The 923,186-nt window shown below is 38.4% G+C and overlaps 6 protein-coding genes, 2 long non-coding RNA genes, 1 other non-coding gene and 3 pseudogenes across 30 annotated transcripts; 6 read left to right on the top strand and 6 right to left on the bottom strand.

Moving 5' to 3' along the window:
• Window positions 1–92,178: 92,178 nt before the first annotated feature.
• On the bottom strand, window positions 92,179–138,980 carry LOC107967775 (uncharacterized). Of its 2 annotated transcripts, XR_001708489.3 has the most exons (6): window positions 138,312–138,980; window positions 126,877–126,947; window positions 122,537–122,673; window positions 121,533–121,588; window positions 103,994–104,087; window positions 92,179–93,175 (listed from the first exon to the last, which is right to left on the bottom strand). It is a non-coding gene; the product is annotated as an uncharacterized LOC107967775 (long non-coding RNA). The 2 variants fall into 2 exon arrangements; XR_001708490.2 differs by lacking the exon at window positions 122,537–122,673 and having other exon boundaries at window positions 138,312–138,940.
• On the top strand, window positions 93,083–93,182 carry LOC112205170 (small nucleolar RNA U13). The gene has a single exon (XR_002939018.1). It is a non-coding gene; the product is annotated as a small nucleolar RNA U13 (small nucleolar RNA).
• Window positions 138,981–190,356: 51,376 nt separating the features above from the next.
• E2F7 (E2F transcription factor 7) lies at window positions 190,357–234,730 on the top strand. 3 transcript variants are annotated; one of them, XM_063785939.1, is made up of 14 exons: window positions 190,386–190,621; window positions 191,331–191,423; window positions 199,840–200,115; window positions 203,306–203,348; window positions 205,224–205,392; window positions 209,620–209,910; window positions 211,146–211,304; window positions 212,742–212,876; window positions 221,908–222,093; window positions 222,836–222,908; window positions 225,634–226,135; window positions 227,838–228,093; window positions 229,997–230,421; window positions 231,792–234,730. In XM_063785939.1, exons 3-14 carry the CDS (start codon window positions 200,093–200,095, stop codon window positions 231,960–231,962), a joined length of 2,433 nt encoding a protein of 810 aa, XP_063642009.1. In that variant the 5' UTR covers window positions 190,386–190,621; window positions 191,331–191,423; window positions 199,840–200,092; the 3' UTR covers window positions 231,963–234,730. The 3 variants fall into 3 exon arrangements, with proteins under 3 accessions (XP_001161983.3, XP_063642009.1, XP_016779383.3); XM_001161983.7 differs by lacking the exon at window positions 203,306–203,348 and having other exon boundaries at window positions 190,357–190,621; XM_016923894.4 differs by lacking the exons at window positions 191,331–191,423; window positions 203,306–203,348.
• A 1,310-nt stretch (window positions 234,731–236,040) lies between these two features.
• LOC107967583 (uncharacterized) lies at window positions 236,041–245,115 on the bottom strand. The gene is made up of 4 exons (XR_010148091.1): window positions 245,011–245,115; window positions 242,550–242,716; window positions 239,455–239,804; window positions 236,041–236,304 (listed from the first exon to the last, which is right to left on the bottom strand). It is a non-coding gene; the product is annotated as an uncharacterized LOC107967583 (long non-coding RNA).
• A 26,084-nt stretch (window positions 245,116–271,199) lies between these two features.
• LOC744719 (ran-specific GTPase-activating protein-like) lies at window positions 271,200–272,182 on the top strand (annotated as a pseudogene).
• Window positions 272,183–376,175: 103,993 nt separating this feature from the next.
• Window positions 376,176–396,443, top strand: CSRP2 (cysteine and glycine rich protein 2). Of its 3 annotated transcripts, XM_054664519.2 has the most exons (7): window positions 376,189–376,277; window positions 388,926–389,038; window positions 391,831–391,999; window positions 392,216–392,365; window positions 394,743–394,872; window positions 395,516–395,609; window positions 396,130–396,441. In XM_054664519.2, the coding sequence occupies exons 2-7, from the start codon at window positions 388,927–388,929 to the stop codon at window positions 396,204–396,206; spliced, it is 732 nt and encodes a 243-aa protein (XP_054520494.1). In that variant the 5' UTR covers window positions 376,189–376,277; window position 388,926; the 3' UTR covers window positions 396,207–396,441. The 3 variants fall into 3 exon arrangements, with proteins under 3 accessions (XP_003313876.1, XP_054520494.1, XP_509232.3); XM_003313828.6 differs by lacking the exon at window positions 392,216–392,365 and having other exon boundaries at window positions 376,176–376,252; window positions 396,130–396,443; XM_509232.9 differs by lacking the exon at window positions 392,216–392,365 and having other exon boundaries at window positions 396,130–396,443.
• Window positions 396,444–401,444: 5,001 nt separating this feature from the next.
• On the bottom strand, window positions 401,445–697,978 carry ZDHHC17 (zinc finger DHHC-type palmitoyltransferase 17). 10 transcript variants are annotated; one of them, XM_063785936.1, is made up of 21 exons: window positions 697,589–697,978; window positions 695,510–695,573; window positions 687,099–687,154; window positions 622,216–622,351; window positions 563,837–563,896; window positions 457,566–457,669; window positions 449,680–449,802; window positions 445,994–446,071; window positions 445,257–445,401; window positions 439,918–439,982; window positions 439,113–439,275; window positions 432,611–432,736; window positions 428,077–428,219; window positions 426,639–426,739; window positions 413,031–413,155; window positions 412,156–412,218; window positions 409,330–409,423; window positions 408,454–408,537; window positions 406,741–406,898; window positions 405,674–405,768; window positions 401,445–404,296 (listed from the first exon to the last, which is right to left on the bottom strand). In XM_063785936.1, the coding sequence occupies exons 5-21, from the start codon at window positions 563,888–563,890 to the stop codon at window positions 404,158–404,160; spliced, it is 1,860 nt and encodes a 619-aa protein (XP_063642006.1). In that variant the 5' UTR covers window positions 563,891–563,896; window positions 622,216–622,351; window positions 687,099–687,154; window positions 695,510–695,573; window positions 697,589–697,978; the 3' UTR covers window positions 401,445–404,157. The 10 variants fall into 10 exon arrangements, with proteins under 10 accessions (XP_063642006.1, XP_063642005.1, XP_063642007.1 ...); XM_063785935.1 differs by lacking the exon at window positions 622,216–622,351; XM_063785937.1 differs by lacking the exon at window positions 687,099–687,154.
• On the bottom strand, window positions 497,069–497,875 carry LOC744543 (RWD domain-containing protein 1-like; annotated as a pseudogene).
• Window positions 590,921–594,956, bottom strand: LOC107967582 (large ribosomal subunit protein eL21-like). The gene has a single exon (XM_054664521.2). The coding sequence runs from the start codon at window positions 594,896–594,898 to the stop codon at window positions 594,416–594,418; it is 483 nt and encodes a 160-aa protein (XP_054520496.1). The 5' UTR covers window positions 594,899–594,956; the 3' UTR covers window positions 590,921–594,415.
• LOC134807492 (large ribosomal subunit protein eL8-like) lies at window positions 657,347–658,318 on the bottom strand (annotated as a pseudogene).
• OSBPL8 (oxysterol binding protein like 8) lies at window positions 697,830–905,960 on the top strand. 8 transcript variants are annotated; one of them, XM_063785932.1, is made up of 25 exons: window positions 697,980–698,425; window positions 770,110–770,218; window positions 797,791–797,827; window positions 806,737–806,874; window positions 839,195–839,356; window positions 847,075–847,145; window positions 854,932–855,009; window positions 857,729–857,830; window positions 859,809–860,012; window positions 862,973–863,057; window positions 864,947–865,118; window positions 867,038–867,275; window positions 867,866–868,050; window positions 871,033–871,114; window positions 871,426–871,524; window positions 873,348–873,444; window positions 879,135–879,233; window positions 882,361–882,458; window positions 884,301–884,390; window positions 886,150–886,286; window positions 887,908–888,093; window positions 888,429–888,516; window positions 898,943–899,048; window positions 901,024–901,126; window positions 901,732–905,960. In XM_063785932.1, the coding sequence occupies exons 6-25, from the start codon at window positions 847,131–847,133 to the stop codon at window positions 901,862–901,864; spliced, it is 2,397 nt and encodes a 798-aa protein (XP_063642002.1). In that variant the 5' UTR covers window positions 697,980–698,425; window positions 770,110–770,218; window positions 797,791–797,827; window positions 806,737–806,874; window positions 839,195–839,356; window positions 847,075–847,130; the 3' UTR covers window positions 901,865–905,960. The 8 variants fall into 8 exon arrangements, with proteins under 8 accessions (XP_009424151.1, XP_509228.3, XP_063642001.1 ...); XM_009425876.5 differs by lacking the exon at window positions 839,195–839,356 and having other exon boundaries at window positions 697,830–698,425; window positions 806,746–806,874; XM_509228.9 differs by lacking the exon at window positions 839,195–839,356 and having other exon boundaries at window positions 697,830–698,425.
• A 3,224-nt stretch (window positions 905,961–909,184) lies between these two features.
• Window positions 909,185–913,032, top strand: BBS10 (Bardet-Biedl syndrome 10). The gene is made up of 2 exons (XM_001161619.7): window positions 909,185–909,600; window positions 909,975–913,032. Exons 1-2 carry the CDS (start codon window positions 909,404–909,406, stop codon window positions 911,947–911,949), a joined length of 2,172 nt encoding a protein of 723 aa, XP_001161619.5. The 5' UTR covers window positions 909,185–909,403; the 3' UTR covers window positions 911,950–913,032.
• Window positions 913,033–923,186: the final 10,154 nt, after the last annotated feature.

Genomic DNA, 923,186 nt, shown 5'->3' with positions numbered 1-923,186 from the left:
TCAACAAGAAGAGCTGACTATCCTAAATATATATGCACCCAATACAGGAGCACCCAGATTCATAAAGCAAGTCCTTAGAGACCTACAAAGAGACTTAGACTCCCACACAATAATAATGGGAGAATTTAACAGCCCACTGTCAACATTAGACAGATCAACGAGACAGAAAGTTAACAAGGATATCCAGGAATTGAATTCAGCTCTGCACCAAGCAGACATAATAGACATCTACAGAACTCTCCACCCAAAATCAACAGAATATACATTCTTCTCAGCACCACACCACACCTATTCCAAAACTGACCACATAGTTAGAAGTAAAGCACTCCTCAGCAAATGTAAAAGAACAGAAATTATAACAAACCGTCTCTCAGACCACAGTGCAATCAAATTAGAACTCAGGATTAAGAAACTCACTCAAAACCACTCAACTATATGGAAACTGAAAAACCTGCTCCTGAATGACTACTGGGTACATAATGAAATGAAGGCAGAAATAAAGATGTCCTTTGAAACCAACAAGAACAAAGACACAACATACAAGAATCTCTGGGACACATTTCAAGCAGCGTGCAGAGGGAAATTTATAGCACTAAATGCCCACAAGAGAAAGCAGGAAAGATCTAAAATTGACACCCTAACATCACAATTAAAAGTACTAGAAAAGCAAGAGCAAACACATTCAAAAGCTAGCAGAAGGCAAGAAATAACTAAGATCAGAGCAGAACTGAAGGAGATAGAGACACAAAAAACCCTTCAAAACATCAATGAATCCAGGAGCTGATTTTTTGAAAAGATCAACAAAATTGATAGACCGCTAGAAAGATTAATAAAGAAGAAAAGAGAGAAGAATCAAATAGATGCAATAAAAAATGATAAAGGGGATATCACCACCAGTCCCACAGAAATACAAACTACCATCAGAGAATACTACAAACACCTCTACACAAATAAACTAGAAAATCAAGAAGAAATGGATAAATTCCTCAACACATACACCCTCCCAAGACTAAACCAGGAAGAAGTTGAATCCCTGAGTGGAACAATAACAGGCTCTGAAATTGAGGCAATAATTAACAGCTTACCAACCAAAAGAAGTCCAGGACCAGACGGATTCACAGCCGAATTCTACCAGAGGTACAAAGAAGAGCTGGTACCATTCCTTCTGAAACTATTCCAATCAATAGAAAAAGAAGGAATCCTCCCTAACTCATTTTATGAGGCCAGCATCATCCTGATACCAAAGCCTGGCAGAGACACAACAAAAAAAGAGAATTTTAGACCAATATCCCTGATGAACATCGATGCAAAAATTCTCAATAAAATACTGGGAAACCGAATCCAGCAGCACATCAAAAAGCTTATCCACCATGATCAATTGGGCTTCATCCCTGGGATGCAAGGCTGGTTCAACATACGCAAATCAATAAACATAATCCAGCATATAAACAGAACCAAAGACAAAAACCACATGATTATCTCAATAGATGCAAAAAAGGCCTTTGACAAAATTCAACAGCCCTTCATGCTAAAAACTCTCAATAAATTAGGTATTGATGGGATGTATCTAACAATAATAAGAGCTATTTATGACAAACCCACAGCCAATATCATACTGTATGGGCAAAAACTGGAAGCATTCCCTTTGAAAACCGGCACAAGACAGGGATGCCCTCTCTCATCACTCCTATTCAACATAGTGTTGGAATTTCTGGCCAGGGCAATCAGGCAGGAGAAAGAAATAAAGGGTATTCAATTAGGAAAAGAGGAAGTCAAATTGTCCCTGTTTGCAGATGATGTGATTGTATATCTAGAAAACTCCATCATCTCAGCCCAAAATCTCCTTAAGCTGATAAGCAACTTCAGCAAAGTCTCAGGATACAAAATCTATGTGCAAAAATCACAAGCATTCTTATACACCAATAACAGACAAACAGAGAGCCAAATCATGAGTGAACTCCCACTCACAATTGCTTCAAAGAGAATAAAATACCTAGGAATCCAACTTACAAGGGATGTGAAGGACCTCTTCAAGGAGAACTACAAACCACTGCTCAATGAAATAAAAGAGGATACAAACAAATGGAAGAACATTCCATGCTCATGGGTAGGGAGAATCAATATCATGAAAATGGCCATACTGCCGAAGGTAATTTATAGATTCAATGCCATCCCCATCAAGCTACCAATGACTTTCTTCACAGAATTGGAAAAAACTACTTTAAAGTTCATATGGAACCAAAAAAGAGCCCAGGCCAGGCCCAGGGTCCCCATGCTGTGTGCAGCCTAGAAACTTGGTGCCCTGTGTCACAGGCATGGCTGAAAGGGAACAACATAGAGCTCAGGCCACAGCTTCAGAGGGTGCAAGCCTCAAGCCTTGGCAGCTTCCATGTGGTGTTGAGCCTGCAAGTGCACAGAAGTCAAGAATTGAGGTTTGGGAACCTCTGCCTAGATTTCAGAAGATGTATGGAAATGCCTGGATGCCCAGGCAGAAGTTTGCTGTAGGGGCAGGGTCCTCATGGAGAACCTCTGCTTGGATAGTGCAGAAGGGAAATGTGGGGTGGGAGCCCCCATGCAGAGTCCTTACTGGGGCACTGCCTAGTGAATCTGTGAGAAAAGGGCCACCATCACCCAGACCCCAGAATGGAGGATCCACTGACATCCTGCAAAAGCCACAGACACTCAACGCCAGCCTGTGACAGCAGCCAGGAGCGGGGCTATACCCTACAAAGCCACAGGAGCGGAGCTGCCCAAGGCCTTGGCGCCCACCTCTTGCATCAGCATTACCTGGATGTGAGGCATAGAGTCAACGGATATCATTTTGGAGCTTTAAGATTTGACTGCCTTACTGGATTTTGGACTTGCATGGGGCCTGTAGCCCCTTTGTTGTGGCCAATTTCTCCTATTTGGAATGGCTGTATTTACCCAATGCCTGTATCCCCATTGCATCTAGGAAGTAACTAATTTGCTTTTGATTTTACGGGCTCTTGTCTCAGATGAGACTTTGGACTGTGAACTTTTGAGTTAATTCTGAAATGAGTTAAGACTTTGTGGGGCTGAAGGGAAGGCATGATTGGTTTTGAAATGTGAGGACATAAGATTTGGGAGGGGCAGGGGCAGAATAATATGGTTTGGCTGTGTCCCCACCCAAATCTCTTCTTGAATTCCCATGTGTCATGGGAGGCACCTGGTGGGAGGCAATTGAATCATGGGAGCAGGTCTTTCCTGTGCTGTTCTCATGATGGTGAATAAGTCTCACGAGATCTGATGGTTTTATAAGGGGGAGTTTCCCTGCATAAGCTTTCTCTCTTTGCCTGCTGCCATCCATGTAAGACCTGACATGCTCCTCTTTGCTCTCCAACATGATTGTGAGTCTTCCCCAGTCACATGGAACTGTAAGTCCCTTAAGCCACTTTCTTTTGTAAATTGCCCAGTCTCAGGTATGTCTTTATCAGCAGCATGAAAACGGACTAATACTATGGTTCTACTCAGTCTCTCATCTCCAGGTCTTTGTTCAAAGTTACCTTCTCAGGAAAACATCCCTTGACCATCCTATTAAAAATGAAATATTTATGATAAATGTTCAAGGTAATGGATAGCCCAGCTAACCTGATATAATCATTATACATTGCATGCAGTTATCAAAATATCACATGTACCCCCAAAATATGTACAAATATTATAGAACAATCAAAATATTTTTAATGCAAAACTTATCCAGAAATTCCCATCCCCCTTATATGCCTCATTTTCCCCATAACATTTATTCGACATACTACGATATTTCATTTAAGATGTCACTAATTACTAGGCTTACCATTTTAAAAATATTATACCAAAGAAGACATGTCCAACTAAACTATGATATATCATCAGTTATTAAGAGGCATCCTTATCTCAAAGATGATAAGTTGTGGCCAAAAAAAAATGTATTTCTTTAAATCCATGAAAGTTTGTTTTATTTACCTGTTTTATTACTTTGTTTTATTACCTGTTTCCCCCATTAGAATTAAGCTCCAAGAAGGTAAGGACTTTTATCTTTATTTTTTACAACTTTAACAGTGCCTAGAGAAATACGATATGTATCAACAATTATTTTTTGATTAAATGAATGAAAGTAAGTAAAAGTGGTTTGAAGTCCCCATTTTTCATAGGGAAAAATTAAAAGATTTACTTCAAACATTTATAATTGTCTATAAATAGAAGTTGAATAATTGGTTTAGGTAACATACTATGTAATTCAAGATTTAGATGATTAAAAGGCACAATACTCCATAAAGATTTGAAAATAATGAACCTTAACAGACTGCATGGTATGACCCCATACACACACACAGACACACACACACACACACACACACACAACTAGTTGAAATACCAGAAAAAGAGACAAAAATACAGTTGTTGAGAGAGACTTTTTAAAATATACTTCTTTCTACCTTTGACATATTAAAAAAGATAGAAAATAAATAATACAATTAATTGGCTCGAACAAATAGTTATAGAGTTACCCATGTAAAAATCTTTATTTTCAAATGTCAAGGGGATATATTTTTTAATGTTCATATTCTTGTCAGTCACAAAATATAGTCTAAATAGTTAAACTACATAGCAAAGGTCTGAAAACAAAATAAATAAGGCAACAAAAAGAAGGACAGAAAGGAAGAAATATATCAGATATATATATATAAATAGTTTAAATTTCTTGAATATTATATCTACTATTTGTAGATAATGAATCTTTTTTCCTCCTTCAATGAGAGTAGGTTTTATGATTTGTCCCTTTTTATCTTTTATTTTTTTACTGTCACTTATTTTTTATTGCTTATTATGTTTTCATCTTTTATTATTATAACATACATTTATTATTGAATTAACTTAGAAATATATAATATATGCTAACTAAAAAGTCCTGTACATGCTAACAAAAGACATACAAAAGAGAAAGACACAGAAAACTTGCAAATGAAAATCTGAAGAAAATAAATAAGAAAAACAAAGAATAACAACAAAGATAACAATAAAACAAACCAGTGGAGAGCAGAATTTTTAAAAAGTAAAACTAAAAGCAGAAATAAATTATTCAAAATACAGCAGAACAATAGGATAAAAATTAGAGTCTAAGAGCTGATACTCGGATGAGAGGAATTGAACAGATAAATCTGTTCATTCTAAAATTTAAAAGGGAAAGGAGATAAGCAAGGAGAAATTGAAGGGAAATAGAAAGCTAAACAGACCAGATTGCTGGAAGGGAGGGTGGCAAGTGGACTGATGCTAAAGCCATGGCTGATCTTGGAGCCTTTCCTGATCTTGAAACCAAGAGGTTCAGGTGTTAGTGGCCACTGGAGCAACAGGAAACAAGAAAGGCCTTGTGACCTGGCAAGGCAGGAGTTGCAGCTGGGACCACATCACGGACCTGGGAAGGCTATTTGATTTTATGCAACATGTGTCATCCCAGAAACCCCAAACCAACACATTAGCTTAAAGTGGTCCCAGAATGAAAAAAGGCTGAGCTTCCTGACAAAGGCAAGTCTTAATCTTCCATGTAGGATGGCTTCTTCCCAAGATTCTCACATACAAAGTCCCAGTAACCATGACTTCACAATCCAAACTTGCAAAATACATGAAAAAACAAGACTCACCCAGACAAGGGTCAACAGAAACAACAGCACCATACGGAATTAGACTGCCAAGAATTTCAGATATCAGAATTACTGGATATAAACTATGAAATAACTATGTTTGAAATAGGTAAGGAATAAAAGATAGAACAGCAAACAAGACAAAGGAACAAAAGATCACTTTATTTTTTAACATTATGGCAGATTCCATACACTAAATGATCCACTGATTGAAACAACTAAATGCTGGATACAATATAAAGAAAATATTTGAGCATATTTTTGCACTAGCACAAAAGCAAAGAATCTGCAGGTCTTCAAAACTCATTGAACATTGAAACCCTACAAGGAGAGTGACACCAAAACCGGCAGCTATTGCCCTGAAGATTTCTGCTGTTCCTCTAGACAAGCTGTGATTTCACTTCAATTCTGCGTGAGATTCTCTGAGAACACAAGGTAGAGTCTTGGGCCTCTCAGAGTTAGGAACCTAGTAAATGATCCTAGGAAAACTTCTATTCCACAGGCTGTGCTTCAGTGTCATAATGAATTAGAAATAAACCCTTAATTCCAACTCAATTTCATGTCTTATTTTTACATTTTTCTTTATAGATTTTGTTCTTATATTTTACTTCATCTTTAAAATTTTCCAAATGAGAATACCTTTATTTTATAATTTAGAAAAATATTTAACGTAATAAAGTTATATGAAAGTTCTGATGAAAGAGATAGTAGAGTAGACATTTATAGTCGTTGCCTGTCACTTTTCTCCCTTCTCTGGGTTACAGCCACAGGTTTTCCTTCAGGAGCTCTCCTCCTCCATTTCTAGTTTAACAGTTTGGGTGGAGATGACTGCCATCCCCAGTGCTTACAACAGTCACAGCCAATTTAAAGTTTGTCCAAGGCATTGGCCGAGGCAACCAATAGAGAGACACTCACTTTTGCCAAGGAAAGAGGATGTAAATTCATTCGGAGCCACTGTAAGTCGCCTTGTACCACAGGGAGGGAGAGGCCTCCTGAAAATGGAGTCAGTGCAGAGAAAAGAAGAACTAAGAGGTGGAGAAAGACGTAACATCATTTGCACCCCTGATTCCTGTTGTGTCTAAATAAGGACATATCTGGACAGCTCAGTTATGTATGTCAAAAAATTCTCCTGAATTCCCTAAAACAGTGTGAGCTGGATTTTCTGTCACAGCACTGATCTGCAGCTGATACACACCCATACGGCCATGACCTTTGATTGTGGGACATCCTGATGAAGCAGTGCCTGATCCAGCAACCATTCAGATTGGTTACTACCCATATTATTCTGATTGTTAAAATATTTTAAACATAACCTTTTCTTTTTATCAAAAGAGTTTGAATAATAAATTAGTGTTTAGAAACATAACTACATCAAGAGCAAGGCTAATGTTTCAGTGGACAAGAAGAGATTACACAAGGGCAAAAATTAAATCCATCTACAAAGATGTAGCTCGACAAACAGGTATTTTGCCATCAAGCTATGAAAAGACACCAAGCCACCATCTCAGCCTGAGCAAATCATTTTGCCTCTTGGAGTATGTTTCCTCTTCTGTATTGAATGGGCATAAAAAATGACTGCCTTGCTCATCTTATAACACTGTAAGTATTAAATCAGTTATGACCTATAAAAACACAGTCTGCGTAAACTATTCTATGTGAGGAAATAAACGCAAGAGAATGCTTCATAAATGTAAAGTATTATTATTCTGTTTAATTCTTCCATCTGATGGTTAGGTTATTTGTACTCCCTGTGTGTTGAAAGTTCAGTATCAACTCAGTCGCCACATTAAAAAAGAGGTACCTTATCATTATAGATGACAATAGCATTTGAATGCTTATTATCCTTAAAATCATTTCTATTGTAATTTTGTTTATGTATTTTCTTACTTGTTATCTCTTCTCATTATTCTCTGTAACACCAATCAGGAAAGTATAAAAGTTTACTTCTACCACCATCCTCCTTTTAAAAACATCCAAATCCTCTAAGCCACAATATGTTTTAACTTTGTTACATTGAATAAGGAGACTTCTTTTTTATGCTTTAATTTTTACGGTTACTTGGCTATTCTTTGAGTAAAAAGGATATTTGTATTTTTCTTAAAAAGTGACTTATTTTTGTAGACATTTTGAAATATACACATAAAATATATAAAAAGGTTTATGATCACACTATCCGGAAATGATGAATAAATTTTTAAATTTTTAATTAAAGGGATATTGAATGGGCTATGTTGTACAATATTTTCCATATTTAAAACATCCTTCTATATTAAGTGCTACTACAAGGGAGTCTCTGAGTCATGTCTTAATATAGCATTGATTACCATCATTGTTTTCACTTTATTTAGCCCACAGGATATCTCATTCTAGGAAATAAACTAGGTTTTATATCAAAGGGTCAGTCACACTAGACTGTCTCTAAGTATACACCAGAGCCAAACAGGTGATATAAAAGTATGAACAGGGACAGATGTAAGGTAAGAGGCACTAAGTGGTTGTATTTTGACCAGCCATTACACTTGCCAAATTATAAAGCCTTATTACAACTTCAGGAGGTTCAAAAAAACAAAGCAAATATAGCAGGGCTCCTAGCAGTTTTCAGCCCCCAAATTGGCAATTTGAGACTTTAATAATCCTTACTAATTGCGAATTTACCCCATAAAAAATGCAGAAGAATAAAAAGACCAATAATTCTTTAACCTACTTTGCCTAAGAAACAATTTATTACTTTTGCTTCACTAATGATAAAATGAGAGAATCTGAATACCAGTAACTTTATGCTGTGCTTCCTTTTGAATAAGAAGCATAAGTATACTGTCAGTGAAATTCACTAATAGAGAAAATTCCAGCGGGACCAATCTATAGTTCTGCAAGCCTAGATTTTTCAAACATCTTTGAATATTGTATGGCCACCGTGTCTTTCTAACGTAATATTCATTTTTTATTTTTTTAAAAATGACAAATAATAATAGTACATATTCATGGAGTACATAGTGATGTGTCAATACATATAATATATACTGATCAGATCAGGGTAATTAGCATACCTATCATTTCAAACTTTTATCATTTCTTTGTGCTGGGACTATTCAATATCCTCCTTCTAGCCATTTGAAGCTATAGAATACATTATTTTTAACTATACTCATCCTACAGCACTATAGAACACTAGAACTTATTCCTCCTATCTAGCTGTAATTTTGTACCCTTCAAAGAAATATCTCCCTATTCCTCCCTTCCCCCTACCCTTACCAGCCTCTAGTATCCTCTGTTCTACTTTTTACTTCTATGCAATGAACTTTTTTTAACTTTCACAGATGAGTGAGAACATGTGGTGTTTAACTTTCTGTTCCTGGCTTATTTCACTTAACATAATGTACCCCAGTTCCATCCATGTTGCAACAAATGACAGAATTTCATTCTTTCATATGGCTGAATAGTATTCCATTGTGATTATATATCACATTTTCTTTATCTATTCATCTGCTGTTGGGCACCTACGTTGAATCCATATCTTGGCTATTGTGAATAGTGCTGCAATAAACACAGGGGTGCAGTTGTTTCTTCAATATAATGATTTACTTTCCTTTGGATGAATTCCCAGGAGTGGAATTACTGGATCATATGGTTAGTTCTGTTTTTCGTTTTTTGGGCTACCTCCATACTGCTCTCTATAGTGGCTGTACTAGTTTACATTAACAATGACAGTTTATAAGAGTTCCCTTTTCTCCACATTCTTGTCAGCATTTGTTACTTTTTGTCTTTTTGATAATAGCTATCTTAACTGGGATGAGATGATACCTCGTTGTGGTTTTGATTTGCATTTCCCCAATGATTAGTGATATTGAGCATTTGTTCATATATTTGTTAGCCATTTGTATGTCTTCTTTTGAGAAATGTCTGTTCAGATCATTTGCCCATTTTTTAATCACCTTGCTTTTTTGCTGTTGAACATATTAGATATGTAGACATGTATAGTCTCTACATACTAATTATGTCAGCTTAGTAGTTTACGAATATGTTCTCCCCTTCTGGAGGTTGTCTTTTCACTCTGTTGATTGTTTCCTTTGCTGTGCAGAGATTTTTAGCTTGATATAATCTCATTTGTTTATTGTTGCTTTTGTTGCCTGTGCTTTTGAGGTCTTATTCATATAATATTTTCCCAGACCAATGTCCTGAACCATTTCCCTTATGTTTTCTTTTAGGAGTTTTATTGTTTCAGGTCTTACATTTAGGTCTAGAAATTAGAATTGCCCTGCCATTTACTATGTAGACTTGGGCCACTTACTTAGCTTATTTATGCCTCAGTTTTCCCACTTGCCAATTGAGAGAGTTGGATAAGATGATCCCTTTCCACTCTAAAATGGACACAATTCTATGATACTGTTTGAGTCATTAAATAGATATGGTTGACACTATTAAATATTCATACTATGCAATTTCAACTGAGCCCTCATTGCTGCTCAGTAATCCTTGTATGCACGTGTTAGTACATTTCTTCATAGTAATAAAGCCTCATCAATCTCCTCAAGTTCCCATCCCATCCTACTACCCACATTGGGCAAATGTGGATCCAAACTAATGAATACTTCAAGTAGACACAGACCAGCCATTAACAAATGGTTTGCAAGAAGCAAGTGTTATCATGATGATACCTTTTAAGACCGTTTTGGTAGAGCCACTTCATGAGCACTGATGATGAACATTGCCATTTGGAATGCAATGCCATTTCTGTATTTTGATTCATCTGTTATTTATTTCACATACATCTGTTTGAAGACCAAAAGTTGGAAATATACATAAATGCCACAAATACCCACAAAAGTCAATAGTGTACCTATTGTGTTAATTAAATTCCACCCCCTTATTTGGCTCTTCTAAGAAATTGCTAAATGACCTAAGTGTTAAAATTAAATGGTTGGTCCTGACAGTAGGGCCATTTCACAGTAACAGTGAAATAGAATATGTTAAAATTAGAATAAGCTTAAAAAATAATTATACACTCTGACCAAGGTGGGAAATTCACTGAAATATCTGCCAAAGGAAAATGGAAAGTTCTAAGATACCAGATGTCTCTGTGGGTTCCAAATTTGGAATTCTCTGTCGCCTTTAAAATCTTCCTTCAGAAGTATCCAGCCTTACAATGCAAGTGGTTTGGCATATGGGTTGTTATTTTGCATTTCTAGACTCTGAGTCTGCCTTTTCAATCAGTATCTAAGCTATTTTACTCGGTTCTATGGTATCTTGGGGTATATGGCTTTTAAGAAAATGAAGCAAATTAAAAAAAATGACTTGTTGTCTCCGCCTTCATTTCATTATAAAGATCTGCCAGACAAGACTTCAGGCCCAAGGAAGCATAACTGTTATCTTTCTTTCCTTTCTGGAGGTATTTTTGAGTGCTTCTTTTGTGGAGTAATAGGGGATACAGATGGGCCCTCCCCATATTACAAGAGCTTTAATTTTTAAAAATATTAAGTTAAATTTTTATAGTGGGCAATTTGGGCTCTTCCTCTATAGTCATATTTCTCTCTTCAACACTAGCCACTTTCTGAACCTCCCTATTGTGAACCAATTGACACCTGTATTGGATTTTAGGTGATCAAGACAATGGGGCAATTTATTGTGACAATTACTCATTTAGCAATTATTGCTAAATTAAAGATGACTAAAAATGGGAAAAGAAAGAAAAATTAAACTCCACATAAAAAGACCTCTAATATTAAAAAAAAAACTAAAAGAAGCAACTGTTTCAAAACTGAGAAATTAATTTCATTAACTTCATTTTTCTTCATCTTGGATTGCAGGAGTATTCAATATTGTTCATTATCTGTAACAACAATATTATTTTGAGGGTAAATTTCTGACTTGTAAACATCACCTAGTATGCTCAAACATGAACATAAATAACACCAGTTTATCTGCATTTTCAATTGTTTTCAAATCAGTTGTTAAGTGTAAATAAAGTCTAAATGAATAGTTGCATACCTTCCAACATATAAATTATGTAAAATGTCTAAAAACTACCCCCTTTCTTCTGTGAAGAAACTAGTACAAAAATTGAGTTTAAAACATACTAAAATACTATTCTAGAAATAGTGACACACCTTTAGTGAAAAATAACTTCCATAATGAAAAACCCATTCTGAAAGAACCATTATACACATTAGTTAAACATTTATGGGAGAGGTAGAACAGCCAGGAGCGTATTTAATAGCAGAAACAAGGGAACATAGATGCCATACATCACAAGCTATCCTCTGGCAGAGGCTTATGGGTCCAGAAATTAGAGAAGATAAGCAACAGACTTATATCTCCTTTTATTTCGTACCCAGATAAAAGCATCCATAGTGGAGGGAAAAAAGGATAAAGGCATCTTTTTTCTTTTTTCTTTTTTCTTTTTTTTTCTCTTGAGATGGAATCTCACTCTGTTGCCCAGGTTGGAGTGCTGTGGTGCTATCTTGGCTCACTGCAACCTCTGCCTTCCAGGTTCAAACAATTCTTCTACCTCAGCCTCCCAAGTAGCTGGGACTACAGGCACCCACCACCACGCCAGGCTAATTTTGGTATTTTTAGTAGAGATGGGGGTTTCGCCATGTTGGCCAGGCTGGTCTCAAACTCCTGACCTCAGGTGATCCACCCGCCTTGGCCTCCCAAAGTGCTGGGATTACAGGCGTGAGCCACGGTACTCGGCCCAATAAAGGCATATTTTGAAGCTGGAACCTCTTAGGTTTAAAATTTAAAAATAGCTGGAAAAGCACAGAAATATGAAGCTGTGAATTATATGTGACAAACCTTGGGATGGTAAGTTAGACCTAGTCACAAGAAACAAGCTGCCTTTCTCTATGAATCGAAGATTGGGAGGTTTTTTGCTTGGAGGGCTAGAACCCAAGGTGAAGCAAGAGTCAGGTTCTGAGGATGCCCACTGCAGAGTCACAGGAGACTGAGGGAGATGTCATGGAAGTCACAGCCTGGGAAATTGGAAAACTTAATTGCGCAACAGCCTTTCCCGCTTTTCCTGCCAATGTTGTAGCATGGAAGGGAGTCGATGTGCCCAGCCTGTAAAGATGACTCCTGGTTTGTCTAAGCAAATCATAGCAGCCCTATCCTTTGCTAGTTAATCATTTTTTGCCAGTATTCCAGGCAGCTATGAGAGTAGGGGAACATGTGACCCAATTCTTGCCTATGAGCCACAAAAGGAAGTCTAATAAGGATCTTCTGGGAAAGACTTGTTTTCCTAACACACACACAAAAGCCCTTTTCCTCCAGCCTATTCACTAAATCAAACATGGTGGCCAGAGGCCGTAATGCTTCCTCAGTGCCACTTTGTAACCTGAAGACTAAAACATAAAAAAACTGAAGATGAGAGAGCAGAAAGATAGAAAAGTGCTGGTTCCTTGATATGAACTTTGGGTTTCTGTACCAAATCTAGAATCATCTACTCTAAGATTTCTCACTCTGTGAGAAGTGAGAAGTCCTTTATTTTAAAATTAAAGATCTTTATTTTAGAAGTCTCTGTTAGTTGAGAATTGTATTACTTGCTGCTGAATGAGTCTTACCTGATACAGACCTTGATTGTAAAACTACAATCATCCCATGATTTATGGAGAGTTATAGCCCACTTTGTCAGGGCTACCATGGAAAAGAGACAAACCAAGAGATTAGTTCTGCTGGTCAACAGAGAAGAGGGAAGCCATGCTCAGAGGTACATCTCTATGCTCTTTCTACCTCTAGTAATAAAGTTTCCCACAATCAAGTGTGAGAGGACACATGTTCTTCATTAATAGCAGTAATACTGGAGATAAAAAAAAAAAAACACTGGTAAACAGTCAACCAACTCCTCAATCAGTTCTTTGTCTTGCCTATGACATTTTGTTTCATTTGGCATTCATATCAATAAGTTTATTAGAAACAGACACTTTACTTCCAAGAGACAACAGGGAATTCAGTGATGCATAGAAATTCACCAAATTTTGCTTCATGTGTATTTAACCTCAGATATGTTTATGGTTTTATTTAAATATGTGTTTATGTATATATATACACATGCACAGATTGTATTTAAAAATAGGAGTTAAATTTTAAATTCCCCTTAGATTCTAAATTTCTCAAACTCAGCAAGAGTCCACAGTGCAACACACTTACTGGGGAACTAATATCACTTGACAAAAAGAGAACTTTCAAAATTCAATAAATACTTGTTTCATACAGCAGACACATTGTATTAGCTAGATCTTACATAACTTCTTACTCCTAAAGTCAGAATAACTTTTTGTGTTTCCCTAAATATCTGAAGAAGCAAATAAAAGGGTAATGTTAATAAAAATGTAATTATAAATGCAATAAAGATGTAATTATTTGCCTAACTTGAAGCTTCATTTTTATCATCCGTCCTCTATTCCTAGCTTTGATTGTGCTATTGATTTGGGATATAAATTTTCTTAGCTCTTCCTATCTCTGCAAAGTCTACACTAATCCCCAATGCTGGTCTTTATCTTTTGCTTTTATTATGAGCACAAAAAAATAGGCTGGAGCATCTCTTTTTAGAAGGAGAAAAAGTTATCACACTTGCATAACTCATGCAGTTGAAACAGCCTGAAATCAACAGTCCCCAGAAAAGCATCTTTGAAAAGACACTAAGCCTGAAAATCAGTAACTGCAAGAAGTACTTTGAAAAGACTAGTAAGGAAACACTCCTGCGAAACTGTACTGGAGAGATAAAAATACCTAGAATGAGAAGACATTCACTTTGCAAACTTACTTTATGGTTTTTAAAATTGTGTATGTCTGAGTTTGGGGATTTATAAAAAATCCCTAAAATTTTCTTAGGATTACAGATGTTTGAAGCTCCCAAATTTGTTATGCAACTCTTGGAAGGAAAATTAGATTTCCAGAATAGCTTTCTTACTGAACAAAATACTAGGATAATTATTCAGTTTGCAGAAGAAATAAGAAGGATTGTGTATATCTAAGTCCCCCCAAAAAAAGGGTAAAGGAAAGGTCTGGAGACAGGATCAAAATGCACAGTTAAAGAAGCGCCCATTACACTGGGTTTGGAGGAGCAGGGAGAGTAAACATGTAGATAATAGGAGGGGCCGAGGGGAAGAGGAGATTTAGGGAGACTGAATAAGACATTCCAAAGAGGGTTTTCTCTCTAAGAAGAAGATGTCCTGACAAAGTTAGAACTTAGTTGTGTGTGTGTCTCTCTCCTTACACACTCACAACACACACACACACACACACACACACACACACACACAGAGGCATGGATAACCCTGTCCTATAAACCCTCTAGGATCTGGCCTGGGACAAAAATGGCCTTCCAGCATGTGTGTGGGCAGATAAGTGGAGCCAAGATTTGTGGACGTGAATGTTCCTGAGAAAGCACGATTAGTCTCATGGGTTCCCCTGGGATAAGGCCTGGAGCATGTCACTGAATGTTGGCAGTTATCTCCTTTACATTCCCACACAACCCTCTCAAACCTGTGGGAATTTCATTTTCCCGTTTTCTCTCTTTCTTATCTGGAAAATATTGGGATATCTGTGTTCACTTCCTATGGCCTCTCTCATCCTGGGGCTGAGCTAGGTTTTGCTGCTCTTTCCTTTGGCACAGGCCTGTAAGGTATATCCTCACCTCTCCCTCCTTCCCTCTGCTGGTAGTTGTTTATGACACAGAGCTCCTTTTTATCTTCTTTGCTGAAAATAAGTAATGGCCTAAATTTTCATATGATGTCAATGAAATAGCATGTAAAGCTCTGAGCTCTCACCACCCAGAGTCTAGGACAATTTGGGTGGGCTCAGATATGAATACAAACCAGGTGATCTTCAATAGTTTCAGCTAATCTAAACAATGCCTGGTCCTTGGAGTTTTTGGGATGCTGGAATGGTCACTAGCTGTGGGCCAAGGTGCATCACTGAGTGCCCTTGGCCGAAACAAATTCTGCCTTACTTAAACACAGGAAATGTATTAGAAGAATATGGGAGCGAATTAATATATTCATAGAACTGACAGAAAGTCAGAGGTACAGGCTCTGTTCTGGACAGGAAAGGGAGTATGGAGGGCTGAGAAAGAGAAACTTTAGCAGTGGCTTCATATTATGGACATTCATGTCATCATACCACTGCTGCAATGAGTGAACGCCAAGGTCACTCCTGTGTTTAGTTCAATTACTGAAGATTCAAAAGACCAGTAAAGACCTTGCGACTGGTTGAACAGAGGTTGTATGCCTTCTTCAGAGTCTCTAGTCCCATTGAGCTCTCTGGTAAGAGGCACCAACCTAGACTCTTCTGTCCTGCAAAGCTACACATATGAGAGAGAGATGGTGCCCCCAAAATATTACGATGCTGTTGAGAGTTGTAAAGGGATACTGGGCAGCCAAAAATTATACAGGCACACTACAGAAAGGTTCCTGTTTCCTAAAGTTGCACAGTGTCTGATACATGGTAGGTGTTTAATATATATTGTTGAATGTTGAATAAATAGAATAAGCCAGCCTCTGAGAGGTGCTGATGAAAAATGATCCTGAACCAGATCATCCAAGCAATTATTAATTCTCAGAATCAATCCTGCCTGGAGCTCAGTCTGAAGGGATGACAAATTGATCCCTGATGGCAGGAAGGTGTTGGGCAGAATGTGGATTAAAGGAAAAACTGGAGACCAATTCCCTTCTCTGTGTGTGTGTCTCTTTCCCCCTTTCTCTGTCTCTCTCTCTCTCTCTTTCTGTCTCACTCTGTCATATCCTACTTTAATTACCTGCTTTTAAGACAGAAAAGAGTGTAAGTGTGATTTACTATGGATTATTACAATATCACAGGGATTAAAAAAAGATCATAGCACAATTAGTGCAGAAGAGCTGAGAAGAATTATTCACATACTTAAAACATCCATTTGGGGGATTGGCTTTTCAATAAGTATTTCTATAAATGTTGAAACAAATGGTTGAATGAAATTTTGTCAACAAGAATCAATACTAGTCATCTTTGATTCCTAAGCAATGCTATAATCACCACTAATAATGGGTGAAGAAAACAAAAGTGAAAAATGCAATTATAATTATTGCATTTCAATTATCTTTAATGGTAATAAATGTTTAATTCTAACATAATTTAGAGAATTATTTTGACCCTTACTATGATCAAAATTGACCCATCTATAAGCAACTGATGAAAATGAATAATATAAATTGGAAACTTGAATATAAATTTCTTAAAACTTCAGAATATACAATGTCACCATATGGCTATATGTATCTTCTGTCTCCTTCAGAACTAAACTCACCTGCTCACTCAGCTTTTATAGTCCTTATTTCAATTCCATTCAACAAGATTTATTGAGTGACATTTGGAACAGGGTGCTATGTTAGGCAGAACAAGACACACCAGGGAGAATAAGAGAAATTCTCTGTCCTGCAAGAGCTTATGATCTGATAGGGTGGATGAGGCAAGTACAATGATACAAGGCAAATGAGTGAGATACAAAGTTGTCTTCAACTGTATAAAGGACAACTCTGTATAAAAGGAGAGAATATGTTTTCAAAATTGGCCAGTCTGCCATGATATATACAAACCCATCCATTGGCCAGTTGGTTGGGAAATACCTGTAATTAGAAGCAATTTGGTCACTGTCCCTGAGAAAATTCTGGTTTTATATCTCTGTAAAGTTGAAGAAAATAATTCTACAGTCTCTCTGTTGCACAGGCTTATTCTCTGGATGAGTTGTGTAATATTTTAAAAGGCTCAACTTTCAGGGGGGATGTTACTAAAATGAAATTTGATTAGCCAATCTAACCCTTTAGGGTAATTAAAAATGTTATGAGTGTTTGTATTTAAAAATCATCATTGGATTGGGACTACTAACCTATATTCTCCATAAACTTTGTAAAGTACACTGTAACCATAAATAAAATAGAGTTTTCTCCCAGATGCAGAATAAATGAGCAGAATTTGTGGTACACATAAAGGCTGGCCCATGCCCTGAGTGACCTCTGGTCTCCTTCAGATGCAGAAAAGGAATATTAACCTGAAGAATTACTAAGTGTCTTGGAAATGAAGACTACTACATCTTAGTATATCAATGTTGATTAAAAGAGTTGGTTTGGGGTCGATGACAAAAATTCGATAGTTAAATAGAAGTTGATTGAAAGAAATTGGAAGGAAGAAAATAAAAGAAAAACAATCAAGGGAGTTATGACAACAGGCGGGTAGTGTAGGGGATGTGATAGCCATCTTCAAATGTATAAAAGGCAGTTATGATCCTAGAAGGCAGAACTTGGACAAAGAATATCTGGAGATAAGAAGATGTAATTTTGGTTAGCTAGAAGAAAACACTTCTAGCCATTATAATTTCACAAATTAGAGTGTGCTATCTTAGATAGTAATAGTTGTCCATCACTATCAGTGCTCAAATTGAGTCTGAGCAACATCATCTTTATTATTTTCTTTATCATCATTATTACCGTCATCACCATTGTCATCATCAACCATTTATTGAATATCTCACCATTTGTCAGGCCCCATACTAAGTGCTTTACATGCATTATCTCATGTGATCCTCACCACAACTTTATGTGGCATATTATTATTTACATTTTAGAGGGAAGAACCTGGGGCATGGAGAATATAAATAATTTTCCCAAGGTCACACAGGTAGTAAGTAGCTAAACAGGGATTTAAGTTCAATTCTGACTCCCAAGTCTATTTTATTATACATTCTTTCATTGGAGATGGTGCTTAAAAGATTTAAGTAGGTCTTTATTTTTTAAGGGACAGGTAAAATCAACTATCTTTTTTTTTTTTTTTTTTTTTTTTTTTTGAGACGGAGTCTCGCTGTCGCCCAGGCTGGAGTGCAGTGGCGCGATCTCGGCTCACTGCACACTCCGCCCCCCGGGGTTCACGCCATTCTCCTGCCTCAGCCTCCCGAGTAGCTGGGACTACAGGCGCCCGCCACCTCACCCGGCTAATTTTTTGTATTTTTAGTAGAGACGGGGTTTCACCGTGTTAGCCAGGATGGTCTTGATCTCCTGACCTTATGATCCGCCCACCTCGGCCTCCCAAAGTGCTGGGATTACAGGCGTGAGCCACAGCGCCCGGCCAAAATCAACTGTCTTATATTGTTGATGTTTACCTTTTCAAACCTGGAGCTTCTACAACTCTACGAATATAAAGCAAAGATAAATTAAATGATGTGTAACTGCTACTGAGCTAGTTACTCATAGAACTGTGTCTAGAACCTACTTCAAGGATCTCAACCAGTCTAGTGCTCTTTTCACAATATCATTCTGCCTTCCAAGTACAGGTTAAGTGTAGAGAGAAGAAAAGAGTAAACACAGGAAATTCTCTCCAGCCGATGCTGACAACAAACAGAACTAACAGAAAGGGCATTTTCTGCCAATGGTAGAAAAGCAAATGTAGCCAACAGCTTTGTGTTTCACAAGTTTATAAGAAAACTCCTTAAAGCCGGAGAAGAGTTGAGATGCTGAAAGCAAAAGACATATATGCTGGCTCCAACACACATTCAGTTCCTCTGAACAATAAGGAAGCTTATATGGTAAGGGTTATATAATAATTCTTCTCTGGACTTGTAAAACTCTTTATTATATCATCTGGCCTATGCCAAACATCCTTATAGAAATAAGGATTGTTTCTATAAGAAATTCTGCAAGTTTTCCAAATTCTTTTTGAAGTTGAAGTATTTTTCTACGGTTCTACTAGCTCGTTCTTCATAATAACTATTACAGTAAACTCGAAATATGCTATTAGCCTATGCTTATTTTATTTGTATTTATTTATTGAGATGGAGTCTTGCTCTGTCACCCAGGCTAGAATGCAATGGTGCAATCTCGGCTCACTGCAACCTCTGCCTCTTGGGTTCAAGAGATTCTCCTGCCTCAGCCTCTCAAGTAGCTGGGATTACAGGTGCGTGTCACTATGCCGAGATAATTTTTCTATTTTTAGTAGAGACAGGGTTTCACCCTGTAGGTCAGGCTGGTCTCGAACTCCTGACCGCAAGTGATCCGCCTGCCTCAGCCTCCCAAAGTGCTGGGATTACAGGCATAAGCCACCACATCCAGCCAGCCTATGCTCATTTTATTAGTGAGGACACTGAGGCCTATGAAGGTGACTGGAATGGCTCAGGGTCACATAGCTGGTGCATGGCCCAGCTGGGATACTGTAGATGTGCTGACTCACAGAGCAATGCTCTTTCTCTGATTCCACATTGACTCTCTTCTCTAGATTACAGGACACGATAATACAGAAAACTTCAAAAGCAATTTTATACTTAGCCGTGTGTATGCCTTATACTTCTTTTATGTACTACTTAATTTTTCAAAACAAAAAATCTGGCTTAGAGTATAAGAAATATCACATTTAATCCAACCAAGTAGCAATGTTATGCTTCAAATTTATATCTATTTAAAGTAACCAAATGGTAAAAAAATATATACATATATATACATATTTGGAGACCGTTATATATGTAGTTTAATTTACATGTTCATTTAGGAAAAGAAAAGATCACTAGAAATAAAGCACTGAGTAGACTACATTTACAAGGAAATGAGAATAGATATATTAATAATGTTAACGTAATTCAGAGGCATATCCTAGTGGAACATTGTTTTCAACTTGATTTTTTATTTTGTTTAATGTCCATTTTTCATTATACCAATAACTATGAGTGAAGAAAGTGACTTTCTCAAGAGCAATGAGATAGAGATCATGTACACCAGTAGATCACCCAGCTTTGTAGAGCTTAGGATAAGAGCAAACAAACAGATTTAGTAATGACATCAGGAAAGTTAATATTGAGGGTCTGAAAGGCTATCATCATCTCTTAACTGAGATCAAGTAATCCAGACTCCCTAAGAAGGCAGAGTAGTAAGAAGAAGAAAAATCTGGCTTATGTCAATTGGAGAGGGCAGGTTAAAACCCTCTTTTTTCAATCTATTTATTGCTTGAGCACAGTAGCAACTCCAGAGGGACAATCTCCCTACCCATCTTAAATTGTTAAAGCAAGCATACTGAAAGGAAGGAAGCAACTTTGGATTCTTTCTTTTATCAACAGGAAATATACTTCTCGATCATAAAACTATGGACCACAAACACTTGGCATTCAGAGCAAAACTGTGGGGGAAAAAAATCTGCTTCCATGCAAAAAAAAGTCTATTTAACAGTTTAGGAATAAAAAACCCATAACAAATTTTAAAATGTGGGTAACAGATTGTTAAGGGTTAAAGGCTAATTCTAATATAGTGGACATTTGCTTTCTTGAGGGTAAGAAAGGAGATGGAATATAATGGACAACCTTGGGACATTCTAACCAATGGAGTGAAGGCTGGGTTACCAAGGTAACATTACAATACATGTTCTAGCAAGCTGGATCAAACCAGTAGGGAAGAGGTAATTTAAAATGAAATATTGGAAAAATACCACTTAACATTGTCATAATTGTATATATGGAGCCCTTTCCCCCTTTAAAATAAAATACTCCAAGAAGAAAATGTATAAAATCTAACAAAGAGCAAGAACATATGTACATCCCAGAATCATACATTAGGCTGCGAGATAACAAATTCTTAAAAGTATACACTATCTCTATCTTAAAGATGGGGAAATGAAGTCTGCTTGGAGTTAACTTTCTCAAGTTTACACAATTAAAAAGCAGTAGAAATCATTTGACCCAGCTCTCTGATCCAGTGTCTGTACTCTTCCCACTGAGATGATTGCACCTAGACCTGGGGCTGGAAAATGGTTGAGGCCAAGTGGGCACCTGTGTGAATGGAAACCCCCCTATTTGTTTCAATGGCTGCTGCTCAGTCCCAGCAATTGTGTTTTTAAGCCATCTTTGCTGATGCTGCCACGGTTGGGTATATAGACCGAGTAGCTCAAGAGAAGGATCTGAGCTTCAATAACAGACTTGGAAGTCATCTGCCTATAAATGGTGGGTTATGCTATGGGTTTGCGGTATGCTAGAGACCATTAGATCTCTAAAGATCGAATACGATCTTGGGAAATATGGATACTTAAGAGGTTTAAAAATGGAGAAATGCCAAGGGAAAAAAATCTTAGTTTCCAAGAAGAAAACCAAGAAGGAAATATCTGAATGGCTGGAGGAAAACCAGGAGAAGTTGGTTTTATAGCAGTCCAGGGAAAAGACAACTTCAAGAAAAAGGGAGCTGTCAACTCTGTAAAATATTACAGAAAGGTCAAATATAGCTGTATAATATTTATAGGATAAAGCCCAAGCTTAGAAACAGTTCTAAACCTTATATAAAGGACTCTAGATTATATGACTTTAATAAATCCAGAGGTGGAAAGAAGCTCAAGAAAGGACTTTCTCATCCTAATTCTTATAAACTACCATATCCCTGGGTCAGGACCCAATTTCTGCAAACAGGAAATGAGACCACACAGGTCTATTGAGCTTCCATATATTATATAGTCGAAGAATTCCAGCCCTCCTCAAACCTTTCCTCAATTGGTTTATGAAGCCCCTACAGGGTATCTCACCTGAGCTGTCCAAAACTATCCTTCACCTGTGATGGCATGTCATTTTCCCCCTCCCTTCACCCACATTTCTATGGGAATATCTGATATTGAGCACTTACTTTGTGCCAACTACTTCACATGCCTTTTTTTTTTTTTTTTTTTTGAGACAGAGTCTCGCTCTGTCCCCCAGGCTGGAGTGCTGTGGCGCGATCTCGGCTCACTGCAAGCTCCACCTCCCGGGTTCAAGCCATTCTCCTGCCTCAGCCTCCCGAGTAGCTGGGACTACAGGCGCCCACCACCACACCTGGCTAATTTTGTTTTTTTGTATTTTTAGTAGAGACGGGGTTTTACCGTGTTAGCCAGCATAGTCTCAATCTCCTGACCTGGTGATCTGCCTGCCTCGGCCTCCCAAAGTGCTGGGATGACAGGCGTGACACATGCCTTATTTTTAATCCTCAGAGCAACTGAGGTTCAGAGAGGCAAAGGAAGTTGCCCCATGGCCACTACATGAGAAAGCAGATCCAGAATTCTAGTCCAGCCTGAGCTCTTCACCACTGCACTGTGTACTTGGAAGCCTCCGTCACAACACACCACTGCCACCTCTATTCCCAGTGAAGGGATGGCACAAATACTAGAAACATTGTGTGTGGCATCCCTGCTCTAGTGCCGGAAGATACTACTATATTCTTCTTCTCAGTGTAGATGTAGGCTAACAAGCATCCATTGTAAAGATATTGCTTCATTCATGAATCATAACTGTAAGAGGCACTCTCACTACCCATTAATGGCATTAATGCAGGTACAATTTTCAAAGACTCCACTATCATTTGATGAAATATGGCCCTGGCAAGTGAGTCAGCCCCACTGGGCCCATGGGCTTGTCTAGACATATCTGAATTCAAAAGAGAACACAACTTAGACCCAAACTAAAAATCTCTAAACATGTAAATCTGCTTGAAACTAGTTTGATGGTTTGAAAATGCGAGTTGCAAAGAAACCTGAACTTTAAGAAAGAGAAACAACAACTGTAAGTCAAACAGGAGGACTAGGAACTACTACAGAGAATACAGGTCCTCAGCTTCAGACAGTCAGGCTCGGAAAAATGGAAAAAGATCTTTCTTTCAGAGAGAGGTTTGACAGCATTAAATACTCAAAGCACATTTTCCACAGGGAATTGGCTAAAGGGCTAATTTCAGGTGACCTTTAAGTAAAAGGAAAAGATAAGAAAAGCTTTCTCAGCATAAAGCTTCAGCTAATCAGAGTTTTCAACTTAGGTTACGAAGATTCCCTTGTTTTCTCTAATAAGAAGAGTTAGCTAACTGACCTAGTCTTACTTTTACTTTAGCTGCTCAAAAGTTTGGTGCCAAATTTAAGGTTTAATTATGGCAACAATAACTAACAATTTGGGTCTTAATTATTTACATATTTCTTTTTCCCCTTCTAGAAAATGTATATTTACCCTATTCTGAAATTTTTATTTGTGTTAACATTTAACCATCTTACTATATGTAAACTTTTAGGAAATTTTCTTTGTAGACAAATAATGGTGGAAGACAGATGGATAGATGAGAGATGATAGATAGATAGATAGTAGAGAGAGAGAGATGACAGCTAGATGATAGATAGGTAGATGACTGACAGGTCATTGACAGATATGAAAGAAGAAGAAGAAGAAATTTGTTGGGATTTAATAAATATGTGATTTTAAAAAGTTAAAGGAACCAAAGATGAGGTTCTCTAGCTTTGGTGGCTGGATTGAGATTTAAAATATAGTACATCTTTAAAAGCAGGGAAGAATGATGAGTTCAGTTTGTATATGTTGAGTCTGGGAGGCCTGGAGCTATCCAGGAGGTAGTTCAATATTGAGTCTAAAGCTTGGAGAAAAGTTTTGAGCTGGAGATACACATATTTTTTTGCAGCAGCCATATAAAGAAAGTGTTTTAACATGACAATAAAAGCAGTCACTCAGGGAGAATATCCTCTCTTCCTGGATTTGGCTGTAATAAGAATAGAAACAATTCAAGGACGGAGTTTCCATAAACACCAGCACTGAAAGGAAAACAATATAGGAAACAGGCAAAAGGTTCTGAGTGGAACGAGGAAAGAGCAGCATTTAAAAAATAAAGGGACCAGGATGTTGAATGAAGCAGAGAGGCACAGTAAGAAAATACAGAAAAGCCTGAGCAGTTAGAAGAATTCCTGTGGCCTTATGAGGAGCAGTTTCAGTACCATGTTGGGAGCAGCAGCCTCTGTTTTGAGAAATACAGATGAGAAGAAAGGAAGATGCAGAAGGCAGAAAGCTGCACAGAAATCTTAGGGGATTTGAAGGGAAAGTTATAAACAGAAAAGGCTTGTGTTTTACTTTCTGGTTGGAGGTGTGAGTGGAGATCTTGTGGACAAGGGATTAGAAGGGTCTGAGGAAGGTAACTAGCTGTTCAAGTCAAGGGTAGTTCACACAGAGCACCACATACTCCATTATGGCACAGAGTAACACAGAGCACCGCATACTCCAGCATGGTGTAAAGTAATTGGCTGAGGGTTCCCTGTCTCTGAACCCCCAATGGGTACATAGAGGTGCTAAGAGAACCAGTGAACCAGAAGTGGGTTTTAGGTAGGGATGAGAAGGCCACAGCATGCAAGGAATTTGTGGTGGGTGCCTCTAACTTATATGAATACCAGGACACACTCCCCAAAGCATCAAGCAGGATTAGCTACACCCCAGCCAACGCCAATGCCTAGGGTAAGATCAGCTTAGCCCACTGCATTCAAAACCAGCAATGGTCCAGGTAGATTCAGACCAGGAACCTCTGCCTCAGTGCTAAGAGGTCTATTAGCATCTCTTGTACTTTCTCTTGAGAAAGAGGATAAAAGAGAACTCCTTTTAAGAAAGGGGAGAAATTACCCTGATAAAGAATGCAACATTGACTTAAATGATCATTTATCCAAATGACGAACCTGAAACAACCTTAAAGATATGTTTTAAAGTTCAAAAAGACTGCATACTTCAAAAGGATAAGCTTAAGCTTTGGGTTTTTTAGTTTTGGTGTTTTTTTTTTCTTTTTTTTTCTTTTTGGTGTTATCATTATCTTTCCCACTATGAGGAAAATGGAGACTAAAGTGCAAGATGAGATGAATTATCTTTTAAACAGCATCCTACTTTATGCACAGATGAAGTATAATATACAAATTTCCACCCTTCTCTACTCACAAACAAAATATAGCTAATATAGCAAGAATAATGCTAGAATTTGTGTTGGACATGATGATGGTGAAACAGTTGCCCACATTTATAATTCACATAAGGAACTAACCAAGGGAAGTAGATGCTGGGGATGAGAGAGAAAGGACATCATCCTAGATGGCAGAATCTTCAGAATGGCAGAATGTTTCCTCATGAAGATGGAAGAATAATGAAATTACATTTTGTAGAGAAGGCAGAAGGTTGACACCATCTTTTGACTTTACGGTCCCTGAATTTGAGGAGATCCAGTGGAAATGACATACATTCATGAGGAAGTCATATTTTAGTTCTGGTAAAGAAATAACAAGAGCATTCTGTAAACAAAGTGAGAATATACAGAAGCTGGTTTATCATGGAATGAAATTTGGTTCAGGGACCGGTGAATTTGGGGTCTTCTTTTAGACGGGAGGCACAACTCATGATGTCAAGCAAGAGATATCCATAGAAATGAATATGCCTGGCCCATAAAGGATGAGCTAACCCTGATGTTTCAAAAAGAATGCTGATGTGACTTCAGTACAAATACTAGTGGAGGTCCCAGCTGTAGTTGGAGACCTTGTGAAGCCAGCAATATTTGACCTAATTCAAAACCACTAATGTCAGGGCAAGCCAATTCCTTTCAGGGATGGAGCCTGGTCTGTGGTTTGCAGGTTGATTCTGGTAAAGACCCCAGTTAGGCATTGCTATGTACCCTGAACAGAAATTGCAGGCCAGGGAGCTGTCTCTGCTACCCTGAACAGTGAGCCCAAGATACTTTCAACTTTCACCACGTGGTGATTAAAATCTCCACCATTGACCCAAGCACAGACATTTTCTAAATCACCCACTCTTTCACCAAAGTCTCTTTCATTCTCTTTCACCATAAGACCCAGTTTTATAAGATATGATCTACTATTGACAGGCAAATATTGACCAGAGAGGGGAAATCAAGTATTTAAAAGATGGGAAGGACATCAAACTATTAAATATCAAATTCTGGAGAAATTTTGTAGATCAGCCAGAACTACTTCTAGAGAGAGAGAGAGAGCCAAACCATGTGGAGAGAGAAGAATAAAACAAAAGCAAACTGGCAGAAATGTGAAGTGGCTTGCATTCTTTTAACCTCAAGAGTGGGAGCAGCCAAGAACACAGAGTTTTACCAAGTAGAGGCAAAAGTCTTAGTCAAACTCAGTTGTACCTATTCTACTCCTGGCTGCCTCCACCTGATCATAATGACATTATGCTAGGAAAAAATGCAAATTAACAATGAGATGATAATAAGAGGCAGAGTTCTTTTGATCTTGTTAGCTGGAACCTAGGAGAAGGCATATTGCAGGGGTGGATATCTTTAGAGGGACATTGGAATTACCTGGGAGCTTTAAAAAAAAAATGCTGAGTTTTGGCAGGGCATGCTGGCTCATGCCTGTAATTCCAGCACTTTGGGAGGCTGAGGTGGGTGGATCACTTGAGGCCAGAGTTCAAGACCAGTCTGGCCAACATGGTGAAACCATGTCTCTACTGAAAATATAAAAATTAGCCAAGCGTGGTGGCATACACCTGTAATCCCAGCTACTCCGGAGGCTGAGGCAGGAGAATCACTTGAACCCAGGAGATGGATGTTGCAATGAGCCGAGATCGTGCCACTGCACTCCAGCCTGGGTGACAGAGAGAGACTCTGTCTCAAAAAAATAAAAATAAAACAGACAAAAAAAATTAAAAAACTGAGTTTTATAAACTCTTCAGGTGATTCTAATAGATATCTAATATTTTTAATTACTGGTTTGGGGGTCTCCTGAGAGAAGTTTCTACCACAGACAAAGAGCACTGTCCTGAAGGGGAAGAAGATGACGTTAAGTAAAAGAGTTAAGCTTGTGCACCTCAAGAGTTTCTTTTTCTGCTACTGGTCCTAGTCAAGTAACAAATCATGCTCTTTCCTATGACACTGATCCATCTGATGTACACAGCAGCGTCCCTGACAGGAAGGGATCGGGAGAACCCTGGAATGGGACACAGTAGAGGCTCAGTCTCCTAACATCTGGGGATGGGAAAGCTTGGCTGCTCTCCTGCCCATCCTGCCTCTCCAGAGGAACAGATCAACTCCAAGTGGAAAACATGACAGGGAGTGCATACCATTTAGTGGGTAACCAATTTATTCATGTGTGTTGGTTTGAAGATATATTAATAGAATCTGTTCATGATAAAGTAACCAGCATCCCATTGGAAAGGGGATGAAGAACTGAGACTAGATGAACACATTGAAGTTTCTGGGTCTGACAAGGTTGTCAGAAATGATATGATGGTACAGTTGGAAAATGAAGGTAAGGGCAAAGATACAAAGTTTTACTGAACTGGTGTAGCTTTGTCCCAGATGAGTAAGTGTAAAATGTTCTTTAAGTTCTTAAAATTTTGAAAATGATTCTCTAATCCCATTAATTCACTTGAGGGTCTTAAGAACCCAGAAAACCCAGGGAAAAAAAAATCTGGTCTCAAAAAAGACAATGACTTGGATAACATAGCCAAAGGTCCACTTGGCGTAATTTAATGCCAGATTCAGGCTTCTTCACAATAACAGTATTTGGCCACATTTTTAAAGCACTTTCATTTTATGACTCGGTTTCTTATTTGTTGGTTTATAGCTTGCTATTTATTCTTACTCTGGCAATGTGACTTGTTATATTATGTCAGATGTGTCCTTCTCTGCATGGGAGAAGAAAATTAACTGTGAAGACTTCCCCTGACACCATATTTAAATCATACAGGACTAAATTTTCAAATATTCCAGATGAGACAAACTATTAAGTGAATATGGCACACAAGAGGATTTAGGAAATTTACACATGGTTTCTAAACTATGGCAGTGTAAGCTATTAAAATGAACTTCTGCCTTTTCTGAGATGACAATTTAATCCCTAAAAATAAGCCAGTGTTTGTGCAGTTGACCAGCCTGGAGCCTGGTGGATAGCTAACACTCAGTCATGTTGATTAAATCTGAGTGATACTCTTAGAAGGAAGCATTGGGCATGATTCTAATCATTAGAATTGAAAATGAGGAGAACATTTGGGAGAAATTGACTGTGCATTTCAAAATTAGAAATGCCAAAAAAAAAGTGGCGGGAGGGAGGGTAGCTTTTGTCTGATGTGGTTTGGCTGTTTCAGGCACAGCTTAAAAGGAATATGGCAGAAAGTGTTTAGGAGATTGGTTCTTGAACTGGCTTCAAACTCCAGCCTCATTTCAAACAGCCTTATTCTGACCTACTAGTTTTACCTTTGTTTATCTTGCTTCCTCCCAATTTTACCTTCACTTTTCTGAGATCCCCAGTTCTAGACACTCCTATCTTATTCCCCAATTGCATTTTACATTTTCCCCGTGACAGGTACTGACACCTTTGTAGTTCTGATATTTGATAACGTACCTTATTTGACTCAGCCTTGGAAAGCCCCATTATCTAAGAATTGGCCTCGCAACTAATACTCCTAATACTAATATGATCACCTTCACAGTCCTGGGCCAAACAACTTCCATCAGACATTCTAGACTAAAAACAGCAATTTTTTAAAAGTTCTCCAAAGAGATAACTATGCATTATGTGAACTCTAAATAAATAGCAGGTCAACAGGGATGAGTGACTTTTTAAAATAAAATTGCATTAACACATTTAAATATTATTTTACCTCTTTGTCTACCTGAACTTGAAATGTTAGAATGCCCTGAGTTTTGTCTTTGGCCATTTCTTTTCTTTACTTGCACTCACTCTTTAAGCGATTTTATTGAATCTTGTGGCTATAAGCATATTAATTCACTGTTGATTTTCAAATGTCTAACTATAGCTTAACCCCCTCCTCTGGGCTCCTATCTCATATACCCTGTACCCTGACATCCTCACTTGGACATTTGCTAACATTTCAAATATAAAATGTTTATGTCTGCACTTGAACTCTTGATTACCCCTCTTTCTCTCAGTCTTGCCAATCTTAGTAAATAGCTCCACCACCCCCCATGGGTGGATGAATGGATGGATGGATGGATGAATAGAAGGAAGGAAGGAAGGGGGCTTTCTAAGGCTGAGTCAAGTAAGGTACATGATCAGATATCAGGGATGGAGGGAGGGAGGGAAGGAGGGAAGGAAGGGAGGGAGGGAATGAAGGAAGGAAGGAAGGAAAGGTGGGTCAAGTAAGGTACATTATCAAATATCAGAGAGGGAGGGAAGGAAAGAAAGAAGGAAAGGAAGGAACGAAAGAAGGAAGGAAGGAAAGGAAAAAGGAAGGAATGAAGGAAGGAAAGAGGGAGGGAGGGAAGGAGGGAGGGAGGGGGAAGGAAGGAAGGAAGGAAAAAGGAAGGGAGAAAAGGAGGTAGAAAATTAGGTAAGACAACGGGTTAATAGGATAATATGATACTGGAGAATATATAAACAGACATGAACATTTTAAAATAGAAATTTGGTGGACAAAATACTTTCAAAAACTGCCTCAGGGGTTGTTTAGGCTTTATTTGTTGATCCAAATTTTAAACTATTAATACATATTAAGAATTGGAGACAGGCATCACAGAGGGTCAAAATTTATAAAACAAATTGGATGATATATATGGTCAGCAAATGCCATGTAAAATGTCTCTATGACTTCATGTGCAATCAAGCTCACCAATGTTCTCCTGAGGTCAAAAAATTCTACAGAAAACCATACCAGCTATTTTTGAAACACGATTGTTGAGATTTGAGAATGAGGTCCAGAACAATGGCATATGTGAAGGAAAGTAGGTTTAGGTTGCAACCATTTGTAAAATGTTGTCTAAATGCATGTTGAGTGATGTTTGTTTATTCTAAGGCGGGATTTGAAACCAAATCTGATGAGTCAGAGCTCCAACTTGGATAAAAAGATGTGCTAAGAAAGAAGAGCCAACTAGGAAGAAGCTCCAACACCTTTTATCTCTCCCTTCATGTGTGTATAATCATCTCTGAGTGCCTATTCCCACCCACAAACTTAGCCTCTTGGATGATCCCCAACATCTGGCTGTGGTTAGCACTTCTACTCCTGCTATGTCAAGACTACAACAGAACAGCTTCTAAATCCACTCATGAAGCATCAGTCAAGTCCACAAATGTTTATTGGGTACCTCTGGTGTAAGAGTTTATGCTATACCCTGCTAAACACTTCTTTCACTTCATCCTTTCCTGGAAGTTGAAACTCCGTGTTGCTTTTTATTAGTATTTGTTATTAACTTTTAACTAAAAATCTACACAGCATGAGCATTACCAAAACATACATTTTTGAAGGAGAGAATAAACGATTTTAGAGCATAATTAAGACTCTAAAGTGGTGCTTCACTCACTTCCTCTAATTCTGGGGATTTTTTTTTCTTCCTTCTTTTTTGCTCTGTCATGAAGTCGGAGGGCAAGCCAACTCCAGCAATTTCACCAGATACCACACACTAATGGCTGTGGGACCGCTGCCAGTCGCCCTGTAGAAATGTGCTTCCCTTTGGCTTATCTCTACTCATTATTCTGTTCTTAATATCATTGTGCAAAGAATCTGAAGATTACGAAATAACAAGGTTTTCCAATATGTTGCTGTGTTTAAACGTGATAAATTAACAAGGGAATAGTGCAATGAAAGCATTTGCATTTCATTTCCATTCAAGGCACAGAGCTAACACAGTACTAGAGAGAGAAAGTGATTTAGTTTATTCTCAAGAGTTTGGATGAGCACAAAACCAAATAAAGCTGAACCACAACATGGCAGGATTTATTAAATCTGTACAACTGAACAAAGTAGCACCCTAAACAGTGAACCAAGCTGCATTTTTCCTCCTTTCAAACTGTCAGAGCATAGATGCAAGACTTCCATAAACCTAGTGAAATATCACAGTGAAGAAGCTTTTTCTACCTCAGTATCAAATTTTCAGATACAGCCAGGCACAGCGGCTCACACCTATAATCCTAGCACTTTGGGAGGCTGAGGTGGGCAGAGTGCCTGAATTCAGGAGTTTGAGACCACCCTGAGTAACATGGTGAAACCCCATCTCTACTAAAATACAGAAAATTAACCGGGTGTGGTGGTATGTGCCTGTAATACCAGCTACTCGGAAGGCTGAGGTAGGAGAATCGCTTGAACCGGGGAGGCAGAGGTTGCGGTGAGCCAGGACCGCCCCAATAAACTGCAGCCTGGGTGATACAGCAAGACTCCATCTCAAAATAAAAATAAAAATAATTCAGATACAAATACAAATACAGATACAAATTTTATTTAATAAAAATCTTCATTTCAAAAAAAGTTAATGCAAGTTGCACAAGGAAAGGAGATGAGAAATGTTGGTCTGACACCAGTTTTTTCAGTCAGTTATCTTGTCCAACTCATGTATAAGGGCTTTATTTGTCATTTGTAAAAATAATAAAACCATCTTCCTATTTACTTCATGGTGAAAATAAGTTTTCTGAAGTGACACTTATTAGGCACATTTAGCTTTTTAAAGAGCTTTAAAATACAAAGAAAATAAAGTAGTTTTTCAATAGTTCATTTGGAAAATCAGCATTTCTGTAGATATTCACTGCAGAAAGTTTGTATGGGATTTGTTGGATGGATATCACTGTTTTGATAGAACTAGGCACAGGTCCAAGAACAGAGATTTAAATCTTAAATATGAAACAGTCCTTTGTTTTGCTTTTCTCATTCTTTGCAAAGCTCATTTTGGGCTTTAAAAATATTTACTCAAGGGATATTATCGTCAGGAACTATAACCAAGAAGTTGCCAACTTGATATTATTTGAGGGGATGCCAAAAAGACCTTTGCAGAAACCATCTCCCCATTGCCTCGCTGATGCCTGAAATTTCAACAGCTTTAATTCACTCAGTTATGCTGATGCTTGACATTTCTCTATAGTAACCTTTTGACGTGGGGAGGAGAAGGAGGAGATAGCACTGCTCAAACAACCACAACATCACCGTGCCATACTGTCATTCAGCCTAACTTTCTCCGTATTATTCACAAAGATATTCTAATGTTTTTTCAAATGGTTTTTGAAAGCTAGCTATAACATTGTTGTAGCATATGCTCCCAAACTTACTGAGACGAGGAAAGGGAAAGGCAGCAATGCCACCCTCTGTACTCACTGACACACTAGATATCCTGGGAACCCAGAGTGGAAAATCAGAGTGCCTTTTAGTGACCACTTCATTTGCTTCTAAATGCTGTGAATTATCTTTTGCAAAGTCACTTTGGAATTTAAGCAGCCATTTCCTGTTGTTGTTGTTGTTGTTGTTGTTTTTAAATAGGACATTTACCTTTCTTACACACTTTCTCATTCTCCAGGTGATGGCTTGGAATTTCAGAGTTCTAAAATGAACCTAAAAAGTTACTTCAGCATCCTTAGAAATAAGTTGTTAAGGCATGAACATTTGAGTTCATCCAAAGTAGGTTGTTTTCTCTTTACACCTTAACCCATGTTAAACTATAGTTTATCCTGTATGTTGCTTGATAAATGCTTTCCTGTTTTAAGAGTATCGTTTTTGTTAGAGAAGATGAAAACAAAATAGGAGTTAATTAGCTCCGCTTCTTTTGTCATTTGTTAAAATCTATTAACATAACCAGCATCCCCTAAATTGAGGAAGGAAACTGGGGTCTTCATACATCTTACAGGATTAATTGACCAATTCAACTATGTGTCCATGTAAATTTGGTTTTAAAATGCTATCCGATAAGGAAATAAAAAAGATTTTAGTGGCCCAATTTTATATCATTCTCAAGGCATAGATCCTATTCTTTAAAAATAAACATTTCATTTGAAATCTATAATTTTTTGAGTTTGTATTAATTTTGCTCTTGCACTGTTCACTAGCTTCTTGGTACCTGCAAATAATAGGGAGATGTCTAAAACTATCTTGATGTCTGTCCATTCCTAGGTGTTATCAAAAGGTCTCATCAAATTATTTTATGTAAAAGAGCATCCAAATGTTATTTCTTGCTGTTCCTCTTCTTTTCCTCGAGAGAAAGAAGGTTGAAAACTGAAAATGATGAAGTTGAAGAATGAAGTCAATGAGTGTTAAGAAGAGATTCATTTATCCTTGAAGTAAGTGCAAATCCAATCGCATGTTTTCCTTATGACACAATAGTTACCCACAGATTGCTAAACCATTTCTTTTTTGTTCAGCAGAAATGAAAAAGTAGAGTGCTGGTGGTGATCATGTCTTCCCTTCACCCATGGGGACTTTTCATTTATCGCTGCCACTCCAGCATGTTCACTATTCTCTGTAGCATGAAAATCTGATAAAGCTCATGAGGGGAGAGAAAACTTAACTTCAATATTTTCCTGCTGAGCCTGAGAGTGTTTTGTATACCCTAGCAAGATGAAAATCTTAGCTGCAGCATCAGGAAGAGGACACCTCACTTTATCCTACATTCCTATCTCAGTCAGGAAAGTAGCTCTAGAGAAGGAACTAAGAAGTCAAGGTAGGTGCTTCCTTCATGCTTAAAGAGATTATCTCTGGAGATAAGTTCATTTGCTTCCTACCTCAGCTTTTTATAAATAATATGCCTTCCTTAGAGCTGGTTTTTCTTTAATCCCCTTAAGGTGGAGATCTTGAGGAATTTGATTCATTGACAACTTACCAATAAATGGACCATCGTGGAATATTATTAATTATTGCATATGGAATAAATCCATTTCTGAACAATTGCCATTTAGCTGGAGTTTCAGAGGAAGGTTCATCTTGTACATGGACTCCTCGGTCTGGGAGACAGGGAAGTAGAGTGGCAATAGAGCACTCTTTTTTTTTTTTTTTTTTGTGAGATGGAGTCCACTCTGTCACCCAGGCTGGAGTGCAGTGGCACGATCTGGGCTTACTGCAACTTCCACCTCCTGGGTTCAAGGGATTCTTCTGCCTCAGCCTCCTGAGTAGCTGGAATTACAGGTGCCAGCCACCATGCCTGGCTAATTTTTGTATTTTTAGTGAAGACAGGGTTTCGCCAAGTTGGCCAGGCTGGTCTCAAACTCCTGACCTCAGGTGATCCACCTGCCTCGGCCTCCCAAAGTGCTGGGATTACAGGTATGAGCCACCGTGCCCGGCCAACAGAGCACTCTTAAATATCTCTCAGATGACTGTTCCCTTCCCAGTTGTGCTATTGTCTTAGCTGTTTATCTATAAGTGAATCCACCTCTCTGAGACTCAGTTTTTCATCTGTAAAGTGGGCTATACTGTAAATCTCATAGGTTGTTGTGAGAAATTAAATAGCACATGAACCTGCCACATAATATGCATTCGATCATTAGAACAAAACGTTTATAAAACCTTTAACGTTCTGCCAGAAACATTCACCACTTGGTTACAGCTACCCTGCCTCTAGCTCCATATCTATGCCACCTTTTTTTTTTTTTTTTGAGACAGGGTCTTCTCTGTCACCCAGGCTGGCATGCAGAGGCAGGATCATGACTCACTGCAGGCTTGATTTCCGGGGCTCAGGTGCATCTCTTGCCTCAGTCTCCCAAGTAAGTAGGAACACACACACCCCACCATGCCTGGCTAATTTCATGTATCTATTATTTTTTTTTGGTAGAGATGGGATTTTGCCATGTTACCCAGGCTGTATGCCAACTTAATGGTCCACTGTGAGAGAGAATTCGTTAGGACTGACAAGGTCTCAAAATGAGAGGAAATCAAATCCCCCAGAACACTCTGTAGTCAAATAAGTCACCCTGAGCTGCAACAGGCTTGGGATTCTGAGAAGTGGTAGCAACTGAAAGAGAACTCCTGACCATAATAAATAAGGCTACTGACTCAGGAGGCTGAGACACAAGAATGACTTGAAACCAGGAGGCGGAGGTTGTAGTGAGCTGAGATCATGCCACTGCACTCCAGTCTGAGTGACAGAGCAAGACTCCGTTTCAAAATAAATAAATAAAGCTACTGAAATATCCTCCAAGATGCTTATCACTGGGTATCAAAAAGCCTCTGGAGGTGCTTATCTTAAATTCTTCTGGCAAAGTACTGTAAGAAAACTGTCAGAACAGGGCCACCATTCTTGAGAACCTGGGAAAAGAATGACAATGAAAAGGGAGACTTGGGTGAAGACAGTAGGTAGCAGTGTGAGGTCAGAACCAGGCAGGAATATAGCAACGGCTGTCAATGCATACTGGGACCCGCAAGGAGGCAAGACTGTAGGATTACAGTGAGCTCACAAGGGCCATCTCAGGAAAGGGCATGGTAGGTGTGAAGGTTAATTTTATGTCAACTTGTTGGGGCCATGGTGCTTAGAAATTTGGTCAAACATTATTCTGAATGTTTCTGTGGTGTTTCGGATGATATTAACATTTGGATCAGTGGACTCTGAGTAAAACAGAGTTCTCTGCATCATGTGGTTGGGCCTCACCTAATCAGTTGAAGGCCTGAATAGAATAATAGCAATAACACACTCTTGGACAGCTCACAGATGTCTGTTTGTTTGCCAGCTGTCCTGCTGTATTAGTTGTTTACCCCACCTCCCTGAAGCAAGAGGAAATTTTGCCAGCAGTTCTGTCTTGAACTGCAAAATCAGTCTTCCCTAGGCCTGTCCCCAGGCCCTTCCTGACTGCTAGCAGACTGGAACTACAGATTTTGGACTTGTCAACCTCCATAATTGAATGAGCCACTTTTGCCAAATAAATCTCTATTTTTATATATACACATCCCATTGATTCTGGTTTTTGTTTTTGTTTTTGTTTTCTGGAGAACACTGATCAAACAGGAGAGAAAAGGCCCTGCCGAGTAGAGGACTAGTTTTGTTCTACCATCACCATTGTTAGTATCCATGCCTCTTGTTAGACTCAAGAACCCTGGTTAAGCATCAGTAATAGCTATGAAGCAAACATCTGTATATTTCACTTTTTCCTATTTATTTCCATTAATTAATTCCTTTACTATTCTTCCACAATGACCCAGAAGCAGTTTACCTAAAGAAAAAAAGTATACAAACAATAAGGACATTAAAATAAAAAAGAATACCTAATATGGGAAGGAAGAAGGAAAAATGTCTGAAGGATATTTAGGAAAACTCTATACTACAATTAATAGCTCTGAGCTTCTGTCATCAAAGGCAAAAAAGGAGAACTATAATAGCTTTCATAGCATTCAGATAATGGATTGAAGATGACTCTATAGAGGACATGGCTAGTGCTCACCACTTGTGATCTCCCCTCCTTCCCGAGTGCATGGAAAACTACATTTCTCAGCACCCTGACAATTCTACAGGGGCACGAAACTAGTTAGGGCCAATGAATTGTGAGGAGAAGCAACACAGCGTTCCTTCCAGACTGAGGCCACAGAAGCCCCGCACCACCTCTGTGAGGCAGACATATTGATTCAGTGGCGCCACCCCATCCAGACAGCTTGGATCACAAAGGAAATAGCGGCTGTGCAGAGTTACCTGACCCATAGAGGACTCTGTGTAAGTGAGAGATTAACTTTTGGTGTTTAGTCAATGGGATTTCAGAGTTTAGAGCTTAGCTTGCTCTAAATAAAATACCAAGTGTGATGCCTGACATAGGAGCCACTCTATTACTTGTTTCCTTAACCAGAAAAACGAGGTGTGTGTTTTTCTGGTTAAGGAAAAGTATAGACTTTTTTTCTGGAGCTAAATTCTAGAGAAAATTTTATTTTGTATATCTTTAAGGAAAGAATGACAATCTAGTAAAAAAAAAAAAAAGTCTTCAAAAGTGCATTACACAAATGGTAGGGATGTTTTCTTCTGCATCAACTTTGAATTTAATACAACCTAGGCATATTGTTATATTGTAATTCCTCCAGAGGGTCTAGGGTCATGTGGTCCAGGTGGTTCCTGGCCATCCAAGAGGATGCAATGACTGAGCGGAGCAGAGGGCACAGATTTGTGGCCTGTGACCCAAATCTAGATTGCAGCACTATTTTTCTTAGCCTACTGTGTTTTCATAGTGTTTGACTGGTTGATAATATTGAATAACCATGGCATCCACACAAAAATAGTGATGATTTCTGGCTTCTATTTTTTTTTAAATCAGTCTTAGCACACTGGGTTCACATTTCCAAGTGGCAAAAAGTCAGCTTAAGCTGGGTAGCTGCAGCCCTTTCAACTGCGGCTTCTTCCACAAGTCCCCAAAGTCCCGCCCCACTGCCCCCACTCCACTTGCTTTTGCTACCTGACTGGTCCTTGGGGGCATTTAAATTTATGCTTCTAGGCTTCAAGGATCCAGAAAACTAAAACTACTATAAAGTCTCGAAGGCATTTGTTTTAAAAGTTTAGGAAACTGGGCCCTAGACCATACCTCTTACCTTAAACCAATCATCAGCATTTTCATATGTTTTTACATACTGAGTTTGATAGCCCAAGCTTCCCAGAAGGAAACAGAAGGCTCACTGAAGGTGAGATGATTTGAGGAAGGTTTAATGTGTGGCGGCAGGGTGGGGGGAACCACAGGGATTGGGGCAGCATGCTGGGCCTGTAGGGGCAATGGAGGGAGTGGCCACAGAGAGTCATGTTGTAGGGAGAGGACACCTGTGAGACCTGACAGGAACTGTGACCTTCAGCCAGAGAAAAAGGAGGAACCAGGGCAAAGAATACCTCAACCTCACTTTTCTGTCTGTCTCTGCATCACTTGCTGCTGCCTCCCACTGGATGAACCCTAGTGAAATCCAGAGGGCAAGGGAGTCCATTGATTTTGTTCATAGAGACGCCTCCTAGAGCATAGAGCGGCAGGAAAGGAGAGGACCAGGAGGAGTAAACAGAAGATAGCACAGCTGTCAGGTAGAAATTTGGGGAAGAACTCATTCTACTGTTGCTCAATGGTATTTAAATGAGAGAGAGTGCACGTGCAATAATGCATAGAACTAGCCGACTCGCTGCATTGGTTTGCTAGGGCTGCCATAACAAAGTACTACACACTGGGTGTTTCAAGCAACAGAAATTCATTGACTCACAGCTCTGGAGGATAGAAATCCAAGATCAAGGTGTTGGCAGGATTGATTCCTTCTGAGGACTGTGAGGGAGAATCTGTTCCCTGTCTCTCTCCTAGCTTCTGGTAGTTTGTGGCCACCTTTAGTGTTTGTTGGCTTGCAGTTGCATCATCCCAAACTTCAGATGGCATTCTCCCTCTGAATGTGCCTGTCTCTGTGTCCAAATTTCCCCTTTTTGTAAGAACACCAGTCATATTGGATTAGAGCCCACCCCAATGACCTCACGTTAATTTGATCATCTACAAAGACCCTATTTCCAAATAGGTCACATTCACAGGTACTGGGGGTCAGGACTTTGACATCTTTTAGGGAAACACAAGTTAACCCACAACAGTAACTTAATAATTCTTAGACTAGTGGTTCTCAGCTGATAGTACATTATCAATTGTGGAATGTGAAGTTTACTAGATTAAATGAAAATTTTTCATAAAATTTATTTTCATTTGTGTTTTCTCCTATTTCCACCTTAACAATAAAATATATCCCTAATAATAGCACTGAAACTTACTGTTTTTGTGTTTTCCAAGTTATCATAACATTTAAATGTATACTCCAAAGTATTATCTCAATTTTAAAAAACAGTAATAGAGTTATTATTTTGGTTTGTTTGTGCATTAAAGTTTAGCAGAAACTCCCAACAAGATAACTGCAATGGTATAAATTATATTCTTATAATTGATTTCCTTATAATTATAACCTTACAATTTTTATCCTTATAATTTTAAATTCTTTAAAAGGCATAAATTATATCTCCAATAGTAGAATGCCTCTAAACATATAAATATCCTTCTAGAAAAAAAAAATTTGCTATCTGTCACGGTGGGATCCAGGTTCTCTGATAGAATCAATGGTGAGTTCCAATATTTGAAAAGTAATTTATAAGGGCATTATCTTAAGCATTGCCCACTTGGTCCATAACTAGAACTGATGTTTCAGGACATGAGAAGCTGCTCTACATTACTTCCTTACTTCTGTTTTTCCTTGCTTTAAAGAAGCTAGAAATATTTGAGGACTATGCAAATACTGAACACCATGGGGATTTTGTTGTAATTGTTTTTTAATTACTTTTGAGAGATTTCACACGATTATGCATAAATAGCTCTGGGTGTTTTCTAAAGGCTTAGTTTCAATATTGTGGCTGTTCATTCATCATCATATGGATAGCTCTGGTACTATTGGGCCCCAACTAGGATCAGTTTTAGAGGAGATCTATGGCAATGTTCCATATAGTAAGACATTGGGTATAGAGGTCGAGTGAAGCAGACATGAGAATATAGGAGAGTCCTGGACTGGGAAGGAAGGAAGTGCTGAGCAGTTGTTGAGGCAGAAGGAAACAGGCAGAAACTCAGTGACCAAACCAAGGCACAAGAGATGAACTTGGGTTCAGAAATGAGACAGAAATTCAAGTGTAAGGGTATAAGATCAGGGTTGGGCTGGTATTAAGGAAACATCAAGTTGAGTCACCTGCTGATAAAATTCAGGCCCTTGAATCACTCTTATCTTAACTCAGCATTGGCTGTAGCTAACGAAGCCTATAGGAAAGACCAGAGTACAGGTGACACAACAGGCCCTGACTGCACTAAACTTTCATTTATTGATTATTGATCCCACAATTTCACAAGAACATCCACCTAAAGATTTAGTTTGAGTTCTGATTATCACCGAGGCAAAAGAGAACTTCTTTTTAGGCTCAGAAAAATATACGTATAATATTTGCTCATAAATTTGACAGATGTATTGAGTGCCTACTCGTGAGCTTGGCACTCTGCTGTGGATAGACTGATGAACAAGTCAGAAAGCACTTGGGCTATTTGGAGAACAGGAGGAGACAGGGCCAGAGGGGAAAAGCAAATGACAGACCACACAGGCTGGGTTAAGAGTGTTGAGTTTTCTTCTAACTACAGAGGTTTTTAAATGGAGCAGTGTTTTGTTCTGAGTTTGTTTGTTTCAATAAGAAAAAATCGATGGTAGAAGGGAGAAAGTAATACCAATGGGCCATTGTGGAGGTTATTGCAGTGATCCCAGTGAGAGGTACTGGTGCCTCAGATGAGTTTGGGTGCAGCAGAATAGTGAAAAGTAATTTGGAGGTCAAACCAACAGGACTTGCCACAGGATGGATGGATGAAAGAAGTAGAATAAAAAATGAACCCAAGTTTGGGGGTTAATCAATTGCGTGACTGATGATACCCCTGTCCTAAATGGAGAAGGTAATGAAGAAACAGGTCTGGTAGAAATAAAGATGGGTTCTACTTGGAGCTTAAAGACATCTAAATGGAGTTTGTATACAGGGCTAGAGCTGGAGAGAGGTTAGAGCTAAAGAGAACCTGAAAGTATTCCCCAGTTTTCTTTCTAACTCTATTTTTGACCTTGAAATATCATTTAAATTTCTCTGATTTAATTTATTTTGAAATATATTTCTAAAAAACGTTTTTCATAAAGATCAGGTCTTGCTGTGTCGCTCAGGTTGGACTTGAACCACTGGGTTTAAGCCTTCCTCCGCCTCAGCCTCCTGAGTAGCTGGGACTACAGGCACACACCACCACACCCAGCCAGATATTTTTAAAATATGTAAAATATAACTTGTTACATATTTACCAGTGCTTTAAAATGCTTTTTGAAATTTCTTCCCCCAAGATATCTAAAAACATGACATGGGAAATCTTTGTTTTTGTAAAAATAAACAATTAAACAGATGGTACAATGAAAATGATAGCATAAACATTTCATCTTTATCAAATTCTAGTTTAAAAAACAAGAAAGTTCTGAAAAATAAGTATACTACCTAATGAAAATACATATTTCCTATTATAAAATAATTGAAACATATTGCACATAATTTTTGCTTGACTTGAAGGCATATTTTCACTTTAAGACAAAAATAGTTACTGCCCAAATTAGACCATTATGGGTAGATAGCAGAAAATAAACATTTGGAAACAAGTTAGCATACGCCTATGTCCCTAATTTATACAAGCTCTGAATATTTCATACCTCAAGAAAAATGCAGAGTCCATGTTGAACTATTCTTTCTGCACAAAGGTACCTCTATGTTTAAGCCCAGATCTGATAAAATATATATGTCCCACGTGCAGTAATGAATATTCATAGAAATCCTGCCAGGAAGGGTATAAGGGAAATTACATCATTCTTTTCTCTTCTTCTTCGTTTCTCATGAGATATTCCTGTCATTGACCACATAGAGATAAGAGTAGCCTGGCTGAGACAAGTTACCCGGTGGGCCAAGTTTGATTTAACTGCTCTGGCTGAGAGGCAGCTGCTCTGTTTTTCCATCCTGCCTATTCATTGACACCTTGTAGAAAATGAACACTCCTCCCAAAAAAGAAAATGAGTCCAGTGCCCTGGACAACTGAGACCAGCCTTCAAAACCCACATGTAGAAACTGGTACCATTTCTACAGGTTAGTATTTAATGAAATATAGCACTCCAGAAAACTAAAAAGCCCCCTTATTCTAGTTTTAAAAAAGTTCTTCTTCAGTGTTTGAATAAATAAAAAGTGTTAGCTCTAGGAAATGCCCACACCGAATAACATAGCAGCCATCATAGATAGCTTGAATGATTTAACTTAACACACATTTGACATCAAGGGAATTATCTATCACCTTCATCTATCACAAGATGAAGTCACTTAGTCCACACATTATGATTAGACATTTATTATTCTCTTTTCCTGTGACTAAGAAGACTTTTTTTTCTTCTTGGTAAAGAATACAGAGAATCTTTGGGATAATGTGTCCATACTTACTTTTCTCTTGCTGTAAAATGTATTATCTATTTGTTTATATGTTAATTTGGAAAAACAAATAATTTCTAGTGGAAATGTACTTCTATGCCTAGGAACAACATTTACAGAATTCCTACATTCAGAGAATTTAGACACTACTTCAATAGTGTCTAAATTACTTAAGGAATCAACTTGTAATAATCAGAAATTTCCCAAAGCTCAAAGCCCTATTTTAATATTACTATATTTTATATTTTCTAAATATTGAATGATAATTGTACTGGTATTGTATGCAATACTATATAATGAAATTAGAGAGATTACCCCATTGTGGTAGTCAGGATAAATCATCTGGCCGTTGATAAGATTGGCCACCTCATTGAGTCTTGGAGTAGCCCAGGCCTGAATAATACACATAACTTTTCTGTTTGCAGGCCTTTTGTGAAGTTGCTCTGTTATCTCTGTGGCCCCAAAGACCAAAATGATGGAGAAAATGAAACCAGGATGATTTCTGACATCTGCTTCCACTCCACCTTCTTTAACCACTTCATCCACATCTCTCTTAGCTTCTCACATAAGTCTCACCTGGAATCATCTTATTTACACCAATAAATTTACCTACCACCTGCCTGTTGATTGCCAAATGTGTACCTTCAGATATTTTTTCTATGCTCCAAGCTGATATATCTGACAATCTATTGCTCAACTCAACCTGGATCCCCACAGACAAACCAAAATTAACCTTACCAAAGCAAAAATCATTGTCTCTCCCTCTCCAAACTCTTCTGCTCCCGTGTTCTCTCTGACAGTGCAGCATGTCAATCCAGATAGAAGCCTGGGAGTTTTTCCAGACACCTCCAAATCCTTCCCTCACCCATATCCATTCCCTGACAGAATCCTGTCAGTTTGACTTTCTTAACATCTCTCATATCTGTCCCCACACAGAGTTACAATAATAGGGGTGAAAACCTGCCTACTGGGTACTATGCTCACTACCTGGGTGGCAGGTTCAATCATACTCCAAACCTCAGTATCACACAACATACCTTTGTAACAAACCTGTGTGTATACTCTCTGATTCTAAAATAAAAGCTGAAAGAGAAAAACAAAAACAAAAAACAAAACTAGCCAAAATGTGAAGAAAAAAAAAAGATCTGTACTCATGGATACAGTTGAAACAAAGAAAAATATGGTCAGATCCACTTGGGGGGCAAAGGAAGTCAGGAAATACCTTCTGGAGAAGGTGACTGAGCAGAGGCTTAAACGGAGGTTGGCATGGAGGCCTTGGCAGGCAGTGACAGCAACAAAACCAAGGGCTCAGCAAGACAAATTTCAAGCCCTTCAGGATGGGTGGAACATAAAGCTGTGTGCAAGTGTGATGCAAGTGATGCAAGAATGGAAAGAAAAGCAGTAGGTAGGGTCTAGGAATTTTAGGTTTGTCCTCAAAGGCAGTGTGGAGCCACTGCAGGGATTAAAATAGAGGAACAACAAAATCAGAACTACCTTTTAGAAAGCTCTCTAGTACAGTGTGGAGGGTAGATGAAATGGGACAAGACTGGAAGTAGGAAGCTGTCGCTATAATCCAGGTGACAGGAAATGCCAGTCTGAGCTACCAGGGTAGCTGCAGGGATGGCAACAGACAGAGGTGGTGAGGAGGAGGCGAGACTCTAACCCCCACTCTGGCCCTAACTAGAGCAGCTTTGCCCTTATCGGTCATGTATGTTAAGCTTTCACATAAGCTTTTCATTTGAGAAAAGGTCTTGTGGTCTACATGGTAAAACATGGCCCACAAGGCCCTCAGGGATGCGAATTCTGACAAGCTACTCCACCTCTTCTCTCTCCCTCCAAGCGTGACCTTCCCCCTCCAGCTACAGTCCCTGCCTGTGGTTTACCCCACACACTATTTGCACTCTTTCCTGCTGCTGCACGTGTCTGCTTGCTTTGCCTGCTCCCTTATCCCAGTCTCTTGTCCTTCACTGCTTAGCCAAGGGCCCCTTCCAAGAAGCCCTCTCTGATCCCCTCAAATCCTCAACTTTCATCACTACCCAGCTTATTCTACATCCTACACCCCATAAGATCAGCATCTTCCCTTACCTTCTCACCCTACCATGACACTGTGAACACTATACTTCTTGTCTAATCTGATTACTCAATGCTTAACACAAACTGGGTTTCCCTTTTTAATGTACAATTTGTTTGTATAGTTTTTAATCTCCCCCAAATAAATTCAGAACCCCTGAGGACAGAGTGAATACCTTTCTGGGTTTTGTTTGTTGTAGAGGAAAAAAGATGTATCTTTCATTACATCTAGCTGTTCACTTTACTTACTTAAATTAGTTTAAAATCACACATTGATTTAATTCATTCTGTGTGTCATATATCATCTGCACATATTTAACTGTCTCAATTATATTGGAAATTTGATGTCTTCATACATAGCCCATGTCACAGGAACATATTATAGGTGATATCATGTTATAATGGTATATATAACACGTATAGGTGACATCATGTTATAATGAAATTCTTTCCCATTCTTTCATTGACAGGTGTCCAAAACTTTTCTGAAAAAGGTCTAGAATAGACATATGTATTAGTCCATTTTCACACTGCTGATAAAGACACACCCGAGACTGGGAAGAAAAAGAGGTTTAATTGGACTTACAGTTCCACATGGCTGGGGAGGCCTCAGAATCATGGCAGGAGGTGAAAGGCACTTCTTACATGGAGGCGGCAAGAAAAAATGAGGAAGAAGCAAAAGCAGAAACCCCTGATAAAACTATCAGAACTCATAAGACTTATTCACTACCACGAGAACAATATGGGGGAAACCACCCCCATGATTCAATTATCTTCCACAAGGTCCCTCCCACAAACGTGGGAATTATGGGAACACAATTTAAGATGAGATTTGGGTCGGGACACAGCCAGACCATATCATGCTGCCCCTGGCCCCTCCAAATCTCATGTTCTCACATTTCAAAACCAATCACACCTTCCCAACTGTCCCCCAAAGTCTTAACTCATTTCAGCATTAACCCAAAAGTCCATAGTCCAAAGTATCATCTGAGACAAGGCAAGTCCCTTCCACCTATGAGCCTATAAAATCAAAAACAAGCTAGTTTCTTTGTAGATACAATGGGGGTACAGGTATTGGGTAAATACAGCCATTCCAAATGGGAGAAATTGGCCAAAACAACAGGGTTACAGGGCCCATGCAAGTCTGAAATCCAGCAGGGCAGTCAAGTTTTAAAGCTCCAAAATGATCTCCTTTGACTCCAGGTCTCACATCCAGGTCATGCTGATGCAAGAGTTAGGTTCCCATGGTCTTAGGCAGCTCTGACCCTGTGGTGTTGCAGCATACAGCCTCCCTCCCAGCTGCTTTCATGAGCTGACATTGAGCATCTGTGGCTTTTCCAGGTGAACACTGCAATCTTTTGGTGGATCTACCATTCTGCGGTCTGGACGACAGTAGCCCTCTTCTCACAGCTTCACTAGGCGGTGTCCCAGTAGGGACTCTGTGTGGGGGCTCTGAGCCTACATTTCCCTGTGCACTGCCCTAGCAGAGGTTCTCCATGAGCACCCTGCCCCTGCAGCAAACTTCTGCCTGGGCATCCAGGCATTTCCATACATCTTCTGAAATCTAAGCAGAGCTTCCCAAACCCCAATTCTTGACTTTTGTGTGCTCACAGGCTCATCACTATGTGGAAGCTGCCAAGGCTTGAAGTTTGCACCTTCTGAAGCCATGGCCTGAGCTCTACATTGGCCCCTTTCAGCCACAGCTGGAGTGGCTGGGACACAGGGCACCAAGACTCTAGGCTGCACACAGCATGGGAACCCTGGACCCAGCCCACGAAACCATTTTCTCCTAGGCCTCGGGGCCTGAGATGGGAGGGGCTGCCACAATGGTCTCTGACATGCCCTTGAGACATTTTCCCCATTGTCTTGGGGATTAACATTTGGCTCCTCTTTACTTATGCAAATTTCTGCAGCTGACTTGGATTTCTCCTTAGAAAATTGGTTTTTCTTTTCTATCACATTGTCAGGCTGCAAATTTTCTGAGCTTTTATGCTCCACTTCCCTTATAAAACTGAATGCCTTTAACAGCACCCAAGTCACCTCTTGAATGCTTTGCTGCTTAGAAATTTCTGCTGCCAGATACCCTAAATCATCTCTCTCAAGTTCAAAGTTCCAGAAATCTCAAGGTCAGGGGCAAAATGCCACCAGTCTCATTGCTAAAACATAACAAGAGTCACCTTTGCTCCAGTTTCCAACAAGTTCCTCAACTCCATCTGAGACCACCTCAGCCTGGACCTTATTATCCATATCACTATCAGGCTTTTGGTCAAAGCCATTCAACAAGTCTCTAGGAAGTTCCAAACTTTCCCACATTTTCCTGTTTTCTTCTGAGCCCTCCAACTGTTCCAACCTCTGCCTGTTACCCAGTTCCAAATGTGCTTCCACATTTTCAGGTATATTTTCAGCAATACCCCACTCTTCTGGTACCAATTTACTGTATTAGTCCATTTTCACATTGCTGATAAAGACATACCTGAGACTGGGAAGACAAAGAGGTTTAATTGGACTTACAGTCCCATGTGGCTGGGGAGTCCTCAGAATCATGGTGGGAGGCAAAAAGCACTTCTTACATGGCAGTGGCAAGAGAAAATGAGGAATAAGCAAAAGCAGAAACTCCTGATAAAACCATCAGATCTCATGAGATTTATTCACTACCATGAGAACAGTATGGGGAAAACCACCCCCATGATTCAAATTATCTCCCACCAGGACCCTCCCACAACACATGGGAATTATGGGAGTATAGTTCACCATGAGAATTGGGTGGGGACACAGCCAAACCATATCAACATATGTGATATTGCTAGGGACTGAATTGTGTCCTCCCCAAAATTCATACGTTGAAGTTCTAATTTCCAATGTGATTATATTTAGAAATAGGGCTTTTAGGAGATAATTAAGGTTAAGAGAGATAATAGACATGGGTTCCTAATCTGATAGGATTGCTCTTCTTATAAAAAGAAAGAGAGAGAGAAAGAGAGAGATTTCTCTAGGAATAGGACATGTGAGCACATAGCAGGAAGTCAGGAAGCTAACCAGGAAGACAGCCCTTGTTAAAACTGGACCATGCTGGCACCCTGTAGGGAACTTCCAGCCTCCAGAATCATGAGAAAACAAATTCTGTTGTTTAAGCCACTCAGTCTATAGAATTTTGTTATGGCAGCCTGAGCTGAGTAATACATATACCAAATTTAGGGCTATAGGAAAGCTTCAGGATAATGGATTTCAGATTGTGCAAAGGCTTTGTTATGAGGAATCCATTTGGAAAATAGCCATAGATGCTAAATGCCATCACATTTACTTGACCTGGCAATTCACAACCCATACATTCAACATAAATAACAACAGATTAGATGAGAAAAGAATACTTTTATATATACACTCTCAAATTTTAGTTAATCAAAATACTTGGGACAAAAATCGAAGTACTTGATAAAAAGAGTTCATTCAGATGTACTCTTTCCCTGAAGGTAACACAATAGTTTCCCTCTTCCCAAATCAATTCCCAGTGAATAATAGGACAATTTGTCACTTTCTAGACATTGGGGAAAAGGTTGTAGTTTTCATGTAATAGCATCATAGATATCCAAGACCATACAGAAAGTAAATGATACTGGAAAGTTGGAACTCCATCTCAGCACTAATTAAAACCATTGCCTTGGTCATATGTATAGGAAAAAAGAAAACAAAAAGAAATACATCTCAAAAGTTTTCCTCCTATAGACCAACTAAATTCTGTTTCAACTCGTAGGATTTCTGATGCAAAGGCCTGATAGAAGTTATCTGGCCACAGAACAGAAAGGTTTTCTTTGATATACCTGACACATAATGTAAGTATGCTTTTACTGAATATTCCCAATGACAGCAAACTCACTATCTTATGAGTCAACAAATTCCACTGTGGAATAGTTAAATCTTACAATCTTAAATTAAACCAAAAGATGTGTTTTTTTGTTTAAAGACTTTTTCACAAATTCTCTTTTGAAGCAATGTGAAATATTTAGAGTATGAAAGCAGTCATCACCAAATTTAATGTAGCCTATTTTTTATTTTTGCCTTTCTGGTCTAACTCTTTGTATATTCATTTATAATGTTAATTTTTTCAGTTGTATTACAGCACAGGAAAACTAAGCCTATGTATTATTATCACTTTGATAAATGAGACTATGAAAGTGATTAACAGCTTTTAAAATAGTTCACAGCAAAGCTCAGCCTTTAAAAAAATTAATTTGCAATAAAAGAAACGAGAAATGCATTGGATCCTCACCTTCTCTTCTTTAGAGTTTTTCCCTTGATAATTAATTACTTAGACCTGCTACAGTTTCACATGGGAGAGAGGATGAGAGAAAGAATTGTCGATCCCCTTAAAAAAGAATACATGAGTTTATTGTCCCACCAAATTCTCAAGAGTCTGAGAATCAGAAAAGGTTAAGAATCACTGAAGGGAAGAGCCTTCAATAAAAATGAGACTTTAGAAACAAAGGGTTAAATGTAATCACAGCCACCAAATTGCTTTAGAGATAGAAATAAGGAAATTTCATTGGACTTTCAACCTCTGTAGACAATGGAAGGTGTTTGTTCAGTTAACTTTTCCGAAAAACGACTTCCTGCCAAGCAGTAGGCTGCAACACTTGCACACAATAGTCTGCACTTCCCACACAAGCCACTGAGAAAATCTGGATTTCCGTGGACTGTTTCTGAGGAGTGCCATTATATTAGAGTCAAGAAAAAAAGTGGGAGGAGGGAAACACTGCATTCAATTCTCTTGCAATCTATTTTTAACACGCCTGAGAAGGTTTTGAGCTATTAATGTAATGAGGCTAGACTCAAAAACAAAAAAAGACCAGCAGGGCAGCAAAGGCCCACCATGGAGGGAGGGGGGTTAATTCCTTAAGGACGTTGACAACTGTTTCAATATCACATGAGATGTTTACGTTGCCCATCAATGTATGTTTAATTTGAGGAAATCCTGATTAAAAGAAAATGTGTAATGTGAATGAATTAGCTTTTCCCCGGTACTGTTTTTCAGTCAAGGGGAGTGTTTCATAACTCTCTGCTGTCCATCCACTGAATTTTATGTCTTACATATTTATCAGGAGAAATTGCTGCAATCCTCCATCCTGGTGGTGCTCTAGACTCTTTTTAAAAAAAAAATGAGGAAAATATATACATATAAAATTTACCTTCTTTTCCAGTTTTAAGCATACAGTTCAGTGGTAATAAATATATTTATATTCTGTTTTTTTTCCTTCATTCTCTCCTCCCTTCCCAGCCTTTCATAACCACCACTCTACTATCTTCACAAGATTCACTTTTTTACCTTCCACATATGAATGAGAACATACAATATTTGATCTAAGTTTTTTTTTCCCCGTAAAAAATATGGTCCCAGCTACTTGGAAGGTTGAGACAGGAGGATCACTTGAGCCCATGAGTTCATAGGCTACATAATGAGACCCTGTCTCTAAAAAGAGATAGATAGATAGATAGATAGATAGATAGATAGATAGATAGATAGATTTGATCAACACAGCTGTGATTCAGGATAGGTATTGATTGCTAGAACACTCAAGAAACAACAGCTTGTGCCAGTGTAGCATCACTTAAGTTCAAGATGTACCAAATTTTATGACACTGTGGAAGCTATATAGTAATGCTCTGCTGTTAAATTTCAAAAAGATAATACAATCAACAGCCACCACTTAGTGCAAAGTTGGGAATCTTAGGAGTATTTTTTAAATGTATTTCTCTAGGATACAAAATTAACATACAAAAATCAGTAGCATTTTTATATGCCAACAGCAAACAATTTAAAAAAGAAATCAAGAATGTAATCTCATTTACAATAACTACAAATAAAATAGCTTTGAAATAAACTTAATCAAATAAGTGAAATAACTTTACAATGAAAACTATAAAACATTGATACAAGAAATTGTTAAAGGACACAATAAAATGGAAACAGATTCCATGTTCATGAATTGGAACAATTAGTATTGTTAAAATCTCCATACTATCCAAAGCAATCTACAGATCCATTGCAACCCCTATCAAAATACCAGTGACATTCTTCATAGAAATAGAAAAAAGAATTATAAAATTTATATAGAACCACAAAAGACCCAAAATAGCCAAAGCCATTGTGAACAAAAGAACAAAACTGGAGGAATCACATTACTGACTTCAAATTATACTACAGAGCTATAGTAATCAAAACAGCATGGAAGTGGCATAAACACAGACACATAGATCAATGAAACAGAATACAAAACCCAGAAATAAATTCATACATCTATGGTGAACTCATTTTTGACAAAGGTGCAAAGAATACACACCAAGGAAAGGAGAGTCTCTTCAATAAATGGTGCTGGGAAAACTGAATATCCATATGCAGAAGAATGAACTGAGCCCACTCTCTCTTACCATATATGAAAATCAAATCAAAATGAATTAAAGACTTAAATCTAAGATCTCAACCTAAGAAACTACTAAAAGAAAACATTAGAGAAACTCTCCAGGACCTTGATCTTGGCAAAGATTTGAGTAATGCCCCACAAGCACAGGCAACCAAACCAAAAATGGACAAATGGGATCACATCAAGTTAAAGAGCTTCTGCACAGCAAAGGAAACAACAAAGTAAAGTAACAACCCACAGAATGGGAGAAAATATTTGCAAATTATACATCTGACAAAGGATTAATAACCAGAATATATAAGGAGCTCAAATAATTCTATAGGCAAACTAAAAAACTGATTTTAAAATGGGCAAATGATCTGAATGGACATTTCTGAAAAGAAGAAATACAATTGGCAAACAAGTACGTGAAAAGGTGCCCAAGATCATTACTCATCAGAGAAATGCAAATCAAAACTACAATGAGATATCATAGCACCCCAATTAAAATGGCTTTTATCAAAAAGACAAGCAATAACAAATGCTGGCATGGATGTGTAGAAAGGGGAACCCCTGTGCATGGTTGGTAGAAATGTCAATTAGTACAACCACTATAGAGAACAGTATGGAGGTTTCTCAAAAAAACTAAAAACAGAACTACCACATGATCCAGCAATCCCACTGCTTGGTATATACACCAAAGAAAGGACATCATATAATAAAGAGATATCTGCACTCCCATGTTTACTGCTGCAATATTCACAATAGCCAAGATTTGGAAGCAGCCTAAGTGTTCACAACAAATGAATGGATAAAGAACATGTGGTACATGTACACAATGGAGTACTATTCAGCCATGAAAAAGAATGAGATCCTGTCATTTTCAACATGGATGGAACTAGAGGACATTATGTTAAGTGGAATAAGCCAGACATGAAAAGACAAACTTTGCATGTTCTCACTCATTTGATGGAGCTAAAAATTAAAGCAAAAATTGAACTCATGGAAAGAGAGAATAGAATGATGGTTACCAGAGACTGAGAAGGCTAGCGGGGAAGAGGGGTGAAGTGAGGATGGTTAATGGGTACAAAAATATAGTTAGAATGAATAAGATCTAGTTTTGATAGCATAACAAGGCAACTACAGTTAACAATAATTTATTGTAAATTTGAAAATAGTGGAAAGAGTATAATTGAAATGTTTGTAACACAAAATGACAAATATTGAGGTGATGGATCTTTCACTTACCCTGATGTGATTATCACACACCATATACCTGTATCAATATATCTCATGTACCTTATCAAAGTATATACCTACTATGTACCCATAAAAAATTTTAAGTTTAAAAATTTTTTTAAAGATTTCTCACAGGTTCTTCCTCTCCTCATTTTGTGAAAGGCCAGCTTGCCAGCCTGCTTTCTAGCAAGCTAAGCAGGTATTAATTAAGAAAATTATAGTCATAGGAGTAGTAATAGTAGTAATAGCAACTAGAATTTATTAAGTACTTGCTAGTGATTAAATACTGAGCACTTTACAAATGGCATCTTTTTTCAACTGTATTTTTCCCAACTGCATGTGATAAAAGTGAGGTTCAGAAAAGTTAGTTACTTGCTGAGACAATACTGCTAGTAAGTGATGGAGCTGAGATTTAAATCAAATTCCATCATACTCCAAATTCCCATGCCCTTAACCCCGTGCTATACAGCCACACCTTGTTTTATTGTGCTTTGCTTAATTGCACTTCTCATATATTGCATATTTTTACAAATTGAAGGTTCGTAGCAACTCTGTATCGAGCAAATCTAATCTACTCGTGCCATTCTTCCAACAGCATGTGCTCACATGGTGTCTCTGTCACATTTTGGTAATTCTTGTAATATTTCAAAAATGTCAGTTATTATATCTGTTATGGTGATGTGTGATCAATGATCTTTAATATTGCTATTATAATTGTTTTGAGGCTCCACAGACTGTACTCATATCAGATGGCAAACTTAATTGAGAAATGTGTGCGTTTTGACTGCTCCACCAGCCAGCCATTTCCCAGTCTCTCTTCCTCTCCATGTCTTTTTCTCTGCTTGGGCCTTCCTATTCCCTGGGACACAACAATATTGAAATGAGACCATTTAATATCTCTACAGTGGCCTGTAAGCATTCCAGTAAAAGGAAAAGTCACATGTCTCTCACTTTAAATCAAAAGCTAGGAATGATTAAGCTTTGTAAGGAAGGCATGTAAAAAGCTGAGATATGCTGAAATCCAGGCCTCTTAGATCAGACAGTTAGCCAAGTGGTGAACGCAGAGGAAAAAGTTCTGCAATGACATTAAAAGTGATACTCCAGTGAATATCCAAATGATAAGCAAATGAAACAGACTTACTGCTGATATAGAGAAACTTTCAGTGGTCTGGATAGATCAAACCAGCCATAATATTCCCTTAAGGCCTAATCCAGAGCAAGGCCCTAACTCTCTTCAGTTCTATGAAGCCTAAGATAGTTGAGGAAGCTGCAGACAGAAAGTTTGAAGGTAGCAGAGGTTGGTTCGTGAGGTTTAAGGAAAGAAGCTGTCTCTGTAACATAAAAGTGCAAGATGAGGCAGCAAGTGCTGATGGAGAAGCTGCCGCAAGTTATCCCAAGACCTACTGAGGTTAATTGATAAAGGTGGCTACACTAAACAACAAGTTTTCATTGTAGACAAAATAGCTTTATATTGGAAGAAGATGTCATCTAGGACTTTCATAGTTAGAGAGAGGAAGTCAAAGTCTAGCTTTAAAGCTTCAAAGGACATGCTGACTTTCTCGTTAAGGGCTAAATACAGCTGGTGACTTTAAGTTGAAGCCAATGTTCATTGATCATTCTGAAAATCCTGGGGCCTTTAAAAATTATGCTAAATCTATTCTGCCTATGCTCTATAAATGGAATAACAAAGTCTGGATGATAGCATATCTGTTTACAGCATGGTTTACTGAATAGATTAAGGCCATCGTTGAGATTAGTGCTCAAGAAAAAAACATTTCTTTCAAAATATTACTGCTCACTGGCAATGCACCTGGTCCCCCAAGGGCTCTGATAGAGATGTACAAGGAGATTAACGTTGTTCCCATGCCTGCTAACACAACATCCATCTTCAGCCCATGGGTCAAGGAGTAATTTGGACTTTCAAGTCTTATTATTTAAGAAATACATTTCATAAGGCTATAGCTATCATAGACAATGATTCAACTGACACATCTAAGAAAAGTAAATTGAAAACCTTCTGGAAAGAATTTATCAGAAGTCTAGATGCCATTCAGAAAATTCATGATTCATAGGAGGGGGACAAAATATCAACATTTACCAGATTCTGAAAGAAGTTGATTCCAACCCTCATTGATGACTTTGAGGGCTTCAAGACTCCAGTGGAAGAAGACATTGCAGATGTGGTATAAATAGCAAAAGAACTTGAATTAGAAGTGGAGCCTGAAGATGTGACTGAATTGCTGCAATCTCATGATAAAACTTGAACAGAAGAGGAGTGAACAAAAGTGAAGGAGCAAAGAAAGTGGTTTCTTGAGACAGAATCTACTCCTGGTGAGGATGTGGTGAACGTTGTTCCACTGACAACAAAAGATTTAAAATATTATGTAAACATAGTTGATAAAGCAGCTGTAGCGTTTGAGAGAATTCATTCCAATTTTGAAAGGAGTTCTACTGTGGGTAAAATGCTGTCAAACAGCAGTTCATACTGGAGAGAAATATTTCATGAAAGAGAGAGTCAATCAATGCAGCAAACTTCATTGTCTTATTTTTAAGAAATTGCAAGAGCCACCCCACCCCACCCTTCAGCAACCATCACCCTGATCAGTCAGCAGCCATCAAAATTGAGGCAAGACTTTCCACCAGCAAAAACACTGTGCCTTGCTGAAGAACCAGATGATCATTAGCATTTATAGCAGTAAAGTATTTTTACATTAATATATGTATTTTGTTTTTTAATACATAATGCTACTGAATACTTAATAAAATACAGTATAGTAAACATAAGTTTTATATGCACTGGGAAATAAAAAATTTCATGTGACTTACTTTATTCCAATATTCTCTTTATTGCAGTGGTCTGGAACCAAACCCACCATCTGTCTGAGATATGCCTGTGCTACTTTCATCCATAGTCCTGTTACAACTTGTGATGGTCATCTCAGACTCAAAGCTATCATTCAGTCTACGAGAAGCAACTTCTGAAATGACTCCAGCTCCTCTAACCAGAGTTTAATAATTTGGCAAATACCTGATGTCCTACTAGTATTATTCTGGCTACAATTGTTACTGCTGCTGTTTCAGTATCCTGACCAGTACCCTACGAAATAGGACAGCAACATTTTTTTAACTAGGGGCTTATTAATTAGATTCCTTACTGTGGTTTCATCATAAATCTACAGGTGCAGTAAAATAATTCATTAAAATGTCTAAAGAAGTAGTAAAAGTTGAACTCATCTTAAAGCTCAAGAATAGTGAGAAAATGGGAGTCCTTGGCAACACTTTAGCTTGAGAGAGGATGAAAAATAAAATTTGCCCAGATTTGTGCAGAGACGTATGGAACTGATTTCTAGGATGTGATTCCCATACCCAGTCTCCATTCTCAACTCTCAGCTTCTCAAATTCCTCTCCTTGGCCCACTTGTCTTCTGTTTTGACTCTCCCCTGCCCACATATCCTTATGCCACAAGATATACTAGGACACAAATTCTGCCTGCTAAGAAATGGACAATCCCAATAATATTAAAATAAACAGAAAAAACCCTCTGAGATTTCTATGCCTACCTGAAATAATTTTTAAAGTTGTTTTGTTTTCATTAAACAAGTCATATATGTTGTAAATTATTTAGGAACTATAGAAAATATAAAGAAAGTAGAAATCACCCACATTCATAGAAACTGGAGATATCCATCATTGATATTTTCTATACTTCTTTCTGGTATTTTTTTCCATGTTTACACTGATTAGTCTATTCATTTAGCAAAAATTTAGCACTTACTATGTGCCAGGCAATGTGCTAGGTGTTGCGGATACAACAGTAAAGAAAACAGACATGAATTTCTAACCAAATGGAACTTATATTTTAGATGGTGAGAACAGACCGTAAACCCCCAAAATGAATAAGCTGTATAGTATATTAGAAGATGGTAAGTGCTATGGAGAAAAATATAGCAGAGAAGACGGATGCAATGTGTTGGCCTGAGTGAAGGTTGTTATTTTAAGTAGGATGAGTCAGTCACTAGGAAGGTAACATTTTAGCAGAAACATGAAATGGGTGAGGGACAAAGCCACATAGGTATGTCATAGAACAACTTCAAACTCATGTGAATACAAAAGATTTATTTCTTGCTCACAATTTTGTGGGTGATCTGTGTAGCTTTGTTTCAGGTGGCAGTCACTGGGGTGGTTTTTCTCTATGTGTCCCTTATCTTTCACCTGAGACCAGTGGATTGCCAGGGGTTTGTACATCTCATGACAAAGACAGAAGCACAAAAAGGTAAGACTTATAACTCAAGCATATTTCAAGCATTTGCTTGAACCAAGCCAATGCTGGCAATGTACCATTTGCCAAAGCAAGTCATATGGCCAGGGCCAAGTCATGTGGCCAGGGTGAAATGATGAGAAGGGTCAGGGTGAAGGAAGGAAGTAAATATTTCTAAGCAACTGTCTAATATATCACAGTTCTCTATATTGTTTATAAATATTTATATTCTTTTCCTGTGCAAAATATACTCACCCCCATCTCAAGTCTCCAAAAGTGTCTTGTCCATTGATAACATTTGGTTCAGAGTTCAAGATCTCATGGCCAACATAAAATCCTGTTGTGCTCCCTGTGTGATCCAGAGACCCATGATCTAAACAGATAAGTTACCGTCCCTCATTGCATTCAATATACAACAGTGGAACTGGGACGAGATAACCACAATAAACACTCGCACTTGAAAAAGGAAAGAATGAGAGGCACATGGCAATTGCTCACTGGTCCTTAGCAATTCTGAAAGCCCATTGTCAATATGTTGCCATTTTATTCTGAGGGAAAAATATGTTCTTTGATTTGACCCAAGATCTGATCCCTGGGAGTCTCTTGCCTAGTGCATTGTTTTCCAAAGGTGTTGACAAAGCCCTTCGTGGGTACAGGTGAAGAGCTTTCCTTTTACATTCTCTTCCTTGGTCACTTCTGAAAAGAGCAGTAGAGAATTCACCACTCTTGAACCCTGAATAGCTTTCTTAGCCTGTTTTCTACCTACAGAATCTTAAGGAGTTATTTTATTACCTCATAAAGTATCAATTTGTTTTAGTCTAGGCTGGGGTTGTTTTGCCAATACCATTTTCTCATAAACTCTGGAGGCTTTCCATGTATTTGATTATAATAAAGGCTCTTTGTAAAAAAAAAACCACATGCATAATTTTTATTGTATACATTTAAGGTGTACAACATGATGTTTTGACACATACAGTAAAGTGATTACTATAGTCAAGGAAATTAGCATATCCATCATCTCATATAGTTACTTTTTTCTTTTCTGGTGCTAAGAGTATCTAAAATCTACCCGGTGACAAATTTCCAGTGTATAGTACAATATTATTAACTACAGTCCTCATGCTACTATTAGATTTCTAGATTTATTCAATCTTTATAATTGCAGCTTTGCACCTACAATTTCCCATTTCCTCCACCCACTGCCCCTGGTAACTACCATTCTACTCTCTGTTTCTATGTATTTAGTTTCTTTCTCTTTAGATTCCACATGTAAGTGAGATCATGGAGTATTTTTCTTTCTATTCTGGATCAATACCCACCCCACTCAAAAAAATAAATGAGATCACTTTGTAAAGATATTTGCCCTTCTTTGTTGATTATAGTATTATTCACAATAGCCAAGACATAAAAACAATTGAAGTATTCATCAATGTATGAATAATAAAGAAAACAGAATATCATTCAGCCTTTAAGTAGAAGGAATTCCTGCCATTTTTGACAATATGGACATCCCTAGAGGACAAAATGCTAAGAGAAATAAAGCAGGCACAATTCTTTCTGAGACACATCTCTCTTTCCATACTCAATTACATGTACTTTGCGTATATCAGCTTGCACACTTAATGCAATACAACAATAATCATTTATATCTTAATCGCAAGTTTGCAGGCCAATTGGGGTAGCTCTGCTTCAGTGTGCAGCTTCACATCATGGGGAGGCTGGGGTGGCCCTGCTCCATGTGTCTTTTGTTCTCCTCCTGGGACCAGCAGGTTATCCAGATGTCATGTTTTCTCATGGCAATGGAAAAGTACAAGAGTGGCCTCCGAGTTAAATTGGAAATGAATGAAATGAATGAAAGTATGGGGGAAGCACATAGTTAAGCACATACTTAATCTCCTTGGCCCAGAAGTGGCACGTCACTTCAGTTCCTGTTACACTTTACCAAAAGCGGTAACATCCCGCCTACATAGCTGCATAGGGGCTGGAAGATGCAGTTCTTGGCTGGGCAACTGCTTCTCAGCAACAGCTCCACACTGTGGAAGGGGAGCTCATGTCTTTGTAACTCAACCAGCCATTTCTGCCACAATGGAGAATGTTTCAATTTCTAGCCTAGGTAGAAGAAAACACACAACAAAATATCTCCAGTGTGATGTCACTTTTGTGATCTAGAGAGAGAGCGAGGTGGGAAAGGTTACGTAGATATTAATGTAGATCTACATCTCAATCTAGATGAATAAAGAAAACCCTGAAATAATATATTCACAGTGGTTATTGTTGCATAGTGAGGTTACAGGTAGTTTCATTTTTTCACTTATATGCAAATATGAACAATTTATACTTTTAAACAATAAAGTATAATTTTTATAATGAGAAAATAATAAGGTACTGTTAAAAGTGCCAATGAATTTCTCTTTTGTGGTGCAGTGACATTTGCTGCTTTCTCTAAGAATCTATAGTAAGATACCATCATTCTTTCCTAACTTTTTCTTTAAAAGAGTTTATTGCTGGGTAAAAAAGTGTCATTTTTTATTTCTGTTATATCTTGAGGAAAATGATCATGCTTTGATTTTTGGTCTGTCACTGTTTTGAGACTGCTTATAAAATACTACAGTGCTCTGGATATATTGATAGTTAAATAATTACCTCTCAGTACACAAAAAATGCAAGGATAATAGGCTTTTTTCCTGAAAATTTTAGCAGGGACTATTTCAGATGGCATTGGTGTCAAGCTCCACATCAACAGACATGTTCCCAAGAGATAGAAGAACCCAGGTAACATGAAAATGAATGTTCTTTCTCCTGTTGACCTATATTTTGAAAATGTTTGTATTGACAAATAGTCACTGTCATCTTACGTTGGGTCACTTCTACCCACAAAAGGAGGTTGAATGTGTGCCACTCAAACTACTCACTTAAGGTGCTTCTCAGGAGGGTAACTTGTAAACCATGGTTTCAGAATTTTCTTTATAAATGATTTCCTAGCAATAGTGAAACTGAAGGCTTCAGTCACCAGAAACCTAAATACATCATGAGTTCTTAGGTGTTATTCCACGTTCAATTTGCCTAAATCTAATTTTTAGGCCTAGTCTTATCTTTCTGTCACAGAAACCTTGCCAATTATCTCCTATAAGGAGAATGCTCTTCAGAGTATTATAAAGAAAATATGGTTTACAAAACAAATTAGCAACAGTCTATTTCCTCAAGGAGGTTAACATCTAATTGGAAAATCATATGTAGAAAATTACCTAGAGACTACAATAATAATATTATTAATATGGTCACATTTGATGCAAAAGCAAGAAATCTTTCTCATGGGGCTCTCATTCTCCCTCTGAATCATCCAAATTCCTGCAGATACATGCAGTGAGTGCAAGAGGAGATTTGTCTGCCTTCTCCTGCCTATTGGAAAGATCATTTATGTCCACATCATATATAGTGGCTAGTCACAGAGTCTCCAGAGAGACTGCCTGGGTTTGAATTCTGGTTCTGTCACTTTTTCAATTGGGTAATTTACTACCTCTTTTGGCTTCAGTTACCTCACCTATAAAATATGTAATGAGAATTAAATGAGTCAATTCATGAAAACAGATTAGAATGGTGCAGTATGTAGTCAATGCACAATAGATGTCAGCTATTAACATGTTGCTTCCATCTGCCACATGGTGTTATTGTTGAAAACTTGTCCTCCGAAGTCTGACAGATGAAGCTGCCCACTCTACAGTGAAATGCCACCAGCTATTAACATGCAGGACACCTCAGTTCCTTAGAGTAGAACCACGCTACTTCTTCAGAGCTAAGGTTGGCAAAGAATGTCCTACACTTGGGCCCCCAGGGTTGCAGTTTTGCCTTATCAGCTCATTAGGGGTCACTCCCTACCCTCTCACAGAGTAATGGCCAGCATTCACAGTGCTTGATTAGGTGTGGATCGGATGGTTACCCCTTCAAAGACCCTAAATGCTGCCCCTTTTGCTTCCTACAGGAGATCCATGTAGCAGTCTAGACGATTTTTTAAAATCACAAGTTTATGGCACATGAAAGATGTGATTGCATCTCTTTTCTTTGGAAAATGTGGTTTCTCAATAATTCTGACAGATCACTCCCTTGTTCCAACGAGGGAGACTTCATAAAGGAGCTGCCTTCTGTGACTCAAAGGTGATTACTCTCTAACGAAGTCTTCCCTAAATATGCTCCCCTAAACATACCATGCCCACCCTTATGGGTTGAGGGGTGGGCAGAAGAACTGTCTTTGGTTTTTCCACTATTCTATCCCCTCTCATGAGGAAAAACTCAAATGTAATCTCTGGTGAGGCATGCCACTACCATAAGAACAAAAATATATTTATTATGTACCTATAACTTATTGAGCAATGTGTTAAGTACTCCAGATGTGTCATCCGATTTAATCCCCCAATGACCTTGTGAGGCAAGTGTTATTATTGTTATTCTCAGTTTAGAAAAGAAGAAACTGAGAAGATAAGTAATTTACATCTTATAGCTAGCCAATGGCTGAGCTGGTATTCAAACACAACAGTCTGTCTACTCATCCACCTGAAGCATTTACACAGTCAAGAAGTGAGCCTGGTCCATTGAGATTAATCAAAGATGGCTTCCTTTCTATTATTATAGGTTGTATTGGGGGCGTAAAAATATAATGGTTTAGGGAAAGGTGGCCATATTTGTGTCAAATGTAGGTATTATGTACATAGAAAAGGATCCATGTTAATTTGTGAAGTTCAGGCTGAATTATAAAATTAATTTAATAATTTTCATAGATGTTAAATAATCTGCTGTTTCATCCTAAGCAAAGATTATTTGAAAAGGAAGAGTAAAAAAAATTAGTCTTGAACTGGAGACAGTAGTCATTGTCCAGCTGTTCATAGCTTCTTCCAAATAAGCTTCTTCTGCCCAAAGTCTCCAGAACCTTGTTTGAACCATATCACCTGCCTCCTTCTCCCTAGCCACAACTATGAGCCCAGAGATAATCAACAATCCAAAAGAAACCAGTGCTAGGTTAAGCTGAATGAAGCAGATGTCCACTCTTAAAATCTAAAGAAATATGGTGACTAAGCCAATTGGTGGTTAAGTCACATTAATGGCAGAGCACAAAAGTAAAAGTCCATGTATTACAATTGAAATACCTCTTCTCTCCACCCTTCTAGGAGAGGCCTAATCATTTAGTTGTTGCAATAAACTGCCTTTATTCAATGCTGAACAAGAAGTTTTTATTTTTGTAACCAAGTAATCTTTGACCAAGAAAACATTAATAGGCACCTGTTACATGTTCTATACTATCCTAAAGAGAACTGTATTGCATAGGTACTTCTCTTTCCATTTTACAGATGAGAGAATTGGAGATTCAGACAAAAAAATATATTTCCAAAGTCACATAGCAAGAATATGGCAGGTCTAAGATTCAAACCCAGGTCTATCTGATTCCAAAACTTATAATATTTATAATGCATGTTCAAGTATCTCTAATTATATGTATTATATATTTATTGTATATTGTATCACTTATTGTATATGATATTGTATCACATTGTATATGACATAAAAATAAACATATTGTATATGATATCATGATTAAATCAGTGATAAGAGATTTGTCTTATATAATAATAATTCAAAATAAACTGAATTTAGATTTCTCTTTTGAATTTAGAAATCTGGAAAGAGTGCTGCTCTCACTCTTTCTACAAAAAAAAGTAAAATAATCTACAAATTCATAACTTTTGCCAGACATTTACAATCTCAGGGCAACAAACAAACACAAAATCTAAAGAAAGACAGGAGATAAAGAGTATAAGTCCTTACTTAGCTAGAGAATACACTGGACAGTATACAAGATGAGAAGAAAACAACCAAAATTTTAAACAAATTGCTAAAAGCCAAGTGTTACCTAATTTGAGAGAATAGAAACCTTGGGGATCACAAACACAAAGAGAATTTGCACCCACTCACAGGAACTCCTCTATAGACCTTACTTACTAACAAGAGAGATGTGGGGCAACTAAAGAGTTAGGAGGAAGACTTTTTTTTTTTTTTTTTTTGAGGCATGGTCACTGCAGTCTTGACCTCCTGGGCTCAGGTATTCCTTCCAACTCAGCTTCTCAAGTAGCTGGGACTACAGGTAAGAAAGCCTTTCTTATAAAGTCAGCTGAGGGAGGAAAATATTATCCACTCGAGCAAAATTACAAAACTCCACCTGGATTCTTCTCTCCATCTTTCTTAGGCAACAAAAGCCTTACACTGCTGAGGGAAGATTCAGCAAACCCACTTATTATTGGGCAAAAAGCCAAGATCTATTGCAGCTAGAGAAAGAGAATAGATAAAATTCTTATGCTCTTCCAGGAAAGGCAAGAAGTCATCCTAAACTCAGATGATTAGTGCTCTCCTACACCTGGGAGAGTGAAACAATCATTGAAAATGTCTCATCCTCAGGAACATAAGTACTTTCCTATAATTGAGGCTGAACTAGTAAAACAAAGCCTAAATGTCCTGCACCTCACACAGTACAACCAAGACAGCAAGCACTGCACAAAAAGTAATAGTAGTCTATTGCTGGGAGAGGCCCAAAAGCTTGGAAAGGGACCCAGTCTGAGGCACAGGTATGCAGGGAAAGCCTAAAGCTGAAGGTGGAACAGATATTGATAAAATTCTCCAACAAACCAGCCACTAATCTAAGGACAAGGAATTTGAAGGCTGTGGCATGCTGAGGTTAACAATTGCAACAAAACCACTCCTGGCTCCACTCCTGATTAGATTGACTCAATTTCCCTCACATCTTGATTCTAAAACCTAGCAAAAGAAAAGGTGGACATTTACAAATGTAAATAATATTAGTCTCAGTCTCTCTTGTTCTACATAAAATGTCCAACCTTCAGATAAAATACACAACATACAATAAGACAAGAAAACATAACACCTTTTCAAAACACAAAGCAATTAACAGAACTAGGCTCAGATATAACCTCAATCTTGCAATTATTAAAGAATTTAAAATATGATTAACATGGTAAAGACTTTAGTGAAAAAAAGTAGACAATGTTCATAAACAATTAGGAAATTTCAGCAGAAAGCATAAAACTATGAAACTGAATCAAATATAAATGTCACAAATAAAAAATATGGTAACAAAACGAATATGCCATTGCAGAGTTGATTGGTATAACTGAGGCAGCTGAGAAAAGAATCAGTGAGAGACCAGCTGGCCAACATGGTGAAACCTCCTCTCTACTAAAAAACACAAAAATTAGCCAGGCATGGTGGTGCATGCCTGTAGTCTCAACCACTTTGGAGGCTGAGGCACAAGAATCACTTGAGCCTGGGAGGCAGAGGTTGCTGTGAGTCGAGATCATGCCACTGCACTCCACCCTGGGTGACAGAGCAAGACTCTGTCAAAAAAAAAAAAAAAAATCAATGAACTTGAAGATAGGCCAATAAAAATTACTCAAACTGGAGCACAAAGATTAAAAAAAAAAAGTAAAAACAAACAAAAAAACAAAATAGAGAACCCAAGAGTTGTGGTACAATATTAAAAAGTCTAAAATTTATGTAATTGGTGTCTCAGAAGGAGAAGAGATAGAGTGATACAGAAAAAAAAAACGCTGGAAGAAATAGTGCAAGATAACAAGCATTGAGTATTAAGTAATAATAATGTAAGAAATTATGATCCAGAATTTCCCAATTAAAGATATCAAGCATAGATATAAGAAGCTGAGAGGACATCAAGCAAAAGAAATATTTTTAAATGCCTAGATACATTATATTCAAACCACTGAAAACCAAAGATAAAGAGAAATTCCTGAGGACAGTCAGAGAAAACAAAAGTAAGAATTATAGCAGACTTCTTATCAGAAGCTATGCAAGTCAAAAAACCATAGAATAACAATTTTAAGGTGCTAATTACAAATTAACTGCCAATCCAAAATCTATATCCAGTGAAAATAACTTTCAAAAGTGAAGGAGAAAAATTTTCTAGACAAACAAAAACTGAGAGGATTTATTTCCTACAGAAAAAAAAATTAAGAAAAATTTTTAAGCAGAAGAAAGAATGATACCAGGCAGAATCATGGATCTATATAAAGAAGTACAGTGCTATGGAAAACAAATACAGGAAAATATATGGTTCCTTTTCCCCAGGTTTTACTTACTCTAAAAGATAACTGACCATCTAAAGCAATAATGGAATCAGTGTTGTATGTGTTTATTGCAGACATAAAAGTAAAATGCATGACAACAACAGCTCTAAGTGTTGAGAGCAGCAGGAATTGGGAGTACATTGCTATAAGATTCTTACACTTCACATGAAGTAATATAATATTATTTGAAGGCAAGCTGTGATTAAAGATACATATTTTTATAATACCTAAGGAAATCAATACAAATTTTTAAGTGGTATAAAACACAAGCCAATAATGGAGATAAAACGTAATCATAAAAATAATTTTTAAAGGTGCAGAAAATACAAATGATACAAAAAAATACAGAACAAGAAGAAAATATCTAGCAATATGATAGATATTTTTATCCAACCATATCAATAATTATAAAATTAAATGTAAATTATCTAGATATAGCTATTCAAAGAAATAGATTGGATAAGAAAGCAAGATCCTATTATTAGATCCATTTTAAGTAAGAATACATACATAGGTTAAAAGTAAAAGGTGGCTAAAGATACACCATGAAAACACTCAAAATAAAGCTGGAGATGGCTATATTAATATTAGACAACATATATGTTAAAAAATTATATATATATATGTATATACTGATTTTTTATATTTTTAGTAGAGATGAGGTTTCACCACATTGGCCAGGTTGGCCTTGAACTCCTAACCTCAAGTGATCCACCCACTGTGGCCTCCCAAAGTGCTGGGATTACTAGCGTGAAACACCATGCCTGGCCAGACAAAGTAGATTTTAGAATGATAATATTACCAGGGATGAAGATAAGGGTTTTATAATAAAGGGATCAATTCACAAAACATCATAAAGATCCTAAATGGAAATACACCTAAAAACAATGCTTCAAAACACATCAAGAAAAAGCTGTTAAAAATGCAAGAAAAAAATAGATAATCCATAATTATAGTTAAAGATTTCAACAATCCTTTCTCAGTGATCAATAGAACAAGTAAACATAAAATGAGCAGAGATACATCTGACATCATACTTAGTGGGAAAAGACTGAACGCTTTTCCTCTACAATTACAAAAAAGACAAGCATATCCACTTCTGCTGCTTCTATTCAACATCATACTGGAGGTGCTAGGCAGTGCAATAAGGCAAGAAAAATGGCTAAAAGTCATACAGATTGGAACACAAGAAATAAAACTGTCTCAGTTCTCTCTTTGCAGAAAACATGATTGTCTTTGTATAAAATCCCAAAGGATTCAAGATTCAAAAAAAAAAAAAGCTACTAGAACTCATGAGTGAGCTTAGCAATGACACAGGATACAATTTCAATATGTAAAAATCAACTAACTTTCAAAATACCACAATGAACAATTAGAAATTACAATAAACAAATTATTTGGAAAAATGAATATCTTCTCCCAAGCGATCACTTGACTAAAGAGGCTGAAATAATACTTAATACTTAGCATTTTAAATTTATAGGCAAAATAAAATCTTAATATAAATAAATTTTGGAAAAAATTACTTTCTTCCTGCCTGATGAATTCAATTTATTTTAGAAGTGTCCAACAAGTTATTCCCCAGAAAAAATGTTTCAAAACTAAGTTCTCTATATCAACCGAAGAAATAGTGATTTGAACTTCATTGTGTCATGTTAAACAATATTTCTACTGACAAATATTGTTCATATCTTCGTTTTCTACAGTCGAAATACAAAATGTTTGCTGAAGGTTTTATATTTCAAGGTAACTTGGCTATTTAAAAAATCCACTGCTGTGTTTTCTACTGCATCCTAGACAATTATGTAGCAGTTATGCCAAACCTGTCCCTCCTTCCCCTTGGCAGATATTACTAATCTCAGGATCCAGGTCCTTTAGCCTTTGACCAGGCTTAGAATCTTTCTCAGCACAGCCATCACCTAACAACCACTACCACTCAAACAGAATTGACATGCAAATTGATACCTAGTTAACATCCTAGAGTTACAATATCAAATCCAAATTCCTTTGGGAATTATATCCTCCAAAATCAAACACACCCTTCCCTGCCCATCTGTCCAGTAAGATTTTCTTTGCTCTTCTTTCTGCCTTTTCCAAATCTGCTTTTTCTTCCAGGCCCAGTTCAGTCTCTACCTCAACCAAAAAGCCTTCCCTCAAATACCTGGGTTCACAATGAATACTCATTTTGGTGAGCTCCTATTTCACATGTAATTAATTCCACATTTTAATGTAGAATCAGTCTTCCTTATGGGTCATGAGTTATGGCTTTGACACCTGAAAGCAAGAGGTACCCATCCTATGACTCTAATATAGTCCTCCCATCACAAAGCTGAAAGCAATGCAGGAACTCAACAGCTGCTGTAGGAAATTTGCTTTGATTATCACTAACATTCACACTCAAAAGGCAACCTAAGCTGACGTGCCATTCCAGGACACACTGACCAGACAGCAGCATTCATCCTGAGTTACTCTTTTGAACTCATCAAAGTATTTCCCACAATGAAGTTCATATCTTTGTGTTGTGATGAAACCTCTCTGCAGAAAATCCACCATTCTATAACAATAATATCCTCAAGTCATGATGATTTTTCACCTAGAGATCTGAAAAACCATAAATACATATTTTACAGAGCCCCAGACTGGGCCTATAATATTTTCAGTTCAGACTGGAGAATCACCATGAAAGAACCAGTCTTGATATAAATGGAGAAACACCAGGGCTAATTTTATTAAGATAAATATCAGGATTAAATTAGAACTCTGAAAGAAAAGATCAGCTCTATATGATACCTAAATCCTAAGGCCAAATAAATGAGGAATTGTAACTAGCCATTGTAGATGTTACCCAGAGGCACCCATGAGCAAACAAGGATGACTAGAACTGTGATAAATTTCGTATTAACATCTCCATCATTTGAGAAGTTAGAACTTGTTTTGGAACATCTCCTGTCATCAAATAAAAGTTCATAAGGCAACCTGTGGTGAAATGCTATTGCTTGAAACAGGCAATGTAAATTCAAAACTCACTTTTCAACACCTGCCATTTCTACTCTGTACACGTTTTGAACCTCTCTATGTAAATCCCAGGCCTTCTAAAGCAAAGAAATACCCATGCTATCAGTTAATTTCCTTTATTTATATAATAATTTTGAGATGATATTTTTTCCCTAACCACATAGCATATTCTACCCCCAATTTAAACTGTTTTAAAAACCAAATCCAGGCATTGGGACCCATAAAGAATCATCTAGTCTAGATGTGCAAACAAATAAAGAAGAGGGGAATACCTAGTAAAAACGACCCCGCTGATTGTGTGTAAATAAAGAGCTGCTGCTGTCTAATGTTCAGTAAGTATTAAAGATACTCTGGAACTTGTTCACATAGTTCTGTATCATGTAATTTTTTTTTTATTTTCTGAGCAATTTCCCATGGCTTCCACAATTTTTCATGGACATCATCTTAATGGCTCTGCATCATTTTATGTATACTGGGCAGTGGGGAGATTGGAATGAAGTGAACCAAATATTGATCGTGATTAACTCTGAGTGGCAAATATGTTATAACATTTATTTATTTATTTGTATTCTACAAATTTTTCCATAATTAGAAGGTACTAGTTTTATACTTAAAAAATAAAGTTAATTAGAAAAATATTCTTACTCTTCATTGTTTGAGGCTAAGCTCTTTATAGGTAACACCATCCTGTTGTGGATCATTTTAAGAATATTTAGGATTTGGCAAAATTTCTATTACTCCTTGTAGTGAGAATAAAGAGAGAGATGATGCTGGTCAGTTCACTTAAAGAAATAGAGCACCTAGTACTTTAACAATATACATGCACACACACACACACACATACCCTACACTATACCTTCTTGTTGAAATCTAAAATTAGGATTTCTTTTTCGATGGAACAGTCAAGTATTTTGTAAACCCTCCTTTAACACATTATATATGTGGCCTCTTTCATTTTGCCTCTTGTCTTTCATTTTACAAATTTTTCATCACTTTTCCTCTTTGATAGGAGAGAAATATAATAATATCCTAGATTTACCTAGCCAATATATATTATCACAATATTTTTATAATCTCTGAAACTTAATAAAAGCAGATTTATTTTCCAATCTCTTAATAACATCATACAGTACCTGGGATGAGAGAAAGATAAATAGGTTGGCGGGTAGATTTCCTGCATCGATTTGCAAGTTTCATCTGAGTCTAAAGAAAATGAATAAAATCAGTTTTACCTCAGGAATATATAAAACCAATACTCATAGAACTTATAATTGGTTGATAAATCTCAAAAACGATTATTCAAATTGTGGTGTGCAAATTCTAATTTTAAAAAGCTGTCGAGATACTTTAAAATATTTTCATAACTTTAGGTCATTCATAATTTGTGTCTATTTTACTATTATAGACATTTTGAACAGATAGTAATCTCACTTTTAAACAATCACAGAAAGCAAACCAAAAGACTTTAATTTTTACTACATTGACTTTGCTCCTTTATATTCAAGGACATAGTATATGTCTAAGTCTAAGACACCTAAGAGTTAAAGTAAAAGGACGTTGATCTCATTTGCCCAAAGAACTCTTTCCAGTTCTGCCTCTGGTTGCTTGCTCCACAACTGAGTTTATAATTTAGTGGATAATTTCTCTGTTAACAGCAGAATGTGCAGCTTTTTGAATGACCACAGTAATCCCCTAGAGCCACTGTTTACAATAATTTTTTTAATTCAATACTGTCACTGCAGGGAGCTTTCTTCTCCAGTACACTGAAATTTTGACAGTCCATATGGTCTCAACGAATTTTCCAGGTGCTGAACAACAGCCAACCTGTATTTTTGGCAACCTGTAGAGGTATTTAAGTCTCCTTTGCCATTCTTCCTAATGCTGCTTACAATGTTTTTTGAGGTAAAAGTTTAAAGTAGTTGGTGGAAAAAAGTTTCAAATGTCTTGTATTATCAGGGCAAACGTACTGTCAAGGAGAATTCCCTTCTGAAAGAAGGAAACAAAAGCCATTCGTTGGGGAACATCACACACCAGGGCCAGTTGTGGGATGGGGGGATTGGGGAGGGATAGCATTAGGAGATATACCTAATGTTAAATGACGAGTTAATGGGTGCAGCACACCAACATGGCACATGTATACATATGTAACAAACCTGCACATTGTGCACATGTACCCTAAAATTTAAAGTATAATTTAAAAAAAAGATATCATAAAAAATAAAAATAAAAAAAATCTCTGGAGAACTATTACAGGAATACGAGTTTGAGATGTTATTCTTGGTACTTCTCAGTTTTAGGGACAAGTTTGCTGACTTTAATCAACTGTGAAATGTAGTATACAGATTGGACACAGAAGCTCATACCTGTAATCCCAGCACTTTCAGAGGCTGAGACAGGAGAATCACTTGACGCCAGGAGTTCAAGACCAGACTGGGCAACATAGTGAGACCCTGTTTCTAAAAAAAAAAAAAAATTAATTAGCTGAGAGTGGTGGCATGTACCTGTAGTGCTAGCTACTCAGGAGGTTGAGGTGGGAGAATCACTTTCACTCCAAGAGTTTGAGGTTGCAGTGAGCTATGATTGTGTCACTGCACTCCAGCCTGAGTGACAGAGAAAGATCCTATCTCAAAAATAAATAAATAAATAAATAAATAAATAAATAAACAAAATGGTAGTATACAATGTTTTCTTCACCTAGCTTATAAATCTGGGTAACTTTAGGATGAGTACCAAATCACCCCAATTGTTAATCTGGTTTATTACAGATCTCAAGTTAATTTTAGAATGTCAGCATCTATTTGTTAACTGGGTTGAAATATGGCTACTAAGCTAATGATATGGATGAAACTATAACATGAGGACTGTCTAGATAGGAAGAAAGCATTTTACAAATCTGAAGATATTTTTAAAAATTAAGATATTTTCCTTTTTCCTGAATTTATTAAGCATGTACTTTATATTATCCACAAAACTCTAGGAATTAGCCATTATTAATACCCCCATTTTATAGAGCAATGATTACAACCCAGATTTTTTCTAATTCCAAAACCATGCACTTAAGGACTTAAACTACTTTTGCCCTATTTGAAAAATACTTTGGTCACTATAATGTACATTTTGGCATTTTAAAAAACGGCTTCTCAGAAAATGAACCCCTTTCCGTGCTTTAGGTTCACCACTGAACAGGGCAGTCTTCATGCAAGACAGAATTTCACCTATCACTGACAATACTTTTGTTCCTAGCCCCTGGCAGCTAGGATAAAGACTCATGTGCTAAACTCAACAAATCTGGTGTCCTATCTAGGATTTTGAGTCTGGCATGAATATTCAAAGGAGAAACAGTTTATAATTTGGTTCCAGCTTTGGCAACGGCCAGTAGCTAGTTTCCAGTGATGATGTTGGCAACAAAATCAAGAAGCCAAGAATCTAGAGGTGGTGTCATCAGTAGTACTGGTTATAAGAAGACCATCCCATGCTGTGATTTGGATGTCTGTCTTGAGCCTAGATCTATGCCTAGTTAGTTCTCCAACATTTTCATCAATTCTATGATTTACCTGATGTCCATCTAGTACATAGGTTTTCAGCTTTAAATAACTGTAATTAGTATCTGTATCTTATACACTTACAGGTTGCCAGAACTAAAGGATAATCATCTACTTACCCTTGCACCATATTATTTCTCTATGACTTCTTTTTACTGGCAGTGATTATAGCATTATCAATTATTTTCCAAAATCCATTCTTCCCTTTTTCCATGAATTGCAAAACCCCTGATTTTAATTAGGCCACTCAATCAAAGATTATATTTCCCAAATTTCCTGGCAGCTAGGTTAGCTCATACAACTAATGGGATGTGAGTGAAATGATGGGTGGAATTTCTCTGTCACGATATTGATGGAAAAAAGCATTGTCTCCACTTCACCTACTCCCCTTACTGTTGGCTAGAAGGCAGACATGACAGTGGGAGCTGAGGCAGCTATTTTAGACCATTAAGATGGAAGCCACAGGTTGAGAACAGCAGAACAACAATGCGGGAATTTGGGTCCTGGATGAAGGGTAGCCTTCAGCCCTGTCTGCTTACCCTTGGACTATTTCTTGTAAAATAAATGAACTTCTGTCTTTTGAAAGCCAGTGTTACATTGGAATTCACTGCAGAGCAATCCTGCATTCTAACATGGCTATCAGCGTTTTGGACTACGTCACACAACGGCTTACCAGGCGTCCTTACTGTTGAATTCTCTTGAAGCTTTCTTATGAAAAAAGAAGCATTGCTTCATGTGACTCCCACCTTGAGCTTTTTGAAATTCAGTCATTTTTTCAGCCAAATATAATAGCTACACAGTGGTAACAGAAGTGAGAAAAAACTACAGGGGGATTGCTTGGCCATTTGGGCCACAATGGCAGAAATGGAAGCCCCAGTGTTGCATGAAGAGACACAGCAAATTCAAACGGGCATGAAAAGGTCAGGCCTTAGTTTTATATGCTACTTGAAAATGATATGAGGCAGTACTTAAATAATATGATTTTTTTTAATAATAAGTGATTTAGCAGTACTTAAATAATATGATCATGCTGGTTTTCATTCTGAAATTCATGCCACCCTAACTAAATAGAAGAATAAATGAAAGAACACAACTGTGTTGTGACTTACGACACACTTTTATAATCGACAAAAGTGCAGTTGAAGTTATTTTTTTTATTAATCTCACTGAACAAATGTTCCAAAACTAGACCTCTTTTTCCAATTAAACATAATCTCTATTTCATAAATTAAAGTTAACAAAGTCAAATGCAATTTAGTTATGAAAATCTGTCTTTCTTTTCTCAGCTCACAGTTGACCAATCCCATGTGCATAAGATAAAAGGACAGGGAAACAAGTGGCTTTGCTAAACATTTTGGTATGCAGAGAAACCATTACGCCATTGATGCTATGGGACTGCAATCACATTCACATAGAATGAAACATGCTGCCTGCAATAAATTACTGGGTATGTTGGAGCCTTCGTTTAACCCGAAGTGCTTCATAATGTGTGTTTTCTGTGCTAAAATCTCTGCTTTCTTTGGAGTAAAAGAAAAACCTGAAATCTTTCCCCATCTGTGGCTCATGATCTATAGCTAAGGGGGAAAAAAATCCTATTTCTGCATTGTTGCAAGAATGTAAAACTTTACTGTTCCCAGGAAGTGGGAATGAGTCAGTAATTATAAGCACTAAAATTACTATCACTGTTAATTTTCTTTAGCTACCCAAAATACTAGAGAACGTTAAGTACAGCGGAAATTGTTTTTTAAAAAAATACATACATATGACATATCATAGAGTCATCTTCTTGAACCATATCAATTTCCTCTCATATGTATTAGAAAGCCAAGAGATCTGATAACTTCTTCCCTCTGTTCTGATACTCATCGAGCCAAGTACTTCTTAATAGTATGATGATTACCAGCTAAGAGCTCAGCTGCCAAAGATGATTGCTTTAAAGCCCTTGTAACATCAGCCTAAGGCGGCCTAAGAGATGAGCAAGGAGAACTAATCACAGACCTTTGAACACGACTAAGCAAACCACAGCCAAATGGATAATGTTTCACAAAGAACTTCTGATCTTCGGATGCTGGGGTTTTTTCTACCACATACATTCCATAATGGTTATAAATTCCATTAGCACTAAATACCCACTGAGCTCTAAGCCAAGAAGAGAAATGAAATTCTGTCTATACAATATCAAGACAGCCAATTGATTCAATTTGTTTAAACAACTATTTACAGAGTACTTTCTATATGCCAGACATTCATGTAGGTGATAAGGATATAGCAGTAAATAAGAGAGTTCCTTAAGTCTGCAAACTTACAGTCTAGTGGTGACTACAACCCCTAAGATTGTGTAAAAAGCACAGTGGTTAGCAGACAGGTAGGTAGTAAAAGTCTGAAAGTCTGAGTTGAAATTCTAACACCATCATGTAATTTCATGTTACTTAAATTCCAACTTCCTCAATTTCTTCATCTGTAAAATAGAAATGATAATTATACTTGACTGACAGGTCTGTTGTGAAGATTAAGTGAGAAGATATATTTAAATCACCTAGAATGACCCCTGGTGTAGAGTTAATACTCAATAACTGTGGGTTATGATGATTTTTTTAATTGCATAGAGTTTTTGAACAGACAAAAGTGAGAAATTTTGCCATACATGAATGTTATAGGAACAATCCCAGGGAGAAAATGCCAGGCAAAGGAGGGAGGTTCCTGGCAGAGGAAATAGTAATAAAAGATATGGGAATATGAAACCACACAGTGAGCACCCTCTTAGTATTGCCAAAATGTAAATTCAGAGGATGTTCCTCAAAGCCTCAATCTAACTATTTGCTGGTTATGTATATTAAAATCTGGATGAAAGATATTTTCATGATATTTCAAGATAGTTACCTAGATTTTTTGACATCACAGAGAGAGCAGGACCAGGAACAAATCCAGATCATGCAGGACCCATACCCAGTGAGAATCCAGAGAAGCAATTTGTGCAAGTAAGTTGCATGATCTGATTTGTCTTCTTAAAAGATCATACTTCCTTTATGAGGACAATATAGGAAGGGGGAAAAAGAACTTAAATTCAAGGTAGAGGATACAGAACTAGAAAACAGAAGACAGATTCAAAATATATTTTAGATGCAAAGTCCTTAAGACTTGATGTTTGTGTGGAGTAAGGGAGGAGATATTGAAAATTAATCCAAAGTTTTATATTTGAGAAATTGATTTAAGCAAAAAACCTGAAGGAAGAATAGATTTCAAGGGGAAGATCATACATTTGGTTTTGAACAATTTAATCTGAGATGCCTATATGGCATTCAAATAGAGATGCAAAGTGAGTACTTCAACATTTATGAGAAGTTCTCAGGAGAGAAGTCTGGGATAGAGTCTTAAAAATACACATGATATGTATGGTCCTTGGGGCGGAATGCAATTTCCCAGGGAGGCAAGAGAAGAGGGTCCTAGGATGTGGCCATAAGAAGCACCAGCACCTAAAGATTAGAAAGGAGAAATCACTTTTGGAAAATGAAGAAAAGTAGCCAAAGCGATAGAAAAATCAGAAAATGTTAATTTCATGGAAGGCAAGGAAGAAGCATGTTTATCAAGAAGGAAGAGCTGATAAAACATACGAAGAGCATTCAAGTAAGGTGGGAACTGAATATTGTCCTTTGAAGTCTTTAGGTTCTTGGTGGTCTTGACAAGAGCCAATCAGGGAAGTGGTATGGGTGGAAGCAAATTGTGCTGAAATGAAGAGTCAATGGGAGCAGAGGAAGCCTGGCTTCCTCTAGAGTATGTTCAAATGCTTGAGGTTCGTGAGTGGGTGGCAAATGATGGAATCCTGAGCATAGCCTTCTCAACTTTCAAGACAGAGCTCAAATATTCCTGCTTCTGAGAAATCTTTCCAAATAATCAAAACTAAGATAAGGCAATATGCCCATAAAAAACTATACAGACCTCTATTAAACTACTAATCACACTGCAATTGTTCATTTACTTGGTGTTTCACTCATTAAAACAGAATCCACTGAAGTGTAGGGATTACTTATCTAGTACAACTGAATAAAATCAGTTCTATTTATTAAATGCAAAAGTCCAATTCTATTTTTTTCAAACAGTGTTGGCTTTTTTTTCCTTTTAGAGATGGGGGTCTTGTTCTGTCCCCGAGGCTGGAGTGCAGTGGTGCCATCATGGCTCACTGCCGCCTCTATTTCCTGGGCTCGAACAAGCCTCTCACCTCAGCCTCCCAAGTAGCTGGGACTGTAGAGTGGCTGGGACTATAGGCATGTACCACCACACCCAGCTAATTCTTTTATTTATTTATTTATTTATTTATTCATTATTTATTTTTTTATTTTGCAGAGATGGGGTCTCACTATGTTGCTCAGGCTGGTCTTCAACCTCTGGGCTCAAGCAGCAATCCTCCCTGCTTTGGGCTCCCAAAGTGCTGGGATTATAGGAATGAGCCATCATGCCCAACCCTAACTACGGGTTTTTTAAAAGGCCAACATAAAAAGAATTCCAACAAACACTTGAACTTAACTTATTAAGATGTGTTAGAACAGATAAGGCTACATAGATTTCTTCTATGAATGATTTTGTCTCAAACTTTCCTATAAGGAACTATTTTATGTATATTTTTATCCTCTGCTGAGTCTAGCAAGGAACTGAACATAACCTAGGAGGTTCAATAAATATTTGTTAATTGATCTTTATCTGCATGAAATTTGTATATACAAAGAACAAAGATTGCCTCTGAATATTGTGTTAAAATAGTAATATGTGTTTTGTGTTAGCTGAGCATTTTGTGTCACCCATCACTTTGACAAAGACTGTTCACACAAAACAGCAGGTAAGTGAATCATGGCGAGTGAGACCATCCACTTGCCACATAAAATAGATCTATTGCTCTCTCTGCAATATGCAATCTTCTTTAGCTGTCAAGTAATTAAATTGCCAAGCTTAAGTTCTAATTGTTTAAATTTGTTGGTGCTAGAAACTGATAATAAAGTGCATTTCAGGGACACTACTCATGAGCAGAGCAGTGGTGTAGCAGCCCAGAACCAGAACCCTTTCTAGCTAAAAGCATTTATAAGGCAACCCATCTATTGTGCTCTATGATGAAGCTGTACAGGGCATTTTCCTTCTTTGCAAAGCACAGTCATTTTATTTTGTTGCTGCTACTCCTACTGCATTAAGCACAGATATACTAAGAGAGCCAAAAAGTCAAAAAAAAAAAACAGCAAGAACTCCAACGTACTGACATTCAATCTTTCTTGACTGAAGAAACCTAGCAAAGGATGATTCTATTTCTTTTCCCAGTACATCAGACAAATGTCACTAAATGTACATATCTGTGGCATAGGTCACTGATTTATCGATATCTGTGTTTTCAGATTTAAAATAATAGTTTGTGGAAGAAAAAAAACATTTGGTAGGGGACATTTCAAACTATGAGCTCAGACAATACTTGGTTGAAAACATAGGCCCTATCATTAGGAGAGTAATACTTTTAGGTCTGGAACAGAGGAAACCTCTCAATTATTCTGGAACAGCTGGGGACACAAAGGAACTTGAAACTGGACATTCATTTCAAGCTATTAAATGATATGTTGTACTACAGTAGGGCATTTAGAATCTGAGTGACTTCTGCAAAAGGTAGCTACCATGAGCATATTTGTCTAGCTTTCTTCCCAAATTCCTACTGAAGTGACCAATGGAATATTCAAATGGAAAACACTGCCTCAGCATCAGACACTAGAAGGGTGCTCCAGCTCTCCATACCAGAAATTGGTAAGGATGGAAAAGTCCTGTGGGGATCAAAACATTAGGCAATAAGTAAAAGGATACTTCAACCAACCCTTATTCACTACAGGGACATCCAGAACCAGAGGCAGGAAACATGATCATGGGTAGATTCCTGCTCTCCTGTCTTTCCAGACTGATAGCACCAGACCTGGCAGCCAACACTGGAAGGCTTCATGGTTTTCTTCTAGCACAGACAGAACCAATGCAGGCAAGAAGTGGGAATATGGGAGAAAATTAATCCACAATGTAGTGCAGTGACATATCTCCCGGCCACGATGACCTGCACCTGCTCCCTCCCTGATCCTCTTATATTGGTGACATACTGTGAGATTTTTGTTGATTTGGTTGTTTGCTCTTCTGTACTTCCCTCTGTCTAGACTTGAAGGACCTCTGTGGAACATTCAGGGAGAACAAGAAGCATACCAGTTTCTAACAGAACCCACTCAACTCCTACAAAGGTTGGCAAGCATAGGCAACCTTCTGGAAGAAAAAGAACACTGAAAAATCATGATACACTTAAAAATTGGGGGAGTATAAATAAAGGGAAGCACTTAGAAAAATTACATTTATCCTGTGACTCAACAGGAACTTTTTGAGTAACTACCATGTGTCAGGCACTGTGTTAGGTTAAAAAGAGAAAATAAAGCAACCCTGACTTCTTCCTTCTTTTGATTTGCTACCAGAATCAAATAATCTTTAAAAATAACTAATCCATGTGTCAGAAAGATTCCAGGGAACACTGAGTTGATTTATATTTGAGAAATATAAATAAATAAGTAAGAGGGGCAAATCTAAGATTAAGAATTAGTTGAAAATAAAAACCAAATTAAAGCCACAATAGAAGCAATTAAAAATACAGAAAATGAAATCAGTAAACTAAAAAATAAATTTGAGAAAGACACCCAGAACTCTCATGAAAGCCCTAAATAATTTAAACTATGAACAGAAAAGAAGAGAGACAGAGATAGATCCTGGTACTTCAACCTCTGATTAATAGGAAATTCCAGAAAGAAAAAATATCAATATTCAAAGCAATAAAGGAAAAATTTGCTGATTAAGAAAGGTCTGACTGTTTTGTGGCAATTGACAAGCTATTTCTAATATTTATATGACTAGTCCAAGGACTTAAAAAGCTCAAAGAGAAAAATAATAAATTTGGAGTATTAATACTATCTAAGTACAAGATTTTCTATAAAGCTACAATATCAAGACAGCATGCTATTGGTGTAAGAATAGAAAAATAATGCATTGGGACAGAATGAAAGTCCAGAATGGACTCGCCCTTATATGTTCAAAAGACTTCTGACAAAGGCAAAAATCAATTCAATGGAAGAAATAAAAGCATTTTCAACAAATAGAGCTGAAATAACGGCATATTCATAGGAAAAAAAACAATGAATCTTGGTCATTATGTTCAAGATTATCATTTGTATTATTATATAAAAACAATAATTTAAAATAGATAATAGGCCTGAACTTTTCAGCTAAAATTATAAAGCTTCCACAAGAAAACATAGAAGAATATTTCCACAACATCAAGGCAAACAAATATTTTTTTACAAAGCATTAATCATGAAATTAAAAATTGGAAAATTGGTCTTTACCAAAACTTAAAACTACTGTTCATCAAAAGATCTCATTTAAGTAAATGAATAAATAAGCCACAGACTAGGAAAAAATATGCACAATACTTCATATAATGAAGTATATATATCTAGAACATATTAGAGACTCCTACAATTCAATAAGACCCAAATAATACAATAAAAATGATCAAAAGACTTAAATAGACACCTCACAAATAGGGTATAAAAATGACAATAAGAAAGAGAATTTTGTTCAATACCGTTAGATGTTAGGGAAATGCAAAATAAGTCAAATGGGTACATGCTACACATGAGAATGTCTAAAATAGAAAATCCTGACAACACCAAAGGCTACTGATGATGTGGAGCAACTAGCACACTCGTATATTGCTGGTAAGGTTATAAAATGGTATAACTCTTTTGGAAAGTAGTTTGGCAGTTTCTTACAATGTTAAAAATATATCTACTCCATTGCCCAAGTATTTTTCCAGGAGAAATAAAAATGTATATCCAATGTCCACAAAAAGACTTGCATAAGAATGTTCATATCAGTTTGTTTCATAGTAGCCATGATATGGTTTGGCTGTGTCACCACCCAAATCTCATCTTGAATTCCCATGTGTTGTGGGAGGGACCCAGTGGGAGGTAATTGAATCATGGGGGCAGGTCTTTCCCGTGCTGTTCTCATGATAGTGAATAAGTCTTATGAGATCTGATGATTATATAACAAGGAGTTTCCCTGCACAACCTCTCTTCTCTTGTCTGCTGCCATGTGAGACATGCCTTTCACCCTCCACCATGATTGTGAGGCCTCCCCAGCCACATGGAACTGTAAGTCCATTAAACCTCTTTCTTTTGTAAATTGCCCAGTATCAGATATGTCTTTATCAGCAGCGTGAAAGCAGACTAATACACATATCACCCCGGTTAAAATGGCTTTTATCAAAAAGACAAGCAATAACAAATGCTGACAAGGATGTGGAGAAAGGGGAACCCTTGTATATGGTTGGTAGGAATGTCAATTAGTACAACCAGTATGGAGAACAGTTTGGAGGTTTCTCAAAAAACTAAAAACAGAACTACGATATGATCCAGTAATTCCACTGCTTAGTATACACCCCAAAGAAAGAAAATCGGTATATTGAAGAGATATCTGCACTCCCACGTTTATTGCAGCACTGTTCACAATAGTCAAGATTTAGAAGCAACCTAAGTGTTCATCAACAAATGAATGGACAAAGAAAATGTCAATTGTGTTTCTAACTGTAACTACCCTGGACATTTTGTTATTCACAGAAAATTGTTGTCTTGTTTTAATTCTTTTCAAAAGATGGTTTATAATAAGCTATGGAACTATAACAGGTACTCTAAAATACAGGCTTCTGATAACTTTGGAGATTGTAATATTAGAATAAAGGAAAATGTACAAGATTCATGAAGAGTTGAAATGTTTACAAATATCAAGCAAAACCAGAGTTAACCAAATGGACTGAACTCAGAAAGCTGAAGCAACCTTTTGACTTTTGCTTAGAATATTGCTTATTCTTGTTTTCAGAGTCAATGAAACTTATTTTGAACTATTCACAGACTTTAATAATTAAGTAGGGTATACTCTTGGGATCAAAATTTGGAGCATGTTTGTTTCTCTCTTCCTAGTTCCTCTAGAATTTGGAAACTATCTGTGAGTATTCTTTCTTTTTTTTTTCTTTTTTTTTTTTTTTTTGAGACAGAGTCTTGCTCTGTCGGCCAGGCTGGAGTGCAATGGCACCATCTTGGCGGCTCACTGCAAGCTCCGCCTCCTGGGTTCACACCATTCTCCTGCCTCAGCCTCCCAAGTAGCTGGGACTACAGGCGCCCGCCACCACGCCCGGCTAATTTTTTGTATTTTTAGTAGAGACGGGGTTTCACCACATTAGCCAGGATGGTCTTGATCTCCTGAACTCGTGATCCACCCACCTCGGCTTCCCAAAGTGCTGGGATTACAGACGTGAGCCACCGCGCCCGGCCAAGAATTCTTAACTTATGGTGATACAGTTGTTTGCATCAGTTCAATAAGAATCTATTTTTTCTTTTGCAACAGGATGCAACTGGAAAAACTGGTTATTTTACCAAGGCTTTGACTGGAAGGGTATGCTTCCCTTTAAGGAGTCAAGCTCAACTTGCAGAGCCGATACAAGCCCAGTGGGGAAACTGGCCTCATTCCCTTGTCTATGCAGTCCCTGTATGAGGTTTCTGACCTGTGGTCAGTAAAGAATGTCACTTTCTAACAGATTCAGGAGCTCCAAGTTTATATTGGGACCTTAAGAGGAAAGAATCCCCCAACTCACGGGCATTTGAGGATGCAAACCCATGGCTGGGCTGGGCTTTAAAAGGTCTTATCTGTGATCCCTTGAGGAACACACGTCCATCAAAGCCAATCCAAAAGGTCTATGTAGAAATAATTATTTCTGCTGCATTTTATGCAAATAATCAGGCCAAATATAAGACTAAAGTCTATTTTGCAAACCACTCAGTCCTATGATAATTTGTTTTTTAACAAACATGAGGACTGGAGAGAGATAAATCATATTCCAAAGCTTATCATATATTTGTCATTAAGTTCCAAACTCACCAGTTTTTTTTTTTTAAGTTTTTGCCTACATTTTAGACTAACTCTGCTTGTTCCTGTAAACCAACCAGCAATCCCTGGCTGCAGCTCAGAAAGAACAAGAGGGATGGGTAATATAAAATTCTGGATCAATATTCTGGTTCTGAGCAATTATCCTGCAAATCCCGCCAGGTGATGAGAATAAATAAAATGCTCATGACTTGGAAGTTTCCTTTTGAGAAAGTAAGACTAAGGGGGTTAACCAAAGCCAAGCACCATGCACCCAAATCCTAGCCAGCATAACTACCAGTTATCCTGGTGTGTCACAAGACATTCTTTTCTCTCCCTTGTTGGAGGACGGATTAATTCCACAGCTTCACCTTAGCCTTTGGCTTATTATAAGGAGTCCATGCTTACCTGCGATGTGCCTTTTAACCTCTGTTGCCATCTGCCTCTGAATTCCTGATTGGGTTTTCCTTCCTAGGGCTTTGACCCAAAGCTTGGAATTGAGTTTGGGACAAAAATGTGTCTCAAGGGGGTTCCAAGTCCAATTTCTTCTTTCATAAAACTAAGGCAATACACCTTTCAGGAAGGCATTGTGAAAATTAAGTAATTAAAAAATTAAATGATATCTGAATATCATGCTTCAAATATGGTAGTTAATGAGAAAATTTAAATTAAAAATGTTTTGAGAAATTAACTTTCCCTGAGTCATTTGCTTTATAACTAAAAAGTTTTTACGTGAATCAGGAAGTATATTAAGGAATTTCACAGAAATTAAATGATTTAATTACTCAAAAAAGAATAAATTTCTACAGGTAACACTTCAGTTTGTGTGTCCAGAAACTTGGGCCACTTTATGACATTCCTGTGTCCCTTGATAACTAAGATATCAAGAACCTACAAACAAGAATTTAGGTTTCAGTTCCTTGAAAACTTGTATTTTTTGTAAAACCATATCACATGGAATTTGGTCATTGATGGTTGTCCAGAGAGTGTCATTTCTAAGTATGAAAGTGAATGGAAAAGAACAAGTAGGTAGAATTCAGCTGCTTCTAAGAAAAAAAAGACCTGGAGGTTTTCTTTACTTTTGACCTCTGCCTCCATTATAACTTCCACACCAATCTTTAGCAGAATGATACAGCCTAGGTATAATCTAGTGAGCGGTTTTATTTCAAGTGTTTTGTTCACACAACTCAAGAGAGGAGACTGTAAAGAAAAATATTACAGTTAGAAATAAAGTGGATTGGCCAAAGGACCTTGAAATCCCACAATATCCCCCACACTAACTAGACTTCAAGAAGCGCCTTTATTTGGACTTACACTCTCACTTTAGTATTGAAAGACAGTATTTAGAAAAAAAAATCAACATTAAATTGCCTGTTGCCTCAATTCCCAAAAGTTATTTAAAAAAGGCTCAATGAGTCTGCATGGGGTAAAGCATTAAAAAACATTAATTTACCTCCCTTTGATGATACTAACATCTCTCTTCACTTGTATGCTTTTCAAAACAGATTTGAGCTCATGCCACTTCCAGAATGTGTGACCCATTGAAAATCTCTCTTTATTGCTGGTCTCAATTTGCACCTACGTAAAAGGGGAATGATAATACCTGTACTACTTATCTCACTGTGTTATTTGGGAGGATCATAAAGGATACTGTGTATGAGAGCACTTGACAGTGTGTAACATACTATGGTAAATTGCAAAAATGACCACAGTTTTCTCCTTCCCTGTACCCATGCTTCTTTCCAATTTGAATTTTCAGCTTCTCTTGTCAAGACATACATTTCTTCACTCCTAGAATCTGGGCTGATCTTGTGGCTTCCTCTGACCAACAAAACGTGTCAGACATAATGCTGTGACAGTTCTGACCTAGGCCTCAAGAGACCCTTGCATGAGTCTACCCCTCTTGGAAACCATGAGGCAGTTCATGGAGCAGGAAGGAGCTGTCCCCACCTGAAGCCATCCTGGGCCAGCTGGCTCACAGTCAATGGGGCAACAGCTCACAGTCCCACCAGCCAGCCCTGCTGGGAAGAGCTGAGCCTAGCCCACCTGCAGAGCCTCCCAGGCAACTCTCAGATCCATGGGCTGAATAAATGGTTATAGTCTTAGGTGAACACATTTTGGGATGATATTTTTAAAGAGCAAAAGATAACTGATATACATGTCACAGATATTAAAATGTCAGGACAGTATTTTCATTTCATTATCTTTCAGAAGAAAGAGGTCTACTTGAAAAATCATGGAGAAAAGCTAACCTAAAATTCTTTTCAAAATTAGACAAGTCACTTTTTTTTTTTCTTTTTTTGAGACCAAGTCTCGCTCTGTCACCCAGGCTGGAGTGCAGTGGCGTGATCCCGGCTCACTGCAAGCTCTGCCTCCCAGGTTCACACCATTCTCCTGACTCAGCCTCTTGAGTAGCTGGGACTACAGGCATCTGCCACCACGCCCGGCTAATTTTTTGTATTTTTAGTAGAGATGGGGTTTCACCGTGTTAGCCAGGATGGTCTTGATCTCCTGACCTCGTGATCCACCCGCCTCGGCCTCCCAAAGTGCTGGGATTACAGGCGTGAGCCACCATGCCCAACCGACAAGTCACTTTTATGGAGAATTCAATTTTTCTCTTCCATGAAAAACCTAAATAGTATGATTTTGTTGTCTAATTACTTGTAGAGCACACACCTATGTTTCTGGGGGTAAATTCATATTCACAATGGTCCTTTCATACAGCAAATTTTTTCAGTTTATAGACATTCTCATAAGAAATATACCTATTGTGTTGAAAAGTAGCACCTCCTCCATCCACATGACTAAATGTCACCCAGAAAATCTGAAATTAAAAAAGAAATCTCTTAGAGATCATCTTTAGTGTCCCATTTAATTCAAGAACCCACTCTCTAAAATATCTCTGAGAGTACTCAGCTATCTTTTATCTGAACCATTCCTGTGATTAAAAAAAAAAAAAACTTTTGTCAGGCTTCTATTTTTGGGATCTGGAGTAACTACAAGCTCAGATCTTGTTTATGTTTAATTAATTAGTTAATTATGGCTGTGCACTAGAATGCTGGTGTGGGTATCACGAACAAAAGGTTATGATTAATCCAATTCTCTTCACTTCTTCACTAATCCAAAATAAAATGCAAGAATAAAAGAAACACTATTTTTAAGGCAGCCTTTTTTCATACCAGGATAGACCTAGTCATCAGAACATCTTTCTCATCTAAACTAGTGACACTAACTCTCTTGTTAGGCTAAACAGAGTAAGTCTGCAGTTCATACATCCTAAGCCACACTAGCCTGTCTCCAACCAGTTTTTCTTTGACTCTAGCTGCATCCCACAGGAAATCTAAAAGCCTCAAATTCCTCCTGGATTCCCCAGACAGACATCAAACAGACTCCATGGACCAGTCCTCTTTGCCACTTTGTGGCACACGGCATTTTCTTCCTTTCATGCTTCAATTGACTCTAATTACATCCGTTAATACTGCCCAAAATCAGCAGCCCTGTTTAGGGTCCACACTAACAGTGACATCACTGCTTAGATGCAACAGAGCCAAGGTTACCTCAGCAATTGCCCACTGGTGTCAGTGCCAGGTTGTTCATATATGACGGCCAACACTGTGGTGTCTGCTCTGAGGGTCTTACACTCGCCTCTGTCAAAGCTCTCAGCACCTCCTCACCTCGTGTAGAAGCCTCTTACACCAAAGATGTTGACAGTATAACTCAAGTAGTTTTCTAGTCTTTCTCTAGTAGTTCATGCTTTTGGTTTCCATCCCTAAGGGATTGAGTATGAAGATTATAAACCTGTAGAGGTTGAGTCACAGAACAATCCATACAGAATCTCAGCTAATTCATTAAACTATGGGCCTTACAAGTCGTCTTGTTAAGCCTCCCATCTAATTCTTTCCAGCCATATCCTGTTACCCTTAAGAAAATGTCAATAACTCAATTATCTTCTCGGGGGATGAATTTTCCCCCAAAGCACCCAAAATCCTCATGTGGGAGGCAGAGTTCCAGATAAAGACTTAGCTTCTATTTTGTTTTCCCTGCTTAGAAATAAATCATCAGAAATTTCTTGCAACCATGAGAAACCTGTAAGATGTTCCCCCAACAAGGGAAGAGTAAGTAAGGCTTTGTGTGGTTTCTAATCTCTGTACTTTTTCTGATAAACAGCACAATTGTTAAAGAGGAATGGGATGAGTTAGTGTCACTCAGCAGTGGCAAGGTGCTACCCAGGGAAGAAGATGGGAAGAAGGAGAAGGAGTGGTGCTCTTGATCTGAGAGGCAGCAGACAATCTGAGACCAGTTCTGGGATTCACCCAGGGCATGGGAAATGTGCACGAATGAACAATGGGAAGGACTGCAACTGCCACAAATAAGACGATTCTGTAGTGACCCCCTGCTGAGGACAGCCCAGAGGACCCTGCCTGTGCCTTGGTTTAGAAAAAGGGACTCAGCCTTCTGCTCTGCCACTCACATGAATTCCCTAGTCACCTCCTGCAGCACACCCCATCGTTATCTCTCCTGGAGAATATGCTTCTTCCCATCAACACCTAACAGGGAGGGAAGGAGGTGTACATCACAGCTGTAGCTCTACCTGTCAAAGGATGAGAAAGACAGTCCAGGACTTTGGGGCCAAACTCAGGACATTTGTGTACCCCAAACCAAGGGCAGAGAGGAGTGAAAACCATGATTATACTCTTACAAATGAACACTGAACAGTATCCTCCACTTCCCCCTCCATAAAGTCCTCCAGGCATCCTGAAAAATGCTGAATCCTATGATGCACACAACTTACTCTCAGTCTGGTATCCCTACCTCATATTCAATCCTTCTTCCATATGACAAGTTTTCAAATACTTGATAGCTATCATGCCCCCTTTGTCTTCTGTCCTCTAGGCTAAGTTTCCCTTGATCCTTCAATTAGAAAATAAGTATGCCTGAGTGAAGCCATTTGAACAAAATTCCCAGCAGCCTCATTGAAGCAGAGAACCCCATCTGCAATCATCACTGTAAACATTAAATAAGGAAATCCCTTTGATACCGTCTACAAGACAGCCATCAGCACAGTGGGCCCTGTTAAACAAAGTCACCAGCATTAGTATAATGAAAATTATGCAATGTAAAAAGCTATACCCAAATGAAAAAAACTATGGTTTTATTTTGCAAGTAAACTGTTTTGCATTGTACCTTGGTATAGGGCTTATCATTCATGAGATTTGTGAGCTCTTTAAGGGCAGAGGTAGCATTTCATATCACTTCCCATTGAACATCCTGCCCAGACATGGGCACAGTTTACACTTAGTAAGTACATCTTTAATAATATGCTTGTTGATTGAATGTATGATTGGTCTTCCTTCCATCATCTTTTTTTTTTTTTTTTTTGAGACAGGGTCTCACTCTATCACCCAAGCTAGAGTACAGTGGCACTAACATGGCTCACTACAGCCTCAACCTTCTGGGCTCAAGCAGTCGTCCTGCCTCAGCCTCCTGAGTAGCTAGGACTACAGGCATGTGCCACCACACCCAGTTAATTTTTTTTTTTTTGTAGAGATGGAGTCTTGCCGTGTTGTTCAGGCTGGTCTCAAACTCCTGGGCTCAAGCAAAACTACCAATTTGGCCTCCCAAAGTGCTGGGATTACAAGTAGGAGCCACCACATCTGTCATTCTATCATCTTTAAAGCCAGAATATAGAGGTATCTACCAAAGTCAGGACTGGGGTATACAGTTTGTGGCAGGAAACAGGCATACTGAGTGGCAGAACTTCAAGATGAGGAGTTTTATGTGGAACAACTCAATTCCCATGCTTCTGCACAGCCCCTAATGAAGCTATACCCCTTATATAATTGACCCTGGAATTGCAGACCTGAAAATGTGAACTTTCATTCAAGAAAGTCTTAGAATTCCCATTTTCCAAAGGATCAATATGATCCACAGTGTAACATTTTTAGAGAAATCTGACATGGCCTCATTCAAGAGCAAATAGGAAGAAACAGTTCAAATAAGTTCAAATGTAGTCACCTATCATAAAATTGGTTTTACCAAGTGTATTTTTATTTACTAAAAAAAATTTATTTAATACCTTGTATGCCAATGTACTATCCTGAAACTCTGAATAAGATTATTCAACTGTTGTTATTATTACTAACGATAATTACTTAACTATTACTGCAATAATTCTGCATAAGAAAAAACTTCGAAATCTCAGTGACTTAAAACAGCAGATACTTCTTTTTCTTGCTCACAGGTCTGCAGATTGCCAAGACTTCAGCTGGAGTGCAATTGGGCCTGAGTCCAGGTTGTATTGGGTTCTGATGTGCACCAAATATTTTCATTCAAAAATCAGAAGCTACCTATAGCACAATCTTCACACAGACAACCACAAGACGGGCAAGTGGAAATACACCATGTCTCTCATGGCACATTATGGAAACACTCACCTCCACCCACTTCACATTGGCCAGAGGAAGGCATGTGGCCAAGCCCAACATCAGTACAACAAGGAAATATGATGTTCCTACTCCAGTGGGAGGAGCTGAAAAGTCACATGGCAGAAGACATGGATGTATAATTCTCACACAGGAGGAAGAGAAGTGTTTGGGAAAATAATATAATCTACTACAAATACATGACTGTGCTCACGAGGCTTAAGTGAGGGGGCAGAGAAAGTAAACATAATTATTAAGCTCGATGGAAATTCACTCAATAATTTTTAATGAAGTTAGATTTACTGAATATATTTTAAAATCATATTCACTGGGTGGGTGTGGTGGCTCATGCCTGTAATCCCAGCACTTTGGGAGGCTGAGGCAGGTGATGAGTCCAGGAGTTCGAGACCAGCCTGGGCAACATGGCAAAACCTTGACTCTTCAAAAAATACAAAAATTAACAGGACGTGGTGGCACATGCCTGTAGTCCCAGCCACTTGGGAGGCTGAGGTAGGAGGATCACATGAGCCAAGGAGGTGGAGGTTGCAGTGTGATCACGTCACTGCACTCTAGCCTGGGTGACAGAGTGAAACCCTGTCTCAAAATAAAATAAATTAATAAAAATAAAATCATGTTGGTTGCTATTGGGAGAATAAGGGGCAAGAATATAAGCAGGGATACCAGTTAGGAAACTCTTAACAATTGTCTGAGCTAGAGATAATAGTGACCTGGACTATTGTGATGACCAAGGCGATCAAGAGAGATAAAGAGAGTTAAAGTATATTTTAGCAGACTTGGTCACTATCAGATGTTATAAGTGGGAAAGAAGCACATGTGTAGGATGCCACTTGAGGTTCTGACTTACATAACAAAGATGATGATGCTGAAATGGGGAAACAGACCCATTGCGAAGAGTATCATTGACTTTGTGATTAATTCCCTCAGTTCATTCCTTCGACATGACCAATTGAAGCCAGTTGTCCTCAACAGGGCATGCTCCCTCCCCCTTGGGAGTTATTGCGAAATGTTGGGCAGGAGAGTTTTCAGTTGCTGAGAGGTATTACTGGTATTTTTCACTCAGTATGATACACATTCAGAGATGGATGGGACAGTCTCACAAAAACAAAGATCGGAATCATCCTACCTGAAACATCAATACAACCCTGTTGAGAATTACAGTTTTTAGTGACTGAGAGGTCACTACTGGTCTTCCTTCCATCATCTTTTTTTTTCACTAAAAGTTATCAGTTTTTGGTGATCGAGAGGTATTACTGGTATTTTTCACTCACTATGATACACATCCTGAGATGTATGAAACAGTCACACGAAACAAAGATTGGAATCATCCTACCTGAGGCACTAGTCCATCCTGTTGAGAATTACTGGCCTGAGCCTTTTATGATAATCTCGTTCCACTCACTGATGTTTAGCTTAGGAATAGATTTGTGATTCCATCCTCACCACTAAGACTTGCGACAAAATATTTCAGAGAGCTTCCATGAGAGGTTTCCTCACTCATAAGACAGAGACACAGAAGGAAACAGCCCCTTTCTTCCTCTGAACACAGTTTGGATGTGACGTCCAGAAGGGCACACGCCCTTCAGCAGACACCTCATGAAAACGAGGGAGGCCAGTATGAGGGCAAAGCCAATGAGGATGAAAAAACAAAATAGTGGGAAAAAATAGGACTTTGGCAACATCACTGATCTGCTGAATCAAACAACCTCTGTTCTCCCCCATACCATCCCCAATGAGGATGTTATGTAATAAGTGTCCTTATAGTTGAAGCCAGCTCAGGTTGAACTTTTCATTACTTGAGTAAGAAAGCATTCTAAATAATACAGGAAGAAGACAGGTTTAGGAGACAAAACCTCTGAAGTCTCATTTTGTGAGAGAGCTGAATACGAGTCTAGACCTCTTGATTTATGGGTCTGAAACATAGAAACTAGAAAGGACCAACCCTTGGTATCCAGACTGGGTACTGAGTGTACACACATATTGTAGAGAGTACAGCAAGTTAGACCTTCACAGTTTATGCCTCTAAATATGGCATCCATAAAATCACTGAGCATTTAGTGAATCATTCTCTCCTTTTTCTAAAGTGTAGGCAACATGATTACTCATCTCAAAGTCGTGAAGCATTTTTGTCTTCTGGTTGTTTTGTGAATACTTGGGTTCTTCTGTCTAGCCAAATTATAATCTTTTGGAAGACATAAGTGAAATTATTTCTTCCATATCCACCACAGCATCAAATAAAACTGTAAGTCACCCAGAAAGTACTCAACAACTATTCATTGAATGATAACTTTTTTAACATTTATTTTAGGTTCAGGGGTATATGTGAGGGTTTGTTATATAGGTGAATTATGTGTCATGGGAGTATGATGTACAGATTACTTCATTAGCACATAATAAGCATAATGCCCAACAGGTAGTTTTTTAATCCTCTTCTTTCTCCCACCCTTCACCCTCAAGTAGGCCTTGGTGTCTGTTGTCCTCTTCCTTGTGTCCATGTGTTCTCATTGTTTAGGTCCCACTTAAAAGTGAGAACACGCAGTATTTGGTTTTCTGTTCCTGCATTAGTTCACTTAGAATCATAGCCTCCAGCTCCATCCACATTACTGTGAAAAACATAATCTTGTTTTTTTTATGGCTGCATTATACCATGGTGTATACGTAGCACATTTTCTTTATCCAGTCCACCGTTAATGGGCATTTAGGTTGATTCTGTATGTTTGCTATTGTGAACAGGACTGTGATGAACATACGTGTGCATGTGTTTTTATGGTAGGATGATTTCTATTTCCTTGGGTATATACCCAATAGTGGGATCTCTGAGTCAAATTGTAATTGTTTTAAGTCATTTGAGAAATGGCCAAGCTGCTTTCCACAATGGCTGAACTAACTTACATTCCCACCAGCAGTGTATAAGTGTTCCCTTTTCTCTGCAACTTCACCAGCATCTGTTAATTTTGGACTTGTTATTAATAGCTATTCTGACTGGTGTGAGATGGTATCTCATGGTGGTTTTGATTTGCATTTCTCCAATGATTGGTGATGCTGAACATTTTTTCATATGCTTTTTGGCCACACGTGTCTACTTTCAAAAACTGCTCACATCTTTTGCCCACTTTTTACTGGGGTCGTTTGCTTTTTGCTTGTTAAGTTGTTTAAGTTCCTTATAAGTGCTAGATATTAGAACTTTGTCAGATGCATAGTTTGCAAATATTTTCTCCCATTCTGTAGGTTTTCTGTTTACTCTGTTGATAGTTTATTTTGCTGTGCAGAAGCTCTTTAGTTTAATTAGTCCCATTTGTAGACTTTTTGTGTTGCAATTGCATTGGGTGTCATCATGAAATCTTTGCCAGGGCCTATGTCAAGAATGGTATTCCCTACCTTACATTTCAGGGTTTTTATAGTTTTAGGTTTCATTTTTAAGTCTTTAATCCATCTTGAATTGATTTTTGTGTATGGTGTAGGAAAGGGGTCCAGTTTCAATCTTCTGCATATTGCTAACCATTTATCCCAGTACCATTTATTGAATAGGGAGTCATTTCCCCATTGCTTGTTATTGCTGATTTTGTTGAAGATCAGATAATTGTAGATGTGTGGCATTATTCCTTGGGTCTCTATTCTGTTCCATTGATGTATGTATCTGTTTTTGTAGCCGTCCCATGCTATGTTGGTTACTGTAGTTATAATTTTGTAAAACTCTTATTTTATGGTTATAGTTATTAAAGAAGAATTTTATGGACTATGTCACATGTTTTCACCCAAAAGTTACAAGCTTGAGACCCACAGACATATTGTATGACTTAATGTTTCAAACTTTTTGAATTATGTACTTGTCAATATTTTAAAATTGGAAAATTTTACATTAACATCTAGATTTATGCCTTCCTTTGAAGACTGGTAGTACTGGTCCCATTTTGCTTCCTACCAGCAACAAGCTGGACCTGAGAAGAGGTCAGTGCCCTACATCCCCAGCCTCCAATGGCCAGCCCATTTACATTTGAGTGGGTACCACTTCATCTCTCTGGGATCAGGGTTTACTTCTATACAATCAGTGGGTTGAACTAAGTGACCTGGTTCTAACACCATGTGATCCTAAAAGCCTGTCTTTCACAATTATACCACCGATTAGTGAATTTTCAGATTTTTCTTCCCATGTTGTCCACTTCTCTTCAGTATTTAGCCATTATACTGGCTGTCCCTACTTTTAGCCTAAAGGTACTGCCTGGTAAAAATAGATTAGTCAAAGTTGCCCTATGGTTTGATTAAAGATAAATCTACAGTTTACTTTTGGTTTTTAATTAAGTTTACAGTTTACCCTGCTTACCACAAGGGAGCATCTTCCATGAGTAAGAGGAAGACCTAACAAAACAGTTAAGAACCAAAGCAAGGCTGTCCTTCAGGTAAAATGACTCACCCAGCAAGAAGAAGAGCAGTGGCTCATCTCTTCTTTTATTATTATTTTTTATTTTTTATTTTAGGTTTGATCTCTTTAATAAAGAAGAAAAGGGAATAGCTTTAAATATTTCACCTGTTTAGTGATCTATTTACAAATTTTACATTTTAAGATATTAAAGAATAATAATAGATAACTCTAAGTGGATATCATGAACTTTATGATGTCCTATTTTCTTTTTTGATAAAAGAGTAGTACCTATTTTCAACCCCACTGAGATGCTATGAGAACATTTTTTCAGCTTCTGTGCTATCCTGCTGTTCTATTCACTCTGCTGCAGTAACCAACAGACCTCCCTCATTTAAGCCATTTTTCAAACACACAAAGAAGCTAGATGTCAGCTTATTTTACCTTCATATCTAAAGTTTACCAAAATAGAAAATCATGATCAATACCTGTGTCAAGAAACAAATGTAAAATTTTGAACTGCATACATAGGGTTATCCTCTTCGAAACTCTAGAAACCATGAATCTAAATCCCTCTTCTGCAAAGCCCTATATTTAAAGGCTTTGTATTGACACCTAGTAGATGATATTAATGTATAAAAACAAGATTTGGTGTTTCTAACTGCACAGAAAATAAGAAGCCAACTCTCCCAAGAACAATGAGTTAGACAAATACCCATTATGTCATTCAACCAGGGCAAGAAATGCAGTAAAGGAGAAATGTAAATCAGTTGCTCAGACAGCCATAGTCACACCATGACTGTTATGCTTAGCTTATAATAAGGATGAAAAATGAGATCACCATTCCATTTGTCTTCAAAAATTTCTTCTTCTCCCTTGAACATGTAATATTCTGATGACTTTACTACACAAAAAAACAATGCATGCTTTTTTATCCTCACTCAGTAATGTGCTCAAAGAGGGTGAGCAATTAGAGACAGAGAGGCAGCAATAAGTAGTAATAAGGGGAGTGAGCTTTTATTCGTTCAAGATGTTCAAGAAAAGATTGACTAGTTTTTAAGACTATGTTGACTTGGAAAATTTTTTTCAATGATGCAGGAATCTATTTAAAGTAGTGGAGTACATCTGAGAATTTTCTATTGTAACTGTACCAAGAAGTGATTGCACAAAACAAGTTCCACTTTTGTATATAAGAAGAGATATCTTTTACTGAGATATCTTGAGAAGACGCTTTATGTTCTGCATGTCTAAGCAGTGCAGGTATTAGGTGGCGTGATTCATGAGTATAACATTATCTTGAATAAGCCTTCACTGTTCTGTATTCCACTTATGCCTTCCCTAGAAGAGACAATAGAATGCCCAATAAAGCTTGAATCAATAGAGTAAAGCAAATTAGCACTGGCAAAATGCCTGCTTGTCATTGTTTCAGAAGTAGATTTAAAGCTTTAGGATATTTACTGTGTCTACATTTTGATAAACTCCATTCACAATCATATATTTTACTAGTTTGGGCCAGCTCCAATGTTATCTTTAAGCTTCAAGAATAGAATTTGAATTGCACTATTCGACATAAGAAATAAGTGTATAGGAACATCAGTATCTAGATCCTTTTGTGGTTCATAAGCATGATGATTGGGTTTCCACATTCTTGTGAGACGGGCCTCCCTCCAACCTTGTTATGATGTCAGCACATTACCCTTGACGTGTGAAAAGAAAAAAGAATGTAAGTATCTACTCTGAGTATAAATAAAGTATATATTGTTATACATCACTGGCATAATATAGGATATAAGAATAGAGTCTATAACTTTACTCAGGAACAAAATTTTATATATTATATATAAAAGGTATACAAATTATCCTATGAATTATTTGGTTTAAAAATTTCTAAATGTAAAAGTGAATGATTTAATAATATCAAATACAGATAAGAGATAATAATTTAAAAGTTCTTAGAGAGCAGGTTCAAAACTAAAGTTATATAATTATAAAAAGAAGCTAGAGAATGAGTTCATAGTCTTTAGTTCTTTGATTGGATTTAAAACATATAAGTCAAATACTTAGCTTTCAATCTTATTTTAAAGACAAAATATGGGGAAGTATTTAAACTTACAAAATTTCCTGTACTGGCTATGTAATACATTTATCTCTTCACATTTTCAAGTATTCATTGAATATTTGTTGAATCCTTATTATATGCTAGAACCTGATAGAAGTTTTAAAAATGCTAATTAAATAACAATTTCCATTATCTCTCTCTATATATTTTTATATATTATACACACATATATATACACACACACACTATTCTTATAAGCCTGTCTATTCATCAAAATATAAACCATATATTGATCTAATTAGCCAGCTGGGGAAGTAAGCATGATAATAGTGTCTGGCTTTGCACTTTCCCCACCTAGGAGAAAAAGCTTTGGAGCTGCAGTCTCCCAGGGGGAGACGCTGTCGCATATGCCTTCCTGGGAGGGATTAAGAAAGCCAGAGCAGCTGGGACCCATTTTCAAATAAAAAACCAGCATGAAAGGCTTTACATGAATGACTAAAACTCTAAGTTCAGATAAGCTGGAAGAGCCTAAGAAGGGAATGCCTTAGTCTTGGTGTTAAACCAAAGAAAATTGATTAGATCACAAAATGGGTAGGTTTGACTTCTGATTCTGTAAGCCTAGGAAAATAAAAAACAAAAATCTGCATCATTATTTATCAGTCCTCTTGCATATCATAGTCAGAAGATGATAACGGTTAAAGGTTATTTAAGAAATGCCACAAGCTGAAATAATCACGACTGTGGTTTGTATTAAAATTTTTTACTTTCCAAAATTTTAGGCAATTTTGGTAAATTCCATTCTTGACATTTAAAAGATCCATAGCTTTTTTTCCTAAGACAAGACAGTATTTGCCACTTTCTGCTCCTTTATCATCTCTTAATGGAAATGCCCTGTCATTACTTAAGCATAAAAGGGCATTTCTTGAGCATCTTTATACACAAGTAGAGTTTATTGTCAACTTAGAACAGGCTCTAATATTTATTCTTAGATATCAAAGTATGTTGGCCCATTGTTTAAATCTGAATTTCAGTCAGATGAGATTGTTAGAGTCCTAGGAGCTTAGAGTGGGGTCAAATTAAAATGAAAATTTTTAAAAATTCTATTCTACTTTCCATATCCCTTTAAAGAATATCAAATTATTGTAGTGACAATTATTAAGTTTCTACACATGTGCAAACATAGCACCTATAAAATAGCACTTTGGTGTTTATGAAGTATCAATTTCTAAGACAAATATAGAAACCCAGCAATTATCACAAGCACTCTTCACCATTTCATTGCAGAAGTGTATAGAATTAGTGAAAATAAAGGAAAACAGTATATTGCTTAATAATAGACAACCAGAAATGTTTACTTGTTAATGCTTTGCTGATTCTAGCCAAATGAAGCGTATTACTGAGCTGGGCTCCAGATTCACATGGCAGGAATACCACAGAGCCACAGGAATCATTTAACTGCTACAACTTCAGGTTCTGAATAAAAGTCATTTCTAAATCCTATATTTTTACTTTACTTAAAAAACGCATTATTCTCATGTTGTTCTTTGATGATGATAACATGGAATTTTCTCATATTCTCTAAATTTTTCTTCACCTAAAAAACCAAAGAAGTTTTCTCATTTGTAGAAGGAAGTGGGAATTGTGGTGTTGGAGGTTCTAGAAAGCCCACTGTCTTATTCTTTTCCCTATGAATTCCAATGAGTTGAAAAATTGACAAAGGAAACCAGATGGGGATCAAAATAAACTATCAAATGTATTTAGCACTCTCTGGTATTAGCTCTATTCAAGCAGTAGTAAAGCTCCCCAGTACTAGACCTTGGGGCCTATCTTGGGAAAATCTGAATCTGCAAAGATCTCTTACTCAACCATCTGTGTGGAGCATCATGGACTGTATAACAGCACCTGTGAAATGCCAGAGAGAGACTGTGCATGGTACCTTTACCTATTGTTAAATCATGAGCCAGTGAATAACTTCCTGACCCTATCTCACCATTAAATTATGTCATTCTCCCTCATGTAGAGGGAGTTCAGTGAAGGGTACAGAAAAAATCAAAATGTTTTCCCCCAAATACTGCCCTCCTTTCAGAGTTTAGGACACAATCCCACTCAAGAAAAAAATCAAAGAAAAGTCAACTAACATTTCCCTGAGAAACAAATTTTGTCAAAATTTATTTTGTGTTTATATTACTCTTATGTTCTTTTCTTAAAAAAATTAAAATTCCATTGTTTTGTCACAGTACTTTCCAAATTAATAGGTTATACAAAATCACTTGGCCAGTTTCTCTCAATCCCAATGAAAGCCACTAATAGTTACGATGATAGAATTAGCCATCTATTCTATTGACTTGATGAAAAGTCAACATAGGATGTGCAAATTTTATCAAGTGTATCACCACACATGGGCATCTGAATATTTGTCTAACGAGAATTTTTGTTTGTTTAAGGAACTGAAATGATCCTGAGAAATACTGGCCCATGTGATAATACTAAGGAAGCTGTCTTATAAGGTTACTTTACACATGTATTCACCCAACCCATACCAGGGAGTGTTAAAAGTACTAGGGCAACAGGCAAGGCCCTGTTCTCATAGACTTTCATTCAAGAAGACAGTTATAGTCAATGAGTAAAAGAAATACATAAGCAAGATCATTTTATATAGTGATAAATAGACACTAAAACTACTCCATGTGATAATTACTTGAAATCACCAATTGAAGACTGCAGAAGGGAGGACTTTGGGTTAAGTGGTCAAGAAAATCCTTAAGAGAAACCATTGGAGCTGAGACCTTGGTAAGTGAATTCGTATCATTTCACGACACAAAATTAACCTACAAAAATCAGTACCATTCCTACACACCAGTAATGATCAACTTGAGAACCAAATCAAGATATATTTAACCAAGAAGGCGAAAGAGCTCTACAAGGAAACATACAAAATACTGATGAAAGAAATTGTAGATGACACGAACAAATGAAAAACATCAGAGGCACATGCTTATGGATCAGAAGGATCAATATCATTAAAACGACCATAATACCCAAAGCAATCTATAGATTCAATGCAATCCTTATGAAAATACCAATATCATTTTTCACAGAATTAGAAAAAAAAAATTCTTAAATTCATATGGAACCAAAAAAGAGCCCCAATAGCCAAAGCAATCCTACATAAAAAGAACAAAGCTGGAGATGTCACATTACTTGACCTCAAATTATACTATAAGGCTATAACAAGCTTGTTCAACCCATAGCCCACAGGCTGCATGCAGCCCAGGATAGCTTTGAATGCAGCCCAACACAAATCTGTAAACTTTCTTAAAACATTATGAGATTTTTTTGTGTGATTTTTTGTTAGCTCATCAATTATCATTAGTGTATTTTATGTGTGGCCCAAGACAATTCTTATTCTTCCAATGTGGTCCAGGGAAGACAAAAGATTGGACATCTCTGGATAGTAACCAAAACAGAATGGTACTAGAATAAAATAGACACATAGAATAAAGAACCCGGAAACAAAGTCACACATTTAAAGTCCACTGATATTTGAGAAAGTCAACAAAAACATACACTGGGGAAAGGATACCCTTTTCAATAAATGGTGCTGGGAAAATTGGATTGCCATATGCAGAAGAATGAAATGGGACCCCTGTCTCCCACCATATACAAAAATCAACTCAAAATGGGTTGAAGACTTAAAAGTAAGACTTAAAGCTATAAAAAATACTATGAAACCCTAGGAGAAACTCTTGTGGACACTGGTCTAGGCAAAGAATTCTAGATTCTAAAATCTCAAAAGCAAAAGCAACAAAAACAAAAATAGACAAATGGGACTTTATTAAACTAAAATGCTCTGCATAGCAAAAGAAATAACCAACAGTGAACAGGCTACCTGCAGAATGGGAAAGTACACATCCAACAGGGGACTGATATCCAGAATTTACAAGGAATTCAACAACTCAACAACAACAAAAAACAAATAGCCCCATTAAAAAGTGAGGAAAGGACATGAATAGACATTTTTCAAAAGAAGATATACAAATGGCCAAGAAGCATATTTTTAAAATGCTCAATATTATGAATCATCAGAGAAATACAAATTAAAACTACAATGAGATATCATCTTACCCTAGCCAGAATGGCTATTATTTAAAAGTCAAAAAACAACAGATCTTGGTGAATGGGCACAGAAAAAAAGGATGCTTATGCACTTTTAGTGTGAATGTAAATTAGTACAGCCCCCATGAAAAACGGTATATAGTGTTCTCAAATAACCAAAATAACCAAAAACAGAACTATCATTTGATCCAGCAATCCCACTACTGGTATCTACTCAAAGGAAAAGAAAAAAATAATGCTATCATAAAGATACCTGCATTCATATGTTTGTCACAGCGCTATTCACAATAGCAAAGATATGTAATCAATCTAAGTGTCCATCAATGAATGACTGGATTTTTAAAATTATATATTTTATATATGTGGGTGTGTGTATATATATAATATATATAATGGATATATATATATTATATATAATGAAATACTATTCAGCCATTTAAAAATGAAATCATGTCTTTTGCAGCAAGATGAAAGGAACTATAGACCATTATTTTAAGTGAAACAACTCAGGAACAGAAAATGAAATACCACATGTAGTTACTTATAAGTGAGAGCTAAGTCGTGTGTATACATGGACAGAAAGTGTGGAATAAATAGACACTGCAGATTTGGAAGAGTAAAAGGGTAGGAGGGAGGTGAGACCTGAGAAATTACTTAATAGGTACAATTTATACTTTTTGAGTGATTGACCCTATCTCACCATTAAATTATGCTATTGATGTTACACTAAAAGCCCAGACTTTACCACTATGCAATATATCCATGGAACAAAATTGCATTTGTACCCCTTAGATTTATAGGAATAAAAAAAGAACAGAACAAAAGAATTTAAAAAAGAATAAGAAGCCAGCCAAGCCTGAAAGGGAAAGCATTAAGTCATAAGACTATGCAAAAGCCTTGAGATCAGAAACTACAGTTTCAATTTTCATGGAATCTAGCTTATTTTAGTCCAAGAAAATCACTCTATAGAATGTTACCATACAACTAAACAGCTTACTTCTTTGTAAATAACACATGGTAAACCAGTGGGAAATGGCATACAACTAACAATGGATCCTGCGGTATTGATCCATGATGAGGGACGAATGAATGAACATATACCTAGTGCCTACTAAATGCTTTGCACTGATAAAGGTTCTTTTATATTCTGCTCACTTTGAACAAATGCATCCATTATTTATTTAACAAATTTGTATTGAGCTCCTCTACATAATTGGTATGGTACTTGGCATTAAATTCAATTATGACTCCATTCAGTACTTCTTGCAGGGTGCGTATGCTCAATTAAGGGTGCACATGCTCAATTAAGACAAACATGCTATTGTGATATAGCTTGATCAGTGTCATCAAATGAGTGAAACTCAGGTGCCGTAGGTGCACAGAGAGTTGCTACTTGGGAAAAGGGGTCAAGAAAAGCTTCCTAGATGAAGTGACACTTAAATGAGGCTTTATAGGTGTGTAGGAAATAGCCAGGCCACATTACCTAGAGAGGAAAGAGTTTCAGGGAATTACAAGTACTACTCCGTGACTGAAACCACAGAAGTTGAGGAAACTCTTAAGAGATTAAGTCTGCAGGATCATCAGTGGCAGATCAGACAGAGCCTTTATGCTGAGTTAAAGAATTTGGACTTTATATGGAGGTAAGGGGAAAACCACTTTAAGCATGGAATGACATAACAGTTTTGTGGGTTTAAAAAAAAAAGTCTCTGTAACTTCAATGTAGAAATTCCAAGGTGGGGAGGAGAAAAGCAGGTTGAAAATGAAGTGAACATAATCTATTCAAATAGTCTTCCGTGAATACTTGAAAGCCACCTTTGAGCTAGATTTCTGCCCAAATCACACAGTGCATTGCTTTAAATGAGCTTAAACCTTACTTATAAACTTCACTCACATTTTTAATACTCACATGAATTTAATCACATTAAGTTATATTGTATAACTTACTTCATGTACTTTGAAATATAAGTTTTTCACTGAGCCAGCATTGCGTATATTGCTTAGCTCAGGAAAATATGTCAATCCTTATGTCCCTCAAAACTGCCATTAACACGCATGGCATCAGATTTTTTCTAGGTGATGTAAAATTAAATCATGATTCTTTGCAATGTATTCTAATCAGCTATTCCATTAACTGTTTTCAAATGGTAATCAACTCAGTTCCAAATGAACAGTTACATATTCAGCTTGCTCCATGAATTCTATGAATGCATTTACCATTACAAGTTATAATTATATTACTTTCAGAAGTCATTTACAGCAATTGAACAAACTAAGAAAAATTCTAAGATTCTTATGTGACAGAGCAATTAAACAATATGAAATGCAAGGCTCTACTTTATATTATAAAATTTAGTTATGATGTTATATTTTCAGAGAAATGATTTTTTGGAGCAAATAAGTATTGTTCAGTTAAGGCTTCATAACTTTAAATCACAGACCACCAAGTAAAATTATTAGACAATATACTATATTGTGTTACGTATGAAATTAAATATATACCTAACAGAAAGGAATCCTCTCCTTTTTATTGGAGTGGTAGGTGGTAATCTCTGCAGCAAAAAGATTGTCTGGGAAAAAGTAACTAATATCTCAGCGAACTTGCTATGTGCCCATTCCCTGTGCTAAGGACTTTACATATTTTGACCTATGTCATCAATTTCATCCTGAATATGTGATAGAAGAACCTATATTACTCTAAGCAGAATTCTTTAATTTCTAATAGTTAGCTCACTTACAAAACAGGCTACAGTGTTATTTTAAGTATTCTTTGTTGTATAACACACTACTCCCAAAATTCAGGAGCTTAAAATAACAACAAACATGTATTATCTCTCATGGTTCTGTGTGTTGACTAGACATTTCGGCTTCTGTGCTGATGACTGGGGCAATGAGCTAGCTGGAAGGTCTACAGTGCTCTCACTTATATAGTAGGCACTACTGTTGGCTGCTGGTAGGGAGCTCAGTTGGATGTGTTGGCAAGAGGTCTTGGTTCTTCTACTCTATAGAGGCCATTGTACGTTGTTACTTAAATTCTCACAGCACAGCAATTTGGTTCCAAGAAAGAGCATTGTAATAGTGAGTATTTCAACAGTATTAACCCAACATGCAAACACTTACTGTGGTAAGCAAAATAAAATAAAATAAAGGCCCCCCCAAAGACATCTATGCTCTAAAACTTCCAAACTTATGAATATGTTACCTTAAATAGCAAAAGGCACTTTGCAATGTGATTAAGTTAAGGCGAGGCGGGGAGAGTGTCTGGGATTATCCAGGTGGACCCAATAATGCAATCAAAAAAATATTTTATAAGAGGGAGGTAGAAGTAAGAAATTTGTCCACGTTATGCTGCTGATTTTGAAAATGAAAGTGGAAGAAAGGGCCACAAGCCAAGGAATACAGGCATTCTCTAGAAGCTGAACAAGACAATGAAATTCTCCCCTACAACCTCCAGAAAGAATGCAGCCCTGCTGACACCTTGATTTTAGCCCAATGACACTTCTGATCTACAGAACTATAAATTAATGCTTTTGTTTTGTTTTGAGCCAGTAAGTTTGTGTGATTTGTTAAAACAGAAATAGGAAACTAACACATTTGTCAAGTCTTGGTGTTTATCCCATTTGTTAATATTGTTAATATCCCATTTGTTAATACTGCATGGCTAAAGCCTAGAGTCATTGAACTGAATTCACAAAGCCATGGTTTATCATAATAGTCTACAGCAAAGTAATAATGCAATATAAGCATCATTTCCCTCAAAACATTTCCCACGTTTTAGTTTTCTACTGCTACTGTAACAAAATACCCAAATTTAGTGACCTAAAACAACACAAATTTATTATCACAGTTTCTGTAGGGTATCCATCTAACATGAGTACTAGCAGGCTGAAATCAAGATGTTGGCAGGGCTGCATTCTTTACTGGGGGTACTGAGGGAAAATTTAATCCAAGCTAATTCATGTTGTTGGCTGAATTCAGTTCTGTGGGGATGTAAGACTGAGGTCCCCGTTTCCTTGCGGGCCGTCAATCAGTGGCCATCATTAGCTCTGGAGGCTTCTCTCCAGTCCTCACATGTGACCCCTTAGATCTCAAAATCAGAAAGAGTGCATCAAATACTTGTCACTCTCTGAATTCTCTGACCCTTCTTTCCACTACATCTTCCTCCATCTGGAGAACATTCTCTGCTTTTAAAAATTATGTGATTAAATTGAGTCCCCCCCGATAATCTCTCCATTTTAATACCACACCTTAATTACCTCTGCAAAGCTCTTTTTGCCATGTAATGTAACATATTCATAAGTTGCAGGGATTTGGTACAGACATCCTTGGGGAACATTATTCTGCCTTCCATAGTTCTCCAAAACCAGAATCTTCATGCCAATCAGAGGTTTAAAGTACAGCACCAATCTGCTCTGTACCCTGCGTATGAACAAACCCTCAAAGGCACAATTAGCACAGATAAACTCGTCATCATTCTGCTGTTCTCTGACTCCATCAGCATCTCCAGAAGACAATTTATTTGAGATGTTACTCCTCCAAAATTAGTCACAGTTGGCTATTTCATAACCAGCTCTGCTCTGTTGTTAAAGGGCAAGGCTTTTCAAAAGAGCAACAATGCTGTTTTTGCAATAAACACACAAATTGCCTTTCTTGACCATGAAGGACAACAACAGGAAGATTAATTGATTGAAAATGATCTCGTGACATCTTATGGTGGACAATGTGCCTGCAGTGATGAGTGCATCTTCACATCCCTCTTTACTCTCCAAAGATTTTGGACTTACTGTTCAACATTCAGAATCTCCTGGTATCTTCTTCATTGGAAAATGCAATGTAATTAGAGCATTTGGAGTGAATTGTGATTATCCTATGTTACAAACACGAGAAGTGTTTCTTATAGATACAGAGACTAACACAAATAGGTAAGTAGCAGCCATAACTATATGTTTTTTTAAAATCCAACTGCTTTGATTCATTCCAAAAAATTAATTTTTAAAATATTGTATTAGAGATTCAAGAACAAGTTTGAAAAAACAATACTGTAGCAACAAAGTTAAGGAATAATGTGATATTCAAAGTTAGTGAGGAGAATTTCATTTTTTAATTGATATATAATATTTGTACATATTTATAGGGTATCTGTGATATTTTGTTAAATGCACAGAATATGTATTGATCAAGTCAGGGTATTTAGAATGTCCATCACCTCAAGCATTTATCATTTCTATGTGTTGGGAACATTTCAAGTCCTCTCAGCTAGCTGTTTTGAAATATACAATACATTATTCTTCACTGTAGTTACCCTAGTCTATCCAAAATTAGAACTTTATCTAACTGCATGTTTGTGCCCATTAACCAACCTTTCTTCATCCCTTCTCCCTCCCCCATACCCTGTTTCCAGTCTCTAGTAAGTATCATTCTACTTCCATAGTTATTCAACCAAGAGAGAAAATTATGTGAAGGAGCTGGCACAAGGAAGGGTACTTTGCAATTGCTGAAGCCTTCTTGCCAGTGATGCATCTTTAAATTCTGTTCCTCCAGGGAAAATTTCAGGGTGCCCCCTCCTACCACCCCCAACAACAGATACAGCTTGGGAAAAACTAGAGCTGCCTGGGAAGATGTAAGTTTAGAAGCTTTTGTTCTAACTTTACACATTGAGGTGGAAGGGAGCCTCCTTCTGGTCAATCACATAGAAGCGAATTTTGTTTTTCACTGAAAGTTCTACTTTGCCTACTTTATTGCTGGACTTGCAACCAGCTTCTCTTACTAAAAAAAAAAATTCTGCAGTAATCATGTAAGAGCAAAGGGGGAAAAAAATCACTCTAAACTATGACAGCAGAAATATGCCCTGACATATACATACTTCAAAGCAAAGGAAGTTCTGTACTGTTTCAATTACTAATCATTTAACACAACAAATTCCAAAGAAAACACAACCTACATATTGAATATATTCTTTAGTTATGGGAAGATTTAGGACAAACTCTGTAAGCTAAATAACTTGAAAGTGAACTTTTTGTATGACCTTTTCTTTAAAATATTTATTATTTTAATGTAGTCTATATGTAGACTCCTAATATTTATTTATAATAAATGTACTATAGGAGCATACATCCTGATTTATTTATTTTAATTTACAAATACATCATTCTGATTAATGGAGTCATTTTTCTGTCCTATCACATTAAATTACATCCATAGTCAAACCCCTAAAGTAAATTATAGGCTTATTCAGGGAACATCCTGTCAAGAAACTATTTGGCACTCTGTAAACAGCCAATAAATATTGAAAATAGTAAACATGTATTCTATCAAGGCATATATAGTGTAGATTTTCACATACTTGTAAATTCTTCAGTTGAAATGTTAACAGTCCAGTTTGTCCCTCATCCAATACACTTGAGAGTTTCTTCTCCTTCCATTAATTGAAATGCATTCTGGAGAGAGAAGCTGATTAATATTAATCAACCTTACTATGAAAGCAAAGCCATGCTATTGCCATATAATAATTTTAGAATCAACAATCAATGCATTCCTTGTTTCCTCAATTCATGCTGATATTTTTTTAATTTTTATCTATTTATTTTTATTTATTGATTGATTTTTTTAATTTTATTATTATTATACTTTAAGTTTTAGGGTACATGTGCACATTTAATTGCATGTCCTAATGTAGAAATATTCACTTGTCGAGAAGAATCGGGGAGAATGGGGCTGAAGTGCCTCCTTTACATATTCTGGGAAGGCTTCCTAAATGCTAATTCATACTGAATGGGAGGAAGAGGATTCCCCTCTACTAGGCACTGGGTCTATACAGTGGAGAAAAGAGGTACAGTTCCTGTCCTCAAGAAGTTTATAATCTATTAGAAAGAAGGTCAAAATCAGAATATACAGCAGAGAAAAGAGGTATAGTTCCTGTCCTCAAGAAGTGTATAATCTATTAGAAAGATTAAAATCAGAAGTGCAAGGAAGTATTATAAATGCTGAGATAGAAAAAATGAAAAAAAAGAAAGAACTTGTCATTTCAAAGTTAGTTCTAAGGGTGAACGGCTGGGAAACGTTCTACTCTTGTGCTTGAGCACGTCAGCTCCCTGCTGTAAAAGGCACCTGAAAGTCTTATCTTTCTGTGCAAGATGTAGGAAATGTTATGAAAAACTGAATGAAGGAAAAGGCCTCAGGCCAACTTGAGGCTGATTCATGATCAAAGCATTGTTTGCAGTAGGCTAGTCCCTAACCATCAGGTATAGACTCAAATGCCAGATAGCAAATGCCAGAATGTAGCTTCCTGCTGGGTGCCACCCATGGGCACACCTACATACACGGGATATGCTGCCTCACACTAGAGATATTTCTTTCACTTTGGTGTTCATTCACCAGCCTTAGAAATACTCAAGGGCTTAGAACCCTGACTCACCAGTACCACAGTCCCCTTTTCCCCACCCAGGTCTCCAAAGAGATATGTGTGTTCTGCGTAAATAGGATTCTTGGACATATGTCCCAAAATCCCAAATTATCTGAGTTCAAGGAGCTGAAGAGCTCCCTTCTCACTATCATCTTCCTGCAGCCTCCCCAGCCCCCACTCAGCAATGGCCATTCCTAGGTGAGGATGGGATCTCTGGCAAGGATTATGTCTCCTATTTCTTTTTGGGGATCCTCCACAGTTCCTGCCATAACACCTTACAGGTTAGTTCATTAAATGATTGATAATGATGATGGTGGTAACAACAAATGCAAGAACTCCTCAAAAGTGACTAGAATGGTAGAATCCCAAGATTTTACCATGAGCCAAAAGTTCTGTGAAAAATCTGGTTGGATAGCACAATTAAATACATTCTATGCATTTATATTCTCATTCTCTCTTCCCCCAGTATCCTAACAGAGTGTTGACTGACATCTGTATTCTTTACTAGTGCACCCAGGAAGAAATGCAGAGGCTCCTGTTGGTGCTAAATAAGGCATCTTATTTGCTTAACACAAGTCACCATATGGAGCAGGTACTACCTGAGTCCTGCCTGGGTGAAGTGAAATTATTGTGAGACCTTATGTCCAATTTATTCTGAGCTCTGGCGTACTAAGCAATGTCCCGAGGTGCTGCCACAGATGCTGGGCCTGTGTTAGTAGAACCAGGCGTGGGGGCCCTAACCTGTGTCCAGTAAACAGAGGGAGGTCTTTGATCTCACTGGGAGGGTGCAGTTTTGTTGCTTGCACCCCATTCTGGACCCATAAAGCTTATATTTGTTACAAGAGCATTTATTTGGAAAATTAATAGACAAAGTGCTCATTTGCTTTAAGAAAAGCAAAGAACAAGCTCAACAATTTATGGGAAATTTTATTTGACTACTGGGTCACTGGTTTAATTTTGTGTATGTTCTCATAAATGTAACCAGCAGGGTTTTATGCAAGAATCATCTTGTAAACTAAATGTGCTGGCAGAGGAAAATCAGTTTGCAGCACCCAAGACATTAGGGAAATTGGCAACCATGGAAAACACCTGTAATGCTTTCCTCCCCAGCCTCACAGCCAACCACCAGAGGAAGAATACCCTTGCTCAAACACTCCTCTTGGGTGATTAGCTCTTCTGTCAACCAATTAACTTCTGAGTGAATTTCAATATTAAAGAGGAGAAGCTGAAAGTAACAATAGCACTTATCCCGGTGTTATTTTGTAATAAAAAAATATTATCTGGCCAGGCAGGGTGGCTCACTCCTGTAATCCTAGCACTTTGGGAGGCTGAGGCAGGTGGATCGCTTGAGGTCAGGAGTTCGAGACCAGCCTGCCCAACATGGTGAAACCCCGTCTCTACTAAAAATACAAAAATTAGCCAGGTGTCATGGCACATACCTATAATCCCAGCTACTCAGGAGGCTGAGGCAGGAGAATCGCTTGAACCTGGGAGGTGAAGGTTGCAGTGAGCCAAGATTGCACTACTGCACTCCAGCCTGGGTGACAGAGGGAGACTTCATCTCAAATACACACACACACACACACACACGTATATACAATCTGACTTAGTAATCAGGCTGTCACACCTTGTGTACTCCCAAACAATGGCAAATTAACGTAAAACCTAATAAATAGAGAAATTCTCTGGTGTGTGTGTTGAGGGAGGGAGGATTGCATGCTTTGCATTTAAATGGCAAAGACTGACCTGAGAAAATGTGCTTATGGGAACTTTAGAGCCTTGTACATTTACCTCAGCGCTACTAGAGATCAGAAATCCACCAGTGCAGACGAACAATGCCCATGTGAAGTTGCTGCTGTGAGGATGCAAGTTGATGTTGTAATTAAATTCACTCTAGACAGACATTTTGCTTTCTGAGCAGCCCTACATACTGTTGTCCCTTAAAGTGGTTATTAAAGGGTTATGATAGGACTTAACGACGGTGGCTACTATTTGTGATTATGACCTACCAGATCAAGACATTATGCTGGGCAAATGAACTCTAACCCCTTTCAGTACTGATACAATCTTGCAGCATATGTATTCTTATCCCTATTTTACAGATCAGGAAATGGAACCTCAGAGAAGTTAAAAAGTGGGAAAAAAATGATATGTGAACTTAGTCTAACTCCAAGTCAAGCTCTTTCCACAATCATTTCAAGCTCTTTTCACATATATTTTCCCCTAGGGGGAAAAGGATCCCCAAATAGAAAGTTATAGTTTGCAGTTCTTTGTCATGGAAGTAGAGCCTCAGGGAGCTAGAACACTGCTGACCTGACCCAACTCAGGAGCCGAAACAGTAAACCTGTAAGGTTTGTCATTCATGTATTCCTCATTTCACCCTAAAGACAGATTGTGGTGTTTTCACCCTTGGTAGTAATGTGATTCTGTAACAATCTTCTGAATACTCATGAGAGGATTGAGGAGACCAAAGAGGAGTCATTCATTCATTCATTGGTCCTTTCACTTGTTCAGTCATTCATTTAATCCAAGCAATACAAGAATAATGGTTTCAAGCAGTGGTTGGCAATCTACTACTTTATTACAATCATAAATAAAGTTTCATAAACTTTATTAATGAAATCAGGTAGTGGGTCACATGTGGGTCAAATGTGACTCACCACTGGTTTTCATTAATAAAGTTTTACTGGAACACAACTTTGTGTTCATTTACATATTGTCTGTGACTGCTTTGCACACTACAAGAGCAAATGTGAGTTATAGCAATAGAGGCAGAATTCACCACACAGCTGAAAATATTTATGAATGGACCCTTTACAAAAAATGTTTGCTAATTTCTGATTATTCCATTCAAACACTGACCCTGCCCATTGGACTTGAACCTATCTGAGCCTCGATTTCCTCTTATGTAAATCAGAGATGAAAATAATGATGTTACCTAATTGATTTGCTGTGAGGATTAAATATTTTTATATGTAAAGTACCCAGGACAAAGTAAGCACTGAATATTGTTATTATTATTATTCATTCCTTCACCAGTATTGCCAGAGTGGTTGGAAAATAGGGCACAGGCTGCAATTAGTACTGTGTCCAGTCCCCTGCCTGCTGGGCTATTTGAGATGCCTGTTACATGGGCACATAGGCAGTAGGGCATCCATGTGTGGGCCAGGTGTATACACTTGGGAGTTAATCATGAGTGATATTTTAAAGCTACAAAGCTGGATGAAATCACTTAGAAAGTGATTCAGATGGAATTACTGGAGAAAATGTATGCAGAGAGTAGAGAAGGGCCAGACACAAATCCTGGAGTACCCCAAAATTTGAGGTGAAGTAGAGCAGGTGAAGTCAGGAAAGGAAGTTGAGAAGGAAAGGATCGATAAAACAGGAAGAAAAGTAGGAGACTGTGGTGGCTGAGAAGTTTAAAAATAAATTGTTCCAAGGAGAGTGTGGTCAGATATGCTAACTACACACGATGGTTCAAGAACATGTAGACTAAGAGTGGATCCATTTGATTGGCAACATGCAGGTCATTGCTGACTTCCTAAGAAAGATTTTGCTGGCTGGGATGCTTTCAAGAGTGTGAAGGTAGAAACTGTACATACAGGCAACTATTTGGAGGACTTTTGCTATAAAAGGGAGTGGAGAAATGTGGCAGAATCTAAAAGACGTGGGATCAAGAGAGGAATTTGTAAGACGGGATTACAACAGGTGGGTCTGCTGGTGGAAATGACTCAAGAGAGTGGGGAAAGTATGGAGATGGCTGCAGCAGTAGCTGAGCAAAGATGGAATTCAGGGCTAAATGGGCAAGCTACATTCCTTATTCAAAATTTCTGCATAAATGAATTACATTTGTCTACCCAACTCCTGGCTCTTGGCAACTTCAATATCCTAGTTCCCCATTTGGTCCCATATTTAGTTCTTATTTTCTGTGTATCCTGTAATACTGAGACTCAAGTTCTGGCTTTCCATCTTGTCTTTGCCCTTTGACACATCTAAAGGATACAACTCTACTCCTCTTAATCCCAATGACTCCAAAGAAATTGACCCAGGTAGGCTGCTCCATTTGCTGTTTGCTGTCATTGTGCTTTTGAAGGATAATTGGATACAATTGTGCAATGTGCACTGTGTAACCCTAGAGGCCATCATTCACATAGTTGGCTGAGTTATTAATATAATGTTCTAGCAGATGGCAACAAGTGTTTTTGCTCTATCAAGACAATATTCCATCAGATAAAAGTTGCATCTTAATGAAGAAGCCCTATTTTCTTTTCTTTTTTTTTTTTGTATTTTAACTTTTTTTTTATACTTTAAGTTTTAGGGTACATGTACACAACGTGCAGGTTTGTTACATATGTATACATGTGCCATGTTGGTGTGCTGCACCCATTAACTCTTCATTTAACATTGGGTATATCTCCTAATGCTATCCCTCCCCCCTCCCCCCACTCCACAACCGTCACCAGTGTGTAATGTTCCCCTTCCTGTGTCCATGTGTTCTCATTGTTCAATTCCCACCTATGAGTGAGAACATGCGGTGTTTGGTTTTTTGTCTTTGCAATAGTTTGCTAAGAATGATGGTTTCCAGCTTCATCCATGTACCTACAGAGGACATGAACTCATCATTTTTTATGGCTGCATAGTATTCCATGGTGTATATGTGCCATATTTTCTTAATCCAGTCTATCATTGTTGGACATCTGGGTTGGTTCCAAGTCTTTGCTATTGTGAATAGTGCCACAATAAACATACGTGTGCATGTGTTTTTATAGCAGCATGTTTTATAATCCTTTGGGTATATACCCAGTAATGGGATGGCTAGGTCAGATGGTATTTCTAGTTCTACATCCCTGAGGAATTGCCACACTGAATTCCACAATGGCTGAACTAGTTTACAGTCCCACCAACAGTGTAAAAGTGTTCCTATTTCTCCACATCCTCTCCAGCACCCATTGTTTCCTGACTTTTTAATGATCGCCATTCTAACTGGTGTGAGATGGTAGCTCATTGTGGTTTTTATTTGTATTTCTCTGATGGCCAGTGATGATGAGTATTTTCTCATGTGTCTTTTGGCTGCATAAATGTCTTCTTTTGAGAAGTGTCTGTTCATATCCTTTGCCCACTTGTTGATGGGGTTGTTTGTTGTTTCTTGTAAATTTATTTGAGTTCATTGTAGATTCTGGATATTAGCCCTTGGTCAGATGAGTAGATTGCAAAAATTTTCTCCCATTCTGTAGGTTGTCTGTTCACTCTGATGGTAGTTTCCTTTGATGTGCAGAAGCTCTTTAGTTTAATTAGATCCCATTTCTCAATTTTGGCTTTTGTTGCCATTGCTTTTGGTATTTTAGGCATGAAGTCCTTGCCCATGCCTATGTCCTGAATGGTATTGCCTAGGTTTTCTTCTAGGGTTTTTATGGTTTTAGGTCTAACATTTAAGTCTTTAATCCATCTTGAATTAATTTTTGTGTAAGGTGTAAGGAAGGGATCCAGTTTCAGCTTTCTACATATGGCTAGCCAGTTTTCCCAGCACCATTTATTAAATAGGGAATCCTTTCCCCATTTCTTGTTTTTGACAGGTTTGTCAAAGATCAGATAGTTGTAGATATGTAGCGTTATTTCTGAGGGCTCTCTTCTGTTCCATTGATCTATATCTCTGTTTTGGTACCAGTACCATGCTGTTTTGGTTACTGTAGCCTTGTAGTATAGTTTGAAGTCAAGTAGCATGATGCCACCAGCTTTGTTCTTTTGGCTTAGGATTGACTTGGCGATGCAGGCTCTTTTCTGGTTCCATATGAACTTTAAAGTAGTTTTTTCCAATTCTGTGAAGAAAGTCATTGGTAGCTTGATGGGGATGGCATTGAATCTATAAATGACCTTGGGCAGTATTGCCATTTTCACAATATTGATTCTTCCTACCCATGAGCATGGAATGTTCTTCCATTTGTTTGTATCCTCTTTTATTTCATTGAGCAGTGGTTTGTAGTTCTCCTTGAAGAGGTCTTTCACATCCCTTGTAAGTTGGATTCCTAGGTATTTTATTCTCTTTGAAGCAATTGTGAGTGGGAGTTCACTCATGATTTGGCTCTCTGTTTGTCTGTTATTGGTGTATAAGAATGCTTGTGATTTTTGCACATTGATTTTGTATCCTGAGACTTTGCTGAAGTTGCCTATCAGCTTAAGGAGATTTTGGGCTGAGACGATGGGGTTTTCTAGAAATACAATCATGTCATCTGCAAACAGGGACAATTTGACTTCCTCTTTTCCTAATTGAATACCCTTTATTTCTTTCTCCTGCCTGATTGCCCTGGCCAGAACTTCCAACACTATGTTGAATAGGAGTGGTGAGAGAGGGCATCCCTGTCTTGTGCCAGTTTTCAAAGGGAATGAAGAATCCGTATTTTCTAATTCACACTAAGGCAACATAACAACTTCTGATAGTCCCACATGTGAGGTCTATTTCTGCTGTAACATGAAGGGAAATCACATAAGCGGTTCAGTAGGACTGAGCACAAAACTCAAGGAGAAGATATTGTGCCTAAAAGAACCAAAACAATGTCAAAGCCTTGTCTCTTGCAAACCATAAATAAAAATATTTCCCAATTCCTAATGACGTGGAATTGATGATTAAATGAACAATCCAACAGTAAAACACCTGATGAAATTTGTTATACATGTACCTGCATTCATTATTACATAAACCTGTATGTAGATTGCTTATAGCAATGCTTTTTTTCTTTAAAACAATAGAACATAACCTGTCATTTCAAAGCCAAATCAAAATACTCCATTCTGTAACAGTTGATGTTTAAATATAAGAAACCCAAGTATCGAAGCTTTTTGGCCCTAGGCAGGTACTTTTTTGCCCTCTAGACCATGACTTACACTAATGAGCCTTAGATATAACTAATGCCCAAATGATCATTCTCCCTGAATTAAGAACTTCCGGGTAAAGTCAGATATAGGCAGACACAGTGAACAGCACCCAAAATATGCACAACTTAAGAGAAATTTGCCCTGAGGAAAATGAATAAGAAGCATTATTCTTGGGCTCCTACCTCTCTCAGCACATGTTAGGGAAACATACCTTTTCATACTATCTTAATTTATTTACCTTATTTAGCTTCTATTATCTCTGCCTGTTTAGTCCCATCTGTCTTTAAAGACCTAGCTCAAAATCTACCTTCTTCTTAAAAAGGCAAATACTGTATGATCCTGCACATGTGAGGTATCTAAAGTAGTCAAATTCAAAGCAACAGAAAGCAAAATGGTGGTTACCAGGGGTGGGAAAGCATGAAGGTAACCTATAAATTGGGAGAAAATCTTTGCAAACTATATATCTGATAAGGGGTTAAAATATCTAAAATATGTCAGGAACTCCTACAATGCAATAGCAAAAAACTAACAACCTGATTTTAAAATGCTTTCTGTTATTTTTAACTGTTGACTTTTATCACAAAAGAAAATCTCTAACTTTAACACCATTCCTTCCCACTACATTTTGACTTTTTGATATCTCAATTTACAACTTCTACATTTTGTATATCTTAGCCAACTTTTGTAGTGATATTCTTTAATAGTTTTGTCTTTTAATCTTCATACTCAAGATATAAGTGTATAAAGATATCCATACCACAATTATAGTATTAGAATGGTCTGAATTTGTTGGTGTATTTACTTTCACCAGTGAGTTTTATACCTTCAGATGTTTTCTTGGTACACATTCATGTTCTTTTCTCTCAGATTGAAAAAAAGATCCATTTAGCTTTTCTTTTTTTTTTTTTTTTTTTTCGAGACAGAGTTTCGCTCTCATTGCCCAGGCTGCAGTGCAATGGCGCAATCTCAGCTCACCAAAACCTCTGCCTCCCGGGTTCGGGTGATTCTCCTGCCTCAGCCTCCCAAGTAGCTGGGATTACAGACATGCACCACCATGCCCAACTAATTTTGCATTTTTAGTAGAGATGGAGTTTCTCCACGTTGGTCAAACTGGTCTTGAACTCCCGACCTCAGGTGATCCACCCGCCTCGGCCTCACAAAGTGCTGGGATTACAGGCATGAGCCACCATGCCCAGCGCATTTAGCTTTTCTTATAAGTTGGGTGTTGATGAATTCCCTTAGTTTTTGTTTGTCTGGGAAAGTCTATCTCTGTTTCATATTTGAAGGATAGTTTTGCTCGGTACTGTATTGCGAGGAAAAGGAAAGAAGAGAATGAGGAGGGGCTAGTCAATGGATACAAAGTTTTAGTTAGAAAAGAAGAATAAATTCTGGCATCTTTTTGCATAGTAGGGTAACTATAGCAAATAACAATGTATCATATATTTCAAGATAGCTAAAAAAAGAGGATCCTGAAAGTTATCACCACAAAGAAAAGATAAAGCTTTGAGATGATGAATATGTTAATTACCCTGATTTGATCATTATACAATGTATACATATATTGAAACATCACAATGTACCCCATAAACATGTGCAATTATTATGTGTCAATTACAAAAAACTTTTTTAATTGGCAGAGGACTTGAATAGACATTTCTCCGAAGAAATGGCCAACAGGTATATGAAAACACACTCAACATCACTAATCATCAGAGAAATGCACATCAAAACCACAATGAGATATACCTCACACCTTTCAGGATGGCCATTATCAAAAAGACAAAAGAAAACAAGGGTTGGCAAGGATGCAGAGAAATTGGAAGCCTTGTACACTGTTGGTGAGAATGTAAAACCTGCTATTTTAACTCCGCTTTCTAATAGCAGGATCTTCAAGATTTGGAGACCTGAGGCTGAATCTGAGTTAAACATAAAGGTAACACAAGAAATAGGTTAAGAGTGAAACTCCTCAGAGAAGTTTCAACTGGCAGTCAAGGAAGACTATGCAGACAGTGGCCTCTTTCATTTGCTCATTCTTTCATTCAACAAAAGATTATTGAGCTTCTAAGTACAAAACACCATCCTTATTGTGTGGGAAACAAGGCTGACACAATCCCTGCCTTTAGAAATCTGTAGTCTAGCAGATTCTTACTCTTTCTCCCAAGAAAAGATGAGGAGGAAGTGCCAGCCATGTGGGCCCGTGTCAGCCCAGGATCTGTGGGCTAGAGCCAGATATAACAGCAACTTAAGAAGGGCCGAAATGTCTCAAAATGTGCCCAAAGAAAAGAAGAAAAAATATGAGAAATTAAATTTGTCAACAGGTACAAGAAGCAAATACAAATGCCAAAATATGAGACAAAGACAAAGGTAAGGTAAATGCAGCCACGGAGCAAGAGTTAAGGACCAAGGTGAGACTACGACAAAAATTACAAGGACTTTGGCCATCATCAGAACAGGATATCAGAGTTCTCTCATAATAAATGCATTTCCAATTACTACAGGTGAATTCACCAAGGTAAAAGGCCTGGGATCAGGAAAAGCAGACAAGTAGGGTAAATCTACAAGCAACCAAATGAGAAATATTAAGTTTCATAAGAAAGAAGACTGCAGAAGAGACAGCATAACATAGCATTTAGCAGCACAAATACTGATGTCAATGTGTCTCAGTTAGACAACTGCACCAGTTATTTGCTGTGTAGCCTTGGGTGATATGACTTGGTTTTCCCATCTGTAAATTAGAAACAATTATATCTGACTTATAGAAGGCATTGTGAGGGTGAAATGAGTTGATTTATGTAAAGGGTTGAGGATAGTGCCGAGCACATAGTAAGCTATCTATAAGTGTTTGCTATTATGGGTTAAAGGCAAGAGTAATCAATTCCAGGTGTGACAGCCAGGGAAGCAACTAGCATTTGAGTTCATTCTTAAATAATAGGTACAACTTAGACATACGTGAAGGGACTGTGTGGATAGGTGAGAATGGCATGAATGGTCAAGCTGTGTTTTGAGAAGAGAGAAGGAAAACAGAATGGTTGAAATACAGGGTCAGAATAATCAGAGATGGGACTTGAAAGGCAAGTTGCAGTGGGATAAGTTGAATGCTAAGCTAAGAAGTCCAAACCTTATTTAGAAAGCAATGGAAAATCCTTGCAGGAGTTTGAAATGGGATGATCAGAGCAGTAAGTGAATCTGGCAGCCCTTTGGCAAAGTACCAAGGTATGAAGCACATATACCCAGGTAAAGAAGAAGGATTAGGTACAAAAGGCATCATTAAAGACTTGCAAACTGTGCAGTTATAAGAAAGTATCTTAGAAAAGAGATGTAAATAAAACCTGTGAAACATATAACCTATCAACATACAAAATCAATACTGTATTTCCACTGTAACAACTAAGAATTTGAATCTCTTGTCATTCTATTTTTTATCTAGATGTCCATTTCTATGTAAATTTCTTTAAAACACATTCACATTTCTTCAAAATTTGATCCTAAACTGATCTCCAACCTTATCTATCTCCAGCCTGTATCTATCTCCACTCCATGCTATAGAAAAATTGCATTAATTATTGTTCCCAATCAGTGAAAATACATTGCAAATCATAAAGAACCATATAAACTTCCATGGTTTGTTTATTATTTAAATAGTTTGTATTTTCTTTACTTTAGGCCTTGGCTCACACAGTTTTCTCTACTGGAAGAGTCTTTCTATCTGCAACTGCCAAATTCCTATCTAAACTTCAAGGGCAAGCTGAAACACTGTCTTTTCCATGAAGCCTTCCTTGCCTCTTCAACAGGAAATGATCTCTCAAAGCACTTGTTATGTAACCCTCATATAGCTATAATTTAATGCAAAATGCAATAAATGCTACTTGTGAATGTCATAGCTATGCCATTACTAGTATGTTTTTTAATTTGAATAGTGCTTGAGAGTTTACAAAGGCATGTCTCACCAATATACAGAACCAAGTAATCCTTTTAAATACTTTGATACATAAGAAAAGAAAATTATTATTACCCTCATTCTTTACTGCTGATGAAAGATTACATGAATTACTCAATGTCACACAGTTGGAAGGTAGCAGCACCAAGACTTGAGCCCAGATCCAGGGAATTTCCTGTCACATCTTCTCCCACCCAAGAAGATCCCCTGATCCCAAACCTCTCAGACTGTGCCCATCATGAGCTTATGCTGGTCCAAGGAGCAGTATCTCCATGGTGTGCTGTCTTCCAGGGCAGAGGCACTGTGATTTTTACCTTTCAGTTTACAGATCACCATTACCCCATCTGCCTTAGCCAGACATGACCACAATCACAACACTCTTTCTACTTTCAGCCCATTAGTTACAGTGTCCCCGCAAGCAGCCAAGACCAAGTGATCAGAGTTGCAACCAAAATAAAGACTGTTGGCCATCCTGGATACAGGGATCATGGAGGTATCACAGTGTCCATCTCAGAACAGCAAAGCCTGGACTTGACTACTTCAGACTTAGTACAATTATCTTAGTACGCTGCTCAGCAGGACATTGGACATTCTGTCCCAATTCTGTCCAGTGCAGGAAGGAGGAAAGAGGAAAGGAAAGGAGGGTGGAGAAAGGTCACTAGAACTTTGCATGATTTTATAATATTCTGTGACTTTACTTAAGGGTCTTGCTTTTACCATCATTTATGTATAATGAATAGTTTGTCATTTTCCATGTTTCATTTTCTAGCTGCAGAGCTAGACCAAAAGGGACAACCTAGCAAAGGGAAAACAAATGATTGAGTGGTACGAGGCACTAGTTCATGAAGTATAACATTACTTTCTGCCAAATCCTTTCCCTTGTCAAATTTTTGCCAGAATCAATTGGTTATTTTTGGAATTATTAAACACAGTACTGAATCAAGCAAATTATGCTACAAATAATACTTTGCAGAGAAAGAAAATAATAGATGATTAATGCTTCAATGCAGTCTTCTTAGAATAGTGTTTTCTAATGAATTACATGATCTAGATATTTAGAAAACTGTCTTCCTACCAAGGAATGCTCCTTTATGAACTTAAAAAAAATCAGAATGATGCCTTACACAAATAGTATTAATTCTTGGTTTTTAAATAAGCATTTTTCATTTAAGTAAAAAATGTGTAGGAAGAATATTCAGTCATCTAATTTCATATTTTCAGGACTTTACTTCCTCTGATTTTCTTAAATCATTACAGAAAATTCAGTGTTTTTCATCACATCTTTATTTTAATCTTTATTGCTTTTCTGATTATAATGCTATGCTGATTATAAGAATAATGCTATACTGTACTACTATAAAAATTCATATATTTCAGAAAAGCATTATACAGAAAGCAAAGAATCCTGCAATTAGCTAGAATTGCTACTCTTCTAGCAATCTCTGAGCACAGCTTCAAATTTTCTCAATCTATTAACCTTTTGACCTCTCTTTCTTCAAGATCAGCCCAGCCCCAGTTCCTTCTGCCACAATACAGCCCTGACTTTCCAGCCTACGTGCAGTGAAACACCCATAATTTTTTAAATGTACTTTGGTCCTTCAGTCGCTTTAAGCCCTGCAATTTTTCTCTTTTCTTTCTTATCTAAACATCTCAAGAGCAAGGTATATTCATTTCTCAGATCACTGAAATCTGGCTTCTTTCCCTTCTACTCAACAGAAACCATGAGGTTCTAATGTCCCAATGTAATGAATACATTTTTCTAAGAAATCTTTTCTCTAACTTTAACACTGCTGTGTCTCCTTCCTCAAAATACTTATCTCGTTGGTTTGATTATGGTTCTCTGACCTGCTTTTCTTCCTACGTCTCTGATAATAGTTTGCTGAGTTCCTTTATTATTCCCTCTCCCTTTGTTTGTCCTTTATATGTTGGTGCCTTGTGTTTGGCCCACTCTCCTCCCCACTCTACATGCACTATCTCCTCTGAGTTAGCTATTGATTTCATGGTTTCTACAACCACCTATTTCAGACTGATAACTATAAATCTTATTCATCTCCAGCCCTTAATGGTATCATTAGGCTCCATACTCATGCAGGTACCTGTATTTCCCAAAGACATCTCAAAATCAACATTGTCCAGAGTGAATTCGTCATGTCCTCCCCCTTTTCCTAACCCGAGACCCCCTCCTGCTGTATTGACATCACCCATCTCATTACCCAAGTGAGAAACCAGGCAGTCATGTGTTACTTTTTCTTCTTCTCTATTCTTCTTACAAACGTAACCATCAATACACATCTTGACTCCGTTCCTTTGTTTTTAATTTAGGCCCCATTTCTCTTTGCAACTCATAAGAATAATTTTCTTGAGTCCCATCTATCAAAGTCCAGATACTGATTTTCTTTGTAGAGAAAGCAGGAAATAAAAATAATTGGATTCTGGTAATATTCTAATTCTTAATCTGAATAGTGCTTAACTAGGAGCATTCACTTTATGATCATTTGTCCAGCTGTATATTTACAATTTGTACAAACTTTGATGTATGTGTTATACATCAATAAAAATTCCCTTTAAAAAAAACAGGACATCTATAACTAAATAGAAAATAGTATTATGTACAATTGAAAAAGGGTTATAACTATAAAGCAATATTTTAAAGAAACAATTTGGAGAAACTAGGTGTCTCAGTATAGATGCCTTAAAAAGCTATTACAACTAAATTACTGGAGAACTACCAACCACAAATAAGTATCCAACACAAACATATTATTACTATCTCAAAGAATTCATGCAGAAATTTTACTTAGATACAATCAAAAAGCTACTTGTTCCATAAAATATGCTCTAGCTTTCAAAGAAAGGTGAAAACAAAGATGATTCTCAGTTGTTTTTTCCAGCTGACATCACCAGAAAGTTCCTTTTAAATTTCATTTGTTTTAGAGGCAGCTGCAGGCTTTTCCTGGACCATGCATTAGCTAACTGTCCCTTTACAAACTTTTTCACTGTCTATGTGTACCTAGAAGACCTTCAGGGTTTTTTATCCTTATGTTCTGATGCAGAGTAGGACTACACAGACAAATATATGCCTTTTAAAAAGGCCGGAAAATATTTCAACAGCTTCCAGGTGTCTTTCCAGGTCAGGAAAGAGTTTATATTAAGAGGCTTTCATCTTTAAAAATAGGAAACAGGTTAACTATCAACTTTAGGTCAATGTTAGATGATCTAACTGAGAGGTTAAAATGGTATCCAAATGTCCTTGCGATAGTTTGCTGAGAATGATGGTTTCCAGCTTCATCCATGTCCCTACAAAGGACCCTAAAACTTAAAGTATAATAAAAAAAATGGTATCCAAATGGGCCACCTTCAGCTTGTGGTCCAGCAGGAATAGCAGAAGGAATATGAGTTGAGTAGATGAAGTTTGGTATCCACCTCATGGTCATCTATTGCCTCTATCTGTAGTTAAAAAGTGCAGCAGCCAACAGCACCCATACCTCACCACCATGCTTCCTCACATACAGGTACCACATGGGTTCTTTTCACAGCTATTGTAGGGTGGCCTCAGCCAGTGACAATAAGCAGAGAGCCCATAGGTGCTTTTCCTCCCAGAGAGGGGCAAGTTCTCCACTCTGTCACCTCCTACAATCAACATTTAACATATTAAGTCATATATTCCAGGACACATTATCTCTGGCCTCACAGAATTCTTAGCCTAGATGGAAACTCTGATATTTTTAAGCTCCATTATTCTACAATTCTAGTAAATGGGCCTTTGCTTTGTTCCCCTAGTTGTGAGCTTCCACTTCAGTAAACCACTCAGACCCACAGTTCCTATAGAAATGGGGTTTCTCTGGCTTGCTCTTGTCAGCTTCCTTTCAGGAACCACGATCTGCCCCTTAATCCCTGTCAGGCGTTGCTGAAACATTTCAAGCCAATTTCTTGTCTATTAGTCTGACTTTCTGGCTGCCTATTTGTCTACCCACCTGGAATTTCAGATGATTCATTTTTTTCCCCAATGATGCATTTAGAATTGTTTATCATCTTGGATTGAACTCCCACCCTCACCTTTATATCAAATGCTTCCTGACACAGAGACTGATCTGGAAGAGGGGACTTCTCCAAAGCTCCAGCAATTTCGTCTAACGTTTCTGTAATGAAAAAATACTGACAGAGCCCCAAATTGTTCCCACCTTCTGGCAACCATACCTATGTATAATTCCTCCTCTTGAGTATGAGTGAAAACTACTACTTGCTTCTAATCAATAGAATATGACAAAAGTGATGGGATCCATTTCTGTGATTAGGTTACATAGAATCTTATGTTCCATCTTGCTAGCAGACTCTTATCATTGACTCTGTCTCTTGCTGGCTTTGATGTAGTGAAATTGCATATGGAGAGATCCATATGGCAAGAAACTAAAAGTGACCTCAGGCAAATAACCTGATAGAAACCAAAACTCACAGTCCAACATCCCACAAAGAACCAATCTTGCCAATAATCATGTGAGCTTAGAAGTGGATCCTTCCTCAGTTAAGCCCCAAATGAGACCCCAGCCCTGGTTGACACTTTGACTGTAGTCCTGCAAGAAACCCTATGATAGAAGACCCAGCCAAACCATGCCTAGACTCCTGAGTCACAGAAACTGTGAGCTAATAAATGTGTGTTATTTTAAGCCACTAAGTCTATGGTAATATGTTATACAGCAGATCATTAATATAGTTTCCAATGTCTGCCCCACTCGCAAATGGTAACCAAAGTTAAGTGGGTCAATTCTAGACCAGTCTCAAATTGTCACATTTTTAATAACAAGCCTCTAACTTGATAGGTATTTGAAGGCAAAGAAACAGCAATATGTTTACAGAGATCAATTTCTAGTGCTATTAATTTCAGCCATTTTTGAGTGTCTGAGGAGAGTTGGTAAACAGTTAGTAAATGTCTAACAATATCTTTTATTTTATTTGGCAGAATCATTGTTGATTTTCCTATCCTGTGACAGACTATATTTTCAGAAGATGGCCACACCAATATCCTTTGTCCTACACACTCTCATGCCATGTGACCTTGCCACTATTCCATCAAAGGTGGAGTTTAATTCCCCTCCTCTTGGATTTGGGCCAGGTTTGATGACATGTTTATAACCAATAAAATGTGTAGAAGTGATGCTGCATTTTTGAGGCTAGATCAGAAGAGGCTGCCCAGCTCCCACTTACTCCTTCTCAGAACCCAGTTATCACACTGTGAGAAGCTGAAGCCAGATGGAGAAGCCAGTTGCAGGAGCTCCAGATAACAGGTGTAGCTGAGCCCAGCCTTCAGGTCAGGTACCAAATTCATGAATGAAGAAGCCCCCCAGTGGTTCCCCAGCAGTGTGGATCACTCCAACAATTTGAGCTTTCCCAAGTGAAACTGCAAGCATCATGGAGCAGAGACAAGGTGTGTGTGTGTGTGTGTGTGTGTGTGTGTGTGTGTGTGTATCAAACTGGGCTAGAATCTGGTACCCAGTTCAATTAAACACTAATATAGATGTTGCTGTGAAGGTAACTTTATAGATTGGATTAACATCACATCTATAATCAGGTGACTATATGTAAAGATTGTCTGGATAACCTAGGCTAGCCTTATTCAATTGGTTAAAAGGCTTTACAAACAGAGCTGAGGTTTTCCAAAAAAAGAAGAAATTCTACCTGTGGATGGAAGTTTCAGCTGCTAACCTCGTTTCCAGTCTAGTCTTTCTGTTGGCCTGCCATAAAATACCATAAACAATAAACAAATGGTTATTTTTTATACCACTAAGATTGAATTGTTTGTTATACAGCAATAGATAACCAGAACATTTCCTGTTACTTGGCCATTTTCTAAGGAATTCTCTAAATCACTGGAAAATACTGCTTGTATGTATTTTGCATCCCTCTCATACTTAAGGCAAAATAAAGAAGATGTAGAGTACTGCTTCTGAATCCAAATACACTTTCATTCATTACACCATTGAGCTCTAAATCAAACACTCCTCTGTGTCTTTAGACAAGACTATATTAAAAATATACACAACAAAATGCTTCCTAACCTATTCTTAGAGAAGGGAACTACATTTGTAACCTGGATTTTCCCTTGCTGCATCAACGTACAAGACTCACACAAATAATAACAATGATATCAAATTAATGATAATAAACAGTACCTCTCCAGATGCAGCCCCACCATTTTTTAGAGTCTCCATTCTCTAAAAGCTCTCCTTCTCTATCTTCAAATTTTTCTGTGTGCCCTTTTGAGGTTTCTCTTAAATGAGCAGGCAAAAAACCATCTTCTCCACTTCTGCTTGGTCCCCCTCATTCTTTCTCAACACTTCTTCAGCCCCCATTTGGAGTGTCCAGTGTTGAACCTGCCACTGACTTGCGAAGTCTTGTAAGGGAGGTACCCTAGTACACCATCAGCGTCTGCTGTCCGTGGTGCTGATATCTGTGCCAAGGGCACTATAACCTAATGACAAAAAGCACGGCCTCATACTACTGATAAAAACCACTGGCCCCAGACATCAGAGCCAGAGCTTCATTCTGGATTTTGCCAGATGCTCCCATAAAAGATATTGACTATTCTCATGGTTCTGGGGGCAGGGTTTGGTTGAAGCTGCAAGTGTTATTAATATGTTGGTGCCCTAAATATACCAAAGTTCCATATTCTCTGTACTCACCTTTTTAATCCCTTCATTTTTTTTTGTACCATGCTTCTTTAACCAGAACGAATACAGTTTGCTTACTGATCTTGCTGTGTTACTAAGTTTTTGGTGAAAATGGGTTCTTCCCATTTTCATCTTTAGTCCTCAGTTTCCTAGAGATAAATTCATGAGCATTATGCAGAAAAGCAAATCTCAATAGCAGACAATATGTTGTATTTAAAATTGGCTCCCACTTCTAATTATCCAGCTTGCCTGTTAATTGTCTGTTCTCTTGAAATAAGCTCATTCTGGAGAGTTTTCTCAGGCCTTCTTCCTAACAGACCATGAGTGAACCTGCCCTGATGTCTCTCATTCTAAGATAAGCAAGACTCAGGCTGTATTTGAAAATCCCCACTACACCACATTTCTTTAAAAACCTAGTTTAGTTGAGAGAATGAGTTCTTGTTTCATCCTGACAAGCAAAGAATCCAGGTCCTCAATTTTAATTAAAACATCTTATTGTGGCCAAGCATGGTGGCTCACACCTGTAATCCCAGCACTTTGGGAGGCCGAGGCAGGTGGATTGCTTGAGCTCAGGAGTTTGAGACCAGCCTGGGCAACCTGGTGAAACCCCGTCTCTACAAAAAAAATACAATAACAATTAGCCAGGTGTGGTGGCACATTTCTGTAGTCCCAGCTACTCAGGAGGCTGAGATGGGAAGATCGCTTGAGCCCAGGAGGTGGAGGCTGTGGTGAGCCCAGATTGTGCCACTGCACTCCATCCTAGGCAACAGAGGGAGACCCCTGTCTCAAAAAAAATCTTATTTTGGTTTGTTTGCTTATTTGGATTTGCTAATCCTAATCTTGTAAAGAGTATAGTAGTTAAATGATAGTCTTTGGAACAAGTCTATCTGGGTTCATCCTAGTTCCACCAATTATTAGCTATGAGACACTGGAAAAGTTACTTATCACTCTGTGCTTCCCTGTTTCTAGCTATAAGATGAACTTAGTGATAGTATATATACCCTAGGATTTTAGTGAAGATTATTTCACATTAATAAGCAGCATAGGCATATAAACTCATCAACACAGTGATTGGTATAAAATAAGCATTGCATATGGATTTGCTAATATTATTAAACAACTGTTTATTTGCTGTAACCTTATCAGTTATCACCCATGCAAAGAGCTTCTCATTTAGTGGCACTAGATGAGTAATAATTGATGTGGTCTGGGCATGTGCCAAGTATTATATTTACTTAACACTTCTGTGAAATCTGAATTGGAGAAATAGGATATATAAAGGAAACTGTGCAAATATTTGTACTTATTTGTAATACGGCATTTAATTCCAGCACATGCTACAATTGTAAGAGTATGTTGCTTGGGAGCTAGTTTGCAAGCAAATGTGTTTATTGGCCTATAGACATCTTTCCTGTGTAAATGCAGCCATGCATTTTAACCAGCAGCTGGCACAGATATATGATATTTATAAATTATATATATATGTAGCTCATATACAAGGTCCTGTGTGTCAAGCAATATAATATAATTATATTCTATCAACAAAATGGCAAATTTATACCTATTTCAACCAAAAAAATTCTACCAACAAATGTAGAATATTCACTGCTAATTTGTATATTTTCCTTATTCATTAGCTAAAAATACTGGGCACCACTAAATAATGAATTAACAAAATAAAAAAATAAGGTACAAGTGAAAATTTAGATTCGTACACACACAAAAATCTATGCATGGATATTCACAGCAGTTTTACTCCTAATAGCCAGAAATTAACTCCTAGTAGCCAAATGCTCTTCAATAAGTTAAGAGATAAACAAACTATGGTACTTAGTACTATATTTGGTCTTTCCAAATCATGAAATACTACTCAGCAATAAAAAGAAATGAACTGTTGATAAATGCAACAACTTGGATGAATCTCAAGGGAATTGTTCTGAATGAAAAACAGTCCATCTCAAATTATATACCATATGATTCCATTTATATAACATTTTTCAAATGACAAAATTATAGAAAGGAAATTGATTGGTGGTTGCTAGAGGCTGAGGGAAGGAGAGAAATGGATATGACTATAAAAGAGTATCATAAGGAACCCTTGTGATGGAACTGCTCTGTATCTTGGCTCTCGAGCTTTATAATCCATACATATAAAAAATGCATAGAACTAGATAATAAATGAGTGCATGTAAACTTGATAAAATCTAAATAAGGTTGATGGATTTTATCAATAGCAATTTCCCAGCTGTGATACTATGCTATAGTTATATAAGATGTTGCCATTAAAAGAAACTGGATAAAAGGGATATGGAAACTCTCTGTATTATTTCTTAAGACTGCACATGAATCAACAATTATTTCAAGACAAAAATTTTATGAAAAAGTATACCTAAGAACTTTCATTAAGGTATTATATAAAACATCAACTTAAAAATTGGAAATCTAAAAGTGGTTTATTTCATTACCTTTCAACTCACAATATCTGCTATTTTAAAAGCAGCAATTCCATCATTCTGATTCTATCAATGTTCACTCACTGCCTACTGAGCTCTAGGCACAATAGAAGACATTTCAGCGAAGAAAATATTATATGACCTTTAAAGATATTCTTGTGGTAGGACTATGATCCCTACTTTACAAATGAAAAAGCAGATTTAGTGCCATTAAGGAATTTGCCCAAAACCTCATATCCATTACATAGCAGGTCTGGCATTTGCTCCCAGCCCAGTGTTTTTTCCAGTCCTTTATCAGTGTAGCCTCTGTTCTTCATAAATCAAAATACCAGATAATTAGAATAAATTTGGGAACTTAAATGACGGGTTTTGTGTTTACTTTTCCAACACAATAAGGGGTTCACCAATTCCTTGTAAATAACCAGTGAAAGAGAAGTTCTTGCTTCTGCATGAATTCCCCGCTCTGGTGCACAGGAATTTGAGCGAGGCTAGTGATGGTGGTAGGTGAGGGCAGTGGCAACACTATAGGAAAACTGAGCTTTGGTCAGGAGGTGAGACTGCTCTTTTTGTCACAAGCTTCTCAGTTGAAAGATGCCCTAATACCTAACTCAGCCCCATCTGCTTTTCCCGGACAGAGCCATTGGCAGGAATCCAATCCAAGCACATCACATTGTACCTTGGGGACTTACTAACATTTCATCTCTTGAGGGAGAATGCCTCAACTGTGAGGCCACCCGGGGAAAACCTTACATAGGCTATCTGGAATGGGGAGTTGGGTAGTTAGTTTAACTTCCTTCATTGTCCATAATACTAAACACTTGGATTCTTTTTTTTTTTTTTTTAATTATACTTTAAGTTTTAGGGTACATGTGCACATTGTGCAGGTTAGAACACTTGGATTCTTAAACATCTTTAGTTCCCAGGAGCAAGCACTGCTCTTTCACTGGTCATTTACCTCTAAGATTCAGCCAGAGAAGTGAGAGCCTAACCATCATTGAATGAATTGATCCAAAATGAAAACCTGGAGGCCGATAAGCTAATAAAAATCATGAAAATTTGCTGATAACGTTTTTAAAGTTCAAATGCCTGTATTCTCTTGAAAACGCTGCACACAGCCAGAAAGGGCAAGAGCTAAGTGGCAGATGTCCCCTTGCAGAAAGTCAGTCACTCTTTAGTTCTTAATTCCAGCAGGGCCTGCTTGACCCAGGTGAGTTACTGGCGGTCCCCAAAAGGCCTTCCAGTTAGCCAACTTTGACTTGGGGAGGTAAGTCTGATCATTCTTAATAAATGACACCTGTGAAAATAACCTGTGTCTCAGAGACTTTCCAGAGGCATCAAGCTCACTATTCAACAGTGTACAGAATGCACTTCCTCAGCCTTTGTGAAAATTCATATTATACCCTAGACTTTAGGGGCAGGGGAGGTAGCATAATAGCAAAAAGCTCTAATAAGGAAATTTGACCAAAGGTGTTATAAATTTTTAAAAACAAGCTATGTATATTTACTGACCACTTACTATGGGCAGTAGTGGCTGTGGTTTTAAAAAAAAAAAAAAGTAAAGTACAAGCATAGTAAAGCACAAGTGCATTTTGTTGTTGTTGTTGTTGCTTCTCAGGCTTTTCTAATGTTTGTTTAGCTTCCCAGACCCCTTGTCCTCCTGGGTCTACAAACTTATTTTAACCAGCACTCTGGGGAATTTTTATCCTCAGGGAGCTTGGTAAATATTGCATTATCTTATTTTATCTTACCACATTCCTATAAAGACAGATACTATTCCTGAAAGGAAAACACAATTTAGATTAGCTTATTTGCCAAGGTCTCTGTCTTAGTTCTTTTGTGCTGCTATAACAGAATACCTGTGACTGTGTAATTTATAAAGAACAGAAATTTACTTCTTACAGTTCTGGAGGCTGGAAGTCCAAGACCAAGGTGCCAGTATTTGGTGTGATGAGGACCTTCTTGTTGTGTCCCTAGAAGGCAGAAGACAGAAGGGCAAGCTGGCCAAATACTGGCTGGCTATGTAATGCCTCCAGGGCCTTAATCCCATTAATGATGGAGGAGCCCTCAGGGCTGAATCACCTCTTACAGGCTGCACTTCTTAATGCCATCACATTGGCAACACCTGAATTTTGGAGGGAACACATTCAAACCACGGCAGGCACACTGCTATTGAATTGGTGTGAATCAAGAGTGCACCTAGATCAGGTATTCACAAACTATGGCTCACAGACCTAATCCAGCCCACTACCTATTTTTTGTTTGTTTGTTTGTTTGTTTTCTGAGATGGAGTCTTGCTCTGTCTTTCCCAGGCTGGAGTGCATTGGCATGACCTCAGCTCACTGCAGTCTCCGTCTCCCAGGTTTCAGCGATTCTCCTGTCTCAGGCTCCTGAGTAGCTGGGACTACAGGCACGTGCCACCGTACCTGGCTAATTTTTGTATTTTTAGTAGAGACAGGGTTTCACCATGTTCCCCAAGCTTGTCTCAAACTTCTAACCTCAGGTGACCCACCTGCCTCAGCCATCCAAAGTGCTGGGATTACAAGCGTGAGCCACCATGCCTGGCCTGTTTCTGTTTTGTATTTAGATAAAATATACAGAACAAAAAATTTACCACTTTAGCCATTTTTCAGTTGTAATTCAGTGGCATTTAGTACATTCACATTGTTGTGCCACCATCACCACAAGTCACCTCCAGAATTTTCTCACCATTTCAAATTGAAACTCCAAAACTATTAAACAATGACTCCCCATTCTCTCTTTCACCCAATTTCTAAAACCTACCATTCTATTTTCTTTCTTTCTTTCTTTCTTTCTTTTTTTTTGTGATGGAGTTTTGCTCTTGTTGCCCAGGCTAGAGTGCAATGGCGCAATCTCGGCTCACCACAACCCCCGCCTCCCAGGTTCAAGCAATTCTCCTGCCTCAGCCTCTCAAGTAGCTGAGATTACAGGCATGTGCCACCACGCCTGTATTTTTAGTAGTGAGGGGGTTTCTCCATGTTGGTCAGGCTGGTCTCGAACTCCTGACCTCAGATGATCCGCCACCTCGGCCTCCCAAAGTGCTGGGATTACAGGCATGTGCCACTGTGCCCGGCCTATATTTTCTGTCTGTATGATTTTTGAATAATCTAGGTACCTCATATAAATGGAATAATACAATATTCATCTTCTTGTGACTGGCTTATTTCACTTAGCATAATGTCTCCCAGATCTATGCATGTTATAGCATGTGTCAGAATTTGCTGCCTTTTTAAGGCTAATAATATTCCATTGTATGTAGTATATGCCATTATTTTTTATCCATTCATCTGTCACTAGACACTTTTATTGCTTCCACCTTTCAGCTATTGTGAACAATGCTGTTATAAATATGGGTGTATAAAAATCCATTCAAGTCCCTGCTTTCAATACACAGAAGTAGGATGCCTGGATCATATCGTAATTGCATTTTTAATTTTTTGAGGAACTGCCATATTATTTTCCATAGCAGCTTCACCATTTTACATTCCCACTACAAATGCACAAGGGTTCCAATTTTTCCATATCCTTGTCAATACTTGTTATTCTCTGGTTTTTTAGTCATCCTAATCATATGAGGTGGTATCTCATTGTGGTTTTGGTTTGCAGTTCCCTGCTTTTAGTGATATTGGGCATTTTTCATGTGCTTATTGTTCATTTGTATATCTTCTTTGGAGAAATATCTACTCAAGCCGTTTGTCTATTTTTTAAATTGGGTTGTTTGTTTCTTGTTGCTAAATTGTAGGACTTCTTTATTTATTCTGGATATTAATCCCTTATCAGATATATGATTTGCAAATATTTCCTCTGTGACTTTTCACTCTGTTGAGAATGTTACTTAATGCACAGAAGTTTTTACTTCGATGAAATCTATGTGGTTTTTTTTCTTTCATTGTCCATGCTTTTGGTATCATATCCAAGACACCACTGAAAAGTTCAATGTCATGAAGCGTTTCCCTTATGTTTTCTTCTAAAGGTTTTAGAGTTTTAGCTCTCAGGTTTAGGTCTTTTATTCTCTTTGAATGAATTTTTTGTATATAGTATAGGCAAAAATTTCTTGCTGCCCAGGGAACACTGATTTTTAAATTAAAAATGTGAGTCTTTAGCATTGCCCCTCTTTCAGCTGCCATAGCTGGCTCTTCTGTGATTTTCTCCCCCTCTAAGTATGTTGTGTTTAATAGAACTTACATTCTCAACCTTTTTCCTGATGTATTCTCTCTGACATTATTTCAACTTTGTCTTTTTTCCAAAGAATTTTTATTGCCAGTAGCCCCAGAGTTTACACCAAATCAATCAACCCATTAAAACTCTGCAAAATTAACACCTATAATTCTACTTTGTTTTTATTGAAATAAAAATGGGGCTGGTTTTGTCCTCTATCTTCAATCCCTTCTTGGGGAATCAGCCCTGCCCACTCTTGTCAGATTAAGGTACTGGAAACAAAGATAGGATGTTAGTGAAGACATATTTATTTTGGAGGCAGTGGGGAAGTTATGATTCACATACCACACAATTCAATGATTTTAAGAGTATAATTCAATAACTTTTAATATATTCACAAAGTTGTGCATCTGTCAGCACAACTAATTTCAGAAGATTTCTGTCACCCCCCCCCCCAAAAAAGAACAAACCCCGTAGCTCTTGTCTCTGACCCTTCCACGCCCCCTAAGCCCTGGGAAGCCACTAATCTACTTTCTTTTTTCTTTTTTTTTCTTTTCTTTTCTTTTCTTTTTTTTTTTTTAAGACAGGATCTTACTCTTTTACCCAGGCTGGAGTGCAGTGGCACAATCATTGCTCACTGCAGCCTTAAACTCCTGGGCTCAAGCAGTTCTCCCACCTCACCCTCCCAAGTAGCTGAGACTACAGGAAAGTGCCACCATGTCCAGCTTTTTTTCTTTTTAGAGGTAGGAATCTTGCTTTTTGCCCAGGCTGGTCTTGAACTATTGGCTTCAAGGGATCCTCCCACCACAGCCTCCCAAATTGCTGGGATCACAGGTGTGAGCCACTGTGCCTGGCCTACTTTCTATCTTTATAGATTTACCTATTCTGCACATTTCATGTAAATGGAATCATACGATATGTATTCCTTTGTGACTGGCTTCTTTCACTTAGCACAGTGTTTTCAAGGTTCATCCATGTTGTACCATGTAGAAGTAAATTTCCTGTAATCACCAAATAATGTTTCATTGTATCGATACACCACATTTTACTTATCCATTAATCAGTTGATAGACTTTTGGGCCATTATGAATATGCTGCTATAAATATTTGAATATAAGTTTTTATGCAGACTTATGTTTTCATTTTTCTTTGTTATATACGTAAGAGTAGAAATGCTGGATCATATGGTAAGTATGTTTAACCATTTGAGGAACTGCCAGCCTGTTTTCCAAAGTGGCTGTATTATTTTGCATTCCCACCAGTGATCTAAGAGGGTTTCAATTTTTCAACATTCTTGAAAATACTTACTGTCTTTCTTATTCTAGCCATCCTAGTGGGTGTGAAGTGGTAATTTATTGTGAGCTGAGTCACATTTTTGATAGCATCAACTAAGTCTTGTGGGATACTTAAGCCCTCTGCACACCTGATTCTCAATGAGTTCAAGTCTAAGTCCCCAGGCTCCCTCCTGCTCCCCAGACCTCATTGTTCTTTTTCTACAATGACTGCTGTACTCCAATCCCTCCCAGCCCCTGGTCCTGCTTGAAGAAGGCCCTTATCTACACGACTCCAAAGATCTACATCTGAGTGTCAGACCCTCCTACAATAAGCTTCCAGATTTTGTGTCAGCTTCCAGGAGCTTACTGAAATCTCTGAAATTCTATGCGCCCCTGGAGCATTTGTTGATGCTCATTCCATTTCATTGAACTACATTTATCAGGTAATAGTTAAAATTAAGAAATCTGAGCTTTTTTTGCTCTTTGCTTCCCACTTTAGGTTGCCTTCTGGGCCTTCACTTACCAATGGTCCTAGGGCACCAAAGGAGGTTGACATGTCGCCATGGATCCATCTACTTCGAATGCTATTTATTAGAATTCTGTCTCTCTCTATGACAAAGATAATGCCCCATGTGGGCGTTTTTACTAAGATCCTTTCTCTAACACAAGAGATATTTCTCGTTCTCACTGATTTGCACAGCAAGGATGACTGATGTTTCCAGAACTGAATATATGACCAAGTCCTTTCTGACTCAGAATAACCATCTCTTTGTTCATCCCTGAATTCTCTCTAGTAACCCACACTGTTGCCTTATCCCCATAGGGACTTTTTTCTGGAAGGGTGATTAACCTCAAATATTATAGTATTTCCAAACCAAAGTGTCTTTAAGACTGGTAATTTTTCTTCAAGGAAAGAGCAGGATGGTCCCTAAAAAAGATTCTTAGGCCAATTTATTTATACTTTTAAGTCCCTTTGGCTGATTTTCTTGGTCTAAAATTGTAATTTAAGTATCAAATTATTTCAGTGTTTGCTACTTCTGGATTAAAGGTTTATCTCTAAATTCATGGTTTCTCTTACAATTTAGTAGGATGTATTGTTTAACATTCAAATTTTTTCAAGATGTTTCTTCCACGTGGAAAAAGAAATGAAATCATTATCTGAATTTTTTGATGTTGGGAAATGCAAATAAAAGCAACAATCAACAAACAAGCAGTTGTTTTCTTTACAATTACTACACAGCTATTACAATGGCTAAAATCCATAACCTTAACACCATCAAATGCTGGCAAGAGTATGGAGAAACAGGAACTTTCATTCACTGCTGGTGAGAATGCAAATGGCACAGACACTTTGGAAGACAGTTTGGTGGTTTCTTACAAAGCTAAATATACTCTTGCCATATGATCCAGTAATCACATTCCTTGGTATTTACCCAAAGAAACTGGAACCATGTCCCTACAAATACCTACACATGGATGTTTAAAACAGCTTTATTTATAATTGCCAAAACTTAGAAACAACTGAGGCATCCTTAAGTAGGTGAATCGGTAGATAAACTGTAATTTGTCCAGACAATGGAATATTATTCAGTGCCAAAAGCAGTTAGCTATCATGCCATGAAAAGACATGAAGGAAACTTAAATGCATATTACTAAGTAAGAGAAACCAATCTGAAAAGGCTACATACTGTATAATTCCCATTAAATGACATTCTGGGAAAGGCAAAACTATGAAGACAGTAAAAAAAGCAGTGGTTTACAGTGAGTAGCAGTAAGAAAAGAATAAGTGGGCAGAGCACAGAATATTTTGAGGGCAATGAAACTACTGTGTATGATATTATAGTAGTGAGTACATGTCAATATAAATTGGTCTGAAACTATAGAATGTATAACACCAAGAGTGAACCATGTAAACTGTGGGCCATGTAAACTATGAAGTCTGGATGAAATGATGCATCATGCAGGTTTATCAGTTATAACACAGGTCCCACTCTGGTGGCAGAGGTTAATATGGGGAGAAGCTACATATGTGTGAGGGCAGAGAGTATTGGGGAATCTCTGTACCTTGCACCCAATGTCGCTGTGAAATTAAACTACTCAAAAAATAAAGTCTAATTAAAAAGTTACTACCTTTATAATATTGGTAGCAATGCCCTTGATGTTTAGTATATTATTCTAAGCCAGAATATAATTTTTATAAATAGCTCCTGTCATTTTTTACACCTCTCCTTATCCCACATTTGATTTATTGATGAGTTTTATTCATTCTGCTTCCATAATACATCCTGGGATTTTCCCCTTCCGTTCATTTAGACTGTCATCCCTGTGGGAAAGTCTCCTACCATCATCTATCAACTAGGCAATGTATTAAAGTTCTTTCTCTTCATTGTTCTCCCTGATTCCTTTTGTCTCCCTTCAATCCACCCTCCATACAACAGTCTGAGGCTCCTGTCATTCCTCAACTAAAACTCAATGGCGTCCCCTGTCCTTACAATAAAAATCCAATGCCCTTAACATGACCAAGGTGTAAGAAGCCCTGTGCTGATCTCGCTTCTCAAAACTTATTCTAACCCATGACCACTCTCCTCTTTATTTCCAAAGCTACACTCATATCAGCCTCCTCTAGTTTCCTCATATTAATACTTGCCACATCCTTTCACTAGGGTCTCTGTAAGTGTTGTTTCCTGGGCCTGGCATGGCCTTCTCATTTTCTTCTCTTGAAATTGCCAGCTCAAGTCCCTGCTCAAATGTCACTACCTCAGAGAGACTTTCCTAACCAGACAACCTAAAACTGGTTCACTGCCAGCCCCTGGTTCTCTCTCACAGCATCCTACTTTTTTTTCAAAGATCTTTCACAATCTGAAATTTCATCTTTATCAGTATTTACTTCTTTTCCCTCCATTATATAAGTTCTAATAAGGCAAGGACTAGTTTTGTTTTGATCCACTTTATAACAGTACCTAGCACATTGTAGACCCTCATAAAAACATGAATGAATGAAAGGACAAACGAAAAAAAAATCAGTGCTCAAAGATGTAGTAGTCCCTCCTTACCTGTGGTTTCACTTTTTCCAGTCTCAGTTACTCGCAGTCAACTGCAGTACAAAAATATTACATAGAAAATTCTAGAAAGAAAAATTCATGAGTTTAAAATTGTGTGCTATTCTGAGTAGTATGATGAAATCTCAGGCCATCCTGCTCTGTCTCATGTAGGGACGTGAATCATTCCTTTGTCCAGCATATCCTTGCTGCCTAATCAACCAGACTGTTAGTCACTGAGCAGCCGCCTCAGTTATTAGGTTAACTGTTGTGGTATGTCAGTGCTTGAGTTCAAATAATCTTTATTTGACTTCATAATGGCCCCAAAGCGCAAGAGTAGTGATACTGGCAATTCGGATATGCCAAAGAGAAGCTGCAAAGTGCTTCCTTTAAGTGAAAAGGTGAAAGCCCTTGACTTAATAAGTAAAGAAAAAAATCATACACTGAGGTTGCTGAGATCTACGGTAAGAACAAATCTATTCGTCAAACTGTGAAGAAGGAAAAAGAAATTCATGCTAGTTTTGCTGTCCTACCTCAAACTGCAAAAATTATATCCACAGTGCGTAAGTGCTTAGGCAAAATAGAAAAGGCATTAAATCTGTAGGTAGAAGACATAAACAGAAATTTGTTCCAATTGACAGCAATCTGGTTCACTACTATCCACAATTGCAGGCATCTTGGAACATATCCCCTACAGATAACGAGGGACTACTATATACAACATTTGTTCAAAGTAGGAGCTAATCCTGTTCTAAGTCAGAAATAAAACCATAATTCCTTCTGTTTTCATCCAGCTCTTGAGCCATTGTATTATACTTTTCCTCAAGGAGCATAAAGGATTGTTTTTCTGGTTATACATAGAGTAGAATGGCAGAAACTAAGGACTTTCAGAATTCAAACCCCTAATTCAAAACTGCCACATTCCATGACTAATGTGAACCATAGGCTATCACTAATACAGATTAAACTATTGTGAATATGACTATTATTCTTAATCAATAATTATTGACAACTATATTCAAAACTGGAAGACCCAGAGAATACTTGCTACTTCAATGGATTTTTCACTGAATCATAACTTCAATATAATACCTTATTTTACTGTTAAATCTAAAATAATGAATGTTATCATGAATTAATATGAGCAACTTTTATCATAATATCATATATATTTGTTTTGATGATTCTGTGTACTGTTTCATTTTTACCCACTAGCTTTCCAGTTATCTTCTGTTTAAATTTGAGCAACTTTGAAAACGAATGAAGTTTATAAGCTCTACTGAGAATGTAAAACATTGCATGCTAAATTGGTTTCAAGTTTTTCTATTTTATATCACTTATTAGTCACAGACTGTACAACTTGGAAAGATTAAAAGTCTAAAAAGTATTTGAATTCTACAGACTTCTTTTGTTTCTAATTTTATAAAATTTCTTCCAAATTTTTCTCAGAATTGACTACTTTATCATATTCAGTCTATGAGAAGCACTCCTGCTTAATTCTGGCCATTTTTGTAGTCCCTAGACATGTATCTATCACTGTTATAGTCATCATTGTTTTCTAGTAATGCATACATGATCTCATGTCATAGAGATGTAGTTATATATGTGCTCATGTTCTCCCCTATTTTATATATTTTGTCCATCTTCTTTGTTAGATCATAACTCTCTTGTGATGAAAATCATGTCTACAGCTGCATCTTTTGAAACTTTCCACAGATCCTGGCAAAGCACTCTGCCCATTGTAGCTACTTCATAAACATTGGCTCATAGCCTAAAGAAAGCAATTGACAAGTCAGTCATAAAGAATTCACAATGGCACAAAAATTTATCAGTTTAATTTTTTATATTCCTGTGAGAGGTGATGTACAAAACTATTTTCTAATCTTAGGTGAGATCAACTCTTACAATCAGTCTAATAAGTATGAGAAAAAACTAAATAACATTTACATTTGTGGTTGCCTAATTTTGTAATAGTAGGCTTTTCAGTATGTAAAAGTTAAGCTTGCATGAACAAAATTGGAAAGGAATGTATTCTGTTTATCTGAATTTCCTTAATTTGCTTCTTTCCTTAATGTACAAATTTGAGATGTGTGATATCAACTTGGGAGACATATATCAACAATAATATTTTATAAGAGCATTTTCTAAAATAATACAAAAATGCAAAATAATAGGATGGATTTGTTGGAGAAATAATGGGCTTTGAATCTGGATATTTCTGGGTTCAGATCTCAGCCCTGCCACTTACTCATTACATGACCTTGCATGTGTCACTTCCCCTCTCAAAGTCCTGGTTATTTCAACTGTAAAATGGAATAAATAATCTACCACACAGTGTTGTTATGGGGATTGAATGAGTCAGGATCCATAAAATGTTGACTACAGATAGTGCAAAAAAAATGCCTAGATAATATTTTTATTAAATTTTCTTCCATAATAGCTTCCCTTTTGTTAAGATATTGGCTGCTGGAATGGGATATAGTGGGAGGAAGAAATTATGCAAATCTCTTGGGTGATCAGGTAGCTGCTACAACAGGTAGCAACGTTTCTCACCCCAGTTTCTCCCCTCCTCCTCACAATAAACAAGGCTTTTCAGCAACAGTGGTCTCCTGGAAAAATCAAACAGTACAGTGCCCAGTACAACGTTTATTTGTGTAGTTTTCCTCTCTTTTTACATAATATTTTTATTCTCCTCTCTGTTTACATAATACTTTCATTTTAAAACAAAAGATAAGGTTATGGCAACATCTGGGCATTGCCCCCCCCCAAAATCTTCAATAATCCTTAAGAGACTCAGCAGTCTCAAGTCCAGTTAATCTCACCTCCCCTTCCCACACACACACCAGTCTCTCCTCACTATGATCCACCCGCACCCACATTTGTCACCAGAATTCTCCTCTTACAGTTTAGCCTTGGGCCTGTCTTTCCACATTCGAGAACATTCTGGCACGCCCCATTTCCTAAAGTTAAACTTTTTGCTTTGGCTCCCACGGCCTTCCATAATCAAAAACCCACCTTGCTTTCTACTCTAAACTCTCACTACACTCTGATGGGGTCAAAGCGAGTTATTGATCAATCTTGAATATGCCCTAAACCACATGCCTTAATTATGGCTCTTCTCTCTACCTAATACACCAAATTTCCATGTATAACTATTAAAACCCTATCTTTTCTTTAAAATTCAATTAACATATCTTACTTTCTTTGGCTTAATCTACCTAAAACTCACTCTTATCTCCTCTTCATTACCTGAGTGCTTGCTCACCATTTAAATTCCAAATGTGAGAGTTATATCCTCTTTGGAGTCCCCCAAGATAAATTTCCCTATGTCTCTAACTTCAGGTAGAATCAATCACTGCACTAAACTATTTGTTATCCACTTCCCTTATAGTCTTTCCCTATAATACTTTGCTGGTCTCACTTGCTCATCTCTCCCTTATTAGACTCCCTGTCCTTTAAGAGCAGGTTCTGTATGCCCAATACACACCACTTATTCCTCTGTGTAATGTCGCTAAATGCATTTGCTGAATAAATGAAACGCTTCATGAAGACTGCACTGTTCTTTCCCAGATTTCATCCAAATACACTTTTTCTCTCTGTGGCACAACAGCTCTCTGTACTTCTATTATTGGACATAACCACATTATTCCCTGATGTATGATTACACATGTCCTTGTATTTTCCTTCTTACTAGATAACAAAATCCTTGAGAGAAACAACAGGGTGTTTCTCAAGGAGACACTCATGCCTACCACAGTTTTTCAAATGGGACGTGTTTACCGAGTATGAACAGCTTTGTAACTCTTTAAACTACATCAGAAAGGCCATCAGAAGAGCATGACTCATGCTTGCTCTTTGAAGAGAGAGTACTATCATTTGCAAAAGTTGATGTAATTTAAATCAAATTTATTAATCCCTAAAGTAACAGGACAGGTCCACCAAAATTATTCAGACCAGGAGGTGGAAACAGACTGGTAGTGAAAGAATAAAGCACCTTTGGTATAAAGTAATAGATAGAGCAGTGACTAGGATTAACTTTATAGCGTTCTTGACCACTATCAATTAGTATTACCACATCTTCAAGTGTTTCAAAAGAAAACTAAAATATGTATTTTATATAATATCCCCCCAGTTTGTTAATGTTGGTAACCAATTCACCTTAAAAGAATAAAAAACACAGTACAATCAAAACTTAATACATCTCCGGGTCAGGTAAGACCTATAAGCTGTAAAATTTCCTGACGTCTCTTCTCTGGATTGATTGTAATGCCTCCTAGTCATTGAAAGTTCATTTTGAGTAACACCCTGTGCTAGGAATTCTGCATTAATCATACAATTAACTTTGCCTTCCTATAATCTGGGTATCATTGATCTGGATTACATTAAGATATCCACTTTACAAACGAGGAAACTGAGACACTGGGAGGTTTAAGTTATACACATCAGATGATGTTATCAAACATGTCACCCTCCCTTGAGAAAACTCAGATTTTTGACCAACTGCAATGTAAAAATTACTTTGAGTCATGCACGCTTCCAAGCATGCTATTATTTTACTTCTCCCTGGTATTTTGATCTCCAAACTACCTGATCAAAATAAAACCAAGGTTGAGAACTTCTTCTCTAGAAAATAAAAGTAAGTGGAGATATACCTAATGTAAATGACGAGTTAATGGGTGCAGCACACCAACATGGCACACGTATACATATGTAACAAACCTGCACATTGTGCACATGTACCCTAGAACTTAAAGTATAATAAAAATATATATAATAAAAAAGAAAATAAAAGTAAGTAAAATTGCTAAAATTTATTATATATATATATTATATATATAAATCTTACCTTAAGGCTATGACTATTGGTCTTTCAAAAGACAGCCCACTATAAACATTGCATAGAAAAACATCTTAAATATCTTTATCCAAATATGAGATTAAAGCCAGGAAGAATATAAACAAGCAGGGGTGAAGCCAAGAATGATGGCACAGACATTTGGGAAAGATTAAAACTAATAAGCACTGCATTTAGAAAACTTTTTAAAGTACAGACTATATTCAAAGGTGTGTGTTCAAGGAGTTATTTTAACAGCTTAGAGGAGAGATGATGGTGTCAGATTTGTGAGACACTTCAGAAATAGAATTCATAGGAATTGGTGACTAATTTGAAGTGGAGGGTACTTGAGAGGGAGTAATCAGGGATGATGACTTAGAGAGCAGGGGGAAGATGGTGTTGTCATTAACTAAGATAAGGAAACATACAGAAAAGAGCAAAACTTGGTGTGGAGTAGATAATGGAGTATATTGACAATGAAAGAGGGTTCCAGAGGGCACGGCAAAGTGGACAGATGGCACTCAAGAAAACAAGAGCCAGGCAGAAGAGGGTGAGTTGGATGAAGATGAGATGGCATTGAGAGCCTAGGAGAGGGCAGGAGTCCAGGCATCCTTGTCTCCTAGGTCATTTTCATGAGTCACAAGAAGAGTCTGAAAATTACCAAATGGCCTGGAGAAACATGGTAATGATGGAATAGGGCAGTGCACTGAAGTTCAGTTCCAATATTCCAAGTGGTACTATGCTGTCACAGTTCAGTGGTTCCAACTCCACGGAATCATTGCTTGTTATTTACAATGTAAGCAAGGCCATTGAGTTTTCAAATTGTGCAGTGCAAAGCCCAAAGGATTTTATTGAGGGGCTTTAGGGTTCACAGAACACTGAAGGAATCAAGTTCTGGACCCCATCCTAATCCAATCAGTGAAATTTTCTCAATTTTTTTTATATGTTGGGCTTCTTAGTTAAAGGCCCCTGATAAAAAAGAATTCCATTGCTTTAAAAATAAAAAGCTTAAAAATAACTGAAGTATCTTATCCAATTTTGAATTACATCTGAAGTATTATTTTGTATTAAAAGTAATGATGTTTATAAATCACAGTCAACTTAAAGATATCCTACTAATAATGCCATTCTTGCTAACACTTCTAGTTGCATTCTTGAGTTGGAGAAAAAGACTAAAGATATTTCTAGTGTGGTAGGAGTTTTAGTAAACCCAGCTACACCAGTGGGAATGTGTTGTTTATGTGAAAGTCATCCTTCCTGTGTGTTAATAGAAATAAATGTTGAGAGCTGGCCATCCTGATGATAGCCAAAGTCCTTAAAATCTGGAGAATATCCAACTCCCCAACTTCCAACCCATGACCAAGGAAGGATGGATGAATCACTGAAGGGTCAAAGGGAGAGGCCCCTCCTAAAGACCACAAGTCAAAGCTGTGGACAATGGAGTTGCATTTAAGGGCCGCATGGAGATAAAGGGACAAATCAAGCTGAAACCTGTTCAGAAAAGCCAAACCAAAGCAACACCAAATCTAGCATGAAAAAGCAGTAAGTAATGTAAGTAGAAGCAAGCATGACAGTGATGAAAAAGGAGATATCATCAAAGCAAATTTAGTTCTATATGTGTGTGCATGGGAATGCTGAGTTATCTTAAACAGTTGGAGCAGGCAAATAGATGCCCCCGTTCTGCCTCAAAGAGCATTAATTCTTCAAGCGTCAGCAACAACGGCTTCCTAAAACTATGTCTCAACTTAGATGATAATTCATGGGAAGTTCTGAAAGAGCAAAAATAAGAGAAATACATTTTATAAGATTTGCTTAACAGTATAATTTTACTATATCTTTTGTATCTACATTGGGGGTTGTTTCCATGTGCCTTGTCTCAGCCCTATCCTATAGGTATATGAGATTTGCAAAGTAAATAAAGACTTGATGCAGGAAACAATCCAGGAAAAACAATAGGGTGCCTGGCCATCAGGAGCTGAAACTGAATTGACTGTCAGGACAAAAATATAAAAATCAGAAGCAGCATCTTTGGGGAGCAAATCATTGTACACACTATAAAGGCAGTCCCCTAGAAATGCAGTTGTAAGAGGGCATGACACAGTAACAGAGCAAAGATCCAGTGAGCAGATAGTTTCAACACAGGCAGTGACCACAGAGGAGGAGTTCTCTGGAGAGTTAAAGAGATACGATTTAGTACAGCAAACAAACTAATACTCATTCAATTCTAGATTTGTACTAGATGTTTATTAAGCCTGTTGGTAAGAACCAATGTAGAAACACCAGAACCTGCTTCTACCTCTTACTTCAAGACATTCTTGCTCTTCCTAGTCATAACTCATTCATTCATTTGCTTGATAATAAAACTATTATAACAATTTAATACTATCATTAGTAATGTATAGGATACTTTATTGCTCGTCATTATATTAAACTTTTTAAATATATGATTTAATTTAGCCTTCATAAGAAACCAGTGTTGTTATTATGAATGATGGTACAACTGGGTGTCTTTAACATACGCATAACACACACCAACAATCACCATTACCCATTCCTGACTCTTTGATGTGGACAATTGACATTTTTGAAAAGTGCAATGCAAGCTCAGTGTAAAGCTCCCCTTTCAGCCAGATTGCCAGCACAAGCCTCTTCTGAAAAGAAATTCTGGAACTATCTTTGATTATTATCCCTGCAGATGAGGAAATATAGCTCAGAGAAGCTCAGGTCACACAACCAGGATTCAAATCCACATAGCATTCCTCACAGAGTACACACTCTTAGTGTCTATATGCCTTACAGGCACCCAGAGAAAATGGGAATTTTGTGAAACTGTTAGCCAAAAATCTATAGCCTGCAGATTTTAACTTTATATTAATTATTTCTTCTAATTCAACTTTGTATTGTTTGTGTGTGCTAAGGCCTTTGTGATGGTTAATACTGAGGGTCAACTTGATTGGATTGAAGGATACAAAGTATTGATCCTGGGTGTGTCTGTGAGGGTGTTGCCAAAGAAGATTAACATTTGAGTCAGTGGCTGGGAAAGGCAGACCCACTCTTAATCTGGGTGGGCACCATCTAAACAGCTGCCAGCATGGCTAGAATATAAAGCAGGCAGAAAAATGTGAAAAGACTAAACTGGCCCAGCCTCCCAGCCTACATCTTTCTCCCATACTGGATGTTTCCTGCCCTTGAACATCTGACTCCAAGTTCTTCAGTTTTGGGACTGGAACTGGCTCTTCTTGTTCGTCAGCTTGGAAATGGTCTATTGTGGGACCTTGTGATTATGTGAGTTAATACTTAATAAACTCCTCTTTATACATATATATCTATCCTACTGGTTCTGTCTCTCTAGAGAACCCTAAAGGGGTTCCTTCAGGATACAAACAGTCCTAATACAATCCTTTAGGTTACAAGACACAAGTATTATTGGTTTAACCGTGTAGTAGGAATTGGTTGCAAGGATGTACAAGGAAATGGACAACCCAGAAACTTATTTCAGTAGTCGCTCAGTTCGCCTTCATGGACCTGGTAAGTTATTCATCCCCATTCAGAAAACAATAGACATCCACAGTCCCAGAGACCCCACAGCATCTGTTTGTCATCCCCTGAAATGGTCATGAGCTGTTGACTCATTCTTGTGACTCAGCTTCCCTTTGTCCCAGCCTCTCTTCAATGTGGCTGTCCTACTGCTGCCTAATTGTTCTCCTGCTGTGTGCCTTACCTTATAAACTCCAAAAGAGAAAGGATTCCATTTGGTTGGTAGGTCAATATCTAAACTGGAATCCCTTATGGTATGCCATGAAACATTGAGGAAAGTCTCTTAGGAGACTTAAGATTTAAAAATAGAACTATCATATGATTCAGCAATTCTACTCTTGGGTATATATCAAAAGGAAATGAAATTAGGATATTGAAGAGATATCTGTACTCCTGTGTTCATTGCAGTGTTATTCATGATACCCAAGATACAGAATCAAACTCAGTGTCTATCAATAGATAAATTAATAAAGAAAATATAATATATAATTGTCTCTCAAATACCTCAAGGATATCAAATCCTCAGATTATCAAGTTCCTTATATAAAATAGCATAGTATTTGCATATAACCTACACATAACCTTCCATATACTTTAAATCATCTCTAGTCCGGGCGCGGTGGCTCACTCCTGTAATCCCAGCACTTTGGGAGGCCGAGGCGGGCGGATCACGAGGTCAGGAAATCCAGACCATTCTGGCTAACACGGTGAAACCCCGTCTCTACTAAAAAATACAAAAAATCAGCCGGGCATGGTGGCGGGCGCCTGTAGTCCCAGCTACTCTGGAGGCTGAGGCAGGAGAATGGCATGAACCCGGGAGGCGGAGCTTGCAGTGAGCGGAGATCGCGCCACTGCACTCCAGCCCGGGCGACAGAGCGAGACTCCGTTTCAAAACAAACAAACAAACAAACAAAAAAAACTCTCTAGATTACCTGTAATACCTAATACAATGTAAATGCTATGTAAATAGCTGTTATATAGTATCGTTTTTTGTTTCTGTTTTCTACTGCTGTCATTTTTAAAAATCTTTTTATTCCAAAGTTGGTTGAATTTGCAGATGCAGAACTTGTGGATATAGAGAATCGGCTGTACATACACACTGGAATACTATTCAGCCTTAAAAAAAGAAAATCTTGTTATTCGTAACAACATGAATGAACCTGGAGGACATTATGTTCAGTTAAATAAGCCAAGCACAGAAAGACAAATACTGCATTATCTTACTTATATATGAAATCTATAAAAGTCAAACTCATGGAAGAGGTAGGAAGTAACAAGAGGGGAAATGGGGATATGTAAGTTAAAGGATATAAAATTTCAGTTAGACAGGAGGAATAAGTTCAAGAGATCTATTGTACGATGGTGACTATAGTTAATAATAATGTATACTTGAAAATTGCTTAAAAAGTAGATTTTAAATATTCTTGCCACAAATAGCTGATACTTTTGTGAGGTAATGCATATATTGATTAGCTTGATTTAGCCATTCCACAATGTACACATATTTCAAAACATCATGTTGTATACCACGAATGTTTACAAAAATTTGTTAAGGAAGACAAATAGACAGAGGCAAGAAACTTGGAAAGACTGTGCAATGGAAAGAAAACCTCAAAAATGTATTAATATTTTTTATAGAAAAATGTACCTATGAGACAAAATAGGATGGCATAAAAACGAATACTCAGAAATCAAAAAGAATCTCTTGAAAGAAATTAAAAGATGGTAGTAGAATTATAGTGAATAAACCAAGAGTAAAAACAAAATTGAACAGTAAAAAAATATTCAATTAATCCAAAAGAAGGTAGAAAAATAGGAAAAATGAACAATTATTAGATGGACAAATAGAAAACCAATGGCATAATGGATGGTCTATTTAAATCCAACCAGATAAATAATTACATTAAATGAAATGATCTAAACATGCCAATTAAAAGGCAGAGGTTGTCAGTCTGCATAAAGAATAAAAACACAACTATATGCTATGTACAAGGAGCCACTTTAAATATAAAAATAGATAGGTTAAAAGTAAACAGATAAAAAAGATGTACAATAAAACCCTGCAAAGGAACATGAGGAAACATTCTGGTGTAATTGAAATGTCCATGTATTGATTGAGTATACATGGTCAAATCTTATTAAGCTGTACCCTTAAATAAGTGTGTTTTGTTTGTATAAATTATACCTCTATAAAATTGATGTTTAAAAATTTAAAAGATGATTGTAGAAATTTAAAATAGCAGAAAGACTAAAAGAAATAATTGCCAGGCACAGCAGCTCAAGCTTGTAATCCCAACAGCTTGGGAGGCCCAGGCAGGAGGATTGCTTGAGCCTAGAAGTTTGAGGCTAGCCTGAGCAATATGTCAAGACCCTCTCTCTACAAAATAAAAAATAAAAAATTAGCCAGGCACGGCGGTGCACTACTGTGGTCCCAGCTACTCAGGAAGCTAAGGCAGGAGGATCACTTGAGTCCAGGAAGTCAAGGCTGTAGTAAGCCAGGTTGGCACCACTGCACTCCAGCCTGGGTGACAGAGCAAGATGCTGTCTCAAAACACACACACACACACACACACACACACACACACACACACACACAGAGGAAATAATAAGGAAGCCCCTCAGAAAGTAGGAAAAGGACAGAAGTAGTAAGTAGAACAAAAATAAGAAAATCAGATGGTTAACTTAGGAAATCCAATTGCGGTGTAATAGACATGTTTCAAAAGATCATGTTGAGGGATAAAATTAAAACCAAGTTTGAAAAATGTGAACATAACTGAAGACAAGTTTCCAGAGTGAATGCTGAGCACAATGGATGAAAACAGCCCCACATTACTGCACATTATTGTAACACTTCAGGACATAAGAAAGAAGAGCAGACACACAAAAAAAAATTCCAGAAAGAATAGGTTTTACACACAATCCAAAATAATGATGGCATTTTGGTTTCTTATCAACAACAGTTGAAGCTATAAAATAACAACAGAGCAATGACTTTAAACTTGTGAGGGAAAATGATTTGCCACCTAGAATTTCATATCCAGCAAAACTGTCAATTAAATGTGAAGATGGGATAAATACACTTAAAGGTATACAAGTATCCAAAAATTTACCTCCCATCTTTCATTCTCCAGAGGCTCCTGAAGAATGTGATCCGCTAAAATGGGGAAGTAAATGAAGAGAAAGACTCAGAACTGAAGAAACAAAGATTCTAACACAAGAAAGAAAGAGAAGAAACTTCCAGGATGAGAACCTAGGGGATAGCTCTGCAGCAGGTCTTGAAAGTTGCCATGTAAATTGAGTGAATTAGAAGTTTTCAGGAAAGTCATCTCCAAAAGATGAAACTGATAGAATATTTCTTGTGTTAATAAAAGGTTTAGACAATGGGGGTGGGGGGATGGTTGGGGTTGAATTTGTGGTAAATACATAAAAATAATTATCATCAAGAAAGATCATTGTTAATCCCCCAAAACCAAAGTATTGCCAGGTATCTTAGTCCATTTTCATACTGCTATGAAGAAATACCCTAGACGGTGTAACTTATAAAGAAAAAGATGTTTAATGGACTCACAGTTCCACATGGCTGAGGAGGCCTCACAATAATGGCAGAAGGTGAAGGAGGAGCAGAGGCACATCTTACATGGCAGCAGACAGAAAGTGTGTGCAGGGGAACTGCCCTTTATAAAACCATCAGATATCATGAGATTTATTCACTTTCATGAGAACAGCATGGGAAAACCCACCCCTACGATTCAATTACCTCCCACTGGGTCCCTCCCGTGACATGTGGGGATTATGGGAGCTACAATTCAAGATGAGATTTGGGTGGGGACACAGCCAAACCATATCACCAAGTAAGAAAAAAATAATCATAGAGTATAACACACTACTCAAGTATAACCAGCATTTGTATAGGGATACTTATTTAAATGCTAAATATAGATCCAAACAAATGTTTAAATATCATAAAACTATATTGAGCGGATGACAGAATGGATGGATGGGAAGTACATGCGTGCATTTGGGGTGGACAGGGAGGCAAGTGAAAGAGCTAAACTGTTACCTTTCATTGTAGGAAAGCAGTAAATAAGGGCTAAAACTGAAAAAGCAAGAAATAGCAATACATTAAAGTTATTTAAAGATATCCAGATATCAAGCCTCAATGAAAACATCTAAATACAGACAAAAGTGCTTATCTCTGGGTAATGAGCAATGTGGGAGGCATTAGTGGCTGGTGTTTATTTTAATGACCCTCATAGAACTGTTTGACTCTCTGAACAATGTGAATGTAGTACTTTTACATAAAGAAAATGTTAGGCCAGGTGCAGTGGCTCATGCCTGTAATCCCAACATTTTGGGAGGCCGAGTTGGGTGGATCACTTGAGGCCAGGGGTTCAAGACCAGCCTGGCCAACATGGTGAAACCCCATCTCTACTGAATATATAAAAAATTAGCCAGGCGTGGTGGCGCACGCCTGTAATCTCAGCTACTCAGGAGTCTGAGGTAGGAGAATCTCTTGAACCCAAGGTGTGGAGGTTGCACTAAGCCGAGATCGCACCACTGCTCTCCAGCCTGGGCAGCAGAGCACCACTCTGTCTCAAAAAAAAAAAAAAGAAAAATAAAAAAGAAAGAAAATTTTAATTTAACAAATACAAAGAAAGCCTAAAAGTTATTTTTTTAACAAAGCTAAAGCAAACTGACAGAGCAGTATTTGGACAGAGTTATAGAAGTGGATTCCACATTGCTTCTCTCTGAACCCCTCCCTCATTCGTTTCCTTGAGTAGAGGTAGCACATAAAAATATGACTAGCTGCAGTAACGCGGGTCCCCTCATAAGTAGCTACAGTACTTGTAAGATTGATATAGGACTTCCTCTGAAGAGCTCAGCTGCTGAACTGAGAACATTAAGCATGGAATATTTGATTGATACAGGACTCTCTGAAGAGCTCAGCTGCTGAACTGAGAACACTAAGCATGGAATATTTTAACACTCTGAAATTAAAAAACAAGGCAAAGGTATGGAAAGAAAAATAAGAATGAGAGATTACAAAGAGCAAATTAAATCAAATCTTCATTAGAAGATAATTAAGACCAAGCCTTGAATAATTCTGTAGCTTCCCCAGGATGCTAATGACAGAAATTAGTAGTGTTATTAGTTTTTTCATGAACCATTTCCACCATATGTCAGTGTTTCTCACTTCTGCCATTTGTTTTGCTAAAAGCACCCAAATAAACTTTGACCATCTGAAGTGATCAAAAACCAGCCTATATCATTTCATTCTACTAAGATTATTCAAGTCTAGTTAGGGAAATATGTCATCAGGACCACCTGTGGCTTGATCTCTTTTGCTTGTGGTTTGCCCTGCCCCTTGGAAGGTCAAATATTAACTTAAAATAATCTGGTTTAGTCCTGGATTCCTGGAACTTTTCTTTCTAATTCAGTCTCTACTGGACATTCAGATACAGACTTATGGAAAACTGAGAACTTGTTTATAATATTAACTCTTTGGGCTAGAAATTTGGATATTATTTAATAGAAGTGGCTTAAATATATTATCCAGAGGAAAGAACTCTGTCAGCTCATTTTCATTATGAGCTGCTCTTATGATCTGCTTCAGAACTCCCTTTTCTACAGATTTTTTTTAAAGCAGGGTGTGGAAAAGGAAAAGTGATGATTAATTTTATTCTGACTTTAAGATATGAGCATAGAAAAGAGTTTAGTCAGAAAGTATATGACATTAATTCCCTTTCACTGGGTACTTTCTCTGTGTTGGCCACTGTGTTAGACCCTTTATATAATATGATCTCTAATTCTCAAGATAACTCCTCAAGATAGCTATTGTATCTGCAATTTACAGATGAGCACACCAAGGCTCTAAGTAATGCAGTCTTCCCTAGATCTCCAAAGGCACCACAGAAGCAGTGTGGCCTGCTCAACCCCCATCTTCCCTGAGTTGATATGTAAGATTTTCCACTGCCTTGGAAGGAGACATGTCCTGGTAATGGGGAATTATATCTACCTTATGGAGTTGTTTCAAGGATTAAATAAATAAAAGAAAATAATAAACTAAAGCACTGAGACCAGTGCCTCAACATATGAGTGTTCAGTACATGTTAGCTCTTGATGTGATTGTTAGTGTCAGTAGATATTCAATAAGCTAGAAACATCGACTTCTTTTTATTTTCTCTTCTCCCATGGTGGAAAGGAAGAGAGAGATCAATATGCTTTTAAGTGGAAAGAAATGGTTTCATGATTCAAGAGATTTCAGCAAAAGCTTTTGCTCCAAGAGATCTTCTCTGCTAATCAGCGTACAGTTCCCCTAAGACAGAGCTTGTTGTGTAAGTCACAGCCTGAGTATGTAACAGGAGTTAATACCTCATGTGAAATCTATTTTCCTGACTAGCTCAGTCCTTTGGTAAGATGCAGTACTGAAGGGTGTGCACTGCTACCTCTGAGTTGCCAGGACCAGCATCATAAATAAAGTGATGTTTATTGAAACAATTTACTCTAGCTCATTCCCTCCTCTCACATGGGAACTGAGAAAGAGGGCTCCCCCTCAATGCAGTTTGCATACATTTCTGACACCCTTCTATTAGCGTACTCATGGCACTGTTCTACTTGATTGTAAACACAACAGCGACCCTACTTCTAGCAGATGATGGGTTGTAGCTATCAAGTGCCTTAACACAATTACTCCCTTCAAGAGCCTCTCATAATGCTGCTTTATACCCTCCACCAATTACCATTTCACGTACTGTACTTACCTTGCCATTTTCCCTACAGCTTCCTTCACATATTCCCACACAATATTCCTAAGATTTATATAAATTCCTTCCCTTCCTCCTCTCCCAACAAATGCCACCCCATCAGAGGTGAATTTATCTCCACCTGAGCGTCTCCACACCTGGGTCTTTAGTTAAATCTTGACTGTTTTTCTGAGTCTATTCCTATCTCCCACCGCCGGGGCTGTTGGCTGCCACACAGCCGCTGTAAGGCTGCTCGCTCATCTCCTTCTCCTTCCCCTTCTTTATAGGCCTCTCTTGAAGTTTTTGTTTTTGTTTTTGTTTTGTTTTTTTGAATGTCACAGTTTATTTTATTTTTAATTCACAAAATTATATATACTTATGGTGTACAACATTGAGTTTTGAAATATGTATACACTAGAATAGTGGACTCAAGCTAACATATGTATTACCTCAAATACTTATTTTTTTGTTGTGAGAACAATTAAAATCTCTCCTTGCAATTTTCAAGTATAAAATACATTGTTATTAACTGTAGTCATTATATTGTACAATGGATTTCTTGAACCTACTGTTCCATCTAACTGAAATTTTGTACCCTTTGGTCAAACATCTCTCTAATCCCACCCCACTACCCCACCTCAGCACCTGGTAACCACCGTTCTACTCTCTCCTTCTATGAGTTTGTTGTTTTTTAGATTTCATACATAAGCGAGGTCATGCAGTATTTGTCTTCCTGAGCCTGGCTTATTTTACTTAACATAATATCCTCAAGATTCATCCATGTTGTTACAAATTAGGAGATTTTTATCTTTTTAAAGGCTCAATAATATTGGTTGTGTACATATACCATATTTTCTTTTTCCATTTCCATTTATGTGTCAATGAACACTTAGGTTGATTCTGTATGTTTAGCCAAGGTGAATACTGCTGCAGTGAATGTTGGAGTGCAGATATCTCTTTGTCATTCTGAATTCTTTTCCTTTGGATATATACCCTATAGTGGGATCACTGGATCATATAGGTAATTCTATTTTAATTTTTTGAGGAACTTCCATACTATTTTTCATAATGGCTAGATGATATATCCCCAACAGCAGTATACCAGGGTTCCCTTTTCTCTACATCCTTGCTAATACTTATCTTTTATCTTTATGATAATAACTAATCTATGATAATAGCTAATCTATAGCTAGGTATAAGGTGATATTTCGTTGTGGTTTTAATTTGCATTTCCCTAATAATTAGTGATGTTGAACATTTTTTAATGTACTTGTTAGCCATCTGTATCTCTTCCTGTAGGAAATATCTATTTAGGTCCTTTGCTTATTTTTTAATTGGGTTATTTGTTTACTTGCTATGAAGTTGTTTGAGTTCTTTATATATTTTAGATATTAACCCCTTATCATAGAATGACACATTTTAAGGAAAGGAATGAATCTTCTTGTGGAAGCTTAATTCCTTGTCCCAACATGGCACATGTATACCTATGTAACAAACCTGCACGTTGTGCACATGTACCCTAGAACTTAAAGTATAATAAAAAAAATGTATATTTTATACATATATAAATATATATTAAAAAACAGTAGAAGTATAGAGTTTGTAAATGAGTGTGTCTAGTGCAAGGAGATGTAAGGGCTGAGGAATTAGGACAGGTAATTAAGCTTCCACAAGAAGATGCTTTTGTTTTTTGAGACAGGATCTCAGTCTGTCACCCAGGCTGGAGTGCAGTGGCACAATCTTAGCTCACTGCAACCTCTACCTTTCAGGCTCAAGCAATTCTCATGCCTCAGCCTCCTGAGTAGCTGGGACTACAGGCGCCCACCACCATGCATGGCTAATTTTTGTATTTTTAGTAGAGACAGAGTTTCTGTATGTTGGCCAGGCTGGTCTTGAACTCCCAGCCTCAGGTGATCCTCCCACCTTGGCCTTCCGGGAAGTGCTGGGATTACTGGCATGAGCCACCATGCCCAGCCTCTTGAAGTCTCTTCTAACAACAGTGTCAGAGGAGAGTTTTCTGTTCTTCTCCTCAGTTGTTTGCCCACATGAAAGATAAAAAGAAGGCTCTAAATCTGGGAAACAACACTTTGTTACATACCACTATGCACAACTATTTGCCGTAATCCTGACAACATAGGAATGCACATAGGAACAATTCTAGTATTACAAAGCAGCATTATATTAGTGCCCCTCATAAGACCCACATGTGTGTACAGTCGTTCATTCATCCATGAATCCATCTGATAAAAATACTTTTCTTGCCTAAGTGCTGGCCACTGTGATAAACACAAGATACAAAGGTGAACCACATAGTAACTGGATCAGAGGAGGAAGGGACAGGCTTTGACCAAAGAAGCCGGTTAAGACAATGAAACAGTAGATTCAGGCAAGAAAGGATAAGGTCCGGAATGAACTAAAACAGGGACAGTGGAGCTAGAAAGCAGGGACAGACTCAAGATATAAGGAGGCTATATCAGAAGGACTTGGGTATTGATTAGCTGTGAGGAATGAGGAAACAAATGACTAAAGCAAAAGATTTCTCAGTAACACTGAGTGCATGATGATGTCATTTCCTGTCAGAGGACTAGGAGAAATCGGTTTGGAGAGAAAGAATGAATCCAGTTTTGGAAAGTGAAATATCTGTGGGATATCAAGGTACAGATAACTACTAAATATTTAGAATAAAGCTAGAAATATAAGTATATGAGATTAAATACTTGTCACAGAGTAGAATCTCATGCTCAATGTCCTCAAGAAGTATCAAAAGCTGTTTTAAAGAATACTTAGGGAGAATTGCTTGCAAGACAATAAAGCTGTCATCACTTCAAGACATCCTAAGTTAAGTAAAATAAAAAACATATTCTACAACATTCCCATAGGAACAGAGACCATGTTATATTGGCCTATAACTGAATTGCTTTAACTAAATTTAATCTTATTCATATCTATATCCTAAATGGAAGATGTTTATAAGATACAGACCCTGAGAACTCATGAGTGCATCTTCTGGAAGGATGGCATGGAGGATGTGATTCATATCATGTGGAGGTCTCCTCACCCCACCCTGAGAGAAACCTTTGTTCATCTCAGTAGCAAGAATGGTTGTATTTCTAGACAATTGGATGTGTAACCATGATGAGATGTCACCCTCTTCTCATTGGCCTCTCAAAAGCTTAGAATTTTCAAATTTAGTACTCACATTTAGCTGCACTCTACTTGGGTTATGTTTTGTCTTCACCCTTATTTTTTTTTCTTTTACCTCATACTAATTTTGTACTACTCAGTAGATGTTTGTACCCTTCTTAACCATTTTAAATCTTCTTAAGACAAGATGTATTATTTTAAAAGTAATTATTCATTTATTCACCTCTTTTGAGTTCATGGATTTTCAGCCTATAGATAGAAGTCATAGGAGAAGATGAGATGTCCAGGCTGAGCACTTACAAAAAGAAGAGAAGAATAGATTATTTACATCTTAGGGTGGGAACAAGAAGAGGAACTGGCAATGGAGACTGAAAAGAAATCATGAGAGGATTCTGACAGAATTGTGCCACAGAAACCAGGGAAGAAAAGTTGATTGTAGGCCAAATGCTGCAGAGAGATGAACTATAATGAAGTCTGAAAACAGTCCCTTGGAGAATGGTTAGGAGATGATGGCCAGGGCAATCTCATTGACATGATGGAATCAGTTCCTGACTCCCACAGAATGAGTCAAGGCAGAAAATAAAGATAATTCTTGTGAGGCATTTGATGCAGAAGTGAATGGAAGACACAAGGAGACAGCTAGGGGCTCACTTGTGATCAGGGAAGAAGTTATTTTTACATAAAAGAGACTAGAATTGTTAAGACCACAGGGAAGAACTGAATTAAGAGGATAGAATAAAAGAACAGAAAAGGCAGATAAAGCAATGCAGTGGGTTTAGGGTGACTGAATTAGGGACAAAGACTGAGTTAAAGATTTCAGAGGTGGTATTGATTGGACCCAGCAGGTAGCCATATAGGTAGCTGAAATATAGGAAATTCAAGATCCTCTGAGAGTAAAGTGTTCAATTTATCATCCATGGTGATAGTAAAGTCAATTAGGATAATGGCGTGACTTGGAAGATGGTGATCCATATGCCAACATCCTCAACAAATGAGAAGGAGTGACCTAGATTGAATGACAGTCAGAAAGTGTTTAGATGGACAGTGTATGGACAGGAGGCAGAGTCCAAAAGGGAAAGGGACATTGCTTGAAAGTGAAAGAGACACGATTGGCCACAGTCAATGGCAATATTGAAAAGTCTCATGCTGCCTCATAGTGCACCCACACTGAAGAAAGCTGAAATTCATTAGGGCAAAAAAATGGGAGGTTAACTGCCCATTCTGATGGTTATTGTTTGGAGAAAGCTTAGAGATGTGACTTACAAGAGAAGAGTTCATGCTCATTTATTGCCCCGCCCCCACTTTTTTTTTTTTTTTTTTTGAGAAGTGGAGATTACCTCAATGCACACAGCCTCTGAATAAATACCTGGATGCCACTTCAAGGGTGTTGAGCCTGAGAAGCAGATTTGATATGCTGAAGAAATGGAAGCTTCTCCCAACACAAAAACAGTAACAACTGCCACAATGCTTATCATGATGTGACTCACTCTGCAAAACTTCATATTTATTTGGAAGAGGAAGAAGGCAAGAGAGGGATGAATAAGATGATCACATCACTAGTAAGTGTCTAATTTGTCTGGGTGAGAGTTTAGGAAAGCAATGCTCTCAGAAGTGCATTAATACATTAGCAGCTCTAATTAGCAACACAGGACACCTAATTCTTTCCCTTTGGAACTCACAGGGAATGAATTATATGAAGAACTCATCTGATGGGGCGGGGGGACTGAACTTGTTTGGATCCTTTCATAAACCAGAGGATATCAAATATACAAAATTGTCTTGCTTACAACTTTTATTTCAAAAAAAGAAATCAGCTTTTTTTCACATTCCACAGCTAAAGAAAATACCTATTAGTAGCTACAGTCACTTTGATGTTCTGATAATCCTCAGAGAGCATTTTTAAGTGGAAATAGAAGTCCATTAATGTTTCACGTAGGATTTAAACTCTTGGGCATTTGAGAGGAAAAAAAAACCCAAGTGGTCTGATTTTTCTATAATGATGATTTTATGTTGTATATCATCACTTGCTCATCTTACAGAGTTTTAATTCAGAGCTTTAAATATTGCACAATATGGGTGGCAGCCAGATTGACACAATAAATCTTAATGTTTCTAAATGTAAAAGTCAGTAGCTATTTGCCAAATACATCTTCAACCTGCTATATCAATTTTTGCATAAAAACTATACCTTGTAGAGTCTACATTTTTATAGCTCTCATCATAATGAATGGCGTGTAGTCAATGCAATATCAAGCTGTGTCCTTTTTGCTATAATTTTTTATATTTAGGTAATTTTCTAAGTATAACATTTACTATAAAGCTAAAAAAGGAGAGTTGCAATGGTTATTTCCAACACAAACGTGCTTTATAAAAACAATTATAATGTAAAAAACGATATTGTCCTCTTTCTTTCATGAAACAACCCACTTCCAACTTAGAATCTGGAACAGCCAAGGTGCTCTAATATTGCTATCTTACACATTTGATTTATAATGGCTATGTTTTCCCCATCATTATCATCTAATTTTTAAAGCTGTAAGCATCTCCTGAATACACAGTTCAAAGAAGAAGCAATCATTTAACACTTACTTGCATAAGTAAATATTCCTGAAAATTAAAAAGTAAAAGCTATTATGTTCATTGGCATTTTCTGCTACCAAAGGGCCACATTTCAAAATGAAAATCTAAACCATATATGCAGCACAGTGTATAAAAAAAATTAAGACATAAAAGATATTTATTGCTTTTAAACAAACTTGTTCTGATGCACCGTCTCTCATCTGCCTAACTACTGCCTCATACCCCCACCACCCTACCCTTCATCCTATCTCAATGTCCTTTTTGATTGAAAGTAACAACTGCCAATGTTTTCTTTCCTGGCTTGTTGCATTGGTATCACGCTAAAAATCGGAATAATATATGAAAAGACTTTACATGCACCGAGAATACTTTTTATATTCTTCTTCACCTTCCCAGTACTTTTATAATAATTTTTATAATTAAGTATTTAATCTATACTGTTTAATTTATAATGAATGTGAGTCAGAGTTCTAATTTCTTCCTTTCTTTTTTCTTTCTTTTTTTCTTTCCTTTCTTCTTTCTTCCTTTCTTCTCTTCTTTTCTTTCTTTCTCTCCAAATGGCAAGCCAATTGCCCCAACACTATGCATTATATAGTACCTTCATGCTGCACTGATTTTAGTGTCATGTTTATTATATATTAAATTCTAGCATTAACATTAGCTAACACTTTTTCGGTGTTTACAACAGGCCAGGCAATGTTCTAAGTGCTTTACATTTATTGTCCCTACAGCAACTGTAAATGGTGTGGACCACTTTATCCCTAATTTTTAGATGAGAAATTTGAAATACGGAGGGCTTAATAATTTGTCCAGGGTCACAAGCTGTTAAGTGGCAAAGCTGTGCTTTGTACCTTGACAGTGTGGTTCCAGAATCTGTGCACTGAACCACACACTACCTTGCTCTCATCTGCCACATATACCTTGTCCTGGACTCTAGTTTGTCCCCTTAACAATCTCGCAGCTGCTATCACACTTTTTTTAATAAAAAATTGAGACAAGGTCTCAATATGTTGCCTAGGCTAGTCTTGAACTCCTGGGCTCAAGTGATCCTCCCACCTTGGTGTTACACTTTTAATTACCATAGTTTTATAGTTCGTTTTGACATCTACCAGGGCACATACCCTTCATTGTTCATTTTCAGTTTTCTTGCTGTTCTAATACAGTCAATCATTAACATAAATTTCACCATTAACTTATCAACTTAAAAAATACATTTTGAATGGAATTATATGAAATTTACGGATTTGGGGAGAACTAATGTCTTTACAACACTAAATCATCCCATCCAGGAACCTGCCATGATTCTTCATTTACCTCAGTTTTCTTTTTATGCCTTTCAATAAAATGTTATAGTTTTCATCACATGAGTTACAGTCATTTCTTATTTACCTATAGGAATTACATTTTTATTTCCATATGTTTTCATTCTATTTCTAGTCTCTCATGGGTTAAAACATCATTGAAAACCTCTTGATTTTTGTATCTTATTTCCCACATCTTACTGAGTTATCTTATTTGTTTCTAATAGATTTTCAGTTAACTCAATTGGATTTTGGAACATTTAATTATATCTTCTGAAAAGAAACATAATTGCATCTGTTTCTTTCCAATATTTGTACTTCTTTGTTTTTCTATTTTATTGTTTTGATTAAGACTTCCAGAACAATATTAAATAAGGTGGTAAGGCAGAAAGTATTAGCTGTTCCCCAGTATCCATTCTTTACTCATAGAAAACCCTAGTTTTTAGATAAGCACATGGCTAACCAGATTAAAGCTACACTTTTCAACATTCCTTGCAACAAAGTGTGGCCATGTGACCAATTACTGGCTAATGCCAGCAAAACTATCATGCCGTAACTTCCACAAGCATTATATACAAAACAGCAGATATGACTTAGGCCTCCTTTGTTCTTTGTCCTCATATTTTTCCCCGCCCTTCTGAATTAAATAAGGATATGCTGAACTTGAATTATTCCTTGAAATATGAGAATGAAGACCACACCTTAGCAGTGATAGAATGAATCTGGGTCCCCGGATAGGCAATGGATTAGACCCACTTTGCCACCCTTTACTGCCTTTCTTCAGTGTTCTTGAAAAGAGAGAGAAACAAAATTATTTTAATCAAAACCAAACCTAATTCTAATGGACATAGTTGTGATAGTAATGGTCATCCTCTGTCCTGAATATAATGTAATGCCACTTGTATTTTACTACTTATTATATTTACCATTGGTTTTTATGTATACTGTTTCTCATATCAAGAAAGTTTCCTTCTAACCCTAATTTACTATAAGTTTTTTTGTTTGTTTTTTGTTGGTTGTTGTTGTTGTTGTTGTTTTTTGAGATGGAGCCTTGCTCTTTCACCCAGGCTGGAGTGCAGCGGCATAATCTTGGCTCACCGCAACCTCCACCTCCCGGGTTCAAGCGATTCTCTCGCCACAGCCTCCCAAGTAGCTGGGACTACAGGCACCAGCCACCATGCATGGCTAATTTTTTGTATTTTTAGTAGAGACGGGGTTTCACCATGTTAGCCAAGCTGGTCTCAATCTCCTGACCTCGTGATCCTCCGGCTTCGGCCTCCCAAAGTGTGGGGATTACAGGCATGAGCTATGGTGCCCGGCCTATAAGTTTTTTATCAGGAATGACCATTACTTTTATCAAATGACTCTGCAGCATTGATTTATAGCAAAACTATCCAATAGAACTTTCCCCAATGATGGAAGCATCCATTATCTGTGTTAGTACCGTAACTACTAGTCACATGTGGCTACTGAGCACTTAAAAGTGGCTAATAGGAATGAGAAATGAAATTTTTTAAATAACCTAATTTCAACCATTCAAATTTCAATGGAAAGAGCCACATATGGCTAGTGTCTACCATTTTGGACACAGCTGTGAAGTCAGAGGAACTGTGAGTCAATTAAGCCTCTTTCCTTTACAAATTACCCAGTTCTGGGTATGTTCAGAGCAGATCTAGATGATCACATAGGTAGTTTCTTTAAATCTATTAATATAAAGATATGTATCTTCATAAATATGAAATGAAACCATGCTAAACCATCTTTCATATCTGAAACAAAACCTACATGGTAATGCTATATTTGACTTGCTAATATATTATTAATGTAATAAGATGGAGAAAATTGCATCCACCAGAATTCTTATTAGAGAAAGCACTATATTTATTCAGAAGAAATGCTTCAAAAGCCTCTTGGGGTGGTATATAAGACCTTGAGGGGATGTGCAAATAACAAGGATAATGGAACTTGTTTCCTGTGATGAAGGAGTGTGGAATTTTAAGTCCCAAACGGAAAAACTGAGAGGGACAAAGTGAGTAGAGCCAGTGAGGCTGGAGGCTGCATGAGGGAAGAAGAAGAGAAAAACAAAGCATTACCACCATTGAAAACGAAGTAGGAAAAAGAGAAATTTCAGATGAGGATTTTTCTAGCAAAATTCTATATACAATATGATATAATTCCTCTTTTGGTCCCCACAAATTTTCAATAAATTCCACAAAGGTTATTAATGTTGGGATGTGTGTGTGTGTGTGTGTGTGTATGCTATCCATTGGATGTGTTCACTGATACTCTATTTTTCTGTCCTTTCAGACATATGGTAGAATTTAATTTTCTCAACCTCTTAAAATTAGTTATGACTTGCATTCATCAATAAATGTAAGTGGAAGTGACATAGGTCATTTCTAGACAGAAGCTTGAAGCACCTGTGTGCTTCCCACACTCTCTTTCCCCTGACATGGCTGCTGGCATTGATATGGTTTGGCTCTAGGTCCGCACCCAAATCTCACCTCAAATTGTAATAATCCCCACGTGTTGTGAGAGGGACCTGGTGGAAGGTAATTGAATTATAGGGGCAGGTTTTTCCCACACTGTTCTCATAAGTGAGTAAGTCTCATGAGATCTGACAGTTTTATAAAGGGCAGTTCCCCTGCACATGCTGTCTCTCGCCTGCCTCCATGTAAGCCATGTCTTGCTTCCCCTTCGACTTTTGCCATGATTGTGAGGCCTCCCCAGCCATGTGGAACTGTGAGTCAATTAAGCCTCTTACCTTTATAAATTACCCAGTTCTGGGTATGTTTTTATTAGCAGCATGAGAACAGACTAACACAGGCATGTTCAAGATAATAGCATCTCTAACAACCTATGTCCCTGAGGGAGGACAATATAGAACACAACCCATAGTCAACCTGTGATAAGCATAGTGTGAGTGGGAAAAAATATCCTTGCTGTCCTAGACCACCAAAATTTGTAGATTGTTATCACAGCATAACCCAGTCTATCCTAATGGATAAGGAAAGTGATAGCGTAGACTGTTGCCACATTTTAAAAAAATAAAATATTTGGCATTGTATTAAGAAATGGAAAATAGTTGGTGAAGAAAACAATGCTAGATCATGAAAAGATGAAAACCCATGCTGTACAGTGAGAAATCATTTGGCATGAGATCAAGTAAACAAGGCATATAGCAATTATCAGAATTATGTCCTGAAAAGAATTGTGGCTACACCTATTGGCACATGGAGCTTACTGAAATCTAATAGGAAATAAGCAATCCATGTCTTTAAGTGATTTGTACGGCAAAAGTACCAACAATTTGGACTGAAAATGATTATAACTATTCTATATTTAAGACAACCATAGACTCCAATCTTCTATTGACAGAAAACGGACTGATAAAGCCAATTGCCCCAATAAAAGACATAGTCCCCAATATTCATTGCAGATGTCACTGAAGACAATAATCAAAAAAAGGAAGCATTTCTTAGAGATAGAAGCTAGGAACAATGAAGAATAATGGTCAAGAGATGCAAATCAGGACTTGATCAAGGAATAACTCCCACATCCAGAAAACAGGCTCTTTTCCTATTCCTCTAAAAGTGTTTATTGAGTTGCCCAACACCTGTGTATATTGAGTATGTGAAGGGCAGACAACATTTTAATTCATAAGTTTCCAGATGAAAAGCAACCACATCCCACGCCTGATAGAGACTATTAGGCATTACTTTGTCTTCATGAAAAGACCATCACACATCACCCAGAGATCCTGGATGTTGAGTCTGGTCTTGTTACACTATGCGAATTTTGAGTCTCCCTTACAATGGGGACAGTTGTATTTTGAATGTAGAAAGCAAAGCTAACCAAATAATTGGTGAATAGAAAAGAGCACTCTGGCTGTTCCAAGATGGCCAAATAGGGGTAGCTCCGGTCTGCAGCTCCTAGCGTGATTGACACAGAAGACAGGTGATTTCTGCATTTCCAACTGAGGTACCTGGTTCATCTCATTGGGACTGGTTGGACAGTGAGTGCAGCCAACAGAGGGCAAGCCAAAGCAGGGAGGGGCATTGCCTCACCCGGGAAGCACAAGGGGTCAAGGAGTTTCTCTTTGCTAGCCAAGGGAAGCCGTGATAGACTGTACCTGGAAAAACAAGACATTTCCACCCAAATACTGTGCTTTTCCCAAGGTCTTAGCAACTGACAGACAAGGAGATTCTCTCCTGTGTCTGGCTCAGTGGGTCCCATGCCCACGGAGCCTTGCTCACTGTTAGTGCATTAGTCTGAGATTGACCTGTGAGGCAGCAGCCTAGCAGGGGGAGGGCCATCAGCCATTGCTGAGGCTCGAGTAGGTAAAAAAAAAGTGGCCAGGAAGCTCAAACTGGGCGGATCCCACTGCAGCTCAGCAAGGCCTACTGCCTCTATAGACTCCACCTCTGTGGACAGGGCATAGCTGAACAAAAGGCAGCAGAAACTTCTGCAGACTTAAACGTCCCTGTCTGACAGCTCTGAAGAGAGCAGTGCTTCTCCCAGCACGGCGTTTGAGCTCTGAGGACAGACATACGGCCTCCTCAAGTGGGTCCCTGACCCCCATGTAGCCTAACTGGGAGACACCTCCCAGAAGGGGCTGACAGACACCTCATATAGGTGGCTGCCCCTCTGGGAAGTAGCTTCCAGAGGAAGGATTGGGCAGCAATATTTGCTGTTCTGCAGCCTCCGCTGGTGATACCTAGGCAAACAGGGTCTGGAGTGGACCTCCAGCAAACTCCAACAGACCTGCAGCTGAGGGACCTGACTATTAGAAGGAAAACTAACAACAGAAAGGAATAGCATCGACATCAACAAAAAGGAAATCTACACTAAAACCCCATCTGTAGGTCACCAACATCAAAGACTAAAGGTAGATAAAACCACAAAGATGGGGAGAAACCAGAGCAGAAGAGCTGAAAATTATAAAAACCAGAGCTCCTTTTCTCTTCCAAAGGATCGCAGCTCCTCGCCAGCAATGGGGCAAAGCTGGACGGAGAATGACTTTGATGAGCTGACAGAAGTAGGCTTCAGAAGGTCAGTAGTAACACACTTCTCTGAGCTAAAGGAGCATGTTCTAACACATTGCAAGGAAGCTAAAAACCTTGAAAAGAGGTTAGACGAATGGCTAACTCGAATAGACAGTGTAGAGAAGACCTTAAATGACATGATGGAGCTGAAAACCATGGCACAAGAACTTCATGACACATGCACAAGCTTCAATGTCTGATTCGATCAAGTGGAGGGAAGGGTATCAGTGATTGAAGATCAAATTAATGAAATGAAGTGAGAAGACAAGGTTAGAGAAAAAAGAGTAAAAAGAAATGAATAAAGCCTCCAAGAAATATGGGACTATGTGAAAAGACCAATCTACATTTGATTGGTGTACCTGAAAGTCATGGGGAGACTGGAACCAAGTTGAAAAACACTCTTCAGGATATTATCCAGGAGAACTTCCCCAACCTAGCAAGGCAGGCCAACATTGAAATTCAGGAAATACAGAGAACACCACGAAGATACTCCTCAAGAAGAGAAACCCCAAGACACATAATTGTCAGATTCACCAAGGGTGAAATGAAGGAAAAAATGTTAAGGGCAGCCAGAGAGAAAGGTTGAGTTACCCACAAAGGGAAGCCCATCAGACTAACAGCAGATCTCTCGGCAGAAACCCTACAAGCCAGAAGAGAGTGAAGGCCAATATTCAACATTCTTAAAGAAAAGAAATTTCAACCCACAATTTCATATCCAGCCAAACTAAGCTTCATAAGTGAAGGAGAAATAAAATCCTTTACAGACAAGCAAATGCTGAGAGATTTTGTCACCACCAGGTCTGCCTTACAAGAGCTCCTCAAGGAAGCACTAAACATGGAAAGAAACAACTGATACCAGCCACTGCAAAAGCATGCCAAATTGTAAAAACTATTGATGCTATGAAGAAAATGCATCCATTACCAGGCAAAATAATCAGCTAACATCATAATGACAGGATCAAATTCACACATAACAATATTAATCTTAAATGTAAATGGGCTAAATGCCCCAATTAAAAGATACAGACTGGCAAACTGGGTAAAGAGTCAAGACCCATCAGTGTGCTGTATTCAGGAGACCCATCTCACATGCACAGACACACATAGGCTCAAAATAAAGGGATGGAGGAAGATCTACCAAGCAAAAGGAAAGCAAAAAAAAGCAGGAGTTGCAATCCTAGTCTCTGATAAAACAGACTTTAAACCAACAAAGATCAAAAGAGACAAAGCAGGCCATTACATAATGGTAAAGGGATCAATTCAACAAGAAGAGCTAACTATGCTAAATATATATGCACCCAATACAGGAGCACCCAGATTCATAAAGCAAGTCCTTAGAGACCTATAAAGAGACTTAGACTCCCACACAATAATAGTGAGAGATTTTAACACCCCACTGTCAATATTAGACAGATCAACGAGGCAAAAGGTTAACAAGGATATCCAGGACTTGAACTCAGTTCTGCACCAAGTGGACCTAATAGATATCTACAGAACTCTCCACCCTAAATCAACAGAATATACATTCCTTCTTAGCACCACATTGCACTTATTCCAAAATTGACCACATAGTGGGAAGTAAAGCACTCCTCAGCAAATGTAAAAGAATAGAAATCACAACAAACTATCTCTCAAACCACAGTGCAATCAAATTAGAACTCAGGATTAAGAAACTCACCCAAAACTGCACAACTACATGGAAACTAAACAACCTGCTCCTGAATGACAACTGGGTAAATAACAAAATGAAGGCAGAAATAAAGATGTTCTTTGAAACCAATGAGAACAAAGACACAATGTACCAGAATCTCTGGGACACATTTTAAGCCGTGTGTAGAGGGAAATTTATAGCACTAAATGCCCACAAGAGAAAGCAGGAAAGATCTAAAATTGACACCCTAACATCACAATTAAAAGAACTAGAGAAGCAAGAGCAAACACATTCGAAAGCTAGCAGAAGGCAAGAAATAACTAAGATCAGAGCAGAACTGAAGGAGATAGAGACACAAAAAACCCTTCAAAAAATCCATGAATCCAGGAGCTGGCTTTTTGAAAAGATCAACAAAATTGATAGACCACTAGCAAGACTAATAAAGAAGAAGAGAAGAATCAAACAGACACAATAAAAAATGATAAAGGGGATATCACCACCAATCCCACAGAAATACAAACTACCATCAGAGAATACTATAAACACCTCCACGCAAATAAATTAGAAAATCTAGAAGAAGTGGATAAATTCCTGGACACATACACTCTCCCAAGACTAAACCAGGAAGAAGTTGAATCTCTGAATTCAACAGGCTCTGAAATTGAGGCAATAATTAATAGCTTACCAACCAAAAAAAGTCCAGGACCAGACAGATTCATAGCCAAATTCTACCAGAGGTGCAACAAAGAGCTGGTACCATTCCTTCTGAAACTATTCCAATCAATAGAAAAAGAGGGAATTCTCGCTAACTCATTTTATGAGGCCAGCATCATCCTGATACCAAAGCCTGGCAGAGACACAACAAAAAAAGAGACTTTTAGACCAATATCCCTGATGAACATCGATACAAAAATCCTCAATAAAATACTGGCAAACCAAATCCAGCAGCATATCAAAAAGCTTATCCACCACAACGAAGTTGGCTTCATCCCTGGGAAGCAAGGCTGGTTCAACATACACAAACCAATACACATAACCCATCACATAAACAGAACCAACAACAAAAACCACATGATTATCTCAATAGATGCAGAAAAGGCCTTCAACAAAATTCAACAGCCCTTCATGCTAAAAACTCTCAATAAACTAGGTATTGATGGAACATATCTCAAAATAATAACAGCTATTAATGACAAACTCACAGCCAATATCAAACTGAATGGGCAAAAACTGGAAACATTCCCTTTGAAAACCAGCACAAGACAAGGATACCTCTCTCACCACTCCATTTCAACATAGTGTTGGAAGTTCTGGCCAGGGCAATCACGCAAGAGCAAGAAATAAAGGGTATTCAAATAGAAAGAGAGGAAGTGAAATTGTCTCTGTTTGCAGATGACATGATTGTATATTTAGAAAAGCCCATCATCTCAGCCCAAAATCTCCTTAAGCTGATAAGCGACTTCAGCAAAGTCTCAGGATACAAAATCTACGTGCAAAAATCACAAGCATTCCTATACGCCAATAACAGACAGAGAGCCAAATCATGAGTGAACTCCCATTCACAATTGCTACAAAGAGAATAAAATACCTAGAAATCCAACTTACAAGGGATGTGCAGGACCTCTTCAAGGAGAACTACAAACCACTGTTCAACGAAATAAAAGAGGACACAAACAAATGGAAGAACATTCCATGTTCATGGATAGAAAGAATCAATGTACTGAAAATGGCCATACTGCCCAAGGTAATTTATAGATTCAATGCCATCCCCATCAAGCTAGCAATTACTGTCGTCACAGAATTGGAAAAAACTACTTTAAAGTTCATATGGAACCAAAAAAGAGCCCACATTGCCAAGACAGTGCTAAGCAAAAAGAACAAAGCTGGAAGCATCATGCTACGTCACTTCAAATTATGCCACAAGGCTACAGTAGCCAAAACAGCATGGTACTGGTACCAAAACAGAGATATACACCAATGGAACAGAACAGAGCCCTCAGAAATAACACCACACATCTACAACCATCTGATCTTCAACAAACCTGACAAAAACAAGAAATGGGGAAAGGATTCCCTATTTAATAAATGGTGCTGGGAAAACTGGCTAGCCATATGTAGAAAGCTGAAACTGGATCCCTTCCTTAAACCTTATATAAAAATTAATTCAAGATGGATTAAAGACTTAAATGTTAGACCTAAAACCATAAAAACCCTAGAAGAAAACCTAGGCAATACCATTCGGGACATAGGCATGGGCAAGGACTTCATGACTTCATGACTGAAACACCAAAAGCAATGGCAAAAAAAGCCAAAATTGACAAATGGGATCTAATTAAACTAAAGAGCTTCTGCACAGCAAAAGAAACTACCATCAGGGTGAACAGGCAACCTACAGAATGGGAGAAAATTTTTGCAATCTACCCATCTGACAAAGGGCTAATATCCAGAATCTACAAAGAACTCAAACAAATTTACAAGAAAAATCAAACAACCCCACCAAAAAGTAGGCAAAGGATATGGACACTTCTCAAAAGAAGACATTTATGCAGCCAACAAACATGAAAAAATGCTCATCATCACTGGCCATCAGAGAAATGCAAATCAAAACCACAATGAGATACCATCTCACAGCAGTTAGAATGGCGATCATTAAAAAGTCAGGAAACAACAGATGCTTGAAAGGATGTGGAGAAATAGGAACACTTTTACACTGTTGGTGGGAGTGTAAATTAGTTCAACCATTATGGAAGACAGTGTGGAGATTCCTCAAGGATCTAGAACTAGAAATACCATTTGACCCAGTGATCCCATTCCTGGGATATATACCAAAAAAATTATAAATTTTAAATATACCCAAAAATATAAATATACCCAAAAAATTATAAATCATGCTGCCATAAAGACACATGCACAAGTATGTGTATTGTGGCACTATTCACAATAGCAAAGACTTGGAACCAACCCAAATGTCCATCGATGATAGACTGGATTAAGAAAATGTGGCACATATACACCATGGAATACTATGCAGCCATAAAAATAGTTCATGTCCTTTGCAGGGACATGGATGAAGCTGGAAACCATCATTCTCAGCAAACTATCACAAGGACAAAAAACCAAATGCCACATGTTCTCACTCATAGGTGGGAATTGAACAATGAGAACACTTAGACACAGGGTGGGGAACATCACACACTGGGGCCTGTGGGGGGGTAGGGGTCTCGGCGAGGACAGCATTAGGAGAAATAATTAATGTAAATGATGAGTTGATGGGTGCAGCAAACCAACATGGCACATGTATACCTATGTATCAAATCTGCACATTCGGTATATGTACCCTAGAACTTAAAGTATAAAAGAAAGGAAAGAAAGAAAGGAAGGAAGGAAGGAAGGAAGGAAGGAAGGAAGGAAGGAAGGAAGGAAGGAAGGAAGGCAGGCAGGCAGGCAGGCAGAAAGAAAGAGAGAAAGAGAAAAAGAGAGAGAGAAGAAGGAAGGAAGGAAGGAAGGAAGGAAGGAAGGAAGGAAGGAAGGAAGGAAGGAAAGAAAGAGTTCTCTGGTAATCATTAAGAATGTTTGCAAATATTCCAGTTCTTTCTACCTCTGGAGTGAAAGTAGGATTGCTCTTAATCAACCTTTAAAAGATAGATGCAGACATGTGACTTCCCTTGGCCAGTGACATGTAAATGAATATTAAGTATATCATCTCTGTGATATGCTTCAAGAGCTCAAATATCCTCCATGTTTCCTTCCTTTTGTAGCAATCACTAAGTAATGTGCCAAATGGTTGATACTCTGAAAGCCTGTATAGTCCTCAGTGAGGAAATCCCCAGCTGACCCTGGGAAGAGCAAGCAAGAAATAGGCTTTCATTGTTTAAAACCATTGAGAACTTGGGTTTATTTATTACCACAGCAAAACCTTGTCTATCTGGACAGGGACAACGTGACTGAATTTTCTGTGGAAACCAGAGAAGAGGGTAAGATCTGCAGTGAATAATGCAGGGCCAAATGGAACCAGCCTGTGAGGATAAAGAGATAGATGTCTTCTTGTTACATTTAGGATACATGCATCTATAGTCTTATACTCATTGTTTTCATGTGCTGTGACTTTTCAGTTTTTATATCATAGTTACACTAGCCTTATAAAAGAGGTGGAAAAATGTTATGGGTGTTTTTCCCTCTGCTTTGGAATAGCAAAAAGAACAAAGGAATTATCTGTTCCTTAATTATTATTTTAATTCACCGATAAAACCATTTGGGTCAGAAGTATTTCACCTGCAAGTGAAAGATGACTAAATAAAATTAGCTTTAGCAAAAAAAAAAAAATTTAAAAAAATTATTATCTCACATATAGGAAGGACAGGAGTAGCACTGATAGACAATGTTCGATCTTTCTCTTTTCCTCTTTTTCTTTATTTCTATGTCTGCGTCTAAGTTCTATGCCTTATGCATCTCTGCCTGTCTCAGTCTCCATTTCTTGGTCAGTCAGAGGTTTCTAACTGTGTGTGTATGTGTGTGTGTGTGTCTGTCTTTGTCACTGTATACCAACCCCACCCCCCTATCCCTCTCTGAGTTCTCTCTCTCTTATTGCAGATCAGCTTCATCTATGTGGGAGAGGGTAGCTGTGACCATACCCAGTTCTAGGCTTACACCATTGCCATTTAGCAACCCAGAAGAGACCTTTTCCCATAAATACAATACTACATATTACAAGACAGGACTCAATTAACTTTGTTGGGTCACCTGCCCCACCTTGGATTAATATATACAAGGATATAGGCTACTATACTCAAACATACCTGAGTCAGTGTACAATTGTTTTCTGCTATCATAGTATCATATAATTGGGGTAGGAGAGGATCCATCCCCAAAGGACGGCATAGTATTTATACCAAAAAAAAAAAAAAAGAAAAAAAAAACAGAGAATAAGATAGGGAGAGACACACAATTGCTAGCTAAATAAACACAGTAGATAACGACTAAAAAAAACAAATGGGCTTAGCTCTAGCGGAGAATAGATCTTCAGCCATCTTCACAATTCCCTCCTTAGTCATGGTCATCAGTCTATTCATGTTTCTCTGACTCCACTTGAGTCCATTTTAATAATTCACAATTTTTTAGAATCACCTATTTCATCTAGATTTTTGAATTTATTGGCAAAAAGGTAAAAAGGCTTTTCCTCATAATGTCCTTCAAAAGGAAAGCCTATGGCATAATGCTGAGAGCAATTCCATTAAAGCAATTCTCTAGGAAACTAAAACAAAAGTATTTCAGGCTGCAGTTCTCTCTTGGTTTGGCTTAATCCAGGAATAAAATTGAATGTGTCTAGAGAAAGGATGGACTGCATATCCTTCAGGCGATTCTCCATCTATATTACTTTTCATAAGTGAGCTTTTGATAGGTTCTAGGTAGCAGAGATTTGTAGGTTATAACCTCTGACAAGAATTTGAAGTACAAATTATTTTACAGTGCTCAATTTCATATGTTTCATTGGTCAGTCCAAATGGAAAGAGTTGACATTCTCTTATGAAAGTTGAGACACCTAAATAGGACATGTGTCTGAAGAGAAGATGTTCTCAAGACCACACAAAAGTAGTTCCCAGAATAGTACTCATGGGGTAAAGCCAGGCTTTTCCTAGAGCAACTAAACAGCTGAACAAAACACAAGGCGGAAGACAGAATGAAAAACACACAACAAGATAAACCAAGACAGGGGGACAAATAGCATTCTGTGGAGAGCCAAGAAGTAACTGAGGTGCTGCTATTAAAGGGTATGTGAAAATGCCCTAGACTTCATCAAGAAAGTGCTAGTTGAGATGGCATTATAAGATGAGAAAAATGTTGATGGGTAGAAGGTAAGCAGAGGAGCAAGAAAGAACTTCATGAGCAGGTCTTGTGTCTTATGTTTCTTTGGAGTTTAGGGAATGGGCTGAAGGGATAAAGCAAGGGTTAGATGAAAAGATGAACTAAACTGTTGTCTAGCCACCACGATGTAGGAAAGTCCAGACTAAACACTGAATGATGTGGAAAGTGGCCCTGAGAGACAAAGGCCTTGCATGTTGCAGCTCCCAGCTGAGCTACCCATTGAATCCAGCCACATGAATCACCCCAGATACAATCACATGAAGCAGAGGAAACACTGAGCTTCACCCTGCCACAGTTCAAGCCAACACTGAGAATAATAAGCTGTTGTGGTTTGAATCCAGCAAGTTTTGGCATGGCTTGCTCTCGGACATATGCTCAGATCTGAAACTCCCTGCCTCGTCTTGTGCTACTCTTATGCTAATATTCATTATGTCTCTTTGCAATCAATCCTACCTCACTCCTGGCCCTAGGAAATCACTTGTCTGCTTTCTGTCTCCAAAGTTTATTTTGCATTTTCTAGAATTCCAAGTAAATGGAGTCTCACAGTATATCCTTTTTTTTTTTTTTTGAATGGCTCTTTTGCTGCACAAATAATATATTTGAGATTCTTGCGTGTTGTGTATTCCTTTTTATTTTTCTTTATTGCTGAGAAATATTCCACTCTATGACTATACCATAGCTTACTTATTTAGTCTCTACTTGATGGACATTCAGGTTGTTTTCAGTTTGGCACTATTATGAGTAAAGTTGCTACAAATTTCATAAACAAAGGTTTATGTGGATATATACTTTCATTTTTCTTAGGTAAATTCCTAGGTGTAGAATTGCCAGATAAATGATAACTACATGCTTGACTTTATAAGAAATTGTAACATTGTTTTTCAAAGTGTGTGTACCATTGTACTTTCCCTCCAGCAATGTGTGAGAATTACAGATGTACCATATCTTTGCCAACGTTTTATACTGTTAGTATGTTTCATTTTTCAAGGCATTCCGATGGATGAATAGTGGTATATCACTGTAGCTTTAGTTTGCATTTTTCTGATGGCCAATAATTCTGAACATCTTTTTATGTGCTTATTGGCCATTGGTATATCTTTTTTGGCTAAGTATCTTTTCGAATATTTTGCTCATTTATTATTGAGTTGTTTGTCTTGTCTTTGAGTTGTGACAGTTCTTTACATATTCTTGATACAAGTACATTTTTTATATGTGTGTATTGAGAATCATTTCTTCCAATCTGTGTCATGGCTTTCATTTCTTTAATAATTTCTTTCAAAGAATAAATGTTCTTAATCTTGAGGAAGTCTAATTTCTCCTCTTTCATAATTTTATGATTCGTACTTCTTGTGTCCTACCTAAGAAACTATTGTCTACTCCAAGTTCATAAAGATTGTCTCCTATAAGTTCTTCTAGAACTTTTATCATTTTGGCTTTTACGTTTAGGTTTATGATCCTCCATTTCAAGATAATTTTGTGTATAATGTGATGTATATGCTGAGATTTTGTTTTATTCCATGTGGATACCCAGTTATTTTAATGCCATTTGTTGAAAATAATTACCATTTTTATCCATTGAATTATCTTGAAATTTTTATCAAAAATCAAGCAATTGTATATATGGGTCTATTTCTGGACTCTCTATTCTAGCCCATCAATCTGTATGCCTATTCTTATGCTAATATTCATGATCTTGAGTTTTAACTTTATGGCACTTAGAAATTAGATAGTATAAATTCTCTTCATTCTTAATTTTTAAAATTGTATTGGATATTTTAGGTCACCTGCATTTCTATATAAATTTGATAATAAATTTGCTAAGATCTACAAAAGACAGCCTATAGGAATTTTGATTGGGGTTATGTTAAATTGATATATCAATTTGGAACATTTTTAAATTTTACTAACATTGGGTCTTCCAATCCACGAACATGATATATATCTCTGTTTTTTCTTTTTAGATTTTCTTTTCTTTCCCTCAGAAATGTTTGGTACTGTTCTGTGTTCAAGTATTACATATATCTATTAAATATATTTTTAGATGTTTTATTTTTATACTATGTAAATAGTATTCAATTTTTTACATTTGATTTTCCAAGTGTTTCATTGCTAGTATAAAAAATTCAAGAGTATTGTATATTGAACTTGTAGCATGCCAGCTGACTAAATTCACTAATTAATTCTAGTAGCTTTTGTAAAGGTTCATTAGGACTTTTTTACCTAAACTATCACATCTTCTGCAAATGGAACAATTTACTTCTCCTTTTCCAATCTATGTACCTGTTATTTCTTCTTTCTTGCCAGGATCTCTACAAAAATATCAGGAAACAACAGATGCTTGAGAGGATGTGGAGAAATAGGAACACTTTAAAACTGTTTTTGGGAGTGTAAATTAGTGCAACCACTGTGGCAGACAGTCTGGCGATTCCTCAAGGATATAGAACCAGAAATACCATTTGACCCAGCGATCCCATTACTAGGTATATACCCAAAGGATTATAAATCATTCTACTATAAAGACACATGCACACATATGTTTATTGCGGCACTGTTCACAATAGCAAAGACTTGGAACCAACCCCAATACCCATCAATGATAGACTGGATAAAGAAAATGTGGCACATATATACCATAGAATACTATGCAGCCATAAAAAAGGATGAGTTAATGTCCTTTGCAGGGACATGGATGAAGCTGGAAACCATCGTTCTCAGCAAACTAACACAAGAACAGAAAACCAAACACTGCATGTTCTCACTCGTAAGTGGGAATTGAACAATGAGAACACATGGACACAGGGAGGGGAACATAACACACCAGGGCCTGTGGGTCTGGGGGTTAGGGGAGGAATAGCATTAGGACAAATACCTAATGTAAATGACGAGTTGATGTGTGCAGCAAACCACCAAAGCACATAGATACCTATGTAACAAACCTGCACATTCTGCATATGTATTCCAGAACTTAAAGTATAATAAACAACAAGAAAGAAAAAATATATTGTATCACAGTGGTGAACACCTTTGCCTGTTCCCAGTCTTAGAGGGGAAGCATTCAATCTTTACTATTTTTGTTTTGCTTTGTTTTTGAGATGAAGTCTCATTCTGTTGCCAAAGCTGGAGAGCAGTGGCAGGATCTCAGCTCACTGCAACCTCTACCTGCTGGGTTCAAGTGATTCTCCTGCCTCAGCCTCCTGAGTAGCTGGGACTGCAGGCATGCACCACCATACCTGGCTAATTTTTGTATTTTTAGTAGAGACAGATTTCACTACGTTGGCCAGGCTGGTCTCAAACTCCTGACCTTGTGGTCTGCCTGCCTCAGCCTCCCAAAGTGCTGGGATTACAGATGTAAGCCACCGCACCTGGCCCAGTCTTTACTATTAAGTATGATGCTGGTTGTAGGTTCTTCACAGGCTCCACTTACCAGGTTGAAATTTTCTTCTATTTCTAGCTTTCCAGGGGTTCTTTTTAGTCATTAATGAGTTGAATTTCTAAAACATATTTTTACTGCATCTATGAAGATGATAATCTGGTTTTTCTTCTTTGTTCTTTTGATATGGTGAATTACATTAATTGATCATTGAGGGCTAAACCAACCTTGCATTTCTGGAATAAATCAGATATGGTCATGAGGTGTTATTTATATTGCTAGATTTGGTTTGCTAATATTTTGTTTAAAATTTTTTGGTCTATGTTCTTGTCTTTAGTTTTCTTATCTTTTAATATGTTTATTGTCAGGGAAATGCTGACTTAAAAATATTAAAAATGACTTGGGAAGTGATTTTTTTAATCTCTGTTTTCTGAAAACTGCCATGTATTACTGGAAATATTACTTCTGAAATTTTTGGTACAATTAACTAGTAAGTCCATCTGAGACTAGAGTTTTCTTTATGGGAAGGCTTTTAAATATTAATTCAAATTATGTAAAATATAGAAGGCTATTCAGATTTTCTGTTTCTCTTTGAGTCAATTTTTATTATCTGTAACTTTTGCTAATGCCATTTTTATCTCAATTTTAGTAATGTGTTACAGTCATTTATGTCTATTTTATCTGATGTACATGTGTAAGACTGTCTCTGGGATATATACCTAGGTGTAGAATTTGAGGCTTTGCCTGTCTTCTCCATTGCGTCTCTGTTTCCTTTTACATTAATTTCTGGTCTGATATTTATATTTTACTTTCATTTGGTTTATTCAATATTTTTTCTAACTATACCTCGCATTTTGATTTTCAATCCACCTTTTCTTTTTTCTTTTCTTTTTTTTTTTTTTTTTTAAATAGAGACAAGGTCTCACTCTGTCGTCCAGGCTGGAGTGCAATGGTGCAATCATAGCTCATTGAACCCTCAACTCTCTGGGCTCAAGTTATCATCCCTTCCCAGCCTCCTGAGTAGGTAGGACTACAGGCATGCACCACCACACCTGGCTAATTGTTTTATTTTATTTTTTGTTAGTCAGGGTCTCTCTATGTTGCCCAGGCTGGTCTTGAACTCCTGGCCTCAACTGATCCTTCTGCCTTGGCCTCCCAAAGTGCTGCAATTACAGGCATGAGCCACCATGTCTGGCCAACTGTTTTTTGTTTTTTTGTTTTTTTTTTCTAAAAAAGAAGCATTTATTTTTAAAAATTTCCCCTAAATGATGTTCTCACTCATTGTTCCAGTAATTATTTTTAGCATTTTTATTATCATTGATGTCTAAGTATATTTTCCTTTTTGACTATTATTCCTTTTTCACTAAGTTACTTAGATATGCATATTTTTAAATTTTCAAATGTATGAGATTTTGCATTTTAGAAATATTTTTGCTATTGATTTTATACTAGATTGCATTGTTGACAGAAAATATAAGTTATGTCATACCTACTCATTTCTTACAGCTTACTTCATGGCCTAACACATGATCAGATTTGGTTTTTTGTTTCAATGTTCCTTATGTTCTTGAGAAGAATACATACTTTCTAATTGTGGAGTACAGAGTTTTATATATATACATTAACTCAAGGTTATTAAATATATGATTCGTGTCTTCCATATATTCATTTTTGGTTTGTACAACTTTAATTGAGAGATATGTGTTGAAATCCTTCATTTGAATATCAGAGTTATCCACTTCTTCTCTAGTTATATCAAATTCACTCTCTGTATTTTAAGGCTTTGTAAATTTTTGATTGTGTTTTATATATTTTATTGAGTCCTGCAAATTTAGAATTATTAGAATTTTCTGTTTAAACTGTTTATCATTGCATTGTGACTCTTTTTATCTGTAACAGTAGTTTAAAAAAATAAATTTAAGGGCTACAAGTGCTGAATTGTTACGTGGATATATTGTGTAGTGGTGGTAAAGTCTAGATTTCAGTGTAACCATCCCCCAAACAATGTACATTGTGCCCGTTAGGTAATTTCTCATCTCTCACCCCCTCCCCGCCCTCACCCTTCTGAGTCTCCATTGTCTATGATTCCACACTCTATGTTCATGTGTAACATTATAACCTTATTTAGCTTATAAGTGAGAATTTCCAGTATTTGTTTTGTTTTTGTTTTGTTATTTTATTTTTTTTAGACAAGGTCTTGCTTTATCTCCCAGGCTTGAGTGCAGTGCCACAATCTTGGCTCACTGCAACCTCTGCCTCCCAGAGAACATGCAGTATTTCATGTTGTTTCACTTAAGTTGTTTCACTTAAGATAATGGCCTTCAGTTCCACCCATGTTGCTGCAAATGACGTGGTTTCATTCATTTTTATGACTGAGTGGTTTTCTATTGTACACACACACACATATATACATATAATTTTCATTATATGTATTGACAGACATTGACAGACACTAAGTTTCATTTCATATCTTTGCTATTGTGAATAGTGTTGCAATAAACATAGAAGAGCAGGTACCTTTTTGATGTAATAATTTCTTTTCCTTTGGGTAGATACCCAGTAGTGAGACTGCTGGATCAAATGGTAAATTCTGTTTTCAGTTCTTCGAGAAATCTCTATACTGTTTTCCACAGAGGTTGTACTAATTTACATTCCCACCAACAGTGAATTAGCATTCCCTTTTCTCCACATCCTCACCAAGATCTGTATCTTTAAGAGTACTTTTTATCTTAAAGTTTAGCTAATATTGCTACAAAAATCTTAACTTTTTTTGGCATTTTCCTGGTGTGTCTTTTTTTTATTCTTTTACTTTTAACCTTCCTTCTTCCTTATGTTTCAGGTATGTCCCTTACAAACATGCAAGTGGATTTTGCATTTTTATATCTAATGATCTCTATATTTTAGCTGGTGAGTTCAGCTGACTTACAGACATTGTTACCTGATATTGTTTCTATCATCTTGCTGGTACTTTATTGTGCTTTCTTCTATTTTCTCATTCTTTCTTCAGGTAAATTGTTAATTTGCCATCTTTTTAAAAAAAATTTGTGGTAAAATATACATAACATAAGCTTGCCATTTTTTTTTTCAAAGAAAAAGAGAGAAGCAACCAATATTCCAAATGTTCTTTCAGTGGTGTTACTATATCCACAATGTTGGGCAACCATCACCACCATTTCCAAAATTTTTTGTCACCCAGTGCAGAAACTGTGTAACCATTAAGCAATAACTCTCCATTCCTCCCTTCCCCAGCCTCTGGTAAGCTCTGATGTACTTCCTGTGTCTAGGAATTTGCCTATTTTAGATATTTCATATCAGTGAAATCATACAATCTTTATCCTTTTGTGTCTTATTTCCCTTAGCATAAAGTCTTCAAGGTTCATCAATGTTGCAGCATGTATCAGAACTTTGTTCCTTTTATGATGGAATAATATTCCATTGTAAGTATATGCCATGTTTTATTTATCCATTCATCTGCTGATGGACACTTGGGTTGTTTCTGCCTTTTGGCTATTATGAATAATGCTTCAAGGAACATGGGTTTACAATATCTGAATCCCTGCCTTAGGTTCTTTTGGGTATAAACCTAGGATTGGAATAGTAATTTGCTTTCTCACTTGATTTTTCCCCATTCTATTGGTTAAAGATTACAGACTCTATGTCTAGTCTATTGGTTATCTTTTAAATGATAACACAGTCTACACGTTAATGTTTTAATTCTCTCCAAACAATACAAGGAATTTAGAAACTTGACTCTGATATTCTTCCTCCCAGATTGCATAGATTTGTTGTGAAAAGTTATGTTCTGCCTTCTTTTTAACCCCACAAAGTATTTTGTAGGAGGAGTAGTAGCAGCAGTAATAGTATGCTGATATGATACAATTTTAAAAATAATAACTAAAGGGTATAAGTAGAATTTATAACTTACAAAACAGCCAAATTAAAAATAGAATCTTGATTTGTAATGTAAAAGTATCCAGTTAGCCACTAGTAAAAATAGATACAAAATTAAAATTCTCAAAAAAAGTATAACACTGTGAAGAACAAAAACAACAACATAAAACACCAGGGTGTCATTTCAGCTCAAGGACAGCCAGTTTCACATCTGTGAGGCAAGCTGATATTGCCATTACGTCTAACTCTGGTTTTCTCACAATTACGTGTCCTGATAGAACATAGTACATCAATTATCTGAACCATACTAATGAGTTTCTGAACTGTTATCACAAGGACCCAAAATGTCTTCCTCAAAGCTTTATTTGTGGTTTAGCAGGTCAATAAGGGTCATCATCTTTGGGTTGGCATACAGTCCTTGAGTGTCTCATACATGGCAGCACAGTTCCAGGCACTGGACACACAGCACTGAATATACAGACAAAAAAGGATGACTTCATAGATGTTATACGTATAAAAAGAAAGACAGAAAATGAAAAAATAAACAAAGTATGCAATGTGCCAAATACTGAAAGCATTCTAGAGAAAGACAAAACAGACAAAGTAGATAGGGAATGCTGAGAGTGAGCGCTCAGGATAGTTGTAGCGGTCAGAGAAGACTTCACAGAGGAGGTGTTTGAGCAAAGACCTTGTGGTAGATAGAACTAGCTGCCCACAAAAATTTATGCTCCCCTGCTTAGTGCAGAATTATTGCTAAGAGCTGGCCTCTGAGCCAAGACTGCATTTCCCAGCCCTTCTTGCATGTAGACATAGCTATGTAACTAATTATCACCAATGGAATTTGAACAGAAGTGCCTTATCTTACCTCCAGACTGGAGCTTTAATGAATTAGGTGTGCCTTCTCTCCTCTCTCTTTACCCTTCTGCCAGCTGAAACAGAAGACTCTGAGGCTTCAGAACAGTTCTATCTGGCAGAAATATAAAGTGAGCCATATATGTTCTTCTGTATTTTCTGTATGAGTAAAAAGAAACACATGAAATTCATTTTAACAATACATTTTCCAAGCACAATATTTCTAAATATTATTTCAGTATGTATTCAACATGAAAAATACTAGAGATAATTTCTATTCTCTTTTTCAAAATCCACTATGTACCTTACACTTAGAGTACATTTCAATAGCTACCAGCCACTTTCCAAGAACTCAGTAGCCACATGTGGCACCATATTAGTGCAGGTCTAGAACACCGTACAGCAATGAGATTAAAGGGGGCAGGTCCCTGATGGAGGACAGCCACCGTCAACCAGGAACACCCACATTGCATTATTACATGAGTGAGAAGTAAACTTTTTTACATTAAGCTTCCAAAATGTTGAGGTCTGCTGGTTGCAGAAATTGATTTCTTGAAGTGGTATATTTAAAACTCAAAACTAAAACATAAGGCATTGTTTTAGCAGTCAGTTAACAGGTGGTTCTAAATAGACATTAGAATCTGGAAAGCAGAGAGCTGTGTTAAAATGAATTTCACAGTTTTACTATGGACACTTGAAAGACAGAACAAGTACCTAGTGATGCTGTAGCATTAGAGTAAGTGCTTTGAAAGGCAGAATGTCAGCCAGGCGCAGTGGCTCACGCCTGTAATCCCAGCACTTTGGGAGGCCAAGGTGGGTGGATCACTTGAGGTCAGGAGTTCAAGACCAGCCTGGCCAACATGGTGAAACCCCGTCTCTACTACAAATACAAAAATTAGCCAGGTGTGGTGGCGGGCACCTGTAGTCCCAGCTATGTGGGAAGCCAAGGCATGAGAATCACTCGAACCTGGGAAGCAGAGGTTGCAGTGAGCCAAGATTGCGCCACTGCACTTCATCTTGGGTGATAGAGTGAGACTCAGTTTCAGGGAATAAAAAAATAAATAAAATAAAAAAGAATGTCATTAGATTCAGTATTAGTCTGCTATGGCTGCCATAACAAAATACCACAGATTGGGTGGTTTTAACAACAGAAATTTATTTTCTCAGAGTTGTGAAGGCCAAAAGTCTAAGAGCAACATGCCAGCAGGATTGGCTCTGGTGAGGCCTTTCTCCTTGGCTTGCAGATGGCCACCTGCTCACTGTGGTCTCACACCTCCTTTTCTCTGTGCATGCACACTCCTAGGCATCTTCCTCTTCTGATAAGGACACCAGTCCTATTTGATTAGGGCCCCACCCTTGTGACCTCCTGCAACTTTAGTTACTTCCTTAAAGTCCCTATCTCTACATACAGTACATTGGAGGTTAGGGCTTCAACATATGAATTTTGGAGGGCATAACTAAGGCCATAAAATATGCTGAATGCTCCTTTCTGCAGTGAACAAGGGTTATAAGAAAGAAGTGATCAGGAAACAATTGGCTGGTTTGCAAGCAGAAATAAAAGATAAAAAGAATCTAGAAATCAAGATGAGTTTAGGGTCTTGCAGGTTTGGAAAACTGACTGCTTCTAGACACCAAGCAGTAGGCGATAGGACCTAAAATGCATTCAGCCAAAACGCTCTTGAGTTGTCTTGGTTCAGCAGAAGTTTGCAAGGTTGAAGCAGACACATCATAGTAACTCAATTCTTTTTCTACCAACCCTGCTTCTTCAAGGAGCTTCAAGTTAACTGCATTAAATTAAGAGAGAAAAGTGTAGGGACAAGCAAATACAAGGAAAGAAACAGAGCAGTCTTTAAGCATCATTTCTGGGAAAGAACTTTGGATATGGTTACTGTCACACTGAACTGAATGGAAATCAAGGGAATCGTGTTTCCCAAAAATTCACAGAAACAGTAAACTCTGTCTTAAACACCTGTGGCTGTAAAAATTTCCCCAGGATTTCAAATATCTACCAGTAGGAAGCAGGTGTGAAAGCTGTGCAAGCTCCAAGGAGGTCATGTTCCTTGATGCCAATCTCAGATACTGCCAGGAAGTATAATGGACAAACAAAGAACATCACAGAGAGCACAGCCGAGGAACATAGAGAACAGGGAAAAGGAACTTCCTCCCACAAAGCAGGACCATGCTCTAATGAAGAAATCTGCTCTATCCAAGGGCAGAGAGACCTTATAATGTCTACCCAGTTGGATTCCTCATGGCTATGGACCAGTTGCTGCCATAGGTCTTCCAGTCTTCCCCTGTCCAAATAAGAGTTTTTATTTTAGTTATCTTGTTCTGGGTCCATATTTGCTGTATTAGATTGGTGGATGCAGAAAGTGGAAAATAAAATGTGTCTTTAAATTCATAGATCTCTGAACCAAAGGAGCCACATTAGCCGGAGTTGCTGGACTTTGTCGTAGCTGGAACTTTGTCTCCTTTAGGGAAGGGGCCACACAGATATTTGGTGGCCAGAGGGCAGTTTGTAGCAGCAATGGCTAGCTGCCCCATGAGTTCTTTCTCTCTATGCATAGTGTTAGTTTCTTGCTGGAATGTGCTGCAGAGCCAGTGACTACAATCACAGCTCCATTTGAATCCAGAGTGGCCATGTGACTGGTTGTTCTTTCAAGAGGATGTGAGTAGAGTGATGTATGCTTTATATACTGTCTTTTTTCCTCTTGTTCGAGCTGGAAACAGCGGACTTAGGGGCCTGTGTAAAGACACTGCAAAGCACATGGTGGAAGAAGCCTGGGTCCTAGAGTCACCACATACAGGAAAACCACCTGCTATCCAGGAACATCATTATTAGACCATTGCATGGATGAGACATAAACTTCTGTTTTGTTAAGCCACTGAAATTTTGAGGTTTTCTTGGTATAGAATCTAGCATTACCTTAATGAATATGCTTCTGAAAGAAAAGGAAAGAGCTATGCAGCCCTTGATGAAATACTGGATGGAAAGTATTCCAGGCAGGGAGAACATGCACGTAAATGCATATTCCTGGAGCAGAAGAATAACAAGTGTTTCCAAGGACCCACAAAGAGCCAAGTGTGGCTGAAGCAAAGAAAACAAAGGGAATAACTGAAGGTGATAAGATGAGAGCAGTAAAAAGAAGACAAATCCTTATGGCCTCTCAAGCCACTGGGAGGACTTCGGCTCTTATTTTGAATGAGTTGGAGAAAAGAGAGTGTTTGCAGCAGAGAGGGGACACAACCCGATATTTTAATTGGATTCCTGTAGCTGCTGTTGAGGAACAAGTTACAGAGGGACAACATGCAGGGAGATCAGTTTTGAGACTATTAAAATGATCCATGGGAGAGATGAAGGGGGTTTAAAATTGGGTGGTTGCGTGGGAGGAGATAAGCAGTATTTGAATTCTGAATATAGCTTTAAGGTAACCCCTTGTCTGTAATTCAGGCATAAATGCTACTTACGCTCTGGCTGGCTCAAGTCAGAGAACTATATACGCATTGAGAGCAGAAACTGGCTCCCAGCACCTCATAAAGTGCCTGGTGTCCTCTGTACCGAAAGGGCTCTGCCAATGCATAATAGTGTTATTGTTTCATTACAAGTATTAATAATTAATGTGCAAAGAGTAAATAAAACTAGCTGAAGGATTTATGAATGCTTTCTGAGTTACCTAGGTCATAAATACTTTTCATTGAGATTGAATGCTATTAATATATATTCATCTCGGTGCCATCTTTCAGGTTAACCATGAGATTGCCATTGGCCTGAGGGACAAGATTGTTTTGGGTTCTTTCAAACAGCCAACTATGATTATTTCAAAACAAACAAACAAACAAACAAAAATATTAGACTACCTGTATTACCCAGGGTTTTCCAGTGAAACAGAACCAATAGGGTGTATATACGGAAAGACATTTATTCTGAGGAATTGTCTCATGTGATCTATGGCACTCTGGCAAGTCCAAAATCTGATGAAGGAGGCTGGCAGACTGAAAATTTAGGGAAGAGTTACACTTTGAGTCCAAAGGCAGTCTATTGTATGAACCAAGAAGAACAGAGATTGCAGATGATGTCAGAAGGCAGAATTGATTCTTGCTCGAGGAAGGTCATCATTTTGTTCTTGTTTGGCCTTCAATGATGGGATGAGGACCACTCAGATTATGAAGGGCAATCTGCTTTACTCAAAGTCCACCAATTTAAATGTAAATCTCAACCAAAGCTCCCATCTTTGTCCATTTTCTGCTGCTATAACAGAATACCTAAGAGGGAATAACTTATAAAGACAATTTTTTTTCTCTTTTTTTGGCTCAGTTTTAGAGGATGGGAAGTAGAGGATCAAGGGACTACATCTGGTGAGGGCCTTATTGCTGCATCATAATGGGCAGAAGTCATCACACAGACAGCGAGTAAGGGAGAGAGAGAAAATTGAGCTGAACCTTTCTATCAGGAACACACTCCAGAGATAACTGACCCACTCCCAAGATAATGGCTTTAATCCAGTCCTCATGGCCATTAATCTTCGTGGCCTAATCGCTTCATCTTAAAGCCCCATTTTTTAGCACTCTTACAATGGTGATTAAATTTTTTGAAAAATTTTTGTATTAACACTCCTACTGTTCTAAGGCAATTAAATGTCAATATGAGTTTGGGAGGAGACATCCAAACCATAGCAGTATCTTTATAGAAACTTCTAGAACAATGTTTGGCCAAATATCTGGACATCATGGCCCAGACAAATTGACATATAAAATTAACTATCAGACTACCACTTTAATTAGAAAACTTCAAGATGTCCTTTTAACAGCTCTTAAATTCAGTGAATCTTGCCTCTTATCAGCCTCACAGACTCTATGGTGATTTCCTTTCTTCACTGTGTAATTGCACATTTAATGAAAAAATCATTAGATAATGGTGAAAGCCCAATTATTTTCTTACTATTGTAAAAATGTTAATTCATCTCTTGCTTTTTTAAAAAAAATAGCCATATAGTTATAACATGTGGTATCTCATATTGGCAAAATTGTCTGCTTTCCTCTCTTTAAAATATGTTGTCAAATGCTTCATATGAGCTTATAATTTTTTACTCCTTTAAAAGAGTCAATGGAGAAGAAAAGAAAATTGTCTACATAACTGTATTATTTTTCAACTAACTATTTTGCTTGGTTTATGTTGACAGAGACTAAGGTAGAATCTTCTTGATATTTTTAAATATTAAAAAAAAATAGGCCAGGCAATGTACCTCATGCCTATAATCCCAGCACTTTGGGAGGTAGGATGATTGCATGACACCAGAAGTTTAAGACCATTCTGGGCAACATAGTGAGACTTCATCTCTACAAAAAATTAAAAAATTAGCTGGGCATAGTGGCATGAACCTGTAGTCTCAGGTACATGGGACACTAAGGTGGTAGGATTGCTTGAGCACAGGAGTTCAAGATTACAGTGAGCTATGATATGGCCACTGCCACCATCATAGAGGGTGGGCAACAGAGTGAGACCTTGTATTAGTCTGTTTTCATGCTGCCGATAAAGACATACCTGAGACTAGGCAATTTACAAAAGAAGGAGGTCTAATGGACTTACAATTCCATGTGTCTGGGGAGGCATCACAATCATGGTGGAAGGCAAAGGGAGCAAGTCACGTCTTACATGGATGGCAGCAGGCAAAAAGAGAACTTGTGCAGGGAAACTCCCACTTTTAAAACCATCAGATCTCATGAGACTCATTCACTATCACGAGAACAACGCAGGAAAGACCTGCTCCCATAATTCAATCACTTCCCAACAGGTTCCTCCCATGACACGTGGGAATTGTGAGAGTTACAATTCAAGCTGAGATTTGGGTGGGGACATAGCCAAACCACATCAGACTCTGTCTCTAAAAAAAATAATAATAATATGGCCAGGTGCGGTGGTTCATGCCTATAATCCCAGCACTTTGGGAGGTGGAGGTGGGTGGATCACGAGGTCAAGAGATGGAGACCATCCTGGCCAACATGGTGAAACCCTGTCTCTACTAAAAATACAAAAATTAGTTGGGCATGGTGGCGCACACCTGTAGTCCCAACTACTCGGGAGGCTGAGGCAGAAGAATCGCTTGAACCCAGGAGGCAGAGGTTGCAGTAAGCCGAGATCGTGCCACTGCACTCCAGCCTGGTGACAGAGTGAGACTCTGTCTCAAATAATAATAATAATAATAAAATAAAAAATAAAATAATAAATAAATAAATAAAATCACAAGATTACCAAAAAAATTAGAGAAAAGAACAAAAACAAACTACCCTAAAAGGATACTCTAGCATTATGTCATTGTAATTGCAAACATCAATAAAATATTTAATAATCATCAGAAAAGTAAAGAAATCAGTAAAATGGAAAAAGAAATTCCTAGTGCAAATTTCAGCAAGCTTAAGAAAATAGCAGAAGTGGCCACATGGGAACATTATTAAACAATGAGACATCCAGTAAAACCGAATGCGATAACAGGAAGAGATCCTCCTTGAGTCAAAACAATAGGAAGAATTTAACTTCATCAGCTAAATAAATAGAAATTAGACACAGAGAAAAAAAGAATATTAGACCAGCTTAATAAACAGATGTAGGCCTAAGAGGGAAGAAATAAATGCAACAAAATATTAGATATCAGAGATGTGCTGGCCTGATATGACTTTGCAGACAGTGTGAGGGTTTGAGAGGGCGGTCAGTGCCATCTTCCACACTCTGCAGAACCAGTAGCAGCAGGAGCCCCAGTCTTAGACACAGCAAAGACCCAGACTGATGGCAGTAGCAGCAGCTGGCTCCCTTGATGGAGGATACAGAGCTTCCTGCCCTTCTGAGTGATGACAGCTTAGTTAGCAGGAAGGAGTTGTGCTACCTGGAGATGCCTGATGTCATGCATCAGCAGTGGGGCAGAAAGAAGCCAACACATGTCAGTGGAGTCCTGGGGTGTCACAGAGGCTGAAAGAACTTCTACAGGAGTATGGATGATTGAGGACTCCCAAAATTTACTGGGAAGGCAGGGTGAGTCTTTGAACAAGATTAGAGATTTCAGTACTATATATAAGATGTTACAGAGAAAACATTGTTTCCTACTTTAAAGTTAACCCCCAGGTATGTTTTGAGTAAAGATGTCTTATGTGCTACATAGATGATGTTGGTTAAATGATTACTCTTTCCAGGAAGTTTGTATTTTAACATTGATTTTGTGCAGACAATACTTTAACCTTTGTCCATTAATATTTCCCTCGGATTGTTTAGTGAGGAGATGGTGGGTTCAATATCCCACATCTCTAGTTTTTTCAAGGTAGAAAGCTCTACATCCGATGAGGTGGCTCTAGGTTAGAAAAATGCATTCATTGTATTTGAACTTAAGTTTTCAGTCCCTGAGCTGCTAACCCCAAACTCCTCTCTCCATCACCCCTTACTCCAAACTCCTCTTTCCACTGCAAACTGAAAAAATTCTCATTTCATCCTACAATGTATCATAATAAACAAATGCTAGCGGTGGCTCACGCCTGTAATACCAGCACTTTGGGAGGCCAAGGTGGGCAGATCACAAGGTCAGGAGTTCAAGGCCAGCCTGGCCAAGATGGTGAAACCCCGTCTCTACTAAAAATACAAAAAAAAAAGAGTAGCCAAGCATGGTGGTGTGTGCCTGTAATACCAGCTACTCGGGAGGCTGAGGCAGAGAATTGCTTGAACCCGGCAGGCAGAGGTTGCAGTGAGCCGAGATTGCACCACTGCAGTCCAGCCTAGGCAACAGAGCAAGACTCCATCTCAAAAAAAAAAAAATGCTATTAAAATAATGCTATTTGGTAGGTATTAAAAGTTACCTTCAGCCATTTAATTCTAAGCTTCTAAAAATGAAGGTCACAAAGGTCACTTTGGCCCAATATTTAACATTCTCATTATTAATGTATAAATGTACACAATGTAATTTAGTGAGAATGTGTTCAGTTTCACCAAACATGAAAATAAGAAAGTGGTTTTAGCAATATTCTTACATTTCCACACTGAGTGATTAGGAGTCAATAGCAAATCATTTTAAGGGATATACTAAGTATCCAAGTAAGTATTATAATAAAACTTAATATTTAAATATTAAGAATAATTAAGTATTAAGCATTAAATATTAAGAATTCACAGGTTCTACAGAGGTCTTCCAAGTCAGCCCATCACTTCACAGAGAAAACTAAGGCCTATATAGGGAACATGTTTTGTTCTAGGTACTCAGGAAGTTCATTCTCAAGGTTGACCTAGAATCTATGTCCCTCTACTCCTCAAAGTGAATTCCTTCCCGTCTGGATAAGACTTTGGTGATTAGAGGGAAGCTTGTGTTCCCCATTTTCTCCAGAATCTCACGTCCAGGGCAGTAGTCCATCCCATTTTTATTGCACCAGTGAGTGCACTGTGTTGCCTCCAAATAACCTTGCCCAAACCTGCAGCATAAATGCAGCATTATGTAAAGGAGTGGTCCATTATACACTCATCATTCTCATACTTTTCCCAGAAACACCCAACTTAAAATTCACCCAGTCCACTGTGATCTGGAATGTTTGCTTTAACACAACTTCCTCCCCGGCCTCTGCCTTCAGCATGGACACACAAATACACACATACACACATATGCATACCAAATACACTATATGCATTCAGCGAGGATGCAAATCACATGACTATTTTAAGAACCCCGACCTTGCTCCATAGTGCTAACGATCACAAGGAGTCTAAAACTTAAAGAATGAATTCCCTCCATTCCTTATGGGACATTTGATCACAGCTGAGGCACCTCCCTTTAAATAGCTGGACATCTGGATGTCATTTGAGATGGGAGCCATAAATGCCCTTTGGCCTTATTTTCTTTTATTGTGGCTAAGGTCATGAGCAGGAACCAATCACTTTGGTTTCTCATATTCTCCTCACATTGCTTATAGTTGCTCCAAGAATAGATTTTTTTGCCTTCTCTGAAGTTGTTATCAAATAGAGAAGCAAATGCATCACATTCTCAGACCCACAAATGGCTGAAGACTAAAGTGCATTTTAAATGGCAAGACTCAGTTTAAGAACTGTTGAACAGGTCCATGCAAAGAAACTTGAGAACTGCCAGGATGTGAAGCCAAGATCCCTGTTACCTTTGTGGTGAAAAATCAGTTACCAATTCCTTTCTGTGGCTGCACTTTTGAGAACAGATGTCACACCAAGATGACTGCACTTGCAGTAGTGGGAGAAAAGGAAAGTATGTGAGAAGGCTGATACTTTAACCGAACAACTCACACTATCTTGCCCTAGAGCTGACTGACATGAATTGTACTTTTACTACGGTATATTCTTTCTGTAAAATGTGATAAATCTCTTTTTTTCTGTAAAGTGTGATTAATCTTGGGATTTGAAACCCCAAAAGGGTAAAAGACTATTCACAGGTTTGAGAAGTGGTGGAGATTTTTGCAGACAGGAATGTCAGACATAGTCTGTATATACATCCTTCTGAGCACAGCCTTTGTTACTCACTCTTCTGTTACAGCTCCACCCTGCTCATCAGATTCCTCATTTACAGCCTCAACTCCTTCCAAAAACCAGTGACATTGCCACAAACCAGCAAGATGCAGCCCCTTGAAACCTCTGTGCCTACTCTGGAGGGCAGCACACCTGTCCGGCTCTTCCTGTCCTCACTGATGGGACGTGAGGATCCATTTCTGAAATCACTGAGTCAGAAGCATCCAAAAGAATCAATGAAAGAAGAGTACAACTAGCAAGATGCTAAGGAACAACACACTAAGCACTTAAAAAATACTTGATACCCAAGGGCCAATTCCAGATCAAGTAAATTAGAAATCTCTAGGTGTGGGGTTCAGCTGCTGGTATTTTTTTAAATCTCCCCCAGATGACTATAAAGAATAGACAAGGTTGAGAACTACAAGATTAGCACAATACAGAAATGTAGGGAGAGCTGCCATGTAGGTAACACTATACTGTTTCAAAGTCAATGATGTCTCAGGCAGAAATTATTGAGGTAGAGTCATAGGATACTCCAATTGGCACAAAACCTGGTGCGGTAGTTTTAAAATATGTTGAAGAAAAAAACAAACAACCCCATCAAAAAGTGGGCAAAGGATATGAACAGACACTTCTCAAAAGAAGACATTTATGCAGCCAACAGACATATGAAAAAATGCTCCTCATCACTGGTCATTAGATAAATGCAAATAAAAACCATAATGAGATACCATCTCATGCCAGTTAGAATGGTGATCATTAAAAAGTCAGGAAACAACAGATGCTGGTGAGGATGTGGAGAAATAGGAATGCTTTTACACTGTTGGTGGGAGTGTAAATTAGTTCAACCATTGTAGAAGACAGTGTGGCAATTCCTCAAGGATCTAGAACCAGAAATACCACTTGACCCAGCAATCCCATTACTGGGGTATATACCCAAAGGATTATAAATCATTCTACTATAGAGACACATGAAGAGGTTTATTGCAGCACTGTTCACAATAGCAGAGACTTGGAACCAACCCAAATACCCATCAATGATAGACTGGATAAAGAAAATGTGGCACTTATACACCTTGGAATACTATGGAGCCATAAAAAAGGATGAGTTCATGTCCTTTGCCAGGACATGGATGAAGCTGGCAATCATCATTCTCAGCAAACTAATACAAGAACAGAAAACCAAACACCACATGTTCTCACTAATGAACGGGAGTTGAACAATGAAAACACATGGACACAGGGAGGGGAACATCACATGCCGGGGCCTGTCATGGGGTAGGGGGCAAGGGGAGGGTTAGGGGTAGCAAGGGGAGGGGTAGCATTAGGAGAAATAGCTAATGTAGATGACCGGTTGATGGGTGCAGCAAACCACCATGCCATGGCACGTGTATACCTATGTAACAAACCTGCATGTTCTGCACATGTATCCCAGAACTTATTTATATATATATATAGAGAGAGAGAGAGAGAGAGAGAGAGAGAAATATGGCCCCAAATTCTTTGACATTTCTCCCATTGAGAGTGAGGTATATGTCTTCTCCCCTTGAATATGGATGGATTTTTGACTGTTTCCTCCCAAAAACTGTAGTGGAATTGATGCTATCAGTTCTTAGGCTACGTCACAAAAGGTGATACTATTTCCACTTTGCTACATGACACATTCATTTTGGATCCCAGGAGCCACCCTGGAAGAAGTCCAACTATCTTGAGCTACCAGGATATCTAGACCAGGCCATATGGAGAGGTCACATGTCAAGACTCTTCTTGATACTCCAGCCTAGTTCCCAGCCAACATCAGTGTCAACTGAATTACCGAGAGATTAACAGGTTATGTATGCATTCTGGGACTTAAAAACATCAATATAAATAAGTGTGTTGGAATAATGTCTCTGAATTTGTCCATCAAACATTTATTTTCCAGTTTTCCTCCAAATCTAAGATAACTCTTATAATCAATGAAATTATAAGTGCCTGAAGTGATGTATCCAACTGAGTTTTTTTTTGTAACTTGAATAGAAATTACATTTGTATCAAAATAGAAAAAGTACTTTTACTCTAAAAATGTTAGGAAAAGCCCGGTACCGTGAAACTGTCTAACCTCAAAGAAACGATCATTAGTATTTTTAAATATCAGAGAAATGAATGGACTTTAATAATTTGAATGTTGGTCTAGAAGGCTGAATGGTGGGCCCCAAAAAGGTGTATCCATGTCCTAATCCCCAGAACCCATGAAGGAACGTTACTCTGGAAAGAGGATCTTCCCAGATGCAATTAAATTGAAGATCTCAAGATGAGATCATCCTGGACTATCCAGGTGGGACCTAAATTCATTGACAGGTGTCCTCATAGGAGACACACAGGAGAGACTTAACAGACAAAAGAGAAAGCAACGTTAACTATGGAGGTAGAAATTGGAGTGAGGCTGCCATATGTCAAGGACTGTTAACAGCCACCAGAAACTGGAAGAGGAAAAGGACAAGAGCCCCAGAGGGAGTGTGGCCCTGGGAATACCTTAACTTTCCAGAACTGTGAGAGACTAAATCTCTGTCCTTATAAGCCAGTTGTAATTTGTTACAACAGCCATAGAAAATGAATACTGTTGGGAAAAGTATTTCCTTATCTAAACTTCTGCTTCCACATATGTGCAAAATTTAATAAGTTGCAATTTTTTATTGTTTAAACTTCTCATTAGGTTTCTACCTACAAAAGAGATTTCAGTTCAAAATGTTATTCCTATAAAAAATGTCAGATTTTTATTACTATTTTCTTTTGTTTAATGTTTTGCACACTTTTCTCTTTTCAATGTATGACCTAGCAGTGATTTTTTTTTTTTTAGGCCGTATTTACCAGCAATCTAGAGTACGAAGTGAAGGACTTGATTGAGCATTCTGAATTCTGCTGAGAGTTCATTTAAAATATATGTATTTGAGGCCGGGCACGGTGTCTCACACCTGTAATCCCAGCACTTTGGGAGGCCAAGGCAGGCAGGCAGATCACCTGAGGTTAGGAGTTCGAGACCAGCCTGGCCAACACAGCAAAACCCCATCTCTACTAAAAATACAAAAATTAGCTGGGCGTGGTGGCGCACGGCTGTAGTCCCAGCTACTCGGGAGGCTGGGGCAGAGAATCGCTTGAACCCAGGAGGTGGAGGTTTCAGTGAGCCGAGATCGGGCCACTACACTCTAGCCTGGGTGACAGTGCAAGACTCCGTCTCCAAAAATAAAATAAAATAAAAATATTTGGAGGGTAAGTGGTGAAGAATGGAGTCTTGGTATAGAAAGGAAAATGACACCTTTGCTGTAAAGTATATGGGGGGTAGGGACATGTCTGTACATTTAAGAATGTCTGATGCTTTAAGAAGGCTGTCTCACATTTCATTTGAGGGATATCTTACAAAATACTTGACCAATACTACTCAAAAATGTCCAGGTATCAAAAATGAGGAAAGTATGAGAAACTGTCATAGCCAAGAGGAGCCTAGAGACATAGGAACTAAAGGTAATGTGGTATCCTGAACAGAAAAAAGGGCCATTAGGAAAAAATTAAGTAAATCTGAATAAAGTAATGACTTGAGCTCAGAAGAATGTACCAATATTAGATCATTAATTTAAAAAAATATTCTATACTAACACAAAATGTTAATAGTGGGTGAAATTGGGTGCTGAATATATGGGAATTCTTGGTACTATCTCAATTTTTCTGTAAATTGAAAACTTCTAAACAATAAAGTCTATTTTGTAAAAAGTCTATCTCTACCAACATTCATATTTTAAACAAGAAACTGTAGGATGAAAGAAGTGAAACATTTAATACAGATCAGTGGTGTTGAGGAAATTTTCTAGACTGTCTCCCAGAATGCTAGTCCCTATTGCAAAGAACTACTTTTTTATATAAAGCTTTTTCCCTCCTAATTATTTGCAATTTGCTGAAAAGGGAACACCAAAAAACATTTCCGGATTTGCCACACACACAAAACAAACAAACAAACAAAAGTTAGAAAAACTTCTGGTTTGGCTTCCAGTCTTGTCTCCAGGGCTAACTGGCGTGCCATCTGCTCGCAGCAGAGCGGTAACCATGTGTCACACCAGCGTGCGATGTTAAGAAGTTTGCCCCGGCAAGTCTGGACAACTCCGCTTCCGCACAGGTTGCTGAGGGCGGGCGGGGATGGCGGCAGCAGCATCCAGAGGGTGTAGATCGTTCTTCCAAACCCCATCTGCTTTCCTCTCCTCTGGCTGTGCCCGGGGTCCCCGGGCGCGGCAAGCCGCGGGGACGTGCGCGGGTCTTCTATGCATAACAAAAGAGCCCTCCTCCTCCTCCTCTTCCTTCTCCCGCCGCCCCGCGCCGCCCCCACCTTGGCTTCCCGCGGCCGCCGGGGCCCGCGTCCCCAGCAGGAATTGGCTCCCGGGCCCGAGGTTTCCAGGTACCCGGAAGGGGGAGGGGGCCGAGGCGGCAACAATTGGGCGGGTGAGGGCAAAACGCGCGGCTCGGAGCGCCAAGACTCCGAGGGGCGGTGAGCCCGGGCCGTGCCGCCGCACGATTGGCCGGGGCCGCCCCGCCGGCCGCCGCTGATTGGTGGATTCTCAAATTCGGTCTCAAGGCGCCAGAGGAGGTGTTTTAGCGGGGACTACGATCCAGGCTGGAGTTGCGCTCGGCCGGTCTGAGCGCTGGCGCTGCCCGGACGCCACGGGGTCCCCGCCAGCCCAGGGCACTCGGCGCGGGGATCTGCGCGCCTCGCTCTCCCTTCCCGATGCCGCCGCCCGGCTGCTGATCGCCGCACCACCTTCCCTCATCGGCTTGGGTCCGTGGAGGTCCCTGCAGAGGCAGGAAGCCTCCTTAGGAAAGCAGGGGTAAGCGTGCGTCCCCAGCGCCAGTGGGGAGGCGGGAATTGGGATACAGGGCCCACTCCCGCCCCGGCTGCCAGCCTGCCACTCCTGACGTCCCCCGGCTGGCGAGGGCTCGAGATGTTTCTGCCGGGGAACCCGGTGCGCAGAGGGTGTGCCGGGTGCAGCTCTCACTCCGGCCCGGCAGTAGAGGGGATTTGCCCTTCCCCACAACTTGGAGCTTTCATTGGAGAAGTTTATTTGGGGGATCTGCTTGGAGGCCTGGGAAGGGGCTGCGCTCAGCGCTGAGTGGGTTTGGTCTAGCGATCGGGTTTCCTTCCCCCGATTCAAAACCCCTCAAAGCCGAATTCCTCTCAGTTCTTTGCGCCAAAATTAACTGACCTGGGAGACCCTGTACTTTTCTGACAGATTTGCCCAACACCCTTCCGACTTGGTAACTTTATTTTGCCATCTAGCTTTTCATAAGGAGTTACTATTTTTGTAGATTTTTTTCTTCCCAGATTTTCAGTATTACTAAGCACACTTTAGGTGTTTGAGTTTGTTCGCGTGAGTTTTAGAAAGTTGAGGGTGGCTACAACTCCTGGAAATGCCCAGGATGTGCTTAGAGAAGGAGGAATTTCATATTGACAAACAAGGAACACATATGTAGATATTTTTGTTTGAGGAAAAAATACCTAATTGCAAAATCATTTTCTAGTGTAATTGTGCATTACAGATGGAGGTAAATTGTTTAACACTAAAAGACCTGATCAGCCCCAGGCAGCCCAGACTAGATTTTGCAGTTGAAGATGGGGAAAATGCACAAAAGGTAAGCAAACATAAACACCTTAGTTTCTAATATATTAAGGATGGTGATGTTGAATTCAATTAAGTGTTCCAACATGCCATTTGTATTTGTATTTAAGCATAATAATTAATATTGATAAACATTATAGAAACATTCTTTTTTAAAACTAGAGCCATCCAAACCATTATTGTTGGAATTCTACTCTCAGATATAGTGGGAAAAATAGGCAAGGTTACATGTAATGTTGTAACCAATTTATATAAGTCAAAAATATGCTGGCTACAGCAATCAAAGTTTATAATACAGTTGTCAAGGGTGGTGTAGCTAGTGCTCTGTAGGAATGCTAAGCCTCAGTTCCCAGGAAAATAGACCTTTGCAGGCATAAATGCTGGATTATTAAAGTGCTGTGAAATGTCTTCATACCAATGAACTAGCTCCCAGAGACTGTTCCATTCACCCAAGAGTAGACCTGTGCCTACTATATAGGGAGATAAAGTGGCTGAACTCATCAGTATATTCTGAATATTTTACCATACTGTTGCTAGTTTTGCACTGAGCCATTCCCTTACATTTTGCACCCCTTGTGATTTGTAAGACCAAGATTTTGTTTTCAAGAACATTACAAAGTAAACTGGCCATAACAATGTCTAAACTATCTGAGCATTTTTAGGCACAGGCAAATAGAAATAACAAACCAAGTTTTAGAAACTTTGAATATAAATCTGTGAGTAGCAACTTGGGCATTGAACTTCTCTGAGCTCCTGGTCTTATTTTTAGGCTTAGCATCAACAGTGAAACTCCTTGGTTGCAAAGCAACCCAGGCTCATATGAGCCTTTGAAGAATACTTGATAATTGCTAATTTAGGATAGATGCGAAATTGTATGCTCCCCCATCTAGGGATTTTTTTTTTGTCCGGCATTTTGATTTATTTTTATTAGGTAAAGAAATACAGTAGTCCCCCTTATCCACAGGGAATGTGTTCCAAGACCTGCAGTGAGTACCTGAAACTGTGGATAATAGTGAACCAGATTGCCATTAGTTGGAACACATTTCTGTTTATTCTGTTTATGTTTTCCACCCCCATATTTAGTGCCTTTTCCATCTTAACTAAGTACTTATGTACCATGGCTATAACTTTTGCAGTTTGGGGTATGACAGCAAAACTAGCATGAATTTCTCTTTCATTCTTTACAATTTCACAGATAGGAGACTAATTATTACAGTAGATCTTAGCAACCTTGGCGTACGATTTTCTTTCCTTAAGTCAAGAACGTTCACCTTTTCACTTAAAAGAAGCACTTTATGGCTTCCCTTTGGCATATCCAAATTGCCAGCATCACTACTCTTGTGCTTTGGAGCCATTATGAAGTCAAATAAGAGTTACTCGAACATGAGCACTGCAATACCGTGACAGCCAGCCTGAAAACACAGTGGCTGCTCGAGCAGGTAGTATCTACCGTGCAAATACGCTGGACAAAGGGGTGAGTCACATCCGAAGCAGGACGGAGCAGGATGACGTGAGATTTCATTACACAGAACTGCACACAATCTAAAACTCATGAATTGTTTATTTCTGGAATTTTCCATGTGATATTTTTGGACCGCAGTTGGCCACTGAAAGTGAAACCACAGATAAAGCGAAGATTATTTAAAGTGGCCTTTTTTTTTTTTTTTAATTATCTAAGTCATGAGGGTGGAAATGCCCAGACTTAAAGTATATATTCAGAGTTTTGGCTTTGAGAGTTTTAGAGCAAAACTTTGTTTTCCTTTCCAATTTGGATGGTTCAGCCTTGAAAAAATACACATCCATACATTTATATCACGTCTAAGTCAGTGCTTTACTTCTCTTCCTCTGGGTCAATGACTTTTATCAAGTACCTTCAACAAAGACCCTTCTCCTCTAGCATCAGCAAGTGCTACTGTGTCCAGTTGAGCTTTCACATTCTAATGTGTGTGGGGAAAAAAAAACTCAAGTGACTTAAAGAGATTGGGAAAGCAGTGACAATGTTTGAAATAGCATTTATGAGCAGGGATTATGTCAACTCAAATAGAAGGCAAGAGATGAGAACAGGGTGCTTCCACAGAGTTACTAGGAGGGGCTTCTGTCTGTCTTTTTCATGCTGCTATGAAGTAAAGGAAGGATGCTTTCTAGGGATAATGAAAACATGGGGTTTAAGAGCCAAGAGGTCCTGGGTTTGATTTCCTACTTTGCCATTTATTAGCTATGTGACCTAAAACAAATATACTTAGAAAGTCTTTCAACAAATATTTTTGTTCCAGATGCTGGGGATACGGTGATTTAATGAGTTTCCTAATCTCCCTAAATCCATTTTTTCTTCCATAAATTGGAATCAATATATAATACTCCCCACATTGAGTTTTTGTAAAGCACCCATAGGCACATAGTCTTCACACTGTTTTGAATCAGACTGATAGCCTAAAGATGAACATGATGTCCACCCTGCCCTCAGTTACCAGGGAGACTTTCAGGGGCCCAGATGTAAAACTATACTGTGATTTGGTGAGTGCTATACTAGGAGTAGGAACAAATTACCTGGGCAGAAAGAAGAGGAGGAAATAAATTCATGGGAAGTTCAGAGAGAGTTAAAAAGCTTCACAGAGGAAGGAACATTAGGGCTAAGCCTTAGTGGATGAGGAAGCTCAACCTACAAGAAAGCAAGAGTGAACGAGATGGACATTTTAGGCAGAAGTAACAGCATGAGGTGTGAGCATTCAAAAAAATGTTCAAGAAATCAAGAGTGGCTGGAAGCTAGTGGTGCTGAGTTGTTCCTTCTTGGAATCTCTCCGGGGAATACCTGGAGTGGTGTCTTGCTGGATCAGCGGTCATTTAGAGGATTTCTTTCTTGGCCATTTGCCCGTTGGTCAAGGTCTGTGAGTACTGTATTATGCATGCATCTTCTTACCAGTCATGGAGAAACTTTTCTTTAAAACATAAAGGAGTTTCCAACTTCATTACCCAAAGTTACTATGCCTCTTACCTGTTTACAATGCACTTGAGACAACAAAAGTGCAAAACAGTCTGGGCCAAAGAGGCTAGGAGAGCTTTGTGAAGGAGCTAGCACTTGAGCTGTGGCTGGAAGGAAGGAATACTGAGTCTCTGGCAAGTAGAGAGGAGGGGAGTTAGTGAAGAAGTAGAAATGAGCATGGCATATTTGGGGACAATGCCCAAACTTAATGGGCATGGGTGTTCTTTGAATGTCATTCATCTCTCTTGGGAGTGGGTGAGAATGAAGGTGAGTTCAGTTTGGAATATGTTTGTACCTGTGTGGTTTATAGGTAAATAAATATGTGCAGAAAGCAGCAGGTAGCCTGATTTTGGAATTCATGAAAGGTCGTAATCAGGTCCGAACAGGAATTGTCAGCATACAGGTTGATTTTAAAGCTTTATACGTGGGAGTGGCAAATAATGAGAGAGCGGCAGAGGGTTGTGTGTGGACTCTTGCGGTTTGGTTTGTAAGAGTGAAAATAGAAGGAGGCTGAGAAGGCACAATCAGAAGTATGAGAAGAACCAGGAGAGAAAGAAACAGTGGTATCTCACAAGTTAAGGGCTGAGAGTTCTATAGAACAAAGAATAGTCAACAGTCTTAACTGCTGCAGTGAGGTCAAGTAAGATATTTTGCCATTGACTTGATCTGGCAACTGAGAGGTGACCTAAGTAAGAGCAGTGGATCAGAACAGACTGGTAGTTTGAGGGACCCCTAGGAGGTAGGCAGAGGAAACCCTCAGTGTGGATTGCTTCTAGAAAGTGTGCTCTGGAAAGAAAGAGAGTTGTTGGTCCATAGCTAGAAGGAGACACTTTCTAACATGTAGTCGTTGCAATGAGACTTAAATAGTAGACAGAATTTCAACAGGCAAAGCCAGTGGCATTAAAGAGGAAGTGGTGGTGTGAGCACCAGCTTAGCTGTGACAAAGTGCAGGGCAGGTTTGAGTAGCAGGGGGACTGTTTGGGCAGAATGTGGGATGTGCATGAGAGGGAACTGAAAAAGAAGTTGGCTAAATATGGCCCAGAGCTAATATATACACTTGACTGTGTATATTGTTTGAGATAACATGATCAAAGCTGTATCGGACACAGGAGCAGGACTAGAACCAAGACAACGAAGACCTTTCTTTGGCAGCATAAACTAGTTTACCTATAGTCAGTGTGCTGGTGTTATTAGTAATAATAATGAACATTTGTATAGCACTTCACAGATGACAGAGTGCTTTTACCTTCTGAGCTCATTATCACAGCAACTCTATGGTAGGTAAGCCAAGGTATATTACCTTTATTTATATATAAGAACTAGAGGGCCGTTTCACAGGACACTCTAATGGAGGGAGTGATTTCCAGGGTGTTGCAGGTTAGATTTCCTGAAGCAGATCTTACCCAGAGGTTAAGTGTGCAGGAAGTTTTTAGGAAGTACTCTTGGGATCAATGCCTAGGGAAGGGACAGGAAGGCATGGAATTGGACAGAAGGAAAAGTGGAGCTGCAATACAGTCACAGTGGAAATGACCCTCTGGGGAGTTCTAGGGCAGCCATCAGAGGAGTCCAGAGTTGGGGCAAGGAGGCCTGGCTTTTTTTTTTTTTTTTTTTTTTTTGAGACAGAATCTTGCTGTCACCCAGGCTGGAGTGCAATGGCATGATCTCAGCTCACTGCAAGCTCTGCCTCCTGGGTTCACGCTATTCTCCTGACTCAGCCTCCAGAGTAGCTGGGACTACAGGCGCCCGCCACCACGCCCAGCTAATTTTTGTTTTTGTATTTTCAGTAGAGACAAAGTTTCACCGTGTTAGCCAGGATGGTCTCGATCTCCTGACCTCGTGATCCGCCCGCCTTGGCCTCCCAGAGTCCTGGCTTTTATATGTCTGTGCTACTTCTACCAGCCAATGAGTACAGGAGAGGCTTCCCAGGAAGTGGTGTGATCTTGGACAAGTCAGCTGTCTTCAGCCAAAGCAGTCCAGTTATGGGATGACTGTTGGCATTACTTCTAGCAGCTGGGGAATGAGTCATGTCTGAAGAGATCAGGGTACATCCCAGCATCCACTCCACAGCTAGGCAGCCTTGCTAGAAAACCTTGGAGATAGATACTTTCATCTAAATTCCTCATTTTATACATACGGAAATCTGGGCCCAGACAGAATGAACAGTTGTCCAGGATCAAAAAGATACAAACAGCCGGGACACAAATCAGGTTTCCATTGCAGTGCCCTTTCCACAGCCATATATGCTGTCAGCATAGCAGGACAGACAGATGGAGCAAGGTGTGACTAGATTGCAGTTGACTTTCTGTCCACCTGAGACCTTAGAAAACAATTGGGTTGGCATTTTTTTCTCCTGATGTAGAGGTGTAATACAATCATAACCTACCACATGACCTAGCTCCCCTCCTACTTTAAGTATTCAGTAAACTACAGTGAAAATATATCAAAGTATATGAAGAAATAATCCATTCTCAGTTGCTCCCTCGCTAGAGAAAAAGTAACTTTTGGAAGCAATGGAGAAGGCATGTAAATCTCTGTCCACCCAGCATGCCTGGACCACACCCTCCACCATGAGGATACCTTTTGGAATAACTCATCAAAGCACAGTGTTCTTTGAGTATCTGCAGTGGGCAACGCATTGTGCCAAAAATTGCGATGAACAAGACATGTGGAACTTGCTTCTTGACCTTTTCAAGGGCACAGTCTTGTTACTGAGACAAGACACACATCCTGGAAGTTAAATAGCAATATGATGTGCTGTAGTATATTTAGCTCGAAATGCCAGAGTGAATGGTAATAAAGAATAGAAAAGAGGGAAAAGATAATAGCTAAGTTTTATCGAGCGCTCACTATATGCCAGGAACTAATCTCATAACCCTTGAGATTGGTATTTTTATGAACTTCATTTTTGGTTGAGAGAAATAAAGTATAGTGAGGTACAGGAACTTGCCACACTCACCCCTGCTGATAAGCAGCAGGGGTAGGTTAACTGGCCCTACATCCTGCGTATATAACTATTTCCCCATGCTGCCTCTCGCTAGGTACTAGTGGGGATCAGTGGCCTGCTGGGTACCTTTGGTTGGAGCTGTGGAAAAGATAACTTCCTCCCAGTTTGTGCCTAGGACACAGGCTCATTTTTAGATGTAGAATTTCGGAAAGTTCTGCCTTCAGCTGTTTCTTGCATACCAATGATTTTACACTGAATGAGGTCATAGGTGACCTCAGGCAAGTTATTTGACTTCTCTGTGCCTCAGTTTCTTCATCTATACAACGGAAAAATATTAGTGCCTATGTCACAGGATTGGATGAGGAGTCAATACATGCAAAATACATGAAACAGAGCGTGGCACATAGTAAACAGTAATTTCCCTTGAGAGTTCACCTGTAGAAGCCTTTATCAGAATAGCACACTAACAGGGACTTGTTAAAAGAGGTGGGTAGATGCAGCATTCTGGGCCGAGTACTTACTGTAGTATGAGAAATCGCCACTTCCACTGACTCCTCTCCTTCCTCTTATACTAGGACCGAATGTTGCCATGGCTAGCATGCAGCTTCTGCTGATCCAAGGAGCAAGAGTTGCCTTGCCTACACAAACTCCAGTTTCTCCCAACATTTTACCTCTTCACACGTTGCTCATTTATAGGAAAACACTTACTGTAACCCCCTGCTCAACCAAAACCCAAGCATTCAGTAGCTATACAGAATGTACAGGGAAGGAGTGACAGAGAACTCATCTACCTTTGTAATTATATGACACACTATTGACTGGAAAGGAATACTACAGAAAGAGCAGAATCTTTCTGTTTTTGAATATTGAATTATCGAATTCTCATATTGAATTTTTGAAACTTTTTTAGGAGAAAGATACATTTTAATTACTTGTTAGTTCCAAAGGTGGATTCTATATACTTAGTCCTTTTTTACAATGGGCCCATCGTTAGTCTTTTCTTAGAATTATTTAAGACAGTCTACATCAACGGGTGGTCTGGAGGCAGATGCTATTCCACAAACTATCACCAGGGTGCAAAAAATTAAGAACGGAACTTGAGAGTTAAGCACTTAAAAACCTCAGTAGTCTAGATGTGGTGGCTCATGCCTGTAATCCTAGCCCTTTGAGAGGCCAAGATGGGATGATTACTTGAAGCCAGGAGTTTGAGATGAACCTTGGTAACATAGTGAGATCCCGATCTCTACAAAAAATTAAAAAAGGCCAGGCCTGGTGTCTCATGCCTGTAATTGTAGCACTTTGGGAGGCTGAGGCAGGAGAATCACTTGAAGCCAGAAGTTCAAGACCAGCCTGGGCAACATGGCAAGACCCCGTCTCCACACAAAATTTTAAAAATTAGCTGGGTGCAGTGGTGTGCACACCACTGTAGTATGCACACCACTGGAAATCCCAGCACTTTGGGAGGCTGAGGTGGGAAGATCACTTGAACCCAGGAGTTTGAGGCTGCAGTTAGCTGTGATCATGCCACTGCCCTCCAGCCTGGGTGACAGAGTGAGACCCTATCTCCAAAAAATAAAATATAAGTATTTGGGTGTAGTGGTGCATGTCTGTGGTCCCAGCTACTTGGGAGGCTAAGGCGAGAAGATTGCACGTGCCCAGGAGTTTGAGGCTATAGTGAATTATGATCACACCACTGTACTCAGGCTGGGCAACAGAGTGAGACCCTATCTTTTAAAAAAAAAAAAAAGGAAGAAAAATAAACCTCAGTAGCAATTCAGTATTGCCACCATATCTAAGCTTATGATTAGTGGTCTCTTCTTGTTGAAGAAGCTGTGGGTCAGTTTGAGTGACAAACTCAAATGGCAAATCACATCTGGTGGGAGTTGTGTTGCACATTAGTCCTGTGAAGTAAGGTCACATATCAGTTTGCAGGAGTTTGGAAATCTAAAAAAACGAGTCCTTTACCATGGGTAGTTTGAGATGCACTGCTCTGGAGAATGACATTAGAGAGCTCTCTAGATTGGCTTAAAATGTGGGATTTTGTTGGATGCTCTTCCATTAACTGGTCCTGCTACTAAGTGCTGTATTAGCACTGGTGCACATTGAACTACAGAAGCATTGTTGCTCTTCACTAGTCAATGCAAACTTGTAAGTAGTGTTTTAAAAAAGATGACACTTAGAAACAATATGGACTCAACCCACATTGGCCCTCATAGTCCTCATCTGTTATAAACATGCAACAGTAACAGATACATTGTGATTTCTTTTACAGAGATACCATGAAAGATAGGTGTAAAAGGAGTAGCAGAGTATAATCTACTTCTCATTGGAGCGACTCTTCTATTCCCATGACTACTTTTCGTTAGTCCTATCCTGTTACTTTTCAGCCCTAAACATATGGTCCTATTTGTATTTTCAAGTCTTAGTGAATGGTGGGAGCAAAGTATACTCTTAGCTGATACCTGCCCTTTCTCATTCTTGCTAAAAGTTTCTTTTTTAAAATAGGAAAATATATTTGTTGATCGATCAAGGATGGCCCCGAAGACTCCAATAAAAAATGAACCAATTGATTTATCGAAGCAAAAAAAATTTACTCCAGAAAGAAATCCCATTACTCCAGTTAAGCTTGTTGACAGACAGCAAGCGGAACCATGGACACCCACAGCTAACCTGAAGATGCTCATTAGTGCTGCCAGCCCAGATATAAGGGACCGGGAGAAGAAAAAGGGACTATTCCGACCCATTGAAAACAAGGACGATGCATTTACAGATTCTCTACAGGTAAACAGACTGTGCTCCTCAGGGATTTTTTAGAACTTAAACAATTTTACTTGATTATTAAAAAATCATAGAACTGTCAACTTTTCAGCTCCTATTGAGCCAAAAGCAGTGGCAAACTGAATATCTTTTGATTTGTAGTAGAATTCTCATTCTATCTTATTTTTCATAATGAATGCTTTCTTTTCTGTATGATACTCCCTGGACCAGGGCTCATTTAAAAATGATAAATTATTTTAAAGTAATGATATTTAATCATTTTTATTTAATGAAGGAATTTGGATTTTTTTTAATGCTGCTGTGAATTTTAATTTTGCCCAGATGTTAGGGATAATATTAATGTAAATATTTTTGATTGAGGAAATTCCATTATTCTTATATATGTTCAGTTGGTTAGTTTGGGGCTTTATTGAAGTTAAGCCATCTTTAAATTACCTGTTCTGTGGGGAACCAGTGCTGTTGAATAAGCAGCATGTCTATACTTTGTTAAAAAAAAAAAAAAAGTTAATTATTTTCACTTCCCATCAAGCTTTTTCTCAGACTTCCTAAGAAAAGTTTTGCAGATTTCAGTATTCTTAACCATTTTTCTCTTTTTGGCGGATTTTTCAAGCTATAAAAATTGCCAAAATGAAGAAATTGGGAAGAGAGAAAAAAGATGTCTCGAATTACAACTTGAAATTCATAGAACAAAATGAATTTAATCTGTTATATATCTTGCAGTGGTAGATTAGCGGTAGTAGTAAGAGATTCTTTCATGTAACTAAATACAAATCACACAGTAGTTCCTATGTGCTTGAAGCCAGAGGAATTTCACAATTCCTTTTTTTAAGTCTGGGCTGTTCTTTGGCTTCCTTTCCGTCTTATGTTTGATGTGGATCACACAAGGAGCTGGTCTAAGGCCTTAGGTTCAAATCACTAGCTGGCTGAGTGGGGGATATCACTCAGGATCTCTGCATCTCAATTTACTCACCTGTAAAATGAGGGTCGTGGTACCTGTCCTGGTTTTATTGGGGTTCTAAAAACTAAATAAGATTAAATGTGCCTTTTATTGTCAAAGGCATGTAAGTATTAGATTTTTTGTAATTTTTTTGACAAAAATATAGCAAAGTGAAAATCAGCCAATGGGAATCGTTAGTGACCTCTTTCGCAAGGTAACATTGTTGATCTCTTACTTTGGCAGAACTAGTTGTTTAACACGCCCCTAAAACAATTAAAATTTTGGTTTTCTACCCAGGCTTTATAGAGAGATTTTAGCTGATCAGTCACTAGAAAGGTTCACCACCTGTAGGAAGTAAATGCCTAAAATTTCGGTGGATTTAAAACAGACTTTCTTTTAAAATCTAGGGCTTTAATATCTTTCAGCAGTGTTTCACAATTTTTGGTATACAGGTGTTATACATCTTTTGTCAGATTTATCTCTAGGTTTCCAAATTTTTTGATACTATTGCAAATTGTATTTTTTTTTAGTTTCAATTTCCAATAGTTTGTTTCTAGTATATACAAATACAATTGATTTTTTGTGTGTGTGTATTGGTCTTGTATCCAGAAAACTTACTATACTGATGCTTTTAATGTCTGATTTATTAGATCAAAGTCAAGTGTTTTAAGTAGTTTTTTTTTTCTTTCTAACTTTTAAGTTCAGTGGGTACATGTGCAGGTTTGTTACATGGGTAAATTGCATTTTGCGAGTGTTTGGTGTACAGATAATTTGGTCACCCAGGTAATCAGCATAATACCCAATAGGTAGTTTTTCAATTCTCACCCTCCTCTCACCCTCTACCCTCAAGTAGGCCCTGGTGTCTATTGTTCCCTTCTTACTGTCTTGGGGTACTCAGTGTTAAAACAGACTTTTAATACCTTTTTAAAACTAGTCTTTATTACCTTTTGATAGACTATTTGATCATGTAAAATACACTTATCCTTTGCAGTACCTTTAACACCATGAATCTACCTCTCAGCCCAAAAATGGATGTGATGTAATTAATTTACATTTCTCTCCCCAACAGAATAACCATTCTTCTGAATTTGTATTTATAGTCTTAGAGGACTTGCTTTTGTCAATCAACATACATCCTTTAGGTTCATTTGTGTTTTCGCATGTAGCTGTAGTTCTTTCATGGCTGTATGATATTCCATTGCATGACTACACCACAATTTATTCATTCTCCTGTTTATAGCCATTTGGGTTGTTTGCAGTTTAGGGCTAATACAGACTATGCTATGATATTCGTTCTTGTTTATGTCTGCTGGTGTACGTATACAAGTTTGCCTTGGGCAGTGGTTCTCAAAGGGTCATCTGAGGACCTCAGTGTCCACAGACAGTCTTTCAGAGAGTCAGGAGGTCAAAACTGTTTTTCATAATTATACAAAGACCTTTGCCATTTGAACTCCCATTCTCTCCCAAGTGTACACTGGAGTCTTCCAGGAAGTACACAATGTGAATATTGCAACAGACTGACTACAAAAGGCAAGCACAAGAATCAGTTCTCTTCTATTAATCCAGAAACTAAAGAGATTTGAAAAATAATATATAAAATACCCCTTTCTCACAAAACATTTTAACTGCCTCAATTTTAATTTCTAACATGCTAACTATCAATAGATAACCCACATAAACAAAAAGCCCTGTGGAGTCCTCAGTAGTTTTTAAGAACATAAAGGGGTCCTTGGAGCAAAAAGTTTGAGAACTACTGTTTTGGGTACATACCTACTAGTATAGGTGCTACGTCATTAGATATACAGATGTTCACAAGATAATGCCAAATTGCTTTCCAAAGTACTATTTGCCTCCCCCCAGAAATATATAAACTTTTAGTCATCCATATCCTCTCTGACACTTGAAATTGTCAAATTTAGTAATTTCTGCTAATCTCATGTCTATACAGTGTGTATCTTTTTGTGATATTCATTTGCTTTTCTTTGATTACTCATGAGATTAAGCTTCTTTCCACATGTTTACTGGCCACCATGTTTTTTGCTCCTCTGTGAAATGCCTGTTTGTGTTCTTTGCCAATTTTAATTGGTTTTTTTTTGTCATATTGATTTGTAGGGGTTGATTATATAATGATACTAAACCTTTATTATATGTGTTATGTATCTATTCTTTCAGTTCGGTAATTGTCTTTTCCCTTTATGTTATTTCTTGATGGACAAAAGTTCTTAAGTTTAATATAGTTCATTTTTTCCTTTTAAGGGTAATGTTTTTTGTGTCTGAAGAAGCTCTTCCCTATTCCAAGGTTAGAAAAATATTCTCCTTCATTTTCTTCATTTAAAATTTGCTTTACATGAAATCCTTGATCCATTTGGAATTGCTTTTTGTGTATGGTGTGAGTCAAGATACAACTTTGTTTTTCTATATATGTCATCAGTTGTCCCTGCACCATTTATTCAGGAGGTCTTTCTCTTCCCCCCAGCTGGCAGTGCAACTGCTTTCATATTAAAATTCCATTTACATGTGTGTCTGTTTCTGAACTCCTCCTGTTCCATTGTCCATCCCTGCCCTAATACCCTATTGTAATAAGCACTGATATCAGGTAAAATGGGACCCTCAACTTATTTTTCTTCAGTGTGTGGGCTACTCTGGGCTGTTTGTTCTTCCATGTGTATTTTAGATTGGATTTTATTGAGATTGCGTTTAATCTAGAGATTAAAAATTAACCTCTTTAAGATACTGAGTTTTCTTATCTATGAAGACAATATATTTCACTAAATTTTAAGTATTCTTTAAAATCTAAGTTTTAGGATTTTATGCAAATAGATTTTTGCTAGATTTATTTCTAAAATCCTTATCATTTTTGTTGCTTTCGTAAATGATGTCTTTTCAATTTATTTGCTGTTACTGTTGTATAGGAATGCAGCAGACTTTACAAAACATATTATCTTGTATTCAACTACCTTGCTAAATTCTAAAACTATTTTTAATGATTTGTCTGAAATTCTTTTGAGTTTTTTTGTATGAATAGTGACATCTTCTGCAGAAGGAAAGTAGCTGATTACTTTCCAGTCCCTGTGCCTCAGTTTCTTTTTCTTGTCCTCATGCATTGACTAGGGTCTTCAATATGATATAGAAGAGAAAGTGATAATGGGCATCCATATTGTTTCCTGACTTTAAGGGAACACGTCCAAGGTTTTACAAATAGATGTTTGCTGTTGTGTTTTCATGAATACCTTTCATTGAAGAAGTTCTCTGTTATTCCTAGGTTTTTTTAATTGTATTTTTATTATACTTTAAGTTCTAGGGTATATGTGCACAGTGTGCAGGTTTGTTACATATGTATACATGTCCCATGTTGGTGTGCTGCACCCATTAACTCATCATTTACATTAGGTATATCTCCTAATGCTATCCCTCCCCCCTGCCCCCACCCCACGACAGGCCCCGGTATGTTATTCCTAGTTTTTTAAAGGTGTTTTTGAAAATCATGAATGACTGTTAAATTTATCAAATGCTTTTTCTGAATCTGTAGAAATAATTATATCACTTTTCTTTTGAATCTGTTTGTCGAAAAGCCTTTTACTTTCTTGGGGCTTGAATGGAGCCCCTTTCAAATGTGGGTTGAGGAGACAGGATGCTAGTTTAATGTATTTACAAATAAAAGGATAAGGAAGAATATGATTGGACTGCCTTCATTCACTTTCATCAACCTTTGGTCGATTGTAAAATATAAAACAGTTTGGTGACAGAATGCAGGCCAGTGCGTCTGAAACTTCCACGTCATTAGAAATCACCTAGAATCTTATGAAAAGGCAGATTCTGATACAGCTGATGCCTGAGCTTCTACATCTCACAAGCTCTTGGTGATGCTGATTCCACAGGCCTAGCGAGCACACTAGTAGCTAGACTGTAGCAACCTGTAAATGACTCTCATTTTTCATTTGTCAAACTTTTGACTAATAGACTCAGCCTCAAATTATAAAGGAGAAAAAAATCAGTCCAGAGAAGACAATAGATAAAACATTCAGGGAATTAGATTAGGAAATGTATTTTAACTAGAATCTAGGATGGTATGGATTGAGATGTCCCCCCAGTTTGCCAACACTGGCCATTGCCATTTCTCCATTAGGATGTTAACTGTGACATCTTCCCCCTCCCTTCTATCTGCCCTCTGTAGCTTGATGTTGTTGGGGACAGTGCTGTGGACGAATTTGAAAAGCAAAGGCCAAGCAGAAAACAGAAAAGTTTAGGACTCCTGTGCCAGAAGTTTCTAGCTCGCTATCCAAGTTATCCCTTGTCAACTGAGAAAACTACCATCTCCCTAGATGAAGTTGCTGTCAGTCTTGGTATGTATCATCAGATTACCTGGAGGTCTGTCTCCAGTTACAGTGGGAAACTGGTTTCCTTGGGCAGGCTGAAGGCCTGAGGTAGAGTGGGCCCCTCAATTGGGTGAAGACAGAGGAACAGGCAGAGCTTCCTTTGTCATCGTCAAATTTGTTTTCATTATACATGGAATTTCAGGGAGCCTTTTAGATCTGAGGACCAAATGAGACTGCAGTCTTTTTTAACCTTAAAAAATATTTTTATAATAGAGTTACATTACAAATTAGTATCTCATATTTTAAATTCATCCTACTTCAGACAGACGCAAAACTATTTAGAAATAGCCTGCTTTTTATTTTTAATAATGCTTCCAGGAGTTCAGAACTAGTGTTATTTCAACTTTGTAAAGCAAGATTTGAGAGGAAGAGCATTATGTTTAAAGCCCTATACAATGATTGGCACAGCAAGTGGGTCAAATTAGAAAAAGGTCATTTGGACATAACTCAAACAACTAAACCTTATAACAAAGAAGAATCCGTGTGTTCATGTGCATGAGTGTATGATGTGAGATGGGTGTGTGTGCTGGAAATATGTATACACCTGCTTCAGAATAGAGACCCCTAGTGGACATTGCAGTTAGTTCCAGAGTGAACATATTGTTGACACTCGTTAAATAAGCAGAAATCACAATGACATGAAGGTGTCAGGGTGTCCCCTTAAAAATAGGAAGGTTTTACATACACACAAAAAAGAAAAAGTTCTTAAGAAATCAGCTAAATAAATAAATGATAGATTATAATTTTTAGTTTGTTTCTTAGTTCTATTTCTTCCATATCCTAGAGAAATGTGCCCAAGTAGAGGAAGATCTACTTGAATTATTCAAGCTGAAAGCTAAACAGATTTTGGTTGTTGGAAACTGATAAGAAGAGACAGTGGGTTATGATAAGAAGACCATGGGCTGGGCTTTGGGTCACATAGGGCTGGATTTGAAGCCCAGCTCTCTAATTTACAGGCTGTAAGAGCTTTAAAAAGTGAATTAACCTTCTTTTGGTCTATAACTTAGAAACTGCAGCACCTACCTTGCAGAGATATAGCAAAGTTAGGGATAATGTCAGTAACATGCCAAATTCAATGGCTGGCATGGAGAGCTCTTATTATGTGGAACAGTTTCTAGTCAGCTCTTACTAGAATGTTGATACCCTAGCTGTCCTGTCCATCTCTATAGGAAGAGGAAGTAGAATGCTATGGTTTGGGGGCCGATTTGGAGCCCAGAAGTATAATATAGTATTCTAGGATTGGGGGCAATTAATCAAGAAAGAGAAAGTGAGCCAACTGAACATCAAAAAATTGGGTCCCCTTGCTGGCCCTGGGTGTATCAGTTGCATTCACATGGCATTTCTAATGGGAGGGTATATGGAATGTTATACTCCCTCAACAAGATGTGTTAATATATGAAAACAGACTAGAATAAAGAAGCAGGCAGTTTTAGGCAAGGGACTGCTGACTGCTCCTGCCAGCATCTTCAGTAGGCATGGTGAAAATCCAGTTGAGGGCTTTTGGGTCCAGGGTCCTAGAAAGGGTCTTACAGTAATGAAGGTAAAATGAAAGATCATCTGATATCCTTTTCATTGGGGTTCATGAAGCCTACTTCTTCCATGTACCCAACTTCCATTGAGGAGTCTTGCACTGGTGTCACTGCAGAAGACAAAGGATTAGATGTTGGAGGGCTGTGTTACATCCCAGGGAGGACAGAAAAGTGGACTCCTACTTTTGTATGGCTGCAGATCGTTGTGCACATCCCCATGTTATGGCTGCCTGGAGCAGAACTCCAGAGATTTTTCCACAGCTTCCCAATGCCTCCTGATCACCCAGACCTGCCAAACAAGCATGCCATCTTTTCATGTGACATCATAAAATGGCGTCCCTTGCTGGAAGCTGTTTCACTGACGACTATCTTTTGGGGTTGAGTCTGAAGTCTGTGTTACATCCCAGGTTACAGACTGCAGGACTGTATTTAACTAAGGACGTGCAGAGCATTCAAATTGCATTGTTTTCCAGATTCCAGGGCCATGTAGATTTAACACTGGATATCATGGGTAACAGTTTAGAGAACTGGAAGTGACTTAATAGCACAGCCTAGGAAACTGTTTTGTGGGCTGAGAATTCTTAGTAAGTCCCATCAGCAACTAAGGGAAGCATAGCAAAAATTAGTAAATCCTTGACCATATAACTAATGCCATGATTGGGATTAATAGAATGACCTCAATACAAAAGAAAAAGAAGACTGAATGCAGGGAAAACTGTTCTGACAGAGCAAGCCCCCAGAGTAACCTACGGGTCTTGAGACCTGTGAAATGGAACTTTTTAGTGCACCAGCCAGTGGATGGGTAAACTCAGTTCAGATGAAAGAGGTAAGGGATTGTGCAGACAGGCAGCTCTCGTGTTGGTTTTCACCAAAAGCACCTACTAAACACTCACTGTGCATCCTGAGAATCATACTGAGAATCTCCAGGTGGTCAGAAACTTATTTTGTTTTCCCTTCTTGGGATGTCTAGCCACTAGATGGAGACTTAACAGCTTGTTATCAGATATCAACTAACAAAACAGCCGGGCATATGGCTGGCCCTGGGGTGTCAGTTGTGGTCACATGACATTTCTAATGGGAAGGTTTATAGAATGCTATGCTCTAAACAAGATGTGTTAATACATGAAAACAGACTGGAATAAAGAAGCAGGCAGTTCTGGACAAGGGGCTGCTGCCTGCTCCTGCCAGCACCTTCCAGCAGGCATCTGGCACCGAAGCCTGAGCTTGTGAGGGTAACAAGCCTTTCAGGGTCATGAGCTGAAATGGTCTGATTTACTGTGAAATGCCTCTTCATGCATGTGATAGAACTTCCTCTCAGCTCTGGAGTTCTCATTGTAATTTGGTATATTTCTCATGTTAAATTTTTGAAGGGCCAACAGCTACATTCAAAGTCTGCCCTGATTATATAACAGCTCCTGGCAAGTGAAATGAAAGAAGGCATCTTTGTAGCTGGGCTGGTTTTCTGCAAGATGCCTGGAGGCTTTTGCTATGTGCCCAAGGGCCTGTTGGATAACAGAATGAGTCACAGACGTGAGATTTTTAAAATCTGTTTCTACTATGACCTCTTATGCTAGCAGGGATTTTAGGTATAACCAATGTCATGCCAAAAGGAATGACAAAAGTATGTATTTAAAATTAACACCAACTGGGGACTCTACAGTTACAGTTACATTTCATCCTCATTATTATATAAGATAAATACAAAGGCACAAAAAGGTTAAATAACTTCCCAAGATCACTCAGCTAGTAAGGGATATATCAGGGATTCAAATGTAGGCAGTCTGACCCAAGAGCCCCCCACCCTTAACAACTATAAGTATTTTTGCTAGGTTTAATGGACAGTTTATAATCCTAGCTGCCTTGGGAGTGTTGGGAAAGTGAGTAGTGAGCTGCCGAGCTTCGTGGTCAGCTTGTACTGGAGTCTCTGTGTTTCACTTTTGGGCTGTTTGCCGGGTTATGGTAAATGAGAACACAGAGAATTGTCAATAGCCATGATGAACAAAAGGAGACTCCCATGTTGTTCCAACCCCAGCTCTGGCTTCTTTCAGCAATATGAGAAGGGTATTCAAGCCCTTGACACCTGCATTTCCAGTTCAAAATAGAAAACATAATATTTGCATCCATTTTCCTTACTGGTCCATTGAGAGCGTTATCAAGGTTTTTTTTTTATATCATTGGAACTTCATGAAAGGATAGATAGTATTGTCTAATAGGGAAGTGTCAGTTATTGGACACAGTTGATTTTGTAGTCTGCATAATTAGGAACACAAGTCACAGTCAACCATCCATTCATCAAGTGTCCATTAGGCACACTGTTACACGTATTGCTCAGGCCACCAGTTTCAGCTGCTGAAATGTTTGTGTGGTTTCCCTAATGGGTCTAAAGAGCAGTTGCTATACTGTTTGTCAGACAGATGGAAATGTCACCATCTCTAGATAGATGTTTTATCTTAGATTTTTTTAAGGGTTGGATCTCAAGAAGGAAAAAGAAAAATAATTTCTATTGCTTGCATCCTTACAGGTTGAATTTCTTGAGCATCCACTCAGTGGGCATTATATTGGGGATCAGACAAAGTAGTTCACAGACATAGTCCAGGCCCTCAAGGAACTTCTCTTCAAAAATGTTTGTCTGCATGATGTCCATCAGCCTCTGTTTTTCAAACAGGTGTGGAAAGGAGACGCATCTATGACATTGTAAATGTGCTGGAGTCGCTGCATCTGGTCAGCCGGGTGGCTAAGAATCAGTATGGCTGGCATGGACGGCACAGCCTGCCAAAAACCCTGAGGAACCTCCAGAGACTAGGAGAGGAGCAGAAATATGAAGAGCAAATGGCCTACCTCCAACAGAAAGAGCTGGACCTGATAGATTATAAATTTGGAGAACGTAAAAAAGATGGTGATCCAGATTCCCAGGAACAACAGTTATTGGATTTCTCTGAACCCGACTGTCCCTCTTGTGAGTCCATTGTAACTTCATGAGTAATGGCAGAGAAAGAGCAAGTGATGGTATCTTCTGCAGATTCACTGCTCAGATGAGAAGTGCCAGGTTGACAACCCTGGAGGGAGATGTTCTCTTATTCTCCTCACTGAAGAAAGAGAAGCAGATGGCTCCCCAACTGGACTGCCCACTTGACCTCATTCAAATAAACCTGGCTCATGGCAGTTCACTCGAGTTTGGCCTGTTGGGAGAATAGATCACTAGCATTACTCCCATTTTTAGATTGGCAGCCCCATGCTGGTTCTTTTTGTGCAACTGTAAGATTTACTTTGAAAAAGTTATATTTTCAAAGAATTTTATCTAATTATATATTGGAGTAGACTTAGACTACTTAGAAAAGAACTCCATTCACAGAAAATGTTGATAAGACAGACAACCTCTGCTTTCATTTGGTGCAGAATTTTTATTTACATCGGCATCGTTCTTCCCGATTGATATTTAGCCTCTTGTTTTAGCCATTGATCTTCATCCCTGTTGCTAAGATGACAAAGTACAAGTATCACGTCTCACTTGCAAATATAAGAAATGGAAAGAAAGGTGGGCCTGGTTTTCTTTAGAGTTACTGCCTCCTGCCTTTTAGTTCCACCCCATGAGCCAGTACTTATCTTAATAACCAGAGAAGACAGCCATCTGTTGGGGATGGTTTGCCTGCCATCCACAGGAGCACATATCTAATCTGTCTCCTGTTTATATATAGTTCATTTATTCACATATTTCTGAAAAGAAGTGGAAGAGGCGGGCATCTTCTATGTTTAGGGTATAGTCTAGATATTGCGGACACAGAGAAATAAAAATGGAGTTTTTGCCTTTGAGAGGAGAGTTGAGGCTCTGAAAACAATTCTGTATTCCCGCCTTATCTTTTTATCCTTCTACATTAATCTTTCCAAGAAGTTGCTTCAGGAAAACTACCGTATGGATTCTATTATAGGAAGTATAAGTATAAAGCATTGAGTGGTTTAAAATATGCATCTCAGAGTTTATGCCTACTATAGAGTAATTTTATGAGCCACAAGAAAATCTGCCTCATTTCTTCCTTAGCTGACTTCTGTGATGTGTATCCAGTAAGCTTCTGCCAATGACAAGGGTGATCTTTCCATCTGCTGATAGGGCTAGATCATTTTGGCAAGCTGCAAGTATAGTCTTTCTTGTAGAAAATCATATGCTTTGATGCTTTTGTTTCATTCCTTGTGTAGCATCTGCAAACAGTAGAAAAGACAAGTCTCTGAGAATTATGAGCCAGAAGTTTGTCATGCTGTTCCTCGTCTCCAAAACCAAGATTGTCACTCTGGATGTGGCTGCCAAAATACTGATAGAAGAAAGCCAAGATGCCCCGGACCATAGTAAATTTAAAAGTAAGAATCTTCACCTACATCAACTTACTAGCACATAAAGGGTGGGATTTCATGTGTTGATATTTTCTGCTTCCAAGATTAAAAAAATATATATTGTTTTTGACATACATACTCCTTTCCTGCATTCATCAAGGTTTTTGGTGCTGTGAGAGGTAAGTTAGTCACCTACTAGAATTCAGCTTAGAGTCCTGTCAGTGCCTTTTCCTCGGTGGTTTCAGTAGAGTGAAAAACAGAACACTATCCTGAGAACTCCGGTCAGGGAGGGTGTGAATTATTTTGCATTTCTCTTTAGTATTGCTGTATCCAAGACAGAATGTCTGAGTTTTCTTTCCCCTTTTTTCCCCACCCCCTGCATACTCTTCTGAAGGGTGGAGATGAAAATTGTCTACAGGTAAGAACCAGAAGAATGGCCAGGGTAAGGGTGGTGGGACATGGACAGGGAGAGAGTTTCCAAGCATCACACCCAGTGCATCCTCCTTTTCTGTCCAGCTTGGATACTGAGCCAAATGCCCTGGGCTGCTGGTAGCCTGTAAGCCCTGGGAAACCATGAGCTGCAACATCTGGCTATTTTTTGTTTCCAGCTGAAATTACAGTCACCCTGTGGGTGAAATGGCTAGATAAAATCAGGATTGGGAAGAAGAAAGCTGCATCCAGGGTGAATGCTTCCTATTTCTGGATGATAATTCAAACTCCTTTGCTTGATCTTAACACTGAGGTCAAGTGGATTTCCTACCTGTAAATCAATTTCTTGAATAGAAAATACTTTGTGGTCATTATCCTGCCTGTCTCATGTGCTACCACCCCTTCTGAGTATTTCCTGTACTTTGTATATATTTAAGTGTTTCTCCCAAAGCCACTTAAGATTCAGGCGAGGCCCATCCAACCCCTTCTCACTGGGTGGCTAGAATGCTACAATTTCAGGTGAGGAGCTGCCTGTCTTTAGTACAGTTGTACTGTTGACCTTGAGCATCCTGTGTGCCCAGGAGTGCAGCCTGGCAGGAAGCTCTGGGGAATCTTTGTCATTTTCACAGACCAGCTGCCTTGTGGAGCTGGCGCCACAGTCTCCTGCTTGGAGAAACTCAGGGCATGCTTTTGACGTGCCATGTCAGAATTACATTTACTAAGCTTTTAATTACAGCCCGTTCCCTCCCTTGGTGTTTTTGCAATCACAGTGCTCCCTGTTTGTCGCCAGGTGCCTCTTGTAAGAGGTGTGAAGTTGTGGAAATGGAAGGACACACTGACCTTCCCTTAGCCTTCAGATACTGCAGGTACATAAATCCTGGGTGATTTTATGACAGAGCCACTGGTCTCCTCATCCCAACCTGCTGCTTTCCACCTGAGGTTTATATGGCAGCCGAGAAAAGTTACCTGTCACATAAACTAAACTGTCATGGTGTCACAGGCAGCATGACCGTAATCGTGTTTTATATCTTCAAGCAAAGGTACGACGCCTCTATGACATAGCCAATGTTCTGACCAGCTTGGCTCTGATAAAGAAAGTGCATGTAACAGAAGAGCGAGGCCGTAAACCAGCCTTCAAGTGGATCGGGCCTGTGGACTTCAGCTCAAGTGGTAAGGTGGCGTGGTTTTGCTAGCAGGCTGTTTTATTTAGAATTCTCAGTTCCTTTTCCAAGTCTCACATCTACTACACAGTGAGACTGATCTTTTTCCCATGTCACATACAAAATAGACTAGTGACTCCACTCTTGGAACAGTTAACATTAGCCTACAAATTGTGCGTGCTGGTTTGCCCACACATGGTAGGAAAGGAAATACTGAGTGTTTATGATGTGGGAGTTTCTGTAACTACTAATTTGCAGCTCTTTGTTCTGAAGCTTTTTCCTGAAAGTTTGGGACCGAGAATTAAAAATGACACCTCTTTTGAACTCCAGTTGTTGCTACATTAGCAGAGTAAAACGTGGTTTCTCTTTCAAATTCTACATAATGTAAAAATTATAAGTAAAATTATGAGTAAAAATCACATCAGTTACCATCACAAAACTAATATGTGGTTAAGATTGCATCTAAATATAGTATGGATGTAATGGACTTTTTTTATTTAAAAGGTTATAAATATCATAATTTTACAAAACTGGAGTCAAAGAGGATATTAATCTTCTACTTATTTCATGGGTAATATATGAGCAATCAGGGACTAGATCCAACTGCACCAGCTATTTTACATACAGCTGTACTGCCTGGGAAAAAGCCATTAAAGTCATTTTTAAATTACCCTTCCAATTTTGGTGTTAGTGGTATAAATGTGAGCCACTTAACCCAGGCGTATAAATATATAGCTCTCCACCTCACTTGTAGCACATTATTCACTTAGGATCTAGATGAAACCACTTAAAATCAAGTATAACAAATTCAACCCAGTGCGTACACACTGAGTGTGGACGGTGTGCCAATGACTATATTAAGGGCCCTGAGAGATTGAAGATGTGGGTAACACAGTCCCTACCTGCATGAAGCATACAACTTTGCCTTTTTCTCCTTTCTGCCTCTCGTTTCTCCCGTTCTTTTCACCTGTGAAGCCCTCTTCTTAACATGAAAATATTCTCAACCTTCAAGATCTGGCTCAAATGTCAACTCCTCTATGAAGTTTTCCTGATAGCCCAGAGCAGAGTGTCTCATCTGAACAACTGCAATTGAGTATTGTGCTGTTTGTGCTGGGTGAGGTAGATATGGTGGTGTCGTCCCTGCCCTACACATTTGAGACCAGACATTATCTTTATTCATCCTTGATTACCCCATAGTATCCAGAACAGTGCCTTACTCACTTTAGTTGGTTAATGGGCTTCTATAATTAGGCATATAGTTAGCATACATTTGAAAGTTAGAGCAATTACATGCTAGACTGGGTGGTACTGGCTCTGTAGGCATTCAGAGAGGATACAGGTTAAGTTCTGATGGGCTGTTAGATTTTGGAGGGATGAAGAGAACATGGGATAGAAAATAATGAGATACAATGTGATCAGTGGGGACTGCATTTTTGGAAGGCCTCAAAAATTGAGGGCAAGAAATTTGGACTAGATGTGATAGACAGAATTAACCAAGAGTCTTCGGACAATGATTAAAAGAGAGGAAGGACTCAAAGGTGGTCGTACCATTGAAGAAAATAAGATAGCTGGGCTGGGCATAGTGGCTCACACCTGTAATCCCAGCACTTTGGGAGGCCAAGGCAGGCAGATCACCTGAGGTCAGGAGTTCGAGACCAGCCTGACCAATATGATGAAACCCCATCTCTACTAAAAATAAAAAATTAGCCAGGCATGGTGGCATGCACCTGTAATCCCAGCTACTCAGGAGACTGAGACAGGAGAATCGCTTGAACCCGGGAGGCGGAGGTTGCAGTGAGCCGAGATCGCGCCATTGCAATCCAGCCTGGGCAACAAGAGCGAAACTCCGTCTCAAAAAAAAAAGAAAGTAAGATAGCTGGAAGATGAGCGGCTGTTGAGAAGTCGAGGAGTTCGTGTATTTGCACGGAGGGACAGAACTGGGAGAACTCTGATTTGACATGAGAGAAAGACTTTGGAGGCAAGTCAGGAACATTAAACTGAACGTATTTTCTCTGCCCTCCAGAAACCTGATCTTTCTGTATTCCCTAGTTTCGTTACTGATAACATCAAGTTTCCTTTGATTCCTTGAGCCACTCTCCTTCATCCCTTGGCTAGCAATTTCTCACAAATTTCATAAATGTCTTTCTCCTCTTCTTTCCTACCAGCAGGGTACAGTGTATTACGAATAGTGTTTTCTTTTTAACAGCTTTATCAAGGCATCATTGATATGCAATAAATGGCAGGAAGTTAAAGTTACAATTCGATAAGTTTTTCATATGTATGTACCTGTGAAATCATCAAGAAAATGAACATATCCATTACCTTCAAAAGCCTCCTCCTGCCCCCTTTGTAATTCCTCCCTCCTGGTCCCCACTCCCATCCCCAGGCAACCACTGACCTGCTTTCTGTCATTCTGGGTTTGTTTGTGTTTTCTATAATTTTTTGGTAAGTGAATCATGTATGGTTGATCTTCGTTATTCACAGATTTCATATTTGCAAATCTGTCTACTTACTAAAATGTACTTTTAACTCCAAAGTCGGTACTCAGGGTGTTTCCACAGTCAGTTGTGGTCATGCACAGCTTGGTGGAGAATTTGGGTCTCCCAAAGCACTTGTTCCCAGACGAATCAGGCGGTACTCTGCCTTCTTGTTCCAGCTCTCATACCATAAGCCAGCATTCTGTTTGCAGTCTTTTTAGTGCCACTTTTTCACATCTTTGTGCTTTTTGGCTCCCAAATATTGCTGTCTAGTGTTTCTTAGCACAAGAAAGCTGCATTGTGCCTTATGGAGAATATACATGTGTTAGATAAGCTTTGATCAGGCATGAGTTACAGTACTGTTGGCCAAGTTCAATGTTAATAAATCAACAACAAATATTAAACAAGGTTTCTTTAAAAAGAAACACACATAAACAAGGTCATATATTGATCAGCTTATGAAAATATTGTAACCAGAGGCTCACAGGAACCTAACCCTTTATGTCCCCTAGAAGCAATGGGTCAGTATTTGCTAATTCAGTGTTTGCAGTGACTTTATAGAACATAACTACTGTGAATAATGAGAATCAACTATAACCTGTACTCTTTTGGTCCGGCTCCTTTCACTCAGCATAATTATTTTGAGATTGATACATATTGTAGCATGTTTCAGTAATTTATTTTTATTACTGAAGAGGCTATTATAAATAAAGCTCCTGTGATTATTTGTGTACATGTCTTTGTATGGGCATATGTTTTCGTTTCTCTTGGGTAAATACCTAGGAATGGAAAGGCTGCATCGTATGGTAGGTGGATGTTTGAAATTTTTGAGAAACTTCCAAACTGTTTTCCAAAGCAGTTATAGCATTTTACATTCCTACCAACAGTATATGAGAGTTCTAGTTCAACCATATCTTGCCAAAACTTGATATGGTCAGTCTTTTTAATTTTAGCCATCCTGATAGGTGTGTAGTGGTATCTCATTTTGGTTTTAATTTGCATTTCTCTAGTGATTAATGATGTTAAACATCTGTTTTGCCATCTGTTTATCTTCCTTGGTGAAGTGTGTGCTCAGTTTTTTTGTCCATTTGTTGCTATTGGGTTGTTTGCTTTTTTATTACTGAATTGTGAGAGTTGTATATACATTCTGCATATGAGTCTTTTTATCAGATACATGATTTCCAAATATTTCCTCTCCATCTGTAGCTTTGTCTTTTCATTTTCTTAACAGTGTCTTTTGAAAATCAGAAGATCTTAATCTTCAGGAAGTCCACTAATGTATTAATTTTTATTAATTTTTTCTTTAGTGGGACATGCTTTCAGTTTTTATCTAAGAAATCTTTGCCTAACACAAGATCACACATGTGGTGTGAGGTATGGATCAATGGGGTGCTTTTCTGAGGGGATGGGAGGTTGCATATGGATATCCAGTTGTACCAGCACCATTTGTTGAAAATATTATCCTTTCTCTAGTAAATTTCCTTTGTGCTTTTATTAAAAACAAGTTGACGACATATATATATGGTAATGTTTCTGGACTCTCCAAACTGCTGCATTGATCTATTTGTCTATTTGGTGTCATGCTAATACTGGCCTCTTAAAACAAGTTGGGAAGTAGTTACTCCTCTTCAGTTTTCTGGAAGAGTTTGTGTAGAATTCTTACTATTTTTTCCTTAAATGTTTGGAAGAATTTATCAGTGAAGAATTGATAAATAAATAATTTTCCAGTGAAGTCATTTGGGTCTGGTTTTTATCTGTAGTTAAAAACTTTCTGTGTGAGAAGGTTTTTAACTACAGATTACAATTTCTTAATAGCTATAGAGCTATTCAGATTATCTCTTTATAGCTCCTTTAACTTTGAGTTAACTTTGAGTTCTTATTCTAGTTTCTCAAGGTGGAAGCTGAAATCATTAATTTGAGACCTTTCTTCTCTTCCAATAAGCATTTAGTGCTATAAATTTTCCTCTCAGTACTGCTTTAGCTGTATCTAACCAATGTCGATATGTGTGTTTTCATTGTCTTCCAATTCAAAATACTTTGTATTTTCCCTTTTGATGTCTTCTTTGGCCCACAAATTATTTAGACATGTAACATATAGTTTCTAAATATTCTGGGATTTTCCAGATACCTTTCTCTTAGGGATTTTTAATTTCATTTAATGTAACCAGAGAATATACTTTGTATAACTTGAATCTTTTAAATTTATTGAGACTTGTTTTATGGTACAGATAGAGTCCATCTTGGTAAATATACACAAATATACAGAGTATATATTCTGTTGTTTGGTGGAATGTTCTATAAATGTCCAGTTCTTTTATATTCTTACTGATTTTATGTTTACTTGTTCTAGCAATTATTGATAGATGGATATTGAAATCTTTGATTATAGTTGCAGATTTGTCTGTTTCTTGTTGCAGTTCTTTAAAGTTTTGTGGAATGGATTTTGAAGCTCTATCATGAACTCTGTCTGCATAAATATTTAGGATCACTGTCTTCTTGATGAACTGACCCTTTTATCATTATAAAATGACCCTCTTTATTCCTGGAGATAATTCTTTGCTCTGAAATCTACTTTGTCTCATAGTGATATAGTCACTTCAGCTTTCTTTTTATTAGTTAGCATAATATATATTGTTTATCCTTTTATTTAAATAATTTCTGTCTCTATTTAATGTGAGTGTCTGGTGGGCAGTATATAGTTGAATTTTTTTAAATCTAATCTGACCATTTATGCTTTTCAGTTGGGTTATTTAATGACCTTTTATACTTAATGTGATTCTTGATCTACTTGGATTTTAATCTGTCATCTTGCTATTTGTGTTCTGTTTGTCCCATTTGCTTATTGTTTCTTTTTCCTCTTTTTCTTTCTTTTGGATTTATAAGTATTTCTTATGCTTCCATTTTATCTCCTTTGTTGGTTTCTTGGCTATAATTCTTTGTTGTGTTATGTTAATGGTTCCTTTAGGGTTTATAGTATTCAGTTTTAATTTGTCCCAGTCTACTTTCAAGTGATAGTATACTACATGTATTGTACAAGAATCTTGCAATAACTTGCTTTCATTTCTCCCTGCCTGGCCTTTGTGCCATTGTTGTCAAACATTTTACTGCTATATATGTTACAAACCCCATAGTGTGTTACTGGGGTTTTTTTGTTTGTTTTTTTGGTAGAGACAGGGTTTCACTACGTTGCCCAGGCTGGTCTCAAACTCCTGAGCTCAAGTGATCCACCCGCCTCAGCCTCCCAAAGTGTTAGGATTAGGGGTGTGAACTACTATGCCTGGCCCACAGTTAATTACCTTTTAAAGAAACTTTAATAAGAAAATTGTCTAACCCTAACCCATGTTGTTACCATTTCCAGTGCTTGTCATTTTTTTGTAAATGTAAGTTTCCATCTAATATTTTTTTTCTGCCTGATGAACTTTAACATTTCTTTTAGTGCAAGCCTGCCAAAGATGAATTCTTCTAGCTGTTGTATGTCTGAGAATGTCTTTATTGTGCCCTTGCTTTTGAAAAACATTTTTGCTGGGTAAAGAATTCTAGGTTGGGCCGGGTGCGGTGGCTCACGCCTGTAACCCCAGCACTTTGGAAGGCCGAGGTGGGTGGATCACGAGGTCAGGAGATTGAGACCATCCTGGCTAACACGGTGAAACCCCATCTCTACTAAAAATACAAAAAATTAGCCAATTAGCCAGGCGTGGTGGCGGGCACCTGTAGTCCCAGCTACTCAGGAGGCTGAGGCAGGAGAATGGCATGAACCTGGGAGGCACAGCTTGCAGTGAGCCGAGATCATGCCACTGCACTCCAGCCTGGGCGACAGAGCGAGACTCTGTCTCAAAAAAAAAAAAAAAGAAAAAAAGAGAGAATTCTAGGTTGACACCAGGTGGTATTGCCCATGCCTGTAGTCCCAGCTACTAGGGAGGAAGGTGGTGGGAGGATTGTTTGAGCCCAGGAGTTCGAGTCCAGCCTAGACAATACAGTAAGACCCCTGTCTCAAATAAATAAAAGAATTTTGCGTTGAAGATTTTTTTCCTTTTGTTCCTTTTTTTAAATTTATTTTATTTTTTTTTGGAGACAAGGTCTTACTCTGTCACCCAAACTGGAGTGCAGTGGCGTGATGGCATGATCATGGCTCACTGCAATCTCAAACTCCTGGGCTCAGGCAATCATCCCACCTCAGCCTCCCAAAGTGCTGGGATTACAGGTGTGAGCCCACACACTCAGCCCTTTAGTTCTTTAAAGAAGTTGCTCCACTGTTTTCTAGCCTGCATAGTTTCTGGCAAGGAATCAACCATCATCCTATTCTTTATATGTAACAGGTCATTTTTCCCTGGTTGCTTTTAAGTTTCTCTCTATGATTGGTTTTAAGCGATTTGATGATGTATGACTTGGTGTCCTTTTCTTCATGTTTCTTGTACTTGGTTTTGTTGCGTTTCTTGGATCTTTGGGTTTAAAGTTTTCATCAGATTTGGCAAATTTTCGGCCATTACTTAATCAAGTATTTTTCCTGTCCCCTCCTGTTTTTACAGATTCCACTTATGCTTGCTTTTGGTTACCTAAAGTTGTCCCACAGTTTGCTTTGTTCATTTCTGTCTTTTTTCTCTTGTTTCATTTTTGTACAGTTTCTATTGCTGTGTCTTTAAGTTCTCTATTCTTTATTTCTACAATTTCTAATCTGCCATTAAATGTATACACTGTATTTTTCATCCCCCCACTGTATTTTTTTTAATCTCTAGAAGTTTGATTTGAGCCTTTATATTTTTGATGTCTCTAAGACTTAACATATCCAGTCTTTCCCCTAGTGTCTTGAATTTATGGTATGCAATACTAGTATATGTTTTAGTGTGCTGGTCTACTTCTCTATCATCTGCGTCACTTCTGGGTCCATTTCAATTGATTTTTCTCCTCATTGTGGGTAATATTTTCAGTTGTATACCAGACACTGAGAATTATACATTATTAGGTGATAGACATTTCTGTATTCCTAAAAATGTTCTTGGGCTTTGTTCTGGGATGTGGTGAAGTTACATGGAAACAGTGATCCTTTTGGGTCTTGCTTTTAAGTTTGGCTTAGCAAGACTCTATCAGCTTTTAGTCTTTAGTACGTTTTCCCCATTACTGGGGCAACACCCTTTTTAGTACTCTAACAAATGCCTCCTGAATTAGGAGGTTTCTCTACTGTAGCCATTGGCAACAGGCACTTTTCCCAGTCCTATATGAGCTGCATTGTACCCTCTAGTGCTTTTGAATGGTTCTTTCCCTGGCCTTGGGTATCTTTCTCACATGCATCTGTACTCCACTGAAGGTTCAGTTTGGACCTTTGCAAATCCCCAGCATTCTCTTTCTGTATAGCTCCCCTCTCCAGCATTCTGCCCTGCAAACCCTAGCTGCCTTGACTTTCCAGGACTCCCAGCTCTATCCTCAACTTAGGGAGACCTACAGTCTCTGTCTAGGTCCCCCTCCCTTCATCCCAACCTAGAAACATTCTCCAGGCAGTAAGCAAAAATCGTTATAGAGCTCACCCTATTCGATTCCTGTCTCACAGAGATCACTGTCCTTCATGTCCTGATGTCCAAATGTGTTGAGAGCCACAGTTTTATGCATTATGTCCAATATTTTGTTTCAAGAAGGAGGCAGATATGGCCCCTATTACTGACTTGACCTATTTTCTTTTTGATTTCATAATTTCTGATTTTTCTAATTGGGCTTTTGTTATAAGAAAAAGAAAACCGTTGTTGTTTTTCATTTTTAAGTTGCATTAATGTGAAAGCGCATGTTTTAGAAAATATAAGTCCAGCTGGGCCTTTCAGTTTATTAAATCAATCCTCTAACTAAAATGTGCATGCTTTGAACTTAGAAAAACATCAGCACAAATGAATATGGTAGAGATGACTGTCTGTACAACAAGGATAGCTGCCTCAGTCTATATAGAAAGTTGTGTCTTAACCCCACATATACTCCGTTAAACACAAACTGTGTCTCCAGGGCCTAACCTTTTATTATCTCACTGTTCTGCAGCATTTCAACCATGAGGTTTCTGCTGACCTTATTCCTTTGGTCACGTAGTAACTGAGCCTCCTACTGCATAAGAAAGAAATAATAAAGCATCACAGAAAATAGAGATTCTCCTATTCATTGCTGTAGGTCTGTGGCATAGGAAGCTGATCTCAATTAATCTTGAAAGTGAATCTCAAAATATGCATGTTGGGCTGAGCATGGTCGGGCTTTCCTTTGATACTCTGCTCAAATAGAGCATCTAAAATGTGAGGCTCATTCTAATTCAGGTTGAAGAACATCTTGCTCTACTTCTGTTGCAATTCAGATAATTTTAGAATATATATGGATTCAATCTCATTTTATAGTCATCCACTAACTTAAAAAAAAAGTACATTGAAAGAAATGGGGGTTTGAGACAAGGCTCATAAAATTCCTTTGATTGTCTTAGTTTTTGATTTATAGGGTGGTAGCTCCATTACAATTATAGGTTCAAAGCCATCTCTTAAATAGACGAAAATTATCCTGAATTACAGCTGTATAACAACACTACCAATTCTCTCGTTTATGTAGATGAAGAACTGGTGGATGTTTCTGCATCTGTCTTACCAGAATTGAAAAGAGAAACATATGGCCAGATTCAAGTCTGTGCAAAACAGAAGCTGGCTCGCCATGGTTCTTTTAACACAGTTCAGGCTTCTGAGAGGATCCAGAGGAAAGGGAACTCAGAACCGAGCAGCCCGTACAGAGAAGAACAAGGTATCTGCCCTTGCATAATCTATGGAGTCCATCAGTTGCCATGTAGCTGTAGCCCATGCCAGTGCAGCACCCACATGCTGGCGTTTTAAAACAAACTGACTCTCTCAGCCCTGCCTGTTTTTTCCAGTGGTCTACTTTTTACTTAGCTGAAGTGAAACAATTATTGGAAGCAAAGGAGATGCTGATATCACAGTCTATGAACATGACCCCTTGCCTAAAATTGATCCTAGTCACCTTGTAGACCAATTGGTTTGGCATAGTTGACCCTATTTGATGTATCTCAGAAATTCATTAGACTTAAAGCAATGCTTGTTTTAAATACTTCTTTTTTCTTTTTCTTTTTCTTTTTCTTTTGAGAGAAAGGTCATTCTGTCACCCAGGCTGGAGTACAGTGGCATGATCACGGCTCACTGCAGCCTTGACCTCTCAGACTTAAAGAGTCCTCCCACCTCAGCCTCCCAAGTAGCTGGGACCACAGGCATGCATCACCATGCCTGGCTAATTTTTCATTTTTTGTAGAGACGGGGTCTCCCTGTGTTGCCCAGGCTTATTTTGCATTCTTAATGAGACCTGAATTCATGAACAGCTAGCTTCTGAAAATTTCTCTTTGAATCAAAACCATAGGAGATTTGAGTAATCTTTGAGCTGAGAATAATGAATTCTCACCTAGATAATTCTCAGTATATAGTTGGTATGTATAAGTCTCTTGCTATATTTGTTAAGCCTTCATCTTCCTTTTCAGGATCAGGTGGCTACTCTTTAGAAATTGGAAGCCTGGCAGCTGTCTATAGACAGAAAATAGAAGACAATTCACAGTAAGTAGTCTATAAAAGCTCAGAGTATATTCTTTTCTATCTCCTAGTGTTAACTTTGACTAAATTGCAGTGCCACCCATCAAAAGAAAAAATTTAGGTCAGCCGTTTATTTGTTAGGAATTGGTAAGCTTTCTCTTTGTGCCCTACACTGTGCAGGAAGTAGCATCAGGGACACAAAAGTATGAAAAATGTATCCTGTAAGCTATGATGGCTTATAGGAACAAGATAGAAAGACCAACACGGAAAAGAGACAATTCATAATTAACATGACCCTGAGAAATGATGCATCAGAGTTCCATGAATCACTTCATCATTATCATAGTTGGTTTTGCCACTAACTACCAGGTACCGTTCCAGGAGCCTTAGTGTATATTGAGTCATCTGATCATAAGAGCAATCCTTTGAGGTTTTACAGAGAGGTATTACCCTCATTTTACAGAGAGGAAACTGAAGTGCAAAAAGGTTATGTAACTTGCCCAGTCACATTGCTAATAGGTGACAAAGCTGGGATTCATACCCAGGCTGTCTGACTTAAATTTGGGGCCCAATTTTGAAAGAAATCATGTGTCACCAGAGAAAGCAGAAGAAACGCTAAACAGAGTAATTAGAAAAGTGTTTAACGACAGATATGGGAAGAAGCAGATTACGAGGCAGGGCCAGGGAGCAGAAGACACCAAAGCCTGGCTCGTTTTGCTGTCATGGTTTGTCCAAACAGGACAGGAAAAGGAAAAATCATTCAGCAAAAGAGGTTAGGTGTTGGAGGCAAGTAGGTCAAGTTGGCAAAAAGCTTTGAAAGCCAGGGAAGAGTTGGATTCATCAGGGAAACCATAAAGAGCTATTGGAGGTTCACTGATGAAGATCATCCTGGCTACTTTTTGCAGGTGGGATTAGGAGTAGAGAAAGGCAGGCCACAGAACAGAGCATTTGTAGTCGTTCTGGTCTGCTGTAGGGCAGAGCTGAGCTGTGCTCACCGGAGGTGGAAAGAAAGGGAAACCAGTGTGAGACAGTGAGTTGGCAGGGCTCGCTAAAGGAGACAGGCATCAGAAAGAATGTCTGCATGTCAGGTGATAGTGATGTCATTGGTGGAGATGGAGAAGTTGAAGGTGGATGGCTGGGTGGAGGGATGGTGGGTGATATACCCAGGGTGGGCATGTTCAGTTTCACAGAGCTGAGCAATACCCATTACTCAACCAGAGGCAGCTGATTGGAGAGATGACTCATCTCTGCGGCCCAGGGTACTGCATTTTATTCTCAGCAGCACAGTAGGCAGTGAGATGGTAGGCAAAACAGGTCTTCCATGATTCCATCAGAAAGACGGAAAGAAATCCTGGTCCTCTGTTTACTGTTTTTTTTCTTGTGTGTTTTTATTTTGTTTTGTTTTGTTTTGTTTTCTGCTTTTTGCTTTTTCTTTTTGGAGACAGAGTCTCACTCTGTTGCGCAGGCTGGGGTGCAGTGGCATGATCTCAGCTCACTGCAACCTCCGCCTCCCGGGTTCAAGCGATTCTTGTGCCTCAGCCTCCAGAGTAGCTGGGATTACAGGCGTGTGCCACCATGCCCAGCTAATTTTTGCATTTTTAGTAGACACGGGGTTTCGCCATGTTAGCCAGGCTGGTCTTGAACTCCTGACTTCAGGTTATCCACCTGTCTTAGCCTCCCAAAGTGCTGGGATTACAGGCGTGAGCCACCACGCCTGGCCCTCTGTTCCTACTATTTCTTAAAGGATCGTTCTTCTCTATTCCTAAAAATATACTAAGAACATAAACATGGTTTTAAATATTTGGAAATTTTTCCAAACAAAAGGCCCAAACATTGTTTATATCTTATTTATTTCGTTTTCTTATTTTAGAGACAGGGTCGCCCAGGCTGGAGTGCAGTGGCGTGATCGTAGCTCACTGCAGCCTCAAACTCCTGGGCTCGAGCAATCCTCCTAGGCCCCCCACAGGAGGCATGAGCCACCCTGCTGGCCTATAAACTTGTACATTTATGGGACTTAATTTTGATTGTGTGCTGCCTAAAATTTTGTTAATAACACCGAGCAGAATGGGACAAGAATGACAGAAAATAATAATTTAGAAGATAAGTTTGTTTCCTCACTGCCCACTTCATTTCTTTCATACTGGATTTGTGAAATGAGACAAATGAGATTAATCTTTTTTTAAATCAAAGTCCAGTCTCTGTTACTCTCCCAGCGTCTCTCACAGTCACTGAGAACATGGGTTTTGCCATCAAACAGATGTGGGCATGGGGCCCAGCTTCTCACTTCAGAGCTGGCTCACCCGAGGCAGGGTGATCAACCTCTGCGCTTCAGTCTTCCTCGCTAGTAAACTGGGGAAATGAGAGTAGCTATTATTATAATAATTGCATAAAATTGTTATACTATTAATGCTAATTATAATAGTATGTACATGCCTGGCAAGGGTGTAAGTGCTTGATAATTGATAACTATCAGATGTGGAAGAGATGAAGGAGGAATGAATGTCCACTCTCACCTGAGATTCCAATGGCTCTTCCCACTTCGGCTCTCCCACCCCATCCTAACCATTTATCCAGGCCATACCTGGGCGTCTAACTCTGGGATGAGCTAACACGTGCTCAGCAAGTGCGCTTTCGTATCTGCCTGAGGAGTATTATCTCATTCCTGATTTGGCATGGCTGTCTTTGGGAAAGTAAAGGGTCAGGAGTTGGTAGAATGTGCTAACTTCGTTACGTTTCTTTTTTATTATAGGGGAAAAGCCTTTGCCAGTAAGAGAGTGGTGCCTCCATCAAGCAGCTTGGACCCTGTTGCTCCTTTCCCTGTCCTCTCTGTTGACCCAGAATATTGTGTTAATCCTTTAGCCCACCCAGTATTTTCTGTTGCTCAGACGGACCTGCAGGCATTCTCCATGCAGAACGGTCTGAATGGACAAGTGGATGTCTCACTTGCTTCTGCAGCCTCTGCTGTGGAGAGCCTGAAGCCAGCACTCCTTGCTGGCCAGCCTCTAGTGTACGTGCCCTCTGCCTCACTGTTCATGCTGTATGGAAGTCTGCAGGAGGGACCAGCGTCAGGGTCAGGGTCAGAGAGGGATGACAGAAGCTCAGAAGCCCCAGCCACAGTAGAGCTGTCATCTGCACCCTCAGCTCAGAAGCGCCTCTGTGAGGAGAGGAAACCTCAGGAGGAGGATGAGCCAGCCACTAAAAGGCAAAGTAGGGAATATGAAGACGGCCCGCTGTCGCTCGTCATGCCCAAGGTAAGGGAGTGCAGGTGGATGTGTCTGGTAACATCCTGTTAGCCCTGAGCTTCTTCCTAATGAAGATACACTGATATTAATAAGCAATGGAGTCTGGAATATGGGGCTGTTTCATGTCACTTGCATAATTAATTAAGCACTGGAGTGGCTCTGCCAAAAATCTTGCCTTAAAATAGTGCATAAGAAAGGTGATTTTTATAAAACTCACACTTTCTATAAAATGCTAAAAAGTATAAAGAAGAAGAGTTACCCAGAATCCCACCACATAGAGGCATCACTGTTAACATGTTTATATATTTCCATCCAGTCTTTTTTACATCCTTTTTTTAAAATAAATTAGGATCACTGAAATAAACATCTTAATCCAGGATGCAGCTGAGTTCCAGAGGGAGGAATGTGGGTGCTGTCTGGCTATCAGATCTTATGCTTGGTCACTTCTCTTCACTGTTCAGTGATCCTGTTTCCCTAGCTTCAAAATGAAAAGAACAAAAGTATGAGCTGTCCACATCTCCTGCTTAGTAGCCATTCAGAGGTTAATGAGATATGACCAGTAAATCCAGAAAGCAGGAGCACTGTCATTACAGTGGTTTGCAGTGGGTAGGCTGGGCACACTTCGTGGAAATCATTACAATAATTAAGAACCTTTCTCTATTTTTTTTCTCTTACCAGAATGAATTTTTCTCATTTTGTAGATAGCCTGGGGTTGCAGATCAGAAGTGAAAGACTGACTGGCATATGTCTTAGGTAACCAAGACATCTTGGGCCAGCCCACAGTTCTTATAAGACCCGAAAAGACTAGTATCAACACCCTTTATGTGTATTACTAGCTCGGAAATATATTTCACAGTCTAACCACCATGGCCAGTTTTCCATTGCTAAAATCTCTTGTCATTTCTCTACTTCAAAATCACAATACTATCAATGCACAGGACATGACCTTTTCAGTCCATTCCTACAAATACAGTGGAAACCTCTGACATACACAAATCAGTGTGGCACGCAGCTATATGCTACCTTTATGTGTTAGCAATATTAAGAAAGCTGTTATTAAGATTTACTAATCCCAGCCGGGCGTGGTGGCTCACGCCTGTAATCCCAGCACTTTGGAGGCCGAGGTGGGCGGATCACCGGGTCAGGAGATCGAGACCATCCTGGCTGAAACAGTGAAACCCTGTCTCTACTAAAAATACACACAAAACAAAATTAGCTGGGTGTGGTGGCGGGCGCCTCTAGTCCCAGCTACTCAGGAGGCTGAGGCAGGAGAATGGTGTGAACCCAGGAGGCAGAGCTTGCAGTGAGCCGAGATCGCGCCACTGCACTCCAGCCTGGGTGACAGAGCCAGACTCTGTCTCAAAAAAAAAAAGAGATTTACTAATCCCAGTACTTTGGGAGGCTGAGACGGGCGGATCACCTGAGGTCAGGAGTTCGAGACCAGCTTAGCCAACATGGTGAAACCCCATCTCTACTAAAAATACAAAAATTAGCCAGGCATGGGGGATGCCCCTGTAATCCCAGCTACTCGGGAGGCTGAGGCAGGAGAATCACTTGAACCTGGGAGGCGGAGGTTGCAGTGAGCTGGGATCGTGCCACTGCACTCCAGCTTGGGCAACAGAGTGAGACTCCATCTCAAAAAAAAAAAAGAGAGAGATTTACTACTGGAATTTTAACTTACTTTCTTGCTTCCTGGTTTGGTTGTGTTTAGAAACCCTCAGATTCCACAGACCTTGCCTCTCCCAAGACTATGGGTAACAGGGCATCTATACCCCTCAAAGACATTCATGTGAATGGCCAACTCCCTGCTGCAGAAGAGATTTCAGGACAGGCAACAGCAAACTGTTTTGTTTCTTCTGAGTGGGGAAATCCTTCAAGAAATACAGATGTTGAAAAGCCTTCAAAAGAAAATGAAAGCACCAAAGAGCCTTCTTTGCTACAATATCTTTGTGTGCAGTCTCCTGCAGGTAAGGGATGTCATCATGTCTTAGAGTCCCTTGCGGCAGTCAGATCAAGAATTGGATTTTTAAATTTTTGTCTGTGTCACCTGACCCAAAGTGGCTTATTGATGTGCCTGAGTCATTTTACTCTTAGCCCCTTTGTTTTCTCCATCTATAAATGAAGGGAGAAGCTGCTTCTACTTTCACCAACTTCGGGAGTAATGGGAAAATAATTGAGGCAGGTGATTCAAAAAAAATACGTTAAACATTATTTGGTGAAAAAGCACGGTAATTCAGCTGAATCTAGCATTGGTGTAGTATAATAGTGTGAACCTGTTGGCCATTGCATGCAGCTAGTGTTTTGAGGTCTTGAACATCTAGAGGTACTGAGTATATAGCATTGTGGCCAAGTGCCAGGTCTGGAGTAAGAGGGCTTGACATTTAAAACCACTTATTATCTGCGTGAACTTAAGTATTCTTCATCCTCATTGGTTAAACAGCAGTAATAATAGCACCTGCTTCATATGGGTGCTGTGAAAATTGAATTAAATTTAATAAGATAATACATCTAAAGCACTTAGAAGAATAGCACCTGGCACTTAGTAAGACTCAATAAATGCTGTTACTATTTTGTATTAAAGCCGAAATACAGATGCCAGATTTTAAAAATATGTACTTTGTACATAAAGCTGCTCTTGATGCAAAGATATCTAAATTGATTTTCCTCAATTCCTTGTTGGCTTAAGCCTAACCTGCTAGAACAGGTTAGGTTAGTATTTATGATTATTCACTTATCTAGAAAAAATTCTTTATTTCTTTAGTAAGTATCTTTTAGTGCTTTCTCTAAGCACTGAGTATTGGGGATACACAAATGAACAAAAATAGATTCAGCCCCTGCTGAATGAAAATTACAGCCCAGCACAGGGGTTTTTAACTTTTTCTGTGCCATGGACCTTTTGGCAGTCTGGTGAAGGCCATGGATTCCTCCTCAGAATGTTACGGATGCATAGAATTAAATACATGGGATTACAAAGGAAGCCAATTATATTGAATGCAACTAGAAAAATCATTTTTAAAATTACTGATAGTAATAAAAAGACCTGGCAGCAAGCCCAATAGTGTCAAAATTTCCAAGTTGTGATGAGCTTAACAGTATATTAAGAAATCTGTAATAGGTTTAATGTAATATGCACATATCTGTACTATTTCCTAATGACAAAGTCAAGGTACTGTTAAAATTGTTAAATTTGTTGCCTGTGATAATTGAGGGAAATAAAAATTTTCAGTTAGGAACTTATAAAGATATTTTGGCCAGGCACAGTGGCTCATGCCTGTAATCTCAGCACTTTGGGAGGCTGAGGTGGGAAGATCACTTGAGCCCAGGAGTTTGACACCAGCCGGGCAACATAGGAAGAACCTGTTTCTACAAAAAATAAAAAAAAAAATTAGCTGGGTGTGGTGGCATGCTTGTGGTCCCAGCTACTCTGCAGACTGAAATGGGACGACTGCTTGAGCCCAGGAGGGTGAGGCTACAGTAAGCCATGATCACACCACTGCACTCCAGCCTGGGTAACAGAGCAAGACTGGGTCTCAAAACAAAACAACAAAAAATAAGTAAATAAATAAAAATAAAGATGTAATCTTTCCCATCTAAGCTTTTTGCCTTCTCAGTTTGGATTCAGTGGAACTCATGTTAAAAACTTCACAGGCACCAACTAAATGATCACACAGATAAATGTGGGATTACAATCTTGGCCACAGCTGTGAAGGAGCAGGGTGTGGGCTGTTTGGCCTGGTCAGCTGGGGGAAGGTCTCATCATTCATTGATTTATTGTGGACTCCCGTTTGAAAGGGCCATGACAAATGTGAGCTTGAATGATATCCTCATGATGACATATATTGATTTTCGCCTGTTCTGCTTTTCTTTCAGGATTAAATGGTTTCAATGTACTTTTATCTGGCAGTCAAACCCCCCCTACTGTGGGCCCGTCCTCAGGTCAGCTGCCGTCTTTCAGTGTCCCTTGCATGGTCTTACCATCTCCATCTCTGGGCCCTTTTCCTGTTCTCTATTCTCCTGCAATGCCGGGCCCGGTTTCTTCTACTCTTGGTGCTCTCCCAAACACAGGACCTGTGAATTTCAGCTTGCCTGGCCTTGGATCAATAGCCCAGCTTCTCGTCGGCCCCACAGCTGTGGTTAATCCAAAGTCGTCCACACTCCCTTCTGCAGACCCTCAGCTTCAGAGTCAGCCCTCACTAAACCTGAGTCCAGTGATGTCAAGGTCACACAGTGTCGTCCAACAACCTGAGTCCCCCGTTTACGTGGGACATCCAGTCTCAGTAGTAAAATTACATCAGGTGAGGCCTGAAGTTTCCTGAAGACACTGTCACTCTGGGAAGGGGTATGCCTGTGTTTAGCTTTCATTTTAGCCACATGACTGCCGGACAGAGGCACTAGGTCAGGCTCCACCTGGCTTCCGTTGTAGACCTAGAGTTATCTGCTCCTTTTATAAAGCACTGAGACATGAGGTGAGAGATCCTGTGCTTTAAAGACAAAAATGTATGTTTTTAGTTGTCATTCTGTTTCTTACAATTAGAGGGACCTGTTTTAGGCACAGTTTGGGGGGATTTTTGAGGAATGCTAAATATTTTTATTATTTTGGTGATCTTCAAGCTTTTATTTCACTAGGTCAATAAAACAAGGTACCCTAAATTTTAATTATACAGCTATAAAAACAATCAAAGGAAACAGAAGTCTTGATAGTAACTCAGAGATTCTTAGCCTGTCAGTCGTTTCTTAAGATGTGATGTTTAGAGACTGTGTGTGTGTACAATGTCTGTATGTATATACATCTATAATACATAGATGTATATACATCTATACATATGCAGAAAACATACAAATATACATAAGATATGTTATCCATATAAGTTAATGAGTCTATATTTGTCCCCCAACCTCCATTTGTAGTTCAAGTATTCGTTGAATTCCTACTACACATTAGGTTGTTCACAGTGATTACTTACTCTCCCAGACAAAGAATTATGTTTAGCCAAAAATATTTTAGACAAGTTATTCAGAGGCTCAAAAGTTTGCGAGACATTGAAATGAACATGTTAGGTTTGAAACAAGTTGATTATAGCATAACATAGAATTTTCTATCACCATGTGCCAGGCACCGATCTAGGCAGTGAAGATAGAGCAGTGAACCAGTGAACAGGATAATGGTCCCTGCCATTTTATGGCACATTAAGGGAATAAATATTTAACATTTAATATTAGGGGATAAATATTAGCAAGTAAAGAGAAAGAGCCAACACACAAACCATGTTGGCCTCACATGCTCTAAAGTGCTTTACAATTATCTTATTTAATTCCTACAACCTTGTGAAGTCAGTACTTTTACCATCGCCGTTGGATGGAGGAAGAACTGAGGGACAGGTTGCTTAAGTAACTTGTCCACAGTGGCAGAGCCCAGTCCCTGGCTCCACATACCAAAGATACCTCTTTGGTAGACTGCCTTTCTGCACCCAAAACAACAAATATGAATTTAATTTTCAGTTGTGGTAAGCAGGGGAGACAAACGGGGTAAGTGTGATAAGAAAGCAAAGAAGAAGGAACACCTGCCTTGGGATCCTAACACACAGGTCAAGAAAGGGCTGCCTTTCTACTCAGAGATCAGAAACAATATGACTTCACTTCTGTTCTTACTTTTTTCTTTTTTCAGTCACCAGTTCCAGTGACCCCCAAGAGCATCCAACGCACACATCGTGAGACGTTTTTCAAGACACCCGGCAGCCTTGGAGACCCTGTCCTGAAGAGAAGAGAAAGGAACCAGTCACGAAACACCAGCTCGGCCCAGAGGAGACTAGAAATCCCCAGCGGCGGCGCTGACTAACCTGCCGCTTTGCCAGGTCGGGGTGGGATCAAACGCCCTGAGAGTCCCGGATGTCCACGGCGGGATGCAAACCATCCGTCCTGAGCACGGGTCCTTCCTCTCTCTTTCATCCACACTTCTGTTAACTTCCCACCACCATCAATCATCTGATTTCCTGAAAGTAATTAATTGTGCATTTAATACCAGTTAGAGTTCCGACTCTGCATGGTGTCACAGTGAAAGCGCCGACTGACTTATGGTTTTGATTCAAGAATCGTCTTATTGCTGGAAGTAGATCTGAATAGGCTACCGGAGCCTTGTTTTTCTAAAGGGGGGCGCTGTCTAGCACTTAACTAGGGTAAGCATTCTTAACATGTATTTCCACTTGCCCTGAGTAAATCTGTGGTGAGAGAAGCTTCCTTTCTGCAGTTTAAAAAAGCTACTGCTTCCTTAGGCTTCATCAGGAAGCCACCTTCAGTTGTGAATCCTATGGTATTATTTATTTTGTTCCTGAAATGGGATTTAGTGCAAAAAGTTTACAACTACAGTCTTTAACACATTTTTTTCAGGGTATGACGACTTGAATGTTTATACTTTTATTCTATAATTTGCCCTGCACTTATTTTACAACCTAGTAATAATGTGGATAAATGTATCTACATGACACATGTCAAGACCAAAATAACTGTGAATGACACACCTTGCTGTAAATGAACTGTGCTAACCCTGACTGTGGGCTTGAGAACAAAGATGAACTCTAGAACTCTAGCAGCCTAACTGCTGCTTCTCAAATAACTGTGTGAACAGTGAGATATTACTGTTTGTTTCTAAAAATCCTCCTGTGCCCAGTTTCCTTCACTACATGCCCTGCATTTTTTATTTAAATGTTTAGCTGTAGCGCCATCAGATATGGATGCCTTCTAACAATTGCTGTTTGTAAAAATAAATCAGGATGGTAGAAAGTGATTATATGGAAAATTGGAACCTGGATGAGACCTTTTCGTTGAATTCTGAAGAGTAATGATGTGAAAATTGATACAGGGCAAGAGATGATTCTTTTGTTTTTCTTCTACTTCATGTCCGGAAGAGTAAGAGGGAAAATGGACATATGTTTCATATCCAAGGGTATTCAAACTGTAGTTAGTTGGTACCTCTGAAAAATGAGAATGGTGAGCGCACGGGTTGGTTGTTCTAGCATGAATACAATTCTGGAAACTGTTATGCAATTTCCCTTTTTTAACCCACATTACTTTAGGGGTGCATTAAGTCGCCAAACTATACTAGTTCTTTGTATTCCTAGACTTGCTGATATTTACCTCTCTCGTCTCTTCAGAGTAAATGGTTCCCTTCTTTCCTTCCTACTTTCCTTCATTCTCTCTTCCTTCCCTCCTTCCTACTTCTTTTCTTCCTTCCTCTTCCTCTCTTAAAACTATCTTAGATGTAGAATCCTGGTGTAGGGTTTTATTTTATTTTTATTTTTTGACCCAATAAAATGTTATATGAAAGAATGAAAATATTAATTTAAGAGACTCTGGGAGTCTGAATAAAGTAGCTTTATATTAACTACAGGATAATATTAGCCTTATTACCCCCACAAGATTTTTTAAAACTTGAGGTAGGTAGCTACATTAAATAAATTTGCTACTTATATAAAAATTTTTATCAACACTAAACTTTTAAAGTTTACAAGATTTTTTTTTTCTTTTTCACAGTCTTCTATAGAGTTAGGTTAAAAATGTGGTTCTAACCATCAACAATTGCATGGTTAAATGACCCTGAACTAAAACCGATGGGTTCCCTATCAAAACGAATAAAAATATACCTTTTTCAGGTTTCAATCTGTGCAGGGTATATGCATGTTAATTCTACCATGCTTAAGAACTTCCACAAAATATTTCATGGAGAGGTCTGCATTTAGACGGAAACAGAAATTGCTTTTCCCCTCACTGTTCCTGAATGCTCTATACTTGTTTTAACATTTTTGCTATCTTTTTTTATTATTCTGATCATGATATGACCATTTAACCTCAGAATTCATAATTCCTGAGGGGTGTTAAGAAGCAGTCCCATTGGTGAGGATATTATGACTTGGTGACCATTCTTAGGAGTAGAAAACCAAGGACAATTGCTTCTGTATTCAGTATCCACTTCTTAATGTGGCTTTATATGTAAAAAATAATAATGCAGTGGTTGTTTCTGTCAGGAAAATAAATCTTACAGAACAACTGGTGGAATTGAAGCTGCTGCGCTAGACTTGGATATTTTGGGTAGTGAAGAAGCAATGGCAATCTTGAGTCTATTATTGTATAATTTAGTAAAAGAAAAAAATAATCGTTGGTGGTCCTACTAAGAGAATGCAGCTTTTTTGAGTTGTCACAGAGGCTGTGTGTGCCCTACACTGACCAGGGTTTGTAAAACCCTTTCATTCTGGTACAAGAGTCGGGGGTATAACTTTTATACTTGAATCTACCTACCAAGTTTACATTTCTCAATTCCTTTTTGTAAGGTGCTATTTCTGTATTTAAATAACTTTCTTTTAACGTAAAGCTGCTTTCTGCTTATCATATTGCACTGCTAGTTGTATGTAGGTATTAATTTTATTGCTGCTTACTGCTTTTGTTTTCTTATTATTTAGCTCTGCTCTTTTTCCTAATGGCTATATTATCTATAGCTATTTACTTGTAACTGTACTACATGTAAACTGATTTTTTGTTCTGATTTTTTTTCTAATATTTTTAGGAAAATATTAAGCTTTATAAAATAGCAATAAAAAATAATTCATTTAAGAAGAGATGGTGGTTGTATTTTTTGGTAGGCTTTTTTCGCATACTGTTTTGAGTAAAACCATTAACAGCTACAACATAGCCAACCAGGCCCTCATAAACACAAGTCAGATCTTTTTGCTGAGATCACCCCGTGGTTGCTAAATGCTGAATCTTAGTGCATCAGAATTACATGGGAGCTTGCAGGGGTTGAGGTACTGTGTAACTGAGCTTCCGATTTCTACTAAGTCCCAATCTCTGTAGGTTTGGAGCTTCCAGATGATTCTGATGTTTATCCAATCTAGGAATCACAGGTAAATGCAGACCACCCCTCAACTTCTTGTAGCATCCATTAAGTCAAATGCTTCTCATTGTAGCTAATGCCCACCTTTCATTGAGAGCCAATTTCTATTGTTAGCCTTACTTTTAAATTGACCTGCAAGAAGACTTAATCTGATGTCCCCCTAGCTCTTTATATCTCCAGAGTGATCTATGTTGCACTGTTGTCGGACTCCCCTGCTAAATTCTGAGGTGACACTTGGAGATGTTTGAGCTGATTCACGTGGAGAATTCTTCGAAGGCCTCATCTTGGGAGCATTTGCCCGAACTGTGATGCAAGCAATACATATTCTTCCAGCTGCAGCTCTCTCTCTGCTGCTGGTTCTCCTGCCGCCCATTCCACACAGATCCTTGCGCAGGATTTTGAATGGTCCTAGTCTGGCCCTGATGTGGTTAATTGAATCATGGGGGTGGTTTCCCCCATACTGTACTCATGGTAGAGAATACGTTTCATAAAATCTGATGGTTTTATAAGAGGAAACCCCTTTCGCTTGGCTCTCATTCCCTCTCTGGCTGCTGCCATGTGAGATATGCCTTTCGCCTTCCGCCATGATTGTGAGGCCTCCCCAGCCACGTGGAGCTGTGAGTCCATTAAACCTCTTTTTTCTTTGTAAATTACCCATTCTCAGGTTCATCTTTATCAGCAGCGTGAGAAGGGACTAATACAGGCCCTATCTCCCATCAACCACATCCAGTGCTCTTTGCCTTGATTCTAGGAGAGAAAACCCAGCCAAGCACACAGGCTTCTCCCTCCACTGCCAAAGCTGCTGGCCCACTCATCTCCCTTAGGTCCCCCAGGTGAGTCAGACACCAGAGCATACCTCTCACTGCACGAAAGAGGTGTGAGAGAAGCATCACCCTGAACACCTCCCCTTATTGGCTCATAAGTGGCAGAAGTGAAGAATTACAGCATAACTTCAAAGAGATCCTCACTAAATCCATTTCTTTTTCCATCCCTTCAACCCTTTCACAGACTTGTAGGTGAACGCATTCAATACCTGGTTCACTAGTTTTGTAAAACTTCCTCCATCAATTCTGCAGAGTCCAACACCTTTGGAATGCAGCATTTCCTGTGACTAGGTGCTGTAGCCAAACTTGCCATTCAGTCTCCTGTTACAATAGTTACAAGCTGCCATTGTCCAGGATTTGCAGTTGTGGCACTCCATATTTCACACTTATCAGAGTAACTTTTGATAGCTATCAACTTGTTTTTAGTGTGAAAATCAGTTTAATTCGATGTCCTTTTCTACTCGAAAATGCTTCTGAAATTAATAAATCATACCCAAAGCTAAGATTATTTTCTTATTTTCATACTCTTACATCAAAATCCTTTTTTTGTAACTAACCCACTGGTAGTCTCCAATTTGACTGTCTTTTCTATTAATATAGAAACATCCAGTCTTGCCCCAACTGTGCTCTGAAGAACTCAGTATTCTTAATATTAAGATATTAACTCAATATTCTTAATAGTAAGAATCAAAAGTGGATAATACTGGTAAAAGAGTTATTTTTTTCACTGTAAGATTAGAGACATAAGCTTATAAGAGGAAATATACATACAATGTGTTTGTTTAAACTGGTTTGATTATGAGACCATTTTTTCTTAGACTGTCTTACAAGCAGCAGAAGATACGCCAAGAAGCAAAGAATCCCATTTAAAAACCCTGAAATTACTTACTCTTCACTGAAAAGAAAAACAGTACTAGCTTCTTAAGGGCAGAGCCCCTAGGTGGTTTATATCTGTATTCACCATACCCACCACAAAATGTGTACTCAATAAAAAACTAGGGGGAAGAATATGGGATGGATTAGTTAGCACAAACATTGTTTTTAAAAAACCTTACAGGGCTCTTTCATTGCACGGTTCCATGTACATAGCTTGTTTGTTTTCCTTGTTTTTGTTGGTTTGTTTTACTTTAGAATGGCCTCCACAGCATCACCAATGTTCATAAAATTAATCATGATAATTCTGCATTTAAACTTTTTTTTTTTGAGCTGGAGTCTTGCTCTGTTACCCAGGTGGGAGCGCAATGGCACAATCTCAGCTCACTGCAGCCACCGCCTCCTGGGTTCAAGCAATTCTCCTGCCTCAGCCTCCTGAGTAGCTGGGACTACAGGTGCGCGCCACCACATCAGGCTAATTTTTGTATTTGTTTTTTTTTTTTTTTTTTTTGAGACGGAGTCTCGCTCTTTCGCCCAGGCCGGACTGCAGTGGCACTATCTTGGCTCACTGCAAGCTCCGCCTCCCAGGTTCACGCCATTCTCCTGCCTCAGCCTCCCGAGTAGCTGGGACTACAGGCGCCCGCCACTGCACCCGGCTAATTTTTTGTATTTTTAGTAGAGACGGGGTTTCACAGTGTTAGCCAGGATGGTCTCGATCTCCTGATCTCGTGATCTGCCTGCCTTAGTAGAGACGGGGTTTCACCGTGTTGGTCAGGCTGGTCTCAAACTCCTCACCTCATGATCTGCCTGCCTCGGCCTCCTAAAGTGCTGAGATTACAGGCATGAGCCACTGTGCCTGGCCTCTGCATTTAAACTTTAGTGGCATGCCATGCAGTGTTTTCCTCTTAGGCATGCCTTTCCAGTTCCTACAGAGTCTACCCTGGCTCTCAACTTGCCTGCCAGCTATGCAAGATATTGCCTATTGACCCTCAGCATTGATTTTCACTCCTTTTCTAAGTTTTTTTAATCACAGGGGCAACAAGGCAGGCAACTACATTTCCCACATTCCCTTGCTACAAATGATTTTGTTAGTAAAATAGACTTAAGCAAGATTTGGTAGATAGAAAGGAAGCTGAGGCTTCCTTACAGTAGAAGCACTTCATGCACAAATTGCAGCAGGCTCAGTTTTTGCAGCAGCCATACTTTATTCTACTGTCTAGTCCAGGACTGTGTATCAGCTGTGACACTGGTAGTGGTTTTACACTGTTCCCAGCCATCGTGCAGCAGCAGCATTCTCCCCATCCTCTGAGTAGCAGCCACGGTGGCATGATCCAAAAACATTTCACAGCAGCCCCTTAATTTCCACTTTCCCTCCCTTCCTACAATTGTGTAAGCACCTAATTCCCTGTATTAAAACCTTCCTGTTAGAAATACCTAGAGTGTTTTCTAATTTCTACACAGAACCCTGCAGTGCTATCTCCCACGTCTGCTCCCTTCTTCTCCCCACTCCTCTGCCCATCCTGTCACTCTACTCTTGGTGGTCACATTCTTCATATTATTTTATTCATCCATGCCTTAGTGCCAGCCATTCCCTTTTTCTAACATACCCTGACATCCCCATTTCTCTTCCTCTGTCAGGCTACCTCATATACATCTTCCCAAACCCATTTCAAATGCCCATCCCTCAGGAAGAAGTTGTTTTCCTCACCCCATTGTGAGATCCTTCAAGTCAGGAATTAAGTTTTTCTCATCTAGGGCCCAGCATTGGGCTTAGTATATGAACAAATAGTCAACCAGGCTGAAAAGGATACATAATAGTGCACCTTGACTTATTAGAGTAGCTGTAGTTTAATATGCAATGGCAACATGAAAATAGTGAGTACAATAAACAGAAGCTTCTCACCAAAATCAAACATTTTATGCATAGCTCTATTGCACCATAGTCATGCTAATTATTTATTTACTCAATAAACATTCATGGTTCCTATGCAAACAGAAGTAGCCTTGGTGGGAGGGCATTCTACCCTCTTTTTTTTCTCTTTAATAACGGTAGAGAACTCTAGAAACTTAATGCCCAATGGAACTTTAAAAATTGTCTTATTTGTGCACCTATTTTACAAGGAGGAAATCGAAACAAGGAAATTAAGTAACTTGCCCTGCATTAAACAGTAATTTAACCACAAAGCTGAGACTAGAGCACAAAACTCCAAATTTCCCAGTCCTGCACCCTCACTCCTATGCTATGCCACTTACCAAGCTAAGACAAATTGTTTTAACAAAATGTAATAGGTGTAGTCCATACAAACCCATCAAATAGGTGATCCATACAATTCTCAAATTGTATGCATTTTACAGACCACACACTTGTATGTGCAGGAAGTTGTAATTTTATTATGCAGACAATCCTCTCTTTACATAGTAATGCAAGACCATAAAAACAGTCATGCATACTGAAAGTGTGCAAAGCAATCTTCACATTTGAACTGGTCTTGAAAGATGCCTATTAGATTGCTGGGTGGGAGGCATTTTAAGCCAAGTGATTGCTGCAAAAGCATGCATGCATAATTGTTCTGTGACTTCTTAAATTTTTATCAAGATATTAAAAATTCTCTTACTGTTGGCTATAGAGAAATGAAAAGATTAAAACTAATATTTATTTAGTATATAATTTATAGTATTAGAGAGATTGAGAATTAAAGTGTTTTGTTTCTTTGTAAAAACTTATCAAGAGCAGCTTGAAGAACTCTTACCTTCTCATCAACATATAACTTATGATAAGTACTGAACATCTTTTTTATGCCTTGGTGAGTTGTCATGTTCCTTTCTAAGTTTGGATCAGCTTCCAACATTTTATCTTTTACACTTTTGATTGCAGAAAATATCTCCAAGAGTTCATTTAATGGATAGTTTTTACAGACATCTCTTCCTCTGGGGCACCTTCACGGTTTTCATCACAGCCACATTCCTCACAGGTTGATACATTCACCCTAAGTTTCCGTAACTGCATATCTACAGTTTCTCATATGGTACTTCACTTTCATCTTTACTGGCCAATTCTCTCTTCTGATTATTCATTTTATTAAATGCCATGTGTCTATCGCTAGGAAACAAACAGGCAACATTACTCCATGCTTTGCTGTCTACATGAAGAGAGACTTTGTGCATCAACAACAGACTTTGAAATAAATGACGGCCGGGCACAGTGGCTCACGGCTGTAATCCCAGCACTTTGGGAGGCCGAGGCGGGTGGATCACGAGGTCAGGAGATCGAGACCATCCTGGCTAACACGGTGAAACCCCATCTCTACTAAAAATACAAAAAATTAGCCGGGCGTGGTGGCAGGCGCCTGTAGTCCCAGCTACTCTGGAGGCTGAGGCAGGAGAATGGCGTGAACCCAGGAGGCGGAGCTTGCAGTGAGCCAAGATCGAGCCACTGAACTCCAGCCTGGGTGACAGAGCGAGACTCCGTCTCAAAAAAAAAAAAAAAAAAAAAAAAAGAAGAAAGAAATGACATGATTGCTTGTTGGTCATGATGGGCATCTGTTATTTATGTAGAGAGTGTACCATACTAACTAAAATCTGAATCATATTATTAGAAGATTGATATTATTTAACCCATGACAACTGACATACATGCATATTAGAACCAGGCAAAGCAAGGGCTGCCTATATATATATATATATATATATATATATATATATATTTCTGGGATTGAAATTAATTTCTATTTTAAGCCCTCATTCTACCTTCTGGCAGAAATTAGTCTCATTCAGTTCAGCCTCCACTCTACACACAACTCCCTGAAACTCTCTAGAGGCAGTTGAAGTACTTCTAGTGGCAAGTATTTGAAAACATAATTCAAACAGGCTTAACAATAAGGGGCCTTGTTGGCTTACATCACTAAAAGCACAGAGGTAGGACAAGGACTCCAGCTCGTTTTCGCTCCAGTTCATTTGGTTCTGCTTTGCTCCATATGTCAGTTTAATCCACAGGCTGCAGCCTTCTCTTCAAAGGAAGAGAAGAAAACAACTTATCAAAGTTCTTCCAGAGGGGTAAGAACTTTCTCAGAGTTCCCCAGTAAGTCTCTCCTCAATTCTTATTGGTCCAAACTGGGTTCTGTACCCGTTTCTACACCAGTTAGGTCCAGATAGGATTATCTTTATTCCATGTAGACCTACCCTGGAACTGAAGCACACGGGCTCCTGGAAGCTGGGGGAGGAGGGGGGTAACACTTGACCAAAAATCAGGTTCTGTTAGAATGGAAAAGGCATAAAACAGATGCTAGCTAGCAACAGCAATTTCACTACAGCCCTGAACCCGCTTCCTACAGTCACACATCAAGCCATGAGCAAGGGCAGACTGGTTCTCAGTCCTTACCTGTTCAAATTGTCATCAGCTAAGATGTACATTTTCCCTTCTGCTCTTTGGCCCCAGTTGTCCCTTTTGATGTCACGGCAACTTCCTTGGGCGCCAAATCCACTCACTGGAATACCTGGCCGGGCCTTGCTCGGCCCCCCTCATTGGAAGGCAAGGCCACTCTAGGTCAGCTGGCTCTCAGTTCAATGTTACCACCGCACTCACAGCCCCTACGAAAGCTTTCTACTGCCTTACTCACCGCCCAGGGCCCGGGAGAGGCTCATGAGGCTGTCTTGGCTTCTTTCTGCCAAGAAAATCGTCTAGGGTGAGACTAAGCCACAGTTTCATTTCCTGTGAAGTCTGCCCCCTTGGAGCCACCATTTCTAAAGCTGCAACTTGAAAAGCAATTAGCTTTTTAAACCCTACAAGGCCACTCTGTGAAGCCTTTCAATTATGTTGTTGGCATAAATCTTAGAGAAACTCTTGTACACAGAGAGACAGGTATAACAGTGTTTATTGTGCCATTGTTTGTAACAATCAAAAGATATAAACAAACTGAAGTTCCAACAACAGGGATAAATAAACTGTGATCTCTTTCCATAATGTACTACTACTAAATAGTTTAACTGAAATAGCTAGATCTATATGTAACAACATGGATATGTCTAAAATATATACTGCTGAGTGGAAAAAGCTGTAAATATAGCAAATGTTAACAGTTGGTAATTTTGGGATATAAATTCTCATGTCTTTTTTGTATTGATCTCTGTACTTTTCTGTATGATGGAATAAGTTGTAAAATTAAAATGAATACAGTTGACCCTTAAACAATGAAGGGGTGGGGACTGTGACCTGCATGTAGTCGAAAATCTAAATATAACTTTTGACTTCCCCAAAACTTAACTACTAATAGTCTACTGTTGACCAGAGGCCTTACCAATAACATAAACAGTTGATTAACACATATTCTGCATGTTGTATGCATTATATACTGTATTCCTATAATAAAGTAAGCTAGAGAAAAGAAAATGTCATTAAGAAAACTATGAAGAAGAAAAAATGTATTTACTATTCATTAAATGAAACTGGATCATCATAAAGATCTTCATCCTCATCATCTTCACATTGAGTAGGCTGAGGAAGAGGAAGGAGAAGGGTTGGTCTTGCTGTCTCAGGGGTGGCAAAGGCAGAAGAAGTGGAGAAGGTGGAAGGGGAGGCAGGAGAAGCAGTCTTGCTGCGTGTAACTGTTTTGAAAAAAAGTCCCGTATAAGTGGACCCACACAGTTCAAACCCATGTTGTTCGAGGGTCAACTGTATTTTTAACAATTTTAGAAAATGATAACCATCTGTTTACTATGGTTATCAACAGTTCCTAGATTTTGGATTTTTGTGACAAGTTATTACATTGGCTTGAAGACCTGTGATCTCTTCCTGGAGGAAGTGTGTACATCCTTACCATGTTGAACTCAAGAGAGGCCATGAACTTACTTTTTCTAAAGAAACTAGATGGAAATGATGTGTGTTCTCCTGGAACAGAAGTTTTGAAAGACTGCTCATGGTTTACAAGATCTTGTTTCTCTCTCTGCCAAGAAACCAGATGCTCCAAATGGGCTGCTCTGTTACTGTCTTGGGCAAGAAGCAGAGCTGTAGCCAATCTGCAATGAACAAGGACTTGTTTTCAAGTTGTTGAGTTTTGGGGTTGTTTGCTACCTCGACCTAATTTAGGCTATCCTGACTGGCATAATTTAATAATAATAATAAGTGAGGGGACCAACACAGCATGGCCAACATGGGATTTTAGAAAGTCAGAGCTTTCAAAATCATTGCTAACATTTTCCAACACCATCTTTTGTTGTTGGTTTGGCTTTTTTCGGGGTTTTTTGAGTGCAGAAGTTATTCTAGCAAAATAATAGTGACTTAAACTCAGTGAATCCAACACTGAAACCTTAACTATGCCCCCTCGACCCCTACCATGGCAGCTCATTTTGGCATCAGCCTTATGAAAAGCTTCCTTATAGAGAAGTTTTGGGATAAACCAGTGATTTCAGCATCAGTGTGGAAAGACTTTTCAAAGGATAGATCTATACAGATAATTTTAAGGGGATTAATTTATTTATATCTTCAAATTCCATCTGGGTGCATCTCTAAAATATATTTGCCTAGGTAATCTCTGGTCAACTGTTAAGCTAGTTCTCTGTTCCCACTGCCCCTTTCTCTAAATTTTCCCTCTCATTGCAAAAGAAGAGCCACCTCCCATGCAATTGAAAGTTACAAACGTTCCCTGTCTGGGGTATAGAAACCTCTAGAACATCCATCACAGGGATGATTTGAAATATTATTGTCTGTGCTGAAAGAGTAAATGATTCTGATGACTGGGCACCAAATCCTGCTGCAGGTCCTGTAGTTTCCGATTCCTTGGCTGTCAACAACCTTGAAGCAAAACCTAATCAAGGTGTCTACTGGTCATTAAAAAAAGAAAATTATTTAAAGTATAAGTCGGCTGGGCACAGTGGCTCTCGCTTACAATCCCAGCACTTTGGGAGGCAGATCACCTGAGGTCAGGAGTTCGAGACCAGCCTGGCCAAAATGGCGAAATCTCATCTCTACTAAAAATACAAAAATTAGCCGGGCTTGGTGGTGGGCACCTGTAATCCCAGATATTCAAGAGGCTGAGGCAGGAGAATTGCTTGAACCCGGGAGGTGGAGGTGCAGTGAGCTGAGATCACGCCACTGCACTCCAGCCTGGGCGACAGAGCGAGACTCTGTCTCAAAAATAAAATAAATGTTTTTAAAAAGTATACATCATTTAGGGCAAATAACTTGGAAATTGTTCTAAAAATTCAGTTAATGCTGCCTAATAAAATTTCTTCCATACTTATTTCTGTGACTGAAGTTTCTTGAGGCTTACAACTAGAGAAAAATGATAAATATGAATAGTATCGATGCTGACCCTTGTCTCATTCTAGCAATAATGAATATTCATCATGGATATGTAAACTAATTTTTTAAAGCCTCATATATCTCAAGTATTAATTACTTTTTAATGTTTAATAATTATTTTAAATATTATTTTAAATAAATTTAAATAAAGTAAATAAAATTATTTTCAATAAATATTTTAACATTTGTGTTTCAATCAGTTGTATACTTAAAAATGTAGATAACTAAAGCCTTGTGGTCAACAGAAAAAATTATAACTTAAACTTTAATTCATATTTATTTTTGTTACAGAGAAATATATATAGTGTTTTATATATACATAATATTAAATATAGCATTATATATTAAAACATAAATGTGTGTAAAACAGAATTTAAGTCTATCGGGGAAATGGAATTCAAATATAAGACCAAGGAGGAAAAGGAATTCTGTGAAAATTACTGTTTTAAAAAAGCTTTTTTGTGTAATTTAAAAATAGCTGATGGTGAATATCAAATCCCACTGGTATTTAAATTCCCTTCTATACATTTAAAGGAGAAATATAGCAATTTTATTTTGAAATGTCAATATTCATGAACCATAAGAGATTATATTATTTACAACCATTTAAACTTATAATTAAAATGTTTACATATCAACTTAAAAATGTGCCATAAGTTTTCAAAATTATTTCAGGGGCACGTGAGCAAAACCATCGGAAGGTCTCAGAGATAGAGCTTCTTATTCCCATCTCTCAGCTCCCGCTAGGCTCCCCGCATTGTCCACACGGTGGCAGTAGTGTCTGTGCAGCCTGACGGATTTCCAAAGCTAGAAGACTTCTAAACCATTTCTATATTTCATTTGCAATCAACGTGTTAAATAAACAGTTTACATTTCCCTTGCATTAGAGCAATAAATGTCCACTGTGACTTACCACTGCTGAATTTCAAAATATTTCATTAAAATTTCCAGTCATGTAACAAATAAATAGCTATAAATACCAGAGCTACATAAATCACTTTTCACCCACCTGGGAATGAGCCGGACGTTAAATCCATTTTTACACTCCTCCCTGCTTCTCTCTTCCCCACTGTTCACACACTGTCTGCCCACCCCTTAGCTTCAGTTGCTAAGCAACTGAAAGAGCTTTGTTGTTCTTGAACACTAACCATTAACTGCCCTCATTTTCTCTAATGAGAACATGCCTGCAGCCCAAATTACCTCCTTTTCCTGAAGAACAGACCAAGATGCTTATAACTTATGCTAATCATAAGGCAAATCCCATCCCAATAGAGAAATGCAAGAAAAGGAAATCCAGAATGCTTGAGCAACTCTGAACATAGTACACAAACACTGTACTCATAAGGGCCAATTTTGCCTTATTTAAAAGATTATGATTTTATTGAGCACCTATTATATGCTAGGCACTATGCGAGTGCTTAACATGCATTATTTATTTTAATACTCAACCCCACTTTTTGAAGGTTTTTCTGCCTCAGAATGGGACAACTTTTTAAGATTGAGTTGGACAAAAGGTAAATTGTTGTTTTAAGGAAGGGGAAATGGGAATGGAAACTGGCTTGCCAGTTAGTCTTAGGAAAATCTGGTTTTCTATCTTTTTTTTTTTTTTTTTTTTTTTTTTTTTTGAGACGGAGTCTACCTCTGTCGCCCAGGCTGGAGTGCAGTGGTACGATCTCGGCTCACTGCAAGCTCCGCCTCCCGGGTTCACGCCATTCTCCTGCCTCAGACTCCAGAGTAGCTGGGACTACAGGCGCCCGCCACCACACCCGGCTAATTTTTTGTATTTTTAGTAGAGACGGGGTTTCACCGTGTTAGCCAGGATGGTCTCAATCTCCTGACCTCGTGATACGCCTGCCTCAGCCTCCCAAAGTGCTGGGATCACGGGCGTGAGCCACCGCACCCAGCCAGTTTTCTATCTTAATTTTTACTTTAATTATCTGGATTGGAAAGCTCAGGCCCTTAGAAGTTAAATGACTTGCCTAGATTCTGTCAGAACCTAACGCCATTGTGGCACGTTGCCTCTTGCTCATATTGGACACAGAATGATGTGGGAATTACTATCTTTCAACATCTTTGCCCAACATGTAGAAATATGATGAAAATTTCTACATTAAAATTCTGGTAGTCTCTTGATGCATGAAAGAAATGTTTGTGGTATGAGGGGAGTTGTGACCCCAGTTTGAATCTTGCTTTGCCACTTGTATAACCTGAGAAAGTCCCCATCTCATTTGGGGCCTCAGTTTTTCCTCTGTAAAAATAAAGGTAAGTACTATCTACCTCATAGGAATGATTTGAAGATTAATGTTGTATATTAATTGGAGTATGTTAAACTCCTGTAACAAATGGACCGCAAAGTGCATAATGGTTCAAACACTATGCAGGTTTTCTTCTCGCTCACCTTGCAGGGCAAGGCAGGCATACCTCATCAGCAGCATGCCTCTGCTTCAGGGGAACAGGTTGATGGCAGTTCTGCGGTCATCAACACAGGACTTTCAAGATCACCTAGGCATCATTTTCACCCAGGGAAGCTGGAAGCAGGGAAAAGGGGAAGGAGCCTATTTGAGAGGCTTTTGGAAGTCAGACCAGGAGATGGGACACGACTTCCACTCACATTCCATCAGCTGGTACTCAGGCACAGAGACACAGCCATCTGCAAGAAGCTGAGAGATATAACCTGCCCAAGTGCCCAGAAGAAAGGAACCCAGAATTTGGAGAATACCTAGCGATCTCTGCCAAGGGTCATGTTTCTGTAATCATTTCTTACTATGCACAGAATAAGAGTTGAGTTAGTGTTAGCTTCTTCCCTTCTCTCATTCCTTTCTCACTTTTTCTCTTGCTATCATCCATTCTACTATATAAATAATATTTCTCATGTCAGATATTACCATTGATCACAGAATAAAAACTCTTCAAATGATATCAGAACAGCAAAACAGAGATGAGATGATTTTTATAAAAAACAACCTCTTGCCAAGAAGGGATTTAGGCCTACTTATATTTGTTATTTTAATTATGATCATAATTACCTCTTTTCTAAGACATCATTGGCTACAGAATACTTGACTTGCTAAACTACAAAGTAAAGAAATATTCAAAACAATACTGGATTCTCCATGTTTTATTTTGTAAATATTCTAGAATGTCATAAGTTCAAGTGTTTGAGGGGCCTCTCAAGATCAATTTATCAAATTTTCCCTGTTTAGAGGTAAGAAAAAAATAAGTGTAAATGGAGGTGACACCCCTAAAATCACAATGCTAGTCAGTGGCAGGGCTGAGGCTCTTAACTTTTGGTCAAGATTATGAGGAAAATGTATCTAAAGCCCTTATCAGGGCTCCAGAGATGGTGATAACTATTGAAGAGGCACATGTAAAGTGCTTTGCAAATCTAGGGCAGCTTAACAGAAGCATGGACATAGCTGATTTCCTCAGTAGGCTGATGCAAAAATACCAGTTTTATCTAGAAACAATCTCATTTTTGGTTGAAGTCATTTATCAAATTAGCTACACAATTTTAAAGCAAGAAAAACAAGAGAGTTCACATTTGACAGGGAAATAAAGTGAGAATTGATGAAAGTCCAGATCAGGGTGGGAGAAGAGACTGGGGAAGCAAACCTAAGGGGAACAGGAGATATTTGCGTGGGATGAGACAAGATGGTGGCGGTGGTGGTGGATGGAGCTTCAGCAGCCAAGAGCCAGCATAAAGGCTCTGAATAGCTAAGAAGGAGAGTCTTTTTCACCCTATTTATTAAACACCAGAGTTCATATGGCAAAAAAAAAATTAGAAGACAGGTAGATAAATGTCATCATGCCATTTTAAAGACAAACAAATTCATGCATAGAGAGCAAAATGATTTGCCAAATAAAAAAGCAGAGCTGAGACTTGACCCTGGGTCCTTGACCCCAAATCCACCAATCTTTCCACTAACATATACTATTTAAAAAACTGAAAAGTGACTTACCAAAGACAAACTCTATTCACGTCATGATTTCACAGTTACAGACCATGATAGATTGATCATAAATATGGCTCCTATTCTCTACCCACCCCGTTTATCCATGCTCATTGCAATGTGACTTGCAGTTCTTCCTATCAGCTGGTAGAGTCTATTTCCTCACCTCTTAAACCTGGCTGGCTTTGTGACTTGCTCTGGCTAACAGAATGTAGCAGAAATGATGACATCAATTTGAAGCCAGACCACAAGAGAACTCATGTGCTTCAGTTTTCTCATCTTTGGATTTCTGCCTCAACCCTGAGAAACTGTCTGGGCTAAGCCAACTGGAAGATGAGAGAGAGACTACTTAGAGTGGAGTAAATTCATGCCAGGAGCAACCTTCCTCAACCAGATAACAGAAAACACATGAACAAGCCCAGCTAAATTAGTAAAGCACAGCCCTTAAAACAACAACTCTTGGCCGGGCGCAGTGGCTCACGCCTGTAATCCCAGCACTTTGGGAGGCCGAGGCGGGCGGATCATGAGGTCAGGAGTTCCAGAGCAGCCTGGCCAATAAGGCGAAACCCCATCTCTACTAAAAATACAAAAATTAGCCGGGCATGATGGCAGGCGCCTGTAATCCCAACCCTGGGCGACAAGAGCGAAACTCCATCTCAAAGAACAAACAAAAACTCTTTATTATTATTCCCTAGTCTACTGGGCGGGTCTGTTTATCTTAGAGTTCTACCAACTGTCTATTCCCAATAGACTAGTGAATAATAATAAAGAGTTGTTGTTTTAAGCCACTACATTTTGGGGTAGTTTGTTATTCAGCAACTGCTAACTGATACAAGGGAAACCTGGCATTCAGAGCCAGATTGAGCATCAGGCTAGCTCAACAAATCCACAAAGATTCACCCAAGTATCGCAGGAACATATATGTGTGTGAGAGAGGGAGACGAAATATATACCAACTACCTCTACTTTCCACAGCTATCTTTTGTAACTAGCAAAATGTACATTGCTCCTGCTTCTGGGAAAGTAGAAATTATTACTACATAAAAAACAAAAATTACTCCTTTTAGTCACAACCACACCACCGTTAAATAAACATTTAATAAATACCTAAAAACGTTGTTGTTACTGTTGTTTGAGACACAGTCTCGCTCTGTCACCCAGGCTGGAGTACAGTGGTGCGATCTTGGCTCACTAAAACTCTGTCCCCTGTCCCCTTCCGGCTCAAGTGATCCTCCTGTCTCAGCCTCTCAAGCAGCTGGGACCACAGGCGCTGCCACCACACCTGGCTAATTTTTTGTATTTTTTTGTAGAGACAGGGTTTCGCCATGTTGCCTAGGCTGGTTTCGAACTCCTGAGCTCAAGTGACCCACCTGCCTTGGCCTCCCAAAATGCTGGGATTATAGGCGTGAGCCACCACACCCTGCCAAATATCTAAAAATATTAAACCAAAGGGCACCAAGTAATCAGATGCCGAAGGTGCCCCTATGTTTCTGTTCAATCGCCTGCTTTGTATATATAGATCATGGTATAAAAATGCTCCTAGAAGAGTATACTAATTGTCCTCATTTCCTCGAAAAATATCAAAAGCAAATGACAAGAGAAGTACTTTTCTAGTCCAGAAATAGAAACGTTAGGGCTTTGAGAGGTAAGATCAGGTCAAAATGCGATGGCTGAAAAGGATGTCTCATTCCTCCCTATCTTTAAGTCTCCCTCCCTTCCTGAACAACTTGCCCTGTGTAAGAGACTGGCCTGTAGAATATCAATTCCAGATACCAACTCATCTTTAGACTTTGCTGAGTTTGGAGTTTGGAGGGTCAAGTTTCAAGAAAACCAGGTGAAGTCATTTACGAGCTAGGCAAGAGTGGAAATTCCATATGGTTTCTGACTTATAAAAAGTAAAATAATATTTTTAAAAAACTATCTTCTCTACTTCAACTTGTTTTCTTAAAGTATAACCTTGTCTTGTGGTTACTCTCTAAAGGGAAGTATTTTTAAAAGTCTTCTCTGGAAATAAAGTTATTCAAGTTCAAACTTTTGGTCTGTGTCAGCAAGTATTTGCACATACTGTTTGCCAGCAGGCTGTTGGTGCCATACAACTAACTGAAGGCAGACTGCCTTTCTTCAGACCCAGGTTGGATGGAAAAATGGAGAATAATTCTGACAGTTACATTTTAGATCTAATTAACATGGAAAACATTTAAACAGAGTGTAAAGAGCTCAGTTCTCTCATGCCAGAAGCCAATTATTTCCCCCACTTAACATGAGAAGGGATTGTTTAGTGGTTAGGAGCATGGGTTTGGGATTCCAGGGCTCTGCCATTTACTTGCTGTGGGACCTCAGTTTTCTCCTCTGTACAATGAGGATAATGTTTATGTCACAGAGATATCTTTAGAAAAGTGTGCCAGGTATGTAATAATAAATAGCTAATATTTATTGGGGTGGGCACTGTACTAAACGTGTGACATCTTCTGTTGTGTTTGAGGCATTAAGCTTTTGGGTTTATTTGGTACAGCAGTTTGATCTGCCCCAACCAATACAGCTGACAAGTGCAGAGTAAAAAGCCAAATATGTGAGTTGAATGGTGTGAAATGCTAGTGGGATCAATCAGTGATGGCCCAATATCCCACCTCCAGGAGGGAAACGTATGTAAGAGGCAATAGAACAAGGAGCCAAGGGCATGCTCTTTCATTTCAGACAAACTTGGCTGAAGCCCCGGCTCTGCCACTGACTAGCTGTAAGGTAGCAGTTATATCATTTAACCTTGCTGAGGCATGGCCAACCCAAGTGTAATGTGGGGATGATAATAATCACCTGAGGTTTTGCCAGGATTGAATGATGTTATGACACAAAGTACTTAGCACAATTAATAGATTTCATAACAGTAATGCTATGTCAGTATGCCAGCCTATAGGTGGGAATGCTCCTACCCTTGCTAATGGGCTGAGCTGGTGATACCCACACAGTTCCTTATTCTTCAGTCTTCCTTCTTGTCTCTGACTTACTTCTCCTATCCTTCTTGTTCCAAGAGTAGTCCTCCAGATGTAACAGTAACAATAATTAGGGAACCACTTTTTATCACCTTCCATCTGGATTCGATTAGATTTCCAGTCCTTGTCATTCTTCCTATGATACTTTTGCACTTCTCTTTAACATATTCATTCATGATGAGTTATCTGTGTCATTTTACTAATCGAACACTAAGAGCAAGATTATTTGCCTTTTTCCATGTTCTGATGCATACTTCCAGTTCTAATACACAAGTAATGACTTTATTCTCAGCCCCAAGCACTAATCACATATATTCAGTTCAAGGCTCACATTACTTATCAGTGGGAGGAAGCCCAGATGGAAAATATTTTCACAAGCCAGCTAGCATATTCCATGGAGTGAGAAGAACTCTCAGCAACACTGACAAGTAATGTCTACCACTAGAGAATAGCCTCATCTGGTCAGGCACAGTGGTTCACACCTGTAATCCCATCACTTTGGGAGGCTGAGGTGGGAAGACTGCTTGAGCCCAGGGGCTCGAGACTGGCCTGGACAACATGGTGAAACCCCATCTCTACCAAAAATACAAAAATTAACCAGGTGTGGAGGTATGCACCTGTAGTTCCAGCTACTGGGGAGGCTGAAGTGGGAGGATCACTTGAGCTTAGGAGGTTGAGGCTGCAGTGAGCCATGATCACACCACTGCCCTCCAGCCTGGGTGACCAAGTGAAATCTTGACTCAAAAAGAGAGAGAGACAGAGAGAAAGAGAGAGAAAATAGCCCCATTTGAATTTTCTAAATCAGACCTGGCAATTATATCATCTATATACTCTACATCACTTTGAAATGAGGATGTATGTAAAGCTGCCATCTGTCTTCATTTGTCCTGACGAGAGTCTCAGGATCAGCCAGACAAAAAGACGATCTCAAAGGGACATACATCTCCTCACTGAGGCTGCTGCTGCCATGAGGAGAACGTCCCTGGATCTTGAAGACTTCCTTTCTCCTAAATTCCACTTTTTGCTAGACTTTTGGGGTACCATAGTTTTATAGCAGTCTGCAGAGTAGGCAAGGAGGGTTAAATCATGGATTTCTCCCCTTTCTGCTGCCTTCCCCCTACACATATCCCACTAGTGCCATCTCACTTCAGGCCATTCAGTGGTGTGTCATTCTCCAAAGGTAAAGTACCATTCTCATTGTTGAATGCTGTTTAAGTATCTCTACTTTGTTTTGTGTCAGTATTTCTTATAATGTACTAGATAGCGCAATCAATAGGAGTGCTGATTATTCATGAAGGCAATCCGGCTCTTTTCCATCTTTTCAAGTATTGAGTCAAGTCCCTTAGGTTTTTCTGGGGTCTAATATCATGGTCACAACCAGACTTCCAAGTTCATGAATATCTTCCATAACATATTAAATTGTACTCCAGTGCACTATTTTTACTTGACTAAATTGGCACTACTTGCTTACCCCATATGACTGTTACAGTATTTCCTGGAATGACTTCAACGTTTATTTCATTGTAAAATGCTACAAACCACATTGTGTTCACAGTAATATTCAGCTAGCACTTTAACTCCAATATGCCTGGCACACCTAAACTTCTCCTTTCTCTTTTCTCCCATTTTAGTGCTCTTCAATAGCTGAGATAGAAAAGGAAAGGCAAGAGTTATTCAAATCAGTAAATTAAATTTCTTGGAAAAGTTACACATTTCATGTTCTTCTGATCTACAATTAAACCAAAGTTTTACTGGACTCTTTACTAAAGTTCAGAGGAATTTAGGTAGCCGTATGTGTTTCTTTTTTTTTTTTTTTTTTAAGCAATTTCTCAGTAGTATACATAAGGAGTTGGCAAACTGAAGCCCAAAGCCAAATCTAGCCTGCAGCCTGTTTTGCAAATAAAGTTTTATTAGAAAACAGCCTTGCTCATGTGTGTACGTATTGTCTGTGGCTGCTTTCACACTTCAACAGCAGAGTTAAAGGCCCCCAAGATCTAAGATATTTACTATCTGGTCCTGTACGGAAAAAGTTTGCTGACTCTTGCTATAGACGAAAGACTTTAAGTGAATCAATTTATGTGTTTGAGGCTGGGGATGGGATGAAAGAGATAATTTCCATTTAACTGAAAGGCAGTTTGAGATTTCCCTCCTGTATTGGGTTGAATAGAATTTCCCTCCTGTATTGGGTTGAATAGAATTGAATTTCCATTTAACTGAAAGGCAGTTTATACTTGAGATTTCCCTCCTGTATTAAATAGAGTCCCCCACCTTCATGTCCCCTGGAACCTATAAATGTGAGTGACCTTATTTAGTAATAGGGTCTTTGCAGATGTAACCAAGTTAACATGAGGTTATACTCAATTGGCGTGGGCCCTAAATGCAACAACACGTGTTTTTATAAGAAGAAGGAGATTTGGAGACACAGAAGAGACACACTTGAAGGAAGACCATGTGATGACACAGGCAGAGACTGGAGTGATGCTCCCAAAGCCAAAGAATGCCAAGGATGCCAGCAGGCATGGGAAGCTAGGAAGAGACAAGGAAAGACTCTTTCCTAGAAACTTCAGGGGGAGCGTGGTTCTGCTGACACCTTGATTTCAGATTTTTGGCTGCCAGAACTATTGGAGAATACATTTCTGTTGTTTCATGTCACACAGTTGGTGGCAACTTGTTACAGCAGCTCTAGGAATCTAATACATGTTTAATTGACATTCTGACTGTGACGTCTCTAGACTACTTTTCTGTTTTACTGTGAAAGGAAGACCAAGTAACTAATGCAATTGTAGGTCACTGATGCCCAGGAAATTTTAAATATATATAAAGATGATATAAAATAATTTTTCAACTTTGTTAGTGAGGGTTGGATTATGGTAGAGATAAGAAAAGGGAAAATAATTCTAAAATTAAAGGAGAGAAATCAGACAACTAAGAAAGTGTATGCTTTCATAGTGTTCACATTTTCTATCTCTCGGAACCACACAGTGAACATTCTCTCCCCACTGGGCTTTCCCTTCTGCTTTGAACGCTGTTGCCCTGATGTGTACATTGCTCATTCCCTCACTGCCTTCAGTTCTCTGCTGAAGTGATACCTTGTTAAGGAAGCCCTCCCTTGCCACCTCATATCACACACACACACACACACACACACACACACACACACACACACACACACACACCTTGCCTAGTCCTTTTGCAGCCTCTTCACCATGATTTTCCTTCCTAGTGTTACCGGCGGGTCTTTGTTCTTACAGCTCCCAAGATAATGGCGGGCCTTTTGTTCTCTGACCTGGGGTTCTGGGCCTCAAAGATTCCAAGGAATGGAATCTTGGGCCATGCGGAGAGTGCTATAGCTCTATTAGAAGCCGTGGGTCATGGAAGAGAACGGGGGAACCCAGTGACTAGTGTTCAGCTCGATTAGGACAAACCCGGGCACTTAGCCGTGCAGGAACAATGGCGAGCCTTTAGCCCAATCGGGAGCGGCAATGGGCGCCTCGCTGGATCAGAAGCACAAAGGACACCCTGCCAGATCCGGAGGGGTGGAAGTCAGCGGTGGGTCTGCAACGGCAGCAAACAGCAGTGGTGGACAGTGAGCGAAAGCTCAGCTCAAGCGGTAACAAACACGGACCACAGGAGTGTGCACAGCTGCAAGATGTAATAGAGTGAACAGAGCTCCGGTACAATGGGAGGGGACCCAAAGGGGTTGCTGCTCCCTGCTGGAATCCCTGGGTTTATATCCCAATCGTTGTCCCTCCCCCTGTGCTCTCAGGAGATACATGATTTGACTATTTCTTTACCTCCTGCTTTTAGCCTAATTTGTATTTTAGTGAACCCTCTTTACTACCTGATTGGTCAGGTGTGAGCTGAGTTACAAGCCCGGTGTTTAAAGGTAGGTGCGGTCACCTTCCCCAGCTAGACTTAGAAATTCTCAGTCAGCCTAGGAAATGAGCTAGTCCTGTCTCTCACTAGCACTTATATTCATTTATTTATTTCATCTTCCCCCATAGAATGTAAGCACTGAATGGTCAGGAACTCTGTTCTGCTTTGTTCACTTACATATCTTGTGTTTGTGTTTATGAAACAGGAACATGAAGAAACAGTGTTAAGCCCTGCGTTTAAATTTTGTAACTAGCATCTAACTGTGTGACCTTCAGTAAGTTTCTCATAGGTCTGAGCCTAATTGTCCTCACCTATAAAGCAGAAATCAAAAGACTAGTTAAAAATTTATGCGTAACGCATTGTAACTTCTGATATAATATTATTCTGAATGTGGAGATAGGAGCCTTGAAAGTAGAGTAATTCTAGTGTTCATTCTCTAGCTTCCACAGTGTTCAGGGGCAATAATTGCTTCATAATTGAGATATATTAAAATAACCTTTAAAAATAACTAGTCCAAGAAATATGGTGTATAACAAAAATGTCTTCAGATTCACTGAAATTCTTAAGATTCATAAGAATTGATTCAAATCTCTATTTGGTACGTTAATTGGCAAAATTGAATTTATATCCAAAGCCCTAGCTGCAAGGGAATCTAGGAAATGTAGTTTTCACTTTTCAACCTCTCCTCTTGGAAGAAAAGATGGAATACAGGTTATCTGAACTAACATATAGTATCTAGCACAAATGGCATCCTTTGTTGTTTATATTTTTATGTAGTATGACTCACAAGAATCAATTCACCATTTTATGTTCAGATTTTCCTCTATTTACAAGAGGAAAAACAAAACGTGTTTTAAAGCATTCTGATATATTAGTGGTAAAAGTATACTATTAGGATTCTTTGATTTGGCCAATTTACTGTAAAGTCATTGGATTAAAGATATACAAATCAAATGCAGCCAGAAGCCTTCCAACCCCAAATACCCAAGCAAAATTGGTTCAAACTCCAACCCTGGATACCACAACCTGCAAGCCTAGAGCTCACCCCAAAATATCTGTGAATTTCACATGAACTTATGTTCCTAAATTCAACTTGACCTTGCGACTCCTACTTCCACATGTGCTGCCTCTGTTATGTACTTTTTGATCCAGATGAGAAATTTAACCCTTCTCTAATTTCTACAAGATTCCACTCACAAAATATTAATAAGATTAATACACTTTACTAAAAACAATCCTGCATTGCAAAGTCTAAGAACATAACACAGTTCTTACCAGAGACTCCGGACACTAAAGCATTAAATGCATTGAATTTAGCAGCCTCTGGCTACTAAAGCACTGAATGCTGGATGTTATCCTTCTTACAAGATCCTCTGGCCACTCCACTCCCATGAGTTTTAATGATCCTAGATTCTATTTAGTGACAAGCATACTCCCATTCTGTCAGCTGATTCATCTGTCTCAGGTGCTCTCCTTATCTCATTCAGGATTGTTTAGTCTTTATTAATTGACTGGAATGCATTTATCTGCAAGTATCAGAAATTAAGCTACAGTTACTTACACAAATAGAGGTTTACTTTTCTAATATAACAAGATGTGCAGAGATAAGCAGTCCAGCACTAAAATAATGGCTCAATAATTCCATCAGAATCCCAGGCTCTCTCAGTCTTTTTGTTCCACTATTATTAGGTATCTTTTCTTCTCATGTGTATGGTCTCACGGTTACAAAATGCCTGCTGCACTTTCAAGCATCAGGTCATTTTCTAAGTGCACTTTCAAGCATCAGGTCATTTTCTAAGTGATTCTAAGGCTGAAAATCAGATAAGTGCTGACTATGGCATTTGTTATATATATTTAAATACCACAAATCACCTTACACACAAAATTTTAGAAACTAAAACAGAGTTAGCTTTTTAAATATACAATAATTTTCTGAGCACATGCAAATTGAGATTCTAAGGCAGAGAAAATATAATAAACATTTAAGGAATTGCAATAAGAGCTACTGCATCTTGAATGTCTCTGTGTTATGTACCAGACATTGTAATAGACATTTTACATGCATTATTTTATTCCATTCTCATGACTCATCATTATGAATCTGAGGTTCAGAGATGTTAAGTGATTTTCAGGAGGTCACACAAACCCCACACCCAGTGAGTCTAATTTCAAACTTCATGCTGTACCTTCCTTCAGGGGCATGGAGCCTTCCTTTTGCTTTACACCAAAATCCAAGCTACAGTCCCTGAACGCTTCCAACTTATGTTTATGCACCATGATTTCTAACATATATTAAGGGAATGGAGCACCTTTATAAATTTTCTACTTTAAGGTATTTTGTTGGTAGTGTAAAAGTTGTTACATTGAAGCATATCCACAACATTTAGTTATGATAAGATAGGTTATGGGCCTATTTTAAGACTAGATTTCTGTGACCCGGACATTACACTACAATATAACCCTGCCTCCATTAAAAACTGAGTTTAAGAAAATTGAATAAACATTGTGTTTAATTAAAGTTCATAAACTATGCAAAACAGATGCCTGTATTTGCAGTTGTATGACAAATTACCCTTCAGAGCTCTAACGGGCACCAGACCAACTAAAAGAACAAAGTCAATTAAAGCTAGACATAGATTAGTATTCCATATTCAGTACTTTTTTGCACCTTACTCCACTTCCCCATCCTCGTGGATTTCCCTCCCTTGTTTTAGGTACCATAAGTTTCCCTCACTACTTTGCTCTACCAAAACAAAGAAGGATTTATTAAGGAGGTATATGAACTTGTTGAATGGCTAATGACATTTTGCTGAAGCATATTCAAACTAAACATTACTTCATCTAGACATTTATATTTTGTTTTTTACATTGAATTGTATAGTGAAAGATTATTTCCAGTAAAGAAAATTGGCATAACCAGTAAGTAAGGAAACATGGGAAGAGAATTAGCCAAGGGACTCTTTTGTTTTTTGTGTTTTGTGTTTTTTGAGATAGTCTCATTCTGTCACCCAGGCTGGAGTGCAGTGTCGTGATCTTAGCTCACTGCAACCTCTGCCTCCCAGGCTCAAGCGATTCTCCTGCCTCAGCCTCCCTCATGAGTAGCTGGGATTACAGGCACCTGACACCGTGCCTGACTAATTTTTGTATTTTTAGTAGAGATGGGGTTTCGCCATGTTGGCCAGGCTGGTCTTGAACTCCTGACCTCATGATCCACCCTCCTCAGCCTCCCAAAGTGCTGGGATTACAGGTGTGAGCCACCACGCCTGGCCAGGACTCTTAAAATTAGAATAAACCTCTTCTGTTAAACCTGAAGGCAAACCTAATTAAGTCATTTTAAGGAGATTTGGGGATGGGAATAAAAGGAACTGGTAACCTCCTTTTCTCCTGCTTATGATATCTGTTCCAAAATAGAGGATACCAGAATATTGATTATTTTCATTATCATCTTTGTTGATGCCATTGTCATCATCCTAGCATAATATGTTCCTTCATCTGCAATATCATCAGAGATCTGAGACCCCTCCTACGTCTGTCTGTGTTACACTGAAATAGACAAGAGCTGGCACTTCTGCCCACCAGTCATGTGCCAGGATTGTGCCCATTATTTCACAGGCATGATCTCATCTCTCAGTATTTCCCAAAAGGTGTTCAAGAACAGAATATATCAGAATTACTTGACACACTTATTTAAAATGCAGATGCCTGGGCCCTGCCACAGTTTTATTGAATCACAACATTCTGGGGATCTAATGCATAGTAAATTTTGGGAAGAGCTACATGCAATTTCAGATAGTCTCCCACTTAACAATGGTTTGACTTACTTATGATTTTTTGACTTTAAGGTGATGCAAAAACCATATGCATTCAGTAGAAACCATACTTCTTCAAGTACTGTCTGAATCCATTTTCTACTGCTATAACAGAATGCCACAGACTGGGTAATTTATAAAGAACAGAAGTTTATTTGGCTCAGAGCTCTGGAGACTGGGAAGTCTAAGAATATGGGGCCAGCATCTGTTCCGCATTTGATGAAGGGCCTCTTGCTGTGTCAAAACGTGGTGGAAGGGTAGAAGGGCAGGAGAATGTGTGAGACAGAGAGAAATGAGGCCTAACTCACCCTTTTATCAGGAGCCCAGTCCCGTGATAACCAATGCACTCCTGCAATGATGGGATTAATCCATTCACGTGGGCAGAATTTAAATTAAATTTCAATATGAACTTGGAAGGGACCATTCAAACCACAGCAAGTACCCATATAACCATTCTGATTTTCACTTTCAGTACAATATTCAATAAATTACATGAGATATTCAATTTTTTTATAAAACAGGCTTTGTGTTAGGTGATTTTTTTTTCCCAGCTGTAGGCTAATAAAAGTATTCTGAGCATGTTTAAAGTAGGCTAGGCTAAGATAGAATGTTTGGTAGGTGTACTAAATCCATTTTTGATTTATGATATTTTCAACTTATGATTAGTTTACCAAGACATAACTCAATCATATAAGCCAAGGAGCATCTGTATTAGACCAGTTTAACAGATGAGGAAACAGAGGTATTCAAGTAAACTATCTACGATTACCTGGCAACTTAAGCAACAGGGACTGGCTCTTAAACCTCTGCCCTTAACCTCTAAGCAGTCCTCTATTTAGTACTGCATTACTGAAGATCCTGAGTGTAGCAGGAGCTGAGATCCTCAGAAAGTTATCTCCCCACTTCCAGGGTCAAATTGTTTATTGGTTGTGTATATGAGCACCAGTGTGAAACTGCCTGGGGTTCAAATTTTGGCTTCAACACTTATCAGCTAGGTGACCCTGTGCCCATCACCTAACTTTGCTGTATCTCAGTTCTTCTATCTACACAATGGAGATAATAGTACCTTCTTCATAGGGTTGTTGTTAGGCTTAAATGAACAATTCTCTTAGATGAGAATTGCTTAGAACATTGCCTGGTATATTTTAAGTAGTGTGTTAGATGTATTTCCAGCTTAAGTTTAATGCCAACCTTAACTTAACTAAACCCTAGCCAGACAGCACCTCTAAGTCAAGGCATATTTTATTTATACCTTCTGGTACACTTGACTTTTTTTTAATTGTATATTTATTCTTTTAATTCTGTAGCTCTGATTTAGCTGATTACTGGAAGGTATTTCTCTTATGTTAATTCTAGCCTTATGCTTTTGACTAAGGGGATATTTGATATTTACAAACTGGGAAAACAGCCAGCTCAATATTATTTTGGAACATGCTATATATTAAAATTGATGGATAAATGTCACCATACAAAAATAATTAATGCCCCCTAAAAGGTTGACCTTTATGCTAGCATATGCTAGACATCTTAGAAGAGCATTGAAAATATCAAAATACACAAGATAGCCCACTTATCATCTCCTACCAGTTCCCTCAAAGCATATCTAAAAGTGTAAAGAAATAAAATCCTCTAATGAAACATTTGAATGATAAATATTCTTCTTCTTGTCTTCACTTTAATTTTTCTTCAACTGAACTCTTAGGCTGAATAAATTGATGAAAACATGGTTAAAGAAATCACTGCACATTTGGTTAGGTAAAGTTTTTTTTTATTGCAGTAAAAACATTTGACATCAGATCTACTAACAAATGTTTAAGTGTATAGTACAGTATTGTTACTATAAGCATGATGTACAACTGACCTCTAGAACTTATTTTATCTTGCATAACTGAAACTTTAGACCTGTTTAACAGTAACTCCCATTTCCTTCTTTCCCAGCCCCTGGCAACCACCTTTTAATTTTCTGATCCTATGAGTTTGACTATTTTTGATGCCTCACATAAGTGGAATTATACAGTATTTCTCCTTCTGTGACTAGCTTATTTCACTTAGCGTGATGTTCTCCAGGTTCATTCATATTGTCACATATTGCAAGGTTTCCTTCTTTTTTAGGGCTGAATAATATTCCATTGTCTTTACATATACCACATTTTCTATATGCATGCATACATTCGTGGATATTTAGGTTGTTTCTACCTCTTGGCTATTGTGAATAATGCTGCAATGAGCATGGGAGTGCCAATGTCCCTTTAAGATCCTGATTTCAGTTCTTTCCTATAAATACTCAGACACAGATTGCTGGATCATGTTATAACTCTATTTTTATTTTTTTGAGGAAACTCCGTACTGTTTTTCACAATAGCTGTACCACTTTAGATTCCTACCAACAGTGTACAAGGGTTCCAATTTCTCCATATCCTTACCAACAATTCTTATCTTATGATTTTTTATGGCAAGTCTAACAAGTATGAGGTGATATTGTGATTTTGGTTTGCATTTCTCTGATAATTAGTGATGTTGAGCATCTTTTCATATATCTATTGGTCATTTGTATGTCTTCATTAGAGAAATGTCTATTCAAGTCCTTTTGGCCATTTCTAACAAGATTATTTCTTTTGGTTTTGTTTTGGTTTTGCTATTGGATTGTAGCTCCTCATGTATTTTTTTAAATTTTTCCCCACCCCTCCTCATGTATTTTAGATATGAACCTATTATCAGATATGTGGCTTGCAAATATTTCTCCCATTCCCTAGGTTGTGATTTCACTCTGCTCATTGTTTTCTAGGCTGTACAGAAGTTTTTGCTTTGATATAGTCCCACTTGTTCATTTTTGCTTTTGTTGCCTGTGCCTTTAGTGTCATATCCAAGAAATCATTGTCAAGACCAATGTTCTGAAAATTTTTTCCTATGTTTTTGCTTATGAGTTTTACAGTTTCAGGTCTTATATTTCAGTCTCTAATTCATTTTGAGTTGTTTTTAGTGTGTGGTGTGAGATAAGGGTCTAATTTCATTTTTTTGCATAGTTTTGCCAGCACCATTTGTTGAAGAGACTATCCTTTCTCCATTGTATATTCTTAGCACCCTTGTCAAAGATTAGTTCACTGCATATGCATGGGTTTATTTCAGGGCTTTCTATTTTGTTTCATTGGTCTATATGTCTATCTTTATTTCAGTATCATACTGTTTTAATGACTACAGCTTTGTAATTTTTTTTTTATTTTCAAAGAAGGGGCCTTTGTAACATATTTTGAAATCAGGAAGTGTGATGTTTCAGTCTTGTTTTTATTTCTCAAGATTATTTTGGCTATTTCGGGACCTTTGTCGTTCCACACAAATTTTAGGTTTGTTTTTTCTGCTTCTGTAAAAATTGTCATTAGGATTTTGGTAGAGATTGCATTGAATATACAGGTAACTTTGGATGGTATGGACATTTTAATGATATGAATTCTTCCAATCCATGAGCATGAGAAGTATTTCCACTTGTTTGTGCCTTCTTTAATTTCTTTCATCAAAGTTTTATAGTTTTCAGTGTACAAGTCTTTCACTTGCTTAATTAAGTTTATTCCTGGTATTTTATGCTTTTGGGTGCTATTATAAGTAGGATTGTTTTCTTAATCTCCTTGTCAAATAGTCCATTGTTAGTGTGTACAAACACAACTAATTTTTTATGTTGATTTTGTATCCTGCAACTTTACTAAATTTGTTTATTAGTTCTAACAGTTTTCTTTAAAGTTTTCTGTATATATGATTATGCCATCTGCACACAGAGATCATTTTACTGCTTCTTTTCCAGTTGGATGTTTTATTTCTTTTTCTTGCCTAAGTTCTCTGGTCAGGACTTCAAATACTAGGTTAAATAGAAATGGTGAGAGTGGGCATCTTTGCCTTGTTCACACTCTTAAAGCTGAAGCTTTAATTTTTCACCATTGAGTACTATGTTAGCTGTGGGATTTTTATATACTGCCTTTATTATGTTGAGGTAATTTCTTTCTATTCCTAGTTTGTTGAGAGTATTCATGAAAAACTTCAAAGCATTTGACAAAATTCAACAACTTTTCATGTTTAGTTAAAATTTGAGCTTCAGAAAATACTCTTTACATTAAAGGTAAGTGCATTAATGCTTTTAGTCAGGAGTAGTTGAACTTTAAAAAAAGAGTTTTGGCTGGGCACAGTGGCTCGCATTTGTAATCCTAACACTTTGGGAGGGAGGCGAAGGTGGGCAGATGGCTTGAGTCCAGGAGTTTGAGACCAGCCTGGGCAATATGGCGAAACCCCGTCTCTAAAGAAAATACAAAAATTAGCCAGGCATGGTGGCACACACCTGTAGTCCCAGCTGCTCAGGAGGCTGAGGTGGGAGGATTGCCTGAGCCCAGGGAGGTCAAGGCTGCAGAGAGCTGTAATCTCGCAACTGCTCTCCAGCCTGTAAGTGAGACCCTGTCTTAAAAAGAAAAAAGAAAGTTTTAAAGTTCATTTTCTACTAAAAATTATCTTTGCCAGCTCCTAAAGCTGCCTGATATTTCCACTTAGTAAAAGAGCTCTCGTTGGGTATGGTATGGCCAGATTCTTATCTCAAAATTCAGTCGTTCCTACTACTTTTACAATTTGCCCATAATTATCTAGAGTAAAATGCTTTCAAGATTATGCCAACTAAGAAATGGCTGATGGACTTCCCAACTTTGTGACCAAAATATCATTTTCTCTTTCTCATTAACTGACTAATTTTTTGTGTGAAATTTTGCTGTGACCAATTTAAAATAAACTTAGGATAAAAGTAAGCTTCCAAGTTGGTTGAGTCTAACCCAATAAATAAATATCAGTTTAACCAAGACCACAGCCTTCCCTGTTAGAGTTAGAAGCACCACAAGATAGAATGGTCATTAACTCCACAGCAACCTAGAACTGTTCGAGCTAAGGTTCCACAGTGAGGAGGTGGTCTCCAGGGCCAAGCCCTGCAGTACTTTGTAGATCTGTTACTCCTTAACGTGTCATTCTACACTCTTTCACCAATCACCAAAATGACACTAATACAGACATTCCTCAACTTACAATGGTTTGACTTTACAGATTTTCTACTTAACAATAGGTTTATTGGGCCATTAAATACATTTTTTACTTATGATATTTTTAATTTATGGTGGGCTTATCAGGACATAACCCCATCAGAAGTCAAGGAACATCTGTAATTGTTTCATATGAAGCAAAATGATATGTGCAACCCCTGCTTACTTTAAACCCTAAAACACCTACTCTTTTTTGTGTGGTGATCATAGTAGTTGACCCTCCAACATCCATTTACCTCACATGATTAGCATAAGCCAATCAGTTAATCCACTCCCTCCTTGGTTTAGGAACAGGCACTTAACCTTATTTAGCCAAGGAGAGGTGAGTACATAACTGTGCTGGGAGATGGCAGGTAGAGCTTCTAGTAAAAAGTTATCTACTCCTAAGAAAGAGAATTGGATGAGAAGATTCTTCTTCATTTTCCAGATGTTGTTAAGTCATGACAACCCAAAGATGAAGCTAACAAAGTCAGGCAGAGATCAAAGAATCACAGAGAAGCACAGGCAGAGCCAAGGCACTGATACAATGCACCGGGAATCTACCCTGCCCCTGGACAGGTATGTATTATAAAGGTATCATATGAGATAATACATTTACCATTGTTTTAAGCACTTTGAATAAGGGTTTGCCATTACTTGAAGGTGAAATCATCCTTATTACAAACTCATCAGTCCCATAAATTGCTATGGCTTTTGTTTGCTTATACTCATTCCCTACCTCTTTCTCATTTCATACATGACTCTCTTGTTGATGTTCAGCCAGGCTTAGCTAGTTTTCCAGCTATTGCTCTAGGTACATTGTATTCTGTTGTTTACAGTCACATATAAACCTTCAAGTTCATGATCTTTTGGCCTATCTTCACTCTCTGTTGTTCAAGTTAGAAGGACCTTAGCCAATTATTGTGAGTGGATGAGTACAGAGGAAAACAAAACAAAACAAAATGGAAAAATAAATCACTCAATAAGATGGAACATTTCAATCTGAAAAGGCCTAATTGGTTCCATAAAGTTTTTTTGTGTGACTGTTGACTTTAAATTGTTGACAGCAGCGACCTTTTACTGAGAACTTACAATGGGCAGAGTACTCGACACATTATTTCATTTAATACTCACCACACTAAAAGTCATTAGAGTATAATCCTCATTTACTAACAAGAAAAGTGAGGTTTGGACAGACAAAGTAATTTGCCCAGGTCACAGAGCTAAAAAGTGGCCAAGGCTACAGAATTACCCTCTGCAATACACAACTAGAAAACTAGACGAATATATAAAACAATTATCTTTAAGCATTAAGTAATAGGCAGCACAGGACTGTGATCCTTGAGAGAGGGAAAACAAATTAGGTGAGTCCATGAATGCCCTGGCTCTCTGCCTAGAGGCACGTTCTGGATTTCAGTATAGAGAGGCAGACACCAAACAGCTTGGCAATCTTGCTGAGTTGAGAAGACAGAGATTGAAGTTTTGACTTTGGAGGCTAATATTAATGGGGCATAGTAGTAGAGAGGAGGAAATTTTTTTTTAAAAAAAGAGAGTTCTGGAAATCTGCTAGGGCATCCCCTTGAGATTTTGGCTGAATGCCAGTCTACCCTCATGTAGGGAGAAATTCCATGAAGCCAAGCAAAGAATAAGTGTTAGGGAAAGAACAATTACCAGAGAGGTTAAGTCGAGCAATTATCAGGGCTCACAAATGGTTCACATATGGCAAAAGTGGAGACTTTGTGAAATACAAATGTCTTCAGTAGACATCTGAGAAGGGTTACACATTAGTAGTGGGGCTAAAAATAGCCTGGTCATAAATGCTACTCTATACCTGCCCTAAGAAAATTTATAAATAAAGACTTTAAAGGCTCAAGTCAATCGTAAAGTAACTTAACTGCCTACCAGAACAAAATCCAACATCTTTTAAATGAATACATTAATATTCACCACGGAACAATATAAAATTCACAAGGTGAAGTATCCAATAAAACATTGACAGATATATGAAAATGCAGGAAAATGTGACCCATAGCAGGAGAAAAATTAGTCAATAGAAAGAGACCCAGAAATGACACAAATGATGGGATTAGCAGATAATAACTTTAAAACAACTATTAAAAATATATTCAATATTCTAAAGAATTTAAAATATGACCCAATGAGGAGAAGAAAAGGAAGACATAAAAAGGAAGCAAGGGAAATTCTAGAGCTGAAAAATATATTTTAAATGAAAAACTCAAAAGATAGAATTAACAGTGGATTAGATAATACAGAAAGAAAGAGCTTGAAGACATGTACTATTGCAAATTAATCACTGAGAGAAAGACTGAGGCATCATTGACAATATCAAGCAGTCTAACACATGTAATTGGAGTTCCCGAAGGAGAGGAAGGGTTCGAAAAATATTTGAAGAATTAATGGCCAAATAGTTTCTAAGTTTGATGAACACCATATACCAGATCAAAGAGATTTTAGCCAGTGAAAGCAAGATAAACACAAAGAAAGCAAAATTATTGAAAACAAGTGATGAAGAGAAAATCTTGGAAGCAGTTGGAGGAAAGGACACATTACTACAGAAGAAAACCATGGGTTTTCATAAGAAACTATGCCAACCAAAAGACAATGGAATGACATTTTTAAAGTTCTGAAAGAAACTCAACCTAAAATTTTATAGCCAGTAAAAATATCTTTTAATAATAAAAGTAAATAAAGACATTCATACCACAAAATCTGAGGATCCATTACTAACACAAATGCACTGCAAGTAATGTTAACATTTTTTAGGCAGAAGGAAAATGATATCATATGGAAACTCATTTCTACACAAAGGAATAAAGTGATTTAGAATGATTAATATATGGATAAATATGGACTGTCATTTTGAGAGTCTTCAGAAATTTTTTCTTGGTAAAATCTCAAAGTGATGACAATAAAATTCAAATGACTGTTTTAGTTTAAAGGTTTGATGTTTCTGTGTGGATGTCTAAAATAAAGATGCCCTTCTTTGTCTCATATTCTTTCAGGGCTGTTAGGTAAATATATTCATTTGGTCCTGACTATTTGCTGATGTTGAACTGCTTTTCCTTGAAATTCCAAAAAGAAGTTGATTGGCCCACTCCCTAAAGGACAGGACCAGAATTGAAATTTAGGTTTGTTTGGAGCTAAAGACATTTTGATCAGAAAAATGACAGAATATATAATTTCCCAGAGAAAATTCTGATGAAATAATTATCTACTATGTTTCTGGTAAAGTCTTTTTCATGCAATTAAAATCTCTTTGAAATAATTTTTTTTAACAAGAGGATTCCAAGAATTTTGTTTGCTTCCTTATTTATTTAGGCCCTATCTAGTGCCAAAAAAGGAGGTATGTTTTAGAAGTAAGTTTTAAGGAAAAACTGATGATGATGATATAAGTTTATAATTCCTATCTATAATGACAAAACTCAAAGAGCTTTAAAAAACCAAAGTGTTTTTCTGTTTATTTATTTATTTATTTAGAGACAGAATCTCACTCTGTCTCCCAGGCTGGAGTGCCATGGCATGCTCTCAGCTCACTGCAACCTCCACCTCCTGGGTTCAAGCGATTCTCATGCCTCAGCTACCCAAGTAGCTGGGATTACAGACGTGTGCCACCAAGCTCGGCTAGTTTTTGTATTTTTAGTGGAAACGGGGTTTCACCATGTTGGCCAGACTGGTCTTGAACGCCTGACCTCAAGTGATCCACCTGCCTCGGCCTCCCAAAGTGCTGGGATTACAGGCATGAGCCACCACACCAGGCCAAAAGCCCTAAGTTTTCAAATAATGTATTCAGTGGTAAAATCTGACCTGAATTAACATGAGACTATTTGTTATATAGTATATACTATACTTTGTGTGAACATTCATGTGTTTCAATGCAGAAATTTCAATGTGTTTGATTTTGGGGTGCTAGAGATACTATGCATACTGTTTCAAAATCCAAAAAATTCTGAATCCCAAAAATACATCTGACTCCAAAGGTTTAAGAGAAGGGTTTGGGGACCTACAATATAATTAATATTTACTGAGAACTTACAATGTTCCAGGAGCTATTCTAAGTACTTTATATTTGTTAACTTGTTCAATTTAATAAGCACAACTGTGGTGTTTCTAAAAGATGCAATCCAAGAGAGCTTGAAAAATAATAAAAGGAAACAAATATTTAGTGTACATCCAGCTGTTGACTAATTTTGATCTCTCGTCCCATGTTACCTGGCAGAACCCAAATCTCAGGGGTCCACCTTCAGAAAAGATGTGCTTCAAGTGTCCCTGTTGCAGGTAAGGAAAAGTTTCAAAATCGTTAATCTTCCTTGTGAGGAGGGTTATGCATATATATTCATTAACTGATGCTTAGAGCGAAAGAAAATAATTCTTTTTATGCTACGTCTTATTTTTCTTGATACTACCAAGTTGTGAAAAATAACTGTGAAAGGAAAAAAATGAAGTAAAAGAGAATGAACATCTAAATTACATTTCTATTTATAATGAAGTCATTAGACAAATTATAGTTCTGACCACTTATTTCTTGAACAGCAAATATATACTGGGATTACAAAAAACACTTATAGAAAATAAAACTTATCTGAGGAGAGGATTTTACTTTTCCACAGAGTGGGGGATAAATAATGTAATGGTTTCTAAGGATGAATGACTAAGGAAAGAAACTAAATTTAATTAATACTTTAATCCCTTTCTTTAGTTATCTACTTCCTGATGCACAGAACTAAATCAAATCAATGGGAAATTGATTTTCATGCTAGGCATGAATAGTAAAATATCACTAGTTAACTTAATATCCCATAATACTTACTATGCCCCCATTATGTAGAAAATGAAAACTAAACAGACCTCAATTAGATGACTTTCATTATATTACACTGATTACAAGCTTACCAGCTTGACTTCTACAAACCACATATGTCCTCTAATTTCAAGAACTATGCAAGCAAGGACAAATTGAAAAGCAACAAAAAGAACTTTCAATCACTCCCCTGGCTCTCCAACACAATATGAAAGATAAGGTAATTTATCATAATTGAGTGAAGAGGAAGTACTGCCCTTATTCATCTGGTTCTTTAGAATTAAGAAATGTTTAAGGTAGAATGCATTTGATCATCCAATCCTTAACAGTGGTTGATAGAAATGAAGCATCTTTTGTCTGGAGACATCAGACTAATTTAGTCACAAGGATTATAATGAGAGACATAGACTTCTCACTTCATTCATCTAGGGACAATCCTAAATAAAATTACTGACTACTGACCCTATGCCTTCCAATTATTCACTAATTTGGCTCACTGAGTGTAAACTTTTATTTTCAGGTTCAATGGCAAATAAGTATCAGAATCAAACATTTCTGTCTGCCTTCAAAGAGCAAAGAGCTTTTAGTCTAATGTGGAAGATATGGATATTGTGTTGTTAAATTCAATTCTGGAAACTCATTAGAAATATTTGGAAAGCAATGTTGGACCTATGTCATGTTGTATTCCTCTGAAGCAGATTTTGAGATGAGGATTTGTGTGCAAGGAAGTGTTTCCATAAGAAGCTGATAAGGAAGAGGGGGAAACATAACAAAGAAAAACAATGGGCCAGGTACAGTGGCTCACGCCTGTAATCCCAGCACTTTGGGAGGCCAAGGTGGGCACATCACCTGAGGTCAGGAGTTCAAGACCAGCCTGGCCAACATGGCAAAACCCCATCTCTACTAAAAATACAAAAATTAGCCGGGCATAGTGGCTGGCACCTGTAGTCCCAGCTACTTGGGAGGCTGAGGTAGGAGAATCACTTGAACCCGGGAGGCAGAGGTTGCAGTGAGCTGAGATGCGCCATTGCACTTTGGCCTGGGCAACAAGAGCGAAACTCCATCTCAAAAAAAAAAAAAGAGAGAGAAAAAAAGAAAGAAAAAGAAAAACAATGAAACCAAGGATGCTATGGTTTTAGCAAATTCCTAGGTGGGTAGTTTCAGTCTGATTCCATAGGAGATTCTGAAGTATAAGTTACAGACTCAAAGTCGTTGCATCCTAAGGCAAGGAAGGTAGACTTTCATCTCCCAAAGTGATTACTCATTGGCTAAGCATCATTGCAGGGGATCAAAAACTCCCAGACTCTTCTAGTTTTCTGTGTCTGTGAGTAAAGCTGTTCCAGTGGCCTAAGGACAGTCCTTTGAAGAAGAGTGACAGGTTAGAAGCTGTTAAAAGTAAAATCACATTAAAGACAGTGGAGGGGTATAAAGAAGAAGTAAAAGGGGAGGGAGAGAAACTAAATAAGCAAAGGCAGTATCTACTGTCAAGAAATATGGGGGAGTGACATCAGCAAGATGGCAGAATAGGACTTTACAGCACTTATTCTGTTAGAGAAACATCACAAACAACTATCCATGCCCAAAAATACCTTTAACAAACTAAAGGATTCAAGTGAAAAATTGCAACACCTTGGTGTAGCACAGAAATAAGAAAAGATGCACTGTCTTTTCCCATGCCTGGGCAGCATAGTGTGCAGAAAGAAACTCTTCCAGTGGAGGAAAAAAGTGAAGTGAGCACCTGATTTTGCTGTGGATTCTGGCTCCAGACACACTACTGTGGCTGCAGGTACCAGACCAGCACACACAGACCTAAGCTGGCCACCCTCCTAAGACACAGGCTCTAGACATGACCAGAGTCAGGTCAGCCCCCTGCAAACACAGGCTCCAGGCTGGCTGCTGGCCTCCAAGGTCCCAATCCCAGCAGATTTAGCCTCCAGGCCCACTCCTGTGCCAGGTTGGTACCCATGAACCCCAGCTCCAGGTCAGCCGCCATGACTCCAGTCACCAAACCAGCACACATGTACCTATGTTCCAGGCCAGCTCCTACAAATACAGGCTCTATCCCCAACCAGTAACCAGGAGCCACCGCAGCCCCACACTCCAGCAGACATATGGTTCATATCTATCCCAGTAGACCCAGGTTCTAGGCTGGCCCTTGTGGCCCCAGAACACTGGTCTGCCCCTGCAAACCCAACCTCTAGGCCTGTTTTAGTGCCAGGCAGTCACCTGTGGTCAGTAAACTACAAGAGAACACAGGTATACAAAAAAAAAAAAAAAAATCAGAGACTGGGAGCAGTGGCCTCACGCCTGTAATCCCAGCACTTTGGGAGAATGAGGCGGGTGGATCACCTGAGGTCAGGAATTTGAGACCAGCCTGGCCAACACAGTGAAACCCCATCTCTACTAAAAGTACAACAAATTAGCTGGGCGTGGTGGTGGGCGCCTGTAATCTCAGCTACCCAGGAGGCTGAGGCAGGAGAATTGCTTGAACCTGGTAGGTGGAGGTTGCAGAGAGCCAAGGTCGCGCCATCACACCCCAGCCTGGGCAAAAAGAGTGAAACTCCATTTAAAAAAAAATCAGGGTCGGGAAGCGCGGAGCGGGCCGGACAATGAGAATGTCCACCGTCTGAGCCAATAAAGCTGTACTGGTTTTGAATCGCCGTGCGTTTCCCGCCGCTGGGGTCAGGGGTCGAGGTTCGGGTCGCGGGGCGGAGGGAAGAGCAGGCGGGAAGGAGCTACGAGTACCCGCCGAGAGGCCGCGGAGCCATTGATAACCGACCCAGCTGAGCGACTGCCGCTGCACCCCCATGGCGGCCGCCAAGGACACTCATGAGGACCATGATACTTCCACTGAGAATACAGACGAGTACAACCATGACCCTCAGTTTGTCTTCCTGAGCAAGAAATTAAAACGCTGAAAGATGATGAAGAGGAACTTTTTAAAATGCGGGCAAAACTGTTCTGATTTGCCTCAGAGAACGATCTCCCAGAATGGAAGGAGCGAGGCACTGCTGACGTCAAGCTCCTGAAGCACAAGGAGAAAGGGGCCATCCGCCTCCTCACGCAGAGGGACAAGACCCAGAATATCTGTGCCAACCACTACATCACGTGGATGATGGAGCTGAAGCCCAAAGCAGGTAGTGACCGTGCCTGGGTCTGGAACGCCCATGCTGACTTCGCCGGCTAGTACCCGAGCCGAAGCTGCTGGCCATCTGCTTCCTGAATGCTGAGAATGCACAGAAATTCAAAACAAAGTTTGAAGAATGCAGGAAAGAGATCAAAGAGAGAGAAAAGAAAGCAGGATCAGGCAAAAACGATCATACCAAAAAAGTGGCGAAAAAGCTAGAAGCTTTCTCGGTGAAGGAGGAGACCAAGGAGGATGCTGAGGAGAAGCAGTAAATCGTCTTATTTTATTTCCTTTTCCTCTATTTCCTTTCTTTTTTAAAAAAAATTTTTTACCCTGCCCCTCTTTTTCGGTTTATTCTTTCATTTTTACAAGGGATGTTATATAAAGAACTGAATTCAACATTCAGGTTGTTTTTTTTTTGTTTCTAAGTTTTTGCCCTATTGAAGATGACTTCAGAAAATCCATTCCCCAGTCATGAAAATGTACTGTGCTAACTTTCTTTTCCATAGTGGAAACACTTATTTATAGTCATTAAAAATAGTGAATAAAAAACACATTTGGAACCTGGAAAAAATTTTTAAAAATCAGAAAAACAATATACAAACAAAATGAAAAGCTCAACAAGGAGTTCAACCATAGAAATGATTTTTAAAAGAACTGAACATAAATTCTAAAGCTAAAGAACCAGTGACCAAACTGAAAAATACCGTAGAAAGCTTTAACAGCAGGCTCTATCAGGCAGAAGAATCAGTGAGCTTGAACATAGGCCATTTGAAGTAACCCAGAAAAACAAAAAGAAAAAAGAAATGAAAAGAATAAAGAAAGCCTACAGGACATATGGGACAGGATCAAGTGAACCAATATGTGTATTGTGAAAGTCACAAAAGAGCAGAGGAAGAGTAAGGGGTAGAAGGCTCATTTAAAGAAATAATGGCAGAAAAATCTCCAGATCTGAAGAGGGAAGTGAATATCTACATCCATGAAGCACAAAGAACCCTAAGTAAATTAAATTTGTATTTAGTTATAGAGATCTTCACTGAGACACATTATAATCAAATTGTCAAAAGTCAAGACAAAGAATTTTTAAAGCAAAAAGATAAAAGCAACTCATTACATACAAAGGAACCCCTATATGGCTATCAGGGGATTTCTAAGCAGAAGCCTTGCAGGTCAGAAGAGGGTGGAATGATATGCTTAAAGTACTGAAAGAAGAAAAACCTATCAACCAAAAATACCATAATCAGCAAAGCTATTCTTCAGAAATGAAGGAGAGGTAAGGACTTTTCCAGACAAAGCCTGTGGGAGTTTATCACCATTCGACCTGCCTTACAAAAAATGCTAAAGGGTGTAGTTCAAATTAAAGTGAAACAATGTTAACTAACAACATGGAAATATAAGAAAGTATAAAACTCACTCTAAAAGTAAGAATATAGTCAAATTTAGAATAATAATGTGATGCATAAAATCACTTTTAACTCTAGTATAGTACAAAAATAAAAAGACAAAGGTATTAAAAATAACTACAGCTACAATAATTTGTTAATGGATACATGACGCACAAAATTGTAAACTTCAGGGTTGGGCATGGTGGCTTATGCCAGGAATGCCAGCACTTTGGGAGGCCAAGGTGGGCAGATCACTTGAGGTCAGGAGTTCAAGACCAGCCTGGCCAACATAGCAAAAACCCATCTCTTCTAAAAATACAAAAATTAGCTGGGCATGGTGAGATTACATACCTGTAATCTCAGCTACTCAGGAGACTGAGGCAGGAAAATCATTTGAACTGAGGAGGCAGAGGTTTCAGTGAGCCAAGATCACACCACTGCTCAGCCTGGGTGACAGAGAGAGACTCCATCTCAAAAATAAAATAAAATAAATTGCTACATCAATAACATAAAATGTTTGGAGAAGAGAAGTTAAAATGTGGAGATTTGTATGTGGTCAAAGTTAAGTAATTATTAGCTTAAAATGGAGTGCTATAATTTTAAGATGTTTTATGTAAGCTTCATGGTAACCATAAAGGAAAAATCTGTAGTAGATAGGCAAAAGGGAAAGAAAAAGGAATCAAAGCATACCACTACGAAAAGTATCAAGTCACAAGGAAATACAGGAAGAAAGAATGAATGGAACAAAAGAACTATAAAAGAGTCACAATATAATTAACAAATAGCAGTAGTAAGTCCTTAGCTATCAATAATTACTTTAAATGTAAATGGATCAAATCCCCCAATCAAAAGACAAAGTGGCCAAATCTATTTTAAAAAAAAACATCCAATAACACACTGTGCACCTGAGACTAGCTTTCAGGGTGTGCATAGGTTAAAAATAAAGGAATGGTAAAAGATATTTCAAGCAAATGGTAAGCAAAACAGAGCAGGCTATACTTACAGCAGATAAAACAGACTTTAAGTAAAAACCTGCCATAAGAGACAAAGTATTGTGTTACATAATGATTAAGGAGTCAATTCATCAAGAATACATAGCAATTGTAAATATATATGTACCCAAAATCAGAACATCTAAAGATACAAATGAAATATTAACAGAAATGAAGATAGATATAGATGGCCATATGATAATAATAGGGGTCTTCAATACCCCACTTTCAACAATACAAAGATTATCCAGATAGAAAATCAATAAGGTAACAGCAGACTTGAATAACACTATAGACAAAATAGACCCAACAAACGTATATAGGACAATTGACCTAATGGCAGCAGTATATACATTGTTTTCAAACACACATAGAATTCTCTGTAAGAAATCAGGTGTTAGGCCACAAAACAAGGATTAACAAATTTAAGAAGATTGAAATTATATCAAGTGTCTCTTCTAACCAAAATGGTATAAAACTAGAATTCAGTAGTATAAAGAAAATAGAAAAATTCAAAAATATGTGGAAATTAAACAACACACTCCTGAAAACCAATAGATAAAAGAAGAAATCAAGAGGGAACTCAAAAAGTATTTTAAGACAGACAAAAATGAAAACACAGCATACTAAAACTTATAGGATGCAGCAAGAGCAGTTCTAAGAGGAAATTTTATAGTGATAAATGCCTACATTAAGAAAAAAAGAAAGATCTCATATAAAAAATATAACTTTACACCTCAAGAAACTAGAGAAAATACTAAGCCCCAAGTCAGCAGATAGAAGAAAATTAAAAAAGGCAGAAATAAACAAAATAAAGATGAGAAAAACAATACAAAAGATCACTGAAACTAAGTTATTTTTTGAAAAGGTAAGTATTGACAATGTCTAGCTAGACTAATTAAGAAAAGAAGACTCAAATAAAGTTATAAATGAAAGAGGAGACATTACAACTGATACCATAGAAATACATGAGACTCCTATGAACAATTACACACCAAAAAAATTGAATAACCTAGAAGAAATGGATAAATCCTGAAAACATTCAACCTACCAAGACTGAATCATGAAGACATAGAAAATCTGAACAGACCAATAGCAAAAACGAGATTAAGTCAGTAATTAAAACTCTCCTTAAAAAGATAAGTCAAGGGGCCGAGTGCAGTGGCTCACGCCTGTAATCCCAGCACTTTGGGAGGCTGAGGCGGGCAGATCACCTAAGGTCAAGAGTTCGAGACCAGCCAGACCAACAAGGTGAAACCCTGTCTCTACTAAAAATACAAAATTAGCCAGGTGTGGTGGTGTACACCTGTAATCCCAGCTACTCTGGAGGCTGAGGCAGGAGAATCGCTTAAACCTGGGAGGCGGAGGTTGCAGTGAGCCGAGATTGCGCCATTGCGCTCCAGCCTGGGCAACAAGAGTGAAACTCCATCTCAAAAAAACAACATAAAAAGAGATAAGTCAAGGACTGAATGGCTTCACATATGAATTGTATCAAACATTTAATGAAAAATTAGTACCAATTGTTTTTAAATTCTTCCAAAAAATTGAAGGCAAGGATATACTGCCAAACTCATTTTACAACGTCAGCATTATCCTGATACCAAAGCCAGACAAGGATACCATAAGAAAAGATAATTACAGGCCAATATCCCTGAAGAGCATAGAAGCAAAAATTTCAAACAAATACAAGCAAACTGAATTCAACATCAAATTAAAAGGATCATTCACCATGATCATGTGGTATTTATTCCTCAGATGCAAGGATGGTTTAATATATGCAAATCAATAAATGTAAAACCACATATTAACAAAATGAAGAATATAATTCCATGAGCATCTCAATAAATGCAGAAAAAGCATTTGACAAAATTCAACATCCTTATATGATAAAAACTCTCAACAAATTAGGTATAGAAGGAATGTCCTTCAGCATACTGAAGGATATATAACAAACCCACAGTTCATGTCATTCTCACCAGTGAAAAACTAAAAGACAAAGGTGCTCATCTTGTCAATTCTATTCAACATAGTACTGGAAATCCAAGCCAGAGTAAGAAAAAGAAATAGAAGGCATCTAAATTGGAGAAGAAAAGTAAAATTACCTCTGTTTGCTGATGACATAATCTTATATATAGAAAGCCATAAATACTCCACCAAAAAACTGTTAGAACTAATCAATGAATTCAGTAAACTTGCAGGATACAAAATCAACATACAAAAATTAGTTATGTTTATGTTCACTAACAGTAACAATGTAACTAATTCTGTTTGATGCTGTTGCAATTAAGAAAACAATCCTATTTACAACAGCATCAAACAGAATAAAATACTTAGGAGCAATTTTAACCAAGGAGGTGAAATACCTATACACTGAAAACTGTAAAATATTGATGAAAAAAATTAAAGAAAACACAAATAAATGGAAAGATATCCATGTTCATGGATTGGAAGAATACTGTTAAAATGTTCATACAATAATGTTCTTTAAAATGCCCCAAACTGATCTACAGATTCAATGCAATTCTTACTAAAATGTCAGTGGCATTTTTCACAGAATAGAAAAACAATCCTAAAATTCATATGGCACCCCTAAGGATTCCAAATAGCTGAAGCAATCTTCAGCAAAAAGAGCAAAGCTGGAAGCATCACACTTCTTGATTTCAAGTTGTATGACAAAGCTATAGTAATTGAAACAGTATGATCCTGGCATAGAAACAGACACACAATGGAACAAAATAGAGATCCCAGTAATAAACCTACACACATATTGTCAACTAATTTTTGACAAAGGCTCCAAGAATAAACAATGGGGAAAGGACAGTCTCTTCAACTAATGGTGTTGGGAAAACTGAATATCCACAAGCAAAAGAATGAAATTGGACCCTTATCTTACACCATGTGCAAAAATTAATTCAAGATGGATTAAAGACTTAAGTGTAAGACCTGACACTGTAAAACTCCTAGAAGAAACATAAGGGAAAAGCTTTATGACGTTGGTCTTTGCAATGATTTTTTTGGATTTGACATCAAAGTACAGGAAACAAAACAAAAATTTCAAAGTCGGACTATATCAAACTTAAAAGTTTCTGCACAGCAAAGAAAGCATTCAACAAAATGAAAAGACAACACACAGAATGGGATAAAATATTTGCAAGCACATATCTATTAAGGGGTTAAGGTCCAAAATACATAAAAAGTATATAAAATATAATACCATCATATATTTCAAAATATACAAGGAATTCCTACAGTTCAATAGAAAAAAAAAGAAACCAAATAACTTGATAAAAATAGGTAAAGAATCTTAAGAAACATTTTTCCAAAGAAGACATACAAATGTCCAACAAGTATACGAACATCAATAATTATCAAGGAAATGCAAATCAAAACCACAATGAGATATTGCCTCATACTAGTTAGGATGGTTGTTATCAAAAAAAGTCAAAAGAAAACAAGTATTGGTTAGGATGTTAAGAAAAAAGCAAACCCTTATAAAACATTGGTGGGAATATAAATTGGAAGAGCCATTATGGGAAGTGTATGGTAGTTTCTTAATAATTAAAAATAGAACTAATGTATGACCCAGAAATCCCACTTCTGGGTATATATCCAAAAGAAATAAAATTGCTATCACAAAGAGATATTAGCATTCTCATGTTCATTGCAGCATTATTCACAGTAGCCAAGATATGGAAACAACCTAATTGTCCATTGAGAGATGAATGGAAAGAAAAGGATACATATATGAATATTATATATATAATGAAATATTATTCAGCCTTAAAATGAAAGAAATCTTGTCATTTGTGACATAGTTGAACTTGAAGGACATTATGCTAAATGAAACAAGCCATACACAGAATGGCAAGTAAAGTCAATTTCATAGTAACAGAGCGTTGAATGGAGGTTACTAGGGGCTTGAGGCAGGAGAGTAGGGTGAAGGAAGATGTTGATGGATAGAACTTTCAGTTATAGGATGAGTAATTTCTGCCGACTTAATGTATAGCATGATAACTACAGCTAACAATAATTTATTGTATACTTGAAATTAGCCAAAACAGTAGATCTCAAGTGTTCTCGCTAGAAAAAAGAAATGATAACTAGGTGAGGTGATGGATATGTTAGTTAGGTTGATTGTGGTAAACATTTTCTAATGTATCCTATATCAAAACATCATGTCTTACACCTCAAAGATATATAATTTTCATCTTTAATTATACCTCAATGAAGCTAGGAAAAATGACATTTTAGGTTATGGTGTTTATATTATCTTTTAAAATTCTTTTTAAAATTTTATTTTCATTAAGAAATTCTTTATATAATATTATTTCCAATATTTTTCTTACATTAAACAAACTGATTCCAAATTGACTTCAGTTAGATTTGCTTCCATAAATAGTTCCAAGCAGTATGTTTCCAATTACATTTTACTTCATTCTAAGAAATCTGCCTATAAACTCACATTGTTTTTATTAAAATTATATATATACCTAATAGAATTGTAAAAACCAAAAAAGCCTAAGGAAAAAAAAAATCAAAATTCCATTCCCCATAAATAATCATAAAAAAAATTCAATGAATGTCTTTCTAAAGAGAAGGATATAATTTTACATAAATGGAACATACTTAGACATTTTTCACTTGTTTTTTTGACTCAACAGTATGTCACAAATATCACTTAATGTCAATAAATGTTGAGCTACATCAAGTTTAATGACTTGAGAATTTTATTATTTGTATGTGCAGTAATTTACTTAATCAGTCCCCTACTGGTGACTATTTGGGATGTTTCCAAGTTTTCTATATTAAAAACAGATTTATAAGAAACATTCATGTGCTTACGTCTTTTCACTCTTGTATGATCATCCTCATAGGGAAAATGCATAGAAGTGGGGATATTGGTCCAAACGGTCTGATATTTCACAAGTTGCTAAACTGTTCCAGAATAGAATAGATTGACAACCACGTTTCTCTCATTTAATGTATCACCCTAAGTGTGACTCATTAAGAAAACAACTTCATTCCTTGAAGAATCTAGAAACATTTTTCTTTATTTTCTCTGATACATTTCTCATTAAAATAGAAGTCTTCCAGACCTTAAATAAATAATCCCCACAAAATTTGTTCTCAACAAATTTAAATTCTATGATATAATAGTTATAAGATGATGTATTCAAGTTTTAAGAAAAATAAAAATCCACTGCTTTCCCCACTAGCATTTAAAACTCTTGTGGGCCGGGCGCAGTGGCTCACACCTATAATCCCAGCACTTTGGGAGTCCTAGGCAGGTGGACAACCTGAGGTCAGGAGTTCGAGACCAGCCTGACCAACGTGGTCAAACCTCATCTCTACTAAAAATACAAAATTAGCTGGGCATGGTGGCACATGCCTGTAATCCCAGCTACTTGGGAGGCTGAGGCAAGAAAATCACTTGAACCTGGGAGGCGGAAGTTACAGTGAGCCGAGATCACGACATTGCACTCCAGCCTGGGTGACAGAATGAGACTCTGTCTCAAAAAAAAAAAAAAAAAGAAAAGAAAAGAAAAAGAAAAGTATTGTTGCATAGGAAAGATTTAAAATGTATACACTCAGAGAATATTGATTTTCTTGTTATTAATAGAAACTGAAAAATAGATGTAAAATATAGTAACATTAATTTTAGAAAAATGTACAAATCATTATGTATTATTATTTAGAACAAAGCTATTTTATTAAAGCAAAACAGAGAAGTAATTACATTTTTTGTGGCAAAATTGAAAGTGACTGTCATCCCATCTAAGTTTAATTGAGATAGGAGGTTTGTTATGTTTAAACAAATACTTTGTTTGTTATGTTAAAACTTATAATTTGCACAGGTTAGAAAGCCTAGACCCAGAGGATTTGGAATTAGAAAGACTGTATCTGTGGAAGGGGCAAATAAGGATCTCCCTGTAGATAACAAAGACAGATCTTGTCTTCCACCTATAAAACTGATTTAGGGGTAAAACCAATGATTACTTCTCACCCCTGGCTATCTTTCAGTGTCAGCCAACTCTGGTATCTGGTATGTCTGGGGATCTGTATTCTCTACAGAAACTGGTCACAATCAGTGCTGATGACGTTTGCAATGTCTCCATTCCTTTTGAAATGAAAGCCAAGAGTGAATGTATGGACTAATGACCATTCAAGGTTCATAGGAAAATGGCTGGTTTGAACGGAAGATTCTGTGAGCATGCATCAAAGCCCTTAAGTTATTTTGCTTTGCTATGAAAAATTAATAAGAACCTTTCTTTTCTTTTCCTGTATATGCTAGCTTATGCTACATTTTTACTCTTTATTTTCCTGTTTACACTAAATCTCTATTATTATCCATTAACATCATTTCAACATATATTTATTGAATACCTAATATTGACCAGGAATTGTTCTAGCACTGAGGATATAGCAATGAATACAACAAATTTCCTTTCCCAAAGAAGCTTAAATTCTAACTGGGGAGACAGACAATAATCAATTAAGCAAGTAAATAAATATTAGATGATGATGTCAATTTACCATGGAAAAATAAAGTAGATATGAGAGATAAAGAATAATAAAGAGGGGTGCCAGGGAGTGCTACATCAGATATTGTGGTCCAGGAGAACATTTCAGAAGTGATGATATTTGAGCAGAGGCAGAGAAAATGAAGGGTTAGTCATGCAAATATATGAAGGGAGAGAGTGACATTCCAGGCAAAGTGAACAGGAGGTAAGATGAGAAGGGATAGGAGAGTTTTTAAAGAATTATTTTGATGGCTATGTAGAGGACCCACTTACTGACATGAAAATTGAGGAAGATAGTTGAATAAGCAGAATTGAAAAAATAAATCAAGAGTGTAATGTCAGATATGTTGAGTTTGAAATGATATTCAGATATCTATGGAGATGGCAAGCAGGCAGTTGGGTGTACACATATGGATTCCTGAAGAGGCATCTAAAGAAGTCTATCATAAAGTCTCAGGGTTAAATGAATCATTTAAATGTCACCTATCTCAATCTTTATTTAGATACTTGACTCTCCTGAGCAGTATTCTTGGTCCATTGATTACTCAGCCTAACTCAAACTCTTTCTTTCAGTGAGGGGTAATTCATTACCACCACCACCCTGAAGCACTCCACTCTATATGCCAAGATAATTTTCACCAGGGAAATTTTTTTAAATAATAATGATCAGCCTCCAAGTAAATTTCACCCACCAGTCACAGCTCTATCCCTTGGATCCCTACAAAAGGTACCAATGCAACTAGCGTCTATCCAAAGATACAGAAAGGAATTTCAACTCCTTATGAGAAAGACCTATTCAACTAATAGAGCTATCCTAAATTAGACTGGCCATGTCATGAGGAGATGAAGTTACAGAGCACAGTAATTTATAGAATGGTTGGATATCGATTCTGAAAAGTCACACATCAACTAGATTTCTAAGGTCCTTTCTAAGGTTAATGTTCTAACACTGATGAAGTAAAAGCTCTGTTTACAGTATGTTAAGTAAATATATCATAACCTAATATTGGTTTGAGGGGATGGATCACTTTATATGAAAATGTTGTGTGCCTACTCTATGAACCTCAATTCTATGTGTTGACTCCTATTTTATCACAGACATATTTTCAAGTCAAAAATGATGTCAGCACTCTGGTCCTCTCCAGACACATAATATCTCAGAAATCTGTGTTCAAAACAATAAACACTCAGAGGGAGGATAGATTCTCCTCTTGGCTCCTATTTCAAAGTGGTTATTCCTTCAGAAAACTGGGGGAATGATTCTATCTCCCACTGGAGCAACTGAAGGCTTTAAAGGGTTAACCTAAAGCAAAAGTAAATGTTACTACAGTTCAAAATAGACAAACATTAAAAATTATGTAAGTTAGATACTCCATATTTGCATTGACCTATTTCACCTTTATATCTCAGTTTGAACTTCAAGAGCTTCATACAGATCCCGAGAGGACCCACAGACCCACTGAAGGAAGCAGACTTCTCCTTTAGGACCCAGGAGACTCCCCGAATACTGTGCTGGTATCCATGGCTGAGAGACCCATAGATGGTTCACATCACAGGAGTCTGTGCAGAAAACCCCCAGTACCAGCTAGGAGCTCGGTAGAGTTGCTATGTGACTAGACCCAGAAAAGAGATAGCAATCACTACAGCTCAGCTCACAGGAAGTCATATCCATAGGAAAAGGGGGAGAGTACTACATCAAGGGAACACCCTGTGGGACAAAAGAATGTGAACAACAGCCTTCAGCTCTAGACCTTCCCTCTGACAGAGGCTACCCAAATGAGAGGGAACCAGAAAACCAATTCTGATAATATGACAAAACAAGGCTCCTTACCAGCCCCACAAAATCATACTAGTTCACCAGCAATGGATCCAAAACAAAAAGAAATCCCTGATTTACCTGAAAACGAATTCAGGAGGTTAGTTATTAAACTAACCAGGGAGGCACCAGAAAAAGGCAAAGCCCAATGCAAGGAAATCCAAAAAATGATACCAGATGTGAAGGGGGAAATAGATAGCATAAAGAAAAAACAATCAAAACTTCAAGAAACAATGGACACATACATAGAAATGCAAAATGCTCTGGAAAATCTCAGCAATACAATTGAACAAGTAGAAGAAAAATTTCAGAGCTCAAAGACAAGGTCTTTGAATTAACCCAATCCAACAAAGACAAAGAAAAAAGAATAAGGAAATATGAACAAAGCCTCCAAGAAGTCTGGGATTATGTTAAACGACCAAACCTAAGACTAATCGGTGTACCTGAGGAAGAAGAGAAGCCTAAAAGTTTGGAAAATATATCTGGGGGAATAACTGAAGAAAACTTCCCAGCTTTGCTAGAGATCTAGACATCCAAATACAAGAAACACAAAGAAGACCTAGGAAATTAATCACAAAAAGATCATCACCTAGGCACATTGTCATCAGGTTGTCTAAAGTTAAAATGAAGGAAAGAATCTTAAGAGCTGTGAGACAAAAGCACCAGGTAATGTATAAAGGACAATCTATTAGATTAACAGCAGATTTCTCGGCAGAAACCCTACAAACTAGAAGGGATTGGGGCCCTATCTTTAGCCTCCTCAAATAGAACAATTATCAGTCAAGAATTTTGTATCCAGCAAAACTAAGCATTATATATGAAGGAAATATACTGTTATTTTCAGACAAACAAATGGTGAGAGAATTCACCAGTACCAAGCCACCACTACAAGAACTGCTAAAAAGAGCTCTAAATCTTGAAACAAACCCTGGAAACACATCAAAACAGAACCTCTTTAAAGCATAAATCACACAGGATATATAAAACAAAATACAAGTTAAAAAGCAAAAACAAAAAAACCAGGGTACACAGGCAACAAATAACATGATGAATGCAACTGTAGCTCACATCTCAATATTAACATTTAATGTAAATGGCCTAAGTGCTCCACTTAAAAAATACGGGGCCGGGCGCGGTGGCTCACGCTTGTAATCCCAGCACTTTGGGAGGCTGAGGCGGGCGAATCACGAGGTCAGGAGATCGAGACCATCCTGGCTAACACGGTGAAACCCCGTCTCTACTAAAAATACAAAAAAAATTAGCCGGGCGTGATGGCGGGCGCCTGTAGTCCCAGCTACTTGGGAGGCTGAGGCAGGAGAATGGCATGAACCCGGGAGGCGGAGCTTGCAGTGAGCCGAGATTGCGCCACTGCACTCACGCCTGGGCCACAGAGCGAGACTCCGTCTCAAAAAAAAAAAAAAAAAAAAATACGGAACTACAGAATGAATAAGAACTAATCAACAAACTATCTGCTGCTTTCAGGACACTCACCTAACAAATAAGGATTCACATAAACTTAAAGTAAAGGGGTGGAAAAAGGCATTTCATGCAAATGGACACCAAAAGCAAGCAGGGGTAGCTGTTCCTATATCAGACAAAACAAACTTTAAAGCAACATCAGTTAAAAGAGACAAAGATAGACGGACATTATATATTGGTAAAAGGTCTTGTCCAACAGGAAAATATCACAATCCTAAACATATATGCACCTAATACTGGAGCTCCCAAATTTATAAAACAATTACTAATAGACCTAAGAAATGAGATAGACAGCAACACAATAATAGTAGGAGACTTCAATACTCCACTGACAGCACTAGACAGGTCATCAAGACAGAAAGTCAACAAAGAAACAATGGATTTAAACTATACCTTGGAACAAATGGACTTAAAAGACAAGTATGGAACATTTCATCAAACAACCACAGAATACACATTCTATTCAACAGCGCATGGAACTTTCTCCAAGATAAACCATATGATAGGGCATAAAATGAGCCTCAATAAATTTAAGATAATTGAAATTATATCAAGCACTCTCAGATCACAGAGGAATAAAACTGTAAAAGGAACCTTCAAAACCATGCAAATACATGGAAATTAAATAACCTACTACTGAATGAGCATTGGGTCAAAAATGAAGTCAAGAAGGGACTTAAAAATTCTTCCAACTGAACGACAATAATGACACAACCTATCAAAACCTCTGGGATACAGGAAAGGCGGTGCTTAGAGGAAAGTGCATAGCCCTAAATGCCTATATCAAAAAGACCAAAATAGCACAAACTGACATTCTAAGATCACACCACAAGGAACTAGAGAAACAAGAACAAACCAAACCCAAACTCAGCAGAAGAAAGGAAATAACCAAGATCAGAGCGGAACTAAATGAAATTGAAACAAAAGAAAATACAAAAGATAAATTAAACAAAAAGCTGGTTCTTTGAAAAGATAAGTAAAATTGATAGACCATTAGCCAGATTAACCGAGAAAAGAAAATAGAAAATCCAAATAACCTCACTAAGAAACGAAACAGGAAATATTACAACTGACAACACAAAATACAGAAGATCATTCAAGGCCACTATGAACACCTTTATGCACATAAATTAGAAAACCTAGGCAGTGGATAAATTCTTGGAAAACAACAACTCTCCTAGCTTAAATCAGGAAGAATTAGATACCCTGAACAGACCAACAATAAGCAGCGAGATTGAAATGGTAGTTAAAAAGTTACCAACAAAACAAAGTCCAGGACCAGATGGATTCATAGCAGAATCCCACCAGACATTCAAAGAATTGGTATCAATCCTTTTGACACTATTCCACAAGTTAGAGAAAGAAGGAACCCCCCCCCCCCAATTCATTCTATGAAGCCAGCATTGCCCTAATACCAAAACCAGGAAAGAACACAAGCAAAAAAGAAAACTACAGACTGATATCCTTGATGAACACAGATGCTAAAATCCTTAACAAAATACTAGCTAACCGAATCCAACAACATATCAAAAAGATAATCCACCATGATCAATTGGGTTCCATACCTGGGATGCAGAGATGGTTTGACATATGAAAGTCAATAAATGTGATAAACCACATAAACAAAATTGAAAACAAAAATCACATGATCATTTCAATAGATGCAGAAAAAGCATTCAACAAAATCCAGCATTCCTTTATGATTAAAACTCTCAGCAGAATCAGCATACAAGGGACATAGCTCAATGTAATAAAAGCCATCTATGACAAGCCCACAGCCAACATAATACTGAATGGGGAAAAATTGAAAGCATTCCTTCTGAGAACTAGAACAAGACAAAGATGCCCACTCTCACCACTCCTCTTCAACATAGTACTGGAAGTCCTAGCCAGAGCAATCAGACAAGAGAAAGAAATAAAGGGCATCAAATCAATAAAGAGGAAGTCAAACTGTCACTGTTTGTTGACAATATGATCATTTACCTTGAAAACCCTAAAGACCCCTATAGAAAGCTCCTAGAACTCATAAAAGAATTCCACAAAGTTTCTGGACATGAGATTAATGTACACAAATCAGTAGCTCTTCTATACACCAACAGTGACCAAGTGGAGAATCAAATCGAGAACTCAACCCCTTTTACAATAGCTGCAAAAAACTAAAATAAAATAAAATACTTAGGAATATACCTAACAAAGGAGTCAAAAGACCTCTACAAGGAAAACTACAAAACAATGCTGAAAGAAATCACAGATGACACAAACAAATGGAAATACATCCCATGCTCATGGATGGGTAGAATCAATATTATTAAAAAGACCATACTGCCAAAAGCATCTACAATTCCAATGCAATTCCTATCAAAATGCCACCATCATTCTTCACAGAATTAGAAAAAACAATTCTAAAATTCATATGGAACCAAAAAAGAGCCTGCAGAGCAAAAGCAACACTAAGCAAAAAGAACAAATCTAGAGGCATCACACTACCTGATTTCAAACTATACTATAAGGCCATAGTCACCAAAACAGCATGGTACTTGTATAAAAATAGGCACACAAACCAAAGGAACAGAATAGAGAACCCAGAAATAAACCAAAATACTTACGGCCAACTGATCTTCAACAAAGCAAACAAAAACGTAAAGTGGGGAAAGGACATCCTTTTCAACAAATGGTGCTGGGATAATTAGCTAGCCACATGTAGGAGAATGAAACTGGATCCTCATCTCTCCCTTATATAAAAATCAACTCAAGATGGATTAAGGACTTAAATCTAAGACCTGAAACTATAAAAATTCTAGAAAATAACATTGGAAAAATCCTTCTAGACATTGGCTTAGGCAAGGATTTCATTACCAAGAACCTAAAAGCAAATGCAATAAAAACAAAGATAAATAGTTGGGACTTAATTAAACTAGAGAGCTTTTGCATGGCAAAAGGAGCAGTCAGCAGAGTAAACAAACAACCACAGAGTAGGAGAAAATCTTCACGATCTATACATCTAACAAAGGACGAATATCAAGAATCTATAATGAACTCAAACATATCAGTAAGAAAAAAAACCATCAAAAAGTGGGCCAAGGACATAAATAAACAATTCTCAAAAGAAGATATACAAAAGGCCAACAAACGTATGAAGAAATGCTCAACATCACTAATGATCAGGGAAATGCAAATCAAAACCACAATATGATACCATCTTACTCCTGCAAGAATGGCCATAATCAAAAAAATCAAAACACAATAGATGTTGGCATGGATACAGTGATCAGTGAACACTTTTACTCTGTTGGTGGGAACGTAAACTAGTACAACCACTATGGAAAACAGCGTGGAGATTCCTTAAAGAACTAAAAGTAGAACTACCATTTGATCCAGCAATCCCATTAATGGGAATCCACTCGGAGGGAAAGAAGTCATTATACGAAAAAGAAACTTGCATACGCATGTTTATAGAAGCACAGTTTGCAATTGCAGAATCATGGAACCAACCCAAATGCCCATCAATCAACGAGTGGATAAAGAAACCGTGGTATATATATACAATGAAATACTACTCAGCCATAAAAAAGGAATGATTAACGGCATTTGCAGTGACCTGGATGATATTGGAGAACTATTATTCTAAGTGAAGTAACTCAGGAATGGAAAATCAAACATTGTATGTTCTCACATATAAGAGGGAGCTAAGCTATGAGGATGCAAAGGCATAAGAATGATACAATGGACTTAGGGGACTTGAGGGGAAGGGTAGGAGGGGGACGCGGGATAAAAGACTACAAATAGGGTACAGTGTATACTTCTCAGGTGATGGGTGCACCAAAATCACACAAATCATCACTAAAGAACTTACTCATGTAACAAAATACCACAATAACATACGGAAAAATTTAAACAAAAATAAATGAGCTTCATATTAAAATAACCTGTTGTTTCTTCCATAAATTGAACAGAATCATAAAGTATATAAAGTGTGAGAATTTACACATTTATCCAGAGTTTAAAAGATTTCCCAGGTCAGAAAATAGAAATCTATTTCAAAAGTGCTGAAGTAATGGACTTCAAATAAATGTTTCAATGTGCTCATTTTCGGTGAACTGTGAAATGCCTACATTCATTTATATATTCAGCAAACATTTCTGGAGTTTACCATGGGTCGTTACAGGGCCAGGCACTGAGAAATTCATTTTCTACCTCTTTGAAAGATAATGGGCTGCAGACTACAATGATTTTGCAAAAAAGCAAAGAAACTGTCGGGTCAATAATTATGAGATATCAACTCAGAACTATAAAAAGATCATTTCAATAACTACATCCTGTGCAAGACAACCTAACCATGGGAACAGAATATGAGAGTTTTTCTGTTACTACTTTAACAGATGAAATGTAAGAAAACTTTCTCCGGTATTTTATGGCCTGAACTATGCTGAGATTTCTTTCTTCTAATGTTACATTTTATGCCACATTCACACGTACCTGTTGAGCTGGTTATTTCTAAATGTAAATAAGTATTTACACTTGTATATGTAGGGATATTGTATTCTGGACTCATAAAATGTTCAATTTGGAAATCATCTAACCAAGCGATAAAATAATTTCAACTTTATACCTGCACATAATTTTTTTCTCTTTAAATGCAGTTTCTATAGCTAAAGTAGGAGTGGGAGAGAAGGCTTATGGGAATACTAAGGTGATGTTGCTCTCACAGTGTTGAAAGCACAGCAGCTGTTGTAGCAGAATTTCTCACCCCTCTACCACCCAGACGTGCAAGTCCTGGCAAAGCTTCAGACTGAGCCACAATCCCCTTGGCGAATCAGAATTTCATGTGGCCCGAATACCCACACAATTGCTCTCTGTGGAGACACTCGAGCTTTTTAAACTACTCGTCTCAGAAATAGCTGATATTTTCTTTAAATTTTTTATTTTTATCCACAGAGAAAAGAGAAACCATCAAAGACAATAGAAAGAATTTAAAGGAGGACCTGTTTATCCTTGTACTTCAAAAGAGAAACCTGAAAAAACATTTCAAAGGCATCCTTGCCGGAAGTCAACCCCTGTGTCCAGACGGCCAAGGAAACAGGGCCTCCGTGTTGGTCCTTGTCAAAATATACTATCCTTGTTGACAAATCCCTGTGAGTCCATACCCTGAATTAATGCTTCTTACCAGACCCCACCATATCCAACCAAAAAAAGAGAAGAGGAAGGAACATCAGTAGTGACTCTGGATTTCGGATTTTCCTCTTTTTCCTTTTCTTTATTTTAAGCACCAGAATCTTTCTTTAAAAGAAATCACACCAGGAAGTCCAAAATGTAAAACAAATAAAATGAGAGAAGTAGAGGTGCTTTTAAATAAGAATGGCTGAGGCGAGGGCCTGGGTTGCTGACTCCTTACTTTTCCCAACCTAATCCTGTGTCATCTCAAAAATAATCATCACCTTCATCATTGTTTTAATTTAGATCGTACAGACAAGCTTTCCTGCATTCGGCTAAAAGTTGTAGGAGTGATGTGAGAACCAATAATAATGTTCCAGGTGGTCTCAAGTTTGTTCTAATTTTGATTTTTAGCACAAAGCCTGACTTTCAGATTTGTCCCCTGGTGCGGTGAGTAAAAACTGCACGAAAGTATAGTTATATTTTTTAAATGAAAACTACATGAATACATTGAGCTTAAAGTGGCAAAAAGGTGGGAGAATGGGTTACTTCCCACTTTAACCAAATATAGTGGTGAGGCTAAATGTTTTGATTCTGGAGTCATTAAATTCATAGTTTCTGGAATTATAATGCCTCAGTTGGAATTCAGCCTCTATCCTTGTTACCTGTGTGACATTGCACAATACTGTTAACTCTTTCAAAGGCTCTCTTTTGGTCATCTATAAAATATGGATAATAATAGTGCGCACCTCGCAAAGTTATTATGTATATTAAATGAATATCATTTTTGGTATATAGTAAGTATTAAGCAAATGTTAGATACTATTATCAACGGGCTGCGGTGTTGCACTCTGCCTTACGGGGATGGCACCAGTAGGAGTGGTGTCTAGCTTCTGTACGGCAAAATGGTACAGAGTCGGCTTTGATGAGTGGTAGACAACCAGCACATCAAAGACTCCTGCAATCAAAACTCTGGCAGCCATCAGGCCTGCTAGCACTATGAGACCCTTTGATTCTCACAGCAACAGAATGCAGTGCTGGTGGCAGGAGTGTCTTGATGGTGGCCTCCAGTGGCAGTGAAGAGCTCCTTCACCTGGTTCTGAGGGTGCTGGAGGGCTCTTTATTCAAGCAGGTCAAGATCTCTGAGAAAGAACAGCAAGATGGCCAGTGTGGCTAGAGTGAGGTGAACAGGGGAAGATGGGAGGAGTGAAGCAAGAGAAGTAACAGGACCAAATCATGGGAGGGTCCTATCAGCTTACTCTACAACTACTGATTTTTATTTTAATGGGATGGAGAGTCATTGCAGGAAGCTGAGAAGTGAAAATCATCTGCTTGGTTGAAGTAAGTGCTTCAGATAAGACTCTAAGCCAAGTAGGCAGCCATACAAGGCCAAGTGAACTGGATATGCTTTGACCTTCGTAGTCAAGCAAACTGCATACCAGTCATTCATGGTGATCTCAAAGTACATTTCACAGGTATTTTATAGTATCCAAATTAATTTTAGAAATCATTAGAAGTACCTGGGTAATTGTCAAACTTCCTTTAAATGCTGCGGTGCTATAGTATTATTTACTGAGTTATTGAGCTGTGAAATACAGACCAAGTGTAATAACCAAAGTCTAGTTCGAATGCGAAGCAGTTGGCAGTTGGTGTTAGTACCATCCATGGGTCACTGAAAGTACTAATCTACATTGTAATAGCCCAATTTTGATGATACCAGAGCCAAGGAAAAGCCTAGAAATATTAGGAAACATTCAGTGACAACCACTTCCAAATTAGACACTGTGTATGAGATCCTGAAATTTACAACAAAGGCGAGGCCTCACAAAGGGAGGGTGCCTTACCTACAGTAAGTATTTGCTGACTAGATTTTATTTTAACATTAATGTAATGTGTCAGCATTTCTTACTGTCTGGAGCTAAAGCAAATCCCATCAATCATCTTTGAGGCTAGCTCTGTCATAAACACCCCAGTGAACTGAGGTAATACTTCCCAAGAACAGGTAATTACATGCCCCTTTACTTTCTCTGCTGTAGGCATCTGTTCCAATATCTGGTCACCCCACCCAAGAGACGACCAACAGAGTAAATGCTCAGTCAAGGATTAACAGATCGGGAATACTCCTGTGTGTTAAAAGATCGAGTAAAACTTCTATGAAAGTTCTTAAGTTAACCACAGTGTTGATAATGTAGCCACTGTAATATAATCACTATATCCTGATAGTGGTTCCTAACCAATAGCAACACAAGTCATAAAAGTATAGCTTTAAAAACTGAAGCTTCAAGGTTGCCTCGGCTATTAGCATTATAATGAGGAAATTAAAATCTGAAAGGATAGGGAACTGCTACTGGATCTCAAAGCAAGTTAACTGTAAAGCTACAACTATAGTTCATATCCCAGGCCTCTTATCGCAGGGTTTCTTTCATTTCATGATGCTTTCTCCAAAGCTTTATGAATCAGTTAAGCTTCTAGGGTAGCAAGCAACAGAAACTATCTTGGCAAATGGAAACACAAATTGAGGGATTAATTGGGAGATTATAGGGGAGCCACAAATTGTAAAGAAAAGTCTTGAAACAGATAGAACCGGCTGACTTTAGAGAGTCTTTGTAACAGGAACTGCTGTCAACCTTGTCCAGATGCTGTGGTTGGCATGAAGGAGTTCCCAACAATTTATTTCTGACCTTGCATAATTTTACTCAAAACTTAAAGTCACACAAGACTCTAATAATGTTATGTGCCTCTTGGTTGTTCTTGAGTGATAAAAAAGAGAATCTTATGGAAGGAGCCTCCCCTTTATAGTTCAGAATAGAAAAACAAATAGGTGGATTTACCACCCCACCAAGACTTCACACAAGGGGGATAATTAATTCTCCTAAATGTAATCAGGGCAGAGGTAGAAAGGGGTATTTGTGTGAGCAGTCAACAACTGACAAATGTCTGAAACAAGATAAAATATATCCATGAGAACTTGTACAACTTGAAGAGAAATGGGAGCTACATTTTAGAAATTAGAATCCTATAAATGTTGATAGTTGAGCACAATATTCTTTTATTAAGTTGATAAATTGTGTGTCTATTGTAAAAGTGACATGAGCAGTTAAGGACTGATTTATTGGCTAATAATACATTGAATTAGAAATATGGTTAGAACACTTAAATCAATTTCCATAACTAGGGCATGAAAGGGAAGAAATACTCATAAATTAACAGCCTTCATTAACTATTTTAACTACTGAAGAGAATGAGGTCATTGTTAACACTGCAAGACAGTAACTGTTTTGAAGATCTACTGGCAAAATTAGGTAATGTGTGGCAATCTGTAACTGAGTATATGTGAGGTTATAATTATGAGATTAATCCATAAGAAAAAAAGGATTGATCACAGCGATCAGGTTATCTGGCTGATTGATTAAAATATCATTAATAAAATGATACTATATTATAGTGTTACTACAATTCAGTTCAGTAAATATTTGCTGAGTCTCTACTTTTTGATGGACACAAATACAGCCGTGAATAAAGCTTCATCTTTGCCCTCAAAAAGTATTTATACACTTGTGGTAAAGACAAAAAAGATATGTGATAGAAATGAATTTCACCACTTTTATGGGTAAGTAGGAGAATTTAAAGTTTCACCTACAGCCACCACTGCCCCTTTGGGGCTTAATGCTCGCAGTCTCTACTGCATTATTCCAAGGGTCCTGGGATTTGGGGGTGGTGGTGGTTTCACTTGGGTCAGTTGATTGGGTATTGCTCAAAGTCTTGTGCAGGTGGGTATCATTCTACCAGATGAGCAACAAATGACGTGCTGGCTGCAGACTGTTAGAGGGGAGAGTGTCTTTCCCTTTCCTGGCATTTTCTTTCATGTTGAGAAAAGCACTACCAGTGTAATACTGCTGGCTCTCCAGCCCAATCTCATCACAGGAGTGAACACAGTCACTTCTCTATCTGATAAAATTGGGAAGAACAAACCAGGTATTCTCATGTCATCTTCTCCCTTTTTCCTCTCGGTAGCAAACCTGATTGCCAGGATGAGTGGTAGGAGCTGCCAAAAACCTCACGGGACCTTCCACCAGCCCCAGAGAGAGAGCCTGCCCTTCATCCAGCACTGCCAGTGGGACAAAGAGGTGCATCTGGCCCTCCCATCTGGGGTTCTGTAAATCCATTTTATTTTACATCTCCAACCCTGAAGTTTATCAATAAGAATGGTGATACTGTAGCCCTTGTCAGTTCTTGGCTGTATTCCTCAATTTGTTCAGAGTTCAGGTCTCTCCTGCCATCCCAGATCCCACTTATCTCTGCCTCCCACCAGCGTATATTCCCTCCATCTCCACCCCTCCTCCACAATAAAAGACGCCAGCACTGAGAAGGACAGCTAAGCTGATGTTTAAGCCACACTGGAATGGGGACAGGACTGTCTGTGGCTGCTAACTGTTCACACTCGGGTCCCTGATGCTGATGCCAAGCAACACTCACTCGAGAGGATGGGCAGGTGGGGCCAAGCTCTCTCTGGAGGCTGGCTGTGGACCTATCTGTGTGAACCCTCCAGATCTGGGCTTTCTCTAGATCCCACCTATTTTTGTCTCCCACTAGGCTATGTTCCCTCCCTCTCCCCTTTCTCCCCCTTACTCCAGTCTAGAGAATTCTGGTTACAAATGTGCTCTTCTCTAACTCCTCACAACTTGTACCAAATCTATTACTCCACATGGTTTCTTCCTATTACCAGGATGCCCAGGCTTTGGAACTCAAAGGTTGAAAATCGACTTCTAGGTAAATAAATAGAATCAACTCCTTTTTTGGTCCCTGTCTGTCTACTCCATCACCCATTCCCCGCTGGCAGCGAACACAAAATGCTCAGCTGATTGAATCAGGCAAAGGCCAAGGAATAAGAAGAAATATGGGAAACAAAAGATTCATTCGAAAATATTATTCCACTCCACAGGTGACTACGCAATTACAACACAATGTCAAAAACAAGAGAAGGAAGCCCAGAGCACTACCTGCATACAAATGAAGGCCAGATCATCCCTTGTGAGCGAACCATAAAAGGCTCCAGAGGAAGAGCACTTCAGGTCAAGGCTTGAAATTGTCAGAATAAAATCTGAGTTCTTACAAGGGGTTTCTGTGTGAGTGTGTCTGTGTGTGTGTGTGTGTGTGTGTGTGTGTGTGTGTGTGTGTGTTGTGGGGATTTTTAAATTGGCTTGTTTACTTTTGATTTCAGAAAATTCAAAACATAAATGTCAGAAAAGAGTACCATGGTACGGGCGCGGTGGCTCACGTCTGTAATCCCAGCACTTTGGGAGGCCGATCACAAGGTCAGGAGATCGAGACCATCCTGGCTAACACGGTGAAACTCCAGCTCTACTGAAAAAACAAAAAAACAAAAAATTAGCCAGGCCTGGAGGCAGGTGCCTGTAGTCCCAGGTACTCAGGAGGCTGAGGAAGGAGAATGCCGTGAAACCGGGAGGCGGAGCTTGCAGTGAGCCGAGACTGTGACACTGCACTCCAGCCTGGGCGACAGAGTGAGATTCAGTCTCTTTAAAAAAAAAAAAAAAAAAAGAGCACCATGAACAGCCATCATCAAGTGCATCACCAAGTTGCATCCATCTTCACATCATAGCCAAACTTACCTCATTTAAATGCTATCTTCTCAGGACCAAATTATTTTGAATCAAACTTATCATTTCATTCATAGGTATTAAAGTGTATATTTCTGAAAGGTAAGAACTTTTCTAGCAATACAGAGGGGCTATCTAAATTTATTTTTGACCAGGCATGATGGCTCACACCTGTAATCCCAGCACTTTGGGAGACCGAGGCAGGAGAATGGCTTGAGATCAGGAGTTCGAGACCAACCCGGCCAACATGGTAAAACAGAGTCTCTACTAAAAATGCAAAACTTAGTTGGGCGTGATGGCACGTGCCTGTAGTCCCAGCTACTCAGGAGGCTGAGGTGGGAGAATCTCTTCAACCCAGGAGGCGGAGGTTTTAGTGAGCCAAGAACGCCCCATTACCCTTCAGCCTGGGTGACAGAGCAGGACTCTGCCCCCAAAAAATAAATAAGGCCAGGCGCAGTGGCTCATGCCTGTAATCCCAGCACTTTGGGAGGCTGAGGCAGGCAGATCACCTGAGATCAGAAATTTGAGACCAGCCTGGTCAACATAGTGAAACCACATCTCTACTAAAAATACAAAAATTAGCTAGGCTTGGTGGTGTGCACCTGTAATCCCAGCTACTAGGGAGGCTAAGGCAGGAGAATTGCTTGACCCCGGGAAGCGAAGGTTGCAGTGAGCCAAGATTGCACCACTGCACTACTCCAGCCTGGGTGACAGAGTGAGATTCCATCTCGAAAATTAAATAAGTAAATAAATAAATTTTTCATGTAACGATTAGGTTAGAAAAAATTCCCATTTTCAATGTTAATTCCATCTCTCATTTTAAAAAATCACTAAAAGGACAAAAAAATCACACAAAAATACAATCCATATCTATTCTGTACTTACAGATAACCAGTCACTATTAAGGTACAAATTGATTAAAAATTTAACATTTATTCAAATAGTCAAAATATGTTGTGCATAGTATAACACCAACAACTTCATATACTGTAGTATCATATTCCCTTCATTGCCTCAAGAGAATACAAGAAAAATAATTTCCAGTGTTTCAACTTATTTACTTTTAGCCATCTTACTTAACCGAATTTAAGTGGGGCAGATTTCTCTTTGGCATAATGTCAAATCACTGTTCACATACATCAACTTAACACTGCATATTCATTCCATTTTCCTCCTGGTGCAAATGTATGGTAGAGGGCAGAGGAAAAGCTCCAAATTATTATTTTTTATTTGGGAAGGTCTTATTAAACACATAGTAAAATTTAGAGCATTGAGTTGTTCAAGAAGAAACAAATCTGGAATTGTTAACCTGTGCTGAATGTTTAGCATGATGCATTAATGCAATCAAAGAAGGCAGGTGATCATCACATGATCCACAAGATCCTTTGTATACATATGCACTGGATGATTCCACTATATTTGAAAAAGGAGTGATCTAGTTCTACATCTGTAACCAGGTAAGGTTCAGTTTAGTTTTGGAAGGACAGCCCCTCAATGCCAGTTATAATTGATAATTTTATGACATGCCCATTATCTATGCCTTCAAGATTACCAATAATATTTTTTAAATGAAAATTTTTCTATACACAAAATATCTCTTCAATTCTTGTTCTTACTTTAATGGGAAGACTTGGCCATGGAAAAATGTCAAGAAAGTATTTCTTATCCCACATTTGTACAAAGGAACCCAACTGTTGTGTATGTTTATCTAATGCCTCCTACTGAGAGCACATGAGAGTGGTTTATATCTATGTAGAAAATTTTGAATACTGAACATAAGTTGTTACAGTACAGGTAACTGACAATATTTCCCATGGGAAAGTTTTCTAAAAAATTAATATAATTGGAAATAATATTGCTTTGAAGAAAGAAAGGCACTTTAGTGGTGTTCTTCATGCATTCTATGTAGGCCAGGCGCAGTGGTTCACACCTGTAATCCCAGCACTTTGGGAGGCTGAGGCGGACGGATCACCTGAAGTCAGGAGTATGAGACCAGCCTGGTCAACATGGTGAAACCCCATCGCTACTTTAAAAAAAAAGTACAAAAATTAGCTGGGCATGGTGGCACACACCTGTAGTCCCAGCTATTGGGGAGGCTGAGGCATGAGAATCACTTGAACCCGGGAGGCAGAGGTTGCAGTAAGCGGTATTGAGCCACCGCACTCCAGACTTGGCAACAGAGTGAGACGCGGTCTCAAAAACAAAACAAAACAAAACAAAACAAAAAAACAAAAAACCTTTGTAAATCCATAATAATATATCTGAAAAAACCTAGGAAACAATGTTGCCTGATTTCTTAGACTTTCACAGTATAAGATTGTAACAGTGAATCTAGTCAATTTAAAAATTGTCTTTTTTATTTTCCTACAGAACTCAGTTCTATCTTTATAAAATGTCATCCTGGAGACTCAAACAAGCCATTCCATTCTCAGCAAACACAATTCTACTTAAAGCAGACAGATAGAGTTTTAGGAAAATCCTGTGACCATATGGAACATAGCTAATATGTATATAGTAAGGATTGTAATCTATTTCTCCTCATAATGGCAATGGTACTGTCTTGTACATTATTATTTGTCTTTTTAAATAAAGTGACAATCTAGGGCTCCAGTTATTATAATAAAAGTCATTTATTCTCTATAAAAGGCAAGAACTTTAAAAATATAATCTCAATGCTATCATCACACAGAACAACTTGATAATTTTTTAATATCATTAAACAACCAACCAGTCAGCATTCAGAGTTCCACATTTGTATCAATTTTTTAAAACTATAGTTGGCTTCAAATCAGCTTCTAAACAAGGAGCCTCACATACTGTTTTTGTTTGATATTTATTTTAAGTCTCTCATCCACAGTTGTCCCCCACTTTTCCTTGCAATTCATTTGTCAATGACACGACTGTTTGTCCTCAGAGTATCTCATATTCTGGATTTTGATTATTAAATTTCTCTGGTGCTTTTTGATATATTTTTCTTTCTAGTTTATTCACTATAAACTGGCAGTTATAACTAGAAGCATGATGTAACTTTAATTTTTTGACCAAAAAAAACTTTATAGGTGGCACTGTAAACTTCCAGTAGGTGTTACATGATTTTCTATTGCCCCTCTGTGATGTCAGCAATCATTGAACATGACGACCTTGATTCATTATTTCATTAGGGGTTTGTGTTTGTATTTTAGAGGCTTATAACAAATCTCACAAAAAGAATTCATATTCTTCTGTATTTTTTTGTGGGGAAGCAATATTTCCTATTACCATATATTTCCTAATACTCTGGGGCTAGGGTCCACAGAGTGAGGAAGGGGAGACACAGCAGCTTACCTAGCTAGTCTACAATAAAGCTTTGTAATGTTTCTAAGTGCACCAGTAAATCTCATTTAACAACGGAATTGTGATACTTGAAAACCAATGCCTAACTTGAGAATAGAGAGATTTAAATGTAGGTTCCAGAGCAGTTCTACCATGAAACAGAAAATTCTTAAATCCTTACGTCACTTCCTTTGTGCTCACTATCAATCACATTCCCTTAGTTTAACTAAATAGAAATTTAAAAATTTATTCAATTTCTGTCAATTCTCATTCTCTTCCTTATATTGATAGACATTTCCCCCTCTAGTTGAAATTCTCCTTGTCATAATAAAAAGCCAGTTGGATTCATTTGTAGACAGGTCCATTAAGAATAAAAAAAATTGCTAAACATGAAAACAAAAGACTGCACTATGAAACAAAAGAAGCATGTATATTCCTACCCAGGACATCTGCAAACGGTTAAGGTGTTATAATAATTCTTTTCTTCTGCATGTCAATTGCTAAGCCACCTGTTAAGTATTCAGTACTACTCACTTGACAATGCAGACTGAGAATTTACACTAAATGAAGAATTGTTCCCAAGACTAGCTCTTTTTAAAATAAGGCTTTGGCAAGATTCATTTCTTGTCTAACAAGCAGTAATGAAAAGAAACATTTATATAACATTTGTTTCGTAGATCCAAACCAAGTCCTACAAAAACTTATTTTCCTATACACCTAATTGAAGATAAAAATTCAAATGACATAATAATCATAATTTGTAATCACTAAGGAATATTAGGGTGAGTGCTGGAGAAGGGTGAGGTGGCAACTGTGAACACAACAGATTTGCCAGTCAAAAATATGAACACCATATGAGGTACCCAAATTCACAGCTTGGCAGTACATCACAAACCACCCATGAATTTACAATGTGTCACACTTCAAAGAAGCCTAGATTCATTTTCAAGTGTAATCTTTAACACTCTGGGATTATCTCTGATGTCAGTTCTGTCTCAGAATCTGTGACTATTCCTGAATATGCTTAATTATTTTAAAATGCAAGTCATTACAGCTTTTGATTTCAGAAATAGGCACAGAAAATAGCACCATTCTTGATCACTAACTAGTTATTTGTAACCTGCCTTATTCATAAAGGACTTACGACAGCTTCTAAAGATACATAAAATAAGGTAAATAAATTAGAAATAAGTGAGAAAAAAAACAAAGAGAAAGCAATGAAGATATAAAACTAAGGCAAGAATGAAGCTAGTCCACAAAAAGTGCATCTATACATACTTTCCAAGGAGGGTACTGACCATGCATGAAGAGGTTGTTCTAAGATTCAAGGACATCCCTGAATAAACCCAAGTGGCATTGGCTTCATGTGAACATTGCTACTCAGACCTTCATCTTTTCTTTGCCTTCTTCCAGCCTTTCATAGATTCTATGACTTCAAAACTTTTATGTTAAAAACAAGTAAATGTTTAAATGGAACAAACAATAAAAAGTCATCATTTTATCTATTTTAGGTCATTGACTTCTCCAGATTTCTTTAGAAATATTTTCCCTGATTCCACAGCTAATACAATTATTACAAAACTTCATGGGCGGCAGTCCTTTGAACTTTCCTAAGCCTTTTGAAGAGTTTCCAAATATTCAGGTGTGGGTCATAGAAGTTATTTTTTCCTAATGCTGGCAGAGAAAATTATCTGCACTGCATTCTGACTTCCAGATAGTACTTTAAAGATTACTATCTGAGGCCTTATATGCCCTTTGCAGCTGTAAAGTCATTCATCCATCCATTACCTATTAATAAATTAATTAATGTAACAGATATTGATTGAGTACTCTCTATGTCCCAGAAGTACATTAGGCACAGTGAGGAAGGACTGAACGAGTTACATACTCTGTCTTTAAGGAGTGGGGCAGACATAAGACCTAATCTCAATTCCCTTCTCTCTTGTCCACTTCCCCCACAAAGCTTTCCCAGCTCCCCAGGTTTCCCTGAGGCCAAAAATGGCCATTTAACATAGTTCAGGCTGATGAGATATAAGAAAAAAAATCAGCTCAAGTTTCTAGCAAAGCTTTCTGGCTGCAATGAAAGACCTAGCCAGAGCAGACTTTGGCTCTGCAGAGAATGAGCTGCCAAACCAATGGTAGCAGCTAATTTCTTTCATCTTGATGTTTTGTATATAAGAAAAACAACTTCTATTTGTTTAGGCCACACTGCGTCCATTTTTCTGTTACTTGCAGCCAAACACATCCCAAACTAAAATAATGAACTCACTCTATTTGAAAAATTAGACAAAATAGGCCAGGTAGGTGGTTCATGCCATAATCCCAGCACTTTGGGAGGCAGAGATAGGTGGATCACTTGAGGACAGGAGTTCAAGACCAGCCTGGCCAACATGGTGAAACCCCGTCTCTACTAAAAATACAAAAATTAGGCTGGCATGGTGGTGTGCACCTGTAGTCCCAGCCACTTGGGAGGCTGAGGCAGGAGAATCACTTGAACCCAGGAGGTGGAGGTTGCATGAGCTGAGATCAAGTCACTGCACTCCAGCCTGGGTGACAGAGAGAGACTCCATCTCCAAAAAAAGAAAAGGAAAAAAAAAAGAAAAATTAGACAAAATAGTCATAAAATACAAGACAAAAAGAAAAAAATGCTATTGGCTTCCAATAAATCATTTCTATCCAGGAAATAATGAAAGAAGAGATAAGTGAGTAAAGAAGGACAGTAAAAAAATGGCAATATTTTTGCTGTTGTATGTACTCGCCCCCAGCAAGACTGCTTTAGAAATAACTGAGACAATGTCTCCTTAGCAACCAGACAACAAAACTATCATCCTGCAGTACTAGACAACATGGTAGTGGAGTAGGGACCTTAGGGAGAGAAAGCAATGAAGAAGAGCCAATGCCCTGGGAAAGAGGTTGTGGTAGCCTTGTGAAGCAGAATTTGGGGGAGAAGAGAATTTTTAGGAAGCTTTGATAAATGTTGAATAATGGGATTGGTCCTTCCTTTCTATTTTAGACACTTCAATAATGATTTGTATCATTTTGAAGAACTCTTAGAAGTGGATGTATGTTTCTATTGAATGAAATGCTGTACAAAGCAGAAACTGTAGGCAACTTCAGGAAGGCCAAAATATTTAAGTTACACATGCATTATCATATTTTATCATCACAACAACCCTATGAAAGAGCTATTATCTTTTTTTTTTAAGTGGGGAACTGAGGCTCAAAGGACTAAGATATTTGCCTCAGCTTTTACCTTTGGAAAGTTGCACAATGGAAATTGAACACACTTTGCCAAAGTATATCCAAAATACTTTGTAGATTTTACTAGAATACCATGCTATGTGGCCTAGAAAAAAAAATTCTGGGAAAGAGGCAGATTCAAACAGGGTTGAGAGGAAAAAAAAAAAAATTCCTTAGATGGGAATTTCCATGAAATTTGTAAGATAAATAATCAGAAATTAAAAGGGAGGTTTGTTGCTCTGTATAAGGAAGGCAAAAAAAAGAACCACACTATTTTTTTTTTTATTATCGTTGTTGTTAGAGGAAAGGTAGCTGCACTGCTAACTAGCTGAGTGACTTTGGGGAATGTACTTCACATGTGAGTCTCAGTTTTCTCATCTGTAAGATAAGTGACTGTGAGAATTCAATGATATAATATAAAAAGTACTTAGCTATAGTGACTGACATGTTGTAAGTTTCAAAACTGTTAACTATTATCATCATCATGATTATTCTAATTATTTCTCTTTCCCTGCCCCAATCAGTGCTCACCAATGAGTGAGAATTTATTGTATTCCTCTTGTGTTCTTTGAGAAGATTGGTTTCTAAGAGATTTCTCTCTCTCTCTCTCTCTCTCTCTCTCTCACACACACACACACACACACACGATGTGCCTACAGGCAACAGAAAAAAGGTAATATTAGAACAATCTGCAACATGAATGATATGAATGATCTTGGACCATCACCAAGATCAGTAGGACTTCACCCCCTGGCCAATAAATAACACTCACATCTCTCTTACATGGAGCGTGGCTTCCAGAGTGCCAAAGCTGCCAGTCCTCTGTGGCTGGAAGGAAAGTTGTCTTACAGGGAAGACTAAAAGCAAAACAAGAAGGTCACAAAGGAAGGGACCTCCTATTCTCTAAGAAAGATGAAAACGGATCTTTTGCTGTTTTGCTTGATGTTTAAAACGCACTGAGTGAATTCCATCTTTTGAAAAGCATATGGACATGCCAGGATTTTGTTTTTTTTTTTTTTTTTTGGCAAGCTGCTATACCTGAAACATTTTTTTCCTAAAAATGTCTAAGCTGGATTTCCTAAAAATATCTGACATTTTTTCCCTATCAATGTCTAAACTGGCAACAGTTATAAATAAACTCTTTGCTGGAATCCTAGGAATTGATTCTTAAAACTTAATATAGTTGTAGTTAGTGGTTTATAGACTGTTGAATAACTAGGCCAATAAAGCAAGCAATGGGACCAAGAGGGTAAGTGGTAGGAGGCAGGTGGATGGCTTCATTTATACAAGGCTGGGGGTCTCAGGGTGCCAAGTAGGGCTTGTGTGGAGCCAACCATCTAATGATGAGAGAAATTAACAACTGGCTGGTAAGGATATGTAACCTTTAATCTGTTCCACTTCTGGTCTTCCAGATTTCTTTCTCTCTCTTGATTTCAGTCTCTGAGTCTGGAGCCTGAAACCCATAATAGTGTGAACACAGCAATTTATTAATGTAGAAGTACTTTATATTTCAGAAGTATAATTTCAGAGCTGGGAAGGATTTGGGGAGGGGTGATCTTGTTCAGACTAGAACAGTCAGTCATCTCTTCACTAGGATGACACCAGCATGACAAAGACCAGGAGTGCCACCCTCAGGCTGTAGAACAGATGGAGAACTGGAAAAACTGGCTGGAAAGGAAAGTGAGAGAAAGGGAAGGCAGAAAAGAACAATGGAAATTAGCTGCAGTGGAGAGTGGCAGCTACAATAATTGTTGTAAGACTTTCTTACAGTGTCTGTGACTCGAAGCCATATCTACCCCTGGGCTAGATTTTACCTATGCCATTCGACATGTGACCTGATATTAGAGATATAACAGAAAATTATGTGCCAGGCACAATTGCTAATGCCTGCAATCCCAATAATTTGGAAGGCCGAGGCAAGGGCATTGCTTGAGCCCAGGACTTTGAGACCTGCCTGGACAACATAGCAAGACCCTGTCTCTACAAAAAGTAATAAATTAGTCAGGCACGGTAGCACATGCCTGTAGTTTTTGCTATTTGGGAGGCAGAGGTGGTTGGATCCCTTGAGCCCAGGAGTTTGAGGCTGAAGTGAGCTATAATTGTATCACTGCACTCCAGCCTTGGTGACAGAGTGAGACCCTGTATCAAAAAAGAAAAGAAAGAAAATGTTGGTCTACCTTTTCATGAGTCCTACATCCCCAATTAGTTCTTTGCTAGTAGGCAGGGAGTCATATCATCCCAGACTCTGAGCTTAGACAAGTGGGGTATGTGTGATCTTCCCATGCACCATCACTATCTCCCTAAATAATGCATAATGGTTATTTGCTTAATATTTTACAGTTTACAAAGCAATAAAGCTCCATGGTTAAGACTCTGGAATCAGAGAGCCTGAGATTGAACCTTACCTCTTACTGGTTGTGTGACATGGGGCAAGGTAATTCATCCATTCAGCAAACACTTATGACCATAATGCACCAGGCACTACAAACATAACAATGAACCAAACAAAAGCCCTTCTTTGTATCATGTATCTCATATGCCAGTGGAAGAGGTAGACCGTGAACAAATAAGTAGACACATGCATACTAGACCGCAATAGGTGCTAAGGAGAAAAAATATAAAGCAGAGAAGGGGGAGCCGAAAAATTGGAGGTGTGAGCTGCACATTTACATGTAGTGACCAGGGAAGGCTTACTAAGAAGATGAATTTTGAGGAAAAAAAAAAAAAGACTCAAAGGAAGGAATCATGTAGATAATTGGGGGAAACACATCCAGGGGCAAAAGCTGCCCGGTGTGATGACCCTAAGTAAGGGGAAAGGTGGTGTCCAAGGTCACAGTAACTGACTTGAGCAAGTGAGGGAGAGAGTGGGATAAGAAAAAGCCAGAGAGGCAGCCTTGTAGAACATAGGGTGGATTTTGGCTTTTACTCTGGATAAGGTGGAAAGATTTTAAGTAGAGTAGTGACAAGATCTGACTCAAGTTTCAGCAGGATTATTCTGCCTGTTGTGTTAAGGATACATTGAAGAGACAGACGATGAAAACAGGAAGACCAGTTGGGAATCTATTGCAATAACCCAGGCAAGAAACAAGATGGTTTATATTAACTAACATCTCTGTGTGGGTTTTTTTCCCTCTATAAAATGGGCATAGTAATGCTCATTGTTCTGGGTAGGCAGTGTGATGCTGCATTAATAGATGTAAAGCCTTTAGAACAGTGCCTAGCATATAGCAAACACTAAAATATCAGCTATTATTTGGTCTCATTTGAATCCCTCAACTAGCCCCATTTAATGGATGTAGAAACTGAAACTTAAAAAACTTAAATAAGGCTGGGCATGGTGGCTCATACCTGTAATCCCAACACTTTGGGAGGCCAAGGCGGGTGGATCACTTGAGGCCAGGAGTTTGAGACCAGTCAGGCCAACATGGCTAAACCCCGTCTCTAGCCAGGTGTGGCGGCGTGTGCCTGTGGTCCCAGCTACTCAGGAGGCTAAGGTATGAGAATCACTTGACTAGGGAGGCAGAGATTGCAATGAGCTGAGATCTCACCACTGCACTGTAGCCTGTGCAACAGAGTGAGAACCTGTCTCGAAAGAAAGGAAGGAAGGAAGGAAGGAAGGAAGAAAGAAAGAGAGAGAAAGAAAGGAAAGAGGAAGGGAGGGGAGCGGAGGGAAGGAGAAAAAGGGAGGGAGGGAGAGAGGAAGGAAGGAAGGAAAGAAGGAAGGGGAAAACTTAAATGACTTGTCTAAAGTCACAATACCTTGAAAGTGTTACAGGCAGGAACTGAACATGAGTCTTAAGCCTGTGTGCTTTACAGTGTGACATGTTGCTTCTACTTTCAGGGAAGTAATTCATTCAAACTTCCTTCTGGCCATGAACATTTGCTCTGATTCTGTTCATCAGTTTAACCTGTCACCCAGCAAGGTCCTGAGCAAACCCTGGGCCATAGAGCAAGTAGGTTTGATGAATGGAAGAAGACAGGGAGAGGTTCGGAGTATAGAATGACTCCTAGTTGAAGTAAGCCCACACTGAGAACTCAGAGAGGATAAGCACGAGACACCTTAGGAAGAAGGTAAAAGAAAAACATAGAAAGAAGACAAAATGTGTGGGCATGTTAAAAAAGCTAAAGAATAAAAGGAAAGGCCAGGCGCAGTGGCTCACACCTGTAATCCCAGCACTTTGGGAGGCCAAGGCGGGCGGATCACCTGAGGTCAGGAGTTCGAGACCAGCCTGGCCAACATGGTGAAACCTCGTCTCTACTAAAAATACAAAAATTAGCCGGGCATGGTGTTGTGCGCCTGTAGTCCTGGCTACTCGGGAGGCTGAGGCAGGAGAATCTCTTGAATCCGGGAGTGGGAGGTTGCAGTGAGCTGAGATCCTGCCATTGCACTACAGCCTGGGCAACAAGAGCAAAACTCCCTCTCAAAAGAAAAAAAAAAAAAGAATAAAAGGAAAGAATAGAAACAAGAGATTAAATCCTAGAAGCAAATTTTACCTTTTTCAAAATCCTGATCAGGGTTGACCCTGCTTGTCTTTTACACTCCATAAGTTTCTTGAGTAACTTTGCTTTTGACCTGCTCCCAGTTTTCCACATCTCTTTTTAGCATCGATAAAATGCAGCCAGCCAATAAAATTGAGAAACAACGAACGTAGAAGAAACAGAGAAGAAAGTGTATCTAAAATTAAGATCAATTGAAGAACAAGATAACTATAATCTGGAGCTAATTAAGAATGCAGATTGATTTATCCTTGCGACAAATTATTCATTCTAATTTTTTACCAAGAACAGAAGACATTCTTTCCCTTTCAAATCCCTCTTCCTTCAAAGGAAATAGGTGTACAGTTTTTTGGGCTTTATTTGTTGTGAAAAAATTCCAAACTAACAAGCATATTCTTAATACAAGTGGGCCACCCTGGTGTTATAAAATATCACAACACAACTTTATTATTTCTGCTGGAGCCTACAGTACAGTGCCTTCCCCCACCAGTGTGCACCCCTCTTTTCATTAGAAAGCTTAATGAATGCTTATATTCATTAACAAAGGTAATCTTGGCTTAATTAGCGTCCAAATTTATATGTCCTCTCTTGTAGAGATAAGCCCTCAGAAATTAATAAAAATGTCTTCTAATTTATGCAAATCACCATAATCAGATTTGTCATTAATTTTATGTGCATTAAATTTCTATTTAGCAAATGAAGAGAGCTTGGCCTGGCCAGTACACACACAAATCCAAGCCAGACAAAGAAATCCTCACTCCTAATAAAAATGTGGGGGCAGCCCGTGGGAGGGCTGCACACAGGGACAAGACCTTTTATTAATTTGATAGAATATGAAGCTAACAAGACCGTTTTCAAGTTATTTTATTTCTTCTCCACTTAAATTGAATCTGAAAGAGTCAGACACGTGGGAGCTATAAAAATGTCAGAGGATGAGCCAAATAGCAAAGCCAGCCTTAGTGGGGGCAAGTTCATTTTCACCGAACTGAGAAAATTAAAATAGGAGCACCTCCAAAGAACCTTGACACCTTTAAGGAAGTGTAAAAATCATAGTAACTGACATTTGATCATTTTGCCTTCATCCTTAATGGATTGTTAGATGATATCTTCTAAATCTTTTCCAGTAAAGCAGCAGTCATTTTTTTTAAATGATTTGCTTTGGTAAATGTAATTAGGGGGTTTGGACTGGGAGCCCCTAACATCCGGTGCAATTTTAATTTCGGTAACACAGCAATGGCTCCCCAAAGAACTTGCCTCTTAGCAGTCACATCTGCTCACCTAATTGACAGTGCAGGAGGGAATTGTTGTAATTTGTTTTCTTTGGACTACATAAAAAATCTGTAAAACATTCACAACCGTATGGTATCAGGGCAGCAACTATATAAAACCACACCAGTACTTCTGGTGAGAATTTATAATTTCAAGTAACACATTGCCTTTTTCCATGGTACTTACAGCACACTAATATCTATAAATCTGAAACATGTTCCCTTCTGGTACTTGTCTAAGCAGGTCTAGGAAATTACATCTATGCTATAGGGGAGCCTTAACTTGAGTATGTTAGAATGGGCAGTAAGAGGAGAAAAATACATTTTGTTTGTTGAACCAGACAATGTGTATCAATCATCATTCTATGCATTGTTTTCAAAGAATATCAAGTATCTAAGAATTATCAAGAAATAAAATGCTCTTATTTTCATTTTCTCTTCACAGTGAGTTTGTATTAACATGCAGCCTAATCTACCAAGTTTGAGAAATAATTAAATTCAGTTAAATAGTGTTTACAATTATTTGAACATTTAAATGGTGACTTTTTGATCCTCAGTTAGTATCATATGTCATATATATTTTTTAATCTGAACAAAAATAATTTAAATGGAGCTTGAGTCATGTAAAGCATATAGCTGGGAAAACTTATTTCTCTGAACTGTGATGAAGGAAGCCAAGGAAGTTATTTCAACCAAGTCTAATCAGTTTTCCCAGGGTTGTCCATTGAATAGCTCCCAGAGGTGTCATTCACTTACTAGCTCTAAGAATGGCACCCCTTTGAGTTATGCAGTACACAGACTGCAGTCCTATGTGGTGGCCCTGATTCCTTCTAGCCTACTACTGTCCGGATGCTGGCTTAACGAACCAATCCCTCAGTATCTACTCCACATTCTGCAAAGCAAAATTCTCATTCAGAGGCTACCTGCCATTATAAAGTCAAATTAGAACATTGTTCCATTTTGCCAGACATTGTATTATCTATTCCAGAATTCCCATTTATGAGTAAGAATAATATCTGAGAGTAGTGGGGTCACCCATCAATATTTATTGAGAAACTACTATCTGCCAGAGTGCTGTAATGATAACAACAAGCACTCTGTTATTGTACTTAATCTTTACAATAAACCTAAGCCTAAGTATTACCACCATCTCCATGGGATGATTCAGTTAATAAATGAGAATATGAATTTAAATCCAGATCTATTTAATCCCAAGGCACATGCTCTTTTCCTTTCATAATTTTACTATGTGGCTATAATGAGAGTAGGCTCTGATGAATGGCTGTGGGAAATTTCCAAAAGCGTCCTGATCAATTGTCATAAAGATGACGCTTCAATGTGAAAGAGAGTTATATTGTCTAGACTTCCCAGGGAAAACAGGAATGGCAGTTAATATGAAGAAGCATATAGAACCTCTCCCAATGGAGATATTGCAAAGAGACTAGAGCGAGCTGAATGCAGACAAACTGGTGCCAAGGATTAGAGGAGTGATAGCGCCGTGCAAAGCTAAGGCAGACATGGATATGATGAGTCAGGGAGATGAGAAAATACAGATCAAAGGCACAAGCTATTAGATGAATCTACGAATAAGAAGAAGTGGACCAAGACTAAGGGAATCAATATCAGAGGCTCAGAGGCTCTAAAATTAACGTTTAGTAAGTGCAGCAAGAACAGTGACTGGCTAAAAGAAAATGAAAGAAAATAGGATTTCAGGGGGCTGGTGGAGCATTTCTGAGGAAAGCCGGTGAATTGAATCAGAGCTTACAACCAGAAGTGGCCCCCAAAGAAAGATTCTGATTTCTTAGGAAGAGTTTGGGCCATAGATCAAGTGAGGGAAAGAGGGCAGTCTTTCCTGGAGGATGATGCTCTGTTCATCAAATCCCATTTCCTTTTCTCCTGGGCTCACAGCTAGAGTGCTTTCCTCAGTCTCCATGGCAGTTACAAGAAGCCTGTGTGGCTGAAGTTGGCCAGAGGAATGAGAGTGAGATGATAGGTACCACTTCATGGGTGAAATCGTTAAAGTATACCCATGTCTTCTCCATGGTCTCCTTCCCCATCTGCTAACTGAATGAAGAGAGCACCAAATTCCTAGACTCAGAGAAAGTCACAAGTTGAAAGAAATCTAGGTCCCTAAATGAGCACACGGGAGCCCACCCAACAGAAAATCACATCGCACCATGACATGAGCAAGAAACAGACTTGTCTTATATCAAGGCACTGAGAATAAGATACACCTGGCAGTGTTACCCTAGCTGATCCAGGATCTACAGGAAGGAGGCATAGGCGGAGGCATAGATGGTGATGAAAGTGTCTCTAAGATCATTTAATGCTTTACAAGTTGGCCATGTTCCTGGAATGAATTGTCTCTGCTCCCTCAATCCACATTCCCTGAATGAAGTGTCTCTGCTCTCTCAATCCTACTTTCCCTGTGCATCAGGCACTGATTTAAGCGCTGGGGTAAGCAGTGACTAGATGGAAAAGTACCTGCCGTTAGGAGGCTTCTATTCAAGATGTTCAGGAAGGACAGTTGGAGATGGACATTAATAAGTTTTTTAGTAATTAATGAATTAATTCATTCATAATTTTAGATAATGAAAAATGCTATGAAGAAATAAAACTGGGTGATTTGATAAAAGGTGACAGGAAGGCCTTTTCAGTTCTAATGGCCAGCAACTTTTGAGCTGAGAATGGAATGATGAAAAAGAAGCCAGCCACATAAAGATCAGTGTAAAGAGGAAGAGCAAAAGCCCAGGGTGAGAACAAGCTTAGTTTCCATGGACAGAAAGAAAGCTGAGCAGGAGCTGAGGCTGGAAAGCTGGATGCCAGGCAGATCCCGGAGGACCCCATGAGCCAAGCTGACGTGGTTGTAAATATCAGGTTGGTGCAAAATTAGCAGTTTTTGCCATTACTTTTAATGGAAAAACCACAATGACTAATGCAATAGGAAGCAATTAGAACTCAGCATAATGGAATTTAATAAAACTGTATGTAATTATATATTAAATCTCTCACACCCTATAGGAAACTTCACTTGTACTTTGAACTGGATGAATGAATAAAGTATATCTGACTTAAAAAAAAAATAGTCTGGGTGCAGTGGCTCACGCCTGTAATCCCAGCACTTTGGGAGGCGGAGACTGGCAGATCACGAGGTCAGGAGATGGAGACCATCCTAGCTAACACGGTGAAACCCCGTCTCTACCGAAAATACAAAAAAAAAATTAGCCAGTGTGGTGGTGGGCGCCTGTAGTCCCAGCTACTCGGGAGGCTGAGGCAGGAGAATGGCGTGAATCTGGGAGGCGGAGATTGCAGTGAGCCGAGATCGCGCCATTGCACTCCAGCATGGGCGACAGAGCCAGACTGGATCTCAAAAAAATAAATAAATAAATAAATAAATAAATAAATAAATAAAGATGGAAACCTTAGAGAACCCTCCACATGCTTTAATCTTAAGTGGTGGCAGAAATTTTGAACCTGACATTTGCAGAGGATGATATGTGTGATATTGCACATAATAAGAAATGTAGGCCAGGCGCGGTGGCTCACGCCTATAATCCCAGCACTTTGGGAGGCCAAGGCAGGCAGATTGCTTGCGCTCAACAGTTTGAGACCAGCTTGGGCATCATGATGAGACCCTGCCTCTACCAAAAATACAAAAAATTAGCCAGGCATGGTGGCATGCACCGGTGGTCCCAGATACTCAAGAGGCTAAAATAAAAGGATTGCTTGAGTCTGGGAGGCAGAGGTTGCAGTGAGCGGAGATTGCACCACTACACTCCAGCTTGGATGACAGAGCACGAAGAAAGAGAAAGAAAGAAAGAAAAAGAGAAAGAGAGAGAGAGGGAGGGAAGGAGGAAGGGAGCGAGGGAGGAAGAGAGAGAGAAAGAAAAGAAAAAAGAGAAAAAGAAAAAGAGAGGAAGGAAGGAAGGAAAAGAAAAAAAGAAATGTATATTAGATCTTTGTCCAGGGTTCCTGGCACATAGCTTCTAAAACCCTTGGCATTTCCTGAATGATGGGGGCAAGAACAGCATAATTTGCTATTCATAATAAGTGCCCTCCAAACATACCTGAGTTTATGTTAACAAGGTGACTCTTGGTGAGCCCCTAGACAGCTTTGGGATGGAAGCTGGTTGCCAAAGGAATCAATCATGTGACTGATGGATTGAACTATCAACTCCGCTCCCTCACCTCCAGGGGAGGAAAGAGGGGCTGGAGACGGAGTCAAACATTAATTGCTAATGATTTAATCAATCATGCCTATGTAATGCAACCTCCATAAGAACCCCTAAATGATGGGGTGCAGGGAGCTTCTGGGTTGGTGGAAGGTGGTGCGCCAGAGAGGGCATGGAAGCTCTGCACCCCACTCCCATATCTTGCCCTATGCATGTCTTCCACTTGGGTGTCCCTGAGTTGCATCCTTTATAATTGTAAGTAAACTGTTTTTCTGACTTCTATGAGCCACTGTTGTAGAGGATTATTGAACCTGAGAAGGGGGGTGTCATGGAGACCTTTGATTTATAGCCTGTCACTCAGAAGCATGGGAGACCCAGGACTTAAGATTGGCATCTGAAGTGGGGGCAGTCCTCTGGGACTGAGTCCTTAACCTGTGGGATCTGCATAGTCCCAGGTAGCTAGGGGCAGAATTAAATGGAGTTGTAGGACACCTAGTTGGTGTCCAGAGAGTTGGAGGCCTGGTTGGTGGGAGGAAAAAAACTCCACACATCTAGTATCAGAAATATGTGAGTAAACACAGTCCAGAGTATGTTGACCCCATCATGGCCTTTAGAGACATTTGTCATTATTGTCAATGGCTATGCTGTTTTTTGCATTATTTAAAAAATTTTTAAAAAAAAGCCACTAGTCAAGCATTGGGAAGTATGTACGCCCTGGAGGGAAATTTGTTCCAGTATTTATCAAGTCTATCTTAGAATTTGTTTTGTATCATTATTCTTTCTCCTGGAGCATTATTTTTTTTTTAGAAAAATTCAGAAGACTTGACATTTGTATGGATGAATGTGAAATACAATGGCAACATTTTAAGTTGCAAATAAAGAAATTAGATATTTGAGTCAAAAGGACAAATATGTTAGTGCTGTTCGCTCTTCGGACCAGTTTGATGATCCTGAATGACAAGGTTATAAGCTTCCCATTGAAGGCTCTTTGGGTCATTTGTCTGCAGGATTCTTGCCTGCATGAGAAAAATTGGGATACAGAAATTTGTATGCTGACTTAGAATCGTGGATTACTAGTGCATCTGCCAAAATTAGCTATCAATTTATTCAGTTGGAAATCAAGCTTGAGGGTATTTTGTTCAAGGTTCTGTATTTGTTGTTTTTGTTTTTTATACTTGTAGACATAATGCTTGCATTAAAACTTGACTCAACAGCTCTCTTCTCCTGCCTAATTAAAACTATGGTGAATAATCAATTCTGCCTTTATAACCTAGTATTTGTTTAGCGTCTATAAAGTTTCTGTCATTATGATTGATGGGAAAGATTTATCTGTCTCTAATTTGTGTGTGTGTCTGTGTGTGTGTATGAGTGTGTGTGTGTGAATGTGAGGTATGTAGAAGTATGTGTGTACTCTGTTAAGATATCTTGCTATCTGAATATATTCAAAAATTACTAGTAACATTGGCTGCCTAATAAACCTCTTTTCCAGAGGCACCAAGCCACAGTGACATAAGACCAGCTGGCAGGAAGGGACAGCCTCCTTATGTGCTAATGACTGTCCCTGCAGCCTTGGTAGCTTCTGCCTCAAGAAGCAAATTCACCAGCACAGACCATCCACCTAACATGCCATACTGCAAGGCTGGAAACTTAGCTTGCTGGCACCAGAAGCTGGAGCTCCCATGTGGAGCAAAAGTGAGGCAAAAACAACCAGAGCTGGGTCTCAGAGTGTCCAGAGCACTGAGGGTGGCAGCTGGCATCTGCAGTGGTTTTCCGGATGATAGAATTACACATTTGTACATGTGAACATTTATACAATGCAGTTTGTACATTTATGACTATGATTCTGCTGGCAGATCTATAGTGTATGGCCCAACACACAAGAGATATCAGAATTATCACAAGAATGTCTTTGTTACAAATTTTCCTAGGACTAACCAAATTCTGAGAGAAGTTCAAATCAACCCTTATCAAGAAAGGAGCACCTGGCCTGCTCTACACCAATTTTCCGTAGTGTAAGATGGATCATTAATGCATTTTGGAGGGCTGATTCCCCCAGGAAACTCTAAAATGTATGCTTTGAAAGGAAGGATTATAAGAATACAAGATTCTTCAATGCATTCCCTGAATAAAGATCCTGCAATACGTTTTCCCTTCTGTCTGTTCCCAATAACACTGACATTTAAAACTTTTTTCACATTTTTCCAGGGTTTGTCATCTTTATTTTGCATTCTTCAGAATTAAATGGCCTTAAAGAAGTCCATAACTGTTTAACTCAATCTCTACATCAAATTACCCTGTGAGTCAGAGAGAAGTGCAAACTCATTTGAAAAGACATCGTTATGCTTGCAAGCACAATGCTTAATACAATTTCTATATCCTGCAAAAGTACATATGGTGCCTATTGCTGCCTTTAGAAATGTTAGTCATTTGATTAATAGAGAGGCCTTTGAGGCAATGGGTCTGGAAATCTTGAGTATTAATTCCTCCTATCCCAAAGTGAATTCTCTCTAATGATTTATTAACCACTGCAGTTAGCTCAAAATGAGTTCCTGCAGAAAATGGGTAAAATCATATGGGAAATCACTATTCTGTGTAAACTAGATAAATTATCCCTGGTTTATGTACATGCCCAAGTAAATCGCACCAAGAAAGCAGCAAAAACTAATAATAATAATGTAACTCATCATTCTTCCAAAATGTGATTTTGATTTTCATATTTTAATCTAAGCAACATAGTCAACAAGAAATCGTTAGAAAATTACACTGAGTTTTCATGTGAGGACATCTAATAATTCATTTTATTTAGAGTATGTAGTTTCTCATGTAACTTTCTAAACATTTTCTTAATTATTCATAAATAAAATTTTACAGGATGAAAAATGCTTTTACCCAAACATTTCTATTTTTTCCAATTTTCTAACTAAGAAGATGAGATTTGATTCCATTGTTTACTAATTGTAAAGAATTGGGGTTTTTTCAGGAGGTTCTGGTTTGTTTTCTTAATTCTCTGGGTGAAAAAAAGGTTCGATACATGTTTCTTTACCTTGGGACATATGTAATATATAAACATTTGAGATATATGTGATATATAAAATATAAATGTATGTTTATATATACAGATTTTTAAATACTTTATATTACTATTTTTATTATTTTATGAATTATTAAATGGAAATATTCAGTTAAGTTTGTTTTCCTCATATTTTATACTAAGTAAAACTCGACTATGTAAATGTATACCTCCCTCTTTGCAATTGATTTTGGAAAGTTCTATTTCTTTTTTAAAAAACAATTTTATTTAGCTATAATGGAGATCCAAAAACCACTTACTTCATGTATACAATTTGTTTAGTTTGAACACATACACACACCTGTAAAGTTATCACCAAAATGAAGGGGATCCATCATCTAAAGAATTAAAGATGGTGTCTGCATTTTTGTAAGGGAAGTTATTGTGTATGATTGTGTTCTTTTACTGAGAAAAAAATAAATGTTAACCCCGAACATGCCATTCATGTACTATGGAATTTCATATTGAAAAAATTGTTGTGGTGACATAGCTATTGCAAAGGAATGCTATAAGCAGGTTTCCTGCAGTTCAAATACCATCAAGATGTAATATAAGAAACAGCTACAAATTTTGCTTCTCTACAAATTCTTTTAACGAGTAAAATGCATTTCCTAGAGAAGAAGGGAAGCTTAGATTATTTCATGATATGAATGATAAGGTTCTGAGGTGACAATTCGATTTTAAGCACAACAAGGCCAGGTTCTGTTTATATTTTCTTAATTCCCTTCCCAAATTGTTAGATCCTCCTAAACACGGAATATTACAGATAAAGTTTTGTGGCACTAATTGACTGTGTAGCAATCCACTTAAGCTCCCTGGTAGTCAGTTTCTGGCTTGTGCTAAGATGAAGAACCATCTGCTCACCCAGCCTTCCAAATGTATTATCATTCATCAAACAAGATCATGAAAGTGAGTCTAGTTTGAAAAATCAATAATAAAATAAAATGGATTATTAAAAAATGAAGGTCAAGTTGGCCCACTTGGGCCTAAATAAATCTGGCCTGCAGCCTGTTTTGTATGGCCCACAAGCTATAAATGATCTTCACATTTTTTGTGTCATTAAAAAAAAAGACAGAGAAATATGCTATAGAAACTGTACGTGACTTGCCAAAAATACGTACTACCTGGCTTTTTACAGAAAAAGTTTACAACCCCTGATCTAGATACCACAATTAAAAGCAAAACCAAGGTAAATTTCAAAATAGCTTTCCTGTTTCTTCAATTTAAATTAAGGTGTTAAATAAATGCTTGTATGAATGGATATTTGAAATTTTATTTTTAATACTTTATTGGAGTATACTTACATGCAATAAATTGCACATAAAGTAAAAGATTGGATGAGTTTTCCCAGGAAGTTATTATCTCAATCAAGGTAGAAACATTTCTATCACCTCTGAAAGTTTTTTCATGCTCTTTGAAATTCATCTTTCCCTCCACCTTTGTCCCTAGACAACTACTGACCTGCTTTCTGCCATCATAGGTTAGTTTGAATTTATAGAATTTTATATAAATGAAATTGTAGTCTGTGCACTTTTTGTCTGGCTTCTTTTACTCCGCATGATTTTCATATTCATCTATTTGTAGCATTTATTTGTAGTTTCTTTTTTTTTATTGCTGAGTAGCATTCCATTGTATGGATATACCAAGTCCATTTATGCATTCACTTTTTGATGGAGTTTTCTTAAATAAATATGCAGAAGCAAAATTTCTTAGTAGTATGGTAACTATTGCTTAATTATGCAGAAACTGCCAAACTGTTTTCCCAAGTATTTGTACCACTACATTCCCTACAGCAATCCTCAAATGTTAACACTTGTCACTGTCATATTTTTAGCACCTCTCCATGTGTAATGACATCTTAGTGCTAATTTGTAGTGCTAATTTGCATTTTCCCGATGATTAGTGACAAAGACTCTCCTCTTGACTAACCTCTAGTTGAGCTCTTCTGAGTCCTCTTCTTGACAAGGCCTGAAGCTTGACCTATAAAAACTGCAGACTCTCAGCATGAATGACTTTGTCCAGTCCCTCACACTAAGAGACTTGAACAAACACTAGCATCGTTTCTAGCAGCTAAAGTTTGCATCCCTAGAATGACCTCAGCCTCCCTTGAAGTGCCTGCCTGAGAAAGCTCAATGCTGCCAGGAGAATTTAGTATTTGTTTTAGCCAAAACCTGGCAATAGGTAGACAGGTCCCTTGGAGCAGTAACTTTATTTTTTTTTTAATTTTTTAAATTGACACATTTAAATTGTACGTATTTATGGAGTACAATTTGAAGTTTCAATACATATCTATGTTGTATAGCAGTTACTTTAGAAAGTTTGCAATTTTAAATCTTTTCTCTGAATTTTGAGATATAAATCTACCACCTAAAACAGTTTTTCTCAGGGAGCTGAGAGCCATCTGTTTGAAACTCTTGGTTTTGCTTCCAATTCCTGTGGGAAGATAAGGGTCTAACTTAGGTGGGCACCCTGTTCTAATTTACACCACTACCTACTGTCACAAAGATAGGAGAACTTTGTTTCTCCTCTGAACAAGAACCAATTAACAAACTAAGATGGCCTGGTCATGTTAATTACCCCACTCTCCTCTTGCTTTTTGTAAATTTCCACTTCCCTGACTCTGCTCAAGCCCCCACCATTCCCCACTCCCTACTCCTTCGCTTTCCTTTAAAATGCCCACTTTCTGTACAAATCAACTTTTTATGCACTTATTGGTCATTCATACATCTTCTTTTGCAAAGTGCCTGTTCAGTTGCCTTCTTCTTATGGAGTTGTAAGATTCTTTATATATTCTGAATACAAGTTTGGTTTTGTTTGGTTTTGTTTTTTTGAGACAGGATCACTGTCACTCTGGCTGGAGTGCAGTGGTCCAATCACGGCTGACTGTAGCTTGACCTCCCGGGCTCAATTGATCCTCACACCTCAGCCTCCTGAGTAGACGGGACTACAGGAGTGTGCCAAAACACCCGGTTAGGGTTTTTGTTTGTTTTGTATTTTTTGTAGAGACAGGGTTTCACCATGTTGCCCAGGCTGGTCTGGAACTCCTGGGCTCAAGTGATCTGCCCACCTTGGCCTTCCAAAGTGCTGGGATTACAGGCATGAACTACCATGCCTGGTCACAAGTCCTTTTTTCTACACACGCACACCAGATGATTTCTGCTAGTCTGTGGCAAACCTTTCGTTTTCTTCATGGAGTCTTGATGAGCAAATGTTTTTAATTTTGATGAAGTTTAATGTATACATTTTTCTTTCATGGATTTCTATTAGGGTTCTCCAAAGAAATAGAACCAACTGGATGTGTGTTTTGGGGGGTGGGATTGGAGAGATAGAGAAAAAGAGAGAGGAATTTTAAAGAATTGGTTCACATGACTGTGGAGGCTTGATGAGTCTCAAATATCATGGGTGGGCTGGCAGGCTGGAGACTCAAGGTAGAGTTGCAATTCAAGTGCACCTCTGGCAGCAGAATTCTCTCTTGCTCAGGAAAGGTCAGTCTTTTGTTCTACTCAGTCCTTTAACTAATTGAATTGGGCCCACTCACATTATGGAGGGTAATTCAAATTTCATTAATTTAAATGTTAATCTTCTCCAAAAAACACCTTCACAGAAACATCCAGAATAATCTTTGACCAAATATCAGCACTGTGGCCCAGCCAAGAGGTCACATAAAATTAACTATCACAGGTTGGTATTTCATGTGTCCTATTTAATAAGTCTTTCCTTACCTCAACATCTTAAGATTTTCTCCTATGTTTTCTTCTGAAAGTTTTTTATATTTATCTTGTAAATTTAAGTCTATGATCTATTTCAAGATAATTTCAAGCTAATGTGTGGTGTGATATAAGGGCTGAAATGTATTTTATTCCATATGAATAACCAGCTGCTTCAGCACCATTTGTTAAAAAGACTACCCTCTGCCCCATTGAATTGCCTTGACACCCTTGTCAAAAGTGAATGAGATACTATGCAGCCATAAAAAGAAATGAGATCATGTCCTTTGCAGGGACATGGGTGGAGCTGGAAGCCATTATCCTCAGCAAACTAACACAGGAACAGAAAACCAAACACCTCATGTTCTCTCTTACAAGTGGGAGCTTAACAATAAGAACACATGGACACAGGGAGGGGAACAACACACACTGGGGCTTGTTGGGGGAGGGAGAGCATCAGGATAAATAGCTAATGTATGCTGGGCTTAAAACCTAGGTGGTGGGTTGATAGGTGCAGCAAACCACCATGGTACAAGTTTACCTATGTAAACTTGTATCCCAGAACTTAAAATAAAATTTTTTTAAAAAATGAACAAGCTATAATGTGTGGCTCTTTTTCTGTGCTACTATTCCACTGGTCTACATTTTTATTTTTATGACAATAATCACTATCCTGCTTCCTGTAGCTTTATATTCTTAAATTTAGATCATATAAGTCGTCTACTTTGCTTTTTATTATTCCAAATTGTATTGGCTTTTCTAGACCCTCTGCATTTCTATATAAATTTGAGAATCAGCTTGATGCTATCAGAATTTGGAAGGGTACTCTCCTTCTTCCTACTCTCTTTACTCCTCCAGCAAGTTGGAGAATGCATATTCCCTGGCTATGTCAAAATATTAAAAGTGAACTTGACTAAAGCAGAAAAATGCTGCCTGGAGATGTGAAGCATTACCATTAGGCTCCAGGCTCCTAAACCTGAAGTCCACCCTAGAATATACTTCAGTACCCTGGTCATCTATAACTGTGTTACCCTTGTTGACTCATCAATAATCAGAAAACTGATTATAGAGATTGCAAGGCTCTTGTATCGGTTCGAACCCTGAGAGTGCACCAACGAACAACTCTAGGCCGTGTGGAGCAACACGCTATTTTTAATGAGCACCTGGGTGCAGGCGGGCTGAGGCCTAAAATGGCGTCAGTAGCAAATGAGGACGGGGCAGGGGTTTTAGAGTCTTCTGTAAACAGGAAGTGTCTCAGTCTGATGTAACTGCTACGTGGTACCTGGATGGCCTCTCAGTCTTCAGGGGGTACGTTTCTTCCGGCCAGCTCTCTTCCTGCTTCTGCTATCTTGCTGACGCACTCTGCTGGTGCAAGTGGTCTTTTGCCTTGGGACTGGGCCTGAGAAGGGAGGAGTTACTCATTCCCTTAAGCTTTCAGGCCCGAGGGAGAATCTTTCAGAAATGATTTAGAATATTGAATTGCACATATTGATTTGATCTCTCTGCCCCTTTTTATTCCTAATTTTTTTTTCTGAGACATGGTCTTGCTCTGTCACCCAGGCTGGAGTGCAGTGGTGCAATCATGGCTCACTGCAGCCTCAATCCCCTGGGTTCAAGCAGTTTTTCCCATCTCAGCCTCTGGAGTAGCTGGGACTATAGTCGTGCATCACCACACCTGGCTAATCAAAATATATCATTCTCCTGCTAAAAATCCTTCAAAAACTATTCTTCCTTCTTTCCTTCCTGTCTTCCTTCTCTTCCTTCTACTATGTAATACTACCCTTCAAAACTAAACTATCTTTTTTTTTTTTTTCGAAAATTTCCTAACTTCCATTTCTTCTATTCCAAACAGGGAGAATTATCTCTTCTGCAGCTTCTACTTCAGTGGATTGTTCACATTCATGTTCCTGGTTGTCTCCCCATTGAGTCTGTGAACTGTTTGATGACAAAATCTAGCTTTGAATAAACTCTGTAGCCCCAGTGCCTAGCACAGAGCCTGGCTACACCAATATACAATAAATGGTTACTGGGCTGAAATCAATAAACTTATGGCATTAATTGGCCAGACAAGACCATCTAGGAAAAGAATGCATACCAGGAGAGAAGTTCTCCAGACCCATAAATTAATTTTCTCTGCTGAGATTAAAGGATAAAATATTGAGTCACAAGAAGCAGAGTTCACTAGGAAAAATTTCTAGTTCAAGAGAATTGAAGAACGAAGACCAACTATGTGTCAAGTGGTTACAAGAATTGCACATCCCAGCTGAAAATCCCGTAGAATGATGGTGCCTAGGAAACTAAAGGTCTGCTTTCTTAGTGTCTAGGAAAGTTAAGAAAATGAGAGTTCTAGTGAGAACACGTGGACACAGGGAGGGGAACAACACACACTGGGGTGTGTCCGGGGGTGGCAGGGAGGGAGAGCATCAGGACAAACAGCTAATGCATGTGGGGATTAATACCCAGGTGATGAGTTGATAAGTGCAGCAAACCACCATGGCACACGTTTACCTATGTAACAAACATGCACGTCCTGCACATGCATCCCAGAACTTAAAATAACATAAAATAAAATTTTAAAAAAAGAAAATGAGAGTTCTTAAATCCTAGTTTGGATTTAAGGATAGAAGTAGAGGGTGGCAGAGAAGCAAAGTAAAAGACTTGGAAGTAAAACATAGGGTATCTTTTAAAAAGCTTAACATGTATACAAAGTCAGGTCAAAGTGAATTAATTGAATAACAGACAGGTGCACCTATAATCAGTCTAACTATGAAGTTTGTCTTCCCAGGATCTGCACACAATGAAGTAAAGTAGCCTTTGCTCTCTTGTCGACTGACCACACTCACATTTGGCTGAAGGGTGACAGACAAGGAGAGGCACAAGGGAAAAATGAGAGAGAGAGAGAGAGAAAGAGACCGACCTTAGGGACATAATATTTAATAGAGGCGCTATGGAGGTCTTGGATGGAGGCAACAAGAAGTTAATAGGGAAGAGGCACTTTCTGTCTGGTGGTATCCAGAGCCCATCTCATCACATAAACACCTCAAGTGCATTAAATACTGGCACTACATGAAAGCACTAGCTTCATTGCTTCAAATAATTTGAAAATAGGGAAACTAAGTGACTTCTGGGAAGAAATCCAAATAGTATATTTCTAAGGCAATTCTATTTGTTCAAATCATAACCTTAGGTATTTCAGAAAAGGAAAATTAATCAAAAATAAATCTTGTAAAAAAAATACTAGAAAAGATCTGAGCCATTCAAATGTGGATAATGTTTAAGGTTTTCCTCATTGAATGATGGGTGAATGTTCAGCACATCAGAGTCGTTCTGAGGAAAATGCATTCATTGTTAATAAAATAATAGAATTCTCTTCAGTACATGCCTATCGACTGTCAGCATGTACAGGTGAAATATCCCTCAACTGAAATACTTTAGATTGAGGTTTGGTACCAGTTCCCCTACAGATATAGAACAAACTACTGAAGAAGGACAAAAAATATAAACCCCTCCCCAACTCCCATTCTTAGCTAATCCCCCTGCAAAAGTCACTTTCACATTTATTATCTTAATAAATTGAGAATAAAATTTAAAATCTTGGAATGAAGATTCTTAATAAATAATAACAGAAAACCTTAGAAGGTAGTTATTAATATCTCCATTTTTTTTTCTTTGAGATGGAGTCTCGCTCTGTAGCCCAGGCTGGAGTGCAGTGGCGCAATCTCAGCTCACTGCAACCTCTGCCCCCTGGGTCCCAGTTCAAGCAATTCTCCTGCCTCAGCCTCCTATAAGTAGCTGGGATTACAGGCACGCACCACCATGCCCAGCTAATTTTTGTATTTTTAGTAGAGATGGGTTTTCACCATGTTGGCCAGGCTGGTCTTGAACTCCTGACCTCATGATCCACCCACCTCGGCCTCCCAAAGTGCTGGGGTTACAGGCGTGAGCCACCGCACCCAGCCAATATCTCCATTTTACTGATTAGAAAATTAATTTCAGGTAAGTTCACTGATTTCTCAAAGTCACACAGCTAATGGTAAAGACAGGACTTAGAACACAGGTCTAATTTCCAAGCCGTGTTTTATACAACATACTATCTTTCCTTTTTATTATTATTAAGTTCTAGGGTACATGTGCACAACGTGCAGGTTTGTTACATAGGTATACATGTGCCATGTTGGTTTGCTGCACCCATTAACTCATCATTTACATTAGGTATTTCTCCTAATGCTATCCCTCCCCTAGACCCCCACCCAATGACAGGCCCCGGTGTGTGATGTTCCCCTTCCTGTGTCCAAGTGTTCTCATTGTTCAGTTTCCACCTATGAGTGAGAACATGCGATGTTTGGTTTTCTGTCCTTGTGATAGTTTGCTCAGAATGATGGTTTCCAGCTTCATCCATGTCCCTGCAAAGGACATGAACTCATCCTTTTTTATGGCTGCATAGTATTACATGGTTTATATGTGCCACAATTTCTTAATCCAGTCTATCATTGATGGACATTTGGGTTGGTTCCAAGTTTTTGCTATTGAGAATAGTGCTGCAATAAACATACGTGTGTGTGTGTCTTTATAGCAGCATGATTTCTAATCCTTTGGGTATATACCCAGTAATGGGATTACTGGGTCAAATGGTATTTCTAGTTCTAGATCCTTGAGGAATCGCCACACTGTCTTCCACAATGGTTGAACTAATTTACACTTCCACCAACAGTGTAAAAGCGTTCCTATTTCTCCACATCCTCTCAAGCATCTGTTGTTTCTTGACTTTTTAATGATCGCCATTCTAACTGGTGTGAGATGGTATCTCATTGTGGTTTTGATTTGCATTTCTCTGATGACCAGTGATGATGAGCATTTTGTCATGTGTCTGTTGGCTGTATAAATGTCTTCTTTTGAGAAGTGTCTGTTCATATCCTTTGCTCACTTTTTGATGAGGTTGTTTGTTTTTTTCTTGTAAATTTAAGCCTTTGTGGATTCTGGATATATCTTTCTTAGTTACTAACTTACTCATCCAATCAGCCATTCATTAAAACTTGTTGAGCACCTACTACATGCCAGGCATTATGTCAGGAGCTAGATATATAAAAATAAGATAAAATCCTTGCCTCTAGAGAGCTCACAATCTAAAAAGGAAGAAGACATGTAAATAAATATAAACTGTGTGTCACTAGCTATTACCCACATCTACAATGACAGGAACAAAGTGCCCTGCAAAGATATTTCCCAAGATCATCAAGTATTCTTAAGGCTCCTACAAGTTTCATAAATAAGTCTTACTAGCTCCTGCAAATTTGAGAAATAGTGGCCAATGGTCTGTAATGATAAAAAATATTGTTTGACTTGCCTGGTTTTAATCTGCCCAGTTATATATTTTTTAATTAGACTTCATTGCTAGCTAATTTCACCTAAAAATTTAGATTTTGAGATTTCTTAAAAATGTAGAAGATACTGGCCCCATATTCCTACATGGCAGTAATAGATTGGAACTGAGTGGTCATTGTCCTTTGTAGACAAGGTACATTGTATCCAGTTTATCAACAACCTACCTCTGTCTCTTGTTTCACTGACTTAACCTACTTTATTTATTTACTTTACCTGTTCTGGCCATCAGCCAAATGTTCCTCTATTCCAGCTCTGATCTTCTCAACCGGTTACCACTGCACTATGCCCTGTATTAACTCTTAATGATTCTGCTAAGTCCCGCAGGAAAATCTTTATGCAAGAGAATCATGGGAAAATTCTGTGGTCAAATAGAAAGACTCTTAATTTTTTGCCATGCTCTCTAGGAGAAATGAAAAACAGTACTCTTTTGGAAAAAGAAAACCAAAAACCTTTCACTCTTTAACTTATTTCCCATAGGATTCAGCTATAGGTCCATGGATCTGAGTGGAAGTGTAGCAGTCAGGGTCTAGTCGGAAAACAGAAGCCACATTAGTTATTTTAACAGAAAGAATTTAATATAGGGAATTGATTAAGCAGATATTGGAGGACAAAAAAGCAAAAGGGGGCACCGAGATAATTCAAAGAAAGTAACTGCAGAAAGAAGCCATTGTCCCTAGGGCTGGGGAACAAAGAAGAAAGGCTGGTATTTTTCCAACACAGGTGCCTGGAGTGGAGACCTGCAAAGCTGAGATTGGACCTTTGAAGTACCACCCAGCTGCCACTGGTACCTGAGGAGAACTGGTAACCAACTGCATACCTGGGTGAAGCACTATTATTTAGGCACAGAACAGAGAGCAACTAGAATGGAGCGAGTTTCTTCTCTCTCGTTGCCCTCTCTCTCCCTCTAGTACTTCCTATTAGCAGAGCAGAATCCCAGCCCCAGAATCACAAAGAAAGGTACAAAAGGCATCAATCTGGAGTTGAGGGCTAAGAGCTTAATAATGGCACACTGACATAAGGTGGTCCTCAAATTGCCCTGTTTGGTAACAACTAAGGCTTTCTTATAGAACATACTTGTTATTCTTGGCTTTTCTTCCCTCAAGTTGAGTTTTCTCCCAGGATGATCCTCAGCCCCTTATTTCTGAAAGATTTGCCTGCCCCGTAAGATTATCAGACATAGCTGACTCCCAGAGTATAAAGAGCTGAATCTCAAGCTGGAGACCTTGCTACATACATCATTATAATAATGTGTGATCAATACGAATTAAGAGTAGACACAGCATGCAGCAGTGAAGAATTCAAAGAGGAGGTGACCGTTGATGAGCAACTCGAAGGATGGTTGGGAATTTACCAGGGGAAGAGGGATAAATAAAGCTGTACCTGCAATGTTGGAAGCCTGAGGAGAAAAGGGGTGCTTGGAGAATCATAAATTGTTGGGCCTGGTTAGAACACAGGGTAAATATAGAGACTGGGCAGCAGATGGTACCTGAAACTCCAGCGACAACTTCTCCACCCTCCCATCCCAACAATCACCAAGTCCTGAAGATTCTGCCTATTCTGAAAAAATCTTAAATTTGTTTTCTCATGTCCATTCCCTCTGTTACTGCCTCATAAGCCCACATCAAACCTCACCTGGGCCAACAAGCCCCTATTATAGCACATACCAATTCCAACCCTCATCCACACCACTGCCAAAGTGACCTGTCTAACACAATAGGAGCAAGTCTCCACTTTACCAAAAACCCTTTGCAAGCTTCCCATCCCCTATATATAAAGCCTAAACTCCCAAGCATGTCCTACAAGACCCCCAAAATCTAATCCCTACCCATCCTTTTCACCTGATCTCCTTCTACTCCTCCTTTCCACTTTAAACTCCAGGAAGGATGTATAATTCCATTGCTCCTGGCAGACATCAAGCGGTTGTACACTGCCCTGCCTTTGCATGTGCCTGAAATGCTCTCTCACCCTCTCCCCTGTCTGCCTCCTGGTCCTCTTGCAAAACCCCCCTTAAATGGCACCACCTCAAGGAATCTGTCCTGACACCACAGGTAGAATGAATCACCCCTCTGTGGAGCTATTTCTGTGGCTTCTAATGTTATATTTATCATGCATGTCATAATCATTAGCTTTAATTCTATCCTCACTGATAGACAATGAGCTCTTGGAGAAAATAATTCATATACATTTTCGTTCTTAGTATATTTTATGCTTGACAATGGTTGGCATTCAGTAAAGTCAGGATATTGTGAAATGACTTGTGTGTCAAGTTAAGAAGAGTTTGGCTTTTTTCCTATAGAGAAAAAGAAATTATTTTCTCTGTTTCTCTTTCTTTCTCTCTCTCTCTCCCCTCCTTTCCCACCCCCCTTGCTCTTTTATGCAAATAGAATGATAAACATAAAAAATTTTCCATAAGAAAAAAAAATTAGTCTAAAATGCAAATGTTTATTCATGTGGATTTTAGAGTGTTTCATAATTTATTCAGTACTTTCACATATTTTTAAAAATTCTTATTATGTGGCTCTTTTCTGAAATCCTTTAGCATCCCAGTCTTTAATTCTCTTCCGCATAGCTCTATCCAGCCTTCCCATTAGTTCCTACAACCTTCTCTCAAAAATCCCAGGTACTCCTTTTTTCTTCTTCCCAAGGAGTTTACAGGAACTTCTTGTTTTCATTGAAGCCCCAGCCCTCACTCACAGTTGTAGGGCCCTCCTTGATTGGCCCTAGTACAGAGTTCTTGCCTGTAGGGACAGGAATGCACACAGAACCCTTGCTAAACGATGCCCTCCTTCTGTGCTGCACCCTTTCAGGGCCTCAGCCCTCCAGAAGTCTGCAGCACCACCTTGAAAAGGAGCTGCTGGTAGGGAATGCAAAAGAACAGAAAATTTTTGAAAATGGAGGTAAACATTTTTAAAGATCTTTAAAGCATAACCTGCATTTAATGAGAAAGGGTCAGGGGCACATTCATGTTAATGGCCCAGATAAATCACCTTCTTCAAGAGGAGTTCATGTGTGCATTTGCGAAGAGCCGCTAACATTTTCCAATCTTTTAGTGGAGTGCAAAAAAACAAAACAAAACAAAACAAAACAAAAAAAACATCCTGCAGGTAAAGAGTAGAGATCATGGGCTTTCACCTCTCTAGGGGCTTGTGTAAGCCAAGATAAGTCTAGGGTTTCCATTTTAGCCAGGCGTTCCTGTATTTCATATTTACATTCATTTGTGGGCTTCCTACTTCCAAAAAAGGCTCACAACAAAAAATGCATTTAAATAGAGCTATTTTCTCTATAGCCAGCTGTCAGCTTAACTTGAGGCTTGTTCTCATATATGTCCATTGAATTTCATACCGGTATTTACTTTTTTAAAATATAATAATAATTACAAAATAATTCATGAGTAAAGTAAAACAAATCAGAGTTGTATTAAAAAAAGTTAAAATCTGCTTCTTACCCATCCAACCCCTAAGGTAATTGGTATTAATTGTTTGATGTATATCCTTCAACACCTGTGGTTACAGGGAGTGAAACTGGTGTGGCCACTTTGGAAGGCAATTTGGTAATACCCATTAAATCTGAATTGTACAAATTATTTGATTCAGCAATTACATATCTTAGAATTTGTCTTACAGGTATACCCAAACACACAGGATAATCTTCATAGTATTGTTTATAGTAGCAACAGTTCAGAAACAGCCTAAAGCCTGATTAATGGTGCATATCAAGTATAGGATACTATATAGCTCTAAAATATAATGAAGTAGATTGATAGGAAATGAAAAACCATGTCCAGAATGAATATGCATGTTTCTGTTAATACACACACATATATGTTCACTCTATACTACACACATACGTGGACTATGTGGATGTATACACACGTGTGTGTATTTCTTCACTCTATACTTGATATATAGAGGCTATTTCTGGGACGACAACCAAGAAAATTCTCCATCGTAGCTGCCCTGGAGTCTGGGTGACTATTCATTTAGAATAAGAGGGAGACTTGCTTTATTATATACCTTTTAGTAGATTTGATTTTTTAACATGTGAATGTAGTCTTTTTTTCAATAAGAGAAAAATAGTGAGAAAAAATATGCCAATCTGATGGATGAAAATTATACTCATTGTTGGGCTTTAAATTTCCCTGGGTTGGCTGGGTGCGATGGCTCACGCCTGTAATCCTAGCACTTCGAGAAGCCAAGGGGGGCGGATGACTTGAGGTCAGGAGTTCAAGACCAGCCTGGCCATTATGGCTTATACAAAAATTAGCCAGGCGTGGTGGTGGGCGCCTATAATCCCAAAAGAATTGCTTTAATCCAGGAGGCAGAGGTAGCAGTGAGCTGAGATTGCGCCAGTGCACTCCAGCCTGGGCAACAGAGCAAGACTTCGTCTCACAAAATAAATAAATAAATAAATAAATGATAAATTTTCCTGGGTAAAAGTGAGACTGAACATGAGAAACTTTTTTCATGTGTATCATGGTCATTTACACTCCTTCGATGAGATGCCTATTAATATCACTTGCCCATGTTTTAAATTGAGTTAACTTCCTTATTAAGTTTTGTAGCTTTTCAAATATAGGAAATATTACCCCTTGTTTATAATATGTATTAAATATTTTTCCCAATTATTTTTTGTTTTATATTGCTGATAATTATTTTTGTCATTCAAAAATTTTTTGTTTGTTTTAGCAATACCACATCGGAGGCAGGGTAATGTAGGTACATTATTCTATCTCTTTCTTTATGGTTTCCCCTCTTGCTTAAGAAGTCCTTTTTCAACCAGAAGTTATTAAAATGCTACTTTTAACATTTAGATCTTTAATCCTCCAGAATTTATTTTTAAAGTATATGATTCAACCATTTTCTTTTAAATGTAGAACTAGTGCCATTTTGTGAAAGCCTTTCTCCCCAGGGAATTGAAATGCCAGCTGTCATATGTTAGTTTTCCATATGTGTCATTAATGCTCCTTTGCTCTCTCAGATTCATTATCTCCCCAGTCCTGTATCCCAGAGCCAGGCCCCCTTGTTTCCTGACTTAAAATTGGCTTTGGCCAACAGGAGGCGCCAGCAGGTTGGAAAGACAAAGGGGTTTGACTATTTCTTCCCCCATGCCTTCCTTGCAGAGTCACCAAAGTGCTTCAACCTCCTTATTAGTTCCCATAACTCTGCCTAAATTCTGCAGATAGACACTCCTCTAAATTCTCTTCTAAGTCTCATATTTGCCTGTACCTTTTGTTTTTAGATTACTGTCCTTTCTTGTTCCTATTTTATAAAATGTGATAATGGCAGCTTGAATGTATTTTATCACATATTCAGTTTGCTATCTGGTTGTTCAAATACCTCAGTATTCTGCCCTTTCAATATTTTCTTGGAGATTTTAACATGTTCATTTTTCCACTTGAAATAATCCAGTCAGTTCTAAAAAGTTAAAATTATCATTAATATTGCATTAAATGTGTATATCAATTTGGTCATTTTTATGATACAGGTTTTCTCATTATTGAACATGGTACCACTCAGTATTTTCAAATGCTTTTTACAAACCTCAACTCAATATCCACAAAACAGGTCAAACCAATTATTGCCCTTTCAAAGTTTGGCTTTATTTTTAAGTTCCCTCTCACTTAATGACATTCACAATTACCCATGCTCAAAACCTAATGTCATTTTCATTTACTCTGTCATGCCTCACATCCAAATGGTTGCCAAGTCCTGTGATTATTAAGTGAAAAATATCTGTCAAATTATTTCCTCACCCTCTCAGAACTACAGACCCAAGTTCTCATCGCTTCAATGAATCGTCACTTACATTCCTTAATTAGCTCCCATCTCCAGCCCTCCTTAAATCTATTTTCACACTGCTTCCCAAATTATAATTTTAAAATACAGATATGAAAATGGCATTCCTCTGCTGAAACCTTCAATAATTTTAATGTAATAAAGTCAAAACATTTTTCATATTCCTGCTCCATCTACCTTTCTGGTCCCTTTTTCTTCCATTTACCCCACAATCCACCAAAATACACACACACACTCACACACACACACACTCACTCCCCCATGCTCTAACCACATGGGCTCACTTGTAGTTTCCCAGACATGCTATTTCATTTCTGTCCTTGAAAATGCTCTAGTTCTATGCTGTCCAGTATGGTGGCCACCAGGCACATGTGGCTACTGAGTGCTTGAAACATGGCTGGTGCAAACTGAGATGTGATGTACGTGTGAAATGAACACCGGATTTTCAGTGGTTGTACCAAAAGTTTATTGTCAAATATCTCATTAATGTTTTTGAAAAATTATCACTTGTTGAAATTATAATAGAGTGGATATGTTGAGTTAAAATATATTATTAATTTAATTAATGTCATTAATTAATTAGTCTTTTTTTACTATTTTAATGTGGCTACTAGAAAATATGAAATTCCTGTGTGTCTCACATTATATTTCTATTGGACAACACTGCTGTAGTCTGTTTTTGTCCATCTGGTGGAATCTAATTTGTGCTTAAACCCTGCTTCAGATGCCACCTCTTCTGTGAAGCCTTCACAGTTCCCTCATTCTAGGTAAAATTAATCATTTCTGCATGTGTCCCCAGAGCACTTTGCATGTACCTCTGTCATGGCACTTACCTTATTATAATATCATTATTTGTTTATATATCTGTCTTTAGCAATTTTGTTTTGTATCTTTGTGTCCTTTGTTTCCTTAGTCTTCAAGCAGACTTAGTGCTCAATTTGTGGTGATTAACTGGAAGGGAGAAATAGTTCTACCAAAAACAGACTAAGAATAATCACTAAAAATAATCACAAATTTTACCCCTAAGCTTACTGTAAACAAGACAGGAAAGGAAAATGTCACTTTATACAACTCTAATAAGAGAAAGCTTTCAGTCTGTCAGGAGGCCAAACTTTCCCTAGCACTAACTCCAGGAGAGATTTATTGCATGAAACCTCATATGAGACACTGAACCACATAGTACGTCAGGTCTTTAATCAGGGGTCTACAGATAATACAGAAATATTCCTTATTTGGCCATTTTTTATATCAACCAACACTATAAGCAGACAATATAATATTACAGTACAGCTCAAAGCAAGCATTTTATAGACTAGATTAAGGCAGTTCAAACAGAGCTCTCTGGTGATCCAACTTGACAGAAAGAAAGAATCCAGAGAATATAGTTGTTGTTGTTGTTGTTTTTTATTCAGTCTGACAATCCTCGTCTTTTAGCTGGAATATTTATTCTATTTATATTATTAAAATGATTGATATTGCTGTCAGATCTCTCATCATATGATTTGTTTCCTATTTGTCCTGTTTGTTCTTTGTCCCTTTATTCCTCAATTCACTTCTTCTTTTGGATTAATCATCTATTTTATTATCCCATTTTTCTCCTCTATTAGCTTTTTAGTTAGGTATTCTATTATCTTTCTTTTTTAATCATCCTATTAATAAAATTTAAAAATTGTTTTAAGATACATGTTGTTTACAAAGGAAAATAAACATAAGGACAGATGATTTCAGAGAAAAGGGATTGGAAAAGATATAATAAGTACATACTAACCAGAAAAAAACTGGTGCAGTTATATTAATGTCATATGAATATGATTTTAAGATAAAAATATTATATAATGACAAAGAAATAATTTACCTAAAGATATAGCAATCTTGAGCATATAGTTACCTAACTATATGGCTAAAATATATGTTCAAATATTGACAATATTATAAGAAAATTACAAATTCATAATTATAATGTATGATTTTAACATCCTTCTCACTAGTTTATAAAGCAAACACAAAGTAGTAAGAATATTAAGAATTAAACAAAATAATAATGAAGCTTGGGCTAATGGAAATATGTATACATAAATCCTGAGCATAACAAATTTTCAAACATATAAAACCTGACCTTATACCGAGTCATAAAGCAAATCTCAGAACTACCAAAAAATCAGCATAATACTTAACCCATATTGCCTACTCACAATTCAGTAAAAATAGAATATATTAGTAAAAAGATAACTTCCTCAAATACCTACATTCAGAAATTTTAAAATATAATTATAAGGAGTTTATGGATCAAGGAATAAATCAAAATGGAATTGGAAAATATTTTAAAATTGAACATAAAAATATTAAACTATGGTAAAACCTAAGGGATGCAACAAAAATAGTAGTTAGAAAGATGTCTACACTCTGAAATGCATAGATTAGAAAAGACAAGTGACTGGAAATTAATGCTTTCAACACAGGAAGTAAAAAAAAAAAATACAAACACAAAAGAGTAGAGCCAAGGAAAGTACAAGAAAGAAAATAATAAAGATAAGCATAGAAGTAATTGAAACAGAAAACAAATAAACATTAGAGGATCACAAGAACCAAAAGCGGGTAATTTTTGTGAGGCTAAAAAGATAGAAACAAACAAAAAATCTTGGCAAGTTTGATCAGGAGACCAAAAAAAAAAAAAAAAAAAAGAAAAAGAAAAAATAGCACAAATATGTTATATTAGGAATTTTTAAAAAGGATCCATAGACTTTTTCTTTTAATCATATGCATTAGTTTTAACTCTTTTGGTCATAAAGGATAAAAAACCCAGCATGGGCCGGGCGCAGTGGCTCACGCCTGTAATCCCAGCACTTTGGGAGGCCAAGGCGGGAGGATCACGAGGTCAGGAGATGGAGACCACCCTGGCTAACATGGTGAAACCCTGTCTCTACTAAAGATACAAAAAATTAGCTGGGCGTGGTGGCGGGCGCATGTAGTTCCAGCTACTTGGGAGGCCGAGGCAGGAGAATGGCTTGAACCCGGGAACCGGAGGTTGCAATGAGCCGAGATCGCACCACTGCCCTCCCATGTGGGCAACAGAGACTCCATATCAAAAAATAAAATAAAATAAAATCAGCATAAACCGGCTTAAATAAATATTGAACTTATTACAGAAGAGTGCAGAGATAGGTTTGGCTTGAGGTGTACACTAATGGAGAGTTTAAGTTCGACCTTATTTCTCTCAGTCTCCCAAGTCTACTCTCCTTCGTGTTAGTTCCATTATTATCAAACACACTGTCCCTTTGAAAGGCAACACAGCTAAAGCCAATATCTTCATAACTACAATCTGAAGCAAAAGGGAAAGGATTGCCTTCACAGTGTCTCAATAGATGTACCATTGCATGTCGTTGGCTCTGATGGGCTCATGAGACTATCTCTAATCCAGTCATTGTGGGCCAGGGAATGTGATGTTCAGATTAGCTGAGTTTGAATCACTTCTCTGCTGAAGCAGGGAATGGAGTTAACACCTTTGGTAGCACATTAACCAAAATCACAGTGCAGTTAGAGAAGAATAGTGAATGACTGCTGTAGGGCACAAACAACAGATGTGCATCTCAACATGACTTCAGTCAAATGTTTTATTTTAAACAGAGTTCCAGCCCTATGAGCTCACCAAGATGAATCAATTGCCAAATGTCCCCCTGCATAACTAAATTTGATCTGTTGCATGAAATGATTCAATACTATCTACTTTGCCTAAATTCAACAGGCCATTTGCCAGAAGGTACTATTTGGGTTTGGGCAAATTTGATACTGATTTGTTGTTTTTAACAGCAATTTGCCAGCAGATTCAAGAATTTCCTAAAGTCAATTCCTAAATCACTTTGCTATTTTCAGGTAGGACTTTAATAAACAGAATCTTTTGACTTAAAAACAGCACAGTACTCTGCATTAAGTGTGTTTGTTGTTCATTTATTCAAGAAATACTCATTGAGAGTATGTTCCAGGCATTTCATTTATGGTTGGGGAGCTAAAGCAAACAACAAAGATCCCGACTGCTGCCCTCATGGAGTTGACAGTAGTGAGCCTAAGAGTAGAATAGATTTTCAACTGTTCAAGTGTATGAGTTACTTCTATGCCCTTTTTAAAGCATTTCGGGCTGCAGATTTCACACAGGTCATTAATCTGGCCAAGCAAGGAGAACATTTTGTTCCTGTGGGAAAGTTCTCTGGTCACTGGGGAACATGTCACTAGTGTTTAGACAGGACTTTTGATGGAAGAACAAGTGGAACTGGAATAATTTGTCAAGCCTGCAGTCTGGACCTCATCCCCCTGTCAACTGCAATTTGGTGGACTTTTAGGGGTAGGTGGTTTGGAGGAAGGGAGCAGAGTTTAAACGAAAGAAGAAAAAGCCAGAAGCATAAAAAAAGAAACGGGAGGGTGGGTGGAGGAACAAATGAAAAAAAGAGTGGGTGATACAGGTTAAATTGTGCCTCCTGGGACACGAATAAATATTTGTCTATTGCTTGTTGTCAGCATCTTTCCCAAGACTCATTTAGAGTCTTGGGAAAGATGCCTCCTTTGAATGAGTCAGTGAGTATTTCAAATGATCTTCAAAACTTTTGAACAAAAACACTATTGACTAAAGACCCAGAAAACTAATTTTATGCCATCCTGACTTAATTATGGCAAAGAATAATTGACTCCATATAAAATCTCATGTTATATTCATGTCATACCTCTCAACTAAAACAATTCAGTTTAGATTTCTCTTACATACTTGGCTAACAAGAAAATATTTGATTGCAAAACAAAGGAAAGAAAATCAAAATGCAAATTCAAGTGAGTGGAAACTGCATTTCAAACAAGGAGAATAATTATATGTACAGCATCATAAGCTGGTCTTCAAAGAATGTAGACAATGATTTATGTAAAGTATTTCTACAGAAAACAAAATGTCTCTTTAGAATAAAGACAATAGCATATGTAATTTACATTTGCGGCTGAATACAAATAAATAAATGTTTCAAAATGTATTGTTTAATCAAGAAATCAAAGATGGTCATACCAATGCCAAGAGTAAAATTTGAGCATCTTACCAAATAAAACATTTTGAAGGATCTGTTTGTAATTTTTCTGAAAACCAAGAGAAGGAAATCAGAAAGTTAGCTGAGCTTGTGGTACCCTGTTTAGATGGCTTTCCAAATGCAAGACTGTTGCATTTAGATTGTAAAGCAGACCATGCCAAGCTTTTGAAAAAGAAAAAAATTTGTTAATGTTGCACAAAAGCCTTCAAGGTCGTGCTCCTTTTGGCCAGCTTCTCAACCTCATCTCCTTCAATTCCACCCTCAACCACTGCCTCCAGCCGTGGCTGGCATCCTGCTGCTTCTAGAGCACAGTCAGGCATGCTATACCTCAAGGCTTTTGCAGCTGTCCTTGCCTCTGATTAGAACCTTCTTCTCTCAGGCTACATTACATGGCTTCCACCACCCAAAGTCTTTGCTCAGCAAGGCCATTCCCAACACCCTATTTAACATCAAAAACTCCCTCCTCTGCTTTATTTTTCTCCAAACACTTATCACGTGAGCACCATAAAAGCAAGGATTTTTGTCTTTTGTCTCCGATTTACTGTGCCCAGCAGAGTACATGCTCAATGAATATTCGTTAAATGAGTTAATGAATAAAAGCTGATATCTGAAAATGGGGCTACAGGCATGGTTAGTGGCCTAGTTAATCATCTCATGAGCAAAAGTAGTCCCATCCAAAATCACATCTCCAAGCATTGTACCAACTATTAGGATCTGGGTTCTCCTGAAAGCAGAGCCTGAGACAAAGGCAGGCATGCAGGTAGTTTATTTGCAAACTGACCCCAGGCATCAGGAATGAGGTAGGAGTGAAAGACAAAAAGCAGTGAAATAAACAAATGTTACTGAAAGGGACAAGGGAGGAAGGCAGTAACTGTTAAAGGGAGCACAGTGTTAGTAGGTGACATGGTTTGGATATTTTGTCTCCTCCAAATCATGTGTTGAAATGTGACCGCCAGTGTTGGAGGTGGGCCTAGTAGGAGGTGTTTCGGTCATGGGGATGGATCACTTGCGAATGACTTGGTGCTTTCCTTGTGGTAATGAGTGAGTTCTCACTCTATGAGTTCATGTGAGATCTAACTGTTTAAAAGAGCCTGGCACTTCCTTCCTCTCTTTCTTGCTCTGTCTCTGGCCATGTCACACGCTGGCTCCCCTTCATCTTCTGCTGTTATGGTAAGTTTCCTGGGGCCCCCACCAGAAGCAGATGCCATCACCATGCTTCCTGTGCAGCCTGGAGAACTGTGAGCTAAAATAAACTTCTTTTCCTTACAAATTATTCAGCCTCGGGTACTCCTTTAATAGCAACGCAAATGGACTAACAGTAGGTAAGCAAGGGTAGGTAGTATGCAAGAGTGAGGGCAATAAGCCTTGTTGGAGCAAGTCTGGAGAAAAGAATGGGTGAGGTTGATATTGGACAGTGTCATAAAGCTAGGCAGAACAATGGAGACTGACAAGTTCTAACTGTCTTGCAGTAATCTGATTTCAGGGTGGAGTAATTGCTCAGAAAGGCATAATGATCAGAACTGGCTTCAAGGGCTTGTAGTCTGCATTTGCGCAAGGCCTGCACTTGGCTTAATGCTCTGTCCTGGTGTCTTAAAACTCTTACTATTTTATCTTTGAACTTGTGTTCTGTGGTGAAGGCTGAGGGGACAGTGACACATGCGCATAACTAGAGGCTAGATGCTGGACCACTTTGCATGCAACCTGTTGTGGTCCAGCAGCCCATCCACAAAGGGCTCACCACCACCAGCCCGGCGGGCAGCAGGCATGCACGGCAGTCCCTCTGGGAAGTCCAGGGGGCTTGTGGGGACAACCGAGCTGGGACCTGGCCCAAGATTGACAATAGCAACAGTGACAGCAGCAGCAGAAGTAGTGGAGCAGGAGAAATGGCAGCAGATACAGGAGAGAGAATGGGCTCTATATAAATGCAGCACCTGCAGAGGAAAGCCAGCTTGCCCTGTGTCTCCAGAGCCTATCCTTGCCACATCTGCACAAATATTAACTCTCCCTCTACCTAGAGCGCTGGGACTATAATTGCGGGCACTCAGGCAGTAAATTTCGACAGTAAATTATTACAAAATAAAAGTCTGTACACATGGACATGGAACTGGAGCATGTCAGGGATTAGAATTATTGAAAGAGCTTAGAATCTCTGCTTTTGAAAACTGCTGCAATATTGCAAAGTAAATATCTACAGGCTTAAAAAGGGAAATTACACTCAAAAATTGTCACATTCAATGAGAGAGACTTCTATTTTCATATGAAGCTTTGGCTGAAACAATTATTAACAAGGGAAAAAGTTTTTAAATTAATTTTGTTCTTGTAATTAAAGGTACAGCAATAGAATTCATAAAAGGGCATTTTCAATTATATACATAACATAAAGCCTCTATCTAGTTTCTTGTATTGGTCTCTGCAAGTTACAGAAAATACCAGAGGAAAAAAATAAATGCCATTGTATACATTTACATTAAAAATTAAATTCAAACACACAATTTATGAAGAGTTAAATTATTTTTAGAAAAATTGTTCCCCAAGAATTATCAGCCCTGGATATACTAAAATATATGTATCACAACAATTTATCAGAAATTTATGCCAATGTTATCACAGTCAAAAAATAGTCTTAATAACTCCATAACAGTAGCATCAATAGAAAGAATCTTATCAAAATTACAAATTACAAAAAATTATTTGCCATCTTACATTTGCCAAGAGTGACCAGAATTGCTTTTAATTAGATTGACGGAAAAGTACAAATTTTGATGATCTAATAAATGAATTTGCAGAAAAGCAAGCCAGAAAAGTCTTATAATCAATTAAGATTTTACAATAATAAAGTAGTATTATTAATTTTATTATATAAAATTACAACACCAGGCCAGGCGCGGTGGCTCACGCCTGTAATCCCAGCACTTTAGGAGGCCAAGGCAGGTGGATCACAAGGTCAGGAGATTGAGACCATCCTAGCTAACACGGTGAAACCCCGTCTCCACCAAAAATACAAAAAATTAGCTGGGCATGGTGGCAAGCGCCTGTAGTCCCAGCTACTCAGGAGGCTGAGGCAGGAGAATGGCCTGAACCCGGGAGGCGGAGCTTGCAGTGAGCTGAGATAGTGCCACTGCACTCCAGCCTGGGCGAAAGAGCGAGACTTCATCTCAAAAAAAAAAAAAAAAATTACAACACCAAAAATATTCTGCTTTTTGTAATTGGTAAGTTTATGTTGTTACTCATGTGTCACTATTACTCCTTTAATGTTCTATAAATGGTAAAATATTTTTAAAGAAGAAAGCTTTATAGTTTAGTACCTTTAATGGTACTTTTATTCTCTTTTTTGAACAAAGGGCCCCACGTATTTTTTATAGACTGCACCCCACAAAGTATACATCTGGCCCTGAAAACAGTTATTTGAAATGTCATGCCATGGTTTGAATGTGTCATGTTTTGGACATTTAATCCCCAGTGCAAGTGTTGAGAGATGAGATCTTTAGGAATGATTAGGTGATGAGGACAGAGCAATGGAGGCAGACATTAATGACATTAATGAATTAATGTCATGGAAGTGGGTTTGTTATAGAGAGATTGGGTTTGTTACAAAACAAGTTTGGTCCCTGTTGCTCATTCTCTGGTACATGCTCTTTTGCCCATCCCCTTTCCACCATGGGATGACCCAGTAAGAAGGTCCTCACCAGATGCTGACCCTCTATCTTGGATGTCCCAACCTCCAGAACCATGAGCCAAATAATTTGTTTTTCTTTATAAATGACTCAGCCTTAGCTGGGCTCACACTTGGAATCCCAGCACTTTGGGATGCTGAGGGAGGAGGATCTCTTCAGGTCAGGGGTTCAAGACCAGCCTAGTCAACAGAGCAAGACCTGGTCTTTGTAAAAAAAGAAATTTAAAATTAAAAATAAATAAATAAACCAGTCTCTGATATTCTGTTGTAGTAGCACAAAATGGACTAAGGCAGTTCATTGGAATCTGGACATCAGTTCGAAACAAAAGGACATCCTTTTAATAGGGAGAAAAATTAAAAGTGTGAGACGTAAAAAGAAACAAGCACTGGGAGGCTGAGGCGGGTGGATCACGAGGTCAGGAGATCGAGACCATGCTGGCTAACATGGTGAAACCCCATCTGTACTAAAACTACAAAAAAATTAGCTGGGCGTGGTGGCAGGTGCCTGTAGTCCCAGCTACTCAGAACGCTGAGGCAGGAGAATGGCGTGAACCCAGGAGGCAGAGCTTGCAGTGATCGCGCCAGTGCACTCCAGCCTGGGCAACAGGGCGAGACAATGTCTCAAAAAAAAAAAAAAAAAGAAAAGAAAAAGAAACCAGCACCTAGCAATGGTCCTTTCTGATGGTCTTTACTTCAGGAAAGGAATGACTTAATTAATAAGAAAGAGGGTGGGGAAAACTGTCCCTTTAATATAGATCTTGCAAAGCCAAAATCAACAAACTTTGAGGAAAAAATAAAATACGTAGCTGAGTTGTACATGGAAAAATATGTCTGTCCCTATCCATACATACCTAGTTATACTGGCAAAACTTGGGTTGAATACATGAAGAATTTTAAAAATCAGACTAAATAGCATACTAGAGAGTTAAATAAAATAAAAACCAAGTGGAGGAATATGTATTACAGATAATGAGGACTCTGGCTAGTGAGCAGCCAATGTTTTAAATCAAAAAGAGCTTGCAAGTATAGGATGAATAAGTCTAGAGATTGAATGTACAACATGAGTACTATAGATAATAATATTGTATCATGCTCAGGATAATTACTAAGAGAGTAGTTTTAGGTTCTCTTACCCCACACACAAAAAAGCAACCACGTGAAGTGATGGGTATGTTAATTTGCTTGACTACAGTTACCATTTCACTATATTTCAAAACATCACGTTGTATACCTTAAATATATATATGAACAAAAGGAGCACATAAAATCTAAGATTGAGGGTTTTTTTTATGTGGACAAAGATAGAAAGGAGCTGGTAAGTGTGGCTTGGCACAGCAGGAGAGGATACAAACTGTTATTTTTCTCAGATATTGAAACATTAGCTGGTTGGCCACAATCGTTGCATGTAGAAAGGCTGGTCAAAAGGCAAACTGGGAGTTAGTCAGGGTTCTTGTTCCACCACTAGTGTCCACATGACACTAGGCAGATTTAGCCTTGCTTTTTCCTAATCTGAAAACTGAAGGAATTTACATTATCTTCGCACTCATAGGGCTTGGTAGAGATAACATATGTGAAAATTCTCTGAAAAACTAAGTAGTAGTCAGAGCCTTAAATTACACATTCCAGCACTTAGAAGAGCTGTTTTATGTCACACACAAAAAAATGGTTTTCCTGTGATTTAAGAAAGACTGTAATTTTAGTGGAGTGTTCATCAGTAGCAAGTTCTATCTCCTTAAATATTCTTTAAAAACCATCTATCAAATGATGAATAGCAAAGACATCAATAATTACTGAGTTGTCCTCAAATCTCTCCTAAACTGATCATAATCGTGATAAACAGCTAACAACACTGAAAGAGCTGACCAGTGAAAAACAGCAGTTGTGAGCAGAATCTGGATTACAGTCCAAAATAAATACCGAACCATTTAAAAATAGCTGCATGATTTCATAAACACTGAAACACAAACACATAAAACTCTTGAAGTTATTTGAACAAATGATGATAAACATGATAAAAATATCCCAAATTTTAAAACCAGACGTGAGCTTTCTCCAAGTTCTCTCCAAGCCTTCAGCAAAGTGTCCTTCTAGAGAGTCTATAGAATCGATATAAGACTATAGAAATAATGTACCCAATTCCATGCTACAGTTGTGTAACCTTGTATACAGTTCCACATCTTCAGAGAACTAGTTTAATCATTTGTAAATGGCACAATAATTTCTACCCTGCCTATTTTATGAGGCTTTAGAGTAACAAAACCAGCAAATGCCTTGAAAACTATGAGAATTTCTGCACAGTGAGACATTTCTACCAGTTTTCACTATGTTCCTAGGCTTTGCAGCTTGATGTGGAAAGAGCCAGGGATGGTAAAGAGGAGAGAATTCGAAGAATTCTTTATCTAAGGCCACAGTCAGTAAAAAGAGGACAGAATCCCTTTAGTGGGCTTTGCTAGAAATAAAGCAAAAATGAAACGAAAGTAGTATGTTGGTGATCTCTAAAGCAGCTAACTTCTGTTTTATAGAAATCTAGGTTTGTCTAGCCAAATATTAAGAAGTATTACTTTGCATAAACAAAACAGATTTATAGCAAATACATCTAAATTTACTTATTCAAATAAAATGTTGCTTCCCTCAAGATAACCACATCTTCAAAAAAGACACATTTATTCCAACTACTATGCTTGCCTCTCTCACACCCCCAGTTCAAAATATTTTTAGATTTGCTTCACACTTGGTTTGTAAACCAAAAAGATGTTATCCAGAAATGACCCCCAAACATATTTGGTTGCTGACAAAATTTAAATTCATCTTTAAAAACATTTTGCTAGGATTGGAAATTCTTCAAAAGAAACTATCATAGAGTACTTAATCACAGGCAATCACAAAAGAGAATTTTTAAGCTGTTTTAGTAATAGCATCTTCAATGTAATACTGGCATAACTTCCCGAAGGAACTTCCTCCAAGAGACTATCTGACCAAGTTCTGATTTTGTTCTATTGGTTTTTGTTTTTTGTTGTTGTTGAGACAGAGTCTCACTTCATCATTCAGGCTGGAGTGCAGTGGCTTGATCTCAGCTCATTGCAATCTCCACCTCCTGGGTTCAAGTGATTCTCATGCTTCAGCCTCATGAGTAGCTGGAATTGCAGGTGCACCACCACACCTGACTAATTTTTGTGTTTTTTTAGTAGAGACAGGCTTTCACCATGTTGGCCAGGCTGGCCTTGAACTCCTGACCTCAAATGATCTGCCTGCCTTGGCCTCACAAAGTGCTGGGATTACAGGTATGAACCACTGCCCCGGCCCTGATTTTGTTCTGTTGTTGATCAGTCATGTTATATTGCCTCATGCATTTGTGTTTATATGCTCAAGTGTGCATATTTATACCTGTGTGTACGTACATGTCAATCCTGGCATGCTGCTGCTTTACCTGGAATGGCTGATGAAAATTTTACTGTCTCTGCCCAATGCTTTATCAGAGTAAAAAGGATAAGTGAGGTATCCCAGGAAACTAGGAAATATTTGCCTATCCTACTGTAGCAATTACTTTTTATTTCACCATCTTACTTTTGGTTTCATTATATTATTGATTACTTATATTATGTCATTTCTTTGTTCTCTTTTTCCCTAGTGGACTCTAAGCCCCATATGAGTAGGGCCTTGTGGGTCCTGCTCAACTCCATAGCCCAAGGCCTAGAACATAATAAATGCTTGATAAATATATTTGGAAGGAAAGAAGGGATGGAGGGAGAGAGGAGAGAAAGCAGGGAGGGAGGAAGAAATGAAGGGGAAAAGGAAAATATCCCATGTCTGGGCTGAGATTTAATTCCTTTCCCTTTGAAAGAAGTCAGCTGGTGGTTCAGTCTACACTGAATTAAAAACAGGTGAGAGAGTCAAGGATCATTTAGATGCTCTTTCCCACCCAACCCCCCTGAACTGTTTTCACTCACAACACTTCTGACACCAAATGTGTGCGGGATTTTTCCCATACCAGCAAATTCTCCAACTCTCCAGACATCAACTGGGTGTTCTAGGATACAATTCAATTCTGACACTAACTACCCAGCATTAGCTCAGACCCCAGACTAACGTTCAGTCCCACAAGACTGCCCTCATTTCAGACACCAGTCAAAAGTCTCCAGTTGCCATTGACGCTTCTGATAGGCTATAAAATCGAGGTTCCCATAATCCCCTCCTCATGTTTAATAACTTGCTAGAACAGCTCACAGGACTCAGGAAAGTGTTTTACTTACTAATACTGGTTTATTATAGAGTGTAACTCAGGAACAGCCCGGTGGACAAGATGCATAGGTTCAGGTATAGGGAAGGGATGAGGACCTTCCACGCCTTCTCCCGGATCCCAGCACCTTGATTTGTTCACCAACCCAGAAGCCATCTGAACCGTGTTGTTTAGGTTTTTTATGGAGTTTTTATTATGTAGGCATGATTGATTAAATCAGTGGCCATTGGTGATTAAACTCAACCTCCAGTCCCTCTCCCCTCCCCAAGATCATGCCTTGGTCTTTTTGTCAAGCAGTCCCCATCTTGAAGCTATTTAGGGGTCCTCAGCCACCAGCCATCTCACTAACATAACAAAAATCACTCTTAGCATTGCAGAGATTCCAAGGGTTTTAGGACTGTATGCCAGGAACTGGGAACAAATGCCAAATATCTATTTCTCATTGTACCCCACCCTTTCATCCATGCCTAATAATCTCTGCCAATTACTACCCCCACCCACATCTTCATTTTTTGATAAATTATCCTTAATCTTAAAGAACTATGCAAATGAAGCTTCAAGACAAAGATTGCAACTACTGTTACCTCTTCTGCATAGAAATTATGGAGCTATATAAGAAACCCAAAGTGTTGAGTGTTTTATTTTTGGCAGGTGCTATGGTATCAGATGATGGTGCTATGGTCTCACTGTCTTTCCATTTATCTGTCTTTTTCTTTCTTTCTCCTTCCTTCCCCCACCAAAGATCACATCCCCCTCCACGAAGTCAGGATTCATCCACAAGGACAATTTAACCTGTCCCTCATATTCACTAAAGTCTGAAAGGTAGACTTTAGACATTATGTCCAGGTGAACTTACAGTTGCCTTGAAGGCTGGGAGTCATGTTAGAAGAGTCGGCTTGTTAAATGTAAGCATTTCAAATAAATGTGATCCTGCTTGGCATTTCTTCATTTTTAAAGATATTGGGAGACTTAAGAAATGGAACTGGCTTGGGCATTCTCAACCTTTGAGAGCTTCTGGATATGATGAAGAACTCTGGCTTCTGATGATTTGACCTTGAATATATTTCCATCCCTTGGAAACCCAGTTTAATCATTTCTAAAATGAGTTAGTAATTCCCACCCTGCCTATGAAGGACCAAATGTGGAAATGCCTTGAAAACCTGGAGGAGCTTTATAATGAAGTGCAGGTCAAGACCTGAGGGTTAGGGCCCAGCACCTCCACTGCCCAGGTGTGTGACCTTGCCAAATCACTAGCCCACCCTGTAAACAGAAGGGCTCACCCAGCTATGTTTTTAATCCCTGCCAGCTATCAAATTTTATGATATTAGAAAATGAGGGATTATTATCATCACTTCTTCTTCACCTTGGTTACACAAGGAGCTAAAATAAACTGGCCTTTTGGCGTATTACTTTTATTTTGTGGAATAAAGAGTTTACTGTTAGCAAACTTCAGGAAACTAACCAGAGGGTAGAGCTGAAAGGAAAGTGTCAATAAATTTATTGAGAAATCACATTTTGCAAGTCAGTGGCTAAGCAAAAAGAAAAAAAGATTATGCTTCCAGCCATGGGGGCTTGCAGGTAATGCATCTTAACACTCTTTAGAATATCAGAAATAATCAACTACAGCCAATGTCTACTATTACTGTAATTCTAGTAATCTAGCACAAAGGAAACGAAAGCTGAAGGGCAGTAGGGGAAGAATCTCAGAGAAATGGTGAATTTGTTCTACACGTTTTGCCAATAATAAGACAACGAAGAAAGAAGGAATGTCTTCTTTAAGTTTAATAGATAATGACTAAAGCAAGAGATAAAAATATTCATAAAAATGGAATCTTGAATTCCCCCATTCATATTAAAGCCTCTTTTAAGTAAATAACTCCACCAGTTTCCCACCATCAGGTATGAACTCAGTTTTCCTGGACTCTTATCCTTCTGCTCACTCTTAAATCCTGTCCCTCAATAACTGTTCTACCCGAAAAGCCACTGTCATCACAATTCCAAGACAGCTTTTATAGCCATGGATTAGTCTTCGTTCCCTAATTCTTTACTGATCGATACTGTTAATAGAGAATAAATGTTAGCTACACAGAACAAACAAAATAGTACTCCAGGCAATTACACTAATTAATGCAGAATTGTTGTATTATGATAGTATCCCTAGTCATAAGATTAAACGATTATGCTTCAGAAAATATATATATTTTATCATGCTGTAATATAAACAAAGCATGATAAATAGTCACATTAAATAATCTTAATTCATTGCTGATGTCACAGAGCCAATGATCTTTTCTTTCAAATTAAAAAGAAAATCAGACAGCCAGGTCCAGTGGCGTGTTTCTGTAGTCCCAACTTCTTGAAAAGCTGAGACAAGAGGATCCCTTAAGCCCAAGAGTTCTAGTCCAGCCTGGGTGACATAGTGAGACCCCCATCTCAAAAAAAGAAAATTAGGATTGCATCATCTGCTATCATTCTACTTAAGGCTAGATTCCAAGGAGACTCACGTGAGGCTGCTCACCCCTTTAGATGCGCTACTGTCTGTGCTTAAAATGTTGCATATGGGAGGCCAGTGGATTGACTTCCAAGCACAGACATATTTTGTTTGAATAACACAGTGGTTTAAGATTTTTTGAGCAGACATTAAAAATATATATAGACGCTTAACTGGCCTTTCATTAAAAATTGGAAAATCTGGCAACAATGGACATTATTTATTCTATCTTCCCTCTTTCTCTAGCTTCCTTCTCTATCTTTTTCCCTCTCATTCTTTCCTCAAACACTGATCCATTTCATTTATTTAGACTTCCTGACTGGCCCCATTGGGATATGAGTTTTCTACCCTTTCTGTAGGAACTCAGATCACAAGACTGGTAGTGTCTTTGTTTGGATTTCCTTTATTTACCATACAGTTTAAAAGGTTTTCCTGCTTCTGAGTTTTTGTCTTAATGTCAATATAATATGACCAACTTAATAGTAATAGACTAGAATGATAGACATTCTTTAAACATGTACTAGCGATATAAATGAAAAAGTACTTCCAGTCAGATGAAATCCACAGGGGGGAAAAAAAAAATAGAGAAAGTACAGAGAGTGAAGGCATTGGAAGGGTTCCAAATGGAAAAAAAAATGTGTATATATATATATATATATATATATATATATATATCACACAAATTAAGAAAAAATGTTAGGAAATATCACCAGCAGGCTCAGAAATCCAAAACCCATTAAAAATGAATCTATAGTTGAACACAACCTGAATTTCATTAAGCTTCTAATCTCGAGAAACAACTTTCTGGTGACTCCTCAAAACAGGGTGGTTAAAAAAAAATGTAATCTCATGTAACTGAATATTACATACAATAAACCAGTTAAATGCTGGGGAGAAAACTAACAAAAATGCAATCCCTGGTTATAGATCAAGAGTTCCAAAACTTGGAATTTCCTTGGATGCTTTAAAAAAAAACACTGAGGTCTAAATCCACTTCAAACATTTGCATTTAACTGGTGTGGAGAGTAGCCTGGACATTGGGACTCTTTAAAGTTCTTCGGGTGCTCCTAAAATGCCACATAATTTGAGAAGCATTGCTATAGACATTGCTTTGGTTATTACTAAATATTAGGGCTATTGCCTCTTAAAAAGCAATCATAGTTCCTGAGATTAAAGCAACCATCTACATATTCCCACTGTTCCAAAAAGTGTATCATGTCATTAAACTACAGATTTGAGAGAACAGGTCAGAAATCAAATCTTTTTACGCCAAAGGAAAATATTATCTAACTGTATCCAAAGAACTTCTATAATCCTACTTGAACAAGTTAATTCCTAGACTAGACCTTGATATCCTCATGTGTAAAATAGAGACAATAATTCCTACTTTATAAGGTTGTTCTATCAATTATATAAGATAATGCTTATGAACTGATAGTTGGTTCTTTTAATAACTATTTTTTATAAATCTGATATTCAGTGATTATAGTTTTTCCTTAAAGCCATAGCTAGTAACTCTAGCTAATATTAACCTCTCTCCTTTTTTACATTACAGCGCTCCAATTTCTTTTGTTTGTTTGTTTTTTCTTTTTGAGACAGAGTCTTGCTCTGTCACCCAGACTGGAAGTGCAGTGCCCCAGTCTCAGCCCACTGCAACCTCCACCCCCTGGGCTCAAGCAATCAGTGCTCAGCGATCCCAAAGTGCTCGGATTACAGGCGTGAGCCACCATGCCTGGCCTAGAGTGCTTGAATTTCAAATGCTTTATTTTATATTGTCTTTTAATTGCTTAATGACTTGTGGTCTGACTAGATAGACAAGAATTATTTGGAAAGAAGGGAGATTAAAAGGCCATTTATCAGCAATGATAAAAGCTGCTTGCTTCTCATACAATTTACTACAACATATTAGGTCGGTGCAAAAGTAATTGCGGTTTTTGCCACTAAAAGTAATATTTAGGTTGAGAGACTTGATCCTACAATTATGAGAAGAAACTAGCAATGAATTTGAAAGTAGCATCCAGAAAAGCCAATGGATCAGCAGTTGGGAGAGGACTGAGTCACATTTTCCTTTTTAAAGGTAGAATAAGCCATATTTTGTGAATTAGTTTTGTCTTGCAGCTGTTAATAAATTACCAGAAACTTGGTGGCTTAAACATACCAGTTTATTATCTTATAGTTCTGTGCATTAGAAGTCTGACATGGATCCCACTGGGCTGAGATCAAGGTGCCAACAGGGTGCATCCCTTTCTGAGGACTCAAGAGGAGAATCTGTTTCTTTGCCTTTTCCAGCTTCTAGAGTTCCTTCCCTAACTCTTGGCTCCCTCCATGAGTCTTCAGAGCTGGCAATGTCAAGCAGCGTCCTTATGCTACCAACTCTGTGGGTCTCTTTCCTGTTGTCACAAAAGGAGTCCCTCTGACTTCTTTTGTGTCTCCTCTTCCACTTTCATTGTTATTTATTTATATTTTTGAGACAGGGTCTTGCTCTGTCACCCAGGCTGAGTGCAGTAGTGTGATTATAGCTCACTGCAGCCTTGTCCTCCCGGGCTCAAGGAATCCTCCCACCTCAGCCTCTCAAGTAGCTAGGACCACAGGTGCACTACCATGCCTGGCTAATTTTTTTTTTTTAACGTTTGTAGAGCCTGGGGGAGGGGGGTGGTGAGGTGGGAGGAACAAGGGGCGGGAGATGGGGGAGAGCTCTTTGTTGCTCATGCTGGTCTTGAACTCCTGGTCTCAAGCGATCCCCCCAGCTTCAGCCTCCCAGAGCACTGGGATTACAGGGATGAGCCACTGCACCCGGCTCCTCTTCCACTTCTAAGGACCCTGTGATTACAATGTGCCCACCTATGTCAGAGACATCCTAACCAGAGTGATTCCATCTTGAATAAAAGCCAGATAAAGCAAGACCTGCTGGGTTACATTTCCAGGAAGTTAGGCATTATTGATCACAAGATGTTTATGGTTGAGGAAACGAGCTAATGGGAAAAGGCATTCTTAGTTTAAAAATAGGTTTCCCTCTAAAGGTAATAGTATCTTCATAAATTCTTGCTAAAAGTAATAATTACACAAGAGAATAGTAATACTAAGTCTGTCATAAGCTCAACACAACCCTTTGTAATAAAGTACACTATTCTTAGCCTTAATATCCCATGTAAGTAAGCCTTATGTCTGAGGTAGGGACATTCCTCCTCTTGCTTTCTCAGCAAGCCCTACTCTGTAATAGAGTATTTTCTAAGAAACTATTTTAACTTTACTATATTCTGAGACTCAGTCTGAATTATTTCCTATGTGAGATCCAAGAACTCACTCCTGTGGTCTGGGATGAGATCCCTTTTCTGGTAACACATAGGCAATCCAGGCTTCTCTCCCTACCTTAGCTGATTGGCAAACTTACTCCATCTTAATTCTCCTTTGCCATGTGACATATTTACATAACAACAACAATGGAAAGAGAAGTCAAACTTGACTGCCAATTACATATCAGTGATCATCTAATCTCTCAGGTCAGTGAAGACTCACTGTTATCCCAATTCCAGGGATTAGGATGTGGGCATCTTTGGGGGCCCCTGAGAAGCTAAATAGGATCAATAGTTTATAAAGAAGTAACATCTAATACACAACAAATTAAGATAACAATAACTCACTGAATCATGCACTCACAAGGCAACCATGCCTCTTCTCCTCTCTACTTAATTTATGGTAGACATTGCAAATCCACCAGGTATAACTATAACCTCAGATCTTACACAGAGTATGCTAAGAATCACCAGTGAGTACAATTAATCAAATTGGCATGCAAACTAAAATCTATTTTCCATCCTAAATTTGAACAATTGTGAGGGCAAGAGACTTTCTCTCAGGGGCATTTTTTGGAATAAGGTGATGATGTGACTTTTTAAAATTGGCAGACCAAAGGAATCCCAGCTGAGCTAAATACAGAGATTATAATAAGAAAATAAAATAAGTGAAATACTTCAACCATTGACAGAAATCTGTGTTTCAATGATCACCTGTAGAGAAGTCATTTGGTGGCCAAAAAAAATCTTCGTGTATTTCTAGCCCTGCCCACACAACACAAAGCCTTCTCTTGAGATCTGTTATTATGCGCCTTTATTCTTCCTAAAAGGATATTTTGCTCAGAAATAGATTTGGATAGATGTACATGTGTAGGTATTTTAAAGCTTGTGTTACTCTAAAATAAAACTCTATGGCCTTTTACAAGTATTTTATATAAGTAATCTATGATCATGGAAGAGAAATTAGAAAAAACAAAGAAGATAGAAAAAAAAAACTCACACATAATCCTATCTGCCAGAAATAAATTTTGGTGCTTATTCTGACAAATGTGTTTACATTTATTTATTCATTTGACATTTATTGAGCCCTGTGCCAGGCATGATCCCAGGCCTTGAGAGTACAACATGAATAAAACAGAACAACAACAACAAAAATCTATGCCCTCGATGAGCTCAATTATGTACAAAAAAGAACATTTTAAAAACCAAAAATTATACCATATTTTGCATATCTGTAGTTTGTAATTGGCTTTTTCTATGTCCTAGGTTTTGGAAGTATCCCCCTAATTTTGTCAGGCTGTTGTGGTTTTCCCAGTAATCTCGACTGAACTGAGAGATGAGTTCTGACTGCTACATAATTAACAGTCCAGCCTGACTTCTCTTTCCATAGTTTGTTGCTATGTGATCAGAAGAAAATCTTCTCTCAAAAAAATCAAGAGTACTGTCTCTGAATTTCTTTAGACCACAAAGCCTACTCAGGGAATGAAATAGAACTTCATTTTATCTTATCCCAGTGTTAAAAGAAAAACTTTAGCTGAATTAAATTTAAAGGAGTTTGAGTAATGAATGACTCGCGAATCAGGCAGCCCCCAGAATCATAGCAGATTTACAGAGACTCCAGGGGTGCCTCGTGGTCAGAACAAATTTATAGACAAAAAATGTAATATATAGAAATCAAAAGTGAAGTACAGAAACAGCTGGATTGGCTACAGGTTGGCATTTGCCTTATTTGAACACAGTTTGAACACTCAGCAGCATATGAGTGGTTGAAGTACACTGCTGGAATTGGCCAAGACTCAGCTATTGTTACAGACGCATACTCCTATGCTAAGTTTTCAGTCTGTTAGGTTGCTGTTCATCCACAAGGACTCAAATATAAAATATGGAGTCCTGGCTGGGCACAGTGGCTCACGCCTATAACCCCAGCACTTTGGGAGGCCAAGGCAGGGGATCACCTGAGGTCAGGAGTTCGAGACCAGCCTGACCAACATGGTGAAACCCCATCTATACTAAAAATACAAAAATTAGCCAGGCGTGGTGGTACACACCTGTAATCCCAGCTACTCGGGAGGCTGAGGCAGGAGTATCGCTTGAACCCGGGAGGTGAAATTTGCAGTCAGCCGAGATCACACTGCTGCACTCCAGCCTGGGCAACAAGAGCAAAACTCAGTCTCAAAAAAAAAAAAGAAAAGAAAAGAAATATGGGGTCCTTTTCCAGCCGTATTTAGTTTGCTTTAACATCAGTTATTTATTGCTGCATAAAGCATCCCCCTAAACCTTAGGGGCTTACAACAACAATCATTTTTATAACTAATTCACAATTCTGGAGGTTTACTCAATTCAGCAGGATAATTCGCTCTTGGATTTTTTTTTCCCGTGCAGTTTGACAATTTCTGGTGCTAGAGTCATCTTGAAGGCTTCTTCACCCACAGGTCCTATTGATTCTGGCTGTCATCTGGGATCTCAGTCAAAGTGGCAGTCTGGAACACCCACATCCAGCTATGTGGCTGAGCTTCCTCACAACATGGTGGTTAGGTTTTGAGATCAAGTGTCCAAAAGCACTAGACAGAGCTATATCACCTTTTCTGACTTAACCCCAGAAGTCATGTAGGGACACTTCTACCATGGTCACAAGCCTCTTAGATCAAGGAAAAGAAATATAAATCCTATCCCCTTGATAGGAGGAGTATCAACATTACCCTGTAAGAGCGTATGGGGTGGGATATAGTGTGTGACCATCCTTGGGAAATGGAATCTGTCACATATCTCAATCTCCTTACACCTTTAATATGTATGGTTAAAGTCAGTGGTAGCAAATTTCAGGGCCACTGTAAGTTTAAGAGAAAAGTTCTGTCACTATCGAGCCTTTCTAAAATAACACATCTCAAAGTTTCTGTTTAGTAAAAAAGAACTGACAATTGAATAGCCAGGTATTCTAATTCTAATATTTATCCCATGGATTAATGTGGAGAATTATTAGTTGATAAAAGCTTAATAAGGCTTTTTTTCTCTTTAATTTGGAAAACTCACTCTGGAAAAATGACCTATAGAGAATCAATCTTTCCTATATATGAAGCATGGGAAGCACTATTAATTAATTTTGGTATCCAAGGCTTCTAAGATTATAAGGTGCCAGGTGCGGTGGCTCATGCCTGTAATCCCAGCACTTTGGGAGGCCGAGGCCGGCCGGTCATGCGGTCAGGAGATCGAGACCATTCTGGCTAACGCAGTGAAACTCCGTCTCTACTAAGAATACAAAAATTAGCCTGGCGCGGTGGCGGGCGCCTGTAGTCCCAGCTACTTGGGAGGCTGAGGCAGGAGAATGGCATGAACACAGGAGGCGGAGCTTGCAGTGAGCCGAGATCATGCCACTGCACTCCAGCCTGGGAGACAGAGCGAGACTCTGTCTCAAAAACAAAACAAAAAAAAGGTGAATTAATCTTAATAGTGCTTCAATGTAATATTAAGAAAGCTGCCAAATGGGTTCTAGACATCTGTGGGATCTCTAGGTACATTGTTGGGAAGAGATAAACACATTAAATTATCATTTAAGTCTTACCAAAAAAAAAAAAACACATAAGAATTTAGAGGAACTATTTAATACAGGCTTGCTAAAACAAATCAACCTTCTTTTATTCAACAGTTAATGAACACCTATGATACATCTGGTACAAATACCAAGTACCCACAGTATACTAGCTGTATTAGTCTGTTTTCATGCTGCTGATAAAAGACATACCTGAGACTGGGCAATTCACAAAAGAAAGAGGTTTAATGGGCTCACAGTTCCACGTGGCTGGGGAGGCCTCACAATCATGGCAGAAGGCAAAAGGCACGTCAGGCATGGTGGCCAACAAGTAAAGAGAGCTTGTCCAAGGAAACTCCCCTTTATAAAACCATCAGAGCTCACGAGACTTATTCACTATCACAGGAACAGCATGGGAAAGACCTGCCCCCATGATTCAATTACCTCCCACTGGGTCCCTCCCACAACACGTGGGAATTCAAGATGAGATTTGGGTGAGGACATAGCCAAACCATATCACTAGCTATGTAGGATACATATAAAATAACGTAAAAATGATTGATCCTGTAGCATTTTTAATACTACAAATAAAATATTATTATAGTAAATACCACTATGAAGAAGGATTTTATATAATATATTTAATATCACAGCAGAATATCCACAACTTCAGTGTGCTATTGATCTTGTTACCAGAAAGAGGTCTTGATCCAGACCCCAAGAGAGGGTTTGTGGATCTCATGCAAGAAGGAATTTGGAGCGAGTCCACAGAGTAAGGTGCAAGTAAATTCGTTAAGAAAGTAAAGAAACAAAAGAATGGCTACTCCATAGGCAAAGCAACACTGAGGACTGCCGGTTGGCTATTTTTATGGTTATTTATGCTGAGGGATTATTCATGAGTTTCCCAGAACTGAGGGTTCCTCACCTTTTTAGACTATATAGCGTAACTTCGGGAAATTGTCATGGCACTTGTAAACCGTCATGGCACTGATGGGAGTGCCATCTAGCATGCCAATGTATTATAATTAGCATATAATGAGCAATGAGGATGACCACAGGTCACTTAATTTTGGTGGGTTTTGGCTGGCTTCTTTACTGCATCCTGTTTTATCAGCAGGGTTTTTTTGTTTTGTTTTGTTTTGTTTTTTGAGACAGAGTTTTGTTCTTGTTGCCTGGGCTGGAGTGCATTGACATGATCTCGGCTTACTGGAACCTCTGCCTCCCAGGTTCAAGTGATTCTAGCACCTCAGTCTCCTGAGTAGCTGGGATTACAGGTGTGTGCCACCACGCCTGGCTAATTTTTGTATTTTTAGTGGAGACAGTGTTCCACCATGTTGGTCAGGCTGGTCTCAAACTCCTGACCTCAAGTGGTCCACCCACCTTGGCCTCCCAAAGTGCTGGGATTACAGGTGTGAGCCACTGTACCCTGCCTCAGCAGGGTCTTTATTATCTGTATCCTTTGATATCAGTCCTGCAGACCGCTTATCTCATCCTGTGACTAAGAATGTGTAACCTCCTAGGAATACAATTCAGCAGGTCTGAGCCTCATTTTACCCAGCACCTATTTAAGATGGGGTTGCCCTGGGACGGGCGCGGCGGCTCACGCCTGTAATCCCAGCACTTTGGGAGGCCGAGATCATGAGGTCAGGAGATCGAGACCACGGTGAAACCCCGTCTCTACTAAAAAACACAAAAAATCAGCCGGGCGTTGTGGCGGGCGCCTGTAGTCCCAGTTACTCGGGAGGCTGAGGCAGGAGAATGGCGTGAACCCGGGAGGCGGAGCTTGCAGTAAGCCGAGATTGTGCCACTGCACTCCAGCCTGGGCGACAGAGTGAGACTCCATCTCAAAAAAAAAAAAAAAAAAAAAAAGGATAGGGTCGCTCTGGTTTGAACACCTCTGACAATCTGATTACAACGCACTCTTGTGTTGCAGAGTAAATACTTGTCCATGTCTCTTTTTTAAAAAAAGAATTACTCTACAGGTTTATAATTATTTCCTGTAGAGGGAAGAGTTAAGCTGGATGGTAGCTAAAAGCCACATATTTCTTTTGTCCTGCTGTCAAAGAAACACTTCCTTTCACGTTGTACAAATTCTCAAATCATCGCTCTAGAAGTTAACATAAAAAACAAAGAATTTCCTTCTGAGTTTAATCCTTTCTCCTTGTTACCACAAAGTCAATGAATGTGGTTTCCTTTCAACCTGTTTCTAACCATGTCTATTAAAACTGTTTCTTGTTTTAAAATTGTTTATATTCTGTAGAGTTCATTGTAATTGGAATTGAGTACCACAGTTTCCAACAACATCATGCATTAATTAATTGATAAAACCAGCCTAAGAAATCTGAGATTCCTGTGCATGACATACTCAATTTGGTAAACTTACTGGGTCATTTCACTTAGGAGGGAAAAAACAGGTGGAACAGACAAGAGAGAACTATGTCAGGAACTAGCAAAGGGAAGTCCTGTTTTGTTCCCTCTTTGTTTGGTTTTGTTCCTTGGGTTTTGATGCGGTTTTGGTTTAGTCTTGCTGGAGAAGAGGAAGGCTTTCCCTCCTATCAGGAGCCTGCTCAGCATCACTGCCGTGACAGAAAAAAGGGAGCCTGGCAAACCACATTTTCCTGAAAACACAGCTTTCTCTCCCCACTACTAAAGACGGTTGAGGGAATTCACTAAAGTAGAAAGTAGAAAATTCTACTTTCTTTGTTAAATTATGTACAATGATTTTTTTTCCTGAGCAGGAAAAGGAAATGATGAAAAAGCTTTTTTCCTGGTCTCAGAATAAACTCATTGCTTGCACAGATCCATAAGTGGGGATTAGAATTACCTGTGGGCTTTTTAGGGCTTTTACTGGATATTTACTTTTATGTCTTTAATAAGTTAGAATTTTAAATAACCTAGAAACATAACATGTAGCTTAAATTTCTATCTTAACTTCTGACATTGTAAATACCATAATGTTTCAATTGTTTGTCTTCAGATACTGCAAATGTATAAACTGTATAATGATATGTTAACCATTACTCTAAGTCTTATACACATATCCTTAGGCCTTCTTAGATCAAAGGAGTGCAAAAGTCTACTTGTAAAAAGTTCTCTCTTTTGATAATATAAAATAATGAAGAAGAAAATAACAGTAGTTTTAAACGTCTGATTCATTTCCAGTTTTCTAAATCTATCATAAGAAACAAGGTTTTACTGTATTGGCATTAAATATATGCATCTGGGAGATCAATTTATAAAAACCAAGTTAATTGGCCTTTTCATAATGGGCATTGTAATTCCTTGCTCTGGTTTTTTTTTTTTTTTTTTTTCCTGTATTTTTTCATTCTTATTTTAAGTCTTGTGCATTAGTCTGGGAACTCAAGATTAGTAAGACAAAAATTTCTGGCCTGCAGAGAGTATAAAGTTCAACAAGGAAACAGACAGTAACCAGTCACAAGACAATGTGTTTATCCAAGGATACACTAGAGAACAACAACAACAACAACAAAAAGCATAATCCCTGTCCTCATGAAGGCAAATCATGGAGCTAGGTCTTAATCATATGTAACACAGATATAAGTTTAATGCTATAGAGTTTAGAACTCTTTCCATTCTAAGCAGCTAAAACCCCAACTCACATTCACATAAGCCAAAAAAGAAGGGGGGTGGTGAGTATTCATTGGCTCAAGGGCTAGTTGCAGCACCCGTTGTTGTAGGGGCTCCAACAGTGTCACCAGGACCTGGTGCCTCTCCTTTCAGCCCTACTCATCTGCATTTTGGTTTCATCTTCATGTTCAAATCCAGTGATAAAAGAACAGTGTTTCGCTCCTTCCAACAAATATTCTTAGTGTGACTCTCGTTAGTCTGAAGTAGATCACATGCACGTTCCTAAACTAATCCTGGCCAGGGGAATGTGGTGCTCTGATAGGCCAGGCCTAAGTCACATGCTCTTCCTTAGAGCTGGAGGGGAGCCAATTCCAGGAGAAGTTTGTGAATTGAGAGGGTCAGAGGTTCAGTTCCCAGAAGAAATTGGGATGCCTTACAAAAGGAAGGGAAATGGACATTGGCAGTCATAGCAGCTAGCCACTGTCCCCCACAACGCCTCTGTGGTCCAATTTCTTTGTGCCTTCCTATTCCTGGAGACAAATATAGCAACCAATGCATCTATGGTTATGGGTTAAAGTAACACAGGACAAGGTCAAACAGGTTCTTGCTTTTTTCTACCATAATCAGCGATGTTCTAGAGAGTAAACTCAAGGACCCTAGGTGAGAAAGGCAATCTCATTAATCATTTTGTATAAATGAGGAATAATTTTTTTTTGTTTAAAGCCACTAAAACTTTGTATCCACTAGAGCAGTTTCCAACTCTAATTGTGCCTCTCAAAAGACTGCCAAAGGGGATTCGATTTGTAACCTACAGACACACATCTGGATATTCCCTTGTCCCTCTTCACTCAGTCTTAATGGCTTTGTCATCCCTTAATTGTCCCAGTGCCTCTCTGCACACCTTATTACTCATCCTTTACCAAAACGCCAACCTTAGCTCACATCCCTGCCATTTTCACTTATTGTACTTCAACAACTTTTGTCTGAGTCAGCTTTTCCTCATCCCTAGTACTTTCCGGATCCATGTGGATCTTTTAGGCTTAACTGTTTCTTAAGATTTTCCTCCACTAGTTTCCCCAACCTGCATAATAAGTTCAGAAATTCCCTTAAAATGTGGGGGCAGAAGGGCCCAATGGCAATAAATAAATAAATAATAAGTAAGTTAGACTATTTTAATCTGAGGAGGTGATAAATATACTTACAATGTCTTTGCTTCCATCTGCCATGCAATTATATCCCATGGTCTATAATTTCAAAATGTGATAAGAATCTGGGGTGGGAGTGGGCTGGGAGGAGCAGGGACAGATTTTTTTTTTTTTTTTTTTTTTTTCCTGAGACAGCGTTTCATTCTTGTTGACCAGGCTGGAGTGCAATGGCACGATCTTGGCTCACTGCAACCTCCACCTCCCAGGTTCATGCGATTCTCTTGTCTCAGCCTCCCAAGTAGCTGGGATTACACGCACCCGCCACCATGCCTGGCTAAATTTTTTGTATTTTTAGTAGAGGTGGGGTTTCACCATGTTGGCCAGGCTGGTCTGGAACTCCCGACCTCAGGTGATCTGCCTGCCTTGGCCTCCCAAAATGCTGGGATTACAGGCGTGTGCCACCATGCCCGGCCTAGACTTTTGAATTAAGATCTAAAGGATGAAAAGGAATTAACTAAATGAACAAGACTGGCAGGTGAGAAACTATTCCAGGAAGAAGACATCATCAGACAGGACGCTGATCCTGAAGGAAGGCAGCTGTGTGTTCGGAGTAAGGTAGCGCGACACGAGATGAGGTAGCAAGTGGGCCCAGGTAATCCTCAAGCAGGACTATAAGGAGCAGATACCAATGACTAAAACAAGAGAGTTTGACCCAAAAGGTCTCCAGGTTTTTTTGAGTCTCTTGAGGACAAAGGAAAGTCCCTTTAATACTGTTCCTAAGCCTCTGCCTGGTGAGAAAGGGAATTGTTACTGCAGAAATCTCTTTCCAGCACTCTGTGCCTGGGTTGTTGTTACACTATGGCAAACTGAGTTATGTAAGTGCTCTGTGAAGAAAGAAATGAAAAGCGCCTTCAGCACAGTGTCTCTTGGCTGAACTTGCTAGACATCATTCTGTGATCTGCTTAAGTCAGAAAAGGAATCCCTGCCAAGATCATTTTGCTGTTATAACCATGATTAGTTCAAGTGTCTAATCTTTCACTGTACAACTTTTTGACAGAAATGTAATGCAGATAGGAGATCAAAGTTAACTTGTTTACTTGCCTGAGAGCGTTGACTAAGAGTTTATTGATATGGTTGCATTTAAATCTACCTTCTTGCTGTTTGTTTTCTATTTGACCCATCTGTTCTTTGTTTCCCTTTTCATATTTTCTGCCCTCTTTTGGATTAATTTTCTGATTCAATTTTATTTCTTTTGATGGCTTATAGTTAGCTATTACTATTTGTTTTGTTTTAGGGGCTGCTTTAGGGTTTGTATACATCCTTAACCTATTACAATTAATCTTCAAGTAATAATATACCACTTCACATATAGTATATAAACCTTACAACAATATACTCCCTGTTCCCACTTCCAGGCCTTTGTACTATTATTGTCATGCATTTTACTTTTATATACATTAGAAACTCTCCAATACATTGTATATATTGTTAATTTTTTTGTTGTTGTTAAACAGTCGATCATGCTGGGCGTGGTGGCTCATACCTGTAATCCCAACACTTTGGGAGGCCAGGGCAGGAAGATTGCTTGAGGTCAGGAGTTTGAGTCCAGCCTGACTAGTTAGTGAGACCCTGTCTCTACAAAAAGTACAAAAATTAGCTGGGCGTGGTGGTGCACGCCTGTAGTCGTAGCTACTTGGGAGGCTGAGATAAGAGGATTGCTTGAACCCAGGAGTTCAAGGCTGCAGTGAGCTGTGATCATGCCACTGTACTCCAGTCTGGGTTATAGAGCAAGACTGTATCTAAAAAATAAAAAATAAAAAATTTAAAAAGTCAATTATCTTTTAAACAGATTTTTTAAATTAAAAATTATATTTATCTATTTTTTATGTATATGGCTTTTCATTAACACATGGCTTTTGAATAAACTTTCTACCCAGATCTATCTCTGTACACCCTCTTTAGATGTAGAGAGGTTTTAGATTTGCCCTTAGATTTGCCCTTTTGAGGCTACTTTCTAGATCTTGTAGGCGTGCTTTATTCTGTTTTCTCCTCATGTATTTTCATATAGCCTGTTTTTCATCTCACTAATTCTTTCTTCTGCTTGATCAATTCTACTATTGAGAGACTGGTACATTTTCAGTTTGTCAATGAATTTTTTAGCTTCAGAATTTCTGCTCGACTTTGCCTTATTATTTCAGTCTCTGTTAAATTTCTCTGATTGAATTCCGAATTCCTTCTCTGTGTTATCTTGAAGTTCACTGAGCTAGCGCAAGCTAGCTTTTTTTTTTTTTTTTTTTTTTTTTTTTTTGGACAGTTTCATTCACTCTATCACCCACCACTCTGGAGTGCAGTGGCATGATCTCAGCTCATTGCAATCGCCACCTCCTGAGTTCAAGTGATTCTCCTGCCTCAGCCTCCCGAGTGACTGGAATTACAGGCATGCACCACCATGCCTGGCTAATTTTTGTATTTTTAGTAGAGAAAGGGTTTTGCCAGGTTGGCCAGGCTGGTCTTCAACTCCTGACCTTAGTGACCTCCCCACCTTGGCCTCCCAAAGTGCTGAGATTATAGGTGTGAGCCACCATGCCCAGCTGTGACAGCTATTTTGAATTCTCTGCCTGAAAGGTCACGTATCTCCCTCACTCCAGGATTGCTCATTTGTGCCTTGTTTACTGTGTTTGGTGAGGTCATATTTTCATGGATATTCTTGGTGCTTGTAGATGTTGGTTGATGTTTCAGCATTAAAGAGTTAGATATTTATTTCAAACTTCATAGTCTGGGCTTCCTTGTACTCATTCTCCTTGAGAGGGCTTTCCAGAAATTCAAAGGGGATTGAGTGTTGTGACCTAAGCCTGCAGTCACTGCAGCTGTTTCAACACTAGGAGTACCTTAAGCCCAGGAAGGCTGTGTGCGATTCTTGCAGACTCCTAGATACACTGCCTTGGTGGATTTGGGTGAGATAAAGGAAAATTCTCCAAGTTACCAGGCAGTTTCTTGCTCTCCTCCCTCTCTTTTTCCAGTCAGGAGTCTCTCTCCATGCTGGGCTGCCTGGAGTTGGGAGAGGAGTAACATGGACACTCCCATGGCCACCATAGCTAGCACTGTGCAGGGTCACACTTGAAGCATTGTGGACTAGCACAGCAGTGGGGCTCACCCAAGGCCTGCAGCCACTACTGCCTGACAGCCACTGATGTTTATTCAATGCCCAGGACCACTTTAGTCAGCAGGTGGTGAATTCTGCCAGGATTGGGTCCATCCCATCAGGGCAGTAGATTCCCTTCTGGCCCAGGGTGGGTCTAGAAACACTGGCCAGAAGCAAAGACCCAGAATCCAGGGCTTTAGAAATCTGGTTGATTCTTTATTTTACTGTGGCTGAGTTGGTACCCAAGTTGCAAGACACAGTTCTCTGTGTTCTCATCTCTCCTTCCCCCAAGTGATAGGAGTCTCTCCCAGAGCTGCACTGCCTGGAATTGGGGAAGGGGTGACACAGGCACTCCCTTAGTTACCACAGCTAGTGTTGCACAGGATTGTACGCCAAGTCCCCTGCCTCCCAGACCAGTGCAGTACCAGGGCTTGCCCTAAGATGGCAGTCCTTGTGGCGTGACTGCCACTCACATGTACTCTGGGTCCCAGGCCTCTTTTGTTAGCCAGCGGTAAAGGCAGCTGAGACTTCAGTTCCTCCTACTGGGACAAGGAATTCTCCACTGGCCCAGGGCTAGTCTAAATGCTCCCTCTGTGGGCACTGAAAGGATTCTGCCCTGTGCTATGTTCTGTTATGATAGGGCAGCACTGAGTTCCAATGCCAAGTTCCACACTCTCTTTGCTCTCCCTCTCTTAGCACACAGATTCTCTCTCCATGCTGCACTGCCTAGAGTTGGGGGACAAGTAATGCAGGTAGTGCAAGGCTGGCCTTCCTACCCTCTTCAGTGCCTCTTTTTTTATTTTTTTTTCATTTTTTTTTTTTTTTTTTTTTTTTGAGACAGAGTCTCACTCTGTTACCAGCCTGGAATGCAGTTGGCTCACTGCATGCAGCTTCTGTCTCCTGGGTTCAAGCAATTCTCCTGCCTCAGCCTCCCAAGTAGCTGGGATTACAGGCATGCACTGCCACGTCCAGCTAATTTTTGTGTTTTTAGTAGAGATGGGGTTCCACCATGTTGGCCAGGCTGGCCTTGAACTCCTGACCTCAGATGATCCACCCACCTCAGCCTCCTAAAGTGCTGGGATTACAGGTGTGAGCCACTGCACCCAGCCAATACCTCTTTCTTTGATATTATGTTCAAACCAGGTAGTGTGATCACTCACTCAAGGCACTAGATAGCATGCCTTGAATGTTTTGGGTCCTATGAAGGTGTTTTCTTGTGTGGATAGTTGTTCACAGTGGTGTTCCTGCGGGGAGATGATCACTGGTGAGCTTATTCAGCTATCTTACTCTGCCTCCTCCTTGCTCCTTTTGCAGATACAGATTCCTTTTTAGTATCATTTTGCTTTTGCCTGAAGGATTTCTTTATAACATTTCTTTTGGTTCAAGTCGGCTGTGATGATTTTTTTCAGCTTTCATATGTCTGAGAGAAACTTTATTTTATCTTCATTACTGACAGATATTTTTACTGGTTTTTGAATTCTTTTCTTCTTTGAGACAGAGTCTTGCTCTCTTGCCCAGGGGTGGAGTGAAGTGGCACGATCTTCACTCACTGCAACCTCCGCCTCCCAGGTTCCAGTGATTCTCCTGCCTCAGCCTCCCGAGTAGCTGGGACTACAGGCACACGCCACCATGCCCAGCTAATTTTTGTATTTTTAGCAGAGACGGGGTTTTACCATGTTGGTGAGGCTGGTCTCGATCTCCTGACCTCATGATTCACCCGCCTTGGCCTCCCGAAGTGCTGGGATTACAGAAATGAGCCACCATGCCCAGCCTGGTTTTTGAATTCTAAGTTGACAGATTTTTTTTTCTTTCAGCACTTTAAAGACATTGCTCCACTGTCTGATGGCTTGCATTGTTTCCCACAAGAATTCTGCTGTCAATCTTACCATTTTGGGTTTTTTCCTCTGTGGCATTTTCCCTCTGGCTGCTTTTCAGATTTTCTCATTATCACTGGCTTTAACCTTTTCCTGTTTGTGCTGAGAATACTCACTGGCAGCACTTGCAGCTGCAGCGTTTACCCAAGATAGTTTTGCCATGAAAATCTCGCTTTTATTATTATTTTTGCATCACTCTAGTATATCAACTTTGGAAACAAAAGACATCATTCTATTTATAGCATTCTGTTTTTAGTACTGATACTCCCATTTACAAAATATGGTAATTCTCAATCACTGAAAATGTCAAATCCTAGAAAATGCAGCATTCCTTTGTGTGATGTTAATGTTGTTCTTGAACAGTCATTGGTCAAAGATTCATTTGATGAATCCGATTTTTCTGAAATAGACAATTCTGATGATTTGGATGATTCTGATGTTAGTTCTGTTTAGAAATAGCTTCATGAACAGTTTTCATATTTTATTTTCACATTGAAAATCAGTGAGATTTTCTTCAGCCTTCAAGAGCGTGTTTACGTAAAATTAAATGAGCGCTGGCAGCGAGCTGCACTTTTTCTAAATGGGAAAATGGTTAAGCAGTATGATTATGCTGTTTCTTGGTGTAGTTTTTATGTTTCTTGTTCTTGGAGTCTGTTGAATTTCTTGGATTTGTAGATTTATAGTTTTCATGCAATTTGGAACTTTTTCAGTTATTATTTCTTCAAATATCATTTCTGCCCTCCATTTTTAGGGACTTTAAGTGTATGTATTAGGTCACTTAAAATTATCCCACAGCTGCTGGGTGTAATGGCTCAAGCCTGTAATCCCAGTACTTTGGGAGGCCGAGGTGGGCAGATCACCTGAGGTCAGGAGTTCGAGACCAGCCTGGCCAACATGGTGAAACCTCATCTCTACTAAAAATACAAAAATTAGCTGGGTATGGTGGCATGTGTCTGTAGTCCCAGCTACTCGGGAGGCTGAGGCAGGAGAATGGCTTGAACCCAGGAGGCGGAGGTTGCGGTGATCTGAGGTCACGCCATTGCACTCCAGCCTGGGCAACAAGAGCAAAACTCCATCTCAAAAAAAAAAAAAATTATGCCACAGCTCACTAATTCTCTATTCATTTTTTTCCATGTTTTTTTCCTCTGTGTTTCATTTCAGATAGTTTGTGTTGCTATGTCTTTAAGTTAGTATTTTATTTTGTATATCTTAATAGATTGCATTTTTCATCTCAGACCTTGTATTTTTATCTCTAGAAGTTCAATTTGGGTCTTTTAAAAATGTATATCCCATGTATCTGCTTAACATACACAAGGATTTCTCTACTTTATCATATGAACTTCTATGGAATATAGCTATAACTGTTTTAATGTCCCTGTTTACTTATTCTATTAACTGTATCATTTCTGGATCTGTTTCTATTTATCAATTTTGCCCCTCATTGTGGATTGTATTTTCCTGTTTCTTTGTATGCCAGGTACATTTTTATTTGATACCAGTCATTATGAATTTTTCTATCAATATTCTTGAGCTTTGTTCTGGGATGCAATTATGTTATTTAGAGATAGTTTGAGCCTTTCAAAATTTTAAGCTTTATTATTCAGGATCGGGGAAGCCCTTAACTTTGCTCCTCTACCGAGGCAATAATACCCTCTGAGTATTCTACCTGATGAGTTCTCTACCTTTGTTCTGTGAACTAGAAGGTTCATCCTCTCTGGCTGGTGGGAACTAAAACTATCCCCAGCCCTCTGTAGGCTGTAGAGATTATTTCCTCTGATCCATTTGGGTGGTTGGGTGGGTCTTTCTCTAGCCTCAGCTAGTTTCCTAAAAGTCATGCCCTGATTAGTACTCAATAAAAAACCTGAGGGGACCCTCTGCAGCTCTCTGGATTTTTCTTTCTCTGTAGCTCTCTCTTGTCTGGCACTCTGCCCTGCAGATTCTAGCCACCTTGGTCTCCCTGGACTCCTAATCCATCTCCTTAACTCAAAGAGATGGCCAGGATCTTCCTGGCTTTCCTCTCCCTGACATCACCCTGGAAACTCTCCCCAGGTAGTAAGTTGGCCGACTCACAGTAATCACTTATTTACTGTTTCTCAGGGATGACTGTCCTGTGCTGCCTCATGTTCAATATCTGTTTTGTATATTCTGTCTAGCTTTTCAGTCATTTCAGGTAGGAGGGTAAATCTGGTCCCTGTTATCCCTTCTAAGCAGAAAGCAGACGTCTTAGGCTGTGTTAAACTGGCGTTCTCAAACTTTAGCATGTATTAGAATTAACCAGCATGCTTGTTAAAACGTAACTCTCTAGAGTTTCTAATTAATGCGTGTGGGGCCTGAATTTGCAATTTTTTGAGATGGGGTTGGTCTCTGTCACTCAGGCTCGAGTGTAGTGGCATAATCAGAGCTTACTGCAGCCTCAGACTCAGGAGCTCAAGCAATCTTCCCACCTCACCCTCCAGAGTAGCTGAGACAACAGCCACTTGCCAACATGTATGGCTGATATTTTTTATTTCTATAGACAGGGTCTTACTATGTTGCCCGGGCTGATAATTTGAATTTCCAACAAGTTCTCAGGTGATTCAGAAGCTTCTGGTACAGGACCACACTTTCAGAACCACTATGTTAAACTAGTCAACTAACAATATCTCATATGATGTTCATCTATTAATCAATCATATAGCGTGAACCACATTCATAGTCAAGAGGAAACCTGTTAGTCATAGAAACACAGTCCTAAGTACTTACATATTGTTGTTTGAAGCTGTTCATATCCTCTTATCCGGTTAATACAGGAAATCAGCTCCATAGAAATCATGTAGATCAATCTTTCCCAAATGGCTGGGTGCAGTGGCTCATGCCTGTAATCCCGGCACTTTGGGAGGCCAAGGCCGGAAGATCCCTTGAGCCCAGGAGTTTGAGACCAGCCTAGGCAACATGGCGAAACCTCGTTGCTACAAAATTTAACCACCTGTGGTACGAAGCTACTCAGGAGGCTGAGGAGGAGAATCACCTGAGCCCAGGAAGTTGAGGCTGCAGTGAGCTGTAATCATGCAGCTGCACTCCATCCTGGGTGACAAAGCAAGACCCTGTTTCAAAAAAAAAAAAAAAAATTCTTTCCTAAATGATATTCTGTAGAACATTAGTACTCTATGTATTGTTAGTAATACTAGGTGGTTTGCGAAGGGTTTGTATAGTTCAGTAGGATTCGGAAGCTGTAATGTTGGTGTGTTTTATGAACTTTCCAAGAGAAAGATACAATTTGAAGTGTTCCTTGAACTTATTTTACAACAGAACCTTTTATTCTGCAAAACACGTATTATCAACTTGAGGAACTCTAATGCTCCTCTGAAGCCAGTTTGGGAAAGACTAATGCAGACCTTTAGCATTTGTAAGTTTACTATTTTCAATGTTAGCTATTTATGAGAAGTTGCTCCATTGCTGTAGTAATTTGTGATTCTGCGGGAGCAAGGGGGCACACGTGGGGAGTGAGTCACTCCGCTGATGAAGAATGAGCCCCGCCCACCGCCCACAACACACACTCCAACGTGGCATCCTCGTTTGCTGTTCATCATGAGGGAGTTTTTATAGTAACATAAATTTATTTAATTCCTGAAAATAAACCTGAAAAAAAAGTTAGCTGTTGGTTCTGGAGAGGGAAATACACTAGAATAAGAAGAAAAAAAATAGGAGGAGGTGGGGGAGAGATCTTTAAAAGTAAGTCTTAGCAAGAAAATAGATGTTTGGGGGTAAATTTTAAAGGTAGTCTCCTAGATTTGTCAGAGAATTGGATCTAAATGTGAATACAGCCATCCTGTAGCCTATATGAAAACCATAAGAAGTGATTCATGAACTGTTTTAGTAAGAGATAAAATTTAGCAAGATAAAACATTATATATGCAACTGCTGACTGATACATAATTCAAGAGAAAGCCAGAAGCCTGGGCAGGTGTTTCTCTGAAGACACAGGTGGTAAAAACGTGCATGTGGTATAGTTTGCTTCTAGAATTTAAAGAAGAGCTTTCTTTACATACTATAATGTTAACAAGCGAGGAAAATGTGTCCTTAGCCACAGGAAACATTTCCTCCCGAGCTAAAAACTTCACAAAAGAAAATGTCTGAGACATAAATTTTATGTCTTAGGACACACAGAAAATTACAGAGGAAAAAAGTGCTGTGAATCACAATGATTCTCTTACAAGACTCTAAACTTGAGTTCTCCTTATTAACCCTTTCACACCCTGCTTAGGGATTTTTCTTCCATAATTAGCAAATTTTACCCAGAATCTACTATATGCCAGGTGGTGTGATAGTTAAAGAGGTTTTCAGTGTAAAGAAGCCAGTTCCCTGCCTGCGAGGAGCTCACAGCCAGCTCCCTGATTCACCTGCCTGCTCTCCCAAGGGTGAACCACTGTGAACTACTGCAGCCTGACTGATCTGACATGAATAGGTTTCAATAGTGTTCCCACCTAAAATGCCAACTCCATAAGGGCAGGTATTTAATCTATCTTGCTCACCTTTATATTTGTGGAATACATATCTATTGATTAAATGAGTATTTTTAATAATGAATTTGAAAACAACCCACATGTTTAAATATAGTGGAATGGCTAAGGGTCATTAACACCATGAAATACTAGGCAGCAATGAAAATAGAATTAAATAATATTAAGTGGGAGAAACAGACAAGATAGCGCTATACCAACTATATCGGTTATGGACAATATTCTGAACTTGGCTTCTCTGGGTCTTTGCTCCCTGTATTTGGAATGGCTTTTCCCTGCCAATATCTGTTGATGCCATATCTCTTTAAGGCTCAGTTGAAGTACCACATCCTCCCTGAAGTATCAAGACTTCCACATCCCTCTGCCCTTAGAATCAACCTCTTTCTGTAGCATATGCCGGTAAGCCCCACTCTTATGCCTCCAACTTTGCCTTCACTACTTTGTCTTTGACTGAGGGCTTCCTCCACACCTGGGAGAGACCCCTCTGCTCACTTGCTTGACAGACCAAAAACACTGACAAGTAATTCCCTCCAGAAAAGCCCCTGATGGAAGCTGGTAAATAAAGACCTCAGCCGCTTTGCTCCTTGGGTAGAATAACTCTAAGTTTGTCTCCATATTATTTCCCAGGTTCCTCAGGGGATTAAGCTCCAGGCAGCCACAGTGGCAACTGGCCTGACAACACACCCCCTATTGGCCTTCTCTTACTCTTCCCATCCCCCTGCCTCCCTAACCTCCCAAACCAAACTGCCTGCTCTTGCATCCTAGTATAGAGATCATCTCCCCATCTGAGCTCCTTTGTTCCCATATTATGTCCCACATTATCCTCTGTATTGCAGGGTTTTGTGAATGTCTTGGCTCTCCTAACTAAACTGCAAACTGTTTGAGAGCAGAAACCTTTGATTGCTGTATTCCTCAAAGCCTAACAATGTACGTTGCACATAGCAGGTGCTTGAAAAAACTAGGTTTAATCAAACTGAGAATTTTTAGAAGAAAGACAGTATAGAAACCCAACACCGAAATAGTTCACAGCATTCTATGTGGCATTAAATAAATGGAATGATTTAAGCCAAGTTTTATGAATCATTATTATATATTGATTTCAAAATCTCATACACTACTGATCCAAGTTCAAAAAGAGACTTCAAGGTGAAGAATAGGTTGAATATATTTTAGCTTTTTCTATTTGAAAAACATCAGCACCCATTGAGGGAATTTGAGCGGAGGAGATTTTAAGTGATTCGGTATCCCTCAACATGGTATTCAAAGACCGCTAGGGTCTAGTTCTCACCTCCTTTTCCAGCTTTATCTTTCATTCTGTTTCACTATTCCTGTGTATGAGATTGTGTGATCTTCATGCAAATAATCTGTAATTCAAATTTATCTTTGCTTATTAATAAAACTGGCTAATGCCGCTGTGGACTTCATAAGAAAATTATCATTGTTTTAATATGAGCAATGAGAGACATGAGATGAGAGGGTGAAAAGACTCCAAGGAGAAAAAAAGACTTCTCCAGATAATCTCCTGACATTATTGTATTGTCTGAGTCTCCAAGAAGAAACTGATTCAAATGTCTAGAAGTCTGATAATGTGATCTGAATTGGAACATGGTTTACTTGCCCTTTAAAGTTATTTTCAAGGTCTAATTCTGTGGCCTGTACTTTGAAGACAGACATCTTCAAGACACAAAAGGGCAGGGATACCACCTTTATGTCAGGTAAAATCATAGGCCAATAAATAATAAGCATCACTCTTAAGAAATTATACAAGTAATACTCATTCATGGCAGAAACATTGGTCAATACAGAGAACCAAAAAGAAGATAAAAACACAACAATTTAGGAGGATCAAAGCACTCCTAAAATTTTAGTGTACACTTTTCAGACTTTTTTATAGAGTGTATTTTTACAGATAGAAAAATAGGCTTATGGTATACATATGATCCTTTTTTGATACTGAGTCTCGCTCTGTCGCCTAGGCTGCAGTACAGTGGCACGATCTCAGTTCACTGCAACCTCCGCCTCCTGGGTTCAAGCGATTCTCCAGCCTCAGCCTCCCAAGCAGCTGGGATTACAGGTGTGTGCCATCATGCCCGGGTTATTTTTGTGTTTTTAGTAGAGATGGGGTTTCACCATGTTGGCCAGGCTGGTCTCAAACTCCTGACCTCAGGTGATCTGCCCACCTTGGCCTCCCAAAGTGCTGGGATTACAGGTGTGAGCCACCGCGCCTGACCTGATCCCTCCCTGTTTGCACAGCAATGTAACATGATGTTGCAGACACTACACACAGGGTCACTTAACACCCACTGACTCTTTGAACAAGGCTTCCTGTACTCCAGAGGCTAGACAGGTAAACATTTCTAAGACTCTCTTGCAGCTTGAGTTCCACACATAACATAATTTCCACCAAGCCCTAATGGAAGATATCCTGAGCCAGAGTTGGAAGGCAAATAAGCAGCACAAGGGGCTGGCATGGTCAAGGATGGCGGATCTAGTAGCTGAAGTAGAAGTTCTACTCTCAGGCCCTAGCATAATAGATGTTAAGAGGCAAGTATAGGCATCAGCTGTGCCACTCTGGGGTCAGGCACTGATCCTGACTCTATAGCACCATTTTTCTCCTTGCTCCTCTTGTACTTTCTGTTATCTTCCACTAAGAACCCTGATGGATACATGTGAACACTTTCCTTGTCAAAAAATATGTGATGTACAATTGCTACTAGTGGAATCATAGAATCCTAGAGCTGAATGGGACCTGAGTGATCAGCCAGACTTAGGAAAATTAAGCTTAAAGAAGTTAAGTGACTCATCCGAGGCAAGACCACATGTACATCTCCCCATTCCCACTCTGTATAAGGAATTTATACCAACATTATGTCCCAAAAAGGAGGTGGGACAAAATGGCGGCCTGGCTGTTCTCTAAGTTAGAGTTTGGTATTGTTGTGTTAGCATAATGTAACATGCTCATCCATCATCTGGCAGGCTTTAGCCCCAAGAGGATCATCAAAATGTGATGCCCTTTAAATGTGTTTGCGTCTTCTTGGCATCCACCTTATGCCGCACCCCTACCTCCTCTCAGCAGAGGCCCCACCCCAGCCCTCCTCCCCTGGTTCAAGACCAGCTCGGATTCTGCATGGTACTCTTACTTGTCTTAGACTTCATCTTAGTCAGCTATGCTGTGGAGGTCTCCTCAGATTGGAAAGATTTATGTTCGGTTTGCTCAAAGACTTGCTCCCAAGGAGCTATCAGTCTTTTAGTGTCTTTAAGCAAAGGTATTTTCTTCACTCTTCTAGTGTAACAGGAAAGGATCATTGCTAAAAGGCCACATTCTGCAGTGGAAAGAGTGTGAGGTTTGGATCCAGACTGGATTTGAATCCCAGTTCTGCCACTTACTAGCTATGTGGAGTTGGACAAGTTATTCAATTTCCATGAGTTTCACTTCCCTCACATGTCAAATGGAAAGAAAGATAATCACCTTACAAGGACAAGAAAACAATATTCCTACATGTTTAACATGCAAGGAACATTCAGTCAATAGTCATTGCTATTTGGTTGAAACACATGTTGGCTTGAAGAACAGCCAATGGCGTGTACTTTGACCCTTTCTCATTTATAGTTTTTCAGCTGAATTTGGATGGATGATCACTCCACGATAACCCAATACCCTTTCACAGAGGATACAGATCATTTTGCAAGTCTGTGTGTGTGTATGTTTGTACATACACATATATGTACGTGTGTGTACTTATATATGTGTGCACACATACACACACACACCACACACACGGTATTTGAGCTCATACCCAGCCACTAACAGGTCAGTGGAGTTTGGTTCTGCAGTAGCACTCTGAACTCTTACAATTGAAGTGAACACAGGAACAAATAAATCAGCAGCTTGAGTCTTTGTTTGTTTGTTTGTTTGTTTTTTGAGACAGAGTCTCACTCCATTGCCCAGGCTGGAATGCAGCAGCTTAATCTTGGCTCACTGCAACCTCTGCCTTCCAGGTTCAAACAATTCTCATGCATCAGCCTCCTGAGTAGCTGGGACTATGTAGCTGGGACTACGGGAGTGCACCACCATACCTGGCTAATTTTTGTGTTTTTAGTGGAGACAAGGTTTTGCCATGCTGGCCAGGCTGGTCTAGAACTTTTGGCCTCATGTGACCCGCCCACCTCAGCCTCCCAAAGTAATAGCTTGAGTCTTTAAACATATAACATCATTTAAGAATTAGGTATGGGAATTAGGTTCCCAAAATCTTTTTGAAACAGCAGAAGTAAAAACTGTTTAAAGTAAAATCTAAGCCAGCACTCCTTAAAAACATGTAAATACAGGATTTATACAAGCTTTTTTTTTTTAAAGGCATTAACCTTTTTCCCATAGCTTAACACTGTTCTCATGAGGTGAGAGCTACAGACGTGACAGTTTGTATTTTCTTTTACAAGAAAAGTTTTATTTTATGAATGATTTTTAATCCCGTATGTGAGGATTACACAAAAATCCTGGCAGGCATATGCCGTAAATGATTAACTGCCAATCAATTATAGCATTATGTATTGTTTCCAGAATTTCGTTCTTGACATCATTTCCCAGAGAAATACACAGACACACACACGTACACTGTTTTAAGTGGAAATTTTTATGAGGTTTTCTCTGGAGATGCTCAATGATCAAGATATATATACGGAAACGTCATTAACTACATTTAAGATAAAATATACACTTAATTTTTAATTCCTGAATAAATGGATGGATGAGTATACATTCATTCATTCATTCATTCATTTATTTATTTATTTTGAGACAGAGTCTTGCTCTGTTGCCTAGGCTGGAGTGCAGTGGCAGGATCTCGGCTCACCACAACCTCTGCCTCTCAGATTCAAGCAATTCTCCTGCCTCAGCCTTTTGAATAGCTGGGACTACGGGTGCGCACCACCAGGCCCGGCTAATTTTTGCATTTTTAATAGAGATGGGGTTTCACCATGTTGGCCAGGCTGCTCTCAAACTCCTGACCTTATGTGATCCACCTGCCTCGGCCTCCCAAAGTGCCAGGATTACAGGCGTGAGCCACTGTGCCCAGCCTACATTTATTTTTATGTAATCTTTAGCAAGGATTTTGGAATCTATGTAAAAGTTAGAAAGTAAATACATATATATATATTTATAAAATGGTATATCTTATCACAAGTGAGATAATAAAAAACATTGTTTAACGCATCCTCTGTTGCTCACATTACAGTTTTTTAGGGGAGAAACTAAGCTTTCTAGTAGTGGTAGCTTTCAAAATTTCTTTCCATTTCTCATCAGAACAGTAGCTAGAGACAGAAGTTAACATTTGTGAGAAATTTCAGAAGTGTCATCCTTCTAAAATATTTCATTCTGTGCATGTATACACAATCATATGTTTACTCAATGTTGTCCAATTACCAAGAGGTCAAGTAGGGTAAGGACTGAAAAATAGCAGTTGGGGGTTTGGCAATTAGGAACTCTCCAATGACCACAGTGAGAGTCTCAGGATCTCTAACGAGGTTGCAGTCAAAGTGTCAGCCAGGGCTGGAGTCATTTCAAAGCTTGACAGTACTGTACTGTAATATCTCCTTCCAAGCTCACTCATATTTTTGTTGGCAGAAGGCTTTAGCTCCTCTGGGACTGTTGGCCACAGGCCACTGTTCTTAACTGCTTGAGTGTCCTCCTGACATGGCAGCTGGCTTTCCCCATAGCAGTGATGAGACACACACACACACACACACACACACACACACACGTTGGCAGGATGTTGGAGATGGGGGAGGATGGATAAAAGAAAAGGGTGGGGGAAGAATGAGGAAAAAGTTGTCACAAAGCGTTTTTTGACTTAGTCTCAAAATCATGCACTTCATTCTATTTTCTAGAAGCAAGGCACTAAATCTAGCCCACACCCAAGGGTAAGGGCATGAATTAAATTCTACCTGTTGAAGGGGGGAGTAACAAAGAATCCATGGACATGATTTTAAGCCATCACAATCTGTTGGGAGTCCTAACTGCAAGTAACAGAAAATCCATCTCAAAATGGATTAAACAGCAATGGGGACTCATTGGCTCCCATAATGAAAAAGCCTTGCAGGTAGGTAAATTTGGTGAATACTTGTTCAGAGCTCTGTTTTCTCTGTCCTTTTGTCTGTGTCAAGTCATCCTTGGCCAGGTTCCTAGCAAAAATGACTGCAACCACTCTAAGGCCTCCTCCATGCACATGGCACATTCCAGAATAGTCTAGCTTGGCTCTGACTCCGCACCCCAGCAGAGTTCTGAGATTCACTCTAATTGGATGGGCTTAGGTCACGTGCTTACCATCCCCAAGCTGGGGCCTCAAATGCCTTGACTGGATCCAGTGCTGCAGCCTGAAACAGGACCATGAACTCACATGCCTGAAACCACACAGAGAGGAATGGATGCTAGAGAGGCAATCACAAATACCTACTACACGACTCAGGGATATTTATGTCAGCTTTTAAAAATACGGGGTGAGCAGAATTTTTGTCATTTGAAAGGAAAGAAAACAATAGAGCCAGAAATTGAAGAGCAAGGGAGTACAATCACATGCCACATGAAGATTTTCAATCAACAACAGATCACAAATATGAGGGTGGTCCTGTAACACTACAATACTGTGTTTTTGCTGTACCTTTTCTATATTTAGATATGTTTAGATACACAAACACTATTGTGTTGCCATTGCCTGTGGTGTTCTGTACAGTCACATGCTGTACAGGTTTGTAGCCCATGAGCAATAGGCTATACCATAGGCCATATGGTGTAGGTTTGTGTAAGTATACTCTACAATGTTGGCATAATGGTAAAATTGTCTCATGATGCATTTCTTAGAACCTGTTCCCATCACTAAGTGGCACATGACTGTATAACTAAAAAATGCCAAAGAAATGGATCAAAAGCCTAGGCAGAGTGGACACTGTTGGTAGGGAGTGGGAGAACCATTTGCTCCTCCAAGATCAGGGACAGCAAGTACAAACATAGGAGAAAACATGGAAGCTTCGAGGCAAAGTGGAGGAAGGTTGAGGAAATGTTGGTGACTGGCTGTGAATGTGAATGAAGGAGAAGAAGGTGATGTCACCAGCTGAAAAAGAGGGAGAAAAGTGAGATAAAGGAATTAAGGGGTTAAGATAAGATGGATAGAATATGCTGTCTGGGAGGTTAATGGTGTCTTTCTTACTAGTAGAGCTAGAAAAACTCTGCTATAATATGAAAGCAGAAGCAGAGCTCGAAAAGATAGAAAGCTCTGGTTGAAAAGAAGAAATAAATAACATCATAATAGAAGATAATAGCACTGAATGAAAATAATGCCTACTGGAGAAAGAGAGTTAGGAAATGAAGCAAGTATAAGAAAGTAGGAGTTTATAGCAGGTTAAAAAAAGCAACTATGACAAATATCAAGAATAAGATACTCTAATCTACCTTCCAACATTTAAGCATATATCACTTACATTATTCTTTTCTCTGTCAGATAATACATCACAGAGTATTAGGGTTAAGTATGAGTAATTTTTAATTCCCACAACTGCTGCTAAATCTTAGCTAAGAAATAAGGTAGAAAAACTGCTTCTTTTTGTGTTATTAAATGTGTAGGTTAGCAAAGTGCAAATTGTTTCCCTTTTTTTCATACTAAAATCATTATAATAAGACATTCCTCTTCACTATAGCTTTCTTGCCTTCTGGGAAGAAAGCCTTGCCCTAAAATAAAGAGGCTTTGTGTTTAAATTCACATTCATCTGATTCAGAGTTTTGTTAAGAAAAAGGGGCATGAAATAAAAATAATAAAAATATTTTTAAAATCTACGTTTGAAGCACAAGGTCATGACAAAAGGCAACAACCTTGGTTCAACTTGCCTTAGGACAGTGACCTTGAGAGAGGGCTTTGATTTGAAATTGGTTGATGAATTCCAGAGAATGGAGTTGTTACAAGTATAATACACATTTTGAGTGGGAAAAAGAAATAGCCTGCTGGACACATTTAACCTTCGATTCTGCCTATTACAAGGTTGAAGGTGTCAAACAGACTAGGACCATGTGGACTTAAGGGTTTATCCTTCTCCTTGAGGACACATTTCTCCCACTATCCTTCTGCAGGCGCGCAGATGCTTCCTACTGAAGACTCTTAATTGTTTTGGAAAACACTCCATACCTTCTTAATAGCAAGCCCTCAAGAAGGCAACATGAGTACTTAACAAAGCACAATTTTATTTCTTTCTTGAGAGGCAAAAAGGACATCAAGATATCTTTGCTTAACATTAACAACCATCAATTATTCAGTATTTACCATGTGCCAGGTGCTATGTTTGGCATTTTACATACATCACCCAATTTAATCCTCATAACAACACTAAAAGATGTGTAGAATTATCTTTTTACAGATAAAGAAACAGATGCATAGAGGTCAAGTACTTAGCCCAAGCTTACAAAACTGATAGGTGGCAGAGCTGTATGTTGAAATCATGTGTGTTTGATTCCAAAGCCCATACTCTTTCTTTTGCACCACTCTGTCTAAAGACTCTTAAATAATTTCTTCATGTTCATAACTAAAAGAGTCAACAGTTTAAATAGATGTTTAAAGAAAATAAATATTTTTTAAATGTTGATAAATACAAATACAGATTTGTTCAAAATCACACGTTGTATATCATCCGCAGACTCAGTGTGAAATACACGGAGACAAATACATACAGGGACAGACAGCAGAAATACTTTTAGGTCAGAAACAAGCCCAATTTCTTTTTTGTTTTGTTTTGTTTTTTTTGAGACGGAGTCTCCCTCTGTCACTCAGGCTGGAGTGCATTGACGTGATCTCCACTCACTGCAACCTCCACCTCTCAGGTTCAAGTGATTCTCCTGCCTCAGCCTCCAAGTAGCTGGGATTACAGACACGTGCCACCACGCCCGGCCAACAAGCCCAATTTCAAGTGATAAGACATGGCTATGGAATTTAGGGACAACATGAGCTTGACAGAAAGCAAACAGCTCAGGTTTGGGAGGCCCCTTCCACAAAGAGGCATTGAGAAGAACTCAGGGTAGGAGAGAAAGGGCAGTGGTTTGCTGCAGTGAGACTCACTGATACAGTTTCATTCAGTAGAAGCACTAGGCAAACTTATACAAGAAAAAATAAACACTGTAAGCAGCTGAGCTAAAGCGAATGTAGAATCCGAGGGACTGAATTTTCCTGTTGGCCCGTGAGTCAAGTCACTTACACTAGCTGATATCATGGAAATAAGGATTGCCCATATTTAGAAAAGCTCACAGCATGCAAGAATGCTTTCCAGACTCCTGCCACAGTATCAGGAGATGTCAATCACCACTATGTGTTTTTGGACAGTACTTGGTGGACAGAGAACAAGGCAGCTATAGTGAGTTTATCCTGGATTGGCCCCAGCATATAAAATAAAACAATAATAATATTATAAGTCAGTTCTGTACATTGTCATGCAGATATGTGCTCCCTGCCCTCTCCCCAAGAGGGCATTTGGCAATGTCCAGAGACTTTTTGATTGTCACAACGTCGGGGGCAGGTTGCAACTGGCATCTAGTGGGTGGAGGCCTCCTACAATGCACAGGACAGCCCCCTACAATAAAGAATTATCCAGCCCAAGATGTCAATGGTGTGGAGGATGGGAAACTCTGGACCAGAGGAGGCAATAGCATTTATGGTATGAGGGGGTTTTGGTCACTGACTTTTTTGAACTCCCCACTCCGCAAGTATCAATTCTCCGGGATCATTGCTTCTGGCAGGAGAGGTCATGAGGAGGCCTAGAATATGAACCAGATAGAGATTGCATTGTTTATTTTCCTTTTCATCTAAAACAATAAATCATCCTGTAGCTTAGGCATTAGGTCCCTTCGGATGTCACGGTATCCTTGTGCTTTTCTGACATCAACACATAGAAATGCAGGGCCCTGTGGCGCCCGGGGTTTCTGCCTGGGTTTAGGTTTCTTCCCCCTCAGCATCGCGTGCTGTGCCCTGGTGGAGGGGAAGAGCGAAACACTTTGGGAATGGGGCGTTTTCGTAACGTCATTTATTTAGTCTAGATGAATTTTGCTCTTTAAGAATAAGAAGTTGTGGATTCCCAGAAGCTGGAAATCGGAAGAGAGAATATGCGTTAACTAGGGAAGTTAATCACGTTGAGTTTACTGACAAGGACCAGGCAAGGGGGAGGTGGCGGAAAGCCCCGTTTGGCTGACTTTCTACTGCTGGAGCCTCCCGGCCCGTGACTGTCTCCGCGAAGAGGGGGATCGGCGCTCGCGGTGGACAGGTCCGACGCCCGGCGGCGGGGGCCACTTTCCAGCGGGACCGTCCCGCCGCCGGGCCTCCTTGGAGGGGAAGGAAGTCCCTCTCCAAGTCCCAGTGGCTTTTGGAACTGCCGGGTCCCTTTGGGAGGGAGCGGTCCCGGGACGTGGGAAGATGCCGGGCGGGCGGGAAGCTGCAGGAAGAGGCGGGCCTCCTGCCTTTTGTCTCCTGGTGGCTAGCCCGGAGCGGGGCCGAGGGCAGCCCGCCCGCTACACGCCCCAGCCCGGCAAGCGGCTCCGGGAATCCGGCGGGCGGGGCTGGGAGGAGGGCGGGGCGGACACAGGCCGCGCCCACCGAGCGCTCTTTAAAAGGCACCGGCGCGCGCTTCGCCTGGGATCTCGGACTCCCTGGACCCTCCCTCCAGCCCAGCCTCGCTAGCTCCGCCTGCGGTACGTGCTCCCGCCTCCGACTCAAGTGAGTAGGGGCGGTGGGGCGGTTCCGCGGCGCCGCCAACCCCGGGGCGGGAGTTGCAGGGGGTTTCCACCGCCTCCCGGGGTCGTGCTGCCGCCCGGCCGGCGCGTCCCGGTCTCCTCCGACATCCCCATCCCGGTCCGCATTTGTGCCCCTGCCAGCCTTCTCATCCCTGCGCCCCAGATTTTCTCTCTCTTATCCCCCAAACACACCTGCCCTTGTCCCCGAGGCCGCCCAGACCATGCCCTGGGATCCCAGGCCCGCGGGGCAGGTAAATAATCTTACATGACCTTTAATTTCTCCATACTGGTTTCTCTGGGAGAGAGGCGGGTCGTGAGTTTCGCGTTTCTGCTAATCCGCCTCTTAGCAGCCGTCGTTCCCCTCGTCCAGCGGCAGGCTCTCTCTGGGGTGGGGGTCGGAGTCTCAGGGCCCCCTCTGCCCGGAGTGTGGTGAGCACCGAGGGCTACCTTACTGGGTTCTGTCCCCTAGGGGTGGAATGGGGCTTCTACATCCCCCCGAGCCCAGGGTACTGCTCCCGCCGCCGTACCGGGCTCCTGGCATCCCCATTGTTTGGTGGTGTCTGCCCACCAAGCACCGAACCCCTCTATGTTGAAGGAACAGCAGGGAATGTCAATCACTTACTCCTAGCTTTTTCCAGAACTTTCTACGATTCAGGTACAAAGAAGAATGCAAGAATGCTTGGTTGTGAAATTATGCGACAGGTCCTGAGAATCACATTCTGGGTTCTCCAGAGCCAGATTCAGGAGCTCCACATAGGCACCCCCTGGGGGCGGGGGGCAGGCTTTCTAAACCGGCGGATCCCTTTCCCCCTTCTAAGCCAGGACATTTGTTAAACGATTTTTACTTAAATGGCTACCCAAAATGTTTAACCTGTTTTATTTGCAGTCTGCAAACCAAGCACATTTTCCCTTTATAAATGCTTTTCGGTACAGAATTTTTTTTTGGAGGGGGGGGCGGGGGCAGTTAGTAATTTTTTAACCCGGGCAGCGAAAATCGTCGTATTTAGTTCTTGACTTTTCCAATTAACCTGTTTTAAAACTCTCCTCATAAAATGCCAAGAATTCAAATAGGACAGCCACAAAGTTGGCTGTACTTTGACTCACGTTTTTCAAGAAAGAATTGGGTGATAGATTTTGAAAAGGAGAATCTAACATAGTTTCAGAACTGCATGCCAAGCTACAAAGAATGTTGTGAAGTACTAAGTGGTCTCCCCCAGTACTCCTGGGGTCATCGCTCTCGTCCATTGTCACTGATACTTTGTCAGTATTTCTCTGGGTCCTTTCTCCTCTGCATTGTAGTTTTCTTTGCTCTTTTGGTTCTGTGTTACCTTTGAAACCAGACCTGCATCACACGAGTCTTTGAAACTCACAGTGCTTGCTTGGGTACCTTGGACAATTGACTGAAAGAAGGAGCGAATAAGGTTGTGATTATAGGGAACAAAAATATAATTTGACTCACACAATAGGTATTTGTTTGCAGATTTGATCTAAAGTTCGTATCATAAATTTTTAATGCATTTCTCCGAATGTATTTAACAAATATTGATTGATACTGGTATAGGCTAAGTACTGTGCTGAAAGCAGTACTTGCTGGAGGCCTGTCCTGATGAAATTGCAAAATCACTTGGATTTGGGGGAGATTGAATTTTATCCTAAAACAGCAAGAATGTTGGTATAGAGTAGAGGACAGCAATAAATGAGGAGTTTTAGAAGCCTGAGTCCAGAGGCAACTCTGACACTAAATTGCTATAGTGATCTGGGTCTCTAGGTTTTCTTCTTTGTCAAAAGTGAGGTGAATCAAATGAACCCCAAAAGGGAGCCCCCTATGGGAGAGGAGGCATGGCTGAAAGGGGGAGGAACGAAGCTAGGCAGGACCAAATTCACACCTCAACTCCAGTACCCATTGGTTTGATGCCCTTGGGCAAATTAACTTTACTCTTTGGCCTCAATACTTCCTCATGTAAAATGGGTGTAGTGGCACATGCCTTGCAAGGTTGTCATAAGGCCTGTTGATACTTGTACAAAGCCCAGCCCAGCCTGGGAATAGTTCCTTGTAATTAGACAAAGTTGTGCACTTGGTTGAATATATGTGGGAAAAGGCTATCAGTGAAAGTCTGTTTCAGGAGAGAGCTGGCTCACACCTGAATAGCGTTTCCTAGACCTTGCCTGGAGGCCAGCTTTCTTCTCTGTGCAGATGTTCATAGGTTTCCTCAAGGCACCTTACCCTGACTGCCAGCATGCCATCCCTTGGGTTCTGTTGGGTGGGGATCCCCAGACATCTCTGGATCTTTGATTACCTAGGTGGAGTTTCTGACTTTTTATATCATGGCACTCCTGTGAGGCCTCCAGACCCCTTCTCAAAATGACGTAACATAAAGTATGTGGTACCAAGTTCCCCAACCCCCAGAATTAAAAGGAATTGTGGCCTTTGGGTTAAGAATCCTGAATTAAGGGAATATTTCTCAGTCTGGATAGTGGAGAAGCTGGGCACAATTTCTTTTTTTTATATTTTTTCCTCCTCAAATTCATTTTTACCACAGGCACAATTTCTGATTGTTAAAAATTTTATTGTTGTAAGTCACAGAGGAAGAACTAATAGAAGTACATGGTGAATGATCTGGAAAGGATATCAGGTTCCTTGCTTTTTTGTTTACAATCTCATTGTGCCAACAATACTATTAATTGTCTTCGACTAATAAGAACAGACACCATGTAATACATTAGGGCCAAATTACTTCCCAGTTCACTATAGGAAAGAGGGCTTCATGGTGGTTTCACAGTACTTCCAAAAGAAAATAAGCAGAGAGAATTGAATCCTCATCCAGCACACAGCAGTGCAGGAACTACTCAGCTTAAGAAGAACCTATGCCATAGCCATGGAGGTCGGTACTACATCTGTATTGCTACCAGGGGTTTAGTTTAGCAAAACATCAGTGAAATAATTTTGAATTGGAATTTTATTGGTATTCATTTTTAAGTTGAATTGATAATTTTATTTTGGTTTCACAGTTATGAGTCATTTAATAGCTCTATGCCTCAGTTTCCCCACTCATAAAATGAGAATAGTGGTAGTGCTTACTTTAGTTGTTATGAGGATTAAATGAGGTAATATAAACATAAGTAAAGCATATATTAAGCTTTATAGAAGTATTTGTAATTATTATTACCTGTCATGTGGCAGACACTATTCTAGGTGTTTTGCATATATTGTTTAATCTAAAAACTGCCTTATTGTATAAATAAGCATTGTCCCCATTTTTAAAATGAGAAAACTAGCAGATCAAATGAACAACCTGTGATCATTTGGCAAATAAACAAGAGTCTCAGCATATATATCTAGGTCTGATTCCATGAAAAAATCATGCAAATATTAAATTGTTTGAATAATTAAATAACTTGTAGTTTTGCACAGATTGTGGATTGCTATGGCAGATGCCGGGGATCAGGGTTACTGAGCTTATAGCATAGTTGCATTTTAATTACAATATGGGATTTGGCAGATAGTGATTCAAATCTGTGTCGAATTTTGCTGCACTCTAAGTTGAAGAGATGAGTGGTAGCAGAATACAGAAGCAGTAAGAATGGTGAGGCTGAGGTACACACAGGAGTGTTCACTAGATTAGAAGAGAGTTTTCCTTCAGTGGGGTTAGATTTAGGTTAGCAGAGAGGGGTGATAAAAAGCTTTTTGGTTGAAAGTAGCAGTTTGGGTGTGAGAGTGGTGCACAGAGACCACTTACTGACCGCTAGTTGGATGGAGAGGAAGGTGTGTAATTTGTGTGTGTAATTTGGTAACTCAAGGATTGAGAATTCTCAGGTCATTTGAATAGTCTCAACCCTTAATGTTCTGTGCCTGTCAGATATGGGAGTTTTGAGGAAAGCTTGTGGTTCTGGAATCAAAACATGAGCCTGATTTGTTTCTTTGGAGATCTGTGACCTCAGCAAGTCACCCAACTCATCAGTCCCCATCCTTTTTGGCACCAGGGACCAGTTTTGTGGAAGACACTTTTTTCATGGATGGTGGGTGGATGGTTTTGGCATGAAATTTTGGGATGAAACTGTTCCATCTCAGATCATCAGGCATTAGATTCTCATAACGAGTGGGCACCTAGATCCCTCACCTACACAATTCACAATAGCGTTCCCGCTCCTATGAGAATCTAATGCCTCTGCCGATCTGACAGGAAGCAGAGCTCAGGTGGTAATGCTCGCTTACCCTCCACTCACCTCCTGCTGTGCAGCCTGGTTCCTAGCAGGCCACAGACCAGTAGCAAGTAGCCTGAACACAAAACACAGCCATCGGTCTGTGGCCTGAGGGTTGGAACCCTTGACCTAACTGACTGAACTTGGTATATTCAGGCCCCGAGTGCTCCTAAAGGAAAAGGAAGTCCGCCCATTTGTGGAGTACAGGCTCTTTGCCAGGTACTGTACAAACTTTATCTCATTAAATCTTTACAACCACCTATAAGATAGTTCTCATCCATTTCCAAGTTACCTCTGAGGAAGTTAAGGCTCAGAGGTTAAGGAAATTTGGCCAAGATCACATAGCTGATAACTAGCTTTGACAACCAGCTTGTGTCTATCTGATTCTAAGCTCTGCACTGTTTCTTTTATATCTGGCATGTCTAAAAGGTGGCATGTGTACTGCGGTTTCCATGGCAAAAATAATTAATCACAGTTCTCTTGATTGTAGAACCTGGACTGAATTTCAGAATCTTTCTCAACGTAGTTCCAGGAATCCACTATCAGTGGATCTGCAAGATGAAACTGTTTTGTCATGCCTGTGAAAGTAAACGGTGCAGACCTTCAAAAGCCCTTTTTGCATGCCTCTGTGTCATTTATTATATTGCTATTGTTTGTCCACATGTTGTTACCACCTCAGTAGAACTCTGTGCAAAACGGGCCTTTCCTTATGACCCATTTATCCTCAGCCCCTAACCCAGTACCTGGCTTATGAAATATTGTTGAATTAATACATTTATATGAGAGCTTCATAAACAGTAAAGCATTATACAGTGCTTATAAGCTGCCTCTACCCTAGAAAAATTACTTGAGATACAGAAATGAAGTTAGCTGGATAGAACGGAGGTAAGGCAGTTGCCTTGATGGGGAGGGTTTGGGGGATAAGGAAGGAATAGATATGTGAGATGGTAGGGCAAGATGAGTATTGATAACAAAGGTTAGAACATTGCTAAATATTGATACTATCATTTGAGTCCCTACTATGCAAGCGTTACCTCATCTATAACTCTATAAAGATGGTACTGTTCTTAACTCTCTAAAAAAGGTACTGTTGCCCTAAGTTTACGGATGAGAGAAATGACACTTCGTGGACTCCAAACGCGTGTTCTTACTTTGCCCTTATGCTGAACTGACTTAAAGGCCAGGTTGAGGATTTGGCTTCAGTAGGAGGAGCCAAATGGAGTATGGAGCTGATCACTAAGACATGAAGAGTTCATCCTTGGTTCAGTGGTATTCACTTCCGTAAGAGAAGTAGACTAAGTAGGTAGTTGGGGTAACAGAAGAAAAAATTTGTAGAACAGGCATCAACTGAAAGCTTAATTTCCAATTAACTACAGCTGTCAAATCCTGGCCTTGCTAAAAAGTCATCGTAACGGGACAGTGGTACTAACTTACATTCTTTAACAAGCGACTCCCCCTGGATGTGGCTCAAGATGAGTCTGTATTTTATAATAAATTCTCCTTTAGGGGAAATTGGATTATAGTCAGGTTCTAGTGTAATAACAAGGCCCTACATGTAGTAATAAAATGTCAAAGCTTCTGGAGGCATTTAGAATCTGGGTAAATATAGAATATAGACTAATTCAATCCAAACTTTTAGTTTCAGGGCAGATAACTTAAACTTTAAATGGTAACATATAGATTTGAATTTCATAGATTCAAGTCATTGTGATTCTAAAGTAAGACAGTAAATGCGGCACTAATGGTATGAGAATGGCCCAGGTAGTCAGCTCTTGATTATGATACGGCTCTGATGAGTGCAGGAACACAAGGGTTCTTGATCCTGCCGCTGGTTTAGATAAAACAACACGGACACACGTGGAGTGGTTTTAAGGAGCGGAGAGTTTAATGAGCAAGAAGGAAGGGAGAAGACAGAAGGAAGAAGCTCCCCGGTACAGAGACAGAGGGAGGGGGGCTCCAAAGCCCAAAGAGGAGGTCCCACCTGCAATGGATACCAGCCTGGTATATATGCAAAGACTGGAGGAGGCGATGTCTGATTTACATAGGACTTAGGGGATTGGTTTGACCAGGCATGTCATTCACGTAGCCCCAAAAAAAGCTGGCCCTCACACCCTAGCTTTTTAGTATGCAAATGCAGGGCGCCATGATGTTCTACACACGTGGGGATATGTGGAGGCTGCCCTGTCACCAGGCACAGGTGGGGCATTTGCATGGCCCACATGGCCTGCATTTGCATATCAAAGGTTGCTGGCCTAGCTCTAAGAGCCAGGGCTTTACAAGAAACTTTTCCAGAGATGCTTTAAAAAATGAAAACTTCCCAAGGACCCCTTTTCCTCTCTATCTGCCTAAAATAATTTCTTAATAACTCCTACCACAGTTATCTAGAGAGTGAGCTAACTGTACCATAAGACGACTCAGACTTAGACTATATCAGTTTTTCTGCATGGGTGAGTCTTATGAATTTTGGTGGCATCTTAGGCTAAGAAGAGGCAGCAAGGAGAAATTGCACATAGGTGTTCAGATATAAATCACGTTGTAACATGTAATACAGTGGATAAATCCTAGTGCTGGAACTCTTTCAGACACTGAAAAACAAGGAACAAGACTATGAAACAGAATTTGCCCTATTTTATCACATGTAAAGTGGGATTTTATTTTTGCTTTTACCATTCTGTAAATTAATGCCTAGGATTTGGGAAAGGCATGCAGCCCAGATTGCTTAGTGCAAATCCAGTTTGCTGTGATTAATGGCAGCTGTAGTGGAGTAGTGCGGCCAAAGGCTTGTAAGAAAAATGAAGACTTGCTTTTTTTTTTTTTTTTTAAATGCACAGCAATGCCAAGAGTGACAGAAATGGAAGATCATCATACTTCTTCCAGCCAAATTCAGGAAATGTCCATTAGAGGTTCAGCCTAAAAGTGCAAATTTGAACTTCGTTTCTTTCTTTTTTTTTTTTTTTTGAGTCGGAGTCTTGCTGTTTCACCCAGGCGGGACTGCAGTGGCGCTCTCGGCTCACTGCAAGCTCCGCCTCCTGGGTTCACGCCATTCTCCTGCCTCAGCCTCCCGAGTAGCTGGGACTACAGGCACCCGCCACTGCGCCCGGCTAATTTTTTGTATTTTTAGTAGAGACGGGGTTTCACCGTGTTAGCCAGGATGGTCTTGATCTCCTGACCTCGTGATCTGCCCGCCTTGGCCTCCCAAAGTGCTGGGATTACAGGCGTGAGCCACCGCGCCCGGCTTGAACTTCGTTTCTTAGACAGTCACCACCATATGTGGAACTGTTGCTTTACTTTGGAGTGCATTTTAATGTCCCCAAAAAAGAAGGTTTATAGTGACCAATCAGCTCAGTTTTTTCCTTACCTTCTTTGTTGCTCTGCAGCTATGTTCTAGGTGTTGGTTGGTGGGTTTTCCTACTAGAGTACTGATAGCAGGCTGGATAGAGTGAGATGTCCCCTCTGTCTTCAAGCTGACAGCTACTGGATTCCTGCCAAGGCATTTGCTTACTTTATCTTGCCTTCACAATATTTCTGTGGGTAGAGAGAGCTACCTATCCCCATTTTTAGCTTCAGAAAATGAAGCCCAAGGTTGCGCAGCTATTATAACGGTGGAGTTAATCCAGGTGTGTTTAAACCAGTCAATCAACTTACTCTCCTTCCTTCCATTATGAAATATTTCAGACATACAAAGTAGAGAACAATATAAGGAATATTCAACTATCACCATCCACTTTTTTTTTTTTTTTTTTTTGGAGACAGGGTCATCTTGCTCTGTTGCCCAGGCTGGAGTGCAGTGGTGCGATCATAGCTCACTGTAGCCTTGACATTCCCAGCACAAGCAATCCTCCCACTTCAGCCTCCCAAGTAGCTGGGACCAGAGGTGTGTGCCACCATGCCTGGCTAATTTCTTTTTAAATTTGTTTTAAATATAGGTAATATAGCGTCTCCCTAAATTACAAATTCCAAAGTGTTGGGATTACAGGCATGAGCTACCACACCTGGCTCCCTAACCATCTTAAAAAAAAAAAAAAATGTAAATCCAACTGAAGCTTTCTGACAATGTTCTTTTGTTACATCATTTCCCTCTATCACAGAAAAGGTTATTCAGAAATCCTTAGGAAAGCCCTTAAACTGGATAGAACTGCAATATTTTGATATATGCAAATACTCTGATAGATGGTGTGGAGAATACAGAGATATGGTCCCCACCATCAAGGGACCAGAAACTTATTGCACAGTAAGTTGAATGTTGTGGAACTTTGATAGGTATTTCCTGAAAAGCTGACACATTTACGTTTGGCTGGTGCAGTTAACTTAGAATAAGTAAGTTTAAAGAAACCCTGAATTACATAAAGAAAGGGAAGATATTCCTTCTTTCTTAAAAATCCAGGCTGTTCTTCAATGGTATGGAAGAGAATAACAAGGTTATTAGTTGGGTTTTCCTTTTAATGTATTTTTAAGTGTTATTCAAAGACAGCCTAGTCTAGCCTCAGTCGTGATAGCAATCTGGCTCCTTACTGGTGATTGCTCCAAAGTAAATATGTGTGAAAATGAAAAATACCAAGTTGGTATTAACAGTTCACTTTCTAATATGAGAAATGTTTCAATGATAGAAATGCCTCGACAACAACAAAGTATTTCAAGAACCAGTTGATACTTGGGATCCAATATAAGTAATTGTAGTGTCATTACCTGGAGGCCTGGATTTGGCCTTTGGTTCTGCAGGAATCATGAGGGAACTTCCAGCAGATGTCTGTTGCATCCATGAGCATTCAGAATACAGGTAACTTTGGAGGCAAGGGGCAAGGTCAGTTTCTCTAACTGTGCTACAAACACGGGTCAGTGCAGGCTGTTGGAGCCAAGGCTTTATGTCTTAGGTTTTACCGCCAGGCTTATGTTTCACTCTGGATTTAAACAATGGAGTGCCTGTCTCCAGGGAGGAGAATAAAAGATTTATGCAGCTACAAAAGGAAAGCTTGTAAACATGTCCTATTGTCGCAAGATACTGATCCTATATGGATGCCTTCACGGTAAGCCTGGTAACATTTGTGGACCCTTGGGATGACTTTGTTCCTGTCTGGTTAAGAGAAGTTGGCTTTTTGCAAATTCAGACTTACATTTTAGTGATAACAAGCCATACCAGTCAGGGGCGTGTGTGTGTGTGTGTGTGTGTGTGTGTGTGTTGTTTGTTTTAAGGAACAGGAGCTCCAATTCCAAATGACTTAAGAAGGGAATTTATTGGCTCATAACTGAGGCATGCAGGATAAGATAAGGCACAGTTGATTGGCCGTGACTGAGTCACATGCCCAGCCTTGGAGTTGGGGGTTGCTATGGTTTGAGTGTTTTTGTCCCCTCTGAGAATCATGTTAAAACTTAATTCCCAATGCAACAACGTTGGGAGTTGGGCCTAATGGGAGATGTTTAGGTCATGAGGGATCCACTCTCTTGAATGGATTAGTACCACCATAAAAAGGCCTGGTGGGAGCGGGTTCACCCTCCTCTGCTCTTCTGCCATGTAAGGTACAGTGTTCCTGGCCTCCAGAGGATGCTGCATTGGAGGCACCATTTTGCAGCAGAGATGGGGCCCTTAGCAGACACTAAACCTGCCATACCTTGATCTTGGACTTCCCAGCCTTCAAATATTTATATTCTCAGTCTGTTCTTTATAAATTACCTAGTCTCTGGTATACTGTTATAGCAACACGCAACAGACTAAGATAGGGGTAGAGTCAGTACCATCTAAAACCAGTGCTTTTCTTTTTTTTTTTTTTTTTCTTTTGAGGCGGAGTCTCGCTCTGTCGCCCAGGCTGGAGTGCAGTGGCACAATCTCGGCTCACTGCAAGCTCCGCCTCCCGGGTTCACGCTATTCTCCTGCCTCAGCCTCCTGAGTAGCTGGGACTACAGGCCCCCACCACCGCGCCCGGCTAATTTTTTGTATTTTTAGTAGAGACGGGGTTTCACCGTGGTCTCGATCTCCTGACCTCATGATCTGCCTGCCTCGGCCTCCCAAAGTGCTGGGATCACAGGCTTGAGCCACCGCGCCTGGCCAAACCAGTGCTTTTCAAATCATCTATGGTAAATGTATTAGTCTGTTGTCACGCTGCTAATAAAGACATACCTGAGACTGGGTAATTTATAAAGGAAAGAGGTTTAATTGACTCACAGTTCCACATGATTGGGGAGACCTCACAATTATGGCAGAAGGTGAATGAGAAGCAAAGTCACATCTCACATGGCAGCAGGCAAGAGAGCGCGTGCAGGGGAACTCCCCTTTATAAAACCATCAGATCTTGTGAGACTTGTTCACTATCATGAGACCAGCACGCGAAAGACCCGCCCCAGGATTCAGTTACCTCCCACCCTGTCCGTCCCACAACACATGGGAATTATGGGAGCTACAATTCAAGATGAGATTTGGGTGGGGACACAGCCAAACCATATCAGTAAAGGACTGTTATTTTTAATTTCCAAGTACAGACTGATGACTCTGTTCAACAAGATGAGTTCACTGATCTTCTCTTAGTTTTTGTGGCGTAAAAGTTTCTAAATGCTTACCTGAAGTTTGTCCCAAATTGGTAACAAGAATAGTGGCCCATCCATCACCAGGAGACCACATTTTAATAAGCACTTCTCTAAACCACATGGTCTAAGAAAGAGATGGCTGCTTTCCCGGAAGACAGTCTAGGGAAGGTACCACCAGAAGAGAGGCAAGAGAATACTGAGTGCTGGAAAGTTCCCCACCGCAATGATCAACTCCATTAATCTTTCTTTTGGAGAGGCCTCATCTTTGTGTTCAGGAAATTGTCAGGTTCTGGATCACCTTAATGGGGTAGGATGAGAATTTCCCACATCCCTTTTGATTTTAAGGATTGGAGACTCTTTAATCTTTTCTACTTAGTAGCACTCTGTTTCCCTTCTCTTTCTAGCCAGGTTTGGGTTAGTAAGAGGCCTTGGCCTTATTAGCCACCTATTTCCTAGAGAGGCAAGCAGTCTATCTAAGGAGACCTAACAGGCAAGGGCTGCAAATGCCACTCTACAGAAGGAAGCTCAAAAAAGATGATGGGGAAAGGGGAATCAATCGCTTGTGTTTTTAGATACCACTCAGGGCAGGGCAGACATAACATGTCTTCTTAGCAGAACAACTTTCTATACTGGTTAAGGCATCTGAGGAAGCTGGCCATTCAGAACCAGGCTTTTTTCTTTTCGTCAGAGTCTCGCTCTGTCGCCCAGGCTGGAGTGCAGTGGTACAATCTTTGCAGTGCAACCTCCGCTTCCTGGTTCAAGCAATTCTCCTGCCTCAGCCTCCCAAGTAGCTGGGATTGCAGGCATCTGCCACCACACCCGGCTAATCTTTTTTTTTTTTTTTAAATTTAGCAGAGACGGGGTTTCGCTGTGTTGGTCAGGCTGGTCTCAAACTCCTGACCTCAGGTGATCCACCCACCTCAGCCTCCGAAAGTGCTGGGATTACAGGCCTGAGCCACCATGCCCAGCCAGAACCAGGCATTTTAAAGTGGTCGAGGCAGACTAATTTGTTGAGAAGGGAGATGAGAAAATGTTGGCCCTACGTGACAGCGAGACACCCTAGGATCTGTACTTCCAGCTTGCCCTTTACAGCAGGCCATACTATTCAGAGGCTATTCCTGCATGCTCAGCAAACAGTTCAACTGGTAGGAAGGGAACTTGTAGCAGATTCTGTATGGCCTGACTGACTTGTCAAAGAGGAAAACCCAACTGCTGGCTGCACTAGTGGGCCTTGGGGTTAGTGAAGCATAGAAACTTAAGCCGGAGCCATCTGGATGGGCGTTTGTTGTGGTTACAGCAAAAGTTCCGTGCATGCAGTTGTACGAGTCACAGACACAACTATTTATGCTACAATCGTGTAATTTCAGCAAACAAATATAAAACTTGTTCTTGCAGGGCAACACACTTTGTTCCCTAGAAAGCGTGTCATAGCTTATATATGTTAAATGTTAAGAATTTAGTGTTGTTACAATGAATTAAACATGTAATGAAAACCTCCACCCAAGGGTAAGATCTTCAGCTGGGTTAAAAAAAATATGTTTATTAAAAATGGGCATATTAGGGAGGGGGACAAGGCTTGCCTTTCCCCTCCCCACGCTTCTTTCTTAACTCCTGTGGATTCTAATGGCATAGCTTGTTTTGTGCCTGGTGACCTGTACTGTTGTATTGAATGCAGGTCCTTTGTCTGGCAGGAAAAAAAAAAAATCTTGTGCACGACAAGCCAGTTTCCTAATGAAAGAGTTGTGATTTGGAAGAGGAGATGAGGTTATTTTGGAGGAACGCAGGCCTTTGAAAGATGTGGTTAGAGAGGTTCATAAAGAAACGAAAATCTGCAGCTGTCCCTGGGCTTAAATAGCCCTCTAGGGAGCCGTACGACCAGCACAGGGACATTCTAATGAATCCTTTATTCCTTCAGAATGCCTGTCTGGGGAGGTGGAAACAAGTGTGGGGCCTGTGGGAGGACCGTGTACCACGCAGAAGAGGTGCAGTGTGATGGCAGGAGCTTCCACCGCTGCTGCTTTCTCTGCAGTAAGTAGCTCTCCGTGCTCCACCTTTGACGGAATTTGTATGTACAGAGCTTCAGTATGCCTATTTAAGGAAAAATTGTGGTTTTGCCAACAAAGATCATTTTGAAAGCACGAATGGTTTTTACCTGTCTTCTTAGATGTTGTAAATGCCAAGCCTAGCAGCGAAGACAGGAGGGGTGGCCCAAGACACCCAGTCTCCCTTTGCATCCCCATAGCTTTTGGCCTCCATTTTGGCCTTTATTTTGTTAACACATCTGCCTCCCCCACCTCACTGAGTGCTGGGTGTCACTTATGTGGTCTGGCACCTAGCACAGTTTCTGGCACATTACAAGGGCTTAGCTCCCATTTTTGAGTAAATGATTGCTCCTCATCCACCCCAGCTTTCTCTTTCTCAGGTTCCCTTTAATGACAACAAAGTCTTCGGTTTTAAAACTGTAGAGTAGCAACTTAAAGCACTTCATTAATCATCTTCTGATTTAATGACAGAATTTTCTTTAATGAATGATTATGTCAGGTAAACCCACCCATACGGGCAGATGTTTGCCTTATCAATAGTATTGTACAGGGAAAATTCCTACAGAAAACCATAGGTTAAAAATTGGTTACACTGAGAAATAATCTTCAGGAAAAGACTTCTTTCTCAAATTTGAATTGTCCTTTTCCCTCATTGGAGCCAGCATTCAAGGTATCTGGACCTCTTTAATAGCATAACTGCTTTGCAGACAACCAGAAGCAGACAACAGAAAGTTGCAGTTACAAAAAAATAAAAATACTACATAGGAATGTTCACTATGTATGCCTTCCTCAGAAGACTTGGTTTAACCATTGCTTTTAGAAGTTACTTTTTTAAAAAAGGAATCTGTTTTTCAAAAGGCTTGTAACCAAGAAAGTATGGAAACAGAATGCAAATACTTTAGAAATTGCTCTCAGTTTCATCTGTCTAGGTTAAGCCACAATGTCTACACCATAGTAACACATGCGTGTATGCTGTTGACATTTGTTTTACTAAATGTCAAGTTCTTTACTGGTCATTTCTACCAATCCTTTCTAATATCTGTCTCTGCTGACTAAAGCCTTTTAAGGAAATAATTTAGAGTAGTTTGCAGACCTATGAGAATTTTACTGCAGAGAACAGCATGAGGACTGGGGAAGAAAGGGGTGGTTATATAGTAACACTTTCATATACCTACACTTGTTTTGGTTCATACAGGTTTTTCAAAACAGTATTTACATTTATTCTGTCTGTTAAGGGTAGTTGTCCTTCAGCAGTGCATGGTGTTAGGTTAACTATGGTTTAAGATATAGTTATCTTTAGGCACATGTATTTCAGCACTTGAGCCTCAATAGTTAGATTCCAGAGTAGATGCCATTTCATTCTACCATAGAAGACTTCAGTTTAAGATAATAGACTAAATTTTAAACCAGCCAGCTAGTCCTGCTTCCCTCCCCTCCTCTTTGCTGTCCTTCCTTTTGTCCTCCTTCCTTTTTATTCAACCCCCCCCTTTTATTTTTCTTACTTTTAATTTTTATGGGTACGTAGTAGGTATATATATTTATGGGGTACATGAGATGTTTTGCTACAGGCATACAATGTATGTTAATCACATCATCTTAAATGGGGTATCCATTACCTCAAGCATTTATTATTTTTTTGTTACCAACATTCCAGTTAATACTGTCTTATTTTTAAATGTACAATGATTGTTGACAGTAATCATCCTGTTGTGCTATCAAATACTAGATCTTATTCATTCTAACTATATTTTTACACCCATTAACTCTCCTCACTTCCTTCCCGACACCCTACCCTTCCGAGCTTCTGGTAACCATCATTCTACTCTGAATCATCATACAATTGTCTTTTAAATAAGGGGAAGAAATTCTGATCTTTGATTTCCAGCTGCCAGATTGTGCTACCAGTGAGTTTCCTCACAATTTACTTTTTTCTCAAGCTTAATTGAAGTTTTAGAAAATGAAATAATGTCTGGATGAAACTCGATGACATTTGGCAGTTTTATGAAGTGGGACACGTGGAAATGTCCTGTGGCAAGAGATCCATCAAGAAAGAATGCATTCTCCTTTGGGACAGAAGGGAAAACAAATGCAGACTTTAAAGCACTTGACGATTTTCAGACTCATCACTGCTGGAGAAGCTGCTGGGGAGAGGAAAGTGTGATACTTCCCAGTCTAGACTAGTGATGAAAACTAGAATTCAGGATTTAAAACTATTATTATCCCAGGAGGTGCTTTTGGGGGAGGAAAGTCTACAGAGGCAAGTCCCCGAAGGCACTGAGCTTCCCTTCTGTTCTGTGTTAGGTTGTGATTTAACAGTACTTGGTTAAGAGAAGGCGAAAAGATTAAGAGTGTTGAGGGTTGGGAGCAAGGTGGTGTTTTATTCCTTTTGTTTAAGTAATTTATAGCCACCTTTGAAACTTTTCTCCCTTAATATGATCTCCCAGAAAGGGAAATCATAGTAAGAGTTTGATCGGCACCATAGGAAAGGGAATAAAAAATAAATGAAACAAACTAAAAATAAAGCTTGAGGCTTCCGGATGTTATATTCTGATACATTTCTGAAGCAACTGTCATATCCATGGAGGAATGTAAATAATCCTCGAATGTAGTTGGCCAGTCCAGATGCTGTCTCATGGCTTTTGGGAAGCCACAGGATAAACCAGGAATGTGAGGGAGCCTCAGCCTTCACCATTTGTAGGCCATGTGTCTGTGCCACCATTGTTCTAAGGAAAAAGGCATCTTTGGAACATGTGTAAAGTCTAACTTTTCCCCCTGCAGTGGTTTGCAGGAAAAATTTAGATAGCACAACAGTGGCAATCCACGATGAAGAGATCTACTGCAAATCCTGCTACGGAAAGAAGTATGGGCCAAAAGGCTACGGTTATGGCCAGGGCGCTGGCACGCTTAACATGGACCGTGGCGAGAGGCTGGGCATCAAACCAGAGAGGTGAGTTGGGAGACTGTTGGTTACCTTCAGAAATGAGTTGCGACAGTTAGTGCCGCTTGCTGAACAGGAACCTGGCAGTCTCCAGATTTTTAGTTGAAACTAAGCAAATAAAATGGGACTCTGATTTTCTAATGTCAACTAGTTCAAAATATTGAGTTTTGGACCTAACAAAGTTCTTATTAATAATTCCAGTGATTTCTACTGCTGGCTTTATAGCATTCCAAGCTGTATCAAGGAGTCGTGTTCTCAAAAGCAAGTGATTTGTATTTACTTCCATTTCACAGCACCTTGGAGACCGGATGTCATGAAATTAAATGGTAGAGAAATGTGCTGTGTGAATCATGAGAGGTGTTTCTCATGTGCAATGTAAGCAGCCAATGAAAATTCCTAAGTCACTCCTTCTATGTAAACATTTTTCATCAAGAAATCACTTTTCTCTAACTTAAAATTTTTTACTTAAAAATGGAAATTACTTCTTGTTTTTGATTCTTTGAGAGAGTAGTGTTAAACTTTAAAGGCTTTGTTGCCAACGTATCAAGGTGCTAAATTTGTGAAAGTTCACTTAGTATTTCATATTCAGGTTAAATAACTTATTTGTTTAGAATTCCCCCCACACACTTTTTTTTTTCTTTTTTGTCACAGAATCTCACTCTGTCACCCAAGCTGGAGTGCACTGGCACAATCTCGGCTCACTGCAACCTCTGCCTCCCAGGTTCAAGTGATTCTCTTGTCTCAGCCTCCCGAGTAGCTGGGATTACAGGCGTGCACCACCACACCGGGCTAATTTTTGTATTTTTGGTAGAGGCGGGGTCTCACCATATTGGCCAGGCTGGTCCTGAACTCCTGGCCTCAAGTGATCTACTTATCTCGGCCTCCCAAAGTGCATGGAATAACAGGCATGAGCCACCGTGCCCAACCTGGAATTTCCTAACTCCTACTTTTAGCCCAGTGATTCCACTATTTGAACTTCACATTTTCACATCCATTTTATATTGAGAAGTCCAAAATTGGTGTAATAGTCCAACAAAATGGCCTTTGGACAAGACCATAAACCATGCCAGCCACCGTGCAGCATTAGCATATGTTAACTCGTGTAATCCTCACAACAGTCCTACAACATAGGGCTTCCTCTCTTTCTTCAGAACAGATGAAGACAAGAAAAATTAAGTAAAAACTTTGCCCAAAGTCACACTGTTAGTTAATTGTAGAGCCTGGAACTTAACCTAGTCTAACTCCAAACCTTATGACCTGAATGAAACGTGGTGCTTGGCTTGGCTAAAATAATAATTACCATGTATTGAGTCCCTGTTGTCTGTTGAACATTTATTTTCATTCTCTATAATCCTTAGAGTAACTCTGAGGTATACTTTGTCCGTTTATAGATGACGACACTAAGAGTCAGGTCACAAAAATAAGTGAGGGAGCCAGGATTTGAATCAATGTCCATTTGGTTCCAAAATCTGTTCTCTTCCTACTGCAGTATGTACTACATTGAGGCTCACCTCTGTGTTCTTTGAGCTTCTTCCACCCTCAGAGTTTCTGGGCCATGATGCCCAGCTTACCTTTTTATCTTTGTTAAAATTTATTTTACTTGTTCTGCTCTCCTTTTCCATCTTGTTACATCTATTTTTGTGTTTTAAAGGTTTTGTTGAAAACCTTTCAAAATCCATATCCCCTCACTCAACCTGCATCTCCCTCAATCCAAACCAGATTTATCCATGACCCCAAAAGTAAGTCAGTGACTATGGCCATAGTTTTAAAGCACAAAGACCAGTGAACCCTCCTTTTTTTTTAAAAAAAAAAATATATATAGACAGGGTCTTGCTATGTTGCCTAGGCTGGCCTCGAACTCCTGAGTTCAAGTTATCCTTCCACATTGGCCTCCCAAAGTGCTAGGAAGACATTGTTTTTCCAGTAGGAAAAATTAACAGTTGTGGAGTGCTATCATTTTATCTGCTCAGCTAATTTATAAGGTTCTAAGAGGGCTTAAAAAAAAAAAAGTCTTCTCAAAGCCCGAGAGTGTTCTGCACATACTAGGTACACCTTACTGAATGGAAACAGTTCCTACTGATAGCAAGAAATATGGTTTACTCAGTGATCTGTAAATAGTGACAAAAATACCACCCTTACCAGAGAAAAATGAAAGATAAACAGATTGCATAGTAATAATCAAAATTTATAAAATATTTTTCCATGAAGAAAGTTGGCTATTCACACTTTTCTTTATTCAAGATATACTGGGAGACTAAGTAATCTATAAAACATGCTTAAATTTCTTAGTTACAGACCAAAGTTAACTTACCTATTTGTGGAATGTTTAAACTACTTAATAGTGGTTTTTCCGACTCCTGTGAAGTAAAAAGCTAGGTATGATTCCAGTGATACTATTCTGGAGTAAAAATATATGCTCTGGTAAGTTTTTATAAACCATAACATAATTGCTTAGTGGGGAGGCCAACACTGAAGAGTAAATGAATTCTGTTTAGACTCAGAGGGACAGATCTTTACGTTTGGGTCCCTATCTGGTTTTTTGAAATAATAATGAGCCCATAGATAGGTTCAAGTAGTAACTCTGGCTGGCACCTGAGTCACTTCTTTATTCCCTCCCCTGTGCTGGCCTGCAAAGGCTTCCAGCTTTGAGGCAGTGTAGCGGTTAAGTCCCAGAGTTCCATTGTTCCTGCCTTGTGTACTTAAAAGGGCCCTGTGGAAACTCTTGCCTACTTTTTTTTCCTCTTTTCACAAGTGTTCAGCCTCACAGGCCTACAACAAATCCAAACACTTCTAAATTTGCTCAGAAATATGGAGGTGCTGAGAAGTGTTCCAGATGTGGGGATTCTGTATATGCTGCCGAGAAGATAATTGGAGCTGGAAAGGTAAAGTGCTATTTGGAATTAATAACAGCAAATGACTTCTCTCTGCTCCCTTTCTCCCCTAACCCTTCCACATTCCTTGCTTGGGTGATGTCTTACAAATCACTGTCTTATATGAAACTTTTCTTTAAATGCATTTCCATCAGAATCATTAACTTTTTTGAAGTGATTCCCTTATTTGACAAGTCACTTTTCTGTTTAAAAGAACTTGTTTTCATAGGGGGCGCTCCTGAAGGTTAAACTTTAAAAGGCCAGACTGTAAGGGAATCTCCAGGTTATTCAGTATAGTGAAAAAAGCAGGAATCCGAATCAGGACACCTGATGCGAATTCAGTGTGTGGATTTGGAAAAGTTACCAGCTAACTTCTTTGAGCTGCGCTGTTCTTGGCCAGAAAAAGGATGGTCTCTTTAAAGGAGCAGACTGGGCTTGTGGTTAGGACTGAGGCTGCTCTTAGGGAAACAGCCTTTCTGTGGGTGATCAAGAGTGCAGATACTGAGGACTGGTTTCAGCCTTCTCATTGGAGCTGAACCACAGAAGTCAGGAGCTTGCTTTGGGATGATCATCCTGAGCCACTTCTTGCCACACATCTAAATTGAACTGTAGGAAACAGGCCTCTCAAACATGCTGACACATTCATCTCTTCCAGCCCTGGCACAAAAACTGTTTCCGATGTGCAAAGTGTGGGAAGAGTCTTGAATCAACAACTCTGACTGAAAAAGAAGGTGAAATCTATTGTAAAGGTAAAATTCATTTCAGTTACTGCTGTCCATATGAATATTCCACACTGGTTCTTGTTTAATGAAATGTCACTGGCATTAAAAAAAAAAAAAAAGAAAAGTATGCCACTATTTTCTGAAAATAAAATATCCCAAGATGCTTATAGATGACAGAGAACCACAGTTAAGTTCCTGATCATTTAAAACTCCCCACCAGATAAAAACACCACAAATAGCCATCTTTTGCCTTCATGTCTTGAGCAAAGCGTAAGTATATGGAAGAAAACAGACAAATACATACCTTACCTGGCCTGACTCATGCTTGCAACTCAGCAGGACCACGCTCAACACTATAGGGCCAGAATGTGTGGACTTGTCTTTACAGCTTTAAGATATTTAGTACATGACACATTTAACATCTTAAATAAGTTGAGCTCTTTTACACAGCAGTTTAATTTATGGGGGTTTGTTGAGTGGGTCTTAAGCAGTGCTAGCAAAGCTTAATGGACTTGCACTAACTATCCTTCCTCCCTTTCCTTTGTAGGATGCTATGCAAAGAACTTTGGGCCCAAGGGATTTGGCTATGGCCAAGGAGCAGGGGCTCTTGTTCATGCCCAGTAAGATGTAAACCCTGAACTAAACATCACACACTGAGAATCTCTTCATAATCTAGGCACAGATAATCTTTAACACTAAACTACTGTGAAATTCTACCAGCATTAAGTACTGTATATTGTGCTGTACTTGGATAGGCTGGCTAACTCGTAGGAAGAGAGCACTGTATGGTATCCTTTTGCTTTATTCACCAGCATTTTGGGGGAACATTTCTTTTACATTTTAAATAAAACTTCAGCTTGACTTGGGTGTTCATTGTCTTTTAATTAATCTTTTGGAGGAGATGCTCTGATTTCAGTTAGTGGAAAATCATTTGGTTCCCTACCTTTGTTACCCCATTACCCAGTTGACTCACTAGGTTAATGTTTGCATTACAGCTGTTGAAAAGGATCTCTCTCTCAAGCAGGCAAGTGTGCCTTAAGAGTAAAGGTTGCAGGCCGGGCGCGGTAGCTTACGCCTGTAATCCCAGCACTTTGGGAGGCTGAGATGGGCAGATCACGAGGTCAGGAGATCGAGACCATCCTGGCTAACACGGTGAAACACCGTCTCTACTAAAAATACAAAAAAATTAGCCAGGCGTAGTGGCGGGCGTCTGTAGTCCCAGCTACTCGGGAGGCTGAGGCAGGAGAATGGCGTGAACCCGGGAGGTGGAGCTTGCAGTGAGCCGAGATCGTGCCACTGCACTCCAGCCTGGGCAACAGAGCGAGACTCCGTCTCAAAAAAAAAAAAAAAAAGGTTGCTAGGCAACAGGCATCACCATTTCAGCTCCTCAAAGCTGGTGTTCAGCAGTGCAGCATCTCCTCCTTTCCCTCCCCACCGTACTCTTAAGTTCTTTTGATTATACCTAAAATTCAGTACAAACACCTATGGGCAACTATAGAATCAGAGACTTAGTATGATTCTTTTTAAAGACTCTACACTGTGATCTAATAGATGGTGACCTACTAAGTCCTGGAAACTGGGGTGTTTCACACATTTTGATTCTGTATAAGTAGCAAAGAATGTTGCATTGTCTGGGCACATTCAGCTGGCTTAGGTAGAAGAGGAGCATTAGACTTTATAAGGTATGGTTTCATTATTCCCCCAGAAAGTTTAGTTCTTTACTAGAGATTCAATCCAACTCCCTCACCCCCAGGAGTAGGGTGTAATAGGTTTGTAATGTGTATTAGTAAAATTGAACCAGCCCGTGAACATATCTTAATCTTTTCCAAGGTTCATTTGAACATACTACACTGTGTGAGTCTCGCTCTCTTGCCCAGGTTGGAGTGCAATGGTGCGATCTCAGCTCACTGCAACCTCCACTTCCTGGGTTCCAGCGATTCTTGTGCTTCAGTCTCCTAAGCAGCAGGAACTACAGGCATGCTACTGCACCCAGCTAACTAACTTTTTTTTTTTTTTTTTTTTTAGTAGAGATGGGGTTTCACCATGTTGTCCAGGCTGGTCTTGAACTCTTGGCCTCAAGTGACTCAACCACCTCGGCCTCCCAAAGTGCTGGGATTACAGGCATGCGCTACCACGCCTGGCCAATACATTGCTTATTTTGAAAAAGCTAAAGGGGATATGGTATGTACGACATCAAAAAAAATAAGCAGAAACAAAGTGGGAGGAAGTTGGTGGAGGGTGTACTGGGTGCTTATTTCACATCATAGCCTTGAGCAACTTCAGGTGTTTTATGAGGCATACCAGTTCCATCATGGTGGGGCAGGAGAGGTAGTTAAGCAGTCTAGGAAATAATTGGCAATCAAAGAGGCTGAAGGAGAGGAGTTATGGAATAACTTCTGATTCTGTATGTGGTAGAACATGTCCACAAATTCTTTGACCTTCCCATCAAATGATAGTCTAATTCCCCTCTCTTTGAATAAAGGCCCACCTTAGTGACTCATTCTTAGTATTTATTTTGGATAAGGCTAGGTTAGAAAAGACAATACAGCTTTTGCCCACCTCTTCCTCTTAGGATGCTTACTCTTGGAATTCAGCCACCATGTTCTGAGGAAGCCCTGACTACATGAGGAAACCACATGTAGGCATTACAGCTAAGGCCTCAGCTGAGAGCTCATTCAACAGCCAGTATCAACCATCAGGCATGTGAGTGAGGCAGCCTTCAGATTATTCTAGTCTCTGGTCTTTCAGCCATCCCAGCTGATCCCAGGTGGAGCAAAGTGAGCTATTCCTGTTACGCCCTGACCAAATTGCAGATCTACGAACAAAAATATTTTAGACCACCAAAGTTTGGGGTAGTTTGTTAGCATTCCTACCATGTTTCCCAAACTCTACTGGAGTTGCTAGTAGATATTCAAGAGGAAAAACAATGTAAATGAAGTTTCCAGGTGACTGGTAATTTGAGATTTCTGTCTGGTAAAATAAAACAAGATATCCATTCATATTTTAAATCATTCTTGATTGAGAGCCATGGCAAAATAGCTACTCCAACACTGTGAGATTAGTTTCCAGTGGTTCCAGGAGTAGAAAAAGGAAATTGGCTTTGGGCCAGACTTGGGAGGAATCACTTGGTCATTTGGATGTAAGTCAGTAACCCCAAAGTAATCCGAATGCAGTATTAAAGTGCTGCATGTCACAAAACACATACTTTAAAAACTACCCCCCTTATATTGGTTTGGTATATTTAAGGAGGACTGCTGGCAACTCTAGTGCCAAAAAAGTCTTGTCAATCAAGTAAGTTTAGGGAGTGTTTGTTACAGAAATGAGACAGACCTGTATGCTGACACTGCACACTAGCAACTGAAGGCCTTGAGAGCCTATGGTTGAAGTCTTTTAATTTTGAGAGCCTTACACTGAATTAGTTGTCCATGGAACCATTAACATCTTGGGAAATGTTCTGAACCTGTGGTTTCCAAACAGTTTGATCTCAGGACCCCTTAATATTCTTAAATTATTGAGGACTCCAAAGAGCTTTTGCTTATGACAGTTGTCTCTATCAATATTATTTTGTATTAGAAATTAAACAAAATTTTTAAAATTTTAATTCAGACTTCCACTTACTTATAGCCAAAATGTAGTAACAGGGACCAGATTTATTGTCTTACTGTAAACAAGACAAATTACATGAAAAAATGTTCAAGACACTGCACATTATAGGCAACAAAGGCAATTTATGGGGGAAAAAATGAGATCAGTCTTAGCAACTACCAAAGCTTACTGCTTTGAGCTTCTAGGCTGTAGTACAAAGAAGAAGAACACAGGTAGAGCTAGAAGCCACCATAAGTTAAGACAGAGCTAAGAGTCCAGGGAGATCCAGGTGGCTAGAGTTTGCAGGACTGGAGAGGATTAGAGAGAGCAAACTTTAGGATTATACAGACCACCACCCCACCATGCACGTCTTCAGCTGAATTCTGATAGAACATGCATGTTAGGTGACTAAGGCCAGGGAAAGAGCCATCCAAAAGACGTGGAGCAAACAGTGTCTGGTGCGCACATGGAATAGGAATAGTGCCTGTTCCACCACCAAGACTGGGAAACATGACTCCTTGCGGTTTTGGATAGAGTACAGAGAAGGCTCTTACCTCAGTAAGAGCAATGCTTTGGTCTTGCCTAACAAATCTTAAAAGCAAGACCTCAAAGGATCAAAGTTTCCAAGTAACTTAACTGCATCCTGAATAAAGCTCAAGAGTTTATAGAAACACAAAAATATCAGGCACCCAATTCATAGTGTTTGGCATCCAATAAAAAATTACCAGGCATGCAAGAATGAGGAAAAAAATATCAAAACTAACTCAGAACTGACAAATGTAAATGTTAGCAGGTAAGGACATTAAAACAGTTATTAGAACTACATGTTTTCAAAAAGTTAAGATATTGAAGATACTTTAAAAGGTCCAAATCAAACATTGTAGGTGAAAACAAAATGAGATGAAAATAAACTGAATGATATTGACTACACATTGCAAAAAAAAAAAACACAAAAATAGTCAACTTAAAGACAAACTATCTAAAACAAACACTGGGAAAAAGAATCTTAAAAGCCAACGGAGGATTGATCAATGAGTTGGAAGACAATCTCAAGTGGCCTAACACATGTGAAATGGGAGTTTCCTGAAAGGAGGGGAGGAAAAATAATTGAAGAAAGAGTAACTGAAAATCTTCCAAATTTGGATGAAAACTGTAAACCTAGAGATCCAAGCAGCAGCAGCAGCAACAATGGGACTTTCTGATGCTTTGAATGGAAACAATCTAAAAACATTGCCATCTATTAAAAATATTTGTCAGTCCTAGTAAATGAGTGACAGTTTTAGCAAAAATTTACCTGGGTAAAACATTCATATCCAATTCAAAGGCAAGAGTTTTCTAAGAGGCATACCTGGTTTCCTTGAGTTTCTGACTTAGCTGACACAGACCAAAGAATATTCTGAATGCTCAATCTACTTTTTCTATTTTAAGTCACATAAATATATTTAATAGAAAACTCTGATAACAAGCACTTTACTTTCTGACAAGATGTTAAGATTTTCTGTCCTGGTATATACCACTTGTTTCCAATTATGTCTAAAAACTCCTAGACTCAGACATCCATATCAGGTATGATATATCAATCTAGCAAGGACTAGGAAAGATAAAAAGTAGACAATGAGGAGGAAAATACTTGGGTGGAATGAAAACTAGTGGCTTTACTTTATACAGTTGTTCAAGATATTGTTACTTGAACTCCAGACTAAAATTATGGATAGAGTATTAGTCCAATTTGAAAATATTCCTGTTTAATACCACTGGGTTCTCAAACCATTAACAACCACTGGAACAACAGGAAACAGTTCCTTAATAATTTTTGCCTTTTAAAGTCCCAAATAAAGAAGTTCTCTCTGCCACGCATATCTTCTCAAGTAACTGAGATCAACGTTTGGTAGGTTTCATTCTGCAGTATTTTTCTTTATATAGTACATTTTGCAATATTTTTCTTTAGTATCTTTAGACATATTTAAAACTTGGAGATTCATACAGTCCCTGAGGATCCTAATTAACTACATGGAATTCAAAAATTCTTAAAAAATTTATTATCTTTATTTAAAAAAAATTACACACACACACACACATGCATACACACAGGATTGGAAATTTTTTTTTTTTTTAGAATACTAACACCATCTTTTATGTTTCCAAATTCCTACAGTCTTATGCCACTTGACTCCTAGTTAACCAGGATATAAATGTATAATCTTTTCATATCATAGGTACCACTATCACATTTCATCAATTTCCTGAAGTAAATTGAGTTAAATCATAAGCACACACTTAAGAGTCAGTATTTATTCTGATTAATATTTTACAAAATTTTGACATTTAATTTATGTAAGGAGGGCTAATTTATTAAACACTTTACAGGTTTTTCTTTCCACAGAATAACACGGTAAGTAGCAAAATAATACTTGGCACAGTTATAAATAAAGAAAATATAAAATAAAAACATCCATAGCTTAAGTACAATGATGCTGTTTTACGCCCATTAATATCAAATAAATTCCTGGAAACAACAAAAATATGAATGAAAAAAACTCCAAAGAAGTAATTCATGTTCAGTGCTGAGAATTAAGTTCCTATTTGCTAAAAGTATCCAATTAAGTTGATAAGAACTATTCCCAAAGGTTCACCATCATACACAACTTTAGAACTGGGTTTATAGTTGGTTCCACACACAGGACCTACAAAATAATTAAACAGATGGTATACTGCTGCATAGCTGGCTCCTGACCATCTGACCATTTCTGAGTTATAGATTTCACAGGTACTACAAGATGGTTACTACAAAAGCATTCACATTGCTAGTATTTTCCATGTAATTACACATCTAGAGGTTTGTCTTTTTAACTGAATGACATCTCTTTTGCACTGAAAATATTGTACCACAAACAAAGAAGATGGTAACAACATTCTTAGCCAAACTCTGAAAAAACCACCATAGTCTTTAACTGTTGATAAAAATGTATTCGATAAAAATGCAACTGAGTCTTCATGTGAAGTGGCTCAAAATACAAAAAATTAAAACAAATTCTAGCATTTTATAAATAACTTTGAATTTAAAAATTATCTAAAATTTCCCCCAATTAGTAGTCAAAACTAGCTGACATTTGTAAAGTTAACCAATTTTTACATTCTATGACAAAATGGCACAATGCTATTGCCACCCCACACCCATCTCTTCCCTTTTCAAAAATAAAGTACATATGCCAATTTTCTAATATTAAAACACATACACTAAGGGTAATCTTTTTTTGATGTGTGACTTATGGTCAAATAAGCTACTATATAAAAATGGTACTTGGAAATACTGAACATCAACTATATACATTTCACTGCTCCTCTTACTAAGGCAAGGGGCGGGTATACCACTAGATTGCTTTAATACCTGTAATCTGCATTTTACAGGGAAGACTAGTTTTACCAAGCATCAGACATGCAGTGAACTTGCAGGGTATAATGCCTATTAACAGCAATTTTGAACATCACTAGAAGCTCATTAGTTATCTCCCTTTTCTTTTTGGTTGGACAAAATGAAATGAGCAGCTTTAAAAACACTAACACATACAGACACAAAGAGAAAACTATTTGATAAATTATTTATATACAGATACACATTCTTTACATTGGTCTAGGATCTGTCATCAGTCTGACCACCATTCCCCCACATCTCCCACCCCATTCCCTCTCACAGATTTCCCACAGGTTGCTCGAACCACAGTTTGCTACAGCACTTAAGATGAATAAACCAAATCTTACCCTGTAAACAATATTTATGGAAGCAGTGACTAGTAGTCCACCATGAAGGTATGAAAATGCTGTGACAAAAATTGATCAGTGCATCACATTTAACAAAAAGAAAATCTTTTCTAAAACTGTTTCAGAACTTACTCAATATTGGATAAACTGAAATACTCTTGGGGATGAAATTCTACTTTCTGATAGGTCATTTTATTGAAACCAGAATATACTGTCAGCTTTTCTTGTATTCACATGTGCTATGTACACAGATCATGCTCCATCTTTAGTTAAATGCCATTATTTTGTCTACAATTATTTTGCAGCTGAGAATTTAAAAAGAATTATATCCATGTATCACTATTACTGAGAATTTTGCATTATTTGTTCTGCCTTTTCTTGAAAATACCACCTTAACCCTTAAAAATGGAACTGTTTTTGAACATCAAATTAAATTCTAATTTATGCTTCACTGGATAGTATCTGCTAGTATACATTCTATGTGGCGTGTCATGCAATTAGCAGGGCTTTTAAATTTGAACAAAAAAACATGACTTACTATACTCATGCAAGTGCTTCATTATCAGACCGTAAAACCTCAGAGTAAGGTTACTACAAATTATTTCACTGAACTAGAAATATATCAGCATTGCAACAGCTGATAGAAACAAAACATTGTTAGCACATTTTATTGTGAACATTATTTTCTCCTGCCTTTGAAGACAACATCACAGTAGATCCCAACCACATGATTTTCATCACAGTATTTATGTGTACATTCTAAAATGTACATAATAACTAGTCAATCAACTTAAAACAATGCTCCTGGAATTAGATGCAATACTCGTACTAGACTGCATCATAACATTTAGCCAAATAACAAATTTAGTTTTAGTTAAAACTGAACATTTCTGATCAGTACACCATGTCTGTCAATAGAATAAGTTTACCCTTTTTTTGTGAAAAATACTGTGAGAACAAAACCCAAAAGTTGAGTATGTTGTGAATTTCCACATTAAGAACCATTAAAATTATTTTTTATCATCTTTACTCTTCCCAGAAATGGCAGTGTGTTCTGTCCATGTTTACTTTTGTTAATAAAAGTGTTGAAAAAAAGACTGTAAAATTCACCATTAGCCCTACACATAGCATGCTCTTGTTCAAAGGATGTGGATTCGAGTGTGAGAGAGACACGGACAGACACAATTTTCAGGCACCACTCAGCAATATGCTTCATAGGATAAAGATGTCGCTACACCAGCTGGTACCCAGATCCTGATATTTGGTCATATTCTATTGTATACTGCCTGGTCCAGTCCACGATAACAGGACGAAAGAGGCCACAGCATCGAAATTCAAAGAAGTCTATAATATTCCTTACACATCCATGGCTAAAAACGGCACCCCAAAAAGAAAACACGTCAGTCAGTACAAATGATTTAATACATGAATTCAATATAATTTTCGTGTTAAATATATTTTTTTCTAAACTTAAAAACTCAGGTTACTTGCAAGAAGGAACCAATTCATAACTCTATAAAATATATATGCCTTCATGTTTCTCCACTGCTCTGCCAACAATGATTTTTTCTTTTGCCAATTTAAAGACTTACACAATTATATTTTAAATTTATTCAAATGTGCATATACTTTCTGTGTTATATGCATTTTTATTTTTATTTTTAGAGATGAGGTCTTAACTATGTTGCCCGGCCTGGCCTCGAACTCTGGGCTCAAGCAATCCTCTCACCTCAGCCTCCCAAGTAGCTAGGACTACAGACATGCACCAACATGCCTGGCTCCATATGCAATTTTTGATAAAAACCTTTAATTAGTGGCTCTTTGGCAGGAGACAAACTATCTCTAAAACAGAAAAAAAAGTAAAAGACAAAATAATTATAAATAGCATGAATCTGGCAGTGAACCTAAGGATGACAACTTAAAAAAGAAACGTCAAGGATAAGTTCATGAAATTTTAGTACTCCAGTAACACCTTTAGAAAAGCAGTCAGTTTTGGCCGGGTGCGCACCAGTGGTTCACGTCGGTAAGTAATCCTAGCACTTTGGGAGGCCGAGGCGGGTGGATCATGAGGTCAGGAGTTCAGGACCAGCCTGGCCAAGATGGTGAAACCCCATCTCTACTAAAAATACAAAAACTAGCTGGGCGTGGTGCATGCCTGTAATCCCAGCTACTCAGGAGGCTGAGGCAGAGAAGTGCTTAAACCCAGGAGGTGGAGGTAGCAGTGAGCCGAGATCATGCCACTGCACTCCGGCCTGGGTGACAGAGCAAGACTCTGTCTAAAAAAAAGAAAAGAAAAGCAGTCAGTTTTGTGCCTTATATAATTTTTGTACCTATGGGAGAATTCTCAAAACTACCCAACTAACTCTGTTTTTATTTAAAGGTCTGCTTGCTTTCCAGAAGTATGCCATAATTGACAGCACCACAAAAGCTGAAGAGTTGGTAATAACTTCAGTAAAACTCAAAGTTTTAAATATTTCATATACTTAGGACCCTACTATTTCTAAGCACCAGACTGAATACAAATTTAAAATTAAAAAGAAAAAAATATAAGGAGATATCACAACTTTATTATATACAGTTAATGTGATGAATTCTGTTTTGTTGTTATTATGGTGAACTGATGCTATTTCTACAGAAATCTTAAAAAGGTTTAAAAGCTATTTTACATATCACTAAGTAAAAGAGTCTGGTTAGTAAGAAAATTTTTATGACCAGGTAAAATATTAAATTTATAAATATGTACATACTTGAATGGGCTTTCAATAGACGTTGTTGTGACTTTAAAGTGCTTGTATCTCCTGGCATTCATTCTTTCATTTGTAGTAATACCTAAACATGATATCTAAGAGGAAAGAAAAAGCAAACCATTATTCTTGTTTTTTTTTTTTTTTTTTTGAGACAGGACCTTGCCCTGTCACCCAGGCTAAAATGCAATGGCGAATTCTCAGCTCCCTCTTGGGTGGGCTCAAGTGATTCCACCCCCGCCACCTCCCCCCACCCCAAAACCCCCACCCCACCAGCAGCTGGGATTACAGGCGCATGCACCATGCCCGGCTAATTTTCTTTTTTTTGTTGGGTTTTTTTTTTTTTTTGTAGAGATAGGGTTTCACCATGTTGCCCAGGCTGATCTCAAACTCCTGGGCTCGTGATCCACCCACCTCGGCTTCCAAGTGCTGGGATTACAGGTGTGAGCCACCATGCCAGGCTGCAAACCATTATTCTTTCTAAATACTTAATGTAAAAAAATTAATTTGAAGAAAACTAGGATAAAGATAAAAACAAGTCTGTTTTTGGTTTTCCATCAGGAGATCATCAGAACTAGTTTACGTGGTATCATTTGACTGTGAAAAGTAGCCAGTTAAATGTGAAAAATATTTAAAGACAGGTTACTTGACACTGTGCATGGACAGGCGCTATTCATGCACAGACAACCTCCCTATCAGCCTCTCTGAGAATGAGCTTTTAAAAATTAAAAAAAGGCTTTTGAATAAATATTAGTATTTGTGAATAAAAATACCATTAAAAACACAAAATTAATGTCATCATCAATCTGAGCTCACACATACTCAACTGGATGTATTTAAGTCAGGAATAACAGATTAAAATTTCTGTTGACATAAGTACTAAAATTCAAAAGTTCACAATATGAGAAGAGGAAGGGGCAAAAGAGTGAGGTAGAAAGGAAAACTAAATTGAAAAATAAAATGAATATTTGAAGAGCAGGAGTGGTTAGGAAGAGAATATATTATTATCTTTTATGCAAGGATGGAAGAGTTTTCACTTAGTGCACTACAAAGAATGCCTTTGCACATACCTGGTACATCTGACACATGAGTAATACAGCCACCCACATGAAGTGGAAAACACTGTTCAGGAACATCCAAAACATCCAAGGTGAACACGTGGCAATCTGAGTAATGTATGTCCAAAATCCATCCTTGGTATAAGTGGTCTCACAGTGGAGTCCCCAGTCTAAAGCCAGAATAGAAGTACTCGTATTTACTCAATAATCATCCAAGCACCTCATATAGGCATTTGTGCTGGCACCATTTAGAAAACATAGTCAAACAGTCTAGATTTAACTGATGACATTCAATAGCAAATGTCTTTATACTCTTAAATAACCCTATTATATCTCAGTGAAAAAACACAGAAATGGAAAAGGAGCAGCCAATCTTAAAAAAAAAATCACTGTATCTTCAGAATTAACAATTTTATTTGATTGGTATTGCATCACATAATACTTAGAAAAACATTTTCTTTACACAAAGATGAGAGGATATATGAAAGAGATTTTTTTTGAAAGAGGGCATATAACATAATAGGATGGTGACATGGGCTTTTTTTTCCAGACAAGGTCTCGCTCTGTCACCCAGGCTGGAGTGCAGTGGCTCAATCAAGGCTCACTGCAACCTCGACCTCCTGGACCCAAGCAATCCTCCCACCTCAGCCACCTGAGTAGCTGGGACTACAGGCATGCGCTACCACACCGGGCTAATTTTTGTATTTTTTGTAGAGATGGGGTCTCTCTTCCTACGTTGCCCAGGCTGGTCTCAAACTCCTGGCCTCAACTGGCCCACCTGCCTCTGCCTCCCAAAGTTTTGGGATTATAGGCAATGAGCCACCATGCCCAGCCAAGGTAGGCCTTTCCTAATACAAAATCTCCTGCTGTAGGAGAGTTGCTATAAAATACTGCTGTTGTTGGCAAGAAAGTATTCTCCTCAGGTGTGCTGGGCCAGAAATTAGGTCAAGTTCTTTGACCAAATCTTCCCATTAATCTTTAACTGAGGTGGTAACCTCCTTTGGTTCATTAGGGCAATAACACTGATTATTTTTACTATCTGTGGGGCAGGAAGACTAGAAAATCATCCTTCCAAGACTTGTATTTAAACGAGGATCTAATACATCTTTATGCCAAGCACCACCAAGCCCTGAGGCAACCTAAGTCATGTATCCACTTAAACTCTTTCCAGATTGCATTCTCAATGCAACAAAAATCTATCATTTCCTTTAAGGTATAAAACCCACATGATGGAATAACAACTTATTCTTAAAAAGGTAACTTCTGATATTTACTAATATTCTCTAATAGGCAATAATTATACCTTACTTTTCAAAATATTTCAAATTCTCTGCAAATTTAATTTTAAGTATATTTTCCCAACCGCTTGGTAAGAAACAGAACTAAGACAATCACTTAATCTATAAGCTACTATAGTAAAGCAAGCACATGATGTGGAAAATGTTGATGTATTTCACCCAGAAGCTTCTCAAAGCCTATTAAACCAATATGTTTTTCAGAGGACACAAGTATTAAAAGGTGGTTAACTGCTAACTGTTTGCTTACACTGTATATTGGACATAATTGATAGAGCTGTATCTTTTTTCCCTTTTGTGCTTCATAAGGTGTCCAAACCATAATTTTAGTTAAACGACCTTTGTCATTATAGTAATTTGTTAGTGTGGTAAGTATAATCTAAGTATGCAGAAATTTGTTTTAAAAAGACCGAAAACTAATTGTACTCACAAGATATACAACCGTAAATCATCCAGCAGATCATAAAAAGCAAGAAGAATAGGTAGCCCATAAAATATCTATGGTTGCCTGCACCTGAAGAACGACACAGAAGCAAGGTTTTTCAGCTAAGAAAAAAACAACGGGTAATGCACCTTTGAGGGGTATGCCATGAAAGGTGTGCTACAATTTTGATGATAATCACACATACATTCATTATTTTATAAAGTGGTTTTCAGGAAAAATGTTTTAATAAAAATCTTAAATAAGAATGCTTACAATTACACACAAAGATATAATGATGACAATGGTGTTCAAGTCCCAAAGAACTAAATAAATCACAATTCTGACCTCTAATCCTATTCTTTGTGAGGTTTAAAATAGCCCTATTTTATCTCTACTTTTATAAACTTTACAATCCAAAGGTTTCTCTTCAACAGAGGTACACAATCTTTGTAATGTTTCCTGTCACCTCATAAAATCTCCGGGGCATGTCTCAAACCATGTAGTTTCTCTCCTTAGACTTATACCATTCTTGAACACTGATGTGTGTACTGTTCTTATCTGTCATTCCTCTCTGCCTCTGCACATAATATCATTTCAAATATTACCGCCTTCATCTCTCTAGTTTAACTAGAAAAAAAAAATTTTGCCTCCTTATCAAGAGTAGGCACCAGATAGAACTGACAGAGAAAAGGTATCAGCCACTAATTTTGTAATTTTTTTCCCTCCCTCTCTCAACTGAGTTGCTGTGTTGTCAACCAGAAGATAACTGAGAAAATGAAGCGTGGAGTAATAAACTTTCTATTGCCTACTTTAATATTACTTTATTCATTACCTAAAGTAACTTAAATGAATGATACAGAAGAAATTACTAATACAACTTACCTACACAGTTACCCACCCATGGGCAATGATGATCAAATTTTGCTATACAGCGGTTGCACACACCACAATGTTTGGACCTCACCGGTTTTCGTATCTGTTAATAGGCATGTTAAAGGATTATGAAAGGCATTGTACTAAGAGAGAAAAGCTGAATATTTATTTTCTCAAAATATAATTACAAAAAAATAAAACTATATTTTTAAAACAAGATTATATCAAGGTTTCCAAATGAATGAAACCAAAAGTCACTATTGTTTAATAAAATTTCAACTGCAAAAACAAAGAATAAAAGAATGAGGCTACTCTAGAAAATATGCTCTTAAGAATGGAACTGAACCATCAATTTACAAAAGCTAAGAATTAGCAATTTGATTTGATGAATGATGCTATGTTTAATTCACATCCCTCAAATTTCTGAGTAATAAAAACATATCAATCTCCAGTCTTCTAAATGATGTTCCATTATGATTAATGGTCATGATATTGGTGTTTTTCAATAAAATAAAATTATTCCTTACTAGGAAGGTCAGGCTAAAAGTGAATTTAAAAAGCTCTTAAAATTCAAAATCATCAATAAAATATTTGTCTTCCCCAAATTAACAAATCCAGCAAAAACCCATATGTACACATCTATTTCTCTTCAGTAAAGTGCCTTCTGAGATCTCAGATTAAGGTACAGCATTTCTCCTGCTGAAATGACCATATCTAAGAATGCAGAACATGCTTAAGAAGTCACTATTTCTTGCAAAAAAAAACCCCATATAATTCATTATTCAGCTATTGACAGGCAATAAAGAATTCATGCTTATGATGTCTGTTTTTCAAGCATTTTGAAATGGTTTTTAAAACCTACATTACTCTAAATCAGCCAAGTGAATACAAGAACTCATTGGTGATCTTCAAAGGGCTGGCAGTCCTAATGCTAGATATATGATAAAAGAGCTGCAGTTATTAACTCTTGCCAGAAAAAAAATTATAAATATACTTCAGCGTTTCAACAAAAGCACTGCCATTTCTCCATTAGTTTGCATAAGGTTACACACTATTTTGAGGTACCAAGGAAAAGGCACAGTGAATACACAGTTCTTACATCTACCAAAATTATCTGTGGAATAAAGAAAAGGGTAAGTTATTCTTCACCACAGTTGTTAGACTAAATCTACTTAGGAGAAGGCAGCAGGATATTCAAACAACTTCTATCCCCACTTCCAACCCTCAGCTGCAAACACTGTCAAAAATCTGAAAAACAGACTAACTGGTTAAGGCGTGACTTGGTCTCAAGGTTCCTTGGATCACTTACAAAGTAATCCTTTTTTTTTCTTTTTTCTTTTTTTGAGACAGGGTTTCACTCTGTGGCCCAGGCTGGAGTGCAGGGGTGCAATCAACAAAGTAATTCGTTTTTAAGAAAGCTCTGATCTACAAGCCTTAGGGACTTGTCTACTTACCAAAGTGAAGCATACCCATATAATGACAACTACCTCTGCTGATCTGCAAGATTTTATAATAGGAAATCTTCTTTACAACAAGAAGTATGTGGCTTATAAATAATATATAATAAAACATTTATGCTATGATGACAAAATTAGTCTTATTCTTGCCATCAAATATGTATTTGACAATGAAACTGCTATCTGTATTGAATGACTATATAATTTGTTTGCCATATGGCAAGTACATCAGCACTGCATACTTTGTGGAACAGTATATTTCCACAGAACAGCAGTGTATTAAAACATTCTAAATATTAAGAAAAAGAATATCAATTTTGTAAATTACCCATTGTAAAGCACAGAAACAAAAACTGTTTTCAGAATGCCGGAATATATAAAAGAATCTGGTCGGTATCCTAAAGTTGCTACCAAACATGAAGCTGTATATATTTTGAATATTCAAAATCATAACTGGTCAAAGAATATTAAGTGTAATAAAGAATTTTCAGAATTAGAACTGTTTCAAAAATTCATTCCATAATCCTAAATGAAGTCAATGACTTTATTATTAATCAGATGTTAAGACATGAGCTCACTTGCAGTGTATAAGTATAAAAGAGCATTTAGTTTTATGTATGACTTTGGAATATTTCAATTTCCATGTAGAAAAACATAATTTAAGCACTGTGGCAGTATATATACTTTTCACAAATACTAATTATAAAAACTAAGTGAAAAATAATTTAAACGTAAGAGTATTATCCTACAGAAAATTAATGTCTATAATAATAAACAATCTCAATAGTGCTATACCTGACTCTATTAATAAATACTAGTAATTTCATATATATCTTTACCTATGACCTGGATGAGGATGACCACTTTAAAAATCTATGATAAAACAGTGTTCAAAGTTACATAAACATTCTGATACAAAACAAAACAAAAAAAAACACCTACTCAAATTGAACTTGTTTAGAGGCCATGTTGTCTTAACAGTTATCTAATGGATTTTCCCATGTGGCTTTTAAATACAAGTATAAGTTTTCTTAAAATGTAGTAAAGAAAACAATCTATTAGGGAATCATTATGAATCTTTGATCTGAAATACTTTATTACTTAGTTTTTAATTTATTAACATTTTAAGCGAGAAAAGAGAAAGAGAATGAATACAAATAAATGGCACCTCTGAATCAAAAGTACAGTCAAGGCCTACCATCGAGGAATAAGCGCCTTGGGAAGCAGACATCCTTTAACCATCTTTCCTCTTATATCAAGAAGCAGGGAATGTGTTCATTGAAAGTAATTATTCCTTTTCCCCACACCCCATACCCGCTATGCTATGCCACTGTCAGGAGGAAGAGAAGGGAGGGAAGAACAAAGAAGAAAATACTACCAAACAGGTACTGCAGAATATACTGAGGTCCAGACTTCCTGTCTCTGCAAGTTCAACTATTGTCTGTGAATTAAAAAAATAATATTTAATTCAAAACTGAACAATGCTCACCAACTCTTTTGCCACCACTATGAATCAACAAACATGATTTTCATCTTTAATTTACTGATGTTTTGAGTTCAAAAAGAGAAATAAAATCTTTTATTTACTGCTATTTCATTGCAAGAAGAATACAGGGTAGCAATCTCTATGCTGCCCAGAAAAAAGGGGATTAGACCATAAGAATCTGCCATTGTCTTAGTCAATTGTGGACTGGAATAACTTATCAAAATTTGTCTTGTTTTTAGAGACTAAATAAAACAGCTCTTAAAATAATCTAAAATGCTTCTAGTCCAGTTCTCTAAATACACAACATTGTTAGATTATAAAATTGGTTTTCTAATTACCTGCATTATAAGAAAGGGATGCCCTGGATGGTATATACAAATATTTTAGCTACTGGGATGGTGTACCTGCACTATCAACCAATTTATTAACCTTCTAGTTTACATAGTCATTCAGCAAACATCTACTGAATGCAAATTATTTCCTGGAGATTTACAGAGATGTTTAAGACACCATATTCACCCCTCAAAGCAATCACAGCAGTCTTGTAAGGGAGAGAAACATGAAATTATAAAATGTCATGGAAGTGTTATGGACAGGCATCACAAGAGCACCAAGGATGAGCACCAAATAAAAGATACATAATCTCAATTTAGCTTAAAACTTCTTTACATTCTAAACGATAGTTAATTCCTCTGTCCTCTAATGTCTGCTGTAAATACTGATAATCTGGCAGTTAAATACAAGTGACTTAGTTGGTATTTTGCTACCTTTTTCTTTTGCTCTTCTGTTGCTTTAATAATCCCTGGATCTGATTTCCAAGATTTTCCAAAATTGTAGAAAAGTGCAACACTATTGGCAAGGAATGGAAGATGGATAAATAAAAAGTTGAGATGTGCCTAAGGTTAAGGAATCTAAAGAAGCAATGATAAATGAATTACTATTATATATAAACTTATAATCTATAAAATTTTACAAAACACCTACCAGTCAAAAAAATACAAACTGTTCTGCATTATGTTTATAACTACATGTAAAAATAATGTGACTTCTTTATAAATTTTAAATCATGCAGACTTATCTGACACTTTAAAAGTTAGTGAATATATTAAAAAGTCAATGAAAATTTTTAAATGACTAATTTTTTGACAAAAATGAAGAGATTTCTCATGTTCAAAGTTATTAACATATACTTTATGTATATGCACTGCAATCTTTAGGCATCTACCAAATATTACAGATATCATACTCGTATATTTCAAAGATTGCTTTTAACTATAGGAAAGTCAAAAAAGAAAAATTCTCACTTTTGCCTTTTTTTTGAACACACTGAAATTGATTTCAGAAAAAATATAAGCTTGCTTAAAACAAATAGTTTATATGTTCACATTTTTTCTATCTCATAAAAACGTTAAGAAATACTAGGCATTTATAAACACAAGTAAATTATCAAAAAACAATTTAAATAACACTATAAAAAATAAAGCAATGTCGCTAGAGCAATACATTTCTGAGACACAAAACACCAGGTATACTCAAATACCATTTGTAAGATTTTATGTAGATACAAGTATCATACAAGAACTTCATAAGACTTTTTGACATTATCATGTGTACCCACTGTTTACATTTCTCATGAAGCACAGATAGAAAAAGAACAGCTTCTTGAATGAAATCATTCTATATTTGTTTGGAAAATACCAGAACACTCAATAGCCACTTGACACACAGGAGAAACAAAAGACGGAAGAAAAGATTAGTTATTATCACCTGGATATTCAAAAGTGACTTATCTTTTCCTTTTTTCTCCAATCCTCTCTTTTCCCCCAACTTTTTCCAACCTTATTCCACAAAATATACCGGTATAGCCAGCAGAGAGTAAATAAGAAGTCAAACTTTCAGCTGTTTATTCTGGAGAATAAAGTGTGTAGAATGCTGAGGCTTGACATTACTCAGGGGCAGCACTTTTATTTATCACAAGTTTTGAAAAGGTGCCAACGTAACATGTAAATAAATAAGTCAAACTCTCAGGACCTGGATTAAATTTGCAGGGGGTCAGCTCAATATATGACTACATATTTGAAAGGTATATTAAGGAATTAAATACTGAATGAACTTTAAAAATGTCTTTCCTTGCTCTTTAATGATAAAGAAATTAGGTATCTTCAAATGGTAGATTGAATTTAGCTTTAGCAATAGATTAGACGAGCTAATTTTAAAATTTTAACTGAAATAGGCTGGACGCAGTGGCTTACACCTGTAATCCCAGCACTTTGGGAGGCCAAGGCGGGTGGATCACCTGAGGTCAGGAATTCGAGACCAGCCTGGCCAACATGGCAAAACCCTGTCTCTACTAAAAATACAAAAATTAGCCAGGCATGGTGGTACACACCTGTAATCCCAGCTACTGAGGGGGCTGAGGCAGGAGAATTGCTTGAACCTGGGAGGCGGAGTTTCCAGTGAGCCAAGATCACGTCATGCACTCCAGCCTGGACAACAGAGTGAGACTCAGTCTCGGAAAAAAAAAAAAAAAAAAAATTAATGGAAATAGGCACACTCTATGAATATATGGCTGTTTTCAGTATTAATTTTATTATTAGAGAAAATGAGAAAGCACTAAAAAAAGCATAAAGACAGAAACAAGAACTCTACAACCCAGAATTAAACTTCTTTTAATTTTGGTATTCTGCATTTTTAATTATGACTGGTATCATAATGTATCTAATTATTAACAAAATAATATATTAATCACCAACTATGTGCCATTTAAGCAGCACAAGAACCCTATGATAAATCCTGCTATTATCCCCACTTTACAGATGATACAACTGAAGCAGAAGCTACACTGTCCAAGATTACAGAGTGAGTTAGAGGTAGAGCAAGTATTAAAACTCAGACTCATAAGACCTATGCTATTCGGCCTCGCCAAAGTGCTCAACACAATTTCCTATGCCAATAAATATTATGGAAACAATATATTTAGGTATAAACATTTTTAAGGCTTGAGATATAAATATACACAGACACTTTTATACTATTTTCCAGCAAGATATACCAATTTATAACCCCACTAACAACACGACTGATCAGTACATTTGCATTAGCAGTAATGAAAAAATGCTGCCAATTTAAGAGGCAAATACCTGCTATTTTATCGTTTTAATTTACATTTTTACTTTTATGTTTAAACAGCCCTCCAATTAAAGATAAAACAAGTATTTACCATCAATGTTTTCACTTAAATGTTTATAGAATCATTTTTTACATTTAATTCTTTAATCTAGTTGGATGTTTTCTTGATGTCTGCTATGAAATGCAGCTCTCATTTTATTTTTAAACAAATTTATCTAACTAGGCTTTCTTTCAAAAATAGAAATTCATACACTAAATTTATTTACCATAATACTCAGCAAAATGAATTAAAAACAGTAAATCAAACAAACCAAGTGCCTCTCAAAATACTGGCAACAACTTCAGAAAGGAGACAGACCACATGTATCATAAAGTTCAAAACTGAAGGCCAAAAAAGATGATGATTCTGGCGAGGCAGGCTGCCTGAGGTAGCTCCTAATCCTGCTCTACCTGTACTAGCAGTATGAAAAACTGTAGATGAGAATTCTCACCCATTTCACCTTGGCCCTTTGCTATGGACTAAATTGTGTTTCCTCACAATGCATATGTTGAATCCCTAACACCTACAATCTGACTGCATCTGGAGATGTGGTCTTTAGGAAGCAATTAAGCCTAAATTAAGTCATAAGGGTGGGAGCCTAATCCAATAGGATCGTGGCCTTCCTTATATAAAGTAGAATGAGAGATTTCTTCCTCTTTCTCCTCACCATGTGAGAACACAGCAAGAAAGTCATCATCTGCAAGCTACAAAGACTGCCCTCAGCAGAACTCAAACTTGCTGGCACCCTGATCTCAAACTACCAGCCTCCAGAACTGTGAGAAAACAAATTTCTGTTGTTAAACCACCTAGTCTCTGGTATATCATTATGGCAGCTTGAACTGACTAATACATACTCCACTCCTCAGCCCCACTCAATTGGAGAAAAATAATTGAAATGGTGAGTAGATAATTTGAACAAGTCAAGAAAACCCCTTCAGGAACATAAGTCCCTGAATACCACTGCATGGCTTCCACTAAGTATCAAGAAATACCAAGGCTTGTCATTAATAAGGTGACTTAACAAAATTGAGGGGATGGCTGGTGGGGGATAATTCTGACATCATTCTATCTCTAAGGCTGCGTAGAATAAAACCTCAGGAAAAACTTTCAGCAAGATCTTAAGACAGCTAAACCCAAGTTTCTCAGCAAGAATTTACAATTGAGCTCTCTTTTTCTTAGGCTACATAAAAATGAATAGAAATTTAGCCAAACTGTAACACTGAAGGCAGTCATACAACTTCAATATCCTTGTACCAAACAGGACAGGAAAAACTTCAAAGATTACTCTAAAATATATCAGAGAAAACATAAAAGTCTGAATATATTTGCCCAGGTCAATCACGAGCAAGATGAAAGATGAAAAGAAAAGGCATAACAACTATGCTAGTGTACTTAAAAACAAAACAAAAATAATAAACCAGAAAAAATGTGCACAGCATTCACAAAGCAAATAACCCAGTATGGAAAGCAGCCGCAAATTTGGACAAAGACAAATTAAGAACAAAGGCAAATTAACCAAAGATGCTTCATAATTAAATTAAAATATAAATCCTATAAAAGCTTAAACATAAGATCATAAAACAATTAGAACCAGATGAAAAGGGTGATTCTAGAAAAAAAACAGACTGAGATCAAACAAAAACCATTATACAATATATGAACTAAAAATTTATAAAGATGAACACAAGGAGGATAAAAAGACTGACAATCAGTAAATGAGGGAAAAAAGAAAACTCAAAACAATAATTAGAGACAAAAACTGGACATGGTGGCATGCACCTATAATTCCAGCTACTCAGGAGGCTAAAGCCAGAAGATCACTTAAGCCCAGCAGTTCAAGACCAGCCTGGCCAACATAGTGAGACCTCCATCTCAAAAAATAATAATAATGATAATAATAAAGAGTAGAGACAAAAGTATGAACACAGATGACAAAGATAATTCAACACATGGATAGTTTTATCCTAGAATTAATAAATACATCAAACAGAATTCAGAGATCCTAACAGAAAATTTCAGATAAAAGAAAACCTTCATTTTTATAAATTACATATAGTATACAAATACAACCTCCATTTTAAATACTGCATCCTGAAAAGACACACTGTATATTAAGAAAATCTGAGGGACAATGATTAACATCCTCTGAAACATACTGGTTGTTTTTTAATCTCAATGGTAACAAATGTGTTCTTAAGTAAAGAGTTTTTTTAACAGAGACAAGGTCTCACTTTGTTGCCCAGGCCAGAGTGCAGTGGCATAATCATATCTTACTGCAGTCTTGAACTCCTAGGATCAAAGGGTCCTACTGCCTCAACCTCCTGAGTAGCTGGGACTATAGGCATGCACCACCACACCCGGCTAATTTTTTTAGTTTTTGTAGACCCTGTCTCTACTAAAAATAGAAAATAGCCAGGTGTGGTGGCACATGCCTGTAATCCTAGCTACTTGAGAGTCTGAGGCACAAGAGCCACCTGAACCTGGGAGGCAGAGGTTGCCCTGAACCAAGATCACGCCACTGCACTCCAGCCTGGGCAACAGAGTAAAACTCTGTATCAAAAAAACAAAAAAAATCTGAATCATTTTAAATGTGTTGCTGAGCTGCTAGTAAGAAAACCCCATGGAGACCAGAGATGATAAACAAAATCTAAAGGTAAACTGGTTCAGAAATGTAGTGTCCACTCTTCAGGATTTGCTTATTCCTATATGCTATTTGCAAGAGATATGTCTAAAATTCAAGGCCATAAATTATTTAAAGCAATACTAATTAAAATAAATAGTCATTGCTAATGCTTTTTACCATGAGTCACTACATACTGATACAAGGTTCAATTCATTAGAAAGAATTCTAAACTTATACATACTTAATAATGAAACTCCAAAATATGTAAAGCAAAAAACTGACTGAACCACAAAGAGAAACTCCTAAATATAGCAACACAGTAGAAGATTTTACCATAGGTCGCTCAATAAATGATGCTGCAAACAGATAAAAATTTGGTAATGATACAGTGACTTGAGCAACCCAATTAAGAAGCTTAATCTTCTGTATGGAATGCAGCTGAGGTAGCATACAAAATGTTACTTTTTAAACTTAAATGTTTCTAATAGAAAATATCAATGAAAACTAAACAATTTAATAAGCTAAAGAAAAAACTAAACAAGCAGACAAAAGGAAATAGAACATACTGAAAGTGAAAATAGAAAGGATTAATAAAACCTAAAGTTGTTTCTTTGAAAAATCCAATAAAATAGATTAGAAAATAGCTCTAATTAATACCAGGAATGAGAGGGGGGCACAGCAGCTGAGTTTTAAAAAACAAGAGAGAATGTAGCACATTTTAAAAGAAAAGAAATGGACAAATCACTAAAATATATAAATATACAATTGAGTCAAATAAACTATATATTACAAAATTCTTTAACATAAAGCAAATTCCAGGTAAAATGATTTTACAAAATCTAATAATCATGTAGTTAATAATTTCAATTTAACCCAAACCCTTTCAAAGAACATAAAAAAAGAACAAGTCTCCACCCGTTTTGAGGCTATCATGTTGATATCAAAACATAACAAAGACAATACAAAAAAATTATAAGACAATTTCATTCACAAATGTACACGCAAAACTAGTAACATATTTAATCCAGCAATGTAGAGAAAAATAAGACATTATGCCCATGTCTGTTTACTCCAGGCATGCATAAGTGGTTCAACATTAGAAAAATCTATTAATATATTATTTAATATTAAAAGCATAAAGAAAAAAACATAAACAATTCACAAAAAGTTAAAAAAAAAAGGGGGGTGTAGAGGGAGAGGTTATTTATAAAATCCAAGTAAACACTTTATAAAATCACACTCACTGGTAAAATACTAGCCCTTTAAAGTCAATCTTTTAAAGATGATACCCTTTAAAGTCAGGAACAAAATGAGGATACTCATTTTGTGTCTATTCCACAGTGTACTGAGATCCTAGCTAATAAAATAGGATCACTAAAGGAGCTAAATGCTATAAAGAGTAGAAAGAAAAACAAAATTCAGTCTTTATACATATGATTACCCCATGTCATATATCCAAAATACCCCAAGTTATTAGAAATAATAAAAGGCTTTAGCAAGGTTGTTGTCAATAACTAATCAGCTACATTTCTATAACCCAGACACAAACAGAAATTTTAATTAAAAATAAAAAATTCATAATTTAAAAAAATTAAAATTCTTTAAAAAATAAATCTAACAAGAGATATAAACTTCTACATAAGAAACTATATGACTTCATTAAAAAACATAAAAGGTCTAAGTATCAAAAGTAGTTACTTTCTGTAAATTAATCTACAGCTCAAATAGAATTTCAATCAAAATGGCGTAAGACTGGCTGGACATGGTAGCTCATGCCTGTAATCCCAGCACTTTGGGAGGCCACAGCAGGTAGATCACTTGAGTTCAGGAGTTAAAGACCAGCTTGGCCAACATGGTAAAACCCCTTTTCTACTAAAAATACAAAAATTAGCCAGGCATGGTGGTATATGCCTGTAATTCCAACTACTTAGGAGGCTGAAGTGGGAGAATTGCTTGAACCCAGGAGGTGGAGGTGGCAGTGAGCTGACATTGCGCCAATGCACTCCAGCCTGGGCAACACAGCAAGATTGCCAAAAAGAAAAAAAAAGGCCTAAGGCTTTTCGCGGAACTCAAAGAGCTTATTCTAAAATAAAAAGGCCAAAAAGAGCTAAGATATTCCTGAGAAATAACAAACTTGGAAAAATTACCCTGCTCCAATATAATTTAAGAACAAAACTACAGTAATTAGATTATACAGTGTTAATATAGGCAGACAGATCAATAAACCAGTGTAGCTAGGAAACGTGATGAACATCAAGGTTGAGACTGCAACTGAGTGAAGAAAAGGTGCGCTGGAACAAGGACCTCTCTAATGGAGGGAAAAAGATACTGATCCCTCCCCTCACATCCATCTTCATTTACAGTAGTCAAATGCACATGATTGAGAATGTAAATTATAGAATATCTTTAATAACCTCAGAGAAACTCTTGTGGGAAAAGAAGATATACAGCAATATTATTAGAATTCATGAAAAGTGGTGATTGGATAACTGAAGATAGACATTAAAAAGCTTAGAGGGTATTAAAAGGAAACTGGGAGAGATACACAGAAAACAGAGAAGTCTAACAAGTAACCTACAGAAAAAAATGCTTAAGAGGGAATGCATGGGAGATAATTAATTCTGCACATTCTTGATTTTTTAATATATGTAATCATCCCAGATTCTGCACAGTTTATATCCTTCTTGAGTTTAAAGAAGCTCAATTAACTTAAAGCCACATTGAAAAATTACTTATTTTCAGACATAAAATTTCTAATAAACTTTTGTCAATATTTCAAAAGTGTTGTCAACACAATAAGCAGTTGACTATACTATGTCAGTGAATTTTAGAGTTGTTTCATTATAATAAAAGAAGCATAGTCAGAGAAACATTTTTTAAAAATAAATAAAAATGCAAGAAACCAAATAAAATCAGTCATGAGTCCAATTCCTAGAGATAACCACTGCTAAAATGATACATATTCACTTCCAGCTCTTTTCCTTTGTGCATTTTAAACTTCATTCTGTAAATATAATTTAGTATTTTTTCACTTATTGTATCTTAAATATGAGCCCATATCATTAAGGCAGGAAAGTATTTTAGTGGTTATGTAATACCATTCCATAGGTAGCGTAACTGATAAAACTCTCACCCTATTTAGATTGGCTATTCAGGTTGTTTTCATTTTTTCCCCTACTATAAATAATACGAAGAGAAACATCCTTGTAAATAAATCTTTGGTCTTACATCTGATTATCTACTGACACATGATCAAGAGATTAAAGGGTATTTATTTTTATTTATTATTTTTTTGAGACAGAGTCTCGCTCTGTTGCCCAGGCTGGAGTGCAGTGGCGCAATCTCGGCTCACTGCAAGCTCCGCATCCCCAGGTTCATGCCATTCTCCTGCCTCAGCCTCCCGAATAGCTGGGACTACAGGCACCCACCACCATGCCCGGCTAATTTTTTGTATTTTTAGTAGAGACGGGGTTTCACCATTTTAGCCAGGATGGTCTCGATCTCCTGACCTCGTGATCCGCCTGCCTCGGCCTCCCAAAGTGCTGGGATTACAGGCGTGAGCCACCATGCCCGGCCGATTAAAGGGTATTTTTAAAGATCAATCTAGAGGCTTCCAAACTGTTTTCCAGGAGGGTTTATGAACTTAAAATTATATTCAGAGTATAATATAAGGACATTTGAAGATACACTGAATCAGGCCAGAAAGCTGAATCCAACACCAAACTCTTAATAATTTCCCACCTATGTGACTTTGAGCAAGACATAACAACTTCTCAGAGCCTCAGTCTTTCCATCAGTTAGAAAATGGTATTAAGATTTGTATAGTTTTTTTAAAAAATCAAATAATTATTTGGAGAACCAAGTAAAATGATATATCTGAAAAACTATAAACCAAAAAGCACCAAATAAACATAAGGTGTTTTATGGGGAAATAATTATTCAAAGAATGGAACAGTAAGAACTTACTAGAACAAACAGTTTACATCAATGTAAAATTCATTATCACCATAAAAACTTATTAAGTAACTTAATAAGCTGGGTATCAGATTATGTAGGAAACCAAAATAAAGTTTATACAGTTGATCCTCACACCTCCATGATAAAATTTATTTGTAACACCAAAATCAATATTCATGGCACTGAAAAAGTGCCATGAATTCAACGGGCATGAACAAAACAGTGAAAAATTTGAGTCACCAAATGCGCACATTCTCAGCTGAGGCTGAGCAAAGCAACATTCTGTCTTGTTTTAGTTCTCATACTATAAACAAGTGTCCTTTACATGGTCTATTTAGGGCCACGCTGTTGTGCTTTTGTGTAGATTTTGCTGTTTAAAAGGGCCCTCAAGCACAGTGCTGAAGTGCTATCACGCTCTTAAGCACAAGGAGGCTGTGATGTGCTTTACAGAAAAAATACATGTGTTAGATAAGCTTCATTCAGGAATGAGCTATAGTGCTGTTGGCTGTAAGTTCAATATTAATGAATCAACAATACATATTAAATTAGGTTTTTTAAAACAGAAACACATGTAAACAAGGTTATGTAGTGATCAACTGATGATCAATACTGTTGTGACCAGAGCCACATAGGAACCTAACTCTGTATTTCTCTTAGGAACAATGGTTCAGTATTTTCTAATTCAGTGCTTGCAGCAACTTCACAGAACTACTGTGAATAATGAAAAACAACTATAATTCTAGTTTTCAAAACTAGTCTAATCAGTTTTAATTACATATGTAGCCATGAGTTGCACAAGAAAAGTGGTAAAAGCAACAGAAAGGAGCCTGAGGTCATCAGAAGTGATCCTGGACAACTGCTATTTTATCTTAAGGTACCTGAATCAGCACCATATATTATAAGCCTTGTGGCTATTTCCTGTCTAACATCCTTTGTGCCTCCATTATAACCTACTCTGTGTTCTTTTCTGTTCCCTTCCTAAAGGTTTCTTAAGCTTCTCTTACTGGCTTTATAAAACTGGGAGAAAAACATAGTTCCAAAATCATAGAGGGCCTAGAGATACACCTCTTTTATAACATGAAGTATACGGTTTTCCTCTGCATAATTGGGATTTAAATTAATTAGTGATTTCATCACATATTCCATGAGTATCATTTACACATACACAAATGTTCAAACAAACTGTGAGCTAGGCATGGGCTCACACTTGTAATCCCAGCACTTTGGGAGGCTGAGGCAAGAGAACCACTTGAGCCCAGGAGTTTGAGACTAGCCTGGGCAACATGGCAAAACTCAGTCTCTACAAAAATACGCAAATTAGCCAGGCATGGTGGCTTGTGCCTGTAGTCCTAGCTTCTCAGGAGGCTGAAGTGGGAGGATCACCTGAGCCTGGGAGGTTGAGGCAGTAGTGAGCCATGATTGTGCCACTGCACTCTAGTCTGGGTGTGACACAGTGAGACGATGTCTCAAAAAAAACCACAGGCCGGGCACAGTGGCTCACGCCTGTAATGCCAGCACTTTGGAAGACCGAGGCGGGCGGATCACCAGGTCAGGAGTTCAAGACCAGTCTGGCCAACATAGTGAAACCCCGTCTCTACTAAAAATTTAAGAAATTAACCAAGTATGGTGGTGTGCACCTATAATCCCAGCTACTCGGGAGGCTGAGGCAGGAGAATCATGTGAACCCGGAAGGCAGAGGTTGCAGTGAGCCAAGATCATGCCATTGCACTCTAGCCTGGGGGACAGTGCAAGACTCCATCTCAAAATAAAACAAAACAAAACAAAACCCAACACAAAAACAGAAAACAAAAACAAAAAAAAATTGTGAATCCATATTTAAAATCAATTTGGCTATAAACTTAGATTTTAGAAGTCATCAGAAATGATAAGGTGCACTTATTTAGCACTTTTTACATGTCAGGTATGTCCTCAGGTGTTTATTTTCTCAAGAACTTGGAGACAGTGCTACTATTATCTCCCCTTTACAGACATGTAAGAATAAAACTTGGTATTCTCATACTGCAATTTTTATTTGAAAAATTTACATGCAACTTATTCAATGTATTTACAAAATGAAAACTATATTAATCTATTTTAAAGGCAGAAGTATTCAAATAGGGTAAGCTAAATAGACTTGATTGTTCTGGTCTTTCCTTCAAAATTTGCCTCTCTTATTTTCAATTCCCAGTTTTAGCTATTTTATACTATTTCCCTAGCTTTAGCTATTTTATACTAACTCTGAATAAAGGAAAAAAATGAAATTTTACTATATAATGCTCTCTAGCATTAATTTTTCATTATTTGGTAAGTTACTGATTTTCCTGCTTCTTGCCACTTACACATAACAGGAGTACAGAAACAGTTTAACATTATTTTGAGATCTGATTCTGAGTTTTTTCCTCAAACATAAACTTTAATGTCCAATTTAGGAAACACAAAGTTAGAAAATATGTCTGGAATACTAAAGTCATTTCAGAGGTCAATGCTTATTGTAAGCTTAAAATAGATGAGGTAATGAAAACCAACAGATCTGTTTTACTCATACTAAGTGTTCCAATATGGCAATTCTAATGCTTAATAAATCCTTGAGGAACAATTTTTAAGTCAAAGTATAATAAAAGGCTAGAATTTGTTAGTGAAAACTGCCATATGGAAGAATTTCAATAGATACTTAAACTAAGAAAATATTTAAAGGTACTATACTTTCTGAAATTACATAATGCAGTAAAAATATTAAGAATTAAGTGTAGTTACAATTCTGTGCCTTAGGTCTCAAAAATAAAATAAGCACATTTTGTGTTTCAACTAAAACACGAGGAGACTTAATAAAAAGAATACAATATTATGATATGCAAGGCTGTGAAACAAAACCAGGTATTAATAACTAAAATTGTTTAGAACAGTTACAAGTCACCAAAAACTGCATATCATTTAAAACATATCATATACTTTTTGTAATGTTTTGAAAAATATTTAATTAACACTTACGAAACATGTTCCTTTATTACAATAAATCAGTCTAACTTCCTGACTGAACTTTTTCTATGTAAAAATATCAAAAATTGGCATTGGCTTGCTGTCTTTATTGGCACACAGGCACAGTTACAATTTCAATTATATTAGTTTTAAAAAGTATATTAGCCAGTCGTGGTGGTGCACACCTGTAGTCCCAGCTGCTTGGGAGGCTCAGGCAGACGGATTGCTGGAGCCCAGGAGTTCAAGCTGCAGTGAGCCATGATTGTGCCACTGCACTCCAACCTGGGGAACAGGTTAAAAAAATTAAAATTTTGTTTAAATAGGGTAGTATACTACACTGTTAATTTGCTCAAGTTAGCAAATGTGTGAAAATACAGCATTACATGCTTTTCATGAAGGCAAAAGAGATGAAACACCTTTTCATGAAGGCAAAAGAGGTGAGAAGATTAACTCTTATTTACCACAACAAAATAAGTAGTGGTATTAAAAAAATATTTAGCGAAAATAGTTTGATACCAAAACATAAAAATCACCATTTGGTAGAAAGGCTTAAAATATGCTTAGTTAGAAAAATACAAGTTTCAATCCCAACTTGATTAGAGACTAAGACTCATTAAGCCTAAATTTTTCTCAAGTATAAAATGGAGATGGCTGAGTCAAATGGTAGTTCTTTTTTTTTTTTTTTGAGACATAGTCTCACTCTGTCACCCAGGCTGGAGTGCAATGGCGCATCTCAGCTCACTGCAACCTCCGCCTCTCGGGTTAAACCAATTCTACTGCCTCAGCCTCCTGAGTAGCTGGGAATACAGGCACGTGCCACCACACCTGGCTAATTTTTGTATTTTTAGTAGAGATGGGGTTTCACCATATTGGCCAGTCTTGGTTCAAACTCCTGACCTCGTGATCCACTCACCTCGACCTCCCAAAGTGCTGAAATTACAGGTGTGAGATGCAGCGCCCAGCCATTAGTTCTATCTTTAGTTTTTTGAGAAATCGCCATACTGTTTTCCATAGAGGTTGTACTCATTTACATTCCCACCAACAGCGTTCCTTTTTCTCTGCATCCTCGACATCTTGTTGCTTTTCGACCTTTTAAAAATAGCTATTCTGACTGGTGTGAAATTGTAGTTTTAATTTGCATTTCTCTGATGATCAGTGATGTCCAACATTTTTTCACGTTTGGCCACTTGTATGTCCTTGGAGAAATGTCTGTCTGTGTCTGTGTCCTTTACCCATTTGTTGAAATGAGGATGCTTGTTCTTTTCTCCATTACACAACATATCCCTACAACAAACCTTCACATGTAACCCCTGAATCTATAAAAATAAAAAATATGGAACAGAAAGGGGGAAAAGGGGGATAACAATACTGATTTATGAAATGTGGATTAAATGAGTAGTCAAAAAATGCCTTTTAAACACTCAATAAATGATAGCTACTATTATTTATATGCTGTTATTAAAGACAGCTTTCAAAAGCAACCTATTAAATATTTTAAAACATTACTTATATTAGTTTACTAAATTTTCTAGGAACACTATTTTAATGTATTATGAATGAGTAGATCAGTCCTAATGTCAAATTATTAAACATCTGTTCACATAACGAACAAAATTTGTTTTCGGTATGATCTTTATAACCAAAGGATATCATTCCAAAACCAGAAGAACCACGTCACATACATCCAGAATTTGGTTGCCAAATATATCCCAAGGGGCAATGCACTATGCATTGAATGATCGAAAAAGGATCTGTAAAACACAAGTTTTATAAAATATGAGCTCTATATTTCATTGTAAAAATGAATATTTATTTAAATGAAAATGACACACATTTTGTATAGTAAGCATTGGTTTCACCAGAATCCAGAGTTCAGGATGCTCAATTTTTCATAGTCATCAATAAAAATTAGTTCACAGCTGAAAGACTCAGCAAGATTCTGAAGTTCCTTTTAATTCCCCCCAAATTTAAATTACATTCCACATACTTTTCAGTTTCAGAATTTTAACGCACTCCTATTCTCTTAAAGTCAATAACTGACTTTAGTATATATAGTAGCTATCATCCAGCATATTATTCACCAAAGATGTGTCAAAATTTTGACAAATGAATCCAAACCAAGCCTCACATTTTTCTCTGTTTCATCATTATTTCTCCTTACCTATAACACTCCAGCAAAAGTTGGAGCACATCTTTTCAAGTAGAATGAACTGGCCAACTTAGTGAAACTGAAGGGTTGTGTTTTTAATACTTAAAATTGGGGAAAAACAAACATTAATCCATTTATTAAACATAAACAGAATCAACTATCCATATAGGCAGGAAGTCTTAGTGACTTCCTATTTATACCCCTTGGAGCTCCTAGAAATACTAAAATGAGATTCACTAACTAGATTTAAGCCACTCAGCATATTATAATACTAGTCATTCTCATCTCTGTGTGAATTATTTTCAGAATTCTTTTCTGAAATGCAAGTGAAAATAAGATACTAAAGGACTGGAAATTAGATGGGAAATTCTAGATCACACACCTGTCTAGGTTTGTTGGATAGGTAACTTTAGAGCAATGAGACTTAAGAATAAGAAGAAAACGGAATGATCATGATGTTTAAAGAAAAAAGAGGGAGAAAATAATCTTAAAAACAGCCGACTTCACAACTATGCTTAGACTTTACCTTGCTACTAGAAATAAAACCTCTTCCTTGCTTATTGTTTATGCCTTATTTTCTACAGGAAAATATAATTCCTATAGAAAGGCGAGCTCAAGTATTGTAATTACCTGGAAATTAACAATATGTATGTTAGAGTTCAACAGACTCAAATTCACTTTTACTGAAATATTTCAAATATTTCTCAAACTATGTTTTAGTGTTAAAAATTATATGCTAGCTTTTATCATTAAAGTGCCTCTGAATCATTTTAATAACATAACAATGTTTAAAAAATCTCAGATTTCACATATAGATGTCTAAATTATTTAAATAAATTAAGATCAAATGTACAACATACAAACATTAATTTTATACAAGAGTACAAATTATATTATTTCATGTACGGTTTAAAATATAGTTAAAAACAACACACTTACTTTGAAAGAAACTGTACTGTAGCCCAAACACCACCATACATTAGCCCTTTAATGAGCCAAGAATCAATATTTAGGTCTGCTATAAACCCAACCAGCCAAATAACTAGGAAAGGAGTTCCTAACATTACTTTCTGCCGAAATTCCTGTATAGAAACAAAAAATTAAAAAGTTTTTGCATGTTTCAAGTAATCTCAATCTGAATCATTGTTACCTTTGTGAAGGCATGCAACAGCGGGTGAAATTCATTCACTCAAATTTGCATGCTATGTATCAGTACTATTCAAGGTGCTGGTGTCTGTCTTCTGGAGACAGGCATTGAACAATTTTAAATAACTTTGCTAAAATTGTGGAAAATAAGAACAGAAGTTATAGCAGTGGGTTCTATATGGTTAAATACAGAAGACAGTACTACCTGCTTAACACATACACTGGCTAGCAAACAGTTCATGAAAAATACCACCCCTTTTTAACAGGGGCACTGATAACCAGGGAGACAAGGACAACTAGAATGACTAATAGTATAAGAATTATAACACATAAGGAAACCTGAAGATGCTTGCCTGGAGTAGACATTTCAAATGATAAATAGTATATTAAAATCTTAAAATGAGATAAAGAATAAAAGCAAACAATCCATAGGCTCCTAGAGTTCACTGAATGAAGAGATGTGTCTCTGAACAAAGATCAAGGCAGAGTGCTCAATACTCCAAAGGTATTTCCATTTCATTTCTGTACTGGTCTGGTTGTTAAAGTCTATACTTGTAAGTATAAAACCTACATAACTCCTGGTAACTTCTATCACAATTTTATCTTTATAGCAACCAAAGAAAGTCTACTGCCTCTTCCATGTAAGAGCCCTTCACAAACTTATAGCCAGTTATCAAGTCTCTGTTCAGTTACCTTAGGTCACAAAACTATGTAAGATATTCAAGGCAGGGCATGGTGGCTCATGCCTTTAATCCCAACACTTTGGGAGGCCTAGACGAGAGAATCGCTTGAGCCCAAGAGTTGTAGGGCAGCCTGGGCAACATGGCAAAAACATGTCTCTACAAAAAATACAAAAATTATCTGGGCATGGTAGCACGCACCTGTACTGTATCCCAGCTACTCGGGAGCCTGAGGTGGGAGGATTACCTGAGCCCAGGGAAGTCAAGGGTCAAGGCTGTCGTGAGCCTGGGCAACAAAATGAAACCCTGTCACACACACCAAAAGAAAAAAAAAAAAAAACCCAGCTGTGGTCTAACAAAGCAGAGTATGAACACTGCTTTCCTTACTGAATATTTATCTTTCTAAAAGCTAAGGTTATATTACACATTTTTAGCACCCCTTTCATACTATCGGCTTCCACTGAAATAAGTGGGATTTTTTTTTTTCATATAACTGACCATGTCTTCCCCAATTTGACCACTGTAATTCATTTTCTGAACTAAATGTGTAATTTTAACTTAGAGTAATAATTAAACATCAATTTCAGGCTTTAATTTTACGCTGCAGCAAAATAACTAATCCAATTCTTTTTTCTAATAAGTATGAACTTTATATCAAGACATTAGAGAAGATTTACTACTCAGGAGACAGAGAGTGTATGGGTACATAAAATGGTACTATAAAAATATAATGGTGATGTGCTGCTATGTGAGAAATCTATTTTCTCTTATATTAGGAACATTTTCAACTATATAGTAAATGTGAAAGAATTATATAGTGAAGTCTATCCACCACCTAGATTCAGAAGCCTCTTTTTAAATTAAACTTCTTATTTTGGAATAATTATAGATTCACACACAGTTGTAATAAATAATACAGACAGATCCTAAATATCCTTTGTCCCCCAATGGTAACATCTAGCATATCACAGTAGCACATCACAACAATGGTAACAGTAGCATGTCACAACCAGGAAACTAACCTTGATATAGTCCAGCTACAGAATATTTCCACTACTTAAAAGGATTCCTCATATTGCCCTTTTATAGCCAACTTCCCTCCTACTCCCAAATCCCCTCTAAATACTAATTTAAAGATGTCCCTCCAACTTATTAAGAAGTTAAGATTTATTTAACCGTAAATATGCCTGTCTAAAATCCTTTTACTTAATATTCTAAGTAAAAAATCTAAGATATTTAAAATCCTTTTACTTAATATTCTAAGTAAAAATCTAAGATATTTTTAAATTGTTTTCTAAAAAGACTGTCCCCCTTTCTTTTTTTTTGGAGATAAGGTCTCACTCGGTCACCCAGGCTGGAGTGCAGTGGCATGATCTTGGCTCACTGCAGCCTCAACCTTCCAGGCTCAACCAATCCTCCTGCCTCTGCCTCCCTACTAGCTGGGACTATAGGCGCACCACCACGCCTGGCTAAAGATTCCATCTTTATCTGTCTACCAGCACTATTCAAAAATATTTTCCCCCTTTTGGAATGACATTTTTATTTTTCTTAAGGGAATGACTTTTTAAAATAAAACACTATTGAGTCTTAGGGGTCACTACTTTCTTTTTTAGTTTTAAATATAAAACACACTTCATAGGCTAGCAAATCAAAACATGTTAATGACTGAAACTTTTCCAATGTGACATGGAAAAAGAAAGAACAGTCTACATAATTACAGATGCTTAATCTCACAGGTCCCCTAATCATCATAATTTTAAAATATATGATGGTTACTTTCAACCTTTAAATATCACTCTCCCAATCATCATAGGCTTTAAAAGTAACCTTTATAAAAATTTTAATATATTTAAAGCTACCAATGAAAAAAAACAGGAAAGAAACTCCATTTCTGAACTGACCACAATGGTATACAAATGTTAAAATTGCACTAAACTTTTAATGAAGTTCTCTTTTTTAAAAAATCATATCCAAACACATAAACCTGATGTATAGTTTAATAATGCCATAAGTAACTTTACATATTAATGCAACATCTAAAATTTGTAAGTCATTTATGACTATATGTGTGTGTGTATATATATATATATAAAATAAAACTTCAAAATATTCACATTCAACAAAACGAAAGCGCCAATATTGTGGGATTTTCCAAAGTAACACAAGATATTTTTTTTACTAGCCTAATTATCATAAGACAGCCATTTTTCACTCTGTTGAGCAAAACTGCTCTAAATCCTAGAAAACTGAGCAACACAAAATAAATCATTTTCTATATCATATCTAATAATTAAACAGAAGAGTTAACATGGCATGCAAAAATTGTTCATTATTCTCAGCTTATAGGGCTGAAAACAGCCAAGTTTATAAACTATGAATCTAATTCTTCTAAGTAATGGACCAGGGGACTTTTCAACTGATTAAAGAAGTCCAAACTCCTATAAATAAAGGAGGCACTGCTTTCAAGAGTGCTTCTCTTTATCCTAAATTTGTCTTTTTGCCTTGGTAACAGATAGATCAATATTAACTTTAAATAATTAACATTGCCACTAGAACAGCCTAAACACGATATACAAAAGATGGTACTCAAAACTTAATGCTACTCAAGTTGTGATTACTGACAAGTTAGCAGACATCTTGACAATTATTTAGGTACATAAAGAAACTCTACGGCAATTAACTTCTTTTTTGTGGGAAATAAGATTGTGCAGAACCTAGACCCCCTCTCTGGGGGAAAATATTCTAAGTTTTAGTATCATATAATCAGGCAACTGAGCCAACAGTCATACAACTTAAAACTGAAGGTATATGGATGATCTAAAATGAGTTTTCCATAGAAAGGTCAAGAATATAAGCTCTCTGAAAAAAGGTATACAACATATCACAAAAGAATGCAAAGCTCAAGTTAGAGCTGGAGTTGTGAGTAGTTTAAAAAGATATGCATTAGAACTAAGCTATTTCACAATTTATTATCATACTAACAAACAAGCATTTACTAGAAAAACCTTTATTTTTATCTATTACTTAACAAAGCCCAGTTGAATCAAAGAACCAAAATTTACACGAGTAGCCGATGGAGATTTAAATAATTTCATATATACCCATCCTTCTTAATTATTAGACAGCCCCAAAAGGTCACCAACCACGTAGGTAAGAGCCCTTGGAAACTTTGTTATTTACCTTCATTTATTCTGAGTATAATAATATTTTAAAAATTACATTGAGAAATGCCAAAATTAAAGGCTGTAAATACTCGTGCTAAGTAAGTGTTCCTAAGAATCCTACTTAAAAAATTATATATCGAAAATCTTCAGCTGGGCGCGGTGGCTCATGCCTGTATTCCCAGCACTTTGGGAGGCCGAGGTGGGAGGATCACCTGAAGTCAGGTGAAGTCATCTGAAGTCACCATGGCCAACACGGTGAAACCCCATCTGTACTAAAAAAAAAATACAAAAATTAGCTGGGCATGGTGATGGGCACCTGTAATCCCAGCTACTCATGAGGCTGAGGCACAAGAATCACTTTAAACCGAGAGGCAGGGATTGCAGTGAGCCAAAATCTCGCCACTGCACTCCAGCCTGGGCAACAAGAGCGAAACTCCGTCTCAAAAAAAAAAAAAAAAAAAAAATCTTCAGTTATGAGTTTACCTTATCAGCTTTCAGCTTTCTAAGGAAGGACGGATTGTCATATCCTTTTGCTTGCCTTGCCTCTTGTAAGTGGTTGATCATCCACACATTTTTTCTCTGTTTTGCCAAATCAAGCGCTGATTCGCCCTGATAATATAAACAGAAGAAATTCCTATTAAAAGTTTAAAAGCAGGCTATCTTAGTTACCTTTAAAGAACTTCTATAAAAATTAATTTACTGCCCTATTAACGTTGTTTTGACATTGTGTAAATTACTAAAAACACCTGCATCATTACATGTTTCTTATTACGCTTTCCCAAAGAATAATCACAAAATGTATTTTCTCATCATATTCTGTAGATTTTATTTTTGCCTGTATTTTGACATATTAGAGAGCAAATCAAAAAGTAGGTAAATTTTAGTACCTGCTGGATCAGAGGCTATCACTAAGTTTATCAGTTATTTCATATTCTTTAAAAATTTCATTAGTAATAATTATTGCTACAAAACACCTTGCTATAATATCAAGTTGCCAGAAATCTCTCAGTTTTATTTCAACAATGATAAGAGTCTTCAGAAGAGAATAGGAAAGAAAAGGAAAAGTCAGTCTCTACTTCTACCACTATTGTACTGGCATTCTTGATTTATATTCATTCACCCACCCAGAAGTTTCCAAAGTAAACGAGAAATGATTTTAAAAAATAGCAAATTCAAGTTATGAATTTGTGTCTCCCTTTAATCCTAAGAAAAAGAATGCCAGGGAATTTACATGATAGGAATAAAATGTATCAAAGTAAGAAACAAATAAGCATTCCCAATTTTAGGTCTATGCTTCTTTTTGCCTTAACTAATTTAAAATTTAAAATCTTATTTCTCCTTTTGCAAATTAGTCAGACACCTACATTTCCATTTATTTAATGTGTTCCACTATTTATCTACTTCTTCAAATAGAAAAGCAAAACTTTAAATGCTTACCAAAGTTTCAAGAATGTAAAGATGAATATTCAAAATTACTTTTAAAAAGTAAAACCACTGAAATTTTATTTCCAAAAACAAGGTCAAAAAGAATAAAGCAATAAAGAGCCTTGGGGTGCCTTATTTATGAGGGATGATTACTTATTAAGTATAGTTTATTTAATATTATAAAATAAAAATAAACAACAAAATAAAACACACCACTGCCACCAACAGCAACAACTATTACAAAACAACAAAAAGCCCAACCAATCCTTTAATATAAGGATCAATGGTATTTAATAAGAAATGGGCTAATCTAGGAGTCTTCCACAAATAGGGATATTTACTTTAAAATATTGCCTTACCTATTCCAAAATTCCATCACCTAAGTTGTCAGAACCAGCTAATTAATCCAAACTATAAAGATTACCTGAATAAAAGCAATCCCTTGGGTAACAACTCCCCGGGAATATCCTGCAGTTGCCTCGGTCCAGCTGAGCATCCCTTCCACTAGAGGGCCATGTGACACCTAAGGATTGCCTAGACAAAAAGATTGAGGGAGCTTTAAAATATCTTTCAACTACTCCTCTAGTCATCTAACTATTTTTGTATAGTTCTTTTATTCAGCTGGTAAAATAAACACTCAATTCATTTAAAGAAGTATATTAAAACCAGGGTTCTGAGTTAAGTCTATATTTATTTGATCACTCCATGTCTCAGCCAAAATAATAATATTAACAATAGCAACAACAGCAAGAATCTACATGGAGTAATTATAGACTATGTAACTGTTAATAAAAGAAATCATTCAAAGGTTTTGGTCAGATAAACATTATGGTTGGGGGTAAGATCACTCAACGTTTCACCTACGTAAGGTTGAATTTCATTGTCAAAATTTAAAAAAATTTTTCCTTGGTGACCATTTAGGTCAGGTATTTAAGAGCTAATACAAAACTATTTTCTAAAAACAGTTTCTTACCTCATTTCAAGAGGTCTTTCGATACATTAATGAACAGAGCTCAGTAATTTTATATTCTGTACAAGCTAAAAACTATGCCCTTTGATAATTTTAGAAAGAAAAGATTATAACTGCTTGTGTAGCACTCAGAGATTAACTGTTCCTTCCAAACTCAATTCATCTAAATTTATCAGTATAACCAAAAACATATGCTAAAGATTATTATTTTTTTAATCACAAATGAGATACTACCACAAAAGGGATTACTGGGTAGGCCATAATTGTGTTTTGTTTTTTATTCTTAGTATTCCAAATCATTTGTTTCCCCTGTTGTTGCTTTACAAGAAGAGATTTAAAGCTATTTCATGTAGCTATTATCTAGGGGCTTGGTTCTTAAATTCTTTTGAGTCTTTTCTGATGACAGCCACTTTTCTTCCTCCCAGAAGAATGCTGATACAAGTAACTTTTTTTCAACAATTTCAGGGGTCCATGGACCCACACCTCCTCCAACCAAAGTCTACTGGGGGGACTCCAGATAAAAAAACCTAGGGTATACAGCTATTCCTGATCCTTCCAGAGATGAAAACAGCAATTTTAAAGTTACCTAACATTTAGTATAAATTGTCTTTTTTTTTTTTTTTTAAGACAGTTTCACTCTTGTTGCCCAGGCTTGAGTGCAATGGCACGATCTTGGCTCACTGCAACCTCCACCTCTCAGGTTCAAGCAATTCTCCTGCCTCAGCCTCCAGAGTAGCTGGGATTACAGACATGTACCACCACGCCCGGCTAATTTTGTATTTTTAGTAGAGACGGGGTTTCTCCATGTTGAGGCTGGTCTCGAACTCCTGACCTCAGGTGATCCGCCCGCCTCAGCCTCCCAAAGTGCTGGGATTACAGGCATGAGCCACAGTGCCCGGCCTCATTTAGTATAAATTGTCTTTAAGGTAGGTTCTATCTTGTTTTGATAAAGGAACATTTTATACATGAAAAGAACTAATATGTGAAGGTAAATCTCTAGTTAATATAAAGAAAGATTTCTAAGACACTTAATCATATATAGAAAATAGGTATTTTAGGGAAAGGGGATCTTATAGAATTATTATAACACAAAGCGTAATTTTTCATATTCTTTGAAAAATATAACTTTTTATAGCTCTTAAAGCCATAGCCAGATTTGCAGGCTGCATCTTATTGTTACAATCCACTATTATCAACAAGATTCTTTCCTAAGACTTAAAAATGGAAAAAGCATAGGTATAAATAAATTTGGTTAGATTCCTGGACAAATATTCTAGGTATTTTTTTTAAATAAATGTTTCCTTTTCAAAATTGGCAGCAATTTAAGTTTACTTAATTAGCTTAATAGTTCACACGGCTAAGACACCACTTCAAATTAAATATTACCAAACAGAACCAATTCCTATCACCTTCATCCCAAAAAAGTCCTTCTTCAGTCTTCACAATCTCAACATATGATATCACAAGACGCTCAGTTACCCAAAACAAAACCTAAGTCATCAACGATGGTTTCTTTTATCCTCACACCTAATCTACCTTCTTATTTCTACTTTAAAATATCCTCTCCAAATCCAGTCATTTCTCTCTACCTCTACTCCTCTGATCCTAGGCTAAGCTAACATTATCACTTGTCTGATTTATTGCAACAGCCTAACTGATCTCCATCTTTTCCATTTTCTTAACTCTTCAATGCATTCTCCATACATCAACCAAAGTAATGTTTAAAAAATATTTAAAACAAAAAGCAGATCATATAATCAGCCTACATAAATCCTTTCAAATGTTTCCCATGACTGAGAATACAATTAAAGCTCTTTATTATCGCATTGCATGATACAGCACCTGCGTTTCTCAAGTGACTTCACCATCTTGCTCACTGTACTCTGGCCACACTGTCCTTATTTCTGCACCTCAAATACTGCAATCTTACTCCTGTTTAGGACCTTGCACTTGCATGTTCCTCTACAAGGAAAGTTTTTTTCCCACGTGTCTCTGTATAACTGATCCCTTCTCATTACGTAATTCTGAAAGCAAATGTCATCTCCTCAGAGGCATTCCCAAATCACTCTCACTGGATGTGGTCCTTCCATCCCAGTCATTCTATCACATTTGCCTTTTATTATTATTCACTTACTGGCTGTTTCCTCAACAGAATGTACATTCTGAAAGAATAGGGACCTTATCTGTCTTGAACAATGTGACTCCCCACCACCCACCATTGAACAAGAATTTGCTGAATGAATAAATACATGGTTTCTATTAGAAGGTGATAAGACTTAAGTATGTTGGGAATGCCTCTGAGGCAGATCCCCATTTTTAAAAAAGGCATTTGATACTCATTTCATCTTTTTAATTACATACAAAGTGCATTTTAAAACAAAAATCTACTTTGTCACCAGTGTAGATACAGGTAATTTTTCCCCTGAAAGTATAAATGTTCCCTGAGCAAATACAATAATTCCTTAGACTTTATTTTCTTTAGAAGTACCATCACTCCAGAAGCTACCAGGGAATTACATGAGAAAAATTTTTTGTCAATAGCCAACCTCGATTACATGTGACAGATAAAGTTAAAACATTAATAAAAAGAAAATAACTAGAAAAAAAATGAATGTAAAAGCTCTAAGGTACAATAATTAGCTCAATTATAGACACTGTAGACTCTGGAAAGTATTCGCATGAACTACAATAATAGTTAAGGAAGCTACATTCTATTTCATTGTTTCTTGGCACCAAATAATTCTTGTGCCTGAACCTATAAAACATTAAAAATACAAAGTTCAAAATCATTTAAATAATTTTAAATATCTCTACTCTTATCATTAACTTTCTGTTGAAATTTGCTGTAGATTATTCCTTTTACTAAGAGTAATTTAAAAGTTTATGCAATGGCTAATGAGAAGTACAAGTCTTCATTATTTACTTGAAAAGACATTGAATTTAAAAACATACCTCAAATCCCAATGACTGTGACTGAATTTAACCTAATTTTATATGAACAGAAAATATACTTTTAAAAGCTCTAAAAATACACACTACTAGTTTCAAACTCCAGAACTGTGTAGTCATCTTACTGTCATAATTCTTTGGTATTACTATAATTTCAGTATACTGATATGGCTATTGGCAGAAGGTCTACAGAGTCTTACTATTTGCCAAACTAAAATTAATCCTGTTTTTTCAATAATACTAAGTATCTTTAAATGTATTCCTCATGCATGATCACCTTAGGAATGGCTGTCTGGTAGCAAAGATTAAAAAAAGTAGTAACACTCTTAATTCAGATAAAAAAAACATGAGGTAATCTCACATAATTTTCTTTTAAGTATATTGATCAGGTTTAGTCAAACTTCTCTTTTCTTAACCTTCAGACCTGGGGTCAGCCAATTTACTCATTCCAGTGTTATAAACTTTTAAGAGCATCCTATTTAAAAACATTCAAAAAGCAAACATTTCTCTCTATAATTTCTGAAGTGGCAGAGGTATCCCAGCAGTCATGAAAACTACCTTAGGTAAAACTCAAGACTACATAAATCTTCATTTACTCAGTCAGTAAATACCTAGAGTGCCCATCGCTTATCAGGCACTATGATATGCTGACTTTCTTCTTTCCCTATGTTTAGTGGCAGATATGGAACAATTCTGATGACTTTTGTTAGGGACAAGAAGACTTGAAATTTTTTTAGAAGAAAGAAAAATATACATGATTTTATCAATATCTTATGGTTTCCAATATTAATTTACTTTTAACTAAATGTTTGTAATTAGACTATTTCTAAAAATTGATAAGCTTAACAAATTATGCTCCATAAAACTAGCCTAAGCTATTTTATTTTAGTAGTTTATCCTTCTCCTCTTAAAGTAACTGAATCAAGGAAGAACAAACTATTCATTGGAACATAAAGAGATACCCTGATCCAGCAGGAGATAACCTACTTTTTGATTGGCCATTTCAGATTAGTATGTGTCCTGAACCCCCTTCATATTTAATTAGCACATATCCCTTAGAAATTTAAGAAACATAACTCAGAAAATACTATAAATTTAGCCAAAATTAAAGAACATTTGTCAATGGGTATAGTTACTTATGAATGCATATGATTAAAAGATGATGTTTAAAGTAATTTCGCAGAACGAGTTCGTTGCTGAAAGACATGGTGGATCCTGAGGCTTTAAAAATGAAAAGAAATAACCAAAATTTTGAGACTAGCAATAGAATCTTATTGCGTGTATTAATAAAATGTTTACTGATTTCTAAATGTTTATAGAGTGCAAATGTTAATTGTGCTTGGCTCTTAAATAATGTTGTAACTTTTCCTGGATTAGTCCACCATGGTGGGGTGGGGGTCCTCCTATCAACACCATAAAGGCATTTATCAAATTTAAATCTCTTGATCTTTAAAAAAATAAGACAATAAAATAACCAAGTCAAAGAATTATTAAAATGTATTATGCATAATGTGGTTTAACTGTAAACCTGTATTGAAGAAGTTTCTTTCAACTCTGACAGTCTATGAAAAACTTGTTTTATTACAGAATTCATATATTAGCCACATTTCATACAGTATTATCAATATAGAATATTTTTACCTTGATATTCTGGGCATCAACATTAGCTCCAGCTTCCAGAAGAAGGCTAATGACTGTGGTATTCCCTGCTAGCACTGCCCAATGCAGAGCAGTGTTTTTGTGATACTTGTCACCAAGGTTAACTGAAACATTGAATGTTAAAAGCAATCTAGTTGGATCCACACTGAAAAGGAAAAAAAAAAAAAACAAACAACAACAACAACCCTAATTTCAATTATAGAAATCATTACAAATACTAAACTGATTATGCTTACAGTAGCATTCCATTTTGGAACACTTCTAACCTACTCAACAACTTTAAAATCAATAATGAGACAATATTCTAATATGAAGTATTAAGTATGTATGACACCATATAAAATAATATATTAATAGTTTCAGGGGATAAGCAACTTGGTCCTGATATTTTCTATTTTTGACCTAGAAATGGCATTAATACTTATACAATTCAAGAATAACACTTTTTAAAATTTAAATTTGGAGTCTTCCAAAAGTGATCTAAGACAACTTACTAATTAATAAATTTGTCAATATGTAGATCACATGAAAAAATTAATTTTTAAAAAAAGATAACTTCTTTTCTTAGATATTGTTAAAAGAGAAACAGATTAAGGAAGCTCTAATCAGTGAGGGAGAGACAGCACAGAGATACCAGAACATCCAAAATGGTAATTTATATATACTATAGTCATAATAAAAACTGTAAATATTAGTGAGTATAGTATTAACTGCTTTTTCCTCTCTCTTACTTCATATTGTATTATGCTGAAATGGCCTAAATAAGTTTTTTATAGTCATTACATACCTATGTGTTCTATATGCTGCCCACATTAAAGGCGTCATTCCATTCTGATCCATCATATCTACATCCTGATAAAGTAAAAAGAAAAAAAGTCAGACAGTTAAATTATAAGTTCCTAACCAAATTTGCTTGGAAAAATCTAATCTATATATAAAAGGAGAAGCGAATATAATACTACTCAATCAAGGATAATGTATGAAACTTTCTTTCTTAACTTTAAAATGAAACTCTTGTCACTATATACTCTAGTGAACATATATCATGCTTTTACATTATTCCCTTTTAAGATGTTTTAATCAGCCTTTCAATGTTTCACATTTAAAATTCTTAACCTATGTCTGACCTTTCAACCACAAAGGATAGGTTAAGTGATTAAGTTTCTGAAAAACTTGTTTATACTAATGCATAAGAGAGAACGACAAAACTGTTTATTCCTAGGCATTTCAAAACAAAAAATAAAAAGAACTGACATTTTAATATACTCAGTTTTTACTGTTACACATGTACATTTTTAGAGTTAAATGATTCTGCAGTTTGTGTGGAAAAAGCAACACACTAAAGCAATCCCCCTGCCTTACTTCCCACCATTTTCACCATTTTTTGGCTCATTATTTTTGTATTTACCTCCATATCTTTAAATAAGATGTTTGAATTGCTACTTCTTGATTTTTCAGTTTCAGGCATTATTCTGAAATTCCTTGGTATAAAAAATCTGAATTTTTCTCTTTCCTCTCTGCTACATCACAAATGCGCGCCTTTCCTATTCTTTCCTCTCAAGAGATCTATTGTAATTCTGGTTCATATAAACATTTAATACTTGATATGTATTATTATAAATATGCATAAATACTATTCCCAGCCAAACCATGTAATAAACCACTATTTTTCCTCTTCTACTCAATTTTTTGCTTTCCCTGGCACCATCTTTCCCCCACTACTACTTAGTTTTTAGCAAATTATAACTAAAACTTCCACCTATTAAACCGAAACTCTTTCCTAGTTATCTAATTCTCCTTGCGCAAGACTTTCTGATGTATCAGCGACTCTTATCAGTTTCAATGCTCTGAAACTACCTTTCCTAACCCACTCCATTCTGAACTGATTATCCTCTATGCCTGAAACGTGTGTCTCATTAACCTGGAGTACTTTGAAAATAAAAATCATCTCAAATCCATCTTCGTATTCTCAGTGCCCAGCAGAGTAGATGATCAAAAACCATTTATTAAAGGAAAAGACATGCTTATCTATCTACTTTTCTAGGCTTGGCTTTAGAATAAGACATGGTTTTGACTTCCTAGCTCCATCATATAATTGCTATGAGATTGTAGGCTAAATTACTTTAATTCTTAGTCTTAGCTTCCTCATTAAAAAATGTGAAATACAAATAACTTCATAAGACTTCTGTGAAGATTAAATAATGTATGCAAAGCATCTAGTCAACAGCTGAGAACATAATGGATATTCAATAAATATTAAGTTTCTTCTTCTTCTCTACCCCATCTCCCATTCCTGAATTACATTAAGCAAGCAGTTCTAATCCAAGCTGTGTTACCTAATTCACCAATCAGTGGAGAGAGCAGAGAGTTACAGTAAGCACACTGTAAAACACTATCTCTATGCATCAGTTCTCTGTGAGCCACTGTTAGCAACAGGAATATGTCTCATATGTGAACATTATCCAAGCATATTGAAGAAAAAAAATCTGAGAACCACTACGTTAGATAAGTAAAGCATTTCCTTGGATGTCATTAACTTAGTCACTCACCATGCATACTGTCATAGAATGTTATGCCTTATCCATTACAAATCCATTTCTGGATTTACTTTAATAGTGTTGTCAGGAATATCTTCTGCAACCTCACTCAACATTTCCAATATGCAAGTTCATTTTTTAAAATAATCCTGTGACTTAAAAAAAATATGTTTTCTGAAGAAACAACAAACTTCCTTATTTCTTATATGAGAAGTAACTATTGTGACTTCTTTTACTCCTAATTTCCGTAGGACCTCAACCAAATTTCAGGTCTAATTAAAGCAAGCATGTAAATTCTTATGTTTAAGTTTCTCCTTCTTCTTAGTTGTGTTTTCATATCCTTTTTAAAAAATGATAGTATTAAAAATATCAATAAATAAAAAATGTAAAATCATGGCACATCTCTAGAGTACTAAAAGAAAAATGAAATTCAACCTTTTCTCTCTTTGGGTCGGGATTTAAAACTTGGTACTTCTTTTCCAAGTTCAGCCTGGACGTATGGGTATTCTCTATTAGGAAGAATTAACAAGCCCAGATCAAAAGCTTATGGGAATTCCATGATCAACAGGGCTCCATAACTTAGCATTTTCCCCTTTTTCTCCTGAAAATCATCCAAAAGAATTGGTAGTGAGCACTAAATATATTTAACAATATAACTAAAACAAAACGATTGTGAAGAATAGAATGACAAAACTGAATGGAAATGTTATATACCCTGACAATGCAAAATTGATATAATTAACAACAAAATGGGAAAATGGAAAAAGGTTGAAATGAAAATATGCTGAGAGCCTCATCTACAGTAGCCATGAATCAAAGAAAATTATCTAAAGCTGAAAAATCAAGTAATAAAAATGTAGTAAAAATTTATCAGAACATAGTTAACATTAAGAAAAACAATATTATTGACTACAGTCGATAAAAGAGAAAGGGAAGAAGAAATAAAAATATGCTAATTTTATTACTGCTTATAATTAGGAACTATGTAATCAGAACTAATAAAATTTGAGCAACCATCTGACTGAAGAGACAGAGAAACTGTGTGACTATCTGAGGAAAGAATATACCAGCAGAAGAAACAGCAACCAAAAGGCCCTCAGACAACAGCATGTCAGAGTTGCTGAAAAAGTAGCAAAAAAAAACTAGTGCACTTAAAGCAGAGTGATGATGGGGAGATGGCAGAAGTGGAGCTCAAAGGTATCCAGGGGTTAAACGGCACAGTGCTCTAGCACAGAGAAAAACTCTGGGCCCTCACAGTATGATGCAATGCACATTGGAAGAGTGTCTTTTACAATATATTAGTGTATACATGTTGAGTATCCTTTATCTAAAATGCTTGGGACCAGAAGTGTTTGGATATGTGTATTTTTTTCATATGTTGAAATATTTGCATATATGTAATAAAATCTTGAGAATGGGACCAAAATCTAAATGGGGAATTCATTCATCTTTCATATACACCTTATACATACAGCCTGAAGGCAATTTTATTCAATATTTTAAATAATTTTGTACATGAAACAAAGTGTGTGTACAATGAACTATATTGGAAAGCAAAGGTGTCAGGGGTAAAATTTTCCACTTGTGGCATCATGTTGACACTCAAAACGTTTTGGATTTCGCAGCATTCCGGATTTTCAGATTACAGATGCTTAATCTGTACATGGAATAAAATCTCTTAAAATACATACTACATTATTAAAGGAAGTAACCTCAGTCAGACAGATGGCCAAGGGGAGAGGTGAGATTTCATCTTCTAAGTCATATTCTATTATGCCTGAATATTTCATAATAAACATTTATTATCTTTGTGTGCAGAAAAAAAATTTACTCATGGAAAAAAAAAACTATTTCTCAGACATTTATCATCATCATTATCATCATCATGCCCTTTTTGTACCAAAAGCACCAACAGGTAGAAATCCTGCCCTTTGAGAATTTTATAGCCTATATACTATACCAGAGGTTAAAAAGATTAATGAAATAATCCAAACTCCAAAATCAATAAGTTAAAAAAAAGACCATGAAGACTCAAAAATGTACACCACCTTTCTTTCCCAGTTAAAAACTGAAAGAAAAAAAGTGAATGTGTATTGTAGATTTATTCTGCAATATGGAAGGCCACTAAAGACCTTGTGATGTGCTATAGCACCATTTACTGCTTCAACCTTTGTTCTAGAAAAAACTGCAGAATAACAAGAATAATCTCCTATAGCAGTTGCTCTCCAGATGACCCCCCATAAACCTGGCCTCTTGGTATTCACACCCTTGTGTGGTTCCTTCCCTCGGTGGTTATGGCCTTTGTTAACTCACTTTAACTGATAGAATGGAGAAAAAACGTTGCTGTGTCAGTTCAAGACCTAAGACTTAAAAAGGCAAAACAGCTTCTACTTTTGTTCTTTTGGGAGCTCTAAGCCAATATGTAAGAAGTCTAGTTCTCCTGCTGGAAAGACCACATGGACTGGTATTGAAAAGTAGAAGTTCTGACACTACATAGAGAAAGAAAGAGGCCTTGCTGCCCCAGCCTCCCAGTTAAGCAGTTTGTAGCCATTCCTATCAAGTCACAAGATATGTGAGCCAATCTTCCAGCTCAGTCAAGCCGCCAGACAACTGCAGCCACCAGCCAAGGAGAAAAACCATCCAGCCAAGCCCACAAAATTGTGAGACGTATTAATTGGTTGGTATTGTTCTTAAGCCATTAGATTTTGGCAGTAGTTTTTTAACACAGTAACAGACAATAACCCTCCCCCCCTTCCAGCAATTAACTTAATCAGTCTATGCCTCTTTTCCTAAACTATAATGCACAACACAACTGCCACTGCCTGAGACTGCCAACAACAAATACTGTAAAACCTTCATTAAAAGAAATAGTATTCAAATTCTAAATCCGCATAGAATTTTAAATTAACAATAAATACATGTTGATAGCAACAAATTAAATACATATATCTTAAGTTATTCTTGTGATGAGATCCTTACTTATAAAATTAATGTTCAAATATAACCAGAAAAAACACATTAAAGAAAAACTGGGTGACATTACTTTTAACAAAATACGTTTATTACAAAAACATGATTATATAAACTGATAATATTTAATGTGATTATGGTCACTGCACACTCAAGAAAAATCAGGAACAACCACTTAAAATATGATGTTTTTCTGACAAGAAGCAGCATTATCTTATACAGCAGAAACTGATCTTAAAAAATGTATCCCTCTCAAGAGATATTTAATATATAAAATAACCAATAAATAAGTTCAAAAAAGTTTGGATGAATTCAGATGATATATTCAAAATACATAAAGAAAAAATAGATACTTATATTTTCTCTCTTAATTTCTGAGCTTTATCTCCATTACTCTTAGAAATAAAAAACCCAACTTCATCATTATCTGGTTCATGATTTTCATGCTGGCTTTTATGTTAGGTACATTAAATATCTCCATATCAAACTCACTATATTTATGTTCTTCACCCATCAGAAAGTGCTATTTAAATATCAACGGCTTGTTACAACACCAATAATATTAGGCATTTAAACTATGAAGAACATCTGATTAAAATCCATACCACTGAGATTTTACCTGTCCTTTTGCTATGAGATAAGCAACAATTGAGGTATGTCCGAACTGAGCAGCCAGATGAATACAGCTACATCCTTCTCCATCAATTAATGAAGGATCTGCACCATATTTCATTAGTTGCACAACCATGGATAGATGGCCTTGTCTAAAACATAAAAGAATAAACACTTAGATATATAAAGTTATTTCAAACAGGATCCTCTGGGAAGAGCTTTTTTAAGTAAGGTATGGTGGGAAGATTACATATGTATTTTGAAAAGTTATTTTAAAATAGATACATGTCAAAACACATTTAGGATTTTATGGTTCTTAGAAGTCTTAACTAGATTAACAGTCTGAAAATGTATGGAAGTACTCATAACTTATTTAAATATATAGTAAATAATTACCATATTCTATTATGTCCATTCTAATATTATCTCAATCATCCCAAGAAATGAGCTAATTCTTTCATTGTAAATATATACAGGCTGCAAAAATATTACGTTTAGAAATCCAAAGTTTAATCCAATCTTATAACTAACTGAACTAATATCAGCATGGCCAGGGAAACTTTGGACAATAAACTTTTGCTTCTTTACAGGTAATATTTCACAATAAAACATCAGCATATTTATGATATTAACTAACGGCATAATAAGCTCTTCTATTCATTTTAGTATATCATTTTTTTAAAGTTGTTTATTTATATACTAATAAAGGAACCAAAGGAAAAAAATCCAGAAGCAAATTTAAACCTTGTGGCCCAGTGCAATGGAGTTGAATTCAGGTCCCCTCCAAGTTGATCCACAATAGCACCTTTCGAAATATAGTATCTATAAGACAAAATTTATAATAATTTAAATAACTTTCATTTTCAATTTTAAGAAATTCTGTGAAAAATATGTAAATACATGTTTTCTATTTCAGATCTCATGCTAGTTTGAACCTTTGAAAATAAATAATCTTTTGTGGTTGTTTAAAAAACATATTTAGCAGAATTTTATATCAAATACCTCTTTTTTTTGTTCTAGAATAAGGAAAAGAAAAATAATTTTTAAGTTACAAAAAAAAAAGAATAAAAATGCCAAAAAAATCACGTAAAAAAGAAGGTACTCAAGGAACTACAAAGATTTGAATAGTAGCATATAGAAACTTGAAATTAGAATAGTTGCAGAATAGGCAAGACATGGTCTACGTTGGGTAGCTAAGCTTTTTAAGCCTTACTTTCCTTAAGATCACTGTAGATTAAATCAAATAATATACACATAACATAAAGGTTCTTTACTATGCCTTGTTATTTCTTGTGCCTTTAAAGCCATGTTGCTTGAAAAGGAAATAGCAACTTTAGTATTAGATTAGTAAGCTTAATATTAACATCATAATATCTTTTTTTGAGAGAGGGGGAGAGAGAGAGAGAAAGATAGCATCTCACTATGTTGCCCAGGCAGGTCTCCAACTCCTGGACTTGAACAATCCTCCTACTTTGGACTCCCAAAGTGCTGGGATTACAGGAGTGAGCGGCCGCACCCTGCTGTCATAGCATCTTGATAGCTTCTGAAGTGAACAAGATCTAGCTGTTCATTATAATGCTTTCTTTGGGAATAATTAATGCAGTAAATCCTGAATATAAATGATTCTAAGGGATACGATATCAAATACTTGACATATGTATACTCTTAAACTGTTCTAAGTGATTACTGCTCTAGATCAGTAATGCATTTACTCTTAATGTACATAGCTTTTAACCTGTGATTATTCATGCTTATGTGTTTAATTCAGAAATTTGTGGCTGCAAATAAGTATTTGTTTAAATTGGTGCTTTTAAAGCATTATGCAATGAAGGGCCCAATTCCACTCTATCATGCAAAATGGTTCAAAGTAATCTAACAAAGTATTTCCAGAATATTAAACTATTAATAACGCAAACATTTAATTATTCCTGAATCCATTTTAAAGATACTTGGTAAACATTATATATAATGCTGAAAATGTTCTTTGAGAATGGGTAGGCTAGAACCCAAAGCTCAGCCAAAATAACCACTCTCGTAGGAAATGATATTTTATTAAAAATCGTAACTAGAATTTTTCTAAAGCAATTTCATCCCCTTCTCTATAGTCAACTGTTCCTGAGATTCATTTTTACTGACATACGGCAGAATTTAAATCATCACTAGGTCCATGTCAGTGAGCAATTTCCAAACTGATTCTAAGGCACAACTTTTTTTTCTTCACAAGGAGAGGGAACTTTTCTGCATCCTAAAAAAAGAATAACTTCTATTACTTTTCATTGTAAACTTCTCAGTATTATATTTTTATAACATGTTATTTCATGTAGCTATAAGACCTTAGCTCAAAACTACAAACTTCTGAGATTGCACAATTCTTAATCTTGAGCCTCTTTGCTCAATATACTGTTAAGAAGGTTTTATCAAACAATGTTCTGGCAGGTACTAATGATCCTAGGTTTTCAGAAGGGACCATCAATGAACAACTGATACCAACAAATATTAGTAAGTACCTGGGCTGTAAACAGAAACAATGGTTGAAAGTCAATATAAATACATTGCAGAAAAATTGTGTTTTCTAGCATATATTCCCGCTGAAAGTCAGTAGTTACTTAGCATCACAAATAAGTGTTTTACTGACATGGAAGCAATCACGCAGCTGACAGTGCTCGAACGCTTTCTTTGTACACCATAATGTTAAATCTTAAGATGCTGCTACTCAAGTTTTTAATAGAATTATAGTTAAAATTCAAACTCTTAAAGTCCAGATTCATTCTTGTGTCCCTAAACTTCATTATATGATGGCAATTTCTGACTTCAGTGTCAGTCCCATGTTGATTTTAACACACAACCATTCTGCATTTGCCAAGAGGTACGTTTAGTGCACCTTTACCCTCAAAGTTTGAGACTCAGGAATTAAATTAGAGAACAGTGAGACACTGCACTGAAAATGTAGCAATTCAGGGTGAATTCTCTTACCTGGCATTAATATCCAATTTGTCTCTACACTCTGTGTGTTGCACTTAATATAGCAAGTAGTTCATTTAGTTCATTTTACATTTGTGTTGGCTAGGCGCAGAGGCAAATGCCTGTAATTCCAGCATTTTGGGAGGCCAGGGTAGTTGAACTGCCTGTGCTCAGGAGTTTGAGACGAGCCTGGGAAACACGGCGAAACCCTGTCTCTACCAAAAATACAAAAAATTCGGGCCAGGCACAGTGGCTCACGCCTGTAATCCCAGCACTTTGGGAAGCCGAGGCGGGTGGATCACCTGAGGGTGGGAGTTCGAGACCAGCCTGATGAGCATGGAGAAACCCCATCTCTACTAAAAACATAAAAAAAATTAGCTGGGCATGGTGGCATATGCCTATATTTATATAGGCGCAGGCCTATATTTCATTTTCATTTAAACCCTCTGGTCCTTGAATCACTCTATAAGTCATTTACTATTGGCACCCGCCTATAATCCCAACTACTCGGGAGGCTGAGGCAGGAGAATTGCTTGAACCCAGGAGGCAGAGGTTGCAGTGAGCCAAGATTGAGCCATTACACTCCAGCCTGGGCAACGAGAACAAAACCCCATCTCAAAAAAAACAAAAACAAAAACAAAAAAACACAAATTAGTTGGGTGTGGTGGTATTCGCCTGTGCTCCAAGCTACTCGGGAGTATGAGGTGGGAAGATCGCTTGAGCCTGGGAGGCGAGGCTGCAGTGTGCCAAGATTGTACCACTACACTCCAACCTGAGTGAGAGAGTAAGAACCCATCTCAACAACAAAATTTCATGTCTTTCTGTAAATATTTTGTGTCCAAAGTGTCAAAAGACTACTAAACAAGATTTGCTGAGATTTCCTATCATCCTGACTCTTGATTATCTATTTCTTATTAATACTAAACAAACATTAACAGTGATGGATAAAAATCATTTTACACTTAGTATGCAAAGTATTCATCACTTATGCTGGTGTGAACAGTTAAATCAGATTATTATTACCTATTATCATTTCAACTTTCCTTTTGCTGTTTTCTCCACAGAATCCACATTTGGAATGTGAACACCAAGTCAGACTGCCTGAGTTCAGGTCCTGACTCCAACCTTTATTAGCTGTGGGTCACTGGGTAGTATATTTAAACTGTCTGTGCTTCAGTTTTGCCAGCAGTAGGACAGTAACAATTGTTATATTTCATATACGGTTATATTAAGAATTAAGAAGTAAAGAAAACATATATGGAAAAGTACTCAGTACAGTACTTGGCTAATATAAGCATTCAATATAAGTTAAAAGCAATTTTTCTTTTTCAGAAAAACAAGGTACACAGAATCTATCTTCTAAAAGCCATGAATTTTAGAAAGTATTAGTTTTTATAACAATTACTTCTATTAATTTTATAACCATAAAAAGTCAAGTTCTAACAATTAAAAATAGAGAAAATACATACTTGACTAAATCTATTCTGTTATTGATGGCAGCCCAATGGAGGAGGGTAACATTTTCTTTGTCCGGTTGCCGTACATCATAACCTGCTTCCACCAATTCTCGACAGCGTTCATATATTCCATATCTAGAAAAGAAAGAAAATATGGCATTGTTATTATTTAACAAGAAATGTAAAGCTAAAAATAACATTTTGAGATGAAAATAATTCCTCATTTTGATACTAGGAAATTAAAATGTATTTCTCAACATAGAATATTACTTTTAAAATGTCAACATTCCAAAAACTTTTACTAATCCATTTTACAGTTCTAAAATGTCTCACTTATAAGAATGTAAAATCTCACTATATGAAAGAAAAAAGTACATCAGAAATAAAATTTCAATCAGTTGCTTTCTTTATTACCACTTATCCCACCAAACTCTAAAGGCAGACTGTAAAAAATACACACATATTAAAAAATATTAAATATATAAAAATCAGTAACAAGATGCATATAAATGATTTAGAAGAGTATCAAGAAGAAAGGATGTTATATAAGCCCCAGTGTGAGAAACACACTCATCAGTCCAAACCCAAAGAATGGACCAAGAGGCACGAGGAAAGGCGAAAGTGAGACTTTTAATAGCAGTCTTGTAATATCAGGTGTCTGGTAGGCAGACACACCCAGGGCAGCTACAGCAGGCAATTTATCTCCTAGCACACAAGTCCCTCCCCCAGTTCCTCACTGGTCAAGTACTATGGGGTTGCAATCTTCCCAGACGCCGCCTAAGTTTTATTATCCCCCTTACCCCGTCCTTTTCCACACTTAAGTTTTGATTTCACAATAATGAAACTTTCTTCCCTTTTATGGGCTGACCCCTCCTCTACATTCTGTTCACTTATTGTGACCCACTAGGTGCATGAGCCATGTAATTTGTTACATTCGCAGGCTGGCTGCCAGTGCTTAGGTTTATCATGCCTTGAAAATGGACCATTTAAAATGTTTTCTCACAAATTCCCTTCTCTTTTCTATTTACTTCTTTTAGTTTCATTTTCATTTGAACCCTTTTGGTCCTTGAATCACTCTAGAAGTCATTTACTATCTTCCTCACAGGAGAGTGAGTCTAATTTGGTTTTTAATAGTAGCAGGTTATTTTGCTGGTAAGTCACGGGCATTTGTTTATTAATAGCTGTCTTAATTAATCTCTGCGCTAGTCCCCTCACACAAAGGATAATACAACATCCCACTGCTGGTAAGACTTCTGCCACAATTATGAGAGATGTAAGGACTGAAGCTACCATGCCTTTCCATTTTCCAAACCAACCTTTTAGCCAACCTGTAAATGGGTCATCAATTCCAGCATTCTCTGCCAGCTCACTAGCTAGAGTTGTCAAACCTTGTAAAGCTTTTGTGATGATCCTATCTGGGAGAGTATTGTTGGGAATAAAAGTACATTTCCCACCCAGCATCACACATATGCCCCTTTTTTCTGCTAGTATCATGTCTAGTGCAAGCTGGTTTTTCCAGGCCATTCGGCTGATGACATTTAACTAGCTAGTCACCCCTTTGAGGGCATCCCAAGTATAACTGATGAATCTGTGGATTATAATAGATGGAGTTAATCCAATTCACATTCTCACTAATAGTTGACCACCAGAAGAGTGCTGATTCAAACCCAGCAGCTATTTGGTTTCGGGCCTTAAATTCATCATGCACCCCCTAGGGACTCCTATCAAGTCAACATATATATAACGGGATTAAAAGAATTTGTCAAATCTCTCCGGTTTTGGTGGCCATCTGTATTTATGGTTATCTTATGGAATACCAGGGTGAAGGGAATGGCCAATTGGACTAAAGCACAAGTCCCGGTCCAACTGGATGGTAACAAGTTACAGAGGTTCCTTCTCCCACAATACCACCAGACGTCAGCCCAGGGTATATGGAGAGCTGAGTAATTACCATTGCCTCAGCAGATGACGTTTATGATGTGGGTATAAGTCGAGAATTCTCCCACAGGCTTACTGAACTCTGCCCCTTGCCTAGAGAGGCAAGAGGAATGATTCATATTCCCTATAGAGAACGAGGGGATTGCTCTGGGATGTGACCTCCACAATGCGGGAAAGGACAATGACAGACTGAACAAAATCATCTAAGACAAAGCCTATTTTATAATAAATATCTTATGTAATTTTTTTTTTCTGAGACAGGGTCTCAGTCTGTCACTGAGGCTGGAGTGCAGTGGCACAATCATAGCTTCCTGCAATCTCCGCCCCCAGGGCTCAAGCAATCCTCCCACCTCAGCCTCCCTAGTAGCTGGGACCACAGGTGTGCACCACCATGCTTGGCTCTTTTTTTGTACTTTTAGTAGAGATGGAGTTTCACCATATTGTTCAGGCTGGTCTTGAACTCCTGGGCTCAAGCGATCTGCCCACCTCAGCCTTCCCAAGAGCTGGGATTACAGGTGTCAGCCACTGTGCCTGGCCTCATGTAATTTATTGAATACTGTACTGAAAGTAAAAACAAAACAAAAAAAAGAACGGCTGTATGGGTCATACTTGAAGCATGATTTCTACTGAATATGTACCACTTTTGCAGTGGTGGAAAACTCAAATCAATGTAAGCTCGTAGCACCTGTACTCATAAAAAGATAAAATACCTAAAAAGAAACCAGAAAGAAATTCTAGAACTAAAACGTACAATAACTGAAGTCATTATATGGATTCAAAGACAGAAATGAGACAAAAATGTCTTCAAAGACAGAAGAAGGAATCAGCAAACATGAAGACAGAGCAATAGCAATTACTATCAAGTGTGAGGAGCAGAAAGAAAAAAGACCGAAGGAAAGTGAAGACAGTCTAAGGGACCTGTGGGACACCATTAAGTAGAACAACACACACATTGTGGAAGTTCCAGAAAAAGAGAGAGAGAGAAAGGGACAGAGAGAATATTTGAAAAAATAATAGCTGAAAACTTCCTAAATTTGAATATAAACATCAATGAAGTCAACGTAAAAGGAACTCCAAGACACCCACACTGAGACATATTATAATCAAACTTTTGAAAGACAAAGACAAAGAGAGAACCTTGAAAGGAACGAGAGAGACGCAACTGGTCACATACAAGGATCCTCAATAAGATTATCAGAAGATTTCTCATCAGAAACTTTGGAGGCCAGAAGGTAACAGGCTGACATATCCAAAGCGCTAAAAGAAAACCAATGCCAACCAAAAATCCTATATTCAGCAAAATTGTCCTTCAAAAGAGGGGAAGAAATTAAGATGTTCCCAAATAATAGCTGAGAGAATCTGTTACCACTGGACCTGCCCTGCAAGAATTGAACAAAGGAGACCTGCCAGGTGAAATTAAGGGACACTAGACAGTAACTCAAAGGCATATGAAAAAATAAAGATCTCAATAAAAAGTCAATACATGGGCAATTACAAAACCTAGTATGACGTAACAATAATTTGTAACTCCGCTTTTTGTTTTCTACATGATTTAAGAGACTAATACATTAATTTAAAAATTATTAAACACTAGTATTATTTTAATTTTGGTCTGTGTGTCTACATATTGTTTCTATATAATTTTAGAGACCAATGCATTTAAAATAATTATTACTTTATGTCTGTTGGAAATACAATGTATACATATGCAGTTCTGTGACATCAACAACTAAAAAGCGTATAGATGAGGCTGTAAAGGAGCACAGTTTATTAAGTTATTGGCATTAATCTGTATAAATTCAGTAACATAAATTCAAATTAGTGTTATAACTTTAGGATTTTTTTTTTCTTTTTTGAGGCAGAGTCTTGCTGTGTAGCCCAGGCTGGAGCACAGTGGCGCGATCTCTGCTCACTGCAAGCTCCGCCTCCCAGGTTCACGCCATTCTCCTGCTTCAGCCTCCCGAGTAGCTGGGACTACAGGCACCCACCACCATGCCTGGCTAATTTTTTTGTATTTTCAGTAGAGACGGGGTTTCACCGTGTTAGCCAGGATGGTCTCGATCTCCTGACCTTGTGATCCACCCGCCCTGGCCTCCCAAAGTGCTGGGATTACAGGCGTGAGCCACCGTGCCCGGCCCAACTTTAGGATGTTAAATGTAATACCCATAGTATCCGCAAAGAAAAGTAGCTATAGGACATACACGAAAGGAATGAGAAACTTAAACATTTCACTACAAAAATTGAACTAAACACACAAAAAAAACAGTAATGCAGGAAATGAGAGGGAAAAAAAGCTATATGGCATATAGAAAACAAATGCTGGCCAGGTGCGGTGGCTCTCGCCTGTAATCCCAGCACTTTGGGAGGCCGAGGATGGTGGATCACGAGGTCAGGAGTTTGAGACCAGCCTGACCAACATGGTGAAACCCCGTCTCTACTAAAAATACAAAAATTAGCTGGGAGTGGTGGTGCATGCCTGAAATCCCAGCTACTTAGGAGGCTGAGGCAGGAGAATTGCTTGAACTCAGTAGGCGGAGATGGCAATGAGCTGAGATTGCGCCATGGCACTCCAGCCTAGGCGATAGAGCAAGACTCTGTCTAAAAAAAAAAAAAAAAAAAAAGAAATGGCAAAATGACAGAAGTCCCTCTTTATTAGTAATTACTTTAAATGTAAACAGATTAAACTCTCCAACCCAAAGACAGTTTGGCAGAACAGACTGGGGTAAAAAAGACCCAACTATACGCTATCTACAACAGACACACTTTAGATCCAAAGGCAAATGAGTGGGAAATTAAAGGATGAAAAAAGAAATTCCATGCAAATAGTAACCAGAGGAGAGCAAGAGTGGCTACACTAATATCAGACAATAAACTTTAAATCAAGAATGGTTACAAAAGACAAAGACATTACATATTAATAAAAGGTTCAATGCAGCAAGAAGATACAACAATTATAAATTAAAAGCATTGAACATTTAACCTAATAACATCATCAAAATATTTGAAGCAAAAATTGACAGAACTGAAGAGAGAAACAGACAGTTCTACAGTAAGAGCTAGAGACTTCAATACCACAACTCTCAATAATGGATGCAAGAACTAGACGTAAGTAAGGAAACACAGAACTTAAGGAAACCGTGGCCAGCCTGGATTCATGTATTTTTAAAAGTGAATTGAACTTATGTATCAAAATGTAGTACTGTGCCTCTTCTTCCCACTGTAAATAATTAACAATTCCTAAGCAAATATCAAGTGGAAAAGGGAAGACTACGAACAAAATAAACTACATTCTGAAGACACAAACTTTGGGGTTTTGTCTGTCTAGTTTCTGTTGTTGCTTTATGTGTAGAAAAAACAAGATTACATGTGTCATTCTAATAAAAACCATGTACAGGTTGGGCATCTCTAATTCAAAAATCCAAAACATGAAGTATTCCAAAATCCTAAACTTTTTGAGCACATGATACCACACATGGAAGATACTACACATGACCTCATGTGACAGGTGCATAAAACATAAAAAACATTGTATAAAAGTACCTTCGGGCTATGTGTATATGAAACATAAATAAACATGTTTAGACTTGAGTCCCACCCCAAAGATCTCTCATTGTGTATGTGCAAATATTCCAAAATCCAAAAAAATCCAAAATCCAAAACACTTCTGGTCCCAAGCATTTTGAATAAGGGATACTCAACCTGTATTTAGATAAGATAGCCTATTTAAACCTAAAAACAAACAAACCTACAAAAGAAAACAGAAACACAATCTTTATAGCTGTCACTGGATTTCTCTATGTTGTTGCACTCAAAGCTCATGCAAAAGATGAGATCACCTTAAAATCAAATTGTTCAGATCATTTTTAATCTTTTTGGTGATCACAGACCTCTTCAAAAATGCAATGAAAGTCACAGACTCTACCCAGAAACATGCTCCAACACACAAAATTCTGTATATAATTCCAAGGCATTCAGGGAAGTCTGAAGCTCTTCCTGGAGCCCAGGTAAGAATGTTAAGTAATTCACATGTCCTCAGCAAGTTGTAATAAAGATCACATTATTCTGAAATTTGGTTTGCACTGAGTAGTGTTAAGGTTTCCAGCACTCTACAGAATGGATATTAAGAGACCAAAAGCACACCAAGTCTTTATATTAAGAAAGAGTTATTTCATAATTTCACAAAACAAATAAAAAATATTGTTTTACTTAGTTGCCCTACTGGCATAACAGATACCACTTTATGCTTTCTTCTTGAAGTAAATATGCAGATGATCAGAAAGACCAAGAAAAATACACACCCTAAGGAAATATGACTATTAATTCTGTGGGATGCAATGAACTTCAGAGAATTCTTTTTTTGCTTGTTTTTTTTTGAGATGGGGTCTCACTCCTTTGCCCAGGCTGGAGTGTATTGGCATGACTATATCTCACTGCAGCCTCGAATTCCCAGGCACAAGCGGTCCTCCCACCTCAGCATTCCGAGTAGCTGGGACCACAGGAGTGTGCCATCACGCCTGACATGGTTTGGATCTGTGTCCACACCCAAATCTTATGTTCAATTGTAATGCCCAATGTTGGAGATGGGGCCTGGTGAGAGGTGACTGGATCAAGGGGGTGGATCCTTGATGAATGGTTTGGCACCATCCCTTTGGTACTGTTCTTGTCATAGAGTTCTCATGAGATTTGGTTGTTTGGAAATGTGCAATACCTCCTCCCCACTCTCTCTTCCTCATGCTCCAGCCAGGTAAGATGTACCTGCTTCCCCTTCACCTCCCACCATGATTGTAAAGTTTCCTGAAGAATCCTCAGAAGCAGAAGCCGCTATGCTTCCTGTACAGCCTGCAGAATCATAAGCCAATTAAACCTCTTTTCTTCATAAATTATCCAGTGTCAGGTATTTCTTTATAGCAGTGAGAGAACGGAGTAATACAATGCCCTACTTTTCTTTTTCTTTTTCTTTTTTTGCAGAGACAGGGTCTCATTCTATTGCCCAAGCTGGTCTCAAACTCCTGATCTCAAGTGATGTTCCCACATTGGCCTCCCAAAGTTTTAGGATTACAGGCATGAACTTCCACATCTGTCCAATTTCAGACAATTCTTAAAGCTCAAGAATCTATGAACTAGTTTCTCCTCTTTGCAGATGAAAATAACTGTTGTTATTTCAACTTCCATATACTTTGCATTATAAAAAGTCAGATTTGTCCTTTTCCTTTGCCTATCTCGAAGACTGATAATCTGGTATTTTGACGATATTTTAGAAAACTTTGATATTTCCCTTAGCATGGGTTAAATAAGTAAATATGACATTAACTACGTTTTATTTCTAATCTGTGTACCTGGTTGCGGGCGGGAGAATATTGGATGCACACTGATGGTTTCCATTTAAAGTGCTTTAATTCCAACAATGTTTTCCAACTCACCATAAGTAACCTTAATATTCTCAGGGCCTAATAGTATACTTCTGGAAAGATCAGCAAGTACCAAAAGCAAACAGACATATTCAATTATCCAATGGGAAATAAACTAAATTTTCGTGTGTGTGTGTGTGTGTGTGTGACAGAGTTTCACTCTTGTTGCCTAGGCTGGAGCACAGTGGCGCAATCTCGGCTCACTGCAACCTCCGCCTCCTGGGTTCAAGCAATTCTCCCCCCTCAGCCTCCCAAATAGCTGGGATTATAGGCATCCACCACCATGCCTGGCTAATTTTTTGTATTTTTAGTAGAGACGGGGTTTCACCATGTCAGCCAGGCTGGTCTCAAACTCCTGACCTCAGGTGATCCACCCTCCTCGGCCTTGCAAAGTACCGAGATTACAGGTGTGAGCCACCGCAACCGGCCCATAAACTAATTTTTTAATTGAGATATACTGATGTTTTTCCCAAAGTAATATGACTGTTATTCAGATTCATATTTCACTTGAAATACACATGCCAAAGAAAACAACTACAACAAAAACCTTACTGTGTAGCCTTGACTATGTCCCATGTGCTGTAATCATCAATATGAGTTTTCCGTCCAAGAGGTTCACCATATCCATGGTTATAATGGCTTTGGGGTTTGATTTCCTGTTAAAAAGAAAATCACACACAGGCAAGAATTGAAAAAAGAGGTACAGAAAATATTTCTATATTTTATAGTAGTGCTTTTGTGTTGTTTGAGAAATGCTAATTACTGAAATAATTAAATTTACCTTATTCTAAAGTCTATACTCTTTTATTTTATTGATTTATTTTTTTGAGATGGAGTCTCACTCTGTCACCCAGGCTGGAGTGCAGTGACGCGATCTCGGCTCCCTACAACCTCTGCCTCCCAGGTTTAAGTGATTCTCCTGTCTAGCCTCCTGAATAGCTGAGACTATAGGCACGTGCCACCACGCCCAGCTAATTTTTTGCATTTTTAGCTGAGACGGGGTTTCACCATGTTAGCCAGGATGGTCTCCATCTCCTGACCTCGTGATCCGCCCGCCTCAGCCTCCCAAAGTGCTGAGATTACAGGCATAAGCCACCATGCCCGGCCAAGTCTACACTCTTTAGGGAAAAAGCTTGTTCAAAGAGATCTACCCATTTTACACATTCTCAAGCTAAAACAATCTGTAAGATTAGAAACAAGTAACAACTTAGCAACTGAAACTAATCTTCAGCTCCACAGAACTCTCTTACCTCATCATCAGATCAACTCATTCTCTCTGACCAATTTTTCTATTATTCTAGTACGACCCACAGCTCTAACACTCTACTTTAAAACCTTCATCACATGCACTACTCTATTCCTCAGATAAACTCTAAGGCCCTAAAGGAAGGAACCTATGGATATTATTTTTCTATTATTCTCAGATATCACCTTTCCTAAACTTCTTCATGCTCTGAGCTACCATTAGATGAATAAGGAATACAGCAGTGCTGATAAAAGGTAAATCTGCTTGAATAGGCCTAAAAATGTTAATATCCTTTAAAAAAGATTTTATATAAAAATCCATATACATAAAATTTAATTTACATAAAAATTTAAATGAGTTTCAAAGAATATTACATCTATTCAAAGTTTACATGCTGTAATTTTCTATAAAAAATATAAAATTTGGTATATATAGTCAATTTCCTCAATATAACATAGCACTAAAATACAATTGTTTCTTTTATATAAAAACCGAAAAACTGAGTTTGTTCAGTTCCAATAACATCTGTTGAAAATACTGTGTTTCTGATATTTTTGACAAACATATGTGTAAATATAAATAAAAGGATAAATCATAAAAGATTTGGAAAGAAATTCTTAGAACAATATATGCTCTCTTGCCTCTGATAAACCACCTACCACTGATACTTAATCATACCAAGTTGAGAGTATTTTACTAGAGGAAAAAGCTATTTAGCTTACTCTAGCCATTCAAATTTTGTGGGAAGTTCTAAAACTAATTTGTTTGAACCATAAATTTAGAAGACTATCAATCTGAATATTTTCAATGAAAAGGAATTTAAAAGTTTTACACAAGCAAATTCTGCTTAGCATATAATCTTTCAACAAGTAAATGCTTAATTCCTTATGAAAATGCTATAGCCAATGTTAAAATACACTTTAACATTTATAATTATATACCCACATTAGAAGAAAGAAATATACATCAGTCTTAAGCCAAGATTCACAATATACTGCAGATAGTTCACTAAATGATTTTTTAAGAGGTTGTTCTCAAACTCCATTAAAATAGAGTAGCTTGAGTAGGTTTAGTATTTTGAGTATACACAATGTTCTGAATAACTGACAAAGCAAGCCAATACATAAGACTTATCCATTTAATTTCTTTAAACCTTTTCTGTTTAATTTCTCCACAGAATTCCAGTTTTCAATCTCTCTATGCTCTATATTCAGTGGGGTTAAGGTAAAGTAAAATACTTCTAAGCCAGTAACACTTTCTTATTTCTAAATTTTCTTTTCTGATTCTATTCTCTCCAACCACAGGGAAAATAATTTTTTTAAACTCCAACTTTGACATCTATATGGCTGTAAGATACCTGAAAAAGAATAAAAACTTGATCACATCTTTCAGGGAGAACAGAATATACCCAACAAAACATGTATTGAGAGCCTGCTATACATAAAGCTCTCTACAATGTACACTGGGACCCCACCCAGGATAGGGTAAGACATGTGCAACGTTAAAGAGGTTGTCAAAAAACGCAGTAATCAAGATCAACAACAACAAAAACAACAACATTTTAATGGAATATTTTTAAAACAAAACCAATGCAACAAAACACACACACACACACACACACACACACACACCCATGAACCAAACATCAACATTTTAAAACAGAGACAGCATCAGAATCACTAACTCTTCCTTTTGCATCAGGCTCCACTATAGCTCAGAGCATCACTGTGCATGTATACAAAATATAGCCTGTCATCCTGAAGGACTTCCAATCCAGAATGGAAAGACAAAGTAGAGAAGAGAAATAAGTCAAATATTATAAGCAAGAGCCTTCCAATAATAAGTAAAAACACAGATGAGGACAATATAATATCCAAAAGGTAATAACATAACTTGAAAAAACTTCGAAAATGTGCTACAGCAAAATGCTATTCTTTTTTACTATGGACAAATACATTGCTTTTACATACCAATAATATTCATAGAATAAAAATAAGTCTCCTTCTGAGGATTACTATCATAAAGTTTTCAAGAAACTTTAATTTTATTTTCATGCCCAGAGACCTCACTTACTGTACATAATGATTAAATTGTATTCTCAGTTTGTTTCACTGACATTGCCAAATGTGAGCTTAAAAATGTTACTGGAAATTAGACTTTTTTTTTCCAGTAACATATTAAAATTAACCTATATAAGTATCTGTTTTGTGCCTCCGATAAGGTTGTTTTTATTTCCTTAGTAAAAGGTATCTATTTTTTAAAATATGCCTTTAACTAAACATATCTCAAATAATTCTACAGTGGCAGAGTTATACTCACTAAAGAAAAGGTATATATGAAAATCTCCAACCTGCTTTATTACCTAACAAATTTTGTAATAAAGAACTTTATTTCTCACTTTTCAACAGACTGGATACTGGTTTATCTCTAGGACTAGTACCTTGTCAATGTGACAAATGACAACACTCTATCAAGGTAATCACAACTATCAATAGGCCTAGGAGTAACAGTTCTAATTATAAAACATATTTTTAACATGTTCATATAAATAAGCATATCTAACAAACATAGATAATAATTTTTAAGCTAAAAATTTGCTATTATATATTAAATATATTTTCAACATACAAATATTTATTAATTAAACTCTTTAAAATCCTGTAATTTGGCCGGGTGCAGTGGCTCACGCCTGTAATCTCAGCACTTTGGGAGGCAGAGGCAGGTGGATCACAAGGTCAGGAGATTGAGACCATCCTGGCTAACACAGTGAAACCCCGTCTCTACTAAAAAATACAAAATTTAGCCCAGCATGGTGGCAGGCGCCTGTAGTCCCAGCTACTCGGGAGGCTGAGGCAGGAGAAAGGCATGAACCCAGGAGGCGGAGCTTGCAGCGAGCCACGATCGCGCCACTGTGCTCCAGCCTGGGCAACAGAGTGAGACTCTGTCTCAAAAAAAATAAAATAAAATCCTGTAATTTTTCCTCGATGTTAATGGAAACCAAGAAGCAATTTAATTGCTATTTCTACCAAGAAAAGCAATACTAATTTAAAAATATGTATGTGTGTCATTGTAACTTTTAAGAACGCAGTAATTCCATTAGAAGCAGCTTGGTATAATAGAAAAAAATCCACGACTGAGAGGCTAATGAATAAAAGTCCGCCACTCCCCTACCTAGGGTACACCTAGCAAGTCAATTAACTACTATAGGGTACAGATCTCTCCTTCATAAAACGGGATTTGGATAAAATAAGCAAAAAGTTCCTCTGAGGTGCCTCAAGGTAAAAGTGGAAGAGCTCAGAGATTTCAAACTCCACACACTCATTCCCTTCTTTTGAGGCAGAGCCTCACTCTGTCACCCAGGCTGGAGTGCAGTGGCATGATCTCAGCTCACTGCAACCTCCGCCTCCCAGGTACAAGCCATTCTCCTGCCTCAGCTTCCTGAGTAGCTGGGACTACAGGCACACACCACCACACCTGCCTAATTTTTCTATTTTTAGTAGAGACAGGGTTTCACCATGGCCAGGTTGGTCTCAAACTCCTGGCCTGAAGTGATCTACCACTTCGGCCTCCCAAAGTGCTGGGATTACAGGCAGGAGCCACTGCACTCAGCCTCATTCCCGTCTTAAACAAAGCACTTCATTATTTGTTTTTAGATACTGGGTATTAAAAACTTTAAGCAAATTAAATTTAGCAGAGTTTATCTGAGCAAAGGACAACTCATGAATCTGACAACACTAATAACCAAAAGAGGTTCAGCAAGCTCAGCTTCAGAGCATGAGCAGAGGGTTTCAACAGGCTGAACTTGGAAGCAAAGCAATTACTTGATTAGCCACAGCTAGCTAGGCATTTGCCTTATTTGATCATGATCCAGTAAAAGGTCCCAAGTTAGAGGTCAGTTGGTGATTTCTAACTGATAATGTCTCTAGTTAGACTTAAGTTTCATGTCACTGTTTTCATTGAATTGGGTTTGGGTTTGCTTATGTAGGAACCCCAGGACATGCAGCTTTATACAAGATTTCTTCAATTAAAGGTTTAGCTGCTTTCTAAAAAAAAAGTTCTGAAACTTCTAGATTAGACATTCTCCAAGTTCTAAGGGGAACATAAAATGATTTCATATATTTTTTTAAAATTATAGTCACTTGGAAGATTCTTAACATTATCTAGTTGACAGTCAGAAGGTTTTTTTGTTTGTTTTAATAGTCCTGGCTTTGAAGAGAACTGGAAGGAGAGAAATTACCTCCAAAATCTGCTACTATAGGTAGCAGATAGTAGACAGGAATAGTAGACAGGAATGGGAAGAGCTGGGATAAGCTGAGCTGCGATAAACACTGCTGCTAAGAGAAATCAACATGACAAGACTCAATCTTATACAGCAGGTATAGGGCAAATACTAGTTTATATGCCAATATGAGAGATGCCATAATACATGTTTATTTGCATACCTTGATGGGATTATATAACCAATCAACTATTCGCCAAGTGTCTATGTGCAAACTAGTTAACTTTTTAAAATGCTAGACCTATTGTGGTATAAGTGTAATCCGTCTTTGTCCCAGGTTCACGGCACAAGGCTCCTAAAATGCTTAAAATTTCTGAGTGATAGGAATGTTTTTTGTCATTCATTAAAGGTCCCTTTTGACTACACCAGAGTTTATGCCAATGAAGTGACCTGGAGTGGAGCCCCTATATAGCATAGACTCAGGAGGGGGCTGGTGACTAGAATGACCAAGTGATTAGAGGGCTGGAATTTTCAACTCTTCTTACTGACCTCCAGAAAGGAGAATGAGGTGCTGAATATTAAGTTCTATAAAACCTCCCGAAACAACATTTGACGAGTTTCTGGATTGGTGGAGACATTAAGGTTCTGAGAGAGTAGTATGCCTGGAGAGGGCATGGAAACCACACTCCCCTACTCAGACCTCCTCCCATACATCTCTTTCATCTGGCTGTTCCTGAGTTGTATCCTTTATAATAAACTGAAAAATGTAAGTAAAGTGTTTCCCTGTGTTCTGTGAGCAACTTATGCAAATTATCAAATCTGAGGAGGGAGTCATGGGAACCCAATTTATAGCCAGTCAGTCCAGAAGTACTGGAGGCCTGATTTGTGACTGGCATCTGAAGTGGGGACTTCAGTCTTGTGGGACTGAGCCCTTGACTTGTTGCGTCTATGCTAATCCCAGATGTATAGTATAGTATACTAAGTATAGTGAGTTCAGGAATATTGTGAAAGGAGGGTAATGGAAGGGACTTGCCCTTCAAATTTAACTCTATTAAATTTATGGTATTTTGGGTCTCTACGGGTACTTGATTCATTTCTAAATTCTACCTAATACTAACGAACCTTCTTAAAACAAAATAAAACAAAAAGCATACATATAAAGCTCCTTTTAAAAAAAATTATTTCACCCCAAATTACATTTGCAAAATAAAGGCATTTTGTTACAGCCATAGAAATAGGCAAAAAAAAAAAATTGGCAACAAAGGAAAACCTGAGGTAGTGATTTCTTCTAAATTCTAGGCATATCATAAGGATTTTTAAAGGAATACTTATTGTTCATAATAAAAAGAGGGCATAAGCATAAAAATATATAACCAAGTGAATAACAAAATGGCAAGAAAAACCAGTTTCCCCTATAAAATCATAAAATAAATTTTTAAAAATGTAATTAGTTAACATTGCCAGCAGATGGCACTATACTCAAGACAGACTCTCACAACCTACCTGAAACACCATGTTTTCTCGGCTTTTATTTTTAATTGACACAATAATTGTACATATTTATGGGATACAGAGTGATATTTCAATACAGGTATACAATGTACAATGACCAAAACAGGATAATTAGCATATCTATCACCTCAGACATTGATCATTTCTTTGCGTTGAGAACATTAAAAATCTGTGTTTGTATATTTGAAAATATACAATAAATTGTTAGTCAGTCTGTAGTACTATAGAACACTAAGACTTATTCCTCCTAACTAGCTGTACTTTTATATCCCTTAACCAACCTTTAACTATCCCCTTCCTCCTCTTTCCTGCCTCTAGTAACCACTATTCTACTCCCTACTTCTGAGATTAACTTCTTTAGCTTCCATGTATGGGTGAGAACATGAGGTATTTAACTTTGTGATGAACTGTCTTTCAGGAAAGACTGAACAAAACTGATTTAGGAAAACATTTGGGAAAATATTCATCAACCTTAGCTTCCTTAAATAAGTTTTCACTTCATTTCCTTCTAGCATTAATCCCTATCTATACATGTATTTGTAACAATATATGTATCGTATTGTATGCAGTGTATTATAATGTCTTTCCACAGACATTTGATGAATGAATATTTATTTATTTAGAGACAGAGTCTCGCTCTGTCACCCAGGCTGAAGTGCAGTGGTATGATCTTGGCTCGCTGCAACCTCCACCTCCTGGGTTCAACTGATTCTCCTGCCTCAGTCTCCAGGGTAGCTGGGACTACAGATGCGTGCCACTAAGCCCAGCTAATTTTTGTATTTTTAGTAGAGACGGGGTTTCACCATGTTGGCCAGGCTGGTCTCAAACTCCTGACCTCAAGTGATCCACCCACCTCGGCCTCCCAAAGTGATGGGATTACAGGTGTGCTCCACCGTGCCCAGCCTGATGAACATTTAAGTAAATGCCTATATGCATATGTTTCTCTCCTCTTCCTCTTTAAAAAAAAGCTTCATTTTTTATAAGAGTTCCAGATTTACAAAAACAATGTCAAGAGAGTAGTTCTCATATTCCCCATGCTGTTTCCCCTATTAACAACAGCTAACAGTATGATACATTACCTTTAAAGAACCAATAATGATACACTATTATTAACTAAGTCCATACTTTGTGCAGAGTTCATTAGTTTTTGTCCAATGTTCTTTTTGTTCCAGGATCCCATCCAGGATACCACCTTACACGTCGTTATCATGGCTCCCTAGGCTACTCTTGGCTGTGACACTTCTCAGACTTCCCTTGTTTTTGATGACCTTGACAGTTTTGAGAATAACTAGTCAGGTATTTTGTAGTATGACCCTCAACTGGGATTTCTTTGATGTTTTTCTCATTACTAGACTCAAGTTATGTATTTTAAAGGGCAACTATTGTTTTTAATCTAACCTTTTTTTTCATATTTCTTTCAACACTCCTTTACAATCTTTATTTCCCCAAATGTTTATGTATTTTTATATAGTCTATAATCATAATACTCACACCCTTAATATTCTTTCCTTTTACATTTCTTTATGCCATTACACATAGTTTTTGTAAGTACTCCTTTCAACCACTGTTAGTCACTCTGCATATACCAATATATACCACTGCATATACCAATATATCAAAATGTTCTGAAACATTTCCCAGTTGCTGAACATTTTTAGGTTATTCTTAAATGTCCTAACTGAACTGAGATTGTGTATTTTAGGCTTTCCTCTTCTCTGTCTTCCCCTAACATTCTCTTCACCATTAGACTTTAAGCTATGACAGGGTGGGAATCCTATCTTAATCATTTGTGTATGTCCAGTGCTTAGGACAGAGTCTAGCACAAATAATACTGGTCTCCTTAAATGAAATGAAAGAATAAATGGATGGATTCTTCCTCACTACTGAAAAATATTTTCTTTAACTCATTTAATATTTCTTCATTTTAACTGGGGTAAATTCCTAGAGACGGATTCTTAAAGAGTATGAATATTTTTATGGTTCTTGACATGGTATCTAAATTGTTTTGCAAAACAATTATAATCCAAACAGCAATACATGATTAACTATTTCTCCATAAACTCACTGGCACTGGGTGTTATTTTTAAATTCTCCACTATTTAAAGAGTAAGAAAGACTTGCTGGGCACGGTGGCTCATGCCTATAATCCCAGCACTTTGGGAGGCCAAGGCAGGCGGATCACCTGAGGTCGGGAGCTTGAGACCAGCCTCACCAACATGGAGAAAACCCCGTCTCTACTAAAAACACAAAATTAGCTGGGCGTGGTGGTGCATGTCTGTAATCCCAGCCACTCGACAGGCTGAGGCAGGAGAATCGCTTGAACCCGGGAGGCAGAGGTTGCAGTGAACAGAGATCATGCCACTGCACTCCAGCCTGGACAACAAGAGCGGAACTCTGCTCAAAAAAAAAAAAAAAAATTGCAATTCCAACTTTAAATATATTTTCCTATCCTAGTTCATCTTTTGGGAATTACCTGTTCATGTCTTTTGGTCATTTTATTGTACTTGACTCCTGAAATCTGCTTAATATATTTGTATTACACTTTTATATATATAAGATTAAATATTAATCTTTTTCATACTGATCTAAAGACTTCCATGTTTAGAATTGTTCATTTATGCTTTCAATATAATTCAGAGATTATACCCTTTATAGTCACATGTATTAATCTTTTCCTTGTGCTTTTTTGGTTTTCATTTTTATATTTCAATACTGCTACAATTATTAGTGCTATTCATGAAATATTTTCAGTTCTCTTCTCAGGTACAAAGTTGAACTGTACACCCTTGGCCCTTTGAAAGATAAGTGTGTCCAAGTGATTGACCATGTGATCTTAACCAATGGAATATGAATAAAAAGGATCTGCTGCTTTCAGAGAACAAGTATAAGAGCCAACATGCAATTCCCCAGTCTCTCTTTCCATCTGCCAAGGAGACTGGCAATGTTCTAGAGAGTAGAGATAATCACTGGATAGAAAACCTACTATCCCACCCACAATGTATGTGTAGCATAAACTACTAACATTTTTTTAAGGGACAGGGTCTCACTATGTTGCCCAGGCTAGAGTACAGTGGCTATGCACAGACGTGATCATCACCCACTACAGCCTGGAACTCCTGGGCTCAAGCAATCCTCCTGTCTCAGCCTCCTGAGTAGTTGGTAGTACAGGTGCACACAACCACACTCAGCTAAGCCACTGAAATTTAGGGTTGTTACTGCAGCAAAACATAGCTTATCCAGACTAATATGATTCTGAGAGTTGTTTAGTTTGGTAAGTAGTGTGTAAATGGATCTATATAAATCATTTTCATTGTATTTTGGAGCTGGTTATAACTAGTATATGGTTTTACTACTAATGTTCACAGATTTATCTTATATCTAGCCACAATGTTAAAATATCATCTCTGATTTTAGATATCTTTGAATACTGTAAGAATACAATCAACTCTCCTGCGCGCGCACACACGCACGAGAGACAGAGAGAGAGAGAGAGAGAGAGAGAGACAGAGTGTGTGTTTTCACTCTATGGCCGATGGCATTGGCAAAAACATCAAATGCAATATTGGAAAAGTAAAATGAGAATACTTCCTTATTTCCTATTATTTTTCCTCCATTTTTTAATAGTCAATGTATTTAGTGTTTCTTCATCATAAAGCTGTTCAATCATCCTTATTCAAATATATTCCAGGGAATGCATAACACTGTATATGGATAAAAATGCCCACTTGATTGGGCATAAAAATGCCAACAGGCTGTTACATTATAGAATATGGCCAATTTAATATTTCATTGGAGATTCTCAATTTCATCCTGTAAAGATTATGACCAGTATTATTTTTATGTATCTCCTAGTCGATGATAATATTATGAAAGTGACCTTCACTCTTCCCCTTGACCTCCCTTCTCTACCACAGGCCAACTGTTCTTATCAGCAGCCCACACTCAAGTCGTCGCGACATTTCCATTAGGGCCCAAAAAACTAGGGCAGACATAAAACGACTCTGGAAAATTTCAAGGAAGAAGTACCTTCAAGTATTTTAAGTTGTTTTATTTTGGTTTTTTAAATGTTTGCATCAAGTGCACATGTAAATTATTTAAATGTAATTACCAAAATGTAATTTGAATGGCAAAGATACGTAACTGAAAATCCTAAGAAGTATTGTAAACTATCTCTTAGGAGAAGTGCAAAAACCCCATCTTCAACTGAGAATAAGTAAAGACATTTAGGCATCTAGTTCAGCAGGCAACGGAGATCAATCACGGAGTTTTGAGGAAGGAAGTAACAGAATTAGATATGCAATTTTAGAAGATCATCTAAAGATTTTTTTTTTCCTTTTCACCATCCCCAAAATTTATACTTCCGCCTTTCCTGTGCTATTTACTAGAAGGCATTTCTAACTATTAAAATGTCCAAGCTAGAAAAATTCAGCTGGGTGCAGTGGTGCATACCTATAATCCCCACAACTCATGAGGCTGATGGGGAAGGACCACGTGCGGCCAGGAGTTTGAGACCAGCCTGAGGAACACAGTGAGACTGTCTCTAAAAATAAAAATTAAAAAGGCCAGGCACAGTGACTCATGCCTGTAATCCCAGCACTTTGAGAGGCCGAGGCGGGTGGACTGCTTGAGTTCAGGAGTTCAAGACCAGTGTGACCAACATGGTAAAACCCCATCTCTACTAAAATACAAAAATTAGCCAGGCATGGTGGCAGGTGCCTGCCATCCCACCTACTCAGGGGGCTGAGGCAGGAGATTCACTTCAACCCAGATCGTGCCACTGCACTACAGCCTGGACGACAGAGCAAGACTCTGTCTCAAAAATAAATAAAAATAAAAATAAAAAAAATTAGCCAGGCTTGATGGCACACACCTGTAATCCCAGCAACTCAGGAGGTTGTGGTGGGAGGATCACTTGAGCCTACAGTAAACTGTGATCACACCACTGCACTCCTGGGCAACAGAGCAAGATCCCATCTCTTTAAAAAAAAAAAAGAAAGAAAGAAAAGAAAGAAAAAGGAAACTAATTCCCCCTTGATTCTTTATCCCACAGCTTCAAATATTCACCAAGTCACAATGCTTCTTTTCTCAAAATAAATCCGTCCCTTCCTCTGTATTAATATTATCACAAATGGTCTACCCATATTACTGTCCCTATCACTCCCTTACTTAAAATCCTTAAAATCATACATATAAGGGTAAAGAGAGGACATTTCGGCAATCATACAAAATCCTTCATGAAGTGGTCCCAGTTTGCTTTTTCCAGCTTTAGTATCCACCATTCCCTTCTACACATCCTACACATTTACGTACACCAGCCATTCCAAGAAGTCATGTACTTTTAAAAACCTCAGTATCTTTGTGCTCATGTTAGCTATTCTACTTAGAAGACACACCCCATCTCAGGCTCAGGCAAACCTTTACAAATCACAATTCAATTCACAATTCAAGAGTCACCATAGCCTTCCCTGTCCCAGGCAATTAAATGACCTAATATGTGTGCCCATGCTATGCAAATAAATTATTACAGACGACTAAGGATGGTGAACAATAATTTTTTCAAGTTTACGATGGGTTTATCAGGACATAACCACCATCATAAGTAGAAAAGTATCTGGACTCACAATGGTTCAACTTATAATTTTTAACTTTATGATGGATTTAACAGACTACTAAATGCATTTCTGACTAATGAGTTTACTGGGATGTGGTCCCATCGTAAGGTGACGAGTATGAGGGGACTTCAAAAAGTTTGCAAAAAAAATGGAATCAAAAGATTAAAAATATAAACTTCACTTCTCAACATAAGCCCCATCAAGTTCAAGACACTTTTGTAAATGATGGTATCATTTAGTCCAACCCTAAAAAACTGAAGGTCCTGGCAATTTAACCAAGTCAATGCAATATTTTTCACATTATTACCTGAAAAAAAATGGGTGCCCTTTAAAGATGTTTTAAGATTAGGGAACAAAAAGAAGTTAGAAGGAGCCAATTCAGAACTGTAAGGTGGATGTCTAATGATTTCCCATTGAAACTCACAAAACTGTCCTTGTTTGATGAGAGAAATTAGCAGGAGCATTGTCATAGTAGAGAAGGACTCTCTGTTAAAGCTTTCCCAGGCATTTTTCTCTGCTAAAGCTTTGGCTAGCCTTCTCATAATAAGCAGATGTTGTCATTCTTTGGCATTCCAGAAAGTCAACGAGCAAAATGCCTTAAGCATCCAAAATTCTGTTACCACAACCTTTACTCCTGAATTTTTGCTTTTGCTTTGAGTAGACCACTGGTAGCCATTGCTTTGACTGTGCTTTGTCTTCAGGATCGTACTAGTAAAGACATGTTCATCTCCTGTTACAATTCTTCAAATAAATGCTTCAGGATCTTGATTAAAAACTCTGCTCCTGTCTGCAGCCAATATGTATGCAAGGGTTTTGGCACCCATCTCGTGGAAAGTTGGCTCAACTTTAATTTTTCAGTCAGAATTGTATAAGCTGAACCAATTGAGATGTCTATGGTGTTCATTACTGTTTCTGCTGTTAATCTTCCACCCTGTTCAATTAGGGCATGAATAAGATGAATTTTTTCCTCACAAATTGATGTCGATGGTATTCTGCCACCAGCTTCACCTTCAACATCATCTTATCCTTTCTTAAAACAAGTTATCCATTTATATACTGCTGATTTCTTTGGGGCATTGTCTCCATAAACTTTTCACAAAGCATCAACGATTTCACCATCTTCTACCTGAGCTTCACCATAAATTTGATGTTTGTTCTTGTTTCGATTTTAGTAGAATTCATGTTGCTCTGATAGGGGCTCTTTTCAAACTGATGTCTTATCCTCCTTAATGCCTCAAACTAGATATGGTTTAGACATGTTACAACTAGTTAAAAGTTTATTTTGGTGCAAAAAAATTTTTGAAATCCCTGTATAGTTTTTTCATAATACCCATTTTCCATGAACTTTTTGAAATCTGTATATATTGTGTGGTGGTATATGTGCTAGTTTAGTATTGTTGCTCTAATAAATTGCCACAAATTTAGTGGTTTAAAACAACACAAATTCATTATCTTATAGTTCTAGAGGTCAGAAGTCGAAAATCATCACGGGACTAAAGTCAAAATGTCAGTAGGGCCACACACTCTGCTCCCTCCAGAGGCTCTAGGGGAGAATCTGTTCCTTGTCTCTTCTAGCCCTCTTGGGTACTGGCATAATCAAGGCCAACATTTTCAAATCTCTCTCCACTGTTTTTACATTGCCTTCTCCTCTGTGTATATGTTCAAATCTCCCTCCACCTCCCTCTTATATGGATATATGTGATTACATTTAGGGCTCAGCTAACCAAAATAATCCCTCCATCTCAAGATACTTAATTATTTCTGTAAAAACTCTTTTTCCTGATAAGGTAACATTTATAGGTTCCAGAGATTAGGACCTGATATCTTTGGGAAACCATTATTGTGCCTATTAAAGGATGAAAATAAAAGTGGCGAACTGAGAAGAGATAAAATCTGTATTCCATGGTGATGTGGTTTGGCTCTGTGTCCCCATCCAAATCTCATCTTGAACTGTATTCCCCAGGTGTTGAGGGAAGCACCTGATGGGAAGTGATTGATCATGGGGGCGGTTTCCACCATGTTGTTCTCATGATAGTGAGTTCATAAATAGTTATGAGATCTGATGGTTTCATAAGCGTTTGATAGTTCCTCCTTCACGTACCCCTCTCCTCTTTCCTGCCACCACGTAAGACGTGTCTGCTTCCCCTTCCACTGTGATTGCAAGTTTCCTGAGGCATCCCCAGCCATGTGGCACTGTGAGTCAATTAAATCTCTTTCCTTTATAAATTACCCAGTCTCGGGTATTTCTTTATAGCAGTGTGAAAACAGACTAATACACATGACTGGAGTTTTGTAGTTTTCTCTTAGCTATCAAATACCCTCAATCATGGGAGAAACCTAACCTTGGGCTCTCTCTTGTAGGACATTTTGAGAGATCTGAAATTCACCCTGTGGGGACTAACTTTCTACTTGACCAAACTTTAGTCAGGCTCCTCTGAGCCCTCTTCTCAACTAGGCCTCAACGTCAACCCTTGCCATTTGGGGGCCTGCATATCCCAATTTTTGCAAGAATTCTGCTAAGTCAATTAGACCTAAGTCAGGCAGGCCAAGGTCATCAGATACTGAAGGTGGGGAATTCTGTTAAGTTGTTTTAGCAAGAATCCCCTGCCCCTGATGTCTTCTCTTGGTAATTTTCCATCTGCTGACTACCCCTCATTCTGCTTGTTGACTATAAATCCCCACCTGTCCTTGCTGTATTTGGAATTGAGCCCAGTTCTACACTGAGGTATCTTTTCCACTATAGCAAAGTTCCTGAATAAAATCTGTTGTTTATCACTTCAGTCACTGTCCACTTCTGGCTTTCTCTGACAAGACTTCCCTCTGTAATATTCTCTGGTACAAACGAGACATTCTCCAGCACAATTCTTAAAACGCTTCCTCAGCTCCAACTCCAGTGGCACATATCTGAGGTTGTGTCTGCTGAGCAGGCAACTTTCTTTGTTAAGTTTCTTTCAAGATGTCACTAGACTGAACACATCTAAAGTGTTTGCCTGGCCCAAAGGAAATGCTCTTGACTCAATATCACTGGACACAAAGTGAAAGCCCTCTCTTCCAGCTTTTCCACTGCAAAGCTATTTTATATATCTGTTACATTTATTCTTCTCCAGGAATGCAGCAGCAGGCCTCAGTCTCTGGGCCTTCCATAACTCCAGGAGACCCAAATCATACTTTTCCCAAGAATTCTCTAACACTTTACTCAGGTAACATTCCAGGGAGGGAGGCCTAACTATTTTCTGCAACCCAGCAGGCATCCAGCTAAAGGACCATCTTCCTTCCTGAAAAGTCCCCCAATCTCTCAGAGAAATTGTTTTTCACCCACAGAGAAGATAATGTAAAGACTATAGCACTCCATTTTGAGCTGATAACTCTTCAAAGAATCCTTCCTCAAATTAAATTCTTTTTTTATCTTGTATAGGCTGGAGGTGCTAAAGTTCCAGAGCAAATCATGGCCACTTGCCAAAAAATTCAACACCATCTCTTTATAATGCAGCTTTATCAGCTTTATCAGCTACTATCCTTAGCTTTAGGCTCCAGGAAAAACGCTAAGGTGACAAGAAAAAACCCACTTAACACTCAGTTATATACAAATACATCATACAGTACTTACCCTATCACACCTAGAATTTTTCAGTTAACATTATGTTTTTGAGATTTATCTGTGCTGATACATGTAGCTCTACTTTATTCAATGTAATTGCTAAATGGTATTACATTACATGAATAAGCCAGATATATTCTCCTACTGTCTTAGTCCATTTTGTGTTGCTATAACAGAACACTAGAGACTGGGTAATTTATAAAGAAAATAAAGTATTTCTTACAGTTCTGAAGGCTGAGTAGTCCAAGGTGAAGGGGCCCACATCTGGCAAGGCCATTCTTGCTGCATCATCCCATGGTAGAAGGTGCAAGGGCAAGAGAGCATGAGACAGCAAACGAGAGGACTAAACTTACTTTTAGAACCACCCACTCTCGAGTAACAAACTCACTCTCTTGATAAGGACATTAATCCATTCATGAAGGCAGAGCCCTCTTAGCCTAATCACCTCTCAGCAGTCCCACCTCTTAATACCATCACAATGACAATTAACTTTCAACATGAGTTTTAGAGGAGACATTCAAAACAAAGCACCTATTAAAATACAAGTCGCTTAACACTTTTTGCTACTACAAACCATACTGCAATGAACAATCTTATATGGGTCTCATCTGTAAAAGTTTCTCTAGGGTAAGTACGTATTAGTTTTAATAGAACTTATAAGTATCTTCAACTATCTTTCAAGGTAGTAGTAACAATTTATGCTCTCACTAGCAATGTGTGAGTTCTCTTTCACTATACTTGGATTTATCAGATTTTTTTGTTGTTGTTGTTGAGACGGAGTCTCGCTTTGTTGCCCAGGCTGGAGTGCAGTGGCGCAATCTCGGCTCACTGCAAGCTCCGCCTCCCGGGTTCACACCATTCTCCAGCCTCAGCCTCCCGAGTAGCTGGGACTACCGGCGCCTGCTACCACGCCCGGGTAATTTTTTTTTTTTTTGTATTTTTAGTAGAGATGGTGTTTCACTGTGTTAGCCAGGATGAGGATGGTCTCGATCTCCTGACCTCGTGATCCACCCACCTTGGCCTCCCAAAGTGCTGGGATTACAGGCAGGAGCCACAGCGCCTGGCCTATTGGACTTCTTAATTTGGGGAGATCCAATGGCTACCTAATTTTATCTTGTTTGATTTGCATTTCCCTGAAGAAAAGTGAAGAAGTTTATCAAAGAGAGATCAACTACATCAATGCTATTGAAAAGTCAGGAAGAATGAAGACTGCAAGTAATCATTGGATTTAACAATATAGAGGTCACATTACTTGGAAAGTGGGGCACATGTTAGGCTGCAGTTGACTTAAGAAAAGATGGGAGAAAAGGAACTGGGAACAGCAAGTACAGACAACTTTTTAAGAATTTTATTACAAAGAAGTTGGGCGGTAGCCAGAAGTGACAAGGAATCAAAGAAAAATAAAGTTTTTTATTTTGCTTTTGTTTTCTAAGATGAAAGAAATGATCACTAACAGAAATGATCTGGTAGAGCCAAAAACTAATGATGTTAAGTGTAGAGAACTGCTGGAGAGGTGTCCTTAAGTGGGCATGAGGAGACAGAAATTATTGTAACCAAACATGTACAGTATCTTTTATGCTGGAAACTACAAAACACCAATAAAAGAAGTCAAAGAATATCTAAATAAATAAGCAGGCATGCCATAATGACAGACTGGAAATTTTAATATGGTAAAAACTGTCAATTCTCCAACTGATATATAAATTTAATATCAGAATCCCAGCAAGTAGACAATAGACAAGTTTAACCTAAAATTTACATAGGAAGTAAAAGAAAAAAACCGCTAAAACAATTTTGAAAGAGATGAATAAAGTGAGAAGAAGCAAACTACTAAACTTCAAGACCTACTATATAGCTATAGTAATCAAGACTGTGTAGTATTGGCTGAGGAATACATAAATCAATGAAACAGAAGACCCAGATATAAAAACAACAAATATGCTCAACTGATTTTTTACAACAATGTAAAAGCAATTCAATGGAAGAGATGTACCACAGCAGTTGGATATCTATAGGCAAAAAAAAAAAGAAAAAAGCAGCTCAACCTTAACTTTCACACTTTATACAAAAATTAACTCAAAATTAATCATGAACTTGAATGTTAAAGGTAAAATTATAAACTTAAAAACACAGAAGACAATCTTTGGGATCTCAGGCTAGGCAAAGAAAACTCAGACTTGACATGAAAAGCACAATTCATAAAAGGAAAAATTGGTCAAATAGACTTCATCAAAATTAAAACTTTTGCTCTGGGAAAGACTCTGTTATGAGGCTGATGTGGTTTGGCTGTGTCCCCACCCAAATCTCATCTTGAATTGTAGTTCCCATAATTCCCACGTGTCATGGGAGGAAATTGGTAGGAGGTAATTGAATCATGGGGATGGGTCTTTCCCATGCTATTCTAGTGAGATAGTAATCTCACAAGATCTGATGGTTTTATAAATGGGAGTTCCCCTGCACACACTTTCTTGCCTATCACCATGTAAGACGTGACTTTGCTCCTCCTTGCCTTCTGCCATGATTGTGAGGCCTCCCCAGCCATGTGTAACTGAGTCAATTCAACCTCCTTCCTTTATAAAGTACCCCGTCTTGGGTATGTTTTTATTAGCAGCATGAGAACAGACTAATACAAAGGTGGAAAAGACAAGCTACAGACTGGGAGAAAATAACTGCAAATCACAACAAAGTGACTAGTGCCTAAGATATATAAACAGCTCTCAAAACTTGACAGTAAAATAAATAATCAACTAGGAAATAGGCAAAAGACACAATTAGCAGCTGAAATGTATACCCCCGAAACTCATATGTTGAAGCTCTAACCCCTGTACCTCAGAACAGACTGTATTTGGAGCTAGGGCCTTTAAAGAGGTGATCAAATTAACATGAGGCCATTGGGTGGGCCCTAATCTAATGTGATTACTGTCCTTTTAAAAAGGAGAAAATTTGGATATATAAAGAGATCATGTGAGAATATGAGAATGCAGCCATCTGCAAGCTAAGCAGAGAGACCTCAGAAGAAACTTGATCTTGGACTTCTAGCCTCCAAAACTGGAGAAAAAAAATTTCCATTGTTTAAGTCACCCAGTTTGTAGCATTCTGTTATGGGAGCCCTGACAAAGTCATACAGACGTGAAGAGACACTTCACCAAACAAGACATACAAATGGCAAATATGCACATGAAAAGATATTTAACATCATCTGCCATTAGGGAAGTGCAAATTAACATGACAATGACTTATCACTTACCTATAAGACTGGGCTAAAATTAAAAAGTGTCAAAAATTTCTTTATTATGGTTGCTGACTCAGCATCCATTTTTAGATCTAACGTAAGTTATCTGAAACCCAGCTATAGCCCTCCATCTTGGCCTAGTTAAAACTTCCCGGCCAGGCACAGTGGCTCATGCCTGTAATCCCAGCACTCTGGGAGGCCGAGGCAGGCAGATCACCTGAGGTCATGAGTTTGAGACCAGCCTGGCCAACATATAGTGAAACCCCGTCTCTACTAAAAACTACAAAAATTCGCTGGGTGTGGTGGTGCATGCCTGTAGTCCCAGCTACTTGGGAAGCTAAGGCAGGAGAGTAGAAGAATCGCTTGAACCCATCCAGAAGGCAGAGGTTGCAGTGAGCTGAAATCGTGCCCCTCTACTCGACCCTGGGTGGGAGCGAGACTCCGTCTCAAAAAAACAAAAAAAAAACTTCCCTTGCCTGTGTGACTGTCTGCAATATAGACTTCTTCATCTCACTGACCAAAAACTCAATATTCCCCATAGCTGCTGACCACAATAAAAACCTAATGGTCAACAGAGTCATGTAAATAAGATCTCCCTTCACGAGTGTTTGCTTTAAACCAGCCAATCCACAACCCCCACAGGAAAGCCTACAGGATAATGCCCATGTACCTTAAAAAAGGCATAGTCCCACTGATATCCCCTTTTCCCTCTCACTCTTTTTCTCTCTCCCCTCCCTCAGCTCCCCGCATCCTTCCTTAACCTTAACCTCTCTGGGCCCTACGAGTAAATCTCGTTTCATTCTGGTTTCACTTCCTAATGTGTCTCACCTGACACACACGCACAAACCTAACTCAGTTCCCCAATCCCTGCTAGGGCTCTCCTAGAGTGACGCTACTTGCCTTATGGCCCTCTCAAGATAGAGATCCCAAGACCAATTAGAAAGTAAATATAACAATAAAAATCATAACAAAGTGACAATACCAAATGCTGGTGAGGATGCAGCTCTCCCTCATCCTCACTCATATACTGCTGATTGGAATGTAAAATGTACAGTTACTCAGGAAAACAGCTTGTCAGTTTCTTACAAACATTAACATGCAACTACCATATGACCCAGTGATTGCACTCCCAGAAGAATCAAAATTTATGTTTACATGAATACTTGTACACAAATGTTTAAAGTAGTTTAATTTCTAATAACCAAAACCTGGAAACAACCCAGATAATCTTCAATGGGTGAATGGTTAACACATCACAGTACATCCATACTGTGGGATACTATTCAGTAACAAAAAGGAACAAGGTACTGATACACACAACAACCTGATGACTCTCCAGAGAATTATGCTGAATGAGAAAAGCCAATCCCATAAGGTTACATACTACATGATTCCACTTATGTAACATTCTTAAAATTACAAAATAATAGAAATGGAGAACAGGTTAGTGATTGCCAGGGGTTAAGGAGAGGTTGGGGGCTGGAAGGAAGACCACATGGGTATAAAAGGGCAATATGAAGAATCCTTATGGGGAAGGAAGTGTGCTGTATCTTGACTGTACCAATGTTAATTTCCTGGTTGTGCTATTATATACTATCCTATCCTATCCTACAGTGTCCTATAATTTTGCAAGGTGTTACCACTGGGAGAATCAAGGTAAAGGATACATGAGATCTCTCCGTGTTATTTCTTACAACTGCATGTGAATCTACAATTATTTTAAAAAGTTCAAGAAAAGTTATCAACTTGAGCATTTAAAATGTGCACAATTTATCATAAAATACGCCTCAATAAAAAGTTACACAGTAAAAAAAATTTTAATACATACAAGTTTTTAAAAAAAACTGTCCAGAACAATGCTGTCCAATTGAACTTTCTTTATATAGATTATTGACATGTTCTATAATTCTGTGCTACCTAAAACAACAGCCACTAGCCACACATAGCTAATAAACACTTGAAATGTAACTTGTATAACTGAAAAACTGAATTTTAAATTTTATTCATTTTAATTAAATTTAAACTGCCACACGTCAGTGGTGGTCACCATTGAACAATGCAGGTCCAGACACTACAAAGAATAGGGAAGATCGTTACGTGCTAAAATACAGCTATGTCCAAATTGTATTCAGAAAAATACAGATTTTATAACATAACATTTATGTAATAAAAACAAGGAAATAAATATACATGAACATGTATGTAAAATATATATTTAAATGTACAAGCATATGAGTGTACTTTAAAGTAGTATTTACCTGTGAGGCGTGAGAGAAGTTTGTGCTTGCTGGGGACAGGGAACTGTGGGACTTCACCATGAACTATATATCCTTCTGTACTACTTAAATTTTTTACAATAATCATGTGTCACCGTTAAGGCTAAAAAAAAAACCCATGCTGAAACTTAAATTTCTGATACCTTTAAAATTTATACATTATTCAACAGTATAGAATAAATCGTATGTTAGGATAATAATGTTCAGAAAGTTTAAGTTTATATATGGTCTGCTATGCTAGAAGACTAGATTCTAGTTTGTCAAGAATTTTTTTTTCCACCTGTGCCCTTTTTTGGGACTTGATTACACCAATTATTCAATGGAAAAAGGACACAAATAAGGAAAAAAAGTTTAATGGGAATTTCTGAAATCAAGCTAATTAACCTCTCACAAACAGGTGGAAGATTCTGGCTATTTACATTGTGAGTGGTCAAAGAGAAAGCAAAATTTCCAAAGAAAACACTGTCTAGAATTTATTCATGATTATATTTACAGAAATATAAATAAAGATTAATGAATATTTATAATTTCAGTGAAAGAACATAGGGAGGTAAAATTCTAGGGTTAAAAACAAGATTAACAATAGTGTACATACTCTCTTAAAATCTTGGAACTGCAGAAAGAAAGTAAAGATTATAAAACAACAGCTAACTATTTGCCAGGTATTGTTCTAAATTTTACTTAGAGACAGAATTTCATAAAATCAAAAGATGCTATTGATTATAATATGCACCATTATTGTATGTACCACTAAGAAAGAAAATACTGCCAACTGAACTGAATGCTTTTTTATCACTTCAAATTTTTACTTCTACTAATTGAAGGATTATTACACTAATTGAAAAATCTTTTACAGACTTACTTAGATTTTTAAAATATCACTCTTTAGGCTATATCAAATGGAGATAAACAAATCAGTTACTGTATTGCTAAAACTTGTTCATGCTCAAGGTTAGCCTCTTTGGAATCACTGTTCAACTTAGAGTTTCAATACCATGTTCTTCATCACAGTATTGTTTACGAGCCACCAAGAACACTGAAATATAGCATTTCTTAAAAGAATGTCACTATTATCTCTAGGATTTCCTTCTCCAAGCCACTGACACACATTCCACAAGTTTTGATGATTTTCTTGATCTTACTGGAAGTTATCAACAGTTTTCAGAAAACAATCAGTAATCAAACTCCTTTCTAAAATGCTCTTTAAACGGATTGCTAATGAAATGGGGGCAGCAGGTGTACAATTGTGCTATCAGGAATAACCACAAAGAGGCCGGGCATGGTGGTCCCAGCACTTTGAGAGGCCAAGGCAGGTGAATCGCTTAAACCCAGGAGTTCAAGACCAGCCTGGCCAACATGGCGAAACCCACCTCTACTAAAAATATAAAAAAAATTAATCAGGCATGGTGGTGTGCACTTGCAGTCCCAGCTACAGTAAGATCCTGTCTCAAAAAAGAAACAGAAGAGGAATAATCACAAAGATGCCACATGCACAGGCACTGACAGTCACTATTGCAATTTTGCTAATGCAACAGACACCATTAACTATAAGTCACAAATCCCAATTTCAGAGATATTAAAATACATACAGGTTAAAATCTACAAAAGGTATATTAACTCATTTAATCTCATAAGGACCCTAAGAAGTAGGTGTTATTAACCCCACTTTCCAGATAATAAAACTGAGGTACCCAGAAGATTAAGTAATTTGCCCAAGATCATATGGTTACTAACTGCTGGATGAAGCATTTGAGGTACACTACCCTGAAATGTATTCCAAAAAAGCTCTACTAAGTAGAAGAATGTGGTCCAGTAACAAATCTTTAGAAGAGATTTACAGATAATACAAATGATAGTAGGACTCTTCAAAAATGTTTAAACTTGAGACACCTATAATTCAATCAGCACTATCTGTCCTCTCATCAGCTCTGCCACAGATTTAATACTGAGACTATTCATCTCCATCCTTATCTACACCTAGGGTTATTTCAACAAGAGACACCCGTTTCAAAGGATGTTGGGGGTGGGGGGGGTGTGTGTGTGTGTGTATGTATATATATGTGTGTGGGTGTGTGTGTGTATATATATATACACACACATACACATACACACACATTCTTTTTTTTGAGACAGGGTCTCACTCTCATCCAGGCCGAAGTGCAGTGGCATGATCACGGCTCACTGCAGCCTCAACCTCCTGGGTTCAAGCAATCCTCCTGCCTCAGCCTCCTAAGTAGCTGGGACTACAGGCATGCATCACCACACCCAGCTAATTCTTTTATTTTTTGTAGAGACAGGGATCCCACTGCTTCCCAGGCTGGTCTGGAATTGCTAGGCTCAAGTGATCCTCCCACCTCAGCCTCCCAAAGTGCTGGGATTTACAGGCACGAGCCACCACACTCAGCCAGAAGTATATTTTACCTTATTAATGTATACTAAGCAAAAGAATAGACTGAATAAAAGAAAATTTCAAAGAGAAGGACTTTTACGGAAATGTAGTTTTATTATTTCAAGTAAAAAGGTTACTAAAAGAAGTGGCCTTAGAGCAACTGCTAAAAATGAATCCTCCCCTAGTTCCTTTAGTAACAAGGAAGAACTGATAGTTAACTCTAATAAAGTTTTTCTACTATATAGTAAAAAATAAACTGTATTTTGACCTATTCATGTATACAGCAAAGTACATATAAGGATTATGGGCTTGGGAGTCAGAGTTTAGGTTCTAATATAAACTATGCCAACTTTCTAATTATGTGAACCTGAGTAAACTACTTCACCTCTCTTGAATCTGTTTCCTAATCTGTAAACAGCTCAACATATACACTTTGCAGAACTACTGTGAAAACTAAATGAACAAAACTTGGAAGCAATTAAGACATCCTTCAGTGGGTGAATGGATTTGATACATCCAGAAAATAAAATATTATTCAGCACTAAAAAGAAACGAGCTATGAAGCCATGAAAAGACATGGAGGAACTTTAAATGAATATTACTAAGTCAAAGAAGCCAATCCAAAAGGCAACATACTGCATGATTCCAACTATATGATATTCTGGAAAAAACAAAACTAAAGAGACAGTAAAAAAATCAGGGATTGGTGGGAAGGACATATGAACAGGCAGAACAAAGATTTTTAAGACCATGGAACTATTCTACATGACAACATAATGGCAGACACACATTACTCTTACAAGTGTTAAGAACCTCGCCGGGTGCAGTGGCTGACACCTGTAAGCCCAGTACTTTGAGATGTCGAGGCAGACAGATCACCTGAGGTCAGGAGTTCAAGACCAGCCTGGCCAACATGGTGAAATCCCGTCTCTACTAAAAATACAAAAAATGAGCAGGGCGTGGTGGCACGTGCTTGTAGTCCCAGGTACTCGGGAGGGAGGCTGAGGCAGGAGAATTGCTTGAACCCAGGAGGTGAAGTTGCAGTGAGCCAAGAATCACGCCATTGCACTCCAGCCTGGGCAGCAAGAGCAAAACTCCATCCTTCTCCCAAAGAAACAAAAACAAGCGTTAAGGCCGGGCACGGTGGCTCACGCCTGTAATCCCAGCACTTTGGGAGGCCGAGGCAGGTGGATCACGAGGTCAGGAGATTGAGACCATCCTGGGTAACATAGTGAAACCCTGTCTCTACTAAAAAAAAAAAAAAAAAATACAAAAGTTAGCTGGGCATGGTGGCACGTGCTTGTAATCCCAGCTACTCGGGAGGCTGAGGCAGGAGAATTGCTTGAACCTGGGAGGCAGAGGTTGTAGTGAGCTGAGATTGTATCACTGCACTCCAGCCTGGCGACAAAGCTAGACTCCGTCTCAAAAAAAAAACAAGTGTTAAGAACCATAGAATACACAACACGAAGAGTGAGCCCTAATGTAAACTATGGCCTTTGGGTGATAATGATGCATCAATGTAGGTTCATCTACCATAACAAGTGTACCACGCTGGTGTAGAATGTCCATACTGAGGGAGGTTATGCATGTGTACAGGCAGGGAGCATATGGGAACTCTCCGTACTTTCTGCTCAATTTTGCTACCAACATAAAACTGCTCTTAAAAAATTAAGTCTGTTCAAAAAATTTAAAAACAAAACACAAATGAGACCATTTGTAACCACAGCTAGCTAGTGCCTAGCAAATCCAACTCTCTATCATCTCTATCATACTGTATTGTGCTATAAAAACAGGCAACCTGGATTACTACTTAACCTCTCTATACCTCTGTTTCCTCAATTGTAAAATAGGTATAAAAAGCTGTGAGGATTAAATGAATGAATATATATGCAAAATTGTTTAGGATAGTGCCTGGCTCATACTTATAATTTGCTGGCATCTATGTCCCGGCTACATGGAAGAAAGAAACTGGTCTGCATTTGGAGAAAATGAAGCTGAAAGGGAGAGAGGAGGAGAGATAAGAGAGTTTTGGTGGCATTCTCAGCTCAGGTTCCAGTTGTCCTTGATTTCAACTGCATCCTTGCATCCTGAGTTTAGGTTATCTGAGACAGTAAATTCCCCTTTTTGCCCAACTGTGTTTCAAACAAGATTGTTGACATCTGCAACAAGAGGATCCTTACACAACAAGAAACTTCTGTCTTCAACTCAAAGAACTTTTTTTTTTTTTTTCATGAGAATAGGGATAGTTTTGGTAACCACCAGTTTTGTTCATACCTCATTAAATCCTTCAAAAATTAATGAGTATTCATAATTGAAAAATTATTCTTAAAAACTAAACAAGGGTAGGGTATACTAACATCTCAATCAGAAGTAATTTTTCACTTCATTTTTTTCTAGAATACAACAACTGATAAAAATGCAAGCCATATATACACAAAAAATGTCTGAGGTACTGTTAATGTTATAATCTTCATATCCCTAACAGTATCACCGATAATCAGAAAGATGATCCTAGGACACTATAATGTTCTAATTTATCTAAGAAAGATTCTATTATGTTTAGTATGTATTAACCCTAGAAAATAATTTGGCAAATTTGCAACAGGAATTGAAACAAAAACAAAAAAGTATTGTTTAATTCTCTGTAACTCAGGATACTAAGTTCAGAGTATCTCATTCACAGAAGGCTGTGGAAGTTTCACTGTACTTTCAAATTAGCTGCCTGTGGCTCTACTTTAAGAAAATTTTAAAAGAAGATATTTTATCCTAGGTCTAAATAATTATTCCACTGGGTCAAATTTTATGTATTTTATAAATATAATATTGTCTTGAATCATTATTTTTCAAATTCCAAAATTAAAATATTTGATTTTACTCTTAAATTATCCATCTGTAATAAAATCTATTCATAAAATAATACTATAATCAGATAATGTGCTGAAAGAGAATTTTACATAACCTTAATAGTGAAACATCTTTTCGGATTATGTAATTGTTGTGGGTTCTGTTAAAAGCAAACTGCATTTTTTTTTTTTTTTTTTTGAGATGGAGTTTTGCTCATTGCCCAGGCAGGATGGCACGATCTCAGCTCACAACCTCTGCCTCCCAGGTTCAAGCGATTCTCCTGCCTCAGCCTCCCGAGTAGCTGGGATTACAGGCATGCACCCCCATGCCCGGCTAATTTTTTATTTTTAGTAGAGACGGGGTTTCTCCATGTTGGTCAGGCTGGTCTTGAACTCCCGACCTCAGGAGATCTGCCAGCCTCAGCCTCCCAAAGTGCCGCAATTACAGGCGTAAGCCACCAAGCCCGGCCAGTACACTGCATTTTAAGACACCTTAACTGTTCAATGCTGACTACCTTAACATACCCTTACAACCCTCTCTAGAGGAAAGGAGGACCACGAATCATTTCTAATTTTAAAAAATACACACAGACACACTCTCCCTCATCTATCCTGAGGTATCTGAAGGTCTACAGTTAATCTTACATCATTTTACAACGTGTTATTTTGTAAATGTTATCACTTTGGGGCCTAGCAAAGGGTCAAGACCATACTTGGATTCCCAATAAACACTCCCTGTAGCAAAGCACACGTCTTTAAAAACATCAGATAGGGCAAAAGGGCTTATAATAAGAAGTCCTCTGCCCATCTTCTCTTCAATCCCCAGAGACAACCAATACTAATTATTTTAGCCACTCTAATATATGCATACTACAATTGTTTATCAATTTGAGGTACTACTTTTTACCACAATATTAATAGCCAACATTTATTGTGTTTACTAAGTGCCAGACACAGAACTTCACACGTATTATCTCACTTAATCCTCACAACAGCCTCATAAAGTAGGTGTTATTATACCCCCATTTTAGTTTGGAAAATTGGGACGCAGAGTTCAATAACGTGCCCAGGATTGCAAGCTAGTGAGCAGAATTGAGATTTGAATCCTAACACCATTGCTCACTTTTAACCTATATACTCTTATATCCACCGACTCCACAGTCCACTCTTAATAAATACTTTTGAGAGCCTCCCAAATTAAATAAAAATAATGAACAAAATAAAACAAGCCGAATCAGGAAAATGACATTTCTCAAAACCAGAACAATTTTTTGGTCAGTAATTTTCAACTCTGGCTTTGAGCACAATCCATGAAGTCTCACCAATTAATCACATTTTAATTTTATATCTATTGACTCAGTGATTACTAAGCTTAATAGTAATGCTCAGTGGTTACTGTGCTTAACAGTGGTTACTATACTAAGCATAGTAGTTACTAAGCTTAATATATAGTATTTTAAAATATACATTATTTTAAAATCTAGATTATTATTATATGACCTGTAACATTTTTGCTGAATTTTTTAAAAGGCATCAAATCCTGGTGACTGCATAAAGAAATGCTTTGAAGGAAAAGAGTTGCAGGTAACCTATGGGAAGAAAAACAACTTTCAAAGTCATTTTGTATTTGCTTTCTGAAAGCAAATGAATTACCTTATATGTGTACAAATACATATATACACACACACACACATATATATATATACTTAATAGGGCAAAAAGTAATCGAAAATGGCAAAATTCTTTTCACTAAAGAAAAGCTTCATGGCCGAGCACGGTGGCTCATGCCTGTAACCCCAGCAGTTTGGGAGGCCGAGGCGGGTGGATCACCTGAGGTCAGGCGTTCCAGACCAGCCTGGCCAACATGGTGAAACCCCGTCTCTACTAGAAATACAAAAAATTAGCCAGGTGTGGTGGTGGGCACCTGTAATCCCAGCTACTCGGGAGGCTGATGCAGGAGAATCACTTGAACGCAGGAGGCTGAGGTTGTAGTAAGCCGAGATCACGTCATTGCACTTCAGCCTGGGCAACAAGAGCGCAACTCCATCTCAAACTAAAGAAAAAAACCAAAAGATTCAAAAAAGTAGATTTTATGAAATCTATGAGGACAGTAGATAATAGCAATAGTTCGATTTAATATTCAAACAGAAATCATCAGAAATAATAAAATGAATGTGAAATAAAAAACGTTACCATAAAAAGAGAGACGAAAATGAGAAAAAAAGGCAATAGCAGAAGTTTTGAAATCGAGAAAAAAGGAAGAAAGAAAGAGATGAAAGCCCTAGATAATCTAGGCAATCCAGTTCAAAGCTCTGAGTCAGATGGTTCTGAAATAGCCCCTATGATACTGTGGCAGAAGGGGATATTGTGATCTCATTCTATCAAAGAGCTGAGATGACTTACTGAGGATGTACTAGTAGGTAAAATGGAAGCTGGTCATAGCTAGTCTGCTGGACCAGTAGACCAACATATGGTCTCTGTCCCTCTACGGAAGCCTTTCTTCTAACCATTCTAAATGACAGGCATCTGACACCACTTACAAGCTACATTACTTAATTCAGTACTTATTTGAATCGTCCAGTGTTTCACGTGCATACAACTTCCCAACTAGTTATTTACCTTCTGGAAAACATATGCTATCTTTTTTATGTTATTTTAACCCATATAACCTAACACAATGCTACGTACCTGGTAGACAGATGCTCAAGTTGATTATATTGAAAAATCACAATTTAAAACCAGAACACTTGAGTCTGAAGAAATCTTAGAGGTCATCTAGTCTAGCTACTTTATCTTAAAAGCAACAAAACTGAGACCAGTTAAATATCTACTAGCTCAAGGTCACTGAGCTAGAACTAGCACCCTAATCCCTTGATCATCAGTTCTTCTTTATCCAAAGAGCCTTTAATTTCTTTCATTTCAATAAAACAAATAATCACCTATTTCAAAAGAAAACAAAGTAACAGCAGCTTCCCTTTCAGTATTCACTATATGCCAGGGCCTTTAGAAGGTACAATTTGCTTGGCAGCCTATGTGCCTAGGTCTATGAAAACTGCTTTATAAACATTAGCCTAGTTAATATTCACAATAACTGTAAAAGGTGTCACTATTAACCCAACTTTACAAATGAGAAAAATGTACTTTGACCATGATAACAGTAAGCTGCAGAAGCTACATTTTCAGTTTGTCACCACAGCTTTGGATTTTTTTTTTTTTTTTTAAAGACAGAGTTTTGCTCTTGTTGCCCAGGCTGGAGTGCAATCTCGGCTCACTGCAACCTCCACCTCCCGGGTTCAAGCAATTCTCCTGCCTCAGCCTCCCGAGGAGCTGGGATTATAGGCATGTGCCACCACGCATGGCTAATTTTGTAATTTTAATAGAGACGAGGTTTCTCCATGTTGGTCAGGTTGGTCTTGAACTCCGAACCTCAGGTGATCCGCCCGCCTCGGCCTCCCTAAACCCTGGGATTACAGGCGTGAGCCACCACGCCCGGCCAACTTTGGCTCTTAACCAGTATTCTATACTGCCTCTCACTGAACACCAAAAATATCCTGAAGTCTCACACAGACTCCAGCACAATTCCTTACCCAAACATGACAAACAAATGTTTAAATGACCAACTAAATGAGTGGATGATTTAATTCATTAAAAAGTAAGATTATCTTACCTAAAATACCTCTAAAAAGGCGTTTATCTAATTGTATAATCCTCTAAGAAAGGTTTTAACAGTGGGCAGTTTGCATACTAATAAGAGATTTAAGCAATGCTCATTTCTTTACCTACAAATAATTCATCTGCTTAACAAATACTAAAGTGAAAAACTGTTTTTGTGTGAGAGTATTAAATTGGAAGATAAAAAGTGAAATGAAATTTGTTCCTGCAAGATCCTATTCCACTAAATTAAAACCCACATAAGTTTTAAATCAGTCACCAAAACCAAAATAAATGTGTAACACTTCCCTTTCTTCTGGTAGAGAAAAAAGAAGTAACATTAACTGAGCACCTACAATGTGCCAGTTCTTGACCCTCAACATATAGCCTCACCTAATCCCTTACAGCCAAGTAAACTAGGCAGCATCTCCATTTTCTTTTCTTTTCTTTTTTTTTTTTTTTTTTTTTTTTGAGACATAATCTTGCTCTGTCACCCAGGATGGAGTACAGCTGCTCGATCATGGCTCACTGCAGCCTCAACCTTCCAGGCTCAAGCAATCCTCCCACCTCAGCATCCGATTAGCTGGGACTACAGGCGTGTACCACCATGCTCAGCTAATTTTTGTATTTTCTGTAGACACAGAGTTTTGCCATGTTGCCCAGGATGGTCTCGAACTCCTGGGCTCAAGTGATTCTCTCACCTCGGCTTCTCAAAGTGCTGGGACTACAGGTGTGAGCCTCCGAGCCCAGCCAGGATCTCCATTTTCTGATTACAACTGAAGCTTAAAGAAATTAAGCACTTGTCTCAGGTCACTTAGCTAGTTACCGAATTTCCAGAATTAGAATCCAAGTCTGTCTGACCCAAAGTCTATGTTCTCTCCAAAAAGAGGTTAAAAGTACTATTATTTCATTACTTATCAAGACAGAGAATGGGTTTCTTCCCAAAGGAGACTGAAAACACTGCTTATTTTAACAACAAAAACATATTATCTCAGTTAATCCTCGCTATAGCTTATTAACTATTATTTTTATCCATTATAAATGATGAAACTAGAACTCAGAGACGTATTCATAGCTTGCCCAAGAACACACTGCTAGGAGGCAGCAGAACTACCCCAGGTCTGCACCAGCTGCACACACTAACCACAGAAAATGCAGAAAGACCTCAGCCATGTAGTACAAGCTTAAGGTCCATCCAAAGTATTAAAATAATCAGACCTTGTGCTTCTTGGGTAAAAAGGAACGGTATATGTTATGTATGCCAATTCCCACTATCAATGATGAGGAGGTTGACTTTCTAGTAATATCCTATCTATCGAATGGCAACCTGAAGATCGGTAGCTAAATTTCAAGCCTATACTGGCCATTCTACTACACCAAATAATCTGGATTTGTTGCCAGTTAAAATTATTCTTAAAGTAGCAAACAACAGTACTATATTACAAAGCAAAGGTTTATGAAGAACAATATGCTAAAATACGTAAGATAGGCCAGGCATGGTGGCTCATGCCTGTAATCCCAGCACTTTAAGTAGCTAAGGTGAGAGGACCACTTGAGTTCAAGAGTTCAAGACCAGCCTAGACAACATAGGGAGACCTCTTCTTCTACAAATAATAAAAAAATCAGCCGGGTATGGTGGCGCGAGCCTGTGGTCACAGCTACACAGGAGGCTGAGGGGAGAGGATCACTTGAGCCCTGGAGGTAGAGGCTGCAGTGAGCTGTCATCGTGTCAGTGCACTCCTGCCTGGGGGACAGGGAGAAACCCCGTCTCAAAAAAATAAACTGGATAAACACTTAAGTGTTTGAAATACTTTCACAAATACTTTCACAGGAACAGATGAATAGAAATCACTTAGCAACATTTTCAAGGCAACATCTGAAAACTACTTTGTCTATTTCTTGACGTATGTTAGGGCCTAAGTGAACCAAAAGAGATGTCTACAATGCCAGTTCTGAAAACGTTACCACTTTGGTCAGACAAGTGTTTAGTCTTACTGTATAGTTCTGTTTATCAGAAACCCAGAGTAGCCTTTTCTACTGAGACTGGCGCAGGTATATATTCCGAAGGAACTGTCCCATGTGTTTTTGATAAACCAAAGTGACGAATGAGAGGGTGGTTGAGTGTTAACATGCAACATAAAAGGATGGTTGTCATTATTCACTTTTTAACAAAAACTAGTGGCATGGTACAAACCCAAATCCAGAAAAAAACAGAATCACTCTATGGCAAAGTAACCAGGTAGAGACTTCCATGTTTGTTCATCCTACAACACGACTGTCATCTTTTAACCTCATGAAAACTACCCGAGTTCTTCAGCAAACTGTGCCGCTGCCCCATACACACATCACTGTGGATCACTAAAAATCAGAATGCATCAAGAATTGCTTCCAAGCCTTAACTAGCACTAGCTCAGCTACAAACTCGGAGGTAAACAAGCACAGACTGACTGACTGTGGAGCGGGGCACTGTTTACTTACATGGGAAGACACTCATGTTGTGATGGGAAACGTGTTGCACTGTCCACCCCTAGCTCCTAGAAAAACGGTACTTTGACAAGCTAATGTGAGTGTAGGTCTATTCCCAAAAGTTTCTACCTCTCTTCTTAATCGCTTAAGGACAAATGCTCAAAAAAGGACGCCCGACACAAGGTGCCCGAGGTGCTACCCATGGCATTACCTGGAAGGACATCACTATGCCCATGAAACTGTCCCCTCACAGTGGACTAAAGGGAAGCAATAGATACCGTCATTCACCCTGGCGAAGGAAAAAGAAATCAAAACCAGACGCGCTTCCACCTGGCCCCAAGAGGCTTGGAGCAAGACTAGGGTCTAAGCTGCGGTTCAAAAACAGCACCAGGCCCCTCCGCCTCTGCTCTCAAACGCAGCGCGGCGACACAGCAGAACCATCAACACCTCCACCTCTGTCCTCCAGGCACAGCCAGGGACTGCGTCCCAGAGCCCGCCCCGGTCGAGCCCGCCCCGGTCGGGCCCGCCCCGCTATCTCCTCCCCCGTTATCCGCTCGCAGCCGCGCTCAGGCCTGGATTCGCCTCCCCACCCTCCCCAACTTCGGCACGTCCCACTACCCCACACACGTCGGCCGCCGCCCTCGGCGTCCGGGGAAGAAAGGCTGGAGGGCCGCAGGGCAAGGAATCCACTCAGCACGGTTCCTCACCTCTGGGTGGAGAAGGGGCACACAGCCCGCTTCGGTATCGTACTCATCCGGGCCGTCCGCCATCTTGGTGTTAAATCCCTCCTCCCGCTGCATGCCGGGAGAAAGCGTTTCACCCTCCCGGGGCTCGGGCGAGGCGGAGGGCGAGCGCGGGGCGAGCGCGAGCCCCGCCGGAGGCGACGCGGGCCTCCTCCTCCTTCTTCTCCTGCCCCCGTGACGCCCCCTCTGTCCCCTCCCCCCTCGGAGGGCGCGGGTTTCTCCGCGCGTGCGCGGAAGCGCAGCCCGGCCCCGGACTGGATCGCCCTCTGCTGCACTGCGCTGGGGACGGCGGAGGGCTCTGGGCGTGGGCCCCGCGGCTCGGGGGCGGGTCTCGGCTGGAGGTAGATGTGCAGCTCTGGCTGCCCGGGGGAGGCGGCCGGGCGGTTGAGACAGTCGCTTGGGAAACCTAGCAACTGCTCAGGAGCGAGAACAGAGCTCCGGAGCCGCACGCAGCACAAGTCTGGAGCCCCAGGCAGCCGAGGAGGCCCACGCCCACGCGCTCCCACTTCCGCTCCGGGACCCCCGGGACCCCTCTTCAGGAACTCGGGCAGAGCCGTCAGCCAGCTCCAGGGAGGTTTGGGCCTGTCAGGCTTGAGTCGAGACCTGCATCATTCCTGAAGACAAAAGCAGCTTCCCTTTCCTCTACACTTGAAAAGGTCACCCGCAACCTGTGCCTCCGGGGGACGCCCGGAAAAACATGGATACAACTCAGGGCTTCCTACTAGAGAACGCTTTTTTTTTTTTTTTTTAATGAGACAGAGTTTTGCTCTTGCCGCCCAGGCCGGAGTGCAATGGCGCGATCTCAGCTCACTGCAACCTCTGCCTCCCGGTTCAAGCGATTCTCCTGCCTCAGCCTCCCTAGTAGCTGGAATTACAGGCGCACGCCACCACGCCCGGCTAATTTTTGTATTTTTAGTAGAGACGGGGTTTCACCATGTTGGCCACGCTAGTCTCGAACTCCTGACCTTAAGCGATCCGCCCGCCTCGGCCTCCCAAAGTGCTGGGATTACAGGCTTGAGTCACCACACCCTGCCGAGAACCCTTTTTAAAATGATCCCAACCTGCTCTCAATCGTCTTGAATTAGTACCACACAAAAAATTTACGAGCTCAAAGCCCACACACCGCCATCTGCAACATTTCGATATAATCCAGGAATTCAGAACTGAAGCCACTTAAACTGAATTCGCTTAAATGCAAGGCAGATAAAATGACTAAAGCCATTTTTTAAAGGATTTTAGGGCGGTATGGGGGAGGTGCTCCCTGTAAATGGGCTGATGGGACAGTTTTAGATAGCATTTGTCTTTCCTTTTAGCTGTTAAAAATTGTAAGTCTAAACAGCTCAGAATTTAGCAGAGACCATGAAAGTTGACCTATTAGAGATCCTGGTACTTACTAATCTGTCTCCTGTTAGGCCAGAAACCACCAGGAAAAAGCCTGTACTCCGATAACGTCAGGCCAATTTGTAAATCAGGAGGGAGGGCACTCCAAAGGAAGCTTGGAATGCCACTGGAAAAGGAAAGAGGAAGCCTCCTTTGTAGGATTAGTTTCCCGCCAAAGGAGTCTGAAGAGGGTCTAAGGAGAGCCAGAATCAGTTCTGCATGGGACGCCGTTTCTGTGGCGGCATGAAGAAAAGCTGGGATTTACAAGGGATTGGATGCTGTCTTGAGGATACAGCAATTTAGTAATTAGGTACCTCCAGTAATAAAGTAGCAACACTAGTAAGAGCAGCAGTCACTCAAAGAGGGGTAAATATGGCGTGTCATAGCTACTGCACGGCTGTGGGAGAAAGAAGTTTTTCAATTAACTTTGCTGCTGGCTTTTTCTGTATCTGTCCTCCCAGCACAACTACTTTTTCTCATTTCAGTCCGAGCTGATTTTCATTCTGTTCGTCCTGGCCCAAACTAGGAGTCATCTTTTACAGCTAGTCTCAGGGTCGGCCCTTGGAGCATCGAATTGTTTTTAGTCATATGTTAACATGGACATAAGTCATTTTCACTCAAAAATCTCAATTTTTTTTTTTTTTTTTTTTGAGACTGAGTTTCGCTCATGCCCAGGTTGGAGTGCAATGGCTCGATCTCGGCTCACTGCAACCACCACCTCCCAGGTTCAAGCGATTCTCCTGCCTCAGCCTCCCAAGTAGCTGGGATTACAGACATGCGCCACCATGCCCGGCTAATTTTGTATTTTTAGTAGGGAAAGGGTTTCTCCATGTTGGTCAGGATGGTCTGGAACTGCCGACCTCAGGTGATCCACCCACCTCTGCCTCCTAAATTGCTAGGATTACAGGCGTGAGCCACTGCACCCAGCCAAAAATCTCAATTTTTTTTTTTTTTTTTTTTTTTTTGAGACGGAGTCTTTCTTGCTCTGCGGCCCAGGCTGGAGTGCAGTGGCGAGATCTCAGGTCACTGCAACCTCTGCCTCCCAGATTCAAGCGATTCTCCTGCCTCAGCCTCCTGAGTAGCTGGGATTAAGGGCGCGCCACCATGCCCTGCTAATTTTTGTATTTTTAGTAGGGATGGGGTTTCACCATGTTGGTCAGGCTGGTCTCGAACTCCTGACCTCGTGATCCACCCACCTCGGCCTCCCAAAGTCTTGGGATTACAGGCATGAGCCACTGCGCCCGGCCAAAAATCTCAATTTTGAATCTTGCCCCTTCTTACCTTTATGTCTTGCATTGACTAGAAATAGAAGACTAGAGTAAATAAAGGACACCGACTGAAAAAGTTAAGTGGCATAAATATTAATAAAGCATTGAATGAAGTGAGAGTGTAAAGAAACTAGGCATGGAAAACTGGAGAAAATGTTTCAGGTACCCATGTATTAGGAATATTGGTACAGGTATATGATGTGGAGTATTCATAAAAGAAATGTTTAGCCTTCCCTGCGAAAATCAGTAAATCAGAGTTCACTTTAAAATCTAGAGTTCTAGTTCATCTGGCAAACAAGCCATCTTGACCTTCTTGCTCAGTCTCTACCAGGTCTATGGCCTGCTTTACTCGTTCTCATTACCTGCCTGGCTCTGTGGATATTTTTACTCCTGAGAATTCCACAATTCAAATATAAGGAAAATACTAAAAGCAGCCGAAAAGTTGGAACAACATAACCAGGGTCCATGTCTGTCTTGCTTACTGCTGGAGCACTAAAATAAATAGTTATTAAATGAAGAACTGAAGAAAGAGATCAAGAGCAGAAGCAGGCATGCTTAGGAAAACATGTTGAAGTTGAATCTTGAAGCAAACCCTTTAGATATAATCAGAGTCCATCTTGATAACTGTAGAGTTCTTATCTACAGCTCAAATTGAGAAAATATATTCAGAGGACTAAGGAGACGGCTAAGAAAGTGCACTGATTGGATAGACTGGCAAAAGAACGGCATAGAATTACGGAGGAATGCAGAATCGTGGCTAAAAAAGAATAAAATTCAAAGAGAAAAATAGACCTTGTTAGAGAATAATTGTGAAATGGATTTAGAAGCAAACAGATTGGAAGGCATGGGGCATTGTTGTATAAATATGGTTTCATATGTAACTTCAGACACTACTGGAGCTAAAGACAGCATAGAGATTATCCAGATTTAGTCATTTCACAAAAAAGGAAATGATGGGGAATTTAAGAAACCCTCTTAAAGTTACAAAACTAGGTGGTAGCAGAATCATCTGGAAGGCTCCTGAATTTTCCCCATCTACTACTCTTTGCCTCTACCACGTTTCTTCTGTTGTTATTATCCTCAATGAATTATTACTTGGTCCATTTAATTTTTTTTTATTGTGGGCCGGGCACGGTGGCTCACGCCTGTAATCCCAGCACTTTGGGAGGCCGAGGCGGGTGGATCATGAGGTCAGGAGATCCAGACCATCCTAGCTAACACGGTGAAACCCCATGTCTACTAAAAATACAAAAATTTAGCTGGGCATGGTGGCTGGCGCCTGTAGTCCCAGCTACTCAGGAGGCTGAGACAGGAGAACGGCGTGAACCCGGGAGGCGGAGCTTGCAGTGAGCTGAGATCACGCCACTGCATTCCAGCCTGGGCGACAGAGCAAGACTCTGTCTTAAAAAAAAAAAAAAAAAAAAAAAATTTTCTTGTGGTGAGAACACCTGACGCAAGATCTCTCTTAAATTTCTTTTTTTGAGACGGAGTCTTGCTCTGTCGCCCAGGCTAAAGTGCAGTGGTGCGACCTCGGCTCACTGCCAGCTCCGTCTCCCAGGTTCACACCATTCTCCTGCCTCAGCCTCCCGAGTAGCTGGGACTACAGGCGCCCGCCACCACACCCGGCTAATTTTTTGTATTTTTAGTAGAGACAGGGTTTCACCGTTACCCAGGATGGTCTCGATCTCCTGACCTCGTGATCCACCCGCCTCGGCCTCCCAAAGTGCTGGGATTACAGGCGTGAGCCACGGCGCCTGGCCGATCTCTCTTAAATTTTTAAGTGCACAATACGGTATTGTTAACCATAGGCAGAATGGTGTACAGCAGATTTCTAGACCTTATTCGTCTTATATAACTGAAACTTTATACCCATTGAACAGCACCTCCCCATATCCTTCTACCTTTGGCCCTGGCAACCACCATTCTACTGTTTCTATCAGTTTGACTATTTTAGATACCTCACCTTTGGCCTTCAGTGAGTGGCTTATTTCACTTAGCATAATGTCCTCTGGGTTCATCCATGTTGTCACATATGGCAGAATTTCCTTCTTTTTAAAGGCTGAATAATATCCCATTGTATGTATATACCACACTTTATCCATTCATCCATCAGTAGACATTTGGGTTGTTTCCATAGCTTGGCTATTGTGATAATGCTGCAATGAACATGAGAGTGTGTTTTATGTCTTTGAGATCCCAATTTCAATTCTTTTGAATATATAAACGGAAGTGAATTGCTGGATCATATGGTAGGTCTATTTTTAATTTTTTGAAGACCCATCATACCCTTTTCCATAGCTGCTGAACCATTTTACATTACAGTGTACAAGGGTTCCAGTTTTTCCACATGCTTGCTAACACTTAGGTTTTGTGTTTTTTTTTTTCATAATAGCCATCCTAGTAGGTGTGAAGTCATATCTCACTGTAGTTTTGATTTGCATTTCCGTGATGATTAGTGATGTTGAGCATCTTTTCATATACCTGGTCATCTGTATTTCTTCTTTGGAGAAATTTTTACTTAAGTCTTTTGTCCATTTTTAAATTGGATTTTCTGGGGGTTTTTGCTCTCCAGTTGTAGGAGTTCATCGAATCATTTGGATATTAATCCCTTATCGTATATATGATTTATAAATATTTTCTCCCATTCTGTAGGTTGCCTCCTCACTTTGCTGACTGTTTCCTTTGCTGTGCAGAAGCTTTTTAGTTCAATTTAATTCTGCTTGTCTAATTTTGCTTCTGTTGCTTGTGCTTTTTCTGTAATATCCAAGAAATTGTTGCCAAGCCCAATGTCATGCAATTTTCACCTATGTTTTCTTCTAAGTGTTTTACAGTTTTACAGTTCTACATTTTACATTTCAGTCATTAATCTATTTAAAGCTGACTTTTTTGTATGGTGCAAGATAAGGGTCCAATATCATCCTTTTTGCATATGGATATCCACTTTTCCCAGCACCATCTGTTGAATAAAATGTCCTTTCCCCTTTGTGTATTCTTAGCATCCTTATCAAAGACCAGTTGACAGTATATGTGTGGGTTTATTTTGAGGCTCTTTATTCTGTTCCATTGGCCTGTATGTCTGTTTTTATGCCAGTTCCATACTGTTTTAATTACTTTAGGTTTGAGATATATTTTAAAATCAGGAAGTGTGATGCTTCTGTGTTCTTTCTCAAGAGTGTTCTGTTTATTCAGGGTCTTTTGTGGTCCCATATGAATTTCAGGATTTTTTTTTCTATTTCTATATAAAACACCACTGAATAGGGGTTGCATTGAATCTATAGATCACTTACAGTAGGATAGACACTTTTTAAATATTAATTCTTCCAATCCATGAACACAGGATGTCTTTCCATTTGTGTTTTCTTTCATTTCTTTCATCAGTGGTTTGTAGTTTTCAGCATACAAGCCTTTTGCCTCCTTGGTTAAATTTATTCCTGAGTATTTTATTCTTTTTGATGCTACTATAAATGGGATTGTTTTCTTAATTTTTCTTTTCAAATAGTTCATTGTTAGTGTGTACAAACAAAACTGATTTTTTAAAAAACTTTTAAGGTCAGTTTTTTAAGTTCAATGATGAAAGCTATCAGAAGAATATTATCCTGAAAATAATTTTTTCTTAGAAAAAAAGAAAGGAAAATAAAACCCTCTGAGCATAGCCACAGATGCTGTGGCAGTCAAGCCTCTCTGCAGATGGGGACGTCCATTAGTCAGCTGAGTCACTCTCTGGGTCAGGAGGATTGTAGTCTGGATCATCCTCATCATCCTCCAGCTCCAAGTCATCCATTTATTGGAACAAAGACTCATCTACCTCCACGTTGTTTCCAGCATGCTCCAAGAACTGGATATCAGATGTGTCAAGATTATGATCTGTTTCAAATAGTTGTTTCCCACTTAATTTATTTTTTCCTGCTGTTCTTCTTCTTTCATCCTTTTCTTTTTAATTTCCAAGAATTCTTCATCAAACTTGGCCTTCCGATTTAAGAAATTCTCTATTGTAATTGGAGTTCCATGGAATAATTGCTTTTCAGCCTCTTCTGCTTCTTTTTCTTGTTGTTTCTTTTCTTCTCTTCTAGTTTTTATCTGATCTACTATTTCATTTAATTTTTCTTGCACAGCTGTCACTAGAGTAAAGATCATCACCATACCAAGATTTTCTTCAGCCTGTAATGCTAGTAATTTTAAAATGTCTGAGACATCATTATCTTCTAGATTTTCTGGAGGGAATATTTCATAAAGGAGAACTTCACCTGGGTATTTTTCACTGTATGTAAACGTGAGGGTAGTCTGGACAGTTTCATCATTTTCTCCAGCCTCAGATGTCACAGTAATGGTGAAGCCGGGTGGATTTTATGATAATACTATGAAGGAGTTAGGGTAGATGGACTCCTGGGCCTCTAGCTCTTGCATTGCTCCTCATCATAGTCTGTCATCGTGGCCCTTGCTGCTGCCCATGGATCACCCAGACACCTAGGTGGCGCACAGCAGCCGAGACAGCGGCCGCGTCAGGAGAGTGTGGGGCAGCCAGACAACTGATTTTTGTATGTTGATTTTTCATCCTACAACTCTATTGTATTCATTCCCCCAAATGCCCCCTCCCCTCCGAGATGGAGTTTCGCTCTTGTTGCCCAGGCTGGAGTGCAATGGCGCGATCTCGGCTCACTGCAACCTCCGCCTCCCGGGTTCAAGCGATTCTCCTGCCTCAGCCTCAGCCTCCCCGAGTAGCTGGGATTACAGGCGCATGTCACCATGCCTAGCTAATTTTTGTATTTTTTTGGTGGAGACAGGGTTTCGCCATGTTGGCCAGGCTGGTCTCGAACTCCTGACCTCAGGTGATCCGCCCACCTCGGCCTTCCAAAGTGCTGGGATTACAGGTGTGAGCCGCCGTGCCTGGCCCTGTATTCACTTATTAGTTCTAAAATTTAACAATTATTTATTAAACATTTGTTCTGTGTAAATGTTGGAATCACCACAACATAGTCAGAGATACTTTTTAAGCTGTCACTCATATTATTTGACTCAACTAAATAAATAATCATAACACTTTGAATTCTAACCAAGTTATTTAATTATAAGTTTTTCCTATAAGCCATTTCACAAATTTCTGTGTTTCATTGGATTGTGGACAAAATAAATACTGACTACTTAGAGCTGGAATGAGGCACAAGCTTTGCTATTTTGACAAGTCACACCTAACAGTACTCTACGATCCTATTTTAAGTGAAGTGAGGACAATCTTTTTGCGCTCATATTTTTTAGAGTGATATAGATAAAACAAGACCAGAGAATTAAAGGGAATATGTAGAATTTAGCATATGTGACAGTCAACATCTAAAAGGGCCTCCAGTGACTCTTGTCTCCTGGTATGCACGTCTTTGCACCCTCCCACCGCGAGTAGAGCTGACCTGTGGAACCAATGAGATATTGCGGGAAAATAGTGTGTGACTTTTGAGTACAGAGCATAAAAGGCATCATGGTTTCTACCTTGTTCTCTCTTGGATCCGTAGCTGTTGGGGAAGCCAGCTGCCATATCATGAAGACATTCAAGCAGCCCTGTGGAGAGGTCTGCCTGGCAAGGAACTGAGACCTCCTGCCAAGAACCAACACTGCTTGTCAGGTATGAAAGTGAGCTGCCTTAAAAGCGGATCCACCAGCTCCAGTGAAGCCTTCAGATGGCTGCAACCGCACCTGACCTCTCAACCATGAGCTTATTAGAGACTGAGCCAGGACCACCCACTTAAACGGCACCTGGTCTCCTGACACACTAAAACTATGTGAAAATAAGTATTTTTCTAAGACGCTAAATTTTGAAATAATTTGTTATACAACAATATAGTATATTGTGTAAAACCTGAAACCTCCAAAATCATTTACAAAGTTATATGTGTATAAGAATCCAGCAAGATCAAAATGTTTAACCTGACTTAGTAGAACTGGTTTATTTCTAAACTTTGCTTCCTTAAAAGGAATGTGCGACCTATTTTGTTGATATTTTTGTTGCGGGAGGAGGAGGAGGTATGTGCAAATTTCTTTTCTCCAGGAAATTTGAAGACAGCGGTTCCCATTTGTGAAGAGAATCAGTGCTAATAACTTGGGGTCAGCCTTCAAGAGCCGTGAATATCCTTATGAAACAGAAGATAATGGGATTTTGTGTTAAGAAATAATGAGTATTTAAAGCAACAATGTATATATTTTAAAGTAGGAAGAGAGCAAGAGTATGGATTGCTGGATGTGAACTTGTCTGAAAATGCATCCTACTTCCAGGAAATGGCAAATGCACTCAGAGAAGAAAACAAGATTCCCCCGCAAGAGCAAGATTCCTCAGAAGCCTCATGAATCAGAGATTTCTCAACACCCAGAGCCTTGCCTCATTCTGTATTTGAGAGCAAATTTCTCTTTTGCACTAGCACTCCATCATTTTACTAGTCCTTAGGAACTCAAGGTGTGGTCATGGCAGCAGTGCCACTAGGTTTTACTCTTTGCCATTTGACTCGCACCGTCTGCAATGTTCCAGGGCACCTGTAAGCCCAAAGGGACCCCCTGAGCACCCATACATGGGGAGGGAAGAGAAGAAAATCAGAAAGGCTTGACTGAACAAGCTTAAGACCCTCTCCTCCTGCCAACTGAGACAGCAATCAGTGAAAGCCCTTCTTATATGTGTATGCACATTTTTTCAAGGGAGAAAGTCTGCAGCTTTCATTGGAGTTTCAAAGGCATATGTGATCCAAAAAAGGTTGCTCAAATCTAGGAACATTTAAAATATTAAATCCACTTTTTTTTTTTTTTGAGACACTCTTGCTCTGTTGCCCAGGCTGGAGTGCAGTGGTGTGATATTGGCTCACTGCAACCTCCACCTCCTGGGTTCAAACAGTTCTCATGCCTCAGCCTCCCAAGTAGCTGGGATTACATATGTGTGCAGCCATGTCTGGCTAAGTTTTTTTGTATTTTTGTAGAGATGGGTTTTTGCCATGTTGTCCAGGCTGGTCTCAAACTCCTGGCTAGTCATGTGCTTCATGTATATTATTTTATTTAATCCTCATAGGAAGCCTTAGAGGTAGATGAGTTAACCCTTTACAGTGAGTTAACATAATGACTACGTAGGATCTCTAATGTGTGGAGAGTCTGTAGACATCTACACATTAGGTGGTTTGCAAACAACTAATGATGCATCAACAATTCCTGAAATCAAATATGTAGACAACAGCTAATAGGCCATGAATTTGATACATGCTAGTATGTGTCATGACTGGACAGAAAGACATACTTTTGTTGCTTTGAGATTAACCCTCTGATCCAATGTCAAATACACTATTTACTAGCTTTTTTATGACAATTCAACAATGTCAGGAAACTATTTTTATAATTGGCTATAATTAATGCATAGCTGTAAGAGAAAGTAAATGAATTTTTATTAAAAATAAACCTTTTAGATTGCTTCCATCAGGCAATTAAAGCAGTTGAGAGAAGCTTTATGCTATAGCCTTCTGTATAAACTAGGGGAAAATGTGAAAAAGTCAAAACATGCTCTCAATGACCTCCCACATCTTTTCCACACCTCTCCCTATTCTCTGCTTGCCTCTTCTATGCTGACATATACTTAAGGTCATTTATGTTTTTCTGAATGACCCCTGGACTACAGAACTAATGTCCACACATCACTCACCCAAATTCACATTGGGAACAAACTGGGTATTCATTGCATTTTGTCTTTACAAGAAAAAAGGCCATTGATTTGGCTGTTATGAATAAGAAGGAACTGGCCCCACCTACCTGACGTTTACTTTCCTCCCACCCCTGATCCTAGGCCAGGTCACTTTTATGTCAAATACACTTACCTTAGGAATGAAAAGGGCGACAGTTATGGTGTTGAGTGCCTTGACTCAGCTATGCTGGGCCCCTGCCAAGGCTCCTGTTGAGGAGGACCTTAAGAGTAAACTTTTGGCCAGGCACGGTGGCTCACACCAGTAATCCCAGCACTTTGGGAGGCCGAGGTGGGTGGATCACAAGGTCAGGAGTTCGAGACCAGCCTGGCTGATATGGTGAAACCCCATCTGTACTAAAAATACAAAAATTAGCCAGGCGTGGTGGCGTGCACCTGTAGTCCCAGCTACTCAGGAAGCTGAGGCAGGAGAATTGTTTGAACCCAGGAGGTGAGGGTTGCAGTGAGCTGAGATGGCACCACAGAGGGAGACTCCATCTCAAAAAAAAAAAAAAAGAGTAAACTTTTTTTTAATCAGGACTTCATTAGTACAGTATGGATGTATGGTAACTGTTGTAGGCCTAGACTGTTATCAGACCACTTCCAGAATCTTCCCCAGCCTGGCTGTCCCTGACCCTTTCCCCAGGCTCCTGGTCCGTCATTGTAGAGATGTATCCTGACTGGTTTATGTCCTAAGGTTATTTCATCAGGAACCAGGGGCTCCACTCATTGGCTTATTTACACCTTGGAATCAAACTTAGAGTTGGAGTTCTAACTGTAGTTGGCCCAACTGATTTATCTTATGTAGGAGACAGTTTAGTAAGTCAAAATATTTTTCTATCCAGACTTCTCAGGCTAGACACACTACCTGCGTGCACTGTCATCTTAATTCTATGACCTGAGGAAAGTTACATAAGTTCTCTGTGCTTGCATAGTTGCCATGCTATTTATTTTCATCTTGATCAGGCTTAGATAGCTCTGATAGCCATTTCATTGGTTGTAATACTGTGTGGGGGACTTTTTAACTTTCTTCCCCCCATATCTGAGCCCATTTTGGTTTTCATTGTTAGTTTCTGTTTGAGGACAAAGTATTTCATCTTCTGTTTACTTTTATGTACCTCAAGAAAAAGGGTGCGGAAGAAATAAACTTGGCTGAGACAAGCAAGACACAGACTGCCTTAGAAAACCTGAATCCTGCTCTCTTTGCTGAGTTGTTGTTCACTCCATCTAGGTGAGAATTATATCTCATTTACATAAGGGAATATCCCCAGACATCAGTTTCCACATCTTAATGAGTATCCCTACAGCCTTCACTTTCATGAGAGTCAGTCCCATAGTTCACTTTCCCCATCTCACCTGCCTTCCTCTCAACCACTTCTAGCAATGTAAAGTGGGAAAATGGAACATGTACGAAGACCCATTGAGTTTGCTTATCTACAAATTTGGGGATATTCATGTGAATCTCAGAATTTGGTATATTTATCAGTATAGCTTGAAGTGGGTAAATGGATGAGAGGGCAGAGTGAGGATGCAACCCATTAGTTCTCTTCTGCTCCGTTTCATAGTATGTCTTTGTGTGCCTGTTTTTTATGTTACATTTTTTAACTTAAAGGTATGTCCCCTTCATTTGTTGGTTTTTGAATTGGTAAATTTTCTGGGTCTTTTTTTTTTTTTTTTTTTTTGGAACAGATATTAAAGTAGAAAATGTCTGTGATGTAGTTAGCCCCTTGGATAGCTCAGAAATCCCCAAACATGTGAGTTTTCCTCCACAACTGCTTAGCTTTCAGTATGCTGATAGAATCAGGTGCTATAGAGAATATTTCCAAGTCACTGAACCTGAGAGTCCCCTTAACTCATCTGCCACTCATTGTTGAGGTATATTCTTTCTATAACTGGTTACTTCATTCATTACATGATTTTTCCTCATTTTAGTCTCTGAAATTAATCTCAAATTCAACTTTTAGGATACTTGCTGTTAGATTGGTTCATCATGGAAGGCATGGGGACCTACAGATTTCCAGACATACATACACACAAATTTGCATCAGTATCAGAGGGTTCAGGGATTCCCTAAGCATGGTCCATGGACCCCACAGGAAAAATCCATGAAAAATCCTTGCTTATGATAAATTATAGCTTTAGTTTTTGACTGCTGTACTTAACCTATAAAGAAATTTGGGAAGTCATCTAGTTTATCCTACTGTCTTCAGACAAAATAATTCTCAGCAAATATGGTGTAGAAGAAAGTCTATTATACAAAACCAAATACTGGTTCTGGTTTTACAGTTAATTAACTTTATGATCTTTGTCACTTTCGTTTTTCAACTTCAGTTGTCATCTATAAAATGAAGGGTTTGTTCTAAGTGCTCTCCAAAGTTTCTTTTCTTTTTTTTTTTTTTTTGAGACAGGGTCTTCCTCTGTCCCCCATTCTGGAGTGCAATGTCACGATCTCGGCTCACTGCAACCTCCACCTCCCAGGTTCAAGCCACTCTCATGCCTCAGCCTCCCTAGTAGCTGGGATTACAGACGCCTGCCACCATGCCTGGCTATTTTTTGCATTTTTAGTAGAGATGGGGTTTCACCACGTTAGCCGGGCTGGTTTCAAACTCCTGACCTCGGGTGATCCACTGCCTTGGCCTCCCAAAGTGCTGGAATTACAGGCGTGAGCGACTGCACCAGGCCCAAAGTCTCTTTCATCTATATAATTCTAATAAAAATAATAATATCATCCTAGATAGACAATAATTTCCTTTTTAACTGTCATAATGAAAGGCCACAGTTTCTGCAATTAACCTCTGCTTTGTTCTGTGACAGTTTTTACTATCAGAAATTTCTTCCTGATTTTTATCCTAAATCCCTCCTACTATAGGTCTTCTTTTATTTTTCTCAGGTCTCTTAACAGTCTATTTATCTTCCTTACCTAAATCATTCCCAGACAGGTGAAGTCTTACTGGTGAAACCTTAGCAAGCACTTCCATCAGTAAAACCCCTTTTTCCGACCTCTAAATCATTAATGCACATGGTAAATGAGACGAGGCGAGGCACTAACACCCAAAGGCACTCCGTTAGAAATTCTGTGTCCCAGAGAGATAAGAGGACCTAAACTGTTGTAGTTGCAGTATCTGGTATTCCTTGCTTTTCTACTCTAAATTTTACCTTTCTAAGCTTCACTCAGCGAGAAGATGGCATGGCTAAAGATATTTCGCTACGAAAAGAAAATAAAAGTGAAATCATTTATCTGAATTTAGGGCCTTATTCCATTTTAGGCCATCAGCAATGAGTTGTCCCATTGTCTTATTCCCACAGGATCCTATTCAAAATACCTACCTATCTAGAAAGTCAATTTTTTTTTCATTTCTTTGATTTTTTTACATCAGTTTTTTAATTCCAGAAGTAATAACTGCACATACATTAACATTTTTTTAAGAATATAAGGTAACACAGATAATTAAAATAAAACTACTTTTTCCCTCCCCACTCATTCCAACAACACTTCCAAAAATTCATCATGATTAATCATAGTTTTTCCAAAATCTTAAGATATATACATATATATCCATAAAACATGATATGTTAACTGTGCAAACTGTTCCACACCTTGCTTTCTTCACTTAATAATTTGTCTTAGATAGATTTCTTTTTTTTTTTTTTTTGGTGACAGAGTCTTGCTGTGTCACTCAGACTGGAGTGCAGTGACATAATCATGGCTCATTGCAGCCTTGACCTCCCAAGTAGCTGGGACTACAGGCATGCGCCACCACACCCAGCTAATTTTTGTATTTTTAGTAGAGACAGAGTTTCACCATGTTGGCCAAGTTGGTCTCAAACTCCTGGACTCAAGTGATCCTTTCACCTCAGCCTCCCAAAGTGCTGGGATTACAGACGTGAGCCAACAAGCCTGGTCATCTTAGATATCTTTGCATGGCAGCACTTATAATTCTATTTTATTCTATTTAATGGCTTGCATAGTATTCTCCTGGGTCCTTTTATCTCACTCAGAATATTTTGAGCTTTAAGTAACAGTTAAATAAAGTGGCCTGCATGATAAAGGTCTTTATTATTTCTCACATCAAGAAGTTTAGAGTCAGGTTAATTCAACAGTTTCATAATATCATAAAGATCCAAGTATGCTGCAGGCTAATTCAACAGCTCAGTAATATCATGGAGATTCAGTCAGATTCCTTTCTCTTTTCTGCTATTCTCTGCTAAAGGTGAGAAACCGCATGTCCTCAGGATGGCTGCAGCAGCTCCGGGCATTATGCATTACACAGCCATATCCAAGGCAATAAAAGGACTGTTCCTTCTCATAGGCCTCTTTTTTGAACTAAGGAACATCTGCAGATCACATTTGTCAGGACTTAATTATACGTCCATGCTAAAACCAATCTTTGGCAAAGGAAATGAAACCACCCTGATTACCTTATATGAGGGGTTGGCAAACAGTGGCTGATAGGTTAAATCTGTCCCATTGCCTGTTTTCGTATGGCCTGTGAGCTATGAGTTTTACATTCTTAAAGGGTTGGTAAAAAATAAAAAGACTACTTTGTGATGTAAGAAAATTACATGAAATTCAAAGTTCAATATCTATAAAGAAAGTTTAGGTATTCTTAAAGAATGCTTTTACACTACAACAGCAGAATTCAGTAGTTGGAACAGAGGCCATATGGCTCACAAAGCCTAATATATTTACTCTCTGGTCCTTTACAGGAAAAGTTTGCCAACCTCTGGCTTAGATGATCACCTGAGGCCAAGGAGCCTTGCCCTTGAGCACAAGACTATGTAGTCAGTAAAGCACAAACAAAATTGGGGCTTTCCCTAGCAAGGTTGGAAAGGCGGAGAAGAAATGGATTTGGATAGGTAGTCAACAATGTCTGTTTTATGTTACCACACATTTTCTCAAGAAATTTCAATCAGCTCTCTGAGAACAGATTCATCTTTAAATGAATGTTCATAGGTAACAGCAACTCATGCATCAATGTTGGAAAGTGAGCTCATTTTCACATTGCTTCAGGTTAGGCAGAAGGTTTGGTAAAGGGATTAACGTAATTGTTTCCTTGTTGTTTACAAAAAGAAGTCCCAGTTGGCATGCCACATAAAATCTTCTGTATCTCACTCTTGTTTACATTTCCAACATCCCCTGCCACCGCAAGTAAATGACTCTATTGCTCCTTCCATCGTGAAACACTTGAAATTCCCTGAATTTACGAAGACTTTTCCTGCTACATTGCCTTTGTCCATGCTATTATTTCCACTTGGAACACCCTTTCTTCTTGTCCACCTGGGCAGTTTCTTAGGTGAAACTTTAAGACCTAACTCAAGTGTTACTTTCTTTGAAAAACCTTATACGACCACATTTGGGGCTCTATCTTACTTTGTTGTCTTGGCTTGGGTTGCCTAAAAAGAACCTGAACAAGGGTTCCCTCTCATTTATTTATTTTGAGAGGTAACACCAGGGAACAAGAGTTGGGGGTAGGAGACCAGAAGTAAACTGTGACAAGAAAACCAATACAGAGGTGCATTATTGAACTGGTTACCTTTTTAGGCAGTGGGGGGCTTGGACCTGCTGGAGAGCTTCTGAGGAGCCAGAATTCAGAATTGTTTGCTGAGACACAGAAGAAGGGATAATCTTTTTTTTTTTTTTTTTTTTTTTTTTGAGACAGAGTTTCGCTCTTTTTGCCCAGGCTGGAGTGCAATGGCACGATCTCGGCTCACCGCAACCTCCGCCTCCCGGGTTCAAGCAATTCTCCAGCCTCAGCCTCCCAAGTAGCTGGGATTACAGGCACATGCCACCACGTCCAGCTAATTTTGTATTTTTAGTAGAGACAGGGTTTCTCCATGTTGGTCAGGCTGGTCTCAAACTCCTAACCTCAGGAGATCCGCTCACCTCAGCCTCCCAAAGTGCTGGGATTACAGGCGTGAGCCACCGTGCCTGGCCAGAAGGGATAATCTTATCCCCTGCTGATATGCAGTTGCACCAGGGAGTGTTTGCTCCCTCATACTCCTGTGTTTGCACAGCAGAGAAGCCTCAGGGTGGAAAGCAAAAGATACCTAGTGCAGCTATCAGATGTCATCCTGGCTCAATTGGTAGCTATGGGTATGAAATAAGCAAAAGATGTCTGAAATACCCCATATTGTGTATTACTCAGATCTGCTAGGAATCTTCATCACATGTAGTCTATCACAGAGCCTTCAAGGTGATAACTGACAGCAATGCCTATGGAAGATATTATACAAGAGTGTTGGAGGAACAAGCAACACTTCTTGATGTTGTAATTGTTTTCATAATTGATATTCACCCTCTCTCACTTCCACCACTACTTGACCTAGGTTGTTTGCCTAGTGGATTGTCCAGCTCTTCATCCTGGAGGGACTGGTCCCTTAGTTGCTTTGGCTTTATTGGATAAGAGCTATTGCATTTTCTCATTTATGATTACCACTGGGTGTGAAAACACCTTGCTACTCACTGACTAGCATGTCCATTGGCATGACGTCATCGGTATAGCACAATATTCTGCAGAATGCCAAGCTGATCAGTGACCTATGGACAATGTATATTGTGATGCAGAGCAAGAAAGTTAACATAGTCCTGCAGTAAGCAGTGAGTGTGTGCTGCTTTTCTTCCCTCATAAAAGGTAACTTCTTTTGCTCCTTTTTATTCATAGGGATGGAGAGAAACCTATTCACTAGAGCAATATCCACATATCAGGCACCAAAGACTGTTGTTATATTCTAGTAAATATACAAACCCTTACATAACACGTATGATTTGGGGCTATTTTTAGGTAAAGCTTACAATAGTCCACCATTATTTCCTATGATGGATCTGGTTTTTGCACTGGCCAAACAGACTAAATAGGCAAATTGACCCAACATGTCCACATCCATTGAGTCTTTGAAGGTGACATTAATCTTTGCATTTCTTCTCAGGAAGTTGTATTCCTTCTAATTCACTGTCTTAGCCAGTGAGAGTGTGCAGTTTCAGGGACTTCCCCTGGTTGTTCCTATCATAATAACTCTCACTACACGTCAGGAAACCAAAGTGAGGGTTCTTCCAGTTGTTAATATAACCATTCCAATTGTTCACTTGGGAAACTAGGGATATAAGCAGAGGGTGAGTCTGTGACTCTGTTAGACCATGGTGAGATGAACCTGGGCCATCTGTTCTCTGTGCCCACTCAACTTGGAGCCATGTTTCTAACTTCCTGGTATTAACATTAGCTCAGAACCTATTATGCAACCAGCTTTGAAATGTCTGAATGGTTCCCTTTATTTTTCTTTTCTTTTCTTTCCTTTTTTTTTCTTTTTTCTTTGTCTTTTTTTTTTCTTTTTTTGAGACAGAGTCTTGCTGTCTCCCAGGCTGGAGTGCAGTGGCATGATCACAGCTTACCCACCACAACCTCCACCTACCCAGCTCAATCAATCCTCCCCGCTAGCCTCCCAAGTAGCTGGGACCACAGGCATGTGCCACCACACCCAACTAATTTTTGTATTTTTTGTAAAGATGTGTTTTTGCCATGTTGTCCAGGCTGGTCTCGAACTCCTGGGTTTAAGCAATCCTCCTGCCTCAGTCTCCTAAACTGGTGGGATTATAAGTGTGAGCCACCATGCCCAGCCTCCTTTTTTTTTTTTCAATGTACAGTGATGTGGTTTGGCTCTGTGTCCCCACCCAAATCTCATCTTGAATTGTAATCCAAATTGTAATCCCCAGGTGTCGAGGGAGGGATTATGTGGGAGGTGACTGGCTCATGGGGGTGGTTTTCCCCATGCTGTTCTCATAATAGTGAGTGAATTCTCATGAGATCAGATGGTTTTTAAATGGCAGTTTTTCCTGCGTTCTCTCTCTCCCTCCTGCTGCCTTGTGAAGAACGTGCCTGCTTCCCCTTCACCTTCCACCATGATGGTAAGTTTCCTGAGGCCTCCCCAGCCATGAGGGAGTGCAAGTCAATTAAACCTCTTTCATTTATAAATTACCCAGTCTCAGGCATTTCTTTATAGCAGTGTGACAACAGACTAATACATACAGTTTCTCCATAAATGGGTTGTCTTAGTCTGTGTTGCTGTAAAGTAATACCTGAGGCCTGGGTAATTTATGAAGAAAAGAGATTTATTTGGCTCACAGTTCTACAGACTGTACAAGAGACATGGTACCAGCATCTGCATATGCTGAGGGCCTCAGGTTGCTTTCACTCATGGTGGGAAGGGAAGGGAAGCAAAGCCTGTATGTTCAGAGATCACATGGAGAGAGAGAAAGCAAGGAAGAGGGAAGAGGTGCCAGGTCTTTTTAACAACCAGCTCTGGCAAGAATTAATGGAGTGGGAACTCACTCATCCCTGAGGGAGGGCATTAATATATTCATGAAGGATCCACGCCCATGACCAAAACACCTCCCAAATAGGCCCTATCTCCAACACTGGTGATCAAATTTCAACAAGAGGTTTGGAGGGGACAAATATGCAAATGACAGCATAGATGTGTGTCCTTTTGTGGAATGAATGGGGAAATATGTAGTGAATATACTTGTGCTATTATTGCAGGGCATTTACTCAGCTTTCCTTTCAGGTGATTAGCTCTGGTTCTGAGAAGTCTCTTAGGTCTGTAAACTGGCTGAGGGGTTGCAATTTTCCAATGAGACAGCTGACATCAGCCTTCTGCTCACCAGCTATCAGTGTTTTCTTTTTATGCATATAGATCAAGTAATACCATAGTGGATGCTCATTTAACTTGCCCCAAGAAATGCTATGGTCTTATTAGTCACTATCACAGAGCCCTGTGGGTGAAGGCATTCTGGTTGCCACTCTGGCCTTGCAGCCCATTATTGTAATTATGTACTCTTTCCTTCTGTCAGTCAAGCACTACCATCTGGCCTTTGCTATTTTCGATTCTTATCAACCCAGTTGATATTAGGGAGTCCAGTTCCATAGTAGCAGCATCTCTTATTGTGAACTACAGTGGATAGCCACCACGGAACTTCCCACAGATGCCAATGGCACCCTCACCAGTGTATTTCTTACTTCCCTGGAGATGGGTATGTCCTCTGAACACTTAGAAGGAATATTTGGTCACATGATGGGCTCTCAGGTCATATATTACAAATTTACTCAAACATTCTAACTTCCTAGAGCCTTCTGATACCTTTCTCAAGGCAGTCAAGGTACTTCTAGAATCTCTCCCTCATTTGCTATAGACCCTCATCCTGTCCAGGCTCCAGGGAACCATCCCAGCAGTACATTAGGTCCAGCTCCATGTGTCCTTGCCATATCATGAAAGTCCAAGTGTTTTCCAGAGTCAATATGTTCTCTCCTGTCCACCTTTATATTCTCCCTTCCCTGGCCTAACACTTTTAAGACCTACTGCCATGCCTGTATCCCCTTTTCCTGCAGGCAAATATTAGCCAGTTTTCCCATTCCTTGTTTAAGTATACGCTATTCCTCATCTGAAGGATTTGCAGGGTCTCCACACAAGGGGAGGCTGTTCTGCTCCGGCAAAACAGAGGGAGCTACTTGTTCCAACACAGAGTTCAGAAGAATCTGGGAGTGGAAATTTCTCAGCCTTGTCCACCTAAATCCTACCACTACAGGTCTCAGGATTCCATTCTTTCCCTACCAGGGACTTGTCTTTGGCATAGAAGACTTGTCAAGGGAGCGCATTTCCTTTGTAGCTATGTTACCTTAAAGGTCAATCCTGGGTCTCATCATCAACACAGTTTGCTCTAGGGATACAGAAGACAAGCATCTCTTTAAATACTACCTTAGAGACTTTCCATTTTTCATGGCCTGCCTTGGAAGTTGGTAACTTGTACCTGTCACTTACAAAAGGTTGGGGGGTGGGGGACAGCGGCGGCGGTCTTAATGAGCCCTTAACAAAAGTGAGCCAATCCACGTATCTTATGATTACCATTGCCTTCAAACCATTCAAAGGCCATCCCTATTCCCTAAGCAAATGCTTGACTTTCCACCTATACCTCATCCCTATCATCCACCAGTGAAAGTCTTGGAGATGCTGATTCAGGCAAGGGGTTGACACTGCACACTCTTTCCACCAGAAGTGGAGGAGTCTGATTGCAGAATTCCTTCCTGGGGGCAAGAGGTCTGCTTTCTAGGTCTACTCCTTATATCAAATGTCTTAGGTTCCCCCAAAAGGCAGAGTCTGAGACAAGTGCTTGCATATAATGGGCTTACCTTGGAAAGAGATTCCAGGAGACAGGAGAAGGGACCTGGGGGAAAATGGTAAACGGAAAGGAAGAAAGCAAATCCAAACGGTGTGTTATTGAGCTGGTCACCACTATGGGAAACTGGAGCGTGGTCCTGCTGGGGGCCCTTTGAAAAACTGCATAGAGTGGGCCTCAGAATTGTCAGAATTGTCTGACACAGAAGAGATTATTGATTCACGAGTTCTACCCTTCAGTGGTAGAAGATTGCCCCAGGAAATGTCCACTCCTTCACTCTTCCAGTCTGCGCATGTGCCAAAATAGCTGGATGGGCTTCTGCAGGCATTCCACGTGGTGGTGGCAGAGAAGCCTCACCACAAAAAGCAAGAAAAGCAAGAGATGCTCCGTGCCCTTGAGGCAAGGCGATGTCAGAGCATAGTTGGCAGCAGCAGCAATGTGTGGAGCAAAAAGGTGAGCCAAGAGAATATGAGGAAGGAATAAGAGATGCTGGACAAACTTGTACACCTCTCTTATTGTGCTAATCGGACTACGTCACAGGTATTGCTCTGTGAGACTGTCACCAATCCTAGATGCTAAGCACTTTTTAAAAAGGGACATGGAATAAATTGGCATTATGTGCCTCCTGAAATGATGCATTGAGAAGAAGACAACGTCACTTCTTTGATAATCCTAGCGAAAGGCATATCTTGAACATAACCATGAGGAGACATCTGATAAACCCATATTGAGGCACATTGCACAAAATTTATAGTCTGCACTCTTAAAAAATGTCAATATCATGAAGGATAAACTGGGCAGTTGTTCCTAGTGAAATAAAAACTGAATACAACATCTAATCCAGACTTTGTTTTGTTATAATAGACATTATTTTGGGACGAAAGGATGTGTATATAATCTATAGATTAGACAATACTTTTGCATTAATGTTAATTATGTGATTTTGATAATTATTCAATGGTTATGTAAAAGAATGTCTTTGTTTTCAGGAAATATATGATGAAGTGTTTAAAAATAATGGAGTATCATGTCTGAAATGCTCAAAGAGAAAATGATAATAAAATGTTAATGTTTGAGGAATCTGAGAATGTAAAGGACTTGTGGCAATTTTTTGTATGGTTATAGCAACAAAGATCTGTGATCTGACCGGCCAAAATAGATGCCCCTTTATCAACCAAGATAGACCCTAAGGTTAAGGAAGCAAAAGTTACCTACAAGTTGAGGGTTCAGAGCTTGGCTGGCATGGCAACTTCCTAAATCCCTATGGCTACAAAAATTCTACACTCTTGCTAAACTCCCTAATAATAAGAGCTACCAGGCAAATTATCAGACCCCTCCTAACTCTGATTTGCCACCCAGACCACTGCAATGCTGATTGGACAGAGAATCTGCGTTACAAACATTCTTTCCTAATAAGCAACTGCAGACCTTAAGCCAGCTTCAACCAGTTTATAGAGACTGCGTACAAACTGTCTTTGTGTTCTATAGTTTACCTTTTGATGTAAAGAGCCAATTCCACCTAATTCTAATGCTAAAACCCCTCCCCAAAATGAACATGAGATATATGTTGCATACATGTTTGCCCATTGTATGTGTGCTCAACTCCCCTCATAAATATATATAGCTATTCCCCCAAACCTGCTGAACATGTGTGACTCTATTGTGTAATACAGACCCTGTGAGGCATAAAACCAACCTGACTTTTCCCTCTTTGAAGAGAGCACCTTCAGTATACACCAAAGACTGTCCTTTCTCAGTTTTCAAACTGGTATCACTAATAAAGCTCTTCTTTCTACAGTTTAGCCATCATGGTGGGCTTTTGGTTGGCATATCTGAAATTATGTCAAGATGTAAATTTTAAATTTTAGGCAAAAGAAATGGATATGTATTTTTTTTATATATGGGTGTATACATATATATGAATCTATCTATCCACGTATCTATCAAGCACCTAGCACAATGCCTACTGTCATACAGTAGGTTATCAGTAAATGTTCTGGAAGTCAACAGAGAAGTGCTCTGAAGCAAACCAAGGGCAGGTTTCTAGATGACCTAGCACTTCCTTTTCCTGTGATGATAATTCAGGATACCCTGTTTAGGATATGAGCTCTTTCACCATAAGCTAACACAGAATTTCCAAATGAAAACTGTACTTTAAAAATGTAGGTTGAATCAATGGGCAGCTATATGAAAATACAAAGATTATATTATTGGGCAGGTGCAAATAAAATCACATAAAGTGAAAAGGTAAAAAATTGTGTATAGTCTGGAATTTACTACAATGGTCACATGTGGAAAGAGAATGAAAATAGGCCAAAAAAAAAAAATTAGGAATAGTTGCTTAAGTAAATGGAATAGGGATAGAATTCTCTGGAAATGGACTTAATTTTTATTAGATGAAGACAAGAACGCAGATTATGTCTTATTCGTGTACATATTGCCAATGGCCCTCTCTTCTACCAGGTAGGGAGAGCTTTCCTGAGAAGGAAGCCCACACTCAGAAAAGCATGCGAGAGCTGGAAGGTAAGACAGAGCCCTGAAGAGTCAGCCTTGGTCTCATTGATACTTGAGAATTGTTAATCCCTCAGCTTCCCTTTATATAAACTGGTGAATTCTTTTTTAGCCTGAACTAGTTGAAGTAAGACCGTGAGCTTATATTGGGGCTCAAAAAAACAACATCCCCAAATGAAGACTTCAGAAGTCAAAGTTTTTTCTCTGATCTTTTCTGCCCTCCGGTCTCTCAATCTCATTCTTCCCTGAGGCTCACCATAAAAGTTAGAATCCCTCTTCCCCAAGGCCATCATAGCAACCAGAACCCTGTTCCCCTAAAGCTAGCCATAAAACCTAAAAATATTATTCTAACTTACCCCTCTCCTTTTCTGAGTAAAAACTGGCCATAGAGAAATTCTCTGACCTGCTTGTTTAACTGTAGGTTATAAGACCCCCATGCCAGAGAGGGTCCTGCCCCATACCCGGAGGGAAGGAGTGCCGCACAGAGAGGCCAAAAAGAATCTAGACAGACAGGCCTTGCTGGGTTTCCCAACTCGGTGTTAGCATTGGATCGTACCTTTCCTATCCACTTGTATTTCTGTGTGGCTGTCCATAGTCCGGTGAATTTAAGCATAAAAATGAACAATTTCCCTGTGCCTTTGGGTCCGAAGGCTCCCATGTATACATGCTAAATAAATTTGTATGCCTTTTCTCCCATTAATCTGTCTTTTGAGACTTGGTTTTTCAATAAAACTTCAGAGGATCAAGGTGAGTGCTCCTTTGACCCCCACACTTGCAACCAAAACCACCACCACCACCACAAGCATACAAAAACTAAAACAGTTGGTTTGTTATACTCAGGATCTTCTCTATGTTGGAGATCAATTTACTTTGAATTTTAGCAAAGGTAAATAGGTCTTTCGCTTAATTTTTGTGTGGTATTCCTGTACTTAAACTCTCCCCAGAACTAGTGATTTTCTCTTTGCATGTGACTACCATCTTTTGTTTTTTTCACAACTGCCCCTGAGATCTGGGCCACTCCCAGCTTTCTAGTTTTACACATGGCCTAATCATTTTGTTTCTTACCTCTTGTGTTCTTACATAACCTCTGAAAAGATGCTTTCCGTATTGTTGGCATTGAGACAAACCATCCTCTCTTTTTTATATTTTTGAGATTTAAAGCTACAAAAAATCATATTATTGTACCGCTTTTGAAAAATGATGTGAGGGGATTCAGGGCATCATGGTGGATGGGAGGCAGGACTAGATAGTACGCGGAGGCTTGCATTGTGAATTTTAGCTGCAGATCAACTGCAAGAACAAACCAGCAATCCTGAAAGGACCCACAGACCTTCTGAAGGAAGTGGACTACTCCTGTAGGACCCGGGAGACACCCCAAATACTGTGAGTGCCCCAACTGCAGAAGTGGGAAAGGGAGACCCTCCTCTCCTGAACACACACCCCCACTGGAGAAGCTAAAGGTCTATTTCTGAGAGGTCTCTGACTTTACCTGGAGCTGAGTCAAGTTAGAGAGGCTAGCAAAATACAGGCATAGAGGAAGCAGCAGAAAGGCCCTGGGAGCTTGCTGGGTCCCCAAGCAGCCCATTCCTGCCTGGCACCACAGGGATCCAACAGGAGGGTGGCCAGAGGAGCAGGGGGTAAAACTCCACAGGGAGAAGGAAATCTCTAGCTGAACTTTGTAACAATTTGAACGGGGATGAGAAGCCTCCTGGCCAGAACTAGGGGAGGGTGAGAATCCGGTGTGCAGACTTCACAGGCAGAGGAAGAACTAGAGCCCTTTTGTTTCACAGCTGGGAGGCAAATAGCCTCAGGCAAATTTTCAAGCCCGTCTTGCCCTCTGCCTGGAAACAGACTCGGGGTTGTTGAGGTGGGCACAGTGGGAGTGAGACCAGCCCTTCAGTTTGTGTGAGAGCTGGGTGAGGCGTATGACTGCCGGCTTTCCCCCATTTTCCTGACAAACTGCATGACTCAGCAGAGGCAGCCATAATCCTCCTAGGTACACAACTCCAGTGACCTGGGAATCTCGCCCCCATCCCTCACAGCAGCCACAGCAAGACCTGCCCAAGGAGAGTCTGCACTCAGACACACCTAACCCCACCCTGATGGTCCTTCCCTATCCACCCTGGTAGTGGAAGACAAAGGGCACATAATCTTGGGACTTCTAGGGCCCTGCCCACCGTCGGTCCCTCTCCACACTACTGCAGCTGACGGTTTCTGGAAAACACCACCTACTGGCAGGAGGCCAATCAGCACAAAAATAGAGCATTAAGCCACCAAAGCTAAGGACTCTCACGGAGTCCATTGCACCCTCCGCCACCTCCACTGGAACAGGCACTGTATCTATGGCTGAGAGACCCATAGACAGTTCACATTACAGGACTCTGTGCAGACAACCCCAGTACCAGCCTGTGGCTGGAGAGACTTACTGGGTGACTAGACCTAGAAGAGAGACAACAATCACTGCAGTTTGGCTCACAGGAAGCCACATCCACAAGAAGAGGAGGAAAGTACTACAACAAGGGAACACACTGTGGGACAAAAGAATCTGAACAACAGTCTTCAGCCCTAGATCTTCCCTCTGACAGAGCCTACCCAAATGAGAAGGAACCAGAAAAACAACCCTCATAATATGACAAAACGAGGCTCTTCAACACCCCCCAAAAATTACACTAGTTCACCAGCAATGGATCCAAACCAAGAAGAAATCCCTGATTTACCTGAAAAAGAATTCAGGAGATTAGTTATTAAGCTAATCAGGGAGGGACCACAGAAAGGCAAAGCCCAATGCAAGGAAATCCAAAACATGATACAAGAAGGGAAGGGAGAAATATTCATGGAAATACATAGCTTAAAGGAAAAACAATAAAAAATTCAGGAAACCTTGGACACACTTTTAAAAATGCAAAATTCCCTGGAAAGTCTCAGCAATAGAATTGAATAAGTAGAAGAAGAAAATTCAGAGCTCAAAGACAAGGTCTTCAAATTAACCCAATCCAACAAAGACAAAGAAAAACTAATAAGAAAATATAAACAAAGCCTTCCAGAAGTCTGGGATTATGTTAAACGACCAAACCTAAGAATAATCAGTGAACCTGAGGAAGAAGAGAATTCTAAAAGCCTGAAAAACATATTTGGGAAAATAATCAAGGAAAACTTCCCTGGCCTTGCAAGAAACCTAGACAACCAAATACAAGAAGCACAAAAAACACCCGGGAAATTCATCACCAAAAGATCTTCACCTAGGCACATTGTCATCAGGTTATCCAAAGTTAAGATGAAGGAAAGAATCTTAAGAGCTGTGAGACAGAAGCACCAGGTAACTTATGAAGGAAAACCTATAAGATTAATAGCAGATTTCTCAGCAGAAACCCTACAAGCTAGAAGGGATTGGGGATCTATCTTCAGCCTCCTCAAACAAAACAATTATCAACCAAGAATTTTGTATCCAGTGAAACTAAGCATCACACATGAAGGAAAGACGCAGTCATTTTCTTTTTCTTTTTTTTTTTTTTTGAGACGGAGTCTCGCTCTGTCGCCCAGGCTGGAGCACAGTGGCACGGTCTCGGCTCACTGCAAGCTCTGCCTCCCAGGTTCACACCATTCTCCTGCCTCAGCCTCCCGACTAGCTGGGACTACAGGCGCCTGCCACCACGCCTGGCTAATTTTTTGTATTTTTAGTAGAGACGGGGTTTCACCGTGTTAGCCAGGGTGGTCTCGATCTCCTGACCTCATGATCCACCCACCTTGGCCTCCCAAAGTGTTGGGACTACAGGTGTGAGCCACCGTGCCCGGCCAAGATACAGTCATTTTCACACAAACAAATGTTGAGAGAATTCGCCATTACCAAATCACCACTACAACAACTGCTAAAAGTAGCTCTAAATCTTGAAACAAATCCTGGAAACACATCAAAACAGAACTTCTTTAAAGCATAAGTCACACAGGACCCATAAAACAAAAATACAAGTTAAAAAGCAAAAACAAAAAACAAAACCAAAGTACATAGGCAACAAAGAGCACATTGAAAGCAATGGTACCTCACATTTCAATACTAATATTGAATGTAAATGGCCTAAGTGCTCCACTTAAAAGACACAGAACCACAGAATGGATAAGAACTCACCAACCAACTATCTGCTTCCTTCAGGAGACTCACCTAACACATAAAAACTCACATAAACTTAAAGTAAAGGGGTGGAAAAAGACATTTCATGCAAATGGACATCAAAAAGCAAGCAGAGGTAGCTATTCTCATATCAGACAAAACAAACTTAAAAGCAACAGCAGTTAAAGGAGACAAAGAGGGACAGTATATAATGGTAAAAGGCCTTGTCCAACAGAAACATATTACAATCCTAAGTAGGATACACATTCTATTCAACAGTGCATGGAACTTTCTCCAAGATAAACCATACGATAAGCCATAAAACGAGCCTCACTAAATTTAAGAAAATTGAAATTATATCAAGCACTCTCTCAGACAACAGTGGAATAAAACTGGAAAGCAACTCCAAAAAAAAAAAAAAAAAACCATGCAAATACATGGAAATTAAATAACGTGCTCCTGAATGAGCATTGGGTCAAAAATGAAATTAAGATGGAAATTTAAAAATTATTCAAACTGAATGACAATAATGACACAGCTTATCAAAGCCTCTGGGATACAGCAAAGGTGGTGCTAAGAGGAAAGTTTTTAGGCCTAAATGCCCACATCAAAAAGTCTGAAAGAGCACAAACAGACAATCTAGGGTCACATGTCAAGGAACTACAGAAACAGGAGCAAACCAAACCCAAACCCAGCAGAAGAAAGGAAATAACCAAGATTGGAGCAGAACTAAATGAAATTGAAACAAAAAAAAATACAAAGGTAAATGAAACAAAAAATTGGTTCTTTGGAAAGATGAATGAAATTGTTAGACCACTAGCAAGATTAATCAAGAAAAGAAGAGAGAAAAATCTATCAGGGGAAATTCAGCCAGATATACGGTGAAATTCACCCCTGATATTTCACGTAGTTTCTTTTCTATTTTCCCTAAGTGTCGGCCGGTCTGAGAAATAAAGGGAAAGAGTATAAAAGAGAGAAATTTTAAAGCTGGGTGTCCAGGGAAGACATCACATGTTGGCAGGTTCTGTGATGCCCCACAAGTTGCAAAACCAGCAAGTTTTTATTAGTGATTTTCAAAAGGGGAGGGAGTGTACAAATAGGGTGTGGGTCACAGACATCATGTGCTTCACAAGGTAATAGAATATCACAAGGCAAATGGAGGAGGGCAAGATCACAGGGCCACAGGACCAGGGCGAAATTAAAATTGCTAATGAAGTTTTGGGCATGCATTGTCATTGATAACATCTTATCAGGAGACAGGGTTTGAGAGCAGACAACCAGTCTGACCAAAATTTATTAGGCAGGAATTTCCTCGTCCTAATAAGCCTGGGAGCGCTACGGGAGACTGGGGCTTATTTCATCCCTACAGCTTCGACCATAAAAGATGCCGCCTCCCAAAGTGGCCATTTTAGAGGCCTACCCTCAGGGACGCATTCTCTTTCTCAGGGATGTTCCTTGCTGAGAAAAAGAATTCCGCGATATTTCTCCCATTTGCTTTTGAAAGAAGAGAAATATGGCTCTGTTCCGTCTGGCTCACCGGCGGTCAGAGTTTAAGGTTATCTCTCTTGTTCCCTGAACATTGCTGTTATCCTGTTCTTTTTTCAAGGTGCCCAGGTTTCATATTGTTCAAACACACATGCTCTACAAACAATTTGTGCAGTTAACGCAATCATCACAGAGTCCTGAGGCAACATACATCCTCCTCATCTTATGAAGATGATGGGATTAAGAGATTAAAGTAAAGACAGGCATAGGAAATCACAAGGGTATTGACTGGGGAAGTGATAAGTGTCCATGAAATCTTCACAATTTATGTTTGGAGATTGTAGTAAAGACAGGTGTAAGAAATTATAAAAGTATTAATTTGGGGAACGAATAAATGTCCATGAAATCTTCACAATCCACATTCTTCTGCCATGGCTTCAGCCAGTCCCTCTGTTTGGGGTCCCTGACTTCCCACAACAAAAATCCAAATAACCTCACTAAGAAATGAAACAGGAGATATTACAACTGACAATACTGAAATACAAAAGATCATTCAAGGCTACTATGAACATCTTTACGCACATAAACTAGAAAACCTAGAAGAGATGGATAAATTCCTGGAAAAATACAACCCTCCTAGCTGAAATCAGGAAGAATTAAATACCCTGAACAGACCAATAACAAGCAGTGAGATTGAAATGGTAATTAAAAAATTACCAACAAAAAAAAAGTCCAGGACTGGTTGGATTCACAGCAGAATTCTACCAGACATTCAAAGAATTGGTACCAATCCTTTTGATACTATTCTACAAGATAGAGAAAGAAGGAACCCTCCCTAATTCATCCTATAAAGTCAGCATAACCCTAATACTAAAACCAGGAAAGGACATAATCAAAAAAGAAAACTACAGATCAATATCCTTGATGAACATAGATGCTAAAATCCTTAACAAAATGCTAGCTAACCAAATCCAACAACATATCAAAAAGATAATTCACCATGATCAAGTGGGTTTCATACCAGGGAGGCAGGGATGGTTTAACACACGCAAGTCAATAAATGTGATACATCACACAAACAGAATTAAAAATAAAAATCACATGATCATCTCAATAGATGCAGAAAAAGCATTTGACAAAATCCAGCATCACTTTATGATTAAAACCCTCAGCAAAATCGGCAAACCAGGGACATACCTTAATGTAATAAAAGCCATCTATGACAAACTCACAGCCAACATAATACTGAATAGGGAAAAGATGAAAATATTCCTGCTGAGAACTGGAACAGGACAAGGATACCCACTCTCACCACTCTTCTTCAACATAGTACTGGAAGTCCTAGCCAGAGCAATCAGACAAGAGAAAGAAATAAAGGGCCTCCAAATTAGTAAAGAGGAAGTCAAACTGTCACTGTTTGTTGACAATATGATCGTTTACCTTGAAAACGCGAAGGACTCCTCTAGAAAGCTTCTAGAACTGATAAAAGAACTCATCAAAGTTTGCGGATACAAGATTAATGTACACAAATCAGTAGCTCTTCTATACACCAACAGCAACCAAGCAGAGAATCAAATCAAGAACGCAACCCCTTTTACAATAGCTGCAAAAATAAAATAAAATACTTAGGAATGTACCTAACAAAGGAGTCGAAAGACCTCTGCAAGGAAAACTACAAAACACTGCTGAAAGAAATCCTAGATGACACAAACAAATGGAAACACATCCCGTGCTCATGGATGGGTAGAATCAATATTGTGAAAATGATCATCCTGCCAAAAGCAATCTACAAATTCAACGCCATCCCCATCAGAATACCACCATCATTCTTCACAGAATTAGAAAAAACAATTCTAAAATTCATATGGCACCAAAAAAGAGCCTGCATAGCCAAATTGAGACTAAGCAAAAAGAACAAATCTGGAGGCATCACACTACCTGATTTCAAACTATACTATAAGGCCATAGTCACCAAAACAGTGTGGTACCGGTATAAAAGTAGGCACATAGACCAATGGAACAGAATAGAGAACACAGAAATAAACCCAAATATTTACAGCCAACTGATCTTCAATAAACCAAACAATAATGTAAAGATCCTCATCTCTCACCTTATACAGAAATCAACTCAAGATGAATTAAGGACTTAAACCTAAGACATGAAACTATAAAAATTCTGGAACATAACATTGGAAAAACCCTTCTAGACATTGACTTAGGCAAGGATTTCATGACCAAGAACCCAAAAGCGAATGCAATAAAAACAAAGATAAATAGCTGGGACCTAATTAAACTAAAGAGCTTTTACACAGCAAAAGGAAGTCAGCAGGGTAAACATACAACTCACAGAGTGGGAGAAAATTTTCACAATCTATACATCTGACAAAGGACTAATATCCAGAATCTACAATGAACTCAAACAAATCAGTAAGAAAAAAAAAATCCCATCAAAAAGTGGGCTAAGGACATGAATAGACAATTCTCAAAAGATATACAAATGGCCAACAAACATGAAAAAATGCTCAACATCACTAATGATCAGGAAAATGCAAATCAAAACCACAATGTGATACCACCTCACTCCTGCAAGAATGGCCATAATAAAAAACACAGTAGATGTTGGCATGGATGCAGTGAAGAGGGAACACTTCTACACTGCTGCGGGGAATGTAAACTAGTACAACCACTGTGGAAAACAGTGTGGACATTCCTTAAAGAACTAAAAGTAGAATTACCATTTGATCCAGCAATCCCACTACTAGGAATCCACCCAGAGGAAAAGAAGTCATTATTCGAAAAAGATACTTGCACATGCATGTTTATAGTAGCACAATTCACAATTGCGAAATCATGGTACCAACCCAAATGCCCAATAATCAATGAGTGGATAAAGAAGCTGTGGTATGGCCCGGTGTGGTGGCTCACACCTATAATCCCAGCACTTTGGGAGGCCGAGGCGAGCAGATCACGAGGTCAGGAGTTCGAGACCAGCCTGGTCAACATAGTGAAATCCTGTCTCTACTAAAAATACAAAAAAAAAAAAAAAAAAATTAGCTGGCATGGTAGTGGGCGCCTGTAATCCCAGCCACTCAGGAGGCTGAGGCAGGAGAATTGCTTGAACCTGGGAGGCAGAGGTTGCAGTGAGCCAAGATCACACCACTGCACTCCAGCCTGGGTGACAGTGCAAGACTCAGTCTCAAAAAAAAAAAAAAAAAAAGAAACTGTGGTATATATATGCAATGGAATACTACGCAGCCATAAAAAGGAATGAATTAACAGCATTTGCAGTGACCTGGATGAGATTAAAGACTATTATTCTAAGTGATGTAACTCAGGATTGGAAAACCAAACACTGTATGTTCTCACTGATATGTGGGGGATATAAGTTATGAGGATGCAAAGGCATAAGAATGATACAATGGATTTTGGGGGCTTGGGGGGAAGAGTGGGAGGGAGGCTAGGGATAAAAGACTCAAATATGGTGCAGTGTATACTGCTTGGGTGATGGGTACCCCATAATCTCACAAATCACCACTAAAGAACTTACTCATGCAACCAAATACCACCTGTACCCTAATAACTTAATGGAAAAATAAAATAAAATAAATATAACAAAAGAAAGATAATGTGAGTTTAAAGAGGATGCCAATCTCTGAGACTCTAGTTCTGGGTTTTAAGAATGACAATGCAGATGCAAGTAGACTGCCACTTTGCACTGTGGAAAAGGGGAGGCTCCATGGGGACCCAGATGAACTGAATATCTTTTCTCATATCAAAAATCACTTTTTCATTATATTTGAACTTGGCAACAATCTAGTTCTAAACTTAATTGCTGTCTTTAAAAATTTCAGGCATTAGCTGGGTGCGGTGGCTCACACCTGTAATCCCAGCACTTTGGGAGGCTGGGGCGGGTGGATCACTTGAGTTCAGGAGTTTGAGACCATCCTGGCCAACGTGGTGAAACCCCATCTCTATTAAAATTACAAAAATTAGCCGGGCATGGTGGCAGGCGCCTGTAATCCCAGCTACTTGGGAGGCTGAGGCAGGACAATCGCTTGAACCCAGGAGGCGGAGGTTGCAGTGAGCCGAGATCGCACCACTGCACTCCAGCCTGGGCAACAGAGTGAGACTCTGTCTCAAAAAAAAAAAAAAAAGGCCGGGTGCGTTGGCTCACGCCTGTAATCCCAGCACTTTGGGAGGTTGAGGCAGGCAGATCACGAGGTCAGGAGTTGAAGAACAGCCTGACCAACATGGTGAAACCCCCGTCTCTACTAAAAATAAAAAAATTAGCTGGGTGTGGTGGCATATGCCTGTAATCCCAGCTACTCAGGAGGCTGTGGCAGGAGAATCACTTGAACCTGGGAGGCAGAGGTTGCAGTGAGCTGAGATCGTGCCACTGCACTACAGCCTGGCGACAGAGCGAGACTCCATCTTGAAAAAAAAAATACAGGCATTGTAATGTCAAATTCAAAATTGTATATATTCTTTCTTGGAAATTATCTGTAATACAAAAAAATCCAGCCACAAAAAAAATACAGTTCAGAAAAAAAATGAATGGTTAATAAATATCTGATAAAGTGCTAGATCACATTTTTGATTAAATAAATACATATTAAAATAACAATGTTATGTCATGTTTTACTGCCAGATTGGCAAAGATTAAAAACACCCTCCAACACATGCTGCTGGTAAGAGCACAGGTTGGCACAAGCATTTTGGATGGCATTCTCATAGTATTTATCCAAATTTCAAATACACCTGCTCTTTGACCCAGCAATTCCATTTCTATAAATTTACCGTACAGATATATCACATAAGCATGCAAGAACATATATTACAAAGTTATTTATTATAGCAGTATTTGTAATAGTGAAAATCTAAAATCATTTTAATTGTAGTCCAGAGACAATGAAATATATTACAGTGTTTCATACTGTGAAATATCTACTTGGCATCAACAGATTGTTAAGTAGAGAATGCTAGTTACAAGATTGTGTGTGTGTGTGTGTGTGTGTACCATAAGTCCATTTGTGGGGAAATATTGTACATGCCTAAACATCTGTAATGATACATATGAAATTGTTGTGACTCCTGGGAGTGGAATTTAAATGAGAAGAAAAAAAACAGGACAATTTCTTTTTATTCTCAACTATTTCTATTTATACAAACATACACTACTTTTATAATAAAATATTTTTAATTCAGTCACAATTTTGCATTACTACACAATCTGTAAAACAATCTAAAATACAATTAAACTCTACTGTAAAATTAACTGGTAATTAAAGCTTACATGTCACTGTGGGTGGTATTTTAAGATGACAATGAATTGAGGTATGAAAGTAGCACAGATAAAAGTCTAGAAAAGTGAAATTTAGGCCGGGCATGGTGGCTTATACCTATAATCCCAGAACTTTAGGAGGCTGAGGTGGGAGGTTAGCTTGAGCCCAGGAGTTCAAGGGTAGCTCGGCTACATAGGGAGAGCCCGTCTCCACAAAAATTTTTAAAAATTAGTTGGGTGTGGAGGTGCATACCTGTAGTCCCAGCTACTCGGGAGGTTGAGGTGGAAGGATTGCTTCAGCCCAGGAGGTTGAGGATGTAGTGAGCCGAGATCGTACTGTTGCACTCCACCTGGGTGACAGAACGAGACCCTGTCTCAAAAAAAAAGTGAAATGTAAAGCTTGGTCACTTTTTATCTATATAGATAATACAAGTAGTAATGTAAATGAACTACTAAACTCAGTTTTATATTATGAGATAAGGTTTATCGTATGTGATTACATACGTGTGTGTGTGTGTGTGTGTGTGTGTGTGTGTGTATGTATATCTATTTTTTTTTTTTCTTGAGACAGGATCTTACTCTGTCACCCAGGCTAGTAGCACAATCTCGGCTAACTGAAACCTCTCTCTCCTACTGGGCTCAAGCAATCCTCCCACCTCAGCCTCCCCAGTAGCTGGGACTACAGGCATGCGGCACCATGCCCAGCCATTTTTTCTTTTTCTTTTTTTGTATTTTTAGTAGAGACGGAGTTTTGCCATGTTGTCCAAGCTGGTCTCGAACTCCTGAGCTGAGGCGATAAACCTGCCTTGGCCTCTCACAGTACTGGGATTACAGGCGTGAGCTACCGAGCCCAGCCTGAAATTTACTTTTAAAAGCCAACAGTGAAGCTACTTCTATACCTTGTCTCCAATTCCATATATTCTCCTATTGTTCTTCTATTGCCATCTTTGAAAGGACAGTAGAAGCTATTTTGCAGGGCCAGGGCTATGGAATTTTCCCCACTTCCTGTCTCTGCCCTACAGAAAGCTGGGTCATTTGGAGTAATGGACAGGGGTCTTGGTACTATGTATGCTGTGTGTACAGAGGAAAACATTACGTGTTATAGTGGGGGCAGTTGTACTTCTTCTGCATTGGAAGCAGGGAAATAAGGGGAGTATAAGTTGTATAGGGGCCAAGGAAAAGCTTCCCCTTTACCCTCCTGAAATTTCACTAAAACTTAACTCACAAAAGGCAGATTAGTTGGAGAAAAGGCATACAAATTTATTAACATACACATGGTGGAGAAACACAGAGTGATTATTCCCAATCCCCAATGGGGTGCAGAAGCTTATATACCATCTTGAGGTTACAGAAAGAATGAGGGCTCAGAGCATGATCAAAAACAGGCTATGATGGCAAACCAGGTTATGGTGGCTAGACAGGTTATGGGAGGGAAAGAAGAGGAGGCTTGGCCAGCAAAGGTGGTCTTGCTATGTAGATGAAACCTCACAGGTAACAGCCCTCAGAGAGGGTAAATGATGCTAAATATTTCTTCCAGACTTTTAAAGGTGTCAGACTCTCCATTAATCCTTCCTAGATCTGAACAAGGGAAGGCCCGGCTACATCAATGCAGATTCTCTACAGATGCAAATCTGCCCTGCAGAAGACAGCTTAACTACTTCTGTTTGTTGGCCCTCTGAACAGCCATCTCAAAATATGTCAAAGAAATATATATATATATGTGCCAGAAGATGCTTAGACATCCTGAAGTTTCTTTAGGTATTAAAGTCTTCTGAGGTTGAAGTGGGGCTCATGACTCAGGAAAGAAGATGGTATAGAAGCCATAACATACAGAATATTATATATGTATTATATATATATGGACATATATAATATATAAGTGTATACATATTATATATAAGTATATTTATAATATATGTAAGTATATATAATATATAAGTATATATAGATATACATATAGATATATATGTTTTTGAGATGGAGTCTCACTCTGACACCCAGTTTGGAGTGCAGTGGTGTGATCTCAGCTCACTGCACCCGTAACATCCCGGGTTCAAGTGATTTTCCTGCCTTAGCCTCCAGAGTAGCTGGAATTACAGGTGTGCGCCACTACACCAGCTAATTTTTGTATTTTTACAAAAATATTTCTTCCAGACTTGGTTTCCCCATGTTGGCCAGGCTGGTCTCAAACTTCTGATATCAAGTGATCCACCCGCCTCAGCCTCCCAAAGTGCTGGGATTACAGGTGTGAGCCACCATGCCCAGTAGAGAAATGTATTCTGAGGTAAAATATTTTTATTTCTTTTCCTTGCTAGATTTTGCCTATGACTAGAAGAATAAACTAAGTGTCCTCTGCTATATCCCTAAAAGGGTACTGGATACAGAACACAGGAAAGAAGATGCTGGAAATGCTGAGATAACTGAGGAAGGATCTCTGGACCAACCATATCAAGGCCCTGCAAATAACTGGGTATAGCAGTTGTTGGTTTCCATGTCTGTCTTCCTACCAAGCTAAAAGCTCCTGGGATACAATTATTGCAGTGATTGCCACATAGTAGGTTCTTATTAAATACAGATTTGGTTAAATGGATGGATCAATAGATGAGTGACAGAAGAAAGACTCCTTGGCGACTTGTACAAACTCCCTAAATGAAGGGAGAGGATAAAATATTCAGGTGACATGAATCAGAGGGAATAGCAGAAAACCATGCTGGGGAGAATAAGAATGGGAATCTTGAGCTGTCTCAATGTATGGTACACTGAGGGGGGCCTTATATACTTGGCTAACATAGGATAACCTAGAGAAATACGTAACTGTAGAATTCACATAACTCAAAGCCAAGATGGGGTGCATCTAGATTTCCTCCAAAGAGAGGGAATTCTATTATTCCTGGTTGAGGAGGACTTTGGAGAGTTTGCATAAAATAACTCATGTCATTTGCCTGCTCAGAATATATTATTCCCTACCAATTCTATACCATCTTCTTTCCTGAGCCACGAGCCCCACTTCAAGCCCAGAAGACTTTAATACCTAAAGAAACTTCAGTATATCTAAGCACCTTCTGGCACACTCAGGAGCAGAGTTGCTGCTGTTGCCACTATAACAAATACCAATACTCTTATCACCTCTATTATCATGAACACCATAACCACTACCATTAGATGAGAGTGAAACCATCCAACAGTAAATGAGAATCCTAAAACTTGTCTGGGATCTTGGCCAATCAGAATGGTATCTCTTCCTTTCTTGCTTTGGGTATTAAATAGGAGGAGGTGAGCAGAAGAGAGACAGAATTTTCCCTTTAGTTATATCCATATCTATAGATCTATGTTTATATTACTAAAAGTATATTAGGGAAGTTTCAAGAATTGGGAAAAGAACTTTAAAGAAGACCCAAGAGATTGTAGGGCTTCAGAAATTCAAGCTGGGATTCAATATCTCTAGGATTTTCTCTCTCACCCTCTCATGTTTGCTTACTTCTGCTTGACTTCATTCTCTCCTATAACAGATGGGCTTTTTCCACTGATAGAAAACCTACCTGCCAGCAGCTTGGGCTTATATCATCCCAGTCATTTTTTCCAAAAAAGAGTATATATTCTCAGCTTCATTTTGAAGATTTCCAGGGAAAATTTTCTGAGTGACTTGTTATGTACTTATCCCTGGACCAATCATTACGATCAAAAGGATGGTTTACTTTGGAGTGGGCAGCCTATATAGCAAGTCCACTCTTAGGCCAGGGAGTGAAGTCTTATGATTGGCAGCTCCACAAAAACCACGTGGGATGCGTGTTTGGGGCGATGATGCCCTTCTCCTGAAGGAAGGGAAAGGAAAAAAAATGCTTCAGATGTCCACAAAAATAGACAAAAAAGAGATAGATAGGCAGGTAGGTAGATATATAGATGATAGACAGAGGAAGCAGGTTAATTAGATAACTATATAGCTGACAAACAGATGTGTTAGGGCTCATTATAGGGTTTAATATTCTTTTTTTAAGATTTATTTTTGCTATCTCTCCTATTCATTTTTTCAAATATATTATAAAGTTGTTGTAATAAACCAAAGAAATAGAAAAACCTGTTTACATCTTAATTAGAATTTATGACATCCAGGAGTAATTAGGAAAGAACAGACATTTTCATAATATTAGACTTCCTGTCCAAATGTACAGCATAGCTTTATAGCTTTTCACTCATTCGGTCTTTTTCAATATCCCAAAAAGTTTTTGTAGATCTTCTATGTAATATAAGTGAGAGATTATTCGCATAATAGCTAGGACCAAAACAGTCTTTGATTAGAAAAATACCTCAATAAGGTAGAGGTAGGGCCTCTACACAGTGTTGTTCAGTCTGTGCACTGCACAACGCTTGGTGCACCATTTACATGGGCTACAACGTAAACAAGTCCTCTGGAGTTATGCACTGAAGCCACTCTGGGAGGAAGATGAAACTGTTCCCAGGAGCCAAAGCAATGAGAAGGGAGGCTAAGTTGCTCTGTATGAGAACATCAGAAAAGTTTGCTTTATTTCTTAAATGAGAACAGAAGAGAAAAAATAATCAGAAAGATGGTAAAGCCAAAAGAGAAGCTTGTGTGATGGTGGAAGGATGAGTGGCACATGGGTGAAGTGGACAGTGATAAAACTTTGGTGGAATGAACAAGAGACTTTTTATAACAAGAATGTTCTACAATTAATTTTCAGTTATTTGAAATCATCAGTAAAATTTCTGCTACTTGGTACAGTTTTTTATTCAAGATTAATTTCGGAAGGGAGAAGGGAACAGAAAGCATGGGTTATAACCCAGCTTGTGCCAAGCTGAGATAAAGGAATACACACAATCATGCAGAGAATAGAACAAAAATTCAGGGCCTGCGAATGACAATTTGAGCCAATCATATCTGAAACTCAGTATTCCAGGGTAGGGGGACCCCTGCTGACACCTAAATTGAATTTATAATGACTTTATACTACTCTTGGGAGGATTCTGTAAATTACTTTGTGTTTTTTTTCTTGCCCTTATAAATGGGACCTTATTTTCTATAATATTTTTCTGCCAGTTCTTGCAGATTCCAGAAGTCTATCTGTCAGTCTATGTCTCTCTCTTTCATTCTCTTGCACTCTCTCCCTCTCTCTGTATCTATCTATCTATCTATCTATCTATCTATCTATCTATCTATCTATCATCTATCTATCATCTATCTATCTATCTATGTATATTACACGAACATATAGGCATATATGAAATATAAATAGATGGTCTGGCTTTTATCTGATATGATTCCCCTCTAGACCAAATAATTTCTTTTAGCATTGCTTGTAGTTTAAGTCAACTGCCAACAAATTCTCTCTTTTTATTTGAAAATGTCTTTATTTTGTTTTGTTTTATATTATTATTTTATTTTATTTTATTTTATTTTTTGAGGTAGGATCTCACTCTGTTGCCCAGGCTTGAGTGCAGTGGTGCAATCTTGGCTCACTGCAACCACTGCTTCCCGAGTTTAAGCGATTCTCCTGCCTCAGCCTTCCGAGTAACTGGGATCACAGATGTGCACCACCACGCCTGACTAATTATTGTATTTTAGTATAGATGGGGTTTCACCATGTTGGCCAGGCTGGTCTCCAACTCCTGGCATCAAGTGATCTACCCTCCTCAGCCTCCCAAAATGCTTGGGATTACAGGTGTGAGCCACCATGCCCGACCTTGTTTTATTTTTTAGAGATATTTTGGTGTATTCTCGGTTGACTTTTTTTCTTTCTGCACTTTATGTATTTATTTATTTATTTATTTATTTTTGAGACAGAGTCTCACTCTGTCACCCAGGCTGGAGTGCAGTGCCAAGATCTTGGCTCACTGCAACCTCCACTTACCAGGTTCAAGCATTTCTCCTGCCTCAGCCTCCCAAGCAGCTGGGACTACAGGCCTGTGCCACCACTCCAGGCTAATTTTTTGTATTTGTAGTAGAGATGAGGTTTCACCATGTTGGGCAGGCTGGTCTCGAACTCCTGAACTCAGGTGATCTGCCTTGGCCTCCCAAAGTGCTGGGGTTACAGGTGTAAGCCGCCACGCCCAGCCTCTTTCTACACTTTAAAGATATTATAGTTTGACTATAATATACATATGTGTGTTTTCTTTGTGTTTGTCTTGCCTGTGGTTGGTTAAGCTTCTTGATATAAGATGATATCTTTCAAAATTTTTGAGAAGTCATTGGAAATTCTTATACTCCTTCATCTATCCTTCTTGGGCTCCAATTACATGTTTTAGAGCATCGATATTGTTCCAAAAGTCTTGGATATTATAGTCTTTATTTTCATCTTTTTTCCTTTTTGTGTTTTAATTTGGTAATGTCTATTATCTATTGACCCAAATGTCTTCAAGTTCAGTGATCCTTTCTTTGGCCTATTAACAATCCTTGATATTATTGTGTCAAGACTGCTGTTAAGCCCATGGAATGAATTCTTTGATATCGTATTTTTTATTTCTAGCATTTCATTTGATTTTTTTTTTAGTTTTCATTTATCTGCTGAAATCTCCAGTTCACATATTGTCAATTTTTTTCATTTTATAGATAATTATACAAACACACACACACACACATCTTGTATCTTATATCTGGTATGCATGTAAGTATCTAATCTGTGTATCAGAGGCCTCTCTGGGATTTTTTGTTCTTGTTTTTTTGAATTTTTCAAGACTTGTTTTATGGCCTAACATATGATCTGTCCTTAAGAATGATCCAAGTCAGGCATGCTGGCTCACATCTACAATTCTAGCACTTTGGGAGGCTGAGGCAGGAAATCACTTGAGCCCAGGAGTTTGAGACCAGCCCAGGCAACAAAGTGAGATGCTATGTCTACAAAAATAAAATAATGGACATGGTGGCATGTACCTGTAGTCTCAGCTGCTTGGGAGGCTGAGGTGGGAAGATGGCTTGAGTCTGGGAGATAGAGGTTGCAGTGAGCTATGATTGTGCTGTTGCACTCCAGCTTGGGCAACAGAGCAAGACCCTGTGTCAAAATAAAATAAAATGGTCCATGTACTGAGGAGAAGAATTTGTATTCTGTATCCATTGGATGAAATGTTCTGTAAATATATTTTAGGTTCATTTGTTCTATAGGGCTGATTAAGTCCTATGTTTATTTGTTGATTTTCTGTCTGGATGATCTACCCAATGCTGAAAGTAAGGTGTTCAAATCTCCAACTATTATTGTATTGGAATGTATCTCTCTCTTTAGCGCTCATAATATTTCCTTTATATATCTGGATGCTCCAGTGTTGAGTGTGTATATATATATATATACACACACACATATATATATACACACACACATATATATATACACACATATATATACTCACATATATATATACACATATATGTATTTACAATTGTTATATGCTCTTGCTGAATTGACTCCTTTATCATTATATAGTGATCTCTTTGTCTCTTCTTACAGTTTTTGTCTTGAAATCTATTTTGTCTGATATAAGTATAGTTACTCCTGCTCTTTTCTTGGTTTCCACTGACATGGGATATCTTTTTCTGTTCCTTTATTTTCAGTCTATGTGTGTCTTAATAGATGAAGTGTGTTTCTTATAGGCAACAGATCACTGGGTCTTGTTGGTTTTTTTTTAACCATTTATCCACTGTATGTCTTTTGATTAGAGAATTTAGTCCATTTATAGTCAAAGTTATTATTGATAAGACTTACTCCTGCCATTTTGTTATTTGCTTTCTGGTTTTCTTTCCCTCCCTCCCTCCCTCCCTCCCTCCCTTCCTTCCTTCTTTTCTTCTTCCTTTCTGTGAAAGCAGTTTTCTCTGGTGGCATGTTTTAATTTCTTGTTTTTTATTTTTTTGTGTACCTATTGTAGTATTTTTTTCAATTTGAAAGTAGTCATTATTTATTAACTAATCAGATTACAAACACAAGCATGATAGTCACCTTAATTCATCTTTATAATAAGCTTGTTGGTCTGGTCTTCTCTGTGGCCAGTATCTCCACCTTCTATGAAATGGGTGGTCTTTTTCATCATTCCAGCTCATGGAGAGTATAATTTGAAAGGCCACAGAAAGTTGTTTGCTTCTTGGAAGCATTTTCCAATAGCATCGATCTCATGAATCAGATCCTCCATGCAAATGATGCCATATTTACCAAAATATCAAGCAATCAAAGTGTTATCTGTCAAGACAGCCCACTTCTTATTGAATGTGCCATGACCACACTTGTAGATTGCCGACATCTACTGACTTCCTTACTGTTCACTTACTGACTTCAGGTTTGGGTAATATATGGTCCTACCATCCTCAGCATATTAATTGAAACCTTGTTAAGCTTAGCAACGCTTCCATTGGAAATATGAAGAAGGTGAAGAAGCTGCAATGCTTTTCAGACCTTTGGGCTCACACCATTGATACCTCTAATCCTGCTGACAAATGCCAATTTGGGCTTTGCAGGAACATAGAAGTTGCTAGCTTTTCTTGTCATCCTAGCCATTCAAATCTCAGTTCTGTACATTTGCCTATATTCCTTGTGGTAGTACTTAGCTTTTTCATAGATGAGCTTCCTCCTTGCCTTTCAGTGCATCTTTTGGGCAAACTTCTTTCTCAGGTGCTTTATCTTCAGCTCTGCAAAATTCCTTCACTTTTTTTGAGGGGATTCTAACACAGCAGGAAACTTCTTCTTCTCTTTGATATCCTCCATGGTTCCAGCAGGAAAACTGGTAGGTTTTCTTATTTGAGGTTACCATGAGGCTTGCAAATAACATCTTATAACCCATTATTTTACACTGGTGACAAGTTAACTGTGATTGCAAAAACAAACTAACCAGCAAAGAGAAAACTAATAAAAGCTCTACACTTTAACTTCATCCTTCCCTGCTTTTTAACTTTTTGTTGTTTCTATTTATATCTTATTATATTGTCTATGTCTTAAAAAGTTGTAGTTATTATTTTTATAGGTTCATCCCGTAGTCTTTCTACTCAAGATATGAGTAGTTTATACACCACAATTACAGTGTTATAATATTCTGTGTTATTTTGTGTACTTACTATTACCAGTGAATTTTGTTCCTTCATGATTTATTATTCCTCATTAACATCTTTTTCTTTCAGATTAAAGAACTCCCTTTAACATTTCTTGTAGGTCAGGTCTGGTGTTGATGAAATTCCTCAGCTTTTGTTTGGGGAAGTCTAGTTCTCCTTCATGTTTGAAGGATATGTTCGCTAGATATCCTATTCTAGGATAACATTTTTTTTTTTCTTCATCACTTTAAATGTGTCATGCCACTCTCTTCTGGCCTGCAAGATTTCCACTGAGAAGTCTGCTGCCAGATACATTGAAGCTCCTTCATATGTTATTTGTTTGTTTTCTCTTTTGAGATGCTTTTAGGATCCTTTCTTTCTCCTTGACCTTTGAGAGTTTGACTGTTAAATGTCTTCAGTTAGTCTTATTTGGGTTAAATCTGTTTGGTGTTCTACAACCTTCTTGTACCGAATATTGATATCTTTCTCTAGGTTTGGAAAGTTCTCTGTTATCTCTTTGAATAAATTTTCTACCCCAGTCTCTCTCTCTACCTCCTCTTTAAGGCCAATAACTCTTAGATTTGCCCTGTTGAGGGCAATTTAATTCCTTTTTATTTTTTTCTCCTCTCCCTGTGTATTTTCAAATAGCCTGTCTTCGAGCTTACTAATTCTTTCTTCTGCTTGATCCATTCTGCTGTTCAGAGACTGATGCCGTCTTCAGTTTGTTAATTCAATTTTTCAGCTCCAAAATTTCGCTTGATTTTTAAAAATTATTTCAATCTTTTTGTTATATTTACCTGATAGGATTCTGAATTCCTTCTGTGTTATCTTGAATTTCATTGCACTTACTCAAAATAGCTATTTTGAATTCTTTGTCTGAAAGGTCACATACCTCTGTCATTCCAGGATCAGTCACTGATGCCTTATTTAGTTTGTGTGGTGAGGTCATGTTTTCTTGGACAGTCTTGATGCTTGTGGATGTTCATCACTGTCTGGGCATTGAAGAGCCAGGTATTTATTCTAATCTTCACAGTCTGGGCTTGTTTGCACCCATCCTTCTTGAGAAAGCTTTCCAAGTATTCAAAGGGAATTGAGTGCTGTGATCTAAGTCTTTGCCCACTGCAGCCATGTGTGCATTAGGGGGCAACGAAATCCAGTAACACTGTGATTCTTACAGACTCGTAGGGCTACCGCTTTGGTGGTACTGGGTAATATCTGGGAAAATTCCCTGGATTACCAGTCAGAGTCTTTTGTTCTCTTTTACCTTTCCCCAAACAAATGGAATCTCTCTGTGTGTGTTGAGCTACCTGGAGTTAGGGGTGAAGTGACACAAGCACTGTGGCACCACCACTGGGACTGCGCTTGGTCATACCAGAAGCCAGCATGATACTGGGTCTTGGCTGAGGCCTGTGGCAACCATTGCCTGGCTACTGCTGTTTATTTCAGGCCCAAGGGCTCTTTATTCAGCAGGTGATGAACCCCGCCAGGACTGGATCTTTCCTTTCAGAGCAGCAGGTTCCCTTCTGGCCCAGGGTGGGTCTGAATATGTTGTCCAGGAGCTAAGGCCTGGAATGAGGGCCTTGGGACTCTTCTTGGTGCTTTATTTTACTGTGGCTGAGCTGGTATCCAAGTTGCAAGACAAAGTCCTCTTTACTCTCTTCTCTCTTTTCCTCAAGCAGAAGGAGTGTCTGCCAGAGCTGAGAGATGTGCTCCCTGGAATTGGGGGATGGGGATTGATGCAAGCACTCCCTTGGCTGCCCCAGCTCATGTCTCCCTAGGTGGCATGCACCCCAAGTCCGCTGGCTCCAAGCCCAGCGCAGCACCAGGACTTGCTCAATTATTGCAGTCCTGATGGCTTAGACTGCCTTTCAAGATTATTGAGGATGCTAGAGCACTTTGCCAGGCAATGGTGGGGCTAGCAAGTTCTGACTGCTGGGATAGATGATTTCCTCTGGCTAGGGCTGCTCTAAATGCTCCCTCCAGAGCACCAGCTGAATTCTGCCCTGTGTTGCTTTCTGCTGTGACAGGCAGCACTGAGTTCCAATGCAAAGTACCACACTCACTCTCCTCTCCCTCCCCTAGGCACATGGACTGTCTCTCTTTGCCGAGTGGCACTCCCGAGGGATGAGGGAGTAGTGGTGTTGGCAATTCAAGACTGTCTTTCCTACCCTCTTCAGTGCCTCCTTCCTTGATAAGATATTGAAACCAGGTACTGCAATCACACGTTTGATTTTTGGTACTTATGATGATGGTTTCTTGTGTGGATAGTTGTTCAATTTGGTTTTCCTGTTGGGGTAGGGGGCGAGAAATGCTGGAGGATTGTATTTGGCCATCTTGCTCCAAGAGGCCTCTCTGGTTGGCTTAGTTGAAGATGACAATTCACCTGCTATGCATGAGAAAGGGTAGCATTTACGTCCAAAGACATTCAATTGTATTGCCACGAGTGTAGAAAAGGTGCTTAAACTCAACTGTAAGGAAAACATGTTATTTTCAAGTAAGCAAAATAAAGTCTTATTTCTTTTATCCGTTGTTTTCACCATGAGAGAATAGAGAGACATTTTGGTGTAGTGTTTAAACGGATATAGTTTGGATTCAGACAAACTGGAGCTGAATTTCTGGCTCTGCCACTTTGAAGCTCTGCAGTCTTGAACAAGTCGCATGTTTCTCTAAATCCCAGTTTCTTATCTGTAAAATGTGGATAATTATAAAAATATCTCTCCCATAGGGTTTCTGTGAGGTTTAAATGGGATCATACCCAGACAATGCAGTAACTAGCACAGAGCGGCCGTTCAGTTAATGCTGTTTTCTTTCCCTTACACCCTGCCTCATCCTCATCCTCTTTCCTCCAGGCTGAAACTCAGAAGAATAGGGAATCAGTTTTCTCTTGATCACTGATGTATCTCTAACATTCATCTCGTCACAATTACTCAGTAAATATTTGCTAAAATAATAAATTAACAAATCTCTGAGTAAAGCAATTCAGAAAGCTGGGCTCTGCAGGGATCAGACTTGCTTTAAACCATATTTTCATTTTTCAAAAAATTTTATTTATTTATTTTTGTAGAGGCAGGGTCTCACTATGTTGCCCAGGCTGGTCTTGAGCTCTTGGCTTCAAGCAGTCCTCTTGCCTTGGCCTGCCAAATTGCTGGGATTACAGATGTGAGCCACCACATACAGCTGAACAATATTTTCAGAAGCCATACAGAAAAGGGAGTGTGTTACCAAATCCATTAGCCTTCAGAAGACTCTAAAAATGATAGTGAAATTCCTGGTTCATACACAGGCACTTCAAAGAAATTTTTCAAGGCTACAATGGAAGCAAATAAGAGGCAAATTAATTTTATTGACACATAGAAGTAGTATTTTTTTTAACATTTCCTTCATTCATGAGAACAGAGAATCACCATGAGTCTTGCCTAAAGATATTGAATCAATGTGCTGCTTTAGCTAAAAATAGAAAGGAAAGGTCATCAAGAAGATCAACAAAATGTACATTAGTTTATCTTTGGCTATAACAAGGCTCACCCTTGCCTGAAAAGTAAGTCTAATCCTATGATAAGCAGTGCTAAAGAATCAGGAGATGCAATTTCTCGATCCCACCAACATAAAATAGTTAGTATGCCTCTTTGTCCTCTTTGTTTCATAAGGGATTCTAAGAAGCATTTAAGGGAATGTAGAGTATGTGCTCGCTGGTAAAGAGTTAGTCATTTTATAATATGCTTAAAAATCACTTTATTTTTAGAATGTTCCCTTTTATCATTGACATCTTAATGTACTGTAATTTAAAATTTTTGCATGTTGAATGAGCAGAGCACAAGCACTTCACAACAGTGAGAATAATTGCTACTTAAATATGCCATAAATCAATATATAATGCAAGGATACACAATAATGGTGCAGAACATTTACCATACTTTAATAGTAATAAAAAATAGTTTTAAAAGGGGGGAGGATGCTAAATGGAATGCTCATTTTATTCTCACAGAAAAGGGCCAGAACAAAAAGAAAAAAGGAGTATCCATTTTAGATATATTCTCAAGTTCTTTATTTGTTAACTAGTTCTTAACTATTTGTTAATGTGATACTCTAAACAGTAAAATCCATGATTTTAGTATGTGTGTATAAACCTGAAACTTACTTTTAGATAATCTCAGGGAAGATATAATTTCATACGTATAAGTATGAACCAAAATTTAAAGGAAAACTAAAGTCCATTGTATCTAAATTTAAAAACCTTTGCATGTCTTTAAAAACAATTTTGTGCACAGCTGAACTCTCAGGTATAATGGGAGCATGATGCTAAAATACTGCAAGTAAAACTTTTGTTTGTTTGTTTTTTGTTTTTTTGAGATGGAGTCTCACTCTGTCACCCAGTCTGGAGTGCAGTGGTGCGATTTCGGCTCACTGCAACCTCTGTCTCCCAGGTTCAAGCAATTCTCCTGCCTCAGCCTCCTGAGTATCTGGGACTATAGGTGTGCGTCACCATGCCCGGCTAATTTTTGTATTTTTAGTAGAGATGGGGTTTCACCATGTTGTCCAGGAAGGTCTCGAATTCCTGACCTCAGGTGATCCGGCTGCCTTGGCCTCCCAAAGTCCTGGGATTACAGTCATGAGCCATTACTCCTGGCCGTAACTTTTCTTAGAACTTAATTAGAGCAAGAAACTTCCAAAACTTTGAAGGACGATGTGTACAGCGTGTTAGAGGAGGTTATTTTCCTCAATTGATAAGTCCAAAGTTTACTAGCTTGTAGATAAAGTTTAGAAATTGTTTAAAATAAATCCATGTTTTCTCAGAATAGACTTTCTTCTCCTGTCATCCTTCTGGAGCCTGGCATACTATACTGTGACAAGATCAACAGACAGAGGCTGTCTTCACATAAATAATGTAAAGGGGGTTAATCAATATAATGGAAAGTCTTGATTATTTTGCAGATAATCTCTGAGGGCACTCCACATTGAGTTTTCTCTGGCACCTTTGGTCCTGCTCAAAGATGTCACTCAGGCCCCAGCCTCTTTTCATTTTTCTGCTCTCATGAATGGCATGTTTCCCTTCATGCTAACAAAATAGCTGCCTCAGCTCCAGACATCACATCCTCAAACAACAAAGTCAAAAAGCAAGCAAGAAAGAAGGTCTGAGAGCTTCTCCTCATGTATCTCCCTTTTTATCAGGAGGAAAATATTTTCCAGAAGCTCCCCAGCTGACTTCCGTTTTCTCTTTTGTCTCAGTGACTACAACTATTTTTACCCACCTCCCCAACCCAATCACAACAAAAGAAATGAATATATCCATTGAATTAGAACACGCACAATTTGTCCCATGAGGCTAAAAGAGGGGTCAGCTTTCGCTGAGTACATTGTTACCAAATCTTTGAATGAACTTGGATTCTGTTAGCAAGGAATAAGGGTAAGATGATGTTTGGTCTGAAACCAATAATGCCTACCACACCACACAGACCAGTATATACATCTGAATGTCAATTTATTCATTTACACTGAGAAATATTGCCAAACAAGTTGGGCACTTGAGTTCTTTGGCCAACATACTCTTTTCTCATTAAAAATTTTCAAGGGAAGTGCTATGATTTGAATGTGCTCCTCCAAAAAGCCTGTGTTGGAAACTTAATCTCCAATGCAACAGTATTGGTAGGTGGGGCCTAACGGGAAGAGTTTAGGTCATGAGGACTCCACCCTTATGAATGGATTAATGTCAATTATGAAAGGGCTTAGAGGCTGCAAGTTCAAGCTCTTGCTTTCTCTTGCTATCTCTCTCTCTCTCTCCCTCCCTCTCTCCCTCTGTTTCTCTCTGCCTTGCTCTTTCCCTCTCTCACCCTCTCACCTTCCATCGTGGGGTGATGCAAAGGCCTTTGCCAGATCCTGGCACCTTAATACTGGACTTCCCAGCTTCCAGAACTGTAAGAAATAAATTTCTTTCCTTCACAAGTTACCCTGTCTATGGTCTTCTGTTTTAGCAACACAAAACAGACTAAGACAGGAAGTTAAATTATAATAAGAAAGCTGCGAGTTGTGTGAGGAATCAGACCTAGAGAAGTAGTTATTCCTCTGTGCTCCTTGTCTCCTCTGCCTTCAGTGCTTTTCCCTTTTTTAACTCCCACATGTCCTTGAAAATTCAGCTTACGCATCGTCCCCCTCTAGAAAGCTTTCTTTATTACTCCCTCCATCCACACCTGCACCTCCCAGCCTTAGCTGAGTTACTTGCCTCTCTTCTATATTACCATGGCATACTGTGCATAACTATCATTACACCTACTCTATCATATTGGAGTTATCATTTATAAGTCCTCTTCACTAAATTTGAGTTCTTTAGAAGCAGAAACTGAGCAACCTTGTATTTGTAGTCTTAGTGGTGAGCACAGGACTCAATATATAGATCTCAAAGGACAGATATTTGTGGTAGAAAGAATAATGAGCCCCTCCTAAAGATGTCTACATCTTAATCCTTGAAACCTGTTGTGATGGTTAGTTATACGTGTCAAATTGGAGGGTGTTTTTGGATGAGATTAACATTTAAATCATTGAACATGCAGTAAGGCAGGCTCCTCTCCATAATGTGAGTGGGCCTCATCCAATCAGTTGAAGGCTTGAATAAAACAAAAAGACTGGCTTCTCTAACCAAGAGGGAATTTTTCAGCAGACTGCTTTGGATGTCATTGGCACCACTGGCTTTCCTGATTCTCTGCCTGCTGGCCTTTGGACTGAAACTACACCACTGGCTCTCCTGGATCTAGAGCCTGCTTGCTCACACACTGCAGATTTTGGACTTGCCAGCCTCCATAATCATGTCAGGCAGTTCCTTATAGTTTCTCTTTCTTCTCTCTTCTCCCCCTCTAACACCCCCATACCCCCATATATATCCTATTGGTTCTGTTTCTCTGAAGAACCATGAGCATCTATAAGTATATTATCTCACATAGCAAAAGGGAGTTTGCAGGCATGATTAAGTTAAGGATCTTGAGATAGGGAGATCATCTGGGATTATCCAGTAGGCTCAATGTAATCACAAAGATAAGATGGAAGCAGCAGTATCAGAGTCAGAGAAGAAGATTGATGGCAGAAGCAGAGGCCCAAATATGTGATTGCTGGCTGGGGATTACAAATCAAGTATAGTATTTAGAAGCTGGAAAAGCAAAGAATCAGATAGAACTTCCAGAAAGAATGCAGCCCTGTTGACATCTTAATTTTTTCCCAGCAAGACTCACTTTGGATTTCTGACTTCCAGAACTATAAGAAATTTATGCTGTTTTAAAGTAGTAAGTTTTTTGGTGATTTTTTAAAGCAGTAATAGAAAACTAATAAAGTATTCAAGAAATATTTATTGATTGACAAAACGACTTAAGTGTTTAATCTATTGAGGTATTTTAATAATAGCTATCTTTTTTTATTGCTTGCTATGTACTAGACATTTTAGACATTCAGTCTGGATCCTCAAAACTAAACCTTTCATCAAGTTATGATTATACTCATTTGCAGAGGAGCAAACTAAAATACAGATAAGTAGTATAATAGTATGAAAGTGCCATGCCAATAAATGTTATAGCAGGTATGGTAAACCAAGGAAAACTCTTTTTTTCCTTTTTAAAAATTATCCAAAAAGATCTTGGAGAGACACATTCTTCTAAATCCCAGTGCTCCCAGGATAACCTAAGACCTAAGAGCTGCAGCTCTGTAATACAATAGAGGGTTAGCCAATGGTAGCACCAAAAGATGGCCTGACAGCACTTTGGCCTCTTCCAAATCTCCTTCAACACCCCTAAAGTAACCCAAATAACAGCGAGATTGAAATAAAAACAGTGTGCCTATTTGCAAATGCAGTTTCAAGACAGGCTTCTAGCTCCTCCTAGTGCGGAGACTGTCTCCCCATAAGTCCCTCCCACAGGAAATTCCGGAGCTGCCCAACAGGACAGTCTTTGTCAGGCTCCCACTGTCCATGGACTGAGACAAACTAAATATTAGGGATAAGGCTCACCTTTATTATCATGTTTTTGTATGTTTATTAATTCTTATCTTTTGAAAATATTAACGTAATCAATTAGACCATAGCCATGGCTTCCTCAGGCAATGAGACAGTCTTTTAAAGCTTATTTTGCATATGTATAAGTGCACCCATTTCTTATACAGTTCATACATTTATACCTATATGACAATAGTATTTCTAAGTTTATGAGCCTCACTTCATGACTACCCTAATGTATTGCCCATACACAAATTACATAAATATCTGAATATTTACTTAGAAAATCTTTTTAATGAGCAAAGGCTTATAAAGTAATTGCATTATAAAATACCAATTGAAATAATTCAGAAACTGTAAAAACTCTGCTCAAAATGTAAGTACACGCAACCATGGGTTTATTTTGAGTAATCATGTCTTGGTGTAGAAGGTCCACTGAGAAATATTTAACACAGTAATAATGATCACTCTTTTATACCTATGGATAAAATAGAAAGGTCTGTTTCCCTTATTTGCTTTTTATAAAAGAAGAGTCATAATTTTTTTAAATTTCAGAGACTATTTAAATTGCTGTATAGATGACGTTTGAAAGAATTGACTGAATGCAATTATTTGTCTAATTGAAGGGTGCTTTTTTAGAACGTAACAATTAGAAAAGTTTATGGTTAGAACATTTCTAATATGGATAATTTAGTTTGTCTGTATAAAACCAATGTGGGTGGTCTTATCACTGCTACCACTGAGTTCACATGCAGAGCATCCTTTTAAAACTTGGGAACTATACATTTGCCAACCACACAGAGTTTGCTCAGTGTACACATGTGAAGTATCGGTATTTTTACCAGTCTTGTTGTTAAATATATTAATTAACTCACTTAAAATGTTAAAAAGTGGAACCATAAGGAAATTTGTAATAAACAGTAGTTCCCTTCTTGCTATTTGCTGATTTCTAACCACAAGCATAATTTACAGCACTAAATTTTTTTGGAAGAAATTAATACAGTAACAATTTCTTTTAAATGCTTGTTTGTAATAACTATTAACTTCAGGTGGGGTGCAGTGGCTCACACCTGTAATCTCAACACTTTGGGAGGTTGAGGTGGGCGGATCACCTGAGATCAGGAGTTCAAGACCAGCCTGGCCTACATGGTGAAACCCCGTCTCTACTAAAAATACAAAATTCGTCAGGCGTGGTGGTGCACCCCTGTAATCTTAGCTATTGAGGACGCTGAGGCAGGAGAATCACTTGAACCTGGGAGGCAGAGGTTGCAGTGAGCCGAGATCATGCCACTTCACTCTAGCCTGGGTGACAACAGCAAAACTCCATCTAAAAAAAAAAAAAAGTTACCTCCAAAAACTATAGTATGTAAAGCTTCAAAAATAATAAACAAAAGGCAAAATCCTTTTTATGAACTTTTTCTTTTCTCTGCCAAACCAGGCTTCAATCTTGACTCCTTCTTCTCCCTGGCTATGTACCCCCTTTTATCAAATAATTCACTGGAAGTCAGGATGCAGTCCTAGCTACCTGGGAGGCTGAGGCAGGAGGATCACCTGTACCCAGGAGTTCAAGGCCAGTTTGGGCAACAGAGTGAAATTCTGTCTCTAAAAAAATAATATAACAAAATGAAGGTATTCACTGGGTTCTATAAATTCTCAATCTTAGTATTTCCATGGTTGTATCACTCTATTGTAACTCTCTTAATTCCGGACACCATCATCTCTTGACTTGGTTTATGACAATAGTCTTCTAAATGGTTTACAGTTTATTTGCCTCTGACCTCCACTACCAACCTCCCACGTTGGTGGAATCTCACACTCTAAAATTCCAACAGAGCGACTATGCTTTGTAAAATGAAAATCAAATCATGTCACTCTGCTACTCTGCCGCTTAAATCCTTCAACAGCTTCTTATTGCTCTCAGAATCAATTTCAAACTTCAAATGTTAAGACATGAAGCCCTAGGTGATTTAGACCCTGTTTAGGTCCCCAAATGTATGATCACTTAACAATGCAAACCCAAAGGGCAAGGACTATGACTTAAAAAAAAATACTAATGTTCTCATTGCCAGTTCAGTGTCTGGAAGGTACTAGGTGCTCAATAAATATTTATTAAGAATTTTCTGGCCTAGTTCTATAGTGTGAAAAATATACTCTCAATCTATTGAAACTTATATGAAATTGACAGGCTTCCCAAATTCTCCATCAGCTCTCTGAGATTTACCTTCACTAGTATTCACTTTCTGGCACTGTGGCACTATGCTTTCTTGATTTATGAAACTCTATGACGTTAGACCACAGCCAAGGGCTACATCCCAGAGTACTGTCTGGGGGAGCCCCTCAGCAGGTGAAAACCAACTCTCTTTAAGTTGCATGAGTAGAGTGCATATAAAACTTAGTATATTTTATTTTAACTACTAAAATTCAATTTACATTCTGAGATTTTAAAATGGTATTTTAAATGTACATGTGAACCCCCAGAAAGCTATTTTAACATTTAGTGTCTGTGTAAATAAACAAATAAATACTATTAAGTCAGAGAGGTTCTTAAATTTTAAGGCAAGCTATCCTAGTGATTTTGGTCTTAGCTCTAAACCACTCATTACAGTTAAACATTCAGATGTTCCCAGAATCTCTCATAACTAACCATTCTCCTTTTCCTGCCTCTTTGAGTAGTTCCATAAAAATACATATTATGAATTTGATAGCACTCAATTTCATCATGAAAAGAATCTCATTACTTAACATTGGGATTCACTGGATGAGAGGTGGCATTTAATATAATTTAAATGATGAGATAAGCAAGTTAAGCCATTAACGAGATTGGAGAGATTATATACTTAGCATCTTTGGCTATTACTTTTTAAATAATTCATATGCTCACCCATACTTTCATCCATCTATTCATTCAATTATTTCCTGAGAATCTACTATGTGCCAGCTTCTGTTCAAGGCAGTGGGGATACAGCATCTCTTATATGGCAGGTGAGCTCTGTCCCCTCATGGAGTTTATATTTGCTGAGCAGAGACAAACATGAAACAAGGAGGCAAAGTTAAGAATAATATAGATTCAGAAATTGCTAGCTACTCTAAAATATCTAAAATGTGGCAACGGGATAAAGTGACAGGGGAGAGATGTCAACTTTAGTTAGGGTGATTCAATAAAGGATTTCAATGATGCATTTTTAACAATGAGGAGGAGCCACAGGAAGATCTAGAGGAACAGTGACCTAGACAGGGTAGACAAACACAAGAGCCTTGATATGGAAATAAACACGCATATTCTAGAAAAATAAAGAGCAGTGTGGAATATCATAATATAATGACTCTGTGCCTGGACAAGAGATAATGATGGCTTGAACTAGGGTTTTAACGTTGAAGATGTTAAGTGGTTGAGTTGGATATATATTTTGGAGGTCCAACCAATAAGACTTGTTATGGCACGTGGGGGTATGAGGAAAGAGCCGCTCCTAGGTTTTTGATTTAAATAGCTGGGTGGATGGTGGTACTGTTTACTGAGACGGAGAATATCGGGGGAGTTCTCTTTAGAATTTGTTATTTGTTCCATTTGTAATCTGATAAATATATAATACATCCAAGAAAAGATATCGAGCAGAAAGTAGAATATTTGAGTATGGAACTCAAAATAGGCCAGAAGTGTCACTTTCATCAAACACTTTTCTGCTACAGGCTATTTTCTTCTATTTCTATAATAGCTACAGGCTATTATCTTCTATATATTAACTCAAAATTCATGAGAACTGCAGCCACCCGCATCAATATGATATAACTATAAGGCCTAAGAACCGAGACCACCTCTGTCAACATAACTTAGTTATTTGTTCCAGGAAAATTTGTCCAGAGAAGATAAGACCATAAACCAATAAATAACTTCACTGTTTGCTTCAGGAAATCCCTGCAAATCAGATCATCTGAGAGAAGTCTGCTTACCTGGATAAAGCTCCCTTATCAAACCATGGTTTATATATCAAGAGTCACTTCAAAAGTTTCATCTCATTATGCCTACCAACCCTAAACTATTATTTCATAAACTTGCCCAATCCCGATCTGTTCCCCAGTTTGGTGTTTATTATTATTATTGTTACTTTATTTTTATGTTTTTAGAGACGAGGTCTTACTCTGTCACCCAGGCTGGAATGCAGTGATGCAATCACAACTCACTGCAGCCTCAAACTCCTGGGCTCAAGCAATCCTCCCATCTCAGCCTCCTAAGTAGCTGGGTTTATAGGCACAGGCCAGTGCACCCAGCTAATTAATAATTTTTTGGGGGAGAATTAGATACAGGGTCTCATTTTTTTGCCCAGGCTGGTCTTGAACTCCTGGCTTCAAGAGCTCCTCCCACCTGGGCCTTCCAAAGTGGTGGGATTATAGGCATGTGTATTCCCCATTTTGAAATATCTCCCATAAGACCCTTAAGCCCAGATCCCCTAAACTAAATCCTATACAATTCTCTGATTCCTCTTCCTTGATTCTGTCAAGATGCTCTACTCCCTGACTGCAGTGACTTCTGATAAACTGAGTTTTGCCTTGTTAAGTTTGCCTGGTTGTATTTTGGAGAGTTAAATATTCTTTACTACTTTTTCTTCTGCTTTTATAATAGATGTTCATCCTGCAAATAACTATTCTCTGGCAAAGAGCCTCTCTGAAACTCACAATTAGTGGAATGAGATTTCTGAAGCTGGGCGGACCCTTAAACATCTGTTCTAATCAGTTTATTTCACAGATGGGAAAACTGAAGCCAGAGCAATTGTGACTGGTGTGACTGGTCTAGTGTCACAGCTAGTTAGCAGCTACTTAGATTATAAACAATTACAACTCCCAGTCTGGCACTCTTTAGGGAAGAATACACAAGCTCACGTTGAGCAAGATGAAATAAATCATTCTATTTTATTTTCTATGAACTTCCTGGCAGGAGAGCAGCAACCTGGCTGTTTTAAGTTTTGGTTTTACTTATGGTTGTGATGCTTCTGTACTACTTGCCAGGCTGGCTTAGGCATTAATTGGGTGTATTCATAAAGACATTAGTAAATTATAATTTACATTTACCAAAAATTCAGATAATGAAAGTTCATTAATCAGCAGAAAGACACAGAAATGTCAACTGCCAAAGCACGTGTTCCTGATGTAGGTGAAGCTTTCTCCTAATCTAAACATAGAGTGATGAAACAAAAACAACCCCCTATCCCACTAACTCACCAAGTCACGTATTCCTTCTCAGAGGGCAAGACTTGCCATGTAAATAAAATATGCAAGAAGTAACAGTCTCTTTGAATATTCAAAATATGGAGTCTCTTTGAGAAAGCAGAAATACACAGGGCTGATATGTGTACATCTTCCCATTTTAACTCGTATCTGGTAAACATTGTGGAAAAATCTCAAACATTTTCTGCAAGAACAATTCTAACAATACATTCTCTGATCCTTGTCCCTTTATTTCAGGAATTGTCTCTTCTGACTTCCATGTTATGACAGTGGGAGCTGCCCCATAAATACTCCATGACTCAATGCCCTAGCCATAGTTGACTGGACCAGAGGTGGGCACCTGGCCCATGGGCCAGTGGACTAGGGACCATGAGATTTAAGTCAACTTCTCAGTGCCTGGATTATAAATGTATAAAATCGGAACTTGCTGTTAGCTGCATTTTGTCATTTGGAGCAAAAAGCAGAGTAGGCTACATTTTTGCTTGAATATTCTGCAGTGCCCTTGAGCCAGAGCATTAGGGTGGGGGAAGCTCTTCAAGCCGATCCCTCCTTATGTACCCAAATTACCAAATTAATACCAGACATGTAGAAAGAATGAAAAATAAAAGAGAATAAAAAAGGAAAAGAGAAGGAAGCACTACCAAATTCTTGCCCTATCTCCCATCCCCTGGAACCAAGGCAATAAAGTACCATTTGTACATTCTTTGTTAGGTTGGATGGGCTGGCAAAAGATACAATCTTAGCCTCCTTTTCTTTGATCTTCACCATATCTTCTGAACAGGACACAGAGTTTTTTTTATTTTAGAGCATTATCAGAAGAGAAAGAAGATAGCACATCAGCAGTAAGTATTCATCCCATTTTTGCCCAAACCAGTGATCAAGACTGCATCCTCATACATTGTCCTCACCTTATTCTTGTCACAAAAGCAGGGGTCTGAATCTCATCATCTGACACCCCCCTGGCCCCACCAACACCAGGCAAAGATGTATTTATTTCCAAGATCCACTCATTAGAAACTACTTTATTTTGCTTTGGGAACAGTGTTTGGTAATACTAAAAGCCAAAACATTCCTGTGGTTAAGACCAGTACAAGACTTCATTTTAATTAAAAAAAAAATTAGACTTGTAGCTGATAAACAAATTTGATCCTTATCCTTCTTCCTTCCTCTCCCCAAAACTACAGTAAAATTATAAGTAATTCTTCATATGCTGAATTAGTAGACCTCCTTATAATAACTATCAAACTGTTGCTATATTAATAATATTCTGTATAATTTTAGTTTAATATAGTAAGTGGTTTGATTAAAAAATATAAACAAAGTGCTATAAGAGTATACAGGAGGGACTTTCAGACTGGATTAAGCCTGGATTTAGGTTTTCTGGAAGACAGGGGCTGAGTCTGCAAGAATGAGGAAGAACTGGTCAGGAAGAAATTATAAGTACATTATAACATTATAAGTAAAGTGTATAACATGCTTGATCAAGGCAGTGAACACCATGGAGGGGGCCTTACAGAAAAAGTACAAAATGGGGAATTGTGAGAGTTGAAGGTAGAGAGGGAGAGAATGGGATCAGCTCATGAAAACCTCATATACTATCCTAAAGATTGAGATGATTATCCCGCAAGGATCATTGAGAGATTCATACAGTGCCTTAGATTGGGTTCCCTGGAAACAGACTCTGAGACAGGAAGTGGTGTGCAGCAAGCTTACTGGGGAGTGTTCTTGTGAGATACATCTGTAAGGAAGGCAGGATTGGGCAGAAGGAGGAGCTGACTTGTAATGCAGTTGTCTCTGAAGCCTCAGCTCATTCTAAAAGGAGATGTGAGATGACCCTTAGAGTTGTCCCAGATTGAGGCAATGGGGCAGGACCTTTGTATTAGTATCTTTGCACGAGCCAGTCATTTACTATTGGCCATTACCTGAGAGAGACTGGAGCTTAAGCAAAGTTGTTCTCTGAAGTGGTTATTTGATGCTAAGGGCAGTTCCCAGGGTGGAATGCTAATATTCTCAGCAGTTGGGATAGGGGAATAAGCTTGATGAGGGAGTCTTGAACAGAGACCCCAGTACCCAGTACATACAACAATAGGTAACAGTTACTGAGCACTTTCTATGTGTCAGGCACTGTTCTAAGCACTTCAAACGCACTGTGATATTTAGTCCTTACTTCAAGGCTATGAGAAAGATTCTTTTATTATCTTCATTTTACTTATTCTTATTTTATATTTATACTTTAAAAGGCAGGGAAAGGTTAAGTGATGGAACCAGGGCTCAGACCCAGGCCGTCAGACTCCATAACCTGGGATCATGAACATGACATTGTGCTGCCTTTCAATGAGGAGGAACATGGTCAACTCTGCAGCTTAGATAGCCTTCTCTGTGGAGAAAGGCAATAAACAAAAGTAAAATGCATAGAATGTTAGGCAATGACAAGTGCTATGGAGAAATGAGCAGCAGAGAATCGGATAGTGAGGGCCAGAGTGTAGGGCTGGGGGGCAGTTGTGATTTTATACAAGGTAGTGAGGGCAGGTTTCACTGAGAAAGTGATATTTGAACAAAAGCCTGAAAGAAGGGAAGAAAGCAAGCCCTGCAAATACCCAGGCAAATGACCTTTCATGTAGAGAGATCAGGAGTACAAAAACTTCCAGGTGAGAGCATGCTCAGTGTATTAAAGGAAGAGCAAGGAGGCCCTTGGAAATCTGAAAGGCACATCAAACTCAACATGACCAAAATTGAGTCCCTGATCTGGAATGGTAAAGAAGTAGAAGTAGGAGATAAGGTCCAGATCCCTGCCAGAAAATAGAGGCAGATTCTGTAGCGTCTTAAAGCCATTCTGGGGACTCCGGCTTTAACTGTGCAAGAGGTGGGTAGTCATTGGAGGGTTTTGAGCAAAAGAGGGACACAATCTGACTTGTGTTCTATAAAAATTGTTCTGGCTGCTATGTTAAGAATACATAGTTCAGGTTAAGGGTAAAAAGTAAAGAAATCACGTAAGATGCCACAATCCAAGCAAGAGACAATGGCAGCTTGAAACAGAGTGGTGGTAGTGGCAGTGGTGAGAATAGTGGAGTCTGGACACATTTTGAAGTAGTGCCAACAGAATTTGCTGAGGGATGGGACATAATGAGTAAGAGAAGGGGGTGGGGTGGGGAGGAAGGATGACTAGAGCTTTTGACCTGAGCAAACAGAAAGATGAAGGAAGCTGCCTTTTGCTAAGATGGGTAAATCTGAGGAAGGAATGAAGTTTAGGAGGTGGTGGGAGAAGATCAGGAGCTCAATTTTAGACATCTTGAGTTTGAGGTGGTTTTAGATGTCCAAGGAGATATTAAGTAGTAATCAGTCACGCAAATCTGGAGTTCCAAGAGTGGTCTGAGCTGGAATATGCATTTAGGAGTCTTCAGTATAGGGCCCAGATTTAAAGTCTTGAGATGAGATAAAATCCTCTAAGAGTGTGTACAGATAGGGAAGAGATTTGAGACCTTGGGAGGATGAGGCAGTCAGATCACCTGAGGTCAAGAGTTCGAGACCAGCCTGACCAATGTGGTAAAACCCCGTCTCTACTAAAGATACAAAAATTAGCCAGGCATGGTGGTGCACGCCTGTAATCCCAGCCACTCAGGAGACTGAGGCAGAAGAATCATTCAAACGCGGGAGACGGAGGTTGCAGTGAGCCAAGATCACACCATTGCACTCCAGCCTGGGTGACAGAGCAGGACTCCGTCCAAAAATAAAAAAAAAAAAAACCTAAAGGAAGTATTTTGTCTGTTTGTTTTTAATAAAGGACAATGTTGGAAGATTTTATGGGAAAAGACCGTATTATTTTTAGAAAATATAAAGCTTCAAGATGTTCAGCTGCATAACTGGGAAGTTCTCCCTAACAGGATGAGGCACTTTTATAACTTTAGAAAGAGAGAGACAGTTGTGATTACACAGACATCTGCACTGTTTAATTTCAGCTTCCTCCCCCAGGATTTAGAAAAAAAGCAAAAAGAAAGAATTCACGTAAAACACTGAAACAGGAACAGGTCAGAAACATCTGTGGCTGGAATAATTTTGGTTGCACAAATGAGGCCATGAGAGATAGTCTTTGTCTCTCCTGCTAGTATATTACTCAGATTTTATAGTACTAAATGCAGCAAATGACAGAAAGATAAAACCGAGAAGTATTTGCTATTTTTGACCCTTTCCAGAATGGTTTCAGTACACTATTGAGGTTTGTTTGCAGGGAATGGGCTGCACAGATAGATTTCAGTGGGTAACTAAAATTGAAATAGAAAGTGAGAAAGTGGAACTAGAAAATATAGACTTCATCTTCCAAAAGCTTATCTAAGTGTCAGAATAATTTTTTATTTTGTGTTTATTTATTTATTTATTTTTTGAGACAAAGTCTTGCTCTGTCACCCTGGCTGGATTCCAGTGGCACGATTTTGGCTCACTGCAACATCCGCCTCCCGGGTTCAAATGATTCTCCTGCCTCAGCCTCCCGAGTAGCTGGAATTACAGGCGCCCGCCACCACACCCGGCTAACTTTTGTATTCTTTAGTAGAGACGGGGTTTCACCATGTTGGCCAGGCTGGTCTCGAACTCCTGACCTCAGGTGATCGGCCTGCCTCGGCCTCCCAAAGTGCTGGGATTAGAGGCATGAGCCACTGCACACTGCCAAGAATAATTTTTTAAAAAGGAAAATCATAACTCTCATAGAAATAAAGAGAAGACATGTTAAAGACTATTATTGTATATTATTTAGTGAGGGAATTGCAAAGATGGTGCAACAGATTTGAAATCAGAGAACCATGAATTTATATACTGTAAAGGAATGTTGAAAGGAATTTAATAAACAACTGCAAAACTGGCTTTTTCCATGGGAATGGTTAGGGTGGGGAAGAGAATGGTTGTCTGCCCACTAGACAGAGTTATTCACATGTTTATAGACAATAATTATGCAAATAGCAAGGTTATAGATAGGCAAGGAAGTCAAGCCAAGAAACTCCATTGGAGGTCACCTGCGGTACTTACAAATTTGAGTTAATTCCGGCCAGGCGTGGTGACTCATGCCTGTAATCCCATCACTTTGGGAGGCTGAGGCAAGCGGATCACTTGAGGTCAGGAGATCGAGACCAGCCTGGCCAACATGGTGAAACCCCGTCTCTGCTAAAAATATATATATAAAAATTAGCCAGGCATAGTGGCAGGCACCTGTAATCCCAGTTACTCAGGAGGCTGAGCCAGGAGAATCCCTTGAACCCAGGAATCGGAGATTGCAGTGAGCTGAGATCGCACCACTGCCCTCCATCCTGGGTGACAGAGCAAGACTCCATATCAAAAATAAATAAATAAATAAGTGAGTTAATTCCTCTGAGACCGGAGGGTAGGAAGGAAGGAAAGAAGGTACAGAAATAGAAAAGTAGGGTTAGGAAAGAGTTGACGTAGTTGATATATGAGGGCCCTAGTCTTGATAATGAAATTGTGTTATCTCTGTTAAAAATTGCAAACCTTTTAGGAGAGATTTTATTCCAGAGAATCTGGGATAAAATAGCAATTGAGCTCTAATTTTGACACTGAGTTTCCTGGTAGTGAAGGGAAAAATGGAAAAATGGCAATTATGTCATTCTGATTGGCATACAAAAAAGAAGACTGCAAGTTTTTCTGGAAGGGTGAGCTTGGCTGCTGAGGGGAGGAGGTTGTGAGCTAGGTGAGGAAAGTGGGGGAGGTTTGGAACTCCCTGAGCAGAATGGGAGATGGAATTGACTAAGAACAAGTAAAAGAATTTTGAAGCTAAGTTGTGGCACCACAGGGGCCACAGATACGTGTGTATTTGGAAGAATTATGGAATACACATCAACTCCTCCAAGAAGCCTGTCCTGGTAATCAGTCTGGGCTAAGGTGTCGGTGCCCTTGCAGCTCTTTGTGGCAGCTGGCATGTTGGTTTATTGTTCCTTCTCTTTTTCCCGCCAGAAGTCCAGGAAGGCAAAACATATATCTGCATATTTCCAGTGCCTAGTACAGTTGCCTGACACTAGTGCCTCCCAGGGAAGTGGAAAGTGTAAGGAAAGAGTGAGTGAAAATTTGAAAGCAGACCATTCAGTGGAGTGTGCATGCTGAGGGATAGTTCTTGGGCACCGAGCCTGGAAGAGGCTGGCACTCACTCCATGGGCACTCCTGCCTTTCTCATCTTGCCTCACACTTGGTAACAGCAGGAACTGGTTAGGGTTAGGCACCAGAAAGATGTGACTGGAAGCATCTACAGTGAGTGTGGGACTTACGTATAGCTTACCATTTGCTTGTGGGGTGCTCCAACCTGCTGATTGGTGCTTTGAAGTCTACAGTTAAGGGTGAAATCAAATCCCTTAAATTTATTTTCCTTGTTTTATAATGATTTTCTTGGTTATCAAAATAACATATTTTCATCATAGTACAAAATACAGAAAATACAGAAAATTGCAGAGAAGAAAATAAAATTCCTACCGCCTTCAACATTAACATTTTCCTATATGTGTTGTCTTTTTTTTTTTTTTTTTTTTTTTAAGATAGGGTCTCACCTGATGCCCTGGCTGCAGTGCAGTGAAGAAATCTTGGCTTACTGCAGCCTTGATTTCCTGGTGATCCACCCACCTCAGCCTCTCGAGTAGCTGGGGCTATAGGCATGTGCCACCACTCCTGGTTAACTTTAGTATTTTTTGTAGAGACAGGGTTTTGCCATATATCCTGGGCTCAGGCAATTTGCCCGCCTCCACCTCCCAAAGTGCTGAGATTACAGGTGTGAGCCACCATGCCCGACCTTTCATTCTTTTTTCTATGCATCTATAAATAAAGGGTTTCCTTCACAAAACTGGGATTGCAGCATATTAATTATTTTTATACTACTTTATATGTATTATATGCTTATATTGTTATATATTGTTTTATATTTTGTTATATATTATATTATACATTTTTCTGCTTTTTAAAATTATAATTATATCCCAAAATATTCCAGTGCCATTAAGCCCAAAATGATTTTTCATGAGCTAATAATTTATCTTAATCATTCTTCTATTGTTGAGCATTCAGGAGGTTTACTATTTTTGTCTATTTCAAAGTGATGTTTTGGTAAACATCCTTATTCAATAATAGCTTACGTACACCTTATTTTCTTAGAACAGATTCGTATAAGTGGAATTATTGGAATCAAGGGTGTGAACTTTTAAAGAACTCTGTAAGCCAAGTAGCTCTCAAGAAGACTGCTTCAATTTAACTTCCATTAGAATGTTTAAGAGCACCCATTTCCCTGCACCCTAGTAAGTTCTGAGTGTTAACAACTAAATATTGTTATAGAAGACACTGAAGTCATATAATTAGAATAGGATAGCTCCTTATACAATTTGCCTTCCATATTGGAGAAGACATATCAGTCTAAATATAAATGGACTATAATAGCACAGTATTATGTGATTAAATTTAAATTCAGACAAAAGATCTATTTTATCTTTATAAAAGTCTTAGCTTTTAGAAAACTTTTATATATAGAACAAAATAGAGTGTTAATTTATATCACATTTGAATGAAAATATCTTGCAACAGGTACTTGAACAAAGATTTTTAAAAGTAGTTCAGGCCAGGTGCGGTGGCTCATGACTGTAATCCCAGCCCTTTGGGAGGCCGAGGCAGGTGGATCAGGAGGTCAGGAGTTTTGAGACCAGCATGACCAACATGGTAAAACCCTGTCTCTACTGAAAATACAAAAATTAGCCAGGTGCGGTGGCACGTGCCTGTAATCCCAGCTACTCAAGAGGCTGAGGCAGCAGAATCTCTTGAACCTGGACAGCGGAGGTCGCAGTGAGCTGAGATCGCACCACTGCACTCTAGCCTGGGCGACAGAACGAGACTCCGTCTAGGAAAAAAAAAAAAAAAGTAGTTCAATCTCTAACAGCTAGGATATATGTACAGAAAATGAATTGTGCAAATTGATTCCACATACAGTCAGAATAATCATTTAATGTTATTATGTTTTAATGTAGGGAAAACAGAGGAAAAACTTGCTTTCCTTTTGTGGTTTTACTGTGTTTCATTACTGGTGCCAGATTTTTTACATACATTATCTCTAATTCTCACACAACTCTACAAAGAATACTTTTTTGTTGTTGTTCCAATTTTACAGATAAGAAAACAGGCTGGGCCAGGCATAGTCACTTATGCCTGTAGTCCTAGCACTTTGGGAGGCTGAGGCGGGAGGCTCGCTTGTCCCCAGAAGGTTGAGGCTGCAGTGAGCTTTGATCAGAGGGGGCTGAGAAAGGTAAGAAAGCTGGTAAAGGACACCCCAATAAGAGGTAGGCCAGCACTTGAGCCCAGACTTGTCTTACAGCAGAGCCTTGCTCATTTCACTACACCATGGAGACTCACAGGGAGCTACAACACAGCACAGCATGAGAGAAAATGACAGAGACCCTAACCCTAGGCTGGTGACAAAAGGGCCCCGTGACACAAAGCCATCAACCTCCCTCTCTGGTGGCCTAAAGCGGAACTATTAACAAGTTAACACTTTCTGTTATTTCTGTATTTAAGTTAATGTGTTTAAATGTGTAAAATTATCATTGAATGGATTTGTTTGTTAAACTGTAAGGAGAGAAGAGAAAAGAAAAAAAAGAAACAGAAAGAAGGGAGAAAAAGGAAAAAAAGAATGAGGAAAATGGAACAAGAGTAAAAACTAGCCCCTGTGGTACTTAAAAATCCCACGACTGTCTCGATAATATCCAGGTGTAGAGTAGAGAGGGGGTAATTTTGAGAGCATTGCGTATATTTGCAGGTTGGGAAGCAGCGGGACGAATGGTTTTAGAATCAGGCTGAGTGGGTGGAGTTACTTGCAGGATCTCACAGGCAGGGTGCTGAGCCACGTCTTTTTTTGTTGTTGTTGTTCTGCCACCTGTCTCCACCACAGGGGTCTGCTGCCCCACGGGCAGGCAGTTGTGTTTGTGGGTCAGGACATCCCTCTCTTGGACAGGCAAATGCTTAAGCATGTTTCTTTCTTTTCTTTTTCTAACAGCAGTACCAGTTTTTCTTCAGATGGGGTACACACAGGCTTGAAGAAAGGCTGGCTATGCTGGGGAAGCAGTGCAGTGTCCTGCAGAAGAACAAACGCTCCCATGTCAGACCACCTAAATTCAGACTCCAGCTCTGCCACTCACTGTGTAAACCTGGATAAGTCACTTAATCATTCTTTGCCTCAGGTCTCCTCTTCTGTAAAATGAGAATTCATTCAAAGAATATTTATGAAACACCTATTGTATGCCAAGAATTGTTTGACCCTCTGAGAATAGAGCAATTAGCAAAAAGCTTATTGTTCAACGGGGGCAGACAGGCTTTAACCACATATAAATTATGATAGATAATAGGTATAATGAAGAAAAATAAAGGAAGGTAAAGGGACAAGCTGACAGGGAGTGATATTCTAGATAGGTAGTCAGAGAAGATCTCCATGAAGAAGTGATATTTGAGCAGAGACATGAAAAACAAGTGAATGAGTCATGCCATGCATCCACAAGGATAAGAACAGCAGGTCCCAGAGCCCTAAGTAAGGCAAGCTTAGTGTGTTCAGGGAAGAACAAAAATGCAAAAGTGACATGTAGCTTAAGCAGAGTCAGTGAAAGAGACAGTAAGAGAGTGTCTAAGGCTGGATGGTTCCGGGCTGGTAGGCCTTGGTAAGGACTTTAGATTGATTCTGACTGTGACTGGAAGTGTATCAGGTAAGGGTCAGTCACAGGAGCCATAAAATACTCTCATTATTTAATTTAAAAGAGACCTTATTCAGAGAATCTGAGTGCTTATAAATTTATCGAAAGGGTTGCAAGAGCAAGCAAGCTGTAAGCTGGGCCTCCAGGAATGAGACCCAGAACACCACCATCCAACCACGCTGCCAAATATTGACAAAAGGTCAATATCTTCTCTTTGACACCCCTACTCCCAACTCAAAGCAGGATGTAAGGTCTTCCCTTCTGCTCTTCCATAGCACTTCACTTGTATTTCCCTTGACACACTTGAGAGGAGGGGCCAGCTGGGCTTCCTGGGTCCTGCAGGGGCTCAGAAAGTTGTGAAACTCACTCATTTCCTGCATCAGGACTTCCTTCTGGCCTGGATGAATAATATTGAAAACATATGCTTAAAATATTCCTAACACCAGGATTTGTGCATGTTTTCTTCCCCAAGAAAGCTATAAACAGTGAAAATTTTGCTATAAGCTTCCCTGTGTCCTCTCTCCCTGTCTCCCTTCCCCCTCCCCTAAAACTAAAAGGAATGCTAACTGCCCGTTTTTCTGTGACCAGTGGACCTCATCTATGCTCCCAATTCCAATTCCTTGTAAACATACTTTGTAAAGTCCTGTAAATTCCTGTCTCCTTTGTCATGCCACTGCAAGGTCATAAGGTAGATAAAACCTAAGTTACAATTCCGATTTTCCTCAAAATCTAAGACATGTCACAAAATAATTTACTGCCTTTGTTTCTTGCTCTGGTAACATCTTCCCTCTGCACATATTTCCTGCCTTAAAGAGTTTAAAAGGCAACTGCATAATCTAACTCTGGCTACCCGCTGGGGACCCCTTCCACGCTGTGGAAGCTTTGTACTGTCACTCTGCTCAATAAAGCTTACAGCTTTTTTTCTCTTGGTCCGTGTTTCCATCTCTCGCTGGGGGCAGCTGCCACACCAATTCTTTGGCGTGGCTAAGGCAAGAACCTTTGATGTTACATTTTGGCAAGCCAGCCAGGAGATCCAGGAAAGACATGTAGATTGTCACACGGTGAGTACGATTGGACCTCTTTCACTTGCTTTTCTGTCCTGTCCTTCCTTAGAATTATGAGGCTAAAAACTGGGCACCTGTCGGCCACTTAAAGGCAATTAGTGTGGCCACCAGACTAAAGACACAGGTGTCAGGCTGTCTGGAAAAGGGCTCTCTAACAAACCCCAACCCTTCAGGGTTGGGAGCGTTGGTTAGCCTAGACCCAGTTCTAACTCTTTCACTTTCCATGGTGGTCCCAAAGTACACCCAGGAGTGCTCAGCAAACGTTCTAGTTTCCCAGATTTCCTGGTTGAGACCATGGCCCTGCCAGAGGCTCCCCCTGCATGGGTTACTGAGTGTGAGACAGCCACATCTTCTGACCCCTGCCTCCTGGGTCCTAATGTCTGCTCACTAGACTTCTTTCCTCATCTCGCAAGCAAGGTTATTCCCACTAGACAGGATCAAAATTCCCTATTTAAAAGTCTTAAATTCTTGGGGTGGTGCCCAGAAGATCCCTGTTCATGGTGCCCTTCAGGGTTTAGGCAAGCGTCACCATTTGATGGCTATTTTAAAGGGCCAGTTCCCCACCATAGTGTATGGGCCCCCCTATCAGGACAATTTAAAGACAGGTCTGTAATTTTCGTGTGGATAATAGAAGCCTTAGGGCATTTCCTCCATTACTCCCCAAATAGACTTTCCCCTTCCTTGGGGCCTCTCAAGTACAATCTGTGGTGCATGGGTACAGCTCTTAGAGCCGTTGAATTGTTATTTCAACCATTCAATAATTGGTACTGAATGAAAGAAAATATAGTCAGTTGGGTCACAGGATACTGGTACTGCCTTGAGAGAGGAGCTTACTCCTTTGATGGCAAGTGGGAACAGAAGGCTAGAGTACAGCAGCTGTTCTCTCGGCCCTGGCCTAGAGGACATGCACCACCCCCTTTAAGCTTACTAAGCCTCCTGTCGCTAATTCAGAGATTTCTCCTTAAAGGACTGTTTTATGGCCAGGCCCATGTAAATTGGGCCTTAGCATGCAAGCATCAGTGGTGCCCCTGACCCAGGCCTTGCCACCCTGGAACAGGTAGAACACGTTGGCAAAAGGACCACAATAAATCCAACGGTCCTTGTGCCCCATTTAGTGGTCAATGGGCACATGGCAGGCGCAAGGGAAGTTTCCATCCCACCGGTAAGCATGGTTAAATCTGGTAGATGGAGGGCTCAGGAAAAGCAGCCATGAGCTATGAGCACAATTGGACCTGACCCTTGGGGGATGCCCTAAGGGAAGACAGGTCCCAGGACTAACCAGGGGTGCAGGCATCCCTGTGTTTAAAATTCCAGATGGGCACCACACCTTCAAAACCAGACACTCTCTTAAGATGTATCCTGAATAACTGGGACAAATTCGACCCTGAAACCTTAAAAAAAAGCAGCTGATTTTCTTCTGTACCACTGCCTGGCCACAGTATTCCTTACAAAATGGAGAAACTTGGCCCTCTGAGGAAAGTATTAATTATAACACCCTTCTACAACTAGATCTTTTCTGTAAACGGAAAGGTAAATGAAGTAAAGTCCTTTATGCACAGGCTTTCTTTGCCCTTCATGACAATACTGCCCTGTGCCAAGCCTGCAAGCTTTGCCCAAATGACAGAGGCCCACAGTTGCCTCCATACTCAGGGCCTCTTCCCTCTGCCCCACTCTCCTCCCCAACTGACTCTCCTCCATCTGGCCCTACCGAAGTGTTAAAGGCACACCGGAAAGAGAACATAAACTCCACGAGCCAGGCACCAAAACTATGTCCCTTACAAGCAGTAGAAGGAGAATTTGGGCCCATTCATGTGCATGCCCCCTTCTCACTCTCAGATTTAAAACAAATAAAGGCAGATTTAGGGAAATTCTCAGATGATCCTGATAACTATATAGATGCCCTGCAGGCATTGGGGCAGTCCTTTAATCTAACATAGAGAGATATCATGTTACTTCTTGATCAGACCTTAAGTCCTACTGAAAAAGAAGTAGCTTTAGCAGCAGCCCGGCAATTTGGGGATCTGTGGTATCTTAGCCAGGTAAACGATCGAATGGCCCTGGAGGAGAGGGAAAAATTCCCCACAGGGCAACAGGCAGTCCCCACTGTAGACCCTCATTAAGATACTGACTCAGATCATGGAGATTGGAGCCGCAGGCATTTGCTAACTTGCCTTTTAGATGAGTTGAGGAAGACTAGGAAAAAGCCTACGAGCTACTCAATGCTATCCACAATTACACAGGGAAAAGAGGAAAACCCCTCTGCTTTTATAGAAAGGCTAAGGGAGCCCCTAAGAAAGCACACCTCCCTAACTCCAGATTCTGTAGAAGGCCAACTCACTTTAAAGGATAAATTTATCACCCAATCAGTGGCTGACATTAGGAGAAAACTCCAGAAGTCTGGAGTTTGTTAGGCCCAGAACAAAATTTGGAAACATTATTAAATTTGGCAACCTCGGTGTTCTGTAACAGGGACCAAGAAGAACTGGCCAAAAGGGAAAAGCGAGATTAAAAAAAAGGGCTGCAGCCTTAGTCATGGCCCTCATACAGGCAAACCTTGGTGGCTAAGAGGGAACCAAGAGAGGAGCAGGCCAACTGCCTAGTAGGGCTTGTTATCAGTGCAGTTTGCAAGGACACTTTAAGAAAAATTGTCCAACCAGAAACAAACCGCCCGCTCGCCCATGTCCAATATGCCAAGGCAATCACTGGAAGGCACACTGCCCCAGAGAACAAAGGCCCTCTGGGCCAGAAGTGCCCAACCAGATGATTCAGCAACAGGACCGAGGGTGCCCGGGGCAAGCGCCAACTCATGCCATCACCCTCACAGAGCCCTGGGTAAGTTTGACCATTGAGGGCCAGGAAGTGGACTTCCTCCTGGACACTGGCACGGCCCTCTCAGTTTTAATCTCCTGCCTCGAACAACTGCCCTCAAAGTCCGTTACTACCTGAGGAATCTTAGGAAAGCCTGTAACCAGGTATTTCTCTCACCTCCTCCACTGCAATTGGGAGACTTTTCTCTTTTCACATGCCTTTCTTGTTGTGCCCAAAAGTCCCACACCCTTATTAGGGAGGGACATATTAGCCAACGCTGGGGCTATTATCTACGTGACTATGGGGAACAACTTACCCATTTGTTGTTCCCTACTTGAAAAAGGAATCAACTCTAAAGTCTAGCCCTTGGAAGGACAATTTGGAAAGGCAAAGAATGCCCATCCAGTTCAAATCAGGCTAAAAGACCCCACCACTTCTCCTTATCAAAGGCAACATCCCTTAAGGCCTAAAGCTCACAAAGGATTACAGGATATTGTTAGACATTTAAAAGCTCAAGGCTTAGTAAGAAAATATAGCAGTCTTTGCAACACCCCAATCCTAGGAATACAAAAACCAAATGATCAGTGACTAGTGCAAGACCTCAGAATCGTCAATAAGGCAGTAATTTCCTTTATATCCTGCTGTACCCAACCCCTATACACTGCTCTCTCAAATACCAGAGAAAGCAGAATGGTTCTGTTCTAGACTTCAAAGATGCCTTCTTCTGCATTCCCTGGCATTTTGACTCCCTAGTGACCCTACAAAGCCAGCTTAATTCTCTAGCTGCGGTAGTCCTTCAAAACCGAAGAGCCCTAAACCTATTAATAGCTGAAAGAGGAGGAACCTGCTTCTTCTTAGGAAAAGAATGTTGCTATTTCGTTAACCAGTCAGAAATCATTACTAAAAAGGTCGAAAAGAATAAAAGAACGGATAAAAAGTAAGAAAAAAGAGCTTGAACACTCAGGACCCTGGAATATGTTTAACCAATGGATACCTTGGCTCCTCCCCTTTCTAGGCCCTGTGACAGCCATCCTACTATTACTCGCCTTTGGGCCTTGCATTTTTAACCTCCTTGTCAAATTTGTTTCCTCCAGGTTCCAGGCCATCAAGCTACAAATGGTCTTACAAATGGAACCTCAAATGAGCTCAACTCACGGCTTCTATCGAGGACTCCTGGATCAACCTGCTGGTCCCTCGACTAGCCAAAAAATTCCCCTCTGGAGGACACCACAACTGCAGGGCCCCTTCTTTGCCCCTAATCAGCAAAAAGTAGCCAGAATGACCGCTGCCCAGTTCCCAACAGCAGTTGGGGTGTCCTGTCTAGAGGGAGGACTGAGAGGAGGGACCAGCCGGGCTTCCTGGGTCCTGCAGGGGCTCAGAAAGCTATGAAACTCATTCATTTCCTGCATCAGGACTTCCTTCTGTCCTGGATGAATAATATTGAAAACATATGCTTAAAATATTCCTAACACCAGGATTTGTGCATGTGTTTTCTATAGTTATAGAAAGCTATAAACAGTGAAAATTTTGCTATAAGCTTCCCTGTGTCCTCTCTCCCTGTCTCCCTTCCCTCTCCCCTGAAACTAAAAGGAATGTTAACTGCCCGTTTCTCTGTGACCAGTGGACCTCATCTATGCTCCCAATTCCAATTCCTTGTAAACATACTTTGTAAAGTCCTGTAAATTCCCGTCTCCTTTGCCATGCCACTGCAAGGTCATAAAGTAGATAAAACCTAAGTTACAATTCCGATTTTCCTCAAAATCTAAGACATGTCACAAAATAATTTACTGCCTTTGTTTCTTGCTATGGTAACATCTTCCCTCTGCACGTATTTCCTGCCTTAAAGAGTTTAAAAGGCAACTGCATAATCTAACTCTGGCTACCCGCTGGGGACCCCTTCCATGCTGTGGAAGCTTTGTACTGTCACTCTGTTCAATAAAGCTTACAGCATTTTTTCTCTTGGTCAGTGTCTCCATCATTCACCACAGGCAGCCGCCACACCAATTCTTTGGTGTGGCTAAAGCAAGAACCTTTGGCGTTGCCGGGCGCGGTGGCTCACGCCTGTAATCCCAGCACTTTGGGAGGCCGAGGCAGGCGGATCACGAGGTCAGGAAATCGAGACCATCCTGGCTAACACGGTGAAACCCTGTCTCTACTAAAAAATACAAAAAAAAATTAGCCGGGCGTGGTGGCAGGCGCCTGCAGTCCCAGCTACTCGGGAGGCTGAGGCAGGAGAATGGTGTGAACCCAGGAGGCGGAGCTTGCAGTGAGCCGAGATCGCACCACTGCACTCCAGCCTGGGCGACAGAGCGAGACTCCGTCTCAAAAACAAAAAACAAAAAACAAACAAACAAAAGAACCTTTGGCGTTACACACTCAGTACACTTTTTCTGCCTCACCCAGTGGTCGTTTATTTACATGCCTTATCTCCCCTACTAGACTGTTGTTACTACTTTTATTTTTTTAGATTGGGGGTTTTGCTGTGTTACCTAGGCTGGAGAGCAGTGATGCAGTCCTGGTTCCCTGCAGCTTCCAACTCCTGGGCTCAAGTGATCCTCTCACCTCAGCCTCTTGTGTCACTGGGATTACAGGTGTGAACCACCACACCCAGCATGTTTTTACTACTTTTAGGGAAAAGGACTGTGTCTCATACTTTCTCAGTAGTGCTTTTTATTATAGTATGAGCACAATTTAAAAAAATACTGATTTAAACTCTCTTCTCTTTTTAAATTCTGGCTACAGATGTTTCTGAGAACATCAAACTACATAAAAGCATTTTCTCTTAGCACTGTGAAGATATCCATTCATCCAACAACTAAAACAACAATGAAAATTCACAATCCACTGGCATAGCAAGCCATAAACAAACCATAATAATGCCAGGAATTGTAGTACGTTTATGAATAAAGTATGAAGGTAGGGCTGGAGACGGTGACTAACTCATCCTAGAAAAGTCAAAGACAGCTGGACAAAGAAACTGACATTTTAGAGTGTTAAGCTGAAGAGATGGAGAAAGATTTCTTGGCATAGAAAACAACATAAGAAAAGGCAAGGGACTGTGCCTTGGGCAACAGACATTTAGGAAAAACAAAAATCTCTGAGCGGCAGGAGGCTTCTCATATGTCTTCAACGCTTCAACTAATAGCCCTTGTTGAGTGATATTTTGTCAAGTAAAATCAAAATGGAATTAGAAAAACATGGAATTTGTTCTTAATAAGCTAAAAATCTACTAAGGATCTTGAATCAAATGGGGATCTTCCATTCTATAAAATCCTCATATTTCTACATTGATTGCACCACATATTTAACTGGGTATGTGCTCTCTGGTGATGAAAGGTATTTGACCAGCAGCCGAAGGACTTACCACAGCTAGAGAATTCCTTCTCTCTTCTTTCCAGTATGAATTCTCTGGTGTCATGTAAACCTAGAATTGAAAGTCGTCCAATATTCATTACATTCATAATATTTCACTCCTGTATGATTTCCATAATCAAGACCTGATTTTTGATTGAAATATTTTTCCACTCTCATTATATGAATGTGGTCACTGCCCTAAATGAACTCTTTGATGTCTGATTTGAACCAATAAAGAATAAATATACAAAGAGGCATTTGGAGGGAGTTATGTTTGCCAGGGCATACATATTGTGATTCAATATGTTTCTTAGTTCCTTTGATGTCTTTTTCTTCACTGTGGTGGTCTGCTTCTTAAACTAGTTAATCTTACACAAGAGTCTACACAAATCATGCTGGTACTAAAGTGAAGTCAAATGCAGGACTATGGAGAGGCTTTGGCATCCCTTTCTTTTAGTTGTTGCAACCCCTTTCAGGGTATAGAGCTTGATGACCAGAGCATCGGCTCTACCTCAGCCTCCACTTCCATCCTGCCAGGCCTGGTGCCCTTGTGCAGGCCACAACCTGTACATCTACCCACCTGGGCCTAGATAGTATATGAAGAAGACCTTTGAGCATCACCCACAACTACTTACTGTAGCCAATCAAATCATGCTCCTGAGAAAGAACTTTGAAAAACTCAACCTTGACCAGGCACGGTGGCTCACGCCTGTAATCCCAGCACTTTGGGAGGCCAAGGCAGGCAGATCGCAAGGTCAGGAGATTGAGACCATCCTGGCTAACACGGTGAAACCCCATCTCTACTAAAAATACAAAAAATTATCCGGGTGTGGTGGCAGGCGCCTGTAGTCCCAGCTACTCGGGAGGCTGAGGCAGGAGAATGGCGTGAACCGGGGAGGCGGAGCTTGCAGTGAGCCAAAAAAAAAAAGAAAAACTCAACCTTTCCTAAGTTAATCAAAACATTGTCATTGCTGATGTAATACAGACAGAAACTATGATCCAGAGACATTCTGAAATAAGTATGCTTTCAGCCCACAATTTCTACTGTTCCTGTAATCTGGTTTTCCATGCTAATCCCACTTTCTAGATTCTAGGGTATAGAACTTAAAAAAAAAAAAAGACATTCGAGAGTTCACTGAAGATAAAATGAAGACCTCAAAAATAATTGGGCACATTATGTGGCTTAGTAAAAGAAGAAAATGTGACATCAGGAAAGCAGTTTGGAGATTTCACAAAAGACTTAAAAACACAGCTACCATTCAACCCAGTAATCCCATTAATGAGTATATACCCAAAAGAAAACAAATTGTTTCACCAAAAAGACGTGTGCACTTGTATGTTCATTGTAGCACTATCCACAGTAGCAAAGCCATGAAATCAACTTAAGTATCCGTCAACAGTGGATCAGATAAAGAAACTGTGGTACATATACACCGTGGAACACTACATACCCCCAAAAAAGAATGAAATTGTGTCCTTTGCAGCTGGACACAATTTCATTCTTTTCATGTATGCCACTGGAGGCCATAAGTCTTAGTGGATGAACACAAAAACAAAACCAAATACCACATGCTCTCACTAATAAGTGGGAGCTAAACACTGAGCACATGTGCACACAAGGAAAGGAATAGTAGACACTGCAAACTAGTAGGTGGGGACAGAGGAAGGAAGGGAAGGGGTGGAAAAAACTACTTATTGGGTACTATGCTGTCTATCTGGGTAAAGGGATCCATACTCCAAACCTCACCATCATGCAATATACCCATATAACAAACCTGCACATGTAACCCTTGTATCAAAATAAAAGTTAAAAACATTGTTTTTAAAAAGAAGAAAAGGCCAGAGGTGGTAGGTCATGCCTGTTATCCCTGCACTTTGGGAGGATGAGGCAGGTGAATTGCTTGAGCCCAAGAGCCTGAGACTAGCCTGCGCAATATGACAAAACCATGTCTCTACAAAAAATACAAAAAATTAGCCAGGCATGGCAGTGCATGCCTCTAGTCCCAGCTACCTGGGAGGCTAAGGTAGGAGGGTCACCTGAGTCCAGGTGGTTGAGGCTGCACTGCACCATGATCGCGCCACTACACTCCAGCCTAGGTGACAGAGCAAGACCCTGTCTCAGCTACAACAACAACAAAAATAAAGAAAGAAAGAAAGAAAGAAAAAAGAACATGTGACACCAGATAGTCAGTATTATTTTTTGGACTATGTTGCAGTGACCTAAGACAAAAAACTCAGCCTTCTGATCTTCCTGCAATCAGCCAATATCTATAGGCCACTTTACTTGAGAGGGCCCCCTGCTGAAGTACTCATGCTATGAGACTCTCCAGTATGAAGAAAAAATAACTTAAATTCTAGTTTCAGCTTTCATACCAATGGTCAAATATTAAATATTTTAACTTTTGTGGGCCTCTATTTCCTTAAGCTTAAAGTAGATGATCACCGCAGTGCTTTCTAGTTGTAAAATGATGCTCACAGACAAAACTTTGTTATAAAAGTATTGACCCTCTGTCTTTATTACGTACGTGCAACTTCCTCCCAAAAAGGACAGTTGCAACAGGAGAGACACATATCATAACTTGGACTCTTCCTATAATTATAGAAATGAAAGATATTTAATGGATATCCCAGCATTAGACATTTTCTCATAGAGATCTATCATCCATGTAAAAATGTTTGTCAATTATAAAGGGGGCAAATGTTACAATATATGTATTTTCTCAAAAATGACAAAAGCAAAACTAAAACAGTGCATTTCCAAAAAAGAAAATGCAGCCAAATTTATCTCCCCATGAGGAGAAATAAGGAATAAAGAGTAATGAGATTCCCTGAAACATTACCAGACATGCTGTTAAATATGAAAAGTCACGCCCTCCAGTCGGAGCAGCTTTGTGGTAAGCTCATTGTAATTTTCCATCTCATATTTCTTGGAGGGCTGGCAGTAAGTATTTCCTGATGGTTTTCCTTCTTCCTTTACATATTTAAGGCTATTTCTATCCACTATGAATACATTCACGTATATTTTTCTTATTAAAAATGTTCCCCTGTTTTTTAGCCAGCTTTTCCAACCAGGCTTCAGGCAGAACTTGAATGTGGAAATCGTTTGTCTCCGTACTGCTCCTTTTGACATGGAAAAGGAACTCTCTTCTCTCTGAAATTGCTCTCCAATCATTCCCCCTTTTCCTTTCCTCACACAAAACTGTGAAGAAAAGGAAAGAATTGCAGTCATTTTGGAGTGAACTTCAGGATTACATTTCCTGAGGGTATCTATATCTTCAGCTTTGTTTTCTATTGCAGAAATAAAGGCTTTGTCTCTTTGATGATGACATCTTCTGATGTCTTGAATTCCAGGCATCAGAACAACGTGTAGGATGAGACTTTTTAAATGTTGTTTGGACCTCTGGGTGGGGGAATGTCGGTCATCCCAACATGGTATCAGCGGGCACACAGAGCCAGCAGAGCCCTGCTCTTTATGTTTAACACCAGCAGAAGCTGAATTGCCCCAACATATGGGGGCGGGGATTACTTTTTTCTTCCTCCTGCATATTGGGTGAGGACATTTCTGCAGAGACTATGTCATTGGGATCTTAGAATTTGGGAATTGAATTCATCCAAACCAGGAGTTGACATTTTGCTCCTGTTCCATGCCATCCACAGGCACAGACCGCCTTATCAGTAGCACCTCTCCGGGGAGGGAGTTGCCTGGTGGAGACTCTCTGATCCAGACAAACCCTCTCAGTACAAGATGGGGACCAGAGAGCTAGCTGGTCACCATCCAAATCCGGGCCCAATCTAGATTTGAGGGCAAACTTATACAACTGGCAGATCTTCTTTAAGAAAAATAATACACAATTATTAATAAAATATTAGATATGCAAAGAAGTGTCTATAAGGAGAAAAGAAATCGCCACACATTGCAAATCTTATTATTTATTTACTTATTTATTTTTGAGATACGGCCTTGCTCTGTAACCTAGGCTGGAGTGCAGTGGCATAATCCTGGCTCACTGTAGCAGTCTCAAATTCCCAGGCTCAAGTGATTCTACCACCTCAGCCTCCTGAGTAGCTGATACTACAGGTGCGTGTCATCATGCCAAATTAATTTTTTTAATTTTTCTTTTGTAGAGACTGGGGTCTTGCTATGTTGCCCAGCCTAGATTCAAGTGATCTTCCCACCTCAGCCTCCCAAAGTACTGGGATTACAGATGTGAGCCACCACACCTGTCAGAGGTGTTCAAACCAGAGCGACTCCATCTTGAGTGAGGGCTAGGAAAATGAAGCTAGGACTTGCTGAGCTGCATTCCCAGAAAGTTGGGTATTCCTGGCCTCTAGATGTTAAATTAAGGAACAGCTTATAATGTTTACTAAACAGACTTGGGAGGGACCCGATAGATATCCTGATAGCTTGAGAACAGATGCATTCCTAATTTTGATTTAAAGATAATGATATCAATTCTTGCAAAATACAGTAATTAAGAAAATTAACCCTTTATCACAAACACTTGTAGCACAGCACATCTCCCCATGACCTTTTTTTATCCCATATATAAACAAGTATTGTACAAAGGGTGGATGCGTTCCTCCTCTTACTTTCGGGAAGGCCCTACTCTGTCTATGGAGTAGCTGTACTTTGACCACTTTACTCTCTCAATAAACTTGTTTTTGCTTTGCACTGTGGACTTGCCCTGAATCCTTTCTTGTGTGAGATCCAAGAACCTTCTCTTGGGGTCTGGATCGGGACTGCTTTCCTGTAACACACCTAGCCACATTACACATTTTAAAAAGCTGACAAACACCATAAACATTACAAAGTCTAGAAAATATCATAACACTATTATTAATCTATTGCTTGACACACCTCTATTATTCTTTCCTGCCTTTTTTGACTGCATACTCTTCAATCACATCTTCATGTGATAATTTCACAATATTTCCTAATTGAAGAGAATTGAAAGGCAATTTGGTCTTTCCTCCAGCATAGTGGATCAAAGTTTGTTTTTTATTATAGTTTAGAAAAATTTATTTTAGTTTTATAATTCTTATTTGTAAGGCTTTATAAATTTTTAGGATTGTCAAATCCTAAAAATGGTCAAATTTGGAAAAACCTCTATCAAGTTTCTTTCATGTATGAGCTGTAAACTTCTTGAGGCATTTGTATGTTTTTTGGCTAATTTTAAATACTCTTTAAGTTAACGACAGCCATTAACCAGTTTGTCATCAATATTCTTGTATTTATATATAGTAAATTTGTGTTATATTCATAGATATTGGAATTTCATGCTGTATCAGTCTGTGTGCAAATGGGAGAGAAAAATCACACAGTAATTTGATAGATAATAGATAAAGTTTAATAAAAAGAAGTAAAGAGAACAAACCAAGAAAATACAGAAATCACAGATAATAGGAGCAGCTACTATCCCCAAGGCTAAGATAGAGCCACCAAGACCTCCTCCTCCACAACCAGGACTGAGAACAGACATTGACTTGCAGATATGCAGAGAGGCTGGTGTGGTGCTCAGCAGTGGAACTTGCCAGGAAACTGCCCTGTGGAGTGCTGGTGAAAGCTGATGATGGAGAGGTCTCTCACACAACTGCCCAAGGGGCTGCCAGGGGAAGCTGCAGGCTCCTGTATGCTGCAGAGGCTGGGCCCTGGAGAAGCTGCAAGCACTGCAGGAGCCCGTGCTGGAGAAACCTTATACACTGCAGGAGTCTGATGCTGGAGAAGGCATAAGCTGAAATCTTGTGTGCTGCAGGAACCTATCCAAGCCCATCGCAACCAGGAAGCAAACCTGTTTCCTCCTGCAATGTCTCTCCAGCGCCCTCTATTCGCAAAGCTTCAGTGCCAGCTGGCAAGCAAAAATTATTTAAAGGGCCTTCATCCATTTTTCAAAAAGCAGTCAAAAAGGCAATACATAGTAACCACACATATGTCAAATCAGTGAGAAGTTTACATTGTTTTCCATGTGATCAACTCTTCTTCACAGGTTGGAGTATCCAACAATCCAATAACCTTGTCTCTTCCTTTTTTTTGAGTTACTGCTTTTGTTATGCTCTGAAAAAAAAATTGCTGCCATTTGCCTCTCAGTGTCAGAATAATCTCCATTGACTGTACTGTTCTCCTGTATGTCTTTTGTTTCATATTCCATTACTGTTTTTAATCAGAATTTTTTCTCAATTCTTTAGTAACTAAATTTAAAGTTAATAAAAGAAAGCACCCTTCACGTGTTTCCAAACTAGCAGTCGATAATTTCTAGCTAGTTGTACTGGAACATTCCAAAATGGTTTTCCAAATTGCAGTAAATGTGGCATATTCCCAACTCAACTTTCTTTAGCTGGATTCTTAAAATGCCCACTGCCATTTCAATGCCATCTGACATTGGGGAATGTCTAATAGATGGGAAATCTGAAATTATCCTACTTTTGCAAATTTTAGAAAAACATATAGTCATGTAAAAACATGTGACCATGTAAAACTATATAGCTATTTAGCTCAGACCCTGACCACTGGTTCATTGCTTTATTCCATCATACTAAAGTTTCTAGTCCACTCTGGACACTTTCAAAAAATAGACTCTGGGCTGGACGTGGTGGCTTATATGCCTGTAATCCAACACTTTGAGAGGCCAAGTGGGTGGATTGCTTGAGCTCAGGGGTTGGAGATCAGCCTGGGCAGCATGGCAAAATCCTGTCACTACAAAAAATACAAAAATTAGCCAGGCATGGTGGTGTGTGCCCATAGTCTCAGTTACCTGAGGGGCTCAGGCGGGAGAATCACTGAAGTCCGAGAAGTGGTGGCTGCAGTGAGCTGTGTTCTGGCCAATGCGCTCCAGTCTGGGTGACAAAGCAAGACCTTGTCTCAAAATAAAAAGGACTCTGTATGCCATTACAAGCCCATATTGCCATATTGGTACCAAGCAAAACGTGATCTCGGACGTCTACACAGGTATCTATGCCTGCTCCCCTCGGCTCCTCGGCTCGTGGCTTTCTGCATGCCTTGAATCCTATTGCACACTCTATCTTGGCCCTTATTCTTTTACTAGCCCAGAAGTTGATAATTCTTCAGAATTCAGAAGCCAGGCAGATCTTGTAAATGAGGGAAGCTGTTCTGTTAGGAAAGGAGGGATTATGAAGAAGAGGAGATGACATGTCCTATTGAAAGAACACTGTTGTCATGCAGAAATACCTGTTCGGCATAATCATCTGATTTTTCAAGAGAAGACAAAAATCCAGATTGTTATGTGAAATCTCCCAAATAATAAAAATAGGCAATTAAAAAATACTTGGAACACTGTGGGTCAAATAGTTTTCTTCTACAGTAAATTTGATATCTAACAGACCGTTCAAATGAACAGAAGTGACATCCTCTATCCTGTCCCATTTTCCAATTACATCATGTTTTATTATAATAATAGCACCTATTACTACCTGACATTTGTTTATTATCTGACAGTTCACGACCTCCCACTATAAAGAAATTTCATAAATAGGGAGCTTGTATGAATTGCTCGCTGCGATATCCCTTAGCATCTAGAAGGGCACCTGGCATACAATGCACTCAATATGTTTGTTGAGTGAATGAGTGATTGGGCTTTCATGCTTTTGAACATGCCATTTTTGTTTCTTTTCAATATGAGTGTAAGGGTACTCCCTCACTCCTCCAGTCCCAAGACCATGATCAGCACTTTCCCCAAGTGAATCTCCTTTCCAGTCAGGCCCCAAACTGACAGGGAAGGAGAAGCAAACATAATTATCTTCTTCTCCACCTCAAAAAGCTATGAAGTTTTTAATATTAAACCTTACGAATCAAGATGTTTACATTTACATTGCAACTGAATTAAATGTCATTAACATTTTAAATTATATTTCAGTCAAGAATGTTAGTGTGTTGATCAAAATCTAAGATTCAGATGAATTTCTTTTTTTTTTTTTATTTTGAGACAAGGTCTTGCTCACTCTATCACCTAGGCTGGAGTGCAGTGGCATGAACACGCCTCACTGCAGCCTCAACCTCCTGAGCTCAAGCAATTCTCTTGCCTCTACCTCCCAAAGTGCTGGGATTACAGGTATAAGCCACCATGTCCGGCCTAGACACATTTCTTTAGCCAAAAATATAAAAGATAACTGATTACAAATATAATACACATAATAGTCCAAAACTGTAGTTTCACGAAAATGTTTGTTTTGTTCTGTTTTGGTATGTTAATACTTACACTTCTCACTATGGGGTTTGAAGTTTCAAGAAACTGAGATTCTTTGAAGCATTTGCATGTCTTTTAATTTGTTCTTGTATGCATATATTGATTATAGAGTCACGTAATATAGATTATTAGGTCTGGTCATTTTAGAAGAGAGCTAAGTAGGCTAAAGAAATGGCCATGTGTAGTGGCTAACACCTGTAATCCCAGCACTTTGGGAGGCTGAGGCAGGCGAATTGCTTGAGCTCAGGAGTTCAAGACTACCTTGAACAACATGGTAAAACCCCGTTTCTACCAAAAACACAAAAAAATTAGCCAGGCATAGTGGTGTGCGTCTGTGGTCCCAGCTACTCAGGAGGCTGAGGCAGGAGGATCGCTTGAGCCCAGTAGGTGCAGGTTGCAGTGAGCCTAGGTCACACCACTGCACTCCAGCTAGGGCAACACAGTAAGACACTGTCTCAAAAAAAAAAAATTAATTTTGTTCCCCTTTTTTGGGTAAATGTAGGACAAAAGACTCTTTCGGTCGCCACTGGTTGGAATTTATCAAAAGAGCTGAAGGCCAAAGATTTATATTTGTATGACTGTGTTGGTATCTTTAAAATTAAAGCTGAATCCACAGTCTTGTACCTTGTGTGAAAAGAACAGATGGATGACAGTTATCGCAGAAAGGGAAAATCCAGGGGTTAGCAATTGTGACTATTTCTCCAGCACTGAACACAGAAGAGCACGCCATCCTAGATCTATCAGGCCTGCTTAATTTAATGTAATAATTCAGTATTGAAAATATGTGACTCTCTCCCTTTGTTCTGAGCAATCCTCTCTGGTTTTCCAGATAGGTTTGCTACCCTAAAGCACATCTCATTCTCAGCTGGAGCTGTCCATCAGAATTACCTGGGGAGCTTTTAAAAAATAATAACACTGGAGCCTCTCCCAGGGCCAACGGAGCCAGAATCTCTGAGGGTGGGGCCTGGCATAGGTATTTTTAAAAAGCTCCTTGAGTGGTTCTAAAATGCAGCCAGGGTTGAAAACCTGTGGTCTAAAGAAGACAATGTGCTAACCAGATTTCCCTATTCCAAATCCTTCAATGGAAGAAAATCCAAATCCTTACCATAAGCTTCAAGGTCGTATATGATCTGGGCCCTGTCTACCACTCTGTGGCCACCACCTATCACATTCCCGTTACCCTCTATATTCTAGCCCTGTTGGTTGTATTAGTTACCTATTGCTGCATAAGAAATTACTCCTCAACTTACAGGCTAAAAGCAACAAACACTTATTCTCTCACAGTTTCTATAGGCCAGGAATCCAGGCCCAGTTTAGGCAGTGCCTCTGGCTTGAAGTCTCTCACAAGGCTCCAGACCAGGAGTTGACCATGACTGCAGTCTCATCTGAAGGCCCAACAGGGGGAGGACTCACTTCCAAGCTCACTTAAGTGGACCTTTTTTCCATATGGCCGTTGGACTGAACGCCTCAGCTCCCTCTTGCTGGCTGTAGGCCAGAGGCCTCCCTCAGTTCCTTGCCGTGTGGACCACTCCACAGGATGGCTTGTGGCAGCTTGCTTCATCAGAGTAAGTGTGTCTGGGGTCCCCAGGACCACCCCCACATTAAGAAATGAGCTAGAAGGACTCATAGGACTCCTCATAAGTTGCACTCACACTAGGATTTATTAAAGCAGTATAGTAAAGATAAACAGCCAGATTATAAAGGAAGTAGGCCCCAGCAGAGTCTGCACGGATCCATTTGCAGGCTCCCTTATGCTCTCACATTCCACAAGAGCTCACACAGATCACATTCTTCTCCCAGCAACAAAAATGCAGAAATGTTTGTGTGATGCTTCTGTCCAAAGAAGCCTATTAAAACTCAGCAACCAAAGGTCTTGTCATAGGCTAGTCACACAAGCACCCTGTGCCTCACTCATGCCAAAATTCCAGATTTCTGGGAAGAAAGCGGGTATTCAGCATAAGCCATATTGTTTGCACAAACAGTCTAGGCATAGTGAGCCTCCCTCATCAATTAGGGAGAGTTATATTAGCATAGGGACCTATTTACCTGTCAAGTTCCCAGATGCCAGCCAATGGCCAACCTTACAAGCTGGCATTTCTAAGGATAGCAGTCTCGGTTCTGCTATGTTAATCTTTTTCTGCACAGCAAGAAAACAAGAGAGAAAAAAAATGCTCAAGACAGAAGCCAACAATTTTAACCTAACATTGGCAGTGACATTTCATCACCTCTACAGCATTCTATTCATTGGAGGCTAGTGACTAAATCCAGTCCACACTCTAGGGGAGAGAATTTCACTCTCCCAGAGTTCATTGGGAGTCATTTTAGAGGCTGCCTACCACACTGGTCTACTTTTTTTTTTTTTTTTTTTTTTTAGATGGAGTCTTGCTCTGTCACCCAGGCTGGAGTGCAGTGGCGTGATCTCGGCTCACTGCAACTTCTGCTTCCTGGGTTCAAGTGATTCTTGTGCCTCAGCCTCCCCAGTAGCTGGGATTACAGGCATGTGCCACCATGCCTGGCTAATTTTTGTATTTTTCGTAGCGACAGGATTTCATCATGTTGGCCAGGCTGGTCTCGAACTCCTGGCCACAAGTGATCGCCCACCTTGGCTTCTCAAAGTGTTGGGATTACAAGCGTGAGCCACCGCATCCGGCCACTGGCCTACTTTTTATTCTTCAACACCTCCCCAACCCCCAAATTATTTCTGCGCTTTAGAGCCTTTGCATGTAATATTTTCCCTACCTGCTACAGTCTCCTCCACTTCATTCAGGTTTCAGCTTAAATGTAACCTTCTGAGGGGCATATTCCCTGGTTATCCAATTTAAAATAGTACACACTTCTTCCCAAGAATTTTCATCACCTTATCCTGCTATATTTTTCTTTATGACAGTTACCATTATCTACAATTAAATATTTCTTTGTTGACACAGCTGTGCAAATTGCATGACAGCAGCAATCTTGTCTGTTTTGTTCACTGTTTATACAGTTACATAATAGTAGCTGACACATATTAAACACTTATCAAAATCAAGTTATTAAATGAGTAAGTGAGCAGCATTCCAGAACACCCCAAAGTTATATTTCTTAGCAAAAATAACTATATCTTATACATCTGTCTCTTCTGAGTTTGCTTAGTCTGAGTCTATGTCCAAGAGAGTGATCTGATCACCTTTGGCTAAAGTGTAATATTAAGTTTCTAGGGTTATAGATCTGAAAACCAATCCTGGACCAAACTACCTCACTGAGATAATGCCAACTTAGAGGTCTGCCTAAGAGGTCTGCCAGCCACGCTCCTGAGATGGCACTTCTATATCATCAATTACCTCTCCATGTGCTTCCTCCACAAATATTTACTAAGGGTCCACCTGTGTCAGGCTCTATGCCAGCAAATAATTCATTTGTGAAAAAGACAATCTCTGCTTTCAAGAATGTTACAGTCTAGGAAATAATCTTATATTAATTAAGGTATAATTCAGAATATAAATAGATTTCAAAGAGATGAACCAATAAAGACAAGATTAAATATAGCTCTTAAATTTGGATCAAATTCACTAAAATTTATTATAAAATTTGACATTTTACAGGTGAAGTTAGGAATATGTTGTTATAAATACTGCTACTAATAGCCACACTTATTGAGTATTCTCTGTTAGTCACTGTGCTGGGAGCACAGGTGTAAAATCCAAATCAACCAGAGTTCTTGGTTCCAGCAACCGAAGCTAACTCTAGCTGACTACACTGTAGAAGAGCTTAATCAATGCTCGTAGACTTGCTTGGGCAGCCTGGAGAAACAGGCTTTTGGCTGAATTTCCAGGATTAATGCCACAGAACTGGGCCAATGAGGAAACTACCATCACTGTCACCAAGTACTAGATGGTACACCTTGCACTGATGCCACTTCTGCACCAAGAACCAGTTTTAATGCAGTTAATGCTGCCCACACTGATGTTACTTCTGTACCAAGAACGCAACTGGTCGCCACTGCTGCAACCACCCCTGCTGCCTTTAGAGAGTGCTCCCAGATCCTTCCCTCCTATGCCATTAGTTCCTGCATCATAATTTGGTTTTATTACAGCTGAATGATGAAGCCCAAGGTTACATGGATCTGTCCTCATTGCAAGGAAAATAAAGTACCCAAGAAAATAAGTATTAAGCACTTCCAACATCTACAAAGTAGAAGGATCTTTGTCCCATCCATTACCCATAAATGGGGAATTCTATAACACAGAAAGAGTTTAGATGCTGAGAAGCCTAAAGAAATGGTATTATCTTTTTCAGTCTCCACAATAACTCTGGACACAGGAATTATCTTCCAAAAATCAAAATTTAGGAAATTCCTTACCCAAGAGTGGCAGTGTTAGTACTCAAACTCAGCCATGTTTGTCTCCAAAGCCATATTCTTGACTAGAATTTTATACTCCTACTTCTCTAGAGGAGTAGTTGTTTCCTGGAAATATTTTTTTTTAAATGAGACTAGTTTTCTTTACATAAATAGAATATTCCATTGGCAATTCTAAATGAAATCATCTCTAAAGCCTGATACTTATTAGCAATAAAAATTCTCAAACATACGTTATCTTCTTGTATGTGATGATAATGTTACTGGCAAAAAAAAACACAGTACATATTTCTTTGCAATTAATTTCTAGTAGTGGTGACAAGATTTGAACTGGATTGTATACACAGAATTACCCAGACTTGTTGTGGCAAAAGGCGTTTGCAAAACAAATAATGGGCCGGGCATGGTGGCTTGCTGTAATCCCAGCACTTTGGAAGGCCAAGGTGGGCAGATAACCTGAGGTCTGGAGTTCTAGACCAGCCTAGCCAACATGGCAAAACCCCGTCTCTACTAAAAACACAAAAATTAGCCACGCATGGTGGCGTGTGCCTGTAATCCCAGCTACTTGGGAGGCTGAGGCAGGAGAATCGCTTGAACCTGGGAGGTGGAGGTTGCAGTGAGCCAAGACCATGCCACAGCACTCCAGCCCGGGTAACAGAGGGAGACTCTGTCTCAGAAAAACAAAAACAAAAACAAATAATAATGTTACCCTAATTGCCATGATTACAATGTAACCATGATTTGTGACCAAGGAGCATCTCTAAATTTAACTGACCCACATTGCAACTGAGCACACAGCTTAACATTATCCTTTAAGTAACTGAGTTTACCAGCTGATGCCATCTAAGAACAGAATCCTCTGGTAGCCATTTGTGCACTCAAGCACTTTTTGAAGTGCTCTTCATCTCCTTTGTGTACCAGGCACTAGGTTGCATTAGGGATTCAGAGGCAAATAAGCTATAGAAGAACTTAAGTCCAGGAAGGGGAGAGGTCAGCCTGGATAGTCTCCGTGCCTGAGCCCGGGCCTCTTCATATCTTGCCCCATCTAGTAGTTCATACACTTCTTTCCTGGACTACTGCTGACCTTTCTTCAAAGAGCAGTCACATGAATAAACTTTTAAAGATTTAAGTAGAGGCCGGGCGTGGTGGCTCACGCCTGTAATTCCAGCACTTTGGGAGGCCGAGGCGGGTGGATCATGAGGTCAGGAGATCGAGACCATCCCGGCTAACATGGTGAAACCCCGTCTCTACTAAAAATACAAAAAAAAATTAGCCGGGCGTGGTGGCGGGCGCTTGTAGTCCCAGATACCTGGGAGGCTGAGGAAGGAGAATGGCGTGAACCCGGGAGGCGGAGCTTGCAGTGAGCCGAGATCGCGCCACTGCACTCCAGCCTGGGTGACAGAGCGAGACTCCATCTCAAAAAAAAAAAAAAAAAAAAAAAAGATTTAAGTAGTATTATGCGCCCCCTCCCCGCCCGCTCCAGATCCTCCGGCAGCTTCCCATTGCCCTTTGAACAACATCTAAACTCATTACCATGGCCTATAAGGACCTAGGTGGTCTGACGCCTGCCTACTTCTCCAGACTCCACAAATGCTCTTCTATCACTTTGGTACCAGGTACACCGGTCTACTTTCTGATCCTTGAAAGCACAAAACATAGGGTTGCACTTGCCATTCTCTCTGCCCAAAATGTTCTTGCCTCTTTCTTGTCGTTCAGGTCTCTGTTCATATGCTGCCTCTTCCAAGAGGCCTTCCTTGGGTAGCTACTACCCTGCCCCACTGACAGCTCTGTTTCCAACAACCCTGGTTCTGTTTCCTTTACAAAACCTACTACTGTCTGAAATTATCTATGTGTTCTCACACCTGTAATCCCAGCACTTTGGGAGGCCAAAGCTGGTGGATCACTTGAAGTCAGGAGTGTGAGACCAGCCTGGCCAACATAGTGAAACCCCATCGCCATCAAAAAATACAAAAATTTGCCAGGCATGGTGGCAGGTGCCTATAATTCCAGTTACTCTGGAGGCTGAGGCAGGAGAATCGCTTGAACCCAGAAGGTGGAGGTTGCACTGAGCTGAGACCATGCCACTGCACTCCAGCCTGGGCGACAGAGTGAGACCCTATTGAGAGAGAGAGAGAGAGAGAGAGAGAGAAATTATCTATGTGTTAATTCATTTACTTATTTATTTAGTTTTAGTCAACCAGAATATAAGTTTTGTGACAGCAGGACCTTAATTGTCTTATTCATAGGTATTTCCTCAGTGCCTAGAAAGGTGCCTGATTTATCGCCGGCACTCAAAAAACAAAACAAAACAAAACAAAACCCTACCTTTTTGAATAGATGAAGCACGAACTGCAGTATTCTCTTATCTTCTTTCCCTGCCTTCAGTCGTGTTTGCTCTGATCACCCACCACTCTCTGCCAGAGTGTATCCAAAGAATAAAATCAATCATATTGCTTTCCCTAGATATGACTTATAATAACTTACATAATGAGGTAAGAACTACTGAACATGACATATAGGCTCTGGATATAGATGGCTGTATATGCCTTGATATTATCTTATTTATTCATATGTGTATGTTTGTGTGTGCACTACAGTACTTAGTCTTTTCAAGATGCTAGAACAAAATACATTGGATGGGGCACTGATACACAACAGAAATTTATTGCTCACAGTTCTAGAGGCTGGGATGCTCAAGACTGAGGTGCCAGCAGATCTGGTGTATGGTGAGGGGTCATTCCTCATGGATGGTGCCTTCTATGTGTCTTCACATGGTAGAAGGGGAGAATAGGCTCCCTCGGGACTCTTTTAGGAACATTAATTCCATTAGTGAGGGCTCCACCCTCATCTCATGTGTTAATTACCTCCAAAGGGGCCCCCTCTTAATACTATCAAATTGGGGACTAGGTTTCAACATGAAAATTTGGGGAGTCAAAGACATTGAGACCATAGTACTTTGTGTAATTTATTTACTTTCATATCTAATTACTTTCAACACTAATTCTAGTAAGTACCTCTATGAAAGACATTTTCTCAGGTTCATCTTTGTATCTAGAGAACCTGATGTAACACCTGATACACATGAATTTATAGATGGGATTCATTCATTTTAATATTCAAGAAATATTTATTCAGTTCCAGGCTCTACTATGTACTAAGCATTATATTCCAGTCACTGGAGATATACCAGCAAACCAAAGTCCCTGTCCTCAGGAAGTTTACATTCCACTAAGGTAAACTGACTATAAAACAATAAACAACTAATTATACAAGAAAATGTTGGATAGTGAAAAGTCCCTTGAATCAAAATGCAGAAGTACAATTTTCTAAGGGAACTTCCCTCTACAAAACAACTAGATCCTGCATAAAAAATAGACCTCTTGGGTTTATAGGGTATGACAGATATGAGAGACACCAAATAAGATTGGCTGCTACAGAAGGAAAGCTAGATACCCTGAAAGCACCTGCCACTATCAGCACTGCAAGGGAGTAGCCGTGGAATAGCAGCAAGGTAGGGGCAGTGAGCTGAGACTCTCAGGCCAAACTGAGACCCTGAAAGGGAACATGAACGGTATTGGGTCATGTAACTCCCCTGGATCCCAAGTAGAACATTGCAGATCCTCTCTGAGGGAGATCCTCAATGCATGCTCTCAAGTATTAACTCACAATAAGGTTTATCAAACCCAAAATAAACACAACGCCATGAGTAAGAGTCAGCAGAAACCACACATACATTGGACCTAATATAATAACTACATAATATAAGATAATATATATAATATAATATTATAATATAATATTATATTATTGTAATATAATTATTAATATATATTATATTTAATATATTATATATTTTATAATAGAATATAATATATTATATATTTTATAATAGAATATAATATATATTTTATAATAGAATATATTATATATTTTATAATAGAATATATTATATATTTTATAATAGAATATATTATATATTTTATAATAGAATATATTATATATTTTATAATAGAATATATTATATATTTTATAATAGAATATATTATATATTTTATAATAGAATATATTATATATTTTATAATAGAATATATTATATATTTTATAATAGAATATATTATATATTTTATAATAGAATATATTATATATTTTATAATAGAATATATTATATATTTTATAATAGAATATATTATATATTTTATAATAGAATATATTATATATTTTATAATAGAATATATTATATATTTTATAATAGAATATATTATATATTTTATAATAGAATATATTATGTATTTTATAATAGAATATATTATATATTTTATAATAGAATATATTATATATTATAATCGATATAATTAATATAATTAACATTGTTAATATATTTTATAATATATTATAATATATATAATATAATATATTATAATATATAATATTATATTATATAATAATATATTATATTATATATATTATAATATAATATTATATATTATATATTATATATTATATAATATACCGATACCGATATAATATAATGACCCGATACTGTTCATGTTCCCTTTCAGGGTCTCAGTTTGGCCTGAGAGTCTCAGCTCACTGCCCCTACCTTGCTGCTATTCCATGGCTACTCCCTTGCAGTGCTGATAGTGGCAGGTGCTTTCAGGGTATCTAGCTTTCCTTCTGTAGCAGCCAATCTTATTTGGTGTCTCTCATATCTGTCATACTCTATAAACCCAAGAGGTCTATTTTTTATGCAGGATCTAGTTGTTTTGTAGAGGGAAGTTCCCTTAGAAAACTGTACTTCTTCATTTTGATTCAAGGGACTTTTCACTATCCAACATTTTCTTGTATATATTATATATATTATATATATATATATACTAGTATATATATATATAATATATAGTATATATAGTATATATATACTAGTATATATAGTATATATTACATATTATAATATATAATATATTATATAATATATATTATATACATAATTATAATATATAATATATATAATATAATATATATATTATATAATAACATAAGAACTACATATATTGAATATCAGACAAGGAATTTAAAAGCCATATATAAAATATTTGAAAAAATTAGAAAGGGGTCACAAAATTGAGCAAGAACTAAATCTCCAAAAGTGATTTGAAAAAGAACCAGACATGAAACATAAAATTGTATAATAAAAAACTCAACAGATGGGCTAAATAGAAGGCTATACACAGCACAAAAGAAAACTAACAAAAGACATATCTGAAAAATGCAGCATGGCAGATAGAAAAAAAAGTAGAGATGGTAAAAGATATGCAACAAAAGGAGGTGTCCACTTGACGTTCCGTAAGAATAAAGAGAATGAAAACAACTAATGAAATAAAATTAAAAAAAAATTTTTTTTTTTTTTGAGACAGAGTCTTGCTCTGTCGCCCAGGTTGGAGTGCAGTGGTGCAATCTCGGCTCACTGCAAGCTGCGCCTCCCGGGTTCACGCCATTCTCCTGCCTCAGCCTCCTGAGTAGCTGCTACAGGTGCCAACCACCACGCCCGGCTAATTTTTTGTATTTTTAGTAGAGACAGGGTTTCACCGTGTTAGCCAGGATGGTCCCAATCTCCTGACCTTGTGATCTGCCTGCCTCAGCCTCCCAAAGTGCTGGGATTACAGGCGTGAGCCAACGTGCCCGGCCAATAAAAAATTTTTAAAGACATAATGGCTGCATTTTTTTTTCAGAAAAGAAAAGATATCATTGCAAAGGTACAATGTAAACTAAACATGATAAATTGAAAATTTGTGTGTAATGAAACTGCAGAACATCAAAGACAAAGAGAAGATCTTAAAAGCACTCAGAGGGAAAACATAACCTATGAAAAATGACAAACTGACAACAGACATCTCAACAATAAAACTAAAGCCATAATAAACATTTTTTTAAATGTTGAGAGAAATTAACTACTAATTTAGAAATGTGCTCCCAGAAAAACTATCATTCAAGAATGAGGATGAAATAAAGACAATGATAATAAAAACTGGGGATGAGTGTTCTACACCACTGGAATTTTTAAAGGATGTTCTTTAAAAAGAAGAAAGTGATTCTAGAAAGAAATTCTGAGATGTAAGAAAGAATGAGAAACAAACAAATTGGTAAATATATAGTATTTACCAGTATATATTTATATACTGGTATATATTTTATAGACCATGTCTGTTTAGATTTACCAGTATATATTTATAGTGGTAAATATAAACCAGCATATATTTATACTGGTAAATCTAAACAAATATTGTCTATAAAAATATTATTAATTAATTTGTAAATTTTTAAAAAATAGACAAAATGATGAACAAAAAAAATGAATGGACATCAGGAGGGAGGTGATCAGAGTTCTAAAGTTCTCATATTTCTCCAAATATCAACATTTTACAGACTCATAGTACAATGATTAAAACTAGGAAATTAATATTGATACAGTCTTATTAAATTAATGTACAGACTTTGTTCAATTTTACCAATTGTCCCACTAATGTCCTCTTTTTAGTCCAGGATCACACATTGCATGGGTGGGTACATTAGTCAGCTTGGACTGCCATAACAGAATACCATGGATTGAGTGGTTTAAACAACAGAAATTTATTTTCTCATAGTTCCAGAATTTGAAAGTCTAAGATCAAGGTTCCAGCACACTTGGTTTCTGATGAGGCTTCTCCCCTCCTGGCTTGCAGATAGCTACCTTCCTGCTGTGTCCTCACATGGACTTTCCTCTCCGTGCATGTAGGAGAGAGAGAGAGAATCTGTAATGTCTCTTTCTCTTATAAGGACACCAGTCCTATCAGATTAAGGTTCCACCCTGATGACCTCATTTAACCTTAATTATCTCCTTAAAGGCTGTATCTCCAAATACAGTCACACTGAGGACTAGGGCTTCAATATATGAAAGGCGGAGGGGAACAATTCTGTTCATAACAATGGGCTTGTGACTACTTCAGCCAATACAGTTGAAGTAATGCTACATAACAAGGGGAAGGGACAGAGACCCTATCTCTCAATGGGAAATGTCAGAGTTTACAGCCTTATTTTAAAGTATCCCAAAGAATAAGGATCCAATAATAGCTAAGATATTTCTGAAAAAAGAACAACTAGGGAAATCTGTACTTCCAGATATCAAGATGATGACGATGATGATGATGATTAGAAACAGAGTCTCACTCTGTCACCAAGGCTGGAGTGCAGCAGTGTGATTATAGCTCACGGCAACCTTGAACTCCTGGGTTTAAGAGATCTTTCCACCTCAGCCTCCCAAGTAGCTAGGACTATAGGCATGTGCCACCACACTTGGCTAATTTTTCAAAAAAAGATTTTTTAGAGATGGGATCTCACTGTGTTGCCCAGGCTGGTTTCAAACTCCTGGCTTCAAGCAATTCTCCCACCTTGGCCTCCCAGGGTGCTGGGATTTCAGGTGTGAGCCACCTTGTCCCCCACCCCGACCCCACCCCGATATCAAGATTATTATAAAGCCATATAAGTAAGACAATGTGATATTAGGATAGGGATAGACAACCAACGAAATAAAATAAAAAACCTAGGTGTAGGTACACATGCATATGTTGTTTTGTTTTGTTTTGTTTTGTTTTGTATTTTTAGTAGAGATGGGGTTTTGCCACATTGGCCAGGCTGGTCTTGAACTCCTGATCTCAGGTGATCCACCCATCTCAGGCCTCCCAAAGTGCTGGAATTACAGGTGTGAGCTACCATTCCTGGCCCACATGCATATGTTTTTAACATAGCACAGGGGTAGTATTATAATTCAGTGGGAGAATAAGATATCCAATAAGTAATGCTCAGACAATCTAAATGGAGAAAAATCTTACTGGATCATATTACACACATAAGTCAATTACAGATTAAAAACTTATCGGTTCAGACAACATTTTAGAGAATTCAAGGCATCTGGGGAAAAGCATTCTAATGGCAACTCAGTCCCTGTCTCTTCATCTGAGGCCCATCTGCATTCCTCTTCTTAGATTTCCATGAGTCATCCCTATATTCTTATAAAAAACACCACCACCACCACCTGTTTTGTTTTTCCTTCAGCTTGCTGTGCATGGTTTCTGCCACTTACTCAAGGTGTTTAAATTAAGCTGGCAGAAAGGAGAAGCCAAACATTTATCCAGCACTTATTTCATGCCCTGCATGATCTAAGTGCCTTAACTGTAGTAACTCATTTAATTCTCACAAACAGGCCAATGAGATAGTCACAGATTGTCCTCATTTTACATATGGACAGAGGCACAAAGAGGTTAAGGAACTTGCCCAAGATCACAGGGTTGATCAGTAGTAGAGCCGGGATTTTAATCTGGACATTCTGGCTCCAGATCCTAACAAAGTCACTGGAATTTGAACTTGGGTTGTCTAACTCCAAAGACCATATTCTTAACCTCTCTGTTGTGCTGCAAAGACCAGAGTATCACAGCAGCTTCTTGTGTTATTGTTTTATTTGTGGCTAGGTCAATCCCAGCTCCTGGAGTACGGCAGAGCCTTACAAAGAGCAGCCCTCTTCTGGCACAGACTTGGCAAAGGCCCGTTTTGGAAACAGACTGTGGTACCAGAAAACCCACAGGTACTTCCAATTCTGGGACCAGACCCCTCCTATGCTGTGTACACATTTTGGCTCATAAGTTGCCACACCAAACCCAGAAGGGAGATCATTCCCACCCTCTTCCTCTACCCCAAACACCCACAGGAGAATTCACTGCAGAGGACAGGGAGCAGAATTCCTTTCCTGTCTGCATTTAGTCTCCCCTACTGCCAGAAGGAAACATGACTTACTGTGTCTGGAAGTCACAATTAAGTGCCCTGAGGTGCATCTGGCTCAAGGAAAACAGTATTTGTTGAATTCTTAAGTCCAGGACTCTGGTAGATGTGGCAAACAAACTTTTATACTGTTTGGATTTTGTAGGTCCTATAAAAATAATGCTTTCTTTCCATCTGTCACCTTCAGAAGCCTGTTTTTTAAGGAGCCAACACACAGGCTTCCCTTGTGCTCCTGTACCCTGCAGTCTGTGTGGGCCCTTGGCAATGAGAAGCTGTCACTGACAGAGCTACCTGAAGCCCGCTCAGAAACTGACACTTGCCCATCCTGTGTCTGAGAATTCTTTTTAAATTTTTGAAAATTATACTTTGCTCAAGCAAACTACAGAGAAGGAAGACATTTTCTACCTAGACTGCTAGTTCTGGTTTGAGGAAACACAGCTTAGACGCTCATCATTTTCTATCCAAATCATAGGGTTTCATGTTGAAGCAATATGCAGCCATCTACTGGAAATGGCTGAGAAGCTCCACCCAACTGCGAGAATGTTACCTAGGTCAGTTGTATTAGTCTGTTTTCATGCTGCTGATAAGGACATACCCGAGACTGGGTAATTTATACACAAAAAGAGGTTTCATGAACTTGCAGTTCCACGTGGCTGGGGAGGCCTCACAATCATGGCGCAAGTTGAAAGGCATGTCTTACATGGCAGTAGGCAAGAGAAAAAATGAGAACTAAGTGAAAGGGGTTGTCCCTTATAAAACCATCAGATCTCGTAGGACTTATGCACCATCAGGAGAACAGCATGGGAAAGATCCACCGCCAAGATTCAATGACCTGCCATCAGGTCTCCTCACACAACACATGGGAATTGTGGGAGCTACAATTCAAGATGAGATTTGGGTGGGGACACAGACAAACCATATAATCAGTAGAACACCTGGGAGGAGAGTTGAGGATGCAGGGGCAAGAAGCAGTGGAAGTAGCAGCAGTCTGCAATTCTGAGAGAAGAGATTATGGATAAGTGGGGAGCAGCTAGGTGAGGTGGCTCATGATTATAGTCCCAGCACTTTGGGAGGCTGGGGAAGGAGGACTGCTTGAGCCCAGGAGTTTGAGACTAGCTTGGGCAACATAGCAAGACCCTGTCTCTACAAAAAAATCCAAAACTTAGCTGGGCATGGTGGCACGCACCTATAGTCCCTGCTACTTGGAAGGCTGAGGTGGGAGGATTGCTTGAGCCTGGGAGGTCAAGGCTGCAGTGAGCCATGATTGTGCCACTGCACTTTAGCTCGGGTGCCAGAGTGAGACCCTGTCTCAAAAAACAAAAACAAAAACAAAAACAAACAAAACAAAACAAAAAAAGGTTGGGGGAGGGGAGGAACAGAAAAACATGGAAAAGAAAGAGAAAGAAGATAAAAAGCTTTGCAGTACCAACAAAGGTCAAGGAGTGATGTAAACGACTAGATGTTAAGCTCTCTGAGGGGAATTTTGGAAAACCCCCAAAATAGACATAATAAGGACCCAGTAAGAGAAAATACCCAGTTCACTTAGGTGAGCAACAAAGGCAAGGAGGGGCATGAAAGAAATGGATTTCAAATATGACCCATCAAGACTAAAAGAAAAGAAGGCACAGGCAGTTAAAGAAATATCAGAAATCTGTTATTAGTTGAACAGGAAGGCAAATGTTTTGTGAATTCAGTTATAACTTTATCCATAGCATGTACATTAAATATTAATTTCTTGTTGAGTAATCTTCTCCCTACCCCACAGTAGTTCAAAATAGGTACCTTTAGGGAAAAATTATTTGATAGAAATAAAACCAAAATCAGAGTGAATCATACCATCTATTTAGTTGCTTGAACCAATGCTAGGAAAAGGACAGATCCAAGAACTTTGGGAGGCCGGGTTGGAGGATCGCTTGAGCCCAGGAGTTTCAGACCAGCCTGGGTAACATAGTGAGACTCTATCTCTAAAAAAATTTAAAAATTAGCTGGGCATTGTGGCACGCACTTGTAGTTCCAGCTACTTCAGAGGTTGAGGCAGGAGGATCTCATGAGCTGGGAAGATTGAGGCTGCAGTTAACCATGATCACACCACTGCACTCCAGTCTGGGCCACAGAGCGAAACCCTGTCAGAAAAAAAAAAAAAAAAAAAAAAAGATTGACAGTTGGGCTTGCTTGTCTGGTGGGAGGGGAAGGAAGAGGGCAGGAGGCATCAGAAAGTGAAGTAGCAGGCTGGGCGCAGTGGCTCATGCCTGTAATCCTAACACTTTGGGAGGCCGAGGCAGATGGATCACGAAGTCAAGAGATCAAGACCATCCTGGCCAAGATGGTGAAACCCTGTCTCTATTAAAAATACAAAAATTAGCTGGGTGTGGTGGCACATGCCTGTAGTCCCAGCTGCTCAGAAGGCTGAGGCAAGAGAATTGTCTGAACCCAGGAGGCGGAGGTTGTGGTGAGCAGAGATCGTGCCATTGTACTCCAGCCTCGGCAACAGAGCAAGACTCTGTCTCAAAAAAAAAAAAAAAAAAAAAGAAAGAAAGAAAGAAAGAAAAGTGAAGCAGCAGGTGCTGAACTTCTGCTTCCAGAGTGCATTCTCCTAAAGTGATTTACTTTCACTAGTTTTTCAGGTTGCAGAATAACTGTTTTTTGGGCTGTGATGAAAAATGTTGGAGGAAGCAGTGACAAAGTCAAGGGAAAAAAAAATCCATGAGATGAGCCTTCTTTACTGTGCTCACCACTCCCCATCCCCAAGTATCTGTGCAAGCCCTGTTCCCTACATGATGGACCCTTATTAAGTCTGCTCACTAATGGGTAAAAAGGGAAAGTTTATATTAAAGATCCGACACCCCAAAAGAAATGGTTCAACTGGCATTTTTTAAAAAGCTAAAGTATCGAACCCATCCAAAAATTGAATACTACTTCAAAGCCATTGTTTAATTGCATTTAGTTAGTAAAAGGATAGAAACCCAGCCTGGGCAGATGGACCTTTGTCTACAAAGGGAAGCCCTTGGTATCACTGAATTCAATACCCAGGTAATAAAATTTCCACTTAGTAAATATGTTTTTGTATATAGGAAGCAGTTCTAATTCTTTTTGGGGAATATAGATCATTGATGAAATTCAGAGACCATTATTTCTTCTCCGTATTTACAGGATTCAGATTCCCCCATCTGGTAAATCATCCAATACAGTTCTCTATAATCCTCAGAGGATAAAAAATGCAAAGCTTTCAGAACAGGTAAAATTGCTCTAATTGCTCTTTGTTGCCACGAAATGACATTATGTATTCAGGTCCAAATGCTGAATTCATTAATACAATGCTTTTCTTTTTCACTAGGAATAAGACAAATGACCTAAATCATTATTTACTTCCTTTCCAGCTAAGGGTCCTTGTTGTGCTGATCAGCTAAATGAGCTGTGGAATATCTCCTTGGAAAGAGTGTGTGGCAGAAGTGCAAGTGGTTAAATGCCCACAGATGCTTAGCTCTAAAAGCCCACAGCTGATTGCATAGTCACTGTTTGCAATTTACTGCCAGCATCTGTTGTCATTCCACACAATGTTAATGGGCTACCCTCGGGAGCTAGAGTTGACGATCTCCCAATAACTCACTTCTAAAATCACCTAAGCAAGTGAAGTAATTTTTGTTTGCCAGCATGAATTATGCCACTGGTGAAAATCACGAATCCATGTTGTTAAACTAATGTGGTTTTCCTCTAACCTCCGCCTCACTCAAATTAGCATCAGGGATATTAGAGCAGGCTGCAGTCAAGAGCCAGATACAACCAACAGCTTTGGCTAGAATAAAAGACAACAGGCAATCATCTCAGCGGAGAACTGCCGAAGTAAGCACCAGCCACCCAAAGGGCCCATTAGCATGCAAAAAAAAAAAAAAAAAAAAAAAAAAAGCCTTCTGAAATCCACTTCTTTCATGCTTCCCCTTACCCTTGTTGGCTCACCTAAGTAAACTCTTATTGCGCCTGGACACTCCCATCCCATAGCGTACCTTTGCTTCCTTCCTTCTTCTCACCCAATACCGAGGAGGCTTTCTATTTCCCCTTCTTATCTGACAGGAGCTGTCACTAAACACACACACACACACACACACACACACACACACACACTTTCCTGGGGTTAGAATAGCAAAGGGGCTGCAGGGAAGACAACCAGATTACAAAAAAAAGGGAGAGCACATCAGCATTAGGAGATATTTCTTAAATCTCTGTTGCACTGAAAAGTGCTTCTCCTCTGGATGACTGTTCTGTGCCAAAATACCAAAGAGATGGGCTTCTGGGTTTCAGATGAAACTTGATTTCTACGGTTAGATTGAGGGTGAGGGCGGATGTGGCTCAGAGGCAATGTCAGGAAAGAGGAAGCATAATACACACCTCCTCTTTCCTCAAGTTGGTGTTGGAATCTGTCCCACTTTGAACTCAAGTGGAATTCAGACATGTCAGGCCTTTCCCGGTGAGCAGCAGGGGCGGGCCTTCAAGAAGTCTATTTGCAAGAGTAAAGGAGGAGCCCTCTGGAGAGAATCTTGCCAGAGAAAAGGGAATATATGTCAAAGTGGCAGGAGGGGAGGGGCAATTCTGAGTACTATATGATGTCCTCAACTTGGGTTTGCCATTAGATCAGGCCCTGAAGACTCGCATTTCAGCACAGGGCATGGAATGGAAGGTAGAGATAAACTCAAAAATGAAGAGTTCTTTCACAAAAACTCAGCAAGGCGGCAGCACTGGATGGGTAAGCTTCTAAAAGGAGAAGAGACAATCTGCACACAACATTGGCATATCCAGGGCTCTACTGTACTGGAAGCATCAAGTAGTTAGAAGAGTCCAGCAGGCACAGCCAGGAGAAGTGGCAGGATCATCTTGCTGGTTGGTTTTACACATCCCCCTCCTTCTCCAGGTAAAACCAATCAGCAAGGGGAGAAGGGTTGGGGTGAGAGGAGAGGAAACAAAATGACTGTCACTGTAAGGTAACTGACTAGCCTTGTTTGGGGACACATGGGAGAGACACCCTGCGGACCTTTAGAAATACCTGGGTTTGGAAGGGTCCTTGCAGAATCCTGAGATCCTGTAGTAGGTGGGAGTGAGAGCCAGTGAAACCAGGTGATTTCTTGCATTCTTCTCCTTAGTATAGTTTTACTCATGGAGGGTATGACCAAGCATACAGACCTCTTAACTGTTTCTCTTTTAAAGGACAGAAGGAGGTCTACCCCACCAAGGGCTGGTTCCCTGAATTCTTTGGAACAGCTGTAGCAAAACTGGAATGTGCTACAGCTCTTTGGAGGCTGCAGACCCACTGAAAACGTCACTGAAGATATTGCCGGGGCCACTGATGACTTTATAACTTCACCACAGGAATTAACCTCTAGTTATTAGTTAGGAGGTATTGTTGAAAATTGTTTGAATGTTTAATTTCTGTAGTTCTTTGTGTTTAATCCTATATATTTTTATTCCTTTGAGACTTGATTCATCTTTGGTGTTCAGCAAAGGAGTCTTTAAAGAACTCATATATGGATCAATTTTTCCATGCTTGTCTTCTCATAGCATTTTGTGAATACTTAATCTTCAATCTTATTTCCTATTGAAATAATTGGTTTATATTTCTATCATCTCCCTCGGTGAAGCAAAAGTTCCTCAAGGCCTGAGGTCATGTCAGACATTTAAATTATTTGTACTGAACTCTTGATAGTCTTCATTACTGTGAAAGTAAGCAAGTCCTGTCTTTCTTTCTTTTTTTCTTCTTGGCTCACTGCAGCCTTGACTTCCTGGACTCAAGTGATCCTCCTGCCTCAATCTCCCAAGTAGCTGGGACTACAGGCACATGCCACCATGCCTGACTAATTTTTGTATTTTTAGTGGAGAGAGGGTCTCACCATATTCCGCAGGCTTGTCTTGAACTCCTAGATTCAAGCGATATCCCCCCTTGGCCTCCCAAAGTGCTAAAATTATAAGTGTGAGCCATCATGCCCAGCCATTATTGTAAGAATAAGCTCTTATCACTGGCACCCCCCAAAAAATCTCAGATCAAATTTTCTGTGAATATCTTACTATGGCTAATACTGGTAGTTATTGCCCAATATTCCTATATTCCCCTTTTTCATGAGTAATAAAAATTTTAGGTGGACATATGGCAACCCTGCAAGTACTACATGTCATAGTTGAGGCTGCTATAACAGAATACCATGAACTGGGCAGCTTATAAACAACAGAAATGTATTTCTTACAGTTCTAGAGGCTGGGAGTCTGAGATCAGGGTGCCAGCATGGTCAAGTTTGGGTGAGGACCCACTTCCAGGTTGCAGACTCCCAACTTCTCATTGTATCCTCACATGGCAGGAAGAGGGTGGAGAGCTCTCTCATGTCTCTTCCTGTAGAGGCACTAATCCCATTCATAGAGGCTCCACCCTTATGACCTAATCACCCCCTCAAAGGCCATACTTCCTAATGCCATCACATGGAGGATAAGGATTTCAGCACATACATTTGAGGGAGGACACAAACATTTAGCCCATAATACCACATTTTGCAAGCCCCTTTGCAGCTAGTTATAGTATTGTGATGAAGTGTTGGCCACTGGGATGTCAGCCAACTATTGAGTGCAACTTTTCATTTGTGACAGGAAAGGGAAGGAGATTACCTTCTTTCCTCCAAATCCTATATCTTGCTACTTGGATCAGGGATATGGGATGAACAATCTGTACCTTTAAGGACAAGGGACATACACTAGATATAGTAGAAAAACCAGCTAAAATGAGGCTGAGATCTGACACCATTGAATCATCATGACAGCCCTGGAATGCTCCCCCTGAACTATTACGTGAGGAAGAAATGAACTTCTATCCCATTCAAACCATTGAACATAAGAGGATGGCCACTTAGTCTTGTGTGTGGTATACAAAAAAAAAGAAAAAAAATCATTCCATGGAACCCACAACCAGTCTTCTTTCCTTAATTGTCATTCCTTGAAAATGCTCTGGACAAGGGATAATGGGAAGAAGTTTAATATCAAACAAAAAAATAATCACAGTAAGTCAGTAGCTGGTATGTGAAATTGGCAGGCTCCTTGTATAAACTATTAAATTTCTAATACGTTAAGCATTTTTGTTTGTTCATAATTGTGAAATAAAAGGAGAGACTTCCCTTTGGACATTCATTACTGTCACAGCCCACTCATCTACTATTTAGATATCCATTGGTCCAACTCCAAGAGGGCTGAAGGTGTATGTTCTATTTCCTTTCCATCTGATGCTCTTGGATCATTCAAGTATGGCTGCCTCACTGGCCCCAACCCACTTACTCTGAAACTCACAGATCCTATGCTGAACACTGATAAATTGTAATAAGAAATTAACTTTAGTTTCTTTCATGGTCACCTCCTTGTCTCTTCTCTCATTATTTTATCTTTCTCCCTCAACCTCTTCATCCTTTGTCTCCCACATTACAACTGCTTCCCATCGCCCACCCACTACCACTGTCTTACGATAGAAAGAGTTGCTCACGATATCCCTCAGAGGCTTTCGTATTCCCCACCAATTCTGAGACTCCTGCTCATCCACCAAGTCACATTCTATGTTCTGTGTGGTTCCACCAGAAGGTCCAATATAACCTGGCCATGGTGCCAGCCAAGTGGGCTGAGGGACAGAAGCTGTTGGACCCTGAAGGACCAGGGTGATCCTATTCTGAGGGAATAAGAAACTTGTAAAGATGGCTAGACACGGTGGCTCACACCTGTAATCCTAGCACTTTGGGAGGCTGAGGCAGGCAGATCACTAGGGGTCAGGAGTTCAAGACCAGCCTGGCCAACATGGTGAAACCCTGTCTCTACTAAAAATACAAAAATTAGCTGGGCTTGGTAGCACATGCCTGTAATTCCAGCTACTCAGGAGGCTGAGGCATGAGAATCCTTTGAATCCGAGAGGCAGAAGTTGTAGTGAGCCGAGATCGCACCACTGCACTCCAGCCTGGGCAATAGAATGAGACTCTCTCAAAAAAAAAAAAAAAAGAAAAAAGAAAAAAGGAAAAGAAAAAAAAGTTGTAAAGATGAAAAGTAAGTTTGATAGTCAAATGCCTAGTTCTAAGAGCAGAAGCAACACAGTGAATAGATGACAGAGCTCAAGATTCAGAAAAAGAATAAAACCTATTCAAATTGGAGTTGGAATTTGGATTCACATGTCTCAAACCATTACAGGTTGTTTGACAGAATGTTATATGCATATATATACACACACACACACACACACATATATATGTACATACATACATATATATATGTATGTAATTTTTTGTACCTAAAATGGCATGCTATCATCATCAGCCTGAGCAAGGACCCTCTTTCACTTGATTTTTTTCTTCATTCTTGATCCACACCCTTATTCCCCTCTCCATCATAGGGGTCCATTCTAATGTATAAGCCTTGGAAATGTCTACCCCCTTGGAAAAGGATATAGAATCCAGAATTCAAATTGGAGTTAGTCAAGCTCAAGTAAGCCTTGTATCTGGATTTGGTGGGAATTGAGGTTGACATCTGTCACCCAATTTCGGGTGGTTTGCTGAAATATGGTAAAATGTAACCTATATTGCATTGTATTTTGGTTTTGGATCTAAGGTGGAGAAAGCTGACTTACTTATGGCATGCTACCATCATCAAAGTCTTTGCAAAGATCTTCTCTTGTTTTGTTCTAATTTGCTCCCTTATCTTTGATTTTCACTCCTATTCTTTTCTCTATCATAAGGACCTATTCCAGTGTATAAGCAATATACATTGTTGAATATGTTTATATCCTTGTAAAATATGTGGTATCATTTTGTGTCTGTATTTGTAATTTGTAAATTCAAAATTTATGTTAAGTAATTATGGGAAAGGACTAAACAGAGAGGACCCAGAATTCCATGTGATTTAGATAGGACCCCACCCCTCTGGTCTCTACAGCTTCATTGTCAATTGTGCATATGTCAAAATGAAGAAAACATCCTGTGCTCCTGAAATAAGAAGTTCCCAAAACCCTGTAGGCTTCTGGAAACACTCCTGCCTCCTCGTCCACCACATGCAATCACCACAGTCTGCCTGGGCAGAGCAAATTTTACACATCTTGTAGGGCTTTTTCTTACCCACATACCTTGTAACATGGGGTTTGGAGGTACCTAAGAACCTTCATATGAAGAACTGCGAAGGGACTGAGATTTTACTGTTTTTTTTTTTTTTTTTAATAGCCCAGAGGTCCTTTTTTTTTTTTTTTTAACACCTATTATGCCATGAATTCATAGGGAATAGATTCCAGCAGCTCAGGCTCCTTCCCATTGGTTCTCACAAAGTGTGCTTCTCTGGGTGGAGCAGGCTGGCGCTTTAGTTGAACCCAGGTACCTTTCTCTTTGGCTTCTTTCTTTTTCTGATCATTTTCCTTCACACGTTTCAGGAAGCTATCTCGGCTCTTAGAGTGCTTAATGTGCTCAATACGCACATTAATTCTCTTGGCAAGAATCTTGCCTTTAACTTGTTTGTTTACAACAATGCCAACAGCATGCTGGGTAACATTGTAGACTCTTCCAGTTTTGCCATGGTAACACTTGTGGGGCATTCCTTTTTGAACAGTACCCATTCCCTTGATGTCTACAATATCACCTTTCTTATAGATTCCCATATATGTGGCCAAACGAACAACTCCATGTTTTCTAAAAGGCCTAGAGAACATATATCGGGTGCCTCTCCTCTTTCCCTTTGTGTTCGTCATTTTGGCGAATTACTGGAAGATGGCGGTTCCGGCCGAAAGGGTTTACTATTCTTACAAGCTAAAAGCCTGACACAGTTTCACAGATGCTCGCAGAAGAAATGAGACTCCTGTATCAGAGACAAAGAACAATTTATTACTCATAGAAACAGCAATTGCTAGAGTATCATTTTTCCTCGACCAGTTCCTTGAAACCCAATTTCTACAGAGCAACACAAAGAGGGTCAGGTGACACCTGCATACAGGGGATGCATCATAGGAGAGGCACCCTAACTTAGGAGACACAATTTTTTTTTTTTAAGTGACAAAGTCTTTCTCTGTCACCCAGGCTGCAGCAAGAGGCACAATCATAGCTCACCGCAGCCTTGAACTCCTGGGCTCAAGTGATTGTCCCACCTCAGCTTCCTGAGTAGTTGGGACTACAGGCACATGCCACCAAGCCCAACTAATTTCTTTTTCTTTTCCTTTTTTATTTCAATAGTTTTTTGGGGAAGAGGTGGAGTTTGGTTACATAAATAAGTTTTTTAGTGGTGATTTCTGAGATTTTGGTGCATCCATCATCCAAGCAGTGTTCACTGTACCCAATGTGTAGTATTTTATTCCTCACCCTCTTCCCACCCTTTCCCCCTGAGTCACCAAAGTCCATTGTATCATTCTTATTCCTTTGCGTCCTCATAGCTTAACTCTTGCTTATGAATGAGAACATACAATGTTTGGTTTTCCATTCCTGAGTTATTTCACTTAGTATAACGGTCTCCAAATCCATCCAGGTTGCTATGATTGCCATTATTTCATTCCTTTTTTATGACTGAGTAGCATTCCATGGTGTATATATATATATACCATATTTTCTTTATCCACTCATTGACTGATGGGCATTTGGGCTGATTCCATGTTTTTGTAATTGTGAATTGTGCTGCTATAAACATACATCTGCAAGTATCTTTTTCATAAAATAACTTCTTTTCCTCTGGGTAGTGACCCAGTAGTGGCACTGCTGCATCAAGTGGTAGATTTACTTTTAGTTCTTTTTTTTGTTCTGAGATGGAGTCTCACTCTGTCCCCCAGGCTGGAGTGCAGTGGTGTGATCTCAGCTCACTGCAACCTCTGTCTCCTGGGTTCAAGCAATTCTCCTGCCTCGGCCTCCTGAGTAGCTCGGATTACAGGTGTGTGCCACCATGCCTGGCTAATTTTTGTATTTTTAGTAGAAATGGGGTTTCCCCATCTTGGCCAGGCTGGTCCTGAACTCCTGACCTTGTGATCTGCCTGCCTCAAGCCTCCCAAAGTGCTGGGATTACAGGTGTGAGCCACCACGCCTGGCCTACTTTTAGTTCTTTAAGGAATCTCACACTGTTTTCCATAGTGGTTGTACTAGTTTACATTCCCACCAGCAATGTAAAAGTGTTCCCTTTTCACCACATCCATGCCAACATCTATTATTTTTTGATTTTTTGATTATGGCCATTCTTGCAGGAGTGGGGTGGTATTGCATTGTGGTTTTGATTTGCATTTCCCTGATCATTAGTGATGTTGAGCATTTTTTTACATGTTTGTTGGCCATTTGTATATCTTCTTTTGAGAATTGTCTATTCATGTCCTTAGCCCACTTTTTGATGGGTTTGTTTTTCTCTTGTTGATTTGTTTGAGTTCCTTGTAGATTCTGGATATTAGTCATTTGTCGGATGTACAGATTGCAAAGATTTTCTCACACTCTGTGGGTTCTCTGTTTACTCTACTGATTGTTTCTTTTGCTGTGCAGAAGCTTTTTAGTTTAATTAAGTTTCATCTATTTATCTTTGTTTTTGTCGCATTTGCTTTTGGGTTCTTGGTTATGAAGGCTTTGCCTAAGCCAATGTCCAGAAGGGTTTTTCACTTTTAGAATTTTTATAGTTTCAGGTCTTAGATTTAAGTCTCTGATCCATCTTGGATTGATTTTTTTTTAAAGGTGAAAAAATGAGGATCTAGCTTCATTCTTTCTTTCATTCTTCTATATGTGGCTTGCCAATTATCCGAGCACCATTTGTTTAAAAGGGCATCCTTTCCCCACTTTATGTTTTTGTTTGCTTTGTTGAAGATCAGTTAGCTGTAAGTATTGGCTTTATTTCTGGGTTCTCTGTTCTTTTCCATTGGTCTATATGCCTTTTTTTTTTTTTTTGAGACGGAGTCTTGCTCTGTCCCCCAGGCTGGAGTTCAATGGTGCGATCTTGGCTCACTGCAACCTCTGCCTCCTGGGTTCAAGCAATTCTCCTGCCTCAGCCTCCTGAGTAGCTGAGATTACAGGCTCCCGCCACCATGCCCAGTTAATTTTTGTATTTTTAGTAGAGACAGGGTTTCACCATATTGGTCAGGCTGCTCTCGAACTCCTGACCTCAGGTGATCTGCCCACCTCGGCCTCCCAAAGTGCTGGGATTACAGGCGTGAGCCACTGTGACCGGCATATACGCCTGTTTTTTTATACCAGTACCATGCTGTTTTGGTGACTATGGCTTTATAGTATAGTTTGAAGTCAGGTTTTGTGCTGTCTCCTGATTTGTTCTTTTTGCTTTGTCTTGCTTTGGCTATGCAGGCTCCTTTTTGGTTCCATATGCATTTCAGGATTGTTTTTACTAATTCTGTGAAGAATGATGGTGTATTTTGATGGGAATTGCTTGAATTTGTAGATTGCTTTTAAGCCCAACTAATTTTTAAATTTTTTATAGAGATGGAGTCTCGCTATGGTGCCCAGGCTGATCTTGAACTCCTGGTCTTAGGTGATCCTCCTGCCGTGGCCTCCCAAAGTGTTGGGATTACAAGCATGAGCCACTGCAACCTGCTTAAATCTCTTTAAATCGTTAATAAGCCTGCCTGATCTTTGCCCTAAAGAAATATATTTTTTATTATAATGAACAGTAAATAAACCTTCCCTTAATTATCTCCATCTTCCAAAGGTGTTTTCTATACAAACATCCTTGAAAAGGTAGTTCAGAACAAAGGCAGTCTTCTCATAAGAATTGCATAAACATAAAAGACCACTGAAGGATTGTTTCCCAAATCTCCTATACAATTTTCTCTCCTTTCTTTCTAAATACCCTATATATAAAGCTTGTATCGCTGGATAACCCTTTCTTATTGCAATTATATAGAAACTCTAGGTTACTCCCTCTCATTTTCTGAAGAAATCAGTATATTCATTATCCTTTTAGTACTCTGGCTTTTTGGTTTCATGACCTCTTTTCCACCAGTAGTTTTAATCTCTATTTTATTTTCTAATTACTTGCAAAGTTTATATGTTAGGTATTTGAGTTTCTCTTTATGCGAATGCCATATTCATATCCTTTACCCATTTTTCTTTTGGGTTTATCATTTTCTCATTTAATTAACAGGAATGTCTTCTCTAAGGTAGATATCTATCCCCTGTTGGCTTTACTTGTGTCAAATATCTTTGTCCATACTGTGATCTCTATGTAAACTTTGCCTATTATAACATTTGATAAAGAGCCATTAATTTTAATGTCATCTTTTCTATCTTAGAGTTTGTGCAAAAAAGGAGCTGGTTTAAGAAGACCTTTTACACTTGAAAGCCTAAGAAATACTTCACATGTCTCTTTTTTTCTTTTCCATTAGCTTTTCAGTTTTATCTTTTCCATTTAGTACTTTAATCCAACTGGATTCCACTCTTGCATATGGTACAAGCATGCATTCTTAATGGGCAGGGGGTGATATCACTCCCAAGGGAGTGAAAATTCGTTCTTAGGGGTAGAAAAAAAAAAAGTAGATATTACAATGGTTTATGGCTCTCCTAAGTGGCATAATATATAAAGAGATATACAGTATACCTGTGATATTCAAATTTCATTGAGAAGGAGGAAAATTGGGGGAAAATGTCTAAAATGATTTCTTATGAGGATAATAAGGAAAAGGGTTGAGAAACACTGGTATAAGCTAAGAATACAGCATTATTTTTCTCATACAGTGACATATTCCCAATACTATTTTTTTCTTTTAAATTTTTCTTTTAAATTTTACTTTTTTACTACAGCTGCTGGCAACCTTGACCAATACCATCTATGAAACAGTTTATCAACCTTTCTCTGCCTGTGCATATGCATGCATCTGTTACTGAGCTCTGTTGCATGTTTCACTGGTATATGTGTTCCTAAGCCAATGTCCCACTTTTTTGATTACCATAGTTTTGTAACTGTCTGATATCTGGCAGTAAGGTGCCCTCTTTCTCTGACCTTTTTCTAAGTTGCCTTAATTATTCATAAAATATTTGGTCTTCTTATACATGTCAGGATAAGTACATTGAATTCATTTTTTAAAAGTCCTTCTCTAATTTTAATTGGCATTGACTTGCGTTTATAGATTAATTTTGAGAACTTCCCTGTTTTACAGTATTGCCATCTGTTCCATGAACAAGGCATAGCACTCCATTTATTTAGGCTTTCCAGCCCTCAAATAAATTTAAAACTTTTTCTTCATAAAGGTCTTATGAATTGTTCAGTTAAATTCATAGTTTATCTTTTGATTGCTATTGTGAATGACATTATAGAATCTGTTATATTTTTAGTTGATTATTGTTGATACAGAGGAACATTGATTTTTGTGAGTGGATCTTGTAGCTTGCATTCTTGCTGAATTCTCTTATTAAATCTATAGTCTTTCTGTTGATTCAGTCGGGATTACCTCATCTGCAAAAAAAGAAAGAGGGAGAGAAAAAGGGAAAGAAAGAAAAGACCAAAAAAAGAAAAAGAAATTCTGTACTTTCTCTGGAACAGATGAGGAGAAAACAGTAATCTAGTGATCTACATATAGCAAGAGAAACAGTGAATTGAACCCTTGTGGAGCAGATTATAAAAATCAGCTGGTCTAGTTTAATGGCACAGGTAGTATCTGCTTTGCATTTCAGTGATCGGCTCGTTCAATTCTGCCAAATAAATACCTATAATTACCTTTTGCTTCCTTTTCATAGGCTCAGTCCTTTTTTGGCTATATAATTATAAATTTTTAGGAATGTTTTATGTTACAGTGGGTGAAACCACTTTTACTACTTTATCTCAGCAAGCAGAACAATAACCAATATTCTTTGCTTTTTCTGAATAGTCATGCTTAACAACCTCTGAACATTCTCACCAGTACTCACAATAAGAAGAAAATTTAGGCTGGGTGCGGTGGCTCACGCCTGTAATCTCAGCACTTTGGGAGGCCGTGGTGGGTGGATCATGAGGTCAGGAATTTGAGACCAGCCTGGCCAACATGGTGAAACTTCATCCCTACTAAAAATACAAAAATTAGCTGCGTGTAGTGGTGCGTGCCTATAATCCCAGCTACTGGGGAGGCTGAGGCAGGAGACTCGCTTGAACCTGGGAGGCAGAGGTTGCAGTGAGCCGAGATCATGCCACTGTACTCCAGCCTGGGTGACAGAGCAAGACTCTGCCAAAAACAAACAAACAAACAAACAACAACAACAACAAAATAAAAACAGAAAATTTAAGCACATGTATTAGAGGGGAAAAAAAGAATCTCTTGATCTCTTGAGTAATTTCCTAAATGATGATCTATCAAAAATAACTAAGTCAAAGTGATTGTTATTGCTTAATAAGAGCTTCAAGAGGTTAATTGTGCATAAAATATACACATCATTTCCTGAACGGAACAATATGTGCACAATCAAATTATGCTCCATCAGAATAAACAGGCAATGGCCAGGCATGATAACTCATGCCTGTAATCCCAGCACTTTAGGAGGACAAGGTGGGCGGATCACCTGAGGTCAGGAGTTTGAGACCAGCCTGACCAACATGGAGAAACCTCGTCTAAATAGAAAACTTAGCCAGGTGCGGTGGCACGTGCCTATGATCCCAGCTACTCAGGAGAAAGGAGAATTGCTTGAACCCAGAAGGTGGAGGCTGCAGTAAGCTGAGATCATGCCACTGCACTCCAGCGTGGGCAACAGAGCGAGACTCCATTTCAAAAAATAAATAAATAAACAGGCAACATTTCCATGCAAAAATATACTTGTATATACTCTACATTTCCCAAAATATTCACAAGAAATTTAGATGCCTTCAGAGAAACAAATTCCTGAAAATGATCAAATTGATTGGACTGAAAATTTCTTCATTACTTAAAAACCTAAGAAATCACTTAGCCAACAAGTAATTTCTTCCCAAATAAAAGTGTGGCACTTGGAAAAATTAGAGCACATGTATTTTAAAAACCACCAAACAGATTTTTTCCTAAAACTTTCTGTAAGCTGAATGGAATTCAGAGTTAAGGCATTGAAAAGTGACACTAAGATTAACCCTTGATAAAGAGAGCAGATGGAAAGACAAGTTTGTAACAATGGAATAATCTTTGCTGATTTTAGAGTAGGAAGGACACATTATAAAATACAATGGTTTATCAAGGAGGAAGAAATTCCTAACAGAAACAACTTTATGAAGCTGATCCTGTATTATTCTATCAGGAAATACGAGAAATACAAGAAATTTAAGGGAAATATCTTCTTCCCTTTTCAAGACAGGGTCTTGTTCTGTTGCACAGACTGGGGTGCAATGGTGTGGTCATAGCTCACTGCAGCTTCCACCTCCTGGGCTCAAGCCATCCTCCTTCCTCAGTCTCACAAGTAGCTGAAACTACAGGCGTGCCACCACACCTGGCTAATTTTTAAACAATTTTTTTTTTTTTTTTTTTTTTTTGTAGAAACAGGGTATCACTATGTTGCCCAGGTCAGTTTCGAGCTCCTGGGCTCAAGTGAGTCACCTACCTCGGCCTTCCAAAGTGCTGGGATTACAGGTACGAGCCACTGTACCAGGTGAGGGAAACTTTTTTTTTTTGCAAAGCAATAGAAGTGTGATTTGTTGTAAAGTTATCATTAAAGGCAGCAGACCTGTCACTGCATTGTTAATTCATTGGACTTTGTACTTATCTTTATGACAACACAAATTCACCCTGTGTCATAATTATATGTGCCACTATGAGCAATTGACAGTCAGGAATTCTCTTTTCCTATCTTGGTTTTGTTTTGATTTTTAAAATTTCCTGCATTCAGCATGGTGCACAGACATGTAGCCAGTGCTCAATCTTTAAAATGCTTTATGTTGTAAAGTAATGCAATATGTGATTTAAGACTTTGCACTATTTCTAGGTGTATTTACTATCACTGCATTTGGCTATCTAATAGACATACAATTCATTCTGCTTGAGTCACAATGACCTGTATCAGTTCAGTGTAGACGAATTATTCTAATCCTCAAGTTCAGCTTTTAACTCTGCTAGATGCTGTTTGACACTAGATTCCCCAATACTAAAAATCTTGCCAACCTTACATTATGTTGTTGTATAATTACAGCTTTCTAGTACTCAGTATGATATTATTAGCTCAAGCTGTAGCTCATTTGGTGTACATAATTACAGCACACTCAGCAGTGAGACCTGACCTACACGGGGCTGGGGGGGAGGGTGGGGGGATTCTGGTGATAATTTTGTCTATTTCAATTGACAATAAATGTAGTTATTACCAAGACTCCAAATTTTGGGAAAGTTTGATATTCACACTGCATTTCCAAGTACCTTTGGAATACCTAACATTACACTGATATTTTAGAGCTATTATTCTTTCTAATAATGATTGAATATTAGTATTATTTAAGCAACACTTCACTTTTTTTTGGTTCTTTTCTCTTGTGGGCGCCTCGTTGGAAAACAACAAGGAGCAAAATGGTACAAAAGTGGAAGTTGTAAAGAATTGTCCTGCTAGAGAGTTATAGCTTAGAAATTTGTATGATGCCTAAGGCATAGTCAGACTTCAGTAAATTACACTTCCTTGTTATCATTACATGTATATATTTTACAGCTTCAAACTTTAACAAGCACAGGTAAGCAACTGATAATCCTAGGTGCGTTCTCTTGAATCAGAATTGTCCTGGCTCCTAAGGATTAAGTACTAGAGGAACTTGGGGCTGGGAGGAGGAAGGCTTTGGTTGCTTGGGCATTTCCTCTCTTCCTAGTTTTACTTCTCATTGCTTCCAAGTCACTATTACACTTCTCGGCTGGCCTGCTTTGTATTTGCCTATATCTATCTCTTGGATTTAACTGCATTACAAAAAAGGTTAAAGTTTAACCCAGACATATGGCACTTAACTGAAATTCTCAATATCAATAATTAAAGAACTTTAATTTTTTAAAGAGAAAATGTCTTGGAGACCATTCTTTTACCTCCCCTTAGAGACTTGTCATAAATAACCAGAGTTAATGCATTTGCACATTATTTCATGCTTGTGAAGTGCTGTGAGCCTCAAGAAGAAATCTCTTTAAGTATGCAGTATATATCCCATTTTATTCCAAAGCACGTAATATTTTAAATCAAAGAAATTAATTTTTAAGAAAGAACTTTCAGTTTTCAAACTATTCACAATTTACATTTTAACAATGTACATTTAAATATTCTGAAGATGAAAGCATGGCTGCTTCAATATTAAGGGTCTCTTTCCATCTCCAAATATACTTAAAGTAATTTTCATTTATGTGGTTCAAAGTTTATATGCCCCTAAAGCCTATAATAAATAAGAAAAAAACCCCAAAGTTTATATGCCAATATAGGCAGGAGAATTAATTTAATTCAATACAAGGGAGGAGAATTATTATGTAAAGGATGCTTACCAGCATAATCAGCTAATAACATTATAGAGAGCTTTTACTTTATGTAAGCATTTTTTAGAGACTTTGATTTGACCAATAAAACACACACACACACACACACACACACACACACAGAATTTTCTTAATGTTAAACCATATTATAATAGGGTTCTTCTTAAAACATCTTGACATCTTCCTTACACAGGTCTTGTGACTATTATAGAACCAAATCACCATTATGAAACTAAGTGATGGGTTACATAAAGAAAATGGGGTCTCTTCTGATAGGTGTCAAGGAAGCACAGAAATGTTAGAACTGTTTGAGACCTTGGAGATCATCTATCCCAACAATGTCATTGACATTGAAACTTAGGCTCACAATTCTTCATTATAAACAGTTTTTAAATTGCCTTTTATTAGTCCAAGTGATAGCAATACCTCTATAGCCTTAGGTAGAAGCTAATTATTCATTACATTGTAATTCTCTGTTTACAGTGTCCTAGCTCTGTCCTGCTACCTAGACTCCTACAGGATGTAAACAAAAAATATTTCTCCAGGATGTATTACTTTGTTCTCTCCCTAAAAAATTCAGTTTGTTAGCATCTACATTTTTAAACTGTTGAAATGGACCCAAATATGTAATAAATACTATAGTAGCTCAGACTCATGGAAATATTTTTCTAAAATCAGTTTTCATTAAAGTAGTTTCTACTTCCATTACTGGATCTGGTCTCTCCTAAAACGTAAGAAACCAGTTACTATTAATGATAAACCATCTGCTCATTATAAATATGAGGTTTAACAAGTAATACATGCTATATTTATTTAAGTGTCTAACTCTTAACTGTTAATTATGAACAGATTATTAGATGCCTACTCTATTTTCTGCAGTTTACAATAAAATAACTCTTTGAGTAAATTGAAGTTTGATTGTGTAACAAATTTATATTAGAATACAATTTAAAGTGTTTTTTTCTATAGCCTTTTTTGACTGGAGAAGCAAAGGGTAATGTTAATTTGTAAATTTCATTCTTGTATTATTTATGTCTCTGTAAGATATGATGCCCTATCCCAGAGATGGTGGAAAACTTTCTTTGCTTCTACCTGTGGGTTTGGTTTTTGTGAGTTTTTAAAAGAGTATGCATACAATAAAATATTCCTTCTTTGTTAAAATAAGAGAAACGAAGTCTCAGAGAAATCAATCTGACTTGTAACACTCATATTGCCTGTACTAAAAGCTGATCTAATAATAATAATGCAAGAGATTGTTAAAAGGATAGTCTTTTAATTGGAAAAAGCAAATAATCAATTAGTGACTTGCAAGAATTACTCATAGCATTCACCTAGACCCACATTATATACTGCCAAAATACAGAAGCCTACAAAACTGAAATGTTGGGTAGCTCAGAAAGAGAATAGGAAAAATAATATTCACCACACTGGTTTACTTTGAGAATACTTGAAATCAAATATTTACCTGAAATTTATTAGAAATCTCTTATAAGAAGCATGTATGTTAGATGTTACGAATGATTTAAAGAATTAAGAAAATGAAGGAGGAGTGAGGGAAGGAAGAAAAAGACAAATCCTGTTCTCCAAGGATTACTTCTGGCAGGAAAGAAGATATTGCTATTGCTACATTTTGTTTAACTCTCCATAAGCATTCGTATATTATTTCAGTCCCTGCCATTAAATGAAAAGTTCTTTGAAAGCAGAGAGTATATCTTCTTCAATGATTAATCTCCCAGAGTGGCTTCTGTTAATAGCATTTGTCCAATAAGTGCTTCTTGAATTGAAATGAATTCTGTCAATATTGTGGTGCATCCAAACACTAATAGTAAAATGCATCCTATCTTTTATATACCATTTCAGGCTCATTGATGATGCACACCCAATAAATCTTTTGCATAAACAATATTTTTAAGCAATACTTGCACAAATGGGTTTTATAAGACTTGAGGGGAAAGTACATGATGAAACATTCATCTTTTTTTTTCTAGTTCTAGATTATTTATTTATTTATTTATTTAATTATTTTATTTTATTATTATTATACTTTAAGTTTTAGGGTACATGTGCACAATGTGCAGGTTAGTTACATATGTATACATGTGCCATGCTGGTGTGCTGCACCCATTAACTCGTCATTTAGCATTAGGTATATCTCCTAAGAAACATTCATCTTTTTAAAAAACTCTGTTAAATATTTCAGATTAAATACCAGTATTTTTCCTGAAATGAATAAAGATCCATTTAGAGATACACTTATTGGCACTCTTGCTAAAACCATTTAATCGTGTTTCCGTAGGTAAGCTGACACTTTGATTCTGCATGCCTTTGTTAAATAACACCAGGTTGAGAGGGGAAATGATCTAACTGAAAGGCAAAAAAGAGTATTATAAATCAGATGAAGTCCCCAGAGACAGATGATCAATTGACAGGCATTTGGTCTGTCTAAAGGAGAAAGGGGTGGCCTTTGGCTGTCATAGGGGAGGAAGTCATATGAATAAGGCAGAAGGAATGCCATGAGCAAAGGCATAGAGGTGAAAGGGTGACTGTACGCTTCCCCTTGTTCTAAAGACTCGTGCGCCATTTTAGGTACCGGTTCTGATAAGTGGTTTCTGTACTGGAGTGCTTCTCTGTATCTTGCTAATTCCCCAAGTCACTTTAGGAGGAAGGTCTTTCTTGGCTCTTGTGAACCCCAACCCCAACCCCAACCCCATATAGCTAAAAACCCTCTCACTACACCCCAGAGCATGCTCACTAGTTACCCAAATATCCTCAAAAGCTTTCCAGCTCTTTGCCTAGTTTTCTAGACATCTGGATAAACTCGGGTAAATTAACTTTTTCTAAACTTTGGGTAGCTCAGAAAGAGACTAGGTGAAATAATATTCACCACACTGCTTTACTTTGAGGATAAAACGACTAATGTCTATAAATTGCCTAGCATAATGCCTAACACCCGGGATTTCTGTTCTGCTTCTGAGCTCTGTCCACTAAATGGGACTCTGCTAATTTCTCTTACTATCACATTCACCACTACCGGCCCCCGCCCCTACCATGCACACCCAGGCACATGGACTACTTTCTTGAAATACCACCTATTTTTGTTAGCCTTCCCTCCACCATCATGCATTGCTGCAGAACGGTATTGCTGCCCGCATGGGCAGCTGGCTCTGGTCCTGTGATGCCGGCTCCATCTCCCCAGCAGGAGGATCTCATTCCTGGGCTGGCCCGTCCCAGGCTGCAGCTTCCTGAAAAATATTGTCCTGAAATAGGATACCAGGGACCTTTTTTCCGAAAAAGAGAAAGCTGTTTCCAAATATTTGAAGGCCTGACTTATACATAAGAAATTAGACTAGAGTTTCTAAAAGTTTTTTATGCCATGGACCCCTTTGGTGATCCAGAGAAGCTTATGGACCCTTTCCATATTCCATAAAAACATTATTCTAATAATGTTTTTAAATGTAGAAACTATAATGCATAGGATTACAAAGAAACCAATTATGTTGAAAGACAGTCCTTGAAATTTTTTTTTAAACAAGCTTGTGCTATAGCAACATGTACGTTTTTTATTAATGCAAATAATAAGGTGTAGCAGCAGGCCTAAAAACTTCAGAAATTGCAGTTACCCTGAATAAATGAGATTTTAAGATTTTTAGCACAACAGGAATATGATACAGAAATATCTGTGATTCCTGTAATTGACAAAGTCATAGAGACTATTAATGCTGCTGTGGTTTGTTGCCTCCACTCAATAATTGAAGGAAATCTAAATTTAGAGATGAGCGAAAATGAGGATGTTGTATATTTTCCCCATCTAAATTCATAGACCCTTGAAATGTATCCATAGGTATTCTTGGCCTATGCCTCCCCATCACCCGCCCTGTGTAAGGACTGTAAGGACCCTGCATAAGACTCCTTCTGTGCCTTTGAAAGGAGTAGAGCTCATCTCAGTGGGTCCATGTTATAAGAGGGCAGACTTCAGTTCACCACAATGAAGAACTTCCTAACAATTAAAAATCCTCAAAAATAATAGGCCACTTAGTAAAGTAAGTTCTTCATTACTAAAGTATTCAAAAGAAGTAAATATGATTGAATTAGGATTATTGCATCAGGAAGGAAATTGGGGCTCGATTTATATACATTATAATGTGAACAAAGCTTTCTAGAGATGGACAAAGCTGCAGTCCTGCTAACATTCACCAGGCATGGAGCAAGGTGCTTTACATTCCTTGACTCATTCAACTCTAACAGTCAGCATAGGAGGTAGGCATATTCTTCTGAATGTCAGCTCAGGATTATTATTATTTTTTAACTTGAAAAAGAAAAACATCTAAGAGGTAAAATTCAAATGAAGGTGTTTCAGGCCCCAAAGTTTAGATATTTTCATCTGTAAAATGGAGTTAATAATATTTACTTATAAGTACTTATAAGTAAGTATTTATAAAGTGGTTTTTAGAACTTCAAAAGATAATATATGTCAAGTATATATGTAAAATTATGAAGGATAGTGATATTCTAAGCATTTTACATGAATTAACTAATTTCATCCTCACAACGTTTGAGTTAAGTAATAGTATTACTTAACTATTACTTAACACAATAATCTCTGTGTATGCAAGATTTCTGTCCCCACCAGGTATGGTGGCTTGCACCTGTAATCTGTAATCCCAGCTACTTGGGAGGCTGAGGCAGGAGGATCCTTTGAGGCCAGAAGTTCAAGACCAGCCTGGGCAACATAGTGAGACTCCATCTCTTAAAAAAAGTTAAAAATAAAAGTAAAAGATTTCTCTCCCTAACAAGACAGTGACTGCTCAAAGGTAATAATGGAACTGCCTTTATTACTAGCACTAAATGAAACTGCCTTTATTACTAAAACAAATTGCTAGTACCAGGTCTGGGCACAGCATAACATAGTTGTTACCAGCATGAGCTCTGGAGTCAGACCATCTGGGTTCAAATCCAGTTTGCAGTTGTGTAGCCTTGGGCAAGCTATTCAACCTCTTAGTGTCTCTGTTTTCCCATCTGTTAAATGAGGATGAGTAAAATAATAAAATAAAAGAACAAGACTTGGCAGTATCTATCCCTGTCAGTTTGACTCAGAGCTAACTTGTTCTGCTTCTGCTGTCTTTTAAAAAAATATTCATATTATTATGTTTAATCTCTAAAGACTTTTCTTTCATGGTTGGTCGCTGACAATGTACTCTAAGGAAGCAACCAGAACCACCCACTCTCAGGGAAGCATTTTCAACTGCTGCTTTGAGTATTGCTAAAGTTTCTCTGTCCTACAGTATACGCTAAGATAGCAATTCACAAGCTGAGATTTATGACTTTCTAAGTTCAAAGATACAAACAAAATATTTATTTTTGACATTTCTCTTGAGAAGTCACCTGAATCACTCACATCTTTCTCTTGGTATTTAAAAGGGATAGTTTTCAGTAATCATATTGTTAAGGGATCCTTGGGGTGTTGCTTCACCAGCCAGAAACCTCTATGGCTGGTGGCACCTATGCCTGAGTTTTGCTCTGGCCCACTGGACTCATTCTGCCCACGTGGCCTAGCAGGCTGCACTAGGCTCATGCTACTGGTCTGGATCCCATGCATGCGAAGGCCAAGCCAGGCATGGAGCAGCAAAGGGTGTGTGAGCGAGTGTGGGGTCTGACCACTGCACATGACCAGTCATGCTGGCTGCGTTGGGGCGAGCAGCTCCAGGTGCTGGCATGGGTGCAGGCTCCCTGCCAGGCTGCAGCTAGAACAGGTGTACCATAAGCAGCTTCCACAGCTCACATTGGGGAACGCGGTGGTGCCTAAAAGCTTGGAGACACCAGGAACTGCAGAGCCCTAAAGAGGGTGTCATAGCCCTGGCTTGGGGATTTCCTAGGTCTGGGCTCCCTGAAGGGTTGCAGCTCTTCTCTCCTCTCTTCTGGTTGCCCTCAATGTGGTGAGTAAGGGGTGTGTTTCAGCCCTGTTTGTGTTACAGCTCTTTTAGCCCCACCATTCAGGGGGTCCCAAGTTCTTGTCCTGTGTCCAGGAAGAATGAGGTACACAGACAAGTAGAGGGTGGGCAAGATGAAGAGGAGCTTTATTGAGCAATAGAGCAGCCCGGAGGAGACCCAAAGTGGGCAGCCCCTCTCTGTAGCCAGGGTGTCCCGATGAGTGTTCAGCTCTTAGCAGAGAGGGTAGCTCCTCTCTGCAGGCAGGGCATCTTGACAAGTGTTCAGCTCTCAGCAGAGGGGGTAGCTTCTCTCTGCAGCTGGTGGTCCTGTCATCCCTCTAGTCTGGCTCAGTCCAGAGCTTTTATGGGCCTCAGAGAAGAGGAAGTGCACACTGATTTGTCCATGGGCAACCATGGGCAGGCCCGGAAAAGGCATCACAAGTTTCCACTCTGGTCCATGGGACCAGCAGCTCGTCCCCCAGGCACAGGCCCTCCCCAGCTTGAAGGTGGGGCTTCACCAGGGACCCGCCCCCTTCTGCCCAGGAGCCTGTCTGCCTCTTGCCGCCATTCATGATGCCCAGGCTGTTTGTGCAAAGGGGCACCTGCAGGCCAGCGCAGAGCTGCCCTCAGCACCCCCCCAGCCTCTCTCCTGTGATCACTGGCATCCAAAGTCCAGAGGGGCCCAAGGCGGCAGGGGGCTGGCATGTCAGCACTGCCCTGAGCATGTGCACACCTGGCCAGATTGCAACAGTGCCCAGGCTCAGCCTCAACTTTGCTCCATGACCGGATTGGGTGCTGAGAGCAGAGAGAAGCCAAGCAGTGGGAGCAGGCACTTCCAAGCCTGCAGGGGATTGGGGGACCTTCCCGGAGCCCTGAGAGTGCAGAGATGCCTGGGTCCACAGCCAGGGCTTGAGCAGCTGCAGCTGCACCTGGGAGGGCAGGACTCCTGCCTGCTCCTGGCTCCCAAGAGCACAGGGGTGCCTGGGTTGCAGCTGCAGCTTGGGCAGCTGCAGTTGTGCCTGGGAAACTCCCACCCTGCCAGTAGACTAAATCACTGGGGGTGGGAGGAAATTTGGACCTCAGTAGCCAGGTTCAAATTGTTCACTGTTTCTGAAAAGTGGAATTCACCTGTGAGCAATATTCTCCTTAGAAACTCTCCTTTTAGAACTCTCCTTTTAGGAAAATCCATTTATTTATTTATTTATTTATAAAACAGCCAGAAATTATTCAGGTAAATTTTGTAAGTCAAGTGCTTACTCCCTTTTACTTAAGCTGCCTGTGGCTGTTTTGCTAAAGCATTGTTTCATCAATAAACTCTGGGCTTTACTTAATAACTCTGTTGGTGGTGCAGAAGTCCAGAAATTTTATAGGACTTGGTAGGAATTATTATAGTAAAAAGCATTTTATAGAAATTTCCTCTCTTATTTAAAAGTAATATAGACCATGAATACTGGATTCTGCTAGAAGAAAAAGGGGAAATCTTAGGTTGGTTGGTTTTATGTTCACTGTATCATTTTTACTTCTCTTACAAATCTTTAGATAAACAGAATTTAGAAGAAAACCTTTTCTGTAAGCCAGAGAAGTATTTTAGTATTTGTTCTGGTGTATTTTATTTCCTCCTTTATTTATTTATTCATTTATTTATTTATTTAGAGATGGAGTCTCGCTCTGTTGCCCAGGCTGGAGTGCAGAGGCACCATCTCAGATCACTGCAACCTCTGACTCCCAGGTTCAAGCAATTCTCCTGCCTCAGCCTCCCAATTAGCTGGGATTACAGGTGCCCACCACCACACCCAGCTTATTTTTTTTTTGTATTTTTAGTAGAGATGGGGTTTCACCATGTTGGCCAGGCTGGTCTCTAACTCCTGGCCTCAAGTGATTTGCCTGCCTCAGCCTCCAAAAGTGCTGGGATTACAGGCATGAGCCACCGTGCCCAGCTATTAATTATACTTTAGACAGGCTCTCACTCTGTCACCCAGGCTGGAGTGCAGTGGCATAATCATAGCTTACTGCAGCCTTGAACTCCTGGGCTCAAATGATCCTTCTGCTTCAGCCTCCTGAGTAGCTGGGATTACAAGTGTGAAACATTGTGCCAAGAACCTCATGTATTTTTCATCCAGTAATACAGCTCTAAAAATCCATTCTAAGAAACCAGTTGTAGATAGAATCAAAGATTTACATACCAAGTGCATTTATCACAGCTCTATAAGAAGAGCAGAATCCCTAGTAACTTATGTCTCTGAGGTGTCTCACTGCTCTACTATAAATTTCAATGTTGACAACCACCTTGAATGGTAATTTGGAGAGCATTTTAGGCAGGGAGTCAAAAACACTGGCTCAAGTACTTGTTCTAACCCTTTATCTCCTGTCTGACTCTAGAAAATTACTTTTTTTGAGTCTGTTATTTAACATTTTATTTGCAACATAAAATACGATTTAAGATCATGGACTTTAGAGGCAGACTGCCAAGCCTCAGCTTCACTATGTACTAGCTAATGGAACTTGGGTAAATTACTAAACCTCTGTGCCTCAATTTTCCCAACTATAAGATGGCGATAGTAATACTTCCTACCGTAAAAAGTTGTTTTGAGGATTAAACAAATTATCATCTGTAAAGCTGGCTTATTAGTGGTTGGCATTAGGCAATCACTATCTTGCTTTAAGTGCTAAATGAGCCTGCATAATGGGAATAATAAACCCTTTTTCACCAAACTGATGGAAGGACGACATGGGAGCATATATGTGAGAGTACTACAGAAACTACAACATACAGGCTGGGCGTGGTGGCTCACGCCTGTAGTCCCAGCATTTTGGGAGGCCGAGGCGGGTGGATCATGAGGTCAGGAGGTCAAGACCAACCTGGCTAACATGGTGAAACCCTGTCTCTACCAAAAATACAAAAAATTAGCCGGGCATGGTGGCAGGCGCCTGTAGTCCCAGCTACTCGGGAGGCTGAGGCAGGAGAATGGCCTGAACCCGGGAGGCGGAGCTGGCAGTGAGCAGAGATTGTGCCACTATACTCCAGCCTGGGCGACAGAGCCAGACTCCGTCTCAAAAAAAAAAAAAAAGAAAAAAGAAAAAAAGAAACTACAACATACTATGCAAATGTCATGCCGTTATTAGAGAGGTAGTTGGAAGTATATGTCAATCATCTTACAATTCTATGGTAAAAATATTCTACCTCCTAGAAACATATGTATGAGTAGTAATTGATTTAGCAGACCAGAGAATTGAAATTTAAGTCTGCATTGGGGAAGAAAAGGTCAGAGTAAAGGAGGGCTGCATAGAAAGGACTAATAAGAAGCAAACTGTAGAATCACAGAAGAGCTCAGGTAGGGATACAATTGGGCCTAAAACAGAAGGATTGGTTAAAAATCTTGAAAAGGAGTAGGGAGATGACCCACTTCCCCATCTCTTCATCCTTCTCTACGTGGCTACCCGTTCCCTCCCCTGACAGAAAAGTGGAAATTTGTTCTCTCAAATGGTTGTATCAGAAAGGCTGTGATCTCAGGAACACTATTTTTAAAGGAATATTTAGAGAATAGTCTAAAGGTCTTCAACATTAAAAAATAAGATGGTAGAAATGAAAAATCAAAAGGAAGCTTGAATATACGGTCAAGTGTATTTCCCAGAAAGAACAAAAAGATAAACAGATGCCAGATGCAGTGGCTCATGCCTGTCATCCCAGCACTTTGGGAGGCCAAGGGGGCAGATCACTTGCAGCCAGGAGTTCAAGACCAGCCTGGGCAACATAGCAAAATAAGCCAGGCATGGTGGTGCACGCCTATAGTCCCAGCTACTCAGGAGGCTGAGGCAGGAGGATTCCTTGAGCCCAGAGGTTTGAGGCTGCAGTGAACTATGATTGCACCATTACACTTCAGCCTGGGCAACAGAGTGAGACCCTGTCTTAAAAACAAACAAACAAAAAAACCAAAACACACAACACACACACACACACGAACAAGACAAGAAAACAAAACACACACACACACAAACAAGACAAACAGATGCAATATGTAAGGAAGAGCATTAGAGACGTACAAACCAATTTCCCAGAATTTAAGGACCTGAGTTTTCTGATGAAAACATCTCAGTTACAGTCCTGTCAAAAAACTAAACCAAAGAACAACATCATGAAATTTCAAAAGACAAAAGATTTTAAAAGACATATCTATGAAAACTCCTTGAAAGGAAAAATTAGTCTGGGCACAGTGGCTCACGCCTGTAATCCCAGCACTTTGGGAGGCTGAGGCAGGCAGATGGCTTGAGCCCAGGGGTTTGAGACCAGCCTGGGCAACACAGGGAGACCCCATCTCTACAAATAATACAAAATTAACTAGGAATGGTGGCACATGCCTGTAGTCTCAGCTATCGGGAGGCTGAGGTGGAAGGATTGCTTGAGCCCAGGAGGTCAAGGCTGCAGTGAGCTGAGATCTTGACACTGCACTCTAGCCTGGGGGACAGAGTGAGACCCTGTCAAAAAAAAAAAAAAAAAAAAAAAGAAGGAAAGTGAGAAAGAAGAAAAGAAAGAAAGACAGAGCGAAAGAAAGAAAAGGAAAGAAAGAAAGAAGAAAGAAAGAAAGAAAGGGAAAGAAAGAAGAGAGGGAGGGAAAAGAAAAGGAAAGAAGGAAAGAAAGAGAAAAGCAAAGCAAGGTCACAAAGTATCAGGAATCAAAATGGGATCAAAATTCCTAGTAGCAACCACTGGAAACTAGATGATAATTGATTAAAACTTCCAAATTCTAAAAGAAGATGATTCTAAGTAAAATTCTCTGTCTGCTTAAACTCTACGTAAAGTAAAAAGCTAAAGATTTTTTCAGACAAGCAAGGACTCAAATAATTTACCTTCCATATCTGCTTCTCAGAAAGCTCCTGGGAGTTATTGGGCTCCACTAAAATAAGAGAGTAAACTGAGAAAGAGGAAAATGGAGGTCCAGCACCAGAGGAGGCCAGGGGACATCCCATGATGGTGGCAAAGGTCAGAATCTGGGTAGCAGGTCAGACAGCAACCAGGCCAGGCTGGAGCAGGAGGCAGGAGCAACAACGCCAAGAAAAAATGGGACTGATAGATGGTCAGATGTATTTGGTCATGTCAGAGGGGTTTTATAGACAAAAGTTGATGCAGGAAGTTTAAGGTAGTATATCTGTGGATCAGATATGTACTTATGGTCATAATCATGTAATTATTTAATACTAATTTAATTCAATACTGGTTGTATAACTATATTTGAGGCATGCAGATTGGAAAAGCACGCATGTATGTAAGTGGAGAGTGTGGGGAGAGAAACAGACTTAAATCCTCATCTTTCTTTTTTTTTGAGATGAAGTTTTGTTCTTGTTGCCCAGGCTGGAGCTCAGTGGCATGATCTCTGCTCACTGCAACCTCCGCCTCCCAGGTTCAAGCAATTGTCCTGCCTCAGCCTCCTTAGTAGCTGGGATTACAGGCACATGCCACCATGCCCGGCTAATTTTTGTATATTTAGTAGAGATGGGGTTTCACCATGTTGACCAGGCTGGTCTTGAACTTCTGACCTCAGGTGATCCACCCACCTCGGCCTCCCAAAGTGCTGGGATTACAGGTATGAGCCACCATGCCCCACTTAAATCCTCATCTTTCATCATAGGAGATTGTTCAGAATCAATTGAGAGATGGTCATAAGAGTCAGATGGATAAAGATCAAAATATCAGCTTCAAGCTTTGGGTGTGGGAAGGTTTTGGGGGAAGTGATTCTAGGAAGTGGAGTGAGGGTATGGGAAAGAGAGACTGGAAAAGGAGAAAAGCCATTAAGAATGTGTCAGTGAGCTCAGTCCCACTGGAGACCTTCTGAGAAATAGGGTGGAACACGCCTTTGCATTGTCCCACCAGAGGACAGGGAGGCTGGTCGACTTGTTGAAGATGGCGTAGACAAACGCCTCTGCATTTCTCATTCTGCTTATACAACTAAGAGCTCCTGTCGGGCCGAAGAAAGCCCTGCTGTGGTGAAGTAAAAAGATGCTAGAGCTTAAGGTGGGAGGCTGTCAGCAGGGTGGAAGCTGTCACACCACAGCAGGTGAGCTTACAGTTAGAGGTAGGTGGGGGCCTGGGAGGGGAGCATTAATAGCTTCTGTCAAACAAATGCTGGGTTGGAGCACAGAGTGTGATCTTCCTAATATTTCAACTATGAGTTAAGCAGACTTAGCCCCTTCATCACTAACCTATTGCACAGAACAGACACTGCCTCAATATGCTCACCAAATGGGAGAGCCAAATTGAAGGCACCTTGCCTCAGGCAGGTTCATCCAAGAGAAAGAAGAGGCTGAGGCAGGCCTGTTCGCTAGCCAAGTAAGTCCCTTCTTCCTGGAGGAGGGAGTGAGAAATGGAGAGAGAGGCCCAAAGAGTTATTTTTGCTAACATTGCCCCAAGTGGAAACATAAGACCAGGGAAATGAAGGGCTCCCATAGAAACCAGCATGTCAAAGCAGATACTGAAATTTTAAAAACAACAATACAAAACAGAAAACAGCAGTATTCACGTGTTATTTCAGATTACCAAGGTATATACCACCAAAATAGCTAAGATATTTCCAAAGTGGTTGCTATGGTCTGAATATTTGTGTCCCTCCAAAATTCACATGTTGAAATCTAATCTTCAATGTGTTGACATTAAGAGGTGGGATATTTGGGAGGTGGTTAGGTCACAAAGGCAGAGCCCTAGTGAATGTAATTAGTGCCCTTATAAAAGTGGTGTGAGGGAGCTTGTTTCCCTCTTTGCCCTTCCACTAAGTGAGGGCGGAGCTAGAAGGTGCCATCTATGAGGAAATGGACCCTCACCAGATGCTGAGTCTGCCAGCACCCTGAGCTTGGACTCTCCAGCCTCCAGAACTGTGCAATACATTTCTGTTGTTTATAAATTATCCAGTCGAAGGTATTTTGTTAGAGCGGTTTGAATAGACTAAAACAGCAGTTATCTGTGGAAGAATGGGAATTAGAATGGGAGGAAGAGTAAAGGGGACTGCTATTTTTCACTATAAACTTAATCATAGTATTTGACTATTTTAATCTGCATAAATGTATCATTTTCGTTAAAATGAATTTATTTATTTATTGAGACAAGGTCTCGCTCTGTTGCCCAGGCTGGAGTGTGGTGGTGCGATCATGGCCCACTGCATCCTCAACCTCTTGGGCTCATTGGATTCCCCCACCTCAGTTTCCAGAGTAGCTGAGACTACAGGCATACGTCACCATGCCCTGCTAATTTCTATATATTTTTTTAGAGACGGAGTTTTGCCATGTTGCCCAGACAGTTCTTGAACTCCTGGGCTCGAGGAATATGCCCACCTCAGCCTTCCAAAGTGTTGAGACTACAGGTGTGAGCCACTGCACCTGGCCTATTTTCATAAAAATTTGAATATTAAATTAGAAACAATTCTATAACAGACCCACCACATTAAGTGGGAAAAAATGTTTTAAAAATCAGCATGGCAAACTAATCCTAATTAACAAAAATTCTACATGAACGGTTGTTACATTTATAATCAAGAAAATAAAATACACACTAAAAATACATTTAAAAAATAGAGCAGAGATGAGTTGTATTCAGTTATTTCTACATATTAAGCAACTATTAGCTATTTGAAATTATGTCAGTAATTAATTATAGGAAGCAACAGTGAAAATAAATTTGAGAACACGTGTACTTATACCATGCTGATCCAAACATCTCTGCTTGATTGAAATGTCTAGGGCACATTGGGATATAAATAATGCTAGCAAGCCACTACTTTGTATGGTTAAAACAAGAGGATCAGAATATGATTTCATGAATCACATGGGTTATTGACATACAAACAGATTTTTTTTACAATGCTTAAAGAGGGGGAGAATAATGACAACAAATCTCAGGAATGCACTCCATAAATGAAGTACATTAGTCACATAGTGAACGAGTTCTGATTTTCTTTAGAATCCAATTATTAGAATTTAGTTACTTAGGGGCTGGGTGCAGTGGCTTATGCCTGTAACCCCAGTATTTTGGGAGGCCAAGGCGGGTGGATCACCTGACGTCAGGAGTTCGAGACCAGCATGACCAATATGGTGAAACCCCACCTCTACTAAAAATACGAAAAAATCAGCTGGGCTTGGTGGCTTGTGCCTGTAGTCCCAGCTGCTCGGGAGGCTGAAACAGGAAAATTGCTTGAACCCAGGAGGTGGAGGTTGCAGTGAGCCAAGATCATGCCACTGCACTCCAGCCTGGGCGACAGAGCAGGACTCCGTCTCAAAAAAAAAAAAAAAGAATATAATTACTTAGGATGGAAGCAGGCCTCTGCGGATGTAAAGTCTAATAGAAGTTTGAGGTATACCTTTACAGGGGAGGCTTTCAGAAGAGATGATTTGACCAACATGGCGGAAATCCGTAGTGACACACAAGGCCCCTCACTGCTAGTGAGTGATGCTGGTGTCGGTGGGGAGGTTGGCAGAGACTAGCTCTGGCACCCATCGCCTAAGCTCTCAATCTTTCTGTCAAAATCTTGGGTTCGGCTGGGCGTGGTGGCTCATGCCTGCAATCCCAGCACTTTGGGAGGCCAAGGTGGGCAAGTCGCTTGAGCCCAGGAGTTTGACACCAGCCTGGCAAACATGGTGAAACCTCGTCTCTACAAAAAAATACAAAATTTAGCCAGGTGTGGCAGCATGTGCCTATAGTCCAAGCTACCTGGGAGGCTGAAGGGGGAGGATTACGTAAGCCCAAGAGGTAGAGGCTGCAGTGAGCCATGATCGTGCCACTCTGCTCCAGCCTGGGCAACAGAATGAGACCCTATGTCAAAAAAAAAATTGTTCTTAATTAAAATTCTTGGGTTTATATGTATTTTGGAGTCCAGTAGTTGAGGCCAATAACTCATATATCTAGTCTGATAAGGTGTTGAAACCGTCCCTGTAAACTTTATAAATTAATCATGGAAGAAGTGAGAGGAAGAAACAAAAATATACCAAGCTTGCAGCACATGCAGCATTAATCGCTAGGTCAGCCTGCTCTCTGACCCACTCCCTCATAGTTGTTTTGTGCCTCTTGCCTTAGAATCACATAGACCCTGTTACAAGATTATAGTTCCCCTTAACTGCTCTATAGAGAACAATTTAAACATTATAAAATGTTAAGTTTTCCATTTGAGGTTTTCATTTGCTCTTTCAGGTTTTGTATACCAGTGAAACTACTGACATCACCTGGTCTGAAGGACCCCATGAAGAGATGACTCACCAAAGAATGCAGTTTCCACATCCTGATGATTTCATCCCCATTACCTGACCAAACAACGACCCCGATTTCCCAGCCCCTCACCCTCCATGACCCCCTGAAAAACGTCAGCTAGAAACTTCTCGGAGAGATGGATTTAAGGGTCTCCTCCCATCCCCTTGCTTGGTGCCCTGTGATCATTACACTCTTTCTCTGCTGCAAACCCTGCTATCTCTGTACCTGTCTGTCACTGCACAGCAGGCATATGAATCTGTTGGTCCTATAACATCGCAACGTAACATTCCCATGTGGAGGGGGATTACACTCCATGTTCTTATCACAGCAAAACATATGTCACACGTAGCAATCTATGTAAGTGTTTGGAATCATTTCAGAGCTACATAACAGGCACCATTGTGAAATGCAGGAAACTCTGAATTTCCAGTTTTGAAAAAATTGTATTGGAGCTCTGTCTCTGCTACCCACTAACTGTGATTTTGGTTCCTTAACATCTCTGAACCTTGGTTTTCCTCTGTAAAAAGGTGATAACAACACCAACCTCATGGGATTACTGTCTGGATTAAATGACATAATGTACTAAAGCACTGTAAATATCTCTGAATACATAGGCACATATTTGAAAGTTCTTCCTTAAATGTGAAATTTTAAAACCAGAAAGCTAATTATAGATAAAATATTGAAGGAAAAGTTATAAAGGAACATTTAAAAACTAAAATTTCATTAGAAAGATACATTTTAGCTTAAGGTATATTTGAAGATAAATATTACCATCACTGGGTGCCAGCATACTTATAACAATCTTACATTTTTCACCTTACAATTTTTTAATTTAATTATGAAAGTAACACATACTTGTCATAGGAAATTAGGAAAATACAGAAACATGAAAAGGAGAAAAATCCCATCTCACAGAGATAAGTCCTTTCAACTTTTTAATATATTTCTTCCAGTTAGCATTCTGGCATTCAGCTTTTCTCTCCCTCCCTCTCAAAACATTTAGTGTAAATTATGTCATTAAGGCCAGGTGTGGTGGATTATGCCTGTAATTCCAGCACTTCGGGAGGCCAAGGTAGGAAGATCTTGGGAACAAGTGTTTGAGATCAGCCCGGGCAAGAGAGTGAGACCGTTTCTACAAAAATTTTTAAAAAATATTAGCTGGACATGGTGGCATGTGCTTATAATCCTAGCTGCTTGGGAGGCTGAGATGAGAGGTTGACTTGAGCCCAGGAATTTGAGGCTGCTGTGAACTATGATCATGCCACTGCACTCAAAGCCTGGGCTGTAGAGTAAGACTCTCTGTCTAAAAAAAAATAATAATAAAAAGTATATCACTAATATATCTTTCAAAAATAATAGTAACTTAACACTTATTATTGTTAGATAGTTTCCAACTTTTCAATACCATTACAATGACCTTGGGTTCCATAAGCGCATACCCGAATTGGTACATTCTGAATAAATCATATTTGCCTACTTACTCATTTGTCTCCCCAGCTAGACAATAAGCTTTGTGAGGAACACTTCCTTTTTTGCCATTGTTATGTAGTGCCTAATATCTTGCTTGGCACACAGTATCTCTACATAAAAATATGTGCTGTGGGCCGGGCGCGGTGGCTCTTGCCTGTAATCCCAGCACTTTGGGAGGCCGAGGCGGGTGGATCATCTGAGGTCAGGAGTTCGAGACCAGCCTGACCAACATGGAGAAACCCCGTCTCTACTAAAAATACAAAATTAGCCAGGCATGGTGGCACATACCTGTACTCCCAGCTACTCGGGAGGCTGAGGCAGGAGAATCGCTTAAACCCGGGAGGCGGAAGTTGCAGTGAGCCGAGATCACGCCACTGCGCTCCAGCCTGGGCAATGAGAGCAAAACTCTGTCTTAAAAAAAAAAAAAAAAAAGTGCCAGGTATGAATGAACAAAAGAAAGAGTGAATACTAGTATTTCCCCCACAGAACTCGAGGGTTTTTCCAAGACAGCTTCACAAAATGAGACAACATGTGTAAAAGTTATTAGTGTGTTTTCATCTTTATTATATTTGAATCAGTATTTTTTTTAGTGTTTTGGTCGTTGCCATAAACTGGAGCAATAAGAACGAGATATTTGAGAGGTAGATGTGGGCGTTGTTGGGGGCAAGGTATGGGAGAGACCATTGTGACAGAATGGTAACCTCTTCTCCTAGACACTGGAGAGCAGGCTCTGTTTAGAGCCCTTTGTCTGCCTCTGCAAGGACAAAGCTTTCATCTTAATAGAATCCTCTGCTGGCAGCTCAGTAGCTGTTTCAAAGCAGGAGGGAAAGAGGAAAAAGGATGGTCCTGGGGGAGGGGAAATTATAGGAGGAAAACATTTTTTCCCATTTTCTACTCAAAGTATGAGTTAGAAATACACAAAGAGGGGTATATGGAAAGAAATGCAGAGTGCAGCATCGACTACCTCTGTGTATAAAAAAATGTATATTTGCTGAAATCTAGATATAATGTGTCACTCCAGAGTAGCACACTGAAACCACTTTAGAGGTGAGAAAGTGTTGGAGGCCATGGGTAATTACAGAAGGAGTGCTGTATTAGGGTAATTTCTGGTTTAAAAGGACACAAAGCAACCTTTTGGGGATGAAAATATTTTATATCTTGTTAGGAGTGGTTACATGGATGCATACAGTTGTTGAAATTCTTCGAACTGAATACTTATCTCTTTGCGTTTTACTGAATGTAAATGATATCTCAATTTTTTAAATTGTTAAATAACAGAGTTTTTTTCTGATAGCAAAAATAACATGCATTCATTCTAGAAAATTTAGAAATTACAGATAAGCACAATGAAGGAAATAAAAATTGCCTGGACTTTTACTGCCCAGAGATAATCATCTTCACTTTTAGGTTATTGTTATCTGGATTTTATTTGCCTGCCTGCCCAGTTATCATGTTACCCAAGACAGCAATAGTCATCCTATTATAGACATGTTCACTAACAACCTGGCCACTTATCAAATTTATCCCCACCCAAACATCCTCCAGCTTAACACTGGCTTCCCTCCCCACCCATCCTGTCAATGTGCTTGTCAGTCAGCTCTTTCCTGAATGTTGCATATGAATATCCACAAATGTAATGGAAATTGACTCTGAGTGGATTGTGAGCTTTGAAAAATAATATGTGTTTGATGAAATAAGTGAACTAATGTTGGAAAACTACTGGATCACATAAAAGCCATTGACAAATGAGGAAGTTAGGCCTGATGAGCATCTACTAAGATAAAATAAACAGAGATGATGATTAGGCACTTCAAAAGAGAATGATTTGATTATCAAAGATAAAGCCCTTTGGAAAACAATAAAACCCTCAAATTATTTTTGTTGTAAAAGTTATGACAGTACTATAAAAGTCAGACATGAAGTGGTAAACAATGTTGTATCACACTATCATACAATTTTGTCCAAAAGAAAAAGCCAAAGTGTCATTTTAATTTCCAAACAAACATTTTAAAAATTATTTTCTATAACTGAACATCTCAAATGTTAATATGCATAAGAATCACCTGGAACTCCTGTTAAAAATGCAGATTCTGGTCCAGTACAGTGGCTCACACCTGTAATCCCAATGCTTTGGGAGGCCAAGGCGGGAGGATTGCTTGAGGTCAGGAGTTCAAGGCTGCAGTGAGCTATGACCCTTGTCTCAAAACAAACAAACAAAAAACAGATTGTTATTCAATTAGGTCAGGAGAAGGATCCTTAATTCTGCATTTCTAATAAGTTCCCAGGAATGCTGATGCTGTTAGTCTCTGGACTTTGAGTATCAAGACTGTACAATTGTGATCTTAGGTAGATTCACTTTAAATGGCCTTTATCCAATATTAATTATCGTTAAGTATTGAGAAATGCCTGCCTATTCTTTCAGCTATTTCGTACTAACTGCTCTAGACCTGGGCAATGTATGATTCTTAAACTATAAACAAAATAAGTTAGGGGGCTTGCTTAAGCATATATTATCTTTACCCCCAGGGTTTCTCATTTGATAGATCTGAGGTGGGGTCCAAAAATTTGCATTTTAAACTAGTTCTCAGGTGATGCTTAATGCTGCTGGTCCTAGAACTACACTCTGAACTGCTGCTTTAGAATGATTGCAAATAACTTCAAAGAAGTTGCTTACAATACCTGAATTATACATTCTGCTGGTAACATTTGCAAAACAGGTCATATGAACAAGCCGCAAACTTTTAACTACCTGAATGTTCCTGGTATATATTGCACTCAATGATACAGCTCCCCATCCATAGATTCAGCTTGACTTTATATATGTACATCATGATCTCCAACTGTTTTGATTGCAAAATTATTTTTATTGATGATTGTATATTATTTTGCATATTATTAATTATATTTCTAGTGAGAGCAATGAGACTACATATGTTATATCTCCTTAGATTATTACCAATCACTTTTGTCTCAGCACAGCTGATGAATGAGTGCCCCTGAATTTACAGGTGGTGGCTCTGCCATCATCTTGTTAATTGTGCTTGCATTATTAGCATATGAAAATATAAACTGCCTACCATACACAGTTTCTTTGCAGGGATCCCGTTAGGCAATACTCTCATTTTGAGAGGATTACTTACTTAAAAGCAGATAATATAACCTGTAAATCCACATATTTGCTTTTGTAACCTGCAACACAATGCTGCAGGCAAAAACTAACAAACTACTGAAGACTCTACTACCAATCCCTTTCCTTTGAGGGATTCCCACTCAGGATACTGCAGATCTTTAAACATTAAATCTTAGTATTGCTATTTAATTGACAACGTGATCATCTAACTGCATTTTCATTTAGCACACAGGTTTGCAACTGGTTCAAAGTAATATCAGTGATGCTGTGTCAGATGCCCTGGGAAAAATCAGAGTTTGTAGAGGTTAAGACATCTGATTCTAGAGCCAGATGGTCTAGTTCAGATCCTGGCTCTATCACCTACTACAAGCTCTGTGGTTTTGAGCAAGTAACTGGACCACTCTGTGCTTCAGTTTCTTCATCTGTGAAATGGGAATAATAATAGTAAATATTTCATAGTGTCATTGTGACACTCAAATAATATCTGTAAAGCATTTAGAACAGTTCCTGGTATATTAAGAATGCAAAAAAATTAGCAATTTTATTATGCCCTTAGCACTGAATTGGAAGACAAAAGATCTGGGTTCAGGTCCTGGCTCTGTCACTAATTAGTTCTATAACTTTAGACAAGCCATTTAACCCTTCTGAGCTTCATTTGCAAAAGGGGCTAACAATACCTGTCTTGCCAAGCTAGCAGAGCTGAGATCCCAAATAAAATAGTTCGTGAAATGTGCTTTTATAAACTGTAAAGCACTGTACAAAAATAAACGTCCTTCTTTATAATTTTATGTGTTATATCTTAATGTATTTATAATATATGAAATGTTTTATAGTATAGAAACACAAAGCAGGAACTTACACTTAGTGAACACTTTCAATATGAGTCCCAAGTGAGCTGTGCGACCTTGAATAAGTCACTGAAATGCTCTGAGCTTCTCTTCGGTGTTTTGTTTTTTGTTTTTGTTTTTTTTGAGACGGAGTCTCCCTCTGTCGCCCAGGCTGGAGTGCAGTGGCGTGCTATCTTGGCTTACTGCAAACTCCGCCTCCCAGGTTCACGCCATTCTCCTGCCTCAGCCCCCTGAGTAGCTGGGACCACAGGCGCCTGCCACCACGCCTGGCTAATTTTTGTGTGTGTGTTTTTAGTAGAGACGGGGTTTCACCGTGTTAGCCAGGATGGTCCCAATCTCCTGACCTCATGTTCTGCCCACCTCGGCCTCCCAAAGTGCTGGAATTACAGGCATGAGCCACTGCACCCGGCTGAGCTTCAGTTTTATTACAGGGATAATACTGGCTTCCCAGCCCACATTCCTGGGCTGGATCTGGAGAGAGTAATGAAATAAAATATAAACTTGCACAGTTGCTGTGGATTAGAGATTACATCAGATATGCATCTTGCCCAGGAATGGGTAAAGTTTTTTTTGATAAAAAACTACACAGTAAGTATTTTAGACTTTGTAAGTCATACAGTCCCTGTTACAACTACCCAACCCTGCTATAGTTGCACAAAAGCATCCACAAACAGTATGTAAACAAATGGACATGGTTATGCTCTTTTTATTATTTATTTATTTATTTATTTAGAGATAGAGTCTCACTCTGTCGCCCAGGCTGGAGTGCAGTGGTGTGATCTCAGCTCACTGCAACCTCCACCTGCTGGGTTCAAGCAATTCTCTTGCCTTAGCCTCCCAGGTAGCTGGGATTACAGGTGCCTGCCACCATGCCCTGCTAATTTTTGTATTTTTAGTAGAGATGGGGTTTCACCATGTTGGCCAGGCTGGTCCCAAACTCCTGATCTCAAGTGATCTGCCCACCTTGGCCTCCCAAAGTGCTGGGATTACAGGCATGAGCCACCACGCCCAGCCTGTTCTAATAAAATTTTATTTCTGTACACTGAAGTTTGATTTTTTTTCTAATTTTCATGTCATAAAGTTTTCTTCTTTTGATTTTTTTAAACCACTTAATTTACTGTTTTTAACATAAAAACAAGCAGCAAGCTGAATTTATCCTGGGGGCCATAGTTTGCAGACTCTTGGTCTAGCACAATGCCTAGCACATAGCAGATAATACTAGTTAATATTAGTCATATAACATTGCTTTATAAACTGTAAAACTTATTAGATATAATCTAGCAACTTTCTTGTTCTCCATCATGCCTTTAAAATGATCAGCTCTTGTCCCACCATCACATCTATTCTCTCTTAGTACCTTAGGAGGTAATTAATCTGGGTTTGTGGGCTTAGCATCATCTAAGGCATTGAGTTGAATGCTTAAGAAATCTTTTACTTATGTCAAATAGTAATTCCCTGTTTTTCAATAAAATAGAGTCTTTCTAAACTAAAAATGATAATAACTCATTCTAAAACTATTTTTAGAAAATAGAGAAAAGTGGGCCTAGAGCAGTGGCTCACATCTGTAATCCCAGCACTTTGGGAGGCTGAAGAGGCCAGGAGTTTGAGACCAGCATGGCCAACATGGTGAAACCCTATCTCCACTAAAAATACAAAAATTAGCCAGGCATGGTAGCACGTGCCTGTAGTCCCTCCTACTCAGGAGACTAAGGTAGGAGAATCACTTGAACATAGGAGGCGGAGGTTGCAGTGAGCTGAGACTGTGCCATTGCACTCCAGCCTGGGGAACAGAGTGAGACTCTCACTCAAAAATAAAATAAAATAAAATAAAAAGAACATAACCATGTCCATTTGTTTACACACTGTCTGTGGATGCTTTTTTTAATTCAAAAAAATAAACAAAAGAAATAATAAAGAGGATCTACAATAATTATACTGTCCAGATTAGTTCCTGCTTAGTTATGTTTTCCACCTCCCACTTTGAAGGCCATTTTCTTCATTTAAAAAAAGTAAAGAAATAAAGTAACGGTTAAGTAGTTATACGTTCTCTGCCATCTGTCAGCTTACACCATTTTCTTGCTCCATAGTTTAAAAAAAAACAAAAAAAAACTGCAATTGTTTTTGTTATCTTTAACCTCAGCTGGTTCTGTGCTTTATCTTTCCTGAGGTTTTTCCTTCATATTTGTTCTTGCCTCTTTCTGTCATCAGCATGTCTCTCAATAGAGGCTCATTCTTTTCAGCCACATGTGTTTCTTTTAGTATTGTCTTCCTTATCAGCTTCATATGTGATTGTAATTTCTTATAAGCTGTTTCCCTAGCCACACTAATCTAAGGATAAAATGGAACTATATTAATAGTAATAAAGGGTTTTGTATATTAGTTTTACCCCAACCCTCTGTGTGGTTCTAGCTACCCTCAAAGTCTCATCCAGTTGTCTCTAGGTGTCGTTAGGTTATATAACAGGTGCTTGTAAACAAGTTATAGCAGCTATTGTCTGTGTCTGCCATGATTCTCCCCCACTCTGGCCCCCCTCGTGATGTCTGCTGCTTAAAGCTCTGCTTGCTATTAAGTCATTTGGTAGTGCCTGACCACTGCCACTGCAGCTGGTGTCCACTATTACAGTGGTGTGTCCATGCTAAGGGGTCCTGAAGCTGCAAACTATTAAAATCTCTCTCACTCTTGGAACTGGTTCCACTGCTGCAGTGTGATGAGAGCTGGCCTCTATTGTGGTCACAGACATAAGAGGTGGTCTCCACTGCAGATCCGTTTAGCATTAAAGTTGAGCAGAAGGTGGTTTTTGGAGTCTTCAACGCACTGAGGCCATGCTGCACCTCAGTGGGATCAAGCTTTTTCTCCTTTTTGTGTTATCATGAGCAGAAGAGTAGCAAAATAAAATAATTTCATGATCCTAGTATCTTACATAGTTTAGTGAAATAAAGTTGTCCATTCTTATATGTCCCTCTCCTTAGTAATCTGACATGGATTTATGGAGGCTGGACCAGAGGCCAAACCTGAGAGACAGACATCACAGTGTGCTAAACACCCCTCCCCTCTGACCAGTTATTGGTCCAAACTTAAAGGCCCTGCTTTCTCTTCTTTTAGAAGAAATTCTTTCCCAGGAGACTTCCACTCATGCATGAAAACAGAGGATTCAAGCCCTGTCACTACACAGGCAGATGTGTCTGAATGAATGCCAATGGTGACCAAATTTAGGTTCAAGCCAGAATCCTCCACTCCATCAGAATTCCACCCCTTCGACACTTCCATTCTTCTGCATCTGCTGTCCCTTTTTAATGGTGTTGGTCATAGGACCGCAGTTATCTTTACTCTGGGTTTTTAGAAAATCTGGGCTTTCTAAGATTTCCCATATGTTTTTGGAGCAGACATCTGTTGTTTTTACATGCCTCCTCAAGAACATTGCTCTGTCAATTCTGCTTTCACTCTCCTACATCCTCAGTTTCCCCTCCCCTCTCCATTGGATCACTCCATCAACATACAAATTCCTCCAATTAAAAAAAATCCTCCTGACCCAACATTCTTCTTCTACCTACTGTCCATTTCTCTGCTCCCTTTTATTGCAAAACATGTAGAAATAGACCACGTGTTGTTGTTGCTTGAAATTTGCAGTCTTCAAATTCTTTTCTACTGATTCTCTCTTGACCAGACTCCAACAGTGTTTTATTCACCTTTACAACACTTAAACTGCCCATGTTAAAGCCTCCACATGGTTAAATCCAAAGGTAAGTCTTTATTTTATCTTGACTTCTCTTCACTTGACAGTGACCTCTCTCCTCTCCAGGCACTTTATTCCCTTTGCTGCCGGGACATCTCATTCTCTCAGATTGTCTCCTATTTCTTCAGCTGCTACTTCTCTCTCAGCCTCCAGCCTCCTTTGCTCATTCCTTATCATCACCCTCACATCCAAACTTTGAAACACCTCATTCTTGAAACTCTTATATTCTTATCTTCAATGCTTCTTTCTTTCTCTCTCTCTCTTCCTTCCTTCCTTCCTTTCTTTCTTTCTTTTCCTTCCTTCCTTTTCTTTTTTTTTTTAGAGACAGAATCTCACTCCATTGCTCAGACTGGAGTGTCATGGTGTGATCATAGCTCACTGCAGCGTCTAATTCTTGGGCTCAAACGATCCTCCCACCTTAACCTCCTGAGTAGCTAGGACTACAGGTGTGTGCCACCATCCTCAGCTAATTAAAAAAAAAATTGTAGAGACAGGGTTTTGCTATGCAGGGTCTTACTGTGTTGCCCAGGCTGGTCTTAAACTTCTAGGCTTAAGCAATGCTCCTGCCTCAGCCTCCCAAAGTGCTGGGACTACAGGCATGAGCCACTGTACCTGGCCAATACTTTCTCTCCTTCAGTGATCTCATCTAATCTCATGGTTTTAAATATTACCTATACACTGATAACTCTCCAGCCAAGAACTCTTGCCTAAATTTCAGGCTCATATATTTAACTGCCTACCAACATTTCCACTTTGAGGTGTAAAAGGAATCTCAAATTTAACATGTCTAAAAATTGAACTCCTCTTCTCTTACAAAACTCTTCCTTTCACAGTTTTCCTCCATTTCAGTTAATCACATCTCCATCCTTCTAGTCACTCTTGCCAAAACCTTAGGGTCATCCTCAATTCTTTCTGCCACTTTTCCTCTCCCATAATTCAATCATGGTAGCCCTGCCTTCAAAATATGTCGAGAATCTGACTATTTTTACCAAGTCAGCTGTTATCACTTTGGTCTACACTAGCAACATCTCTAATCTGGATTATTGCACTAATCTCCTGCTTCCTCCCTCTCGCCTGCGTTTTTAAATGTCAGCTAGATTATGTCACTACCCTGCTCAAACTCTCTACCGGCTTCTCATTCCAGAGTAAAACCAAAGTCAATAGCTACAAGGCATTTTGCAATCTTTAATCTCATCTCCTACTCTCCCTTGGCTCACTTAGCAGGGCACAAACCCATATATACCTTCTGTTCTCTCTCCCTCTTTTCCCACGTGCCTACATAGCTCATTCCCCCATCTACCTTGGCTCAAATGTTCCTTTTTCAAGGCCTTCTCCAATAACCTTACATAAAATTACAGCATCCTTCTTCCCTAGCAATTTCTATTCCTCTTCCCTGACATTGTCCTTCATAGTTCATATCACCATTTGAACTATTACATATTTTATTAATATAGCTGTTTATTATCCCCGTCCCCCAACTAGAATGCAAGGTCCAACAGAGCATGGATTTTTGTCTATGTTATTCACTGTCATATACCCAGAACCTAAAATAGGCATGCGTATAGTAAGCATTCAGTAAACATTTGTTGAATGAATGAATGAATCCCCAGCATGCCTAATTCTTATGTTAGCACCTTAATGGATAAGGGATACGCAATCTGCATGACACTGCCTCTTTTTCTTGGTGTTCTTGTAGTTTCTAGTTACTTTACTAACTTTAAAAACTCAGTTTTTCTTATTAGTGAAAGTCAAGTCTAGAATATAAAATCCCCTAATTGCTTCCTCAGTCGTCTGAGAAATGAAACTATCAAGGAAGCAAGTAAAGAACTTTTCAAATTCTTTGCTTTTAGTAGAATGAACCTATCAACAGACATTGGAATCTTTGCAGTTCCTTCTCTGGAGCTTGTATCTGTGCCGGTTTTGTAACTAGAATGAGAAAAGAAGCATCTAGAACATTTGTATGGTTGGGTGGCATGCAGCACACTACTGCAATTATATCACTTGCATTTTCCCCTTTTTAGCATGAGCATAATGATTTTCATTATTTCTATCCTTGGGTTTCTAGACCTTGTTATAGGTGAACTTTATAAAGTTAGGAAACATTTATTGAATCCAACTCCATAGCTGGTAGTTTTCTAGATGCTAGGAATATAAAGATGAAATTTCATTTTATCACACAGTAGTTGAGTTAGTAAATAAAAAGTCATATCGATACATACAACTACTTGATTGGATTGATTTCCTTTGAACAAGATTTACCTTTCTGTTGACATATTTTAGTCTGTGATCACAAGTCTTGGTGGGGATGACAATAACAATGACTTCAAGTTACAAAGTTCTAACGGGCAAATATATGTAATAATTAATTTATATTAACATTTTTCCGATCAGTGATCTTTAGGTGGGCAGGAGCAAAGACTGACTGGAGTTAGCTTAAATAAAGAGGACTTACTATATATAGCAATGAAAGTGTTGTCATATCAACCCAAGAATACCCACAAGTAACTGCTGTAATAGAGGGTGGCAAAGAGGAGTTCTGATTTCATGGCATTTCTGGTGACCTCAACAGCAGGAATTCATTAACCATGACCTGTTTGCATCATTGTTCATTATCACGACTCAGTGGTATTCCACATGCCTGCTTCTTTCTCTTGTCATCTGGTCAAATGGCCATTCCTGGTCCAAGCGGCCATTCCTGGTCCAAGCGGCCAAGGCCAGATTCGCAAAAGCAGGATGTAAATGGCAGTTGGTGCTCAGTGTGGCAAAGACTATTGGGAGTGGCAGAGACTAGGGGGAATTTGAGGGAACATGAAGCCTTATCTAAAAGGGACTACCAATTGTTGCCATGTGGGAATATGAATCTATTTTTTAACTACTTGATTTTTCACATGAAGATGGAAATCCTGAGTGAAATATCTTAATATTTAAAAAATGGCAACTAAGTAAAATACAAATAAAACAAAACAAAGAAACCTGCACAGGCAAACCCTGTGCAGGTCTGTGCAACAAAAAGTTGAGGTAGCAGCCCTAACTGCTTATCCTTGGAAAGGCCTGCTTACAAAGCTGGCCCTTGGCTGGCATCTGGGAACTTGGATTTCAGGAGGGTTCCCACCATTCCCAGAACTGGTAAGAGTGACTCGCTGTGCCTAAACTTTTTGTGTAGACAACATGTTTATGCTGACTACCGGCTTTCCTTCTAGGACTCTGAAATTTGAGTATGTGCCTAGCAGAGGCTGCCTATATGACTAGGCCCCAATAAAATCCCTGAGCTCTGAGTCTGTAATGAATTTCCTGGTTGGCATCATTTCACATGTTTTATCACAACTCATTACTGGGGCAATTGAGCACATCCTGTGTGAACTTCATGGGAGATGACCCTTGAAAGTCTGTGGCTGGTATATCCTGGATTTTGACCCATGTGCCTTTTTCCTTGCTGATTTTGCTTTGTATCCTTTTGCCAATCATAATCATGAGTATTACTATATGTGAGTCCTATAAGTCCTCCTAGTGAATCATCAAACTTGGGGCTGGTCTTGGGGACCCTAACTCAAGGCAAAATAAAACATATCTTTGAACCAAATTCAGCCAATAGTTTCACCTTTCAACCTCTAACCTAAGACACGGGCAGAACAGTTGCCAGGCATAAATGGAGCATTTTCATATGTGTCATCGTATTTAGTCTTCACAATAACCCTGCAAAATGAACCATTTTATAACCTCATTGTATAAGTGAGGAAATAGACTCAGAGGGCTTAACCTTGCACAAGGTCATATCACCTGTAGGTGGAAGAGGCAGGAGTCAGAGTTAAATCCAATTTTATTTTCATATTACCTGTATATGAAATTATATTTCCTCCCTTATGTGAAAATTTCAGAATCATTTTGTTTATTTTCTATTTCCTATGCACAGTATTTACATCTCTGGAGCTCAAAGTATTCTTATCACTCCTCATCCTTGTAATATTTGCCTTTTTCTTATTCCCTTCCAATCTTACCTTCCTATCAGCTATGAATGAGGTTTTCTGAGCCAGTAGGGAAACAAACAAAAACAAAAACAAAAACAAAAAAAAAGGAAGGTAAGTATGGGCACAGGCAAGGGAAGGGAAGGATTATAAAAGACAGCAACTGGGCCTGCCTCTGCTAGGGATGGTCAGTGGTCCCAACAGGAGGGTCTAAAGTGGAGTGGAGGCTGGGTGTACAGGGTGGCTCACATCTTTAATTCCAGCACTTTGGGAGGCTGAGGCAGGATAATCACTTGAGGCTAAGAGTTTGAGACAGCCTGGACAACATAGCAAGACCCCATTTCTACAAAAAGATTAAAAATTAGCCAGACATGGTGATGCCTGCCTGTAGTCCTAGCTACTTGGGAGGCTGAGGTGGGAGGATTGCTTGAGCCCAGGAATCAAAAGTTACAGTGAGCTATGATCATGCCACTGGCCTCCAGCCTGGGCAACAGAGCAAGACCCTGTCTCAAAAAAAAAATGAAAATAAATAAAAAAATAAATAAAGTGGCATGGGGAATACCAGGTGAATCTAAGCTGTAGCAGTAGTACTTATAGTCAGAGAAGCAGCAATAATTTTTCCAGAAGGATCCATGGGGTTTGAAGCAGGATCTCATTCAGTATATGGAGGACAGTAGCATAGTTCAGGTAACAGGATAAGAGGGTGAGAAATGGATAGGCAGGTTGTCAAGGGCCTATCTGGGGGTGAGTGCAGAGCTATACTCTCAGGAAAAAGTGGCATGAAAACCTGGAAGCTGGATAGAAGCCCTACTCTAAGATCTGAACTTGCAGAGTCAGAAGTTTGGAAGGGAAAGTGCTGCTTGATGGCTGAGCAAGTATTCGAGAGTTCCCCCCAGTCCACTGAATATTAAACTTAGAACAGCATGACCAGTACGAGCCTCTTTCTTCAAACATTTTGTATATCTTGAGTGGCTTTCTAGGTAATGATGGAACTGAATTCATAAAGCGGAAGGTCTTTCTTCGTTTCCTGTGTCTGGGCTGAGCTGAACACGTTTGAGACTGACACTTCTTGCTGAAGGAACACACCAGAATAGGTTTGCCTAGCTTTGCAATATTTATTACTGTTTTAGATTTCCCTCACAATACATCTCTGAAAAGACTCAGTGAACTAAATGATACTCAGAGAGATAGCATTTCAGTGAACTCTTGAGGTTACATTTAAAACAGTCACATTATCAATGTAAGTAATTATTCCCAATTATTCCCATACCAATCTGTCTTACAGATATTTTAATACTAGGTGGTCTCTGAGTTATAAACATCAGGCTTATGAGCATCCCATGCAATTCCGCGTCCACTAATATCTTTTGAATTTCTACTATGTGTGCCTCATGGTCATTATGCAGAGTCATAATAATTGACATTTATTGAACACTTACTCTGCAATCTGCACTGTTGCACTGACATGCATTAATTCATTGTTCTCACAATAATGCTATGAGGTAGGCATTATTATTGTATCCATTTTCAGGTAAGAGTCCAAGGCACAGAAAGGTTCAGTACAACTTTTAGTTGTACCTAGAAGTGTGCCTCACTTCAAACAATGAACAATTTAGAAAGAGAGATAAGACATATTGAAATGTAAACAACCAGTCACCTGCCTCTCCTGCACTTTCACCCAAAGTTTGTTTTGATCCGGATCTATTTTTGCCCTTTGTTCCATTTGGCATCCAAGCTACTCTAGTGCCACCTGCTGACCAGAATGGGGAACTGTCTGACCTAGTACCTTCCCTGTAATCATTTCTTTGAGTAGGATTCTGTCATACACTCCATTTTATTTCTAGCTTTAAAATGTCCACTTTATTCCATATAACACTTAACATGTATAATTTATATCTGAAGAATAGATAGCCTGTGATGCTGATCTATGTTAAAACACTCTGAGAAATGTAGTACAATTTTTTACATCTCTGGGTTTCTCTAGAAAAGGGTATCACAATGCAGAACTATGGGTATCATTACTACACTTTGCATAAGATACAAGGGAACTATGATAAACTTCAGAAAGTAGTGAACTCACCTATTCCTTAAAATATGAGTAGGCAATTGTTACAAAGCAATAGTAAACGGCTTATAAAGTGTAAGTTTATTTTATGCTTCTCTGCTATTACACAGGGCACAACATTTTTGCAAGGCTTTTTTGGGACCACAGTGCATTAGCAACACAAAACGCTGGTCCAACTCTGAGTAGCAGTCACTAAATGAAACGGATACCCTCTCACATGTGCACAAATCTGCATAGAAAAGTACTGAAGTTTTAGAATTGGACTTGTGTAATGTATTTCTGCTTTCTAGGGTATTAAGTAATGATATGCACTTTAATTTACCTAAAGCAATGCGTGTATCTTCGCAGCAACATGATACTTCTATTACACAGTTAAGGTGAATACCGGAAGTAAAAGACAAGAGGTGTACATGAATTTTTATTGGGAAGGGAAGTTGTCAACTTAAACAGTAGCAAATGAAAACCTTGTTGTTATGGATATACGTGACCTCCATAAACTATTATATAGGAGACATTTCAATTTCCCCCCCAGGCCAGAAAAGTTCCATACCGAAAGGAAACCCTTGAAGAAGAGTAAGGGAGGGAATAAAGAAATCAAGAAGTTACATAGGGAATACTCTCGAATTGTAATTAACTGTATTTTCAGATCTTTAGGGTAGTACAAAACATAATTGCTTGCAGCATTAGTTCAGATTACTTAAACATCAAGTACATTTTTAGTCCACTATATAAGTGGAAGTTACTAATATTTTATATGAAATGAAGCCAGTAATACTCTTCTATAGCAGTAACTGTACACCAGGAGGGCCAGGACAAACGAAAGAAATGGAGTTTTCCCAAAGCTGCATTGTGAAAAGACTGTAAATGGGTTGATCCCATACGCATGAATGAATTTCTTTTTTTTTTCTTTTGAGATGGAGTCTCACTCTGTCGCCCAGGCTGGAGTGCAGTGGCGCGATCTCAGCTCACTGTAACCTCTGCTGCCTGGGTTCAAGCGATTCTCCTGCCTCAGCCTACCGAGCAGCTGGGATTACAGGTGCCTGCCACCGCACCCAGCTAATTTTTGTAGTTTTAGAAGAGACGGGGTTTCACCATGTTGGCCAGGCTGGTCTCAAACTCCTGACCTCGTGATCGGCCTGCCTCAGCCTCCCAAAGTGCTGGGATTATAGGCGTGAGCCACCGCGCCCGGCCATCATGAATGGGTTTCTTTGCTACAGGAAATCCAAGTGGAAAAGGCAATGGAGATGTGTACAAAAGTTTCTTGAAGGGAAGAAAGATTACGCCTTGTATGCATTTACTTTTCTGTCTCTTGGCTGCCACATCACATTTTTCTCTTGCACTGTCTAATGGCCATAATGTTAGGTTGTCTCTATAAGCAACTGCATGATAAGGGTGCTGTCTTTGAATCTTCACTCAGTGTATCAAGTTCTTCTATGGCCTATCAAAAGTGGTTTTAGTCAGTTCACAGGCAAGCTCTGGGTTATTAAGGATCTCATAGTAAAGTACAGAAATGTTAAGACATGTATATGGATTACATCTCTTTACTATATCAAATGCCTCTTAGGAAGCTCTTTGGGAATTATCTATCATTTGTTTCAACCATCACCACGTGCAGCGAAGGTACTGGAAGTAATCTCCCTTTATTTTTGATAAAAGATCGTACTCGCTAGATTAGTTGCATTGGATAGTAAATAGTTATCCAAAAATTGCAGGACAGTAATGCATATGGATCTCAGTTCAGACTTGACTTTCTCCTGATAGTTTTCTGTTGTTTTTTGGTTTGTTTTTTGTTTTTTCTCAGTGATGTGAAGCTCACTCCCAATAGTTCTTGATCAGCTGCAACTTCTTGTCAGAGGTGTTGGTTTTTCTGCTCAATGCTCAAGAGACCCTCCAGGTGGACCTGTAGCCTTCAACAATGTTTTTGTAGGCCACAGAGAGTGAGTTGTGCTCCTCTTTGGACAGCTCTGCAACCTACTAGGAGAGCCTTCACAATGCAGGTAAAATCAATGATAGCAAAACGCTTGAATCCAAAGTGTTTGCAAGTACTCAAAGCCCCCCTCAGAATCACCATGAAGTCCTCACTTACCACCTTCATTCTTTTCCACTTAAATCTGTGTTTCTATAAGTATCAAGATTTGTGATAAAGATTTCTTTTGCACTGATCCTCGAGATATTAGAGTTGGAATGAGATTTAGAGATCATTTAGAGTTCAAGTTCAACATTTTGTTTACAGTTCTCTGCTGTTTGATGCCCCAAATCTATTTCACAGGGAGCCATTTGCTGATCGCCTGGCTTGACCTCTTTCCTGATTCTTCATTTTTCTCCAGTCTACTGGGAATTTTCCCCTGCTCTTATTATAAAGAAAGGCCTGTGTTTGTAGCCGATGTGGGCTCCCTCAATAATTGGGCATGACACATTTCTATTCCCTCTGGTAGGTCTCACTCCTCCCCACTATGAGATGGGTTAACTGCTGGATTTCTGTGGCCTCAAGTTCCCCTCGTCTTGTCACACTAGGGACCCTGAGACACAAAGGGCTGCACAGCTGTCAGCTGATTTGAGCTTGGGGCTTCAGTGGCCTTTCAGAGTTTTCCCAATGACTGCCCTCCAAGTGGTTTCTACAAAGAAGAAAACAGTTTCTCCTTTGTTGAAGGCTTCCTCCTCCTGTCCCATTATTTCCATCTATGGCGGAGCCAGGGGGTACCTGGGGACTGTTGGTTCCATAATTTTATTAGTGCCCTCTCCCCAGTTCTTTGATATTGACCTTTGACATTCACTCAGTCTGATGTAAAGTACTTTGCAAAATCAGCTTTAAGGCCCCCCTTCTAACAAATATCTCTCCTCAAATCCAACCTAAGTAGGACTTCTGGAGATATAGCCTCTTGGAGATAATTTAAGCAGGGGAATGTTTCAAAGTAGAATGTTTGCTGTCTTTCCTGATGCCCACCCTTTCTTTGAAGGCTTTGTTCCTCTAAACTGGATAGAATTAAAAGTGCTTCAGTCTTATCTCTAGTTTTCATTGTGTCCAGGAGCAAGAGAGTCCTGCATCAGAACGCTGCTTCTCTTTTAGGTCACTTCACATGATGTTCTTTGTGGATGATCATCTTTGTGGATGATGTTGATGAGTTAATTGCATGAGGTTAGAGCCTTTCTTAGTTTCACTGTAGACAGTTTCCTTCTATAATTAGCTTCTTTCAGTTCCTTTTAGTGGGTATAGGAATAGGAAAGACTTTTTAAAAGTCTTCCTACGCTTTCATTTGCAGATGAAGAAACTGTGGGATGGAGAGGTAAAATGATCTGGTCAGATTCACACAACCAGAGAGTAGCCGAGCAGAGGACTGAACCTGGGGCTACTGTTTCATTGACAAACACTATTTTCCTATTCTGCTTAATAGCCAATATTATACCAGTTTTTTTAAACTGCTTTTCTATTTTAAAATATTTAATTTTTCAGTTGCATTATGCATTCATTTGGTGGACTCACCTCAGAAGTAAATTGTTTAAATCAAGTTTTTATGGGAAAATGCACTTCTAAATTCAAATAGTCAATTTCCTTATGAATCTTTGAAACAGCATGTAACTCCTTGCAAAGATTTCAGGATATCAGTTGAACACTGTAAAATTTTTATGTAGAAACAAAGTAATTCCAGGCACTTCTGCTGAAGGGACAGTCCATGCACAACAGGTGAGGGGATTTAGTGGTAACCAGTTGGGTTAGAAAAATGGACACATTGTCAGCACACAGTCTTGGTTGGTGCAGTGTTCAGATCCATACTTTGGGTCATAAATTACTTATCTCAATATGCTCTTTTAATTATGTTCTCCTTACTCCTCTTTTGTTGTAGCACCTACCTTCTGTCAGGAGTGGTATTAAAGTTGCAAACAAATTTTTGTCAGAACATTTGGAACATTAAGTTATATGAATGCTAATTCATATGTTATATGAATGCTAATTAATAATAACAAAGAGGCCAGGCATGGTGGCTCACTCCTGTAAGCCTGTAATCACAGCACTTTGGGAGGCTAGGCAGTAGGATCACTTGAGCCCAGTTTGAGACTACCCTGAGCAACATGGAGAAACCCGAAACCCTGTCTCTACAAAAAATATGAAAATTAGCCAGGTATGATGGCAAGTGCCTGTAATCTCAGCTACTCAGGATGCTAAGGTGGGAGGATCACTCGAGCCTGGGAGGTCAAGGTTGCAGTGAACTGTGGTTGCGCCACTGCACTCCAGCCTGGGTGACAGAGCAAGACCCTGTCTCAAAAGATAATGATAACAAAAATAATAATAACGAAGACAAAAGTTCCCAAGTTGGAAAATATTTCCTTAATGAATTGCTGTGGAAATGAGGGGGGCAAGCCCATCTTCAACCACTTCAGAGCTTCCATAAAAATAATAGTAAGAAGAAGAGCTACCATTTACTAAGTGTTTACTTTGTGCCAGCCATTACTCTGAGTATTTTACAAACATGTTATTTGATGAGGTAGGCATAACTTTCCTAGAGAGGAAACACACAACCTTTCCTGAGAGAGGTCACACAGCCAGCAGGAAGAAGACCTAAACTTTAAATCCAGGTTGGTCCTATGGCAAGGCTGAACATTTAACCATCACCCATCCTAAAATGTGATGCTTTCTCATTCCTAAACCCCAGGCCCATATGCTTTGTATTCTTTCCAAATGTGTTTCTCTGTCTTCCGGAAAGGTAGAGCTTGGCTATTGGAACTCCGTGTCTTTTTACCTTTCAGAGTAGGACATACATCAGTGCCACTCATTCTCATTCCTTCACTTTCTGTTATTCATGCTTTTCTTATTTATGCTTTTCTTATTTCCATTGTGAGTCTAGATCTGGTTGTTCCATTTCTGCCTGAAGGGCCCTCTCCTAACCCCCTCCATTCCATCTCTCCAGCTGAGCCACTCTCATCAAGGGAAAGCTTAAAGACTACATCACCCAGCAGAGGTTTTTGACCAAACATTCCCGAGGCTTCCCTTTCCTTCAGCACTTATTGAGAGTATAGACCTGTGCCTGTCCTTTTCCTGTGTGTATAGTTATATTGTTTCACTTAAACCAGCAACTCATTGAAAATAATTATTATTATATTATTGAGTTTTTTGGATAATATCAAAATAGTAGTTTTAGCAAAAACATTTATGATTATTAAAAATAAGTGATGTGTATTTATTCTGCATAAACTTGTTAGAGTTCGCATTTTTTTGTTAGTTTATTTGGAGACAGAGTCTTGCTCTGTCGCCCAGGCTGGAGTGCAGTGGCATGATCTCGGCTAACTGCAACCTCCACCTCCCAGGTTCAAGTGATTCTCCTGCCTCAACCTCCCAAGTAGCTGGGACTACAGGCACATGCCGCCACGCACAGCTAATTTTTTGTATTTTAGTAGAGATGGGGTTTCACCGTGTTGCCCAGGCTGGTCTCAAACTCCTGAACTCAGGCAATCTGCCCGCCTTGGCCTCCCAAAGTGCTAGGATTACACGCGTGAGCCACCGCGCCTGGCCTAGAGTTCACATTTTTAAAAAAATGAACTGAAATTTAAGGAGAAGGTCAATTAAATAATAGAGACTTCTTTTCCAAGAGTAATTAGCCATTGCATCAGATAGGAGATTGGACTAGATAGCTTTTGAGGTTCATTGGAGGCCTATGATTCCACCATCACCCTAGTACCGAGTGGTAGAATGTAGTGGGACAGCAGCAGGACCAAGAATGGTGATTTCAAAGGGCAAAGAGACATAAATAGTGAGTGAGAGCCAGAGTTTGAAATATGAAACAAAGCAGAGATGGAAAGACAAACAGCCACATTTTAATCAAAATAGCCAAACTCATGTGAAATCCATAGCACTGAATCTTCAGAATCCAAAAACAATCCATGTATTTGTCCGTTTTTGCATTGCTATAAAGAACTACTTGAGACTGGGTAATTTGTAATGAAAAGAGGTTTAATCGACCCATGGTTCCACAGGCTGTATAGGAAGCATGGCTGGGGAGGCCTCAGGAAACTTACAATCATGGCATAAGGCAAACAGGAAGCAGGCATATCTTACGCAGCTGGAGAAAGAGAACGAGAGAGCAGGGTGAGGGGCTACATACTTTTAAACAACCAGATCTCATGAGAACTCACTCACTATCATGAGAACAGCAAAGGGGAAATCCACCCCCATGATCCAATCACCTCTCACCAAGACCCTCCTCCAACACTGAGGATGACAATTTGACATGAGATTTGGGCGGGGACACAAATTTCAAACCATAAAAAGCCAATATAATTTTCTTTTTAATCTAGGCAGTCTCATTATTTTATGTTTCCAAATAAGACCCAGGAACACTGATAGTTTACAGATCCAAGAATCTTTTGAGAATTTTTACTTGGTTTGGTTTTGCAGATTAAGAGGTAAGTTCTTATTTTCATTGTTGTTTGCTGTTTCACTAGAGAAAACTATGTCAAATAACCCTTATGAATGCAATTAAAAATAAAAGCACTGTTGGCAGCAATATGGCAGTGTAGTGTTAACATAGTACCAACACAACAAATTATGGAATCATTCCATTTGGTTCCACAAGCTTTGATGATAGGCCAGATTAAAAATCTAACTCAAATAATAATAGAAAGGAAAAGGAAGCCCAAGAGAAGAAAAAGCAGATATTAGCTATTAAACAGAGTGTCACGATAAAGTAAGTGTACTTCATCCTCTCTCTCCCACTGAATGCAGCTAAAAACTCTGGAAAGAATGCACAGAGCAGTTATCTAAGGACTCTGGAAAGTGTATGGTCATGACAGACTAGGGAAGGAAACCAGAACTTGAAGTACTGCCGAACTGGTGGTAAGCTTTCTGTTATCCCTCCTCCAGTATCTCCTGTCCTGGACTCAAAGGCAGTCTGAAATCTGGAACTGCACAATGGGTGCAGAAAGAAAGTACTCCAAGAGGAGTCCTCTATTTTGGTCCACAGAGTGGAAAAGAGGGTCCTTATGGGTCAGAGATAGTAGAGAAAATTTTCTGGGTTTTTTGCCCCCATTTTTCATTCTCTCTTGTACCGTCCCCTGGCAATCTTGTAACAAGAAAAGCAGCCAGGCTGGTGTCTAAAACTCCAAGAGAATTATTTAGTGTGATCAAAGGAACTATAGTCTCAAGAATGTAAGACTATATATTTGGATTTCTCTATATCTCTATTTTTCTTTATATATTTCCTCACTGCTTAGCCCCAGATGGAAATGCTGTGCACGGCAGGGCAAGGAATCAAAAGCCCTGGATTTCTAGCCAGTGAACCAGGAAGGGGTTATGCTAGGAGCTTGAAAGTATCAAGGTGATTGTGAAAATAACAAAGTTCAAGAAAATAATCCTATAAAATTGTACAAACTTCTGGGCTAACCCCCAAGGTGCACATGCATAAATCTGACCCTAAATAGCATAATAAAGGATTTGATAACTGAATTATAGGGTAGGCCACTACACAAGTCCAAGACTGGCTATGGGGTGGCCCAGACCTGGGACAAATCCAAATAGCACTGTAAAGATATGAAAATGGAACTGAATTAGAACTATAGCCCACAGAAGGATAGTAGGAACTTGTAGTCTAAACCTAACTGGGTTGATTAACTACAAAAATTGTTTTAAAAATCCATTTCATAGGATTTAAAGGGTTGATAAACTACAAAAATAAAAAAATCTATTTCATATGATTTAAACAGGATTCAGAGTCACATAACTTAATAGTCAAGATGTTCAATATATAATCCAAAATTACTTAGCACATGAAGAATCAGGCAAATCTCAACATTTCACAAGAGAGAAGACAATTAATAGTTGTTAACTCCAAGATTATATAGATGTTAGAATTCTCAGACAGCTTTTATAACCACACTTCAAGAGACGACGACAAACACTCTTTGAAAAAAAATAATGTCAACTTTTATTTTAGATTCAGAGGGTACATATACAGGCTTGTTACCTGCATATACTGTGTGATACTGAGGTTTGGGGTACAACTGATCATGTCACCCAAGTCCTAAGCATAGTACCCAATAGTTTTTTAACACGTATCCCCCTCCATCTGTTGCCCCTCTAATAGTCCCCAATGTCTATGTCGCCATCTTTATGTCCATGAGTACCACTGTTGAGCTTCCACTTACAAATGAGAATATGCAGTAATTGCTTTTCTGTTCCTGCATTAATTTGCTTAGGATAATGGCCTCTATCTGTATCCATGTTGCTGCAAAGAACACGATTTAATTATTTTTTATGTCTGCGTAGCATTCCATGGTGTACCACATTTTCTTTAGCAAATTCGTAAACTCCCTCCCTTTAAACCAGTGGAAAGATATAAGGTCTTCAAAGAGGAATAGAAGATATAAAAATAAAAACACATAAAAAAACACACTAAATGGAAATTTTAGATATGAAAAACAAAATAAAATTTAAAATTCACTAGATGGCTTCCATAGCAGAATGGAGATGACAGAGGAAAAACTCAGTGAATTTGAAGATAGGTGAATTAAAATTACTCTCTCTGAACAATGTAGAGGAAAAGTTTTTTTAAAAAATTAACAATACTTCAAGGACCTGTGAAACAATACCAAAGTTATAATGTTTATATCATTATAATATTAGAAGGAGAGAGGGAAGGGTGTGACACAGAAAAAAAATATTTCAATAGAAGTTGAAAACTTCCTAGATTTGGTAAAAGATATAAAGGTGCGGATAAAGGAAGCTAAGAAAACCTCAAACAAGATGAACTAAAATAAATAAATAAATAAATAAATAAAAGATAAAAAGTCATGCCTAGAGACATCATAATCATGCTGCTGAAAGTAGCCAGAGGAAAAAGGATACATCTAAGTGGAGGATCAGTAAGTTTAATGATTGCATATTTCTCATCAGAAATCATGGAAGCTAGAAGGAAGTAGAATGACATTTTTCAAAGGGGTTAAAGAAGAGAATTGTCAATTCAGAATTCTAAATCAAGTGAAAATATACCTTGGGGATGACAATAAAATAGAGATATTCTCAGATGAAGCAAAACTTATAGCATTCTTTGCCAGAGCGCCTGCTCTGAAATCATGGAAGCTAGAAGGAAGTAGAATGACGTTTTTCAAAGGGGTAAAAGATGAGAACTGTCAACTCAGAATTCTAAATCAAGTGAAAATATACCTTGGGGATGACAATAAAACAGAGATATTCTCAGATGAAGCAAAACTTATAGCATTCTTTGCCAGAGCACCTGCTCTAAAAGGAATACTAAAAGAAGTTCTTCACATGAGAGTACAATGATACCATAGCAAAACCTGGAACCTCAGAAATGAGAAGGGAAAATAGTCCATTATATTTACTTAGTTGTCTACTTTCTCCTCTTCAGTTATTTTAAATATCTATGACAGTCAAAAATAAAAAATATACGACATTGTCTGATACTCCTAGAACTTTGCCTCATCAGTATCTCAGATCTGGGCAGGCTTATGACTTGCTTGTAACCAGTAGGATGCAGCGGAAGTGACACTATATGACTTCTGAAGCTGAGTCATTAAACGTTATGCAGCTTCTGTCTTTTTGGCTGGAACACTCTGTTTTGTAACCCTGAACTGCCATATGAGAAATCCAAATACCCTAAGGCCATGATGATGTGAGAACACCCAAACTAACTCATGCAGAAAGACCAAATGGAGAAAGTCAGAGGCTATGTGAAGAGAGAGAAATGTCTACACAGCCCACAGCTGCTTTAGTCCTCCCTGTTCCCTGCTCCAATCTGCTCTTACAGTTTCAATCACTGTGAGCCCGCATTAGCATGAGAAACCCTGGTGTTACCCAGGCCTGGACTACATATCATACAAAAACCCCTAGAACCAGGCAAACCTCTAAAATCCAGAAGATACCACTCAAACATATCAGACAAAATAAATATTATTTGGACATGCACCCAGAAATGAGTTTGCTTTCTTCACAAAATGAAATTTTGCAGAGAGTTTTCCACTTCCCCAAGAGACCATAAAAATCAAATTAGTTTTTCTTCAAGTAGCACTGATGCCCAGCCCCTGAGAATCCTCACACACAGCAAGCCTATGTTACAGAAATGAAAACACTCATCTTTTAAATATGGTGTGGGAAAGAATAGGAAATAAGGACTCATGGAATTTAAATGCATTTCCCAGTATTAGGGATCAGTTAATGAAAATAAATTGTATGACAGCAATAGGATGGGAAGCAATAAGAATGGGAAGTAGTTACAACCCCAACTGATTCTAGTTAATGAGACAAAAACTCTCACCTACCTGTTTGAAAAAGGAGACCAAGAGAATCATGAATGTGCTCTTCATTTGACCATAAAGCAGAGGGAAAGGCCATTTTAAACTTCTCTTCTGGCTTAACAAAGAAATCTGGCAAACATGTAATTGCCTTTTAAATAGTGGAGATGTCAGTTTGAATACAATTACTAGGGAAACAAGTTCTAAGATAACCAATTAGAATTGCAGACTGCCAGAGGATATAGAGAAACTTCAGAGGACATAGCCCCTCTGAAAAGACTCCTTTGTACAAATATCTTTCACAGAGAGTTTTTAATAACAGAAAGGAGAACAGGGTTATACATTTTTACAAGTGTCTCTAAACTGAACAGAATATTAGGACCGGGACTTTTGTGAACGTCCTCGATTCATCCCTTTATCAGAAATACCTTAATGCTGCTAAATAGTGTCTGCTTCTCTGCTAGGGAAGAATGAACTTCCCCTCCTCCTCCTCCTCTTTGTCTTTCTGAGATTTCTCATGGGTAGTTGGAGAGAAATTGGCAGGACTGAGAAGCCTAAAACTTACTTTTAAAAAAGTATATTTGTTAGAACATTTCATGGCAAGTGATAGAGACTGTTGACAAAAGGAGTCAAACTCTGTACAATATTTTAAAGAGATTTATTCTGGGCCAAACATGAGTGACCATGGCCTATGACACAGCCCTCAGAAGATCCTGAGATCATGTGCCCAAAGTGGTTAGGGCACAGCCTGGTTTTATACAATTTGGGGAGACATGAGACATCAATCAAATACATTTTAAATGTACATTGGTTTGGTTCAGAAGGGTGGGACAACTTGGAGGGTTGTGGGGTGGGGGGCGGGGGGTTGGGAGGAGCGTCTAGGCTACCGGTAAATTTAAACATTTTCTGATTGACAGTTGGTTGAGTTTGTCTAAGGACCTGGGATCGGTAGAAAGGAAATGTTTGGGTTGGATTGTGGAGACCACAGTTTTTTTTTGTTTTTGTTTTTTTGAGATAGGGTCTCGCTCTGTCGCCCAGGCTGGAGTGCAGTGACAAGATCTCAGCTCACTGCAACCTCTGCCTCCCAGGTTCAAGTGATTCTCCCACCTCAGCTGCCTGGGTAGGTGAAACTATAGGCACCAGCCACCATGCCCAGCTAATTTTTGTATTTTTATTGGAGACGGGGTTCCAGGTTGGTCTCAAACACCTGACCTCAGGTGATCTGCCCGCCTTGGCCTCCCAAAGTGATGAGATTACAGTGTGAGCCACTGCACCTGGCAGTGTAGAGACCAAAGTTTTTTTTTTTTTTTTTTGAGACAGAGTCTTGCTCAGTCGCCCAGGCTGGAGTGCAGTGGTGCGATCTCGGCTCACCGCAAGCTCCACCTCCTGGGTTCACGCCATTCTTCAGCCTCAGCCTCCTGAGTAGCTGGGACTACAGGCGCCCGCCACCACGCCTGGCTAATTTTTTTTGTATTTTTAGTAGAGACGGGGTTTCACCGTGTTAGCCAGGATGGTCTCCATCTCCTGACGTCGTGATCCACCTGCCTCGGCCTCCCAAAGTGTTGGGATTACAGGCGTGAGCCACTGCGTCTGGCCAGAGACCAAAGTTTTATTGTGTAGAGGAAGCTTTTAGCTAGCAGGCTTCAGAGAGAAGAGGCTGTACAATGTTTTCTTATCGGATTTAAAAGGATGCCTGACTCTTAGTTGATTATCTCCTGGATCTGGAAAGAAAAAAAAAAGGGCAGGGAAAGGCGGTTCTCTACAGAATGTGGATTTTTCCCACAACAGACAACTTTGCAGGGCCGTTTCAAGAATATGACAAGGAAATACACTTGGGTTTTAAAATATTTTGATTTATTTCCTTAACAAGGAAATAAATGTTATGTTATGCCAGAGTCAGGTGAGAAAGAAGGTCAGATTATAGAGGGTTAAATAAAACCTCTCTGATGAGACTTTATGGTTTGCAGGGTGTGTCTCCCCCAGGCCCCTTAGGTAGGAATTTGGGCAATATAAGAAAAAAAAAAGTCAGTGTTTAGTCTTCAAGACCCAAATGAGCTAGACTGGTGGGGAATGGGGGATTTATAATAAGTAATGAGTTTGCCTCACAGAACCCAAGGACAGAGATACAGCAGGACTTCAATGGCCAGCTGGAAGCAAGGCCCCACACACAATCAGGAAACCAAGAGGCCCTCCTTCGCAGGCCTCAGCTTCCCCTCCAAGTCTCCTTCATTCTTCAGTCTCTGCACACCGCCTCTCCCTGTTTTTCAGGACATGGAGCAGAAAGTATTAACCATCAATAACTCCCACACTAGATTATATCTCCTATGTTCGAAAGAGTTGAAATCTTTGGTCTCAATTCCAAATCTCAAAGGAAGGAGTCTCATTGGCCCAGTTTGGTCCCCAGCATGTCCCTAGAATGAATGTCTATCCCTAAGAGGAGAGAAGAGTGTCACAGTTGAGGAAGACTGTATCTTCATATGGATTGAGGAGGTGAGCTCCAAATTCCCAGAACACAGAGAAAGAGGACAGTTCCTAGCAAATCAGAAGACTTGGTCCAAAAGATGTTCTATGGATGCCTCTCTAATTAATAAGCAGATTCTTTAAAAAATGATTCTACCTTAGTTGACTGCATTTATGCCTTTCATGAATAAAGTCACCCTATTCCATCGGAAATATAATGTACTCTTGATAGATTCAGGAGGCAGATGAGGGAGGGTACTCTGAGAATCTCCAATTCACCCCACAAGTGTTTACATCAGATGCTTTTCGTGCATATGAGAGAACCTGCCCAGGGCCTTGTCTGGGCATGCCCACATCTGACTGGAGGACCACCCGCGCACTGGGAGAGTGGGGTGGAGCCACCGGGAATTCGCACCTTGAGCACGGCAGAGGAGCCTAGCCTCTTCAGCTCGTGTGTGCTGGCCGGGTATTCAGTCTGTCAGGTGGGAGCCTGTTGGCAGGCCCCCTTTTCTTCACTGAGAGCTTTCTTTTAATAAATTTCACTCTCCTCACCTTTCAATGTGTCCACATGCTTAATTTTTCGTGGTCATGTGACAAGAACCTGGATTTAGCTGAATTAGGGAGCAAAAAACCCTGCATCACTCTGTATCAGTATATTTCAGGCTTATTATCAGTACTTATTTGTGATGGTTGGCGTTTTCAAGGCAGTATTTATAGCCTCACTCAAATAAATTCATGTTCCCATTTCAACTGATTGATTTGGAAGAAAGGCTCACATGCTTATGTGTCATTCTGACCCACGTGAACTCTTCACTAAAAAAGTTAAAAGTGTTTCAAGCTAATAAACACTAAGAAGCAATGATCTTTTCTTGCTTTATTGGGGGAATGAAAGGAGGGGAATCAAGAGAGAAGAGGCATTTTTCAATTTACCAAGGTTTGAGCATGTATATTTATTTTATTTTATTTTTTTTGCCTTCAAATGTAATTTAATTTTCTGTTACTTACATTTTAAAATGGCCATAGCTTTTTTCATTGTTCATCTTTCTTTTTTTCTTTTTTTTCTTTTTTTCTTTTTTATTGATCATTCTTGGGTGTTTCTCGCAGAGGGGGATTTGGCAGGGTCACAGGACAATAGTGGAGGGAAGGTCAGCAGATAAACAAGTGAACAAAGTTCTCTGGTTTTCCTAGGCAGAGGACCCTGCGGCCTTCCGCAGTGTTTGTGTCCCTGGGTACTTGAGATTAAGGAGTGGTGATGACTCTTAACGAACATGCTGCCTTCAAGCATCTGTTTAACAAAGCACGTCTTGCACCGCCCTTAATCCATTCAACCCTGAGTGGATACAGCACATGTTTCAGAGAGCACAGGGTTGGGGGTAAGGTCACAGATCAACAGGATCCCAAGGCAGAAGAATTTTTCTTAGTACAGAACAAAATGAAAAGTCTCCCATGTCTACCTCTTTCTACACAGACACAGCAACCATCCGATTTCTCAATCTTTTCCCCACCTTTCCCCCCTTTCTATTCCACAAAACCGCCATTGTCTTCATGGCCCGTTCTCAATGAGCTGTTGAGTACACCTCCCAGATGGGGTGGTGGCCGGGCAGAGGAGCTCCTCACTTCCCAGTAGGGGCGGCCGGGCAGAAGCGCCCCTCACCTCCCGGACGGGGCGGCTGGCCGGGCGGGGGGCTGACCCCCCCCACCTCCCTCCCGGACGGGGCGGCTGGCCGGGCGGGGGGCTGACCCCCCACCTCCCTCCCGGACAGGGCGGCTGGCCGGGCAGAGGGGCTCCTCACTTCCCAGTAGGGGCGGCCGGGCAGAGGCGCCCCTCACTTCCCCGACGGGGCGGCTGGCCCGGCGGGGGGCTGACCCCCCCACCTCCCTCCCAGAGGGGGCGGCTGGCCGGGCAGAGGGGCTCCTCACTTCCCGGTAGGGGCGGCCGGGCAGAGGCGCCCCTCACCTCCCGGACAGGGCGGCTGGCCGGGTGGGGGGCTGATCCCCCCACCTCCCTCCCGGACGGGGCGGCTGGCCGGGCGGGGGGCTGACCCCCCCACCTCCCTCCCGGACGGGGTGGCTGGCCGGGCCGGGGGCTGACCCCCCCACCTCCCTCCCAGACAGAGCGGCTGGCCGGGCAGAGGGGCTCCTCACTTCCCAGTAGGGGCGGCCGGGCAGAGGCGCCCCCCCCACCTCCTGGACAGGGCGGCTGGCCGGGCAGGGGGCTGATCCCCCCACCTCCCTCCCGGACGGGGCGGCTGGCCGGGTGGGGGGCTGACCCCCCCACCTCCCTCCCGGACGGGGCGGCTGGCCGGGTGGGGGGCTGACCCCCCCACCTCCCTCCCGGATGGGGCGGCTGGCCGGGAGGGGGGCTGACCCCCCCACCTCCCTCCCGGACGGGGCGGCTGGCCGGGCAGAGGGGCTCCTCACTTCCCAGTAGGGGCGGCCGGGCAGAGGCACCCCTCGCCTCCTGGACGGGGCGGCTGGCCAGGCGGGGGGCTGACCCCCCCCACCTCCCTCCCGGACGAGGCGGCTGGCCGGGCAGAGGGGCTCCTCACTTCCCGGTAGGGGCGGCCGGGCAGAGGTGCCCCTCACCTCCCGGACGGGGCGGCTGGCCGGGCGGGGGGCTGACCCCCCCACCTCCCTCCCAGACGAGGAGGGAGGACGCTCCTCACTTCTCAGACGGGGTGGCTGCCGGGCGGAGGGGCTCCTCACTTCTCAGACGGGGCGGTTGCCAGGCAGAGGGTCTCCTCACTTCTCAGACAGGGCGGCCGGGCAGAGACACTCCTCACATCCCGGACGGGGCGGCAGGGCAGAGGTGCTCCCCACATCTCAGACGATGGGCGGCCGGGCAGAGACGCTCCTCACTTCCCAGATGTGATGGCGGCCGGGAAGAGGCGCTCCTCACTTCCTAGATGGGATGGCGGCCGGGCAGAGACGCTCCTCACTTTCCAGACTGGGCAGCCAGGCAGAGGGGCTCCTCACATCCCAGACGATGGGCAGTCAGGCGGAGACGCTCCTCACTTCCCAGACGGGGTGGCTGCCAGGCAGAGGCTGCAATCTCGGCACTTAGGGAGGCCAAGGCAGGCGGCTGGGAGGTGGTTGTAGCGAGCCGAGATCACGCCACTGCACTCCAGCCTGGGCGCCATTGAGCACTGAGTTAACGAGACTCCGTCTGCAATCCCGGCACCTCGGGAGGCCGAGGCTGGCGGATCACTCGCAGTTAGGAGCTGGAGACCAGCCCAGCCGACACGTCGAAACCCCGTCTCCACCAAAAAAATACGAAAACCAGTCAGGCGTGGCGGCGCACGCCTGCAATCGCAGGCACTCGGCAGGCTGAGGCAGGAGAATCGGGCAGGGAGGTTGCAGTGAGCTGAGATGGCAGCAGTACCGTCCAGCTTCGGCTCGGCATCAGAGGGAGACCGTGGAAAGAGGGGAGAGGGGAGAGGGGAGAGGGGGGAGGGGGGAGGGGAGAGGGGAGAGGGGGGAGGGGGGAGGGGAGAGGGGAGAGGGGAGAGGGGAGAGGGAGCTCTATCTACCACACAGTCCTTCTCTTCATTGTTCTGAGCATGTATATTTAATTTTTACCTGAGTGATCTATTTTCTTCTACTTATTATAGTAATCTATTTTCTTAATTTCAAAAATATGAAATAAAAGTCATTTAGGAAACATTCAGTAAAAAGTTGCTGTTGCCTAGCTTTTCCATACCTGGAGAGTTTGGAATTTCTAGCAGAATACAAAGAATGGGAGAAATTTTGATTGCCCAAGAAAATGGCCATTCATTCATTCAATCAACAAATATGTATTAATCTCATGCTATTGCCTGGTGCTTGGCATACAGTGATCAGTGAAATAGACAAACTCTCAGCCTTTCTGGAGATTACAGTCTAGGAGGAGAGATGGCAAATAAACAAACAAATACATGAAATTGTGTCATGTGGTGATAATCAATATAAAGGAAAATAAAAAATAGTATAAAAAGAGAGAGTGAAAAGGGTGCTAGGTTAACTATCGTGAGCAATCAAGGAAGCCTCTTTGGCAAGGTGATACATGGGTAAAACCATAAACCAAAGGAGAGTCCACCATGCTAATATTTGAGAGATAAGGGCCTTTGAAACTGAGTTTTGGTTGATTCCAGACAGGCTCTAACAAGCTTTTTAAAGTCTTCAGGTGAATCTTTCTATGGGACATCTTAGTTTGGGCAAGGAGGGCAGTGGTTCCTATACCCTCCATCAGCCCTCCACTGCAGGCTCTGGCTCTGTTCCATGATTATTCTCTTGCTTCTCTTTGGCCACAAAAAACAATTACTCTGCCAAGTGCCTCAGTTATTCAGACTTTCTGGAGAATGCCACAGCTATTTCCACCAACCATAGATGGCTATCCTCAGAATGGCTGGGGCATGGTGGGGGAGAATGCAACTTTTATTCTCATCTCCATATCTCTGTAAGCTGCCCAGACAGGTCCACAAATAAATATATAATCTAAGGTATAGTATACTTGTACATAAGCCACTTCAAAATAAATCCCCAAGGTGAATTCCACCCCCACCTCCCATCCTCAAACATATACACAGGAGAATGCTGCTCCCAATGCCCCAAGTAGGAATTCTGGCACCAACACTGACTGGCCTCATGTGATTCCAGCTTATTTTGGTCTCCATAGCTAGCCTTTCCTACTGAATTTACGGTTCCCATTTTGTTGTGGGCTAGATTCCCCAAGAGCAGACTCTAAGACTAACTTAGCATGCATGACGCTCATTGAGGAGTCCCTTGGTATCAGCACCTAGGGAAGGGAAGGGAAGGAAGCAGGATTGTGCAGCGGGAGAAGTCAAGCTGTGATCCAGTCCCAAGGACAGATTTGGCTGACTCCACAGAGAGCTCTAGAGCTGGAATGGCCCTTCAGAAATGTCTCAACGTGGGTCATGATGGCTAGACCTTTATTCTCCCACATAGATCAGTTATTGTGAGGAATCCCAAGCCACATACAAAGGCCATGTGTACCTGTTCCAGCCAAAAGCCTTAGCTGAGGTCACAGCCAACAGCATGCATCCACCCACACATATGCGGATGAAAATACCTGTAAGGTGACTCCCGCCCCAGCCATAATCTGACTGCAACCACACAAGGACAGTCGGCCCCTAGATCCACGAGAGAAAATAATAACAAATAGACGGTTGTTCTCTGCTACTAAGTTTAGGTGGTTTGTTATATAGCTATAGATACCAGAACACTGAAGGATTCTCCTGAGAGGGTGAGGCAGGTTTATCTCAACATTTTCTAGTTACAAGCACTTAATTGTCTTAAGACCTAACCATCATCTCAAAGTTCCCTTCAAATATTTCTCCCAAACAACTTTCATATCCTTCCAAATAAGGCCAGGTGCGGTGTCTCATGCCTGTAATCCCAGTACTTTGCGGGGCTGAGGTGGGTGGATCACTTGAGTCCAAGAGTTTGAGACCAGCCTGGCCAATACAGTGAAACCTCATCTCCACTAAAAATAGAAAAAATTGGCCAGGCTTGGCGGTGCACGCCTGTAATCCCAGCTACTCGGGAGGCTGAGTCAGGAGAATCACTTGAACCCGGGAGGTGGATGTTGCAGTGAGCTGAAATCATGCCACTGCACTCTGGCCTGGGTGACATAGTGAGACTCTGTCTCAATAATAATAATAATAATAATATCTGCCTTTAACATTTCTGAAGTAGGTGATAATTTTCTTGTGGTAGATGGCATACATATATTATTGCCCTGAGGACACTAAAAAAATGACTTATATTCTGTTGAACACATCTGCATTATAGTACAAAGCCATTTAGCTGTATCCAGTGGGATACTGTAGTTTATTGTTTTGCCTTCTATCTGTTCACATTTGCTATTTCACCCTCAAGCCTTGCTACAGTAAGTAAGCCAATTACTTTCAAGAAAAAAGTCAATTAATACTTTAAAAAAGGTTTCTTTAAGATGTTAGAAGTTTTCTAATGTTAGTATTTCATATGTGATTTCATTTTACAATTGATTTTGAGGGCAGTCAGTAGTGGGAGGGGCTTGAATTTAAGCAAGGCCTTATGCTAGACACTGACTATTTTTGAGGAATTGATATAATTCCGTGAGGCTAGGGTGAGCAAACAAAGGCAAGAGTGGCTGGTGATGAGGTTGCCCAGATAGCAAGAGGTCAGATTATGCAGGGCTATTTTAAAGATTAAGGTTTTTGAAGTTCTTGTCACAATTCTGCTAAAAGAGAAAAAAGAAACCCAAAATGGAAAAATAAAATAAAGATGCTAGATTTTATCCTAAATAGAAGGGAAGCCATTGAAGGATTTACACAAAATAAGATGTTTTAAGTTACATTTTTAAAACAATGCGGTATCTGTTGTGTGGAACATAGAAGGGAGATAAGTTAGGAGGCTATGGCAGTCACCCCAGGAGAAATGATAGATAAGAATTAGGAGGACTGATGATTGATTAGATATGGAAAGTAAGAAAAATGAAATTATCAAGAATGATTCCCAAGTTTTGGGGTGAGCAGCTGGAAGGAAAGGCAGAAAGAGAAGTGCAATTGAAGGGGAGGAAAAGATTAAAAGTTTAGTTTTAGCCATGTTCAAATTCAGATGTCTCCATGAATGAAACTATCAGGAAAGATTAGTTGGAACCCCAAAGAGAGATATGGGCTGGAGGTGAAAAAAAAAAGTTCAATCCAAATTGCAAATGTGCTCCTGCATTTTTTGTTGTTTAATCAAATATACTTTTTATTTATTTTAGCATCTTCAAATATTATTGTTCAGCTTTGCAGAAATGAAGAGGATATTGCTTATTTGTAAGGTTACTGTGAAATGTCTGCCATCTTGCTGACGGTCATGGAGAATACTATAAGTCTATCTCATTCGATGGCATGAAAACAATGAAGGCAAAGAAACTGCCAAGATGAGAAACACAGTCTTTTTTGTATCATTGTCTTACTAACAAACATTTATATCCTTATCTATATTTCTTACTGGGGAAAACTTGTTGCCATGTTTACACCTAAATCACATCAAAGTTGTGCAACATTTAAAAGATGTATCAGGGTGATGCAGGAGGATAGCTTGAGGCCAGGAATTCAAGACCAGCCTGGGCAACATAATGAAACCCTGTCTCTACAAAAAATAACAGAATTAGATTAATTTTGTTATTTAGTTAAACAAAAAAAATTATCTAACAAAAATAACAAAATGCACCTGTAGTCCTAGCTACTTGGGAGGCTGAGGTAGGAGGATTGCTTTAGTCCAGAAGTTTGGGGTTGCAGTGAACTATGATTGCATCACTGCACTCCAACCTTGACAACAGAGCAAGATCTTTTCTCTTAAAATAATAAAATAAAATAAAATAAACTTTATCAAAGGAATCTTTAGTTTTATTAAGTATGTAAACATAATTTTAAAAAATAAATTTAATTCCAAATACTGGATTATCCAAAAACTACATCCAGGAAAGATGTAGTCTTATGGATCTTTAACAGCTAATAAGTTCATATTTCTTTTTTTCCCCGGTAACAGTGAGTGAGTGCTGGAACCAGCTTTCACAGGCCCATGAGAGCCAAATGTATGCATCTCTTTCCAACTCTACATTCAATGATGTCAGGTCGGTAGCTGGAAATCGGCTATGGTGGGAGTGTTTACACTACAGAAATCAACAAACACTTCAAATAAGTGCTTTTTTGTTCACCAGAATATATACCTATATCTCTTTTCTTTCTTGATTCCTCCAATTAAAAAAGAAAAGTTTTCATGGAATACTTACTAAAAAGCCCAATTTATTTTGTTTAAGTACTCATTTCCAAACTTGGGGAAAATGGAACCTTTTAGGAAATGCTATTTGAGTTTTACATCTTCCTTTTTAGTTGGAGGAGTCCAGGTTGAATGTATATGTTATTTATTATTAAAACCATTACATACAAGTAAGATATCTCAAATTATTTGGGTTATAGTGGAACCATTACCAATCCTGGCATTTAGATTTCTGGTAAAGATAACTCTCAGCTTATAGGTATTATAAATGACTATATAGCTCTAAAGTTGGCACCAGGAATCTAAAAGCTCTATATAAACATCAATGAAGGAATATGTGCTTTAAGACCTACCTGGTCTATTTGTAGAGGGGCAGACTCAAGAAGTTTAAGTTCTTATCACATTTGTCTGGTTACTCAGAAATAGTCCCTCTGATGTTTTTTAAGGACAGTGTGATCAGCTCAACCTTACAACTAGTTACATTGTTTTCAAGGGACCTAAGCTATAAATGTGAGGGAATTCATTTTTTAATTTTTAAAATTTTTTAATTAAATTTTTTTTGAGATAGGGTCTCACTTTTCACCCACACTGGAGCGCAGTGGTGTGATCTTGACTCATTGCAGCCTCGACATCCCAGGTTCAAGCAATCCTCCTACCTCAGCTCCACAGGTAGCTGGGATTACAGATGTGCACCACCATGCCTGGCTAATTTTTGTATTTTTTATAGAGACAAGGTTTTGCCATGTTGCCCAGGCTGGCCTTGAACTCCTGGACTCAAGCAATCCGCCTGCCTTGGCCTTCCAAAGTGCTAGGGTTATAAGCATGAGCCACCTGTGCCCGGCTGAATTCGTGTGTTTTTTGTTTTTGTTCTTTTTTTTTTTTTTTTTTTTTTTTGGAGACACAGTTTCACTCTTGTTGCCCAGGCTGGAGTGCAATGGCCTGATCTCAGCTCACCACAACCTCCGCCCCCCGGGTTCAAACAATTCTCCTGCCTCAGCCTCCCGAGTAGCTGGGATTACGGGCATGTACCACCACACCTACTAATTTTTTGTATTTTTAGTAGAGATGGGGTTTCTCCATGTTGGTCAGGCTGGTCTCGAATTCCCAACCTCAGGTGATCTGCCCACCTCGGCCTCCCAAAGTGCTGGGATTACAGGCATGAGCCACTGCGCCCAGACTGAATTCGTTTTTTTAAACACAAATCTCTTATTAACACTTAAAGACAAGTCTTAGACCAAAAGCTATTGGATCAGGGTCTTTATGTTCAGTTCTCTACCATGCCATATTCTAAAACAGGATTTTTAAGCCTTATGGGTATTCTATGGTTTGAATGTGTTTCCCCAAAGTTCATGTGTTGGAAACTTGGTCCCCAGTGCAACAGTATTAGGAGGTGGGACCTTTGGGAGGTGATTGGGTCATGAGGGCTCTGACCTCATTAATGAATTAATTCATTCACAAATTAATAGATTAATGGATTAATGGGTTATTAAGGGAGTGGATTAGTTTTCACAAGTGATTTCATAAAGGCTCAGGTCAAAGAAAATGCAGCTGTCTGCTTTCTGAAGCAGAAATGAATGGGCCTGTTTCATGTCAGCTGAGATACCATATGGCAGAGAAATTCCTTTCAGTGGAAAAACCCACAGGTTCCTTTGATAGCCTTCAATGGTAAGAGATGATGGTATTCTATAATTGGTGCAAGTGGAATGAGAGGTAAACGGGGATGCTAACAGAAGGGGGATTCAGGTGAGATTATATTAGAAGGCAAAGGAGACAGCATTATTAGACATTAAGGGTGAAAAATGGAAAAGTTTTACTAATGGAATGCCTTCACAGTCAGGCAGATAGAACTTTCACTTCCTTGAGATAGCCATTCTTGTATCTCCTACACCTAGCATAAAATCTCAAAAGATATTTGTTAATTTTTTTTTTTTTTTGAGACAGGATCTCACTCTGTTTCCCGGGCTAGAGTGCAGAGGTACAATCAGGGATCAATGGAACCTCCATCTCCCAGGTCCAAGCAAACCTCCCACCTCAGCCTCCCGAGTAGCTGGGACTACCAGTAAGTACCACCATGCCCTGCTAATTATTTTAATTTTTATAGATAAAAGGTCTTGCTATGTTCCTCAGGCTGGTCTTGAACTCCTAGGCTCAAGTGATCCTCTTGCCTTGGCCTCCCAAAGCACTGGGATTATAGTCATGAGCCACCATGCCCAGCCTCATCATGTTTTTTATTGGTGATTATGACAGAGATTAGGAGGCACTATTCAATCACTTCATGCTATATGGTGTTATAGACTGAACATCTGTGTTTCCCCCAAAATTCATTTGTTGAAGTCCTAACACCGAATGTGATGTTATTTGGAAATGGGGCCTTAAGGAGGACATTAGGATTACATGGTAGACCCTCATGATGAATTAGTGCCTTTATAACAAGAGATACCAGAGAGCTTACTCCCTCTCTCTCCATATTTGAACAAAGAACAGGTCATGTGAGCGAATATACAAGGAAGAAGGCAGCCTTCTTCAACCCAAGGGGAGAACTCCCACTGGAAACTGATCATGCAGGCACACTAATCTCAGACTTCCAGCCTCCAGACTGTGAGAAAATAAACTTCTGTTATTTAAGACGCACAGTCTATGGTATTTTTTTTTATGGCAGCCTAAGCAGACTAATGCATATAGTCTTCTCATTTTGTTAGGGTTTGAATTCAATATAGTAAGAAAATTTTCCTGTTTCTAGGATTCTTGTCAGACACTGTTGGAGGGAAGAAAAATTCACCTGTACTGTTTTAGGGGCTCTGCTTGCTACGCTCTTTTAGAAAATTTGAGGCCTGTGGTTTAGTGTTACTCAGTCATTGTGCTTCCCTCACCTCTCCTTTTGCAGATTAAAGGAGCCTGAAGTAAAGATGCAAGAACATGTCTTGGGAAAGGTAATGTGGCTTTACTTGTAAATAATTTCTCCACCTCTTAAGAACCAAATGTTTCTTTGTTTTTTTTTGAAGGAGAATTTGTATTATTTTTATTATTTTTATGTACAGAAAGCTCAACAGTGCACACTTAACCCAGTTTAATGGCAAGTTCATTCACCTTTGCCTTTTCCAGCTTGGCAATGTGAGCCACAGATTTGGGACCCAGGACATTGCCTCCCCAGTGACAATGGATCTCATCATATCTGTCGCTGGAATTGGTCCTGATAGCTTCCACCAGCTTAGCCAAAGCTCCTTTGTCTTCTGAGTTAACCTCTGTGAAGGCGACAGTGGTGGAGGTCTTCCTGTGGACTAAACATCCCAGTCTTGCCTTCCCCTTGATAATGCAGTGGGGGAACCCCATTTTATGACATAGGACAGGCAGGAAGACAACCAGCTCAATGGGATCCACGTGGTGTGCCATCACCACCAGCTGAGCCATCTTGCACTCCACCAAGGTGGTGATGGCGTTAACTCCTGCTCGAAGGACAGGTGATCTCTTAGTGGGGGACATCCCCTTTGCTGGCAGCTTTCTTCTCAGCCTGGGCCAACAGTCTCTGCTTCTCTTGCTTTGTTTCTGGTCTGTACTTGTGGGCCCGCTTAAGCAGCCGAGTAGCTATGTGGCGATCCAAGGCCTGGGTGAACTAGTTAATTGTAGGAGGCACTTTCAGCTGCTTATAGAGGATAGCTCTTTGCTGCTGCAACCTGATATAGTGGGGGCATTTGACAAAGCAGATGAGGTACCTTTTGGGGCTGGATGTCCTCTCCAGTGCCAAAATTCTTAGGCCATTTCTCAAACAGGGAATTCACCACTTTCTTGGCATCCTGCTTCTTCACAACAGCAGGGGTTGGGGCCACCTTCTTCCCCTTGGTCTTCTTTCCTTTCGGCATCTTGGGTGGTGGGAGGGGACCAAATGTTTCTTAAATAGGTTACAGCAGGCCGGGCGTGGTGGCTTATGCCTGTAATCCCAGCACTTCGGGAGGCTGAGGTGGGCGTATCACCTGAGGTTGGGAGTTTGAGACCAGCCTGACCAACATGGAGAAACCGTGTCTCTACTAAAAATAAAAAAAAATTAGCTGGGCGTGGTGGTGCACGCCTGCAATCCCAGCTACTAGGGAGGCTGAGGCAGGAGAATTGCTTGAACCCAGGAGGCGGAGGTTGTGGTTAGCCGAGATCGCACCATTGCACTCCAGCCTGGGCAACAAGAGCAAAACTGCACCTCAAAAAACAAAACAAAACAAAACAAAACAAAACAAAACAAAACAAAAGGTTACAGCAGAGGTCCCCAACCCCCAGGCTGGTACAGGTCTATGGCCTGTTGGCAACTGGGCTGCATAGCAGGAAGTGAGCAGTGGGTGAGTGAGAGAAGCTTCATCTGTATCGATAGCTGCCCCCAACCACTCGCATTATCACCTGAGTTCCACCTCCTGTCAGATCAGTGGTGGCATTAGATTCTCGCAGGAGCAGGAACCCTATTGTGAACTGTGCATGTGAGGAATCTAGGATGTACATTCCTTATAAGAATCTAGTGCCTGATGATCTGTCATTGTCTCCCATCGCCCCCAGATCAGACCATCTAGTTACAGGAAAGCAAGCTCAGGGGTCCCAGTGATTCTGCATGATGGTGAGTTGCATAATTATTTCATTAAATATTACAATGTAATAATAATAGAAATAAAGTGCACAATAAATGTAATGTGCTTGAATCATCCCAAAACCATCCCCTCAACCCCAGTCCATGGAAAAATTGTCTTCCACAAAACTAGTCCCTGGTGCCAAAAACGTTGGAGATTGCTGGATTATAGCCAAAATTTAAAATTTTCATGGTCAACATCTTCCATCATTTGAACTTTGAAGATCTAGTTAATCTTATCTCCTCTTCATTTCCCTTCATGCTGTTGGCAGATAGGTCTCCTTTGTGGAACATGATCACATCACACTTTTGCTTTTCTTCATGTCTGACGAACCTTCAGAGCTTCTCTGGTTTATATAAATCCTACCAGTCCTTAAAGCTCTATCTCATGTCTGAGACTTTCCATGAGGCTTTGTCTGATAATTCTGTGAAGTAAAACAACTAGTATTTCTTTGCTATAAAAGATGTCACCCACACAACCCTAGGCATCAAGGGATTAACAGTAATGCCCTCAGCTACTGCATGAAGGAAGTTTAATTGTGTTACACAAAAAGTGTCATGGGCCTTTACTTATGTGGGATCTATGTTCAGTTCGGACTCCAACCAGAAAGACCCCTCCTACCGGAAAAACCTTCACTCTTTGTTAACAGCCCAATGGTCAGGGAACAGACGACAAAGTCCTACAGGGAGAGTGCAAAACCGGAACACTCAGGTTGGAGAGATTGCGCTGCAGAATTATCCAGCCATTCTCAGCTTCAACAAGTAAAGGCTTATGTACCTCTGTAATGGGAATGATAACAGTTTATTCATCAGGGTTTTCTTTTTACTATATAGAGTAAATACAATGAGATGTGGAAAAACATTTTGTAAAATACAAAAGGGGAGAAAGACAGGAACTTATATATATTAAGAATTCACCAAGTGCCAGGCAGTGCAATGTAAAGCCTGTAGCACAGATATATCTTTCCTCTTGGTGAATCCCTGCTCACTGCACTGTGTTGGAGCATCAGCCAACTGCAACATTAATCTCCAGACTCTTCATCCTCTGTGTTTCCTTTAGGAAGAGTTCCACACTTTGATCTTCAGACTTGCTATTAAGGGCATTCTCTGCTGTTTGTCTAAATTTAAAGTGGTTTCAAAGGACCTTATGTAGCTTTTTGTTATTTTTTAATGACTTTAGTATAGTTATAATTCAAAACTGTTTTATTTGCTCTTTTTAAGGGGTGACTTTTCAGTTAAATAATTTTATTACATAACACCTCTCTCAGGAAAGTCGTTGCCCCAAGAAGAGCCAGTGATCACAAGCCCTTCCTAAGACAGATCTCCTAAGCAGGCACTAAATGAATCCCTGGATACAATCATAGAGTAAAGACCAGTAGTCTGTGATAACAGGCACCATGTCCTTTCATTCTATGAAAAGGAAAAGGGAAGGAGGCAAATAGGTACTTTATCAGTATAGAGTCAAAAGAGAAGGGCCATTCAGAACCTGGGTTCAAATGTCATTACATTGCTTCCGGTTTGACCCTGGGAAAGCTACTTAACCTCTTTGCATCTTGATTTCTCTTATAAAAATCCACATACTAATACCAAAGAGCTGATGTAAGGATTAGTTGATGTAAAATACGTAAAATTTAGCATAATAACTGACATACACACTCACTCAATAAGTATATATCATTTTATAAGAGCAATCTTTGTGACGTATGAACCACAGAAGAGCATATATCCCTGCTACATTTGTCCAGAGAAAAACTCCACAGGAAATTAAAATAACAACTGCACTTTAATATATTTATATTGCAAAGAGACATATCAAGCCAGTGTAACTATAACCACAATCTTCTAATATCTGTTAGGTTCCAGTTCTTGTAAATGGTAGAAAATTTACAAATAGGCCCCCGCTGAGTATAGCCACTTATATGCCTAACAGGTAGAGAACTGAACTCATCATCTTGCCTCACACCAACTGTTCCTTTTTCTGATTATCTGATTTCTATTAATAGTTCACCATTCTCCTAGTAATTCATGCTTGAAACTGTAATTATTTTTGACAAAAACTTCTTCACCACTGCCTACTGATCTTACTTGCACTCAAAATCTAACTCCATCCATCTCCATTTCTGTGCCTACCCACCTAGTTCAGGCCTCCAACCTGGTTTTCTTGCTTCAAGTTTATTTTTTCCCACCAAATTCTTCCTCCATATAAATCTTAAGCAAACTCTGATATTGAGCCTGTTTCACACCATTACTTCTGCTTCTGCTCAAATATCTCCAGTAGCTCCCTATTGCTTACCAAAATAAACTTCAAGCATTCAACATACTTTATGAGATGACGCTGCAATGCCTTTCTGGCTTTGTCTTTAATTACTCACTGTGTGCATTCTCCTTGAGCTTCCCTAAGCAATCTCCCTATTATTGTTGTTGTTTTTACCTCCATAAATCTGGTATTATTTATTATATTTTGAAAAACTTAAACTCATTTAACCTGTCCAAATAATGTCACCCTTTAAGGCCAAAAGCAAATGCTGTCTCTCTGGGAAATGACATAGTAGGTATGCAGAAAATGTTTTTTTTTAAATAAATAAATAATGTATGAATAAAAGAATAATGAATGAAATTAAGTTCTATCCTGAAGGGCCTGTTTGGTAACAAAAGATCAAGAATTAAAATAGAATCATTAAAAGATTTGTGTGAGATTTGATCAAGTAGATACAAAAAGAGGCAAAGAATCTTTACTTTGATGAAAAGAACAAATGGTTAGACATGGGAAACGGAACTAGAACCGGAATGGAATATGATGGTCATGATATCAGCAAGCAGAAAAGGCCAATGAGAGAGGCGTCAAAGCCAGGATTGGTGAAAACAGCATAGACTCTTCTCAGAGGGGCAAATTGTGTGAAAAGTGGATTGCTACCACATAGGACTCAGATTTTTCTCTTGACCATGGTTCATAAAATGTGGTCTGCAGACCCCAGGGAATTTCCAAGATCCTTTCAAGTATATACAAGATCAAAACTATTTTTACAATAATACCAAGACATTACTTGGCTTTCTCAGTGAGTTGACATTTGCACTATGAAACAAAGGCAATGGTGGGTAAAATTGTTGGTGCTTTAACAGAAATTAAGGCAGTGGTACCAAAAGTGTACTAGTAGACATTGAATTATTTACTGCTACATCCCAGAAAAACAAGACAGTTTCATTTAATATTATTCTTGATAAAATAGCATGATTAATTTTATTAAATCTCAACCTTTGATTATGTATGTTTTAAAATTCTGTGAGACAAAATGCATACTGTATTCCTGTTGCACACCAAAGTTCTAAGGTTATCTCAAAGAAAATGATTTTTGTGCTTGAGTCGTGAGTTAAGCCACTATTTTACATGGAAAATTATCTTTACTTGAAAGAATGACAGACAGATAAACTATAGTTATTCAGACTTAGGTATGTGTCAGAACTTTTCTCAAAAATAAGTGAGCCCGTCACTTCAAGGAAAACAACTCACAGCATTTGTTGCCAATGATAACATTTGAGCTTTCAAACAAAATTTAGAATTTTTTAAAACTCATATCTACCTCTATGAATTTGGCAGCTTCTTGATTCCTCAAAAATTTTCTGATGAGATCAGTGGTGACAATAATACATGTGATTTTTTTGGGGTATTTCAACATGAAATCTGTCAGCACTTGGAAGATATGCATAACTCAATGAAGCACTATTTTCCAAATGACTAAATGCATGATGTTGCAAAATAGTGCATGGAATCTTAACCACAGAAAGGTCATCTCAATCTGTTGGTGCTATGTTGGTGCTAACTCCAAATGGACTGCTGCTACACAACCACCCTACTTAAGGGTATTCCTGAAGGGAAATTCTCTCAACTGCAGATCTGTAAGCAGTGTACCTGATCAACTACTTTCTATAAAGGAAGAAAAGGCCTGATGTATAGATGTACATGGACCTTTGAATGACGGCAGTTGGCTTGGTTGGTTAGTCAGACGGGCCTAGAGGAGAAAGACTGGAAGATGGGAAATAAAAATATCCAAGGAATAAATGTATGGGTAGACCACTGGAGTAGGCTCAAAGTGTGCAGAAATTTGTGTGCTACATCAATGCCTATCAGAGAGCCTACACTGCAGAGAAAGCACTAAACAACCAAGTAAACAGGACTTGTCTAGTAGAAATCATTCAGTCTCTCTTCTCAGCAATATCTGTGTTTACACAACAGGCCCATGATAATTACATGGCCATGGTGGCAGGGATAAAGGCTGTGAATGATCCAATAGCATGAACTCCCTCTCTCCTGGGCCACTGCTGCTTGTCCAGTCCATTAGCAGCAAAGATAAATGCTAAGTCTTCATTATGGTACCATCCCTTAAGAAGGCTAGTCAACCATTCAGTGGGAAATTGATTATATTGGACTCTTTCAACCCTGGAGGGGATAGCAAATTGTACTTATCAGAATTGATACCTATTATGGGTATGCATTTTTCTTCACTGTTGTAGGTGCCTTTGTCAGCACCACCCACCGTACAAGAACTTACTGAATGCCTAATTTACTGGCATTGAATTCTACCTATTTTTTTATATCAAAGAGCCCATTTTATGATAAAATAGGTGTAATAATGGGGCATAAACATGAAATTGGCCATCCTAATGGAACAATGAAATAATCTAATAAAGACTTAGCCAAGGAACCCACGCAGGACTAACACTTCAAAGGGATAGGGTATTGTTCTCAAGAATAAGATAGGTGCATTAAATGTATAGCTGATGGCTGGGCACAGTGGCTCACGCCTGTAATTCTAGCACTTTGGGAGGCCAAGGCGGGCGGATCACCTGAGGTCAGGAGTTTGAGACCAGCCTGGCCAACATGGTGAAACCTTGTCTCTACTAAAAATACAAAAATTAGCTGGGTGCGGTGGCGTGTGCTTGTAATCCCAGCTACCCAGGAGGCTGAGGCAGGAGAATCGCTGGAACCCGGGAGGCGTAGGCTGCAGTGAGCCGAGATTGCGCCACTGCACTCTGGGCTAAGCGACAGAGTGAGACTCCATCTCAAAAAAAAAAAAAAAAAAAAAAAAGTATAGCTGATTTCTAGTGGTGTGTTTCCAATAGCCAGAATGTACAGGTCCAGAAACCAAAGGGTGGTTGTAGGAATGGCTCTCACCAACACTCCCATTGACCCCTTTGCAGAATTTGGGCTTCCTATCTGTGCATTCTTAGGCTTTTCAGGATTAGAAGCACTTGTTTGGTATGAAGGGGACTTCTATGAGGGCACACATGAAGTCTCCATTGAACTGGAAACTATAACTATCACATGATCATTTTAGATCACTTGTGTCAGTGGACGATCAATGAAAACACTTACTATCTTGGTGGTGATAACTGACCTTGATTACCCATATGAAATAGAGTTGCTGCTACCCAATGGAGACAGGAAGTCCGATGCATGGAACACATAGGATTCACTGAGTTATTTCTTCGTGCTCCATGTCTGGTGATAAGTATAAATGGGTAATTGTAATAATTAAGACTCACTGAAGAGCGAGAATTAGAGTTCAGATCCTTCAGAGATGATGATCTCGTTGCCCCCACCCAGTCAAGCAACACAGACTCCCTGAAATGGTAGCCAGGATGAGACAAACTAGAATAATCTTTTTCACATCCTTTCAGCCTACCTTTTATACCAACTATTGCTATGGCAACCAGTTTTGTGCAACTGTACCACATATTTATCATTTCAAAACCTGTGCTGCTCTGATGATATGGCATGGATGCCAATGAGAACCCACTCTGCGCTTAGGCATGTACAACCTGGAAGAGTAAAGAAGTTAACACTCTCTGGGACAATCTTTGACTGCACTTGTAATCTATTGCTGGATAACAAGTTACCAAATCTAGCAGCCTAAAACAATAACATGTATTATATCCCAGTTTCTGTGGTCAAGAGTACAGACACAGCTTATTTGGATTTTCTGCTTCCAGGTCTCTCCAGGCTAGAGTCAATGCATCAGGTGGGCTGTGTTCTCACTGGGAAGCTCATCTGCTCCCAAGCTCATATGGTTTGCCGAACGAATTTATTTCATTGAGGATATAGGACTGAAAGCTTTAGTGTGCTGGTTGGCTGTCAGCTGGAGGATGTCATTAGCTCCTAGAGTCCATTCAAGTTGCCTGCCATGTGGTCTACTCCATAGGCAGCAACATAGCAGTTTGCTTCTTCATGGCCAGCAGAAGAGTCTACTAGCAATATGAAGTCTTAGATAACATAATATTATCATAGGAATGCCATTCTGTCACCTTTGCCATATTCTATAAGTTAGATGCTTCACAGATTCCTCCCATATTCATGGGATGTAATTAACAGGGGCATTGATATCAGAAAGTGGGGGTCATTGGAGAATCAGCCTAGGTTCTGTCTGCCAGTCTTTCCTCAGGCCCTCCCATATGAAATATATGGTTTCTCCCCTTCCAAGGTTCCTGTATTAGTCCGTTTTCACACTGCTGATAAAGACATACCTGAGACTGGGAAGAAAAAGAGGTTTAATTGGACTTACATGGCTGGGGAGGCCTCAGAATCATGGTGAGAGGTGAAAGGTACTTCTTACATGGCGGCGGCAAGAGAAAATGAAGAAGATGCAGAAGTGGAAACCCCTGATAAAACCATCAGATCTCGTGAGACTTATTTGCTACCATGAGAACAGTATGGGGGAACCTCCCCCATGATTCAAATTATCTCCCACCAGGGCCCCTCCCACAACCCATGGCAATTGTGGGAGTACAATTCAAGATGAGATTTGGGTGGGGACACAGAGACAAACCATATCAGTTCCCAAGAGTTTCATTCATTATTGCATCAGCTCAAATTCTAAAATTTCATCATGTGAATCAAGTCCAGGTGCAGATGAGCCTCCTACGTATAACCTGTTAAGTAAAGCTCCTGGACACAATTATTCTCTAACTATGGACCTCTGAAACCAAGGAAATGAGTTATCTGCCTCCAACACACCCAACATACAATGGTGGGACAGACACAGGATAATAGCTATAGACATTCCAGTTTAAAAATAGGGGAAATGGGTAGTAAAAAGGAGTCACTAGTCTATAGCAGTTTTGAAATACAACTGGATTTATTGGAAGTTCCTTAATTAAGTTTCTAGGCTTGGGAATGATTCTTCATGGCTCTTGGCTCTGCTTTCTGGGTTCTTGGTTCCACCATCTGAGTCATTCTTCCTTTTTCATGGAAGGTAGCATGTGTTTGCAGATGAGTAGTTTTATCAGCCTGCTGTCTGCCAGTAAAATTTTGGAGGTCTGACAGCCTCTTTTCATTTTCTAGTCTTTCTGTCTGTCTTATTCCAAGTTGGCACTGTTTCTGCAGAAATAATTTTCTCAAGAATGTTGTGGTTCTTTCTGTATTTCAGTGGCATTCACTCTTATCAGACAAAGGCCACATCTACAGATTGTTTCAAAAATAATTCCATCTCCTTTAAGCTTCCTAGAGGCTCAATAGTGTGGTTGAGAGGATCTGAGGCATACCCTTAGATCTTTTCAAATCTAACGGCCGTCTCTTGAAATACCCCTGAGTACTCTGACCTTTGATCTTTTGGGGGCTTTAAAAAAGATTATAGAGTAACTTCAAGTGCATTTTCTCTAGAGTAGGCTTTTCTGACAGTGCCCAAAAGCCATCTCCAACTGTTAATATTTTTTGCCATCTGGGGAAGATGAGGATTTTTTAAATTATCAAGTCCTGATTCCTTTTTGCTTAATAGTTCTTCTCTCAATTTGTCTCTTTTCTTGAATTTTCCTGTAAGTAGCAAGAAGAAACCAGTTGTCCCCTTCAACACTTTGCTTGGAAATCTCCTTAACTATATAACCAAATTCATCCATTTACAAGTTCTGCTTTCAACGTAATTGCAAGAAATAATTTCACTAAGCTTTACACCAGTAGATAACAAGGATCTCCCTTCTTCCAGTTTCCTATAGCATGTTCCTTACTTCCTTCTGAGTCCTCAACAGCAGTCTTCAATATCCACATTTCTACTGACAGTTTGTTCGCAGTGATTTGGGCTTTGTCTATCATACTTTTCAAGCATTCTTCTAGTCTCTGTCCACTGATCAGTTTCAAAGCCATAGACATATTTTTACATATTTATTACAGTAGCATTCTACCTCTAGGCACCAAAATCTCTATTAGTTTTCCAATTCAATGTAACAAATTAACACAAATTGAACACATTAAAATAACACACATTTACTATCTCTCTTTCTGTAGGTCAGGAGTCCAGATACACCTTAGTTGGGTTTTCTACTTTGGGGTCTCTCCAGGCTACAGTGAAGGTGTTGGTTGGACCATGTTCCCATCCAAAAGCCTGAAGAAAGAAGAATCTTCTTCCAAACTCTCTCAAGTTGTTGGGAGAATTCATTTCCTTACAGTCACAGGACTGAGAGCTTCAAGATTTTGTTTTGTTTTGTTTCTGTTGGCTCTCAGCTTCTGCAAGCCACCTCTGAGTTCTTTGCCACATGGTCCTCTCCGATAGGCAGTTCATAACATGACAACTTGCTTCTTCAAGACCAGCAGGAAAGTGAGAGAGTGAGTCGGCTATCAAGACAGATTCTTACATAATATAACATAATCATGGGGGTGATATCCCATCACATTTGTCATATATTGTAATGCATGTATTACATTACATCATGGGAGTAACATCCTATCACCTTTGCCTTATTCTTCTGGCTGGAAGCAGTTCACAAGTTCTACCCAGTCTTACGGTGAGGGGCATAAAGAAGGTCATTAATACCAGAAGGCAGAGATCACGGGGGTTACCTTAGGATATGTCTGCCACATTGGGGGAAGGCAGACAATTCTAGGTAGCTATTCAAAGATCCAGAGAAATGAGCCTGAGTTACCTACAACAATGTTCAGATTGATTAATGTATTCTTGAGTTAGCTTTCCTTCCTTTCATGTCTTAATTTTCCTAGCCCCTCACTCCTATTCACTGGGATCTCTTCCCAGAATCAACTATCCACACAGAAGTTATTGTCTCAGACTCCGATTTCAGGGAAGAAGCCAGGCTAAGATAGCAGAAGAGAATAAACTTGTATAAATGGTATGCTACAAGTTAGGAGGGATGGTAGGCAAGAGGTTCTCCTTCTCAGAAATTAATTACCCCCTACCCATATATTTCTCTAGACTATAATGAGGCAGTGCTAAAAGTTCATGGAAGAAAGCATGCTAAAGGTGCTTTCTGTATGCAAATCTCAAGATACAGCATCTTAACTCTCTCTTTCATAAAATTAGAATTGGCCCAAGATACTAAATTGGGCTAGGCTGGCAAGTGGGGTTCAAGTAGTTTCCATTGTAGGGAGAGAACTTTAATAAGTGTAAACCTGGCAGAGCTCAAAAAAGAGCAACAGAAGTACTTGAATACAAGGGATAAAACTATTAAAGAACATTTTTCACAAATAAGCCTTGTTTCTTCAATTATCTCTATTTCCACCATGCCTGCCATCTCAAGTGATGACTATCACTCTGCTCTGGCCAAGTTATATGTCAAATCACAAAGGTGAAATGAGATGACTGTCAGGTCATATGTTTGAGGGGGAGGAATGGAATTACAAAGAAAGGGATACCATGACACTTGGAGAAAGAGTTATGAGGAAAGAAAACCAATGGGGTGCTTAAGAAAAGGGCTTGAGTCAGAGTCAGCTGGATACCATGTCTGACACAGTGAACTATGATAATCCTCACAAAACATTTCTAAAATGATTGCCTTAGGATTGCACTGGCTGCATGGCCAGGGTTCTCATTTCTCATTTCCTTTTCTTAGAATTAAGGTGATGCTCTTTGAAATGTCTAAAGATAGATGACTACCATTGGTAGTCAACCCTGAGGTTTTGTATGTACAGGCCCAGCACTGAGCTAAGTGTTTTGTATGCAATTGCACAACATCTTTACGAGGATAGATGCTATTATTATCTGTTTCTCTAAGCATGGGGAAACTGTTAACCTCAGGGTGTTGAGTAACTTGCCCAACATCATACAGCTAGTAAATAACAGAGCCAAGACCCAAGACCTAGGCTCGCATTTGCTGGCTTAAAAGTTTAAGCTTTTTGCTTTTTTTTTTTTTTTTTCAGTGGTGCTATCTAAGCTTACTGCAACCTCTGTCTCCCAGGTTCAAGCAATTATTCTCCCTCAGCCTCCCAAGTAGTTGAGATTGCAGGCACGCACCCCCATGCCTGGCTAATTTTTAAATTTTTAGTAGAGATGGGGTCTCACCATGTTGGCCAGGCTGGTCTCGAACTCCTGAACTCAGGTGATCCATCTGCCTCAGTCTCCCAAAGTGCTGGGATTACAGGTGTGAGCCACCATGCCTGGCCCCAAGGTTAAGCTTTTAACCACTGCATCACACTGCACCTCAGGTTTCAAGATAGGGAAACTCAATTTTTAAAAATATTTATAAAGCATTTACATTTTTTCCATATCTCATTTTATAAAGTGTCTTAGCTAGTAAGCTTAAAAATTATTTATTTCGGCCAGGTATGGTGGCTCATGCCTGTAATCGCAGCACTTTGGGAGGCCGAGGCTAGCAGATCACCTGAGGTCAGGAGTTTGAGACCAGCCTGGCCAACATGATGAAACCCCATCTCTACTAAAAATACAAAATTAGCCAGGCATGTTGGCACGTGCCTGTAATCCCAGCTACTTGGGAGGCTGAGGCAGGAGAGTCACTTGAATCTGGGAGGCAGAGGTTGCAGTGAGCTGAGATCACGCCATTGCACTCCAGCCTGGACAAAAAGAGCGAAATTCTGTTTCAAAACAAAAATAAATAAATAAAATAAAATAATTTTCTTATCAAGAAAATGCAAATTAATCTGCAGTGACAGAGAGTGGATCAGTGGTTACTTGAGGATGGGAAAGTCCCAAGAGTGGCAGGAAGAAGAAATTACAAAATAGCATGAAGAAACTTTCGGGAATGAAAATCAAAATTTGTAAACATATTTATCACTGCCAAAAGTTAAAGAGTCTTGCTCAAGATTAGCCTGAGAGGTAGTAGCAGAGACAGGATAAAAATATAGTTTTTAAGCTTCTTGAACAAGTGTTTTTTTCCTCTCAATTTGGTAAATTATTTCCATATGGTTTTAAAAAGGATATGAAGAGACATAAAATATGACATGAGTATTATAGAAAGAAAATTGTGTTTAGGAATTTTGGGCAGCACTATTCACAATAGCAAAGACATGGAATCAGTCTAAATGCCCATCAATGGTAGACTGAATAAAGAAAATGTGGTACATAGACACCATGGAATACTATGCAGCCATAAAAAAGAATGAGATCACGTCTTTTGTGGGAACATGGATTGAGCTGGAGGCCATTAGCCTTACCAAACTAACACAGGAACAGAAAACCAAATACCGCATGTTCTCACTTATAAGTGAGAGCTAAATGATGAGAACTCATGGACACAAACGGGAAAAACAGACACTGGGGACTACTTGAGGGTGGAGGGTGAGAGAAGAGAGAGGAGCAGAAAAAATAACTTCTGGGTACTAGGCTTAGTACCAGGGTAACGAAATAATCTGTAAAACAAACCCCCACGACATGAGTTTACCTATATAACAAACCTGCACATGTACTCCTCAACCTAAAACAAAAGTTAAAGAAGAAAGGGAGCCTGTGAAGCCCCTCAGTCACTCCTCCTACATCTCATCCTGTTCTCCCACTGATCTAGCTTAAAGTCTTCCTGCTGGAACATTTCACCCTATACCAGGTGGTGGGGAAAAAAAATTTTTTTTGATTAACTTACATATCTCAATTGAGCATTGGAAGTCTATTGTGAATTCATCTGATGAAAAAGTTGAATGCATCTCTTCAGAAGTTTATCATTATCATCTGCAATCTACTGAGAACTTTTTAAAAAATGAATCCTGCAATTGTATGGCCAGCAGGGGGCAACTAAATACTTCCCAAAACAGCATCTTGTATAAGAGAACAAGTTAAAATTGGAGACTGTTAGCATTCTTAGCTGTGTAGGAGAGCTGACTTCCTTCTAAAATGATAATTAACACCTAGACACATTCTCACAATACTGAATTTGTGAAGATATTTGGAACAGTTTCCTAAGTGGACAGATTATAAAACCACATTCTGGGGCCTGTATGTGGCAGATTTGTTTTGGCTGTTTTTTCAGTCCACAAGGTTCCTTGCAAAAATTTATGTATTTTATGATGAATAGCTTTGTAAAACTTCTTGTATTATAGAAAATATAATGAACCTTGACTTATTTCTGTAGGTTATTTTAGAATTCTGCTATTTTTACTTAACATTCAAAGATAAAAGTAAATAGGGATTGCAGAGGATCTTGTTCTTAAAGTATAATAAAGAATCATTTCTTAGCCCTGTTTTATAGAACTAATTTTTAAGCTTGTTATATTAGTTAGGGTTGTCCAGAGAAACCAAACCAACAGAATGTGTATACATATAGATATTATAGATATAGATGTTTTTTTTAAGGAATTGGCACACATGATTGTGGGGACTCAGTTTCTGCTTGAGTCCAAAGGCAACCTGCTGGCAGAATTCCTTCTTTCTCTGGGGAGGTCAGTCTTTGATTTATGAAGGCCTTCAACCGATTGATGAGGCCCATCCATATTATGGAAAGTAATCTGCTTTACTTAAAATCCACTGGTTAAAATGTTAATCTTATCCAAAAACACCTTCACCAAAACATCCAGAATAACGTTTAACCAAATATCTGGGTACCACAGCCCAGCCAAGTTGTCAAATAAAACAACCATCACAGTTGCCTATTTCTTTACATCACAGTCTCAAAGTCGTAGGAGATCTATATGGTGAAATAGCTCAACCCTCCTCCAGATGCAGCTGCAATGCCTGGCAAAGAGAAAGCATTTAGCAAATATATGCTGATTTGAATTGAACTGAATGTATATGAATTGAATTAAATATCCCTAGTGGTGGCTAGGTTCTGCCAGGTTTCCAGTGCGGTGCTGGGAGGTAATGGAAGATAGAAGTTAGGCACAGGCTCTGGAGTCAAATAGGTCCATATACTGAGGCTCCCCTACTTACCTTATATGTACCTTGGGATGAATAACTTAATTTTTCTAAGCCTACATTTCTTCACCTGTATAAAAACAACAGTCATAATAGCTATTTATGCTACATATTGCTTTGTTAATCAATATTTACTTTTCTTTCCTTTCTGGCCACTCAGTGGATTGACTGTATTCCTCAGCGACCCTACAACTGAATGGAGCCATGTGACTTGGTCTGGCCAGTGAAAACTGTAGATTTTATGTGTGTCACCTTCAGGATGTGGCAGTAAAAGGTCGATATGAAATTCTTTTCTTTCCCGACTGTGGCAACCATGGAAAAAGATTCATCTTAAGATGGCAGCACCGCAAGGTTGAAGCTGCCTGGATTATCACGTTGTTGCATGGAAGACAGTTGCCTGGAGAGTTGCCTGCAGCCAGAGCTAACTTTTTGTTAAACATTTGCTTTTTCTCCCAACTGCAGCACAACCTAGACTATTCTCATGTATTGTCTCACAGAGTTGTTTTGAGGATTCAATCAGATATTGTTTCGCAGGAAACTGCTCATTTGACAAGCTATAAGCACGCAAATGTTATAATTATGATATTTCTTTGCCTTGATCATTATAGCAATTCAAAACTCAAACAATAAAATTAGAGTACCAGGTAACTTTTGTTTAAAGTATTAGTATCTAACTCTTTAAACTTCTCCTCTGAACACTGCCTTGCACACAGTAGGCATTCATAAATAAACAAAATTTTTTTTTTTTTTTGAGACAGGGTCTCACTCTGTCACCCAGGCTTTAACATGGTGCTACAACCAAGGCTCACTTTAGCCTTGACCTCCTGGGCTCAAGCAATCCTCCTGTGTCGGACTCCCAAGATACTGAGATTACAGACATAAGCTGCCACACTTGGCTGCTGGGATATTTTATTCCCTTATTGTTAGACTGGCAAGATTTAAGTTTATTTCTTTTGCTAGACCTAGGTTCTCATAAAACAACTACTTTTGGTTAGAGTTACCTATTAAAAAATGTATTACTATGCTGTCATTAATGGGGCTTAGGCAGTGATAGCTGCTCACACATCTTAACTCTTCCCTGAATTCAGACCCAATAGATAGGAAGTCAAAAAGATAAAATACCAACTTCTCGGCTTGGCATGGTGGCTCATGACTGAAAGCCCAGCACTTCAGAAGGCCGAGGTGGGAGAGTTGCTTGAGTCCAGGAGTTCAAGATCAGCCTAGCACACGGAGACTCCATCTCTACAAAATGTTTGAAAAATTAGCCAGGCATGTGGCATATGTCTGTAGTCCCAGCTACTTGGGAGACTGAGGTAGGAGGATCGCTTGAGCCAAGGAGGTAAAGGCTGCAGTGAGCAGTGATATTATGCCATTGCACTCAAGCCTGGGTGACAGAGTGAGACTTCATTTCAAAAAAGCTTCCTAAGATAAAGCTGATTGGATGTATTATAATATACAACCATGACCAGGTTTTTCAATATTTCTTTTTTTTTTTTTTTAGACGGAGTCTCACTCTGTCACCCAGGCTGGAGTGCAGTGGCGTGATCTCAGCTCACTGCAACCTCTGCCTCCTGGGTTCAAGCAATTCTCCTGCCTCAGCCTCCCGAGTAGCTGGGATTACAGGCACCTGCCACCATGCCCAGCTAATTTTTGTATTTTTGGTAGAGACGGGATTTCACCATGTTGGCCAAGCTGGTCAAATACTTCCTAAGTCCAAATGGGTGATGACTTGCCACAGGAGAATTTGAGTCTGCAAGATGGATAGACTTCTGTAGAATCACTGTTTCTGCTTGGTGAGATCAACAGTACAAAGAATGAGAGTTAGGCCTCAGGCCTGTTCTAGAAGACAAGCATAGGCCCTGATCCGTGTGTTTTTAGTTTATGACATATATTGAGGAACTGAGCAGAATATAATTTCTTGTGGGTGGGAAGATTTGAAAAAGATGGCAAGAAATGGCTTGGGTTTTATGTTTTTCTCCCCAAATCACCAATTAAATACAAAACTCCTTCCACTTGGGGAAAGTGGCAGAAAGAAAGATGAAATTTCCTCTTGACTCTATAGTTCTGAAAGAAACATATTTCTATTTTAAGAGCCAGGTAGGAAAACTGTGAGGCAGAGAAGATGGTTCCTTTTAATATAAACAAATAAATTATTGTTCTTGTGGTCTGAATGTTTATGTTCCCCCAAAATTCAAATGTTGAACTCCTCACCTCCAAAATGACGGTATTGGGAGGTGGGGCATTTGGGAGATTATTAGATTATAGGGTTATTCCCCTCATTAATAAGATTACTGCCATTATAAAATGGGCCTGAGAGAGAACCCTCAGCCCTTCCACCGTGTGAGGTTAGAATGAGAAGACAGCTGTCTATGAGGAAGTAGACCCTTACCAGACACTGCATCTGCCAGTATCGTATCTTGAACTTCTTAGCCTCTAGAGCTTTGAAAAATAAATCTCTGTTTTTTATAAGCCACTCACACTATGGTATTTTGTTATAGCAGCATGAATGGACTAAGATACTTGTGATATTCTTGTAAGTTTTTATGTTCTGAAGTTACCTTATAATTATATAAGAAATAGGGTTTTTATGATATACTAAAAATCAATTAATTAGTACAAAAATTAAAAGTATCAAGAAGAAGTCACATATGCTAACATTTTTAGTGATAATTTTTCCTAACTTCCTCCCTACTTTTTGCTGGTAATAAAGTTTTCCTAATTTTTACTCATAATAAACTAATCCACAGGAAACATTCAATAGCAAACCATGTATAAATACTTAGCACATACTATGTGCAAAATACTTTGCCAAATGAGGGGATACAGACATTTAAAAAAATCAGTCCTGATCTTACAGTCTAGGGAAAGAAACAGATTTCAAAAAATATATTACAATATGGTGTGTTAAGCCATTCACAGTCCAATGAATGGACTATGACAAATTACCTGCTTAATATCCATTTTCTGCTTCTTCCTTAGTAACAGAAATCCAATTCAAGTTTGGATGACAACGTAAACTTAAAAATATCCTGTCTCTCTTGCAGCTAAGAGTGACCTTACAGATAGCACATTTCTTTTTAAAGAATTAGAAATCTGCCAGGGATTTTGGAATAAGTTGTGTCAATTCAAGTTTCTTGATTTAGGCACTATCCTCCCTTTTATATTTAAAACATGTTTTGTGGCAAGAACACTTAACATGAGATCTACTCTCTTTTTTTTGAGACAGAGTCTCACTCTGTCACCCAGGCTGGAGTGCAGTGGCACGATCTCGGCTCACTGCAACCTCTGCCTCCCAGGTTCAAGCAATTTTCCTGCCTCAGCCTCCCACATAGCTGGGACTACAAGTGCCTGCCACCACGCCCAGCTAATTATTGTATTTTTAGTAGAGACGGGGTTTCACCATGTTGGTCAGCATGGTCTTGAACTCCTGACCTCGTGATCCACTAGCCTCGGCCTCCCAAAGTGCTGGGATTACAGGCTGGAGCCACCGCGCCTGGCAGATTTACTCTTTTAACAAATTATTTTTTTTTTTAGACGGAGTCTCGCTCTGTCACCCAGGCTGGAGTGCAGTGGCACAATCTCAGCTCACTGCAACCTCTGCCTCCCAGGTTCAAGAGATTCTCCTGCCTCAGCCTCCCAAGTAGCTGGGACTACAGGCACCTGGCATTTTTTTTGTATTTTTTAGTAGAGACGGGGTTTCACTGTGTTAGCCAGGATGGTCTCGATCTCCTAACCTCGTGATCTGCCCGCCTCAGCCTCCCAAAGTGCTGGGATTACAGGCGTGAGCCACTACGCCTGGACTCTTTTAACAAATTTTTAAGAAAATAATACATTATTGAAATTGTACAATGTTGCACAGCAGATCTCTAGAGCTTATTTACCTTGCTTCACTGAAACTTTATGCCTGTTAATTAGTAACTTCCGATTTCCTCTTTCCCCCAGCCCTTGGAAACTACCATTTCACTCATTGATTCTATGAATTTGATTATTTTAGATACCTCATAAAAGTGGAACCATGCAGTATTTATCTTCCTGTGACTAGCTTATTTCACTTAGCATGATGTCCTCAAGGTTCATCCATGTTGTCTCATATTGCAGAAATTCTTCTTTTTAAAGGCTGAATAGTATTCTATTGTATGTATTTGCCCACTTTATCCATTCATCTGTCAATGAACATTGAGTTTATTTCCACATTTTGGTTATTATGAATAGTGCTGCAATGAAAATAGGAGTACTAATATCTCTTTAAGATCTTGGTTCCAATTCTTTTGGACAAAGACCTAGAAGGGAGATTGCTGGATAAATGGTAGTTCTACTTTAAGTTTTTTGAGGAACATCCAGACTATTGTTTATTTTGCTTTTGTTGCCTGTGCATTTGGTGTCATATCCATAATATCACTCCCAAGACCAAAGTCATGAAGCTTTTAACCATTTTCTTCTAGGAGTTTTACTATTTTGAGTCTGATGTTTCTAATCTATTTTTATTTTTATTTTTTTAAGAGACTGGGTCTTTCTATGTTGCCCAGGCTGGTCTTGAATTCTTGGGCTCAATTGATCTTCCTGACATAGCCTTATTTTTTTTTTTTCTTTTTTTTTTTTTTTTGAGACAGAGTTTCGTTCTTGTCGCCCAGGCTGGAGTGCAATGGCGCGATCTCGGCTCACCGCTACCTCTGCCTCCCGGGTTCAAGTGATTCTCCTGCCTCAGCCTCCCGAGCAGCTGGGACTACAGGCATGCGCCACCACACCCAGCTAATTTTGTATTTTTTAGTAGAGACGGGGTTTCTCCATGTTGGTCAGGCTGGTCTCGAACTCCCGACCTCAGGTGATCTGCCCACCTCGGCCTCCAAAAGTGCTGGGATTACAGGCGTGAGCCACCGTGCCCAGCCTGCCATAGCCTTCTAAGAAGCTGAGATTATAGGCACCACCACTTAGACCACATTTGGAGTTTACTCTGTGGATGGTGTTAGATAAGGGTCCAATTTCTTTTCTTTTTTTTTTTTTTTTTGAGACGGAGTCTTGCTCTGTCACCAGGCTGGAGTGCAGTGGCGCCATCTCAGCTCACTGCAACCTCTGCCTCCTGGGTTCAAGCGATTCTCCTGTCTCAGCTTCCCAAGTAGCTGGGACTACAGGCATGCACCACCACGCCCAGCTAATTTTTGTATTTTTAGTAGAGATGGGATTTCACCATGTTGGCCTAGTTGATCTCAATCTCCTGACCTTGTGATCCATCTGCCTCGGGCTCCCAAAGTGCTGGGATTACAGGTATAGGGTCCAATTTCATTCTTTGCATATAGATATCCAGTTTTCCCAGCACCATTTGTTTAGGATAACATCTATTCCCCATTGTGTTATCTTGGCACCCTTGTCAAAAACCTGTTGACTGGGCCAGGTACAGATGCCTGTAATCCCAGCATTTTGGAAAGCCAAGAAGAGAGGATCACTTGAGGCCAGGACTTTAAAATCAGTCTGAGCAACACAGTGAGACCCCATCTTCACAAAAAAATTTAAAAATTAGCTGGACCTGGTGACACATGCCTGTAGTTATAGTTACTGGGGACGCTGAGGCAGAAGGATCCTTGAACTCAGGAGTTCAAGGCTGCAGTGAACCATTATTGTGCCACTGTACTCCAGACTGAGCAACAGAGTCAGATTCTGTCTCTCAAAAAAAAATAAAAATAGACCAGGGACAATGGCTCATGCCTGTAATCCTAGCACTTTGGGAGGCTGAGGTGGGCAGATCACTTGAGGTCAGGAGTTCAAGACCAGCCTGGCCAACATGGCGAAACCCCATCTCTACTAAAAATACAAAAATTAGCTACGCGTAGTGGCGTGCACTTGTAATCCCAGCTACTCGAGAGGTTGAGGCAGAAGAATCACTTGAACCTGGGAGGCAGAGTTTGCAATGAACCAAGACTGTGCCACTGCACTCCAGCCTAAGTGACAGAGTGAAACTCTGTCTCAAAAAAATTAATTAATTAATTAAAAATAAATAAAGATGGCCAGGCACGGTGGCTCACGCCTGTAATCCCAGCACTTTGGGAGGCCAAGGCAGGTGGATCACGAGGTCAGGAGATTGAGACCATCCTGGCTAACACGGTGAAACCCCATCTCTACTAAAAATACAAACAAAAATTAGCCGGGCATGTTGGCAGGCACCTGTAGTCTCAGCTACTCGGGAGGCTGAGGCAGGAGAATGGTGTGTTGACTGTGTATGTGTGAATTTATTTTGAGGCTCTCTATCCTGTCCCATTGGTTTATGTTTATCTTTATGCCAGTACCTACTGTATTAATTACTGTAGCTTTGTAATATATTTTGAAATCAGAAAATGTAGTGCCTCCAGTTTTGTTCTCTCTCAAGATTGATTTGGTTATTTGTGGTCTTTTATAGCTCCATATGAATTTTAGAATTATTTATTCTATTTTTATTTTAAAATGCCACTGGGATTTTGATAGGAATTCAGTGAGTCTGTAGATCATTTCAGGAAGAACGAACATTTTAATAATATTAAGTCTTCCAATCCATGAACATGGGATAACTTTCCATTTTCCTGTGTCTTGTGCACCTTTTTTCATCAATGTTTTGTAGTTTTTAGAATAGAAATCTTTCATCTCCTTAGTAGGTTTGTTCCTATGTATTTTATTATTTTTGGTGCTACTGTAAATGGGATTATTTTTCTAATTTCCTTTTCAGATAGTTTATTGTTAGTGTACAGAAATGCAATTGATCCTTGTTGTTGATTTTGTATTCTACTACTTTACTGAATTTGTTTACTTGCTCTGACCTTTTTTAATTTTTGAATTTTTAAATTTTTTGTTGTGAGGTAGTTGCCAGCTTTATTTACCACCAACTAAATCAACATTGTGCTCTGTTACTTAAACTTACATTAATAAAAGTATATAATAATAGTTCTTGGCCTATATGCCACTTATTTCCATGAATATTCAAAAACTACAATATATCAATATGGTAATATACTACAACCTTCTCTCAGCAAGCATTTACCTTCACTGTCTACTGTTTCAGGCTCTTTGTAGATACTGGGTAAACAAACATGACTAAGACATGTTCCCTGCCCTCAAAGAGGACAAATTATCTGGGTATTTTCTTTTGAAATGTGTTGATATTGTCGCTACATCAGAGTCATGGTAATAATTGTGTTCTAACCTTTTTTAAAGGAAGTCTTTGGGTTTTCTATATATGAGTATGTCATCTGCAACCAGGGACAATTTTATTTCTTCCTTTCCAATTGTAAGTCTTATATTTCATTTTCCTTTTTTTTTTTTTTTTTTTTTTTTTTTTGAGACAGTCTTGCTCTGTCACCCAGGCCAGAACGCAGTGGTGTGATCTTGGCTCACTGCAACCTTCGCCTCCTCAGTTCAAGTGATTCTCCTGCCTCAGCATCCAGAGTAGCTGGGATTACAGGTGCCTGCCACCACGCCCAGCTAATTTTTGTATTTTTAGTAGAGATGGGGTTTCACCATGTTGGCCAGGCTGCTGCTCTTGAACTCCTGACCTCAGGTGATCTGCCCGCCTTGGCCTCCCAAAGTGCTGGGATTATAGGGTGTGAGCCACCACACCCAGCCTATATTTCATTTTCTTGCCTAGCTATTCTGGCTAGAATCTCTAGTACTATGTTGAATAAAAGCGGCAAGAGTTGGCACCCTTGTCTCATTTATCTTAGAGGAAAAACTTTCAATTTTTTACTGTTGAGTATGATGTTAGCTGTGGGCTTTGCATATATACTTTATTATGTTGAGATCATCTCCCTCTATTACTATGTGTTGGAAATTTTCATCAACAAAGAGTTTTTATCATGTTGAATTTTGTGAAATGCCTACGTATCAACTGAGAGAATCATGTGATGATTATTTTTTATTCTGCTAATATGCTGTATCAGATTAGTTGATTTCATATATTGAAATCTTTGTATCTCAGGCATAAATTACACCTGGTCATGGTGTATGATCTTTTTAATGTGCTGTTGGATTTGTTTTGCTAGTATTTGTTGAAAATTTTTACATCGATATTCTTTAGGAATATTGAGCTGTAGTTTTCTTGTGGTGTCTTTGTCTGTCTTTGGTATCAGCATAAAGCTGACCTCATGAGTTTAGAACCTTTCCTTCCTCTTTAATTTTTAAGAGGTCAAAAAGGATTGGCATTAATTTGTCTTTAAAGTAGAGTTCACCATGGAAGCCTGGTCCTGGACTTTTCTTTTTGGGGAAGTTTTTGATTATTGAATCAATCTCCATACTAGCTATTGGTCTGTTCAGGCATTCTATTTCTTCCTGATTCAGTCTTGGTAGGTTGTATGAGCAATTTATCCATTTTTTTCCAGTTTATCTAGTTTGTTGGCTTATAATTTTTCATAGTAGTCTCTTATGATCTTTTGTATTTCTGTGGCATCAGTTGTAATGTCTATTCTTTTATTTCTGATTTTACTTATTTGACTCTTCTTTTTCTTAGTCTAGCTAAGAGTTTGATTTTAGTTATCTTTTCAAAAAACCAACTCTTAGCTGTGCTGATTTTTTTCTATTATTTTTCTATTTTCTATTTCATTTATTCCTAGTCTACTGTTTGTTATTTCCTTCTTTTTGCTAATTTTGGGCTTACTTTGTTCTTCTTTTTCTACTTCCTCAAGGTATAAATTTGGGTTGTTCATTTCAAATCTTTCTTATGTTTTAATGCACCTGTTCATCACTATGAACTTAGTACTGCTTTTGCTGCAGCCCATAAGTTTTGATATGTTGTGTTTTTGTTTGTCTAGAGGAATTTTTTTTTTTTTTTGAGATGGAGTCTTGCTCTGTTGTCCAGGCTAGAGTGCAGTGGTGTGATTTTGCTCACTGCAACCTCTGCCTCCCAGGTTCAAGCAATTCCCTGCCTCAGCTTCCCGAGTAGCTGGGATTACAGGCGCCTGCCACCACACCTGGCTAATTATTGCATTTTTAGTAGACACGGGGTTTCACCATCTTGGCCAGACTGGTCTTGAATTCCTGACCTCATGATCCATCCGCCTCGGCCTGCCAAAGTGCTAGGATTACAGGCATGAGCCACAGCGCCCGGCCTGTCTAGAGGAATTTTCTGATTTAACTTTTGATATCTCCTTTGACCAAGTGGTTATTCAGAAGTGTGTTAATTTCCATGTGTTTATGAATTTTCCAAATTCCTTCTTCTATTGATTTCTATTTGTTTTCATTGTATTCAGAAAAGATACCTGATACGATTTCAATCTTCTTCTTTTTTTTTTTTTTTTGACACAGTCTCACTCTGTCACCCAGACTGGAGTACAAGTGGTGCGACATTGGCTCACTGCAACCTCCACCTCCTGAGTTCAAGTGATTCTTGTGCCTCAGCCTCCCCAATAGCTGGGATTACAGGTGCACGCCACCACACCTGGCTAATTTTTTTGTATTAGTAGAGATGGAGTTTTACCATCTTGGCCAGGCTGGTCTCAAACTCATGACCTCAAGTGACCCACCTGCCTTGACCTCCCAAAGTGTTGGGATTACAGGTGTGAGACACCATGGCTAACCTGAATCTTCTTAATAATGCTAAAATTAGTTTAGTGACTTAACATGATCTATCCTGAAGAAAGACCTATATATGCCTGAGAAGAATGTGTGTTTTGCTGCTATTAGGTGGACTATTCTGTATATGTCTGTGATGGCCATTTGATCTAAATTGTAGTTCAAGTCCTGTTTCCTTATTAATCTCCTGTCCAGATGTTCTGTCCATTACTGAAAGTGGGGTATTGAAATCTCCTGCTATTATTGTATTGCTGCCTATTTCTCCCTTCAGTTCTGTCAATGTTTGCTTTATGTGTTTAGATGCTTTGATATTGGGTGCACATATATTTACAATTGTTATATATTCCTGGTGAATTACCCTTTGATTATTATACAATGTTGTGATGGTTACTACTGACTGTCAACTTAATTGGATTGAAGGATGCAAAGTATTGATCCTGGGTGTGTCTGTGAGGGTGTTGCCAAAGGAGATTAACATTTGAGTCAGTGGGCTGGGGAAGGCAGACGCATCCTTAATCTGGTGGGCACCATCTAATCAGCTGCCAGTGAATATAAAGCAGGCAGGAAATCATGAAAAAGTTAGACTGGACTAGCCTCCCAGCATACATCTTTCTCCCATGCTGGATGCTTCTTGCTCTTGAACATTAGACTCCGAGTTCTTAGGTTTGGGACTCTGACTGGCTTCCTTGCTCTTCAGCTTGTAGACACCCTATTGTGGGACCTTGTGATCATGTGACTTAATAATATATATGGAAGTTTATTATATGTCCATATATATGTACATATATATATATATATATCCTATTAGTTCTGTTCTTCTAGAGAACCCTGACTAATACAAATGTGCTTCCTTGTCTCTTGTGACAGTTTTTTACTTACAGTCTGTTTTGTTTAATATAATCACTCCTACTCTCTCTTGTTTACTATTTGCATGGCATATCTTTTTCTCTTTTCTCTTTTTTTGAGATGGAGTCTCACTCTATTGCCCAGGCTGGAGTGCAGTGCTCCTGCAACCTCTGCCTCCCAGGTTCAAGCAATTCTCCTGCCTCAGCCTCCTGAGTAGCTGAGATTACAGGCATCTGCCACCATGCCCGGCTAATTTTTGTATTTTTAGTAGAGACAGGATTTCACCATCTTGGCCAGGCTGGTCTCAAACTCCTGGCCTCAACTGATCTGCCTGCTTCGGTCTCCCAAAGTGCTAGGATTACAAGCATGAGCCACTGTGCCCAGTTAGCATGGCATATCTCTTTCCATCCTTTCAGTGCAGTTTATGTGTGTCCTTAAGTTAAAGTGAGTATCTTATGGACAGTGTATAGTTAGGTTTTCATTTTTAATTCACTCACCACTATATGTCTTTTGATTGTGGAGTTTAATTTATTTGCATTTAAATTATTATTACACTTACCTCCTACATCAAAACCTAATTGTAACATTTTAGACATATGTCCAGATGTATTCCAGTATTGAAGCAGTGTTGCCTTCTGCCATGATTGTAAGGCCTCCCAAGCCATGTGGAGCTGTGAGTCAATGAAACCTCTTTCCTTTATAAATTACCCAGTCCCAAGTATTTCTTTATTAGCAGCGTGAGAACAGACTAATACAGTAAATTGGTACCAGTAGAGTGGGGTGCTGCTGAAAAGATACCTGAAAATGTGGAAGTGACTTTGGAACTGGGTAATAGGCAGAGGTTGGAATTGTTTGGAGGGCTCAGAGGAAGACAGGAAATATGGGAAAGTTTGGAACTTCCTAGAGACTTGTTGAATGGCTTTGACCAAAATGCTGATAGTGATATGGACAATAAAGTTCAGGCTGAGGTGGTCTCAGATGGAGATGAGGAATTTTTTGGGAACTGGAGTAAAGGCCACTCTTGCTGTGCAAAGAGACTGGTGGCATTTTGCCCTTGCCCTAGAGGTCTGTGGAACACTGAACTCGAGAGAGATGATTTAGGGTATCTGACGGAAGACATTTCTGAGCAGCAAAGCATTCAAGAGGTGATCTGGGTGCTGTTAAAAGCATTCAGTTTTATGCATTCACAAAGATATGGTTTGGAATTGGAACTTCTGTTTAGAAGGGAAGCAGAGCATAAAAGTTTGGAATATTTGCAGCCTGATGATGCAATATAAAAGAAAGACCCATTTTCTGAGGAAAAATTCAAACTGGCTGTGGAAATTTGTGTAAGTATCAAGGAACCAAATGTTAATTTCCATGACAATGGGGAAAACGTCTCCAGGGCATGTCAGAGGTCTTCACAGCAGCCCCTCCCCTCATAGGCCCAGAGGCCTAGGGGGAAAAAATGGTTTTGTGGGCTGGCCCCAGAGCCTTGCTGCTTTGTGCAGTCTTGGGACTTGGTGCCCTGCATCCCAGCCATGGTTAAAAGGGGCCAATGTACAGCTCAGGCCATTGCTTCAGAGGGTGCAAGCCTGAAGCCCTGGTGGCTTACACATGGCATTTGGCCTGTGGGTGCATGGAAAAATTGAGGTTTGCAAACCTCCACCTAGATTTCAAAGGGTGTATGGAAATGCATAGATGTCCAGGCAGAGGTGTGCTACAGGGGCAGAGATCTCATGGAGAACCTCTGCTAGGGCAGTGTGGAAGGGAAATGTGGGGTGGGAGCCCCCACACAGATTCCCCACTGAGGCACTGCCTAGTGGAGCTGTGAGAAAGGGCCACTGTCCTCCAGACCCCAGAATGGTAGGCCCACCAATAGCTTGCACTGTGTGCCTGGAAAAGCCAGAAACTCAATGCCATCCTGTGAAAGCAGCCAGGATGGGGACTGACTGCATCCTGCAAAGCCAGGGGCAGAGCTACCCAAGGCCATGGGAGCCCACCTTTTGCATCAGCATGCCCTGGATGTGAGACATGGAGTCAAAGGAGATCATTTTGGAACTTTAAGGTTTAGTGACTGTCCTATTGGATTTCAGATTTGCATGGGGCCTGTAGCCCCCTAGTTTTGGACAATTCCTCCAATTTGGAATGGGTATATTTACCCAGTGCCTTTACTTCCATTGTATCTAGGAAGTAACTAACTTGCTTTTGATTTTACAGGTTCATGGGTAGAAGGGACTTGCCTTGTCCCAGATAAGACTTTGAATTGTGGACTTTTGACTTAATGCTGAAATGAGTTAAGACTCTGGGGGGACCGTTGGAAAGTCATGATTGGTTTTGAAATGTGAGGACTTAAGATTTGGGAGGAGCCAGGGTAGAATTATATGGTTTGGCTGCATCCCCATCCAAATCTCATCTCAAATCGTACCTCCCATAATTCCCACACATCTTGGGAGGGACCTAGTGGGAGGTAATTGAATCATGGGGGTGGGTCTTTCCTGTGCTGTTCTTGTGATAATGAATAAGTCTCACGAGATCTGATGGTTTTTTTGTTTTTTGTTTTTTTTTTTTTTGACAGTCTCGCTCTGTCGCCCAGGCTGGAGTGCAGTGGTGCCATGTCAGCTCACTGCAACCTCTGTCTCCCAGGTTCAAGCGATTCTCCTGCCTCAGCCTCCTCACGCTGAGGGACTACAGTCACGCACCACCACATGCGGCTAATTTTTTTGTATTTTTAGTACAGACAGGGTTTCATAGTGTTGGTCAGGATGGTCTTGATCTCCTGACCCCGTGATCTGCCCGCCTTGGCCTCCCAAAGTGCTGGGATTACAGGCGTGAGCCACTGCACCCAGCTGTTTTTTTTTTTTGAGACAGGGTCTTGCTCTGTTGCCCAGGCTGGAGTGCGGTGGCACGATCTTGGCTCACTGCAAACCCCACCTCCTGGGTTCAAGCGATTCTCCTGCCTCAGCATACCTAGTAGCTGGGATTACAGGTGCGCACCACCACACCCAGCTAATTTTTGCATTTTTTAGTAGAGACAGGGTTTCGCCATGTTGGCCAGGCTGGTCTCAAACTCCTGACCTCAGGTGATCTGCCCACCTCAGCATCCCAAAGTGTTGGGATTACAGGTGTGAGACACTGCACCTGGTCGATCTGATGGTTTTATAAAAGGGAGTTCGCCTGCACATGCTCTCTCTCTTGCCTTCCACCATGTAAGATGTGACTTTGCTCCTCATTAGCTTTCCGCCATGATTGTGAGGCCTCCCAGCCATGTGGAACTGTGAGTCAATTAAACCTCTTTCTTTTATAAATTACCCTGTCTTGGGTATGTCTTTATTAGCAGTGTGAGAACAGACTAATACACATTCCATTAAATCTCCTATAGGATTTGGCCTCCATTTACTTCTTCAACTTAATTTCCAGCTATGCCAGTTTTACTCATGCTAATATATATTTCAGTTTCTAGCATAACCCGATGCTCAGAAGATGACTAATAACTATTGAAAAATTAATGCATACAGATTGAATTAAGTTTTATATATTTTTCAGGTGAAATGTCTAAATGGAGATTATAATAATTTGTGATTATATATGTGACTATGTTCTTCAGGAGAGAGAACAAGGCCAGAGATATCTATTTGATAGATTAACAAGAATTAGAACATAAAATGTATTCTCTTTTCTCCTCCCTTTTTTGGGAAAAAGATATAGAGTGAAGAGAGAAGGCTGAGTATGGAATTGTGGGGGAAATTAAAGAAGCTGTAAACTTTCAAAGGAGACTGAGAAGTCAGAAAGGTAGGAAGAAAACCAAGAGGATATAATGACTCAAAAACTAAAGAAGAAGGTAATTTTTGCCCAAAAGCAAACCAAGAGACAAAGAAGTTGCCAATTGGTAAGGGCTGCCAAAGTGAAAAGGCTAATTGGATTTAGTGCCAAGGTAATCTTGAGCCACAGGTAAGATGCATAGGCAATGGAAATCAATAGGCAAAAGGAAATCAGTAGTTACTTCTTCGAAGAAGTAACCAGCTGGACTGATGCCCTGGCAGCCTCCCATGCTGGAATGTACCAGTCTCATGTTGATGGTGATTCAGAAGCTGTATCTGGGCTCAGCGGAAAATAGTGATTTTCTTTTTAAAATAACCTTTTATTATTATAAAACCAGCATATGCAAGTAGAAAGTACAAAACTACATATCAGCAAAATAAAAAACAACAACCCCCTTTCCAGAGATTAACGGTTCGGTGTATATCTTTCCAGTTCATTATTTATTCCTATATATGCACATAAATATATAAATATATTTTTACCAAAATGATACCATACTCAATGTGTGGTTTTGTAACCTATTTACTTTTTTAAATTAACAATCTTCACCTTTCCAAGTGAATACATTTTTATCTTATCTAAAACCCAAATTCAAATTTTTCCATTAGTCTCCAAAATATCTTTACTTTGAAAATTAGTAATTAAAAGCAAAGACTTATTATTTACTTTTCCTTTCCAGTAGGAGTTATATTTCAGGGTAACCAAATAGTTCCAGGTAATAAAGGCAAGCTCTAGGTTACCAAAGAAAGTCAGAATGTAGAAGGAATGATATATTTATAATTGTTTTGCAATTCTTATTGAAATTACTGACTCATGTAAGGGTTTTCAATAAGTGTTAAAGCATAAGGTTTATGTTTGAAGGGGAACTGGACATCTATGTAGTATCAAAGCAATGCCATACAAATTACTTACCATAGTTTACAATGGAGGGATGAGCCTGTCATCATATCATCAATTCAGCTGTCATTCTAAATATCAATAGTTGTGCATTAATCAAATAGCATGAAAGATACTATATAAAAATATATAACCTGTAAGTATTCTAGCCCTAAATGTTTAACTTGAATTCGCCTGAAATCTTTATATCTTACATGTTTCAAAGAAAGATTTCAAATAAATATTTCAAAAAGCCATTTTTACATCCAAAATCATAGATAAGATGTTCTGGGTTGCTAAGCAACACTGTGAAGGCAAAAGAATAATAATAAGGACATGTGTGCATTACTGCATCATCCTTAGATGTAAGTTTTGTTTCTGTTTTTATTTTTAGAGCCAGTCCCCTCTTTCTCTGTTGCCCAGGCTTGAATGCAGTGGCACAATCATAGCTCATTGTAGCCTTGAACTCCTGGGCTCAAGTGATCCTCCTGCCACAATCTCCCAAGTAGGTGAAATTACAGGCATGTGCCACCACACATGGCTAATTGTTTTACTTTTTGTAGAGACAGGGTCTTGCTATGTTCCCCAGACTGATCTTGAACTCTCGACCTCAAGTGATCCTCCCACCTCAGGCTCTCAAATTGCTGGGATTGTAGACGGGAGACACAGTGCCTGGCTGATAAGTTTTATTTACTGTAATTTGTTATACTAAGAAATAAGTGTGGTAAGAGGGGACTGGCTGGGAATGCTAACTCCATGTATTGTAAGAGGAGGTCTGGCTGGAGATTTACTTGAATGGAAAACATAACTCTGAAATTTAGTGTTTCCTGGTTGTTAAGGAAGTGGCTTTCATTTTCACATCACATGAAAGATCCTGATACGTACATATTAGGGGTTGTGTAGATTATTACATAAAGCTGCATAATGGCCTGAAGTCATGCCTGCCTATGTATCTTCTATAAACCTCAGAATCAGGCCAGTTGCTACAAAAGCCTTGTTATCAATGAGAGGATGGTAGAGTGTATGGTCTGTGTGTAATTTTCCTCCAACTGGGTGTAGTGAAAATACAGTTAGTAATATTGTATAGAACATAATATTCCCAAAAGGTAGTGACCATAATAGTTTATATTTCTTGAGTTCTTTAATTCTTATAATATTATAAAAGAGTTTTTTTTTAAACTCCTGTTTTACAGATGATTTTACAGATGACAGCCTTGGTGGTAAATGACAAAGCTAGGGTTAGAACTGAGATCTGTCTGATTTTGGTGTTAGAACTCAAACACACTGCACTATACTACTTCAGTGAATCAAATTTGTATTAACTTTGTAATTTTGGTTAAAATGTATTTTGAGGTTTTCTGTGGACCCAATAGTAATACTAACTTATAACAGTTTCTGGGCTATCACTGCGAATTCAATGGAAATCAAAGTACTTAGTTCTTGTCAAATATTAGCACTGAAGAAATAAAACATTAACAGAATATTTCGATTTTTTTAAAACACAGTCACTGCTATTCTAGGCAAAGCCTAAATTTTTATTTCACATTTTTTTTGCTACTTTTTATGAATTTGACAGTTGTGCATTTGGAATCTGTTCAAATTCTATTTGTAGCTGAATCATGTGAATGCCAATGCCAACGAGATCAGTACATCTGCTTCTTAGCATCTCTAGAGTAATCTGTATTTGCAGAATGCTTTATATAAATTTGAACACGTTAACATGCTCAATCAGATTTATTTACCACCAGTCTTATGATGTTAGGCCTTCCATAGTGGTTTAATAGATGTTTGGAGCAAATACCAGGTAGGCAGCATGGGCTGCTTTTGATTTGAACACTTCTACTAAAAAATAATAATAGATATGATAAGGAGAAAATGATTACTGTATTTGGTTAAGGGTAGAAAATAACAAGTAGTAATACTTTCCCATGGAATTGACCGACAGGTATAAAAAAGAAAGTGACATACTCTGAAAGTCTTCTTTTTTTTTCTTTCCTAAAGCAGGGACCCAGTAACATTTTAGAATGTCTTTAGGAAATGAGACATTAAAAAAACAAAAACCATAATCATGTACCATTATCACAGCTAAGACAATTAACAATAATTCCTTAATATCCTGTAATATGTAGTTGGTATTAAAATTTTCCTGATTGTCTCATTATATCTTTTTGTAAGTTGTTTGAGTTGGAATCTGATAAAGGTAAAGATCCACGTATTGCACTTGGTTGATATATCTGATAAGTCTATTTTAAATCTCTAACAGTGCCCTCCCTTTCACTCTCTTGCCTTTGTTTGTTGCACGAAGGTCATTTTTCTCTGGAATTTTCCCCGCCCTCAGTTCAGATAATTGTATTCTTTTGGTGTACTACTTTAGTAACTTAAGGAAGGGGTGGGGGGCTTAGGACACAAAGAATGTCAGGTCCAAGTCTATTTGCTGACTGCAGAAGGAAGTGGGGAGTATAACAATGTGGGATCATGGGGTGGAGTTGGTGGCCATGTCTGGAAGTGAGCTGACATTCAAAGATAAAGTCTTCAATAGAGGTGTATCAATCCCAGTTCCAGGAGGATATTACAGGGATTAAGGGTTAAAGGATACAATTAAGGGAATGAGACTGGGAGTCTGGTCTCAGCTGTGCATGTAAGAATACCAGACAAAAGTAAGGCTCCCATAGAAATGGACTGGAAACAACTAGGGGAGAATATCAACAGGGCCTAGAACAGAGGAATGAACGTGACAGGAATGTAGTGGACAGACTTTATTGGAATATAGGGTAGGCGCCTTCTTTTTCCACCATATCACTTCTGGGTACCAGTGTTCTGTAGAGGTAAAAGAGGCACTAAATACCTGGGAGATCTGGCAAAAGACATCTAGGTAGTACCTGTGGTTGGGAGGATTGAGTAGATGGTTGCTACCTGATAATGCGGTAAGAATATACGGCACCTTCACTCCCAGAACAGTAACAATGAGTTTTGAAATACTGCTGGTTTATAGGGTGAGGACTCTTGTTAGCTTTACACTCATTTCAGGAAAGAGGTAGAACAACATACAGATACTTGATAATTTTTTTTTGTAAGTAAGTGTAGGACCCAGTACAAACTGATAACTTATTAAATTGAAAGAATTAATATACAACCTGGTTTATGAAAATTTAATTACTGTGACTTCTCAAGAGTTTCATATACTTGTATAAATACAGGCTGGACAAAGCTAATTGGAATAATCTTGTAATTAGCTAGCAATCTAGCAGCTAATAGGAATACTAGTAATGTATACACTTTTACATATATTAAGAGATATAAATAAAAGTCATTTGGACAGTCTTCTATAAAATTATAGATTTGGTTTTATCAAGAAAATATTCTAGGGTGTGGTGGTTCATGCCTGTAATCCCAGTGACTCAGGAGGCTGAGGAGGGAGATCACTTGAACCCAGGAGTTCGAGGCTGTAATGCACGCCACTGCACTTCAGCCTGGGTGACAGAGTGAGACCCTGATTCTAAAACAAAAACAAAGTAGTATATAAGTAAATATACTTTGAATGATCTCATGTGGTTGAGGGGAAAAAAGAGAAAGGTTCTGGTTTAAAAAAAGTAAGGTATAATTCATTTGCATTATACTTACAGATTTGGAAATCTAAGGGATTATGTGTTCTAAGCTTCCCATGTTTAAATAGTCATGATAAACTTAAAAAAAAAAACACTCTCCTAAAATTGAAATGAAAAACACATTTACAATTGGAAATTTGTAGTCTAAGTAGCTATCAGAAAGAAATGGGTTCTTATTATTATTAGAATTTATTTTGAATTTAGGGTGTCCTCTGAATTGAGTTAAAACTCAGGAGTCAATCCTTATACCTGCGCACAAATTTCTAGCTATTTCCCAAGATGGTGTTAAAAGTCATAGCATGCACATAATTTTGAATAGGCAATGTGGGTGGAAAGGGTAGGCAGAGCATTTCAATAAGACTTAATTGTCTTTAACCTGTGAATACATAATTATATAATTGGTTATGATGAACTTTCATTTATAGACTTCTATGGAGGGAATCATTAATACTTCATAGTTAAGTGAAAATAGTATATAATTCTGCTTTTTATTACTCTAAATCATGATCTCCTAAATACATGCTACTTTCTTAGTCTAATTATATAATACATCATCTTCACTGGTACATTATGTAAATTTGAAATAAGAATGTCATTGTGAAGAAAAACACTTAAAATGCTGTTATTTAAAAATACCAATAATATATTAATACAATTTGCCTCTGTGGATGAGAAAAGAAGAAATGTATCATGTTTTTGCTTTTAAAATAAAAGGTATGTATCAGATGGAGATAATAGTACTAGTTTGTAAAATACTTTGTCTAATGAGGTCTAATAGTAGGCATAAAATGCAAATTTGGTTGGGTCTATTTCTAATGTTAGATATGTGATTATTTTTTTCTTTAAAAAACTTATTAAAATAATTTTAACAATACTTACTGTTTGTTTGCATTGTCAATTGTATTTAGATTTAGGCAAATATCTACCACTCTTAATGCTCTTTGTTTATTATCAACTCTCAGACCTTCCATTTGAGTTGATTTTCTTCTTCTTCTTTTTTTTTTTTTTTTTTTTGAGACATGATCTCTCTCTATCACCCAGGCTGGAGTATAATGGTGTGATCATGTCTCACTGCAGCCTTGATCTCCCAGGCTCAAGCAATCCTCCTACCTCAGCCTCCCAGGTCAGGACCACCGGCACACATTACCATGCCCAGCTAATTTTTAAATTTTTTGTAGAGATAAAATCTCAATATGTTGTCCAGGCTGGTCTCAAACTCCTGTGATCCTTCTGCCTCAGCCTCCCAAAGTGCTGGGATTTACAGGCGTGAGCCACTGTGCCTGGCCTGGGATCATTTTCTTTTTGTCTGAAAAAAGAAATTTCTTTAGACTTTCCTTTAGTGAGACTCTATTAGCAGCAAATTCTGCTTTTGCTTGCCGGAAAATTCCTTTATTTTGGCCTCATTCTTGAAATATTTTTTTCACTGGGTACTGAATTCTAGGCTGACAGTCATTTTCTTTTAGTCCACTGAAGATATTATTCCACTGTCTTCTGTTTTTCACTGGTTCTGATGAAAAGTCATTTACCTGACACTTTGAAGATTAACTATATTTTTTCTTTGTTGCTTTTAAGGTTTTCTTTTTTGTTTTTGGTGTTCTACAGTTTCACTGTGATATATCTCAGCGTGATTTTATTATTCTTTAACTTGCTTGGGATTTGGGAGGCTTCTTAAGTCTGTGAGTTGGAGTCTTTCATCAGTTCTGGAAAGTTCACAACCATTATCTTGTCAAATACTGCCTCTGGCCCACTGGCTCTTTCCTTTTCATCTGAAGTCATAATTAGATTTTAGACCTGTTTACAATGTCCTCCATGTCACTTAAAGTCTCCTTTATATTTTTAATTTATGTTTTCTTTTTTTATTGCATTTGAGATAACTTCATCTTTATCCTCCATTTCATTGGCTTGTACTTCTGCTGTGTCAAATGAACTACTAAATTTGTCCACTGAGTTTATATTCTAATCATTTATGTTTTTCAACTCTTTTAGTTCTATTTGCTTTTTTCAAAATCTTCATTCCTACTTTAGTTTTCTGTTCTCTGCACATATTTTCAAACTTGTCTTTTATTCCTTTACTCATATTTAATATTGTTATTTACAGTCTGTGACCCTTTTTTTTTTTTTTTTTTTTTGAGGTGGAGTCTCACTGTCGCCCAGGCCGGAGTGCAGTGGCGCAATCTTGGCTCACTGCAACCTTCACCTCCCGGGTTCAAGCAATTCTCCTGCCTCAGCCTTCCCAGTAGCTGGGATTACAGGTGAAATTTTTGTATTTTTAGTAGAGATGGGGGTTTATGCATGTTGGCTAGGCTGGGCTCAAACACCTGACCTCAAGTGATCTGCCTGCCTTGACCTCCCAAAGTGCTGGAATTACAGGCATGAGCCACCACACCTGGCCCAGTCCGTGACTTGTAAATCCAGGATCTGAAGTCTTTTAAAATTTGTTTGTGCCGTCTTAAGTCTGTACTGTTTCTCACGAATGGTGTCTTATTCTGTGCTTGTTATTTTTTTTTAAATGTGACCTGCTCATTTTCCTTAAAATTTTATTTATAGTCATTTTTTATGGCTTAAGATGAAGGTGGGTTCCTCCAAAGAGGATTCGTATTTGCTTCTGCCAGGTTTCTGAGAGCATTATCAGTCAAAAATTCATAATTACGCCTAGGTACAGTGGCTCATGCCTATAATCCCAGCACTTTGGGAGGCGGAGGTGGGCGGATTACCCGAGGTCAGGAGTTCGAGACCAGCCTAGCCAACATGGTGAAACCCCTGTCTCTACTAAAAATAAAAAAATTAGCTGGGCGTGGTGGCACGTGCCTGTAGTCCCAGCTACTTGGGAGGGTGAGGCAGGAGAATTGCTTGAACCTGGGAGGTGGAGGTTGCAGTGAGCTGAGATCATGCCACTGCACTCCAACTAGGGCGACAGAGTGAGAATCCCTGTCTAAAAAAAAAAAAAAAAAATCTTAATTATTAGCCTGAAGTTTTTGGGGACCACCCAGCTAGTATGAATTCAAGCTACGTTTTTGTGTGAGAATTGGATTGCGGTTCCAAATTCTCAGATACGATTTTGCTTTTCCCCTGTCCACTAGGTGCCAAGGTCTAAGACGGCTAATTTTCTTTGTAGATTCTGGGGGATGGGTGCCTATGCTAGTAAGCAGCAAGTTTATTTCTAGTATATCCTTACATCAAACTAATAATCCTTGGAATTGCAGTTGTGTGTGTGTGTGTGTGTGTGTGTGTGTGTGTGTGTATAATGCAGGTAATGGGTTTTGTGTCTTTCTTACAAGGTCATGAAAACCAATGCTCCTAGTAACTGGGTTTAGCACATGCCCTTGAGATAAAAGTTGGCTGACTCTGCTAAACTCTAGGTTCCTGCCTTCATTTAGTTTTTTAACTTAATAATTTCTTAACCTATTGTCAGTTAATCAGTATATTTAATAAGATTTAAAAAATGTTTTTTCCAGGGATTTTGTTTTCAGTGTGACCAGTGTGAACTAGTCCTTGATATTTCTAGAAACGGAATCCTATATTCTCTTTATACTTTACCATCCAAATTTTCCTCAAGGGATATTTAAGACAAATAATACTAAACAGAAATATTTAAAATCAGTATGCAAATATCTTACATGCAAATATTTTGCATGCAAATTTATAGATTTTATAAAGACTGCTTCTTAACATAAATTTTAGGTGGATATTTACCAATAGCTGGTTGACTAGTTTGTAGATGTCTGTTATTTATTTTATTAAATAGACAAATATTATTGTTCCACAGTACATTTAGCCTTTGACTCATGAATTTGTTGGCTCAAATTCACTTTAGATGATTTGCAAGATTATGCTATGCAACAAACAATCTCAAAAATATTTGTGATTCACAACAACAAATATTTTTGTTTTACTCTTGTTTCACATCAGTAGCCGTATGTCAGGAGCTGCAAGTCAGTTGCTTCAGTTCTGTACAGGGTGAGAGTTTCAGGTCTGCTCCATCTATTTTCTTATTCTGAGATCTTATCTGGAACATACCTTTCTCATGGCAGGTGGCACAAGAGTAAGAGATTGACCTGAATTTTGCAATCAAATTTAAAGCCTCTGCTTTGATTTAGCATTTAACATCCGCTCACAAAGCACTGGCTAAAGCAAATCACATGACCAACAAGAATACAAGTCTTCAAAGCTGTGTTGAATACCTTATTTATGGCTGAGGTTGCTCTTAATCTAAATTCTCTTCCAGAAAATAAGGATTTTAGTCTAGAATCCTGATTAGTAATTGTCAGCAACATAATTGTCTAATGGGATAAGCCAAATGGAAAAAAGCAAACAACCTCAAGCAACATCTCTGTCATTCTAGGTCAGGGTTGAAATATACTGTGGGAAAGCTGTCAAGCCTGTCAGTGCTTAAACTAATTTGGAAAGAACTTCCCATTCTTAGAAATGTATAATTAATAAAGCAGTAGGCAAAAGAGATGAATTCTCATTGGAGTTAAAATCGGATCGTTATAATAAAAAAGCTTTATTTCAAAATGTCATTCTTAAAATCATTGTAAGAGTAGCAAACTTGCAGGGTATCTCTGGGAGTTACTGAATATTTTTCAGTTACAGTGCAGGATCACATATTAGTTTCTGTTTATGTTGTCATTACATTGAAAATGCTAGATTGAATTATCACTCCTGGAATCACAATATCAGATTTGAAAGGATCTGAAAAAACAATTTTTCAACTGTAGTGGATTAATATATTTTTGTGTTGCAATCAGTTGTTAAGTATGTCAAAATCATTAGTTATTCATGACAAGTAACTATTATACTAGTGATAATTAAAGTAGAGAAGATTGTGAAAGATATACTTACATTTGTTTTGCAATATCTTCACTTTCGATTACTTGCATTAGGACTTTCTTTTTTTTGAGTGGAGCTGAAAAAAATTAAACGTAGGCTGTCAGTAATTTGCATAATCCTGAGTATACCGTGTCTGTTTGTTTCCAATGTGATTGCCATCCACCGGGAAAAAAAAGGTGGTTTAGTATCATTTCTCAAACAGCATGTGGTCCTACTTGATTGGAACTTGAAATGCACGGAGTAATTTATCTAGTCATACATCTCATTAGCTAAGTCTGTAACCTAGGCTTCCTTGCTTCCAGTACATTGCTTTTTCCAACAAATGATCAAATTTTCAAAAGCCAATGTATGAAATTGGGGCTGAGGCAGAAGAGAATTAGGCAAGGCAATTTGCCACCTTTTTCTAATCTTTAGTCTCAGTTTCCAAAGTAAAATAAAAGTACCAGAAAAACGGGGTCCAGATGGTGTATTTTGCATGTTATCTATGCTCTAGGAACATTCTTTTCCAAATCTATTTGATTGCAACTCACAGTAAGAAATTGTTTAAATCACAACATAGGACATACTCTCACCTTCCACCATATTTGAAACAAAAAGTTTCAGGAAGCAATTTTTGCCCTTACTAGACATTATGCACTGTGGTATTTTATATTGTATTACATCCTAGCCTATTTCATATAAAAATGAAATTGATTTTTGAGTTGCAGGTTGAAAAACATGCCTCTAGAAAACAGGAGACAAGTTAATCTGTTAACAAACTCCAAAGTTACTAGCTTTGCTGAAATAATGTCACAGAATAATAAACTTCCTTCACATTTATTTGTACTACAGTCTCTCAGGCTTCAGAACAGAACCTGGTAGAATCTTTTCCTCTTTGGAACACAAGTTCATGACAATATCTCAGAGATTCTAAGACTCGTTGTTTCCCAGTTCATGGCAATATCTCAGAGATTCTAAGACTCGTTGTTTCTGACATGTTTACATCTCTGAATTCAAGATGTGTCTCAGGCCGGGCGCGGTGGCTCATGCCTGTAATCCCAGCATTTTGGGAGGTCGAGGCGGGTGAATCATTTGAGGTCACGAGTTCAACACCAGCCTTGCCAAAATGGTGAAACCTCCTCTCTACTAAAAATACAAAAATTAGCTGGGCATGGTGGCGCATGCCTGTAATCTCAGCTCCTCGGGAGGCTGAGGGAGGAGAATCGCTTGAACCGGGAGGCGGAAATTGCAGTGGGCCGAGATTGCGCCTCTGCACTCCAGTCTGGGAGACAGAGTGAGACCCTGTCTCAAAAAAAAAAAAAGGAAAAAGATGTGGCTTAAAGGTGCCTTACATATCAGCGGTATGGCATAGTTTCATTGGCAGCCTTTGTTTTCTTTCTTGGGTAACATAAAACAATGTAAGTCTATGATTTTTTTTAGAGCTGCTATGAAATATATTAATAATAAGGATTATATAGGTCAAACTCTATTGCTTATTCATTTCAATGTATCCAGCTTATCAGAATGCCTTCTGATTTCTTGTTAAGAAAATGTAATGAGATGAGAATAGCTTAAGAAAAAAATCCTTAGTTCTGGGCTACAAGGGAAAATGAGTTATGACCCAAGTTTAATTATTACAGAAAGCTTTCTCATTTGCCTTCATTGTGATCAGGGTTTGAGTATGATCTTTATTCTACCTCCCTTACTTCTGTATAGTTATTTCATTAGGCGGCTAGAGGGTTCTTCGGATCATGGCTAAAAAAGAAAGCAAAAGGTTAAGTCCTAGAGTTAAGGAATTAGGAAAAAAAAATTAAGGCATTAGAAAAAAAATCAAGAATTAGGCTTTATTTTAAAAAATGGAACAAACTGTCAAATTCCTGCGTACCCGTTTAAACTGTCACCAACCTAACACACTGTAAAACTTAATGACTGTAAAACTGGCAGCAGGATCCTGAACATAACAAGGAACAAAAATAAGTTTGCTAGGCTGTTTTCATCCCAACATGATTGAAATACACCGTTTCCTAAAAAAAAAACCTCTAATGAGGAAAGCAGTAAATTAAATGCCACGGTTAATGTGCCACTAGAAATAGGAACAAGTAGTTTAGTTACCGAATGCTTCTTAGGCCATACACTCTACACCACGATGCGTTCTTTTTTCTGTTTCGCTAAAGCTTTCACCAAGCCTAAGGCTGGAGAGGGGTCCTAACTGAGCCCTGACCAGACCAGGGAGCCCTACTGTGCAATCTCCTCAGGTTAGGAAGGGCCCGGTACGACCGGCCCAGAAGGCCTGGCCGATCAACAGGCGCTGGGCCGACGGTGGTGGGCTCGCTTCCTGAGGCTGCCCTTGGGCATGCGGAAGGGGACTGGCTGGCGATAACACCCTGGCGAAGCAAGGTGGACAGTGACTCCCGCCCGGTTCGAGCCCGCCTAGCAGGGGAAGCAACTCCACCGCCGCCTCCGCGCACCGTCACGTGACGGGAAGAGGGCGTGGCCGAAGCCCGTGATCCGGGGGGCGGGCGGGGCACGGGGAGGGCGCTAGAATGTGAAGGATCTTGGCGGTTCTGGGTTCCCAGAAAGGCGGCGACGCGGCGGATGACAACATTAGGCCGCGACGCGCTCCTGGCCAGGCGGCGGCTGTAGTGTTAGCTTTGGACGCCGCAGTAGCCGCTGCCGGTAGCAAGCCGACTGAGGGAAGGTGGGGGTCCGCCCTGGCTGGTGGACCTCGGGGCCGAAAGTTCCCGCCCCGCTCGGGGGCTGAGCCGGCAGTGCCTCCGCGGCCACTGGGCAGCGCCCTTCGTCCAGGCTCGCGCCCCAGCTGCCGCCGACGACAGCGGCCGAGAGAAGTTGGGGTCTGACTAGACGCTTACGGGGCCCCGGACCCCGGCGCCGCGGCGACCTCGGAGGAACCGGCTCCTTGCGTCCCGCCTCCCTGGGAGCTCCGCACGGGTGAGTGTTGCTCCATTCCTGAGGTTGGGGTGCTGGGTTCGCACCCCTCAGGGCGACTGCGCACCCTTATTGCCACGTTCTGAGCTCGGGCTGTCGGGGACTGCTGGCCACCCCCGCCGAGGAGTTCTTTGGCTCCTTTGTTCCCTTTTGGAGTAGGGGGATTCGAAAGGCTGGCAGGGTGGAGTGTTTAGGGGCCCACAGTAGGTGCATCTGCAGCCTTACAAAAGCCGCGGCAGGGGAACGGGGGTGGGAGGCTGTTGGAGCATTTCGACCGCCCCGGGTGTCTGTCCCTCCTGAAGTTTGATAGGTTGATGGCATGGGCCTCGTTGGGAGCCCCCGCGCCCAGGAGAGCTGGCGCTTTGTCGCTCGGTGCGGTTAAGGCGAGGCTCCTTTTTTTCCTGTGACAGCCCCAGAGGAGGCTGTGCCGCGCACCGCAGACCGCACCCGCCTTTGCAGAGCCAAGCGACACGGTGTTGTTCCTCTAAGCCTCAGTTTTCCCGGCCTTCTTGTAACGTAGGAGGAAAGCCAAGCCTTTGCTGTGCTTTTAAATTTAATGTTTGTTTCTAAGCCCTCTCTCAAGAGTGGAATCAGGTTCCAAGGAGCCTGCTTTAGGTTCCATGCAGCATGCTTTAGGTTCATTGAACCACCCACTCAAGACTGGCTGAGGCGAAGCAACAGTATATGCAGATTTTCCATTCACAAAAGTCATTTAACACTCTTCTTTATGAGACACATCTGCGTTGCAGAACGTAACCTAATTTCATTTTATTTAAATGCTTTCTGAAATAATAGATAACTTGGACAACGTAAACAGATGGGTAAACTTTAACTGATAATGTAAGTATATATGCATTAAATAAAAAATTTAATGATGTTTTTGCCTTTCTGCTGCTAGAAGACTTAAATGACGTCTGAGTAGTAATACAGTGTCTCCTGCATGGCAGTTAAGTTTTTCCCAAAATTAGTGCTGCTTTTGAAATAATCCTTTAAAACAGTTTTTGCCTCCCTTCGTATCTAGAGAGAGCAAGAATTATGGAGAATCGTGGGTGAATTGATTGTTAAATTTTGCTAATTTCCTAGAGTTTCATCTAAACTTGATTTTGCTGAGAGGCTATGATCAGTTTCTATGCTTACTAGAACCTGTTTTGCAGTGAAATTATTAAGATCATGCTAGTTTTATAAAATAGGTTGGAAAAGGAAAAGTAAGGCCATGCAATTTAAAACTGTTCTCTATAAAAGTACAACTAATTTCAAATGTTTGTTACTTTTATTTTTTTTTATATTAACCGTGTATGGAATGACTATAATATACCTGCTCAAAGGGCTGAGAAAGGGAATAGATGAAACTTAAGCTACCTTTTGGGTCTTTAATTATGGACATCAAGTTATTGCGGTCACATTCCATGTCAACCTTTTGAACAGCAATACCGTGTACACAGGTGCTTAGAAATGCCTGTTTAATTAAAAATGGCCATGGTTTATTTCTCTTTGATTGAATCATAATAGTTATTGAATCTCTGATCTGTGGAAAGATGCTACTATATTTTCCTTAGAAGGTTATTGCATTTTAAAGACAGTCAAATATGTTTTTTATAACACATTCAGGGTACTTATACATTTGTCAATATTCAGTTCCTTGGTTCATTTAAAAATTGAAAGCCTTAGAAAACACTTTGGGGATAAATTTACAATTGTGTATAATGAATTTATGTTTTAGTTTGCTTTAAGAAAAATGATGAAATTATGAATTTGTAAAATATGCATTACAAAAGGATTTTTTTTTTTTTTTAAGACTGTCTCACTCTGTATCCCAGGCTGGAGTGCAGTGGTGCAACTTGGCTCATGCAGCCTCTGCCACCTGGGTTCAAGAGATTCTTATGCTTCAGCCTCCTGAGTAGCTGGGATTACAGGTGCGTGCCACCATGCCAGGCTAATTTTTGTATTTTTATTAGAGATGGGGTTTCACCATGTTGGCCAGGCTGGTCTCCAACTCCTGGCCTCAAGAACCGCCCGCCTCAGCCTCCCAAAGTGCTGGGATTACAGTCATGAGCCACTGTGTCTGGCGGATCTTTCGTTTAAAAGTATGAATTGCAGAATTTTAACCAGTGTTAGTACATTTCAACTTGGCTTTGGTTTGTAAATAATCCTTCAAAAGTAGATTACTTGAATTAAGGCATTAAAGACAAGAATTGATACAGTACATAGATCTAGTTTTCTAATATTAATTTGGAAAACTTTTATCCTAATATTATCCTAATAACAATGCCTGAAATGTCATGTTGTAATGTTTGTATTATATTGAAAGTTAAAAACATTTATAGCAATGTTCTTGGAGCATCAGGCAATTCAAAGAGGACATAGGTCCTGCCTTAATCTTACAAATAATGACCTGCAAATAAGACAGAAACACAACTTGAATAAAAAAGCCTTTGAGAGGCCAGGCCCGGTGGCTCACGCCTGTAATGCTAGCACTTTGGGAGGCTGAGGTGGGCAGATCATGAGGTCAGAAGTTCAAGACCCGCCTGGCCAACATGGTGAAACCCCGTCTCTACTAAAAATACAAAAAAATTAGCTGGGCGTGGCAGTGCATGCCTGTAATCCCAGCTACTTGGGAGGCTGAGGCAGGAGAATCGCATGAACCCAGGAGACAGAGATTGCAAGGAGCCAAGATCATGTCACTGCACTCCAGCCTGGGCGATAGAGCAAGACTCAGTCTCAAAAAACACCAAAAAAACAAAAAGCCTCTGAGAAATATACAATTTTTAGTGAAGGTGGCTGGGTACAAGGAGATTAGTAGAAGTGCTTGACTGGAGCAATTGTGGCCAAAGTATAGCTTCCTTGTGATGAGACACAGGAAGAGATGTCTAGACTCATGTTGTGTGCATATTTCATGGCAGTATGTGGGAAACTCCTGAGAGATTTTAGATCTATCTTTCTTCCCACCTTGGTCCCCATCCCTCACATATCCTCACAAAGTCATAAAATTCTCATGTGGAAGGCGTGATAGAAGGAATTTTTCTTCCTGAAAAGTGTTATCAAGCTTGCAAGGGAGAGAGCTATTTTCGGAGACCTTATAGGGAAGAAATCCTAGTCCTAGAGCATCATATTCTTATACCCTGTTATTTTTACCTTTGTCGAAGATCCAGATAATGTAAATTCTCCATGATAGCAAGGACCTTGTCTGTTTTGCTCACCATTGAATCTCCAAATGCTCAATAGTTAATGAATGAAAAAAGTCTACTTCCAGATATATGACTGGAGAACAAAAGGAGTATCTGATAATGTAGTCCAAACTAAATGCAAGCAGCGAAATGATAAAGGAAGGATGTTAGCTTGGGAGAAGGGGAACAGGTCATTTAATCTGGGAAACTTTCTTGGAGGAGTTGATTCTTGAGTTAGTTTTTGGTGTGGGCTGTGTGTCTGAAGATAAGCAGTGTCTAAGGGGGTAGACAACGTGCAGCAAAGCATTTAAGTCAGACTGAATAAATTATGTCAGATAAAGCACAGTAAGTCTTTTTTTGTAACATTATGAAGAATTTTTATTCTCCCATCTCTTTTCACCTCTCCCTAAATAAAAAGATTAACTTGCTTTGCAACAGCAGAGATTGACAGTACTTGAGTTTTGGAAGTACAATAAGGGTCAGAAAATTTGAATTGGTGTTCTGACTGAATCTTATACAAGCGTCGTTTCCATCGGCAAATCACTTGGTCTTAGTTTTCTCATTTGTAAAATCAGGATAATAATCCATGATCGTTGGGAGAACAAAGTTATATAATGCATGTGAAAGTGCATACCTCAATATGAATGTGCCTACCTCAATGTGTCACACATAGGAGGACTTCAGCAAATACAAAATTATTAAAACGTTTGTCTGCAGATCTTTAAAACATATTTTGATTCGTTTATCATGAACTCTAATATTTGCTTGACTCATCTAGATGACTCATGGCATTATGTTTAAATTGATCAGAATCAAAATTCTAGATAATTTTCTTTCAGTCAGTTTAATGTTTTCTGGTAGAAATGAGGCCTAATTGTATTACTGCTTAATGTTACAGACCACAAGGAGTGCTAGAAGCCTCAAATTTTTGAAGCTCAAAGTAAGGGATATGTGTAGCTGAAAATCTGAGCCTTTAAGCTTTTTTTCTCTACGTAATTTGTTTTTGAAGAAATTGTCTTTGCCTGTAATGTCATTTATCTATTCATTGTTGTGATGAAATAAGGGGTTTTCCGGTTATTAAGAAAAAATTTACCAAAAATATTTTCTGTTTTTAGTGATGTGACTATAAGCCATGAAGATCTCTACCGTCCGTGTTTTATTATAAAATTCAGTATTTCTTGAGCAAACAAACAGACATCTGCATTATTTCTTATCTAAGCTTTTTGTGCCAGTAGCTGTTCATTTATGAATCTCAGAATTTCATTATACTTTGTGAACTCTTTGTAGTGTTTTTGATCCATGGAGCAGTCTGTCCTTTGTATAATATTTGGAAGAGAATTTTATTATAAAAAGACTAAGAAGAGTCTTGAGCCTTTTTATTATACAAAGACTAAGAAGAGTCATCAAATGATAAGCCAGTTACCTACTAATTTCCATATTCAAAAAGGACTGAAAAAAAGAGGAAATGGTTTCAGAGCTTGACTTTTTTCAAATAAAAAGGAGAAGCTTTTTGATTTAGAGTTTTTGAAAACTTGATAGATTCAGAGGGAAATTGTTATAGGTCGTATTAATAGCTAATGTGCGTCAACTGCTATATACCAGGTACTGTACTACTCTAGAAGTACTTGACATGTCATCACATTTGATCCTGACAACCACCCCGCAATCAGGCTATTTTCTTTTTTTTAAATCTGAGCAACTGACAGATTAAATAAGTGGTGGAGCCAGGATTTGAACTAAACCTGAGGCACAGAGAAGTTAAGTAGTAGGTGGTAGAGCCTACTAAAAGGATTTAAACTTGAGGTTTAACCTGACCTTTGACTTTGGAGCCTATCCTTTTAACCATCATATTATATACTGCCTTGTATAATTTATTTGCAGTTGCTCCTCTTGATACGTCTTGACCTTGTGATCTTCCTGAGTCTGTTTTGGTTGTGTCATTTATAAAATGCACTTTACTTTATAAGAAGATGGAATATAGCCTTGATTTTTTTTCTCTCATTTTACTTGTATTTGACTGACATCCTATTTTTAAATCTTAAAAATACTTAGAGTAAAGCAAATATTTATTTTATTGTTCATCCAGTTGCCATTTTCTCACTGGGGAATTTCAGAGAATTTCGGAGTAACTGGAAATTAAAGAACATAATAGATAACAGTATTTAAAGCTAAGTTGTTATAATTAAAAAATAGTTTTAAAGAATAAGGCTGATTCACAGAATTGGTGTGCATTTTTTTTTTTAGTGTTTTTTTTTTTTTTTTTTTGAGATAGAGTCTCACTGTGTCGCCTAGGCTGGAGTGCAGTAGTGTGATCTTGGCTCACTGCAACCTCTGCCTCCCGGTTTCAAGTGATTCTCATGCCTGAGCCTCCTGAGTAGCTGGGATTACAGGTGCATGCCACCATGCCCAGCTAATTTTTTGTATTTTTAGTAGAGATGGGGTTTCACCATATTGGCCAGGCTGTTCTCGAACTCCTGACGTAAAGTGATCCACCTGCCTCGTCCTCCCAAAGTGTTGAGATTACAGGCGTGAGCTACCTCCTCTGGCCTTTTTTTTTCTTTCTTCTGATACAGGGTCTTGAGCTGTCACCTAGGCTGGAGTGCAGTGGCACTACCATGGCTCACTGCAGCCTCGACCTCCCAGGCTCAAGTGATCCTCCTGTCTCTGCCTCCCAAGTAGCTGGGACTACAGGCGAATACCATCACACCTGGCTAATTTTTAAGTTTTTTTTTTTTTTTTTTTAGAAACAGAGTCTCACTATGTTGCCCAGCTTGGTCTTGAACCCCTAGCCTCAAATGATTCTCCCACCTTGGTCTCCCAAAGTGCTGGGATTATAGATGTGAGCTGCCATGCCAGGCCTATTTAGTGATATTTGAGGGACACAGATCTGTATAGTTGAAATCTGTCCTGTTGAGATGACCACCAGTAAGGTAATTTTTGCTTTTTGGCTGCCAGATGCCTGCATATTAGCAGGAATAGTTTGTCAGATTACATAATTTTTTACAAGGAAGGCTGGGGCCCATGTGGAAATTATGGAATCTATCTATGTTGGTATATTTTGATGGGATGGAAGTATGGTAGATCTGGAGAGAGAGAAGTTCAATCTAAGTAACATTATTACCGGGTAGAGTAATGAGGTGGGGTGCTTTGGATGTGAGGGCACAGGTACATTGTTCAAGTGGAGAGTAGGATGAGGGACTTCTGGAGACTAGCTTTGCTTAGTGTGTAATTTTGCGCATTGTTATGATTATAATAACTTGTAAGATCAGCAATTTGGAAGTAAAGAAAAGCAGTGCTGTGCATCATAGTGTGGAGTTTGTAATAGTTCTAGGCTGTTTTGCAAGATGTAGGTGCTTTACAAATATCCATTGGTAGTAATGGAAGTGCTCTGTCTTATCACCTATTTTAGAAATCTGGAGAGGCAGAATAGCACGAACCCTGGAGCCAGACTGCCAAAGTTCAGAACTGGTACAGCCACTTACTAGCCTATTGCACTGGCCCTATGCTAACTTGGGGTGGCCAAAAGGGAAGAAAATGGTATATTTAAGCAGAGAGGGGGCCAGAGATAGCACTCTGTGAGTTTTTCATGGTTCTTACATGGTCTGAAAGAGATCTGGATGTTCTCACATATGACTAGTGAAGGAAATAGAAGTTAGTAGAGTGAGAGCCAGGAAGCCTGTCATTAGGCTGCTATTGTGAGGGAGGGACCATGTAGTAGACAGAGGTTGTGGGAAGGGCAGATTCATTTCATTGCCCACAAAAATTTGTGCTCCCTCATGCTTGCAACCTTTTTTTTTTTTTTTTTTTTTTTTTGAGACATGGGGTATCGCTCTGTTGCTCAGGCCGGAGTGCAGTGGCAGGATCTTGGCTCACTGCAACCTTCGCCTCCTGGGCTCAAGTGATTCTTGTGCCTTAGCCTTCCGAATAGCTGGTACTACAGGGATGTGCCACCGTGCCTGGCAAATTTTTTGTATTTTTGGTAGAGATGGGGTTTCACCATGTTGCCCAGGCTGGTCTCTAACTGCTGAGTTCAAGCGATCTGCCCGCCTCAGCCTCCCAAAGTGCTGGCATTACAGGTGTGAGCCACTGTGCCTGCCACTAGTTTTTCACTAGTGAATGTGAATAGAAATAAATTTGTTGTCACTTCTGGGTTGAAGTGGCAGAAAAAATGGGTATTCTTTCTTCACCTTCTCTTTTCTAATTCAAGGGCCAGATGCAGAGGTTTAGGCTCTTAAGGGATAGTAAAACCATAAGATTGGAATGTTCTACAGTCCCTAAATTTACCATGTGAAAGAAATTTGTATACCAAATAGGAATACCCACAATGGATTGTAATATTAATGAGAAATTTTAATTGTGTGAAGCTACCGAAAATCTGGGGTTTATTTGTTAAGCAGCTAGTGTTGCCTTAAGTATAAGCCAGGGATTGGATAGACGAGGTAGTCGAGACTGTAATAATATCCGTACCAGCAGGAGCTGAGGTGGGTGGGGCCAAGTTAGGAGATCCTCTGGATACTGTTCCAACATATTCATCAGCATGTGCCATTGTGACTCTGTGAGGGCCAATATTCAAACCTTAGAGGCCTGTGAGGATCCCCAGGGCAATCCATGGGTCTGTATTCAGGCTAATCATAATACTCCAGATGCCCATGAAAGCTTTATCTTACGCCCAGTCACCATGATAAGAATGAGGAACAGAGAAAATCTATACAAGTCTGAAGAGTTTTCTTAAAGTAGAGTTTCTTAACTTGACTCTGTTGATATTTTGGGCTGGATAATTCTTTGTTGTGTGTTCCTGTGCATTGTAGAATGTATAGCACCATCCCTGGCCTCTACTCACTAGATGCTAGTACCATCTCTCTTAATTGTGACAATGAAAAATGTTTCAAGATATTGCCAGATGTTCCCTGGGGACAAGGTCACTCTCAGTAGAGAACTACTGCTTTAAAGATTGAGTGAATGAGTGAATCTGAAAGAAATGATTTTAAATGGAAAGAAACTATTATCCTTAATTAAAGAACTTTTTCCCCTTTTAGGGGTTGGGTAAGGTTCATGGGGAGCAGTTCATTTCTGTATATCCAATAAAGGAAGCTATGTTGTTTTTATAAAACATCCTAGTTTCTAGTGTGTGTGTGTGTGTTTTCCTCTCTTCCTTGATATACTATATATATGTTTGTATTATTTTTTGAGTGACAGAGTCTCCTCCTGTCTCCTGCACTCCAGGCTGGAGTGCAGAATTCCTGAGCTCAAAGGATCCTCCTGCCTCACCTTCCCCAGTAGCTAGGACTACAGGTTTGTGCCACTGTGGCTGGCTACTTTATTTTTTTTGTACAGACAGGGTTTCGCTATTTTGCATAGGCTGAATTTGAACTCCTGCCTCCCAAAATGTTGGGATTACAGGCATGAACCCTAGTGCCCAGCCTTAATGTTGATTCACCTTTCTCTTTATCAGCTTTAGAAATTACTTGAATTTTCCATTTATTACCTTGTGATTATTTCTTCTAAACCAGTAGCTGTACTTTTTATTGGCTAGACTAAGCTTGTCCAATCCCTGGCTGGTGAGCTGCGCACGGCCCAGGACAGTTTTGAATGCAGCCCAACACAAATTCATAAACTTTCTTAAAACATAAGGAGATTTTTTTGTTTTTTAAAGCTCATCAGCTATTGTTAGTGTTAGTGTATTTTATGGGTGGCCCAAGACAATTCTTCTCTTCCATTGTGGTCCAGGGAAGCCAAATGATTGGACACCCCTGGCCTAAACAAATACACGTTTTTTCCCCTGTAATCTCAGCTGTCATGTCCACAGGTTGTCTCTAAATTATGAAAACCAATAAATAGTGTTGATACCATGACTGTGTAAGTATTATTTAATGCTAAGCCAGATAATGTGCTTAGATGATTATTCCTTTTCTGTCCCTGGGCTGCCAGAAGAAACATGTTGATAATATATAGGATTAGTAGATTTTATTTATTTTATCAATTCTGACCATCGAATTAAAAAAAAATTTGGATATGACCAAAATCTAACTTTGGAATTAAAAAAGTTTTTGAATAGGACTTCCTGTTTTTCTTAGTGTCTTAAATTGCCCTCTTTTCTTGTACTATATGCCTCTATTATAGCCTCCCCTACACCCCAGCCCCCCCACACCCCAACTCTTCAGCATACTGCCTTTTGTGCTGCATTCTCTATTTATCTGTATTTGTCTGTAACTCTGCCTCCATTTGGACTCTTCTAGGTCTTTTCTTGTAACTTCCTTTCTCCTTACTCTTGAATTGGATCCATTCTGTTATACATATTTTTTTTTCCTTTTTTTTTTTTTTTGCATCTGCTTGATCTGTTTATTGGAGTACATCTTCAAATAACTCTTTGAAAAAGAAGTATGTATGAGAGGCAAACTTTCCGAATTCTGTGTAAAAAAGTCTCCATTCTATTCTCACAAATGATTGATAATTTGGCTGGGTACAATATTGTTAGTTAGAAATAATTTTCCTTTAGAACCCTGAAAGGATTGCTTTGTTGTCTTCTAGCATCTAGGGATGCTGATTAGAAGTCATATATCAACGCCTGTAATCCCAGCACTTTGGGAGGCCGAGGCGGGTGGATCATGAGGTCAAGAGTTTGAGACCAGCCTGACCAACATAGTGAAACCCTGTCTCTACTAAAAATTAGCTGGGCATGGTGGCAGGTGCCTGTAATCCCAGCTACTTAGGAGTCTGAGGCAGGAGAATCACTTGAACCTGGGAGGTGGACGTTGCAGTGAGCCGAGATCAAACTACTGCACTCCAGCCTGGGTGAGACTCCGTCTCAAAAGAAAAAAAGAAGAAGTCATGTATCAGTCTGATTCACTATCCTTTTAAGGTGATTTGTTCTTTATTCTGTCTGAAAACTTCTAGAATCCGTTCTTTTGTATCTTCTACAAAGTCATAATGAGGTGTATAGGTCATTTTTGTTTTGTTTGGCTGTTTGTCTAGATACTCAGTTGCTCTTACAGTCTGAATCAGATTATTTTTCCAATTCCAGGAAACTCTTCTCTGTCTTTAATAATTTCCTCCCTTCATCATGTTTTTTGCTTTTCAGTAGGCAGTTGCTTTCTGTCTTGATCTTCCTTCTCTCATCTTTTATATTTTGTGGGGTTTTTTTCCCCTTTAGTATTTTGGCTGATTTTCCTGGGGGTAATCTGTAAGTTTTGTTGTTCTCTTTTTCTTTTCCTACCATTTTTACACTATGTTGTATTGTCATCTTGAGTCTTAGAATGTGCAAATTAGATTTTTTTAAAGATACCTTGTGTCTCCTTGTGTCTAATTTATCTCCTTTTCTCCTCCGGTCAGTTTTTATGTTTGTTTTTGTAATCATTCTTTTTTCATGCTCAGTTTTCCTTATGTGCCTGATAATTCTTGGTTGTCCATTCATGGTTAAGAAAGACTAGGTTCCTGGTCACCCTCCCTCCCCTGTTCCTTGGACTGTTTTCCCTATTAGATTTTTTTTTCTTTGAGTAGGAATTCTGGCCAGAGCACTTTGTGGGGCAAGGTAGTACAGAGTAGGATCTGTCTCTTGGCAGATTGTTTTAGGGTAAAAGAGAGAGGAGCTAGCTGCTAGGCTATGTATGGGCCCTTTAAATGCTGGATGAGATGTGTTTACTCTGTGCCACACCTCCGCTTAGCTTTCCCTAGATAGTGGTTCACTTTCTTTAGGGAAAAGCTGACTTGTTTTTTTGCCTGGAGGTAAAATGTCAGTTGTTTAGAAACTGCTTGGAAATAGGAGATGGGAGATATAGCTGTCCCTTATAGTTAGTCAAGTAATACTCAGTTCTCTTATTTTTAACCCTACTATTTATTTCCACCCTCTGCTGTACCATTTACTTTATAATCATGCTTTCCTGGGGATCTTCTCAGACGTATTGGTTCCCATCCTTTCCATGTCACTCTTAAAGGTTATAATGAGGCTGTGGCTTTTTCCGCTTGTTATTTCTATCAATCTCACATATACTTTCATTTCTCAGAAATTTGTTGGATTTTCTTTCTAGCCTCAATTTTAATTTCTTTACTGTTACGATTTTCTTTCTTTTATGAGTTGTTTTTATTTCAGTGGAGTATCTGGAGTAACTGGAGGGAAAGTTTGTATTTAGCGCCCCATCTTTTATTAGAAGTCTTCTTCTAGCTTCATAAACAGAAGAAACAGAGCCTATTGAACTATTTTTTTGTTAATGCAGATTTATTCATAGAAATTATGATGATCATGATACAGTGTTAAAATACACTTATGTTCCTTCACTATTGATTTGTATAGTTGTTTGTGCCTTTATGCCGCTTGGTCCTAAAACTTGAACTCTGAATTCTTGCTTGCTTCATAGTTTTTGTTTCCTCTTTCGTTGTCCCCTACCCCAACTTGCATGTTGTTATGATTATCTTGCCATTTCTTGTTTGCTACTTGGAAACTGAATGAGACTGTTTAGAATTGTGTGTAAAATAGTGACTTTGCTCCAGGGAATGGCATTTTAGCTTTAAACACATGACCCTTGTGGCATTTTAATTATTTGGAAGTCTTTTGTTCTGTTTCTCAAGTGTATCTAGATGGGTGAGGGGTTATTCTTTTTCATTTACTTCTCTGCCTCATGTGTGATAGCTACTTTGGTTCAGTAGTTGATATTTTTTCCTCCATTGCTTTTCCTTCTCTTCTGTGTTATCTTTGGTACTTTAAATGTTGAGTTTAGATTGCCTGGCAAGTTCATTGGAAGCCTTAATTTTCATTTGTTCCTTTCATTTTCTACTCATAAAAATTTGCTAGCATTGTTTTATTCTTTTTTATTGTTTTGTATTTTTTGTTTTTTTGTTCCTAGCATTGTTTTAAACTTGTCTTTTACTTCTTTTCCCATACTCCTTTTCATAATCTTCAGGCTCCATATTGTTTGAGCTTAGAATACTATTGTAAATTAACCTGGGTAAATAAATTTAAATACATTCATCTCATTTCCCTCTCTTCTGTGATATTTCTGCATTGGCAGAATGCAAATCTTGTTTAATTCTGCTCTTAATCTTGTTTAATCGTTTTCAATTCTTTTCTCATAAGATTTTGAAGTTCTTTCTTCTACAGCTATGGTTTTGACTATTGGAATGTGTGTATTTTGTAATTGGAGTCGTAATTCTCCTGCAGTCAGAGGTTTTTACACGCCAGATTTAAAAAATGCTGACTACTTTGAAGTTGAAAATCGTGTCAGAGGGGTTGTGATTTGGAAGGCTTAAATCCCCAAATTTGGCCTGATTATATAAGGTATTATAGAACTTTCATAGTAAATACTGTACTTGTTTGAAATTTAAAGTAGCTTAGAAAATAATTGGCCCCTTTACATTTTTTTTTAAATTTGCTCATTGTCCAGGAAGTCAAAGTTTTAAATATTTTCTAATGTAGTGGACTGATTACTGATGATCATGTTACCTTTCTCTATATTCTGTGAAACTAACTCTTGATTTTAGATCAAGAAACTTTTAGAATCAAGTGGTTATATACCTCATGCTTTATTTTTTACAGGTATTCTAAACATTTTCCCTCTCAGATATCCGTTGTCATGATTAATTTCTTCTTGACCGATTGAATCCTTTATTCCTTCTATTACGTTTATAATTTTGATACTTTTTTTTGCTATCCCTGAAATTTTAAATAGAATCTTCAAACATCAGATTGTACACCTTAAATATGTATAATTTTTTTATATGTCAGCAATACCTTAATAATGCTGCTAGAAAATAGAATCTTCAGCATTATATAGATAATACTTTGAATGTTTTAAAATATTTGTTTATTTGGGAAATGATGGCTCTTATTATTTTCCCAAGAATTTATGATTAGGTTGTAGGAATTTAAAAAAATACCCTGTCATTACTGAGGGAAGATTTCTCTGTAAAAACAGAGATCCATTTAAGAGGTTGATTGTTTAACATAAATTTAACATGCATTTTAACTAGCAAGATTTTGTTTATTTGGTTATTTTGGAGGAGCTTCTTCATAATTCATTAATAGAGGTTAATAGTAAACAGTAGAAATTAGCATTTCCTTGACATTTTGATTATGCAGAAAATATAGATGTTTCTTGCTATAAGCAGGGAATTGGTTCCAGGACTCCCAACGTAACACAAAATCCGTGCGTAGAAGTCCCGTAGCTGGCCCTGCGGAACCTGCATATTGTAAATGTCAGCCCTCGACATATGTGGTTTTAACATCTTACGAATCCAGTGTTTTCAGTCCTTGTTTGGCTGAAAAAAATCCGTGTATAAGTGGACCCATGCAGTTCAAACTCTTGTCATTCAAGGGTCAACTCTGTATGTTTTTAAAAATAATCACTAAGAATTTTTTCCTTGTCATGTTGATCAGAGTCTTTAGGAACAGGCTTTCAATATAAGAGTTAGCTCCATAGTTTCTCATTTTTTGGTAGTTATTCTTAATTCACAAATTATGTTGGTTTTCACAGTTCCTGTTTGAATAGGCATAGAGAAGTGTAATTAAGTGTCTTGGTTACTTACATTGTAAATTAGAGATGATGACTCCTCTGGTTGTGGTAATTTATACTTAGAATTCAAAACCCAGAAGCATCCTGGGCAGAGTTAGGCACTCAGATGCTCATTTTTGTTTCATGCCCAAGATAGCCATTCTTAGTCTGTATTGAAATATGAATAAATTTCTTTTGGGATTGAATATCAGTAATAAAATTCCTTGAGACTGTCTTGAATTAACTGTAGATCTTGCATTTCAAGCTTTGATCCTTAGTAATGAACCGTCAGCTTAAGTATGGGGATGATTTTTTACTTGTAGAAAACTGGGCAAACCTTTCTGGTTTATTATAACCAGATATCATACTTAATAAATGAGAAATTCATTAATTTTTTTCTAGTATCTTAGAACAGTGTTCATAGTTTTCTTAGAAAATAACCTTTCAAGAAAATGGTCAAAATTTACATAGAATCAGGGTAGTTTTAGCTGTAACTTAAAATATCTAACTTTAAAAACAGACATTTAGTGTATAGGACTAAATTATTAATATATGGTTGCCAGTATCATATTTGCAAGCATTATCTTTAAGAGGCCTTGAGTTACTCTTTGAGACACCCTTGTCACAATGCGACCTAGTATCACAAACGCTGACTGATTTAGAGAACAGATGCACTGGGAAAATAAACCTGCAAGAAGTGTTATCTTTCCTAGTAAGTAACTGTGTGACCTTGGCAAACCACTTACTCTCTCTGGGTCCTAGTAAAATGGAGAGTTTGGAACCAGTGGCCTTTTAGATTCTTTAGAGAGGCTAAAATTCCAATCAGGTAGTATATTATGTAATCCTTGTAATAGCTCTGAAATAAATAGATGGTATTCTAACTGTTTTACAGATGGAATTATTCCTGTTTTTTTTTTTAGACTCAGTGTTTAAGTAACATGTTCAGTCATGTTGCTGCTAAGGAGCTAAGTGAGAAGTTGAACCTTCGCCTATTTCACTCTATAGCTGTTAAGTTCTTTTAGTATAACATACTGCCACCCAAGCCATGTTGTTTATATTAGACCATCGGATCTTATTCTTAAAATTTGTTACATTTCTTAATCTGAAGTTTATAATAAATGTGCTTTTGCTTTATAGCATGTGTCATTCAGGAAAATCAGAAGTCAGGTATCAGGCATGTCTATGAGTTGTGCCAAAGTAGAAATATGACCAGTTTTAAAATTATTATTCTAGAACTTATGTGTCTCTCTAAGAGATGGTCAGTGTGTTCAAAGTTACCTTATTTCAATAATATCACTATTGTTCAACAAACACTTTTGGAATAATGCATTTGACATTTCTTTACTGTCTTTCACCTCATTCATTCTTTTAACCTACATTCTGTGGTGACAAATTATATCTTTTGAGAATGGATTTGGTATTTGGTATTTGGAAAAGGTGGCAAGTCTTTCTGAACCAAGTCTCACACATAAAATTAAGGATCAAAATAAAGAAGGCCATTTTTAGTATAAATAAGCAGTGACCGCAGGGGTGAAACTGTTTCTTCTTTTATCATTTATAAGGTAGCTAAGAAAGTGGTTAGAAAAGAAGAGTTCCAAAATTGTTTTGTGGGAGGGCAACTTGAAACTAGTCTCTGAAAGTGACTACTCTGAATGGAGATGACCTTTATTTGTATGTTAATTCTGCTGTATTAAAGTTATATCCTGAGTGTTACACCTGTTCTGTTTCCCACGTGTTGGTGCTACTGTGATTTGGCACTGTGCTGTAGAGAAAAGTGTTGGCGAATGAATTATTCTTCGTATGTTAAAGAAGATCAAAATCTATAGAACAATATTTACATAGATTTGAATGGTAATTTAATTCTGGTTTATATGAATATTTATTATGTAATTTGTGGTTATCCCTAGCTAGGTTTAATTCTGGGCAGCTACCCTGTCAGAGTATACTCTTTGATGCAAACTTACATGTAAGTTAAACTTTTTGCGAATAATTATCTTAGCTTATTTAATTATTAGTTGTATTAATAGTTATGTAGTTTGTGGTTATCCATGGCTAGGTTTAATTCCAGGCAGCTACCCCATTGGAGTGCATTCTTTGATGCAGCTTATATCTAAGTTAAATTTTTTTGCAAAAATTATCTTAGCATTATATGTGACTGAATGGCTTTTGGATATCAGTGCTATACTTGGTGTAGATAATAAACTTGTGTGGGGAGTGGTAGAAAATCGACAGTAAACTCCTAATTGCACAATTCACTATGTAATTACCATTGTGGGAAGTGCTGAGAGGAAGAAATATATATATAATATGTATGATAACATATTTATATATCTTGTTGCAGAGGAGCTTGTGATAGGGAGATTTCATTTTCTATTTTGAAGGTATTATTTTTCTTGTTTTAAACTCCCAGATGGTGGACTTTAATGAAGTGTCCTCATTTGTAAAAATTAAAGGATACTGAAAAATGCCTCTAGGACCTTTTTAATAATACTTTCCCCTTTGAGGTTCCAGAATAATTTAATGTTACAAGACCATTAATTCAATAGATTTCAGTGCAAGTTACTATGTAAGCGGCTGAAAATTCAGTAGGAGCTAGGCAGATGTGCTTGCTGACCTCTTCGAGCTTTTGTATGGGAAGTGGTAGAAGATCGACAGTAAACTCCTAATTGCACAATTCACTATGTAATTACCATTGTGGGAAGTGCTGAGAGGAAGAAATATAGGGCAATATAAGAATATGCACACCTAGTCGGGGAGGGGAGCCAAAGAAGGTGATGATCTGAAGGAGAAAAGAATATTTCTCGCAGAACATCTTGTTTAAAGATTTTGGAAGATCAAGGAACTTGGGCTTTGCTAAGAACTGAAAGAGTTCACTGTGACTGGAGTGTTTTAAAAAATACGAGAAAGATAACATTGTGGTATAGGAGGTAGGGACTGGATCATGTGAGGCCTGAGACCATGTTAAGGATTTTGCTTTTTGTCTTCAAGTCTCTTGAAAACTATTAGGGAATTTTAAACAAAGGAGTGAAATGGTCAGGTTTAGATTGATCTCTCTGGATGCTAAGTGAGTAGTGGTTTGGAGGGTGATGAGGGTAGATGCTGGGAGACAGTTTAGAGTACCTGTGGTTCATCCAAGGGGAGAATCCTGTAGGCCAGTGGTTCTAAAAGTACATCACTTGGGAACTTAGTAGAAATGCAGATTATTGGACTCCACCCCAGACCTGTAGAATCAGACACTTTGGGGGTGGGTCTCAGAAATCTGTTTTGGAACAAGCCCTCCAGATGATTGTGATGCATCCTAAAGTTTTTAAAACTCTGCTCTAGGTCATTAGATATATGGTTTTTGAATGCAAGAGAAAGTTCTAGACTGGTGATATGGACAGTACCTGCACTGAAGGTGGTAGTGGAGAGTGTGACGAAGAGAAGCATCTCTACTAGAATGAAACCCTGAGATAGAGGGAGAGCTAGTGAAAGAGTCAAAGGATTGGTTAAAGAGACAGAAGAACTAAAAGTACTGGAGAGTCTTTAAAGGGAGGGAGTGGTGAAGTAAGCATTATGCTTTATTTTTTTATGTTTATTTTTATTTTTTTGAGATGGAGTTTCGCTCTTGTTTCCCAGGCTGGGGTGCAATGGCATGATCTTGGCTCACCACAACCTCTGCCTTCTGGGTTCAAGCAATTCTCCTGCCTCAGCCTCCCGTGTAGCTGGGATTACAGGCATGTGCCACCACGCCCGGCTAATTTTGTATTTTTAGTAGAGACAGGGTTTCTCCAGGTTGGCCAGGTGGGTCTCGAGCTCCCAACCTCAGGTGATCCTCCTGCCTTGGCCTCCCAAAGTGCTGGGATTGCAGGCGTGAGCCACTGCACCCGGCCTACTTTTATTTATTTTTATTTATTTTTATTTTTTGAGACAGAGTCTTGTCATGTTGCCCAGGCTGGAGTGCAGTGGCACGATCTCAGCTCACTGCAGCCTCCACCTCCCGGGTTCAAACAATTCTCCCTGCCTCAGCCTCTCGAATAGCTGGGATTACAGGCACCCACCACCAAGCCTGGCTAATTTTTGTATTTTTAGTAGAGACAGGGTTTCGCCATGTTGGCCAGGTTGGTCTTGAACTCCTGACCTCAGGTGATCTGCCCACCTTGGTATCCCAAAGTGCTGGGATTACAGGTGTGAGCCACCTCAACTGGCCTATGGCCTATTTTTAATGTGGTAAAAACTGTTGAAGCAGTATGCATTTACATCTAAATAATTTTTATTATTTAATTATTATTATTATTATTTTTTGAGACAGTCTTGCTCTGTGTCACCCAGGCTGGAGTGCAGTGGCACAATGTTGACTCACTGCAACCTCTGCCTCCTGGGTTCAAGCAATTCTTGTGCCTCAGCCTCTTGAGTAGCCTGGATTACAGACGTGCAGCACCACACCTGGCTAATTTTTGTGTTTTTAGTGGAGATGGGGTTCACAGTATTGGCCAGGCTGGTCTCAAACTGCTGGACTTATGTGATCCACCTGCCTCGGCCTCCTAAAGTGCTGGGATTACAGACATGAGCCACCGTGCCTGACCACATCTAAATAATTTTTAAATTGCAAATACTAATTTATTACAAATACTTTCTATTGCTACTGTAGATTTACCATTATGGTGTGAGGAATTGTGCCATCTTCTTGCGTTATGTGTCTTAGAGAAGCTGGGGCACTAGGGATAGTAGCCGTTGGTATGAAAGATCAGGAGCTCTGCTCTTTTTGGTCTACCCTGAGATTATTTGCTAGCTGTGTTTTCTTTTTCTGTTACTACTATGTATCTAAAGGAAAAATGTTTTTAAATGCATTTTATAATTCAGACTTTTACTTTTCTTGATTGCTGTAACTTGTTAGAATAATTCTAACATGTTAAGGTTTTGCTCTTCTTAAGGGAAGACCACATTTGATGTGAAAAGTAATTTCAAGGTTAATCTCAATTACAAATAATATATTTGGAGTTGTGTGCATGTGTATGTGTGTGAGAGAGAGACTTAAGCCATTTTGGGATAATTTTCTGCTTGAAATGTGTTTGCTTGTCTGAAGTTTTTTTTTTTTAAAGAAAAAATATGATTATTATATCAATGTGTGCTCAATATAAATTCCAGCAGCTATAAAAACTCATTAAGTTGGCTTCTGTTGCCACCACTTTATGTCTGAAATAGCCCACCTTGTTAGCAGTTTGGTGTTATTCTTCTAGATTTCTCTCTCTGTACACACACACACACACATACACACACACACGACTATATAATTTTTTTAAAAACAGAACTCGTATTCTATTGTAATGTTGTTTTGCAGTTTTTCTACCAATCAATACATCTTAAATCTAAAAGTCAGATTCCTAATAATTCCTCCCATTGATTGCGTGTATTTTATTCTTACAACCTTAGACTTAGACTCAAGAGACCTTGGTTCTGGTCTCTTGCCCTGGGATCTTGGGCAAGTAGTCACTTAACCCTTTTGTGTTCATTTTGTGATCTCTAAAATTTATGGTTATTGAGAGGTTGACTTGAAGTGTCTTGATAGCTCTAGAATGCTGTTAAGGAATGCCAGGATTTCAAAGTGCAGATGTTTTCTAGAATTTTATATGAAAAGTAATGATCTCAATCTAGCTGTGAACACTTAAGGGGATAAGCTTTGCCAAGTTAAAAACACAATGATCAGGGGAGGAAGGATGTTAGAAACAAGATTCAAAAAGATGATTTCTTATCATTTACTGGTATACTCAGCAGGCATGCCTACTGCTTTTAAGATAACAATGACCTAAAAAAAGAAGCTTCCTTGAAGCCGACTGTTTTCTGACTGAAAATCCAGACTACTTTTTTAGGGGATGTGGGATGTGTATGGGTCTATGTTTGGTTGTACCTGTTGACTGCTCATGGGAAGTTAGGCAAATGGGACTTATGGCCTGCTCAGCATTCTTTGAGGGATCGTGCTATCTTCTTGTATAAGTGTCTTAGAAAAGCCGGAGCACTAGGGATAGTAGCCATTGGTATGAGACCAGGAGCTGTGCTCTTCACTCTTCGGCTTTTTATCGTGAGATTATTTGCTAACTAAAGTTTTCATGAAAAATCTTAGGAGGGAAAAGCAGTCTTTGAAGAGTGTTTGGGTAAAGGTGTTCATTTTTTGAATTAGCATTGCTACATTATTAATATTACGTTGAAAGATGGCTTTTGTTTTCTTGCTTTCAGTGTCTTAAGTTGCTGATGTTATTTTCTTTTAGTTTTTCATTTGTATTTCCTTTTATTTTTATCTGTTTTTATCTTTGTCCATAGTCTTCTTAGTACATTGACATTTTGTACACTCTTATTCTTAAACTTTGGCATTTATTTTTCTAATATTTTCTTGTTACTTTTACATATGTTTAAATTTCTTTGCCCTTTTTGACTTTTTGCTTAAACACTTAAAAATTTTACTTATTTTTTCTGCATAGGGTTTTATTAAAACAGAGACATAAATACGCATAAAGAAGAATATTGAGAAAATGAATGACTCCAACAATGGCTTCCCTAGGCAGAGCTTTAATTTAAATTTACTTTTAAAAAAGTTGATATCTGTCTTTTTTTTTTCTCTGTGTGGCTGTTGGGTGGCATGGTTTTAAGGTAGGTGGTTCAAAATATACTTCCTACCCTAAGTAAGAGATTCAGGATACTTACCCTCCCCCTCCCCCCACCCCAGTTATTTAATAGCAGGCTCTTAGGACTTCTCATTCCTTTTTTATTCCTTTCAATTTTGAACTTCATCCTCGAAGTTCTAATCTTTTTTCTTTTTTTCTTTTTTTTTGAGATGGAGTCTTGGTGTGTCACCCAGGCTGGAGTGCAGTGTTGTGATCTTGGCTCACTGCAGCCTCTGCCTCCCAGGTTCAGCCTCCTGCCTCAGCCTCCCGAGTAGCTGGGACTACAGACATGTGCCACCACAGACGGCTAATGTTTGTATTTTTAGTAGAGATGGGATTTCACCGTGTTGGCCAGGCTGGTCTCAAACTCCTGACCTCTGGTGATCTGCCCGCCTTGGCCTCCCAAAGTGCTGGGATTACAGGTGTGAGCCACTGCACTGGGTCTCAAAGTTCTGAATAATATAGATGTCCCATAGACAAATTTCTTACCTTTAAATTAGTTTGTTTACAATGATAAAGCCTTTGAACTATACTTAAAGGGCTTGCTCTCATGTCGCCTGTCATCCCTTTAATCATTCTTACAGGTGTTTGATTTAAAATATTTCATAATCCTCATTTAAAAATAATCTATAGCTGTGTCACATTCCTAAAATCTCCTTTCAACAAAAAAACAAAAGTTAGTGACAGGTCTTGACTAGTGTTTTATTGCTAATCTTATTATTAAGAATTGTTTTCCAATTTGTGTTTCTTAAAATAGGAATAAATATATACTTTTAGTGAATATATAGTTAGTGGTTTAAAAAGTATTTAATAGTGTAAAATACTATCATGAAAAGAAAAATTATTCATGATTCTGAGCAATATAACACATCAAATTTTTATGTGTTTGTAAATATTTTAGTGACTACATTGATGTATAATATATGGGTTCAAAAAGCAAAAGTCGTTAAGGTTATTCTTTAACCTCTACATTCTCTACTCTGAGTCAAGGTCTCTAATTGGTATGGCCTTGATGTAGATGGAGCAGATAAAACCTTGTTAGTTAGCTGACTGCCACTATATAACAGCCTTTCTCAATAAAGAGACTTAAATTAATTTAACCCTGTAGCTTTGTTGTCCTCAGCAAACTCCATTGCTGCTACTGCGTTTAAAGGTCAGTATTACTGTCTTTATTTATTTTATTTTATTTATTTATTTTTTAGACATGGAGTCTCGCTCTGTTGCCCAGGCTGGAGTGCAGTGGCACGATCTCAGCTCACTGCAACCTCTGCTTCCTGGGATCAAGTGATTCTCATGCCTCAGCCTCCTGAGTAGCTGGGATTACAGGCACCCACCACCATGCCCAGCTAATTTTTCTATCTTTAGTGGAGACGGGGTTTTACCATGTTAACCAGGCTGGTCTTGAACTCCTGACCTTAAGTTATCCACCTGCCTCAGCCTCCCAAAGTGTTGGGATTACAGGTGTGAGCCACCGTGCCTGGCCTGTTGTCCTTTAATATTTTATTTCTCATTGTGAATCTCTCTCATCGTACATTTCTGTACATTTCTCTCATTCAGATAACTTAATTTGCTCGAGTTATTACTATAACTATTATCTTTGTTATCTCTTCTCAGTGATAAGACATTGAAAATAATACTTTTCTGTATATGAAACACTGTTCTATAAGCAAAATCTTAAGATTTAAGTTAGTTTGCACATCATAACAGTGGTAACCCTGCATTCTTTAATTAAACACGTTTAAATGTATAAATGTAAAAACAGTTTAAAGTTATAAATGCCCAGGAATCCTGATCTTGGTCATACTATGTCTGTTGAAATACAATTTTAGTGTCTTGATACCTTTTAAGTAGTATGCTATGAAATAATTCTTGTTGTAGCTGATTAGTTACTTGGGCAGATTTTCTTGTATCTTATTTTCCAAATACCAGTCATTTATAGAAATCAGACTTTGCAGAATGTAAAGGCTTTGATAGTTTCAGAAGCACAGGGACAGCTGCACAGCAAGTCCATATGTTGCTTAGCTATAATTATATTTTAATAATTATAATTTTTTTTTCTTTTGGGAAGAACTGTGGCTAACCTCCAAGAGACTGAAGCTGGTAATTGTAAGCATTCTCATTTTTTAAACACAAAGATAGAACTTTTTATTTTTCTCTGTTTTAAATGGTTGAATATATTTATCATGTATCATAGCATCCACTGGATGAAGTTACATTTCTGGGTCCTACTGTAACATTTAAATGAGTGTTTGCGTCAGATGGGAAGATTACTCGTTTTTTTTTTTTTGATACTCCTATATATGGATTTGCTGCCACAGGCATGCTAATTTTGCCATCTCATACATATGACTTGCTCCTTTCCGCCTCCGTTCTTCTGCACATTACCATTCCCTCCACCTGTAGGTCTCTCCTTCCTTTCCACCCATTTCCTTTTCTCTTTTCAAAAGTGGCATCTTAAGATAATTTCCTCTAGAAATTCTTTCAGGATTTATTCCATGTTACTTTTACTTATTTTCTTTGCTTCACCTTAACACTTACCATGGGTAGATACAAATTCAACTAATATGAATTGTGTTGCTGTAATTTACCAGCATACATAGTGTTAAGTAGTACAGTGATAAGATTAACTATCTCATCTATTTTTTACAGCTATCCTGTGAGTTATTCCCATTTTACAGACAAAATTAATTATCTCAGTTACACTCTTCGTTTTAGTTGGGCTTGATTTTTTTTTTTTTGGTATTTTTAGTATTTAATATTTAGTATTTTAGTATTTAGTGTTTGGTATTTTTAGTTTCACCATGTTGGCCAGGCAGGTCTCTAACTTTTGACCTCAGGTGATCTGCCCGACTCGCCTTCCCAAAGCGCTAGGATTACAAGTGTGAGCCACCACACCAGGCCTAGTTGTGCTAGATTTTTTACGTTTTTTCTGATTTTGAACATTGCTACTTAAACAGCGTCATTTTGCCTTTCGCTACTTCTGTAGTCTTTCCTGCTTTCCACCTCACACCCCCCCAATATCACTTAAAAAAAATACTAAAAAAAACCCAAACTACTTTATTCAGGTATAATTTACACCTGAATAAAATGAAACCATTTTAAGTACATAGTTTGATTCATTTTGACAGATGTATACACCCATGTTACTGCTACCACAATAGATACAGATATAGAACTTTCCATCAGTCCCCAAAATTCTCTTGTGCCCTTTGAACTTAATCTTTCCCTTTCCTACTCTATGTCAGACAATGACTGATTTGGGTTCTGTTACTGTGGATTGCTTTTGTCTGTTCTAAGATTTCATATGAACGGAATCATAGAGTATGTACTCTTGTCTGGTTTATTTTGCCCTGCATATTTTTGAGATTATTCCTTTTTATTTTGGGATAGTATTCCATGGTATAGGAATACTATTAGAGTATTGTAATGAATATCCAATTTGTTTATCCATTCACCTTTTGATAGACATTTGACTTGTTTGTAATTTTCGGTTATTGTAAATGAAGCTACTGTGAACATCCATGTACAAATTTTTGAGTGGACATGTTTCCATTTTTCTTTGGTAAATACTTAAGAGTAGCTGTACCATTTTGCATCTCACCAGCAATGTATGAGAGTTCCAGTTGCTCCCCTTCTCATCAACACTTACATTTTCAGTTAAAAAAATTTAATTAACATTCTAGTGGTTGTGTAATAGTATCTCATTGTGGTTTTTCATTTGCGTTTCGCTGATGACTGTGGTAGTAAGCATCTTTTCTTGGATTTATTAGCCATTTGTATTTTTTTTGTAAATTGTTTAAATCTTTTATTCATTTAAAAAATTGTTTTCTTATTGATTTCTTATTGAAGGTTCTTTAGTCAGAATCTGAGTCATTTGTCTAATATATGTGTTGTGCATATTTTCTAACAGTTTATGTCTTGCCTTTTTTAAAAACTGTTTTTAAAGAGAAGTAATTTAATTTTTTGAAATTTAGCATATCTGTTTTCTTTCATGGTTTATATTTTTTGCATATCTTAAGAACTTTTTGTCTACAAATTTTTATTTTCCCATTTTTATTCTAGAAGTTTTATAATGTTGGCTTTTGTATTTAGATTTGTGATTCATTTTGAGTTAATTTTTGTTTAGTATAAAAGCCAGGCTGTTGTGGTTGTTTTTGTTGTTTTTAATGAATATCCAGTTTTTACTGAAAGTATTTTCTTTTTCCCAGTGGGTTTCCTTGGCAGTTTTGTTGAAAATTAATTGACTCTGTTTATGGGTCCATTTCTAGACTCCTTATTCTATTCCATTGATATATGTGCGGTATGCTAGTACCACATTATTTTGAATGTTTTTGTAAGTTTTGAAGGTAGTGTAAATCTTCCAAACCAACATCATCTCGAAAATAGTAAAAAAAACTTTGCATAGTTGACTCTCTTGACCTCATTGCTTGTGTGTATGTGTTGCTGATTTTTGTTTTTCATTTGTTTCTTTTTGTGAGTTTCTGCTTTCTAAGATGTTGCCACCACCAGGGACTTCCTGCTTGTTATTTTCCAATGCAGATATTGTATATATTAAGGAAGAAGCAAAGTACTTTCAGCTAGTCGGAAGGAATTAGACAGCAATTGGTATTCTTCTGTAGCCCGTTATTGGTAGTAAGCAACTCTAGATTCCAATAGTATATGATTTTTGACAAGGTCAGTAAATTGGGGTTGCAGCAACAAAAGTGTGTACCAGAAGCCCTGTGTTTAAATACCAAGTCTGATACTTGACAGGAAATGAAATTGTAACACTTTTCAATTTAAAATTGTGTTTCTTTTCCTTCTTCGCCCATTCTTTAACAGAAACATTCCTATCCTTGCCTGAAGCAGTCTTTTGCAGGAACAGTTGAGGTACTGTAATGGCAGTTGCCAAACTATAGTGTGTGCTAATTGGGAACATGTTGAATTGAAGAAAAATGTTAGATAAAAATTGCATTTAATTGTGTTTCTGACTACATATAAATGGACATTTAAAAAATCTCATTAATGAATACAATTCCTGGTTTCAAAATAGCACTCAGGTATTTTCCCCTTCTTAAACCACTTTAGTTTACAGTAAAAATATTAGGAGAAAAGGTAAAATGTAGCATATTCAATTATAATATTGATTATACATGAATGTTTTATTTCACGTGTATTTTTGGTCTTTCCGATTAAATCGTGTGCTTTCCTAGATAGAGATTTTATCTTCTGTTTATTTTGCCTCATTTCTCACATACTGGAAATGACAATAGATGTTGGTTATGCATTTGAATTAACTTGTTTTGATGAATAGTAAGTCCCAGGCTATAGTAGGAATATAGATGTATTTTTTTTCCTACTGAAATCACATTTGTCCTTTGAAAGACATTTCTAAGCTTTGCACTTGATAACAGCTTAGATTTTTGGAAAACCGGTAGGTAATGAGGTGGAGATGAGGTTAATAATCTCATTTCTGAGCGCTTGAGTTTCTCCCCTTTAAGTTGTTGATATAGACTGATCGTTGTTAAGTGCTTTTGGAGGGCTGGTCATCACTTGTTTGTGTCTGCTCCTGTATTTGCCTCATAAAGACTTCAGTGGATTGCAAGATCAGTCAGACAAATGGAAACATCAGTCAGCTGCTCAAATAGATATTTTTAGAAATGTTTTTCTTCTTAGTCCTAATCATGAAGTTTACCGCAAATCCTTCATTTGATAGTGGGTAAGAAGAAATGAAGCAGGAGCTCCAGAGAAGACACCTTGAGTAGTAGGATCCAAATGAAAATTGAAGAAGAGATTACATTCCTGAGTAAACATTTTTTTCTCCTTATGATTATTATCAAAACCTGGTCTTAAAAAAAACCTGGTTCTTGCATATGGTTATAGGATAGGTCTTATGTAATGGAGTTTAAAAACCTAGCAAGAAACACATAAATGAATACTATGCTATTGTATTTTTTTCTTATTATAGGATATATGGTGTTTTAAAATGTTCTACGTCTGACATTGATTTTACTTTTGTAAATTCATTTAAAAATATTTTGAAGTTAATTTTTATTTTATTTCCTTATTCAAAGGTAGACTATTTTGGTTACAAATGTCTGAAATAGTACCTATATCAATTTAGGGTTTTTCAGTTCAAGTAATAGAAAGGTTTGGGTAACTTAAATGATTTACTAGGATGATAAGCTCATTTTCTTCCAAGATGAAAAATGGAGTTTTAGAAATCATAGACATTTGAACAGCTTTAGGGATCTAGAGAGCAGAAAGCAACAATCTTTGTGGAGCCCCCATTAGGATAGTTTTTTTTGTGATTGTTTTTCATTCACGTGATCACTCTGCTTGTGATTCACATTTATCAGAGAGAGAGAGACAGGCACGGACTGATTGGTCTGGCTCTTTTTTTTTTGTCCACTCTTTTTGCTAGGAGAGCGTGGAGTACCAAGATTGCATATGTTGGAGGAGGGATGTTCCTTTCCCAAAAGAAGATCAAGGTGGATGTTAACAGAGGAAGGGGAAATGGGTCAGGACAGGTTAAAACAAAAATCCAATACTGCCGTAGTTTCTAGGTGGATATAACATTTTTAGAAATCTTATAATACAATATTAACTTCATTGGCTGAACCCAAGCCTTTCAGCCTTTATAGATTTGCCATGATCCTAATACATATAAGCATTCATTGTATTCATTATTAATTACTTCATAGATTCAGGGTGTGACGAAGGGAGATGATTTTTAACAAATAATAAAGTGAAATAATCTAGTTTTGCTATGTTGTTTGAGCAACATCAAATAGTTTTGCTTAAAATAGATAATTTATAGTGATTTTTTTTCACTATGGTATTTTCTTAAATATATTAAGTGCTTTTCATTTTCTGATACCACCTAGTTTAATTGGGGGTGAATATCAGAGAAATTAGAATGTTATTTCAGCTGAAGGAGCACAGTTTTTTTTTTCTTCTTAGAGAATATAGTGCCTCAGATACAGTCCACAACAAAAATTTTTGTTTAGAAAAGAAAAATTTTAAGGAACAGATTTGTCCATTTCTGTGTATTTTTTGGTCAGTTTTTTTTTTTTTTTTTGAGAAGGAGTCTTGCTCTCTTGCCCAGGCTGGAGTGCAGTGGCGCGATCTCGGCTCACTGCAAGCTCCGCCTCCTGGGTTCACGCCATTCTCCTGCCTCAGCCGCCTGAGTAGCTGGGACTACAGGTGCCCACCACCATGCCTGGCTAATTTTTTGTATATTTAGTAGAGATGGGGTTTCACCGTGTTAGCCAGGATGGTCTCGATCTCCTGACCTCGTGATCTGCCTGCCTCGGCTTCCCAAAGTGCTGGGATTACAGGCGTGAGCCACCGCACCCGGCCTTTTGGTCAGTTTTTTTTAGTGTGCAGTACTTAATTACTATACCTTCAAAACTAAACAATTACTATACCTTCAAGACTACTGGATTTGATTTTAAGTTTTACTACATGGCCTGTTAATTCAGTTATCTCTCCCCCCACCCACACATGTTGAAGGCTTTCAATTGTTTCCTATTTGTATATACACAATACTCTTCACATATTGTCACAGTTTGATACATCTTATTAATATTTTCCTGTCTCCTCATTCTCCATTTCTTAAAATCCATGTGGGTTTGCCAAAAAGGTGCCTGTAGAAATGTACAAGCAATTGGTCTGAAGGGACTAGTTTTTATAACCTGAGTTGGACCTAACTTGAATGATGGAGGGAATACTTTATTACCATTGAATTACTGAAAGTCAAATTTAGATTGCTGATCTGCTTGGAAGCTAACTAAGAAAAGGAGAATGGTGTCACTTAAGTAACACAACTTGTTTTTCTTTGTGCTTGTTTTATGATGCTAAGTGAGTGATAAAAGGTGATACAATGACTTTAAAAAGCACTTCTGGTGGTTTTATAAGGCAATTTTCCCTGCTCTTGCTCACTCTTCTCTGTCCTGCCACCATGTGAAGAAGGTCCCTGCTTCCCCTTTGCCTTCTGCCATGATTGTAAGTTTCCTGAGGCCTTCTCAGTCATGTGGAACTGTGAGTCAGTTAAACCTCTTTTTATAAATCACCCAGTCTCGGGCAGTTCTTTATAGCAGTGTGAGAATGGACTAACACAATGGTACTATAACATTTAATAAAAATAATAGGGATGGCAATTTATTATGTCTATAGTTGGGTTCATTTATGTAGTTCATTGATGAGAACTTATGTTGTTTCTGGAAGTGGAAGATCTTCAGTCTAATACTCCTTTGTTAGTTATGTCTTCAGGGAAGTGAATTAAGCCTTCATGCCTTTATTGCTTTATTATACTATAAAGAGTCTGTTTGCTTGATGATAAAGTTAACTCCTTATCTCTGCCAGTCCACAATTCTTAAGTGTCTAAGGAGCACCTACTGTGATAGGCACCTCCTGTGGTAGGCAGTCTTCTAGGTGTTGGGAATACCTCACTGAACAAAACAAACTGCTTATGGAGCGCTTCTATTTGGGGATATAATATACTATACTTATATGTGGGGATATAAACAAATGTGTATGTCAGGTGTTAAGTGTCTTGGAGAAAAAAGTAGTTGGTAAAAAGATGAATAAAAGAATGGGAGGAGGCAAGTTGCTATTTTGCTATTTGTAGCTAGGATGGTCAGGGAAGATCTATTTGATAAAATGGCATTTAAACAAAGAAACCTGCAAGAAGTGAGAGAGTGAACCATAAGGAAGAGTGTTTTAGGCAAAGAACAGCAGATACAAAAACCTTGTGGTGGCTGGGTGTGGTGGCTCACAGCTATAATCCTAGCACTTTGGATGGCTGAGGAGGGAGGATTGCTTGAGGCCAGGAGTTCAAAACCAGCCTTGGCAACATAGTGAGACTTTTCTACAAAAAAAAAAAAAAATTAGCCAGGCCCGGTGGCACATGCCTATAGTTCTTACTACTTGGGAGGCTGAGTAAGGCTGAGGATCCCTTGTTTCCAATAGTTTGAGATTATAGTGAACTATGATCTTGCCACCACACTCCTGACTGGGCAACAGAATGAGACCCTGTGTCTAAAAAGAAAAGGAAAAAAATGTGGAAATCTGCTTGACATGTTAAAGGAATATCATATCATAGAGGCTTTTGTGGATGGTGCAGAATGAGCAATCAGCATGTTACTTCACTACTCTGAGCCTTAGTGTCTTCATTTTGAAAATGGGGCTATAGTGAAAAATTACTTGCTTTATAGGGTTTATGTGATGACTACATTATGTAATAATGCATTTAAAGCAACTAGTAATGTGTCTTCGAGTATAAAGTGGATCATGTTCCTGCCTTGCATAGGCTTTTCATTGGTTTCCTCTTTCACAGTGAATAAAATCCAGACTCTACTGTCTCTAGAGCCTTATCTCAGATAGTTCTCCTCATTGCTTACTATGCTTTAGCCATGCTGGCCTTTGAATAATGAGCCTATTCTCATCTCGAGTCTTCTTCCCCCACTAGCTTCTTCAGTTTTTCACAGAAAGGGTTTCAACGATGTATTCAGATACAGATCTACTGTTTTAATAGAAAGCCAAATGAACAGTGACTTAAATAAGAATTTTTTTGTTTTTTTTTTTTTTTCTGTTTGGTAGTAGCAGGTAGGTAATCCAGAGCTGGCATGACACTGCTATTCTAAGGCAAGTACAAATGGTTAGTTGCTTCATGGTTTAGAGGCTCAAAAGGTTTCAGCTGGGTTTCGTAATCTGACATATCTTCTAAGCTTTGATTAGGTTTCTACAAATCCACTCACCAACTGATTTGTTTTTGGAAGGGGATAGTAACAAGTGCCCAAGAAGAGAAAAATAGCAAGGATTCCAGTTTTCTTAAATTTATTTTTCTGAAGTTTTAGCATTATCTTGTATTTTCCTTATAGTATGCACCTTAATATCCTAGTTCAGTTTCTGATTGTTAGTTCATAATGCTTTAAATAATTGTTGTTCCTAAGCAGAAGCCCTTAGTATAAGAAACAGCTTAGAATCCTTAATGTTTCTCACATTTGAAATTCATAATGATATTTTAGCTTTGTCATAGTTAAAAAAAAAAACAAAACTAAGATTGAAATGAAGTAGTGACATAATAACTTCATACTGCTTTTTCAGAGGTAGACCACACTACCCCTGTTTTGGACTTTGGTATCCTTGGTTAATTCTGGCATAAGATTGTGTTATAGCTTGAGAGCAGGTTGGGAGAAGTGAAAAATTTGATGAAATTTTAAAGTTGCTATACTTTACTTATTTTTATTTTTATTTTTTTGAGACAGGGTCTCCCTCTGTTGTCCAGGCTGCAGTGTAGTGGTGCCATTATAGCTCACTGCAACCTCTGCCTTCTGGGTTCAAGTGATCGTCCCACCTCAGCCTTCCCTAGTAGCTGTCTATAGCTATAGCTATAGCTAATTCTATAGCTATAGCTATATCGTTGTGTGTGTGTGTGTGGGTGTGGGTGTGTGTGTGTGTGTGTGTGATTCTATTACACTTCCTTATCTTCTTTGGCTTGTGACAACTATCTTTTATTTTAGGATGTACCCTTTCTATAGTACTCACTTGATTCATTTAATTTCTGAAGCTTTTTGGGTGATGACTAACTTCATTGCAGAGGCATTTGGTTATTAAGACTGGACTCGACAAGGCATGATTTATATATAAAAGGATTGTTCAAATTGTCTAAAAGCACATAGAAAAAATTCTGGTAATCACAACTAACTCTTATTTACAAGAGTGAAGTTTCTTAGAAATGGCTCGTGAATCATGATTTCATCTTCTGTTATTAATAATAATACTTTTTTTTTTTTTTTTTTTGAGACGGAGTCTCGTTCTGCATGTAGCCCAGCCTGGAGTACAGTGGCATGATCTTGGCTCACTGCAGCCTCCGCCTCCCAGGTCCCAGTTCAAGCAATTCTCCTGCCTCAGCATCCCGGGTAGCTGAGATTACAGGCATGTGCCACCATGCCCAGCTAATTTTTGTATTTTTAGTAGAAACAGAGTTTCACCATGTTGGTCAGGCTGGTCTTGAACTCCTGACCTCATGATCCGCCCACCTTGGCTTCCCAAAGTGCTGGGATTACAGGTGTGAGCCACCGTGCCTGGCCAACAATAATGCTTATATATTAGAAGGTAAAATGCTACAGGGGGTTGTATTTGGTAGCAGTTAAGTAGACAGGGATAAACAGAGAGTTGGAAGACAAGTCTTTATTGATTTCTTGCATTTCTGCATATCTTGCAAGTAAAGCACTGACTGCCTGTTACTCTAGACTATCTTTTCAAGAATGTTTATCTAGTGAGCAGCCTTGGAAGATAATGATAGTATTTTCCTCCTTAGGAAAAGAAAAGGCAGGCATTCTTGCTGTCCATTATAAAATATTTGGGTTCCCTAAGCTCAGGACTCTTCTGTATTGCAACTCAATGTTTTTTGTAGGCATTTCCCTGGGCCTGTCTTGGTATGGATAAGATAATTCGATAACTAGAAAAGGTGGGAAAGTAATTGGAACATGTAGGATTCTCCAAACTGATGGCTTTACAAATGTTTTAAATTTTGCTTCACTTTAAAGAACTACCCGTAGAGCTCTCAGACCCATGTATTATAGCTGTGGTTTAAACAAGGAAGATATGTAATTCTAATTGACAGATTTATACTCGATGATAAGGCTTTCCATCAAAAGATTGGAGATATATGTGTATTTCAGTTGTAATAAAATGTTTAACATATTGTTTTGGTTTCCTACTTGAACTGATTTTTCTTTTGAAGAGCTGACTTTTTCCTGATTAGGTAGGATCAAAGGGTTTTAATTGAAGTTGAAAAACCTTAGAAAACTGTAATTAATGTACTTTATTGATTGGTTGTGGTTATTGTAAGTTGCCTCATGTTGCACAATCCCCCCCCACCCCGGCCCACCACCCTCCCTAATTTATTACTCTAAAGACGGGTCCTAATATGGACCTTAAAGTTGAGGTGGTACCGTATACCTTACATTCTTTTGCATTGCAGTGATTATGTCAGCAGTATATAGACAGCAGGTAAAACTGCTGGCTGTTAGATTGTAGAATATTAGAATTTTAAGGAGTGTCAGTAATTGACATTTTAGCCTCATAATTTTACTTATGAGGAAACTGAGGTCCAGAGGTGTAAAGTGGTCCACACCTAGTTCTCAATAGAGCTCTGGACTTAAAAATGAGATTTACTGGCCAGGCATGGTGGCTCACACCTGTAATCCCAGCATTTTGGGAGGCCGAGATGGTGGATCACCTGAGGTCAGGAGTTTGAGACCAGCCTGGCCAACATGGTGAAACCCTGTCTCTACTAAAAATACAAAAATTAGCTGGGCATGGTGGTGCACGCCTGTAATCCCAGCTGCTTGAGAGACTGAGACAGGAGAGTTGCTGGAACCCGGGAGGTGGAGGTTGTGGTAAGCCGAGATCGCACCATTGCACTCCAGCCCAGGTGACAGAGTGAGACCCTGTCTCAAAAAAAAAGAAAAAAAAAAGAGAGATTTACTGATAGCAAGTATAAGATTTGTGTATCTCCTCGTGTAATTTTTACAGTTATATATTATATATTAGAAAATATGCAGCTTTTGACTTAAGCCAGTAAATTCATGGATTTTATTAGTTGAGGCTAATCAAAGTTAAAGGCCAGTAAAAAAAATTAAGTAACTGTATACTAGTAGTGCATAGCAAAAATTATGAAATTGGTACACTGACTACTGAGAAATGTTGATATGGGGGAAAATCATTAAATTCATAACTGGCGGCATAATTAAAGTATGTGGCTGATGGAGAAATAAACATTTGAAAAACGTTCAATTAATACTTTTGTGATATATATATCAATAAACAGAACCCACTGATGTAATTATTTTCTATTAATGGAAACTTTTTTTAAATGTATACATCTGTTTTCTCCTCCTGGATTGTTTAAAACGTCTGTCATAAGACGGCATGTAATACTCTGACTATGTAGAAATTTGTTTCAAGGTTCTGTGAATTAAAATTGAAGTAGTGTGTATAAGAACAGTTAGCAGAAGTGGAAAGCAACACAAATGAACTTTTCATGTACAACTTACACTGAAGTCCACAACTCTTACCTATGTATATATCCAAGTAACCACTATTCAAGTGAAGACATAGACTATTTCCAGCACCCCAGTAGGCTCTCCTGCGCTCCCCTGTAGTAACTCTCCCTTCAGGGATAAGCACCTAGCACAATGGTTGGCACGTAGTAGGTATTCAAAAATACTAGTTCAGTGAAATAAATGAAGTCTTAATATCTTACATAATTGAATGGGTTCTTTGTACATTACAGTTTTTACCTTTGTAGTTTTCCCTTTGTTTTTATTTTTGTAAATGTTTAAAATGTTATTACATTTGGGGACATTTTTCTTTTATTTTTTATACTCCCTCAAAGATAAGTTATTTCGTCGTGTATTAGGTAAATATTCAATTTTCAGTTCCTCTCTCCAATAATTCAAAGTTAAAATATTTGTCATATTTGATCTGCAGTTAATTTTGTTGTAGTCTTAAGTTTTTCCCCCAATTTGAGAGTAGACGTTTTAAAGTTCAAATAGATCAATTATCAGTTGTTAAGAGCATATGTATCTACAGTGTTACCATTTATGCATAATGAATATTGCTCTTCCCTCAAATTACTTATATTCTGTGTCACACACCAGTAATTAACCTCACATTTAGTTTTGAACATTCTTTGACTTATTACATAAGTAATGGTCATGTCAAATAAATATTTGGTAAAAATATCACGTATTCCTTTTCCTCACTTTTTTAAAAAGACCTTCAGAGATTGTGTTACTTTATGTGTATATTTTTCTGTTTATTCTTTTTCATATATAAACTTTATATAAATATTATCCTCCAAAATATCAGGAAAATTTCTTAATGACATAAAATATCCAGCAAATGTTCAAATAATTCTGACTGAGAAATTTTTAAAAATTTATTTGTATCAGGATTCAAACAAGGTCTGTACACCTCAGTGGTTAGTATGCCTCTCAAGTATCTTTTAAGCCATAGGTTTCTCCTGTTTTTACCCCCCTTTGCAGTTTGTTAAAGAAGCCTAGTTGTTTTGTAGTTTACCACAGCCTGGAGTTTGCAAATTGATCACCGTGTGTCATTTAAAATTGTAATTATGGCTGGGCGCGGTGGCTCACGCCTGTAATCCCAGCACTTGGGGAGGCTGAGGTGGGCGGATCACCTAAGGTCAGGAGTTCGAGACCAGCCTGGCCAACATGACGATACCCCGTCTCTACTAAAAATACAAAAATTAGCTGGGCGTGGTAGTGTGCACCTGTAATCCCAGCTACTTGGGAGGCTGAGGCAGGAGAATCACTTGAACCTGGGAGGCGGAGGTTGCAGTGAGCCAGGATTGTGCCACTGCACTCCAGCCTAGGCAACAAAGCAAGACTCCGTCTCAAAAAAAAAAAAAAAAAAGTAATTAGATCTCTAGTCTTGATATGAATTAATTTTGATTTTCTTTTCTTTTTTCTTTTTGCCAAAAAAAACTTCACAGTGGAATATACTTTGTATTAGGAAGTGTGTAATACCTGGTTGTCCTTTCTTTGTTTTTAAAACAAAAGCAGCACTTTCCACTTATTATACCCGTTTTTCAGGATTTGTGTGAAGATCAGTGATGGTGTATGGAAAACATTTGGGAAAGGCCCTGCCATTTAAAAAAAAATTTAATTGCTCTTACTACTCTTATTTGGTTTTCCAAGTTAAATTTTTAGTTGTACTGTCAGTAGTTATAGGATGCTAAAAGGCCAGCACAGTTGAAATTATCACCTCCTAACAAATAACTTATAATCTTCTAAGATTTAAATTTGTACATAGTTTTTTCTATGAAATTTTTGTGCCTGCTATTATATTGCTTTCATGGACAGTTTTTAATTTAGGGTTATAGTTTGGTACTTATGGACATTTTTATTCCTATATCTTATTTAGCTCCAATTTTATTTATTATGAGAACAGTCTGTTAACGTTAAAGGATTCATTCATCTTAGTGCCATTTTTTCTCTTTCCTTCATTCTTTGTTTATGTATGTACTATAAATGATTCTAATTCATAGTACTTATATACTGTATTTTGTTTTCTAAAAAAGTTAACGTATCATAATCTCTTTTCCATATTGTTTTATAGTCATCATAGTCTTTTAAAGGGAAGTTATGCTTTGCCATTGAGAAGATTTGTCATATTCATAATTTCTTTGTTTTTTGAGTTAAATGAAGAGTTATATTGCTATTTAAGTTTTCTTTTTCTTGGAAGTGAGTACATGGATGTCTAAGTCTGCCTGGGCTGCTGTAATAAAATACTATAGACTAGATGGCTTAAACAACACATTTATTTTCTGCAGTTCTGGGGGCTGGAAAGTCTGAGAGCAGGGTGCCAGCATGGTCAGGTTCCAGTGAGGGCTGTCTTCCTGGCTTGCAGACAGGTGTCATCTTGCTGAGTCCTCACATGGTGGAAACAGGGGAAGCAAGCTCTCTTGTATCTCTTCTTACAAGGGCACTAATCCCAGGATGAGGGCTCCACCCTCATGACATGATTACCTCCCCAAGGCCCTATCTCCACATGTCATCACATTGGGGATTAGGATTTCAGCATGTGAATCTTGGAGAAGATACAAATACTGGAGAGGACATAAATATTCAAGTTCATAGCAGTGAGGAATTGACTTTTTATAAAATACCTGTTGTTTAAGTGCTCTAAATTTTCCCTTTGACTCTATGGATAGCTGCTACATTCTCTGTGAACTCCACCCATATTCTTCCATTAGCCTTGGTTTCAGGGAAGAAGAATACTTTAGAAATGTGGAAAGAACAAAACAGTAAACTTTCCTTCCCTACTCTCCTTTAAATTTTGTTTTCCTCTAAAAAATATAAAAATAAGTTTATGGTTAATTTTTGAGCAGATAATACAGGTTAACACAGTAGAAATAACAATTTCTTACTGGAAACTCTAGATAGGAACCTGGCTGGGCATGGTGGCTCATGCCTGTAATCCTATCACTTTGGGAAGCTGAGGCAGACAGATCACTTTATCCCAGGAGTTCAGGACTAGCTGGGGAAACAGAGCAAGACCCCGTCTCTACAAAAAATACAAAAATTAGCCAGGTGTGGTGGTATGCGCCTGTAGTCGCAGCTACTTGGGAGGCTGAGGTAGGAAGATCACTTGAGCTCATTCACAGTGAGCTGAGATCACACCATTGCACTCCAATCTGGGTGACAGTGACATCTTGCCTCTAAATAAATAAATATAGGAATTTACTATATTTTAGTACTTTTAACACTATTGGCTTAGGACCTTGTCTATTTATCATATGTCTTAGTTCATTTTGTGTTTCTGTAAAATAATGCTTGAGGCTGGGTGATTTATAAAGAAAAGAGGTTTGTTTAGCTCATTATTCTTCAGGCTGCACAGGAAGCATGGCATTGACATCTGCTCAGCTTCTGGTGAGAACTTTGGTGCCACATCAGAACATGACAGAGAAGGTCAAAGGGAAAGCAGGCACATGTGAAGAGATACCAAACCTAAAGGGTGTCCTGGCTTTATAGCAACCCACTTTACTGGGAACTGACTTATTCCCTTGAGAACTCATCCCATCTTGCCAGAGTGAGAACTCATTACTGAGAGAATGGCACCAAGACATTGATGAAGAATCTGCCCCCATGATCCTAACACCTCCCACCAGGACCACCTCTCAACACCACCACACTAGGGGTCAAATTTCAAAATGGGATTTGGTAGGGACAGGCAAACCATATCTAAACCATAGCACCATATCACTTTTTTTTTTCATTTTTTGGATTTTATTGAAGCACTTTTTTTCTCTTTTAAAACTTTGAGTTCTAGAACTAGTTAATTCATGAGTTGTCCTTGTAGTCTATTTTACTTCAAAGATTAACCTATTAGAAGGAAAGACAGGTTCATTTATTCACAAATGAGATGAGAGCATTAATTTTTAAGTGACTCAGTGTGAATAATCAGCACATCATGGAAGGGGATCACAGTATTACAATTGATTTCATTCTAAATGGCACCAGACCAATTTGTTGTGTTTGAGGCAAGTTGATATGTCCTCAGTTTGATCTCTAATTGTGTATTTCCAGACAAAAAATTTACTTTTTTCCCCAATTATTTTATTATGGTAAAATAAATCATCTTAAATCATCTTAACCCTTCTTTAGTATAAAGTTCATTGGTATTGTGTACATTTATATTGTATAAACATCAGTATCATCCATTTCCAGAACTCTTCATCTTGCAGAATTGAAACTATATGTCCATTAAACAATAACTCTCCATTCTCTCCTCCCCCTGTCCCCTGGCGATCATCATTCCACTTTCTGTCTCTACAATTTTGGCTATTGTAGATACATCATAAAAGTGGAATCATAGAGTATTTGCCATTTTGTGACTGGCTTATTTCACTTAGCATAATGTCCTCAATGTCTATTCATGGTGTAGCATATGTCAGAATCTCCTTCCTTTTAAAGGCTGAACAATATTCCATTGTATGTGTATACCACATTTTGCTTGTGCCTTCATTTGTCGATGGGTTGTTTCCACATTTTAGTTATTGTGAATAATTCTGCTGTGAACATGGGTGTACAAATGTCTCTTCAAGACTCTACTTTCATTTCTTTTGTTTACTTACCTAGAAGTGGAATTGCTGGATCATATAGTAATTCTGTTTTTTAATCTTTTGAGGAACCGTCATACTGTTTTCCGCAGTGGCTGTACCATTTTACATTCCCACCTGCAGGGCACACAAGTTCCGGTTTCTCCACATAGCATACATCACTTTTTAATACACTTATTTTGGTAGGGAGAAACATTAGTCTTGTTATTTACGCCCCTTTATAGTCACAATATGTTTGCATAATTAGGAATTGAGTTTTGACTGTTGTGGAAACCCAAGGTATGTGTTTTGAACAGTTGAGAGTATTATTATTCACACTATGCTGAGTGATGAGTTAGTGGGTGTAAGAAAGATTTGGACCCTGCTGTTGGATTCTTAAAATATAAGAAGTGCTTTTAGGAAGAAAATGGCTGGATAAGTAAGGTGATGGAAATAGATACTTTGCTCTTTCTATCTGATACATTATTCTTTTGAGCACTTTCTTGTAGAGCAGAAGAATGTCAAAATTTTACCTGCTCAAATTGCTTCTCTTCCACAGTACTTTAGAGCATCATGGGAAGCAGCTATTGGGTGGACCCTTGATTAGTGGTTATTTTTCATTTTTATAAAGGCCTAATTAAATAGCATATTTAAATGCAAATTGTCAATCTAAAACACACAAACTTGGATATAATAGGCCTGCTCCTATATTGACTTAATTTTTTTTTCTTTCATTCTTCCGTCTTGTCACACCTTTCTTTCCCCATCATCTCATTATCTCTGATGGAACACATTTACTATGCAATGTGTAGTGCTAGTGGAAATAAAGAATATAGGAGTGACCTTCCACCTTATGACTTACTTGTATTCTCTGCTTGGAATATGTTTCTTGCCATACTTTGTTTGGCTAACTGCCAGTTAACCTTTAGGTCTCAACTTAAACATCACTTCCTATGAGAAGCATCCTGTAACCTCATGTAAGGTCCATGAGGTCATAAATCATGTGTGTGTTGTACACTTTGATTCTCCAGAAAGTAGTGTAGTGCTTGACCCATACCAGGCTCACATTAATTTGTGTAAACTGATTTTCATTATGGAGCCTTGGATCTAATGGGGGGAGGCAGATAGATAAACAAATATTTAGAAATACAGTGTGACCAGTTCTGTACTGGAAGTACTTTGCATGCCAAGGAAGAAAGAACTCTGCACTAGAGAAGAAATGGAGTCCATATTCTCTTCTTTCTTTCTTTCTTTTTTTTTTTTTTTAAAGGAACTAGTGTGATATCAATATACATTTTTAAGTTCATTCACATAAAGGCATTTAGAGTATTTGTTCAAGTTATAACAAAGCTTTTCAAAACAATTAAGTTACCATTATTTTGGGTTTTGTAGCCTTTTATTCAAAGTTGTTATAATCTCTGGTCTCTGAGATATTTTATAGGAGGGTTTGTGGGAGGTAGGTGAGAGGGGAAACTGCTGTTCTTGTTTCTGGTGGTTTTACTAAATAAGCTCCTTCTGTACTGATATGGTTTGGATGTTTCTGGTGGTTTTACTAAATAAGCTCCTTCTGTACTGATATGGTTTGGATGTTTGTACCCTCCAAATCTCATGTTGAAATGTGATTCCCACTGTTGGAAGTGGAGCCTAGTAGAAAGTGATTGGATCACGGGGGCAGATTCCTCATGAATGGCTTAGCGCCATCTCCTTGGTGATGAGTGAGTTCTTGCTCAGTTCATGCAGATTTGGTTGTTTAAAAGAGTCTGGGACATTCCCCCTAACCCGTTCCCTTACTCACCATGTGATATGCTGCTCCCCTTCACCTTCCCCATGATGTAACCTTCCTGAGGCCCTCACCAAAAGTGGATGTGGTCACCATTCTTCCTGTGCAGCCTGCGGAACCATGAGCCATAATAAACATATTTTCTTTATAAATTACCCAGATTCAGGTATGTATTTATAGCACTGCAAGAACAGTCTAATACAAAAAATTGGTACTGAGGAGTGGGGCGTTGCTGTAAAGATACCTGAAGATGTGGAAGTAGCTTTGGAACTGGGTAATGGGCTGTGATTGGAAGTGTTTGGTGGGCTCAGAAGAAGACAGGAAGACGGGGGAAAGTTTGGAATTTCTTAGAGACTGGATAAACAGTTGTGACCAAAATACTGATAGAAATATGGACAGTGAAGGCTAGCCTGATGAATTCTCAGATGGAAATGAGGAACTTGTTGGGGACTGGAGTAAAGGTCACCCTTTTGCACCCCAGCAAAGAGCCTGGCTGCATTGTGTCCAAATCCTAGGGTTCTGTGGAAGGTCGAACTTAAGAGTAATGACTTAAGGTATCTGGTGGAAGACATTTCTAAGCATTCAAGACATGGCTTGGCTGCTTCTGGCAGCCTGTGATCAGATACAGGAACAAACAAATAACTTAAAGTTGGAACTTATTTTAAAGGGTAGCAGAGCATAAAAATTCGGAAAATTTAGAGTTTGTCCCTGTGATAGAGAAAGAATCCAAGCAGGCAGTGGAGCAACCACTTGCTAGAGTGATTAGCATGACTAAAAGGGAGCCAAGTGCTAATATCCAAGACAATGGGAAAAAGACCTTGAAAGCCTTTTCCAGAGACCTTAGAAGCAGCCTCTCCCATCACAGGCCCAGAGGCCTGGAAGGGAAGAATGGTTTCAGGGACCTGTCCCAGGGTGCCACTGTCCTGCTCGATCAGGACACTCCTCCCCACATTCTAGCTGCTCCAGCTCCAGCCTCGGCTCAAAGGGGCCCAGGTACAGCTTGGGCTGCTTCTTTGGAGGATGCAAGCCATAAGCTTTAGTGGCTTCCATGTGGTGTTAAGAGGGCAAGTATAAAGGAGGCTTGGCAGCTTCCCCCTCGATTTTAGAGGATGTATGAGAAAGCCTGGGTGCCCAGGCTAAGCCTGCCTCAGGGGTGGAGCCCTCACAGAGAACCTCTACTAGGGCAGTGTGGAGGGGAAATGTGGGGTTGGAGTTCCCACACAGAGTCCCTTCTAGGGCACTGCCTAGTGGAACTATGGAAAGTGGGCCACCACCCTCCAGACCCCAGAATGGTAGATCTACTGTTAGCTTGTACCCTGAGCCTGGAAAAGCTGCAGGCACTCAAGTCCAACCTGTGAGAGCAGCCATGGGAGCTGTACCCTGCAAAGCCACAGTGGTAGAGCTGCCCAAGGCCTTGGGAGCCCACCCCTCACACAAGGTTGCTGGACATGAAGTCAAGGATTATATTGGAGTTTTAAGGTTTAATGTCTGCCCTGCTGTGTTTTGGACTTGCTTGTGGCCTGTTGCCCCTTTCTTTTGGCTGATTAATACCTGAACCACCAATGTATCTTGTTTTGATCTATCAAGTTACTTGTTTTGATTTTACAGGCTCATAGGTGGAAGGAATTTGACTTGAGTCTTGGATAAGACTTTAGACTTTTGATTGAGTTGATGCCAGCATGACTTAAGACTTTGGGAGACTATTGGGAAGGGATGATTGTATTTTGCAGTGTGAGTAGAACATGAGATTAGTGGGGCCAGCAGAATGATATTGTTTAGATGTTTGTCCCCTCCACATCTCATGTTGAAATGTGATCTCCAATGTTGGCGGTAGGGCCTGGTGGGAAGTATGGGATTATGGGGGCCAATCACTCCTGGGTAATGAGAGCTCTTGCTCTGAGTTCACATGAGACCTGGTTGTTTGAAAGAGTATGGCACCTCCCCACCTCTCTCTCTTGCTCCTACTCTTGCCATGTGATGTGCCCATTCCCACTTTGCTTTCCACCATGAGTAAAAGCTCAGTGAAGCCTCATCAGAAGCTGAGCAGATGCCAGAGCCATGCTTCTGTATCACCGGTAGAACTATGAACCCAATTAACCCTTTTTTCTTTATAAATTACCCAGCCTCATTTCTTCATGGCAATGCAAAACTGGACTAGTACATAACGGAATTTTGATTTTTTTAGGCTCTTAAAGCCAAGTATTTAAAATTTATCATTGTCATCTATTTTAGCAAATTATAGCCTGTTTTATATATATATGTACGAGATATTAGTTACCATTCTTAAAATAAATTTATTAATGAATACATTAATAAACATTTATGTTTAATATTAGTCATAGATGGTGAAACCACAGTTGATGAAACACTATTAGTTTATCTTTATAATTAAAAATTTCTTTACAGTAGCTAATAAAAAATTTTTCAGGACCTTGTCTGAAATTTTTTGGAGTTTGAGTCCTCTAAAAGGCCTCTTACCTCCACACCCCCCACCTCTTGTTTATTTTTGCTATAGAATGATTACATTTTTTAATTGTAAAGAGAACATATTTAAACATGTGTACAATACATAAATATGGAGTTTGGTGTGTCATCACAAAGCCAACCCTTATATAAGCACCCATGAGATCAAGAAATGGAACATTGGGCCGGCATGATGGCTCATGCCTGTAATCCCAGCACTTTGGGAGGCTGAGGCAGGCAGATCACTTGAGGTCAGGAGTTCGAGACCAGCCTGGCTAACATGGTGAAACCCCATCGCTACTAAAAATACAAAAATTAGCTGGGCACTGTGACATAACGCTGTAATCCCAGCTACTCAGGAGGCGAGACAGGAGAATCACTTGAACCCAGGAGGTGGAGGTTGTGGTGAGCCGATACTGTGCCACTGCACTCCAGCCTGAACAACAGAGCTAGTCTCCATCTCAAAAAAAAAGAAAAGAAAAGAAAAGAAAAGAAATGGGACATTGACATTGATGGCATAATGTTGAGAGGATTTGTTATGTTTCCTTCATCAACCATATTATTGGTTATTTCTGCTGTCTGTTTTTACCTTTTTTAAATCTCACTTGGTATTCATTAATTGTATTCTTTTCAAAGAACTAACTTTTGGCTTTTTCTCTTTTGTGTTTTAGTGTTCTTTGACATTTATTACTGCTCTTTGTGTCCTTTCTTTTACTTTTTTGTGGTTTAATTTGCTGCTTCAGGGAGGCAAAGTTCTCCTCCACCCTTCTAGGGTCATACGCTTTTCTCTGGTTAGTCTGTCTTATGCCAGAAAAACAAAGACACAAAAAAGCAGTTAGAGCTGAATACTTATAATACGAGGAAGCACAAAGAGCATCAGATTGTGAAAATGTGACAAGAATATGGAGTTTTGACTAGAACAGTTAATTGTGGAGAAGAGGCTAGGAAGGTAAGGTTAGTTTATTAAGGTTTATGTGTGCAGATTTCTCTTGGTCTTGATTTTTCATCCCTGGTGTTAAAAATGTCTTTCTTTCCTCTGGCACAAGGAGGGCACTTTTCACATGGGAGTTTCATCTCCTGCTTTCAGGAAGAAAAAGGAAGGTCAGAGTACCTTTAGCTCAAAATAATCAATATTCCATAGCAGTGTATTTTGGGGTGGCAATCCTGAACTTCTCCACTGCTTTTTCAGATTTTTTGAAATGGATGATTAGCCGTTTGATTTTCCTGTCTTTTATAGCTATGCATTTTCTTTGCATACCTCAGTTCTTATAGTATTTCATTATCATTTCGCTAATATTTTGATTTTTTAAATTGCCACTGTGATTACTTCTTCAATCCATAGGTTATTTAGAAGTATATTTCTTAATTGTAGAACACATTGTGGGAGTGGGGGGGTCACCAAGATGGCTGACTAGAAGCAGCTAATATGTGTGGCTCTCACAGGGAGGAATGGAAGGGGCGAGTAAATAGCTGAATCATCCAAGTACATGCATCAAGACTAATCAAGGAAACAACTCTACCCATGGAGAATGGAGAAAAGCAAGACAGGATGAAGGCCCACCCAGAAGCGACACAGAGGCAGGGGAACCTCCTCTGCTCAGGGAATTTGTTGAGGAAGGAACATAAACACTGAGATTACCCCAGAACTGCAGTGGGCAGCCCAGGAGTGCAAAGCTGCAATCTACAGCCAGCACTCAAGGGGAAGAGGAACCTATACCTATACTTTCAGAGTGTTGAGAGGGAACGTGGCTGCAATTGTGAGGAAATTGCGGAGCCACCCATCCGAGCAAGATTCTACCAACTGACCAGTACACCTGAGTGCCACCTGCTGGATCGCAGTCCATAACTTCAACACCAAAAATACCTCTCTAACATACCCCTCTGAAACCAAAGATAAGAAATCAGCTTCCATAAAATAAAGATCCTGCACAAAGCCTTGGCCCTGTGAAAATGTCTGAAAGAGAAGTCTATTGACTACTTAATCTACACTACAGTTAAAGGAACACCCATATGCAGAGATGAGAAAGAACCAATACAAGAACTCCAGTAACTCAAGAACTCCAGTAAATGGCCAGAGTGTCCTGCGAGTGACTGTACCACTTCTGCAACAAGAATTCTTACCAAGGCTGAACTGGCTGAAATGACAGAAGTAGAATTCAGAACATGGATAGGAATGAATATCATTGAGATTCAGGAGTACAGAAAAATCCAATCCAAGGAAACTAAGAATCACAATAAAACAATACAGGAATTGAAGGACAAAATTGCTGGTATAAAAAAGAACCTAATTAATCTGACAGAGCTGAATAACACAGTATAAGAATTTCACAGTGCAATCACAAGTATTAACAACAGAATAAACCAGGCTGAGGAAAGAATCTCAGATCTTGAAGACTGGCTGTCTGAAATAGGATAGACAAACATAAAAAAGAATTAAAAGGAATGAACAAAAGCTTCGAGAAGTATGGGATTATGTAAAGAGGCTAAATCTATGAATCATTGGTGTCTTTGAAAGGGAGGGAGAGAAAGCATACGACTTACAGAACATATTTCAGGATATTGTCCATGAAAACTTCCCCAGCTTTGCTAGAGAGGCCAACAGTCAAATTCAGGAAATGCAGAGAACTCCTGAAAGACTCTATACAAGAAGATCATCCCCAAGACACATAATCATCAGATTTTCCAAGATTGAAATGAAAGAAAAAATGTTAAAGGTAGGTCATCTGCAAAGGCAACCCCATCAGGCTAACAGCAGATCTCTCAGCTGAAACCCTACAAGCCAGAAGAGATTGAGGAGGGCCTACAACATACTTAAAGAAAAAATTCTTCAACAAAGAATTTCATTTCTAGCCGGCTCATGCTTGTAATCCCAGCACTTTGGGAGGCTGAAGCGGGTAGATCACAAGGTCAGGAGTTCAAGACCAGCCTGGCCAATATGGTGAAACCTGTCTCTACTAAAAATACAAAAAAAAAAAAAAAAATTAGCTGGGCGTGGTGGCAGGCAGCTGTAGTCCCAGCTACTTGGGAGGCTAAGGCAGGAAAATTGCTTGAACCCGGGAGGCGGAGGTTGCAGTGAGCTGAGATCGTGCCACTGCAGCCCGGCCTGGGTGATACAGTGAGACTCTATCTCAAAAAAAAGATCCTTTTCAGACAAGCAAATGTTGAGGGTATTTGTTAACCACCAGGCCTGCCTTACAAGAGATCTTGAAAGGAGCACTAAATATAGAAAGGAAAGACCACTACCAGCTAATACAAAAACACACTTAAACACACAGACTAGTGACACTATAAGACAACCACACAAACAAGCCAACATAATAACCAGCCAACAACACAATGACAGGATCAAATCCACACATATTAATACTAACCTTCAGTGCCCCACTTAAAAGGCACAGAGCAACAAACTGGATAAAAAAGCAAGACCCAGTGCTATGCTGTCTTCAAAAGACTCACCTCACATGTAATGACACTCATAGGCTCAAAATAAAGGGATGGAGGAGAATCTACCAAACAAACAGAAAACCGGAAAAAAAAAACAAAAACAAACAAACCCAGGGGTTAGAATCCTAATTTCAGACAAAACAGACTTCAAACCAACAAAGATTAAAAAAAAAAAGAAGGGCATTACTAGTAAAGGGTTCAATCGAGCAAGACCTAACTATCCTAAATTTATATGCACCCAACACAGGAGCACCCAGATTTATCAAGCAAGTTCTTAGAAATCTACAAAAAGATGTAAACTCCCGCACGATAATAGTGGGAGACTTCAACACTCCACTGACAGTATTAGACAAGTCATCAAGGCAGAAAGTTAAAGATATTCAGGACCTGAACTCAACATTAGATCAAATGGATCTGACAGGCCTCTATGGAACTTTCCACCTTAAAACAACTGAATATACATTCTTCTTATCTCCACATGGAACATACTCCGAAAGCAATCACATAATTGGATATAAAACAATCCTCAGCAAATGCAAACGAACCAAAATCATACCAAACACGCTCTTGGACCACAGTGCAATACAAATAGAAGTCAAGACTAAGAAAATCCTCAAAACCATGCAATTACATGAAAATTAAACAGCATGCTGCTGAATGACTTTTGGGTAAGTAACTTCAGCAAAGTTTAAGGATGCAAAACCAATATACAAATATCAGTGGCATTCCTATACACCAAAAACAGCCAAGCCAAGAGCCACATCAGTGTCATTCACAATTGCCACAAAAAGAAAAAAGATACCTAGGAATATAGCTAACTGGGGAGGTGAAAGATCTGTATAATGAGAATTATAAAACACTGCTCAAAGAAATCAGAAAAGATGCAGACAAATGGAAAAACCTCCCATGCTCATGGATAGGAAGAATCAATATCATTGAAATGGCCATACTGCCCAAAGCAATTTACAGATTCATTGCTGTTGCTATCAAACTACTATCAGTATTCTTCACAGAACTAGAAAAAAACTATTTTAAAATTCATGTGGAACCAAAAAAGAGCCCAGCAGCCAAAGCTATCCTAAGCAAAAAGAACAAAGCTGGAGGCATCATGTTACCTGACTTCAAACTACGCTACAGGGTTACAGTAACAAAAACAGTATGGAACCTGTAGAAAAACAGACACATAGACAAATGGAACAGAATAGAGAGCCCAGAAATAAGGCTGCATACCTACAACCATCTGGTCTTTGACAAAGCTGACAAAAACAAGCAATGGGAAAAAGACTTTATATTCAATAAATTGTGCTGGGCTGTTCACAGTAACAAAGATATGGAATCAACCTAAATGCCCATCAGTGACAGACTGAAAAAAGAAAATGTACATATACACCATGGAATATTATACAGCCATAAAAAAGAACTAGATCATGTCTTTTGTGAGAACATGGGTGGAGCTGGAGGCTCTCTTCTTTAGCAAACTAACTCAGGAACAGAAAACCAGATACTGCATGTTCTCTCTTATAAGTGGGAGTTAAAGGATAAGAACTTGTGAACATAAAGAAGGAAACAACAGACACTGGGGTCTACTTGAGTGGGGAGGGTTATATGAGGTAGAGGAGCAGAAAAGATAACTATTGGGTACTGAGCTTAATACCTGGGTGATGTAATAATATGTTCAACGAACCCCCATGACATGTGTTTATCTATGTAACAAACCTTCACATGTACCAGCAAACCCAAAATAAAAATAAATTTAACAAGTTAAATGATGCTGGGATAACTGGCTAGCCATATGCAGAAGATTGGAGCTGGACCCCTTACACCATATATAAAAATGAACTCAAGGTGAATTAAAGACTTAAATGTAAAACCGAAAACTATAAACCCTGGCAGACGACCTAGGTAATACCATCCAGGACATAGGAACGGGCAAAGATTTTATGACAAAGACATCAGAAGCAATCGCGGCAAAAGCAAAAATGGACAAGTGGGATCTAATTAAGCTTAAGAGCTTCTGCACAGCAAAAGAAACTGTCAGCAGAGTAAACAGACAACCTGTAGAATGGGAGAAAATATTTGCTAACTATGTACCTGACAGAGGTCTAATATCCAGCATCTATAAGGAACTTAAATAAATTTACAAGAGAAAAACAACCCTATTAAAAAGTGAGCAAAAGACATGAACAGACACTTTTCGAAAGAAGACATACCTGTGGCCCACAAGCATATGAAAAAAAGCTCAATATCACTGATCATTAGAGAAATGCAAATCAAAATCATCTCACACCAGTCAGAATGGCTGTTATTAAAAAGTCAAAAAATAACAGGTGCTGAGGTTGCAGAGAAAAGGGAACACTTATACACTGTTGGTGGGAATGTAAATTAGTTCAGCCATGTGGAAAGCAGTATGGTGAGTCCTCAGAGAGCTAAAAGCAGAACTACTATTTGACCCAGCAGTCCCGTTACTGGGTATATACCCAGAGGAATATAAATCACTCTACCATAAAGACACATGCATGTGAAAGTTCTTTGCAGTGCTGTTCATAATGGCAAAGACACGGAATCAACCTAAATGCCTAATCTGCCTAAATGTTTTGACTCTCACTCTACCACACTCAGAAGTCTGGATTTAATATCCCTATGTACTGGTTTAGGTAACATCATGTACATATCTTTGTTTAAGGGACATTACATTGTATATTATACTGATCAGTTTACTTCATTTTCTCTTGGCTATACACTAAGTTCCTGGATGACAGCAATGATGTTTGTTTTCTGTATATCCAGAATCTAGAACAGTGCTTCTTATATGGCAAGAGGTAAATAATTTTTTTTTTTTTTTTTGAGATGGGGTTTCGCTCTTGTTGCCCAGGCTGGAGTGCAGTGGCATGATCTCGGCTCACCACAACCTCCAGCTCCCGGGGTCAAGCGATTCTCCTGCCTCAGCCTCACGAGTAGCTGGGATTACAGGCATGCGCCACTACACCTGGCTAATTTTTGTATTTTTTAGTAGAGATGGGGTTTCTCCATGTTGGTCAGGCTGGTCCCGAACTCCCAACCTCAGGTGATCTGCCTGCCTCGGCCTCCCAAAGTGCTGGGATTACAGGCGTGAGCCACTGTACCCAGTCATAAATAATATTTGATGAATGTGTTTTGAGCCCTACAAAGGACATATAACCGACAGTGAAGCGCAGTAATAGGTATTAAGGTCTATAAACTGTAAATTTTATGAATGGTTGGTTCAGAGATAATGGGAAATGAAATTTCTTTTGTACCTTGAGAATTTTGATAGTAATGATTTCTTGTTTTTTATTGAACTTATGTTAGTATTCTGGTTTCCTCGGGGCAAAATGCTGATGATATAGTTTTGCCTGGACTCTACATAAGTAGTAGGTATTTATAAAACAATAGATCAAGAAAACCTTTAGTACATTTTTCTTTGTGCATTTTATTAGTAACTTGTCACTGGGTTGGATGATTGGTATATACATATATATCTGTCTAAAACAGTACCTCTGTTTTAAGTTTTTCATAAGATTTGCCAGATCTGGAGATATGAAAAGTATTTGGACACCCTTCTAGTTCAGAATTTAAGTGACTTATTGGGCTTTAATGTGCTGTTAGGCAGTCATTAAATAAATGGAAACTAAATTATGATGAATTTGAAATAGACACCTGTAAGCACAGTAGTATGTATTTAATGTCTATGAGAAAAGTGGCTTTTTACGAAGTTTTTTGGGAAGAGGCAGTGTTTTTGGGAATATCTACCTACCTTTGTGCTCCAAAGTAGTCAAGATCAAGGGAGTTGTCTAGATTTTTTGCTCTCCTTTTACCTTATATTTTTAGGTAACTTACTGTGCTTTTTCCCCTTCTCTCTGATAGTTGATATTATTAGTTCAGTTTGTTTCTTCTGCTCCCCTGTTGCATGTCTTCCTCATCCATCTTCCTAAAGTTGTACACAGTGGGATAGCTTGCACGGCACACCTCTAATCCACTTTCTTCTTGTCCAACTTTTTGTTTGCCTTCCAGTCTTCCATTATTATCATCATCATTTTTCTGTTTTTCTTACTATTATAGTGGTAGTATTAGAATGGAAGAAATATTAACATAATTCATAGGTGCCAAAATATTAGTATACTCTAGGAAGCATATGTACTATACCATTTTGAAATAATTTTGACGAAAGCCATTTGGAATAGACTGCTTTAATCAAGCAATTCACTTAGATTTTTTTTCTTTCAAAGTACGTATGAATAGGATGTTGGTACTAGCTTGATATTTGGAAATTGTCACATGTATATAATCTCTCATTATATTAGATTTTCTTTCAGGACTTAATCTACTGTAGATACAGTGATGGGTCACTTAACAACAGGCATACATTTTGAGAAATGTATCGTTAGGCAATTTTGTCATGTGAGTATCAGAGAGTGTACTTATTAATACACAAACCTAGGTGGTGTAGCCTACTGCACACCTAGGCTATATGCTATAGCCCATTGGTCCTAGGCTACAAATCTGTACAACATGTTTTACTATACAGAATGTTGTAGGTAATTGTAATACAATGGTATTTCTGTGTCTAAACATGACTAAGCATAGAAAAGGTACTGCTTTGCACTATTGACCTTGTTTTTGGAAAGGGGTCCTGATCCAGACCCCAAGAGAGGGTTCTTGGATCTCACACAAGAAAGAATTTGAGGTGAATTCATAGAGTAAAGTGAAAGCAAGTTTATTAAGAAAGTAAAGGAATAAAGAATGTCTACTCCATAGGCAGAGCAGCAGCATGGGCTGCTCATCTGCTTATACTTATTGTTACTTCTTGATTATATGCTAAATAGGGGGTGGATTATTAATGAGTTTTCTGGGAAAGGGGTGGGTAATTCCCAGAACTGAGAGTTCCTCCCTTTTTGGACCGTATAGGGTAACTTGCTGATGTTGCCGTGGCATTTGTAAACTGTCAGGCGCTGGTGAGAGTATCTTTAGTATGCTAATACATTATACTATAGTTAGCATATAATAAACAGTGAGGATGACCAGAGGTTATTTTCATTGCCATCTCGGTTTTGATGGGATTTGGCCAGCTTCTTTTATCACAACCTGTTTTATCTGCAAGGTCTTTATCACCTGTATCTTGTGCAGACCTCCTATCTCATTCTGTGACTTAGAACGCCTCACCTCCTGGGAATGCAGCCCAGTAGGTCTCAGCCTTATTTTACCCAGTCCCTATTCAAGATGGAGTCCCTCTGGTTCAAACACAACTGACAATGTCACCATGGCTGTGATGTCACTAGGCAATGGGAAATTTTCAGCTTCATAGTAAATCTTAATGAGACCACTGCCATACATGCAGTCTGTTCTTGACTGTAACATCCTTATATGGTATGGCTGATGACTACTATAGTGTAGATTAGTTCAGACTAGCTAAACCAGTTTGTTCTTATTTACAATCTGACTTCTTTTTTTAGTCAAAATTGCAGAGTAAAATTAAGGTAAGTGATGTGAATATAGTGTTGTCTTCCAGTAATATTCTTCTTTTTTTTTTTTTTGAGACGGAGTCTTGCTCTGTTGCCCAGGCTGGAGTGTGATGGCGCAATCTCGGCTCACTGCAACCTCCGCCTCCCAGGTTCAAGCGATTCCCCTGCCTCAGCCTTGCGAGTAGCTGGGATAACAGGCACCCGCCACCATGCCCAGCTAATTTTTGTATTTTTAGTAGAGACAGGGTTTCACCATGTTGGTCAGGCTGATCTCAAACTCCTGATCTCAGGTGATCTGCCTGCCTCAGCCTCCCAAAGTGCTGGGATTTCAGGCATGAGCCACCACGCCCAGCCATCTTCCAGTAATATTCTTCTTTAAAAGTGTAATGTATTCATGGCTCAGCATTTTTGCCTTTTTTGAGATTGAGTCTTGCTCTGTTGCCCAGGCTGAAGAGCAGTGGCATGATCTTGGCTCACTGCAACCTCTACCTCCTGGGTTCAAGTGATTTCTCCTGCCTCAGCCTCCTGAGTAGCTGGGATTACAGGCATGCACCACCCGCCCAGCCAAGTTTTTTTGTATTTTTGGAAGACATGGGCTTTCACCATGTTGGCCAGGCTGGTCTCAAACTCCTGACCTCAGGTGATCCACCTGCCTAGGCCTCCCAAACTGCTGGGATTACAGGTGTGAGCCACCACACCCGGCACATTTTTGCTTCTGAGAATCCTTTTTTTGTTACATATGAGTGTAATAAAACAGAAAAGCTCCTGGGACATCCTGGGAGATAGGAAGTCACATATTTATCATATAAAACTTGTTGCCATAAGAGAAAGCCATTATTCATTACTGAATAATTGAATGTTCAATATTCAATCATTATTATAAGGTTATTATGATTAGATATGTATTAAAGCCATTAACCTTGCCTAGTAGGTGCTCCTTCCTTTTCCCTGTGACTGAAATAACTATTTGTAAATCCCAAATAGAGAATAAGTTTTATAAAAATTACTTTCTCTAGGAACTTTGTTAGGGTAAGTATAGACAGTGAGCTACCAGTTCCCCAGCTTCTGGAGTACTGATAACAAAAGGAACAATAGAGAGAACATTGTCTTCTTTATACTTTGAATTCAACTAGTAATTATATTTAAATTAGGATGCAGGCCTGGCTTTAGTTTGGCAGTTTTGAGAAATGAGTCAATATGGTTGTCAAATGCCATACTCTTTTACAAAAAAGTTATTTGACTTTTAAAAAATTAACAGAAGCAATATACACTGTTTAAAATACTTAAAACAGCAGAGAAGACTACCTTTCTTCTCTCGAAGCCTGTTCCTTACAGCCTACTGCCATTAAGTTTGCTTTTAATTACTGTTTTTGCTTTTAAAAACTGCTTCCCTATTCTCAAATTTATTATTATTTAAATGTTTTTGACTTTGACCTCTAAAGGATGAAGAGATTGGTGTACTTATACTTTAAGCCCCAAGCCACTTTCCCCTTCCAGGATTTTTTGTTATTAGCAGTGTTTCTTAACTGTTATCAAAGGTGTGGAATTTAGGGCATTTATCATTAATTTTACCTTTTGTCATCTTGCTTCCTTTTTTAGTTAGTGATTTTATAATTTTTATTTTGTGTATGTCTTGTTTTTCATATAGAGTAAATCTCTTTTTACATAGATATATAGAGTAATTCTGAAAGTTGAAAACAAAAAATCAGGATTCATTAATTCATTCATTTTATAAATATTGATTCTTTAATATTGGAGCACCTCAGCGCTCTGATCTTGGGTTCTTTTCTGTCTACAGAGATTTCCAAAATTATCTCATTCAATGTTATGGTTTTAAATTCCATCCGTATGCTAACTCCTAGTTTACATTTTTTGGCCTGACCTCTTCCCCATCAGCCTCACATCTGCATGTTCAGCTGCCTCCTTGATATCTGTATTCAGATGTCTTAACTGGTATCCCAAAGTGAACAAGTCCAAAAGGAGCTCCTGATATCCATCCCTTTCTTCCCCAAGTCTTCCCACAATATATTGCATACCTGCTAATGGCCCCTTCATTTTCTCAATTGCTTTGGGCACAAACTCTGCTTAAGTTCCTGCCTCTCTTTTTTAAAAAATTTACACCTTATATCTGATTCATCAATAAATTCTTTTGGCTGCATATTCAAAGTATAGAAAGAATTTGGCATTATTCATCACATCTCCTACTACTGTTCCTGTGCAAGCCATCATTGTCTGTTGCCTGCATTATAGTGATAGCATTCTACTTTGTAATCTCTTCTCAATTAGTAGCCCAAATGATCCTACTTAAGTAAAAACCTATCATTTCTCAGCTTTCCTTTCAGCAGTAGCTTCCCATCTCATTCAGAGTAAAAAAATTAAAGTCCTTCTGTTCTTTGAGGTCTCCGTGATTTGCAGCTTAGTTACATTTCTGTTCTCTTTGCTCACTACTGTTCCCTATTCCACTTGCCACAGTAGTCTCTTTGCTATTCTTTAGATGTGCCACATGCTCCTGCTTCAGAGTCTCTGTGCTTGCTTATTCCTTTTCTGCTTGGAAGGGTCTTCTAGTCATTTGAATTGCTCACCCCCTCATGTTACTGAGGTCTTGACTCAGAGTCATTTCAATGAAGCCTAAAGGCCTTTCCAGGCAATCCTATCTAAAATTTTACCTTTTTTTTGTGACATATCAGACAACTCCTTCCTTCCTATTTTTTATTCTAGTATCTATTATAATACACAATATATTTTAATTGTTTAATTTAAAAAAATTATCAGGTCAGGTTCTTCAAGGAAAATAAATTACTACAGGTACTTTAAGCAAAAAAAAAATTAACAAGGGGAATTAGATGGTGATAAATTTATTGGTAAAACTGGAGGCATGGATATGGATAGCTATTCCTAGCTTTCAGGTTAGTCATTGCTGCTGATCATTGTACCTGCCTGTTGGTACTAATATGGGTAGCTGGCAGCGGCGTACTTGGTGATCACTGTAAAGCCTCATGTCTGTCAAAGCTTATTGCCATTGTAATTGCCCAATGGGTTCTTCTTGCCAGCTGCCCAGATGAACCCAATTTATCAACACAGGGAAATTGCAAAAGAGAAAGAATTTAATATACATAGAGCTGGTTAAATGAGAGACTGGAGTTGTATTAGTACTCAGATCAGCCTCCTCTATTGGAGGCTAGGGTTTTTCAAGAATAGTTTGGTGGGCAGGATGCTAGGGAATGGGGAATGCTGTGATTGGTTGGGGAATGCAGTCATGGGGTGTGGGAAAATAGTCCTCATGTGCTGAGTCCACGCCTGGGTGAGAGCCACGAAGGAGATCCAGGTGAGGCCATCCAGTCACCAGAAATGCAGAAGCCTGAAAAGACATCTCAAAAAGCCAATCTTAGGTTCTATAATAATAATGTTATTTCAGGAGTAATTGAGGAAGTTGCAAATCTTGTGACCTCTGGAACAGTAGCTGGCATCATATAAGAATTCAGCCACTTATACTCCTAACCTTGTGACTTTTCATTAGTTTTACAAAGGCAGTTTACTTTTGGAAAGGGCTATCATAATTTAAACTATAAATTTCTCCCAAAGTTATCTTGGCCCATGCCCAGGAATGACCAAGGGCAGTTTGGAGGCTAAAGGCAAGATGGAGTTGGTTAGGTTGGATCCCTTTCATTGTCATAATTTTCTCACTGTTAAAATTTTTGCAAAGCCAGTTTCACCATCAGAAGAAGAATGGTCTGGTTTATGTCTCTCTTCCACCTTCCAAATACTGTGGAAATGCATTGCGTTGGCTGAATGTAAGTCACATCTATAATCCCCAAGGCAAAGACATTTGCAAAATGTAGTTTCCGTGCTTTTAGCTTCTATGATACAGAGGAGAGCACAGAATGAATGATAAAATAAATTTATTTATACCTATATTGATAAGATATGAATATATACATATATATTGGATTAGTCAGGGTACTCTAGAAAAACAGTACCAACAGTATGTGGGGACACACACACATACACACACAAAATGGGGACTAGCAAGTATGAAATTTGCAGGGTAGGTCAACAGGCTGGAAACCCACCAAATTGCTGATGTTGCAGTCTTGAGTCTGAAGGCAGTCTGGAGGCAGAATTTCTTTTTAGGACCTCAGGTTTTTTTTTTTTTTTTGGCCTTTAAGTGGTTGGATGAGATCCACCCACATTTTGAGGGTAACCTGCTTTACTCAAAGTCTACTGATCTAAATGTTAAACACATCTAAAAAAAAAAAAAGTCTTCACAGCAACATCTATACTGATGTTTAACCAAACAACTGAGTCTCATAGCTTAGCCAAATTGACACGTAAAATGAACCATTATAGTCTACGCCTTGTTACATTGGCACCCACCATATCTCTTTAAAAACATACTTGTTATAGGCCAGGCGCGGTGGCTTATGCCTGTAATCCCAGCAGTTTGGGAGGCTGAGGCAGGTGGATCACGAGGTCAGGAGATCGAAACCATCCTAGCTAGCACGGTGAAACCCAGTCTCTACTAAAAATACAAAAAAAAAAAAAATTAGCTGGGCGTGGTGGCGGGCACCTGTAGTCCCAGCTACTCTGGAGGCTGAGGCAGGAGGATGGTGTGAACCCAGGAGGCGGAGCTTGCAGTGAGCCGAGATCGCGCCACTGCACTCCAGCCTGGGTGGCAGAGCGAGACTCCATCTCAAAAAAAAAGAAAAAAAACATACTTGTTATAAGCTGAATTGTATCCCCTTAAAATGCATATTGAAGTTTGAACTTCCAGCACCTCAGAATGTGACAGTATTTGGAGACAGGGTCTTTAATGAGATAGTTAAGTTAAAATGAGGTCACTAGGGTGGACCCGAATTCAGTATGACAGGTCTCCTTATAAGAAGAGGAAATTTGGATACAGACATGTACAGAGGGAAGACCATGTGAAATCTCTGGGAGAAAATGGCCATCTCAAGCTAAGGAGAAAGGTCTCTGAAGAAACTAAACCTGCTGAAACCTTGATCTTGGACATCTAGCCTCCAGACCTATGAGGAAATAATGTTCTGTTGTTTAAGCTACCCCCAGTTTGTCGTATTTTATTATGGCAACGCTAGAAAATTAATACAATAGTTAATCTCCAAACAAAGACAATAACAAAGTCATGCTTCCACCCAACGGTACAACTGTCTTGCGTAAAATGTACTAACTTTTTCCCCAAAGAGAATGTAAAGTCCTTGGGTGATGTTCATTTTTCTTGTTATTCTGTAACTGAAATACTGTAATGTAGAGTTAACAACACTTAAATGCTATGAAATAAAGTCATTATATCTTATATGATAAAGCAATAAGAGAGGAAGGAAAAGATATTTGATACACAACTGTATTCATAAAACAATAAGGAAGTAATAATCCCAGAAATTACAATTTTTGTCTCTGTAACTGATCACGTAATTGTAGCAGGTATTTATAACTACCTTCTTCCACTATCCCTTCTGTATTCATTTACCCTCAGCAAGTACCTCAACTGGTCATGGCTTTTGACCTGGTAGGATGACCCAAAGTTTCATTCCTGAAGAGTCTAGGCGATTACTAGTCCTGTCTAGATTGGATTGTTGTGATTTTCTGTTGACTTTAATCACCGAACATGCAGTACTAAAAGATATCCCATCGTAATATCCCATCATATCTGAAATAGCTCCTGTATTTCAGACATACTTTCCCATATCTCTATTGTAGAGTAGCAGTCCAGTTTCTCCATGGTAATTAGGATCACTCACCTCAGCCAGCCTAGTAAACCCCCTTCTTTGCCTGCTGATTCAGAGGCATGGGGACCTTCAAGTGGCCAAATGGCAGTCTTAACTTCGAGTTCAGTGGAATCATTGCTGTGTCTCCTGGTGAAGGCATTTCTCTCTTTGGATTAAGACCTCCAGACTGGCAAAGCATAGGGTTATGGGGACAGGATGCAAAAATTGTATTAGTGGATCAATAGGGGTAATAGTGGATGATGTCACTTCCATTCCTCCCTCTCATTCTCAGAGCCATGCACCTTGGCTATAGGAGAAAATGCACTGTATGTTGCATATTGACCCAGAGCATATACAGCCTTCTGGCGATCCATGTATGAATTGCTCCCTAGCTGATGCTACAATTGAGTTTTCAAAATACCACCCCACTGTTCTGTCAAACCAGTTACTTCATGATGTTGGGGAACATGGTAAGGCCAGTGGATTCCCTGAGCATGGATTCATTGCTGTACTACATTTGCTGTGAAATGAGTTTCTTCTTCCAAAGCAATGCTGTATGTATTACTATTATGGTAGATGAGGCACTCTAAGTCTATGGATGTTAGTTCAGGCAGAAGCATTGCATGGAGGGAAGAGAAATTTATTCAAGTAGGAACAAAATGCTGCCCCTTCCGTGATGGAAGCAGCTCAACGTAATCTACCTGCCACTGGGCAACTAGCTACTGACCCTCCACAGTGGTGCTGTATTCAGGACTTGGTGTTGATCTCTACCGCTGGTCAGTTGGGCACTCAGCAGTGGCTCTAGCCAGGTCAGCTTTGGTGAGTGGAAGTCCATGTTGCTGAGCCATGCATAACCTCCATCCCTGTCACCATGGCTACTTTGTTCATGAGCCCACTGTGGAATGACAGCAGTGGCTGGAGAAAGAGGCTGACTAGTATCACAGAATGGGCTCTCCTATTTCCTTGATCATTAAAATACCTCTCTGCTAAGATCACCTGTTGGTGAGCATTCACATGGGACACAAATATCTTCACTATAAAGGCCCAGATAGTAAATATTTCAGGCTTTGTGGACTACATATTGTCTCTGTCACATATTCTCCTTTTCTTCTCTCCCCTCTCCCTTCTATTTTCCTTCTTCTTTATAGCCCTTTAAAAACATAAAAACCATTCTTACATTGTGTGCTATAGTTTGCTGACCCCCAGCTTACATGTTAAAAAATGCAAGATTCATTTAAGTGAAAATTGTATTGGGAAGGAATCCACATTTCCAGATAATGAGGGTTGAGGAAGGCACTGCATTTATTTTAATTATAAATTGGGATTTAAATCTAAGAAAACATGAATAAAGCACCCAAAGGTATTATAAAAACACACACTTATGTATATGTGTCTATGTGTGTGTGTGTGTGTGTAAAGATACACACACATACAGTTACTCAATAAATAATTACAAATCACCTAACATTTTATAAGTTTATTAACCAAAGTTACTGGCACAAACTCAGATGCCTACGAGGACCTGGCAGATAAAATGGCATTTTTGAAGTGGTTAAGTACACAGTAGTAACTGAACTGCTTATATGTCAGTAAATTCAAATGTTAGCAGAATGACTTTGCCAGACTTTGTGAGGACTGAGTAAAACATGGTTCCAAACATATGTGTGGCCCCTGGGTAATCAGTTTTTATGATCACCTGTAAAAGCAGAGGCTTGTTTCTAACATCTATACTTTTAAGAAATTCTTTTTTTCTCTTACCCTGGTCGTAAGAAAAAAGAAAAAAAAGAAAAAAGAAGGAAAATCTTTAAATTCTTCAGCATGTAGTCCTTGAAGGAAGATTTGTACTTTAAAACTGATGGGCTCCACTCATTCAGGGCAAGAAACTATAAAAGTATTGGGGAAAGTATAAAATGAATATGTTGTAATCCATTATTGTTAAAAATATAATCTTATAGGGAAGATAGGAACATATGCAATTTTAACAAATTTATATAAACAAATTTTAAAAACTTAAATAGTATTAAGTGATATATGAACTTTGGAAGTTCAAGAATCAAGAGAATACTTCTAGTTAGGGGAAATCAAGGAAGCCTTCGTGAAGAAGGTAATATATGACTTGGACTTCACTGGGTGGGTTGGGTTTGGTTTTGCAAGAGAAATATTTTCTAGAAGGAAGAATGCAGGCAAAGGCATGGAAATATGAAGGCATAAGAATAGGATCTATGAAGGCACTGGTGTATATGCAGAATAGCAAATAACTCAATTTGGCTGACACAAAGGGTCAGAGAAAGCAAGCAATAACTGAGAAAGGCAAGTATAAGCAAAATAATTGTTACCCTCCAATGCCAAGGCAAGATTTGGACTTAAATCTTTAATAAGCACAGCTGAAGTTTTTGATATTAAGTCGACATGATCACTTCTGTGCATTAGATTATAAAACTAGGTATAAAACTGATATAATATGTAGGCGTGAAGGCAGGGGCAAAGATAGAGGAAATGAATGCTTGAACACTCTTAAGAAATCTTCCAGGGCAGGTAAAGGATCGTTGGAGGGTAGCTTTGAGGCAACTAGAACAGAAAAGGGCCTTATTGAGAGTAAGGGAAACTTGAGCATTATGGGCAATGGAAGGACTAACAGGACAAAATTTTTTTTTTTGAGATAGAGTCTCGCTTTGCCACCCAGGCTGGAGTGCAGTGGTGTGATTTCTGCCTGCTGCAACCTCCGCTCCCGGGTCCAAGTGATTCTCCTACTTCAGCCTCCCGAGTAGCTGGGATTACAGCAGGGATTAGCCACCATGCCCGGCTAATTCTTGTATTTTTAGTAGAGACGAGGTTTCAACATTTTGGCCAGGCTGGTCTCAAACTCCTGACCTCTGGTGATCTGCCCACCTCAGCCTCCCAAAGTGCTGGGATTACAGGCATGAGCTACTGTACCTGGCTGACAAATTGATATTGAAGTAAAGGCTTTTACTGGGCTGGGCACTTTGGTTCATGCCTGTAATCCCAGCTCTTTGGGAGGTCGAGGTGGAAGGATCGCTTGATCGCTTGAGCCTAGGGATTCAAGACCAGCCTGGGCAACATGGCTGTATTAGGGTTCTCTAGAGGGACAGAACTAATAGGATATAGATAGATTAGATAGATTAGATAGATAGATAGATGATAGATAGATAGATAGATAGATAGATAGATAGATAGATAGATAGAGTTTATTAAGTATTAACTTACATGATCACAAGGTCCCACAACAGGCTGTCTGCAGGCTGAGGAGCAAGGATAGCCAGCCTGAGTCTCAAAACTGAAGAACTTGGGAGTCCAATGTTTGAGGGCAGGAAGCATCCAGCACTGGAGAAAGACGTAGGTTGGGAGGCTAGGCCAGTCTCCCCTTTCACGTTTTCCTGCCTGCCTTATATTCGATGGTGGATGATTAGATTATGCCCACCAGATTAAGGGTGGATCTGCCTTTCCCAGTCCACTGACTGAAATGTTAATCTCCTTTGGCAACACCCTCACAGAAACACCCAGGATCAGTACTTTGCATCCTTCAATCCAATCAAGTTGACACTCAGTGTTAACCATCCCAATGGTGAAACTTCATCTTTATAAAAGGAAAAAAACAATAAACGTAGCTGGGCATGGTGGTGTGTGCCTGTAGTCCCAGCTAGTCTGGAGGTTGAGGTGAGATGATCACCTGAGCCTGGGAGGTCAAGGCTGCAGGGAGCTGTGATGGCACCACTGCACTCCATTCTGGGTGACCCTGTCTCAAAAAAAAAAAAAAAAAAAAAAAGTGGGGAGGCTTTTATTACCACTAAGTGCCAGAGGGATTAGCTCAAAAGCATAGATAGAAAACTTAGTCACAGAAAGGATGGTACCTGATAGAGAAGAAATTCAAATGAGAGCTTATAAAATGTCTGCGTTCAAAGCATTTGAACATTTCTTTGTTTTAAAAAGGATTCTTGTATAGATACTTTAAATCAGTTGTCAGTACTCAAATACTTACACAACCTGGACAGGTAGCAAAAATGAGTGAAACAGTGAAAGTACAGATGCAAACATGGTGTGAGAGGTGCGTGCTTGCACCTTGTAAAGTGGATGGCTGCTACTCAGCTCTAATCAGTCATTGCTTAAGTGTTGCACCCATAGTTTCAAGACAAACCCTAAATTAATACTGTTATGTACAGTTTTTGATTTTTTAAAATATTGGCTAGAAAAAGGACCAGAATCAGGAATCAGAGCCAGTTTCCTGACATTGTGTGACCTCTTCTTTATATACGTAGACAGGGTTTCGCCATGTTGGCCAGGCTGGTCTCGAACTTATGACCTCAGGTGATCCGCCCGCCTGGGCCTCCCAAAGTGCTAGGGTTACAGGTGTGAGCCACTGTGCCCAGCCCAAATACTGATTTTTAAAAAATCATTTGCCTGAGAAATATCTATATGCCATTCATTGACTAACAAACATTTATTGGGCATTTATCACATGCTAGTCACTGAAAATGCATCCATATCCTTAAAATGGAATGATAAGGAAAATGTTCACACAAAAACACTTGCTTTGTGTTGAAAAGTGTTGAAAGTGTTCAACAAAAACAATCTATATAAATTCATGTGTTCCTTAGTTAATATTTTTGATATAAAAATGCCCAATCCTAACACACTACTGCTTGTACAAGTTATGGAGAGAAGTGTTATATAAGAGTCTCTTCTGTTATTAGAGAATCAAAAGAAACTCCTGTCTTAGCTACACTTCTTTTGCCTCATGTTACAAAGGTACAGTAAAAAAGGACCTTATGCACTTAAGCCCTTACATAAGCTGCCTAGGCTTTAAGGGCACCAAAAGTCAGAAAAAAGTTGTTTGGACAGAAGTATAAAAACCACGTAGAGAAGAATTCAGAAGAAGCTAATATTAAAACATACAGGGAACATACTGCTTCAGAAAGTGATAAAGTTAGTAGTGAGACACATGCTGAGCAAAGAAGCTACTTTTAGGGTTTAGGTGTAGGTCTAAGTGGAGCTAAACAAAGGAGAAAAACTGTGAGGGCAAGATTTGGGGTCACCAGGAAAGATTCCTTTATTATGCATACAATTGTGCTATTTACACGCGATGTTAACCTGAAACACTACACCAGGAATCACCAAAGTATGCCCTACTCCTGTTTTTGTAAATACAGTTTATCAGGCTCATTTTGTTTATTCATTTTTCTATGGTTGCTTTCATGCTACAACATCAGAGCTAAGTAGTTGCAATAGAAATCCTATCATCTGCAAAGTCGAAAGTAAAATCTGTTTGCTGTGTGGCCCTTTACAAAAAAAAAAAAAAATTTGCTGATCCCTAAGCTATACAGATACACTGCAATATCTATCTCCCTTTAGTTAAAAAAATTTTGATAAAAATATTTCCTTACTTAGTTCATGTATTGTGGAATATGGGAACACATCACTGAAATGTACATAACCGAGTCTCTTTTATCAGGTACAAACACTTAAGGGTATTAAAGCCTCAATATTCATACTGTCTGTTAAAAATGAAGGATGGGGCCAGGCCTGGTGGCTCATGTCTGTAATCCCAGCACTTTGGGAGGCTGAAGTGAGAGGATTGAGGCCAGGAGTTCAAGACCAGCCTGAGCAACAGAGTGACACCACATCTCTACACAAGTTAAAAATATTAGCCAAGGCCACGCACGGTGGCTCACACCTGTAATCCTAATACTTTGGGAGGTTGAGGCGGGTGGATCACCTGAGGTCAGGAGTTCGAGACCAGCCTGGCCAACATGGTGAAACCCCATCTCTACTAAAAATACAAAATATTAGCTGGGCGTGGTGGCAGGTTCCTGTAATCCCAGCTACTTGGGAGGCTGAGGCAGGAGAATCACTTGAACCTGGAAAGCGGAGGTTGCAGTGAGCTGAGATCCTGCCATTGCACTCCAGCCTGGGCAACAAGAGCGAAACTCTGTCTCAAAAAAAAAAATGTATTAGCCAGGTCTGGTGGTGCATGCCTGCTGTGGTCTCAGCTATTCAGGAGGCTGGGGTGAGAAGATTGCTTGCACCCAGGTGGTTGAGGTTGTAGTGAGCTGTGATTGTGCCACTGCACTCTAGCCTGGGCAACAGCATGACCAAGACACTGTCAAAAAAAAAAATTACACAGCATTTATTCATCAACATGTTAGACAACTCAGGATCACCAGATACTTGAGGAAAACCAACAGCACAGAAGGGGAAGGGTCAAGAAGAAGTAACAAATGACTTCAGAGGAAACAGAGAGGATTCCCTGGACGGAAGAGCACCAAACAGCAGAGCACTTAAATTCCTGTGTAGTTAGAAAGATTCAAAAAAAAAAAAAAAAAAAAAAAAACTACAGACATGAAACAAGAACAGACTAATGTGTAATGGGGAAATAAGAATGTGTCATTAAAAAAAGACGAAAGTTAAAAGTCAGTGGGTGGGCTAAGGAATAAAATGGGCCAAAGATGGTAAATTGGTAGAATGTGCAAGTTGGTGATCTGGGAAATAAAGTTGATAAGATACTTCAGGAAGTACACAAAAATAAATGGAATGTTAAATATCACATTGAAATCAAGAAACATGGAGCTCCAACATTTTTCTAATACAAATTTTAGCAAGAAAGAACAGAGACTAGAAAGGAAGAAATGGTTAACAAAAAAAGCAGAAGAAACTTCCCTGAACTGGAGAAGGATAGGTCTTCAGACTGAAAAGACCTCTTTTAGAGCCAACAGGATTAATCAAGATGAACCTTGCCTAGACAGATCCTTGTGTGATGTCATAACTAAATTCTTGGACATTTTAATGGTGATGGAAGAGTAATATGTAAATCATTCAGTGGTTTTTCTTCTTGTTTAACTGTGTAGAGTAGGTGTCATTGTCGTTTGCCTTTTATGAATGATTTTTCCAAGGTCTGGAGAATAGAGACATAGTATCAGACTTGCGTAATATTTTGGTATTCTTTTTTGGTTATAGTTCTGTATTTTAAAATGCCAGTCATTTGGCAGCAGCAGACTTCAGTACTATGCAGTTTCCCCCAAACACTTTGGACTAGTCTGAACTACCACAGTACATTGTCCAAATGTGTTATATAGCACTTGTATAGTAATTTATTTGCTAGACCTCTTTTATTGGACTGAATTCCTTTGGGAGGCATTTAGTAAAAATGTGTCAAATGATGCTGCGCTATTATATTGTTTACTGACCATGTTCTTCCTAATGTTGCTGAATTTGTATATTTTGTTAATGTCTTTTGCATATAACATACAGCTTACAGGAACTGGAAGATAACTGGTTTATAGAAAATCCAAGGAAATAGCTAGAATATTGAGGCAGGTAATACTAGTAATGACCTTTTTATTTTAATTAGTGGACCCAAAATGAAATTAAATACGTTCTCGTTATCTGCTCTGCAGATGTCTTATCAGCCAACAGTTTGGAATAGAGAGAAGGCAGCTCTGTTGAGGCAGGTAACACTGGTAATGAGCTTTTTATTTTTAATTTAATTAGTGGACCCTAAGCTTAAGAAATAGACTCATAAGCCTAAGAAGTTCTGAAATCCATCCTTTGGTATCTACTCCCTGGTGGTCTGATTCAGTCTCATGGCTTTAAATGCCATCAATATGTTAACTCCCCAAATTTTATCTCCAGCTCAGATCTCTTTTTTGAGCTGCAAACTCTTACATCCAACTGCCTGCTTAACAGGCCCACACGAATATGAAATAGACATATCAAACTTAATATTCCTAAAACTAAACTTCTAATTTTTGGTTATCCTCTGCCCTGCTTTCCCAAAGAAGATAACCTTACTCCTCCTGCTGTCTTTCCCATCTCATTTAATGATCACCATCCTTCTAGTCATTTGAGCCAGAAATCTAGGTCATCTTGTATCTTTTCTCATCCTCACGCCATATTCAGTTTTTCAGGAAATCCTGTTGCTTCTACCTTCAAAATTCATGTAGAATTCTGCTTCTTCTCAGTATTTTTATAGCTCTCTTCTTCATTCTTGTATCATATTCTCTCTTCTGGATTAATGCAGTAACCTTTTAACTGAATTCCCAGTTTCTACCCTTCCTTCTCTCACTATAATTGTCAATACAGAGAAACTAAAAATCTCAGATCATGTTATTCCTTGCTCAGAACCCTCCAGTGGGTTCTCATATCACTTAGAGTAAAAGGCTAAGATATGTCATATCCTCCCACCCAGTCAGTGCCCTAGAATGTAGCCATAGGGTAGGGCCTTTTCCTACCAAAACCACTATAAAGTCTGAAAGAGATGATTGCTCCATACAATGAACAAACCTTAACATAATGCAATAAGAAACATGAAAAAGCAAGAAAACATAACACCACCAAAGGAATGCAATAATTTTCCAATAATCAACCCTCCCCAAATGGAGATTTATGAATTGCCTGTCAAAGAAAAATCAAAATAATTATTTTAAGGAAGCTCAGTGAACTACAGGAGAACACAGGCAACTCAATGAAATCAGAAAAACAATACAAACAAAACTAGAAGTTTAACAGAGAGGTTGGAATAATTAAAAAGAACAGCGCAATAGAGACTGTTAACAGGAGAACTGATCAAGCATAAGAAAGAACTGGTAAACTCAAACACTGGATATTTGGAAATATTTGATCAGAAAAGAAAAAGAATGAAAAGGAGTGAAAAGCCTACAGATTTAGGGACGTCATCAAAAGAGCTAACATTTGTAGAATTCAAGGATAATAGAGACAGAAAGCTTATTTAAAGATTTAATGTCTGAAAACTTCTCTGATCTTGGAAAAGAGAGAAACACCCAGGCATGGGAATCTCAAATGTCTCCAACTAGATTCAACCCAAAGAAGACATATCTAATCAAATTGTCAAAAGTCAAAGAGAATTTTAAAAGCAGCAAGATAAAAAAAGGATCCTCACATGCAAGGGAGCTCCTTTAGCCTATCAGTGAATTTGTCAGCAGAAACTTTGCAGGTCTAGAGAGAATAGAATAATATATTTATTTAAAGTGCTGAAAGAAAAAAATTGTAAACCAAGAATACTTTATCTGACAAAACTGTTCTTCAGAAATTAGGGAGGCGTGAAGACTTTCCCAGAAAAGAAAAGCAGAGGGAGTTAACCACCAGCAAACCTGCCTTACAAAAAAATGAAAGAGAATTTTTCAAACTGAAATGAAAGGGTGCTAATTAGTAACATGAAAACATGTAAATTATAAAACTCACCAGTAAAACTTGTGAGCTACTTGTAGAGCTCTTCTTGGTCTGTGAAGCAAATATTGATTGGTCTGGAGCTTTGGTATAAAGCTTACACACACATTATGTTATTGGGGTCCTCTCAACAATCCTGTGAAGTATGTAGAGGACATAATATTCCCTATTTGCAAATGAGAAAACAAAGACTCAGAGAAGATAATGGACTTGCTCACAGCCATGCTGGTGGAAAATGATAGGGTGGCAGAGTGGAGATTCTACTCCAAATGCACTGTACCAGTGGTTTCCAACTATTTTTGACTGCAACTTAGAGGAAGAAGTGCATTTTAAATTTTGACCCAGAATGTGCACGTGTGTACGTGCACACAATGAAAGCAAAAAAAAAAAAAAATATATATATATATATATATATATATCCTATAGTATCAGGGACTGGTTTTGTGGCAGACAGGTTTTGCACAGACCAGGAGGGCGGTGATGGTTTCAGGATGATTCAAGCTCATTTACACTTATTGTGTATTCTGTTTAATAATTATACAACTCACCATAATGTAGAATCAGTGGGAGCCCTGGGCTTGTTTTCCTGCAGCTAGATGGTCCGTCTTGAGGGTATGGGAGACAGTTACAGACCATCAGGCATTAGATTCTCATAAGGAGCAGATAACCTAGATTCTTCGTGTGCACAGTTCACAATAGTGTTCATGCTCCTATGAGAATCTAATGCTGCCACTGATCTGACAGGCGGAGCTCAGGTGGTAATGCAAATTATGGGGAGTTGCTGTAAATACAGATGAAGCTTCACTCACTCACCCACCTTTCACCTCCTGCTGTGTGGTCCAGGTCCTAACAGGCCACAGACCCGTATCAGTCTGTGGCCCATGCATTGGGAACACCTGGCCCACAGGACCAAATATGATCTACTTACACTTTGTTTCCTTACCTCTGTGGGGAAACATTTTCTGCTTTTCCCTTCGTTCACATATGTTCTAGCTACATTGCTTTCCTCCTATTCCTCAAACTTCTGCCTTAGGACCTTGGCACTGGCAGCTTCTTCTTACCTGCAGACTCTTCCCTCAGATATCTGCATAGCTAATTCCCTCCCTACTTCAAATCATTGCTCACATGTCACCTTTTCAATGACACCTACTATGGCCATCCTATTTAAAATTGTAACTCTTTAATCCCTGGGTAGTCTTAGCCTGTTTTACTTTTTCCTATAGCACTTACTATCTTCTAATATATAATTTATTAATTTATTATTTTTATTGTTTGTCTTCCCCTTCCAGAATATAAGCTCCATGAGGGCAGGGTTTGTTTGCTTTGCAAATTGATGTATTCAAAGTGGTCAGTATAATACCTAGGAATAGATGGATCCCTAAAATTGAATGGATATCATGAAAAAAATCAGTAAAATATTTTTCAAAGTAAAAGCTGCTTATGATATTTTGTTATTTTGTTGTTAATATTGCAAATTTTTAGAATATAATAATGCAGTATTCAAATACAAGTATCAGTGTGCATCCCATAGACATAATTTTTATATCATCTGCTGTTTTGGATTCTTATTTATTCACTTAGATAATTGAGTTGGCAGTATTAGTTAAGTGCAACAACTGTTAATGAAATGTCTACCATGCAAAGCACTGGAAAAACAGATCAGTAAAATAGCCTCTGTCCTTGAAGAGAATTGGCTCATGGGAACAAATAATTACCATATATTATAATACATGTAGTCAAGGAAAGTTTATATAATGTTTCTAAATTGAAAGTCAGAGTAGTCTCTTGGGCTACTCTATTGATTATATCAAAGGAGCCAAATGTCAACCTTACAAAGTCCAATTAAATAATGTTTTCACCAGCCTTTATATTTCAGTAAGGCCTTTTATACTTGTAGAAATAAGAAAATGTTTTTGAAACTCCAAGAAAATGATTAGAAGTCTACTGATTTTATTGGTTTTGGCTTTGTTATCTGTTTGAAGGAATAATTGTTAGAGAGGTTATCCGAGACCTCTGAATATTTATAGTTACTGTGAGAGTTCAGGTTGTAGGTTTTGTTAGTGAAAAAGTCAAACCTCTCGAACCCTGCCGCTGTTTTATCAACTAAATTTATGTAGTATTCTAAATCTTTTTTTCTTTTTGAAGTAGGATATTTCCCTGACCCCTTCATGGGACTCATGACAGGGGTGCCTCATTTACTCAGCCTGCTATTCTCCACTCCTCATGAGAGGGAGTGAGTGAACAACGTGGGAAATGGAGTGCATGAGCACTGGAACTGGGTGGCCATTTCAGTGTCAGCAGGATCAAACTCCACTCGCTTGGACCTGCTGTGTTCCACCCCTTGCAGGAGGGAGTGTGTAGGTGAGCAGGTGCAGGAGTCAGAGCGAGTGCTTTTGGGCACTGGCAGGAGCGAACTCCGTGCAGGCTCTGCTGCAGCATCCAGGTGGGGTGCCTGTGACTCCTGAAGCCCCAGAGGGCATATTACAGTGCTCTGTTAGCTCTGCTGTCTGTGGGTGGCTTAAGTGTTAACAACAATTCAGTGGGCCCTCTGCCTTTTTGCATGAGATGGCTGCCTTCTGCCAATAAGGGCAAGGGGCTAGTGTGACAGCCTTTTGTATCCACACTTGTGGCTCCCAAGCTCTTGTCCAGTGTCCAGGAAAAAAATGAGGTTACATGAACAAATTGAAAGATGGTAAACGTGGGGGATTTTATTGCCATGAAAGTGGCTCTTAACGAGAAGGGGAGCTGAAAAGGGGATGGGGCAGGTAGGTAATCTTTCCCTGACGCCCAGCCTTCTCCAACCGGATTCTTCTCTGAAGTTACACCGTCAGGCTCTTTCTGAGGTCAAGCTGCTTCTCTCCAACGTCCAGCCATAGTCCCCGACGTCCAGCAGCTTCTCCTCTCTTCAGGCTGAGTCTGGGGTCTTTATAGGCATAGGATGGGGTTGGGCAGGACAGGTCCATGGGTGGTTTAGGAAAAGGCAACATTCGAGCTGGAAAACAGGGATATAAGTTCTTGTTTTGGTCTGCCGTTTCACGCTTTTCGACTTGAGGGTGGGGCTTTTGCCAGGGACCTGCCGTTTTCTGCCTAGAATTTCTCTGTCCCCTGTCCCTGTCAATTTCAGCAGTGTTCACAGCATCTTCACCAGGAGTAGATTCTATCTTCAGAAACCACTTTCTTTGTTCATCCATAAGAAGTAAGTCCTCATTCATTCAAGTTTTGTCTTGAGATTGCAGCTATTCAGTTACATCTTCAGACTCCACTTCTAATTCTAGTTGTCTTGCTATTTTCGCCACATCAGTAGCAACTTCCTGCACTGAGGTCTTGAAATGCACAAAGTCATCCGTAAGGGTTGGAATCAGCTTCTTCCAAATTCCTGCGAATGTTGGTATTTTGACCTCCTCCTGTGACTCACAAGTGTACTTAGTGACATTTAGAATGGTGAATCTTTTCCATTAGGTTTTCAAACTTTGCCCAGATCCATCAGAGGAATCACTATCTCTGGCAGCTTATGGCCTTACTGAATATATTTCTTAAATAATAAGACATGGAAGTTAAAATTACTCCCTGATTCATGGACTGCAGAATAGATGTTGCGTTAGAGATGAAAACAACATTAATCTTTTTGTACATCTCCACCAGAACTTTTGGGTGACCAAGTGCATTGTCAGTGAGTGGTAATATTTTGAAAGGAATATTGTTTCTTAGCAGTAGTCTCAACAGTGAGCTTAAAATTTTAGTAAACCATGCTGTAAACAGATGTGCTATCATACAGGCTTTGTTGTTTTATTTATAGTGCACAGGCAGAGTGGTTACAGCATAATTCTTGAAAGGGCCCTAGAATTTTTGGAATGGTAAATGAACATTGGCTTCAACTTCAAACCACCAGCTGCATTAGCCCCTAACAAGAGAGTCAGTTTGTCCTTTGCAGCTTTGAAGTCTGGCATTGACTTCTCCTCTCTAGATATGAAAGTCCTTAATGGCATCTTCTAATAGAAGGCTATTTCGTCTATATTGAAAACCTGTTGTTTAGTGTAGCCATGTTCATCAATGATCTTAGCTAGATCTTTTGGATAACTTACTGCAGTTTCTCCAAGTAGCACTTGCTACTTCACCTTGCATTTTGATGTTATAGAGATGGCTTCTTTCCTTAAACCTCATGAACCGACCTCTGCTGACTTGAAACTTCTCTTCTGCAGCTTTCTCACCTCTCTCAGCCTGTATAGAATTGAAGAGAGTTAGGGCCTTGCCTGTATAATTAGCCTGATCTTCTATCCAGACCACTCAAACTTGCTGTATATCAGCAATAAGGCTGTTTTGCTTTCTTATTTGTGTGTTCATTGGAATAGGACTTTTAATTTCTTCCAAGAACTTTTACTTTGCATTCACAACATGGCTGTTTGGTATAAGAGGCCATGCTTCTGGCTTTTGACATGCCTTCCTCACTAAGCTTAATCATTTTTAGCTTTTGATTTAAAGTGAAATATGTGGGTCTTCCTTTTACTTGAACACTTAGAGGCCTTTTTAGTGTTATTAGTTGGACTAATTTCAATATTATTGTGACTGATGGAATAGAGAAGAGCCGGGAGAAAGAGAAAATGGGAGAATGGCAGATGGGTGGAACAGTCAAAACCTCATACATTTATCAGTTCAGTTACTTGTTTTATATGGCTGCAGTTTGTGGTGCCCCAAAATGATTACAATAGTAATATCAAGGATTATTGATCACAGATTGCTGAACAGATATTTTAATGAAAAGGTTTGAAATATTTGAGAGTTACCAAACTATGACACAGAGACACAAAGTGAGCACATGCTGTTGGAAAAGTACCGATAGACTTGCTTGCTGCAAGGCTGTCACCAACCTTCATTTTGTAAAAAAGGCAGTATCTCTTTGTGCAGTAAAGCGAAACACAGTAAAACAAGGCATGCCTGTAGATATACATATTCATGGTAAAAATGGAAATATACAGAAGCAAAGAGTATCTTATATATATAAAATGTTCCATCACTCACATTTCCCACCTTATGTGTTGTGATCCTCTTTCCAGTTTAGTATATATAGATCTACTTCATTTTTTAAAATTGCTGCATGATATTCTATTGTATGTCTGTAATATAATTTAAGAAGCTTCTAGCCATCAACATTTAAGTTGTTTCTAGTTTTTTTCATCAGATTTATTACTGTGTTGGAATTGTTTATTTATATATTTCTGGACATTTGTATATCTGTGGGGAAATTTCTAGTCTTGAAATTGCTGGATTAAAACATACATATTTTTAATTGTCCTTCAAAAAATTGTCCTGATTTATATTCTCATAACAAAAGTACATGAGAATATCTGTTTCCCCACATTCTCTCCCATGATGGATTTTAGCATACTTTTTAGTTTTTACCAATGTAATAATGAAAAACTAATTTATTTCATTAGTTGTAAGTAGATTTATGCATCCTTTCAAATTTTAGGCAGTCTCATGTTTAACCTTGCTCTTACTATTTTTCTTCACTTGGAATGTTTTTTTCTTCTTTCATTTTTCTCTGAACCTTTACCATTCTTCAAGCCCATGTCAATTTTTTTTTTAATTATTGAATTTCCAAATAACCTCAGACTAAAATGATTTTTCCCTTCTAACAAACTCAATGCTTTATTTCTACTTGTCACAGATTTATACCAGTCCTAATAAATATGATTTTCTTATTTTAGGATTTGCAGATTTACAGAATGGCTGCACATTAATGGAAAGAGAAGCATAAACCTATCTTCTTTCATTATGGAGGGAGGTTTGGCGGATGGAGAACCTGATCGAACTTCGGTGAGTAGTTCAAATATGACATAGGTTCTATCATCTGTAACTGTGAAGTGTTTGATGTAAGCTAGGGTTTTGTTTTTAAAATATATTAAAAACAAACTTTTAAAAAGTATTTTTAAAATAATGCTTTAACTCCTTGAGAATTACAGATACTTTAAATGATATGAAAATTACAGATAGCTAGCTAGGCATGGTGGCTCACACCTGTAATCCTAGAACTTTGGGAGGCCGAGATGGGTGGATTACCTGAGCTCAGGAGTTCAAGACCAGCCTGGGCAACAATGGCGAAACCCTGTCTCTACTAAAAATACAAAAATTAGCCAGGTGTGGTGGCACATGCCTGTAGTCCCAGTTACTCGGGAGGCTGAGGCACGAGAATTGCTTGAACTTGGGAGGTGGAGGTTGCAGTAAGCCAAGATAGCGCCTCTGCACTCCAGCCTGGGCGACAAAGTCAGACTCGGTCTCTAAAAAAAAAAAAAAAAAAAAAAATGAAAATTACAAATAGCTTAAAGTTTGTTGGAGCACACCAGTTTTCTGATATTTCTGCTCCATCCTCCTCCTCTTATTTTACCTATCCTTCCAGCCATATAGTGAAAGACATACTGATAGAATAATTTGTTTTCTCCCAAAACCTCTTTGTCTTAAGTGAAATCAAGAGAATGTTAACATTTGAGGAAATTAAATGCCTCCAAATCTCAAATCACATGCAGCTATGAGTAATAGTGGGAATGAAACAGTTAAAATAAGAGCAATTGCCATATATATTCTTTTTATAAAAATATAAAGATTTAATAAACATTTCTGCCCTGTGATCATAATTGAATTCTGAAATTAAACAAGTAGTGGGTAGCAGGAAAAGTATACCTTACCCAATACATTTAAAAAAAATCACTAGTAGGATGGACTAAATGATGATTTGTCATTTTTTTCTCACTGTACAAAAAGATTTTACTCCAGAATAATTTCATTTTCAATTCTCTTGTTGCATTTTGAGTGACTCCATTATATATTGATGTATAGAGTCTTAGAAATATTTCTGTTACCTAAAGTAAAGGTGCCCCCTTCAGTAAAATGTAGTCAGCTGGTAGCTTTATCATTAGTTAGGTGGTAGATTCTTTAACAAATTTACATTGTTGGAATAAGGTAGAGCCCAACTTTTATGTCTTTTATATTGCTATGGAATTGAGAGTCACTATTAGATTGAGGTGTTTGTAAATTTTAGTTTAGTGAATGTCCTTTGTTCAGGCTCCAGTGTAGGAACAGTCTAATGATTGATAGCAAAATGCAGTTTTGCTGACTAATATTAACTTGGTCCCAGCCTTTCTTGAATTCCTGGTTCAGTCTTGTTTGGGGTTCTTAAATGATCAAAAAAAGTTAAACTTTAAAATAAATTGTTAGTAGAGAAGAAAATGGGTGTGGAAATTCTTGGCTTATGAAGAAGGCTGTTGTCACATTGATTTAAATGAAAAACGGATGGTAAGTTACCTTATTTTTACTATAATTTCAGAAGAAAAGTTAATATTAAGCCTTGTCTGTAGAACTTAATGTTTATTTTATGATAAACTTTACCTTTTTTTATATCTAATGGACTTAGATTCTTTCAACTCAAATACTTTTGGTCTTCTAGTGATATTAAAAATATCAGTTGCTGTTTTTAAGTGTATGCTTTGTTAGACTGTCCTCATAACAGCTATTAAAGGTAGATATTTGTTTATCCTCACTTTCAGAGGTAGGGAAATAGGCTCAGAGAGGTTAATTATCTTCTCTAAGACTTCACAGCTTAAGCGATAGAACTGAAATCTGTCTGTCTCTGAATACTTTACTACTAAGATGTTGACTACATACCTATATTTCTGAATAAAGTGTCTTAAAATTTGTTGTTACTTTTCAAAGTATGTATCCAAGTAAATGTTATTACATTTTATTACCAGACTCCTTTGGCTAAAGTAATAAAGTTTTAGTCATTTCTGGAGTGCGGTGGCGTGATCTCTGCTCACCGCAACCTCCGCCTCCTGGTTCAAGCAATTCTCCTACCTCAGCCTCCTGAGTAGCTGGGATTACAGGCATGTGCCACCACGCTTGGCTAATTTTTTGTATTTGTAGTAGGGACAGGGTTTCTCCATGTTGGTCAGGATGGTCTCAAACTCCCAACTTCAGATGATCCACCTGCCTCAGCGTCCCAAAGTGCTGGGATTACAGGCGTGAGCTACTGCGCCCGGTCTTAGTCATTTACTATTCCAAATTTTGTTGATATTGAGAAGTTAAAAGTTGTTTGAAAAGTAGTGAGAGGCCGGGCACGGTGCGTCACACCTGTAATCCCAGCACTTTGGGAGGCTGAGGCGGGTGGATCACCTGAGGTCAGGAGCTCGAGACCAGCCTGGCCAGCATGATGAAACCCTGTCTCTACTAAAAATACAAAAAAATTAGCCGGACGTGGTGGCAGGCACCTGTAATCCCAGCTACCGAGGAGGCTGAGGCAGGAGAATCGCTTGAACCTGGGAGGCAGAGGTTGCAGTGAGCTGATATCGCGCCACTGCACTCTAGCCTGGGCAACAAGAGCGAAACTCCGTCTCAAAAAAATAATAGAAATAACAAGTAGTGAGAACAGTTTTTCTTTTCTTGTTCATTAGGTTCCTTCTGTGAAATATTATAGCTAATTTTAGAGAAAATAATACCAATAATTTCAGTGTAAACTACTGAAATATTCTGTATTTGAAACTAACGTTGAGGTCCACTTTTGAGTTAACTATAAAATAATCACCTTTGAACTGCTTGGTCTAAGCTAGTTACTGTTTAGATCTGGGAGAAGTGGATCAGAACATGAGCTCTGTAAGACATTTAGTAGCTACATGTTAAAATCTGAGCCCTGTCACTTAGTTGTATGACTTGGGTAGTAAATTCTCCAGGTTTCTAGTTTCCTTATAAATAGAGATAATTGTAATATCTACCTCCCAAAGTTATTTTCAATATTAATTGAGAAAATATGTCTATGAAGTGCCTATTACAAGGCTACACATACGTAAACATCCATTAAATAAAAGCAACTGTTTTTATTGTTATTATAACTATTAATATTAAGCCTTCTCTACAAAAAGATAAATAATTAAAAGTCAGGAGAAGCCTGTGAAGATTCAGTGATTGCTCCACACTAGAGTAGTTGGAGAAGCTTTCTTAAGAGAACATAAACTTTGAATTGCACATGAACGTAGGGATCATAGGATTGAAAATGAGCAAGGAAAGCATGCCAGGTGAGAGAATAGCAAGAGGCAAGGCTAAATAGGGAATTAATTGCTCAGTTTATTCAGGGTATAATTAGTAAAAAATATTAAGGCAGGATGGAAGGAAGTGAGTGATGTTTAGAGGAATAATGATGGATATGCCAGATAGAGACCAAATTTATGGAAGGCTTTGAGTGCTAGACCAGGGATTTTGGATTTGATTCTGCAAGTAATGGTTTGTCATTTAGTATTTTTATGTAGATGAATCTGAAAGCAGTGTATAAAATGATTTGGAGGAGTGAATATTAAGAGAGTATTACAAGGCCGGGCTCAGTGGCTCACGCCTGTAATCTCAGCACTTCGGGAGGCCGAGGCGTACAGATCACCTAAGGTCAGGAGTTCAAAACCAGCCTGGCCAACATGGTGAAACCCCATCTCTACTAAAAATACAAAAATTAGCCAGGTGGCGTGGCGGGCACCTGTAATCCCAGCTACCCGGGAGGCTGAGACATGAGAATTGTCTGAAGTCGGGAGGCTGAAGTTGCAGTGAGCTGAGATCATGCCATTGCACTCCAGCCTGGGTGACAAGAGTGAAACGCTGTCTCAAAAAAAAAAAAAAAGACTATTACAGTGATCTTGGGGTGAGGTTGTGGAAGAAATCTGACTTTATTATTCATTTGCTTTCCTTCTTGAACATAATACAAATTTTTTTTTATTGAGACAGAGTCTCGCTCTGTTGCCCAGGTTGGAGTGCAGTGGCATGGTCTCGGCTCACTGGAACCTCCATCTCCCTGATTCAAGCAGTTTGCCTGCCTCAGCCTCCCGAGTAGCTGGGATTACAGGTGCACGCCACCACGCCAGGCTAATTTTTTTGCATTTTTAGTAGAGACGGGGTTTCACCATGTTGGCCAGATGGTCTGGAACTCCTGACCTCAGGCTATCCATCTGCCTCAGCCTCCCAAAGTGCTAGGATTACAGACATGAGCCACTGCAGCCAGCCAATACGATATGTTATTTTTTGAGACAGAGTCTTGCTCTGTCACCCAGGCTGGAGTGCAGTGGCATAATCTCGGCTCACTGCAACCTCCGTCTCCCGGGTTCACACCATTCTTCTGTCTCAGCCTCCTGAGTAGCTGGGACTACAGGTGAGCGCCACCATGCCCGGCTAATTTTTGTATTTTTAGTAGAGACAGGGTTTCACCATATTGGCCAGGCTGGTCTTGAACTGCTGACCTCATGATCCGCCTGCCTCGGCCTCCTAAAGTGCTGGGATTACAGGCATGAGCCACCGTGCCCTGCCCAATACTATATATTTTTAAAACACGTTTGCTCACTTGTTATTCTAGTTGCATATGGTTCTATTTTTCTGGTAGTGCTGTTTGTCTTAGATGGCAGGTACTAAAAAGTATAGATTAAATCTATCTTTCTATATGTGGTACTTATATGCCACACAACATGAGAATACTTTTTAATATATGTCTTAAACTATCTTTTGAAAGTTTACAGTTTTCACTCTAGAAATTAACTGCTCAAAATGCTTTAAAGAGTCAAAGTTTTATGACCTGATTGAGGTAGACTAAAGAAGTGAAATATCTTTGTAGATTAGAGAAAATTGAATATGTTCCTCAACTTAAGGATAGTCACTCTATCTTGATTTTTTTTTTTTGAAACGGAGTTTCGCTCTTGTTGCCCAGGCTGGAGTCCAATGGCACGATCTTGGCCCACTGCAACCTCTGCCTCCTGGGTTCAAGCAATTCTCCTGCCCCAGCCTCCCAAGTAGCTGGGATTACAGGCATGCGCCACCACGCCCGGCTAATTTTGTATTTTTAGTAGAGACAGGGTTTCTCCATGTTGGTCAGGCTGGTCTCGAACTCCCGACCTCAAGTAATCCGCCCGCCTTAGCCTCCCAAAGTGTTGCGATTACAGGCGTGAGCCACTGCACCCGGCCTATCTTTTGAAGTATTTCCGAAGTATTATTTCTTTTATCTCTTGAAGCAAAGGAAACTGCTTCATAAGTTTTATTAGAGGGCAAAATCTTTTATTGTATTAAAAATTGATTTTATAAATGATTTTTTAGAAGAAAGCAACAATTTAAAAAATATGTATGAATCTTTTTTATGCTCTCAGTTGAGAAAATCTTTAAGATTCTAATTCAGGTTGGGTACCTTGAATCCAAAAGCTTTCTGAAGTGGAAGGAACTGCAAAAATGATTTAGTTCAGCAATTCTTAGAATATAGTCAATGAGTGTCTTCCTGGAGAGCCTAGAGATGATCCAACTTCCTGTAACTGATTTTTACATACTAGGTGAGTTATTCATAATTTAGATTTGGTGATCATAAAGTAAAATTGCTGTGTTATTAGAGTTTATTCAAAGCCTTAAATCGTATTCTAAGAAGCCCAGCTATCTATAAAAATTAGCAACATTTTAGAGCTTGTGCATGCAAATTAATGGAATTACACCACTTTTTGCTACAGCAAGTATTATTTTGAGTGGGTCACAGTTTTAAAATATTGCTGTTTTTGTCCTGTTATAAATACTATTAGATTAACTTCATTATTATGATTATTGATTTAGTGTATTATGTGGTGTTAGTGATAGCATCTTTCTAACAATAGTATTCACATTTTTTTTATTTTTAAATTTTTGGCAGAGACAGGGTCTTGCTCCGTTGCCCAGGCTGGACTGTAGTCGTGTGATCCTAGCTCACTGCAGCCTTGAATTCCTGGGCTTAAGTGATCCTCCCACCTCAGCCTCCAGAGTAGCTTGGACTACAGGCCTGCCCCACTCTGTCTGGCTAATTTCTAAATTTTTTTTTAATAGACGCAGGGTCTTGCTATGTTTCCCAGGCTGTAACAACAATAGTTTTTTATGTACAACTTCCCAATAATTGGCCTCTAAGGCATTTGTGCATTCAAGTTTAATGATAATTTATCCATATGCCAATTACTAATCCTCTGAAAGTATTGTTGTACAATAGCACTTCTTTAAATTTTACCGTTGGTCGTTGTGCTCTTATCCTATTGCGACTGTAACAAATTGCCACAGATTTAGAGGCTCAAAACAACACAAATTTATTCTCTTAGCAGTTCTGGAAGTCAGAAATCTAAAAGCAAAGTGTTAGCAGGGTTGTTTTCCTTCTGAAGACTCTGAGGGAAGAATCCATTTTCTTGCTTTTATCAGTATCTAGAGAATGCATTCATTTTTTTGGCTCATGGCCCCTTCCTTGTATCACTTCAACCTTTGTCTTTTGTTATCACATACCCTGCTGCTCATTTAGGCCCTCTTGCTTCCTCTTATAAGGATACTTATGACTACATTGAGCTCAGTTACATAACCCACTCAGAAAATCAGATAACTGCCCTATATCAAGATCCTTAACCTAATCACATCTGCAGAGCCCCTTTCACTACAGAAGGTAACATTCACAGCTTCCAGGGATTAGGGTGTGGACATCTTTGGGAGGCCATTATTCTTTCCTCCAGAGCCAGTATTAACCTCTGGTGTAACCTAACCTATTGGAAGTGGGTCCTGTTGTTGGATAACCCAAAGTCTGTGGTCTGCCCAGGCATCTAACCTGAGGAGTTGCCAGCTAGATTGAAGTCCTAAATAATGAAAATTCTTAAGTTGTAGGGATCTCCTTATGTAAAGTTAAAATAACTGTGAAGATTTTAGTCACCAGTTTATTACTTACATTCTTATTTTCTCATGTTAAAATAACTTCATCTTCCCAACAGCTGCTTGCTAACTCTTAACAGTTTGTATTAATCATACATACAAGATTGTTAATAGAAGTTATTCTTGAACTGAAATGGAGTAGTAGAACGTATCCCAATATACCCGTTACTCATCTTCAACAATTATCAACTTGGGTTGACATTGTTTCATCTATACTCCCACCTTCCTAAGCCAGAGTTTTTGAACAAATCTTAGATAAATCATTGTATTCATAAGTATTTACTGTCCGTATATATCTCCAAAATATAAAGACTTTAAAACTTTGATCATAAATACATTATTCCTAAAAATTAATAACTCTTTAGTCAGATAATTATTCAGTGCCTGCACTTCCCTAGTTCTCTCATATTCTTTTTTTTTTTTTTTTTTTTGAGATGGAGTTTCACTCTTGTTGCCCAGGCTGGAGTGCAACGGTGCGATCTCGGCTCACTGCAACCTCTGCCTCCTGGGTTCAAGCGATTCTCCTGCCTCAGCCTCCCGAGTAGCTGGGATTACAGGCATGCGCCACCATGCCTGGCTAATTTTTGTATTTTTAGTAGAGACAGAGTTTCTCCGTGTTGGTTATGGTGGTCTTGAACTCCCGACCTCAGGTGATCCGCCAGCCTCGGCTTCCCAAAGTGCTGGGATTACAGGCATGAGCCACCGCGCCCGGCCTCTCATATTCTTTTTATAGTAGGTTGTTGTGTTGGACTTAGTTGATAAGTCACAAGTCTTTTTGAATCTTTTAAATCTCTCTGATATCTGTTAATTTTTACCTTTCAATGTATTGAAAAAACACGATAGTTTATTCTGTGGAGTTTTCTACAATATGAGTTTTCCCCTCATGGTGATGTTTAAGGTGTTCATCAGTCCCTTATATTTCCTGCAAGTTGGTTGTTAGAATTAGAGGCTTGCACAGATCAAGGTTCAAATTTTTTTTGACAATAATGATGTATAAATGGTGTTGTATGTAACCGTCAGGAGGCACATAATGTCTGATTCTCTCTCTTTATGTGGTAATAGCAACCATTGATGATCATTGCCTAGATCTGTTAGTTCGATAGTGGTATACCTTAGAATTCTAATTGGGTTAGAAAAGTGGAGGCTGGAAAGAATGATTATGACTAGTCTGTACCTTTTGAGCAAGCAAACCAATCAACATACATTTTTTTAATGCAATAAAAATCTATTTTAATTTTTAAAAAAATTTTGTGTGCATGTAGTGGGTGGATATATTTATGGGATATATGGGATGTTTTGATACAGGCGTGTAGTGCGTAATGATCACATGGATGATGGGGTATCCATCCCCTTAAGCTTTTATCCTTTGTGTTACAATCCAATTATACTCGTTTAGTTATTTTAAAATGTACAATCCAATCTACATTTTGTTAGGTATTTTGTCTTTTGCCACTTTATAGCTTTATTGAAACTTCTATTAAAGGGAGACATTTAGAAAAGGTCAAAATAATTTGATAGGTATACTTTGTTATACTGAGACAGAGTCTCGCTCTGTCGCCCAGGCTGGAGTGCAGTGGCATGATCCTGGGTTCATGCCATTCTCCTGCCTCAGCCTCCCGAGCAGCTGGGACTACAGGCGCCTGCCATCACACCCGGCTAATTTTTTGTATTTTTAGTAGAGACAGAGTTTCACCCTGTTAGCCAGGATGGTCTCGATCTCCTGACCTCGTGATCCACCCGCCTCGGCCTCCCAAAGTGCTGGGATTACAGGTGTGAGCCACTGTGCCCGGCCTGTTACACTTTGTTTACATCTCCATTACTTTAACTTCTGAAAGTTTTGTTAGCAGTACTTAAATATTTGTAATTGTTTGAACTTCCTAAGTGTGAATATATTGCTCAGTATTACCTATTGTGTGAGTACTAAAGATTCCATCTCATTATGTCGTTTTTCTTTTTTTTTTTCTTACCTTATTAGATGGTTATTCTTGTTAGAGGCTTGAGTAATGTAAAAATCATTCAGGTATATAATTGGACTCTGTAGTAAATTTGGGGAGCCTCATTGGAGAAAGCGTTAGCTTTTTAAAAGAAAGAGAAATAACCAGTGGCATACAGAATGTAACAGCAGAATTCCCAGCCACACATCTTTTGTGTTTCTATTATTCTTGGAGATTTTCTTAAAGTGGGTTCCCAGGACTCTGAGACTCTCTAAGACCCTTTCAGAGAATCTGTGAGGGGTAAAAATTATTTTTTTTTGTAATAATACCATGGTACTTTATATTATTTGTCTTTTTTATCCTCATAAGGGCACAGTAGAACTTTCCAGAGACCACATAAAACATGATGTCATTGCTCTGGTGGCTACTGGAGGGTGTGTTTGTGAATTCTTTTTTTTTAGATGGAGTCTCACTCTGTTGCCTAGGCTGGAGTGCAGAGGCGCAATCTCAGCTCACTGAAGCCTCTGCCTCCCAGGTTCAAGCAATTCTTCTACCTCAGCCTTCGGAGTAGCTGGGATTACAGGCGCACCACCATGCCTGGCTAAGTTTTGTATTTTTAGTAGAGATGGAGTTTCACCATGTTGGCCAGGCTGATCCCAAACTCCTGACCTCAGGTGATCCACCCTCCTCAGCCTCCCAGAATGCTGGGATTACAGGTGTGAGCCACCACGCCCGGCCATGAATTCTTTTGTTTTCAATTTTTTTTTTTAGTTTAATTTTTTCTAAGATATATATATTTTTAAATAAACTTTGTTTTAGAACAGTATTAGGTTTACAGAAAAATTGTAAAGATAATAGAGTTCCCATATATGTTGTACCCCCCCTTCGCCTATTAGGAACATCTTATATTAGTGTGGTACATGTGATGTAATTGATGAACTCATGTTGATACATTATTAACAGAAATCCATACTTGATTCAGATTTACTTAGTTTTTACGTAATGTCCTTTTTATGTTCCAGGATCCAATTCAGGACGTCACGTTACATTTAGTTCTCGTGTTTCCTCGTGTTCTTCTTGATTATGACCGTGTGTCAGACTTTCTTTGTTTCGAATGAACCTTGACTGTTTAGAGGGCTACTGGTTAGTTATTTTACATAGTATCCCTGAACTGGAATTTGTTTGATATGTTTTTCATGATTAGACTAAGTTTAATGGATTTTGAGAAGGAAGACCACAGAGATAAAGTGCCGTTTTCATCACATCATACCAAGGGTATATTCTGTCAGCATAACTTATTTTTGCTGTTGACCGTGATCACCTGGCTGAGGTGGTTAGTAAATTTCCCATTAAATTTGTTTTTAATTCAGAAAATATTACTAGGCATAATCCACATATACAATAGCTCTTTGGAGTCTTCAACAGTTTCTAAGAGTATAAAGGAAACTCGAGACCCAAAAGTTTGAGTTGGTCATCTAAGCCTTAAGCAACTAACACTTTAAGAAAGAATAATTGACAGCTGCCTGATATGACAAAAGGAACCAAGAAGATGAGGTTTGGGGGTGGGAGAGCAGAAGAAAGAATTGACAGGGCCTTTAAGAATAAGGGAGTGATACCAAGATAAACTCTGGCTTTTTTATAACTCTGCTTTATGTTGAGACAGGACCTCTACCTTTCAGCAGTTTTTTGACTTTGTTTCTTTCTTTTCTCATTTGGTCATTTAACAGATATTTGTTGAATGTCTGCTTACTTTTCATTAGTTTTAATATTTTGTCTGATTCATATCATCTGCAAATAATAGGTTTTTTTCCCTTTTTCTTCCATTCCTTATACAGTTGAGGCTGTGGTTTTATGAATGTATGTCTGGCGATGAGACTTGGGAAGTCTTTTCTAGAAAGGTATTCATTCTGTGTAGGTTTTCAGAATTATTTAAAATTTAGTGTTCTGTTACTATTTAAATCTTTTATGCTTTCCTTTTGCATCTCTTATTTTGTGAATGTGGCACTTCTGTTTCATTCTTTCATCTTGCTTAACTTATGTATATTTTCCATCTTTTTTCTTCCTGATGACTTCTTTTTGAATTACTTGATCATTCTTCTAGCTCATTAATTTATTATTGGATCATATTCATTTTGCTTTTCAAGCCTACTATATTTTATTTCTCTATAATATTTTTATACCCAGTATTATCAGCTTTAAAAATATTTGCTTGTTCATGCTTCAGTTTTATAATATCCTCATTTATCTTAAACATGTTTATTAAGTTTTTGATTAGTTTGGTTCACTGATTTTCTTTTCTTTCACCAAGATTGTTCAGTTTGTTGTCTTTCACAGCACTTGGGCTCCTTAGAATATTATTTTTGTTTGTGAGCTTATATTCTCTTAATAATATTCTTCTGGGAATATTACTGCCTTGTCTGATACTGTCCTACATAGAAAGGTAAGAGCCCAGGGACTAACTTCACCATTTTGGTCAATCTAGAGAATACATGTCTTAGGGTAGAGAATCTTTTTTATTAAAATCATAGCTTCCACCTCATTTCCCCAGTTGCTTATATATTCTGTTTCTTAGGGAACTTTTCTTTATCTCTGTTCTGAGCACACTTCTTATCCATAAACTGTCTCCTCAGTTGTAAACAGCCCATTTGAGAGAAAGCGCAGTGGACGGTAGTAGTTGGCCTCTCTGCCTGCATTTGGTATGTGTGTACTGCAGCAGTACTGCATGTGTGTACACGCACAGTTTAAAAGCAAAAATGCTTACTTAGGACTGTGTTTAATGCCTCTGTTTGGAATTAAATCATGTTTTGTGCTCATAGTAAAAACAGGGTGTTCAATGATTAGAGAGAGAAGAGCATAGAAAGATGGCTGACTTCCAACCCTTCCTCCTGTTCCCTTCTCCTGGCCTTTCCTTTATCTGTGATACTCCACTTTCTCCATCTCCAGGGACGGGTTCAGGGGCTAGGGTCGGGTGGGGACTTGTTACTTCACTAGTAATTCAGTTCTTACTTGCAAAAGCAATTGGTTTCTTCTTTATTGGCTTTGCATTCTCTGTGTATAGAGAGGCTGAAAGTGGACCAGAGATTTAAAAGAACAGAACTGTTGCACAGTTAATTCATATTAAGATCTTTGTCACATGTGATACACAGTTTAAAAACTAAAAAATAGAACTATTAAGGGACCACCTGAAAAAACAGACTGTGTCATTTACTCAGTGTAGACAGTGAAATTATTTAACAGGAGAATAGCCAAAGCTATTTGTTTTGCTAATCTAGACTTTGGGAGGAGAACTGGCTTTAAATACTTATTATTTCCTTCAGTATCCATAAATAATGCAACTACTTAGCTTTTAAACATATGAAGATTTTTTAAAAGTATTGTCATTTGCTCTTTCTCCCAAGTTTTAAGACATGCCAGAGCTTCTCATAAGTAGGATATAATTAAAGCTTAGACACCCACAGCTCCACATTTAACTCTTAATTAAAATGGTGTATGTTAAGAATCTTAAATTTAAGATTAAAATAAAAAAATTCATGGGAGTCCCATAAAACCTCAGAAAGAAATGTGAAGGATTCAAATTTCAGCATATTGGAGATATGTGAAGATAAAATTTGGTTAAAAGTCCAACCAAATCTCTACCTGTCTTTCTAGTGACAGTAGAACAATAAAGAGATTTTTATCCGTACCTCAGCTTAGTAGGTTTTCATTAAGTTGTGACTGCTTCAAAAGTCACCGGTTCAGAAGTCAACTTAAGTTTAATAGGGTGAAAATAGCAGCAATGGAGCAAGAGCAAGCTTGGGGATTGGGTGATGAATTTATATGCATGTGTTTGTCTGTGTACACACATACATATAGACATAAAATTTAATTTTGGGCTGGGTGCAGTGGCTCACGCCTGTAATCCCAGCACTTTGGGAGGCTGAGGCAGGAGGATTGCTTGAGCCTGGGAGTTCAAGACTAGCCTGGGCAACATAGTGAGACCTTGTTTCTACAAATAATAAAAAACATTAGCCAGTCGTGGTGGCATGTGCCTGTGGTCCCAGCTACTCAAGAGGCTGAGGTGGGAGGATCACTAGAGCCCTGGCGGTTGAGGTTGCAGTGAGCCAAGATCATGCCACTGCACTCCAGCTTGGGCAACAGAGTGAGACTCTGCCTCCCCCCAAAAAGATTAATATTATTTTTATACATATACACACAAAATTAAATTATATATATATATGTATGTGTGTACATAAGCAAATGCGTATATATAAATTTATCCCCCCATCCCAAGCTTGCTCTTGCTCCATTGCTGCTGTTTTCACCCTATTAAACTTAAGTTGACTTCTGAAGCAGTCACAAGTTAATGAAAACCTACTAAGTTGAGGTATGGATAAAAATCCCTTCATTGTTCTACTGTCACTAGACAGACAAGTGGAGATTTGGTTGGACGTTAAATCAAAATACTTAAAAAATTTTTATGTTTTTAAAATTTATTTTATTTTATTTAAACATTTATTGGGTTCAGCAAACTAACCTACCTTCATTAAGCACATTCTACACATAGTACCTTCCTAGGTTCATGCCTATACTGTGTTTAGAGCAGGTTTTATTTAGGTCTTATGGGTAAAACTGTTGGCTGCGTTAGGGGAATTAGTAGGAAATAAAGCTATTAGAAATGAATAATGACTAATGTTTATTAAATTTCTGCTGTGTGCCGCCAGCTATTCAAAATGCCTTGCCCATAAACTCATTTAATCTTTAAAATAACCCTATGAGATAGATAGAATTACAAGGATACAGAGACAAGGACACACATCTAGTAAGTAGCAGAGCTGGGATACATTTTGGCTCCAGGGGTGAACCTTTAATCACTTTCCTATATTGCGTCTCTTTGAATCAGATCATACAGGGCCTTGAATACTACTTTTACTGTTTGGGATCTTTGTTGTTAACACAGTATGAAATTGTTGAAGATTTTGGAGCAGGGAACCAACCTGTTCAGAGTTGTGGTTTAGGAATATCAGCATGGCAAAATTGTGGAGTATTGGGGGCAACCAGTTGAACGTTAGAGTTATCTGGGATGTTTTGAAAAACTGATGTACAGCTACACTCCTATTCAATTGAATTAGAATCTCAGAGGGTGAGTTGCGTATATTAGTACCTTTTAAAGTCCCTTAGTTGATTTCGATGTGCATCTAAGGTTGAAAACCATAGAAATAGAGGTGGTTAGTTCAGGGAACAAAGCATGCTGTTGTGAAATCTAGATAAAAGGCAATTAAAACTTCTATGGTAGTGTGTGGGTGGCAAGCCACCTAGGTGCCCAGGCAAGAGACCGAGGGCACAAGCTGTTCCAGTATAATAAAATATATAAAACAGTAAGAGTTATACTAGATCTAGATCATAGACATAATGATATATGAATATCATTAATCATTAGTTTGTAGCAATTACTCTTTATTCCAATATTATAATAATCCTCGCTCTATAATCATAACCTAGGAAAAACCAGGCCACACAGAGAGATAGGAGCTGAGGGGACATAGTGAGAAGTGACCAGAAGACAAGAGTGTGAGCCTTCTGTTATGCCCGGACAGGGCCACCAGAGGGCTCCTTGGTCTAGTGGTAATGCCAGCATCTGGAAAGACGCCCGTTGCCAAGCAGACCATGGTCTAGCGGTAGCGTCAGTGTCAAGGAAAAACACCTGCTACTTAGCAGACCAGGAAAGGGAGTCTCCCTTTCCCCGGGGGAGTTTAGAGAAGACTCTACTCCTCCACCTCTTGTGGAGGGCCTGACATCAGTCAGGCCTGCCCACAGTTATCTGGAGGCCTAACCGTCTCCCTGTGATGCTGTGCTTCAGTGGTCATGCTCCTAGTCCACTTTCATGTTCCATCCTGTACACCTGGCTCTGCCTTTTAGATAATATTAGCAAAATTAGTGAAAATACTAAAAGTCTCTGATATACAGAAATAATGGTGTAAGCTGTCTCTCTCTCTCCCTGTCTCTCTCTGCCTCAGCTGCCAGGCAGGGAAGGGCCCCCTGTCCAGTGGACACGTGACCCACGTGACCTTACCTATCATTGGAGATGGCTCACACTCCTTACCCTGCCCCTTTGTCTTGTATCCAATAAATATCAGCACAGCCTGGCATTCGGGGCCACTACCAGTCTCCGCGTCTTGGTGGTAGTGGTACCCCGGGCCCAGCTGTCTTTTCTCTTATCTCTTTGTCTAGTGTCTTTATTTCTACAATATCTTGTCTCCACACACAGGGAGAAAAACCCACCGACCCTGTGGGGCTGGTCCCTACAGTAGTGGTAGCAGAATAGAAAATATGTGGAAGGAATTAGAGATGCAAATCAGCAGGACCTGGTGATTGATTGGATGTGTGGTTTCAGGAAGATACTAAAGACCAATTTTACGTATATTAAACATGTAGAATCTTAAAAATGATGTTAAGATGGTGGTATCCTCATCTTACAGATGCAGAAACTGGGATAAAGAGAAATTATATAGCTTTTCCCGAGCTATATGACAAGTAGACGATGGAGTCAGGACTTGAACTCAGGCCTTTGCATATCGAATTACATTTTCTTTCTATGAGTTTTAGGGCATTAATGTGTTTAGCATTAATTCATACTGGATGAGATAACATTGTTATAGATGACCATATACGATGCAGAGGGGATCAGAAGAGTCAGTTATTTTAGTGGAGTTGAAAAGTCAGTATCAAAAAAGTTTTTTAAGACAAGGTAATGCTTAACCTGAGTGTTGAAAGGAACTTAGGTATTTGCCTGGTGAAGGTGAGAATGGCATTGTAGGCAAAAGGAGCTGTGAGAGTAACAAGTAAATTGTTCAACAACATGGTATGTTTGAAGAAGTGAAAGTAATTTTCAGTTCGTCACATTTGTGAAGTGTAGGATTGATGGGTGTTTGGAGGAATGCATGACATAAGATTGACAAAATTGTGAAGAGCCTTGAAGATGGGGTTAAATGTTTTTCTCTCCAATTTTGGTAGGCTGTGGGAGTGCAGAATCATTGAAGTGATTCAACCATGTTGTTGAACAACTTTAGAAGGCTCTCTATGATATCGGTATGGAAGATAAATTGCTTAAGTGTAAGAAATTCAGGTGGCAGGTAGTAGCAGTGGATATGAGAAATAAAGGGTAAATATGAGAGACTACGTAGAGCTTTAGGACCTTGTCCTGGATTTAATATTAGGAGTGGAGGAGAATATAGATGAGGAAAATAAAAGTGAAGGAGAAATTTAGAGCGACTTACAGGTTTCTGTGTTGTGTGATTTGGTGGGAGGTGTACCATTCATTAAGGGAGAAAATATAGGAAGAAGAGCAGGGGCAGAGAAAGGGAAGATGAAGTCGGTTTTGGACATACTGAGTTTGAGATGTGTATCCAAGTGGAGATGTACAGAAGCTTGGTGTCCCATACAGTTTCTCATTTAATCCTTTCTATAATACTGTAAGGTAGATGTTACTCTGTTTTTAAGAGATGAAGAAACTGAGGCTCTGAAAGGGTAATTTGCATAAAGTCAGTTAGCCAGACAGTGGGCAGCACTAGGATCTAAATGTAAATATTCTAATTCTCTTATTCTTATCGAAAGAGAGGGCTTTTTTTGGGTTATAAACTCATCTATATTACACCTAGACTTTTAAACATCTTTTTAAAGTTTTTATATTCATTAGTTTTTATATTCATTACCTAATATAATTTTTGGTATACGTTGAAAAATATGTGATACGTGATCTGTTTTATTTAATCCAAAGCTTTATTTTCCTGTAACTATTAATAATTTTGACTTTTCTATCTAGGCTGAATATTTTGACATTTGAGCACCATGTAGTTGCAGAGACATGAGGAACAGTTGCTAACTGCATTCTTATGTGTGGTAGATTGATGAGTCATGGGGGTTGACGTTTCCATGTTATTATTAGCAGTCTTGCCTGTGGCTTGATGCTGTGCAGTGTGATATACTAATCAGTGATTTGTTAGAAATGGAATAGAAATCTAGAAGGAATGAAGGTATTTTTTTGCAGCTCTTATGTCTTAATTTAGATCTCAGTCATGATTTAATCTAGAATGTAGGCTCACATATCTCTATATAAGCATGCAAAGAATTGGCCAAAATGAAATTTCAAGTAAGATGCTTTTATTTCAGATTGACAATTGAAATGCGTGAAACAGGTCGTAAGATGAAGCATCAGACCCTGAAATGTTCATGTATATGCTGTCTCATATAACCAGTTCTCATATCACCTGGCATGATTATGATGTGATAATATGGTTTCGGTTGTGCTATTTCATAACCTTTTCAGGCAACTGTGGCTCGTTAGGCCAGATTTAGAGGAAAATGTTAATGAAGTCAAAGCTCAAGGTTATAGCTTTAATTCTTTTAGTGGGCAGTAAAGTGTTTCTGGTTTCCTAACCACAGAGTCTGCCAGCAGTCTCACCAGATGCATGCCATTAGTTACAAGTGAAAATCATATTGGTTAATTTTGAGCTTCTCTTGTATGTGAAGACCTTGATAAAGGAGGTTGGATTAATCATGGCAAGAGACCACCAGTGCCAGAAGAAATGTAATTCATGTTTCATTACCAAAAACTGATAGTGAATCTGTAACAATGTTATTTTATGCAGGACAGAACTATTTAAGGAAAAGAATGAGGGAATTCTTAGTGATGGAATTTGGGCTTATCAGATGGCCAAAAACTTTGCTAGGTATTAGGGTTATAATCACTAAGCCTTTTTTTTTCTTTTCTTGTCTTTATTCATTCAGTATTTGCTGAGTGTCCACAATGGTGCCAGGCTCTGTTCTAGTTTTAAGGAATATAGCAGTGAACAAAATAGACAAAATTCCCACTCCAGTGGAGCTAACATTTCAGTAGAGAAAGAAAAAATATATAAATATGAACTGTGTTACGAGATGATTGCTGTGACGAAAAATAAAGCAGGGTAAGAAGGATAGAGAGTAACAAAATAGGGGATGATTGCTGTTTTGGGAATATTATGGAAGTATTGTGATGAAGTAGCTTTTGAGCAGAATCCTAAAGGAAGTTTTCTAGGCAAAAAATAAGAACTGAGTGTAAAGCTTGCATATCTGTTGGGCAGACAGTGGTGGGTAGTCTGTAAGCGTTTGGGGTTGTGGGAAAGGGTGAGTGAAGGGTCTTTCCTCCTACTCAGGAAGGTGGAGGTACAGGGTCAGTGTTGCTAGGAACACATGGAGCTCTGTGGGCTCTCCCCTGCAATCCGACCTGATAATAGAAAGATGCAGTGACAAGACAGATGGAATATCTATTTGTTATGCCTGCAGTGGGAGGTCAGGAAATCCCTTATCAAGGATGTCATGCTTTATATAAGAAGAATGAATTCACCAGGAGAATCATTGGAATGGCCTTGAGGGTCTGCAGCTCAGGAGTGGTTAAGGTAGGAAACTGATTTGGGGAGTTAGTGAACTGAGCTCTTTAAAAAATCAAGTCAATGGAATCACATGGGGAAATCATGTTGAATGGAAATAAGAGATTCTAGGATGCAGAGAGAGGGAGGAGAAAGAGAAAATAGGTTGGAAACTAAGAGAGGGCAGAGTTTTCAGAAAAGGAGTGGTCAGCAGTGGCAAATGCTAGAGGTGTGGTCAGTGTTAGGTGAGCTAGGGAAAGGTAAGATTGTGCTAGACCTGAGTTGTCTGATAGTGTAGCCACTTCCCACATGTGACTAATTTAAAGTTAACCTAATTAAATTAAAAGTTCTTCCTTAGTTTTACTAGCCACATTTCAAGATTTCAATAGCTACATGTAGGTAGTAGCTACCCTGTTGGACATCACAGATACACACTATTTCTATCGTCGTAGAAAGTTCTATTTGACAGCACTGTACTAGACCATTATAATGGTGGAGAAAAGTTAAATAACAATTGAATTATTTATTTATTTATATGGCAAGAGAGACAATACTGTGAGATAATTATGAAATATCAAAGAATTCACATTAGAAAGTCAGAGTTGGAGAACGATAACTTTAGCTTGAACATAGGTAGCAGAATTGGCAATTTGAGCTCTCAAGGTGAGGGGTTTGTTGAGTGTCTGCTATGGCACAAAGCTCTGTTCTAGTTTTAAGAGATATTGCAGTGAACAAAATAAACAAAATTCCCACTCCAGTGGAGCTAACATTTGAGTGGAGAAAGACAGAAAATACATATAAAAATTTCAAGCTATTGAGTAGGAAAGCAGAAACAAAGTAGGGAGAAAATTACAGATCACTTTAAGCAATCAGTTTTACTAGACAGAATTTTAGCTAAGTGGAGTTTGAGTTAAGTGGAGATGTGAGACCATCTCATAGAAAATCATTATTTCTGTGGGATGGATAATTGGGCCAAATTGTAAAATATTTTAACTATCAGTGTTTGGGGCTTATTTTTAAAAGAATAGGGTGCCACCAGATGTTCTTTAGTGGAGGAGAAATGAGGCCAGAGTGACTGCCTAGAAAATTAAGTTGGCAAATTAATCACTTTTTTCTAGGTCCTTTCTTAGTCTTTGTCATTTGTTTTAATAATAAGTAATTCTGCCTTATGTCTATATACTGATTTTCAAAACAAATTTATATACAATACTCAGGTAAACTATTATTAAGCCTCATAACAATTCTAGAAATTTGTAAGGTTTAATAATTAGTGCATTTACAAAGGAGAAAAAGAAACCTCACAGAAAGAAGTTAAGTGGCATGCTAATGATGGGATAGCCTGAAGAATGGGTAATGTTGGGTAGACTGGAGATCACTTATCTTAGTGTTGATTAAACCGTAATACATACTGTCTTCTGTGTATGGTGATCTTGGCAGTAGGGACTATGTTTTTATCATGTTTTTAAATTCTGGTATGTAGCATAGTAAATGAATGAGTGGGCTGAGACTGTATGCAGGGACATCTACCAAAAGGGAGATGCAGAAGTTGACACATGAGGTGATGTGGGTCTGACATAGGGGGCACTAATGGGAAGTGAAAAAAAAAAAGACTCAATGTGAAATAGGCACCATAGAGGCAAAAAAATCAGAATTTAATAATTTAATCAGATGTTGGGGGAAATGTCTCAGAGGAATCAAGGGTTTATGCCTGAGTGTTTGAAAGAAAGATGGGCAAATCAGTGTGGAAGCTGGTTTCTGAGAGAAAGCTGAGTACTATCTCTGATACAAAGATGTAAAGCCCTTCCTTTGTTAACGTAATTTTAGAACTAGAAGTTAATAATGTCCAAACATATAGGTAGAAATGTTTTGAAGTTTTGGAGATATGCTAGGTATGAAGAAGAAACTAGGAAGTTATCTGAATATAGGTGATAAATGAGCCTTGAGCATCAATGGAACCTGCAGGAAAAGAGCAGGTAGAGGAAGAACAACAAATAGTTGAAGCTGAGCACTGGTAATGGCCATTCACTTACTGAATGGGAGGACAAAGTGTGGAGGCAGGAAAATAGAAGGGAAGCCAGAGCAGAGGAGTATTCTTAGAAACCAAAAGAGGCTTACATGAGAAGACTGATACATACATAAAGAAGACTGATACATACATTTAAAGAAGACTTTAAATACATAAAGGAAGGATATAAAGTGTGAAAACCTACCAGGCCAATGCCAGAGAGGACTCCACAGGTTGGCAAATTAACTGTAATTTCCAGATGACTCAGGATTAAAAAAATATATTTTTTTTTTGAGACAGAGTTTCGTTCTTGTCCAGGCTGGAGTGCAATGGCGCAATCTTGGCTCACTGCAGCCTCCGCCCCCGCCCCCGGGTTCAAGCGATTCTCCTGCCTCAGCCTCCCAAGTAGCTGGGATTACAGGCACCTGCCACCATGCCTGGCTAATTTTTTGTATTTTTAGTAGATACGGTGTTTCACCAGGTTGGCCAGGCTGTTCTCGAACTCCTGACCTCAAATGATCCACCCGCTTCAGCCTCCCAAAGTGCTGGGATTACAGGCATGAGCCACCGCACCCAGCCTGGAAAAAGATTTTTAAAAAAGGGTTCAATTTTCAGTGTAGAAGTAATATTGCACCTTTTGAAAAATAACTGTTACTTAAAAGATTATTGCACCGCTTAATTTATTTGATAAATTCTGGGTGCTCTCTAGATTCAGATTTAAGTATATGAGATTAAATCACTCCCAAGAAAATTTGTTTTCTTTTTAGATATTGCCATATTCAGAAGTTGCTGAAGTTCAAGAGACAGTGAGTAATATGTGGTGCTGTGTGGGACATGTTAACATTTTTGCATCTTTTTAGGATTTCAAGTTGGATTCTTAAAATGTACTTCCCACTATACTTAATCATAAATAATTATGTCATAATAAGAAATAAGCTAGTGTAGATTGAAAAATATCAGTTAAAAACTTTATATTTTTTTCAAAATGTAAATAAGTTCTTTTTTGACTGTAAAAATAATGCATACTAGTATGCCATATTTAAAAAATACAGAAAAATATAAGTAAAATCCTACCTCCTAAAGTTAACTACTGTTGATATTTTGGTGGCATCTTTCGTAAGTTTGTATTGTATAAGAAAATTTATAAAAGTAGGGTCATATCATACAAGCTTCTTTATAACCTACTTTTAAAAGCCAATATATAATGGATTTTTTTAGTAGGTGGAAAAATGAACTTTTTTTTTTTCTTTTTTGAGACAGAGTCTTGCTCTTTTGCCCAGTAGTGCAGTGGTGTGATCTCGGCTTACTGCAACCTTCACCTCCCAGGTTCAAGAAATTCTCCTGCCTCAGCCTCCAGAGTATCTGGGATTACAGGCGTGTACCACCACACCCAGCTAATTTTTATATTTTTAGTAGAGACGGGGTTTCACCATGTTGGCCAGGCTGGTCCCAAACTCTTGACCTCAAGTGATCCTCCCACCTTGGCCTCCCAAAGTGCTGGGATTACAGGTGTGAGCCACTGCACCTGGCTGGAAAAAGAAACTTTAATGACTACATGCTTGCTATTTCATTGTGTGAAGGTATTTTATTACCCTGTTTAAAACAGGTTACTTCTTTAGATTACTGTAAATGGTGTTGTGGTAAATATCCGTGGACACATCTTTTTATTTTTATTTTATTTTATTTTATTTTTTTGAGACGGAGTCTTGCTCTGTCGCCCAGGCTGGAGTGCAGTGGCGCGATCTTGGCTCACTGTAAGCTCCGCCTCCCGGGTTCATGCCATTCTCCTGCCTAAGCCTCCTGAGTAGCTAGGACTATAGGCACCCGCCACCACGCCCGGCTAATTTTTTGTATTTTTAGTAGAGACGGAGTTTCACCTTGTTAGCCAGGAAAGTCTCAATCTCCTGACCTTGTGAACCGCCCGCCTCAGCCTCCCAAAGTGCTGGGATTACAGGCGTGAGCCACTGCACCTGGCCAGACACAGCTTTTTGAACATTTTGTATGATCCCCTTATTAATATTCCTAGAAGGGGAATTGCTGGATCAAAAGTGCGATTAGGTTATTTTTAAATATCTGCTTGGCAGGCCAGATAATATTCTTTATCCAACAGTGATAAGCTGTAGTTCCGAGACAAATACTCCTTTAAAATCTCTCCCATGAAACTCAAGGGTAAAATGTGCACAAGTATATTTTGCAGATGATTACAGGAATATTAAAAATTCAGCTAAGTGTAGAGTGATGACTCCTGTTCGAAGAACAGACAGTTCTCAGCTGCACTATATAGCTCTCTCTGAAGTTTCTTATTCTAAGGGCCTATGATAACGCTAAATAGAGCACTCTTCAGATGTTTTGTATACTCTTTCTGAATTGTAGTTTCTCGGAGCCAGCTGCAGTAGGATTGCTTCTGTAGCAACTTGATCAACTTTATTGGGTGAAAAGGTGCCACCAGCTACATCAGTGCTTGATGAGCTCTTTGTCATGAGTCAGATGACTTAAATCAAGCCGTGATGTATATTAAGAGGGAAGTGCTGTGCCAAAGGGATGGAATCAAAACTATAGATTGCGTGGGATTGCTTCTTTATTATTAGGGTGGCCTTCCATCGTGGTTTATTTGAGACTGAGAAGTTTCCCAGGATGAAGATGTTTATATACCCTCAAGATTGCTTGTTTAATGCTAATTATAGATGAGGTGGCAAATATTTAGACATACAATAAAATAAAATCACTTTTTTTTGCATTGTGCACTATTTCTGAGATTTATAGACTAAAATTAGTAAATGTTTGGGTAATGGCTATAAATATTTCATGCTTTTAAATACTTTGATAGTATGTCTCAAACTTTTATTACTGATATATCTTATCGATGTACTTATAACAAAATTAGATAACTGTGTGGACATTGTCTGTGGGACAATGGTAAACAATAACATACTCAAATAGAGTCAATTAGAGAAACTGTTGCTTTTTAGAGACAGGGTCTCACTATGTTGCTCAGGCTGGAGTGCAGTGTCTGTTCACAGGTGCGATCATGGATCATGGTACACTGCAGCCTTGAACTCCTGGGCTCAAGCAGTCCTCCTGCCTCAGCCTCCCATGTAGCTGGGGCTACAAGGCGCCCATGATGACCTTTTTCTGAATAAACTGAGAAGCTGTTCTTGGATTCTCTGAGATTCTAGCTCTATTTAGGTTCTTTAACAAAAAGCAAGAAGAACGCCTAGCATTTTACTTTTTAAATATTGTACAAGTTAATTGTGTAGAGTGGTTCCACATCAATAATTTCACATTGTTTTTATTCATGTGTTATACAACATGGTACTATACAAATTTGACCCAGGTCCTAGAAGTGGTAAGAATAAGAAATTAGTAGTGTGCAGTTTAGCCATGTGCAGAAGAGTTCAGTGGTATACGTTACTTTGTAAATTTGATATGTAATCCTCAATTACTTATATCCTGTTTCCCATTGGCATCACTTACAAGCAACTCTGGAAGGATGATTTCACTTGACTCCCAGTTCAGTGCTTTTGTATCCATATCCTTTTGAGGAAGTTTTCTGAAGCCATGCTTATTTTTCATTGTGTTTCAGCTTTGCATTTGCAGTGTTTGAGTGTGATTCTTAGTTGTGTTGTCCATTATAATATATGTTTTTCTAGGGCCTGTTCTTTTATCCCATGGCATTTTTCAGTCTCTTATGATTAAGCCATTCAGGTCATATAACATAACTCTCATACATAATTTATGTTTTTCTTACCAGCCTGAACCTTTCCCTCTACAGATTTATATATCCAACTGCTTACTTGACATTTCCACTTGGATGAATGTCTGACATGCATTTCAAACTTAATTTGACCCAAACTGAGCTCCTTATATTTCTTCCTGTAAACTAGCTGCTCTCACTATCTTTTCTGTCTCAGATAATGGGAGTCCCATCCTTCCAGGTGCTCAAACCCCAACACTTGACATCATTTTGTTCCTGCCTTTTTTATCTCACATTTGGTCTATTTGGAAATCTTGTTTGCTCTATTTTCAAAATATATTTGGAACTCAGCTACTTCTCATCACCTTCACTGTTAACACTTTGGTCCACGATTCCCCCTCTCCTAGATTATAGCGGTAACCTCCTAAGTGATTATACCCTTGTCTCTCTAGTCTGATATCAACATAGCAATCAGAGTGATTCTGTTAAAACATAATCAGACTGTGTCAATTCTCTTCTCAAAACCATCCAGTGGTTCCCCATCTTATTCAAAGTAAAACCAAAGTTTTGACTAGACCCTACAAAGTCCTATACAACCTGACATCTGTTTACCCCTCTGACCTCATCTCCTACTACTTTCCTATTTTTGCATTGCATTCCAGCCTCATTGGCCTTCGTGCTCTTCCATAAACATTCCAGACTTGCTTGCATCATAATCCTGTACACTTGCTCTTCCCTCTGTCTTTAATACTTTCACCCTGTATGTTGTTATGCCAGGTTCCTTCATCTTATTCAGTCAACTCTGTATTGAAGCCTTCTTAGGCCAACCTATCTAAAATTTTAACTCCCTTTCCCTAATATTTTTTGTGTCCCCATTTGTTACTTATTTTCCCCCCTAGTTTTTATGCTATATGTTATACCATGAATTTTTACTTAACATTTTTTATGTTACTGTTCATCTGTCTTACTAGGACATGAGTACCAAGGGCAGGATTTTTGTCTGTTTTGCTTACTGCTATGTCCCTTGGTGTCTAAGTGATATATGTCAGCAGTAGTTACTAAGTAAATATTTGTTAAATGGATGAATGGATGATTGGAAAAGATGATGTTTGTTTTGATTATTGTTCAGTGCCTCAACTTGAAAAAAATAGGATTGATCCAATAGAATCAGATTTGTATGACACAGACATGCTTGAGGGTAATGTCGAGACTAACCATGCTTGGACATTTTTGGAGCAAATATTTAGTAGTTGTATATGCTAAGGATTATTTTCTGGGAGTAAAAAAGTAAGGAGTACAGCTGTATAGCAGTTGACATAGTGCTGTTAATTGACAAAATATGAGAATATAACAGAACTGTACAATGAAAGTTGAGCTTATTAATCTTTAAATAGAAGATGAACTGTAAAACCTTCAAACATGACTGGCCTTGTGAAATTAAATACTCTCAGCCATGTATACACACGATTAGAACCACTGCTTTCCTTTAGGAAGTTACTGATAAATCTAGGGAAACGATGCAATCATTTATATCAAATTCAGGAAGATCTTAGAAGATGTCTATGAAGCATTTGTAAAGTTTGCCACAGTTGTTTCTGTCAGCTTAACTTTTTTCCAGTTTTCCAGTGTTATGTTATTTATTGGTACACAACAAACTATCTAAAAATTAAGTGGCATAAAACAACAAGCATTTATTATCTCAGATTTCCGTGGATCAAAATCCAAGAGTAGCTTAGCTAGAAGTCTCTCACTCAGTCTCTCATGTGGTTGCAGTCAGGATAGTGGGGATTGGGCATTGCTGCAGTCTCAACTGAAAGACTGACTATGCCGGGCACGGTGGCTCATGCCTGTAATCCCAGCACTTTGGGAGGCTGAGGTGGACGGATCAGAAGGTCAGGAGTTCGAGACTGGCCTGGCTAACATGGTGAAACCCCGTCTCTACTAAAAATACAAAAATTAGCTGGGTGTGGTGGCACGTGCCTGTAGACCCATCTGCTCAGGAGGCTGAGGCAGAAGAATCGCTTGAACCCGGGAGGCGGAGATTGCAGTGAGCCGAGATCACACCACTGCACTCCAGCCTGGGCAACAGAGCGAGACTCTACCTCAAAAAACAAAAAACGAAAGACTGGGGATGGAAGGTGGAGTGGGAGATCTGCTTCCAAGTTCACTTAGTGGTGTTTGCCGACCTCACTAACACCATAGTTCTTTCACCTAGCGGGCCTCTCTACAAGGCTGCCATATGAAGTGACAGTTGGCTTTCCCCAGGGTAATCTATAAGAGATTGAGAAACTGCATGCAAGATGGGAGTCACAGTCTCTTTATAATCTAATCCCAGAAGAGACATCCCATCACTTTGGCTGTATTCTGTTCATTAGAGGTGATTTAGGGCCTGGTGTGGTGGCTCACATCAGTAATTCCAGCATTTTGGGAGGCAGAGGCTGGAGGATTGCTTCAGCCCAGGAGAATATAACTTTGCCAACTTTAGTTTGTTTGTAAAACCAGAAGAATGAGATTAAATGGGAAACTGCACAAACATGAATAGAGCAAATGCCTTCAAGGCATTAGAAGATCATTTCAAGTATTGTAAAAAGCCATCACTTAGGGAAGGAATAGGTCCAAGATTTTATTCAAGGAGGTGACAAAAGCCCAAAGCAAACAACTGCTAACTTGTTTTGTCACAGCTAATTAAGATCCTCAGGTCTCTTTAAGACCAACAAATAATGTAATTATTGGGAATTTTTTGTTTCTGTTACTGCATTTGTTTTGGTATGTTACTGCATTTGGTATTTAAAATGAAGGAGAGCTGAGAACTCTGTTTCTACCAGAACCAAAGCACTTGTCCATGGGCAACATTTAGAGTAATTTATGTTAAAATAGTTACTAAACAAAAGGTCAGCAGACTTTTTCCTGTTTCTTTTAGTTGATTGCAAGTTCTTCATTCAAGGGTTGGGTCTTCTGACTTCCCAAAGACCATTAGCTCCAAATATTATGCTTGATTTTTAGTGGGCCCTAAGAAAAGTTTGTCTGACTTAGTAAAACTTCTTTCTAATTAATGTTTCTCTCTTTTTTTTTTTTTTTTGCCATTTGAGAAAGAATTTGTTCTACTTTGTTGATGCCTCTGTAGATGCTCTTCACACAATGCTTGGCATGTAACAAGCACTCAATAAATGTTCCTTACTCTTTTGTAGAAGAAACATACTAAATCCCACGTGCTTTCATGGCATGCAGAACTAATCTTTAATAGTGCATGGGTGTTATATAGTTTTAAACCACCTTAAATTTAAGGAATGCATAACTTGGCTGTCTCTTAAATTTCTATGTAATTTTTACCTTTACTAACGTATCTTGAATTGTAATTGAAAGTAATTTTTGACTTAATTTTCAAAACAAAATACTTAGGTGATCCATTTTTCTCTTACCACCTTCATTTTCTAAAGACAAAACAAATATTTGATACTGCTTAATCCAAGATCTTTTTTTGTGTGTGGAAAAGGAAGTTTCTTGTAAATTATTACGGTTATTACTATTGATGTGCATGTGCTTTCTACTTATAAACTAATGCTATTTTCCTTGTCCTTTTGTTTCACTGCTGTTTCCGTCCTGATGCATTTTGCTTCTTCCTGATTTGGACTGTATTTGTTTGCTGCTCAATTACCCTGCCTTAAAAGCTTCTTGGTGATAGCAAAGATGTCCTTGGGCCATCAAGTAAGTAGCTGAAGCTTGAACGGCATGTTTGGGGACATGATAATATTTTGATGTGTGATTATTATGAAAGGCAAATGGTGTTTCAATTTTGAATTATTAAGTCTTCTACTTTTCTTTCCAGGAATTGAAATATAAAGTAAAGAATATAAATGGTCATTTAGTACCCAGTGCCCCATCTGTTCTCATTGTCCATCTGAGATTCATAGGCAGTGTTTGTATATTTACATCTTATCTAAAGATGCATTATTTACTTAATTATCTAACTCATAATTTGGGACCTCTTCTTCATAGTATTTCTTTCTACAGTTATCACATGGCATAGATCTAGCACAAGGATTTCACTGCCATGTGAAAGGGAGAAACACTTTTATTTTGTCAGAATTTTTACATAATAATTTGATTACGAAAATTGTTTTATACTTTGGGTATTTTATAAGTGAAACATGTTTTACCTTAGGAATTTAGAAGATGTATCCTTGAAAATTATATCCAATTCACCTCAACACATTTTACTGAGAGTTTTTTGGGGCAGGGAGTGGCAGACACTGCCAACTTTTGGAGGTACATAATGAATAAAACATGATTCCTGCCCCTAAAAATTTTTATAGTCTAGCCAGGGAGTAAGAGGGGCAATTTTTATATTAAAAATCATAGAATTGCTGAGGTGAAAGGAACTTCAGAAATTATCTAATGAAGCATTAATTTTATAGAGGAGAGCCTGAAGTTAAGATAGCACAAGTATCCGAGAAGTTAGAATTGGTTACTAGTCCAGTGTGTCTTCCTTCTACTGTTATTCAAAGATAGAAGGAAACTGTTTGCTGCATTCAAGTATAACTAAACAGTTAAAATTTTACTGCATCATAGATGAAGATTTTTAACTTCATTGATGAATAATATAGAAAATTATATTGATTTAGGAAGTTTTATTATTGATTCCTAAACAATTATCTGATTACTGCAAGTCAGTTTACTGTTCTGGGACTCATATTTCATTGACCTAGGAAAGGAACTGAATGAGATAATGGTAAAGGTTTCTTCTAACTATAAACTTTTTTAGTCTAGATCAGTTGCTGTTTATCTCTAACTGGTTATAGTATGTATGTAATTTTTTTTCTAAAAAGAGAGGATTTAAAGTAATATGCTAATCCTTTTTTTTAAAATTCTTATTTTTTAGAGACAGGGGACTCACTCTGTCACCCAGGCTGGAGTACAGTAGCACGATCATAACTCATGCAACCTTGGACTTCTGGGCTCAAGGGATCTTCCTGTCACCTGAGTAGCTAGGACTCCAGGCTTGTGCCACCACACCCAATTAATTTTTGAAATTTTTTGTAAAGATGTGGTCTCACTATGTTGCCCAGGCTGGTCTTGAACTCCTGGTCTCAAGTGATCCTCCTGCCTTGGCCTCCCAGAGTGTTGGGATTACAGGTGTGAGCCACCGTGCCTAGCCCTTTTTTCATTCTTAAATGCAATAACTCAAAATATTTTATAAATATTATTTATTATACAATCATCATTAGGAGGTAGAAATCTTAAAAATAGAAAAAAGAACACAAATCTCAAAATGTTGTTTTTGATTTTCTTGAGACAGGGTTTTACTCTGACACCCAGGCTGGAGTGCAGTGGCACAATCACAGCTTACTGCAGCCACAACTTCTCCTAGACTCAAGCGGTCTTCCCACCTCAGCCTCCTGAGTAGCTGGGACTACAAGCGTGTGCCCAGCTAAATTTTTTTTATTTTTATTTTTTGTAGACACAGGGTTTTCCTACATTGCCGAGGCTGGTCTTAAACTCCTGGACTCAAGCGATCCGATCCTCCTGCCTTGGCTTCCCAAAATGCTGACATTGCAGGTGTGAGCCACTGCACCAAGCTTCAAAATATTTTTATGTTTTGTTGTTCAGCCTTGTGATACTTACTTGGCATTTAATTTCAATGGATTCTTCAGTTTCTTTAATTACCTCATATATTTAGACATGGACTCAGGTGAACTGAATGGCACTGCTGAGCTTTATAAATAGAATAGCATTTTAAATATTAACTGAAATATTTTATCTTAGGAACTGGGTTTTTACAAATGGAGATCTTTTTTACTTCGAATAGAAGAAATTTACGTAAGGTTATATATTTCAAGCATATATATAAATAAAAATATACAACATAATATTAGAGATGACTTTATAATGTACTCTGCCAAGTATTAAAAGGCTGGGTCTGTATAATCATTTGTTAGAGACCATATATCTTTTAAAGTGAAGTACAGTTGACCCTTGAACAAGACAACTTTTAACTGCACGAGTCCACTTCTATGTGTATTTTTAAAAATAAATATATTGGAAAATTTTTCTGAGGTTTGTGACAATTTAAAACTCACAGATGAACTGTACCTTAGAAACATAGAAAAAAATAAAGGAAAGGTTAGGTATATCATGAATGCATAAAATATATGTAGGTACTAGTTTATTTTCTTACTACTTTAAAATATACACAAATCTATTACACAAGTAAAAATTTATCAAAACTTTTCACACACACCGTACACGTTGCCATTCCCAGTTGAGAAAAATGTAAACAAACATAAAGATACAATATTAAATTGTAACTACATAACATTAACTAGTACATACTGTACTACTGTAATAATTTTCTAACCACTTCCTTTTATTACAATGAGCTCAGGTGTTGCGAATATCTACTTAAAATGCTGTGTGATGCTAGTCATCTCTGTATGAAGTTATTTGCTCCAGTAAATTGCATATTGCTTTAAAAAGTCATTTCTCATCATTCTTGCCTATTTTCATCATGTTTCGTGCAATATTGTAAACCTTGAATAACGCTATGGGACCCATGTGAAGTACCACTGTTGATACTTCGGTTGCTCCCAAGAAGCAAAGGCCATGACATTACAAGAAAAAGTTTAATTGCTTAATATTTAGCTCTAGATTGAGGTCTGCAGCTGTGGTTGCTGCTATTTCAAACTGATGATTCATCTTGTAAACAGACGGCATAAACCTATGGTATCAATAAATATGGTATAGTACTGTAATTGTATTTTCTCTTATGATTTTCTTAATAACATTTTCTTTAGCTTATGTATATATTGTATTACATAATACAATATGTAATACATACAACATATACAATATGTGTTGACTCTTCGTATTATGTATAAGGCTTCCAGTCAACAGCAAACAGTAGGCTATTAGTACTTAAGTTTTTGGAGGGTCAAAAGTTAAATGCACTTTTTTTTTTTGACACGGAGTCTTGCTCTGTCACCTAGTGCAGGGACACAACCTGGGCTCACTGCAGCCTCTGTCTCCCGGGTTCAAGCAATTTTCCTGCCTCAGCCTCCTGAGTAGCTGGGATTACAGGCATGCACCACCATGCCCAGCCAATTTTGTATTTTTAGTAGAGATGGGGTTTCACCATGTTGGCCAGGCTAGTCTCAAACTCCTGACCTCAAATAATCTGCCTGCCTCCCAAAGTGCTGGGATTACAGGTGTGAGCTACCACTCCCAGTCCCTAAATACACATTTTTGACTGCTTAAACGTCAGCTGTAATTTCTTGGTACTTGATTAGTATCATGTACTATAGAATGAAAAAAGTACGTGATCTATACTGACATTTAAATTATTGGAGTATTTAAGAAATGTATACCTTAGAAGAAAAGGAGATATAGGATTTACATACAGATTATTATTTATGACTTTAAAAAATTACTTCATCTTATTTTAGCTTCCACTTAGATTAAAGGCAAACTTTGAAACTTGTAAAATTCTTCAAATTTTATATTGATGAGTTGAATTCAGAAGGTAAAAATGTTTTTGATTCATGTTCTCCTTAGATGCAGCAGATATGTTAATTATATTAACTATTTCAGTGTGATTTCTACTAAAGATGAGTAATGTGAGTAGCAAAGCAGGTTGCTTTACTTCCACTTGAAGTAGAAACAGCAGAGGGCACTGTAATGTTATCTTTGGTAGGTGAGACGGTGAAACTGCACTGGAGTCACACAATGATTCATTTGCCAAATATCTATTCAGTCATTTAGAGAGTATTTAGTGAGTATCAGTTATATGCCAAGGGATACAGAAAAAAAGTCACTGTCCCTCTTAAACTTATGTTTGAATAGTCTACTATTATGTAACTGATGTAGGAAATCATAATGATTTTTATATTCCCTAGCCTCTTTTGTCTGAATAGTTGTTAATGCTTGTGAATGGGGTGAGGGAAAATAAATAGAAACATGGGCTTTCTGGTTTTTTTGGTAAAGAGGTGCACTCTGTATACTGCTGTTTCTGCATATTCTTGTTACTTCACGGCTATCAAAATCATGTAGTAATACTTCCATCGAAAATGGGTTAGAAAGGGTGAATAGAGCTAACTTTACAGTTCAGGCTGTTTTAAAGTTATTCAAGACATAGACACCTGTGTTTTACTGACAGAATGCTAAAACCTACATTAATTCTGCTAGTGGTTCTTATAAAGTATTTTAAATTAGCATTAAATGTTCTGTCTGATACATACAAAAGAATATGTGTCATATGTAAATGAGAGCATAATTATACAATGAGCCCTTATTGAGCTATCACTCAGCTTAAGAACTAGAATCTTCCATGTACCTTAGGTCTTTCTGCTGCTTTTTTTTTTTTTTTAGATGGAGTCTCGCTCTGTCGCCCAGACTGGAGTGCAGTGGTGCAATCTCGGCTCACTGCAAGCTCCGCCTCCCGGGTTCACGCCATTCTCTTGCCTCAGCCTCCGAAGTAGCTGGGACTACAGGTGCCCACCAACACGCCCAGCTAATTTTTTTTTTTTTTTTGTATTTTTTAGTGGAGACGAGGTTTCACCGTGTTAGCCAGGATGGTCTCAGTCTCCTGACCTCGTGATCCACCAGCCTCGGCCTCCCAGAGTGCTGGGATTACAGGCGTGAGCCACCGCGCCCGGCCTCTGCTGCTTTTTTATCCCTGAGCCTGCCCCAAGAGGGCATGACTAGGTTGTATTTTTTTCTTTTTATTATTCTTTGCTTTTTAAAAAGTCTTTTTTTTATTGTTTTTTACTCACGTATGTATCACTAGATTTTGCTTGGTTTTCAATTTTAAAAGAATGGTGTCATGGTTTATATAATTTTCTAGGACTTGCTGTTTGTAGTTACCTTTTTTTTTTTTTTTAATTTTTTAAAGAGACAGGGTCTTGCTCTGTTGCCCACACTAGGGTGCATTGGTGTTATCACAGCTTACTGCAGCTTTGAACACCTGGGCTCAAGTGATGCTCCCACCTCAGCCTCCCTAGTAGCTGGGACTACAGATGCCTGCTATGCTAGGATTACAGTGTGAGCTACCACGCCCAGCTAACTTTTTTTTTATTTTTATTTCTTTTAGAGATAGGTCTTGCTATGTTGTCTAGGCTGGTCTTGAACTCCTGGCCTCAAGCAATCCTCCCACCTCAGCCTCCTGAGTAGCTGGGATTATAGATGCAAGCCGTTGTGCCTGGCTGTAATTAACATTTTACTTTTAATATTCAATCATGTCGTTTGTTATAGAACTAGATCATTCCTTTTTAGTGCTATATACTATTTCATTATATGCATATGCCACAATTTATTAAAATTCATTTTTCAATTGATGAATATGTTGTTTTGGTTTTTGCTATTATGAACAGTGTTGCTATGAACATTCTTATTCTTGTCTCTTGGTATATACCTGTAAAAGTTTTTCTAGATCCAAGAGTGGAATTGTTGGACCCACAGGGTATTCAGTTTTATATAAGAAGCTCACATTGTTTTCCAAAGTGCTTGTATCAACTTATACTCCATTAACAGTGCTTAAGACATCTCGATGATCCCATCCTCATCAGTATTTGGTATTATCAGACATTAGTTTTTGTTAATTTTACTGAGTATAAAATATTTATTATTTTGATTTGTATTTGCCTCATCACTAAAAAAGGATGAACATCTTTTCATACATTTATTGCCCATTTGCATTTTTCTTCTGTGAATCACTGTTCAAGTCTTTGCCCTATTTTGCTATTATGATGTTCTTTTTCTAATGATTTATTGAAGTTTTTTTTTAAGAACATTCTAGGTACCAACCTTTTGTTAATTATGGGTGTTGCAAATATCTTATTTTGTGCCTTTTCAGTTTATGATACCTTTAAATAAATTTATACTTTTAATATTGAACTTACTGATTTTTTAATTTTTGGGTTAGTGCTTTTTTGTGTCTTTTTAAAGGAGTCTCTGTCCCAAGTTTATGAAGATATTCTCTTATTCTAAAGATTTTCCAGTTTTGCTTTTTTACATTATGTCTGTAGTCTTCATAGAACTATTCTTTGTGTGTGGTAAGAAGTAGAGTTCTCTCTACTTTTCCAATATTGATGACCAGTTGATAACCTCATATTGTTAACTGAGTAATTTATTTTCCCTATTTCTGTTGTATATCTGAGCTCCATGTATGTATGTGTCTGTTTCTGAAAGCTATCTGCTATGTTCTTTAGGTCAGTTTATCTCTCTGCATCAGTACCATACATTTAAAATTATTTTTATGAATCAAATGAATCTTGGATTTAGTAACTGAAAGAGACACCATATACTTTATGATGTTTTATAAAAATATAAAGTTGGTTTATTGACTCATTCAACATAAATTTATTGAACATCTTTAGTATGGTAGGATGCGACACCTTCAATAGGGCAGGAAGTTTACCAGGACCTGAGAATTTATGGGAAAATAAGGCAGACAAAACTTCCTTCTCTCATGGAATTTAATGTCTAATGGAGGAAGAAAAGCAATAAACTATATTTTTCAGATAATGATAGGAGCTACAATGAAAATCATGTAAGGTAAAGTGATAATAGTATAACTGTGAAGTGGTGGGTACTAACCCTAAAAAAAAAAATGCCAAATTGTGCCATGTTGAAATTAAGAACGTATCAAAAAGTACCATGAAGAAACCAAAGGGCTTTTCTGAAGAGATGACCTTTGACCCCAGACAACAAAGGAGAGGAGCTACTAATGTGATGATCTGGGGTAGGAATATTCCAGGTAGAAAGAGCAAGAGATAAAAGCCCTGTGACTGGGCAAAAGATGGCCTTTCTTGAGGAAATACCAAGAAGACTATTACGGCAGGAGCCAAGTAAGTGACAGGAGAGTAGTAGAGAATGAGGTTGGAACAAGAAGCAGGCCAGACTGTGTTGAATTTCCAGGTTATGGATTATATTGTAAATGTAATGGGAAGCCAGTGAGGATATTTCTGCATACTGGAAATCTAATTTATGATTTTAAAAGATTGCTCGGTAAGAGAAAGAGAAAAATAAAAACACATCTAAGGTTTTGGCCTGAGAAAGTAGTGGGAGGGGAGTAGTGATGGCACGAACTGAGATTGGGGAGAGGCAGGTTTGAAGGATGAGCAGAATCAAAAATTACATTCTAGATAAATTTGAGATGCCTGTAAATAATTAAGAGGTGATTATAAGGCAGGCAGTTGGGTATGTAAGTTTGAGTTTAGGGGGAGATAGGAAGTTGGGAGTCATCAGTCTATACATTTTTTTAATTGACTTGGAAAAATAATTTTTTATATTTTGGATGAAAAGTGCAAGTGTTTTTGTATTTTTACTTTGGAATCTAAGGAGCTGAAATAAAATTTTGAAAACTATCGCAACAGAAAACATTTTAAACCAATTAGATTTAAAGGACGTGATGATAAAAAGGTGAATGTGAAATTCTGAATGTCTGTATTGAAAAATAAAACCTATGGTGGAGACTAAACCGTCTTTTTTTTTGAGGTGGAGTTTCGCTCTTGTTGCCCAGGCTGGAGTGCAATGGCATGATCTCTGCTCACTGCAACCTCTGCCCCCCAGGTTCAAGCGATTCTCCTGCCTCAGCCTCCCTAGTAGCTGGGATTACAGGCGCGCCAACACGTCTGCCTAATTTTTGTATTTTTAGTAGAGACGGGGTTTCGCCACGTTGGCCAGGATGGTCTCGAACTCCTGGCCTCAGGTGATCCACCTACCTCGACTTCCCAAAGTGCTAGTAAATCGTCCTTTCTTAAGATGAAACTCGAGTTTTTATAGGCTGAAAGCACAGGAATATAAAATGAAAGAATGTGGAGATCCTCAGGTACTTTGGACTTGGCAGTTTGCCCTGTTTCTTCATTGAGTGTTTTCACTTTGTTTCTGCTCTCTGAAACTGGGCATGGCTCGCTATTACTGAGCAATAGATAGTAGGATGGCCAAATGGGTGAGAAGCAACTTCAAAGCACTACTTAAATTGTTTATTGGGGCAGCAAGCTTTAAGAGACAGACTTTGGAACCAAATGGTTCTGAGTTAGAATCTTGCCTCTATTACTGTTTAGCCTCAGGCAAGGCAATCTCTGACCCTCAAGTTTCCTCCTCTCTAAAACAGTTATCATACCGACTTTTCATGAAAATTAGAAATTAGAGTAGAAATTCTAGCGAATGTCAAATATTATTTTATACTGCTAGTAATTTGTAGTTTTTCTGATTACTAATGAGGCTGAGTATCTTTATATGTTTATCGACGATTTGTTTTTTTTTTTTGGGGAAATGACTGTCTGGCTTATTGTTTTGTTGGTAAATATAAAGAGTAAATAGCACAATGAAAGGCACACAGTAAACCTTAGGCCTTTCATTATCAGTTGGATATGTATTTTCATTATTATAATGTCTATAATTTGTATATTTGACTCAAACATACCTGTCAGTTCTTCTTGGATCAGTAACAAACCAACATGAAAACAAGATGACTATGATAATTTATTAAAGTATTGGGTTGGTAAAATGAATATAACCACCAAGGCCATTTCAGTTTTGATCTTATTCCATGTTATTAACTATACTATTATGTAAATCTGTGACTTCAGTACTAATTATTTTTCCCTTCTTTTCTTGAGCTGTTGTAGCAAACAGTGACGAATCTCAACTTCTGACACCAGGAAAGATGAGTCAGCGCCAAGGAAAAGAAGCTTATCCAACGCCAACCAAAGATTTGCATCAGCCATCTCTTAGTCCAGCAAGTCCTCATAGCCAGGGTAGGAAGTTGTGGTTTTCATGTTTTGTCTTGTTTTTGTTTTTGTTTTTGGAGGGGAGAAGGGGAGAATGACATTTGGGGACTATCATATTTTTTTTCTTTTTAACTATTTGGTTTTGTAAGGGGTTTTGTTTGTTTTGTTTAGGTCATCTATAATACTCTTGAAATGAGTACACTTTCCTTTAGACTTTTAATTTTTTTTAATATTCTCCAACATACTTCGTTAGTTATATCATTCATCTAATTTGGCGATTCTCACACTTTGTGGTCTCATGGTTCCTTTGTAGTCTTAAAAATTATTGAAGACTGTGAAGTGCTTTTGTTTATGTGAGTTATATCTATTTTATTATATTATAAATTAAAACTAGAAATTTAAAAATTTAATTCATTTAAAGTAATAAACCCATTACATGTTAATGTAAGTAACATTTTTATTAAGAACTACAGTGTTTTCTTTCCCTCTACTCCCCAAAAAGTTGATTGAGAAGGTTGGTATTGGTTTATCCCAGAACTTCTCAACCTTGGAACTATTTTCAGGACTTCTCAACCTTGGCACTGTTTTGGCCTGGAAAGTTCTTTGTTGTGGAGGGCTGTCCTATGCATTATATGATGTTTAGCAGTATCCCTGGCCTCTACCCAGAAAATGTCAATAGCAGTTACCCCAGTTGTGACAACCAGAAATGTTTCCAGATGTTGCCAAGTATCCCTTGAGGGACAAAATCATCCATGATTAAGAACTGCTTTTTGGCGGTTTTTGCAAATCACTTTAATGTCTAGCTTAAAAGACACCTGCATTTTTGTATCTGCTTCTGCAGTCTGTTGTGATGTGATGATCCGATTGAAGTATATGAATAAAATCTGGTCTCATGCATATATATATATGGGGGGGGTTATACATAATTATAGATATTCTTTGATAATATGCCACAACTTGACTAGTAGTAATTTTCTTTATGTTAATTGCAATCTGGAATCTGAAACGCTATCAGTACACTTTTCATACTCTGTTAAAATTCACTCTTGAATTTTGAATGGCTCTTTACTCATGCATGATTTTGTAACATCATGCATTAGTCATTTGGAAAATATTTGCTCACTGAATTATGCAGATCTTCCAAGTGTTGACACATTAAAAAATATAGTACAGAGAAGGGCTTTATGTACGCTTCTCATTCTGTTGCACAGAATATTAAAATCTTACGTACTAAAGGTTCAAGAGCAATAATTTTTACTTCTTCATCAAGGACATCTGTAAGTGAAACTGTCATTCTTCTGTGAGTGCATGACTGAAGAATTCAGTGCCTACTACTCCAGTTTGGTGCCTCTGCCTTGATTTGTGCTAAGTTGCCAGCAGTTTTACCCAAGATTGCTTTTGTGCCATCAATGAAAATGGCAACATAATGAAAAAGTATTATGAAACTAGTTTTCACCTTGCAGACCCTCTAGAAGGGTCTTTGGGTACTCCCAGAAGTTCAGGGATCACAGTTTCTAATTCATAATTGATAAGTTTTGTATAATGGATTCTGCTCCTCAGCTGAAGTTTATTTAATCAAATGTACGGAAATCTCCTGTGGTACTACTCATAGCTGTGGTGGAAGGACTTCTGCTTTTAAAACTGAGAAATGAAATTTGGTGTTTTGAAAGTTAATGTATACTTAGCTTATTGAGTATTTTTAAAAATTAAATTTAGAGTTCTATCATACTTTGTAATTAGTCAGTTTTGATGTTGTAACTTTATGAATTATCTTTTGAAATTTGGCTTTAGTAACTTTTCAAATGAGTACTACCTTGTAAATAGTAAGTTACATGATCATTTTCTACTTTCTTTATTTTTTGAGACAGAGTCTTGCTCTGTCGCCAGGCTAGAGCACAGTGGCGCGATCTCAGCTCACTGCAACCTCCGTCTCCCGGGTTCAAGCGATTCTCCTGCCTCAGCCTCCTGAGTAGCTGGGATTACAGGCGCATGCCACCATGCCCAGCTAATTTTTGTGTTTTTAGTAGAGACGGGATTTCACCATGTTGGCCAGGATGGTCTTGATCTCTTGACCTTGTGATCCGCCCACCTTGGCCTCCCAAAGTGCTGGGATTACAGGCGTGAGCCACCGCACCCATCCTCTACTTTATTTCAATAGAAAATGTTTATCTAGTCATATATTAGATGGAAACACTTTCATATAGCATGGTAGGAACTATAAAAATTTATGTAACAAGATGAAAATAATTACTATAACATATATTGCTTAGTTGTTGATTGTATTTTTGAAAAGTTAGCATTTTTGTTGCCAAAATGCTTTTTGGAAGACCTGAAAAACGATATATGATACACACTCTGGTATAAATAAGCTTCATTAAGATAAAATTCTGAAACAATGCAACCGACCTGGTTTTTTTTTGCACTATGCATCAGAATTTTGGCTATAATAGATATGGTTTCTCTGATGCATGTATCTGTGCACTAGAATATTTAGAGGAATTCTTTAACTTAGGAGTTAATGAACCAACAAAAGGGTTAGTTACTAATAATTAAAACTACACTTGTTTATATTTATTATGAATGTTTTCTGGCAAACAGGGAAGTTAAAAAAAGAGTACAGTGAACACTAATATACCCATTGTGTAGATGTAAGGAGTTATTAACCTTTTGTTTTGTTTGTTTCATTTATTTAGGGTACAGCGTGAATATTTAGAGTAAATTACAGACCTCATGACGTACCCCAAAATACTTAGTGTGTCTCTAAAAAATGAGCACATTTTCTTATGTAACCATAAAACCTTTATTACATCTAACAAAACTGATTATAATTGCTTAACATAACCTAACACCTAGTCTATATTTAAATTTTGCCTAGTTTTCCCCAAATCTTTCTACAGTAGGCTTGCTGAAACCAAATAAAGTCCATACATCTTATTTGGTTATGTCATTACGTCCTTAATCCTAAAGAGTCTCCTTGTTTACTTTTGTTTTCTTTTGTGTCTTTGACGGTTTTAAGAAACTTGGCTGACCGGGTGCAGTGGCTCATGCCTGTAATCCCAGCACTTTGGGAGGCCAAGGCGGGTGGATTACCTGAGGTCAGGAGTTCGAGACCAGCCTGGCCAACATGGTGAAACCCCATCTCTACTTAAAAATACAAAAAAATTAGCCAGGCGTGGTGGCGGGCACCTGTAATCCTAGCTATTTGAGAGGCTGAGGCAGGGGAATCACTTGAACCTGGGAGGCAGAGGTTGCAGTGAGCCGAGATCGCGCCATTGCACTCCAGCCTGGGCAATAAGAGTGAAACTCCATCTCAGGAAAAAAAAAAAATGGATCTAGGCCAATGTCCTATAGAGTGTTTGACTTTTTTAGATTGTTTGATTACATCTTTGCGGTATTACTTAATTTGTTTCTGTATCTTCTATATTTTCTGTAAACTAGAAGTTAAATGCAAAGGCTCGATTATATCTAGCTAGAGCATTTTTGGCAAGAATACTTTGTAGGGAGTGTGTAGTACTTCATGCTGCATCATATAAGAATTCACTTAATATCTGATTGTCCTGCTGCTAGTGATACAAGATTGGTAGATTTAGGTGAGGATAGCCTGATTCTCTTCATTGAAAGTTGCATCTTTTCATTCTTTATGACTTGAAAGTGAAGATAAAGATGATATATTTGGCACCTTGCAAAAATCGTGTCCCCCATCAACTTTTTACTGCAAGATGTTTGAATCCTTTGACGATCATTAACTGAATCAGTTACAATATTAGGAGTTGAAAAATGGTGATTTTATAATTCTGTCATTCTTGTTATATGTGTTAATGAAATCTTTAAAGACGAGATCATCACTTAGGGTTACTTGGTAAATGTGAAATATAGTTAGTTCCTACAGAAAAGGTAGGCTGTGTGGGTATTTGTTTACTGCAAAGTATTAATTTTTTGATTGAAGGCGTAATGTGAAGTCTACTTCCAGTGGTGACAAATTCTTTTTGCCTTTTAAGTTTTTTTAATATCATGAGGAACTCATGGATTTTAATATATTCATTGTGTTTCAGTCATTGGTAAAGTGAAGATAATAGTATTTAGCACATAGGATTTTATTAAGTTTTAAAATGAATTAATATGTATATAAAGCCTAGCACCTGGTAGATGATAACCACACATGATCGCTGATATAATAATAACAATTATTATCATTACTGTCATCAGTATTTTAAATAAAAAATGATTCCATTTGGATTGAAGGCTGACATTTTAGGCTTTGCTATACTTCAGTATCTTTTAGAGGCTCATTTAGAACTTCTTTTAGTATGGATGGCCCATATATAACCCTCTAATTTAAAGCAGCCACGGTGTTAGTCATATCTTTATTTGCACTTAAATGTTCCTAGGTAAGTTTATGAATAAATTAATATTTTTAGAGTAAATTACATAATAGATGTACTTCTTTAAAAGTCATTGGCTTTTTGTAAAGCAAAATACCTTCCTCTGGTTTATCCACTGAAATTCCATATCACAGTTTTCATGTGTAGGAGGTTTGTTTGAAATAAGATTATCTGTTAGCTTTTGGTCATGGTGAAGATTAACTGCTGGAGGAGATAAACCAATGTCCAGAAAACCTCTGATGTATCTGCCTTATCTCAAGTACTCAGGATCAGCATTTTAGCTTCTGAATGGAAAGAATTAGAGTTCCAAAAGCTTATTGATAATATAGTGCATAACATTTAAAGGTCCTCATGTCTCTGAGGGCTTTTATATGCATTAGCTCATGGAATTCTTACGAGGACTTTATGGTATATAAATCATTATTCCCCCCATTTTACAAATGAGGAAACTGAGCAGTTGGTAAGGTTTACAAGTCTACATAGTATGTAATAGAGCTAAAATTTGAACTTAAACTCAGACTTTTTAAGTTCCAGTCAATTTTGTCATATTTTTGGAGGTTCAAATTTTTCAAACTTTGACTCGAGTATTTTGATAGAATTCCATTATGTATACAATGCTTTGGAGATATATTTTTTTGGGGGTAGTACCTAGGAGTGCAATTGCTGAATCATGGCGAGTGTTTGTTTCACTTTATAAGAAATGGACAAGCCATTTTCCAAAGTAGTTGGACCATTCTTACATTCCTCTTAGGCAGTGTGTGAGCAGTCCAGTGGCTCTACATCCTTGATCTTTTTTATTTTAGTCATTCCAGTAGGTGTTTAGTGGTATATTGTGGTTTCAGTTTACATTTCCCTCATTACTGATGATGTTTGAGCATCTCATATGCTCATTGGCCATCTTTTACATCTTCTTTTTGCAAAGTATCATTTCATATGTTTGCCCATTTGAAAATTGTCTTGTTTGTATTATTATGTTTTAAAGGTTCTTTAATACATTTTAATATCATTTTGATAGCCATGTGTATTGAGAGTACTTTCTTCCAGTCTTGGCATGCTTTCTTATTTTCTTAATGCTTTCTTTCTAAGAGCAGATGTTTTTAATTTCATTGATGCCCAATTTATCAGTTTTTTCTATGATTCAAACTTTTTTCCTATTAAAGAAAGTTTTGCCTACTCTAAAGTTGCAAAGGATACTTTCTGTGTTTTCTTTTAGAAGTTATAAAGTGTCAAGGCTCTGATTTATCTCTTGATTTTTATTCTTACTTTTACCATCTTGGTTAGATCTCTATCATTTTATGCCTGCATTACTGAGTAGTACCACAGCCTCCTAACTGCTATTAGAACCTTGCCCTCCAACATACCAGTTCATCTTTCTTAACAAAACAACCAAACAAAAAATTATTTTTTACATATTTTGGTGAGATTATGATGGGTTCAGGGTTCTTATAGGTGTGTATGACCAGAGAACACATGGATCCTATGAAGTAGATCTCTGAGGGAAATAATATGAATAAAAGAGAAATATAAAATTTTAAGTGAAAGTACCACTTTTTATTATTAAAGCTTTTAACTATAAAAAAACTAATGAGATGGCTACATTTATGTCCCTCTCATTCTCAAAAAGGCAGTGGCTTACTGTTGCTTAGAGCAGTAGCACCTACATCTGGCTATATCTGAGTCACCTGGAAGCTTTGCTTAGATATAGATTTCACTCCACTCTTTCAGAATCTCTAAGGGTGAGGCTCAGTAACATAATGTGTTTATAAAGCTCTCCAAGTGTGTCTGATGTAGCAACATCTGGACCAGCAAGTGGAAACCAGCAATTGAGAGCATAAATTTAGGCTTCCATATCTTTGGTAGTCAAGGTTCTTAGTATGTCTGATTTTACCGTACTCTTCCAATTTCATCTTGTGTTTCTCATCATCGTGGACCCAGCTAGATAGCTTTCTTCACTGTTTCCCAGTGAGACTGTACTTTTATTTGTGCTGGTCTTCTATTGTGGAATGTGCTTCTCCTTTCTACTTGCTTATCCAAATACTTCTCATTCTAGAAGGTGTAGTTTAAATCTGTTCTCTTTTGTAAGGCTTTCTTAGGTGATATTGTTATCTCAGTTTTCAAAATTCTTATATCACTGCTTTGGGGATTTCACAATATGCTGCTTTATATTGTTATTATAATAGGTATGTTTGATTTCTTCAAGCAGTGTTGTAAAGAGAGTTAAATGCCTTAAATTACATGCATAATAAATGAATGATTGTTTACCATCAATTTAAGAATTTCATCTATTCTCATTCATGTTTCTGGCTGAATCTCTGTTATGTATGTTGACTCATACCAACTTAATGTAGCTCATCATTCTTTAAAAGCTGTTCTAAAGTTTTTTGCACTCTGGTTTTGTTCTATTGTTTCAGGATTTTTTTTAAGAGCTGGGGAGACTGACTCTCCTTACCCCACACACATCAAAATACATTTTTGTTTGTTATATGTTTAGATTTTGGTGAATTAGATTATTCAAAAAATTATGTATTTTCCAGATTGTGTTCCTTATTCAAAGGCTTAGTATCAGTTTACTTTAAAATAATTTTACCTTAAGTAAAATTATAGTCTCTTAAAGAGGATGGTATTTGTTTTGATTTATTTGAGCCAAACATATTTCAATTGTTTATTAAGAAAGACAGATATGTAAGGGCCGGGTGCAGTGTCTCATGCCTATAATAGCAGAACTTTGGGAGGCCAAGGCGGGCAGATAACCCGAGGTCAGGAATTTGAGACCAGCCTGGCCAACATGGTGAAACCATCTCTACTAAAAATATTAAAATTAGCCAGGCATGATGGTGCATGCCCATAGTCCCAGCTACTGGGGAGACTGAGGCAGGAGAATCACTTGAACTTGGAAGGCGGAGGTTGCAGTGAGCCAAGATCGCGCCACTGCACTCCAGCCTGGGTGACAGAGCAAGACTCTGTCTCAAAAAAATGAAAAAGAAGACAGAAATGTAGATTAATTAGGCTCGCGTTCACCCTTTCCTCCTCTGCTTTTAACTAAGGACAATGCCAAAGGAGCCTGGAGACTAAATTATAGCTCATCTCATGGGCAAATAGGCAAACATGACACACATTCTTCTGTGTCATGTTTGAGATTATTATCAAAGCTTCATGAAATACTATAACTTACCTTGTAGCTACTCTCATTCTTGGTTGTAAAAAGCTATTTTGTATGTTTTTATTTTTAAAAAACCATCTTTCAGTTATAGTGCTTTGTGAGAGAATATATAATATTGCTTTACTAAAACTTACAAATGAGTCCATTTCAAACTAGTTTTTAAATGTTTTAAATTTTAAAACTTTTAAAACAAAAACTTTAACCTGCTTAATCAGTTTTATCAAAATTAACAGACTATGCTTGGTTTAGCTAGGCTCAAATTAAAATATCTATTTTTAGTTTTGTGTCTCTTATCCCTTAGTACGTTCTCTTAAACCTGCAAAGTCCCTTCACTTTAAATGCTCTAGCAGCACTAAAAATATGATAAGTCAATATCCACTACTTCATAGAAAACTTCAAAGGAGATTTTCTTTCATACAATTTACTGATGTGAAGATACTGTACCAGATTCCCCAGGGTGACAGCGTTACACATTATACACATTACTGGTATAATCTGAGGTGACTAACATGGAATACCTTCATTTAAGTGGTTCACAGATAAGAAAGACCTAGAAATCACTTTCCTCCATGAATTGAAGCAGTTCCTCCTGTCTTGTTAAGACATTTCTAGTATCAATTCTGAACATATGTGGGACTGTACACATATAACAAATGTGTTCTTGAATATGTTATATTTTGGAAAATTGTTTTACCTGAAAGAGGGCTTGTAGTTAGACCCACCCCTCCATTATCTTTAATTTCTCCCCAAAATGCTGTGCTTTGGTTTGTAGCCAGAGGTTGTTTTCTTTAGAAATAGTATAATTACAGATTATGCTAATTTTCTTCTGAGTTTTGAAATCCTTAATGCATTAAATATCTGTAATTTAGATTTCAAGTTATTTTTAAAAATAGGTTGTTTTCTGTTTTGAAGTTCCTTGTCTTTGGGTAGTTGCTTCATAGAACTATGAAAATACCTATTGCATAATGAAAGAGAATATAATATTTGGCAAATTCAGGATATAAAAATAAAATCTTTTTTTAAATCTCTTATAAAATGTTATGGTATCTTTGTTCAACTGTCCCTATATTCCTACAGGAGAAACTGAAATACTTTGAAAGCATTTATTGAAAAGTAAGAATGAATAATTCAGCTTTAAGTATCTTTACAAAGATGGGGGGCAGCTGTCTTATTCTTGCCCGGCCTTATTAATTGCTTCTTTAACAAAGCAGAAAGGTGAACATTAAGAACACCAAAGAATTTTTTTTATAATTTTTAAGTTTTGTGGGTACACAGTAGGTATAAATATTTATGGAGTACATTAGATGTTTTTATACGAGCATGCAATGCCTAATAATCACATCATGGAAAATATGTTATGTATTTCCTCGAGCATTTATCCTTTGTGTTACAGACAATCAATTATACTGTTTTAGTTACTTTAAAATGTACAATTAAATTATTATTGAATATAGTCACCCTGTTATGCTATCAAATACTAGGCTGTATTCATTCATGCTATTTTTTTGTACCTATTAATTGTCCCCAGCTTTTCCCACCCCACCCTCTCACTACTCTTCCCAGCCTCCAGTAACCATCCTTCTACTCTGTATCTCCATGGGTTCAATCGTTTGATTTTAAGATGTCACAGATAAGGAGTATTTTTTCCTTGAAAAAATGTTCTTTTATATATTTTTAAACTTAACATAACATTAAAAAATGATCAACTATTACCTGTACTCGTTTCTTAGCTCTTTTCTGTTGGGATTTAGCCTTCTATGTTTTGCAAGTCGGACCGATTGAAATCTCCTTTTTAGCAAGAGTGGTAAAAGTTTTATCTGTAGAGTTGACTACTACAATTTTGTTTTTCTTACCTGAGACCTAGAGAGGACTTTCTGTATTTTTAATAAATATGTAGCCAACTAATATCAGTAGAATTGTTAAGTAATATTTGTATAATTTTTGAGAGAAAGTAAACAGCTTCATAGAATTTTTTCTTTTTTTTGGTTGTTGTAACTTTGAACATACATAAATTTTATTTAAGAATGAAACAATGAAATCTTGGCAAGTTGATCTATTTCCAGGTAAAGGAAGGTTGTTTTTGACAGATGGCCCAATATCCCCTGGGGAATTCAGTATTTTCCGAGTCTCCTCTTTCAAGCTGACTTTCATTTAGCCTGCTTGTAAATAGTCCTGTAGTAGAAAGCAAGTGCAAAGATGATTTTCGCAGCTCCTGCCCACATGAGTTTAATTTGTAATTGGGAAATATAGGGGAAAGAAGTAGGGAAACATTATAAGGAAATATGAAAGCTTAATGTAAGTGAACTTTCAGTTCCAGTAACATAGCAAAGTAGATGTTCAGAGAAAATCCTTCTAGTAAGAACATCAAAATACGAAGTAAAATGTCTTAGAAATTTACAATGTGAATTGTCAGTAAAATAAGGGAATTAACAGGAGGGGCAGAATTATTGAGAAAGTGGGACTCTAGAGGTGATGAGCTCTGGAGCCAGCATCTGCTAATTTCTGAAGGTCTAAAGCTTGAGTTTTAGCAAGAGAAAGGAGTAAAAGACTGTGGCCCATTCATGATGGAAATTTGGATTGAAGATTCTCCTCATAAAATTAGAGGTCCTGAAGGGTAACGTACTTAGTTAATGAACTGGATAACATACCCACAGAGGAAGACTATATTTGCCTGTCTTGGTCTTGATTCTAGGTGAAATGATGGGAGGGGAGAGTCTTCCTTGAGAAATTCTAAACACAAGCACATATTTATATGAGTTTGGGGTCAAAATCCATATTATCTCTGTGGCAGAAACACCCTTCAGTTTAGTTTAAAACAGTTTGGGTTATTAGTATACACAAGTGCCTGGAAGAACTGACACAAATCTTCTTTAGAGAAGAGTATTTTAAACACAGACTTCAAAGAAGTGTATATGAGCTCATAATTTAAAATCAATAAAAAATTAAAATGAGATGCCATTGTGCACCTGTAAGAAAGAGTAGCTTAAAATCTAAAATACCGTCACCACCAGATGCTGGCGGTGATGTGAAAAAAAAATCATCAATACGTGGGATAACGAACCATTATCAGAGAGAATCCACATGAGGTACCTACTGTGCAGCTGTATAAAGTCTGCATCAGTTGGAACTATCAGTTACAGAATGAAATTTAATGGGTGAGAGTCATTTTTAAAAGAGATAAAGCTGAGGATCTTTCAGAATTCTTGAAAGACAACAACTGTCTGATTAAGGAGGCCCCACAATTCCCAAGCAGGAAATCTAAAAAATAATAGCCTTAATGCTGATATTTGGCAAGAAGAAAGGCTCAGAAGTAATGAACTAGAAAAAGAATAATAGAATAAACCCAAAGTAAACAGGGAAGGAAATAATAATAAAGATAATAAGTTAATTAAATAGAAGGCAAGACACGGTTGAGATCAGGAAAGATGATGGTTGTTTGTAAAGGCTAATAAAATTGTCAAACCTTTGGCAAGCTTAAGGGGAAAAAGAAACATTAGGAATGAAAGGGGACACAACTAAAAATACAAGTAGATGTTTAAAAGATATTATAAACAACTTTAAGCCAATAAATTTCAAAAACTTAATGAAATGAACAGATTTCTGGAAAGATGATTTCCCAAAACTGACTCCATAATTAGAAAATTCTAGTGATTTTTATAATCTTTAAAGTAACCTAATTAGTAATACAGATTACTTTTACAAAGAAAACATGAAACTCAGGTTTACAAACAAATCCTACCAAGCCTTTAGGGAAAAAAAAAGTTAATTTCACATTAGTACTGCATTTCATTGATTATAAAAACACTCTCCCCCCCCAGCACATACATATTCTGTCATCTCTGAAATTGAGTTGAATCTTAAATTGATGGTGTTTTACAATCTCTCTTGGTCATTGTCATTGTTAAACAGTTTTTTAAAATCATTCTGAGTTTGGAATGTGTGCTGTATATCTTTTTTTTTTTTGGAGACGGAGTCTCACTCTGTCGCCCAGGCTGGAATGCAGTGGCATGATCTTGGGTCACTGCAACCTCCGCCTCCTGGGTTCAAGCGATTCTCCAGCCTCAGCCTCCTGAGTAGCTGGGATTACAGGCGTGTGCCACCATGCCCAGCTAATTTTTGTATTTTTAGTAAAGATGGGGTTTCACCATATTGGCCAGGCTGGTCTCGAACTCCTGACCTCGTGATCTGCACACCTCGGCCTCCCAAAGTGCTAGGATTACAGGCGTGAGCCACCGCGTCTGGCCTGTGTGCTATATATCTTATAATTGCCATCAATCTCTCCACCTCCCCCTGTATTTTATGAGCTCTCTGAAGTCAGGAATATAGCCTGTAGTTGGTGAAATCTTAGAACTGATAAAATGAAAAAAGAAACATTCCTTAAATCAGGCTTTTATATGAGAAGCAGGCAAGGACATTGCAAGAGAAAAAAATTATAAGACATTTCTTGTTCATGAACCTAGACGCAGAAGTTCAAAAATTATTAGCAAACTGAATCTAGCAAGGTAAACATTGTACTCACATCAGGGTTGTTCCAGGAGTGCAAGGATGGGTTTGATATTAGAAAATCTATGATTTCCACTTAACACTTTAACAAAGAAGGAAAACTGTTATCATCCTACTAATAAAGAAAACATATTTGAAAATTTTAACATCTACTCACGATAAAAACTCTTAGCAAACTAGGAATAGACTTGATCTTTCCTAACCATGTGAAGTTAGAATCTAGAAGGAGAAAAAGACGTGGACTATTTACACTTCATCTCAAATATTTCAAATTTTGCCAGTGAATAAAAAGTAAAGGAAGAAACAAACTGATAACTGTTCTATACAGACCCCCTAATTGACACAGAAATCATTAAAATTGTTAAGAAGTTAGCCGGGCATGGTGGCACACACCTGTAGTCTCAGCTACTTGGGAGGCTAAGGTGGGAGAATTGCTTGAGTACAGGAAGGTTGATGTTGCAGTGAGCCGTAATCGCACCACTGCCCTCCAGCGTGAGCGACAGAGTGAGACCCTGCCTCAAAAAAAAAAAAAAAAAAGTTATTAAGATGGGCTGGGTGCAGTGGCTCATGCCTGTAATCCCAGCACTTTGGGAGGCCGAGGCGGGCGGATCACGAGGTCAGGAGATCAAGACCATCCTGGCTAACACGGTGAAACCCCGTCTCCACTAAAAATACAAAAAATTAGCCGGGCGTGGTGGTGCGTGCCTGTAGTCCCAGCTACTCGAGAGGCTGAGGCAGGAGAATAGCGTGAACCCAGGAGGCAGAGCTTGCAGTGAGCCGAGATCGCACCACTGCACTCCAGCCTGGGCGACAGAGCAAGACTCCGTCTCAAAAAAAATGAAAAATAAAAAAAGAAGAAGTTTTACTTAATTTATGTTAACTGCAGTTCTGTGTGCCTATAACAAGTGGTTAGCAAAATGTGATTCAAGATACACTACTTAAAATAACAGAAAATAAGATACACAACAGTAAATCTAATAAGAGACATGAAATTATCTTATGTAGGAAAGTGTAACACTAAGATTATGTATTCTAAATAAACAGACCATGTTTACGATAGGAAAATTCAACATTTTTCCAGTGTGACATCACTTCTCATTGATTTTATAGGTTCAATGCATTTTGAATCCATATCTCAACAGGATTTTTTTCAAAGTACTTGATAAGACCATTCTTAACTCTTTAGGGAAAGCAAAGAGCAAAGAAGAGTCAAGATACTCTTGAAGAAAAGCAGAACCAGGCAAGGGTGGGAGTAGAGATGCGTTGCAGTGCATGTAACTAACAAAGGATTAATATCCAGAGAAAGTTAAGTACTCCTATGGATTAACCAAAAAGACCAAAAAGTTCACCAGAAAGATGTCCAAAAGACATGAATAGATACCTCACAGAAGAGGTAACATGGATGGCCAGTAAATGTGAAATGATGCTCAACATCATTAAGAATCACCAAATAGTAATGAATTGCTATTTCATACCCACCCACCACATCAAAAAAATTTTTCAAGTCTGATAATTACAGGTGTCAGTAAGGATATGAAACCATATGAATTCCCATTTACAATGGATGGAAGCATAATTGGTAGAACCATTTTTGAAAAATAGTTTGGCATTATGTAGCAAAGTTAAAGATAAACTCTAATCCTTTGTTTTTATGCTTCTAGGAATACTCTCACACATGTACCAGCAGAATTGTTGGTAATAGAAGAAAAACACCTGAAAAAACCTAAACCTAAATGTTTGTCATGAGTGGAATGAATAAATATTACAATATATTCATACAATAGAATACCATACAGTAATGAAATGAATGCCTTAAAGCTACAGGAATCAACATGGAAGAATTTACGAAACAAATTAAAGTTAAGACATTTATGTGAAGTTTAAAAACAAGTAAAACTTACTAATGCATTATAGGCAATAGGGATAGATATGTGATAAAACAATGGAATGAATAAACAGAATTGGGGAAAATGGTGAACTCTGGCTGGAAGAGTGGGAGGTATTTATAATACACATGTGTTATATAAACTTGTGTATATCATATTTAAAATAAATGTTTATTCTTTCTTTTCAAAGGTATAGTTTGTGGACCGTTACTGGTTTCTGTCGTGTTTTCCTAGTTCTGTAACTAGATGAAAAAAATGAGTATACTACCATGAGTTTTTTATTAAGTTCCTTCAATTCAAAACATTGTCCTTTATTATAAGATTATAGTTTTTCCAATGTATGGTATTTAATGTCCCTTTATGAATTGATGGAGAATGTGAGTAGTTACAGGTTTGTTTTCTTTTTTTTTTGAATGTGTCTTATCAAGACGAAAATGCTGATAGATATTGGGCGGGGGGGTGGAATTTTACTGGTCCACAAATTTCAAAATTTAGGGACCACTGGTTTATGGTATTTACCATATGAGAGGATTATGGGTACATGCTAAAGATGTGAAAATTCTTACATTTTTAGATGAAGTAATGAACCATGAAGTTAGTTTGGAACATGGTTACAACCATGGATCCAAGAGCTTCTTAAGGACAATGTTAGGCTCATCATTCAGGAAATTTTTGGAGTGTGGCAGCCAGTAATTTATATCCAAATACAAAGCCCATAAGGTTGGATAGAGTCTCTGGTGGGTAAGTAAAAAGATGCAAGCATTGGCACCAATATATAAACATCAGCTAGGAAAGGGAGTGGAGACACCAGTATTCAGGCTTGCCATTCTAGAATAAGCAATATTCTCTCAATATTCTCTCATAGCTTGGTTTTCATGCTTAGAGAGAATGGCTGCAAGACTCCAGTTACCTTTGGAGCATTTGAATATGTATGGTGGGGAGTAAGATTTTCTTTATGTTTTGAGAGCTTAGTTATAGAGAAGAAATAATGCCTGGAAAGAGTAGTAGGCCCTTTCTAATATGACATTTGCATAGATTTCTAGTGGCAGAATTCTTTAAACAATTGATGTTTTGAAAGTTTTGGGTTGAGTCCCTGATTTGCAAACTGCCCTTATATGTAAAGGAAGACCCACTAGGGTGATTTAGGTTCTATAGGCTCTCCTTTCTTTACCGTCATTGTGATGTCACTCATTTTTTTCCCTTCCCACCACAAATCGTATTGTTGCCTGGAACTATCTTTTTATTTTTTAGCTTTATTGGCATGTAATTGACAAATATCAATAATATGTATTTCTTGTACAACTTGGTGTTTTGTGAAATTATCACCACAATCAAGCTACTTAACATTTCTATCACCTCACCATTACCATTTTTTGGCATGTGTTGTGAGATCAGTTAACATCTCCCCTCTAAGCAAATTTCAAGTATTTAATACAGTATTAACTATGCGTACATTAGATCCCCAGAACTTATTCATACTGCATATCTGAAACTTGTACCCTTTGACTAATATCTCCCCATTTCCTCCACTCCCCAACCTCTAGCAACCACTATTCTAATTCTGTGCATCTATGAGTTCAACTATTTTAAATTCTACATATAAGAGAGATCATGCAGTATTTGTCTTTCCATGTCTGGCTTTTTTCACTTAGCGTAATGTCCTCCAGCATTGTCTGTGTTGTCACAAATGGCAAGATTTCCTTCTTTTTCAAAGCTGAATAATATTCTATTTATATATATATGCACACACACACACACACGTAGATATATACACAAACACCTCAGTTTATCCATTCTCTGCAGTGGACATTTAGGTTGTTTCCATATCTTCGCTATTGTGAGTAATGCTATAGTGAGCATGGGAGTACAGATATCTCTTTGAGATACAGGTTTCATTTCCTTTGGATATATACTCTGAAGTGGTGTTGTTGGATCATACAGTAATTCTATTTTGAATCTTTTGAAGAACCTTCACACTGCTTTCCATAATAGATGTACCAATTTATTTTCTGTGTACAAAGAGTCCCTTTTTCCCTGCATCCTAGTGAAAAGTTAACTTACGTTTTATTGATAATGGCCATTCTGGCAGGTATGAAGTGATACCTCATTGAGGTTTTGACTTGTGTTTCCCTGATGATTAGTGATGTTGAACATTTTTTATATACCTGATGGCCATTTGTATATCTTCTTTTGAGAAATGCCTGTTCAGGTCTCTTGCTCACTTTTTAATTAGGTTATTTTGTTTGTTTTCATTTTTAAAATTTTTGTTATTGAGTTGAGTTTTTAATATATTTTGTATATTAGCCCCATATTAGATACATGGTTTGTAAATATTTTCTTCTATTCTGTCAGTTGCCATTTCACTATGTTGATTGTTTCCTTTGCTGTGCAGAATCTTTCTAGATTGATATAGTCTTACCTATTTTTGCTTTTGTTGCCTTGGCTTTTGGTGTCATATCCCAAAAGTCATTGCTCTGACCAATGTCAAGAAGCTTTTTTTCCTTTTTCCTTCTGGTAGTTTTATGGTTTGAGCTCTTACATTTAAGTCTTTAATTCATTTTGAGTTGACTTCTGCATATGGTGTGAGATAAGGGACAAATTTCTTTCTTCTGCATGTGGGTATCCAGTTTGTCCACCACCATTTATTGAAGAGAATATCTTTTCCTCATTGTATGTTCTTGGCACACTGGTTGAAGATCAGTTGACCATAATGTGTGGGCTTATTTCTGGGCTCTCTTTTCTGTTCCATTGGTCGATATGTCTGTCTGTATGCCAATGCTATACCATTTTGATTACTGTTGTTTTGTAATATATTTTGAAATAAGCAAATGTGATACCTCCAGCTTTGTTCTTTCTTCTTCTTGATCAAGATTTCTTTAGCTATTCTGGGTCTTTGTGATTTCATATGAGTTTTAGGATTTTTTTTTTTTTTTTTTGAAATGGAGTCTCACTCTGTTGCCCAAGCTGGAGTGCAGTGGCATGATCTTGGCTCACTGCAACCTCCACCTCCTGGGTTCAAGCGATTATCCTGTGTCAGCCTCCTGAGTAGCTGGATTACAGGTGCACGTCACTACGCCTGGCTAATTTTTTTTGTATTTTTAGTAGAGATGGCATTTCACGATGTTGGTCAGGCTAGTCTTGAACTCCTGACCTCATGATCCACCCACCTTGGCCTCCCAAAGTGCTGGGATTACAGATGTGAGCCACCACGCCCAGCCTTTTTTGGTAATTTTTTAAGGAATGGCATTGGGATTTTGATAGTGATGGCTTTGAATCTGTGGATCTTTTGGATAGGATGGACATTTTAACAATATTAATTCTTCTGATCCACAAAAATGGGATGTCTTTCCATTTATCTGTGTCTTCTTTCATTTCCTTCATCACTATTAATTTTCAGTGTATAAATCTTTCACCTCTTTTTGTTTATTTCTAAGTATTCTTTTTTTTTGCTATTGTAACTGGGATTGTTTTTATAATTTCCTTTTTGAGTAGCTCATTATGTATAGAAACACCACTAATTTTTGTATCCTGCAACTTTACTGAATTTGTTTATTAGTTTTAAAACTTTTCTGTGGAACCTGTAGGGTTTTCTACGTGTATGATTATGTCATCTGCAAACAGGGAGAGTTTTATTTTTTCCTTTCCTGTTGGACACCTTTTATTTCTTTTTCTTTCTAATTCTTCTGGCTAGGACTTCCAATACTAGGTTGAATGGAAGTGGTGAGAGTGGGCATCCTTGCCTTGTTCTGGATCTTAGAGAAAGTGTTTTTGGCTTTTCTCTATTGCTTATTATGTTAGCAGTGGGCATTTCATATGTGGTCTTTATTGTGTTTACATAAGTTTCTTCTATACCTATTTTGTTAAGAGTTTTTGTTATGAATAGATGTTGAATTTTTTCAGATGCTTTTTCCACATTTACTAAAGTGATCATGTGGTTTTATCTTTCATCCCGTTGATTGATTTGTATATGTTGAACCATCCTTGCATGCCATTTGACCATAGTGTATGATTCTTTCAGTGTGCTGTTGAATTCTGTTTGCCAATATTTTATTAAGTATACATCATGTGTATAGTTGTTCATAGTTGTAATATCTGTTTTTTCTGATTTTATGTGAATCTTCTTTTTTCTTAGTCTAGCTAAGAGTTTGTTGATTTTATCTTTTCAAAAAACTCCTTTTTGTATTGTTTTTCTATTCTCCCTTTTATTTATTTCTGCTCTAATTTTTATTCTTTCCTTCTGCTAATTTTGGGCTTAGTTTGTTGTTCTTTTTCTAGTTACTTGAAGTATAATGGTAGGTTATTTGAGTTTTCTTTCTTTTTCTTATTTTTTAAGACAAAGTCTCATTCTGTTGCCCAGGCTGGAATGCAGTGGCATGATCACGTCTCAGTGCTTCTTTAAACTCCTGGGATCAAGCACTCTTTCTGCTTCAACGTCCCAGGTAGCTGAGACTACAGGCATGTGCCACCACACCCGGCTAATTTTTTAAATTTTTTGTAGACACACGGTCCCGCTGGGTTGCCCTGGCTGATTTTGAACTCCTGAGCTCAAGCAATTCTCCTGCCTCCCAAAGTGCTGGGATTATAGTCATAAGCCACTGTACCCAGCCAGTGTATTCCTTTTTAAATGTAGGCATTATCACCATGAACTTCTCTTTTTGTACTGCTCTTGCTACGTTCCACAAATTTTAGTAATTTCTGTTTTTTGTTTGTCTTGTTTATAAAATTTCTCTTTTAATTCCTTTTTGACCTAATGATTGTTCGAGTGTGTTTAGTTTTTATCTATTTGTGATTTTTCTGTTTTCTTACTGTTATCGATTACTTAACAGTAAGTAGTTGATACTTTTACTTGATTACTTACTGTTTCATTCCTTTGTGATAAAGATACTTGATATTATTTTGATCTTTTAAATTTTTTAAGACTTTTTTGGTTACCTAACATAGGATCTATCCTGAAGAGTGCTTCATTTTCACTTGAGAAGAACATGTATTCTTCTGCTGTTGGGGAAATTCTGTGTGTCTGTTGGGTCCATTTGGTCTGTAATGTTGTTCACTTCTTTTCATTTTCTGTTTGGTTGATCTATCCACTAAAAAAAAAGTGGAGTATTGAATTGCTATTATCATATTGCTGTCTATTTCTTTCTTCATATCTGTCCATGTTTGCTTTATATATTTAGGTGCATTGAAGTTGGGTGCATATATATGTGTAGTTGTTCTGTCTTCCTATTGAATTAGCCATTTTATTGTAATGGCCTTTGTCTCTTGTGACAGTTTTTGACTTATAGTCCATTTTTCCTGATACATGTATAGCCACTTCTACTCTTTGCATAGAATATCTTTCTCCACCACTGCCCTTTCAGAAAGTCCAGGCATATTTTAAAATCTAAATTGATTTTCTTGTAAACAGCATATAGTTGAGTCTTGTTTTTAATTCATTCAGTGACTCTATTTCTTTTGATTAGGAATTTTAGTCCATTTAACTTTAAAACAATTATTGATAAGTAAGAACTTATTCTTGCCATATTGTTCATTGATTTCTGTGTGTTTTGTAGTTCTCTTCTTCCTTTCTCTCATTTTCTTTCTTTGTGGGTTTTTTTTGTTTTTTGTGTGTTTTTTTTTTCTTTTTTTGGCAGTGGTGTGCTTTCCTTTCTCTTTAGCTTTTTAATCTATTGTGCATTTTTTGTGGGTGATTATTGTGGTATTCACATAAAACATTTTATAGTTATAGCAGTCTATTTTAAGCTAATAACAAACTTCAGCTGTCTTTAGATACTCCACATTTTACCTCCCCCCACCTCATACTTATGTATTTGATGTCACATTTTACTTTCTGTATTGTGTTCCTATCAATAAGTTTGTCTTTATAGTTATTCTAACTACTTCTGTCTTCTAATTTATTTACTAGTAATAAAAGTGATTTATTTACTACCATTACAGAATTATAATGTTCTGTGTTTGTCTTTATGTTTACCTTTAGCATTCAGATTTATACTTTCATATGCTTTTATGTTGTTGTTTAGCATCTTCTCATTCTAACTTGAAGAACTCTGGTACTTACTGTAAGGCAGGTCTAGTGGGGATGAGCTCCCCTCATTTTTTGTTTGTCTAGGAAAGTCTTTACCTTTCATTCTTAAAGGACAGTTTCACATTTTAAAGTGTTCTTGGCTGGCAACATTTTCCTTCAGTACATTGAATATATCATTCTACTGTCTTCTGGCCTGCAAGGTTTCCATTGAAAAATGTTGTAGATAGTCTTACAGTGTTTTCCTGATTTTGTTAGATTTTCTATCTGTATTCTCTTGTAGCTCATTCAGCTTCTTTAAGAAAATCATTTTGAATTATTTGTGAAGCAGTTCATGATGTTTATTTAGAATTGGTTACAGAGCTTTATTTGCCTCTTTTGGTGATGTCCTGTTTTTCTGATTCTTTGTGATTCATGTAGACTGATGTTAGTGTCTGCATTTGAAGGAGCAAATACCTCCTCCAGTCCTTAGAGACTGAATTCAACAGATAAAGACCTCCTTTTGCCATTTTTCTGGACCCATGGTACTACCTCTGACATTGTGATTGAGTGGGAGTGGAGCTGGTTCTGTCGGATCTGCTATTGGTGAGCCTGTTACCTGGGGCATTGGTGGATGTGGTTCCTGCCTGGTTCTTGGTCAAGCAAGCCTATCTCTGAACTGCAGTTCAGCAGGGGTGGAATCATGATATAGGGCCACATTCAGAAGGGCCTCAGTCAATTCTGTAGATGGTAGGTCCATTAAGAAGAATGTGGTTGGGTGTATTACCACTGTGTTCCCCCGAGAGGTCACTCAGCGGACAGGATTGTCTTTGAGGTCTAGAGTGGGGCTGGAGCTGGGTCATGGCTGTTTGAGGAGCTGTAGTTGTGTTGGAAGTCAGCAGGCCTGTTACCAGGGGTGCTAGTGGGCATGGTTTCTACCAAGTGAGTTTCTGAGCAGGCACGACTCCTTGTAGACCATGAATCAGTAAGGCTACAGCCAGGTCACAGCTGGTACCATCTTTTTTTTTTTTAAAACCCTTGTCTGTGAGTCTCACCTTACAAAAAAATGCTTGATACTGGCATTTGTGTTGGCTGACTTAGGGAAAGGAGAGAGACAGTAAGCATTATTCCCATGGCTGAATTCTAATCTTGTCTCTGTCGCTCATTTGCTGTGTGACCTTGAATATGTGCCTCTCATCCAGATTACCTTATACATAAAACAAGAATACTCCTTTTATATGTCACATTGTTGTTTGAATTTATTGAGAACATACACAGAAACACTCATGAAAATTATAAAATTATATTATTTAATTATGAGGTAGTATTGTGATGGTTACATGGATAAGTACTATTAGTTTAGTACATTTTTAGTTAAATAGATTTTTGTGAATAGTCTATTCACAAACCTGTGAATAGATTGTTGTTATATGAAACCTAAGCATTTCGTATAACATTTAATACTTTGTGGGAATAATGTCTCTGTGTTTCAGTCAACATATAATGAACATGTACTCATTCATATTGAAAGCTCAGTAAGAGCGGAAACTAAGGTGCCTAACATAGCTGTGCCTAACATAGTTCCCAACACATAGTAGGTGCTCACTAAATTTTTATTGGATGATTTTAATTATATATATGAAATTATAAAGAACTTTTTATCCAGAGGAAAGTACGGTCGTATACTTCTTGCAATGAATATATGTACACGGATAAGAATGCTATCTAATCTAAAATTGTTTTAAGCTATCCTTTTATTTTTGTATGTGTATTTACATGTGCTTTCATGTTGAGACATATTTAATGCTGATAATGGAGAATCTACAGCAATGTTTTCTGAGGAAATGTACGATAATAAGATTGCTTGGTATAATTTGCAGCCATGTAATTATTAGTAAGATTAGTAAGATTTTGCTAACTACAGCTAAGAAACTACTTTGCTCTATTAGAGGATACAAATTGACAGAGAGGCTTATCATTGTGTTTTCTATTTTAAAGCAAAGTTCATTATCTCCCATCTTGATTTATATGCTCCCATTTTGGTTTATGTGCTGCATCTTGATTTATAGATAATTTTAATGTTATGAATAGACTTGTTTACTAAGCCTGAGCTGCTCTAATGTGTCAACTATACTCTTATTTGACTCACATGTTCTATAAGGAAACTTACTGCTGAATTTGTATCCTACAGTCTTCAGATACTCATTTCATAGAGTAGTGGTTCTCTATGTGTCTGGACATAGTACTTTCTTAAATTCGTGTTGGTTGATTTTTGTTCTTAATGTTTTGATCTTTCTCGAACTCATCCTGCTGCTTTAAGGATTTTAAAATCTCTTAAAGCCTAGGTTTATTATCTTGAGATTCAAGATAAAATGTGTAACTCTTACAGTGCTTTCATCCTAACGTAATTCAATGTTTTTTATCATGAGTGTGCACATAGAATTTTATAGAATTGCAAGGGGTTTTTCCAAATACTAATTATGTTATTTCAGAATATCTGCTATATTTGCCATTCATTTTTTTTTCTTAAATAGAGATGGTCTGGAATTTGTCCAGACAACTCATTAAAATTCTAATTTTCCAATGAGCTATCTTCCCCAGTCTGAATCTTTTATCTCAATAGAAAGAAATGTAGGCTGGGCATTTTCTCTGGGCATTTAGCAGATTCCAGAGACTCTTATGACCTTTTATGGTATTTGCCTCTGTCTACCATTTTCAAATGGAAAGAGCCACTAGACCATATATGATATACGTAGTTGGTCTCTTCAGTGGCAAGGTGGTAATAACATTTTATAATTATTTATTTTTTAATGTTAAGGAATTTCAGAAGAAAGATATCATTTACATCAGTGTTTTCTAATTTGGACCATGGTCTCTTGTAATAAATACATTTTATATCACTACCCAAAACATAGTAAATAATTATGTAAAAAGCCTAAAACAACATGAAACAACTTGCCCTTTAATGTCAGAGTAGGATGCACTTTGATATTTTCTATCCTGACCTATTTAATTTTTAGAAGCACTGTTTGTGACCCACCAAACTGATTTTTCAACTTAACAATGTGTGGTGACTTGTATCCTGAAAAACACTTTTAAATAAGTATATGTTTATCCATAGACCAGAATCTGTTTCTAACATAAATACCTCACATAACTTAAAACTATCATGATGATCTTGCAATGTTGATGCTCTTTTGTCCTTAGTATTACTTTAAAATTACAAAAATCTGTAGTGATTATAAGTAATTCTGAAATTAAATTGAAATCACAAAGGTATATATAATGTTTTAAAAATACATCTTTAGCTTTTTAGAATAATCTAGATTTTGATTTTGAAGGAACAGTTGCCATTAAAATTTTTAGTAGTTTTTTTTAATTATTGAAGAAAAGAGTATTTGTGTTTCCCTTGTGAAATTAGTCTATAGCAGTTACATCTTGTCTTCAGATTATTGTAATATAATGGTTTTCTTTTAATTATAGATGTGAAATGTAATGTTATTATTTTATTACTACTTTACATTTATGTAACATAAATGATCAAATTGATCAAAACAATACACATATACACATATGTGCGAGTATACATATATAATTTCATCCTCATAAGTCTATGATGTATAGGCAAGGTAGGTTGTAGAGAATAATTGAACAGATTTAGGATCCAGAAATATTCTATCATATAATGTTGTTTCCACTGCTTCTCTTGAAATAATACTTTTTTAGTTTGCCAAGTAGTTTCTCAGGCATTTTGAGCTTACCAAGTATTTTAAAACCTTTAACGTAAAGAATGTTAATGGAAGCTTTATGAAGTTGGTGTAACTATGGTACATCTTTGGCTAAACCACATTTATTTTACCACCATTCAGATGAAGTAGGAAAGATAGCCTTCTTATTTGAATTTCTAAATAATTAAACACCAGTGATTACATCTTGTGGGAGAAGGAGTGCAGATGACTGGTTTGAGTTAGGATTACTCAAAGAGTAGAAGGAAGGATAAAGTGGTAACAGGTGGCTAACAGGGAAGGGAAAATAAATCCTGCTATTATGGTATTTAGTAATATTTTGTTTTTCTTATCTGCCTTTTCTGAACTGTTTAATTAAGATCCTGGACATAATAATAGCTTACAATGAAATGTTTTCTATGTATCCAGCAACAATCTGAGAACTTTGTTTTAAGAAAAAAACATTTACATGTATATGTACTGTGAAATGTTTCATGCAGTCTGAAGAGTACATAAAATGCATTTACAGTTAATATAATAATAATAAAACCAATACTTACGTACCCAGCATATCAGGTTTAGAAGAAATCATTGCTAGTACTTTAGAAGTTCTTATATGTATCTCCTGATCCTTATCTCTTCCCCTTTACATGCCTTCTATGTGCTCCAGGTAACCAGAATCCTCACTTTTTTGTGCCTTTTCTTTTTTTCTGGTAATGTTACCATCATGTATGCATATCTAGACAATTTATGGTTATTTCTTTAAACACTGTTGAGAGTGTGTTTGAAGAAAAACTTCAGACAAATTAAATTTAACAGAGTGTATTTGAGTGAGAACGATTCACGGATTGGGCAACACTCAAAACCAGAAGAGGTCCAGAGAGCACCACTCTGAAACATAAGCAGTGAATATTTATAGACAGAACTCAGAAATACAGAAGTAGCATGATTGGCTACAGCTGGGCTTCTGCCTTATTTGAACATGATCTGATTAGTTTGTTGCCTGATTAGTTTGTTGTCTGAAGCTCAGCTGCTGTGATTGGCTGAGATCAGCCTATTTGTTACAAATATTAGACTCCTAAGTTAGATTTCTGTTCATTTACATACCAAAGTTAGCTTGCAGTTCATTATTAGGAACTAAAAATACAGAGACAGCCTCAGGCCATTGGCCTCCTGCTTATTTAACAGTAGCAAGCACAAACCTAGTTGGGTAAGGAAAGGGCAACATTGCTGGAAGATAAACTGAGCAAGAGTCTCTGAGCCAGAGTTTGGTTATGATTTCTTTGAGAGTTTAACAACTGAAGAAAGCATTTGGCAAGATAATTAGTGGGTCTTGGGGAACACAAGATTCATTATTGCTTGTGGTTTAATTACTGGATACCTGGCAGGAATATGACCAGGAGAGGTATATTCTGCTTTTTTAGTTCACCATGTTCAACCAGGATTAGGTAAAAAGTAGAATGCTTCATTGTTTTGGAAGTATTCTCAGCTGATCCAAACATCAGCTTGAAGGAACAGAGAAGAAGTTTTATCAGCATACAGTCAGACAGACAAGCCAGTGTCAACAAAGAACTTGGGCAAAGCTCACCCAAGCAGTTTGCCCATGTGTCAAAAAAGATGGTGCAGTGGCAGGGGGACTTTTTGGTAATGACACCTCTTTTATATTGGATGTCCTGTTTCTGTACCCCATGCATTCTTGATTTATCACATTTTGGTACAGTTTTATCTTCCAGTACAGCCTTTCTTAACTGGAGTCTCATGACAGAAGTAAGTCCTATAGGAATATTTTCTGTGTTTCTCAAAGATATAGTGCATTGTTGGAAACATTATAGATGCATGGGAGATAAATTTAATTCATCTTGAACAGTGGATGCCTTAGTACATTAGGCTTAATTCTATTGCAGAACCCCAGCTGAGAAGGGCTACTGTAGTAAATGATTTTAAATGGTACATAGAAAATAAAATTTTGAGACCTTGCATGTCTAAAGATATCTTTATTTTACTCTAATATGTAATTGATAGTTTGGCTGGGTATGGAATTCTAAATTGAAACTTGTTTTCTTTCATATTTTGAAGATTTTGGTTATTTTTTGGCCTGCTTCCAGTATTGTTGTTGACGTAAATAGCCTATCTGATTCATGATCCAGAGGAACTTGGTGCTGTGAATTATGTGCAAAAGGGTTATTTGGTGTAAATAGGGTTGACTTTCAGTTTTTATTACTGCTGTTGTGATTTGGCTTTCTTGGATCTGCAAGACCATGACTACTTGTTCATCTCGAGCTTTGCAGTGTCAAATTTATGTTGTTAATATATCCTCTCCTGGATATGTACTTTTGGGATATATAAGATATTTGTTTATTTTTTTAAAATACCCCTTTTCTTGATTTTACTTGAGTTTTAGGAGGGAACGCATTTGTTCAGTATCTTCATTTTGCCATTTTAACCTAGACTCTTTTAAGACTTTGTGTATCATCTGATTTAATCCTCATAACAATCCTATAATATCAGTACTACTATTAGCATTGTATACGTGAGAAAACAAAGACTCAGAGAAATTAAACTGTTTAAGTATTTCTAGGAAAGATAAAACAGAGATTTGAATGCAGTTTAATTTCAAATCCTGCTTAACTATTATACTAGCATAATGCTGTTTGTGATGTTCTTTATGCCTTTAAAGGCAAGCACCATTACATGAATTATAATTATTTGTTGTCTACAGTTAATAATAATGTACATTTTATGATATGGAGAAAAGCAAAAAATAATAATAACCAAACCAACCCCTAAAACCCACAAACTTGTTGCAGTTATGGGTATTAGTGGTAAACTTATTCTCCATTAATTGATTTTGAAATGCCTTTGCCCAAGAAAGAATATGTCACATACAAGAAATTGAGTTTTGCCTGATGCGGTGGCTCACACCTACAATCCTAGCACTTTGGGACACCAAGGTGGGCGGATCACCTGAGGTCAGGAGTTTGAGACCAGTCTGCCCAACATGGCGAAACCCCATCTCTACTAAAAATACAAAAATTAGCCAGGCATGGTGGCAGGTGCCTGTAGTTCCAGCTACTTGGGAGGCTGAGGCAGGAGAATCACTTGAACCCGAGAGGTAGAGGTGGCAGCGAGCTGAGATTGTGCCACTGCACTCTAGCCTGGGCGACAGTGAGACTCCATCTCAAAAAAAACCCAAAAAACAAAAAAGAAATTGAGTTTTGCTTTTTCATGTGTCCTTTCTAGTAAGGACAAAGTCTTAGATTATATGAGATGTTGTGCATGAATAGAGAACCAGCGTTGAAGTGAATGCATAGTAAGGAAGGATACTGAGATCTTATGGTAAGATACCTATAAAAATGAGCCACTAATAAATTTTAACCCAGATGGTTATTGTCCAGCTGAGTGGGTGTATTTTCAGATTGAAAGAAAGAATTATAACCAAAAAAATCAATCTACGGCATATATAGAGAGCATCTGACTAGAGCTTTTAAATCTAAATTAAGGTAGGGTAAGGTATATGGATTTTAGTATAATTGGGAGAGAATTCTTTGGAATTTTAAAGATTAGGTATAAACAGATGGTATCATTATAAGGATAGGAAAGTACCTGTTAGATTTAATGACGTGGAGTCAATACTAGTCACTTAGTTTTAAACATAGTACATTTGTCACTGTGATAATAAAGTTGCTTTTAAAAAAATTTTTTTAAGCAGGAAAGACTCATTGATAGACTGAACCGTTTAGATATAATGAAACTGTTCAAATTAAATTTTGAACAGTTTAAATGTAATTAAGAGGAACAGTAGCAGCTCATATTTTCTTCAAGGAACGTGTTAGAGCATACAGCATTATGGTGTCGTTTTAATCTCCTCTGTTGATTGGTTTGCGCTAACACTGTCTTAATGACTCATATATCCCTGCTGGAGGCAAAACTTAAATGTTTATTCTCTGCTTTAACTGTTGGAATCCATCAACGTTGTGCTTGAAAGAGTATCTTTCCTTATGAATGTTTAATCATGGCTGAGGCAAGCTGCAGATTAGATATAAATCTAGAAGCTTCAGGGAAGATAAAAAGCATTATGTTTATATCCATCTTTGAAGTAAGTAAAAGCTGGGAAGGAAGGAGTCGGAAGAGGTGGGAAGTGTGGCCGGATAGTACAGAAACATAATGGATATGATAAAAGGATTGCATTTCTGAGAAGAGAAAATGACTTTATTGCTTCATCTTGAATTGCTAAGTATTGATCTTGTTTTGTTTTCCTAAAGCAGCAATTCAGTGCAGGGTGGTTTGATAAAAAGGTAAAACATTAGTAGAATAGCCTTTCATGTTTATCAGTTCCTTTTTTTAAAAAATCAGCAGCATGGTTTAATGCTTTTTCTGTCAGGCTTTCTCTGTTTATTGCTGATTTGACAGTCTTTGGTCCTTCTCCTTTGCTGTTAAATGTGTGTGTTCTTTGTTTGTGCTGGTGGGTTTTGCTACAGTTGGATGTGAGAGAAAAGCCTGTCTTTGCCATATTGGTCTAATTAGCCTTTGGGTGAGCATATACATTAAATAGACCTTCTGAGCTATGAAAGAAGAGAGCTCACAACGTAGATTTTCTTCCTGTACTGGGGTTTCGCCTGTTTTATTTCCTCCCCGGATTGATGGCCGAAAGCTTGTTCGGAATGCTTCATTTGGAGGATACAATGAACTTTCTCCTTCATTGCCAGGTTTGTGTGTTTAATCTTGCATTCCTAATTTCTTGCAGACTTTTAATTAAAATAAACCAGGCATTTTAACATTTTAAAGCCGCTTTCATTTAAATAAAACAATTCTGTAGTGAAAGCTTAGGTTTCAGTAACTGCTGCTAAACAGCTTGGCTTTTCCATATTTTCTCTTAGAGTCTCTTCAGTTAAAACTTCAGAAGTAATGATTCAGTAAAGTAGGAATCTTGAGTGCTTACAGCATAAATTTTTGCTTTAATTATAGAAATATTATGACCCTTTGATAAAATTAAAGCCCTTCTAGACTTGAGATAAACACAAAATTATATAAATAAACACATTGCTCTGAGGGTTTACCAAATGAAACCCAGATATTAATATTGATATTTGTTCATTTTTTGCAGAATGGTAACTATATTAAAGTTGATGTTTAATGTAAGCTTTAATCTTACCACTTTATTATCTTAATCTGTTTATCTTAAATTCTTAAATTTATCTTAAATTCTGACTAAAGTGAAGCTTTCTACTCAAGTATAGTTTTTGAAATACCTTAGCTTCCTCTTGTTGTTAGATGTATTTGTGTGTGATTAATTTTTATCATGAAAATTTATGATATTTTTAGGGTTATATTTATTAAATTAGGCATTTGACAGCTATGATTTAGGCATTAAACAATTGGTCAATGAGATGTAGACATAAATTGATCTTTTATTGTTTGAAATTGTAGCAAATATTTGAATATGTTTAAATAATCTTTTCCTTTCAGATTTTTAAACACTATATAATTATGTCTACTCTTTTAGGGTTATATTTTCTTTTAAAATAAAAGTACTATTTAATAATGATGGCAAAGAAATATTGACTGAAACTGATACTTGTATTTATATATTTTTTCTGACACTTAGATTTTGTTGAATTAAATTCCCTATTTTCACAATAACCTTTATTCTTGGCTTTCTGAATATTCATGTTGATAAGTGATATATGTGTTCTTTTGAGATAGTGAAACGCCTCATAGAAAGTGTTCACCTGGGCAATTAAATAAATTATAAATTGACTGATTTCATTCTTTTCTAACAGTGTTTCACAAAAGAATTGGAAACCATAGTCCTGAACCCTTCCTAAGTAGTATAAGCTTTAAATAGCACTCAATCCATATTAAGTCTTCTTAGTGTAGCATGGTTGCTCTCATGCGTCTTTCTTATGTTTTAAATGGTGTAAATTTTAGTCGTTTGTCATTCAGAAGTGGCTTTGCAAATACAAAATACTGAGATTTTTTTAATGTTAGATATTTTTTATTTTAAAATGAGTTTCATTTCTGTATTTGTTTCTGTCTCTTTGTTTGCATTTTTTAAGCCAACAAGCTTGCTAGTATATATTGTTTGCTGACCTTCATGCCACAAGTCCACTTAGCTTTACAGAATAATCATGTGACCTTGATGAACAATAGAAAACTTAGCTTTTAAGTTTGGTACTTATTTAATTAGGCAGTTAAAGGCAAAATTGTCAGTTTATCTTGTCAAAGAAATATTAAAAGCCATCTTGGATGGATTTGTTTCTATAGAAAAGTAAATGGTTTGCTTTGTTTTCTAATTCTTGAAATAGAGAAAATCATATTCATAGGAATGATTCCATCATCTCCTTAATACAACCAGCTGTGATAAAAAGCTCTATAAAATATCTGCTTTTATCAACTAAGAAGTAGAATGGAATTAAGTACTTCAAAGAAGTGGCTTTTTGTTGTAACTTGGTAAAAGTAAAAAGTACATCTAATATCTCCTGATATACTTCATTGTTGTATTGAAAAAATTATTTTAGATGCATTTGCTTTTATCTGACAAAACTAGAGAAGGAAAGATTTGTTCTTCATTAGTGATATTTAAAGATAACTTTTTCTTACTGCTTTGAGCATAACCCTTTTTTAATTTTAATTTTCCTGAAAAAAATATTTTTTTCTTTTAGCCACTCCTGCCTTAATAAATACGTCAGCATAACCTTTTTCTTTATGATTAGCTATAACATGGATGTGACACCCCTGCCCCTGTACCCATAGTGATGTCATGATGCAATGTGTTTGTTTTATTTAGTTCATATCTGATTATCTATCTCTTGATCTCAGCTGTTACTTCTAGGTATGCTCGTTTTACTAATCTCTAGAACAGTACGTACAAATTGGAGTAAATAAACTTTGAACAAAGAAAGCATCTATAGACATCTATAGATTGTACATTTTAGTACATAGTTGTTTTGTATATTTTGACTTCTCAGATTTTTTTCTTGGCTCTTGGCTGTATTCAATATAGTTAATGTAGCAATTCTGTATTTATTTTGTAGATACTTATAAAATCTTTATTTGTAGATTTGTTTATGTAATTTCATTTTAATAAGACTGAAGCAACATAAAATTTGCTTTATTATATCACAGTATTAATGAACCAGGTATATCAAAAAGATAACGCCTTATCAGTGATGATAGTACTTGCATTTTGTGGACAAATTAGAGGTTAAGGGCAGAATGCTAATTTATTCAGCGATAATATTCCATTGCATTAGCAGGAAAAAGTAAACCTATGTACTTACACTAGAGATTGTCTAATGTAAAATTTACTGTAGATGGGAAACTGAAGTCTCTGGAATTTAAGGAACTTACCATGGTTATATAATTACTTGATGGAAGAGTTGTTATATTCACTGGAATTATTATGAGTCTGTGACTACTTCCAAAACGAAAAGATTAGAAGAAAGATATGACAGACTTTTTTCAACCAGGTTTGAATGTCATTAGTTTTTGTTTTGGGATTGAGCTTTAGGAAATTCTTTTTTATTTGCTTTGATGGCTAAAAGCATTTCTGAAACTCATTAGTATGTTTTTTTCTTTTCATATGAAGAGAATATTATAGCACTATCTTGCTTCAGTCTTAAGTACTTTATCACTTTCAAGCCTTTCCCCATTGGAGAAACTGAACCATTGGAAGTTAAGTATTGTGCCCAATGTCATACAGCTAGTAAATGGTGGCGCCAGGGTTGATAGATAGTCCGACCCCATAGCTTATTCGCAGGTATCCCTCTGCCTTTATTATAAGCAGTTATTTTACTGTATTATAATTTTTGTTTGAATACCTGGCTTCTCTTTAGACAGTAGCCTTTTTAAAAGAAAGGAATGATAGGGAACAATGTCTTTTCATGTTTTTATCCCTAAATGCAATGTGTTATGTAACAGGTAGGTACACTATAAATATTTATACTATATATATGCACTTTGTTTTTGTTCTTGTTTTTGTTTTGAGATGGAGTCTCGCTCTGTCTCCCAGGCTGGAGTACAGTGGTGTGATCTCGGCGCACTGCAGCCTCTGCCTCCTAGGTTCAAGGGATTCACCTGCTTCCACCTCCCAACTAGCTGAGACTACAGGCATGTATCACCACGCCCAGCTAATTTTTGTATTTTTAGTAGAGACAGGGTTTCACCATGTTAGCCAGGTTGGTCTCAAATTCCTGGCCTCAAGTGATCTGCCTGCCTCAGCCTCCCAAAGTTCTGGGATTATAGGCATGAGCCATCATGCCCAGCCTAATATTTATATTTATAAGAGGTGAATCCATTATTATTTCTTAATTGATTGAAAGGATTGCCATCTGTCAATCTAAATAGTAATCATTCTGAATATCTGCTTTTTTGTTTGTTTTTGTTTTGAGATGGAGTCTCACTCTGTCGCCCAGGCTGGAGCACAGAGGCACCATCTTGGCTCACAGCAACCTCCGCCTCCTGGGGTTCAAGTGATCCTCTCACCTCAGCCTCCCAAGTAGCTGGGATTACAGGCATGTGCTACCACACCCGGCTAATTTTTGTATTTTTAGTAGAGATGGGGGTTTCACCATGTTGGCCAGGCTGGTCTCGAACTCCTGACTTCAAGTGATCTGCCCACTTCAGCCTCCCGAAGCGCTGAAATTACAGGCATGAGCCACCTCATCTGACCTGAATATGTGCTGTTGTTATAGGTTCTATAACCTCAGAAAATGTGGAAGTCAGCCTGGATGTATGTTGCAGAGTGAAGATGGAGCAAGACTACCTGGTTTCTAATCCTCACTTAGCTACTTAATGACCATTTGGAAGGAATTTGGCTTCAATAAAGTACCCCAGAGATACTCTTATTACTTTATGTAAGTTAAACAAGAGACAGAATACTTTGGAGAAAGGCTGTTAAGAAAGTAGTGAAAATCGGCCTGGCACAGTGGCTCACACCTGTAATCCCAGCACATTGGGAAGCCGAGGTGGGCAGATCACCTGAAGTTGAGAGTTCAAGACCAGCCTGACCAACATGGAGAAACCCCATCTCTACTAAAGATACAAAATGAGCTGGACGTGGTGGTGTGTGCCTGTAATCCCAGCTACTCGGGAGGCTAATTGCTTGAACCCGGGAGGCGGAGGTTGTGGTGAGCTGAGATTGTGCCATTGCACAGCAGCCTGGGCAATAAGAATGAAACTCCATCTCAAAAAAAAAAAAAAAAAAAAGTAGTGAAAATCATATAATTTTCTGGAGAGAGGGTTTTCATTCCAGGTCTCTAATTATTATTACAAATAATTTTTTCAAAGTCAGCAATTAGTACACAAGTCAGAGATGGCCAGATACATAAGAAAATATGACATGAATGAGAAGTAACTGAAACAACAAACAGTAGAAAGAGGCTGGTAAGGCTTCTTGGATATTAGAGTGATCCAATACAAACTAATGTTTTTAAAGCTCTGTTTACGGTTTTTAAAAACATAAATGCAAACTTTCAAAATGGAATTATTTAAAATAGCCTGTAGATTTGTGAAATATTAGGATATAGATTTTAGAAATGAAATTAAACATAACCAAAATTTAAAACTCGGTGTACATACTAGTAGTACATTGGACATACAGATGAAGATAGAATTAGTGAAGAGGAAGGTAAGTCAGAAGAATTATTCAGGATACAGCAGGGAGGGAAAAGATGAAAAATAAAGAAGTTGAGGCATGCAGAATAAAAGGAAAAAAGCTGTCTTTTTTTGGTCATAAATAAAAGAAATAGAGAAAATAGGATAAAAAGTCTTTAAGTATAATGGCTATAATTGAACTGATCAAAGATACTAACCACAAATTCTCAAGAAAACAAATTAAAAAGAAACTTAAACCTAAACACATCATAGTGAAACTACAGACCATCAAAGACAGAGGGTGAAAACACCCAGATTTTCTTCACAAGAATAACAACAGTTAAACTCACACCTGTTTGACTTCTTCACTGAAACAGTAGAAGCTACAGGTGTACTTCAGGCAAAAGGAGAGTGATTTCAGATGGAAAGTCTTAAGTTGTAAGGATAAACAAATAGCAAGGGCTATATGGGCAAATTTAATGCACACTGATTCTAAAGCCAATACAAATAATGTCTTTTGGAGTTAAGAAGAGAGAGAGATTTGCAATATATGACAGTTATTGTGTATAAGCTGGAAGGGAGGTAAATAAGTTCTTCCAAGGCCTTTGTATTTCCCAGAAGGAGAGTAAATTAATAATTAATTTTAAACTTTGAAAAGTTAAGTATACATATTTTAATTTCTGAGTGTAACCACTAAACACAATGATTAATTTATGTTTTTAAATCTTGACTAGTTTATAATAAATAGAAGACAAGATAGTAGAGGACAATAGAGTATGGGAGGAACAAATAGAAAGTCCAAAATAAGATAAATATAAATCTAGGTAAGTCAGTAATTATATTGAGTACTAATGATCTAAAGATTAGTATTAAAAATAATCCAGTACCTGCTGTTACAAGTGACATATCTACATATAAAAGAATAAAGAAAAGTTGGGGTAGGGAAGGACTAGGGATAAAAAGCAATGCAAACACTACTGAAAAGAAAGTTCCTGTATCTATTGATACCAGACAGAATAAATTTTGGGGCAAAAAGCATGAGTACATTATATGCCCTCAAAATATATAAGGAAATTTTGTAGAGAACAACATGGAAACTAGATAAATCTGTACTTATATTCTTCTCTTTGTAATTGAGGGAGAAAAGGACAAAAATCAGTAAATACATATCAAAATAGAACTTCTCTACTAAGAAATTTGTGTTAATGGACAAATATAGAACTTTATACCCAACAACTATAGAATATACCTTCTTATCTAATACATATGGTATATTTATAAAAATTGCTCATATGCTGTGCCATAAAGTAAGTTTCAACAAATTTTAAATTATTAAAAGTATTCAGAACATATTATCTGACCTTATTTTTTATGTTAGAAATCTATAACAAAAAGTTCAATAAAAATTCTGTTATGTTTAAAATTCAAAAATATATTTCTAAATGCCTCATGGATCAAAGAAGAAATCAAAATAGGAATTGGAAAAATAACTGACTTGAACAATTATGAAAGCATTACATATCGAAATTTGTGGAATATAGCTTTAAAATCGTGATTAAGAGGAAATGTTTAGCCTTAAGTGCATATTTTAGAAACAGAAGGGAGAAGAAAAATTAATGAGCTAAGTATCTTTCTTAAGTTCAAAAAATAAGAGCAAAATCTCCAAAAAGAAAAAAAGACTATAATAAATGTAAGACTAAGAATTAATGGAACAGAAAATACACACACTAGAGAGTTTCAGTAAAGCCTAAAATTCTTGGAAAAAGACTGATAGACAAACCTGTGGTATGATTTATTATGAAAAAGAGTGCTACTGCAAATCAGTAGACAAAAGGTGTTTTTTTAAAACTGTAACTCTGATACAATTAGTATCAAAAATAAAGAGATATAACTATAGTTGGAGCCATGTATTAAACATGTAAGAGAATATTGTGAACTTTTGTATGCTGATGTACTCAAAAGTTCAAATGAAATAAATTCTTAGTAAATATAGTTTACTAAAATTGTTCTTAAAAGAAATGGAATATCTGAATAGTCCTAATAACCATTAAGAAATTAAATCAGAGGCTGGGCATGGGCACGGTGGCTCATGCCAGTAATCTCAGGACTTTGGGAGGCCAAGGCGGGTGGATCACTTGAGGTCAGGAGTTCGAGACTGGCCTGGCCAACATGGTGAAACCCCGTCTTTACTAAAAATACAAAAATTAGCTGGGCGTGGTGGCATGCACCTGTAATCCCAGCTACTCAGGAGGCTGAGGCAGGAGAATCGCTTGAACCCGGGAGACAGAGGTTGCAGTGAGCCGAGATCGTGCCACTGCACTCCAGCAGCCTGGGTGACAGAGCGAGACTCCATCTCAAAAAAAAAAAAAAAGGAAAGAAAAAAAAAGAAAAACAGAAATTAAACTAGAAAGCTCCGGATTCAGGTAGATACCGAGTTCTACCAACCATTAAATGAAAGAATAATTCTAGTCTTGCACAACTGCTTTCAGAGGATGGAAGTGGAGAGTGAGAAGAACACTAGTATTAGTATAACTTTGACATGAAATTCAACTGAAAGAGATTGTCCTATAATTTTTCCAATCAGTAATGAATATGGATTACAACACTCCTTAATGGTAGTAGCAATATCTTTTTATAAAGAGGACAATGCGTTATGACTAAGTTGGATGAAAATCTAAGAAAGCAGGATTGACTTAACATTAGAAATAAATGTGGTTCACTACACTAACAGATTAAAAGCAGAAAAAATAATATGGTTATCTTAATAGATGTGGGAAAAGTTTTGATGAAATCCAAATTTCGTTTTGTTAACTCTTAGAAAACTAGGAGTGAACTTCCTTAAATATCTGTATCAGTACCTGTTCCAGCTGGACATGGTGGCTTATACCTGTAATTCCAGCACTTTGGGAGGTTGAGGTGGGAGGATTGCTTGAGCCCAGGATTTGAAGACCAGCCTGGGCAACATGATGAGACCTCATCTCAACAACAACAACAACAAAAAAGTCAGGCCTAGTGACATGTGTCTTGTCTCAGCTACTCAGGAGGCTGAGGTTGAAGGATTGCCTGTTACAGGAGGTCGAGGCTGCAGTGAGCTGAGATCACACCACTGCACTCCAGCCTAGGCAACAGAGCAAGACCCTGTCTCAAAAAAAAAAAAAAAACCAGAAAAATAAACCCTGTTCCTTAAATATATATATTAATATATGTACCAATATCAATATCTATATCCAAATATATATAAAAATACACATATAAAAATATATCAAAAATCTACATTAAACATTGTACTTAATGGTTAAATATTGACAGTTTTGAGATTAGAAACAAGAATGCCTGCATTCACCATTTCCAGGCAATACTGTACTTTAAGTGCTAGATGAATAGAACAGATAGGGTGTGCAGAAACAGACCTACACATTTGTGAACATTTGACACATATGGATAAAAGAAGTTCTTTTTGATAAACGGTGGCAGGTCAGTTGGTGTCTAAATGCAAAGAAAGTGAAATTGTACCCGTATATCACACTGTACTCAAATGTCAATTCCAGGTGGATTGTAGATGTAGATGCAAAAAGTAAAACTACATTATTGGAAAATATTTTTATGACTGCAGATTTAGGGAAGAGTTTAAGACCCCAAAGCATTAACCTTTAAAGAAAGAGATTGCTAAATTTGACTACATGAAAATTAAAAGCTCTTCACCAAAAGAAACCATATAGCCTGTAAAAAGCCACAGAATAAGGAGATGTTGACAACAAATACATTTGGCAAAGGACTAGTATCTAGACTATATCAAGAATTCTTATATAATAAGAAAAGATAGACGATTTTTTTTTTTTTAATGTACAAAAGGTCTGAAGACGTTCTTCACAAAGAGGAAATTAGCCAATTAACATGAGAAAGTTCTCAACACCATTAGTAATCAGGGACACGCAAACTAAAACTTCACTGACAAACTACTGTGCATCCACCAGACTGCCAAAAATATTAAAAGTTTTTCAATACTGAAGTTACTACGGTTATGGAGAAAAGAGAACTTTTGCATAGTTTGGTATAAAGTTTAAGTTACACATGCTCTGTGACCCAGGATTCCTCCTTCTAGATTTAAACCTTAGAGAAACTTAGAGGTGTCTACCACGATACATTTCCAAGAATATTCATAGCACTATTGTTCATCAGGGGAAAATTAGGAACAATCCAAGTGTCTGATAATGGTGGAATGGATAAATAGTGGTATAGTCATGCAGTAGGGTTCTAATCAGCAGTGAAAACGAATGAAGTACCTGCTGTGACACGCTAGTAAATAATTATTGCACAAGTCAAATTACTTGTGGAGACAAAGGGTGGATTGTGATTAAGAATTGCACTGAGGAGGAATCTTATGAAATGTTAGCAATTCTCTATTTCTTGATTTGGGAGGTTGTTAAGTAAGTATTCTCTCTGTTATACATTTATGTTTTAGGCATTTTTCTGAAGATGTGCTGTATTTCACATTTTCTAAAACCTTTAGAAGTAAAAATGGAGTTCTTTCTATTAAATTTTTGATTAATTTATGAAATTTTTAAGTTTCAGAGAATATACAAAGATTAGACCCTTTTCAGGAACTCACGGTCAACATGAGCATAAAGATAATTGGAGTATACTGCAGTAAATACTGTAGTACAAGTGTGTGTGAAGTGCTGTTTGTGTCATAGAAAGGAACAGCTAACTATGCCTGCAAAGTCAAAACAAGGCCTCCCTGAAGGGGTGGCCTTGCGTCTTGAGAGGCTCCATGGCATTGTAGAAACAGCATGAGTTTTAAATGTAGACCTAAGTTTAAATCAGCTCTGATAGTCACTTGTTGATGTTGGTCAACATAATTTCTGTGAGCTTTAGTTTTTTCAACTGTAAAATATGGTTAATTTTTTTGTGTGTGTGGCATTGTTTTAAAGATTAGAAAAAAATGAAACCTATAGCATAGTGTGTCACACTCGGGTTCTCACAAATAGGTATTGGTTGCTTTATTATTGCTTTTATTAATATTATTGTGTTAGTATAAGTATCATTATTGCTGATAAATGAATCAGAATTAGCCAGATACAGAACAAGTTAAAGGGATATAGACTAGGTGGCATAGGATGTCAAAGCAAGAGAAACGCAATAAAATGGAAGAGTAGGGAAAGGATGTGTTTTAAAATTATTTTTATTGAGGTATAATTTACATGTAATTAAGTGTGCAGCTTTTGAATTTTTAGTTACGTATAGACACGTGTAATCACTTCCCATAGCAGAAGGCTCTCTCACACCCCTCCGAGTCAGTATTTCCTCCAAAAGGTAAACTACTGTTCCAACCTCTAACGCCATAGATTGTTTGTAAATAGAATCATATGGTACGTACTTTTTTTTAATGGGGAGAGTTGGCTTCTCACTCAATATTTGTTGTTCTTTTTTGTTGCTGTCTAATTTTCCATAGTGTGACCATACTATAATGAATTCATTAATTTTACTCTTAATAGCCATTTGAAGTGGTTCCAGATTTTGGCTATTATGAATAAAGCTTCTATGAACATTCTTGTGCCTCTCTTTTGATGGATGTACACACTCATTTCTGTTGGGTATATCTAGGATTAGAATTCCTCCGTGTAGAATGTACATTTAACTTTAATAGATACAGTCAAGTAGTTTTTCAAAGTTGTTATGCCACTCTGTGTTCTCACCAGTAGTGAACAGAGTTTCATTTGCTCTATGTTTTCACCTGTACCTGGATGGTGTTAGTCCTTTTAATTTTAGCCATTCTAATAGGGATGTAGGTTTCTGTCTCATTGTAGGAGTGGGGAGGATACTTGGAAGAGACCACTACCCCAAATCACTAACTAGTTTCATTTACAATTCCGTGTTGCATTTATGAAAGTTTCATTTTTTTTACATTTTATTTTTAGTATTGAGATTGAGTGATCTTTTTTCTTACCAGAGAAGGAAAAAAGATCCCTTTTTTTATATCATATAAAATTTTCAGTAAAATATCTGATTAAGAAAATAGAACAGTTTTTTTAGCTGTTACATTAATAAACCAAATGCAGAATCAATGGTATTATCCTTGATGTGCTAGAAGTGTTTTTAAAATACTTTAGGCACTGGTACTACTTGACTTTTTTAAAAATGTTGCTTTATGAATGATTATACATATTTTAAAATAAAGGCTTTTATTGGACTCTGAACAAATAATTATAGGGAAGAGTAAGTACCTGTCCTCAAAAATAGAAAAACCTCATTAAAATTAAAATGTACTGCTCCTTTTATACCTGCCACACAAGTCTCAATATAATTGTACCTTTGTAATAGTAATTTGTTAATTGGTTTATGCATAGTGCTATATTAAAGTGTTATATGATTGCAGGAGTATATGCATGTTTGTCTCACTGCACTCTTGTATTTAAGATTCATCCTTTTAGAATAAGAATAGAAAATGATGATAATAAAGGTGAACATTAATTGAATGTATGCTATGTGCAAAAACACTATGCTAAGTGCTTTGTATGTATCTTCATCTAATTCTCACCATATGCACATTATAAGATTTTTAAAAAGTCAATCCAGATTTATTTCCCCAGTCTTTCATCACCTCGTCTGAAATTGTTTTCCATTTTGACCAGAGGTATGAAAAGTATGTTGAGCTGGTTCCGTGAGTTAGAATTCGTTGCTGGAAACCAGCTCACTAGAATAAAAGCTCTATAAGCGCTGAATTTATGCAGAGTTCTGCAGGAGCAAAGAAGAGATACTTCACGATGTTGGTGGGTTCAGGGAAATACTTCATTTTTTCTAAGCCTTAATTCTAAAGGATTATACTAGATATGACCCTCTAGAGATCTTTAATAGTTTAAAGCTGTGTGTACAGGCTTCCTGCACTGATTTATATCAAATATAGTCTATACTTGAAAATGAATGACTTATTATACATGTTCAAAAGTAGTAATACTGATATGCTGACTATTTTTTTAAGGTTTTGAAAGAGGGAAGGAAGATATTTCTCAAAATAAAGATGAATCTTCACTTTCTATGTCAAAGAGCAAGGTAAGCATATATAAGCAAATATATGATTATGACATATTCTTAATATTTGAGATGAGGGAACTAACACTGAAATCCTATGAAGCTTTTTTGTGATGTTTTTATGTTGATACATCTGAACCATGTAGTGTGTATTAAAAGAGTGAAGTTCCATTGGGGCTAATATAAGTATTGTTGGTTACTTAGAAATACAGCTGATTGGTAACCAGTTTTCCTGCCAGAGTAATACTGTTTCTGGTATCTCTGCTATAGCAGCACTTCTCAAACTTGAGTCTGAGGATTGCATTCAGATATATTCTCAGGGTTTATGGCTTTAAAAAAAAAATCTTAAGTGTTTTGAGTTCATTCAGATGACAATCAAAATACATATATTTTACCAGTTAAAAGCCAGAGCTTTGCAGTAGTAATTGCCTACTATTGACAGACATTTTCTTAGAATAAGACATAGTTTATGAATCAGTATTTCTGAAACTGGGATACTTAGACACATTCTTAGGCCTGTTAAGCATTTTTTTTCTTTAAGAAAATTCAGATTTGAGAAACGCCATGTGATGCAGTAACCAGTTTCCCTATGGGTTTTTAGTTCACTAGATTTTCTATAATTTGTGAAGGAATTCAACTTTTGGCTGTTCTTTCTGGTAAGATATAGTAGCAGGGGAGCTTTTATGTTTATGGAATCAAACTTCAATGACTGTAAGATAACTGTTTCTAAAGACTGAATTCTCTGTTATTCTCAGCAGTTGGGCTTGCTCTTAGAACCCACATTTTTTGCTCCTGTTCTTGAGAGTGGTTGAGAGGCTTGCACAGTATGTTTTTATGTATGATTTTACATAAATATTATTCCCACTTTTTATGTATACATTACACAAAAGTTCATCTATCATATTAGTGTAAAGTACTTAGGCTAGAAGTTTAAAAGTACTTTGTATTTATATAACATGTATGAGAAATGCCTGGATCACCAATGGGAGAAAATATTTCTTTCCCCATTGCAAGGTTCATGGCTTAGATCCCCATAACAAAAGAAAGATGAACAAGAGAAAAGCATACACATTTATTTAACATAAGTTCTGTGTGACACAGGAGCTTTCAGAAATGAAGACCCAAAAGAACAGGGAAATCTGTGTATTTATGTGCTTTGGTTTGATGAAGAGCAGACAGTCACAGAAGTATGATTGGACAAAGGTTGAGGGGTATTATATGATGCTAATACACTGAGGGGAATTTAGCAAGGCCTGTTTGTTCAGCTTCTTCTTGGTATCTCTGTGTGTTTGGATTCTTTCTTCTAAGGATAGGTAGAGCACCTGCTTCAGGGCAAGGTCAGAGAATTATATTGTGGCCTGCTTCAGAGCAGAAAGGCAGAAGGTCAGAGAGTGACCTTTCTGCTTTTCAAGTTTTCTCAGTTTCCTTCAGCTTAGAAGAGTCAGTATGCCCCTATATTTTGGGGTAGTGAGTTTTGAGCCCTGTCAATCATTTTACATGATCTGTATTATTAAAGAAAGTAGGAAATAATTTATCTTAGGTCTGCCACAGCTAGAAATACAATGAGATTTATAGTTTTTTTTTTAAAAAAAGATCTATTTTCAAGCAATTAATACCAGAATTGGTGAATACATGATATAATGGTATTCCTACTCAAAAGCCTAAACACCTAAACACAAAGACCTACATACCACAGCTACCTATTTGCCATCTATATGTACCCTTTAAGGGGGGAGGCCTGAAAAGGAACTTTGCATACCTTAAATGAAGCTGTGTGCCTTAATGGGGGGCGGGGAGGAACCCACAAGCTTTAGAACTATGCTTTGGGTACAGTGGCATCTAGTCATATGTGGATCTTTAAATTAATTAAATTTAAATAAAATTAGAAATCCAGCTCCTCAGTTATACTAGTCACACCTTAAATGCTCAGTAACCACATATGGCTAGTGGCTGCCACACTGGACAGCTCAGATATAGGACATCTGTCATTTAGAACGTTCTACTGGGCAGCACTGCTTTAAAGTGAAGAGTCAATTTGAATCTTGACTCTCCTATTACCTATAAGTTTTTAGCTGCTAGTTACAATGATATTAATAGCTACTTTTTTTTTTTTTTTTGGAGAAGGAGTCTCGCTCTGTCACCCAGGCTGGAGTACAGTGGTGCGATCTCGGCTCACTGCAAGCTCTGCCTCCTGGGTTCACGCCATTCTTCTGCCTCAGCCTCCCGAGTAGCTGGGACTACAGGTGCCCGCCACCACAGCTGGCTAATTTTTTTGTATTTTTAGTAGAGACGGGGTTTCACCCTGTTAGCCAGGATGGTCTCGATCTCCTGACCTTGTGATCTGCCCGCCTCGGCCTCCCAGAGTGCTGGGATTACAGGCGTGAGTCACCGTGCCCGGCCATTAATAGCTACCTTTTTTTTTTTTTTTTTTTTTTAAGAGATGAGGGCCTCACTATATTGCCCAAGCTGGATTCGAACTCCTGGGCTCAATCAGTCCTCCCACCTCAGCCTCCCAAGTAGCTGGGACTGCAGGCACATTGCCATCATGCCCAACTTAATAACTACTTTTTGTTGAGAGTTTACTTGGGCCATTTTAACATTCATAACAATACTAGAAGACAGGTATTATTGGCCCCATTTTATGAATGAACAAACTGAGGCTCAGACAAATTAATTCCCCAAGACTCAAAATAGTAAGTCTTCAAACTAGAATTCACAGTGGCTTCAGTTTTCTTTTTTGTTCACGGGAGGTAAGATCTTACCTCCCAGACTGTGGTGCAGAAAGTACCTGACAAAGAAGCTGATTAACAGTAGATAGTTAAGAATTTATTTTCTTATGAATAAAGCATTAGAGTGAATGAATGGGATTCTTAACATAACTATTTGGTATATAAGTAAAATTATACTCATCATATTATTTTCCAAGAGCTGAAACTTACTGATTTTCTCCTAATTTAGATTTAATCTTAGTTTATTCTGTTAGCTTAAGATGTCTATAGTTGCTACATTGTCTTTAAATATTTTAACATTCTGCTGGGTGCAATGTTTCATGCCTATAATCCCAGCACTTGGGGAGGCTGCGATGGGAAGATTGCTTGAGCTCAGGAGTTTAAGACCAGCCTGGACATGACAAGACCCTGTCTCTACAAAAAATACAAAAATTAGCCGGGTGTGGTAGCACATGCCTGTGATCCCAGCTACCTGGGGGGCTAAGGCAGGAGATGCTTGAGCCCAGGAGGTTGACGCTGCAAGTGAGCCATGTTTGCGCCACTGCACTCTGGCCTGAGAGACAAAGTGAGACCTTGTCTCAGATATATAAATTTGTGTATATATATGAGCATGCAACCAACTCTCTTGTTTTTCAGAACAGTTGTAAAATTTATACATTTATCATTAAACCTCATACTTGTGGAATTCTGAAGATTTTTATTCTTATCTGAGTAATTTGGAAAACAAGATTTATTATTCCTTTCATGATTAAATTGTGTAACTGAGGACATCAAACAGTTTTAACTTTTCCCAACTTGATGCAAAAAATATGAATACTCTCATTTTGGTCACAGGATTTTAGGTTAAATGTTATTTCTTAAAATTCATGATTGAGCCTGATTAACACAATGAATTACACCTGCCTCATCCCCAAGACATTATTTAAAAATAAAGGAGCTGGGCACAGTGGCTTATGCTTGTAATCCCAGCATTTTGGGAGGCTGAGGTGGAAGAATTGCATGAGCCCAGGAGTTCGAGACCAGCCTGGGCAACCTTAGCGAGACCTTGACTCTACAAATCAAAAAATTAGCCACACGTGGTGGCATGTTCCTGTGGTCCCAGCTACTCAGGAAGCTAAGGTGGGAGGATCACTTGAGCCCAGGAGTTGGAGGCTGCAGTGAGCTGTGATCACACCACTGCACTCCAGACTGGGTGACAGAGTGAGACCCATCTCAAAAAATAAGGCAGTTCCTCTTTCTCATGCACCTTTTCCTAGGCTTTTTCATTGTATGAATGAGTGAATTGGAAAAGTCGGTTAATCAGATTATCCCAAACAAAGTAGCATTTTAAAATGAATTTTTAATTATCCATCTCAACCAAAGGAATTACAACATAACTAATGTGTCTAGTGGGATAAAAGGAATTCTGTTAAAAGGATAAGGAGTTTTTGAGCTCACATCTCTTTAAGTTGATTTTTCAACGGTTTAACTCTTTGCCTTGTAGGTTTGCTAAATCATCTTTTACTTGCTTTAAAATATACATTTACCTGGATAGTTAACAAACCTTTCTAAACCAAAATGTCTGATGTGATCACAGTAACTTATCATTATCCTTGTTGTTCCTTGTATCTGTAGCATTTTGTAATTTTCAAAGCAAATTGCAAAGTATTTTCATAAATAAATGCCCCATTATTTAAATCTCTAAAGGTCAGATTTTTGATAGCACCTGCAATCTGAGATATAGTCATAAACCTGAAACAATATATTACCAAGTACTAAGTTAAACACTTTAAGTATCATTTAACCCTCAAAGCAACCCTATAAATTAGTAGTAGTATCTTCATTTTACAGATGAAGAAACTAAGACTGACAGATTAAATTAACTTCTCAAAGTCACAGAGCCTATAAGGGGATCGCAGTTAAAGGGGAAAAGAAAGAAGAAAAAGAGAAGGAAAGAAGTAAAAAATATATAACATGCTAAGCATTCTAATGCCATTTAACAAAGAGGCAAGCAGTAATATACATTAAACCTGCCTATCTTGATGGTCATCATTAAGAGAGTGGTCAATAAAGTTTATGAAGGAAGGGAAACTTAGTTTAGTAAACTACCCCAACAAAAAAATCGTTTACATTTTTGGCATTTGAAAGGTGTTTTGATTCAGAAAACCGAGGTAGTAATTTAGAAAAGACTGTGGAACTTGGTCATTCCTTTTTGTATTACAGAACTAGACTGCACGTTATGGCAGAGATTCCTTGAGATATGTGAGTTAAAGATTCCTCGAGGGCGGTTTACCAAGCTCATGTGACACCCTTCTGACCTGCTGGTCCCCTATGTACAGTAATCTTTTAGGAATAACCACGCTAGAGCTTATCATATAGAATTGTTAGGGAAACAAATTTGATTTTTTTTAAGGCAAGGTCTCACTTTATCATCTGGGCTGGAGTGCAGTGGTGCAATCACTGCTCACTGCAGCCTCAAACTCCTAGGCTCGGGTGATTCTCCTGTCTCAACCTCCCGAATAGCTGGGACTACAGGGACACACCACTATGCTCAGCTAATTTTTATATTTTTCATAGAGACGGTGTCTCACCATGTTGCCCAGGCCGGTTTTGAACTCCTGGGCTCAAGCAATCCTCCCGCCTTAGCCTCCCAAAGTGCTGGGATTACCAGCATGAGTCACCATGCCCGGCCACAGATTTCTCCTTGTTCATAAAGATAGATCTTAACTTTAAGATACCATATGAACAGTTTTAAAAGATAAGAAATTAATATAGTGAGATAACTAAGAACATGAAGCTGGGAATTAGAGTAGGGTACAAATCCCAGCTCATCCACTTTGTAGCTTTGTGACTTTGGAAAGATATTAATCTGTTAGTTTTAGTGTCCTCATTAGTAAAAGAGGGATACAACTACTATCTCCTAAGTTTGCTTTGAGTATATAAATATTTCGTATATACAGTTGATCCTCGAACAACATGGAAGTTAGGGGCACTGACCCTGCCCTCCCCTGTGCATATAAAAATCTGCATATAACTTTTGACTCCCTAAAAACTTAACTACTGTAATTGTGTACTGTTGACCAGAAGCCTTACTGATAACATAGTCAATTAACACATATTTTGTATATGTATTGTATACTGTATTCTTACAATAAAGTAAGCTAGAGGAAAGAATATGTTATTTAAAAAATCATAAGAGAGAGTATATTTACTGTTTATTAAGTGGAAGTGGATCATCAGAAAGGTCTATCTTTGTTATCTTCACATTGAGTAGGCTGACGAGGAAGAGTTAGTCTTGCTGTCTCAGGTGGCAGAGGCAGAAGAGGCGGAGAAGGTGGTAGGGGAAGCAAGAAAGGCAGGTACACTCAGTGTAACTTCCATAGAAAAAAAATCTGCCTATAAGTGGACCCACGCAGTTCAAACCTATGTTGTTGAAGAGTTAACTGTACTTGGTAAATAGTAAACAACCATGAATGTTCATTAACTTTTAAGCTAATACTATTAGTATTTTTTATTTAATAGCTTCTTAAAAGTACACTACTATAAACATTGTCCTATTAAGTTGTGGGAAGTAGAATCTCCTAATAATTTTAAGCCATCATATTCTTCTGACAATAGCCATGCCATTTTGTGTTCCCAGGGCCAAGGAGAAGACAGAAACCTGTTTGGCTTGAGGAATGTTATGAAATTGTTTTGGTATCACAATATATGCCATCATCATTGGAGTAATTAATGTGATGTTTCAACTCCAATTCTTAAAGGAGTAACTTTCCCAAAAGTTTAACTAGGTTGATTTCTACATTGAGAATTGTTTGCATTTCCCTTCTGGTTCAGCCAGTTAATACCATCACCTTAATAGCCCATCTTTCATACCAAGTAGCAGAAGTGTTTTTAGGAGAGATGAGAGAAATGAGCTGCAAGTACCTATTTTATTTTCATTTTATTAATTCGTTAGATATTTACTAAGTTCATTCTTTTCTTCGGGTGATACACACTGGGTATCATTGACAAATAAATGTGTTATCTGTTCTTATTAATCTAAAAATTGAGGGAGTTGTATACAAAGGTGTGTATCCTTGATGATATCTAGTGGTATTATGCACATCTGGCCGCTCAACATTTGAAAGCCACCATTTGAATCAAGTTCTGTATACTTTCTTGGCACTGCTTAGGAGTACTGCTAAGAACTTTAGTGCCTTTTCCTATGTCTAACAATAGATAAAAATAAAACTTATGGACATTGAAGGAGTATGTTTAATTTTGTTTTTCCAAAATAAATAGAGCTTTTAACTTTTGTGCTTTTCTACTCTGGTAAACCTATGTGGTCTCTTTAAACAAGCATTGCATTAGGAAACCTGGGTTCTGATCTCCGCAATGTTAATGATTGTTAGTTTGGAAAATCAACCTTCCTGAGCCTCCCTTTCATGATTTGTAAAATGGAGATTAAACAATCTGTTGTGCCTATTTTTCAAGATTCTTGTGAAGATTAAATAAAAATATGAAGTGTAAACTGAAAGTCTGGAAAGAAATTTAAGACATGAATAATTTAGTGAGGAAATCCTACTCACTCGATAGGTAGGAAGTAGTAGATCCTAGAAATATTGGTGTTTACACGCTGTACGAATTAGATAGAGAGGCTTAATACTAGTTTCTAAAGGTGTTTGTATTTCTTCCTATTGAAGGAGGAGTAGAAGCAGGGCAATATGTGCATCAGCTTGTTAGAATTTGTGTCTTTGTTTTTAGAATATTTCAACTGTTAAAAGATAACATTGCTTTGGCTACTTTTGTGCTAAGAATAACTAAATAATTATATATGTTCTTAGAAATACTCTTAAAAAAATAGAATGTAAAATCTACAGATGATCTTATTTAACTTCACATTGTAGGTTTGTATACTGATTAGTTTTAACTTTTTTATATTTATGGATTTAACATGGATTCATTTTTAAAGACATATAGGGAAAATTCTATTGAAAATTGACATTTGCTTAAATCATAGCAATAAATGAGAAAAATGTCACATAATTTTAACATTAATTTTGATGCGACGTGTAGAAAATCTGAAGGATTTAATTTCTCTTGTTTCTGTATGATTTCAGTCTGAATCTAAACTTTATAATGGCTCAGAGAAGGACAGTTCAACTTCAAGCAAACTCACAAAAAAAGAATCTCTTAAGGTTAGTTTCCAGTTGTTTCTGAAAGGTAATTTACATTGTGCTTTGCATGTGTGTTTGGAAGTAGACTAATAGGATAAATATATATGTGTGTTCCTAAAGAAAGAAAAAACATCCAGTGGTACAGACAGGCAGGCACACATAGAAAATGTTAATATTTGTATGGTACACTGTGGTCAACTGATAAGATTGATTGATGACTGTCACAGAGCAGACTGCTTTAGGCCTCAAATGGCAACTGCAGAGGCTGAGGATGTGTTATCTCTATACAGCTGTATCCAAACTAGGTATATTATCACTATGTTGTGGAACTCCTAATGGGAACTCTGGCACCCATTGAAATTAGAGATTGCTAACTCCTCGGTCATGGCCTGAACTTGACCTGCATAATGTTTTAAAATTTTGACCCAACAGTTAATTAAAAGTCCAGATTTCCAATTTCTCTGAGAAATATGTAGCACTGGGCTTACCTTCCTGAGTGGCCATAGAATCTGGAGCTTAAGAAACACATGCTTTCCAACTGGCTCTGGTTCCTGACTAGTCTATTTTACCATTTGTGTTCCATGCCTGGTCCTATATATATTTGTATTTGCATCCCATATTAAATCAGATAGGTTAATAAAGACCAAAATCTAAAGTTTTGAGGGCATAGAATTATTAAAATTGTATTATGTCTAGTCTGTTTATCATTAAATGCAACTTTTCTGGTGGAAGATTTTGTTAGTTTTTAAAAATGTAGTCACTAATAGGTTATCATCACTCTTTTCCCATCCAAATTATAACAACAAAGCAACAATAAGACCTCATTAGTTCACTGCTGATTCCTCAAATTATCAGAATTAACTTATGAAGGTGAAACTTTCATATTTTGGATAAATTAATTTTATAGTTATGGTTTCTTAATTATTTATAACTTACATATTAGTATTGGGAAAGAGAGCAAAACTTCCAATTGCAAACAGTTGTGGCATTCTTTGTTATTTGAAAAAATTGGTAACAGAGAAGGTTTCTATCAGTAAGAGAATATATTAATAAATATTATAGAAGCAGTATAGGCCAGTGGTTAAAAAAATAGCTTTGGGAGCTAGTTTGCCCCTGTTTGAATCCCGACCCTACAATTTACTAAATGTGTGATTCTGAGCAGGTTACTGTCTCTGCCTCAGTTTTCGTGTCTGTAGAATAAGGATAATAATACTTCTACTTCACAAGGTTGTTGTGAGGATTAAATGATGTAATGACAATACAAGTAAAGTGCTTAGAACTGTGGCTGGTTCACAGAATGCCCTCAGGGTTAGCTCTCTTATTATTTTAATTTGCAGTGGGAATCCTATGTAACATTTAAAATAATGAGAATGATACAGACATGAATACTCTTCAAAAAATGTTTATTGGGGGAACTTTTTGCATGCTAAACACAAAATCTACATGTTTCTATAGGTTGTTACTTAGAAAAGGTCTGAAAAGACAGTGTTTTCCAGAAGGTTAACAGTCATCAATTCAGAGGATTGGAATAGGTTGGGGGTATAATAAAAATGGCTTCTAGCTTTATGTTTGAAATTTTTATTGTGAGGCTGTGTTTATGCATTGTGTAATTAAAAAGAGGTAAAATTGACCAGGTGTGGTGGCTCACGCCTGTAATCCCAGCACTTTGAGAGGCGGGCGGATCACTTGAGGCCAGGAGTTCAAGACTATTCTGGCCAACATAGTGAAACCCCATCTCTACAAAAAATACAAAACTTAGCCAGGCATGATGGCATATGCCTGTAATCCCACCTGCTTGGGAGGCTGAGGCACAAGAATTGCGTTGACCCAGGAGGCGGAGGTTGTAGTGAGCTGAGATTCCGCCACTGCACTCCAGCCTGGGTTACAGAATGAGACTGTCTCAAAAAAAAAAAAAAAAGGTAAAATTATTTAAAAGATACATAGAACTGGACTAGTGATCAGAAAAACTAGATTCTAACCTTGGTTGTCTAAGACTAACTCCTGCTCAAAAAAAAAAAAAATACAGTATTTTTATTGTAAGATTCTGGAATTCTAAAGCGGTTTAGACTTTTCTACTCCCACCATTATAGTATGAAATTCTAAACCTCTTTAGAATACTAGATTAGGATAAAAGACAGTGTGGTGATTCCACAAAGACCTATAAGACAGAACTACCGTTCGACCTAGCAATCCCATTACTGGGTATATAACCTAGGGAATGTAATCATTCTGTTATAAAGACACATGCATGTATATGTTCATTGCAGCACTGTTCACAATAGCAAAGACATGGAATCAACCTAAATGCCCATCAATGAGAGACTGGATAAAGAAAACGTGGTACACCATGGAATACTATGTGGCCATAATAAAGAATGACATCATGTCTTTTACAAAGATATGGATGGAGCTGGAGGGCATTATCCTTAGCAGACTAACTCAGGAACCAATACTGCATGTTCTCACTTAGAAGTGGAAGCAAAATGATGAGAACACATGGACACACAGAGGGACACAACACACACTGGAGCCTTTCAGAGGGTGAGGGTGGGAGAAGGGAGAGGATCAGGAAAAGTAACTAATGGGTACTAGGCTTAATACCTGAATGATAAAATATGTACAACAAAACCCCATGACACAGGTTTACCTATATAACAAACCTGCATTTGTACCCCTGAACTTAAAATAAATTGCTCATTTCTGTTGAGTTTTTATCTTTTCTATTATTTCTATAAAATAGGTACAAAAGAAAAATTACCGAGAAGAAAAGAAAAGAGCCACAAAGGAGCTGCTCAGTACAATCACAGATCCTTCTGTTATTGTTATGGCTGATTGGTTAAAGGTCAGTGTGTTTTGAATCATGAATTCAGATTGCTGGATGTTTACCTACTGGAATGGAAAAGCCTGGAGTATACCTAACGCCTACAAGACAAAAACAGCTCCTAAAATGATGTTTTTCACTGGCAAAGAAACTATTATTGTATTCCCGGAGGTTCTGTGTTCCCATCTTAATGAAGAGAAGGAATCTTAATGTCTTTCTTAACAATAGCATCAATTACATACAGTATAGTTCTTTTAAAAAAGCTTTTTGGTTTGTGTGATATGTTGTCTAATACAATATGCTGTAAAAAATACATTGCTTGCTATTCCAATTATTGTTAAGTATTCCATATACTTGGTATATTATTGAAAAGATGAGACAAACTTAATATAAAAGCTATTTTAAAATAATCAGTTGGATACATAATATATTTTTAAAAAATGAAAATTGTTAATTATCAGACAAGCACACATTGCTGTTTCCAGACCCTATTCTTTTGGCCTCTGGTTATTTTTCTTTCCTTTTCTTTCATCCTGGTCACTCTATCCTCTTTCTCATTCTTATCTGAAAGACAGCTGTAGGAATCCTGAGTTTAAGAGTGATCTCGTAGGACTCTGACTCACAGAAAATTTTAGTACTTGGCATGTACCTGAGAATCACCCCAACCCACTTTTTCCAAGACTTACTAAGGCCTCTGACCTCATAATCCTTATGAAATCTGTCATAGGACTCCCCTCACTAAAATGAGAGTCTAGTGATAGTTTCCCTGACAATTCAGTTAACTAATTCTAGGGTTTTCGATCTTGTGCTAATAACACCTTCCAACTTGTTTTGACTCTGCTTAGAAGTGCATTAGCTCAAGATCTCACTTAGGTTTTTCAGAGTTAAAGCTGCCCTCTGTTAAGTCCCCAACACATTGCCTGGCCTGGCTGACTTTCTCTGCCTTACCTTCCTTCTGATAATTTGTCCTCCGTGTTCTGTTGCATCTCCATGATCCAAAATGTTATTTCAGGGTACCTATCTTCCTTTCGCCTCTCTTGTCTTACCATTCTTTTACATATACATGTATCTTAGATTTTCTCTTTTCTTCATGCCTGGCTCCAAACTCCTTCTTTCTAAATGTTTCTTGTTGAGAGTTACTGTGATATGCCTATTTGGGGGATTAAGGAATCCTGTATTATTTCGTACTTCATGTAGGTGCATTGAAATAACAGATGTTTTACAGTAAATAAAAGTATAATTCTTATTTTTGATCTAAATATTAACATCCTTTCACTATTTTGAATTCACTGAATTGCATAGACACAATTTTAATAGATGATGGAAATAGAAATTTATAGAAAAAGTGGTTTTAGACTTACTATTGACATAGCATTAAACCCTAGGATGAAGAACATTTTATGAGAGTGTAGGGATTCATGTAACTTGATTTTAAAATATCCTCCAATAAATTTAAATGGCATACTTTATGTAATTACTAGGAACAAAGTAATTTGAATAAGGTAATTTTAGGGGCTAGGAGGAAGTTATTTTCTCTTCCTACCACTCACCAAATACTTAGGGAATGCCTAGTGTGTGCCAGCAGTGTTTTCAGCACTGTTGATGTGGTGAAGGGGAAAAATTGTTTTAAGCAGAATCATCATATGCACACAAATAAGATTACAGCCATGATCAGTGTTAGAAAAAGAAGAATATCAGTACTAAGAAAGCATATTTTAATGGCCCCTGACCTGGTCAGGGAGATTAGGAAAATTATCCTACTTAGTACACTACTTTGAAACTGTTGGCCTGTCTCCCACTAAAATTTAAGTTTCTTAGAAATAAGAGCCATGTCATTTTCATGTCTGTTTGCTGTGCTTGCCATGTAGTAGCTTTTAAATAAAATATTTAAAGTGTACGTGTTATGGAAATTTTAGATTAAAACATCTTATTTGCAGTTTTTTTGTTTGGACCTTGGAGAACAGATCTTCCTTTTTAAAATAAATTTATCTTTCTGTAGATTCGTGGTACTCTAAAGAGCTGGACCAAGTTATGGTGTGTGTTGAAACCTGGGGTGCTACTGATCTATAAAACCCAAAAAAATGGTCAGTGGGTAGGAACAGTTCTTCTGAATGCCTGTGAAATCATTGAACGTCCATCAAAAAAGGATGGCTTTTGTTTCAAACTTTTCCATCCTTTGGAGCAATCTATTTGGGCAGTGAAGGTATGTAAGCCCTTGTTATATAGGTGAAAGGTAAAGATGATAATCCATGAATAGAACTGAGATACATCAATCAAATGAGTTTAGTCCTCTGCCAGGACTTATAAATCTGTTCTGCTTTCCATTGCATTATTCCCCCATTCTGCCTCTACCCACAACAAAATGTGCACCAAAAAGCTTTACCTTTGAGGTCTAACTTTTTATATTGCATCTTTTTATCTCTTTTGCCCTTGGGGATTCAATTTGTACTGTTTTTTTCAGTTTCTAATTACTAACTCGGCTTTGTAACATTGTATTATATTTATTGTTGTTGGTTTTTTTTTTCCCACCCACCTGCCCCACCCCCCCTCCCCGCCCCCTGTGATTTTTCTCTTTGTCAAAATGGTAAGTAGGATTCCCTGGAACAGAAACTGCCATTTATTTTTATGGTCTTTACTGTAGTGATGTAAAGCCTATAAGCAGAAGCAATCTTTCTTACTCTTAAAAAAAATTTTTTTTTAATTACTTACTCTTGAGAAAGAGACAGGTTTCTTTAAAGATGAAGCATTAATGTTTTTTATAACTGCAAAGCATTACTGTGGCTGGGTGCAGTGGCTCATTCCTGTAATCCCAGCACTTTGGTAGGCCAGGGCAGTTGGATCGCTTGAGCTCAGGAGTTCGAGACCAGCCTGGGCAACATAGCGAAACCCCATCTCTGCAAAAAATACAAAAATTAGCCAAGTATGGTGGCATGTACCTGTAGTCCCAGCTATTCAGGAGTCTGCGGTGGGAGGATCACTTAAGCTTGGGAGGTCGAGGAGGCTTCAGTGAGCCATGAGCGTGCCACTGCACTTCAGCCTGGGCAACAGAACAAGACCCTGTCTCAAAAAAACAAACAAGCATTATACTAACTGAATAAATGAATCAAGTTTAAGTGGTTTTGTGTGTGTATGTGTGTTTTTTAGGCAAGGTTTTACTGTCACCTAGACTGTACTGCAGTGGCATGATCATTGCTCCCTGCAGCCTCAACCTCCCGTGCTTAAGCAGTTCTCCCACCACAGCCCCCCAAGTAGCTAGGACCCCAGGCACGTATCACCATGCTCAGCTAATTTTTTAAAACATTTTTTGTAGAGATGGGGTCTTTCTGTGTTGCCCAGGCTGGTCTTGAATTCCTGGGCCCTCCTGCCTCAGCCTCCCAAAGTGCTGGGATTACAGATGTGAGCCACCATGCCTAGCCTAGTTTAAGTTTTTACAAAATGATCATTGCTTTAGTTTCTAAGAAGGCCAGCTATCGTAGAATAAAGAAGGTAGAATTTCTCCTTTAGGGAAAACCAACTAATTGAGATTACGGTTAACTAAAAGTAGCTTAATCCTTTTTTCTTGGGCGGGGAGGGTATTGCTTAATAACGTAATACACATACACCTAGGAAAAGACTTGGACTTTTTAATCGTTATTTCAGTAGTCTGGAGTCACAGCGAGAATAAATTTGGGATCACCGAGTTAGTTCCATTCTTAGGTTAGGTGCTTCCTGCAGGGGAAAGAATTTAACCCCCCGAACCTCTGACATTTATATATTAAGCAATTCTCAAGTGGAGAAAATGACTTTCAAAACCTTTTTAAACAACAAAAAATATATATATAAACATACATATAAATACCATATATATACATATACAAAAATACTATATATACACACATATATGTATATATATATAGTATTCTACTACTCTTAGGAATTGCAAGCATTAAAATAAATTTTTAAGCCATTAATGATTTTAATGTCAAATTTATAATATTTAATTCTTAATATTGGAAGAAGAGAGAAATCTGTATAATTATATAAATACTTCCCACAAGCAAAACCTACTTAGGATATTGTTTAAATGTTTTAGAAGCCAGTGTTTGTGATTAAGAAATAGTAACAGCTATGAGTTCTTTGTGTCAGGTACTTGAATATTTTACATGAAATCATTTATTTAATTCTCATACCTATAAGGAGGATACAGTTTCTTCCCATTGTACACATAAAGAGATTGAACCCTGTTTTTCTAGCATGGAGCCATGATTGAAACCCAGGCAGTCTGATTCCATGTCCCACTATATACTGGTTTTAGGAACTGGCCCATAAATTGTAAAGCTATTTGAAAATGCAGATTATTACGGTATTTGTTAAAGTCATATTAAATTTTTTTTCTGTTTTCATTTTGAATCTACATCTTTACTTTCTAATGTTTTATGCTTTTTGGAAATTTATTTCGTTTTTTGACCTAATAACTTTAAAGAACCCTTTGAAAACAACTTAAAAATTATGCTTTTGTATCAAAATTATACTTTAAATTCAATACTTAGTTTTCTTTCCAGATTCGTGTCTACCTAAGTTTAGCATTGGTGATACTAATTAGTGTTGGTATTGTATACTTCTAAAACAAACAACCCTAGCCAACAACAACGACAGAATTTCTTTTTCTTTCATGTTTCTGGAAAAATAAAATCAGCTTATATAGTTGGTGTTTAAAAACAGGTGTATGTCATTGGTTATAAAGTGGAGATTTATTTTTCCCTAGACCCAGTTAAAGTTCATTTCTCTTTTTTTTAATTATAATTCTATTTCTACATGCTTTCTTTAGCCTTCTAGAAATTTAGTATTTCTTATCTCATTAGTTGTATCCATGGGATGGACATTGTTAAAATTTGGTTTAATATGGTAAACTTTAGGTTCTCTTTAGTATGTAAGCAGTATGTAGAGATAATATTTAAGTGATAATTCATTTGTTCAGTTTTCTGCTAAGGAGATATATTTGTTAGAAAATTTTTCTTAATACTTAACATTTGCATTCTCAAGAATGATGAAATTAAAGCTCGTTTGCTTTTAGATTATAATCCATACCTGATTTAGATTATTACAGATAATATTGGATAGTGTAAAGATGAGATCTCATAATAATTACTCTATACCATTTATTTTGTTTATTTTGTTATTAAGGGTCCAAAAGGTGAAGCGGTTGGATCCATTACTCAACCCTTACCTAGCAGTTATTTGATCATCCGAGCTACTTCAGAGTCAGATGGTAAGTATAGTTTTTGATGGATTGGATTTTGGTCTTCATTTTTAAGAGTTTTTTTAATGCCACTTTGTATTATTCTGGGGAAATATATTTTTAGTATGGCATTTGCAGCAGAAGCATGGTAATCATAAATTGTTTTGAATGCTAAATATATGAGTAACTTAATAGACAAAAATCTGATAGAAAGGAAGCATTGTGTGATTTACTGAAGAGTTAGCAGTTCAGAGTTTTCTTCTTCATCCTCCATGGACATATTAACACCTTTTTATTTGTTAGTGGTCTTTATGGTACTCTTAAAGATACATTTAATACTTTTTATATTTTACTACTAAATGTTACCATTTATGAGACATATACATTGTTTTGGTTTTGTTTTTTTTTACGTAAGAGATTCGAGTACAACCTTTTTTATTCCTCCTTTAACACTTAATTCATGAAGCAAATATGGAGAGAGAAAAACTTAAATATCATCAAGGTAACTTTAAAATCTTAATAATTAATAATGGATTTTGTCCTCACTTTCATGCTTTCATGTTTCATAGTTTAGACAAGGTTGGTATAGGGAATCTTCTAACCTTCCAAAGTTTACTTTTATCTGATTTTTTTTGTTTTGTTTTGTTTTTGTTTTTGTTTTTTGAGATGGAGTCTCGCTCTGTTGCCAGGCTGGAGTGCAGTGGCACGATCTCGGCTCACTGCAACCTCTGACTCCCTGGTATAAGTGATTCTCCTGCCTCAGCCTCCCGGGTAGCTGGGATTACAGGCACACGCCACCACGCCCAGCTAATTTTTGTATTTTTAGTAGAGACGGGGTTTCACCATGTTGGCCAGGATGGTCTCACACTCTTGACCTCATGATTCGCTTGCCTCGGCCTCCCAAAGTGCTGGGGTTACAGGCGTGAGCCATCGCACCTGGCCTCAGTTTTTTTTTTTTTTTGAGATGGAGTCTCGCTCTGTCGCCCAGGCTGGAGTGCAGTGATGCGATCTCGGCTCACTGCAAGCTCCGTCTCCCGGGTTCACGCCATTCTCCTGCCTCAGTCTCCCGAGTGGCTGGGACTACAGGCGCCTGCCACCACACCCGGCTAATTTTTGTGTATTTTCAGTAGAGACAGGGTTTCACTGTGTTAGCCAGGATGGTCTCGATCTCCTGACCTCGTGATCCGCCTGCCTCGGCCTCCCAAAGTGCTGGGATTACAGGCGTGAGCCACCGCGCCTGGCCGATGATTTTTTTAAATTAAAATATAGGTATGAGCTTTCAATATGAAGATGCTTTACTTGGCTGATATTCCCAGCAAATCTTGAAGTGATATATATGAAAATTAAGAGCCCTAAACAAATATAAATGAAAAGTTTTCTGCTAATTCACTTTTAAATTTTTACTTAAAAAATAAAACTATTAATGTTTCTCTTAACTAATATGGCAGTTAATGGTAGCATTATATAGGCATTTTCCTGACTTAAAAAGTTTCATACATACAAGTAGAATGGTTGTTAATCTTGAGGATAGACCTCCTATTAACAAAAACAGTTACTTCAGATAGTTTGTTTGTAGTAGAATCATAAATCCTCAAGTGTATTTTATGTACCTTGCTTGATACCTTCAAATTATACTGCATGTTAATGTTCTAAGGTTTGAAAAATAAAGTATGTTTATTTTAGATTGGGTATAGTTTCTAATGCATGCTGTATACTATTCATTTATCAGTGGTGTGCTTAGTATGTGAAAAGCATTTGAAAAACGGAAAGATTTCATTAAATTCTAGCAAGATGTTATGTTCAGATTAACTTTTCCAGTGCATGTTTCTCAAAGAAATAGTGGTAACAGGGTAAGTTAAGATGCATGCTAGTTTCATAGTTTTAAAAATTATAGTGCTTATGAATCTGTGTTCTTTTAGGAAGGTGCTGGATGGATGCTTTGGAGTTGGCTTTGAAATGTTCTAGTCTTCTTAAACGTACAATGATCAGAGAAGGAAAGGAACATGACCTGAGCGTTTCATCAGATAGCACACATGTGACTTTCTATGGCTTACTACGTGCTAACAATCTCCACAGTGGTGATAACTTCCAGTAAGTAGATATTGCCGCTGAGTTGGTAATGTTTCAGAGACCATACTGTTCACAAAATTAGTTGGCAGGCCTAGAATTTTAGTAGTGTATCTAGGACTGAAATTTGCATATCTTCCCATTATATGGCCTAAGAACCGGCTTAAAATTTGTTTAGCTGCTATAATCAGGTGTAGAAATGTATTTCCTTGATTCCAGCCAACGTGATTTACTTTATCTTTCCCAAATATAGCCATGCTAATTATTCACCTTGTCTGTGCATGATGTCCCTTCTATTAAGAATGATTTCTGCCTACTCCTCCTTGCTCTTTTCTCCTGTCTATATATTCTTCAAGATCAGTCTCAAATATTACATCATGTGTGAAACCTTATAACTATGAGACATAATCTGTCTTTCTATAGAGTAACATGTTTTTAGTAATGGCACTGGACTTACTCTACCTGGTATTTGTGAAATTCATTTATATTTCTGTTTGGAATGGAACTGTATCCTATTTGTGGTTTTATTCCCTGAAGCATTTATTGTAGTTAACACTAAGAAAACATTTCTCCAAGGAAACTGGGCAGTAGTGCAAAGACTTTCTTGAGATTCAGGTCTTTTTGTTGCTTTGCAGGAAAAACATCAGACTTTTCTATTTCCTCCCTTTCCCCACCCCTTGGCTTCTGCTCTGTAACCACTTTCATCAGCATTGAGGTTGCTCTTCTCAAAGTTAGACTGCTATTCTCCTCTTCTTCATATAGCCTGATTTAGACATTTCTTCCCTATCATTTTGCTTCTTTTTTTTTTCTGTCTGTATTACTTTAAAAAATTTTTTAGAGCCAGGGACTCACTCTGTTGCCCAGGCTGCAGTGCAGTGGCACAATCATAGCTCACTGTAACCTGGAACTCCTGGGCTCAAGCCATCTTCCAGTCTCAACCTGCCCAGTAGTGAGAACTACAGGCCTGTATTACCACACTGGACTGGCTGGCTGGCTTATCTATTTATTTATTTATTGAGACATAGTCTCACTATGTTGCCCAGGTTTTTTTTTTTTTTCTTTTTTTCCCCACTCTCTTTAAAATCTCCATTACCTGACCTTTTATGTTATTTCTTTGCAGACCTACGATCTGGAGCTTTATCTTAATCCCAAGTACCTGGTGCCCGAATGAGATAGGATGGAATGGGGTGGGCTACTGATAGAGGAATGGGTATTTGTTGGAACCTCTTTCCAAGACTTTCCCCCTTTTGTACAGATTTTTTGCCCTAATCACTTTAAGTGAGAATAGGGTAGATTAAGCAAAACTTACTTGATTTTAGTCCATAGGTTAATTTCTTTCAGCTGAAATTTTCATTTTTAATTCTCTCTGGATTTTGGCTCAGGATTAAACCTTTCAGACAAATAGAATTTAATATAATTGTTTATCATTTACCATTTTCATATATTTTTCTTGGACTCATGTGAGGTGACTTTGCAAACCTTCTTATACAGGTGGAAAGTCATAATTTATTTGAGTTCAGTTGAGAATCTGATTATCTGGACCTGCATTTTTTCTTCATACCATAAGTGACAGTGAGATTGATGCAAGTGATGCTGTCTGAAAAACTAAGAAAAATATCTAACAAGAAGTCTAAACTCTTGGTTTTGGAGGATTTTAGCCCCAAGTGGTAGAGAGGCAAAGAGCTCAGAGTGTCATCTTTTTGCATTTCTCTAGGTTTTTAATTTTTCTATGCCTCTGTTTACTAATCTGTAAAATGAGAATAATAATACTACCTATCTCATAGGGTTATTTTGAAGATTAAGTGAATTAACACTATGTAAAACACTTAGAACACTGTCTGGCACATAGTAAATTCTCAATAAATGTTGTATATAATTATTATTTATGAATTGAGCATTCTTAACATCCTTTATTCTTCCTCCTAAAAATTCTTTCCCTTAAGGTTAAATGATAGTGAAATTGAACGACAACATTTTAAGGACCAAGATATGTATTCTGATAAATCTGATAAAGAAAATGATCAAGAACATGATGAGTCTGATAATGAGGTGATGGGGAAAAGTGAAGAAAGTGACACAGATACATCAGAAAGACAAGATGACTCATATATCGAACCTGAGCCTGTTGAGCCTTTAAAGGAGACTACCTACACTGAACAGAGCCATGAAGAACTTGGAGAGGTAAAAGTCTGCTATTTTTAGAGGTTCTGGATTTTCATATTCTTGGGAATTCTTAAATGAAATTGAAGATATTATTTGCTTGATCTATTGCCTATTTTTCTGTGATAGAATGTGATATTTTAAAAATTGCATACATATGAAATATATTGGGATTTACAAACAACTAAACACATATACTCACATAAATACCAATATATTCTATTAAATTTAAAGTTTACATTTTCTTCAAGCTTGATTTTGAAGTAGGATATTGCTTGATGTCATTGCCAGGTGCAAAGTTGCAAGGAAACGTGAGTTTATAACTTTGTTATTGCCAGTGCATCATAGAAGTAAATGTAGTATAAAATAATAGGCTATAATATTTTTGTAGTGGATCTGTTGTATATATTGTTCACTTTGATGTCTTTTTCAGCTACCCTTTTTTACCTAAGTTTTATAGCTATAGATTTTATTATTATTTTTTGTTTCCACATTTAAAGAATGCTTGGAGTAGTCCTGAGAAGAGTTCATATTTTCAACATTAGCTGGCTTGTTTACATATCTGTCTGAAATAAATATAATGTTTTGGTAATTTTCATTAATTGATAAAGGCAGGTGAGGCTTCTCAAACAGAAACTGTATCTGAAGAAAACAAAAGCCTTATCTGGACACTATTGAAACAAGTCCGTCCTGGCATGGACCTATCCAAGGTGGTTCTGCCTACATTTATTTTGGAACCCCGTTCTTTCCTGGATAAACTTTCAGATTACTACTATCATGCAGATTTCCTATCTGAGTAAGTAGATTTTTATTTCTTAAAATAGACAATACTTCATGATTTTAGAAATTCTCAAGAATGCTATTTTCAATTATCGTTCGTTTCCAAAATCAGGCTCTAATGAGACATCACTCTCTGTTCTCTACCACTTCTGTGGTTGACCCTTAGTAAGAAGCATGTTTGATACTTTGCTATAATGTTGCCATTTATGAAGTTAAATTGAGATATCATAAGCTCGAGGAAAACAAGAATTCTACCCTTTACTCAACAACACTGCCGTTATAGGCTCCTTAACCTCAGTTCACTAACGTAACAGAGAGAGAGAGGTGATTGGCATCATTTGTTCTCCTCTACAAAAGCACTTGTTCAGTCCCATCCTGGGGCATCTGTTTTTGCTCATACTTGTCTGTCTGCATGCTTGTGAGGTATGTACGGCTTACCAGAACTAGAATGCCCTGCCAGTTGCTAGCTTTTGGAACAAATCCTTATTTTCTTTGCTTTTCTTCTGAAGCTGCCAGCTGATCCTGGGTGTAATTTTGAAGAAGGCACACCTAAAGGAGGCAGAGGAGGTGCTATCCACCTCTGTCCCAGCAATTTCTTGGAAAACCAGTAAACTTTGCAAGGAACAGCAACTTTGTGTCCATGCTTCCAATTCTTACCTGCTGCCCCTATTCCAGCAATAATGGTGTTTCAAGGCACTGTGCTTTCTGTGCCACTGATATCTGGCCCTGCGACCTGATTTTTAGAATCTTTATCAAGACTTATTTTCAGTTTTTGTCTATAAATGGCATGAGCGAACATTGAAAACAATAAGCTGAGTCAAAAAATAATTGGTAAACTGGGAAATTTTTGCAAATTTCATCGTAGACAAAATGTTAACCTCCCTAAAAAAAGCTCTTAAAAATTGAATGAAAACGATTCTATAGAAAAGGAAACTTGCAGAAAAAGGAGTGGAAGAAATTACTGGGCAGTTGGAAAATGAAGAAATAGGAACAGTCCTTAAACATGTAAAAACCTCATGCAAAATAAGGAAAATGTACATTTGAATTACAGTAAGTTATTGTTGTTTATCCACCACATTGACAAAAAGTCAAAAAGCTTTTATATCCTCGGTCTAATATCTTCTGCACTTTTGTCGGTCTAGAAATTCATTTCTCTCAGAATGTAAGGCAAATTCCTGTGAATCACAAGATTTTCTTGAGAGATGCCCCCTGTCTCAAATAGAAAGATTGTACTTTTCTGGCATTACACACTGTTGCCAAGATTCTGTTGGCAATCAGGGACTATCATACACTACCGTGGGCAGTGCAGACTAGCACAGCACCCTGAAGGTAATCTGGCAGTATTTACCAAAAGTATAGATGCATTCATCATTTGATCCACTAATCTCACTTCTCGGAATAACTCCTACAGATATAATGCCACATATACAGAATGGCATATATACAAGATTGTTGCAGCAGGGTTTGTAATAATAAAACATTAGATATAACTCCAGTGTCCAGCACAGTGTACTGGTTAAACAGTGTGTGATACATCCACCCATATAAGGAAGAATTCCATAAACTGATCTGTAGGGACCTCCAGAATTGTGTGTGAAAAAAGCAAGGTGTACAGAAGAGTATGTATAGTTTGCAACCCTTTTTTAAGAAAAACAAGACTGTTTATTTATATACGCTTGTTTATGCCTAAAGAAAACTTAAAAGGAAGCTTTTTTAAAAAGTTACCTATAGAGGGTAAGTAGGAACAGTGTGGAGAGACGGGGCAGTAACAAGACATGTGTACCTCTTTATATTGCTTTGACTTTTGAACTATATATATTTAATTTTAAAATAAAATTGCATAGTAAGGGAATTTAAACCAAGATGGAAAGAGAGCAATCAGAGGGTTGTTACTCCAGAAAAGCACAAGCTTTCAACTTAGCACCATTGTCAATAAGCCTAGGTCTGTGCTCTTCTGTCTCACATCTCATCTTAAAAAATCACCACATTGGACTGTCAGACATGCTTGTGAAACGTAAATGCCTTTTTGTAAATAAGGGCATAGTAGCTACATTACAAACAGAAAACAACAATAACAAAATCAACTCAGTAAAATTTACTTCAGACATACACAATCAGGTTTTTGCAACGATTGCAACAACAGCAGAATTGTATGGAGGGCAGCTGAGTCATGGCTCCTACAAATTTCTTCTTTAAAATGAAAATTACTCTTTGATTTTCCATTATTCTGGTTGTTTTTATTAATTCTGGAAAATCAGTTGATAGCACACAAGAGCAGGTTGAAGAATAAAAATAGGTTAAAACCTTCCGTATTGATTTAATTATTTTGGCTCTGCATCATATTTGTAATTTGAAACTTCTGTGTTTTGTACTAAGGACTGCATACCCATAAAATCCTATATTTAGATAGGTACTTTGCACAAAAGAGGCTATCGTCAACCTATGTCCTCCCCTCCATGTACTACAGCATCCACCAGTTTACCATTGATCTCCTCTAACATCAACAACTGAGAATGGACTCAACCAAGTAAATATTGGTCCTTCAGTGACATGTGAGGCTGAAGACTTCTAACAAAATTGTTAATGAGGCTGCTTGGCCACTGCCTAACATTGCAAATGCCAGAAATCACACAGTGCCTGAATCGAAAATCCATGTTTATTTTTTTCAATCACAATTTTCACAGAGCCCCTAACAACATCTCAGGTTCTGCAGAATCCCAATTCAGAAACCTTGGTTTGGAGAGTTTCCAAAAACTACTTTAGCGAAGACCCAGGCAGTGTATCAAAGAATAGGAAAATGGGGGAAAATGTGACCAGGTTAAGAAAAACAGAAATTGATTTACATGGTTGAAAATTGATTACATGGTTGTTTTGTCATCCATTTAAAATAAGAATTATGTTTTCCAATCATGTTTCATACTCGGTTATTGGTTAATAAATGTGAGAGAGAATTTGTGATACATTTTTTAAAATTTTTGTTTACCGTTTTGTGTTTTAGGGCAGCTCTTGAAGAAAATCCTTATTTCCGTTTGAAGAAAGTAGTGAAATGGTATTTGTCAGGATTCTATAAAAAGCCAAAGGTAATAATGTTTGTTTACATTTTATTGTCTTTAGTGTTTTATGAATTCTTTATATTTTATGTAATCTGTAGATTGTTTGTTAACAGTTACATTACTGGGCTTCTTTGACGTAGCAAAATTGCAGAATACCTGATCATTTAGACATGTATTATGATTGAAGTCATTTAATTTTATTTAATGTAAATTTTATTTACTTTGAAATTTTATAAGGATGGTTCCCAGATGGTAGAGTTAAACCCATTTTGACTAGTTTAAACTATTTTGAATCCTTTGTATTTGTAATTTGAAATTGCATTTTTTTTTTTTACCAGGGACTGAAGAAACCTTATAATCCTATACTTGGTGAGACTTTCCGTTGTTTATGGATTCATCCCAGAACAAACAGCAAAACTTTTTATATTGCTGAACAGGTATTAGAAATGCATGTATAGAAACAAAACTGATCTGGAAGTTATTGGAATATTTTTATAGAAAATATTTACCCAGTAAACTCAATATTATTTAGCCTTTCTTATTTGTGAACATTTGGTAAACATTTAACCTTTTAATATTAAATACTACTAAAGTACTACTAAATATCATATTCATAGGTACTATTATTACAGTCATGGAATCCTTTGACCAAAAATAAATCTTTATTTTTCCTTTGCTATGCCCCCTGCCCTTTTTTTAATTTTTTTTTTTTTTTTGGCTGAGCTCATATTTCCTAAACAACTTTTGATCATGCTCAAAATTATTCAGTGGTGTGGCATTCATTTGTCTGGCATTCAAAGTCCTTTATATCTTTTCCAAATTTATCTCAAATTAATACCTTTCTAGTTCTCCACAGTAGTCAAACCTGTGCAGTTCGTGACTAGGTAACCTGATCTAGCACTTTCTTTCCTCATTTTTAAATTTAATTCTCACACTCCAGTATTTCTTCTTAGCTATTCTTTATCTAAACAAACCCTGACCCGCTTATCCTTCATGATGCACATGACTGCAGCTCCCAGTGATTTTTCCCTTCTCAAACTTCTGTATTGTTTTTTGTGATTATCCATTAAGCTCTTATTTTAACATCTGTATCGTTTACCTTTTTACAGAATATTTATTTTCCTAATTGAATTGTTAGCTTCTTTAATTCCCTCTTCTCCCCTATGATACCTCTCTTTTTGTTGTATACAGACAGAAAATATTTTAATTTTTAAACTTTCATTAATTTGAACTCATATACATCCATAATCATGATTTTCAGTCTTCTGTCTGCATAAACTTGAGGAATACGACATTCTCTTTCAATAACAGTGGCTCCTTATTATGGTAATTCTCACTTTGAGTGTAAGGAGAATGAAAAGACCATGTGTTCTTTGAAAAACCTTCTTCTCCTAGAGGTTTTGATAACCCCCTCAAGTCAAAACCACTTATCTATATTAATTTTTTAAAACTCAATGATTTAATTCTTCATGAAATTAAGAAGCTTGAAATGCTGATTTTAGTTTGTCTCATGTAAGAGAACATTAGAAGTAAATATATTGTTGAAGGCATTAGATTATTAAATAACATGTTTTTTGTTTTTGTTTCCTATAGTCATTCAGTAATCCATATGAAGACTAATCACTGTATTAGTTATCCATTGCTGTCTAAAAAATTAGTGCCAAAACTGAGTTAAAGCAGTATTTATTATCTTATATGATGAGGTACAGGAATCTGAGAGCTGCTTAGTTGGGTGGTTCCTGCTCAGGATTTCTAATGAGCTTGCAGTCAAACTGTCAGCCAGCTTTGCAGTCATCTACACGCTTGACTGGGCTGGAAGATTCACGTCCAGGTTCATCACCTGGCTGTTGACAGAAGAGCTCAGTTCCTCACCACATAGCCCTCTCTGTAGGGTTTTTCACAATCTCAAAGCTGGCTTTTCAGAACTAATGATTGAGAGATAGGCAGAGACAGCCCCCAGCATGGAAGGTGCTTTGTAACCTAATCTCAGAAATTACATAGTGTCACTTCCACACAAACCAACTTCAGTACAATATAAGAGGGGCCTATGTGACTACCAGGAGGGTGGGTCTCATTAGGAGACAGGAGGCTGGTTACTATAACCATCAGTATTTAATTTTTACTACTTATTAAATGTTTTTTCTTACTCATTATAAGACTTGAACTTTTGATAATGGCACAATAATATGCGTATCTTTTTATATTTTATATAAACATGTTTTTATATTTTATATATGCATGTTTTTCTTATGTTTAATAGGTGTCCCATCATCCACCAATATCTGCCTTTTATGTTAGTAATCGAAAAGATGGATTTTGCCTTAGCGGTAGTATCCTGGCTAAGTCTAAGTTTTATGGTGAGTTTTCCCGTCCCAACTTGCACCCTCTCCTGGGAGGTATTATTTTCTGGTGAGCTTTTATTTAGGCAGTGTCATGGGCTATTTTCAACAAGGAGTTTGTCATTTTAAGTATCATCTTTCCTTGAATAATGGCTTTTTTCTGCCCACTCATAAATAAAGGTGTGGCTTATGTATTCATCACATATATGTAAATATATCACAAACATTTCTTATGAAAAGACAGAATGATTGCCCATTATAGCCCTTTAGTGCATAAAGTGTTTCTTTTGCCTTTAGTCTGGCCAGTTTTTTGTGTTTCATCTCAGTGTATCTAAGGGATTAGTCTTTCTATTTTAGTCTTTGAACAGAGAGGAAGAATCCAAGTATGGTTACGATACCTGGCCCAGGGTCAGTCAGTAAATATATTTAACTTTGGACTAAATAACATACCAAAAAAACTGTTTGCAAGTACAAGGGAAAATAGAGAAATGGTTATAGTAGGAAACATTAATATAAAAACTTTGATAGTTCAAACAAATCATTGCCAAAGCTATATACCAGTAAAACATATATAACCTTAAAATGCTTTTATATAGTTTTAAAAAATATTTCAATGAAGAAGAACAATTAAATTTCAACCAAAGAATTTTAAACCTGAGTGAAAAAAATCATTATGATAAAAAAGGAAAAATAAAGTATGTAAACAGAAATCCAAGGTCTGGTTACCTGAGCGTGTGGTGAGCCATAGTTCAGTCTGCAACAGGGATATCTAAGAGTAGTTTTTGATCAGGAACCTGGTGTGTATTGTTATATTTCTTCAAGGTGTCTTTTATTTCCCTTGATGTTCGTTTTGGTTTGGTTTTGGGTTTTTTTTTTTTTTAACCTTGTTTTGTTTAAGATGGTGATTGCTTGTTTTTTCCCCCTTAAGTTTATCTATATTTCATATTTGATATATTTCTTACCTACTTCACCTTTCATCCCTCCATTCTTCTACCCTGACTATAGTATAAATGGCTTTTCTGAGTGTGTGTTCTACCCTTATAGAAATTTTTATTGAGTACGAGGTGCATAGCTCACTTTCTGGGATTACTTCATCAGTGGGCCTTTTTTCTGTGTTATAGTACAATTTATATACATCAGAGCTATCTGTTCCTTTATAATTTGAAAGAATCTATTAAATCCAGAATGAATTTAAGATCGTCAGAATTGGTAAACATATGGGTAAATTCAAAAGACATTTTTTCTTATTTTTTCCTGTTAATACATGTAACCATTCAAAACAGAAATGTCAGCATTATCTTGTGAGTTTTATAACATATGCAGATTTAACACATGTAACTACAGTACACAGCCCTGGAAGAGAATGGACCTAGAGATAGCAAAATTTTCTATTCTATATAAAGTGGTCAAAGATTAACTGTGAGTGCAATGGCACAATCTCGGCTCACTGCAACCTCTGCCTCCGGGGTTCAAGCTATTCTCCTGCCTCAGCCTCCCAAGTACCTGGGATTACAGGCACCCACCACCACACCCAACTGATTTTTGTATTTTTAGTAGAGATGGGGTTTCACCATGTTGGTCAGGCTGGTCTCGAACTCCTGACCTCAAGTGATCCACCCACCTCAGCCTCCCAAAGTGCTGGGATTACAGGCGTGAGCCACTGCACCCAGCCGACTGTGACATTTTAAAGATTAATATTGTAATCCCTAAAGCAGTGGTTCTCCTCAGGAGACATTTGGCAATGTCTGAAGACATTTTGGGTTCTCACAGTTGGGAGATCCAGTAGGTAGATGCCAGGAATGCTGCTAAACATCCTGCAATGCACAGAACAACCCCTTACAACAAATAATTATCCAGTCCCGTAAATGTCAGTAGTGCTACCATTGAGAAGCCCTACACTAGAGCAAACACACACACACACACAAAGAAAAATCGCCACCAAAAAGTATAGGTAAAAAGTCAGTAAGAAAATTAAAATGAAATTCTTTAAAAAATTTAAACAATAATTTAAATAATGTATAAAAGAAACAGGAAAGCCCAATCAAGGAACAAAAATCAGAGGGGACAGATAGAAAACACATAGCAAAATGATAGACCAAAACCCAATAATATGATTGTATCAGTCTTAATGGCCCAAATAATCTCATTTAAAGACAGTGATTATCAGATTAGCTAAAACAGCAAGGACCAACATACCTTAAATGTAGACACACAAATAGGCTGAAAGTAAATGGAAAGTAGGCCGCGCATGGTGGCTCAGGCATGTAATCCCAGCACTTTGGGAGACCAAGGTGGGTGGATCACCTGAGGTCAGGAGTTCGATACTAGCCAGGCCAAAATGGTGAAACCCTGTCTCTACTAAAAATACAAAAATTAGCTGGGCATGGTGGTGTACACCTGTAATCCCAACTACTTGGAGTGCTAAGGCAGGAGAATCACTTGAACCCGGGAGGCAGAGGTTGCAATGAGCTGAGATCATGCCACTGCACTCCAGCCTGGGCAACAAGAGCAAGACTCTGTCTCAAGAAAGGAAAAAAAAAAAGAAAGTAAATGGAAAGTAAAAGTTAAAAGCTAAACTATGCAAGTATTAAGTACAAGTAGGGTTAAGTGAGTATATTAATAAAATAGATTTCAAAACAAAAAGTGTTAATAGAGATAAAGAACATTTCATAATGAAATAAAAAGGTTCAGTACGTCAGGATAACATAATAATCATAAATGCCTGTGTATCTAATCACAGAACTTCAATGAAGCAAAAATAGACAGAATTAAAAGAGACAGAAATTTGAAATGGACAAATTTCTTAAGAGACACAAATTACCACAGCTGACCCAAGAAGTGGTGTAAAATTGTAATAGCTTTATATCAGATAAATTGATTTAGTAATATAAAATATTTCTTCAAGGATATACTCCAGGCCCAGATGTCTTGAGTTCTTCTAAAGATTTAAGGCAGAAATAACAGTTCTACACAATTTTTGGCATAAAATAGAAGAAGAAAAAACACTCCTCAGATCATTTTATGAGGCCAGGATTATCCTGATCCCCAAACCAGAGATTACAAGAAAATAAACTACAGATCTAATATCCTTATACATGTAAAAATTCTTAAGTAGTAACAAATCAACAGATAGGGAGAATAATATATGGACATATAAATAAAGGTATCATGATCAGTATATTAAAAGAATAATATGATGAAATGGATTTTATCTCAGGAATACAAGGTTGGTTTACCATCTGATAAACAATGTAATTTACCATATTAATAGAATAACAGAGAAGAAAAGTGTGATTTTGATAGATATGGAAAAATGATTTGACAGAATTCAACACCTATTTATTTCTTAGTCCTCAAGGAACTAGGACTAGATTAAAGGCATCTATGAAAAATATATAGCCAACTTCATACTTTTAAGGTGAAAATTGAATAATTTCTACCTAAGATCAAGAACAAGGCAAGGATGTTTACTCTCATTACTTCTATACAAAATTGTATTAGAGGTCCTAGCCAATGCAGTAGGCAAATTAAAGGGAAAAATAGCATACAGATTGAAAGGAAGAAGATAAGCTATTTATATACCAGATTACATAGAAAATCTTCAAGAATATACAAAAAAAGCTCATACAACTAATAAGTGAATTTAGTAAGGTCTCAAGATGCATGGTCAAAAAAGAAAAATCAGTTGTATTTCTATATACTAGAAATGAATACTTGCAGAGGGTTTTTTTTTTTTTTTTTTTTTTTGGGACAGTGTCTCACTATGTTGCTGGTCTCAAACTCCTGAGCTCAAGGGATCCTCTCACCTCAGCCTCCTGAGTAGCTGGGATTACAGGCACACATCACCATACCTGGCTCAGAATGAAATTTAAAAACAACTCCAATTATAGTAGCATCCAAATAATGTATTTAAAAATAAATTTAATAAAAGATGTGTAAGTCGTGTATACTGAAGACTAAAACATTGCTGAGGAAAATTAAAGAAGATCCAAATAAATGGATAGATAGACTATGTTTATATATTGAGATATTTAATAGTGTTAAGATAATAGAGCTCCCTTAATTGAGCCATAGACTCAGTGCAATCCTAATCATAATCTAAGCAGGCTTTTTTGAAGATATTGGCAAGTTGGCTCTCAAATTACGTTGAAAAGTCAAGGACCCAAAACAGCCAAACAATTTTGAAAAAGAACAAGAAAGGTCTTTCACTGCCTGATTTTAGAATAAAGCTAAGGTAATCATTACAGTGTGGAATTGATGTAATGGTAGATATATAAATTAATAGGATGCAATAGAGTTCAGATGTAGACCTGTACACATGGTCAACTGTTTTTTGACATGGGAGAAATGATTGTCCATAGTTAAACATACATTTACCATGAACTCAGAAATTCCACTCCTAGGTATTTGCCCATGAAAAATGAAAATAGATGTCTACATAAAGACTTGTACGTAAATGTTCTTAAGTATACACAACATTATTCATAACAATCCAGGACTAAACACAACTTAAGGACCATCAACTAGTAAGGAAATAATCACAACTACAGAGTGCTAACTAGCAATAAAAAGGAATAGAATTCTTATACAACAATGTGGATGAAGCTGAAAGACATTGTGCTAATTGAAGGAAGTAAAACACAGCAAGCTACATATTCTATAATGCCATCTGTACAGAATTCTAGAATAGGTAAAGCCAGTGATTTAAAATGCACCATTGGTGTCCTGGGGCTAAGGGGAAGGATTGACTGCTCAGGGGCAAGGAGGAACTTTTTGGGGATAATGGGAAGTTCTATATCTTGATTGTGGTGGTGGTTATATGACTCTGCAATTTCCGAAACTCAAATTTCACACTTAAAATGGGTTAGTTACTGTATGTAAATTTATACTTCAGTAAAGCTGAGAATAGAAGGAGAGAAAATGCATACAGGAGAAAACTTAGAAGAAATTACCATAGTATTTTATCGTTGACTGCATTTTGGTGCTTTATATATATTTTTTATTTTTCTAAATTGTCTATAGGATTAATTATAAGCATTTAAAGCTTGAGATTTGTAAGTAATGTGACTTACAGCTAAAAAATAATGGTTTTATTCAAAAAAGAAAATTAGGCTATACAGTGAAACAGTGTTTTATTAAGATTAAGTATTCTACATGTTTTCTCATTTTCTTGTAACTCTCATAAAACAGGCCGGGTGCAGTGGCTCATGCCTGTAATCCCAGCACTTTGGGAGGCCGAGGTGGGCAGATCGCCCAAGGTCAGGAGTTAAAATCAGCTTGGCCAACATGGGGAAACCCTGTCTCTACTACAGATATAAAAATTAGCTGGGTATGGTGGTGCACGCCTGTAATCCCAGCCACTCAGGAGGCTGAGACAGGAGAATTGCTGAACCCTGGAGGTGGAGATTACAGTGAGTCGAGATCACTCCACTGCACTCCAGCCTGGGCAACACAGTGACAGAGACTCCATCTCAAAAAAAAAAAGCACATAACTGTATCTTTTAAAAGTAGTCATTATGTAAAAATGAGAATATGGATGAAATATGTTTTGGATATAAGGTAATGAATACATGTTTGGGCACATTGAGATTGAGACATTTTTAAGACTTTCTACTGTAGATGTCTGGTAGGTGTTCTAAATATATTTTGTTTGTTTTGAATTGGTTGAATAAGTTTTGTGAAATTTAATAAACAACATTTTATTTCAGGAAACTCATTATCTGCAATATTAGAGGGAGAAGCACGGTTAACTTTCTTGAATAGAGGTGAAGATTATGTAATGACAATGCCATACGCTCATTGTAAAGGTAAATATTTTCTATACTTGAATTAGATATTAAGCTTTCCTTTTAAGTAAATGTATGTAGCTGTGATTTGTTATGCTTTGTGATTGATGGAGTCAGACTTACATTTTGTTTGAAAGCATCCTTGGATTACAGATATTTAAGATTATTGCTATCATTTGCTGAATATTTCTGCGGTGAATTAATTCACCTGTAATGGACTTTTTGTGATGTGTACTTTAGTCAGAAGAGACTGATTTATCATAATGGAATTTCTTTGCACTTGCCTGATGTGCAAATTTTCAAATTTGACAAAACCGTCTATTATTTCAGAATCTGTAAAGATGATTTTCATCTTTTTGCACCACCATGCTTTTTTAAAATTTTAATTTACTGTTTTTTAATGTACCAAGTTTTTTAAAGATTTTTCTCACCCTCATTTGGCAATTTCTTAATGTATTATGCTTTTTGCCCCATTATTTAAAATACAGATAAGGGTATTACATAATAATTGTCATCTATAACATTACAACATGCTAGGCACCCAACTGTTCAATGCATTTATTTAATCATTTCAGCAGCTCCTATAAAATAGAAATATTATTATTCCCTTTTTTAGAAGAGGAAAAATGAAGCACAGAGAGGTTAATATGCCTGAGATCATACAGCTAAAATGTGGCAAGTCAGGATCTGAACCCAGGTAGTTTACCTCTGCACTCTGAACTTTCAACTATTTTGCATCAGTTTAGTGTGGTCATGATGTGTATCCTCCCTTCCAACCGGTTTCTTAAAATCTTAAAAATACCTTTTTTGGTAATTATCCTCTATTTTGGGAACTGATTCATGAAAACGTATAAATTATTCAATATGAAAAGTGGGCAAAGGATACGAACAGACACTTTTCAAAAGAAGACATTTATGTGACCAACATGAAAAAAAGCTCATTATCACTGATCATTAGAGAAATGCAAATCAAACCACAATGAGATAGCATCTCATGCCAGTTAGAATGGTGATCATTAAAAAGTCAGGAAATAACAGATGCTGGAGAGGATGTGCAGAAATAGGAACACTTTTACACTGTTGGTGGGAGTGTAAATTAGTTCAGCTATTGTGGAAGACGGTGTGGCTATCCCTCAAGGATCTAGAATTAGAAATACCATTTGACCCAGCAATCACATTACTGGGTATATACCCAAAGGGTTATAAATTATTCTGCTATAAAGACACATGTACACGTATGTTTATTGCAGCACTATTCACAATAGCAAAGACTTGGGACCAACCCAAATGCCCATCAGTGATAAACTTGATAAAGAAAATGTGGCACATACACACCATGGAACACTATGCAGCCATAAAAAAGGATGAGTTTATGTCCTTTGCAGGGACATGGATGAAGCTGGAAACCATCATTCTCAGCAAACTAACAGAGAAACAGAAAACCAAACACCACATGATCTCACTCATAAGTGGGAGTTGAACAATGAGAACACATGGGCACAGGGAGGGGAACATCATACACTGAGACCTATTGGGAGGTGGGGGGCAAGGGGAAGGATAGCATTAGGAGAAATACCTAATGTAGATGATGGGTTGATAGGTGCAGCAAACCACCATGGCACGTGTATACCTATATAACAAAGCTTCACGTTCTGCACATGTATCCCAGAACTTAAAGTATGATTTTTTAAAAAAGGAATTATTTGATATGGCCTTATTTCATAGTTGAGAAATCTCGGAGGGCTGAATCTTATTGAAGGCCAACCCAGCATGTACAAAAGAGCCTAACTTATGGCCTTAGTCTAGATTATTCTTAGAGCTTCAAGTATAGTTCTTGAAGTAAGCATGGAGTGAAATATCTTTAATTATGAATTGATAAGAACACATATTTTTAAATTTTCTATCATTTAGAAAAAATAAAACTATATTCCATGTAGATATCCATGCGCTACTTAGCTTACAATAGGGAAAATTTTTTATAGCAATGCATGGAAAAAGAAAAGAAGTTATAACCACTTGCGAATGAGCATATGAAATGATTTTTATAAGATGTTTTACCCTGTATGTTTTCTAAGGTGTGTTCCCCCAAGTCACTAGTCTCACAAATTGTTTTGTAAAATAAGAGTTCCATAGCCAAGTAAGTATGAGAAACATTGCATAGTCTGTTCCCCTCTCAAAAGATAATATTGTACATTGCATGTTAAAGGCTGCCTTAACATCTTAGACCAACAGCAGATACACACACAACCTGTTTAGCTTTGTTAAACCCAGAGTTTCCCCAGCTTTTAACCACAGAACTTATTTTGTAGTTTTTTGTTTGCTTTGCTTATGCATTTGATTCTTGTTATTTGCAGTAGTTATGTTACATAAAGTCACCACTGAGTTAGCAAATACTGAGCCATTGCTCCTGGGGGAGTATGAGATTGGATTCCTGTGAGCCTCTTGTCCCAACATTTTCATCAGCCAATTAATCAGTACATAACCTTGTTTTATGTATGCTTCTATTTAAAGAAACCTGATGTAATTATAACATTAATTACATATTATTGATTCATTAACATTGAACTAACAGCCAACAGAACTAAAGCCTAAACGTAGCTTTTAACACACATTTTCCCTGTAAGATACAGTATAGCTTTCTTGCACTTAGGAACACTAGACAGCACTGCAATACTACATGTGGGTCCATTTTAAACAGCAAAACCACCAGTGAAAAGCACAAAATGTGAAAACATGATACTAAATACACTGCAAAAAGGACACTTTTTTTTTTTTTTTTAACAATGTGGGAGCTGAAACAAGAGTGTTTGCCTTGCTCAGCCTCAGCTCAGAATGTGTGCATTGGGTGACTCAAATTTTTCGCTACTCTGCACATGTCTCCAAATGACTACAGAAGTACTGTGGGTATTGATATTTTACTGAGTAGGTGAATTTACAGATAGGGAATCTGCACATAATGTGAATCAGCTGTTATCTATTTATATCCTACAGAACCAACTTTATGTCTATATTATAGTTTTTCATTTGAGTGGGACAGAGTGATTTTGAATTATGTTTCTCCTAAAAGATTAGATTACTAAACTGTTTATTGTGAGCCATATACTATACTATACTCTTTTCAATTTTTTGTCAAATCTTTTTCCTTTAGGAATTCTTTATGGTACAATGACATTGGAGCTTGGTGGAACAGTCAATATTACATGTCAAAAAACTGGATACAGTGCAATACTTGAATTTAAACTAAAGGTTAGTAGACAATACAGTAGGTATCACCTAGCTAAAGGAGAGCCATACAATAAATATTGAATAAAGGGCACCATGTATTTCCTAATTAAGGACTAAATGTAAGAATACAATTTATGTCATGTCAAGGATAAGTGCATCTAAGGAATAAGGGCAAGGCTGGGTGAGTATCTTCAGGTAGCCTAAGATAGCAGCCTTGGAAAATTCAAATTAACACAAAAGACATTTTTTGTTTTTCATCTTAATTAATAAAACTGTGGGTATTATATAGAAGATGAGATTTAAGAAGTGATCGGATAGAAATTTCTTAGTAAATTAAAGGATTGTTTTTACCAAATACCAGAAGATATGTGTCATCTTGCAGTCTAGCTGTGTAAACCAAGGCACAGTTGTATTAGTCACTATTTCTGTGTAATAAGTTACTCTAAAACTCACAGACTTAATAACTATGTGCTGTTCCTCATGAGTTCTGTGGGTCAAAAATTTGGACAGGGTATATTGGGGATAGCTTATCTCTGCTTCATAATGTCTGGGGTCTCAGAAAGACTTTGTAGGCCATGGGTGACTCAATAGTTAGGGACTGTAATCACCTGAAGGCTTATCACTTACATATCTGATACCTGGTCTAGGGTGACTGAAGGACTAGAACTGCTAATCTGAGCACCTGTATACATGGCCTTTCCATGTGACTTGGTTTCCTGACAGCATGACAGCCTCAAAGTAGACTTCTTACTTGGCAGTTGAGGGTTTCAAAGTGCAAGTACCCCAGTGAGCAAGACAGAAACTGCATTTCCTTTCCATGACCTAGCCTGAGAAGCCAAATTATATCACTTCCACCATCTTCTATTATTTGGAGAATTGTAAGACCACCCAAATTCAAGGAGAAGAAATATAGACCCCACTTCTCATTGGGAGAGTGGCAAGGTCTCCTTGAGGAAGAGTATGTGGGCTGAAGGGGAGAGGGTACGTATTGTCAAAGCCATCTTTGGAAATTTTTGTCTGCCTCAAAATGAAAGGGAAATTTGAGAACCTAATGTGAATTAATTGTTCTTGAACAATAGTATATTCAGATAAAAATATTTCTGTGAACTAGTAATATTTATTACTAAATTGCTGCTATGTTGATATCCAGCTGATAAGCAATTTTGCTCTGATAAAAAAGACCTCTTAAGTATTATTTGATGCAATGTCTTTTATTTTATTTTTCTTTCACCTTGGCAAAATTTTGCTTGTACGGTGATGATAATGTTTGAAGATCATGATGAATGAGTTCTTAAGTATATATGATGCCTTTAAGTATGACATTGGAGCATCAAAATTTTGTCTCTTAAGGAGAGATGTTAGTAAGGCATTATAGTAACTCAATGTATTCCTTCTAATTTTATTTTTTGGAGGCTTTTTTTGGCTATATATTTTACTTTTGTTTGTTTGTTTTTTAAGGAAGGGGTGTTATTTATTTCAATGGATTGTTAATTCCATTAGGTTTATTGAGTTGTTATTGCTTAAGATAACGTCACATTGATAGGGCACAGTCTTGACAGTTAGGGGAGGACACAGGATTTGAGCATACATGGAACATGAGTCAGTTATATCAGTGTGATCTTTCTTAATATGTTTATTTTGATTTAATATAGTCTGCTTGTTTTATCCTATTTTTTTCATAGCAATTCAGATTTCTTATTAAACATTTCTAACTAAAATTTGAGTCAGTATTTTTTTTACTGCTTGTGCATTCAAGAGTACTGTAACTATACAAGTAATTTTTGTTGGGTTTTTTGTTTTGGTTTTACATTATATGTAAATATAAGTGAAAAGTAAAATGTTTAACATTTTCTCGTTTAAAAGCCATTCCTAGGGAGTAGTGACTGTGTTAATCAAATATCAGGGAAACTTAAACTGGGAAAAGAAGTCCTAGCTACTTTGGAAGGTCATTGGGTAAGTATTTTGTATATGAGCTTTACAAAAAGAATTTTATTCTGTGGGAAAAAAAAAAACAATCACATTTAAAATTTAAAACTTATTCCGTTGCTGAAAACATCACTATTTAACATAAGCTTCATCTTAATAGCAGATATTTTGGTGTTGATCTGTTATCAACAGTAGTTAATTTTGTGTAATATTTTATTTCCAAAACTTAAAATCAGTAGAAATAGCTAACACTTATATATGACTTACTGCATTATTTAAGAATGTTACTCATATTAACTGATTTAATATTTATAACATATAACGCTATGAGGTGAGTATATAGGTGCCATGCCCATTTTATTATTGTTTATTATTATCCCCATTTTACAGAAGAGGACACTGAGGCACAGAGAGTTCACATAATTTGCTCAAAGTAGGTGGTGGAACAAGAATTAAAGCCCAGGAACCCTGGCCCCAGGACTGTGCTTTTATGCACAGCACTCTACTCACATAGAAGAAAGAGGCATAGTTCCAATTAGAGTTATATTCCTTTCAGTGGAACATGGAAAGGATATAGTGGTGTGTGAGAGCAATGGCTTTTATTTACTTCTCTGCTAACCTAAATTCATATTCATGTAATTTTGTTAAGAGACGCTTACATGAATAAAAAGAATCATGGTACTGCATGGATATACCATACTATGAGCACTGAGTATATGCTCCTTTCTGCATGCAGTAAGCAGAAAATGTTGAGAAATATGAGAAAGTGAAGTTAGGGACTTCGTTAAGTGGCCACATACACTCTGAAAATTTTTTTTAATTGCCTTAAATCTGAGAGTCTTCTGGAAAAAAGATAAAGCAGCAGTCATTTTTAAAAAATGAAATTTCTGTCTGGGTGGGGTGGCTCACACCTGTAATTTCAGCACTTTGGGAAGCTCAGGAGTTTGAGATCAGCCTGGGTGACATAACGAGACCTCTTCTCTACTAAAAATAAAAATAAAAAAATTAGATGGGCATGATGGCACATGCCTGTCCCAGCTACTCAGGAAGCTAAGGCAGGAAGATTGCTTGAGCCTGGGAGGTGGAAGCTGCAGTGAGCCATGATTGTGCTACTGCACTCCAGCCTGGGCGAGAGAGCAAGACCCTGTCTCAGACAGATAGATAAGATAGAGATGAGAGTGAGAGATGACAGAGAGAGAGAAGGAGAAGGATGGTTAAACAGGTAGATAAATTAGATAGGTAAAATAGATTAGATAGATAAGGTAGATAGCACTGCTGCACTCCAGCCTACACGAGAGAGCAAGACCGTCCATGTCTTAGATAGAAAGATTATTCGATAGAGATAGACCTCAAATTTTTAATGCTAGGAAAGGCTCTTTCAGAGGGATGTGTGTGTGTATGTTTGAGTATATTGAATCCATGGATAGTCAACAGCATCTCATTGTAGCTGCAACAAATACTATGCTCTACTTGGACAGTTTGGAGATGGTTATTGAGGCTTTGCATGTAATGTTTGAAATTTATTAAGTAAAACTTATGAAATTTCACAAACTGGATATTCAACCAAATTCTTTTTAATTAACTAGTATTACGTAGTCAATCTTAATGTTTTTATAAAAATGATAAGAAACTTGGAGTTTTTGGAAAAGTGCTAGTTATATTTGTTTTAAAAATGCTTTTAACTGGAGGATTAACCAGAAGAAATTATCACCATCATATTACTATACTATATAATTGCCTTCTAAGTATAATTCTTTACATTAATTTTGAATTTTTTTAAATATAGGATAGTGAAGTTTTTATTACTGATAAAAAGACTGATAATTCAGAGGTTTTCTGGAATCCAACACCTGACATTAAGCAATGGAGATTAATAAGGCACACTGTAAAATTTGAAGAACAGGGAGATTTTGAATCAGAGAAGTAAGTATACTGTTTTACAGCTAACTTCATGAGGATCAGAGAGTAGTTTTTCAATTCCTTAATGATATGGTCATTTTGTCACCTTCTGTCATATCTTAATTCAGCAAAATAGTTTATCATTTGTGGAATGTGACAGTATTCTGTTTTTGTGTATATGAATGTCAAATATAATATAAATCGTCTTGCTTTTCTGTAGCTCAAAACTACTCATTTTTTTCTTTCTCAATTGTTCCAGCACCTTAAAAAAAAAGAAAGAAAGAACGTTTTTGTTTAAATAAGATTACAGGACTAATTAATGACTCTTAGTTTCTACCTGGCAACAGTTTTCTAACCTGATTTAAGCATTAGAACTCTAGGTAAAGGGAGTGGTGCAGAATCTACTTCTGTTCCATTCTCTGAAACAAAAGTAAAGTTACTGGATGGACTGGCTTCTATAGGATTTATTAGTTGGGTAATAACTAAGGCTATCATTTCTGTTCTTAAGTCATGAACTTCTTGCTAGATGGCTTATATTTTTGAATCAGAAATATTGTATACACATTCCCCATTTTATTGTTGTTATATCTTTGTGTTAAGAGAAAGAGACTTATGTATAAGAGATATTTTGCTAGGCACTTAGTACTTATTATGCAACTTTGTCCTCCCTACATGTTTGCACATACATATCATTCTCTGTCATGGGAATTCAAGTCTGTGTGTACCTTCCCTTCTACACTCAAATTTGAGGTTGTCAAAGATGGAAGAATGTATATGTACCAGTTCTAAAAATTCTGTCTCAGCCATAACCATTTGATGTTCTTTTTCCAGAGATAAGCTTTGCCAAGGCACACATATGATAATTTGTGAGAGTATATAATTCAGCATATTTGAAGATGAGGAAATGAGACTTAGGATAAATAACTTTAAGTGCACCAGCTAAGAAGTGGCAGCTCTAGGACTTGACTCATGTCTATCTGATCCCAAAGCCTTTTCTGGTTTTAACATGCTGCCTTTCTAGATGGGTAGGATATAGATATACTTTTATTTAACAGAAGAAAGAGCTAGTAGGGGAAATCATTTTACCTCAGTAGTCTTTTCTGTTAAACCAGTGGTTCTCAACACTAGCAATACATTAAAATATTTTGGGGAAACATTTAAAAAATATATCAATACTTGGGCTTGACCCCAGAGATTCTGATTATAAAAATTCTCTGATAATTCATGGATCCAAACTTCAGAAGCACTGCATTACATTAATGGATCTTTATGAAGCCAGTGAATCTTAAACAGTGTAAGACGCATCTAGGAAGCTTGCTAAAAGCGTAGATTCCTGAGCTTTACCTTCATTACATTCCTATCATCTTGAGCCAGCAACACTTACTACCATAAGTTTAAGAGTCTATGTAGTAAGTTTCTCTTGCCAAGTAAAAAAAATTAGTCTCCACTTATGAACAGGTCTCTCTCTACTCAAGGGACTGGATTTATATCTTGACTCATTTCTAAGCCTATGAGCGTAAGTGTTGTCAAAGCCAGAAATTCATGTGAGCATTATTTTCTCTACAAGGGATTTGAGGCCTATTCTATATAGATTTTATTTTCTGTTGCATTTTTAATACTTTTAATATTTTTGCACATGTATTAGACTCTGGCAACGGGTAACTCGAGCCATAAATGCCAAAGACCAAACTGAAGCTACCCAAGAGAAGTATGTTTTGGAAGAAGCTCAAAGACAAGCTGCCAGGGATCGGAAAACAAAAAATGAAGAGTGGTCTTGCAAATTATTTGAACTTGATCCACTCACAGGAGAATGGCATTACAAGTTTGCAGAGTAAGTAACTTAAAATAGTTTATTTCAAACAATGTATTAGCATGGTTTGTTGCCTTTATTTCTAGAATATTTGTTGCTGGAGTAGTTTTTATTTAATTAAACCATGTATATTAGTATGAGATTTTTAAACTTGGTTTTGCATTCATTATAAGCTTGACTCTATGATAGAAGTTAGCCTATAAAATAAGTTGAGGATCTGAAGATTAGGTATGGGGAAATCTCATTATTAGAACTATGCATATAATTATTAATAAAATTGGATCATAGAATAGAAAGTTTTAAAGTTCTTTGTTTAGTCATTGAGCAAATGGTTTTTTTTTTTTTCATTTATGTAGTACCCGACCATGGGACCCACTTAATGATATGATACAGTTTGAAAAAGATGGTGTTATTCAGACCAAAGTGAAACATCGTACTCCAATGGTATGTAATAAAAAACTAGGTACACTAGGTATATAAATCTGTTAAATCTTTAGTATCTATAGCAACCAACATTTAAAATTTGGTTTCAAAATTTAAAATTTTGGGTGAGCAAAATACGCAGCTCTGAACTCTTCTTACCCCAAAGAAACATCAGAAAACAAGCAAAAACTCTCAACTCAATTTGCCAGAACTCTGGAAAACAGTCAGAGGTGTTCAGCAACCAAGTGAACACTGGTCAAGAAAGTGCAAAGAGAGGAAAGCTTTGTGGCATTTTACCTGCCCTTGCCCCAGGTCCATCCCAGTGCAGTAGCAGTCTTGAAGAGCCCCTGCGTTGCCAGTGTAAGTCCCTAGTTCCAGAAGGAGCAGAGTGGACCTCATACACAATTGTGTATGTCTGTCCTAACCTGTCAGGATACTACCTGAAGGACTTACACAGGCACTCATCTCTGAGAAAATCAATAAAGACAAATTATTCAAGGGAGCCAAACAAATTCTGGAGCTGAAAAGTATAACAAAAATGAAAATTCACTAGAGGTATTCAAAAGCAGATATAAGCAAGCATAAGACAGGATCAGGAAACTTAGAGATAAGACCATAAAAATTATCCAGTCTGAGGAGGAGAAAGAAAAATGAATGAAGTGAGGTGAACAGAGCCTAAAGGACCCATGGGACACCATCAAGTGGGTTATCATTGCATTATGGGAGTTCCACAAAGAGAAGACAGAGAAGTGAATGAAGAATATTTAAGGAAAGAAGACCCCCCAATCCCCAAATTTGGTGGAAGATATAAATCTACAAATTCAAGAAGCTCAACAAACTCCAAGTAGGATGATCTCAGAGAGACCCACACCACAACAAACTGTCAAAAGCCAAAGAGAGTCTTAAAATCAGCAGAGAGAAACAACTTATCACATACACTGGGGATCATCCATAGGATTAACCGATTTCTTATAGAAACCATGGGGGCCAGAAGGCAATGAGATGACATATTTAAAGTGGTAGAAGAAAAAACTTGTCAATCAAGCATTCTGTATCTGGCAAAACTGTCATTCGAAAATGGGGGAGAAATTAAGACATTCCCAGATAAAAGCTGAGGGAGTTCATTACCACTAGACCTGCCCTACAAAAAAATGCTAAGGTAAATATGTAATAAAATGAAACTCAAAGCTGTATGAAGAAATAAAGATTTTTAGTAAATAGTTGGACAAATATAAAAGCTAGTGCTATTGTAATTTTAGTTTGTAAGTCCACTTTTTATTTCCTGCAGGACTTAAAAAATAAATGAATGAAAAATAATTTAATTACATATCTTTGTTATCAGACATACAATGTGTAAAGATATAGTTCATTACAACATAAAAGCAGAGAGGATGGAGCTGTATAGGAGGAAAGTTTTTATGTACTACTGAAGTTAAGTTGGTATCAACTCAAACTAGATTGTTGTAGAGGTAGGTGTAAATGTCATCCCCATAGTAACCACAAATGAAATATCTAAAAAAATACACACAAAAGAAAATGAGAAGGGAATTGAAACAGTTTACACAGGAAGCAAACACAAAAGCAGGCAGTAATGGAGTAAATAAGAAACAAAAAACGTATATGACATATAGAAAATAGCAAAATCAGAGGTAAGTTCTTATCAGTAGTTATTTTAAAATGTAAATAGATTAAACTCTGAGCAAAAGACAGATTGTAAAAATTGATTAAAATAAACATGACCCAACTATTTGCTGTGTACAAGAGATTCACTTTAGATCCATAGGCAGAAATAGAGAAAAATGAAAGGTTGGAAAAAAATATTATGTGCAAATAGTAACCAAAGGAAAAATGAGGTGGCCAATAGTAACCAAAGGAAAACTGAGGTGGTTATACTGTCAGACTAAATAGACTTTAAGTCAAAAATTGTTACAAGAGACAAAAAGAACATGGCATATTGATAAAAGGGTCAATTCATACACACACACACACACACACACACACACACACACACACACACACACCAATCAACAAAGCCCCAAAATATACAAAGCAAACTGACAGAATTGGAAGATAGAAACAGCTCTATAACAATAGATGAAGAATTCAGTAAACTACTTTTAATAATGGGTAGAACCTCTAGATAGAAGATCAATAAGGAGGAAAGGGATTAACTTGAACCACACTGTAAACCAACTTGACCTAGCAGACACATAGAACAATCCACCCAACCATGGAAGAATACACATTCTTCTCAAGTGTACGTGGAACATTCTCCAGGATAGACCATATGTTATGCCATATGACATGTCTCAGTAAATCCCAGCTACTCAGTTGGTTGAGGCATGAGAATCATGTGAACCTGGGAGATGGAGGTTGTAGTGAGCCAAGATCACACCATTGCACTCCAGCCTGGGCAACAGAGTGAGACTTTGTCTCAGAAACAAACAAAACAAAACAAAACAAAAAAACTCAATGGGTCAAAGAAAAACACAAGGGAAATTAGATAATACTTAGACAAGTGAAAACAAATATATAGTATAACAAAACTTACGAGATGCAGCAAAGGTAAGGAAAATATATATCTGTGAACATCTACATTAAGAGAGATCTCAAATCAATAACCTTACTTCATTCCGTGAGAAACTGGAAAAAGAAGAAAAAACTAAACCCAAAGCTAGCAGAAGAAGAAAATAATGAAGATTAGAGTACAGATAAACAAAATAGAGAGTAGGAAAAAAATAGAATTTGTGAAACCAAACCAAAAGTTGCTCTTTGATAAAAATCAACAAAATCGATAAACCATCAGCTAGGCTAAGGAAGCAAGAAAGAAGACACAAATGACTAAAATCAGAAATTAAAGTGGGGATGTTACTAACAATCATAAAGAAATAGAAAGGATTATGAGAGAATGCTATGAATAATTGTATGCCAACAAATCCCTAGAAACTCACAAATTACATAAACTGACTCAAAAAGAAATAGAAAATCTCAATAGAGCTGTAACAATAAAGAGATTGAATCAGTAACCAAAAACCTCCAAAGAAAAATTCAAGTTCAGGTGGCTGCACTGGTGAATTCTACAAAACTTTAAAGAACAAGCACAAATCCTTCTCAAACTCTAAAAAATAGAAGAGATGGGAACATTTCCTAACTTATTCTCTGAGGCTAACATTACCCTAATGCCAAAGCCAGATAAAGACATCACAAGAATATAAAGTTACAAACAATAACCTTTATAAATAAGATTCATACATCCTTAACAAAATACTAGCAAACAAAATTCAGTAGCATATTAGAAAGATTATACACCATGACCAAGTGGAATTTATTCCAGAAATGCAAGGTTGGTTCCACGTAAGAAAATCAATGTAATATATCACATTAAGAGGGGTAAAATCACATGGTCATTTCAATTGGCATAGAAAAGGCATTTGACAAAATCCATCACCCTTTCATAATCAAAAGAAAGACCTCATAAAACTAGGAAGAGAAGAGACTTCCTCAACATGATTAAGGGCATTTATGAAAAACCCACAAATAGTAGATTCAGTGGTGACAGGTTGAAAACCTTCCCCGTAACATCAGGAACAAGACAAACATTCCCACTTTCACCACTCCTACTTACCATTGTACTGGAAGTTCTAGCCAGAGCAAGAAAAAAAAGAGAAGTCATCAAAATTGGAAACAAGGAAGTAAAACTATCTCTAATTAACAGGTGACATTATCCTATATATAGAAAATCCCAAAGAATCCATAGAAAGCTACTGGAGCTAATGAACTTGAGAAAAATTGCAGGGTATAAGATCAACACACAAAAATCAGTTGTGTTTCTAACAGTGAATACTCTTGAAATTAAGAAAGCAATTCAATAATAGCATCTAAAAGAACAAATTTAACCAAGAAGCTGAAAGACTTCTACAGTGAAAACTATAAAACATTGCTAAAGAAATTAAAGAACATCTAAATAAAGGGAAAGACACCTCATGTTCTCAGGTAGAAAAGGTTAATATTGTTAAGATTTTGGCCAGGCGCAGTGGTTCATGCCTGTAACCTCAGCACTTTGGGAGGCCGAGGCGGAGGGACTGCTTGAGCCCAGACTGGAGAACATGGCAAAACTCTGTCTCTACAAAAAATAGAAAAATCAGCTGGGCATGGTGGCACACGCCTGTAGTCTCAGCTACTCGGGAAGCTGAGATGGGAGGATCACCTGAGCCCAGAGAGGTCAAGTGTCGTGACAGCACTACTATACTCCAGCCTGGGAGACAGAGTGAGACCCTGTCTCAAAAAAATAAGGACGTAACAGTACTACTAAAAGCAACCTACAGATTCGCCACAATCCATGTCAATATTCCAAGCCTATTTTTTTGCAAAAATGGGAAAGCAGATTTTCAAATTCACATGGAATTGCAAGGGGCCACAAATAGTCAAAACAATTTTGAAAAAGAAGTATAAAGAGGACTCTCACTTTTCGATTTCAAAACTTACTATAAAGCTATAGTAATCAAAGGAACGTGGTACTTATGTAAGAACAGGCATATTGACCAATGGAGTAGAATTGAGTGTCTAAATGTCAAGCCACACATCCATGGTCAATTAATTAATTTATTTATTTTAATTATACTTTAAGTTCTGGGATACAAGCACAGAATGTGCAGGTTTGTTACATAGGTAGACACGTGCCATGGTGGTTTGCTGCACCCATCAACCTGTCATCTACATTAGGTATTTCTCCTAATGCTATCCCTCCCCTAGCCTCCCACCCACCGACAGGTCCCGGTGTGTGATGTTCCCCTGCCTGTGTCCATGTGTTGTCATTGTTCAGCTCCCACTTATGAGTAAGAACATGCGGTATTTGGTTTTCTGTTCCTGTGTTAGTTTGCTGAGAATGATGGTTTCCAGCTTCATCCATGTCCCTGCAAAGGACATTAAGTCATCCTTTTTTATGGCTGCATAGTATTCCATGGTGTATATATGCCAGATTTTCTTTATCCAATCTATCACTGATGGACATTTGGGTTGGTTCCAAGTCTTTGCTATTGTGAATAGTGCCAAAATAAACATACGTGTGCATGTGTCTTTATAGTAGAATGATTTATAATCCTTCGGTATATACCCAGTAATGGGATCACTGGGTCAAATGTTATTTCCAGTTCTAGATCCTTGAGGAATCACCACACTGTCTTCCACAATGGTTGAACTAATTTACACTCCCACCAACAGTGTAAAAGTGTTCCTATTTCTCCACATCCTCTCCAGCATCTGTTGTTTCCTGACTTTTTAATAATTGCCATTCTGACTGGCATGAGATGGTATCTCATTGTGGTTTTGATTTGCATTGCTCTAAGGACCAGTGATTATTTTTTTTCATGTGTTTGTTGGCTGCATAAATGTCTTCTTTTGAAAAGTGTCTGTTCATATCCTTTGCCCACTTTTCGATGGGGTTGTTTTTTTCTCGTAAATTTGTTTAAGTTCCTTGTAGATTCTGGATATTAGCCTTTGTCAGATGGATAGATGGCAAACATTTTCTCCCATTCTGTAGGTTGCCTGTTCACTCTGATGACAGACTCTTTTGCTGTGCAGAAGCTCTTTAGTTTAATTAGATCCCATTTGTCAATTTTGGCTTTTGTTGCCATTGCTTTTGGTGTTTTAGTCATGAAGTCTTTGCCCATGCCTGTGTCCTGAATGGCATTTCCTAGGTTTTCTTCTGCGTTTTTATGGTTTTAGGTCTTATGTTTAAGTCTTTAATCCATCTTGAGTTAATTTTTGTATAAGGTGTAAGGAAGGAAACCAGTTTCAGTTTTCTGCATATGGCTAGCCAGTTTTCCCAACCCTGTTTATTAAATAGGGAATCCTTTCCCCATTGTTAGTTTGTGTCAGGTTTGTCCAAGATCAGATGGTTGTAGATGTGTGGCGTTATTTCTGAGGCCTCTGTTCTGTTCCATCAGTCTATATATCTGTTTTGGTTACTGTAGCCTTGTAGTATAGTTTGAAATCAGGTAGCATGATGCCTCCAGCTTTGTTCGTTTTGCTTAGGATTGTCTTGGCTATATGGGCTCTTTTTTGGTTCCATGTGAAATTTAAAGTAGTTTTTTCTAATTCTGTGAAGAAAGTCAGTGGTAGCTTGCGGGGTATAGCACTGAATCTGTAAATTACTTATGGCTGTATGGCCATTTTCACGATATTGATTCTTCCTATCCATGAGCATGGAATGTTTTTCCATTTGTTTGTGTCCTCTCTTATTTCCCTGAGTAGTGGTTTGTAGTTATCCTTGAACAGGTCCTTCACATCCCTTGTAAGTTGTATTCCCAGGTATTTTATTCTCTTTGTAGCAATTGTGAATGGGAGTTCACTCATGATTTGGCTCTCTATTATTGGTGTATAAGAATGCTTGTGATTTTTGCACATTGATTTTTTTGTATCCTGAGACTTTGCTGAAGTTGCTTATCAGCTTAAGGAGATTTTGGGCTGAGACGATGGGGTTTTCTAAATATACAGTCATGTCATCTGCAAACAGAGACAATTTGACTTCCTCTTCTCTTATTTGAATACCCTTTATTTCTTTCTCTTGCCGATTGCCCTGGCCAGAACTTCCAGTACTATGTTGAATAGGAGTGGTGAGAGAGGGCATCCTTGTCTTGTGCTGGTTTTCAAAGAGAATGCTTCCAGCTTTTGCCCACTCAGTATGATATTGGCTGTGGGTTTGTCATAAATAGCTCTTATTATTTTGAGATACGTTCCATACATAACTACTTTATTGAGAGTTTTTAGCATGAAGGGTGTTGAATTTTATTAAAGGCCTTTTTGGCATCTGTTGAGATAATCATGTGGTTTTTGTCATTGGTTCTGTTTATGTGATGGATTATGTTTATTGATTTGCATATGTTGAACCCGCCTTGCATTCCAAGGATGAAACCGACTTGATCTTGGTGGATCAGCTTTTTGATGTGCTGCTGGATTTGGTTTGACGGTATTTTATTGAGGATTTTTGCATCGATGTTCATCAGGAATATTGGCCTGAAATTTTTTTTGTTGTGTCTCTGCCTTGTTATTTTAAATAAGCTTCTCACTAGTGTTCATCAGTCTCCAATTTGAACCTACTCTAGAAATGTGGATTTCTATTTTAAATGTTACAAAATTTTAAGCCTCCAGCATTTGAAGTAGGAGTATGGGCCAAACCTGCCTGCTTATTACATATTATAGAAATTTTAATTTTAAATACCTGAATAAGATTTTGCAAAATTATTTCAAGAAATAAGTAATTGAGAATACTTCTTGTTACAATGCTGAACAAGAAAGAACGAGTTGTTGACCACTGGTTCTCTGTTTTTCCAAGCATGAACATTACCTTGTGATAGGGTTTGGCTCTATGTTCCCATCCAAATCTCATCTTGAATTGTACTCCCATAATTTCCACATACTGTGGGAGGGACCCGGAGGGAGATAATTTGAATCAAGGGGGTGGTTTCCCCCATGCTGTTCTCATGGTAGTGAATAAGTCTCATGAGATCTGCTGGTTTTATCAGGGGTTTCTGCTTTTGCATCTTTCTCATTCTCTTTTGCTGCTGCCATGTAAGAAAGGGGACCTTTCACCCTCTGCCATGATTATAGACCTCCCGAGTCATGTGGAACTGAACGTCAAATTAAGCCTCCTTTTCTTCCCATCTCGGGTATGTCTTTATCAGCAGCGTAAATATGGACTAATATAGTAAATTAGAGTGGGATGCTGCTGAAAAGATACCCAGAAATGTGGAAGCGACTTTGGAACTGGGTATCAGGCAGAGGTTGCAACAGTTTGGAGGGCTCAGAAGAAGACAGGAAAATGTGGGAAAGTTTGGAACCTCCTAGAGACTTGTTGACTGGCTTTGACAAAAATGTTCATAGTGATGTGAAAAACAAGGTCCAGGCTGAGGTGGTCTCAGATGGAGATGAGGAACTTGTTGGGAACTGGAGCAAAGGTGACTCTTGTTATGCTTTAGCAAAGAGGCTGGTGGCATTTTGTCCCTGACATAGAGATTTGTGGAACTTTGAACCTGAAGGAGATGATTTAGGGTATCTGGCAGAAGAAATTTGTAAGCAGCAAGACATTGAAGAGGTGATTTGGGTGCTGTTAAAAGCAGTCTGTTTTAAAAGGGAAACAGAACATAGAAGTTTGGAAAATTTGTAGCCTGACGATGCAGTAGAAAAGAAAAACCCATTTTTTCAGGAGAAATTCAGCTGGCTGCAGAAATTTGCATTAGTAACAAGGAGCCGAATGTTAATCCCCAAGAAAATGGGGAAAATGTCTCCAGGGCATGTCACAGGTCTTCATGGCAGCCCCACCCTTCACCAACCTGGAAGCCTAGGAGGAAAAAATGGTTTCATGGGCTGGGCCCAGGGTTCCCATGCTGTGTGCAGCCTAGGGACTTGGTGCCTTACGTCCCAGCCGCTTCAGCCATTGCTAAAAGGGGCCAAGTTACAGCTCTGCCCATGGTTTCAGAGGGTGCAAGCCTCAAACCTTGGCAGCTTCCACATGGTGTTGAGCCTGTGGTGCACAGAAGTCAAGAATTGAGGTTTGGGAACCTCCGCCTCGATTTCAGAAGATGTATGGAAACGCCTGGATACCCAGGAAAAAGATTGCTGCAAGGGCGCGGCCCTCATGAAGAACCTCTGCTAGCACAGTGCAGAAGGGAAATCTGGGGTCGGAGCCCCCCCCAGAGTCCCTACTGGGGCACTGCCTAGTGGAGCTGTGAGAAGCGGGCCACCGTCCTCTAGACCCCAGAATGGTAGATCCACCAACAGCTTGCACTGTGCACCTGGAAAAGCCGCAGACACAGCGCCAGCCCATGAAAGCAGCCAGGAGGGGATACCCTGCAGAGCCACAAGGGTGGAGCTGCCCAAGACTATGGGAACCTACCTCTTGCATCAGCATGATCTGGATATGAAACGTGGAGTCAAAGGAGATCATTTTGGAGCTTTAAAATTTTGGAGCTTTAAAATTTGACTGCCCCACTGGATCTCAGACTTGCATGGGCCCTATGACCCCTTTGTTTCTGAATTTCTCCCATTTGGAACAGTTGTATTTACCCAATGCCTGTACCCCCATTGTATCTAGAAAGTAACTAGCTTGCTTTTCATTTTACAGGCTCATAGGCAGAAGGGACTTGCCTTCTCTCAGATGAGACTTTGGACTGTGGACTTTTGGGTTAATGTTGAAATGAATTAAGACTTTGGGGGACTGTTGGGAAGGCATGATTGGTTTTGAGATGTGAGGACATGAGATTTGGAGGGGCCAGGGTAGAATGATACGATTTGGCTCTATGTCCTCACCCAAATCTCATCTTGAATTGTACTCCCATAATTCCCACGTGTTGTGGGAGGGACTTGGTGGGATCTCACCTTGAATTGTACTCCCATAACTACCACGTGTTGTGGGAGGGACTTAGTGGGAGATCATTTGAATCATAGGGGCAGTTTCCCCCATATTGTTCTCGTGGTAGTGAATAAGTCTCATGAGATCTGATGGTTTTATCAGAGGTTTCCACTTTTGCATCTTCCTCATTCTCTCTTGCTGCCACAATGTAAGAAGTGCCTTTTGCCATCTGCCATGATTTTGCGACCTCTGCAGACATGTGGAACCATAAGTCAAATTAAACCTCCTTTTCATCCCAGTCTCGGGAATGTCTTTATCAGGAGCATAAAAACTGACTAATACATCTTGTCTTTCTGATTCTAGTTTCTTCTCTTGCATTTAGGTTTTTAAGTTTAATACTGAACACCAAAATTACAAATCTATTAATAGGATAGAGTCCAAAGTTATTATTCTAAGGAAAATTTAGTCATAGTTGATGGTTTCATATACTTTTGAATCTTGTGCATCCACTTCAATGCTTTCAGTAAGTTTAAATAATGCTCTACAAAATAATGGTATCATTTTTATTTATTATAAGATACTTTCTGTACTACCCAGATGTGATTAAAAGTAAATAAACCGTTTTACTGGAAACCCAGCATTGTTCAATGGGAATGTTTCTAACATTGGGAACAAAATAAATATGATTTATACACACTATTATTTAACATTCTATTATTTAACATTCTACTAGAGAATAATAATAGCTGGTGCAGTCAGAGGTAGGGGGATCTATATTCATATTTGTTTATGTATACATAATAATATCCCTGGATATAAACTAATAGTGATGGGTACCTATTTAGTGGGAGAGAGACTGGGTATACTCTTCATTGTGTATTTTACTTTTTGACATTTGTGCCAAAGTACTTCCTATTAAAATGAGATCATTTGATTGCATAAGTGCATCACATTTGTTAAATTTGAATTAGACTATTTCATCATTGTCTTTATTTCTGAATATCATGCCTATGTGCAGATAATTTTGACAGTTGTACACAGTTGGTCTTTAGTCCAAAATACAGTGCAAATTCACAAAATAGTTATTTTTTTCTTTAGGTTAGCGTCCCCAAAATGAAACATAAGCCAACCAGGCAACAGAAGAAAGTAGCAAAAGGCTATTCCTCCCCAGAACCTGACATTCAAGACTCCTCTGGAAGTGAAGGTAAAAATATTTATTGCAGACTAATGAGAGTCTAACTTTTTAATTACTACACAATTTGATATGAATATGGTTTTTCATATTAACTCAAGTTATGTGAGTTTTGGTCGGGGCAGGGTTGAGATACAAAAGCAATTCTAGATCATAGATAAGTTGTGAGACCAGGACGCAAGGTAAAGAAACAGAAAATGAAAAAGGGGAGACATCTAAATAAAAACCACACTCTAGGCAGGGCATGGTGGCTCACGCCTGTAATCCCAGTACTTTGGGACGCCGAGGTGGGCAGATCACTTGAGGCCAAAAGTTCAAGACCAGCCTGGCTAACATGGGGAAACCCCGTCTCTACTAAAAATATGAAAAAATTAGCCAGGTGCGGTGGTGCATACCTGTAATCCCAGCTACTTGGGAGGCTGAGACACGAGAATTGCTTGAACCCCGGAGGTGGAAGATGCACTGAACCGAGATCACACTACTGCACTCCAGCCTGGGTGACAAAGTGAGACCCTGTCTCAAAAAAAAAAAAAAAAAAGAACCACACTCTAGTAGTAGCTACCTCTTATGCCTTGTTAACCTCTGAAAAATTGCTGATGGTTCCCTAGATTGAATTCAGAAGCATTTTTTGAGCTTTGAACTCAGTTCCATGCTTCAAAAATGTTTTTCATTTCCAGAGTAAATTACTGTAGTGTTTGGAAGTGACAGACAATAAAAATATAAAACTTAGCAACTGCTAGCTTAAATTGTACTCCATTCTTATTCGAGTCAGATAATGTGTAAAGTATCTTGAACTACATTGAGATATAATCATGAAAGGATTAAAGTGATGTTTGTGACATGACAAAAAAAAAAAAAAACTTTAAGCCATAATCTCTACTGAGTTTACACTGAACTAGGGAGCTCATTTTAACCTATAAAGATAACACTAGAGGTGAATAAATGGTAGATTACTAAGAAATTAGATGACAAGTGATAAAGAGTTTAAAGGAGAGGGAGCTCAATTCAGTTTGAGGGAAAGTTCTTAGAATCCTGATGAATTATTAAGATTTCTAATGGATTATAGCAATCTAGGCTTGGGGAGTGGGGTAGGGGTAACATACTAGAGTAGTTAGAGGAATGAACCGAATAAAGGTTTAAAAGCAGGAGTCACGTGGCATACCAGTGTGTTAGAAGAGAGTATTGGTTGTATTGTTATTATTCCCATTTTACGAGAAAAGAAACTGAGACACAAGTTAACCTGCCTAAGGTCACATACCCCATAAGTAGGTATATGTATGTTATATATGCAGATTTTTTGGCTCCTTAATTCACCCTGTCATCCACTTTACTATATTACTATAATGTATCAACAGACATTTATTGAGTAATTAATTTGTGCCAGACTGTATGTTAAATACACCTTACAACAACCCTGTGAAGTCTGGTATTATTATCCCTATTTTTAAAATGAGAAAGCTGACACTTGTAGAGAGGTTAAGTAGGATCTGAACAAAAATGGAAAGGAAGGAATGCATATGTAGGGAATTTGGAAAAACATGTACAGCTTGCTGATTGGCAGTAAAAATTTGCAGAAGTGGTGTCGAAAGGGATTTAAAGTTTAGGTAACTAAACACTAACAATAAAAAATTGGAAAAAAGGGCTCAAGAAGCTGACTTCAGAGGTAGGCAAATGGGCAAGGAACAGAAGAGAGTAATACCTTCCTCAAGTTGATATGTATTTCTAATGAATTATTTCTGTTTTAATTAGTTAAAAAAACTGGTGCCATCCAAAATTCAACTAATGTGTAGTACTTTAAATGTATTTGTAGTGTTCTAGTATTGCAATGATGTGTTTGAAACTTCAAAAGTGCAGAGTATTCATATTACTATGCTAATCTCTAGGCTACAAAAACAAATACCCAGGAAAATTTTTATTACATGAGACACATTAAATTGAACTGTAGATTATTTTTATAGTTTCAACTTCATTCTAAATGTCTTTTTAGCTCAATCAGTAAAACCAAGTACAAGAAGAAAGAAAGGAATAGAACTGGGAGACATTCAGAGTTCCATCGAATCTATAAAACAAACACAGGAAGAAATTAAAAGGTAATAATATAATGACACTGATTATTCATTTGAGACCAAGGAGTAGTTAAGAATCCTGTTATATGGGAAATCATATGCAGACTTCATATTTTTATAACATTCAGCTAAGCTAAAATACAGTGTTTAGCCTCTATCACCTGATGTTTGACACTTACGAAATTCCTCCAGCACTAAAATACTTGGGAAGGAAGGAGAGGTGGTTTTTTCTCTGTGAGGGTAGAATTGGAATCACTTTATTTTACTCCTATAGCATGCTAGGAATGTAGCTGGGTTGCATGTGGAGGTGGGATTGTTTCTGAGAAAGTCAGTTAACAAAGGCCTCTATAGTCCCCTCTGTGCATGGCTGTTATTTCATTGGAATGCATCAGTTGAAATATTGAAATACATCCATAACATTGGGTAAATATTTACTCCCTGAGCCCTTAAGTATTCCTCTTTGCAGTCCCAGACCCCGCCCCCCCCCCACCCCTACATACCACCCCATGACCCAGCAACTAAAAATTATTAACATTAAATGCTCTGTGACTGTTTAATATCAAATTGTGGGCTCTGTGCCAACATTTCTGGCAAATCATTACAAAATTTGTTGTTGCTTATTTTTATAGAAATATTATGGCTCTTCGAAATCATTTAGTTTCAAGCACACCGGCCACGGATTATTTTCTGCAACAAAAAGACTACTTCATCATTTTCCTCCTGATTTTGCTTCAAGTCATAATAAACTTCATGTTCAAGTAGAAGTTCTCTACCATTGAATCAGTGAACTAGAAAGATCTGATTTGGCCTGGGACCAGTGTTCAAGTTGGTTTGGTCTTTATTAAAAATCACAATATTCCAAAAACAAAAAAACCTAGGAGATAAATGTAGAGGTATTGACTTTTCGTATCTTTTATCTTCACACTGAAACAAGAGCTATCCTATTTGATTATTAAAGTGAGCTATGTGTTAAGTGCCAGGACATTTCTAGCTTTTGTGAGAATGTGTCTACATATGAGTATAATAAACCCACATGTATACACAATTGTCTCTTATGTACTCCTACCTGACAGTAGTCTTTGTATTCTATAGTATGTTCTGAGATATAATGTTAACATTGTTCATAACAAAAAATGCTATCAATCTTATAAATATATGTAATCTATTTTCTTCATAAAACAGGCAGAAAAGTTTTATCAGTAAGGAATTACAGATTGAGAAATGATGGAATAATAGACATAATTAATTCAATACACTACTGTTAAAATCATTTGCAAAGCACTCAGCTCAATTATCTTAGAAAGAAAGAAAAAGTATGAATGGTCAAAATGAATACATCGAGAGAGATAAATGGCAAATTGCTTTTTTAAAAGTTTACATAAGTTTTTTTTAACCCCTAGAATTTAATATTTGTAGATCCAGGTAAATATATATACTTACGTGTATATCAGTATAAAAACACTGGTGTGCAATTAATTGGATTGATTATAATACCACCTTAAGCACTTGCTGAAAAAAGTGTGGTCAAAATTGATTGCTGTCCTTTTGTCTTATTTTTGTTTTTCTTAAGTCAGCTGGTTCATAACATAGGCCAAATTCTAGAGATGTTTATAGGGCATTTGAAGTGCTGATAATTCATGTTTTTTCATTATGAAAACTTATTTTAGCTTTAGACTCTAGTGTGTTCAGTGAATAAGTAGAATATAAAAAAATATAACCAGTATTTTACTTCAAAAGCCAAAAAGAGGCAATAAGAAAAGACACTTTGTGGTGGCCTTTATGTGTACATTAAAATTGGTTTCTGTAAAACGTGTAATAAGTTGAGTATCTACGAAGAGTATCAAGTTCTGAAGTTTAATTTTTTTATTATCCTCCTCTCTTCTTAGTAACTTCTTTCTGTGGCAAAACCACAATTCTTTAAGATTCCTATTGTTCAGGCTAAGGCAAATTTTTTTGTTTGTTTCTTCAGTTTAATATTTTGATTTTGTGTTTTTACATAAATATTTATATTCCTTGAAAGCAATTTTTGCCAAGGTAGTTCAGTTTAGGAATATGTTGTTCTAAAATATGTCTTAGAATCCTGAAAGCATAGATTTTGAAATGTTTTTTTAATGAAAATGAAGGTCAGAGAGAATAATTGCCCTGACCACATTTGCCTTTCAGTAGGAGGAGGCTGTGAAATAGTAAAATTATAATCGTTTATGCCATGATAAATACAAGATTGGTAAATAAATACATTGATTGGTAAATTATGAGAATCAAAATGATAAAAAGAGCCTGCTTTTTTCCCTAACCAATATAGCTATCTTAAGTATCCTTAGGTTTCTGTGAAGAACCATTTCCCATGTTTTCTTGGCAAAATAATGCTGTATTCCATATGTACATGTGAAATGATGTTTTAAATTGATAAAAGCTTAAATAAGATCTACCTATACCCAGTATTTTCATGATATTAGAACAAATGGGTTTTTGGTTATATTTTATATTTGTCAATATAATTTTTGTATTCACATTCTGTTACACTCTGCCTATTCATTGATATATGATATTCTGTAAATATTGTACAATTTGATCTTTTTTATGGTTTAAATTAGTTAATTACATACAAATTGATTGGCTTATCACAAAAATCATTTCATCAGTAAACCTTGTTAACATTTTGTATTGGTGACCCACCTCTTAGGACTTTGGTCTTATCCACGTGTATGTTGTTTTCATTTGGTCCAAATAATATTTTATTTGTATGGGTATCTTCTAAGACTAAATAGGTAGTTGTGTTCTTTATTTTTAAAATTTCTTTTTAGAGCAAATGTTATGGGTTCTTACCCAAAGAGTCAAAAACTATTTCTTAAGAAAGAGCAGGGTTATTCATGACTGTTCTTTATACACTAAAAGCATGCATCTAATCTAATAGTCCTCTTATTATGCTTTTAGTTGTATGAGTCTCTTTCTATGAACTGAACACAAAACTCAGGAATTGGTGGCTTAATTTTAGATCAGTGCTTGTACTAGGCTTAGTTATATGAATCTTTATAACCCATAATTACTAACTTTGTAGCCATATATGTAATTGACTTTGAATGTTATTTACCTGAAATTAATCTTCCTTCACACATGGATTCATAATGTGATTTACGGTTCCCAGTTGTCTGAGAGCCTCATGAGGGTTTCTAGGATTTATGACCTTATGACCAATTTTTTTCATTTACCAAGATTTTATTTTCCTACATGAAAATTTAATTGAGTAATAATTATTCACATGTGCATTTTCTTTTTAGCTGTTAAATGTACTATGCCATCATCCACCATTTAGTAAGATGTAGCTGGCCCAGGACATGTAAAAAAAACAACAACAACAACAATAAATAGGGCATGTGAAATGTTAAGTTACAGCAATAGATATTTTATTTGTATTTCATGTTAGTACTTTTTTGTTTTATATCACTTATAAAGGTACAGTGTACTCTTTGTCACAGCTCAGTTGGTAACTGCATTCCATTGAAAAGTTGGCCTTGTAAAATACAACTCTCATTTAATATTCATGCTTTTGTGCCTTTAAGAAAATATTTTTTGTCATTATTTGTGTTACAGAACTATAATGTGATTCAAGGTGTTTATAGGCTTGTCATAAAAGGGTCATTTCTGTGTGTTACTTTCTTTTTATATAGCTATAGTATATTTAAACAATAATGCTATCTTTTATAGGGGTTTGTCTATTTACCTATTCTTTACTCAGACATTGATGTAGACTTGTCAGATTATTCTGAGTATTGTTAACAGTGCCTTTTCGATGGAATCACACTTTTTGGCTGTCACCTTGTGCCATATACACACAAAATTTTGTGGAAGGCAGTTTTAACTTTCTGAAGAATATCTGTCAAAATTTAAGAAAACAAATGTATAAAATTCCATTTTTTCCAGTGTTTAGCATTTCTAGTAAGCAGTGAGGTTGTTTGACATACAGTGATGATGGCATTATTGATAAGCCATACATGAGACTGCAGATTATATTGAATCATATTAAATGTACAGAAATAAAATATTAGATTTATATCAAATTTTCCAATTTGAACCAGTGGGGAAAATCCCACAGAAATCAGTAAGTTTACATTTCAATTTCTATCTTATTTGACTAAGTGGAAAGAGATTCTTTAAAATGTATAACCTGCCATTATGTAATTTGGTTTCATTTTATTCTACCTGTTGTGTGAGTTTAGTATATTTAATTTACTTTTTGTTACTCTTTACATACTGTTTATTTTTGTTAGTTTTTAATTGAAGATGGACTGTTGAAATTGTATAGGACCAGTGTCTTATTAATATGATTAATATATTTAGAAGAGCCACATGAAACCCATGACAAAATGAATGTGAATATTCTTTCTAAAAATTTAGAAAATGTTATCTTTTTGCATTTATTATGTAAAACTGTTTTACAGTATCAAAATTTTTCACTTAAAGAAAAAAAATGCCATGAAACATTTGAACTGATGAGCCACAGAACTTCAGTTGAAATTTTTTTCACTTTTTAGCATGCTAAATACACATCTGAGTTTAAATGTTCTGTTTAATGGCCATTCATAAATTCAAGCACTACCACTGGTCAGTTTTGTGTGATAGAATAAAAATATGTTACCTGCAGTGTAAGTACAGCACACTGTCAAATTCTTTTCCTTAAGGTGCACAGTAAATGTACAGATAGTTATAGGCCACTGTTTTGTAATGTAGTACATTTCTAATCTATTATTCCTAACCTATTATAACTGTTTGCAGAAAGAAAAGAATTTTTCTAATAATCTGTAAAATTATGCTAACTTCTACAAGTAGGCTTCTAAATAAAATTTTTAAAAAGAGCAAACGGTGATCAAGTGACTTTTAATACAATATGATGACTAAATTATTGCTAATTTGTTTTAATCCCCCCTTTTGTGGGGATAGGGATAGCTGCAAAGGATGGCAAAGGGCTTGAAAGGGATTCAACAGTGAGAATCCCTGAAGTATGCTTTGCTTGGTGCCTTATATTCATTCTTCTCGAATCCTCTATGAGAACCTTAAGTGGACGTTAGCCAGATTTTATACATGAAGATGCTGAGGCTCAGAGAGGTTGAAAGTCTCCAAAAGCTGCAGAGTAAGAGTGGTAGCCGACTCTTATTTTAAGAGTAAAAGCACAAGTTTGAATCTGTATCTCCGTGGTACACTTAAATAGAACTCTAATAGCACTTCACTTCTAAATGTCAGGAATATAATCCACTGCTTGAATCTATATTGAGTAATGTAACCCCTTTGTTATGAGTAGCACCACAAAAAAAACCCTACTATTAAACATATACGAAATCCATATGAAAGGGTTTCCCCCCCCCCCCCCCTCAGATCACCTATTAGTCCATACTGAGTCAACATCAGATGAGTTCCGAGACATCATTCCTCTCTGGTTTTCCCCCACCCTCCTTTCTTCCCATTCTTGCTCTCTGCTCAGGGTCCAGTTGCTTCTGGCTGTCATTTGGTTTGGTTTTATTAATTGGGGAGAAAAAGATGGGAGGGCCTGCCGGTTCCTCCTATCTTGTTCATAGCAATAAGGATTAAGGAAAACGGCCCCTCATTGTCCAACCTCGTGAAACATCTACAAGATCATTTTCTTGCTAATATTGGCATGCTTCAACTCTAGATGATGTATGTTGTGCCATTATGCTAGTTGAATCTTCTGCATCTCACAAAATATCACTTGTGGGAATAATAAACCAGGAGAGTGGTGACCTACCACGGTAATTTGGTGGGTGCGTCAGAGGCATCTGAACCAGAGCAACTCCAGTAATTTGGTGGGTGCGTCAGAGGCATCTGAACCAGAGCAACTCCATCTTGAATAGGAGCTGGGTAAAATGAGGCTAAGATCTACTAGGCTGCATTCCCAGATGATTAAGGCATTCTAAGTCACAGGATGAGATAGGAGGTTGGCACAAGATACAGGTCATAAAGACCTTGCTGATAAAACAGGTTGCAGTAAAGAAGCCAGCCAAAACCCACCAAAACCAAGATGGCCACGAGAGTGACCTCTGGTTGTCCTCACTGCTATACTCCCACCAGCACCAAAGACAGTTTACAAATGCCATGGCAATGTCAGGAAGTTACCCTATATGGCCTAAAGAGGGGAGGCATAAATAATCCACTCCTTGTTTAGCATATCATCAAGAAATAACCATAAAAATCGGCAACCAGCAGCCCTTGGGGCTGCTTTGCCTATGGAGTAACCATTCTTTTATTCCTCTTTCTTAATAAACTTGCTTTCACTTTATGGACTCGTCCTGAATTCTTTCTTGCATGAGATCCAAGAACCCTCTCTTGGGGTCTGGATTGGGACCCTTTTCCTCTGACAGGTGTAGTATAAATATCTGTTGAGTGCTAACTATGCCAGGCACTATGCAAAGTGTTTAGTGAACATTCTCCACCTACTCAAAACCTCTTGAGATTTTTATTTTGTATATGTTATCTCCACTGGTTTTTTTGGCGGGGATTGTTTTGTTTTGAGACAAGGTCTCGCTCTGTCGCCCAGGCTGGAGTGCAGTGGTGCGATCTTGGCTCACTGCAACCTCCCTTTCCGAGTTCAAGTGATTCTCATACCTCAGCCTCCAGAGTAGCTGGGATTACAAGCATGCACCACCATGCCCAGCTAATTTTTGTATTTTTAGTAGAGACGGGATTTTGCTATGTTGGCCATGCTGGTCTTGAACTCTCGGCCTCCTGTGATCTCCCACCTCGGCCTCCCAAAGTCCTGGAATTACAGCCATGAGCCACTGCGGCAGGCCCATTGTTTGTAAAGATGAGAAAAGCAGAGATCAAAGAGGTTACTTGGTGAATGCCACAGGTAAGGAAATGACAGAGCAAACCCAGGTCTGAATCCAAAGCCCATACTCTCAAGTGCCTGTGTTTTAGGCCAGGCAAGGTGGCTCATGCCTGTAATCCTAAAACTTTGGAAGGCCAAGTTGGGAGGATCACTTGAGGCCAGGAATTCAAGATCAGCCTGGGCAACACAGGGAGACCCTGTCTCTACTAAAAGAGAAAATAACCAGGCGTAGTGAGGCACAAAGCGACTTGAAGGCTAAGACAGGAGGATCACGAGCTCAGGAATGCGGAGCTGCAGTAAGCTATGATCTCTCCACTGCACTCCAGCCTGGGCGGCAGAGTGAAACTTCATCTCTTAAAAAAGAAAAAAATGTTAGACAGTATTTTCTGTCTTTGGGTTATATACAATAATCCTTGGCCATGTGTTTTAAAGCATACTGTTGATCACCGACGTGATTAATGGATTTAAATCTGTACAGCGGCTCATGCCTGTAATCCCAACACTCTGAAAGGCCGTGGCAGGTGGATCATTCAGGTCATGAGTTCGAGACCAGCCTGGTCAACATGGTGACATCCCCATCTCTACTAAAAATACAAATATTGGCGGGGCACAGTGGCGTATGCCTGTAATCCCAGCTACTTGAGAGGCTGAGGCACGGGAATCGCTTGAGCCCGGGAGGCGGAGGTTGCAGTCAGCCGAGATTGTGCCACTGCACTCCAGCCTGGGCGACAGAGCGAGAGTCCATCTCAAAAAATAAATAGAGACTTCGCATCATTTCTGCTTAATATATTTGTGGTGTCTAGAGTTTTATTGTGATACCTGAGTCTAGGAAATGTGGTAAAGCCTCTGCAGCAGACCTAAAGCCTGCAATTCATGGCTGTGGCCAGGCTCTCCTCACCTGTCCTGCATCTACAAATTATTTCCGTTATGGTAAGGAGAGCAACTCGTGGAGAATGTGGACAGGAACATGCGTGAATCCAAGGCAGAGGTTTTGCCCCGGAAAAAGCAGCTTCTGGCAGGGGATGAAAGCCAGCAGAGTTCCAACCGGGGTGCCCTCTCCTTCACGCAGGCCCCACTACCGTGTTGACTTAGGAAGAAAGTTTCTCGGGAGACTAAGGGATTTGGGGGCAGCGGACGCCACTGGAGGGAGATGAATTCACCTAGGGAGCCGGGGAGGGGCTTAGGGTTGCCTCTCCAGGCACAGCTGCTGGAAATCCTAGTCTGTTTTTTCTGTCTTCGCGTACAACGGGCCAGCTCACCCCACCTGGCAAAGCTGCAGGGCTTTTCCACCAAGCGGACAGAAGGGCAGCCCTCTCGCCCAACCAAGAAGCCGTGCTACCCCGGCTTCGGCTCCTGGCTTCCGGGTTTTCTCCCCGCCTATTCCGTTTCCGGCTGTTCCCACCCCTGTTTTCGGTCGTCCCGGGTGTTCTGCAAGCTGGTCAAAAAGGGGAAGCGGCCCAGATATGTTAAGTTCTATGGCCGCTGCAGGGTCTGTGAAGGCGGCGTTGCAGGTGGCCGAGGTGCTGGAAGCCATCGTGAGCTGCTGCGTGGGGCCCGAGGGACGGCAAGTTTTGTGTACGAAGCCCACTGGCGAGGTGCTTCTCAGCCGGAATGGAGGCCGCCTCCTGGAGGCGCTACACTTAGAGCATCCCATAGCCAGGTACCCGCGTCCCACACGCTAACCCGTAGCCGGGCACCCCAGGCAGCCTCTGTGGAGCTCTTGTCCCATCCTGAGGCGATGCGTACTTAGAAAGACTGACCTCGGGTGAAACCGCTGTATGCTCGGAATTAGAGCCCTGCCCAAGGGAACACTCCTGCACCCCAAATCTTACCAATTCCCAAGACCACTTCTCCCCACTCCACCCAACGGTGGAATCTTGGAATAGAGCAGAGTTTTTTCCAAGAAAGGAAAAAACTAAGGATGTGTCAAAGGAACAATATTCTCATTTTATGCTTATGGCTGTGTAAACATGGTTTTAAGATGTGGGAAGCCAGCCTTCTGAAAATGAGTTGCTTTATTTCTTTTTTGTACAGGATGATAGTGGACTGTGTTTCCAGTCATCTCAAAAAAACAGGAGATGGTGCAAAAACATTTATTATCTTTCTTTGCCATTTGCTTAGAGGACTTCATGCAATCACAGACAGAGAAAAGGATCCTTTGATGTGTGAAAACATTCAAACCCAGGGAAGGCATTGGAAAAATTGTTCTCGGTGGAAATTTATTTCCCAGGCTCTCCTAACGTTTCAGACACAAATATTAGACGGTATTATGGACCAGTACCTAAGTAGACACTTTTTGTCTATCTTTTCGTCTGCTAAAGAGAGAACATTGTGTAGGAGCTCTTTAGAGTTGCTCTTAGAAGCATACTTTTGTGGAAGAGTGGGAAGAAATAATCATAAATTTATTTCACAGTTGATGTGTGACTACTTTTTCAAGTGTATGACTTGTAAAAGTGGGATTGGTGTATTTGAGTTAGTGGATGACCATTTTGTAGAGTTGAATGTTGGTGTCACTGGCCTTCCTGTTTCAGATTCCAGGATCATAGCTGGTCTTGTGCTTCAGAAAGATTTTTCTGTGTACCGCCCAGCAGATGGTGACATGCGAATGGTGATAGTAACAGAAACCATTCAGCCTCTTTTTTCCACTTCTGGATCAGAGTTTATTCTAAATTCAGAAGCACAGTTTCAGACATCTCAATTTTGGATTATGGAAAAGACAAAAGCAATAATGAAACATCTACATAGTCAGAATGTAAAATTGCTCATATCTAGTGTGAAACAACCAGATTTAGTTATTTATTATGCAGGGGTGAATGGCATATCAGTGGTTGAGTGTTTATCATCAGAAGAAGTTTCTCTTATCCGGAGGATCATTGGTCTTTCTCCATTTGTACCACCACAGGCCTTTTCGCAGTGTGAAATACCTAACACTGCTTTGGTGAAATTTTGTAAACCTCTTATCCTTAGATCCAAAAGATATGTTCATCTAGGCTTGATAAGCACATGTGCATTTATACCACACTCTATAGTTCTTTGTGGACCAGTGCAGGGTCTCATTGAACAACATGAGGATGCTTTACATGGAGCACTTAAAATGCTTCGGCAATTATTTAAAGACCTTGATCTAAATTACATGACACAAACCAATGACCAAAATGGCACTTCAAGTCTTTTTATTTATAAGAACAGTGGAGAAAGTTATCAAGCACCAGATCCTGGTAATGGCTTAATACAAAGGCCTTATCAGGACACAGTTGTAGAGAACAAAGATGCATTGGAAAAAACTCAAACATATTTAAAAGTACATTCTAATTTGGTAATTCCAGATGTAGAATTAGAAACATATATTCCGTATTCAACCCCCACACTGACACCAACAGATAGATTCCAAACAGTTGAAACGCTGACATGTTTGTCTTTGGAAAGAAACAGGCTAACTGATTATTATGAACCATTACTCAAGAACAATTCCACTGCTTATTCAACAAGGGGAAATAGAATAGAAATTTCTTACGAAAATTTACAGGTCACAAATATTACTAGAAAGGGAAGTATGTTACCAGTGAGCTGTAAGTTACCGAATATGGGTACTTCCCAGAGTTACCTTTCCTCATCTATGCCAGCTGGTTGTGTTTTGCCAGTAGGTGGTAATTTTGAGATCTTGTTACATTACTATCTTCTCAATTATGCCAAAAAATGCCATCAATCAGAAGAAACCATGGTTAGTATGATAATAGCTAATGCACTTTTAGGCATTCCCAAAGTCCTTTATAAATCTAAAACAGGAAAGTACAGCTTTCCACATACATATATAAGAGCTGTCCATGCACTGCAAACCAATCAACCCTTGGTAAGCAGTCAGACAGGTTTGGAATCAGTAATGGGTAAATACCAGCTACTAACTTCAGTTCTTCAGTGTTTGACAAAAATATTAACCATTGACATGGTAATCACTGTTAAGAGACACCCTCAGAAAGTTCACAATCAAGATTCAGAAGATGAACTATAACATCAGAAGTTTTTAATTAACCAAACTTTTCATCTAACTCAAGCCAAGTAAAGCAGTCATGTGACCACTGGTTCTAAAGTCAGTTCCGTCTACTTAGGAAAATAGCGTAATTTTAAAAGTCTTTAGAAGAAGCACACTAAGGTCACCAGACCAGATACAAATATTAAATTACTTTATGGAACAAATCTAGAGGGGAAGCCAAGATTTGGCTAAGTGTGTCTGTTTTTTCCCTATTTTATGCCTCTGTGTCTCAGCTCTGTGTTAGCCTATGTGTTTAGGGGAGGGTTTTTCTTTATAGCTCCTTTTTACTCTTCTGTATCTTTTTCACTCCAGCGCTCCTTCATCGTTACATGTTTAGTTCATAGAATCATTTAATCTCTGATTTGGGTGGGCTTATTCTAATTGTTTTTAATATTGAATACATTATTTGCATTAATTTTCCCTACTCATACTTTGTAAAGCTGAGTAAAAGGCTCAAATTATTTTTTCAAAAAGCATAAAATTAAATTAGCAGTGAGTAAAAGGCTCAAATTTTTTTTCAAAAAGCATAAAATTAATTTTTACTTTTATGTGGTCATTGGTTTACTGCCACTTCATTTGGAAAACTTGGATAGATTTTCACCTTTGATATACCTTTGAATATATGTTACCTGAAATATAACTGTGCATTGTTAACTCTTTCATTTCTGTAGTAAAAGGTTAATACTAGAAAGGATATGCAATTAATAATTTGATTTTCTCCTGACCCCAAGAGCTTGTAAGGATATCTCATGTATTTACTGGTTTTTCTTGTATCTGGTGCATAGCCAGAGTTCCACAGTAACAAATAATTTGACAATTTTTATTTCTAATGTTTATTTCTGTTTTATTTTGAATTTTTATTTCTAATTTATTTCATTTACAAATGTTCATATTTTAAAAACTTGTCAATGTAAATAATATGATGCATCTTATCATGGACAAGGACAGTGTTTTCTACCTTTATCAGTTCTCTGTAATACCCAAAACAGTGCTGTATTTACTCCAAGTATTCAGAAGTGCTTGTTGAATAAAACAGTGTTATCTTTAATTCATTCCTTTAAATACATGTTTCCAGTTTACTTATTCAACAGATTCTTACTTGGGATTGACTGAAGAAAAAAAACTTTAATTATAGTTGAATAAGTGTTGACTAATGTATTTTTAAAACTATAATATCAAAATTTTTTATATTAAATGTAATTCTGATTTTTTAAACATTTATGCTATATGATGCATTATTTTGTTTCTGTGACTATGGAGAGAATAAATTAGCTCTTTTGCTGAATTCATGGATGAATGAACTTTAAAACTGCTGCATAATTTTTTTCATTTTTTTTTTTAATTGCCTTTCAGGTCATTTGGTCACTTTGCTTTTTTTGTGGTTGTTTAAAACACTCCTCCATTACTGTTAAGCATTTAATGACTTCCAGACATGCCCAGTGCTTTGCATATGATAAGCATTTAATAGGTATAGTCACTAGTCCAGGAGCCCTGTTGAGGTAGGACTGGGTCTTTGTACGTTTGGCATTTGGTCTAATATCTTACACACAATAGATGCCTATTGAGGGCCTATTTGTTGAGTGAATCTGTCATTTGGTCCTCATAGATGAGATTATAATTTCTATAAACTTTCATGGGCAAAGGATCTATTTTGGGGAGGAGCAGAAAGTGTAGAACAGATCTACACAAAGTAATCCTTTTTCTTTTCATTAAAAGAAACCCCTCAAAAATGGTGGTAAAACTTTCATGGATTTATCCTTATTTACAGAATAACACTAGAGAGTTTACATCACTGAGTTAGATAGGAAAGCACTTTAAAAAATGTAATTACATTATACTTATACCCTCTACCACAAAGGATGTGAAGTGACCTGCAATAAGAACAGACCATCCCCACCCAAGAAAAGGAACAGACAAAATTACAGTAAAATCTGAATGAAAATTAAAGAATCAAGACCAAGGAAAATGTAAAGGCCAGTTAAAATCAAAATCAAGATCATGTTTCTATTTTTTACTGCTGCATAATGAATAATCCCAAAACTTAGTTTTTTTGAATCATTATGTTATTTACTTGTGGTTCTGGGGGTTGACTGGGCTTAACTGGACAACTTTCACTGCATTCTGTTGTTTGAGCAGTCATAAGCATCACCTGAGGTTCAAAGGAGAAGAATGCAGGCCCCACCGCTCAATGGGAACAGTGTCAGTGTCACATCATAAGAGCATGTGGGATGGGATATATTGAGGCAGCTATCTTTGGAAAATACAATCTGCTACACCATGGGAGGGAAAAGACAAATACGCATTAACTTCTCAGCTGCGTTTCTTTTTATTATTAAGTTACATGTCGATCCACCTCCCACAAACACATTTTCTCCAATAACCTTTATAGACCTTCTTATTTTTTCTCATTGGCCAGCATGAGCCATTTTTATTTTCAAAGCAATAGTTAAACTTGAACATCCTTGAACTGATTCAGCCAGGGATGCTATTTAATCATATTGTACAGGAATTGCCATGTTATCCACATTTCAGACTAAAAGGGAAGGGGAAGAAGAATGCAGTTTGAGCCTGAACTTTTATCAGAAATTGCCTATCCCCTCCCAAAAGAAGTAGAATATGTCTTTCTCATCTTCACAGCTTAGCAGAGAAAACAAAAACTACAGCTCACAAACCATGTATATGTATGTATATATAGTTATTAATTGCAACTTTGTCATAGCAAAAGATTGCTAACAGCCTAAAAGCTAGATGGATTCACAAAGAGATAGAGGCAATGATTTGGAGGGGTGGGGGAGGAGATACCAATCAATCAGGAGGAGGTAGGAAGATTTCTCAATGTCATTTTGATTTTTGAACCAATTGAATATTACCTATATAAAAATGAAATAAAATTTTAAAATAGATCTAGTGCAAGCACATAGAGAATACTCTCCAAATAGTAATTAAGTAATAAGGACCCTGATCTAAGGAAATGCAAGATCAGCGTGGAAGAAAAACTGTGAGAGACACCCTGACAAATAAGTAGAACTTTGACAATAAAAGATATACACCTGAAAAAAATGAATATTCTCTTAGCTACACCTGGCTTAGGATTGTCTCACCAGTTCTGGAAATATGAGAACATTCTCACTAGGCAGGCTGCAAAGAGGTGTGAGCTGCGGAAGAGTGCCAGCAAGCAGTGCTTCATTCGCGGGGGAATTTCCACAGTGCAGGGTCTGGCTCTCCCTTATGCAGACTCACCATCAGATTTTTGTGAGCACACTGATTATGGCTTTGTCTCAGGGGCTAACTCACGCTAAGCCTGTGAATGTGATAAATTTATTTACAGTGAGAACTCTCCCAGGAACTAGAATATTCCAAGTCCATTTGGCCAATCTTTCCTTTATGTGTGGATCTCTATGGGAAGTCAAACAATAATCAGGTGCTTGCTCAGTAAGCGTGGAATCAGAACAAGAGAAATCAAATGAAATATATGGTCCTCTTTCCAGTCCATTCATGCTCCGGTTCCCCATGGCATAGTCCTGGCCCTCCTCTACCTATACTTGCTTCCTAGGAGAGCCTATCCATCCATGGCTTGGGTGCCAATAGATGCTGATAATCCCAAATTATATATTTCCAGCCTAGACCTCTTTGAATTCTCAACTCATTTATCCACCTGCCAACCCAGTCTCCACTTGGATGCTAACCCTTAACGTGCCCAAAATAGAATTGCTATTTCCCATTTCCTAACCCTAGCCCTCCCACTGTTGCCCCATGTCAGTTAATGGTACCACCCACCTCCCACCTGCTCAGGACAAAAACCTAAGAAACACATTGACTTGTCTTCATGCTCCACAACCAATCTATCAGCAAATCCTGCTGGCTTCAAATACAAAACGGGTTTCAGATCCACCCGTTTCTCACCACTGCCACCGTTGCCACTCCAGCCCAAACCACTTCATCTCACCTGCACTAGCTCATAATGGTCTTATAGTTCTCTAGAGTGATTCACCCCAACTTTATTTAAAAATGTAAACCCACAAAAAAGTGAAAGAGTACAATGAAACCTTCATCTAGATTCACCAAGTAATCTAGATTTTAGCCCGTTTGTGCATGTACACACGTGCACACACACACATTTTACTGAACCAATTGAAAGTAAGTTGTAGAAAGCATTATACTTTATCTTTCAATACCTCAGTATGTGTTTCCTATGAATAAGAAGTTTCCCCTACGTGACTGATTCTTTTGAAAGGCAAATCATGTCATGTTCCCCTGCTCAAAGTCCTCCAGTGATTTTTCCTCATACAGAATGCAATCCAAATTTGTCATAGTCTACAAGGCTTAGCACCTGACCCCCACCTATTCCTTAGATCTCATAGTCTACCAGTCCCTCTAGCTTACATTCCACCGGTTACACTTACTGTTTCTGTCTGGATAGGTTACACCATACTGAAATATCCCCAAATCTCACAGGCTTAAAACAATACAGTCAGGTATGGTGGTGTGTGCCGGTAGTCGCAGCTACTCAAGAGGCCGAAGCAGGAGGATCTCTTGAGCCCAGGAGTTTTGAGTCCAACCTAGGCAACAAAGCGAGAGCCCATTTCCAAACAAAACAAAACCAAAACAACCACAATATAAATAGTTCTTACTCAAATTACATGCCTACTAGAAGGCAACTGGTGATTCTGTTTCCTTCCTTACTGCTAGATCTAGGCTGATGGAGCAGCTACTATCACGCATTAGCAATCATCGATCGTACCAGAGAGGGAAAAAGAGCTCTAGAACGTCTTACATTGGCTCTGTCTGTAAATGGAACAAATTATTTTTGCTTATGACTCTGTCCAGAACTAGTCACATTGTCCTATATATATCCACAGAAGAACCAGTGGTGCAATCCTATCTTGTGCCCAGAAGGACGGAGAACCAGAACATTTGGCAAACAACACACATAAACGCCAAACTGGCCTTTCTGTTCCCTGAACACACAAGTTTATTCCAGCCTCTGAACTTGCCACTTGCTGTTCTGTCAGCTTAGAACTCTTTTTTAACTCTGATCTTCGTATGGCTCTCTTCCTCAATTTAGGCAGCTATCTCTGCTTAAGTATCATATTCTTAGCAGTGCCTTCCTTGACACCCAATCTAAAATAATACCTTATTTCCTCCCCAAGACCTCCCTCTTTCACTGTATCTTCCTACCTTGTTAAGCATTTTTTGAAGCACAAACCTGATGTTATTGGTGTATGGTTTATTTTTTAATTGACTGCCTTCCCCACCAGAATATAAACATGAGGATTTTGACTTATTCGCCTCTGTATCTCTAGCATGTAGGCTAATGCCTGATGTAGTAAGGACTCAATAAAGTTCAGTGAGTAAATGAAGGAATTAATAGGTCTAGACCAGTTGAAAAACCTGACTAAAGCTGCCTTTCTCTGAGCAGTAATTGGATGGATCCAACCAACATTTGCCTCAGTGACTCCATTTATGTATACTTCCAATGCTACTTAAATTCTGAAGGACACAACTTTTTAAAATACCAGATCACTGCAGAGTCCCACCAGCTTTGAAACCATTCTGTCTTCTACAGGTGACTTAGCATGTCTGTGTTGCTAAACAATTATTTGTTAATTTTGAAGAGTATCTCTCAGTAAGAAATTTTATTTCCAAATGTTTGCTAAAAGCGTCACTGTAGTTCCATGTATGGATGGCATATTGTGGTTGAATCACGCTTTGCTTAGGTTAATGCTATGGTAAAATAGGCATAATTCTTACAGTCTCTGTCATTCACAACCATTTTTTTGGAAGCTTGTATTTAGCAACAAGGAAAAGAGGTGGGGAATCCTCATCCCTGCCATCACCAATTGCAGATCTTATTATAAAGAGATATCTGGGTGAGAACCTCCCTGATCACTGCAGCCACCGTTCTTGTGCCTCAACTAAATACACCTACTTACCGATTGGGTGTGCTCTATGAGCTACTCATGGGGGTTTCTCATTATGAACTACATTGTCTGTGTTATAATATAGGGAAATCTTGGCTGCGACAAGAGAAATGTCTATTTTCTTTAAGCAGGGAACTCCCATGGTATATTTAATCATCATACATTTCTGAAGAGTATATTTATGCAAACTTCTTGAGAGTTCACTTGTTTTTTCTTCACAATTTACCAATCTTTTTTATACTTAATAAACTCCCATACTGAATTCCTCTAATTTGTATTATACGTCTTACAATTTAATTTGCAATGTTAGTCTTAATAATTATTTTGAGGTTCTTACCAATCTTCCAGATAGTAATTCCTATGTGAGCATTAACCAGTGATAACTTGGGCATGAATTGAGAAAGGAGTTGTCTAATGTGCTCCTTGAGAAGACTTTGTTGGTTATTTGGAGGAATAAATTTCTATTATTTGCAATATTTTACTGTAACCCTTTTGAGAAATGAGAGAGAGAGAGAGAGAGAGATCTTTTATATATGTATCAGACGAAATAGAATGAAGTGCATAGTTAAAAGAGGGACATTTTACAGATTCTGTTTATCTTCTACACTTTGAAGCATGGTGTAGTGAAAAAAAACAGTCTTTGAAGTCAAACAGATCAGTGTTGCCATCCTGGCTCTACCAGTTACCAGTTTTGTAGCTTTGGACAAGTTACTAAATACTTCTGCGTTTATTTCCTTATCTGTGAAATGGCAATGATAGTACCTACCTTACATAACTGTGGTGAAGATTTAATGAAGATATCTTGTAGGAAGTGTATGATGGTTAATACTGAGTATCAATTTGATTGGATTGAACGATACAAAGTATTAATCCTGGGTGTGTCTGTGTGGGTGTTGCCAAGAGATTAACATCTGAATCAGTGGGCTGGGGAAGGCAGATCCACTCTTAATCTGGTGGACACAATCTAATCAGCTCCCAGCAAATGTAAAGCAGGCAGAAAAATGTGAAAAGGACAGACGGGCCCAGCCTCCCAGCCTACATCTTTCTCACATGCTGGATGCTTCCTACCCTTGAGCCTCAGACTCCAAGTTCTTCAGTTTTGGGACTCGGACTGGCTCTCCTTGCTCCTCAGCTTGCAGACAGCCTATTGTGGGACCTTGTGATCATGTAAGTCAATATTTAATAAATTCCCCTTTATATATATATGTGTGTGTATGTATATATATAAAACTCCCCTTTATATTTATATCTATTCATATATATATATATATAATCTCCTATTAGTTCTGTCCCTCTTAGAGAACTCTAATACAAAGTGCCTCGCACAATGCCTGCCACATTATTAAGAGCTTAATATTAGCTTTATTTCTTCCTTTGGTTGACTATACTTTTTTAACTTTACCCCCCTTCCTCCAGTCTTTGTTACACTAGCTAGTCTGTGCCCTAAGTGTGGCATCATGGGAATAGTAGAAACCTTTGAGATCCATGCCAGCGTGGACTATGGATGTTACAGTTGCCGCAGAAATGTGTTTTGGCAGACTATTTTCCTCCATATTTCCCTTGCCACCACGGTCTTTTTAACAGTATGACCTAGACACTCCTCCCATAGAGCAGTGGGGTCTATGTCCCCTTCTGTTAAACCTGAACGAGCCCTTGAGACAGCCTTGCCCAATTAGACTATAATGAAAGTGACACTGTGTAATTTAGATTATGAATGGGAATATTGAACCTCCTGCATCTCTTGACCTCTTACTTTTGGAACCCAACCACCATGCTGTAAGCAAGCTCAAGCAGCCCAAGGAGAGGCCCATGTAGAGAGGAACCAAGGTCCCAATTCACAGTCCTGGCAACATTTCCAACCAATATCCAAGCACCAACTTTCTAGTCATTTGAGTGAGTCTTTGAAGTGGCTCCTCCAACACCCAGGATTTATAGGTTTTCTTCATGTGAGTTCTGCCTGTCGTCCCCACCTAAAATAATTATATTAGTACAAGAAGAAAACTTTCCTGTTACATTTTAAGAATTTGATCTTATGAGTAAGTCAGCAAGTATGTTATTCAGCTGGAATGCACAGATAAAGCGGCACATGTTGTGAAAACATTGACATACTTCCGAATTGGTTTTGTAAATAGCTACTGTCTTGAGCCTCCCAAGTGCCACCATCCCTTCCCACATCTTTTCCTGCCATCCTGGCCTTACAGCTCCTCTCCCCATATCCTTTGGGCTACCCCACAATTCAGGTTAATGCCTGGCTCAATAGAGGGTCTTCCAGGGATTCTGCCTCAGTTCTTTGGTGTCCACTCTGATAAAGTATTAGACATTCCATACTGGTTTAAGGATTTGGAGTATCATTCCTTAATACGGTGTGCGTGTGTGTGCACACACATGTTTATGTGTATAATACATACATTTATGTGATCATGCTACACATACTACTTTTCAGTGCTTTGTTTTCTTTTGCCTTTCTGCTTATCTCCCCACTCTTTTCTGCTCCTCCCTTCACGTTGGGCCCCAGCCACCACCCCCTAACCCAAGTAGTCTTGTGAAATACCTACCTGGTGTTGTTCTATACATTTCACTATGCTGCTTATAAAATCATATACGAGCATGTGCGTACATATTCATATATGTTTATTTGGATTGATTTTGTCCTACTTGGTTGAGATTCCTCTTTGCTTCTTGTCACACTCGCTGCCCCCCAGGGAAGGCAAAGGGACTTACTTGTTGGGTTGGGTGGAGGAACAGCACATGCTTGGCTCAACATTCACTTTCTTTCTCTTAGCTAAAGAAGGGAAGCATGGTCAGCTTTACTGTCATAGGCCTGGAACAGGAGTCAGTGCTGTTGAGGACCATGACTGCATTTGGTCTGACTTAGAGATGGAGCATGGACCAGCCTGTTCGATTTAGCACTCTAAGGCCTGCTATTCAGCATAAGCATTATCCAGAGTTACTGTAGTTTTTCCAACTCCCTCAGCTTGACTCCCCTGTCTGCCTCCCAATGGGAGTAGAGTTATTTATTGGTTCCTCTAAAATCCCATAATCAACAGATATCACCAGCCTTAATTTTGAGACAGGGTCTGACTCTGTCACCTAGCCTGTATTGCAGTGGAGCGCAAACACGGCTGAACTGCAGGCTGAACTTCTGGGCTCAAGTGATCCTCCACCTCAGTGCACACCACCATGCCTAGCTAATGTTTTAATTCTTTGTAGAGATGAGGGTCTCACCATGTTTTCTAGCCTGGCCTCAAACTCCTGGCCTCAAGTGTGAGCTGCACCCAGCCAACAATCCAGTTTTAAAAGCAGTCACTGGCATGGGCTTAATTTAGCCAAAGAGACCCAAATGCTGTTATTTGGCATAATATTAATTTTTTTCCAGCTCCAGGATGAGTTGAGGCTCTAAAAAAGCCAAATTATTGAAAGAACCAGTGTTCCATGTTCTGTGCCACTGAATAAAAACTCCTTGATTAAACCTACTGCACACATAGAAAGATGAAATCAGAGACAATCTCTTCAGGTTGCAATCCCAAAGCTTGTCAAGGACCAGCAATATTCCTACTTTTGTGTGCCATGAAATTCCTCTACTTAAGTTATCTCAAAGAGTCTAATACTTGTAAGAAAGGAAACCAGTGAAAATGCTTTAATAAAGAAAGTAAAAAGATGGAAAGATTAGACGGAAGGAATATTTTATGAATTTGATTAGGTAAACAGAGGGGAAGAAAGTGGAAATGAGTTATTCCAGGGTGATGGGATGAAGATATTAGGTCTAATTAGGGTAGATTAGAAAACCACTAAGCACCAAGCATATAAATAGCTTACAATGGCTCATTAGGTATGACTGGAAGCTACATCAAAACACTCATTAGTTAAAAGCTGCCAGGTTCCATTATGATTGAATATGTCCAAAAAAGGGCATGTATGATCAGAGTAGTGGTAGAGAATACAAGTTTTAAGTTTGGTGTGTCTTGTGTTTTGTTTAAGAAATCTTTGACTACTCCAAAGTTTGGGCCTTTGAAATGGTAACTAAGAAATCTAAGAAAAATACTGAATTTTGGCAATTTCTGCATAAATGCAAAATGTAAGTATTTAAATATATTTTAAAATAATATATAATATTAATGCATATAAATATTAAATATATGTAAAACTGAGAAATCTAGTATAATCCATTCACACTATGAAAACTATCTTACAATGCCATAATGATGAACTGAAGAAAAAAGTCACTTTCAAGTTATCTCTTTTCTAACTCATAACAAACTTGATTTGATCTATTCTTCCAACAAAACATCTTCATGGAAATGCTTTAAATAGTAAAGCACAATTAAAATGCTTCATTAGAATTGCCGGTTTACTCACCATTCTCTCAGAAATTCCTCCAGTCAGCAGCTTCTTTGGAAATACAGAAAGCAACCTCCTGGCACTGTAACATGAACCAATCTGCAAAGATTTTATAATAGCACAGTGAAATGACTTTTACATTTGCCGTACTAAGCATCTTTAGTATGCCATACTTAGTACTTCCATACTAAGTAAAACATAAATATGGCATGGTACAGAGAACATGGGCTTTAGAGACACACTGACTTGGTGTTTGGATCCTAGATTTGCCATTTACTAGTTGTGGGACCTTAAACAAGTTTCTCAAATTTGCCATACTTCCCTCATTGGTTCTTTCAGTTCTATATTGTGTAACAAATTATCCCCAAATTTAGTGGCTTGAAATAGCAAACGTTTATTCTCTCACATAGTTTCTATGGGTCAGGAATCTGAAAATAACTTCACCGGGTGGTTCTGGCTCAGGGATTTTCATAAGGTTGCAGTCAAAATACTGAAGACCTGAGAGGCTGAAGGATCCACTTCACTCATTCACATAGCTGCTGGCAGGAAGCTTCAGTCCCTCGCTCTGTGGGCGTCTCCATAGGACTGCTTGATGTGTTCAAATGACAGCCAGCTTTCCCCACAGTGACTGACCCAAGAGAGAACAATGCCTGTTTTGTTTTGCTTTTTAGACAGAGTTTACTGTCGCCTAGGCTGAAGTGCAGTGGGGCAATCTCGGCTCACTGCAACCTCTGCCTCCCAGGTTCAAGCGATTCTCCTGCCTCAGCCTCCCGAGTAACTGGGATTACAGGCACCCGCGACCACGCGCAGCTAATTTTTGTATTTGTAGTAGAGACGAGGTTTCACCACGTTGGCCAGGGTGGTCTTAAATTCCTGGCCTCAGTCGATCCGCCCGCCTCAGCCTCCCAAAGTGCTGGGATTACAGGCGTGAGCCACCGTGCCTGGCTGAGAATAGTG

This window comes from Pan troglodytes, chromosome 10 (genome assembly GCF_028858775.2).
Source record: "Pan troglodytes isolate AG18354 chromosome 10, NHGRI_mPanTro3-v2.0_pri, whole genome shotgun sequence".
Taxonomy (NCBI): domain Eukaryota; kingdom Metazoa; phylum Chordata; class Mammalia; order Primates; family Hominidae; genus Pan; species Pan troglodytes.
Note: the sequence above shows the minus strand (reverse complement) of the source record. Positions and strands in the feature narration are given on the sequence as shown.

What these genes read in the sequence shown, in the direction of transcription:
- E2F7 (XM_001161983.7), top strand. Translation starts at nt 191,331, where the DNA reads ATGGAGGTAAATTGTTTAACACTAAAAGACCTGATCAGCCCCAGGCAG. An exon ending in CATTTACAGATTCTCTACAG is followed by an intron (nt 200,116 to 205,223) that starts GTAAACAGACTG and finishes TGCCCTCTGTAG; the next exon opens with CTTGATGTTGTTGGGGACAG. An exon ending in TGTCGCTCGTCATGCCCAAG is followed by an intron (nt 226,136 to 227,837) that starts GTAAGGGAGTGC and finishes GGTTGTGTTTAG; the next exon opens with AAACCCTCAGATTCCACAGA.
- OSBPL8 (XM_509228.9), top strand. Translation starts at nt 770,177, where the DNA reads ATGGAGGGAGGTTTGGCGGATGGAGAACCTGATCGAACTTCG. An exon ending in AGCTACTTCAGAGTCAGATG is followed by an intron (nt 863,058 to 864,946) that starts GTAAGTATAGTT and finishes GTGTTCTTTTAG; the next exon opens with GAAGGTGCTGGATGGATGCT. An exon ending in CACAGTGGTGATAACTTCCA is followed by an intron (nt 865,119 to 867,037) that starts GTAAGTAGATAT and finishes CTTTCCCTTAAG; the next exon opens with GTTAAATGATAGTGAAATTG.
- CSRP2 (XM_054664519.2), top strand. Translation starts at nt 388,927, where the DNA reads ATGCCTGTCTGGGGAGGTGGAAACAAGTGTGGGGCCTGTGGGAGGACC. An exon ending in CCGCTGCTGCTTTCTCTGCA is followed by an intron (nt 389,039 to 391,830) that starts GTAAGTAGCTCT and finishes TTCCCCCTGCAG; the next exon opens with TGGTTTGCAGGAAAAATTTA. An exon ending in AGATAATTGGAGCTGGAAAG is followed by an intron (nt 394,873 to 395,515) that starts GTAAAGTGCTAT and finishes CATCTCTTCCAG; the next exon opens with CCCTGGCACAAAAACTGTTT.
- LOC107967582 (XM_054664521.2), bottom strand. Translation starts at nt 594,898, where the DNA reads ATGACGAACACAAAGGGAAAGAGGAGAGGCACCCGATATATGTTCTCT.
- ZDHHC17 (XM_509231.8), bottom strand. Translation starts at nt 490,857, where the DNA reads ATGCAGCGGGAGGAGGGATTTAACACCAAGATGGCGGACGGCCCGGAT. An exon ending in GACATAGTCAAGGCTACACA is followed by an intron (nt 449,803 to 457,565) that starts GTAAGGTTTTTG and finishes TTTCTTTTCTAG; the next exon opens with ATATGGAATATATGAACGCT. An exon ending in CCATTGCACTGGGCCACAAG is followed by an intron (nt 445,402 to 445,993) that starts GTTTAAATTTGC and finishes TTTATGTTTTAG; the next exon opens with ACAAGGCCATCTATCCATGG.
- BBS10 (XM_001161619.7), top strand. Translation starts at nt 909,404, where the DNA reads ATGTTAAGTTCTATGGCCGCTGCAGGGTCTGTGAAGGCGGCGTTGCAG. An exon ending in TTAGAGCATCCCATAGCCAG is followed by an intron (nt 909,601 to 909,974) that starts GTACCCGCGTCC and finishes TTTTTTGTACAG; the next exon opens with GATGATAGTGGACTGTGTTT.